This window comes from Megascapheus bottae, chromosome 3 (genome assembly GCF_031878675.1).
Source record: "Megascapheus bottae isolate mThoBot1 chromosome 3, mThoBot2.hap1, whole genome shotgun sequence".
Taxonomy (NCBI): domain Eukaryota; kingdom Metazoa; phylum Chordata; class Mammalia; order Rodentia; family Geomyidae; genus Megascapheus; species Megascapheus bottae.
Genome location: NC_143511.1, coordinates 47259200 through 48412632, shown reverse-complemented (window position 1 = coordinate 48412632; position 1153433 = coordinate 47259200). Strand labels below are relative to the sequence as shown.

Genomic DNA, 1153433 nt, shown 5'->3' with positions numbered 1-1153433 from the left:
CCCGGCCCCCTGCAGTATTTTTAATTTGAGATTTTCAAGCCTTTAGGAAATTGTTAAAATGGTATTTTCTGGCCTCTGCAGGGAATTGATCAACTCAGAATCCCTGAGAATTTGAGATCTTTTACAAGTTTCCAAATGGCTTTTAAAAAGCATAAATTGAGTCAGGCACCAGTGGCTTTTGCCTATAATTCTAGCTACTCATGAGGCTGAGATCTGAGCATCAGCCTGAGCAGAAACATCTGTAAATTTAGCTCTAATAAAAACTATTTGGCTATGCGTCCCTGCATTATGTTCCTGCTCTATCTTTTGACTTCCTAGACTATTACATAATATAGATAATTATTGTATTACTTTCCCTCCCTCCTGCAAATTCCTCTGAGATGAAAGGAATTGCATTGAACTTCTCTCTGTACCAGAAACTGAGCAACACGGAGGGTCTTTTTTAAATAGCTAGTCAAACTCATGGGTTCACTCTTATGAAAGATTCTCAAAAGTCTTGGGAATCCTCAGGAAATACAGGAAATCCTCACTGATGGAAATGTTGAATAGCAATCATATGTCTTTTGTTACTCAAGACAAAATGAATTTTTAACATGCTGCTAGATATAGATTTTTTTTTTATGAGTGACCCAGATAGATGATAGTGAGGAGGATGGAGTCTGCAGGGTAGAGGAAACATTGCACTAGGTATATGTAGATTGAGCAGGACAGCATTATAATTTAGGAAAACAAAAAATTATTTTCCCCCATTCTTGCATAATGCGGTCTATGGGCTGACCATAAAGTCTCAAAATTAAGATAATAGATATTTTGTCTTTCATTGCATCAATAAACCATTCGTTGAAATATGAAGAAAAAGTATTTGGGGGGAGGGAAATGGGGACAAAAACATGAGAAAGGGTAGCAATGTATGTGAAGTAATGCACCTTCTATCTGGTGAATATAATGTAACTCTTCTCTTAATTACATTACAAATATATTTTTTTAATTTTTTTTTTGCCAGTCCTGGGCTTGGACTCAGGGCCTGAGCACTGTCCTTGAGTTATTCTCAAGTTTAGAGCTCTACCACTTGAGCCTCAGCACCATTTCTGACTTTTTTCTATGTATGTGGTACCAAGGAATCGAACCCGGGTCTTCCTGCATGCTAGGCAAGCACTCTACCACTAGGCTAAACTCCCAGCCCTACAAATATATTTTAAAAAAAAACTATTCAGAAAAAGCAAGAAGTGGTACTGTGGTTCAAGTGGTAGAACACTAGCTTTGAGCACAGACAGCTTCAGGACCAGTCCCCAGGCTGAGTCTAAGCCCTAGGACTGGAAAACAAACAAACAAAAGCATATTAAATGATTGGTGCCATTAGGGTCCCAGATTAACAAATACGTGCATTACTATGTGCCCGTTAAAACAAAACAAAACAAAACAAAACAAAACAAAAAACCCAGGCAAGCTGGCTCACACCTGTAATCCTAGCTACTCAGGAGGCTGAGATCTGAAGATGGTGGTTCAAAGGCAGCCCAGGCACTAAAGACCTTAAGATCGCCAATTAACCACTAGAAAATGGGAAGGGGACCTGTGGCTCAAGTGGTAGGGGGGTAGCCTTGAGCTGAAGAGCTCAAGAACAACACCCAAGCCCAGAGTTCAAGCCCCATAAACACACACACACACACACACACACAAAACGTGTGAAAAGCAGCAGCCAGATTGAAGATGGAGTAAGATTTACAAATATTATTAGAATTCTGAGGATTTACCTCTGGACCTTGGGCATGGAGCTCCCCACTTCTCAGACACACCCCCATTCTCTCTGTGCCACACATCCTGCAGAACTGTTTCCCATTTGGGACTCCAGATGTCTGTACTTTGATGTTGCATTTCCGTGGATTTTATTTTTCCTTTCTCATACTGCTGTGGATATTCTCTTTGACCTAATTTCATCTGTGCATAAATATCCAGAGAGGCCTGCTGAGATTTTTGTCTAGGCCTGCTTCGCTGACGGACAGCGAGCCATTTGCTGAGCAAGAATGGAAAAAAATGTTTCTGTATTTCAGAGATGACTGGATGCAATACACTATTTCCAAAATGAATCAATTCTTTCCAACAGGAAGCCTTTTCCACTAGTTGGAAAAATGAAGGTGCCAGTATTTTGTGGCCAGTCTCTAGATTTCCAAAGAGGCTATGTATTTTCACAATATCTTGCAACTTCCATTCTCTAAGCAGATGTAGGTCACTGTTTTTAAATGTGGTCTGAGAGCTGCCTGCATTTGAAATGTCTAGCTTACTGTATCATTGCAGTCTCTAGAGGACTCAGTAGTGTTTTGTTGTTTGGCTGTTTTACAATGGTATTTTATTTCAGTAAAAAAAATTACTGATTCTTTTAAAATGATATAAAAATCTCATTATTTTAAGTTAATAGTCTAGGTTAGAAGCATATCCTCCAACACATCATTCAGTAATTACTGAAGTCTTTTCTTTTCTCAATTGGAATCTACACAAGCTGACATTTAAAGAACAAACTCTTTGACTCCCCGTCAGCTATCTCTCCTCTGTAATTGCTTTTATGTATTTATTTTTCCAGTCCTGGGGATTGAACTCAGGGCCTAGGCACTGTTCTTGAGCTTTCTCTAGGCTAGCATTCTACCACTTGAATCACAGCACTACTTCCGCACTTTTTTGTTTATGTAGTACTGAGGAATCAAATGCAGGGCTTCATGCATGTTTGGCAAGCACTCTACCACTAAGCCACATTCTCAGCCCCTGTTTGTTTGTTTGTTTGTTTATTTCCTCTTTTATTTATTTAGTTATGTTCAGGATGCTGTATTGAGGGGTTACAGTTATATACATAAGGTAGTAAGTACATTTCTTCTCGAACATTGTTACCCTCTTCCATATTGTCTAGTACAACATATTGTCTTGTACATATTGCTGTTACACTGGTTCATCCTTTGTCCTTCGTTGCCTCATCTTTTTGTTCCCCTTTCCTTCCCTAATTCAAATAAACCTATATACAATATACAAGGTATCAAAATCACCTACAGTGACAATAAGGGATAAACCATAGTGGGGGGAAAAAATGAAAGAAAAAAGAAGTGCAGGGCAAGGTGACACACCTGTAATCCTCCCTACTCAGAAGGCTGAGATCTGAGGATCACAGTTCAAAACCAGCTTGGACACTAAAGACCAGGAGACTCTTATCTCAAATTAACCACTAGAAAAGCAGAAGTGGTGCTGTGGCTCAAGTGGTAGAGCTCTAGCTTTGAGAAAGCCCAAGGACAGTGCTCAGGCCCTGAGATCAAGCCGTAGGACTGGGGGAAAAAAAAAAAAAAGGAAGAGAAAAATTCTTGGGAGACAAACTGTGGTTCAGTCCAGACAGTCAGTGAGACTCCATGCCAATTATTAAACTGGGCATGGCGAGACACATCTGTGATCCTAGCCATGTGAAAGAAATAGGTAGGAATAGCTCAGATGGAGGCCAAACCCAGAGAATAACATGAGATGATACCCTACCAAAAAAAGGCATAAAATGGCTAGGAGCATGGTTCAAGTGGTAGAGCACCTTACTAGCTAGGAGGTCCTGAGATAAAACACCAGTACCAAAACTCATTTACCTCTCTCAAAAAAAAAAGGTCCTGTTCAGCAGGGCCTATGTTTATAATTTCTTTAAAATTATATATAAATTTTTAAAAATCAATTTAAAAATAGATAACCTGGGAGTCTGTAGCTAAGAGAAAGTTACGGAGTCTACAGCATAGGCTTTTCTCCTCTGTGTTAGGAGTTGAACCCAGGCCTCTTACATGCCAGGCAAACATTCTACTACTGTCCTCCACCCCAGATAGCAGTTTAAAAATGTGGCCGATAAACCTCGGGATTTTTCCAGAACTGCTAACAAAGCCTGCAGGATGAAAACTGTTTTCTTTTCTTTTTTTTGCCAGTCCTGGGGCTTGAACTCAGAGCCTGCGCACTGTCCTTGGGCTTTCTCAAGGCTAAAGATCTACCACTTGAGCCACAAGCACTACTTCCAGCCTTTCTATGTATGTGGTACCAAGGAATCGAACCTGGGTCTTCGTGCATGCTAGGCAAGCAGCCCCAGAAAGCTATTTTTTAAGGCCTGAATGGTGATGCACTCAGAAGCTAAAATTCCAGACAGGATGATCTCAAGTTCAAAACCAATTACCAAGATCCAGACAGCCTGAACTATATACTATCAATTATATATTTGTAATAAAAGACTTGATTGCCCCCTTTCATATTTTGACACTTGCACATGGCCAATGTTCACTGTGCATTTACTGAGATAGACACCTAAGGACACTACCTGTGGGTGGCAGGTGTAGCCTACAGGATCTCAGTAAGAGTGTGGAACCACAGTCAGTCTTAAAACAAGTATTAATTATGCTGTTTACTTAATCCCTTGTTCTCCTGACTACTTTAAATCCTCCCAATAATCTTATTTTGCTCAAGGCTACATAGCCATTTTCTGATCTGTGTGATCTTGGTCAACTTGAAAAAGTGCTCTGAGAGACTGGAAATGTAGCTCAGTAGGAGAGTGCATGCTCAGTGAGCTCCAGCTTTGGGATCAATCCCCTACACCAGGGTGGTGGTAGGGCAGAGAGAGGAAACACTGTCTGTTCTCAATGTTCTTGACTATAAAAATTTAGCCTTTATTACAGGGGTCTTGTGAGGATTAAGGGACTTAATATGTGTTAAATAGTCTGGTAGAACATGCCTCTAATACCAGCTTCTCAGGAAGCTAAGGCTGGAAAAAGGTAGTTGTAAGACTGTCTCAAAACCCAAGTGAAAATAAGGGTACTTTCCCAGAATGCATAATACCCCGGATCTATCCATAGCAATACAAAAAATATATATAAAGAGTTAAGTACATAAGATCTAGCAAGCTCTCAAGAAGTATTGGCTGCTTTACAATTATAATTAAAGCAACCCTTGCTTTTTTGGTAAATTTTTATTGCTATTATAAAGGTAATGTACAAAGGAGTTACAGTTACTTAAGTCAGGAATGGAATATTCACAGAAGGGTGGTAGTATGCAATCATCTAGCTACTGAAGGCCCAACCAATCTCTACTTGGCAATTATAGTTATCTGGAAGAAAGAATAGGTCGATTTGTGACAAACACAAGATAAAGCTCCATTTTGGATTAGAAGGCTACGTTTCAACAGAGTTCTTTTTGATATCACTCACTTTACTGAAGCCTCCATGGTGTATCAGGATGCTGATCGGGCGGGAGGAGAAAAGATATGTCCAAAGAAACTGCTTCTGTCACACGCTGAACCACATGGATGCATGGACGGATTCTTCAGTTCACCTTACTCTTATAAATCCCATCCACAATTCATTAACAGTTTGATCAAAGGGAGTTTTTGTAGTCCAGCTAAATCATAGTAAATGTTATTGGCCAACAAAAATAGACAAGTAATAATGGAAAACTATTAAAAGTATTTCTATAATAGTAAAAGAAAAAAGAAAAAAAGAAACTGCTTCTAATATCAGCTTCTAGGGTCTGGGAGTGTAGCCTCGTGGTAGAGTGTTTGCCTAGCATGCACAAAACTCTGGTTTCAATTCCTAGGTACGACATACACAGAAAAAACCTGAAGTGATGCTGTGGCTCAAGTGATAGAGCACTAGCCTTGAGGACTTGCCTAGGTCCTGAGTTCAAGCCCCAGGACTGGCAACAAACAAACAAACAAACAAAAAAAAAACCCTGCTTCTAGGCATACCCATTTTCATTCTGCAGATTCTGCCATTTTGCCTCTTTACTGGGTTTTTAAAATATATAACTTGTCATTGTAGGAACTTGTCTATTTGAACACTGATAGTCTGAAAACAAAATATTATACCTCAAGAGCATAAGGCCAATAACTAACCACAGTATCTTAAGTACAATAGGTGAAATTGTAAACTAATGGTGCCGAATGTGCTCAGAAAGGATTGGCCTTTTTCACCCATGCTTTCAAAATGAATGAGTATACACTCACTATTCCTCTATTATTGGAGCAAAAGCATAATTATGCCAGAATATTACTGATTCATTACCTGTGGAAAATCATACTTCTGGAAGTTATTTTATTTTTTGCAATTTCAAGTTTACTTGGCTTGCTTCCTCATGGCTTCTGATCTATCACTTGAGGCATACCTCTATTCTGTTTTTTTTTTCTTTTGAAGTGTCAAGGCTGTCATTGAACTTCAGTTCTCCAGGTCTCAATATCCTAATAGCTACGATTACAGGCATGGGGTATTGGCACCCAGCTTTTCCTACTTTGTGGTGCGAGGCTTGCTAGGCAAGAACTCTACCACTCGAGCTATGCTCTCAGTCCTGGAAGTCAATTGACAAAATGAGGTAGTTTTCCCTTTCATTCAGTGCATTATATCATGTGAATTAATTGCCTTCTTGGATTCTATTTTGTCTTTATTCACAGGAAAAAGTAAGACCTAACATTTCCACATATCTGGCGGTAATTTTTGGAACTGTCTATGCACTGCTACTATAAGAGACTTTTTCCTGAATATAATAAAGCAAGTAAGGCTGGGAGTGTGGCTTAGTGGTACAGTGCTTGCCTAGCATACATGAAGCCCTGGGTTCAAATCCTTGGTACCACATGTACAGAAAAAACTAGAAGTGGTGCTGTAGCTCAAGTGGTAGAGTGCTAGCCTTGAGAAGGTTCAAGGACAGTGACCAGGCTCTGAGTTCAAGCCCCAGGATTGGCAAAATAAATAAATAAATAAATAAATAAATAAAACAAGTACACATAATGAATTATTAAATATATATGTATATATATGCACACGGACACGGGGACATGATAAATTAGATAGGTCTGTAGGTATCTATACATTGAGGCCAAAAGGAGGATATGTATAGGAGCAGATGTCAGAGGCTCAATAGCTATATGCAGATGATCATATAAAATAACATTTTATGAAATGAATTCCAAGAAAAGGATAGAAGAGATTTTTTTTGGTAGCTGTTGTTGCTGGTTTTTTGCTGCTGTCATTTCCTTTGTTTTGCTTGTTTGTTTTGGGGAGAGTAAGGGGGCACAGAAAAGGCAGAACAAAGGGTGAACAAATACACAGTGACAGTCACTAGACTATGTAGAAAATGAACTGTACATCTTGTGGGTGGGGACAGGAGAGAAAAACAGGGAGAGAGCGAGGGAATGGGAGACATGGTTCAAAAAGAATTATACTCATTACCTGATTCGTGTGACTGTAACTCCTCTATACATCACCTCTACAATTAAAACAACAAAGCCAGGAATACAGTAAAGATGTTATTTACTATTTGGCCATTAGATGTCGCTCAACATCCAGAAAGTGGAAAGCACCAGACATGCATTGTAGAGTTCCTGCTTGGTCTCTAGGAGAATCTAGTCCCACAGCCAGTTCTGTGGTTTACTCCGTCATAGATGGGGATTTCAGTGTCTTGCTCAGTAGAACCAGAAATCCCCTCAATTATCCAGAAAAATATATTCTTCAATTGTCTTGCTCAGTAGAACTAGAAATCCCCTCAATTATCCAGAAAAATATATTCTTCAATTGTCTGAAATTTACAGTTAGATATAGAGATAAATGTATGCCATAGAATTGCCACTGATCCTTCAGCACCTGGCTGCCACCTCCTCTGTGGAGCCTTACCTGACCTCCCTTCCTAAACCAGAGCACTGTGGGAAAACCTTTGTCACAGTAGATTTGTTCTGTGTATAAACCCGCTTTCCTAAATTCTGAAACAGATTCCTAATCTCTTTTGTAATAAAAAGAAATGCAACTGAGAGATAGTGAGGAAAGGAGTGACATTATCCAAAAAGAAATGTATTCATTATCTGACTAATGATATTGAGAGCCTCAGTGTCCCTGAGCCTCTCTGTGCTCAAGGCTAGTGCTCTACCACTTGAGCCACAGCACCACTTCCAGCTTTTTCTGTGTATGTGGTACCAAGTAATCTAACTCAGGGTTTCATGCATGCTAGGCAAGCACTCTACCACTACACCATGCTCTTGACTCCTATCAAAGACATTTCTGTATTCAATGTTTATTGCCACAAAATTCACTCTAGCTAAGATATGGAATAAACATAGATATCTATGAAAAATGAATGGCTGGGCTGGGAGTTTGGTCTAGTGGTAGAGTGCTTGCCTAGCATGTACAAAGGCCCGGGTTCGATTCCTCAGTACCACATACATAGGAAAAAGCCACAAGTGGTATTGTGGCTCAAGTGGTAGAGTTCTCGCCTTGAGAAAATACAAGGACAGTGCTTAGGCCCTGAGTTCAAGGCCCAGGACTGGCAAAAAAAAAGAAAAGAAAAGAACAGAAAAAAAAAGAACGGCTTCCAAGTGCTGGTGGTTTGTGCCTGTAATCCCAGCTACTCGAAAGGCTGAGATCGGAGGATCATGGGTTAAAGCCAGCCAGCTTTTTCAGGTTTCATGTATGAATAAGAACATGCATATTTATCTTTCTATGCCTGGTTCATTTTACTTAATGTATTTGTTGTCACAAATGACAGGATATCATTTTTTGTAAATGGTTATTATTCCATTATGTATATACCATAGTTTCCATATTCATCATCTTTTTTTTTTTTTTAGCAGTCCTGGGCCTTGAACTCAGGGTCTAAGCACTGTCCTTGGTCTTTCTCAAGGCTAGAGCTCTACCACTTGAGCCACAACACCATTTCTGGCTTTTTCTAAGTATATGTGGTGCCGAGGAATCGAACCCGGGTCTTTGTGCATGCTTGGCAAGCACAAAGGCAAAACTCCTGGCCCCCCCCTTTTTTTTTGGTGGGTCATGGGGCTTGAACTCTGGGCCTGAGTGCTGTCCCAGAGCTCTTCAGGTCAAGGCTCCTGCCGTATCCCTTGAGCCACATCACCACATCCCATTTTTCTAGTGGTTAATTGGAGATAAGAGTCTCACAGACTTTTGTACCCGGGCTGGCTTTGAACCTTGATTCTCAGATCTCAGCCTCCGGAGTAGCTAGAATTATAGGCCTGAGACATGGAGCTTGTTTTTGTTTTTGTTGGGCATAGGTCTTGAACTCAGGGCCTGAGCACTGTCTCTAAGCTTTTTCAGCTCAAGGCTAGCACTCTACCACTTTGAGCCACAGCTCTACTTCTGGTTTTCTGGTGTTTAACTGGAGATAAACTACACTTTTGGCTTTTTGGGGGTCGTTTATTGAAAATAAAAATTTCACGGAGGCCAGGAGCATGGCCTAGTGGTGGAGTGCTCAATTAGCTTGCACGAATCCCTAGGTTTGATTCCTCAGTACCACATACACAGAAAGAGTTAGAAGTGATGCTGTGGCTCAAGTGGTATAGAGCTAGCCTTGAGAAAGCCCAATTACAGTGCCCAGGCCCTGAGTTCAAGCTCCAGTTCTAGCAAAAAAAAAAAAAATTCACAGGAAGTGGCACTGTGGCTCAAGTGGTAGAGCACTAGCCTTGAACAAAAGAAGCTCAGGGACAGCGGTTAGGCCCTGGGTTCATACCCCATAACCACAACAAAAACAAAAAGAAGCCAGGATTTATAAAGTACTCATATATTCATGCCAGGCACTGGTGCCTAATGTCTGTAATTCGAATTACTCAGGAGGCTGAGATCTAAGTGTGACAGTTGGGAACAAACCTGGGCAGGAAAGTCTGTAAGACTCTTATCTCCAATGAACTACTCAAAAAAAGCTGTAAATGGTTCTGTAGCTTGAGTGGGAAAAGTGTTAGCCTTGCACACGAAGAGGCTCAGTGACATCACACCGGCCCTGGTTTCAAGGCATAGAGCAGACAAATAAGAAAAAAAAATTGCGTGGACTTTCCTACTTAGGCTGGCTTTGTACTGTGATCCTTAGAGCTCAGCTTCCTGAGTAGCTAGGACTACAGCTAGGCGCCACCAGGGCCTGGCAACCGGTATATTCTTCAAACAGAAAAGGGTGGGGACGGGAGGGAAGAATTAGGAGAAAGCAAGGGAAGAAGCAACATTATCCTCCCAAAAATGTACTCATTACTGTACTTACATAACTGTAGCCACTCTGTAGATCACCTTTATCACAACAGTAAAACATAAAAATGGAAAAAGAGGGGCCGGAAGTTTGGCCTTGTAGTAGAGTGCTTGCCCAGGAGGCCTGGGTTCGATTCCTCGGTACCACATACATAGAAAAAAAAAGCCAGAAGTAGTGCTGAGGCTCAAGTGGTAGAGCTCTAGCCTTGAGAAAGCCCAAGGACTGTGCTCAGGCCCTGAGCTCAAGCCCAGAACTGGCAATAATAATAATAATAATAATAATAAATGGAAAAAAATACCATAAACATTTTTCCAAAACTACTTCCTCCTGAACTGGGCCTTTGACTATCTACAGGTTCTCCTTTTGTCCTTGCCCTTGATAGGTTATGATGAGACTGAGATCAGAAGGAAGTGAGGGAATGCCGTAGTTGAACTAGGGATGTTGGTTGATGAGAATGTGCTCATCTTACAATATTAGCTGAAAAAACCTGGTGTATCATCATTTGCAGGTGAAACTTTGGAAGCCCCAACAGTTGGATTTTTTGTTTGTTTGTTTTTTGCTAGTCCCAGGGCTTGAACTCTGGGCCTGGGCACTGTCCCTGAGCTTCTTTTGCTCGAGGCTAGCACTCTACCACTTGAGCCATAGTGCCACTTCTGGCTTTTTCTGTCTATCTGGTACTGAGTAATAGAGCCCAGGGCTTCATGCATGGTAGGCAAGCACTCTACCACTAAGCTATATTCCCAGCCCTAGATTTGTTTTGAGATGTCATTATGTTCAATATCCATTGCAAGAGGCTCCCCTGAACTGTGGCTGGTAACAGCACTTAGCTGTAGGCACAGTCCTAAGTGCTTAGACAGTAGTTTTATCCTAATTACCACAACAAATCAGAATTTCCCAACCGGGGCCCTTGAGTATCCCCGCTACAGATCTTTGGTCTGACTTGCAGTACCAACCCTGGGTCACTTTGATGGAGCAGGCCAAAGATCCAATTAGAATGTGGTTAGTTATACTGGTTTTACCAGTATTGCATCAGTGGGCTTATCCACAGGGCCTGCTGAGAGTGCAACAAGACAGTGTGGGTAGCCAAGTAGGGCCATTGGTGATAAGTCTCTCCCAGCAGCTGGAACAATACATTATGAATGCTAGCCATCAGAGAAGAAGCTTCCAGTTCTTCCTCAGGTTGATTTCCATGTCCTATAACCAGAGCACATGGCATCTCTAGCAATAGGAACTTACTGTCCAGATCTGATGTGCAGCCAACAGCAGTGGCAGAAGCCTGTATAATGGTGGGAGAATGAGAGTCTATCTAGCCAACACTCAATGAGAGATAGCCCACTGCTTGCACAGGTTTGCTTTGTTTTGTCAGTCATGGGGCAGGGCCTGGATACTATCCCTGAATTTTTCTGCTCAAGGGTAGCACTCTATCATTTTGTGCCACAGATTCACCTCTGGTTTTCCGGTGGCTAATTGGTGATAAGAGCCTCATGAACTTTCCTGCCAGGACTGGCTTTGACCCTCAATCCTCAAATTTCAGCCTCCTCAAATTTCAGCTAGTACTATAGGCCTGAGCCATCAGAGCCCAGCTCCACTGGAGTTTTTATTTTGGCTTTTAGAAGCACTCTTTTACTCCCCGCTCCCCCCGCCCCTCCCCCCCCCCCCCCCCCCGGCCAACACAAGGCACCTTTATTTAAACTCTTTAGTTGTTTTAGATAGCCATGTCACATTTGTAGCCAATTGTGTGTGTGTGTGTGTGTGTGTGTGTGTGTGTGTCTGTCTGTCTGTCTGTCTGTCTGTCTGTCTGTCCTGGGGCTTGAACTCAGGACCTGGGCACTTTCTTTGAGCTTCTTTTGCTCAAGGCTAGCACTCTACCACTTGAACCACAGCACAACTTCTGGATTGTTTTTGAGTAGTTTATTGGAGATAAGAGTCTCATGGGGCTTAGTTCGGTGGCTCCTGCCTATAATCCTAGCTACTCAGGAGGCTGAGATAAGAGGATCAAGATTCAAAGCCAGCCTGGGCACTAAAGACTCTGAGACTCTTATCTCCAATTGATCACTAGAAAAGGGGAAGTGGCAACTGAAAGTTTTCATTATTAGTTGTTATCCCTAAGAATTCTTCCAAAGAAACAAGATGTTCATAGACTTTTGTGAATTCAAGTGGTAACTAGAGAACAAATGGAAATTTTAGCATAATCTTAGCAGGTACAGAAAAAAAGCAGGGAGTTCTTTTCCCTTTCAGCTGCTGTTTTGTTCTTAGGTCTCTTTATCTCCTGGGTACTGTTTCTACAATGTTCTTTAACCAAATCTAATTCATGACAGAATGGAATACATTAAAATAACCTGTTCACACATAACTAAACTATAAGATTCTTATTTTGCTTCGAGTCTTATTGCAAAGGGTTTTTGTTTTTTTTCTGGGTGTTTTTTTTTTTGTTGTTTGTTTGTTTGTTTTGCCAGTCCTGGGTTTTTAACTCAGGGCCTCAACACTGTCCTTGGGCTTTCTCAAGGCCAGAAGTCTACCACTTGAGCCACAGCACTACTGTGGTACCGATGTATGTGGTACCGATGAATCAAACCTGGTCTTCATGTATGCTAGGTAAGCACTCTATCTCTAGGCCAAACTTCAGGCCCTGATGGAGACTCTTATCTCAAATTAACCACCAGAAAACTAGAAGTGGCACTGTGGCTTAAAGTGGTAAAACCCTAGAGTTGGGTGGAAAAAGCTCTGAGGTAGCACCCGGACCCTGGGCTCAAGCCCCATGACTGAACCCCCCCCCCCCAAAAAAAAGAAGAAAGAAAAAAAGAGAAGGCTATTTGTAGTAATTAAATATTAGAGGTTTGGAGACACAGTGACTGTATTGGAAACTTTTCCTAATGTCTGGGGCCAACTAGCCAAGAAAATGAATCTCAGTGTAATAAGCATTTCTAGAATAGTATTTTCTACCACTATGGTTAAAAATCACTTCTTGGAGTGGATATATGAACAAGGAGACTGGAGGTGAATGGTCCAAGCATGGTGAGAAAAGATGTAGTTTTGAGTGGTTTTCTCAGAGTTTGGGTAGGTGCTACTTCAGTTGACTGGGCCCAAGGTAATACAGTACCAGGGTAGCAGGGTAATAGAGTACCAGGGTGGAAGGTTAGGAAATGGCAGGGGATCTAAGGATAAATTATGGTTTTCCAGGAAGCACTGATGCTGTAAGTTTGGTTTGTCCCTTATAGCTATAAAGACCTATACAGGGCTGGGAGTTTGGCCTAGTGGTTAAAGTGCTTGCCTAGCATGCATGAAGACCCGGGTTCGATTCCTCGGTACCACATACATAGAAAAAAGCCGGAAGTGGTGCTGGGGCTCAAGTGGTAGAGCTCTAGCCTTGAGAAAGTCCAAGGACAGTGCTCAGGCTCTGAGCTCAAGCAAAAAAAAAAAAAAAAAGACCTATACTTATGACATCTCAGACCAGGTGCTCTGCCTCTTACAGAAAAGATGTAACTGCAAAATGATATTGATATTGCCTGCTGTCCTGAAGCCTTTACCTGGCCTCTTTGGGCTAAGGAGAGGACAAACCTTCTAAGCAGACACATTCCCCACCCCAGCATCCCAAAAGTTTGGCCCTCGGCCAGCTTATTTGGAGTTGGGAACTTCCTTGAGTTTCTCCAAAGCCCATGATTAATGAAAGCCTTGAAAATCCTAAAATAAAGTTTCCTGGATTTTCCATCTTTTCTTAGCCATGATCTCCTAAACCATTGAACCATTCTTCCTGCTGGAAACTCCTATCTGCTCATAGAAAGCATGCCGATGTACTAGAGAAGGAGCTCCACTCTTGAGTGCTCTGCTTCTTGCCTATCAATTTACCTGACATTTATGGGCAGTCGAAGTGGAGCTAACTGGGATGAAGCCACATTCCCCCCACCCCCTTTTTTTTTTTTTGCCAGTCCTGGGGCATGAACTCAGGGGCTGTACACTGTTCTTGGGCTTTCTCAAGTCTAGAGCTCTACCACTTAAGCCATAGTCCCACTTCTGGCTTTTTCTATGTATGTGGTACTGAGAAATCAAATCCCGGTCTTGGTGCATGTTAGGCAAACACTACCCACTAGGCCAAACTCCCAGACCTGAGGCCGGGATGGCCAAACCTCAGGGGTTACTTGAGACAAGCTCATGAAAGGAAATGCTTGCTCTCTGATGTTCTAAGAGTAAACAAATCATGATTGGAACAAACCATCAAATGTTCAGTGCAAATCAGGCATTGAGCTGAAATGCAAACTGTTAAATCCTAATGGCTGCAGGATAATAATAATCACATAATTTCTTCCTCTTGCCACCATGGAAACAGAGTAGACAAACTAGCCGAGGCAAGACAAAAAAAAAATAGAGATCTATGGAAAAGAGTTAAAGACATTAGGAACTAGACACCAGTGGCTCATACTTGTAATCCCAACTACTCAGGAGCCTGAGATTGGAGGATCATGGTTCAAAGCCAGCCTGTGCAGGAAAGTCCATGAGACTCTTATCTCCAATTAACCACTAGAAAACTGAAAATGGAGCTGTGATTTAAAGAGGTAGATTACTAGACTTGAGCAAAGAAAACCCTTCAGAGACAGTGCCCAGAACCTGAGTTCAAGCCCTGTGACTGACAATAAAAGAAAAAAAAAAAGAAAGAAGTTAGGAAACAGATGAGTTTGAACCCCCAAAATAGAAACTGTTGTGGAGGACACATATCCTCACATCACTGGGACATGATGATCTGTGGTCTCTCTCTCATTCTGGGGAAGAAACCCAAGGCAGCTTCTTGCTGGCAAGCCAAGTGCTTTTTTCATTGGCTGACATGCGATTCTCTGACTGCTCTAAAGACTGATTGCATACCAGCACCTTGAGCAATACAGTATCTTGTCCCCTTGTGTGTGTGACACTTAGCAAAGATCATTTCTGTCTTACACAACCTTTCAATGCACATGGGACTAACTTTGCTCCAGATTTGAGTCATTTCCTGTTAACACTGTATGTCCAGCTCATGATGGGGAAAAGTTTACTGCTGTCAGGATAAAATAACTCAGCTGCTCTGTTGAGCTCTGAACTTTGCTCTAGATACAATGATAAATACTCTCTGGTGAACTTTCACCTAGAAACCCGATCCCCTGAAATTAATAGCACTGCAGGCAGCCTAAGAATATTTTAATACTGTATAGATATTTGAGATATCTGAAAACTTCTTAAACGTTAATAGCACAGAAATGGTAAATGTGAAAAGAAATGGCATATGTATTTACAGGAAAATTTCTCTTGGCTATCTCAGCCAGAGGAATCAGCACTTACCTTACTAGTTAATACTTGTTTTGAGCCCATACCACATACCCTTTAGGTACTGCTCTGAAAAGATGGGTTCTATTTTTATTAGTGTCTCATGTTGTAAGTGAGGAAACTGAACTATTATGTGGTTAAATACATTGGTTAAGCTTATAGACCTACTACATAGGAAAACAATGGTTTACACACCCTACACACCAGTGCAGTTAATCACTAGGCCACATACTGTAATTGCTAGCATTGAAAGCCCTTAATCTGCCTTAAGGGCAACTACTTTTTCCTGCTTGATCTAAACAACCTTTCTTTTTTTTTTTTTTTGCCAGTCCTGGGCTTGAGCTCAGGGCCTGAGCACTGTCCTTGGACTTTCTCAAGGCTAGAGCTCTACCACTTGAGCCTCAGCACCACTTCCGGCTTTTTTTTTCTATGTATGTGGTACCGAGGAATCGAACCCGGGTCTTCATGCATGCTAGGCAAGCACTTTAACCACTAGGCAAAACTCCCGGCCCCTAAACAACCTTTCTTTGTCTTTCTATCTTGCCTGTGACCACTTCTAAGTTCTACCATCTTAGCCCAAAACTGATCCATGTTCCAGATGTCGTGATTCTATTATCAGTTGCTCTGTGTGATAGTTAAGGATATTCTTATGACTGCCACAGACCTCATATAGAGGTCAGCCAGTTGGGGAGGGAGAGTGGCTAGAATTATAGGAATCACCAGCTCCCATATTCTTTCTCTCTCCCTTTCCCCTTTCCTCCCTACCCCCCTCCTCTTTCTCCTTCTCTTCCAGTTTTGAGGATTAAATCAGGCCTAGAGATTTTCGGGCAACACTCTAACGTTTTGAGCTACATCATCAGCCATTTGTTTTTCCTTCCTTCCTTCCTTCCTTCTTTTCTTTTCTTTTTTTTTTTTTTGTTGTTGTTGTTGGACATGGGGTTTGAACTCTGGGCCTGGGTGTTGTCCCTGAGCTCTTCAGCTCAAGACTATCCCTCTACCTCTTTAGTCACAGTGCCATTTCCTGTTTTCTGGTGGTTAGTTGGAGAGAAGAGTTTCATGGACTTTTGTGCCCAAACTGGCTTTGAACCTCGAGCCTCAGATCTCAGCTTCCTGAATAGCTAGGATTATAGGTACGAGCCACCAGCGCCCGTTTTTTTCTTTCCTGGACTCTTTTCCTTGATTTGTAGCCATGTCCCATCACTCCTGGCTTCCATAATCACTTGTAAGGTAAAATTTTGGAATCATGAAATAAATCTTCTGCACTTAACCTTTTATGCATGTAAAGAAGATGAGAATGATATACAAATTATATCTTAACTAGCAGAACTCTAGACACAAGAGTTAGCCAAACCTGACACTGGTGGCTCACACCTATAATCCTACTTACTCAAAAGACTGAGATCTGAGGATTGAGGTTTAAAGCCAGCCATGGCAGACAAATTCAAGATACTCCATCTCTAATTAATCAACCAAAAGCCAGGAGTGGAGATGTGGCTCAAGTAGTAAAGTATCAGCCTTGAGTGGAAAAAGCCAAGCAAGAACAAAAGACTCTTGAATTCAAGCTCCAGTATTTGTAGCAGGTGTGCACATGTACACACACATACACACACAAATCATATTTTTATCTTGTGGGCCACTGGATCTTCATGAAGATCACTCCAGTCTGTCATTAGAGCTTAGGAGAGCCACAAACAGCCAAAACCAACAGAAAATAGCTATGTTCCAATAGGATTTTCTTTGCAAAAACAGGAAGCAGGCAGAAGTTGGTTGTGGTTTTCCAATTTCTGCTAACCATTGCTTTGCAAACAAAAAGTCTTTAGAATCCACAGGGGCAAAAAAGGGAATGAGAGGGAAAGAAAAAAATCTGGGTATTTTACAAGCAGAGTTTAAAGTTTATCTTTAATCCATTTTGTTTGCATAGTTAGTGGACTAATTTACACGAGGTTTGGTAGGCGAAAACTTTAAAACCTGCTTGTTTATATATTCTCTGAAGTTAATTCTATATGTGAATCTGTCACATCTCTCTATTGTTGGATCCACTTTCACTGCTGAAGTAGTAACCTATCTACCCAGTTTTGGTCATAACTTCTTAAATTTCCAGGATTCTTCCTGAGCCATTTTCCAATTTACCTCCTTGATCTCTTACTCTTCCTACAAGCAAATATTTTCAATTTTTTAGACCATATGAAGAGTTCTAACATACCTTGTAAATCAGTATATGAGGATTTATGTATAGGGCTTTCCCAAAATGTCTTCCTGCCTGTTCTCTGCTGCCCAGAATATTCTCTCCCTCCCCCCTTTTGATAGTAGAATAGAAGCCTTCTCTTTGCCCTGCTAGCTTGAACCAATAAGATTGCACGTTGCTGAGAATGTGCTCTGCCACAACCTCTATTCATAGTTTCCAATCGCTATTCATAGTCTGTCTCCTCTCTCTCTCTCTCTCTCTCTCTCTCTCTCTCTCTCTCTCTCTCTCTCTCTCTCTCTCTCTCTCTCTCTCTCTCTCTCTCTCTCTCTGCCTTTCTTTTCTGGCTGGCAGTCCTGGGCCTTGAACTCAGAGCCTGGGCACTGTCCCTGAGCTTCTTTCACTCAAGGCTAACACTCTACCACTTGAGCCACAGCCCCGCTTCTGGCTTTTTCTATGTATGTTGAAGAATTGAACTCAGGGCTTTAAGCATGCTAAGCAAGCACTCTAGCACTCAGCCACACTCCCAGTCTTAGTCATAGGATTTCTGTGTATCCATGTCTCAGTTCTTCTGCTGGATCAATGCTTCAGAGAACAGGAAGTATTTTTTTTTCTCAGTCCTACAGCTTGAACTCTGAGCCTGCGCTGTTCCTGAGCTTTTTTTGCTCAAGGTTAGTGCTCTACCACTTGAGTCACTTCTGGCTTTTTCTGAGTAGTTTATTGGAGATAAGAATCTCATGTACTTTCTTGCCCAGACTGACTTCAAACTATGATCCTCAGATCTCAGCCTCCTAAGTAGGTGTGAACCACCAGTGGCCAGTCATTTCATGGATATCTCCATCAAGCAAAGGAACTCGACTTAGTAGTAGATCAACAGCAGCCATCTGAACTCTTGATTCAGTTTGAAATAGGGCATGCCTTTACAGAGGGCATCCTGGCTGTCCTTCCTACCTCACCTGCCTGTCATGCTTTGAATGCCTGTCACTCACTCCTCCTCTTCCTGTGACCTGCAGAAGGCTACAGATGGACAACTTAGATGTTTCTCATTGTTCTTGGATTATTGAAGGATTTAGATACTTGTTGATGCTTGAGGGAAAAAAAAAGAACTAGATAAACTGGAATAGAAAGGAATGTGAGCTGGGCATGGGTGGTTTACACCTGTAATCCTAGCTACTCCAGAGGTTGAGATCTGAGGATCACGGTTCAAAGCCAGCCCAGGCATACAAGTCTGTGAAACTCTTATCTCCAATTAACCACCAGAAAACTGGAGGTGGCACCATGGCTCAAGTGGTAGAGAGCTAGCTCAGTGATAGCACACAAGCCCAGAGTTCAAACCCCATGCAAAAGAGAGAGAGAGAGGCAGAGAGAGAGAGAGAATAAAAGAAAAAAAAGGAACAAAGAAAGGGGCTTGAAAGGAAGAGACAGGGTCAGAAGCCTTGGATGGAGGGCAAATAAGGTCTCTGGTCCAGGTGAACTAAGGCTAGAGAGAATTTGTTGTTGTTGGTCATGGGGCTTGAACTCTGGGGTCTGGGCACTGTCCATGAGTTCTTCAGCTCAAAGATAGTGCTCTATCACTGAGTCAGAGTGCCACTTGCATTTTTTCTGGTGGTTAATTAGAAATAAGAGTCTCACAGACTTTTGTGTTGGGGCTGGCTTTGAACCATGATCATCGGATCTCCACCTCCTGAGTAGCTAGGATTACAGGCATGAGCCACCGGTGCCAGGCCTTGAATCTTTGTTTTCTCTTTTTCTTTTCTGTTTTCATTTTCTTCTTTTTTAAATTTTTACCAGTCCTGGACCTTGAACTCAGGGCCTGGGTACTGTCCTGGTGTTTTCTCAAGGCTAGCACTCTACCACTTGTGCCACAGCACCACTTCCAGCTTTTTTTCTATGTATGCAGTACTGAGGAATTGGACCTAGGTATTGGTGCATGCTAGGCAAGCACTCTACCACTAGGCCAATTTCCTTGATGTTTTCTCTTTTTCTTGAGAGAAACTTTTATAATGAGAAGAGAGTAGCAGGTGTTGGGAAGGGATATACACATGTTTAATATCTGCACAACTCTTCAGCTTTGGGTGAGTATCTGACCACATGACTCTCATCTACACATTAGGAAAAAAAATCCTTTGAACCATAGCAAAGATATGGAACCAACCCAGATGTCCCTCAGTTGATGAGTGGATCAACAAGATGTGGTATTTATACACAATGGAATTCTATGCTGCTGTCAGAAAGAACGACATCCCCCCATTTGTAAGGAAATGGAAAGACTTAGAAAAAAATCATAGTAAGTGAAGTAAGCCAGACTCAAAGGAACATAGGCTCAATGGTTTCTCTCATTTGTCATAATCAATAAAAACCTTGGGCTCTCCCAGCAGAGATTTACAATAGTGCAAAACCTAGATACATAAGGCCATATAGTATATAGTATGAAGCTAATTGAAAGGACCTCTAGGATATAGAAACAAAAGCCATATAATGAGTGATATTTAAAAATCCTTTGAAATGCTCTGAGTGTTAGTAATAAGGACTCAGGTACAGAGCAGGATGTAACAAGTGATGTTACCTATCATGTTACCTATTTATTACAGGTGTGGAGAGAGGAGATGAAGAAGAATGCCAATGTTTCTCTCTCTCTCTCTCTCTCTCTCTCTCTCTCTCTCTCTCTCTCTCTCTCTCTCTCTCTCAGAATCTCTCTGTGTTTTCATCTAGGAGCAGCAAGTCACCTTGCCCTCCTTTTGTTTTTGGTCAGTCATAGGGCTTGAACTTGAGGACTAGTTTCTGTCCCTGAGCTCTTCTGCTCAAGTCTAATGTTCTATAATTTTGAGCAAAAGCACCACTTCTAGTTTCCTGGTAGCTAATTGGAGATAAGAGTCTCTTGTACTTTCGTGCCCAAGCTGCTTTTGGATTATGATCCTCAGACCTCAGCCAGGATTATAGGTATGAGCTACCAGTACCTGGCTTGGCCAGGTACTGAAGTGTAAGTAGTGATCTGCTTTGTGTATAGGAGTCACCTGGGGCTCTGTAACCCCGCAGACTCTCATTCAGTGGATGAGGGGAGGCCTGAGGCTATGGACGACATTATGCTATTGGTCCGCAGGCCTGATGCTGATGACCCAGGGAACATGCTGGAGCAGCTCGGCCATTATTCACATGGGCTACTGACATAAAGAAGGAAAAGTAGGACTTCTGACTTGGCTGGCCTGCTTTTCTCAGATGTCAAAACCTCTCACTCTCAGGAAGAATGAGGTCAGCTAAGGAAGGTTAAAGTCCATCAGGAAAGCAGTAGCACGTGGACTGTCAGAGCCGAAGTCTCAGAAAATTTTATGTGAAGAAGAGAGGTGTGTACTCTGAGACTTATCTGCAGACTTCAGTCAGACACAAGAGGCACATTTAAATCCTTTTGGGGGCGTGTTAATCTCTTTGGACTTTGGTGGAAATGCTAGAATAGACAAAAGGATTGAGAGGCAAGACAGCATGTGAGCCTTTTGAAATCCGCTGTTCACATTGACATCAGCAGCAAAATGAAGATAACACGTAAATATAGACAATTATAAACTATAAAATGTAGGTGCTAGGTATGTGAGTGTTCATTGAACACTTCTGTCACTGCAGGGGAAAAGCCTCATCCCACAAAATGCTTCATTAAACTCTCAGAAGCAACTCTGTCAGCCTGTAATAGCAGAAACACAGTTCCTCACTTCATAATGATCCATCTCCCTTTGTTTTACTGAGGAAAATGCTAATTAACTGATCCAGTTTTTTGTTTGTTTCTTTTCTTTTCAGTCTGTTGTGGGGCTAGAACTCAGGGCCTGAGTGCTGTAATTGAGCTCTTTTGCTTCAAAGCTAGCACTCTACTACTTTGAGCCACAGTACCATTTCTAGTGTTTTAGTAGTCAATGGGAGATAAGATTCTCACGGGTTTGGCTTTGAACTGCAATCCTCAGATCTCAGCCTCCTGAATATCTAGGATTACAGGTATGAGCCACAGGTGCCTGGCTAATCCAGATTTACTAGCTTTTGGTTAACTTAAAAACCATTAATTTGGGGGGGTCATGCAGTTGGACAATGAATTCTTAGTTTTCCACTAGCTCTGTGGCAGAAAAGCTGTGTATGTTATACAATCATGGCTGACATTATTTTTCAAAGACTTAAAGACCATCTTTGCTGCTAACAGACTCTTCACATGAGCCTGAAGTTGACCAGTGGGTGATTGGAACATAATGACATATCTCAGCATCCCTTTCTTCATATTGTCTCCATCTTCTTTGTTGCATTAACTTTCGGGTTCAATTCTACTCTGTTCTGCCTATAAACACATTGATGGTTGAGAAATGTTTTATTTCAAACTATAGCATAAAGTTAACTTGGTATAGACTTTTCTAATATCCTCCTGTTACCGTTCAAGGCTAAAGGCATCTATAAATTGCCATAATCCCAAATATCAGGCCATGTAAGGAAGGTAAAAGCGAGGCTCGCAAGTTCCTGGAAAATCAACTTTTTCCTAGAAGTCATAAATATTCTATTGCTTATTAGTCTAGCTTTATCCCTCCATATTTCAATACTGTATATGTTACATTTCAACTGGCACATGTTTCTGTACATGTCTAGAATTATAGACATGTACTACCATGCCTGTCTCCATCCTTTTAGATGAGGCTGTATTGCTCAGGCTTGTCTCAATTCCCTGAACTATGTGTTTCTTCCACTTTAGCTTCCTAAATAGGTGGCACTACAGACATAGGTTCTACACTGTGCCAGAAATTATTATCATTGCTGTTGATGATGCTGTTTTTGTTTTGGTTAACTTTGGTCTTGTTAACTTTCTGCATGGTCTGGCTTTTAAACATGATCCCACTATCTCTACCTCCTAAGTAGATGGATTATAGGCATAAGCCATGGTGTCTAGAAGATATATTCATATACACATACATATGTATATATGTATGTATATGAAAACATATATAAGAAATAACAGCACTAATGGCCTCCAAGGAATAAATAAAGCTACAAGGGCAAAAATGATGGAAGAAATAATTTTCACTGTGGTCTGTCCTTCCTTCTTTCCTTCCTTCATTCCTTCCTTTCATTTTGAGGTGCTGGGTTTTGGACCTGAGGCCACATGTGCGTGAAACACATACTCTTCCACTGAGCCACATTCTCAACTCAATACCCCTCTTTTGTGTCTTGAATGTCAGTTCATAAATATATATTACCTATTCAAAAGTAAATTTAAAAAAAGAGCTGTCAAAGTCTAATAGTCTGCCTGCCTCTCAAGTCATGTAATAGTTAAGTTGCAGAATTTGCTGTACTTGGCTCTTAGTGGCCAAAGAAGTCAACGCCCTGCTCCGTGAAGCGGATCATTGTGCAGTGGGTCCTCCTTAGCCTCATCTGGCTTGGCTGGGTCTATCTGAGGACATTTAGTGCTAGGAGCCAAAGAACCACATTTTTCCATTCTTGCTTTCCAGATAGGTCTGAGCTCAAGATATGATTAGGCTGGGTAGCTCAGAAGAATGAGGGGTTCAGGGACAGACTGGAGATCTACAAATTTGCTACAAATTTGCATTAAAGGAGTGAGATAGTAAGGGATGAATTCCACTTTGGGACTGAGGCATAGCCTGTGTAAATAACACAGGTTCTGTACTTAACAGTTTTCCCAAGTGTTCATAAACATCACCTTCTCTGAGCCATATAACTTCCCTGGGAAGCTAAGTGGACATGGATTTTATCCTGTTTTACTGAAGAGGAAACTTAAGTGTGGTGATCATCAGATATGCCTCTTAAATTTTTTTTTGCCTGTCCTGGGTTTGAGCTCAGGGTTTGAGCACTGTCCTTGGACTTTCTCAAGGCTAGCACTCTACCACTTGAGCCTCAGCACCACTTCCAGCTTTTTGCTATGTATGTGGGGTACCGAGGAATCGAACCTGGGTCTTTGTGCATGCTAGGCAAGCACTCTACCACTAGGCCAAAACTCCCGGCATCTCTTAAATATTTTTCCAATCGTAGAGAGCAAATTCTTCAATCCATCAGTGTTTCTGGACTGCAGCTATGCTCCCTGGATCTGCTCCTACCCATGGACAGATCTGTAGCCACTGTCTGGGATATTAAAGCAGCCTGTCTTTGGAGTTAAAATACCTATGGCTCAATTGTTTCCCAAGAGCCTTGCTAGACTTTCTCTGGGCTACACTGTAATGCAACATGCTTCCCTCCATCCACCCTCCCTCCTTTCCCCCTCTTACTCAGTGAAAGATCTGAGACAGAGTCTGACAGCTCTACCAGGCTTTTCTGTTTCTGTTTTCTCCCATTTTCTCCAAGAGACATTTAGTGTGTGTGTGTGTGTGTGTGTGTGTGTGTGTGTGTGTGTGTGTGTGTGTAACAGAGCTAGTAACAGGGCATGGGTGTTGTTCGTTGTCTTTTTCACTCAAGGCTAGTGCTCTACCATTTGAGCCACAGCTCTACTCTGGCTTTTTTGGTGGTTAATTGGCAATAAGTCTCACAAAGTTTCCTATCCAGGCTAGTTTTGGACCTCAATTCTCAGACCTCAGGCATGAGCCACCAGCACGCACCTTTCATCTATATTTTTCATTTTCCTCATCAATGTACTGAGGTTCTGCAATTTTGGGACCCACCTAGGGGTTCTAGGTATTTACCTGGGTCAGAAGAATGTCGGTTTTCTAGTAATTCTGCAGTTTGATAGGGAACTTACAAATGCTGGTCAAAGGAAGGGCCAACTTTGCTGAAGTAGTGTCATCAGGGAAATGGGGACATTAAAAGTTGTAGGCAGGAAAATATAAAAGGATTGAGAAGATGCAAATAAACCTGCAGCTTCTTACTTCTAGGCTCTTCTTAGAACTGACTGGCAGCAACATGGATGACAATGGCCACTGAATAAATTCCCAGAATCTGGTTGGTGGTTCAAACTAAATGAACAGAGTGTCTTGTCAGAATGATTAGGGTTGGCTGGGATAGGAAGCAGGAACTGCTTCGGGGCCAATATGCCAGTAGTAGGTAACTCAGACCTGGTGCACACAGAAAGGGCTGCAGAGTAAGGATGGTAGATAGGGTTTTAAAGCAACTGGATAAACTGAATTGTGTGAAACCAGCCCTGCAGGTACTAAACAGTTATTGAACTGCCTACCTTCTGCTTATTTACTCCAGAGAGACAGTAAAGGTGGCTGAAGACAAAGGAGAGTGCAGAGGATCAAAAAGTGAGAGTACTTGACCTGAAGAATGTCTTCAAGTCATGGTGTTTATAGTAGACTGGTGATTAGCTGCTTATATTTAGTCTGTGAAGTGAGAAATCTGTACTGCACACATACACACACACACACACACACACACACCTTTTTCAGTTCCAGCTTTTTTTTTTTTTTTGCCAGTCCTGGGCTTGAGCTCAGGGCCTGAGCACTGTCCTTGGACTTTCTCAAGGCTAGAGCTCTACCACTTGAGCCTCAGCACCACTTCTGGCTTTTTTTTCCTATGTATGTGGTACCGAGGAATTGAACCCGGGTCTTCATGCATGCTAGGCAAGCACTCTACCACTAGACCAAACTCCCGGCCCCCAGTTCCAGCTTTTTTGCTAGCTAATTAGAAGTTGGAGGCTTGGAATGTGGCTTAGTGGTAGAATGCATGCCTAGTGTGCATGAAGACCTGGCTCGATTCCTCAGTACTACATAAAACAGCAAAGAAGTGGCACTGAGGTGGGGAGTTTGGACTAGTGGTAGAGTGATTGCCTAGCATGGGCAAAGGCCTGGGTTCGATTCCTCGGTACCAATACATACAAAAAAGCCGGGGGCCAGGAGTTTGGCCTAGTGGTAGAGTGCCTGCCTACCATGCAGGAAGACCTGGGTTTGATTCCTCGGTACCACATACATAGGAAAAAAAAAGCCAGAAGTGGTGCTGAGGCTCAAGTGGTAGAGCTCTAGCCTTGAGAAAGTCCAAGGACAGTGCTCAGGCCCTGAGCTCAAGCCCAGGACTGGCAAAAAAAATTCATATTCCATCTCAATCAATGCCTAGGCATGAGATGAGCTTCTGTTGTCTCCAGGAAAGCACAATAGGAGAGTGGCAGCCCAGGTATAAAGCAGAACCTACTTCAAACACAATACAAACAAGGCAGAAAGAAGCTGGATACCCTCACATCTTACTGTCGAGCCCAAGCCGACCTCTGGGTCTGGGTGTTGTCCCTTAGCTCTTTTGCTCAAGAATGGTGCTCTACCACTTGATCCACACCTCCACTTTTGGCTTTTTGGTGGTTAACTGAAGGTAAGAGTCTCACAGACTTTCCTGCCTGGGCTGGTTTCAAACTGTAATCCTCAGATCTCAGCCATGTGAGTAGCCTTCTAGGCATAGGCCTCCAGTGCCCAGCCAAGCCCTGTATGTCAGTCAAAGACTCCCACAGGGTTAGCAAAGAATTCTCAGTAAAGAAAGAGTTCTGTATTTATTTCTTCTTCTTCCTTAGGTATTTCTGCTCCTCTTTTATTAGTGCCAGCAGTGTTCTACAGGGATGCATGCCAGCCTGCCTGAGCAGTTGCATCATCCTTTCATCAGAAGCAACATCCCACCTTCAGCAGCCAAGCCCTTGGCAGTTGTAAAGGACCTAGAACTTAGGGCTGGGAGTGTGGCATAATGGTACAGTGCTTGCCTAGCATGCATGAAGCCCTGGATTCGATTCCTCAGTACCACATAGACAGAAAAAGCTGGAAGTGGCACTGTTGTTTAAGCAGCTGAGTGCTATCCTTGAGCAAAAGAAGCTCAAAGAGAGTGCCCAGGCCCTGAGTTCAAGCCATAGGGGAAAAAGAAAAAGACCTAGAACTGGCTCACAAATTGTTAGGTGATGTTGCCAGGGTTGGCCATATGACCACATCACTGGACTGATCATAAAAAGCTATCTTGAATTTGTTGCCCTGTACAAGGGCCTCCTCCACGACCTCCTGGTGGAAGAGGCCTTGCTATGCTTGAGCTGTGCAGCATCTTTTTGTTTGCTTTTTTCTTTTGAGACAGGGTCTTGCTGTATAGCCCAGGTTGGCCCTGGCCTCTGCAGTTTTCTTCTTCCGCCTCTCAAACGCTGAGATTTCTCCTTGTACATTCTTGTATCTGTGGCTGGGTGGCATCTTATAGGCACTGTGCTGTGCTGTTGGATAGTCTGACTCAGTGGAGCTCTCTGTATTGCCTGTAGCCATAGTTTTTAAAATTTTAATTAATTTTTGATGCCAGTACTGGGCCTTGAACTCAGGACCTTGGGTTTTCTCTTGGCTTTCTTTGCTCAAGTCTGGGACTCTAGAGACTTTTTTTTTTTTTGCCTGATCTTAGTCTCCTGAGTAGCAGGACTATTGTACTGGCATGAGCTACCAGAGTCTGCCTTAGAATCTGCGTTCTTTTTTTTTTTTTTTTTTTTGTCAGTCATGGGCCCTGAACTCTGGGCCTGGGCGCTGTCCCTGAGCTCTTCAGGTCAAGACTACCACCCTACCTCTTGAGCCACAGCGCCACTTCAGCTTTTCTGGTAGTTAATTGGAGATAAGAGTCACACAGACTTTAGTGCCCGGGCTGGCTTTGAACAGAGATCCTCAGCCTTCTGAGTAGCTAGAATTACAGGCATGAGCCACTGTGACCGGCTTATTTAGGAGATCTTAAACCTGCAAGTAGCTTGCGAAGGATAGCAAAAAACAGCTAGACTACATAAGTAGATTTGAAATTAATGAGTTCTATCTTTTGGATTCTTTTGTTTGAGTTATCAATTTCAGACAGAGAAGGCAAGGGTCTGTGAGAGGCTGAAAGACATAGAGCTCAGATGAGGAGAAGGAGGCTGTTCTATTTGGCAATGAAGATGTGATGAAGTTCATGGGAAAGAAATGTCTTGAAATGTCTTTTTCTCTGCATGACATTTGGAGGGGGGAAAAGAAAGAAGATAACGGACTAATTTCAGGAATGATTATGAGTACAGTAATTGAGTCACTTAAGAAACTAATTCTCCTGGTGACCAGTTTGCATGGAATTTGAACTAGTCAAAACAGAAATTGGGGTTCAGGCTGTAGCTCAGCTTGACAATAAACCCCAGAAATCATCTGCCTCATGATTTGTCACTTGTTAATTTATTATTTTGGTTCCTGGACCATGAGAAAGGCACTTTTATCTACTTTCATGCTCAAGTAGACAGAAGGACTATTTGCTCTGTGAACATAGGACTATTTGCCCTGTGTTTGGCTACAGCTGTCTTGTGACAGAAGTGACCTATCTAGTTTGCAATAATCCAGAGGAAAGAGCACTGCACAGCCACATACGGTAATGTATTGTTTTGATTAAGAGAACATAGCTGAAGGGAACCCTAGATTAGCCTCTGAAGGAATTTCACCTGTGTAGATTCAGAGGCACCAGTTTGAAGGTTATCTCTGTCATCTAGTAGTTTACAGTTTTAGGATTAGGGAGCCCTCCCAGACATGAAGAGCAGAGTGAGGAGCTGTCAGAGAGGCAGGCACTCCACACAACCAATGAGGGAGGAATGAGAAGAAAAGATCAGAATAGGGCAATCCAGACGAATGGAGGGAGAGGAAAGGCTAGGGGGAAAGGAAGACAGTTGTTCTACCTCCAGAAGAAGAAACTTCCACTGCCAGTTTTTCCCCCTTGTTTTCTCAATATTTGTATCAGTAACTTGCACAAGAAGGCTGTAGTTTAAAGAATGGTAACTGGATAGTATACTAGATGCCATTTTTCTTAGTCTTAAGTGACTATACACTTTAGAATATGTTGGCCAGGAGTTTGGCCTAGTGGTAGAGTGCTTGCCTAGCATGCACAAAGACCTGGGTTTGATTCCTCTGTACCACATACATAGAAATAAGTCAGCAGGGGTGCTGTGGTTCAAGTAGTAGAGCTCTATCCTTGAGAAAACGCAAGGACAATGCTCAGGTCCTGAGCCCAAGCCCAGGATTGGCAAAAAATTGTATGAAGTAAATAGCAGTATTATTTGTAGCCTGTTCAGGGGCTCTTGTTTGGCTTTTCTGTTATAGCTGGCATTATATCACTTGAGCCCCAGCTCTGCTTCTGTTTGCTTGTTAACAGGAGACAAGAATCTCTTGGTTTTGTCTGTGCAAGCTGGCTTCAAATCATGATTCTTAGATTTCAATATCCTAAGTAGCTAGGATCACAGGGCAGCATAACACAGGCAAAACTTACCAAGTATACATAAGAAGAGCACATATATGTGACAAATGCCCTGAATAAGAAACAATTACTAGCACCTCGAAGGCCCTCCTTTCCTGGCCCCATCTAGTTATCCTTTATTTCAACCCAGAGTTTAGCATGTTTGGTTTTGTACAGTGTACTTACACATAGCCTTTGAAATTTACATTGTGTGTCTACAGTTAGTTTCAGGTCTACTTATTCTCTTGTCATTGTATAACATCTTAAATATTTGAGTTGGAAACAATTTTTCAAGTCCACAGAAAAGTTGCAAGACTAATAACAGTGAACAACCTTAGAACCTTGACCTAGAACATGAAAAAATATTATCTCCATTTTACAGATCAGGAAACTAAAACAGAGAAATTAGGTAATTAGCATAGGTAATCCTTCAGGGAAATAGTCTCACCTAGATTGCTTCTTAGTCACAAGGCTATGGGCAGGTTAGGTAATGTCTCTGCCACGGCTGTGTATGTGTGTATGTGTGTGTGTGTGTGTGTGTGGTGTGGTATAGGTGTATGTGTGGGTATGCAAACACCCATCCTGGAGCTCAAACTCCGGATCCAAGCACTATTACTGAGGGTTTTTTTTTTTTTTCTCATAGCTAGTGTTCTACCACTTAAACCACAGCTCCACTCTGGCCTTTGTTAGTTAATTAGGGATAAGGGTTTTATAGGCTTCCCTGCCAGAGCTGGCTTTTAACTGCCATCCTCAAATCTCAGCATTCTGAGTAGCTAGAATTACAGATCTGGCCTGAGCTACAGGCACCTGCCTTGCCACTGCTTTTATTTGTTTGTAGCTAAGGTGTTAGTAATTCCCAGGTGCCAGAGGCTCATGTCTATAATCCCAGATACTCAGGAGGCTGAGATTTGAGGTTGGCAGTTAATCCCAGCTACACAGGAGGCTGAGATCTGAGGGTCAAGGTTCAAAACCAGCATAGAAGGACAAAAACTCTTATTTCTTGTTAACAAGCAGGAAAAGGCCAAGTGGTAGAGCACCCCTGTTGAGCAAGAAAGCTAAGTGAGAGTGTCAGGTCCTGAGTTCAAGCCTTAGTGTGGCATACATAAACACAAATTGCTTAATGAAAAAAGTACTGGTGCTTCAAAGGAGTATGAGTAAACATGCAAGTTTCAGGACTGTAAACTTATAGACTCTGATTTAGTAGGTCAGGGTTAAGAGGCAGAAAGTTTTACAAGCACCACAGATAATTCTGATGCCCTACTAGTTCTCAAACCATACCATGAGAAACAACTTGTGTAAAGAAATGTATCTTACTGGGCACTGGTGGCTCATGCCTGCAATCCTAGCTAGTCAGGAGGCTGAGATTTGAGGATCTCTGTTCACAGCCACCCTGCCAGGAAAGCCTATGAAACCCTAATCTCCAGTTAACCATCAGAAAACCAGAAGTAGAGCTGTGACTCAAAGCAGTAGAGGGATAGCTTTGAAGAAAAGAGCTCAGTGACAGTACCCAGGCCCCAAATTCAAGCACCATGACCAACAACAGAAAAAAATTTTGGATGTGGATGACATCTAAGAAATAGTAGGATGGTTAGGTAAAAACTGAAAATTCAGTACCTATTTACCGAACATTTACTTAGTATAGATACTAATATGTGCACAAAAAGTTACATTAGGGGCAGGGAGTTTGGCCTAGTGGTAGAGTGCTTGCCTAGCATGCAGGAAAATCCGGGTTCCGTTCCTCAGTACCACATACATAGGAAAAGCTGAAAGTGGAGCTGTGTCTCAAGTGGTAGAGCTCTAGCCTTGAGAAAATCCAAGGACAGTGTTCAGGCCCTGAGTTCAAACCCCAGGACTGGCAAAACCAAAAAATGTTATAATGAGCTGGGCATGGCAGATGACTCCCACAATCCCAGCTACTGGGGAGGTAGAGATCAGGAGCATGGAAGTTTGAGGACAGCCTGGACAAAAAGTTCATCTCAGGCCAGGAGTTTGGTCTTGTGGGAAAGTGCTTGCGTAGCATGCACAAATACATGGGTTTGATTCCTCAGACGCATATACATAGAAAAAAAACCGGGAGTGGTGGTGTGGCTCAAGTGGTAGAGCTCTAGCCTTGAGAAAGCCCAAGGACAGTGCTCAGGCCGTGAGTTCAAGCCCAGGACTGGCAAAAAAAAAAAAAAAAAGTTCATCTCAACAAATAAAATGGACATGGTAGTACATGCCTGTGATCCCAGGTACCAAAAACAAAAGTCTAGTCCGGTGCAGTGGCTCACGCTTGTAATCCTAGCTACGCAGGAGGCTGATATCTGAGGATCATGATTCAAAGTCAGCTCAGACAGTGAAAAGTCCGTGAGACTCTTACTCTAATTAACCACTAGAAAACCGGAAGTGCTGCTGTGGCTCAAGGGGTAGGGTGGTAGCCTTGAACTGAAGAGCTCAGGACAATGCTCAGGCCCAGAGTCCAAGCCCCATGACCAACCAAAAAAAAAAAAAAAAAAAGGGAGTGTCTCATGGACTTTAGTGTCCTACCTGGCTTTGAACTGTGCTCCTCAGATCTCAGCCTCCTGAGTAGCTAGGATTACAGGCTTGAGCCACCTCACCATGCTCCAACTCCCAAGTTTTGAGGGTTTGGTTTGTCAATGTTAGTAGGGCTTGAATTCATGGCCTGGGCACCATCCCTTAGCTTTTCCTGCTCAAGGCTGGTACTGGACCACTTGAGCCAAACCTCTACTTCTGCTTTTTTATTTCTTCATGTCAGATTAGTAATGTGCCCACACAGTAACAAGGCTTAGAGGCAGGCACATGTCACACAAGCACGTAAGAACCCAATCATCACACTTATGAACCAGAAAACGATCTCTATTTCTGCTTTTTGCTAGTTAATTGGAGATAAGAGTCTCACAGACTTTTCTGGCTTTGAACTAGGATCCTCAGATCTCAGCCTTCCGAGTAGCTAGGATTATAGACTTGAGCTACAAGCTCCGGGCATTTCTTGGGTTTTAAATGATGAATTCCCAGTGAACAAGGTGGAGAAAATAGCACTGAACAGTATTGCATGGGAATTCTATACCAGGAGTCATAAGTAAATGTGTGGCTGGCGTTTAAAATTGAAGACAGGTACACACGAGAAAAGACATGCTGAGAGATGTAGAATCCCAAATCTTGGGAGGTCCGGGAGACCTCAGTTCCCAGAGCCAAGGAATCCTGGAGGTAGCAAGCAAAACTCTGAAACCTTCTAGGAAAGTGTACCCACTCCATGGTGATGACCTATAACTCCCCTAACTCCCCAGACAGACTCACTCTATTTTGGGAGGTGGGGAGTATCGGTCATGGGGCTTGAACTCAGCCTGGGTGCTGTCCCTGAGCTCTTCAGCTCAAGGCTAACGCTCTACCACAGTGCCACTTCCAGTTTTCTGGACTTTTGTGCCTGGGCTGACTATGAACCTTGATCCTACATCTCAGCCTCCTGAGCAGCTAGGATTACAGGTGTGAGCCACGGGTGCTGGCTCTCACTCTATATTAATGGAATCTCACACAGACCACGTTGGGGGCTGTTCTCACTGGTGAAATACAGCTAGTATCGGAGGCACAGGAATTTGGCTTTCTACATTTTTTGTAGGTTTGTAGTTGAGCACTAGATTTGTCTCGGTAGGGGCTGGCTGGCTCCTACACGGGCAGATAAAAGCAGAAGCTCTTGTAGCTTTAAAGAGGGGAAGTGACTCACAAGTTTGAAACGTAAATAGAAGAGAGGCATTTTGTAGGCAAAAGGGCAAAAGTCTTCTGATGCAAAGTAAGAGGAGGATTAGTAATAAGAAGAGGATTAGTAACACAACAGGCAGACTAAAAAATTTGGCTGGAGTACCAATAAATCTATACCACAAAAAAAGTAATAATTCAGCCTATCTTTCTTCCTTCTAGTAGTGCTCCATGTTTCGCTGTTTCTCTTCTCTTTTTCCTCCTCCTCTTCTTCTTCTTCCTCCTCCTCCTTTTCTTCTTCTTCTTCTTCTTCTTCTTCTTCTTCTTCTTCTTCTTCTTCTTCTTCTTCTTCTTCTTCTTCTTTCCTCCCCTCCTCCTTCTCCTCCTCCTCCTCCTCCTCCTCCTTCTCCTCCTCCTCCTCCCCCCCCCTCCTCCTCCTCCTCCTCCTCCTCCTCCTCCTCCTCCTCCTCCTCCTCCTCCTCCTCCTCCTCCTCCTCCTTCTTCTTCTTCTTCTTCTTCTTCTTCTTCTTCTTCTTCTGCTTGAACTCTGGGCCTGGGTGCTGTCCCTGAGCTCAAGACTAGTGCTCTACCACTTTGAGCCACAGCCTCACTTATTTTTCTTATGGCTTTGAACAGTGATCCTCAGATCTCAGCTTTCTGAGTAGGTAAGATGATAGGCATGAGGTCCTAGTGCCTGGCTTGTTTGTCTTTTCTTTTAAGACAGTTTTACTAACCTGGCATTGAACTCAGAACCTTGCTGACACAGTTTTTGTGAGGGTTGGAATTACAGGTGTGGATTGGTTAATTGGATTGCTTTAAACACTGGCTATTTCAACTCAGGAAAAACAAAATAGAACTTCTTTGGACCACTTATTTGATGGCTTAAATGTTGTTTTTCATTTTCAATTTCTAGGGGAGGAGGGGAAGAAATTGGGGAATTATTCTTGAGATCTTACATTAATTCACCTTTTCCCCCTTCCCTTTACCTCTCCATCCACCTCCCTTGCTGCTGGATGTGGGCCAAGAAACAGTGTTAAAAGATCAGGCAGTTGTGAATTGGACCTCTGAATATAATAAACAGTATCTAAGTGGATGCAATATTGGTTGAGTAATAGAAATGAATGCCTTTGAGGGCTTCCCACAGTTCAAACTCCATAGCTTGAAAAACAGCTTGGCACCTTGGCTCTGGCATTGTAGTTAGCATTCTACTCCAGATGGAGGAGTGAGGTAGGAGAGGCCCACGCCCAGCTGTTGCCACCTCACCTGGAGATCTGTCCCCTGAAAGAAACTCACTGAACCCCTTGTCTGGCCCTGGGCAGTTACACAAATAATCGGATTGATGGCTCCAAAAAATATGAAAGAACAGCACTCAGATGTTGACTAAGTTTTTTTTTTTTTTTTTTCTGCCAGTCCTGGGCTTGAGCTCAGGGCCTGAGCACTGTCCTTGGACTTTCTCAAGGCTAGAGCTCTACCACTTGAGCTTCAGCACCACTTCCGGCTTTTATCTATGTATGTGGTACCGAGGAATCGAACCCGGGTCTTCATGCATGCTAGGCAAGCACTTTAACCACTAGGCCAAACTCCCGGCCCTGTTCACTAAGTTTTAATTTAATTTAATTTTTATTTATTTTAAAGATATATTGCATTACCTACCCCAAGTGGCATTTCACCTAAGGGTTGGCCTCTATCATTCTAGAAGGTACAGTAAGTTCCCTTTTGGAAGTTCTGATTCAGGAAGAAATTAGAGCTGTGTTTGATAATGGGCTTTGATGCAAGGCCTGGGAGCTGTCTCTTAGCATTTTCTGTTCAAGTCAGGCACTTGGAGCCACAGCTTCACTTCTGGCTTTTTGAAGAGTTAGGAGTCCCACAGACTTTCCCATCAGGGCTGGCTTTGAATAGTGATCCTCAGACCTCAGAATAGGTGTGAGCCACGAGTACCATCGTCTACAAGTCCATCTTGGGTTGGATTTTAACCAAACTTAATTGCAGTTGTTGAGCCTAGACAGAAGCCAAGGCTTCAATTTTGAAGTGTTTTTGAGGGCTCATGCTCATCAATGTTAGTGTAGACTTCTCTCATTCTATTTATTTATTATTTAGTTTTTTATTTATCTTTTAAATTTTGTTATCAAGGTGAGTACACTGCTTCTTGAACATTGTTAGCTCTTCCCATGTTTTCTCCGACTTTCCCTACCCCCACTCCTTGTTTATTTTTCCTTTCCTGGGACTTGAACTCAGGGCCAGGGAGATGTCCCCGAGCTGCTTGTTCTCAAGGCTAATGTCACTTAAGCCACAGCTCCATTTCTGGCTTTTTTGGTAGTTTATTGGAGATTTCTTGGCTAATCTCATTGCCTTTCCTACCCTGGCTGGCTTTGAAACGTAATTCTCAGCTCTCAGCCTCCTGAATCGCTAGGATTAGGATCACAGGCCAGCAAATATATATCCCATATATATAATAATAATTATTATTATTATCTCTAAGTAGTTGTACAAAGGAGTTGCCATTCATAAGCGCGGTTTATGAATACAATGCGTCTTGCCCAATGTCACCCCTTCCAGCATTGTCACCCATCCCTCCCAACCTACAGAAAATAATCTGGGGGCCCCCTCACCTTCATCATAGAACCCCCCTCTTCCCCCCACCTCCCAACCCCACACCCAGGACTCCTGGCCCAGGCAGGCCCTGTCAGGCCGGGATCCCAGCCCCCAGACAGAGCAGCGTGGTGACCCGGGGCCCAAAGGGGGCCCCCACCCCTCGGGGTGGGCAGGTGGGGGAGGTGTGTGTGTGGGAAGATCCTGACCCAGGACCTTCAGGGGCGCCCCGGGGACGCAGGACTTTCGAGTCCTCGGGTAGCCATCACGAGTGGTGGAGGCGGGGCCGGGCGGGGCCGGGGCGGGGCGGGGCGGGGCGGGAGGCGGGTATATAGCCCGGAGCCCAGGCCCGCGGGCCCTGTCTTCTCCTCTCGTCCTGGTGGCTCCCGCGTCCCCGCGACTTCCAGCCCGGCGCGCTTCTTCGCTGAGGTCGGTGAGTAGGCGCGCGCGCCGGCGCCGGGCGAGCTGGGCGGGGTCCCCGCGTCGCCGTGATCGGGGTGCTGTCGGTTTTGGGGGCTGCTGGCTGGGCGGCGAGGGGCGGTGGCCGGCGAGGGGGGCCTAGCTGCGAAGGGGCTGGCTCCGCGGCCGGCCTGCGCTTTCTTCCCTCGCTGCCTTTGCGCCTCGAAGCCTCTGTGGACAGCTTTCTGGCTCCCCTTTGTCCTAAAGGGACTTTACTTAAACTACTTTAGTACTTCCCGCGAAAAGACCGTAGGCAGTGTTTTCTGGGGTGCACAGCGGAGATCGACTTAAAGCAGTGTGTTTCCTGGAAGTAGACAATGGAGAGGGTCTGAAGGCAGTATCTCCCGGGGTGCAGAGTGGAGATCCTGGGGTGCAGAGTGGAGATCGTGTTAAGGCAGGGTTTTCTGGGGGTACAGGGTGGAGGCGGGCTGTCTGTTGGCACCAAGCTTCTTCCTTCAAGGCAGTTCTTAGTGGTTTCTTCTTGGTGGTGGGAGGCTGAGGTGACTTATGCTGAGCTGTGGGCTGGGCCGGGAGGAAGTTTGGTGACTGTAGTTCATGTGAAGACTGAATTTCTCAGTTCCTCCAGGCCTCCTCCTTCTTTGGTACCTAGTGGTCTGTAAACTAGTTTCAGCCCTTTCACTCCTGCTAAATAACTCCTGCTAAAGTGCTCGGACTTCTTAGTCGTGACCCATGACCCTAGAGAAATGCTGATTGAATATCTTCCGGATTTTTCTTTGGTCTTTTCTTTGAACTTTAGCCTCCTTAGCATTTTTGTGAATAGATTTTTATCTTCAAAAGAAGTATCTAGTGCCCTCGTGGATAAACTAGACAAATATGTTAACTTTGTTCCCACTGAGCCTCTTTTTTTGAATTTGCACATGTGCTCTGAAGCCTTACCTTGCCTGGGGGTAGGAGGGAAGGGAGGGAAGGCTCCTATCTAGGGTAGGATAGATTGCATAATTCTGTCTGTTTTTTGTTGTTGTTGTTTTTTTCTCTACTTGAAATGAGCATTTGGCCTTGCACTGGTGATTCCTAGCTACTCAGGAGGCTGACATCTGAGGATCTCAGTTCAAAGCTGGAAGTGGGGCTATTGCTCAATGTAGTAGAGCACTAGCCTTGAGCAGAAGAGCTCAGGGACAGTGGTCAGGCCCCGAGTTCAGGCCACACAACTGACAGAATAAAAGAAGAAGGAGGAGGAGGAGGAGGAGGAGGAGGAGGAGGAGGAGGAGGAGGAGGAGGAGAAAAGGAGAAAAAAGGAAAAAGAAAGACAGCATTTATTGGAGTTGGGGAAGGAATCTAGTAGTCTCCCAAGTGTCCTGAAATAAGCTTCTCTTCCACAGGTTTCTTCTGGAGGAAACATGGCAACTGTTGCAGTGGATCCTCAAGGGGTATGGTTTTTAGCTTGCTGTGTTCTTGACTCCATTCTCTCCCTGTGTGTTTGAGGAGTTGATGTAAAGCTCTCTTTGGTTGCAGAGTGTGCTGACCAGGGTGGCCAACCTGCCCTTGGTGAGCTCCACGTGTGACCTCGTGTCCTCCGCTTACGTCAGCACAAAGGATCAGCACCCCTACCTGAAGTCTGTGTGTGAGATGGCTGAGAAAGGCATGAAGACTGTGACTTCTGTGGCGGTGACAGGAGCTCTGCCCATCATCCAGAAGTTGGAGCCACAGAGTGAGTTCAGGCTCCCCTCCCTTGAGATTCCCTTGGAGAGACTGGTTGGAGAGAGCCATAAGCAAACCCAGCAACCTCAGAGATCCCTCCACCCTTGTGAGGCATTGCCTTTCCATAGAGAGTGTCTGGCAGGTGTTCATGACCCTTTACTAAAACACCTTGAGAGGCCTCTGTGGTAACTGGAATCACAAGTAAGCATCCAGGGAGTGAACCAAAATTGACTTTCTTGGAGTCATACAGTGTAGATGAACTTTACAGTATACATGTTTTATTTTATGTTATTATTGTGCCAGTCCTGGGGCTTGAACTTGAGGCCTGATTTCTGTCCCTGGGCTTTTGAGATTGAGATTGGTGTTCTACCACTTGAGCCACACTTTTACTTCTGGCATTTTGGTACTTAATTGAAGATAGGAATCTCACAGACTTTTCCTGCCAGGCTGGCTGTGAACCTTGATTCTCAGATCTCAGCCCTCTGAGTAGATAGGATTATTAGCGAGAGCTACTGGCACCAGCTACATGTTTTATTTTTAATACTTTATTATTATTATTATTATTATTTGCCAGTCCTAGGGCTTGAATTTGGGCCTGAGCTCTGTCCTTAGGCTTTCTCAACCCAGGAGGACTCCATGTATGCTAGGCAAGCACTCCACCCCTAGGCTACACTTCTGGCCCTTTAATACCAGTTTTATTGTGATAAAATTAACAGACCAGGGGCCGGAAGTTTGGCCTAGTGGTAGAGTGCTTGCCTAGCATGCGCGAAGACCCAAGTTTGATTCCTTGGTACCACATACATAGAAAAAAAAAGCTGGCAGTGGTGCTGAGGCTCAAGTGGTAGAGCTCTAGCCTTGAGAAAGTCCAAGGACAGTGCTCAGGTCGTGAGCTCAATCCCAGGACTGGCAAAAAAAAAAAAAAAAAAAAAAAATTAACGTACCATACATACCATACGATTCACTTAAAGTATATAATTCTGTGTTTTTTAGTGTATTTGGAGTTAGAAAATGATCCTTATGGCCAATTTTAGAATTGCTTGCAATAAACCTCCCTGCATTGGCAGGATGATGATGAAATGGGGGTGATGAAATGTTTTGAAAGTGAAGAGTGGTACTCGCCACACAATATTGTGGTCAAACTTAATGCCACAAAATTGTACAATTTAAAAATGGCTACAGCCTATGTGTATATCATTTTTTTTTTTTTACCAGTCCTGGGGCTTGTACTCAGGGCCTGAACACTGTCCTTGGGCTTTTTCAAGGCTAGAGCTCTACCCACTTGAGCCTCAGCACCACTTCTGGCTTTTTTCTATGTATGTGGTAACAAGGAATCGAACCCGGGTCTTTGTGCATGCTAGGCAAGCATCCTATCACTAGGCCAAACTCCTGGCCCCTCTTTTTTAAAGACAAGGTCTCACTATGTAGCCCAGGCTGGCCTTAAGTTTATTTATTCTCATCCAGAGTAGTAGTATTACAAGTATGTATCATTACACCTGGCTTATATGAAAATAAAAATAGGCTTGGTGAGGTGCTCATGTAATCCTAGCTACTCAGGAGGCTGAGATTTGAGGGTCATGGTTCAAAGCCAGCCCGAGCACTAAAGACTGAGACTCTTATCTCCAATTAATCACTAAAAACTGGTGCTGTGGCTAAAGGGGTAGGGTGGTAGCTTTGAGTTGAAGAGCTCAGGGACAGTGCCCAGGCCCAAAGTTCAAGCCCCAGGACCCACAAAATATACACTTATATATAGAATCTGAATGAGGTGGCACACCTGTAATTCCAGGCTGAAGGGCAGGAGTATCAGCATTTTCGAGGTTAGCCTGAGCAACCCTGGCTCTAAAGACAAAGTTAAACTCAGTTGAAGGTGTACCTGGTGGAAGAACACATGCCCATGGGGCACCAGCAATGCTGATAGAGTGAGCAAGCCAGTGAGAGATGGGGCGGGGGGAAGAGGGGGGAAGCTTGGAGGAGAGAAAGAGATCTACCTCATACTCATTAGCAATCAGTCTCTATTTTCTTCATCATTTCCTAGGCATCCTGCCATCTACATCCTAAATCCATCATCTTTTGTGACTGGTTTCTTTCACTTAGCATGTTTTCTAGATTCATCCACATTGTAGCATCGTATCGATAATGAATCCCTTTTTTTTTCTGGAGTATTCCTTTGTACAGATGGGCCACATAATGACTAAGATCGTACCAGACTATTTTCCAAAGTGGTTTTTCATTCCCACAATCAATGCATGAAGGTTTCAGTTTCTCTGCATCATGATGACTTAAAGCCTTTTTATGTCTTGTACTGGTCCTAAGGCTTGAACTTGTTCTAGGACTTTATCTCTGAGCTTTGTGCTCAAGGCTAATGCTCCGCCACTTGGATCCAGAGCTTAACTTCTGGCTCTTTTGGTGGTTAGAGATGAGTCTTATGGAGTTTCCTGCCTAGTTTAGCTTGGAACCATGATCTTCATATCTCAATCTCCTGAATAGGATTACAAGCATGAACCACCCACATCTGGTAATTTTTTTTTTACTTTATTATTATTATTTTTTTGCTGGTCCTAGAACTTGAACTTAAGGCATGGACACTGTCCCTGAGCCTTTTTGTTCTCAAGGCTAGGTAGGACTCTACCACTTGAACTACAGCATCACTTCTGGTTTTTGAGTGGTTAATTGAAGATAAAGAGTCTTATGACGACTTTTCTGTCCCAGTGGGCTTCGAACTAGGATTACAGGTATGAGCTACAAAGATTTAAGTAATTTTCTCAAGTGGGAAAGTCAGGTATTGTGGTAGGATTGTAATGAAGCCTTAAAAGCCAGTTATTCCAACCATGCAAATCCCCAAATGAATTTACTGTATTTGGGTTTAGTCTCTTAGAAGCTTGGACTAAACATCGAGCAGCTCCAGGATGCTAATGGCCTAGAATGTATTGCCAAGTACTGAATTAAGTGTATGAATGAAGCGATGATTGAACTAGCATGGAAGCGCTATTTTCAGGTACCTTATTCTCTGAATGAGGGGAGTCTGCTTGTTCTTGGCAGCCACATCAGGATAGGGACTGATTGATGAAGAAACTCTTCAGCCAAGTTCCTCCTGGCTTCTTGGTGCCTCTCTTACTTCTTCCTCTTCTCCCTGAATTTTCTTGCCAATAGAAGAGTGTTGCCAGAGTCCCACTAGACCTATCTGAATTTGGGTGGGAGGAGGGAAGCAAAAACAAATACAAATATATTTGGGGTAAAAGATCAACATTCTTGCCACTTTTTTTTTAGTAGTAAGGTGGAAGGTATAAAGTATAACCCTGTGTGTTTTATATCTGCACTGTCATGTTAACATTTTTTTCCATCTGTGATTCTTGCAGTTGCAGTGGCCAATAGCTATGCCTGTAAGGGACTAGACCGAATTGAGGAGAGACTGCCGATTCTGAATCAGCCAACAGCCCAGGTGAGCTTGAGACCAAAGTATTGAGGCTTGCCAATTAGATGCTTTCATGTTCTATTCATCACAGACTGTGATATTTATCACAGATACTTATTTGTTCCCTTAACTTGGATCTGGATATAGGTGTTTTTTTCTTTTGTTTTGTTTTGTGGGTCATAGGGCTTGAACTCTGGGCCTGCCTGCTGTCCTGGAGCTCTTCAGCTTAAGGCTACTGCTCTATCCCTTGAGTCACAGCCCCACTTCCCATTTTCTAGTGATTAATTGGAGATAAGAGTCTGATGTTCTTTAGTGCCTGGCCTGGCTTAGAATTGCAATCCTCAGATTGCAGCCTCCTGAGTATCTAGGATTATAGGCGTGAGCCACCACACCCAGCTTGGGTATAGTTTTTGAAAAAAAAAAAAACAAAACACAAAAAAACTAAACTAAACAGGTAGTCCTTTACTTCTTGATAACACTGCTATCGGGTGTGAGTTTAAAGAAATAGAAAATCTAGCTACCTTTGGCTAGATTGCTTTAAATCTGATCTCAGTTGGTGACTTTGTCCTGCTGTTGAAATTGCTATCTCAGATTCCCAGGCTCTTATGGTAGTATATCCACGTAGTAATTTGTTACCTGGATTCTGAGAGAAGATTGAGAATTCAAGGCTAGTTTGGACTGCATAGCAATACTTTGAAAATAAAATTTAAAAATCTGGTGTTGCTCAGGGGTGAGCACTTGACCTAATGTCCATGAAGCCCCAAACTTTACAGGTGCAGTTTTTAGTGCTAATAGAGGCTACCATGCATAAGGGACAGTTTGCCAATCTTGACAAAAATTGCAAGCACATCTGTCTTCTAAGTGTTCAGATAATGCCCTAAAATATTCTTTCAGATTAAGACTATATGGATACGTATGGCACAGAATGTTAGGGGAAAGGGGCTGGGAGTTTGGCCTAGTGGTAAGAGTGCTTGCCTAGCAGGTATGAAGACCTGGGTTCGATTCCTCAGCACCCCACACACATAGAAAAAGCCAGAAGTGGTGCTGTGGCTCAAGTGGTAGAGTCCTAGCCTTGAGAAAGCCCAAGGACAATGCTCAGGCCCTGGGCTCAAGCCACAGGACTGGCAAAAAATAAATAAATAAATAAAGAATGTTAGAGGAAAACCTGGCATTCTGCCTTTCATGATTAAATTTGGAGTGGACAACCATTTTTGCTGGTTCTGAAGCTTGATTGGGGCATGAGCACCGTTACTGTTTCACTTGAGCTACAACTCCACTAACAGCTTTTTGTTGTCTCATGGACTTTCCTGCCTGGGGTGGTTTTGAACTATTATCCTCAGATTTCAACATCCAGAAGAATTATGGCACTGAGCTAGAGTACAACTTTTAGAATACTTGTCTTCACTTATGATGTTTGAGATTATTCTAATTATTGAGTTTATTTTCCACTTTAAGTATATTCTTTCCATTTTTAATGACATATAATATTAAGTTAATTTATTTAAAATTAAACATTACATCAGGTTATTGACAGTCAAAGCTCCAGTAAATCAAGAATTAATAACAAGAACCTGAAAGGGGATGAGTGTGTGCGTGTGTGTGTGTGCCAATGAATGCCCATGCATGTATGCCCTGGTACTGGGAACTCAGGGCCTCTTATAAAGAAAAAGGTTTTTTTTGTTGTTGTTGATTTTTTTGTTGGTTGATTGGAGATGAGTGGTCTGCTTGGGGTTTGATCCTCCATCTTAGCCTCCTGAATAGTTAGGATTATAGGTAGAACTATTGGCACTATGTTGTGGTTTTTTTATACATTTTTTTTTTGTGGGGGCAGGCATTTTATGTGTAGTCAAAGCTTTGCTATACTGGGGATTAAAGTCAAGGCCTCATGAATGCTACACATACTGTCTCCTATTTGAGACATTCCAGGATCACAGGAGTATCCCACTGTTCCCAGCTTTTAGATAAACTCTTTTTTTTTTTGCCAGTCCTGGGCTTGAGCTCAGGGCCTGAGCACTGTCCTTAGACTTTCTCAAGGCTAGAGCTCTACCACTTGAGCCTCCTCTCAGCACCACTTCCAGCTTTTTTTCTATGTATGTGGTACCGAGGAATCGAACCAGGGTCTTCGTGCATGTTAGGCAAGCACTCTACCAGTAGGCTAAACTCCCGGCCCTAGATAAACTCTTAATGAACAAATTTATATGATTTGTAAGTCTTCTGAAATCATTTGAATTTGATTAATAGGCTTTTCTTCTATTGCATGATTTGCTTAAAAGTCTAAATTGGACATGGTGGCACATAATTAAAATTAGTACTTGGGAGACATATCAGAAGTGTGTGTGTGTGTGTGTGTGTGTGTGTGTGTGTGTGTGTGTGTGTGTGTGGGTGTGCGTGTGTACTAGGGCTTGAGCTCAGGATGGACCTGCCTGCTGTCCTTTTAGATTTTTTGCTTAAGTTTGGTTCTCTCTACCACTTTGAGTTTTTACTGGTTAATTGGAGCTAAACATCTGTCTCGTGGATTTGTCTTTCTTGGTAGGCTTTGCACCAAAGGTTTTCAGATCTTATAGACATAACCCACCTGACCTGTACCAGGCACTAGCACCTGACTTATGGTAAAGTAGCATAGGTGGTCTAACTTGTATGTTATACAGATGCCCCTCAAGGAAGGAGTGAAAGAAAGGTAGCTCTTTCTTCTCTACTTATTCATATAAGTAGGATTATAAAGCTGCAAGTATCCTTGTAATTCAGTGTTTACACAAGAATGTGGTCCTATGATCCTAAAATCCCAGCCTATGCCAGTATATGTGGGGCCTGAAGAGGCACACGAGGGCTTAAAGCTGTTTCCTTACATTAAAAGTGACACCAGCCAGGCACCAGTGGCTCATGTCATAGCTACTCAAGAGACTGAGATCCCAGGATCACATTCGAAGTCAGTCAGACAGAAAAGTACATGAGATTCTTATTTCTATTTGCCTACCAAAAGGTCAGAAGTGGAGTTGTGGCTTAAGTAGTCCAACACTAGCCTTAGGTAAAAAAAAAGAATCTCAGGGACCTGAGCTCAAACCTCAGGACACACACACACACACACACACACACACACACACACACACACACACACGACTAAGTTAGTATCTAGGGTGTTCAGTTCTGTCTATGGATTGGCTTTCTGGACTATCTGCAGAGCATTGGTTTGCCTGCTCCTCTTAGGTATATATGAACTGGTCTCCATATAAGCATGCCAACGTGGAAAATGTGTCTTCTCAAGAGATTCCATGTATGACACTAAAGACATAGTGAACAAAACCATTTACCTTGACAAATTAACAAATCTCTTAAGCTGGGCGAGGTGGATCATGCCTACAATCCTTAGCTACTCAGGCGGCCGAGATTTGAGGATCACAGTTCAAAGCCAGCCCAGGCACTAAAGAATGGGAGACGCTTATCTCCAATTAATCACTAGAAAATGGGAAGTGGGGCTGTGGCTCAAGGGGTAGGGTGGTAGCCTTGAGCTGAAGAGCTCAGGGACAGCACACAGGCCCAGAATTCAAGCCCCATGACCCACAAAATAAATAAAATAACAAATCTCTTATCTGCATTTCTATGGAGTGAGTGATAAGTGAGTGACATGTTTGGCACTGAGACCTGACAAGGTAATTCTGGCTCATTAAATTTTAACTACTTGCCCAAGACTTAATGTTAGACAGAAAAAGGGCCAGATTTCTTTCCTATGTTGTTTGACTTGAACTCAGGGACTTGAACTCAGGTCCTGGGTGCTATCTCTGAGCTTTTTCAGCTCAAGGCTAGAGCACCACCACTTTGGGCCACAGAGCCACTTCCAGTTTTTTGGTGATTAATTAGAGATAAGAGTCTCATGGATTTCCTGCTTGAACTGGCTTCAAATCACGATCCTCAGAACTCAGTTTCCTAAATATTGCCTTTGTTTTTGTTTTTTGTTCTTGCGAGTTCTGGGGCTTGAACTCAGGGTCTTTGCACTGTCCCTGAGCATCTTTTGCTGAAGGCTAGCACTCTACCACTTGAACCATAGAGCCACTTCTGGCTTTTTCTGTTTATGTGCTACTAAGAAATCAAACCCAGGACTTCATGCTAAGCAAGCACACTCTACCAGTAAGCCACATTCCCAGCCCCGTTTTTGTTTTGTTTCGTTTCATTTTGGTTTGTTTTAATTACATAGTCGCACAATGAGGTTTCAGTTCAACTATGAATATAACACATTCTGATCAATGTTACCCTTTTAATTGTTCTCTGACAATTTTTCCCATCTTACTACATTGTCTCTGTGAGGCCTTCAATATGCATTTCTGCCCTTATTTCTCATAAGTCAATTGATCTGCTTGTCTACTTATAGGTTGTTGCTAATGCCAAAGATGCTGTGACTGGGGCCAAAGATGCTGTGACAACGACTGTGACTGGGGCCAAGGATTCTGTAGCCAGCACAATCACGGGGGTTATGGACAAGACCAAAGGAGTGGTAACTGGCAGTGTGGAGAAGACAAAGTCTGTGGTCAATGACAGCATTAACACAGTTTTGGGAAGTCGGATGGTGCAGCTTGTGAATCATGGAGTAGAAAATGCACTGACAAAATCAGAGCTTCTAGTAGACCAATACCTCCCTCTCACTCAGGAAGAATTAGGTAATGAGACTTTCATTTTGAAATAATGTTTTGGCTTACGAATCTTTTTAATACAGGTTCATTAAGATAGACTTTATTTATATATACTTTAAAATTCACCTGGGCCAGGGGTCTGAGCTGCAAGGTGGCTCATGCCTGTAATTCTAGCTACTCAGGAGCTGAGCCAGCCCCAGGCATAAAAGTCCTGAAATTTTTATCACCAATTAATCAGTAGAAAACTAGAAGCTGTGGCACTGTCACTCAAATGGTAGAGTGATAGCCTTGAACTGAAGAGCTCAGGGATAGGGCCCAGGCCCAGAGTTCAAGCCCTACAACCTACCAAACCACAACAACAAAAAATTCACCTGATTCCAGTGTACTTTTATGGAAGTGCAGAACATTCTCGACAAACCAGTTTTAGAACAGAGAATCATCACAGTAAATCATCAATGCCTACTATTCCAGGAAGTGTGCTGCATGTTCAAGATGAGCTGGGTGCTGGGTACCTCACTCCTGTAATCCTAGTTTCTCGGGGGCTGAGATCTGAGGATCATGGTTTGTAGCCAGCCCAGGCAGGAAAGCTCATGGCTCAAGTGGTAGAATGCCAGTCCTGAGTGAAAAAGCTAAGGGACAGTAACCAGGCCCATAGTTCAACCTCTAGTACTGGCACACACACAAAAATGTTCAGGGTGGTCACGCCCTGTAGCACCCAGGGTAGAATCCAGGCCTTATCAACTTCATTCTCATCCCCCCTCCCACCTCTTTTCAGAAAAAGAAGCAAAAAAAGTCGAAGGCTTTGATATGGTTCAGAAGCCAAGTTATTATGTTAGACTGGGATCTCTGTCTACGAAGCTCCGTTCACGTGCCTATGAACAGGCTCTCAGCAGGGTTAAAGATGCTAAGCAAAAAAGCCAAGAGACCATTGCTCAGCTCCATTCTACTGTTCACCTGGTGAGTTAAGTACCTGAAGTAAATTTATTTATCTCAAGGGATAACTGTGATCATGGAATCCAACAGTTTTAACCTTAACTTTTGGACAACCCAGTAGAAAAACAGAATATACAGAAGATCCAAAGAAAAGGGAGAATAAACAGTTGAAAATACGAAGCGATACTAATTGTACTCTGGAGTGTCAAAACTCACTTCTCTTGTCACATTTGAAAGTTCGATGCTATTGGCCCTGACTTAGGACAAAGAGCAGTCTCCTATACTTGTGGAGGAGTGAAGGAACTAACTATTCTGGCAAAGTTATAAATGTACCTGTACCTTTAGCAAGTTTACTTCATGGAATTTATCCTACAGATACGTGTATGTTTGTTGTTTCAAGAGACTGTAATAGTGCACAGTAACCACAGAGGACTGATCAATATATTACAGTCCATCTATTGTGTAGCCATTCACAATTGCCAAATTGTAGAACATGATGTACTATGCTGCTGAAAGAAACATTTTTCTTAGAAGAGGAAAAGAATAAATAGAAACAAGGAAGAGGAAGCTTCAATTATTTCCTCTTCGATAATTTTCACACTTACAAATTAGATTTTACTTTGCTTGTCTTTTGTGGGGCAGGGTATGTTGTGTACCCGGGCTTGAACTCAGGGCCTTGAGCTCTTGTTTAGCTTTTTTGTTCAAGGCTGTCTCTTTACCACTTGAGCCACACTTTCTACTCTGTCTGGCTTTCTAGATCCTTAGATCTTAGCCTCCTGAGCAGCTAGGATTAAAGGCATGAACACTGGGGCCATGCTTACATTTTAGTTGTTTTACATGTGTTAAGCTGAAAGTATATTTGGGAGTCAGTAGGTAATAGCTTAAAAAGGCTTCAGTGAGCCAGCTGCTGGCAGCTCACGCTTGTAATCCTAGCTACTCAGGAGCTTGATCTGAGCATTGTGGTTCAGAGCCAGCCCAGGCAGGAAAGTCTGTGAGAATCTAAGCTCCAAATAATCATCAGAAAGTCAAACGTGGTTCCGTGGCTCAGAGTGGTAGAGCGCTAGCCTTGAGCAAAAAACCTCAGGAACAGTACCCAGGCCCCAAGTTCAAGCCCCATGACCAAGAAAGAAAAAAAAAAAGGTAGTAATGAGCTATTACATATACATATTGATAATAAATAACAGCATGAATAGCTCCATTAAACTCTTTACAGGGACTGTGGGTTTATATATTGCCTATTTGTCATTTTGGAGCTGTAAACAGGCTAATATGAATCACTAGAGTGCTTTCTTGTTGTAATTCATTCTGTTACAGATTGAATATGCCAGAAAAAATGTCCATAGTGCCAACCAGAAAATTCAGGATGCTCAGGATAAGCTCTATCAGTCATGGGTGGAGTGGAAGAGGAGCATTGGCCATGATGATACTGATGAATCCCACTGTGCTGAGGTAAGATGAGGAGGATGCAGTCATTCACTACTTCCTAAAGAAGATATTACCCCACTTTCATTCACACTTCCCAAAATTGCTCTTAGTTCCATCAAAGGCCTGAATAATATTTTGTGCCTAAGGTTATTATTTGACAGAAAAGCAAAATTAGGAAGTGATTTTGATTAACAACCTACACATATGCATATTACCTCCAATAAGAAATATGAACCTAGCCAGGCGCAGTGGCTCATGCCTGTAATCCTAGCTACTCAGGAGGCTGAGATCTGAGGATTGAAGTTCAAAGCCAGTCCGGGCATTAAGAAACGCAAGACTCTTACCTCTAATTAACCACTAGAAAACTGGATATGGCACGCTAGCTCCAGGGGTGGGCGGTAACCTTGAGCTGAATTCCTCAGCAACAGCGCCCAGGCCCAGAGTCCAAGCCCCACAACTGACAAAAACCAAACCAAACCAAAACAACAAAAAACATGAACCTTGCTTGTATAATGGTTATAGAATAACAGGGAATATTTATTTATTTATTTATTTATGCACACATGTCAGTCATAGAGCTTGAACTCAGGGCCTGGGCACCATCTTTGAGCTCTTTTGTTCAAGGCTTGCACTCTCCCACTTGAGCCTCAGCTTTACTTTTAGCTCTCTTTGGTTAGTTGGCGATGAGAGTCTCACAGATTTTCCTGCTGAGTTTGGCAATCTGATCATAGCCTCAATAGCTCGAATTACAGATGTGAACCAATAATGTTCAGCTTAGTACTGTTTTTTTGTTTTGTTTTGTTTTTGTGGTTTTTTTTGGGGGGGGGGGCGGTTGTTGTGGGACTTTCTGGTTCTGGATGTTGCTCAAAGCTACTGTCCTATCCCTTGAGCCACAGTGCCACTTCCAGTTTTCTGGTGGTTAATTAGAGATAAGAAGCTCATGGAATTTTTAATTTCGGGGCTGGCTTTGTACTGCGATCTTTAGCTCTCAGCCTCCTGAGTAGCTAGAATTATTGGCATGAGCCACCTAGCCCTGCTGGCTTAATAGTATTTTTTTTTTTTTTTTGCCAGTCTTGGGCCTTGAGCTCAGGGCCTGAGCACTGTCCTTGGACTTTCTGAAGGCTAGAGCTCTACCACTTGAGCCTCAGCACCATTTCTGGCTTTTTTTCTATGTATGTGGTACCGAGGAATCAAACCCGGGTCTTCGTGCATGCTAGGCAAGCACTCTACCCCTAGGCCAAACTCCTGGCCCCTGCTTAGTAGTATTTTTTTTTTTTCTTGTTGTTTTTTTTTGCCAGTCCTGGGCTTGAGCTCAGGGCCTGAGCACTGTCCTTGGACTTTCTCAAGGCTAGAGCTCTACCATTTGAGTCTCAGCACCACTTCCAGCTTTTTTTCTATATATGTGGTACCAAGGAATCGAACCCGGGTCTTCGTGCATGCAAGGCAAGCACTTTAACCACTAGGCCAAACTCCCGGCCGTAGTATTTTTAACAGGATAAATCCAGGTGCTGTGAGACTACACTGGAAAGCCGGGCTGACAAAAAATAGATAGATAGATAGATAGATAGATAGATAGATAGCAAAAGAAAGAAAAAGGAAAAGAGACACGACCAGTTTACTGTGAACTGAACCATGCATTGCACTGTTGACTCCACTGCTAATTGTCATTTATTTTATTTTTAGCACATTGAGTCACGGACCCTGGCTGTTGCCCGAAACCTGACTCAGCAGCTGCAGACCACAAGCCACACCCTTGTCTCCAATATCCAAGGCTTACCACAGCACATTGAAGATCAGGCCAGGCACTTGGGGGTGATGGCTGGAGAACTCTACTCTGTGTTCCGCAACGCTGCTTCCTTTAAGGAAGTGTCTGACAGCTTCCTCACCTCTACCAATGGGAAGCTACAGAAAATGAAGGAGTCTTTAGATGAGGTGATGGATTATCTTGTTAACAACACACCTGTCAACTGGCTGGTAGGTCCCTTTTATTCTCAGACTACTGAGTCTCAGAATGCTATGGATCAACCTGCAGAGACACACAAGACCAACCAGGAGGCCCAGCCAGCTGAGCACAAAGCTCACTGAACCTGTTCTTGTCACCAGTGCATTGAGTAGCCAGCCCGATGATAACCTTATGTTGAAATTAACCTTGACAACTTAGATGACTCTAAATTGGAGAAGCAGCTAACTAGGAAAAAGGTCCTCAGGAAAAGCTATATTTAGCTGAATTAAGAGTTTTAAAGTATCTGGCATGAGCCAGATGAGTTCTGTTTATCTGACTATAAGAACAATAGCCTAGCTAGGACTCTTAAGTTCAAGTGCACTTAGAGCCTTTGTGTAGCTATTGCTAACATCTGTTTATATTGAATAAAAACAAGTTCATATGGGCTCTGCATGATGAATGTCTTGATGCATGCTTGTAAACTTTGGTTTTTAGCTTTTGGTTGCATATAAAGAAATTGAATTCAATAAAATTTGTGGCTTGATGTGGCTTGTTCCATGTGCTTTGTTCCATGTGCTTTATGTGTTGCTTTCATGGAGTTTTTTGATCTGCATGATTGTTATTAATAATGTGTGTGTGTGTGTGTGTGTGTGTGTGTCCATGCATGTGCGTATTTATCTATCTAATTCTAGTTGACTGGTTGGGGATTTTTGCAGGCTACTAGTATTGCAAGAGTAATAATACAAATATAAGAGATTGAAAAAATATTAAAAGTTAACACAAAGCTGGGTGCAATGGCATGCTACTTGGGCAGCTGAGGTGGGAAGATCACATGATTCTAGGAATTTGAGACAAACCTGAGCAACATAGATGACCCACATCTAAAATGAAAGAGCACTGTCAGGGCACAGGGCACTGGTAGTTCATGCCTGTAATCCTAGCTACTCAGGAAGCTGAGATCTGAGGATCACAGTTCAAAGCCAGCCTGGGCGCTAAAGTCAGTGAGACTACTACTAGAAAAGCAGACATGGCACTGTGGCTCCAGGGGTAGGGTGGTAGCCTAGAGCTGAAGAGCTCAGGGACAGTGCCCAGGCTCAGAGTTCAAGCTCCACGATGGACCAAAAAAAAAAAAAAAAGCAAATTATAGAATTCTGAAGTAGGGTTAGATAACTTCTGCCTGTCCCACTTAAAGGTGAGCAGGAGAAACAAGGTCTAAGTGAAATTCATCTTTTCTTAGTGCACCTTTTTCCCCCCATAAATATAAGGAAAGAACATATTAAGGCACATCGTATGCTCCTTGTTGTAAAGTTGTAAATCAAGGCTTTTTGTTCCTTCCATATGAGATTGAGGAGGGCTGGGACTCCAGGACATACTTAAAGCTGCTTTGTTTTGCAGTCAAAGAGCTTCTTATTGGGGAGGATGAACTATGCCTCCTGGGTGGAGTCTACTCCCCAATGACTACTATTTTCTAAAGCCTTGAAAAGATTACTTTGTAAAGCCTTGACTCTTAAATCAGACACAGCCTAGCCCATCCCGGCCTCAAAACTGCAAGGTAGTGTTTTGTACTTTATTACAAGTGATGGTTTTGTGATAAGCCTGGCTGTGTTTGGTCAAGCTAATCTTAGGTTCCTGGACTCAGCAATCCTCCCACTTCAGCCTTTGAAGTGCTGGGTCTACTTGGCTTAGAAAATTCATGCTGTAATTTTTTTTCTTCTCTCCTTCTCCCTTTTCCTTCCCTTCCCGCTCCCTTCTTCCTTCCTTTCCCTTCTCCCCTCTCCTCTCCTTTTCCTTCCCCCACTCTAACTGGGGCAGGTTAGCAAATACTTAGGTATATGAAGGCTGGCATGGTATACCTGGATTTCAAGGATATTTTCCCTCTCTGTTCTGGGCAAAAAAAAAAAAATGTGAAAAAGAATATTAAGTACTGTTCATTACCCTCTGACTCAAGGCTAGTGCTCTACCACTTAAGCCACAGCGCCACTTCTGGCTTTTTCTATGTATATGGTACTGAGGAATCGAACCCAGGTCTTCATGCATGCTAGGCCAGCATTCTATCACTAGGCCAATCTCCCAGCCCTCTCTTTTTCTTTTTTTCTATTTTTCCCATATTGCTCTCCCTGCTATCCATCCTTCCTCCCTCCCCTCCTATAATAGGGTCTCACGGTTTCCCAGGCTTGCCTCAAACTCTTTGGCTCAAGCAGTCCTTCCACCTCAGCCTCCTAAGTAGTTGCGACTACAAGAGACCACCACACCCAGTAAATTTGCACTAGAGGCTTAGAAATATCATTTGTGGGAAATGTCATGTACTATCTCTAGTTGGGAAGTTCAGGTATGAGTACATAATGCCAGGTCTTGAAGGAAGGTAATTTTTTCTTCTTTTTTTTGGTCTGTCCTGGAGCACTGTCCCTAAGCTCTTCAGCTCAAGGCTAGCACTCTACTACTTTGAGCCATGGTGCCACTTCTGGTTTTCTGGTGATTAATAGGAGATAAGAGTCTCATGGACTTTCCTGCCTGGGCTGATTTGGAACTGAAATCCTCAGATCTCAGCCTCCTGAGTAGCTACAATTATGGGCACGAACCCCCAGAACCCAGCAACTGAGTGTGTGTGTGTGTGAGATGGGCCTTGAACTGGCCAGGGAGCTGTCCCTGAGCTCTTCAGCTCAAGGCTACCACCCTACCCTTGAGCCAATCCCCACTTCCTGTTTTCTAGAGGTTAATTGAGATAAGAGTCTCAGGTCCTTTTGTGCCGGTGCTGGCTTTGAACGTTGATCCTCAGATCTCAGCCTCCTGAGTAGCTAGGATTACAGGCATGAGCCGCCTTACCCACCCTTATTTGTTTTGTTGTTGTTATTATTGTTTTGTCACTCATGGGCTTGAACTCTGGTCCTGGACTCTGTCTCAGAGCTCTTCAGCTCAAGGCTACCTACCACCCTACCCCTTGAGCGACAGCCCCACTTCCAGTTTTCTGGTGATTAATTGGAGATAAGAGCCTCACATGGTATTTCACTTTGTTATCTGATATATTGGATATATTTGTATTTGGTTATTTGAAATTGGATAGGGAAGGGGGAAAAACCAAGATGGGGGGTGGGGGGAGGGTAATGGGGACCAAGACATGTGAAAGGGTATCAATGTATGTGAATTAATGCACCTTCTATCTGGCAAATATCATGTAACCCTTTTATTAATTACAATAAAAAATATTAAAAAGAAAAAAGAAAAAAAAAGTCTCACAGACTTTAATGCCTGGGTTGGCTTTAAACCACAATCCTCAGATCTCAGCATCCTGAGTAGCTAGGATTACAGGCATGAGCCACTCTGTCAGGCCCATATTTGTTTTTTTTTTTAGCTGTTATTTTATTGTAATTAATAAAGGGTTACATTATATTCTATTCGCCAGATAGAAGTTGCATTACTTCACAAATATTGATACCCCTTCTCATGTTTTTGACCCCATTTCCCTCCCCCCACCCCTGCCCTTCATCTTGTTTTCCCCCCTTCCCTATCCTATTTCAAATAAACATATATACAATATATCAGATAACAAGTTAAGATACTGTAACAATATGAGATAACCAAGACACAACAAAACAGATGAGAAATAACATAGTACACTAAGAACAACAGTCACACATTGTTCCCATATCCTGGAGTCCTTTCATTTAGCCTCATCCTATATGGCCTTATGTATCTAGGTTTTGCTGTATTGTAAACTTCTGTTATACTAATTATGACAAATGAGGGAAACCATGATCCTTTGAGTCTGGCTTATTTCACTTAATATGATTTTTTTCCAAGTCTTTCCACTTCCTTACAAATGGGGCAATGTTGTTCTTTCTGATGGTAGCATAGAATTCCATTGTATATAAATACATCTTGTTGATCCAATCATCTACTGAGGAGCAGCTGGGTTGGTTCCATATCTTTACTATGGTAAATACTGCTGCAATGAACATCAATTTGCTAGTAGGTTTAGTATGTCTCTGTTTCTGGATGACTGGGTAAATGCCAAGGAGTGGAATTGCTGGGTCGTAGGGGAGCTCTATGATTTTAGTCTTTTAAGGAAATGTCATACTGCTTTCCATAGTGGTTGCCATATTTTTTTTGCCAGTCCTAGGGCTTGAACTCAGGGCCTGAGCACTGTCCTTGGAATATCTCAAGGCTAGCATTCTGCCACTTGAGTCACAGCACCACTTCCGGATATATATATACATATATATGTGTGTATATATATATATATATATATATATATATATATATAGAGAGAGAGAGAGAGAGAGAGAGAGAGAGAGAGAGAGATAGACTGTCCAATAAAAATATTTGCTAGCCATTCATGATCTGAATTCTGATGTTCGAGATCAATTAAATTATGGTACATATTAAAAAGCCAGAGATCACTGTTGTAATAAATAAGACAGGGCTGGGAATGTGGTTTAGTGTTAGAGTGCTTGCGTATTATGCATGAAACCCTGAGTTTCATTCCTCAGTATCACATAAACAGAAAAAGCCAGAGGTAGTGCTGTAGCTCAAGTGTGTAAAGTGCTAGCCTTGCACAGAAGAAACTCAGAGATAGTGCTCAGGACCTGAGTTCAAGCCCCAGGACTGATGCAAATATATATAAGGCAGTAGCTTTTACTCATTTGTGCCCCGGCCTGCAGGGTAATCAACTAGAGCTCGAGGAGGAGTAGACCTGAATGAGAGAGACAAACCAGACACAAGGAGGGAGACCAAGACAGTATTCTGATCAAGGTCTCAATCTTTATTTTTTGCACAGCAGAATATACACTTTTAGCAGAAAGGTGATTGACGCAAGCAGGTTGCCTAGTGATATTGCTTAGTAACTATCTCTATACAACATGTACCTGAAACAAACCTGGGGAGGGGGTCAGGAGGTGGTCAAACTGTTCAGCCAAACAGGATACATAATCAAGTACTTTTTGCTTAACAGAATAATGCAGTTGGGTCGTCATGGAAGGGGTAGTAAAAACAATAAGTGATTCTTTCAATTTACAGAGAGAGTCTTACAGTTACTAAGTTCTTTCAGCGTACAGAAACTTATAGTTTCTGGATGTCATAGCAACAGCTGTTTGGCTCCCAGCACATTTGTAGCTTCTTTTTTTTTTTTTTAAAGTAAGCTATTGAATCTGCCCTTTTTCCCTTCTCAATGCTAGAAAAGACTGTTGTTCCAGGGATATACTTTCTTTTTGGAGTCTCCACATACTCCATCTTCTACCTAGGTGATGCCTTTGTTCTTATTGGCATCTGTGTAAGTGAATCCACTGCTTGACCTGTCATCTGATCAATGGAGATTAGGCCCAGTCTTGTGCTAGCCTCCCTTTTCAACAATATCACACTGGGGACACTTCTGAACAAAAATCTTACCTTTTCAACATTACCTATTTTAAGTATGCTCTTTCCTTGTAGTCACCTGAAAGATAACAGTGGCTAGAAAGTTAACAGTACAGAGAAAGATAACAGCTCCTTAGCCTTCAGCTCACGTGACAAGAGGGAAGAGGACAAAAAATATATGGCTGACGAATGTGTAGGAGAACAGGTACTAGACATAGGAAAAGAGAAGTCTCTTGCCAGCCAGACCTCCATTAGCTCCTAAGGGCCTGGCCAGCTGGGCCTTAGATTTGGTCCAGTTCTAGTAAAGGAACTTGTCTCAACCCTGAGGCCTGCATGTATGATGATGGCCTTGTAAAATGTCTTTGCCCCATAAGCCAAGATATTTATAACATATACCCCAGTATACAACACCTTCATGCCATAGGTGTGTCTACCTCAAATAGGTATTCTACAAGATAGAATATTCTACAATGTATCGTGACAGCCATTTGGAAAAGAAAAGATGCTAAACCCAGGCACCACTGAGTGTCTCATTTCCCAGGAACTGTAACAATCTATGTCATCTGTAACATGGACAAATGGCAATGCTGCAGATCAGAGAAAAGTACAGAAAATGTCCCCCCAGAGTTTGAGGAACATTCACGCTGAAGGTAGATGTTTTATGGATTCTTCCATGTTCCCTGTGATTACATTTTGAGCTTCTGATACTACCCCTTCACTACCATGGTTTTGAAGTTACTAAGATAGGCCCAGATTATTTTCAGGGCTTGTGTAAGTTGAGGCCTTGCCTACATCTGGTTGGGCTGCAAGGCTGGAGAAGAATGCTCGGGAGTGCTCAGAATGTGGCTTAGTGATAGAGTGCTTGTCTACCATGCATGAATCCCTGGGTTTGATTCCTAAGTACCACATACACAGAAAATGCCAGAAGTGGGTACTGTGAATCAAGTGACAGAGTGCTAGCCTTGAGCAAAAGCAGCTCAGGGACAGTGCCCAGGCCCTGTTTTCAAGTCCTGGATTGGCAAAACAGAACAAAACAAACAACAAAAAAGAATGCTCTGGAAGAAAAGGCTGAAATATAAATCACTTTCCTCACTGGTGCTGAGGGGATGAGGAATGGGCGGTCTGCATCTTAGTGTTTGGTAGGTGAGAATGGTGATCAGCATAATCTTTGTTAGTTAAGGTCATCAGAAGAGGGGGGCAGTGGCTTTTGCCTGTAGTCCTAGATATTCAAGAGGCTGAGATTTGAAGCCAGCCCAAGCAGAAAAGTCCATGAGACTCTTTAACCAGCAAAAAAGCTGGAAATGGAGTTTGTCTCAAATGGGAGAGCATTAGACTTGAGTAGAAAAAAACTAAATGATAGCACCCAAACCTTGGGTTCAAGCCCAAAATAATGGCACCCAAAAATAAAAGCTCCTGCTCAAATGAATCAAATACACAGAGATTAATAGGGATTAGGTTAGTGCTGCACAATAGATAATAAAAGAATTAGAATTTTGCTGGGATCCTGCTAACCTGCACCTTAGCCTGCATTATAACCATTTCCTCAGTTTTGATGGGTAGGAGCAAAGCATTGTATTGATGTACAAAGCATCCTACTTATGGCAGAAGGTGTATACTCGCCTACTCAGCTGTTCCAAATTGTTCCATAAGGGATGAAGTAAGAGTAGATGGATGATATTCTTGGTTTTCTAACTGATAAGGGCATGGTCATACAAATAACTACTCATGGATTGTGAGAGATTTCTGTTAAAAACAAACTCACAGCAAGGTTAATATCCAATAGTTGGTGTTATAGCTAATCACTACCTGTTGCAGTATTCATTTTAAGCCTTATACATTTCTACTATTTCGTGTGTGTGTGTGTGTGTGTGTGTGTGTGTGTGTGTGTGTGTGTGTGTCTGTGCTAGTACCAGGTTTTGAACTTAAGAGCTCTTGCCCTAAGTTATACTTTTGCTTGGCATATTTTGCTCGGCATCTTTTGCTCAAGGCTGGCACTCTACCACTTGAACCCTACCTCCATTTCCAACTTTTTTGCTAGTTAATTGGAAAAAAGACTCTTCTGCCTAGGCTGACTTTTTTAATTTAAATTTTATTTATTTATTTATTTGCCAGTCCTGGGCTTGAGCTCAGGGCCTAAGAACTGTACTTGGGCTTTCTCAGGACTAGAACTCTACCACTTGAGCCTTAGCACCACTTCTGGCTTTTTTCTATGTATGTGGTGCCGAGGAATCGAACCCAGGCCTTCGTGTATGCTAGGCAAACACTCCACCACTAGGTCAAATTCCCAGCCCCCTGGCTTTGAACTTTAATCCTCAGATCTCAGCCTCGTAAGTAGAATTACAGGCATGAGCCACCAATGCCCAACTCAAACTACTTTTATATAGCAAACTAAAAGCCTACGACTTTTTTTTTTTTTTTTTTTGGTCAGTTGTGGGGCTTGGATTCTGGGCCTGGGCGCTGTCCCTGAGCTCTTCAGCTCAAGGTTACCACTTTACTCCTTGAGCCACAGCACCACTTCCAGATTTCTAGTTGTTAATTGGAAACAAGAGTCTCACCATCTTTAATCTCTTTAGTGCCCCAACTGGCTTTGTACCTTGATCCTCAGATCTCAGCCTCCTGAGTAGCTAGGATTACAGGTGTGAGCCATCATGCAGGCTAATCCTATGACTTTTTTTTTTTTTTGCCAGTCCTGGGCTTTCTCAAGGCTAGATAGAGCTCTACCACTTGAGCCTCAGCACCACTTCTGGCTTTTTTCTATGTATGTGGTACTGAGGAATCGAACCCAGGTCTTCGTGCATGCTAGGCAAGCACTCTACCACTAGGCCAAACTCCCAGCCCAATCCTATGACTTTTTATGCTTAATTATTTATACCCTATTTTAAAATAAATCAGCTGCTCTGACCTTGTGTCATATTTATCAGTACTATCTGCATACTCACCTTTTCTAGCATGTTAAATCTCCAGATGTCATTTCTACTTCTGAAGCCTAGCTAGAGCCCAGGGCCACCAATAACACAATTTTAGAGAAAAAAATAAAAAGTAAGGTGCTATACCCTGAGTGTTTGGTGCCATCTTCTGGAAATATGGCATTATAAATATGCAAATTATTAATTCTATGATATAGAAAGTGCCCCCTACTGGTTTCATGGTGCATGTCCTTGGGAATTTAAGTGTGGTTTCTTGGTTTTCTGGAGAATAATGTATTGATGGCATTCTGTGCTCAGGGAGAGCCTGTAGCTACCTTGTTAGTTTGTCAGTATCATCGTGTATGCCTGGTATTGATTTCACTCTCTATCTCTCCATCCCTCCATCCCTGATAGGCATCTTTATAGCAAGGTACTCCTTTTTGTCCTGCTTTGTAGTTATGTGTGTGTGCTGGTATTGAGGCTTGAACTCAGGGACTAGGCACTGTCACCTAGCCTTTTTTTTTTTTGCCAGTCCTGGGCCTTGAACTTAGGGCCTGGGCACTGTCCTTGGCTTTCTCAAGCTAGAGCTCTATTACTTGAGCCTCAGCGCCACTTCTGGCTTTTTTCTTTTTTTTTTTTTTGTTTTGTTTTTTGTTTGCCAGTCCTGGGCTTGAGCTCAGGGCCTGAGCACTGTCTTTGAACTTTCTCAAGGCTAGAGCTCTACCACTTGAGCCTCAGCACCACTTCCGGCCTTTTTCTATATGTGGACCGAGGAATCGAACCTGGGTCTTTGTGCATGCTAGGCAAGCACTCTACCCCTAGGCCAAACTCCTGGCCCCTTAAAAACAATTTTTATTTAAATAAATACATTGGGCACACTATCCCTCACAGAAGCACGGGTTACTTTTTTTAAAAAAAATAACAAGGACTACAGTCCAAGTCAGCAGCCCAAAACTCCAGATAGCCTAAGGCCGTGAGCTTAAGACCGCAGCACTGTTTATTTCAAGTTCCAACCTTAAATACCTTTCTTAAAACCTGGACACTGCCAGGGGTTACATTCGTACAAAACAGCAATCAAGTCTCAAATAGGTTGAATGAGAAGCGATTGACACAGCCCAAAATCATGATAACAGCTTACTTCCTTGTGTACTCAATTGTGCAGGTCCAAGGTCACTGACCCCATACTTGGTCCCTAAGACTCTTTTCCTTGTTTGTTTCAACTTTATTATTTATTTATTTTGGGTGGGTCATGGGGCTTGAATTTGGCCTGGGAACTGTCCCTGAGCTCTTCGGCTCAAGGCTATCACCTACCCTTGAGCCCAGACCCACTTCCGGTTTTCTAGAGGTTAACTGGAGAAAAATGTCTCAGGTTCTTTTGTGCCTGGGCTGGCTTTGAACATTGAACCTCAGATCTCAGGCTCCTGAGTAGCTAGGAGTATAGGTGTGAGCCACCACACTTGGCCATCAATTATTTATTTATTTAAATTTTAGGCAGGCCCTGGTGCTTAAACTCAAGACCTGGGCGACATGGAGTTGTAACTCAAGGCTATCACTATACCATTTGAACCATGGCTTCACTTTCAGCTTTTTTTTTTTTTTTTTAAGAATTTATTAATGTTGATTTTTTCATCATATTTTAAATGACAGGTTTAACAAATGAGTGTTCAAGAAGGAAATCTCTATTTACAATCACTGGGACTTAGTATTTAGAACCTAATCAAAATTAGGCTAAGGGTTTGTATGTCATAGAAACATATTAATTTATGAAATAAAACATTATGTCTATAGAGTCATTTGTTTTTATATCTATATAGTTATGTTTATATTTCCATTACCATGTCCATGGCATTGGGTATGCAGATATTGAGTCCTCGCTCTTGTATTCTTTGGACACCTTCAGCTTTTTACATAGTTAGGAAAAAAGTTCCTGCTCAGGTGATTCTTAGATCTCAGCCTCCTGAGGATTGTGGGTGTTAGCTACTGGTGTCTAGCCTGTTTCAAACTTTTGAGTGATTTTTGTTGCTTATTATTATTGTTTTGCTCTGTTAGGCAGGATGTTCTCGTTTTACTGTTAAGATTCCAGTCTCTAGTGATATACGTTTCTCTCTTTTTCCTCTTCCCCCAATCACTTGTGATTGTTATGCAGTTTTTTTTATTATTTTTTTAAATTTTTTTATTGTAATTAGTAAAAGGGTTACATGATATTTGCCATGATATTTGTTGTTTGTAGGTACCAGGCTGGCCTAGAACTCAACATTCTCCTTTCTCTGCTTTCTGAGTGCTATATTTCAACTATTAGAATGCCATTGATGGAGAGAATGATGGAAGGGTGACATTGATCAAAGTGCATTTACACTCATAAATTGATATGCTGAAGTCTGTAACTGCTTTGCATAACTGCTTAAAGACAATTTTTTAAAAATTGTAAAAAAAGCCATTTGCTTCATCAGTTCCTAGACATCTTCCTAAAGGGTTTCTATGTTTTGGAAGTCAGAATAAAAGTAAAGTGGAATATTATTAAGAGAATTATGAAATAAACAGAATTGATTTATATCTTTCATCTTCAAAAGAAAAGCCCTTATTAGAATTTGCCATTAGTGCGAGTGTGGTGGCCAATAACCCTAGCTACTCAGGAGGCTGAGATCTGAAGATCAAGGTTCAAAGCCAGCCCCGCACAAAGAACCTGAGACTCTTATCTCCAATTATCCTCCAGAAAATGGGAACTGGGCTTGGCTCAAAGGTAGGGTGGTAGCCTTGAGCTAAAGAGCTCAGGGACAGCACGCCCAGGCCCAGCGGTAGGGAAGTAGCCTTGAGCTGAAGAGCTCAAGGATATCACTAAGGCCAAGTTCAAGCCCCATGACCCACACATACAAAAAAAGGAGCCACTAGTGTCCTTTTTTATTGTAATAGAGGGGTTACAGTTATATTCGCCAGATAGAAGGAGCATTACTTCACAAACGTTGATACCCCTTCTCATGTTTTTGTCCTTCTCTTCCCTTTCCCCACCCCTCCCCTCATCTTGTTTTCCCTTTTCCCTTTTCTATTTCAAATAAATAAACATATATACAATATACCAGATTACAAGGTAAGATACTGTAACAATATGCGAACCTTTAAAGAAAAGGTTCCTTAATACTTTCAGATTATGAGTAGATTGCAGGAATATTGTTGAAATCTAAAAGGCATAGTTTGGGACAAAGCAAAGTTTATCTATGCAGTATTTAATGTTTCTAGGAGTTCATGAGGTAGTTCAATGTTTAATGGCCAAGATTCTTGATTTACAGATGCTGGATTTCACTATTATGGACTTCACATCTGAAACTGACGAAATTCCAGACATTATACCTTTGGAAGAGGAGGGTGGAGAAAAACATTCTCATACTGATGGCTCTGTCCTCTCAGGGCACAATGTTGAATAACTACCACAACAAAATACTCCTACTTGAGGCATGATGGTACATAAGATTTGAGGTCAGCCCAGGATCCACAGTGAAACCCTGTCTCAAACAGAGAGTTCTTTTGGCTGAAATATGCAATTTGTACCACATTAAACTTCTTGTTTGCTTATGCATTTATTCCTTTGGCTTTGACGAATATTAATTTAATTTTTAGCTACCTGATCCAGTTGCAATGAAATTGGTTAATTTGTACTTTTATAAATAACCTTGTTTCCTGTCATATATAATTTTATATAATTCTTCAAAGTTCATTTGTTGAAATGCCTAGAATTAAACTGCATGAATCTTTGATAAGGTTTACCTTAAAAAAACCCAACAACAACTTGTTATTAGGTCTGGGAGGGGGGAGATGGTGGAGAATCAATAAATGGGTGATATTTTGAAGAAGCATGGTATTCAGAATGTGGTTTATGAAACTGTAATTCCTGTATACAAGTACTTAATAACAATAATTAAAAAATAATTTGTTGAGTTTTGTTCCTCAGGAACTATTTCTGTTTTGCTTGTTTTTTAATTCATTAAGGCTGGGAATGTGGCTCAGTGGTAGAGTGCTTGCCTAGCACACATGAAGCCCTGGATTTCTCAGTACATATAAACAGAAAAGGCTGAAAATGGCACTGTGGTTCAAGTGGTAGAGTGCTAACCTTGAGCCAAAAATAAAATAGCTTAGGGACAGAGCCTAGATCCTGAGTTCAAGCCACAGAATTGGCAATAAATAAAGCCCTAGGATTGGCAATAAATAAAATTTATTATTATTATTTTTGCTAATCCTGGGCTTGAACTCAGGGTCTGAGCACTGTTCTTGGGCTTTCTCAAGGCTAGAGCTTTACAACTTAAGCCACAACACCACTTCTAGGAATCAAACCCTTGGCCTCATGCATGCTAGACAAGCACTCTATCACTAGGCTACACCCAGCGTCCTGTTAGTTTTAATCACATTTTCAACATGCAGCTAAGAACTAAGTTTTGATAATAGGCCAGAAATTTACCATTACAACACTGAGAAAACACAAAAGGTGGGTAGTTTCATTTTTTGTGTTTTTCTTTACTGGGGTAATACAAATATAGAAACATTTATTCATACCTCAAGCTAATGAATCGAAATCATTACACGTACTTTTGTTTAGTGTGCCTTCATCCTTGCAAAAGCCTACACCCTGGAAGCCACTGCTCAGTTGTCAAACTATTTAGGAAGATCTCAGTATCTACTATCGGATTGGTTACTAGGACCCCAATCCCCAGACAGCTGCCACTCGAAGTCCTTACCCCACTTCCAGTCTCACAGATGTTCTACTCTTGCTGATTCCTTTACTGCATCAGGGAGCAGCATCCTAATCTTAGTTGGTACAATTTGAGATTTGAGGAAAATCGGGAGAACGGCAATGACTAGAAACGACAGCATAAACTTGAAATGAACCGATGGTCTTAGTCCGGAGGCAATTGACTGCCATACCTTTCAACATGAAGACGATTGGATTCCTACCCCATTTCTGCTGTACAAGAGGTGGAAGAGGGGCCAGGAGCGGGGCCCAGTGGTAGAGTGCTTGCCTAGCATGCATGGAGCCCTGGGTTCCATTCCTTGGTACCACATGCATAGAAAAAGCCGGAAGTGGTGCCGAGGCTCAAGCCCTGAGTTCAAGCCCCAGGACTGGCCAACAACAACAACAACAACAACAGCAACAACAAAAGAGTGTGGAAGAGAACATAGCCATCGCGTGAGAGTGCTCCCAGGAGAAGCGTCGTGCTTAGAAGTGCCAGATTTTAGGTAGAACACGAGGAAAGGACCACACAGCATGGGAGGGTGCAGAAACCTTGCTAATGCTACAAGGGAGGCTCAGAAGTTCGAAGGCTCACCCAGGGTCATACACCTAGTACTTACCTCATTACAACGAGCCACTGGACTCGGTCTACAGCGTTTACCTGACTTGACACATGCGCACAAAATGCAACAGCTGACGTGAAGAATTGGGAACTGGGAAGCCCTATGACCTAGGTAAGATATCATCACCCTTACCCTTGGGTAAGTCCCGGGCTGCGCAGTGCACGATGGACGTTGTAGTTTTACACCTGGGGTATGATCGGAAGCGACGGGCCACGCCGCACTGCATGCTGGGAAAAACAGTTCTCTGAGGCAGTCCGCCCGGTTCTGGGCGGCGCAGGCGCACACTGCTCTTCCTGGAGCGCGGGAGTCTTGTTTGTGGCAGCCCGGCGTTTAGAGGCTCCGTTTTTTTTTTTTCCCCTCCGAAACCTTTGGGTGCTTTGCGGCGTAATGGCACCGGGCGAGAAAGTTTCGGGCAGTCTCCTCGGAGGGGCAGCCAGGACCGCAGGCAGCCTGTAGGGAGGAGGGAGCCGTGAGGGCCTCGGCCGTCGGCGGGGCCTGCGTTTCCTTTCAGTGAAGTGCCCGTCCCCGCCGAGAGGATGAGTTCGGCCCCCATCACTTCTTTCAAGAAGCGACATCTCTGGATGTACCTACAGGCCCTGGGCTTCGACCCGGGCCTGGCCACTGTTGCCTCCGGGAAGATTGTGTCGCACACGCACCTCGGAGTGTAAGGGGGCCGGGGACGAGGGTCGTGGGTGCCGGAGGGAAGCCCGGGCCGGAGGCCGCGGTGCGGGCGGGTGGTGGCGGGGGGGTGGGGTGGGGGGTGGCCCGCCCTGCACGCGACCCGGCGGCCCCCCAGGGGTCACGGGCTGCCAGAAGCTGGCTACAAAGTCCCTGTTGCCGGCCACCGAGCAGTGCCGGAAGCGCTTTGTAGGGCGGAACGAGGGGGTGGGGGCCGGTGTAGCCCGGCCGCGGTGGGGGAGACGAGTGGTCGGTCACTAGGAAGAATCTGCACTTGGATGTGTACGGGTGGGGCAGCTAGTTGTGCAACGCCTTTATGACCCAAGGGAGCTTCTGAAGGATGCTAACTTTATATTTTTCAATTTTTTTTTTAAAATTAAGAAATGAAGGTACACCACAATTAGCAAAAAAAAAAAATTGACAAGAGCATTAAAATGGGTAGTAAAATCCCTTTCCCTCTGCCACTTCTGACATAGTTTTAACTATAATGTTTAATATCTTTATAATTTTGGGTCTTTTAAAAATTTTATTTTATTGTAAAGGTGATGTACAGAAGGCTTACATTTACATAATGTAACGAGTACATTTCTTAACAAACAGTGACAATTTTGGGTCTTGTATAGAAGGTGTCTGTCTCTCCATCCATCCATCATCCATCCATCGGTCCCTGAGCTTTTTGTGTTCACGGCTAGCCTTCTCCCACTGGAGCTACAGCTCCACTTCCGAGTTTTTCTGGATTTTGTTACCTGGTCTGGGATTGAACTCTTATCCTCGGATCTGAATAGCTAGGATTGCAGGAATGAGCCACTCATGCCCTGCATAACTTGATTTGCTTTGCTTATATGGCAACTTTTTTATTTTTGGCTTGTCATTTAATGATTTTTTTAGTTTGTATGAAGGTGTGGTTGTGTAATGTTCTTAGAGTTAAATATACACTTAGTCTGGCGTCGGTGGCTCACACCTGTAATCCTAGCTACTGAGGATGAGATATGAGGATCCTGGTTTGAAACCAGTCCTGGAGTCTGTGAGACTTGTTTTTTTTTGCCAGTCCTGGGGACTGAACTCAGAGCCTGAGCACTGTCCTTGGGCTTTCCTCAAGGCTAGTGTTCTACCACTTGAGTCACAGCATCAATTTGGGCATTTTTTTTTTTTTTTGGTACCAAGGAATTGAACCCAGGCCTTCTAGGCAAACATTCTACCACTAGGCCAAACTCCTGGCCCCTGTGAGACACTCTTTATCTCCCAAGAAACTGCTATGTAAAGCCCCAGAAGTGGCACTAATGTAGACACTAGCCTTGAGCACAGTGAAGCTCAGGGACAGGGCTTGGGCCCAGGCCCTGAGTTCACCCCCCTTCTCCCCCCCCAAAAAAAATACACAAACACACATAACCATGGTCTTAGTCTAAGATATTTATCTGAAAAGTGCTGTTTTGTTGTTTTTTTTTTTGCCAGTCCTAGGGCTTGAACTCAGGACCTGGATACTGTCCCTGAGCCCTTTGTGCTCAAGACTAATGCTCTACCACTTGAGTTACAGCACCCCTTTTGGCTTTTTATGGTTATGTGGTACTAAGGAATTGAACCCTGGCCTTCATGCATGCAAGGCAAGCACTCTATCACTAAGTCACATTCCGAGTCCCTGAAAAGTGCCCTTTTTTTAAAAAATTAAAGAATTTATTAACATTGATTTTTACATCATTTCACACGTCATGTTTAACAAACAAGTATTCAAGAAGGGAATCTATATACAATCACTGGCAGTTTAGATTTTTATCTCTAAGACCATGTCTATAACATTGGGTACCTAAATATTGGTCAGTTGTGAGGCTTGAACTCTGGGCCTGGACCCTGTCCCTGAGCTCAAGGCTACTGCTCTACCACATTGAGCCACTGCCACTTCCAATTTTCTGGTGGTTTATTGAAGAGTCTCGCGTACTTTAGTGCCCAGTCTGGCTTTGAATGGTGATCCTCAGATCTCAGCCTCCTGAGTAGCTAGGATTACAAGGGTGTGGCATTGTGCCCATCTTCTATTTATTTTTGAGGTGTCAGAAATTGAACCTGGGGCCTCATGTGTGTGAGGCAAGAGCTGTATCAGTGAGCTATAATTCCAGGCTCAATTAATTATTTCTTGAGTTTATATAGCTATGTGTTTTTTTTTCTTTGATGGTATTGTGGTTGAAACTCAGAACTTTGTGCTTGCTAGGCAGGTGTTTTTACCACTTGACATGATGTGGCCCATGTGTTACATTTCTTATGAGTCTTAGGAAGTCTTTTGTGTTTTTCATGTAGTACTTTTTTGACATTGTCTTACCTAGAAAAATTGGTATAATAAAAATTAATGAATTTGGGCTGGGTGTGTGGCATAGTGGTAGAGTGCTTGCCTAGCATGCATGAAGCCCAAGGTTTGATTCCTCAGTACCACATACACAGAAAAAGCTGGAAATAGTGCTGTGGCTCAAGTGGTAGAATTCTAGCCTTGAGAAAGCTCAAGGACAGTGCTCAGGCACTTAGTTCAAGTCACAGGTCTGACAAAAAAAATTAATGAATTTGTTAGTATTATGGGATAAAGATGGTTTGGTTAGTATTATGGGATAAAGATGGTTTGGGGAGTAGTCAAACTCATACAGCTTTTGATGATGTTTAATGTTATTTTCTTTTTCTTTTCTTCCTATCTTTTCATTTTAAACCACTAGGAACATGTTTGACAAGCTGAACCGTGATGCCTTCCATATAGTTTCTTATTTTTTATTTCAAACACTGGACGAGTCTCTTACCAAACAGATTTTCAAGTAAGGAAAGTTATTTCATTTTCTTTTCTTCATTAGTCATTCCCAAATTTGAAAATGGATTATGTCAATTTAAGCCATAATTTCAGTTCTGACCATTAGCTCTTGTGGTAAGATTTAACTGTGAGTCTTAGAAGTATTTAACTTTATTTGAGCAAGCATTTTATTTTTGGGGGGTATTTATCTTAAAACCATTATGAACTTCATTGGTAATACAGATTTTGTTTCATAATATTAGTTAATAACATTCATGGTACTAATTTAGGAAAAACAGTTAACTCATACCAGGCTGTTTATGCATTCACTATCTATTGTAACCCCGCCCCCCCCCCCTTTTTTTTTTTGCTGGTCCTGGGCGGTGAAGTCAGGGCCTGGGCTCTGTTCTTGAGTCTCTTTATGTTCAAAGCTAACACTTGGCCACACCACCCCTTCCAGCATTTTCTATTTATGTGGTCCTAAGGAATTGAACCCATGGCTGCATTAACCAAATAACTAAGCTTTGTTGGGCTTGGGGCTTGAACTCTGGGCCTGGGTGTTGTCCCTGAGCTCTTCAGCTCAAGGCTACCATCCTACCCCTTGAGCCATAACACCATTTCCAGTTTTCTAGGGGTTAATTGGAGATAAGAGTCTCATGGAGGGGCTGGGAGTTTGGCCTAGTGGTAGAGTGCTTGCCTCGCATGCACAAAGACCCAGGTTTGATTCCTCGGTACCACATACATAGAAAAAGCCAGAAGTGGTGCGGTGGCTCAGGGTAGAACACTAGCCTTGAGGAAAGTCCAAGGACAGTGCTCAGGTCCTGAACTCAAGCCCAGGACTGGCAAAAAAAAAAAAAAAAAAAAAGAGTGTCATGGATTTCAGTGCCTGGGCTGGCTTTGAACCTCATCCTCAGATCTCAGCCTCCTGAGTAGCTAGGATTACAGGCCAGGTGTGAGCCACCCTGCCTGGCTCTCAGTTAACATTTGAATTGGCCTATCAAGGAAAAGTAATAACTTTTTTTTTTCTTTTATTTTGTTCCTGTCCTGGGACTTGAACTCAGTGCCTAGATGCTGTCCCTGACCCCCCCCCCCTTTTTTTTTGTGCTTGGGGCTCATGCCTACCATTTGAACCACAGTTCCACTTCTGGTGGTTAATTAGAGATAAGAGTTTTATGGTTTTTCTGCCCAGGCTAACATCATAATGTTAGCCTCAGATCTCAGATCTCACCCTTCTGAATATCGAGGATGATATTAGCTTTTTTTTTTTTGCCAGGGCCTGAGCTCTGTCCTTGGGCTTTTAGTCTTTTTTTTTTTTTTCTTTTTCTTTCTTTTTTGGAACTGGGGCTACTCAGGACATTTCACTTTTGCTTGACTTTCTTTTCATGTCTGACACTTTACCACTTGGGTCATGCCTCAACTTCCAGCTTTTTCTTTTTCTTTTTTCCTTTTTGATTGGTCATAAGACTTGAATTCTGGGCCCGGGCGTTGTCCCGGCTCAAGGCTATCGCCCTGTCCCTTGAGCCACTCCTCGAGTACAGTGCCATTTCTGTTTTTTTGGTGGTTAATTGGAGATAAGAATCTCAAAGACTTTTTAGTAGCTGGACTAGCTTTGAACCTTGACCCTCAGATCTCAGCCTCTTGAATAGCTGAGCCACTGCCCAGCTAACTTCAAGCCATTTCTAGTTGGAGATAAGAGTCTCATAGATTTGTTTGCTTGTCTGCTTAGACTGGCTTTGAACCCCAATTCTCAGATCTTGGCCTCCTAGGATTATAGGAATGAGCCACTGTTATCTGGCTACAATCTAGGTTTTTTAAAATTTTTTTATTTTTGCCAGTCCTGGGTCTTAAACTCAGGTCCTGAGCACTGTCTTTGGGCTTTTTCAAGGCTAGAGCTGTACCACTTGTCACAGCACCACTTCTGGCTTTTTCTATGTATATGGAACCATGGAATCAAAACCAGGTCTTCATGCATGCTAGGCAAGCACTTACCACTAGACCAAGCTCCTGGCCCAATATAGTATTTTTTTTTTTTTTAAACAAAGTTGAAACAAAACTTTTTTTTTTTTTGCCAGTCCTGGGGTTTGAACTCAGAGCCTGAGCACTGTCCTAAGCTATTTCCTCAAGGCTAGCCAGCACTTTAGCACTTGAGCTACAGTACCACTTCTGACTTTTTTGTTTGTGGTACTGAGGAATCAAACCAAGGCTTTTGTGCATGCTAAGATAAGCTGCTCTATGGCTGAGCTACATTCCCAGACTCTGAAACAAAATTTGTGTATTTTTGTGTCTTCTTGGTTAGCCACAAAACAGTAGTACCTATAGACAGTTCTAGGGATTATCTTTAGAAGTAATACCTTCATGTATGTATTCTTCTACTCATTCATTGTATGTATCCCTTTATGTTTGTCTTAAAGGTCTTTCTTCCCTGCTTCCCTAAATTTACTGAACTTGTTTATATTTGAACATTGTTTTGGATTCATTTTCAGTAATTTTAATAGCTGTTAATTCTTTGATTTAAGATATATATCTATATATGTATGTTACCTATTTAAGATATATTCATTATTTTCACTGAACTCTGTAATTATTTGACCGGACTTATGTAGATACTTACAAAATGTAGACAGAGCTTCTCAAATATTGATGAGACTATGCTTAGTTAAAATCTAAGAATATTAGCTTTCATCCATTCTGCTTTTGTTTCTAGTATAGGAAATAAATTTGATTTGTGTTGTTTTTTTCCGAGTTTTTTTTTTTTTTTGAGGGGGTGTCCTAAGTCTAATGCTTTTATATTTGCTTTAAAGATTTTGCTGGCCTCCATTTGACCAAAAAAGTGATGCTGAATTTCGTAAACATTGCTGTGAGTGGTTAAAAAAAATTTCTGTAAGTATTCTTTTTTGAAGAATCTGACCTTATTAAGAAAGTAGCAGCTTTGAATGGAAAAGCAAAAGGACAGTATTCATGACTCTTAGTTAAAGTCTCAGTATAGTCCATACATATACATACACAAAAGTCCGTAAGACTCTTTTCTCCAGTTAACTACCAGAAAACCAGAAGTGATGTGATGCTGTGACTCAAAGTGGTAGAGTGCTAGCCTTGGGCTGAAGAGCTCAGGGACACTGCCCAGGACCAGAGTTCAAGCCCCATGATTGGCAAAATTAAAAAAAAAAAAATAAAAAAAAATAAAAAAACAATAACCACAACAACAACAACAAAAACAAAAGAATAGCCAATACAACAACTGGGAATGCAGCTGGGTACCAGTGTCTCTGTGGCTCAAGTGGTAGAGTGTTAGCTGTGAGTCAAAGAAGTTCAGAGATGGCACCAGGGACTAACACCACAAAAAAGAAAAGACTATATTGGTCATATAAAAACGCAAATAAAGAGGTCTGTAATATAGATTATAGCTGTTCATGTCCTGGTTTTATATTATAGGACAGTCATAAAACTTTCTCCATTGGGTGAAGTTAGGTGAAGGGTATTTGCACTCTGCTATTTTTGCAGCTTCTCAAACAGTGATTTTGATCATTTTATAAAATAGTAACATAATGTGAGGAGCATAGTGGCTGGCTGAGACTTCATCTTTTCTGACCATTTGACACTTAATGAAATTGTGTATACCCAAAACACTGTGCAGTGTGTGGGTATATAGTTATCACTGTCTTCCAGTGATGGGTTCTTCTTTTTTGCCAGTCCTGGGGCTTGAACCCAGGGCCTGGACACTGTCTTGAGCTTTCTCAAGGTTAGCGCTCTACCTCTTGAGCCATAGCACCACTTCTGGCTTTTCTGTGTATGTGATCTGGAGGAATGGAACCCAGTGCCTCATGCATGCTAGCCACATTCCAGGTCCCATTAATGGACTCCTGATGTATGCCCTCTACCAGTATACTTGTTTAAAAAGTGTGATATAAATATCAGACTTATTGTTGCTCTGGGGCCGGGAGTTTGGCCTAGTGGTAGAGTATTTGCCTAGCATGCATGAAAACCTGGGTTTGATTCCTTGGTACCAATTATATAGAAAAAAAACCAGCACTGGTGCTGTTGCTCAAGTGGTAGAGCTCTATCCTTGAGAAAACCCAAGGACAGTAGTCAGGCCCTGAGCCCAAGGCCAGGACTGGCAAAAAAAAAAAAAAATTATTGTTGCTAAGGTCTTTAAATTATGTTGTCCTTTTTCTCTGTAGGCGGAATGTGGAGGTAGTTTTCCTCAAGTTGTTGGCTCACTGTTTCTTTCTCCTGGTGGTCCTAAGTTTATTCATTTGATGTATCATTTTGCAAGATTTGTTGCAATAAAATACATTGAAAACAATTCTAAAAGTAAGTTAAACTTGATGTTAGAAAGTATTTTGTTTTTGATTCTTAAATTGTAATATTTTGTAATTTTAAAACCAAGAATGTTTAATGAAGGGTATTGTTAAAATGTAATTTCTCTAAAAAAAACCCAGTTAATAGTTTACTAAGTGTGGTTTAAAATCTTCACATAATGAACCTCAGTTACTCTTTATCCTATTTCTGATATAGGGCTTAGGAAACACTTTTCATAGAAAGGCCAGATAATAAATATTTTACCCACATAGTAAGTATGGACCACATAGTGTCCCTACCAGGCATTCCTCTTTCTTTAGCTTTTATAGCTATGGAAAAATGTAGAAATGAGTTCTATCATTTTGGCTTCAGGAACACCAACTGGCAAAACTAGGCCAGTGAGTTAGAGTTGACCAACAATGCAAGATGTTAAATGTGTTCAATGTATGTGAAATTTGTTTTATTGCAGGTGTTAGGTTGGAATCCAAGAGATTTGACTTATTTATTATTTACTTATTTATTAGAAAGAAAAAAACCCTGAATTATCTACTTATTTATTGGAGAAAAAATTAATTTTAAAAGCTAATGCTTGAAAGAATGCTATTTGTAATTTATGAATTATGTAGCTCTGTTTAATTGGTTTTTGTTCATAAAACATGGGAAGATGGCTGGGAGCATGGCCTAATGGTAGCATGGTTGCCTACCATTCATGAAGCCTGGGTTCGATTCCCTGGTACCACATACATAGGAAACCCAGAAGTGATGCTGTGGCTCAAATGGTAGAGCACTAGCTTTGAGCAGAAAATGTCCAAGGACAGTGCCACACCCTGAGTTCAAGCCCCAGGACTGGCCAAAAAAAAAAAAAACAAACCCAAATAAAAAAAAAACATGGGGGGGCTGGGAGTTTGGCCTAGTGGTAAGAGTGCTTGCCTAGCATGCATGAAGACCAGGGTTCGATTCCTCAGCACTCCACATACATAGAAAAAGCCAGAAGTGGTGTTGTGGCTCAAGTGGTAGAGTGCTAGCCTTGAGAAAGCCCAAGGACAACGCTCAGGCCCTGAGCTCAAGCCACAGGACTGGCAAAAAAAAAAAACAAAACATGGGAAAGAATAAGACAGAAAAGTTGAAGCACCAAACTCTTATCAATTTTATGAGACAACCATTACTATTTGGCTTATTTCTTTTATCTGTACATTTGTTTATTTTGGCTAGTTAGCATACCCTCATTTCTAAAATCAAAAGATGAGAAATCTAACTTCTACTCTGGTCTGTATCTATTCTGTTTCCCTTTGTAATGCTATGAGCAAATATGCATATATTTTTACCTAGTAAGTTTTCTGTGGTCTTATTTTCCATGTAGATTCTTCTCTTCATTGTGCTGAAACCTTTAATGAAAAGCAACATGACATGCACAAGTGCCTTGCAAGATACCATGTAGCACATAACAGATTTTTACAAATTTTGCAAAGACAAGATTATGTTATCAAAAAATATCGGGAAAATGCGCAGTAAGTAATACTTCAATAATTTGAAACAATTCCTTTTTTTCTGAGCATGAGTGTCTTCAGGGTGACTTCAGCAGAGATAATCTATACCTACTACAAAACCTAACCGTCATCTTTGCATCTTATTTATTATTATTGTTTCAAACAACTCTTTTTTAAAAGATGATCTGGAACTCGGGTGAATGGAAAGAGCTGGTGGAAGTGAGGCCCGAGTCATGTGAGGTAGTGGGGGATGAGGTTGTAGAGATCTTCAGCCCAAGTCAGGTAACTTCTGAATAGACCATGTATTTTGAAACTTTAGACATTCTATAAAACAGTATTGTGAGCAATGGAAAAGATCTTCCCACTTTTCTCCTTCCTTTCCCATCTCCCATCTTCTCCTCCCCTCCCTTTGTTTTTGTTAAGAAAATTAAGTAGTTCTACCAAGAGTATACAGTTCCATAAGTCAGGTTATGAATTGGCAGTATTGGGCTTTGAACTCAGGGCCTGTGTTCCCTCTGTTCTCCCTTCTCTTCCTCTCTCTCTATATGTATAGATGAGGTACTAGAGTTTGAATCCAGAGCCTTTTTACTCATTTGGCTTGCTTGCTTGGCTGATACCACTTGAGCCATGCTTCTAGACCTGCATTTTACCAGTTGTTTTTGGAGTCTCATAGTTGTTGTTGTTGTTTTTCCTGCGCAGGCTGGCTTTGAATTGTGATCTGGATCTTAGTTATTTTTTGGTCTGTTGTGGGACTTGTGGGTCTTAGTTTCTTGAGTAGCTAGGATTATAGGCATGAGCCACCAGTGTCCCCTGAGAAAAAATATTTTTGAACTGTGACATGTAATTGTTTTCATCCTGTTTTGGTCTTGATATTTCATTCTGTAAATTACTATTTTGCAGTGTCTTGGTCTTAATTTTTTTAATTTTTAATTTTTGCCATTCTTGGGCATGGGCTCAGGGCCTGAGCACTGTCCTTGGGTTTTCTCAAGGATAGAGCACTACCACTTGAGCCATAGCACCACTTCTGGCTTTTTTCCTTGCATGTGGTGTTAAGGAATTGAACCTGGGTGTTTGTGCATGCTAGGCAAGTACTCTACCACTAGAGTCCTGCCCCTTTGCTTTTAATTTTTAATTTAATTGAATAGATATTTCATTATGTACATATTGCTTCAAGTAGGTACTTAATACTTTAGCCAGTGTATGTTTGGGCTCTATATTTTAATTACCATTTTATTTTGGGATTTGTTTTTTTCGGGGGGTCTTTTGTCAATACTGGGGCTTGATATTAAGTCTTGGGTATTGTCTCAGCTCTTTCATTGAAAGCAGGCACTCTTAACACTTCCACTGCCAGCTTTTGGGTCAGTAAACTTTTTTTGTCCTTGGTGGTTGTGAATGTTGACACTCAGATCTCAGTCTCCTGGGTCTAGAATTACAGGCCTGAGGTATTCGCTCCTGGCTTGGGAGTCTCATGTGCCATATATTGTTTAGTACTGGAGCCACAGCATCAACTGTGCAGACCAGGTTTTTATTCTCAAGGAATAGGTTATGTCTAACTTTATACAGTTGTAAACATCACTTAGAATGATTTGTCAGCTGTTACAAAAGCTAAAATTTTTTGAAATTATAACTGAAATGATGTCTTATAGTGAATAACATTCAAAATTTACTCCTTAGGTGTGTGAGAAAATGATTTTAAAAAAGTAGATGAGTCTTATTGACTCCGCTGTTCTATGCTGTTGCATAGATATCCGGGACCTTACTTCAAGCCCCCAGTACCTGCCCAAAGGGGAAAAAAAAGTCTGAGCATATACTAAGCTAGCAGTTATAGTTCATCTCAGTACCCTGTATGTTAGATACTTCAAATGTCCTTTGGCTGGCCTTGGGTGTCCTTAGAAGCCTTGAACAAGGATAAGAAAAGGGAAACAACAAGAAAATAATATGGAAATAAATTAATTATAATGGCATTTCTATGTTTTCTTACAGACTGGCAGTTAAGGAAGTACGAAACTTGAGATCAGAATGCATGGGACTTCAAAACCAGATGAAAAAGTGAGGTTTTGTTTGTTTGTTTGTTTGTGGTGGGTCATGGGGTTTGCACTCAGCCTGAGCTCTTCTGCTCTAGGCTACCACCCTACCCTTGAGCCAAGCCCCACTTCCCATTTTCTAGAGGTTAATTGTAGATAAGAGTCTCAGGTCATTTTCTGCCCGTCTGGCTTTGAACCTTGATCCTCAGATCTCAGCCTCCTCAGTAGCTAGGGTTACGGGTGTGAGCCACCGCACCTTGCAAAGTGAGTGAGTTTTAGTTCATTTTTTTTTTTTTTTTTGGCCAATCAAGGGGTGTGAACTCAGGGCCTGAGCACTGTCCTTGAACTTTTCTCAAGGCTAGATCTCTATCACTTGAGCCACAGCACCACTTCTAGCTTTTTTCTATGTATGTGGTACTGAGCCTTTGTGCTTGCTAGGCAAGCACTCTACCACTAGGCCAAACTCCTGGCCCTAAAGTGAGTGAGTTTTAAGAGCTGGAGTTTGCTTTACTTATTAATTTACTTCTTGCATCTTATAGATTAGGAAATAGTCCTACAAACATTTATTAAAATGTAGACAGACTGATTTCTAGTTCAGTTCTGCTATAAAATTATTACTATTGGAAGTGGAGCTGTGGTTCAAAGTGATAGAGCACTGGCCTTGAGCAAAAGAGCTCAGGGTCTGAGCACTGTCAAGCCGTCGACAGATGGGCGCCAGTGGCTCATGCCTATAATCCTAGCTCCTTAGGAGGCTGAGATCTGAGAATGGCCATTCAGAGCCAGCCTGGGCACAAAAAGTCTGTGAGACTCTTATCTGTAATTAACCACCAGAAAACTGGAAGTGGCACTGTTGCTCAAGTGGTAGAGGGATAACCTTGAGCTGAAGAGCTTAGGGATAGTGCGCAGGCCCAGCATTCAAGCCCCCCTATTAAAAAAAATTATTTGTTTTAAGCTTGTATATTATTATTATTATCTTATTTTATTTTATTTTTTTGCTTACCAATCCTGGGGGCTTGATCACTGGGCCTGGGCATTGCCCCTGAGCTGCTTTTTGCTGAAAGGTAGCACTCCAGTACTTGAGCCACAGTGCCACACAAGGCCTTTTCTGTGTATATGGTATTGATAGGGCTTCGTGCATGCTAACAAGTACTCTACCACTAAGCCACATTCCCAGCCCTTATCATTATTTTTAATTGGAATGATTGTGAGTTTATAGATCAGTTAGCTTTTTGGATGCTAAGTTGCTGTATGATTTTCTTATGGCTAATTAAATTATTATTATTTTACTAGAATGGAACCCTATGATGACCAAATTAATATACACGAGAAAATTCAAAAGGTGAGACAGCTTTTAATTAATTTATTTTTATTTTTATTTCTTTGCCAGTATGGGGCTTTAAACCCAGATCCTCATATCTCAGCCTCCTGAGAAGCTAGGCTTACAGGCATGAGCCACCGGGGCCCAGCTTTTTCCAATGTTTGACTGTTGTTTACAGTTTATACACAGAAGTTCTTTTTTTCCTATATATTTTTAAATTGTCATTAATAGAAGGGTTACATTATATTCACCAGATAGAAGGTGCATTACTTCACAAACATTGATACCCTTTCTCATGTGTTGGTCCCCATTTCCCTCCCCCCATCCCCGCCCCTTATCTTGTTTTTCCCCCTTCCCTATCCTATTTCAAATAACCAAATACAAATATATCCGATATATCAGATAACAAGGTAAAATAATATAACCATATGAGATAACCAAGGAACAGCAAAAGAGACGAGAGATAACATAGTACATTAAGGACAACAATCACTCATATGGCTTTTGTTTCTATATCCTGGAGGTCCTTTCTTTTAGCGTCATACTATATGGCCTTATGTATCTAGGTTTTGTTCTATTGTAAATCTGTTAGGAGAGCCCAAGGTTTCTATGGATTATGACAAATGAGGGAAACCATTGAGCCTATGTTCCTTTGAGTCTGGCTTACTTCACTTAATAGGATTTTTTCTTTTTTTTTTTTTTTGCCAGTCCTGGGCTTGAGCTCAGGGCCTGACCACTGTTGTTGGACTTTCTCAAGTCTAGAGCTCTACCACTTGAGCCTCAGCACCACTTCTGGCTTTTTTTCTATGTATGTGGTACCGAGGAATTGAACCCGGATCTCTGTGCATGCTAGGCAAGCACTTAAACCACTAGGCCAAACTCCCGGCCTAATATGATTTTTTCTAAGTCTTTCCATTTCCTTACAAATGGGAGGATGTCATTCTTTCTGAAAGCAGCATAGAATTCCATTGTGTATAAATACCACATCTTGTTGATCCACTCATCAACTGAGGGACATCTGGGTTGGTTCCATGTCTTTACTATGATAAATAGTGCTGCAATGAACATTGTTGTGCTGGTGGATTTAGTATGCCTTTGTTTCTGGACGATTGGGTAAATGCCAAGTAGTGGAATTGCTGGGTCATAGGGGAGCTCTGTGTTTAGTCTTTTTGAGGAACTGCCATACTGGTTTCCATAGTGGTTGAATGAGTTTGCACTCCCACCAATAGTGTAGTAGTGATCCCTCCTGGCCACATCCCCTCCAGCATCTGTTGTTATTAGAGTTCTTGATCCTGGCCATTCTAACTGGAGTGAGGTGGAATCTTATAGTTGTTTTGATTTTCATTTCTTGAATGGCCAGAGATGTCGAGCATTTCTACGTTATACACAGAAGTTCTATGAATACTATTTTTTGTTTGTTTTGCCAGGGCTTGGAGTCCGGGCCTGAGGACTATCCTTGGAGTATCCTCAGGACTAGCACTCTACCACTTGAGCCACAGCACCACTTCTGGCTTTTTCTGTGTATGTAGTACTGAGGAATCAAAGCCAGGGCTTAATGTATGCCAGGCAGGCACTCTACTACTGGGCTGTGCTCTCAGCTTTGAATACTATTAAAAAAAAAAATCTTTTAATTAAGAAATAATGGAGCTGGGCGTTGGTGGCCCATGTCTGTAATCCTAGCTACTCAGAGGCTGAGATCTGAGGATTGAGGTTTTAAGCCATACAAAAAGGCCAGGAGATTCTTATCTCCAGTTAACCACTGGGAAACAGGAAGTGGCTTTGTGCTCAAGTGATAGAGTCACTAGGGAGCTGAAGAACTTAGGGACAGTGTCCAAGCCTAGAGTTTAAGGCCCATGACTGACAAAAACAAAACAAAACAAAAAAAACCCCAAATAGTATAGGATTGATTGGGGGTGTGGCCTAATGGCAGTGTACTTGCCTAGCAACAAGCATGAAACCCTGAGTTCCTGCCCATACACAGGAAAAGCTGGAAGTAGTGCTGTGGCTCAAGTGGTAAAGCACTAGCCTTGAGAAAGCTCAAAGACAATGCCTAGGCTCTGGGACTAAAAAAAAAGAAAGAAAAGGAAAAAATGAAATAATGTATTATTTATGATGTGAAGTGTTATGCCCTATATATTATAGAAAGATGCACATATGTACCACATATATAAAAAAGCTGAAAATGGTCCTGTGGCTCAAGTGGTAGCGCTCTAGCCTTGAGAAAGCCTAAGGACTGGCAAAAAATAAAAATAAACTAAAAAGAAATGATACTGTCAAACTAATCAATGTATGTCTTTACTAAGTTACTGTTTTTTTATGATGAGAATGCTAAAGATCTATCTCTAGCAATTTTCAGTGTATTAATAATTGGTCACCATACAACATAAATCATTTAAACTTCACCAGTCTACCTCAATCTTTGATCAGAATCCTTCTGTGAATATACTTTCATGAATTTTAATGTAAATATATTAATGTATGCTTACGAATTACCTCTTTCTTTCCCTCTTCTTTCCTCTCCTTCCTTTCCCTCTCCTTTTCTCCCTAAAATCAAAGCCAGCCTAGCAGGAAAGTCCATGGGACTTTTTTTTTTTTTTTTGGTGGGTCATGGGACTGGAACTCTGAACCTGGGTGCTGTCCCTGAGCTCTTCAATTCAAGGCTAGGACCCTACCCCTAAGCCACAGCCCCACTTCCTGTTTTCTGGTGATTAATTGGATATAAGAGTCTCATGTTCTTTTTTTTTTTTTTTTGCCAATCCTGGGCTTGAGCTCAGGGTCTGAGCACTGTCCTTGGACTTTCTCAAGGCTAGAGCTCTACCACTTGAGCCTCAGCACCACTTCTGGCTTTTTTCTATGTATATGGTACCGAGGAATCGAACCCGGGTCTTCATGCATGCTAGGCAAGCACTTTAACCACTAGGCCAAACTCCTGGCCCCAAGAGTCTCATGTTCTTTAGTGCTGGGGCTGGATTTGAACCTTGATCCTCAGATCTGAATCTACTGAGTAGTTGGGATTACAAGCGTGAGCCACCTGCTGGCTCTGTGAGACTTTTATCTCCAATTAATTACCAGGAAGCTGGAAGTAAAACTGTGGCTCAAATGGTAGACTGCTAGCCTTGAGCAAAAATTAAGCTTAGGGACAGTATCCAGGACCATAGTTAAAGCCCTACTACCATTTCCTACCACCACGCCCAGACAAACTTTTCTGAATGAATTCAAATTGTAATCTTTTCTCTGAACTCCTTTTTTTTTTTTTGCCAGTCCTGGGGCTTGAACTCAGGGTCAGAGCCTTGTCCTTGAGCTTTCTCAAGAATAGAGCTCTACCACTTGAGTCACAGTACCACTTCTGTCTTTTTCTTTGTATGTGGTACCATGGAATCGAACTCTGGTCTTTGTGCATGCTAGATAAGCATTCTTACCACTAGGCCAAACTCCTGGCCCTGAAGTCTTTTATTATTTCTCACTAAAATCTCTGTTACATTGAAGCTTGTCAGAATATAGGGATTGCTAATTGTATCTTGGTTGTGTCTGAGTATTATAAATTATAGTGAGCTAGAGTCTCCTACAAATATTCTCTAGCACTGGTGGCTCACATCTGTAATCCTACTCTGTAGCTGAGATCTGAGGATTATGGTTCAAAGCCAGCCTCAGCAGAACAGTCCATGAGACTCTCATCTCCAATAAACTACTCAGATACAGCTAGAAGTGGCACTGAGTACAGAGAGACTGAAGGACAGCACCCAAGCCCAGAGATCAAGCCCTAGGACTAGCAAAAAAACCCAAAACCTTCAATTTCTAAGCCCCATTTGGCAGTAGCACTGGTCTAAACTATTAGAGAATAAAATAAAATTTTTTTTTTCTTGATGGAAATTTGTCCAGGAATGCTTCTTTTGTTAGAGTAAGCAAATATTCATGCCTGTCCCTCCCTCCCCCATCTTCCTCTTTCCTAATCCTTGTAGGACTGGGTAGAACACAGGGTCTTGTGCTTTCTAGGCAGACACTGTACTACTTGGGTGCTTACATTTCTGGAATATGTATATACAGATTCTGCATGTACTTTTTAATATTTTGTGTCTTTTCAAAGGTTCGGTCTTTGTGGACTTCGGTGAATGAAACACTCATACTTTTAGAAAAAGAAAGAGAAGTTGTTACTTCAGTTCTTGGTCTTGTTAAGCACTATGATTTAGATGGAACTGATGTTGTTATTAATATTCCAAGGCTTTTACTTGATAAAATTGAGAAACAAATGGGTCAGGTAAGCATTTGATATTATTTTGGAAAAATTCCAAAACATTGCATATGACTATTATATATTGTTTTTCTCCAAATGTTTTTATCCTTTCAAAATTTATGAGTATATCTAGAAATTCTTCATAAGGAAGGTTATTGTTAAAGGTGTGATTTAGCTGTTGGTACTTTTTCCACACCTGTGGTCCTATATCATATAGGGTAGGAAGTATAAGTTTAATTAGAAGGAAGATGATTCTATACTAGTTATTTATACATGTTGCTAAATGCTTTCTAGAAATCTTTTCTCAAAGTCTCCATCCTCATGATTTCTTTCGTATTTTTTTTTCCAGTCCTGGGGCTTGAACTCAGGACCCAGGCATAGTCGCATAGTCTTTGAGCATTTTCAAGGCTAGTACTCTACTACTTGAGCTACATCACCACTTCTAGCCTTTTCTTTGTATGTGGTACTGAGTAATTGAACCCAGGGCTTCATGCTCTGAAGCACTACTACCACTAGGCCACATTTGCAGCCTATATCTTGGTTTTATTAAGCATTCTTTTTTTTTTTTTAATTTTTTTTTTGCCAGTCCTGGGCTTGAGCTCAGGGCCTGAGCACTGTCCTTGGACTTTCTCAAGGCTAGAGCTCTACCACTTGAGTCTCAGCACCACTTCCAGCTTTTTTCCTCAGGGCTAGTGCTATACCACTTGAGCCACATCACCACTTCTTTTCTACAGTACTGAGGAACCTGGGTCTCCGTTCATGGTAGGCAAGCCCTAGGCCAACCACTAGGCCAAACTCCAAGCCCTGGCTTAGTAATTCTTTAACAGTGAATTTAAATTATTTGTGTAATTTCGTTTTAGATGGTATTTTTTTTAATTCCCTTAAGAGAAAAATATTAGAGTGAAAAGCATATTTACGTAATAGTTTTCTGTCAAAAGAAGCTATAATTCTCTACTTTGCCTCTGCCTCTTGATCTTTAGCTGCGCATAGGAAATGTTTATGAGGCTGGAAAATTGAACCTTTTAACCATTATTCAGTTGTTAAATGAAGTCTTGAAAGTAATGAATTATGAACGTCATCAGGCTGATCAAGAAAGATTGACAGTAGACCTTCACTACCTTGAAAAAGAGACCAAATTCCAGAGGGAAAGATTGTCAGATCTGAAGCATATAAGGTACGCTAAAAGGAACTCCCTTTATTTTACTAGGGAAGAGTAGGGTGGCTTTCTTAATACTTCAAAAATTTATGTAGTCAATTCATAGAAATACATGTTAGGTAGAAAGGACAAGCTTTTCTTTATTTGTAATAAATTATTTGCCCTGATTGATAATTCTTCATGAAACAACTTACTATATTTGGGTTTTGTTGTGTTTAACAATAGAAATTGAGTCCCAAGGTTTTTCATTTGTCTAGAAAGACTGGAAATTAGAAGTAGACAGAATAAGATTAGGGTTCTGACAGATTAGATCTAGGAAAAGCTTTAGGTTTCAGAAGGGCTAGAGACAAGGCTCAAATAGAGTACGTGTCTACCAAGTATTCTGCGGTACAGCAAAAATAAATAAAAAGTATATATATGTATAATTTTAGGCTAGGAGTATGGCGTAAGTGGTAGCGTATCTGCTTATCAATTACAAGATCCTAAGTCCTCTAGTTTTAACAGAAAAAGGTTTTTTTATGTTTGTGAGATTTTGTTCAATTTATATGTATTGTCTTAGTTGAATTCTCAATTTCATGTTCTTCTACTTCCCTAGTATGTAACTTTCTTAAATTTTACTACATGTTTTTATTTTGAATAAAGTTACTTTTTATGCTGTCATAGGTCTAAAATAAAAGAAGACCTCACAGATATACGACATTCTATTACTGAAAAGCAAAGAGAATGGCATAAGAAATGGGAAAAAAGCCTTGGCCTATCTCCTTTCAGTTTAATTAAAGGTTGCACTCCAGTAAGTAATGTTGATGTGTCTTATGGAAAGTAATTTAATTTTGATAAAGTTGATCTCTCATATTAAAGGTATCTAGAACTGGGCACTGTGGATACTTTGGAGGCTGAGATCATAGGATCGCAGTTCACAGCCAGCCCAGGCACTAAGGTTCCTGAAACTCTTACAAGCAATTAACCATCAGAAAACCGGAAGTGGCGGTGTGGCTCGGGGTGGTGAGTTGAAGAGCTCAGGGGCAACGCCCCTAGAGTTCAAGCCCTACAACTGACCCCCCCCCCAAAAAAAAAAAATCAAAAGGTAACCTCAAGTACAGAGTAGAATTTTTAATGGGGAGGGGAGGCAGTTGTGGGACTTGAACTCTAGGCCTGGGTGTTGTTGTCTCTGAGCTCTTCAGCTTAAGGCTACAGTCCTACCCCTTGAGCCACAGCACCACTTCTCATTGTCTGGTGGTTAATTGGAATCTCATGGCCTTTTTAGTGCCCAGGCTGTCTTTGAACTGCGATCTTCATATCTCAGCCTCATGAGTAGCTAGGATTACAGGCATGAGCTACTGCGCCCAGCCACAGTAGAACTTTTAATCAGCTATTGTCATTTATAGTTGATATTTTCAAATTCAGAGTGCTATTTTTTTGAATGAAAATGAGATTTTCCCTTGATATAAGCTATTTCAATATTTGAGACGGTTGGAAAACAAAGCAACTTATTATTATTATTATTATTATTTTCTGTTGGTCATGGGGCTTTGACCTCAGGTACTGGGCATTGTCCCTGAGCTCTTTTGCTCAAGGATAATGCTGTACCACTTTGACATCTCTACTTCCAGTTTTAAGATGTCTTTTTGCCTGACTGGCTTTGAAACTTGAGCCTCAAACCTCAGCCTCCTAAGTAGCTAGTATTCTAAGTGGCTCTATCGGCCACGGGCTGCAGTGTTTTTTTTTTTTTTTTTTGGTTTGTTTGTTTTGTTTTTGGTCAGTGGTGGGACTTGAGCTCCTTAGCTTAAACTACTCTACCTCTTGAGCCATAGCACCACCACTTCCTGTTTTCTAGTGGTTAGTTAGAGAGTAAAGTCTCAGGGACTTTAGTACCCACGCTGGTTTGAACCACAGTCTTCAGATCTCAGCTTTCTGAGTAGCTAGGATTACAGGTGTGGGCCACCAGGCCTGGCTTGATAATTTTTTAATGGGCAGAAAAAGCATCCAGTCATAGATTCACTAGTATTGTTAATGGTAGTTGTTAAATGTTCTTTAAAATTGTTCATTCTGTGTTTTAAGGCAGTGAATCTTCTACCACCTATGTCTCCCCTTTCATTTGATCCTGTCTCAGAGGAAGTGTATGAAAAGAGTATTTTGTCTCAGTACCCTGCTTCACTTCCAGGTTGGTTTTTTATTATTGTCTCTTTTGAGCCTTGCTTCTGTCATTTCTCATTATTACTATACTCAGTATGTATTACTTTACTCAGTATGTATGTGACATACTCCCATCATTGTAGTCATTGCAAAGTGGACAGCACAATGGCACTTAGTGCAATATTATGTAATTATCACCATTATTTAGTTCCAGAACATAATCATCTAAATGGAGCCCCTTGTTGATGAAGTAATCATTCCTAATTTTCTTCCACTCTTGTTTCTGGCAGCCAGTAATACAATTCTTAATTGTGAATTTGCCTGTTTTGGCTACTTTATATAAATTGAGTCATACATATAATATGAGGCCTTTTGTGTTTTCTTACCATTATCCTAGACAGACTCCATGCTGGCAAAGTTTTGTTTTTTTTCCTACTGTCATGGGGCTGGAATTCTGGGACTGGGTACTGCCCCTTATCTTCAGCTCAAGGCTACTGCTGTATACCTCAAGCCAGAGTGTCACTTCTGGCTTTTTAGTGGTTCATTGGAGGTAAGCATCTCACGGACTTTAGTGTCCAGGCTAGCTTTGAACCGGGATCCTCAGATGTCAGCCTTTTGTGTAGGTAGGATTACAGGTGTGAACCACTGTGCCCAGCGATGGTGAAGTTTTTTTTTTTTTTTTTTTTTTTTTTATTAACTCTCCCATTGTTAGTATAGTAATTGCACATAATTCAGTGATTGGATTCTGAGTAAATATGCTGCTCTAAAATAAGCTAAGTATTATAATTTTAATTTTATTGGGTTATGTGCTAGTTCTGTGATCTGTATGCTTACACAAAGTTAAATAATGCTAGAGAATTCTAGTATGTTAGGTTCCCTTTGTATGTGTGCATGTATTAGTACTGGGGCTTGAGTTCGTGGCCTGGCCACTATCCCTTTGCTTTTTCACTATTGCCATTTGAGACATGACTTAACTTCAGACTTTTTTTTGGTGGTTAGTTTAAGAGTGTTACAGACTTGACTTGCTATGGCTGGTTTCAAACCATCATCCTCAGATCTTAGCTTCCTGAGTAGCTAGGGTTTGTATACATGAGCCATCAGTGTCTAGCAGGAACTTAAATGGGATCTTATACATGTATCAGTCATTTTATGTTTTAGTTAGTTTTTTTTTTTTTTGCCAGTACTGGGCTTGAGCTCAGAGCCTGAGCACTGTCCTTGTCTTTTTTTTTTTTTTCAAGGCTAGAATCCTACCATTTCAGCTATAGCAGTACTTCCTGGCTTTTTCTGTGTATGTGATACTAAGGAATTGCTAGGCAAGTACTCTACCACTAGGCCAAATTCCCGGCTCACATTAGTTAAAAAATTCTATATAATTTTTTTTGTGGCTCAGCCTTCTAGAGTAAGTTTGGAAACAATGCTTCCCACTATTTTTTTTTTTTTTTTTTTTTGGTCATCTGTGAGGCTTGAACTCTGGGCCAGGGTGCCCACTATATATTTTGAGGAATAGTTTACTCTTTAGTGGTCTTCTAGAATTAGGTAGTGGATCTGTTTAGTCCCGTGCTATTATTCGTTGAGAGATTTTTATTTATACTTATTTGTAATTATTTTTTTAGTATATGTTGTACTGGGGGGATTTTTATGACATTTTTCACACATATATAAATGTAGTCCCATTAATCTCACCCCTCGATTACTATTGGGAAAATTTTATTACTGCATTAATCAGCAGTCTTTACTTACAAAGGTCTATTAGGAGATATTTTCTTTATTACCATTTGACAGTAACACTCAGATAATTATCTTTTTTCTTTTTTTATTAAAGAATCTTAACATTCATTTTTACATCATATTTAAAGTGACATGTTTAGCAAACAGGTGTTCAAGAAAGGAATCTCTATATAGATAATTATCCTTTATTAATGGTGTTTATATTCTTTGTTTTTCTTCTTCTGTTTAGAAGTTATTTCAGACAACTTGGCATGTAGGTCAGTAGTATAGTCCTTGCCTAGCATAAGGAGAACCTTGCTATGAACCTCAGCTCTGGGGGGGAAAATGTATTTTAGAATTCTAAGAGATCTTTGAGTATTAGAATGTATGAGCATAACTAAAAATAATTGTTTTCTACTTTAGATATGCTTAAGCAACATAATCAAGAAAGTGGTTGCAGAAGAGACAAGGAAATCCCCAGAGCTGTGTGTGATCTAGGCCATAATAGGTAAAATAAATTTGATATCTTGTATTAATCTTGTCAGTTTCCAAACTCCTATCAGTAAGAATAGGTCATAATTTCCCTTTCTTAACTAGATACTATTTTTCTACTATAGACCCACATTTTAGGAAAAGTTTTATACTTTTTATGATGAAAGCTTTTTCACTTTTGTTTTTATCTAAATATTGGATTTTATGGAAATTATATAAGGTAAGAATGGAAATTTTTGCCTCCTTTTTTTTTTGTCATAAGACTTGCACTCTGGGCCTGGGCGTTGTCCCTGAGCTCTTTACTTCAAGGGGACCGCCATACCCTTTGAGCCACAGCCTCTACTTCCCGATTTCTAGTGATTGGAGATAAGAGTCTCATAGTGTACATTACTGACAAAAAACAGAAAACATAACTAGTTTTAAGCCCCACTACCAACAAGCCAAGCCACACTTCCCATTTTCTAGAGGTTAATTGGAGATAAGAGCTTCAGGTCCTTTTGTGCAGGGTTGGCTTTGAAACTTGATCCTTAGATCTCAGTCTCCTGAGTAGCTAAGATTACAGGCATGAGTCACTGCCAAGGGTCCAGCTTGTATAAACTTTTTTGAAACTACTTTGGAGCTGTTAAAACTTTTTGGCTTTTAATCTTTACATTTCTCCTTTACTGAATTTCAAAGATAGGGCACTATGAGCATTCATATTTGCCACCTAAGCATCCTTACTGATAGAAATGAAATTCTAGTATATCTTGTTAAAACTTTTCTATTTATTATAGCTGTAGATATGTTTTAACAATAGTAAGATGAGACATTGGTTATCATTTCTAGCAAATCACTTGTCAAACAGGTATCATTCTTTTTCTCTTCTCTCCTTTTCTCTTTTTGACTCACTCAGAATTTTATTATATTGGCCTTGAACTCCTCATCAGTATTCTATACTGGCTGATTTCTAATCCCACCACTTTTCCAACTTCGCATGTTTTTTTCCTTCTATGGTTTGTATATCTTATATATAAACTTTGTTCTAATAAAAATGTAGATGTTTTACATGTGTATATTGTTACAGTAAATTAACATACCATTTATTCTTTTTTAGTTGTGGGGCTTGAACTCAGGGCCTGGGAACTGTTTCTGAGTCCTTTCACTCAAGCTCCACTTCTAAGTTTCTGGTGGTTGTTTGGAGATAAAGAGTCTCACAGACTTTTCTACCGAGGCTGGCTATGAACCATGATCCTCACGATCTCAGCCTCCTGAGTAACTATGACTACAGGTGCAAGCCACCAGCACCTGGCTTATAGCATTTATAATTAGACTCCCAGTTTTTGCACTAGGCTTTTACTTCTGTGAAAAACATGTCATTTTCTTCCTCTTGATTTTTTTGTTTTGTTTATTTTTACTTTTATTTTGTTGGTAGTGGGGCTTAAGCTCTGGGCCTGGGTGCTGTCCCTGACCTCAAGGCTAGTGCTCTACCACTTGAGCCACAGCACCACTTCCAGCTTTTTCTGTGTTTGTGGTACCAAGGAATCAAACCCATGGCCTCATATATGCTAGGCAAGCACTCTACCACTAGGCCAAACTCCTGGCCCCTTTTTTTCTGCCAATCCTGGACCTTGAACTCAGACTGGGCGCTGTCCTTGGGCTTTCTCAAGGCTAGAGCTTTACCACTTGAGCCACAGCACCATTTCCGGCTTTTTTCTGTTATGTGGTATCAAGGAATTGAAATCTGGTCGTTGTGCATGCTAAGCAAGCACTCTACCACTAGGCCAAACTCCCAGCCCCTCTTTCTCTTTTGAAAGGACTCTTTTGTTAGGATAAATTGCCATGATAGGATCAACACTTTTGTCTTGTGATTATTATTATTTTTTGTTGTTGTTGGGGCTTAAACTTTGGGTCTGGGCGTTGTCCTTGAGCTCTTCAACTGAAGGCTACCATACTACCCCTGGGCCTGGGCATTGTCCCTGAGCTCTTCAGCTCAAGGCTATTGCCCTAACCCTTGAGTCACAGCCCCACTTCCAATTTTCTAGAGATTAATTGGAGAAAAGAGTCTCAGGATCTTTAATGCCCAGGCTGGCTTTGAACCTTGATCCTCAGATGTCAGCCTCCTAAGTAGCTAGAATTATAGGCACAAGCCACCGCACCTAGCTTTCTTCTGGTTTTTGATCTGTTACAGTGGTAGGATTTCATTGCCCTCAATCTAATCATGGCAAGTGGATAGGGAATAGATAATGCAATTGCTGCTATAAAGTTGTCTTGTGATATTCATGGTTAGAAAGCTACATAAGAATATTTAAATAGAAATAATTTGTTACTTATAGAAATTCCATCTTCAAAGTGACTTTACATTTGTTCACGCTATCAGATGTCACTATTAAATACTGTGTTAGTACCTGGGAATTGTAAGGTCTTCCAAAAGGAAACTCCACGCAGTTCAGGAGAAGAGGTTTTATTGCATGAGGAAAGAGCAGACTCCTGCCGTCCAAGGTGGAGTCAGGTGAGCAAGAGAGTTTAGGGCGGGAAGTGAGAGAGGAAGGGGGAAGGTATAGACACAGGGGAAGTGGATGTGACCTCAGAGGATGGGGAAATACCTCAGTGGGACCCTCCCACTGCCCCCAGGCATGCCGGGTTGCCAGGGTTACAGGTGCTGGGCGGGGATTTCCAGAGTGCAGTGGGAGAGAGCCAAGGGAAGAAGTTATTTCTTCCAGTCGGACCTAACAGGAATAGCCTTTGGGAAAGATAGAACCTTTGTCTCACCTATCTAGTGGTGGCACCTTAGTAGTATTGGTCCATTGACTGGTTGGTTCAGTTTCAGGGCTTTTTGTTAAGTTTTTTTGAAACTTTATTAGAGGATAAAAATACTTATTAAAGATTAAAATGGTATTGTCATTCAGTCCCATGAATGGGCCAGCAGTAAATACAGACTAAAGAAAGGGGGTTAGTTCAGCAAGGGCGGGAGCAGGCAAAGCCTGGAGCCTCATGGTGGGAGCTATGAGGGGCCACAGAAACAGTTGGAATGAAGCATAGGGCTTTTTGCATTTGAGCAATTTGGCCATAGGCCTGGCACAAACCCAATTGGATTTAGAGGAAGGGTTTGGTTGCGATAGGAGGCACTGCCTTAGGGCTGAGGTTCAGGGATCTAGTCTTTTGTGGCCTGCTTGGCCTGTTAGAGTCACTAAAGCAACTGATATGGAGCTACCATTTGAACAGCTGTAATAAGATACTGATTTGCTGCATTTCTTTTTTTTTTTTTGGCAGTCCTGGGGCTGAGCACTTTCCCTATGCTTTTTCCTTAAGGCGCTCTACTATATGAGCCACATCACCACTTCTGGCTTTTCTATGTATGTGGTACTGAGGACTTGAACCCCAGTCTTCAAGCACTCTACCACTAGGTCAAATCCCCTGCCTGATTTGCTGCATCTTTATTTCCTGGAGTTTGGAGTTAGTCTGGGTGAGGTCCCGAAGTACTTGCCACATTTGGGTTTCCTGACCCTTTCTGTAACTGGCTTCCTGAGCTCTGGGTTGAAACTATACAGTGATCTGCTTCCAGGGAGTGGCAAGCTCTTCAGGATAGGACTTTGGAGAGAGGCTACTCAGCCACTGAGGCTACTAAACTTATAGGGGCTGATTGGATAAGTGTGAATTGAGTATTGAGTCAAATGCCAAGATGTTGGAGTAATGAATAGGGGATTAGAGTTCAAGGCCAGAGTAAGGGTCCTGGTAAACTCTTTCAAAGGGTGATGGGTAAGTAGTAGGTGGTGGTATTACTTGGCCAGGCATGGGCTGGGCCATAGGGGCAAGGGAAGAGTATCAGGTGAGAGTCACATTATCTTCTTAGCTTCTTTTAGTAGTATTCACTGTGTCCAACCCAAGCGAAAACCTCATGTTCTCCTTCAAGGTAGGAAGCAGGAATCACTGGAATCTCTCTAGGAGCAATCTTGAGTTCTGGTTCACTAAAGTCAAGTTGCTGCCATCTGACTCTCTTTTTAGTTGCTGTAAACTGGGACTGCAACCATTGGGGCTATTAGTATTTTGCTAAGTGGGTGTAGGGGTGAAAGGCAGTTCCTGAAGGTGGAATAAAGGGACACAAAGTTTGACCTCAAGGTCTTGATCTCTGAATTGTATATCATCATACCTGGTCAGAAGAATTTTAAAGTCTTTGTTATAATGAAATTCCATGATCTGGACCCTGAGGTTATCGCAATCAAATAGTTTTAGTTAATTGTTGTTTGAGTTATATTTATGTTTTGGGGTATTCATCAAGCTTTTACCCTTTTTTTTTTTTGCATTTTTTATTGTAATTAGTAAAAGGGTTACATGATATTTGCCAGATAGAAGGTGCATTAATTCACATATATTGATACCCTTTCACATGTCTTGGTACCCATTTCCCTCCCCCCCACCCCCCCCCCTTTTTTTTGCTAGTCCTGGGCTTGAGCTCAGGGCCTGAGCACTGTCCTTGGACTTTCTCAAGGCTAGAGCTCTACCACTTGAGCCTCAGCACCACTTCCAGCTTTTTTCTATGTATGTGGTACCAAAGAATTGAACCTGGGTCTTTGTGCATGCTAGGCAAGCACAAACTCCCGGCCCCAAGCTTTTTACCCTTTTAAGAAATACTGAGGAATTTACAAATCTATAGCAAGTAAAATGTTCATAATTGGGAGGCTGATACACAAATTGGGCTGATATAATGCTCTAATTGTCACTATGCCTCCCTAGAATAAGCTGCCTTTCGATGACCGGGACGAATTGAGTGAAATCGGAACGGACAGATACGGGGCACACAGTTTATTTACAATATTCAGATACATTGGTTCAATGAGAATCTTTCCTTTTTATAATTTGCTATTATTCTTCCTTTTAGCACTGCCTCTTTCCTGTTGCAACCCATTTCGTCACCAGATAGAAGTAATACAAAGGTATAATGTAAAACAGTTTTCACATAATTCTTGCTATACTAAATTGTATTATTCATTTTCAAATTAATAGCTTAATTAAACGTGTTTCAATTTCATATTTCCTGGTATTTATACATTTTGTACTATCCTTTCCATAATGTTTTTTGCTAAGAGAAAATATTGGAATTACCTTATTCTTCCAATGAATGTATAATTTAACAATAGTAATAAACTTTTTGGTAGATGTGTATTCCTGACCATTGCCTAAGAGGTTGAGGTAGGGGGATTAAGAGGTTGAGGTAGGGGGATTTTGAGTTTGAAGTAAGCTGGGGTACATAGTAGGATGTTGTCCCAAATAAAATCTGTGACCCGCTAATGAAGGAAGTTTCAGGATCAGTTATGATTATTAAGATTTTAACATTACATGTCTTCTTTTTCTTCAGGATATAATAATGAGGATTCCCAAAGAGAAAAATGAAATTTTTCCTAAGAAAATACCAGAATCTAAATTGGAAATCTCTTCTGTATCTGACATTACAAAGACTACAGATAATAGTTCATCTGAAGGATGTCTGGCTGCTAAAAAAAGCGATCCATTCCAAAAAGAACAAGACCATCTGGTAGAAGAGGTTAGAAAAAGACTGTGATTTTATTATTTCCCCTTGTTCTTCTTGGGCTCTGAAATGAAATAATTTCTGAGTAATAGATAATTTGAGGTAAAACCAGCTATGGATAATAAAAATCACTGTTAAAGCAAACATGGAGTTTCAATAAAAAGTATGAATAGATTTCATATAAACAAGATTATATCCACGATTTAGAATCTCCTTCCCTTGATATAACTGTCAGCCCAAACTGTAACATTAACTATAGTTTTTTTAGATAAATGTAACCAGTGATATTTAAAAAGTTTGTCAGTGCTTTGTTTATAAGCTTTCCTTTTTTTGAATATTAGCATAATATTAACATTCAGTATTATTATTGAGCAATGGTTTTGTTCTTGCTTTATAAAAATTTTTAAATGAAGTACATTGCTGTTAATGAACTTCATTTTTTCGGGCTGGCTTTGTCCCTTAATGGTATTAAGCAACTACATCCTTCTTTTACTACTCAGTATTGTAGAATTGAATTTCCACAAACTACTCAAGCTGTTCAATTACATTATTTTTGTTGCATGTTTTCACAATATTCCTTAGCATTATTTGAATTTGGTTTTGCAAGCAGGAGAAAATCAGTTATTTTGTGTGCCGGTCTAGGAGCTTGAACTTAGGCTGTGAGTGCTGTCCCTGAACTTTTATGCTCAGGCTAGTGCTCTACCACTTGAATTACAGCTCCACTTCAGCTTTTTAGTGGTTAACTGGAGGTAAGAGTCTTATAAGAGACTTTCTTGCTGAGGCTGGCTTCAAACCATGATTCTCAGATTTCAGCCTCTTAAGTAGCTAGGATTATAGGCATGGGCCATTGGTTAGTTTTATTCCAGAACAATGTAAAGCATATTTGGGTTTAGTGCATAAAAATTCAGGTTTTGGAGTTTCCTTCTTTATATTAATCCTGATCAAAGTAAATGAGTATTGTTTACATATATGAGAATCGGTTATTTTTCCTGTGTGTAATATGTGGGTCAGTTGTATGGTTTCTAAATACTTCTCAGTTTCTAAACTCCTATTACCTTTATTGACCACATTACAGAAAAGATGTCTGTTTATTTTTTCTTCTTCTAACTGTGGAAAGCACGTTAAATTTTCTGGCAGGTAGGATTTAAATTAGTAGGATGTGATAGGAGAGAAAAGTCCCAGTATCTCATAAAAAAATTTGAAGTGAAATAAAATTTTGTAATTGTGTTTAAAAGACAATTAAAGAATTTAGTGTTTCAGATCCAAGAAGTCTTGTGCTTTCTTGGGCCAATTTGATTATGTTTTTAGGAAATTTATTGCTTAATCTCAAAGGGGCAGAGATTTTAATTTGCTGTTTTGTTTTTTTTTTTGTTTTCTACTTTTACCAATATGATACTTAGTTAAGAATGCAATTTTCACATCACACATTTTTTTTTCTTTCTTTTTGGATGTATCTTTGTTTCTTGTTCATTGTATCTCATAATGAAGTTTTTGTTGTTTCTGTTGGTTGTGGGGCTTGAACTCTGGGCCTTGGGCGTTGTCCCTGAGCTTTTCAGCTCAAGGTTACTGTCTTAACCCTTGAGACACAACACTTCTGGTTTTCTGGTGGTTATTTGGAGATAAGAGTCTCATGGACTTTTTAGTGCCAGGGTAGCTTTGAATTTCAGTCCTCAGATCTCAGCCTCTTGAGTAGCTAGGATTACAGGCATGAGCCACCGCGCCCAGCTTTATAATGCCGTTTTGGCAAAGATGTCAGAATGTATTCTGTAAATAGAGGTGTTATTCTGCAGGTGGACTATAAAAAGAACCTGCTTGCTTGAAAATAATCATTTTAACCAGGCTCTGGTAGCACCTATATCCTAGCTACTCAGGAGGCTGAGATCTGAGGATCGAGGTTCAAGCCAACCCAGGCAGGAAGTCCATGAGACTCTTATCTTCAGTTAGCCAGGAGAGAACCAGAAATGGAGATTTGGCTCAAAGTGGTATCCCTGAGTGAAAGAGCTCAGGGATAGCGCCTAGGTCCTGAGTTCAAGCCCTATGACTGACTCCTCTCTCCCGTACCCGAAAAATGAATAAAAGTCAAACCTAGAGGTATGACAGATAGATTAGATCACTTTAGAAAGTGATCCTAAATCTTTCCAATTATAAAGATTCTTTTCTTTTTTTTTTTTTCTTGTGGGTCATGAGGCTTAAGCCCCACTTCCTGTTTTCGGAGATAAGAGTCTCAGGTCCTTTTGTGTCCAGGCTGGCTTTGAACTGTGATCCTCAGATCTCAGCCTCCTGAGTAGCTAGGATTATAGGCGTGAGCCACACAGATTCTTCCCCCCCCCCCCCGCCCCAATTTTTTTTTAATAGGTTTATTTGTAAGTGTGATAAAGTTGAATTGCTGAAATTTGTTCACTGAAACATGTTGACTTGCATGTATGCTTTATATCCCCGCAGTTATATTAAAAATTCACACACAAATGAAAATGGAAATACTGCCAATACCTGATTTCTGTCCCCTCTTTTTCCACTGGTAGTCATATAGTTAGGTACCATCTGATCCCATGGGAGAGGGGTAAAACAAAACAAAACAAAAAACTCTTTTAACATTTAGAACTGCTGATAACAAGAAAAGGGGGATACACACTTTGAGAATGAAGTGCTTCCCATCTTAGTGGGTCTTAAGCACATTCTCCATGAATGCTGCATGCTAGCTGGGTGTCTTTTGGCAAAATTGTTACACGTTTGGCAGGATAGCACATAGGTTGGTATCTTCAGATAGGCCTCACTTGCCTCCTGCAAAGCACCAATAGCTGGATCTTGGAACCATAGGTCTGTTTTGAAGTCCTGAGCAATTTCTCGCTTCAGTTGCTGGAAAAGGGAGCTTGTGAATCAGAAGTTCAGTGGACTTCTGGTAATGTCTAATTTCACGAAGTGCCACAGTACCAGCCCTGTAACGATGGGGCTTCTGTACCCCTTGGGTGAGGGGCTTGCTCTTGCAAATGGCTTTCATTACCAGCTGTTTCCTTGGTGCTTTACTCACCCCCCCCCCACCCTGAGGATTTGTGAGCAGTCTGCTTGGTACTAGCCATGGTGTAGAGAGGGCTTCCTCACCCCACTTTTCCTTTGGCTGGAGCTCAGCAAAGGAGAGGCTACACAGACGTTGGAGAGTGGTGGTCTTTAGGCAGCAGCTGTAACACCCTAACTGTAAAGATTCTTATCTGTCATTGTCGTGATCATCATCATTATCATTGCTGGCCATCATCATCATCATCGTCATCATCGTCATCATTGTCATCATCATCATCATTATCATCATCATTGTTGGCCCTGGGGCTTGAACTTTGGGACCTGGGCATTCCCTGCACTTTGAACTTCTTTTGCTCAAGGCAAGCATTCTACACCTGGAGCCATAGCACCACTACTGGGTTTTTTGAGTAGCTTGTTAGAAGATTCTCTTGGAATTTCCTGCTTAGACTGGCTTCAAGAAACTTCCTGAGTAGTTAGGATTGTAGGCGTGAGCTACAGGTCCACGGCCTATGTATTCTTTATAATGGACTGTCCATTTAAGATAACAAAAACATAGTTTTGTGTTAAATTTACTTTACAGGATTACATGTGGATGATCTATAAATAGTTCTCTGCTATTAAAGGATCTTCTATAAAGCTCATATTCTTAATAGTTTTGTTGTATTCCACCAGTTGGCTTGGTAACTTTCTTTTTTCTTTTCTGTTTCAGGTTGCCAGGGTAGTTTTGTCTGATTCACCACAGCTCTCTGAAGGAAAAGAAATAAAATTAGAGGAATTAATTGACTGTTTAGTTTCTAACCCCTTCTTAACAAGGAATCAAATTCCCCGAACTCCAGAAAACTTGAGTAAGTTAATAATATTTTCTATTTTGTTTGTCTTTGTTTGTTTTGTCAGTCTTGTGGCTTGAACTCTGGGCCTGGGCTTTGTCTCTGAACTTTCTTGAATCATAGCACCACTTCTGGTTTTCTGGTGGTTAATTGGAGATAAGAGTCTCGGGGCCTTTAATGCCTAGGCTGTCTTTGAACGTTGATCCTCAGATCTTCAGACCTGAGAGCTAGAATTATAGGTGTAAGCCACCGTGTCCGGCTCACTTGATTCCTTCCTTCCTTTCCTTTCCTTTCTCTCTCTCTCTCTTCCTTTCCTTCCTCCCTCCTTTCATCCCTCCCCACCCCCCGTCCTTTTTCACTTGACAGGCTTGAACTCTGGGCCTGAGTGTTGTCCCTGAGCTCTTCAGGTCAAGGCTAGCTAGCGCTCTAACACTTTGAGCCACAGTGCTGCTTCTGGTTTTCTGGTGGTTATTTGGAGATAAAAGTCTCACTTTCATGCCTGCCTGGGTTAAACTTTGATCTTCAGATCTTAGCATTACAGTCATGAGCCAGCTTACACTCTGCAGATATTCTTCTGTGAATAGAGTGCTACATATTTTTCCCCCCATGACCAATAATTCATGTAGGCAACATTCTATGTATATAGTTTCCCTGTATAATCAATATAGATTGTACTGGCTGAATAATTAAAAACACTTTCTCTTTTGCTGCTGATTTACTTCAGATTAAAATAAGAAGTCTAGATGAGCTGTCAGCAAACCATATCTGGTGAGCTATATCTGCTCCTGCCTGTGTTGTCAATAAAATTACCTTGAACACAACCTGTGTTAATAGTTGATATTTCTAGCTTCTTTCAAGCTACAGTGGCAGAGTTGAGTAGTTGTTACAGATCAAGTGGCTACAAAGTTTCCTAAAGTATTAGTATCTAATACTTATAGAAAAAAATTTAACATGTATTAGCATACATTGACAAGAAAATAGCTTACTTATTTTTGTGCTGATAGTGTTCTGAGTACTCTCCTTTAGCCCTTTTGTTCAAGACTGTTCTACCACTTAAACCATAGCTCTTTTTTGGCCTTTTGCTGGTTAATTGAAGTTTCATGGAATTTCTTGTCCTAACTGACTTTGAACTAACTGATTTTGAACTGTGGTCCTTAGATTTCAGCTTCCTGAGTAGCTGGGATTATAGGTACCTTAATGAAAATGTCTTTTTAGTCTATATAACTCCTATTTGGTGTATGGAAATAGATGTAAAAAGCTGGGGCATGGTGGCTCATGCCTGTAAATCCTAGCTATTCTGGAAGCTGAGATCTGAGGATTCTTATCTCTAACCTCTAGAAAATGGGAAGTGGGGCTTGGCACAAGGGTAGGGTGGTAGCCTTGAGCTGAAGAGCCCAGGGACAGTGCCTAGGATGAGCTTAAGCTCCATAACCCACAAAGAAAATAATAAAGAAAATACATATAAACTTTAGGAACAGTTTTTGTTATATGCTTTTACCTTTATTTGATCAATTGATGTTGAGGTTTGTTATATTGTGGAGCCTTGTATTTATATCGCTTTACTTTCGGTATTAAAAATAAAATGGTTAAGCCAGGCACGGTGGCTCACACCTGTAATCTTAAACTACTCAGGAGGCTGAGATCTGAGAATTGTGGTTCAGTGCCAGCCCGGCACTAAAAAGTCTAAAACATCTGTGAGACTTTCTCCTGTTAACAACTAGAAAACTGTAAGTGGCGCTGAGGCTCGAAGTGGTAGGGTAGTAGCCTTGAGCTGAAGAGCTCAGGGACAGGACTCAAGCCCAGAGTCCAAGCCTCATGACTGACTCCCCCCCCAAAAAGAGTTTAATCACGTGTTTAATTTCTAAGGAATTTCTAGTAATTTTTTCTTTTTAATTAGTAACTGAAATTAGGAGCTCATGGAGAAAAGCTATTGAAGTTGAAGATAACAGAAGTATACAACCAGTTCAGATGGATAATGAACATAGAGAAGTATTATCAGACTCTTCACCTGCATTGTGTAACAAAAGGGAATTTAGCATGGCCAGTTGCTTTTCAGATTTCGACCAGTCTCATTTTCCTGAAGAGGAAGTTGTTTCAGATTGCTTCAGGAGCATGCCTCAAAAACATGTGGTGACCAGTCACATAAGTGAACCCTTAACAGAAGATCAATCAGATTTGTTAAATAAGAAAATAAAGCAAGATTTAGAATGTACAGCTTTACCAACCAAGCTCTCAGGGACTAGCCCAACAAAGACATTCTCCTCTGCTGTAGGCAGTGGAGAAACTAGCCAAACGAAGACACTCTCCCCTGTTGTAGGCAGTAGAATAGATAGGATGGATGGGAGTAAAAGGAAACATATTAACATCTTAGATCATTCACAAGCTTCCTATAATGAACTTTCTGTGCATAAAACTATGCCATGGAACTCTCACATACCAAGTCAAATCAATTCTATGAATCTTAAGGATATGGACTTTAGCATTTTAAATGAAACACTTCCAGAAATTGGTCGTCTAAGTCTTAATAGCTCTAGGAGTTCTGAGAACAATTTTAAGCTAGAATCAGATAGCCCTGTGCACAGTGGTGTTTTACCAGATGATATGGGGAAAAGGGAGACTACTCCAGACTCAGATTTCAATTTACAGGCTATTCAAAGTAATTTTGAGGCTCTGAAGAAATCTCTTTGCAAAATAAGAGGAGACTCTTACCCCTATAATCCTGAAACACTTGAAAGACACAAACTAGAATTGTTCCCTATATCTAAAGACATACAAGCAGATAATACGCTCAACTCTTTGGATACTCATCATTTGCTAAATGACTATACAAAGCCATCTTTATCTATATCTTTTGATGAAAAAAAGCAGTCTCTATCACTGGAAACTTTCTCTGGTAGAGCTGAAGTTGAGGACCACGGTACAATTTAGTCTGGACAACTTCTAATTTAAAAGGTAAGATTTAACTAGACTTGTATGTATTTACTGTTGAAATTTTTTCTAGCCTCTTTGTGCATAAGGCTAGCATTCTGTCTTGTGAATCACAGTTCTACTTCTGCTTTTTGAGTAGTTAGTTGGAGATAAGAGTCTGCCTGTGCTGGCATTAAACCTTGATCCTTAGATCTCAGCCTCCTGAGTAGCTAGGATTATAGGCGTGAGCCACCAGTACCCAGCTAGCTAAAAAAAAATTTTTTTTTGAGTCAATATTTTACTCTATAGTCTGGCGTCAGACGTAACTGTACAGCCCTGGCCATCCTCCATTCTCAGTCATCCTCAACCTTTAGTTCTCTGAATTCTCACTATGTAACAGACAGGAAGATCATAATTTGTGGCCAGCTCAGGCAGTTAAGACAAGACCCTATCTGAAAAACAATAAACCCAAAGGAGTAAGGCTGGTGATTTGGCTCAAGCAGTAAATTACTTCCCTAGCAAGAGTGAGGGTCTAAGTTCAAATAGCAGTACCACAAAAAACCCCAAAACAAAAAAATAACCCCAAAAACCTGCTACGTGATCCTGATTTTGGGGGGTACTAGTCCATGATCTGTGTTAATGTGACAAAACATTCCTTATTCCTTCACAGGGTGAGATGCTTGAACCCTCATTGAATATGTGTGTATAGTGTATAATTGCTTTGAGCCAGAAGCAGAAGAAAGTATTCCCAAGCCCTGAAACTTAACTGCTTTTGTAATGCAAACTACCGAACATAAATCTCATTAAAAAAATTGAGAAACACAGGGCTGGGTAGCTGCTGGAAGGTAGAGATTGGAAAGATCATGTTGATTGAGGCCAGTCTGGGCAAAAATAAGGAGGCCAATCAGTTCTCAACAAAATAAGCCAGGAATGGTGGGGCATGTTTGTAATCCTTGTTACCTGGGAGACAAGAGTATCACAGTCTGTGGTTGAACCCTGGCAAAATGCATGAGACCCTATCAAAAAAAAAAAAGAAAAAAAATTGAAAAATACTACTTGCATTTTTTTGTGCACTGGTTTTGATCTCAGAGCCTGACCACTATCCCTGAGCTTTTACAACTAAGGTTGGTAACCTACCATAAGTCACAACCTCTTTATGGCTTTTTGGTAGTTGTTTTTAATTTTTTGTTGTTGTTGTTTTGTTTTTGCTAGTCATGGGCCTTGAACTCAGAGCCTGAGCACTGTCCTTGGGCTTTCTCAAAGATAGAGCTCTACCACTTGAGCCACAGTGCCACTTCCTGTTTTCTGATAGCGATAACTAATATAAGGACAGATTTGGATTTAATTCAGATTCATTCCTTATTTTGATTTGCCCAGGATCATTAGATACTGGTATTTTAAAACGTATTCTGGAGGGAATATGTTGATTTCTGAATAGTAAGTACTTATGTGAGAAAAATAGTGATTTTTAAAAAGTTTTAGGTAGCCGGGAACAGTGGCTCACGCCTGTAATCCTAGCTACTCAGGAGGCTGAGATCTGAGGATCAAGATTCAAAGCCAGCCTGGGCACTAAAGAACCTGAGACTCATCTCCAGTTAACACCTAGAAAACAGGAAGTGGGGCTTGGCTCAAGGGTAGAGGAGTAGCCTTGAACTGTAGAGCTCAGGGACAACGTCCAGGCCCAGAGATAGGGCGGTAGCTTTGAACTGAAGAGCTCAGGGACAGGGCCCAGGCCTAGTTCAAGCCCCTGACCCACAAAAAAAAAGCTTGAGTAATTGCACTGTGAACCTTTTTTAAAATTAAATCTGCTATTATGAATCTTTTCTACTTATTTTCTTTGTAATATTTATCTCTTCCTTTTCTTAGTTTTACAGAAAATACTTTGAACAAGAGTCTTGGTGCAAAAGAATTGGACTTGAAGCAGTAACCAGTTAATTTTATGATGTACTTCCATTGATATACTTCCATGTCACGGATTTATAATTTAAGTATATTCTCTAAATTGCACACACCATTTTCAAGGTCTAAAAACCCTAACTACCTTTTAGTCTCTTGTAATGTTTTTAGGTAAGGAAAAAGTATGTTTGGATTTTGCTTTGGAGAGAAGTTGCTTGTCAAGTATTTGGAAAGAAGATGTCAAGTTATGGGAAGCCACTTTAATTTTTTAAATAATCTGTAGGCCTTAAATGACAGAAGTGGTAGTTTATTAGGATTCAGATAGTAAACATAAGGATAAGAATTTTTGGTGTATTTTTGCTCAGTGGTTAACCTAATAGTGAGTAGCCTTATCTTTCATTTTAAAGAAATAAACCACATTTCGATCTATGCGGGACATTCTAGTACTAACCAAATAAGGTGAGATAAACAGTACCTTGGGAAGGTCTACACAGTCTTCATAATTATTCGAGTCTGTTGATCCTGAGAAATGATGTTTGATAGAATAAAATGAGCATGATAAGTGAAGACTAGGACAAAGTAAATTTAGCAAAGAAAAAGATGGAAGGTAGTGGTGACTAGATACCTAACAGACTGTGTTAAACTAAATACTTTAGTGTGTTGGTTTAGGGATTTATATTTAGTCTAATTTAGACTGAGAATTTAATCGATGAAGGATTTATAGTCTTATAAAGACTGCGTTAAATGGAGGTTTTTAGCTAAAGGTAGCAATTCTTGAGACCCACATAAATTTTTTTCTCTGTTAAATGTACTAAAATGATAGAAAATACATTTAAGGGCATCTGATTCAATGTAAAGAAAGTGCCAAAATTCTCATTTTCATAAAGTTCAGATAACAGTAATTGCTCTCTTTCCTTATGTACTATAAACAGGAAAAAGTCTACACCCTACATTTAAAATATTTTGGTCCTATAAGAGACTATTTGTAAATATGTTTTTATAAAAGTATTGTTCAGAATAAACATTAAATATATATACCAACTGTGTTTGGAATTTCAAGTGCTTTGTTAGCCATAAAATGATCACATTCCAAGGTATGACTTGAATGACATAAAAATTGAGAAGTTTAGAGGCAAGAGCATTTTGTTACTGCCATTTTTCTTTCTTTTTTTTTTTTTTTTTGCCCTGGTTATGGGGCTTGTACTCAGCCTCAAACTTTTGGTTGCTTATTTTGCTTATGGCTGGCCCTTTACCATTTGAGGCATGACTCTCCTGGCTTTTTGGAGACTAATTGGAAATGTCTCTTGGATTTGTCTGCCCTGGCCGCCTTCTAACTGTAATCCTCGAATCTCAGCCTCTGAGTAGCCAGGATTATAGTGCCAAGGGTACCCAGTTGTTACTACTGCTGTGATTAGATTTACTACTACATTATACTCAGCTAATAGATTTGAGATTAGAGTCTTGCTAGATTTTCACTTTGGCTGACCTGAACCATAAACTGCCCCATTTCTACCTCCTCAGTCACTGGGATTACAGGTGTGAGTCACCATGCCTAGTTAAAAAAAAAAAAGTTTTGGCAGTACTGGGATTTGAATGTAGGGCCTCACTCTTGTTAGGCAGGCATTTGTTCTGCTGAGCCCTTTTTTGTGTTGGTTATTTATGGGATAGGTTCTTGCTTCCTGCCCAAGCATGTGCTTTGCCATGTGCCTTTAAGATCTAGAAACTCAGCTGGGTGTTGAGAGCTCATGTCTGTAATCCTAGCTACTCAGGAGGTTGAGACCTGAGAGTTGGTTTGAAGCTGGCCTGGGCAGGAAAGTGTCTATGTGATTCTGTCTGTAGAACCACCAAGAAACTGGAAGTGGAGCTGTAGCTCAAAATGGTAGAGCACTAGCTTTGAGTAAGAGCTCATGAACAGTGCCCAGGTCCTGAGTTCAAGTCCCATGACTGGAAATGTTAAAAAAAAAAAAATCTAGGAACTTTACATTCATACTCCCGGATTCTTTTTGGGAAAGGGTCTACTAAACTTTTCTGCCTGGGTAAGCCTCAAACTATCAGTCTTAAGCCTCCTAGATATGTACCACAGGCATTTAACTGTTAAATACAGTTTAGCTAGGCATGGTGGCTCATGCCTGTAATCCTAGCTACTCAGGAGGCTGAGATCTAAAGAACTCGGTGCAAAGCCAGCCTGGGCACTGAAGACCTGGAGACATTTATCTCCAATTAACCTCTAGAAACCCAGAAGTGGTGCTGAGGCTCCAAGGGTTAGGGCAGTAGCCTTGAGCTGAAGAGCTCAGGGGCAGTGCCCAGGCCAAGAATCCAAGCCCCACAACTGACTCCCCTCCCCCCCAAAAAATACTGTTTAAAAGTATATACGATTTATTGATGATGAGCCTAATATATTTGTTTATTGAGAACAGGGTCTTGCTATGTAGCTCAGGATGGCTTTGAACTCTCATTCCCTCTGTTCAGTTTCAGTACTGGAATTATAAGCATGTACCAGCCTGTCTGGCTTATACCTTTTAAAATTTAGCTTTATTGGCCGGGAGTTTAGCCTAGCGGTAGAGTGCTTGCATCAAGACCTGAGTTTGATTCCTCAGTACCACATACCTAGAAAAAAAGCCAGAAATGGTGCTGTGCTCAAGTGGTAGAGCTCTAGCCTTGAGAAAGTCCAAGGAGAGTGCCCAGGCCCTGAGTTCAAGGCCCAGGACTGGCAAAAAAAAATTTTTTTTAATTGGTCATGGGGCTTGAACTCTGGGCCTGAGCGCTGTCCCTGAGCTCTTCAGATCAAGGCTAGTGTTCTACCACTTTGAGCCACAGTGCCACTTCATTTTCTAGTGGTTAATTGCAGATAAGAGTCTCTCCGTCTTTACTGTCTTTAGTGCTCAAGCTGGGTTTCAACCCGTGATCCTCAGATCCCAGCCTCCTGAGTAGCTAGGATTACAGGCATGAGCCACTGGGGCTGGCTATACCTTACATCTTAATAGATTCCTGCTCTTTTTGAGTAGTAACTCATCACGCCTGCTTCTGAGAGTTAAAAAGTTGATCTTGGTGTGGTGTGCCTGGGGCGTGGTGGTTCTGTTGACCCCGGCTGGCCATGGGGCTGAGCCCTTAAAAAAAAAAAAAGTTAATCTTATGAAGCCTTGGAAAAGCTAGAGCCCCATTATTTATATGTACTGGCTATTACAAAGACAATGCCTCACCTGTAAAACACGTACTAGCCATGCTAGTACATGGCTTTGTCGTTAAGACAGGTGCTCTACTGCTTGAGCCATGACTCCAGCCAAAGGTCTTTTATTTCTAAAGTACATGTTATTTAAAAACAATCCAACAAAAAGTTATCAGAACTGGGTATCAGTTTATATTGGCAAGGCAAATAAGGAATTTCGGCCAGAATCATGCCCAGAAAGAGGTAATCTAAGATCCAGTTTACAGATAAATACAAACGGGAAAATGATACTGCCCTATGTGAGTGAAACATTGAGACATTTTTTTTTTTTTTTTTTTTGCCAGTCCTGGGCTTGGGCTCAGGGCCTGAGCACTGTCCCTGGCTTTTTCTCAAGGCTAGGGCTCTACCACTTGAGCCACAGCACCACTTCTGGCTTTTTGCTATGTATGTGGTACTGAGGAATTGAACCCAGGTCTTCGTGCATGCTAGGCAAGCACAGCCAAACTCCCGGTTGCTCTTTCTTTTCTCTCTCTCCTCTCTCCTCTCTCTCTTTATTTTGCCAGTCCTGGGCTTAATTAAGCTCAGGTCCTGAGGACTGTCCTTGGAATTTTCTCAAGGCTAGAACTCTTCCAGTTGAGCCTCAGTACCACTTCTGGCTTTTTCTAAGTATGTGGTACCAAGGAATCGAACCTGGGTCTTTGTGCATGCTAGGCAAGCACTCTATCACTAGGCCAAACTCCCAGCCTGACATCTTTATTTTTATCTTTATTTTATTGTATTTTGGGATTTGGCTTCCTCAGTATATAGATTTGGAATTAAATGGAGTAATTAACTTACAAAGCTAGGATTTGTGTGTGTGTGCTTTCCCTAGATATTGCACTCAGGACCTGGGTACTATCCTTGAGGTTTTTTTTTGCTCATGGCTACTGTTCAACCACTGGAGCCACAGCTCAACTTCTAGCTTTTTTGGTAGTTAGTTGGAGACAAGAGTCTCTTAAGATTTTCCTGCCTGGGCTGGCTTTGAATAACAGTCCTCGGATCTCAGCCTCTTTAGTAGCTAGGATTATAGGTGTGACCTACTAGTGCCTAGCAAAAGCTAGGATTCCTCTCCCCCCCACACTTGTTTTTTTTTTTTTTAAACCAGTTCTGGGGCTTAAACTCAGGGCCTGGGTACTGTCCCTGAGCTGCTTTTCACACACAGGTAAGCACTCTACCACTTGAGCCACAGTGCTACTTCTAGCTTTTTGTTTATGTTTAGGAATCAAACCTAGGGCTTCATGCATGATAGGAAGCACTCTCCCAGTAGGCCACATTCTCAGTTAGGATTTTTATGATTAACTTTTTTTTTTTTTGGCCAGTCTTGGAGCTGGAGCGTGAACTCAGGGTCAGAGCACTGTCCTTGGGCTTCCCTCGAGGCTAGTCCTCTACCAGCTTGAGCCATAGCACCACTTCCTGCTTTTCTATGTATGTGGTACCGAGGAATCGAACCTGGGTCTTCCTGCATGCTAGGCAAGCACTCTACCATTAAACCAAACTCTCAGCCCTGATTAACTTTTTATTAGTGGAAGAGATAGTGAATAGAGGGCAATGGGTTAGGAGAGTCCAGTTAAGACTTCACTGATTTAGCTCAATGGATGTGGTTTTAAATCGCATAGGTTATGAAGATAAAGTAAGCTAAAAATGCATCAAGTAGTTAAGAATACCTGGCATTTGAAAGACTCCAATGTTTAGCCACACCTCATATTCAGTAATTTGACTCAGTTGGTGGCTGTACTGAGAATGAGCTAGGCACAGTTCTAAAATGGTATTAACTCACAACTTTAAATGAAGATACAGGAAAAAGAGCAGTTATATTTCCTATGTTACCCAAGTTCACAAAGCTAGTAAATAAAAGCACCAGAATATCACTACGAACCATAGGGCTCTAGTTTGAGCTGGTATTCTTCAACTATGGCTATTGTCAAGCATCACTAAATTAATGGTGGCTAAACTCACAAAATCCAATCTGCCAGTTAAGCAATACTTGTGGGTAGCCAAAATCTTCAACTAAGCACTTCCAAATCATTTCAAATGAGACCATATTTTAAATTGCTAATAGTTATCTTTATTCATGATTGAAGACAAGAATTTATAAATGCATTATAACACCTTGCTGATAAACTAACACTGCATCTTTGCATTCTGATAATACAGGAAGATAGTGGTAAAGGCTTTGATGTGCAAATCTAAAACCAGGTAATCAGAACAGACACAAACCACCTACTTTAGTGTTACACCATACCAACTTTTCAGAAAAGGCCATCTTGAAATTGCTAGTTGAGTAACGTCCATTGTTTAAACACTAGAGAATAGGGAAGATGGAAGCAGTAAGAAACACATTTCAAAGCCGCCCACTTTTTTTTAAGCACACATGAATACTAAAAGATGAAAAAAAAAAAGTAAAAGCATTTTCATAGTATCTGGCGGCGTCTAACGCATAAGAAGACTGTGCTTGGGGCCATCCACTCTCTCCAGCTTCTCAAAATGTTTCCTGGCATTGCGAATGTTGATGAGAGTAGCTGCAGAAGGGATGGATGGATCCGACATAACAACCATCACATAGGTGTTTGAAGTGAAGATGTCGATGAAAGCGGCAAAGTTAGAATTCCTAACTTCCATGCTCTGGAAAGAAGCAGCCAATTTACTGCAGCTCAGCTTGAACTGCTTAATGATGTTGCTGATCTTCTCAAATCGGTGGACGTCTCGCTGCTCTTTGCACTGGTAATGGGAAATCACCAGGAACGTAGCTCTCTCGAACAGCAGAACTTCATCAGCCTCAATGATTTGGGCAAAATTCCTCAGGTTCATCTCCAGCTGCTGAACGTTGGGGATCAGCTGGTAGACGATACTGGACCAGGCCTTGTAGAGCGTTTCATCCCAGATGGATGTTCGAAAACAAGCGCACTCCAGTGGGCGGGACAAACGCCTCAAGTCTTCCTCTCGCTCTTTAAAAATCAGGTCACGCTGATCCTCCTGCACCAGATCCATTTTGTGCACCAGGCAGAAGATTTTGGCATCAGGTGAGTTCTGGAGGATGGCCTCCAGACACGACTGGTAATAGTGCATGTCCTTCTCCAGTTCTCGGCTCTCCACGTCAAACACGTAAATCAACACCTCGACGTTACGGAAGATGTTGTCCCGCTGGCTGGTGAAGTAATTTTCCATAAAGGTGTCCTGACCGCCACAGTCCCACAGATTCAGCACCAGGTTCCCCAGGAATCGGACGTGGGAGTGCTCCACGTCGATGGTGGCGCCCAGCCGCCTGGTGTCGCGGGCAATGTAATTTGCAAAGATAATCGACCTCATGCTGGTCTTCCCCGACCCGCTCTTCCCCATCAACAGCACCTTTTTCTTCATGGCTGTGTTTGGCATCACCCGCCGGGGGCCGCCGCTGACTGAGGCCTGAAGCACCGGAGGAGCAGCGAGGCGGCTCCACAGGCTGGGCTACGGGCCCGCCGCGCGGTGTAGCTGTGTGCAGACCGGGAGGCCCGGAGCGCGAGCCTGGGGCTGGAAAGGCCGCGGCGGCGGTGGGCCGGAGACGGCGCCCGGGGCACAGAGCAGCAATCCTTCCGGGAAAGCGCTGCTCCTCTGAAACACTGAACTACCGCGTCCCGGCACCGCCCACTTCCCGCGGTGATCTCGCGAGAACTTCGCAATCGCGCCACTTCCCACTTCCGGCGGCGAATACGGTCACTCCGGGCCGTGCAGACGCCGCGGCGAGAGTTCTGAGAGGCCCCTTCTCGGAACGCAGACCGGCGTGTGGGGCGCGAGGGGCCGAATGGAAGCGGAGCCGAGGACAATGGCGTTTTCTGCTTGTATTTACCCAGGGCTCGCGGTTGCTCACTGGTGTTTGCTGGAGGGAATGTTACCCTCCGGCCCCACCCGGAAAGGAGAGAGATCCCTGACAAGTTCCGTGATGGCCAGCACGGGCGGGAGACAGGCCCCTCCCTAGCTAGTACTTCATTGCCAGGCGAGTTCAGTGGATTCATCCGATTTCCCTATAATCTCAGACTCGAGCATGTACCATCAGAATGCTAAAGCTCGAGGAAACTAGAGCATGGAACATCATGCACTAGCTCCATTCCCAACATGACCCCGTGAATAACGGTTTTTATGTGCGTCAGTCGAGGCTTCCAGAGGTTACATGACTTGACCAAGTCACAGAGATAGTAAATGACGAAGTCTGGGCTTATACAATCTTGTCTGAGGAGGTTCCCCCCCACCCCCCGCAACGAAGACCATATTGCTTCCTTAAAAACAATACAAATCTGCCATTGATCTTTCAATAAATTGCATTTAATATTTTTTCATTCAGAATGCCAGAAGCCTCCCTAATTAGCATATTCTCTACCTACTGTGAAGCACCCTTTCTGATAATATACTTGGTATACAACATTGTATGTGCAGAGACGTGGCTATCTTATTCTAACGCAAAATTATTTGAACACTAGAGTACTGACAATGTTCAGGAAAAGAATCTCGATTGTTTACAAGACTTTTTTTTTTTTTGAGGTCATATGTGCACAATCTGCCCTATCATGTATTGAGTTCCAAATTCCTAGAAGGAAAACAATTCATTGTAAAACACTGGTATCTGAACAAAGACTTCAGGTGCAGTAAGTAAGCCATTCCTTTAGGGAATGGATGGAACTCTGCAAATTTAAATCTTTCTCCTCCCTCTTTGCCTTTTCCTTCTTGTTCTCTCTCCCCTTTACCTCCCCCTCTTTCATTTTCTTCCTCTAGTATTGATATAATCCATGCTGACCTTGGAATGCTAGATTCTAAGGCCTCCTGACTACTAGGATTACAGAAGTGAACCACTCAGGTTAGCTCTAAGGAATTCTAAGGCTAACAGTTTCAGGCTTGTTATGTTAACTCTATTCCCACCCCTCCTTTTTCTTGCTCTTTCCACTTTCACCTTCACCTTCTTTCCTCCCTCTCTCCTTCCCTCCCTCCCCTTTTTTCTTCTTTTCCTTTCCCCCCTTTTTAATTTTTTCTTGTTTATAATTACCTCAATTTTGTTTTATTGGTGAAAAACAAATATTGACTCATTGTGAGAGTCTTTGAAAGATGAAAAATCTCTAGTATATGCCCTTATACACCGTGTATTAATTATCATACCTGAACTCTATATAGTATTTCCTGTTACTTCACAAGGTTATCCTGGGGTCTGAACCTCAGAGCCTGAGCACTGTCCTTGGGTTTTTTCCTCAAGGCTAGTGGCTCAGAGCCACACCACCACTTTGGCTTTTTCTGTGTTTGTGGTACTGAGGGTCTTTGGGCATGCTAGGCAAACACTCTACCACTAGGCCAAAGTCCCAGCCCTGGCTTCTTCTTTTGATACAGTTATATGACTAATTTAGAAACATTATGGCTATCCTAAAAGTAATAAAATGTCATTTTCCCTTCATCACAAACTATCTCAACTTCCCCCTAGAAGGATATTACAAGTATTCCATCTATCTTCCCCTCTCTTCATCATTCCCACTGTCAACTGTAGTTTGTTTATTGGGGGTGGGGGGACTTGAACTCAGGGCATGGGAGTTATCTCTGAGATTCTTTTTCTCTGGGCCAGTGCCCTACCACTTTAGCCACAGCTGCCACTTCTGACTTTTTATGAGTAGTGTCTCATGGGCTTTCCTGTCTTGCTGGCTTCAAACTGTGATCCTCAGATCTCAGCCCTCTGACTAGGTAGGATTATAGACGTGAGCCATGGGAACCTGTTTTTGGTTTTTTGCTGGTCCTGAAGCTTGAACTCAGGGCTTGGGTGCTCTGTTTTTGTTGTTATTATTGTTGTTCAAGGCTAGTGCTCTACAAGTTGAGACAAAGCTCCACTTCTGACTTGCATTTCAAAGACTTTCCTGCCTGAGTAGGCTTTAAACCACAAACTTCAGGAGTAGCTAGGATTACAGGTGTCAGTCACCAGTGTCCAGCTATCAACTGTAATTTTTCATCAAGCCTGGTAACATTTTCATTCTACCTTGTACTGTAACTCAATAATACCTTAAAGGATGAAAACTGCACAGAATTTGCATTATTACTGTTATTTATTTATTGGTGGTACTTGGATTGGAACATAGGGCTTTGAACTTGGTAGGATCTACTATTTAAGCCATACTGTACCCACAACCCATATTATTTTTTACTTTTTATTGTTACTATAAAGGGGATGTATGGAGGGATTACAGTTATGCAAGTCAGGTCATGTGTACATTTCTTTTTGGACATTGTCACCCCTTTCCTTGATTTCTCTGGTTTTTTTTTTCTCTTCCCATCCCCATAGAAAAGCTGTATACATTTTGAACATAGTCTGTTTGGTCTGCCTGGAGAATAGCCTGTTCCCCCTTCCTCTTCACCTGCCTGAAACCAGTAATCCCCTGACTGTCAATCACCCCTCCCCCAATAAACTTTTCTGCTTGAATCACCTGTTGGGTTTCCTTTATGGGGGACCTTAGTGTTTAGTGAGTGCCTATACTGCATTTGTTATCTCTTATCCTTTCATTTCGGAGCCCCTCTGTTATTATTATTGTTATTGTTGGAAGTTATTGAATAGCCAAGATTTCTTTATGAGGGGATTTCCCTCCATACTTTTATTTTGTGGGTCATGGGGCTTGAACTTGGTCTTGGTGCTGTCCCTCAGCTTTTCAGCTCAAGGCTATCACCCTACCCTTGAGCCAAGCCCCACTTTCATTTTCTACAGGTTAATTGGAGATAAGAGTCTCAGATCCTTTTGTGTCCGGGCTGGCTGTGAACCTTGATTCTCAGATCTCAGCCTCCCGAGTACTTAGGCTTACAGGCGTGAGCCACTGCATCCAGCTTTATAAGACTTTTATGGACAATGAAGCTCGCACACACACACACACACACACACACACACACACAAAAGCTGGAAGTGGAGGAGATACGGCTCTTATGGTAGAGTGCCAGCTTTGAGAAAAAAGGCCAAACAAGAGTACCAATCCCTGCATGCAAGGTTCAGTATTGACAAAAGCAAAATGGCAGCAATTCTATATGAAAAAAAAATCTACTGACATTTTTTTCTGCCTACCTCATTTTGTACAATATAAAAAGTAAGCTGTGAGATTTTAAAAAATAAATCAGGGCCAGGAGTGTGGCCTAGTGATAAAGAGTGCTTGCCTAGCATGCATGAAGCCCTGGGTTTGATTCCTAGGTACCGCATACACAGAAAAAGCCAGAAATGGTGCTGTGATTCAAGAGGCATATTGCTAACCTTGCACAAAAAGTGTCCAAGGACAGTGCTCAGGCCCTGAGTTCAAGCCCCAAGACTGGCAAAAAAAAATTATCGGGTGTCATGTTCATGTTTGGCACATAAACAGCAAAATTTCAAAAGCACTGCCATGGCCCAAGCCTTGACCTGCTAAGACCCTGCACAACTCTTTGGACCTAGATAGTTACAGAAGCATGTGGTCCTTTTGCCATCTGGTCCTCAATCCATTTCCTTTTCTTTGGCTGCCTTGGCTCTATCACTCAGCATAGGTGGAATAAATGAATGCTTTATAGTAGAGATTCTATTTGTGTTTTGTGATTGGCTATTGCCAATTAAATTTAGCAATCCTAACTAGTGAGAATGCGCCGCCCCCCCCCCCCTCCAGTCCTGGCTTGAACTCGGCCTGAGCATTCTTCTTGGGCTTTCTCAAGGCTAGAGCTCTACCACCTCTACCGTTTAAGCCATAGAACCAAACCACTGCTCGCTTTTTTCTATTTATGTGTTACCAAGGAATTGAACCCGGGTCTTCACTCCTGCTAGGCAAGCACTCTACCAGTAGGCCAAACTCCTGGCCTAGTTATAGGTCTTTAACAGTAGTCCAGAAAGGGTGGATTTTCAGATGGCATGCAAATAATTTGATTTGGGGTGGGTTATTAGATGTGGCCCCATTATTAACTTTACTAAAATATTTGTGGAAACGTTAAAGGCTATATTAAGATATATATATATATATATATATATATATATATATATATATATATATAGTTGGGTGCTCATGACTGTAATCCTAGTTGCTTAGGAAGCTGAGATCTGAGGATCACAGTTTGAAGACAGCCCAGGAAGAATATTCCTCCTGAGACTCTTATCTCCAGTTAATCACCAGAAAAACATGTGATGATGAGATTCAAAGTGGTAGAGTGCTAGCCTTGAGCTAAAGAGCCCAAGAGAAAAAAAAAAAAATATATATATATATAGTCTTTGAGGTGGTTTGAGGTGGGGGATGGACTAGGGACCACATCCAGGGCTTGTGCATGCTAGACAAATGCTCTGTCACTGAATTACACCCCCAGCTATAAAAGCAAAGTTTTTTGTTTCTGTCGGTCATTGGGCTTGAATTCTGGGTCTGGGTGCTGTCCCTGAACCCTTCGGCTCAAAGCTATCGCACTACCACTTGAGCCATAGCATCATTTCTGTTTTTCTGGTGGTTAATTGGAGATAAGAGTCTCATAGAGTTTAGTGCTGGGCTGGCTTTTAACTGCAATCCTCATATCTTAGCCTCCTGAGTAGCTAGGATTATAGGCATGAGCCACACCTGACAAAAGCAAAGTTTCAGGTTAAGTACTATAATAGTGGCCTCAAAGATATCCATATTACCTATGCATTCCTTTTCTTTTTCTTTTTTCTTTTTGGCCAGTCCTGGGCTTGAGCTCAGGGCCTGAGCACTGTCCTTGGACTTTCTCAAGGCTAGAGCTCTACCACTTGAGCCTCAGCACCACTTCCAGCTTTTTTCTATGTATGTGGTACTGAGGAATTGAACCCGGGTCTTCGTGCATGCAAGGCAAGCACTCTACCACTAGGCCAAGCTCCCGGCCCCTGCATTCCTTTTCTTGGGTGACAAATTTGCAAAGAAAGAGTGAGTTCAAACTCCAGACTTAGTACTCATTTGTTATATGACTTTTAACTCCTAGTTTGTGTTCTAATATGTAATATGGGCTTGATAGAGTTATTGTCAAGTTTATGAGCTCAATGAGAGATTTTTTTTTGTTTGTGTGGGTCATGGGGCTTGTACTCTGGGCCTGGGTCACTGAGCTCTTCAGCTCAAGGCTACAGCCCTAACCCTGGGCCTGGGCATTGTCCCTGAGCTCTTTAGCTCAAGGCTACCACCCTACTTTTGAGCCACACCCTACTTTTTGTTTTCTAGAGGTTAATTGGAGATAAGAGTCTCAGGTCCTTTTGTGCCCAGGCTGGCATTGAACCTTGTTCCTCACATCTCAGCCTCCTGAGGAGCTAGGCTTATAGGTGTGAGCCACCGTGCCTAGCAGTTCTGTAGTCTTAAGGTAAGAGCTGAAGGGCTGAAGTGCTTGGTGACACTGTTGTGGTGCCTCGCCCTGCCTCCCCATCGAAAAGATGAGCCCTGATTTAGATGAGAGATCTTACAGGAAAATGTCTGAGAGTGTTTGGTGAGTAGCAGTCAACATTATATAGGTTTAGGATGGGAAATTTTGAGAATAGAATTAGGGAGGTGTTTGATAAATTAGTTGACTGGAAGTAACATCAGGAAGTCTAGAAGTGGAAGTAGGGTGTGGGGAATGGAAGATTTCCCACTGTGTAGCAATGCATGGCTAGGTAAATAAGTCATTGTTGAGGCTAGTAACCACAGCATCTTCATCTTTCAAGACAACTGTCCACTGTAGAGGGCAGGGATTGAAGGAACAGCATTAATGACAAGGAAACAGTCCACAGAGGCAGTTTGAAAGGTAAGAGGCAACCTTCCATTAATATGCAAAAGGCTGATTGGTGAATGATGGAAGTCAAACAGGTGAGAAGCAACATGGAGGTAAAGAAAGACTTTTGGGGCTGGGAGGTATCTCAGTGGCAAAGTGCTTGCCTAGCAAGTGTAATGCTGTGGTTTCAAATCCCAGTCTCAAAAGACAAAAAGGCAGTTAAAAAAGAATAAAGAAATCCTTTATGGCTAGCAAGTAGATTGGAGAATGGCAGGGATTTTCATCCCCAAAGAGCCACTTTGCTAGAAGCCTGATAATAAAGATTGCTTACATAGATTAGTGAGTGTAGGCTGGTAGGTATCTCCTCAGATGTTAATCATCTAGTCTGATCATAATCATCTAGTCTTGGGATGTTTCCAAGTTTTACAGATATCAATGATCATTTGGGATCATTGGGATGTCTTTGTCTCTGACTTGTTTGCCTAGTTAAAATACCTGACATTGTCAGAAAGAATGACATTGCTCCATTTGTTAGGAAATGGAAAGACTTAGAAAAAATCATATTAAGTGAAGTAAGCCAGACTCAAAGGAACTTAGGCTCAATGGTTTCCTTCATTTGTCATAATCAGTAGAAACCTTGGGCTCTCCTAGCAGAGATTTGCAATAGAGCAAAACCTTGATACAAAAGGCCATATAGTAGGATGCTAAATGAAAGGATCTCTAGGATATAGAAACATAAGCCATATAATGAATGATTGTTGTTCTTAAGGTACAATGTTATCTCTCATCTCTTTTGCTGTCCCTTGGTTATCTCATATTGTTACAGTATCTCACTTTGTTACCTGATATATCGGATATATTTGTATTTGGTTATTTGAAATTGGATAGGGAAGGGGGGAAAACAAGATGAGGGGTGGGGGTTGGGGGAGGGAAATGGGGACCAAGACATGAGAAAGGGTATCAATGTATGGGAATTAATGCAACATCTATCTGGCAAATATCATGTAACCTTTCTATTAATTACAATAAAAAATATATGAAAAAAATACCTGAGATACTCCATAGTGGACAGCCTTCTTTAGGCCTCTTGCTAAACCTTGAAACAACAACAACAACTTGAGTTGAACTTTAGATCTAGTCTCAGTGCTTCACTTCATTTCTGGTAGATTCATGGATAATATTTAGACATTTATTTCATTTTACTTTTTTGGTGTCATTACTGGGGCTTGAAGGCTTGAACTCAGGGCCTGGCGCTGTCTCTGAATTTATTTATTTATTTATTTTTGGCTCAGGGCTAGCTAGCATGCTACCACTTGAGACAACTCTACTTCTGGTATTTTTGTTGCTTAATTGAAGATAAAAATCTAAGGGACTTTCTTGCTTTGAGGCTTTTGAGCCTCTATCCTCAGATCTCAGCCTCCTGAGTAGCTAGGATTATAACTGTGAGCTACCAACACCCCTCCATTTAGGCAGTTACAAAGAGAAGTCTGACATCCAGTACTAGTGCCCCTGTATGGGCTACATGATGTTCCTGTCCTTGGCAATTGACAGTATTCAGGCTCCTTGGCTTCCCAAATTCCCATCTCTTTCTCTGGCTCTACATTCACCTCTCTTCTTCCTCATAACAGAAAGGCATGCAGTAGCTTCATGTGTGTGTGTGTGTGGGCGCGCGCGCGCGCGCGCGAGCATATGTGCATGCTGATGTTACTGAAGTTCATACTTAGAGCTTGAATGCTTTTTTTTAGGGTTTTTTTTTGGCTGAACTAGTGCTCTACCCCCGTGCCACAAAAAGCCATTCTGGCTTTTTGTTGGTTAATTGGAGATTAGTCCCATAGACTTTCCTGTCTAGGTTGGCTTTGAACCATGATCCTTAGATCTCAGTGTCCTTAGAAGCTAGAATTATAGTCTTGAGCCATTGAGCCAGGCCAGCTCAACTGTTGTTCAGTACCTACGTGTCTGGGTTGGTGTGGCTGCTCATGTTCCAGGCTGTTTCTTAGCACAAGGCTATGTTCAGGAAGGTAACAGTGCACATGACTTTGCAATAATACTCCTTCCCTCCCCCAATCCCCAGCAACTATTCTCAACATCTGCTAAGACCCTTGAGATCTTCCAAGTAGTTGAGATGACAAAGACCACTGTGCTTGGCTAGACTAGAGGTTTTGATGCACATTTTGGGGCAGAAATCTATAGAGTTTTCAGGACCAGGTAAAATCAAATATAAATTTAAGGCTGTGGTTTTTAACATGTGGTTTCTGATCTAGCTGCATCAGCATTACTTGAGGACTGGTAAGAAATGTAAGTTCATTGGAGCTACACACCTGTGAACTCAGGCTAAGGACTGCCAGTCTGACTTTTATCAAGTCAAATGGTTCAGATGCTTAGTAACATTTGATAAGCATTGTACCAGAAACTGCAGAAACGATTGAGCATCCACCTTATAAAAGTGGGAGTGTTCTTCAACGTGTTTTGTTTTCATGAGTTCAGTGATTCCAAAAGATACCTGAAGCCAAAGGTGCAGATTTCCACAGAAAGATCTGGAGATGGTGTTCAAGGCCAGGTTTGTGGAGGTTTTAAGATTTTTTTTTGGAATTGTGGCCATGGCATTTACTGACTTGTGAATCCCTAGAGCTTTCCAAAGTGGTTATCACATCTCCCATCTTTCTTCCTGTGGGAAATCTCTTGTCTTGGGCCTTTCCTGATTAAGGCGCTGGGGACTTGCCTACCTCACAATGGTCCCCTGTGATGTCATCGCCACTGTAAGACACACCCTTTCTAAGCTTTGCAGATGTCACAGAGGACCCGTGGTCCTGGGTCCAGCTGCTTTTGGGGGTCGACAGGCCGCTGTGGTGCATGGGTGCCACAGCAGAGGCAGAGCCATCGTTGTGCAGGGAGGTCGTCTGGGCGGTAGACTGTCCACGCTCCCTGCAGCTCACTTGCACAAGGCCTGCTTCAGAAAGGGAATCAGCAACAGGACTTGGCAAAAGGATCATTTAGAGTTAGGGCAAATATTCACATCTGCGAAGACTCTTGAGACTCAGACCACCCCACCAGGCGGTTGAGGTCACTGAGGAAGTAACAGCACCGGATGCTCTTGAGAGGATGGCTCCGAAGAAGAGGAAGTGTATCTGTGACCTGTGCTCCTGCGGGTAAGGTAGCTGCGCTGGGGCATGGCTGGAGACACTCAGACTTTCAACCTCCATAGCTAGTGAGGCCTCTTTCCTGGAGGGGAGGCAGGGTTCACGCCCTGATGCTTAATGGGGCACAGTGGATCCTTCTGTGTTTCAAACAGCATATAAAGCATCTATATTGAATCATCAGGTGATCGTGGCTGTGTTCAGGCATGTGTCTATTTTTCTTCACTATAGAGTTTTAGGAAGATTGAAAGTTGGATCTATTCCTGCCCAGTTTGGACTCTATGTCCAACCCACAATTTGTCAGGCAAGGCTAGAAAAATTCTTGGCTAGGTTAGGACAAGTTTTGTGTTTTCTTTTTCTTATTTTCTTTTATTTGAATGTAGGGCAATGTAGGAAGAAGGTGAGAGTACTCACTGAAGGAGATACAGGGATTCAGTGAGAAGCCCTTTTACCACTGTCCCACCTCTTAGCTGGATCTTTCATCTCTGTTTTCCCTTTGTCTCTGCAAAGGGACCATTTTCCATTTCATTAGATCCTTTCTCTTACCCTCTTCCTGTTTCTACCCCTTCGACTCTGCAGTTCTTAACAAAAATGTCTAGTTTGACATTCATCTGTCACTTTCTCAGGCTTCCAGTCTGAATTTCATCTGGTCAATTGTATGAGCCTCAACATCAGTAACTTTCAAACATTCACCTTTTTTTTTGTTGTTGGTCATGGGGCTTGAACTCTGGGCCTGGACATTGTTCCTGAGCTCTTCAGCTCAAGGCTGCTAACCTAACCCAGGAGCCACAGAGCCACTTTCAATTTTCTAGTGGTTAATTGGAGTCTCATGGACTTTAGTGCCCAGGCTGGCTTTGAATCTTGATCCTCAGATCTGAGCCTGCTGAGTAGTTTACAGGCATGTGCCACCGTGCTCAGCAAACATTCACCATTTCTACAACTATCTGCTGCATTAATAAATCTTCTGTTTCTTTTTGTTTATAATTTGAATAATCTCTTATTTGTGTGTGTGTGTGCATGTGTGTGTGAGTGTGAGCGCATGTGAGTACATGTATGGTCTTGAGGCTTAAACTCAGGCCTGGGCGCTGTCCGAAGAGTTTTTGTGCTTTAGGCTAGTGCTGTTACCACTGTGAACCACAGCTCCATTTCTGGCTTTCTGGTAGTTAATTGGAGATGAATGTCTCATGGACTTTTCTGTCTGGGCTGCCTTTGACCTTTGATCCTTAGCCTCCCGAGTTCTTGGGGTTATAGGTGCAAGCTATCAGCATCCAGCAGCTCTTACCTTTGGTTATCTCAAATATTTACTGATTCCCAAAGTCTTATCTTTTTTCCTCTTGCTATTTTTCTTTTATTTGTTTCTCTTTTGTTGAGAACTCAAATTCCTGATGCTTTGCTCATTGGTTGGTGCTCTACTAACTAAGCCACATCTCCAACCCCCACTTTCATTTTTATATGCAAAATTGGTCCTAATAAAATTCTAATCGTCCCTCCTGGATGGGGCTTCATGGAATCCTATGTGTAGTTACTGATCTCTCCTCTCTGTTCTTCACCTCCTCCTCCTCCTCCTCCTCCTCCTCCTCCTCCTCCTTCTCCTTCTTCATCACCTTCTTCTTTTTTTTTTTTTTTTGCCAGTCTTGGGCTTGGACTCAGGGCCTGAGCACTGTCCTTGGGCTTTCTCAAGGCTAGAGCTCTACCACTTGAGCCACAGCACCACTTCTGGTTTTTATTCTATGTGTGTGGTACCGAGGAATTGAACCTGGGTCTTTGTGCATGCTAGGCATGCACTCTACTACTAGGCCAAACTCCCAGCCCTGTTCCTCACTTTTCATGCTTCTCAACCTTTAAGGCTGTGCAAGTCTCCCACTAACCCGTCCCTGTAGCTTCTCCTCAGAGAGGGGAGCCCCACTTATTTTTTTTTGCCAGTTATGGGGACTGAACTCAGAGCCTGAGCACTGTTTTGGGGCTTTCTCAAGGCTAGAACTCTACCACTTGAGCCACAGCACCACTTCCAGCTTTTTTCTATGTATGTGGTACCGAGGAATCAAACCCAGGTCTTCATGCATGCTAGGCAAGCACTCTACCACTAGGCCCAATTCCTGGCTGAGCTCCACTTCCTATGTTCTGTTGGTCTGTTTCTATGTCAGCAGGCTTCACTATGTTCTCTGGGAAAGTAGAGACTTTAATTCTATCTATGGGCACCCTTTGCAATCCTACTATACTGTCCTCAAGAACATACCTTTTGAAGTGGATTTTTTTGCCAATCTGATAACATTCTGGAGTGAATTAGGGATACAGTTCTCTGAAGTGCTTCTGTCTTATAGCCACAGGTTTCAGTTGTATTTCAATGAATAAATTGAATGAACTGTAAGTCCTCAATTACGTACTTGCCTTTGAGATGTTTAAAAGTCAGAATGAACTGTAAGTCCTCAATTACGTACTCACCTTTGAGATGTTTAAAAGTCATGTGAATCTAGGCTCTGGATGTCAGTGGCTCATGCCTATAATTCTAGCTACTCAAGAGGTTGAGATCTGAGGATCCCAGTTTGAAGCCAGCCTAAGGAGGAAAGTCCATGAGATTCATGTTTCCAATAAACTACTCAGAGAAAGACTGAAGTGAAGCTGTGGCTCAAGTGGTAGAACACCGGTTTTTAGCACAAAGAGGCTCAGGGATAGTGCCGAGGCCCCAAGTTCAAGCCACAGAAAAAGTCATGTGAGTCCGGTAGCTACCATATGGGTACATTTCCTTTATTGCTGAAACTTCTCTTAAACATCACTGGAAGTCTGCATCTTCACCACACAACTTAAACATGTGCAGAGGGTTGGGACAAGGAATTTTGTAGGCGTTCTCTTGGCTCAAAGAAACTAGAATTTTCTCACTCTCCTAATAAGAGATTATAGAAAAAGGTAAGAAATCTGGAGGCAGGAATGGCTGAACTCATTTGTCAGAGAAAGAGGAAGCACTTAGTGGGAAAGGGGCAGTTGGGGTTTTTGAGTGAGCTACTTGATCCTATGAACTTCAGTTCCTTCATTCTTAAATCCAGAAAAAAATTGAGACAAGGAGGGAGGAAGTCCATATTTACTCTCCATCCCTCTTAAGGTTTTGTTTGAGATAAGACATTGTGTGTCCTTGCCTTATCCCCTCCTCTTCATTTTGTGGTGAGAGAAAGAGAAAGAGAGATACAGAAAGAAACACAGAGACAGTGACAGAGACAGAGGGAGAAAAAGAGGAGGGAGAGAGATAATGCATGCGTAGACAGGATCTTACCCAGGCTGGCCTTGAATTAGTATCTTCTTGCCTCAATATTGAGTGATGTGTTACAGGCTGAGCTAATATAGTAGTTTCTTTATGTACATACTGTACTTCTTACAGTATACTACAGGCCCTGGGAATGCTGGGAGGGCGGGAAGTGGTGGCTCCTATCCATTGGATTGCTCCTCCACTAGGCTGCTCTTCTTGTAGTAAGTTCTTCAATTTGGCCACATGATGGCAGTCTTTTCTTGACCAACCCTCAATGCTAGTTCAATGGGATTCAGGCCAAGTGGAAAGCAAAACTTCTGGGATTTCTGGGTTTTTCTTGAGTTTTATTTTTATTTTTGATAGATTTAAGTTTCTAAAACGGGCAGTTAGTGAGAGTTTAGTGCCTAATAGAACACAGGAAGTTGGGATTCCTTGAGGACTAGATCACAGATTACAAAGTGAGGCTGTTTCAGAAAGCTAAGCCTAAAGATTCCAACCACCATAAAACTTATTAGTGAGTGGCACTGGTTTAAGAAAACCAGACACATTTCACTGCAGGCTCTCCCTCCACAGCACTCGCCTTCGTTTTCCTTGATAATCAAAAGCTGGCAAGTGGAAAACTACTGAAAAATGTATTATTTTCAGTAGGCTCAGCTCCAAATAAGCAAAGCTATGCATAGTTTGCAGAAATACAGTAAAGTCAGCAGTATATATGTATGTTTATTTATTTATTTAAAATGGCAACCAGCCTGTTGCTTATCTTGATAATAGAGGCAGCAACACTTGGGATGTGGGGTGTAGAATCTCACTTCTGTATTATAGAGGATGTTTCTAATTACATGTAAATAACCCCTAGCATTTCCTATAGTTAAAAAATACTACCTTTGGGGCGGGGAGTGTGGCCTAGAGCAAGAATGCTTGCCTAGGATGCATGAAGCCCCAGGTTCTATTTCTTGGTTGCCACCTACCCAGAAAAGGCTGGAAGTAGTACTGTGGCTCAAGTAGTAGAGCACTAGCCTTCAGAAAGCTCAAGGACAGTGCCCAGTGCCCAAGTCCTGAGTTCAAGCCCTAAAACTGGCAAACAAAAGAAACCAAACCAAAAGAATACCACCCTTCTCTGATTTTTTTTTGCCAGTACTGGGGCTGGAACTCAGGGCCTGAGCACTGTCCTTGGGATTTCTCAAGGCTAGAGCTCTACCACTTGAGCCACAGCACCATTTCTAGCTTTTTTTTTTTCCCTATGTATGTGGTACCGAGGAATCGAACCCAGGTCTTTGTGCATGCTAGGCAAGCACTCTACCACTAGGCTAAACTCCAGGCCCCTTCTCTGATTTTTAATATTACAAGATCTTAATAGTTCTATAATGTTTTAAGACAAATTGAAAGTGTTTTTTCATATATTATCATACTGGAAGACCCTCAACACGAGGAACATTGCTTCATTGGAAATTTGATTTGTTGATTTTAGTATGTTTTTCTGATTTCAGTTTACTGAATGGTTCTCTCCCATATTATGGAGTTTGAAACTAGGAGTATATGTGTGGTGGTTAAACCAGTCCTTGGTGCTCAAACACAGGGCCTGGACATGGTTCCTGAGCTTCTTTTACTAGCTAGTGCTCTACCACTAGAGCCATAGTTTCACTTCTAGCTTTCTGGTGACTAGTTGGAGATAAGTCTCATGGACTTTCTTTCCTGGGCTGGTTTCAAATGGAGATCCTTAGATCTAAGTCTACTGAATAGCTAGGATTACAGATGTAACTGACTGGTGTCCAGTTTAATCTGTTTATTCTTATTTTTATAAAAGCTATAGGAAAGCCAGGAGCTTGTGGTTCATATCTATAATCCTAGCTACTAAACAGACTGAGATATGAGGATCACAGTTCAAAGCCAGCCCAGGTAGGAAAGCCCAGGAGACTCTTATTTCCAATAAACTACTCAGAAAAAGCTGGAACTAGCGCTATGGCTCAAGTGGTAGAATGCTAGCCCTAAGCAAAAGAAACTCAATTCCCAGGACCAGCAAAAGACAAAAATTAAAAGCCATAGGAGATCTTTGTGGTCTCTAAGTCTTCTATATTTTTGAGGAAAAATGGAAACATTCCATCTTAAATTTTAATATGAAAGCACCTACATTGTTAGTTTTTTACACATTGTAGGCCAATCAAATCTTATTAATCCTTCACTGTGTATGGGACTCTGGTAGATGTTGCAGTGGTATACTTTCAAGCTCCACTGAGCCTTTTTGCTTTGGATATAATATCTCACTGTGGAGCTCAGGCTGGTCTGGAACTTGCTATGTAGGCTAAGGTGGGCTTGAATGATTTAGGTCTCAGCCTCTTGAATGCTGAAATTACTGCCTGTGCCATCATGCCAGGGTTAACTTCCTCCTCTTCCCCCTCCTCCTCCTCCTCCTCTTCCTCCTCCTCTTATTACTTTTCTCTGTGTTGAGGTTTGAACCCAAGTCCTTATTCCTGGTTGGCAAACACTCTACCACTAAGTTACATTCCCAACTCAGTCCCACCAGGCCAATTTTAACTACAGATTACAATACGAAGGCTCTTGTGCAATTGATGTAAAAAAATGCATGTGTAATTCTAAAAACTTCTTAGTAAAGCAATATAAATAGTAAATCTCTCTCCTGAGATTAAGATGTAGAACCCCTACATTTTCTAAAATGCTATTAAAAAGTAGTTGTTAATGAAGGGATTGTCAGAGCTTACTTTTGTATCTGATTATTTTATGGCTTACTGTGAACCATTTAAAAGATTTTGTGTAATAGTGCAGGAAATTCCAGGACGGGGTAATGTATCATGAAGTATTTATGTAGCATTGGTAGTGTGTGCAGCATTTCATAAAGAAGGTAGTCCCATAGAGGACTCATGAATTGCCACAAAGGATGTGGATTTGGCTGTTTCTCAGAGCGTGGGGAGGAAGGTGATCTCTGGGGCAACTATGTATCTGCAACTTAAATCAGTTATGTTAACCAGGGAGGAACTTGTTATTTTAATTTTGGAAAATATTTTCTTCACATTGATGGAAATTTCCTTAACCTTAGATTTTATTTTCTTAGACTCTCTGTTACAAATTAAGAGGGAGGAAAAAAATGGAGGAGTAGGTTTGATATTACATGTTTCAAGAAGAATTCTTGTTTTTAATTTAAATAAAATTGACTTCATAAATTCTGATTAAGAAAAAAAGAAAAAGATACTTGCTGGTGATATTTTTTAAATCTCTACATAGTGATGCCAAGAAAAAAATATGCGATTTATTTATTTTTATTGTACATTTTATGTACTTTTCATGTTAAGCTATAATTATATATACTTTTAAAATTGTGGCCTTTTTGGTATCAGAACTAATGTTTAATTGTCCATATATAACTTTCATCTTAAAAAATGAACCGCGTGTAATGTGTCACATTTCAGATATTGAGATTATAAAGTACAACTGTGCAGTAATTCAAATTAAAGCAGTTAAAATGATCTATTTAACCATATAGTTTGCAAATAGATAGAATTAGAGTACCCTTGTTCTAATTTCATTTTGAGTGGGCAGTTTTAAGTACCATTCTCTCCATCACCAGTAAAGTGTTAGACCTGCAGATGGCTTCGAGTTTCTTGGGAAGATGACATATCTCATGAGGCAAAACAGCTAACCTTTAGGTGAGTGAGACCAATAAAAATAAGTGAGGGAGGATTTCAGAGATGAGGCAGGCCACTCTGAGGCAGGGGAGCAGGAAAGGCTGGAAGAGGAAAAATGGCTTACTGGGATGATTAAGAAACAAGTCAGAGTCAGATTCCCTAGTCTCAGACCCTGGTTATACTCAAATCTGGTTTCTACACAGTCATTTATGATTTCTGTGTAACAGGTATGTATCAGCAACGCTTTATTCTTAGGGCAGGTAAGAGTGAGGATTAGGTTGGAGAGGAAAACAGGCCTGGAAGGAAAAGGCTGTACTGAGTGGGCTGTCATTACCAGCAAATGGACATACTGGCTCCAGAGAGGCAGAAGCTGTCATGCTCAGATTAGCAGCTGAGGCTGGCAGAGGGAGATCATGCCAGAAGCTCTAGGGAGGCAAATCATAGAGGGGCCCTTAATGCCTTTGCTATCCTTTAGATCTGATCTTCTGAGTGGTTTGGAGTTTCCTTAAATGCTTTGCCTGCATTCCAGTCTTAACATTTTTTCCTTCTTTCTTTGTCAGTAAATGATGGAGTGTGATTTACTCTGAGGGTATCAGGGCACAGAGTATAGAACTGAGGACCACAGATGCTAAGCATGACCATCTGGGTTCAAATTCCAGCCTTTCTATCTGTGTCATACTGAACCATCTTCCAAGGAAGTCCCTCATTTCTGTATCTCTTGGTATCCTTATCTATAATGAGGAGATAACAGTAGAGATTGCCAGGCACGGGTGGCTTATTCTTGTTATTCTCGTTACTCAGGACGCTGGGATGTAAGGATCAGCATTTGAAGTTATCCCAGGCAGGAAAGTTTGTAAAACCTTTATCTCCAATTCACTACCAAAAATTGCTGGAAATGAAATATGGTTCAGGTGGTAGAGTTCTAGCCTTGAGTGAAAAAGCAAAGGGACAGAGCTCAGGCCCTGAGTTTGAGCCTTACTTCTGGCAAATACATACCTCACATATATACAAGTATAGTACAGCCTATCTCACAAGGTAGGCTGGATTAGGAAGACTGGATTACTATTAAGTAAGCGAACAGAACAATGACTGGCATACATTGTAAGGCACAATCAAGTGTTATCAAATAAATAAAAATACATGTTAGAGCCGAGAGTTTGACCTAGTGGTAGAGTGCTTGCCTAGCACCCATGAAGACCTGGGTTCGAGTCCTCAGTATCACATACATAGAAAAAAGCAGGAAGTGGTGCTGAGTCTCAAGTGATAGGGCTCTAGCCTTGAGAAAATCCAAGGACAGTGCTCAGGCCCTGAGCTCAAGCCCAGGACTGACCAAAAAAATGTCAATTTATATTCTGGACAATGAGTAACTAGGATCTTTGTTTTCTGGAGAACTTGCATTCTAGGAAAAAAAGTTTATTTAAATTTTTTACTGTTATTGTAATGGTGACTGCAAAGGTGATTATGAAGAGGTTACAGTTACATAATTCAAATAAAGACTATATTTCTTTTGGGACAATGCTACCCCGCCCCCGTCTTTCCTTTCCATTCCCACACACAAATTTATAGTTTATTCTCAACATAGTGTCTAGTGAGTACCACTGCTGTATTGCTCCCTTTTGGTCCCTCCATTTCTATGTCCCCTCTTGCCACTCCAAGGACAGATAAATGAACAAGACAAAAAGAAAAGAAAACAAGAACAGAGAAGAAGAGAAAACTTTTTGTTTCCATTTCTTGGACTTCATTTTGATAAACATCATTTTATATGATCAGGGGCACATGGACATTGAGCATTTGTGTTTGTCTCCTAACAATCTCCTCCTTTGGTCTCACTGTGTGTGGAGAGTTTATTGAATTGAAGGAAAGAATTAGCGTTCCACTGATAATTAAATTAGGGATATACTTTAACATGTGGTAGTGGGGCTAGATTAAATTTTTAGGATGAGGATTTCTTTTTTTTTTTTTTTTGCCAGTCAGGCTTGAACTCAGGGTCTGGGCATTGTCCTTGGACACTTTTTGCTCAACGCTAGTGCTCTGCCACTTGAGTCACAGTGCTACTTCCAGCTTTTTCTATGTATGTGGTACAAAGGAATCAAACCCAGGACTTTGTGCATGTGAAACAAGTACTCTACCTCTAGGCTATGCGCCCAGTCCCACGGTGATTTTTTTTTTCTGTGGTTCATGGAGCTTGAACTAATTGTTCCTGAGCATTTCAGCTCAAGGATACTGCCCTACCCTTGAGCCAAGCCCCACTTCCCATTTTCTAGAGGTTAATTGGAGATAAAAGTCTCAGATCCTTTTGTGCCTGGGCTGACATTGAACCTTGATCTTCAAATCTTAGCTTCCTGAGTAGCAAGGATTACAGGCATGAGCCACCTTGCTTGGCCCACGAGGATGATTTTCTTCTCTTTCTTTTTTTTTTTAAAACAAAGATTTAAATCTGTTCTTTATATACTGCAAGGCCTTCTCTGAGACACCTATACTGAGTCCAACAGCTACTATACTTAACAAGTTCAGATTGACATGAATACTAGTAAAGGAAGTAGAGTTTTTCAAGTCTTAAGAACAATGACTGCAGGGATTAAAAATAGCCTTACTGCCTTTCACAATCTAACATTGTGGATATTGGCTAGTTCAAACTAACTTGAAATTTTCTTTATTGTTTCTTTAAAGGTAAGGATAGTGTTTCCAATGACTGGCAAATTAACCACTTAGCCAAATACATCTATGTATTTTGAATAAGGCTTCTCACTCTAACGTTAACAAATTGAGTTTGTAATATGAGGAATCAGTTAAGTTTCTGCTTGTATCAGTCATTTAAATTTATCTATCATCTATCCGTCTATCTATCTATCTATCTATCTATCTATCTATCTATCTATCTATCTTGTGGACCATGAGGCTTGAACTCTGGGCCTGGGTGCTGTCCCTGAGCTCTTCAACTCAAGGCTACTGCCCTACTCTTTGAGCCTCAGCCCCACTTCTGGTTTTATAGTGGTTCTTTAATGCCTGGGCTGTCTTTGAACTGCAATCCTCAGATCTCAGCCTCCCGAGTAGCTAGGATTATAGTGAGTCACCAGCACCCAGCTTGGTCAATTAATTTTAGACACTATCCTTTACATAATGATTTTTATATGTGAATGATGCATTTCAACTATGTTGTCCAAATAAAGAAAATCTATATAACATCTGTGAATAAGAGTTCAAAATGGAAAGCAAGGAATTAATTGAATCTTTCTTTTTCTCTTTCTTTCTTTCTTTCTTTCTTTCTTTCTTTCTTTCTTTCTTTCTTTCTTTCTTTCATTCTTTCTTTGTTTTTCTTTTCTTTCTTTCCTTCTTTGCTCCTCCTCCTCCTCTTCCTCCTCCTCTTCCTCCTCCTCCTCCTCCTCCTCCTCCTCCTCCTCCTCGTTCTTTGCTGGTGGTGGGGCTTAAACTTTGGGCCTGAGAGCTATGTCTGAGGTTTTTCTGTGTTCAAGGCAGAATTCTACCACTTGAGACACTGCTCCACTTCCAGGGTGTGTGTGTGTGTGTGTGTGTGTGTGTGTGTGTGTGTGTGTGTGTGTGTGTGTGTGTTTAATTGGAGGTAAGAATCTCATGGACTTTTCTGCCTGGGTTGGCTTTGAACTGAGATTCTCAAATCTCAGTCTCTTGAGTCACTAGGATTATAGGCATGATCCACCAGTGCCTAGCTGTTTCTTCATTCCTTTGTCCTGCCTTCATTGGAGGGCAATGGGAAAGTACCTGAGGTAATGAGTTAGAACACTTTGATTGCAGAATTGGGTTTGATGACTTGATAGCCTATTCAAATTAGTTATTTTCTGTAGCAGTGGTTTTCTCAAGGCTCTGAGTATTTCTTTTAAGGGTTTCTAGAGACTTCTAGGGACTGTGACATTGGTGACCTTTGGGAAGTTAGGAAAAGGGCGATATGTCTCAGAGCTGAAGATGGACAGACATTTTCTTGACTTTTCTAAATATTATCAAGGCTAGCTAGCATCCACATCATTTTTAGGCCTCATGAACTCTTTTTTTCATATATTTTTATTGTAATTAATAGAAGTGTTACATTATATTCACCAGATAGAAGATACATTACTTCACAAATATTGATACCCTTTCTCATGTCATGGTTCCCATTTTCCTCCCCCCCCCCCCGCACAACTTGATTTTCCCCCTACCCTCCCCTATTTCAAATAACCAATTAAGCATATATAAAATATATCAGATAACAAGGTGAAATATTGTAACAATATGAGATAACCAAGGGACAGTAAAAGAGATGAGAGATAACAGTACATTAAGGACAACAGTCACTCACTATATGGCTTTTGTTTCTTTATCCTGGAGGTCCTTACATTTAGCGTCATACTGTAGGGCCTTATATATCTAGGTTTTGCTCTATTGCAAATCTCTGCTAGGAGAGCCCCAAGTTTCTACTGATTATGTCTGATGAGGGAAACCATTGAGCCTATGTTCCTTTGAGTCTGGCTTACTTCACTTAAGATGATTTTTTCTAAGTCTTTCCATTTCCTTACAAATAGGGAAATATTTTTTTTTTCTGACAGCAGCGTAGTATTCTATGTGTACAAATACCACATCTTATTGATCCATTCATCATCTGAGGGACATCTGGGTTGGTTCCATATCTTTGCTATGGTAGATAGTGCTGCAATGAACATCGTTGTGCTAGTGGATATAGTATGCCCTTCTTTCTGCACGATTGGGTAAATGCTAAGTAGTGGAATTGCTGGGTCATAGGGGAGATCTGTATTTAGTCTTTTGAGGAACTGCCATACTGCTTTCTATAGTGGTTGGACGAGTTTGCACTCCCACCAACAGTGTAGTAATGATCCCTCCTGTCCACATCCCCTCCAGCATCTGATGTTATTAGATTTCTTGATCCTGACCATTCTAACTGGAGTGAGGTGGAATCTTAGAGTTGTTTTAATTTGCATTTCTTTTATGATAAGAGATGTCAAGCATTTCCTCATGGGTCTGTAGGCCGTTCTTATTTCTTCAGAGAAGACTCTCTTTAAGTCTTTGGCCCATCTTTTAATGGGATGGTTGTTACTTTGGAGATTAGTTTTGGGGTGATTTTTTGAGCTGTTGATATATTTTAGATAAGGCCTCATGAACTCTTGAGGCATGCCTACTCTGTTTCACCAGCACACTCTAACTTCCTTTGCCTACTAACCCTGTATGGATGCCCCAGGCCAAACTTTACACCACATTTTTCCTCAGGTGATTCCAGATATAATTTTTCTCCTGTATTGTTACCTGATTCCAAGAGGAATAGGGCCTGGTTGGGATGGACTATGAACTAGTTCTTCTGGCATCCAGGACCCTCCCTTTGGTCCATTTAGTTGTATGCTTTTAGGAGATATGGGCTATGTAATACAAACCAGGCTGATGGAATAGGGGGCTAAGATTGTGTCACTTGGGTGTGGAGAGCAGGAAACTGACTAGAAGAGGAAACAATTGGCCTTCTGAGGGCTCTTGCCAGGATATTCTTGTAGATAAAGTTAATGAAAGATGGGTTGGAGGATAATATAATTAGATGGACTCCTAGATCAAGGCGTGTTGACAACTTTTTGCCTACTTGGAAAAATATGATAGTAGTATGCCATAGGACTCTTCCATAGCCTTGTCTTGTTCAACAATATCTGTATATATATATATTGACATATCTTTTTTATTAAAGTATTTATTAACATTGATTTTTACATCATATCAACAATATATTTTTTAAAACCAAAACTTGGATTAAGCATAGAAGATACTCTTATCAAATATCCTGAAAACATCAAATGGGAAGAACAACAAAGATGACTGATGACAGTCTCAAAATTCAGTATTATCCTGAAAAGCTGGAATGCTAGGTTAAAACTATGTTGAGACTTAATAAGAGTCAATATGAAGTTCTAAGTTTGGGATGAGACAACAATGTGCATATTTGCAATGGGGGATGTTTGTCTTGGCTATTTATTGTGAGATGGCCTTTGGGGTTTTACTTTGCCACATTTTTAATATGATCTGATGTGTGATGTGGCTATGAAAAAGCACTTAGTTTCAGACTAAGTTAAATAGGGTACTCAGATCAGCTCATGCAATTACTTAATTAGAGTTAGGCTTGCTTAGGTATTTTCTTGCTAACTTGCGTATCTATCTATCTATCTATCTATCTATAATCTTATTATTTGTTTATTGATGTCAGAAAGGATTTAGATAGCCAAGTTATGAGTAATGCATTTTTGAAGTGACAAACCTTGAATATTAATTTTAAGTCGCATTCTGCAAAAGCGAGCCTGCAGGTATTTGGAGCTATTCAGAGGGTAGAAATAATATCATTTCATGAAAGCTGATTTGAGGGTCAGTACTGGTGAAGGATTTTGTAGCAATTTGACCTAGACTTCCTCTGACCCTTGAGCTGAGTGTATGCCTATTAGGATATTGCAAAAAGATCCTGCCTTGGACAGGGCTTTGACAGAATGATCTCTAGGGAGCCTTTCAACATTGCAAACCCAGATTTCTGGGAAGAGAGAAGAGCATTTATTTTAATATGATGATTGAACTTGAAAAAGTACTACAGAGAAAAGAACAGTGGGTGTGTGTGATGTGTAGAATAAGCTGAGATCCATATGTGCCTGAAAAAAAAAGTGACATCAGAGAGTTCTTAAGACATCTATCTAACATATATAGCAAATGTTTAGACAGTAGCCTCTTGTCTCAAGCCCCTGATCTTATGGAATTTGCCTTTTTGCTTGGTTTCTCTGTTTTCCTGAAAAATCATTTGATAATCTTTGGGTAGCATATTCAACAGCACCATCTATTGCTTCCACAGCAACTTGATTTCTTGGACATACTGTTTTTGTCGCTAGCCTGGGACTCTTGCCACCATTGAAGTAATGCTTCAGTGGGGAAATGTATTTCAGAATTCCAGTGGCCAATATATGGAGTTTGAAACATGTTCTACTGCAAATCAGAAATGACCCATATTTTTTCTCTTCTTTTATGATGTCCTGCTTTATATCCACATTATCAAAGCCTTTTCTAAACTAGGTTGTGGTCTTGGAAGCTTTCCTGTGCCCTGCTGTCAACCATGGCAATTTCTGAAATTCTGATCCCTCCATAAATTCAGCTTTCCCACTTCTCTTCCACTGATCATCTGGAAAGCATCTGGAAATTAAGTTGCTTTCTTTCTACCTCCTGTGATTTTTTTTGTGTGCTAGTATCAGGTCCTACACTCATGTCCTCATATTCTCTCTAGTCATTCTTGTTCAGGGCGGTACTCTACTATTTGAGCCATCCCTGTGATCAAGCATCTTGCTAGATGGAGTTTTGTAGACTTTCTTGCCTTGGCTGGCTTCAAACCATAATCCTCCAGGCTTCAGCCTCCTGAGTAGCTAGGATTCCAGGTGTGAGCCACCAGTGCCCAGCTCCCAATGAAAGTTTTGAAGCCTTATAAGTAGTTTTAAGTGATAAATTACAATATAGAAAGAAAAAAAGAAAAAGAGAAAGAAGATGCCATGATAAATAGTTCTTTTTTTGTTTGCTTTGTTTTGTGGGTCATGGGGCTTGAATTTAAGTAGGTGCTGTTTCTGAGCTCTTCAGCTCAAGGCTACCACCCTACCCTTTAGCCAAGCCCCACTTCCCATTTTCTACAAGTTAACTGGAAATAAAAGTCAGGTTCTTTTGTGCCCGGGCTGGCTTTGAACCTTGATCCTCAGATCTCAGCCTCCTGAGTAAGTAGGATTACAGGCATGAGCAACTATGCCCGATGCCACGATAAATAGTTCTATGTCATCTCTCTACGTAATTTTCTCTCCAGTGCTAGATATGGAACTCATGTACTATTCCTGAGCTTATTATTATTATTATTATTATTTTTTTTTTTTGCCAGTCCTGGGCTTGAGCTCAGGTCCTGAGCACTGTCCTTGGACTTTCTCAAGGCTAGAGCTGTACCACTTGAGCCTCAGCACCACTTCCGGCTTTTTTTCTATGTATGTGGTACCGAGGAATCGAACTTGGGTCTTCATGCATGCTAGGCAAGCACTTTAACCACTAGGCCAAACTCCCAGCCCCTATTTAGGATTTTTTTAAAAAAATGTTTTGCCGGTCCTGCAGCTTGAACTCAGGGCCTGGGCACTGTCCTTGAGCTTTCTCAAGGCTAGTTCTCTACCACTTGAGTCACAGCACCACTTCCACCCTTTTCTATGTGTATGGTACTGAGAGATCAAACCTGGGTCTTTGTGCATGCTAGGCAAGCACTCTACCACTAGGCCAAACTCCTGGCTCTTGAGCTTTTTATTTTTATTTTTTTATTTTTAATTTTTCCAGTTGTGGGGCATGAACTCAGAGCCTGAACACTGTCCTTGAGCTTTCTCAAGGCTAGCATTCTACCACTTGAGCCACAGCTCCACTTCTGGCTTTTTTATGTATGTGGTACTGAGGAATAGAACCCAGGGCTTCATGCAAGCTAGGCGAGCACTCTACCATTAGGCCATGCTTCTGGCTGAGCTCTCTCTCTCTCTCTCTCTCTCTCTCTCTCTCTCTCTCTCTCTCTCTCTCTGTCTCTCTCTCTGTCTCTCTCTCTCTCCTTCCTTCCTTCTTTCTTCCTTTTTTTCTCTGTCTCTGTGTCTGTGTCTGTCTCTCTTCCTCTTTTTATACACTTTTTTTTTTCTTACACTTGCTAGGCAAGTGCTTTGCCACTGAGTTACAACCCAACCCTCTTGAGCTTTTTTTTTTTTATGGGTCATAGGGCTTGAACTGGGCCTAGGCGCTATCCCTGAGCTCTTCAGTTCAAGGCTACCACCCTACTTTTGAGCCAAGCCCTACTTCCCGTTTTCTAGAGGTTAATTGGAGATAAGTGTCTCAGGTTTTTTTTTTTTTTTTTTTTTGTGCCCAGGGTTGGTTTGGAACCTGGATCCTCAGATTTCAGCCTCCTAAGTAGCTAAGGTTACAGGCAGCTAGTTCTCTTACTACTTTAGTAATGCTATCATTTCCTTTTTTTTTTTTTTTGGTAGTTCGGATATAAAAGTTTCTCAGACTTTCCTGCCCTGCCTAGCTTGGAGTTGCAATCTTCAGATCTCAGTCCCAAGTGGTTAGTTAGGATTATAGGCATGAGCCACTAACACCTGGCCTTAGATATGAATATTATTGAACAATGATGCTGGTCCTAATGAAAGTTCCTAGAGCAGTTACATTATTCAAGATTCTTAGAGCACTTGAAATGGGCATTGTCTGGTTTGAGAAAGTTTAAACAAAGGAAAGCCTACAGGGCAACTTTGTGGATTGGTTGGAAAGTCAGAACAAGTACCATGGGAAGCTGGGCAGGTACAGGAGAGGCCAGGTGAGCATGCAGAACTCAGCTCTGTAGTTCAGGTCAGTACTAGACATAGCTCCTGCACTGCCTGTGTCCTACCAAATGGATGCTTTCCCGTCACTCTATTATTTCATATTTTGGGGATGTTACTGCTTTACATGAAAATGTTGACATTTTGATTGTCACAAGACCTGTCTTGGTCACAAGCTTAGGACTCATTGCAGAAATGGTGTCTGAGACTGGTGCCTCACTTTTGTTCTCTCTGTGGGAGGTAGACTCTGCTTTCCACAAGATGGAAGGAATCCCTTCCAATATGAGACACAGAAAATATGGGCCAGATAAAAATTAGCAATTTAAATTTGACTTCTATCTTCATTTGTGAAATCTGTGGCTCTCATGGACATTTTTGCCCTATGTGCTGTTAAGAGTGTTTAGTATTATCACTGGACTCTATCCAGTAGATGCCAGAGGCATCAATCCAAGCTGACAACCAAAAATGTTTATTGCATCATTGTAGGTTGAGAATCCCTGAGCAATAGACATTCCCATGCCATAGATTATTAGATAGTTTTACAATAATGGCTTTATCATAAGGCTGGATCTTCGGGTATTTTCCTTAAGGAAAGCTAAAGCTTTTCTCATAATGGTACCCTAAACCTGCAAAGGAATGTATTCAAATCTAGTATTCTTAACCTTAAGGCCTAGAGATCTTCCAGTTTGAACAAGTAACCTAGTGATTCAGAAGCTTTTGGGCAGTGGACCATAGCTTTAGAAGTAGGGTCACAAAGTGATCTCAAAGACAGAAGGAAACTATTTGTTCACAGAAAAGAGTTACAATATTGAGACTTTCCAAATCCTTCTAACCTCTGATTAAAAAAAAAAAGGAGATGAAGATGCTCTCTGTTCTTAGAAGAATGTTTTGGTACAGGCTATTTGGGACCAGCTCTGATAAGCAATGCCAATATTCATCACTGCCCGTCACCACCAGTTGGAAGTGTTTGTTCTTGTTTCAGTTTCTAACTGGCTTGTCAATCCTTGGGAAAGAAACATTTTCTTCCCTGGGGTCCCCTCGCCCATATGTATTACCCAACTTCTCAGTGGTTTTTATTGATTTCTGGATCTCTGTGGTCTTGTTTGTGGTTCGTAATTCATTTCCTTACCCCCAGAGGAGTGGAGTATTGACTCTCACCATCACTGATTTTCTTTCTTCTGTTGATTCTCCATGTGGGAAGTCTCACAGTTTAGCTGTACAGGGTCTGATAATATCTGCGACAAAATCATGGATCTCTTAGCCTCTAAGCCTCTCTTCTGAGGAAGTCTTCTATCTAAGCAAAAATAATCCATCCAGTAATAACAGCATGTAATTTTTTTTGTGCCAGTCCTGGGCTTGAGCTCAGGGCCTGAGCCCTGTCCTTGGACTTTCTCAAGGCTAGAGCTCTACCACTTGAGCCACAGCACCACTTCTGGCTTTTTTCTATGTATGTGGTATTGAGGAATTGAACCCGGGTCTTCGTGCATGCTGGGCAAGCACTCTACCTCTAGGCCAAACTCCTCGCCCAACAGCATGTAATTTTAAATATGCCTGCAGTCTTACTCGAGCTTACTTGGGTCTATATTCATCCTTCCTGCTCTGGCCAGGACTGGTCAGAGTGTTTTTATGACAACTCTAATCATGCCAGTTTAAATAGTTCCTTGCCTTCGATTGTTCTTTATTGATTACAAGATAGACAACACTTACATAAGCTCTTATGCCACCTTTCCAGCCATTCTGAACCTGGTACTCTATCTAACGTTCATTAAAATAGGCTGTATATACTAACACCCTGTCTACTAACTGTACTAATGGCACCTTCGGTATGAACAACACAAATTCCAGAATCACCAGGCTACAACTTAACACCTTCAGTTTAGCAGCTAAGTACTTGCTCAATATTGGAATTGGTTGCTGACATTATGTGAGATCTCCTGAGTATTAAGAATCTGGACTTATAGATTCTGTTGAAAGACCAAAATGTGTGGCACCACCCTGACTGTGTTCCTTAATGGTAGTGACCAGTTCTTGCCCTGAGAGATAGAGCAAGAACTTTCCAAAGTGTGCTTAAAGATCAGGGAAATAGCCATGACCTAATCATTGATAAGGAAGCAAAAAAAAAAAAAATAGAATGGAAAAAAGACAGTTTCTACAACAAATGGTCCTGTCAGAATTGGTTAAAAACCTGTAGGAAACTTAGGTTTTGGATCCTTATATGTCACCCTGCACCAGAATTAAGTACAAATGGATCAGAGACCTTGATGTAAAACCAGGAAGGAATAGGAGATACACTAGGACTCTTTGGCACAGGTCAAAACTTTCTTAAGAAAGGCCTAGAGGGGCTGGGAGTTTGGTCTAGTGGTAGAGTGCTTGCCTAGCATGCACGAAGACCTGGGTTTGATTCCTCAGTACCACGTACATAGAAAAAAAAAAGCCGGAAGTGGTGCTGAGGCTCAAATGGTAGAGCTCTATCCAGCCTTGAGAAAGTCCAAGGACAGTGCTCAGGCCCTGAGCTCAAGCCCAGGACTGGCAAAAAAAAAAAAAAAAAAGAAAAAAAAAGAAAAGAAAAGGCCCAGAAACACAACAAATAAAGTTTGGACAAATGGGACTGCATTAAACTGTAGAGCTCCGGTATGGCAAAGGATATAGCTAGCATGTTAAATATAAAGCCCACAGATTGGGAGAAAATCTTCACTAGCCATATAGCAGATCAGGGCCTCATATCTAAAATATACCCACAGCTCAAAAAATTAAATCTCTCACTAGGAATTTGGCCTAGTGGTAGAGTGCTTGCTTAGTATGCATGAAGACCAGGATTTGATTCCTTGGTACTACATACATAGAAAAAAAGCAGGAAGTGGTGCTGTGGCACAAGTGGTAGAGCTCTAGCCTTGAGAAAGCCCAAGGACAGTGCTCAGGCTTTGAGTTCAAGTCTCAGGACTGGCAAAAAGAAATTGAATCTCTCAAAAACAAGTCCTCAAAGAAACAACCATCTCATTAAAAAGTGGGCTAAAGACTTAAAGAGAGACTTCTCTGAAGAGGAAATAAGAATGACCAATAGACACATGAAGAAATGCTCCACATCTCTGGCCATAAAAGGAATGCAAATCAAAATGACTTTGAGATTCCACCTCACTCTAGGTAGAATGGCCATAATCAAGAAATATAATAACAATACTTGCTGGCAGGGATGTGGCCAGAAGGGAATGCTACTAAACTTTTGGTAGGAGTATAAACTCCTTCAACTACTCTGGAAAGCAGTATGGCGATTCCTCAGGAGAGTAAACATAGAGCTCCCTTTTGACTCAGCAGTCCCACACCTGGGCATTTACCCAGATGTCCATAAACAAGGACATATTAAACCTACCAGCACAGCCATATTCATTTCAGCATTGTTTACCATAGCTAAGATATGGAACCAACCCAGATGCTCCTCAGTAGATGAATGGATCAAGAAGATATGGTATTTATGCCTAATGGAATTCTATGCTGCCATCACAAAGAATGACATCATCCTATTTGTAAGGAAATGGAAAGACTTGGAAAATATCATATTAAAGTGAAGTAAGCCAGTCCCAAAGAAACATAGGCTCCATAGTTTCCTTATTTGTAATAATTAGTACACATCTAGGATTCTCCTAGCAGAAGACCACAGTAACTCAAAAGGTATGTGCATATGGCCATATAGGATGAGGCTAAGTGAAATGAACTCCAGAATATGGAAACAAGAGTTTTATCTTTATGATTATTGTTCTTAATGTACTATCTGAAGTTATTTCTTTTCTCTTTTTTCTCCTTATTTTTATTTTTATTTTTTTGGCCAGTCTTGGGCTTGGGCTCAGGGCCTGAGCACTGTCCTTGGACTTTCTCAAGGCTAGAGCTCTACCACTTGTGCCTCAGCATCACTTCCAGCTTTTTTCTATGTATGTGGTACCAAGGAATTGAACCTGGGTATTTGTGCATGTTAGGCAAGCACTCTACCACTAGGCCAAACTCCCGGCTCCTTTCCTTATGTTTTATCTCATGTTGTTACTGTATCTGACTTTGTTACTTGGTATATTGTATATGTGTTAATTTGTTTATTTGAAATAGGGAAGGGAAGGGGAAAAACAAGATGACTGGGAGAGGCTGCAGGGAGGGAAAGTGGTAGAAAAACATGGGAAAGGGATATCAATGTTCAAGAAGCAATGTACCCACTACCTGACAAATGTAATTGTAAACCCTCTATACATCACCCTGACAATACAATGCAACCATGAAATAGTGAAATCCTCTTTGTCACCACAAGAGGGCAATCTAATCTCTTTTAAAAAGACTAAATTGGAATCGCAAAAGCTGCTTGTTTGGCTCTGACAGTTTGTAGGGAGCAAGAGCTTGTTTGGGGGCCCACTTACACTTTTGTGCTGAGTAACATAGAATGCTGTGTGCAAATTTCACCTATATTTTCACAAACTCTTGTTCTTCTTGGTTCCTCCCACAAAGTCTCTTTGATGGGAATTTGTGCATAATGGAGAGTTTTCAGTGTCATATTTAGTTGAGGAGGTTTTTGTAGCAAAGTTCTTTCTAAGGACCAGCCTAGTCCACAGAAACAATTTCACAATAGAGTACTAATTCAAAATGCTTTTTGTTGATATGTAATCTTTTATGTCTTTATTTTTCCTGGTGCTGCTACTGGAATTTGAACTCTGGGTCTTACACTCTTGCTTGGCTTTTTTACTCAAGGCTGATGATCTACTACTTGAGAGCTAGTCTCCAATTCCTTGTTGGTATAGAATGTCGATCTGTTTGTTTTATTTAAAAAACTTGCAATATTTTTATTAGCATCCATTAGCTGTGCAAGACATTTCCATACATGCAGTCAATGAATCTTGATCAAACTCATCCTATTATTTTCCCTTATTTCTCTCTCTCCTTAAAAATAATTAGTTTCATTTTATTAAAATCTTTTAAAATTATTATTGTAAAGGTTATGTACAGAGGAGTTACAGTTATATAAGTCAGGTAACGTTCTATTTTTATATGTGCAAATAAACTCCTTAACCATATTCATCCTCATAGAATCTTGATTTCTGTCAGCACACTGATACAGAGCAGACACCTCCAGGCATGCCTTAATATTAACCAGGCCTTTGCAGGCTGCTGTATAAACCCAAATGTCTATTTGTTAGCCTAGACATATCTGTGGAGGACACCCAGAAACTCATTCTTGCTAACAAATGTACTTTTCTTTTAGAAAAATTAGCAATATAAGTAAAAATATGATTAGAGTTTGCTTGTGGGAGCCTTATACCAGGGGAATGCAACAATATGATGCTGGGTCCTCTTATAATGAACAGTCTGAATTCCTCTAGCACCATGGAACTGGGAGTACCTCTGCCAGGGGGCCAGCTCTCTCTCTCTCTCTCTCTCTTTCTCTCTCTCTCTCTCTCTCTCTCTCTCTCTCTCTCTCTCTCTCTCTCTCTCTCTCTCTCTCTCTCTCTGTCTGTCTCTGTCTGTCTGTCTGTCTGTCTGTCTCTCTCTCTCTCTCTCTCTCTCTCTCTCTCTCTCTCTCTCTCTTTCTCTCTCTCCTTTTCTCTCTCTTTTATGCCAGCCCTGGGGCTTGAACTCAGGGCCTCATTACTGTCGCTGAGCTTCTTTTACTCAAGGCTAGGACTCCTACCAGTTGAGCCACAACACCACGTCTGGCCTTTTCTGGGGCTGTGGTTCTGAGGAATTGAACCTAGGGCTTCATGCATGCTAGGCAAACACTACCACTAAGTCACATTCCCAACCCTGCCAGGTCTCTTTATACTGGCAATGCTGTGGGTATCTGGCTGCAGTTGCCTCTCTGCTAACATCCTCCCCTCACACACACACATGTTCTACACCATCCCATTGATATTTACCTATCTTTCACACCCCCATACCAACACTTAGATGAGATTCACTTGAAGTAAATTCTTTAAGTTATATGTCCAATACCTTATAAATGTTTTTTTTAAAATATTTTAGATCTAAGAGTTTAGGGAGGGTCAGAAGTGAAGTCCATTTGCAATTCTACATATTTGTGAAAGAAAAATATCAAAGGTTTAAGCAAATAAGATGATTCTTAGTCCCTCAATAGTGACATTAGATGAATGAAAATAAAATCTCTAAATCTTACAAACTCTGGACATCTGTTTGCTTGCCTTTAGCCAAAACAATGCATCTTCTCTTTGCCTCATTTCCCCCCCTCTTGTTACAAAAAAAATTACATCCTTCACAAGTTCCACGTCAGCTTGAACTACACAACCAGCCCTAGTCTCAAACAAAGCAAAAAATCTATTCTTAATGCTGGTATGATTGTGAAAGTATGGGAAAGAAGTCAGAAGCGGAAGAAAAAGAGCTGGAATGGTTCCTAATCATAGAAATTGGATCTTAGGTTATTTAAAAGCTGGCTACAGTTTAAAAAAACCCACTAAATTGGTTACATTTTTCCCCTGTTCTCATTGTGTTGAGTAACTTGTCCATATTCCATTACATAAGGCTTGAATTTGAGATATGTTTTATATAAGTACATATGTGCATGCATACATGTGCATACATGTATTATACATGGATATATGTCCACATGTGTATACACATAAATGTCGGTCTACATATCTATTCATACTTAGAAATCTTATTTTGACTGAGGTTTCTACTAATTTACCTGTCTTCAGAAAGATTTTGAGTTAGCCTTGCGTCTTATAATTTGCACCCAGAAACTTGGGTCCTTATTAAGATTTGTGGTCATTTTATTTATGTATTCAGTTTGATTTGGTGGGGATCTCCATGTTTTCCAGATGACTTTCCACTCATATTTGGCCAAAGTCACTCATAGTCCTGCATTCTTTTTTTTTTTTTTTTAATGGATCATGGGGTTTGGACTCTGGGCCTGGGTGTTGTCCCTGAGCTCTTCAGCTCAAGGCTACTGCCTTATCTCTGGGCCTGGGCATTGTCCCTGAGCTCTTCAACTCAAGGCTACTGCCTTATCTCTGGGCCGGGGCACTGTCCCTGAGCTCCCTATCCCTGGAGCCACAGTGCCACTGAGGTGTTCTAGTGGTTAATTGAAGATAAGAGTCTCACATTCTTTAGTACCCGGACTGGCTTTGAACCTTGTTCCTCAGATCTCAGCCTCCTAAGTAGCTAGGATTACAGATGTGAGCCACCATGCCTGGCAGTTCTGTAGTCTTAAGGCAAGAGCTGAAGGGCTGAAGTGCTTGGTGACACTGTAGTGGTGCCTCTCCCTGCCTCCCCATTGCAAAGATGAGCAGTGGCTCAGACTCCTAGTCTAGGAGTCTGACAGGATTTGGACAAATTGGGCAGTTCAAAAAATGAGTTATTTGGCATTAAAGTGCAGTCAAGCATATATTTAAGTGCTGTTTTAGTGCTCCCAATCTGCTTTAGTATTATTATGATAAGTAGAAGACTTTAGTTCTTATTTTAAGGAAGAAAAAAAATGTGTGCAAATGAAATTTCCACATTAAAACAGAGAATAATGTGGGATACCTTAGTGTCTTGAAAAGGTTAGAGGCTTGGATTAGATAGTCCTGAAATACTTTAACATTTTACAGTCCTAATTCCTCAATTTTTGGGGGGGTGGGGGTGGGGATTGGTTGCAAGGCTGGAATTGAGAGGCTAGAAACTATCCCTGAGCTTTTCTGCTTTTTTTTTTCTTGTGGTTAATTGGAGTCTCAGAGATTTTCCTGTCCAAGCTGACTTTGCACTGTGATCCTCAGATCTCAGCCTGACTATCTAGGATTACAGGCATGAGCCACCAGTGCTGGCTTTTTTAATATGTAAAAGAGAACTATGGCAAGGATTTTATGAGGTTGAGTGTGATATATGCTTGAATGTCTGGTGTTTGACAATAATCAAAGTAATTGTTGAATAAAGGTTTTCTTTTATCAGTCTCATTGAGAAAGCCCTGTTTCTATGCTCATTGCTACTGTTCTTGGTAAACTGTTTTATATACCTTCCTGGTGTCTTTGATATTTATTTTCTAAAAAAAGACTCATGGGCCTATTGATATTCTTTCTTTTCTTCCTCCTCCTCCCCCGCCTCCTCCTCCTCCTCTTCCTCCTCCGCCTCTTTTTGAATTCTGGGCCTGGGCACTGTCACTAAGCTCTTGTTCTCAAGGCTAGCATTAGACCACTTGAGCCACAGCTCCACTTCCAGCTTTTTGAGATTAATTGGAGATACGAGTGTCACAGGCCTTCTTGTCCAGTCTGGCTTTGAACCATGATCCTCAGATCTCAGTCTCCTGATAACTAGAATTACAGGTATGAGCCAGTGGCACTTGAGTTACTCTGTCTTCTTAAAAAGTGTTTTTTGTTTGGCCTAGTGGTATAGTGCTTGCCTAGCATGTATGAAGACCTGGGTTCGATTCTTCGGTACCACATACATAGAAAAAAGCTGGAAGTAGTGCTGTGGGCTCAAGTGGTAGAGCTCTAGCCTTGAGAAAAGTCTAAGGACAGTGCTAAAGCCATGAGTTCAAGCCCCACAACTGGCCAAATAAAGTGTTTTTCTCAAACCAGGTCCCGGTGGCTCATGCCTATAATCTTAGCTACTCAGGGTACTGGGATCAGAGAATCCTGGTTCAAAGCCAGTCCAAGAAGGAAAGTCTGTGAGACTCTAATGTCCAATTAATCACCCCAAAGCCAGAAGTACAGATGTAGCTTAAGTGATAAAAAGTTAGCCTTGAGCATAAAAGCTCAGGGACCAGTGCCCAGGCCCTGAGTTCAAGCCCAAGGATGGGCCTTAAAAAATATTTTTCTCAGGCAGAAGTTGGTGGCTCATACCTGTTAATTCTACATTCTTATAAAGCTAAGATCTGAGGATTGAGGTTTAAAGCCAGCCTGGGAAGGAAAGTCCCTGAGACTCTTCTCTACAGTTAATCAGCAAAAGGCTAGCAGCTAAAACCCCAGATAGGAAAGTCTGTGGGACTCTAATGTCCAATTAACCACCAAAAAGCCAGGAGTTGAACTGTGCCTTAAGAGCTAAGAGTCTCAGGGGCTGGGATTTTGGCCTAGTGGTAGAGTGCTTGCCTAGCATGCAGGAAGACCCAGGTTCAATTCCTTGGTACCACATATGTATTAAAAAGCTGGAAGTAGTGCTGAGGCTCAAGTGGTAGAGTTCTAGCCTTGAGAAAATTCAACGACAGTGCTCAGGCCCTGAGCTTAAACCCTGGACTGAAAAAAAAATGTGTTTCAGCCTTGAGGGACAGTGGCCATGCCCTGAGTTTAAGCCCTAGTATTAGTGGGTGCACACACACACACACACACACACACACACTCTCACATCACCATGAGTGTGCTTGTAATGGAATTACTTTCTCTTTCCTTTTCCTTCCTACCCTCACTTCTGCTTTTTTCCCATGTTAGAAATTATTTGGGGGCTGGGAGTTTGGCCTAGTAGTAGAGTGCTTGCGTAGCATGAACAAAGATCCAGATTCGATTCCTTGGTACCACATACATAGTAAAAGCTGGAAGTGGTGCTGTGGCTCAGGTGATAGAGTGTTAGCATTGAGGAAAGTACAAGGACAGTGCTCAGGCCCTGAATTCAAGCCCCAGTAATGGCAAAAAAATATTTTCATGTCTTCAGCTGGGTTCAGTGATCAAGGCCAGTTTGGCCGTTATGGAAATTCATATTCCATCTCAATCAATGCCTAGGCATGAGATGAGCTTCTGTTGTCTCCAGGAAAGCACAATAGGAGAGTGGCCCAGGTATAAAGCAGAACCTACTTCAAACACAATACAAACAAGGCAGAAAGGAGCTGGATACCCTCGCGTCTTACTGTCGAGCCCAAGCTGGCCTCAAACTCAAAATCTTCCTTCTGCAGGAAGCCACAGAGTGCCAAGATTACCATGTGAACTGCTACATCTGGCTTGCATTTACTGAAAAGAATCCCTATCTTTTAATGGTAGGCATCCTATGAAATATATTTTGAATCTTTTTTGAGTGTGTGTTAATAATCAAAAGAAGATAAGGAGCTGAGATGTAGTTTAGTGGCAAAGTGCTTGCCTAGCAAGTGCAACATACTGGGTTCAATCCCTGGTACAAAGAAGAAGAAAAAGAAGGAGGAGGAGAAGGAGAAGGAGGAAGAAGAAGAAGGAAAAAAAGAGGAGGAAGAGGAGGAGAAGGAGGGAGGAGAAGGAGGAGAAGGAGAAGGAGAGGGAGAAGAAGAAGAAACAAAGAAAGAAAGAAAGAAAGAAAGAAAGAAAGAAAGAAAGAAAGAAAGAAAAAGAAGAAGAAAGATGATCCCTGTATTTGTAAGATGCCTTTATTCTGGAGCACCAACTAAGCAGGTAATATATTTCTCCATGAAAGAGTAAAGACTAGTAAAAGGACTAGGACTCAAATAGATCATCAGAGATTGGCAGGACACCATTGTTTTGAGTACTTTGGGGATGTTTTTGAATTTTCTGGCTATTCTTTAACAGGTTGGGGGGTTTTCAAGGGGCTATCCTTCAAGAGTTTAGTGACTTTGGCTTAGAGGAGAGTTTGTCTGGACAGATCAATGCTGTATAGACACAGTGAATGGTCCTATGACCATCTCAATTTTCCATCAGAAGTGAGCCTGATAGAGATGTGATGCAGAGTCACGAAGGAAGTGTGAGTTCCAGCGACAGGTTCACAGTGTGACCTGTGGCAGGGCTGACCCTCCACCCCATGTGATCTTGGCTTCTTTGGGGAAAGTCTTTCTGGGAAGAATAAGGTTCAAAGAGAGTAAAAAATGAACTTACTTGGTCTTAACTTTACAGACTATTTTTAGGTTAAAAATATTTATTTGTACAAGAAACAAAAATGACAAAACTTAATAGACTTGGCCTCTTTAAAGAGAGTGGATATTTTCTTTGAAGTGATGGGAATTGCAGGTCTGAGGGAAAGTGACTGGCGTAGGTTGGGAAGGATGGAAGAATGTCGGGATTCTTCGCAGCTGTTTTAGCAGGCAGCATGATTCCACTTGGGGAATAGCACCACAAGAAATCTCAATTTTCCCTTGATTTTTGTTCCATTTCCTTCTGTGTACTCCTCTCCTTTAGATTTAAATACCAAATTGTTTCTATTACTTCACAGTTTCCACCTGGGGTCTCAAGAGTTTGCCCAGAGCCAAAAAGCATGTGAATTTCCCTCCCCTCCTTTGCCACATCTAAACGTGGGGCTGCTTTTTGCGCTGTTTATGTCATCATCACTTTATCTCTAGGTATTCCTAGTTGAGGTTTCACTTGCAGCTGAGGCCATCATCTCAGAGCGGGGGACTCCCCATGCTTAAACTCCCACGTCATCTTGGCGAGTTTTTCTGCTGTGCTGGTTGGGGTGACTTCAATCCCTCCTCCCCTATAGCTTTGCTGGGTTTCTTTTCATTGTAAAATCTGATACATTTAATAAAATATGTAAAGAGATTTTTTTCCTATAGATACAGAAGACAGCTTTAGCACTTTATTTGAATATTATTTTTATTCTCTGATCATGGATGAAAAATTATAGTTAGTAAAAGATTCAGGGACTGAGAGTATGGCTCAAGGGACAGTGTACTATCCTTAAGAAATGTATCTGCCTACGAAATGTAAGGCACTGATTTCAAATCCCAGTTGTGTGTGTGCATGCACAGATACATACACACACACACACACACACACACACACACACACACACACACACACACAGAGCTATCTGTGGTGGTTTATTTCTGCAATCCCAGCTATATGAGAAGCCTAGGTAGAAAGGTCTCTATTCAAGGCCAGCTATAGAAGTGGTACAGCACTAGCCTTGAGCAAAACAATTCAAGCATTCAGGCCCTAAGTGCAACTTCCAGGACCAGCACACACAAAATTTCTTTAAATTTTTTTTTTTTTGTCTGGGGATTGAACTCAGGGCCTGCATGGTACCCTTGGGTTTTCTCAAGGCTTGAGCTCTACCACTTGAGCCACAGCACCATTTCCGGCTTTTGTCTATGTATGTGGTATTGAAGAATCAAACTCAGGTCTTTGTGCATGCTAGGCCATGATCCCAGCCCCCTTTTAATTTTAAAGTCATTGTTTGGCTAGTTTAACTTTTTCCTGTTTTAGAGAATGTTGTGAATATTTGAAATATCTAGCCTTGTTCTCTATGTTTCGAAGACAGGAAAAAACATTCATTTTGGTTCTTGTGTTTCACTGTTTTTGAATGTGCACCTCTTCCCTCCAGAAGTGGACAATGCCAGTTCTTGGTGTTTAGCAATGCTAAACACAAAACCAGAATTACTTGGTGGAGCTTTGAAAAAGAACTTCACATCTTGGGTGCAGCCAGGCTTAAGGAAGGACTAGGTCCTTGGAAGTGACCAAGATGTAGCCAGGATAAGGGTTAGAAATAGAAATGGGAGTAACATCCCTTTGTACTTTCTTTCTAGGAAGGAAAATGTCTTGCTTAGTAGGAGCATAGTAAGACTTGGAATTAAAAGTTTTAATCAAGTTGCATAGGCATTGATAGTTTTGACTGGACAGGTAACTGAATCTCTTGGGCCCATTTCACCCTAAAAACTGAGGAGAGTAAATTAAGATGACCAGATCCTTGACAAGATTTTGGAGGTTGTCACATTTTATCCAGAGATAGAGATAGAGATAGAGAGAGAGAGAGAGAGAGAGAGAGGGAATTTACTTCTAGTGAGAAGTTAGTCAATGAATGTGGAATAATCCTGTATATGGAGGAACACATAGTTGTATGTCTATATGAGTAGACAGATTGACCAAGGAAAATAATGACACATTCTCAAAAGTATGTTATTGTTGTTGCTCTTGATATTATTATGGCAGAGGGGAAGAAGTTCAATTTAATTTATTTTTAAATTTCTTTAAATCAGTGTAAGTAGTGGAAATGTGGCATTCTGTAGTTACTGTCTACATTTCAAAAAGGAAAACCCAATCTCTTCTTGGATGGTTTGGTGGAACCACAACCTTGACATATTTAATACAATTAAGCACTGTACAATGAGCTTTTCTTTTGAGGCCTTCAGGAATGTTCAAACATGCTTTGTTAGATCACTCCCAAGTCCAAGTGGGAGGTGGAGGACATGCTGGCTGCTTGTCAGACCCTGAGGCCCCCACACACTGAGATCAGCCCCAATCACATCTCAGGGTGAGTGTGGACTTGCTAACAGGTTCAAGCCTTAAAAAAAATGCAGGATTCAGAAAGAGCAAGAGGGACTTAAGAGCTTTTGGCCCCCCTTTTTTTATGCGTGACAGAACAGAAGGCTCTAAAGGAGGACTGGTTACCCAGAGCAGAGAAATCTCCTGCAGTGCCTGGCACTTTCCATTTCCCTGGGCCTCTGTTAGGACTGCAGCACCTTCAAAACACATAACATATTTTTTTGCCGGAAGCCACATCTTTCAGTGGTGACACCCCTTGGTGGAGTGGAGGCCCCCTTGGTCTTTTGCTTGTTTTGGAGAGATGCTGCGTGACTACTTTTATTGTTACAGCACTGGGTGGTCTGCCAGTGAGCACGCAGTATAAATAACAACTAATAAATAATTTTACAGCAAAAGTCCTAAATCTTTCCAGATAGTGCACTGGTGCATGGCTGTCAAATGCCAGACAGATCTTAAGTAAACAGTAATTTTAACCTATCCATCTCTTACATACATGGCACATTGTTGTCATAAAGTTTTCCTAAGGTTTTAATGACTTAAGGGAAAAACATACAAACACACACACATAGACATAGTTATCCTGTATGATAGCTTCTGTTTTAAAACATGACCAATTGTATATCTTTGTGAATTTTTCTACTTTGGTCACAGATATATATATATATATATTACATATATATATGTAATATATATATCTGTGAGTGTGTGTGTGTATTTTTACTACCATGAATTTGGGTAGATTAGATAGTTGTGAATACAATTTTGATTTTTTACCTTCTAATGCATAGTTTTGCCTTTGGTCATTTGGTCAGTGTGCTTATCTTTTCAGTCTCTTTCCAGCTACTTGACTGACTTGTGTGTGAATAAAGACCTTTGGTTTGCTAGCTAATATGTGACTAACATACATCTGGTCTAATGGCAGCTCAAGAAGCAGGCCAATTTTTGTGTGTGTATTTCCTTTTTCTTTGTAAGATGGGGGGATATTATGATCTTACAACTCTATAGGTTCTTCTAGGAGATTTAATAGTATATGATTTTTTGTTGTTGTTGTTGTGGTCATGGGGCTTGAACTCTGGGCCTGGGCATTGTCTCTGAGCTCTTGAGTGTAAGGCTACCTACCACCTTAACCCTTGAGCCACAGCCTCACTTCCAGGTTTTCTAGTGGTTAATTGGAGATAAGAGTATCATGGACTTGAATGTCCAGACTGGCTCTGAACGTTGATCTTCAGATCTCAGCCTCCTGAGTAGCTAGGATTACAAGTGTGAGCCACTGCTCCTGGCTTATAGCTTATATTTTTAAACAATGAGTCCTTCTTCTCTATAAGTTAAATGTATAGTTTTTGAAGGCCTCTATAATAAATTTACACTAGTAACTATGACTATCTGAGAACTTAATGTTGAGGTAACATCATTAACTTTAAAAGTCTCAGAACTCTCTATAAACATCAATGCAGACTGGATTAATATCTATATATAACAGGTCTGTTCTCTGAGCTTAACTGAATTAGTCTTTTGGTATCAGATGGTTTTGGTATCAGATGGGGAGCCTGCACTCCTGTTTCACTGGGGGAGAAAAGGAAAAGTGAAATAGAATGTTAAGTTTTGGTATCCTTTTTTTTTTTTGCCAGTCCTGGGCTTGGGCTCAGGGCTTGAGCACTGTCCTTGGACTTTCTCAAGGCTAGAGCTCTACCACTTGAGCCTCAGCACCACTTCCGGCTTTTTGCTATGTATGTGGGGTACCGAGGAATTGAACCCGGGTCTTCGTGCATGCTAGGCAAGCATTCTACCACTAGGCCAAACTCCTGGCCCTTGGTATCCTTTTATTTGTTTTGATTAATTTCTAGTCTCAAAGCCATTCTCAGTTGATTCATTGAAAGAAGGTGGGACTTTCTCCATTTCCACAACCACTTGTATTTCATTATAACTAACATAACTCATTTTTTGTGCCCTTAAAGTCAAATGGTGTTATTTCCTACTAAACACAAAAGGGTATAAATTTCATAGGGGAAAATTCAAAACGTAAAGAAAATTTCCAGAAGTTCTTATAACCCCCTGTAATTAATAATTGGTATCATAAACTTTGTTCAGGTACACCATGATATGAGTTACTGCATGTTCTGGATCATATATTCCCATAGGAGTCTAGTTTTAATTATAGATTTTATTCCTGGCTAGGTTCAGTATCATGTAGATCATAAATGTGACCATTCATATAAAAGTGAAGATCGAAACAGTAATGTATGTCAGCACAATAATTTAAAATAATAAAATGTAGTCACATACAATAGGCATCCATAGAGTATATGTATTGATTATCCAGAGAGCCTAAATGCTTTATAAATAATACAGTCAGTATATAAAATGCATACAATTTAATGTTTATGAAAGAACTTAATCAACTGTAGAATGCTGTACAGATAGATGTAAATGAAATTTTATTAGCTTTTTAAAAATAGTCTAACAATACATTTACAGTATGACATTCCTAGATGTCTAAATTAGGAATAATTTTGCTTTCTTTAGAATTTTGAAGGACTTATATAAGGATGTCTTGTGGCTTAGTGTTGGAATGGATGCTTTTTCTTTTTTCTTTTTTTGCTTTTGTTAGTATTTATTTTAATTATTTTATTTTTGAAATAAATATGTATGAGGAGGTTCCAGTGTGGTATTTCTGTACATGCACACATGAACAAATTAATATCCTCTGCAATATTTGCTAATATTTCTTTATACATACGTGCTTTGTCTCAAAATGCTGTCCTATGCATTTCATAGTGGATAACTTGTAACCTTTGAAGATATACCTACTTATTTAGTTGACTTTTTGAAACAAGGAATCCTACACAGCCCAGGTTGCCTTCAAACTTGCTACTCTCCTACCTTGAACTCCCACATGCTGGGATTACAAGTGTGTACCACCAGCCCCTTTCCCTATCCTTTAATACAAGACAGTCTGTTAACTGCCTTTTAAAGTGAGTACACGGAGATGAATGCCCTCCATCATCTTTTCTCTTATTACTGATGGATGTTTTTCATGATTGGGTCAATTTGCTGCAGGTAGTTGTAAAACTTTTTTTCTCCTATTCTTTCTTTTTGCAAGCTTCTGCTAAAATTACATGAGTGGGGCAAGCGCTGGTGGTTTATGCCTATTATTTTAGCTACTCAGGCTGAGATCTGAGGATCATGATTCAAAGCTGGTCCAGGCAGGAGAGTCCATGAGACTCTCAACTTTCCTTGCAGCAAAAAGCTGGAGGTTGTGCTGTGGCTCAAGCAAAAATGTACCATCTTTGAGCAAAAAAACTGGACAGTGTCCAGGCCCTAAGTTCAAGTTTCAGTAACAGCACTGAAACAAAAATGTAAACAAACAAACCAGCTTCAGGGATCTTAGAGAGTTATTTAATTTTTTTTCAGAGAGCTATCACCCCCAAAACTGCTTTGTTAAATGACAGCTTCTTTGTACAACTACTTAAATAAAAACAATTATATATATGGATGTATATATGTGTATATGAACTGTCACCAAGCCAGAGAGTATATTATCCCCATAAAAGCCAGCAGCTGAAGGGACACAAACATAGGAAGAGACTCCTTGGTCTTTGTTTTTTGTTTTTGCTATTCCTGGGCTTGAACTCAGGGCCTGAGTACTGTGCTTGGGCTTTCTCAAGAGCTCTACCACATTAGCCACAGTGCTATTTCTAGCTTTTATTTTTTTAATGTATATGGAGCTGAAGAACAGAACCTCATTCTTCTTTCTTACTTCCCCTCCACCAATAGCATTAGGAAACACTGGGGGTGACAGCAGACTAGGCAGGTGGTCAGCCTGAGTAGAGAGCATATGGAAGGGGTATGAGTAAAGTAAGACTAGTCCATGCTGCATGAAGAAATAAACCTTGTGAACTCACTTGTTCTAATGAAAAGTTGCTGGTCAATCTTATGAAACCAGAGGCTCTTTTTGTGCAGTGACTAAAGGTTCAGGGCTTCTGCCATCATCTGAAATCAGCTCTCTTGGTGTTCATTTCTTTCAAGGTAAAAGAAAGGGGGAGAAAACTGTGTGGATGTTGCTGACTTAGTCGTGTGGTCTGAGGTCTCTCATGCTAGTGAATCACTCTCTATAGGGATGAAATCATGACACTGCCTCCAGTACGTTCCTGGGTAATCCCTTGAGCTGATCATGTCTGACAAAAGCACCTTGGTGGTGTTGTGTTTATTTAACAAACATTTTTAGAGTGCTTGTGTGCAAGGCATTGGGTTGAAAAGTTGATTCAAAGCAATGATTCATCCCAAGGAATCAGTGGAATTGTGTTTCACCCAGCAATCATCGTTTCTCCATCAGGGCCACTGCTAGTCTACATGAAACCTTTGTGCAAATTGGAAACAGGCATCCCTTCTTCAATGCATTTTACTTCTGTGTGTCAGAAATTGCCATGCTGATTTTATTTGAATAATGTCCTTCTCCATCACATCCCCTAAGAAAGTGTCAAAATAAACAGGCAAACAGACTCTTTGAAGTGAACAGAGCTTCCCTCTGGGCTATGTCACTCTTGTGCAGATGTAACTTGCACTAGCTCCTCCTTTGCTGATTGAATATAAAATTCCATAGATCTATTAGGTAAAAGTCTTTCTACTCTCTGTAAATGTGATGAGCTATTTCTTTTTGGAGAATGTAATTTTAGTTTGGTTGTAGGTAGAGTTCCTTCCTTCCTTCCTTCCTTCCTTCCTTCCTTCCTTCCTTCCTTCCTTCCCTCCCTCCCTCCCTCCCTCCCTCCCTCCCTCCTTCCTTCCTTCCTTCCTTCCTTCCTTCCTTCCTTACTGTTTTGGTGCTGGTTCTGGGGCTTGAACTCAAGGTCTGGGTATTGTCTCTAAGCTTTATGGACCAAGGTTAGTGCTTTACTATTTGAACCACAGCTTAACTTCTGGCATTTTGATGGGTAATTGAAGAGAAGAGGCTCATGGACTTTCCTGCTCTGGCTGGCTTCAAATCACAATCGCCAGACTTCAGCCTCTTGAGTTGCTAACATTATAGGCAGGAACATCTGTGCCTGATGAGGGTGTCATTTTTTTCAGAGCCAAGTTTTTTGTGTACCATTTTCTGAGGCAGTGATGATGTTGATCATCCATCTTTAGTCTAATTTCTTTTAAAAGTTCACTTGCCTTCCTCTTTTTGCTTTTTCTGTTCTTTGACCACTAGTTGCATTTTGAAAATGTGGAGTTATTTGGTTACAATGGTTTCTTTTTATTTGAAAAACATTTTACTCAAGTAGGAATTGGATGGAATATCTTCTCAGTGATAAATTCCTGACCAGGGGCTAAAAATTATTGCCATTATTAGAAAAAAAGGTTTTGTTTGCTGGTGCTTGAAATAGATCAACCCAACAGGCAATGCTATTATTGGTTAAAGGAACAAATGAATGGCTACATTGTGAAGGACATTTAATCTTAACTGTAAACCAATAGTTTTTTTTAAACATCTGTTTTATGATTACATGTTATCACAGAAGGACCTAAACCTAGAAAAACCATTACTATTTCTTTGAGCTAAGGATCTGTGCTATAAATGAAAGAGCAATCATGTGTGAAGACAGGATAGTATGTTTAAAAAAATTCCAGGACTGGTCTAATTGCACTTTGATTGCCCTCTCTAGGGAGTAATTCTTACTCCTTGGTAGGAAACCATGAGCAAGTCTGACCATTTGGTTTTATGAAAATAAACTTAGTTTAATTTATTGACACGTTAGACATACCTGCCAAATTTTCTCATGCTTTTTCCCTGACATGTGTCTTGCCTGACAGTCACTGCCATGCAGTCTATGTGTTTTTAAAGAAATTATGTTTTGCTAAGAAATGTATTGAAATTGTGAAACCATGTTACACCTTGTTCTCATTAGGCTCTGGAATGCAGCTGCCGGAACAGGCAGAGGACGAAATGGTGGCTCAGAACAATTTCACCTCCATACCCACGAGAGGCCCTCAGACCTCCAAGCTCCATTCTGGGTTGTGGTGGCTCAGCCTGTGGGCAGCTAGGATGCGGGGGGGGGGGGGGGGGAGGGGGGGAGGCAAGGGGGGTGACTGCCTTGTAATCTGAGCCCAGTGCTGCTCTGTTCAGCTGAAAAAACCAGATCACAAAATGTGACCCACCTCCACGGACAGTCCAGCTACAGAGGCCACACTGCCTGCAATTACATCCCCAACATCCCATTTTCCATTGCAAAAGCCTTCATTGATGGCAGTGAATGCTGAAGTGTAGCTCAGAGTTCCATGAGTGACAGTTCTATTTTTGCTTCTCCTCTCTCTCCCCTCTCCCTCTCCCTCTCCCTCTCCCTCTCCCTCTCCCTCTCCCTCTCCCTCTCCCTCTCCCTCTCCCTCTCCTCTCCTCTCCCTCTCCCTCTCTCTCTCTCTCTCTCTCTCTCTCTCTCTCTCTCTCTCTCTCTCTCTCTCTCTCTCTCTCTCTTTTTTCTGTTGGGCACTGTCCCTGAGCTCTTCAGTTCAAGGCTACTGCTCTACCCTTGAGCCAAACCCCACTTCCCATTTTTTTGAGGTTAATTGGAAATAAGAGTCTCAGGTCCTTTTGTGTCTGGGCTGGCTTTGAACATGGATCCTCAGATCTCAGCCTCCTAAGTAACTAGGATTACAGGCATGAGCCACCCGCCCGTTTTTTTTTTGCCAGTCCTGGGCTTGAGCTCAGGGCCTGAGCACTGTCCTTGAACTTTCTCAAGGCTAGAGCTCTACCATTTGAGCCTCAGCACCACTTCTGGCTTTTTTCTATGTATGTGGTACCGAGGAATCGAACCCGGGTCTTCATGCATGCTAGGCAAGCACTTTAACCACTAGGCCAGGCTCCCGGCCCCTCAGTTCTGTTTTCTAACTCATCTCCTCCTCCTCCTCCTCTTCCTCCCTGTCTTCCTCCTCCTCCAAAATTTTTATTGTTATTATGGGGCCAAGAATGTGGCCTTGTGGTAGAGTACTTGCCTAGCATACATAAAATCCTGGGTTTGATTCCTTGGTCCTACATACAGAGAAAAAGTTGGAAGTGTTGCTGTGTCTCAAGTGGTAGGGTGCTAGTCTTGAAAAAAGCCCAAGGACAGTGCCAAGATCCTGAGTTCAACCCCCAGGACTGGCAATTTTTTAAAAAAAATTGTTATTATAAAGGTGATTAAGGATGATGTACAGAGGGGTGACAGTTATTTTCGTGTGTGTGTGCATGCGTGCATTCATGCATGTGTGTGTTTGTGTGTGTGTATATTTGTACGTGTATGTGTGTGCGTGCATGTGCATGCGTGCGAGTGTGCCAGTTCTGGGGTATGCACTTAGGGCCTAAGCATTATCCCTTTGAGATTTTGTGTCAAGGCTAGCACTCTACAAGTTGAACCTAAGCTCCATTTCCAGATTATTTAGGTATTTAATTGAAGAATCGCTCAAGCCGAGTGCGGTGGCTCATGCCTGTAATCCTAACTACTCAAGAGGCTGAGATCCAATTGCGCACTTCAAAGCCAGTCCCGGCACTAAAGACCAAGACACTATCTCCAATTAATCACTAGAAAACTGGAAGTGGTCCTGTGGCTCCAGGGATAGGGCGGTAGCCTTGGGCTGAAGAACTCAGGGCCAATGCCCAGGCCGAGTTTAAGCCCTACAACTGACAAAAACAAAAAACAAAAACCTAACAAACAAAACAACAACAACAAAAAAGCCTCACAGACTTTCATAACTAGGCTGATTTCAAATGATGATCCTCAGATCTCAGCCTTCTGAGTAAAATTATGAGGTATGAGCCACCAGTGCCCAGATTGAATTTCTCCTTATCCCTGCTTGCTACCCTAATATTATTCCACCTGCTTCAGTATCTTTCATGTGAACATCTTTCATGTGTATATTTCATGGTACAATTGCCTCCTAACAGGATTCTTGCTGTTTCACAGAGAGAGCCCTTCACATTACAGCCTGTGGTACTTTTAGAAATAGATTACTCTTTTATTCCTTTCCATATCAGAACTCATCAGGGCTCCTGGTCACCCCTCAGAGTAAAATGAAAGGCCCTTTGATGTGCAGTTCAAGACCCTGCCCTTTAAGATCTTGCCTCTGCCTTCTTGTCTACCCTTCTCTTTCAATGTATTGCACCTTCTGCTTTTTACTCCTGGAGAATAAGGTAATTTTGGAACTATACTTTGCTCTTTCACATCTCAGTGCTTTTGTGCCTTTCTTTCTTTGAATATCTCCCCTGCTAATGATCTGTCTGGCTTAGCCCAAATGCCTTTTTGTCTTTGAGGCCTCCCCACTCCCCTCATCTCCTGTACTATTCAAGTACATCCTAGTGACCATGTTATAGAAAGTGTTGCCAAAACTAGTACCTGGTAGTATAACTATTTTTTTCTCCTAGTTTGACACTGGACAACTTGAAGTCTAAGATTGTAGCTTTTAATGTATATCTCTGAAACTATCATAGGCTTGGTATATAGATGTTTAGAGAATGGAATAAAGAAAACATACCCCAAAGTATTCTCAAAGAATTATCAAAAGCAGTTCTTTTAAGAGGCAGAGACCTCTAAAGCCAGCCAGCTAATTTAGGCAAATGGAATGGCTTTGAAGACCTTTAGATATCCTAGTGAATAAATAGTGGCTGATTGACACTATATCTGCGTGTTGTTATTTCCACTGATTTTAGATATAATGTCAGCTCAGGGTTGCTCCTTCTGCATGACTGTTAAAAGTAAGTGAGTGGCAGGGAACTATGGAGGTGTGTAGTAGCTTTTGTCTTGGGCCTTCCATCTTGAGAGTTTCAGCATACTTTGGGAAAGTTCACCCAGGAGACTGACTGATTGGTTGCCTTGTATGCCCCATCTGGGGCCCCAGATTTACTCTCCTTTGGGCACCCACCCTGGGAAGGGGACTCTGCAGCTTCCTACAAATTATTAGGGAAGTCTAAGAAGCACAGCATTCAAATCCATAAGGCAGTTTAGTGGTGGGGGGCTTATTTCTTTATCTTTCTTATTTTCTTTGGTCTTGCTTTGGACAGTTGGTTGGTTAAAGTAGAAACAAACAAAAAAAACTCCCAAACTCTCACACTATTCCATTTTAATAGCTGTAAAATGATATTCCTTTGCATGTACTTAAGATGCTGAGGAGCCGGGAGTTTGGCCTAGTGGTTAAAGTGCTTGCCTAGCATGCATGAAGACCCGGGTTCGATTCCTCGGTACCACATACATAGAAAAAAGCCGGAAGTGGTGCTGAGACTCAAGTGGTAGAGCTCTAGCCTTGAGAAAAATCCAAGGACAGTGCTCAGGCCCTGAGCTCAAGCCCAGGACTGGCAAAAAAAAAAAAAAAAAAAAAAAAAAGATGCTGAGGCCTGGAAGTCATTTCTATTTTCCAAGCCAGGTAGATTTTCTTTGAAAATAATGACTTCATTCCACTAGAAAGTAGGAACAGAAAGAAGTGAAGGTGGGAAAAAGTTTTGCCTTGACTTACTATGGCCAAATTATTTAACCTCTCTGGGAGGATTCTATTTCTCTACCTGCAAAGTTTGGATGGTACCTGCCTAAGTTCCTTAAGTTGTAGAGGATGACTTAGCCTCTAGCACAGTGCCTGGCACATGTCTACATGCTTATGCAATAATGGGCATTTTCATGGCCATTATCCAGAGTTTAGGAAAAAAAACAAAACCAGGACATCTGCATATGCAGCTGCAGACCGAAAGCCAACTTGATCTTAGAAGCTCAGTGCTTGTGAAATTGTGAGATTGTTTATAAGGAAAAAAAATTGCTTGACAGCTGATTCTGAAAACAGGGCCTGAGCCTCAGTAAGAAGGACCAGATGTTCTGGACTATTCCACATGGTGCTTCCTCCTCAGCAGGTGAGCTCTTCAGGCAGAAGAAGCAACTGTTTGGTTTTCTGGAGTGAGCCAGCAGGATGGAACCTCTTTGCTCTTTCATAGTATTTGAGTGACTGCAAAAGGCAAGACTCTAAATCATGCTAATAGAGTTCTCACAGGTGCATAGATCCAAACACACACAGAACTTTTAAGTATTATTCCATTCACTGCATATCCACTGCGGGGTGGCAGGGAGGCTGGAAGAAAGGACAAGGAAAGAGAGCTGGGTCAGTTGGCTGGCTGGCAGCAGAACACCTACCATGTAGTAGGCACTGTTTTTGAGTGGCAGGTCAATGATAGGAATGGTGGTACAGAATATAAAGATGTAAAAGGTAGCTCCATTGTACTCATTTGAAAATATAGTTTCAGAGTTAAGACTTTCATCCAGGAAAATGTGCTCATCCATACAAATATGCTGTTTTATGTACAATTACAAGGGACTCATGGATTCCTAAGTTCTTTCTAAAATGTTTAGTTACAATGTCTGTTTATTTAGACAGTATTTAGATGCATGCTTTTTGAAATAGCCTATTAAATATGACCTTTTCAAAATTGAATTTTCACAATATTTACAGTGATCTTCATGCAAAATTGCTTTGCAAGTTTCCCCTTCTCCCTTTTCAGTTGCAAATGTACAAACTCCATCATAGAAAACTTGAGCTAGTTCACTTACTGCATCTAAGATTCTCATTTTCTGTCTGACAGGTACTGAATCTAGGTTAAGAGGATGCATGGAGAGAGCTAATTCAAGCCCAGAGGAGAGAAAGTGTCTTATTATCTAAAAACATCTTAGAACAAGGCATTGCTCTCCAATTGAAAACGTGTGCAAATACTGTTGTGAAACACTATTGTTTCACTTTTGTTTTTAAATATTTATATCCATCACTATAATCAAATAAGCATACTGTAAGGAAACATTTTGATCTGAATTCAGTGACTAAAGGATACAGGTCATTAGATTCCCTGAAGTTTATTGAAGGGGCCCCAAATTAAGAAATATTTGGTAATTTCAATCTAGTAGACAATATAAACATGCACACTAGATTAAGAAGAACCTAGATCAAGTTTGTGGTTTTTTTTTTGAATCAAGTTTGTGTTTTACTCCTTGCCACTGACTTACTGGATGAAGGACTTAGGAGAAATTAGCCTCTTAAGCCTTACACATTTCATATATGGATAAGAGTTAATAGCTTCTCATGGGCTTATGGTAAAACAAGCTAATAAGCAAAGAATCATTAGCATGATGCTTGGCATTTGGTAGATGACCAATCGTTGTTAGTCGGTGTGGCTTAAAGGAGGCACTAAAATATAGCTGGGGAAGAATTTTTCTGGGCAGGGTGAGAGGAATGTATGAACCGTTATTTTGATTTCTCTCTGCTGTTAGAGACAACAAATTTATGGTGATCCAAGCTAGTGTATAAAGGGGGACCACAGCAGCATTCTGTAGGGGGTTGTGGTGATGATGTCATCATTAAGATGGCTCACTGGAGGGAATAACTCTTGTACAGTGACAGCTGAGTACTGACAATTATGATCCATCAGTAATAAGAAGACTAAGGATGAGATGATGATGATAATGGCCCTCAGAAATGGAGAGTCCCAGCTGCCAGGCATTGTGCTAGTTCGTTCCCATTTACTTTGTGTTGTGGACTGGTTTTGGACCTTGTAGCAAAACTTAAGGACTTGGTATAGTTGGTGGGAACCAGGCTCTGTGTGTGTGTGTGTGTGTGTGTGTGTGTGTGTGTGTGTGTGTGTGTGCAAAAGCTGTTTTCTTATCAGCTTTCACTCACTCTTTTCAGAGCCACAGTTTCAAAAGCCTGGAATGTGCCTGTTGAAAAAAGGAAAGTTTATCATGCAGAGTGTAAGATTACAACCACAAGATTTCAGAAGAGTGTTTCTGAGCTTGGGGGAGAGTTACAATTAACCTCGTAAAGAGTGCAGATGAAAGTCTTTCCCATCGTTACAATCAAAGACACTTTAGGCCACTCTTTCCCCAGCGGAATAGTTGCGTTTTATGGCATGTTTTAAAGTTTTATTTCAAAAACAGTCAGCATCTTAAAGCAGAATGCTGCACGCTCCCCAGGCCTTCATGTACAATGTGTTTTCAGTTTTGTCAAGCATATTACTGAGTTTCTGGATACGATGTGTGTCTACCCTCATGGACCCCCACACACGGAAGGATTTAGCTGGACTCTCCCGTGCTTGTTGCAAGAGTTCTCCCCAAATCTTCCTGCTGTTTTCTCAGCATTCAAAAAGCAGTACTATCATGTTAGGAAATTATCCTTGTCAGCCCTCTCCTTTTTCATTCTGAACAACTGAGGCCAGGAAGAGATAAGCTGTATTCACTACTCAACTGCCGCTCAATCTCAGAAGACCAGGGACTTGACTTGTCCTGATTTTGTGGTTGGGTCATGGGAACACACAGGTGTACTGGAGTTTGGTTTACCTTAAATACATTTCTTTCCCTAAGACATAGAAACTGACGAGTTGCCTTTTATGGGTAGTGCATCAAAGAGCACCTGCATGTGTCAGGGAGTGACTGGCTTCCTGGAACCGCAGCTGGATTTTGGGACTAGTGAAACTCACTGGTCTGCTTGTTTCCCTTTCTTTTATGCTGCCCTGCTCTTTCAGTGAAACATTCAAAAGCCAGTGACCTCTCTTATTTAAAGGGTGCTTTATGTGCTTCTTGCTATCTGTGACCGCCGACAATGACAAGGTGAAAGTCTAGGGTGCGATCCAGTCCTGACTTCAGCTCTTATTTCTGCAGGGCTCTGGACATGGTGGTGACCAGGCCATTAGTCACTGTGTTTGTACTTTATGCCATAATCAAGCAGCATTGGAACAGGCTCCAGCCTTGTTAGAGAGCAAATTGTACCAGCCACCTATTAAAAACCCCCTAAAGCCCCTAGCGCCTTAAGTAGGGAGGCAAATTATTCCATTTCAGGTGCCAATTTCAGGTGAGTGGTAGCAGCTGTCTGCAGTGTAATAAAATCCCGTGATTAGTAATGTCTGACATGTGTAGGGAGGGCAGTGGCAGCAGGTGTGCCACATCATCTCTAGCTAAGAGAGTGAGGTCTAAACTTATAAGCAGGGTTCTCCAGACTCCTCTTGGTCTGGCTTCTGTTTCTCTGTATAGCATCATTTGCCACTTTCCATACTGCTCCCTCATCACCCCTGCAGTCTCACTAATATGGATTTTGATCCGCCAGAGCTTAGCCAGAAATGGTAAAGGCAGGGGTGCCATTTGTATTTCCATTGCTGTCCTATTCTCCCTCACATGATTTAGGTATAACTATTTCTCAAGCTTCAGTCATACCCTACTCAGCCACTTCTCTTTTGTTGCTTGCTGTATTCTATATATGGGTAGTATCATTTGCACATTAAATTATAATTACTTGATTATTGGTCAGCTTTCATTAGACATTTTAATAGGAAAATCAGTCTTGTGACCAAGCTCCTTTAGTGTATCAAACATACATGACCCATCAAGTAAGCCCAGAGGAGTGATTTTTTTTCCCCCAATTATGTGGCTTTAACTCGGGGCCTGGGCCTTGAATTTCTTTGTGTTCAAGAGTAGCCCTCTGCCACTTGAGCCACAGCATCACTTCTAGTTTTTGAGTGGTTAATTGAAGATAAGAGTCTCATAGGACCTTTTCTGCTCAGGCTGGCTTTGAACCGTGATTCTCAGATCTTAGCCTCCTGAATAGGATTGCAGGCATGAGCCACTGACACCCGGCTCGCAGTGTTGTTTTGATTTGGATTTATCAATGATTACTGATATTGAGCTTTCCTTTGTGTATTTATTTGCCATTTGTTATTTCAAGACTGTTCAATACATATATATAATTTAAATTAATATAATTAATATAATTTAAATTAATTTATCTATTTATATTGAACTTAATTTTTTGAGCTCTTCATATATTCTAATCATTAATCCTTTGGTAAATAGCTGAGAAAAATTTTCTCTAATTCTGTAAGTTGTGTCTTGATTCTGGTTGTTTCCTGTGGCCTTCAGATTATAAAGTGCAAATACAAATACATGTTGGATTTATGTTATATTACTTTGCCAAAAATGTTTGTCAGATTTATATGCATGCATACATGCATACATACATATAGACATACAGACATACATACAGACAGACAGACAGAGGTAGACAGGAAGAAAAGGGATAGGTCTATGTGTGGTTGGGCATGTGTGTGAACCCAGAACTCAGGGTGCTGAAGCAGAAAGATTGTGAATTTTGAGGTCAATCTAGGCTATATAGTAAGACCCTCTCAAAAACAATTAATCAACCAACCAACCAACCAACCGGACGGTTACAGGATAAGATAAAGACCTTCACAGCCTCTAAGGACATAGTTCAATGACATACTTCCTCTGGCTAGACCACACTTTCATCAGGTTTCCCAAATCTCCCAAAACATCACCCTCTGTTGGGGACCAAACCTTCAAACCCCAGGGGGCACAAGCAATAAGACTTGACTTTACAGCTGTCCTTGGTGCTGACAGTAGCGTTATGTCTTCTTTACCTGACTGGAGGGTTTTTTTTTTTTTAATATGAAAGATCAAGGATTCCATCTTTTACCAAGGGTGGAATTCCTGGGTACCTGGGCTGCCAACACCATGCTCTAAATTGGCTTTGACTCCTGTGTGCTAGATGGATTGGAAATGGTTATGGCCCTCATTCACATGGGAAAGAATTAAGGCACAAAGAAGAGGAAAAGAGGGAAAGGTAGGCTAGAAGTAAAGCAGAGTATGAACAGTGAGGAATTGTAGAAGCTGGGGGAAGACATTTGTTGAGAAACTGGACTGATTGGAGGCTCACAGCCTCCCTCGCTCATGGATACACTGTGTCTTTGTAGCTGTTCTGTTCTGTGATAGTCCTTCGCAGGCCTGTACTGGGTGTGTAGCAAGACTCCCAATTCAGGTGTTCAGCCTTCTGGTCTAAGTATGGTTTATTGTGAAGATCAAGGCAATACAGACTAAAAAGTTAGGAGCTGTGTCTGACATACAGTGAGTGCTCAATAAGTGCCAACTGTTCGTATTATCATCCTTGAAGATATAAAAATCTACTGCTGTACAATTTTACTTATGAGCAAAAGGGGACTGTCATGGAGAACACTTTTCAGCAAGTCTAATAGAAATGTATGGGGTTCTCTCTACAATGATTTGAAGTGAGGCAAAAATTCTGAATTGGTGAGAATTTTATTTTTGTCTTTTGTTTACAAGGGTAATCTTATAACCAGAAATCAAAAGTAGAACTAATGCCTATTGTGTGTCTTATTGCATTTTTTTTCTTTTTTTAAACACCTCTGCATTTCCTAGAATGTGGTCGTTATTAGGTCTAGTAAGGAACAGGTTTTAAGTCCGTGAACTTGCTTTAGCAAGTTCTGATTTTAACTAAAACAAGAATAAAAATAGAATTAAACAAAACAGGAAGGACATATTTTAACCACTTTTTATGCAAAAATCTTTGTCAAGCAATAAAGAAAAATGTGATTTTTTTTTTGTTGGTCACAGGGCTTGAACTGGGCCTGGGTGTTGTCCCTGAACTCTTCAGCTCAAGGCTACTACCCTACCCCTGGGCCTGGGCATTGTCCCGGAGCTCTTTAGCTCAAGGCTAGCACCCTACTCTTGAGCCAAGCCCCACTTGCTGTTTTCTAGAGATTAATTGGAAATAAGAGTTTCAGGTCCTTCCTCTAGGATATAGAAACAAAAGCCATATAATGAGTTGTCCTTAATGTACTATGTTATCTCTCATCTCTTCTGCTGTCCCTTGGTTATCTCATATTGTTACAGTATCTCACTTTGTTATCTGATATATTGGCTATATTTGTATTTGGTTATTTGAAACTGGATAGGGAAGGGGGGAAAACAAGATGAGGGGGTGGGGGGGGGGAGGGAAATGGGGACCAAGACATGAGAAAGGGTATCAATGTATGTGAAGTAATGTACCTTCTATCTGGTGAATATAATGTAACCCTTCCATAAATTACAATAAAAAATATATGAAAAAAAGAGTTTCAGGTCCTGGGCTGGCTTTGAACCTTGATCTTCAGATCTCAGCCTCCTGAGTAACTAGGATTACAGGTGTGAGCCATCTCTCTTGGCTAAAACATGACCTTTTGTTATTGCTTATTGGTCAATTAGTACAAAGCTAGATAGTTATTAGGAGATAGGAGGGCAGGTTGTTGCAAACATTTTTTACTAAATGGGGTTTGTACCTTGTTATTTAATTTTCAGAGATAATATGTTGAGAAAGTCCAATTAGAAAGAGATTTCAAAATTTTCCTTTTGAGATACATATGTATATATATATGTCTGAGGAAAAATAGGGAAAATTATTAATGAAATCAGAACCTACTTTGACATATTGAATTATGGATGCACAGCACAGGGAAGTAATTTCATTCCAGCTGCTCAGCTGTGGTAATAATTATTCCTGAAGCCTAGCTTTCTACTTTTTAGTGTGTGAGGTGAGGTGGGTTGTCTTATAATAATGACTTCAGTCCCTAAGAATCAAGTTCTTGTTGAAAAAAATGTACTCAAAGGAATAAATTTAGTGAAATCATTTTACTTTTTCTAAAATCATTCTACTCATTGTTTAGATTATTTTTTTACAATTTTAATGATATTATAAGAGATTTGGTTCAAATTTTTGTGAAGCTCTAGAGAGGAAGGGAGGAACAAATGTAGATTAGCCCTGATATATTGTTTTTGATGAAGGATCCAATAGTTGTTGAAATTTTGGCTATCATTTGATGTTCAGAAGGTTTTCAGAATTGAAACAAGCAGCATTGAAGTATGGGGAATATTCTTTTGTGATGGTAAAGTTGGTAAGTTAAAAAGAGTAGAGAAAACTCCCACTGCTTGAATTAGGTATTGGATTATAGCTTAAAATATTTCCCTCTGTGTGTCCTGCTTTCCTATTTGCTGCTGAGAAAAGTGCTCCTTTCTGTGCTCATCTGGGGGAAATTGCATGTGTTGAGTAGGAGAGCTGGGCTAGATCAAACTGCAAGAGTCCAATGATTCATTCAAAAAAGTCTTCATAACTTACTACATGAGACAGAGCCATGTTTAGAGAAATTGTGACATTGGCATAGAAAATCTGAACATCTTGTATGGCTCCATGTTTGGGGGCTCAATTCAATGGACCTGAAGTTCTTGGTACGTTACTCCAAGTTAGCAAGTCTGAAAACATCCTAAGCATGATAGCATTCCAGAGAAGGATATAGGGAGATTTGAGCACCTTTCTGGAGAAGATGAGATGCAGTTATTCTGCAGTCCTGCCCTTTGGATGTTTGGGCTTCACCCATGTTATTATTGGTCTATTTGCTGAAACTTTAAGCAGAAACTAAGGTCTGTGTCTCCTGTGTGTCCAGATGGGTGTGGATAGGGAAGCAGAAGTGGTGGTTACTGCAGCTGGTCACTGCAGCCTAGGGCTAGTGTTCATTTATCCAGTCCTTTCTCCAAATGTGGAGATGTGGAGGAGTCATCTTTTATGAATTTCAGCTTGGGGGTCATCTGACCTCAAAGTTGACAACTCAGGGTGATCCTAGCCAGTCCTTGAATATCCCCAAAGGGGTGGGAAAGTGTTGCACTTTTCTTGGGTTATTTATGCAAAATGAAGAAAGGGCTCTGTGTGAAGAGAGAAATTATGAAACAAATTAGTACATGTGGAGTGTTTGATGTCAGCTGCCTGGTGGAAATAAACATTGTGTCTAGTGTGACTGTTATCTTTTTATTTTAATTAATTATATGAGACATTTAACATGTTGACACTTGAAGCCAGACATCTGGGGTTTTATGGATAATGGCATTTATCCAACTGTTTTCTCTCCCTCCTTTCCAACTAAGATCTGAGCTTACTGTGTCCCATTCTTTTGTAAGCCACATATTACTAACTCCAAGTTCAGTACTTGTGGTTATAGGAGGCTCTCATATTCTGAGTAATGGGCCTGTCTTCTGTAGGAAGGAATTAGATGAGATGAAAAGAACATAAAGCAGGCATTGATCTGCTTTTGCTACTGCTTGTTGTGTTGTACACATTTCCAACCCCTTTGACCCAGCTTCTTTATCTAGGACATATTTTTGTATGTGTGTGTTGCTCGTAGGGCTTTGAACTCAGAGCTTGGGATTTTTGTTCCAGGCTAGCTCTCTACCACTTGAGTCCCAGTTCCACTTCCAGCTTTTTGGAAGTCTATTGGAGATAGGAGTCTCATGGATATCTGTTGCTCCTCTCTGGGGCAGCAACACAGGAACGGGGAGGGACACACAGGGCCAGCCTGTAGTCCCCCGGGAGCCGAGCGAGATGGTAAGTGTCGAAGACCCAGCCCTCCCCCAATCACCGGGGAAGAAAAAAACCACGCTGAGTCAGAAGCAGTGTTAACCATGGAAGCGCATCAGATCTCTCTGCTGATCTCTGCTGATCTCTGATGCTCTCCTCCTTTATTGCGTCCGACAATTAGTTATATACTGTTAGGGTAGGAGAAGGTGGGCACTGGGAAGCTAGCCAATAGGAAGAGGGCCCCTGTGCTACCACTAAGGGTCTGGGTGGGGCTTTCAGGTAGTGGGCAGGACAGGTGCAGGAAAGCGCGCGAGACTTGAGCTGCTGCGAGACCCGCGAAACTGCGGGGGGTTCAATCGAGTCACGTACACAGCCTTAAGAGAGGTATGCAAAAGACCAAATGCCTGGACAAAGCCCTTTAATTGCAGCTGAGCCAGAATCAGGCCTCAGAGATGGAGGCTAGGCCCCAACAGATATCCTGCTCCATCTGGCTTTGGAGAGTGACACTCAGATCTCAGCCCCCTGAACAATGAGGATCACATGTATGGGTCTATACCAGTGCCCAGCTCTTCTGAGATATTGGTGGTGGTAGTGTCTCTGGGAGTTATAGTGGGGCTGGGATCCTACTTGCTCACCTTCCTTCTTTCTTTCCTTCCTTCCTTCCTTCCTTCCTTCCTTCCTTCCTTCCTTCCTTCCTTCCTTCCTTCCTTCCTTCCTTCTTTTTTTTTTTTTTGCCAGTCCTGGAGCTTGAACACAGGGTCTGGGCACTGTCCTTGGACTTTGGACTTTCTCAAGGCTAACACACTATCACTTGAGCCACAGCACCACTTCTGATTTTGTATATGGTACCAAGGAATCGAACACCAGAGCTCTGTGTATGTTAGGCAAGCACTGTGCCATTAGGCAACATTTCTAGCCCACATGGCCAAATTCTAAAACCCATATATGTTTTACAAATTGTTCATCCATCCAACAATATTTTGCTAAGTGTGTGGGTGTCCCAGGCATTGTGCCTAGTTGGTTATTTAATAAAAAACAAGATACCCTTCCCTAGGCTGACTACAGAACTTGACCAACAAAAGTCTTCTTATCATAGGAATAATGGTGTGATAAGAGTGATCACAAGCTGCTTGACAATCTTCGTAGGGATGAGATGATCCAAGAGAATCTTTGTTTTAAAGTAGGGATTAGAGGGGCTTTAGTTGTTCTTTGTACTGTCTGGAAGACAGCCTTGGAAAGATTTGTTTAGCACAGCTGTTGGGTACTAGATTTCTTGAGCAGAGAGTGAAACTCCAGTCAAGGATTTGAGCTTGCTGTGCTCGGGCTGGGACACTGAGGGGCCATGTGGGAACAAGCTCAGTGCAGCTGACACCAACCCCAGCATGTGAGCAGGGTCAGAGGCTCTGGACTTATCATCAGCTTAAATCAAGAGCCTCTTTTTTTCCCAGGTGGTTGGACTAAAGCCGTATTGACCTCCAGGGAAGCTCTTGCTTAAGCAGCTACATGCTTATATCATGGAGGCCCTGCCTCGTGGGGATTTGTTTTTATATTTTCTTAATGTAGGAAAAATTTAAATTTATGAAAAGAGACGAGTGACAAGAACACCCCCCTCATACACACACACACCCCAGCCCCAATCAGTGTGGGTGTTGGAAGGGTCCAACTTCAGCTGACGAAGGTTTTGCCATATTGGTCCATCCATCAGTCCCAGCTGTTGGGGGGCAGTTTGCCCAGTAATGCATCATTATACTTCTCTAGATAGATAGGTGTTTTCTTATATTACTATGATGCCACAATCATATTGGAAAGTACATTCAAGAATGAAAGGAAAGCTCTCATTTTGTTGTTTTTCCTGTCCTAATGTTTTATTATAAAAAAATTTCAAGCATACAGCAATATCAAAAGCATTTTACTTTTTAAATTAAAAAAAACATCTCAGGCCAGGAGTTTGGCCTAGTGGTAGAGAGCTTGCCTAGCATGCACGAAGACCTGGGTTTGATTCCTCAGTACCATACATATAGAAAAAGCCGGAAATGGTGTTGTGGCTCAGGTGGTAGAGCTCTAGCCTTGAGGGAGCCCAAGGGCAATGCTCGGGCCTTGAGTTCAAGCCAGGTCTGGTATATATATCTTCAAGTAGTTTTACAAAGGGGTTTGAAGTCAACATATCACTCTGTGAGTGATATGCATTTTGGGTATATACTTGTCACTTAGACTCCACCATGAACATTGGCACATTCTTCATTTTTTTATTCCATTATTCATTCATCTACTCATCGTGTGTGAGTGTGTGTGTGTGTGTGTGTGTGTGTGTGTGTGTGTGTGTGTGTATTGTACTGCCTGAACTCAGGGCCTGGGTGCTGTTCCTGAGCAATTTTGCTCAAGGCTAGTGTTCTGTCACTTGAGCAATAGTTCCACTTTAGTTGATCTGTTACTCTTTTTCTAAACTTTTTTTTTTTTTTTGCTCCTTGTTATTGTTGATGGTGGGACTTCAACTCAGTGCCTGGGTGCTGTTCCTCAGCTCTGTCACTTATGGCTAGTACTCAATCATTTGTAGTCACAGCTCCACTTACCATTAAAACATTTTTATTGTTTTGCAAGTCCTGGGGCTTGAACTCAGGGCCTGGGCACTGTCCTTTTACTGTTTCTGCTCAAGGCTACTGCTCTGCCAGTTGAACCACAGTGCCACTTCTAGCTTTTTTTTCCATACAATTTTTATTGTAATTAATAGAAGGGTTACATTATATTTTCCAGATAGAGGGTGCATTACTTCACAAACATTGATACCCTTTCTCATGTCTTGGTCCCCATTTCCCTCCCCCCACCTCTGCCCCACATCTTTTTTTAATATTTTTTATTGTAATTAATAAAAGGGTTACATGATATTTGCCAGATAGAAGGTGCATTAATTCACATACATTGATACCCTTTCACATGTCTTGGTACCCATTACCCTCCCCCCCACCACCCATCCCCAGTCTTGGTTTTCCCCCCTTCCCTATCAAATTTCAAATAACCAAATACAAATAAATTCAATATATCAGATAACAAAGTGAGATACTGTAACGATATGAGATACCCAAGGGACATCTGCCCCATATCTTGTCTTACTCCCTTCCATATCCAATTTCAAATAACCAAATACGCATATATCCAATATGTCAGATAACAAAGTGAAATACTGTAACAATATGAGATAACCAAGGGACAGCAAAAGAGATGAGAGATAACATAGTACATTAAGGATAACAATCACTCGTTATATGGCTTTTGTTTCTATATCCTGGAGGTCCTTTCATTTAGCGTCATAATGTATGGTCTTATGTATCTAGGTTTTGTTCTATTGTAAATCTCTGCTAGGAGAGCCCAAGGCTCCTACTGATTATGACAAATGAGGGAAACCATTGAGCCTATGTTCCTTTGAGTTTGGCTTACTTCACTTAATATGATTTTTTCTAAGTCTTTCCATTTCCTTACAAATGGGACTATGTCGTTCTTTCTGAGCAGCACAGAATTCCATTGTGTATAAATACCACATCTTGTTGATCCACTCATCAACTGAGGGGCATCTGGGTTGGTTCCATATCTTTGCTATGGTAAATAGTGCTGCAATGAACATCGTTGTGCTAGTGGATTTAGTATGTCCTTTTTTCTGGACAATTGGGTAAATGCCAAGAAGTAGAATTTCTGGGTCATAGGGGAGCTCTATGTTTAGACTTCCAGCTTTTCTGTGTATGTGGTACTAAGGAATGGAACCCAGGGCTTTGTGCATGGTACCCAAGCACACTACCACTAGTGCTACACTATACTCCTGGTGTTCCACTCACCATTTTTTTTTTCTTTTCTGATGGTTGATTGGAAATGAGTCTTTTCTGACTCGGGTGCCTTTGAACCACGATCTTCAGGTCTCAGCCTTCTGAGTAGCTATGACTTATAAGCATGAGAGCTACAGTGCCTGGCTTTCTTGTTTTTTTTTTTTTTGTGTTGTTGTTAGCTTCTCTCCCACACCAATATTTCTTTTTCCCCTTTAAATATGTATAATGTTCTCTAACATTTTTAATTCATTTTTCTCTTCTTGGCAACTCATTCTTATTTTTATGACTTTGTTGTCATTCCAGATGTCTTTTAAATATGTGATTCCTACTAGTCATAAATTTCAACAGTTTGTAGACATTCCTGCCAGGACTTTCTTCCTTCCCTTTATCTGGTGCCCTTGGCAGACATGACTAAACAATCAAGGTGTTTATTTATTTATTTATTTTTTCCAGTATCACAGAACAATGTCTTGTCCTCAGAATACTTTGTAAGCATCACCCTAGGCAGCCTCTGTTGGTTGCATGTGAGTATTATCTACTTGTCATATTTCCACTGGATATATTTTTTCTTTTGCCAGTCCTGGGGCTGAACTCAGGGCTGAGACACTGTACTTGGGCTTTCTCAAGGGTAGTGCTCTACCACTTGAGCCACAGAGCTAGTTCCGACTCTTTTTTTCTGTTTGTGGTACCGAGGAATTGAATCCCCAAGGGCTTTGTGCATTCCATGCGGGCACTCTACTACTAGGCCACACTCTTGGCTCATACTAGGTGTTTTTTTTTTTTTAGGTATCTTGCTCCTGTTGAAGAGTTTTGTTCTGTTTTCTGTTCTTAGAGTCTGGTCTTCTGATGGACTGGTCACCAAAGGCTGTCAATTTATGTACCCTGTTCATTTTACCATGTATAATGTACACTGGACTTTTCTTATTTCCCAGCCTGTTCTACTCCCTTAGATCTGCAGACAAGGTAAAGGGAGGGAGTGCCAGGTGTCTAGTCTCAAGATTGTCATTGAAGGTATAAATGTGTATGTAGGTTCCTTATTGTGCAGTGTATAAAAGCATTCTTATTTGTCCTTTGGCCTTTATGTATATTACAAATAGAAGATAACAAATTTTAGTTAATACATAATTTAGAAGTATATAACCCACTGTAGATTTTAGAATCATTGTAACCTATGAGTATGGATGATGAGTGATGTTTTTTGTTTAGGCAGTACTGGGATTTGAACTCAGAGCCTTGTGTTTTCCAGGAAAACACTAGCAATACCTCTAATCCAAGATCTCGTATTTTTGCCTGAGACTTTCCTGGGGCCCTGATCAGTCCCTATGGCCTCCTGCATAGTTGAATTACCTTGCCTGGATTAATTGGTTGAGATATAATCTTAATAACTCTTGCCAGTTTGGCCTTTTGAACTACAATCCTCCCAAGCTCCACCTTCTGAGTAGCTGTGATTACAGATACATAGCACTACACCCAGCCCTGAGTGATCTGGTGATCCCTGTACCTCTCCTCCCTGCCTCCATCCCCAGACTGACTGAAAACACATTTTCTTCAGTGTTTTCCTCCCTCACTAGCAGCTGTGACAGTTCAAGGGCTTTTCTCTCCTGGGAAAAAGGAAAAGCAGACTGCAAATCCTTTAAGAGGCTCCACTTTGGGTTTTAAATTGGATTATAGTTGGAAGTCAGTGATGTGGGAGGTAATGTGGGCTGTGGGGTGGAAGCTGTGCTGGCCAGCTGTGTGACCTTAGGCAGTGACTCCATGTCTCTGGGTCTCAGCATTGACATCTGCGTGGTAAAGCTGAGGCTGGGGCTGGCTGGTCTCTAGGGTCCTCCAAAATCCAACATTGTATTCTTCACTTCCCTGGCTCTTATGTTACTACTTTCTTTAAGGACAGTCTCTTGTTTGTATAGTAAAGAACACACCAGGGAAAAACCAGAGTTTTCAAGTACAGGTGGAATTGTATCTGTTTCTATTGGAGTATTTTCAGGGTCAGTGGGAAAGGTAAGGTGACTATCTTCAAAGGCTGAGGGCGATTTGAGTGAGGCAGGTCAAAGTTATGCCTATTACCTGACTTCCTTTAGGTTTATCTTAGCATATATATATATAATGTGTATAATATTACATACATATACTATCATACTTTATACATATATGTTGTTATTGCTGGATGTGCACCTTGAACTCAGGTCCTAGGCATCGGCCCTGGGCTCTTTTGTTAAGACTAGTGCTCTACCACTTTGAGCCACAGCTCCTTTTCTGGTTATTTGGTGATTCGTTGGAGATAAGAGTCCTATGGACTTTCCTGCCTGGACTGGCTAAGATCTCAGATCTCAGCCTCCTGAGTAGGATTGCAGGCATGAGCCACTTGTCCTTGGTGTACTGATATTTTAAAAAGCTGGCATTTTACTAAGCTGTACAGCATATTCTGTGAATGAGATTAGAGTCTTTGGACCCTTCTTGTCTCTATCACTTTCTGGCAATGTGACTTTAAACAACATCTCCTAAACCTCAGTTACCACGTTTATTAACTGGGCCTTCCTCCTAGGATTGCTGTGGAGATTAGTTAGGACAATAGATAAACTTCCCATGTGGTTTATAGCAATCGCTCCATAAATGTAGCCTATTAAATTAGAATGCTTGTTTTGGCCCAGGCAAGGCCTTTCACTTCCAGTACCTGATTTAATTCGCACAATCATATTAAGTAGTAAGAATTACTGTCCATATTATTACACAGGAGGAAGTTGGAGTTGAGAAGCGTTAAGTAATTTCTCAACATTGCACAATAGTCAGTGGCAGAGGGAGGTGATTTTCCACCTGTGAAGTGCAGCTGTGCTCTGCTCTCTGCCTTTTCTCCAACCTTCTTCATTACATCCACTAGGGTAGTCTCATTGTTTAGAATGTGAATCCAAGATGGTTATTGATGGACCATTGGTAGTATTATTTTTAGATTTGCTGGGGGAGGGGGTGGTGTTAGTTAATTGGAAATAAGAATCTCATGGACTTTGTGTGGGCTGGCTTCTAACTGCTATTTTCAGATTTTGGCCTTGTGATTAGCTAGGATTATAGGTCAATTTTTAGATTTTAGATTTCACACTAATTTCCACATTGGTTGTCCTGGTTTAGATCCCACCAACAGTGAATAAGGGTTTATTCCATTCTGTCATTTATATCAACATTGTTCTTGATAATGCTCACAAAAATCTTGATTTTAGGCCGGGAACATGGCCTACTGGTAGAGTGCTTGCCTAGCATACAAGAAGCCCTGGGTTCGATTCCCCAGTACCACATACACAGAAAAGTCTTGATTTGATTTTGATTAGCCTTTTATTCATGGCCAAGAATGTTGAACATTTCTTTTTGTTTTTCTTTTTCTAAAAAAATCAGTTGTGGGACAAATCAGAGAAAGGCTGGATAAGTGGGACTGCATTAAACTGCAGAGCTTCTGTATGGCAAAGGACATAGCTAGTAAATTAAATAGGAAGCCTACAGAATGGGAGAAGATCTTCACTAACCATACAACGGACAAAGGCCTCATATCTAAAATATATCAACAGCTCAAAAAATTGAATCACTCCAAAACTAATCTCCAAAGAAACAACCATCCCATTAAAAGATGGGCCAAAGACTTAAAGAGAGTCTCCTCTGAAGAAGGAACAAAAATGGCCTATAGACACATGAAGAAATGCTCGGCATCTCTGGTCATAAAAGAAATGCAAATCAAAACAACTCTAAGATTCCATCTCACTCCAGTGAGAATGGCCAGGATCAAAAAATCTAATAACAACAGATGCTGGAGGGGATGTGGCCAGGAGGGAACGTACTACACTGCTGGTGGGAGTGCAAACTCGTTCAACCACTATGGAAAGCAGCATGGCAGTTCCTCAAAAGACTAAACATAGAACTCCCCTATGACCCAGCAATTCCACTACTTGGCATTTACCCAACCGTCCAGAAACAAGGGCATACTAAATCCACTAGCACAATGATGTTCATTGCAGCACTATTTACCATAGCAAAGATATGGAACCAACCCAGATGTCCCTCAGCTGATGAGTGGATCAACAAGATGTGGTATTTGTCCACAATGGAATTCCATGCTGCTGTCAGAAAGAATGACATCTCCCCATTTGTAAGGAAATAGAAAGACTTAGAAAAAATCATATTAAGTGAAGTAAGCCAAATTCAAAGGAACATAGGCTCAATGGTTTCCCTCATTTGTCATAATCAGTAGAAACCTTGGGCTCTCATAGCAGAGATTTGCAATAGAGCAAAACCTAGATGGTGGTTAATTGGAGAAAAAAAGTCTCACAGCAGCCGGGAGCATGGCCTAGTGGTAGAGTGCTTGCCTAGCATGCACGAAGACCCAGGTTCAATTCCTTGGTACTACATACACAGAAAAAAAAATCCAGAAGTGGTGTTTTAGCTCAAATGATAGAGCACTAGCTTTGAGGAATGCCCAAGGACAGTGCTCAGGCCCTGAGTCCAAGCCCCAGGACTGGCAAAAAAAAAAAAAAACCAAACCAAGTGTCCCAGACTATTGTGCCCAGGCTGGCTTCAAACTGTGGTCTAGATCTCAGTCTTCTGAGTAGCTAGGATTACAGGTGTGAGCCACTGGTGGCTGGCTTAGTACTCTGTAGTTTTGTTTCTGTAATTAAAAACAATTCTCCATTATTGTTTGATAGAATGATGCTGGAAATCACTACCATGAAGTACTTGTTGGGGTTGTTCCTCATGACTGAAGGTACCTCAGCTAATCCGGAAGACTTTTTTGTGGGCACACAAATGAATCATGCACTGTTTATCTAAATTTGACATTTCCAGCAGTTGTCTGTTGTTCAGCTATAAGTAGAATAAATTTATTACCATGCATACAGAATGAAAAAACTTAAATTGGAAATTTAAGATATGATCTATCATTTGATAATTCATATCTGTATCCATTAATCCAATAAATGCTTACTGAATACCAGGTAGGATTTAAGAATAGTGGTGATGTAAAAGAGATGAGAGATAACATAGTACATTAAGGACAACAATCATTCATTATAGGGCTTTTGTTTCTATATCCTGGAGGTCCTTTCAATTAGCTTCATACTATATGGCCTTATGTATCTAGGTTTTGCTCTATTGCAGATCTCTGCTACTAGAGCCCAAGGTTTCTACTGATTATGACAAATGAAGGAAACCATTGAGCCTAAGTTCCTTTGAGTCTGGTTTACTTCACTAATATGATTTTTTCTAAGTCCTTCCATTTCCTTCCAAATGGGGAGATGTCATTCTTTCTGACAGCAGCATAGAATTCCATTGTGTACAAATACCACAACTTGCTGATCCACTCATCAACTGAGGGACATGGGGACAAAGACATGTGAAAGGGTATCAATATATGTGAATTAATGCACCTTCTATCTGGCAAATATCATGTAACCCTTTTATTAATTAAAAAAAAAGAAACGGAAAAAAAAGAGCAGTGGTGATGTAGCAGTGAATAAGGGAAAAGGTTCTTGAGCTTGATGGAAACAAAGAATAGACAAACCCAAGGTAATCTGAGAAAGTCTGTGCATTGGGCAAGGGGTACAGAGAAGGTGGTGGTGATGTATATGTATGTATAGATAATCAGGAGAAAATTTTATCTATTTGTTGTTTTAACTTATCCTTTCATAGCTTTACAATAGAACTTAAATTCAACTTGTCATCTTATAAGTACAGTGCATCTTCACCAGTGTCATCCTTTCATCAATCTCTTCCATCTATTTAAGGATATAGTATTGAAATGAGGACTGGAAGAATATAATAAGATTTTCTATGTGAAAATGGTTTCGCAAAGTCAATGTGATATTTAGTAGACTCAGAAGGAAGTGATTTTTCTCTGTGTAATAATGCCACTTGCATGCAATGGTGATATTTTGAATTGACCCAGGAACTAACTCATTAAGGAAGACAACCAGCCTGGCCCCAGGACAGGGCCTTGAGTCAATACTAAGCTCTTAATTGATGGCTTGCTGGGAGGCCTTAGTACAGGGAGGGACATTGTGACCAGGTTTATGTATGATTTTATGATTTTGATTAACCAATTGTATCTACAGATTCTTTTTTTAATTAAAGAATTTATTAACATTGATTTTTACATCATATTTCAAATGACAAGTTTAACAAACAAGTGTTCAAGAAGGGAATCTCTATATACAATCACTGGGACTTAGTTTTTAGAACTTAATCCAAATTCGGCTTAGGGTTTGTATGTCATAGAAACATATTAATTTATGAAATAAAACATTATGTCTATAGAGTCATAGGTTTTTATATCTATATAGTTATGTTTATATTTCCATTACCATGTCCATAGCATTGGGTATGGAAAATATTGAGTCCTCGCTCTTGTACACTTTAGATTTAATAGCCACATATTAAGGATACCATGCGCCTTTTGTTCCTTAGGTCTTCACTTGTCTCACTCAACATGATTTGCTCTAGATTCATCCACTTCCCTGCGAATGCCATTATTTTATCTTGTCTGTTGGCTATGTAGAATTCCATTGTATATATATACACACCACATTTTCTGTATCCATTCATCTGCAGTAGGGCATCTGGATTGTTTCCATCGCCTGGCTCCAGATTCTTTTTTATTTTTTTTTCTGCCTATCTTGGGTCTTGAACTCAGGGACTGAGCACTGTCCTTGGGCTTTCTCAGGCTAGAGCTCTACTATTTGAGCCACAGCACCATTTCTGGCTTTTTCTTGTATGTGGTGCTGAGGAATTGCCTGGCTTCATACCTAGAGGCAAGTACCCCACATATATTTTTTTTTAATTGTTGTTGTTTAATTTTGGTTCTGGTCCTGAGGTTCTAATTCAGGCCTGGGCACTGTCCGTCAGCTTTTTCACTCAAGGCTAGTGTTCTCCCACTTGAGCCACTGCTTAGCTTCCTGATTTTCAGTGGTTTGGTGATGATTTTTATGAATTTTCTTGCTTGGGTTGGCTTCAAACTGTGATATTCAGATCTCAACCTACTAAGTAGGTAGGATTATAGGAGTGTGTCACTGGTACCTGGCTAGACTATCTTGTAAGTTCTAGCCCCTTCATATGGTTTATTAGAGAAAAAGAAGAGTTACATTTTATTATTATTTTTAATGCTAGGAGTCGCATGGTATACAATGGAGGAAAAAAATCAAACAGATAAGGTAACCAATCAAACTGAAAAAGTAACACGCAATTTTCATGTTTCTTTTATAGGCGGCATCACTGTCCACATCTTGCTACTAAGATTTATGATAAAACAGAGCAACCATTTTTTCTCTCTGAATACACTGAGAACTACCCTTCCTATAACTCTTACCTGCCCAGAGATTCCTTCAAGCCCAGGGAGGAGTACAACAAAGGACCCATACCAATGGAAGGCGTGACCACATCCAGGTGAGGAAAAGTACTACTAGTAGTATACAATGTATAGCGCCAAGTCAGTACTGTATGTAAACTATTGGTATGCCATGTCAATGTAATAATGCACAACTCTAATGCATTCCTACACAATATTGATGCATGCCCTTAATGTCTTCATATTGATGTAATGTCTTCATATTAATGTACTGTATTTAGAAACAAAAATCTTGTATTTATTAGCTTGCTTAATTGTTTGCAACCCTCTCTTGAGAAAAGGTTCTTGCTTGCCTATGTAGAGTCCAGAGAAAGGCAAAATTTCTCTACATAATAAAGGGAAGGAGGTAAAATAAGGTCATGAAGGAAAGAGAAGGGAGCTGAAATTAAAAGGGTCTTTTTTTGTGGGTTATGGGGCTACCACCCTGCCCTTGAGCCAAGCCCTACTTCCAGTTTTCTACAGGTTAATTGGAGATAAGAATCTCAGATCCTTTTGTGCCTGGGCTGGCTTTGAACCGTGATCCTCATATCTCAGCCTCCTGAGTAGCTAGGATTATAGTCATGAGCTACTGTGCCCACAGTAAGGTTTTTTTTTTCTTTTTTGGGTCAGTTGTGGGGCTTGAACTCTGGGCTTGGGTTCTATTCCTGAGCTTTTCAGCTCACGGCTGTTGCTTTACCACTTGAGCCACAGCACCACTTCCCAATTTTTGGGTTTTATAGGAGGCTCCATGTTAACTTGGGTGATGATGGTGGTGAACAAATACTGATACTAGAGAATGGAGGGGTACGTTTGCAATTAGGTTTCATTTTTGTGCCAGTTTTGGGGGTTGAATCAGGGCCTGGTCATGGTCCCTGTGCTTTTTTACCCAAGACTGGAGCTCTATCACTTGAGTCACTTTCCACTTCGAGCTTTTTTTTTCCTTGGTGATTAACTGGAAATAAGATTGTCACAGACTGGCTTTGAAATGCAATCCTCAAATTTCAGTCTCTGAAGTAGCTAGGATTACTGACTCAACCCCTTGTGCCTGGCTTATGTTTTAAGTTTTGAAGTCCTCTTGAGTATTCAAGAATATGAACAAAGAATATATTTCCTTTAAAAGTTATTCTGATGTCCTCCACTTGATTTCGAAGCTAGGTTTATTTGGACTAGGTTTCTGCAGAGGCCGAGCTGCATAGCTCAGTGTGTTAATGTTAGAGGTACTTGTTGAAAGGAGCTGGGGGGAAATGCTTAGTCTGAAGGTTGTTGAATGTCTTACAGAACTCTAGTGAATCTTCTTGTTTAGTAATCTCTAGGTGGTGATGCCTGGCTGGTAATCCAGGAGAGTTTGAATATCTTTGAGCACAATTGGGCAGAGTCTCAGATAATCTGATTTAGTCTCCAAGTGAGACCTGCAAGGTTGATTGCTTTCTGCCTTCCCATTCTTCATGCCCAAAGGGCAGGATTGCTATTCATTGGATATTAATTGTTCCCACACAGCACTTGCACATGCAGGTGTTTAAAGGACCAGCTGCCTTTCCTCCCTACAGCTTGCCCTTTGCATCATAATTTTGTTCTATTCTAGTAAAGATTCCAGATGGCCCAGGTGAAGCAGAACAACAGAAAGCTTTTTCTCAGGATAGGACTAGAAATCCCCCCGGAGGTAAAGATGATCATATCTACTTGCCTGCTGTCTCTGTCCACAGGAATTTCACGTTCAGGTTGACCATAAGTGGTCCTATAGCGGGAGATAAGCCAAGGGATTTCTGAACTTGATGGGAACTATTTGACAAGGGGTAGCATGAGGATGGGAGGTAGCTGAGGATCTGATGTGACTCTTAATCCCAATTAGGTCACTCTCTCTCTCTCTCTCTCTCTCTCTCTCTCTCTCTCTCTCTCTCTCTCTCTCTCTCTCTCTCTCTCTCTCTCTCTCTCTCTCTCTCTCTCTCTGTGTGTGCGTTAGTCCTGGGGCTTGAACTCAGGGCCTGGTTGCTATTCCTGAGATTTTTTTTTTTGCTCAAGGCTAGCATTCTACCACTTGAGCCACTTTCAGTTTTCTAGTGGTTAATTGGAAATAAGAGTCTCATAAACTTTCCTGCTGGGGCTAGCTTTGAACTGTTCTCTCAGCTACCTCAGTAGCTAGGATTACAGGCTTGAGTTATTAGTGCCTGGTGAATTAGCTCACTTTTTTTTTTCGTCTATATATGTGGTACCTAGGAATCGAACCCAGGTCTTCATGCATGCTAGGCAAGCATTCAACCACTAAGCCAAACTCCCAGCCCCAGAATTAGCTCACTTTTATCTTAAACATGTACCTTAAATGATTTGGTCTGAAACTCAATGTTACTGGATATACTGAAATTATATCACTGCTTTATAAACCTACAACTTATTAATTTTGTGAATCTTAACAGTTTGGACTCTATTTAGCTAAGAAAACAGCATTCTAAGGTTTGAAAGACCACAACAAAAGATGTTGGGCATTCTTCAACATTGCTTGCCTCCCTCCCTCCCTCCCTCCCTCCCTCCCTCCCTCCCTCCCTCCCTTCCTTCCTTCCTTCCTTCCTTCCTTCCTTCCTTCCTTCCTTCCTTCCTTCCTTCCGTCCTTCCTTTTCCCTCCCTCCCTCTCTCCCTCCCTTCTATTCCTCTCTTTCATGCCTGTCTTGGGGCTTGAACCCAGGCACTCTCCCTGAGCTTTTGTGTTCAAGGCTAGTGTTCTACCACTTGAGCTACACTTCTACTTCCATTTTTCTTTTTTTGTCAGTTGTGGGACTTGAACTTTAGGCCTGGGCCCTGTCCCTTAACTCTACCATTTGAGCCACAGAGCCGCGTCTAGTTTTCTGGTGGTTAATTGGAGATGAGTCTCATGGACTTTCATGCCTGGGCTGGCTCTGAACCATGATCCTCAGATCTCAGCCTCCTGAGTAGCTAGATTATAGGCATGAGCCACTAGTGCCAGTGCTGCTTTTCTTCCATGCATTCATGGACAACAGCAATATCAAGCCTCAGGTCCGTGTGTAGGTTAACTATTGGGATGGAAGTAAGGCGGGTTTGGTTCTCTCCTCTTCTTTATTTCCTGTGCAGAAAGAAAAACCAGGAGAAGTGGGCAGAAGACATTATCCTCCCATGTGCCTCACTTTTGTTGTTTCTCAGCCATGTGCTTGCCATGCTGAGAACAAAGTTAAGCCACTCTTCTCACACCCACTGGTGTGCTCCTAGACACCGCTAGGGGAATAGACGACTAGCACTAAGTCTTTATCACGGATTGTCAACTCTGTATCTGAGACCTTATCACCGCATTTTCCCACTCACTTCCCTATTTGAAGGTTGACTGCGTAGTGTCTGAGATTGACTACGGGGCTCTCACCTGCTGCAGGAAAAGTCATGTGGCCCAGGGCTTGCCTGGGTTGGATGATTAAGTCCAGACATAGAAAACACCTGGTTTCTGGAAAGGTTATCATCCCAGCATGGGACATGATTACAGCTGCACACGACTCTTAGTGACCATAAATCTTTGGGATTTACAACAGGTGCCATAAGGGAAATATGTGAGGGTTCCAGCCCTGCTTAGTGTGAAACTCATTTTGCAGCCCCTGGCGATTCTATTGCATAGGATTCGCCTTTAGTTTAGGTAGATCGAGATCAATTTATGAATAAGAGGTTTGCACTTCAAGCTCCATTTGCCCTTTGGCATGTCACTAGATAAAGCACTTGGGCCATTACTTCTGGGACATTACTTCTGTTAGCTAAGTCAGCTCCCTAAAGATTGATATTTTTCCTAAAAGGAAGGGGGACTATGGGTAGAATGGACAGGAGGCACAGAGGGGGGTGTAGGATTGAGTTCACAGTGGATGGATCTGGCTGCAGGGTAGAGAGCCGGAAGCTGGTAGCACAGACTCTTTGTTTATTATAAGACTCCTTAGTAAGTGGAGGAAAGCAAATGAGGGATGTGCTAAAAGAGAGCCTTTGCTACCCTCTCCAAAAGCCAGAAGAAAATGAGAAAGTTGGCTGGGACTCGGGGCTTGCTCTACCTATTGAACTTTATACAATTGCAGTTGAACTGATTCAAAGCTATATCTTTGGGGATATAATTACTTCCTTTGAAATTGGACCTGATGAAGACAAGTGGATAAATTTCTTAGCATTAACCTTGCCTGGGTGATTTCAAAGCATTTGAATTGTCTTAACAATCTGAGTCTTTGAGTTTGCGGTATTTTGGAGTCATTTTATCAAGTACCTGATAATTCTGTTTCTTTTTCTTCCCCTCTCCTCTCCTCAATTTTTCTCCTTTCTTCTCTTCTCTTCCCCTCCCCTCTACTCTTCCCTTTCCTCCCCTCTCCTCTCTCCTCTCCTCTCTCTTTTACTTTGAAGAGCATTTAAAAAAAATCAAACAGGTGATTTGATTAGCCTTAAAATGCAAACTGTCTTAGGTGATACTGTTATAAGGTGAATCCAGCCATGAGAAACAGAGAGTTTGAATTGGGAGTCTTTATTGGAGTGTCTGCAGGTAGACTCCTGTATCAAAGACCTGTAGCCTAGTACAAAGCCTGCACCAAGGTTTTAATGACAAAAATACGCTTGTGGTGGAGGTCAAGCCTTAACAAAAGGAAACCTTATATGAACATACTGAGGTACAATCTCAGGTAGGAAAGATACATCTCAGCCTTTCCATATAGGAGAAATCTTAGAGGCTAGACAGAGGCAAATGATTCAAGACACTTCGGGTAGTAATCAAGGGAAGAAGTTACTTAGACTTGGCCTCCTTACTGTAATAGCTCCAACTTCACTTCTGTTTTCTATCTTCAGCAAGCTTGTTTAAAGTCTGCCCCATGCATGTGAGATCAAACAGTGATTAAGGCCCAGTTATAAATAGAATTTTGACTTCCCAACTGATGTTGGGAAGAATCACTTCTTAGTTTTTAGCATTTGTAGTTACTCCAGATTTGGTCTCTTGGTTCTGTGGTCGAGAAAGATAATAAAGCTGGGAGTGGTGGCTCATGCTTGTAATCCTAGCTACTCAGGAGGCTGAGATCCAAGATCTGGCAGTTCAAAGCCAGCCAGGGCACTAAAGTCTGTGACTCTTATCTCCAATTAACCATTAGAAAACTGGACACGGCACTATTGCTTGAGGGGGTAGGGTAGTAGCTTTGAGTTGAAGAGCTCAGGGAAAAAGACCAGGCCCAGAGTTCAAGCCCCACGACCACCACCAACAACAAAAAGTAAATAGTACTTTTTAGCCACCTGGCCTGGCACAAGTTCCTTGCCTTCAGACTGGAAGTTGTGATTCTTTTTTTCCCCTTTTTTATTGTAATGTATAGAGGGGTTACAGTTATATTTGCCAGATAGAGGGTACATTACTTCTCACACATTGATACCCCTTCTCATGTGTTTGTCCCCATTTCCCTCCCTCCATGCTCTTCCAATCATCTTGTTTTCCCCCCTCCCTTTCCTATTTCAAATAAACAAATAAAACAAATATACAATATACCAGGTAACAAAGTCAGATACTGCAACAATATGAGAATAACCAAAGGGCAACACAAGAGAAGAGAAATAACATAGTACATTAAGAACAACAATCACACAAGATAAAACTCTTGTTTCCATATCCTGGAGATCCTTTCCTTTAGCCTCATCCGATATGGCCTTATGTATCTAGGTTTTGAGCTGTTGTCATCCTCTGCTAGGAGAGTCCTAGGTTTGTATTAATTATTAGAAATGAGGGAAACCATTGAGTCTATGTTCCTTTGGGTCTGGCTTACTTCATTAATATGATTTTTTTCTAAGTCTTTCCATTTCCTTACAAATTGGGTGATGTCATTCTTTCTGATGGCAGCATAGAATTCCATTGTGTATAAATACCACATTGGAAGTTGTGATTCTTAAGGAATTAATAGAAATGGAAGCAGTGAGGAGCCAGACAGTACAGATAGCTTCTCTTGCTTATTGACTCTCATCCAGAATCTGCTGAATTAGGTTTCGCTTTAGTGTCTTCAAGTAGTTTCTACAAGCTTCCAGACTGTATGAAGTGGTGATAAAGGGCTGTCTTCTGCCTTGGTAGAATTTGAGAAGCTGAATATAATGTGTGATTGGTGTTCTTAATGTACTGTTATTTCTCATCTCTTTTGTTGTCCCTTGGTTATTCTCATATTGTTACAGTATCTTACCTTGTTATCTGGTATATTATATATACATTCATAAGTTTATTTAAATAGGAAAGGGAAAGGGGGAAACAAGAAGAGAGGAAAGGGTGGGAGGAGGGAAGTGGGGACAAAAACCTGAGAAGGGGTAGCAATGTATGCGAAGAAATATACCTTTTGTCTGGCAAATATAACTGAAGCCATTCTATTAATTACAATAAAAAAGAAAAAAAAAGAATTTGAGGAGCTGAGCAGAGGAGGAGATAATATTGTGCAGCTTAGCTGCTGGAAGGCACAGGCTGTACATCCACCTGTCCCAATATGATAGGGAGGGACTATGTCTCAACAAGATCAAGACTTATGGTCTACCCAAGCCATTTTTCTCTGTACTCTGGGGTGGGCATTCCCACTTGACTGGGATGACATAATGGCTTCCTTAGAGTGTGTCCTTTGACCTAGGGAAGTGTGATAGTCACATATGGCATTAATAAAATAAATCAACTGCTAAATAGCACCCTCTAACCCAGAGCAGACTATGATGAAAAAAGGAGAAATCACAAGGGATCACAGAAGTCAAGGAAAGGAGAATGAAAACAATGTGTCAGAGGATGGATGCTGGGAAGAGGACTCATTGAGATTTGGATGAGAAGCAGTGAATGGTTCTGGAAACAACATGGTACTTGGAAGGCTTCCAAGAACCAAGAAGTAGAATTGGAGTTGATGGTCAGGGCATGGGAGGAGATGGGGACGGCAAGTAGAACACCAATGGACACTCATTTCTAGGAGAGAGAAGTGGAGGAAAAGACTTGAAGGGAATGGAATCCAGTGAAGATTTGTGTCATCTTTTAGGTTTTTTTTTTTTTGCATTTAAGATGGGAGAGTCTGAAAGAGATTTAAAATGTTGACAGGAAACAGTAGGAGGAAGAAATGAAACTACAAGTATAAGCTGGTCTTTTATGGACCATTTTCTACCAAGAAAAGGAAGAGATTTAGGGAAAGGGTAAAAGATTTTTTTTTTGGCAAGAGGAAGGATTCTTTTAAAAATAGATTCTAATACTGGGTGCTGGTGGCTCATATCTGTAATCCTAGCTGTTCAGGTATATGAGATCTGAAGACTGAAGTTCAAAGTCAACCCAGGCAAGAAAATACATGAACTCTTACCTCCAATTAATCACCAGAAAATTGAAGTGGAGCTATGGCTCAAAGTAGTAGTGTTAGCTTTGTGCAGTAGAACTCAGGAACAGCACCCAAGCCTTGAGTTCAAGCCACATGACTGATTAAAACAAAACTATTTTATTAGAATTGATTCCTTGGGCATAATAATAAATCATGAAATTTGTATAAACATAGTACAAATATTATAAATAGTATAATTCTTTAAAAAGACTTAAGTCAAAGCCAAGCAAAATAAGTATCAGGACATGGGCACTTGATAGAGAGGAGGGATGGTACTAAGGGGTAGAAAATGAAGGCGGGGAGAGGGGAGAATGCAGGCAAGAATTCATTGTATATACTACAGAATTGTGAAATATAAGAGAAGAGGTGAGTCAAAGGCAAGTGATGACAAAGATCAGGATGCATTGTGCACATAAACTGCTTTGTTTAATTGCAAAAAAAATCCAATAACTAGCCTAAAATTAAGCTTAATAAGGGAAGAAGGTGGGTTGAGAGGGGTAGGTGAGGATATTGAAAGGAGGTAACATTGATCAGGATGCACTGCACTATAAGCTGCTTCAGTGAATGGCTACTCCTTTGTACAAGTGCTTAACCATAATAAAAGTCTCAGAAATATATACATATTAAGCTTGAAGCATGGCTCTGTTTGTCATGGTGAGAAATCTCCATTTCCCCATGACTCTGTGGTTAGCTGTTATGGTATTTCCTCTTTCTATTTTGATTTTTTTTTTTGCCAGTCCTGGGCTTGAGCTCAGGGCCTGAGCACTATCCTTGGACTTTCTCAAGGCTAGAAGCTCTACCACTTGAGCCTCAGCACCATTTCCGGCTTTTTTCTATGTATGTGGTACCAAGGAATTGAACCCGGGTCTTCCTGCATGTTAGGCAAGCACTCTACCACTAGACCAAACTCCCGGCCCTGGTATTTCCTCTTTCTGTTCTGTCAAATTTTATTTATTTATTTATTTTGTCTAATTCCTTTATTTAGCCTTGCAAAATGATTTGAGGTCAAGTTGTTATGACTTTCTCAGCAGGGCCACTTTAGCCTGTATTTAACTCTGAATTTAACTCTTGGCCTTCTATACTATATAATGTTTATAGCTGTTTACCTAAAATAAACTTAGATGCTTGACTAAGTTTTCCTTTGTTCACAGCCATGGTGAACTCAGACTTTCAGAAATGGTCACAGGAAAAGAAGGGGGGGGGATGCATGGCTCGCCAAAAACATGAGCAATTTCTAGAAAGAATACAGACTTTTCTTTTCATACACTTCAAGGCTGTAAGATTGTCTGATTGGGACATGCAATTATGTTGTGGTTAATGCCAGGTTTCAATGAATATTCTCAACCTAATGAAGAAAATAAAATCAATTCTGATGAAATTCACTCTAAAGCCATAGTGACTATTTTTGTGTAGTACATAAGTGAATCAAATTTCAAATTTAAGAAAATTTCTCTTTAAAAGTAGATAACTTCTCCTCCATAATCTTCCATGGTTAGAGATAATGAGTAAATTCAATAATACACAATGGTAATGGAACTTGAATTCATACTAAAAGAGATTAAGGAAAAATTTCATTCCTTCAATGTGGTGAGCAAGAATGTTAATGTTTCTTCTTTTGTCTTTGAGAAACTGACTGGAATAATTTATGATTTTTTTTTTCTGTGAAGAAGGAGATAGGGCATTAACTTTGCTTTAGTAGTCAGAGAACCTGGAGACTAAAAGGAAGGTTCTTGCAGCATCTTTGAGAGGAAATTGGCTATCCCAGGGCAAGTCATAGCAGAAGCAGATTTAGTGGCCTCCTTGTACAGTCTGGGCCCAAGTCCAGAAAGCATTCCTTTAGTGTGCTAGGGCTAGAGAACTCAAATATGTTTTCCCTTCATATGCGGAAGCTGGATCTAAAATATAACTGGATGGGGCCGGGAGTTTGGCCTGGTGGTAAAGTGCTTGCCTAGCATGCACGAAGACCCAGGTTCGATTCCTTGGTACCCCACATACATAGCAAAAAGCCAGAAGTGGTGCTGAGGCTCAAGTGGTAGAGTGCTAGCCTTGAGAAAGTCCAAGGACACTGCTCAGGCTCTGAGCTCAAGCCCAGGACTGGCAAAAAAATAATAATAAAATATAACTGGACATGATAACCTATCCAGGACTCTAGGCATTCACATGCAGTCAGACAAAGGAGTATACTCCTAGCGGAGAAACACAAAGGTGTAACTTCTCTGAATATTTAAAATACTCTTTATGGAAAAATAGTATTTTAATTTTTGTGCTTTTTTGTTATTGCTGCTGCTGTTGGTGAGATTATTTTGTTATTGTTGTTGTTGGTGATGGTGTTTGTTTTTGCTTTGGGTATTTTTTCTTTTGGAGAGATAAAAAGGGCACAGAAAAGGAAGGAGAAAGGTTAAATAAATACTATCATGCTATAGAAAATGGCGTAAGTAACTTGTGGGCAGGGCAGGAAGGAGAAACTGAGGAAAGTGAAGGAAAGGCTGGCATTGTAAAAAAAGAAGAAATTTAGTCTTATGAAATGGTAACCCCTTTGTAACACCTTAATAATAACAATAATATTAAAAACATAGTGAAGAAGGCTAAAAGAGTATTCATCATTAAATACAAGTTTATGAGGACTTATGACTATGTGGTTTCAAATTCATTTTTCTTTTTCTGGGAGGGAGGAGAACTTAACTTCCGTTATCCTTAGAAAACAAAATCTTTCAGGCCATATAATTTTCCAGGTAAATATTTTTCAGATGTCTTCCAGGAATTTCCACTTATCTCTATAACACAAGGTTTTTAATCCTTCCAGTTCCCTGCCACAATTTGTTCAGTATTTGTCACCATAATGAAGTATTTGTTCATTAAGGCCACAGTGTGGAAGTGACCCAGTATACACTGTCACCTGCCAATTATTTTAGGTCATTTCATTTCTTTTTCTGATTGTCCATAAAGACAGCTCTGGGATGGGCTGCAGCAGTGTGTCTGCCATTAAGATATATTTTAAGATGTGTCCTGGGGGTGTTGTGGGAATTCAACTGAAGCAACTCGCATTTCCCCTTTGGGGCCCTGGAGAGACTAATTCTCCTGCTTCCTAACTCCCTCCTTTCATCCCACCAAGCATTTTCAGGACCTGGTTAGGGTTTATTGACAACCTGGTGCATAATTCATGCAAGACAGGTTACAGCAGAGTGTGTGTTACCTTTGCTAGTCAAGCATGGCTCAGTAATGCGGCTCCAGATTTTGACCAGGAAGTAGGTTTTATTGGTGTTTGGGCCTAATGTTTTCCTGTCCGGAAACCTTCCCCTTCCCTTGGTGGGTCTGTCTGGCAAGCACCATTTAGGGAAAATCTACTTTCCCCAGTTGGATAAATGGGTTCCAGGCAAAAACCTGTTGTGTAAAGCAGAAGCTCTTGTGGGGGGAACTGTTAGCATCAAATGGGCAGCTAAGATTGTCTCCATGGCCAGACCAGTCCAACTCAGCTAGTATGGTAAGGGTGGCTCCTGCTGGTGGGCCTTTTATAACTATGCACTGCTTTAGAAAAAGACTGTCTCACATTCAGAGAAAATCAGTCTGTTTTTCTTTTCTATCCTATTTTCCTGCTTTCATACACCCTAAAATAATGGGATCATTTATACTAGATAGCAAAGAGATAAGTAATGGGTTCTGTGACTACCATTTTTATCCTTCTTCTGACTTTCCTTTTTTCTTCTTTTTTTAATAGTATCGTGTATTTTTCTGTATTAACTAGTTTTACAAAGGAGTTTTAATTCTATGAGTTCAGTTATAAGTACAATGCATCTTGCTTCTTCTAGGTTTTCTGTAGGTCAAGTAGATGAAAGAGGTAAACATTAGCAAAAGCTCTTGAGAGTACAGAAAGAAAGTGGGAGTACCTGAAAAATAGACATTAGCTTCATAGCAAAGAGTTTAGCTAGAAGGCAGGAGAGAGAGCCAGCACAGAAGAGGTCCTTTGCCCAGTCATGCCTTGTAGCTGGCACTCAGTGTGGGAAGGCAGGATGGGGTGGTAGGACGTGAGGGTTCAGGAGTGAGGCAGGGGGCTAGTTCCATAACTACTTGTAAATCAACCTAGAGAGGCTTTGTCTGGGAGATTTTTTTTTTCAATCTTGGGTGCAAAATGATCTGAATTTAATTTACAGACTTTAATTGCTATCCTCTGGAAATTGAAGGGGCTAGAGTGAAACAGGAAGCTCAGGTAGTAGCCTATCATGTGATCCAAGTAAAAAATGGTCAGGTTGGGCCAAGAAGGAAAGAAACACTCAGGAGGTAGAATGGGCCCATGTCTAGGAAATGGACTCAGGGGCTGTGAGGTTAAGGATGGCAGGTAGCTGTCTAACATGGGTAAGAAGGGAATGGTGATGCCTTTCTTCTAAATGAGGACTGGAGGAGAAGAGCAGTTGGAAAAGAGAGTAGAAAACTTTGCAAATGCTCATAGAATCAACCAAGTTGAATGGCAAATGACCTTCTTCTAAGAGCAGGATCCCAGTGACGTATACTTACTTTCCTTCCAGGAGAGATTATGGACTTCACAAAGTAATGCCAGTGAAACTCCATCAGCCTGATCCCTTCGTTCCAAATGAGGGAAATATGGACTTGCTCACGACGTATAAACAAGACTTCAACCCCTATACTATGTGCCGGGTGGATGCCATCAAACCTCGGGACAGTAAATATCCATGTGGTGATAAGATGGAGTCTCTGCCTACTTACAAAGGTAAGAGAGCAACTGAGGTGCAGGTCGAGGTAAAAAGCCTGTAAGCAGACCAGAAAATGTATTTTATATGCACATTCCCTTAGTGCATGGGCCAGCAAACCACTTCCTGCAAGTTGAATCTGGCCAGCAGTCTGTTTTTGTATGGTTGGGGACCTAAGAATGGTTTTAAAGTTTTTAATGACTGAAAAAAAAACCAAGATTATTATTCCAGGATATGTGAAAATTACACGAGATTCAGAGTTCAATATTCATAAGTACATTTTATTGAAATAGCCATACGCATTCATTTATATGTCAGGATGGAGATCCTACAACCCGCAGTACATAGGATATGTAATACCTTGCCATTTGTAGAAATATTTACTGATCTCTTTCTTAGCTTCCTGTTTGAATCCTACAATGGGGAAACATTTCAAATTTAAGCTGTTAAATTATTTTACCATTGGTTGAGTGATTGCTTCACTTATCCACTTAGAAAAACACTGAAATGATGTATATCCATACATATATATGTGTGTATATATATATATATATTCAAACAGGAAAGTACATGCATCATAATTACATAAACAAATGAATTTTGACTGGACCCACACATATAGATGTCATACAGATCAAGAAATACATTACTACCAAATTTTATTCATCCTTCCCAACCAGACTGAAGCCTCTCTGCTGATATTTTGTTTTTGTACAGTACTCATGCTTGAACCTAGCATCTAATGTTTATTAGGCAAATGAGCTGTCACTGAGTTATATCTTCAACCCCATTTATGTAGACTCTTGACCCTTTGAATTAGTTTTCTTTCAGTTTTGAACTTGATGTAAATTTGGATTAATTTATTCTTTAAAAATATGTATTTAGCTTGACATCTCTGGCCATAAAAGAAATGCAAATTAAAACAATTCTGAGATTCCTCCTCACTCCAGTCAGAATGGCCATTATCAAGAAATCTAATAACAACAGTTGCTGTCGGGGATATGGCCAGGAGGGATCACTACTACACTGTTAGTGGGAGTGTAAACTCGTTCAACCACTATGGAAAGCAGTATGGAGATTCCTCAAAAGATTAAACATAGAGTTCCCCTATGACCCAAAAATTCGATTACTTGGCATTTACCCAATTGTCCAGAAACAAGGATATACTAAAGCCACTAGCACAACGATGTTCATTGAAGCACTATTTATCGTAGCAAAGATATGGAACCAACCCAGATGCCCCTCAGTAGATGATTGGATCAACAAGATATGGTATTTATACACAATGGAATTCTATGCTGCTATAAAAAAGAATGACATCACCCAATTTGTAAGGAAATGGGACTTGGAAAAAATCACATTAAGAGAAGTAAGTCAGCCCCAAACAACATAGTTTCATTCATTTCTAATAATTAGTACATACCAAGGACTCTCCTAGCAGAGGATTACAGTAGCTCAAAACCTAGATACATTAGGTCATATAGGATGAGACTAAATGAAAGGATCTCAAGGATATGGAAACAAGAGTTTTATCTTGTGTGATTGTTGTTCTTAATGTACTATGTTATTTCTCTTCTCTTTTGTTGCCCTTTGGTTATTTTCATATTGTTACAGTATCTGGTATATTGTATATTTGTTTTATTTGTTTATTTGAAATAGGAAAAGGAAGGGGGGAAAACAAGATGATTGGAAGGGGATGGGGGGAGCGAAATGGGGGCAAAACAGGAGAAAGGGATATCAATGTATGTTAAGTAATGTACCTTTTGCCTGGTGAATATAACTGTAACTCTTCTACTAATTACAATAAAAAAGGAAAAAATATGTTGCATTGACTAGCACAGATAAAAGCCTATAGAGGGTGCTGGGAGTATGGCCTACTGGTAGAATGCTTGCCTAGCATTCACAAAGCCCTGGGTTCAATTCCTTGGTACCACATACACAGAAAAAGCCAGAAGTGGTGCTGTAGCTCAAGTGGCAGACCACTAGCCTTGTGAAAGTTCAAGGACAATACCCAGGCACTGAGTTTAAGCTCCAAGACTAGCAAAAAAAGTCTATAGAGATGTCACTCAAATAGTAGAGTGCCTGCCTTGAGTGAAAAAGCCAAACAAAAGCATGAGGCTTTGAGTTCAAGCCCCAGAACTAGCATACAAACAAAATATTTAATTGACATAAAATAATTGTATAAATTTATAGCATGTATGTGTTAATTTAATGTTTGAATCAAGATATCACATCTATTTCCTCAAATATTTACCTTTTTTGTGGTGAAAATCCCTTTTCAAAAGGGGGATGACAACAAAGGCATTTCCAGCTTCAAACACTCATTTCATCTGTCCCTCTGTGTGTTCTTATCTCCCTGGTTTATAACTTTTGTAGTTGGAGGCTCATCAGAGCACTGCCTGCTCAACTCAGCTCCCTTTTCTCTACCTTTATAGTAGGTACAGGGAAAGGTTTGGGAATGAAAATGGCTCCTTGCTTGCCTTAGAAGTTAGAGAAGAAAGAGTAAGTAACTTTTTTTTGTTGGTTGTAAGACTTGAACTCTGGGCCTGGACATGGCCCCTAAGCTCGTGAGCTCAAGGCTACTGCCCTACTCTATGAACCACAGTGCCACTTCTGGTTTTTCTGGTGATTAATTGGAGATGAGTCTTAAGGGCTTTGTAGTGCCTGGGCTGGTTTTGAACTGTGATCCTTAGATCTCAGCCTCCTGAGTAGCTAGGATTACAGATATGAGCCACTGTGCCTAGCTTAAATTAGTGTCTTACAAAACAAAGTCTTTACTACTCCTCCACAGCAAATTATTATTTGATTTTCCATATATTTTTTATTGTAATTAATAGAAGGGTTACATTACATTCACCAGATGGAAGGTGCATTACTTCACATACATTGATACCCTTTCTCATGTCTTGGTCCCCATTTCCCTCCCCCCACGCCCACCCTCATCTTGTTTTCCTCCCTTCCCTATCCAATTTCAAATAACCAAATATGCATATATCCAATATATCAGATAACAAAGTGAAATACTGTAACAATATGAGATAACCAAGGGACAGCAAAAGAGATATGAGAGAGAACATAGTACATTAAGGACAGCAATCACTCATTATATGGCTTTCGTTTCTATATCCTAGAGGTCCTTTCATTTAGCATCATACTGTATGGCCTTATGTATCTAGGTTTTGCTCTATTGCAAATCTTTGCTATGAGAGCCCAAGGTTTCTACTGATTATGACAAATGAGGGAAACCATTGAGCCTATCTTCCTTTGAGTCTGGCTTACTTCACTAATATGATTTTTTCTAAGTCCTTCCATTTCCTTCCAAATGGGGAGATGTCATTCTTTCTGACAGCAGCATAGAATTCCATTGTGTACAAATACCACAACTTGATGATCCACTCATCAACTGAGGGACATCTGGGTTGGTTCCATATCTTTGCTATGGTAAATAGTGCTGCAATGAACATCATTGTGCTAGTGGATTTAGTATGCCCTTGTTTCTGGACGGTTGGGTAAATGCCAAGTAGTGGAATTGCTGGGTCATAGGGGGGCTCTATGTTTAGTCTTTTGAGGAGCTGCCATACTGCTTTCCATAGTTGTTGAACGAGTTTGCACTCCCACCAACAGTGTAGTAGTGTTCCCTCCTGGCCGCATCCCCTCCAGCATCTGTTATTAGTTTTCTTGATCCTGGCCATTCTAACTGGAGTGAGGTGGAATCTTAGAGCTGTTTTGATTTGCATTTCTTTTATGACCAGAGATGTCGAGCATTTCTTCATGTGTCTATAGGCCATTTTTGTTTCTTCTTCAGAGAAGACTCTCTAAGTCTTTGGCCCATCTTTTAATGGGATGGTTGTTTCTTTGGAGATTAATTTTGGAGTGATTCAATTTTTTGAGCTGTTGATATATTTTAGATATGAGGCCTTTGTCCGTTGTATGGTTAATGAAGATCTTCTCCCATTCTGTAGGCTTCCTAATGAATTTACTAGCTATGTCCTTTGCCATACAGAAGCTCTGCAGTTTAATTTGCAGTCCCACTTATTCAGCCTTTCTCAAATTATTCATCCTCAAAATAAATACACGGAGGGGGTGGGAGCGCTCAGGCTTTTTTGTCTTTTTTACCATCAGCTTTCCCATATTGCTTCCTGTATCCATCCACTTGCATCTCAAGTTGCCGTCTGCAAATGACAGAATAATATTCAATGACTAAAATTGAACCATGATGGATAGGGCTGTAATGTTAAAGTTAAAATTGAGAAAATCTGGTCTTACTCACCTTTTACTTAAGTTCAAAGGTATACTTCATATACCTTTGAACTGTTTACCTTTTCTTTTTTGTCGGTTGTGGGTCTGGGCCTGGGTGCTGTCCCCAAACTCTTCAGCTCAAGGCTATCCCTGTCCGCCTTAAAGGTTAATTGGAGATAAGAGTTTCATGGCCTTTCCTTCCCCGGGCTGGCTTTGGACCTGATCCTCAGATCTCACCCTCCTGAGTAGCTAGGATTACAGGCGTGAGCTACTGGCACCCAGCTGAACTATTTACAATTTAACATAATAGATACCAAATACCATTTGCATTGCGTATGACAGGGAATGCATAGAGGGGGAGAGCCTTAATTTAGATGCATTCATGAGGATGGAACTTGGGGATTTTCATCTTGTGAAGTTTGGAGGGCCTTTAGATGACAGCAAATACTTACATTTTATTAGTTTGAGCAGTTTGTTCCTTGCTTGCTTATAATATCATGATTTCTAGAACTCAGCTTTAAATACCAAGTATTTGTCTTTCCAGCATTTAGCACAGGGAAAAGGACAGTAAAGGGGTCAAGTAAAGAGATAAGTGAATGAATGGTTCTAAACTATTGTTCAGGTCTCTGGGTGATGAAATTTGGGTATTATATGTTCTGGTCAAGAGCAGGAGTGAGGTTTGGGGAAAGTCTGTGATCTTGACCCTTCCCTTTGGTCAATGCTGAACCACTTCATGCCTCTATGAAGGAAGAGGGCATATCCTTTGCTAATGTGCCTGATCTTTTCATCTATCATCTGTTGGATGGCTTAACTCTAATGCAAAGTTGCTGCTTTAGTAAGTTTCCAATAGCAATCTTCACTTATTCTAGCTACATTTTGATTCTCTTTACAAAGAAATAAAAAAAGAAGTCAGAGACCAAAGATAATTAAAATATGTATATTGCAATAAGTGCTATCTATCTATCTATCTATCTATCTATCTATCTATCTATCTATCCTGTTTCCATTATAAGTTCTGTGTGAAAAAATATTAAAAGGTTTCCCTTTCTACTCATGGCCAGCACCTTTACTGGAGTCCCTAAACCACCAATAAAGTATGTTTCAGCAGCATTTGGTTGTAATTTGTGACATTTCCCAAACACTGTGCAATTGGAAAAATTGAGAGTGTAATTACTTGATGCTCAGCTTTAGGTTTAGCTAAGTTTTTGTTTTTTAAAGACCCATTATTGAATGGAATCCTTTTTAAAGAGGTTCTTGCCAATTACCCACATGACACTATGGCCCTAAAGGACTTTACTGGTGTGTGAATAGTTTGTCATGTGGAATTCTGAGGTTTTTCTGGGCCTTGTGGAGGTTTTCTTGTAATAAATGCTGGGTGGAGGAAGTCAGGAGGCTGAATAATAATGTGGTTTCAACTATATTGTTGGGTAGCAGAAATCACAAGAGGCAACTTTGAGCTCAGGACCCTGTTTTCTTAACACTTCATCCATCACAGAAGAGGGTCAGAAAAGCCTATTCTGCCCACTATTAAGTATCTTGAGGCAGTATGTAGGTACCTACAGGTAGATGCCCCTATTTCAGGAAGGCCTGAAGTCTTGGGGTGAGACATATGGTTTATATTCAGCAAGATGGTTCTAAGGCCCTTAATGATTTCAAGATGTTGACAGAACTATTAATGACCCTTGGAGAAAGATTAGATTTTTCTTCTCTTTTCTTTTTCTTTCAATTTTCTCTCTTGCCTTTTCTTTTGAGGCAGGGCCTTGATAGATATCCCAGGCACACTTTAAAGTTGTGATATTCCTGCCTCAGCCTCCCAACTGCTGTAATTATAGGCATTCACCACCACACCCTGGAGGATTGAGACTTTTCATTGAAATGTATTACTAGTATTACTAGTCTAAAATAAACTTGAGAGTGTGTGTAGGGATGGGGATGTCAAGGGTTCTGGAGTGGCAGAAGCTTGGAAAATCCCAGCCCTCTAAAAGTAATTATAAGCCTAGATAACATGGTAAAAACCAACCATTGTACAACTCTAGAAGCAAGCAGAGGTCTATAACAAATTGAGAGTATGTAAGCAAGATAAAGACATGGAAGCTTAGTGATGAATAGTGGTGACTTGTTCTGGAGCTGCTTCTGTCATACCACTCTCCTCACCTTCCTTGTGGTAGTTCTGCTGGGGAAGTCTAGATTGTGAAGGAAAGAAGCTCTTATGTCAGTGGAGTCTGAGTTGACTTGAAATAAAGTGCATACAAAGGGATTTTGATTAAAACAAACAGCCTGCAACGATCTCTGGTTAGAAAAAAATTCACTGAAGTTAACTTCTACAACTAGTTTGATGTTTGTAATATTAATTGAGGCAAGCAATGGGAAGTCAGAGATAAATAGGTAACTTATCAGGGAGATCCAGAGAATAAGATGGTGATAGTAGGTCTTGATAAATTCATACATATCCTGGTGGTCTGTAAAGGCTGTGCCCCTGAGCAGTGCTGTGCATGGGCTCAAGAGATCAGAATAGCCTATCTATGCCACCTCCATGGTAAAAATGGAAGGCCTACTGATTATGTAGGAGGCATGAGATTTTCAGCTGAAAATAAAAGCCAGTTCAAACTTGGGCTTTTTGGGGGAGGGGTTTACTATGTTTCCTAACTTACATAAAAATTCATTAGCACTTCATTATGATCAATGGCTGACCACTAAGTTGCACTTAGAAATATAATCAGCTGCCGGGGCGTGGTGGCTCACCCCAGTAATCCTAGCTACTCTGGAGGCTGAGATCTGAGGATCAAGGTTCAAAGCTAGCCTGGGCACAAAAGAACCTGAGACTCTTAACTCCAATTAATCTCTAGAAAATGGGAAGTGGGGCTTGGCTCAAGGGTAGGGTGGTAGCCTTGAGCTGAAGAGCTCAGGGACAGTTACTTCTGAAATGATCTATAGATAATTGTATTCTTTTTTTTTTTAATTATTGTGTGTTGATATACCAATACTGGGGCTTGAACTCAGGGCCTTTTTAGTTCAAGACTGGCTTTCTACCACTTGATGCACAAAAGTCTCATGATCTTTTCTGCATAAGCTGGCTTTGAACTGTGATCCTCAAATCTCAAGCCCTTAAGCAGCTAGACTTATAGACATGAGCCATAAGTGCCTGGCAATCATTGCAGTCTATAGATAAAATCTTTATAAAATCCCAGGAGCATTTTCTAATAAAAAAAGAACATTTAAAAATAATCTCAAATTTTATATATAAAATTTAAATAAGCCAGAATAAATATTCATAAAAAAAGTAAACTTGAAAAGAGTACTTTCGGATGCTAAAACTGTACTATAAAAGTTATGTTAAGGGGCTGGGAGTTTGGCCTAGTGGTAGAGTGCTCACTTAGCATGCATGAAGACCTGGGTTCGATTCCTTGGTACCATATACATAGAGAAAGCTGGAAGTGGTTCTGTGACTCAAGTGGTAGAGCTCTAGCCTTGAGAAAGCCAAAGGACAGTGCTCAGGCCCTGAGTTCAAGCCCCAGGACTGGCAAAAATCCTCTCCCAAATACCAAAAAACCCCTGTTATGTTAAGGACTAGGAGTGTGGCCTAGTGGTAGAGTGCTTGCCTAGCGTGCAGGAAGCCCTGGGTTTGATTCTTTGAAAAACCAGAAGTGGTGCTGTGGCTCAAGTGGTAGAACTCTAACCTTGAGAAAGCCCAAGGACAGTGCTTAGGCCCTGAGTTCAAGCCCTAGGATTGGCCAAAAAAAAAAAAGTTAAAAGTCTGTTAGCCTCTTATCTCCAATAAACTACTCAGAAAAAACTGGAAGTGGCACTGTGGCTGAAGTGGTAGAATGCTAATCTTGAGCAACAAGGGACAGCACCCAAGCCCTGAGATCAAGCCCCAGGACTAGCACTGGGGTGCAGGGGTGGGGGTGAGGAGGAAGAAAAAGATAATGAAAAATTATCATAGACAAATGCCCTCTACATCTCTGAAGATCTCTGTATTCCCTTCCTCTTGCCCTGATTTCTATAATTTCTGCACTTGTATGTAAACCATAAGGCTTTATGGTTTTTCCATTGATCCATTTGTTTTACTATTTATCTGCTTTTCTTTCCTTTTCCATGGGGCTTGAACTCTGGGCCTGGGCCCTGTCCCTCAGCTCTCCAGTTCAAGGCTAGCATTCTACCACTTTGAGCCATAGCACCACTTCTGTTTTTTTGGTGGTTAATTGGAGATAAGAGTCTCATGGACATTTTTGTCCAGACTGGCTTTGAACTGCAACCTTCAGACAGATCTCAACCTCCTGAGTAGCTAGGATTATAGGTGTGAGCCACTGGTGCTTGGCTCTGCTAAATTTTTTGAGGTAGAACTCATTACACTAATTATATTATATATAATATGTAATATATATATATATATATATTTTTTTGGCCAGTCCTGGAGCTTGAACTCAGAGCTTGGGCACTGTCCTTGGAAACTTTTTTCTGAAGGCTAGCACTCTTCCACTTGAGCCACAGTGCCACTTCTGGCTTTTTCTGTGTATGTAGTATCAAGGAATTGAACCCAGGACTTTGTACATGCTAAGTGAGCACTCTACCACTAGGATATACACTTGGCCCCTAATAATTATATTTTGGACCCAGTCTCAAAATCATACTATATGAACATTCATTTAGACCCTTTCTGTTTTTATAAAGAGAGACTCAACAATATTATCAAGACTTCTGAGGAGCTGGGCATTTGTAACTATTTATTATAGAGCTTAGGGGGCCGAGAGTTTGGCCTAGTGGTTAAAGTGCTTGCCTGGGATGCATGAAGACCCGGGTTCGATTCCTCGGTACCACATACATAGAAAAAAAGCTGGAAGTGGTGCTTCGGCTCAAGAGGTAGAGCTCTAGCCTTGAGAAAAAAATACAAGGACAGTGCTCAGGTCCTGAGCTCAAGCCCAGGACTGGCAAAAAAAAATAGAATTTATTATAGAGCTTATAGCTATCCATCTAAAAGTAAGGTAATAATTAGTGTATAGTCAAACTGCAAAGTGAAGGGTAAACCCAAATAATTAGAAATACTCTAAAATATAACCTAGATATTATTATAATAATTTTGAGAAAAATACTCCTTCATTATATTTATATCTTTAAAAGCAAATAATTTATTAATCATTTGCTGATGTAATAAAAACCCCATACTATTAATACTATAAATCACTTTATAGTATAGTTTTAAAACAGGTGCAACAACAATCCAGTGAAATTATAACTACAGGACTTAAACCTCAGGTTTACTTATTGCCAACTAAATGTTTACAATAGTACCTAGGCAGTTTAGTGTGTGAGAAGGTAATCTTGTTGAGATAGGATTCTGAGACAGTTGGATGTCTGTATGCCAAATGAGCTGCAATCTTTATATCATATGAAAAAAATAAATGGCCAAGGGCTGTGGCTGTGGCTCAGTGGCACAGTGCTTACCTAGCATGCAGGGGATTTGGGGGGTTTGGTGTCTAGCACTCCAAAAAAATAAAGTAAATAAAATGAGTATTTAAAAGGATCAGAGACCTAAATATAATATCTAAGAATAAAAATATAATATAATTGTATTTGGTTATTTGAAATTGGATAGGGAAGGGGGGAAAACCCAGACGGGGGGGGACCAGGACATGTGAAAGGGTATCAATATATGTGAATTAATGCACCTTCTATCTGGCAAATATGTAACTTTTATTAATTACTATATATATATATATAAAAGGAATAGTTAAATCCAATAAAATAACATTTGGTGGTTTCAATACCCTACTCTCACCAAAAGAGAGATTATCCAGGCCAAACAGAGATAAAGGAACTTGAGAGTTAAACTATTGTATAGATCAAATGGATTTAACAGACATCTAGAGAGTATCCTGGCAGCTAAAGAATATCTATCTTTTTCAGAAGCTTATGTAACTCTCTGAGTAGATCATATAGATTTTCAACTTATGGATCATAATGGAAGGAAACCAACAGCAAGAAATACAGGAAATAATTGAAGATGAAGTCTGAAAAAGATGCTTTTGTATTTTTTGTGTATTTTACTTCCTTTAAATGGATATAAGGGGATTTTCAACTTGTCAATGTCTTATGAATCTTGATCAATGTCATCCCTTTTATCATCCCCCCATTTATCCCAATCTTACTTATTAACTCATTGCCTAATTCCATCTTCATATAGATATATCAAGTATTATTACTACTCACCCATTATTCCTCTCTCCATTTGTTCAATCTCTATCCTGAACCACCCATCTTCAGACAAGATATTTCAGCTTCCTAACACTCATTTTGTTAAACTGTATGTTAATTGTTCAAGGAGATTATGACATAGCAATCCGCCCCTGTAAATATCATATTTTAATCAGTTTGATCATTTACATATGCGTATGGATCTACATGTGCTTTCATGTTTTATATGTTGGTCATGGGGCTTAAACTCTGAGCCTGGGTACTGTCTCTGAGCTCTTCAGCCTAAGGTTAGTGCTCTGTTCCTTGAGCCACAGCACCATTTCTGGTGGTTATTTGGAGATAAGAGTCTTATGGATCGTGCCAAACTGACTTTGAACCACAATCCTCAGATCTCAGCCTCTGGAGTAGCTAGGATTATAGGTATGTTCTTAATGGATAAATAAAATTCCATTCTCATTTTCTCTTTCTCTCTCATACACACATTTTCTTTTTTTTTTCAGTTCTCTTTTTGGAAGTCATTTTATGTGTTTTCCTTAGTCTTTTTTTTTGCTATTTAACAAAACAGTTTGTGAATACAATGAATCGCATGATCACTGTTACCCTTTTCAAAATTCTCACCAATCCCTCCCAACTCACCTTTCCCTTATTTTCCTTTTTTTTTTTTTTAATTTTAACCAGTCCTGGGGCTTGAACTCAGGGTCTGAGTACCGTCCTTGGGCTTTCTCAAGGCTCTACCCCTTGAGTCACTCTACCACTCTACCACTTGAGTCACAGTACCATTTTCAGTTTTTTCTATGTATGTGGTACTGAGGAATGGAACCTGGGTCTTTGTGCACGCTAGGCAAGCACTTTACCACTAGGCCAAACCCCTGGCCCCTCACTTTTTAATGTCATTAATTGGAGATAAGAGTCTCACAGACTTTGGGCTCAGAACCACAATCTTCAGATCTCAGCCTCCTCCTGAGTAGCTAGGAATATAGATGTGAACACCTGGCTTCCTTTACTTTTCTTAATTTTGTAGTATATGCATGAATTCTTCTTTTATTTTTGCCAGTCCTGGGGCTTGAAGTTAAGGCCTGAGCCTTGTCCTTGGGCTTTCTCAAGGTTAGAGCTCTACCACTTGAGCTACAGTACTGCTTCTGAGCACTGTCTTGGGCTTTCTCAAGGTTAGAGCTCTACCACTTGAGCCACAGCACCACTTCCGGCTTTTTTTTTATTCTGCAACTAACTCTTTATTGAAATAATTATACTTAGGATTTTTAAAACTTAGCCACCTACCCAATGGCAAAAAAATTTACTTTTTTTACATGCAACTAATGTAAACTGTTTTCTCCATAAGGAAATCCTGATCATCAAAAGATGACATACCACATGAATTAAGTGTTTTTAATTGAAAAGCTAACCAGTTGTCTAGTTACATTTCTCCAAAACAACAGAAAAAACTAAAAACAACCCCCCCCCACAAACTTGATAGTAACTGAATCTCTAGGTAACATATTCAAAGTTGAGAAGATTAAAAATTGGGGGAGAAAAAAAAGTCTCAGACGTAATTAAGAACCATACTTCATTTGTATCAGTGGTCCTGGCTAGACTCTAGACAACATCCTAAAAACCCCATTCAGAACATTAACTTCAAGTAGCCTTTTTCCAGTTTCCGATTTGTGAATAAAGATGTATTTTGTTAATTCTATCAGAAACCTTGTTGCAACTTATTTACAAAGCCAAGTTCTAAAAGCTGAACTAAAGTTAACTAGATAATAAACTAGGCAGAAACTGCTCTACAGAAAGAGAAATCCTAAAATGACATTTTCCAGAGAACCCACGATTGTTTCATTCAGAGTAAAGAAAAGAAAAGCTTTCGTTGGGACTAGAAGAAACTCAGCTGTAAGTTTGGGATGTGTATTCAAACTACACATGCAATGAGGACAATATTATGCTAATACAATTGATGTGCTGTTGCATTTGTCTACTGTTTGTCTAATATTAACAGTTATATAAACAGAGCAGTGCAACTAGTATTTGGAAAATCCTTATAGTGTTACAGTGTCAGGCACATTTCACTTCTCTTCACACCACTGATTCTCTTTGCGTACCTGGGCTTCCTCCTCTTCAGTAAAGTCATTCTTAATGTTGAAAGTTTTGCGAATCTCCTCAGGAGTTTTCCCTTTAATCATATTGGCAACAGTCTTGCATGTGACATCAAGCAAACCTTTGATGTCTAAGAAGTTTGCAGCCAGAATAAGTTCAAAAAGTGTTCCTTGGTCAACTTTCAGGAATTCTTGGTCCCAAACAGGAATATCATCTGTACGCTTCTCTTTGTTCTCATCCCAGGAGGAGGAGGCTCATCCTTGCGGTGGGCGCACCACTGAATGACCTTTTTTAATATTGCTGCATTAACATTTGGTAGAGGAACTGGGTCATCATCTCCTTCATCATCTAGTCCCAAATCTTCCAACATGGTCTTGATGGTCACAGATTGTTTGGCAATTTCTACATCAACTTCAAATATTTCTCCATCAGAACTCTGTAACTTAATTGAAGGCGTGGTGTTTGGTCTCAAAAAGTCTGCGGACAGGAGTCTGCTGGGAGTGGGGCACCGCCTGCGCCAGGAGAAGAGAAAGATGAAGACGAGGCCACTCCACTTCCGGCTTTTTTTCTGTGTATGTAGTACTGAGGAATCAAATCCAGGGCTTTGTGCATGGTAGGTGAGAAGTAGGCCAGGCTCCTGGCCCAATGCATTGAATTCTTGGCTGCATTCTTTCTCCTTCCCCTTAGACCTACCTCATCCCTTGCAACTACTGGTTTCCTGGTTTGTTGGGCTTTCACTTTGTCTCTCTAATGAAATGAACACTAAGTTCTGCCTTGAATCTGCTATGTTTCAATTAATGCATTTGTAAATACTTGCATTATCATTTTCATGATCTCTTCTGCTTTAATTCCAGCTGATTATTTACTTTGGAACCAACCAAAACGAGAGCTTCTTCGTCCACCACACAGCTACCGGCCGGCATTCACCAAGTTTGATAATAGAACCACTCACCAAGATGACTACCCCATGAAGGGCTTTGTGAGTACCAAGAGCTATAAACCTCCTCCCATCCCCAATCTCTGTAACATCCCCTTGGAGGATCTGACTAACTACAAGCTGAACTATGTGCCACACCCTATGGAGAAGCGCTTTGTCTATGAACCTAAGAGATTCAAACCCTGTCACATCCCCTTTGAGAGCCTCACTACCCACAAAGAGTGCTTCCGGGGCTTGGTTGGGCAGCCTGCCAAAAGCTTGAAGCCACCAGACAGGACCTCTGCGTCAGATGCACCTTTTGCCGACACCACTGAGTTCCGAGATAAGTACCAAGCTTGGCCAACGCCTCAGGTATTCTCCAAATCTCCCATCAACTATGCCCCCCCTGAAGAGAAGATGGATTTTCTGACAACTGTGCAAGCCCATTACACATATCCTAAGGGTGCCCCTGCCCAGGCCTACCGACCAGCAATCCCGATTAAGACGAGCTGCCCCTTTGAGAGCTCCACCACCACGAAGGATGACTATAAGCAGTGGACCAGCAATCGGGCAGAGCCATTCAAGCCCTTTCAACACCTGAGCCTTCCTGCAGAGCCTTTTGACAACCTGACCACCACTCGGGCCCACTATGTGCCTCACCCACCTGCGAGTACCAAAAGCTTTAAGCCCTCGTGGTCTGTACCTCAGGGGAATGTCCCTGTGGAGGGCCAGACCACCTACTCAGTCAGCTTTACTCCCAAGGAAATGGGCCGGTGCCTAGCTTCATACCCAAATCCCCCTGGCTATGTTTTCGAAGAAGTGGATGGTATGGGGCACAGGATATTTAGACCATCTTCCCTGACAGGATCTCCAAGGAACAGCCATGTCTCCATGAATGAGATGGAAAAGCCTAAGGAGCAGGAGTTGGCAGTGTCAGCCTGACTTTGAAAAGTTATTTAAAAAAATACACAATACTTAAAAATGGAAGTTATTCATTGGACAAAAAAGGAGAATTCCCCAAAATGAAAAAAAAAGTTCATTGCCAATTCTGGGATATTTGAATAAAAGGAGAATCATGTGACTCAAGGAGAATGGCATTCGCTCCCAGGCTGATTAATTTCCCTTATACATCCCTCCACTGTCTCCCCTTGGCACCTGTGGCCCCCCCACTCCTTTAGAATGCTCATAGAATCAAAGCTGGTTTCTGTTTCCTTTTTGTGATCCAGATGTATTTTATTAGTTTAATCATTGTATGAATTACATAATAATTAACCCTTGACAAGTACAAAGTGTCAAAGAATAAATTTGATTTTGGGGGATTGAATGTACAGCTCTGTGTTCATCCCATGTGCTCCCTGCAATTAATGTTACTTGGGACTCTTGAAGAGATTTCATAGTAAACTCTGCATACTAGTGGGGGTTTTGAGGTTGGGTCTGGAATCTTGTTTGGGGGTTCTGTGTGCTCAGAGATACTTCATACATGTTTCCATTTCTTTACTCTGTGACCTAGTAGTCAGAATAGCTCTGACTGATGTGGGGCCTGGGCCTCTTTGTCAGGGGTGAAAAGAGGAGAAGGAGAGGAAAATGTTCTGTGGTATCTCAGAGATGCGTGGCTTGCCAGGTCCTTGTCCTTCTCCAAACCAGTGCAAACTCCAGTCCAGGGATATTGGGTTGTGGGACAGGGAGAAAGAGCTTTAGCAACCAGGCAGTTGAAAACGGGCTCTAGAGCCATGGGCAGAAGCTATAGGCTCTTCTGAGAAATTAAGACTGGAACAATTGTTTTCAAGCTGTGCAGATTGCTAGGAATTTGGGTGGGCCTATTTGTCACTACTATGACTGCAGTAACCAAATCTATGAAGATGATCCAGACCCTATCCTAGAGATTTCTCTCTTCGGCCTATGACTTTACCAAATTTGTCCATTTAATTGGACAAAATTGAGGAAAGACGTTTTGTTTAAAAAAGCCTTCATGCTAGGGTCAGTTGAGCTTAGTGGTCTTGATGAGTCTCACACATAGAGAAACAGGGACTGATACCTAGCACACAGCATAGAAGGCCATGGATTGAGACCTGGCACCTTAGCTTCTCTTTCAAGTTGCAGAATCCATAAGCATGCACATAGTCTTAGAGAACTTGGGAACAGGGTGAGCGAGATTTCAGATCAAGCCTAGAGATCTGGGTTTAGGTCCAGGGTCTGGTTCTTATGTGAGGAACTTGTATCATTTTGCCTAGGGTTTACTCTTTCCATGGCTCTCAGGCACATGAACTAGTCTGTGTAAGTACCCGTTCCTTGTATCTTTACTCTAACATCACTAAGGCAGACTCTCCATTGTTCAATCCTCATGTTGTTAGTATGGAATACTTACTGTTAGGGGTAGAAAGACTCAGAGCAGTAAAGCATATTGCTCAAAGTCATGGCTAAGGTCAGCAAAGCTAGAAGTGGAATCCAGGTCTTCTGACTCTTGATCTACTTTAGATGCTTCTCATTTTTTCCACATATTATATCCACAGATCACATTAAATCATATACTTTACTAGACTTCACTAAGTGAATGGAGAACACTGTGGTCTGTACCTAAAATGACTTCTAAAAGACCATAAGAGCAGTATTTGCAGTGCAGCACTGTCCAGAGACCAAGCCTTTGGGAGGTGATTGGAGTATGAAGGTTCTACTGTTATCAGTCCAGCTATTGAAATCTTCATAGACAAATGGCTATTAGGAGGGGAGGGAAACTTGAGAAGGCTGGGACCTAGCTGGAGAAGGAGATATAGAGGGCTTTGTTGCTGTGGAAGCCTTGGGCTGGTTGGAAGTGGTCTGTTGGCCCATGGTATGGTATCTTCTGGGTATGAGATCCCCCTTGGGAAAATGCAGTTTTCCTTGTCCACCACTCATCAGCATGTGACTTATCTGTAGGTTTCAACACAGTGGGGCCACTTACATGGGTGCAGATCCTGGTGTTTCACCCTCAGTTTTGGGGAGGTCAAAATTTTGCACCATAATTCCTCTCTCAATTAAAGTTGAGCATAGCATCAAGAATAGCATCAAGGCTAGACACCACTGGTTCACGCTTGCAATCAGCTGCTCAGGGGCCTGAGATCAGAGGATTTTAGTTTAATGCCAGCCCAGGCAGGTAAGTCTGTCAGACTCATCTCCAATTAACTCCCCAAAAGCTGAGAATGGAGCTGTGGCTCAAATGGTAACGTGGTAGAGTGCTAGCCTTGAGCAAAGAAGTACAGGAAAAGTGCCCAGGCGCTGAGTTCAAGCTCCAGGATAGATGGACACACACACACACACACACACACACACACACACACACACACACACTGTATTCATAAACAACTTTGTATAACTACTTAAAGAAAATAATAAAGAACCAGGCCATTGAATGTTTGTAGGTGAAGGGAACAGCACTAACCTTCAACCCCAGGCCATTTCCTAGAGCTATGTAGCCATAGTCCCTCCTCTAATCACACTCCCAATCCTGACCTCCTCCTTCCCACTTTCAGATACCACCAGGGGCTCAGGTTTGGCCTTCAACTGAGCAGAGGTGGGGTAGCAGTCCTAGCTGGAGCCTGTGCTGGGGGTGACTGAGGGAGCAGGCAGTTGTGCTCCATCATATAGTATCTTCTAAATGACTTTTCATTATAGGTTTTCCTTGCTCTGGAATTGTTTGAAACATATCCAGGAAGAACAGCTTAGAAGCTTCTGCTTCTGAGGAAAGCATGTTGCTAATGGGATGAAAGCAATTTGGAAGAGGAGTTGAAAGACCTCTTTTCTCTACCAGTGACTTTCAACTGTGTATTTGTCAAGAGGAAGCAGGTGGGATAGGTGGGGCATGCACAATCTTAACTGTAGATCAATGGCTCCCTAGCCCATAGGCTATCACCTAGACCCACATCTGGTCAGCAGGCCTCCAATTGGGAAGACAGAGGCCTTTCTCAGCATAGATGCTGGGGGTAAGGGGCAGAAAGGAGTGTTTTCTTTGGCAGATCAGGCACTAACATTGCACATGGTTGTCTGAGCAGGTGCTTGATTCCTCCTTGCCTTGGGGTACAGTGGGAGTCCAGGAGGATATGTACCTTCCAGAACATGTGCTCTGGATTCTGGAAAATGCATCAGGGGTGTGGGATCAGGTTGCTAGACTAGGCTTCAGGCCACAGATGCCTGCAGTTGTTGCCACTGCAGTTTTAGATGTAGACATGAGGAGTCTCCATGCCTTTTCCTGGCCAAGCCTCAAAGTATGGCTACCAATCCCATTTGATGCTAACCAAGATCCAGAAGCTTGCATTCCCCTGACTGTAGACAGCTCAAAGTTTTTTGAATTTTCTCTGCCTCCAATAACTAGTCTGTGTGCCTGTAACCCTGCCTTCCTGCTCAGGGGTAGGACTCTGCTTTCCACAACAAAGGGGAGCTTAGTCATCAACCCACTGACCCAAATTCCCATCCATGCCATTACAGAAGCACAAAGCAGGGGAGCCTCACAAATACTCTTGAAACAGGCAAGCAGCAACTTGAGTTATTGGCAGACAAAATACCTGAAAAATGACTAAAATTTGACATCTGTGCCAACGGATGACTTATAAACTAAGAAATGGATTTTTTTTGACTATGGGGTTCTCCTGGGTTTAGAAAAATAAAAGATTTTCATTTTACACTTTCACAGTGGAATTTGATGCTTTTTTCTTTCTTTCTTTCTTTTTTTTTTTTGGTGGAGCTTGAACTCTGGGTCTGGGCCCAGGCTCTGTCCCTCAGCTCTTCAGCTCAAGGCTAGCACTAGATCCACAGGGCCACTTCTGGTTTTCTGATGTTTAGTGGAGATAAAAGTTTCAAGGTCTTTTGTGCCTGGACTGGCTTTGAACTGAGATCCTCAGATCTTAGCCTCTTGAGTAGCTAGGATTACAGGTATGAGTCACTGGGCCCAGTAAGTTTGATGCTATTCTACTAAGCCGAAGTATTTCTTTCCTTGGCCAAAGTATTACAATACTCCCCATTTTCAAAGGTCATTTGAAATTATCTGCTTAAACCCAAGGCAGGAACCTGGAAAGAAACAACCTTTCAGGCTAAAATTATCACTGACCTGAATTAATGTATAGAATCAGGTATAGGTATATCTTCATAACCCTGGTTCCTATGCAGGACATATTGGCCTTTTTACAAAAGGAATACACAGGGGCCGGGACTTTAGCCTAGCAGTAGAGAGCTTTCCTAGCATGCACTAAGACCCAGGTTTGATTCCTCGGTACCACTTACATAGAAAAAATGCCGGAAGTAGTGCTGGGGCTCAAGTGGTAGAACACTAACTAGCTTTGAGAAAGCCCAAGAACAGTGTTCAGGCCCAAAGCTCAAGCTCCGGACTGGCAAAACCCCCCCCCCCAAACAAAAACAAACAACAAAAAAAACACAATTAGCCAAGTTCTGGTGCTTCATGTCCGTAATCTTAGCTACGCAGAAGACTGAAATCTGAGGATCGTGGTTCAAAGCTAGCCCAGGAAGGAAAGTCTGTGAAGCTTTTATCTCCAATTAACCCCCCCTCCCCCCCGCCCCAGAAAACAAAGTGGTGCTATGGCTCAAGTGGTAGAATGCTATCCTTCAGGAAAAGAGCTCAGGGACAATGCTCAGGGACAGGCCTTGAGAGTTAAAAAAAGAAAAAGAACAACACACACACACAAAATTTACAGAGTGTTTCTCTTGTGTTATATCCACAAATGAGTATAAGAGCTTACTGCTAAGAAAGTGACAGCATGTCAGTGATACTTGCAGCCCAAAACATTTTTAAAATGGAGAATTCAAAACTATTGCAGTTCAGGAATTATGACCCTGATATAATAAAGACAAGTCTGTATATCTGCACACATTTTATTAAGTCTGGAAAAATATACCATGGTTTGTGCTTATGACCTCAATTTAGTAAAATGAATAAAAAATTACACACATACATTTTTAAAGGCTGGAAAACAGCGTCAACAGTGTTGGATAAATGAATTCCCCTTTGTCTCATTTATCCAGAATAATAAGGGAATGGGGACTTGCAGGATTTTAATATTGGGTTAACCTGCAGGTAATATGCACTAGGCTTTCCAAGGTGTTCTGTGGGTTACAAGCCCAGTGATAATGGTCTTCAAAAAGGAAAAGTTCATTAGATACATAAGTTTGGGGAATGCTTCACATATACCCCCTTAATGCACATCCATATTGCATGTTAATATTTTGAAGTCTCTATGAAGTCCTAGTGTCAACAAATTTTAACTTTGTGTAAACTAGTGCAAGAGTTAGCATTTTTTAAGAACAAATACTTAAGCAAACAACAAAACAATGCACAACAAAACCCTATTGGTTTGAGTAAGTATTGGAAAGTCTAACATTTTATCTGCTGATTAGTTGGAAGTAATGAGATCTTGCTTTCCATCTTTGAGCTTTCCCTCATGTTTCTTTCCAGGCTGGGCCTGTGATTTCTAGTGATTCTAAGTTGACCTGCCTTCTTTTCACTAGCAATCTCAGTGGTTCCCAAAAAGACCCTCTTACTGGCCTGAGCTTCCTGTTGATTCTTGAGCTGATCACAGGTGGCAACAGAAAATACTTATTGTGGGGTGGGGAGTTTGGCCTAATAGTAGACTGAGTGCTAAGCAAGCACGAAGATGGGTTCAATTCCTTGGTACCACATACATAGAAAAAGCTGGAAGTGGTGTTGTGGCTCAAGTGGTAGAGCTCCAGCCTTGAAAAAGCTCAAGGACAGTGCTCAGGCCCTGAGTTCAGGGCCCAGGATTGGCCAAAAAAACCTCTTATTGTCCAGGCCTGAGCTTATTGTAGAGCACTAGGGTGAGCCCTTGTGGACTACAGAACAAGGCGTTAGGAGTAAGCTGGTCCCCAAAGGAAACTGAAATGTAGTTCCCAGAGAAGGAAGGGATAAATGCTGAACAGGCAGAAACAACATTTTAAAACACTGACAGTAAGTCTTTTTTATTGTGTAAAACATATTGGAACACACATTGAAAAATACTGCCAAGTACTCATCATAAATTTTTTCAAGTTTGGAAGACAATAAAATACACATACCACGCAAACGTGTGGTTCAGTTTGATGATTCAGAAACCTCATTGGATCCTGCAGTGCTTTGGGGTCAATGCTATGTGCTGAAATACCTTGACCACTGACCATTGAGATTGCAAGGCTTTTTTTTTTTTGCTAGTCCTGGGCTTGAACTCAGGGCCTGAGCACTGTCCTTGGGCTTTCTCAAGGCTAGAGCTCTACCACTTGAGCCTCAGCACTACTTACAGCTTTTTTTCTAAGTATATGGTACCCAGGAATTGAACATGGGTCTTTGTGCATGCTAGGCAAGTACTTTACCACTAGGCCAAACTCCTGGCCCTGCAGGGCTTTTTGATAAATGAGGTATAGCCAGAGTGTAGGTATAGCCAGGGAGTTTGGGAAAGTTTATTTGAGATGGACTACGGACCCACTTCTTGCCAATGTAGCACTCTTCAGAGTGGAAGCATCATTTATCTTATCTCATCTCCTCTCATCTCATCTCCAACATATGACCAATACCTTCTGTTGGTATTTATCCAGTTCACAGGGCAGAGAGGCACATGAATCCAGAGAGGCTAAGTAACCTGGCAACATCCTCACTGGGTTGCTCAGGATTTGAAGAAATATGTTTGTAAAACAAACTTTTTGAGGGGTAAAGAACTTTTTTTTTTTTGCCAGTCCTGGGCTTAAACTCAGAGCCTGAGCACTGTCCTTGGACTTTCTCAAGCCTAGAGCTCTACCACTTGAGCCTCAGCACCATTTCCGGCTTTTTTCTATGTATGTGGTACCGAGAAATTGATCCTGGGTCTTCGTGCATGTTAGGCAAACACTCTACCACTAGGCCAAACTCCCAGCCCAGGGGGGTAAAGAACTTTTAAAATGGCACCATGGATGAAGGGGAGTGTTAGGATGCAAAAGGCTAATCAGACTGAGATGAAAGAATGAGCCTTGCAATGCTTTTTAAAGGAACAGAATCCACAGGGATATGACTTATGAGATTGTATTGAGAGAATAACTTTGGGTATGGTAGCTGTGTGTGTGTGTGTGTGTGTGTGTGTGTGATGAGAGAGAGAGAGAGAGGGACAGAGAGAGAGAGATTATATGAGTATGAGGGAGAGAGAAGAAGACAGTAGAGAAACATCCTATAGAGGTCAGCATCTAAACTTAGTAGTCCTTTATGAACACACACACACACACACACACACACACACACACACACACACACACATATGCTTAGATTGCAACAGCATTTCTTTATGCACCACTCACTTTCTTACTTTCTTATAATATATGAGAAGGAATAATTATAAGAGTTGGACATTTTTTGAAGGGATGTTTATTTTGTGAGTTCTTGGTTTGAAAGCATTAATCATTTTAGATTGAATTCTCTTCACTTTGGAAAGTGGTTCCTTGGAATTTATGGGGAAGGAGGAAAGTTATGTTTATTTTGTGGTTTGGTCATACACAGTCACATTTACTGTGTTGGTCTTATTATAAAACCCCTAAAGTTGATGGTATTTAGGGAGTTTTATCTTCTTGACTAACAGGCTTGTGAAAATTCCATGACTTCCATCTTGGTCCCAAGAGATCACCTGACTCAGGAGTGTCCCAATGTCCTTCTCTGGCTTGTGAAAGCCTCTGCCAGAGTCCTGGATTAGCTGTTGCTCTTCCCATATTCTTCCCCCTGGAATTCCCTTTCTTCTGGCTCGGGTGACCTTAGGTGCTCCGGCAGCAGGTTCCTGACATTGGTTTCTGCTGCCTGTCAGGTGAGTTCTCTGTGTTATGGGTGATGACTCAGAATCCTTGTCTTCCATGTCCTGTTACATATTCTTCTCCTCCTCCACACCCCTCTAGCCTATTCCCCAGTCTTCCATCTCATCTTAGTTCCTGTCATTAAGAGGGATAGAAGGCTGCTTATCATAGCACAGACCATACTTCCAACCCATCCTTTCTTTCTACCCATCCAACCCACTGTAATTACCCTAATTCATTCGTTCATAAGCTGCACATTGGCCACCAGGCCTGATTGTGGCCTCTTTGGACCAGACTCAGATTCTGTCCTTGTGGATCTAGGCATCTGGTGAAGAGAAAAACACTCATAAGCAATACATTTAATAAGCCAAGAATATTATAGTAATGTATAACAATTTAAACAATGAATGCAAGCAACAGTAAGTTATATATATATATGTATATTAAGCCAGAAGACAATAAATGCATGGGAAAATGTCATCGAGATGAAGTGGCCTGGGAGCTTAGATTCTCACAGGTTGTACCTAATGAAGTGACCTAGAAGGACCTCAGTGAGAGGGTGAGATTTGAGATGCTTGATGGAGAGGCCAAGTGTATATAGGTAACAAGTAGAGCAAAGTCCCTAGGTGGGTAGTAAGGAAGCCAATCGAGGGGAGCTCATGTCAAGTTGGAGCTGGGCAGTACCATGGCCTGGTTTGCTTTACGGTCATCAGTGTGACCTCCACGACTGCTTGAGCAGGCTGTAGGAAACCTGCTGGAGACAAGGCCTGAAGGGGCGCTTCCTGCATATCTTTCATATAAGTATGATGCAGGCTCACCTTTGGTGGGTAGATAAGGTCCTAAGAAAAGTCATACTCTGGGTATATTTCAAAAACTGGCCATTTGGAGTTGTGATGTAAAAATCACAGATAACTCTAGAAGTTTTGGCCTGAACAGCTGTTAGAGTTGCCATCACTGGGCTTAGGGACGAAGGGCTAGGACACTTTGATTCTGCACGGCCAGCAGGCATCTTCTGTGGAGTAAAGCAAGGTAGCTCTGCCTACTTCAGTGGTTACTAAGAAGCATGGATTTATAATTGGATATCTTGAATGTTAGTTACACCTAGAGTGTAAATATAGGTTGTTTTTCATATAAGTATGAGTTTATATGAAGTATCAATGGAGAATATAACAGTTGTAGCTGGTACAAAGAAAGTAGGGTGGAGTTAGCAGCTTGCAAAGCCCCCAGAGAGAGGATTAAATACTGGGTGGTAACTCAGGAAGAATGAAAAAACAAAAACACGAGCTGGATAATTGCTTGGAATTGACACATATTGTCATTTGATGTAGGTTGTGTCAGTTTCTCAATTGGGCTATGAGTTCTTAAAGGCAAGGACTGGGCTCTCACTGTGTGTGTCCTCTTGCCTAGAAATGAGTCTTAGCGAGAGCAAATTAAACTGTAGGAAATGAAGGGAGTATGGGGGGGGGGGAGAATATTTAGGAATGGACACTAAAGTGAAAAATCATGAGGATGAGGAAAGGACTTCGGTCCTTTACCATAATAGCTGGACCCAAATGTGAAGGCAACTTTCAGTACTCTGTGTGTGTGTGTGTGTGTGTGTGTGTGTGTGTGTGTGTGTGTGTGTGTGTGTATGTGTAATATTCAGGCTGAGGAACACTGCTCTCAGGGGGTTATCTTGGATATCTTCACTCTAGTAAGTAAGAGTCTGTGCTGGCTGAAGAAATTGGGTGCCTGAATCTATGGAACTGGCATCTGTCCAACACCTGGTATTGTGATATGCTAATCTCTAGTTACTGGCTGGAACGATACGGGTGGCTGGCTGAACAGCTTTGTCATTCTCTTTTGACATCAGCAAGTCATTTCCTAACCCTTTCTCTGCTGTTTTAAAAATAATTGTGGGAGGTCGAGGGGAAGAAAAGCAAGGCCATGACATACTTCATCATTTACTGACCTTGACCATTAAACATTTCCTAGAGTTGCTTGCCTAGCAACTACATTGTTCACAGCCTGTCTATCCTCCTTCATGGGGTTTGTAGTAAGGTAAACCCTGACCAGCCTGGTGGAGGAGGCAGATTTCCCAGGCATGTTTTCTGGTCTGAATGCTGACTGTGCAATCTCTCAGTCCTAGGCATTCTGCTTAAACAAATATTCTTTATGTTCAGCAGGAGAACCATTCCCCACTGTCTGATTTCTCCTCCTTCACATAAAACTGTACGTTTAACTTCTGTTTGCACATATATAAACCATATCTTTAGGGGAAGCCTGGAAAATGCTTAGTTGAAGATGAATTTTGCCTTTGGAAAACACAGAGGTGAGTGACAGCTGTTGCTGTGTAATCCGAGGCATGACACACGTGCTTGCTGTAGATAGGTAACTTACAGCAACCATCAGAGTGAAGTTATAAATCCCACCTTGACAAGACTGGCTCTTGTTAGCAAAAGCTTGTTTACCAATATCTTCTATCCAGCTTAGGGATGGCAACAAAAAAAATGAAAATTTTCTAGTGCTATGGGTAAGAAACTGAAGTGTTGCCAAAGTGAAGACCATATATACTTCACCTGTAAAAGCATTTCTAGGTAGAAAGGATGAGTAGATGAGAAAGTGGATGATAATCATTAAACTTGGAGGAATAGTAGACCTGTATATTTGGTTCTTTGTTCTGCACACCAAAGCTTGTATCCGTAACTGCCTTTTCCTAATTGGTAGTGACATGGCCTTGATTCAATTCACACAGATGTACACGCAGTCTGAGTCACTGAACAAAAAATAGGGGCCCGGGGGGCTGGGTGTGTGGCCTCCTGGTAGAGTGCTTGTCTAGCTTGCAGGAAGCCCTGGGTTCAATTCTTTGGTACCACATACACAGGAAAAGCTGGAAGCGGTGCTGTGGCTCAAGTGGTAGTGCACTAGCCTTGAAAAAGCCCAAGGACATTGCTCACACCCTGAGTTTAAGCTCCGGGCCTGGCAAAAGAAAATGAGGTGCACAGAGAGACAAAACTGAGAAGGTTGCTCCATTTTGCTTCCTAGTGTAACCTTTGTGGGTGAATTCACTGATCAGGTCCATTTTTTCTCAGTTATTTACTCAGGCTCCTGTCCTTTGCTCCAAATCCTTGCCTAATGTGGATGAGCTTGACCACTTTTAGGGGACTGAGAGGATTGATATCAGACTTACAGAGTCGTCTCATGTTAGCTAAGAAGCATTAATAAACTTGGATTATTTACTTTGGTTTTATTTGTGGGATGAATTGAGGGGATAATACCATGAAAAACTGCTACTTGAGCCATGCCTCTACTTCTGAGTTTTTGCTTTTTTTTTTTGGTGACATCTCATGGAATTTCCTGCCTGAGATGGGTTTGAACTACAGTCCTCAGATCTCAGCTTCCTGAGAAGCTACAACTATATGTGTGAGCTACTGGTGCCTGGTAAGATACTCTTAATTTTAGCTTTTACTCATGAATGAATGCTTTTCTGCATTTCATACTAACTCTGAGGAGATGGTTATTTCATGTACATCTGAATGTATTAAATTGACACTAGGTGATATATTGAGATCATTGCATTTGTCCAAGAAGTATTTCTGGAAGTTTGAAGTTTGGTGGGTCTGTGAGTTAGCTAGATGGACTGACCTAAAGTACAGAACTTGCAATTTAGTATACAAATGCCTTTCTTGTTTATGCTATTGAGTAGCATTGTGGTTTGAAAGAACGACTAGTTTCCTGTTCAGTCAAAAATGGGAATAAGGGCCAGGAGTTTGGCCTAGTGGTAGAGTGCTTGCCTAGCATGTATGAAGACCCGGGATCAATTCCTCCATACCACATACATAGAACAAGCCAGAAGTGGTGCTGAGGCTCAAGTGGTAGAGCTCTAGCCTTGAGAAAGCCCAAGGACAGTGCTTAGGCCCTGAGCTCAAGGCCCAGGACTAGCAAAAAAAATGGGAATAAAAAACTGTCAAAGATGACAAGAAATAGTAAAAATGTCAGTTTTTTATGTCATCTCCCTGCCTTTCCAGGGTAGTTGGGATGATGATAACAACAATATTTAATGAAGGCTTCTGTGACATGGCAGTATTTTCATATTTTCTTTTTCATATTTTCTCAACATGAATTAACTCATACTTTTCTCACAACAACTCTATCCTGTGAGGTATTCTACCTTTACAGATAAAGAGGCTGAGGCATGAATGAGTTTGGTAACTGCTGACTATTCTGACCTTGATGATTCTATAGAGTTACTTCTTTGAATCCTAGATACATACAGAGGTAAGCAAGGACTTTAGTATACAGAATTATAACTCCACTTCTGGCCTGTGGTTAAGGTACAAATCATTTATAATGTGGTCAGTAAGATCTTGGTAGGAATGAATCTTTATTTTCTCTCTGTTAAAGTCTGTGATTTGGTCTGGAAAGAACGCCATACATTTTCTATTAAGCCCTTCTCACTGAGTTGTGTTAGATTTTTCCTCTGGCATCTTTGACTCCCTCTCATTTCTCTACCCAGGGGCTGCTACAGGACATTGGCTGCTGCCAGGAGTATTTTATTAGTTTTGCCAGTCCTGAGACTGGACACTGTCCCTGACCTCCCTTTTCTCCAGGCTAGCACTCTATCATATGAGCCACAGCTACTTTGGACTCGTTTTTCCTCTATGATTTAATTGGGGATAAGAGTCTCACAGACTTTCCTATCTAAACCCACAATCCTCAGTTCTCAGCCTCTGGAGCAGCTAAGATTACAGGTATGAGCCACCAGTGCCCGACTAGCATGAGTATTTATACCTCTGGGTATTTTGTTAAAGCAACACGTTCGTTTTCTTAGAAGAAAATTACAATTTCCAGAAGAGCTTTCAGGTGTATTTTCACACACAGCTCAGCAGTGTGACATGTCAGAGGGAAGCCCTAGAAAACAGGCTGGGGCTGCTTAGCTTTGGGCTGTGGGTCCTCTTAGTTTCTGTGTGTACATCATCTTGGCCTGAGGACATGCTGTTCTTTCATGAAGAGCTCTACAAGTATACTTTTTTTTCTTTCTATACTTCCTACAGTAGCTACATTTCTACTTTTATTTTTTTTTGCGGGTTATGGGACTTGAACTTTAGGCCTGGGCGCTGTCCCTGAGCTCTTCAGCTCAAGGCTACCACCCTACCTTTGAGCCAAGTCCCGCCTCTCCTTTTCTAGTGATTAATTGGAGATAAGAGTCTCACGTTCTTTAGTGCCTGGGCTGGCTTTGAACCTCAATCCTCAGATCTCAGCCTCCTGAGTTGCTAGGATTACAGGCATGAGCCACTGCACCTGGCTTAAAATGTTTTAAAATAGAGAACTAGGAGCCTGATCCATCTAAATAATTGATTTTAGGACAATAGAAAACAACAGCTGCTGTAGAAGATTCCCTTGGTCGCTACCAACCTCAAAGCAGTTGGGAAGAATGGTGGCCAAGTGGCTGTATGCAAATAAGGTTATAGATAGGGTCAATGTGAAGATTAGCTGCAGTGCTCTATAAAGGTCAGCCTCTAGTAATAGTGTCTATCAAAAAAAATTTAATCATATATCTGTCTCATTCTACACGAATATCTGTCAGCAGGAAGCCTGAGCTGGAGAGAGAGTATTTGTAGTTCGGTCTGAATCTCTCCTATAGTAACCCTTGCTTGCTTGCTGAGGCTTCTGTGATTTCACCTTCTTCCTACATAGGTGAATGGGGTACCTGGTTGTCTTCTTTCGTAACATTTGTCCTGTGTCCATATCTATGAACATGGCTCCTGTGGGCTTATCTAGAAAGCTGGCTTTCCCATGTGCGTGACTTCCATGCAAAGTTAAACATTGCAGGTACTGTATTTCAGCTACACATCACTCATTAGGAACCACGAAAATGAAAGAACCTTACCTCTCAGCACAAAAACCCAAGGGGAAAGATGAGCTGAAGAGAGACTCTTGACGACCAGATTTAAATAAATAAGCTGTATTATCTGTACAAAATATATAAATACAGTTTTGTGTTTTAGAGGAGGAAGAGCCTCCTTCCACATTTATCCAGCAGCCCTAATCAGTTTTGGTACTGCTGAGTCGCAATTCACAGAACAAACGGTAAATGTACATTCATTTCATGCAAAGAGCACACTGCTTTCCACCCCAAACTCAGGCTTTCCAACTTGCTCTGAAACCCATTTCCAACTCTACACCCTGACACATGGCCGAGCTGGAAGATACCTGTGGTTTTTTTTTTCCCTAAGGAAATGTAAATATTGACCACCAGATTTCAATATCTATTGAACAAGAAATAATGAACCACATTAATAAGAGTATGGAACTTGTCTTCATCATTCCATGTATAACCATTATGTCACACATGTCCCGTGTTAGCTGTTACAATGTATTTTGTATACAGTGAATAATGGATCCAGAGTTAAACACCAACTTCTAAAAATAGGAAGAATACAAATGATCACCATTGAGTTAACAAGAACACAGCTGTAGAAAGTTAATTTAAAGAGTTCCCCCCAATATTTTTTTCTGGATGGCAATGTACAATTATCAATATTGCACTTTTTATACAAGAACATCCTAATAAATATTCACAAAAGATATACATAGAAAACATTCTATTTTATTTTAAATAAACATTATACTGAATTTTTAGCAACATGATTTCTTAGAGCCTATTTTGTAATGAAGAGTGACACCCCACCCCCTTACTCTCCATACAGAGCGTGCCCAGGGACAGCACAATAATGTCTTCCTCACAAATTGTACTGCCAGGCTGGCTAGAAAATGCAGCCCTGATGCTGGTGGTGGCCCTGGGGTGAGTGGGTGAGTGAGGGATGACTTCTCTGAGGGAAAATGGCTAGAACTGCCCAGCTTACTAAAGGAGATTACTTGGGGGAGGGATCGCAAAGTACTTGCTAAGAAATCTGCTGTGCTGAATGAGCAATTTGCAAAATAATCTCAAGGTTTTTGTTTTGTGCTTGACTTTGTTGTAACCATTTTTTTTTCTAAACCATAGTGGATGCATGCGGCTTTCCCTGCTGAGTTGTTGAATGTCCAATTCTGGCACAATAATTACTAGAAGATGTTCAATATATTACTGTGTTGGGAGAGTAAGTTGAAAAGCCTTCCAGGACGGTCTTTGAGTCCTTCAGTACTTTTTGTTTTGGCTTCACCACAGCTCCATTTATCACCCTTCCCCACTTGCTGGTTAGACGCCATGCATAGTAGCTTCATGTAGTGCACCAGGAAGGAAAGGCCTGCAGATTCTAGGGGTGGTAGTTTGATTAGGCAGGGCACATCATGGGCAAAACTCATTCTTTTACTCTGTTCTCTGTTCAGCTGTGGTAGGCAACAGCTGCTACAACCCAGTAGATGCTGTCTGGTAAATTCACTAAGGGATCAGTTGTGAGCAAAGGACCCCAGTCCCTGGCCCTAAATGGAGCAGCAAAAGCTATTCAGGCAGAAAGTTCAGTCCACGCCTGCTCAGAAGGCCCCTAGCCCACAGCAGCACTTTGTTCGGGGTGAGGGGACCTTTGACTTAAATAACGAGATGCCAGGGATGGCCACACTGCACAGCCAGATGCACAGTCAGATTGCTTGCTGATTATGCTGATTCTGCACAGGCAGAAAGTTGATTTGGAGTGGGGATGGGGACTCGTCCTTCACTCTACGGGAGGTGCAGTGTGCACATGCTGAAAAGGTGCTGAGTGAACACCACTACACAGCTCCACCAAATCCACAGGGGTGCATGCATGGGGCACAACCTTCAGGTGAGCTGTAGGCAGCTGCCTGGAATTCCCCATCCCCCACCTTGCCCCCCTGCCACTGACTCCTCACTACGGAGGAGCACACACAGGCTTCCTTTGATTCTGTTCTTTCCTGCCTTTCTTAACTTCCTGCATCTCTGTGCTGAGCCCTGCAACATCTCCCTCCTTACTGTTCCCCATCTACGGTGGAATTTTCCTCTGTGTCCCCCTCTACTCTAGAAGCATTGAGTCCTGTGTTCCTTCTCAATGTGGGGTCCCCTTTGATTCACCATCACCAAGGGAGTGGAGGAGAGAAAAGAGCAACACTCCTGCCTCAACTTCCAGGAAAGACCCAGCTGTCTGTCTACTGTTTGCACCAACCCGGTTTTCCTAGTCTCTAGGGGCTATGGCTTCCTCTTTCTTGGTGGCTTTGAGCCCTCCACTGGGAGAAAGTTGTCTCCACCAAGGGTACTGCTGCTGCTGCTGCTGCTGTCCTGGCAGGCTCAGCAACTTCTGGAGCACATCTGTCCTTTCCCTTTCCCAACACTGTCGTCCAGCTAATGGACAGAGAAAACATGTTGAGGTCCTCAGGGGTGGGTGTGTGTGGGAGGGGCAAATAAATAAATAAAATAGAGCATTAATTCTGTTCCAGGTGGTTGCGTGAGTCCTGTGGGGTTGGCCAGAGTAGAGTTCTTCCCCGTGCCCTGTCTTCACGCTTTGCCACAAGTTCCACAGCAGCGAGATTTGAACTGGCTGAGTTGGCAGAGTTTCAGCTGTTTCACCTTCTCGCAGTACCTGGTGGTGTCTCTGCACTCGGCTGAGAAAGCAGGAGGTGGGGAAGGGGACAGAAAGGAGATGTGAAACAGAGGCTAACCGACGGGGACCACTGTCAGGCTGTGTGATGTGCACGATGCCTTTGCTACTGCTTTCCAGCCCTGGGGCAGCCTTGGCTCTGGCAGAGCTCAGACTTGCCACCCCAGGCTGCCAGTAGCAGGGCAGCATCTGCCAATGCCCTGCATCTATCAGTGTCCTTCTGGGAGCACACTCCTACTTTCTGATGGTCCTTCTTTCTTCTTCCCTTGGGATTACTTCACCCACTTGCTTGCCTTTTCCCATGGGCTCTTGGTGGTTTAAGAAGGGACCCTTCCCCTTGAGATAGTTCCTAGAAGGTCTGGGCTCAGCTCCATGCTTCAAGAGCATGCAAGTGAAGCTCTAGTTGGAGGTTCTCAGCTCCAGGCCCGTGTGTGTTGCTTAGTCCATGAAGCTTTTCTGGTATTCTCAAATTTCTCTAATCCTTCAACTCGCCAGGTCTTAAATATATCATGGTGTTCCAGTTCAGCATTGGTTCAGTCTAAGTGGTTCTTAAAATGGGGATAAGCTGATCTGGTAAGTATCTTTTTCTTTTGGTCTGCGACTAGGATTTGTACCTGATGCTCATTGGTTGACACTCTACCAACTGAGTTGTGCCTCAACTGGTAAGTGTCTTAATGGCTTGCATTGCACTGATTATCTCTGACTGTGGGGAGCTTCTGACTCAAACATGGGTCAGTATTTTGCCAGAGTACAAAGCTCATCCATCCCACCAGTGTATGGAAAGGCCAAGCGTCTGCACGACATCTGCCTTTGTGCTGAGAATCTATTGCTCAATGAAGATCAGTGTGAGGAAAAGTACACTGCCATATTTCTCTTTTTATTTCCTATTCTTTGTCTCCACATTTATCTTCTTCCCTGTGGGGAAAACGCCTCTACCTTGGGTTTAGGGTTCTAAAGAAGAGAAAATGAATCCCTACTCAACTGGAATATACATTTTTATGTAGGGCTGTGGGGCCTCCAGAGTTGAGGGAAGAGGAGCATAGAGAACTATCTTATCCCAGGGCTGCGGCTGCCTGCCGGCTTCCAGTGGAGGCCCCTGGGCTGGGGAGAGGGGAGGTGATCAGCAGGTCCTTTGTCGGTGAGAAGCAGAACAGTGGTGGGTGCAAAGCCAGCTGAGCTTGAGGCCCTCTGCGTGCTTCTTCAGTGTTAACAGTGCTTTCTCTTTAGTAGCTTGGTCCCTGTGGGCCATTGTATGTCATCCCCTGTGGCAACCAACAGTCTGACTGCAGGTGAGCTGGAGGGGGATTTCATCCAGCACTTGGCCAACAGCATTTGGTAATCTCAAGGCCAGGGTGGAGACTGTGGATGCCTTGGGGGGCCATATTGTGCCATCTCTTGTGGCCTACACATGTCCACCCATGTCCCACACTGAAAACACTCAACTCTGGCCCCCGCTCACAATCCTTGGGGAACCTGATCCAACGCCCTGGGTTGAGGCTCAGCTTCGGGGACTGCCCTCTGTACCCGATGCCCCGTGGGGAATTTGCAGAATGTTCTTTGGGATTGGAACGTACTGTTTTCACACGGGGTGAGGTTGCAGCGCTGCCAGTTGGCAGGCCGAGGCCCCCAGGCGCACAGGTGCTCAGGCACGGCCTTGTTGGTGCGGACATGCACGCACTCTACCCGCCGGGACTGGAAGCCGTAGTTGCCACAGGTCGCTGTGCACAGGGTCCACAGGCTGACCCTCCAGTGGACGCTGCAGGCCTCCGACCAGCAGTTCTGGGTACTCACAGGTCTGCAAGGAGAAAGGTGACAGGCTTATGGTCCGGTTCTACACAGATCAAGGGGACAAATGTGAAAAGAATACTATAAGCCTAGCAATGGCAGGCCGCTCCTCAAGAACTTGCAGAATTAACCAGACTCTTGCCCTCTTACTGACTATTGTAAGATTATTTATTTATTTTTGTTGGTCCTGATGCTTGAAGCCTGGGTCTGGGTGATGTTTCTTGAGCTCTTCAGCTCGTGGCTAGGGCACTACCATGTTGAGCTACAGCACCACTTGTGGTTTCCTGGTGGCTAGTTGAAGATAAAAGTTTCATGGACTTCAGTGCCCAGGCTGACTTTGAACTGGGATGCCCCAGGTCTCAGTCTCCTGAGTAGCTAGGATTACAGGCGTGAGCCACTGGTGCCTGGCTTGTTGGAAGATTTTAAGAGAACAACTTAAAACTGAACCCCAATTGGTCCTTCTTTACCAAGTCCTCATCCTCTGCATAAACTGAGAACGAGTTCTACTAGTGTAGAAGAGGCAGATATGGAACCTGGAGCCTGCTCTTTGGTTCTGAGGTCCTAGGTGGGATTGATGAACTCTTCTCCAAGGGGGCAGATCACAGGTGGGGAATAGATATAGAGGAGTAGCTGAGGCACAGAGACAAGAATTCTAGCCTAACTTCTACAGCGAGATCGGTAAGGATGAAGGTCTTGGCTAGTATATATAATCTTGCCTCTTGCCCACCTAATTCAGGTTCCTTGGGGACTTAGGCCTCTCTCTTAGGAATAAAACACATTTTTGTATTATTTGCAAGAGCGAAAAGTCCAGCCTGGCCCATCTGGCAAGCATAAGCTCACTACTGAACCATCTGAGTAGGCCAGAGGCCTCGGGTGATGGAGGTGAGTAGGTAGGGAATCTGGTCCCTGGGACTACGGGAAGCTGCTTACATGGGGTGTAGGCAAGGATGTCTAGAGCTTTCTATTACCTGGGAAGGGCGCTGCATTGTTCTGATGGTAAAGCGATGCCGTCCCGGGTCTGGCAGAAGACTTGTCTGTGTTGCACAGCGAGGCGAGGTCCTATGCAAGGCCCATTGCACTGAGAAGCCGAAGAAGAGATGACTAAAGTTAATCCACATCGTAGCATGTATAAGAATTTCATTTCTTTGTGCCAGTCCTGAGGCTTGAACTCAGGACCTGGGCTGTATCTTGGAGGTATTTTTACTCAAGGCTAGAGTTCTACCACTTAAGCCACAGCTTCACTTCTAGAATTTTAGTTCTTTTATGGGTGGATTTATTCATCATAACCACATGGTCAACTGACAATGACAGGGCTATATTCTGAAATATTAACATGACAGAGTAATTAAGATGGCTACAAAACCACTAGGTGATATAATCTTGAGGGACCATTCAGATACATGTAACCCATCACTGACCCAAACATCTCTAAGTAAAACATAACTGCACTAGATTTTTTTATCCAGTCATGTCCCTCCTTCTCTCCCTCTCTCCCTCTCGCTCTTCAGTCCTATGGCTTGAACTCAGGGACTGGGCACGGACCTTGAGCTTTCTCAAGGCTAACACTCTACCACTTGAGCCACAGCACCATTTCTGGTGGTTCTGTGTATGTGGTATCAAGGAATTGAACCCAAGGCTTTGCCTGTGCCAGGCAAGCACTCTACCACTAGGCCACACTCCCAGTTCTATGCAGGCATCTCTTGATGTCTTTTCTTTTTTCTTGCTTGAATGCTCTGAACATCGAATATCATGTTGAATAGAATATTGACTGTAGGCATTCTTGTCTTGGGAACTGTTAGAAAGCCAGTGCCCTGGGCCATATGATATCATAGATCAATGATGTCATAATTTATATTTGTTGCAAGATACATAGGTAATTCACTTGAAAGCTTGAGCTGCATTAGCCTAAGATGTTTTAGGAGAAAGAATGGGTAGGAGATTTTTTTGAGAGAAATGGAAAATGCCTTTTCTGTTTCCCCCAGTCTGTTATAAAAGCAAATAGTGGAGTGCACTCATGAAGAAGATGCATGCTACATGATCTTTCTCCCTTGCACAGCTGGATCTGTTCCCAATTGTAATTTCACAAAGTGCTGTTTAGCTTTGAAGACATGGGAGCAGGGCTAGGTGGAGCTGGAGGAAAGCTATCAGAAGCAGATTTTTCCAGTTAGGAGAAAGAGGATATTTGCCTGCAGACGTGGGAGCACGGGAGAGTGTGTGTCTCTGGGAATGAGGGGGCTGGTCAGACATATTTGCAGGTTGAACATCAGCCACTGACTCAGCTGAGATATAGACTTAGGAATTTTAATTGAACTCTGTGGCCTTAATGAATTCAAAAATTATAATCAACATTTGAAGTTCATTAGAGAGATGCACTGAATAGAAAGTTGCAAAGCTCATACCTGGGGCTGTGAATGTGTACAGTAAAATGTGTAGACAGGCCATTTTGACAAAATTTAGGTTGAAAATTGCCCCAATACATTCTGTCACATTGGCCATACAGTTAGTTATACAAGAATTCAGTCTGCTATCATAGCTCAAGTGCGAGGGTGTTTGAGTTCAAACACCAGTATTACCTTTTTCCACAAAAAAAGAATTAAAAGCCTGTTTCCATTGACGAAAAAAATTAGAAATTATGCCTGTCCAAAAAGAATAGTCACTGTACCAATTAGCGCCAGTCTAACACAATCCATGAGCAGAGATGATTGCCTAGCTGTGGGGTACCATTGGAACATTAGCTCTGGTAGGCAGCTCTCACATGCCAGGTGGAACTCCAGTTTGTTTTGAACACAGACTTGGGGGGGAAACAGGATAAATAATTATATTACTTCCCCCAAGCACCTCCACCTCTCTGGTGTCAACAATCTAAGATAATAGAGGGATGAGATGAGAAGAATAACTATTGTATACAAAAAAAGAGGCCTCATAGCCTGACAAGAATGTCCTGATTTGCTGTTGAGTCCAACCTGATCCAGAAAGAGTAAAATGGTAGATAGCTACTGCTGTCATGGCCTGGCATCTGATATTGTTCAGGTTGCCCCACTTGCAGTTTGTATTGATCTTCTTTATAAATCACAACTAAATATAAACTATTCCCTCCCCCACAAATGGACAGTCATCAGGATTCTGCTACGATGTTTTTTTTCTCTGTATCAGAGTAGGCTGTCTGTTGAGCTTCGGTGGACTTCTTACGTTAATGTCTAGTTTGAGAATGGGGAAAGGAGGTGGTGGTTTCAAAGTGATCTGGCAAAGCATTCATGTTTCTTGGTTTAGAACACTGGTTCTTTACTCAGCTTGCCTATTAGGATCACCTGTGGGAGTTTCTGAAAATTACTTACACTTGGATCCTACTCCAGAGAAAATGGGCTGAAAGTCTCTGGGAGGTAAATCTGTTTGTCTAGAAAAGTTTCCCCAGTTGTTTGAACTATGAAATTGGTTGAGGACTTTGGGGTTGGAGTAATGCTGAGTCCACAGATGGAGCCCCTCTGAAATGTACATTGTCTCTTCTAGCACAGCCAGTGAGAAGAGGTTGCCTGATAGAATGCGTGAGAAGGTCCAATCAGAGGACAGGAGCAGGGGGAGGGCAAAAAGGAAAATCATAATGCATGTGAACAGTGTGTTAATGTCAGGGGAGACGATGATAAATTCTGAGCTTTGTCACTGGGTGAGTTAGTGACAGAGGGCAATGTGAAAAGGCAATAGTCATGGAGGAGGTGACTTCCTATGGTGGCAGGGTTTATGGCTTTAGTTTATCTCTCAAATCAAAAGCTTTCTGGCTCCTTACCTGGCCCCAGCTGGAAACGGTCCATTCCACACACAGCTGTTGATTACAGGCCTGTGTGTCTACGGGTCGTTTGGCAAGTTGGGAGCACAAGTCATTGGACACAGGGGTGGAGATCCCAGAGGCTTTCAGCTTCTGACAGGTCACCCTGCGAGTCTGGACACCTCCACCACAACTCCGGGTACAGGCGGACCAGGAAGTCACCATCCACCTGAGGAGTGGAAGAAGCAGACAGAGAACACCAGAAGGTCAGGCTTGGATCTTCAAGTTATCCACAGTGTAGTTAGGTGCTCACGCCTGTAATTCTAGTTACTCAGGAGGCTGAGATATGAAGATCATGGTTCAGAGACAGCCAGGGAAGGAAAGTCCATGAGACTTTTATCTCTAATTAACTACCAAAAAGCCAGAGGTAGAGATGTGGCTCAAGTGCTAGAGTGCTAGCCTTGAGGGAAAACTTCAAGGTCAGTGCTTAGACCCTGAATTCAAGCCCCAGGATTGGTGTGCACGCGTGTACACACACACACACACACACCATCCAATGTGATATCCCTGGAGTAGAATCTGGAAAATCTTTTTGGACATAATTAAGGATTTTGAGATTGTGCAAGTAGGTTCTGTATATCATAAAAATGGTCTTGTAGAAAAATTAGAGCATGTACAGGGAAGGGGGATGGTACAATGACCAGGGACAGCAGTTGGATGTTATGGGGCTATACTGGGAAATAGAGGGACAAGGGATGGATTCTCCCCTTTTCCTCTCAAGGCTGTATGGGACTGTCACCATCTTGATTTTTTTTTTTTTTGTCAATCCTGGGCCTGGGCCTTGAGCTCAGGGCCTGAGCACTGTTCTTGGCTTTCCTCAAGGCTAGATCTCTACCACTTGAGCCACAGCACCACTTCTGGCTTTTTTCTATGTCTGTGGTACCGAGGAATTGAACCCGAGTCTTTGTGCATGCTAGGCAAGCATTCTACCACTAGGCCAAACTCCCGGCCCAGCCATTTTGATTTTTAACTTCTGACTTTCAAAATGGTGAATCAACTCATGTTGTTTTATGTTTCTGTGAGTGGTAATAATTTAATGAAAGCCCCAAGAAACTGACATACATAGGACTTGAAAGACACTTTTTACTTTTGGTAACTCAGGTTTGACCTCAGGACCTTTGCCTATCCTAGAAAAGATCAGTTGCCTTAGCTGCCTCCAACATGATGACATTACAAATAAAATGCTCTGAGGGACAATCACATAGCTAGGGATGCTGCCCTGAGGTTCTAGAACTTCTTAGAGGGAAAGAGCAGGACAGTTTCTAAGTGAGCTACTTCTTGACCTGGGAGGCATTCCAGGTGTCACTTCCAACAAGATTTTTCCTGCAGTACTCTGAGCTTTCTATCGTTCCCTAACCCTGGCCCCAATTGATTTGTTTTCTCTTTCAAAAGCATATGAAGGGGCTGGGAGTTTGGCCTAGTGGTACAATGCTTATCTAGCATGCACAAAAACCCAAGTTCCATTCATTGGTACCGTATATACATATATATATATATATATATGGTATATATATATGTGTGTATATGGCATATATCTGGTATACATATGGTATATATATGATATATTATATATATATATATATATCTCCTTTAGTGGTGCTGTGGCTCAAATGGTAGAGCTCTAGCCTTGAGAAAGTCTAAGGACAGTCATCAGGCCCTGAGTTCAAGTCCCAGGATTGGCAACCCCCCCCCCAATAAATATCAACCAAAAACCAAATGAAGTTCTTCTAACCCCCTGGGCCAATTTTCTACCTCCCTATCAGTCTATAGGTTTATATATCTTAGAGAGTTGTATATGTTATAGAAAGGTATGTTTTCAAAGTGTTAGGTTCTAACTAAAATTTGATCCCTCAGATGTGAGACTAACTGAGATAACACAAATTATAAACTTCAGCCACAATCTGCGGATATTTGTAAAGTTGTTGGTCTATTCAAACACGTAAAGGGGTTTTTTTTGCATGTGTGTGACCTAGGACACAATCTCAGAGAGGAAGAGAAATAATTTGGGAAAAATAAGGAGAAGAAACAGTGCTTTTCAGCTATTTCATATACTGTAGAAAAGCAAAACCCAGTTGTTTTACTCTGTGTGTGTGTGTGTGTGTGTGTGTGTGTGTGTGTGTGTTTGTGTGTGATTATCTAGCATGCACCAATTATCTGGACCAAAGCAGCATTTTCTCAGTTCTGTTTAGAAAGATGGCCAGTGCTGCACTTCTGTATGGACAAAGACATACACTGCTCTGCCCCCACAAGCCTGGCAGGAAAGCAGGCAAAGGATAGTCTGGTAGCACCACATCTGGTTTAAGGAAAGGCAGGTAAAAAGGAATGGGACGGGGAGAAAATTTCCTCCTGCACTGGGATCTGTGACTTATTTAGTTTTGGGGCCATTTCTCTCCTCCCTTGGCCCAGAGGGAGATGACTGCATGCTGGCCTCCAGTCCACAGGAGTGGACCACTTAGGAAGCAGCCATGAGGTGTTTTAAAGCTCCTGGGGCCATTGAAACCAAAGAAGACACCGCCATTAATATTTCATTTGCAGAAGTAAATTAAGTTGATTAACTCTGACCATCACCAAATCAAATCAAAAAGTGGCTGGCATGTCAAGGATCTTTTCTTCATTTCACATAGTTTGGCAAGGGCAGTCTTTCAGGCCTTTTATATCCCTGGTGAATGTCAGGCCTGCATTTCAATCAACTTTTATTTCTAAATATACATCTCAGCAATTTTTTTTCAGGAGCTCGGGTAGGGGTTTTGGGAAGGGAGAGGTATGGGCTATGTTACTCTTCAGGAAGGGTCTAAAAGGACATTAATCATTCCTGTGGAAACCTTCCCGTCAGCAAGTCAAACTGCTGATATTAATGAGTGTGTTTCATATTTCATGGAGTCTCTCCTGGTTTCAGTTGATCCTTACGATTCAGCTGGCAAAACATAAAGCAGTTGCTTAAGAAGTATAGCAAAGTCCTATAGGTAGGTCACAAAGAGGCATTCAGGGCCCTGCTAGCTCCCCCTAGGCCCAAAGCACCATACAGGTACAAACTTCAAGCCCATCCATGATTCTGTTTGCTATGGCCTTAAGACTGTAGGCAGGGTGTTCAGTGAGGAATATGGAGGGGGCATAGACTTTGGGTATTTTCCTAGGCTAATTAAGAGACAAAAGTGCCAAGGCTGTCCAGCATTAAGGCAATCATAGAAAAATGGAGATTTATTCAAAGCGTTTACAGAAATGAAGATATTCTCCAACAGATTTATATAGATACCTAAAGGTAGACAAATAAAAAGCAAGAGGTTGGGGTAGAGCCTAGAAATTTCAGTCTCCTTGGCACTTCAAGAGAAAATACTTCTTTCTTTTCTAAACAACTTGGAGAGTCAGCTTCCCCCACTCCTTTCTTCTTTGTCTATTTTTTTTTTTTTGCCAGTTCTGGGGCTAGAACTCATGGCCTAGGTACTGTCTTAAGCTTTTTCAAGCCTAGTGCTCTACCACTGGAACCATAGCACCACTTCTGGCTTTTTCTGTGTAGGTGGTACCAAGGAATAGAACCCCAGGGCTTCATGTATGCTAGGCAAACACTCTACCACTAGGCCACACTCCCAGCCCTGGAGTGAGCTTCTTATAACTGCAGCATGGGCGACAATCTTTGATCAGGTCTGGAATGCACTAGCAGAGGGAACAGTCTCTCTTAGGTTCTTATGAACTGGTAGCCCCTGGCTGGCTGAGAGCTGAGGACATGCGAAGAGCTGGGAGCTGAAGCTTGTTCGGAAGATATTTACAAGGTAGGGAGACCTGACACATCCATACCAGACACAGCTCCCTGTATCATATTAAACAAGGGCTGGCCATCAACTTGAGTCAGGACCTGTCCTTGAGGGTGGGGAGGCCATACTCACCGAGAAGGACAGTCTCTGCGGTTGCAGGCAACAGGTTGTACGGCAGGGCGTGGCTTTCCTGTACAGTGATCAGGGTCAACCTCGGTGAGGTTCAGCAGACACCTCAGGCGGGGTTGCTGAACCCCTCTGTTGCCACAAGAGGCAGAGCAGGTCGCCAGTCTGTCCACAGACCACCAGTAGTCTGTCAGGAGGAGGAATAGAGGTATTAGTGCCCACACACTAGTCCTTCTGGGTGGGGATCAGGGGGCTGGGTCTAGGGTGTGGATATGTGGGTGAAGGAGGAGGGGCTATGATGAATAATTCTTTGCCCCTGTGCACTCAACCTACCTGGGCAGGCCCTGTGGTCTCCATAAGCCTCAGCTGGCTCATCCACAAAGTGGGTATAACAACCCTCACCTCATCCTTAGAGGAGGGGATAGAATAAAAGCTAAGAACCTAGCTCAGGGCCCGGCACACACAGAGTATTTAGCCACAAGCCAGGATGCTTTTTACTCTTCAACATTTCTTGCTAAAGTACTTCTTTTCTTAAGGATCACCAGGAAGGGAATTTTATTTTTCCACAGAGAGATATAAATATATCAGAGATACGTAATCACATCTCAAAGTACAGATTTCAGTTGGCTTTTGTAAAGGTTACCCTCCTCCCCCCCAAAAAAATCCCCAGCCTATCCTGAGAGTTCTCATTTACACGAGACGATGACGTCAGTGAGAGCCAGTTCCTCTGGCTTTTCCATGTGGGGGTCTGGCACTCACTGGAAGAAGAGCTGTTAAAAAAATGTGGGCTGGTAAATTTGGAGTGCATATTTGCAATGCTTGCATATTATAAAAATTGCAGATAGTCACTGGATTCTGGTTTTCAATGGAGAATAGCTGGCTGGCAAGAAAATGGAAACTTTGTTTTCCTGTCTGGAAAGCCAAATGGCAGAGAAAACATCTAAGAGGAAAACTTATGTGAGAAGGAAAACCTCCCTCCTTTGGCACAAAATTCTGTCCCTGCCAAAAGAATCTTCCATTTTGGAATATTTGCAATGGAGTTTTGCTTGCTTTAAAAAAGTATCACTCATAGGTCACAGGTACAACTGACTGTGGAAAACTCAACAGCCGCCCACAGGTTCTATAAAAAGGCCACTTTAAGCTTTCGTCCCACTGTTTTGGGCACAATCACAACTCTGTCTGGATCAGTGACTGCCAGGCCCCCTCTCATGGACTTTCTGACCTGCCAGTATTCTTGGAAGGCGAATGCATGAGCCATACTGGCTTCTCCATCTGTCCTTTGCCAAAGCCAAAGAAAAGGTGTCTGGGCAGTTTACAGCATATGATGGCTGCTGGAAGCTCTTTGGAATGTTCAGCACCACGGTTCCCTCTCTCCAGACAGGAGTCATATGGAATGGTTGTTCACCAGCCCACACTGAGGTCTGAGATCAGGGCGTGGGTACTATCCCTTAGTTTTGTTTCATTTTTTTTTTTCTGCTTGAGGCTTGTGCTCTATCACAGAACCATACCTCTACTTCTAGGTTTTGGGTGGTTAATTGGAGACAAAAGCCTCTAAGACTTTCCTGCCCAGGCTGGCTTTGAACGGTGACTCTCAGATCTCAAGTTTTCCAGTGGCTAGGCTTACAGCAATGAGCCTACCAGGCTTAAGACTTGTGTGTTTGTTTTTAATTTTAACTTTTAATTGTTGTAATAAAGGTGATATACAGAGGGATTACAGTTTCACAAATCAGGGAGTGAGCACATTTAAGACTTGTGTTTTTAGAATGCGGTGTACGTGGGAGATCTCCTCTAGGTAAAACAGCATCAAGGAGACACATCGAACTCTGATAAAGAGTGGTTGGTGAGAAGAGCCACATTGTGAGCTGGAGTATCCATCGATGAGGGTAGCATTGACTTTTCTAGGTTCTCCTATGCTGGGAACTAGTGGCTCTTCTGAAGGGATGTGTGAGCAGAAGTAGAGGCTTACCACATGGAGGTATGGTTCAGATATTGATATGGATACCAGAAACCATTTTGTTCTCTCACAGAATTGGATTTCGAGGGTGGGGATCAGAAGTATGACGCCCTGCTCCTGTGGACTCCATACCTTGGATCACGAGAGTTGCCTTTTGTGTGAGCATTCCTGCCTCATTCTGAGCAAGGCAGTTGAATTCCCCTTGAGATCCTCCACTGAGGTTTGCAACCTGAAGTATCTGCCCGGCTGCTAAGATATGATGTGTCAGCCCGATGGCTGTGGCAATTGGCTGGCCGTCGTGAAACCAGGTGATATTGGGGGTGGGGTGACCTTTGACAGGGCAGCCTGAAAGAGAGAAGAAGAAATGTAAGCAGTGCTAAAGCCCCAGATCCCCAGATTATGTGTTCACGGTGAGTTGTTTTGTATGTCCTTGACTCTAAAACTAATATGTATAGCCTTACCTATGACATTAAAAAAAGATGATTGCCATTCCCAAGCAAACATGAGATGTTTTTATTCTCTAGGTCTCTAGGAGGGAAACTATTATTCATTCAACGAAGTAAACATTCTAGGAGAGTAACTAAGTCAGATACAGTAACCACATGAGATTAACCATGTGGGAAAAAAAAGTGAAAAGAAATAACTTCACATAGTACATTAAGAACAACAATCACAAAAATACCCCCCTTGTTTTCACAACTTCGATTCATTTTGTTTAGTCTCATCCTGTATGACCATACGTACTTAGGTTTTGAGGTATTGTGATCCCCTGCTAGGAGAATCCTAGATGTGTAAGGGAATATGTTTCTAAATAGAACTCAAATTGGTCAGAAATTGGAGCAAGAATTGAAAAATGGGATTGGATCAAATTAAAATCATTCTGGAAAGCAAAGAAAACAATTACAAAATCAATAGACGGGCCAGGAGTTTGGCCTAGGGGTAAGAGTGCTTGCCTAGCATGCACGAAGACCCAGGTTTGATTCCTCAGTACCATATACATAGAAAAAGCCAGAAATGGTGGTGTTGCTCAAGTGGTAGAAAGTCCAAGGACAGTGCTCAGGCCCTGAGTTCAAGCCCCAGGTCTGGCAAAAATATCAATAGACAACATATTAAATGGGAGAAAGATCTTTCTTAATTATTCATTCGATAAACAATTAATATTCACAATATATAAAGAGCTCTAAAAATAAACACAAAAGAACAATCCAATTAACAAATGGGCTGAAGGATGGTTCTTAAAAGAGGCAATAAAAATGGCCAAAAGATACATAAAGAAATATTCAGCATCTATATACATAAAGAAGTGCAAATTAGAACTACATAGAGTCTACCTTATGCCATTGAGAAAGGTAATCATTAAGAAAACAAAAAGAACAACAAAACATGTGGGCAGGGTTCTGGGGGAAAGGAACCCTTATATACGATTGATGTGAAGGCCAATCTGTATAGCCTCTATGGCAACCAGTGTCGAAGCTTCGCAAACTAAAATTATGGCTATAATAGGGTCCTTCTAAACCACTCCCAGGGCTATGTAAAGGAATGTAAAGCAAAAGAGATATCTGCATACCCATGTTTATGGCATCACTATTCATAAGAACTGAACTACAGAATCAGCTTAGGTGTCCATCAGCCAATGAGTGAGTAAAGGAAATGTGGCACGCAAACACACACACACATACACACATGCACACACACAGAATATTATTTAGCCATAAAGAAGAATGGAACTATGTTGTTGGCATAGATAAAATAGAACTATAGAACTCTGTTGTTGGCATGGATAGAATTGGAGATCATTATATAGAAGTGGAATAAGCAAGACTGAGAAAAAAATACTGCATGGTCTTTCTCATATGCATAATGTAGACTGAAAAAATAAAATGCATTACCTGAATGTAATAGGGGACTGCTCAGAGGCAAGAACCAGCTGAAGAGGGAAGAGTGAAAAGAAAGAATGAGAAGAATGTGATAGATTTCTTATGGGTATATAGAATGCTGAAAGACATTAAAAATGTGGAAAAATGGAGAGGGAAAGGGCAAATAACTGCAGCAGTGGCACTCACTAGGTACTATGTTGAAAAGGAGGGAGCGAGACAGAGGGAAGGGGTAACAGAGTCCAAAAAGCAATGTAGCCATTATCTGACTTACATAACTGCAACTCTTCTATACATCACTTCTTTGTTTTTGTTTGTTTGTTTTGCTAGTCCTGGTGCTTAAACTCAGGGCCCGGACACTGTCCTTGGGCTTTCTCAAGACTAGAGCTCTACCACTTGAGTCACAGAACCACTTCCGGCTTTTTCTATGTATGTGGTACTAAGGAATTGGACCCTGGTCTTTGTGCATGCTAGGCAAGCACTCTACTTCTAGGCCAAACTCCCAGCCTCTGTATATCACTTTTATGATAACACATAAATAAAAAAATTTAAAAAGATGGGAATAAGAAAAAGTGGTGGAGGGGTGAATTTGATTAAAATAAATTATTTGCATATATGGAAATGTCACAATGGAACTTCTTTGTACAAGTAATTTATGCTACCTGCTCAGAAGGCTGAGGTCCAGATGACTGTAGTCGGAGGCCTTGTGTAGAAAGTACTGAAAGACTTAATCTCCAAAATAATCAGAAAAATGCTAGACTGGAGGCATCACTCTAGTGATAGAGCATCAGCTGAACAAGCAAGCCAATCAAAAATGTGAAGTCCTGCATTCAAACCCTACTACTGACAAAACAAACCACCAATCACACAAACAAAATCACTTACAACTAATAAATAAATAAAAGCCCACCAAGCTAAAAAATGAACGAAGAATCAGAATAGATTTTATTCTAAAGAAGCTAGATATAGAAAAATGGCCAGTAAGTATAGGAAAAGATACTCAACAATTTTTAGACAAATGCAAATCAAAAGTACAATAAGTTTTCACTTCACAACCTATCAGGATGACTACTATACTATACTAAAGAAGGGATGTGTGCTCAAGTGGGTAGAACACAAATGCCAGGACCTAGTGTACTGCTTTGATAATAATAATAATAATAATGATAATAATAAATATTGGTGAAATGTGGAGAAATCAAAGCCATTTTTATACTCTGACTAGCTTTGCATAACATGCAAATGAAGCAGTTTCTATAGAAATTATTTTGATAATCTCCCCCCTCCCTGCAATTAAACAGAATTACCACATAGTTCAACAATTCCTCTTCTAAAGTAATGTAGGGGTTCAAAATAAATTATCTGTATATTAATTTTGAGTTTAAGCATTCCTCTCTACATTCATGGGCAGATGGATAAGTAGAGTGGACAGCATTCCAAGGCCACTGGGCAAGCTGTGTTAGATATTTTACTCCTGACCCTGGCTGACATGGTAGGTACCCGCACTAGGCTTGGAACATCTTCCTCTAGAATGTGACTGTAAGCAGGAATGTTTTACTTTGCTTCAGTTTTGTTATTTGAGTCTACACAAGTTGCTGAATGTATATCCTGATTATAACAACCCTCTAAAATAACCTCTCATTCCTTAGGCTGAGTCTATCTGCTAAATAGGTGATTATATATCCCTATATCCATATACACATATATGTATACGCATATGCACATATATGTGTAGATATATGATCAGGATTGCAACCATGAGCTTCTAATTTGTGTGGCTTCTCTTCTTGGATTATAAATGCTCTCAGGAAAGCTTGCTTTCAATCTACTTTGAAAAAATTAGATCAATAAATGAATGACATTGCTGGTCATCTGCCTTCCATTGCTAATCTATCCTTCAATGTTTAAAAACTTCCCTGTGTTCAGGAGTAGTATTCTTGGTAGACATGCTATGCAGCCCCCTGTGCTTTTATGTACATGTTTATGTGCATGTCTTTGTGTGACTCTGAGGACTGCCAGCAGCAATAATCAAAATAAGAAGCTAACATGATTTCCCACTGTATTTGTTCCTAGTGAGTAATTATCCATGTATCCCTGCTAATGAGAAAACCCGGCTTGTCAAAGGGTTCCCTTCTGTCACGGACATTTCTCATTTGTTAAAGTAAAAGATGTATCAATCATTTTGGGAAAGGGAACAATCTCTGTATGTCTTTTACAAGGACATCCAAGACCATGTGCTACCTTCAGAGAGCCCAGACAATCAGCTCTTCAAGGACGGGCTGCTGTCTCTTATCTTTTCCCTCCCAGTCCCCAGGGTGCCAAGCATTTCCATCCTCCAGACTTGAATATTCCTCCTAGGAAGTGGACAGTCATCAGAAATGACAGTGCTCCTCTCGCTCCTCAGCCATCAGCCAGAAAGTTGCTAGGTGGCTGAGGAGGAGGCAGTATTTGGACAGCCTGCCTAGCTTAGGAGAGTTCTGGCAGCCAAAAGCCTCCCTCTAGAAACCCTTCTTAACCAGTGAAAGAAAATATTGCCTTTAGGCCTCCATTCCTAGGTCCACTGTGGTTCTCAGTTGAGCCAAAGCCAGGTGTGACTCACATTTGTGTGAGGCTTTTTTCCCTCTCAAGTTTTTATCTCCTCCTCCTCCTCCTCCTCCTCCTCCTCCTCCTCCTCCTCCTCCTCCTCCTCCTCCTCCTCCTTCTCCTCCTCCTCCTCCTCCTTTTCAAAAAACAAATTCATTGGAGAGAAAGAAAAGTTTAGAATGGGGGAAGAGGTAACCAATAATAAAAATCAAGTAAAATAAGATGCTTCGCTTTGTAAATGATTTTATCCTAAACAAAGTCAACTCCTAATGGCTCTGACATTCCTTTGCACAGGGGAGAGAGGAAGTAAGATTTGCACACTTAGGGAAAGATGCATCAAAACCAAGAAATTGTACATCATCCTTTGTTTAAGCAGAGTAAATAGCCTTGCTTATATCAAACTGACCTCACCTGCCTCCTTCTTTATCTTTGTTTTCTGTGGCTAAAGTAGCTCGATTCATAGAAACAGCTCAAGTTTCCCCCAACAAGTGGGAGAAACAGAGTGTTTTACCCAACTGATGTGGCAGCATGGCTCCCAGGACCTAGCTGTGGACTCCTGCAGAACATTTTGGGTAGCATGGTAGGATAGAACTGCCTTTGAGGCACCTGTCTCAAAAGAAGCTCTGAACTCTGCAGTGATGGTGATCGTGACTCAGTGGATTATTTTTTGTTGTTGTTGATTTAAAGGGCCGAAAGTCACCAGGATTTTTGGCAAGTAGCTTTATTTATGGGTATCTTTGTAGGCTAGATCAAGCCAAGTTCAGCATTCCTTAGCTGTCCACACACACCCGGAGTTCTTAGCATTCATGAGTGGAAGGATGGTTTCTGAGTTCATATCTACTCTTTTCTTCCTCTTCAGCCAGTTAAGAGAAGGCAGCTAAGCCTGATAAACCAACCGTATAGACAAAACCTCTAGCTGAACTGAGGCTTATGAGGAAAAATAGTTTGAAAATGGATACACATACACACTCATATAAATATATTTATATAATCCAAAAGAGGGGGAGTAAAAAAGTAGTACTCTGGAATTTTTCACTTATTCAACTGCTATCTAAAGGCAAAGAAAGCTCTGGCAGATTAGGACATGCTGTGTAAAAAATATTAGAAACGTGGCACTATTACTTCATGAGCTGGCTCCAGGCCTGTCAGCATTTTCATTATAATCCTGTATTTTTCACAGAGTTAAAACTTACTATAAAAATGATGTGTGCTGGGATGAAACTTGGCACTTGGTATAGTCAGTCTGGGAGTCCTTTCCTTAATTTAATTTTGACAAAACTGGAAAACACTCACTCAGTACTTTCAAATTTATTGAGAGCTCTCCAGTCTGAGAGTGGTCTAACAAGAGTGTGCGGGTCCAGTCTGAGGCCATGGGGTAACTGACAAAAGTGGAGATGCTGTTCTAGTGCATTCTCCATTATTATTGTTGTTGTTCCTTTTTGGTTTGGGCTCCTTGGACAACAGGAATGGTCTCTAAAGCAGTGGAGAATGAGTGGGAAATGATTGATTTATGTTGGAAAACTCAGTTCTTTATTCCCCATTTTTTAGCTGGACCCCAAAAGGCTGTGGGAGAAGAGAAGCAACTTTAATTTTCACTCTGATTTCTGGGACCTCCCAATAAGCTGGTCAAATAACCAAGCCAAGACTATTCCCATGTTATATTTGCCCAATGAAAACTATCTTTAAAACATTCCTGGAAAAATGGAACTATACAAGCCCATTTTCCATTCCTCAAATGTCTTTTTTTTTCTACCCCTAGGGCAAGCTCTGGGTTTCCATTGGCAGGGGGTACAATAATGTCTCCCGTGCTCGTGGGCATCTGGTGGGAGAACTTGATACATTTCTCAGCATGAAAAGTAGCTCCATCCAGATTTATGAGTTGGTTAAAGCTTTGCCTCCTCAAAAAGGATTCACTTACAGTTTGGTGACTGCCTTTACCTGTATCCTAAGACCTGGTTCTCTTGTAGCTAGGGAAGGTAAAAATACCTATTTCAGATACATTCACACACACAGACTTAGCTATAAAAATGCTTGTCTTGTCTAAGCTAGAGTTTGGTGCTGTTGAACAATCAGCTTTTCTAGGATTGCCCGAGAGGGGGAGGAAGTAGGCTAGTTCTAGAAAATGGGTGCAATTAAAAAAATTTACAGTAAAAGTTGCTTGGGATTTTACTTATCACAAGTGGATAATACACAGAATTCTGATTCTCTTGTGTGTTTCTCTGTCAGTAGGTATTTGGCATAAAGTGTACTTTTAAAAAACACACCAGTATTTCTTTCTTCTTTCTTTTTTTTTTTAAGTTTCAGCTTCCTGGGTTTATAAGCCCCTGGTTGACTTTACCCTCAGGTTTCTGGCAGGTGCTACCTGTCCTGCAAGAAGGAAGACCAGATTGGCCCTACAGAGTCCTGGAGCTGAGGAAGGCATTTCCACTCACCGATGAGACAGCCTTTTCATGAACTCCTGAATGGTGCTAAACCAGGGCATCACACCCTGTTGTGGAGGGTTCTAAGTAAGAACCCCCCTCCCCCTCTGCCTCAGTTGTCTGTGGCAGCCACCAAGTGTAGACTATAAACAGTGAGACTGATTTGAAATGAATCATTATTCCAGGATTGTAATAAAGGTGCTACTGCTCTGAAATGGAAACAGCTCTTTTAGGGTTTAGCCCTGGACTCGACACATTCTCTTCCCTTGAGCAATAGAGCTGGCTCACTCCAGCCAATGAAGAGGCAAGATAGAAAATATCCACATTAGGTTGAGGAAAAAAACAAAAGCCAGCAGTAGCTCAGAGCCAACATGCCTTCACGAGCTAGGTTTGGCTCTGTATATGGGCAAGAACCTTTGCAAAAGAAATAGTAGCTCCCCCGCCCCACACACATACAAAAGAAGCTTTTGCTCCCAGTTCTATATACACCCCATTTCAGTTCTCTTGTGCTGAAGCAAAGCCACAGAACAGCAGTAGAGATGAGGAATGGCTAATATTCATAGCAGGTATCCTGAGAGTTCTCAGGGGGGGCCGGCCCAGGGTTCAGCGGCAAGTCACAGGAAGGAGCAACTGCAGACCAGGAATTCCAAAGTGCAGTGGAGGGGTGGAGCGACACCAAGGCTTTCTTCCCAATTTATTATTCTCATATAAGCCTCCTGGGTTTTGAGGCTCCAGAAACTTCTCAACAAAGGAAAGAAAAATAATAAACAACGTGAGGGAAGTGAATAAGGCAGAGAGCTAGACACCGAAGCCAGCGAAGGGATGAGAGCCAGGTTAAAGCGCACAGACTGAGGGCAGAGGTGGTGCGTGGTGAGTGTGTAGGGATGCTGCTGTGTCGACCTCTGCTGGGACAGTAATATGTCTGGTAGGTGGTGTCTGGTTTTTGGCAGCCGTGCTCAGTGAGTATGTGGGTTTTCCAGGGCCATCAATAGAGATGTCCTCTGAAGATGAGGTCAGAAATCCATAGCTCATACTGGGAAGGCCATGGCAGCGATGGGACACACATCTGAAGAGCAAACAGTAGCTGTCCACAAGCCTGATATTTGTCTTGCAGTCTTTGTTTCTAGTGTTGATTTGCTTTTGGCTCCTAATGCTTCTCAGTTCTTCCTTGGATCTACATATTACAGAGATTTCCCCCGGAGCACTGAGTAGGTTCCCTGGAGGCTTACAGGGCAGGTAGTCTGGTTTAGATTCATAGAGCCATTTGAGACTTTCAAAGGGACCACCTGGGTTTAGAAGCTCTAAATGCAGCCTCCTTAGGTAACCTGGGACTTGGGACAGAACTGGAAGACAGTATGTTATTCAATGCTTGGATATTGTGCTTGGTAGGCAGAATAATGTCCCCACCCCAAGAAATTCACACATTATCCCTGAAATCTATGAAGAAGCTACATTACAAGGCCCTAGGAACCTTGTAAATGTGATTATGAAAGAATTTTTTTGCTATTCTTTGTTTATTCCTTCTCTTCCTTTTATTCTCACAATTTTAATGGGTTTATTAATCCATTTTCATAAATGCATATAACATACCTGAATCATGTTTACTACCCCAAATTGCCCTTTCTTTTTACACTACTTCTCTTTTTGTATTCAGGTCTTTTTTTCTTTTTTGGTCTAGAGTTCTAGAAAAGACTCTTGAATTGGGAGATTATTTTGGAGGACTCAGGTTGGTCCAGTGTAAGAAAATATGAACTACACAGATTGTGAATGGGATGGGAGGGTAAAAATGGGAGAGACTGAGGGAAAGAGTGACCTTGTTGTCCAAAAGGAGATGTATTCTTTGCCTGACTTCTGTAACTGTAACCCCTCTATTAGCATTTTCAAATTAAAAAAGAAAATATGTCTTTAGAGTAGAGAAAATAGGTAACAGAGTTATAGAAAAACATCTTTTGTTATCATCCTTGAGGATGGAAGATGGGCTAGAAAAAGGCGAGGACATGGATTTCCCTCTAGCATCTTCAGAATGAATACAAATTGGTGGATGAGCCTCGATTTTTAGCTTAGTAATACAATACTTGAATTCCCGAACTGAAAGAGAATAAATTTGTGGTGTTTTGGGCTACAAGGTTTGATAATTTATTATAGCAACAACTAGCAATCAATAGAGATTTCATAATACTTTTCTTTTCTTTTTTTTTAATTTTTTTATTGTAATTAGTAAAAGGGTTACATGATATTTGCCAGATAGAAGGTGCATTAATTCACATACATTGATACCCTTTCACATGTCTTGGTACCCGTTTCCCTCCCCCCCCCACACCCCCCACCCGTCTTGGTTTTCCCCCCTTCCCTATCAAATTTCAAATATCCAAATACAAATAAATTCAATATATCAGATAACAAAGTGAGATACTATACCAATATGAGATAACCAAGGGACAGCAAAGGAGATGAGAGACAACATAGTACATTAAGGACAACAATCATTCGTTATATGGCTTTTGTTTCAATATCCTGGAGGTCCTTTCAATTAGCTTCACATTATATGTCCTTATGTATCAAGATTTTGCTCTATTGCGAATCTCTGCTAGTAGAGCCCAAGGTTTCTACTGATTATGACAAATGAGGGAAACCATTGAGCCTAAGTTCCTTTGAGTCTGGCTTATTTGACTTAATATGATTTTTTCTAAGTCTTTCCATTTCCTAACAAATGGGGTGATGTCATTCTTTCTGACAGCAGCATAGAATTCCATTGTGTACAAATATCACAACTTGTTGATCCACTCATCAACTGAGGGACATCTAGGTTGGTTCCATATCTTTGCTATGGTGAATAGTGCTGCAATGAACATTGTTGTGCTAGTGGGTTTAGTATGTCCTTGTTTCTGGGTGGTTGGGTAAATGCCAAGTAGTGGAATTGCTGGGTCATAGGGGAGTTCTATGTTTAGCCTTTTGAGGCACTGCCACACTGCTTTCCATAGTGGTTGAACGAGTTTGCACTCCCACCAACAGTGTAGTAGTGATCCCTCCTGGCCACATCCCCTCCAGCATCTGTTGTCATTCGTTTTCCTGATCCTGGCCATTCTAGCTGGAGTGAGGTGGAATCTTAGAGTTGTTTTGATTTGCATTTCTTTTATGACCAGAGATGTTGAGCATTTCTTCATGTGTCTATAGGCCATTTTTGTTTCTTCTTCAGAGAAGACTCTCTTTAAGTCTTTGGCCCATTTTTTAATGGGATGGTTGTTACTTTGGAGGTTAGTTTTGGAGTGATTCAATTTTTTGAGTTGTTGATATATTTTAGATATGAGGCCTTTGTCCGTTGTTTGGTTGGTGAAGATCTTCTCCCACTCTGTAGGCTTCCTGATTCATAATACTTTTCTTATTATCAGTATTTCATTTTACTTTGCTTTTTTTGATTATAGTAAGACTAAATTTGTTCTTATTCTTTTGCACACAATAAATAATGTTGCTAAGTTAACATTTTTTAGAACTTTCTGAAGAACATTTGAGATCCCTTTATTGGGAGGGGGGAAGGTACCAGTACGGGCTTAAACTCAAGGCCTCATAAACATTGCAGATTCTTTTACCAAAGAAAAACATGTTTTCTAAGATCATGCTAAAGCTGCCAGCACAGCCATGTTCATTGCAGCATTGCTTACCATAGCCAACATATAGAATCAGCCCAGATGACCTTTAGTGGACTAACAGATAAAGAAAATGTGGTATATGTACACAATGGAATTCTATGCTTCTATGAGAAAGAATGATATTGTACTATTTGTAAGGAAATGGAAAGACTTGGAAAAAATTACGTTAAGCAATGTAAGCCATATCTAAATAAATATAGGTTGTATGTTTTTCCTTATTTGTTGTAACTAATTCTAGTTAATGTGTCTATAAGTCTAAAGTAAACACACTGGATGGTAAAAGACAAAAATATACTTGCAAATGATAAGTTATACAGGACTCTACAGGATTTAAGGAAATAAAAAGCATGTTTTTATATGTACCAGAGGGATTATGAAAATCTCAATGGTGCGAAAACAAGGGAAGAGGTGACAGTATTCAAAAAGAAATGTACTCAAGACTGTTGTCCTTAATGTACTATGTTATCTCTCATCTCTTTTGCCATCCCTTGGTTATCTCATATAGTTACAATATTTCACCTTTTTTTCTGATATATTTTATATGTGCTTAATTGGTTATTTGAAATTGGATAGGGAAGGGGGGAAATCAAGATAAGCTGGGGGAGGGTGGGAGGGGAATGGGGACCATGTCATGAGAAAGGGTATCAATGTTTGTGAAGTTATGCACCTCTATCTGGTGAATATAATGTAACCCTTCTATTAATCACAATAAAAAATTATTTAAAAAAGGAATGTACTCAATACCTGACTGAGGTAACTGTAACCCCTTTGTACATCACCTTTACAATAAAAATTAAAAAAAAATCACAAAGGCTTGTGGATCCAAAGTTAAGAACTACTGAACTAGAAGTAGGAGTAGAAAAGGTATTAGACATATCATTTTTTGACTCAAAGTCAGAAATATGAAACAGCTGAGTGCTTCACCAGTCGCACCAGATAAGATTTGATCTTGTAAATGCTTGGGTTAGAGGGAGAAATTAAGGCTGGCCAAACTCTCGCTTCCTGCCATGGTTAAGCATGAAGGCTTGATCAGCACTCAGTCCCTTTGTTTTTCACTCTCTCACTTATAAGCCTGGAAACAATCTGGTTCTCTTTAGAAAATCATGTGCCAGAAATTCCTCATCCTTTTCTCTTCCTCTCTTAATAATTCAATTTAAAATTTACTGAGTGAGGCTCATGGAGGCAGTGCTTGTAGCAAGGAGGAAAATGGGGGAAGTGGGGTGTTGAGCCTGAGTACTGAAGAGGGCAATTATGGAAGGGGTGCTACAGTTGCACGAACATAATGCCCCAAAGTTCATGTATTAAAACCTAATTCCTCAGCGAAGCACTATTGGGAGGCAGAGTCCAGACAGAGGTGTTTGAGCCATCCTCAAAGATGGGTCTGTGGGTTCTTCATGGAAGTGGGTTAGCTATCTTGTGAATTTGACCTCTTTCCATCTCTTCTACATATACCCATTTGCATTTCTACTATCTGCCTTAGTCTAAGCAACAAGTGAGCTTCACCAGTAGCTGAGCAGATGAAAGTGCTGTATCCTTGTACGTTAAGCTTCAGAAGTATGAACTAAAATAGTGCTGAAGGTTCAAAATCCCTCTTTATATGTTACTAAGTCTCAGGTATTCTGTGACAGGAACAGAAAATGGACTCATGTCGGTAAGCTTAGTGAGGAATTCAAGACTCTAGTGGAATAAGAAAGTGGTGATGGAGCAGCAGTGATAGGAAACATTTATGTAGGATTCCATCAAGCATAAGTAATTATATTGAGAATAGTGAGAGGCAGACAACTAACTACAAATGTGGAAGAGGAAGAAAGAAGAGAAAAAATCCTGTGGTACTAGACCAGAATTGGAAACACAAGGGAGGATTTTTGGTTTGTTGCACAAAAAGTATTAGCGAATACATAAAGTATTACTAATACAATGATCATACTGGTGTATGTATAGATATGTGTGTAAGAGGGGTATATGTTCATATATAGACAGATAATATACCTGTGTCCTTTATGGTCACTGAGGACAGCAACACTTCCAATAGCAGCAAATGAAGGTAACAGTGAGATCTCCATTTCTGAATATCACTCTCCAGAGCTGGAGCAGGTAAAGTTCAACATCAGTATAGACTATCTTCTTGTGCCAGAAAGTAATGAAGTTTGCAAAGAATCATACAACAAAAGATGCAGGAGTTAAAGTCTCATTGACCTCATCTGGGACATTTTTGTGAAAATAAGAGGATAGCAAAAGATTATGACTCCTGGAATAAGAGAGGAATTTATGAGTCATATAGATAGAAACAAATATTAAGTTCAATATGGAACAGAATATTTACCATCATCTCAAAAAAATCATTTCTCCACAAAATACTTATGAGGAGAGAAAAATAACTATCAAGGAAAAAATTCAGCTGGTGACTGGAATTCATTGAGCAATGAAGGAGATACCTTTATTACAACAATGGAATTCATTTCAGGTATCTCCGTCTTGCCATTGGGTGAAGTAAGACACATGATCACTTTTGTATTCCTGCCAAGGTTGTATAACCTGAAACTAGATATTAGGAGACAATGGACACATCCAAACAAGAGTATTGAAGACAGGACAGTCAAGGAAGTCTCAGGAATTGCTCCACATGGAGAAAGACTTAAGAGGCATGGCAGCTACACACTGATTTGTGTGATTTGCTGTTGCCTTCTTTTGCTGTAAAGGCATTGCTGGGACAACTGACAATCCACAAATGGATTAAGTAGGAACAGTTCTTCGTATTATACTCCCAACTTTTTTGTGAAATTGAGACTATTTCACAATAAAAGTATGCTAAAAGTAAACAGAAAATTTTAGATTAGATCAGGAATTAAATAATATGTAAAAGGATAGAGGAAAGCTTGCTGTATCAACTCAGTTTCTGGTGGCTCTCATTCCTAACTTCTCAGGAGGCTGAGATCTGAGGATTGTGATTCAGTGCCAGCCTGGGCATGAAAGTTGGCAAGACTTATCTCCAATTAGCCAGTAAAAAGCCTGACGTGGGACTGTGGCTCAAGTGGTAGACAGCTAGCAGGAAAAAAAACATTCAAGGACAATGCCCAGGCACTTATTTCAAGCCCCTAGAACCAAAACAAAAATGAAAATAATGAAATAAATCTAGAAAGCATTATTAGCCTGTCATCTGTGGCTCAAGCCTATAATCTTAGCTACTCAGGACGTTAAGATCTAAGAATCAAGGTTTGAAACCCAGACCGGAAAGTGTGAAATGCTGTGTGTGTGTGTGTGTGTGTGTGTGTGTGTGTGTGTGTGTGTGTGTGTGTGTGTGTGTGTATGCTGGCCTGGTCCTGGGGCTTAAAATCAAGGCCTGAGTGCTGAGGCTTAGGTTTTGTTTTTGCTTAAAACTGAAGCTCTATGATTTGAGCCAAAGCTCTACTTTGTTTTTTGGGTAGCCAATTGGAGATGAACTTTTCTCCCTCAATTGACATTGAACCATGATCCTCAGATCTCAGCATCTGGAGTAGTTAGGATTGCAGGTGTGAACCACCAGTGCTTGGCACTGGGAAACTTTCAGTGTTTTTATCTCCCTAGACTGCTTCTTCTTTTCTTTTTTTTAGTTGTCAGGGTAATGTATGAGGGGTTACAGTTACATTTGCCAGGTGCATTACTTCTCACACGTCGATACCCCTTCTCATGTTTTTGTCCCCAGTTCCCTCCCCCTACCCCCTCTCAATCATCTTCTTTTTCCCCTTCCCTTTCCTATTTCAAATAAACAATATACAAGGTAACAGAGTCAGATACAGTAACAATATGAGATTGACCAAAGGGCAAAAAAAGAGAAGACATGAGACTTTTATCTTTAACTAACTTAAAAAGTCAGAAGAGGAATTGTGGCTCAAGTGGTAAAGTGCTAACCTTTAATACAAAAGCTTAGGGACCATACCCAGGCCTTGAGTTCAAACTCCAGGATAAGTACACACACACACACACACACACACACACACACACACACACACACACAGAGAGAACATATGTTTTCATATAACACATTCATATACTTATACAATAGTATCTATCTTATCTAAATATTTACTAAACTGTAATTGCTCTGCAGATAGCTGATATAGTGTATTTTGTGGGGAAAATGAGAAGGAAACCATCTATTTGCTCAGCACATACACAAATTATTTTCCTGAACACTTCTGAACTGTACTTGGTTGAATCTTAGGACATGAAACCCACAAGGTACAGAGAGTAACATTTATTTTCACAGAACAAATCATTCTATTTCATAATTGAATCAACTTTTTCATAAAGCATGTTTGGTCCACAAAAATTTAAAAAAGAAAAGGAAGGAGAGAGAAAGAGCTCTACTATAATTGCTTAACAAAAGCTTTGTTTTACCCATGTTTCTTTTCCTTCAGCTTTTTCTAAATTTTTATTTTTATTATAATTAACAGAGGGGTTACAGTTGTATTCGCCAGATAGAAGGAGCATTACTTCATGCATATTGATGCCCCTTTTCATGTTTTTGTTCCCATTTCCCTCCCCCACCACTCCCCTCATCTTGTTTTCCCCTCTTCCCTTTCCTATTTTAAATAAACAAATAAACATATATATAATATACCAGATTACAAGGTAAGATACTGTAACAGTATGAGAATAACCAAGGGACAACAAAAGAGATGAGAAATAACATAATACATTAAGAACAACATTCACTCATTATATAGCTCTGGTTTCAATATCCTGGAGGTCCTTTCATTTAGACTCATCTAATATGGCCTTGTGTATCTAGGTTTTGAGCTATTCTAATCTTTTGCTAGGAGAGTCCAAGTTTTCTATTTCAGCTTTTTATGGTAATTTTTCTCTCTTGTAATCTTATTAGTTTAGAAACAATTTCTGAGTGCTTAGCAGGCACTCTTCAGAAAAATCCTGTGGCATTCTGAATCTTCATGGTAAGTGTGTGTGTGTGTGTGTGTGTGTGTGTGTGTGTGTGTGTGTGTGTGTGTATGTGTGTGTGTGTGTGTGTCTTTGGGGCTTGAACTCAGAATCTGAGTTCCTGAGTTCCCTCAGTTTCTTTTGCTCAAGGCTAGCACTCCATCTCTTGAGCCATAGCACCACTTCTGGCTTTTTCTGTGTATGTGGTACTGAAGAATCGAGTCCAGGGCTTCCTGCATACAGCATAAGCACTGTATACTAAGCCACATTCCCAGCCTGTGGTAAGGGTTTTGACAAAACACTGTGATGAGCCAGCATAGGATCCATGCATGGAGCAAGCATCTGAGATGGCAGGAACCTTTTCTAGGGTGGAGAACCACAGAATTCCAAGGAGAGGATTGAAGAGGATGTACCTTCTTTACATCCACGGTCATTTTCTTCCCTGCCTAAATTCCTTCTCTGGGCTCAGGAAGCTGGCAGGACAACAGACAACCAGGCTTCTGCGGGTTTATCTCTCTTGACACCACTTCAAAGAGTCACACATTACACACAATGATCTCTGCCAGGTTCCAGAAGGGCCTTGAATGAAATTTTCAGGCTTATCTCCTTGGCAACAAAACGTACAGGGAGCTCATTATTTCTGAGCTGTTCTGCTAATGGAAAAATGAAGAATTTGATCATTATAATGGAGTTTTCACATAAAATGATCCTTGATAGAATAGTATTTTTTGGAGTTGATCTTGTCTTTCTACATGCCTTCCAGAGATAAGGTGCTAAAGGTGAAAGATGTTTGTGCAGACAGACATATGACTAGGCTATATTTCATGAAGTAGAGTATAATTACTATCATCATTTTCTTCCTTTGGCCTGGCCAACTTTTGGCCTGATCTACTTTCTAAGATTTGTTTTGATAGACTATAGTAGATAGAGAAGATAGAAAAACCTTCCTATTTTTTTTCCAGAAATAGGATAAGGAAGGAAGTGATTGAAGCAAAAAATGAACATATTTTAGCATTCAATTTGTGTTTAGCATTCTTTTTTTTAGGTGCTTAATACATATTGTGTTTAGCATTCTTATACTGGGCACATTGAGTGTGGTGTTTGATTTAACCCTCGTTCTAATTCTGCAGATGGGGGGTTTTATTACAAAGGAGGAACAAGATGTTGAGAATTTGGAAATAGGTCTTGTCACAAAGATGTTCTGTCCTGTAACAGACTGGCTAGCGATGGAAACAGGTCTGTGTCTCCTTTCACAGGTCACAGAGGCCTTTGGCCACAATCTTGCCTTTGCTCCTCTGTACTCCGTGGAAAGTTTGTGATAGCTGTAAAACTGCCATTCTAACCCCACAGAAACATCGATAAGAGCCATGTCAGCATTGAGGAAGGATTTATTAGGAAAAATGTCAAGTTCCTTGTTTTCCCACTGATGGACTTTAAATACCTAACTATTTTCAGGGACCTGAGATGCATTCACGTCATTGTTGATATGGAGGGAAGGCACTCAGGCCTGGGAAAAGTGTCCCAGTGCCAGGAAAGAGCAGGAGCAAGTGTGAATGTATTTTCTCAAGGTCCCCATTTCCTGACTACCTAGAGTCTTAAAATAAGCGCCTGCCTGCCTGCTTGCTATGGCCTGGAACAGTGGCTAGGCAGGGAGATTTACTGCCTTGCTTGCTCTGTCCAACTATTTTAAGTGTCACTTATGCTCGGGTGTCTTTTTATATTTATGGATGTATGCTCCTGTCCAAAGAACTGTTGTACTTTTTCCTGTGGCTTCCTCATAAATGCCCCCTGAAATACTGATATAATTTTGTACTCTGTGTGCTCTAGAGCTTCTAGCAGTCCCTACGGGGTCTCTATTCTCCACTTAGGAACTGCCACTTAAAAAACAGGCAAATAAACCCCTCAAAAGAAACAAACAAAAACAAAGGATGAAAGTCCATAATATTAGGCTCAATGGTTTCCCTCATTCGTCATAATCAGCAGAAACCTTGGGCTCTACTAGCAGAGATTTGCAATAGAGTAAAATCTTGATACATAAGGCCATATAGTATGAAGCTAATTGAAAGAACCTCCAGGATACTGAAACAAAAGCCATATAACGAATGATTGTTGTCCTTAATGTACTATGTTGTCTCTCATCTCCTTTGCTGTCCCTTGGTTATCTCATATTGTTATAGTATCTCACTCTGTTATCTGATATATTGAATTTATTTGTATTTGGTTATTTGAAATTTGATAGGGAAGGGGGGAAAACCAAGACGGGTGGGGGTGTGGGGGGGAGGGTAATGGGTACCAAGACATGTGAAAGGGTATCAATGTATGTGAATTAATGCACCTTCTATCTGGCAAATATCATGTAACCCTTTTACTAATTACAATAAAAAAAGTCCATAATAACGATGCCATGAGTAACTCAGAATGCTGCCCTTTCTTCTTTATGGCAAAGTATATTCTTCCTTTTCTTTTTCTTTTCTTTTCTTTTTGTGAGCAAAGCTTTAGGAAATCCAAATCATTTTCCTTGATACATAAGCCCTTAGGCCCCCAGTCTACATGAGGAAACAGAGGCCAACTCGAGTTGCTTTGCAAAGGAGCAGGGTAGATATCTCCTTCCTTTCCCCTCCTCATCAGGGATGCTATTCCTGCCCTTCACGCTGCTCTGCCCTTCCTCTGCGATCACCTTCCTTGGCAGCTGTGGGGTGGGCCCCACTGTGGACAGGTGTTCCCCTGACCTTTGACACTAGGACTTGCTGTTCTCACAGCTGTCTTTGGAGAGGAAGTGCTGATGGCCACAGGCTCCCACAGGATGGTGAGGAAAATTCACCAACAGATTGGCCCAAGAGGCTCACTGATGTCATGGTGCGCATTTCCTCAGCCTCGGATGTAGGAAGTGCCTGACCCAGTGGATACTGGGAGGTTTGGGAAATGTGCTTTGTGAGATGAGGGTGGAGGTACATGGGACAAATGACAAACTGCAATTAGAATAGAAATGCAGGATGGAAATGACTCAAGAGGAGTCTTAAATCAAAGCTTTTTACCAAGTTCTGGTTCAATGTTTCTTTAAAAGACTATACACTCTTCTCTCTCTAGAACCTATAGTTGGGCTAGGAAATGCCATACAGATATGAAGCACCTCCAATAATACAAGTGGGTGGGCGGGGGGAGATAGGCTAAGTGTCACATGAATGACCTACAGCAGAGTTTGGCAAACTATGGCTTAAGGACCCACTTCTCTATAAATAAAGTTTTATTAGAACACATCCTCCCTTGTTCACATAGTTTACCTAGAGCTGCTTTCAGGCTGTAATGGCAGAGTTAAGAACTTGCAACAGAAACTCTAGAGCACACACACCTGAAATATTCTCTATCTGGTCCTTTACAGAAAACATTTGCCTGACCCTGGTCTAGACACTTCAGGAAATGGGGCAGAGAATGTTTACTCCTGGCAGGGAGGATGCTAAGAAGTACGGATTCTTCGCCATGCCCTCAGAGCTTCTGACATAATTGGTCTTTGTGAGAATTTTTTAACTCCTCAGGTGGTGGTATGGTTCATTTGGGACCCTCTTGCTAGATGAAGGAAATGGCCAGGCTCGTGCCTGCAGCAGCTCAGGGCCAGGTAGACAGAGCAGGTGCCCAACACATGTGAGTCAAATTAAATCAGCAATATTGGTTTGTACCAGATCCAGCCTGATAAGCCTCTGGTTTACTAGAGTCAGCTACATAGAATTTAGTTGGCCACATGGTTTCCAATAAAAGAAATCACTTCTGCCTGCTTTTGCCTAATCTTGGAAAAGTTCATGATGCTCAGTGCAATATTGGGTCTGTTTATAAATTTGAACATTTATAGATTTTTCTCTCACTGCTGTTTTAATGTGACCATTTACAAGGCTTTAGACAATTTGCCCTTTGCCTTGTTGCCTCTCTGGTCTTCTCTCTACCCCTCCTTCTCGTGTTCCCCTGCCATGCCTCCACTCCAGCTATCTTGGCCTTTTTGTTGTGCGTGAAATACACTAAGCATGTCCTATCTGTGTCTGAGTTGCTTTCCTTTGTATTTGTATGAAAGATTATGTTCTCAGATTATGTTCATCTTATCTTGCATTCTGCTCATATAGACAATACTCATCCCTATTACTATTATTATTATTATTATTATTATGTGGTTGTACAAAGGGGTTACAATTCTACAAGTTAGGTTGTGAGTACAATGCTCTTAAGTCAATGTCACTTCTTCCTTTGTTTTCTCCCAATTTCCCTCTCCCATCCCTACCTCAAGTTTTTACATAATGCATATTGGTATTATGATTGCATTTGCTAATTCTTTTCCATTCATTTGTGTGACCCCCCCAAACCATGTTTCTACTTCTTGACATTCATTTTGATAAACAGTACATTAGTTGTTCAGAAGAGTTATCCCCTCTCTCCTAAGTATATCATCCTTTAGTCTGTGTATAAATGCACAGAGCCCTGAATATGTTATTATGCATAGCTGTATTTTAGATCTAGCTTCTACATAGGAGAGAAAGCACATACTGTTTGTCTTTTTGAGACTGACTTACTCGACTTAATGTAACTTTTTCTGGGTCCATTATTTTCCTGCAAATTGCATGATTCTTTCTAATGGATGAATAAAATGCCCTTGTACCTATATGCTGCAGTTTTTGGATCCACTCATCCATTGTAGGGCATCTGGGTGGTTTCCACAATTTGACTATTGTGAACAGTGCAGCAATGAATAAGGATGTGGAATGTCTTTACCGTATCCTGACTTGTAATGCCCTGGGTGGATGCATAAGAGTGGTATCACTGGATCATAGGCCAGTGTTATGTTTAGTTTTTTTTTTAAACAAATGTCCAAACTGACTTCCTGAGTGGTTGTACTAGTTTACATTACCACCAACCATTTTTGCTCTTATTTGAATTCTCTACGCTGGGCCATCTTGAAACGGTGAACATTGTGAAGAGTATTCCCTTACAAACTGTAAGCAGAGTCATTCAGAGAATGGGCTAGCCAAATTTTGTGTATATATTCTATATAACACTTTTACTTAGGCACTGAATGTAAGTAAGATATGCCAGGAAAAGATGCAGAACTGCTTTTCCAAATAGTTTTCCAAATAGTTATACTTTTTTAAAATGTCAGAGCCACCTGAAGCCATCCAGTTCTGAAAACACACACACACACACACACACACACACACACACACACACACACACACACACACACACAACACACACACACTCCAAACATAAACTCCTCTTTAGAGCACAGGTTTTCTCTTTTTCTCCTGACTTCCTGAAGCTAATCTCTACTCTCTGCCTTTTTGGTCTTTCAAGAGTCTTTGTCTTTGTGCAGAATGCCTAACTCAGCAATATAATGGATGAGTGTGATTCTTAGAAATAAAATGTGTGGTTACCACTATGAAAATACTTTCTAATAGTAAGGTGGAGGAACTAGATCTGGGGTTGCTTAAGATTTTCTAGGCAGAACCAGATAGAAAGTATCTTAGGCTAACATCAGAAAGGATGATATCACCCCATTTGTAAGGAAATGGAAAGATTTGGCAAAAATCATATGAAGTGAAGTAAGCCAGACCCGAAGGAACATAGGCTCAATGGTTTCCCTCATTTCTAATAATTAGTACAAACCTAGGACTCTCCTAGCAGAGGATTACAATAACTCAAAACCTAGATACATTAGGTCATATAGGATGAGGCTAAATGAAAGGGTCTCTATGATATGGAAACAAGAACTTTATCTTATGTGATTGTTGTTCTTAATGTACTATGTTATTTCTCTTCTCTTTGGTTGCCCTTTGGTTAATCTCATATTGTTACTGTATCTGACTTTGTTACCAGGTATACTGTATTTGTTTATTTGAAATAGGAGAAGGGAAAGGGGGGAAACAAGATGATTAGGAGGGGGTGGGAGGAAGGAAATGGGGATAAAAACTATAAGAAGGGTTATCAATGTGTGAGAAGTAATGCACCTATTGTCTGGTGAATGTAACTGTAACCCTTCTATACATTACCCAGATAATAAAAAATAAAAAATTTAAAAAAGAAAGTATTTAGGCTAAAGAGTCTCTCTTGCAAACACTAAATCCTATCTCTGTGGGGTGAATGCAGCACTGGAGAGCACAGCAGCAACTGAGAGGTTTAACTCTAATACAACACAATTTCAAGTACAAGACAAATGGGTTTTGGAACTCTGCAGAAGATTCCGTTGTATATTCACCAGACTATTACTCAGTGCATGCATATTAAAAACTACCTGAGGCAGGAGAAAGAATTACTAGAGAGGAATGGACACACTAGTACCTGGTGTTCGTAAATGAATGGTAGGAAAACTACCTGCTCTTATCAGCCAAACTGGAAAAACTTATGATTCCTAGAATATTAGGTGGAATAGGTAGTTGTGCAAAGTCACAAACCTATTGTTGACATCTAATTTGGGCAATTAAGTGGAAAAGGGACAATCTTTCAATTCTGATAGGAAGCAAGTTGGGTATCTAAAGGTATACAATGGAAAGTGGCCATGTGGCTCAAGTAGTAGAGCGATAGCCTTGAGCTGAAGAGCTCAGGGACAGTGCTCAGGCCCTGAGTTCAAACCCCACGACTGGAAAAAAAACCAAATAAAACAAAACTAAATGTATACAATGAACTTTACAATGTAGCTCTCATCACATGCAAAATCTCACTCAAATCACAGACCTACTTATAAGAAAATTGCAGACTTAATTCTAAAACTTCTGAGCAAACCATGGGAAAAGCTGAATGCTAGTTGCTCATGTCTGTTATCCTAGCCACACAAGAAGCTGATCTAAGGATTGTGGTTCAAAGCCAGATCAGGCAAGGAGGTCTATGATACTCTTATCTCCAATGAGCCACAAAAAGCTAGAAATGGAGGTGGTAGCATACCAGTCTGGAGTGGAAGAGCTCAGGCTCTGAGTTAAAGTTTCAGTACTGGCACACACAACACACACACACACACACACACACACACACACACACACACACACACAGTAAACAAAAAATGGAATATAAATTTTGAGACTTTAGGCTAAAGGTTTTTAAGCATAATGCTAAGAGACTGATCCATGTAACAGAAAAAAAATAAGAAAATGAGGTTCCATCTCAACCACTTGCTGGGTGCAGTGCTACATGCCTGTTACCCTCGCTATGGAGGAAGCACAGTGGCTGGGCACAGTGGTATGTACCTATCATACCCAGTAACATAGGACAATACAAGTAGGAAGACTGTAGCCTAGACTGGGGCATAAATAAGACCTTACCTTGAAAATAACCAAAGCAAAAAGGGCCTAGTGATATGGTTCAAGTGCTAGAGCATTTACCTAGCAAGCACAAGGTCCTCAATTTAGTCCTTAGTTCTGCATAGACAATCAATCAATCAATCAATCAATAAATATTACAGAAGAAGTGGCCAGGAGTGTGGCCTAGAAATAGAATGCATGCTTAGCATGCATGAAGACCTGGGTTCAATTCCTTGGTACTATATACAGAGAAAAAGCTGGATGTAGTGCTGTGGCTCAAGTGATAAGAGTGCTAGCCTTGAGAAAGCTCAAGGATGGTGCCCAGGTCTTGAGACGGGCAAAACAAATGATAGAAAAACAGGAACATGGAAAGATACTTGTCAAATATAGTTAAGTGCAGAAACAAGAAATATCTTAAGTATTTTGTTTTAAATAAAAACCATACACATTAATATCTAGGAACAAGCTATTTTACACTGGTGATCTCAGGATTAGGTCTAACTCCAGATATTTTTCATAATCTTCTTTGGCTTCAATTTAAAATTTTGTACACTGAAGATCTATTTTCTGTACAATACACTTGGACAAAAGTTATTTAAAAAAATCAGTGCTGATTCCCAATGTATGAATAACATGAGAACTATTAGTTTTAGGTCTTGGTGGCCCAAAAGACCTAAAACCTGAAAAAGTAGTATAGGAGGGTCAGGAAGGTGTGCGATGCTTCTGCTCTTACGATGGAGCCTTGTGGGATGCTAGGGTGCCACTGAAGGTGAAGGTGGCTGAGGGCAGTGGCTCTGCTCTCCAGAGCAGCTGGCAAAGAGGACAGCTGTAAATGAGAGCACTAAAGAATCAGCCCTTGGTGTTCCCTAGGACCTGTTGGATATTTATTATGTTGGAGCCACGTGATGGGCAGAGTCCCCAATGACTATTTTCTGTACCTCAGTCGTACAGCCAAGACAGTATGAAATAACAAGGGACTCAAGCCCTGAATTTCCATTTAAACTAATAGTGAAGCACAGAAAGGCTTGTGTACGTGCTGCTCAGTCCTCATCCCTTCTTCAAGGCTGCAGCCATGTCTTGAAGTGAAATCCATGACAGTGTGTCTGATAACTAAAATACACACTTCTGGAATAGATTCTTGCTTCAACAAAGAAGTGTTATCTTCTGAGATATTACTTTCAAGGCCTCCAAATTTTACTTCCTCCCTTCCTTTTGTGAAATGAGAGAATCACTGTCCCTGTGTTACTGTGCCTGGGCTATAGAAGCATGATATACCCCGGGACCATGGGCTCGTTACAGACAGCTGATCTCACAAGTGAGAAGAATGCACATACTGGAATCTCATCACTTAATACTAAGTCAAGGGTTGCCTTCAATTTTGCAGGGAGGGTTTTAGGGCTTGAACTCAGGGCCTTGAGCTCTTTTTACTCTTGGCCAGCACTCTGTCACTTTGAGCCATAGCTTCACTTCTAGTTTCCTGATAGATTATTACTTGGACATAAGAGTCTCATGGACTTAACTGCCTGGGTTGGCTTTGATGAACCTCAGATTTCAGCTTCCTGAGTAGCTAGGGCTACAGGAGTGAGACACTGGTGCCCATCCATCTTGTATATTGTTGTCCCAGAACTCATGATGTCACTCTTACTATTTGAATACTCAGACCCCTCTTCTGCTGGTTAGACTCCCATCCATCCTTCAGTACTCAGTTCTAAGGTACCATAGATGTGCTTACTTATACCAAATAATCCATTTTATTTTGTGGTACTGAGGTTCTTTTTTGCTTGTTTTTTGTTTTGCCGGTCCTGGGCATGGACTCAGGGCTTGAGCACTGCCCTTGGGTTCTTTTCTCAAGGCTAGAGCTCTACCACTTGAGCCTCCGCATCATTTCTGACTTTTTTCTATGTATGTGGTACCAAGAAATCGAACCCAGGTCTTTGTGCATGCTAGGCAAGCACTCTACCACTAGGCCAAACTCCCAGCCCTGAGGTTCTTTTTACTAAGAACCTCACACTTGTGAGGCAGGTGGCATTTTACCACTTGAGCCACTCTCCTATGCCCCATCACTTTTTGTGATGGTTATTTTGGGAGAGAGGGTCTTTCTTTATGTCCAAACTTGTCTGGATTGTGATCCTCCTATTTGTATTGGTAAAGATAGTTTTTTTGTTTTTTTTTTTTGTTTTTTTTTTTTGGTCATAGGGCTTGAACTCTAGGCTTGGGCTCCGCCCCTGAGCAATTCAGCTTAAGGCTAGCACTCTACCACTTGAGCCACAGCACCACTTCCTAAATATACAGTCTTGTGACCTTACTTTTTGCCCAGGCTGGACTTGGATCAGTCTTTCTATCTGTACTCCCTAAGTAGCTGGGATCCTAGGCTTGAGCCATCTGGTTCAAATAATCTATTCTGCAAGTCCCAATAGTTGATATAATTTCCTAATTCATCTCCATAATTCCAGGCAGAGTTCCCCTACTTCTATAATGCAGGCACAGCACTGATTTCTCCACTAGAGTTCATTTTGCCCGGGAAGTTACATTTGGGGACTTTATGAATCCCGACTCCCTGTTTCATTTACATGGAGTGGTCTGGTTGTAGACTGGATATTAAGGTGATTTTAGCTGTTAGATTTAAATGCCAATTCAAGGTAGCCAAACACCATAAACTAGTAATGGAATGCAGCAGCATAAAGCACAATAAATTCTTATTGCCCAGGGCTAAAATGAGACAAAATATGATTCCAGAATAAGAGCGAAAGAAAGGAAAGCTATCATGGAAACAAAATATGGACAGATCGACTTTTCCAGCATGAGGAATGGTACCTGAGTGGTCTCAACAATTCATTTAACTGGACAATAAATAATAGCTCTTCACCTTGCTAGTTACTAAGTTATGATGAACAGTTATGGTAAGTTCTCAGAGTGATGAGTCTCATGTAAAGAAATTCACAATGCACACACTTAATTTGGAATAGGTTTATCATTTGGATGCCAAAGAAATGATGCAGCTAGAAGCTTCTGTGAATTCTGATCAGTGTGATATAGAAAAATTGAATACCAAGCTTTTGTAAGTTATGGGAAACAGAATAGAAATATTTATTAAATGTATCTGTGACTTTTACCCAGATCAGAAATAAAGGAATCAGGAACTTTCTCTTTATGATGATAAGCTAAATTCAGATCATAATGATAACTGATGGTAGGTAATCTTTGTGCTCTCACATTCCGAATTCACAAGGCCCTTGGCTATGTTGACAATTCCTCACCAACTGACACTGGCCTTTGTTCCTTGCTAGATGGCAGACAGAAGAATAGAAAAGCTTTTCACGCAGGCCCAAGAGAATAATTGTAGCTAGTAGCGATGATTAACATTTGGATTAACATAGTTGGTGTGAAGATTTTAAAAGCTTTAATTATTATGATTTTTCTTAACTAGGTCTTGGATTCACAGCATAATGGAGACACAGAGGAAGGTACAGAGATCTCCCATATAATTCTTGTCCACACACACACACACACACACATACACACACACAGACTTTTCCCCTAACAATGCAGGCCTCTGAAAGAAAAGGGGCTGGTGAGAAAACCCCGGGTATGTACATGATTGTGGGGCGAGGGATCCAGGGTTTGAACACACCATTTCTTGCTGTCAGAGGACACCAGTGAGTTTCCAGTGCCTAATGTTGGATAGATTTTGTCCTTAGGAATCTGTTTAGGCTGACTTTATACCAGTTTAGAGAAAGCTGGTCCAGATGGAATCACTGACTGGCTTTAGGGAGTGCTGACCTTGTAGATTTATCCATGAGAATGGATTACAACTCTCTCTCAGGGGAAGGAAGGTGTAGGGGTGGGGGTGGGGGGCTCTGGGGAATAGCAAGCAAGAGGGGATGGGTACTCAGGAGTGGTTCTTCAAAGTTCAGTAAGTCAGCCTGATGGAAAGGATCTGGGCTGTGGCATCAGCCTAAGAGGACTCAGAAAGGGGCCATCTTGGAATCTAGACACACTGTAGAGTCCAGACTAAGAGCTGCACTCACCTCATGTGGAAAGTCAGCCAAGTTTCCACTGGTGAGTCTGGATTCTGTAGGCAATTTAGTGATTTCCTGTTGGCCACCCCCCACCGCTGCCTCCCTCCCACCTGCAAGCAGTCACCCATCCATAAATCCTGTCCAGCTCTGGACTTTTGCCCGATGTTTCAGAGGGCTGGACTCACCAAGGAGTGCAGAATTCCCAGGATCCAGGACCAGCTGTGTTCCCGGAGGAGATGTCAGCACTGAAGGAAGGTTCGGTCCAGTGGCTGAGAGCAAGGCTCTGATGTCTTCCAACTGTGTAGGGACCTGGGGGGGCTCTGAAGAAGACAGATGGCGAATCAGGAGGTTAACTCACACAGGGGTGCAGGGAGAGAAGTGGTAGGCAAGTACACGTACATGTGAGACAGGAATTATTATTATTATTATCATTATTATTATTGATCTTAACATTATTTTTCCTATAGAGAAGATAAACCTAGCAAGGGGAATCTGAATTTCAGTCAAGTCAGAATTAATTTATGATTGAAGGGACAAGGTAAGTTCTAAGACCTAGGCATGTGAATTTCAGGAGTTACTTATTTTATACCGCTTTAAACCACAGCAACACTGGATCCCTATAACTTTGTAGATAAATTAAACCATATTATTTTAAAGATTCATTTTAAAAGGTAACTTCAGCATTTATGCTACACCAAGCTGTGAGATTAATCGTTTTATATCCCATTTTTCATTTAACTCTTATACCATCCTTCATCATGAAACATTTTATTACTGTTCCCACAGTAATACTCCTCAAGAATTTTTTACTTAAAAGATTTTGTGAGTGGATCTCTCTCTTTCTTCCTTTCCTTTCCCTTACTCTCTCACTGCCTCCTTCACTCCCTCCCTTCCTCTCTTTTTCATTCCTTAACTTTGTATTAGCATAAATTAATTACATAAAAGAATTTCATTGTGATAGTTGTAACATTCATTAATATACTTTGCTCATACCCATCCCATCTATATTACTCTTTCTTAACTATTCTCCCTTGGCCTCAGTGTCCTTTTCCCTATAGGAAAAATCATTTGTAAAATTATTTTGCTTCGTTATCTGGATTTTTATGCGTAAGTAGAACTTAGACAAATAGGACTATGAGAGGCTGGACTATTCAAAATCCTGTACAAAGAGTCAGGACTAAAGCCACCAGAGATCAAGTTAACCAAGAGCGAGAAATGGAAAGCTATAGGTGCTCATTACAGCCAGGGAACAAATAAAAGGCAAGCACACACTGAGCCCGCTGGCAGAACCATGCACATGCTTGTGGGGAGGTAGCAGCAGCCCTTTGCTCCTTGTCCTGTTCCTGCAGAGGCACTGCCATCCCCACTTCCCAGGCCAGCTGCTGCTCTATTCTCCAGCGACTTCTGGGAGTGGAATGAGGAGCCAGAATAAGCTATTATAGGGCTGGGAGTTTGGCCTAGTGGTAGAGTGCTTGCCTAGCATTCTAGGCAAACACGAAGACCCAGGCTTGATTCCTTGGAAGTGGAAAAGCTGGAAGTGGTGCTGAGGCTCAAGTAGCAGAGCCTTGGCCTTAAGGAAAAAGCTCAAGGAAAATGCTCAGGCTCTGAGTTTAAACCCCACGATTGGCAGAAAAAATATATTGCTTTTCATATAATGAATGATTGTTGTTCTTAAGGTACTATGTTATCTCTCATCTCTTTTGCTGTCCCTTGGTTATCTCATATTGTTGCAGTATCTCATTTTGTTACCTGATATATCGGATATATTTGTATTTGGTTATTTGAAATTGGATAGGGAAGGGGGAAAACAAGATGAGGGGTGGGGGTGTGGGGGAGGGAAATGGGGACCAAGACATGTGAAAGGGTATCAATGTATGGGAATTAATGCACCATCTATCTGGCAAATATCATGTAATCCTTCTATTAATTACAATAAAAAATATATGAAAAAATATATTGCTTTTGTGACTGCTGGCTGTCTTAACAAGGTATGTTAAAGATCCTACCAGCTGTTTAACATGTATCTGGGGTGGTAAATAAGCATCAGTGGAATCTAGACTACTTCAGAAACATACCTTCTGCCTTTCATTGTCAAAGACCATCATGCAGAGAAAGTAACGGTGGACTTGAGATTACACATCTGTGCATGAAATACAGTTTTCCAAGAACTCTCTTTTAAGATACATATTACTGCTTGCATTCAGCAATCCTTGGTATGAGCTATAGCTCTGTCATTCACTAACTGGGACAAGTCACTTAACCCCATTGGGCTATTTCTTCTTCTATAAAATGGGCTCCTTTCCAAGATCTCTTTTCTTCTGGGTACTGTAATTATAGGAACTGATAGTGATAGTTTACTAGTCTCTCTTCACCCTCTCCTCTGTAATGTTCATTCTTGAAATTCAAGAAGACTTGGATTATTTACTGAGAACAAAAAGAGGCTATGTTCCATTTGCAAAGCAAGCTATTTATTCTTCTAGGGCCAGGAGTTACTCCTTCCCCGTGTCCTATAGCGTCTTCAGGATTTCTCACTTTGGTTCTCCAGGGGGAATGACTGGCTCTGACGTTACTCCTAAAACTCTACCAGTGTCCAGCTGACATAGACTTGTAGTTAACACTTAACGGATATTTATCCAATGACTCTGTGGAGAAATGTGTGTTTCATTGCACTTCAAGCCTTCATGCTACTACTCGCTGAATTAGCGTGAAGTTTAGCTTTATGCAAAGAATCCTCTCTTATTACATATGCCATTTTTTTTACTATTTTTACATATTTTCTTCTATGTTTATAAAGTTACCTATAAAAATAAATCATCTTTGAGAAATCAAACCTTTTCTTTTTTGCCAGTACCCCGATTGGAACACATGAACTTTTGCTTGCTCTCTTTGTTGGTCTACCACTTGGGCCATGTCTCCAGACTTATTTTTTTGCTGGTTATTTTGGAGATGGAGCCTTGTCTGGCTTTTCTGAATTAGCATCAAACTTTTATCCTCTGGATCTTAGTTGCAGGAACAGTTAGAATTACAGGTGTGCACCATTAGCATCCAATTAAGAAACCAAGATTTCTGATCAAGAAAAGTGTGAAAGTTGAGCCTTAAGTTTTCCCCCATCATATTTGATTAAAATGGGGAAGACTTCATGCTCTTTGAATATTGTGTTCACAGTCACAGTGTATTAGAGTTGGAATGAAATTAGAACTGGTTCACAGAACACATACACACACACACACACACACACACACACACACACACACACACACACACACACACACACACACACACTCACTGGCAACGCTGCCACAGTAGCAGTCACCATGTTTAGGTTTTCATCTCTATTAGTAGAGGCAACAAGAAAGTGTAATTTGGGAGAATGAAGCCATCAGTGGGCACTGTAACTCAGTGTGGGGCAACAGTCCTCAGGCTCTAGGCTCCAGACTAACAGCCCAGCCACATGAAACCCAGTGTAAAACAAATGACATCCTTCTTTCTCTGAGCCAGTTTTCTGTGGCTTCATATGATGGTTGGAGGTTTATGTATCCATGGGGTTTCATCCAAGCTGGGCCTCTAAACTGAGTGGGCAGGGGTGAGAGAACCTGGGTTTTGGTAGCATATCAACTTTGGGTGTGAAAATAGAAGTGTAAAGCTTAATTACTTTCCTCTGAGGAAGTCAGTAATGTATGTTTATGAATGTGTGTGGGACATGTAATTATTATTTCTCACATTTTCCTTCCCTCCTCCTTCTAGAATGGCAGCTTTCTCTGAGTGAAAAAGCTAGCATGAGTGCTCTAGTAATTGCTTTGTTTAAACAAGCAGGAACACTCCCAAAATAAAGCTTATTAAAGAACTCTATCTGACCAACTGGTAGACTCAGTGGGAAGGAAAGCAGAAAGGGTTAGAAGGTTTGCAACCTGCAAAATTGGCTGAACCACCCTGAACAGCAGCTGGTAAAGAGTTGTCTGGCAATTATTTCTGCATATCTACTTTATGCCAGAAAGTATGGTAGATTCTTTAATCAACAATTGGTATGCTTGGGACCTGCATGTGGAGACTTTATGTGTACTATAACCTTCCTGGATTTGTAGGAACAATTTGACTGATTTCTCTGAAGAAGGTAATCTACAAGTTTAATTTGTTCCTCAAAGAAATCCTTAGTGTGGAAGAGTGAAGAATAGCTGCTTCAGCTGGGTGCAGTGATGCACTGTTGTAATCCCAGCTATGCAGGAAGGGAAGGGAAGAGGATTGTACTTAAGGGATGAAAGTGTGAGAGTGTATTTTTTAAAAAATGAAAAAGCACAAAGGCTTAAGCACATGGCTTAAATTGTTAGAACACGCTAGTAAGCACGAGACCCTTGAGTTCAAAGCTTGGTATGAAAAAAACCCCACCAAAACAAAAATAACAAAATCAAGCAGATAAAACGGTCAGAAAAAGGAGAGGAAAAGGAGGAAGAGGAGGAGAAGGAGGAGGAAGAGGAAATGGAGGAGGAGGAAGAGGAGGAGGAGGAGAAAGAGGAAGGAAAAGAATTGCTTTCTTTTAGTTTGCTTTCTTTTAGTTACTGTGAATTAACTTGCCAAGGTCATATAGTTAGAAGTGGTTCAAATTCATGTTTACCTGGCCCAAAAAGTCTATATTTTCTGCTGGAAGGCCTGAAGATGAGGAGAAGAGATACCAAGTTTACCTTTTTGTAATATCCTAATTCAATCCGAGGAAACAGCTTGAGGTATTTACCTAGGATTAAGAGCTGTGTGTTCTCCGTCAGCTGGCCATGAAGATTGGCTGCTCTGCAGGAATACAGGCCCTGATCCAAGATGGACACATTTGTGAGCAGCAAGGAGCCCTCATACAGATGGTGAGAGGAGCCCAGTTTGCTTCTATTCTTGAACCATGTTACTTCAGCTTCAGGCACACCTGGGGGAAAAAACAAAACAAAGCAAAACTCATCAGCTAAACATATTTAGGCAAACCCAGGGCACTTGCGACTGCTTGGCTAGCGCTCTGTGGGGCTGCTCTGCAGGAAGCATCTGCCTTAGGTATCTTCTACCATGCTTGGGGAAACTAAATAATGGCTCAGTCCTCTCTCAGTTGTCTCTAGATCTTTTGCCATGTAAGAAGACTTCCATAGAGGGCCAGGGAGAAGGAAGCCAGTTAAAAGCATAAGAAACAGAGGCAGCACGTCGAGGGTATTTGCCAGGGGTAGAAGATAACTTAAATTCTTTGGAGAACACATTATAAAAACCAAATGCATGCATCTCTGAAGGTGAAAAAAATGAAAATACACGAGACAAATATGACCCTGGGCGGGGGGAAGCCAAATGTAAGAATACATTGGATGATTTTATTTCTATAAGTGAACAAAACACAAGTAATGTCAATCTTGCCATTCTATGTAGAAAACATGTATGTTTCCAAAGGCCCTGTGTTAAAGGCTTGGTCCCCAGGAGGTCATTGGGTGTGTTCGTGGACTCTTTAAGAAGTGGGGCATAGCCAGAGGTCTTTAGTCACTGGGAATATGCCTTTAAAGGGGATTACAGGACACTGACACCTTCATTTTCTTGATTTCTGACTATGAGATGAGTAGGTTTTCTTGATCACATGCTCTTGCCATGATCTGCTGATTGCCATAAGCCCAAACCTCTGAACGGATGTGTCTTTCCCTCTCCCTCTCCCCAGCTTCTCTTCCTCCCTCTCCCCCACTTCTCTCTCTCTCTCCCTCTCCTGGCATGTGCTAGGCCACTTGAGTCATACCCCCGCCCCCAAGTTCCTTTTGCTTCACTTGTTTTCTGGATAGGGTCTCACATTTTGGCCCCAGCTGGCCTTGGACTGCGATCCTCCTATGTATGCATTCCATGTAGCTGGGATCACAGAAGTGTTTGCTTTACCCAGCTTGTTGTAAGATGAGGGTCTCACTAACTTTCTCCCTGGGCTACCCTTGAACAGTGGTCCTTTTGGTCTCTGCTTCCCAAGTGACTTTGAATACAGGATTGAACTACCATGCCTGGTTAGCCTTTTCTTCTTATGAGTCGGTTTTCTCAGGAATTCTGTTATAATGACAGAAAACTGACTACTTCAGTAGCCTATGTATCTTCACAAAACAAACATACCTAGATGGTGGCATTTACAACATAAAATATGGGCCAGAGGGGATTCTGCCTTCTCTACAATCTATGTATTACCTGTGAAAGAGCTGGGAAGATTACATGCTGATGTGGGATGAAAGCCTTGTGGGATGGAGCAACTTGGAAAGTGTCCTTGTGGTTGTTAGGCAAGCAATCAACAGTGGTCTATGGAAAGCCTTCCTAGATGATCTCCCAGTGCAATCTGCACTGGGAGACTAAAAGTCTGGGGCATTGATTCACACATCTCCAGGGAGCAGCATCTACGTGGGGTACATTCAGAATGTCAAATCCTGGAAAATGGAGTCAATGCCAAGAACAGCCAAACAGCCAGACCTTTGGCTTAGCACTTTTCTGAGCCGTGAGTTTGCAATTAGGACAGAGGCAGAGGTACTGTTCATGGCCTGTCCATGTTTGGGGATAATGAAATAGTCATGGAGTTACTTATGTCTGTTATTTGTCCCTGTGACTGTCTAGAGGCTGGGTGAATGAAAGGGGGTGGAGATTTGTGTAACACAGCCTTGTCACCCCTGCAGGGAAGTACACTAATTCAGCTCGAACAGTATGATATGACGCATGATGTTAAGGGCACCAGAGCCTGGCTGGCATCTTGCCTGGGTGCAGCTAGAGAAAAGATGCAGGTGCAGGGGAGAGAAGCTGGTTTTTCATTGTAGCACCACTAGGGAGAGCAAGAGCATCGTGATGCCTGCCCATGCCAGCGTGCACGTTGGATCTTGAACTTAGATTTTACAAGCATCTTTTCTGACAAAAGCATACTGGAAAATGAGATTCTAGAAACCATTCTGATAAGTATTTGCTCCCTTTGTCTTGAATTGCTACTGTTCAGCATTTACTGGGGGCACCTTTCTTTACAAGAGCTGTGAGGCAGCAAATGCAGAAAGCCTTAATGGGATTCAAAACCTGCTCTACAGCAAGACAGGTAAAAAAAGAGAACTGGACTGAATGGACCTTTAGTTCTCCTGACAAAAGACTGCTACTTAGGTGAGCCAGGGAGTGAACCTTCCTGTGCTGATGGTACCACAGTGTGTGTTCCCAGAGGCAGTAACTGTGACTCTGGGTGTCACTGTAGCAGCGAGCTGCCCTGTTGCTCATTATAGTGTCTCCCGGTGAAGGCCTGGAGCCCTGCAGGGCAATGAGGGGCAGAGATAGGTACAGAGAAAAAAAAATCACAGCCAGAGTGATGGAGGTAGAGAAGCCAGGGGTGGAAAGAGATCTGGGAGCTATTTCTGGGCTTCCTCAGAAATTAGTTGTGAGTTTCTTAACTCTTTTTGTCCCATTCATGCACCCACACAATTAGGCTTGTTGGAAAGCCCAAGACGTGGTGTGTCTCAAAAGAGCCAAATGATAGAAATAGGGGGTTCATGGGAGAAACAGAAATATTCAGGATAACAAAAGGTGGGAGATGGGCAGGGAGTTTGGCCTAGTGGTAGAGTGCATACACAAAGACCCAGGTTTGATTTCTTGGTACCAGCTACATAGAAAAAGCCAGAAGTGGTGTTGTAGCTCAAGTGATAGAGCTCTAGCCTTGAGAAAGTCCAAGGACAGTGCTCAGGCCCTGAGTTCAAGCCCCAGACTGGCAAAAAAAAGGTAGAAGGTAGTCACAGTGTGTAAACTGGAATTAAGCTGGGTGCTGGTGGCTCAGGCTTGTAATACTAGCTTTCCAGGAAGCTAGGATCTGATCATTATGGTTCAAAGGCAGCCCAGGCAGGAAATCTATAAGACTCTTATGTCCAATAAACTACTAAAAAGTCAGAAGTGGAGCTGTGGCTCAGCTGGCAGAGTACAAAAAAACCCCTTAGGGACATTATCCAGTCTCTGAGTTCAAGTCCAAGGATCAACACAAAAAAATCCAAACCAACCAACCCCAAATCCTGAAACTAGAGGAGTGATAGTATTCCCTGGGGAAGATAAGTTATGTGAGAGTCATTCTCTGGTGTATGTATTATCAAACCTTGCTCCGTCTTCCTTGACACAAGTCTGCACCGTGTGTTAGCTGATGGTTTACTGCAAGTGCTGTATTTTGGGGATTTCCTGCCTGGGACTGTGGACCAGAAGCAGAGAAGGATACTTAAAAGGTGTTTGGAATGACAAGCAGTCCTTGTAGGAATGCCTCTGAAATTATAAACAGAACAGAGAAAGAAGGAAACAACAGCAGCACCCGAGCTCACTTTCCTTCCCTTAAGGTATGACAGTAACCTGAGAGAAAACTTCATCAGCTCTTGGCTGGGCCAAGAAGAAGTCACTTGGAAATGTATCAGATACGCTTGTCTAATCCTGGTGTTCAGAATCCCTTGACATCAGGAGTGTACCGAGCTATGCAAAAATATGCCTAGCATTTGCTGTAAGCCAAGCATTTTTGAGATGGAATCACTTTTTACAATGACCCCAGAACTCAGTTACTATTAGCAATGCTGTCATACAAATGAAAAAAATAGGGCTCAAAGAGATGAACAAATCTGCCAAAATCACATTAGTTTGGATCCCTGAATGAGGACATAGTAAGGGTTTTCTCCTATTTATTTCCTGCCCCTTGGCGAATCCTAACCTGCATCAGTCATAGTGGGGGGATGTAATGGAGATCGTGTTGTCTAAGATACCCTATCTTTACAAGTATACCCCACAGTTTGCCACATTCACCCCACTGCCTCTTCAGAGAAAGTCTAAACTACCATATTTTTATTTCTTGAATTGTCAAATCTTTCAGCACTTTCTACTTTCAGAATTTCTATTGTCACGATAACACCATGATCGCTGGGAAGAGGGAGATTTCTAGAACCCCTAAGTTCTGGATTTGTTAGGTCTCTTGTTGGAAACTATGGTCCAATTGTCAACATAACTTTTCCCCCTTCACCTATTGTAACATAGCAGCACATTCAATTTTTTTCTCTCATGAATTTAATAATTGTCATTTTAAAGGGGATATATGGAGGGGTCATAGTATATAAGTCAGACAAAAAGTACAATGTCACCCCTTCCCTCAGTCTCTCCTGGTTTTCCCCTCCCATCCCCTTCCACAAGTTGTATAGTTTATTTCCAAGATAGTAGTGTCTGGTATATACCATGGCTACATTAATTTACCCTTTGTGCCTCCATTTCTGTGGCCCCACTTAACTTCCCAAAGACAGATAAATGAACAAAAAAGACAAAAGGAAAAGAAACCCCAAAAATGGCAACAAAGGAAAAAAATACTGCAAAGATCTCTAGAAAATGGGAGCAAACCCACTCTACCACAGAGCCAAGTCTGAAGCTATGATGCTGTTGATCAGCAACTTGGCTAGGCCCCACATTCTGGATTCCCTGTATTATTTGTGTCTAAAAAGGGGGAAGAAAAAGAACCGTGTCTGCTTTTCCCCTTGTGGCATATCTTACCAACAACACAATGTTCTCCCTGTTGCTTAGAAGGATCAATAAATGGGTCTAGTCAGAATGGTTTGTAATGGGATACGATTCTAAGGATTAGTGCCTTTAATCTCCACTGAGCTGCCTGGAAGCGTGATGCTATAATATTCCCTCCTTTCTTCCCCTTTAATATCCCAGACAGGATATTCTTGTTAACTGGACCATTTGTTGTGTTTGGAAGGCCACTTCCACGATGGCAGCTTGTCAGCAGCTTGAGGTAGGGCGTCCAAAGGTGTACATTTACACAGTAAGTAAGTCCTTGAAGTTTTTAGGTAGAAGGAGGGTGGCTTGGTGCAAGAAAAGAGAAAGGATATGGTAATTCAAATGTCAGCATCGACAATTATTCTAAAGAACCATGACAGTCTAAGCTGCTTTTCCACATTTGTCCATATTGCCCATGGCACACACTCATGGCCACTCACAAAATCTGTTTTCTTCTTTTTTTCCCCAAGTACCTAGTGAGGACATGTTTCCCAGCATCCTTTGTAGTTGTTTCCTCGGTCATTGACCAAGAAAGTAAGAAATCGTGATATGTACTACTGCTCAGTGGACCCTCAAGAAACTTTCTAACTTCTCTCAGTCTTAAGGTAACAGATGCGATAGGGGAGATGCTATCCAACTGTCCAGCAACAAGTTTTGGACTCTAAGGAAAGCAACGAATAAGTATTCTTGGTATTTAAACCATTACCTTGGTGTCTACTTGATAACTGAATATTCCATTAGTGGATAATCCCTGAACCTTTATTTTTACACTTGATCTTGCTAATATTACCTCCTAAGTAAGTGCTTTGCTTTTAGAGTAAGAGCCTAAAATGTACAGTACCGTATTCTGTGAAAGTGTTTAAGATATTGTACCTGCCTATCCCCACTTCCCAGCTTTCATGGCTCCTTCCTCTCTGTCTTCTGTTCTACCAGCCACATCCACTTCTTTTTTTTTCCAACATGGAAACAATATTTATTGTTTATTACTCCAAAGAAGTTAATAGATAGCTATATGGACAAAATTGTAAAATATTTGCTTCTAAAGAGATAGACAATTGGAGACCAAAACAGTGGTCCCACATCCACTTCTTTCAATTAAACATTTTATTTCTGCTTCAGGCCCATTACACACTCCTTCCTTCCCTTCTCTTTTATCTTCTTTCTTAGGTTTTTGAGAATAAATATGAGAACATACAAGGGAAGTCAGTCCCTGTTCAAGAGAAAGCCTCTTTATATTCATTGCTTAATACATTTTATAACTTGTGAGGGTACATTGTACAAGTTAGCACATGTGTGTGAAAGGTTTTTTTTTAATGAAAATCTGTTAACAATTTACAATGACAAGAACAGCCTAGGTAAATTATGTAATATTCTTACACTAATATATAGTTACATATTAAAGTTCAGCTCATAGCACAGGCAACTGTTTATTATTGGGTGAAAAAAATGTAATTGTCAAGGGTTATGTTTAGATGTCCATTGTGGTTGAGTTTGGAAAGTGGACTTTGAGTAAGTTGCTTTCTTCTCTTTTTTGGACTTTTCTTAGTTTAAAACATTTCTGTAAATACTCCAATATTTTATTATGACAAGAAGCTACAAGCCACATTGTATATTGTAGTTCCATTTTCATTGACCCACTCTGAGCTTCCTGAAATTTCATCTTATTCATGCATGTATTTTTGGATTAACAAACATCTGACCTAACCTGAACTAGACTGTCAATTAAAAAACTGTCGCTGAATAAGTAAAAATCAATTTCACGCAAAATCTTGTTCAAGTAGACCCTCTGGAGTCACTTTTCTGTCCATTATTAGATCTGGTAGTTAATTCTCAAGCTTACGGATTACCTGCCATTGTGATGTAATTTAGAGACTGTTATCCAACTAGTCAGTAGGCCACTAGGCCCCCGGCTAGAGATGTAGTAGAAATGACCAAGAATAGGATAGGACCACAAGAGGAACTTACAGCAGAAAAACAAGAGCAATTCTTTGTTCCATTTAGCATTTAGTAATATTGTCAATATGTGGGCTGGAAATTTAACTCAGTGATGAATTTTCTCCAGAAAATTCATTGTGTGCTTGCTCCATGTCAGGCCCTTTCCCACCTACTTTGAATGCATGCCTTGTTTAACAATAGGCATAATGACAGAGGCACAAAGACTTATTTTTAGATAATTAGGACTAAGACAAATGGTTTGCATCAGTAAAAACCAATATAAACACTATAATGTCATAGGTAGGCAAAAAATGGATATAATAACCTAAGATCTTGCTCTGAGATGACCTAGTGAGTGCCTGGATGGAGTTGAAGGATTGTGACTCAGGTGGTATGGGGAATGGGCCACACTTGTTCCTAGGTTTTGGTTCTCCATTGTAACACTTTTCTCTCTGGTTCTCTACATTTCCTTCCACGATGGAATTCTTTGTTTTATTGCCTCTTCCTCCATGATTCTCTGACTCCCAGCAATCCCAACCCTTAAGAAAAGACACATGAAGTCTGTCCTATATCCGGACAGCATTTCCTGGCTGAGCCTTGTGCTCACATTGACTTCTCTCAGCATCTGTACAGAATGGGGGAAGCTCGTTCGTGGTGAGCCCTACCACAGGTGTCTTTCTACCTACCTAGCACTGAAGGGTCTGAGCAATTTGGTTCTAGAAGGCTTCATTGATGAGGCTGGCTACAACAGCTAAGGGAAGCTTTTCAAATAAGTTATTATGCAGCTGCAGAGGTAGATTTCCAGTTATAGGTATCCTGAAACTATTAGAACATTTCAGAAAAAGCAGACCTGACTTGTTCTTTGGAAACAACATGTCCTAGAACAAGATCATTCTCCTATGGGTTTTCTGACATTGTGATATCAGGTGATGGAGCTAAAATCTAAGATGAAATATTCCAGAGCTGGCACATCACTGCTTGTCTGCTTTGTAGACATGATGTAACTAAGCAAACTGTGTTTGGGAGTGAACATGCCATGAGAGGGAAAATGTGTGGTTCTGGCAATCAGGAGATGGCAGCTGCCCTGCCCCTGGCACAAGAGCCTCTCATTTATTCATTCCCTAGTGTGATAATTGCAATTTCCATCCCTAGAGTCCCTTACTTTTCACTTTGATTTCTCGCTCCCTGCTAGCCACCTGCAACCTCCCAAAAAACACAGTTATTAAGAGCAGTGGCCATCTTTTTTTTTCATTTTATTTTTTATTATCAAGGTAATATATAGAGGGGTTACAGTTACATTTGCCAGATAGTGAGTGCATTACTTCTCACACATTGATACCCCGTCTTAAGTTTTTGTCCCCGGTTCCCTTCCCCCATCCTCTGGCCTTCTTCTTCTTCTTCTTCTTCTTCTTCTTCTTCTTCTTCTTCTTCTTCTTCTTCTTCTTCTTCTTCTTCTTCTTCTTCTTCTTCTTCTTCTTCTTTTTCCCAGTCCTGGGCTTGGGCTCAGGGCCTGAGCACTGTCGTTGGACTTTCTCAAGGCTAACATTCTACCACTTGAGCCTCAGCACCACTTCCGGCTTTTTGTATGTATGTGATACCGAGGAATCCAACCTGGATCTTTGTTCATGCTAGGCAAGCACTCTACCACTAGGCCAAACTCCTGGCCCCCTGGCTATTTTCTTTAATGATTCCTATCAGTAGATTCTATTCTTATCTGCTCGCTCAAAGCATTACTTGAATGATTTGAGTAAGATGCAGGTTTATTCCTGGGTTTACCTCTACCATCTTTCTCATACTCATTCACTTACTATATTTTTCCACTCACTGTCTGGAGTTTAGGTCCAGGCTCTCTCCTCTGGACCATTATGATGGCTTCCTGACTAGCTCCTTTGATCAGTATCTATTTCCTATGCACCATGGGTGCCTAAGCATGATTCTTTAACATCATTCTCTCTCTGTCTAAAGTCCTTGGCCAACCTTAAAAGTTCCTGATGGTTATACAGGTGACCTTCCTAAGATTTAAGCCTTCTTTACCATTTCCTTCCTTCTGAGCTCTGCCCAGACTAAAGCTCACATGGTTCCCTTTTCAACCTTGAAGCTTCCCAGGTTCCATGAACTTTTCTATTCCCTTTTTTGTCTACTTGGAACACCATCGCCCTATCCTAACATGTCCAGATTCTATTAGTATGGAAAAAATAACACTACAAAACAAAACAAAATTGCCTCAAATGATAGGTGAATGCAGCAATGGTTATGTTAATTGGCTTTTAATCATTCCACATGCTACACATCCCATTATATTCCATAAATGTATACAACTAGAGCTTTTCCAACAAAAAGACAGGTTGCCTGGTTTCCCTCATTTGCAATACTTAGAATGAGCCTATAAATCTATAAGTAAACCCAATGGAGAGTAAAAGAAAAAAAATTACACTTGGATATGATAAATTAAACAGGACTCTAAATAATTCACACAGACATAAGGATGATATTCTTAGGAGAGGATCACAAGGGCTTCATAGCTATGTGCATATGATCATATAAATGATTCTTATCAAAATGAACTCCAAGAAGTAGAAACAGAGGTTTTTTTATTTTACTTTTTGTGGGTCTTTTTATATTCTTTCTGTCCACTGCCCCCTTTTCCACTGTTCTTGATTTCTGTACCTTTTGTCCTATATGCAAATTTATCTGATTTGGAAAAGGAAAGGGGAAGCAAAGACAGTAAGACAAAGGATGAATGAATTCAGCACTGATACTCACTAGACATTGTTGGAAATGAACTATACAACTTATGGGGGAGGGTGATTGGGAGAAGATGAGGGAGGGGTGACACTGTTCAAAAAGAAATGTACTTTTAGTGGATTAGCTACCTCTGTTATTATTGTTAAACAACCACCTTTTATTATGTTACCTGTGAATATGTCTGGACCCTGGTATGAAGATTCTGGTATCTTGGTTTTACAACAATTGAAAGACCTAATGCGCCCTAGGAGGTTTATTGGATTAATACCAGCAGGCGCCATCTCTTGATACGAAGCCAAAGAGTTGTTTGAACAGTCTCAGCACTATGTTCCCTCCTTGAGTAACCTAAAAGGCTTGCTGATGACCTTTGTTGGTCCAGGAATGTTGCTTATAATAATTATTATTTGCCTGCCTTGTGCAGTAAAGATCTTGCAAAATTCATTGTTAAACCCTGCAGGACAACTCCACAGATCTAAGCCCCAGATGGATGAGGTCTCCCCTCCCCCCCCCCCCCCCCCCCCCCCCGGACCGGACAGGAATCGCAGTCAAAGATGGGTAAGAGGGGATGCGCTCTGACCAACCTAAGACAGGGCCTTCAGCTTGATCTGAAGAAGTTCCCCATGACTGGTAAGGCAGAGTTAGCAATCCACCCAACCTAAGACAGGCGGGTTTGTATCTTTTAAAATAAAGACGGGGGAGATGTTGGGGACCGACTAGGGGGTCAGTAACCTTGGACCCACACAATTGTTTACACAAACAAGTACTTCTTATCATGATGACTTTAAGCAATGTCAATCAGTTCTTATCATGATGACTTTAAGCAATGTCAATCACATCTTATCAAGATGACTTTGGGCAACATTAATCGCTTCTCATTTAGCCTATTTGTGACTTGATTACTATTTTGTATGAATGTAGCCTCTGGCAGTTCCCTAGTTTTAAGAAGAGTATTTAAGGTCGGAACTTGAAATAAACTGGGCTACAGTCTTAGGCGGCAGTCATGCGCTCACAGCCTTCTTGGGCTACTGACTTGGGCTGTAGTCCTCCCGAACCCCCCCGCCCCCCAAAGAACCAAAAAACCGAAACCAAAAACAAAAAGAAATGTACTAAATACCTGATTAATATAACTGTAACCCTTCTGTACATCACCTTTATGATAAAAATAATAATAAAAGAATGCTAATTTAGTCAGGCACCAGAGGCTTCTGCCTGCAATCCTACCTACTTAGGAGGCTAAGATTTGAGGATCCCTATCTGAAGCCAGCCCAGGAAGGAAACTCTGAGAAACTGTTGTTTCCAATTATCCACCAAAAATCCAGAAGTAGAACTGTGGCTCAAATGATAGAGTGCTGGCTTTGAGCAAAAAACAATCAGGGAGTGTCCAGTCCCTGAATAAAAGCCCCAGGACTGGTACACACATATACAGAAATAATACTGATTTAAACCTCCATCACCTTTTAAAAATATCTCATTTGCTCTAACCAGAATTCATCCTTGTTCCTATAAATTTCCCTTTTCAAAGTGACTGAAGCTCATGCTTTAGCTCATTTACTAACAGTGCATTGCTGAGAGCAGAATTTCTTTCTAATTTGTCTTTAAATTCTCCAGCCGAATATAGGCTTCTGTCACTATTGGACTAAATGCACACAGGAATGAATTTCTTACCTGCAACTTGGCAGTTAATCGTCACGTTCACTCCCTGCACTGTTTTGACCGTGCTTCCTATGTCCACGGTGACAGTGGGCTTCTCTGTGTTGACCATTGTCATCCGTGATGCTTTCACCAGTGGCTTTCCTGAGGATGACAGAATGTGAGACGTTAGGAGATGGTGGCTCTGTACTTGGGGCATTCTTTTGAGACATACGATAACCAACAATGAATGGTCTCCCTAGGCTTTGCCCACAAACCATGTTTTTCTTTTGAAAATCACAACAACAACAACAACAAACAAACCAACCTCAACTGCAAGATATAAACTATCAACCCATTTAGCCATACTTCTTATTTCCTTGTACTTTGATCATTCCCCTGGGCAGATATTCTGGTACTATCTTGAATAAGGATGGTGAAAGTGGGTTTTGGAATGGTGAGTGATGTTTCATTTGAATCTTGGTTATTTTTCCGATTCTGTTAAAAGATTCTAGATCCTATTTAAGTCTTCTGTTCCAGCTATTCCTCCTCTAGTACCATGCAGCTATGGGAACAGGGAAGACTTTCCTTGTTAACAATGTATAGGGATAGATGTTCTGCATCCTACTTTCCTAAGTTTCTCCTGAAAGTTTCCCTCTTGCTGCTGGATAGGAGTGGGAGTTCCTGTACCTCCCTGGAGGAGCTTTATTACCTCCTCCTCCTCCTCCTCCTCCTCCTCCTCCTCCTCCTCCTCCTCCTCCTCCTCCTCCTCCTCCTTCTCCTCATTTCTACCGTCTGTAGCCAACCTGCTTTCCTCTCCTGCAGTCTTAGGTACATTGTACATACCATGTTCAGAGTGTTTAGTTGTACTTAGCAGGAAGGACAGGGAACTCTACAACTATTTCATCTATGCTATCTTTCCCGGAAGCGGAAGTCCATTGCACAATATGTTTTAATAGGCTTTTATCAGCTGGGGAAAAATATAGCACTACATGCACATGACCATAAAATTCAACAAAAAGATTCATTTATTGAGCACCTTGGGGAAATAAGGGTCCACATGAGATCATTTCATATACCTAAAGCTTAATCTTCTATAAGTCGAATGGACTTAATTTTGGTTTAACCATTTAGAGGCAGGGTAATCTCTGATACCATTCACCATATGAATGAAGAACCTTATTTCAGAAAGGCTGCTTTTAAGGTTTTTTTTTCTCCCTTTCCCATTATCTTTTCATTCCTTATTTCTTTTGCATAGTCACCCAACCTCATGTTAGAAGCTGTCCTTCCCTTCCTTCTTGTTTTATTAGCCTCCTAGGAATAGGCAATTAAGCTAATTGGAGCTATATTTAAGAGTGGAAACGTGAATCAGTCATGAGGAGCTCATGTGAGAGCACAGGCTTTTAATATTCATTATGACTACTTAGGTATTTTCGCCCTTATTTTCTCTAGCTTCCACATTTGAAATTATGAGTGTATGACCTGATGTGAAGACAAGTAATTCCATACTGCATTGTTTGTTTGCATAATAAGTACAGGACTATGATGAGTGAGAGCAGCAGATATAACACTGAATCAATACTTCATATAACCCTCAACCCTTTAAAATATTCTTATTAGTAAAATATTAATTGTACAGTGGATCTAAGAAGAATTTTTATGCTATAATCTAATGATACCATTAACTCTGGTTAGACAATTGCACAGCAAAACTGGTTTCCTTGCTTCTATTCTTTTTCTTTTTCCATTAAAAAACCTTTTCTCCCATCTTCTCTCCTTCCTTCCCTCTACCCCACTTTCTCTCTTCTTCTCCCTCTCTATTCCCTTGTCTTTTTTTTTTGTGCCAGTCCTGGGGCTTGAACTCAGGGCCTGGGCACTGTCCTTGGGTTTTCTTCAAGGCTAATGCTCTACCACTTGAGCCACAGTACCACTTCCGGCTTTTTTCTATATATGTGGTACTGAGGAATCGAACCCAGGTCTTCATTAATGCTAGGCAAGCACTCTACCACTCTTTCCCTCTCTCTCTCTCTCTCTTCTTTCCTTCCTTCCTCCCCTCACCCCCGCACCCTCTCGAGTCCTGGGGCTTGAACTCAGGGCCTGAACACTGCCCTTGGGCTTTCTCAAGGTGCTCTACCACTTGAGCCACAGCACCACTTCCGGCTTTTTTTTCCCTATGTATGTGGTACTGAGGAATCAAACCCGGGTTGTTGTGCGTGCTAAGCAAACACTGTACACTAGGCTAAACCCGGTCCTCTTTCTTTTTTCTTTCATCTCTTTCTTTCCATAGGTTGTTACTAATTAGCCCAGGATAACCTCAAACTCATAATCCTCCTGCCTCAACATCTGAATTTGCTAAAATTACAGGTATGTTCTGCCATGCCTGGTTTCTTGCTATTAGTCTTGCCTTGCTAGTTTCTTCCTGTGACAACCAGAGTGATATTTCTAAAATATGAGTCAATTTATAAGCTTTTCTGCTTAAAATTTCCAGTGATTTCTCATGATCAAGTACTTTCTTTTTTTCCATATATTTTTTATTGTAATTAATAGAAGGATTACATAACATTCGCCAGATGGAAGGTGCATTACTTCACAAAGTTTTCCTCTCCTGCTCAATGAGTCCCACACATACTTTCATTCACTGAGCTCCAGCATGTTGGCTTTCTACTTTTCCTCCAGCCCAGAAGCTGGCTGTCCCTTGTCCCTGACATCTTCTATTTACAGGTATCAATATGCTATGTTCTGCTCATTCAGGTTTCTGTGTGCAAAGCGCATCACCTAATGAGGCCTTCTCCAAATACCTCATTTATTTTATTTTATTTTTTATTATCAAGGTAATGTATAGAGGGCTTACAGTTACATTCGTCAGATAAACATCTAATTTCAAACATATATCCTTTCACTTCCTTGTCTAGTATTATGGATCTCACCAATATCTGTATAGTTTTCCCAAGGCATCTGTATAATTATTTTATCTTATTTATCTATACATTCTCTGCATCCTTTTCTCCCACTTCACATCACCATCTGATCTCCATACTAGCAGGAATGATGTCTCCCTTGTTCTTTTACTTATTCTTCCTACCCAGACTTCACACATAGTAGATCCTCAGCAAATACTTCAGTAAAATATATGACTAAAATATATGTATGCCAGGACATGCAAATTATCTGAAAAATTTCTCCATAGAAACCTTGAGATATAGGCAAGTAAACTATGACTGTCTTTTATACAGAAGGAATTGAGCTTCAGAAAAGATTCATGGTTTGTTCAGCCACATAGCTGGCAAGCCGTCAGATCAAACTGGACAGCAGATCTTTAACCTCAAATCCGGTGCTTGTGACAGGGGGTAGCAGATCCTTGTCTGCAGACTGGCTGCCTCAGAATCCCAGGGCCCTTGTTAAAAACATAACCTGTCCTGCTCTAGCACAAGAGTTGCCTCACTGTATCATAAAAACAACTGTGCCAATGGGGAAATGAGGCGAAGGACCAGTGTTTTAGACTCACAATTACCAAGTTATTTTTCCTACAGGAATTTTAATAATAAAGGTGGGTTTTATAGCTGCAAGTGTATAGCTATAAAATTCGAATGTCACTGAATTAAATCCAGCCCTTAATTAATTATGCTGAGCTTTTGCTGAAAAGTAATGGCCCCTTTTCCTGTCAGCAGAGGTGCTGTTATTAACACAGACTACTTCTTACACATTCCTGTTGGCTGCAGGAACCATTTTAAAAACAAAGTTACCTAAGTATTCGTCATCAATGGAAGTCTGCAACAAAATCAATGTTCCTTAACCAATCAGTCCTCTTACCGGTATGAAATAAATGCCTAAATGTATTTAGTCTCACTGTTCATGTACTGTTCCTGAGTGGGCGTGGAAGTGGGTTGGCATGGGTGGTGGAAACATTAGTACTTTTTTTTTTTAGCATAATTCAGGATGATTGCAAAATACAACCAGGGTTAATATGCGGTGCATGCTCTATGACAGTTTCATTTTGTAGGGTTTTTTTTGTCCTTGGTGAGAATAATGATTCTCGATTGGAATCATTCAAGTTGAAGTTTTTACTTTAATGGGAAGCTAAAAACAATAAAGAGAGGCTGATCTTAGATCACAGGATGATCACGTGTTCACCTGGTTTTGTCATGTAAGTAAGGGCTACCAGGAGTCACCAGGGCATATGATTGTTGGGTGATTCAAACCACACTGATATTAACTAGTCTAGTTTCATTATCGGTTAACTAGGAAGAACAATGGGGGGTGTGGTGGTGCCTGCCCGTAATCTCAACTCCTCATCAACTGGAGGGAAGAAGAGAGTGATTTGAAGTCAGACTAGAGGAAGTTGGCATGAGACTGTTTGAGGAAAAACAACAACTAAAAGCAAAAAGATCAGAAGCATGGCTTAAGTGGTAGAGTGCTTATCTAGAAAGTACTGGGATTGAACTCAGTATTGTTTTTGTAATACTAAATTCAATCACCAGTACCGGTACCGCAAATCAAAAGAAAGAGAATTAACTAGGAAGAAAAAAAGTTGCAGAGAAGAGTGAAATGATAAACACTGTATTTTTTTCATAAGACACTGTCAAAAGTGATCATGGAAAAAAACAGAGCAGGTGAAGCAAAAGAAGTGTCATGAGAGCAAAATCACTGTCAAAGAATCCTGCGTGGTCTGATTTGCACACTGTGCGTGTGAGCAGCCATATAGGTTTAGCACACTATTCTTAGGCTTTGGATGACACTAATAAGCAAACTCGAAATCCAATCAGAGATTGATTGGGTTTACAGATAATTGACATAAAAATAATTGAGTCACTTCATTGAGTAAGTCTTCCTTTCAGTTCTTCACTATCGGGAATCACAAATGTCATCTACTCTTAGCCATCAAAAAGTGAACTATAGCTCAAAGACTTTCGATTTTCTCTGTTGTTCCAGAGGTGACTTAGTTCAGGATATGTGCGTGTGCACTCATTCTCATGAACGCACTAGCTGCTGATGACTGGGGAAATGAGCAATGATGGAAACAAAGACTAACAAGGAGGCAGGTTTGGCTGTTGCCTAAGTGTTCTAGAAAGGAAATATCAATGGTTAAGTAGGTTTAAATTTCTGATGCAAAATCCAGTGATTGACGGTCTTTCTAGAGTACTGGTATGATACAAAATTTAGGGTTACATTCATCAAGGTTAAGTAGCCAGGGGCCGGAAGCCTGGCCTAGTGGTAGAGTGCTTGCCTAGCATGCATGAAGCTCTGGGTTCAATTCCTTCGTACTACATAATAGAAAAAGCCAGAAGTGGTGCTGTGGCTCAAGTGGTAGAGCTCTAGCCTTGAGAAAGTCCAAGGACAGTGCTCAGGGTCTGAGCACTGGGTTTAAGCCCCAGCACTGTTTTTTTTTTTTTTTTTTTTTTTTTTTTTTTTTAAAGTTTGATTAGCAAAACCGCACAGTAACCCATTGGTAGCTTGAAGTGGCAATAGAATGGAAAGTGGAAAGTGGAAAGTGCCAGTCTACATGTCAGGTGTCTGGATTCCATCATAGTGTGGCTCTAGAGGCTTAGGTAAGTTACTCTACCTCTCCATGCCTTGGTTTTCTATATCGATCATTGTTGAGTAAAATAAGTGAATTGTGCACAGGACTCTATCAGAACAATACTTTTAGCACAACATAGATTTTAATACACGGTAGTTTCATTGGCATGATCTCTGCTACAATCTGATGAGGAAACATTATAAAGAGCAGTTATAGGAACTACTGGTAAAATTAAGAAACAATAACAAAAAGGTCAATGAAAGGAAAGAGGAAGTAGACAGGTAGGAGGAGAGAAAATGAATGTGTCACTGAGTAGGAACTAACGTGCTTTCCTTATGAACTCTGAAGATTTCAATATAATTAAGAGAGGAAATAATTTAGATGTGATGTATTCTCTTTAAATAGGTATCAGCATCTAGACAGATTAGACAACTTAGAAGGCACATAAAGCTGATATTGTTGATGATCCAGAAGAGTCACCATTTGCTAAGAAGCTATATATATGCCAGTTGATGGATAACTTCCATGAGACCATTTAGAAAGGCAGCTTTGATATCCATTGCACACACAAGTCTCAATTCAAGGGAACAACAAAGAAGAAAGTGAAAAGAGAACATAGATAGCTAAGAACATGTTGCTTTAAATTACTTAATTTATGCTTTTTAATTTAATGAAGTGTGTGGGGGGAAACAGTACCAGTCCTGACTTTTCTACATTTCCAATATAAATAAAATAGTCTGTTTTAATTAAAAACACAGTGATGAGTACTAATAAAAATATTTTTTAATAAAAATCTTTGAATATAAAAGAATTTAATTTAAGAGCCAGGTATTGATGGTGTAAGCCTGAAATTCTAGTTACTCAGGAGGTTGGGATTTAAGGATTGTGGTTTGAAGCCAGTCTGGGTAGGAATATCCATTAGACTCTTATCTCCAACAAACTACTCAGAAAAAGTAATGCTGGAGCTTCAGTGGTATAGCACTAGCCTTGAGCAAAAAGAAGCCCAGGGACAACACCCAGACCCTAAGTTCAAGGCCCAGGAATAGTGTGTGTGTTTGCACACACACACACACACACAAATCAATAAGATTTTATACGTTTGACTTTAGTAATAATGGATATTGCCCATGGATGTTACTAGTAATAGTGAATATTGTTTAGAGACTATTTCTTGCTAGCTGGCATAATTTAGAATCTTAATAGTGGGCAACTCCAATATGAGTTCCTTTATCACTGATAATTGTCAGATTAACATGTGAAATGTTTTTTCTTTGATTTTCCTTCCACATATTGTAACTCAGAAATTAACTCTTTGCTATCTGGTTATCTTTCTTTGATGAGCTATTTGGCTTCCATTTCCTAGCTCCTGAGTCAGTATTTGAGTTCACCTATGGCTTTGGAGAAGACTTCCTCTCAGCTGTTATTTTATCCACGATTTCACTGAGAAGTTTATTCATCTTTGCCATCCAGTTTCTATCCCCATACCCGATGTGGAGTCAGAGTTTGATGTTAGTGCAGGTAAGTGGAGTTCTTAGCTGGTAATTGTGGGTGGGCACTGCCCTTACCAGAACTCTGAGGTCTAGAAGAGACTTTTATAAACAGAAGACGGCATCTGTTTAAATCTCTCTTTACAATAAAGAGACACATAGTTCTGAATTAGCTTTTAAGTTAGAAAACAAGGTAAATATTTCCCCCAGAATCATCTAGTTTTATTTTAAGCTCCTTTTTTTTTTCTTCAGTGGGGCTTGAACTCTGGGCCTGGGCATTGTCCCTGAGCTCTTCAGCTCAAGGCTATCGCCCTACCCCTTGAGTCACAGCGCCATGTTTGGTTTTCTAGTGGTTGATTGGGCACTCATGAACTTGAGTGCCTAGGCTGGCTTTGAACCGACATCCTCAACTCTCAGCCTCCTGAGTAGTTAGGATTGAATCACCTTGCCCGGCCTTTAAGATCTTTTTTTGAGTCATATTAAAAATTAAGTATTTCTCTCCCATCTAAAACTATTGTATCTAATCAGATAAATTTTAGTTACACTGTGGTAAATCCTTTGGCTATCTCTGGGAAATAATGCATGATATACAAGCAGAGATAGAGAATATGGAATATTTAATCAGAAGGTACAGATTGCCTCCAGGTTTAGCACACAAATACATTAATTCCAAAAAAGAATTTTTAAAAAGTTGAATTGGGCAAGTTTAGTCAGAAACAAAATAAAAAATATAAGTTGTTTAGAAATTATTTTTGGTTTGACTTCTCTAGAAGAAATGGAGGGTCTACAACACCATTGATTCATTCACCCCACCTTTTTTTTATGACCTTGTAAAGATGCTGTGTTCTAATTTCTGGACCTGTGGCATGGCAAAAGGGAATTAAGGAATTAAAGACTTTAATCAGCTGAATTTAGAGAGAGGATCCTCAGTTATCTAGTTGGACCCAATCGAATCACACAAGCTGGTACAGTAAGAAGAGGTGGGTGAAGATGGTACATAAGGAAACATAAAAAGGGCTCAGCTCACCCCTTGGAAAATGGAGGATGAGAGCCAGTGAATGCACTAACTTCTAGAAGCTGAGAATGGCACTTAGTTTATGACCAAAAAGAAAACAGGGCCTATAATCCTATGTCATGTGGAACTAAATTTTTCCATTAACTTGAATGAGCAAAAAACATTCTTTCCTAGAATTTTCAAAAAGGAAGACTGATCCAAAGAACTATGGGATATTTGCATTGTTTTAATGTCAGTTTGCTATGTCAGAAAAGGAAAATGAAGACACAGACTGTATACACTATCTACATCATAATATGTAGGTACTACAAACAAGCCAGGTACATGGCTAATAAATATTGAAAAATTTCATTATGCAAATATAAGGTAAAATCATAGTAAAATACTCTTTCTTCCCATGAAAATTGTTATGATAAAGCTTAAAGAAAAAAACGAGTGCTGTTAAGGATTCAGAAAAGCCAGAGGCCTTATACATTACTGATAGGAGTATAAAATAGCACAGTTTCTTAAAAAGGTAAATATGATTGGGTATAGTGGCTTACTCAACTCATGTAATCTGATTTATTTGGAAAGTAAAGAGTAGGAGTATGAAGGTTCAAGGCTAGTTATGGCAAAAAAGTTAGTGAGATTCAATTTCAATCAATAAGCTAAATATGGTAGCCTGATGTTATCATCTTAATTATGTGGGAGTTATAAACAGAAGGAACTCAGTCCAGTCTAATCTATACCCAGTAACTCCTCAAAGGTAAATGCAAATGTACCACACAACTGAACAAGTGAACTCTTAGATACAAAGAAAAATAAAATACATGTTTACACAGAAACTTGTACATGTATGTGTTCTGTTTTACTTTATCCTTATTCTTTACAACCTAAAAGCAGATAAAATTCACACATCCAGCACCCAATTAATAAATGAGTAAAAAGTGGTATATATATGCAACGGATTATTATTTTACTATGAAGAGGAAGGAAAATATTCCATAAAGTGAATTAGTTTATAAAAGGGAATGTAACATACACGGATATATCTTAAAAACTGGTACCTGAAAGGTGAAGGGTAGGGCCTATGGGAGGGAGGTAAATTAATGAAGAGAGGAGTGGGAGAAAAGTAGTCATAATAGTTGATGTATATGCCATGAAATTAAGAAAGGAGAAGGGATAGGGTGGATTGTGAGGGATGGAGGAAATGAGGAAAGGGATGATAATAATCAAGACTCATTGTATACATAAACTGCTTTGTTGAATAATAACTCTTTCCCCCAAATAATAACTCTTGTAAAATACTTTAAGATAGTAAAACTATAGCTTAAAGAAAAAAATGTGTTCTCAGTATGGTAGTAGATATACAACTGTAAATATCGTAGAAACCTATTGAATTGTGTACTTCAAGTTAGATGAGTTGAATGGTTTATGAATTATATCTTGATGAAGTTGCTGAAGAATAGAGGAACCTATTTTGTCATGATATTTACAAAACTATATCAATTTGTTAAATACATCTATGAACTGTGCACTCAAAATGAAGGTTTTGATATGAAAATCACATCTCTAGAAAACTGAAAAGCTTGGTTTGACCTGATTCACAGGTTTTCTTAAGGGCCATTCACTATTAACAGTTTGGCTACTAATTGATTATTTTGCATGAAAAATGAGGGTGAACTGGAATTTCTCTGCTTGTGACATTCTGTTTAGCTAGGATGTCTTCAGTATAAATATTGTGGCATTCTTAGACATAAGGAAATAAGTCTCAGGCATCTCTCTTCTCAGCATTCCCAGGTGTCATGGTTTCTTCTCTCAAGTCCATGACTTATCCTTTGTTTTTTTTTTTTTTTGACATTTTTTGCCAGTATTTATGTGTCAGGCTATCATGTCAGTATTTCCTCTTTTAATTCTTTTTAATTCTTCTCGGGAACTTGAGGATCCCTCAGGAGAACAAGGTGGTAAGTGATTATCCTATCTTAACTTCTTTTTCATGTTCCACTGCAGAATGCGGAAGAAGGCATACCATATTTAACATGACCCTATCACACGTAGCTTCTTCTAAAGACTGTCAAACAGGACATGGCACATCCTAACTCCCGTACCACCCATCCTTCCTGCATCCCACTGAAATTGTTTTTGTAGATGTGAGACAGGCTTGCTTGGATCATCTGTACTCCCTTATTTGTTTCCTCCAGTCTACAGGGAGCTGTGCAAGTTGGATTTCCTTGCTGTACTGTCATCTGTTTTGATGCGAGTCCTGTAGGAGTCTTTGATGTGCTTTCTTTCTTTCTTTTTTTTTTTTTTGGCCGGTCCTGGGCTTGAACTCAGGACCTGGGCACCGTCCTTGGGTTTTCTCAAGGCTAGAGCTCTACCACTTGAGCCACAGCACCATTTCTGGTTTTATTCTTTCTTTCTATATATGTGGTACCAAGGAATCGAACTCTGATCTTGGTGCATGCTAGGCAAGCATTCCTACCACTAGGCTAAACTCTCAGCCTTTGATGTGCTTTCTACAGTTCCATGCTTGAGGAGAAGCTAAGAACTTGGCCACTTAACATCCTACAGGGTAATGAAGTCCTCTTAGTGGCAGCTTGACTACACATGGCTCTGTGTACCATTGGCACATCGTCAAACCTGTCCACATTGCCTTTTGATCCAGTGCATGAGCACATTTTCTTTTGCCAATCTTTGCTACTTATACAAAGGTTCTCTCTGAGACTCACTCTGCTGTGATTAACAAGCACTGCATGAAAAATTCAGAAATGTGCATTTGAAATGGCTTGTGTTATGAAGAGCTTACACAATTGCTTGTCTTTTATTGCAGCTACTAAATCATGATGAGGAGGGGCAGAGAAAGATGACATGTCAAGAAACTACCTTTCATTTTCCCAGGGAGGCTTCCCTGATCTCTTTATTAGACACAATATGTGTCAGCAACTCAGCTCATGAAAAGACACCAAAACATGCCAGGAAAGGAGAATATTTTGTCTCTCCATTCTTGTAAAAACATCACATGAGCTCATTTGTGTTCTCTCCTTTCAATGTAAGATACACCCATTTCTCAGCCTTCAGCCACTTTTCATTTTCCATTGATGATGTCAGGCAGGCCTTATAATATCACTTTCATGATCTTATAAAATCAAGGACAACTAAAAAACATTTCCCTCTGGCTATGACCTCATCCATGGTCCCCACCTGGAGAGGCTCTCATCTGCATTGGTAAATGGAGTTAAATTCCTGGTGTAGACCAAAGCAATTTACCAGGAAACAACTGCTTTCCTTCAAAATACTGCCTATGCCATTAAAATTGGAATAGTTTCTAAGCACTGTGGTCAAGTGGGGAATTTGACTGGCAAGGAAGTAGGTTCTTCAATCTCTCTGCTTGTACCTGTGTACATCAGAAATTCCTTTCTACCTACCACTGTTTATACACCAAGAAATCAATATATAAAGTCTTTGATGTTTTGGTTTAATCTTGTCATCCTCAGCTTCAATCATCTCCTCTATCATAAATGATCTCACATCCCATGACTCATGAAACAGATACCCAATTAAGTAAATTTAGAAGGCAGAAACTGTATACCACTGAATTTACATGGTTGGATCTCCTTGGATTGTCCAGAGAGGGAGATGGGGAAATCATCTCTATGCTGAGAGGTACCTGTACTCTCAAACTGCTGAAACTCAGAAGATAAAATCAAGTCAAAATAATGGACAATTTTGGAGAAAAGGAAAAAGCAATATAAACAATATTTTGTGGATCTAAACAGGGTAGAGCAAGGAAACTTTGGTGGAAGTGACATGTTTCCAAAACTAGTGTTTCCATCTTTGAAGAAAAGTTTTGTAGTGAGTTAGCAATGAAATTAAATTGAGTTGGATTGGTGGAAGCGGAAGGACACTGAATCCACTGTGTGTGTGTGTGTGTGTGTGTGTGTGTGTGTGGAGGGGAGAAGACAGAGGGATTCTCAAGCTGAGACATCTTGCTTGTAGGCCAGCAAGAGAACACGGGGTTTCCTCCCTGTGACCCATATGAAATATTCCCCATCACAAGCCACCTCCTTTGCTCTGAGTCCAGGTACTCTGAGCACATTCCAGATGGTGAATTCAGCTTCCTCAGCTGCCACTAGGGCATTGAGATAAAGCTGCTCAAAAGCAGAACATTTGTGCACATTCTGCTCACCAAACAAGGGTCTCTCATACATTAAGAATAAGTTAATGTCGATTTAATGCATTATTCTTCCGATAATATGACTAATAATTTTTGAGTGCTTGCTATCTTCTGGGCATAATTTCAAGCATTTTCTATGAATGAAATGTGTAGCTAATCTCCATAAGAATGTTGTGGGGCAGGTACAATTATCATTACCATTTTTCAGATGAAAAAATGAAGGCAGCAAGTAAAAGGGCATTGTGAGGGTGCTACAGCTCAGGAAGTGACACAGTCATGATTCAAATGTACACCTCGAGGCACCAGAGCCCACAGGCTTAACAGCCAGGTTATGCTTGCTCTTGTGACTCATTATGAACAAATTTTCTTGGATTTGGTGAACACAGGAGAATGGGGTGGACTTAAGCTCCACACTTTTTTCTTATGACATCATGGGAACACCTGATTATCTTGAACCTCAAGACATTTTATTTTTCTTGCTGTTACACTTCTACTTCAGGCAAAATATGCAATTTCTTGAAAAGAAAAAAGGTTGAGATTCACAATAAGGGTTTGGTTGTAAGTGTACTAATTTCCATTTGTAAAATGTCTAAAGACAAATGATGCAAAATACTCAGAAACAAAGTAGGCTCCGTGTCTTTTTTTTTCTTTTTAAATCTCCAGCCAGGGTGTATTTCATCTTAGAAAAGCTAGAGGAAACATTGTCCACATTGAGTGGACAGTGAATCAGTTTTATTTTTCAATTGACTGGCATCTACGACTCAGTGAGGGACATATTTCAGGAGATCATATAGATAACAAAGAGAGTAATTGGAAATCAAATTTAGAAATGTTTGAGATTCATGTCCTCCTCCAAATTTAGGTTACATTTGGGCCATAGGTTATATCCTACTGAGCAGCATCTATTTTTTTTTTTAGAGAAACATGCTGACTTTGGAGTCAGGATCTGACAGCCTCAGCCTTCCAGTGCTAGGTTCACAGGCATATACAACCACAGTTGGCTTGAGCAGGATCTTGATGCATACATGTTAGCATGCATGCAGCATACAGGTTAGAAATTGCTCAATGCTGGGCAAGTAGGTACTCATCTGCTGTCTTAGTCTGTAAACATCTCAGAGCACAGAACTCTTGTTTAATTTACTGCTCCACAATACTTAGTGGAGGGTATGCTTAAAACAGCAACTGGTGAGCCACTTAATAATGCGAGCAGAAGCCATAGCACAGGTGTAGATGATGAGCCCAGATAAAGATACAAATACAATCTTAGAGCAATACACACATTTCCACACTTTACTTTTTAGACAGGCTGCTTGATGGATTTGCCAGCAGATCTGAACAAATCCCAGCAGCTGAAATGAAGGGCCTTGGCTCCCTAAGCCCTGGGTGTGGTGTTTGTGATCATACTTCATTGGTCAGCTCCTTTGTTCCCTTTCCTCTTTGACCACTCTGTTTTTCTTCCCTGGCTTTGTATCTGTTGTCAGCATCCAATAGCTCCTCTTCAAAAAGCTGAAGACAGGCTTAATGTTACAATTGCCTTGTTTAATTCCAGACAGGTTTGCATTAATCACATTAAATTCAGGTGAACAAAGGGTATTTAGTCTGTGACAGAGCTGAACTGTATCTAGACAAATATAAACAAGAGAGTTAGTCTTGTAAGTGCCATTATTTGCTAGCAATTATAAGCATATCAACAGTGCCCTTGGTAAGACAGGTTGGAGAGTGGGCAACAGAGGAGACTTTAACAGATTGGGGCTGAACATCTGGATTCTGTGTACAGAGGAGAATGAAGATTGAAACGGGAATACATTAGGGAGAAAGCAAACGTTGTGTTCACAGAATCAAAACAGACATTAATAATATCAGTCTTCAATCCACCCAGAGCCCCTTAGTTTGCCTTCCTCATTGTCAACTTCCATCTTTCTTACGAAGCTGCCTGTTAAAGGTCCCTTTGCAGATCACCTCGGGTCATGGGGGCAAAAAAAAAAAACTGTGGCAAAACAGATATGCAAGGGAGTAGCATGTGTGACCAGAGGACAGCGTGCCAGCATAATCCCCACATGGACAGATGAGGTCAGCGTGGGGCGACTTTGGCCTTTCTAACATCTACTGAATCATCTTCCGGGAGCAGCAGTTGGAGAGAATAGATGGAAACACATGGAACACATTGCCACAAAAGACTGCATGGCCTGGTTCTCAGGAAAAGGATCCTGTTTTCATAGGATGACAGGGGCACCTGAGAGAATAGTGAGGTCCACATCAAGAGACCTCAGTTCTCTTCTCCCGCTATTGGCTGTCACACTGGCAGCTGGGTGACAGGAGGTTGCCTGGCCTTTGAGAAATGAGGGTGTTAGTCCAGTTGGGGTCAAGAGTCTCTTTCAATTTCAAAGGCAAGGATTTATCCCTTAGGAAAGGACATTACTGGTGTCAGTGCCTCATGCCTGTAATCCTAACACTCAGGAGGTTGACATCTGAGGCTCAAGCTTTGAAGCCAGTCTTGTCTGGAAAGTCTGTGAGATTCTTATCCCTAATTAACTAGCAAAAAGTCAGATGTGGAGTTGTAGCCCAAACCCTCGCCTTGGGCAAAAAAAAAATCCCTAAGGGACAGCACCCTGGCTGGAGTTTAAGCTCACTGATGTATACATACACACACACACACACACACACACACACACACACACACACACACACACAAAGGATATTATTACAATGTCCTTGCCTCTGAAAACTTTGTATCCTGAATTGTCATGTTTCAGTCACACATGTGCAGAATGTTTTAACATCTATAGATAGAGGCAGAGTGCTATTATTAGAGCCAGAAAGAAGTTCGGAGGACCAGTCTTGCTGCAAACCATGACTACAAAATTCTACTTGTCCATATACTTTAAAATCTTTTCTTCTTCTTTTTCTTTTTTTTGTCCATCGATGGAACAAGAAGAAATGACACTATCCCTAGAGAATATGCAGCAATCATAGCCCACAATTCATGTTCCTAATATGACACATATTTGTTATATCGTCTTTGCTCATATTGTTTTTTTTCTATCCTGAATATTTTCTCCCTTCCTACTTACAAAATTCCCTTTACCCCATTCCTAAGAGCTCCCATCAGCAGTAAATGGTCTTTACATATTCTGTGGTTATCAGTGATGGCACTTACTTCTTTCTACCTCTCAATGAACTTTAAAGCCATTATGACTAGACTATAGGTTCCTTGAAGGCAGGGTATGGGTCACATTTAGCTATGTGGCCCTGGGCATGTTGTAGGTACTTTCTCAATAAAATTTTCTGAATCAAACTGCCCAGGGACATTTCAGGTTACCTGCTAATGTGACGGCAATGGAGACTGAGTCATATCCCAAGGCATTTGTGGCATTGCACGTATAGAAACCCACATCAGCTTCCACTGGTGCCAAGATCTGTAAGGAGTCATCAGGCTGCAGGAGAATCCTGGAGGAAGAGAAGAGAAATTTAGAGCTGGTTAAGTCAGCTGTCTATTTTTTCATATAATTTTTATTGTAATTAATTGAAGGGTTACATTACATTCGCCAGATGGAAGGTGCATTACTTCACATACATTGATACCCTTGCTCATTACAGTTTTTTTACCATTCAATATTGGGAAGACAGGAAGATTGGGGGTTATAGTCAGTATAGTACTTTAACAACTGAGAGAAACATTCAGGAGCTCCACCTCTTCACACTTCAATTGGTGTGATTCTGATGATAATAAACAAAGAAGGGTTAAACCTACCAATTGTTCAATCTAGATACTACTAGTTGGGGTAGAGAGCATATGTGCAATGATTGCACATGACACACACAAAGTCAGGTGAGGGAGGATGCTAGAACAAATGATTTAGATAGAGGGAAGGCTTATTGAGAAAAATGAAAAGGTGAACAAATGATTTAGACAGATTGAGGGAAAGCTTATTAAGGAAAATTGAAAGTTATAAAGAAAGCATAGATCTTGCTTGGAAGTGAAAAGTGGGTAGGATTTGAAGATATAAAAAAGAAGCATCTATTAAGGAGTAGAGAGAGACAGAGAGATTGAAGAAGAGGGAGAGAGCGGGGGCGGGGGGGGGTAAGGCCTGAAGGTAAATATTGCTAAAGGATTACATGTACACATTTGAAAGACTCTCAATTCTGTTGTCTTCATTAGCCTATAGATAGGCATTCTAATGCAACATACAAGCTTTCTTTCTTGACTTAATTCCCACAAAGCTATACAGGTCCCTTGGTAGAGAAGAATGAAGGCAAAACCGGCTCTTTTGGGTTAGGGAGAGAGAATTTCAGAACAATCACTCTTTAGTTCAAACACTTCACTAAAAAAGAATAAGAAGAATCAAACCATGAGTGTCTGTGATGAGTTTCAAAAAATGTTCCAGTCTCAGCTGAGTTTCTTTTCCTGCATTTATGCCATTTCTAATAATGACATGGCATATCAGAGTAGAGAGGCAGATTAGTGACTAATGATGGCTCAAAGCTGATTGATGCTTTGGTGCTTTGTGAGACTGATAGTAATTCCCATGTGCATCTGCATGTGGAGATCTAGAAAAGTCAGAAAGAAGAGGCTGGGAAACTCAAGAGAGCTAGTGTCCAATCCAGACAAGAACTCAGGTCAATAGGCCATTCACAGAAATGGTTTTGTGACAACTTGGAGCTTCTTGAGTCACTTATTTCCATGTTAGTGATTCTTTCTACCCCTTAGCTTCAAAAGACTCAAAGAAGTGGTCACCCCATATGTTAACATCCATCCCTGGGAGCAAGTAGGCACTCAGGGTGATTTCTCAAGAAATGGGAGGAGATAGCCTAAGGTGAGAAGAAGTTGTAAAACTTGCTAAATTTTATACTACTAGTAGAAGCTCTTGCCCTAGCAACATTTTCCCACTAGAAAATTCCTTTCCCCCCCTTTTTACTCTTGTCTTTGCTGGATCTTCCTAGATTATATTGTTCTAAGTTTAGTAGTAATTCTGGGTATCTCCCAATTTTTCCAAAGTGAGTGAACAGAATGGCAATGAATTAGTCTCATCAGTTCTGTTGGGCCTATTGAATTGCTATTTTGATCTGGGTCAGGGGAAATGTAAACAGTAGGGGAAATAAAGCTTAAATCCAATCAATTAAGTTAGGTATGAACAATTCTGGTAAAAATGGAGAAGAAAAGAGAACATGTGTTAAAAGAGATTTGTGGATGATTTGTATTTGGTTCAGTACCACTCTAGATCATCACCCGTATTATTGTGAACAGGCAAACTTGTGGCGCTGAATAAAGAGGGAAGCAAGAAAGCTTTTATAACAGAATTCATCCAATCATTCATGTATTCACCCATCAAACAATTACATGTTTATTTCAAAGACACTAATAAGAGAAAGAGGATTATATTATGTACCCTTTTTTTAATAGACCCAGACAATATTTTAGGTAATAGCAGCAATAGTTCTTATCAGATACAATATAATCTTATTAGATGCAAAATATTGCAATATTACTGTTAAGTCTCTTCAGGTGTTCAAGCTGTTTTAGATTAACTAAAACTGACTTTATGGTTTAAATCTTTATGATGTACTAGAAATTATGTATGCTTCTATAACAATTTCGAAACAAGAATTACAAAAGCAGGCTTCAATACATTTTAATAGACTTGACTACTCAGGACGATTGGACTTTATAGGTCATGATTAAGTTTCATCACTAGGAGGGCAGAGATGAAAATTTGCCAAATCTCCTAAACCATTAGTGTAGTTATCTCCTTACAACTGGTGACATCTCTCTTTTGTTTATAGAAAGAGTTCTTAAAACACTTTGAGCAGGAGGCTCTGACAGTTCTTTTGAACTTTATTTTGGTTCTGCTACATTTAGGTAATTGCCATTGCATAAGTCTTTTACATTTCAGTTTTTCAATTTCTTCAACTTTTCCAGTTGAATTATGTTTTCTGTTCAGCCGTGGGAATTGTTAAGACAGATAATGTTTGAACCATCCTTTGGTGTATTTCTAATGTCTTTGGTTGATGATACAGATTGGAACCTGGTGGTGGTGATTTAAATGAGTGTGTGCCTAAAAGGAGGTATATGGAAGTACATGGGCACATACTATCGGCTAATGTCCCAGTTTATTAGACCTTGGAACTAATGAACATATCTGATCTCAAGTAGAGGGTAGAAATTCCTTTCTTGTGTGGGACTTGAACCTTTCTTTAGGTGGGGTTAACTTTTGTAAGTAGGTTACTTTCGCTGGGCCCTGACACTGTTGAGTAAGCCACAAAGCTTTCTGCTCAAGTCTGAAGCTTGAAAAAGTACTGCTACAGAGGCAGTGAAGAGAGGAAGTCCATAATCATAAGGATTTAAGCCAGGATATACGCAGTGAAAATAGAAAGAAAAAACAGAGATCATGAAATTTAACATTTGTTCATGATTTTATCCTATAAACTATGCATAGAAAAACCAGAAAGTTATACTATTTGCCTTTATAAAAAAATCTTAAATGTTATTATAAGGAAAAAACCTACACCGACCTGAATTGGTTATTTGTTGTGCTTATTTATAATCATCAAAATAAGCTCTAGAGCTCAAGGGTAGTTAAGCTATTTGGTGGTTGAGTCAGGGTTTGAATCACAGTTTCTTGTTTTTGGCTCAACATATTTTCTCTATTCTGGGATCTTTGGGACTACTGTTTAATTGTGTTTTTATTTTGTAGAATGAAGCTGTCTATAAGTGTATCATGGGCCCAGTTAGATATTCTATTTTTCCCTAACAGTCTGCTAAAACGTAAGTCCTTTTAGAGGTAAGAAAAGAGTTAATGCCTATTGTTGCTACAATCTGCCCATAGAATATGTAGCTTACATGATGGAATTACATTCATCCATTAGAAAGAATGGTATTACATTAGTTGTGAAGAAAAGGAAAGAACTGGAAAATTATATTAAGTAAATCAGGCCCGGAGAGATAAAGGTTGAATTTTTTCTTTCATTCATTAATAAGCTAGAATTAGCTTATAAACTTACAAGTAAATACATTAGGTGCTATGCAGGTGTATATAAATGCATTAACTGCAATACGATAGATTCAATGGAGATCTCAGTGTCATTTCTTAGAAAGGCAAAGTGGAAGTTCAACAAAATGAACAGCAGGAAATAGGAACTTGGAAAGGTATGTGATAGAGTTATTGGGAGAGGAATAGATGAAGAAGAGAAGTGGGGAGAGTACAGTCAAGAATTCAATGTATAACCTATAAAATTAAGAAAAGTGAGAGAAGAGAGAGAGAGGGCTGGGTAAGAATGCTGAAAGTGACTGATCAAGATGCACTGTATTTGTTAAGTCACAACTACTCTGCATAATTACTTAAAGGCAATAAATATACAATTATGATACAAAAAATAAATAAAAAAGAAATTGGTAGCTAGGGGGTTGGAGGCTCCCACAAGGGAAAGCAGGAGACTATAAATGTTTGTCTAAAAAAAACATGACAAGGTGAAGGAAAGGGTTTGCTGTAGAGACTGAAGTTTTACTTTAAGTCTCTTCATCTAGCCAGACCAGAGGGAGAAGGATTCTTGGAAACAAAACAAAACAAGTAGTTTTCTTTGTATTTCAGGCATCTACCCTATTAATTTTAACTTAAATTGTTAGTAGCTGATTTCTGTCAGCTTGCATTTAGGTTTCAACATTGACAGGCCTATTTTAAAATATGTAGGCACAGAAACATAGTGCTGCTTTCCAAGTAAACCAGAATGATTTCTTGGGGGTTGTTTTGGAATTTAAGAAATCAGAAGATGAGGGGACACAGAATGGGCATCATAAAGATAGGTATATCAATATACCTTGTTTTCTTTCAACATGCACACCTCAGGTTCTCTTTTGGCCCATACGTTATTTACTTCTTTAACCACAGTTTTCGCCTAACAGAGCTGTCTTGCTTTTCTTGGACATTTACTTAAAGTTTCCTTGTGACAACATGTTTTATTAAATATTCTACAAATTAAATAAGGATTACATGAGGGAGTACAAAAACAGTTTTAGCTACATAAGTTAAAAAAAGACTTTGTCATGCATATGAGGAATATGTGGAAACATGTATCTAGGTCCTACTACAACCTTCTAGTGGCAATGTCATCTTCTCTGCATTTGCAAGTAAGAGCCATCAAGTGCTCTTACTTGGAAAGGAGACAGCTCAGTGTACAAAGATTGTCTTCAGCAGTTCTGTGAGTGGGGTGGCTTCATGATGTCCTCATATCCTCTCTTGGCTGACCTGTGACAGTTATAACTTTTGTAAGCCTTCTCAAACTGGCTTCCATGACCAGTCATGAGCTGCTGTGTGGAGGGGAAGACTTCCCAAATTAGAGCCAAAAGTCAGCTGGAACTCAAGTTCTAATCTGGAATCATGTGGTTTTTGGGCAATTCATTCACCTGTGTAAACCTCTAAGTTCCTTCTGTAAATGGGATAATAGTATGATCCTGTTTCTTATGAAGATAACATGAAGGATATCCAAATTTATTCCTTCTGGAAGCACCAGTTTCAATATCATAAATATATAGTGTTTTTTAATGCCTTTTTCTTTTTAATGGTATAGATAGTAGCCTAAGTAGCCTCTTGAGCATTTCTCATCAGAGTACTACCTGAGTTATGATATTATGCTAACTTAGACCTCTTGTTTGAATTAGCCTTCTTAAACCACATCTAGGCCTTAACATAGGCCTAGAAATGGAGTCTCAGGGTCTTCAAATTTAACAGCCTTATGTCCTAAAACAAATTTGCCACTTTAGTTAAGATGACTTCTTTGACTCTTCTTGTCATTGGTGTGGTGTAGAAGCAGCCCATTCTACCTCCTTCTATCTTTCCAAATCCTTCCTTGAAGAACGGGTTCAAATTTCATTTCTTTGTGCTACCATAATCCCTAAGAATATCTCCCTTTCCTGATCTTCCAGAGTTCTAAGCCATTCTATATAACCCTATCCAAAGTCTAAAGTCTCCTTTCTTTGGTTAGATTACAACTGATTACCTCAAGGGTGGGAAATCACTTATTTTTAAAAATAGTTCTTTCTTCAGTGTTCAGTATAAATTTCTCATGCTGATTTAATAGTCAATGAATACTTGTTTAAGTAACCTTCAGATCAGTGACACTGAAGGTAATCATGTAGACACACAATGTAACGTACAGCATATTGGGATGAAGCTCAGATCCCAGAGCCATACTGATTGGATTCCAGCTCCAGCTCTACCACCAAGTAGCTTTGTAGCCGTGGACAAGTAATTTACTTAATTTCTCAAGGATGCTCTCCTTAGCCAAGATAAGACAGCAATACCTATCTGAGATTGTTGATTCTATATCTGTCAATGGACTTAAAGTCCATAGAAAAGCATCTGGCATGTGATACATTGCCGAAATGCAGGTTATTATTTTGTTATTGTTGCTGCAGTATCACCACCATGATTGGTATTTATGCTTCATGCCTGAGCCTATATATTCTGGATATTGTGAGGAGGTGTTTTGAGATGGATAGATGACTGAGCGATGCAGGAATTGAAGGCAGTATTGGAAACTAAAGGGTAGGGGAGAGAGTAGGGGGCTAATCGTGTGAGAAAACAGGAGTGGAAAAGTAGGAAAAGATGGAAAATAAGGGCCATAGGGCTCATGGGGTTGGCAGCGACCTTAACGCTATTCCTGACCCCAGGAACTTCTGCACGAAGACAATGAGCTATTCCAGAACCGTGTTAACACTATTAATAAAAAAAGAGAGCTTAGATCTAAAAAATGACCCGGAATCCTGCAAGTACAGAAAAGTATATAAAAATAAGAACAAAAGAATGAGAGTTGGAAAACTGAACTCAGGAGCAAATAAGCAAAACTGAGTTGGTCTGCTTGAAGACAGCCGAAAACTCTAGTGAGGTCTTTCTCATATACTGACAGGATGATTTATTTTCTTCTTGGAGGAGGAGTCCTTAAATTAGGGGAAAAAAGCTAGCTTAAAGGAGGAGTGAGAATCATTGTTTTTTAGACTATGTATTTGCTTTATATACATTCTTTTACTAATGTTATTAGATTGGTATTTCTGAGAGAAGGCAAAAGCTCAGAGTAATTTGTTCATCTAGTATGGTAGAATGAGAATGGGGAATGACCTTTGACCTTTTCTTAAACTGACCACATCCTAAGATCCATTGGGGCCTAATAGGAAGGCATGTGGTTTGGCCCCATTTTTGGTGGAGATAATTTGTGCCAAGATTTTAGCTATTCAGGGAAATGGATGATCACTACAGTTTGGGTTTTAAACAAGACGAAAAAGAGTAATTCTTCAAGAAGACTGCCTCTATGAGCAAGGAATTTTTTTCCCTGAAACCCAAAATTATAGTAGTCCAGAGGCTTGCAAGGGATTTTTATTTTATGCAGATATTTTGGGAAAATTGATTTGAGGCTTATAGTTTCATATCACCAACTTGGCTAGAGTAATTTTTTTAACCTTTTCTGTTTTTAATATAATTGCCAACTAAAAGCTGTTTAATGCCAGAAACTTCACAGTTGCTCAGATGGAAGTATAGAAAATATTTTTGGAATGGAAAAGGCTACCTGACCACACATTCTTAACCCCGTTCTCATACTTTTCTGCCAAAATTTTTTTAGCATCTTTTTTCTTAAAAATTCATGAAGTCTTGAGTTTGCTAAGATGTGTAGTTAATCTATGTGTTGTGTAATTCATTTCAAACCACAAAATTCTGCGTGAAATGGCTCTGAGTGGTTTCCTATTTATGTAGGATAGGGGGGTCTTCAAACTCCAGCCAACACCTGCCTTTGCAAATAAAGTTTTATTGGAATACTGCCATACCAGTTTAAGTACAGCATATGATTGCTCTTATACCACGAATGCAGAATTGAATGGGAGGGATGCCCTCATACTTCAAAATATTTACTATTTGGCCCTTTACAAGAAAAGTTTATTGACCTCTGACCTCAACATTGAAGATTTTTCCCTTCTGGTTTGTCTCAGGGATTTCCTCATAAATGTATAAGTACAAAAAGGAGTAACCCACTTTTTCAGAACTTGGCCATTTACTGAGACCACCCTTGTAGGAAGAGTAAACTAACTGCACACAGGATTTTTGAGCTCCCCCTCACCCCTTAGTTTTCCAGGGAATAGACAGTGTTGGCCCTAACTCGTACACATCTAGCATCATCCAACGCTCTCCACCTGCCTGACACTTTAGGACCATCCCTGGGACTTTGCACTGGTTCCTAATATTTTTCTTTTGCTGAAGCCAAAGTATCTATTGGGAAGATTCCTACTTCTCTGGCTTGGTACTCTTACACTTTTCAACTGGGAAAAACATTTGTCATCTCTATTTCCTTTAGTTCTGTAAAGGAAATAAGCCAAACCAAATTGAAGCTGGTTTATTTTTCTCTCTTTCCCGCATCCAGTTTTTATATTATCTGCAAAGTTAAACTACATTTAATGGGCTTAGGACTTTTCATATATCATTATTCATAATAGTGGTCCTGAAACTGACCTGAGAGAAATTTCCCATCTGATTCTCTCTTCCATTTGGAGAGGATTCCATGTGTGAACACTCCGTGTGCTGCCCAAGGTAAAACTTTTGAAATATTTCTCAACTCATCTTTCATTCAACATCACTTTGAAACATTGTCTAAATGTATTACAGCATGCATACGCACTTGAAACTTGTAGTTTTCTCTTTCCTACCAGATTAGAATTGTGAGCAAAGAATGTCTGTTAGATGCTTAGACTTAATAATTCCCCATCAATTCTTTTCCTAGATACTTTTCTATTCCAATTCTGAACAGCTGCCTAGGATAAGAGTGACATTCTTACTTTATATTAAGAATGAGGCTCCCAGATGATTGGGAGGGGGTGGAGGGAGGAAAATGGGGACAAAACATGAGAAGGGGTATCAACGTGTGAGAAGTAATGCATTTACTATCTGGAAAATATAAACTATAACCCCTCTCTACATTATAATTAAAAAAAGAGTGAGGCTTCTAAATTTTTATGTCTGAGAAGACAATGGGAGCTGATAGCCCCAGGTCTAACTGATGATGGACATTCATGTGTTGTGAGTATCTAATGGACCTGTGTATTCATTGTGTGTCATATACTTGTAGACATTACTTACATTCTAGAGAGAATAAGGTAAGGCACGTTCTTCATCTCCCCTTGAGGAAAACATATACAATCCATAAGGTAACTTAAGAAAAGCAAACAGCTAACGAGAACACAGTGGTTAAGAGCTAAGATACAGAGTGATCCGTGTAGGATGTGGAGGGGGACATGTGGCCTGTTTTCTGTGAGTAGGCTTCTTGGGAACTGGAGTTAGCCAGACACAGTGGTTGGGAAGTTCCAGGCAGATTTGTGAGTGACAATAACTGAATACTGCTGATGGGGTGAGCTCAGTGCCATGAGGTGGAACTGATGAGAAATGAAGATTTCAGAAATTAAAACACTATATCCCATGTGAAAGCATTTGAGTCTTTTAATAAGAAGCCATTAAGAGCTTTAGGCTTGGGAATAGCATGGAGAGGTTTGCTAGAAAGATGCTTATATGGCATAGTGAATGGTCTAGAGCATGGGGTAGTCAAAAGTCAGAGTAAACATTTAGAAAAGGCATTGAGAGCCAACTATGATCCTTACTATACTGTCCAATTATTTTGGAGGAGATGTAAAAAATAATTCTTTTACTAACTTTATAGAATCTGCATTTTATTCCCAGCTCTATCATGTATTAAATGTGAGAGCCCACACAAGCTAATTTAATAGCTCTGTGCTCAGTTGCACTGGTTTCTTTAATAACTCTTTAAAAGACACTCTCAATAACCCTTTAATAAATGGTTAAGCCACTGGCTGTAATTTGTCCTTTCCTGGTCCAAAGAAGGCAATTGTAGAATTAGAAGGCTGTTGTTGCAGTAATGTAGAGCTGACAAAAGCAACCAAAGCTGAGGTAGTCAAATAGGAAGGAAGTGGATGGATTAAAAAAAAAAACCAACAACAGTAAAAAACCAAAATACTGAAGAGTTAGAAAAGTTAGATTTCAGAAATAAGAAGGAAAGAAAAATCTAGGAGCTGGTGGCTGATATCTATAATTTTAGCTACTCAGGAGGCTGAAATTTGGATTGAAGCCTGCCAGCCATATAAAGCTGAAAGACTTTTATGTTCAATTAACCATCAAAAAATCAGGATGGGAGGTGTGGTTCAAATGGTAGAGAAGGAAAGAAAAAAGAGAAGGAAAGAGAAACAAATGTACTAGCTTAAGAAGGTGGGTGGCTAAGAATGTTCTGAGATAAGAACGCTGGAGGGCTGGGAGTTTGGCCTACTGGTAGAGTGCCTGCCTAGCATGCACCAAGCCTGGGTTCGATTCCTCAGTACCACATACACAGAAAAAGCTGAAAGTGGTGCTGTGGCTCAAGTGGTAGAGCGTTAGCCTTGAGAAAGCCCAAGGATAGTGTCCTGGCCCCAATTTCAAGTCCCAATACTGGCAAAAATATGCTGGAGTTTGGAGGTTATTTTTCCAATATATGTTTGTCTTATTTATGGATCTCTGAATGGGGACATCTCATAGACAAATGAATATGTGAGTCAGATAGAGATTTGGTCTGGTGCTAGATTTAAAGAACCATCAACCCAAAGGGGAACTCTGGAGTTATGGAAGTCATTCCTGCACGTATGATGAGACTAAGAGGGAAGTTGAAAAGTAGAAGAAATGGGGAAAAAGAATGAGGAAGAGAAGCCTTGGAAGTAGGAAGGATGAGAGCATATATATATATATTTTTAAAGTAGACTCAAAGTATATTTAAGAAGATGTAGTTGCCACCGGGTGCAGTGGCTCATGCCTGTAATCCTACCTACTCAGGAGGCTGAGATCTGAAGATCAAGGTTCAAAGCCAGCCCACGCACAAAAGGACCTAACATTCTTATCTCCAATTAACCACTAGAAAATGGAAAGTGGGACTTAGGCTCCAGGAGTAGGATGGTAGCCTTGAGCTGAAGAGCTCAGGGACAGCGCCCAGGCCCAATGTACTTAGGTTGTATTGTTCACTAGAAAGTTGCACCACACATTGGAATGCCTAAAAGAGATAAAAAGTTTTTCAGAAAGCTTCTAATAATTTTTTTAGGAGACCATTAAATGCATTCAGGTACAGTGATCAGGTGCTAAAAAGGTGAACTAGATTTTTACATACTATTATGAACAAACACATATCCTAGACATATGAAATAAGAACCAAGTCAAAATTTCTGAACATGACTAATATCCTAGTAAAATCTCCAAATCATATGCATGTATATATGTTTTATATAATACAATTAAATATTTAAAAATTCTAGAAGGATGTGTGCTAAATTATTAAAAATGATAGACTCAAGGGAATGGAGTGGGGGAATGAGAGAAACTTGTACCTTTTTAATAGATTTGGATATCATTTGCATTATTTCATAGTCATTTAACTACCCTTATAATAAGAAAAATCAAGTGCCATATTAAAAATAGACATAAAATGCAGCAATAAATACATCTGTTTAGCTTTAATGGAGCATGTTTCAACCTCATGGGATGGATGAATTCCTGGTTTTGTGGAACATTCAAAAAGGACTTGTGCTGCAAGTTTTGAGGTTACTATACTTCAGACTTTCCTTTTCCCATCCACATATGGGTTTTGACCTTCTAGGGTCATCTATAAGTGAGTGAAAGAGGTAAAAGGGACCTTGGAGAGAACTTGGCACATAATCCCCATTCCATTTTGCCAGGGACCTTGGTTGCCAGAGCCATTGTAGATATTAAAAGAGACAATGATGCTGAAAGCCAGACACAGTGCTGGCACATAGTGTTAAAATATTATTATTATTATTTCTACTACGTCTACTATTTGTATTTTATTTTATTTTTTGCCAGTCCTAGGCTTGAGCTCAGGACCTGAGCACTTTCCTTGGTCTTTCTCAAGGCTAGAGCTCTACCACTTGAGCCTCAGCACCATTTCTGGCTTTTTTTTTCTATGTATGTGGTACTGAGGAATAGAATCCGGATCTTCGTGCATGCTAGGCAAGCACTCTACCACTAGGCCAAACTTCCGGCCCCTACTTCCACTGTTTAAAAAATTATGACTAGTGCTAGGTGCTGGTGGCTCATGCCTATAATCCTAGCTACTTAAGAGTCTAAGATCTGAAGATTTTAGTAAGAAGCCAGCTAGAATAGAAAAGTCGGTAAGATTCTTATTTCCAATTAACTAGCAAAAAGCCAGCAGTGAAGTTATGGTTCAAGTGGAAGACTGTCACCCTAAGGCAAAAACAAAAACAAAACAAGAAAAATCCAAACAGCCAAGAGTATTGAAGTCCCGATTTCAAGCCTCAATACTGGTACCACAAAAAAAAAAAAGATGAATGATAATAGCCTAAGGAGACCAGTGAATTATACACGACATCATCTCAATAATGACACCTCAAAACAGACATGCCCTATGATATCAAGAAAGTCAATCACAGGGCCCAGAGTTTGGCCTACTGGTAGAGTGCATCCCTAGCATTCATAAAGCTGGGGTTCCATTCTTCAGTATGACATGCTGGGAATGGTGCTGTGGCTCAAGTGGTAGAGCCTTGAGAAAGCCCCAGGACAGTGCTCAGGCCTTGAGTTCAAACTCTGGGACTGGCAAAAAAGAAAGCACGGAAAAAGAAAGTCAATCTGATGATACTTTTCTGGAACAAATATCTGTGTTTAGCCCACATGAAGGATAGGCTGGCTCCCGGAGAGCAGCAGGCACCCTCTGCACTCTCCTTGGCCCTGGGGCAAGGGAGGGGGGGAGAACCACACATGCCCAGAGACAGTATCCTGGTGCAAGCTTTTGAGTGGTTCATCCCACGAAGGAGAAACATAGACACGCTTTGGCCTGGAATGGCGACATTTTTGTGCCCAACCGTTCAAAAGCTCTTTGGAGAGCATCCCAGTCCTCTTTGGGACCCTGTGCGGTGGTGGCTGTGGAGGCAGCATGCTCTTCCAGCAGACCAACATACTCTCTGGAGAAATCCAATACTTTGTCTTTACTCCAACCAACGTGTCACCAGTGCTGAGCTAGGACCTGAGACCAGGGAGCTGACTCTCCAGGCTTATCCCTCTTGCCCCAAGAGTCAAGGTGTGGCCTCTTGAGGCCACCTCCCACTCCCCCATCCCTCGGTGGATCAGATATCTACATGGCTCACCTGTCACCAAACTGAACCTCCTCTCCATTCCGGGCCCAGGTGATGGTAGGCCGGGGGTTTCCTATGGCCTCGCAGTGCAGCAGCACACTCAGGGTCCCGCTAGCCAGAGCCACGGTCTGACCCAGGTGGGTGACCACCTCGGAGGCGGACAGCTGCTGGGCAGCGGAGATCTTCCGCAGGATGGTGGGCTTGCGGTGGGGCCTCCGAGGGATGCCCCCAGCCTCCCCGGGGGAGCTCCTCAGGGAGCTGGCCAAGCCGGACACCTGCTGCTGCTGCTGCTTCTGAGCCAGCACGGCCAGGGCGGGAGGCCGCTGCTCCTCCTCCGAGGCCTTGGGCAGCAGCAGCGCGTCCTGCTGCTCCGGGGGGCTGCGGAAGAGCTCCTGGGCCAGCCGGGCCACCAGGCGTTGGCTGTGGACGTCCCGGAGGTGGTCGGGCTGCTGGGACAGGTTCCTGAGGATGTCGTCCAGGCGCTTCTGCTCGGCCACCACGGTGAAGGGCAGGCGCAGGAGGCCCTGCTCGGCGCCCGGATCCTCCTCGGAGGATGCGTTCCTCTCGGTGGAGGAGTCCGGCCCGTCCCAGGAGGCCAGGAGCGTGCCGGGCCAGCCGCCCTGCTCCAGCAGCCGGGACACCAGGTCGTCGTAGCGACTCCCATCGGCGGGGAGGCCCCGCTTCTCGGCCTTGCTGCCCATGGAGGAGATGGCGTTGTGGTGCTTGCGGGGCTGCGGGGCGTCTTTGGGGTTGGACTTTCTCAGCCGCCAGGCCTCCTCCGGGCCCGGCAGGCCCGGCTTGCGGTGGCCGGCCAGCAGCTTGATGACGAAGTGCTCCCGGGCCGGGCCGGCCGAGCAGCTGTAGGTGCCCGCGTCCGACGGCTTCAGGCGATGGATCTTCAGGTAGCCGAACGGGGCGACGGTGACCTGCGCCGAGCTGACCAGGTGCTGGCCGTCCTTCTCCCAGGTGATGAGCGGCTTGCGGAAGCGGCGCGTGGGGCAGCGCAGCACCACGGCCGTCTTGGGCAGCAGGTAGGCGAATCCTCCCACCACGAAGTGCAGCTTCTTCTGCCTGCGAGTCTGGATGTAGATGTTCCTGGCTGCCACGATGTGAGGGCTGTGCTTGGTGGATGGCCGCCCAGGCCCTGGGAGGTGACAGAGAAGAGGAGAGGTGTGTGGGTGTGGGGGGCACCAGTGAGACATGGTGAGGACAGGGGATCGGGGGACCCAAGGGGGCAAAGAAGGGACCCAGGGTTCCCCTGTATCCAGCCCCGGGTTTAACAGGCCCACCGGCTGTGGGCCATCAGGCTGCCATCAAGAACTAGAGCACTAATGAGGTGCCCTGGGCATATCCCAACTGCCACCCTGCTGGGTCTCTCTGCTCAGGTGTACGTGCCAGGAGTGCAGGCCAAAGGCAGGTCCTCTCATTAAGTGTGTGTGTGTGTGTGTGTGTGTGTGTGTGTGTGTGTGTGTGTGTTGGTACTACACTGGGGCTTGAACGACAGGTCTTGGTGCTCTCTTAGCTTTCCTGCTCAAGGCTGGTGTTCTACCGCTTGAGCCACAGCTTCACTTCTGCTCTTGGGGTGGTTGGGAGATAGGAATCTCACTGTTTGTCCTGATCTGGCTGGCTTGTTGCACTTTGATCCTCAGATCTCAGCCTCCTGTGTGGCTTGTATTTCAGTTATGAGCCACTGGTACCCAGCAAAAGTTAAATATATTTTATATATTTATTTATTTTTTAAAACTTCAAATGATTGTATAAGGGGGTTACAATTCAACATGTGTGTTTATGTGTTTAGTGCCCCATTGGCACAAGATCAGGGTTCCAGCATTCTCTTCATCTTCCCTGCCTCTTCCTCTAGATTCATTTTACATTTTCTACTTTCATTAAAAGTATTTCAAAGGAGAAGTTTACACCATCAAAAGAGACAGAGGACAAAGAGAAGGTGATTATCTCCTTTAGTAAGTCAACAGTAGGGTCCTGCAAAACACCCGGCCCTACTGTGCATACAGAGGGGGTCCCCAGAAGTGTGTCTACCCTAGGGACCAATATTACACAGAACAAATCTGTTTAGAGTAGTTTAAAACCCCAGAGTGGATGACATTTGACTTCATTAGTAATAGGCTGCCTCCAGTTTCCACGTCTGGCATGGCAGCAAGTGAACTTTGCTCTACCCCTGCAAACTATTTTTTCCAATGGGGAAGGGAATTCAGCCTGGCTGCTTGTGATTAAGATTCCTTTTCTGTCTCCAGCTGGCCTCTCTGGCTTGCAGCCCCCACAGGGTGCAGCTGCCCCACAGACTCCTACTGGTCTTGGGTTTGGGGGAAGTCTTTGCCTTGTAGCTATACTGCTGCTATACTGGGCTCCACTTGCTCATCCCCAGAGCTCTGGCATACTCACGGGCGCAGGTTGCCAGCATGCAGGGCCTGATAGAGGAAGAGAAAGGCAGAGGTGGGCACAGGGTGGAATTGACCACGGTGGAGATCCCGGTTTTCAGCAACTTCTGGCAAATGGCACTTCGAGTCTGGGTGCCCTCCCCACAGCTGGTGGAACACTGGTGGGGAAAGAAAGACCAAATGCATCAATATCTGGGAAGTGAGGCTAATCGTTTATATCACTCTCCCCCTCCCACCTCTTGAAGAGTCAAAAACCACTGGAAAAGAAATGGTAATCATAACACAACGAAGTGGAATACATGTCTGCTTTGTGATTACATTTCCTGCTAAGGGTCTTTTGTTTGTTTGTTTTGATTATAAGGTTTCCTATAGCCATTTTACTGATGTTTTGTTCTATGTCTTACTTTTAAGAAGTCCTGTCCAGTTTATCTCAATAGTGGGCAAGTTTGTTTTTTGTTTTTTTAAACTCTGAGTCTCTTTCTCCTTCTTACATTTATTTCACAAGCCTGGGAGTTCGATGGGACAGTATATTTCAAATGCCATACAAGAAATATGAATGCTAATTCCCTTCTTTTCCCTTCACCAATAACTATTTTAATGCCTACCACTAGATAATTGTTTTGAACCTGCTTTCTTTGAAGTGGGTCAAAAGATGGCTCTGCTTTAAGGAGCTGTTGTTCAAATGAGGAGTAGAGATCCAAATGCATTATTAAAAAGGCATTGTGTATTAGGAGACTGTAAGTTCAAATGACAATCAAGTATCATTTTACATTCACTATAAGAGGCATTTTAAGAAAGACAGACAACAGTAAGTATTGTGAAGGTATAAAGCAATCAGAACAATGATGCCACTGCTGGCAGGAATGCAAATGGTACAGCTCCTTTAGAAACCAGGTTAACAGTTTATAAAGCTAGCTTACTATAGGGGCCTAGCAACTTTGCCATTAGGGTCTACCTAAGAGAGGAGAAAAATGCACATCTATGCCAAGACTTATATGTGAAAGTTCATGGCACTGTCATTTATAATTGCCCAGATGGAAGTGATGTACACCAAACGGTAAATGGATGAGCAAAGTCTCACACTACCAGGGCTGGTAGTTTTGCCTAGTGGTAGAGTGCTTGCCTAGCATGCATGGAGACCTGGGTCTGGTTCCTTGGTACCACATACATAGAAAAAAGTCAGAAATGGTGCTGTGGCACATGTGGTAGGGCGCTAGCCTTGAGGAAAGCCCAAGGACAGTGCTCAGGCCCTGTGTTCAAGCCCCAGGACTGACAAGAAAATAGTATGATACTGCCATAGATTGGAATATTATTCAAGAATATGGTTCTTGAATGTTCTACAACATCTTTAAACATTAAAAGCATTAAGCTGAATTGAAATTTTACAAATGATACCCACAATAAAGCTGTTGACAGAACTAATTTGTCATTAAGGAATTTAGTAGGAATATAAGACCAGAGCCAAGTAACATTATACAATTAATGCCAATAGTTATGAAATGCCTTATAGACACTAGAGCTGTAGGTCTTAGATAAAGAGGAGTGTAGGTGGTTATGTCACAGCAAGGATCAGCATGAGAAGCAGGGAAAATTCCAGAACACAGGCAGAAAGTTTCGATATAGAACTAAACCAGTATGAACAGAGGCAGAGCGGACAGCGTTTAGGAGCATGGGCTAGATTTTGGCTAATTTTCTGGCAGGTCCAAAGGGCAAGGAAGTCACTGAAAAGGGAGCAACATGATTGAAGGTGGGGCAGAAGGTGAATCTGACAGCAGCCTGTGGTAGGGATGGGAGGCAGGGTGTCAGTGCAGGAGCTGCCAAGCAATCTAGGCCTGAGATGTGATGAAATCCTGAACTGGGGTCATGGCAGCATGCCAATGTTATGAAAAGTGTCAATGAAGGCACAACAATGCAGTTGTAAGTTTACGTGTTCTATGTTAGCACACTGAAATGGCACTAATCTGTGCCACAGGCCATCCTGAAAGAAAATGAAGAGGCAAAAGATGATCGTGAGGTCAGGTGCTGGTGGTTCATGCCTATAATCCTGTCTCCTTGGGAGGATTGCAACTTGAGGCCAACCTAGATCACAGTCAGTATCAGGCATGGTATTGCATGTCTGTTATCCCAGCTACAACTGGAGGCATAAGTAGGCAAGCATGCACTGGGAGGAAAAGAGAAGGACCTCATCTTAAAGTCTCCAGTGCAAAAAAGGGCTGGTAGAATGCTCTCTGAGAAGCCCAAGACTCTGAGTTCAAATCCCATTACTGTCAAAGGAGAAAAAGACATAAGAATTAAACCCACTGCTCCTGTTGCATGGCGATTATGGATCTCAGATTTTGCTTGTCACTTATTTGATTGTAAAGCACAACCCCTAATTCAAGGATCCAGGTATGAGACCAAGGAGCCTGATGAGTTTTAGTGTTGAAAAACTGAAAAAGAGTCAGGGTTGCGACTTTGGTAAAAAAAACAAACAACCCCGACCTCCCCCCCTAAAATAACCCCCAAGCTTTTCTAGATGTAATATTCACACCTTGGGAATGGAAAAAGTAAGCCACATCCGGGGATTTTCAGACTGTATTCCCAAGCTGCTGAGGCAGTGATCTAGGCTGCTTCTGGGGCAGGGGGACAGGCAGGGAGGACATCCAAGCTTGAAGACTGGATTCCCTCAGCCACACTTCAAGCCAAGTGCTGCTTATTTGATCTGTTTCAGGTTCTATGACTTCGCAGTGAGTTTCATTTGTTAAAAGGCTTGTAAGCTTTTTAATTTGAGAAGAAAATGGACACTAGAATATTCGAGCTCTAAAAAGGACTACCGTCACTTTCATGTCTACAAGGTTCATAAAATTATGATTTGAAAATATTTAATAGGAAACTTGGTCAGATGATTGAAGGGTTTCACTGAAAGAAAGGAAGGATGGCCCTTTGAGAGGTCTTGTTTTCAGAATAGAATCTGCAAGTAATTTTATTTGAAATGTCTAAAACTTTTTCTTAATTCTATCTCTTAGGGATTTTTTGCTGTAACCATGAGCTAGAATCTAGATAGCTAAGAATGAAACATCATAGATTACCCAGATTCTCATTTCCCCCGTAGAGCCTTGTGGGGTGTGTGGAATGCATGTCTTATTTCAACCAGTGGACCACAGAAAAGCTTTTGGAAGAGTAAGATTTATGTGTGGCCTTGGCTAGTGCTTCTGGGGTACTTTGCCAGGGTGCCAGCTTGAGTTTAATTCTGCGATTACTTCCTGCCATTCCAAGCTCTTCTTCAAAGTTTGCAATTCCCATTCAACAACCAAGATGGTGCAGAACCTAATTAAACTTTTGGACAAAGTCTAACACCTCTAGTTCCCCAACAGGACTTTCTTATCATGGGTCATGGGAAGTGGCTCTGAGGTTCAAGAGTTAGAGGTTTATTTTCTGTTCTGGTCCTGCCAATGAGATCAAGTGGAAAATAATCATCATTATAATAAAAGTTAACTGTTACCAGGCATAATTTAATTGATGCCTACTGGTGGATAATATTATATCTCCACCTTGCAGATATACAAATTAAGGTATAGAAAGGTTAACTAATTAGCTCCAGTTATACAGCCAGTTACACTTAGGATTTGATATGAGAATGGATTGCTTGTCTTTGAGTCTGAACTCTTAAATGCATACGAAACAGTTCTAAAGGCCCACTTCACTTAACGAGATGAGACCCAGTTCAGTAGTCTCCTTGTCATTCGTAAAAGTCTTTCGAAATTGCAGTCAGAAAAGAAACCCTCCCTCCCTTCCTTCTTATTTAATTGTAAAAAACAACTTCCTTCCTTCCTTCCTTCCTTCCTTCCTTCCTTCCTTCCTTCCTTCCTTCCTTCCTTCTTTCCTTCCTTCCTTCCTTCCTTCTTCCCTCCCTCTCTCCCTCCCTCCTTTTTTCTCTCCTTCCCCCTCTGTACAGATGTTCGAATTCAGGGTCTTGCATTTTCACTTGGCGTTTCTTGTTCAATGTTGGCTCTTTACCACTTGAATCATAGCTCCACTTTTGGCTTACAGATAAAGTTTCTTGGATTTGAACCATGTTCCTGAGATCACAGCTTCTTGAGTAGCTACGATTACAGGTGAGAGCCAACAGTGCTTAGTTAGAAATACTTTTTTTTCCCCTTTGAATTTTCGGTGTTCCATATTCTTCAAAGTTCCCAAAGTACAAGAAGACAGGGAACAGTTACAATACATATATGCCACATTCCTGGCATCCCCTCAGGACAGTCTGACAGATAGAGGAGAACAGTGCCTCTCACAATCTTCCAGCAGGAGAATATATTTACCTTAGGCCATTTGGCTAAGGCATCAGGACCCATTCTTGCACTGCTATTCTTCATTATGATTTTTTTTCATGTATAATGTTATATCTCAAATCAACATTCTCATGAAAAATTGTCACTAACACATACGTACGTACATACATACATACATACATACATACGTGTACATACATGTGCTTATACAAATTAATTCCCCACCCTTTTACTTCTTTATTCTGCCAAAATCTGATTGTTTTAAAATACAAAAAATTAATCACTCGTCCTTCTGTTCTGAAACATCTGGGGTAAGACATTGCCAGAGGTCATTTTACTGCCAATTTATACAGCTTCTGTTAGTACAGGTTCCTTCCCAATCGCAAATTTCCTTAGTAAGCGCCATCTGATGAATGCTAAACAGAGGGATATAGATGCAGCAAGTATTCCAGTAAGTAACCTGGCAGTAAGATAGCCTGGCATCTTAATTTTTACAGGCAGTTTAACTGCTCAAAATAAGGGTTGTTGCAATGTAGTTCAACTAGCAACAGCTTCATACTGTCGGAGAAAGGTTACTGAGGGTAGATGGTCAGGAATGCCAATTTATAGGTTTTGTGCAAGAAAGGGAGGCTGCTGAATCTGTTTTAACACAGGGTCTTGCTATGGCTTGACTCATACTCCTGCCTCAGCCACATGAATGCAGGAATTGTAGATAGTTCTAAAAAGCACACAGAATATTTTTTTACTTTGCACCTATTGATCCCGTTTCTTGCTTAATTCTTGCTGAGGTAAAACTTTTGAGACTTCTCTATGTGAGACATGTAGGTCTACAGGACTGGGGAATCTATGGCAACTCAAAGAGGCAATTCAAAAAGTGAAATTAAGTCATGCATGTTAAATTATTAAAAAAGTGAAGAACAACAGGTCAATTGGAGGTCTATATTAGGGATCCCTAATTTAGGAAGGAGAGTCAGGAATGGGGAATGCTGAGTAATCACTTCCCCAAGTGCAAAGCACCAGGGGAAATCAAATTTTCTTGCTGGGAAATTGTTGAAGTTTTTGAGCCAGGAAACTAACAGTAAAGAGGCAGGATTTCCTTGGCCTTCTTTTTCCTAATAAATCATATCCTTTATTGTCTAGTAACTTGGAAGAGGAGACTAGAGAGGCTTTGCCCTTCCGGAACAGAGACTAGAAACATCTGGGAGTGGGAGGTGCAGGGAGGTAAAGACGAGCCGGAGGAGTAGAGCCAGAGGGAGAAGAACCCAGGAGAAGGCCACTTCCGATTGGTAAGGGCTGACTGGTTACACACTATGATGTACATGGCAACTAACATATTTCTCCAAAATACGAGAACTATTTTATTCTCTTCTTGTCCTTTCTTTGTGTGTTGGAAGTGAACTGCTTGCTCACTCCTACCTCTTGATCTTTCCTTTTGGGAGACAACATACCTCCGTCCACTCTGAGAGAAGCCATTCACTAGGGCAATCATCTTTCTTGCAGGCTTGCTGAGATGTTGGTTTGGAAGTCGAACAGAAGGTCTCGGGAAGTTCCAGGAAACTGCCATCAGCCATGCGTTGCTTGCAAAGAACCTCACGTTTCTGCACGCCTCCCCCACAGCTCCTGGAACACTGGAAGAAAGAGAAAGTCCAGTCAATGCTGCAAAGGAGGCAGAGCGTGGAGTTTCACCTTAGCCTTGGCACAGGACATCGTAGAAATGTCGTTAAAAAATGAAGAAAGAAAAAAGAAAACAGAAGACAAACTAGGAGTCAGGCCAGAGGATCAGGTTTCCTTTCTTTGCAATAAATTTTGTAGCAAAAATCTACATACTCTCTTCTCCTAATCCCAGGTATTTAACTTGAGCATCCAGGAATGTTAGGAACCTTGGAATCTTAGAAATTTGTTCTGAAATGTGATTTGTAGCTGCTCAAGACAAGTGGTTTAAAAGGTTAGTATAATAAAGTGTTCAACATATTTATGACCCAGTGAAAATAGTCTGTGCTGCTTTCAGAAGGAGCAAGAGCAAGCAAGCGCCTGGCATCAGAGCCAATCTAGGGAGGTGAAGTTGCAAAGAGAAGAGTCCTTTTCTTCCAAGTGAGAGCACTACCCCACCACCCTGGGTGGCAAGAGATTTAGGGCCTGGTCATCTGCAGAACTCCTTGAGAATACTTCTCTTGCTGGATTGGTGATTTTATTTTATTTTTTTAGGGCAGTGGGAACCAGAGACACTAAAATTTTGGAAAGAAGAAAAATAGCCTCTTGTCAGTGGTTTTCTAAGAGGCCTCAATAAAACACAGCGTTTACATGTAACTTAATAATTACAACCCAGTTGTCGAGTAGAGGGAGTGAGGTCTCTGAAGGCACATGCTGGTTGCTTTCTGGTATTTGTCCTTTCCCATTCAAGAGCCCCTTCCAGTTTTTCACTTGGTCATGATTTTCAAGATAGACTGTATGTGATCAATGCCCTCGTAGGTAGACACAGCCATTAGACTAAATGCTTGATACTGTGATATAAATAAATGGGTTATAGCTAATGTTAGGGAAGCTCTTGCTAAGAGATTACTGGAATCGTTTTCCCTCCCTCTCTCCCCGTTGATGTCTTGGATGTACACAGGATATCTATCCATCTTGGATCATTAGAGATGAAAAGATAGAAGCCCAGCCTGTGCTGGTGGTTCATGCCTACAATCCTAGTGACTCAGCAGGCTGAGATCTGAGGACTGCAGTTTGAATCCAGCCTGGGGAAAAAAGTCATTGTGAGACTCTTACCTCTAATAAACCACTCACAAACAGAAAGCAACACTGCGGCTCCAGTGGTAGAGCACTAGCCTTGAGCACAAAGAGGCTCAGGAACAGCACCTAGGCCTTGAGTTCAAGCCCTACAACTGACACAGAAGAAGAAAGGAAGAAAGGAAGGAAGGAATGAAGGAAGGAAGATAGAAGCCTGCCTTAATTGTGAAACTTTGATTGGCTGTGTCTCTGTGAGAGGAATACTTTTCTATCCTTTGAATGCTGCTTTGGATTATCTCACACTTATAATTCTCTGTAACTCCAGCTAGTATGTCAACCCTGACTCCTGTGGCTCCGTATTCACTATGGAGCTAGTTTGTCATGAGCGCTTTGGGAACTCTGTTTTCTTTAGGAATTGTCTCCAGTCTTCCATTTACCATTCTTTGGGCTTGTTGAGGAATGAAGGCTGAGTTTGGAAGTCTGAGGGTTTGTGCTGAAGGTATGGCTCCTACAGCCCCGATGTCATCTCCTACTCAGTGGTCTCAACCTTGTTACTATCACTTGCTACTTTTTAAAAACTGCAGGTGTCCAGCTTTGATGCCTATCAAATCAGAAATTCTGAATGGCAGGTCCCCAGTACTAAATTAAAAACTAAAAAGGTATGTTCTGGGATATTCTTTCACAATTCTATTGTGTACCCAGAGCCAAAAACCACCTCTCCAAATTAAGGCCATCCCACTGTTCCTAGATGTGGAAAGGAAAGCTGCACTCCAGAGAGACCTCTGTTAAAACCCGTGGTTAGACTGTATCCAAACAAATGCTATTTGTTTGCAGTAGGGAATGCCTTGGAATCATAGTTATTGGTAAATAATATTAGCAAAGCTACCAACTTTGTCAAATTACGCTCTAATTCTAAAAGCTTTCATGATTAGATCAATGTTGAACAGCTTCTTATATTACATTTAAAATTAAATGTATTCAGTAGAGAGCCATGAGAAAAAAATACATTTTCTTATGGGATCAACCTCCTACCTTTGAAGGCTAACAAAAAAGGCAAAGACAACCTTTGAATAACTCCTATTCTTAGATTATCGAGAAAGAAGCTAAGGTACAGAAAGATGAAGTCATTTGGGGACCAGAAACGATTCATTTACATCTGGTGCAACATTTAACCAGCTCCTACTGAAGAATAAGCTGTGGACAGATCTAGTAAGCCCAAACTCAACTTAGCCCCCTCCCAGTGTTCTGTTAAAGGCACCCTAACAAGTACTCCCAGTGTTTCAGCAAAACCACTGGAAGGTGCTCTGCCAGGTGCTTCATGCCAAGGTATTCTGACAGCCTGGTCTCAATTCTGTAGTTAGCCTCTACCCTCTGACTATTCCTGACTGGCAGGAGTTGGCCCAGGATCCAGAAGGGATCGACATTCTAAGATACTTTAAAAACTTGAATCATAAATAAGGAATAGCTAAATAAACACAATTTTTTTTACTCTTAAATGAAACAACTTGATTATGTGATAGGTAAATATGCATATTATAAATGCATATTATATATGTATATGTATATATACATATTTTTGAAAGATTTCATTGACACTGAGTTTTGCAACATATAAACCAGCACATGTAGTCTGGTGCATCAACCAGGAGTAAAGTTCACCTATAGGCTTTCAACTCAGAAATCAAAGAATCCACAGAATCAAACATATATCTACACATACACATTTGTATGCATATAGATGTATATGTATATATTTTAAGGAAAATCTCCCCCCACCCAAATCTCTACCACATGTGGTGGTTTACAGAGTACTTTTTGCTCATCATTCACCCAAAAGTTCCTTTCAAGGGCTTTTCTAATGGCTTTTGGCCTTAGTTAAGAAATAAAAAAAAATGAAGTTATGAGTTCAGCCCTTTGGCTTATTTGTGGCTCATTTCAGCATCTTCTTGAAATTCTCGTTTATTAGAGAAGAAATTTAAAATCTACATTTTATTTATATTCAATTCAATAGAAGACTAAAGGAGTTAACTTTCTTATTTTGTACCCACTCTATGCAGAACAGTGCCTTCTGTGAATACAAGTCCTCCACAAATAGTTGTGGCACAGAACTAAATTTGGTACTTCAGAGAAATTTAAATTAGTGGCTAGGAATTCTATTTACTCAGAATAACCCTCCTTGTTACTCTGGATAACTAAGGGTTTAAATTTAGGATTTTTTTTGCACAATTTCTTAGCTTCAACTTTCTCTTATTTCTGTCAAATTTTTCTTTCTAACCAGCCAGTTATACTATAATCAGATTAGTTATAACATTTTACTGTTCAGACTTTCTTCAGAGTTCTTTTATTAGTAGACAACTAACCATGTGGATTACTGACTCCTAAGGATTTGCCAAACAGAGGGGCTGTGTTCTCCACAATACTTTCCATTCTGTAAATTACTAAATTTTTTCCATGAGCTTAAACGTAATTTTTAAAAGCCACAATCGAAGGAAACAAATTTATAGTGACAAATCAAAAATGTTAAGCTTTGGCTCTGACTTCTCCCTGATGCCTCTTCCTCATGTCCTCTTAAATGTGAGTAGGCATTTTGACTTAAACATGTCAAAGCCAAACTCTTGCTACCTCCCCACTGACCTCACTCCAAACTCTTCTCTCTCAGGCTTCTGCAGTCATTGAATGGTGATATATATAGGATAAAAACTTAGGCAACACACTTGAGTTCCTTTTCCTTTACCAACCCACCCGTTACACTAAGTCAAGTGAATACCATCACATTTATCTACATAACATTAGCTGTATCTTCCAAATAAACAATAAATCAAGATACCAGAATCTCTTTCTAGACCACTACGAAGCTTTCTAACCATTTTAGTTCTGCATGTTTGTAACCTCCTTCCAACATGCATCGGAATCCTAATTTCCAAGATGACAGTCTTAAGAAGTATGTGTGCCAGGGTTGGGAAGGAAGTGCTTAAGAAGTAGTAAGAGTGAATCACTTGTGAATGGAATTAGAGTTGTTACTCAAGAGGCTCCAGAGTATCTTTCCTACCATGTGGGACATAGCTAGAAGATCATATCCTTGAACTAGGAAGAAGGCATTCAACAGACATTGAATACACAGCCATATTGACCAAAGATTTCCCAGACTCCACAACAATGAGAAATAAATTCATGTTGCTCAGAACCTATCCTGTCTATGGAAGTCTATCAGACTGGTCCTAATGGACTTAAGTTTCTAGTTTTAGAGGGCAGAGAGGAGAGAACTAACAGAAGCATTCTACCCAGCTGGGCCTCTTGGGAGACGAGGGCGAAGGAGAGAGTATATCCAGAGAAGCATTAGGGCAATATCTAACAAATCATCTTGTTCTGCAGTCTAAGGCATAGCCACCACAGTGTTGTCTTTTAAAGCATAAATCAGGTCACATAATTCCCATGCTTAAAATCCTCCAATGGTGTCTCTTTACAATGAGAATGAAAAAAGTCCCCCGAACGGTGCTCTCCACCACCTCCAAAGCCCTACATATTCTGATTCCTGCCCTGATGGAATTTACAACTCAAATCTTTCCAACTCATTGGTTTCACATAAATATTAATACCAATCACAGGTCAAGCATGGCTCTATCTAGGTTAAAATATTGCAGGGAATGAGAAGCCTTTTCTATCTCTGCAATTTTATTTCTTACCACCTTCCTTTGTATATTCCAGCTGCACCTGCTTTCATGTATTCCTCCGACTTCTTAAGACTGTTTCTCCCACAGGCTGTTGCATTTTTATTCTTGTCTGTATCTAGACTGTTTTCTTAGATATATGGAGCATTTCTACTATGATTTCAGGCTCAACTCCACTCTTACTTGCATCAAGTGGCTATTCTAGCCTTTTAGCTCTTTTTATCTAGAAGCTTCAAAGATAGCTAGATTAATCTCTATTATATTATTGTAGAACTCAAACCCTTGAGCATGCTAGGCCAGTACTCTAGCATTGAGCTATATTTCCAACCCTCAATTTTTAAAAATTGTATTGTACTGTAGGGGTAATATATAGAGGGGTTACAGTTACGTTCATCAGGTAGTAGGTACATTCTTGAACATTGCTACCACTTCTCATGTAACCCTCAATTTTTTTATTCACTTAATTTTATGTTTTTTTTTCTTGCCAGTCCTGGGGCCTGAATTCAGGGTTTAAGCACTGTCCTTGGGCTTTCTCAAGGCTAGAGCTCTACCACTTGAGCCAGAGCACCATTTCCAGCTTTTCTATGTATGTGGTATCAAGGAATTGAACACTACCACTAGGCCAAACTCCCTATCCATTTTGTTTGTATGTTGAGTCTTGGTATGGAGTTCAGGCTGGCCTTATAATCTCTATGTAGCGCAGGTTGGTCTCACTACCCTATCCTCCTGCTTTAGTTCTGTTTGCTAGGAGGCCAGGTACCTAGTTTATTTCATCTGTACAGCAGTATTTTCCTGGTGTGTGGTGGTGGAGATTAAACCCGGAGTCTCATGCTTGCTAGGCAAGTGCTGGCTTTGTCATTGAGCCACATCTCCAGTCCTAAATAACATTTTTAAATAACTTGCAGTCTTTCAAAAATTATCATCTATTATTATTATTATTGTATGAGGAGATTTTTACTCACATTAAGTTTTGGAGAGATCTGCATTCAAACTTTTCTTTAGCCAGTGTTAGTGGCTCCTGCCTCAAATCCCAGCAACTCAGGAGACTCAGTTTTGGAGGACTGTGGTTCAAAGCTAGCATGGGCACAAATGTCTTTGAATTTCCATCTCTAAAATAACCAGAAAAAGAATCTGAGATGGAAGAATGTCTCCAGTGATACAGTGTCATCTCGGCAAATGAAAGGCTCTGGGTTCAAACCATGCTACTAATTTTCTGCCAATATACTGTCGTATCTTCAATATAAGACTCTAGGATTGAATAAATGCATCTCTAGTTTTTTTTCCCTTGCAAACATTTTCCTTATTCAAATCATAATGGATTGTTTCTCCATAAAGATTAGGTAAGGAATGAGATACATTATAGAATAATTAATACTTATAATAGATTCTGCATATAGGTGTTACTTTGAAATTACTGGTAAATATCTTTATAGTGTTGAGAATACAGTACATTTTTCTATAAGATAAGTACTGTCTGGTTCATGTAAAAATTCTCTAAGCCTCAAAATGCCATCAAATCACGCTTTAAAATTCATATTATCATTCACAAACTCCTCATTGAGCTCAGTATATATAAAGAACTTGCTTTTCGAGGTTAACTAGTGACTGAATATTACATACTTCCTTCTCGATGTTTGAATTGTAGGGTTACACATCATTTCAGTGTTTGGTGGCTGAAATTTTCTAAGTATTTTATGAGGCACATGGGCTTCTTTTCATTTGGAATAAATGCTCCAAAGATAAACAAGTAGCTGAGTAAGAACAGTTCTTAGATTCAAACTGTTTGGTTAGAATTAGTGAATATAGAACTAAGGAAAAATGTAGGTTAATTTCCCCTTTCTTTCATATTCAGGAAGTTATGATAAAGATAATTGGTGTTAGCTGGGTGCTGGTGGCTCATACCTGTAATCTTAGCTACTCGGGAGGCCGGACTCCAAGGATTGTGGTTTGAAGCTAGTCTGGGCAGAAAAGTCCATGAGCCTCTAACTCCACTTAACCCACCAAAAAGCAGGAAAGAGAAGCTGTGGCTCAAGTGGTAGAGTGAGCCTTCAGCACGAAAGTTCAAGGACAGGACAGTGCCCTAGTCCCTGAGTTTAAGCTCCAGTACCGGAGTGGCGTGTGTGCACACGAGCACATGCGCACATGAGTGTGTGTGTGCTCACACACGCACACACAGTCTTATTTCAAGGGTGGAGATGTAATGAAATGGTCCTGCAAAAATCATTCACTTAAAATAACACAGTGAGGCTATCACTTTGCACATTGGACCTGATTTAAGGGACAGACTTCAAATATTCTGCCCCCCCCCATCCCATACAGAAGTCTGTAATAGCATGATGGGAAAAACAGTTGCAAAGAAGAAATTTTAACGATGATCATTTTTGAAGTTTTATCTATACTGAAAGCTTCTTGGAGTTTCTCAATGCTCAGAAGATAAGACCCAGACTCCTGGGAATGTCTTTCAGAGCTCTCACACTCTAACCTTGATTGACTTTTCCTGCACATTCTTTGAGAGCGCCATGTGTTAAGGAAGGCCTTAGCTACAGTGGACAGTTTTCCCTATCTTGGGCACACAGAGAGGTTTTCTTTTCAAGTCTTTGATCAGATTGTTCATACTGTGAACAGTGCCCTTCAGCTCTTTGCTCAGCTGGAAACTTCCAAAGATATTCTCGAAGGCCCAGCATATGAGTAAAACTTCCTCTCTGCTTATGGGTGAATGGATCATCTCTTACCGCATCCTGATCATATATCTTCTGTGAGGACCCACTTGTTCATGTGTCTGCTACTTCCTCAACCTTCCTGCATTAGGAGCTTTTTGAGAGAGGGAATGTTTTCCATCTTTAAATTCCTCAGTGCCCAGTACAATGTCTGACAAAAAAAAAACAAACCCTTCACTTCATAAATGTTTGTTGGATTTGACTGGATGAATGACAAAACTGTAAATGCTGATGTTTCAAAGATGTAAAATAAACATCCAGTTGATTTACTGGTCCGTTTTTTGCCAGGCTGCACTCTCATTAGCTAGAAACTGTGTCAGAGGGAATCAGCAGTGGGTGTTACCAGGGGCAGCGTGTGGCTAGTGTGATCACTGGACATGCCAAGGGTGAAGAGTATTGTCAAGGATCTTGCTCCCTGACTATCTTTCCTTTGCACAAAGAATTTCTCTGGGTATTTATATTTTTATAAATTTCTGAAATTGTACAAGATGAAAATGAAAAGCACTAAAGGCTCCAAATTCCATGATGACTTTGTGACCACGCTGACATAAGAAAAATGATGCAAAGTAGAACACGCTTAAAAAGAAGCAATACCAAGAGGAATTTAATAAAATTAAAGGAAAAATGTTTTCCTTTATGAATCATCATTTAAAATAATATTCTAGCATGAAGAGGTAACTCTCTGGCCAGGGATATTATTTTTAAGTACATGCAATAAAAATAAATAACGAGAAGTATTATTTATATTGCAGACACTAACTACCATACATGTTTCATTACATAAAGTCATGGGCTTCATTATTTTCGTAAGAAAAGTAAGAAATACAGGATAAGGAAAACACTTAAAATTTATGCTTTTATACAGAAATATAATGGCTCTTGTGGCCTGTGTTTTTATATTTTTCCAAGAGCAATGTATTAACAACATTTACTTGTATCGGTATCCTTTGATGTTTCATCTTGGTAGTTTAACTTCATAAGACCTGAGTTCATTTCCTTGGTAGCTTAGATCATACTATTGAACCCAATACAAAATGGTATTTCTTTTCTAAGGGAAACTTTTCAGGTTTAAAGTAATATCATCTCCTCACTCCTCCTCCTCAATCCTCCTCCTCCTCCTCTTCCTCCTCCTCTTCCTGCTCTTCTCCTTCTCCTCTTGCTCCTCCCTCTCCTCTTCCTCCTCCTCTTCCTTATATTTTTAATTCATTTCACTCAGTTCTCATTCACTTACTCAGTTTTCTATCAAACGTTTATTGAGTATCTGCTGAGAACCAGGCACTATGTTAGGTGCTGGGCATTTAAGATGAATAAAATTGGTTACCTGAAGATTTGCTATCTAGTGAAGGAGAAAAACTTACTACAGGATGTAATTAGTTTTACAAAAGGGAATACTACAGGGAATTAGGTCTTTATGGAAGAGTTGGGAAAATCTGTAGGTGATGTGAGTGGGTGGGCAGGGACTGAGGCAGGAGAGCAGGTTCATGCATGCAGGAACCCAACGTGTAGGACTGTGGCATGTTCGCTCACAGCAGTCCTGAGAACGTGGGACATAAACACCATGAGTGAGGGTGGCTCAGAAATGAAATTAAGACCTTAGTGAAAAAATTTGTGCACATGCTCTTAAAACCATGGGGATGTCAATATGGGCTTTGCTATACTTTCATGTGTGGAAAGTGACTCATGTAATATAGGCCAATGGGCTTCAAAGAATACTGCCCTGTGAGTTGTTATGAAGTATGTCATGGAGAAAGGACTTCTGAGTCAGCTACAGCTGTATGACATGTGAGGCTATAATATTACTTGGGGTTTCTCAGCATATTTATATGCCTTGTATTAATATGGCTATAGCCATTAATAGCCGGGGAAACAATGAGTGAAATATGTAAGACAAACATGAGTGATAATGCCAAAAGCTGTGTGTGCTGGTTTGGTTGCTTGTGAAGACTTAGACCAAGGCTGCAAGAGCTGCAATAGAAAGTGAAAAAGGGAGAGGGGAATGTAGGAGGTATACTCAAAGAAACATGGGTGTTGCCAGAAGGACAGGCACATGCGACTGAGATTCTCCTCTCCTCACTTTTACATAGGGGATGAGATAGAAAGTGCTGCCAACTTGCCACAAAGGTCAATACAGGAAGACTAGGTTTTCTGGGCACAGTGTGGGCACGTGTGTACGAAGAGTGGTGTGAGGGTTTTGGGAAGGGAAAAACTCCAAAGCAGCTGTAGACCCTGTCCAAAACTGGAGGATAGAAATTAACCAAGTTGTATTAAGGTTTAGAGAAATACATAAAGATAAATGGAGAGTAGATTCTCACAGAAGAAAATCGTTAAAATGAGGACAGAATTTTTACCCCAACCAGTTTTGTGCAATCATCTGCTAGCAGTGAAGGTTTTTAATCCTAAAGGTGCAAGGAGTATACACTGAAATTTTGGGGCTTAATATTCTTGTTATAATGTGACACACACAGGTCCCACCAAAATCCAGGGAAGTGATATCAAAGAGTTTTTGGCTAATAAACAAAAATGAAACAATCTATAGGTAAAATCTGACTTCTGATCTGTTTTGCCATATTTATTGCTCTTTCTAAAGGTAGTATCAAATATCTATTTCCTTATGAAATAAACTCTTGAAAATAAGTTGGACACTCAATAGTTTATTTTTCTCTTACTGAGAAACAAAATGTTAAATAAATATCATCACTCATTTATGTAGATTTATATATTAGTCACTGGAATATATCAAAACTGATGGCTCTGATGATAATTCTCTAATTTGAGAGCTCGTTTGAAGTAGGGGAATGCAGGCACTCATAAACCCTTGACTGAAGAACTGCCTATTTTTATGGGGGAACGCTGCCCTCTTTAATGGAGTATACAACTTCTGGTGAGGAAGATTTGGGACACCTGCCTAGCCAGCTAGATCAGCTGAATCAACACTAGCAATCAATGGGGTGACAGATGTTGCAACCACATCACTCACATGTCCAAAAGTTATTTGCATGGCTGTGTGTATGCACGTGCAAGCATATGTGTTTAAGTCTAGAAAGTGAAATTCCTCACGTGTTTACAGTTATCATTAAAATTCTTACTTATCATTAAAATTTTTACTTAACATTTCCATAAGAGGTTAATCTCTCATATTCCCTTTTTTACATAAACTATAGACATTTTGAATTGTGACTGATAAAAAATCATTTATGGTGAAGTGCCAACCCAATGAATTTTAAGGTGGATAGAGTCTAGGGGTTGCTTCTGTCTCAGCCCAGATGTGTTCAATATGTATGTGCAGCTGGGTAGATATAATCCTGAATATAAAATATCCATAGTATAGACAAAAATTATGCTCCAGAGTGGATGAATTCAAGACCATTTAAGCCTTTGGCATCTCTTCTTTCCCCTGGCTTATTCCTTTTTAAAAAATTAATTTTTGTAATATAAATACATGAAGGAAACAAATGGATGGCCATGAGGCCATAGACAGGGGAAGAAAATGTTTAGTGTCAAGGACTGTGTGCTGGTACAGCCTAAGTGCTTAGTCAGTCATTAATAGAGCTGATTGTAGTAGGCTATGTCTGTGTCTCAATGTGTGGGGCCCAAGGATATGTTCCCTTATACCACAAAAGATGATTACCTGCAGACAACTTGATTTCAGACCAGTAACACAGAGTTTTAGCTTCTGAAGAGCTTCAAAATAGTAACTCATATTGCCTTAAGCCATTGAATTTGTGGTAATTTGTTATAGCAGCCAAAGGAAATGAATACACAGATTAAAGCCCAAGATAATATAGATAACAGACACAGGTTTTATGTTCTGTTGTCAGATTTTCTCACAACTTGATATTTGCAAAAAAGCAAATGTATTAACCAAAGTATGATAATTGCAGGGGAGAATTCAAATGTTACACTTCCTTAGAAAACAAATTAATAATCCAAAAGAAAAAGAATACCAGAAAATGCACTTGAAAGGTGTGGGGGGAAGAGAGGAGATGAATGAAGAGGGGAAAGGAATGAAGATTGGAAAGGGGAAGAATGCAGTTAATATTCATTGCATATCCTATGAAACTAGGAAAATGAGGCCAGGAGATGGGATGGAAGGGATGGGGAGAAAGTGATGAAAGGGGAAATATCATTCAAGATGCATTTCACTTGTAAACTAGTTTGTTGAATGGAAATTTCTTTATACAACTACTTTAAGATAATAAAAAATACTTAAAAAAAGGATTCTAGGAAGTAATGGAATTTAAATAGTCTACTGTTTCCTTCAGGTTTAGAGACATACCCAGAAGTGACAAAGGATCCTTACAGCAAATTATGCACACACTATTAACCAGGCCATTCTCTGCAGGTGTTTTTCCTTCCTAACATTTTTTCTTATAATGCCTGGATATTTTCATAGTTATTATGTGTTTTCTATGAAAGAGATACTTTGTAAAGGTCTTTCTAAAGTGTTGACGACTCATTGGACATACTTGAAAGTATCGTTTTCACATTATTTCCTTGATTTGAACCGTCAGGAGACTGTCTCATACCAGAGGCTGCTCAGTAGTGGAATAAAACAGAAAAAGCTTTCAAAATGAACTCATGTGATGTAGGGCACTGGTGGCTCATACCTGTAATTTATCCTCTCAGGAGGTTGAGATTTGAGGACTGCAGTTCAAAGCTGACCTGGGTAGGGAAGTCTTTGAGGCTCTTAGCTCCAATTAATCAGTAAGAAGCCAAAGTGAAGCTGTGTCTCAAGTGGTAGAGTGTTAAGCTCAGGGACAGGGTTCAGGCCCTGAATTCAAGCTCCAGGACTGGCACAAGCGCACACACACACACACACACACACACACACACACACACACACACACACACACTATTCATGTCATCACCAGCCAAAATAGATGGAAAATGGAACCACAAATGACTTATTGGGTAACTGCTATTATAAAAGGGGTATTGGATGTGGGGCTGGTGACAGCTTCAGGGCTATGAATGAGGATGTGCACTAGAAAGACTGGAAAGCATCGTGATATCAAGCACATTATTCGGCACCATACCAGGATATTAAGGGTGCTGGATTTCACTGATGTTATGACCCTTAAGCAGAACTAAAACATTCTCTTGACTTCTACAAATATCACATCAGATGGTATTGATGAATTTAGCTATAATATATTCAAGCTCTAAAAGAAAAAAACATTCTGGTCAATATCTATTGCTAGTTGCTAGTTGTTCCTCAGTATTTACCTGCAAGGGATAATATAGATATTATAGGATAATATAGAGAATATATGATATTATTATTTTATGACTATTATTCCATATTATTATTCTATATTATTCTAGTACCCAAATCCATAGATACTCAGGTCTGTATACCAATTGATGCATATAATGTTTGTAAATCCTCCTGCATACTTTAAGTTATCTCTAGATTGCATATAATATCTAATAAAACATAAGTTCAATGTAAATATTTGTTATATAGTTTAGGGAATAGACACAAAAAAGTCTATTCATGTTCAGTACAGATGGCAACCATTGTAGATCTAAATAAGTAGCAGTCTGGGGTTGGTTGAAAAAATGGATGTAGAACTTGCAGACACCATGTGCAAGTGCTTTTTGTGCTTTGTGCTTTCTTCACATTTGTGTCTTCAAGTACTTTACTGAACCACAGCCCCAGGACGGACAGAAAAAGGAAGGGAAAGCATAGAATACTTTCTAGAATAGATACTAAGGAAAGGATCAGTTATAAAATTTCCATCTAAATTAGGACCCTGGTAGAGTTGCAAACAATCTCACATAGGGATGTATGACATTCTATTTGCAATGCTTTCTTTTTATAACCTTTATGGTCACTTTAAGGCTATCCTAGATGTCCTAATGAGGAACAAAATAAGATTTTTAGCCAATCATCTTAAAATCCTCTTGTGTGGACACTCCCAACTTATTTTTGGGGGGGGGTCCTTAGGCTTGAACTCAGGGTCTGGGTGCTATCTCTGAGCTCATTTGTTCAAGGCTAGTACATCAGCTACAGCGATACTTCCAGTTCTCTGGTGGTTCATTGGAGATCAGAGTCTCATGGACTTTCCTGCCCAGGCTGGCTTCAAACTGGGGTCCTCAGATCTCAGCCTTCTAAGTAGCTAGGATTATAAGCGTGAGCCAGCAGTGTCTGGCCTCCTGTGCTTGTTAATGGTACACAAAAAGGTTATTTTAAGTTAGAGTAACATATATTAATTTTAACAGGCCTTTAATAAAATATATGTATTTTTATTATCATGTATGCTTTGGTGCAGAATCAACAAACTTTTGTGAAGAAACAGCAATATTTTGTAGCCAGCTAGTCTTAATCACAGCTGCATTATTGTAAGTCTGCTGCCTCTGTAGTGTAAATGCCTCCAACTAGAGTATGCCAAAGAATGGATATGGCTAGGTTTCAGTAAAACTTAACTTACAAAAAGGCTGTGGACTAGATTTAGTTCATGGGCACACTGCTGTGGACTAACTCCTGCTTTCAAACAATAGTTGTTAGACTTTTTGAAATCAGACCAGAGAAATTAAAGGCCTGAAATGGATTCAGGATTTTATCAAGTTATGATGTATTTTTTAAAGCACTACCTCATACTCAAATTTCTTAGAGTTTTAAATAGTAAAAATAACCAAAGGTACAATAAAAATCCATCTACTTTTATAGGGGGAAAAAAAGCCCATCAAATTGTCTATCTTTAAAACTTTTTCCTTAACTTGGTGACCAACATGTTAGAAATATGTTCAGGGACACAGATGAGTATTTTGAGTTGTTTTCGGAGATTACTGGTGTGGTACAGTAGAAAGTGTATGATATATATTTAGAAAAATCTAGATTTGTGGGCTGGGAGTTTGGCCTAGTGATAGAGTGCTTGCCTAGCATGCACAAAGACTTGGGTTCGATTCCTCAGTACCACATACATAGAAAAACCCTGAAAGTGGTGCTGTGGCTCAAATGGTAGAGCACTGGCCTTGAGGAAAGGCCAAGGACAGTGCTCACGCCCTGAGTTCAAGACCCAGGACTGGCAAAAAAGAATCTAGATTTGAAGAAGCTTGGAGAGGACTAGGAAGGGATGGATAGCAGAACTTGAACATTTCTTTAGCAGGGAAAAAATTCCATGAGAAACTATCCCTTGCGTAAAAACGGCTATGTCAAACAAAATCTCCAATATGGAGTAACTTCAGGACTCACCGGCTGCCATTGAGCAGGATACCAGGCTGGGGGGCAATGGAAACGGTTGCAAGCCTGTACTGTGTTAGGCTTGGGGTGGTGACACAGGTCATCAGCCAGGATTACCATTTCATTCATTTCTTTGGAAAGTAAGTGGGAGCAGAAGACATCTCTGGTCTGAAGGCCAACCCCACAGGTAAGACTACATGGACTCCACTTGCCAATTTCCCACCTGAGAAGAAATCAAACAGAGAAGAGGCAGAAATGGAGAGAGAGAAAGAGAGAGAGAGAAAGAGAAAGAGGTGGGGAGAGAGAGATTGTCTTAGTTCCTGTGCAGAAAATAATTTCCAGGAAATTGCTAATACTATAAAAATTCCTAACTGGGAATGTGAGAAATTCTAGCTCTAGATTGGCTAGGAGTTTTTGCCTAAGCCTAGAATCTATCCTACTCCTTCATGCTCTTATAATTCATGTAAAATACAGTAAATACAGTGATAAAACAGGACAGTTATTGTTTAGTGACTGAATCACTAAATCTGTTAACAACTATGTTGATTTTCATAGAACATACAAATTTTACCAACACAAGGGTGAAATGTTAAATGGGACACAGGTTGAGTAACACATACTGAATAGTGGCTAGAAAGGCTTAAAGATTTTTTCTGCTAATTTTTCTAGTCTCCATTCTTAGCAAGACTGAAAACCTTATGCTTGCTGTTGATTGGCTTCAAAGTGAAAGGTCATTGGCTCCAACTTCCTTCAAACTTCCATCCTAGCACAGACATGTCTCTGTCTTATGTAGAAATATCACTGCCTGGGACTGGATAATGTAACAGAATTGGAGACTGTTAAATACATCAGTCATCTTGGAGGGAAAGAAGTAGAGTGAGTACCTCATTATCTGGATGTAGAAGTCAAATACACAGATGAGTTGAGTGCACCAATTGGCCAGTTCTAAATGGCCACATCTTGAGAAGTGTATTCATAGTGAACCAAGGGCCTATAAAAACAGCCCCACTGTACTTCCCTGTTGATGCAGCCTCCAAAATGGGAGTGATAAAGACAAAGCTCAGTTGCCTGGGCTCTGATTCAGACATGTTCTCTAATGATTACTTTCAGTACTTCTGTTCATTCTCTGAGACACAGATTCTGCAAAAAGGAATTAGCAAATCAAAAAGAAGTTGGGTGTTGCCACCTCACACCAATAAACCCTAGCTACTCAGGAGGCTGAGATCTGAGGATAGTGGATGGTAGCTCAAAGCCAGGCTGGGCATAAAAGTCTGTGAGACTCTTATCTCCAATTAACCACCAGAAACCAGAAGTGGCACAGTGGCTCAAGTGGTAGGGTGCTAGCCTTGAGCTAAAGAGCTCAGGGACATATATAGGGGGGAAAACAAGATGAAGGGTAGGGGTGGGGGGAGGGAAATGGGGACCAAGACATGTGAAAGGGTATCAATGTATGTGAATTAATGCACCTTCCATCTGGCAAATATCATGTAACCCTTCCATTAATTACAATAAAAATATATGAAAAGAAAAGAAAAACAAAGTAGAAGAAATAGTACAGATGATTTACTCTGGAAACAGAGTTTGTACAATGAATCAAAAAAAGAACTGTAGAGTACAAACTCTGTTTCCAATTCAAACTTCAAATTTCAAATTATAATGCCTAAAGTTCTCTCTGTAGAAAATACCTTTTTGTTACATGTATGTTGTAGAGTCTATATTTTATAGTATGATTTGATGAGCATACTTAAATTTAAAGTCTAAAGAGCCAAAAAAAAAAAAGAGCTCAGGGACAGAGCCCAGGCCTAGGCATGGTAATACATGATTCGGTATCTAGGCTTATCTATCTTTTCTAGGCAACCCAAATCAGTTACATTTTTTTTGGCCCTAATGATTTTCATTACTGTGAAACTGAATATATACTCTCTTCCCTTCCTTCTACTATGTGATAAAATATGTGAGATCTGCCACACACAGACCATGTAATAAAGTACTAGCTTGTTCAACTGAACCTAAAGACCAACCCGATAGAGATACTGATAAAGCTTTCTAACCTATTTAATGCAATCATTCAGAATGATTGCTTAGATGGGTGTATGGAAGAAGTATCTATGAACTTAGCCTCAATATTGCATAGTTCACTAACATCTTATACATATAAACCAGACTCCTAGCATGATTAATTCTAAGCTTTAAAGAGTGTGCACGTGACTCTGAGGCTCATTTCTGATGAGTGGAGTAGATATTACAGGACTTTAAAGGCTAGATCACATGGGACACAGTTTGATGCTCTTTCTGAGTGCTCACTTAGGGCTAGTGGGGAGGTGAGCCACAGGCATGAGGGTACTCAGTCTTAGGGAAATTTTACCTGCAAAAAATCTGCAGCCTCTCTTCCACTGACACACAAACCTGGGCTCTTCCTGTGCAGGAACGGTTTTGAAGGCACATCCTTCACACCCAGTATAGCCTTCAGGTAACAGCAACTTTGGGAATGACCTTGGGACAGAGCTCACCTACCCAAATGATGCCAAACTCTTTTCTCTTTTGTGCTCAGCTAGCGTTTGAACTCAGGGCTTTAAGCTCTTACTTGGTTTTATGTTCAAGGATGGTGGGCTTCTAGTATTTGAGCCACACCTCTACTTTCAGCAGTTTTGCTGATTAATTAGAGATAAGAGTCTCCTGGCCTCTTCTGCCTAGACTGGCTTCAAATTGTGATCCTCAGATCATAGCTACCTGAATAGTTAGGATTATAAGCATGAGCCACCAGTGACTAGCTAATTCCAAAGTCTTTACTCACCTACAATCATTTATCTTTATAAGTTATAAAGTGTGTGTGTGTGTGTGTGTGTGTGTGTGTGTGTGTGTGTGTGTGTGTGTCCCAATTATGGAGCTTGAACTCAGGTTCTAGGCAGTATTCCTGAGCTTTTTCTGCTCAAAGCTAGTGCTTTACAACTTGAGCCATGGCTCTATTTCTGCCCCCCCCCTTTTTTTTGGCAGTTAAAGAGATAAGAGTCTCATAGACTTTCCTACCGAGGCTGGCTTTGAACTACAATCCTCAGATCTCAATGTCTTAAGTGAAAGGATTATAGGTATGAGCCACCAATGCCCAGTAAAGAATTTTTTTTTGCCAGTCCTGGGGCTTAAACTCAGCTGGGGCACTGTATCTGAATCTCTCTGTGCTCAAGGCTTGAGTTCTACTACTTGTGCCACAACACCACTTCTGGCCTTTTCTGTGTATGTGGTACCAAGGAATTGAACTCAGGGCTTCATGTATGCTAGGCAAGCACTCTAATACTAGGTCACACTCCTGGTCCAAGGAAAATTTTTATTCTGCAATATATAATATGATTATATTCCTCTCTCCATCAAATACATGTTCTTTCAGAGTCAGATCCAAAGCACTGTTTATGATAGCCCACACAGGAAAACTCCACATCTAGGACCAATAACACGCTGTGATATATTCATATAATAAGTATTAAATAATGAGATTAATAATGAACAATAGCAAAAGCAATACCTTGGCTGAATATCAAAAGATGAAATTGAATGACTAAAGTCACAACACAAAGATTCATGCCATTACCTTTCATTTACATAAGCTCAACCGGCCAAAGCAACTTGTATTGTCAGAAATCTGGGTGCTGGTACCCATTATACGTAGGAACTCAAAGAGGGATGTAATAGGAGAGTTCTGAAATGCTATAGAAATGTTGGTACTGGATCTGGGTCCATTTAATAAAAAGACATCAAGTTGCAAATGAAGAATCTGTGCACTTTCGTTGGATCTATTTATCTATCTATCTATCTATCTATCTATCTATCTATCTATCTATCTATCTATCTATCTATCTATGCCAATTGTAGGGCTTGAGCTCAGGGCCTGAACACTGTCCTTGGACTTTCTCAAGGCTAGAGCTCTACCACTTGAGCCACAGCACCACTTCCAGCTTTTTTTTTTTTTCTTCTATGTATGTGATACTGAGGAATTGAACCCAGGTCTTCGTGCATGCTAGGCAAGCACTCTACCATTAGGCCAGACTCCTGGCCCCTATTGGCTCTGTTTTTTAAAGAAGCCTCCCCCCCCCCACATCTTATCTTTGAGGTACTAAAATGCTGTGGTCATAAAACAGTGCAACTACCAACCCTAGGCTGATGACCACTCTTGAGTCTCACAAGGAGCTGCATGCACAGTTAACGCTGTCCCAAGGTTACAGCTTGTCAGATGATACATTTTACACCCTTCCTCCCCTGGCTCTTGTTCCCCACCTCTGGCAGAAATTCAGCCACTGGGACCTTGAAGCAAAGGCATTTTGGCAGCTGTGAGGCTGCTTGAACACTTCTCAGAGAAACTCACACCACAGACCTATCTGCCTACCCTGATAAAAGTACATTGAGAGTGCATTCTCAAGGAAGGAGGTCAGCAGTAGCTGTCTTGTGGAGTAAGTACTTTGCTGATTCTGGGTCAGAAGTATTTTCATCAACTTGAGCAACAACAGGGAAAGCCAAATCTCGCCCCTACTTCTCCCCAGCATACAGGCTACCATTGTGGGTTAGGAGCTTTGCTGGCAGCTGATATCCTTTCCTTGCACCTTGTGTCTTTTGCTGTTTCTGGGAGAGAAGCTGCAGGTCAGTGGGAGCCAGCCAAGGGCAAGATTAGCTCTGCCTGGAAGCATGTGAGAACTGCCAGTGCTTTTCTGGGGCTCTAGGTCTGGCTTTGGCATAAGTTCAGTGCTGAGGCAGCTAGGAATTCTGGTCTGGGTATGGGAGAGTAAGGCTATTAGTATGTCTTCTCCCACTTTGGCTCCTTTTTTCATCTCCATTTAAATGGTTACTTCTTGAGGGGGAAATGCAGTAAAAATTTGATCATATTAATGTTGTCATGATTACATTCCTCTGGAAATTCTTGACGTATAATCTGACTACCTCAACTCAACTGTTTGTTTGGTTTATTAGTCATTCCAAAAGATAGGATGCATCCTGAGGCACTCAGAATGTGGCTTTCCATGACACTGGGTCATTGCAAATGGCCATATTGGATTCTTTATGATAGACCTATTACTGAGACACAGCTAGTACTCTTATTTAATGGAATTGGCTGGGCCCTTGATCCAACATGAGTGATGTTCTTACAAGAGGAGAGAGGAACACACAAGAGAATGCCCTGTGATAATGGAGGCAGACATTAGAACAACACAACTTGCCATTTGCAATGCCAAGGATTTTAGCCACCCACTGAAATGAAAAGATACAAGGACAGGTTCTTCCTTTCAGCTTTCAGAGGAAGCATAGCCCTCCAGATATCTTGACTTTGGACTTGATTTTCACATCCAGAATGGTGAGCCAACGCATTGCAATTGTTTTAAGCCTTCCATCAGTTCGTCATTACTGTAGCCCTAGGAAACGAAATCACTGTAATCTCTGCAGCTAGCATGTTACTTCGAACAGAGCAGATGCTCAGTACGGGTGACTCAAAGGCAGCTGAATGTCCAGTGAGCCGTGTGTACTCCTTTGGGCAAGTCAGCTGGCTGTGCAACGTCTCAGCTGTGTCCTCCACATAACAGCGCTTTCCTAATTTCAAAGTCTCAAAAGCTCTGAATGCCATAAATTTTTCTTCAGCATGGTGTAAACTCATTTGGTGACAAAACCAGGCCTAAGTTGACATGCTTTTGACAAGCTGCATCCCACTTCATGTAAATATTTATACAGTATACTGCAGCATTTTAGCCTGTTGGAATATCATGTTTTCCCCCAGAAACTGCTAGCATTGTTATATAATTTATGTCTTAGTCAACTAACATCTTTCTGAAGTACAGAAAACGCTGAATTCTGAACTATATCTGTCTTCCATGGTTTTGACTTAAAGCTTGAGGCCTTGTATAAGGAGAGTGGCAAACGTGCTGGCTCTGGTTTCTTTCATTTTCTAGGTGTTTAGCTTCATGATGGGCCCTTGGCCAAAATGTTAGATTCTAAATACCATCACATTCTTTTTCTATACTTCTTTCCTCGGAGCCCTTCTCCATATTTCTGTCGCTTTTGTCAAAATCTGCTTGCCGGCAAGACTGTGAACTCACAGTCATAGAGGTTGCCTGAACACCTTGTTTTGGCTCAACTCTGCCCGGTTCCAGAGTAACTGACTTATGACCAAGGACAGGGCAGGCAACAGAAGGTCCCCTCCACTTTAGTGGGGAATTCACCGTCCTGTTTTCTGCTTACTGCCAAGTATTCCTGGGTTGACCTGCTGTTATAACTGGATTCAGTATGGTATAACTCAGAGTGACATTCCACTTCGCGTCCTAATTTCCATTTGTTTTTCTGATAGAGCGGGGCCTCTGCCCAAAGCCTAACCTAATGGACTGGTAGTGTCGCTAGCTCTGGATCTGGGATTGAGCAGAGCATCTTCGGACATATGCCACAAATGCAATTCTATTGACATCACACCCATCATACTAAGATTCATATAGCATTTATCCTGAGCTACAGCTTGTACTAGTTGTCTTTAGACATATCATCTTGTATGAGCCTCCCCACAGCCCTCTAACATTTAGCATCTACATTTTAACAGTATGTAGCTGAGACCTGGGGAAAGCAGATCATAGCCCAATATGCCTGCTTGTGGGTGTCTCTGAGATGCTTATGTCACCTCGACCGTGCCTTAGTTCATCACAGTTTGGATCCATATGCCCCGTGAGAGGGGGCAGCTCAGTAGATTTGTCAGCCTTAGCACTTCATTTCCCCACTATCCTTCGTTGAAGTCTCATAGCACTCAGAGTTGAGCTCATCTACAATGTGAGGTACAAGTGTTTAGTATTCACATGAATTCTGAAAACAATTCTCTCAGCATTTGCATCTAATAGGGTGAGCACTTGAAGCATTAAGGAATCTGTCCAATGTCACATAGCTGATGAAGGACAGTCTGAATCTAAACTGAGATAGCCTTGCTCTTGCATGCCTGATTATTATGTCACATGTAAGAATCAGCAATTATCAGGCTTCAGCAATGAAACAGCAGAATCCAGAAGATTGGCCAAGCGGCCAGTGTGAGGCTCCCTCATCCTTAGAGACACAAACATTCCTTGTACCAACCAAGGTCACAACTACCATTGTAATTGGATTTGAGTATGGAGGCTGGCAGTAGTTCTTGGCAGCTAAATGTTGGGCAAAAGGCAGTGTGTGGTCTCCCCAAGAGACACTAATTGTTTTCGTGTCCAAGTGACCTTCAGAGTTAATGTGAGCTGTCAGGGGCTTGGGGAGTGGCTCTTCTTAGCAGCCTGTACTATCTATACAGATGAAAGAATTTTGCATTCCTTTGGACAGAGTTCATTTGTGAGTTGCCATGGGTTTTCTAACTTCTTTTCCAGAGAAGGTAATGACCTTGGCCTTTCAGTATCTCATTATTGTTAGTGTAAAGGCATGTGTTTTCTAATAGCATAATCTACCCACTTGGAACTATTATACTTGAAGAGCTTTCTCTTACTTTGGCTTTTGTAGAAAAGTATGATTGCTTCTTTGATAATTAAAATCAAGTTTTAGATCCATTGTTTGGAAGATACATTTAAATGTTTGTTTAGAGGAGAAAAGGTATCATTTCCAACTTAAGGGTTTTATTAGAAGTATTCCTTAAAGCTGTGTGTAACCATTCAACATGTCATTTCTGCCCACTATTTTTATCCTGTGATTTTTTAAAAGTCCCTCAAAGGTATGTGTTTCCCCTTAGAAATGCCTCTGAGGTCAGGAGATGGGCAGCCACTGAATAGTAATTCATGGAACACTACCAGGTGTGTTCAACTGTAGAGAGTTTAAGGTAAGAGAAAAAGACCTAGTCTAGGATTCATCCACTGTTAGTTTCTTGGACTTTTATTAATGGTTGCCAGTTTGTCTCCACATCTCCCGGTACCAAATCTACCTACAGCCCACAGCTACCAAAGTGTCATTCTAAAGGGACATCTACATCTAGCCATTGTACTTGCTTTTATTCAGAATCTCATTTGGATTCAGAGTTGAGTTGTCTGTGGGGACAGGAGCCAATCTGGCTGGGGCTCAGCTGTGTGGTTCCAGGAGAAGGGATAAGAACTGCCTATCTGAAATCAAACTCTTAATTGGCCCCTTTTCCCCCCTCCTTCTTCCTTCTTCCTTTCTCTTTGTAGGAGATAAACTTAAGCATGAAGCTTGGTGAGGAGTGGCCCTTTGGCATGTGACAAGGGTTCAGCACTAGGCCAGGATAGCTGGGAGTCTGAGCAAACACATAAACACCTGAAAAATAATGTGAGCCAGATTTGTTATTGGCAGAGAAGGAAGACAGAAATGTGAAAAGTAGAAAGACTAGAATAACCCTTATAGAACTAGATTGATAGTCGAAGCAGTGTGAACAAATGACTCTTGAAAACAGATGCATATGCACAGATAAGTCAGTAGACAAATGCATATCCAAACATATATATTTATATAGCGATTCTTAGTTGCTTCCTGTGAAAGCCCTAGAAGCAAAAGTGTTTTCCCTTAAGGTGGGTTGGGAACTGCTGCCCTGCTTGGTTGCTAAGGCCCAGAGAAAGGAACTGTGCAAGGTTATAGAGAAAAGAGACAGGATTAGAGGGAAGGTGGTTCATCTACCTTTCAGCAGATGGATTTGTTACCTTTCACTGTTTAAGAAAACCCCTTGAACAGGGCCTGAAAATAGATAAATAAAAGATCAAAGGAGATATTAGGCATGAGAATAAAAATACATTTGAAGGCCAAAAATGAACTAAAAGCATATATGCTGAATAGCATCAGGAATATCTGGGCTGTCTATAAAACTATATTTCACAAAGCTCAGGGAACAGGAAATAGAGCCATGCTTTTCTTGGAAAAAAATGTCTGCTTTACCTGTAGTTTAGGTTCTATGCAGATAGTTATAGTTAAGATTCCCAAACACCTGATCTGGCATAGCCTTCACTACAACTTGAGAATAGGATAGCCAATGTGAATATTTTAGTCATGCCAGTTCGCCTTGCTTTCTAAATCATTTCTAAAAATAAACATACAAATAAATGTCATCAACATTACAAATGACTTGTCAAGACTTCATTGCTATTTTAAAAATTAACAACTAGCGTGTGTGTGTGTGTGTGTGTGTGTGTGTGTGTGTGTGTGTGTGTGTGTGTGTTTTCTTGGGATAAGAGTATCATTGATGTTCCTGCCAGGGCTGGCTTCAAACCCTGATCCTCAGATTTCTAGCTCCTGAGTAACTAAGATTCTAGGTATAAGTCATTGTCACCTGGCTAATGACTAGTTCTTAACAAAAGTGCTGTTTGTAGCATCTCATTACCAGAATGCCATTTGTCTCTTAATCTACTTCCTTCATGGAGCACGTCAAAGGGCAGAACAGAATTAAGCCTACAGCCAATTACACAATATCTTTAGATTTCTCTTACCTCCACCCCTCTTCTCTAATGAGACATCACTGTCCAAAAACATGCATCTGTCCCTTCTCGTACACACAGCTTGATTTAATTAAAGCTTCTAAGCTCTGGTTTCCATTCTTCCAGGTGATAGTACATTAAAATAAGATAGGGAATCTTACTGTTCATCCATAAAAATAATGAAATCCTGTCATTTGAAGCAACATGGACCAGGCTTGTGGACATTATGTTAGATTAAACAAATCAGACACAAAGACAAATACCACCTGTTCTCACTTACATAGAGAGGCTAAATGAGTTGCTCTCATGAAAATAGAAAGGAGACTAGTGCTTATAAGAGGCTGGGGAAAGTGGAAAGGAGCAGGACATGAAAGAGATGGTTAATGGGCAAAAGATTATAGTTGGATAAAAATAATATTCTGGAGCACATAAGATAACTATAATTGACAACAATGAATTGACTATTTCAAGATACTTACTAACGAGGACTTTAAAAGTTCTGAAAACAAAAAAAGGGTTAAGTTTGAAGTGATTCTTACTCTGGTCTATCACACACACTATACATGTGTATTGTAATATATACTGTTCCCCCTCCAATCAGTGTAGTTACTATATGCTGATTATACACTAAAAATACAATTCCCACTGATGGTTATAATTCAGATCTGCGCTTTCTAAAAAACAAGTTAGTAGAGCAGATTAGCTAAAAAAATTACTTGCATTCTTAGGAATTTAATATTTTAATCAGCTCATTTAGCATTCTGGGTAAGAATTTCTTATTAAAAATAGCTTTAAGGTTGTTCTTCAAATTAAGATCATATAATGGGTTTTCAAATTCATAAACAGAATTTCCCATTGATTTTCTTCTTGTTTTTATCTCATTCTTTATCTTAATTAGAATTCTCACACTGAAGGCTTTCCATTAAATGAACCTTGTTTTGGTTTTCTTGAATAGCTTATTTGAAATACAGTGAGATGCTCAGCCACTAGTGCCTTTCCAATACATTTTCCTGTACACATCTGGGAATTTGCTTCCAACACTTTTTCCCTAACAGTTTTATGATATTCTGATCTGAAAGTCTGAGTCAAGTACTTCCTCTGTGGGCAGGCTTTCCTCACCACCCAACCTCATATCAATGGTATTTCTTTGCTGTCATTTGGCCCTTGTTTATATTCTATGCCACTTACTACAGAGCTGTTCTAAGAAAGGACTGAAGCATCTTATCTATTTGTTTAAAATTTTTTGTCTGGTTAATTTCTCAAGTAGGCTATAAAGCTGTTAAGATTTTGATTCAGTGTTTTAGGCATAAGGAAATCATGTCATATATTTGTACTAGGAAATAAGATCTTTATTTTATACTGATTTACATGTGGTATTCTTCCTGGAAACCATACAAATCTAAATGTTTCACCCTGTATGTGCTGAATTTCGTCCCCTAAAAGCATGCTTAAAGTTCTTCTAGGAGCCAGAACTTTAAGCATGTTTGATCTTCCTTACAAATAGAGCCTTTATAGACATAACCAATTTTAAAATGAAATTAATAGGTGGAATCTAATCCAATACAAAGATACCATCTGGAAGGGTAAACCTGGACAATGACACAGACGGGTATGAAGGGAGAACAGCAAAGATAGCTACCCAGAGGATTAATGAGATGAATCCACAAGCCAGCAAATGCCAAACGTTGCTTGCACATGGACAGAAGTGAAGTCCATCAGGTTTTGGGAAGATTGACCCTTCTACATCTTGAATTTAGACTATTCACCTTAGAAAAATATAATTGCAATTCACCCAGTTTTTAGTACTTCATTATGATAGATCTAATGAGCTAATATACTCCCTTAAGTTAGTTCTCAATTTTTTCTCCCTTTGATGCTATCTTGGAGCTTGAATTCAGGGCCTGGACACTGTCCTTGAGCTCTTGTGCTCATCTAGTAGTTTACTGTTGGAGCTACACCTCTACTGCCAGGTTTTTGTTGGGAAGTTTATTGAAGATAAGAGTCTCATGGACTCTCATTGCTCAAACTGGCTTCAAATTGAGACTCTCAGATCTCAGTGTCCTGAGATCTTGAGCCACTGACAGAAATTTTTAACTGCCATTCATTTGTATTCACAATTTTTTGTCTGCAAATGAAATTTCTGTTAATGACAGTCCTTTTTATCAGAAATCACAGATTGGATTTTATTATCTTCCATAAGATTCTAACTCCATTTTGTTTCTATTATGATTTTTTTTCATTTTTACAGGATGATTTTCAATTCCTCTTTGATTCAGCCATCCACAAATGCACATGTGTTTGCATATTTGTGTTCACTGTTAAAAACCTAGTATTATAAATAATTATTATCTGGATGAATGATTTGGACACAGGCATTAAAAAACTATTCTTGATCTTAAGGCCTTTCAGAGACAAATATAAAATCCTTTAACAAGTGGTATTTATTTATGCTTTCATAACACCAGTGTTTATTGGACATGTTTTATATTTTTGGGCTGGTCCTGTGGCTTGAACTCAGGGCCTAGGGACTTGTACTTTTGTGTTCCAGACTAGTGCTCTGCCACTTGAGCCACAGCTTCACTTCTGGATTTTTTGTTGTGTGGTTTACTGTGGATAAGTATTTTATGGACTTTCATGTCTGGCCTGGCTTCAATTTTTTTGTTGTAATTAATAGAGGGATTACAGTTATATTCGCCAGCTAGAAGGTACATTACTTCACAAATATTAATACCTCTTCTCATGTTTTTGTCCCCATTTCCCTCCCCCCACCGCCTCACCTCATCTTGTTTTTCCCCTTTCCCTATTTCAAATAAACAAATAAACATATATACAATATACCAGATAATGGCTTCAAATTTCAATCCTCAGACCTGAGCCTCCTAAGTAGCTAGTATTAGCTAGGAATAAACCACTGTTACTGGCTATTTTTTTGTGTTCTAATCTCCATAGGAGGGGACAGAATAGTAAATGAAACAAATCTAAAACCAATTTCACTGGGACTTCCTGTCTAGATACTAAGACTGATAAATACATGATGTATTCATCAAGAGGCACAAAAACGTTGACTAGGTGCCAAGAGAGAAGAGATAGAGGCCTGGAAAGTTTCCTGGAGCCAGTGACATCTGGACTGAGTCTTACAGGATAATTCAAGGTAACCAGGCAAAGTTGGAAATAAAAAGTTCCAGGTGTATGTGGATAAGAGAACATGGTACACTTGGGGAACTATATTTTTTTAACCATGTGATCAGGATTGGAAAAAATATGTAGTAGAAAGCTTATACTAGCAAATCCTGAGAAAATTCTGGTTCTCCTGCTTCTGTTTACCTTGACACATTTATTGGTGTGGGAGACTGGGAAGCAGAGGTTCTTTAGACTGTCAACTCTCAAAAACAAGATTGCTGCATTTCAAACCTGTAGCTCCTGCGACACTTCAGAATGAAATATACCTGATCAACAAAGAGAGAGGTGGCCCATATGCTCTTTTTCTGTCTGCCCTAAAATCTGTCATCTTTGAGGGAGAAATCTACCAATCCCAGGGCACAGGATATCATTTCCCTAGAGATACATCTTTCTCTTGGTTTCTGGAATTTGATATGTGAGGAGGAAGCAATGAGCTGTTGATTCTGGGAGGGAGCAGTAATTAATTCTATCAGTGCTGGGACACAAAATGCACACATGCACACACATACACACACATACATATAGAGACACAGACACACATGCACGCATACAGATGTTAGAGACACGCATACAGAGATACAGACACACAGACACAAACACACTGCTGTTCAACATAGACACACAGACACACACAAACATTGCAGGCCTGGAGGCTTCTGTTCCCCTTAGTGCTCACAGGATGTGGGAATGGCGCTCTTGTGCTCTTTCTAAACCTGAAGCTTGTTTACTTAGGAAATGAGGGTGAGGTCTTTCACAAATGCTTTTGCGTGTGCTTCCCCCAATTTCCTCCCCCTAAACAAGAATTCATAAAACCTAGGGAAGGGGGGAAAACAAGATGAGGGGTGAGGGTGGGGGGAGGGAAATGGGGACCAAGACATGTGAAAGGATACCAATGTATGGGAATTAATGCACCATCTATCTGGCAAATATCATGTAACCCTTCTATTAATTACAATAAAAATATATGAAAAAATAAAGAGAAAGACAAAGAGAAAAAAAAAGAATTCATAAAACCATTTTTCAAGTTAGGTTCAAAGATCTCTTTACGTAGGATATGTTCCATTCTTGGATGTTGTGTTAATTCAGGGCAAATTAAGGGATTATTATCAGATTAAAGTCTGTATCAATTAAAACCTTATATTAGGATTTATGTTAATTTATTAAATTATCCTTGTTGCTCATTTGCTGTCAGAATTGTTATCCCTGGTACACTATTTTTAAATCCACTTGGGTTAAATAGAACTGACAAGTTCCCCGATCCTTAAAGCATGTTTCCAATGAACATAATGTCAACAAACTCCACTGGTCTAGAACTTTGGATTCTAATATACCAAGGTTAGAATCTATTTCCATGTATGCATTATAATCTCTGGCAAGCTGCATTCTCTGAATATCTCATTGTTTATCTGTAAGGTGGGGATAATAGCAATGATTATCATCATAGATCCCAGCATATTGGGGTACTTTCTCTGTACTACATACTATTGTAGAAGTTGACACATAGTAACACATTTAATTTTCATGGCATCCCTAAGATATAGGAACTATTACCATGACATTTTACATATGGGGCAATTGAAGTGAACTGGTCAAGTTCACAGGTGCACTGAGGATCCAGGAGCTTCCCTAAGCGGTCAACTCCAGAGCTCTAACATGTGGTTTTTTGTTTTTGTTTTTGTTTTTGCTAGTCCTCAGACTTGAACTCAGGGCCTGGGCACTGTCTTTGGCTTTCCTTAAGGCCAGTGCTCTACCACTTGAGCCACAGCACTAACCACTTTCTGAGTATGTGGTACTAAGGAATTGAACCCAGGTCTTTGTGCATGCTAGACAAGCACTCTACCACTAGGCCACACTCCTGGCCAAACCTGTGTTCTTATTTGCTAGTAGAACACTTTTATTGCAGTTGCCATCATTTGTATTGTCATTGTAACAATAGAAAAATGGGTTCATTTTTGGTATATCCTTAGAATTATTGCTATTATTAAAGTAACTATTTTTCTATTTAATTTGCGTGCACTTCCTACACTTTAAATAACTAATATTTTGATTCCATTTTAGGCCACATAACAACTTTCTGGTTGTTTATTATTTACTTTCTAAACAAGGAAAACAGAAACAGTAAAATAACTCAATAATTGATTTCTGAATAACAGCAGAATCCATTCAGCTTGCAAAAAGATAAAAAGCCCAAATAAACTTTAGAAAGTTATTTTTTTTCCATGCTACATGAAGGTCAATTGAATTCCTAATTCTGGACTCTTAATTCATCTACACTAAATTAACAGAAGAATCCTAAAACTTTGTGAAGGCAACTCTTTTCTTAATTTCCCACTTTTGTCTCATTTTACGCGTTATCTTAATTCTTTACTCTCAAATGCTGAGATTGGTGTATTGACGGATGTATCTGCATATCTTCGGAAAGCATGAAGATTTGTACTTTCAGTAATTTGTATCACCTATTTTCCATGATGTTGGAGACTATGGTATGGAGAAAAACTTTTTGCAGAGGTTTATTTAGAAACTTTCTTCTCATAATGACAAATACATATACCCGGAACTATCTGGATTCCCTTATTTTGTCACCTGATTTAGCCTCTTAGTCTATTAGCAACTTGAAGCAATCATATAACACAAGTACTTCACACATATAAAACCATTCATCTGTGCAACCCCCTATAGAGGTTGCCTTATCCATGGATAAGGCAATAAAGATAGAAGTAAAATGACTTGCTTAAGAACAAAGTCAATAAATGAGAGATACAGAACTTGAATTCAGAAAGTCTAGCTTTAGTAACTACATTCTGATTCACTCTAATCATTCCTTAGATCTTCCTGTTTATGTATAATAAATGCTGAGCTCAAAGCTGGGAAACATTTCTAGGCTTTTAGTCAGAGCTTGCAAGCCAAGGTGTTTTTGGGCAAGTCACTTAATATATTTGGCTTTTCTTTTCTCACACAGAAAATGAGAAAATTGGAACAAATTCTGAAATTCTATAACTCCAGGCATGGAGGAAGATCATTTGTCAAAGTTTTAGAGATGAGACAACTTTATCAGCCCAAGTTCATGCTGCTTTCTGATTTCATAAAGCATAAACAACATATAATAGTAGATTCCACAAATGCCATTGCTCTTTAATCAAAATTAAAAGCTCTATGATTTTTTTTTGGTTATGGGGCTTGAACTCAACTTCTGGGCACTATATGTTTCTCTTTATTTTATTGTCGGGATAATGTGTAGGGGGTTATAGTTACATTTGTCAGGTAGTAGGTGCATTACTTCTTGCACATTGATACCCCTTCTCATGTTTTTGTTCCTGTTTCCTTCCTCCACCCCCCAATCATCTTGTTTTCCTCCCTTCCCTTCCCTATTTCAAATAAACAAATAAACGTCTATACAATATACCAGGTAACAAAGTCAGATACAGTAACAATATGAGATTAACCAAAGGGCAAAAAAGAGAAGAGAAATAACATAGTACATTAAGAACAACAATCACACAACATAAATCTCTTGTTTCTATATCTAAGAATTCATTTAATTTAGTCTCATCCTATAAGACCTTATTTACATTGGTTTTGAGCTGCTGTGATCCTCTGCTAGGAGAGCCCTAGATGTGTATTAATTGTTACAGTGAACATGCATCATATTTTAGAAATCCATTCATTGTGGACACTAGTCTGATCATAGAGTAGGTATTTGGAAATTCAAGAATGTTCTAGGTGGCAAACAAATTGACTTTAGAACTGGCATTGAAGTTGGGCTTTCATTTAGAGTTTAGCTATTACAGAGAATGGAAATGGAAGTTTATACATTTGAGAATGATAACAACTGGAGCAAGGTCCTATCACCATATAGATCAGACTTCAACACACTCCTTTTCTTTATGTCAAGAGGCAGGAATATAAATCCAGAAACCATATGCTACATCTGCCTAACACACAGTGGTAGCCAGGCTCTGGGAACATGAAAAGCAGTCTACCTTTGCCAACCTTGTTCTGCAGAACTACTGTCCTGGATGAGGCAGGTGTACAAGAGTGAGCTGAAAAACAGCACTGCTCTTTTCTAGATCAAAGTGTGACCAACCCAGCCCACATGTGGTGTCATTTCACTCCACTTTGGGTCTGCTGAATCACCAGCCTCCATTAATGAGAATGGGCAGGACAATAACACATTTTCACACAAAGTGTTTCTGGGTGTGGCTGGATGTGCCTGTAAATCTATGAAAGTGTGTAGAAGATAGCAGAGAGACAGAGAGAGAGACAGAGAGAGAGAGAGACAGACAGAGAGACAGAGAGAGAGAGAGAGGAGAGAGAGAGGCAGAGAGAGACAGAGACAGAGAGAGACAGAGAGAGACAGAGAGAGACAGAGAGACAGAGACAGAGAGACAGAGAGCCCTCAATTGCAAACAAATGGCCTTCTATTCTGGAAGGCTGCGAGGCTGAAGCTGACAGTGGAACACATCTTGGGAAGTAGACCTGGCTCCATATGTATCTCTCCCATGTAGAATTCTGGCATCGTCTTTGAACACAAAAAGAACATTGATAAATAGTATCTGTCTAGTTCTGGGTGATTTTTCACATCTATAAATACCTTGCTTATAACAGTTTCCTTGTGTGGTTTTCCATAGCTTGAGGAAGCTGCACATTATGGAAGCTCTTGGCCCTGATTATGCTGGCATGCTTGCCTAGGGAAAGCAGTTGAGGCGGGAAAAAGTGAGCTAGAGAGCAGTGAGAGGGGGAGAGGTGGGAGCAAAGGGTTTGTGAATTCCAGGAAATTTTCCCAGTAAGTACATCTATTTTATTGTCATTGTCTGCCATTAAAATCATTAAGTCCAATTTTTCAAAGAGCATCCTGGGCATATTTGGGAATCAGCTATGAGTCTTCCTAAACATTGCAGCCGGTCAAGGGTTTAACAGAAGAAGTGAAGGCATACAGTTCCTGAGGAAGAGATGAAGCAGGTGTGTGGAGAGCATATAGCCATGATAGCCAATACAAATCCAATGAAACCAGGAAAATTTAGGGGAAAGTATGAAAGGGGTGGCATCAATCAAGATGCATTGTACTTATAAACTGATTTGTTGCATGGTAACTCCTTTGTACAGCTACTTAAAGACAACAAAAATATAATGAAAAACAGATGTCAAGTCTCAATCTGTGATTTCTCTGTAACACTGCCCCCTCTCTTGGGTGTTTAGCACATCTTCAATGATACGTGCAAAATAAGCGAGCTCGTGGAAGATGGATCAAGATAGTGGGCCCTGAAAATGAACCACCTGAAATAGCTTACATGGCAGGAAATGAAGGTATAGCTTAAAAAAAGAGATAAGAAGAGGATTAAAATCCATCATTTTGTATTTTTATAACACAAAGGTTCATAGAACTTGGAGAACTTTGTAAATCTCTAACCCACTAAGAATTCATGATCCTGGAGTTAACAACTGAGGAAAATGGAAAGGTAGGAGGATTCTCAGAGCCCATGGACCCTTTTTCTTCTACATGTTGCTTTATTTCTATCTCTCTCATATCTTTTGAGTCATTAGAGCTGCCTAAGGTAACACTATCTTGGAGAGTATATAGAAGTTATAAATAAATGGCCAGCTTTCAAGATCCAGTGCATGGTTTACAGAAACAGAGGTCTAGTGAAACTTAAGAGTAATTTCACCAGTTCTTACCAGTTGCATTATATGATTACACACAAAAGTGTACTTGTTTACTTTAAGAGTAACCAGAGGGCTAGATGTGATGGCTCATGAACTATAATCCCAGTTCTTCAGGTGTCAGAACTTGTGAAGATTATATGGGGCCAACCTGGGCAAAAATACTAGTGCGATCTCATCTCAACCAATAAGCCAGACATGGTTCATGTCTATGATCCCAGTTATAAAGGAGGCATAAGTAAGATGACCACAGTTTCAGGCTGGCATGAGAAAAATTCAAGATTTGGTCTAAAAAAGTAACCAAAGCAAAAACAGAGATGGACACATGGCTCAAGTAATAAGTTCTTAGTAATTGGCTTAAGGTCAATGTCTTAGATTTGTCGAAAGCCCATGATAAAGCAAATTTTATCAATGTTTACTGAACTAGTGAGACTTTCTCTTAGCTACAGAAAATTGCTATTCTCCCAAGGGTTAGAACTAAGGGGGAGATAGTGGCCAGGTATTCTTGGCAGCCTCAAATTTCTAAAGTACCCAAGTTTAGAAGTTCACCAAGAGCCCCTCAGTAGATGATTGGACCAACAAGATGTGGTATTTATACACAATAGAATTCTATGCTGCCATCAGAAAGAACGTCATTGCTCCATTTGTAAGGAAATGGAAAGACTTGGAAAAAAATCATATGAAGTGAAGTAAGCCAGACCCAAAGGAACATAGGCTCAACGGTTTCCCTCATTTGTAATAATTAGTACACATCTAGGACTGTCCTAGCAGAGGATTACAATAGCTCAAAACCTAGATACATAAGGTCATATAGGATGAGACTAAATGAAAGGATCTCTAGGACATAGAAACAAGAGCTTTATCTTGTGTGATTGTTGTTCTTAATGTACTATGTCATTTCTCTTCTCTTGTGTTACCCTTTGGTTAATCTCATATTATTACTATACCTGACTGTGTTAACTGATATATTGCAAATATAGGAAAGGGAAGGGGAGAAAACAAGATAACTGGGGAGGGGTGGGGGTAAGTAATGAGGAAAACCATGAGAAGGCATATCAATGTGTGAGAAGTAATACACCTACTATCTAGCAAATGTAACTGTAATCCCTCTATACATTACAATAAAATTTTTTTTAAAAAAGTTCATCAGGAACAATTTCTTAAGGAGACACAAGAAAAATCCCATACCGCCCCTCAACCCCCCACCAAATACCTAGCACTCATTGTGGAGTGCTTAGTATTAGGGAGGTAGCATGTTCAGCAGTACACAGCAACCCAGCCAAGGCTGAAAGAGTAAGAAATTGAAACTTTGAAGTTATAAAATCTCTCCTTAGATAGGTGGCAAATGATCTGAACGGGATTTTTTTTTGGTGCCAGTTGGGGTTTGAACTCATGCTCTAAGCTCCTTTTGCTCCAACATTTGAGCCACAGCTCTACTTCTGGCTTTTTTTTTCTTTTTGGTGATAAGACTCTCACAAAAGTTCTTGCCTGGACTGACTTCAAACCACCGTCCTCAGATCTCAGTCACCTGAGTAGCTGAACTGGATTTTAACCAAATCTGTTAGTCTGAGAAGCCTGTTCTCTCAAGACTGGAATAAAAGCTGGAGATGGGCCATTTGCCCCTTGGTTTTGTGAATTAACTTAGTGTTGTTTTCCTAATTCTTAGTTGAACTGAACTAAATAAATGGGAAAAGGAAGACTGAGAAAGAGTTAAAAGAAGTGAGACTCTGTGGAATTCTATGCTGCCATTAGAAAGAACGACATAGCCCCATTGGTAAGGAAATGGAAAGACTTGGGAAAAATCATATTAAGTGAAGTAAGCCAGACCCAAAGGAACATAGGCTCAATGGTTTCCCTCATTTGTAATAATTAGTACAAAACTTGGACTCTCCTAGAAGATTGCAATAGCTCAAAACCTGGATACATAAGGCTATATAGGACAAGGCTAAATGAAAGAACCTCCAGGATATTGAAACAAGAGCTATATGAGTGAATGTTGTTCTTAATGGACTATGTTATTTCTCATCTCTTTTGTTGTCCCTTGGTTATTCTCATATTGTTATCTTACCTTGTAATCTGGTATATTGTATATACATTTTTTTTGTTTATTTGAAATAGGAATGGGAAGGGGGAAAACAAGATGAGGGGAAGGGGGCGGGAGAGGGAAAGGGGACAAAAAATGAGAAGGGGTATCAATATGTGTGAAGTAATACTCCTTCTATCTAGCAAATACAAATATGACTCCTCTTTTAATTACAATTTAAAAAAAAAGAACTGAGACTCTGGGGCTGGGAGTTTGGCCTAGTGGTAGAGTGCTTGCCTAGCATGCACAAAGACCCAAGTTTGATTCCTTGGTTACCACATGCATAGTAAAAGCCAGAAGTGGTGCTGTGGCTTAACTGGTAGAACTCTAGCCTTGAGAAAACCCAAGGACAGTACTCAGTCCCTGAGTTCAAGCCAGGACTGGCAAAAAATGAGGATCCTATATATTAGGCCTCTATTATATTACTATTGTTATCCTAATTGAATACGAAGAAGTCAAGATGGTTGAGAATCAGTCTCTAGGAGAGAGAAGGTAAAGGTTCTAGGAAAAGTAGGACAGAGAATGGCACAGAAAGGGAACAAGGACTCAGTCTGCATTCGCCAAAGAGAAACTCCGTGTGTGAGTGTGTGTGTGTGTGTGTGTACATGTGCAAACATGCATGCTGGAGGTGGTGGTGTAACATGACCAGACCATTGACTAAGCATAAACTAGACCAGTGGTTGTTGATAATGGCACAGCAAGGCTCTCAAGCTCCCAGACAGCCTTACTGTCTTCCAGATTCATAGGCCCAGGCTGCATCTCTTTGGCTATTAGTACTTCTTGAGAAATGTTTTTTTAGGAAATGAGTTTCTGCCTAATGACTCAGTGTTGGGTTTTAAGGTATTCACTGAGGTCTCTTCTATTTCTGTTTTATCATGCTTCATTTCCTAGATGTTTGGCTTTGCCTCAATGAATTTTTGATTCTGTTCCTCAAGCACTTTCACCAAGATTTGAGGTTTGCTCTTAGTAGCTGAAAGTATGGAATTGAAGAAAGAAGAACTTTGTTTGTGTTCTTCTCTAGGCTATAAGCTTTTAAGGCAGTAGAATCAGTTCTTTCTGTCATGGTAATGTGTATGCTTAGAGCGAGAGCCTGAAATAGGGTGGATATCAGATGGTGTGATTAATGGGCCTATCAGATATCATTGATAAAGGGAAAGGTTTAACCACAAGCTCTTCATAACTGCCTTGGGATTAAACATACTTCTGCCAAATCAGGACTTGCCACTGGCGAGTTGTTTTTCTAAAGCATTAGCTTGTTTAGCTGTATATTTGGGATAAGAATAGGATCATCCTCATAAAATTGTGGGAAAGGTCAACTAAAGAATACACACACACACATATACATGTCTGTATATACACATGTATATACACATTCTGGATGTGTGTATACATACACACGTATATATGCGTGCACACATACCTCTACGTACACACAGGAAGAAGTCAAGTGAGAGTCCAAGTCCCTGAATCCAAGCCTTGTACCAACACACACACACACACACACACACACACACACCTTTTAGTTTGTCATCTGTCACACACTGATAATCCAGAACGCAGCAGGGAGAGGCAGGAGAATCATTCAGGACTATATAGAGAAACTGTTTCAAAAGTTTTTTTTTTAAAAAAGCCCTCTCTCAAATCCTGAAAGCAGAAAAAAAACTACACTACATAGACATGCACACACACACACACACACACACACACAAACACATCTTTCTAGCTTACTATCAATAAACAAAAGTTTACGACTTGTGTTTGTAGGGGAGTTAGGGAGGAGGAAAAGCAGGAGAAAAATTAAGGGTAATAATGTTCTATAAGAAATGTACTTCAGTATCATATATATGTAACTGTAATCCCTCTGTACATCACCTTGAAAATAAAATTAAATTTAAAAAAGAAAGTGGAGCCCGGTCCGGTGGCTCATGCCTGTAATCCTAGCTACTCAGGAGGCTGAGATCTGAGGATTCTGGTTCAAAGCCAGCTTGGGCACTAAAGGACATGAGACTCTTATCTTCAATTAATCACTAGAGAATGGGAAGTGGGGCTGTGGTTCAGGGATAGGGCAGTAACTTTGAGCTGAAGAGCTCAGGGGCAGCTCTGGGACCCAGAGTTCAAGCTCCATGACCCACCAAAAAATTAGTTAAGTAAAATCTCTTTATACAATTATTTTTTCATATATTTTTATTATACAATTATTTTCTACTTATTATTTATTTAATTTCTGAAAAGATTTTATTTACCTTTATTTATTTCTATTTTTTTGTCAGTTGTGGCCTTGAACTTGGGAGCTATACATTGTCCTTGCGCTCTTTTCCTGAAGGTTACTGCTCTACCACTTTGAGTCATGATGCCATTTCCAGTTTTCTGGTGATTAATTGGAGAAAAGAATCTCATGAATTTTCCTGCCCAGGTTGGCTTTGAACTGTGAACTGAACTGTGATCCTCAGATCCCAGCTTCCTGAGTAGTTAGGATTATAGATGTAAGCTACCAATGCCTGGTTTTGAATTTTTTTTACATTCCTATAATCTAGTATTTCTGAAGTCTTGGTGTTACAATTTCAGAACAGGCAGGATTTGAGCAAAGCTTTCTGATTGCTATTGTTGCCTTAGTACCCATATGCCTTCCTTGGAAGATTTGACAAGATGGCATCATGCACAATTTGAGATGAAGAGGTCTGCCAGCCTCAGTGTTAGAAACATACTGTTTTATGCTAGGGAAATATACAGGGAAGAGAGTGGACAAAAGAAACAGAGAAAAGAAGATATTTAACACGGAAAGGAAGGAGTAAAAAGAGAAATATGGAATGTGTCTTCCCTGATCTGGGGAATACAATTTGTGTGGACTGCATCTTCTGAAAAAACACTATTCCTATGTGAAGGAATGCACCTTCTATCTGGTGAATACAATGTAACCCTTCTATTAATTACAATAAAATATATGAAAAAAGCACTATTCCTGTCATGGAGCTAACCATAGGACAGCCAATTCTTTAGTTATTTGCCATACTTGCTAAAAAAGAGTCTACTGTATTTACTGTCTTTATCATTTTGATTAATTTTTTTACTTGGGGCTATTGTGGATTTGTATGTTTGTACTGATAACACAAGGAAACCTAAGGAAAGAATGGTTATTTCTGAGTTAGCCCAGTTCCCAATCATACTAGGTTATTTGTTGTTTTTCTCATAAGGTGCCTTTTGTTTGTTCTCTCTTCTTCTTCTTCTTTCTTTCTTTCCTTTTTGTGTGTGTGTGTGTGTGTGTGTGTGTGTGTGTGTGTGTGTGTGTGTTGTGCATATCCATATTGGGGCTTGAACTCAAGGACTGGGCATAGTCCATTAGCTTTTTCACTCAAGGCTGGCATTCTACTGCTCCACTTCTGGCATTTGAGTAGTTGATTAGAAAACAGTCTCATAGAATTTGCTGCCCAGACTGGATTTGAGCTTGATCCTCAGATCTCAGCCTCCCAAGTAGCTAGGATGACAGGTGTGCACCACGGGCACCTGGCTAAGGAGAAGACTTTTTGATCTGCAAAACTCTAATGTTTCATTGTCATATACACAGGAAAAAGCCATCTGGTGGTGGTACTTCCATCCTGAGGTGCTCGTGGGATAGATGACTGGTCCAGATAGGGCAGATATGGGTGCACTGAAGAATGTAGGAGTTTGTTTACTAACTTTCTTGAGAAGAGCAGTATATAAGCTACCTAAGATTTAAAATGGGGCTGGGCATTATACTTACAAATGGAGTTTTTGAATGGCAATCCATTTGTACAAATATTTAAAGATCATAAATGTATAAGTTAAAATGAAATGGGCTTGGGTTGTAGCTCAGGCGTACAGGAAATGCTCATGCTTAGGGTTTGAATTCCTGGTGCCAAAAACAAATATAAAACAAAATAAAACCCGAACAAAAACAATGATCATGCCAATAATACAAAGTCTAGACCATCCCCAAACTCTGGCACTCTACTTCAAAGGATAAAGTGGGTTCTGCTAATTAATGTGTCCTGAGCAATGCCTGGCACAAAGGAGGCCTTCAATAACTACTTGTTCAATGGAGAATGTACAAAGAGAAATTCTGGTTATCTTGAAGGGCACCATAAAATTCCAAGTAAAAATATGTAAGCTATTTCCTATTCTTTCACATGTGAACAAATGTCACTAAGGGACTGTCAAAAAGTCTACCATTCTGGCTGGGAGTTTGGCCTAGTGGTAGAGTGCTTTGCCTAGCATGCACGAAGACCCGGGTTCAATTCCTTGGTACCACATACATAGAAAAAAGCCGGAAGTGGTGCTGAGGCTCAAGTGGTAGAGCTCTAGCCTTGAGAAAGTCCAAGGACAGTGCTCAGGCCCTGAGCTCAAGCCCAGGACTGGCAAAAAAAAAAAAAAAAAAAAAAAAAAGTCTACCATTCTGATGTTTAACCATTAATGCTGCTTGGATGCTTGTATCTACACATTTCTTATGGAAGCTTAAGTCTTGTTCCCTGGGGATTTCTCATGAATCTTTAGCTTATGGTTCCTAGTAAAGTAATGTTCACTTTGAGGCAAATATCCATGAGACTTTTACTCCAATGAAGTCAAAATACTGCTGGAATAATTCTCATCCTTAGATCAATACTTTGCTCATGGAAATTCCCACTGGCCCAGTGAGTCCCAACAGTTAAGAGGCAGGTGCCTCTTTGGTGTTTACCAAGGTAGGAAAGAAAAAGAGATTTATCCAAGAAAATGAGAGTAGTAATGGTATTAACTCTGCAAAGGAATTTGAATATGCCTTCCAAATCTGGATTCAGTTTCTGTGAACATTAGTGAGCCTTGGTGTACTTTTCTTTTAAGCACTTAAAAGTTAGTATAGGCAGAGCTCAAAGGCAGCATATGGAAATTTAGGGAGTGCAGCAGAAGACAAACCAATCTTTAGAGAGCACATTGAAACAGTAACCCTTAAAACAAGTTGTCAAAGGTAAGGGGTACACAAAGCTTTGAAAGCTTCATCCACAAAATGAAAACATGGTTGTGTTAAAAGGCAACACCTTCTGCTCTTGCCATTTTAGGCTAATATAAGAGAACATTGGAAATGGGAAATTATGGGCTGCTAGTAGGCATGGATTTTGTTAGTGTCCAATAAAATGGGCATTCTGAAGTGCTCTTTTTAAAGAGAAGACTCTGTGACCTTTAAAATGTTTTTCTGAACTTTCGCTTTTTTTTTTTCCAAATAGGGATTCTGAAGCTTCTTTAATGGTTCTTGCCAGCTCGAAGAACCATCCTGCATCTGAGCAAAGAGACTGAGGATACAGCAAGGCGTGGAGGCAGGGGAGGGAAGAGATTAAGTATTGTTCCTGGAATCATGTGCTCTCCCCACCCCCCCAACTGTTTATCTATTCCGTACCACTCAGCTGTTCTCTGTTGCACAGAAATAAAAGTTTAGTTTAAAAAGTATGTTAGAACAAAGCTGCAGAAATTGCCTGGAATTTCCTTCATTTTCAGCCATCTGGCTTTCATTGCTTACTTCGCTCCCCTCCTCCACGTACATTTACCAAATCTTTTCAACACACACTGGCCAAGCTATCAAATGCTTATAATTAATAACAGTCATACACTTTTTTTTAAAAGGTAGTGCTTTCTGGTTTTTCTTGGGCTGTTCATGTTATTGCTATTATAAACCAGGGAGATAAGTGAACTTAATTATTAAGATTTAGTTCAATGAAAACAAAATTTAATCAAATTTAAATCTTGAAGTTTAAAAAAAAATCATGCTTATTTATTTATTTATTTATTAATTTTGCCAGTCATAGGGCTTGAACTCAGGGCCTGAGCACTGTCCTTGGGCTTTCTCAAGACTAGAGCTCTACCACTTGAGCCACAGCACCATTTCTGGCATTTTTTTTTCCTTTTTATGTATGTGGTACCGAGGAATCGAACCTGGGTCTTCGTGCATGCTAGGCAAACATTCTACCACTAGGCAAAACTCCCGGTCACAAAAATCATGCGTTCTTTTAAATTAGAATTTTTTCACTAAAAAAAAAAAAGAAAAAGAAATGAAAGGAGAAAGCAAGATTTTCTTTTTAGTAAATAATGTATCTTGAGTGATTATTGTAAAGATAAGGATAATGAAGATCCCAAGGGTTCTGAGGGTTAGACAGCTAAAAGTGACAGAGCAAACTTTGATCAAAGGTCTAAATCTACCAATATTTTTGTTTTGAAGGAGTTAGTGATGAGAAATATTCAGTAAGATCTCACGGACAGAGGGAAACAACCTTGTAGTTCTATGTATTTTCATAAATGAATATAAATTTATAGACAAAGTCTGGTAGTATAATGTAGCAAACCAATAGTGGTGGTTATGACTTTGGGGAGGAGGAGACTGGTGAAAGGGAAGTAATTAATATGCTTTTCTTTACTGATTACCTTTGCTGGGCTTAAGTTTTTTTGTTGTCGGTCATGGGGCTTGAATTCTGGGCCTGGGCACCGTCCCTGAGCTCTTCAGCTCAAGGATACTACCCTAACCCCTTGAGTCACAGTGCCGCTTCCTGTTTTCTAGTGGTTAATTGGGGATAAGAGTCTCACAGACTTTAGTGCCTGGGCTGGCTTTGAACCTCAGTCCTCAGATCTCAGCCTCCTGAGTAGCTAGGATTACAGGCGTGAGCTACCATGCATGGGTGGGCTTGAGTTTAAAGAATGGTTTCATGGTTTACCTACATAATTAGAACACTTAGAGAACTTAAAAAAACATTGGTAACAGGAGACTGACTTGTTTCCTAATGATGCACCTTAACTCTTTTCTGGATATTTTCCCTCTATCTTCCCACTAGAGGACTGGCAGGTGATGTGGCTTCTAGACCCAAATGACTTAATAGCAAAGGCATACACAATGATGCTTCTTTCCTTCAATGATGCTTCTTTACTAACAACTTCGAATGGACATTCTTACCAGTGGCACCCAAGCAAAGATGCTCCCAATTAATGTCTTTTGGCCAATTTGAGGCAAGATTGGAAAGGGAGCAACATCTGTTCTGCACACACTGCCTTTCAACTCTCCTGACAGCCAAACTCCTCCCTTGGTAATGCTAGCAATTTGTTCAATCTCCTGCAGTGCTAGCAATTTGTCCATCTCCTCTCCATCAAAGCTTGCCTATGAACCCTTACTTTGGAGATACTTTGTGGGATATGGCTGATAACCAAAAAGACTGTAAATCAGAATGCAACTTATTTTTCACCTTGGTATTTAAAGCCTTACACTAATAGAAGGGAGTCTAATAATGAAACTTTTCACATCATCTGGAAGATGAGAGAGAGTAGGTAAAGAGGATGGAGGAGAAATAATATTGAGATCAGCCAGTTATCATTAATAATAGAACCTAAATTCTGCTACTTAGAAATATGGCCCAAATGTAGCTAACAAGTTAAATAGGAAGCTCACAGAGTGGGAGAAGATCTTCACTAGCCATACAACACACAAGAACCTCATGTCTAAAATATAACTACAGCTCAAAACATTGAATCTCTCAAAAAAAAAATCCTCAAAGAAACAACCATCCCATTAAAAGGTGGACTAAAGACTTAAAGAGAGACTTTTTTGAAGAAGAAATAAGAATGGCCTATAGACGCATGAAGAAATGCTGTGGTCATAAAAGAAATGCAAATCAAAACAACTTTGAGATTCTACTTCACTCCAGTTAAAATGGCCATGATCAAGATCTAATAACAACAGATGCTGGCGGGGATGTGAACAGGTAGGATCACTACTACACTATTGGTGGAAGTGCAAACTCATTCAATCACTATGGAAAGCAGTATGGTGATTCCTCAAAAGACTAACATAGACTCCCCTACCATCCAGCAATCCCACTACTTGGCATTTACCCAAATGTCCAGAAACAAGGACATACTAAAGCCACGAACACAATGAAGTTCATTGCAGCACTATTTACCATAGCAAAGATATGGAACCAACCCAGATACTACTCAGTAGATGAATGGATCAAGAAGATGTGGTACTTAAACACAATGGAATTCTATGCCGCCATCAGAAAGAATGACATCACCCTATCCTAAAGGAAATGGAAAGTCTTGGAAAAAAATCATATGAAGAGAAGTAAGCCAGACCCAAAGGAACATAGGCTCAATGGTTTCCCTCATTAGTAATAATTAGTACACATCTAGGACTCTCCTAGTAGAGGATTACAATAGCTCAAAACCTGGGTACATAAGGCCATATAGGATGAGACTAAATTAAATGAACTCTAGGATATGGAAACAAGAGGCTTATCTTGTGTGATTTCTGTTTTTAATGTACTATGTTATTTCTCTTCGTGTTTTTTGCCCTTATGCTTAATCTCATGTTGTTATTATATCTGACTTTATTATTTGGTATATTATATATACATTTGTTTGTTTATTTGAAATAGGAAAGGCAAGGGGGAAAACAAGATGATTGGGAGGGGGAGGGAGAGGGAAATGGGGACAAAAACATGAGAAGGGGTATCAATGTGTGAGAAGTAATCCACCTACTACCTGATGAATGTAAGTATAACCCCTGTATACATTATCCTGACAATAAAATAAAAAAAGAAATATGGCCCAAGTCTTTCATTTACATATTAAATGTATATTGGCTTATACTAATGCTTTATATCAATTCTTGGATGCTAGCAATATAGAGAGGAAGATTGAAACATAAAGCTAATAGCAAAGTCTCTAAAATTCAGTTTTCCTCATCAGAGAAATATAATGCTTCTGTGCTGATACTTGGCTTCTTCACTCAAGATGGATTCCCTACCAATTCTAGCATTGTGTTTGTGATTTGGAGATAAGATTCTCTTTTCTCCTGAGGCTCACTTCAAACCATGATCCTCAGATCTCAGCATTGTGAGGATTACCGGTGGGTGCCATCAGTGTTTGGAAAGAACTATTTTTTTAAATGTGACCTAAAATGTAAGGATTACACACATGCACACACATATACACCCACATTCAAGCTAGAAAAAAACCAGAACTGCTTCATGCCAGTGGCTCATGCCTGTAATCCTCGCTATGCAAGAGGCTGAGATCTCAGGATTGTGGTTCAAAGCCAGCCGGGGCACAAAAGTCCATTCCTTGAGACTCATCTCTTATTAACCACTCTTATCTCTAGCTAGTGGTGCTGTGGCTCAATGTGGTAGAGGGCTAGCCTAGTGCTAGCTGCGAAGGCTCAGGTACAGTGCTAAGGCCCAGAGTTCAAGCCCCACAACTGACCAAAAAAAAAAAAAAAAAGAACTATCAGAGCCTGAGAACGTACCCTTCCTTCCATGAATGTCCATTCATGAGAACATAGCTGCCAGACTTGGTACAAATCAGGCATGTGCTGCCAGTATAAGCATTGCTTCAGGAGGAGCCAAGTTTAATCTTAGACTGTACCAAAAGGCAGCACTTCTTGCCCTATAGGCATTTGGTTTGTTGTATGACTGGATAACTCTGATCACAGACAATGAAGAAAAATCAGCTTCTTCACTAGTAATCAGTAGGACTGGCAAAGTGTGGTGCCTGGAGCCACCACCCCAGAAACCAAAATCAAGATGTGCAACATTTCTGCATCAGAAATGTTGTGCTTTACTTTTTAATTTTTTATTAGGTGACATTAGTTATACAGAGAGGGAGATGTCATTGATTTCATTGTCTTTTTGCTTTCTTTTTTAAAATCATAGATATCATCAAAGACTTAAAAGTCCCCAAGACTATATACTAATTGTTGGGGCCAACCCAAAGATAGAAACAGTCCCAACTGGAACAGAAAGCATGTGATAAATAGTAAATGTTGTGCCTCTACCAATCATATTTCCTTTTGTTATGCATTTCTGCCAAAGAAAGGAGAAGGAAATTTTTTTAAATATGAGACTAAAATATTTCACAGGCAAGACACTGTTATACATGTGTCCTTTTTAAGATGAAAATCTACTTTGGCTTTTGGATAGAGGCTGGATAGAATGAGTCATAGCAAGCCAAAGTACTCTGGCTCTCTTTTTAAATTAGCACCATTCTTCTTAAAGAATGGCCTGTCCAAGGAATCCATGACTGTAAGAGATCTTGTCAATTTAACAGTTGGCTGGTGAGAAATCAAAGAGCATAAGCCAACAACAGTCCTTGTCTATGAGTTAATAAAAGGTCCCAGTATAAATTAGGCTTATCTAATTTGACAATGGTTAGCACTTTCGAGGATGGGAAATAACAGTTTATGTCACATTCCTTCTAGTACTTAAAGAAGATAACAGGTTTACTGGCCACAGATAGGCCCAGGTGCAGAATCTTTGGCATTATCTCAGTTCATCACACCATTGGATGGTACTGTAATACTGGAATGTACCTAGCATTGTGTTCAAGGAATGTTAAACAAGCAGATAGACATACTATCAACTATGATGTTTCCATCTATAGAATAATGAAGAGTCCTGGGATATTTGATCAGGTCATCGTGACCTCTTTTCTACTTATATAATCAGTTTATTTTGCAGATGGAGATACAAGAGATGTCACTTTGTCTAAGACTATATAGCTAGTTGGTGACAGAGGTAGGATGATTGGCCAGGCCTTCTGACCCCCTAACTAAAGGCCCTACAGACTGTCCATGCTGAATGCCTTCTGCTTCCTAGTTAGACTTTGACCAAATACAGGCATTTACCATTTACAGTGCTCTGTTAGGTTCACTGAAGTGGAGATCTGGATGGTGAGTATAGACATTTGGGACCAGGTACAGCAAAGAGAAAATCAGTCTCCATAAGATTCTATGCATTGAATCTGGAGTTTGCTTGGTCCAGACCTTGACTGTTTTACTGGTTAGTTCTTGTGCTTACTTGCACTTGTATTGTTCTAAGCAGTGACTAGTTAATGTTCTGTTCGTCTGAGAGGATGTGGTCCTATTTGCTTCCACATTTGACAGGGAAAGCCCAGGCCCACAGTTCAGATCAGTAGCGAATAATTCTGGTGGCCAGTGCAAGTATCTTCGGAATGGAGAAGGCCCATACTAAGGCTCCATACTAATTTACAAAGAAGAGTATCTTGCTGGCTGAGAAAGAAGACATACAACTTACCAGCTTGACCAATGAACTATTGTTAATGCCCAAAGCAACACACTGCTCCTTTTATGATATCCTTTGCCAAAAGGAAAGAAATACCATTCAGAAACAGCATTCCTTTCATGTATAGCATATGGCCTTATCCAATAACGTTCTTCATCTCATCAGTAAGGTGAAAAGTCTATTTTGGGTTTTCCCTTCTAAATCAGAATGATAGATGAAGTAGTCTCAAAAAGAAAGTATCTAAAAAGCAAATTTCTTGAGACACCATAAAATTATGTGGACTGAAGCAGTGATTGGATTGATTAACTAAGACTCAAGGTTGGAAAATAATGAGACCCAGGCAGGGCTGAACAATGAAATGCTCTAATTGATTTTACGCATGTGGAATAGTACACATACACCCCCAGAGCATGCTATAATGAATCTGCATGCTGTGTGCACACAGATTTCACAGCAGTCAATTATACCACCCAGGTGCTTCAGTTCCTTAGACCCTATAATTTGCAAGCCACTTCATTTCTGTGGTGTGAGGGCTTGGGACACAGGCTAAAAGGTGGCAGAGACCATGAAGTCTGTGGTCAGTTTATTTTCTCTTTAGGGAAAAGCAATAGTGTGACACGTGCACATACCAGCCATGCCATAAGCTTGTTTCAGTGCACACAGCCTTCTGGACTCTGTGTATGACCATCGACCGGGCTGGAATTCCAAGGTCCTGGTTTCAATTAAATTTAAGTGGATTTGACTAGGAGTTTGAACTGATGCTAATTGGTTTTCAAAACACTGGGTAACAATAAGCGTTCCGGTCTTGCCCATAGAGAGATGCACCCATTCTGCATACACTGCTGCCTGGCAGGGCAGGCAACACGTCTCTTACCTTGCTGGGCAGGGATCCAAATTGCAAGATTTCAGAAGCTGTGGAGGCCGGCGGCTGGTCACGCACAGGTTCTCATCAGCAAGCTCCCGGGTCTGTTTGTTCAGGCAGCTCACCACAGCCTCCTGGACACCTGTGTACAAATCACACTGTCAGGCCAGAGTGCAGAATGGGCATGTGTTGGGGTGATGAAGTGTAGACAAGGCGGTTGGTGGGAGGTCTCTGTAATCGGTGGAACTCTTGCTACAAGTGAGAGGTTGTAGCTTAAAGTTGAACACTGCCAATCTTGTCAGACAACACCTAATGTGGGGTTGGGATTGCAGCTCAGTGGTTAAGTCGTTGCTTAGCATGTACAAGGCTCTAGGTTCAATCTCTGATAGCACAAAGGAAAAAAAGAAAACATTGCTCAGTACAAAAAAGAGGTACTCATAAGTACGTTGCTTCTACAGGCATAGCCCTTGAAGAGGGCAATGCCCCACCAAAGATAGGCTGTTCTGACATTGTTGAAATGTTTAAAAAATGCCGCCAAGCTATAAAGCCACTGATGCTGAGATGTGATGATTTAATACAGAAGGAACTTACAGTGACAGGTCACCAAAAAGCACAAAGGAACAAAAATAATCCAGGTACTGAGGACCTTCCTAGATTGTGGTTCAGGCAATATGATCCTGTTAGACTGGAAAGGAAGTCCAAGGCCATGTTTCAATATCCAACATGTTGTAAACTGCTGTGCTCTTGGTCTACGAGCCCAGGACTCTAGTCTTGACTTGTTTTCTTTTGATTCTGATTCTTTTTTTTTTCAGTATATTTAGGGTCACTTTGTATGTTGTAGCAAAGCAAATAAGATATATAATAGCTACAGCCATTAAAAAAATGTTCTTGGGGATGTGGGGGAGGGAAATGGGGACCAAGACATGATAAAGGCTATCAATGTACGTGAATTAATGTACCTTCTATCTGGCAAATATAATGTAACCCTTCTATTAATTACAATAAAAATATATGAAAAAAATTAACCCTCAAAAATCAACTACTAGACATCTCTTAAGTGTGCTCCTTGAGCTATAAACTAATTCTGGTTGTATGCCTTTCTCAATAATTCCTCTTGAAATGCTCATTTATATAATGTCCAGTATTTGAGTTTCTTGAAATGCCTTCAAAATTTTTCTTGCCTCTTAACTATCAAGGTCAAATTGTACATTTGTTCATTTTATAGTATGTATGCATCTGTTATACCAATTTCTGACACAGATTTTTCATGCACAGACGAGTGCCACAAAGTAGTTCAAACACAAAATAGATCCATTTGGATGAATTATGGAGGTCACTTACTGTGTGTGAGGTTAATATTTATTTCTGGCCTCAAGACTGACACTACATTTTGTCGTCCTAGAAAGATGACCTTGATGACCTGTGAGGCTGTTCATTATACAGCTCAAAGGCCCTTCACACACACACACACACACACACACAAATGTTCTAAGAGACACACGCACACCTGAGTTGGTGCTAGTGCAATAAGATTTCTACTAATGACTGGCACAGGGTTACTGAGCAGGGTTTTCAAGGTAGTCTGCAATATCTCTTATGGAGTCTTTCATGGGATAGGGAAACACAAATAGGTGGTACATTGATCAGGTTTATGTGTCTGTGTGGGGGTGGGGAGGCGGGTTGTTCTTGAGGTTTGAACTCGGGGCCTGGCCTGAGTGCTGTCCCTGTATGTGCTCATGCCTAGTGCTCTACTTTTTTGAGCCTCAGCTCCACCTACAGCTTTTTGGTAGTTAATTGGAAATAAGAGTGTCATGGATTTTCCTGCTCGGGCTGGCTTTGTGCCACCATCCTCAGAGCTCAGCCTACTGAGTAGTGAAGATTTCAGCCACTGGTGTTAGGCTGATGAGACTTAAAAATGCATTTGAATTCAACATGTTTATAAGCCATCTTACCAATGTCACTCTTCTCATCATTCTCTCCCCCATCTCTCTCACCCCACCCATACCTTCTATTTACCTGGTTCTCTTTTCATTATATGAACATTGGCCAGACATTATATTCTGTTGTTTATGGTCACAATAGCATCCCTAATACTTATGGAGTGTCTGTCATCAACAGGATACCATTGCTAAACACTTGCCAGACACATACAACAATTCCATCAGGTGAACAACTATTTTTAACCCATTTTGCAAGACGAGAAATAGTGCCTTAGAAAGGTGAAAGGATTTGCCTGAGGTCATACAGCTGTTAAAGGGCAAGGCTGAGGGTGGTTATGTTCTTGGCCCCTACTAACAGTGGTAACATTTAAAAACACTAAGAGGCTGTCCTAGCTGCTTCCATGGAGAGCTTCAGAAATAACCAAGACATCTGTCCGGATTTCAGTTAAGGGGAAATATGGGACAAAACATTCTTGCTCATTTACTTTTAGCCATACCTGGTTATGTATAGCAAGATAATTAAACTAAAGATATCTAGCTAAGATTAGATATTTTCATGTAGTTATTGCAGGTGGTAACTAATCATGGAGTTATACAGAAATATACATATATCTTTCTTTTTATTTTTTGCTTTTTTTAAGCTAGTACTTAACACAATATACCTTACTTGCTAGCCCTGTGGTTACCCTTCTCCTGTCTACACAATGCTTCTTCACCAAGTTCTCACTGCACTAAACTGGACAATGCTTCCTAAGTTGATATTGAAGTGGTCTAGGTCACTCAGCAATAAGACCATTTAAAACGTGATATTCTAAAACCAGAATCCAAGTCTACTTACCTTTTCCTAAAAATGAGAAATCAGACAGTTTTTTTTGTTTTGAATCAATCACAGTATTTGTCCCGTGAGTATGTAATTTTTTATTACTTTTTAGTTTTGTTTTTTGAGTTGGAGTCTTGCTGTATAGGGCAGGGTAGGCTAACCTGAAATTCACTATGCAGCTCAGCTATACTCAACCTTGGAATTTTCCTGCCTTAGGCTCCAGGATCCTGGAATTCTAGGTGTCCCCTGACATATTCAGCTTGCAGTTTCTTTTCCCTAAGGTTTATTTTTCATCCTTTGAACAGTTTTGTAATTTAATTTACATATGTGATGGCCAGTTCTGAGTATAGCACTTGAGATTTACATCGGATGTTCAAATTTCTCCATCCTATTCTCCATCTATATCACTGACTATAGGAAGATCTCCCAGTTGTAGCAGGATGAGCCATTAGAATTTACAGTGTGATGACAAAGGAAATAGTCCACAAGAGATATCACAGGGGATGTCCTATCCCTCTGATGACAAGCCACTGGATATCCCTTCCTATCCAATACAGAGCTCAGAGCTGCTGTTAGGTTAGAAATCAAATTTTCTATTCACTTGTCATAGTATTTATATAGAGTAGACTCTCTCATTTAGAGAATCTCAATACTGTTCTAAAATAAGATATACTTTAGCTTCATTCAGCTGTTGGAAACCTTTTCAAATTGGGGTGAAGATCTGAGGTAAAGTGACCATGGCCTTTGCCATGCACACTGAAAATATTTGTTTTAGATGAAGGACGTAACCACTTGTTTCTACTTGGTAAATTCCTTTCAAAATGTATTTTAAGCTTTTCTAAGACTGTAAAGACTGGTATAGTAAGGACTAAGTTTCTAAAAGGATATAACCAAGCTCTTCTTTTATAATTTATTTTATGCAGGGCATTAATTATAGATAAAGATCAAAATCATCTTTGGAACAGTTAAGTGCAGAGATTTAAAGGCATTGTCAAGTTATGAACTTCCTAATCTAGGGGATTATAAACAATGGCCCCTTAGGCTCTGCAGCAGTGTGTGTTGCCCCTGTGGCCAGGGGACTAGTTACCTTGATATTCTTAGATAAGGCCTTAAGGTGGGGAAAGCTTAAGACAGGGTACCTGGGACCAGATCTATGGCCAACCTCTGGTGTAATGGCATGTGAGTTCTAAGAGGCAGAGTGCTCCAGGCACAGCAAGCAATTGAGGTTCAAAGGAGGTAGAGGGGAATAGCTAGAGGAAGAGATCTGGAGGGCATGACTGCCTGGAATAGGGCACCGTGGAAAAAAACTTCAAGGACTATAGCTTTGACCTCATCATAATACTGATGAGGAGACCCGCAAAGAATTAAGATGGATGTCAGCATCAAGCTGACCTCTGTGTCCTTTGTGTAAGGGTTACAATAGCCTAAAACTGACAATGGAGTCTGTGCTTTTGAGAAAAGTAGAGAGAGGGCTCATAAGGAAAAAGGAGCAATTGGTTCAGATTTCATTCTTGATTTTTGCTGAAGTCAGTTTCAAGATTTTCAACAGCTAGATTTTCATGTGGGTTTTAGCATCTAGGAGTTCAACATCACAAAGCTGCTTAGGTTCAAAACTGGTTTCCTTGACAACACCTATCAATTCACATATGGAAAATTAAAATATAACAAGAAGACAATACACAGAACACAGATCTGAACAGGTTAGGTTCACTTTCCATCTTCCAGAAAAATGGGATTTTCTATGTTTATGTCTCCCAGAATGGCATGATTGTTATATGATATTTGGTGACAGCTCAGAGAAATATAACCACTGACTACAGACTAACTTACTAACTAGTTCCTTCTGCTTGCTACCTCTGCTAGGTGAAAGGTTACTTTTGTGGTTGGTTTGATTTCATCTCTGGAGATTATAGAAACAATAAAGTTAGCTTGGCTATCTCTACAACTCCAAATTGGTTTAAAATCTGTTTGTTAATTCTGCATGGTTTTGGTTGGTATGAGTAAAAATAATTAATATATATATATATATATCTTGTGAGTTATATTTTGGAGAAAGATCAAAGTTGGTAATATAATAAAATATTACTGCCAAACAATGCCTTGCAAACATGTATGTCTCATCTATTGAAATATTTGTTCATGCATTTGTACATCATATGGACCATATAACCCAAGCATATTTTCACCACTTTGGAATTTTCAACACTAACAGTTTAGGTGTAAATATATAACCTTGGCAAAGTGACACACCATACTATCAAATGTTGTTGATTCTGAAGGCATAAGAAATCTTTAGTATCTTTTCCTTCCCTCAGATATAAAGGATACACAATTTATGCTACACAAAGGCAGTTTCTACAAGAAATCAATTATCTCAAGCATCTAAATCATATTTCTAAGTTGGTTTCCTCTGACATTTGAAATTCATATAGTCCACATACATTCTAGGCTTTCAATGTTAAACTCCTGGCTGACCAGTAGAAGAATTAGCCTCTTAAAGATCAAAGTATCTGGTGATTTATATATCTTATTACTGCAATTACTTTTCCCACCTATTCATGAAGTTCTAAGCCTGACTTGTAACTGAGAACTATAACTGAGAGTCCAGGAATAATTCTTTCCCAAAGCACATTTGTTTTTGACTAGAAATCATGACCATTTGAATCATATGATCATGGAAATAGGGAATGAAAGCACAACCCTCTGAATCTGGAGTCATTTGTTGTGTAAAAAGAAGCAATCAGTCAGGGAGGTACATTTGCATTATCTCAACATTTGGAAGGCTGAGGCAAGAGGAACAAGAGTTCAAGGCCAGCTTGGGTGACAGTGAAAGACCCCATCTCAAAAAATAAACTAAGAAAGAATAAAACCAAACAAATATAACAAACAAAGAAGTGGGCCGGGAGTTTGGCCTAGTGGTAGAGTGCTTGCCTAGGATGCATGAAGACCCGGGTTCGATTCCAAATACATAGAGTAAAGACGGAAGTGGTACTGAGGTTCAAGTGGTAGAGCTCTAGCCTTGAGAAAGCCCAAAGGACAGTTCTCAGGCCCTGAGCTCAAGCCCAGGACTGGCAAAAAAAAAAAAAAAATCCAACTGTCACCACCAGCTCCTGCTTGGCTGGGAGTTAATCAAAGCTTACTTAACATTTCTCCCACATTATGCATGAAAAAAATATATCTTCAAAGTGACACAAGTGTATATGTGAATACAGTTACGTTAGATTTGTTCCAGGAAGCAGTCTTTAAGAATCATTTGGAAGAAGTTAGATTTTTTTTTAAATACCTAGGGTCTCTACTAAAACACTTCACAATTCCAGGGCTTGAAACTGGAAAATGTGGAAACGAATAAGAACATCAAGGACAGGGCTATTAAATGCTTTAAAAGGATCTGATGGAGAGAAGTGATTTTTTGCTAGCGCTTGGTTGACTAGTCATTCCCTTTCAACTACATGTGAACACCAAGGTATATTTATTTTCACATTCTCTAAAGGTTTCCCAAATGTCATGGCTTAGAATACAGTTTTGGAAAACAATTTTAGTGCCTCTTCTCACTGCTTAAGTAAAAAACTTTGCTGGGAATATTGGAAGATCAACATGTCCAAAGGAGTTACTATTGCCCGATGATTCTATAAGGAATAGATTAGGGTTCTTTACCTCTCAAATCTCTTAAAGGACACTGTCTATGTGGGAGACAGTTGCAATATGAATTGAATATATTTTCCACAGTGGTAAGAAAGATTGGTATCTTGAAGAACTGGTTTTTCTACCACAATCCTGTGTGTAACCCCTGAAACAAAGAATCATTGAAGGGATATGACAATTAACATTGCTTAATCTGGCCATGGTGTATCCATTTGTTGAAGAATCATATTGTACTCCAAAAATATATACAATGTTTGGTCATCAATTAAATAAAGTAAAAATACCAGTGAAATTATTTTTATATCACCATAGAATATACTGAAGAAAAGCAAGTGAATATGGAAACGTTTCATACTAGTCAAATGAAATTTACATGAGAAAGCTTTAGGACTTCTACTTTGGCGGGGGAGGGGGGTTATGGGGCTTGAACCCTGGGCCTGAGTACTGTCTCTGAGCTCTTCTGCTCAATGCTACCACCCTATCCCCAAGTCACAGCCCCATTTCCCATTTTCTAGTGATTAATTGGAGATAAAAATCTCAAGTTCTTTAGTGCCCCACCTAGCTTTGAACCATGATCCTGAGATCTTAGCCTCCGGAGTAGCTAGGATAACAGACATGAGCCACTGCACCTGGCTAGGCTCATATTTCTTATTGTGTCATACACTAATAATTGCCCCAGGTATATACTCTGTGGATCACTTTTCTTACTCCTTTCTCCTTGTTTGGAGAATCAGTTGAGGAAGGATTGTTGCCTGGCCTGGGACAACTTGTGGAATTACACCCTGGGTCTTGGTTCATCCTGTATGTCCCGAGGTAAGACGGTATACAAGCAATACTGAAGGTTGAGAGCAAAACATCACTGAATGACAATGGAAAGCAAAGTTGTGTTTTCACCACAACTGCCAGTCTGAAAGAAACCCCTGGGTCTAACACTCAGTTTGCTTGACAACTGGAATGGCTGCTTCTCCTTCTCCCTGCCTTCACATTCACATGACATAGATGCATGCAGCAGGGACAGAAAGGGACATGGAACCCAGTCCCCTCTTCTTACCTCCTCCACAGGATTCAGAGCATTTGGTGAATCCCTCATATTCCCAGTCGTACAGCTCTTCAAGATCCTGCAGGCCACCCAAGAGCCTGTCTGTGACATCTGGATTCAACTCAGGAATTTCCCCGTTGCATGGTCCTGCGTAACAAGCACGTTGGGATGCTGGCTTGGGTCCTTCACACTCATCAACAGGCAGGTCCGCCACCGACTGAGAGAAAGACAGGAGCACCTGGCACCTGACTATTCGCACCTGGGTCCCCACACCACAAGTGACTGAGCAGGTGGACCAAGCCTCTGGGATGAACCTGCAGTCAGCAAGCAAACAAAAGATCAGGAAGAGAAGTCCGAGGCAGAAGGCCACTTTGAGGGTGGTGGTGGGCTGCATGGTACCTGTCTGCAGGGCCCAGAGCTATCCCAGGATATATTCAGGGCCTTTCCACCCTGTGGTGACATAGGAGCTGTAGCTTAGTTCATGAGCTCAGGGCCACTGATGCCGGATTGCTTGCTTTGTGCGTGTCATGTGAACTCTAGCTGCAAGACATTCCAGCCTCAGACCACCTGCCTAGTCTCTGCTCGCCACCCCCAGTGGTGGCACTTCAGAGTCAGCATTTGATGGGTCCTCATCTCTCTAAATCCTAGCACTTGTGCCTCTTGCAGGATGCCTGCTATTTGGCTATTCTTACAGCAGACTAATGCTGATACTAAAAACTATACCAAAATAAGCCTTGGGAGATATAAAAAGATTTTTTTAAGTCTGGATCTCATATTCTGTAATTTTTTTGCCTTTTTGCTCAATATGCTTCCTAAGATTTATTTATATGTATAAAGAGGCTTTTTTTTCTTTTTTTGGTAAGATTCCAAGAATAGTGCAGTCCTATCCCTCACACATTCTTTGAATTAGTCTGAACTCCCAATTCTTTTTATATCCTAGAGAAAGCCACACTACAGATTTAAGTCCACAGACGTGTTACAGTAAACGAGAGGCTCTCTGCAATCACGCGTTTGTTCAGCATGCTTCCCTTCTCCCTGCCTCTCCCGCCCCCCCCCAAAAGAAGCTATCCTAGTAAGGACTTGTTTTTTTTCTCTGAGTTTCTCCAGAATGTAGGAAAACATCCAAATTCAAAAAAAAAAGTTTTCCTTCCCATTAATCAACCATGGCCATAACTGTAATGACCTTGTAGGAAGAACTACGGGAAAAAGCCCAGAGGGAAACACTAATATTTTCAAAAAGTTACTATAATACTTTGGAAAAAAGAATTCAGGGATAATTCTTTACAGTTTCTCCACAATCCTATTGCGTTCTCACAGAGAATTGTGCAGAGGAGGCATGCAAACCTGGCTTCTTGACCTTGACTTTGGCAGGAAAGGAAAGAAGTGATAAGCAAGTTAGACTTTTAAATCCTAGCAAGTGTAAATGGTTCATCTGCAGTTCATGGAGACAGCAAACCAACACAACTTTTCACCATGGCAAGAAAATACAGCAGGGGTAGCCAGTGAGTGTGAGCCTGGGCTTCACCTGGAGCAGAAGTGGTGCGAGAGGGCCAGCCTTTCCCAAATCACACACACCACACTGAAGCATGGCTAGAAACTCTCCCCATGAGGCTGGACTCCAGCTACCATCGAAAAGCCAACCCATAAGACAGAACAGGTGCAGACATAAAGAGAAATGCATAGCAAGCCATTACAAAAATCTAAAGCAGAAATACAAACAAATGATTATTGGATCAACTTGACAACAGTGTAAGAATAATACTTCTTCAGTAATGTAGAAACCAGTTCTGTTGTCAAATAAAAAAGATGAGCAGATCTCAAAAAGAACTGCACCCTATTCATTTTTCCTATGCGTGAAGGACTATTGTGTCACGGGTAAGCGCCGATTCAGTAACTACCATAACACAAGGGTCAGCAAGCTAGATAGGAAATCTTTTGGATTTTGCAGGCCTTGTAGTCTCTGTTCTAGCCAATCAACTCTGTCATATCCTCAGCTCTGGAAAAGAAATCAACAAATGAGTGAGGTTGCGTTCCCCTCTTGTCTCCCCACCCGCCCTCTCCCTAAATGGCAGTGGAAGGTCTGGATTTTGTTTGTGGTCTATAGTTTTCCAACCCCAGCTACAGAATAGTCTATTTGGTAAAGATGCCAAACACACTTAGATTCACAGATAATCCCGAAACTTATTTTAGGCCTTTGTGCCCTCCATCACTTCCCACACATGTGGGATATAGGATGACTTGGTTGAGTGGTTTGGGTTTTTCTCCCAAAGTGAATCACAGATGGAATCTAGAATAGGATTGATGCACACACTGGATCCTCACTTCTCCAGGTCTGTACCAAGAATGACTTTGCATTTGGACTCTTTCCAGAACCAAGATGACAAAACAAAGCTCACAAAGTAAAAAATGGAGGGCTACTACAGTCACATGAAATGTAGCAATGGCTAAGGCACATATATGTACATGTGCATGCATGTGTGGCAGTTCTAACCATCTGGACATTTGAGATTAATAGCAAAAAATAATAAACATCTGCTTTATGTTTCCCCAATGAGAGTCTTATCAAATGTAAATGCAAAACAGCCTCACTGGCATATCTCCCAAGCCACCATCCTTAGGTCTTCATCAGGTTCACACTAATTAAAGACAATTTGGTTTTAAGCAGTGCTGTCTGCTGGCCATCATCTTAATTTCTCTAGTGCATACACTGTATGATATATTCTGCTTGTTGAAGAGAGGGGATTATATTTCAAAAGAAAAAATATCTGATAGTGCAAATGGCTAAATGAATAATAACTGTTTGTTCTTGTATAGCTTTTCCCCACATGCTTCCATCTCCGAACTCTGAATCTTCTGTCTTGAGTCTTCTGGCCACAAGTGGGAGGAAGCAAGGTCACTGAGAGGGTAAGCAAATTAGGAGGCTTGCATGTAACATTTAGAAGTCTTTTCTTTAATAGCACTTGATGAGCTAGGGTTTTTAATGTGGACTCTAAAAAGCAGAATGATATTATTTCTGTTTTGCTTTCTTCTGTTGGTATAGCAATCATTTTGATGTACAAATATAACAATAAAAAGTTCTTACTATTGTAGTTTGAATCATTTAAAAGTTCTTTTTGCTATAGCACTATAAATGAATAGAGGAGTTCTTTAAAAGATGAATGTAAATTTCAAAATGACGATATTATTCCTGCATTTAATTTTTCCAACTCCAGAAAATTAACATACACACATATACATACCTGGAAACTGAATGCTACTGAATAATCTGTGCTTTGGCCTGGTCTTCTATTGTTCAAGTATAATAAATATAATTGTTCATTAGACAAAAAGCTTATGCTTTAATCAGAGTTATTACTATAGTCTTTATGAAATTGAAAACAGTTATAATCAAATCCACTTGTAAAATCCCCAAGTGGCTTAGTTTATTAGTGGCTACATGGAGTCAGGAGAATTCATTAAACTAATAAAGACTCACTCTTTCCCTTTCCCTTATGGTCTATGTTTATGGATAAAAGTGGTGGTGGCATGATAGTTTAGAGAGATAAGAGGAGGGAAGAATAGTTTGGAAGAAAATTCTGAAAAGCTTGAAAATGAGCAAAAAGATAACTAGATACCCTATTAAGTGCTCCTTCCTGATTATCTTAGCCAGGACACTTTAGTGACATTGTAAGGTGTAGAGAACTGCCAGTGGTGCTTAATTGTGGAAAATGCACAGGCTGCCCTATGTAGAGGCCTATTTTTTCTACCATTTATAATTCATTTTCCTCACTCTATTTACCTAAATTTGGTTGGCTCTTTAAAAAATTCCTTCTGCTTCGCTCATTAATTAATGAGGTAGAGTAGTCTCTCTTATTAGGAAAACATACAGCAGTTTGAAACTTCAATACTCTCTGTGCTTTCAGGCATTTACTCAATGGAAGACTTGGGCCAGGTTCCTGTGGATAAGGTGACTCTGGTAGATAGGAATTTTCACAGATGCTCATTTAATGTTTACATGAGACTCATGAATTTTCACATTACTATTAACAAGTGGTCACAGAAAGATCTAGAAAAGAATGAATTGGAAAGACAAAATATTATATAAGTTCTACTCTGATTTTACTGAAAACATCTTGTGCATAAATATGTCACTTAAGGGCAAAAGAAATCCCAGGTTTTATCGATAAACATGTTATTTCATATTGTCTCATCTTTCTTTTTTAAGGCCATACTTCTTTTTGTCCTTGTTTTTTAAGTGTACTAAGTTGTTTCTTCTAATTCTGGGTAATGTTAGAAACACTTAGAAAATAAAATCTTTAGGACAGATGCAGACACTTAATCCTTGGTTGGAAATCTGGACATTTGAAGAGGCATTTGAATAGCTGCAAATAAAATTTGCTGCTGGTGAGAAAAGAAACTTGGGACAGGGGAAAAGACTTCCTCTTTGCTCTACAAGTACTTTCTACTTCCCTATGTGATCAGAAGACTTCAATAAAACTATAATTATTTACTATCGTTCAATAAAATTAAACAAGAATTTTTTTTTAAAAAACCTTCCAAAATAATTTTTTTTTTAAAAATCAACAACCTTTCAACTGTTGCAAAGGGAAGACAACTCTTCAGTTGAATCATTCAGGAATTTTGAAATTACTTGTAAAATCTGTTATTGTAAGGAGACTTTCAAAATGAATATTTAAAGGAATTAACGTTTTGGAACAGCAGCTACCCCCAAAGAACATTCTACATTCCCTTAGGACCATACCTAAATTATTCCAGATAAATGCGAATCTAACTTATTATGAAAGAGCTTTACTTAAGGTTACTCGATCTGAATGTGGAATTAGGAAAATATTTCTTACTATTGGTTGATGATTGCTCTGGAGCTTCAAATAATTCATGCTAGTTATGCAACTCATATTGCAAAAATTGTCGTTAAGTGTCCAGGGCACAACTCCACGCACATCTCACAGCAGGGGTTCTTTTATAGCTTCCTTTAATCTTTACACATCATGCCTGTGTGAGTCTTCAGCAATGTAGGGCTCCCCAGGAACAAACCCAGGCCAATTTCCACAGAGGCACAAGTGAAATGATTTGTAAAGAAAAAGGCCTTTGTCTGATCCTGCTAAATAATAAGATCTTGAAGGAAGAACCCATTTCAAACACAGGACAGTTTGGGGAAGGCTATATTTAGGTGTCATTTTCCAAATAGCAGATTCCATTTTCTCATACTAATGATGAAATTCATTTTGGGAACTTTTGAGAGGGAGCTGGCTGTACAAGAATGCTTCAATGGCTTTCTTGCAGAAAGTGCTAGAAGTAGGAGGAAAAAAAAGCTGACTGCATTAAAGAACACATTTTCCTTTCAAAGAAACTTTACATCAGAAGGAAATGTCACAGGAAGGAGTTCTCTGAAAGCTTCAATACATCCAGAGATTACTGAGCTCTTTCAAAGCCTGAGAGCTAACATCTTTGAAAACTTTGGTAAAGTCTTTTTCTGATTTTCCAGTTCAGTTCTCTAGTTTTTCTCTACTCTGGTCAGATGAGATCAGAGTATGATTACAGGAAGGCCTGTTGATCATCAGGAAGTTCCCCTTTAACAGTAAGAGAAGAGTCAGTGGGTTGAGTTAATGATCAGTTACTAAGAATAGTGGCCTCATATTGCCTGCTATTCCTGGCAATCCAATGGCTATCTTGTTCCCAGTGGCATTCAACTCAACTGACCATAGCTTTCTTCTTAAAGTTACCTTGTCCTCTTGAATTACATAAATTTAAATGCTCTCCATTTTTTTCTCTTCTGGTTACCTCCTTTCTTAACTCTTTCCCCTGTCCTCAAACTAAATATTATGGTGCCTAGTTTATGATGTCTTCTAATGTGTTTGTTTTTGATTTCTAGTTTAAATGCCATCCGGTGAGATTTTGCTCTCTATCATCTAATCTACCTATTATCTATCTATCTATCCATCTGTCTGTCTGTCTGTCTGCTGTCTGTCTGTCTATCAGCAAGCACTAGAGGCTAACACACCTCTAGTACTAGCTCCTTGGGGGCTGAATTCTGAAGACCACAGTTCAAAGCTAATTCAGGCAGGAAAATCCACAAGAGTCTGATCTCCAATTTGTCATCAAAAAGGTAGAAGTAGAGCTGTGACTCAAGTGGAAGAACACCAGCTTTGAGCGAAAAAACTAAGAGACTGTATCCAATTCCCAAGTTTAAGCCCCAGAACCAGTACCCTCTCCCCTACCCTTAAATGTTTGTAGCGTTCACATACCAGACAACATTAATGCTGTACAAATCAAAATTGTTAAATTCAAACAGGAGCTAATGAGATAAGATCAATGATTTTTACTTTATATTTCAGACACATACAACCAAAAGACCCAAAATGGCACTTCAATTTTCTCCATCACAGCAAATGTTTTTACTGACCACCCAGCTTTAAAAAAATAGTTAGGGATTATTCTTGACTCCTCTTTCCCATTTCTTACTCCCAACTCTATTCTATTAATTATCTATTGAAAATAATGGATATTTTGTGTCTCACCACATGGGGGTCAAACTTCTGATTCTCTTGCCTCAGCCATCTGGGTGCTAGGATTACGTGCATGTACCATTACACCTGGCTTGAAAATGCATCTGAATATCATTTACTTCTTTTTGTCACAACTGTTACAAGTGCATATTGATATAACACTGATGAGAATAGCTGATATATGCACTTGCTACTTTTGTATTTTACACATATTATTATTATAACATTATTTAGAGAAGGGTAATGTTGGATACACTGTGAAATAGGCAAAAGAGATTCCTGAATGCCTTTTCAGTGAAATTCTGGCATGGTTTAGTACTGTTTCAAGGTGGTCTACCTCCATGGGAAAATAAGACTTGGATTATCTTTAACTAGTCCACTATGAAACACCATAAAGACAGACATTTTCTTGTCGAGGGCTGGTGGAGATGCAGATGTTTCTTGTCCACAGTGCTGGAAAGTTTTTCCTGTTCATGTCAGTGCAGATTATTTTGTCTGCTGGAAAGTATGAACTTTTCTAAATCCAATCCTCATTTGCACTAGTTTTAATGTTTTAACTAGCTTCTTGAATAATTTATGAGGCTAAAAATCTTTTGACATGTGTTTGTTCTATATTTGTATGAGAGTCATGATTTCAGCTTTCTGAAAATTGCAATTTAACAAGATTCTCTTCAGCCCAATTTCTAGATGGTAAGATCAAGGCACAGAGACTTTTAAGGTCATACTGTGGACTACAGGGAAGTTAGTTTTGGGAGGACAGCAGGTTGCCCCTCAGTGCTTACTCTTTCAATGGGTCTCTCAATGGATGCCTGTTAGGTTGCCATGGAAACCACAATCACTGATATGTTTCCCCCCCCCCCCCCCTGGACAACTTCAAGAGCCAATGGTCTGTCTTCTTCCTCTGCTCCCCTTTACCAGTTCATGCTTCACTTTAGGGCCAGTGGGATCTTAATATAGAAAACTTGTAATTGTCCTGAAGAAAAGACAAACCCTCTCCCTGGGCTTTCATACACCATTCTCAATCTTCATTGCACTCTTTCCACTCACTGCCCTCCAGCTACTTGTGTCTCTTTTCTTTTCCATCAATGTGCAGAGCCCTTAATTCAGATTGTGTGAGTCATTCCTTGGATGATTCTCTTCCTGTGTGTCTCAGTTTAGAATAACTCCTATTTATCATCAGGTGTCAGCTCACAAGTCCCTTTTCAGAGACAATTCCTGGCCCCTTAGACCTGCTGAGTTTCTCTTAGCCTCTGGGAGAGCCCTGCCATTTCCTGCTATCACTTGCCTGTGTCTGATAATCTTTACTCAATAACCATCTCCTTCATTAGGCCAAATCTTGTGATGACAGAACTTCCTATAACAGTTGCTAATAAACACGTCTTCAAATGAGTGACAAAATGGTTGGGTTTTATTTGTGTGTGTGTGTGTGTGTGTGTGTGTGTGTGTGTGTGTGTGTGTATGGGGGGGGTCATGGGGTTTGAATTTTGGGACTGGGCAATGTACCTGAGCTCTTCAACTTAAGGCTACCACCCTACCTCTGGGCCTCGGCATTATTCCTGAGCTCTTCTTCTCAAGGCTACCACCCTATCCCTGGAGTCACAGCTCCACTTCCAGGTTTCTAGTGGTTAATTAGAGATAAGTCTCACGGACTTTAGTGCTGGACTTGGCTTTGAAACTAGATCGTCAAATCTCAGCCTCCCAAGTAGCTAGGATTACAGGCATGAGCCACTGAGCCCGGTTTAAAAGCTTTTAAAAAATAAAAGAAAATTTCTTTCTTGTAGACATTGGCACAAGGAAACAACAACAACAAAAATCCCTTTTCCTATTACAGGAATTTCTTATGATCTTTAGGTTTTGTAGCTGTGGTGGGCTTAGTCAGCCATGATTTTTACAGTTATCCTTCAGAAGTGTGTGTCTTATTTCATCTTGATAGTTGGTTTGCTAATTATAGCTTGAGGCAAGTTTCTATGCCTATCACACTTCAATGAAATGATAAGAAACTTGCCATTTTGTAGGAGAAAAGGGCTTCGAGACAGATGCGGACCTCACTAATTTATACATGATTCTCTGGCTAAAAAAGAAAAGTCACGTTATCTTATCACTAGCTACTTAGCAGAGAAGACTCTGGAGCATTTTGGAATGTTTCCTAGTTTAAGAGAGAAACGTGGAAAGCACTTATCATTTTTTAAAATCTACCCTTTACAACTCATATACAGTTTGTTTTGGAGGAAAAGAAGATTATTAATTGCCTGTAGCTGCTACATAGGGAGCCAAATTAGTCTCTTCACAAATAAAAAATGAGGATATGACACTTGTTTCAGATCACCTTTCCTTCCCTCTGTAAGCAGAATATGAATTGAAAGCTTGCTTTTTCTTCGAAGATCGTCTGCCTATTTGAAAAAGTTACGTCCTATGGGACACTGATACCATTACAGTGGATAGCAGCATCTGCGCATTTGTGCTTCTCAGCTTTATATCAGGATGGAGCTTTCAATTCCCATTATTTTCTGTGACTTTGATCCAAATCTGAAGTATTGTAAACTCAGAATACTTTTCGTGAGCCATTTCTTCTTCACGTGGAGTGATATTAGTTTATCTTGCAATGTTGCAAAGGTTTCTTTCCCTTAATTCAACAAGTTTGGCAGAGCTTTCCAATGAAAAGTTCAGTTCATTAAAAATGACCTTAATGGACTTAACATATATTGGTGGTGACAGGGTCCATACTTTATTTTGGCACACAAGGATCCCATTAATTTATCTTTGTCACTCTCTAGGGCTCAGCCGAGAAACAGTTCAGATTTAGCTTTCTCGAAGTGGCTACAGAATGAGCAACCACAGTGATGGAGGGAGGGGCTGACAGATTTAGAACTTCTTGGATTGTAATAAAGGCTTTTCTACTGACTACATAAAAATGGCTCTGTCTGCTCTCCTGAGTTTATTATTGATTTGGCTGTCTCTGTGCATGCTGGGAGCAAGTGAGGCAAATCAAATATATTTAACTCAGAGGTGGGAAGGGTCCCTTTCCACCTAAGCAGTCTCTGAATTTCCCTAACTTGTTTTTCCAATTTGTGGGATACATGGGGCTCTCTCTCTCTCTCTCTCTCTCTCCCTCTCTCTCCTCTCTCCCCACTGCTTTTCTCCCTCCTTCTCTCCTTCCCTCTCCATATTTCTCCTTCTCTGGGAATTCATAGGGTCATCTTTCTCTTGCCTCTAACTCTCTTTCCATATTTCTTTCTCTTGTCCTCTGCTTCTCTCTTCCTCTTTTATGGCTCTGAACTCAGGCCTGGCTAAGCAGGCACTGTATGGCTTGAGCTATGCTCTCCAGCCAATAAGCAAAATGCTTATTTTTGAGATAGGATTTCACCTTTTGCCCAGATTGGTTTGAACCTTTGTTCTCTCACTTATGCTTTCCAATATAGCTAGGATAATAGGAAGATGCTACTACACCAAACATTTTCTTGTGGAAATCATGATCCTCTTAATCTTAGCCTCATATGTAGATGCGATGACTGGTGTATGTTACCACTGGCAGCATAGCACAGCTATCAGTTGAGATGGGGTCTCTCAAACTTTCTGTCCTCCTTGGCCTTGAGTTCTAATCTCCTGAACTCCATCTTCTAACTAGCTAAGATTACTATCACCTCTGCTGATTTCAGGTACAGAATTCTTTTCTTGTTCAAATAAAGATAACTCTATTTTGCCTCTTAGAATAAACACTGGGCTAAATTAAAAGCATGATCCTTTTAAATATGTCCTCAAACAGCTACAGAAATATAGAAGAGAAGGCAGCAAGATGGCGATAGCTGAGAACCACTATGTGAGTTTGAGTTAAATACTGTGATCGTTGCTCACATGTCATTAGAGAAAATATATGAGGTAGATACTATACGTGTTTCATTTTTCTCCTTATAATGAGTTATTAATTATTCATTTTAAGTCTCTTAATGATTCTCTGGGGAGAGGAACACTGCTAAGAAAGGCCCAATCATAACAACAGTTAACACATATGTCCCACCCCCTGCATACCAGGTTCTGTACACATATAAATCCTCAGGACTATGATGTAGAGTCCATTATTATGCTTACTTCACAAGTGAGGAAATTGAGACCTATGGGGTCTAGTGGCATATGAAGTGTCTACCACTGCTAATGGGGATTCAAGATTCACATAGCAGTCTTGCATGGGAGCCCGCACCAGGCACAACTGCTTTGCCAAGAGGGATGATTTAATGACTTTTTGATTTGTCCCTAGCAGGGCTATATCTTTATTGGGGCAGACAAATGAACAGCCTCACTACTCACCAACTCATAGAGCAGGCAGTTCCAGGTATCAAAAAAAAAATCAATTTCAAGAAGCTATAGTTTCTGTAGTATGTTTTCAATAGATAGAAAGGAATCATTCAGCAATAATGATAGAAAAAAATTGGTTATTGTGGATGAAGACTGAGTAAATTTTTTCTATGTACTCATTTGGGCTCAAAGTCAGTTTCAACATGCTAGTACATTTGTTCATATCAACATCTACTGCAAGACATTTCAATGTATAGGATGCATTCTTCTTTCAGTTGTTTTGTATATTTTCGCATCACCACATATTGAATTAACTAGTCTGGTACTCTAGCTCTGAGATAGATCCAAGTCTCACATATGGTAGTAAAGAACTTTGGAATTTACTAAACTTCTCATATTCTTTAAAAAACAACCTCACAAGTACATATTGAGTTGTCAATTATACATTAATTAAAAACAAAATATTTTTGAAAGTGAACAGTGACATGTTTAATTTGGCAGATGCTTTCTTAATCTGACGCCTGCTGAATTAACTTGCTTGAGTTACTGACAATCCCTATTTTTCTGCAAGCCATAGACACATTGCATTGACCAAGGCCTGCAAATGCATTGCTTAGTTCTTTCTTGACTGACTATATATGATAGAACAATTATACACCCACCACTAGAGACATGTAACTGACTTACTAGGTCACTCATGTTGATTTCCAAACAGGTGGATACTAGATATACTTGTTGTAATTATATAAATCCTAATTAGTAAATTGAGAAAATAAATCAAATTCAATAAAGAAACAAACATTACAAAGAATAAAAATAAACAAAAATATAAAAATCACTTTGGTATTTTAAAATCAATAAAGCTACATAATGCAAAAAGAGAAAACCAATTTCCATATACATATAAGATATATTCCTTATGATTTTCTATGGCCTCAGATTCACAAAGGGAATATAACTCAGGTAAACTGTATTAAGAATAAAAAACAGTAACACTGATTGGATCTATTACAGATTTTCATTCATTACATATTCTTTGAGTGAAATATAAGAATGCATGCCATAGCTTTTTTATGAAAAATTAATTTATTCTTTTTCTTTTTGCCAGTCCTGGGGCTTGAAGCCAGGGCCTGGGCACTGTTTTTGGACACTTTTGCTCAAAGCTAGTGCTCGGCCACTTGAACCACAGTGCCACTTCTGGCTTTTTCTGAGTATGTGGTACTAAGAAATCAAACCCAGGGCTTCGTACATGCTAAGTGTGCACTCTACCACTAGGCCATGTTCGTGGTCCCAAATTAACTTATTCTTAAGTGCTGAATTAATCCATTCACATTGTCCAAGCACTTACAAGGTATAGCTATGAACTAATATAAACGTGTTTAAACAGACCTAAATACTATTTTTCACAAGGTAAACTAGACATTGAATCTACAAGATCCTTGTGGTGACTTTCCTGACTCTTTCCTGTGTGTAAGTCCTTTGGGGTTTATTCACACAGATGCATGACAAGAATTCCCCTTTGCTTCTTAATAAATCAGCTCTGACTTATTGCAATCCCCTGTTAAGAATATCACTGACTTATTCTAGTTATTACAAATGAGGGAAACCATGCAACCTACTTTTCTTTGGGTCTGAGTTACTTCACTCATACTTTTTTTTTTCCAGGTCTTTCCATTTCCTTATGAATGAGGGGATATCATATTTTCTGATGGATGCCAAGAACTCCATTGTGTATTTATACCACATCTTCTTGATCCATTTCATTCATCTACCAAGGGGTCACAGGGATGGTTCCATATCTTAGTTATGGTGAATAATGCTGCAGTGAACATGGTTGTGCTGGTAGGTTTAGTATAGCCTTGTTTGTGGTCATTTGGGTAAATGCCCAGGAGTGGGATTGCTGGGTCATAGAGGATCTCTATGTTTAGCCTTTTGAGGAACCTCCATACTGCTTTTCAGAGTGGTTGAAAGAGTTTACACTCCCACCAACAGTAGATTAGCAGTTCTCTTTGGCCACATCCCTGCCAGCATCTGTTGTTATTAGATTTCTTGATAGTGGACATTTTAAGTGGGGTAAGGTGGAATCTCAATGTTGTTTTATGGTCAAAGATATTGAGCATTTCTTCATGAATCTATTGGCCATTCTTATTTCTTCTTCGGAGAAGTCTCTCTCTAAGTCTTATCCCACCTTTTAATGGGGGTGGTTATTTCTTTGGGGGTTTGTTTTGGGGTAATTTAATTTTTTGAGCTATAAGTATATTTTAGATAAGAGGCCATTGTTTGTGGTATGGCTTGTGAAGATCTTCTCTCAGTCTGTGGACTTTCTAAACATGCATAAAAACCTGAAGTTAAATTCTTATATACCAACCTGCATCAGAATCAATTCCAAATAGATCAAAGACCTTGAGGTAAAAGCATATCCCCTGAAAACAAATTATAGGAAGGAACAGGGCAAAAACTAGGGCTCCATGGTACAGGTCAAAACTTTAGCATTATTAATAAAGACCCCAGATCAAAATGAGTTAAAGAAAGGTTGGATAAATGGGTGCATTAAACTACAAAGCTTATGCATGGCAAAGGACATAGTAAGCAAGATAAATAGAAAGTCCTATTGCTATTCTGAATCAGTGAAGAACTCCTCCCAGATGCAAAGTAGCACAAAGAATCTGGCTTTATCAGGTTCACAATTGTCTGTACATTCTTGGAATATTTTTAAAATTGGTTTTACTATCAGGGTAATGTATAGAGGGGTTATGGTTACATTTGTCAGGTTCTACTTGGAATATTTTGCTTTAGGCACCAGGAAATCTGGAAAGGTAGAGCAACTGAGGCACTCAGGCTATACGTTTCTCTTAAGGCTTCTCCCTTAATAAATAACCCCATATAGTATCAGGTGGTCTGTTAATGCCCTCAAAATGCTAAGGAAATGAAGTTTCCTTCCTAAGCCATGTCATATCAGACTTTTAAAGACCAGTTGAATTATTTCTTACTTAACAACATTTCTTTAAATATCCAGATATTGCCATTGTATTAATTTTTTTCTCCTAGAGAAATTAAGCTCTCAGAGGGGGTCAAAATGTGGACTTGTCTCCAATACTGGAAAAAAGATATTAACACAAGAGGTGAAAACCAATCATCAGCCATTTGTTTGAGTAAATACCTAAATAATATATATATAATTAGAACTACCACAGTGTAGTTTTGTTTTTTAAAGGGTTTAAAAGCTATTCTCATATATTTTCCAACCTGGAGACAACCAGCTCAACTCAACATTCTCATCATCTGGAGGCAAATTAAAACCCAACAACAAATGAATAACATAATTTGAATTATAACAGAAGATAATTCCATGAGCATTTTTTTCCATTTTCCTTTTCTAGTGCTAAAAGCCATCAGAAAAATGCAATTTCCCAGAATCTTAATTACAGAAGTCTGTCTGTAATCACTATCCCTCCTGTGTTAATTGGTAGAAAGGATTTACTAATTTCTCAGCAGACAACCTCTGAAGCAAGTTTACTATGCTCGATTTATTTCGGAGGCTGTGCTTGACGAGCTTCATTGGCTAAAGCCTCCATCTGCTTAGACTTAGTTTGGGGTTTGGATCTTACTTGCATTGTTCTGCACAAAAGGAGAGCTAAAAAAATATCTTGCTTAAAGAACCTTCTGCTACTTGTCAGAAAACCCCAATAAAAACATGTGTCTGAGTAAAGACAAACCATAGCCACCAGAGGAAAGGCAGCTCAGAGAGTTTGCCTCCCACCTCCCACACGTGGGTTAGGAATTCATTTCTGCATGCCAAGGTAATATACTCATCCCAATAGCCCTTTCTGCACGCATCCCAATATCACTACCTTTTTTTTTTTTACCACATGCACCAGATACATCACAAACACGCTATCTGTTGCTGAGGAATGAAACCATGAGATCTCAAAGTATTTGTGAACTGAAGCTGTACTTTTATATGATAAATCTAAATTACATGATAAGATCCAATCTGTATAATAAGCTCAATGATTCTACAGGCTGTTAGCAGCATGTGTATATTCCACTTGGTGTTTAGTGGAACTGTACTGTCACTACATTCTTCTGTTTTATGAAGCCTTAGTTATCTCTTGGCAATCCAATTTTTAGTCTTTTATTACAGTTTTCTTCTAAACATGTCATAGAGAAGTTTTTTTTTTTCCAACATATTTTTGGTCAGAGTGCTCACCAATCTTTTTCATATATGTTGGGATTACTAAAAGCATCTAACATTCAATAAGGACATCTCCATATCTAAACACTTACACACAGTGATGGCTCTCTTATTATTTAATGAGACAGGCTGTTGATAATATTTTCACGTACCATATGGGGAAATATGGCATATTTGCTGCCTTGCTGTAGAACAATGTTAGCTGGAGTCAGCACAAGAGATAATAGTTCTGGGCCACTGTTCCTGTTTTACTATGACAGCCACGGCTGCTAAACGTTACCATTTAATTTAAGCAACGTGAGTCTGTTCGGTGGGTGGATGTGCTGACAGGATATCATTTTTTCATTATACTTCGGAGGGTAATTATAGGTTGCTACATACATTTGGAAACGGGTCTAATGTGGTTTAAAAGGAAGGAATTAAGGCCATGCAAAATTATGTTTTTAAAATTCAAAATCAATTAAAAATGTGACACTTAGGGCTCAGTGCACTAACCATGTATAAAATGTATTAAAGTGTAGAAAACACATATCTTTCATTACTCTACAGCTGTCATTTATTTCTTTTTTGTAGAAAAAGTAATTGTTGTTCTGAGCACAATTGTATACATTTCCTTTGCACTGAACTAGTACTGTCATTACAATCCACTTCAGTTCAGATTAATCATGCAAAAGATGGCACTTCTGTAAACACTAAGAGTAAACTTTTAGAGTCTAAAATATGGCTATTGTCTCAATGGCAGAGCCTGTGCTTAGCTATTTTGGGGATTTTATTAAGAGTAAGCATGAAGTATCTCAGACTGATGATGGGAAACGGTATGAGTGATAATGTTCTATGAGATGCTTCAGTGGCCCCATTAAACTCTGATTACAGCTTTTAACGAAGACCCATCTAATGAGAAGGACATGTAGCTATAAATGCAAGATGTTTTCAACTCAGTTCTCTTATTTTGCACTAGACAGAATGCAGTAGTATACCTAGGAATAGGCCTTAGGTTTAGTGGCAGAAGATACTGTACAAGGACAAAAGAGAGTTTAAGCAAAATAATACATACAGTTTAAGTAAAAAGTGTATATTAGGGTTTAACTGGAGAATATTATAAAAATAAACAGCTGCAATTACCTGGTATTTTCTGGGTCTTGAGTAAAACCTCCAAAGATTAATTTGCTAATATCCCTCTAAAGCTCATTTCCTCCTGTCAAAGTAAGTCCTGACAGGAGCAAAAGAAAGCATTTTAAAGCCCTGTGTGCTCAATTAAAGGGTGCATTGTGGCCTTTAATAACTACCTTTCCTTTAAAGGTCTGCCAGGGTTAGTCATTTTTTTCTCAACATTGAAAATATTGCGATATATATTGCATAATATAGAAAAGAATCTGTTTGCTTAATTGGTCTTTTTTTTATTAATTGTTCTTTTGAGTTAAAAAAGGTGTCAATATATGTGCCCCTTTTTCTATGAAATCAGGTAGTTTATTTAAAAATGACTTTTGGTTATTAGAAATCTGGCATTTTAAAATTCTAGATTGTTTTTGGTTGTTGCTAAAGCATTTATTATTTCGAGTTTATTTCAAAAGTGCAGTTTGTATTCAGGAAAACCACAGCAGATTTAGACTGAATCAGGATAAATATAAGAAAATTCTAATCTGCATTTGCTTGTTTTTATCTCTAATATGACTGATCCTGTAGCATGAATTTCCTATCTTATACCCTATACAGTAAACTCTGAGAGTGGGTGGTATATTTTTTGATGTACTCTTAGCTAACAAACGTTTTTTCTTTTTTTGCTGGTTCTGGTGTTGGAACTGGCGGCTGGGCGTTATCCCTGGGCTCCTTTTTGCTCAAGGCTAGCACTCTATCACTTGACCCATAGCTCTACTATGGTTTTTTTTTGTGATTAGAGATAAGAGTCTCATAGATTTTCCTGCCTGGGCTGGCTTCTAACTGTGATCCTCAGATCTTAGCCTCCTGAATAGCTAGGATTACAGGCATGAGCCACCAGGAGAAATTACTTTGTCTAGATGGAATTTGCCAGTAAAGTATGTTCTCTTATCTATAAGAGTAATGTGGCAGATATGGCTATTACTGTTTTCTGGTAGAATCAACATGTACTTGTCATCAATTAATCACAATACATTTCTCTCTCTCTCCCTTGTTTCCTCTTCTGAAGCAGATTACAAATCTGTCTAAGGGCCCTACAGATTACACAGCTTATAGAAATTCAGGGATTGAGGTCTCCCTCTGACACTGATTGTAGCAAGAAAGGGAAAATAGTAAATTCTTCTTTCCCTTATAGCTATTTTGTTTGCCCTTAACTTAATGAGTGGCTATGTTGCAGTGCTGGAAGATAAATAATATAAAAAGCAGCTCATTCTATTTTTTTTAGAATGGAAGAAAGACAGCCTCTTCAACAAGTTGTGCTGGCAGAACTGGTTAAGCACCTGCAGAAAACTAAAGTTGGATCCTTCTTTGTCACCTTGCACTAGAATTAACTCCAAATGGATCAAAGACCTGGAGGTAAAAGCTGACACACTGAAAACTTTACAGGAAGGAATAGGAGATATACTAGGCCTCCTTGGCACAGGTCGAAACTTTCTTAATAAGGACCAAGAATCACAACAAATCAGAGAAAGGCTGGATAAGTGGGACTGCATTAAACTGCAGAGCTTTTGTATGGCAAAGGACATAGCTAGTAAACTAATCAGGAAGCCTACAGAGTTGGAGAAGATCTTCACCAACCAAACAACGGACAAAGGCCTCATATCTAAAATATATCAACAACTCAAAAAATTGAATCACTCCAAAACTAACCTCCAAAGTAACAACCATCCCATTAAAAAAGGGGCCAAAGACTTAAAGAGAGTCTTCTCTGAAGAAGAAACAAAAATGGCCTATAGACACATGAAGAAATGCTCAACATCTCTGGTCATAAAAGAAATGCAAATCAAAACAACTCTAAGGTTCCACCTCACTCCAGTTAGAATGGCCAGGATCAGGAAAACGAATAACAACAGATGCTGGAGGGGATGTGGCCAGGAGGGATCACTACTACACTGTTGGTGGGAGTGCAAACTCCTTCAACCACTATGGAAAGCAGTGTGGCAGTGCCTCAAAAGGCTAAACATAGAACTCCCCTATGACCCAGCAATTCCACTACTTGGCATTTACCCAACCACCCAGAAACAAGGACATACTAAATCCACTAGCACAACAATGTTCATTGCAGCACTATTCACCATAGCAAAGATATGGAACCAACCTAGATGTCCCTCAGTTGATGAGTGGATCAACAAGTTGTGGTATTTGTACACAATGGAATTCTATGCTGCTGTCAGAAAGAATGACATCGCCCCATTTGTTAGGAAATGGAAAGACTTAGAAAAAATCATATTAAGTGAAGTAAGCCAGACTCAAAGGAACTTAGGTTTCCCTTATTCGTCATAATCAGTAGAAACCTTGGGCTCTACTAGCAGAGATCTGCAATAGAGCAAAATCTTGATACATAAGGCCATATAATGTGAAGCTAATTGAAAGGACCTCCAGGATATTGAAACAAAAGCCATATAATGAATGATTGTTGTCCTTAATGTACTATGTTGTCTCTCATCTCCTTTGCTGTCCCTTGGTTATCTCATATTGGTATAGTATCTCACTTTGTTATCTGATATATTGAATTTATTTGTATTTGGTTATTTGAAATTTGATAGGGAAGGGGGGAAAACCAAGACGGGTGGGAGGTGTGGGGGGGGGAGGGAAATGGGTACCAAGACATGTGAAAGGGTATCAATGTATGTGAATTAATGCACCTTCTATCTGGCAAATATCATGTAACCCTTTTACTAATTACAATAAAAAAAAAGCAGCCCAGATGTTCACATCAAATCTATTTCATGTCATCAGAGGCACTATTGGCCCTTTGCCAAGAGGAAACGGGATGAGAATTTGGGGAAGAGGACTAGCCACTCCACCTATTTTTCCCTATAGGCAAAGTTGATTCAAACAGGATAATCTAAGAAAATTAGAAATCACTTTTAAATGCAATTCAAGTTTTCACCAACACTTTGAAATGGATACACTTCTAATGGAAGAGCCAAGAGAGTTCAGCTCCCTGGGGGAAGATGGTTACATGGAGTTTAGAACCCATGAAAGCCAGAGCCATGCAACCAACCAGGTTCAAAAGAAGAACCAGATGTGCTTGCAGAACTTACGAGGGCTCTTCCGACACGGCTGCTCCTTCTTCTAGCTCTTGAGCTTGCTTGAACCATGGCAGCGTGGCCTCAACAGGAAGTTTCTCTGAGAATGAAGTTGCATGCACATAAGAAGAAGTTATCACCAAGCTGAAATTTCAGGGAAATATCTCTTCCTCCTCTCCAGTTCTTCGTTTGGCCCTATATCTAGAAGTCACTATATTGGTAACCTCAAATAGTTAAGTGTTTCGACAAACTGCTGCTTTTAGTGATGGGCATATCGAGAAAAACAGACTTGGATTTTACATAGATTGCCTCTTAACTAATACTGTGCATACACTTTACTTCCCTTTTATTTTATTGAAGAGCACAGGGAAGGAAGGTTTTTTTTGAAATTAGGAAAAGTTGTAGGAGCCTGAGCTCAAAATGCACATAAAGATAATCAAAGCATCTTTCACATCTTTTAAAATAAACACAAAGTGCAATAAACTATATTGTAATTCCTCTATAATTGTATTCCTTTTGGCTAAGTGTAATCTATGTCATATCAAAAGAAATAAAACAATATTCTGAAATTCACAAAGTATCTCCGCGAAATTCTGATCAGTTCAATAGCACCCAATTCGCAATTATCATTGGAATATGTGTAACTTAGGCTCAACAACCCATAATTTGACTTGTTACATATATTCAGCCAATTTTGACCAAACAGCTCAGAACAAGTTTCTTAACTACTTCCTGAGGAAAAAATGTAGAGGAGAAAATGAAATAGACAGGTTCTAATGCTCCTACAGAAGTAATTGCCAACATTCCCATTTCTGACATATTTATTAAGGTCATTTATGGGCATATTTGCCTTTAGAGTATGAGCCAGTGAATCTCTATCACCATTTTATAACATATAATTGCAAAGATGAAAGAAATATGTCCATATATGTATACAGCATAGAATTATATGGTATTTTTAACGATGTTTAGAGAGCTGGGCTCACTACTGGGTTGTGAAAAAATCAGATTTTATTCCTGATAGTTAACCACAAACTGCTTTTCTTTTTCTGAGGTGGCTTGGTAAAGATAGAGCTAATAAATAGTGGACTATTTTTAGGTAGATGCATCACTCCTTGTCTGTTATGTTGCTGCTATTTCTGTTCAGAAAATAAAACAAGAAACATAAAACTGCCAACAGGCAAATGGATTCACTGACATTTGAACAGCAGCATCACCTTGCCTGGGCATCCATCATTTTACCACACCCCTATTCACTCTAGTTAACTGTCTCCATCAATGAAGCTTTCTCTGACAGCACACATGAGCTCTCTGTGTCTTCTGTAACAGTGTCTTCTGCTGGACGCAAATGGGAAGTATGTAATGCTTCATAGCTGATGCGAGTCCTGAGAGATGCTCTGGTGGCTACTTCATCTAATATTTGAGAACATGGATGATAGGCCACAGTGACATATTTGAAGAGAACTCTCTCTCTCTTTCTCTCTCTCTCTCTCTCTCTCTCTCTCTCTCTCTCTCTCTCTCTCTCTCTCTCTCTCTCTGCCTCTCCCCCCCTCTCTCTCGCTCCCCTGTTGGTCTCTCTGTCTCTCCCTCCCTCTGTGTCTGTCGCCACATACCAGGTTAAGCATCATACTTCCATTACATCTCACTTAACCTTCACATGACGTCTGGGGAAGATTTGGTTATTTCCTGTATTTTATAGATAAGAAAATGGAGGTGGAGAGAGAGAGATATGCACTTACTAAAAGCAACCATATTTCTAGTATGGGGTTTTGAGTTTAGATTTCATCATGGTTCACACAGAAAGCATAATGAAGAGCTAGAGTGTGGCTGAATTTTTATAGAAATTTAATGGTTTAAAGAAATAAATTTTAGTTATTGTTAACATAAAAGGAGTCATATAATAAATAACTCTTTATATCTGGATGGCTTGTTGATAGATTTTTTTCCTATCCATGCACCCAGATTATTAAAAACAATTATTAGAAATCAGATTAATATTTGTATTGACTTGGGAAAGAGGGGATAATGGCAATGTATCTTGCTCACTAAGTAAACATTTTCTAAAATTTATTTTTAATGCAAATTATTTTACACATATACCAAATTCATATATTTTTGCATTTTTATGCTCTAGAATTTATTTTCACATTAATGTGAAATATTCTTATATTTACAGCAACAGTTTTCTCTTTCATCAGCTGAAGTATTGCAGGATACAAGTTTAGCAAAGCAGACACACATCACACTTGAATGAATTCCCTTTTGATGTAATTGTTTTTGTTTTTGTGTGTGTAGGTAATGGGGCTTGAACTCAGGACCATGACACTCTCTTTTAGCTTTCTAGCTTAAGGCTAGTGCTCTATGACTTGCGCTATACCTGGCTTTTTGCTGGTTACTTGGAGATAGAGTCTCTCAGATTTGTCTGCCTGAGCTTGCTTCGAGCCATGATCCTCAGATTTCAGGCATGAGCCACCAATGCCCAGCAAATGCCTTTGCTTTTAACAGAGAGAAATGTAGATAGTAAATATGTAGTTTTATAAATCTCTTCTCCTTTTAAGAAGACATATACAATATTTCTCATAATAGTCTTCAAGAACATCATGACTGGGGAGATAATTTTTTATTTTATATGCCCATTTCTAGGACTTGAACTTAGGGCCTACACACCAACCCTGAGCTTTTTGGTCAAGACTATGTCTCTACCACTTGTGACACAGCTCCACTTCACCTCTTTTTGGTGGTTAATGGGGGTCAGAGTCTCATGACCTTTCTTGTCTGGGCAGGCTTTGAACCATAGATCTCAGATCTCAACCTCCTAAGTAGCTACTGCTACTTAGCCTGTATGAGCTACTGCACCTGGAGACTCATTGAGAGATAGTTTTATGCACAGATTTCTACATGTAATGCTTAATAAACATTTGCAATAAAATTTGAAATGTTCTTAGCAGCATCTAAATGAAAAAGAATCATGACAAAGAATACTCAGTATACTTAAAACTCTCCGAAGGATCTAAAACTGCACATAAGTACACTTAATAATAAACAGACAGGTAAAGAGCACCTGTCTAGTTCATTACCTTTGGGTTTGTAGCAGGGAGTAGGTATGATGCACTCCTCTTTTATGTGTGGCTTTGTCTTTGCACTGCAGCCTCCCGTGTGCATTCCTCGGTGGTCAATGCAGAGGACCACACGATACCTGAGGCCCTGTCCACAAGTCACTGTGCACTGGGAAGACATGACAAGAGAGAGAAGACTCATAGACAAAGCTTTGATTACTTCGAGCCTCATATCATGCTTTTAAAGTAAGGACTTTTGGGGGGGACAGGGGTTCAAGAACTCTTAGTAGATTCATATCACTTCTTACAAGACATGGGATCTATGTTCTGTTTGGCTGTTGGGGGTAAAGGTGCTGAAAATTAAACCACTTTCAGCTTAGGCTGAAAGTCCACAATCTTGAAGCACCCTTTGTATGCAAAGTCTGAAACAAAAGGCTGAAAAGATGTGTAGAATGCACTCAAGTTCAATTATCTATACTGTTTCTATGCTAATGATTCCAATGTCCAATATTCCCACATGAGCACTAAGAGATTTTTAAATGTTGATTCATCCTTTGGGTGGGTTTTGAACGGTGAGCCTTGTGGTTACGAGGCAGGCACATTGCCTTTGAGCCATGCTTGCAGCCATTATAATATAAAGGTGTTTTAAACTGCCGCTCCAAACAATTTCTATTGCAGCAAGGCCAATTCAATTGATTGTACTGAAGTGGGAAAATAATGTTCACATGAACTAATTTAATGGGCAGAGGTAGACCTCGCACCCCACAGCAGTTGTCAGCACCTCTGTAGGACTTTTAGGCTCAGGAAAACATCTCAGCTCTCCTCTTGCTCCCACAAAACCACAAGACTGAATGAACAACCTTTTTGGCTTTTCTGTGGGTGAGGATACAATGGTTTACTTCCTCAACATTCTATGTCCTTTGGCATTTCCTTTTATGTATTAACACCCAGAATGACATTTGAAGCTGAATTACTGTAGGTTTCCTAAGGTCTGTAGTTTTTGGTTTTCATTATTGTACTTGATCCTCCTTGTAATTAGTGAGTTGTTTTCATTTAATCCTTTTTTCTTCCCAAGAAGTCATACACATAGATTCAAAATTTACAGATATAGATAGAGTATAAAATTTTTTTAAAAATCATACTGTTCTACTGAGTGTTATTTAAGCAATTAACTTTTACAGTTTCGGGATTAATAACATCAGTTCTTTTTTGCCCTTCTGTGCCCATCTGGGGACTTGAACTCAGGGTTCAATGCCTGAAGCTCTTGCTTGGCTTTTTTCACTCAAGACTGGTGTTTTACCGCTTGAGCCATACTTCCAATTCTGGCTCTTTTACTGGTGAATTAGAGATAAGTTTTGTGGAGATTTCTGTACAGTTGACTTCAAACCATGATCCTCAGATCTCAGCCTCCTGAGTAGCTAGGTTAACCTGGCACAAGCCACTAGTACCAGGTTTAGCTTTAAGTACTTTAAAAATACATTTACTTTCACAATAAAGGGGAGCACTAGGGGTTTCTTTGAAGTAACTTGAAGAAAGGCCTTTAGCTTTGGCCACACCGGACTGGAGGTATTCCATCTCCAAAAGCTAAGCTAGGAGGCTTCTAGAAACCCTAAGAGGAGAAGCATGGAGCCACACAGGGTATGTGGTGGGGCCATGATGGAGAGAGGGAAGAGTGGACTTACTCTCCTAATGAACAAAGAAAGAGGGCACAGTTACCGGAGACCACTCCTGTGCCAGCCATTTAGGGCAGTCAAAAATGTTGCAGGGCTGCACGATGGGCATCTTAGGGGTGTACATGCATTTCCACTCTTCCACGGACGTGACTTGCCCCTGGATGTCCTCCTCCACGCAGGAAACTGCCCGGCTCTGGATGCCCCCCCCACACGAGGAGGAACATGCGGTCCATGGAGTGGCCTCCCACCTACAGAAGCAAGGGAGTCATCAGGGCAGACACACACACACCCCGCCGGCCCTCCTCAGTGACCTGCCACATAACCCCTCCCCTGGGCGGACTGGGAGCAAGGAGTCCTCAGAGGCCATGGTCCAGAGAACCAAACGCCATCTCTTATCGGAAAGCTGAGAAAGAGAAGAGGATCCAACATTGGCGACAAGGCCTTGCACATCTGTGAAAGTGCTACACAAATGTAACCGTTGGCAGTTTTGGAAGCTGTCTACAAGGGTATCAGTCCTGTTACTTATTCAAAGGAGGTAAGTTCAGTTTGTCATCCTTTCCTCTCACCATTATTGAAATAACGAAAGGCAGATATAGATATATGTATTTATACACACATATATATGCCTGTATTACAGTCCCTTTAAGAATCTATAGCAATACTAAAGTTGAATAATTAACGAATACTAATCGTTTGCATTGTGGTGAGATTATGGTGAGATAATTATTGTGGAACTTAATTTTTTAAATTGTATTTTATCGTCGGGATAATGTATAAAGGGGTTACAGTGACATTCATCAGGTGATGGGTGCATTACTTCTCAAACTTTGATATCACTTCTCATGTTTTTGTCCCCATTTCCCTTTCCCTCTCCCCAACCCCTCCCAATCATCTTATTTTCCCCTTTCTTTTCCCTATTTCAAAAAAAAAGACTTAATTTTTACAGATGACTTTAGGACATTTTGATTTAATTTTATAGAAGCTCATACGAGATCAACATAGGCAATAGCTTGTTTTCCGCTTCTGCATTGTCAGCCTTGGGATTCATAGACTGTGTACAATTCGGATGCTCAAACTGTGCCATTATTAGGTTGAGGAGCAAAAATGTGAATAACATCCTTATTCATTAATTCTCCTCCAGTAAAGAACTCCTGAAATTATGAAAAGATTTGGTTTTGGCCGAAAAGGTTTATGATGTCAGATCAGAGGTATGTAGTGGGTAGAAAATAACAATATTGCCAATAACATTGAAAAACGTTTTGGTGATGTTTCAAAGGCTTTTTGCAGTTCTGAAACATTTGGGACCACATGCAGAGAGGTATGTTTGCCTACTTTTTTTCTCTCCTCATGTGGATTTAGACTATTGAAATCTCTCAACTTAGGAGCAATGAGATTGGTCAAGCCAAACTTGTCTTTCTTACATCTGTTCTGCTTGTTGAGAATTGATAGGGAGCTTTAAGATTTCCCTCTGAATTAATTATGAGAGACAGCATTTTACCAAGAGAGAAAAAAAAGTGTCACAGAGTTGATCCACTTGAGAAGCTAAATTAAAAATACTGCACAAGCACCCCACGGAGACATCAGTTATTTTTGCACATATTTTGGGAAACCCTGATTTCTTTTCTGCATGAGTCAGAATAATGTGTGCTTCCCAGTAAAGAACATTTCGGTCTACATTTTCTCTGCACTGTTTCACTGCAGGCAACAACTGCTATCTTCACGGCCAGAAGCCAAGGTATGCTGCCAATTACAATAGTTTCCTACATATTTCCCCAGAAAATATGCAAGAATATGTTATTCTGGGGAAACTGAGGCCCTCTATATAACCCTTAGGGATTTTTTTCTTTTATTCCTTTCAAGAGAAGGAAGTAAGACCAATTCTCATTCGTTTCCACATTAATCAATGAGGACTTCCTTAGATAACAAGCCTAATTTAACTGAAAGTATACTGAACACATAGGTACATATTCATACTAATTTAATGTGAGAGTAGAATAACAATATTTATTTTCTTACTTATTTTTGTGCAGGTACTGGACCTTGAACTCAGAATCTGGGTGCTGTCCCTTAGCTATTTCATTCAGTGCTAGCTCTTGACTACTTGAGCCACAGTTCCACTTTGGCTCTTTGGTAGTCTTTCATTGACTTTTCTTTCTTGGTTGGCTTCAACCTCAAATCCTCAGAATTCAGCCTCCTGAGTAGCTTGGATTACATGTGTGAGCCACCAGCACTGGGCTAACAATATAATGTAGTGTGTGTGTGTGTGTGTGTGTGTGTGTGTGTGTGTGTGTGTGTAAGTGGAGAAAAGAGTATCACAGGTTGGATTTGCACCACAGTCCTCAGATCTCAGCCTTCTGTGTAGATAAGATTACAGGTGCAAGCCACTGCCACCTGGTCTAATAACATATTTTTAGTGTACATTTAATCTAAAATATCAAGATGATACAAAAGAGCACATTTTCAATAGGTTTTCTGAAATCTCTGAACTTGACTCTTTTTTAAGGAATGAGTGATTAACATCTATCTCAACACTTGAATTTGATAGTAGTGCAATTTCACAAACACAAATAAGTATCCTTTTCAATGTGGTGAGCACAGTAAAACAAGCAAAGTTAGAAATTCATAGTATAGTTCTAGTATAATATAAGGGTAGTTGTATTTGTGGAGTGAATATTATATGTGAATCTTTAAATAGTAATGGGATTGCATGAAATTTAAAGCAAAGCATAGTTAGATGCTTTAAGGTACAACAAAAACTGACAGAGGACATTAGACAAGAAATCTTAATACAGTTCTCAGAATAAGTTCTTGGAATAAAAGAACATATATCGAAACTCCTTGTCCTGCAAACTTATTCTGGAGGAACAATACATGCAAATCTGTGATATATATTTTAATTCCTTTTAAAAAACATACCATGTTAAGAAATTCTCAAAATTGAAAAATATAGAAAAGTAACACACATTAATTAAGAACAATTTGTTAGACCACATTCTTATATTATATTTGATATGTTAGGTCAAAGACTAACAGTGGGAAGAACAACCTAAAAATGTATCAGTAGTGTGTTATATCTATATCTGTGGCCTTAATCCTATACTATAAATATCTTAAGTAAAGCATTCTACTCCGGTTTGTGGATGATTGCTATTTCCAAATAATTTCTGAGCTTTATTTGTATGAAATGAAAACACATGCATAGAAACAGCTTCTATTCACTACAAGTTTTGTCAATAGAGGGGAATTTCTATCTTCAGAATTACAAGTAATGCAAGTTAAAAAAGTATGGAATATAGTTTGCTAATTGTCCTCTAATCTTGGGGCTTGGCTATACCAAGTGCATATATATGGTGTGCTACAAATATGAAGGGTGATCTTTTCAATACACCACTGGCTTTTAAGCATTTGTGGGAAATGCTTTCTATAGGAGATGAAGTCTAACTTAAGACAGGCATTGGCTATGCCCGAGAAATATAAACAAGAGAGATCAGAGACCGTATTACAGAAATCTAGGAGCTGTCATTACAAGAAAAACAAACGTGATGGTGTTCATTCTTGACACCCAACTTTCCTTTCCTTGTGTAATATATATTCTTCTTTTAAACAGATATATGTTTTATGAATAGTTTGTTTCCTGATTCAAAAACTAAAATCAGAGATAATTTTGATTATTTAATTGATCTTTTGATAGTTTCATAAAATTATCAAGGGTGAGATGACTTTTGGATCAAACTAGCAAAATGACAGTCTTTTGTTGTCTTTATCAATATAGTCATCAGAAAGTAGCTACTAGAAGGAAGCCCTTTAGGGAGAGTACTTAGCAATACTTGCATCTAGGAAAAATCAAATCTCCCTTCTTATATGTTAGCATTAACATATTTTAAAAAATGAGTATTATGTCTGTGTCTAAGCAGATAACTGGATAATGACTTGTATGTAGGTGTGTGTGTGTGTGTGTGTGTTAAAATCATGCATTAAGCACATATTGATTCTAATTTGTGTAAATTTACACGCTTGCATGTTTATGCTATGTGGATGACTGCTGAGAAAGGAACAGGAGAAGTAGAATCACTGGGGAATTCGACTACATGGCCCTGAGATCATGTAAAATCTAATGCATATTAGTTCATTAGAGATTTGGAGATTTTCAACCAAATATTATGGATTGTACTGTTTATAATACAATTACTGTCTGGCATGATTCTGTTTGGGACTGGGAAAACTACTCTAGATTATCCCAACTATTTATAGTCTAAACCAAACCTTAATTCTACATCACAGCTGATTCCCTCAGGGGCAAATTAGCAAAGAAAATTGAGCAAAGATATAAACTCATTTCTAATTTCTACTATCTGTGGAGCAGTTTCCAATGTGTGAGATGATGCATTTAATAAGTGTATTTTTCTTCAACTCCAGTTTTCTTATGAACATATTGTACAGATAATATATTCTTTAACAAAAGAATTTTTTATAATATATAATATTTTTTCACTTAAAAGAGAAAGGGTATCAATGTATGTGAAGTAATGCACCTTCCATCTGGCGAATGTAATGTAACCCTTCTATTAATTACAATAAAAATATATAAAAAAATAAAATACTCTTTTCCACAATAAAAAAAGTATTCAACTTTTTAAAAAGTAACACAACACACTGTGCTGTGTTCAACAACATTGAATTTATGTTTTACAAAACATCCTCTAAAGTGTTCTGAATAATAAGAATATGAAAAACACTACCTTTTGTTCTTAATCATAATTTCTTCAAAAGGAAAGGAAGACATTTCAAATTATTTGCATCATACCACACCTGGAATTCCACATTCATAGTTTTTGATAATACTTCGGGACCTGTGTTTGCTGAACAGTTAGCAGCAGTGCTTTAATGGCTAGGGTCCTGTCACAGTGGAAACATAGAAGAGGATACAGAAAGGGAGAGAAAAACACAACATAAACCCACACACTACATCCAATCAGAGTGAATTACTATGTCTGCTCCAATGTGATAGGATCCTATCTTGAAATGGCTTTTGAATGACAAGCTTACAGGATGAGCAGGCCAATATATTCAAAAGCAGAACTTAGGAGGAATGTAAAAAAAAATCTACCATCTACCATCTGACTGTTAAAGAAAAACACAAAATATCTATATATGCTTATATAAATATATATTTACAAAAGCATCAGAAGACTGGTTTGCTACTTCTAACATCAGCATGATTGAGTTACGTACCGAGGAAGGGGGTGGTAGAGGTCATAAGGCATGATCTGCTTGTATCCGTCACTGTTAGGAACAATAATGCCAACCCTCTGAGTAGAAGGTACACACAATAAAATAAACACTAAATGATTACATCATACAGAATCTTACACAATGCAAAACATTAATAAATCATCTTTAAAAAGCAACGCTAAAACAGTTTGTTATCTTTATGCTAACATAAGCTCATGATGGGGCTAGTTCTTTGCAACAACACCGTTTACTATAATTAATTCTCTGATCCAAGTAGGAAATACCAGTGTAGAAGGAGGTGGCAAGAAAACTTGGCACCTAATTATTAACTATGACACAATAAGCTTGTAAATGTTCTTTAATCACTCCAATTGTACATCCTATGAGGTCATTCTCATCATCATCATTATTATTGTTACTTCCAGATGCTCACTGAGCGATTACACTGTCTCATTTCTGATGAAAGAGAAAGCTGTTGAAACAGGAGTGTATGGACTGTTGAACTAACAATATTAGGGAACATGCATTAGCTAATAAGTTTCTTCTTCTGTCAGTCTTCTCAAGATTTTACTAATGTCTGGAAATTAGCCACTTACATGTTTTATGAAGGGAGAACTAAACAACCAAATTAGAAACAGCAAATCCCTACTAAAATAAGGTTAGGAGAACTTTTCATAAATACGAAAGGACCTTTCAGTCTATAAAATGTTGGTCAGGCACTGGTGGCTCATGCCTGTAATCCTAGACACTGAGGAGGCTGAGATCTAAGGATTGTAGTTCGAAGCCTGTCTGGGCAGGAAAGCCTGTGAGATTCTTATTTCCAATTAATCACAGAAAAAAAATGGGAAACAGTGCTATGGCTCAAAGCTCACCGTGGTAGAGCACCTGTCTTGAGCAAAAGGAGCGCAGGGACGGGACCAAGACTGAGTTTAAAAAAAGTTATGCAGTGTTAACTGCCTTATGGTGGTGGTGTGATTGTTGTAGTGGTTGCTGGTATCTAATGACTGTGAGGCTTAGAGACAGCAGAGGCCAAAAGTCATCAGGGCTGCATGTACTCGTAGCTAAAGGATGGACTCCAAATGACATAAGCTGTGGGGGAGAGCCTGGAGGTCTTTAGGACTCCAATAAGCTACACTTCACTGATTTCAACCAAAGCCTCTGATCGGTAAGACAGTGTTCTTGCTGAAGCCAGATCCCCTGACATGATTCATAGGATCTGAATAAGAGGGTGAATACAGCCAAGCCTTCTTCAAAGGTGGGAAATGAAGAGAGTTCAGATCCAAGTGGCATGGTAGGGATTAGCAGAGCAGGCTCATTTTGCAACTGATCAGTGATTGGATGCCCCTCCTTTGAACACAGGAGCCCATGCATTCTAGGTAGGCTCCATCATAGGATTGGTGGATCAATATTTAGGTATATATTCATATATACCTATATAGTTATATACGTATACATTCATATACTTATGTAGTTATATCTATATTCAGTATGTGTATGCTCATAGTTAAGTCAGTTAAAAGTTTCACTTTCACCCATCTTCTGATATAAAATGATATAGTACATTCTTTTTATATGATAAGCATACCTAAGTGTTTGGATAGAGAAAGTAAGCTAGGCATACTGAGAATCAGAAAGATAAGGAAAAACTTGGACTAAAAATCATGAAAGACTAGGCACAGTGGCTCATGCCTGTAATCCTAGCTACTCAGGAGGCTGAGATCTTAGGATCATGGTTCAAAGCCAGCTTGGGCACTGAAGTCCATGAGACTCTTGTCTCCAATTAGCCACCAGAAAGTCCCTGTGACTCAAGGGGTAGGGCAGCAGAAGAGCTCGGGACAATGCCCACACCTAGAGTTTGAGTCCCACAACTGATGCCCCCCCCCCAAAAAAAGTCATGAGCGATTAGAAGGAAAGAGAGAATGATAGAGAAGCCTGCAAAGGTTTCTAAGAAATTACCTAAATGTAAGCAGATCATAAGAAAATCTAGATTTGTTTCATAGAAAATGGAAAACAAAGTGATGAAGACAGATATCTGGGGCAAAGGGGATTATTAGAATATTAACTAGTTTATTTTACAGATCATATTATCGATGCTTATTTGTACAACTGAATATTTAGTGTTATTTGCAGGATAAAATTTTCATAGTGCATTGTGTACGTGTGTACTTGCACACTGCTCTATGTGTACTATCATTGCTTAGTAATGGTCATGAAACGGATCCTGTCTTTGGGCATGCTCAAAATCCCACTGATGGAATGAATATTCCATTAAACTTTTGTTCTTGTTTTAGAAGTTAACTGTTCTATTTTTTCTACCTTCTGGTAAGTGACAAACTGGATGAAAGCCTAATCCTGCATTTTGTTAGAATCATGTGATTTCTTTCTAACAATTTGTACATATCGTAATTAAAGGACTTTTCTTTCCAAAAGGTCTATATTTTAAAACATGCCAAGAGCCTGATTTTCTTCTAATAGCTTATTTGTACTGTTATCTAATAGTAGTTAAGAAATAAATCAAATTGACTTTGAAGCCCTATTTTACCTGCTCCTAGTATCTTCATTCATGATTATATCTATTTCTCAGTGCAGAAATGCATACCATTGCTTGCTCTTCTGAAAAAAATTTATGACTATAATTTGTCATCTTCAATATTGTAATGAACTATTGCAGAACTCTGTCAACTGATTTATCAGCTGATGATATTTAAAATGGAGACAGTAACACTGAAGGCAACAAGTTGGAGCAAAGAAAGGGAATTAAAGAGGGAGTACATAGAATTCAAGAGGTTGGGCTTTGCTTTGGACTGGTTTAGAAATTATGTTTTTGTTTGAATGAGACACTTTAAACCTGGACTCAGCAAAACTATAGCTATATTTGTCTTTCTATGGCCTGGGTCACTGTGAAGACTCATAAAATGACTCTGTGGCACCTGTAAAAACAGAAAGACATCAACACAATGGTGCTCTGTCCAGTCCTACTACTGCATACTCGTGTGCACAGGGTCTGCTCACTACTGTAGCTCATGCAACAGCCTTGGTCTCTGGCGTCCCTTTGCTGAATGGAAGGCAATATTACTTAAGCTTAATTTCCTACTGCTTACCTTTAAGACACATTGCTCTTTCTTGGCAAAGTGCACACCATCACAAATAACAAATAAAGACCCAATTTAGGAACTTATAGAAAATTTCTTCATGCTTGGGTGTTTACTTAGGTGCGTGTGTGTGTGTGTGTGTGTTTGTGTTGTGTGTGTGTGTGTGTCTGCGTATGTGGAAAACTATCATTTACAATGATTACAATGAAAGATCTAAGGAACAGTTGATTGAAGGAAGAGGGTTAAACCTACTAATTTTCAATAGCCTTAATGCTCCTGATCATTCATGTGCCTTTCACAGTGTGCAGTCACATGACTCTCCCTAAAAATTCCTATCATGAGGAGTTGTGTTGGCAAGAAGCAAACATCTAGATGAGAAAGGGAGCATGACCAAGGAATGTGGTGTAGGAAAAGTGCCCTTTCATTCTTCAAAGCACACACCTATCTGAACTGTCTGATGACAGAAGAATGGTTTGATATCAAGACAGCTGTATACAATGAAGTATTATGCAGAAGAACAGAATCACAAAGTGTTTCGATAATTTTTAGTGGCATTTAATATATGTAGATATTATAGCAATTGAAGATTACGTGCAAAATAGAATGCACAATATACAATCTACAATATTAAATTTGTGTGCTCTTATGTGACATATACAATAATGTCCATGTATTTGTATGTATCTGGGTGCATTGCATATCCATGTATACACATGTGTATATACACGCATATCGGTACTCTCATGCATATAGGAAAAAAACATGTCACAAAAGTGATTAGTGTTTGCATTGTATTTTTAAAAATTTTCCTCACTTTAAAATAATGTATCACCTTTCTTAATGTATCACAATCTCAGACATTATTTTGTAAGGATGAAAACCTCAAATTTGATTATAAAAAGGGTAGGCAGAAACATTTTGAGCTATGAAGCTCATACTAAGAAATCAGTCCATCAGCACAAATCCCATGTGTCAATGAAAGATCACTGGGGCATGGTACAGAAATGGTCTAGGATATTACATTAGCACAATATGCCTGACTTAAAAAAATCAGACCCCATTCAGGCTACACAGTTATGTAATTCGCACACATACACACACACACACACACACACACACACACACCATTGCGAGAAATCTCTTAACAGAAAAATCCTAATGCAACAAATTACAAAGGTCTCTAGTTTAGAGAATTCTTTTTTTTAAAAAATTATCATGGACATGAGCCATCAGTACCCTGTCAGGGAATCTCCCATGACCTCTTGCCTCTTTTCTGGGGCTGCAGATTCTCAATCTTGACATCCTGGCAACAGCATGTGCTCTGGGCTTTTCTAGATCAGTGTGTCCCAGACAATTAGTTATCTTCCCCCAAACTCTTCTGTGACTACCACCTCTAATTAGGATACTGTCTCTCTTCATACAGTTGGACATTTTTGCTTTCTTTCTTTCCTGTGGTCCCATAGACTCTTACTTCTTCCAGCTAATTCTTTTCAGCAATGCCCTGAGTGTTTCCATACCTATACTTATACGTTGTTTTTAATACCTGTATGCATCCCTTAACATCTCTATCTGGAGTAGTTGACTTTTTCCTTCCAGTCTACTCACTGCTCTAGTAGTAATCAACATTGTGTTTCCCAACTCAAATATTGCAAAATGGTTGTGTATTCCCCATTGAAATTACTTAGTCAAATACTGCATTTACAAGTCTTATTTTATTTTCTCTCCAAAGGTCTAGCCAGAACTTTCCTTGCTCCTTCTCCCAAACACTCTTAACACTAAGTCTTCTCATCACTCTAATGACGTACTAACTTCAAACTATTCACAGTTTTCTTTCATTAATTTAACAACATGGGACAGAATTCAAAATGATTATTGTATCTCTCAGGGCAGTGCCCTGCTTGTGGGCAATTAATGCTTAGAATGACATCATGCCATTTGTGTGGACATGCAGGCAAGCAATACAACTAAGTTAAAACATGACAAAAAGGCAAAATATTTAAAAGTAATTAGAAAAGGAGGGAAAGACTCCCAAATTGTCATTTCCTATGTATGTATTCAGCCCATTTCCCATTTTTTGCTAGATCTGCCATCTTTGAGAAAGGGTAGTTTATTTGGAGAATGTTTTGGCAGTGAGCCAGAGTCATTGACTGACATGAGGCAGAGAAGGGACCAAGTAAGGGCAACTATTCTGCTATCCTGCTTCGTTTCACTTTTTATCTTTGCGTTGGGTAGCTCCCTAAAGTTACTACGAAAGCTTTCTAAAATTCTCCTCCTCTTCCACAATGAATGCCTTTCAGATATCTTGCAGTTTTGCAACTCACTTTATATAGGACTGGTGCCCAGATTCTAACTGACTTCTGCTTCAAAGCACAGAACCCCACACAGGCTAGGTACTAAGCTTTAACACAAGAATGAAATTGTGGGTGAGAGAGGATTCTAAGCTCAGACAATGAGCCCATCTTCTCTAGACAGTTTCAGTGGAATAGAAAGAATTTTCTTCCTCAGCAACATTTCAGAATGTAACAGAAGAGAACTAATGAGCTGTTGAAAGAAATCAAATGAAACATGTTGCTTTCCTCAAGAGTGGTAGAGCACCAAAGATGATCACACAATGAGAAGAGGACCGCAGGAGAAGCTGAGAGATGTCAACAGTCTTCTTGCTATTTTCTAATCTTGCATAACTTACATCTTGACTTTCGCTTTGGTAGTCTGGAAAGTCCAAGTATTGGATGAAGTTAGAAATTATAAGATAAAATGAGACTGGAAGTCTGGAAACTCATGTCTCTGGAACCTAACATACCCAGGTAAGACAACTTCACTTTCCTAGTACTGATAAACTCTTGGACTCTAGTGTACTAGAGAGGTCAGAGATCTTTGGCCCATAGTTTGCAGGGGCACTGCACTAAGGTCTTGAATACTTTTACATGAACATGTTTCATCTACTTGAAACATAATGAGGCTCCCTAACATGGGACTTTTTTTTCCCATATCCTAGAGTTTATTTCATTTAGTCTCATTCTATAGGACCTCATGTACATAGGTTTTGAGTTATTGTAATCCTCTGTTAGGAGAGTCCTGGATGTGTACTAATTATTAAAAATGAGGGAAACCATTGAACCTATGTGCCTTTGGATCTGGCTTACTTCAATTAAGATGATTTTTTCCAATTCTTTCCATTTCCTTACAAATGAAATGATCTCATTCTTTCTGATGGCAGCATAGAATTCCATTGTGTGTAAATACCACATCTTGTTGATCCAATCACCTATTGAAGGGCATCTGAATTGGATCCCTATCTTAGCAATGGAAAAATAATGCTGCAATGAACATCATTGTGAACATGGGACTTTTTAAAAGTCCCTAATATGGGACTTTTTAAAAGAAACTCTTTCTATATTGAGTGATTTGGACATTTGTTTTTTTACTAAATATTGTTAGTATTTATGTGTACATATGAAAGAGGGCTACTTAACCTGGATATGTAGTTAATTCAAATATAAACAGATTGTGTGCTTATTACAGGGGTCTGTGATGCATTTGAGGCAGACTTCAACAGGTTGCTGAGGACAGCATACAGAGTAAGAGTCACTGAGGGTCACAGGATAGCTTGTGACTGGTCCCCTGTGATTCTGTAGTGTATGAGATGCTATTATACTATAAACTCTTTTACTCAACCCAACAATAGGATATTTAACTTCTCTGACCTTCAGTTTTGTCATTTATAAGATGTTGATGACAACATCTTTCATACTAACTTCTTAGAGATTATAAAACTAAAATTAAATGATGTATGTGAAATCATTTTATGAACTTCAAATATATGTGAAATATTGGACAACTCATTTTTCCCATTTGGGTTTTGTTTTAATAGTGGCCATTGAACTTTGTTGGGTGTTGAGCAATCTACAGGTATTGTTTCTCTGACTCCTTCCCAGGTACTCCCTGACAGCAACATTCTATTCATCCGGCAGATAGTAAAACTCAGTTCTAGAGAGGTTAAGTAAAGAAATTACTTACTAAGTAAAATCACTTAGCCATGAACTCATAGACTGAGGTTAGAAACAAGGATAATGACAATACCTATTCTATAAACTCATTAAAAGGGTTCTACAAATAATCCTTTTTAAAGTTTTAAACTATGTTAAAAAGGCCTTATCTTGTTACTAGTAATGAACTTGGTAGAAGAATTACCCTGCTAAGTGACTTAGGGCTGATTATGTGATTGTCAGATAATACATGATATGGCTGTAAGTTCCGGCAAATAAAACATACTTGGGTCAGGCTTCACTATCTAATTATACATAAGGCACAAAAGGGGAATCGGATTTTATGTTGCTGTTTTACTTGCTTATATATCAGCTTGTCAAAATGGTATAGTTAGAAAAGATTGATTGAAAAATACAGATATTTTTCTGTATCACTTAACTACTATAATAAAACTAGAGGTTATATGTGCTCCATGGTTAAGAAAATCTTTCATTACTTCATAATTGCTAACCAAGTAAACCATTCTCTAGTCCATACATGAAGTCTTCCTTCTTGCAGACACATGTGGCAAAAGTCCCATCTGAGTGGAACAGCAGTCTCTCAGCTGGTCAAGTAGGATTTAGGTGCTGGTAAACTGAGACTGCAGGAACTACCATTTTAATTTCTCATGATCATTTCTGTTTTTAAAAAAAATTCTAAAAAGTGTGATTTACTTTCCAGATGCTGTTTTCCTAGAATTTATGTGTTTGGTTATATCAACAATCAATAGAGAAGCACCCTTCTGGACTTCAGAGAATTTTCAAGTTCCATCATTTCCTTTCATGGAGGAGAAAGCTGATTTCTTGAATGTTTGATTTTCTCTGAGGCACTATTGACATAATGATCATAACCATCATCTTAGTCAGAATAGTGGAGTAACCAACATTTATTGTGTGCTTATCATGTGTCAGGCACTGTGCTAAGCTCTTTAAATGTATTACACTACTTATTTCTCATGACAACTTTATGAGCTAAGTACTGTTATTATCCTTACTTCACAGGATGAAGAAGAGAAAAGAAACTAAGTCTTAGAATAAGTAGCTTGTCAAAGGCTATTCAACTAGTTAAGTAGCACAGCCAGGGTCTCAAACCTGTTTATTTCATTCTAAAGTTTCTACTTCTAACTACCAGGCTCTGGTAGTTAGTGGCTTAGCATGTCAGCCTGAGAGCCCAGGGGTTTAAATGTCACTCACTGCTTCTACTACAACTTCCAATGCAGTATATTCCTTCACAGTTACATTAGGATTTGGTGCTGAGACTTGTTCTTCACAAGTTGGACTCTAGCCAGGGATGAATTATGCAATTTACTGTCAGACTAAATTGAGTTTGACTAAAAAAAAAATCTGTTTGATCACCCCAAACTGCTGTTTGGGGCATACAAGTTTGGGCATTTGCTCAGGACAATTGCTTGGAATTCCTTGCGGGAAGGGGAGCAATGTGGATGCAGTACGAGTGAAGAACAGATTTGTTCACTTATGATTGTGACGGTGATAGTAGGATGAATGAGAGCTTGTCTAACTGTTGCTGATTGAAGCCCCCTCATTACTACCTTGGAGGGAAAACTGAAGGTCTGTGCCAAACCAATGTGCAAAGGTGGTTCTCTGATCTTCTCTCTGGGTCTTACACCATCCTTTCGCCCCCCCCACCACAACAACCTTTTTCTCACCCATCTCTCAGACTAAGACATCATAAGGCTAAATGTTTTATGTTTTATGTCTGAAGCTACCTTGAAAATGTAAGGTGCTTAGTAGCTGAAGTAAACTGGTATGTTTTCATTTTTTGGAACCATAGGCAAACACTTGCAGGCTTTCTGGCCACATGACGGATTTGACCTTTACATCCAAGCAACAAAAATGGCATGAGCTGCTGTGTAGATTTCTAAAATGCTTCCCTTTTTTGTAAGATAATTACTACATGGTAGGCATAGGTGAGGATTTTTATATTTGAGAAGATCTCAAAGGTTGTAGTTAGTTACATGGGGAAAAAGTTCACAATACTGTCCTAAAAGTACAAAGCACACAAGTAAATCTGCAGTAGATCCGGAATGCTCAGGAGGGGTTGTCTCTGTACTTTTGGGACTACCCAAGTTGAGATGATCACCAAATATACAAAACATATGGTCATATAATGATGTCATCACTCTCAGCTGCCAATGAAAAACAGTATTCATTTTAGCTAAAAGTCACTAAATCTTTATACCTCATTTTCTCTTTACTTCCTTAGCCTTAGCGCTGCCTCCCTTTTTGACACTACTTTTGGCAAGGAAACTAGGCATTTTATCACTTTGTAAAAATGATTTCATAAATGACACTAACAGAAAACAATAAAGTTTTCCTGGGAGCAAAGCATCGGGAAGTCTGAGGTTCAATCCTTGGTTTTACAGGGCAATGGTCTGAAATTCTTCCCTCGGCAAAACCTCAAGTTACTGCAGATCATGGATGGTCAGGCCTACTTGGAGAAGAGTTGAAAGAAAGAACGCTAAATTACTGTTACAGGTATTGACTTTATAGAGCATGATCTCATCCCTGCTATGATCTATGGACAAGAATGGAACGAAACACAGCGAACACAGTGACAGTATTTATCTGGGCACAGTAGGGATTATTAGTGAGTTTTGTTTGTGCGTGTGTGTGTGTGTGTGTGTGTGTGTGTGTGTGTGTGTTTTGGTTCTAGAGCTTGAACTCTGCCTGGGTGCTGTCTCTGAGCATTTGTGCTCTGGGCTAGTTCTTCTATCACTTGAGCTAAAGCTCCACTTCTGGCTGTTGGGTGGTTAATTGGAGAGAAGAGTCTCATGGGCTTTTCTGCCCAGGCTGGTTTCGAACCTCAATCCCCAAATATCAGACTGCTTAGTAACTAGGATTATGGGCATGAGCCCCTGGAGCCCACCTCCTTTATAGTCTTTGAACCTACCAAGGTTTCTAGGTGAACATTCAATATCTCAGAAAAGAGAATGGGATCTTGGGAAGGGTCTCTTCAGGTTCAAGAATCTATCACTATTGAACCAATCTATACTTACTGAAAGCAGGAGATGTTACTATTGTTAAGAAAGAGAAGCAAATGAGAGAAAGAAAGAAAAGAGCAATGACAACAACAACAAAAAAGAAGAGCAAATCAAAGTAGGATAGACTTCCTGGGGTGGGACATGCCACACCACTGGTAAGTTAGGCCTACCTAAAAACTGTATTGATTTGGGAGAATTCCCAAACATTGCACATTAATTGAGGGAGTTTGTGAATTTCTTGCAACTGAAATAATGACTTATATTTACAAGCAATGAGATGGAAGTTGGAAGGATAAAGGCACAAAAATAAGCAAAGATTTCGTAATGCTTTAGTTACCGAAAGGCTTTTGATATAAACTTGATAACACTGAGAGTGAGATAGGTTTGGATAAATCACTCAGATGTACAGGTTTTAATTATCAGAAAGCAAAATAATGATAATAATGAAGGTATTGTGGGAAAATAAAAAATAGGTATCAGGAATTATGGTGGTAATACCTATATTTTAGTTCAGCTTTCTTGTTTCGATATTTGGCAATAAGAAAATTCTTACCATCCCAGAGAAATTTGCTAATAAGAACAATTTTTATACTTCCTGTTATGATCTTAAGATACTTATTTTTTCAATTAAACAAAAAATGAGAGAACTTGGTGAGAGCTGCATTTATTTTGCTAGTGTGTTCTTTTTGCAGTGATGACCATTTTGCACTTTATCTTCAATTTGTTAAGATTAGTTGTTTAACATGCTTGACTATACCATTTATAAATTCTTTAAATGCTTTAAAATAGGTGAAATAAAACTTCATCAAATTCTATGGAACAACAGGTTCTCAGGGCACAATTTGAAAGCCAATCCTGTAATACAACCATCTTTTCATCTCTCTTGTGTTGATGAAAAACAGAAGGCCTTGAAGGACAAAGTAATAATACCAAGGTTGCTGAAGTATTTGGTGCCATTTTTGCTATTCATGATACTCTTCAACTTGAAATGGAATGAACATGGTATTTAAATGGAATTTTGTCTCTCCGTATTATAATAGGCCCAACCCCTTGCATGTACAGATTAAACAAATACTCTAATGGCTGGATATAATAAACCATGGTTGTTTCTTGAAGACAGAATTTCATTATGGAGGTGGCTTAGGGCCTGTTACTGCCTCACCTACCAAGGGTAGCAATTACAAGCATATACTCTTTTTCCCTGCTAGCAGGTTTTTGAAATTTAAAAAGATGTGACTCTATACTAAAAAGGTCTATGTTTTCACCTTTGAGAATTTCTAACCTGGGGTACAGAAATGTTTGTTATTGTATCAGTCTTGATTTTGCTACTAGACCATTAAAGCTGTAATTAAAGATTTGATTCTGCTGTCTGATGGGAGAAGAGACCTAGAGTTTCTTCTGTCTACATTTCTCAGATTTTTTCTTCTCATTTTCTTTTTGAACTCAGGGACTGCTTGTACCAGGTACAAAAAAGAGCTCATTTTCAAAACAATTCCTGAATTGCCTTTACCTCTGAGCACTATGTCTCTATTTCCTAAGGCAGCTTTCCTTTAAGTCTCTCTTATTGGTAAGTCTTAATTTTTACAGCTTTGTCTAATTACTTCTTCAATAAAAAGCTACATTCTGACATTTGCCTCCAACTTCTTTTTTCTTTTTCGTTTTCTCACTTTTCTTTCTTTCTTCTTTTTTTAATAAAATAGCCACCTGTCCTAACATTTATACATGTGCTGTATTAGATGTTTTAAAATAACATAGGATATAGAAAAAGCATAAATTTCTCAGACAGATTTCTTTTCACAGAGTCTTTTGCTTTTGGATAATAAGATATGAGCCAAAAATGCCACTCCCACAGAGAAGAATGGGTAAAAATCAGAGGCCAGAAACAATGAGTAAAATTTTCTGAATATAAGATTTTTCTTCAGTTTATTTTAAAAATGTACTTTTAGTTCCTGTCTCCTAGAGCCATTTATTCAATGAAGTATTTTTTCCCAGAAGAGAAAAGATGTATGGAATTATGGAGAATGAATCCTTCATTTCACCTAGACATTCACTTATATGTTTTCATGAGAATGTAAGACTTTCTAAGTCTTCCTGTAGTTGAAGTGGCCCATCTAAATTGATATAAACATGCTTGTTTCACATTGTCTTTCTGTTACAGATATTGACAAGAGTTTACTAATAGATTAATTCTAATTGTTTTCATGGCTAAGAATATTTCAAAAGCTAAATCATTTTAAAATACATCAAGAAAAATTGAAAACTTTATTTAATTTTGATTTCCTATTCAGCTTTTAATATCTAATACGCTAACATAGGATGAAGCAAAATTTCACATCCACTAGAATTTACAGCTATAAATTATCTATTATTTCGTCTTCCTTTAAAGAATTCACTTTTATGAGATAGGTTCATGGGACCTAAACATTAGTTAAAAATAGCAATTTCACATCACATGTAGAACTTAGAATTCATGAAGATAAAGTTGAAAGAGTACAAGAATATAGACTTCAAAAACTAACAGAGGAAAGATAAACTAAAAGAGCATTTCTTAAAACACCAACACAGAATAATTTATATCCACATATTCTCATGTAAGATTTGAACCCTTCAGATTGGTTTTTATAAAACTAGGATTCTCTGGTTTAACAAATAAAGGAACATTGAAGAGTTTTTCAGAAATCTAAGGAATTTTAAATAAAGATTCTTTGCTTTTCGGTCTTCAACCATTGCCTACTTTTGTAGAGGAAGGTTTTCCTTGTAGTCGTCTGATAAGTTAAATTGTTAAGAAGCACTAGCAAGTATTGCAACAGTGCAAGGGCCAGTGTTACATCCACAGAACAATTATTCACTTGGATGTCCTTTAATACCCTCATCTAAGATACTTCAATTGTCAGGCTGATTTCCCCTCCTGCCAATCATCTGAGGGCCAATGACGATTTCCAAAGAGCAAACAACGCTGTGTGAAAGTATTCAGTGTTTCAACATTGGAAGCTCCTAATTAAAAAGACATTAAAAAATTCATCATGGAAAAAAGTCCTGCATTCTATTTCACAAAGGCCAATTTTGTTCAAAAATCTAACTGTGTAAATCTGGCTCCAACTCTATTACTAATTGGCACGGATCCATTAGGCTAGAATGAATCCGCTATCACCTTGAAATAGGGTCTGTGCTGCCCATGTGTCTCACCAGAGACAGGGAATAACGGGAATAATACTGAGAACATTATGTCAGAAATTGGTTCAGAACATGAAGTTCTTCACTGGCCCGACCTTGATAAGAAGAGGACCAAGAAATCAGAATGTAAAGAAATCAGAAGAGACCATGGCTATAAGGAAGGGAGGTGATTTCACAAAAGTAAGGCTTCTAGACCTGAGATAGCATCACGAAGTCATGAGACCCAGAACCATGGATACTAGACACATGTAATTAGGGACAGACACTAGACAGCAATACTTAGGATTTATTTTCCATTGTAATTCACTTGAACTTCACACTTGGAATATGATTTCCATTTGTGATAAACAAAGCAGTACATATGACTAACCTGGCTGGGCAAGGATCCAAGTTGCACTCCTGAAGCTTGGGTTTGGGCTTGATATTCTCTGGGTAATAGTGACAGTACTGGTCAGCAACCACACGGTTGCTCCGAAGATCGTAACACTCAGCCGATGTCAGCTGGTAACCTGCAAATATCAAACCAACCAGGCAAGTTTTAGAGCCATGCCAATGCGATATATTTCTTTTAGGATTTTTTTGGCCATCTTATATTAATGGAAATAATGCCCCAATGCCCCTATCATTTCCAGGGCGAGGGAAAAGATGTAGTTGGAAGGCTCATTAAGTTTTGCAGGCCTCAAATACTCTATTTTTCTCAAGTAATCTAGTCCTAATAGTGAACTTGTATCACAGGGATTGAATTATGTAAGGACAGAGGGAGATGATGAGCCTGTAGTAAGAATCAATCTGTTTCTCTTGTATAATACAAAAATAGAACACAGAAGTCTAGAAGTCCACATCCAAAAGAAGCCATTAGTATTTTTTTTTTGTCAGTTGTGGAGCTTGAACCCTGAGCCTAGGTTCTGTCCCTGAGCTCTTCAGCTCAAAGCTAGTGCTCTACCACTTGAGCCACCATGCCACTTCTGGTTTTCTGACCATTTAATTGAACATAAAAGTCTCATGAACTTTCATGCCTGGGCTGGTTTTGAACCATGATCCTAAGATCTCAGCCTCCTAAGTAGCTAGGATGACAAGCATGAGCTACAGGCTCCCCATCTCAGTATTGTTTTGTCAATGGCCTTTTTAGCAACTGATACTGGGAGGATTAAATTGTCAAATGGGTAAGTTAATTAAGTACAATATACAAAGGAGCCATGTTTTCCCTTGTATGTAAAAGTTACATTTAGCTTATAAACTTGTAAGTACGCTGAGTAGTACATAAGTATAAATAAACATATTAGCTAAAACATGTTAGATTCAAGATAGAACGCAAACAGTGTAATTTCCTGAGACAGGCAAAGTCAAAATTCTACCCTAGGAAAGTGATACTTCAAAGCAGTGGAGTGGGCTCAAGGGGAAGGGGCAGACAAATGAAGAGGAGAAGGTGGGTGAATGCAGTCAAGAATTCAATGTAAGGGGGGTGGGGGGGGAGGGTAATGGGACCAAGACATGTGGAAGGGTATCGATGTATGTGAATTAATGCACCTTCTATCTGGCAAATATCATGTTACCCTTTTATTAAATACAATAAAAAAAGAACATAAAAAAAAAAGAATTCAATGTATAGCCTAAACTATTAAGAGGAGTGAGGTTGGGTAGGGGAGAGATGAGTGAGCATGTTGAAAGAGGTGACATTGATGAAGATGCATTGCATTCATAAACTGTTTCGTCTAATGGCAACTCCTTTGTACAACTACTTGAAGATAATAAAAATTCAGTGATAACAACAATAACCCAAACTTCTCTAATAACCAAAACCTCTTTCTCTACTGTTCAATTTTTGTTTTTCCCAACATATTTAGTCATTTCTCTTTATATTAAGTCTCCAGTGTATATTTCTTAGCCCATCTGCTGACAAGTGGACTGTTGACAGGTCTTTTCTATGAAGTTGCTGAGTAATATCTAATTTTAGACTTAATGTGTTTTATTTTTAATCCTCCTTCTCACTGTCTTATTATGTATTTCTAGTGATCAAGACTTAAGGTCTGGGAATATAAAGCAAGTGCATATTGAGAACTAAAACAGTCATATTGTACAATCTTAACCCAATCCCCAAATATGTGCTCTCTGGCATGGAGGCATGTACTATTATCGTTAAATATGTATTAAGAAGCAAGATTTAAATTGTTAAGGGACTTGCAAAGGATTTTAGGAAATCAGAAAAAGGCTTTAAGCCAGATTTCCTGGCTTGAGGCTGTATTCTTAGACCACCCACAAGAATTAATTGTTCATTAAAGATCTAAAAAAAGATCTTTTAAATGTCTACAGGAAAGATGAAAAGCATGGGAAGTAATGAAAACAATGGGTAGGAGCATGTGTTCCATTTACTTTTTTTGAATTATTGAAAATACCAAGGAAGAAAATGATATTTTAGATAAGCAAATACTGCTTTTCTTTTCAAATCCATTGTATTTCAAAACAGCTAATTTTAGAATGAGATAAAAACACTTTTATAGCATTCTATATAGAAAGTTCTACTCAGAGACAGAATTTAGTATGCAGTAAAATAATAAATTTGTAGCACAAATAAATGAATTATAGAGCTGAGATTATAATTTTTTTCAAAATGATAATTTGTCAACCTAAGCTCATTGCTTTGAAGCTCTTCTATATAAAGGCATGAAGTAAAACCCAGAAACAAAATGAAGCCAATGACCAAAATAGTCAGAGAATGTGTTCTGAGATTTCAAAGGAGATTTTGGAGTAATAATTCTTCCCAGTATACAACATGGCCAACCAGCTGAATCTGGAACCAGAAACATGGAAGATAACTTGTAGTTCATTTCATTGATTTTCAAACTGTTCCACGAAGTGAGAGGAAGGCTGGACTTGATGTTCCTTACACTTTTATGGAGAACAGTTTTCTTTTATGCTAGTTAAGATTTCCATTGAATTAAGGCTTGCTACTGAAAACATGTGAAAACATGGGGTTTCAACTGAAGCCCTATGCTTGCTTACTAGGCAGATGCTCTACCACTGAACCAAGCCTCCAGTCAAGGATTAGTTCTACTTGAAAGTATGAGGAAAGTGAAGCCCAAAGGAACTGAATGTTTATACATGTGACACTAGTTGCATTAATTTATATTGACCTATTTTTTAAGTTACTGAGATTATAAACTCACAATAGCTCTGTGAATCTGTCATTGTGTACATATATAACTGAATTACTATTTTTCAAAAAGAGAAAAAATTATTAACCTAGATTTCTTTCTGTTTTGTTTTATAGAAATGTATTGATGTAAAAATTGATGACATACTTATAACCTTCTATCACAGAATATTTATCTGTCCTAAAGCATTACAGTATGTAGAATACCATTTGACTGGTGTCGTATGATTTGTTGAAACTGTTTTTTTTTTTACTAGGAATAATAAATATACAATATAATATAGTCCTTGTACCATCAAAGTAATCGCAAGTTTATTTTTTTAATTTATTTTTATTTTTTATTTTTTTGCCAGTCCTGGGGCTTAAACTCAGGGCCTGAGCACTATTCTTGAGCTCTCTCAAGGCTAGAGCTCTACCAAGGCTAGAGCTCTACCACTTGAGCCACAGCACCATTTCCGGTTTTTCCTCTGTATGTGGTATCGAGGAATTGAACCCTGGTCTTGGTGCATACACTCTACCACCAGGCCAAAGTCCCGGAATGCAAGTTTATTCTTAAATAATGTGATTTTTTTTCTATTCAGGATAGGCAGAGCAATTAGAAATACTCTTCTGCTCTCAAGTTAATAGTTACTCAATTGAGCAATAACACTGCTGGAAGTTTGACTCAATACTTTTAAGCTTAAAATTTAACATTGTTCACAAAGCCATATTTCTAGTGGTTTATTCACAGAGTGTAGACATAGACAACACAGTTAAAGGTGGATTCCATCATCAATTATTTCTGTTTTATAAAAATATTGATGAATCATAATTTGTCCCAATTTTGTAGTACTGTCATTTTATCTCTTGTTAAATTAACTTAGTGATACTTGCATAGGTGAACTACTATAAAGTTATTTACAGGAATTGTATTCATGAATTGATATGTTGAAATAAAAGCCTACTGCACACCTAAAGATAAAAAATAAAGTTATCCAATGAACTGGACCCCATGAAGATATAGAACTTACCTGATGTACTTTCAAAGGAATATATGCACAATTTTATGCCCACTAAATTAGAAAATTTAAGAGAAAGCCAAAAAATCGATCTAACATGGTCGGATGCTGCTGACTATTTTTTCTGAAAAGAATTTGGTAATATATACCAGTAGCCACAACAAAACTCCACTTCTGGGTATTAATTCCAAGCAAATAGCTTAAATGGGAAAAATACTTAGGTATTAAATTATTTATCATATTATAATAGTATAAGAATTTAAATGAAGTAAGTGATCTGATCTAAGTAAATAAATGATTTTAAAACAAGTCAAAGCAATTACTACGTAACCATTATAATTATGAAGTGCAAAAAAATGGAACTAGAAACTTTTTCCAGTTAAACAGAATGCTGTCCATGATACAGATGGAAAGAATGGAGACAAAAATGTCATTTTGTGACTTCTTAAAATCACACACAAAAAATGAAAATATAGCTGAGCTTTAATCTACAAAGAGGTGATTTTTTTTCTGGTAGAAAACAACTTCTTCTAATGAATTATGTCTGACGAAGACTCTTCATGACTTCACCTTAACCATAGGAATAGTTTATTCTTAAATGAATGGAAGTGCCTTAGAATAATGCTTGCTGTCACCAAATGATGATATTATTATTCCTTGATTTCATGAGATCAAGGAAAGACTTTCTTCTAATGAGACTACAGAAAAACTTCCTGTATTATCTCCACTGCCTTCCAGGAGGTCTTAGGATTTGGCTCCATTTAGAAAGTTCCATCATAGTTCCCACTTCCTTCCATGCTGAAGTCATTCCATTCTCATAACGCTTAGCTTTTATGGAAGAAACGTACAGCTTCTATGCTAAGTGAGCGCATTACCTCCTCCACAGGTGGCTGAGCAAGGAAAGAAATCTGTCTCTCTCCATCGATGGATGATAGGCTGATAGAAGATGAACTGGACTGTGCTGTCTGCCGGCCCTGAGTCATGGATCTGCAGGAGACAACGGGAAAGTTAAAAGGACTAAGGTGACAGGGGAGGATTTTCTGGGTCCCTGCATGGTGGTACCAAGGGTCTGGGCTGTGAGGAGCTCCAGCAGGAAGGGCAATCTCTTATCCTCCCAGGAAGCCTGGGGTGTCCTTGCATCTGTCTCCGCCATGCTTACCATCCCAGGTTTACCGTCCCAGCTCTTCTGTCACGGAATAGATGGGAATGTCCTGTTGTGATTCTATCACTAGCTTACCCCAAGCCACCATGCCTGTGCCTTTTCCTCTTATATGCCCAATGTCTCTGACATAGACATGTAGATTTTTTTCTGAGCCTATAGGTTCAGAGACATACAATTTGTTTTATGAAAATTATAAATTCCCTATATTGCTATTGAAGGATACTATCAATGGTTAACTTAAAAAAAAGAGAGAGCTCAAGAATTAAACAGCTTTGCCTTTTGCATTCAGAAACATGCAACAGACCCAATTTAGTAATTCATATAGCTGCATGTGCAAAATTACTACTTGGAAGCTCATTAAAATGTGAATTCCTGGGCTCAGCACCAGACATCTAGGCAATTCCAACGCAGAAAGACCAAGAACTAAACTTTAAAAGATGCCAACTTATATTATAAAAGCAATTACTTTCAAATAAAACTAGTGTTTATGGAAATTACAACACCTATTTTTTTTAAAGAGGAAATATGAGAAAATAATTTTTCCAATGGTTTGGAAAAGTACAAGCTTGGGAAAGATACTCAAACTGAAAGAAGAAAAAAGTATTGAATAGAACAGTTAATTTCATGAGGCATTTCAGTATTTCATGAAGGCACAACAATGTCCTGCTCAATATTTAGACTACTGGGTAAGGCTTACACTAATTATTATGTACAAAAATTGTTTAAAAACAATTGAGAAGATTACTTCTTACTGTAGCTACATAGTAATAATTAGAAATGAATCAGAGTCCAACTGAATTCTCAGCTGAAGTAATTCCTCCACCCACTGGGGATTGAATTCTATCATTTGAGTCACACCCCTGGCCCCCAAGTCTTTATTTTAAAGTATTCCCAATAAAGGATAATTGTTCTGGCCTTTGATTATTTTAAAGATAATTTCATTTCTTGGCTGTCAATCTCAAAGAATGGATCCTAAACATCTAAAATATAGAGGAATAAAGAACAATTGGTAAGTCCCAAATCTAGATTTGATTTTTGGAGGAAAATATAAATTTTCTCAGAAAGTCTGGAAGAGCAGGGGAGAAGAAGGGTTAGGGGAGCTATACTTTATCTCATATGGCACTATGGCTCTGACCCATAGAGCCCTCGGGCCTTCTTTAATTAGAATAAACACTGATACAATTCCTTCCTTTAAAACAAAAACAGCTGAAGCAATATACGTCTTCCACAAAAGGGCAGCATTAATTGCAGATTAGTATTTCTCAGTGCTAAGTGCTAGATAGAAGGATATCCAATTGCTGGCTTAGGGATGGAGCTATTATAATTATCTTTGGGCAAAGATATTTTAAAGCTGACAAAATCAGGTCATTTCCTGGAGATGTGTGATTTTCATTCTGGAAAAACTACTAGAAGAGAATCCCTTGAAATCAACCTCCCAGCAAAAGAAAATGTAAAGATTAGAAAATTCATTTAGATTCAGAGATTTTTCTTTTAGAGGGGTGGGGACCGGGCAGGATTCTGTTTTGGGAATGTTAGAAACTGAGAGTATGAGGGGAGAAATTATAGCTGTGTAAGGCCCAAAGTGAGATCGCTGCATCTCTTGGGAAGCCTTATGCTGGTTTATCTGCATCATGTCAGCTTTGTCTATGGGTCTAGTTAAAGCAAGTCCTTTTCTCAGCTCCATAGAAATGACTAGTGGAAACACCTCATGCTCATGCTCTAGATTGATCTGAGAAGGAAGGGATGGATGACGGAGGCAGGGCTTTTGATGTGTCTCTCAAGCTGTTTTCACAGTACCAAGCAACCACTATGGGACTGTGATGATATATGTACTTGGGATTATTTGTGTCTTTGTACCTGTCTTAGTGTCATCTTAATTCTCATTTTAAAGTAGGAAAAAATTCTTAAAATTAAAAGAAAAAAGATGTCTGATTTCTGTCTGACTTCTACAGACATCAGAGCCCATTTTTGATGGGCTAATTGGTGTACAGGCATATAAATGAGGTAGCCATGTTCCTGGCCTGCAGTTTGCTGCATTCCAGCGGGCTCAGCCATTATTATTAGTTCTGTGGCTCCCTAAATCCTAAATCCTCAAATATCACATGCCAGTTCTTAAAAGCATGGAGAAAACTGCAGCGTGACACTTTAGATTGTTGGTATAGGGAGCTGAACACATCTGGTATATGTAATTTTGACCTTCTTATCCTAATAAGAATAAAGAAGGTTCAGAATCAAGCTCTTCTTCCTATAATTACAACATTTCACTGTTTGCAATTCAATATAATGACTTCTCACACTAAAAGTAAACAAGAAGGGGCCAGAGGTAGAAATTAGTGGTAGAGTACTTATGTAACATACACCAAGGCTTGGGTTTGATCCCCAGCAATGAGGAGAAAAGGATAAAAAGGAAGGTAAAACTGGCCCCTCTCCTGAGCTACTGATTGCATTGTCATGGAAGAACTACAAGGAGTGTGTGTGTGTGTGTGTGTGTGTGTGTGTGTGTGTGTGTGTGTGTGTGTGTATGTTTATAGTTGAGAACTGAGTCTGTATAAATTCAAAGGAACCAAAGAAAAATTATAAACACATGATCACCAACAAATACAAAATGGTTCTCTCCCCCACATAAAGCACTGTGCAAGTATCTTTCTCTTCTCTATTGAGAAAAGGGCAATTTACAAGATTCTGGCTATTGCCAAACTAAGTGCCTTGACACTGTCCTAAATAGGCAGCACAGGGTGTTTGCATTCAGAATCTCTATAACTCACTATGACCATGGTTCAGTCATTGCTCTGATGAGGACAGCAAGCATGAGTAGCTATTGGTGACCTGCTACTATACATCTCTGAGGACTGACTAGGTGACAGTCCTCTAGGACATTGAGCTGTCATGCCTTAGGACATATGCAAGTAAATCAATGTGTCTGCTTAGGAAGAGAATCAAATGGAAAACAGAATCTTGCTTTTATAAAAAAATTACTCTTAAATGTCTCATATATATACTTATTTGGGGCTCCTTCCACTGTTGGTAATGATACTATAACCTCAAAAACTGCTACAAGAACATTTTAAATGCTTTTCTTTGCACCATTTCCAAAGTTTGGCACACAGCTGGTGTCCACTAAGTGAATTCATGGATGCAAAAATCATCCACAAATTTCATAATGATATGGTACTTTCAAGTACTTTTGGAATCAGAAACTATTAGTTATGATAAATTCTTAGAATCATGATCATGTTTTTATATATATATATATATCTGTCAGTATTCCTTTCAGATATTACTGATCACTTTTATCAGATAATGAGTTCCTTGAAGAAAAAGCAAAATCCCTATAAATAACCCTCGCCTGTCCATTATCAGGCAAAAAGATATCTGTGGCTTCTGTCTGTCCTTTTAATTATAGTGCTCAATTACATGCACTGTTATTTCAAACTTTTGTATCTCATGTTTTATCTCTCAAATGACATTTTGAAGTCAGAGATGCAATTTATGAGCAATAGTCCATCTGACCTATGCATCAAGTATTTACAAGAATAAACAAGACAGTGTAATGCAGTGGGCTATAAAACAGACTGGTTTATGTTGGAATAGAACAGATTCAGTCATTCCATTTGGAAATTCCTGCTAATTTTAGCAGTTGAAAATGATGACTAAGATTAGGAATTAGTAAATAATCCTAATTATTACATAAAAGAAATAAAAATTGATAGCAATCAACGACCTTTAGATTTCTCATAGAGATTTCTAGTACTTCTGAGGACATCTGGCCTCAGTTTGGAAAATAATGCATTTCAGAGTGCATGAGGAGGGGTTGGCAATGGCTAAATTTGCCCAAAACTCAAGGCAATAGAATAACAAATCAGGGTTGTCTGTCTGGAAACGACAGATGCAAGTGTATTGGAAAGATGGGCCAGGAAGAAAGTACTGTGAGATGGAGCAAACCAAAGTCTGGAGAGACTGGTCTAGGACTCAGATGGAAAAAGAAGGCTAGGAAATAAAAGGCCAGAGTGAAACCCTGGGAGAGTAGGATTGTACAAGAATCTACAATTCTCAGTATAGAGAAAAGTGAGCTTTCTGGCTCTATATCTGAAAACTAGAGCTGTGTGATTGGCCAAACAATGTGTGAAACCTAATGAGAAATGCAACATTTTCTAAGGACCTCTGGTCTAAGCTCCTTTATTCTATCAGCACCAATGGGGAATACTTACATGGAGAATGACTATGTAAAAGCTGAGTAAGAAAGTGAATCATTACTTACTATTAACTGCTTTCTTATTATTTAACTAAAAAATTTCCTCACAACACTTGAGACAAGGATTTCCCTCTTATGAACACTGGTGAACTAGAACAGGCTGAGTGGCAGAGTAAAACCAATGTGATCTTATAGAAAGTTGGCAACAAAGCTCAGCCTGCAGAGGAGAAAAATGATAACTATTTCAATCCTACTGGGATTCACATGGCCTGTCCACAGTCACTCAAAAATACTTTCTTAAGCACATTAGCTCATAGTGAATATATATATATATATATATATATATATAGCTTTTACTATCTGTCTGTTTAATTTTAGGGCTCAATTACATGCACCATTATTTCAAACTTCTTTATCCCATGTCTTATTTCCCAAATGACACTGTAAACAGATATGTGCAATAATAGCCCCGCTACCCTATGTATCAAGTATTTTCTTTAAAATGCATATGTGTATATGGAAGTTTTATAAGTTTACTGGATGAAGTGAAATCATTATTTTGCTTATGTTATTTCCCTGTACACTCCTCATCATTAGTTCCTTTATAATAAAAATACCTTCGTGGTGCTACATTATTATGTAAAGGGTTGTGCTCAAGGCTGTCCAGGACCAAATACAAGAACTTTATTACATGTATGAATAGGTATCTATGATATATCCTGTCTAATTTTAATTGTGTTCTAAAATCTATGTGCCAGTGATTGTATATAGAGATTCCCTTCTTGAATACTTGTTCGTTAAATGTGACATTTGAAATATGATGTAAAAACTCAATGTTAATAAAACCTAAAAAATGAATTTTATTAACACTCTAACTGATGCAGGTATAAATCATGAGCATTCTAGTTTCTTAGGGAACTAACAAATGAATACTTTTGTGGTGCTATCATCACTGAGTGATGCTATCACTGAAATGATACTTAATGTGATGCAATGCATTTATTACCAACTTAAATCTATTTCACAATGTACATCAGGTATATCACAAAAGCACACAATGTTTCCTATCTGTGAGTCAAAAATAGACTTTATGCATCTTTAGCAGTTTTGTAATGCTACTTGTACAAAAATAAAATTGAGATGACACCAATCTTTCTAGCCAAATTCCTTAAGTATAAAAATTTAACACAAATGTGGGTGCCAGTGGCTCATACCTGTAATTCTAGCTACTCAGGAGGCTGAGATCTGAGGATTATAGCTCAAAGCCAGCCCCAGCCCAGAGTTTAAATCCCAGGATTAGCAAATAAATAAATAAATAAATAAATAAATAATACTTATGAATTGTCCTCTTCAGGAAAGAACTGCTCTCCAGTTAACAGGGCCTGAGTTGTGAGTACCTATTCTTAGCTATCCATATTCTCATTATTTCTCTCCTGTTGGGTAATTTTGCTACGTTGACAGCTAGGAACCCATCACTTTCTCCTCTATTGAATCTGGATTCCTGCTTAAGTTTTTAAATGGGAAAAACTAGAGCATGAACAAAAATATCTTAGGTGTTTCCACAAGAACAGTTAAGTTGGAGGATATAAAGAAGAATGGATCTACTCCCTTGACTTAGCCTTATTTTGTATGAAAAGTCATTGAGCTTCAGGAAGAAATGATATACTATGATAAGGGAGAAAGAGCTTCCTTAGCCAGCCAGTCATCCAGAAGGTAACCAAACCACTTCTAATGATTAATGTAATGGCAGGTGTCACCATCAGTTAGATTTTTGCTTCCATTTATCCTAATGACTAAACCTGGACAAACTAGATATAAATTGATCATCTTCTAACCATCCTTGAGAAGTAACTATCTGCTATCAGGAAGAACAAGGACATTGTGAGTGATAAGACTGAAATTTAAGGCTTTTCAAGCAGACAGAAGGAAATGATTTAATTTTGTGTATTTTTGTATACATTATCTCATTTAGTCTCTCAGAAGGACTCTATTGGGATGAGGCAGTGTTATCTTACCATTTTATATCAGAGTAAACAGACTCAAGGTGGTGAAGTAATGTACGAATGCTCACACATCAAGCAAGCAGCAGAATATGTCACATTCCAGAGTGCTTACCTATTCTAGCACACCATCCTAGCACTGCCAAAAATGTATGTACAACCAATGTAGCAAATTTAAATTTTTGGAAGAAATACTTGTCTAGGAAGAAAGACAAGAATTTACTCTAATTTTAAAGATGGTCAGAAAAGGAGGTACCAAAACATTATTTTGGAACCAAGGGCATTAGATAACCATTACTTCACTGTGAGAAAAAAAAATCTTTTTTTTTTGTTCTTATAAAGAACTATAGATGGCATGTTAGGAATAAAATTTCATAGCAGAAGAGTGAAATTAGATGTATATGTCATACTTCACACAAAACTCAACTCTGTACAAAAAAGTAGGGAAAACAGATTTATTTTTGTCTCTCTGGGGCCTGACTTACTTTACTTAGCATAGTTTTTCCAAATATTTCCATTTCTTTGCAAGTGGTACAATATCATTCTTTCTAATGGATGCATAGAATTCCGTTGTATAAATATGTATACCATATTTTCTCGATCTATTCATCTATTGAGGGAGTCTGGGCTCTAGTGCTATAATAAACATGGTTGCGCTGGTGGCTTCACTGTATCCTGGTTTGTAATTCTCCAGGAGTAGGGTTAATGGAGCATAGGGTAGTTATATGTTTAATTTTTTGAAGAACCTCTACACTGCTTTTCAGAGTGGTTGAACAAGTTTACTTTCCCACCAACAGTATATTGGGGTTCCTTTTTGATTACACGCTCACTATCATCTATATTATTTGTATTTGTTTGTTTTATTTTGAAAATGGCCATTCTAAATGGGGTGAGCAGAATCTCAGTGACATTTTGATTTGCATTTCCTTTATGACCAAAGATGTGGAGCATTTCTTCATGTGTTTATTGGCTGTTTTTACTTCTAAGAAGAATCTCTTTAATGCATTAGCCCATTTACTCATTGGGTTGTTGTTTTGGGGGGATCTAATTTTTTAAGTTTTATGTATATTTTGGATATTAGGTCACTGTCTGATGTGTAGCTGAAAAAAATCTTCTCCCATTCTGTAGGATGGCTTTTCAGCTTGTTAGCTGTGTCCTTTGTTGTGCAGTTATATTTTAGTTTGATGCAGTTCAGGTTATCAAGCCTTTCTTTGATTTGCTGCACTTCTGAATCTTTATTCAGCCCTAATGTTCCTGCTTCTCTTTCCTGTAATAATTTCATGGTTTCTGGTCTTATATTGAGGTTTTCAATCCATTTTTGATTGATGCTGTTGCAAGGTGATATATAAGGATCTAGTTTCAGTTTTCTTCATGAGAATATCCAGTATTGCCAGAACCATTTGTTAAGTGATGCACATCAAGGTCCAGAGAGTCAAAAGATCCAAGTTTTCCTTTATATGTGAAAATTGTATTTAGTTTACAAAACTCACAAGTAAATGTGTTGGGTGGTATGCAAGTATATACAAAAGTATTAACCAAATATGGTTAATGAAGTAAGCCAGACTCAAAGGAACATAGGCTCAATGGTTCCCCTCATTTGTCATAATCAGTAGAAACCTTGGGCTCTCCTAGCAGAGATTTGCAATAGAGCAAAACCTAGATACATAAGGCCAAATAGGATGTTGCTAAAGGAAAGGACCCCTGGGATATTGAAACAAAAGCCATATAATGAGTGATTATTGTCCTTAATGTACTATGTTATCTCTCATCTCAAGGGAAACAGTTTTTATAATAATAAATTTTAAAAACAAAAACAAAAATAGGACTTGAAATGTGGATACTGAAGTTCTAAGAGTACTACAAAGAAAACATTGGGAAAACTTTATGACAATGATTTTTGAGATAAGATTCCATAAGAAAATCAACAGAAGCAACAAATAGAACAAGTAAGGCATTATAAGCTTAAAAGTTTCTGCACAGCAAAGAAGCAATCAAGTGTGGAGATAAACCACAGAATGGGAGAAAGCACTAGTTAACCATATATGGGTTAATATGCCAAATTCAATAACAATTCAATAACAAATATTAAGTGACTTGATTTTAAAATGGATAAATGATTTGAATTAACATTTCCTTTTTGTCTTAATTAAAAAATATTATTTTTAAGCAGTTGTACAAAGGAGTTGCCATTCAACAAAGTAGTTTATGAATGCAAAAGATAAACAGATGGCCAACAGATATATGAAAAAAATGCTGAACACCATTAGGGAATTGCAAATGAAACTGTAGTGAGCTGTCAGCTCAGATCTGTTAGAAGAACTATTAACAAAAAGACAAAATATAAGCATTGGTGAAAATATAGAGAAAAGGAAGTCCTTGTCTTATGGCAAGAATGGAATTTGGTACAACCATGATGAGAAATAGCATGTATGTTTCTCAAAAACTGAAAAGTAGAATTACCAGTGACCCATGTGTACATGTGTTGTCATAGTTAGGGGGGTAAGATCAATGAAGAAAGGTAGACAAATGAAGAGAGGAAGGATAGGTGAATATAGTCATAATATTCAACGTACATGATGTGAAAATGAAACTAGGTCAGTTGAGAGGGTGGGTGAGCTTGGAAGTGATGGAGAGGAATGATAAAGGGTGCGATAGTGATGAAGATACGTTGCACTTACAAACTCACATGCTTAATTAAAACCCTTTTGTATAAGTACTAAAGACGACAAAAAAAAGTCCTCTTTTCTGGATATACATGCAAAGGAAATCAGTATACTGTAGACACAGCTGTCCTTCAATGTTCACTCTCTCGTTATTCCCAGTCTCTGCCATGACATGAAAGCAATCTAAGTGTCCGTGAATATTTTAATGAATCATTAAAGAAATATAGCTTAGGGGCCAGGAGTTTGGCCTAATGGTAGAGTGCTTGTCTAGTATGCACGAGGACCTGGGTTTGATTCCTCAGTGCTATATATATAGAAAAGGCCAGAAGTAGCTTAAGTGGTAGAGCACTATCCTTGAGAAAGCCCTAGGACAGTGCCAAGGCCCTGAGTTCAAGCCCCATGACTGGCAAAAAAGAAATATGTAGTATACAAATAATGGAATACCGATTGAAAAGAAAGATGTCAGTGCTTCTAAGGGAGCTTACACATGTTAATGAAATTGGTTTTATGGATAGAAGCATGATTCAATGGTAGAGTGCTTGCCTAGGAATTATGAAGCTGTGTTCAAACCTCAGTACTGCTAAAAATGCTTTGAGACTTAACTATGCTACCTTTTTAAATCTTTTAAAAAAGATCTGTCTATCTATATATCTATGAATCTATCTATTTATCTTTCATCTATCAGACGAGGTTATATTTTAGTGATATTAAAAGATAAATTACATACTATGTATATAATTTTAATAGCTAAATCATGGGAAATGAGTCAAAATAACAATCTTTTATTTTCAGATATTTTTGGGGGGAACAACTATTGGAAAAATGCTTTATTATGAATTGCAGGAGGAAAGCAGTAATCATTTATTTCAGTACCTTAAATTATTCGGCTCATTTCCAAATGCATAAATGCATTTAAAATTTTACGTAATCTGTCTTACAATAATATTTATTTGATTCCTGATGTTTTTTAATAAAATATTTGAAGAAAATAATATATTCTTAAAGTAACACTGGGCCAGGAATTTGGCCTAGTGGTAGAGGGCTTGCCTAGCATGCATGAAGACCCAGGTTCTATTTCTTGGTACCACATACATAGAAAGGCCAGAAATGGTGTCGTGGCCCAAGTTGTAGAGCACTGGCCTTGAGGAAAGCCCAAGGACTGTGTTCAGGCCCTGAGTTCAGTTCCCAGCATTGGCAATAAAAAAACAACACAAAATACTGAAATGCATTCTGGGCCTGAAAAAAAGAGATGTAATTTCTAGCTCTGGTTTAGTACATTGTGAACATAGGTGACCCACTCAACTTCCTTTAAGCTGTTTCTTGGTAAATAAAATGGAAATGTTGGCACTTGTTCTTGAACAACGGGTATGCAGAAGTTACAAGTTCTTTATTCATCTAGCCCTTGTTAACTTTTTCTTCTTATGGAGATAGGAAGACAAATACAGTGTGTCCCTTCTCTTCAGAAACACAGAGCAGAAATATGTAACATAAATAGGTCAGATTACAGAATACTTCTGGAAGGAAGAAATTCTAAAGAATATGTAGGGGTTGATGAAGAGTGCACAGAAGATAAAAAGAAGAGCGGTCCAGTTAGAGAATATTGCATTATGCAAAGGCTTTGTGTTAAGAGAAGGAAGATGCTGCCAGACATCCAGCTGACTGGAGCAGGAGCGGCCAAGTCAAAGAGCCAGTAGAAAGGAAAACGGAGTCCAGGTTAGCATGATCGTAGCAATGCTATGCTATGGCTTTGCATTTTAATCTAATAGCAATGGGTAGAAGTGAGAAACTGGAGTATGAAAATTCCATTTATGGTTTTAGAGAACTCATTGTGAAGGCAACATAGATACTGGGTCAGAGGCTGGGGAACTAATTACAAGTCTATGGTATTAGTTTCAGCATAAAAATACAGAGTCCTATATTAACACGCAGCAAAGATGGAGAAGGAAGAACAATCGTGAGAGCTGATGTGGAACCAGAACTGAAAAAAATAAATGTTTTCCTGAAAGCAAATGAGACAAGAGAAATCAGAGATAAAGCAAGGCTTTTTACTTGCTTGGGTAGATGGATGGCATTTTTTCCTGTTTAAGAGGTAAGAAACAAAAAAGGTAAGGGATGCTTCTGGGCTAGACAAGTTCCACCTTGCGTGTGTTCAGCTCAGTTTGCCTGTAGGATGTCCAAGTGTTGATATGCAGGAGTCAACTAGATAGATGGAATGCATTCACTGATGCTATGAACTATTCAAAGGTGCATCCTATTACCGGAATTCAGCCTTATATTTTCAGGATGGACATTAACTCTTGCAAGGCCACTAGGGAAATTACTATGCTATAAAAGATCCTTTCAACAATACTCTAAGGATTTTAAACAATTAAGATACTTTTTTACTTTTTTATTGGATTTTCTTGCTAATGGAAATTATTTAGTTCCGTACAGCATTATTTCTATTACGAGCTACCTCTAACGGTTTGTAGCTTCTTATTCATGTTTATGGGACTGGCATCTGGACTATATTAATAAAGCTACCATGCAGATGGAGAAAGGACAGTTTGTAGCTCTTCTTCCAGCCAACCTTTGCGTCTATCACAGGTCTCCTATAAGCATTCTTATTTCCCACTGCCACGGGGTCATCAAGTCTTAGCTTAAATCAACTATCCTCTGGCTCCATGTCCCATGATGAAACAATTTATGGAGTCCTGGACACATTACAAGTTTTACAGCTTTACAGCTGAAATCCTTCAGGTCCTCCTGACCTACTGAAGGAAAAAAATATGTTTTATTTTATTGTGATTCCCAAATGTTCCTCCAGTGTGTGCATTTTTCCAATAGAATGTGCATGTTGCTTCCAGCAATGTGTTTTCTATTACCTTAAAGAGTAGGAAAGCACTGATAGAAGGAAACAAGTTAGTCTTATTGCCAGTATAAGAGAAAATAGAATTTGCTATTGGATGCATGATTCGTTGACCATGTCTGTAGATCACTAGTTTAAATTCTTCTTTGACTGAGGATATCTTATATTAGTCAGTGACTGTAACCTTACTATTTAAAAACAGTTTAAAATGATATGTTGGCTAACTAATAAGGTAGTTGCTTATGTGAACACATTTTAATAATAATATATTAAGAAATATTTCAAAAATACAAGTTACTATAAAGTCCATGATACAGCTAGTTCAACATGCTTGAATTAAACATTTCTTGGTTAACAAATCAGCTTTTTAAATACATGTCAAGACCTAAAGTGTCTTTTTCTTTGAGAGAGTATAAGTACCATCAATCTGGTACTTATCTCAACAGGCTCACCTTGACAATGAAATCTGCTGTCAGTGGTCCAGCCATTCTCAGTATCTCTTTGTCTGGAAATTTCTGGAAGTCCACACTAGAATTGTCCACAAGAAAGGTGCCTGTAGAACTGAGACTGTTTTCACCTTTAACACCTTGGAGGGTTTTGATTTCCAGATCTATATAATCAAACACATAAAGAAAGATATTCCTAGAGCTACCATATGCAAGTATGTTTCATGCAACCAAGTTTTGAGCTATGTGAAGCAGAAACATCTTTTCTTAACATAGCCTAATATTTAAATTGTGACATAAGCAAAATACATAGCCATCGCTAGATCTTATAGGAGGTTAAACTGTAGTAAAATTATTTCTCCTTATAAATCGTTCGCTTTCAATTGATCTCATTAGGATATTCTTCTTCACTGTAATTTTACCCTGTCCTTTGGCTAAACCATATATCTTACTGATCTCTGTCTTGACAGTTGTCAGCTTAGAGATCCAGGTTCATCTCTTCATTGTCTTAGCCACTTGTGTGGCTTTATATCCATGCACTGGTTTGTGTTTCCTTATACTTTCTGGTTGCTTACTGCCAAAGCTTTAGCGCTCAACCAGTGGAAACTACTGTCTCCTTTTCTTAAAATCACTGTTGGTACTTCATTACCCTATGTAGCACTTCATAATGCTTAAGAAAGAAAAAACTCAATCCTTTAACATTCAAATCTGAATGCAGTCAATGCTATAGTCTATGAAGCATCTGTCACTGAAGGAAGTTAGGATTTTGAGGGTGGGGGTGAGGATGATTATAATGCATGCCAGAGAAAAATCAAGTAATTCGTGTAACTGAGAGATGATTTAGAATGCCTTTTTGTTGTATGAAAAAAGATGGCCGAAAGCAGTCGTTTTTCCAGCCGTATGCAAGAACCATCAGTTTTGGCAGAGACACTTCAACAGAAAGATGCAGACTTCGGTGAGGCTCAGGGTCTTTGAGTGCAGTTTCAATCACAATGGAAAGCAATAGGGCCAAATCTTGTTTCTACAGCCTTCATTCCTCAAGCTACCCTACATGCCGAACTATCTCCAGAATGTGATTTAATTTAGTTATGTGAAAAGCTTGAAGGTCTAGACCTAGATCTAAGCATCTGATTCAATCACAGCAAGATGTCTCCCAGCTGTTCTTCTCAAAGTACTTCTGAGCTAGGGCTGGATCAGATTGCCTAGCCTTGTCCGGATTTGTTCCTACATATTTAAGATTGGTCTTATATCAGTCCAGCTTCTGGAAATGTGGGGCAAAAAAAGCTGCAAGACAGACAGGCTACCACTACTGTATTCAATATGCTGACTTACATGCTAAATATGAAAAATGAAAAAAAAAGAACATTTTCAACTACACATATGCTACTAATACCATGTTTGTTGGAGAAAAATATCCATCTCATATGATTTGTCACTATCTATGAATATCATTTCAGATCTACCTACTGACTCTTGGAATCGTTAAAGCTAACAAGCTTCCTAGCAGTAGGCTAACTAGGAAATATGAAAAATTAATGAAGTCATTAAAATGAAATTTTCTCTTAATTTTTTTTTCTGTAATGAAGAGCCATTTTCCCCATTTGGTGATAATCTTGTCCTGAAAAATTTACTTTGGTCTCTGTCATTGCTTACAAAAATACAGTGTTGAGTGAGGTTGTTATGTGAGACTTGTCCAGTTTCAAGGGGAAATACAAACCATGAGGATAGTATAAGTGTATACACATATATTATCTTTTGACATGTGAACATTATATTTCATGGAGTTTATCAAAATAAACAAAAGAGCCTAGATCAATATAATATGACTTATAACTTTTTTATTTTTCTAAATTGTACCTCATTTATTCCTTAATTCACATGACCCTTAAATACCACTTCTTGATGAAATGAATCTGTTTTTGTATTTTTAGAAAGACTAAAGTAGACTATATTGATGCTCCCAGGCTCTGATTTGCCTTTACAGCATGATTTCCTTCATAATCCAATTACCAGAAAAAGAATGGTTGCTACCTAAATTGGCTTCATGGCCATGTATGTGGGAGAGAAAAAGGGAGGATGATGGATGACTTTGTGCGAAGTCAGGAATGATCAGACTAGAAAAGATCAGGAATGCTCTAGGGACCAACTGGAGGGAAGCTATCCAGTGAAACTGAATTTTACAGACAATACTGTCATAGCCTCTCCCACTCTTACCTCTGTTTATAGCTGATATTTTCTGTTGGTAATGTAGAGATCTACATCTAAGCACCACCAAACAGTAATAAAAAATGAATGTGGGTATATTGCTGCCTTTGCATGAGTGAAAATAAATTCTTGCGTAAAACTTGGGATGGCAAGCTACTATTTGATCTTCTGGCTTTCGTTTTAAGTTGGGATTCTCAACTGCTATGTTCAAAATATGGATTGGTACACAGGGTGCTTAATTATTGCATGGTGGTTTCCTTTGAACATCTCAGTGTTAAGAAACTTTTATACTTTTATGTCTTTCTAGATTGATGAAATAGTGGAAGATGGAAATAAGGAAGAAAAGGAATGAAAAAGGGGCAATGTGTAGAAGGTAGAAATGGCGGAGATTTGATTAGAAAGAAAGAAAAGAGAGAATGAGATATAATATTCACCAAAATATAAGCAGGCACTTAACCCATGAACAAATCATTGGGACCATTGTGTTTTTCAGGATGACTGTGGTAAGAGATAATGACCGGGGTGATTTCTGTCTTCTCATTAGGCAGTCAAAAGATAAACAGGAGCACTCAAAATATCATATTACGATAGAGCAGAGAGATTTGTACTCTTGTATTTTAATCCTTTCTGGGAACAAAAATTAATAATAATGCCCAATTTCTGAAGAAAAAAAACCATGGTATTTACTCACACAAATGATCTGGTCCTTTTAGTACAAGGCGACTGTGTCGACTGCCGTAGGGAATGGCAACCACAGTATCATCCACTAGAGAGGGAAACAAAGCAAGGTTTTATTTGAATTTTTAAAATTTTTATTGTAAATGTGATGTATAGAGGGGTTACAGTTACATAAGTTGGGTAATGAGGACATTTCTTTTTGAAAAGTTTCATCCCTCACTTATTTTCTTCCTGTTTTTTTCTCTCCCGGCCTTCTTCCTCCCCTCTCTACAAGTTTCATAGTTCATTTTCAACACAAGTCTAGTGAGTATCACTGCTGAAGTAGTTTATCCTTTGTTCCACTGTTTCTTGCTTTCCTTTCTTCTCCCCAAATCAGGTAAAATGAAGGAGGGGAGTGTAGAAACAAAACAGTGATACAAGGGAAAAAAAAAACCCCGAAGAAGCAAACAAAAGAAAATCACAAACTGTACAATGAAAAAACCTGCTGTTTTCATTTCTTAGAGTTCATTTTGATAAGCATCATTTTGTATGATCATATGCCCATAGCTATTGAGTCCTCAAAGCAATCTTTTAAAAGTCCATAATTTGATATGTTATTATTCATTGCCTTCTATCCAAAAACAGTGACAATATGCTTCAAAATATACAATTGTGCTTTTTTTTTAAAAAAAAAAATCAGTGTTTGAAGTGGGAAAGCCAGTCTCTGTGGATTAAAATTTCTAGTATCTTCAAAATAAAATATTTCAAAGCAACTAATCTCCAGTTCACTTAGGGAGAATTTGGCCTATTCAAGACAATATTAATTTCTGATATATTAAAATAGATTTGAAATTTTTCCTTTTTGATGTTAAAATACCATCAAACTTTCTGGGATCAGCACATTTATATTGATTTAAAAATAGAAAGTACATTTTAAATAATAATGAATTTATTGTATCAGAATTTGTATATTTCTGGCAGAATGTCTTGGACAATTAAAATATGTAAGAGGAGGGGGCAATATATTTGTACTTTGAACTACTTAAGTACAGAAATCCTGCCTTCTGTTTCTTGACTGTCTTCACATTGCCTGCACAGAATCCTAAAGGCTTTTGTGTTGTATTATAATTCATACCCCCAAATTATTATTAACATGTCTTCATGTATATTATATTTTACAGTATTTTTCAAAAACTTAAATAGATCACAGCTGATTTTTATCATAATTACTTCCCTTTCCCATACCTACAAATTGACCCTAAACTTAGTAGATTTTTAAAATGATACATTGTAGTTATAAATGGACATAAAGGATGAAACAGCATTCTACAACTAAGAGGTGTCCATAAAAATAAAGTATTAGAGGAAGGTTACATGTACCCAATTATGCCACCTGCAATGTCATTCATTTTCACCTAAGTCATACCATTTATTGTGCTATCTCCCTCCCTCCCTCCTTCCCCACTCCCTCCCTCCCTCCCCCTCCCACCCTCCTCTTCTTTCTCTGTATGAGTCCTTGTGCTTGAATTCAGGGCTTTGTGCTCTTCCTTAGCTATATTGGCTCAAGGTTGACACTCTACCACTTTGAGCCATATATGATGAAGAAATGCTGTATGAAGTTCAAAGTCAAATGGGTAGGAAGGCAGGCACTACAGAAGACAAGAAAGGCAAGTTCCTAAAAACTCAGCAGTAGGTTCACAAATACTATAGTCTTCTGTTCTTACAAGTCTTTACAATACTGTTTATTATCATCCAGTCAAGTAACAATTTAGGTCAAATAAAAGAATCTCCAAGTTTACCAATTTCTCTAAACCTTAGCATTATCATCTTATCTTTAGAAGTGTTTGAGAAGTAAATCTCAGAAGTTTTCTAACTTCTTGGCTCCTCGGTTTCTTCTTTCATAAAACAAGGAAGGCTACACTACCTTATGTTACTGTTATTACTAGATATAATGACAGATTCACACACATAGATGGAATGTGGCAGGTATTCTACAAATTTTATTTATTCTATAATTTTTTTTGTGGGTTATGGGGCTTGAACTCTAGGCCTGGGCACTGTCCCTGAGCTCTTTAGCTCAAGGCCAACACCCTACTCTTGGAGCCACAGTGCCACTTCTGGTTTTCTAATTGTTAATTGGAGATAAGAGTCTCATGGACTTTAGTGCTCGGGCTGGCTTTGAACCACAATCCTCAAATCTCAGCCTCCTAATTAGCTAGGATTATAGGCGTGAGCCACCGTGCTTGGCTTCCCAATCTTTTAAGAATAGAAACTAAAAGACTATTTTGTTGTGCTTTTAATTCTCCAAGATGCCTAGCATATTACCCCAGATGTCTCTGTTTCTGCCCTAATAAGGTTATGTTTTATTGACTTCTTTATGACATTGGTGAAAAAACTACTCACACTATATCCTTGTGGCTGTTTTTAAAGTCATGCCTTGTTGAGAATTAAGACTTTGTGACATATAGGAAGAAAAAATAGAAGAGGGGTGTTGAAAAGGAACACAATAATGAACATTAAGAGTGGGCCCACAGAGTCCTAAATGCCTTACATAAAGACAGAAGTTTTTAAGTTTGCAGAAGAAATTCGAAGCCGTTCAAACAATGTGATTTCTAGAAATAGAAAGTCTTTGTTTACCCACAGGTCAAAGAAAGTGCAAGTCAAAGGAAGCTTTCTGTTGGACTGTGCAGTCTTCTGACCCCCCACTCAGCAGCGTGCCTTGCTTTTGCTTTGTTGAGAACTAATTCGCATTCCGCAGGCTGAGGCATTAACCCTAGCTTTTGGCTAACACAATTACAATTGCATGCTCCTGGGAGAAGGCAGGAGAAGAACCTAAAAGATTGTTGGAGGAAAGGAGTAAGATGGAAACAGCAAACAAGCGAAGAGCAAAATATCTACCAGTGCCTTTCTGTGCTTGTCTGATCAATAAGAAAACAGAATACCTCAGGCTGCTCCAAATGAGTGTTTGGTAGAAGACAGGACAGAGGTAGGAAAAGTCACAACTTATGTTTCAATTGTGAAGTAGTTTGGTTTTAGCAGATCATTAATGAGTCTGTAAATTTGTTACATCATTCTACAAACAGTTGTAAGGATATATTAGTTATATTTCTATCACATACCTTATGCGGGAGTAGAGATTCAAAATAGGCAAATAAAAAGTCCCACAAAATGGTCCTTGAAAAGAGAACCTAAGGAGCAAAACATGGGGAAATCTCACCCATATCGGAGTCCCACATGGAAATTTTCCATGCATGCAGCTTCATTTCTTAAGTGTCCTCAACCAAAGACACCCATTTCTCTCTGTTTAACTCAAGGTATGCCTGATGTATTTCTCCAAGGAAACTGTAATGTTCCCTACGGTATCACAAAAAAATGGTGGCCTTGATTTGTTGAAAAGTAAAATAGAGAAAATTAAAAGACCTATTTTCTATGTGTTGATAAAAAATCACCTACTCTTTGAGTTGTTACCATCTAAATGTTGATTTGCAGGAAATTTGGAAGAGTCATCTATGTATCCTTTGCAATGATATTGTGCACAGGGAAGTGTTGAAGAGATCCCAGAGGGGTGAGCAACTTGTCTCCTCTGGGATGCATGGCTGTGTCTCTTACCAAGCAGTTCCTTCAAGAAGCCTTTCCCACAAAGGCTCACCATTCTATGATCGAGTGCATCTGCTCTTTCAGTCTACAGGACCTATTTCTAGGCTATTAATCAACAGTTCTAAAAGACCCATTTCAGAGATTAGATCATAAGGTGGTTGAATGGGCAAATTATCCACGAGAGTCAAAATTGTTATTTTACATACAAGAGTTGTAAATGTCCTTTTGCAAAAAAAAAGACAAGGATTATACCTACAAGATTTCTTTTAAGAATCTGTATAATGATATATACTCTACAGTTGTATAGATAGAATATTACATGCAAATTTAAAAGTCTTATGGATATGTTGTGTGATTCACTGGTATATCAAATGATAATGGTATTATTTAGGAGATGGGTAAGATGGGATAGATGGGAGGGAGGGGGGGAAAGGTGGAAGGAATGACTGATCAAGATGCATTGTACATATGAATAGATATGTAAACTGAAATCCCTTTGGACTATTTGAAGATAATAAAATCAGAAAGATAAAAAGAAAAAGAAGATTTTCTGTTTTGATATCTGACTTTATCTGACGTCTAGGTCTGTTGATAAGTTCATATTTTTAAGGAATCTTCCTTTTGAACCTATAAGGCTAATATTTTATTTATTTTTGAATATGAAAGTGCCATCAATATTACTATAATTGACTACATATTAAAAACCCACTAGTATTTAGGAGGTTTTAATGGTATATTTAAAATCATTATTTCAATTTTACTACCATCAAAATATATCCAATAAAACAAGGAAAGCTGACCATTTAAATGTTTCACACTTATATATCAGTAATTAGTAGAAGATGTATGCTGGAAAGGCCAAAAAATACTTTCTCCATGCTCCCCTGGAAAATAGCTTTTCATACTTGAACATATATAAAATCAGGATACATCTCAAAATGAATAACATCTTAACTTTTCTCTCATGTAGGCAGTAATCCTGCCACAACTACTTTGTATGCACCAATGCTAACATCAAAACAGCTAACATCAAACCTGCAAGCAAACATCAGAAGTTGGGAAGCAAATTTAAAAAGAATAGTAGAATCCTCTCATTTATTGCCCAGAAATCTAATGATTTGGGGGATCCTATGGAGATGATAAATTGGGGGTACTTAGCACCATTCCCACAGATGTTTATAGTTTTACACAATTGCAAAACTGATTTAAAAGCCTGACACCAAAGGGCCAAGACATATTTCTGGCTAAAGGAAGTACCTGGGGACATATTTACATTCTACCTAAAACAGCCAAAGTATCAGACGAAATCATAGCTTCATATAATCTTGCCCTTGTGTTTGCATCCCTGGGCTGAAATCTGCCAACGTGGGCTTGTCTTCATCATGAGGACAATGACGGTCACCATGTCCAGAATCATCTTGTGGAAATGGAGTCGTATGGACTTCTTCCTCAGCTTGCCTGGAGCCATGGTCCTCTCAATCTCAGCTGTCCACAGAGCTTGGGATGAAAGGCATGCACTACCAACTTGTTCCATTCTTAGCCTCCCAAATAGCTAGGATTGCAGGCAGGAGCCAGTGGTGCCCTTTGGCTGTATTCTATCCGGTACTTTTAGTACATTTTTATTTTTAATATTTATTAATTTTAGTTTCCCTGTCTTCTCATCTGTCTGTCCTGCCTCATACTGAGTGATGCATGAATGTGAGGCAATTTACCTTAGGCTAGAGAAAGAACAACACAAGAAATCATAAGAAGGCATTGTTTTCATGCAAAACTGTGAAAATAGTCTCTTATCCCACAAATGAGAATTGAAAACAACGGAAACTTCTTTTACAATTCTGTAGCACATAAAACACTGGTGCATCTTTTTTTTTTTTTTACAGTCCTGGGGCTTGAACTCAGGGCCTGACCTTTGTCCTTGGACTTTCTTCAAGACTAGCACTCTACCACTTGAGCCACAGTGTGACTTCCGGCTTTTCTCTGTATGTGGTACTGAGGAATTAAACCCGGGTCTTCGTGTATGCTAGGCAAGCACTCTACCACTAGGCCAAACTCTGGGCCCATGGTGCATCTTAAAGTCACTAATCTTTTAGATTCAAAGCAATAATTCTAGAATTGGGCCATCTGTTGTCCAGCCTGCAGTAATTGATCTAAGCCATCATCATTCCTAGCCTGGCTTACTGCATGCTGACTAATTTTCCCATTTCCAAAGTGAGCTCTGTTACTGTCTCTTCTCACCCATAGGCAGAGAGGTCTAATAAAGCCATCTTTCTGCCAGAATTTTCCATGACTTATTCAGATCTTCATCTGAATGGGACACAAAAATCTTGAAAGAACCTCTAATTTTAATGTCATTCATTTCCCCAAAACCGTCGTGCCTCTAATCATCAATTACATTTGCTTTTCTCTGTCTGAGTTTTTTGATCCTTCTCTTGCCTTCACCAAATCCAAACTCAAATGCTTTCTGATCAACAAGTTCTCTTCTTACTAACTTATTAAAAATTGCAGCTTTCCTCTAACACCCCTTGGCAGGCAGCCCATCTCATCCCATGTTCTTTTCTTTCTTTGCGTTCCCTTCTCCATGGCCTTCTGGGATATACACATTTTATGTCTCTCTTTGCCATTCATTTTAGTATGTAAGTCCCTTAAAAGAAATGAATTTTTGTCTGATACATTTACCCTGTTTCCAGTATGTAGAAAAGACCCACAGCACATAGCAAGTGCTTAGTGTTGTATGAATGAATGAATATATATCATTGTGTAGCTTGTGATCACAGCTGGAGGCAGCCAGTCACAAGGTGAACATATCTTTACTGTTTGTGTCTTATTAAAAAATTCACATGTATTTTGCATTCACAATATAGAGACCTATGTTTTATTATCAACACACTTTGAGCCAGAATGATAGGCCAGGAATATGTTACTCCATAGGTATTATAAATCAGCTTAAGCCACAGTCTGAGAAACACATCTTGGAGTATTATGTTGATATGAATTAGTTTCTCTGGCCTTTTCTTTTCCATTTCCATTAAAGCAATATGGGTGGGAGAGAGAGAAAGACAGAGAGAGAGAGAGAGAGAGAGAGAGAGAGAGAGAGAGAGAGAGAGAGAGAGAGAGAGAGAGAGAGAGAGAGAGAGACAGAGAGACAGAGAGAGAGAGAGACAGAGAGAGAGACAGAGAGAGAGACAGAGAGAGAGAGAGAGACAGAGACAGAGAGAGACAGAGACAGAGACAGAGACAGAGATATAGAGATATAGAGAGATGTTTTGGAAACCCAAGTCAGACTGAAGTTAACTTGATAGCAAATAGGTTTCATCTAGGTTTAAGTATTTTTGAGCATGTTTAAAATAGCATATAATATAGAATTACTCAACTCTTAGAACAAAATGAGCCCATTGTTTTGAAAACCCAAAGCAATTAGCTAGCTAACTCACTCTCCCTCTTTCTCTCTCTTTAATTGGGCCAGGGAAGTCAAGAAGCAGTGAACAGAAAACAAGGAGAGTGAACACTGTTGGTGGTAGTTTTTTCCCCTAAAATAGAAAGAATACTTTGATTTTGCCCTCTTTACATGGTCTACATTTGTAAAAGGCAATTAAAATGTCTTTTCTTAAAGATGATTTCTTTTTATTCACTGGCAAATGGTATGTAATTGATGGCTTTCTCCTACTTCTCTTTTTCCTTCTGGCACTTTCTACTATTGTTTCTTCACTCTCTTGCTTTTTTTTTTTCCTTTGCTCTCTTAAGCACTGATAACATAAGAGAAAAGAAAAACACCTTGGATATAAATTTAGAAAGAAAATGAGTTCAATGTGGGAAGACCTACTGCTAGGATTTGGAGAAGAGCATATGGCTGACTTATGGTTAGTTTTGGCACAATATGAGGAGAGACCTGGCAGTGCTTTCCCAGAACTGCAGGGGAGGGGGGGTCACCTGGCCAACACACTGGGACCTGCAGAGCAGCCTAAATTCCCCTGCTTGTGGGCTGCCTTGTACTCTGTGAAAACAGGGTGGAAGATTTTTTTCTGGGTAGGGTGATCCTACATGAGGCAGTGTGTTCAGCATCTGCTATAGATTGTGGCTGAGGTACAGGCATCTGCTGGACTTTATTGATATAAATCGTTTTGTCAGAAGACATCCTCAGTGCTAAGGTAAATGAATCAATTGCATTTTGTCATTATGTATAATCATAAAGCTGTGCATTATATAATTTGCCCACTGTCAGTCTTGAGTGGAACTCTTCTCATTGAGGTATATATTTACAGACCTAAGGATGACACATAGCTCTCAGTTTGCTTCAGTTTGTTCCTTTATGGTTTCACCTTTGTTCTAGAGGTAAGGTCCCGCCCCCCTCCTTCAGCTAGATAAGAGGAATATCTATGGGACAGCATTATCTTCCTCTATATAAGCAGGAAGGTGGATGGCGAGTGGGCATTAGACTAAAGGAAGATCCTCACCATTAAAACATGCTCTCAGAATTCAACACACAGCATTGACTGTACAAAAACATGGCCTTTCCTTTGTGCCTAATGGTGCATCCTGTATTCCCAGATGATGAGCTCTGATTCAATTATGTGACAAATTAACTCAGGAGGTTTTAATTCTCCCAACATTCTTTAAAGAGCTCCATAAGAGGAACCTTTGAAATGCAACTTTTCAACTCTGCAACCCTAATTCCAGAGATGTAAGAAATAATTAGGCCCTTACCATTTCTGGTTTCTATCTTCCAAATTCTTTAATTTTTCATCATATAAATAGAAGCTACCAACATCACAGGACCAAAGAAAAAGTTTGACTGGATGCACTATGTTTTTAAGTTACCTCATCCTTCACTCTGTCTGCCAAAGTCTATGTAATATTTAAGTTTTTTACAGAGTCACATTTTTTTTCATTGCCTCCAGGGTAGTTAAGGAGGGTAGTTAAGGAGAGGAGAGCTCCCTAAGCTAGCATCTCCAATTTTTCATGTGCTTCAAAGTGCCTGGCCTTTCTTCCTGTCCGCTTTTCCCTGGAAGCCCTCCCTCCCTTCTGGCATGCTGCCTTGTCATGATTTTTCTGAAAATATCTCAGGCACACAATGGAATAATGGTATCTGCCTTTCCTCTTGACCTCCAAGTCAATCTAAAGCTACCAGCCCTCTAGCTGTTGACAGTTTTCCTCCAACCGGTCCCCAGGATGAAAGAACAAAACCACACATCGTAAAGTTATTTGACCTAATTTCCCAGATGAAAGGAGATATATGGGCAGAGATACTGAATCAAGTTGTATCTATTGAAAAATTTTGCATAATGGCAAAAATCTGGAGGCCAAAAGAAGTTCAAAAATGCATGTCCTTACGTACAAAGACTGTCTGTCTCCCTTCCACCTCTACCTGCTTCAGCTCCTGGAACAGGTCATCACAAACGACACTGTATTGTGAAGTGAGTCGTATTGTATGATTCCATTATGGACTTAGGTATTGTGGAATTTACACTATTTGTCCTAGTAAAACACAACTGGCTAACCTTTGTGGATCTTTGGCTTGATCCATTTATTTACTTTGAGACAAGTAACAGCGATGGGTAAGGGTTGAAGATCTACATAAGACTGGGCTCAAATCGGCTCTTTGCTTTACACTGTATGACTGAACAAGTCGTGCCATCTGAGAAGGTCTCAGTCATCCCCTTTATAATATGAAAGTTAATAATGCCTTGCTCATGAAGTTGCTATCTAAAAATTAAGGCAAGTAATTGTGTAAAATCCCCACATGTATAGTCAGTACACATTTATTTGCTGGCATAAGGAGATGAAAACACAACCATGAATAAAGGTCTTCTTATAATCATTGTCCAATCTAAGTTTGAACAGGGGCTGCCTCCAGGTGATAAAAGTGAGTTGTGCCAATCTTGGGGAGGCACGTTGACTACAATCAGGCCAGAGAGTGGATGTAGGCTCTCTACCTATTACTGCAGGGGAGTGCTAGACTCATGTCTAGCTTACATTTCATTGTACCTCAGAAGGAAAAGTTCCCTCTTTGAGGGGTACAAGTAGAAGCCTGGGTTGTCATTCACGGACTAGTCTACAAAGCAGGAATACAAGGCTTTCTATTGCATTGCCAGGCCCTTCTCCATATGGGTAGAGATTTAATTCCCTAGTTGGTGGGAGGAGTCAAAGCTAAGCCAGGGGAGCATAAAAAGTATGCACACCCAAAGATTGCCCCACCTCTTGTGTCTTACATTTAGTTGCAGAGAGTTGGGATTTATACTGCCCTCGAACCAGCCGACAGGTGGAGCCATCTCCGTTGCAGACACCACAGTTATCCTCCTTGGCAGTGCTTCCCAGCTGGTGGTCGCAGCCAACAATCTAACAAGAAAGAGAGAGGTGTGATTCAGCTGAGCTCCTAACAGCACAGGTCAATGATAAGGCCAACAGCAACAAATGACCCTCTTCTCATACCCAAGTGGCATAAAATGTACTTCTTATGAAGGGGACTGAGTTAAAGTGGAATTTGAACCTAGTCAAGGAGGGGGAAAAAGGTAGCATTGGTAAAGATATCTTTATAGTTGAATCATACAAATAAGAAAAGATAAGGGAAAATGGTAAGTAAGGAGCTAAAATGGGAAGAGAATAAGGGAGAGATCCTAAAATAGTGATGTTAACTTAAAAGTAATTCCCAAGGAAGTGAGGGAAGGGGTGGCATTGTTCAAAAAGAAATGTACTCATTGTAATTGTCACCCTTCTGTATATCGCCTATACAATAAACAAGTAATAATAGTTTCCAGTGTCTATAACTATGATCCACTCAAAGGACAAAACTTACACCCATGGACCACTGAGACAGAAAAGATTTTATGAATAACCCTATCTTCTGTTATGTTTCTTACACTGTAAACTGCACAAAGTTTGGCATTCTGTATGTAAGGCTCATGAATATATTCCAAACAACTGGATCCGTGTATAGTCAACTGTAGATTTATAGATTTATACTGTATGAAAACAGAGATATCATTAGCATTTTTTACCTAGCAGTTCAGCTAAAAGAACCAATATATATGTATGCATGGGTGTGTATATGTGGATCCATACATGTATGTATATATATTTGTATATGCATTATATGTTATGAATATGTATATATGTACTGTGTGTATATATAAAGAGAGAGAGACAGAGACAAAGACAGAGAGAAGTATGGGGCAGCATGGAAAATAGCAGAGATGCTCAATATGAAGATTCCACCATTTTTCTGGTCCTTTCCTGATCCAACACAAATATCTCATGAATTCTCAAAACAATCATGTAATATCTCCTCATTTTATAGTTGAGGTCATAAGTCATGTCCAAAGCTACTTAACTAGTAAGTAGCAAAGTTCTAGATACTTCTAGCAAATATTTATATTTGGTCCAAATCAGGCTCAACAAAACCACAAACCTTTACAAAGTAGGTAGGTAAACTCACTTTTAATTTTACTCTTTTCCCCCATCAATGTTTCAGTTTAAAAAAATTAAATCCAAACTATATCAGGTTGTATGTCTTGTAGTTTTAGTTTGACCTCACACCAAAGGATTTGTTCTACTTCCAAACTATTCAACGACTGTTTCTGACAAAATAAAATGAAAACTGGAGTGACATTTCAAGAGGAATAGCTCCAAAAAAAAGTACATAATTTGTTTTGCTTTAAAAAAATCTGGCCTTTTTTTGAGGCTTAATTTTTCCTTTTCATACTGTTCATAAGTAGTGAAAACAGACTTATGAAAAATTAGCATAAATTGACATTGGATCAAAACCCCTTTGTACAGCTACTAAATATAATAAAAATAACATTAAAATATATAATTATTAAACATTGTTTTATGTTCTATGTGTACTCTGCATATAAAGTACTGTAACTGAAATATGTGTAAAAGAGGACTGAGGACTGGAACAATAACACATTATTCAAGAAGTTTGAGAGATTTACGGGGGCTTTCCTGTGAAGGAAGTGAATAATGAAAGAAGAGACAAATGGTAAAGAGAATTGAGTGGTGGTCTACTTTGGGAAATGGGTGGAAGTGAATTAGATAGATTAGATAGATAGATGGATAGATAGATAGATAGATAGATAGATAGATAGATAGATAGATGGATGGATGGATGGATGGATGGATGGATAGATAGATAGATAGATAGATAGATAGATAGATAGATAGATAGATAGATAGATAGGGATTTTTTTTTTTTTTGCCAGTCCTGGGCCTTGGGTTCAGGGCCTGAGCACTGTCCTTGGGCTTTCTCAATGTTAGATCTCTACCACTTGAGCCACAGTATCACTTCCAGCTTTTCTCTATGTATGTGGTACCAAGGAATCGAACCTGGGGTTTCGTGCATGCTAGGCAATCACTCTACCACTAGCCCAAACTCCTGGCCCAGGGATGGGTTATTATAATCTTTTATGCCATGTCATCACTTTGATTATCTTCTGTTTTTTTATTCAGCAGAGTTTCTGAATCATGAGAGATTTTGAAATCCATTTTTTCTCATCATTTATTAATTTTATTCATTTTATTTTTTATTGTCGGGGTAATGCATAGAGAGTTTTACAGTTACATTCTCCAGATAGTAGGTGCATTACTTCTCAGACACTGATACCCCTTCTTAGATTTTTGTCCCTATTTCCATCTCCCCACTCTCTCCCAATCATCTTGTTTTCCAACCCAATTTATAGAGAAAAACTTTTCGAAGACTTCGAGTGTTGATTTAAATGATATTCTTTCCTGTATTCTTTAAATAAGTAAGGATATGAAACAAAGTATAATCTTTTCATGTTTGAACCAAAGTTAAATTCACAAATTGAATAAAACAAAATCACAATAGTTATAAATCTCTAATTAAATGTATGAATTTGAAGTAATAGGTGGTGTTGAGTAAAATGTAATTGTTTAAGAATAGAAAATATCTGTGCATGGTTATTTAGCTGTTCATTTATTCTTTTAATTTTGACCCAGTGGACTATCCTTAGTGTCACATCATCTGTGGCATTAATAACCTTTGCATCTAGGCTTTTACTATTGATCTATTACTATTAGGCCAATATTTATTTATTTTTTTGCCAGTCCTGGGCTTGAGCTCAGGGCCTGGGCACTGTACTTGGACTTTCTCAAGGCTAGATCTCTACCACTTGAGCCTCAGCACCACTTCTGGCTTTTTTTTTTCTATATGTGGTACCGAGGAATCGAACCCGGGTCTTCATGCATGCTAGGCAAGCACTTTAACCACTAGGCCAAACTCCCGGCCCCTAGGCCAATTAATTTAATATTTAATCTAATACAGCAAACAAAACAAAACTGAAGTAAGCAAAAAAGTGTATAATGTGTATTATTTTCAGTAAAATATACCTATGTCTTGGTCTGGACTAGAACTTGAACTCAGTATCTGATGATTTTGCTCATTGGTTGGCCTGGCTGGAACCAGGCCTTCAATCGCCAAATATTTTTTTTTTTATAGTATGTGCTAAAACAATGACTCCTTCAACACTTGTACCTTTTTTTCTTGTGTTCTGAACTCAGTGACATACATGTGTTAGATAAATATGCTGTACCTCTTGAACTACATTCCCAGCCCCTCTACATGTCTTTGGAAAGCACAAATGCCAGGAGAACATAGTGCTGAGGTCTGAAGTGGGCAGCAAAGGCAGGGTATCTCTGTCTTATGAGTATAGTCAGCAGCAGCCCACTTCAATCTGCAGTAAGGCCAGCCTATCCAAATTCCATAGAGTTTTATCCAGGCATATGTAAGCACAGGTGGTTTACAGACTTCTTGGGTATGTTTCCATGTAACTGTAGTCAAATTCTTTTAATTCTCTTTTTTTTATCTATTATTATACGGACACATGAGCTGATCACAATTCTGTATTAATAGTTATGATAATTGTAAAGTGTGAAATGTGATGGAAAAGTGCCTATTTCAAAAACATGCACATAGCAATTTCAACAACATATAGTAAATACTTGCTACTGGCTGGGCCCTGAACTAGACATAAAATTCAATGGTGAATTCAAGCATATGTGATTCACCTTCATATCACTGACAGTCTAGGGAGAAAGTTCACAATCATCACATACAAAGAGGCATACAATGGAGAATTTGTTTACAGAGTCCAAAGAAGACTTGATGAAAATGAATCTTTAGAGCTAAAAAGAGAAATTGAAATGAATAACTGAAGAGGAGGTGTTACTATACCCATTTCCTAGCTAATTAGAGAATAGAAAAAACAAAGTTGGAAAAAAAATGACCAGACTAACTCATTGGGTTGCTTTAGAAGAGAAAGCATGGCAATCTTAATTTAGGCACTATTCAAAGAATTATTGAGTCATGTTTTGTTGTTTGGGATTAAAGAGAGATGGATTTAATTTTACAAGATTTTCAGCTATGTGAAAGGACCAGATAAGCCGTGGGCATGGATTCTTTCAAACCTAACTGGATTCAATCCTTAAATTATAAGGAATTCCAGGTTTTCTCAAAGGATTTAAGTTTTTCTGGGAAAGTTTTAATAGATTTTGATGTCTCTAACAGAGCCCAAGGAGATAATCAGGAGATTTTTTCTAATCCTAAAGATTTCTTATGGTTCCAAAATCATTTTAAGAAAGAACAACTCTGCTTCACCAATCCAAAGTAGCTTCATATTAGAAACAGCTAAATAAGAGGTGACATATTTTAAAGCTTAACTTGGCCAGACCTTAAACATAGTGTTTTCAATGTGGATTTATGGACCCTAGAATATGAACCAATTCAGTTCTAAGTGGGTGTTGTTTAACTTCAGTGTTTTAAAGACAAACATCTCCTTGACACATTGTGATTTTTTTCTTTTCTCTGTATCAATTCCTCTTTAAGATGCCAAGATATTCTAATTCAATTATTTAAAAAATGTGGAATACTTTATTATCAGAAGAAATATTCTTTTCTTGGCTGAGTAGAAAATTGTTTTCAATTACAACAGGATAATCATTGTTGACATATATTAATCTGTTGACCTTGAATAATTGTTGGATTAATGAAAATTAGTTAGCCTGTTACTTTTATATCTATTATTAACACAATAGTAAAATAACCTAAGAATACAAACATGAGATGAATTGGCAGACAAAATGCTGATCTCTCTGTGCCTTCACACATTCTATTATTTCTACTCAAAGTTGTTTTGATCCATTATTTATTGGGAAAACTTCTATTTGTCCTTCCAACCCTTAATTAGAAAGGTCTTTTCAGATTTCAAAATTAATTGTTTTATTGCTCTATATTTTCTCATTTTGCTAATATTTCCATGCAGTAGAGATTACCAGTTGCCAGTAATCTCTATCCTTTGAACAGAACTTTTACTGGAATGGCAATATATCAAATGAAAAGAATGCATTTCTTTGTGGCATGTGATCAAATTGCAACCAAAGCGCTATGTGTTCTGGGAAAGGTAGTTAGAACAGAAAATGTAGCAGGGGAAGGGCCCTTCTACCCTCTGCCTTTCTTTCTTCATATTGGTACCCAGGGCCATATGAGATGAGAGGGTTGTAGGTGGAAATCTAGCACTACGGATGCAGGGAGCAGCTAACAGAAAGATGGTGCCTGGTTTCCATATCACATATATAGAGATTGACAATACGTTGACTTATGTTTAAGAATAAAGCTTTAGGGTCAGGAGTGTAGCCTAATGCTTGAAAGCTTGCCTAGCATGCACAAAGCCCTGAGTTCAATTCCTTAGTACCATATACACAGAAAAAGCTGTAAATGGTGCTGTGGCTCAAGTGGTAGAGCACCAGCTTTGAGAAAGCCCAAGGCCAGTGCCCAGGCCCCAAGTTCAAGTCCCAGCCTGGCAAAAAAAAAGAATAAAGCTTTAATGCATTAGAGTTCCTATTGTTTTGGAGTTTTCTTTCATTTATGCGCAATTCAAATTGTTATGTAATCGATACTGCACTTATTCTATATTTGTCTCTACATTAAACAACGGGTTAATTGAGAAATGATATTTTTATGGTTTCTGACTGCTGGTGTCTTATGCCTATAAGCCTAGCTACTCATAAGACTTAGGCTGAGATCTAAGGATTGTGGTTCAACACTAGCCTGGGCAAGAAAATCTGTGATACTCTTATCTCCAATTAACCACCAGAAAACTGGAAGTGGAGCTGTGGCTCAACGGAACTCATGGACAGTGCCCAGGCCCTGAGTTCAAGCTTTGGTTTCTTAGCATAGTATTTGATAGTTGAGATGTGCAGGTTCTGATGTGTCAATGAAATACAGAACACCAAACATAATGGTACTCTGTGCTAGCATTTCAAATGTAGGTGACAGTCACTGATAATACACATGTATACAAAACTGTATATATATTTGTTTGTATCTCTGTGTCTATAGAGAGAGACTATTATAAACTCAAGGTCAGTTCTAAGCCTCTGCTTTAATGCATGAACAAGCATTACGGTAAAGGGCTAGTATTGTTTAGAGACTATTTCCCAGTGCACCTACATTCCTCATTACAAAGATGTCATGGAAGGCAATGTTCAGGTCATAGAGTTCCCAGATCCACCCCATTCTGGAGAGAGTAGCAAAGTGAGATAATGACCAGTCATATCTTTGGCAATTTCATGGACTCTTTTGGCAAAGGGGGGAATTCTAACAGAATATTTTGGCCTACTACAACATATTAGTTTTCTACTACTACATGTCAGCTAGAGGAGGAGTCTAACCTTATCCCCACCCCAAACATTTGCAGTGTTGCTTATTTTGCTTTAAAAAAATCTCAGGGGGCCCGGAGTTTGGCCTAGTGGTAGAGTGCTTGCCTAGCATGCACAAAGACTTGGGTTCGACTCCTCAGTACCACATACATAGAAAAGGCTGGAAGTGGTGCTGTGGCTCAAGTGGTAGTGCTCTAGCCTTGAGAAAAAGTCCAAGGACAGTTCTCAGGCCCTGAGTTCAAGCCCCACGACTAGCAAAAAGAAAATCTTAGGTGATAATAAGTGTCAAACTCCAAAATAGCAACCTGATACTAAACAACGTCTTATTGTTTGGATGTCATTAATCAACAAAGTTTTACTTTTATATCCTAAAGGTATTTGTTTTTTATTCTCCCTCATACATATATACATGCATATAGTTCTTTGCCTTATTTCTGAGCAGAATGCATATACTTAACACTGCTGAATTTTCTTCATTCCTCTGGGATTTAAGGGAAGGAGGTCCTTATTCTAGGACCACAGTTTCCAACCCAAGTTGGTTTCCTGACTTTGAACATGCGTGCTGACTTCAGGTCCCAACCCTGCAGTGGACACTGAAAGGCTGGGAGTCTTCTTTGATTTTACAGAGCAAAGTGAATAATGGGCAGAGCAAAAAAAAACAACAAAAACTGAAATTATCTAGTCACTGAAATTTGTTGGAAAATATCTTCACTAGAAGTCATAGGAGAATCTAAAATCAATACAATAATTATTTCAATAATACAATAAACACAACCTATAAGTAGATATTATGCCCTAGACTAATATTCTCAGATGGGTTCATCCTGGCTCCATTTCAAATGGTTTCCCATAAAGATCTCAACTGCTAGCATCAAATACTGAAGCAGTGATGTCAAGCTTTTCTTGATCCAACACCATGAGGTAAGATACTTTTAAATCCCTCTATTTTCAGCACTGGGAAAGAGAAATATGGAAAGCTAAACTGTGAACATCTGATCACAGTCACTCTTAGTTATGATTATTCAATTTAGACAAAATGGTATGAGTAACAGAATACTCTCTACATACTCTCATTTTCTAAATTTGTGAATAAGTTAGGGTAATAGAACATCTCCAAACTTATCCTCCAAAGATTTAGGTATTGATTAATTTATTTAAGATTAACCTTTGAATAAAAACATCTGCAGCATATACATTTGATATAATATAATCAAGATATTAAAAAGTAGTTCAACAAAGTGGAAAGAAAAAAAGAAGGTGAAGAGAGATAAAAATCAGAAGGGTGGAAATTCTGCATAGTACATACCACTTTTCTGGGAGGGGATTGGGGGAGGAATTATCACATATCTGTAGAATAGAATAACATACTGAGGATTTTAAAGCAAAAAGTCCATTTAATCTTTCAAAAATGTATAAGAAATGTTTCTTGAAGCAGACATAATAAATATCTGTGTAATGAATGAATATATAGCTGGCATAGCAGAACCATGAACACTCAAATTACTAAATCCTAGATGTATTTCTTGAGTCTTCTGAAAGAAAACACCATATAACAATTTCCCAAAACATCTGAGTCCATAAAGACAAATTTTAAAGAGAAGAGTTCCAAGAGCCTTTGATGAAACTTAATATCAAAGAACATTAAAAAAACTAATTTTAAGGAGTCAAAACATCTTGGTACAAAGATGATCTGGCCTAATCCAAGGGTGGACTTTAGAGCAGTTAGGGCTAGGCTGGCAAAACTATGGTACATGTGGTGCTATTTCTTGTGCCAAGATCCGTAGCAGACATTGCTAATCAACTGTTGCATTCTTGGCCTCTTTTATGTGGCCCTAGATCCCTTATGCCATTGTTCTCTAGATGCCAAATCCAATAGACTGTGGTTGTCAGATGAGGACACGGAACTAGCTTTACCATTCCAGAGAGAAGGAAATGAACTGGTTGCCTCACTTTTAGACTTCTCCACAAAGACTATTTCTATTAGGAACCAAACAATTTCAAGTAAAGATTATAACACTGAGGTTAAGAAGATAAGTTCCCCAAGGTAAAATAGATGCTGCTAAGGAAAAACACCAAAGTCTGTCTTGCAGGGCACTGGTTAACAGTGAAAAGTCATATGTACAATATTTATATGGTAAAGTTGAGTAGTGATAAAGTTGACTATTTTTCTATTTAAACAATTTTTTAAAATTGCTTTAAGTAGTTGTACAAAGGAGTTTCTTTTTAACAAAGTAGTTTATGAAACCATATTTGAACAGTGTCACCCCTTTCAAACATTCTCACCCATCCCTCTCCTATTCACACCTGTTCTCACTCTTAGTTTTGTAGGCCATACTTTGGATTTTTGACTGCATTCTCTCCTTCCTCTCCTCTTCATTTGTCTCCCTGTTTCCTCTTGACCCCACTCTATCACTTTTGATCACCCACTTCCTGGTAAATTATTTTGCTGAAATTTGACTTTGTGTTTCCAAGGAATTACACCATTTGAGTTCTTGCTTGAATCTATCATATTTCTGTTAATATGTTTGTATATACTTGCACACCACACAGTGTTGTTACTGGTAAGTTTATAAGTGAAATCTAGCTTCTACATAAAAGGGAAAGGTTGAATATTCTTAACATGACTACTCTATGCAGAGTTAGACATATGCATGAGGATAAATAGATGGTGACTTAGTAGTGCATATGAGAAGTCAAAGGAAAGGTGCCAGCCTATAGTTAAACATGTGTTACACAGCTCTCACATGAATACACACATAGCACATATACCACATACATACACTAAACCTCTCTCCACGCATACCACATATATACATAATATAGCAAACAACATTCTCGCTCTCTTTTTTCCTCTCTTCTCTTTCTTCTTCCTCCATCCCTCCCCCCACTGCTGGTTTGCTATAAGTGTCCAAAGTTCTTCCTTTCCACATTTGTTTCTTCTGTTTCTGATATGAGAAAATAGGATCTTTGGGAAGTCAAAGGTGCCACCAGTGGTCCGTGAACTGTATTTACTCTATTCAAAAGCTTAATGGAAAGGTATTTACCTGTAATCAAACCCCATAAGGTCACCAAAGCATCAATCATCTTATTATACCAATAAGCTAACTGCTGACTTGTGCGGCACTAATTTTTTTATTGCAATCTCAAGTCTTTAAGTCATAAAACGAGAAAACAAATAATCACTTAACACATGCAGTGTTTTGAGTATATGGAAACTTCCAAAACACAAGGTTCATAGAAAAATAAATTAGAAAGGATGCCTTGTGTTAAAAAGTTGAGAACCACATGTAGTCCTTTGTTGGTTGTTCAAATACCCTTGGGAAAAGTAACACATGAAGTTGTTGATTATAGTTAAATTAGACTGACTCAATTGAATATAAGGCACTATGATGGCTGTGGGGAATACACGTAAGTTGAGGCATGGTCTCAATCCAGGGTGAATGAAATTGATCATCTCCTTAAAATGTAGGAAAGTAGAAAGGGAATAAGGGCATGGAAATAAAAGGTCAAAAGGAGAAAGACAGAGGGAAAGTGAGCTAGAGTTTTGTAAACTCATGTTATATTGAGGTATCGAATACATTGTCTCATTTAATTCTTAGGATAACACTGAAAATTAGCTCATTATATTTCTTTTACAAAACTAAAACTGAGACCTAGAAAGGTTAAGAAAAAAAGCAAACTTGCCAAGGATGTGGCATTCTCAGAGTTGACATTGGGGCATCATAGCATTTGATGAGTGATCTCTCTCTCTCTCTCTCTCTCTCTCTCTCTCTCTCTCTCTCTCTCTCTCTCTCTCTCTCTCTCTCTCTCTCTCTCTCTCCATTGTACTACTTGGCTCCTTTTGGAGATGAGAACTGCAGTTCACTGAAGAAGAGGGAGGGTGGACCTATCTCTATCAGCTATGACTTATTTGCCAGAAGCAACACCTGCCTACCATTCTAAGGACTTAACTGAAGCAACAGAAACAGGTGGGTTCTTACAGGCAATAACTTGAAAGTATGAGCAGGATTTCTTTGGAAGATATACTTAGTAATATTTTAACAAAAATAGTTGTTTTGTCCCATACCCACACACATGCTCATGGGAAAGTGGTAAATATTCACAGGTCATCTGCCTATTTTCTTAGAAAGATGTAAAGTGTTCCTACAGCCTAACACATTGCAATATGATACTAGTTTATATGAAAACATTTAACTACCTTTCCTCCAGGTAAAAGTTTTCTGGAGAAAAACCTTCTTCCATATAAGACACTCTCTCCTCTGGAGTTTGTCATGCATTTCTAAGACTAGTCATTTCCCTTGTGGATTTTCTTTACAATGACCCACAAGGTCCCAGACCATCTATCCAAGCAACTTCTCTGACCTCATCTTTCCCTGACTCACTTTCCCAGCTGTTTTGAAACATAGCACATATTTTCTCATCTTATAAGAACCCTGGTTTTTCTCTTTAGTTGGACAGTTTTCAGACTTTTGTTTGGTCAGTCATGGGGCTTGAACTATGGGTGGCACTTCCAGTTTTCTGGTGTTAATTGGAGATAAGAGTCTCATGGACTTCTGTGCCCAGGCAGGCTTGGAATGGCAATTCTCAGATTTCTACGACTTCTGTGTAGTTAGGATTACAGGTGTGAGATACCGGTGCTTGGCTCTTCAGACATTTCTATAAAGCTTGTCCTGCCTCTTTTAACATTTTGCTTGAGAAAATGTTTGTCTTTTCAATAAAACCTATTTTGACCACAATTTTAAATACTGTCTCCTTCCCAGTCCCAAATCCTCTTATCTTGTCTCATTTTCACCTTCTATTCTATGGTCTATCTAATCTAATCTAATACCTAATATATGCATTAAGATATTGGTTGTTTTCTCTCTCTAGAATGTAACCCCTCACCAAGCTCATAGATAGTTATATACAAGTGCCTTGATATATAAAAGGTAATTGATATTTGTGGAAGAATTCAGTCTACAAGCAAAATCACAAGTAATAGTTAAGTATTAATGTGTAACACAGCAACCATCACCACTTAAACTTCATCCTACTGGATCTCTAGGATGTATCATGTTGCAGCATTATATGTTGAGAGTTTAATTTTTACTTATCACTCTGCTTTGTCTTTGGTCCACTTCTGGTATCCAAGAATTGTGTTGGGCCATAAATAAATGCTCAGATTTCCCACAGTGTCTCCATCTGATGTTTTTCCCACAAGGCACAGTACTTTGGGTTGATGAGCTAGCTCCAATGTTAATTCTGCATGTGTATAGTCACCTTATACTTGTTTTGTTTTTTCGCTAGTGGTTTTAAATCAGGGCCTGTCCTTGGGCTTTCTCTCTCAAGGCTAGAGCTCTACCACTTGAGCCACAGCACCGTTTCTGGCTTTTTCTATGTATGTGGTACCAAGGAATCAAACCTGGGTCTTCCTGCATGCTAGGCAAGCAACTCTACCATTAGGCCAAATTCCTCACCCTTATATTTGTTCTTTTAAGCACTTGGATCTTAGCTTTTGCTAATGGCTTTCAACCTGGGTACCTCCTGGCCTGACTTCCATGATCCTGCATGAGCTCTGCAGCTTTGACTTGCCATCTAGCGAAAAAGGAGCCACAATCCTTCTACCTCTAACCTTCTCACTCCTATCCAGAGATAGGCACTTAAGTTCTCAAGGAGAACCCTGCTTTCACAAGAATGATTTTTTTTTCAGATATTCACTCCTTATCAGCATGCTAAATGTGCAGTTCTAGAGAGATTAGGATGGACTTTGAACTCAGGCCCTTCCACTTGTTGGGCAAAGGCTCTGTCACTAGAGTTTCTGTTCCCATCATTCCATTGGATCTATAGTTCTTATCTTTGTATTATGAATCAAATTAAAGAGAGATAAAGATAGCAGCATGAGACAGCAAAGAGAAAGACACAAATTTATAAGACTGCAAAGATTTAAAAATAAACTTCCTGTCTGATGGCTGGATAAATACTCTAAAATGGATTGAGAAAATAAGTAAGTCTTATTTTCACCATGTAGGGTTTTAAGGTTTTTTGGTTTTGTTTTGTTTTGTTTTCCTTTTCTTGTTTATTTCAATGTCTGGGCCAAATTCTCATATAAATTTATTCTAAACACATCTGGGTTACTTTTTGGATATTATTTTTAGTTAAATGTATTTATCTAGTTGTCTTCAGCAGAAATCCTAAGAATTAAACTAGTATAGACATTTGTGCACACAGACAGTAGAATTCATTCTCCGCAGATGGTGGGGGAACTTAAAAAAAAAATAGTCTGCCTTCTCTCTCCCCTGCTTCTAAAATTAAGGTGTCCAAAGAATGCGAAACAAAATTATACAAAGGCCTGACCTCTGGCCTTGCTTCTGTCTCTCAGACTGTGAAGTACCCAAGAGAGAGAGTGTTGAATTTGGCCTCACTTCATATGGTATTAACTGTAATTCTTTGTGAATTGTGGTGACATCATGGTACACTTTGACATCACTGCTCAGACTCCCTTCAGCTGCTGGGCATACAGAGCACAGATTGCGTTCAAATACAAGAGTCCTTTGTTGAGAAAAGAGGACAGCAGCCAGTCTTCTTCCCTGAACCAGTGAAGATCCCAGGTCTGTTTAATAAGTCACTACAAAACAGACATTCTGCTATGAGGCCTAGAACTCATTTGCCCTTGAAACCGTGAAATGTTTTGTGGCAATTCACATCTAAAGAGTTAAAAATTCCAGATATCAGCCATAATTCAGCAACATTCTACACACAATAAAACTCTCATTTACACATCTGGAGATTTTATTTGAAGTTACTAGTCCAAAAGCAATAACATGATCCCCATACTTGTGTGTCATGAGAAGTGATGAAGACAAAGGAGAGTGGGGCAGAAGGCACACGTGTGGGAGCAGTCACTAAGGAGCTGGAGTAAAAAAGGCTTGTCTCAACCCGTCTAGGCAAAAGCACAAAACCCTATCTGAACAACATACTGAAAATGAAAAGATGAGGGGCATGGTTTGAGTGTAGATTGCTTGCATGACAAGTGCAAGACCTTGAGTTGAATCCATCTTGTTAATCTGTGACCAGACTTCTCACCTACAGAAACATGAATGACAACTGTGCATTGTTTGAAACAACCTGAATTCTAAAATGATGAACAAACATAGGACTTTCTTGTTATAGCTTTACCTTTAATATATTGTTTTGTTGATATAGCCTTAATACTTACAAAGTTAAAATAATCATAGTCAAAAAAGAAGAAAAGAAAAAAGGAAAGGGAGGGAAAGAAGAAAAAAGAAAAAGAAAAGGGGAAAGGCAGAGAGAGAGATACATCTAGGTCTCAAAACAACAAGCTTATTATAATTGCTTGGCATTTCAGACCCCCAGTTTAGGAAACCTTTTGTTGTTTCTTGCTCTCAAGTCTATTTCTGGCCACCCTCTCAAACATTATTTATTATTGGTTTGAAGACTCTTGAATGGTGCTATCAGTATTTTGCTTCAATGTACATCAACTATATCCCCAACCAGAACAATTTATGGCTTGTTCTTCCTGGGATTTCTACTGTTATTTCTGTATGGTCACACTGGATCTCATCTACCTTTCTTCAAAATAACTTTAAACCTTTGTCTACGAGGTTCAACTTCAGGTCTAAGAAAGCAAATTTTTAAGTCACATCAAGAAACTAAAGGTAATTCGTCTAAGAGCTTTTCTAGCAAAATAAGATATTGTACAAAAGATTGGAATAAGATAGCACATTTGTTTTAAAACTAAAGATCAAGTTTTTGCTTTGTCATAAAACAAATAGAGTCATGACAAGATCTTCGGCTCTTCTTTTAGTCATATGATTGCTGAAAATATTTGTCTTACCCACCCCTCCAGAAATGTTATATTTATCGCTAACCAGAACACAATGTCATATGTCAGTGTTTTGTAAACATACTCAATTTTTTGGCCACTTCTCACCCTGGAACATCACTATTCCTACCAACAATAACACTAATAAGTTGTCTGTTGTGTAGCCTGTTCTACCCATAGACAAAATGACACTGTGAGATAAATGATTCAACTTGGATGTGAAAACTTATTACCATTTGCTTGAGCTTATCACACACTCACTGTGGGATTCAGTTTTTGTATCTATTTTATGTACTTGGAAAGATTTGGTATAACATACATATCTATATATATATATAAATTCTAGGACATTGTCTATAACATAAAAACTATGACAACTTGTCTTAGAGAATTTCTGAGACATTGTATTTTCATTTCATGGTCTATTCTATATTCCAAAATCAAGAGCTCTTAACGCTCAAATCATGTGTACTTATTATCTTAGTGGGTATGTAGTCATTGGGCAAACAGGAGGCATTTGCTCAGCATCTCTGTGATGTGGTGTCTGAGACTGTCAAAATAACTTCATGATCTGGGCCTCAGTGGACTCGTTGCCCCACAGCTATAGATGAGAGTCCACTTTCCAAAGGCTCAGCTCTATTTTGGCTTCTCCATACTTGACAATAGCAGAGGTGACCTAAGACCACAACTCTGATGCTACAGGAAACAAAAATGTACCCTGCTTTAGATTTCAGAATGAAGGCAGTTTCACTAGAGAATGGTTCTTTGGGAAATGACCTCTGGGAAGTTTAAGGATTCTGTTAGAAATAAAAAATACCTCTTTGGGATTCCTGTGGAGTGTCAAATCATCTCTTCTGAAGACTGCTCAAATGAAAGTAGAATGTTTAGGCCTCTGGAAATATCCTTGATTTTCCAGCTATAGGACCACTGATCCCAAGTTAATCCAGGGATCATGTTCATAAGTGTCCACTCAAGTAATAAATGAGAGGGAATATGAACCATAAAATTCATTCTTTTAAAATGTGAGATAATGAGGGCCGGGAGTTTGGCCTAGTGGTAGAGTGCTTGCCTAGCATGCACAAAGACCCGGGTTCGATTCCTTGGTACCATATACTTAGAAAAAGCCAGAAGTGGTGCTGAGGCTCAAGTGGTAGAGTTCTATCCTTGAGAGAAAAAAATCCAAGGACAGTGCTCAGGCCCTGAGCTTACGCCCAGGACTGGCAAAAAAAAAAAAAAAAAAAAAAAAAAAGTGAGATAATGAGAAAGTCATATTTCCATGGGCTAGGGCAAGGGTTTGGGGTCTATTTTTCTCTTCTGGAATTTTTACTGATATGAACAGGTTGAAATGACACCTGAAAATTGTGACAGAAATTAGATGCACAATGTCCATCTGCATACAGGGAATATTCAACATGTATGCGTTGTATGGGAAGAAGAACCAATGAGTCTGAAAGTACAAGTGAAAAAATGTGTCAATGTGTTTCTTAAAAGCTAAACCAGAGTTCCTGAAGCTGTGAGTTTAACTTGCTGTTTAATCAGATGAACAATTAATCAGTTATCAGGAGTCACACATCCTAAGAGAAAAGTGGGCAATAAAATTTTTAATGGGCTCCAAATTTCCTGAGTCAGATGAAACTGATTCAGAATAACTGCTGGATATGATCAGACTAGACCAAACAAAAAGCCAACAGTTTCCAATTCAGATGCCCTTTCAGAATCTAGGTCTTGTGGGATCTAGATAATCAGTTACATTTTGCTGCATCATGGCACTATTATAACGGTGGCAAAATGAACTGTTTCTTCTTTCATGGTACACAAAAAAGAAATTCATACAGAGGCCTTGAGATGAAAAGAAATGATTGCATACATTTTTTCCAGTTCAGAAAGATTAAGAAAATACCACTAATCACCCACTCATATACAGAGAAATGAATTCTTATACTTTGCTATTGTGATCCCAATATTCAATCCAGCTGAAACCAAATTTCAAATTTAACAGAATGTAACACAGAGCATAGGCCTAATTTGAGGGTGAAATTGAATCACATCATAAGAAGAATATGTAAATTAAGAAATATATTTAATTTGAATTTTTAAAATAATTTTTAAGTAGTTGTAGTCAGTTTTCATGAACTATTTAAAAAGCATTATATCAACACAGAAAACTCTGTGTACATATGTACATAGTATATATACATATATAAATATGCATTATATATACATAGTAGTTATGCATATATATGCAGATGTATATACATATATACACATAGTATTTTCTAACTCCTCCAAAACTAATCAAATTGTCTTCTTTTCTATCTTAAGTTTACAGTTTTCTTATAGATTGTGGGCACAGTAGAGAAGAAATTTCTAATGCAAATGATTCACACAAATTATAATTTGACTCCACCATGTAACATTTCTTCTACATTCATTTTGTATAAAGTAAGTAAATTGAGATTATTACAGTATATTTTGTCTTATATCAGGGTTTCCCTTTCAATACATCTATAGGTATCTAATGAATAATATTCTCAAATTCTGTAAGATATGTCTCTCAAGCTTCACATTTGATAGAAAAAGATGACCTAGGGGCTGGGATTTTGGCCTTGTGGTAGAGTGCTTGCCTAGAATGCACAAAGACCAGGGTTTGATTCCTTAGTACCACATACATAGAAAATGCTAGAAGTGGTACTTGGGGCTGGAATGGTTGAGCTCTAGCCTTGAGAAATTCCAAGGGCAGTGCTTTGGCCCTGAGTTCAAGCCCTACGACTGGCGCAAAAAAAAAAAAAAAAAAAAAAAAGGAAACAACAACAACAACAAAAACCAAAAGATGATCTGACTATTTATTTCAAGATTTTCAAGTGTTACTTCAAATGGATTTTTAGCATAGCTGAGTTTTCATAAAAGTTTTAACATTAAAATTCTGCAATGTTGGGCTGGGAGTTTGGCCAAGTGGTTAAAGTGCTTGCCTGGCATGCACGAAGACCCGGGTTCGATTCCTTGGTACCACATACATACAAAAAAAAAAAAAAAGCCGGAAGCGGTGCTGAGGCTCAAGTGGTAGAGCTCTAGCCTTGAGAAAGTCCAAGGACAGCGTTCAGGACTTGAGCTCAAGCCCAGGACTGGCAAAAATAAAATAAAATAAAATAAAATAAAATTCTGCAATGTAAAGTTCAATTATTTTTTTTATAGATTTAAGTGTGGTATATGAGATTTTAGTGGAGAAAATATCTAAGAGTAGCTGAACTTTTTTGTTAATATGGGATATTTTCTTTTTTCTGTCAGTCATGGGGCTTGAACTCTGGGCCTGGGTGCTCTCCCTGAGCTCTTCAGCTCAAGACTACCACCCTACCCCTGGGCCTGAGACTTGACCCTGAGCTCTTCAGCTCAAGGCTACAGTCCTACCCCTTGAGCCACAGCGCCACGTCTGGTGTTCTAGTGGTTAATTGGAGTTAAGAGTCTCACGTTGTTTAGTGCCCAGGCTGGCTTTGATCCAAGATCTTCAGATCTCAGCCTCCTGAGTAGCGAGGATTACAGGCGTGAGCCACCACACCTGGCTAGAATGGGATTTTTTAAAAAATATATTTTATTGTTATTGTATAGGTGATACACCAAGGGGTTATAGTTGATGAGTATATTCTCTTTTGTGAATTCTTTTTTTATTTAATTTTATTCTGCTGTTAGGGTAATGTCAGATGAGTTACAGGTATACAAGTAAGGTAATAAGTACATTCCTTGAACATTGTCATCCCTTCCTTTATTATGTCTCCCCTTCCCTTGCTCTCTCCCAATTTTTTTCTCCTGTCCCCATAAGGGACAGTTCATTTTCCACATAGTGTCTGGTGAGTACCACTGTTATATTTGTTCATCCATTTATTTGGAATGTGCCATTCCCCCAGAAATTTGCTTATTAAGTAACCAGATGATTTACAATTTCAGTTTTTTAATTCTTTCAATTATACCAAGAGTAAATGAAAATGGATTGTTTGTGGTTAGGTGTTTTTTCTTTTTCCTTAAGAAAAGGTGGACCTTGTATGGTGTGGCCCTCACTGCAGAAGCCCCATGTTTTATGGCTAGTGAATGGAAGTTATGTACAAGTAGGTAGAAAGGTAGAAAATAAATACTGGCAGCCAGATTTATGTTGACAAGTGAGAAACTATGGACTGTGGCAGTGGACAATAATCACTTATAAAACTTGATACCAGCAAGAAGAAACTGTGAAAGGAAAGGATCTTGACATAAAATACCTACCTTCTGTGGGTCAGAGACTGCCTGAAGTTTTTGTTAAAGAGCTCCTTAAGACTGGACAATGAACTCTGACTATATAGAGGACAAAGCCAATCAACTTCCTAAGTCACTTACCTATTAAATGGGAAAAGTATGCTTTCAGCCACCTTCCAATACACTTTTCCTTCTACCCTGGGTCACTCCAGACACTGGAGGACTGAGAGCAACACTGTGGATATTCAAAAGAGCTTGCATAACTAAACATAGATCTCCCCTATGACCCAGCAATTCCACTACTGGACATTTATCCATTGGTCCAGAAACAAGGACATACTAAATCCACCAGCACAACGATATTCATTGCAGCACCATTTACCATAGAAAAGATATGGAACCAACTCAGATGCCCCTCAATTGATGAGTGGATCAACAAGATGTGGTATTTATACACAATGGAATTCTATGCTGCTGTCAGAAAGAACAACATTGCTCCATTTGTAAGGAAATGGAAAGACTTAGAAAAAATCATATTAAGTGAAGAAAGCCAGACTCAAAGGAATATAGGCTCATTGGTTTCCCTCATCTGTAATAATCAGTACACATCTAGAACTCTCCTAGCAGAGAATTATAATAGCTCAAACCCTAGATACATAAGGCCATATAGGATGAGGCCAAATTAATGGACCTCCAGAGCATGGAAACAAGAGCTTAATTATAAGTGATTGTTATTCTTTGTGTATTATGTTTTTCTCTCTTCTCTTGTGTTGCCCTTTGGTTAATCTCATATTGTTACAGTATCCCACTTTGTTACCTGCTATATTACATAGATGTTTACTTGTTTATTTGAAATAGGAGGGAAAAAATGAGGGAAAGGGGTAGGAGGAAGGAAATGGGGACAAAAACGTAAGAAGGGATATCAATGTGTGAGAAGTAATACACCCTCTATCTGATAAATATGTAATGCACCCTCTATCTGGCGAATATAACTGTAACCTCTCTATATATTGAAATAAAAAAAAAGAACTTGCATAGCATTAAGGAGCTAATCAGCCACTCATAAACCACAGAAAGGCTTTTCTTGATTAAACTATATGCATGTCTGCAATACCATGGTGTGAAACCATGATATAACTAGTACACACTAAAAGCAAAATGACAGGAAAATAAAACGAGCTCTTTTGCAGTGTTGGGGGTGTCAGGGAGAGTGGGGAGGACTTAAGAAGAGTGTGAATGAGAATGAATATGGTCAATGTAGTTTATCTGCGTGTAGGAAAACAGAACCATGAAACCTGTTGAACGTGTATAAGAAGCCAGGGTAAGAGAGTGATAGATGGTTGCGTTTGAATGGGACACATTGTGCAGGTGTGGAAATGTCATAATGAACCCCCCCTCCCATTCCACCTAATATATGCTAATAAAAGTCATTAAAAATAAAAAAGCACATTGTTTAAAGAATGGCTTTTGAGAGAATTTCTGGCATTCTGTCTGAAAGGCTAGCCTACCAGGAACATCTCAATAATGCTGACTTTGTTTCTTAGCACCAACCCAATGGCCTGCAGAAAAACAGATGCTCCCAAAGGAGAGTTTCTCAAGAGACAAATCCTTCATAAAGATTCCAAGGCTCTTTCTAATACTGTGAAAACACCCTCTCCTCACCATTCTCCCTCCATCCAATTTATTTTGGATACTTGCATTCAGCACTGACTGGTTTATTACCTAGAAAAGAGAGGAAAACATCCAAGCAGCAGCTGGCATGGGTAAAGGACAAGAAGGGAGTGGGGAGGGGCCAGAAAACAGAAATGAGCCCAAATACATCCCACATCTGGGTGACCTAACCCTTCAGAGACTTTTTTCTCATGAAATCCTGCCAAAAGCCAAGGATTATGACCCAAGTGTGAATCTTTGATTTCTACCACGAAGTGTCAGAAAGAGGAAAACCCCGAATGACATCTTCAATTGACCTTGTGGTCTTCACAAATAGCATCATCCACCTCTGCTACCCAGCAAAGCCCTGGGCCTGAAACAAGAAGTATGTGCCTCTATCAAATATTCTTCACTTCTGTCACAGGTAAAATGTTAACATTTGGAAAGCTCATGAGCAGAGCCCAATCCCCATCTCTCCCCCCCCACTCCAAATTAAGCTGCATTTGGGAATTTAAGAAGTTCCACAAAAGAAATTGGCAGCTCTCATCTCCAAAGTGTTGGAGATTCCGGTAGCAGAGGTGATTCATGTACAAACAAGGAGCAGGGAAGGGTGAGAAGCTCTTGTCCCATATGTGCCCCTGAAGGCTCAAGTTTGTATCAGCATCTGTGTGCTCACTAGCAAACCATTTCCACACGCAGCTCTGACTCCTGTCCTTTGGAGGTAAGATGAAGAGTGAAGGCAAAATTTAAAAATTCAGCCACAAGCTGCCTAACTCATTTTTGGCTCTAATTTTCCCAAGGGAAGTGAAGAATCCACTGCTTTGTATAAACGTGTTGTTTTAAAAGTATAAACATTCTGGATTGTATATAAAATCAAGCACTTATCTAATAGTTCTTCGAGTGATTAGAACTTTGAGACTTGTTTAGAACTACAAAGCTAACCATGGGGCCAAACCAGATATTAAGGCTTTTTAAAAAACAAAACAAAACAAAACAAAACAGAAAAACCCCTCTATTTTCTAAGTACTCATTTAAATTGCAGATGTGGCTTCAGCAAGGCCCAACTTGTACTTGCAGTCATAAATCACCATCTTCAGGGATAAGCAAGCTGCCATCCTCTGCAAAACCTCATTAGTATGCAAACAGGCCCAGTTATACTTTTTTTTTCTTTTCTGCAGACCTGGGTCTTACCATTTTCATGCTTGTTTTTTTGAGTTTGAGAGTAGCAGGGAATAAACAGTGGGGAAGCTTAGAGGGGTGAGGAATTCCCTGCCCAGATTTACATCTGTAAATCTCAGAAGTTTCAGCATCAGAATCTCCATCACAATGAGTCAGTCCTTTGCTCACCACTCTTTATGGGAATTGTATTGTATTAGTGTTAAAGGATGAAAGAACTCCAAAGTTACAGCTGTGTTTAAGAGGACTAATTTACAAGCCAGAAGAATGGGTGTAAGATTGGGAGGCACAGTGGGTGGGAATGTGAAATGGTTCAGCCACTGTGGAAGCACTTCATAAAACCTAGATGGAGAATTACTACAGAATTCAGCCATTTCACTGGTGGGAATAGGTCTAAAAGAATCAAAAGCAAGGACTGAATTAGGTAGGTAGATACTTGTATGCTCATGTTCACAGCAGCATTTATCCACAAAATCCAAAAGAGGAAAGCAAAATAAGAGGAAAGCAAAATAAAGGATGCCCTGGATGTTAAATTTTGGATGATTCCAGATATACTTAAAGAACAGTCAAGTTCACAGACATAAGTTCAATGGTGGTTACCAGGAGCTGAGTAGTTACCTGGGTTGGGGATGGGGGGGGGCAGGATGTGGAGTAATGGGAATAGAGATCTAATAATGAAGATAAACAACTTCTGGAAATGGATGACGATGATGGCTATATGTTAATGTGGTTGTATTTAACATCACAGTTGCATACTAAGTGGTTAAATTGTGCATGCATATAACAAAGAAAAGTAAGAGACACAAAGGCCAATAGACACATAAAGAACACAAAGAATACATAGATGGTACTCTGATTAAATGCATATGAGAAAATAAATGTGTGGTTTAATGTTCATTTGATTTGGGGGACCCTTGTAACGATCTCTTTACCCTGCCACCCACTGGGCCTATGGCTGATCTCTTCTTAGACATGGACAATGAGTTTGACCTTGCTGTTCTTCCACTGATCAAGATGTACATGGACCCAACTATATTATAAATAAATAGTAATTATGGTAATAGGAATGATAGTAATAAAGAAATACTATAGTATAGTATGAGCATTGGAGCCACAAGAGATAATTGTGAACCAAATTCTGAACTTTTTATATGCCTGGGTTTGTCCATGTTACTTCATCTCTTCATGCCTTGGTTTCTTCATTTGCAAAGTACACCAATCACTTCTATATATGTTGTCATGAAGATTCAGAAAAAGAATGGATAGCTCTTAGATTTTAATGGAGGAAGCAGCTCCTACCACTGCTGATTACAACAACCACAATCAAGAAGTTCCACGTTCTAAATTGTAGCAGTGGGCTACTTATTAAATACATTGCTACCAGGAGGAATGTATTTTTAGTACACTATGTATTAAACCATCCAAGGTTGAGTATTAAATTAAGTGAGGATGAAAGTATAATTGAGAAAATTTGTAAATATTGAAACACTAGGAGAGAAGAAAGTATACAGAGAAGAATAAGAAAGAAAATATGAGAAAAATCTCTAAATGTTCAGAGAGAAGAAAGTATAAAGAGAGGAATAAAAAGAAAAAAGATTTATGATATAAAGTCTCTAAATCTCTAGTACAAAAAAATCTCTGAAGATGTTTGATATCATTAAATCCCATGAGTCAACTTATTCTATAATAAAGGCACATTATTAACTGATTAAAAAGTTCAAAAATGAAAATAAAAGAAGGGGAAGAAATTAGTTTTTAAAATGTGTTTAAAAAGTGTCCCATGTTATGTTTTTTAAAGTCAAAAACTGATCTCTAAACTTACATAAGAACATAAATCATGATTCAAGAGACTTACTGTGCCCTCTCAGAAAATGCCCACTGATTGAAGACAAGGAAGAAAAATGGGAGCCTTCAGAGATTAGGCATGAAAGATGCAGTGAAAACGCACCATTGAAAACATATTGTGCCCTCCTCTGCCTGCCACTTCTCAATGTCTGACTGACTTATCTTCATATGTCGGGCACTTCACATATAAGGAAGGGAAGTCTCGGCAGACTAGATATAACAACAGATTATGTCTAGGAATATACTCCTTTTTCAGGATGGACAACTGAGAATTGCCTGTGTCTGACATAACTTGTTTGAGTGGGAGAATAAAATGGTCTTACGCACCAGATTTGGGGTACAGATGGGGCTGGTTTCTCATCGGCCTGCGAAGGGTTGATGGAGGAGGTGAGCTGTGAGCTGTGAATTAAAGAATGGCAGCAATACTTGGGAACAATGAAGGCAGGCTGCCAAATCTTCTCCCCAAATCGGAACCAGACTGGAAGCTTGGTCTGGGGCTTGAATCCAGGTGGGTCATGATTTCAGTGTTGGTACTGTGTTAAATATATTCTAGGTTGCAAACCAGAAACTTCTTTAGTATAGCCCCACAAAAATCTTGCTGGAAACCATTAAGAAATTGTTTGAACCCTGGTGAACTTTTGGCTGAAGAAGAGAGGAAGCGCTTGTTTGCTGCAGAAGGATCATCTTGTCCTAGTACAAAAAGATTTTGAGTAGGAACCAAGACAGAGGTTTTCCATGGCTTGTTTATCAGCATTAAATTCTGAGCATTTCCAGCCTGTCACATTTTCCCGCCAGAGCATGGAAGAGGTTAGTCACTACCAGGGAGAAGAGACATCAAGGTGCAAGGTAGCAGGGCTAGAGGAAAGTCATAGCCATTTATGAACTAGAAAGGTATTTCCTATGCCTGGGCTATATCCCCTGTTACAATGACTAATAATCATGCAGATGGTAGAACTTTAATTAATGTGATTTGCAAAATGATTCTATTACAATTATTTCCCGTTACAATAAAAGATATGGAGCAGTTCTCAGACTGAATCTCTTACCAATTGAAATACTGTATTTATTTTTTACTAGTTCTAAGGATATTTTGTCAAGTAGTTTTATTTCAGAAGCTATAAACTCCTGTTTATATGCACTGATAAAGACGTATCAGCAACATACACTTCATAAAAATCTACCTTCATTTAGGCCAAAGGCCCTGACTAGAAATGAACATAACAGAAAAATATGTCATGTCTATGGTCATGTGTAGTGCACACAAGAAAATGCCAGTGGCTGGCTGTGTTAGATGTACTGTCCTCTGGCCATGACTAATTAATTCAGTTAGCAGAATGCCTAGACTAGTCTGTATATTCTTCCTTAGGAATTTGCAAATTGGCTAGAGACACTGAGAGAGAGGGATGGATGATAGCAAGGAGGGAAAGAGAGAGAGGGAAGGAGAGAGCAAATGAGGTGAAAAGAAGGAGGGAGGGAAAGAAGGAGAGGTAGAAAATACGGTTGGAAGTAAGTTATCTTTCACTAGGTTGAGGACCTCATAGCCATGGTACATGAAATTAGGCTGTTCAGTTTGATTCTAATCACCCAATAAGCATTTTCCTAAGATTTCAATCTTTCCAATAATCCATTGTTTTGAGGCTAGGTAAAATAAGAAACATTTTCTATCCATTGCATTCTAAAGAATCTTGAAATAGACCAAATATACTTTGTTAGAAAGGCCGTTTGTTTCTTTCCTAGGAATGAATGAATAGAAGGCAACTTTGTCAGAAGGTGCACTCTCAGAAAAAGCTGCAAAGATAATATAAACTTGGAATCAAGGGGAAAAGACAACATAAATACACACATAATTTCAAGAAAATAAAAACCTCTTTTTCCTCTTCATAAATATGTGTACTGTAAGATTCTAACAATTTGAGTAGCTTCTCCTGACAGCACATTCAAATGTTCTTTTTAAAGCCCTAAAAGGCTTCTGGGTAACTGAAAGACTGGATCTGCTTGTATTTCTGCCATGTTCAGTGGTTTCTAGAGCTATTCCTGGTCTGGAGGAAAGATCAGAAAAAGTCAGAAAAGCTTTGATAACTAAGATTCATGTTGCTTCCTTTCCTACAGACATTGAAAACCTGAGCCCAATAGGATCCCCCAATTCTTGTGTGTTCTTGAGATTCTTATAGGCCTTAACTTCAAGAAGGGTTACGTGGAAGAAAGGTATGATGTGGGAGAGCAGCATGGCAAAGCATGGGCTCTGACTCAGACAAATTGGGGTTCAGATCTTACTTTAAGCTCTCTGACCTCAGACTGACAATTGAGCTTTGTGTTATACATGGAATTTCTAAGACACTTAAATGATATGCACTCAGCATTTGCTTCTATTAACTCATTATTCCTGACTACTTCATTATTCATTGTGTCATAATGATGACACTATTTTCTCCTTTCTCTTAGAAATATCTAGTCAAACATCCTGTGGAGAAGTGGTAGAAATGTTAGAAATGGAGAAGTGGTCAGACTGCCAGGTATAAAAGAGGTTGCAACGTGTAAGTTTAAAGGCCACAGTAATTCTTCAACCCCATTCAGCAATTGCTGTCACCTAGGTACTGGCTTAGTTAAGAGTGCAGATAAAGTGTTGGGATGTGTGTGTGTGTGTGTGTGTGTGTGTGTGTTCATTCTGAACTTGAACTCAGGGTCTTGTTTTTTCACTCGGCTTTTATTTATTAAAAAAAATTGCCAAGATTATATACAAAGGAATTACAGTTACATGTGTAAGGTAACGAGTACATTTCTTGTCAGCTTTTTCTACTACTTGAGCCACAGCTCCACTTTCTGTTTTCTGTGTTATCTGGAGATAAGAGTTTCAGATTTGTCTTCCCTGGGCCAGCTCTGAACTTTGAATTTCAGACCTTAGCCTCTTGGTGCCTGGCTGGAATCTGAGATATTTTAAGGATATAGTTGGAACTTTTTTTTTTATTATTGTTTTTGTTGTTGGTCATGAGACTTGAACTCAGGGATTAGTTGCTATCCCTGACATCTTCAGCTCAAGGCGAATGCTCTACAACTCTGAGCCATAGCTCCACTTTCATTTTGGTTTTCTGGTGATTAATTGGAGTTAAGAGTCCCACAGAGTGCTCGCTTCGGCAGCACATATACTAAAATTGGAACGATACAGAGAAGATTAGCATGGCCCCTGCTCAAGGATGATACGCAAATTCGTGAAGCGTTCCATATTTTTTGAACAAGCAAAATGGAAAAATGCTTTCCTTTTTAGGCTTAGGGTCTAACCTTTCTAATTGCTCTGCTCTTATAACTATGTTTATGTGAAGAACCCAAATTACTATTCTAGAGGATAGTAGAGAGCTTCAGGAGTAACAGAAATGACACATCAACTCATCTTCACACTGGGTGTGTATGACTGGAAAAATTCCAAAGCAATGTGTTATTCCCAGCAGATTTCCCTAGAGCCTGGCATTCAGAAAGGTGTCCATTGCCAGGGACTCATCACTATTTGGGGTGGGTATATATCATCTATGTCATCTATGTATATTGAGGGGCAATGGTGTGATACTGCCCTTAATCTTGCTTAGAGCATTTCCTGGGGAGCTCAAAGTATTGATTATTGAAAGTAAAATAAAAGTGATATTATGGTTTGGAAAAAAAAAAAAGAGTCCCACAGAGTTTCCTGCCCGGGCTGGATTTGAACCATGATCTTCAGATTTCAGTTCTCTTGAGTAGCTAGAGTTACAGATGTGAGCAACCAACACTAGAATGTTTCAATATTTTTATTGTAAATGTCATAGTTAAATATGAGCAACCAATTCAAATTTTTCCAAAGCCTGAGTATGTGTACAAACTGAAATGATCATTGGGCTTTATTTAGCCAGTTCGAAACTTTTGCTTCAAGCATGAAAATCATCTGGAGAAAAAAAATGAAATAAACCACACTTAATATTAGAAAAACTTGGAAAATATCTCTGGGAAAATAAGAGGCTACACCTAAATACCCCTAATTTACAGATTGCCTATGAAAGCAAGCATTACATTAGCAAAAAAATATTTCTCTGAATTAAAAAAAAAATGTCTGCGTACATTAAGTTTCAGGAGTCCTATACTTTAGCACGACATTTCCTTCTAGGACGCCATACCCACAACACCTGACCCAACACACCTTAAGTGGGGAGGAAATACCATTCTAGAACCATTTCACCACTGACTGGTCTTTGCCTCCACGATTAGCCATTGTAGCTTCTACCTCAGTAGAGTAAAGCCTTGTCACTTCTATTTAAGAGAAACAAAAAGGGGAGGAAATAAAAGAAAAAAAAGAAGGGGAGAGGGATGAAGGAGAATGATGAAAGAGACCACATCAATTAAGATGCTTCCTCTTCACAAATTGCTTTGTTGAATGGCACTTTTTGTACAACTCGTTAAACCCAATTTAAAAAATACAAATTTAAATGAAAGGAGGAAGAGAAGAAAAAATTTTCATCTTTAGCTCAGGTCACTTAAGAACGGAGAGTTAGGAGGCATGACTACACAGACATATGTTACTCAATATACCCGACACCTGGATGGATAAACAAGTTAATGAGCCTCTCTGTCAATCAACACAAGCACTGTTATTTCTGCCTCAGAACCATAGAACCTTTGGGAACAGAGAACAAGCCTGTAGTGAAATATATATGAAAAACTTGAAGACAAACACTGGATCTGTTTTTTTTTTTCATTTCATGAGACTTTGGCTATTTCTGCCCACGTTTTCCATTCTAACCCACCTCTGCTATTTTCCCTGAAATACTTTTTTTTTTCCTTAGATCACCTGCCACTCTGCTGGCAAATGGCTAACCTGGGTACTTCAGTGCATCAACTCGAGTGCACAGAGAGTAACTAGATAGTTACCAAGTTAATACAACCCAAGTCACTAGCTGGTCACCTGGTGGGGGCCACTAAGAGGTGCTTAAGCTTGCAGGGCAGCGGGTCACATTTGCACAGGCATTTCTGCAGGAGTGGAAATGGCAAGCATTGTGTTTTCAGAATGTTGCAATGTTGGCAAGGTTTTATCCCTCGAATTTTCTTTTATAATACAGCTATTTTTTTTAAGCGAATGGAATGTTACTGTGATAATTTGGCCATGAGACAGGGAAATTTAGTTGGAGACCAAAATTCAATCATGGTAAGAGACTAGCAAAAAATGAATAAATAGTTCATCAACGTAAAATACTTAAGTTTTTAAATTAAAAAGTTTTGTGCTAATTCTAGGTGGGGCTTAAACTCAAGGCTTAGGGTGCTGTCCCTTAGCTTTTTCACTTAAGGTTGGTGCTTTACTACTTGAGCCATATAGCTAAACATATAGCTTTTGGGTGGTTAATTAGAGATCAGAGTCTCATGGTCTTTCTTGCCTGGGCTCTCTTGGAACCATGATCCTTAGCTCTCAGTCTCCTGAGTAGCTAAGATTATAGGCATGAGTCACCAGAGCTCAGCTCATGAAAATAAATTCACACACACACACACACACACACACACACACACACACACACACACACACACACAGATCCTCACTTAATATAGGTTTAAGAATTAGACTTTCTGGACTCAGAACAAGAAAATCTGGGTTTAGTCATTTTGATTTGGTCACATGCTAACTGTCAGGCCTTGAGCAGGTCACATTTCTTGCTCCAGTGTTCCAGGTCTTGATCAATAATGAGCAGACTCACTTCGTGATTTCTACAAGGGCCTTTTCTGCCTTGTGATTTTCTTTGCAGGGAGGTTCGAAATATCTCCTGCAAATCTCAGAATTACACTGGCGTTCTTTGTTCTATCAATCACACAGAATATTTCTCTCGATTTCTCAGATTCCTAAGTGTTCCGATGGATGCTGAATAGTCAGCCTTCTTGATTTGAGTTTCCTGGGGCAGTCTAACAAAAGAGGCAATGGAAGGACAGTGAGGGGGTGGTTATTATTATATTACATTATACTCATTTTAGGGGCTTGGGTAGATTTTCTTGACTGGCAAGCAGCCCATATTAGGATTGTTCCAAAAGAGTCTTTGGCAACCACAAATGTGCTAAGAGTTGGGTAAAATTATGTTCATGGCTCAAAATCTGGAAGGCACCCGATGCTTTAAGTTGTTTTTATTAAGGACTTTGACAATTACAGTAGCTCTGACCTCTTTAAGAATAACCCTTTTATCTAACTTGGAATTCCCTTGGACGTATGCTGATAAAACAATGTGTAATTACTGAATTTCTTTCAGGTTTGGCTTTAAAATCTCTTCTTTCTCTTGCAATCAATCAGTTTGAAACAGGATTTTGCTATGTAGCTCGTGTTGGTCTTGAACTCAAGAATGTCGTGCCACAGCATTCTAAGTGCTGGGTTTACAAGGAACCACTATCATACTCAGCTTGATTTTTAACAGTTTGAAACAATTACATGAAGTGTTACAAGATTCCCAGTTTCAAAAAGATGTCAGTTCTACTTTGCCTATTATAAATTTAACTTTTTTTGTTTAAGTCAAGATAAAGGGTCAAATATTTCAAATTTCTCATATATTTAAACCTTGCACTTCAAATTTTGGGGAAATTTCTAGCATTTATGCCAAAAACTTGATAGCCATATTAAATTAGAGAGAATTGGGTGTAATAAAATGCATATGATCGAAGGTAATGTAATTCAGCCATGGAATAGCCTATAGGTACAAACTATTTTCAAATCTTTTAAGATGGAAAGACATCATATAGTATTGAAATAATGACTGATTCCTATAGCCTTTGTACACTTAATTTCAGAAAGGATCTTGATGCTCATCCAGAGAAATTGGCTGATAAACTAAGTAAATGAACATTTATCTTGGTGGAGAGGTTCTGGGTAACTATAGGCCATCTAGAGATATATGGCTTAGGTAGGTAGATAGCTAGGTAGGTAGGTAGGTAGGTAGGTATGTAGATAGATAGATAGATGATAGATGAATGACAAGAATCCTCAAATTTCAAAGTACTTCTATCTTCATGTAGAAAAAAATAATCTGAGCTCACATGAACAAACTGTTTCACAGCCTGTAGAGAAGGAAAACAAGTCTCAAATATTTTGAAAGATTTTTTTAAAGGGCTTAAGATGAATAATTTAAGGTCTTAGTCATCAAGAGTCAAAAATAGTCAACAGAGAGATATATTGACTCATTAATGCATAATGCATGTAACGGTCATTCTGAACAACACAGTATAAAGAAACTAAAACCAAATGAACGGTACTATCTGCCAGTGAGGTTTCTTACTGGCTCTGTGATCACCAAATTTAACAGAAGACAAAGGAAATAAGGGAAAAAAACAACTATCAAGAGGAAGAATAAAAATTAGTTCCTTGAAGAGTTGTCTTTTCCATTGTCTTGTTGAGATATCACTTAGAATGATAGGTAGCATTAGCATGTTGAATGAGTAAATCCACAGTACTTAATCTCTCTCAAGCTCTTCTTCCCCGGTCAAATTGTAACAATAGCTTCAAAAGGGAATGGTATATAAAATGTTTATGTATTACAGTACCTGGCACAAAAATGCTCCATAATTATTAGCTCTTGCCAATACTAGCTGATGTTACTTCTGTTACTTCTGTTTCATAAATGAGAAAATTGAGAGTTAAAGAAGCCAACAATTTAATGCTCTTACAGAGATGGGGACTTCAAACATGTCTGATTGAAGTTAAACTCAACCCCATTTTCAGCACTGCTGATTACAACAGGTATTTGTGTTAAATGCTCATCACTAAGCTTCTTAAGACTAAGCTTCTTAAAGACAAGATATCAAGACACTTCCTTTCATATGCATTGAGCCTAATTCAAACTCATGGAGCAGATCCACTTTAAAAATGGATTAAACCTATTGGGCCTCAAATTTCTCAAGTTTGAAATGCAAGGTTTCAACATTTCCTTTGGTGAAATCAGTAAGTGAATAAAGTAAAAAGGTGAATATCATTAACTTAGAGATGTGGGAACTTACAGGCAGAAACTTCTTGAATAGAACCCTAGGGGCACAATAGATAGGATATTCTTTTTTTTTTTTTTAGATAGGATACTCTTGGCAAGTGGAACTACTTAAAAATAAAAAGCTTCTACACAGCTAAGGACATAGTTACTAAACCAGAAAGACAACCAGCCAACTAGGAAAAGACCTTTACCAGCAATGTAGCTGACAAAGGTCTAATATTCAACATATACAAGGAGCTCAAGAAAGTAACCCTTCCCAAACCTAACAAACCAATCGTTAACTGGGCAAGGAAGCTAAGGAAAGACTTCTTCAAAGAAGCTAGAACGGCAAAGAAACACGTGAAGAAATGCTCATCACCACTGGTCATAAGAAATTAAAACAACTCAGATTCCGTCTCACCCCAGTAAGATTGGGCAACATTGTGAATTCAAGCAACAACACATGTCGGTGAGGATGTGGAGGAAAAGAAACCCTACTGCACTGTGAGTGGGATTTTTTTTGAGACTCCTCAAAAAAAAAAAAAAAAAAGAAACATAGACCTTCCCTACAACCCAGCCATCCCATAGGCTTGTACCCTGACCGGCATGAGCCATGATATAAGGACACCGTGCACATCCATGTTTATGGCCATCCTATTCATAATAGTCAAGATAGAGAACAGCCCAGATGCCCCGCAATAGATGAATGGATCCAAAAATGTGGGGCACAATGGAATTTTACAGAGCCATTAGAAAGAATAAAATAATGTCATTTGCAGAGAAATGGGTGGAGCTAGAACAAATCATGTTAAGTGACATAAGCCAAGCTCAGAGAAACAAAAGACACATATTCTCTCTGATATGTGCACATTAGATCTAAAATGTATTGTATATGACAAATTACACAAAATTCTGGATGCTCACACACAGGGAGATCAAAAGAGGATACTCTTAGGAGAGAAACAAAGGTATAATGCCTATAAAGAAATATATATGTGTATGTGTGTGTGTGTGTGTATGTGTGTGTGTGTGTGTATAGATACATATAGATACATACTGAAACAAACTCCAGAATATGGAAACAAAAGACTTTTTCTTTTAGTTTTTAATTTTTGACAATTCTGTCTTCTTCATGTATGATGCATTCATGTGTATATCTTTGGGGATGTGATGAGGGCAAAAAACTTGAGGGAAAAAGGATGAAAAAAATGCAGCAGAGGATCTTACTGGTCACTGATGCAAGTGAACTATACAATCCACAGGTGGAGAAGGGAGGGAGGGAGTAGGAGAGAATAAGGGAGCAGAGGACACTGTACAAAAGGAAATATGTACTCATTCCCTGACTCAGGTAATTGTAATCTCTCTGTACATCACCTCTATAATAACAATGAAGTAAATTAATTTTGAAAAAGCAGTGAGATCAGATCACTCTGAGAGCTAAACATTTTTAGATTTAGTCAACAGATTTGTCATTCTCCTTTAAGATATATCTGTAGCTGGGTGCTATTGGCTAACCCCTGTGATCCTAGCTTCTTGGGAGGCTGAGATTGTTTGGACTGTGATTCCATGCCAGCCTGGTCAGACAATGTATGTCCCTTTTGGAGTGGGAATGTCTTCTATGCCTGTCCTACCAGTGTATGCTGGAAACAAAGCTTGCTTTCTGGTTTCACAAGGCAACAAGGGAGAGGCATGTTACATTAAGATGCCCGTGCTCATTTCACTCATGAAATTGGATGGGTTGGGGGTCTTAATGATATTTAGATAATATTCTGGAATTAGTTGAATATCTTTGAGATAGTAATGACTGAGTGAACATTTTTCCTATGAGAGAGCCTTGATTTATTTGTCTGAGGAATAAAAAGGTAGGTTATAGGCTGTTTATTGTTGTTGTTGTTTGCTTTTGTATCTCTCATCTTTGAGAATGTGATTTTATTTGGAAGTAGAATCTTGGCAGATATAATCGTTAAGCTGAGGTCTCAGTCTATAAGACTAGAAGGCAATTCTAATCCATTTCTGCCTGCTGTCCTTATTAGAGGTAGTGAAAACATAGAGGTGAGGAAGAGAAGAGACAACTGAGGCAGGGTCAAGAACGATGCAGCTGTATGCTGAGGAATATCTAGCATCAAAGGCCACCACAGGACATTGAGTTAAAGCAAAGAAGGATTATCTGAGAACCTCTGAGGAAGTCAGGATGACAGCTTGATTCTGGACTTTTTGTTTCTAAGACTGGAAAATAATGAATTTCTATTTTTTAAACCATACTTAAAGAAAACTACCATGTACAGAGCTTCGGGTTTTATTTAACCTGGTGATAAAAAAAAGTGCAAATGAAATGATTTAAGCAGATGAGAAATAAAGTCTAGTTTTTATTTTAGAAACAGTACCTCCTGGCTGGATGTGGTATTATGTGCTTGCAATCCCACCGATACAAACTGTATCCATATGGAGACTGCAGTTAGAAGTAAGCCCCATGCGAAAACAGAAGTCCCTATCTAAAGAATTAACTAAAGCAAAAAGGGTGAGGTCATGGCTTATGTGGTAGAATGCCTGCTTCGCAAACATGAAGCCCTGAGTTCAAAAGAAGAGGGGAATAAAGGTTAAACAAAGATCATCTCATTTACAGGAGAGAATCAGTAGAGTGACTAGAGTATACCTTTCTGTGTATGTATCGTATCTCCCCTCAGAGTGTCAAATCATTCAGGCATTTCTCATGGCTGTCAAGGTTCTTTATTCTTAAGTAAAATTTTTTTCTAAATGATCAAATAGAAAAATCAAATGATTGAACTTTTTACTATAAGCTTATACATTTATAATCCCTGGGAAAAGATCTAGTTTAGCTTTCTATCCTCTGTACTTAACATATACCAGATTATCACAAGACCAAAATTTCAAGGTTTAAGAACTAAGTAAATTCAGTGAGTAAGTAGCCATTAGTCTTTTCTTTAACAGATCGTACATAGGGGAGAAAAAGAAACTCTGAACTAAACACTTTAGGCAACACAATGCGTCCGTGTGGAATTAGACTATAAAACACAGAGGAAAAGATGGCCGGGCCTCATTTCTGACATCACCACTGTTGGAATAACTGGTGGACATTTGATACTGGTGACTCAGGTCACAGACAGAGATGGAGAAATAATCATTCCATTCAATTCATTTCAAACTACTCACCACAGGAATTATTAAAAATGAAAAGGACTTCTTTGTTGGAAATATGGTTCATTTTAATGTCGCCAAGGTGAAGTATAGATAACAAAACTCCATGACCCCATTTCTTACTTATTTCTTTACTATGTTATTCATTTAAAAACATTGTCTAAGTCATTACTTGGAATTCTCCTATTCCTTTTTTTTCCTTCTTACATTCCTTTTTTCATATTTTTTATTGTAATTAATAGAAGGGTTACATTATATTCACCAGATAGAAGGTGCATTACTTCACATACATTGATACCTTTTTCATATCTTGGTCCCCGTTTCCCTCCCCCCACCCCTGCCCCTCAACTTGTTTTCCTCCCTTCGCTATCCAACTTCAAATATTCCTTTTTAAAAATGCTTTATTTTTGACACAGCAAAACAATGTGATAAACATGTACATTCACTATAAAAGGGTGGCTTATAGGTCTATTTGTTATTTTGATATACATATTCTAGTTATCAACTAATGAATTCCATTAATTATAAAAATAAAACATATACTTACCAATTTGCTATCAAAATAAGCCTCAAAATTATTTTCAATAGCAACACATGTTTTTTTTCTGTAAATTTATTAAAAAACCACTTAAAACAGAATCTGTCTTTGTACTTTGCACAAATATAAATGGGGCAATTTGGATAATGAAAATAAATGAATAATAGCAGTACTAATATAGTTGATCCTATTTATGATGGCTCATTAACTTTGTACATGATGCAATTTACTGTGCTGGATTAGGAGTTGATAATGTTACAGTGTGGAACTATTATCTGTTAAATATGGCTATAATATGAAATTAGCAGAATGCCTTTTCATTCATTGGGAAGTTGGTATTCCCCTTTTGTATGTATAAACATTTTAAATCATGCACCCAAGAAGCCCACACACAGAAGAAAGGGAAAACAAAACAAAGACAAAAATAATGGGCACTATTAATAAAATGGATAGCTTTTATCAAGCTCACACTGTAAGCACTTTAAACACATGTGACTTCATGATCTTTATAGCAAACCTGTCAGGTGATTAAAATTTTGGTCCAAATCAGAGACCAATGATAGATGCAATTTAGATTCAGGTAGCATATATGGACCCAGTACCTCTGGTCTTAATTATTTATTCCAAGATGAACTACCTACAAATTCCTGCCTTATCTTTAACTTCATCTTGTTTAGAATTATGAATGAATAACAAGCGTAGAGTTTTTCAACAAGATGAGAAGACACACCTCTATACTTGCAGATGGTTGTCCAATTGTTGCAGGAATAGAAGAAAAGGGGAGATACTGTGACAATACAAGATAACCATAGAAAAACAAGATGAGGGGCAGAGGGGAAGGAGGGTAATGGGGACCAAGACGTGAGGAAAGGTATCAATGTTTGTGAAGTAATACACCTTCTATCTGGTTAATATAATGCAACCCTTCTATTAATTACAATAAAAATATATGGAAAAGGGGGGAGAATGTAGTTTGAAAAGCTATAGTCAATATCATTCTTTTTGATGAAAACATAGAATTCCACTGTGTGTGTGTGTGTGTATATATATATATATATATATATATATATATATATATATATATATATATATACTACATTTTCTTGATCCATTCATGCACTGAGAGGCATCAGGGTTGATTCCATATCTTTGTTATGGAACAATTACCCCATTTGTAAAGAAATGAAAAAAATTGTACTAAGTGAAGTAAGCCAGACACAAAGAAACATAGGCTTCATGGCTTCTTTCATTTGTAATAACTAGAATGTGCCTATAAATCTACAACTAAATCCAATAGATAGTAAAAGACAAATAATTACACTTGGACATAATTAATTAAACAGTGCTCTAAACATTCACAAAGTGAGAAGGATATTCTTAGGAAAGGATCACAAGGGCTCAATAGCTATGTGCATATGATCACATAAAATGACATTTATTTAAATGAACTCCAAGAAAGGGAGTGGGAGAAAGGGTGAATCAATTCAGCAATGATACTAAACATTATGTTGGAAATACAACTTGTATGGGGGGGTATCTGGAGGGGAAAATTGGGAGAAAATGAGGGAGGGGGTGACACTGTCCCAAAAGAAATATACTCATTACCTGATTTATGTAGTTATAACCCTTCTGTATGTCACCTTTACAACTTAAAAAACGGGTATACTCAGGAAACCGATTGTCTTCATAACATGACAGAATAAAGCTGGACAAAAAAATCTTAGCTCATGGGATATGTTAAAGAAATAACACTGGGAACATATTCGTCAAATGTTGACAAACACTAACATTTTCTGATCTCTAGTCTTCTGTCATCTGGCTGTAGAATCCTGGGAGAATCACAAAACTCAATGTACCCCTCTCTGTGTTGAGATTATACTAAGTCATCTCAGAGTAGTGCTTTTCCAAACACCACTGCTAAATCCCTGTTAATAATTTCTGTGCTCTGGAGAGAAAAAAACTAAGAGTACACCATGGTACTTTCTCCATGGTAACTTTCTCCTATGGCAAACTGTATTCAATTTACAAGAGTGTCTTTTAATCCAAAGTTATGTTTTTATTACCTTCTTGTTATTTTTAATGATACAGTGATGACACTAAAATGAGATGACAGAAGATCTCTTTTTTTCCTTTTGGGTGTGTATATGTATGGTTCTAGGAATGGATTCCAGGGACCTTGAAGCTGTCAGATGAGCTCTAGCAGTGATTTATAGATTGCACCATTTAAAGAAATGTCCTTATTTAACTAATACAGGAGTAATTTTATTCCTACTGGAAACTTTTCTGATGTTCCATAGATTATGAAAACATGCAAAAGGTACCAATATTCTAATACATTTTTCAAAATTTCCAGGAACCTCTATATTTCTACTTCTCTTTATAGTTCATTAACACATTTTACACGAACTATCTGACTTGGTGCTTTAGAGTCTATAAAATAGTCTCATTCTTCACAGATTATACAAAAATCACATAATTCATTAAAAGAGACCCAGATTCCATCTCATGTCTACCATGTCTACCATATCTTAGTCCATATCTTAAGAATGCAGCTATAATATGCAATTGTATAAATATGAAAATGGAATTAGGGAAATTGAGGAGAGGAGTATGGTTGAGAGAGATGGAACAGAATGTTGGAAGCAGTGACATGGTGCATGATGCACTCTTCTCAATACCTGACATGTTGAATTGAAACCCCTTTGTAGAATAACATTTCTAAAAGTGTAAACTGCCACATGCAGTGGTTTATAGCTGTATTCCTAGATACTCAGGAGACTGGGATCTGATAATCAAGGCTCAAGGCCAGGCAGACAATAAAGTCCACAATCTCCAATTAACTATAGAAAAAGCTGGAAGCAGATCTGAGTTTCAAGTGGTAGAGCATTAGCCTTCAGCAAAGAAACTCAAAAGACAGCAACCAGGCCCTGAGTTCAAATCCCAGGACTGACACATATACAGAAAAGAAGTGGAAAGCCAGACTCAAAGGAACATAGGCTCAATGGTTTCCCTCATTTGCCATAATTAGTACAAACCTTGGACTGTCCTAGAAGAGGATTACAATAGGGCAAAACCTAGATACATAAGGCCATATTAGAATGAGGCTAAATGAAAGGACCTCCAGGATATGGAAACAAGAGCCATATAATGTGTGATTGCTGTTCTTAGTGTACTATGTTATTCCTTATCTCTTTTATTATCCCTTGATTATTTTCATATTGTTACAATATCTTACCTTATTATCTGGTATATTGTATATATGTTTGTTTATTTGAAATAGGATAGTTAAAGAGGAAACAAGATGAGGGGAGGGGTGGGGGAAGGGAAATGGGGACAAAAACATGAGAAGGGGTATCAATGTTTGTGAAGTAATGCACTTTCTATCTGACAAATATAACTGTAACCCTTCTATTAATTACAATAAAAAAGGAAAAATAAATTAAATTTAAAAAGTAGAAATTCTTATCTTTACTATTGCTTCTACTGCAAGAATGAATATACTACTGGTAAGATGCTATTACTGAGCAAGAATTAGGAATATATTATAAACAGCTATGATTCTAGAATTTTCCTGATGTGAATAAATAATAAATACACTAAGTAAGCTATTGATTTGTGTTTACAGTTTTCTACATAAAATGCCAAAATCTGCTAATTGTTAAGGTGGGTTCTGGTTCTAGAGGGCAAGAGGATGGTATACTCTGTTAAAGAGTTGGAGATCCAGACAAGTTTGAAGAAGTGACTCTGAGAAAAGAATGGCACCAGATAGTTTCAATAAATTGGTGCATATGAATGGCAACCTATTTTTAGTAAATTGAGTATTTAATAAGTAAATTTTACATACAAAATGGAATAGTACATATTTATAAAGAAAAGGGAAATAATGCCATTTGCAGAAGACAGCTAGAAGTGATACATATCAAAATATAATGTATTAGGTTATAAAGATGGCAGAACCCAATAGGGTTAGGGGAGAATGCAGAGGAAGAGTAAGACAGTGAGGTAATCTGATTGAAATATACATGTATGAGATATGTCAAGCTACAATTACTATATACAAATAAGTAAACAACAGGAAAGTAAAGTAATTCTGTTAAGGAAAGTGAGGAAGAATTGAGAATGTAAAAGAAGAAGGTGATTATAGTAAACAGACTATATACATGTCTAAAAGCAGACAAATGAAACTGTTAAAATTGCTTTCGGAAGCGGGAGGGGGAAATAAGTGAGGGATGGAGGGAATAAGAGTGGCTGATGGAACATGTTGAATGTTGATCTACACATGTGCAAATGAAGTGCCTTGTACAGCTAATATGTGAAAATAAAAAAGCCTTAAGATATAAAATTTAATTTATTCTTTCATTGTTCAGATAGGATTTTCTTTTAGTTGCCAAAGTTATGAGGCCAGCTGGCAGGAAGATCTCAGCAAAACACAAGCAACAAAAAATACTGTGTCAAACTTGCATACCCCAGAAACAAAAAGGAGCTCGTTTGCTGACTTGTTCTTTTATTTTGGTTCACACACCAATGTAATGTAGTTGGAACAACATTGGAATGGATATTCGAAGACTTAGACTTTAGTTCACCTTCTGCTGTGACCAACCATAAAATTGAGAAAATTATTTAAACGTTCTGGTCTTTGTTTTACGAACTGAAAAGAGTATTTCCCTAATTCAGTGGGCAAACACAAGACAATATTCTTTGATGTGACATTTCCTTTCACGTAAACTCTTTTATATTTATTTGCTTTACAATTCACTACAATTCCTGAAGTGTTTAGTAGGTTCTCCAAGAGTATTTCAAAACCATAGAGAGTCTAAGATATGGAAATCTGCATCACAAATATTTTCTAAGTACTTTAAAAATATTATAATGTTCAAATGTGTTGCTTTTAAAGGTATTGTTTTAATGATCTTTAAAGACTCTTCTAGGGGCTGGGAATTTGGCCTAGTGGTAGAGTGCTTGCCTAGCATGCATGAAGACCCGGGTTCAATTCCTCGGTATCACATACATAGAAAAAAAGCCAGAAGTGGTGCTGAGGCTCAAGTGGTGGAGCTCTAGCCTTGAGAAAGTCCAAGGACAGTGCTCAGGCCCTGAGCTCAAGCCTAGAACTGGCAAAAAAAAAAAAATAGAAAAAAAAAAGACTCTTCTATCATTAAAATATTAGTACTTACAGTCAAATTTACATTTGAAATTTATATATCTTGCACCTACAGAAAATATTAGATTTGCAAATAGTATGTTTGCTATCCTAGCTGAGAAATTTTGGGGCATGCCAATTCTTCTACCTCATGATTCCAACACTTATGAAGTTTTATTGATCTGTTTCCCTCTTGTATACATCAAACTTTGACATTTCCTAGCTCTTTGAATTATTTTTTAAGTGTTTTTATTTGCACTTGTGACAAGGACAGTGATTTACAAACACACACACACACACACACACACACATTTGGTGCTAATTCTATAGATGGACTCAATGTACTTTGGAATAGGCTCAGACCTCTATTCTCTAAAATTATTTATACTCATAGACTTAAGTTTTAAACAAACATATGAATTTAAGACAAACTACATGTCTTTTTTACTTTTTTGTAATGGTATAGATTCTTAAGTTGAAAAATTTCAATCAATGTTGTCTTAGTTAAGGCAAATACTCTTAAAATTTTTGCTTTGCAAGACACAAACATGTTGATAAATTCACATAGCAAAACTATTCTAAAATCTAGGCCATTCATCACAATACAGAAAGTGAACTTTATTATAAGCATAGCAATTCCATAGCAAACAAACTGTCACCTTACTTTATTCAAAGTAGACATTGAAAACTCCATAACAGAACTGTCTTTGATATTCTGTTTTTTATTAAAGAATTTATTAACCTTGATTTTATGGATATTCCTTTCTTGAATACTTGTTTGTTAAAAATGTTATTTGAAATATCATATAAAAATAAAGGTTAATAAAAGCTGATATTCTGTTTTAACAAGTTACCAGGCTGAGATCCAAATCATCTGACATTACTATATCCGTCTATACAATTTGTCTGAATTTTCTCTTTTTTTGGTTTTGGTGTTTTTGTAGGTCTTGAACTCATGGCCTGGGCCTGTTCCTGAGCTTTTGCACTCAAGGCTAGCACTTTACGACTTTGTACCACAGTGCCATTTCCAGTTTTCTGGTGGTTAAGTGATAATGAGTCTCAGAGACTTTCTTGCCCAGGTTGACTTTGAACCACAGTCCTCCGATCTCAGTCTCCTGAATAGTTAGGTTTACAGGCATAAGCCACTGGTACCTGTTTGAACTTTCAATAGGATCAGAGACAGTAAGGAAACAAGTCTTTCTGTTTATGTAAGGATTTTAGAGTCCGTCTCACCTGAGTCATTCTGAAGTAGAAAAAAACCTGATATTCTCCCTCCCCCCCCCCCTGCCCGGCTCTCTCTTTTAGGAACATCCACATTAAAGGTAACACCCAAGTCTAATGATTATGTGATACATATCACATAAACAATTTTTATCCTTCTATGTTCAAGTAAGACTCAGGAAAGAAAAGCGGAATTCTAGTCTACTTTTCCCTAACAAGGTATACTTGTACTTTCAACTGAAATTAAGCCTGCGTTTTCAAATGTGCCACCATTCATCAATTCTAGAAAGTGCAGCACTGCAGGTGAGTGGAATTCTATTTGCAGAAAGGCACTAGGCCTTCGGGATAAATCAAGTGGAAAGAATCAGTACTTACTTGGCATAAACCACTGATGCACATATCCAGTGATTCTGTGTAGCAACGTGTACCATCTAAGACCTTTGGTGCTAGCTCAACAACTAGGGAGGTTCCCTTGGCTTGGCATTTGAGGGAACACGGGTTGTCAGGGTCGTTGGAAACAGGAAGCCATTCATAAAACTGGCCATGATGCTTCACATCGTTATGAGCTGAGCACTGCTGTGCACGGAAGTCACCAGCTTCTGGTGGGCAGTCCTGGAGAGGAAGGAGGAGAGGGAACAAGTACATATTAAGAAAACAGCCTTGTGCAGCAAGCTAGAGAAGTTGGGAGGTCTTTCATGGTCCTAGAAAACCAAGTAAATGTCCTGATTATTACAGACAGTGCCTACCAACCTATCTGAAACATGACTTTGGCCCTTAACGGACAGAAATCACAGAACATAATCAGTTTGACCTATTTTTTTTCAAATGGAGATTAAATGAGAAAGAAACTAGCTTGAAGCAAGTCTTCTAATTGACATTAGTTAGGAAAATAACCATGTTGAAATATGTCCACTGACCTATAAACTCCTTTCTACTATGATGGTATTTTAACCTTGTAACTTAAATAGAATCTGAGACCAAGACAAGAGCATTTTGTCCTATTTAGTCCTGCCATTCAGAGAATTATTATTATTTTTTTGGTATTGGTTGTGGTTTTGAGGCAAGGTCTCAGTATATATCTCAGCCTGACCTCAACCTCACAATCTTGCCTCTGTCTCGGAATGTTTGTATTACAGGCATGCCAAATTAGAGCTACGGCAATTCTTGGTATTAATAACTAGTGACAAAAAGTTATGATAATGTCTTTCAAAATTTTGTGAGGATGTTTGTGATTTTTTTTCTGTAGAATTCAAGCCGCACAGTATCTACAATTAATCATGGAAGAAGAAAAAGATTGGCATTTATGCATGCATCATTTTAGATTTAGGTAGAGCAGGAGGTAGAAAGAACTGGACGTTCTCCTCAGATGGGGTGTGAGAGCCCACAGTGGTCTTCGTATGCCTGGTTTTCCTGCCCACACCAGTGACATCAGTTCTCCTCAGGTCTCAAGGTCATGGTGAGAAGTTCATGTTCTCATCCAGCTACTCAGCAGCACAGGAAAAGTTTCCTAGTACTCAGTAGTGCTCATGGTAACTGTTTAATGAGGCCAGAGAATTTTAGGTAACCCTCTCAATTTGATTTTTAAATCCTATCAGTACCAGCCTTGAGAAAAAGTTGAAGGATTATGCCCAGGCCCTGAGTCCAAGTCTAGTAGCCTAGTATAAAAACTACACCAAACCAAATAAAAACAAGCTGATTACTTAGAAAGAGATTTGGGAGGGAGGGGCGGTTCTGAGGCTTGAACTCATTTATTGGGCTCTATCTCTGAGCCTCTCCGTGCTCAAGGATAATGCTCTACGACTTGATCCACAGCACCACTTCTGCCTTTTTCTGCATTCATGCATGCTAGGCAAGCACTCTACCGCTAAACCACATTCCCAGCCCACACTTCTGGTTTTGAGTGGTTAATAGGAGATAAGAATCTCACAGGGACTTTTCTGCCTGGGTTGGCTTCTAACCACAATAATCAGATCTCAGCTTCCTGGGTACAAGTCCCCCACCAATATCTTCAGAATGAGATTTACTACAAAGATTTTATGATATAGAGTCATAGAGAGCCTAATTATTATAAAGAATTTTCATATGGCCTGGAGCAGTTCTTGTCACAGCATTGAAATTATGGGAGTTCTCTAATACTAAGTTTCTTCTCTGAAAATCTCTATAATTACATAAGCATTTGGAGCTCAGAATTGCTCTTTATTTAATAAAATTCAATTTACTGACACTTCCCCAAATTTTGTGATACTATTGGGTAGCATATAAAGCTCTGCTATCTGGAGGAACACAAATTCCTTCTATGTAAGATAGAATATAAACAATTATACTTAGTTCAACCAAGCACATGAAATGGCTCTAAATAAAATGCAAAAAAATCAAAGATACTTTATTAGTATCATATATTAGTATTATGTATGTGAATAAAACAATAATAAATAAAAGAAAAAATTTACATTACATAGCATACATGCCTATGTACTATCAAATCTTAAATTATGTTGGATATTTTCTGAAATATATGATTAAAAGTCATACCTTTATTATTAGTTTTATTTTTTCTTATTATTGCCTTTCTTTCTCTCTTCTTTCTTTCTTTCTTTCATTCGTTCATTCGTTCTTTCTTTCTTTGTTTCAGTAGTCTCACTAGGTAGCTCAGGCTGCTTTAAAACTTATTGAGTATTGCAAGTGGCCCTTGAGCTTGTGATCCACCTGCCTCAGCCTCTGCATGCTGGCATTACAGCTATGGACTTCCATACTTGGCAATCATTAGCTTCTTAAGATAAAACATGTTTAAAAATTCTAGAGAATAAATGTACATGTGTTTGTGATCTAGGATATTAATTTGCTCATTGTGTGATTGTGAGATATCAAATAAAAACAATTAACTGCTAAACTATGCTATAAACCACAAATCAGGCAACTTGTTTTAAATTATGACAATCACCCAAACTAAATTTCAGCTCCAGCCCATTTCATAACATGTGCTCATAGATAAGAGTACAGGCAAACTGACTTCCTGTAAATTCTTAAAAATTTCACATTCCAGCCAGGTTTAGGTGGCTCATAACTGTACTCCTAATTACTCAGGAGACTGATATCTGAGGTACAAAGCCAGAGGTGGCAGAAAAATCTGTGAGAATTTGATCACTAATCAACCACCAAAAGAAGCTGGAAGTGGAGGTGTGTGGTTCAAGTGGAAGAGTGCCAGTGTTGGATGGAAAAAGCCAAGCAAGCAGGCCCTGAGATCAAGTCCCAGTTCTGGACCAAGACAAAAAAAAATTACATTCCAATTCCAATGACAAGACTGCAAGTTGTCTATTTCATAAGCTCTACCAATATGCAGTATGACTTCACTCATTTTGCCCTAAAACTTAACTAGGGCTCTCAGATTCTATATAAACTTCCAGCTCCTTCATTAGAGGTGGCGCTGCCCTTGCTCTGTAGGCTGAACACACCTAGTTTTCTAGGATCCACAGCCTGGTGTCAACACATGAGAAGGTCCGAATGTTGGTTTAAATTTTTTTCATATATTTTTATTGTAATTAATAAAAGGGTTACATTATATTCACCAGATAGGAAGTGCATTGCTTCACATACATTGATACCCTTTCTCATGTCATGGTCCCCATTTCCCTCCCCTTCGCCCCCCGCTCATGTTGTTTTTCCCTCTTCCCTATTCAATTTGTTGGTTTAAATTTAGTCAATGATTTTCTCTTGCCTAGTATCTGTCATCAAAGGCATCACTTGGCTGCTCTGTGATACAGAAGAAAGACTGAAGGGAACTCAATAAAGCAAGATAGGAAAGAACTTGTTTGAAACAGTTCTGAACCCTTCCTGTTTGTACTTTTGCTTCTGTTTTTTATAAATACAATAAATATAACTCAACCAGTTCTAAAGATGATAACTTTAGAGTCGGGCTAAATCACCACTGCCTTAAAGTGAGAAGGATAAAAAAAAACCTGAGATGTTTTATTATGAACTAGAAATAATTTATACATTTTCAAATTCCATGAAAGATACTGATTGCAATATTTCTTTTTATTATCTTTAAGTAGTCATATACAGTAGTTGCCCTTAAACAAAGAAGCTTATGAATACAATTTTTTTGTGTGTGGGTCATGGGACTTGAACTCAGCCTGGGTGCTGTCCCAGAGCTCTTCAGCTCAAGGCTACCACCCTACCCTTGAGCCAAGACCCACTTCCTGTTTTTCTAGAGGTTAATTGGAGATAAGAGTCTCAGGTCCTTTTGTGCCCGGGCTGGCTTTGAGCCTTGATCCACAGATCTTAGCCTCATGAGTAGCTAGGATTACAGGCATGAGCCACCACGCCCGGCTATGAATACAATTTTTAACTATAGTTTTTCCTTTCTCTGTCTCTCTGTCTCTATGTCTCTGTCTCTGTCTGTCTCTGTCTCTGTCTGTCTCTGTCTCTGTCTCTGTCTCTCTCTCTCATTGTGCCAATCCTGAGGCTTGAACTCAGCCTAGGCATCGTCCTTAGACACTGTTTTTGCTCAAGACTAGTGCTCTGTCACTTGAGCCACAGTGCCACTTCTGGCTTTTTCTATGTAGGTGGTACTGAGGAATCGAGCCCAGGTCTTTGGGAATGCTAGGCAAGCACTCTGCCATTAGGCCAAACTCCCCTCCCTTTTTTGTACACTTGATCGAAACTCAAGATATCATACTTGGTATGCCAGTGCTTTACCACTTAACTACAACCTGCCCCTTGAATATGATTTTTAGTTGATGATACTGTATTACCTTAGTACAAAGAGAAAACTCCTACAGTCTCTTAAGTACTTCCATTGGACAAAATGTGTTGGGTTCTTCTCATCTTTATTAAATAAGACTCAAGTGAGGTAATCTTAAAACTAATAAAAATGAAGATGGAATGTTAAGACCTTTAGGTTTTCTTGACTGTGGCAAAGTTGGTAAATATATTAAGACACATCACAGAAAAGCAACATGTAGACAAAGTTCCCATTTGTTCTCATTTGTATACAATGGTCACAAGATCACCTGTTTTAGGTTTTATGATTTTTCATAATTGGAAGAAAAATGTCCAAGAGTACTAATGTTTGTGAAAATCTTCACTCACTTTTATCACTATTTTTTCTTTCTACTCACATGTTTCATATATTTTGCTAAATTGAGACTGCACTTGAATCTTGGAGTTCAGAGCTAGAAACTGAATTTGAATTTTCTTAATGTTTGAATTTATTTGTACTTGGCAAAATGCAACTTCCTGTTTTAAGAAAAGGACTTAAGGGGGCTTATAAAGCAGGTTCAGAAAGCTTCTTGGACATCAAGTGTAAACGAATCAGAAACATATGAATCAAATTTCCCTCAAAATACACATATTTAAAAATTAAGGGAAAAAAAGATTTGGCCAAAGATTCTTTATTTGAACCCAAAAGCCATGAAGCATAGTTAAAGACATCATCAGACCCTTAATGTGTCTGGGTCATCGTGCTTTAAGAGTGGAAACTTCACGAAAGTCTCTGTTCCTACAAAGTATGAAAATAAATAGGAATAACAACAGCAGACTAGCTATTTGTTCAGAGGCTTAACTTCTGTGAAGTTTTATAATTTGTCCATTATTAAAGCAATGCTCTTCCTGAAACTCTTAAAAGTCAGGTTTAGAAATGGATGCTTTCCTTCAGAAAGTGCTTGGGAAAATATTTAACAGCTTTTCTTGGATTGCCTTATCAGCTTCTGGAGACGCATTCCTAACCAGTCAGAGTTCTGAGCAGAAGCAGTGGCTTTCCTCCAGGTGGACAAAAGGCAGAACGCACTGAACATATGCAATGTGGGATGCTGGTCCTCATAAAACATCAATGGTGGGAATAATAGGCTTTCAGCTGAGACATTTGAAGTGAAAACAAATGAATTATGATTTATATATTTTTACATGGAACTTGGTGCTAAAAAATAATGATGCAAAGTCTAGTGATTGGATCACATGCATGGTACCCTTACCCAAGAACCTCACCAAAAACACGATGTAGAAAGGATGGATTGGACTAAAGGTCTCCTACTTCCAGCTACTTATAAAGCTCCCCAAATCATCAGCAAATAGAAAAAGAGCAGGAGAAAAGTGCCTTTTAACTCTGAAATGCTGCTACACCTGTAGATCGGCAGCTGTATATCAGCTAATGAGTAGGACATCCTCACTCTGTGAAAATATATTTTCTTTGTGGATGAATCCATGAATGACTGTACTTAGGCCCTTAGTATAACAGTTTTTCTCTCCAATTTGTAAGCACTTAATCCTGACTGTGTCAGAGCCTTCTTTTAAAAACACAAACATACTAACCTTTTATTTGTTCTCATTATAATTCATAAAGTCCTACAGAGTTCTGCCATATATGAATCCAATTTAAAACATTTTCTGGTTAATCTCCTAGCCAGTGGGAAAGATAAGATGGGTCCCAGATGTGTCTGATGGTGATAGGTAGATCAGATTACAATGTGGGACTGGAGAGGGTCAGGCTCTTCAGAGTTTACCCACTGGGTGACATGTAAAAGATTCTATCTTAGCAGCTAATGTGGCAGCATATGAAAGGGTTCTAAAATGGCTTTGAAAAAATATACAAAATGTAGATTCAGGGTCAGGAGAAGCAGAATTTCCTTTGTTTTCATTCTTCTTAAAGAATTATTCTGCTTTACCTCTGTCCTTAAGCATCCCCAAAATGGTGGGCTTAGTCTATTAACTTTGCTGTTTCATTTTGGTTCTATACTTTCAGTCATAAGGTCAAGTAAACTCTAAGCATTGTATTCAGATGACTCCTGCATACATTGTAGTTACTGAAAAACTATTCTTATTTTGTATTTCTCCAGTAGAACTATTCTTCTAAGCTTCCTATTTCCATTTCCTACTGCCTCCAACACTCATCATCCATAAAAGTTCAGGTGAAAGGAGAGAAAACTATAATTACATGGTAAGGCATATAATCTGTTCTCCAAAACTCACTCAATCACTTATTTATGAGAAAAGAAAATTTCAGACACTTGATAACTCCTGAAAACTTAACTGTTCTAATATTTCACCCTTAATATATAAAGAATCCTTAATTTCTAAATGATAAAACAGAAGAAGATGGCCATAAAAGGTTCCTTTACAATGGATGGATGGAGACTGCGCAATTTCCCACTAAAGCCTCAGTATCTTTGGCATTTTGCAGTTTATGTTGAGTTGTTGCTTTCATACGTTTTGGTCTTTATTATTTGGCTTTCTGTTTCTTGAAAGTTAAGATGAACAATAAAAAATCTACTGATACAATCCAATTATTGTGATATGTCATTCTTAGAACCACGGTCATGTTTCAACATAACTATATTTCGGTTTGAATCTCCAAATTGAAAACCCCTCTCCTCTGAATTCCATAGTTAGACAGAAACCTCATTATTTGTCATCTGAATGTCAAAGACATCACACACTCATTATACCCAAAACTTGACCCAGTTCTCCCCTGGGCCCCAGCAAATCAGATCCTCCACAGCCTTCCCCATTTCAGCCATTGACAACTCTATCCTCTTCAGGACCCCAAACATGGTCTCCAATATTAAACAGAAGATGGCTAGAAGTTCTCTTCATTCCCCAGAGTTTCTAACTTGGGTGGTCTGAGGTAGTGTTCAAAAAGATATGAATCAGGGGCCAGGATATTGGCCTAGTGGTAGAGTGCTCGCCTAACATGCACAAAGCCCCAAATTTGATTCCTCGGTATCACATACACAGAAAAAAAGCCAGAAGTGGTGCTGTGGTTCAAGTGGTAGATTGTTAGCCTTGAGAAAACCTCAAGGACACTGCCTATGTCCTGAGTTCAAGCCCCAGGACTGGCAAAAAATAATGATGTATTTCAAACCAATTCCCAACAGATGTCAATCTAATTTGGTTGACTATATGTTGAGAACCTCTGCCTTAGAGAAGTGTTGACTCTTAGTGTTAGTGACTGGGGTTTGAACTCAGGGCCTGAACACTGTCCTTTAGCTTTTTCAGTCAAGGCTGATGCTCTACCATTAAGCCACAGCTCTATTTCAAGTTTTTTGTGCTTCATTTGAGATAAGATTCTCACTGTCTTTCCTGTCCTAGCTGGCTTTGAAGGATGATTCTCAGCTCTCATCCTCTTGAATAGGTAAGAATGACAGGCATGAGCCACTAGCACCTGGAAAGAAGTATAAATTCTATATACAGAAATATGTAAAATCTAGCCATAACCAGAGTCAAGCCATCATCACATCTTGCCTACATTTCTGCAAAGGGATCCTAAATGGCTTTCTTTCTTCTAATCTTGCTCCCCTGGACATTTTTCCCCCTCCAAATCAGCAACCAGAATGATTTTTATTAAAGGATAAAGCAGATTGTGTCATCACTTTGTTATAACCCATACAATGGCTTCCCAAGACTCAGATTAAAAGCTCAACTCCTCATCACAGAGGGAGAGATCTGGCCCCTGTTGTCCCTTTTGCTCTCACTTCCTGTTGTCCCTGCTCACTTAGGGATCTCGACATTGGATTCCCTGTCAGCTCTTGTACACTTAAGAACACTCTTGCTTTAGGGAACATACATTATCTACTTTCCCTGTCTAGAAATTTCTGCCTAAATTTGGAGCAGCTAGTCAGCTGCTGACTGAGGCCCACTGTGACCAGAGTATATAAAATCACAATCCCACTCTCATTTCTGATTCGGAATTTTCTTGCTCAATTCTTCTTTCATTCCATATCACTTAATCACCTTTAACAATGACTCTATTCATTTATTATGCTTTTTATTTATTGTCTGTCTCTTTCTACTAAAATATAATCTCCAAAAGGGCAGGAAATCTTCAGCTTTGGCCTGATGTTCTATGTTGAGTAGTTAAATGTTGTTGATGGAGTGACTAACACATTGAACAAATGAAAAAAAAAAGAGGTCAATCCATTCATTGTAGAAATTCCAATTCTGTTTTCTTAAATTTTGCAGGAATTTAAATCTTGAGTCTCCCAACTATTTGAATGTCTAATTTTTCTTTCTTTTTAAAATAAAAATGCAAGAATACTGACATATTTTAGGAAGTAGGAAAATTGTGTATAGAGTCTGGCCTACTTTCTGAATAGGCAGATTGATATTTCCTTCTCCATGTAAACAAATTTAACAGGGCAATATTAAAATGGGCTGAAATCATTTATTATTTAAAAAATAGCCAGACATTTATAAATTTTATTAAACACTTAGTGTTACATGCATACACTATAAAATACTAATGTTAAAGTAACAAGCTTTATCCCCCAAATTTTGGCCACCTGCTTATACTAACATCAACATCATCATCAAAAGCATTTATTTATGCAAGACTGCTCACTGCTATGTAAAATAAAATTAAACAGACAGAGACCCTGCCCTGTCTAGACAGTTTGTATGGATCCAATTCTATTATATTCAAGAGCATAATATTTAAGTCTCTAACACATCACTATGACTGTAAAGAACAGGAAATGGAATGGAGTTTGGAGGGCAGTACCATAGTAGGTAGAGCCATTTGTGGCTCCTTTTCCTGCTTCTATTTTGAAAAAGATCGGTTGACTTTATTTTCCAAAGCCAGCGTTAAATGGGCTGGGACACAATGCATTTGTGTATAGTGCGTATACTTTTAAAGCTTTTGGTTTTGTTCTCTCTCTCTTTTATAGATTTTGTTTTAATTCTTCTCTCTTCTTTTCAAACTCACAGTATTTGGAGGACACTCCAAATGGAAAAGAAATAAGTGTTTATGAAAAGTAATCATTAACTATCTTAATGTCCTACTATGAACAGGTTCATGTCTAACAAGACATCATGACAGTTATGGGCCCTAAACAAGATTACAGCAATCTCTCTAATTTATCTTTTAGCATGCTATATGAGTTTACTTTGCTGGTGCAGATTCTAGGTAGATTGTACAACTCTAAACTGTTACAAAGTGTTTATTCAGGTCCAAGCAATAGAGATAAAACTTATGATACAATAAACAGTACCCTACCCTACTTGCTCTTTTTATCTGAAAACAAGTGGTTTGTCTGGCTAGTTTTTAATATCTCCAGTCATCTGAGAGCTGATCTAAGTAAAAATATGGAAAACATTTCATTTTAAAAGCGTCCTTCCCCCCCTCACCCGCTTTGGGTGGCTTTTATTTCAGTGTTATTATTTTTTCTCCTTTGAACAATGCAGATTTTGCAATCCAACTCCTTAGAGGTATTTGTAAGACTGGTTAAAGTTTGTCATGTTAGACTCTTAAATTTTCTCAATTTTGAAAATATTTGTTCCTTGAGGCTTTTTATTATTTTTAGTTTCTTTCTTTGAATTCTCTCCAATTTAGCAGTATCTTTTCTTAAATCAGCAATTCTGGCTTTTTTTCTATTTTTTATTTCCATTTTTAAAAAGTGCTCTAGCTATCTCCCTCTCCATCTCCTCCAAATTAGCCTATTTAGAGCAGTAATTTGTAATCCTTTTTTTGGTAATATGGCATACTATTTCATTTTATAACTATACAATTACGCAGTGTTTTGGTCTCTGACATCATTTAACAAAATACTTGTGGTGGAGTCAGGTTAGGGGAAGGGAGACATTTTTGCATAAGAATAGTTAAACTGTCACTACTGCTTGGGATTGTTACAAAACAAGTTCTTTCTATTTCTGTTTATAAGTGGGAAAGATGGACTTGCTAGAGTACAGACAACAAATAGAAAGATCTGCAGCAGTTGCTTCCCAGAACATGTAGTTCTTAGCTAGATACTTAAGAAAATAGAAAAAGAAAAGAAAAAAAGAAAAGGATATGATGTCTCTCAAGTCAAAGACAAACAATAAGAAACCATTATCTAGATATACTTTACTTTGGATGTCGTTTTAAAAATACAAAATTGTTGACTTCATATAAATCAAATAAAAAGATAACTTTAAAGTTTTATTTTCTAGAAAAGGGAGATAATTGCTAGACAACTACAACTAAGTTCTCTAATTTCTTTCTTTCTTTTTTTTTTCTTTTTTGCCTGTCCTGGGCTTGAACTCAGGGCCTGAGCACTGTCCTTGGATTTTCTCAAGGTTAGAGTTCTACCACTTGAGCCTCAGCACCATTTCTGGCTTTTTTCTATGTATGTGGTACCAAGGAATCAAACCCGGGTCTTCGTGCATGCTAGGCAAGCACTTTAACCACTAGGCCAAACTCCTGGCCCTAAGTTCTCTAATTTCTTTCCCTTAGTTTCCAGCCTATTTTCCTGGCACTGAATTTAATCACTGCTTGGGTTTTTGAGGTGTAGAATGTATTTGAAATATCTTTGTGCACTTTTTTTTCATATATTTTTTATTGTGTTTAATAGAAGGGTTACATTATATTTGCCAGATAGGAGGTGCATTAATTCACATACATTAATACCCTTTCACATGTCTTGGTCCCCATTTCCCTCCCCACACCCCCATTCCTCATCTTGTTTTCCTCCTTCCCTATCCAATTTCAAATAACCAAATACAAATATATCCAATATATCAGATAACAAAGTGAGATACTGTAACAATATGAGATAACCAAGGGACAGCAAAGGAGATGAGAGATAACTTAGTACATTAAGGACAACAATCACTCATTATATGGTTTTTGTTTCTATATCCTATAGGTCCTTTCATTTAGCTTCATACCGTATGGCCTTGTGTATCTAGGTTTTGCTCTATTGCAAATCTCTGCTAGGAGAGCCCAAGGTTTCTACTGATTATGACAAATGAGGGAAACCATTGAGCCTATGTTCCTTTGAGTCTGGCTTACTTCACTTAATATGATTTTTTCTAAGTCTTTCCATTTCCTAACAAATGGGGTGATGTCGTTTTTTCTGACAGCAGCATAGAATTCCATTGTGTACAAATACCACATCTTGTTGATCCACTCATCAACTGAGGGACATCTGGGTTGGTTCCATATCTTTGTGCACTTTTTTTTTTATTTGTACATGCGTGTGCCAGTCCTGGGACTTGAACTCGGGTGCTGGGTGCTGTCCGTTAGCTTTTGACTCCACCATTTGAGTCACTGTCTCACTTCCAGCTTTTGGGTAGTGTAGTTGGAGTTGAGTTTCATAGACTTTCTTGTCCTAGCTGATTTCAAGCCTCAGTCATCAGATCTCAGCCTCCTGAGTAGCTAGGATTGCAGTCTTGAGCCACTGGTGCTCAGTTTGGGGCTCTTTTGGCAATAATTTTTATTTATATATTTTTTATTTTTATTTTTGTAGCACACAGTTTAATATTATCCTGGGCCAGTTTCTGAACAGCCAGGTCAGACTTCTTTTTTAAAAAATTGTTATTAATAATAGGGTTACAGTTATATTCGCCACATAGAAAGTGCATTACTTCACACACATTGATACCCCTTCTCATGTTTTAGTCCCCATTTCCCTCCCCTCACCTCTTCCCCTCATCTTGTTTTCTCCCCTTCTCTTTCCTATTTCAAATAAACAAACAAACGAATATACAATATACAAGACAACAAGATAAGATACTGTAACATTATGAGAATAACTAAGGGACAACAAAAGAGATGAGAAATAACATAGTACATTAAGAACAACAATCACACATTATATAGCTCTGGTTTCCATATCCTCAGTCAGGTCAGACTTTTATTTGAACCATTATCACTATGGAATCGGTTCACAGATAAATAACACTTAGACTGTTTTCAATTGGGAGAGTTGAAAACTCTCCAAGTCTGGAGAAAGTTGTTGATCAGTGGAATGGTATAGTCTCCTCTCATTTGGATTTCTCTCTGGGTGTTAGTCTCTCATCCTAGCCACTAACACAAATCCTTCTGGCAAGAGACAGTTACATGTTCCAAAGGGAGGAAACAATGCTTTCAGATGATCACAGAATGCCAGTGAAGATCCTCAGACTTTGGGATGAGGGAAAGGTAGAGTTACTGTGAACCAAATGGAAAAACTTTGAGTAATCTCTAATTTTTTCCCCAAACTTCTAGCTCAGAATTCCCATTGCAAACACCTAAGTTTATGTTAATACTAAAAGGTAGTCCTCAGGTTTTGAATTGTCATCCAAATTATAGTGACACCACCCTCCCTACTACATACTAGACCCATGCCTTGATGTCTTTAGCAATACTTAATGTTGTTGTTTAAATATAAGCCTAATAAAAGTGACTTATATGTATGTCCTAACACATGAGTCTAATCAAAGAATATTACGTGCCAAATTTACTGGGGGTTATAAGTTTAGTGGATGACAACACTCAATTGTGTTCATATGGACTCGTGCTTCTTAGTTTGTTGATCTTGGAGCCTGGGCCTATTTTAAGAAACTGAGGAGAATTAGAGAAATATATTTTCTGACCTCTAAGACCCAATGTTTGTAGACTTCTTTTTTAAAGCTTAGGCTCAGCCTCTTAGCACCAGTTTTATCCCAAAGAAAATGTTAATTTTCCGTTCTTTTTCCTATAAAAGTTCCATTTCCTATAGCAGGCTTGGATTTAAGAAAAGTAAAAGGGAAAGCAAGCTGATTAAACATATCTAGAGGAAGGTCTGCATGATTAATAGTGTTTTCCACTTACTCATTCTGAATGATTTTTAACATTTTGCATATGTTCAAAACTACTACAAATGTTTACCAAGTACTAGATCATAGCCCTTTCCCTCTTGGTACTTACAACTTAAAATAGGCAGGCAGATGCTGAGACCAGAAAACTTTAGACTTTTATGCTAATGATAGAATTTCAGGTAAAGTAGAGACAATTCGATATTGAAGGGTTATTTTGGGACAGAGACAACTACACTTCCTATTTTGTTTCTGTTTGAGGCTGAATCTGGACGAGGTAGTAAAGGAAATGGAATGCTAGAACTTTTTTCACCCTGCAACTCATTAGTATTACTTCCAGATCCTGAGACTTGTGCTGCCTCTTTTCTAGTTTTTACATGGTATCCAATATAATGAATATTTAAGGAAGGTTTTGTGAGGGGCTGATTTCGGTTTTTTTTTCTTTCTCCATTTTCTAGGCCCTGTTTTTCATTATCCAGCCTCAAATTTTCTTTTCCCACAATGCTTTGCTCTCCTGGTTGACATGACCAAATTTGGCTCTTCCTATTCACCTGTTTGACTTCTTCAAAGTTCTGGTATCACTTGGTTTTGTCTGATAATTCCTTTCCTTTCCTTCCTTCTTTCTTTCCTTCCTTCCTTCCTTCCTTCCTTCCTTCCTTCCTTCCTTCCTTCCTTCCTTCCTTCCTTCTCTCCCTTCCTCCCTTCTCTCCCTTCCTCCCTTCTCTCCCTTTCCCTCCCCCTCCCTCCCTCCCTCCCTCCCTCCCCCTCTCTCTCTGTTTCTCTCTCTCTCTCTGCTCTCTCTCTCTCTCTCTCTCTCTCTCTCTCTCTCTCTCTCTCTCTCTCTCTCTCTCTCTCTCTCTCTCTCTCTCTCTCTCTCTCTCCCCCCCTCCTCTCTCCTCTTTTCCTTTCCTTTCCTTTCTTGATTTAAATTTTTTTATTGTAAAGATGCTGTACAAAAGGGTTACAGTTACTTAGGTCAGGCGATGAGTACATTTTCTTTTGAACAGAGTCACCTCCTCCCTCATTCTCTCCCAGTTTTTCTCCTCCTGACTTCCCTATTGCCCAAGTGGTGGTACTTGTCTAGAAGGCCAAGGGCCCTGAGTTCAAATCCTAGTACCACCAAAGGTGTATCTGATCCACCACTATTTTTCCCCAAAGTAGATGTAAGCTCACCAAGGAAGTATATATCTTAATCTATATTATAGAAAATTTCTTGTATATCAAAAATTTGTAATAATATGAAATTATGAACATATGAACAAAGAAGGCAGCACAGAAAGAAAATCAGACTTACTAAGAAATCTGTCAGTCAGATTATCAGTCATGGTGCAAAATTTTAATAAACGTTTGAACATTTTAATTTAAAAACTATTCAAAGCCGAGTGTGGTAATACAGATTTGTCATTTCAACACTGGAAGGGCTGAGACCGGATGATCATGATTATCACATGAGATCATGGAATTATTACAATGAAACCACCTTGAACTATTGGTATATAATAATACAAAAGTAGCAAACAAATAAAAATGAGAAAAAAGAATGAATTTTAATATTTAGCTAACTAGTAAAATAGGTACTAAATGTATTAAAAGTTAAAATTTACAAATAGGATTAGATTTAAAAACTCATTCGCTAAATTAAGCTTAAAAAATCATCAAAGAAGTCATACATTTAAAAACACTGAAAATGTTTGATGCAGTCTTTTCTAGAAGAGTCCATATCCATATCAGGAAATCCATGGCCTCTCCCAGAACACATGCTGAATATAAGGTCACAAAGCAATGTCTTAACACACTTCAAAGAAATATAAGTAGATGACCATTTAAAATTCACAATGGTATTGTCAGAAATTAACAATGACATTATTAAAATACCCAGATATTTAGAAGTATAAATAATCTATGAGATGAAGAACATATGTAAATTCAAACTATCTAGAACTGAAGAAAAATCCTCTCACTGCATGGTAGGATACTAACAAAGCAATATTTAGTTGAATATTTCTGTGAAATCTAGGAAGACTACAGTTTAAAACACAAAGCATCGAACTCAAGAAATTAGAAAAAGCATAATAAAACACATTCAAAGAAAATAATGTATCAACGAAACAAAAAATATCAAAGCCACAGTCTCAACAACATAGATTGTTAGTTGGAAAGGCTACTAAAAGCAATAAACTCCTGACAAACTTCATCAATGATATTGACAATAAAGATATTCCCAATGTTATCCCAGACTCCAAGGAGAAGGTCAGTGTGAATACAGAGATAGCAACCGAAAGGTATGACTTACTTTAGACAGAAAAAAATGTAAAGACAGTCAAATAAAGGAAGAGTTTTTCAACCAGTGAAATAACAGAATTTAGCATATAGCAGATACTGCTACAAGTATGCGATTTAGTCAAGTGTTTATTGGTGGCATGTCCCATTTCACAGAGAAAATATAGTGAGATTCAATGACTTGACACACAACTATCAAGTCAGAGCTGAGAGAAAACAGCATTATTCCAAAGTTCCACACAATGATTTTATACAATCTTTAAAAGAAATTCAATCAGTAATGAAAAATTTTCTCCTGAAAGAACCCATTTTGGTCATGATTTTACAAGCAAGTTCTTATGAAAAAAGAAAAGAAAAAGAAAAGATCTCAACCCTACGCCAAATTTCCTAATTCATCCTACCAACACCAGAGTAGGGTTGGATAAAAAAGAAACAACTCAAATGTAAATGAGAAATCCTAAACAATGTATTAGGAAACCAAGGCAGAAGTCTTAACAGGTAACATAATTCTGGTGGGAGGGTGAAACACACCCTTCAATACTTCTACATTATCACTGAAGGTTTGAACAAGCAGTATCTTGTTTTATATTTTTCTGTTTACCATCCCTGTCTTTTCTTACTTTTATGAAGTTGTAAGTTCTTTTGCCTCTAGTATTTTCTCTGCTAATTTGAAAGCTATAGCTTGTGCTTCTATTCTTGAAATGATACTTTAAAAGTTTAAATATACAACATAGCTTAAATTCCCCAAGAGTCTAAAATAGACTCCATGATTGTCTTGTCGGGGAATATTGAATTTCACTGGCCCCTTGACGTTTGAGGTGACTCTTGTGAGCCACGCTGTCAATAGAAATGCCACAGGAGGTGATATTTGTTACTTTTAGAATGAAAAATTTAAAGACGAAAGTGACAGTCTCCAAGCTTTTCTCCTTGCTCTAGTCATCAAGATAACTATACCTTCTAAAACCTCACTTCTTGAAAGGTGGCTTCAGGGTCCAGCAGCATCCATTTCAGCCTGGTTCTTGTGGGAAACGGAGAGTCCAAGTTCCCACCTCAAATGTGTAGAGTCTGAATTTTCTGTTTAATAAGACCCTTGGTGCATTTAAGGGTGAAAAGCACTGTTCTATCAAGTCACTGAGTTTCCCCACAGATGCCAGCTGATCTGGAATCAGATACTCCATGAATGAAAAATAGATCTTTGAGGTGTTGAGATTTTTACTTTGAGAATCACCTAACCTATCCTGATAACCATAGTAAATAAGGGAGTAGAATGGTCCCACAAAGACATTCATGCTCAGATCTTTAGAACTTGTGGATGTGTTATTATTTCACAAAACAAAGAATTTACTAATATAATTAATGTCAGAAACCTTCAGCCAGCAAAGGTACCTTGGATTAGTCACCTGCAGCTAATCTAATCACCTAAAGCTTTAGTAGAGATCCTCTATCAAGTGAGTATAGAAAAAATATGGCAAAGGAACAAAAAAGGGAAATCATGATTCAAAGCAGAAAAAGGCATTCATTCACTATTTCTGGCTTTTGAGTGGAAAAGCCATAAGAAACAGCTCCTCTCTTTAAGGAGTTAAGGATGGCTTCTAGCAGATGACCAGCCATAAAAGAAGAACGTCGGTCTTATAACCTTGAAAATCTAAGTTTGGTCAATAATTTGAATTTTCTAAGAAGGTGTATCCTTGATAAGTATCTAAAAAATAGCTTAGTCTTGTGAAGCTCTAAGTAAATGACCCATTGGGCATCCCCTGCCTGCACCTTTGTCTACAGAATTGTCCAGCAATAAATTTGTATTGCTTTAAGCATCCCAAGTTTATAATAATTGGTTATGACAGCAATAAAAACTAACATAGTTAAGAAATCAACAGGTGAGTACAACTTTGCTTTTATTTAATATTTGTCTATTAAATGTTATTGTTTTGGTAGGAAGAAACAAAAAAGACCTGAATTTTTATTGAGATTTTTCATTGATACTTTAGATTTTCTAGTAGCATCTTTAGACTCTATTGTAAGTGAGGAATTTCTGCCTGCAGTCTACTTTTCATCCTTCTGCAAGTCAAATGTCTTTTCTCTGGTATCTTTTAATATTTCCTTATTTATAATATTACACTAACTATGTCTATATATATTTCTACTTTTCCTCTACAACACTTTCATTGCAATTCTATCTTAAGGACTTTTGTTTTTATCTAGACTTTCCTAGACTACTCTAAATGTCATTCCCTCCATTCACTTTGGAAACTCAATAGATGTCTGTTGGAAACTTGCAGTCATTTTATATTTCTTAATGGCTCTTTCACATTATGTAGTCTAGAATATGTGACTATATTTTGAGTAAAGTTTTTTAACTTCCATTTTCACATATTTTCTCTTTGTTTTGTGCTGCAATTTAGCCTATCCTCAAAGATATTATTTCATGATTGTATCTTTCGTTGTCCATTTGCATGTGTTCTTTATATTTTCCAAAATTTATTTTCTATTTCATAGTTGTTACTTAGTCAGTACTCAGTATTTGTGATAGTTGTGATGTATAAAGTTTCCCAAAATACTAAATTAACAGTGAGTATTATGTGGACCTCTGGTACAATAAATTTTAAGTCAATTTGTCAATAACCTGCTTTGATACATGTTTCTGTCTTTATTAATAAATATTGTTGACTCACTAGCCTTAAAGTAATACCCAACAACACTATACTTTATACTGGAAGAAAACTTAGTCAATATATTTTTTTTCTGTAAAACACATTGCAAAAATTAGAGACTATAAGCAAGATGTTTTTTACTAAGCTTGGAGGATACATTAAACAGTAAATTCATCACTGGAAATGCAAAAACAAATAGAAAAAACTTTAGACAAAGTGAGCCATGAAGACACTTATTTATAATATGAAAGCTAAAATAAGAAGGCACAGCATTACCTTAGTCACACAACTGGAAGCACGCTCATTGAACTACGCAGATTGTTCACTGCCCTTCCCTTGTCCATGAATTTACCACAAAAGTACCACAAGTATTTATTTGAAGGTTACAAGTACATTTTGGTGAGTAGGAGAATTCATAATTAGCAGAATTCATGAATAAATCAATTTTAATGTCTTTGTAAAACTGTTTCACACAATTTTTTCTGGCAAGAATGTTAGTTTTCCTGGCTTTCCTGGTATGATGTTTCTTTCATGTATTTTGGAATTTTTATTTGTTGGCTCATTTTTAATGATTTTTTTTTCTTTATCCTGCTCCTCTGTCCCAGCCTGTCTTAATGGTTTTTATGATTTTCTTCATGTGGTTCACATAGTCTTCAGTCCAGAATCAAATTCTATACTGGAAGTCTAGGTTTTATTCTACCATAAGGAAACTATAAGTCCAGTTGTGGCTTGATAGAGGTCATGATCTGATACTTATATCAAATAACCAGCTTTTATACTAAAAATTGGCTATTTACTTATTTTTCCTAATTTTTAAGCTTTACTCACAACAGAGAGCCCTATCAAAACCCTTGACATCAGGATTCTTTCCTTCCTTTTTTCCTTCCTTCCTTCCTTTCTTCTTTCTTACTTCCTATCTGTCCTTCCTTCCCTCCTTCCTTTAACCCTTCCCTCCTTCCCTTTCTTTTTTTCCTTCCTTCTCTTTCTTTCTTTCTTTCTTTCTTTCTTTCTTTCTTTCTTTCTTTCTTTCCTTCCTTTCTCTCTCTCTCTCTCTCTCTCTCTCTCTCTCTTTCTCTCTTTCTTTCTTTCTTTCTTTCTTTCTTTCAAGTTTTTATTATCCTGAAGGAGTTGTACATAGAAGTTGCCATTCAACTTGATCTTGACATCTGGTTTTCTTCCTAGCTCATGTCTTGCTTCTCCGGTGACATAATATTAGCTCTGACCATCCCACAGGACTTGACCATCTGTCTTTGTACACTCAGTCTTGGAACCCCAAAACTGTGAATCTAGCATAGTGCATCATCTCATGTTTTAATTCCATTTTTGTTCCATTGACTTTTTTTATTACTTTTGAACCTGGCTATGATATTGATTTTAGCACTTCATATTTTATCTGATATTGCTGCTTGTTTAGAATGGGGAGGACTAATAGGCAGAGTGAATCAACGTTCTCTGGGCTTCTTTTCATGTCTTTATGATATTCTGCATTGGACTATATAACTATATGGTCTTTTTTCCTTTACTTCCTCCAATATCAAAATATTTGAGAGGAGAAAACTTACACAAGTTTTCTAACATCCATGTTCTCCTAAGGCACTGACTTGCAGATACATAGTCAATAAAGTTTGATTGCATTGAACTCCAGTCAATTGAATTCCAGTTTGGATCACATTTGAATTCTACTTGGATTCCATGTGAACTTAATGAAACAGGAGGAAGACAGTATATGTTAATTTATTCTAAGAAAACACCTAATGGACATTAGTATTTTATAATAACTCCTAAGATGGAAATTTTTCTTCCCTCAAAAATGTTACATAGAAGCTAAGAAGCCTTCTTATGAAGACTACCACAAAGTAGATATTTTCCAACTTTTATGTCTGTTGCTATGACAGAGCCATTTGAGCTTTCCCCAGAAATCTCTTACCTAGGATGCTAGTAAATACAGCAAGAAAAGGAGAAGCAGCTGTGGCAGAATGAGTAGAAGCATGCTGGGCAACCTGGCTGCTTGATCGCTCCTCCCTGGGCATTATGCCACATCTCTATAAGAATCGAGAGGTTTATCTCAATTATTAATAACAACTCAAAACGAACAATTCCTGGCAATATGTTAAAGAAAAAAAGAAAAACTGTTACAAATGGCACATTATGAGACATAGATATAGCTAGCACTAACAATTGCTATTTGGGGGAGGAAGGAACATTTTGGAATGAATAAAATGCTCAAGAAAAGGAGGTTGGTACATTAGGGGACATGAGTGCTAGAGAGTCATGAAGCTCAGTTATCATGAATGTTCAAGGGAAAAAGAAACTAAATAATGTTCATTTACACTTTTCTCCATGATAAACAGATACCACTGGAAACCTTAAACTGCTTTGGAAACTTGACTTAAATACCCTGTAAGAGCCAGCTATGGCTTATAGCAAGATTAGAAAGAAAAATATAGTCAAACCTCAAAGGTGGTCTCTTTAATTTTCATAATTTCTTCTGCAAGCATTTAGCATGCAAAGAAAAATATAGGAAGAGTAAGGTTTCTCAAAGGATAATATAGTCCAAAGGCTAGTTAACTAATTAACTAGGGTCCTACCTCTTAGGACAGAACACAAAGGTGTGTTCAGTGATCTCTCAGAGAGTAGAAGTACCTAAGTGTTGCTGTCTGAGTTTCAACACATCTTGGTGTTAATCAGAAGATTTGATGTTGCTTATCATTTCTAGGCTCATGGAAACCAGGCTGCATATAGGCAAGTATTTGCAAGTTAGCAACCTGTGTATGGCAGCTTGTTTGGTTTCATTCCACAGGGCACTCTGCCAAGAGATGAACTGTAGTAGTAATTTCTTTCTAAATCACTGTCAAGTCCTGGCTTCAAGCTTCTATCTGGCACACTAGAGGCCTGCATACATCTTAGGAAATTCAGAACCTAGAATTTGGGAAAGTCGATGCTGAAGAATACTGACAATAAATTTATAGCTTCTTGACAGGCAAGGAGGCTCAAAGGGGAGTGAACTTGGGGTGTTTTCAACAAACATTCTTGGACGTGCTTTTTCTCCTGTATTTAATTTGCACATTTAAAGTGCTCAGCAGTTCATATTATTTTAGCTCTGCAGAAACATGGTTGCTACGGTAAACTACTCTGAAAATTTTTTTCTTAAAAAACCTAGTGTAAAAATGCTTGACCCTCAAGCCTTCTTGAACTCAGTTTTGTTCTTTGAGAAATGAGAGTGACATCTATAAACCTTCTTATGTCTGATGAAATCAGAATGGACTTTGGAATTAATAAAGTTGGTAGGACCATGTTTAGCTATGGGACTGAGCTATTTCTTTAACTATTTCATCTTTTTATCTGTAAAGTTGGTGTAATATTTGTTTTTCAAAGTGGCAGTGACAAATAAAGGGTAGAAAGTCATCAGGCACTATGCCTGGGAAAGAGAAGATATTCAGAGTATACTTGCTCCACTCTAGCTCTAATATTCTAGGGGGCTATGAATTATCCGGAATTGTGCTAGGCACATGACATTTCTTTATCTGTTATTTTCATGGAGGACGATTATGACACTGGTGTCTAAGCTCATGGAGCTACTTGGAAGATAGAAATACATCTGTTTTTCTCAGTCTAATGTAGTTCAATTCTAGAAAACTCTCTTCATTCATGGAAAACTTAACTGATGATGGATAATCATTTTGTTTAAAAAATCAGTCATTTTTAATGAAAACTATATGCTTACTTTCCTTTATAGGAATCAATTCACAATGAATCAGAGATCTTAACATAAGGTCTGAAACTTGGAAACTTTTTACAGGGAAACAAAGATATAAATACAAGCAACAACTTTCTGAACGTAAGTTTATTAAGTCAGCAATTAACACCAAAATTAGACACAGAAAAATTTTTTTAGAAACTACTACATCCAAAAACCAACAACAATCACCAGATTGAGGACACAGCTTAGAGAATGGATGAAAATTGCCAGCTATTCAGTAGACAAGGGATTTGTATCTGGAACATATAATGAGTTCCGAAAAATTAAACACAATAAAGAATCCAATTAATAAATGGTCAAATGAATTAAACACACAATTCCCCAAAGAAGAAATGGCTAATAAATACACAAACGTGTCTAGCTATCAACGTCCACAGCTATCAAAGAAATGCAAATAAAAACATTAAAAAATAACCTACAACCAGTCAGAATGACTACCAAGAAAATAACAAATGCTGATGAGAATGTCAGTGGGGAAATGTAAGGTAGGACAGCTGCTATGGAAGTAAATATGGAGGTGTCTTGAGAAATGAAGAGTAGAGCATATATATCTGTGATACTACTCCTGGATGATAGATATCTGAAGAAATGTAAGTAATCATACAACAGAGATACCTGGACACCATGTTTTATTCAAGCACTGTTTACAGTAGCCAAGCTCTGGAATCAATCTAGGTATCCATCATCTGATAAATGGATAGAAACTGTGTTATATATACATAATGAAGTATTTTTCAGTCCAAAAGAAAAGTTGTCACTTGTGGGAAAATGGATGGCACTAAAGATCAATATATTAAGCAGAATAAGCCAGACTCAGGAAGAAAAAATTGTTTGATCTCATATGAAAAGAACAAAATAAAACAAAAATGAGGACATGAATATAAAAGAGAAATCAACTATGGAGGGTAAAAAGATTTGATTGAAGTACATTATATATAATGTATGAAAATACAATAATGAAACATTAAAAATCATGCAAAAGAGGGAGGATAAGAATGAGTAATTGGGGGCCAGGAGTTTGGCCTAGTGGTAGAGTGTTTGCCTAGTATGCATGAAGACCTGGGTTCGATTCCTTGGTACCACATACATAGAAAAAAGCCGGAGGTGGTGCTGAGGCTCAAGTGGTAGAGCTCTAGCCTTGAGAAAGTCCAAGGACAGTGCTCAGGCCCTGAGCTCAAGCCCAGGACTGGCAAAAAAACCCCAAAAAACAAACAAAAAAAACTCCAAAGAATGAGTAATTGAAGTGATTAATAATACTCTCTCTCTCTCTATCTCTCTCTATATATGTATATATACATATATGTGTGTGTATATATATATATATATATATATATATCAACATGGGACTGGGAGTTTGGCCTAGTGGTAGAGTGCTTGCCTAGCATGCATGAAGACCTGGGTTCGATTCCTCAGTACCACATACTTAGAAAAACCCTAAAAAAGGAAATTAAAGCAGAACTAAGGAAATGGAAAAACCTCCCATGCTCCTGGATTGGAAGAATCAACATTGTGAAAATGATAATCTTGCCAAGGGCTATCTACAAATTCAACGCAATACCCATCAATATCCTAATGGCATTCTTTAAAAAAATAGAAGAGGCAATTCAAAATTTCATATGGAATAATAAAAGACCCTGTATAGCAAAAACACTTCTTAGCAGAAAGAACAGCGCTGGTGGAATTTCAATTCCAAACTTTAGACTCTATTACACGGCTATAATTCTCAAAACAGCTTGGTACTGGCACAAGAACAGGCCTGAAGACCAATGGAATAGAACTGAGGACCCAGATATTAAACCACAGACCTATGGCCACCTAATCTTTGATAAGGGAGCCAAAAAAATAGAATGGAAGAAAGACAGCCTCTTCAACAAGTTGTGCTGGCAGAACTGGTTAAGCACCTGCAGAAAACTAAAGTTGGATCCTTCTTTGTCATCTTGCACTAGAATTAACTCCAAATGGATCAAAGACCTGGAGGTAAAAGCTGACACACTGAAAACTCTACAGGAAGGAATAGGAGATACACTAGGCCTCCTTGGCACAGGTTGAAACTTTCTTAATAGGGACCAAGAATCACAACAAATCAGAGAAATGCTGGATAAGTGGGACTGCATTAAACTGCAGAGCTTTTGTATGGCAAAGGACATAGCTAGTAAATTAATTAGGCAGCCTACAGAGTGGGAGAAGATCTTCACCAACCAAACAACAGACAAAGGCCTCATATCTAAAATATATCAACAACTCAAAAAATTGAATCACTCCAAAACTAACCTCCAAAGTAACAACCATCCCATTAAAAAATGGGCCAAAGACTTAAAGAGAGTCTTCTCTGAAGAAGAAACAAAAATGGCCTATAGACACATGAAGAAATGCTCAACATCTCTGGTCATAAAAGAAATGCAAATCAAAACAACTCTAAGATTCCACCTCACTCCAGTTAGAATGGCCAGGATCAAGAAAACGAATAATAACTGATCCTGGATGGGATGTGGCCAGGAGGGATCACTACTACACTGTTGGTGGGAGTGCAAACTCGTTCAACCACTATGGAAAGCAGTGTGGCAGTGCCTCAAAAGGCTAAACATAGAACTCCCCTATGACCCAGCAATTCCACTACTTGGCATTTACCCAACCATCCAGAAACAAGGGCATACTAAATCCACTAGCACAACAATGTTCATTGCAGCACTATTCACCATAGCAAAGATATGGAACCAACCTAGATGTCCCTCAGTTGATGAGTGGATCAACAAGTTGTGGTATTTGTACACAATGGAATTCTATGCTGCTGTCAGAAAAAACGACATTGCCCCATTTGTTAGGAAATGGAAAGACTTAGAAAAAACCATATTAAGTGAAATAAGCCAGACTCAAAGGAACTTAGGCTCAATGGTTTCCCTCATTTGTCATAATCAGTAGAAACCTTGGGCTCTACTAGCAGAGATCTGCAATAGAGCAAAATATTGATACATAAGGCCATATAGTATGAAGCTAATTGAAAGTACCTCCAGGATATTGAAACAAAAGCCATATAACGAATGATTGTTGTCCTTAATGTACTATGCTGTCCCTTGGTTATCTCATATTGTTACAGTATCTCACTTTGTTATCTGATATATTGAATTTATTTGTATTTGGTTATTTGAAATTTGATAGGGAAGGGGGGAAAACCAAGACAGGGGGTGGCTGGTGGGGGGGGAGCGAAATGGGGACCAAGACATGTGAAAGGGTATCAATGTATGTGAATTAATGCACCTTCTATCTGGCAAATATCATGTAATTCTTTTATTAAGTACAAAAAAAAAAGCCGGAAGTGGTGCTGAGGCTCAAGTGGTAGAGAAAAATCCAAGGACAGTGCTCAGGCTCTGAGCTTAAGCCCAGGACTGGCAAAACAAAACAAAACAAAACAACAACAACAAAAAACATATACCACAGTGTGATTTTTTAAATTCTATCAATCTGTATGTTACCATTAGTAATAGGAGAATGTCTCAATAAGGCAATTGATCAGAGTAAGAAATATTGAAGAAAACAAGTCCTGTTCGATCAAATAGGTAATCCTACCAAGGGCTTCGGGAAAGTTCATGCAGGACATTAGCCATCAACCCACATGAATACAACCATGTTATTATGGGAAGCTCTTTGATTTCTCCCCAGTGAGCCTTGCACAAGTGAGCTGAAAGATAAGACTCTGCAGTTTAGAAACGCCAGCTCATATCACTACAAGGCTGTTTTCAACTGTTGCCAAAATTCCTTTGATTCTTATGAGATGCTGCTGGCTTAGTGAAAACAAACAACGTTAGGGGAAATAATCCAGAAGGATGACAGTTCTATCAATACACTCTCTTTTATAACTTGACAATGTATACATATATTGATAATTTCACATCAATACTTTAGAGCTCTTCCTATTCCTTTTAGTTAAGGACACAAATACAATGGTTCTTAGGTAGGTAATTTCGTTTCCCTGAAAGGAAATGTTTCATTGTAATTGTTAATGCCGCTGGAAACCTGGAATTCTGTTTTTCTTATCCCTGTCTTTTCTAAGGTTATTATTTATCTTTGCCAAGGTAATGTAGAAGAAAGAACCAGCATTTATTGCAACTTTCTCACATATTTACAGTGATTCCTGTAAGAAGTGCTAGTAAGTGAATATTATTACTAATTTCATTTTATGGCTGAGGAAACTAAGGCTACAAGAAGTTAAAGAGCTTGCTCCAAACTACAAAGTTAGAGCACACAGAACTCTCAATCCTTTGTTTTTCCATTGAGGCACAATGCTTATACCACATTCCCCTTAGAGAGCAAAGGGTTGAGGGAAAGGATCAGAAAATGAGAACACACTAAGGAGAATGGCAAAGTAGAAAGAATGAGGAGGAGTATAATAAAGACATGTCAGGAAAATCCATGAAGGAAGCAAAGAAATGTGGCGGGCATGAGAGGAGAAGAAAAGCAGGATGACTGGACCAGCCTAGAGGGGTGTGGGAGGGTGTCTAATAAACTTGGCTCTCTGCCTGTCAGCAAACACTGTAGAGAGACCTACAGCCACTAGATCCACTAAAGGAAGGAATCTGTGAATCATTAAAACATGTTTATTTCTTTATGCCATATGTGATAAAACAGTTAGTCATAAAACAGGAGGTTTTGTTTTTAATCCCAAAGTAATTGCTGTGAATATTTTCAACCACTATTCTAAATGCTCAATGTTTAGCTAGAAAAAAAAGAATTGATGTGTGTTGAATGGAAATCAACCCCTGGTTGTTCACATGACATGCTGTGTACATACATTTAAAGATTAGTTTATTTGCAGGATGTTCCAAGCATCTGTCGTGTATTCTATCATAAGTTGGAGGGTGGCTCTATCCTTGGAGAAACCAGTCACTCATCATTGCCTTCTGAAAAAAATTGCTTTCTTTTGTTATCTAAATTTGTTAATATTATTAATAATAATAATAATAATAAACTGTGGGCCATTTCCAGGAAATTAGGAATTTTTTCAAACTATTTTCCCAAAAGAACATTTTCTGCTTCCAACTATAGCCATCCTTCTCAGTGCTGAAAATGAGAAACACTAACACAAATTGTGAACTCCAAAAGCCAGTTCAGACCTCATTCTACATTTGTCCTCGCTTTGTGGTTTGATTCCAACAGGTGGGTATTGATTTCTGGGATATGATACTAAGACCATAAAACAATTCCAACAAAGTACTGAGCAAACAAGAGTCAACTATTACAACTTCCATAGACTTAACTGCTCAGGCTAAGAAGTAGGCATTGTGTAGAAAGTCTGTTTTTCCATAGCTCATCTGAAGGAAAGGGCATTACAAGCTTACAGTTCAGACAAAGGTTCAGACTTGTTTTTGAGAAAAATAATCCTAATTTAACATAATGCTCTAGGGTGAAGCTAATATTCAGTATTTCCAGCATGATCTAATAGACTGTATAGAATAAGTTGTGAAAAAGACTTTGTCAGAAAAATAGAGGGAGTTTAAGAGAGATAATGAATTTATTTTCTAGGGCTGCCATATAAAAGTACCACAGATTGAATGAACATATTTTTATGAAACTCTGAAGGCTAGGAGTCTAAGATCAAGCTATTAAAAGTGCTGGTACAAGATCAAGCTATTAAAAGTGCTGGGCCAGGAGTGTTGCCTAGTGTGCTTGCCTAGCATGCACGAAGAGCCAGGTTCAATTCCTTGGTACCACATACATTAAAAAGCAAACAAACAAACAAACAAAACGGAAGTGATGCTGTGGCTCCAGTGGTAGAGCTCTAGCCTTGAGAGAAAAAACCCAAGGACAGTGCTCAGGTCCTTAGTTCAATCCCCAGGACAGGCAAAAAAAAAAAAAGTACTGAGACTTTTCTCTTTGGCTGGGAAATACTTACCTTCTCTATGTGCCTTCAGGGTGTGCGTGTGTGTGTGTGTGTGTGTGTGTGTGTGTGTGTGTGTGTGTAGGTGTACCAGCAGGGACTTATTCTGCCTTGGCTTTTTGCACTCAAAGCTGGTACTCTATCATTTAAGCTCCACCTGTTTTTGGCTACTTTTGTGCTGGCTAATAAGAAATGAGTTTCTTAGATTTGTCTGCCTGGGATGGCTTTATATTTGATCTGTAACTCTCAGCCTCTTGAATATCTAGAATTACAGATCTGAGTTAACAGTGCCTGGCTCCTTCCTTCCTTTCTTCCTTTCTTTCTTTTTCTTTTTCTTTTTTTTTTGTCAGTCATGGGACTTGAACTCTGGGCCTGGGTGCTGTCCCTGAGCTTTTCATCTTAAGGCTAACCACTGGGCCTGCACGTTGTGCCTTACTACTTGACCCCTTGAGCCACAATGCCATTTCTCATTTTTTAGTGATTAATTGGAGATAAGAGTCTCCTGGACTTTGGTGTCCTGGCTGACTTTGAACTGGATCCTCAGATCTCAAGCCTCCTGAGTATCTAGGATGACAGGCATGAGCCACCTCACTGGGCCTCATTAAATCTTTTAAGCTTTTACTATGCACAATTGTCATTGTTTTCTTTATTCACTTATCCTGTGTTTTCTCCACAAGAATCTACCCTTCCTAGGAGCAGGACCTCACCTTTCTCTGTCATCATCAGATACAGATGCTTAGAAAAAGTGCTTCTCTCATTGTAGTTTCAAAAAGAAATTATTCATCTCTTTTAAAAGCTCAGCTCCCATGTCACTTTGTTTTTTGTTTTGTTTTGCCTGCCTTAGATGTTGAATCCATGGTTTGGGCACTGTCCCTGAGCTTCTTTTGCTCAAGGCTAGTGATCTACCACCTGAGCCACAGCCCACTTCTAACCTATCACCTTTTAAGATGTAATTTATTCATCATGTAGCAAATGCCTATAGTACATGTGATCACAGGTTTCTAATTTTTTTCACAAAGCTATTAAACAACTTAACAACTTAGTATTTGTGTCCTGACAATTTGGTAACCATGTTAACAAATGTGTGTGTGTGTGTGTGTGTGTGTGTGTGTGTGTGTGTGTGTGTGTGTGTGTGTGTAAAGAAAAATGTGGAGGAGGGAAATGGGGAAAAAAAAAAACATGAGAAGGGGTATCAATGTGTGAGAAGTAATATACCTACTACCCGGTGAATGTAGTTGTAACCCATCTATACATTACCCCAACAATAAAAAAAAAGAAATCCATTGGCTAAAAAATGAGGATTAAATAAAGTGATTCACTTAGTTGTCTCTCTTTCATCACCAATTGTAGAACATATTTCCTTTGGCTATTTCCAAACAAAATAAATGCTACTTTTTAGAAAAAAAGATAAATGTATTTCATACCTAATTAACAACATTTATTTACTAATATGATATGTGCATCTGTTGGATATTGCACAATTTCTCAAGGCCCAAATCAGAATGTATAATGCTCTTGTCATTTCTAATGTCGTGGGTGGTTAATCCACCCATATATCTAGTGCTGATTAAGAGGTTGGCACTCAGAATTAAGTGAGAAAATAAGAAATGATCCTGACATATAACATTGTGTCTTATTTTCAGCTATTGGAATGAAGACTGGATTATGAGAAAGTCAACTTATTTCCTAATTTAGAATATTCTTGGCTGGAAATGACCCTAGTGCCCGGGCTCACTGACAGACTAGTATACTAGCTATTTAACACAGCATCTGCCTAGACTGTAGAGATATATCATCATTCCAACTGTTATTCCAACCATTTCTTTCAAATTCTGACCAGGGGAGACCTAGAGAAGAGTTATCATTCATTCTATTCATCATTCTATATCATCACACTATTCTTTGGCCTTTGGTGTAAAAGAGCACATGTGACCTGACTGTATACCTTGCCAAGGCCCTGTAAGATAGATGGACATCTGGGCCAAATAAGAATTTACCTTATAGCCATCATTAATAACCATATGAGCAGCTCTACAAATATCTATCAATTTTTATCTTCTCAAAGGTGAAAATGGCTGGTCAAGGTTTGTAGCAGGGATGTTGAGCTTCTGCCTTCCACCTTGGCTCTCTTCCCTCTGACTACTGCTGGCTATCAGCCTTTTCCCTACAGCACTGCTGATCACTGTGCTAACATATCACTATCACCATGTTAGATAGTTATAGATCATTTTAATGATCTATATTCAATTTCAAATCCAGCATAGCCCACATATTCTTTAAAAGCAATTCTAGTGTTTTAGGTCCCAGGTTAGCAGTTCCCCCCTTTAATCCTAACTATCAAGAGGCAGAGACTGAAAGGATTGCTGTTCAAGAAAAAAACAATCTGTTTTCCCAGAAAGATTTTCTTTTCCTGGGAAAAAAAAATCAGTGAGAGTTTCTTTCAACCAATGGCTAGGTGTAATGACACACGACTATTATCGCAGCCATATAGCATTCATACCTAAGAGCATCATGATCCCAGGCCAATTGGGGTAAAGGTATGAAATCTCATTAGAAAAGTAGGTTATTTGAAAAATAAGTACAGTTAAAAGGGTTGGGGCCATGGTTCGAGTGATAGAATGACTTCCTAGCAAGCAAGGGGCCTTGAGTTCAAACCATACTACAAAAAAAGGGTGGCGAGGGTGTGGGGAGTCTGGAATTTTACAGCTGCAATGGACCTTTCAGGTTATTTGGTTCAATCTTCTCATTGTTTGCATGTAAAAAAACTGAGGTCTAAAGAAAGTTATAAACCTGCCAGGATTATTCTGTCCCCTTCAGCCATAATAGCTAGTGCCTTTGCTTCCCTTTCAAATGCTGCCCGTGAGACATTCCTAGCAACAGTGTTGGAGACCATAAAAGTGAATTGTACGAAACTGAGGACAAAGCAGACTACACAGGGCAAGGCATTCTGCTCCTGAAACATGTGCCAATGCTTCCAGTCAGTGCCTCTCCACTACACACAACCATCAGCCCTCACCTGAACAACTTTGCCTCCCTGGCATTTCTGCTTTTGCCCTTGCTTTTTTCTCCTGCCCTTCAATGAGCCTGCAGCTAGACCTTAAAGTTCAATTACATTGTTACTTGCTTAAAAATTTCCAGTAACTTTTGTGTGTATTAAAAGATCACCTACACAATAGCTCTCCTGCATCTAGTATTCTTGCCTGACTTCAGTTTGCTTTCCCCCTTTATTCAGTGAATTGCTTCTACTAGTTCTGTTCTTCCCTTGAAAATATGAGTATCTATTGTACCATTCAGCTTTTATATGGACTATTCCTTCTGTGTTCACATTCATTTATTTCATTTTTTTTGTCTTGATGGGTAACAAACTCAGGATCTTGTGCTTACTGTGCAAATGCTGTACCACTCAGCTATACATCTAACCCTATTTTTCCTTTTAAATAATTAGTTTACATGCTTACCACCTGTTTTACTTCATTAGAGTAAAAGCTTCGGAGTGCTGGGTCTTGTTTTGTTGTTGATTTTTAAAATTATTATTTATTTTTAAATGATCATCAGAAATATAAAGAGGTTTCAATTTAATGTCAGTTTATGAATATGATGCATCTTGATATGTCACCCTTCAATCATTTCCTCCATCTCTTCCAATTCCACCCAACCCTTTAATTTACCTACTTCCATTTTCACATATGTCCATGGAATATTTTGAATGCAATGGCGAGAGCTACGTCTTGTTTACTAATGTTCAGAAGAGAGATAATGAGCCTTTTGCTGAATAAATATTTTTGTTTTAAGAACAGTAAAATACTGTAAAAAATTCAATGTATATCCTACAAAATTAGTGAGGAAAGGGGTGGATGAGAATGTTGCAAGGGGTGATATGATCAAGATACATTTTCTTCATAAACTGCTTTGCAAATGACAACACCTTTGTACAACTACTTAAAGACAATTAAAAAAAGAAGTAAAATGTTGTACCAGGGCATTCCAATCTTAATAAAGTTAAGAATATCAAACACTATTCCAACAAGAACTTTGGCCTGCTACATTGTTAACTAGGGTCACTGTCTCTTAAATCCCATCTTATATGAATCATAAGGATAGTGGAGAAGAAAGTTAGGTACTTGGGAATCAATTTAACCTGTACAATGAAGTTCTAAGAGCTTGAGTTTGTGATTGAGTTTGAGTCACCATCACAGAGTGATCAAAGGAGACCTTTTTCTTTCTATTTCTATATAATAACATTATTTTATTCTTTCACTGTATTTTATTGTTGGGGTAAGATAAAGAGCTATATTCCTTAGGTAGTGAGTACATTACTTCTTGAACATTGATACCCCTTGTCATGATTTTCTCCTACTTTTCCTCCCTCTATCCCCTCCCAAACATTTTGGTTTTCCTCTACCTTTCCCTATTTCAAATAAACTATACACAATATCCCATGTTAATAAAGTCAGATAGAGTAATAACATGAGATAAACCATATGGGGGAAAAAGAGAAAAGAAATAACTTCACACAGTACACTAAGAACAATCCCTACCCTGAGTTTATTTTGCTTAGCCTTATCCAGTATGTCCATATGCACATAGCTTTTGAGCCATTGTGACAAAGGAGCCCTTTTTGAGGAGTCCCTACATTCACTCTAGTGTGAGAAATCTCTGAGACCCATATGACCTGCTTGATGGGCCTGCTGGTTCCTTCTATTGCTCCTTTCTCACTGTTTCCCTTAGCCTTTTCTTCTAGAGGAAACCTTGCATTTTTCTTAGGAAGGAGTGGGGAATTGTAAAAATGGGAAAGATTAGATGAGCTCCATTCTTAGGAATGAAAATAGTCTTCTTGGACTAAGTAGAGATAGGTTAAGAACCAAGACTAAGGAAAACTATGCAAACATTGAGAAACTTTGACTTTCTTGCAGTGATACTCTCTGTCATATATGGTGGTTGCCAATCCATTCTTAAAAGTCCATGACCTGATTTTTCAGGGAAACTAGAAATATTACAAACATAGGAAGATGTTTTCTATTCTCCAGATTGCCTTGGGGTATAAGAATCCAAATAAATGTGTGTATGGAGCAACTCTACAAAAAATAGGAAAAGCATTGAATTTTTAGAAACAAAATGATTCAGAAGTGTCGCCAGAATCTGTCTGCAGATCAAGACCTTTCTCTAGAGGCTGAGCTAAGAGAGATCTAAATCAAGACTCTAATATTCAGCTGAATTGTCCTGAACTTCTCAGTTGAAAAAACTGAAATGTGATTATGAAAAGATTCTTTCTTACAAGAATTTGGTTTGTTTTGTTGGCACTGTTGCTTCTGTCACAGTCAAAAGCCAGAAAAAAACCATATCCTCAAATATTTGAAGACTCTAGGTTGTCATAAAAAAAATCCAGTATCATTTTAATTCTACAAACTGTAGAGATGTGGCTTATGTACTGCTATGACTCAAAAGTAGTAATAGGTCAGAATATTAGCCTACATGTGTGTCTGCAAAAATGCATATAGCAATAATATATAACTTTAAGGACAGGACAGGCAGCTACCTGTTCACAATACTCTAGGCCTTCAGCTAAACAGTTTGATCCTTTTCACTAGTTTACACCTGGGAAGAAAAGGGCAAGAAGTTAGGGAGAGCCTGTTATATCATAACATTAAAAAATTGATATCTACCATATTATGAAAAGGATACAAAACAATAAACTCAAATATATTTCTATCCAAAAACCCTTTAAATTCTGTCAATATGTTTATAAAATTTAAAACCAGTATTTGCTTTCTTAAATCAAACAAAAATTGAGTGGTACATGTAAGAGGAGGGTAAAGAAAAGAATTAAACTGGGCGAGAGCAAGGGAAGGGGTTATATTGTTCAAAAAGAAATATACTTTTTATCTGACTTATGTAACTGTACCTCCTCTGTACAACACCTTTATAGGAACAATGAAAAGTTAAATCAAAAAACAGAAAAGAATGGCATGAATCTTGTCTGGCATCGTGTCCTAAATAGAAATGGAGAAATAATCTAGAGAAACATTTCTATGGCGTAAGTATATTTAGTTCCCTGTCCCAACGTCACACACTGTTTAGTTAGGCATTAGAAATATACAATGCATTCTAATGAAATTTAGTGTCTCTGATTTAGTCTAAGTTCTGGCTGTCAACCAATTCCGATTTTCTCTATTCCTATGTCCATGTTTCTTAGCATTTCTGCCCAGACTTGAAACACTGCTGAACATGCTGTTTTTTCTAAGACCAATCTATTTAACCTCAGTCTACCCCCTTTACTGCCCAACAGTTGTATTTTGTTTTGGTAATATCTTCCCATTACTCTATTGATTAATACAGGGCTTTGCGCTCATTTCCTAATGTTTAATTTGCCTCTGCCTTCTAAAAATGAAGAAAAATGACCTTTCTCTTTGCCAAGATTACTTGTCGTGTTATCTACTATCTCCTCTAGGACCTGTGGCATACCAAGGGCACTCTTACTTCTTTGTGTCATTAATTTCTCTTTTGTAACAATTTACCTTTCAAAAGCTTAATTCTTTTTCTTCTTTTTTAGTTCTAGAATGAAACCCCAGGCCTCACTAGTGCTAAGTGAGCATTTTACCATGAGCCACATCTTACACTTCAAACAAGGAACCAAATAAACAAACAGTTCTTTTATGACTGAGCAAGTGTAATGTCGCTGATGCACACACACACACACACACACACACACACACACACACACACACTACAAAAATAGTACAAGTATTTGAATATCCACTTCAAAACTCGTGCTGAAATTTAATTAAAGAAGTCTCAAGACCAAGATTTGAAGTGCTGAGGGCTCTGTCCTCCTGGAAGCATTAGTGCTGTTATAGAAATGGATTGGTAGGAGTGGATCTTGACCAAAAGGGTGAATTTGGCCCAACTTTTCTTTTTCATCCATTCCCATTTGCCCTTTTCCTGAATTCTAATGCAACACAAAGGCTCTTAGTAAATGCTGGCACCATGTGCTTTGGTTCTTAATACATCACAGAAATTATTCTTTCACTGGTTTTCTCTTCTTCCTCATCCTTTTGACATTTTTCCTAGTGAACACCTTTTAAGAACTCTCTGTTAACTTCTTGTTAACATCTTAATACATCACAGAAATTATTCTTTCACCTTGTTTTCTCTTCTTTCTCATCCTTTTGACATTTTTCCTAGTGAACACCTTTTAAGAACTCTCTGTTAACTTCTTATTCTACATCTCATGTGCCTTTGGTGGTTTATCAAAAACATTTCTTTTTGCTGTCTGAATGCAGACTCCACAAACCTCCAAAATTCTTTCCACCCATTTCCTGCGTGAGCTCCACCCTCATGGCAAAATAAAGCTCTGTATCAGGCTTTCACATCAGAACCTCCAGTAACTCCCATCATTCACTGAACTACTATAAACTTGGAGGCCTAGTATCACATCGCTTCCTAATGTAATCTTAGAATATTTTTTGCTTCCTTTCTACCATCTACTGAAGTTCGCTTTCAGAACGTACCTTAATCATCAATGTCATCCACTCCGATCAACTCTTATCCCTCATTCCCAAATGAGCCATTTTCCCACCACCTCCTTCTTGAATTCCCTGCAGATTTTTCTTTTTGCTTCAATTCATAAACAACTTTATTCCTTCTTAGCAGCATCTGTCATGTTTTGCCCTGGAACATGGCTCTGTGCACATCTATCTTCCCTCTCCACACTCCTTCTCACATTACAGATGTTCTAGGGCAGCGCCCATATGTCATTTACCCCTGTACTTGTGTACTGCCTCACACACAGTTGGCATGCAATGACATTTGTTGAACAAATGAAGGAGTTTGTCCAATCTGATTCTGATTAATATTTATTTCCTGATACCCTAAGTGGTTTCTCTTTTATCATCTTTCTTACTTAATTGCCATGGGACCTATATGTGAAAAGGAAGAAACTAGGCAGGAAATTAAGCAGCCTTGTTTTGAAATAGTCTAGTTAGTTTCAATCTGCTGAAGTGATTAAAAGTTTGCAATGAAGAACACTAAAAATGACTTCATAATTAGCATAGTATGAAATAAATAACTTTTTTTGGCCAGTTCTGGGAACTGAACTCAGGGCCTGAGCACTGTCCTTGAGCTTTCTCAAGGATACAGATCTACCACTTGAGCCACAGCACCACTTCTGGCATTTTGTGTATGTATGTGGTACCGAGGAGTTGAACCTGGGTCTTCGTGCATGGTAGGCAAGCACTCTACCACCAGGCCAAACTCCCCGTGAGATAAAATAATTTTTATTAAAATACTAATTAGTTTCCTGATCAAGATACTGTTTTTTTTTAACACTCAACACTTTCTAGTAATTGAGTTTAAAAAAAAAATCACCGTCACAGAATGTCATACTTACCACATTGCTGCATGTTCTGTATCGAATATTTCGTCCTTCACAGCTCCTTCATAAAAAGAAAAATGAAAGCTCATTACTACCTATGAAACTCTCACAGTTTGAAATATTTGCATATTAAAACAGTCTCTTCTTAATATAAATGGAAAGGACTTTCTTCAATATAGCTAATTGAAGTACTGCTATTAAATACTAAATTGAGAAGATTTAAAATTGTGCATATATAATGGTTTCTCTATAGGATCAAAAGTAAGCACTGGTTTTGATTGAAAAATTTTTAAAATTCTTAGGGCAAATAAATATTAGGACAGGTTTTAGTAAAATTGTTTATGTGATAAACATCTATCATCTTGTTTGTGATATAAAACTAAAAAAACTTTTCAGTAAAAAATCTTAGTCCTGAGTATGAGCTGAATATTTAATATTTGACATTTAATCTTAATATTTAATATTTCTTTAATGGTTAGAAAAAATCCTAATTCTTAAATACCATTTTTGTTTCTACAATACATGCTCACTGTAGAACTTTTAAAAAAAAAAACAGATTCTGTAATGGCATTTGCAGGGAAGTGGATGAATCTAGAGCGAATCATGTTGAGTGAGACAAGTCAAGACTAAAGGAACAAAGGCTCATAGTATTCTTAATATGTGGCTATTAACTCCAAAAAGTACAAGAGTGAGGACTCAATATTTGTGTACAATGCTATGGACATGGTATTAGAAATATAAACCCATCTATGTATATAAAAATCTATGACTCTATAGACATAATGTTTTGTTACATAGATTAATATGTATCTATGATATACAAACCCTCAGCCTAATTTTAATTATGTTCTAAAATCTAAGTGTCAGTGATTGTATATAGATTATGGAGATTCCCTTCTTGAATACTTGTTTGTTAAATACATCATTTGAAATATAATGTAAAAATCAATGTTCATAAATTCTTTAATAAAAAATATAGATTCTGAAAAAGAAAAAGAAGTCCTCCATGGCTGCCTCACCTGAAAGTAATGTCTATTATTTTGATTCCCAGTGCAGAGAATATCACATTTTTAATATAATTTTGTAGATTGTTCTTTTCTCCACTTAAAATTTTTAGAGGTATATTTTCACTGTGTTAAATATAGTTTAAAAGTACTCTATTGAGAGCTACATAAAATTCCCTCAAATGATAAAATACGATATAATTGTATAGTCATTCTTCCATTTCTTGTCACTTAAGTAATTCCCATAGGATTTGATAAATGAGAGTGCAATAAACTAGCTCCATGTGTATGTTTTATCCAAGTTTGTGACCGTGCCTTTAAAGTTGATACATTTCTAGAAGAAGTACTGAGCTGAAAAGAAAGACTTTTTGTAAGGCTCCTGAAAATTGTTGCCAAATTGCATTCCATGAAGGTTGTACCATTACATACTCCCACTGGCAGTACATGGGAGTTTCCATTCTACTAAATTCTTGTGAACAAAAACAATTGATTTTTGATACATATTCAATGATGACAATTCACAAACAATGATACTCTACTCTTTTCAAACTAAATCATACTTTCTAGAATACAAACTATATTATGAAAATTTGAGAGAATGATTATAAAATACCTAATAGTTATGGAATTCTGCACTCTAATTTATTCAATCTTCCTGAGAATATTATTTATTACTTAATCTTCCCAGCTTTCAGAGATATAGGTTATCATTATTATAGGCATTTTACAGATGAGAAAATCTGGAACATAGAAAGGGTATGAATCTTCCACATTTACATACAACTTTTTAGCTGTAGATCTGAGATTTAAATCTAGGCCTTCTGGCTTCAGAGTTTACTCATATCACAATTCTTCTTGTTTAGAAGGTATGAGGCCCTTAATTTAATTCTCACTACTGTTAAACACATACACACACACGCACACACACATACTCACAAATCCTATAATTACTTCAATGCTTCAATACTTCCTAATGTTTGTTGTTGTTTAACATGTATATTCACAGAGCTTCTGTTGTATTCTGGACGATGCAATATTGGGGGAATACAAATAATGACTATAACTTGATCTTTGCTGTGAAGTAAACTAATCACATAATTATAATCATTACAAGTATAAATATTTGATGCAGCAATTGGGTTAAATCTTAAGAGCTGATAAGAAATTTTCATCTATAGTATAATTACAATAAGGTTATTTTGTGTCTAAAGATCTGGCGTCAACCAGATAAACTATTTTAATATACCTTAAAACTAGCAAAGGAGCTGTCAGTGATGGCTTATGCCTATTTTCCTAGCTACTACTCAGGAGGCTGAGATCTAAGGATCATTCTAGACAGGAAAGTCTGAATTAATCACAGCAAAAGCCAGAAATGGTGCTATAGCACAAGTGGCAGAGTGCTATCCTTGAGCAAACAACACTTAGGAATAGCACTCAGGCCCAGGGTTCAAGGCCCAGGATCAGAAAAAAAAAGAAGGAAGGGCATTAGAATCATAGCAAAGGGGATCATTATATTATATGATGGACAGGGTCCTGCTCAGCAATGTCCTAGAGAAAGGTCCAGTGGATTTCATGCCCTTCATTTCCCATTGGCAAGGTCACCACCATCTTGATACTAAGTAACTCTTGGTCACCTACCCAATAGCAACATATGCTCAATTTAGGGGAACAGCTCTCCTACCATGCCATATTGACCAAGCAGGCTGCCAAAAAGGATGAGGATTCTCATGAGCACTGAGAGGCAGAGAAGGCTGACCCCACTGTCATGAGTATTCTAGTCTATGTGATAGATGACCCTATTCCTTGTTGTAAAATAATAATAAGCTGACACTTCAACTTAAAACATTAATCTTGTGGGAGAAGATATTGTAAGTCACTGTGAGTCCACTCCCAAAAGAAGTATTTGTCTTTGGTATTGCTAAAAAATATCAAGTTTCTGCTTCTGAAAATATGAGAGTCCAGTTCCAGATGAGGGCTAATTTACAAATAATGAATTCTACAACTCAAAGGCCTTTGTTGGAATGGGCCCAGATGTCAATATTGCTTGAATGTGGAAGGTTTTTTGTAATTACTGGTGCACACATAATAACACATGCAGTAGTTTACAGTACTCACTTTGAAGCTGGACTCCTTTTTGTGAACTATGGCCCTATACTTGTTTCTTTTTTTAATCTAAATAATGGGATAGAAGTTCTCATCTTCTGCATTCATTTGAGAACTGATACACTCAATAACTGTGAATCACTTTATAGACTGCCTCATCTACAGTAAGCTTTATAGCATTTGCTATATTAGTTACATACATAATAGACATAAAATGATAGCTATTGAAAAGAAGCTTATCATATGTAGAAAAAAAACCCATAAGAAAGGCATACTGGCATGAACATATTTGATATATTTGCAAATTTCTAAACAGTTCTTTTTTTGTTTTTCTTCACATTTAGAGTTTATCTGGGGAATTTTAGTTCAGGGAACTACTTTGTAAATTCTAACTTCATGGTAGGCAAAGGGGAATCTATGAAGGATCTCAAATAAAAAAGATATAACAATGGCTTTTTGCTTTAAAAAGTGATATCCAGTATTATTCTTTGCTAGACAACACTACTCAATGTTTCTCAGCCTTTAAAAATTTCCCCAAACTCATCCCATGAAAAAACTACGCATATAATTCTGAATAGGAGGTTGAAGACTAAAATTATAGATTTTTCTTTACTTGCAGATGCCTCCTGCTCTTTCAGGTCTCATTTGTCGAGTGTATATGTAAAGTTCAGAGAATAAAGTTGTGATCACAAACTGCGATAATACACAAAAGCTCTGTTCAATTGAAAAAGAAATTCTTTTATAAAGTAAAACAAGGAAAATAGAAAATTACCTGCTTCAATAGTTTATATACCTAACCAGATTTTATAATTATCCCTCAACGAGGGAGACAGTATATAATGTAAAAGTTTTAGTATTGTTACTTAGAAACAAAAAAGTAAACCAAGAATAAAGAAAATCTTTCATACTTTCCAAGGAATGTCCTAGAATTGTCTAGCACTTAATATTGAATTGCAAATAATTTATTGATGCCTCCAAATGTTCTTCCCTTTATTATACCACATTATCTTTTAACTGAGCTTATTTGAGATTTGACTAAAATACTGTGTCAATGCTTAAATTAGATAAGATGGTCTAAGGAGTTGAAAAACATTATCAAATTAAGTATAATAGTAGAAAAATTAGTATGTACTATGTATTAGTATCAGCTCTCTGTCCTAGTGTTAGCACATATCTTTAACCATCCTATAATCAAAAAGATTAGTGGTTCCCTTTAGTAGATAAAGAAACTGACAAAAAGAGACCAGAGATTTGGAGCCTAGGTTTGACTAATCCCAAAGTCTATGAAATAATAAGAGGAAGATGTATTCAAGATGTTTAATAAACGAATACTAGATTAAAACTTGGCAAGGGGTTGAACTGCTTTGTGTTGGTAGTATGCCCGTCATCAGATGACTCTTAATTCCACTCCACTTCCAGTAAGGAAGTGGCATGTCTCCAAGGATAACTCACTCACCATGATATACAATGTGAAAGAATGTATGTTTAGAAGTACTCATTTAAATATTCAAATTGGCATAGATTAAAATATAAAAATTTATTTTAAGTAGTAAAGCAGTTATTCTGCCACAAGTATTTACTTATTGCAAAGTGTGAATGTCTCCATTCAAAGGCTATCTCAGGCATGAAAGCCACATCTGACAATTTAGCAGTAAAATAATCTTTCCTTGTTTTATCTATTTAATCTTGCTATATGTATGTATTTTGTATTTATTTGTATACATTTACATAAACATATACAAATACATGCACATATTAGGGTTTATTTTGAAGGTTTTTTGGTTTTTTATTGGTCAGTCATAGGGTTTGAACGCAGGGTCTCTGAGCTGTTTTGCTCAAGGCTAGCACTACCACTTTGTACCACAGCTTAACTTCCTGAAGTTTTTAATATAAACCAGGGAACTGGGTTCCCTCTTATTGAGCCAAGTTAAAATTCACCTTTGAAGATAGAAACCAACATTAGAAAGGTCACTTCAAAGGGCTTCTGAGAAGTTACAGAGCCTTGCTACTACAGGACCCACGCCAATGTCCTCGTAGCACAAGCTCATAGCATGTCGTTCATGAGTTATGCATCACCTTAAACATGAGAGCAAAATGGAAATAGTACAGCCTAATTTCTTCCAACTTGGACTAGAGAATGATCAGTATTATGTCAGTATTTTGCTCTTTGTTAGACACTTGCTAATTTCACTTAATTTCCTCTCTCAAAACAATGCAAATCATCTCAACCACAAGCTATTATTTATGAATTACTCAGACTTTTAATTCGTTTATAATGACATTAGTAGAGACTCCAGGCATACAGTTGGTTTCTCATTAATAAACCATGAAGACTTTTCCAGGACTTCAGATCTTGATGTTATCTTAGGTTTAATTATATTTAACATACTTAGAAGAGATGGATTGCAATGGAAAATTAAGACTCTTTTCAGGCTTTAGCAGCTTGTTGGGCCTTCTTTCCTCCCACACATTCCTCATTCATATAAATCTCTAAAAGAGGAAAGTGTATTTGATTTATGTCTTTTTCACTTTCAAATTCTTCTCACCTCATCTCTAAGCAAACAAATGTGGTTTCATTATCAGCCCTCTACCTGGTGTCAGTGAAATAGTTTCAGGAATCTAGGAGCTATGTACTTGAAATACTGGGTCCTTAGGGATGGCGATCTTTGTTTTAAGCTCATGAAATTTAGGGCTTATTCTCTGACTTCCAAAAAGCTAGAATCTTGTAAGAGCAAGTACCAGGCTAGGCATGGTGGCTCTTACATGTAATCCCAGCTACTCAGGAGGCAGAAATGGGAGGATTGGGGTTGTAAGGCCAGCCTGGGCAAAATTGTATCTAGCAGAAACAAACTATAGAAAAATGATCTGGACGTGGAAATGGCATTTGACAAGATCCAACACCCCTTTATGTTAAAAGCTCTGGAGAAACTAGGAATCCATGGAACATTCCTCAATGTAATAAAGGCTGTGTATGAGAAACCCACTGCTACTATTACACTTAATGGTGAAAATCTAAAGCCATTCCCTCTAAAATCAGGAATGAGACAAGGATGCCCACTCTCTCCACTCCTCTTTAACACAGTCCTAGAATTCCTAGCCAGTGCAATAAGGCAAGAAGCAAGCATAAAGGGGATCCAAGTAGGGAAAGAGTAAATAAAACTATCCCTCTTTGCAGATGACATGATTCTGTATTTAAAGAATCCTATAGACTCCACTCCCAAGCTCCTTGAGCTGATTCAAAACTTTGGAAGGGTAGCAGGGTATAAAATCAACCCTCAAAAATCAACTGCCTTCCTTTACGCCAACAGTGAGAGGACCGAGGCAATAATCAGGAAAGCAACTCCTTTCACAATAGCCTCAAAGAAAATAAAGTACCTAGGAATTAGCTTAACTAAGAATGAAAAGGACCTTTTTGATGAAAACTTTAAAACCCTAAAAAAGGAAATTAAAGCAGAACTAAGGAAATGGAAAAACCTCCCATGCTCCTGGATTGGAATAATCAACATTGTGAAAATGACAATCTTGCCAAGGGCTATCTACAAAGTCAACGCAATACCCATCAATATCCCAATGGCATTCTTTAAAAAAATAGAAGAGGCAATTCAAAATTTCATATGGAATAATAAAAGACCCCGTATAGCAAAAACACTTCTTAGCAGAAAGAACAGCGCTGGAGGAATTTCAATTCCAAACTTTAGACTCTATTACACGGCTATAATTCTCAAAACAGCTTGGTACTGGCACAAGAACAGGTCTGAAGACCAATGGAATAGAACTGAGGACCTAGATATTAAACTACATACCTATGGCCACCTAATCTTTGACAAGGGAGCCAAGAAAATAGAATGGAAGAAAGACAGCCTCTTCAACAAGTTGTGCTGGCAGAACTGGCTAAGCGCCTGCAGAAAACTAAAGTTGGATCCTTCTTTGTCACCCTGCACTAGAATTAACTCCAAATGGATCAAAGACCTGGAGGTAAAAGTTGACACACTGAAAACTCTACAGGAAGGAATAGGAGATACACTAGGTCTCCTTGGCACAGGTCGAAACTTCCTTAATAAGGACCAAGAATCACAACAAATCAGAGAAAGCCTGGATAAGTGGGACTGCATTAAACTGCAGAGCTTTTGTATGGCAAAGGACATAGCTAGTAAATTAATTAGGAAGCCTACAGAGTGGGAGAAGATCTTCACCAACCAAACAACAAAGGCCTCATATCTAAAATATATCAACAACTCAAAAAATTGAATCACTCCAAAACTAACCTCCAAAGTAACAACCATCCCATTAAAAAATGGGCCAAAGACTTAAAGAGAGTCTTCTCTGAAGAAGAAACAAAAATGGCCTATAGACACATGAAGAAATGCTCTGCATCTCTGGTCATAAAAGAAATGCAAATCAAAACAACTCTAAGATTCCACCTCACTCCAGTTAGAATGGCCAGGACCAGGAAAACGAATAATAACAGATGCTGGAGGGGATGTGGCCAGGAGGGATCACTACTACACTGTTGGTGGGAGTGCAAACTCATTCAACCACTATGGAAAGCAGTGTGGCAGTGCCTCAAAAGGCTAAACATAGAACTCCCCTATGACCCAGCAATTCCACTACTTGGCATTTACCCAACCATCCAGAATCTAGGGCATACTAAATCCACTAGCACAACAATGTTCATTGTAGCATTATTCACCATAGCAAAGATATGGAACCAACCTAGATGTCCCTCAGTTGATGAGTGGATCAACAAGTTGTGGTATTTGTACACAATGGAATTCTATGCTGCTGTAAGAAAGAATGACATCGACCCATTTGTTAGGAAATGAAAAGACTTAGAAAAAATCATATTAAGTGAAGTAAGCCAGACTCAAAGGAACTTAGGCTCAATGGTTTTCCTCATTTGTCATAATCAGTGGAAACCTTGGGCTCTACTAGCAGAGATCTGCAATAGAGCAAAACCTTGATACATAAGACCATATAGTATGAAGCTAATTGAAAGTACCTCCAGGATATTGAAACAAAAGCCATATAACGAATGATTGTTGTCCGTAATATACTATGTTATCCCTCATCTCCTTTGCTGTCCCTTGAGTATCTCATATTGTTACAGTATCTCACTTTGTTATCTGATATATTGAATTTATTTGTATTTGGTTATCTGAAACTTGATAGGGAAGGGGGGAAAACCAATACGGGGAGTGGGTGGTGGGTGGGGGGAGGGTAATGGGTACTAAGACATGTGAAAGGGTATCAATGTATGTGAATTAATGCACCTTCTATCTGGCAAATATCATGTAACCCTTTTATTAATTACAATAAAACTATATATTAAAAAAAGAAAGAAAAATGATCTGGAGCACATAGTTTCAAATAGTAGAGCACTTGCCAATCAAACATAAGTGCTCAATATACTCTCCAACAGCATACACACCACACACACACACACACACACACACACACACACACACACACACACAAACACACCAAGTTATATCATTTCTGTGGATCCCACCTGTCTTTCCAGGAAAAGACTTTTCAAATGTGTGCTTATTTCTCTTTTTTTAGTTAAACCAAAGCAGAAACCATGGTCTCTTTTTTTAAGAGGACAGACATAAAACCATGCTAACACAGTAAGCCAAGGGGACACTGGGCCATCTCTACTTGTGAGGCCTAGAATGATATGGATTGGTCAAGCCAAACAGGTAGCTCATCAGCTGAATCAGGGATTTATTTCATGTTTGATTCATATCTATTTCAGATGAACATCTCTGTTCTCACTGGGGTAGTATGGGGGACATTGGTGTTCAAGAAGCTAGTGACTGAACATCTGAGAGGCACAAGTACGAGACAGGTTCATTTTCTTTTGCTTCAAACTCATTATTGTAAGAGCTGTTTTAAGGAAACAGTATTTTTTGGTGCTTTTGTATTTTGCACGGGGGAGAAAGGAGCTTTTTTTTTTTTTTTATGATGTGACATCCCTGTGAATGCTGTATCCCAAGCTCTAATTTTTCCTTTAGCTCTGTTTCATACTTGGGATTCAAAAGCTACATTCATGCTCTGTATATGACTCAATTCGGCTTTTCATAGATTGCGTAAAGGGGTCAATTCAGCACTATTTTTTCTTCCAGAATATCTATGCACAACTATGTTTACCTTGTATCTTTATTATGTACTGTTGCTCTAAATAATTGGAATTATATTTCAGTATTAACTTCTAGAGAGTACCTTAGCAATATTCATAGATTGGAATTTTTTAACAAGCATCAAATGTATACTTTTCTCTTTCTTTCTTTTTTCTTTTTTCTTTCTTTCTTTCTTTCTTTCTTTCTTTCTTTCTTTCTTTCTTTCTTTCTTCTCTCCCTCTCCTTCTTTCCTTTATTCCTTCCTCCTTCCTTCCTTCCTTCACTCTTTCCTTTCTTTCTTGCTTTCTCTCTCTCTCTCTCTCTCTCTCTCTCTTTCTTTCTTTCTTTCTTTCTTTTCTTCCAGTCCTGGAACTTGAACTCAGGCCTGAGTGCTGTCCTTGGGCTTTCTTAAGACTGGAGAACTACCACGTGAGCACAACACCATTTCCAGCTTTTTATCTATGTATGTAGTACCGAGGAATTGAGCCCAGGGCTTCATGCGTGGTAGGCAAGCACTCTACCATTAGGCCAGATTCCCAGCCCCTTCTTTTCAATTATTTTTTTTTGCCAGTTCTCGTACTTGAGTTCGGGGCCCGGACATTGTCCTTGGGCTTTCTCAAGGCTAGTGCTCTACCTCTTGGGCCACAGCACCACTTCCAACTTTTTCTGTGTATGTGGTACAGAGGAATGGAAACCAGGGCTTCATGCATGCTAGTCAAGTACTCTACCACTAGGCCAAACTCCCTGCCCTGAATGCTTGTTTTCTTAAGCAGTGATTTATTTTGAGCCTTCCTCCCTTTGTACTTTCAACCAACACCTACCTGAAATAACCAGTTTACATAACTTTCTATAGCTCATCTTTCTTTGCTAACTACTTGTTTTTCCCTATTTGAAGCGAAACCTTTACTAGACAAAGCCATTACACATTTTACAAATAATAAATCTCCAATAGACACAACCACCAGTGGAGGACCAGCTTTGAAAGAGCAGAGATGGAAGTCTCTTGTGCTTTGGGACTTTCAAAAGCACACAAAAAAATCCCTCTATCCCTTAGCATTTGGTTTACTGGTCTCCAAGTCCCATTCAGGATGTCTATTTGTTTTCCATTGTTTCTTCTGCATGTGATACATCACATGGCTCAGAAAGATTAGGGCTAAGGGACAGATTTATTTATTCTTCTGAATAGATAGATATACAAGCCAAAGTATTATGACAGCTTGATAAATGTAGCTTTGAAACTGCTTTCTGTTGTAAAAATACAGCAAAACAACGAGGCAAGCTGCCAGCCTTCATTTGTTAGGAGGTGAGCTAGCTGGGAATAGACACTGCTTTGGGTCCCACCAGCTTTCTGTAACCTGCCAGAGGCTGCAAAGTAGCCTCCGAAGTCAAAATGAGTATCTGCTCTGCCTTAAAATTGTATTTGCAGAACAATTTTCAACTAACCAAGGGGATAAGGGGAAGCCCAGATTTAAACACCATGGAATAAATTATAAACTAGACTTTAAAGTGTTTCTTTGGCATAGGTAACATATTTTAATGATCTCAGTTTTATGTTTCAACACCAAATGCATTGCCAACCTGGAGACTAACATTTGTGTATATCGAGAGGTACTAAAACCTAAAGTGGAGATTTAATTCGATATAAACAGCAATTATGTAGGTTTGTGGAGCTCATTCTAAGATGACATCCCTAATTTGTTCAATGTCTTTTCAACCAGAATAAATTAATGAAGGTTCTCTGGATGTTCAGCACATTCTTGAGCATCAGTTAGGAGGATACAAAGCTGTTAAATTAAAAATGTAGACTCACACAAGGATCTTAAGAGTCTGATAATGAGTACATTGCTTTTGAAAGTGTCACCTCTTCCTTTTTTCTCCCAGTTTTTCCACTTCTCATTACTTATCAAACAATAATCCCTCTGTACATCACTTACATTAACAATTTAAAAAGAGTCTGAATTTTGAAGTGTGTCCTATGAGTTTCAAGTTCATTTATTTGCTGTTATGAGTACTTGGCATGTTTTAAATTATAACTAGCAAAACCACTGCCATTTTTTTTCTACAAATAAGTTATGATTTTTTTTTGGTGAGTCATGGCGCTTGAACTTGGCCTGGGTGCTATCCCTGAGCTCTTCAACTTAAGACTACCACCCTACCCCTGGGGCCTGGGTATTGTCCCTGAGCTCTTCTGCTCAAGGATACTGCCCTATCCTTGAGACAAGCCCCAGTTCCCTTTTCTAGAGGTTAACTGGAAATAAGAGCCTCAGGTCCTTTATGCCCCGGCTGGCTTTGAACCTTGATCCTCAGATCTCAGCCTCCTGAGTAGCTAGGATTACAGGTATGAGCCACCGCGCCCAGCTAATAAGTTATGATTTTACATAGCTCTGCCTGTTTCTTGAAGGAAATATATGTTACAGTAAAGCATTAAATATTCACAGATATGGGGAGTCTGACCATGTAATCAAAGAAAGAAAAAGGAAAACACATTGTAAACCACATTGGTCATGTGTATAAAAAGTGTCTCAGAAATTTCTGTGCATATTTCTTAGATCATTTAAGGAAACAATGGACAATCAGTGCTCCCACAGTGAAAATGAGCCCCTGGGCAGCTTCCTGGTTAACAAGCTTTTGTATAAAGCTTTCTGATTTACACTCACTTAACACATTTCTTGTCCATTCAGTATAAGCCATTAAGAAGCACAGCCATTGTGAAAAATACAAGAAGGATGATATCCTTGGGTGCTTATCAAAATTATAACGTAGCTGGAACAAATCTACATCAATCAGAGTAGCATATTCAACAGTATAATATAAAATCAGCAGCTAGTAGATATAGTTTAGATACCAAATACAGAAGGAATTGGGGGGAAAAAAAAACCCAGAGAAATAATTGCAAAAGAAATGCTCTCTGGGCTAGAAGTCTTGGAAATGTGACTTCAGAAAGGCACAGAAGCAATCAAGTGACCATCATTTCAGAGTCCTAGGACACAATTCTTATAGCTCTCCAGGCCCCTTTTCTCCTTTAATCTGTTTGTACTCTGATCTACAGTGCATAAACAATTCCTAGTATACCATTAGCATTCAAGAAGTATTTCATGAAAATAGAAAGGAGGAAGGAAGGGGGAGAAAAATGAGAGGGACAGAAAGGAAAAGAATAAAGGAGGAAAAGGAAGGAGAAAAGGATGAAGAAAGGAATGAAGGAAGAAATAAAGGAGGGAAGGAAGAAAGAAAGCAGAAAAGGAAGGATGGAAGGAAGGAAAAAGGAAGGTAGGGAGGAAGGAAAGAAGGAAGGTAGGAAGAAAGGGAGACTAGGAAGAGGGAAGCAATACAATGGAACAAGATGTCATAAAGATAATAGCTGGCCATGAAGAATCTTTGGCTTCCTATTTGTTCTAAGGTTTGAAAGTTGATTAACATCTTCCTATAATAAGCAAAAGATGGAAAGTGTAAAATAAAACTAAAGAGCTACCAAGGGGAAGACAATTTGGCTTCTTTCTATGGATATGTTTATTTTCATGTATTTACTCTAAGTTGTGCTTGTCTCTGCAACGCATTTGCTTCTTTTGAAAGATGGTTCGGGGTTGGGCCAGGGAATTGTTGCCTTTGGCTTGAGATCCACTAGCAGGAAGGACATGCACTCGAGAATACATATACACATGCCATAAGTTTTGCAAAGGAGCTTGCATTTGCTCAGTAGCCAAAGAGACAGAGAATTAGAATAAAAACAAATGTGTTTTAGCAATACCACATCCAACTTTTCCATCATCCCCAGGAGGAAAATGTATATTATGAAACTCTAGGATTCTAATAACCTCACCTGATACAACTCTTGGGCTGGGAGTTTATGAATTATCTTGGATAGAAACAAGGAATTCTCCAGTTCTTCTATGTCACCTAGATGTCTATTGCCAAATGGGTCCTGGTGAATCACTTTTTGCTTTAAAACCAATTGTATTGGGCTGGGGGAGGGGCATGGAGCTCTGTGGTGGAACATGAAAAGGGGAAAGAAACCAAATAAAAGCTTCTTCTTGTAAGAGCTTCTTCTTTGCTTCTCTTCCTGTCTAGCACGGAAATGAGTATGACTGCATATCTAGAAGTGTCTCTTTTTCAGGATCATACAATTTCAATTTTAGATATGAAGGGCACTTGTGGACTCATGTAGTACCTATTTGCTGGTTCATATTTTATTCCAGGCACTATTCACTTGACTTCATAGATGAGCAAATTGAATCTCAGAGAAACTAGATTCAGGCTAGAAAATGATGGGACCAAGATTCAACAGAGTAGTTTGGTTAAAAAAATGGGAAATAATGGGAATAATCCACAAAATATGATAAACCTTCCCTTTGAGGCAAGTTCTTGTCTTTTCAACATGTAGTTTTCACTCACCTTTCTTAGGAAAGTCTCATTATCCTGACCTGTAGGACTTCTACCAACACAATGGTAGAGACTGGCTCTGCAGTTGCCTGAGATTTGTATACATAGCTAGGAATTCTCTAAAACTGGTACTTGAATCTGATTGTGTCACCAAGTATTCCATCTTCTTGTTGACTCTGGATGTTCTAGCATACCTGATTCTGATTTTCTTCCTTGTATTCTTAAAATCCTGTCTGTCTGTCTCTCAGTCTAAGCCAAAATACAGGTGTGGTGGCATACATCTGTAATCCTAGCTACTTGGACCTGATCTGAGGTCCATGTTGGGAAAAAGTATGAGACCTTAACCGAACTAAAAGCAACAAAATACTGGAAGTATGGTTTAAGTAGTAGAGAGGGCACTTGACTGGTAAGCGCAAGGCCCTAAATTGAAACCCCAATATAGCAAAGGTATCCCCCCCAAATAAAGCAAGAACAACTACAAAACTAAGCAAAATAAGGGTAAGGAACATTAACTTGACCAAGTACTTCATGTGAGGGAAAAGCTTTTCATCCAATATTATCAGTGTACTAAATAATATTTTATTATACACGCAAAGTATGGTAGGAGGGCAAATCTCATGTTAAATTTTCTTGTTAAAATTGAAATTGGACAGGGAAGGGGGAAAAACCAAGAGGGGGGTGGGGGAGAGGGTAATGGGGACCAAGACATGTGGAAGGGTATCAATGTATGTGAATTAATGCACCTTCTATCTGGCAAATATCATGTAACCCTTTTAGTAAATACAATAAAAAACATTAAAAAAATTAAAAATGGCAGAGGAGAATTAAGGTTTAAGAGGGCATTGAATATTTGGTCTAAGATCTCTAAGATTTCTTCCCACTCAGTCTAAGTCTGAAAATATTTTTTTTCAATTCTATAGACGCATAGCTGCCTCTATCAACCTTGGGTCAGTGGTGTAAAGTTTGATTCTGTATCCTTTTGTAAATATGTTCAACATGTTTTTCTCTTTTTGAAGTACAGATAAAGAAAATGCACATGCATTTTAATAGTGTATGTATTTATTTTAAAACCCAACTATCTAGCACTTGAGCATGAACTATGTACTAAATATTGAAGTCAAAAGGAGTACTTATAACTTAACTAGGAAAATAAAGAAGTAGAAATAGTATGAAATTGATGCTACCCCAATAAATAACAATAGATATTGAAATACCACACCCAGGTATACAGATGTACTATCTACAGAGGTAAGAGGAATTCTCTTAGGTTTGAAAACATAACTATAATTAGTAGAAACTCAGTGGTACTTTAAACATCTGTTAATTTCTGAGGGCAGACTTTTGACCTCTATCTTTAGTTATATCTACATATTTATCTAATACACAGTCAGAACCCAATAAATATTTATTGAGTAGATGAATTAAAACTGAGGTGAAATAAAGAAATAAGGGGCTATGGAACAAATCAAATAAATACACAGAAAAAGAGCAACTAAAAACTGTATATTCCCAATATGAAAAGTTAAGGTTATGGACCAAATTAATTTTCTTCTCTCTCTCTCTCTCTCTCTCTCTCTCTCTCTCTCTCTCTCTCTCTCTCTCTCTCTCTCTCTCTCTCTCTCTCTCTTTCTCTCTCTCTCTCCCTCCTCCCTTCCCTTCCTCTTTCCTTTCCCTTCCTTCCTCCCTTCCTTCCTTCCTTCCTTCCTTCCTTCCTTCCTTCCTTCCTTCCTACCTTCCTTCCTTCCTTCCTTCCTTCCTTCCTTCCCTCTCCCTCTCTTTCTCCCTCTCTCCCTTCCTTCCTCCCTCCTTCCCTTCCCTTCCTCTTTCCTTCTTTTTTCTTTCCTTCCTTCCTTCCTTCCTTCCTTCCTTCCTTCCTTCCTTCCTTCCTTCCTTCCCTTCCTTCCTCTCCCTCTCCCTTTTCCTGCGCCCCCTCTCCCCCTGCCATCATGAGGCTTGAACTCTGGGCCTGAGCACTGTTTTCTGATAGCACAATGAAAAGAGCACTTGATATAAATGCTACAAGCAGTCACACCTAACTGGCAATTTATGTATATTTCTTTCAAACAAAACTCAAATATTTTCAAGAAAGACAAGGCTGATAACATCACACATGAGATGACAAATAACAGGTTAATCTTGCTTTGGGAATCACTTGAAGTTCATTTTCAATTGTTATAAAAGTGATGTATAGAGGGCTTATCATTGTATAAGTCAGGTAACGAGTACATTTCTTTGGGACAATGTCACCCCCTCCTTTACTCGCTCCCAGTTTTTCCTCCTGCCCCATCTATAAGCTGTAGAGTTCATTTTCATAGTGTCTACTGAGTGTCATCGCTGCAGTCCTGTGACTCTTACGAAGATGTCATCATAGAGATGAGATGCTTTTAAAAGAAAAAAAGAATTTGTTAAATGAATAAAATATTTTACAAAAAAGAAAACCCAATGTATGTGTTTAAGAAGCTAACTGCTTAAGAAGCTAATTGAATTATTTAAATATTGCTATTTATTATTATATGATATAGAAATTGCTAACTAAATCTTGTGTAAGTATCAACATTTTGCTACATGATCAGGAATAAAAAAAATCTACATTTGCTGTTAAAATTCAGAAACGTTAACTTTGTTTCCCTAGCATAATTATTATGAAAAGCAAAGCTGAGAACAGTGCTCATCATTCCTGTGGAATAAGCCTTGTTGAAGGTATTTATTTCAATTTTTCTGTGTTTATGTTGACACTGTTTTGGCAGTCATGTCTCTTTGGCATAATCTTGCTGTTTTAGACATAACGTGATGATTTTTATCTCTTGTTCAGCTGATAATTTTATTCAGCTCCAGAACTTACTTTGACATGCACTCACTTTTGAAAAGTGCCATAATTATTTCTAAGTAGATTTTTTTTCTGTTTATCCATAGATGAAATAGTCAAACTCATTCGTAAAAATATTCATATTCTTAAGGTATTAGCTAATCTACAATTTTAATTTATTGATACTCTATTAGCTATATTAAGCTGGCATTTAAAAATCTTGTTTAAAAGACTTTTAGCCACCAGTGCCACGTTAACCTTTCTTAAGAGTGTGCAGGTATCTGATTCACTGTCAGAGAAGCTTTAGCTTCAATCGTGACCTGAGGCTTAGCACCTACCTGACTAATATAGACAATATTATTCACAGTATTAAGTGCCTTACACAGCTGGAACTCCTTATGTATAAAGCTAAGTTAACTGGCTAGAGACAAGATCTGAGTTCTCAGAGACAGATATCCATTACCAAATTCAAAAGAGAAAATAAGATAAATATGTTCACTTTAAACATTATTTCTGCATAGTGGCAAGGATAAAGAACTGTAGAGAGAAGTACTCTTTCAAAGTACTTGGTCCATTCCTTAATTCATTAGAAGTACATTACAGGAACATCATTAAGTAGCTTTCATCTCTTGTCTCATTCATAATTAATAAGAAGCAGATATTTTTGTCACCAATATTTGATGTGGTGATTCAATGGCTGCGTTTATCTGAGTTCTTCAGTGAAACTGGTTATAATCTAATCCCATGGGAGTTAGGAATGATGGCAGAGGATGTTTATTTAGTGTCTTCCTTTGATGCTCAAACCCAGGTTGCAGTAAAGGTAACTACAATGCTCCAATCTTATATGCTAGAGAAATCAAACCCTACTTACTTTATTTAGAGAAAGGAAAGGACCCAGTCACTTTCTAGGTCATGTTTGTTGTTTGCTCATGTTTGTTGTTGTTGCCAGTTGTGGGGCTTGAACTCAGGGCCTGAGCATTGTCCCCTGGGCTTTCTCAAGGCTAGAGCTCTACCACTTGAGCCTTAGCACCACTTCTGGCTTTTTTCTATGTATGTGGTACCAAGAAATCAAACCTAGGTCTTCATTCGTGTGCGGAAAGCACTCTACCACTAGGGCAAATTCCTGGCCCTCATCCATGTTTTTAATCCATCCTAGGGAGTACATTTAGGCCCGTACTCAAGTAATTTAATTTAGAGTTGAATATTAGTGATATTATAAATCATTTTTAACAGTATATTGTTTTATAGCATACTTAATATTTCTTCAGGCTCAAAGTTATCTATTTGTGTGTGTGTGTGTGTGTGTGTATATGTGTGTGCACGTGTGTGTGTGTGTGTATGTGTACGTGTTGGGGGGATATATGTGTGTGGGGGGGTATGTTTGTGCATGCTCAAGCCCTGGGCTTGAGCTCAGGGCCTGAGCACTGTCCTTGGACTTTCTCAAGGCTAGAGCTCTATCACTGGAGCCTCAGCACCACTTTTGGCTTTTTTTCTATGTATGTGGTACTGAGGAATCGAACCCAGGTCTTCGTGCATGCTAGGCAAGCACTCAACCACTAGGCCAAACTCCCGGCCTCAATGATAGTTATTTGTTAATGCAAGAATATAATTTTAAAATTTGATGCTAGTTCTTTTTTAAATTTAATTTTATTTCCAGGGTGATGTACAGAGGAACATACATTGTTACTCCCTCCCACATTTTTCTCCCATTTTCCCTCCTCCCTTCCCCCACCAGGTTGTAAAGTTCATTTGCAACATATTGTCTTGTGAGTATTACTGTTACACTGGTTCAGCCTTTGTCCTTTGTCTTGCCATTTTATTGTTCCCATTTCCTTCCCTAATTGAAATAAGCATATATACAATACATCATATATCAAAATAGTCCCCTACAGTCACAATTACCAGTTACTGCTAAAAGCTTAGCTCTTTGAAAAGTGACTCTATAACTCCAGGGATTGCTGTTAATAATCAAAGAGAATAATCAGGAAAACCAGTAGCTTTTTAGGCACTATTGGGAGAACTAAGGAATGGTGATTATTGTACTTCATTCTAAGATCTTGAGATGTACTCAAACTATAGAAGGAGAGGAATAGGATACCCCAAAATGAATGTTTGGCTCTCTTTAAGTAACAAAGGGAACTTGTTCCACACATTCAATACACAGGAAAAAAATACAGAAGTTAAAATCCTATTTATACAACTTGTGAAGTGATATAGAGTGGCAGGAAGAGAAAGCCAAGGACACATACAAACATTCAGGAATCTCTGATTCCAAACAAAATAATCTGTGGCAAAGAAAACTGAATTTTAATCAGGGAAAACGAGTGGCTGGCCTGACCACTGTCCAGAGAGAGTTCTTGCCAGAGTGAATTCTTTGTAGTAGCAGCTTCCAGACATTTCTGAAGTAGCCTACATTTTCTATCATAGTACCATACACACAAATATACATGTGTGAATTTATCTGCATGTATGTGTACATGCTTCATTTGGCAAACCACAACATATACATAGTTCTTGAACTGCTGTAGAAACCATTCCATCTATTTAATGAGAGTCTATTTTATGACTATATAATATTTTGTAAAAAGTAAGTATATATGTAAGACGAGTTATTCTGAAAGTCAGAATTATCACATCTTTGGAAATACCATTGTGTGTAGCATCTATTTAGTATTACCACAAGAATGTTTAGTCACTGTAGATCTTTAGCTTGCATAGGACATGTAGATTTCCTAGACTCTATCAGATATCCAGAGATAACTCCATTTTAGGATTTTTTTTTCCTTTTTAAACATGTAGCTGGACGATGTTAATTCCCTAGTGTACAAGAAGCAGCTGAAGTTCTGTTGTGGGCTGCTGTTCACAGAAACATCACTATAATCCAAAGAGAATGACTGAACTAACTTATAGTTTGCTTGTCTCAAGAGGATCAGAATCAGTACATTTCAGCCTAAACTGACATCCTAAATAGAACCCTAGTAAAGAATGGTGTCAAGATATGACAAGACACATAAACATTTTTCACGATGAACAGAAGTGCATTTCACTTCTACTGAGATTGCTGCAGAGTTTAAAAATGGTAGCAATTAAGGTATGCTAAACAATGACTAGAATTCTTTCAGAATATAACATGTATCCACATGCATAGTGTATGGCCTATATTAAGCACCAGCTTTGAGATTTAAAGGTATATATTAATATTTCTTTATATTCTTGCTAATTTTGGAAATGCTATAATCTAGGTAGTCTTTTTCTTTTTCAGATTCTTAAAGAATGGGTGACCCATTTTTCTTCCCATTTCTTTTTTTTATTTGTCCAGGCTCTTCTGAATTTTATGGATATATTTTCCCAATATTTAAAAGTCAAAGAGGGACATATATTCTCCATGTTTATAATTTGAGAATTATATTTTACTTTACCAATATATTATAATCTATTATAAACCAAGGACAACTGTTACCTACTATGGCAACATACTAAAATCCTAATAACTATAACCTTCACTTACTAGATAGCAAAATTAATATTTCTGAATTTTTATGGTATCAATGTTTAATTACTTGGGGAATGACAGAATGAATTTTTACTAGTGATTCACATTTTTCCCTCAAATTGCTTACTTCTCTCTCTCTCTTTCTCATATATATACATATATATATATATATATATCACAATGTAACATATCTATTGAGCAGAATAAATGAAAACGTCCTTACATTTATTATAAGTTTTGGTAAGACAAATGTTTAGTGCAATCCAGTAGGACTTTCAAGGATGCTAATTTGACAAAACTGAATTGCATAAATATTTTTAGATTTAGTGATATGTGATTATTATCAGTTATACAATCATCTTGTACCATCATGTACTACAAGCTTAGTAAGTTATTCATGTTTGAGATTAAGAAAACAGGTAAATCATAAAATCAATCGATCTAGTCTCCCTTCATGAACTCAAAGATCTGGAAAATCTGACGTTGTCCCCTAAAGAAGAAAAACCAACGTGCTAGTGGAGCCAATGCAATCAACCTATCTTCAATGCAAATCACCAAAGCTAAACTGGCTTGTAGGCTATGCCTGTGGCCATGGTTCTTATAAGACAGCATTTCCAAGAAGACCTGTTAGGAACCAAAATGATCTCTAAATCTCAACAGATTCAGTGATAATTCACTATGATGTCCCTGTACAGAGAAACACTGAAGAATGAGACAGAGGCTTTGATTAAAACAAAAACAAAAACAAACTACTTATTGTTCTTAAAGGAAGTGACACCTGAATGTGCCCCTCTCTACTTTCTTATTATTTCTATAAAAAAAAGTTTAGAAGATTCCGCATATGAATTTTCATGTTTTGTAATGATCGATGACTTTGATCAAATCTCTTTCTTGTTCCCTTTAACCCTTTTCATTGTCAAATAAAACCTTTTACTATCATGGTGCTTCTTATTTTAGAGTTTAGACACAAATCTAATCATATACTGTATCAACCAACAAGCAGTTTTGAATCATGACCACTCCTAGCAAAACCTTCCTACAAAAAGGCCTTGAAGCCATTTGCCACCTCCGCCTCCATCTTTATACTTCTCACTATTGATGCCATGTTTCCAATGGAATTTCTCTTCCTCTATATTTTCTTATATTAACTGTCCATCAGTTTTGAACTGCATGAGCATAAGTAATGTCTGGCTATTAACATTAACTTAATATATCATCCATGTACTTGGTAATCCAACAAACATTCATATACTGTTAATGTCAGTCATGCTATTATTGTCACCAAAATTGTCCAGGTGGTAAAAAGAAAAGTACAAAAACTATTTGAAATAATTGAAAATGGAAGCATGGTAAAAATGAATGAAAAAGCCAAGCAAGAATACAAGGCTGAGAGTTCAAGCCTCAGTACTGATATCAAACAAAATAAATCAATAAATTCAAATTAATGCAGCAGTGATACTCACTAGGCACTGTGTGTAGAATAAAATATACAACTTGTTGGCGAGTGGGCTTGGGAGCAAAAACTGGGAGAAAATGAGGTGACACTGTTCAAAAGAAATGTACTCGTTACTTGACATAAATAACACATTAATGCCTGCGTACAGCATCACCTTCACAGCAATTTTTAAAATTGTTCCTTCCACATCTACTGTAAAAGCAAAATTAGTTTAAGAAACGAGTTCTATATTACTACATAGCAGGATATTAATGTGTAGCACAAGAACACAAGAAAAAAATCCTTCAGATTTGATACTTTGTACCTTTCTTTCTTTTTCCCTTCCATTTCTTTCATCTAGATTCGTAAGCAACAAAACGTTCGCCATCACCCCATCCATGACAGTAGCCTCATGTGGGCTACCTCTGGCTTTCAGGAAGCCCCCAGGGGAACCGGACTTACTTGCTACTGAGACATCTTCGCAGGGAATAGGAGGCGCCCCCACCACAGGTACGGGAACACTCGCTCCATGGGCCCCAGGCGTCCCAGAGGCCATCTGGATCCTCCTCTGAGCGTGCTGTCCTGGAGATCTGTAAGAAAACGACAGGACAGTCAGCATCATATTCTCATTGAGCCCTGAACCATGTGGCCTGAATCATGGATGGCTTGTACATCTGTCTGCAGTGGCCTTGCTGGAAATGAAAATCTGTCTCGGATTCTTATTTTAATTTCAATTTAAACTTGGCCTGAAGGAAAGGAGAAACAGTACTGCTGGGAAAATAGAGCATGTTATTATTATCCTGGCTCCATACATCCATACATCCTGTTATAGAAGAATTAGCTAGGTGAACTCGATCCCAAACTAGCACCAGAGTAAAGCACTAAATTTTGGGATCCTGTAAAAATCAACTGCTAAGGGGAACAGGTGTTCAATTGGATAATCTTGGTGATTTTTTTAAGATCTCTACAAATTCTGTTGGACACCTGGTCTCCAGGAGTTGTGGATTTTTAACAGATTTATACTTTATTTAGATTCTTAAATTGAATGGAGGGCAGTTATAAACAAGCACTATGGATCTACCCAGCCTTGGGTGAGCAAGGGTAGATAAGGGCTACAGAGCCTCCTCACTGTAGAAACGTGTATGCTCACATGATTGCTTTATGTTAGCTTTCTTGCCATAAAGTGTAGTTAGATGGTAAAGCTAATGCCCCCATTGAATCATGTGAAGATTAAAGTATTAACATAGGGAAACCACAACCCATGCTTGAAGGAGCTCAAATAATTATGAGTAGATGAACACATTAGTAATATAGATAGCATGTACATTCATTAACACATTACTCAACCTTAAAAAGAAAAGGAAGTCTGCTCCATGTGAAAACATGGTTAAACCTGAAGACAACATGCTAATGAAATAAGGCAGACATGAGAACACATATCCTGTATGATGGCACCTGTGTGAGATTTACCAGGGACCCGAAGGGAGAGCGTGGGGAGTTAGTGGTAATGGGTAGAGTTTCAGTTTGGGGAGATGAAACATTCTGGTGATGGGTGGTGGAGATGGGAGCACATCAGTGCTCTTCGTACCATTCAACTGTGCCTTTGCAAATGGTTAAAATGGCTGAGTTCTGGTGCTGATGCATGCTATCCTAACTTCTCGGGGGACTGAGACCAGAGGATCATGGTTTGAAGCTAGTTCAAGCAGGAATGTCTGTGAGACTTTTATTTCCAATTAACCACCAAAAAAGCTGGAAGGGGAGCCAAGATTCGAGGGCTTATCCTTGAGCAGAAAACCAGCAAAAGGACAATACTCTTGCCTGAGTTCAAGCCCCATTACTAGCACAGAAAATTATTACAACAGTAAACTTTGTGTTACCTATATTTTACTACCATAAAATGAATACATTTATTTGAGAGAGCACAAAGGAAGTATATGAGTTATTTAAAATATTCCTTATTTATCTTTTATTAATAGCAGTATTATTATACTGAGGTGCGTTTTTGTATTGAATGTAGATGAATCAGGGCACGATGAAGCTATCATCTCCCAGAAATTCATGACTACCTCATAGCCACCTGTCATATTGTATCTTCCTGGTGGGGTGATCTGCCACCAGTGCCATTTTCCTGTAAAATGTGGCACAGCATTAGTTACTGACATTACTAACCCCAAACTCTGTCCTTCCTAGATACTTATTGAGTGCAAAATCTGGTTTTTAGGGTTAATAAAATCAATCTCTAATCACTGCCAGATGGGGTGCTTAATTAATTAGTAAGAGAGAAATTAATTAGTGAGAGAGAAGACATTTGCCATTGAAAGGCACATAGCAAATGTCTTTCAGATGCCCATCCAGCTTGCAGGCACTTGAACCTCTCCTGATAGTTTTGGTGCCTTCTCTGTGTGATGGGAAGATGACACCAGTGAGAGAGTTGCAGTATTTTCTGGACAAAGTTCTTGCTTGTGTGACACACTTACATATTATGTAATTTTCCTTATTTTTTCCAAATTCAATACAAAATTCACAAGGATGAAAACACAAAGGGAACCAGAAGGGGAAGGTCTCTATAGTAATTGAAGTATGTGTGATGCACAATAAATTTTGATTCGATGCAATTATTATATCTGCAAGAAATCCCACATGTAACATTCCCAGGAGAATGGCATTTCTCTGTGAGATAAGAACCTCAAATCCTTAGTGGAGTTTCTCTCTGACTGCTCTCTGGATAAGATGTTGTGAATTTGTTTTCCTACAAAAGCACACAGTTTCACATTCTGTGCTAAAGTTGCTTGATATTTTTCATGTGTTCTCTTAAAAAGAGGCACAAAAGCCTCTAAGGTAATGTTCAATGGACTAAATATTTTATTTCATCATAACAAGTCTAACACAGATTGATACAGTAAGTGCTCATATTCCTCTGAGAGTGATCATTTAGAAAGTTATAAATGAGGCCATAAGCCTATTTATCAAAGAGGAACAAATTCCATTTTCTGTAAGTAAGTGGAATAAACATAATGTGCCGAATCCATGTTTAATGCTAGATAAAGTGATTTTCCTTCTTGTTAACTAGACCCAAGTTTACATGTTCAACCAGAAACTACAATTGAGCAATGCCTTTCAGATCATTTAAGTCCTAGAATATTTGCTTATTGCAACCTTTAAGACAGTCTTCCATATAAACAACTTTAGTATAGGACTCTGGAAGCACTCTTGTTTATTTCTCTCTTAGTTTTCAATGAGGGATACTTTTGACTTTATAGCAGCATTTTTCTTAAGTGTAAACTCTGAAATACATCTGTTACGGAAAACTGAGACTTTTAAGAAAAGGAAGGCATACACTGTCTAAAATTCACATTCATTACTTCAGAAAGCAAAGAGCTACCATTTCTATGTGTCTAGCGAATTTCAATTTGATTTCCATGACATAAATACAATATTTTAAATTTCAGTGTTTCAAAAGCAAGATCATGGACCTTTGTGATCAAGAGATTATCTTAGATCTCACACTTGGAAAGTTTTAGTACAATTTCAGGGGAGATGATGCTTTTTGAGACAATGCTTTTTACATATTGACGATGAAGAACTAAGCAACAACGACTATAATCTATGTAAGCTAATGTTTCACCAGTAGGAAAGCTATCAAAAAAATCAAAAGTGTATGCCAAATTCACTGCAACAATATCCCAGTGCCATTCTTTAAGGAAATAGAAGAGGCAATCCAAAATTTCATATGGAATAATAGAAGACCCCGTATAGCAAAAACAATTCTCAGCAGAAAGAACAGTGCCGGAGGAATTTCAATTCCAAACTTTAGACTCTATTAAAGAGCAATAGTAAACAAAACAGTGTGGTACTGGCACAAGAACAGGCCTGAGGACCCATGGAATAGAACTGAAGACCTAGAAATCAACCCACAGACCTATGGCCACCTAATCTTTGATAAGGGAGCCAAAAAAATAGAATGGAAGAAAGACATCCTCTTCAACAAGTAGTACTAGCAGAACTGGTTAAGCATCTGTAGAAAATTCAAGTTGGATCCTTCTATGTCACCCTGCACCAGGATTAACTCTAAATTGATCAAAGACCTGGAGATAAAAGCAGATACACGGAAAACTTTACAAGAAGGAATAGGAGATACAATAGGTCTCCTTGGCACAAATTTTCTCAATAAAGACCCAGAAACACAACAAATCAAAGAAAGTTTGGATAAGTGGAACTGTATTAAACTGCAGAGCTTCTGTATGGCAAAGGACATAGCTAGCAAACTAAACAGAAAGCCCACAGAGTGGGAGAAGATCTTCACTAACCATACAACAGACAAAGGCCTCATATCTAAAATATATCAACAGCTCAAAAAATTGAATCACTCCAAAACTAATCTCCAAAGAAACAACCATTCCATTTAAAGATGGGCCAGAGACTTAAAGACAGTCTTCTCTGAAGAAGAAATAAAAATGGCCTATAAACATATGAAGAAACGCTCTCTTGCCATAAAAGAAATGCAAATCAAAACAACTCTGAGATTCCACCTCACTCCAGTTAGAATGGCCATGATCAAGAAATCTAATAACAACAGATGCTGGAGGGGATGTGGCCAGGAGGAATCACTACTACACTGCTGGTGGGAGTGTAAACTCGTTCAACCACTCTGGAAAGCAGTATGGCAGTTCCTCAAAAGCCTAAACACTGAGCTCCCTTATGGCCCAGCAATTCCACTACTTGGCATTTACCCAGTCATCCAGAAACAAGGACATACTAAATCCACTAGCACAATGATGTTCATTGCAGCACTATTTACCATAGCAAAGATATGGAACCAACCCAGATGTCCCTCAGCAGATGATTGAATCAACAAGATGTGGTATTTATACACAATAGAATTTTATGCTGCTGTCAGAAAGAACGACATTGCCCCATTTGTAAGGAAATGCAAAAACTTGGAAAAAAATCATATTAAGTGAAGTGAGCCAGACCCAAAGAAACATAGGCTCAATGTTTTTCATCATTTGTCATAATTAGTATAAACCTTGGGGCTCTCCTAGCAAGGTTTACAATAGGGCAAAACCTAGATACATAAGGCCATATAGGATGAGGCTAAATGAAAGGACCTCCAAGATATAGAAACAAGAGCCATACAATGTGACTATTGTTCTTAAAGCACTATGTTGTCTCTCATCTCTTTTGTTGTCCCTTGGTTATCTCATATTGTTACAGTATCTTACCTTGTTATATGATATATTGTATATATGTTTATTTGAAATAGGATAGAGAAGGGGGAAAAGAAGATGGGGGTGGGGAAGGGAAATGGGGACAAAAACATGAGAAGGGGTAGCAATGATCGTTAAGGAATGCACCTTCTATCTGGCGAATATAATGTAACCCTTCTATAAATTACAATAAAAAAGTCAAAAGTGTATTTGATGTTGAAGGTAAAAGGCCACTGTGAATCATTTTCTTCTTGTAATAATAGCACTTATTCTTCTTTACAGTTATAGGATGGGTAAAAATGTACAATTAGCAAATATTTTGAGCTAGCACTTTAGAAATCCAGAAAATACCGAGTAAAGAAAGAGATAACTCTTGCTTTTATAGTGCCATGAGGATTGAGTATGGCTTGAATTATTCAATTTAGAAAAAAATAAACCATTTTTGTATCTTTAGTGTCATGTCTATTGAGCTTTAAATGTAATGTTTGATGAAGACTCTGATCAATTGCCTTATCATTGGGCAAACTCAGAAATCAACTACCAGCACTCAATCCAGTGTTATTGGCCAATCAAGAGGCTCCAAACCTCAGCAATTACAGCTTGAATGGAATAGAGTTTGTGGAAACTGCTCATCGTGTACCTCTTAGAAATATTAGAGGAATTGCCCTACATCCATCAACCTGAAAATGGTGTCATCTCACCATTTCTGACTTTTCCAAACATGACATTTGTCTGCTAGTTCTGTGGTGGATCCAGAGATAATGGCACCAAAAGTAGCAGGTGAATATTTCCAAGCCTGACAGCTAAAATAGCCAAAAGCTTTGTGAAATCATGTAAAGTGATATTTCCTCCACCTTTCAGATGCAATAGACACTTTTAAACAAGCCTATAGAATAATTTAATCCAGAACATCTTTCATTGGAACCTGGACAGCTTATCAAAAACATGGTTTATAGGAAAGGGAAGGGGGAAATGAAGGGAGGGATGGGGGGAAGGAAATGGGAACAAAAACATGAAAGAGGTATCAATATGTGTGAAGTAATGTTCTTTTATCTGGTGAATATAACTGTAACCCCTGTATTAATTACAATAATTTTTTTAAACTTATGCTTTGGAGGATAGAGTAGAAATTCGCAACAAATGTCTTGAGCATTACCTATGCTCAGAAGCATACATATACAGAGTGTTTGGATACAGTTTTTCCAAATGTTGTAAGGAGAGGTCAAGTGATACAGAACTAAATGAAAATAAAAGGAGGTGCTAAGGAAATGGCTGATAGGTGTTCGCAAAATTGAAGTTGTTCAACAGCTGAAGTTATAGTATAGATATTAACAGATCCTCCACAGCAACAAAAGGGGTTACAGGAAGAAGCAGAGGTAGTGCTTACAACTGTTAAGATCAGCAAAGAGGTACCTGCAATTTCTGGTTTTCCTCTCCTTCCAGACAGTTTAAGCTTAGCCCATCTGGAACTGTGCATGTACAACATGGATGTCACACACTCCTAAATTAAAAAGAGGGGCAACTCCACTGATGAGAGAACCATTTTCTCCTGTGGTGTGCCCAGACATAGTAAAGAGTTCAATTCACAGAAACAGCCTGTCCATGTATGTATGAAGCTTTGGAAAGGAATCTGTAGATTCCATTTTTAGCCCTCCTTGGCTTCTTTTAACAGCTTGGAATACTGGCTATGCTGCCAGCTGTACATGGTAAGGGCTGTGATTCCCTGCTTCTGAGAGCTTATAGACATTAAGCAGTAACTGGGCTCTTGTAAAAGTCCATTGGCTTTTTGATGTACTTTCTGAAGGAGCATGGGGCATGGGTACCGAGGCATGTGCCTTCCTTGATGATATTTGCTTGCTGGCTTTGCTTAGGAAATTCAGATCATCTGGTTCTTATCATAGCTGCACTGCTGGGGGATATGATGAACTGCCAGTGACACAGCGCATGGTCTTTCAGAGGCCACTGCATGAAGCCTGTCCCTTGCTACTGAGGAGAGAAGTCAATTTTGTAGCAGGGTGTAAACGCTATACAGGCCAAGGGTATCTGTCTTCCTTTTTTTTCTGCTGGGCCCATACACATATTTAGGTCTACTCTCTTCATTTTTCTGTCAGTGAATATGATTGTACCTAAGCTTGGAAGGGTACTGGTGAAGTAGAAAGCTGGGTTTTATTAAGTACCTGTGTGTCAGGAAGTATACCTGGCTTTTTACAAATTATTGTACTTAATCCTCATGATGATCCAGGTCAGGTAGGATTTTTTTTTTCCTATTTGAACAGTAAGAAAATTGATGTTCAGTGAGGTTGAACAGCTCGCATTATGGTACAAGGAATAAAGCACAGGCCTGGGAGTCAGAAACACTTTACTAGTCAGATATGAGTAAACTTGACCCAGGCTTGCTGCCAGATCTCTTTGAGCCAGAATTTCTTCATCTGAAAAAAAGAGAACATTGAAACTTCCCGTATTAGAGAGATTATGAAGGTTCACAGAGAGAACATATGTAAAGTACCTCATGTCATTCTGGCATATTAACACAGATTATTTATCTCCTATCACATCCCTGTCCTCTTGCCTGTACCCCCTGCCAAGATACACAATGAGTACCCACACCTGGTGGAGTTAGGTCATTTTTTTTAAAGACTTCTATGATCTTTAAGTAGTTATACAAAGGATTTGCTAGGTTTTATAGCTGTATAAAACCATCTCTTTTTTTTTAAATTTTATTATCAGGGTGATTATAGAGGGGTTACAGTTACTTCTTGAACATTGTTACCCCTTCCCATGTACATTTAAGTTTAACCTTCCTTTCGCTTTCAAACAGTATTTATCTGTACACATAAAGTGACCCTGCTGCCTTTCTTTTTTTAAAAGTTTTGTCCCTTAGCAAGGAACAATAATTGGGAGTAATAACTTGAAGATAGATTTAAGACAGCCTCATTACTCTTTAGGAAAGAAAAACCTGACTCTGGTCCATGTCAGATGTTTCAATAAGATTTTTATTTCAGAGCTATGGTAAGTTGATTTTTTTTTTTGTATTCTATCCAAGGACAAGGCTGGATTACAGCTCCTCTAGCTGAAAAACCTCTGGGCATTTGGAGAGCTCTACCAGAACACAATTTCACAGCCAGCTGAATAAAAACCAACCATTGCTGATATGAACAAAGATTTGTATTCAAGAAATTTCCAACTGGTCATTATTATTATTTTTTTTTTCAGTCATGGGGCTTGAAGTCTGGGCCTGGGTGTTGTCCCTGAGCTCTTCAGCTCAAGGCCAGCTCTATCACTTAAGCCACAGCACCACGTCAGGATTTTCTGGTGGTTAATTGGAGATAAAAGTTTCAGGAATTTTTGTGCCCAGGCTGTCTTTGAATTGTGATCCTCAGATCTCGGCCTCCTTAGTAGCTAGGATTGTAGGTGTGAGCCGCCAGCACCCAGTTGGCGCTCATTAAATATTTTGAGTCAGTTTATGTCAAAGAAAGGCACTGATTTAAAAATTCCTTCTAGGCCAGGAGTTTGGCCTAGTGGTAGAGTGCTTGCCTAGCATGCATGAAGACCCGGGTTCAATTCCTGGGTACCACATACATAAAAAAAAAGCTGGAAGTGGTGCTGTGGCTCAAGTGGTAGTGCTCTAGCCTTGAGAAACTCCAAGGACAGTGCTCAGACTCTGAGCTCAAGCCCAGGACTGGCAAAAAAATCCTTCTAGCTGTTTCTGTTATTTTAAAAACATGAATTTAACAAGTAAAAATACTGTCATAAAACTTATAGAATCTATAATGTATTTATTTATATACATCATTTGTCCATGAATCTACCATCTATCCATGTATCTATCATGTATTTATATGTCTATCATCTATCTTTGTACAGTCCATGTATCTATCATCTATACATCTATTAATCCATTCATCTAACCATCCATCCATGCATCCATTCATCCACCTGTCCTTCAGTTACTCTGTCTGTCTGTCTATCCTAGCACTGAGAATTGAGCCAAAGTCCTTACGCTTGGTAATCATTATATTTTTTGAGCTATACTCCCAGGCTTTTTGCTTTTATTTTGCTTTTGAGGTAGAGCTTTGATAATTTTATTGATGTTGACATCCCTCACTTCTACCTTCTGAATAGCTACAACCATAGACATGCGCTACTATGTCAAGTTCTGATAGGATATTGAAATAAGCACTATCATGCATCTTTTCTGCTAGGGAGTTTGAGTGAATATATATACAAATATCCATATAGACTCATACATTAATATATGTACATAGGGTGTGAAAACATGGATATATGTGCATGTATAACTGGAGAAGACATAAAGAATTTTTTTTAGTAGACACAGCCTGTCAGTCTTGTTTTCTTTTTCCACGATAGTAATTTGCTTTAAAATAACAGTCTTTCTGTTGAATGTAGGCTCTGCTCCGTCACTAGAAAGGCTACTGTCAGTAATTTCATTTCTTTCACAAAGGAAACAGCACAACAAAACCACATCCTGTGGGAATGGCAGTCATTCTGACAACTCAGTATTTCCAGATTTGTGATGACAGTCATCACCTCTTGGCCCCTGATCTGTATGAATATTTTGACACCTTTGCCTTGTTCTACTTCAGGTGTGAATTGTTAGCCATTTTACGTGGAGTTCGATAAATGAAGCTACTCTTTTTTGGTAGTTGTGCTGCTGTGCTTCTTCTCCAAGCTTGAAAAGGAAAAATCTCCAGTGGAAAATAGTATGCAGGCCCAACACCAAGAAAAACAGTGAAGAGTCACCTCCCAGGGCTTCCACACCCCTCCACTCCCCAAAACAGGCATGTTTCAAACTCCCCCTCCAACAAAATTCCTTCCCCTGATCTTTCTGTGAATTCCTGAGTTCCTGGTGAGCCAGTGAGAAGTTTCAGTTTCCATTTCCATCTAATCTAACTGAAGCTCTCTGTCCAACCTTGGGTCCAATCAGCCACAGATATTTTCTGCAGCATTGGCAAATTTTGCTGAAATGAATTTACAAAACATCTGTAGAATTAAAGAAACATCTGAGGCTCTGGAAAGCATATGTTGGAATCATAGAAGGGAAAAAAAAAATTCCTGATGAGGACCAAGTCTCATTTTGTGATTTGTTAAGGCAACTGGAAAGTTTAGAAACTAATAAGGCTTTGGGTTTGGTGGACAGAAAGTTCCAGTTGTAAATGATAGTAAAGACACTGGAAGAAATGATGAGTTAACTTCACATGATTGTCAAACAAGTTAGCGCTAGGTTTTAACATATTTTTCCCACAACATTTTTTTCTTTGGTTGAATGGAGAGAAAAAAAATTAGTGAAATGGTTCTGAATGAAATTCCATGGGATTCTGGATATAATTTAATTTTATTATGATATACATTTTCTGATCCTTTCTCAAGTACTCTTTAGGTATTATGAGATGAACGTTTAGAATCAAAATCTAAAATATTCTTCTTAGCTACAAATATGTTTTCTAAGTTTCTACATTTTTATTTGTACTTTTGTTCCCAATGGATTCTCTGTTGTCAGAAAATGGCATAATGATAAACTTTTAGTATTGTAATTAACTCTTAGTATTATAATAAACTCTTAGTATTGTTCAGCCTGAAATCATATCAAGGATCTTAGAGCATCAATAAATTAATGTAGAATACATTAAAACAAGACATTCATTCTTTAGAGTTAGAATTCTGCATAAGTATCTTCACAATTAGAATTTAAACTCTTTGAGGGCAGAGGTTATGTTTTCTATTTCTGAAATCGTCTACAGTTGTAATTGAAATTATTATCATGTGAATTTGAAGAAAATCTAAGAGATACTGAGAAATTTTTAGTAAACGAGGAAATGCTTTAAATATATGCCCCAAAAGTCCCAAACAGTATTCATGTGAGTTCAATTTTTTTGTATGTGTGTGGTAGTCTTGGGCATTGAACTGAGGACCTAGGAGCTGTCTCTCAGCATTTTGCTCAAGACTAGAACACTAGCACTGGCGCCACAGTTGTATTTCTGTCCTTTTTGATGTTTAGTTGGAGATAAGAGTCTCATGGACTTTTCTGCCTGGATTTCCTTCTAATTCAAGATCATAGGATCCTCAGATCCCAGTTTCTCAAGTAGCTAGTATCATAGGGTGCAACTAATGCAGCTTGTAGTTTAAAATTGGCTTTTGGAGAAATGCTTTTGCCTGAATATGAATTTATAATCCTGCATGCTGTTTTCATTTTTGCTTACTTCTCTTAGCCTATAAAACTCTTTTGAGGATTTATAATTCCATGGGAGAAGATAAAGATCTCTACAATAACAAGGTCTGATTGCTCAATACAGTCTACATTTCATTGGACACCAAGTTTTATCAATTTTATTTCTGAAATGCATTTTAATTCCATTCCCACCCTTCCAACACCATTTTCAGAGCCTTTATCTGTTTCCTACTTTGTACTCCATATTTTTTGCAATAGATTTCCTATCTGATATTGACCTACTGCTTCTCTTGCTATAAGCCTGTCTTCCACACAGTTGTAGCCACCTTGATGGATATACAGCTGTACTGTTCACTCTTGCTGAGAGATTTCTGTGCAACCACTATCTACATAGCAGGTGGGATCTGGTAATGGATTCCAGGTGGGCTATGGCTTTCCAGAAACTTTGTGCAACAATTTGGTCATATGTGTGTTATTATTATACTCTTGGAAATGGGATTCAGAGCTTTCATCGGTTTTGCAAAAAAAGAAAAAAGAAAAAGAAAAGTTAAAAACCAATGGGTCCAAATTATTAAAGTGGCATATGAGATTCATTTTAGCCTGCCCAAATCGATGTCCTGAATCCATTCCTGCTGCTTCTGATCACATATCCTCTGGCTGTCTTATAACTGAGTACTGTTTCTCAATCACAAAACTCAGCGTAAGGACCCCTGACAGTCTGTACATGAGCTGGCTTCTGCCTACATTCCCTCCCTCCTCATCTTCCTCACACTCTTATTTTCTTTGACTTGAGCATTTCTGATGGAAGATGTATCTGTTGTGCCATTTTCCAGCAAACCTTTTCTCATTTGCAGGAAGACTCCACCTCTGTGTTGCCCGTGGGTTTTGAGAACAAGTTTAGGACTTCATAACGTGGTTGGGTGAGCACTTTAGCACTTGTTAGCCATGCAGTGTATTGATTTGCTTAAACAGTGATTCTAAGAAATAGATTGTGTCCTTCCTAAGGGCCATCACAAAGATAACATGTGCCTTGTAAGCCAGGCTCTGTAGTCAGTTTCAATGGATATTCCTCCAAAGCAGTAATGAACACAAGGCAGGCTAGGATACTTGGCTGAGTGCCTAATTCATTGTGGCTGTCAGCTTTTACTGTTGGTTATGTACATACTCAGGTTCTCTAGAGTAGGAAATAACACACAGAAGCTACAGATAAACAAGGGTCTGGAAGAGGACAAAAATAAATCTGACCCATGTGGGAAAAAATGATGATTATATTTCTGCTTATTCACATGTCTTTTTATGCCAACTCTAAATTCATCCAAAATGTCTAAAGCCAAAAGATAATTAACCTGCCACATCTTGCCTTAATCTAGCCTAATCCAAGTCCTGGTGCTGAGTGCCAAAGCACCCTCCTCATGGAATGAAAAATAATCAGTCCCTGAGCAGCCTTTGAACAGCTGTGGTCTCTGGAGATGAGTGATGGGCAGAATGGGAACAGAGTAGGTGGGTGAGGGAGTCTTGACTTCATCAAAGCCACAGCTGCTATGAAGAAGAAGAAGAAGAAGAAGAAGAAGAAGAAGAAGAAGAAGAAGAAGAAGAAGAAGAAGAAGAAGAAGAAGAAGAAGGAGGAGGAGGAAGAGGAGGAGGAGGAGGAGGAGGAGGAGGAGGAAGAGGAAGAAGAAGAAGAAGAAGAAGAAGAAGAAGAAGAAGAAGAAGAAGAAGAAGAAGAAGAAGAAGAAAGAAGAAGGAGAAGGAGAAGGAGAAGGAGAAGGAGAAGGAGAAGAGGAGGAGGAGGAGGAGGAAGATTATTTAGTAAAGTATACTTTCAGCAAGTGCAAGAAATAGTATAGGATCTGGATGCAGGTGGTGCACACCTATAAATGTAGCAACTCAAGAGACTGAGATCTGAGTATTGTGGCTCAAAGTTAGCCCAGGCCAAAGTCTGTGAGACTATTATCTCCAATTAACCAGCAAAAGACCTGAAGTGAAGGTTATGACTAAAGTGGTAGAATACCAGCCATAGTATCTCATACACACACACACACACACACACACACACACACACACACACACACACACACCATAGAAAAATACAAAGAATGAATAAGGAAACATAAAAGCAAATTTTGACATGTTTTAAAGATTTCTATACTTGATAAGAGAATCCATGTAGGAATAACTCTAGAAATTCAAATGGTAGAGTCTGATGTTAAAAGAAACCGAGCTTAACAAGCAAGAAGTGAAAGCTCTGGAACACTGGAACTGGTGACTCTCAGCTTTATTGTTTAGTGGTTAACACAGACTTGTCACAAATTTCAATGTTCAGTGGGTTTTCGATATTTCTTTGATTATTTTTGTGGGCACTATTATTCAAAAAACATTTCCCAGAATGTGTATGGATAATGCTGTTGGCAAAACTTCCCAGCAGGGCTTAGGCTAGACATAAGGATTTATTCCCTTGTCTTGTCCTTGTCACTCATACGCCTCAGTTTACTCACATCTACTATGAAACCTTGGGCCACATCATTTCTAAGATACTTGTAACCACAAAAATGCCTAGCTGTTGGAAATGTACTATACAACTTGGAGAGGAGGGGTTAGTAGGGGGGAAAATGGCAGAAAACGAGGGAGGGGGTAATACGTACAAAAAGAAATGTATTCAATACCTGACTTCTATAACTCTAACCCCTCTGTACATCACCTTTACAATAAAAATTTAAATTTTAAAAAATCTAGGACTCTAATTTAGGCAGTTTCACTTGAACATGTTTGTAAGTCAATTTCCTAATAACCAAGTGTTTGTTTAGTTTAATAATTGAGATTACTATTAGATAGAAATATCCTAGGAAGACATTGTTCTCTTACCCTGGAAGAGAAATTAAGTTAGTATGGAAAATCATCATACAAAGCTGTTTTGTCCCATTGTTTGAATGACTTGGTTTACAAATATTACTGGTTTTCAAAGCATTAAATAAAACACGTATATTGGTAAAAAAATAACTTTTAGAGTTTTTAGGGGTTTTTTTAAGTGAAAGAAATTATTATGGTCAAGACGCATGGCTTCAGTGGTAGAGCACTTGCCTAACAAATGCAATCCTTCAGTTCAAACCCTCAGTACTACCATAGTTTTTCAAATTCTTGAAACAGAGGCTCTCTACTTGGAGCTCTTTCTTTACCTATGCAATTATTAGAACAATGGCCGCTCCCACAATAATATCAGAAAAGCAAAAGTAAGCTGAATGAGGATGAGGACTAGGGGAGGAGAAAGAGGGGGAGGAGGAGGATGTGGAAGAGGAGGAAGAGGAAGGGGAAGAAGTACTAAATTATACTGTATTCTGTACTTTTGACTAAAATATTCGTTCTTAGTTATTTCAATAAATACTTGTAAGCAAAAGTCATGCAAATGTTAAATAAAAGCCAGTTTTATCTGATGCATTTCCATTTCTGTATTAATTTAATACCCATTTAATCATGTGTGTATGTGTATGTATATATACATTTGTAGATAGATTCTACCATTGCCCACATACAATATTCTTTATATACAGCAACTTAAATCCAGATATATTTACTTCAGTTACAGATGTAGTTAGAGTTATAATAATAGTTATAATTGTAGTATTCTGGTCATGCATTTCCCTTCCATCTGTTGCAGAGTCCGTTGCAGTATATTTCCCTCATTTTAAATCCCTGCAAGACTGACTCTCTAAAGGGTAATTTTCCATCATTCTATGTAAACAGTACACATCTCCTCAGATTGATACTCAGATTGAGATAGGAAGTCCTACTGGTAATTAGAAACAAACATCATAGTTGCCTCTCCCTGTTTTTCTAGTCAAGTTAACAGACACAGTTCTGCTTTTGAGCTGATTAAATTCTGTACCATAACTGAACATTTTTATTTGGTGCTGTCCATTAGGGGATTTATATAATCTTCTATCATTTGTAAGTTAAGTGACAAAGTTTAGGAACCATTAGTCAACCCACTTATTAACTGTTTGTTAGTATATGAAACCTAATATGATATTTATGATTCTTATAGGCCCTCTTTGACTCTCTGTGTATGAAGAGTTGAAGCACGTACTTGGAGACTTTATAAAGCTGAATTTGAACGTCCAACATGTAAGCATCTTGAGTGTGTCAACTTCTGGTTTTTTAGCAGGAAGCGTTCATTTTCTTCCAGTATCATGTAATCTTATTTAATGGAGGAATAATATTTATGTGCATTGCATTAACCAGGCTAGCACTATGAGGCATTAATAGATCAATGTCTGAAGTCATACTTTGGTCACTGAAGTGTCTCAGGAATATATTAAAATGGATGCTGGCCACAGATAATCTCCAGATTTCTGAGGTACACTCAGGCATCTTTTATAAAGCCTAGTTTGTAATAAGCAGGGATGGCGGAGGTGCTAAATCACAGTTTACTACCCCATTGGCCTCACAGCTTCCCTTGTCTCTGGTGCTAGGCCTCTGAAACCAATTTCACACATGGCTGCTATCAGCATTCTTTGAGCTATTAAGACAAAAGGCTTTCTCCTCTTTTTATTAAAACCAAGCTCACTTTTTATCTCACAGTTCCCACTCTGCTTTTCTTTCCATATTGTCAGTGGTAAGCATTCTGCCGGTTCCTGGCTGCTTTCCTTGCACTCCGGAGCTTCTGGAAAGGCACATCCTCACCACCCACTTACTCACCAGCTAAATTTCCTCAATGCTGTATAATCTGGCTGCTGCCCACTCTTGACTGACGTGGCACCTCTGCCCTCATAGGATCCTGTCATCCACCATGTCCTATGACCTCCTCACCTCTCACTCTGGAATATGCTCCCTTGGTGTCTCTGGCCATGAGAACTGGCCAGATGCTCTCCTGCCTTTTCGTACTCATCTTGACTAAGAAATGCTGGTGCTCCCCCCTCCCCACCATGTTCTTTCCTGGGCTCCAACTCTTCTGTTTCCACCCTAGTGACCTTACTTTCTCCCACTTTTACTCCACTTTGTTGGCAGTTTACAAATTGACATCTCTTCCAATCTCCCAGATAGTATTTCCATCCCAGGAATGCCTTGTTATAAATTCAACCTTGTGGGGGAAAACAAGATGCTGGGTGGGGGCAGGGGGGAGGGAAATGGGGACCAAGACATGAGAAAGGGTATTAATGTATGTGAATTAATGCACCTTCTATCTGGCAAATATAATATAACCCTTCTATTAATTACAATAAAAATATATGAAATTAATAAATAAATGCAACCTTGTAAATGAAAACTCAAGAGTTGAGGCTCCAATCTTTTTGCAAACCTCTCCTCTAATATGGTTATAAACATATAAACTTTGCTATATGAATTTCCCCTCCCTCGTACCTCCTTCCTGCTTTACTTCCCTACACACACACACACACACACACACACACACACACACACACACACACACACACGCACACACAAACACAGAGGGGGGAAGCATACACATATGCATGCCCACATCAGTATTCATTCTACTACTGTAATATAGCTCCTTACTGTTCTGTTTTTTCCCTCTCTTTACTGGGCTGCTAGTCTGGATCCCTCTTTCCATTGTCACTAAATGATACACTTAGTTTCCTAGCTGGCTTCCAGGTCTTGCAGGTCATTTCTTCTGCAGCACCGTGTCTCTCCATGGTACTTGACTCAGCAATGGATAAAGAATGAAACTGTGGAACAGGATGTGGCACTGAGTGCTAGCTCTGTGATTGGTCCTCAAGCACACTGGCAGCTAGACCAATAAGAACTTTTGGGCAGGGCAGGATACAGTTGGGGCTCTATAGTTTTCAAAGTACTTCTGCCATTCATTTGATCCTTACACTGTCCCTACAAAGCACCAAAGATCTATGGTTATTTTAGGAAGAGAGGGGATTGGAGAGTTGCTGTTAAAAGGGTAATTGAGAAATCTATCATAACCAGTGAAGAGCAACCCAGAATCTCTTTGTGCCCAGTTAAGTGGATTGTAGTTGGGAAAAAAAGACTAAGTCATCTAGACAAGAAGTAAGCTTAGCTGTCCAAGCAGAGTCATGAGAAGCCAGACCAAATATGTAGTCTGACATAATGGCCATTGCTGAAAAGGGAAAATGAAGAAGAAATTAGATGATCACCAGATGTAGAAGACTGGTTACTCTCAGAGTAGCTGTTTTATTTTGTCCTTTCAAATTAGGATCAGAAAGGTTCTAATTTCTGTCTTATGTAAAATGTTTTAATATGTCTTCAGTCCCTATTTTTGAATAAAACAGATGCCTCTACATCTTATTAATTGGAAGGAGTCATTCTGTTACCTGTCATATAACAGAGGAATCATCATCTCTCCCATGCATACAGAGATTAATCATTTATATACCAGTACATTAACATGCACTTAAGGAGTTACTATAATTGGCAAGTTATCTTTATGTTAGGGAAAAAGAGTCTTTAAACTTCAGGGCTTGATAGCTTAAAAAGCACCTTAAAAGTTGAAATGCATCCAAGTATGGGCATCTGAAATCTCAGATACCTGGGAGGTAGAGATAGGAGAATCATCTACACTTCAAGCCAACCTTGACAAAGCTAGCAAGACCTTATCTGAAAGGAAACTAAAAGCAAAAAGGCATGGGTCAAGTGGTAGCATGCTTGCCTTGCAAGTGTGAGTATCATGATCATTTGAAAGCTAATAAAACCCCAAAGCTCAGACTGCATGAAGTCAGGTGAGGGGCCTCACTTTGAGAAACATTCATTATTATCTTTCAGATACAGAAACTTTGTCTCTCCTTGATAAACAGGGGGGTCCTAGACGGGGTCTTCGATGTTGGTAGGAAAAGAACTGGTGAATTCAGTGCACATTCTCCCGTGTCTCTGTTCAGGTGAGAAGGGCAGGGCCATCTGCATTAGAGGCTGGTGAATGGGATTGAATTGGGTCTGCAAATGAATTTCTTGAACTTGAATTTTAAGCCTACCTTTCCCCCAATAGTTACATATTAGAGAGACTCTGATACACTAGTCCATCGAATCTGAGATGCCAGAGATTGAAATCACATTATTATTTTATGCTCTGCGGCAATTGTGTAAAATAGAAACCACCCACTAAGCTATGACCTGCTATCAATTAAAAGTTCATCCAAGTTTCTAAAGTCGGGAGCGGGGGGAAATCCTGTGTATCTTAGGATCGATGAAATACGGTACAAGCTGTGAACTCTCATGAACTTGGTTCTCTGAAACTGTGGAAATCACTCAGCACGTTGGGGAGGTTTCTGCCAAAAGAGGCCAAAAACATCGTTCAAAAAACATGGAAAATAATCTGCACTGCATGTTTTAATATGATTTGTTTGCTATAAAAAATGAATACACGTAGGCAAAAAGGAGAACAATTCATACCACCTTTTAGGCTTTGTGTTCTCAGTTTTCTTATCTATAAAATTGATGTGGTTGATTTATACATTAACATTTATAAAGAGATAGCATGGTACTTGGCACATGGGAAGATATTTTTCCTTTTTCTAAATCTGATGAGATCTATATGCTGCTGTAGTCAATTTTGAGGAAGGAAAGAGGTAGATGTCCAAAATTATTATGAAAGAAGGCCCATATGATTTAAAGCATTAATACTTGTTTGATGCTGTTCCAACACAATTCTATGCTATGAGGTGAGGCCAACAGATAATCAATTTTTCAATAAAGCTGCATGGAGAATCATGTGTACAATGGAGACTATTTGTTTATGATTAAAAGAAAACTATATGTAACTAAAGGATTCCAGTGCCTGATTAAATATGAGTCCTGAGTGATTGGATCACAGACAATTCATGTGACATTAAGCTCAAGCTTCCTTAATGAAATCAGGGAGTTAATATTTTTTGCAACAAATATTCCTTTATGTAGTGCTGAAGTTGTCACTTTCAATGGCATTGCTTAGCACATGTAAGGCTTTGGGTTCAATCCCCAGCATGGCTAAAGTATCCAGGGTTATCTGAAATCCCCAAATCCAACCTTTCTTACTAAAAATGGCTTGCTTTTCTGAAGAGTACCAATGAGTGTTTAATCAGAGCAGATGACTTATGCTGAGATTCCTGCATCTTTCCTGGAGACCCAGCTGCAAGGGGAACTGACATGTGGTACCCAGATTAGACAATATGGAAGTTATAGGAACTAGGGCAAATGTATTTACTGGTGGTCCAAAGTCCATCATTGAGGCATGAAAATCTGATGGGCTGAGCCAGGTTCTGTTTGAATACTCTGTTCTGCGAGAACAGAGAAATGATCACTCAGCCTCCAAAGATCACAAAAAGGAGCTAAAGGGACTTCAGGTTACAGGCTGAGGGTTGTTGCCTGAGTGTGGCTAATCTTTCAGAAGACACAGGACTGCTCTTCACAAATACTCTCTATTTCTTGTATGAGACTCTTTGAGTGAACAAAGGGTAAGCGTCTCTCCAGCAAGATTGTGTCTGCAACTCATGCTTTACTTAGTGACAGAAAGTTCTTTTCTTTTTGTTTTGCTGGTGCATTTGTTTCTCCCAAAGGACTTCCATTATTTGGAAAAAGATCAATCCTTGACATTAGGACACAATTTTTAATAGGACTTCCTTGAGTAAAATCATGCACTCTTACATTTCCACTTAGCCAATATTTATTGAGCACCTCCTCAGTGCCAGGCTCTGGGCTTTTGGCTAAGTAGTGGAGCTCTAAGGAACTCTAGCACACAGCTGGCATTTGTGAGTCTTTGAGCCTCAAGATGGTGCCTACAGGATGATTTTCCTACTGAGAACTGTATAGCCCTATAGTCAGACTCTCGTCTTCATGATGGCTGTTCCTTCTGACTTCCTGGCTGAGCACCAGAAGAGCAATAATTTTCCAACTCGATCTCTTTTCTCCAGGCCTCTCCACACGGAGGTCTTTCTAAAAGAAGTTTCTATGCATGGCCTGAAACACCTAGAAACTGGGCCTTGTTAGGCTCTAGCTGTTGAGATTTACTCACTGATCCTCGAACTCATCTCTCCATCCTTTCCTTTGTGCCTTTGTTCACGAAAGCCCCTCTACTTGGGAAGCTCCTTCTTCTCTTTCCTCTCAGTCTAGTAAACTCTTACTGAATTACTTTCTGCCTAGTATTAAATCTGAGGCACTCAGACAGAAAAGGACAGCATCCTTTCCAGTTCTACCCCTTTTATGTCAGTGCAACACCAACTATTCCCTGCCTGCTCAGCCTCCAGCTGTGTTACCTTTTAAACTTTTGGCTTCAAAAGGATCTTGAAGACAAGAAACATGGAGCCGTCTAGTCTACAATGAAGTTTTCACTGATACATGAAATAAAGTTGTTGTTGCTGTTGTTCGTCCGTCATGGGACTTGAGCTCTTCAGCTCAAGGCTACCGTCCTGCCCCTTGAGCCACAGCACCATTTTTGGTTTTCTGGTGGTTAACTGGAGATAAGATTTTCATGGACTGCATATGGTGCTGAGGCTGGCTTTGCACTCTGATCCTCAGATCTCAGCAAAGTTTTTTTTTGTTGTTGTTTATATACAGAATAAAGAGAAAAATAAGAACATTTGTTTTCCATAAGCTTTATGTGCTTTATTTTTTTTCTTCTGAAATTTTACAGCTGGAACTTCAAACTTTTTCAAATGACTTTTAAGTTTTTGCATGTGTGAAATAAAATGTAGAGTTAGAACAAGTGGGAATTCTGTGTCTATTCAAATCTTTACTCTGCTGCCACCCACTATATGACTTTAGGCACATTATAACCTCTCTGTGCCTCAGTTACCTCATCTGTTAGATGGAAAAAATTACAACGACTTAAGAGGAAAATTAGCTAAATTAATATATGTGAAGTGTTTTGTTTTTTTTTTTGCCAGTCCTGGGCTTGAGCTCAGGGCCTGAGCACTGTCCTTGGATTTTTCTCAAGGCTAGAGCTCTACCACTTGAGCCTCAGCACCACTTCCAGCTTTTTTCTATATGTGGTACTGAGGAATCGAACCCGGGTCTTCATGCATGCTAGGCAAGCACTTTAACCACTAGGCCAAACTCCCGGCCCTGAAGTGTTCTTAAATTGAAGAATGCCCCCTCTTTACTAATGTTGTTTTGATTATGAAAATTTGGTGATTGTTTCTTTTATTAATGTCCTTAGGTGACACAATAAAAATGAGAAAATGTGTATTTTCTATACCTCCTGCCTATTGTCAAACCACCCCTTTGTTTCTTTTTGAAATTTTATTGGCCTATGAAATTTTAATATCTGGGAATCAGTTCTTTCAATTATCTATAACTCAAAGGTAGGCAATACAATACCGGATAGGACTTTTTAAATCACAGAGCCCAAACAGTACTACTGTAAGGAGGCTCAGAACCAACTAACTGAAGTGAGCAAACCTTTTGAGAGAAAGCTTCTGCCGGTAGCATCCTACATACATGAGGCTCATTGGCCTTTTATGCACTTGAATTATGGGCTGGTTTAAAAGTTTCACTGCGTAAGCATAGTTCTATGATTGAAAAGACAGGTGTTTATGTATCAAATAAACACAGAGACAGAGTAATATACTCATTAAGCTTGGGTTTCAGTATTACATTTTTTAAAAAAAGATTTCAGGAAAGAAAAGGCAAGACTCAAAAAAAATGACCTTAAATATAAATCTTTAGAAAGTTAGAGTTTTTCTAACACATTCTTTCTTGAATCACTATAAATAATGAATTAATGTGTCTATTTCTTTAGGCAGAGACCCCCTTACATCAGCAATAGTTAAATATACAGTTTAAAGAAAATAATATCATGACAGCAACATAAAACCTGTGGAAAGTATGCCAACTAATTCCTGTCTTCCCTACCCCACTTCCAAACCCTTTCTGATATTACATGAAGAAAGCCCCATCTTTGTACCACATCTGCTGTGTTTAACAGTGGATGGCCAAAAATCCAGATAGCGATATGATGATGTTGTTTTACACTTAGAGGAGAGAAGGAAGCTGGCACTCCTGGGTGACCTACTACATGCAAGGTCCTTTATGCTAGCTATTTACACATATGTGTAACCTCAATTATGAAAGAAAGAGAAGTGATGACTTACAACTATGACACAAGTCTACGGAAAGACACAAGCTTGGAGAGATTAATGCCCTATTCTTTGTAGGTCATCTTGATGTTTATAAGCTGACAAGTCAAGATTGTTTTCCAACAGCTTCACTGGCTCCTTGGCTCCTTGTGCCTGACATCGCTTGACACTTTGACTCCTCTCTCACTCTACCAAGGCCAGATCAATAGCTCTTATTACACATCTTTTATTTGTATTATTTTATTATAAAGATGATGTGCAGAGGGATTACAGTTACATAAGATAATGAGTACCTTTCTTTTGCTACAGTTTAACCTCTCCCTTGTTTTCTTTCATTTTCCTGCCCTCCAGCTCCCTTCTCTCCTCCATACCCCAAGTTATAAAACATAGTGTCTTGTGAGTATCGCTGTTGCATTCTTTTTAGTCACAGCTCTACAGCTCCATTATGGTCTTTTGGTGGTTAATTGAAGATAAGCGTTTCATAAATTTTCCTTCCCAGGCTGGCTTTGAACTGTGATCCTCACATTTCAGCCTCCTGAATTTCTAGGGTTATAGGCATCAGCCACTGGTGCCCAGCTCTTTACAGGTATTTAGTAGTAATCTGGTATGTTAAAAAGAAAATGAACTTAACTGAAGGAGAATGAGTGAAAAAGAAAGGGATCCAGACCTTAGCATCATCAGGATTCATAGACTCAAGGTCACTGGAAAATGCCTATATTTTAAATCTGGTCATTTTTCCAAACAAAAGGGCAAGAATAAGAAATCGACCCATGTATGCAAACATCTACTTTACATTAAGAACTTTAGGTACATCAGACTATCTGTTGGCAAGGATACAAAGATAGTCAAAACAAAAATCAAATCAAACTCCTATCTTCAAAAGGATCGCAGTCAATTGAGGGCACATGTATTTCCTCAAAGATCCTTTCTAATTAAAAATAACTATGGATAGATGGCCTGGAAACCTAAGTGCTGTTAAGCTACCTCTATATCAATATAGTCAAAGCATGTTTGTTATCACAGACCAGCTACAAGCCCCACATGACAAGTAAAAGCACGTGGCCCATCAGAGAGATTATATTACGTGTCGATGACCAGTGGTTATAATAACTAAATGAAAGAACAGGCGATTTCTAAAAAAAAAAAAAAATCCTATCAAATCTCACTTCAGCACTTGAACAGTAGGAGTTCTTATTGTTTCCATTACCTTTTTCATTTCTGGTTCTATTGCTGAACAATACATGTACAAACTTCAAGTGGTGATTGAGATTAGAGCTGGCAAGCTAGGTTGAGAAATTGGACACCCGACCATACCTTACTATGAGAACAAAGTGAAGTCTATTTATTTTATTGGACAGTTTGAATTTATTGTAAGTTGCTCACAATTTCCTGTCTCGTTTCTTTAGAGCTCTTGGAATTTGTTAGGATATCTTAGGTTATCACACTCTTTTGCTCCAGCACTTATGCCAATATACCAAATCATCTTAGAGAATGTCCCCAGACAGAAATTGAAAAGAAAATACCCAGAGCTTTAGTCGGAGAATGGCAGAAACTTTGGAAAAAAATCTGAAAAAGCAATGAAGATGAAAATGGAAACTCCGTGAAAATTAATGTAGTGGAGAATTGGCGAACATACTGCTTATTTCTTTAAACAAATAGAAGAAAGAACCCACTTATGAGGTGCACCCAAATAATTCACAGGTGGTGAAACTATTAGATTTTCTGCAAGTTCATTTCTCAGAAGGAGACTAAATTCCTATTATAAATGGCATGTGCCTCTCCAGATTGATTTTTTTTGCTGTCCCTTTTCTTTCATCTACCTTCCATTTAGATTAATTATAGTAAAATTCTTCTAATAAGTGTGTGTGCACACCCACAGGAAGTGAGGCAAAGGATACAAGTTGGTTGTGGTAGGCCTAAGATATTGAATATAGCACCTAGCTCAGAGAAAGAAAGAAAGAAAGAAAAGAAAGGACAGAAAAGGAGAAAGAAAATAAGAACTTTCTGTAAAACTGTAGCAAAAAGCTAAGGATATTAGGATATGCACCCTATTATAGTAACTGCACTTGTAAAACTAAACCTCTAAGAGGAATATATTTGGTTTTTTGCATAGATTTTGGATATCAAAATATTAGTACAATATAATAATAAAATTGGAGTCTGGTAGCCGGGTAGCTACTCAGGAGGCTGAGATCTGAGGATCAAGGTTCAAAGCCACCCTGGGCACAAAGGAATCTGAGACTCTTATATCCAATTAACCCCTAGAAAATAGGAAGTGGGGCTTGGCTCAAGGGTAGAGTGGTAGCCTTGAGATGAATCACTAAGGGACAGTGCCCAGGATGAGTTCAAGTCTCATGGCCCACAAAAAAAAAAATGGAGTCTGGCAATATGATGTTGCAGTGATAATAGAATAGGTTAAAAATTCCCATGCATAATGAAAATTATCATAATTACAGCAATTTGCCTTTTTTTGTTTTGAGACAAAGTTTCACTGTCTAATGCAGGCTGGCATCAAACTGGCTGTAGAGTTCAGGATGGCCTTTAACTTTTGATCATTCTGATTTAGTCTCCCAATCACTAAGATCATAGGCATTGCAACATGCATAGCTAATGATTTTCTTCAATAATTTTTCCCCTAACGAATTAATCTTTCTCTAGAATATGGAAACAAGAACTTTATCTTGTGTGATTGCTGTTCTTAATGTACTATGTTATTTCTCTTCTCTTTTCTGCCTTTTGTTAATCTCATATTGTTACTATATCTGACTTTGATACTTGGTATATTGTACATACATTTATTTGTTTATTTGAAATAGGAAAGGGAAGGGGAAAACAAGATGATTGGGAGGGGATAGGAGGAGGGAAATGGGGACAAAAACAGGAGAAGGGGTATCGATGTGTGAGAAGTAATGTACTTACTACCTGGCAAATATAACTCTAACCCTTCCATATATTACCCCGACAAAAAAAAAAAAGAAATTAAAAACCTGATTTCACATTTGCACAGAGCATATGTCATAGCTACTATCTCTAAACTAGATTTGTTAATGAAATCATTTCCATTTAAATATTAAACATTGTGTCTTGATCGAGGTAAGCTTTAAAGTTACAGAAATTAACAAGAGATTAGATACCATCATGACTCCTTTGGAGTTAGTCCCATATTCCAGTAGAATACTTGGACCTGTTAGATGAAAATATATCTCCATTTGATTACACAAAGCAGATGGGAAAGAGAGAGGCAGACAAACAGAGACAGAAAGAGAGAGAAAATAGGAGTGAGAAAGAAAGGCTAGAGAGAAGAATAGAGGGAGGGAGAGAGATGAAATATTAATGCCACCAAAATTATATGTATCGTTTATAGTATCCAGACACTTTTCTTTAAGATATGTGGCTTGCCTCTTATACATCTAAAGATATGTTAATGTACAATTATCTTGGATCTATAGTGTTCTACAATTGGACTTAGCCTTGAATGGTAAGAATTTTTAAGCTACATAGCATATGTGCCAGCTTTTCCCAAATACCAAATAATTATATGGAATTTCTCTTTCTGTTTTCAAAGTATTACAAATTAGGTTATATTATTATTATGCAGATAAAGTTTATTCACTTCTGCAAAAATGTTACTCAGTTCCATGCTAGTACATCAATGAAATACTAGGTAATAGAAATGAAATGCAAAAATAATTATCATGGAGGAATTTTTGCTTTCATGCTACAAGAATATAATTGTCTATAAATGCTATTCTGCTACTTCTGTTATCAAAACAAAGTTCAGTGAACAAAGAAGCTCATGAAGAAACTTTCTCATTTAAAGTATTAGGTGGTCGGGACTGGGAGTTTGGCCTAGTGGTTAAAGTGCTTGCCTAGCATGCATGAAGACCCGGGTTCGATTCCTCGGTACCACATACATAGAAAAAAGCTGAAGTGGTGCTGAGGCTCAAGTGGTAGAGCTCCAGCCTTGAGAAAGTCCAAGGACAGTGCTCAGGCCCTGAGCTCAAGCCCAGGACTGGCAAAAAAAAAAAAAAAAAAGTATTAGGTGGTATATTGCTGGTCATAAATAATAATATCAAAAAATTCAGTCATTGGTTTGTAACCAAATAGCAATTGAAATATTAATAATATCTCAATGAAATATAAGATATATATATAATTTGTTACAAAATAATCAAAAAAAAAGAATTAATCTTATCTAGGGGCTGGACGTGTGGCCTAGTGGTAGAGTGCTTGCCCAGCATGCACAAAGCCCTGGACTCAATTCCTTGGTACCGCATACACATAAAAAGCCAGAACTGGCGCTGAGGCTAAAGTGGCAGAGTGCTAGCCTTGAGCAAAATGTCCAAGCCTCTGAGTTCATGCCCCAGGACTGGCAAAAAAATTAATATTACCTAAGATACTATCCCAGTGTGTTTTATTGTACAAATTGATATTCTCAACTGTAGTGATTATAATAATAATTTTAAAGTCTGAAGTCAAATGTATATGAAGCATCATATTACATGAAAATGACATGCTAGAGTAAGCTAAATTAATGCTCACAGATGGGCAACAAGGTTAAATAAATAATATCTAAGGTAGGACAAAAAATCTATTTATAGGATGAACCAGTTGATAGAGCAATTGAAAACAATAGTGTCTGTCATAGAACTGTTGTCCACAAAAATTTGTTTTTGAAAAAAAATTACACAAAACATCTAAAAAAATGAAAACACCTGAGTTTCTCATCGTTAGTGCCATGGTTAGTAATTAGTCTATATCCATAGATCCTTTAGCCATCTCCATTAAAGTTTTGTGTTAAAACAGACAGTTGGTAGATACAGGATTTTCACTTGAATGAAAGTAATCGCTTCAAGCAGGTAGCCACTTTTAAGTTTGCGACACACATTAGTATCCATCTACCTGTGGTTTTCTCTCTTACAGCATCTTTGGGAGTTAAATAGAATTGAAAATAAGTACATGACAATGTAGTCAGAAGATGAAGGGAAGGAATTTCATGAGAAGGCCAAGCGGATCCATGAACTCGCAATCAGTATTGTATACCAGAGGGTTGCATTCCTAAACCAGAGCTTCGCCTTGATATGGAGCACAGCTATGGTTTGGACATGGTTTGCATGTCTCTCACAGAGCTCACTTGCGGTTTACATCTTGGCTTCCAGGTGGTAGTGGAGAAGATGTAGATCTTCAATGATCTTTTGGTCTCTCGGAGTGTTTTCTCAGGGATTGTGGATGCCTATTTCATTTTCTGTTCCTAGTTTGAGAAGTAATCTTACTTGTACTCAAATACTCTGGTCTGTGCCATGAAGTGATGCAGCCAAGAGGGAGCCCTTTAACATGGACCTTAAGCTATTCCATTGGGACTTGCAGCCTCTGAAACTAGAAACTAAATAAATATCTTCTCTTCTTAAGTTAGCTGCGTTGGGTATTTTGTTATAGTGACAGTGACTGCAAGAAAAATATGACAAAGATACTTAAATACCAGGTAGACTAAATAAATGTACTTTATGTGCTACTGTGCAAAGGATTTGCCTTTGGATTCTCTTTCTTTTCATTTTTTGTCACTTGCTTACTTCATAATTTTTTAATATTCTGTATTTGGAGGAATTTCAGCTTATGCTTTGGCTCTTGCTTCGTGGTCTTTTTTCCTGTTGCCTTTGCTTTCTACTTGGAGCTGTTTGGTTCTGTGACTATACACTGATGGTTTGACCCAGCTCAGTTTTAAGAGATTTTAACTGGTTTACTATAGACCTGCCTCTGTTGGTTTCTCTTCATTCCTTTCTATTTCTCTCACCCAGGGAGTCGATGCTTGAAAAAAAAAAAACATGGATCCTTTTTCCTACAGTAAAATACATACCCCAACTATTTAGTACATTTTGAATATGTAGTAAATTGCAAATTTAAATGAGTAAATGATTTTCTGCTTGTTGTTCATCTTCTTATTTCTCTTCTTCCATGTAGTACATGGAAAGTGGTATTAATACTTACAAGTAAGCGCTAGCATGAATGGCATTTAAATTCAAAGCATGTGTTATTTGAACATTTTCAGCATAACAACACGTTTCCACAAATTTCAGCGTTTTCACACACAATAAAGGTTTGTTTCTTCCTCCTGGGTAAATGAATGCTCACTGTGAAAGCCTGTGAGAGTGCTGATGAGGGGCTGCGCTCCAAGTAGTCACGCAGGGACCTGGTCCTGCCACTTGGTATAGCTTGAAAATTGGTTACTGGATGTTCTGCACCTGGCAGGCAGGTAAACTGACAGGGCTTGATGTATTTGATGCTTGGAGGATCGTGTGCAAAAGGTTAGGAATACAGGGACACATGCTACTTATTTTCATTTTTGTCAGTCCTGGGTCTTGAACTCAGGGCCTGGGCACTGTCCTTGGGCTTTCTCAAGACTAGAGTTCTGGCACTTGAGCCACAGCACCATTTCTGGCTTTTTTCTATGTACAAAGGAATTGAACTCATGTCTTGGCGGATGCTAGACAAGCACTCTACCACTACTAGGCTAAACTCCCAGCCCAGAAACACATGCTACTTCTATATTGTAGACCAGAACTCAATCACATACATAGCACTGCCCAAAGCACAGGAAAGACTAGAAGATGTAGTTTGGCATTGAGTCCAGCAGAAAAAAAAATGAGTTTTGAGGGGCTGGGAGTTTGGCCTAGTGATAGAGTGCTTTGCCTAGCATGCATGAAGACCTGGGTTTGATTCCTAGGTACCACATACATAGAAAAAAGCCAGAAGTGGTAGAGCTCTAGCCATGAGAAAATCCAAGGACAGTGCTTAGGCTCTGAGCTCAAGCCCAGGACTGGCAAAAAAAAAAGAAAGAAAGAAAGAAAGAAATGAGTTTTGGTGAATCCATATATTGTCTCTGCTAAATGGTAGTGCATAAACATTTTAAGTTTTATAAAACTATAGCTAATGTAAATATCATGTTTTTCCATTAGACAGGTCTTGTGAAAGGAAAAAATACTTGAGAACTTAATGGATGAAAGGTGTATGAAGACATGAAAAGTAAGTCATCCTAATTGGCAACAGTAAAAGGGATCACTGTTTAATTATTGTTCACCATTTTGCTGTATTTGTTGAGAAAGAGAAAAGGAGAAACATGAAATCTATGTCTTCTTTTTTGAATCAGTTAATTTTAACTTTGTTTTATCAGAACCAGAAATAATGAAATGTTTCATATTAAGAATGTTCACATTATCCTTTCCTAGTTGTATTCTAGTCTCATTTTCTAATTTCTTTCTGACTCATTCTTATTTATTTTCTTAGTCATTTAGCCACTTTTATGAGCTCTACTTGCCAGGCATTTTGATAGAGGTATGATGTGAAACAAGTTATTTCATCTGCTGTCCCTCACAACTCAGGCAGAAAGAAATGCAGGCCAAATGGGAGAAAGTCTCATGAAAAAAAAAGAAATAAATATTAAAGTTACATTTAAAATATTTCGATATTATAATTAATTATTTATGCCTTCTGACAAGTGAACTGAGTGCTGACCTTATACTTACTGGCAATATGTTAGTTTAAATAACAGTCACAGAAATTATGTGATTTCTTCTAAGGACGGTTACAATTGTTTATTTAGATATGGCATATTTCTGGGACCAAAATAGACAACACTTGTGAATATAGGAAAACAGGCAAAGTGACATAAATTCTGAGTGTCTTGGGAATACACCAAATGAAAATCCAGAGGGCATTGTTGGTGGTAGCCATTGGGATATCTTCTTGACATGGCCAGAAAGTTTTAACTAGCTAATTTGTGAGCTGGGTGCTCTCATTAGCAAAGTCCCTGAAGGGGATGCAGAACAGTTGGGCTTTATTCAATGTGGGTTTTAATCTTGAAGTTCGGGAGTTGGGGAGATTTAGTCATTTATTTTTGTGCTCATGGAAAGAAGGAGTTGATAGCAACAGCTTACCCCATGAGCAGGCGGGCTTTGCACACAGCTGTACTGGCCTACTTCAATTAGGATCCTTGTGGACTTACATCACCTCTGCTAGGTCAGTCCTAAACTGCTCATGAGCCAGTGCTGCCAATCAAGCCAAAATTCAACCTCATAGAATGGGTTTTATGGTGGAGACAGAAAAATGACATGAACCTGTGTCATTCTGGGAAAAACACAAGTTTGAAGGCAGCTCTCTGGAGAAAATGAGCAACAGTGGCAAGGTTGTAATACTGGATCTAGTTGCATTTCCCCGTGTTTGTCTCAACACTTAACCAGTTGGTTATTCGTGGTGGTTCAAGGAATGTTCTCACCCGGGAAAAGACTCCAGTGCTTATGCTATGAAGGGGGTCACTCTTGGGTCACTATACAGTACTCGTGAGGTCACAGAAACAGTAGAATATGCTTAGTGACGAAGGACAGATGAAATTCAAATAACTGAACTTGAGAAAGTGTCATTCCTGGAGCTTGAAAAGATACACAAAGTAAAAGCAGAATTGCCATTTCACCAAAAGAAACTGGATTAGAGACGTAAAGTCAGAAAACTTGGAAAATGGGAAGAATTAGAGCATGATATGGTAAACTCTGTCACTCCTTCCTTCTCTGCTTACCAGCAGTTCTGAGGCCCTATCTACAGGCCCTCTGCTAGTTACTGAAATCATTGCAGAACTTTACAAATTTTTTGAGTTAAAAATTGTATTTCTATTATATTACAACAAAAGTGAGGACCAAATCACCAGATTCATCCTAATGTTAAATCCTGTGCAACATGCATTAAAATAACCTGGGTCTTAAAAGACTGCTTTGCATACTTTACTGATAAAAATTCCACAAACACGGACTAATTTTGGTATTAGACTATAAGAATGAACCTATGTTACTCCAAAATTAGAGCCTACCTCACCTCATGGCATGCTAGAAGTTATTTCCCATTTTATCCAAATATATTGGTAAACAGTATGAATTAATAATTACATAAAGATAAAAAATATAACATTTACTTTCTATCTCTCCCCTCCCCTTCCACTTTCTTTCTTTGTGCAGGTCCTAGGACTTAAACTTGGGGCCAGGGTGCTGTCCCTGAGCTTCTTTTGCTCAAGGATAACATTCAACCACTTGATCCACAGCTGTACTTCTGTGTGTGTGTGTGTGTGTGTGTGTGTGTGTGTGTGTGTGTGTGTGTGTGTGTGTAGCTTATTGGAGATAAGAGTCTCATGGACTTTCCTTCTTGGGCTGGCTTTGAACTGGCTTTGAATTGTGATCTTCAGATCTCATCTTCCTGAGAAGCTAGGTTTAGAGACATGTGCCACCAGAACCTGGCTCCTTTTCCTCTTTCAAGTTTTCATTACCTATAGAATCTTTCACGGGAGATATTTCCTGACGTAAAAGGATTTCTTCTGTAGTTCACTAGTGGCCACTATTGGACAATTTTCCCTTAGTTTATAAAAAGTGATAGAACCAGTTCATATGAAGAAATATATAAGGCTCAGGATATGATCCTTAGCACACTAACACACAAAACTGAAGTCTGAAAAGGCTAAACATCTCACAAAATCATGAAGAGAAAAATGTAAAAATAAATGTCTTGCTATGCCTTTCAGATTCATGAGAAAAAGCCTTAACCTTCATTTAAAGACAGTATGAAAATAAGAAATAGAGTAGAAGTGCTATGTATATAAACGCATACGCCCCCTCCCCCACCACCTCCCTCCCACACACTGTTGGAACAGGCCACAAGCTGTAATAGGGGATTTAACATTCATTCCACAAGCTAATGGTGCTTCTCGCCATCCAAGATAGATTCACTTAGATAATAGTGGAAGGAGTGCCAGAGGAACTGAAGGAATGGCTATTGTGTTTGACTGGTTTCCATGTATAAATTAGTATAAAGAAGAAAAAGAAATTCAACAGAAAAACACATGTCCTTTATTATAATTTCTAGTGTTACTCTTGCAACTCTGACAATAGCAGGCAAAAGAGCTTAAAAGCACTCAAAAGAAACAAAAAGGAATTGTAAGCTTGATTGCCTTTCTGACAAGAAGTGATTTGACTTCAAGTGTAGATGGATGCATGTGTCAATGGGCGGTCATGGTTTTTGCCACATTGCTTTTAAACTAAACAACTGATGCAAAGAAAGGAGAATAGAAAAGCAATAAGGTGAGAAACTTGCTAAAGTTATGCGTCTTTATTTCACCTGAATATCAAGATACAATATCTTGATCAGTACTACTGTCGAGTTGTGTCTAGAGTAAGGAAGAACTTATGATATATTTATTAACACATAAAAATATGGGACTTATTCTTTCAGAAATAATAACTTCAGTAAAAAATGGTTTTTGCAAAACTGAGTACCACAGCAGATAATATTGGTATATACTCAAGAAACAAGTCCCAAGGCATGGGATTTAGCTGTAAATAAAAGGAAAGCTACTTGGAAAGTAATCCCTGGACTGCCACTAAACAGACACGATGTGTCAGTGAAGTTACAGAGATCTTTAGAAAATTCTTAAATAAATCTAATGGTAGATAGGCCCTTGTAATATATAAAGAGTAATAGGCAACATAAATCGTCCAATTAATGACGCTATCAAGTCTGAAGGTGGAACTGATGATGTCACATTTCTACTTTTAAGTCAACTGCAGGTCAGGCTAAAGCTTTCTTTCTCTTAAACCAAACATTCAACCCTAAGCCGAAATAGGAAGTTAATGAGAAAGCATAGCAAGGGTCCATAATTCAATACTAACGGAGCTACCAAAGGCAGATAATGAGCAAGCATAGCAAGGGTCCACCAGATTGCATGCCTCTTCAATGGCCTACATGTGCCAAAACCCTCCACATCTCTGAGGAAGAGTACAGACCAGCCCACATCCTTGCTCCTGTCATCTCACAACAGTTTACAGCCATAATACAAAGCAAACAAATTTACGTTCCCCCCCTCCCATTTATTTGCGCTTTGGATCACATGTGAGCACACTTCCTTGTCTGTAAAATGGGTTTAAACATGCCTTATTCATGCAGTTATCCTGAGGATTCATTAATAATCTTTTCAAATAACCCTGGTGTTTTCTTTTGCCACTTTCAGATGCACAATAATAACAGATTTCACTACTTGGGCATCACTCCACAATGGGGATGCTGCCCTCAGTGGCCAGGACTTTCTTCTCTGGCAGAATGCTCCAATTCTTAAATCATTTAAACATAGGCATAAAAATGAATACTTGATTTTAACTTTCTAACACAATCAGTGTATCTTAAACTTATGCACGTCTGTAATAAGGAAACATTCTTTTTTTCCCTTTCATGTAAACCTAATTACATGCTCAAATACCTGTATGAATATTCAAGCTATCATAGAAGAATATAATGCATTTACCAAATGTCTAGCAAGTCAGTTATTCTTGAATGGAAGAGTGTTACTAAAGTATAATGAGACTGTATTTCCTTATGAAAGTATCAAAAAATGCACACTGGAAATTCACTTTATGGTTCAAGTTAATGAGAAAACAACAAACACTTTTAAAAAAAACACAAAGAGGAAAGATGAGACAAACTAATGATGTATATAACTAGCATATCCCATATGGAAAAAATGAGACATCTTTCATAAATTACTTGCTCCATAAGTCATAAAGCACACCTAAACATGCTGCTCTTTATATTCATCAGAATAGTGAACTCTCACAGTCTATTTATGCTTGAAAGTTTAGTTGTGCTATTCATGTCCCTAGGAAATTAAAAATATACTTCTGGACTGCAAAACAGGAATATTGTTTTTTAGCTTCACTGATGAAACTGACTAAGATGAAAGAATGGATAAAATGTTTAATCACTGATTATTTAATGAATCTTCCTGAAGGTTTTGTTTTGTTTTTACATTTCTTACTAAATAGCTTGATTCCTTCTTCAAAATTATAGTACAGATCAATTGTGTCAGAATGAAAGTAGAAAAAAAAAACCCCTTTGCTTCCACATCAACAAAGCAATGCCACCTTTATGCTAGGCACATTTTTACCTGTTCCCTCCTTGCATTCTTACTTTCTGAGGAAGTTCTGGCATGCCATAAATGTGGCAAGGAAAACTACAATCACGTTTGTTTGGAACCAATGTGTGCAAATCTTGGAATCAAACCTTCGGATGAGGTTTACTAAACTGCCTGCCCAGAACACTCTGGTTTAAAAAATGTGCATTGCTATTAATATTTTGAGTGTAGATTTTTTTTGGACAGTAAATGTTCATTTTCTGCCCATAAAACCAAGTATGAGTCACAACGGAACATTTACTTTGAGTCAAAAAAAAAATGCAATGTGTGCTGATGTTCAGGGGAAGAGCATCTTATCACTAGGATTGTGAAGATAGTATACAAAAAAAAATCAGTTTTCTTTTTTCTTGTCTTCAAAAGGAGAGCTGAGATCAAACACTCTAATCCTCAATTCATAAATATGAGCATTAACTGTTATCCACAAATGGCTTGCAATAATTATAAGCTGTAATCTGGGTTGGCTGGAAAGAAATCTCCTTCCTTTTTTTTTTTAACCTGGTTCCTTAATACATATGTAAAGGAGGGGAAATAATTCATACATAGTACTGGAGGAAAGCTCCTCTCACATCCTATCCTTCAAAAAAAAATTCCAGCAACACCACAGCGAGTGAGTTTGATTTCAGGATGTCTGTTACCCAAATTCCAAGCATAGACACAACCATTTATACAGCCCTCGGCTCACTCAGACTTAATGCAGTATATCCTCCAGTTCATATCTCAGTTATCAATACAATTACATACCTGTAACCAGTTCCAGAAAGTCTTGCAGACTTTATTTTGTTTGGGAAGCTAGGGTTAAAGTTCTACAAGAGTTATTTTTCTTACTTTTGAAAATCATATACATTCTTTTACCTGGAGTTTTTAAGATCAGGATCACACACACACACGTGTACACACACACACACACACACACACACACACTCACACCGACAGACACACACAAACACCTCCACAGCACCCAGACTAAATAGGATCGTATGGAAATAAAAAGACATTTACCAGGAGTAGGAAAGCCAGAACCAGGAGCCCTGTGCCAGGAGTTGCCCGACGGCAGTATTCCATGCTTGGATTCTTGCCGGAATCCGGATCGGACACTGAATAGCTGCTAAGTGCTCCTCTGCCTGCTGTCACCTCCACTGCTGGTGCTAACACTCCGGCCCTGCCTATCAGCTTCCATCAGCCCGCTCACATTTCCTGACCAAGGGTGGGTGGGTGGATGGGTGGGGGGTAAGCTGAATGGAATCTCTCTCGGAGCAGGCAGCCAGCCAATCAGGCTCCTGCTAATCAGACATGCTGAATAACAAAGCCAGGGGGGACAGAGAAAGTGTAACAGTGCGAGCTGGAAGGGGGAGAAAGGACAGAAAAGAAAGGAGCTGCAGAAGGAGAGCCAGCAGGAAAATGCCAGGGATGCAGAAGGGCAAGCACTCACTGTGCTTTTAACTAACCTGGTCAGTTCTTTGTGAGATACGTTTCCCTTGGCCTTTTGCCTGTGCCGATGTCTGTTGCTTTGTAAAGTACAGTAGCTCCCTGTGACCGAGTATTGTTCCATTCAGGAGAGAAACTTAATCCCTGTCAATATATAACATATGCCATAAAGGGAAAGAGCCATAGTCAAAAAAACAAAAAAATTAAAAAAAAAAAAACCCGAACTTACTGTGTTCTTTCAATGTATTCTATACAACGCTTCTCTTCTTTTCCTTCCAGAAATTTCCTCTTTTTTTTTCCTCTTTGACTTGGAAAAGGAATACTCTAGAAGTTTATGAAAGTTTGTCATTAAACCTAATGTAACTTATTCAAGTGTTGGGAAATTGGTTTGAAAAAGAAAAAATTAAATAAAGGAAGCTGCTTCTTTGTAAAGTAATGATTTGAAATGTCCAAAAGTTACTAATTCTAAAAGCACAAATAGAAATTTAGATCACCTACTTTAAAAAGAAGCTCTTAGCAAAGACTGGGGGGGTGGATGGAAATGAAATTTGGGGTTGAGGAATTTGCTTAGTTTTCATACCTTGCTAAGTCACAGCTACCTGCTCCAGCAGAGAAAAGGAAGAAAGGGTGAATCAAATTCTGTTTATCCCCAAAGATTTTTATTTTGGTACTTATATTGGGCTTGAACTCAAAGCCTCATACTCTAGTTTTAAGGTTTTTTTTTTTTTTCTTTTTCCACTCAAAGCTGAATTCTACCACTTGAGACACACCTCCACTTCTAGCTTTTTGCTGGCTAATTAGAGACAAGTCTTATAGAGTTTTATTTCAGGGATGGCTCTGAATCTCCATCCTCAGATTTCAGCCTCTCAGGTAGTTGAGATTAAAAGTGTGAGTCACCAGTACAGGATGCAAACATTGCTCTCTTCCCTCCTCCTCACCAGCCCCCTGCTATTTACTATTTATTATGCCGTGCAGCAGGATGAATGGAGTCCCACTCCTTCACACTGCCACTTTAGCAGGAGTTGGTCAGACTGATCTCTGAAGCCCAGCCTAGACAGAGAGGAAGAACTGACCCAAGGCCACCACAGCAAAGATCAGAAAGTTTCAGAGGCTGCTTAATCCACTGGCAAGCAAGGCTTGAAGCATCAGAGGATTTCCTGACAGTTTTCCAGAAGCGGTAAATGTCAAAAATGTATTTCTCACTTATCTGCCAAGGAAATCGATTGACTTTTGAAGGAATAAAATAGAAAGTTGGCCTTATATTTCCATAGGTGTGTCATCAGGAAGTTTTTCCATTGCAGATCTGATAACTCAGAACTATATTCAGTGGAACTAGAATGAATCCCTTCATTATTAAAATATACTTAAGCGACCTAAAGCACACAGATAGGAAGAACCTGATCCAGTGACCATAGACATATGGATACAGGCAGAGGTGATACTACACATACCTGCAAGGTTGTCGATAAGAATTCAACATTCAGTCTGTCATAAAAGTCAAGGTCATATAAGAATTCACTTTGCTCCTTAATATCAAATGTACAGAAGCAGGCAAATGATAGTACAAATCTATATAGATGTCATGCTTTGGAAAATACTCTTTTTCCCTTTTCATGAATGGTAGTTTTATAAACATCTCATGAAGCTAGCAAATGTCCACAAGCTAAAGAACCTTCACAAGTAAATGTGACCATGCTTGATCATTACATTAAAGAAAAAAAAAACCCTGTTAATTGGTGAAACAGAATAGACATTCCCCCAGAAGTGACATTCCCCCATCAAACTCTTTTTCTCCCATCAGGGTTATTAACTGAAGTGTTTCAACTAAGTTTACAAAATGGAACATTTTACCTAGCACTGCCTCCCCCTCTTTACACAAAAACGCACCCTTTGCCTGAGCCCAAACCAAACAGGTGTGAGAAACGGAATACCAACAGCAATACTAATGGTCAGATCCATTTGTGGAGAGGAGAAAATTAGCATGCTCAGACAATAACCACTCATATGCTAGAGTCTAGACTCTCTTCTGCTTTGAAAATGAGTATTATCTTCTGAGATTTGATGGGCATGTCAATGCACAATATGATAGTCTGCTAATGAAGTCCCTTACTAATACAGTGTTCCAAATCTATCCTTCACTGAATGTCTAGAGGATGCCAATCCTAAAATTTCGTAACATAGAGAAACAAGAAAAGATAATTGCACAGTATAGTATTAATATACTATAGTATATAAATTAAGTAAAAGGAGAAGAAAAGCTGGGTTAGGACAGTTGGGATAGGTTTGAGAATGGGCTAATTTCCGTAATTTGATTTATCTCATATCTTTAAGAGTTACAGAATGCTGTTGCATTCACAATCTCATTTGATCTTTCTGACTACTTTGTGAAGTTAAAGACTTATACCTATTTTTCTTCTGTACAAAACTTGGGAATGTTAAACAACTTGACTAAGGCCTCAGAGGCTACAGCTGACTCTTGAGTTAGGGTTTTCGGACTCCTTATCCACTCTTAACTCACATACAGGTCGATTTCTATCTATCTATCTATTTACACACACAAACACACAGATCAAATGCTGGCAGTCTGAGTGAAAGGGGCCATGGTAGAAGGGGATGTGTGCAGCCAAGAAGAAGGAGCAGGAGGCAAGCAAATGACCAGGCCCTCCTGAGAGGATATTTTACCTGATGATGGAAAGTCTCTTATTTAGCTTCTCTGTCTCCTAACTTTGTCATTTCTAAGTCCCTTTTCAGTGCCAAGGGAAAATAATATAAAACCCTAGGTAATCTAGATCCTACTAGCAGCAGCTGGAGAAAGGCTCCTTATGGCATGTGAGCAGGGCGTTGGCCCAGTTCCTTTTTTCCTCTTCAGGTATCTAAATTAAAGCCGTCTGCAAGTGTCTATGCACAGCAGCAGCAGAAGCCGCGGGACTGTAATCCTGGTAACCGGCTCCATGCACAATATATTAGGTGAAATGAAAGCAGCAGTAAGAGCAAGTGTCAGGGCTGTCTGAAGCATCATTCCAAATGGTATGGATTTAACAATACTTAATTTAAAAAACACCAGCTTGGACAGCAGCAAGCTGTTAACATTCAGTATACTTTATGGCAGGAAAGAGTGAGCTAAACTTTCGGAATTTCTCTCCCTGGGGAGAGTGCCTCACAGCTTTTGCTCCAGAGCCACCTGTCTGGTCCTCGAGGTCGAGCCACTTTCTTTTGGTCTTGAAGTTATAGGAACTTATGGACAGGGGACAAGAGTGTCCTGGCCAGAATGAAAGAACTCCAGGTGGAGGATTTAAAGTTTCGGGTAGGGTGAAAACTACTCTCTTTAAGGAGGCAGAGATGGCAGAGAAGGGGCTTTGTTTTCCTCATGGGGATGGAGTAAAGTTCTCTAATAGCCTGGGCTAATTCTGAAATGCAAAGGGAGAAATACAGTGAAAAGGTGGATAAGATAAAACTGCAGGAAGCAGACCTCAGTTCTCAGGGGAAGAGCTGGAATTTGAACACAAATTTCAATTCATCTTGGATCCATTTAACACCAAAGCCACTTGAGCATTTATTATAGTGTTCAATTCATCTTTCACACATGACCTACTGTGCTGTGAGCAGGAACTCTATGAAATAGAGAGTGATTATTATCTACAACTTGAAGATGAGGAAATGGATGTTCTTCTATAATAAATAGATCCAAAAAGTTACTTCTTATTAGATGGGAAATTTGAGGCCTGATTGAAAGCTGTTTGATATTATTGTTTGATTTTTAGGGTTATTACCTGGGAAGCTACTGATAAAAATACCTTAATTTATTGAGAGTTTTCCATGTCTCAAGCACTGTCATAAAAATTTTGTTTATTACTTCAGTTTGTCTTTTCGATAACCCAGTTCTCCTCATACAAGTATTGTAAGTGGTAGACTTTTAATAAAGTCACCATGTATTGTAACCTGTGCCTTCCTGAAATGTCAAGTCCAGAAATCCCCAAATTTCATTTTCCAGACTCTCTTGAAGCTACAATGTTGGCTATAATTTAGATTTGGCTCTAAGGAAGCACTACTGAAGAACTAATGCAGAGGCCATATCTCTCTGTTTATGAATAAGAACACATGGCCTCAGAACCAAATGGTATGTCTGCTATGCTAACCAGTGACGGTCTAAGATATTAAAGATTATGCATAACACATTAATTTTGTTAGCTGATCAGAGAGGGTGGGCATGGTCCTCGCATATCTTGCATTTCCATTCATCATTTGCATTCGTTAGGTCACTTTCTGGTTCTGAAACCCACACTTGCTCTCCTCGGAATCTGACTCTGCACAGTAGCATGGAACTCCACACAGCTCACATTACAATTTTGCTGAGGCAACTCAAACTTTTTGTCTTATCTAATACGCTATAATGTGTCACTTTCTGCTTAAGTTAGCAAGAGTAAATACTGTTCTCTGTGAGAATGCTGATCAATAAGTTCCCTTCAAAAGAAAATTAGAGAGACCCGGAGTTTGGCCTAGTGGTAGAGTGCTTGCCTAGCATGCACGAAGACCCAAGTTCGATTCCTCAGTCCCGCATACATAGAAAAAAGCCAGAAGTGGTGCTGTGGCTCTAGTGGTAGAGCTCTGACTTTGAGAAAGCACAAGGATAATGCTCATGCCCTGAGCTGAAGCCCGGGACTGGCAAAAAAAAAAAAAAAAAAAAAAAAAATTAGAGGAGTTGGCCATAAACTTGCATACCTAGAGAAGAAAAGGGCTAAGATATGAGGTGGAAAAGAAATCTGTGAAGCCAAATCTATGAAGCTCTACACATAAAAACTGTGTGAGTTCGGAGCAGGAAGAGGTTATTGCTGGCTCTGAAATTCAGCAAGGAAAATTCAAGCTGAAGAAATGAAGAGCAAAGAAGAGATGTACCAAGGCTTTTATGAGAAGAAACCCCACAAAGCCTTAATGAGTGTGGAAGATGGAGGAAATAGAAGGCAAGAAGAATGAGACCTACGCTTTTATTCTGCAACACTCCTCAGGTTGTTTAGTTGGCAAAACACATGTTTTCAAGTATTTGTACCATGGTTCTCTTTTCCCTCAAAGCATCTACCAATTTCTGTTACTTATGGAAAGAACGTGATAAATCAAGTCTGATTTGATTCACCTTTGAGCAGCAAGGGCATCAGCTCACATTCTACCATCACCTATAAGGCTCATTTCTGGACTCATCATACCTACAGGTACCCAGTGGCAATCTCTGAGCCTGATCAGTTAGTTGTAGAAGGGAAACCATGTTAGATTTGGACGATAGACAGTTTACAGTTTCAGCCAAAAAAAAAAAAAAAAAAAAAAAAGAAGCGGGGTGAGGGGCACTGAAACTTTCTGAACATGCTGAACTGAACTGGGAGTATAAAATTGCTCACTACTTTACATCTGCACTCCCTGTTTTTCCTTTTTCTATGTAACTCAGATTTATTATGATGTCATTCAACAAATACTAGTAAAAACCTACTGTGTGCAAGACACAGAGCTACCGGGATTTATGGCAACAACAAAACAGTCTTTTGTAGCCATTTTGACATAGACACTTATCAAGGTAATACTCTGAGTTTGAATTATGGTTGTAATATCCATATATTAAGCCTAAGTTTAATATATACATACAAGGTCCTTGATTCTTCATTCTATACTATTTCCATGACATCATCCTCCACAGATAAAATAATTATAGCAGAGCCAGACAATAAGATGAAGTTCTGTGAACAGATTTATAGACAATGTGGAGTGAGCAGGACTGAAATACAAAAGTCGAATTCCTCAGCTTGGCATTCAAGACCACCCTGCTCTGCATCTAATCCTAGGCTAAAGAAAGCATAATCCAGCCCAAGTGAAATACCTGATGTTACCCACACATTCAACTATTTCTCCTTCTCTGCATTGTGCACCCTGTTGTGCAGGCATCCCAGGTTCTACAGCTCCTTCATCCCATCACTGCTTTCCTAAAGACTCTTTCTGTTTTTTGGTCCTTCAAGATGTAGTTCAATGTTCAATGTTTTTTCCTCCACAAAATCTTCCTTGTAAGATTCTCTCTTTCTCTTTCTCTCTCTCTCTCTCTCTCTCTCTCTCTCTCTCTCTCTCTCTCTATATATATATATATATATATATATATATATTTACTTGCTGGGTTTCTTATGATATTTTATATCAAATTCATTTTTTAGATAACATAAACATGAGCCATTCATTTAATAGAAAATTCCTCCCTCACTATTGGATTATAAATATTATTTTATAACTTTTTATTAGGTTGAATTTTAAACATATCCATGAGTTATTGGTCACTTAAATTTCTTTACCTATTTCAAACTTTAAAAGTTATCTTTTGGGGCTAGGAGCATGAGCTAGTGGTAGAATGCTTGCCTAGCATGAATGAAGCCCTAGGTTCCATTCCTTGGTACCACGTACACAGAAAAAGCCAGAAGTGGTGCTGTGGCTCAACTGACAAAGCCTAAAAACAATGATCGGGTCCTGACTTCAAGCCCCAGGGCTGGCAACAACAACAACAACAACAACAAAAAGTTATCTTTCCTCAGCAATAGTAAATATTATTTTTCTAACTTGGAATCTTAACATTTAATCGGCTTTGAAGAGGCAATAACTGTTTTTATCCTGCACTCCACAGAGTCACTCCCAAACATCCATAAATGTTTTTAACACACCCTTCATTTGTTAGTATTCTTTCTGAACTTCAAGTAGGCTATGAATGATCTGTGTGCACTCACAGAACAGACAATAATATCTTGTACAAATGGGCATTAGGAAAGAGTGGTTAAATTAAATGTGACTTAATTAACATACATAGGTCCACAGGCTAACAGGATAAAAGAAATGCAAGACCGGAAAAAAAGGTTCTTCATTCTTTCACACTAAGACCTAAGAAAAGTGCATATCAAAATGGAATATAATTTAAACTTTAGAAATGCAATTGAGTCATGAAAAATCTTAAAAATAGATTACTTTTATTATGTACTGGTTGTATTTGCTAACTAGACTGATTTCTATATGGAGGTAAAAAGATTAACTACATTACAATGATCAATACTGTCATAAGAAATCATAGGAAATACTAAATAATACAATGCCAGAAAAGATCCTACAACTGAAATGAAAAATTGACAAAGAAAAATACATACAATTATTGAATGCAACATGATGTTTTGAGCTGTGTAGACAATGGGAATGATAAAAATCAAGCAAATTAGTGTATCCCCTCCCACAGTTGCGACTTTTTGGTGGGTTTACTTCTTTGTACATTTGAAAAATGATTTTTAAAAACCCTTATAAATAAAAATGGACATAACATGTTTTCAACTTGAAACTGTGGTGGGCCTGTCCTTTGAAAAGAACACTGTTATGAAAGAATTTGAAATGTGGTACACATAGCCAAAAGGAAAAAAAAAATAAGGTAACAATATTGAGAACTGAATACAAGCCAACAACAACAAAACATTTATCATGCATGCAGGTGTCCTGAGGGGAAGAAAATATGGGGTGCAGTCAGAAGAAATTTAGGTGAAAGAATTCAGATACTTATCTTTCTTTTCAGATGTGCATTTCCCAAGAGTTAAAATCTAAAACTGGTTTCCCAGTATAGAAAACAGAAGTTATGAGAAAGAATAAGGTTCAAAGGAACAATGGGAGAGCGCTTCTTTCTGTCCTGATTACAGGATGGTAGTCTACCAGAGATAGAACAGAAGTCCCAGCCTTGAGGTCTTGCATTTCAGGCAATTGAGCACAGGAAGGAAGGAAGTTTGCTACTGCCACTTGAGCATCTCAAGGACCAGTAGGGACATGGCTGGGATGTGGAGAACAGGCAGGCATTAAGATTTCAGCTACAGATACAATAGTGTTATGTTTCATCATGGTACTTAGAGGGAATCATATCCTTGTCCAACTGCTCATGCAAGCCTCGCTTTTCATTCTGGTTACATTGTCTTACCTTTCTTCATTCAGCCTCTCCCTCTCTCTTGACTTTTCTATCAGTTGGCCTAAGATAATGATGTCTTGTTTAACGCAGAAAGGTCTTATAAAGAATGTTTAGCTTGGCTGGGTGCTGGTGGCTCATGCCTGTAATCCTAGCTACTCAGGAGGCTGAGATCTGAGGATAAGGTTCAAAGTCAGCCCTGGCACAAAAGGACCTAAAACTCTTTTCTTTTTCTTCATATATTTTTATTGTAATTAATAGAAGGGTTACATTATATTCACCAGATAGAAGGTGCATTACTTCACATACATTGATACCCTTTCTCATGTCTTGGTTCCCATTTCTCTCTCCCCACCCCCGCCCCTCATCTTGTTTTCCCCCCTTCCCTATCCAATTTCAAATAACCAAATATGCATATATATAATATATCAGATAACCAGGTGAAATACTGTAACAATATGAGATAACCAAGAGATAGCAAAAGAGATGAGAGATAGCATAGTACATTAAGGACAAGAATCACTCATTATATGGCTTTTGTTTCTATATCCTAGAGGTCCTTTCATTTAGAGTCATACTGTATGGCCTTGTGTATCTAGGCTTTGTTCTACTGTAAATCTCTGCTAGGGGAACCCAAGGTTTCTACTGATTAGGACAAATGAGGGAAACCATTGAGCCTATGTTCCTTTGAGTCTGGCTTACTTCACTTAATATGTTTTTTTCTAAGTCTTTCCATTTCCTTGGACCTGAAACTCTTATCTCCAGTTTACCTCTAGAAAATGGGAGGTGGGGCTTGGCTCAAGGGTAGGGCGGTAGCCTTGAGCCAAAGAGCTCAGAGACAGACTTGAAGTTGTGGCTCAAGTGGTACAGAAAAGAGGCTCAGACACAGTACCTAGGATCTGGGTTCAAGCCCCAGGACCAGAACCCCCCCCCCCAAAAAAATAGTGTTTACTACAGTCATTGGCACTTACCCTCTCAGCAGCTTGTTTTTGTTTCCTATTTATTTATTTATTTATTTATTGCCAGTCCTGGGCTTGAGCTCAGGGCTTGAGCACTGTCCTTGGACTTTCTCAAGGCTAGAGCTCTACCACTTGAGCCTCAGCACCACTTCTGGCTTTTTTTCCCTATGTATGTGGTGCTGAGGAATCGAACCTGGGTCTTCGTGCATGCTAGGCAAGCACTCTACCACTAGGCCAAACCACCGACCCCATTTGTTTCCTTTTTAAAACTAGAACCAGCACTTAAGGAAAAATTTACTTTAAGAAAAGTATCTGTGACACGACAGAAGTCTTAACAATCTCCCAGTATCTGTTCTCCATTTTCCTATTTTGGTAACACGCACACATGGCTCCCCAGACTGGAGATGTGCCCTGGCCTCTCTTGTGAGCTACGTGTGATGAGGAATCATTCTTTCCAGCTTTTGTGGCTGCAGTAATGACAAAAAGCCTAGAATAATCATCTTGGATTATGAGATCACCTTGGCCTAGATAAAGAGCTTGGGACATGTCTACCCGTAGACTTTAATAAAAAGAGAAGGCCACGCATTTCATAGAATGTGTTTTAAGTATACACAGGTATCAGGACTATGTAAAACTATTAAGTGAACAGGCTGAGCTACATGTATCCTGTTGGAAAAGAACCTCAGAAATTTGTATGCCTTATGCACTTCACACTGGAGTCTTGCATCATAGCTTTAGAAGAGCTATGAATAAACATTATGCCTAATGGCCAATAGAAAAATACGAATATGTAGTGTACTTCTGAGATTTAACAAAATTAGCTAGAATAAATTTGTTTCTGTAGTAGCTCAGTAACATAAGATGTATATTCTCAAAAACAATAAATACAAAAGAATTTCCTTGACAAGTCTGCTCTACTCTACATTTTACATAATAAGAAACATCATTCTCTGAGTTTTCATTTTCTTTAGACTAGATAGAATAGTATTTAAGCTCAATGACTAAATCTTTCTTTAGCATATAGTTCAAAAATTGCCTTCATTAGTTCTCTATTGAGTTTTATTTTGTTTCATTTTATCTTACTTTATGTAGAGACAGGGTCTCACTCAACTCAGTATGTAGCCCAGACAGGCCTGTAACTCTTAACCCTACTACCTCAGCTTTCAAGTGCTGGGAATATAGGCATATATCACCCCACTCATCCTCTGTTTTGCATTTCATAGTTTGTTATTTCATAGAAGTGCTTCAGTCCTTTTTAACACAGTAATTGTACTCAATACAACCTTTCAGTTAGTTTGGAAGGAAGTGGGGTTTAAACACACAAAATCAAATACTGTATTTACAAAAGGGAGGCTGGCCCATGATGGACTCTGAAGAAGGTGATAGAATCATCCAAAGATTTTATAGTGATGAAAACATTGTTGTTCTTTTTCCTCGTGGTGACTAAACATGTTTTTTCTTCCTCATAAGGCCATTCTATACTTTCAGGCTCTTTTTGCCTATCCAAAGTGGATTGATCTTTCTTAGGAGTTACTTCCATTGGAATAATGGCACTCAGATTGAAAATGAGCTTTCTCATTTCTCCTAGAATTCATGTAACACAACTGAAACTTTGTATTCTTGTGATCCATTGATCATATCTCTGATTTAGTTAAAATAATTTGCTCCTCTATTTCCTGTGAAAGAATTCACAGATGGAGGAAGTGGTATTGAGGCTTAATGTGGTAAGAGCACTAGCCCTCGAGCTGCAGAGCTCAGGGACAGTGTGCAGGCCCAGAGTTCAGGCCCCATGGCCAACCAAAAAAAAAAAAAAGAATCATTACATGTCTTTTGGGCTGGGAGTTTAGCCTAGTGGCTAATTTGGAGGCATTTTAGAAAGCAATCCCAATGTATGGTTCTTCTCATTTAATTTTACACAGCAAGTGACAAAAAAAAAAAAAAAAAAAGCAAGGGAATAAGGGATAAAAAGTGAGGTAGACTGCATACGAGGAAGATATCCTCAGAATCATCTCAGTCATGAATAGACACCTTTAAGGAAGAAAACCTATTGATGTTCCCGACTTGAGTACAGTTGAATCGAGCAGACGTGGTGGGTTGGCCCTCTCTACGCAGAACTGTATTGTTCTGATGTTCTGACTCAAGTCTTAAGCATGACATTTCATGATCAGCTAAGCCGCTGAGCAACCACACCCTCCTCTTGGCAAAAATACATATCATATTACATTACGAAGGAGAGCCCAATGGAAAGTTTTCTTAAAATAATAAATAAACACTGTATCTTATTTATAAATCTTGTCAAGATTTTTCAAGACGTGCCCAGCTCCCTGGCGAAAGCCTTGTTTGTTTGCTGCAAACGATGTAACATGCAGAGTAGCTGCTTGAGCAGCAAGCTCCTTTTTAATTTCAGCTTCTTCAGCTCTGACTAAAGGGGACCATCTATTTGAGTGGTAAAAGTAGATCCAGGTTTTATGGCTGGAGAGAGTCCAAAGCTCTCAAAAGTGAAGCAGACGGTTGTGAACAATTATTTATGGCTGATCTTATGATGCCTGTGTTGTACTTTGACTTAATAGAGGAGAGAATGAAATCTGAAACAGAGTGAATCCAATTTCCAAATTTTACTGGGTGGACATGATGTTTTACACTGGGTGCTGCAGCTGCCCCGAGTTTCCTTTCCTGCCTTCCATATTCTGTAATAGTACGTTCTTCCTTGAGTAGTTTCTTAAAGTGCTTGATTGTCTCACAAAAGTGACAATGATGTTGACACTGGAGTTACAACCACACTGTGAACACCCATAGAGAGATATTTCTCCTATATGCTAAATAAACCACAATTTGTTCCTAAGAAATATAACACATATTATATTATGTGAATGTATTTCAGTAAATATCCATGTCAAATTTCATAAAATGTTTCACCATATGTTAATCAAAATATGTAATTGTTGATGACAATAATTTACATATATCACCTTTTTCTCTGGTTTGGTGAGTAAATTATCATTATAGGTCTTTTTTTCTGGAATCCTATAACTTTTTAAATAGGCATTTTGTCCTGATGAGTAAAACTTGCATATATTTATCTTTTTCTAATTTTATTTTATTGTCTGAGTGATGTATAAAGGAGTTACAGTTACATTCATAAGATAGTGAATACATTACTTCTTGAACTTTGTTACCCCTTCCTATGTTTTTCTCCAACCATCGCTCCCCCATCCCTCCCAAGTTGTAAAGTTCATTGGTTTATGTTAAAGTTCATGTAAAATACATTGGTTCATGTAAAATTCATTGTCCTTTGTCTCATCATCTTGTTTTACTACTTCCCTTCCCTTCCCTTATTCAAATAAACAAATAAATGTAAATAAATGTATATATAATACACCAGGTACCAAAGTTAGATACAGCAAGCTTTGATGTGTTTTATATATATATATATATATATTATATGTTTTAAATGCTCTCATGAGTTCAACTTCTTGAACACTGGTTACCTTAATTCTGTTGTAGATTTGGGAATAAAGTTTTGTAAAAATTTTCAGAGTTTAAGACTTTTCCCAGAGAATCCAATTAAAGCATAGCTAACTACCTTCATTAACTTCTGTGTTAGTTGATGATTGACTTCTTTGTGTAAGTTTACCAAATGTGCAGACTGCATGTTAGCTGCAACTCCAGCATTTAGAACAGTGCTCCATTGCTCTAAGAAATTCAATCACATTTATTGAATTAATGATGAAAATGAGTAGATAAGGTTTCAAGTGCAACCAGGTACTTGAAATCAAAAGGGTGAGAATCATGCTGATAAACTAGAATATAGATTCGCCTATCAAATTTGTCTAATAAAACACCAATACAGCTTGGCTAATGAAATATAAAAGGTATCTTGTTTAAGATGCATCATTTTCAAGATAGTATAATTTTTAACATAAAATTAAACCTTCTATATTTCACTATAACATAATCTGACAATAGATATTAGATTCTCAAATATTTGCTAGTTATCTACTCCAAGCATAAATCTGGCCCAAGCTGATTTGTGTATTATGAACATATAATATAAGGATAAAGTGTCCCTCTTTCAGTGTAAGAATAGAAATCTTTTTTATTTTTTAAGGTAATGTTTGCTTAAACATAGATCCTCTCAGGGCAGAAAACACTATTTTTTAAAAAAAAAATACTGTTGATAAAGGAACAAGACTTAGGCTCTGTGTTCCTCAGAATATGCAAGGGAATATTTGGTCATAAAAATCAAAGGGCTGGACTACATTTGCTAAAATCCCTTCTAGCTCCAAGATTTTATGACTCTGGCTAAAAAAAAATTATCCCCAGGGGAAATAGTGCTTTTGTAGGTCACTCAGATTTTTCATTGTCATTGGACAGAACTATCTCACTGATGTAGCATCCTCTGGTCCAAATGTTTTTCATAGTATGGGAAGCCTTGATTAAGCTGTTTTCTTTCAAGAATGTTCTGGGAATCCTGTGAAATAAGCCAAGAAAAAGCCATCACAAATACAAGATAGTGTAAGAATCTGACACCCAAATGAGGAGAGACACCTAATGTCATGGAAAGTGAGGGCAAAATTAGGGAAAATGCTCACATCTCCCATTCATGTTTCTGCAAAATGCTGGAATCATTTTTCCACTGTGGCTAGTAATCCTCTAATAGGTCATGAAATCAATTCAGTGTGCTACAAACAGAATTAAAAGAAAACATATAATTCAGAGTAGACTAGAAAATATTGAGTGCATCTCAGTAGTAGGGATATAATGGATAAAGTGTGTGTGTGTGTGTGTGTGTGTGTGTGTGTGTATTTTGTTGTAGGTGTATATGCTGGATTACCATATAAAATGTATTTATTTCTATGATACATTAAAAAAAACTTAAGGGGGAAAACAAGATGATTGGGAGGGGTTGGGGCAGGGAAATAGGAACAAAAACATGAGAAGGGGTATCAATGTGTGAGAAGTAATGCACCTACTATCTGGCGCATGTAATTGTAACCCCTCTATACATTACCCTGACAATAAAAAAAAAAAAACTTAGCAAACTATTGGTTTCAATGAAAACAGTTTCAAAATTCCCTCACATTCTCTTATCACTTCTTTGAAATCACAAGGATTCCATGCCAACCAACCCAATAGTCAAAAGCAGGGTTTTATTCCTCACAGGAATGAAAGAAAACACCAATCGACCCACTGATTTTAAAGCCAGGATCACTGACTGTAACCTCTCCCATTTAATGGATTTGACTGGAGACACAGGCATAGCCTCTGTTTCAGACATGGCAACTATGTCTAAGTGTGATTGTGCATGAGCTGACATAGAACATAGTAACTGAAAAAAAAACATTTATTAAAATATAATATACAGAAGAATACATCCAGGAATTCTTTTCCATCCATCTATGCAGTTACTTTCTGACTCCTCTTTCCTGTAGCACTTATATTTCTGTTAAGAAATTTCCCAACATCCATGCTGGCTTGTTAAAGACAAGAAGAGGTGTTCTAGCAGAAATACTTCACATAGAAATCCTTCTCTTGTTCTTAGTCATTAAATACATTGCCACTCTGAATAAGTTTTATATGCCTATGAAATTTTTTCTATAATTTGATTTTACATTAAGTGCTATCTCAGCACTTCTCTCCTCTTTATCAAGAGTTCCAAATGGTAAAGTAGAAATCTTTCACAAATTCCTTTAGTTTGAGGATTATGAAGTATATATCGACAAAATGGTAAATTGAAGAAAATCAGTTGCTTTAGAAAACACAGGGAAGTTGTATAGTTTTACAAGGACTGTTATAAGTGCTATAGAACTTAATTAGATAGCAAATAAGATCACTGTGGTCTTTGCAGAGGAAAAAATAGTTAACAAATAAATAAACAGGTAATTTCAAATAGTGTCAGTGCAATGGCAAAAAAGAATGTTCAAGATGCATTGTATTCTTTTTTTAACTGTAAAATAATTTGAGTTATTCAGACAGTAACAGTAAATTAACAAATCAGAATAAAAAATATATACTTGTAGAGTCCCATGTTCAGCCTTGATAGGTTTTAAGTATAGATAGGATTAAATAATAAATTTGTATTATGTGTGAGTTCATCACTTCACTGCAGGTGCAGGATGATACTGCTTCACGTGTTTGATGATGAGATGATGATGATCCTGAACACCAGAGGGTCAGGTCAGAGTATCTATCTATGCATGGCCATGAACTCTGCTGGGAAGACCAGACATAGAAGGCTATGGTCAGATTCATCAACTTGGTAAAACTGTGACCCCCTTGTTGAACTTAGTATATGAACATGTTATCCAATCGACAATGTTATATGAAGATGATGACTTTAGCTTGCTTCTTTAAAGTATACAGTGCTTCAAAGTGAAACAATTGTCATTGATTTGGAGTTTTAGTTACTTGTTATAGAGAAATTTTAACCTCTCTCTCTCTCTCTCTGTCTCCCTCCCTCTCTCCTTCCCAGTTGTGGGGCTTGAATTCAGGGCCTGAGCACTGTTCTTGGACTTTCTTTAAGGATAGTGCTCTACCACTTGACCCACTGCACCACTTCCAGCTTTTTCTGTTCGTGCATGGTACCAAGGAATCAAACCCAGGGCTTCATGCTATTTTACTCTATTTTTAATTTTTATTTTAAATTTTATTTATTTAAGATTTTATTAACATTGATTTTTTTGGGGGGAGGGGGCATGGGGCTTGAACTTGGTCTTGGCGCTGTCCTTGAGCTCTTCAGCTCAAGGCTACTACTGCCCTACCCCTGGGTCTAGGTGTTGCCTCTAAGCTTTTCAGCTCAAGGCTGCCACCCTACACTTAAGCCAAGCCCCACTTCCCCTTTTCTAGGGTTAGTTGGAAATAAGAGTCTCATGCACTTTAGTGCCTTGGAATGGCTTTGAACAACAATCTTCAGATCTCATCTTCCTGAATAGCTAGGATTACAGGCCTGAACCACCGTGATGGGATAACATTGATTTTCACATCATATTTCAAATGTTATGTTTGACACACAAGTATTCGAGAAGGGAATCTCTATATATGGTCACTGGCACATAGATTTTAGAATATAATTAAAATTAAGCTGAGTCTTTGTATGTCATAGAATCATATTAATTTATATAATAAAATATTATGTCTCTATATATAGCCCATCATAGATTTTTATGTCTGTGTAGTTATGTTTACATCTCCAAGACCATGTCCAGAACATTGGGTTTGGATCTAACATCCATATATAAAGGAGACCATGTGCCTTTTGTTCCTTGACTTATTTCACTCAACATGATTTGTTCTAATATCATCCACTTCCCTGTGGCATGCCATTATTTTATCTTGTCTGTTGGCTATGTAGAATTCCATTGTGTGTGTGTGTGTGTGTGTGTGTGTGTGTGTGTGTGTGTATGTATCACATTTTTTGTATCCATTCATCTGCAGTAGGGCATCTGGGTTGTTTCTATCGCTTCGCTATTGTGAATAGTGTAAAGATGAACATGGCTGAGCAAGTGTCCTTATCATATCCTGGGTTATGATGTTCAGGGTAGATGCCCAGGAATGTATGGGGGATCATAGGGAAGGTCTATTTTCAGTTTTTTGAGAAACCTCCAAACTGCCTTCCAGAGTGGCTGAACTAGTTTACATTCCCACCAACATTGCAGTAGGGTTCCTCTTTCTCCACAAACCCATCGGCATTTGTGGTTGTCTGAGTTCAGAATATTGGCCATTCTAGTTGGGGTAAGGTTTGTTTTTATTTGCATTTCCTTTATGATCATGGTTGATGAGCATTTTCTCATATGTTTTTCCTCCATTTTAACCTCTTCTTTGGATAAGTCTCTCTTTAGTTTCCTTGCCCATTTAGTGATTGGTTTGTTGGGTTTGGGGGGCAATTAGTTTATTGAATTCCCTATAGATATTAGATATTAAGCATTTGTCTGATGTATTATTGGTAGACATCCTTTCTCGATTGGCTGTCTTTCTACTTAAATAGCTATGCTTTTATCTGTGCTGAAACTTTTTATTTTTAGATAGTCCCATTTGTTGAGTCTCTCTTCAATCTGTTGTGGCCCTAGGACTCTGTTCAGGAAGTTTTTGCCTATGCCTATGAGTTCAAGTATCTCTCCTACTTTATCATGTATCAGTTTCAAGGTTTCAATTCTGATATTGAAAGTTTCAAGTTTGATATTGAGGTCTTTGATCCATATTGAGTTAACGTTTGTGCATGGCGATAGGGTGGGATCAATGTTTAGTTTTCTGCATGTGTCTGCACATGTGTCTGCATGTGTCTACACCAATAATTGAACAGGCTCTGTTTATTCCACTGTATATCTCTGGCTCCTTTGTTGAATATAAGTTGACTATAGGTATGTGGTTTTATTTCTGGATCTTCTATTATTTTCCATTGAACTTCTGATCTATTTTTGTGCCAATACCATGTTATTATAGCTCTATAGTAGAGCTTGAAGTCCAGTATTCTAATACCATCTGCATTGCTCTTTTTGCCTAGAATTGTTTTGGCAATTCTAGGCCTTTTGTTGATCCATATGAACCTTTGGATTATACCTTCCATTTCGGTAAAGAATGTCTTTGGGATTTTGATGGGGATTGCATTGAATTTGTATATCAATTTTGGCAGTATGGCCATTTTCACTATGTTGGTTCTCCCTGCATTGTATTCTTAAACTGCTCAGTGGAATAATAATTCCTTTGTAGAGCTACTTAAAGATAATAAAAGAAAACTGAAAGTGGCACTGTGGCTCAAGTGGTAAAGTGGTAGCCTTGGTCTGAAGAGTTCAGGACAGCACCCAAGCCCAGAGTTGAAGCCCCGTAACAGAACAAAAAAAAAAGAAAGCTATTTTTAAGAAAGAAAGCAAGAGTAACTACAATGTGGGGTTGGGGTGGTACAAAGCAGATCAAAATTGTCATTGAAGAGGTGAACTGTGAAGTAACGTCTTAGTGAAGAAGCTAAAGGCCCAAGTTTCTGTGGAAATTAAAGCAAGTAGGTCTATTTATTTTTACATAAACTGTGCAATTTGTGGGTAAGGATGAGAGGGAGAAACTGAAGTAAAACAAAGGAAGGATTGTCATTGTCCAAAAGAGAAATGCACTCATCACCTGACTTATGAAATGCTAATCTATACAGTATCTTAATAATAACAATAAAATTATATTAAAAATTCTCTTAGTCCAAATTTGATGACACGTGCTAGTAAACCCAACACTGAGGAAGTCAAGGCCAGGAGGGTTCAGAGTTTGAGTTCAGTCTAGGCAAAGGCAATGACACCTTATTTCAATAAAATAACACCAAAGAACTGGGAATATAGTTGAAATGGTACAACATCTGCCTATCAACTTCAAGGACCTGGATTCAATCTCCAATACCATAATCAATCAAGCAAGCAAACTTGGGAAAGAAAATTAAAAATATAACAGTGATATTCACAAGACTCTATGATGGAAATGAACTTTACATCTTGGGGGAGAGAAAGTCAGGGCAGGGAAGGAAAGTGGTTGAAAATCAGAGAGGGAGTAACAATGTTCAATAAGAAATGTACTCATTATCTTACTTATGTAACTGTAACCCCTCTGTACAATACATTTACAATAAAATTAAACTTAAAAAAAGAAAATTAAAAATGTAAATGTGCTCATTTGGGAAAAAAGAGAAGGAGAAGAAGAGGAGGAGGAGGAAGGAGGAGAAGGAAGAGAAGGAGGAGAAGGAGAAGAAGGAAGAGAAGGAGGAGAAGGAGAAGGAGGAGGAGGAGAAGGAGGAGGAGGAGCTGGTGGAGGAGGAGGAGGAAGAGGAGGAGTAGGAAGAGGAGAGGAGAAGGAGAAGAAGACGCAGAAGAAGACGCAGAAACAGAAGCAGAAGCAGAAGCAGAAGCAGAAGCAGAAGAAGAAGAAGAAGAAGAAGAAGAAGAAGAGGAGGAGGAGGAGGAGGAGGAGGAAGAAGAGGAAGAGGAGGAGGAGGAAGAAGAAGAAGAGGAGGAGGAGGAAGAAGAGGAGGAGGAAGAAGGAGAAGGAGGAATAAGGAGTAGGAGGAAGAAGGAGGAGGAGGAGGAGGAAGAAGAAGAGGAGGAGGAAGAAAAGGAGGAGGAGGAAGAAGAAGAGGAGGAGGAAGAAAAGGAGGAGGAGGAGGAAGAAGAAGGAAGAGGAGGAGGAGGAAGAAGGAGGAGGAGGAGGAAGGAGGAGGAGGAGGAGGAGGAGGAGGAGGAGGAGGAGGAAGGAGGAGGAGGAGGAGGAGAAGGAGAAGAAGAAGAAGAAGAAGAAGAAGAAGAAGAAGAAGAAGAAGAAGAGGAGGAGGAGGAGGAGGAGGAGGAGGAGGAGGAGGAGGAGGAGGAGGAGGAGAAGGAGAAGGAGAAGAGGAAGAGGAAGAGGAAGAAGAAGAAGAAGAAGAAGAAGAAGAAGAAGAAAAGAAGAAGAAGAAGAAGAAGAAGAAGAAGAAGAAGAAGAAGAAGAAGAAGAAGAAGAAGAAGAAGAAGAAGAAGAAATGCTTCAAATTGATCCATTAGGCCCCAAGAGAAGGCCCACCCCATAATCTTGTTCAGGCTGTAAATAATGTTCCTGTCAGATACTGTAGCTCAACTTGCAGCCTATGGCCTGGTTAAGAGATTGTGCATCATAAAAAGAAAAATGTAGTAGACAGAGTAATCGAGGGTCCCACTGATGGAGTACATGGTGGCGCGTCTGGCTGGGATTTCTAATGTCACAGGAGAAAGCCACGGTTAGGTGGTGGGCTATGAGAGGTGCGTTAAGCACCAAAACCACTTATATGAGCACCAGCAATACTTATACCCTCAGAGGAATATGGGAAACGTGAAGAGAATTCAGAGCATGTCAACAAAGATAATTAAGAATTGAATAATGGGGCCTCTGGGAAAAGGTATAGCCAAACTGGAATTACTTAGCTGGGATTATTTATCTTGGTGAGGACACATCCAAGGTGTGGCTTAATATGGCCTTCAAGAAAATGAAAGGTAATGGTGAGTAACTGTTCTTTATGACCTCAGAGAAGAGAACAAGTTGAAACGTGAAGAAGTCTAGTTAGAGATAAGAATTTATTTGGAGTTATAAATCATCCAAAACATAGCAAATTAACAAGCAAGCATTTTGCGCCTCCTCCTTCAACTGTTAATCATGGACTAATGATTTTTTTTTTGCCAGTCCTGGGCTTGAGCTCAGGGCTTGAGCACTGTCCTTGGACTTTCTTAAGGTTAGAGCTCTACCACTTGAGCCTCAGCACCACTTCCGGCTTTTTTCTATGTATATGGTACCAGGGAATCGAATCTGACCTCCATGCATGCTAGGCAAGCACTCTACCACAAGGCCAAACTCCCGTCCCGGAGTTTTTTAATCTTTGGAGCCTTCCCATACAAATGCATTTGGTGATTCTCATCAAGTCATTGTGAACATTTGTGGGTACATGTGCCTATGTGTACATTTTGGGGTGAGGATAATTAATACCTTTTATTGGATTGGTCTACACTTAACAGGCTTAAAAGCACTGCTTTTAAAAATGGATTATAGGGGCCAGGAGTGTGGCTTAGTGGCTTACTGGTATGCCTAGCATGCATGAAGCTCTGGGTTCAATTTCTTGGTACCACATACACAGAAAAAGCTGGAAGTAGTGCTGTGACTCAAGTGCTAGCCTTGGACAGTGCCCAGTCCCTGAGTTCAAGTGCTCTGGCAGAAAAAGAGAGGGAGAGGGAGGGGGAGGAGGAGGGGGAGGGGGAAGGGGAGGGAGGGATTATAGCCACGCATTGGTGAGTCATGCCTGATGAGTCTAGCTACTCAGGAGGCTGAGATCTGAGGACTGCAGTTCAAAGCTAGCTCAGGCAGGAAAGTCCATGTTTCTCTTCACTCAACCAAAAATCCAAAAGTGGCTCAAGTGGTACAATGTTATCGTTGGGCAAAACAAGCTCAGGGACAGTGCCCAGATCCTGAGTTCAAGCCCCAGAACTGACAGAAAAACCGAAACGACAGCAACAATAAAAACCTCAGAAAATGGATTCTATTCTCACTTGTTTAGATCAGCTAGTTGAAAACATTGCTCCGAAGGAGGAGATTGGGGTGCTTTGAATAGTGCTACCTAGCTTCTTATCCAGCATCTAGAAAACTGCATGTGTGGAGGAGAGGAAGCTGAGGAGAGGAGAACACGATGGGGGAGAGAAAGAGAGAAGAAAAGGAGGGGATGAGGAAAGTTTTCAGGAATCTAATGTTTTTCTTCCAAACTACACTTACATGTAAAATGCATTTATGAATATATTTAGGAATACTTGTCATAAAGCAAGAAAGTAAGTGGTACCAGCTTAAAAAAACGTTTGCAACACATGAGCAAATAAGTGAAAGGTATTCTGTGGAATATTTAAAACATATGGTTTTTGTTTGTATTTCTTCCAAATGTTTGAGAAAAGCGAACAACTTGTACCTGTATACAATCGTGAGCATGAATGCGCTATTCTATTTTAACAAAAATGTATTTATAAGCAAGCAGTAAAACACTGAAAGAAATCATAATGTTCGTAAGTAGGAGGCTATCAAGTTCCATATTAAATTTCTCATACCTAAAGCTTACTTTGCAATGAATAGTAATTTTAGCTTGATGGATTAAACAGTTTTCAATAAACATAAATTTAAGAGATCCACAGGAAGTGATGTAACAAAAGTCATTATCAATTAATCATCCAGATAATATTACAATTATTTGCCTCTCCTTTCAAGAGGGAAACTGCAGCATTGGAGAAACAGGTGAAACAAAATTCTATTTTGTTCTTCTGCCAATGTTTGAAGTAATAATAATATATACAGGGTTCAGAAGGCCTAAAAGTGCATATTTGAAGTTGGTTGTTTTCTCTTGAGCTTGAGGTTATGTTTCTTATTTGCTAATTGGTAGTAACTACATTTTAAATAAAACCATTATTTTATGATTCAGTGATCCCTAAGCTTTCATTACCTGTAGCTTCTTCTTTTTAAAAGTTAGAGGAACCGTACAAACTAGTAGAAAAATTGAGATCCAGAAGTAATAAGAGAAAAGGTGAGATTTGAGCTCTTCTCTCTAGAATCTGGTCTGGTAGCAAAAAATTCAAAATTAAGATGTCAGATTTGTTTACTGATAGAGTTAGATATTTACTTCTGGGACACATTAAACCTTTACATCACGACTTTGGTCTCCATCCCTTGTAGACTTGCACACAGTGAGACTATGAGTTCTAGTGAGCAACACAAACAGCTGAAGCTTTGACATCTGAAGTAGCCAGATAATATATTGACACAGAGCCTATTAAAGCCATAGAAATTTAGAGTTGGTACTAATGTAATAATGGTTTCAGGAAAAGTTCTTTGTTTCTACTTGCTCATATGACTACAAAGTAGGTATACATAAGTGATCGTTAGAAAGGTAAATATGTATGTGTATATATATATATATATCTTTTTACAGGTATAATCATATGAAATGCTAGCTATACTATTATCTGTAAACCAATGATAAAGTATACAACAACAATTATATTAACAATAATATACCATTGTATATGGCTGTTTAAAGCTTATTTTTCTAATGTGATATACACAAAGGTATTGAAAGGTGGCTTTCAGGGGAAGAATTCCTTCCATATCTATCTTTTTTCCTAACACCAAAATGTAGGAGAATGCAGGTGTACTTGTGTGTCCTGACAGACTCCTCTACCAATTCCACTTTGTAAAGCATATTCCTATAACTTTTCAAATGTTTCCAAACTTTACCTCAATATAAGGTTCACCCCAGGGCAAACAACTAAAGACATCAAACAAAAGAATAATTCAAAATAGTGGCTTTAGTGAAGCCCTTTTTAATTAAAGATCCATAAAAGATTTTTGCCTTTTCATGTTTTTTGCAATTGTCTGCCAAGACAAAGCACAGGTTTAGAAACAGGGTACTTTGGTCTCTGTAAGGATATTTCAGATGTTCTGCAAGTAGGCAATTGTATAATGACCATTGTCACTTAACCACATAGAGTGTTCTCTTCCTCCAAGTATCAAGAAATAAATCACTTCTAAGGACACCCAGTGGGAACAAAGAAAGAGGGTTTATTAAAAGGGGCCACTAACTTATTTTTATTCATATATGTACAAATAGATTAGTTAGGTGCATTAAATCACACAATATGCATACATGCATGCATATTGCAGACATCCTATATATAGATGCACGTATACATACATACATACATATGTACATACATTACTGTTTTGTTATAGTTTGGATCTTGAATATACTGAAAGTTTCAAGTGTGAAAGTTGTGGTTTCCAGAATGTAGAGCTGCTGTAAGGTGGTAGAACCTTCCAGAAATAAGGCTTATTGGAAGGAAGGCAGGGTTATATTGTGACCCTGTCCTCTCCTTCCCTCTCTCTCTTCTGCTTCCTGTCTGGTGACCAAGTCTTCTCTTCCATGTACTGCCTGCCACTAAGACATGCTACAACAGTCCCGAGTAACCAGGAAAGTGACTATGGACCGAAACCTCTCAAAGTACAAGCCAACATAAAAATTTCCTTGATAATCTCAAAATTTTGACACAGAAAGATGATCTGGCACGTGTGTGTGTGTGTGTGTGTGTGTGTGTATCCACATATGTCTGTCTGTATGTTTATTTAAGTATGAATGCATGCTTGGGTGTATCATCCCAGAATTAAAAAGGACATGTTTTTCATGTAGCTACATTATGCATTTATTTCCACTAAAAAACAAAGTTGGCCTTTATTGACTTACTTTGATAGTTATATAAACAAATTGATAAACAAATATAACTTTGGTTATATTTGGTTGATAAACAAATATAACTTTTGATGGGTAATCACTAAGTGATTTCTGGTATTTAACCCTTAATCTAAATAATTGAGTTTTGATATTAAAAACTCCTCCTTGGAATCTCGAAACTCATCCCTTTATGCAACTGGTGTTATTTAGCACTTACATGAATAAATGCAAAAGTTAAAAATGGGATTTATGAGTAACCTCATCTCATCAGGTAATAGTTATTCTTTCAGTGAAGATAAAAGTGAGATAAAAGAAAGCACCTATGTATTTAATTAGAGAAGTAATGAAAAGAAAGTGTATTATATATCAAAATTTATTAATATTACTTGATATTAAAATATATTGCTCACATAAGGGTTTTAAAATTTGAGTCTTTAATTTTAGGAACTTTAAAATTTTAGTTTACATAATTGTTCTGCAGAAATGTATGATTGGTTTTATTTTGTTCCGCAGGAGAGGAAAACTTCAATTGCAGAGTTTATTACATTAGGATAATACGAATCTAGAGAGAAAGGGGGACAAAATAAATATCCAGCATATATATTTTGAAGGACAGTTATGAGTATCTAATTGCTATGGTATTTTAATTTTCATACAAACATCTAGAATTGCTAAATGTGTATACCTCTCTAGATATTGCATCTTTTGCCATTATTATAACTTATAGTGACAAATATTTAAATGTTAACTTAAAAATGTGTCAGTGGGTAGATAATGTTTCTTGCAGGGGATTGAAAGTAAAAATTTTGAAAGGGAGGTCATGACCTTCATAATTCTTTCCCTTTTCTCCCTGGCAGTTGTGACATTTGGCCCTGATCTCATTGTTCGAGTTTTCAAGCTCCTCAGTTTGTGATTACAATAGCAGTAATTTTCCCGTGACACCAAGTAGATTACTAGCTCATCCAGTGTCCTGTGGCCTTCCCACGTTGGCTGGCTGGCAGCAGGGCCTTGGTTCTCTGTGCCAAACTCCTTTCTCCAAGCAAGGCCCCTTCTTGACATTTTTCCTGAGCAGCTCAACAAATGCATCGTAAAAAAACAAAAATACCCAGAGTGATTCTTTACTGGGTATTCACAAATTTATAGAAGGATTTATCATTAAGGCTTGAGGTTTTACTTATTAATTGGTTTGTTCTATCTTATTCTCTGATGGAACATGAGAGCGAGCTAGCGAGCGAGCGAGTGCGAGAGAGAAACAGAGAGAGAGAGAGAGAGAGAGAGAGAGAAGAGAGAGAGAGAGAGAGAGAGAGAGAGAGAGAGAGAGAGAGAAACAGAGAAGAGAAACACAGAGAAACAGAGAGAGAGAGAGAAACGAAGAGTGGGGGGAGAGGGAGAGTACTTTGTTTTGGAGGAGTCAAAGTATTTTCCAAAGTTTTCAAAGCTTTGGACTGAACCCCACAAATTGAATCTCATTGCCAACCTCCCCCAAATACACAATTATGTGTACCCAACACCTGCAGTTTTTCATACAACAAAGTTTGGACTCTTGTGTTAGAATGTTCCTTGTCATCCAAGTCTTAGGAGCGTGCGTACAGGGAAGGAAAAGCAAACTAATCTGGCAGAGAGATATATTCAAGTCCCAGAGGACTGCCCTGTGTTTGAAGAAAGAATGAGCAGAAATACATATTCAGAAGAGTCCAGCAAAGAACGCCCAGAAGGAAAATCCACTCGTGTCCTGCCTAGCTTACACACACACACACACACACACACACACACACTTTTCAAATTGTAAGGCATTTTGTTTTGAAGCAGGTGAATCAAGACAGCCTTGGCTTGGGAATGGTCCCCAGGACATTGCCATTGCTTTTCTTTCCTTTAAATACAGAACAGAGTTCTGTGGAGTCTCCCCCACGCTGCTCTTCCTCATGCATTTGGCACTCAGTCCTCCCCATTATTTCAATGAGTAATGACACAGAGGGCATGGGGCCAATCTACCGGCATTTTACACTTTCTACAAAACACAACAGCACCAAAGCAAACGCTCTTCAACATTTTGCCTTCAGGAATTCGGACTAATTTCCAGGCTCTTTGCTCTGTAGCAGAATTCTGGCTGTCATTCCACATTTTGGCTTTTACAAATTTTTTTTTCTCCTTTCACAGAGCCCTTGAGCAAACTTTATTTACAGTGTACACTGACTTTCATTACTACATAATACAGAAAATATTTGCCTCATTATGAAGCCAATTGAATATTTATTTTGATTTTTGTTCCTTGTGGTAAACAGAATCCAAAACACTCTCTACTACCATTGTTCCAAACTGGTCAAAAAACTATGTAAACAATCAGCATAGCGATTGTGTGGCTCAGCTCTCATGACGGCCTCACTTCCCTTTCCAGCAAAAGGAAAAGTTTATTTAAAAAAATACATGAGAAAGAAAGTTTATGTCAATTTGAAATGTTGAAGCAACTTCTCCCTCTCAAGGCTGTCTTCAGTTCATACTGGTGATTGTCCCTTATGGAAAGTCACCTCATAGTGAAGTTTTCCAAGGTACTTCTGGAACTAAACTTTATCTTTGGATATGGTCCAAGGTAGGCCTCATTTTGCTCTAAAACAAACACTACTACCCCAAAGCTTAAAATTATTTGCTTTTTAAATTTCTTTTTTTAAAAAAGAGGATATAAATAGGGACTAAATGGAAGGCTAGAAAGTTTGATCATTCTATTCTAATGTTGAGGCAAACAAATATTTACATCCAGAGGCATTTTATGTATATTAAGATATCACTGGGTTTGCTCATCCATTCAGTTCAAGAACCAACCCCCTCACTGTACCTTTATTTGAGGTTTTCCTGACTTGGAATGCACCCAGTTGGCCTCTGTAAGGTCCAGTTTCTGCATATTCACATTACAATAAACATGTCAGCCCAAACTGCCTGCATTAGCATGTTTGTTTGTTATCTCTTTGTGATGAATTTTTTCCTAATAATTTGGTAGACTTTTGACTGATTTTTAAGCCTTGCTTATAAAACTTATACCTGCTTATTCTTGCATTTTATAGAAAGAAAAATGCATAAAAAAGAAAGAAAAATAAATCCAGAGCAGCAAAACAGCTTTAGTTCATCTTTTAAAATGTTGTGAGAGGCCCATATATGCATGCCAGCACAAATCCAGACGAATATTTATGTCAACATTTTCCCCCACTGGGCATACTTTCCCACTGAGAATTTGGGAGTAAGATTTAGTTTCCATCTTAGACTTAAGCCCACATGTAGAGTTTCTGGAACTTTAATCCTGAAAGATCATTGTGGAGTTGCCTTTTTTCCTTTTTCCAATCTCTAGGATATTTATTAAACTTCTGCCTTCCTGTGGGAGGTAAGTATACAATTGAACTTAGGTCAGTTGTGCAATAGGAAGAAATCTAAGGTTCTGGGATCAAATGAGGAACCCAAACCCTGATTTTGTCACTTTGTGGTAGTATGATATTAAGTAAGTTATCAATCTTTGGGGTCACGGATACTATTATAAAGTCTGTGGTGGGGCAGAAGGGTGCAATAGCTACATAATAGATTATAATAATAATTAAATGTAATAATGTTTAAAAGTATAGGATATAGTATTGTGCATGTAGTAAATATTAGCTCATTCTTTTCTTTTTTTTTTAATTTTTTTTTATTGTAATTAGTAAAAGGGTTACATGATATTTGCCAGATAGAAGGTGCATTAATTCACATACATTGATACCCTTTCACATGTCATGGTACCCATTTCCCTCCCCCCCCACACACCCCACCCGTCTTGGTTTTCCCCCCTTCCCTATCAAATTTCAAATATCCAAATACAAATAAATTCATCATTATTTTCTTATATTGTTTTGATTGTTCTGATAGGTATAATTTTCTCCACTTGTCAGGAATTTTTTTAATACTGGATTTTTATATGTATGTAAAATAAAATAAAGATTATACTGTAAGGAGGGCAACTGTGGCTTATTACTCTCGCCTTTAGTTATTCTGGAGATTGAGCTCTAAAGGATTGTGATGTCACGTCAGTCCAAGAAGAGAAGTTCACCTAACTTTATCTTCAAAATAACAAGCAAAAAGCTAGGATCAACACATAGCTTAAGTGGTAGAGCACATGCCTGCTACATGAGAACCTCTGAGTTCAAATGTTAGTATCAAAAGAAGTTCAAAATTTCATGATCCATAAAACTTCAAGATGCCTCCTAGCAAGTAGATAGTCAAATACTTTCTTTGTAAGCCATAATCTTGGTTAATAATTTCTTTTTCTGTATACATTTGTTAGTGCTATAAAAATATCATTAAGTCTTCAGCTTCATCATCAGTAAAATAGAATGACAAGCCTTTAGACTTTAGACTAAACCTTGAGATTTTAGAATAAAGAAAAGGTCTTTTATTGTGATAATCTACTGATACTTTAAAATTATGGAATACTGAATAACTTTTCTAAATATACAAATTAACTAAAATGTGAACTTTGCTTTTATAGTTAGGCAAACTATGAGGATTTTACTCTATCCTGTTCAATATCCAATGCAGTTTTGTGTATTATGAGCAGAATCAAAGAATTCATTACCAATGATTTAATGTCTCCCCCCACCCCATTTCACTGATGTTTAATGGTCATGACAGATTGGCCAGTTTTAGAACCAAAGTTTATACTTTTACAGACCACCAAACTAAGCCAATGAAAAGAGAATCTTGTTATTACTGTCAGAAGCATCCCAGGAGAATTTCAATCTTTGTGAGAAAATTCATTCCTACCAAGGAAAATAGAAATATTTGTTTTATTGAAAAAACATCAGTGTTTAAGAAGTTTGACTTTTGTAATTGAACTGACCGACTAGAATCCTAAATCTACCACCTTCTGTTTTGTAGTTCAACTGATCATGTTGGAATAATCTGCCACAGAAGCAAACTACATAGCCTCTGTAAATTTCAGTTTCTCATGTTGGAAATTAAGTTACTCATAGTTTTTCCCATACTGAATCATTGTGAGGAAATTACACAAGACATGGAAGAATGAAGAGAAATGAATGACACAAAGGAAGTATTCCAAATGTTAGTGGTTGCTGACCTGAAAACTGGTAAAATGAATACATTTTTCTCTCTTAATCGGTAGGAGGAAAGACACTGAATAGTACACTTTTGCACTTGAAGTTTAGGAATGTTTTCTCTGCTGGTATCTATTCACTATGCATCTGTCCTGCACTCCCTCTGCCATTACTGTCTGCTCTGTCTTCCATTCAGCAGTTATTTCAAGGAAGGCAAAAGACTTATCACCCTTCTTGTAAGGAACCAATGTGCTTCCAACAGAAAACTTTGCTCTACCAAAACACTACACATCTGCTTGATGACAATCCTCAAGGATTACAAGGGAAATATAGTGAAGACTGGTAACATTTTTACATGGACATCATAGTTTTGTAGTTTTTTGGTTAGCATCTATATCATATTTGTGGATGCTCTCTTTTGGACCCAAGAATATAAGATTTCAAATGCCAGTCACATCACTTAGCAGTACTGTGAAGTTGTGTTCAGATTCTTAATCCTTATGACTTCTAATTTCTTTGTCTAGAAAAAGGAAATATTACTCAGTAACTGGGGATCAAGGTGAAGATGAAATAAAATGGCAATGTCTGACCTTTAAGAGATTCTGAACAATCCTTTTCTTTTTGTTACTACATAAGCCAAGAAACTGAATATTTTAGGAACCTGTGTTATAGTCACTATTTTCATATGTAGTTGGTACACCATGGCAAACTACTGCAAGTCTTTTAAGCTCTTTTATCTCCCAAGTAAACTGTCTTCTGGACATTCAGCTATGGGAACATTATTCTGGTGGTAGATGCTAATAGCATCATTGTTCTTCCAAGTTCGAAAACAATTGACATGTGACACACTACAACACAAAATGAATTGCCATCTACAACAACTTCATCAATTAATGAAATAAAGATTTTGCTACTGTTATTTTAGATTCATTGTTTCATACAGAATATATAATATATACAAACATGTAGTGCCACTATTTTATAATTTGTGTATGGAGAAAGTTCTAGTGTTTCTCTTCTAAGTTGCTAATTTACTCCTCATCTGAAAATATGAGGCTATACTAAACTTAATACTAATTTTACACTAAATTTAATACTGACATTTTAAGTTTAGCCATTAGTACATATCAAATTTGTCTATTTCTTCATTCACTGAGAATTTAAAAGTAGGACACACCTAGACCGAAAAGGAATTACAAATTAAGTGAACTTGTGATTCAACCCATACTGATTTATGAAGCAATTTTCTTTCCTATAATATCTCTGCTCCATCTTATGAACAAACACTCCCTCTTCTTTACCGTCCAACTTTGAGTGAGTTCTGTTCCTCTAACCTCCAGGGCTTATTAAAGAGCACACAATAAAATCTTGGGAACAATACCTCACTGGCTTTGCCTTTTAATCTACTCCAGCTAACTGAGGAGCTTCAGTTTCCCCTCACAGATAATTCTTTAACATTTCTACAAGCACTGGTATTCATTATACACTGAAGGAGAAAGACTAATGTATCCTCAGCTAGATCATAAAAGGCTGTCAGCTCATCAGTGACTTCCTATGATGTCATAAGCAGGAGGAGAGCTAGAACAGTTAAGCTCTACACACTGAAGATGAAATTACAACTTTAGTATTGACCCAGCTACGTGGCCTTGTGTATAGAGCAGAGCTGACTTTAATATATGTTTCCTTATCCCTATAAAACACATCAAAGGCCGGATTTTCAAAGCCTTGCATGACTGGCCATTTGGAAAGAAGTACATCCAGGCTCCCAAAGTGTTCATCTTAAGCAGATGGCAATGGCAGTGGCAATGCAGGGGCTAGAATCGCAAGCACAGACTTGTAAAGACACGATTTAACACTCTCCCTCACTCTGGAGGGAGCTGGAACCATTGTTTGCTCCCTGAAACCAAGCACTGTGAGGACTTATGTTGAATTGAGTTGAAACTCAATTCTGGTTTGATTTTCCTTGATTATTCTCTTGAAGCACCCCTTCTACCAGACCAGACAACTGGTATACCATCATATGGCACTCTCTTTTTACTACCTGTATATATGCCATTGCAAAGCCACCTGTCAAAATTCCATTTTGTTAAGTTTAATGTTTGGAAAGAAATGTATTCACTACCTTTTATGTGTAACTATAACCCCTCTGTACATCACCTTAACAATAGTTAAATTTTAATAAGTTTATAGAGAAGAGAGTAAGGTGTTAGTTTTGAAATCCTGTAGTTGAACTCCTGAGATTTTAAAAACAGATACCTAACACATATGAGAACAACATTAAAAAAATAGATAACTAAATTGAGGAAGTAAAACATACACTCAGTGATGCCAATTTTGAACTCATTTGGAAAGATAATACCTATTAAGTTTGAACTGCAAAAACTTTCTTTGGAACTCTATGTAGAAGATGGAACTCAAACCTCCAATCTCCTTAATGAGACCTGACAAAGGGTAAGATATGGCAAATTTATACTTTTTTCTTTTTATCTGATATTTTTCTCAAACTTTGTAATTTTTACTGTAGGAGAAAAGCTGCTTAGAGTCTGTTAAAAGTATACATTTATTAAACAAACTAAGTTACTTTGAGTTATAGCATTCTCTCTGAAGTTTAAACTACACTCTTAAATATAATGGTTCTTTCAGAAATGATAGTTGCTTGTATCTTAAAGATATTCTGAATTCAACATATCAAGATCACTAAAAGAAATTCACAAGGCCACAATATAAACCTAGATACGTCTCCCATAGCTAAAACTTTGTTCACATGTGTATTTGCATAACATTCATTATCATCCAGCTATTTCAAAGTAGCCATTTACTAGATTAAAAAATATATAGTAATTTTCTGTAACTATAGTTTATTTTTGGTTTTGGTTTTGGTTTTGCCAGTTCTCAGGCATGGACTCAGGGCTTCAGCATTGTCCTTGGGATTCCTCAAGGCTAGCACTCTACCACTTGAATTGTAGCACCACTTTTGGCTTTTTCTATGTTTGTGGTACTGGGGAATCAAACCTGGGTCTTTGTGCATGCTTGGCAAGCACTCTGCCACTAGGCCATGCTCTCAGCCCCTGTAACTACAGGTTTTTTTTGTCTTAGATATTCTTACATCTGTTCAGTGCCCCAAACTTAGTCAAACATGAAACTGAAGCCAGGCACGGTGGCCCATGTTTATAATCCTAGCACTATAGAGGCAGAGACAGGGATTTCATGAATTTGAGGAAACTCTGAGTTACATGAAAAGGCTCTTATCTCAGAATTCTTTTTTTAAAGGAACTGAAGTCTTTTTGTTCTAGGTATCATAGCTCACAACTTTGTGTCCAACCATTTGGAGAAACTGTATTTCAAAAATATTATCCCTCCCAGACTTAGATCATTATATTCTGGGTCTCCTGGGACACACATATTTAAAGTTTTTGTCTTCTTAGCATCTCCTATTATAGGGGGAAAAGTGAATTCTTTTTATAAACTCAACAAGCCTTTGAAGAAGCATCATGCCATTCTTCATCTTCTGACATTACACATGAGGGGTTACCTTTGTTTGTATTTTCTATAGTGAATTCCTTCCCTTCCTGTGCCAGTCCATGGTGAATTTCCCAGATCTTCCTTTCTATCCCCCAAAGATAGAAAGAACTCAATCTGAAAACCTGTCTTATTTTAAAACTAGTTAGAAGTAAGACATGCATAGCAGGTCTGTGACTTAGAACTAATATTTATCATTCCACACAAATCTGCCCCTAGTCTGGATTTCCCCTCAGAGATTCAGCTCTTAGAAGAATGGAGCTGACATCTTCTTTTTTTCTGATTTATATATTTATTTGATAGAATTCTAATAAGTACACTTTAAAGTCTTTACTTTATAAAAGTGAGATATGTTATACATACTATTAATTTCAATCTTTTAAAGTGCCCAAATTCAGAGGCTTGGACTTTATAAGATTGTAAAACTATCGTTACCATCATCATCATCATCATCATCATCATCATCATCATCATCATCATCACAGAATCCCCCAAAAGAAGCACTATATCTGTGAATAATCTTGGTCTTTCTCTTCATCTTCATCCTCACTACCCATAACTGCTTGACACCCACTAATTTGCCTTTCACCTTTGTAAATTTTCCTGCTCTGGTCATAAAATATAAATTATCCTATGGCGTCTGGCCTTTGAAATCTGGCTTCTTTCACTTAGGGTTTTTTTCTTTAGAGATCATCTGCAAAATCAGTCCTACACTCCTTTGTGTGACTAAAAACTATTTCCAAATTTTCTTTTGTAATTACTTATCATAGATTATTTTTTCTTCTTGGGCAAGTAGCTAATGTGAGTATTTGAGTAGTCTTAAGGGGAACATAAAGTTATATGCTAAACTATTATTAGTGTGATCAAATAGAGTAAGTTGAAAAAGTCCTGGCATTTAGACACATGAAAATAAAACAAAATTCCTTTTAAGTTTTCCCTTTTGCATTTTCTTTTTAAGGATGATCACAAGGAAAAAGTAAATGTAATTCTTTTTCTAATGTAGTATATATAATGCTAAATTTTAGACAATTTTAGGGAAGTCCAACTTCTAAGGAGTAAGAACTATTCAATTTTGTGTTAAAGATGCCTACCTAGATAGTTATACATATATATATATATTATACACAAACAATATATAATCCACTATGTATTACCGCTTGTGTGTGAAGTAAGCTTGTTAGGATGATGCTGATATTCTACACCTGGGTTGTATGGGACTTGTTGAATAAGTAGATGGATGGATGGGGAGATGGAAAAAAAATTCAAATATCAAACCATACCCTCATATAACACTAAGTAATTTGTGGTGCCATCATGGTTTGATACAATTATTTTTATTTTCATTCTGTTAATTGTGGGGCTTGGACTCAGGATCTAGGAGCTTTTTTCTGCTGAAGGCTATCGCTCTACCCCTTTGAGCCACAGCTCCACTTCTGGTTTTCTGTTGGTTAATTGGAGATGAGAATTTCATAGACTTTCTGCCTGGGCTGCCTTTAAACTGCAATCCTGAGATCCCAGCCTCCTGAGTAGCTATGAGTATAAGCGTGAGTCACCAGCACCCAGAGAAACAAGTACCACATGCAAAATACGAAGCTAAAGTGCAAACAAGAAAGAGATACTACTTACTTATGTTCCTTCTATGACTTGGGAGCATGAGTCCATATATATCTATACACACACATATAAATGGATTACATATATGATATATATGTATATCAGACATAGCTATATAAATTACATGTGGTAAGATATGATACTGCTTTACCATTACATAAAATCATTTTCTACATGGTATGTATGATGAGAGAGAAATGCTTATGAACAAAGTTGGAAAGGGTAGCAAGTCTAGCCAGGCACTGGAAATAGGGCAAGTTATACATTGGTGAGGCAAAAATAGGTCTTTGTCCCTACAAGAGTCTAACTGCTCTTGGAAAGAGAATCTGCTGTAGCATGCTCTTGCATCACAGAAAGATGCATGTGTGATTGGCAGAAGAATGATATCAGACTACAGGAGATGGTTGCCTGTTGCCCAGGACCACAGTGTTATCACTGTACCCCCTTAGCCCATCTTCTTCTCTCCTCTTGGAAATACCACCCACTTTCATGTACTTTATCTGTTTCTCCATAATTCAGCAGTCCCAACCTGTCCTTATCTCCCTCTTTATTAAACTACTTTTATGTTTAAAAGGTAAAGTTCTATATTTATAGTAGTATTTATTAGGACTCTTAACACACCTTTTAAACCATGCCAGTGTTTATACAGGTTTGTTATTGTTTTGTGGGTGTTCTGTTCACAAAGCTGCATGGGTGTGTTGAGGGGGTCTGCCTTGCTCTAATTTTCTCGTGAGTTCTTTAGAGTGCATTTGTTGGAGTGTAACGTTTTCAAGAATGTGCATTACACTGTAGCCGAACTGCCTGCATATATCAAAGCATAACAAGTATAACCCAAGGAAGGCTGCATGAGCCTGTTACAAAAATAGAATTCTGAGCATGGTATATAGTAGTTAGTCAACCCATGTTACAGTGAAAACACCTCAGGATTATTCCTTGGGAATATTTTAAAGTAAATATAAGGAAAGCTGGGCACTGGTGGCTCATACTTGTAATTCTAGCTGCTCAGGAAGCTGAGATTTGAGGATTGTAGTTCTGAGCCAGACTAGGAAGAAAAGTTCATAAGATTCTTATCTCCTGGGCCGGGAGTTTGGCCTAGTGGTTAAAGTGCTTGCCTAGCATGCATGAAGACCCGGGTTCGATTCCTCGATACCACATACATAGAAAAAAGCCGAAAGTGGTGCTGAGGCTCAAGTGGTAGAGCTCTAGCCTTGAGAAAGTCCAAGGACAGTGCTCAGGCCCTGAGCTCAAGCCCAGGACTGGCAAAAAAAAAAAAAAAAAAAAAGATTCTTATCTTCAATTAACCAGCAAAATTCCCACAGTGGAAATGTGGTTCAAGTGGTTGAGTGTCAGCGTTGAGTGAAAAAGCCAACGGAGACCACAAAGTTCTAAGTTCAAGTGCCAGCGCAGGCACGCACACATGTGCACACATGCACACAGGGTATCAAAGTAAATATAAAGAGAAGTTACCAGATGTTATGAAATAACATACTATGAAAACTAAGCACCTAGGTGCAGACCTTGTGGGTGGATGGCTAGCTAGCAGGGATCTATCACATTACTTCCTGGTTTTATGTACTTTGGGCGCATACATTACTCTCTGTGTCTCTAGTTTGCCATGTCAGATGACTGTGGGAGATGGAATAGTAATGCAAAGTACTTAGCACATTGTCTGGCATTCATTCATTAAGTACTAATTAAGTAAGTAGGAGCCAAGCTCAACTTTATAGTCTGAGAAAACAGCTGCAAACCAAGTACAATGTAAGTCTTCAATTAAAAAAAAAAAGGCAGCTATTATGATGGTGTTTCTCATTGAATTCTGTCTGCACACACTGAGTCTCTTCAGTAAGGAACAACAATGAGCAAACTTGCAACCTTGTGAGCACATATTAGAAGAAAAATACCGACAAAGGCTTCAGGGGTAACTCATTTCTAGACTAGATTGTATCAGACATACAGAAATTGAAATACAGTGCGTGCACAGAACACCCCTGACTTAGGAAAGATGACAAGTCTGTTTGTTTTTGTTTGAAGAAATTGACAATGCAATGCCCCCAGAGTTTCTGGAGATACTGTGCAGAAAACCATTTGCAAAACTGAAAAGAAGTGGGGGGAAGGAGGTATGTGCGTGTGTTTGTGTGTATGCATATGTGTGCAGGTGTGTGTGTGTGTGTGTGTGTGTGTGTGTGTGTGTGTGTGTGGTGAACCCTTGTCAGCCATTCCTCAGGTGTGGGAATGTGCACATGGGGACACCAAGGCTCTGATCTGGAACAGGACTTGGTTGGATCACAACTGCACGTGATTGGGAGCCATAACCGTGCACACTAAGCATGGTGCACACTTGTGCACCACGCGCCAGGCCAGGCGAGTGTGTGCAGAGCAAGACAGCAGGGCCAGGGCAGAGCGCGGCACCCCGGCGTGTGCAGACGGCCGGGCGGGCGGTCTGTTTGGGTAAGCTGTGCATGGGGTCCTCGCTCACGGCCGATCCCGGCTGGCGCCTGGCACAGGACTCCTGGCCAACAACAGCAAATGGTGGCGGCGTGGAGGAAGCCTGCGGTGCTGCAGCCCCCTCTAGGGTAACATTCACAAGCTCAAGAAGAAAGCAAATGCAAGAGGGCAGCGAGGAAAGGACACGCTTGAAACTCGAGCAAGGGCACAGGGCCAGGGAGAGGAGGCGGAAGCCAGCCATGGTTCCAAAAAATCCTGCCGTCAGGTCCTGCTGACACCAAAGGACAAACCTCCCCCGCCACCCTTGGGGGCAGGCCAGGGGACTGAGCTCAGCTGTCCTAGGCGTGGCTGCTCTGTTGGTGAGGAGTTCTTTGCCAAAGATCAAAAGGCAAAACGTGACTGTTTCTCTGTGTCTCTCTGTGTCTCCCTCCCTCCCTCCCTCCCTCCCTCCCTCCCTCCCTCCCTCCCTCCCTCCCTCTCTCTCTCTCTCTCTCTCTCTCTCTCTCTCTCTCTCTCTCTCTCTCTCTCTCTCTCTCTCTCTCTCTCTCTTTCCTTTCTTGTGGAGTAGTGGGGCTCCTTTTCCCCCCAGAAGTTCTTTTTCAAGAATAACAAGTTTGGTTGACAGTCTGACTCCCCCTGGTTCTCCTATGATTCCTGTCTCCATCTCTTCCCTGCCCCTCCTTTCTGCCTCCTTGACTGAGACCATAAATGAGCAATGAATGCTGTTCTGCACATAAAGCCAATGAAGAGAATCTATATTCCAACTGGAGGTTACCTGGAGAACAAAAGCCATCAAGAATGGAGTGGCTGCCCCTTGCTGGGGTGGGAGGCAGTGACCTTGCTCCTGTCCTTGCCATCCCAGCAGGCAGGGGATTAGAGAGCAGGATGAATAAGTGCCTGGGGGAATGGAGCTTGGTCTTGGCACAGAGTATGTATCAGTGTTCACAGCTGGGTGCATAAGTCATGCACAGAAAGGATTTAGTAGCAACATTGGTTCTCAGATTAGCCTAGCTAGCAGGCAGGGGCTGTCAGCCTGCCAAGGCTGGGCAGTGCAAAAGGTCATGTGATCTCCTGGGATTTAGCCTGGTATTTAGTGAAATGCTGTGCTTATCACTGCTCTGGGTCAAGGGCTTTGTTGCTCCCTGTGAAGAAATCGCTTCTAAATATAAGGTGATCTTGTGTAGTGTGTTGTCTCCTACACTCGCCAGTTGTCTCTGCAAGTCAGACAGGGAAGATCCAGTTAGTTCAGAGTGACTCTTCCAGAAGAATTCAGAGAGAGGGAAAGGGCACTAAGATAAGTCAGGAAAAGACTCTGAGACCTCCCAAGGAGCTTAGATTTACCTCTGTACCAATAAAGAGGTAGATTAAGCATTGTAACAACAACAACAACAACAACAACAACAACAACACAATAAGAAGATGGAATCCTTCATGACTAGAAGAAATCCCATTGGGAGACCAGAGGGATACAGGAAGAATCTGAACTAAAATAGCAGCCCTGGAAATGGAGAGAAGGAATTGGAGATGCTATTGATTTATAACTTCAAAGGCCTGGAATGAGGAAGAGGAGAGATAGAAAAAGCTGATCTATGACTCCAGCTGCCCAGCTAGGAGGAGGAATCTGCTACTGCCATTAAGGGAGGTGGGAAGTTAAGATAAGCAGTAGTAGATTTGCAAGAGGATGACAGTAAAAAGAACACATTCACTTTTCTTTTTGTTGTGTTTTTTTTTTTTTTGTGGTGGCTTTTTTTTTCTTCTCAAAGCTAGCCTTCTGGCTTTATCTCTTGGTAGTTAGAGATAAGAGTCTTATGGTTTCCTGCTTGGGCTGACTTTGAACTGTAATCTTCAGATCCTGAATATCTAGGATTATAGGTGTTCCCAGAAATGAGCTCAATTTGATGTGAGGTGCCCATCATAGCCCAATGCTCATCTGTGGGAACCCTTCTTACCATAGATATTGTTTGACCCAAGATTGTGCTCTTCGTAGATTGTGGCCCACAGCCACGGGCTGGGAACTTAAGAGTCATGAGAAGTGGAGAGTTGGTGTACACTACTGCAAGACTTAAGTTGACTGAATTAACAGTTCAAGCTTGTACGAGTTAAAGAAAATACTATGTCAAGAACTCCTTTGAACAGAAAAGAACTGAGCCGAGGCTAAGCCAGGGATGATGCTAGGTGGGAAGAGTAGGCTATGAAAAGAATGGGACACTCAGGTGTGCGGTGAGAGGCAGGAGGAGACCAAAGGCAGTGGAGGTGATGAGAGGATGGAAGCCATTTCCTAAATCTTGACCCAAATCCCTCTCCACACACTTATAGCCCTATGCCATGTACACTTTTCTCTCATTCTTTCTTTCTTTCTTTTTTCTATTTTTCTTTGGCAATATAAGGGCCTGAACTTCTGGCCCCAAGTTTACTAAGCTTCACTACTTAATCACACCCTCCTGCTCTTCTTGCTTTAGTAGTTTTTCTGAGTCTCCACCTTTGTGTTACCTGGGGCAGATTTCCCAGACTCTTTGGCCTCTGAGCCTCCACCACTTGAGCCACAGTTCCACATCTGGCCCTTTGGTGATTAATTAGAGGTGAGAGTTTCATGAGCTTTCGTGCTTGGGCTGGCTTAGAACCACAATTTTTAGATCTCAGAGTCTTAAGTAGCCAGGATTACAGGCATGAGCCACCATCCATGCCTGCATACCTACTCTCTACATTTACCTTTGCTTTCTGTTCTGGTCTGGTAGACCTTCTCAAGGTTAGTCACTTTCATTTTTTCTCAGGACACTGTCAGTTTGCTCCCTGGATTTAAGTTCTCTTAGAGGAGCAAGCAAATTAAACTTTTCCTTGTGATCCTACGTGTGGAACCAACTTCATTAAAGCCTCAGTCTAGCAGCAAATTCAGACATGGATGAAGAATCATATATCAAATTTAAACCCTAGTAATGAGCTTAATGAGAGAGTTGAAAACTGAATGGATTTACAGCTAAATGAGGAAGGGCAATGGGAGAGGTAGGACGAGCAGAGCAAGTGAGTCCTATAAAGGTCTAGAAACTACATCAGGGTTAAGTGAACTTGCTATTAACCAAGTACACTCATCAAATACTAATCTATCTTCAGGGTAGAGGTTGCACTGGAGAATTTCCTAACTCCCCAGCCTTCCCAGGCATACCACTGTATCACCTAATTTATATTTCCTTTTCACTGCTGAACATTTTCTCTTTATTTTTCTAATTTTCTGTTCCTCCTGCTTCAGAAGATTATAGGCTTTAAGAAGAGAGAAGAAATTTTTATCTATCTTTTTAAATTTTTTTTGCATCATGGAGCCTAAACTCTGGACCTCTGTGCTGTTCCTGAGCTCTTCAACTCAAGGCGAGTGCTCTATCACTTTGAGCCACAAGACCACTTTTGGTGGTCAAATGGAAATGAGAGTCTCATGGACTTTCATGTCTGGCTGGTTTTGAAATTTGATCCTCAGATTTTAGCCTCTTGAGTAGCTAGAATTACAGGCATGAGCCACCAGAACCTGGTGAAATTTTTATCTAGCTCATTCCTGTCTCATAGCAGTGGTCTATAAAACTTTGCCAAAATTGGATTTCTGATTTTGTTTTCAAGATTCAAATTTAAATCATGAATTTTGAGGTAGGCAGAAGGGATACATTCTGAGACTTCTGGGAGCTGTATTTCTTTACCAATTTACCTAGCTGCCTACATTTTTCATGAAAGTAGGCTTCCAAACCTTTACATGCAATAAATTTTCTAAAAGAGGATCTCGAAATTAGTCTCTTAAGTGCTGTCTTGATAAAATTAAGATCAGTGTTAAATATAAATGCTTACTTTTCTCTGAGATTGTGCCTTGTTAAACTGATAAACTAAACTACCAACTACATTTCATCAGTTGGAAATGTTACATAAAATTTCAGCATTTCCTTGTCAGGCAATGTGTTATCATAACCCACCTGTGTGAAACACTGAAAGTGAGAGTTTCCAACAGCTCTTTGGACTGATGGAAGATATGAGAATTGCAATTAATGTTCCCCTCAACAGCAAAGCATTATACAGCTACTGTCTAGGCTAAATCCAGTGGAAATTCCAGATTCTCTGTGTCAGGACATATACACTTTATGGGCCAGGTCTGTAAGAGTTTTATGAGTCATTTTGTTGAAATGTGAAGAATGATCTTCTAGTCCACTGTTCAGTGGGTAGTTTAGATTCTAGCCAGTATTCAGGCTTAATTAGGTTTGTGTGAATAAACTGAATTTTCTGCTCAGATCTCTGGGATTAATATAAAACTGGTTGTAAAATCGTGGCTTCCTTTTCAAATTGCGCCTTTAATTTGACCTTTTTGAATAGTTGCCCAGTTTGTCCTGAGGTGTATCGCCATTTTTAAACAAATCCAGATCAGGTCTATTAAAAGCCATTTGGCTTCCCCAATTTTAGCTCATCTGAGAAGTTTGAAATTTTTTTTAAAAGAATAGTATTAGATGCAATCAATCCATACAGTTCCTGAAAGAGTCCAATAATTTATATTATAGTTCATAAAGGAAAATTCCTCATCAGAAAGTCAGAAGGAATAAAGAATAACTGTGTTAAATTTCACTCAATAAAGGGTATTTGTTCTTTTAGGAGAAGTAAATAAATTCACAATTACCATTTTGATTATTATGAGCTTTCAACAGACTGTATTAAACATCAGTTTATGGTCAATACAATCAGGCACAACTTTTGAGTAATGAAATAGTACAAACAGAGCTTGGGGGTGTATATTTTTATTGCACTTAGTATGGTAAAGTCTCCGAGAAGTTCTCTATTTCTATTCATCTGATGCTTTCTTTGAAATCAAATGAACATGATGTTTTGTTGGTTTAAAAAGTCTACCCAAACTTTACTTGCGTGTGTGTGTGTATGTGTGTGTGTGTGTGTGTGTGTGTGTGTGTGTGTGTGTGTGTGTGTGTATGTGTAGTAAACCTAGAGCTTGAAATCAAGCCCTGGACACTGTCCCTGAGCTTTTGTGCTCAAGTCTATCACTATACATTTGAGTCTCAACTCTACTTCCAGTTTTTTTGATGGTTAATTGGAGATGAGTCTCAGGAACTTTCCTGCCTACTCTGGCTTTGAACCACAATTCTCAGTTCTCAACCTCAGCAGTAGCTAGGACTACAGGTGTGAGCCACCGAGCACCCAGCTACCCAATTTTAATATAAGGTATGTGCTCACATTAATGAGATTGATGAAGTCTTCTTCACACTACTCCAACTGCTTCCTATATAGTATTTCTATTTTCTTCCTCATATATTTTTTATTGTAATTAATAGAAGGGTTACATTATATTCACCAGATAGAAGGAGTATTACTTCACAAACATTGATAACCTCTCTCATGTTTTGGTTCCTATTTCCCTCCCCTACCCTCACCCCTCATCTTGTTTTTATACTGTTTCTTAGTTTGAGTAAGTAAATTTTCTAGCTTAAAGTCTCAAACAATGAAGCTAACTAAGGACATCTGCTACTCTCTGAAGACACTAAATCACTCAGTTAAGGCACTTGTAAGTTTTTTTTTTTTTTGGGTCAGTCATAGGGCTTGAACTCTGGGCGTGGGTGCTTTCCTTGAACTCTTCAGCTCAAGGCTTTTGCCCTACCCCTGAGCCATAGTGCCACTTCTGGTTTTCTCATGGTTAATTGTAGATAAGAGTCTCACGGACATTCACACCCTAGATGACTTTGAACTGTGATCCTCAGATCTCAACCTCCTTAGTAGTTAGTATTACAGGCATGAGCTACTGGCTCCTGTCTACTCATAATATTGTTATTTACACTGATTACTACACATGATGAGCTCAATCAGAGATATGAACTAGGACATTCTCCCTGGTATTGCTTCAGAAATGTTGTACACACATTCAGGAGGAGGAAGAGGAGGAGAAAAGAAGGAGGAAGAGGAGGCAGAAGAAGAAAGAAGAGGAGGAGGCAGAAGGAGAAGGAGGATGAGGAGGAAGAGAAGAAGAAGACAGAGAAGGAGGAGAAGAGACAGAGAGGAGGAGGAGAAAGAGGCAAAAGAAGAAGGAAGAAGAGGAAGAGGGGGAAGAAGGAGGAAGAGGGGGAAGAAGGAGGAAGAGAGGAGAAGAGGGAGGAAGAGGAGGAGGCAGAGACAGAGAGGGAGGTGGGAAGGAGGGGGAAGATGGGGAAGTAACACAGTAGAGGTGATATCTTGGAATATGGAATTAGAACGTGAGTTGAGGACATGGTAACATCTAGCTTCTTTTAGGGGATTGTCTTATGTGATCTTTGTGAGCATATAGAAAAATAACATGCCTGTCACTAGCATTAGGTGTGGCTTTATGAAGAACAAGTGATATAAAAGTAATCTTAATCTTTTATATAAGCAGTACTAAACTAATCCAGCAGATAGAAATAATAATAAATCCTATTTGTGTATATTTATAGATCACTTTCATGTTATTATCACATTTTTTCATTACAATAATAATTGTATTGGCATTAGAACAGAGAGTCAATGGCATTTAAAAATAAAATGGAATCAAAGACTATAAGAGGTTATAGTCTTTATTTTCAGCCTTGTCTTTTTTTTTTGCTTTATTCTTTAAATAAAGCTTTATATTTATGCCAACTCTGGCCTTGACTGCAGATCTCCTGTTTTGGGTTCCCATGTAGCAGAAATGACAGGTATATCACCATGCTCAGCTCTTTATTGGATGAGGTGGTGTCTCACAAATTACTATAATCTCTCTGGCCTCTGCCTTCTGAATAGAGTAGCATGGTAGGAGATATATTTTGATGTAATCTGTATTTATAATCCAACTGAGATGAGTGGCTAAAAAATATTGCTTAAGTAGAACAATGTGTGACAGTTAATCTCTTTAAAAGGAAAATATCACATTCTGGATTTAAGACAAGAAATCTGTTATCTGATATGCAAAAGAGGCAAGTATTATTGGCTTATGAAAATTACTTTATTTTGCTGTACAAATATAAAAAAAATACCAACAACAATCAAGTTTAGTTATGCTAGATCTGTACTCAGTAAGTTACATCTTAGAACTAAGTTCCTTTTGAGGGTCAGATTTCAGAAAGAGCGTGCTTGTCCAAATGTCCAAGTGACTAAGGCTTGGTCACAGAAAGGAAGCTGGAAGAACAGGGGCCATTGGGCTAAAGCAGGGCATTCTGGGACAACCCAGGGCTCTACTTTCTCAAGATGGAAGAAGGTGAAGACTTACTCTTTTTAGTTCAATATATAGCAAAACAGGATCAACGAGTAGCAATCTGAGAAAAACACATGGTGGGGTGGGTCCCCTATTTGAGACTGTCACTAGGTACAGTATCTCCTACTCCTAGAAATGTTCAAGCAAAGGTTGGGGGACCATCTATCAGTCAGAGGTTAAGACACAGACCTTTCTAACATTGATCATTTGAACCAGTAACCTCTACTATGTCCCCCAACTCTTAGGAGCTACTACTCTTAAGAGTAATTTTTATAGACTAAATTTTATCTTCACTAAAACCTCATCCAAATCTCAAAAATCTTGGGTCTTTAACCATTTCAGAGGATTTCATACTTGTCCATAAGCTCCAGAGGAGACTTGTGAATAATGAGCCACATTGTTACAATTTCAGTTTCTTCCAGCAATGAGGTACTTTACAGACTGGCTTCTGATATTACCAGACTCTTGAAAAGTCATGTAAGCATTTTTCCCTCTGTATTTACACTTTCAGTTTACAAATTCAGTATCTCAACAACAACAATCCTTAGGAAGCATTTATTTTTGTTGTTGTTTTGCTTTGAAATATATCTTATTGTTATTGTAGAGATAATATAAAAAGGGGTTACAGTTATATAAGTCAAGTAAAGAGTACATATATTTCTGGACAATGTCACCCCTGCCCCTCCTTTCTCCCAGTTTTTTCCTCCCGTCTTTACCAGAAGTTGTATATATAGCTCATTTGCCACGTAGTGTCTAATGATGTTTGGCCTTTGTCTCACCTTTTCTATTCTTCTCCTTGCCATCCCAAAGACAAATAAAGACAACCAAAACAGTGACAACAACAAAAATTCTCTTATTTCCATTTCTTAGTGTTCATTTCATAAAAGATTGTTTTATATGGTCATATGCACACAACTATTGAACCTTGGTGATCTGCTCCTCTTTCTGAAGCACATCCCAGTCTAAAGCTCTCCCCAGGTCTGTCTTGAGTGCATCTCAAGATGGCTGAGGACAGCTAACACAGATTTGGCACAGGAGTAGTGTGTTTACCATGTTACAACCATACTGCATGTATGGACACATAGGCTATTTGACATTCAAAAGCTACTAACTATTCTAATCAACTTCCTTACCCAGTTGAAAATACCTCTAAATTTTGATGAGGCGTACAGGTAAGATACTCTATTTGCTTCTCTTACTCAGCTTCACTCATCGAGATGTACAATTTTCATCCTCAATAAAGGATGTAAGAGAATTTCTGGGGACTAAACAAGTTGAAAGAGAATGGGCTGCTTTTGCCTGAGTATCTCAGGATTTACAGTATTTTTATTTCCAGGATCAAGGAAACAGGATAAGGTGGTCAATTTGGGATAAGATTCCAGGAGAAAGTTACTTCAATGCATAAAATATATGTTTAAAGCATGCCTTAGTTTTCTGTACGTGGGAGAAGATATTTAATGCCTGTATAAATGTATTTCTGGAGAAAAGTCAGGACCAGATTAGTTCCAAGTTTATAAGAAGGTTTGCTATAATATTCTTCTGTATTTGCAATATTTAAGAGAAGCAATACAAAGCGTACAAATTGCTTAATTTGGTATCTGAGGGACAACAAGGGGAAAATAGGACTCCCGGAAGCCATAGTGGTTCACAGAAAAATAATACTAATGAGGAAGGCCTATCACACATTAAAACTTGAAACTTTGCTTGTCAATGTATCATCAATAGAGTGGCAACAGTGGCCTTTCAGCTGGTATATATTATGATGTAGAGTCTCAGACTCTCTCCCACCTATCTGGATCAGTGTATGCTGTTCCACCAGACTCTCAGGTGATTCAGATATGTATATATGAAAAATACATGAAATTTAAAGAAGCCCCTGTTTTAGAACTTACTTCTCATAGATCCATAGAGAATTGAAAAATGAAATTTCTTTTCCATATAAAAACACACTTAAAATACTTAAGTTTTCAAAAACAGAAACAAAGCTTTAAGTTCCCCTACCCCTAAATGGGGAATGATGAATTAGTAAGAGAATTACTTATGCCTAATGAATAAAATTAATGACGTTCTGCATTTTAAATTACTCTTAATCTTTTTTCCAGATTCCAGAGAACCTTGAAAGCATTGTCCTGGGTGATTCAACATTAATTTAATTAGCAACTGGAGAAGTACCAGTCAAAATGTTGGTTTAGAAACATTCCCATAGTTAACCTGCTAGTTCTTTCACTCACACAAACTTCACGTACATTATGACATTCATACTAACCAAAACCTTAGAGGTTATCTCCTGAGAAGTTATCCCCGCAACTACACTCACAGAGCTATTTTATAATCACAATAAGGTTTTGCACAAGTATAGGGTAAAAGCTATAAAAGTTATGAAGTCATATTTAGAGTGACTGTGAGGTTATGATTTCCAAGTAAAGAGAGTAGTGTTTCCCAAAATAGTATAGCTGATTCTAGTGGCAAAGAATATGCTATTATGAATGTAAAATTTATAGACAAAAATATACATACATGTATGCATGTTATAGTCATATACATACTCCAAAAATGCTAGGAGCTAATGAAAATAGCAATTGGTAGTGGGGGTAGTAAAAAAAATAAAAGGCTATAATTCAGACACACACCATTAAAATACTCATTGATAAATCATTAGAACTTAGGGCTGACTTCTGATTTATTTCATGCTGACTGTTCTTCAGACTCCAGGGAGATGTTTATACACTGACAATTTTGGTGAGGAGCAGCAATAGCTAATCTGCTCAGTTTTTGAACTTCAAGGGTTATGCTTTGAATTAAAGAAGATTTATGAGAGGAGCAATAACCATTTATGGATTACATGCTAAAAATCAGAATGAGTAAGAAAGAAGGCATTCAAAAGAACCGAGGCTTTTTATTTATGTACATTAAAGAAATATACAGCCCAAATGGTCAAAACTCATGTCTATAGTCTCATTTTTATATGTTGCACAATTTACCTTTTCCTATTTACATTCTACTGTTTGTGTTTTAACTTCTGGTGAATTCAGTTATATCTGTACCACTTCTCCCTCCTTTGGCAAATAAGGTCATCCTGTAACCATCAGGGACCGCGTAAAATATCTTTTTGTATTGTTTTTAATGCCAAGTACAATGCCAGGTACATAACAGATTTTTTGAAAGGCCCATTGAATTTGGTGGAAAAATTCTATAATGACCTGCAATTGTTTTTCCATGCTTCAGTGATTGGAAGTTGTTTAAAACAAAAGTTACTCCTCAAGAGTAATATAATGTCATTTGGCAAGAAGGGTGGAGGAGAACAGGCTAGATGGAGAAGGAGGGTGGCAAAGTGCCTGATATTTTCAGCAGAGCTGAGCTTCACAGTGGACATCAAAGGTCTGGACTAGGCACAGAAAAGGAAGGGTCACTCTACTCTTCACAAGGTACTAAGCACAAGCTATATCCATTTCTACAGTCATGGGAAAGGAATTGGAACCTAGCAGGTTGCATCATTTCTTAATTCATAGTGAATGACTTAGCAGGCTCTGCTCCTGCTTTAAAACAGAATGTCAACACTTAGCTGCAAGCTTAAGTAAAATGTTTCAGTTAATTGAAAGGTTTAGGAAGATGGAGCCTGGAGGGCTTTGTGCTTACCTCTTAAAACGTTAAGGCTTGTAGGTCCTGGGATCCAGTATGTTCATGAACATCTCTCGGGGATTTTAGGAGAGCAAGAGAAAGAATTCAGGCAAAAGTAAAGAAATCAGAGTTGCTAGATCAGAGGCAGATGTTGCTGTATCTACCTTTTATAAGTTGGCTATATTTGTCTATATGAAAGTCGTCTTCATAAGATTTGATTAGTATACATCTCCAAAGGAGCCAAATTAGATGTTTATTTAACAGATCAAATTGCTTTCAGTCAAAAACATTAGAGTCTTCCTAGAAGGGAGGCATGAAAGAAACTGAATATAAAATCTAAAGAGAATCTTCCTAACAAAAGTGGATAGAAAGTTACTGCATCTATCCTTTAAGGAATTAAGAATGCTGTTATTAGGGTCTATTTAAATGTATTTAATTCCATGATTTTCAATGTGCTTCAAAATCTTTAAACAGGCAGGTGGAAGGGAAAGGCTATTTGGGAATAATAAGCATAGAAATAAGTAAACATAGCCATAAGTCTTTCAAGAGTACTGTAATTCCAAAGCAAGGTATTACAGGAAATGTACACAGGTGATTAAAAAAATGCTTCTAGCATACTATAATTGTCCAAGCAAGGCAATAAAACATTTTGTTGTGCTGAGTATTAGTGGATAATGCCTGTAATCCTAGCTGCTCAGGAGCCTGAGATCTGAGGATTGCAGTTCAAAGCCAGCTAGAGCAGAAAAGTCCTTGAAACTCATATCTCCACATCTCCAGTTAAGCTCCAGAAACCGGAAGTGGTGCTGTGGCTCAAAGTGGTAGAGCACTAATGTTGTACAAAAGAGCTCAGAAACAGGTTCTGAGTTCAACCTCCATGATACACACACACACACACACACACACACACACACACACGCACACACCTTATTTTGTCATGTTGATCAGAATCTTAAGGACTAGCTTTCCTTGGGAAAAAAAAAGAAATGGAAAAGTGTTACCTATTTGTCATTTGATTAGTAATTGGTGATGCTTCATATCAAGACCAACAGCACAGAGATTAGAAAGCGCATTGGTTCCAAATATGAGTTTAGGATCGACTCTAATTAGCTGAATGATCTTGAACTAAGATCTCTGGTCTTAGTTTCCTCACAGGAAACAAAATGAATTAGTTACTGAGGTATGCCTTCCGGAGCTCTTGAAGCTCAGCAACTGCAGTAACCAACTCTTGGTGGCCTTGGTGAGTTGTCATATTAGATGAATTTAGAAAAATAAGTATGTTTAAAGTACTTAGAAACTCTCAAAACATAGCAAGCAATCAATAGCATCTAGTATTGTGATATAATTTCCCAATAGTTGCCACTAGAAATTAAATACATTAAATCCCCAAATACAGAGAGAGAGAGAGAGAGAGAGAGAGAGAGAGAGAGAGAGAGAGAGAGAGAGAGAGAGAGAGAGAGAGAGAGAGAGAGAGAGAGAGAGAGGTGGGGGACTCACATAGAGACTGCACACTTCAAGGCAAAAATGAAAAATGCATCATGAGATCAAAACTTCAGATCCATATTCACTCAGTGATTTGTTAATGTTTAAAACATTGTAATGCCTCCTTTATAATAGTTCAGCCTTGTTTCCAGTCACTTGCTAATTAATACCAAATCAAGAGATCATCTAAATTCCATTAGGGTAGATATTTGATTAAGAAGACTTCATAACTCCCACCCAAACCATGATTCTTAAGACATAAACTCTGTGTGTGTGCGTGTGTGTGTGTGTGTGTGTGTGTGTGTGTGTGTGTGTTGTGTTTACTTTATTTGGTACTTGGGACCAACCCATGATATTGCATTGCTAAGCAAGCATTTTGTCACTGAGCTACATCACAGCCCTAAGACACAAACTTTGAACAAAGTAATATCATGGTAACACAAGTAGCATGGTGGGCCTGAGAGTGATGGCTTTAGAATAGCTCCTCAAGAAACCTCAGTGTCGTGTGTGAAAATAAAGCCTATGAGGCCACAGTTGGAATTTGCTTAGTGTCTGAATGACCCCAGGAGAATCACCACTAGAAAGAAAACACAGAGCCCTACTTTATGAATTGTGTGAGTTGGTGGATCATTTTAGTTCCTTATAATAAACAGGACAATAGTAGTTGAGCTTTCTTCTCATATTTTTGTTTACCTAAACAATTATCTCTCAGTAGGTATACAGAAGGGCTTTGATTCATCGTGACATTTCCCAAATCAATGTCACCCCTTGCGCTGTTCTCTCCCATTTCATATAGTCTTGGTGTTCTCATTCTAGTATTTTTGGGGTTCGTTCAGTATTCTCAACTCCCTTCAATTCAGTGTAGGGTTTTGTCCCTGGAGGATTATGTTCTCCACAGTCCTTACTTCAATCTTATTGGGCACTTCACTGTACTACATCCTGGTTTATGATTGGGTGTGTTCACTGTCGCCCACTGTGCACTGAGTACTCTCACAGGCCTGGTGCATAACCTTCGTGCTGGCCCCTTTACTTAGCACCGCATTTAGTCCAGAGCATACACTGCATGGGTGTGCATGGATCTTTTCATAGCAGGAGTTCAACAGGGCAAATGGTTTGCATCACCACTTGCTGTGCTTTGATGCACTGAGAAGGTCATCAGAGAGACTTGGCTGTGGATTAGACATAAGTAGTTCAGCTTCTTGTTCACTCCCACCCCATTAGGCCAAGCTATATCTAAAATATCCCAGACAGAGGAAAATTGATCTTATTTTAGAAGACATTTAGAGATACCACTGAGGTAATAATTTCTTTGAGGTTAAACTTAGTGTATCTTTGAATAAGAAACTCAAACGTTCCCATGTGGAGTTACATTTTTGCTCTTTACTCAGAAGCATTATTAACATACCAAAACTCTACCCATGAGCCAGTGGGATAAAGACATGAAGGAAATATGCCATTAAAGGATATATTTATCTTAATCTCATGCTGGAAAACTGAAGATATGAAATTTAGAATTGAAGATTTTATATATATATATGTATATATACATTTAAAATCTTCAAATCCTTTTAAAAGGTCATGGAAACCACCCCATTTTGTCCTTACATTATAAATAAGATAAGGATTTCTTATACATGTTGCGAAAGGATGTGGGTCCAACATCCTGTCCTCTACAATGAAGCTCAGGCACTTCCAAAATCATTTCTATATACCATAAAACCTCCATTCTTATAAGGCATTCTAGAGTTTTATCTGACACCTGTTTCTTTGCCAAATTGATCTAGATTATTTCCTCAAAGTATAGTATATAAGTCTAGTATACAAAGTCTAGTATATAAGTATACTTTCTTTCCCTTAACAGATTCTGCATGAAGGCTTCTTGAATGAATAATTTAATGATGTGAGCTATCTTTCTTTTAAGAAATATGAGAGGAGGAAAATGATAGAAGGGGTGACATGGATGAAAATTCATTGTACTCATAAACTGACCTGTTGAATTGCAACCCTTTGGTACAACTACTTGGCCGGGTGTGGGGAGACAGAGCACACAACATGTAGCCATATCATTATTAGTGGATATCAATAAGATTCCAGGAAAATGAATTCCTTGTGGGCACTTATCTATTAAGATGATCATCTCCTATTTAGGTGACCTATGCTTTGCAACACATTTAAAGTCTTCTTTCATAGGATGTGTTTAATTTATGTATCCCCCCCTTAGTATTTAAAGCATATACAGAAAGAAAGTCTACTGTAAATTGTCCAGCAAGTAATTTCTCTCTAAAGCAATAAACTATTTTTAGGCTCACAGCCAGGTTAGTTACTCTACATGTAATCCCTTGATGCCTTTAGGTCACTAGCAAAAAAAAAGAAAGAAAACCTTTGGAAAATTTAATTAAAGAAAATTCCAGGAAACGGAACAAAATGAAAGAAACCGATTCCTTCCACATGAGGGAGTGTGCATATTTTTTTTTATATGAAGGTTTCACACGTGGGACACCTCAAAGGTCTGGAAGGCAAATGGTATCTTCCAGAGAAGATACACTGCTTAATAACACAGAGCTAATGTCAACCACAAGAAAGAGGTAAGGTATTGCATTCAATCACTTGATAACATTTATTTTCTGTTTACTTAAGCCATTGGTATCTGCTATGGATGTTAGGAACATACAAAAATCACAACAAAGTCTTGACTGACAAGATGGTTATATGTAGTGGTGAGATGATAGCTAAAAAAGCAACCAGTTATGGAACAAGATGATAAAAAAGACTAGGAGAACGGTCATACAAGACACTAGGAAAACAAAAAAGAGGAGTGATATGTGTCCTTTTCTGAACACTTAGGAAGTCTTAAGAGATTGCTTCAGGTGGGTTGTGAGTCTTTCATGGGATATGACATCTGTGTTTTGAGAGCAGATGGGAAATAGCATCCAGGAACAGGGGGCAATGTTGCATGTGAAGTTTAAGAAGTAGTTGGACATGTGTGGATAAGAATTGAGGCTCAGGAAGGCAGGAGCCAGATTATGCCCTATATTGTTATATATATATATATATATATATATATATATGCACATAAAACCCACAGGAAGGATGTGTCTGAATACCACAGAACTTTATGCAGGGAGGAGTCAGTGAATATTTCCTGATCTAGATGAAGAGGATTCAGTAAGGAGTAGGAAAAACTCAGAGGAAATGACAAAGAGTCAGATCAGAAAGAGTACACCTCTTTGGACATGATCAAAAAAATTTGGAAACCTCACCAATGGAGACAATTTGAAACGTATTTGCCACATTTAAAAGTTGCTTGTATGTGTGAGATATTAATTCAACAAGGTGGATCATACTACAATTGTAACTATGGGAAATCCACAAGGAGATTTTACAGGAAACCAGGCAGAAATGAAATGGAGAGGAGCCAGATTTTGTTATAAGTTGCCAAATTTGATCACATGTTGAACAGATATAGGCAATATAACATTTAAAAGCTACCATTTTTATTTAGGTCTGTATAACAAAACAAGTTTATGTAATATGCTTCACTAATAATATTAAAATTGCCGGGAGTTTGGCCTAGTGGTAGAGTGCTTTGCCTAGCATGCACGAAGACCCAGGTTCGATTCCTCGGTACCACATACATAGAAAAAAGCCAGAAGTGGTGCTGAGGTTCAAGTGGTAGAGCTCTAGCCTTGAGAAAGTCCAAGGACAGTGCTCAGGCCCTGAGCTCAAGCCCAGGACTGGCACCAAAAAAAAAAAAAAAGAAATAATATTAAAATTACTTTGCAGGAATTATGCAACAAATTCTGATGAAAGAGACATCTTCAAATATATATATGTATGTCTATATGTATTTGAGTATATATATATAATATATGATTATCTATCTATCTATCTATCTATATCTATATCTATATCTATATGGTCCCGGGGCTTGAACACAGGGCCTGGGTACTCTCCTTAGGCTTTCCTCAAAGCCAGCACTCTACCACTTGAGCCTCAGCACCACTTCCGGCTTTTTTTTCTGTGTATTTGGTACCCAGGAATTGAACCCAGGTCTTTGTGCATGCTAGGCAAGCACGCTACCACTTAGCCAAACTTCTGCACCCCCAAATATATATATTTATATATATATATATTTTTTTTTTAAACAAGTTTTCAGTAGGCTGTCCAGGTTGGCCTAGAACTCAGACTCAGTACCTTGGACTTACAGGAATGTGCCACCAGATAGACCAATGTTATATTTTTGATAACTGACCATTTATGGTTTATTTTTATAGAAAGATAATATTCCATTGGTAAATATAATACCACATTTCATTAACTTTACATTACCTAGCATTTCTTGAAAATTTGTTTTAATCTATACTTCATTTGAATTATTACAAAATTTTTATAAGTTCTTATTTTATTCTTATAGATAAGAAAGATTTAAAAACTTGTCCTCCGTGATAAAAGTGGTAGAGCCAAGATTCAGACCTAGACTGAAAAGTCAGTGATCTATCCATAATCCATAACAGTGTGTTTATAATATTAAATGAGACTGAAGAGACAGCCATGTTTTCTACCCCACCCCAACTGAAGGAAGGAACTGAAGGGCGGGCAATCGGGACAGGTTTGACAGCAATGTGTGGCCAGTCCTGCTGCATTTCCTCCTTCAGGCACTCATCTGTTTGCAAGGCTTCAGCTTTCTGCTCTGCTGAGGTCTCAATCTTGATCTGACCACTTCTTTCTGATCCTCTGCTTAGCTTTCCCTTCTGTATTCCTTCCATGCCATTTAAGCAGATCCTGATAATTATGCCTGATGTGTTTTCCCAGGGTACCCACACAACTCCAAAATTTCACTCAACCCAGAGCTTCAGGAAGCCATTAACATGCAACTTTTAGAGTAGGCAACAATTTTTTTAAAAACAGTATCTAGTCCTTTTCACTGAAATACCTTAATGAATACCCTTAGGATGCAAGTAATTCCAAGAGTTTCTTTCTCCCATTCACTTAACAAACTGTAAAGAATCTATGTTGGGCAAAACACTGTTCCTTTCAAACTTATACATTTAAATGAGTTTAGCAAGGTCACAGAATTCAAGGTGATCATACAAAATGTTAATAGTACTTCTATATTACTATCCATATGAAATTAGAAGCTGAATTAAAATTGGGTACTAGTTAATAAGTTGGGAAACAAAATAGAATTAAATATAACAAATACATAGGAATGGTATTTTAAAAACTAAATATTTTATAATTTTGTTTTAGTAAATTCTTTCAGATTTTCCATATAGAAAACCACAGTGATATATTCTGCAAATAGAAATGATTTTATTGCTTCTTTTCCAATCAGTTGTTTTCCATTTCTTTTTTTTTCATTACATTGTATAAGATTTCTAGTACAATCATGAATATGAACAGTTTCAGGGGAGAAGCCCTCAGTCTTTTTTATATTAAGTTTGGCAAGGGGTTTTTTGGAGTTACCTTTTATCAAGTACATATAGGTCCCTTTCAATCCTACTTTTAGGAGACATTGTATTATAAATGAGTATCTAATTTGGTTAATTGTTTTTCTGCATCAATTATTGTTCTCTAAACTAAGGTGGTAGATTGCATTAACTGATTCTTTAAAAAATAATGCACCATCCTAGGACTTAGGAACAAACTGTGCTTGGTTATTTGATCTTATCTTTTTCGATATTACTCAGTTTGATTTGATATTTTGTTGAAGACTTTTTTGTGTTCTTTTTTTAAAAAATTCATTTTATCTTTTTATTTTTTTGTATCAGGTTCACCTTGGTTTCAAAAATATGTTGGAAATTTTTCTCTCCTTTTCTAATTTCTAAGTCAGATTGTGTTAGTTAAGTATTAGAAAATTTCAGCAAAATCATTTGGTTGGAGATTGCTTTTTTGGCATGACTAAAACAGACTTATTTTCCTTAATAGTTACAGGACTACACATTCAGGTTATCTATTTCACCTTGGGTGAACTTTGGTTGTTGGTATTGTTTATGTCATATGTGTTTCTGAATGGAGACTGGCAGAGGTGTTTGCAATATCATCGTATCCTTGTATATGCAGGCAGCAATATTTTCTATATCATTCCAATATGGCAACTTGTTTCTGTAAACATTTTCTTATATGTTTATGTATTTTATTGGTTTTATTCCAAAGAATCACCTTTCACTATTGTCTACTGTTTTTCTGCTTTAAATTGGTACTAAATTCTATTCTAATTTTTATTGTTTCCACTTTTCTGCCTTTGTTAGTTCACTTGTAGTCCTAATTTTCTATTTAAAATAGAAGCCTTTTATGACCTTTATTCTTTTCTCAGGGCTATAAATTTTCCCTTAATCAGTATTGCTCAAGTGGGAACTTAAAAAATTTTAATATGCTGTTTTCATATGTATTTGGTTCAGAAAACTTATAATTTATCTGGATTTCATTTTTGAGTTATAGCTTTCTTAACAATGGTTATTTTATTTCCAAATATTTTGGGAATTTTGCGGAGTTTTTCTTTTTAGTTCATTTTTAATTTAGTCCAAATCTAATTAGAAAGCATACTTTGTGTGACTTGGATCTTTTCATATGTATTAAAACTTGCTTTACAGCACAGAATATGGTCTGTCTCCGTAATTGTCCATCTATTTGAAAAGAATGTGCATTTTTACAATATTATTTAACTGTTGACTAGGACAATTTAGCTGATTGTGCTGTTCAAGTCTTCTATACCTTCCTGACTTTTAATCTAGTTGCTCTACAATAACTGGTGGAGAGTAGTGAAATCTGTCTTTTTGAATTCACCTATGTCTCTTGATGTTTGCCTACTTTTGCTTCGTGTAGTTTGAAACAGTCTTTAAAAGACAGCCATTTATAGAATTGTTATATCCTCCCCCAAAATTGACTGCTTTATCACAAAAAGACTAATTTTTTTGTAATACTGGGGTTTGAACACAGGGCTTCACATTTGCCAGCTGACTGCCACTTTTGCTGTTGGTTATTTTTGAGATAGAGTCTTGCTTTATACTTTGACTGCCTTGGACTGCAATTTTCCTATTTGTGCCTCCTTAAGTTGCTAGAATGACAAGTGCATAGCACAGAATTCAGCCACTCTGTTTGCTCCATGGTAAGAATTGCATACCATCACATCCAGCCATTTGCTGAGGTAGAATTGAGTGAACCTTTGCTCTTTTCTTCTTCTTTTGATGGAGTATATTTCATAATTCCATTTCATCTCTTTCATTGTTCTGTTAGCTATTGGCTTTAGGATTCATGTTGTACATTTTTAACTTATCACAATCTACCTTCAAGAGATAGTGGGTTAGCTATCATATATAATTGTATCCTCCTTATAATCACATGCACTCAATTATTTTATAGACTTTTCAATAATCAGAATATTAAACTATTTAGTTTCTACATCCAGTGGATCTTTGTTCTTCGGGAAATTTCATGTTTTACTTCATAATTTTCAACCTTCTTGAAGGATTTTCTTCTAGTAGGAGTCTGCTAGTAAAATTTGTTCAGTGTTTACATCCCTGCAAAGGTTTTTATTTACCTATATTTATGAATGATCCTATGCTGGGTATTAAGTTCTAGATCTAAAATTGTTTTTAGTATTTTTAAAGCATTGTTCCTTTGTGTTGTTGTATATATTGATCCTAGTGAGCATTCTTTTATGGTATTTTCTTTGTTCTTCAGTATACAACAGATCATTTTCTCTTGCTACTTTCCCTTCCTGTCACTGGTTTAGTGCAACAGTTATGGTTGCCCTGGTGTGACGTTCATGTTTCTTATACTTCAAGTTTGTTGAGATTCTTTGACACTGAAGCTCATAATTAGTTTTAATTCAAATACTGAAAACCTCTTGCTAGTATTTTTTCTAGTAGTATCCCTCTACCTTTCTCTTTTCAGGAAATCAAAATCTATGTATATTAGGCCACTTGAAGTTACGTCACAGTTAATTGAAATTTATTTCTAGAAGTAAAAGCTCTTATTTCTGTTTAAAAAATGCTTAAGAGAAATCTTTTATGTTGAAACTACATAAATTAATCTACCTGGATATAATTTTTAAAAATCTCTCATTTTGTTGAAAGATTATATTTCCATTATATTTAACTCTCTTGCATCAATCGTGAGAAGTTTTTTTACATTTCAGATGCTACCTCCCTCCAAAGTAAACTCCACCATTTTTTGTAACAGCACAAACTTGCTTTCTTTGAATGATAAACCACCTTTGAAGAATTCAAATTTAAATTTTATGAAGAGACTAGTTTTATGAGAAAAATGTTATATTCATTCTTAAATAGTTAACTGCAGAAAATGTATCTTTTATTAAACTAATGTGTACTCAGTATCTCATTGCCCTGAGTCATGTGGAAACTACTTTTCCTTTTTATTTATTTATTTTTTACCACTAACTATGATGCTCCAACAATTGAGATTCTGTAATTTTCCAAAAGACTTAGTAATTTAGATGGTATTATGCTTTTTTTTGTCTTCTGAGTTTCTGAGAAACAGAAAAATTACCCAAGATACCATACTGTGGCCAATCTTTTATTTTAAAGCTCTGTTGGAAATCCCATAAACATGTCTTGAATAATTCTGCCATGATGGAAAGCAAGAAAAATGGGACAGGAAGTGGTGTGAGGTAAGAAACTTTACAACCAAGACTTTGAAGCCACAGCAATTCAACAATAAAAGCGAATGAAGAGTTAGGCTCTAGAGTAATTGAAACTCTTTCTCTCATCTTTCCCTCACTTAAAAAAAATGAGTCAATATATTGTATCAGATGTGCGAGATAACTCTCCCAAATAGAAAACCCCTAAAATGCTATGGAAAATATTTAAAATATTTTAAGTCATAGCTGAGCTAGTTGTAGAACAATAATTACATATATAGCATCAGTGGATACATGTTTTCACAAAGAACTATTATCCTGAGAAGTTTAATAATTTGCACAAGGCTGGCACTCTATCACTAGGACCACAGCTCTATTTCCAGCTTTTTAGTATTTAATTGGAGGTAAGTGTCTCACATATCATCCTGTCTGGGCTAGATTTGAAGCTGATATTCAAATCTTAGCCTCCTGAGTAGTTAGGAATACAGATGTGAGCCACCAGCATCTGGCTTTGAAATTTATTTTTAACCATATTGCATCTTAAACATATTCACTTTTTTTTTTCTCAGGGTCTGGGCTCTGTCCCTAAGTCTCTCTTGCTCAAGGCTAGTGCTCTACCATTTTAGCTACAGTGCCACTTCTAGCTATTTATGAGTTGTTTATTTGGGATAAGAGTCTCATGGACTTTCCTTCCAGGCCGGCTTCAAACCATGATACTCAAGTCTCAGCCTCCTGAGTAGCTAAGATTACAGGCATGATCCAGAATAGTGGAGAGTCAACAGCGAGCTAACTCAAGCTTCATGCCTGTAATAGCCCCGTAACTTTTAATAGAAGAAGGAACTCATAAAGAAACTCAACATTGTTAAACTCAACAATATTACAGGAACTCAAAATTTTCTAAATTTTGTAATTGTAGTTTAGGGACAATATAATTTGGGAAGTGCATATAACACGATTGGATTGTTTTTAACCTTCATGTCTTACCATGTTGATAGTGGCTATATAATATTTTCAAGACTTAATATTTTTTTGTCAGTCATGGGACTTGGACTCTGGGCCTGGGTGCTGTCCCTAAGCTCTTCAGCTCCAGGCTACCACCCTACCTTGAGCCACAACATCACTTCCACTTTTCTAGTGGTTAATTGGAGATAAGAGTCTAACAGACTTGTGCCCGAGCTGGCTTTGAACCTCAATCCTCAGATCTCAGCCTCTTGAGTAGCTAGAATTACAGGCATGAGCCATTGCACCCAGCTAAGACTTAATATTTTTAACAAGAGCTAACAACCATGTTTGACAATATTAATGATAAATTAGTTGAACAAGTTCTCTGTAACTTTGTCTGCCGTACCACTTCAGAACATGCAAAAAAAATAGTTGTTTTCAAAAAGAAACAGGGCCAAACCTACCTAGTTAGACCCTGAAATTATGAGTGATGAATAATACCCACAGATCACATTAATTGGCATGAATAGTACTTCAATCGATGTTTTTTTTTTCAAAAGATCCCATATGTCTTATATATTTATATTCACAAATATATGTTTGTATATATAGTCTCTCTAGATCATATATATGGGATATTTAAAAACAATATGTTATACATCTCATATATATTCTGTTTATTATGAGGTATATAACTCATATATTATTTATATATGTCATCATATAGATCACTGTTGTATACAACTTTAGTCACTGCTACACATGATTACTGCAGTGTTAAATTAACTTGTCACATATGTGTGTGTGTGTGTGTGTGTGTGTATTTTTTTCCTTGGTCTCGGAAGGGAAAGCTTTGCAGCAATAAGAAGGTGGCACGCTCTTTTCCTCCCACTTCAACTTTTGCTTCTCTCAATACACAGTCCCAACACAAAGGGTGGCCCAAGGCCAAGCTTGAAAACTAGATTCTTTAGTCTATAGATATTCATAAAGGTTGAGAAAAGTACTTCTGCTCTCTGTTGCCTTAATTCCTGTGTCAGTTTTATGTTCTTCCATTCTAATTTTCTGCCAAAGCTCAGGGTTTGAAGACTGGTGCCATGTGTGTGTGCGTGTGTGTGTGTGTGTGTGTGTGTGTGTGTGTGTGTGTGTGTGTGTGTGTGTATTGTGCCAATATTGGAACCTGAACTCAAGATACTGTCCCTTAGTAGTTTCGCTCAAGGACAGTGCTCTACCACTTGAACGACAGCTCTACTTCCTTTTTCTTTTTTTTCAGTAGGTTAAGAATCTTATTGACTTTGCTGCCTGGGCTGGCTTTGAACTACCATCCTTAGCTGTCAGCTTCCTGAATAGCTAGGATTTCAAGTGTTGCCACCAGTGACTGGCCAGATGCAAATATTTCGGTGACTTATATCATACATTTAGAGGGCAGAATAACATGGGGCCTTAGAAATAAAGGATGAAGGAGGATAAAGGAAATTCTAATAAAGTCAAAGAAAGTGGAGGGGTGTGTGTGTGTGTGTGTGTGTGTGTGTGTGTGTGTGTGTATGTGTGTGTGTATGTGTAGCAAAGGGAGACAATTTGGAAAGGGGGTAAATGGAATAAAGTTTTGAGTAATGGTTTTTCCATTTCAGGGAGCCAGAAATGCCCCAAACACCTAGTCTGTTCAGCTCCTGAAATGGGAGCCTTTGTAAGTCTCAATGGTGGCACCTAAAAGCCTAATGGAAATCACATTGATGAGCTTTAGTGGAAATAAACTGTTCGTTCCTCCACTGGGCATAATGCCAGGGCTCTGACAGGAGAAGTGATGAGAGAGGAGAAAACCTGATTAAGATACTCAGACTATTTGGTGAAAGATGCTTAGGTGGGTTGAGAGAACTGGGCTGAAAAGGAAAGTGTGGGTGCATTCATCATTTGGCCATTAGGAAAGAGATCAAGATTAACAGGGTACACTCTCAGAGGCAGACCTGAGATGTGAGCCTGGTGAATACAATTCTGACATGATTTAGAACTGTGTCCCTGTGAGTTCAAAGCATCTGGGAAGAACTTAAGCCTGCATCTTTCAAAGTATGGGAGAGTGAGGCTTTTTAAACACAAATATTCTCAGAATTCTTTATGACCACAACCTGCCACAATTGCACTAGATTGGTTGCTTATAAAAAAAAACCATTTTGAAACATTTAAGAATTAATCATACCAATAAAAGAATAAATTGAAGGATACATTTAAAGAGAATCCAGAAAAATAAAATGTTTCTGTAAAGTAATAACTTTTAATAAGAAGCATAAACTCATTTGAGATACATGAAATCAAAGTTAGTTGTTTTAGATGTAGAGAAAATAGTGTGGGATGGAAATTATTTGTGAGAGATGTTCCTATGAGGAGAAAATAATAACTAATCATCCCCTCACAAACACTACAGTATTATTTTCTTTGAAACCATGAAATGATGGAGCAGGACACTGTAGTCTCATCAGTTCTATTCTTCTTCTTCTTCTTTTTTTTTTTTTGCCAGTCCTGGGCATTGAACTCAGGATCTGGGCACTGTCATTGGTCTGTTTTCTCTCAAGGCTAGAGCTCTACCACTTGAGCCACAACGCCATTTCTGGCTTTTTTTATGTATGTGGTATTGAGGAATTGTACCCCGGTCTTCATGCATGCTAGGCAAGCACTCTACCACTAGGCTAAACTCCAGACCCCTCTATTATCTTTTTGTGGGGGGGCTATGTTTGAAAAATTCCTGGAATTATATTTTACATGAAAGGGTCACAGTAGTGTTCCTCTCTCCCTGAAGCCCTCAAAGTTAGCATATGAAGAAGTGCATCAGAATTTTGATTAAAATATTTTTGAGTATCATAGTAAATGTTTTGAATCTTTTTCTTTAGATAAAGGAAAATCAATTCAATATAAGATTGTTGCAGGCAACTAGGAAACAGAATTTTGAGATGAAAAAATAAGAAGAGACAAGTTCTTACCCCATGTTTTTACATCTAATTATTCAATGTCATTAGAATGCCAAAGTTATTAATTAATCCATTTATTTATTCATCACTTGGGCATTAAAGACATTTTTTGTGCAAGTTTTCCTTGTGTTAGGCTCCGTGTTGTGTGCTGCTGGTGTACAGAGAGATTCCCTTGAGCAGCCAGTTCAAAGTTTAATTGGGAAGAATGAAAAAAAAGATTATCACCACAAAACATGATTAATGGGCAGCAATTAAGCTGAGCTTTGGACTCCATTAGATCCACCCAGACCTAAATCCTAACTTGGCTACTTTCTAACAGTGTCAGCTTGGGCAAGTTAACATCACAAAGCCCTGACCTCTTCACCTTTATTTTTATTTTATTTACTTGTTTGTTTGTTTATTTATTTAGTTACTTTTTTTTGTGGATCATGGGGCTTGAACTCTGGGCCAGGGTGCTGTCCCTGAGCTCTTCAGCTCAAGGCTACCACCCTACCCCTGGGCCTGGGCCCTATCTTTGAGCTCTTCTACTCAAGGCTACCACCCTATCCTTGAGCAACAGACCCACTTCCCATTTTCTAGAGATTAACTGGACATAAGAGTCTCATGGCTTTGTAGTGCCTGGGCTGGCTTTGATCCTCAGATCTCAGCCTCCCGAGTAGCTAGGATTACAGGCGTGACCCACTGTGCCTGGCTGTTCTTCACCTTAAAAATGGATACAAAAACATGAGAAGGGGTATCAGTGTGTGAGAAGTAATGTACCTACTATCTGGTGAATGTAACTGTATCCCCTCTATACATTACCCTGACAAGAAAAAAATAAAATAAAAATAAGTCCAGAAAAGAAAAAAATAAACACATGAATGGAGTCCACCTTATGAAATTTTGTGAAGATTAAATGAGAGAATGTATATCAAGAACAGAATGTAGCATCCAGTAAATGAAAAATTAATGCTAGTAGGAAGGGAAACAATTCTGATGGTGATTATAGCCCAACAGCAAACATAGGTAGAAGCAGATCCAGGTCCTATGTTGAGAGATCCTGTAGCAAACTACCTGGTGGACTACAAGGTCAAGGTCAGGGAAAGAGTGGCACCTAAGCTGAACAGTGAAAAAGGAAAGCATTTCAAATGGCATTACAGCATGCCACAAAGGCCTGTCATCAAGAAAGAGCATTATATGGAACTAGAGATGTGGCTTATTTGGTAGAGTGCCAGCCATGAGCAAAAAAGCCAAAAGGGAGTTCAAGGTCCTTAATTCAAGCACCAGTTCTAGCATACAAGAAAGGAAGGAGGAGGAAGAGGAAAAGGAGGAAGAAGAGGGGGAGGAGGAGGAAGAGGAAGAGGAGGAGGAGGAGGAGGAGCATTATTTGATCAAAGAGCTGAAAATCAAAAGAGAGAAGACATGAAAAGACGTAAAGGTATCATAAATGGTGAAAACATAAGTTTATTCTCAAAAGCTCTCAAGTTCATAAAAATTCAGCAGACAAAATTGATGAAGAAATCAGTAATTTATTGATTGATCTGATTGGATAGTAAAATAAAACTATTTAGGCCAGTTATGAGGAAGATTAAAAATGTGTAGAATAGTAGCCAGAAGAAGGCTGGTGCTTTAATTTATCATGGAAGCATGACCATTACTAATAAGTCATAGTGGGCTGGAAAGAAATGGATGGATCTGAGAGATACTGAAATTTAAGATTGGCAAATTTTATTGAACAGATTAAATGAGAAGGGAGAAGCACAAGTTAAGCTTTGTGCTTTTGGCAGCAGGCATGGAGGGAGAGTGGTGGTATTCACTGTAAAAATAAATAATAGAACAAAAGCAGATCTGGAATAACTATAACTTTAAACTATCTGGTGTTCTGGATAGTTTCATGGGAAACTCAGAGGAGGATCTGGGTAGAGGCAGGGAATTGTGGGATATCCCATGGGATGAGAAGAATAGTGAGAAGATAGACATTCACATATCATGAATAACTCACAGTGACATGGCCTTCCTAGACAGATCAATTTTATAAGATGAGAAATCACATATGACACATGTGCATTAAATATGTATGTGTAGTAGAGATGTCAGTTATGAATTCTATATGGGTCTGTACCCCTTAGGTGTCAGTGATCCTTTCTTGGTTTTAAGGGGGGCACAACCAGATTCACAGCTAGAATCAGGGACACCAGTTCCCTGGTGTCCTGGTGTATAAAAGTACAAAGGTACTTTTATAATCACTGCAAAGGCAATCGATCAATATGACAGTTATTAATACTCTGATGAAAAGGATTAATTATGATGGAAAGACTGTAGGAAACACAACGAACAAGAGACACTCTTTTTATCATTACCCAAGTGAGACAGGTACCTCCACCTCAGGTGTTTATGCTCCTTGATTCACTTTCCTACTTTCTAGATGATATACTTCGTTGGTTACTTGAAATGATCTTTTTCACTGCACCTGGTCAAAGTTGACTTTCCCAGGACTTGTTTTTTCCAGTGAAGAAAACCAAATGTAGAAGGAAAAAGGATAAATAAGTATTGTATAAGGTAAAGAAAACAAAACAAAACCTGAAGTGAAAAAAAGGCTTAGAACATAGAGCTAAATATCATGGGAGTTAACAATGAAAACCTGAAGTGACAGAGAATAAGTATTGAAGTAGACAGCCAAAGCAACAGGAAGATGAAACAGAGGTGAAAATTAATGAAGTTTACATTTCAGTTGAATTCTGTGAGCACCGTCTAAGGTATATACCCTTTCTAAGACCCATGATGTACATAGAATGTGAATTTTACAAAAGTATCATTTATTTATTAAATGAAATATTTGACCAAAATTAGTTAAATCTACCATTCTTCTCTGTTTTGCATTTCCCTCTCTTCTGTTTTCTCTTAGGTGAAATTTCATTGGCATACACAGGAACTCTTTTAAGATCCATCTAAGGGAAGAGTGAATTTGGGATTGAACTAGTTTGGATTTGGTAAGGCTTGTCGATATTGATTACCATTATGGTACAAACTAGTTGTTACTATTTATCCTGGGTGTCTAGAAACATTCCTACTATCCACTATATTGATTCATACAGTATCATGATAGCAAAGGAAGGCCTTTGAAACTACTGGAATTTACACAGATGTAAGGGGCACTGAATACCAGAATACATGGATAATGAATTCAAAAAGGGCTTGCATATTTTGAACCAGAAGTAAGTCTGTGGAAAATTTTTCCACTTATTAGATATACAAAAGTTTGATCTGAGGATTTGGTTTTCACCAACAAGTCAAAATGGAAATTCATTCTACATATAATTCTCTACATAATAGAATGGAAACATACTCTTTTAAAAAAAATGTCATGTTTTTGTCTCATATATATATATATATATATATATATATATATATATATATACACACATTGCCAGTCCTGGGCTTGAGCTCAGGGCCTGAGCACTGGCCTTGGACTTTCTCAAGGCTAGAGCTCTACCACTTGAGCCTCAGCACCATTTCCGGCTTTTTTCTATGTATGTGTTACTGAGGAATTGAACCCAGGTCTTCATGCATGCTAGGCAAGCACTTTAACCACTAGGCAAAACTCCCAGCCCTCATATATTTTTTTTTATTGTAATTAATAGAAGGGTTACATTATATTCTCCAGATAGACGGTGCATTACTTCATATACATTGATACCCTTTCTCGTGTCTTGGTCCCCATTTCCCTCCCCCCACCCCAGCCCCTCATCCGATTTCAATTAATATGCAATATATCAGATAACCAGGAGAAATACTGTAACGATATGAGATAACCAAGGATCAGAAAAAGAGATGAGAGATAACATAGTAAATACATTAAGGACAACAATTACTCATTATATGGCTGGAGGTCCTTTCATTTAATGTCATACAATGGAAACATATTCTTTATATACTTAAAATATATACGATATTTTTAGCAGTAATTATATAATAGAGTTTACTTGAACTCTGTGTTTGCAGGCTAGAAACTGATAGCAATACTACAAACAATAAAAGTTCCTTAAAACACTTTATTATGAAAGAGCTTTACAAAGGCTTTGTAACTCTGACAATAATCTGGAAACATTATGTGACATTATTAAGACTGAGTACAGAAGTTTAAAAAACTCTCAAAAAATACCAACAAATTGATTAGATTAACTACCAAAGAAGAGAGACAATTATATTTATGCCCCCCTATAAAAATATCAACTTGTTGACCAAGTGATCAAATAACATACAGCCTGTATACTTAAGACTATGTCTAATAGAGGTAGGTCAATAATCAATCAAAATATTATCTTGTGCCAAAACTTAAAGACTTCTGAAAGAGGAAAGTACTAGTGCTAGATACCTTATGAGAATGCCACAGAAGACACAGTCTGAGTACCAGCAATTATTTTATGCTAAAGCAAAGCATTCTTATCAGCCACCATTACTTAGAGGGCTACAGTGCATCTAATTACTGGTTTTGTTGTGGTTATTATGGTTGCTGATACATAAACAGAAACTCTCTCCTGAGTTATCTCTTAAAGTGTGTTGTGTTAAGAACTAGATCCCCAAATCCCAAACAAAAGATCAGGAACCAAGAAAACAAGAGTCAACTGCTCAGCTGCTTTTTTTTTTTTTGTCTTGAAGTAAGCTAGTTTCAAGCTAGGGATATGTTTTTTTCATTTTTTTTTCTTTTCAGTTTTTCTATAAACTTGGAGATAGAATACATTGTTTTTGAAAGCTATAGCCTGTGGTATTCTAAAATAGAAATTAAAATGTTAGCTTAGTTGCTACAAATGGATACAACTGGAAAGAATCTATAATTTCCTTCAATATATAAGTTAATAAACTGTCTTTAGGTAAAGATGTGTTTCAACACTTTCCCTTCAAATTTGAAATAACTCAGAAAATGTTAGCTTCATCTCTGTGACTACAGGGACATTTATCTTGCCCACAAGTGGTAACTGCGATTTATGTTTGCCTGTTTGTAGAACTAAATTTTCCTATCTTGACACTTCTTCAATATATTATCTTGATTTTTTATCCTGATAGTATTCATTTTATCACCTTACATTGTAATCATTTAAAATTCACTCTCCAGCATCTTACTTAATGCCTCAAATATAATATATGTTCCTTCATATTTGATGGAAGAATACATGATTATTTTCTTACCAATGAAAGAGATTTGATTTCTTTATCATTTTGTATACCAGATTAGATTACTGCACTATCTGATAACATTTGGTAGCTTCCCATTAAAACAGACTAATTAAAACAACAAATCTAGCTGGGTGCTGGTGGCTCACGCCTGTAATCTTAGCTATTTAGGAGGCTGAGATCTGAGGATTGTGAGTCATGGCCATTCCAAGCAGGAAAATCCCTGAAACTCATCTCCAATTAACCACCTGAAAACTGGAAATAGAGCTGTGGCTCAAAGTGGTAGAGCACTGGCCTTGAGCAAATGAGCTCAGGGATGTTGCCCAAGTCTTGAGTAGAAGATCAGATCCATGACCACCACCAACAACAACAAAAATGAAAACCAAATTAATGCATCTTTTTAATCATTCCTAATGGAATGAAAATGAATAACATCTTAAACTGTCCAACACAAAATAAGAATAAGAGGCCATGGTAAAATAACTGTAACAATTTCATTATGAAAAGTTAAACAGATCCCCTTACAGCAAGGTTTATTCAATACATTGAATGACAATAGTAAATGTCTTAAATCATGACTTTTAAAGAGATCGAACATGCTGTGTAAAATTGTCCTCATTTAATTAATATTAATAACCAGGCTAATGATCCAAAGTGGAAAACCCTGATATTAACCCAACTAGGGAAAAGTCCACACATGGTTAGCGTATGATAAACAGACAATGTCCAACTCATTTTTACGTTATTTTAACTCAATGTGAGCTCACACTTCTATTTTATCATAGTGACACCATGATTTTTTTCTGATGCTATGGGACCACACGTGGGTCAGTAACAGAGTAATTCATCCATATCTGTGTTACACAAAGCATCAGCATATCCAGAGCATCTACCACGTACTGTTGAATGAAAAGGCTGATTGCACTTAGTTTGAAAAATTTAGTAAGATGATATTCTATTGTGGATCTGATGATGAGTGTTGAAAACTAATACCATAAAGCCATCTGTTAGACTGAGCATATTTTCAGTGTCATTTTACATGCAATTGCATATTGATGTCCACTGTGTGGAACAAGTCAATATGCCATTGCTCTAGGGGTCTTTAAAATATACACACCTCATTATAGACATTAGCTTCTAAATGTTCCATCCTGATGAGTAGGAGAAAGCATCAGGTTGAATCCAGAGAGCTTTAGTCAGTGATGAATGACCTTAAGACATCTGGAAATCCAGTTTAGTGTAGGACAATGAAGTATAAATGCTTACCAAACCTCTCAGATGTTAAAAAATATGCAAACACTAATGTCTGAACACTCAATTTATGCATTTTATCCATTTTAAAATAATTTTTACATATTCTAATATCTGAGATTGAATTATTCCTAGTGTCCAATAGTAACTGACAATCACTTTCATAAATTCAGATGAAAATTCTGTATTAGGGAAGAATTTTTCCCCATGCCTCTCAATATCAATGTCAATGTGAAGAAATTTGTTTTATTGCTAGCCTTTGTGTGTAGCTGTTTTGATTGTTTCTGTCATCAGTATAAGTAGGCCTGTTGTGTGCAAGTCTATTAGTAAATTCTTTATTTGAAGGCTTTTTTCTCTGTATGGACTGCACAAAACATAATGATACATGTTATATGAAGGCCTCATGGGGTTCAATAGTACCTCAATAAATGTGGCACTTCCAAAACTTTTCTCCTTTCTCATCCTGGAAAGATCCATACCAGAAGGCAGGATTTCCTAGTAGGATGATAATACCACATTGGAAAGAAAGCAACTTTTGAGTTAGACTGAGTTCATAACTTTTTGGACGATTGGGAAATCATGTCAATCATGCCACCTGTGGACAGAGGCAAAAGAGTGAGAAAGGGGAGGAAATAAGAATTGGATAAGAAATCCAAATAAACTTAAACTTGGTGATAATGTCTAATGTATGCATTTAGTTTAAAAAATAACAGACCCCTGTGAATGATATGGCATTGAAAACCAAAATTATAATCTGTGATTATACAAAAAAGTCCAAGAGCACAACTGACAGTAAAATACTAATAAGTTTAACGCATAATCAAAACATAGATTGCTTAAAGAATGCTTCTTGACAAACATAAAACTTAAAGCTACAAGCGGAATTAAAAACAAGTTGAATCAAACATTGTGAGTTATTATACCTTGACTTTTAAGATCACAGCCAGGGAAAGGGAGATTTGTACATGGGACACAAGTTTGAAACAGATGAAGACTTGTCTTCTTCTACCCAACAATGTTAACATAAAACAAAACTCTGCAGCAGGAGAGAGTTAACTTTAAAGGATTAATGACAAGCTTCCTCTGAACCAACTCAGAATCGAATTTTGCATTGGATTAGTTCAGGAAGCGCATCCAACATTCCAGGATTTAGTCCACCTCCTGAGCTGAATGTCTATGAGCCAAGGTAGTCAAGTGTCAACACCATCTGGTTGTATGCAGGGGCAGAAACATGGAGGAAGCAAGCTGTTAGCTTAATGCAAGAGATAGGAGGGCTTTCAAGGTTTGCATCAAGTTTGATCCTGCCTGCCTTTTGGGTTACAGGAGATTGATAACCCATGTAAGTCTTTCTCAGAGGCAAGATCCAGCCTCAAGAATTTCAGGCCTCAGTGGTCTAATTCAAATGCTGATCAGCTGCATCAAAGTTTTCCTTCTAGAGAAAGGCCAGGCTGAAAGGAAGGAAGTAACTGGAGGAACATCTGGAGAGCAGAAGAGAAGTATATAGGGATCTTGCATTTCCTCTTTGATGTTCACATCACCTATGTGGAGAAATAGCCCACTTGTAAATTTTAGCTTAGCTTCCAATGGAACATTCATCCAACAGGCATCTGTGTCACAGACCCTAAGAACCCAAAATGTGCCCCACTTAAATCAAGCTGGATCACCCCTTTAACTATGTCTCTCATCATGGCTCAGGCACAAATCCATCAGCTCAGAGGTTCCCCCCTCTTCCCTCACATACAAACACCTGTAGGAGAGAATTTCAGGACTGGATGAATCCAGTTCAGCATGTCCTTTGATCTAGGAATGCTTCAGAAGCTTCACAACTGACTGTGCCTTGACATACTAACCTCCCATTCATTTAGTAAGTCATATGAATGTACTATCAGAACAGTTTCCACTACATTATTTAAAATGCAAATTCCATAATCTTCTTTTAGTCTACCAGTCCTGGCTCTCAATGAACTCATTCCTCAAAGGATGAGGTTTCTGAGTAAAGCATGAAAATTAAACTGTCTTTTGTTATTGTTTTGTTTTGTAGTGGGGATTGAACCCAAGGACATACTAGCCCACCCAGGACAATTCAATTCCATCATACATGCTATGCACTTCAGATCAAGATCTTCCTTAGCAATAGGCAATACTCAAGCTTTGCATTTCTTTAACTCTAGTGGAAAAAGCAAGGTTTAGAACACCCACTACCCAAATTCATGTCTTATTTTTTTTTTAACCTGCCTGGGTAAATTTAATCTGGCTTCCTGTGAACACTGTTTTAAAATGCAGTTTACAAATCTAACTAGAGCTTTTTTATGGCATAATTCAGGAAAAGTTAAAATAATACGTGTACACTTAGCCATGACAACAACAAAGTAGAAATGAAAGGGGAAGGGAGGGGAGTTTGGCCTAGTGGTAGAGTGCTTGCCTAGCATGCATGAAGACCTGGGTTCGATTCCCCTGGTACCATATATATATAGGAAAAAGCTGGAAGTGGTGCTGAGGCTCAACTGGTATGTTCAGGCCCTGAGCCCAAGCCCAGGACTGGCAAAAAAAAAAAAAAAAGAAAGAAAAGAAAGGGGAAGGAGCAAGAGGAAAGTATGACATATCCTCTGAGGAAAAAAAATGTACTATTTAGCAAATTGGGAAATCAGACCTCAGAATAAATGATAAATAGAACTAGTTAAAGCCTAGGTCTCCAAGTCTTTTTGATCTCCCTTTTTGACACATGCCTACTGAAATGACTAGATAGCAAATATAGCTCCACTGCCTGTCAGTTTGCAAACACTTTTTCCCAGAGTTCTATTTGTTACAATATAATGGGAAGTTTTGTCTTGGCAAAAAGTCTGATTAAGTGTTCAATTTAATAGTGCAATGCAAAGAATGCTTGCTTTTGCTTCAACCTGCTGTTCTCATATTCCCTCATGATGTTTAAAACTGAAATTTGGTAACTATTTTCTAGGTGGGCATGCCTATGTGATTTCAAGATACAGAATGGATAATTAAATTAGTATTGAATTCCTAATCAATTTTGTTTTATCTCAAGGCCATGATTTCAGCCTTAGGAAAACTAGAATTGGCTTTGCATGGTAAGTTTAGAGCAAAATACTTCATGACAACCTGACAACTTTCTACCCCCCATCTCTCTGTCTCTCTGTCTCTGTCTCTCTGTCTCTTTCTCTCTCTGTCTTACACATACACACAGAATGAGACATGATTACCCCCATCCTTCATCTCACATTTCTAGAGTCAAAGATATTATCCTCACTCAACAAATAATATCTGAAAATTCAAGAAGGACCTCTAGTAGTATGGGATCAGAAAAGTACACTGGGATCAGATTTTGCCATTGGAATCAGAGACTTTAGTGCTTTAAAGTATGTAGGTTTTAAATGTTTTACTTTCTTTTTCACCAATTAGCTTCAGAATTTCAAACAGTGCAAACTCCAGATAATTTAAACTGCTGGAAAAACCATGTAATTATTTCAAGTCTTTTATTCTCCTCACTTCTTGTCCTAGATGAAGCAATCACTTCAAGCTGGCTCTCCTTCCTATCAGGCTGAATCCTTCACACAAACTTGATGACCCCTAATTAAAATCATTATAACTTTCCCACAATCATCAACTGAAGGCCTCAGCTAGAACAAACTAGCAAAGAAACCATAGATCTGATTCCAACTGGCTTAGATGATAGGGTATCTGTTTATTAGCAAGTGGTCAAAGACAGAATGGGCTTCAGTTGATCTATTTCATGGATCAACAACGTCACCAAGGTCCAAGATGCTGCAGCTGCTGTTCCTCCTCCTCCTCTTCCTCCCTCCCTTCTCCCCCTCCCCCTCCCCCTCCCCCTCCTCCTCCTCCTCCTCCTCCTCCTCCTCCTCCTCCTCCTCCTCCTCATTTGTCTATCATACTGATTCGGACTGTTGATTTCATTCCAACCCTAGTTCTTTTCCAGGTTGGAGGATGGCTGCAGAAAGTACTAGGACCTTTAATAAGAGAGAGGCTATGTTTCTACATGTCTTTTTTTTTTTGCCAGTCTCTGGGCCTGAACTCAGAGCCTGAGCACTGTCCTTGGGCTTTCTCAAGGCTACAGCTCTACCACTTGAGTCTCAGCACCATTTCCAGCTTTTCTGTGTATGTGGTACTGAAGAATTGAACCTGGGTCTTTGCATGCTAGGCAAGCACTCTATACTAGGCCAAACTCCTGGCCTCTACATGTCTTTAATAAAAGAATTTTCTATCTCCAGAAGTCCCTAGCAAACTTCTCTTCACATCTCCTTCACCAAAATTGGCTTAATCTTTCCCAGTTCTAACCAGACAGAGGCAAAATGGTGAGAATTTCTAGAATGGAATAGATACGAGGAATCAAGTTCTGCACTGGTCACACCGTGTCTTTACTAGGTGTCACTGATGAAAGATACATGGAACAATGTGGGGACAAAAGACTCAGATATTTCTTTATAGAAACAATGACCTAGTTTACTCAGAACTGAGGAGTATCTAGAACATGGGACTTGTAGTAGGAAAGTTCAATGATTCTTGAGCAAACTAAGTACCAGGAAATGGGTACTTGCAGGAGCAGGGCTAGGGCCAATGGGAGAGGGGTAGACAAATGAGGGGAGAAAGCGGGGACAATGCAAGCAAAATTTGTTGTATGTACTACAAAATTAAAGAAAACAGGGGAAGGAGTGGGTCAAAGGGTATGAAATGTTGAAGAGTGACAGAGCCAGATGATTGTATACATAACTGGCTTTGTTAAATGCCAAAAGAAGGTCAACACAGATCCTAAAAAATTACAAGCAATAAGGGAAGGAGTGGTGGGGAAAAGTGGGTGAGAATATTGAAAGGGGTGACATTTTGAGAAGTAATGCACCCACTACCTGATGAATGGACCTGTAACCCCTCTATACATTATTCCAACAATAAAATACAATAAAAAAGAACACTTGAAAGGAGTGGCATTGCTCAGGATGCTCTGGATTCATGAACTGCTTTGTTGAAGAGCAATTCCTTTGTACAACTCCTTAAAATAATAAAAACATTTTTTAAAATGAATAAAATAAATAATTAGAAAGCAGTTTTCCTCTTAATCCTTCTAGACTCAAGTTACTTGGAGCTGTTCTGAATATAGACAAGATAATGCATTCACAGGCAATTAAGTAAATAGCAGTGGTAATGAAACTTTTTAATGTCTAATAAAATTAAAACTCTAATGAAAGCAATCCTGTGTATGTCATTATAGTACCCATATCATAGGCTGAGAACGACTCAGAGTAAATGTTGAAGGTTATTTAAACTTTATGCATCCATCTTTTCATTCATTCAGTCTCCAAACTGGGAATGCTCAAAGAAAAAAACAATATTTTATATAATTCTGCAGTATACATAACTAGTTCATTCAATTAGCCTACTATTTCCTCCTCTCTTCAGACCTCTCCTTCCCTTTTCTCTTTCTTGCTCCTCTTTTCTTCCTTTCCCTTTCCCTCCCCCTCCCACTTGTTTCTTCTCCCTCCTCCCTTTCCCTACCTCTCATTACATTTTAGCATTGTCTTAATATGTAATAGAAGCTCATGATACAGAAGCCAATAATATAATGATTGCTATTCCCCAAACACTACATAAGAGAGATGAATGTAAGAGCTGTTACCAGGGACTATGGTAAGAACATCAGGAAAAAGTAAGAATGCAATGAGTAGTGTTTCTATGGGGGCATACCAGGGCAAATGAAAATATAGAGTCAAATAAAGCAATGATTATTTGAGAGAAGGTACGAAAATGTCACTGTTGAACAGGAGATGATATATTCAATTAATAACTATATTGTTCTTTCTCCCAGTACCACCAAGCTGTGTTAGCTGTGTTACCATTTAATCACATTATTAAGAGCCACAGGCTGATAATATTGTGTCATTTGAATGGTTTTATCTCTATTAAAACATTTTGGCTCTCAGATCATCCATGAAGTAGAGTTGGAATTACTAATTATTTTTGTAGCAAATAAAGAAACAGACTGATAGGATTGAGATAGATTGCTCAAGATTGGCTAGAAAATAGTCAACCCTGAATTTAAGTGGAAAGCATTTGTGTATTTAGACACTGTCTTCTCTGCTGGACTCGATTCCCTTTCCCACAATAGATAATTCTGCCAATGTGCATACCAGATGGGAATGTACTTGATCTACAATCTGTATCTAGGAGCTTTCCTGTTAAAAATTGTAAGATTAAACATAGTCCTAATTGGAAGTAAAATTTCATCATGCTATGATATTGGAAGAGGTGGGTAAATAAATTTACATGAAATTAATAAGTTTGATTAGAGAATTTTTTCTTGGTCATTAAGGTTCTTGTAGTTGAACTTATAACAATTGTTTTTAATATCATTAGTTATGGTTTGAGTCTATGTAGAAACAGTAATATATATAGTACATAAAATATTTTTTTCCAAGAACTGGATTTTAGGATCAATTTTAAAGTACATTTTAAGAAATGCACATTGTTTTTGGACAAAACATAAAGTATTAAGTATGAGAATATTTCTTGTGCCAATGAGTATGATGACAGAGAAGTACATATTTTAATCTTTTATGTGAAATTTTAAGTCAATATATTTCAGGAAATTCCTGACACTCTTGATAAATAATCAATTTAATCTTTTTAGGCTTTATATTTGGCTAAAAATTTAAATATTTCTAGGAAAACTTTTCTACTTCCGTTAAAGAAAAATACAGTCAGAGTTTCAAACTTGTCCCTGAGTAGATTATGTCATTTTGTTTTTGCTGTGCCAATACTGGGGCCTGCGGACTGTCCTTGAACTTTTTTTTTTTGCCAGTCCTTGGCCTTGAACTCAGGGCGTAAGCACTGTCCTTGGGCTTTCTCAAAGCTAGAGCTCTACCACTTGAGCCACAGTACCATTTCTGGCTTTTTCTATGTATATGTGGTGCCAAGGAATTGAACCCGGGTCTTTGTGTATGCTAGGCAAGCATTCTACCACTGTCCTTGAACTTTTTTTACTCAAGGTTAGTCCTCTACCACTTGAGCCATCGCTCTACTTCCAACTTTTTAGTGGTTAGTTGGAGATAAGTACCACATTGACTTTCCCACCAGGGCTGGCTTTGAACCTCAGAGCTCAGCCTCCTGCATAATTAGGATTACAGATATGAAGCATTGGTGTATGTCTAATTGTGTGCTTTATTGTAAGCCAAAATTTCTAGTAAGACTGGAAGGATGCAAGTTTTCTGTATTCTGTCCCAGCATTCACATAACGAAGTACTTTCTATTTTATTTTGTGTTTCCTCATTTAAATTTCATTAATCATAGCAGTAATACTTGAAAGAAAGAACTATCTTATTAGAACATCTAAGTGAAAATGGATGAATGTTAACAGTAACTCATGCAAAAATAAGCAACAAGAGAGTATTTTTTCCTTGGGAGTTAAGAAACTGAATGCAACATGACTGCACAAAAAAATCCTGACCAATAATCTAACAATTTACCTAGTACTCAGAATCTTCAATAAGGAAAGCATTCTGCTGGAAATATAACTTTATAAAGTTGAGCAAACTATCTTACAGAGGACATAATTGCCACCGTAAGTTTTACTAGTGATTTCATTAAACATTTTTTATTGAAGAAATTTTTAAATATCTGAAAAGGCAAAGAAAATGGATTTGAAAATGTTGTTTTGACAGGAAAATGTATAAAATGACCCAATGCAAGGTATCACGAATACCCCAATGTTTCAGGTCAGAGAAAATAAATGAATGACTTCCGTCTCTGCACCCGGCATGGTTTTGCTGTTATTAAATAGCAATGGTGTGAATCGACAAGAGACTCAACTCAATCATGACTTCCAGGAAGAAGTGATCATGTAGATCGTTCATCTTACAGCCAAAGCAATTATTTTCCTTAGATGACCCCAATGTCCAGCTTACAGTTAAACACCATAAACAAATTAACACCTCCATAGTTTCAGCATACATTGTTGCCCCTCTCTGTTGATCTTGGAGCTCTCACTTGGACAGACTTACATTAATAAAGGTGCTAGTGCTGTGAGTGCCTGCACCATTGTGAATGGCTCTGGAATTTTGGTGTATTTATCTGTGTTTTCCATTGGGCCCGGAATTGACTCCCGAGAAAACATTGGCCTTGCACATGGAGATCTTGATTCTGTTCTCTTTGGGGGAAATGAGGAAGGTTTTCCCCTGAGGTATTTGTGCCAGGAGTTTGTCATTCTCCAGAAACAATGGAAGCTAGCCTAACAGCTGTTTGCTCCAATATGTAACTTTGTGTTTTCTTCCTTGAGATACTTATTATGGAGGGAGAAGTCTCATGTACACTGCAGCATGTAAGCAAAGAGGAACTAAGAGAACTGAAGTTTAGGTAGCCTGAAGGATGGCCCAGCACATTCAGATCAATTTAGAACTCAGGAACCACAAACTGATTTGTCTGTCCTGAAAACACTCCTGTATCTCACTACAGAATCTATTATGCTAGTCGTTGAGATGACCACGTGCTCCCTAGTACTCAGAGGAAAAATTACTTCATGATCTCTACCAGAAGTTATTTTTCCCTTGAGCATTTTGTCTTAAAATGAATCACATAATTGTAACACTCCCCCCCCCACCTCTCTTTCTCTCTTTCTCCCTTTTTGGTATCAGTTGCTAGGGCAAATATGCTTTTACTTCTAAGAAATAAAACCAAGCGGATGGTGTTTTGTGAATTATAGCTTATACTCTTATTCTAATGTTTAACTTTCTCAAACTTTGTCATGTTTTCATGATTTATTTCAATGTACACATTATTTTTTTGTACACATTATTTTTAAGGCCATTTCTGGAACAATGCAAGCTATGGCGAAACACATTAGATCAGAAGTATTATTGTGTTGAGCAATTTTCTCCTTTCAGAAAGGAATCTCCTGACATATATCTCTAAATATACTGCCTTAAAAATCATTTATTGTGAGCCAAGGACAGAGCTTAGTGGTAGACTACTTGCCCTGCATGCCAAACAAAGGTACTGAGTTTAATGCTCAGTATCAAGCAAATAATCTTTTAATAAAGACTGCAATTGCAATTACTTTTATCTGTGTGGATATTTAGCTTTATCATAATAGCAATATAGGAGTCATCTGTATCCTAATTTGTAAAGTATTGAAATGTAGTTCCTAGGCTTAGAAAGTAATATGCTGATGCGAGGAATATGAGACCTGAAATCTTTTATCTGTGGGCTAGTTAGGAGGTTCTATCTCTATATACACCACTTACCACTAGCCCCCATGACATAGATGGAACCGTAGGGAATTATAGACTTTAGGTCCTAGAAAAACTACTATGCTATTGTGAGTAGCACATATGGATAAGATGATTTTGATAACTACGGTACAGATAGAGCTTTACAATACATTTTCAACAAATATGGAGAAACATTAAGAAGGTTGTGCTCTATTTTAAGTTTAAAATACTGGCAATAAATTATCCTGTGTTAAGGACTATCCTTACATTTACTATATCTTATGTAAGTACGTGAGACCAACTGTATATATTGATTTTAGAAAAAATATTTCTGTGCCCAACAAAAATTACTCCAAATCCCTCTACATTAATACATATATTCATAGCACATCATTTGTAAGACTATCAATATACACTTACAAATTATTCTCTTGGGCACCGTGTTGATTTTTAACCATGGATAAACAGATCATTGAAGCAACTGCAATGGGCTTAAAAGAAGGGAAACTGACAATGAACTTAATTGCTTAAAAAAAGGTAGCTCAACAGTAACTTCAAACTAAGAAAGAAAGGTTGCTGAAAAGAAACACAGAATAGCAGAGAGATCCTAGGAAGTCTGTTTGTAGGATTATAAAATGTGAACATGGGAAATGCGAAAGGACATGCAAGGATTGCATGAAGAATGCGCCATAATTCACAGGAAAGGGATCACTGCTTCAGAGAAGAATTTGGGTTCTATCACTAGCTAAATATATAATGAACAGCAGCAATTTCAAGTATAACTAGAAAAATTATAGAAGTAGCCCAGGTAAACATTCAATTAAGCATAAATAAATGAAATGAAAAAGAGGCCACCCTTCTTATATCAATAAATTCAAGAATGTCAGAGAAGAGATAACTGATTTTACAAAATTGCATACATAAATCTGAGAGCAAATTCACAGGGAGTCACACTGTTATCCTGGAACAGAGAAATAATTCTCAAGTCTACAGTCCTAGTGCCTTCAAAGTGATATAGTCCCTAATTATACTGCTTCCAATAATTATCTCACCATTAACTACTGTAGTTAAGAAATCACAGAGAGATCTGGGAGTTTGGCCTAGTGGTAGAGTGCTTGCCTAGCATGCACGAAGACCCCGCTTCGATTCCTCAGTACCACATACATTTAAAAAAAAAGCCAGAAGTGGTGATGTGGCTCAAGTGGTAGAGGTCTAGTCTTGAGAAATTCCAAGGACAGTGCTCAGGCCCTGAGTTCAAGCCCCAGGACTGGCAAAAAAAAAAAAAATCACAGGGAGCTAAAAGTTGAAGCACATCAAATCAAAGGTTCAACACTCAGCAATTTGTCATTTGCTGCCTATATTTTGAAATTGTAAACTAGGATCATTTTCCATGCATCAATTCTGTATTTTCCATAACTTTAAAAATAATGTTTTTCAGGGGCCAGGAGTTTGGCCTAGTGGTAGAGTGTTTGCCTAGCATGCACAAAGACCCGGGTTCGATTCCTTGGTACCACATACTTAGAAAAAGCCAGAAGTGGTGATGTGGCTCATGTGGTAGAGCTCTAGCCTTGAGAAAGTCCAAGGACAGTGCTCAAGCCTTGAGCTCAAGCCCAGGTCTAGCAAAAAAAAAAATAATAATAAGGTTTTTCAGGGCTGGGAGTTTGGCCTAGTGGTAGAGTGCTTGCTCACCACACACAAAGACTTGGGTTTGATTCCTTGGTACCACATACATAGAAAAAAGCTGGAAGTGGTGCTGTGGCTCAAATGGTAGAGTTCTAGCCTTGAGAAAAGTCCAAGGACAGTGCTCATGCTCTGAGTTCAAGCCGCAGGACTGGCAAAAAAATGTTTAAAAAATAATATTTTCAGCACTATTGGTCCAACAACTGTATTAAGTAATGAATTGTAAAGGAAGAATGCCCTACAACAAAGAGGAAAGCAGAACAAAAATGTTCTGATAATTTATTTTAAAAAGAATATCTGTTATGTATTAAAGTTTTCTGATTCTGGTTCTTTTATGTACTCTTTGACATTAGTGACATTTATATAGTACCATAAAATTGCTATCATTTTATCTTGGAATAAAGAGTATTCAGGTGGAGGGAAGTTACTTGAGAAACAAGAGTGAATAACCAATATTCTCACATCATTTAGAACAAATCCTGCCACCAACTGCCTATAAACTCCCTTCCCGCACCACGTGTTGTTAGTTTAGGCCTATAAATGTGACAACCATGAAGTGAAATGCCAGCTAATACTACTACAGTGGGGAAAACCACAATTCATCATGTAGCAAGGGTTTAAAAATTAATTTCATGCTTTTTAAAAAGAGGGATGAAATTTTAAAGGTGGGTAATTATTCTTTTCATAGCTGAACTTAAAACTTAATATTCATTTTACTACTAATATCACTAAAATCTTTGGGGACTTTTGTATGGAAATGGAATTGTAAAAAGGAATAAGAAGCTTTGGCTCTTCATTATTACACATATTCTTCAAATTAAAGGTAAGTAAGAGTTAGGGCTATGGCTCATGTGGTAGAGTGCTTACCTAACATGAACAAAATCCCTGAGTTCAATTCCCAGTACTGTCAATTAATACTGAATAATTAAACATAGAGCATATCTTTTAAAATTCACTGTAACTTATGTATTAGCATAATTTTAAGAAGTAATGTAAAAGATAAAATCTCAAACCCTTGTGAGAGGATCACAAAGGCTCAATAGCTATGTGCATAGGATAACATAAAATGGTGTTTAGTGAAATTCAGCGCAATACCCATCAATATCCCAATGACATTCTTTAAAGAAATAGAAGAGACAATCTAAAATTGCATATGGAATAATAAAAGACCCGTATAACAAAAACACTTCTTAGCAGAAAGAACAGCTCAGGAAGAATTTCAATACCGAACTTTAGACTCTATAACAGAGCTATAGTGGCCAAAACAGCTTGGTACTGGCATAAGAACAGGCCTGAGGACCCATGGAATAGAACTAAAGACCCAGAACTCAACTCACAGAGCCATGGACACCTAATCTTGGATAAGGAGGCCAAAAAGATAGAATGGAAGATAGGCAGCCTCTTTAAAAAAGTGCAGAAGAGATAACCAGTCCAAAGCAGAGAGTTAGAAATTTCGCATCATTTTGGCAAGATGTTTACAAGGCATGCAACAACAGAAATGGAGGTAGAAAGACAAGGCAAAAGTAATATAGCCTATAAGATGCAGGCGTAGAATCAAGAGACCAGAAGGGAAGAGTATCTTGAGCCAAGAACTGGCTACTATGAACAACGGAGCAGAAATGTGAAGAAGAAAGAAGCATAGGAGATGATACTTCTGGGTTTGATGAGGAAGACATCAGAGGGTTAAGTTTAATTCAGTATTGACAAGTATGCTCATGAGGTCACAGGAGCAGAAGAACACATTTCTATCTATGTATCTATCTACGTTAATCATGGAGATATTTATTTTGTCAATTCTGGGGTTTGAACTCAGGGCACAGGCACTGTCTGTGAGCTCTTTTGCTCAAAACCCGCACTCTATCACATTAAGTCACAGCTTCACTTCCAGTTTTTTTTTTTTTTGTGCCAGTCCTGGGCCTTGAACTCAGGGCCTGGGCACTGTCCTTGGACTTAAGGCTAGCGCTCTGCCACTTGAGCCACATCACCATTTCTGGCTTTTTTTCTATGTATGTGGTACTGAAGAATTGCACCTGGGTCCTTGTGTATGCCAAGCAAGCACACTCTACCACTAGGCTAAACTCCTGCCCTCCACTTCCAGTTTTTGAGTGACTAACTAGAGATAAGAGTCAGATGGGGACTTTTCTGACTGGGCTGGTTTCAAACTACAATCCTCAGATCTTAGCCTCCTGAGCAGCTAGGATTACAGGTGTGAGCCTCTGGTGGCCAGATGAACATTCCATTTTTGAAAGATGTGAGGTAGTGGATTCATAGTAATTTGAAAATTTGTCTGATGGTTGTGTACAGGGGATATGAAAAGTATTGTCACCTCTCGATGGGAAGTATCTTTCAGTTTCAGGCAGTCTTACTGGAGCAAATATTTGATTAAAAAGGATCTAACATTATGCAAATGGGACAACCAAGACAACTGCTTTTCTGTGGAAAGAACACACCCATTATTTATGGTTTACTAACAAATGCCCTCCAGATACCGTGGCTACAAATTGCAACATATTTTTTAATAGACCTCTGTGTTTGAGCACAATCCTGATCTCAGCTAGCCTGGCTCATGTCAGCAGTTACTCTTGCCAAAAGTACTACTTACTTGGGCAGTGGATGGAAAATCAAAAGCAGGATGAACACTTGGCCTTCTAGCCTCCATTTTCTATCCATCCCTGTTCTGAGCCATTCTCTCTGCACTCACCAGTTAACTACCTTGAATCTGGGAAAGCCAAGGTTGGTAGATACCATCTGTAATAAGAGTCAACACTCTCTAGTCAGACAACGATGACTTTCCTATTAGAACCAAACTATTCTGCTGAGTAATCCTTGATGTTCATTGACCAGGTCTCGTTTTGCCCAAGATTATCTAATAATGGTTCATATCTCTCTCCCCAACCTCAATTATTTTTTTGAGGTTCTCGTAAGCCTCGATTCTTTCTCTATTTAAACCTGAAGTTCATGTCCATACCCTGACAATGTGCTGAAGTGGTTACTTTCCTTTGACCCAAGGCCATGTGACAAGCCTTCCTTCTGTCATGTTTTTCTCTTATTTGGCAGGGAGTGGCTGCATCTGACCTGTGGAACCCCTAGAGTTAGCCTTCTGGCCTAGAACTTTCAGATCGAATGATCAGAAAAATAGTCTTCTATTCTGGGTCTACTTTGAACGTCTCCATTTTAAGCTTTAACTATGCAGCTACCACCCTATCTATGGCCAAAAGTAGTATCTATAGAAAGCTGTCTTAAACAATAGGAAAAGACAGATGTGAGAAGTATAGGAAAAAAGAAACTCTGTTAATATTAAAAAATACCCACACTATATTTGTAATCTAATTTTTAAAAATTTAATATTCTACCCCAAACCCCCATGACAGTCTTACTTAGGATTAGCAGATGAGGTAAGTTAATCTCAGTGTACTTAAATAATTCCCAGAAAGACTATGTAAGGAAAAGTCTAAGGGAAGAACTCCAGGGCTCTCCAGGATTATTCTGTATTCATTTTCAGCTATGTTCTATTGCTCAACGTGCTGTCTCAATACATTCCTGTTGCACTGTTCATGCATTCCTTCTGCACATTTGCCATCCTTTAATTTGGCATCTGAAGGTTATTTGGAAATCATTCTGTAAAGAGGCCCAGCCTTGAAGAGCTGTGTTACAGTGAACATTGTTCCCCGGGAGTTTAAGAATTTTCTTCATACAGCTCTCTTTCCCATAGGTCATCATCAGTGCTGAGAGACAATTTCAAGGAAATCACAAAAAATAACCATTATGGCAGCACTCATAATCCAGTCTTCTGCATATTTGGGGGCAAAACTGTGGCAAGAGTGGTAGAACATGTCCCTGTAGAGCAGCTACCTACAAGGGCAAAGCCCACACTCCAACCCCAATACCACAAACAGCAACAACACAAAACCAGAAAACCCAAAGCAAACATATTCAGGACATGTTCTGAAGTTCCATTTTCCTTCTTGCTACACGCATCTTCTGGAATCTGCTCTTTATATTTGTGGCTCTTTTATTTCTTTGGAGATCTTGATATTTTTTTTTCTTGCTCTACTATGAGATTCCATGTTCCCATGAGGTTCTCCAAAACAAACATTCCTCCCACACTTCCCAATCTCAAGTCATTCTTGCTATTAAAAAAAAAAGAAAGAAAAGAAAAAAAGGAAGAAAAGAACATCCAGCAATTGGGAGGGCAAGTAGCTAAATGTAGACATATATTTTAGAATCACCTTTTCTGGCAGGATTAGGGCAAACTTTCCAAACAATTCTGAATTTAAAATGTCTCACATGGAAAGACTGTGAGAAATGGCAGCAAGTTGGCAGGTGGTAGGATGAATCTTGCCAGAGTTCTTCTGGACAGGATGGATTCTTCATCATCTCTTAAAAACTTCACATATCTTTGCTCTCTTGAGCCACTCTATTGTGTTTGCCAGCGGGGAAAGCACAGCCCTAATCATGGCAAATGTTTCATTTTAAAGGGTAGTCATTTTCCAAGGCACTATGCCACAATGAATAACCTACTTGCCATTGGTCAAAAAAAATCGGTAGCGGTATTTCCAAAGTCTTCACAGCCATTGCATGCATCTATGATATCACCATTGTATGTTAGGACTTACTAGAAATACAGTCTTAGGAAATAGCAAAGATATAAGAAAGGGAAAAATATTTCATTGAAACTGTTTTGTCTAGGTAATGGAAGGCAAAAAGGAAACACATGAGCCATTTTAAATAAAAGTTGCAAACTTTGATTTTTCTCTTTAGTCCTTGGGCTATCTTTAAAATTATTCTTGCCAGTTATGCTAAATCAGAATGTTAAAGAGTATCAGCACCCAGTTCTCTCTCCTCTAGTCCAAATATGCTTTCAGTTATGTGCTTTTCTAAATTTATTATTATAATTAACACATGATAATTGGTGGTTTTACTATAACATTTATATAGATGTATATACCTCTCCTTGATCATACCCATCTCCCTTTCCTCTTACCCTCTCCTTTTCTCTCCTGCTCCTGTCTCTTTGTCCCTTATCTTTCATTGAAAGTCTCTAGCCCTGGTTCTATTTTAAGGTCAATTTGTTTGTCTTAATTTGTTGAAAACAAAGGTATGAAAGAAAACCTGTGATACTGACTTTCCAATGTCTTGTTTATTTTTCATTTATTTATTTATTCATTTTTTGTTAGTCCTGGGGTTTGAACAGAGGGCACGGGCATTCTCCCTGAGCCATTTGCCCAAGGCTAGGACTCTATCACTTTGATTCACAGCTCCACTTCCACTATGGGGGTGGTTAGTTGACTGGATATAATGGTCTCACAGACTTTCCTGTACTGCCTGGCTTTGAACTCATATTTTAGTCTCCTAAGTTGCTAGTATTATAGTCACCTGCTACCTGCACCTGGCTATCTTATTTTTCTTAATATGATGTCCTCTAGTTCCATAGATTTTCCTACAGGTAACATAATTGTATCCTTCTCTATGACTGTGTACAGTCATATAAAGAGGCTCTGTTTTCTTTTCCTCCTTTATAATAAGCCAAAGATACCATGGACCTATGTACATTTTATTAACAGAGACCTTTTTTTGTCTGTCATGAGACTTGAACTCAGCCCTGGCACAGTCCCTAAGCTCTTCAGCTCAAGGTTAGTGCTCGACTACTTGAGCCAAAGCTTCACTTTTCTGGTGGTTAATTGGAAATGAGAGTCTCACATAATTTTGTGCATAGGCTGGCTTTGAACCATGATCCTCAGTTCTCTGTCTCCTGAGTAACTAGAATTATAGGTGTGAGCCACCAGCACCCAGCAAAAGGAGACTTTTTAATCGTCTGTGAAAGATAAAAAAAAACTTTCTTGGGATATAGCCTTCTGCTCTTTTTTTCTAAAATGACCAGCGATGTTGGTATTACACTGTGGGACATCTCACTGAAGGTCAGCATGACAGAAGAATCAAACTTTTGAATAAAGGTCCTACCCTAACTGGATGGTTCATGTCTGTACATGTAGCGACTCTCAACTGAGATATGAAGATCACAGGTCAAAGCAAGCCAGGACAAGAAAGTCTGTGAAAGTCTCATCTCCAATTAACTAAGAAAAAGCCCTAAGTGAAATAGTGGTTCAAGTGGTAGCCTTGAGGGGGGGAAAAAAACTCAGGGACAGAGCCTAAGACCTGAGTTCAAGGCTTAGGACTGGCAAAAACAAACAAACAATAAAGCCCCATTCTAAGTATTCATGCGAATGTGGGCAAGAACATAAACTTTCCCAAGTCTCGGATTTATAATTTATAATATAGAGTTAGTAGTATCAGCTTCAAAGACTTTCTCAAAAACAAAGAAACTACTAAATAGCCAAAGAGTATCTAGCACAAAATAGGCAAGTAATAGATGCTACTATTGTAGTTTTTTTTAAAGAGACAAAAATGATGATTTTTTTTTTAGTTGGAACAAAAATCTTTTAACTTGAGGGAAAATATGCATGGAAAAACCAAATCATCTATTGATTAGCCTAAATTTCCTATATTTTCCAAATATTAAAACCACTACTACATGGAAAAAAAATCTAAACTGCTTGAGGTCAGAGAGTAACCTGAGGGCCCAGGTATGGTTTTAACCTCAAGCTCAGTGAAAATTTTATAACTTAAGTCAATCATATGAACCTTATCATTTCTCTCCATGGTATTTCCACTCACTCCAGAATATTCCACTTGAGCTCACAGCATGGAGAGTTGAACCATCTACAGAAAATCAAATTTTCTCAGATCTGCTAGCAGACCAGTGGGACAAAGTAGCTGGACTAGAGAAGCCAGACACTGCCCATGTGGGCTTTCCTTGAAGACTGGTTTGGGGTGTCCATGAAGGTTTCTGGAAAAAGCATTCTCCTGAGTGGACAAGATCATTTCCGTTTCTCATTGTGTCACAGCTCATGATGCCTTGGGCTATGGCTTACGTTCACCTGAAGGACTATGGTTAATGAGGAAACTAGGATGGAGAGGAATAGAGGTGGATTCCACCTTAATGAGAAAAACATGAAAATTCTTTCGTTTCCTTAAAGGAGCTTTAATATATAAAATGTGAACTCTCCACATTGACAAAGTCATTTGAAAGTTTATTCACAAAAAATGCACATTTTCTTCCTTCCCCAAGTTTTTCATTAAACTGCTCTTTACCTCATATGTAGGTAGCAACTTTTTATGTTCTTTTCCCAGATGGGATGGCCAGAAATGTAAAATCAACAAGTAAAAATTATTTATAACTTAAAAATAAGTACTATGGTTAATGGTGAGGGGAAGACAGAGAAGTGCTATAAAACTTGGAATTGTGTTATTATATCCATTTAAAATATACGTATCTTTAATTTTATTATTCCCATACCCCCTTCATATTTTTATTTCTACTCGTATTCCATATCATTTTTATTGCTTTGCTTCTTTCCATTTATCATGTGTTTCTTTCTGTTTAACCACGTACACATTCTAAGACTTCCAATTTCTCATTTAGCCAGTTTCTTCTAAGTTCCTTGTTTTATAAGCCTACTAATCTTGTCATCTTCTTTTTGAATTCACACAGAACAAATTTAAGAACAAAAAGAAAGCTTAGGAAAAGAGGAAAAATAGTTGAAATAAATGGTGAGGTATCTTAGAGAAATTAAAATAAGAAGTAAGTAAACAAAGGGCAAAGAAGATAGCAAGAATAAAGAAAGAATAAGCAAGTAGGAAAGTGGTAACCATTTTCTATTTAAAGAGTCCCTGGGTAGTCTCCAAATTTAGCTATTGTATTTTGTAAATGCTTATTTCCTATGCCCACGGAAGAGGGAAACAGAAAGGGGAATTTTAATGAAACCTCTTAATCCCCAATGGGATGTTGGAGCAAAAGAAATGGACCAAGATTGCAAAAATGGGAAATGCTGCTCATTCCCTAATTTTCCTCATTTACATTAACACCTCCTTATAGGAATTGCACTTTTTCATTTTGCCCAGTGACATAATTTGTGTGTTTGTTGCTTTTATCCTGTATTTATTTACTTTTTTTTTTTTTGCCAGTCCTGGGCTTGAACTCAGGGCCTGAGCACTGTCCTTGGACTTTCTCAAGGCTAGAGCTCTACCACTTGAGCCTCAGCACCATTTTCAGCTTTTTTCTATGTATGTGGTACCGAGGAATCGGACCAGAGTCTTCGTGCATGGGAGGGAAGCACTCTACCACTAGGCTAAGCTCCCAGCCCTATCATATTTCTTTTATCTTCTCATTCATTATAAATTCATTTTTCCTTTTCCTATTCTTGAACTTTCCAAACTTGGAGAACTTTGACAACTCATCTCCTCTACTGTACATGGATGGCACTCTGGTACTTCTATTTATTCCCAGTTTCCAAAGACAAAAATTACAGCAAAGTTTTCTCATAGATCCAGTTGGCTTTTGTTTGCAATTCATGAGTCAGGGGAGTCTCCATTTTATAAACTAGAAGGAATGCTCTCACTGGGAATGGCAAAACCAAATTTTGTAAGCTGAGATAAAGAGACAGAACAACTGGAAACAGGTATTTCATTTCTTTGAAGAACTTACTCCATGAATATTTTTATTCCAATCCTCTCTTGATCCTTTGTGATAGAGAAATAGTTGACCATGAATATGGAACTAATCAGTATGATGAGAAGTGGAAGACTTAAAGAAAAAGGTGTAATTGTGTATTTTAATGTATTTTTTTCTTTTCTTTCTTTTTTTTTTTTTTTGTGGGTCATGGGGCTTGGGCTCTGGGCCTGAACTCTTCAGCTCAAGGCTACCACCCTACCCCTTGAGCCACAGCACCACTTCTGGTTTTCTAGTGTTAATTGGAGATAAAAGTTTCATGGTCTTTAGTACTGGCTGGCTTTGAATTTCAGTCCTCAAATCTCAGCCTCCTGAGTAGCTAGGATTACGGGTATGAGCCACTGTGCCCGGCATGTATTTAAAAGTTTTACCACAAGAAATGATAAATGTCTATGGAAATGTGTATATCAATTATTCTAATTGGATCAGTAAACAATGTAGCACATGCTAACAGAAGATGACATGGTAGCTTCATAAATCTTTGTAATTATTAAATGCTACTTAAAAATAAAATAGATTTTCAAAAGATTCAATTAATGTACATAACAAGGAACATAATATATACTGGAAGTATTTAGAGTTAGGACAGGAAGAAGAGAGAAGAAAAGACTAGTGTGGCGGTAAAGGTCTAAGAAGAAAGTTTTCTCTGAAGATGGGCTGTGAGGAATACAATAATGCCTGAGGAATAGTTTGGATTTACTTTAGCATCATGTATGTCATGTAATTAAGGACACAGTTCTCAATGACATTAAGAATTGTAATGTGTGAATTGTAGAATTCACAAAGTTAAAACATAACAAAAAAGCAAAATTTAAAAAGCTCCCTCAGTCCTATCTCCTCTCTGGCTCTAATTCAAAAATTCTTGAAAGATTTCTTTATTTAGCATTTCTCCTTGCTCATTCTCAGTATACTTTAGAAAATAACTCAAAATAGCTACCATTTATTGAGTGTTTACTATGTGCCAGACACTCGAGCTTCACATAAACCATTTCCATACTACTCAGATAATAATTCTTGCATTGTAATTTTCACTTCCCAGGTCAAAGGCACAACTTTAATTCCGTGCTTTGCAGATGTAGTCCAAAAACCTCAGAGAAAAGTCAGCAAAAGTAATCATTTCTACCTCTTTTTACCACTTTTTTTCTCAGAAGAGAAAGGAAGGCAAGGAAAAAAGGTACCCGGAGGTAGTGAGGCACACAGTAAATCTCTCATCTCATAGAAGGCTTATTGAAGGCTAAGTGTCAAGACACTGGCAGAAATCTCTTTAGCAAACTAAGAAACATCTCATGCACCTCATCTCACGAGACTACAGATGAAATGAGTGGTTTGGGTGTTCACATGTACCAGTCTTTTGGAATCTGGAAAATAAAGTTACGATTATGGCTGTAACTATCATTTAGGACTTTAGTAATGACAGTATATATTTATAACAGTCATTCATGATTGAAGCATAATAATCGCCAAACTTAAATGGAAGAACCACATATTACTAGGGACCCATATGATATATGCATATTTTTATGCATAATATAATATTTAATTAAAATTAAACAAACTTATTTCCTAAAAAATTCTATGATTTTCCTGTGATGAAAACATTGAAAATCCTTTCTCCTAGCTTTGGAGCCAATGATAAATATATGTGTCGTGTATCAATACTCTCCTATTCAATAACATATCAGGACCTCTTCCTATCTTAGATTAGCCATACAAATAGACTAGGCTGGAGTTAATGCTTCTATTAACTCCTTCTTATTTGCAAAATGGATTTCCTTTGAAGAGAGAGTGAATAGGAATGATATTTTTAAAAACATTTATCTAATTATGGCTCCTTATTTAATAAGCCATTGTCTGTCTTTTGCATGTGCATCTTTGATGATGACGCCAAGGAAGAAGCAGTGTAAATGTTTCTGCAAAAAGAAGGTAATAACGAAGGATGGTGGTTCGCCTCTCTGGAAAACTTTGAAAAGTCTTGGTGCTCAAATTATATTCAGGTTCAATTCAATCAGAATATCCTCCTGTAGAAGTGAACATCTATGAGTTTTAAAATTCCATGGTAATAGCTGACATTAAGAACCAAAGAAAATGCTGGCAAAACAAAAATTTCATCTCAGAGAAGACAAAATTGCTAAATTTCAAACTAGAGGAGAAAGCTACCCAAAATGGAGAACTCTTAATTAACCCAGTTCTCAGTTAATTAGAACTTCCTAACACAGGTTGGCCTCTATTATCCCACTTCCCAACACAGAAAGGCTGTTTGAAACTTGCATTTTAGGATGGGACTATCTTACATTTTTACATTTTCTCTGTTGTAGCTTGGGGATTTTTTGCTCATAATGTTCTTTGGTGCAGTATAATGTTGCTGGGGGAACTGTAGGGGCTCCAAATTCCTTTTTTGTTGTAGAAAATGTCATCTTGGTAGTGAATTTCATGTTATCGAGTTCAAGGGGGGCCCAAGAGGCAACTTAATTTTTGACTCTTCTGCAAACTCCAAAGGCTGTATTAAACAACCTGTACTCAGATGCCATCGTAGGAAGGAAAAATAGAGAGAGATCTGAAAAGCCTGTTGTAAATTGAAAGTTGATGGGAATATTCTTAAGCAAGTATAAGCTCCCTCACTATTCATCCAGCAGGAGAGGTAGGGAATTTAGGAACATGTTAAATAATTTCTATAAAATGATGCTATGTTTTTTGCATGCTTGTGATAGGCTGAATTTCATATAAATCCACAGAAAAATAGAAAAGTCCTTTGACCAGTGCTCAGCCTAGCATAAATTCTCAATAAATGTTAACTGAGACAGTTTATTCACAGGTCATTCACAACATAGGGAAAAAGGCCAAAATTTGGGGAGAACTAGGAAGCTCAAGTGAAAGTAACTGAGTCTTAGAGTTGGATGGGCAAGAGACATAGAAGTAATCCAACTTAATCTTATATTTTTACAAATTATAATAGCAAGTTCCAGAATATAAAAGATTCCTTGACCCTCATCCCTTATCATTCCTACTTTCAACATAGGAGTAATCATGTGTCCAGGACAAAATCTTATTGATGATATATATCTCCCAACTCAGGTATTATGAAAAACTGTGTGAGATGGCTCTATAGTTTGCTATACTATTTTTATGTCATTTATGATGTTTATGGTTGTGTTATGATTTGTCCCATATTTCAATCTGGAATGAGGAAGTGGTCATGTACATAGAAAGCATACAGTTTAGAGAACCCCAAACTCTTTTGTTCTGAATTATATCTATGATATATGGGAGCGAGCCTTAATGAAGAACTTAATGACAGAGCTTAGTGTTGATGTGTTTTTATAGTGTTGGTGAATACATACTAAATACAGGCAAATAAGACTTGTGAAACTGGAGATTTGGCTATATGGTAACAGAGACAGCCTTAAACTAGTTGGTCTGAAGACCAATTCAAGTCTATTATTCAAATGTTAGGTCACTCTGTTTTCCATTTTTGCACATCTAAAAAACACAAGGAATCCTTACTCTTCTCATAAAGTGGTAGTGACATTAAGTGTTTTATTTACCTTAAGATATTAGGACCTATTAGCATAGGCAATATTAATATTCCAAAAGAACCTGAAACATTGCCACTTAACATATGAGTGTTCATTTGTATCTTTCTCCAAGCTTTTTCTTTCTTTTTCCAACCCTTAATGATAACATTTAGTGATTTTTCTGCTAGTCCTACTTAGAACTAAGAGCTGCCTTTCTATATCAGTTCCTGGGCTTTTTATTGTTGTTAAATGCATCCTGTCTTGTTCTAATGGCTAGATGGCAGACAAATCCTATGTTGTTACTTATAAGCTTCCCAAAAAAGGATGCTGCTACATTGTTGGTGGGGATGTAAATTTGTTCAGCCACTCTAGAAAGCAGTATGGTGAGTACTCAAAAGACTAAACATGGAGCTCCCCTATGAACCAGAAATCTCACTCTTGGACATTTGCTCAAATGACCATAAATAAGCTCTCAGTAAAGCTATCAGCACAACCATGTTCATTGCCATATTATTTACCATAGGTAAGATAGAAAATCAACCCAGATGAATGAATGAATGGATCAAGAAAATGTGGCATATATACATAATATACATCAGAAAGAATGATACTGTTCCATTCATAGGGAAATGGAAAGACTTGGAAAAAGTCACATTGAGCGAAATAAGGCAGACCCAAAGAAACACGGACTGAATGTGTTCCCTCATTTGTATTAGCTAGATTATGTCTATAAACCTACAAATTAATCATAAGTAAGTTTGGACATGATTAATTAAACAGCACTCTAAGCATTCACACACTGAAAACAAAGGAGGATATACTTAGGAGATGATCACAATGGCTCAATAACTATGTGCATTTGATCATATAAAATGATGCTTATTGAGATGAATTCCGAGAAATGCAAACAAGAGGGGTTTTTTTTAAAAAATTGTACTGTTTGCAGTTATATTTTCTTTCTTTTTTCTTCCTTTAGTTTATTCCCTGGTATCATTTTTTATTTTTATACACTTGGTCTTACATATAAGTTTATCTGGTTTGGGGACAAGAAGGGGAATCACAGAAGTGGTGGGACAGAGGGCAAACCAATTTAACAGTGATATTCACTAGATACTATGTTGAAAATGAACTTTACAATTTGGGGAGGGGGAAAGTGGGAGGAAATGGAGAGGGTAATACTGTTCAAAAAGAAACATGCTTATTACCTTATGTAACTGTAACCTCTCTGTACATCATCTTTAAAATAAAATGTAAATTAAAAATGCATTCTGCGAGTTTTGAGGGCTAGATGGCAGACACATCTTTTGATGCTTCTCAAGCTTCCTGATTTTGCTGTCTAAATAAGTCATAGGGAAATGTACTTTTTAACTTACAGCACCTTTGTTTTCCAAGCCTGTTCTTGCATTAAAAATCCCGGTGGTAAGCAATGTATAGAATTCTAATGCTGTTAAAATTATCTGGAAACTACTCTCTGTTGTTGAGCCTGATGGTGAGAAAGTGTCATGAATGCTCAGAGATCTAATAGCAGAACAGAGCCCAGAGCTCTGGTGGTGAAGAGACGTAGCTTTATTTATATAATGTATCTATCCTGCAAGTTCTGGGTTTCATCAAAACCGCATCTGGCTCCAAAGAGATATTCTAAACTAGAATAAGCTTTGCCTCCTCACGCCCTAATACCCACATTTATTTGTGATTGTGAAATACATTTTCCAAAATTCAGGACATCATAAAAAAAGGTTGATACATTTTATAGTGGCATGTATTTCATGATTCTAAAACCCTGGTTAATATAATTCTATTGCCTTTTTGTGTTTAACAATATATGTTCAAAATTATATAAACCTATTACAATAATAAATCTATTATGCTTTAGCAAACATGTATTTTTAAGCAAATAAAAATATCCAGTAAGCCTAACATTAACAACTCAGATAATATCAGATTCCTTTTAAAAGAAAAACCTCCTGCTTATTCTTAGTGTGTTTTTAAGGTTTGGCAATATATGCAGCTTGCAATGTGATATAAGTTTCAGATGCACTCCACCCTTATTAAAATACCAAGTGCAGGAGACAGACATTTGATGTATAATAACAAAGTATTATTCTAATGATGGAATGTATGATAGCTATGCTGAGTTCTATATCAAAAGGCAAACATAAATCAAGATCTTTAAACAAGTTTAGAATGGATAATGCATATACACATATCGGGCTCAAAGTACAAGTATTAGAACATGCATGGGAATGGTATATGTACTGCAAAATCCAGAAATCACCTTCCACTGTAGCCATGCATTGCTTAAAGTAAGAATCAATTTTCTATATTTAGATATTACTACTTGGATATTGCAAATGAAAAGAATTGGATGTGAAGATCACTAAAATTTTTTTATAAAAGTTAAAACAGTAGCTTTGAGGGTAGTGTATTGTAGCAACCAGAGAAATATTTATTAAAACTGGCTTTATGTAGCATATTTATACCCAAGTATTTGCATTAATTCATGTACTAACTTTATGAAGAAATTAGCATTTGGCTTTAATGGGTTTTGTTTTCTCTATCTTAAGAAAAGCAGAATCATCATCCTTTGTTTTCTTCTATATCTAACTAGTTAGAAAATTGCGTCCAGTAGTCCAGAAGAGAAAGTTTATCTGTGTGATCATTGTTCTTAATGTACTAAGTAAAGTTATTTCTTTTCTCCCCCCCCCCATGGTATCTGGTATCTCTCATGTTGTTACTGTATCTGACTTTGTTACCTGGTATGTTGAATAGACGTTTATTTGTTTATTTGAAATAAGGAAAAGGGGAAAAGAAGATGATTGGAAGGAGGTTGGGGAGGGAGACTGGGATAAAAACAAGAGAAGGGGTATCAATGTTTAAGAAGTAATGTAACCACTACCTGATGAATATAACTGTAAACCCTCTATACATTACCCTGACAATAAAATACAATACAAAAAGAAAAAGCAAAACAAATTGTGTCCAGCTTGTTTCTGGCATTGCTGGGTTGAGTAAATAAAGATGTGTGTGACATATAGTATTGTTGATTAAAGACATACAGGTCCCCAAAAGGAAACATTGCTCTTCATTAAATTATTTATATTATTGTTTAAAAATATTACTAGAAACTGGGTGCAGGGGCTCTAATCCTAGCTACTCAGGAGGTTGAGATCTGAGGATCTCAGTTCAAAGCCAGTCCAGGTATTTAAAGTCTGTGAGACTCTTTTCTCCTTTTCTCCAATTAATGACCAGAAAAGTGGAAGTAGGGTAGTGGCTCAAGGGGTAGGGCCGTAACCTTGAGCTGAAGAGTTCTGTGTCCAGGCCCAGAGTTCAAGCCCCCATGACCCACGTGTGTGTGTGTGTGTGTGTGTGTGTGTGTGTGTGTGTGTGTGTGTATTACTAGGGATGAAGAAACAGACTCAGACACTGTGGCTTTTAGAGTTTCACTGGTAGGAAATGGCCACCCAAGGACATGCACCATGCTCAGTTTCATTCCTTTCTATTGTATCATACGATGTGGGGAGGAGGATATCATTCTCTGGTATCTGAAAGACTGAATTTTCTAGTAAGTACACTGATGGTTTCTCATATATGCTTCAACTCTGTATGTTCTGAGAACAATATGCATAGATCTGTTTCAAATCAAAACTTTTATTTTACATGTAGTTTATCCCAATTATTTTTTGGCTCTCACCTTTGATACTTTGGACTTAGGCAGAAACATTTAAAGGAGAAGACAAGTTTGGTAGGTGGAACAATAGATTTTTTTTAAAGTGGGAGTAGAATAAACAGAGGGTCAAAGACAAAAACTGTGACTAACCAGTATCTTCTTTGAGGAAGTGCTATTATATGAGCATTCAGTGAGTCAATAAGAAAATAAATGCATTTTCTTACAGGTTAATGAGACAAAAAGTAGGAATTATTTTTCTGTTTTTTTTTTATTCAAAATGGTTGGTGGCTAGAGAGACATTACCCATTTATTAATAAGGTTTAATTTTATTTTTGAGTCAAACCTGGTGACTTTTGTCACCAAACCAGAGGGCAAATGCTCAGGTTTTTCTATACTAAAAGTCTATAGAAACTGAAGCAAAAAAGACAGACTTTGTAACATATGACTAATTATGACTACAGTTTAGAGCTACTAAGAATATTGCTGCAATGAATACTCTTATATGCATCTATAGCACCAACTATCAAATCCTAGTTAGAGTGTATAGTCATATCCCAGAACACTGGCAAGCTATTCTCTATTCTTATCATTTCCAATATCTGACTTGAACATTTATTTACATAGCTTATTTTTTTCTGAATATATTTCATACAGATTAACATTAATTTGGTAAGCTTTGATTGTGATTTATGTCCTCATCTTTTCTTTTGTGGATCACAGATCAAATTATATTATTTGAGAGAGAACTGACATTGTTTCCTTCCTTTGAGCATGAGCAACCTGAAGCCAGTACAATGAAATTGTCACCTGAATCTTTTTTGGGGTACCGTATTAGTTTCTGTAAGTGTAGTAAGGAAAATTATCCCCAATGAATCAGGTTTAAAAAAAAAAAAAGGATGAGCCAGGCGTGGTGGCCCACACCTATAATTCTAGCTACTCAGGAGGCTGAGATCTGAGGATCACGGTTCAAAGCCAGCCCAGGCACAAAAGCACCTGAGCCTCTTATCTCCACTTAACCTATAGAAAATGGGAAGTGGGGCTTGACTCCAGGGCAGGGCAGTAGCCTTGAGCTGAAGAGCTCAGGGACAGCACCAAGGTTGAGTTCAAGCACCATGACCCACAAAAAAAAAAAAAAAAAAAAAAAGATGTCATTTGGCTGATAGATTTCCCCACTGAAAACACTGCTAAATGTATGAATGTGTTTCCAGCTTTCTGATCTTCTGCTCTTCTCTAAGTCTGTCTCTTGCCCATGTTAGCAGCCAGACAAGATGACTGTAGCCCACACTCTCTGCTAGGTTCTTGCTTTCTCTCCACTTTTGGTCTGTAAGAATTTCTTTTAATGACCAGCGTAGGTATAAACAATCATTTAGTTAAATGGCTGCTCTCTAGGTTGTTTACATCATGTTGTTGGCAGGTGCATTGATCTTTTTATTTTTCCCAGTCTTACTTTTGCCTCTCTACTCTCTATGGTTTCTAGAGATCACCTCTCCACTCTTTTATTTTGCTTTTTATATTCTTTCACTTTTTCCTTTTTAAAATTCCCCATTTCACCTGTTCTTAAAGCAGCTTGTAGGTTATGTGAGAATGTACCACATTAGAAAGGGATTATCAGCTCTGTTTTTTCTCCTTCCTCATGTGTTCACCAGAACCATGCTTTGTTATCTTTGTATCACAGACTCTAAATACCATAGTAAGATTTCAAAGATCATCTGTGCTACGTACAGTTGTGTGCCATGTTGTCTGCTCAATGGCTCATACGCATTCCTTACTAAAAATGTGAGGAATTGTCTATTTTGTTTTAAGAACGAATAAACCAAACCACAAAAAAGTTAAGTAATTTAACTTATGGTCACACAGCTCAGAAGTGGCAAAGTAAAGCTGAACAGTTCTGACTTCTAAGCCTAAATTCTTTCCATGCTGCCTCCCAAAGAATTAATTAAATCCTAGATGTGTTGGTCAGCTTATAACAGGCAAATACGAAACTGAATTGCCTACACAACTGAGTTTATGGTTGTTTACTTAGGAGAGACCTCAGAAGAATCACACTAGCTGTTGCCAACGATTTGTGGCAGGATGCCTGATGTATGTTGGGAGGGTGGGGGTCAGTCCATGCCTCATCTAGAAAGAAAGGGAACTAACTTAACTGCAGAGGGAGATGGGGGGACGCCTTGAAAATTTGGAATTATCATCACTTGTTTGTCTCCAACAACCCAGTCAGGTATGAGGGTAAAGAGGGGAAGTTAACATTATCAATTCATATCCCCCTGGGTAGCTGGAATTCTTGTGTTTAGAAAGACAGAGTGTTTAATATCCATCACAGACTTTCTTGGACTAAGAAGTGATGTGTGAACATTACACATATTTGGATGTTTTTCCTTTGGCTACTTGATTGGATTTCTTTACTCTATTATAGCAATTAGCAGTTTCATTTCTATTATTTAAACTTTTGATTGACAATAACTGAACATTGTTTTAGATAGTGCAAATGGTAACCAAACAAGTCTTAGAGTTTTTATAAGCCTAGCCTCTGGTTCATAACTGACTGAGAGAAGGAAGTACTGATTTATCAACTGGCACTACACTCAGGCTAGTTTTACCTTGATGACCTCCACTTCTTATTATGAACTGTGATGATATGTCTAGGAATGCAATCAGTGAGCTGCCAAGTAAAATGCCAACCATTTGAGAAGTAGAACACAGAGCAAAAAACATTTTACTATTCAACACTCTTCCCTCCGAATAATTAAAAGAACTCCAAGTTGCATATATAAAATGTAAGAGGAGTGGACCATAGAAAGAAAAAGTTAATTGTTACCATTTTCATTTCCTGAATTGGCCTATACTCAATCAAATACTTATTCTATATTACTGTAATAGTAGACATATTTGATATTTCAGGAGATTCATAATATATATTTATTCTAACATATTAGGCACCTCATCAGATCTGAGATATTTTCCCCTAACAACTTTTTGAACTGACTTTACATCTCTCTGTATGTTCCAGTGTTAAGAGAGTAAATCATTTTCATGGCTCTTGACTCATCTGGTCTAGCTATGGCTTGAAAGCGAATCTTTGTGCACATAGCATCAGAATTATCCTCTTCTGTCTGAATGAAGATTGAAGATTCCCAGTATGAGCATTTTTAAGTGGTAAGCAGAGTTGATGCCCAGTGTCAACATATCTGTAGATTATTTGTGCTCTGTCGTACTTCTATCCCATTCCTTTCCATATGTAATACAGCCTTGACCTAACAGCATCACTCCCTCCAGGCACAAGAAGTCTTTCATGCATCCCTTCAATCCCAAACAGGGGGCCTCTCTTAAGCAGGGATTGGAAATTGTGCCAAATTGCACATAATTGTGCATGATGAATTTGTAATGCAGGCTAAAACTTGCTGGAAACTCAACTGAGACCACCAAATTCATTTAGTTGGGTTTGGTTGGAGTCCAATCCTTTATTCACTAAGCTACAAAGTCTCTGGAGCTTTTATTTGCTCATGAAAAAAAATCTGCATCCAGTACTAGAATCTTTCTTTGCACGAAAACTAAATCAGTTTGATGTTCCTTCATATAGCTATACTCCTTTAAGTACTCTAGGGGATTAAAATGTTGGAAAAAATGGAGGTGATTTTGGAATATAACACAAACAACTCTAGATGCTGAAAAATTAAATTTCCCTTGTTACTTGCCTTAAAAAGCAACACATCGTTATGTTCAAAGTCACTTAAATAGGAGAACTTACAATATTCTTCCCCAACCATAGTTTGTAGCCACAGATATTTATTGAAAAACAACTCCCCATTGCCTAAAGCAGCATACAAATATTATTAGATGCAATGTCCAGTGCAAAAATGCTTGGTGAAAATTGAGAATGTATCAAGGGAAACCCACCAAAAGGAAATGTACCAACAATTGACTAGTGGTTATTTGGGGAGTGGATGATTATAGGTGATTTTTCTGTTCTTTTCTCTATTTTCCAAATTTTCGATAATGTGACTTTAATATTCTTTTTAATAGAAAAAATTCACTTATTGGCAAAGAACCGTGGATATTGTGCAGATGGTTTTGTTTCTTCTCATGCCATTCCCATAACGTGTAAATGTAAACCTGTCGACAGTCTGACTCATGTAGGCACCCATATTTGGGAAAACAATGCTATCTTGTATTTTATAAAACGCCTGCATTCCATAGGCTCAAAACACATGTCACAATCTTCACTCCATGATTCCAGTTACTATTTTTCCCTTAATAATATGTCTTACCATTTGTTAAGCCCTGAGGTTTCCACATATGAAGATTTATTTAGTCATAAAAAAAGTATGGAACATTTACAAATGATGATGATGATGATGATGATGATGATGATGAGGAGGAGGAGGAGGAGGAGGAGGAGGAGGAGGATATATTTCCTCACTTTTCACAGTAGAAAAAGAACAAAAGCCAGGTGCCCAGAACTCATTCATCACAGGACAAAGGGAGTCCCTTCTGCTCATATCTGTGTCAGATTGGTAGAGTTGGTATGATTTTTCAAGTTGGATATCTCAAGACATACTCATGGACTACAGTATTCTAGCAGTATTTCTGTCGAAGATGGTTCTTTTGCTATCTGTCTCGATTGTGTAAAGTCCCTGCTCTTATACCCTCAATAAACCAGTCATGTCCTCCCTTCAACTCACTGGAAAAACCTTCCTACTAAGTGAAAGATGGTTCCCTTTGGCTGTCATCCATATGAGCTATCTCACTATGTACTTCAAAGTGGGAAGTAAATGCTGAAGCTGTGAGCTTGTTTTTCCTAGAAGAAGAAAATGGAGCTCAGAGAGTTGAAAAGTTTTGCTCATAATCTTACACCTAACAAATCAGCATTGGAGCTCAAGTTGAAACATCTCACAAGCCAGAATACTGAAAACAAAATAGGACTCCTGAAACTAGTTTCTTCCACCTATTTCTGGTAACTCCTAGATCATGCATTTTCAAGTTCTTACTGCTTCAACTTTGTACTAAAAGGGATATATCTCAGTCTGGAATTAAAGCCATTGAGTAAGATAAACAGACACACAGCTGCTCTGGGGTCATGGTGGTAGAGTGTGTGAGGAAAGCTACACTAGCTATGCTCATGGATAGATCGGATTCTAGAGAACTGCTTCTAGCTCTCACGGTAAATATCGCAAGAACATGTTACTTAGGTAATGCACACTAATCAAATGCTACAAAACTTTGTTAGATGATGTAATATCTCATCTTCATAGTATTATTATAAAATTAGTTTTTATTATTTCTATACAGCTGAAGGCTTAAAGAGGCAGAGCAATGTGTGTGTGTGTGTGTGTGTGTGTGTGTGTGTGTGTGTGTGTGTGTGTGTGTTTATTGGTACTGGGGCTTGAGCTCAGAGCCTGGCTGGAATCTCTTAGCTTTTTTTGCTCAAAATTGGATCTCTCATCACTTTAGCCTCAGCACCATTTCTGACTTTTTGCTTGTTAATTGGAAATCACAGTTTTAGACTCTCTAGCCCAAGATGGATTTGAACCATGACCCTCAGATCTCAACACTGAAACCCCAAAATGTTTCTAACATTACTTCGTAAGACTTGAACTCAAGTGAATCAGATATAAAGGCAGTGTGTGAGGGGTGGCCTTTAACCTTTGTGGAAGCAGACTTTTGATCTGATGCTCACATGTGAAGGGAAAACAGCCTCTAGAAAGGTTTAAAATTGTTTGAACCATGTTTTATCCATAAATTTTATGACTGAGATGGCAAAAGATCCTTGAACACAGTTGTGGTGCTTATGAAAGCAAAACATGCTATCAGTGCCCTTCAGAGAAGCTAAGAGCACTGGCAAGGGGTTGGATTCTCATACCTCTCTGACTAGTAAAACCCACAATTAGTAACCATCCTTGGTGTGAAGCACTATCCCTAGTCTTTGTCCTCTTCTAAAAGTGCAACTATTTCTGGGAAGCAAAACACATTATTAGGCCGAAAGTCCCCTGGTGAATTATTTCATTGTGTACCTTTTCATAAGTAATGATGAGTTCCAAATATTCTCAGAATCCCATCCATTTCTGAATTCAGAGAAATAGATAGGGCTGAAGAGACCAAAAAAGGCCTTGGTGGAAGGAAGGGGTTCAACTTCACATACAAAATTCCTTAACAAGTCAGCCTAAAACCACACTTTATTTTGTTCTAGAAAAATTGTCCGCTGTGTGTGTGTTCCTGTGTATGTTTGCATGTATATTGCATGACTGAGTTGATCGGTTGCCAAGAGTCTGAGTTATAAGCATAATATATCTGCTTGCCGCATGCACCCTAAGAGGGGGCAGAGACACAAACGGTTGGAAAACACAGAAACTTAATAGACTCTAGTGAATCTGAATGTCTGCTTTAGGCAATTACAATAATCCCTATTAGGCAGCATATGATATTGGAAAACAAATTCTTAAGGATCATAATTAAAAACATACATTCACATAAAAATGAGTGCATGGGTGTTCATGGCAGTATTTTTCAGAATATCTAAAATAAAAATAATCGAAGGGCCCACCAAATGATAAATGAAAAACAATAGTATATACATGTAATGGAATATTACTCAGGCATATAAAGGAACTTAGGACCTATACTGGTGTGTCGTAATAAACCTTGAAAACAGTTACACTTAAAAAAAAGGTCACTAAAAGAACACATTTGGCATATTTGAAATGTCCAGAAAAGACAAAGAGGCAGAACATGGATTAATCATTTTTTGGTGATACAGGATGAAGAGGAATCTGGTGTGATGGCTTAATGTGTACGGGAAATATCTTTGGAATGATGGAAACATTCTGGAATTAGTAGTTATGATTGTGCAGCATTGCAAGCACTTGTAAAAAAAATCACTGGACTATGTAGACTAAGATAGTGAGATTTTCTTATGTGAATTTTATCTCCATAAAAAGAAGCAAAAAAAAAAATCTTCCAAGTTGTAGTTTTCCACTAGAAGAACAACTCACTCAGATGAAGGGAAAAGAGTTCTGTGGTTAGCGAGCATTCATGAAGCTCTTCTGAATGTCAGGCAGTGCAATGTGCCTAGTGGGGTCTCATTTAGTTCTGACATAGCCCCAGGTGTCTCCTGAAATCCTCATTATAGAAGACATGGCTAAATTCACATGTTGAAGCAAGAGGTAGAGCCACGATTTGAACTTTATAGGTCAATTTAATCCAAAGTCAGTTTAGCCCAAAGAATATTTTCTCACTCACTATTCAAAACATAGTCATTGGAACACAAGGTGAGTGCAAGATTTACTGAAACAGAGGAAGTCACCTTTGTTCTTTGGAGTGGAATCCCATGAAGCCATGGTAGGTGGGGGGTTGGGATAGGGAAAGGGAAAAGGACCTGAAAGGATAGAAGTATTCTATCAATAGATTTACAGATAGAGACTACAGGATTGTAAAATGAGAACATTCAATGTTGTGCTTTCCTATTCAATGTGACAGGAAAACAAATCAAATACATTTTCTTCTTTGTGGCTGGCAATACTTAGAGTATTTAACTTTTGGCATAATATTTGACTGTACACAAGAACAAATACCTGACTAATGAGTAAAATTCGAATACAAAAATGGACTTAGATTCTGAAATTCTCTCCTTATGGAAATTTGAAATAGCATAAACAACAAAAAATGATGAAAAAGCCCCAACAAACAAACCAATTCCCTAGCAATGCCCAAGGTAATCTCTGGTATCTGGGATATTCCCATATTTCCTGGGCAGTGCAGGGAATTCCTCTTAGTAAATCCGTGGTCTAGAAGTCCTAGGCCTCTGAGAATCCATAGGGAATCTTTGTCATCTTTAATTTTCAGCTGACATTAAATAGAGTATGCTAATACTGCTTCTAACAAAGGGACTGCCAATTGACAGACCTCAATGCACTTTAAAACATTTTATTTTATGTGTTGTAGAGGTGATGTACAAAGGGGCTACAGTTACATAAGTAATGAGTACATTTCCTGTCCAACAGTGTTGCCCCCTTCCTCATTTTCTCCCAGGTTCCCTTTCTCTCGACTTCCCATCCGCCCAAATTGTGAAGTTCATTTCCAGCACAGTGCCTTATGAGTTTCCCCATTGCATTGGTTCACCCTTTATCGCCATTTTGTCATTCCCCTTCTCTTCCCCGAATCAGATAAAGCAGAGGTCCAACAATAGCTCAATGGCTGTGAACAAATGGCCATAGAAAATGAATTCTAAGACAGGGAAATGAATGTTTTTTTAGTATACTGTGTGAAGGTATTTCTTTTTAGTTTCATTTTCCCCCTTTGATTTATTCCCTATCGTCACTGTTTTTGATTTTGGTACCCTTAATCTTAATGTATTAATATATACCCTCATCAAAGCGCTTTTTTTTTTTTTTGTTGGCAGTACTGGGGCTTGAACTCAGGGGCTGGGCACTGTCCTAGCGCTCTACCACTTGAGCCACAGCACCACTTCTGGTTTTTTTTGTGTGGGTGGTGGAGGGGCTGGGGCTTAAACTGGGCCTGGTCACTGTCTCTGAGCTCTTCAGCTCAAGACTACCACCCTACCCTTGAGCCAAGCCCCACTTCCTGTTTTCTAGAGGTCAATTGGAGTAAGAGTCTCAGGTCCTTTTGTACAGGGCTGGCTTTGATCCTTGATCCTCAGATCTCAGTCTTCAGAGTAGCTAGGATTAGAGGCGTGCACCACAGTGCCCTTGCTCCCGGCTTTTGTGTGTGTGTGTGGGGGGGGGGGGGTCTTGAACTTGGCCTGGGCGTTATTTCTGAGCTCTTCAGCTCAAGGCCCGCCGGCCTACCCTTGGGAGCTACAGCGCCACTTCTGATTTTCTAGTGGTTAATTGGAGATGAGGCTCCAATTTTAGTGCCTGGGTTGGCTTTGAACCGGGATCCTCAAATTTCAGACACCTGAGCAGTAGGTGTGAGCCACCGCACCCAGCTTCTTCTGACTTTTTTTTGTGTATGTGGTACCAAGGAATTGAACCCAGGGCTCTGTGCATGCTAGGCAAGCATTCTACCATTAGGCCATGCCCGCAGCTCTCAATACACTTTTTAATTAAAGCTGTTAATCAAAAATTTCAGCTTTTCACAAAATTCTTCTAATTTAATAGAAAAAAAGTATACATTTTTCAGAGTGACCGTATAATCAAAAGCCTTCAAAGGAGGTTTCTGATTAGGGTATATACCCTAGTGCCCTTTTTTCAAGAAAACCTTCTCTTACACGTTTGAGACACCTGATAACTTTTTGCAAGTTAAGAGAGTAACTGTTCCAGTATGGCTACCATGTGTGTAGGCTTCAGAGATGCAGAGCAATGACAAATTAGAGGCGGCTCAGCTTTGATAGTGTTGTTGAATATGCATTCAAAGAGCTCCATGTAAATATTACTGAGAGACAGTTGCAGGGAACAACCAGAAAAAATTATACTAGGGGTGGTGGATTTTTTAAACTCCAAGTGGACTTCAGACCAGATGTGTGCAATGTGTGCATTATATGAAAACATTGTTTTTTTTTAGAACATGAATTAATGAGCCACAGATCATTTTTTCTCTCCAAAGCTCATTAGGCAGTTATGCTAAATTTTCCATTTATGTAAATTTACCCCTTTTATCTTATCTCGCTTTCTCCTTATCTCTTAACTTGGATATGGGTCAATGTCACTTGATTTATTTTAATACCTATAAAGTAGGACAAAATAAAGACAGATGACTCTTTTGTTAAAGGATATATGCATTGAATAGATACATGGAATCTTTTAAGGTAAGCATATAACGTTTTGAAATAAGAATTATTACTTGCTAAAATTATTCAGAGGAAAAAAAAACTAACTTTGATCCAAGTAACCCTACAAGGCATGCTGAGAGTGGAAGCTCTCACATTTATTGAATAAATTTAAGATTATATATTACTCTTGAGGAAGAGCCATAACTAGACTTTTGGATTCTGGATTTTTCTTATCAGTGTCATTTACTAACTACAAAGTACATCCCTGAACTCTAGAAACTCTCATTTACATTTGAAAAGGTCCTACATAATTTTAGTAACCCTTCCTATTAAGAAAGATAAATGAGGTGAATGAAAACACCACCTATGATTTTTTGAGCCAGGTTTATTTGCTTCTGGTGGGACCAAAATATACATAGAGCATGCTAAGTCAATGGATAGCCTACCTTAGATTTTTTAAATACAATTTTTAAACTGATATTCTTTATATTACATCTTTTCAGTATTAAAGATGCTCTCCTAGAAATTTCAAACAGCTGGTATTTGTTTCATTTTTTTATCACGTCACCCTAGTAAAAGGATGTAGTGATAGTATATCGACAAGATGCAGTCACTGAACAGGTGAAAGGGCATGATACAAAGAATCCCTCAGTGAGGGTCTCGAGGGACCAGATCCACCAGGGATTTCCACGCTGGTCTCATGACAATCCCCCAGAATCCAACATAATTAGACTGAACAATACGAAGGTGATTATGTGCATTCCTAGTTTAATTAGCTGTTGATAAGCTGTCAACCGCAGAAACATACTCATTTTCCCATCTTCTACATCTTGTAATCTTGACTTTGTACGGACACCATCATTTTATGTATTTATTTACTTTTTGCCAGTCCTGGTGCTTGAACTCAGGGGTTGGGCACTGTCCTTGGGCTTTCTCAAGGCTAGTGTTCTACCACTTGAGCCACAGCACCACTTCGATCTTTTTCTGTGTATGTGGTATTGAGGAATTGAACCCAGGGGTTCGTGCATGCTAGGCAAGCACTCTACCAGCAGGCCACCTTTCCAGCCCCTGACACCATCATTTTCTGTATTTCACATTCCTTTCAGACATGGTAAAACATAGGCATAAGGAAATCTTGAATATTACTTGGATATTGAAGTAACTCTGATATCTTGTTTGGCTAGGAGAAAAATAGTTCTCATTTGTAACACAAAGGACAAAGGGTGAACTAGTAAAAACAATACTCAAAAGATAATATGATGTAAATGAACTTTACATCTTGTGGGGATGGAGGTCATGGGGGGAGGGAAAATGGGAGAAAAATGTGGGAAGGGGTAACATTGACAGGAAATGTCCTTACTACCTTATGTATGCAACTGTAACCCCTCTGTACATCACCCTGACAATAAAATTGAATTTTAAAATAACACAAAGAAGACACATCCATGATAACAGTAAATTTTTGAAGTATAATTTCTAAGGAGGATATAAATTTACTTATGGAATATGTGATTACAACATATTGAAGAACCTGATTAGCAACTTAATTAAATGCATGAAAACAAGATACATGAATAAAGATACCTAGTTCACCTTCATCTATTATGATAGGATATATTCCAATATACCCAGAGGACATCTGAAACTGTAAAGAGTACTACAGACCACATATATTAAACTTTTCCTTATATGTAAATATCCATGATGCTACTTACTTTATAAATTAGTCACAGCAAGAGATCATCATGGACTAAGTATGAAGTAGAAGTATCACAACAATTTATTGTGACATATTTTAACACATTCTATTTCTTTCTGCAGTTTTTTTCCATTTCATATTTTTTGACTGCCATTTGTAGCATAAAACTAAAACTATAGAATGCAAAACTGGACAGAGAGAAACTACTTTATGCACAGTATTATTTCCATTATCAAAGTTTCTGGAGTATCTAAATATATAGCTGATTAGACAATTAAATTATGGTATATTCATACAAGGGAACACTATTTTAAAAGATGATGTAAATGTGTATTTTATATGTGACAGATGTATATGATGCACTTTACAATCAAAGCAAAAGTTTGTAAAATATTGTCCTAGTTGAAAGGAGCAAAAAAAGTAAAGATACAGCTATAGTTCATGCATTTACATAAAAATTCTGGAAAAATATATGCTTAAAAATGTTTCCATGAGGTTAGATTATGACCTTAACATTTCATTATATTTGATTATATTTTCTGTTTATTTTTTGTGGAATGCATGCATTAATTATATAAGCATCAGAAATAGGCAATTGCAATGTTGGAGGGAAAGAAGACTGAATGTTGTACACGTGCCCTCTACCCACACAAAAATGGCATCCATCTTTGCCTTATAGCCCATGAAAACAGAAGATATGACTTTCCATTGCCCCCTGGTGGAACAACTCAGTAATTTTCTGGGCATTCTTACCTGAAGTACCAAATCCTGAGTCAGTAAAGTGATAAATTCATGATCAAGAACACCCATGTCTATGCTCATACTAGCCTACACTTTGGCAATTAAGTTGGGAAAATCCATTATTCTCTTCAAAAAGTATAGACATTCATGGAATTATCTGTATATTAAACTACTATCCAATTCTGAGAATACATTCCACAAAGTAAGATATATTAGACTTCAAAGCCTATTTTGGTTTTGGCTATCGGAAAGAACACAATTGTAGGTTGAAAAACGATTTTACTCTGTTTTAAATAAGTTTTAAAGTAAATACTTGGAATGATTTACTTGGAACCTAGCAAATGATGTACAAATATGAGCTGTTTTACTACTGCTGCTTTTTTTTGTTGTTGTTGTTAGCACAGTGCTACAGAAAAACAGAGAAGATTGATTGTCCATGAGGTAAGAATCTAAAAAAAGTTTCATAGTCCCTCTGAATTTCCCTGTATAAGAATGTCTGGGATGCAGAGATCACAAATAGCCATGTAGAATGAATTCTCCAGAATAAGAATAGTCAAGACTCTCTGCCTCGACCATGTACGGGATTCCTAGCCTTGTCACTGTTTATGCCTAACTGTATTAAGGATTCAGAGTAAGCCTAGTCATGGCTACCCAATATAAGCATTTGCTTATGTGTGGTTAAATATGTGTAAGAGGATCCTTAACAAACAAGATAACGTAACTAAGGCTGCATTCTGTCAGAGAAGTTCTAGTGACTAGGAAATAAAACAGTTATTTATCTTTTCCTCTGTTCTCATTTGCACCATTAATTCTTTTCAACGTGTATACTTGTGCGATCAAAAATAAAATAAAACAGAAGCTTTTGATGGATTATTATAAGAAAAATGCTCATGCAGAGAGCATTTTAAGATATGCCAGGGAAATAATGTAATACTAAGTACAAGGGCAGATGCAAATGGATCTTATACATATTATTAGTATTTGAAATTAGTTTTTGGAATATAAAGAACATGTAAACATAAGGCCTGAAAAATGGGTAGTCCAAATAGAGATAGACACATATACCTCATGGAAAGGACTAGGTTAGGATACCGAGTCCTTGTCTATGAAAATGAGTGGACACGTGGATTGCCATGCATTTTGCAGATATACTTCTGTAGGATATCTAGATGGATAGTTTAGAACAATGTCCTCATGAGTCAATGTTTCTACATCTTCCAGTTTTTACCTTTTGAGACATTTCCCTCAAATGTAAAATCTGCAATGCTGAGTTCTCTGTGCTTTCCTATACAAGAACTTCTTGCAGTACTAAGAGAATGCTTGCTGGCACTGATTTCTGTCATGTGCAAACTTGCCTTCCAAAGATGAAGTAAAAAGAAGATACACATGATAACTTGTGCATTTAAAAAGACAAACCAATATGTGAAATCGGATAGGGAAGGGGGGAAAACAAGATGAGGGGCGGGGGTGGGAGGAGGGAAATGGGGACCAAGACATGAGAAAGGGTATCAATGTTTGTAAAGTAATGCTCCTTTTATCTGGTGAATATAATGTAACCCTTCTATTAATTACAATAAAACATATGGAGAAAAAATAAATAAAATAAAATAAAATGTAAAACATTAAAAGAACTCAAAGAAAAAAAGACAAATCGAGAAATCCATATTTTGAGTATTTTGAATTTTTTAAGCTTGTAAAACCTATCAAATACAGAGATGCTACGTTAAGTAATCCTATTAGTTTACATGACTCTAAAAGTTGTGACAAATAGGATGATTTTTGAAACACTAAGTTTTCATTGATATTGAAGTTATTGCCACTAGCCACCAACAACCGGGTTAAATGTTAAAGAATACTTACTTGCATTTATTTCTTTAGGAGATCACTAATATACTGGTGATATAATTACTCTGTATTACATTAGTTGTTTCAAAGAGTAAAATTCCCAAAAGATCTTCAGACATGGCTTTTACAGGACAATAAATACATAAAGTATTCCTAATTTCAAGAGTTATCTGGGTCTTTTATTATTCCATATGAAATTTTGTATTGCCTCTTCTATTTCTTTAAAGAATGCCATTGGGATATTGATGGGTATTGCGTTGAATTTGTAGATAGCCCTTGGCAAGATTGTCATTTTCACAATGTTGATTCTTCCAATCCAGGAGCATGGGAGGTTTTTCCATTTCCTTAGTTCTGCTTTAATTTCCTTTTTTAGGGTTTTAAAGTTTTCATCAAAAAGGTCCTTTACATTCTTAGTTAAGCTAATTCCTAGATACTTTATTTTCTTTGAGGCTATTGTGAAAGGAGTTTCTTTCCTGATTATTGCCTCGTTCCTCTCACTGTTAGCGTAAAGGAAGGGTTGATTTTATAGCCTGCTACTCTTCCAAAGTTTTGAATCAGCTCAAGGAGCTTGGGAGTAGAGTCTATAGGATTCTTTAAATACAGAATCATGTCATCTGCAAAGAGGGATAGTTTTATTTCCTCTTTCCCTACTTGGATCCCCTTTATGCTTGCTTCTTGCCTTATTGCACTGGCTAGGAATTCTAGTACTATGTTAAAGAGTGGTGGAGAGAGTGGGCATCCTTGTCTCGTTCCATAATAAAAGACCCCGTATAGCAAAAACACTTCTTAGCAGAAAGAACAGCGCTGGAGGAATTTCAATTCCAAACTTTAGACTCTATTACAGAGTTATAATTATCAAAACAGCTTGGTACTGGCACAAGAACAGGCCTGAAGACCAATGGAATAGAACTGAGGACCCAGATACTAAACCACAGACCTATGGCCACCTAATCTTTGACAAGGGAGCCAAAAAAATAGAATGGGAGAAAGACAGCCTCTTCAACAAGTTGTGCTGGCAGAACTGGTTAAGCACCTGCAGAAAACTAAAGTTGGATCCTTCTTTGTCACCTTGCACTAGAATTAACTCCAAATGGATCAAAGACCTGGAGGTAAAAGCTGACACACTGAAAACTTTACAAGAAGCAATAGGAGATACACTAGGCCTCCTTGGCACAGGTCAAAACTTTCTTAATAAGGACCAAGAATCACAACAAATCAGAGAAAGGCTGGATAAGTGGGACTGCATTAAACTGCGGAGCTTTTGTATGGCAAAGGACATAGCTAGTAAATTAATTAGGAAGCCTACAGAGTGGGAAAAGATCTTCACCAACCAAACAACGGACAAAGGCCTCATATCTAAAATATATCAACAACTCAAAAAATTGAATCACTCCAAAACTAACCTCCAAAGTAACAACCATCCCATTAAAAAATGGGCCAAAGACTTAAAGAGAGTCTTCTCTGAAGAAGAAACAAAAATGGCCTATAGACACATGAAGAAATGCTCAACATCTCTGGTCATAAAAGAAATGCAAATCAAAACAACTCTAAGATTCCACCTCACTCCAGTTAGAATGGCCAGGATCAGGAAAACGAATAATAACTGATGCTGGAGGGGATGTGGCCAGGAGGGATCACTACTACACTGTTGGTGGGAGTGCAAACTCGTTCAACCACTATGGAAAGCAGTGTGGCAGTGCCTCAAAAGGCTAAACATAGAACTCCCCTATGACCCAGCAATTCCACTACTTGGCATTTACCCAACCATCCAGAAACAAGGGCATACTAAATCCACTAGCACAACAATGTTCATTGCAGCACTATTCACCATAGCAAAGATATGGAACCAACCTAGATGTCCCTCAGTTGATGAGTGGATCAACAAGTTGTGGTATTTGTACACAATGGAATTCTATGCTGCTGTCAGAAAGAATGACATCGCCCCATTTGTTAGGAAATGGAAAGACTTAGAAAAAATCATATTAAGTGAAGTAAGCCAGACTCAAAGGAACTTTGGCTCAATGGTTTCCCTCATTCGTCATAATCAGTAGAAACCTTGGGCTCTACTAGCAGAGATCTGCAATAGAGCAAAATCTTGATACATAAGGCCATATAGTATGAAGCTAATTGAAAGTACCTCCAGGATATTGAAACAAAAGCCATATAACGAATGATTGTTGTCCTTAATGTACTATGTTGTCTCTCATCTCCTTTGCTGTCCCTTGGTTATCTCATATTGTTATAGTATCTCACTTTGTTATCTGATATATTGAATTTATTTGTATTTGGTTATTTGAAATTTGATAGGGAAGGGGGGAAAACCAAGATGGGTGGGGAGTTTGGGAGGGGAGGGTAATGGGCACCAAGACATGTGAAAGGGTATCAATGTATGTGAATTAATGCACCTTCTATCTGGCAAATATCATGTAACCCTTTTATTAATTACAATAAAAAAATAAAAAAAAGAGTTATCTGGGACACAGCTTGGGAAGACTTACCCTGTGTACCTATTACAAGTCTAGAATAAATCTAGTTAGAAAAGAAAAAGTCAAGGTAAAGCTCTGTGTGGGGTCTGGCCACTAGTTTAGCAGAGGATGGTTGATCTAAACTTGTTGGCCTAAGTACACTAAGTATTTATACTTATGTTTTCAAGAATGATATACTATTACTTGCCAATATTCTCTCGTCCTTCCTTGGAAAAATGTATTATTAAGTGCATATTGCCCAATCCACTCAGAATTAAACACCGGTGATTTAAAAGTGTTTCTTATTTATGCATTCCTCATCTGGCCAGAGCTATGCGTAATCACATCTTGCAAGTGAATCATCGAAACGTTGAGAAAACCATCACCATGCAACTTAAGCACCTTTGACATTTTTTCTTAAAAAATAAAAAGAGTTTGGACCACACACAGTTTTTTTATATATATATATATGTATATATATATTATTCTTTCATCTTAAAAGTTATTTTTCTCTACTCAAGGAAACTGACCTGCTTTAAATCTTCACCTGCCAGATGATGTAGTGTCTTGCATCACTTTATTAATCTACACGCAAGGCATTTGTTTCAAACCAGAAAATCTCTGATTAGCCAGGCTTCTTATTGTATTAAACTGTGCAATTTTGTTATTTCATGACAAAGAAGTTACAAGTGGACTAATTAAGTCCCTTCCCATTTATGTGACATTCAACTTTTTTCCATTGCTAACAGTCACCTAGAATAAATGTGATTTCATAGAGGAACCTGTATGATATACTTTTCCAATTCTCAGACAACTTCTATGGACTTTTTGCCACCTTTTCTTCAAGTAGAAAAATTTGAAAATATCATAGTGTGAATTTTGCCTTGAGACTAGTAAAGTTTCCTTGCCAGTTCCATAAAAGACTGAGGTGGAAAACTGTTCTTTCCAATTCACTCCTGTCTCTAATCTTGGAAAGTCTCTGTCTGGCCACAGTTGAAGAAAAAAAAAGTATATCCTCTTCAGGTGAGAGAAAAGTGGAAATTCCAGAGCTTCCCATTTGTTGTGATGGTTTTCAGTATGAGACAATTAATGCCAAAACAAACTCATCCAGAACGTGTATAATTCCTATAAATTCATATGAGGAGGATATCCCAACTTTCCATTCTGGCAAATGTCTTCTATTTCCAAGCTTAAAACCCCTGGGTTTTCAACTAAAACAAAATTCTTCTTGCTTCTCTCTCTTTTCCATATACAGTCAATTCACCTCCATATTGATTTCAAACTTGGGGTGATGTTTGGAGAAGGGATGAGAGGGAAGGACTAATCTCTCTGTGACATTCTTACTGCTTTCCAAGTTTTCCTTGGGACAAAATTCCTCAAAGTATATAAGTTTTCCCCTGCTCCAGCCACAGCAGCAGCTCTTTATACACCCACAGCTCTCTTTGGGAGCCTGAAAGAATAAAGCCATTGTTCCAGGGCACACAGCCCAGCTCATGTCTGGTCCACAGCAACGGCATGAACGGCATTTTGTGGTTCTTACACACCTGGGATCCAGGTGGGGATGTATCAAAACAAACTAGAAGAGAAGAGTGTGTGACGGGCCATTTGCCACCCTAGTTAAACCTCTTTTCAAAGCTACACTCCTCTTCATCAAACTCTTTGAGGGTATTTTTCCATCTCTGGCTGTGCTGGGCCTAGGTTTCCACAGGCTAACACCTACATTATGCTTTTTGTCTTCAGAGATTGAAGCTCAAAGAAATCTAGAAAGTGTCTCTCAACTAAATTTGGGTTCGGTGTATGTCTGAAAACAAAATGCCTCCAAGGAGTTTGTGAGGACAGAAATCCTCTCCTTTACGCTGTCAGGACAGGTGATGGTGTACGGTTCTGTGAGGTTTGGGCATTAGGCAACCTGATGTAGAAATCGTGAAATGTTACCATAAACTTATTCCAACCTGAAGAAAGGGAATCACTGCATTCTTAGACCAAACACTTCTTCAGTATCTAAAACTGGTAGAAGAATTGGGAATCCGGAAAGAATATTATACTTTTCATTAGCATAGACAACTTTAGACTCTCCTTAGGTCACGCATCATACATCAACTTGCTTAAATCTATCTTGCGATCATGATCATTTAGTAACACAGGTAACTAAGGCTCAGTAAGGGTAAGGACAGGGATTCAGCTAAGAGACAGGCCGGATAGAAGCTGGGAACTTCAGATGTCTTTATAAAGCACACAATTCTCTGCCCAGTCATTGAAATGAGGGCATCAAGTTGTGGCAATCAAGATATGGCTGAGTTCACTAATATTTTGGGGTATGCCCTCAGTCTTTGCATGTTTTCTCATGGAGATAGAGTGATGGCCATGCTTTGAAGTCTCTGTGACTCAAGGCATTTAGGACAATGTGGTCAATATAGTGAAGAGGGCTGATTGTAAAGACAGACACACTGAGTCTAAACCCTGTCTCTACCGCTTGTCACTCTCTTAAAATGACTGGCAGTACAGGCTTCAAAAGTGGTAGTTACTATCCTTTTATGAAGATGTTATATTTCCTAGCATTGGAATAATGACAGTTTGTATGAGCATAGAACAATGCATATTTTATGTCACTATGGAACCTTTATATACAGAGTGGGTTTGAGGAGAAGGAGGCAAATACATGGGTCCTCCCCTTGGCATTGGTTTCAAAACTTATAGACAAACATGATCCTGTGTGAAGCACCTAACAACTCTATCTCAGTTATTTTATGTAGAAAGCAAAGTCAGTTGGTGGAATCTTGGTACTGTTCTCATTATTTTTTTTCTCAAAAGTTATGCATGTAACACATATGCCATACATACACTATCTGGCAGGAATACTTTACATTCATTCATTCACCTAAATGTTATAAACTATTCCCATCTTGTGGATGTTGACAGGGAGATTTAGAGAGATTGAGCAACTTTCGCAGCATCTTAAATTGCTAAGCTATGTGATGGAAATTGTGTTCAGATCTAACTAACTCAGTGAGCTCGTCCTAACTATTGGAACTCCCAGTCTGGAAGTTTCAGTCTAGGAACCCCTTTATAAGAACAGGAACAATGGTATCCCTTTGAATCAAATAAAAGGAAAGCTGGTTTAGAAGAGAAAATGCCAAATCACTACTCCATTAGTAGCAATGATTATTTTCATTCCTAAAAAGATTAATATGTGTGAGGGACTAAATTTAAATCTACAATTGGCCAGAGATTAAACTAATACAGCTCTGTTTTAGAAGGAAGCTTTTAAAAGGCCAGAACTCAACTTTTCAAGTTAACAGGATTCAAGCTTTCAATGCTTTCCTTTCTCCTTCTCTTTAACTAAATTCAACGTTGTATTTTTCATCTTGTTTTTGGAGTCTTTCCAACTCACCTCTGTTAAGAAACACAAGGCCCTAACTTGGCACTGAACTTTTGGGAATGTGCCCACATCTGCCTCTGAATGTCTGCTGCCTACCTTTGATGCTGCATTCAACACCTAACTTAAAACAAAGCAGTGCTTCAAACAAAAACTTACTCACAGCACAATGGGTCCAGCTCACCAATCAGTGACCCCTATGATAAATATCATGAGCACAGAGGCCTGAAAAACCCCAAATACTTCAATATTTCAAGACAAGGCAAACCAATTTTCATTCAAGGAATAAGAACAGCATTACATTGGAGAGGAAGAAAGAAATAAATGATGATGACAGCTATGCTGATTCACTGTTTTTTAAAAATAATTCTGAGACATTCTAACTATGTTGGTGTCATGTCGATCTTTCCCAGATTTAAACAAATTTTGTTGCTATATCTATTTAAATTAAAAATATATATAATAAGGCTTTTATTTGACATGATACTTCAATTTAAAATGTGGGATTCTTCTTTATCTTAGTGACTTAGAATTGAATATGCCATTTATCATCTTGGTGGTCCCAGGAAAATGCCCTGGAATTCTCATCCTAGCTTTCAATAGTTATATATCTATCCATATGGTAACAATATTACCACAACCAAATTCCTGCTACTAGAGATATCAGATAGTTCAACCCCACAGCCAGGAATATTTTCTCTAAAAAGTAAGTTTCAGTCTTGAAAGTATTGGGAGAAAATCAATGTGATATAAAGAAGAGTAATATGAGCTACTGAACACACCCTATTTATTGGTAATATGATCAAATGCACACTATTTCTCTGAAAGGGAAGTGTAAGCACTAATATGAGGAGGGTGGATAACAGCTTAGAGTAGGCTATGATTCCATTTCAAGCAAGATGCCCCTCCAATATGTTTGAAAGGAAGTAAGTCAAAAGACCACCATCACTGCAAGGCAGTTATTGCAGCAAAGGCTTTATGTAACTGCTTCGGAACAATAGAGAGATATGAAGGTATAGAAAAACTAATGAAAGCAGGGGAAATTTGGGGCCCTGTCATGACCTGATAATTAGTCCTCAGTCTAGAGCCTAGTCCACTTTACAGTAAGCCTTTTATATAGCAGGAGAATTTGGTGAGAACTCAGGAATCAAATGGTCTTTTTCCTTTCTCTATTTTCTTACTAATTAGCTGGTAACTTAAAAAAAAAAACAGTCAAAACCTTTTTGGGGCTTCTGTTTCCTCATTCACAAAGAAGCCAGTTAGTCAAAATTTAAGAGCACTTTCCTTTCCAGTTTCTACAGGGTACCATTTAATCTGTCAAGGTTTAGTCTCTCTTCCATGGACAACTGGTGGAATGTTTGTAGCTATCATCTCAGGAAACATTTGTGTTTCAGATGTGGAGCTGGAGTTTTATTTAGGCAATGTCTAAAATTTACTATGTCCCTCAGAGTTAAATATGACCCCCATTTTACACAGGAAAACTTATGCTCCTTATTTAGGTATTGGGAATATTATGTCTGACCTGGATCCAGTAGCAAAGTGGAGCCAAGGGAATGTGAAGATAAGCAAAGCGTAACATAGCCTCTAGATGATCAGAATACACCTGCTGGGTCAAAAATAAGGATCTCTGAACCACGTTGGCCACATTTCTATTGAAGAGATGCCTTTAGGCTTTGTGGAGACATCTTACAGGCCTGGAAAGAGGGCCTCCAGGGGCAACATGCACTTTAACAGCTCCCATTTCTATGCCTACAAGTTTTCAACCTCTCCTGCTGAACTTCTTCACACCTTCCTAGACTCTGAACTCAGCTCAAATCTTGGAACTTATTTTTTAACGAATGTGGTGTGTTTAGACTTGGCGCCTGCTGCTCCTGAGGCTTTCACCCCCACTTCACTGCTGTTCTGTCCTGTAAGCCTTTCCTAGGGATTATCCTCGCTACAACTCCATTAATGAGGATAACTCTGGGACTCAACACTTCTAATTCCTTGTCAGCCCTAGAATTCAGGATTGGTCCTTCATGAAGATGTCCATGTGCATTCTATCATCACCATCAACAAAAGACAGTAGTGAATATCACTTGTGTACCATCCACTCAATAGGGTCCAAGTTTAAGACACTTCCACACTTGGGCAGGCATGATAAATTATGCAGGTCTCTAGACATTCACAGAGTGAAACTAAAGAAGGATGTTTTCAGGAGAGGATCATACAGGCTCAACAGTTATATGCATATGATGCAACATCATGAGTTTGAGTTCAATATAAGAACCCTGAAGTCTGATGACTCAGATATTTTCCATTTCATGACAAGGAAGGTAGAGGGGTTCTAGACTATGCAGATACCTTTTATGATTATTTTTCAACATTCCCTTAAAAAACAGATGAAATACTTCTGGGGGAAAGTTGATGATTTAGTACTTGGTACTAAAACAAAGAAATAAAGTTGGATTTCAGCAACAGTCACTCTCTGAGACCTCCGAAATAACTTCTACACTGGGGATCTTAAATTATGCTTCCCAGAAGAGCCAACAGGCCTATCTCATAGGCATGAGATAGGAATTAAAACTATGTTAGTAAGAGACTGAACTTGGAGTACGTGCTACTGAGTCTATGACTCAATAGATGGAATTTTTTCAAGCATGAATACACAAGGACTCCAGGCCAGATGAAACACATCATTGTTTACTAAATCTTCTAAGATAAATTCTAAAATATTTAAGGAGCTCAGATGGTGCTACCTAGTCGCTACCGTTCAAAGCTTTGAAATAAGTTTTCATCTCCTCACTCTTTAACTGTTTGCTTGTGGTATAGACATGTGAGAATGTAAAAATCTAGGGGAAGGTTTAGAATTAAGAACTATTTTAGTTCAGTTGTTCTGACTACCAATGACACAAATATATTCTCTGGGAGTAATCAATCAGGATTATATATTCTCTTGGCTTACCAAGAAAGGTTGATTTGAAGCCAAACTGGCTCCTGCTGGGACTAATGTTGGTAATTGATACTCATGTCATTGATCACTGCTGGGGTCCAGATTGATGATAGGGAAACTTCAATTTTGTATATTAAAATGCAAATGAGAGAAGGAAAAAAGTAAAGGATAAGGAAGGGTTAAAAATTCAGAAAGGTGAAAGGATACAGAATTTATATGGATGAAGCTTCCTTAAGACAGAACTAAAATTGACAAGATCCACAAAAACAACCACTTAGCTGATATACATATTAAAGGAAACAAAACAGGAAGAAAATGAAAAATGATATTCAGTCTAGTGAGAATTACACTCACTTTCATAAGTCGAAAGTGTAACTTGTCATGGTCTTGATATGACAGGGATTTCTAGTAGAGAGAAGAGAGATTAGAAGCCTAGGATGAAATATTCCTTGAATCTAGTTTCCGTTAAACTTGAGACATGGAGAGAGGTAATCCTCAGTTGACATTGGATACAGTTTAGGAGGTAGAAAATACCAATATGAAGTAGTTAGTTTTCTTGACCTTTGTCTTTCTCTGTTCTGATTTTTTTCTATGTCAAAGCTTGAGAAAATTTGAAGTATTTTAACTGAAAGCAAATGAAGGCTTAGGGAAAAAAAATCAGCACATAGATTTTTCGGACATCTCAGCTTTCCAAATAGGTATGATTTCCTAGGGAAGAAAAAGACTGAATAAGATTAGCTGCATTTGCCATTTCCTTACCCCTGTAACATCCCCACTAAACTTTGGTTGGAGTTGTTTTAAAAGTTAAAAGGTGAATGTTAAAAGCTGAAAATATAAGTATTTAATTGAATAAGTAAAAAGGGATAACATTTTGTAGTATAAATAATTTAAAAAGTTGTTGCTCTGATGAACCACTCAAACTGTAAAATCTCACTTTTGATCCCCTTTGTCATCCTACTAGTTTTACCATTCCAAAAGCCTTAATGTTTCTTGCCATTTGAGCTCATGGTTGTGAACAGTGTCTGAAACTTACTGACCCACATAAATGAGATAAGGCTTAAAGGGAAGAATCTTTAAGGTGTACAAAAACCATATGGTCTGTCCTTGCGAAGGCAACCAAGAATGTCACACAACATCAAATGACTCTGAGTGCTTTCATGGGAATGCAAAGTTATATATAGACAATCACAACGATAATGTACATTTTGAGGAAAAGTAAGGAATGCCCATTACAGAATAGACAGAACACATGGTAGTACTTAGAGTGGCAAACGTATATGGCCTTTTCCTCCCACTTCCCATAGCCTATCTGCCTGTATGACTCAGAGAATAATCATTGTCAGGCAGGAAAGGAGTACTTACTTTGTTAACATGACTTATGGATAATGAAACCAGATGCAATGAGCTGATTCCTTGAGACAGCGAGGACCTTGCTTCTCCTGACTGACAACAATGCTATCAACTTCTTTGTAAACACAGACAATAACTCCAATCCAACTTTTTATTTTTATTTTTGCAAGGTCTGGGGCTTGAACCCAGGGCCTGAGCACTGTCTGTGGCTTTCTCAAGAGTAGAGCTCTACCATTTGAGCCACAGCACCGCGTTCACCTTCTTCTATGTATGTGGTACCAAGGAATTGAACCCAAGTCTTCAGGCATGCTAAGCAAGCATTCTTACCACTAGGCCAAACTCTCAGCCCCTCCAATCAAACTTTTATCCATAGATTCATGATTAAAAGTCCTCACAAAACTGAATCTCAGATGAAGATTAAGAAAAATTATAGCCTACAGGAAAAAAAACCTCAAGAACAGATGAAAAGAATGTAGATTGTGTTCCAGGTTCAAGATGCAGGATTAAAACAATGATCATAGCAAAATAATTACATTGCTAGAGACACATAGTGGATAATTATTCAAACTTACATGTAGTAATATCCTACAAATGTTGGCTACAAGAAAATAAAGGGGGCCGGGAGTTTGGCTTAGTGGTAGAGTGCTTGCCTAGCATGCATGAAGACCCGGGTTCGATTCCTCGGTACCACATACATAGCAAAAAGCCGGAAGTGGTGCTGAGGCTCAAGTGGTAGAGTGCTAGCCTTGAGAAATCCAAGGACAGTGCTCAAGCCCTGAGCCCAAGCCCAGGACTGACAAAAAAAAAAGAAAATAAAGGTTGATACAAAATATTGATATTTCCAAAATAAATGGAAAATTATTATTATTATTATTATTATTATTATTATTATTATTGCTGTTGTCGAAGTCAATGGCAAAACTGTGTGCTTAGCTTGTGGCAATGTGTTAGCAGCAATGAAAAAGCCAGTCTAGTTATATTTTTAAACATGTTAAACTCTCTGACTTGAGAGGCCAAATGTATCTGGATAAAAACCCCTGTTCTTTTTGGAATCGATAGGCCTTAGGGTAGCAGTGTTACTCAGAAGGGCGATGAAATGAGTCAGCAAATGGAGACACTGAGGTCTCATGTGAAGGAGTAAATGCTGAAAGAGTAAAAGGTGGCTTCTATAGAGTTATTAGTAAAAGACACAATAATTACTTTAGAGAGTCTCAGGGAACCATCTCAGGTTAGGTTATTAACTTAGCACAAAATATTGCAAGGACTTTAAAGAATTCTGCAAAGGATTTCCATTTTTTTCTGTGACAACAAATTCTATCTGGCTATTTTTATGACTGGGAAAATTGCAGGGTTTTACAGATGTGAGGAGCTGTTCTCATTGCAAGCTATGCATAGTATTACATGAGGTGATAATTTGATTGATAGATTTGTTTTTATCAATGATAAAACCTGTATTAACAGTCTGCTTCTCTGATCACTGATGGATCTATTTAGAATATTATAGAATGGGTCATTCAGTATATTATTTCTTTTCTTTTTCATGCATCTTTATTGTTATTGTAAAGATGATGCACAGAGGGGCTACAGTTATATAAATCAGATAAAGGATATATATCTTTTTGAACAAGGTCATCCCTTCCCTCTCCCCACCAGCTTTTCTCTCCTTTCCCCAAGTACAAGTTGTATATTTCATTTTCAACATAGTTTCTAGTGAGTACCACTTACTCTCCCAAAGGCAGATAAATGAACAAACAAGACAAATGAAACCCAAACCAGTAACAAAAGAAAAAAATCATCTTGCTTTCATTTCCCAAGTTTATTTTGATAGATACTGTTTTATATGATTAAATGTACACAGGAATTGCATCTTTGCGTTTCACTCCTAAGAATATCCTCCTTTGGTTTCACTGTGTGTGGATGCATAGACATGTATAAGTTGTCATGTCCTAGTGCTCGTTTGGTTGTTTATCATTCAATGTGTTTACTTGTATATTTATATGCACATTGTAGCTACCACAAATGAGGGAAACATTCCACCTATGTTTCCTGGGTTTCGGTCATTTTGTTTACTATCATCTTTTCCCAAATCTTTCCATTTCCTTATGAATGGTGAATGACATTATATCACTGATAGATTTTAATTTCTGCCAGTCCTGGGCTTGAGCTCAGGGCCTGAGCACTGTCCTTGGACTTTCTCAAGGCCAGAGCTCTACCACTTGAGCCTCAGCACCACTTCCAGCTTTTTTCTATGTATGTGTTACCTAGGAATCGAACCCAGGTCTTCGTGCATGCTAGGTCGGCACTCAAGGTAGGCCAAACTCCGGGGTCCATCACTGATAGATTTTTAAGAAGGAAATGATTGACACTGCAGATTAGAGATGAGCAGCAACAGCTTTTGTGGTCCCCTGGATTTAAGAACAAGGAGGGAACCGCCCACCTTGATGACAGGTTTTTCAATAAGATGCAAAGGTTAGCAAGCAATTGATGGGAAGGATGGAGTGGGAGAAGTATGTGAATACAACTCAGGTTGGAAGAATGATATAGAAGAAATATAGAAAAGATGGGAAAAGGATAGAGAAGGATGTGAGGTGGAGAAAGGACGGGTTGCTTCTTTCTTACTTTGAATAGGAGTACCTTAAGCATATTTAAATATGGAAAAGAGCCAACAAACAGTGGAGACGAGATAGAAAAAGAGAAGACAAGTATGTGTGGTCTCTGAGGAGTCAGGAAGATGTGGAATCTTGAGGGGAAGTAAAATGCCAAGCAGTAACAAGAAGAAAATTCATAGAGATAGTAAAGGAGTCAAAGGTAGATGTTTATGAAGAAAATTACGATTTGTGATGGAAGAGAAAGGGCAATAACTTGTCCCAATTATAAGAGTAAGAAGAGTTGGGCCAGTGATTTAAAAACCTCCCAAAAGGAACATGATATTAACAATGGATCACCATGGAGTGAAAGCTAGCTGTGGGAAACAAACAGATGACCAGGTGACATTGCTTGCCTCGCTGAAGCCGTAGATTATCCATTATAAAAGTAAACTATGGCCAGGTGCCGTTGGCTCAAGCCTGTACTCTTAGCTACTCAGAAGGCTGAGATCTGAGGATTGTTGTTCAAAGCCGGACCAGGCACTAAAGTCCGTGAGACTCTTGTATCCAATTAACCACCAGAAAAACTGGAAGTGGGGCTGTGGCTCAAGAGGTAAGCAGCTCAGGGATAACGCCCAGGCCCAGAATTCAAGCCCCACTACTGACAGAAAAACAAATAATAAAAACAAACTATGAAATTGCATGGTTTGTTTCTGAAGCTGATTTAGCTCATATTAGATTGCACACGGTAAGAAGTTTCATCATGAAAATTTCCATAATGCATATATTGCGCTCTGACTTTTTGTGCAACTTTGTCTTCATTCAGCAAACCAGGCCAAATATACATCTAACTCAAGTGGGGTTCCAGCTTATTTTTCTGGGAAGGAATCTGGCTGATCTGCCAAGTTCAGTAATAGACTTAGCACTTCCACCACTGCCCATTATTATATCTTTACATGTTTCCCTTTCAACATACAGTTATAGCACATCACCCCCAGGCATTCTTTCCTATGAACTGAAACACCAGTGCTTATCAACATATTAAAACCTACTCATTGTATATAAATTCAGCCTATAGCTTTACTTAATAAAGTGAATGAATAAAATCAAAGGGCTTGGCATCGTATCTGGTATACAATGTGGTCTATAAAAGTGGTTATTTTATCATTATAGCATCATTATTAGAGCTGTTTTGTTCCTACATTTTCCTGATGATAAAGACAATTCTACAAACACAATATAACACATTTATGAAAAGACAAAGATAGAAATCTAAAATTTAGTCCAACATTTGCATTAGCTTGAATATATGCTCGAATCACTTCAGTCAGTTATAAAAATACATTGTGGAATACATTAAAATACATAAAAATTCTACAAACTCAAAGTCTGTGTATTGTCTATGGAATTTTTTTCCATATATTTTTTTGTCTTCAAAATTTTATATAAACCACATGATTCTGTTCTTACATATTTAGCCCTAGAGATGGTTATCTTAATAATGTATTGTTTTTCTCTCACAATTCTAGGGTAATTCTATTATACTTTATTTCTCTAAAAGCTGAAATATCTAAGCAGTATCTAACACGAGTGACTTCAAACATTCAGACCTTTCTCCTTACTTCAGCTTAGGCATAATCATGTGTAGAAGGCTGATAATCATTCTTTGGTACATGTAATCTGAAAAACAAAAGAAATTAGGACTAAAAGCAAAATGTTCAATTATCATAAGTGATTTTTCTTAAGCTATATAAATTTTCTTATATCCTATCTTACAATATTGTCCCAAAGAAATCTTAATTTTTTTAGGTCCAACTGTCTGGAATAAAAACTCTTTAATAATTTTACCACAATATAACTCAATGATCAATATACTGGTATAAAGTTGTGTAAATTGTTTTGTTTCAGCTTATTTAGGTACAATATAATATAGCATCAACATGTTATTCATCTTCACAAAGACAATGCTTCTAGTAGTCTTGTTTCAGGGCTCTTCAGGTGATTAATTTCTCCTGTAAGACCAAACAATAAACCATTCCCAAAAACAATAAGGAAAAGAATCAAAGTTTTTATTTTGTGGGAGTATTTCTATAATCTCTCACATTCAGTTAGGCAAATTTTCAACCTTGTCATTATTTTCTTGTGCTTTGAGGCTCTAGAAATAGCAAAAAAAATCCAACTATTTAAAATATTTCAGTTCCTCCAACTACTTTCAAAATGTCACGGACTAGCATACAAGTGGTCCTCTATTTCTATATGTTCTCTGTATACTTATTCAGCTCAGAGAATATTTTTAATTGGGTCCTTATGAAACCTGAAGACACTTTTTACATTTTTTACTTGTCACTATTCTCCAAACAATACAGTCCAATTATTTACATATATTTGCAGTTGGTATTATAAACTATATAGAGACAATTTAAAGCCTATGGGAAGATTGCATATATTGTTTGTAAATACTAAAATATTTTATAAGGGAAACTTAATTTTTCTGTAGATTTTGATTGCCCAGGAGGTCCTGGAACCAACCCCATGCAGATATCAAGGGATATATGAATTTTTCATACCTTTCCAAATAGATAAGCATAAATGCTTTAGGTTTTTCATTTCTATTTTTTTTTTGCCAGTCTTGCGCTTACGCTCAGGGCCTGAGGACTGTCCTTGAATTTTTCTCAAGGCTAGAACTCTACCACTTGAGCCTCAACTTTTTCTGGCTTTTTCTAAGTATGTGGCACCAAGGAATCAAATCCTGGTCTTTCGTGCATGCTAGGCAAGCACTCTACCACTAGGCCAAACTCCTGGCCCAGGTTTTTCATTTCTAAACATTCATTCCTTGAATTATTGGTTCTGAAATGGGCACATGTAGAGGTTATTTAATGGGGAGAGGAAACGTGATATCAGTTTGAACTGGAATTTAAGGGCAATACCTAAAAAGTATCAAGAATATATTCTCTACACAGTTTTTCTAAGGTCACCTATCCTCAATGGGATTAGTTAAAACAACCGAATGCACCTCTATAGAAGGTACCATGAATATTAACTTCATTATGAAAATGAGAGTAAATTGCTTTTTAAGTTTGTCAGCCAACAAACTGGAGGATGTCATAATACTTATTCTATCCATAGCTATACTTATCCTAGTTGTATTCCCTCTTCTTCATACATCAAAACAATATATAGCCTTAAACTCTGACCTTTCTACCAATTTAAGTTTGTTGTTAGTGAATATGGAAAAGGGGAAAATGAGTTGAAAGCAGCTTAGAATATTTTCACTCTGTGATGCTGGTCTGTCTTAAAAGAATAACTTTAGTCATATGTTCAATATAGAAAAAACTAGGTATATATGCTATCCCTTTTCTATGAGAACCAGAGCCTTATGAATAAGAAGGATATATCTTTAGCCAATGTCTGTTATTATTGCCTTTATTGTCATTATCAAGCTCATTATGTGTGTAAGCCTTCAGGTTGTTAAGGTCTTAATTAACAAGAACTGTTTTTACATAAATAATTCTCTAATAACTTGTACTAATTATATATATATATATATATAAATGGCTATCATGGTGAACAAAGCAACAAAAACTACTCTCAATAAAGCAGTAGAGAACACTTAGAAAACTATCCAACAGAGAACATTTTTCCTACGAAGAATTGAAAACTAGGCAGAAATCTGACTCCTTTGATGAATTGTCATCCCTGTTTTTTTCTTATGGAAAGGATAGAATTAAATAAAAGAACAGAGAAGTCTTTATTCTGTTTGATTTCTATTCTCCCCAAGTCTCAATATTGTGCCTTAAATTGATAACAGACTCTGCTTGTGGAGGGATGAGTCTGTCTACCATGTGAATTTGGAAGAAATTAAAGAGATGAATTGGTTTACTTATAAAATGTTTTGTAAGTATGTTAAATGTTGGGAAAAACAAACAAATGAAATATTGACCACTATTAGAAATAAAAATTTCAATTTAGAACCAAGACAACAACATAAGATGTAATTTCACGAATAACGTGGAAACAGAAGTACTTAAAAAAAAGTCAGAATAAGCATATGTTTTGGTATAGTTTTCAGGATCCATAGAGAAATGTATAAATCTGTTGAATGTGCATGTGTGCACACACATACACCAGGCATGTGTTGTTAATAGTTCAGCTTTCTGCAGAAGGATCTCCAATAGAAGGAAGCATTCACAGTAGAAATTTTTGTTGTGCTTAGAAAATGAGTGCAATGACACTCTAGGGAGCAGAGGCAAATCATTTAGGTCTTCTCCCCTTCATATCTACATAGTTTATTTCCACCATTGCTCACTTAATTCTAAGGAGTAGGTATAATTATTTTTCTTTTAGATATGGTTTGAGAGGATAGCAAATATCCCCCTAGTTCAAGGATAGTAGAAGGGAGGAATCTGGGTTTCAACCTAGGCCAGGTCCATTTTAAAGACTAGAATATCTACATGTTGCTATGGTCTTCTCTTGGTTACTTTCAAAGAAAGTTGATCCTTAGTTTCAGTCACTAGCCCAGGGCCTAGAAAAACCTTCTATAAATTCTGCTGCCTTGCTTAAACTTGATGGCTCCAATTGCGCTCTCCAAGTGTCCATTATGAATGATGCCTATAGTATATTATAGGATTATAATATAGGATCCTATATACAGGATACTATAATCCTTGGATGCTGAGGATGAAAGGATTTGCTTCATGGTTAGTCTAGGCAGGAATGTTCACAAGACACATTTCTGACTGGTAGCTAGGCACATGGAATGTACCTTCATCTTAACTTCACGAGAGGCTGAGACTAGAGGGACTGTGTTTCCAGGCCAGCCACTGGCAGAAAAGCCCCTGAGATGACCTCTCAGGGGAAGATGCTGGGCATGATAGTGTGTTGCTGTCATTCTAGCTATGATGGCTTAAAATAGGTAGATCATGGTCCAGGCATATGCTCCAGCAGGAAGCAAGAACCTATGCAAAAATAAGGAGTCTAATAAAACTTGAAGCATGACTCACTGGTGTAGAACAAGGCCCTGTGTTGAAACCCACAACACTACAATAAATAAAGACTATTTCCTGTCATATCTGGATTTAGAAATGTGTACACATAATCCCAGCATCTGAGAGCCTGAAGCAGGAGGACTACAAACTCAAGGCCAATAGTATGTTCCAGGACAGCCTAGATGACCTAGGGGGACCATATCTAAATGGATAAAGGAATTAATAAATGATTACATAAATACACCAGAATAGCACCTTTCACATGTGAAATCAATAATGCATTGAATATTCTCAATAAAATTGTTTAATTAAGGGAGATATTAAGCACCACGTCAGTATTTGTCTCTTTCGATGAAGCTTCATCCTCTCCCTTTTCTTATAATTGTAACTTTATATGATTTTTTAAAAATCCCTGAAAAATTTCCTGGCCAATATTGTACTGTTAACAACTGGCTTAAACTATTTAGTTTATGTCTCTTTGTCTTTTAATATTTTCTCTTTACTATTTGGTAATTAAACTATATCATACTTGGGAAGCACTTTACAAAAATGGCTAGTCACAAATAGATACACACACATAGAAATAGTCATTCCCAATGCCATCTTAAAACCTTTTACTTGCTAGATAATTTGTGATATAAATTTCTTGCAATCTGGATACTTCTGCAAAAGCAGTTACATTGTAGGTCTGACAGAAAGGAAGGTTGGGAAAAAATGTATTGAGCTCCCACTATAGATATCTGTGTACTTTGTACTATTATTCCCTTTTTATTCCTCATATTCTTTTTTCATATATTTTTATTGTAATTAATAGAAGGGCTACATTATATTCACCAGATAGAAAGTGCATTACTTCACATACATGGATACCCTTTCTCATGTCTTGGTCCCCTTTTCCCTCTCCCCTACCTTCACCCCTCATCTTGTTTTCCCCCCTTCCCTATCCAATTTCAAATAACCAAATACGCATATATCCAACATATCAGATAACAAAGTGAAATACTGTAACAATATGAGATAACCAAGGGACAGCAAAAGAGATGAGAAATAACATAATACATTAAGGACAACTATCACTCATTACATGGCTTTTGTTTCTATATCCTAGTGGTCCTTTCATTTAGTGTCATTCTATATGGCCTTATGTATCTAGGTTTTGCTCTATTGCAAATCTCTGCTAAAAGAGCCCAAGGTTTCTACTGATTATGACAAATGAGGGAGACCATTGAGCCTATGTTCCTTTGAGTCTGGCTTACTTCACTTAATACAATTTTTTCTAAGTCTTTCCATTTCCTTACAAATGGGGTGATGTCATTCTTTCTGACAGCAGCATAGAATTCCATTGTGTATAAATACCACATCTTGTTGATCCACTCATCAACTGAGGGACATCTGGCCTGGTTCCATATCTTTGCTATGGTAAATAGTGCTGCAATGAACATCATTGTGCTAGTGGATTTAGTATGCCCTTGTTTCTGGACGGTTGGGTAAATGCCAAGTAGTGAAATTGCTGGGTCATAGGGGAGCTCTATGTTTAGTCTTTTGAGGAATTGCCATACTACTTTCCATAGTGGTTGAACGAGTTTGCACTCCCACCAACAGTGTAGTAGTGATCCCTCCTGGCCACATCCCCTCCAGCATCTGTTGTTATTAGTTTTCTTGATCCATATTCTTAAAGTTGAAGAAAGAGACTTAGCTCTTCATTAAACTCAGACAGACTAGAAGAGACAGAGTTAGGATTTAAAACCCTGGTGTGCCTGGTTTCTAAGCTTCTAATGTTCTTTTCATTCTTCTTTGGGTAGAAAGACCTTGAACTCAGGTAGTCCAGGGAGTTAGGGTACACAATGCCTAGATATGCCCTGGAGAAATCATGGTACAACTTTTAATCTTAAATGATTTTGTAACTAGGAAGCTCTTTAAAAAAATCTATTCATGCTATATGTTTCTATCTTACTAATTTTTCTCAGAAGGAATTGGACTAGTGTTTATTTTTGTAAATAAAGATTGAGCAAGAGAGGGCAAAACTCTAAATACATGACAGCACGGGGCATGGCTTTACTGCCACTTGCTCTTTGAGCATGTTGGAATTTCTCTATTTATATGTAGAGCACTCATCCCTAAATACAAAGCCATGGAATCTTCCTAGGAATTTCCATGCTTTCCCCAAATGCTATGTAAAAATGTATGCTTACATCTATGTCAGATACATGGGTTGGACAAGATTCAATAAAGAGTACAGTGAGGAGTGTGCCTCTTGTAGTTATATAATATATTGACTTTGGGCTTGTGCTAGAGGAATTGTTCCTTGCCTCCAGCTCCTGAATTTACTGTAGCTGCCAAACACTTCCAAAACCTCTCACTCTCAATCCCAGGGCTGGAGAAATTCCACAGCCCTGGGAGATCAAGTTCCACATCAATATTTTGGTGGGCTCATTGCCAACGCCTTATCAAGGAAAAATATAATTATAGGCGAGACTGCAGCAAGCTGATTCTATAATATTCTCCCCTTCTGTCTCAGCTGCTAAAATATAATATAATAAAAGTGATATAAGATACTGCATCTGCCCTTTTGGTAATTCTATTTTCATTTTAGTTCCAATGCTGAATTGAGGACGACTTCAAACCATGCCAGAGCTATTGATGTTCTTAGCACTTAAAACATAGTCATCTGATGCAAGAAAGCTACAGCTTAAAATAGAACTCACTACAGCAAAGAAAGATGGTAGCAGATAGGAAATTTGGCATCTTGTAGCAAATGCAAAGTCCTGGGTTTGATCCTCAGTACCAAAAAGGAAAAAAAAATGTTGTTTTATTTTTTTATAACTTAGACTTACTTTGTCCATGAAGAGTTAGTAGGTGTTTAGCAGTCAGAGTTTATGTCTGCAGTTTACCAATTTCTACCATGTGAATTTTGGATAATATCACATGTATCTGAAACATATAAACAATATTTTGCTGTGGAGACAATCACAGAGATGATACATTTGACATTTACTTGGTGTTGAACAAATAAAATCTAGTATGTTTTATCCTAGGATGATAACAGCAGGCTCTAGCATCCATGTGGAAGCAGGACTCTGAGGACATGAGATGAGTGACATTGATTTTCCTTGAAGAAACAAGCAATGTTACTGATGGAATGTGGAATGCTAATTAGCAAGGTGGGAGGGAATCTCTATATACATCACTGGCACTTAGATTTGAGAACATAATTAAAATTAGGCTGAGGGTTTATATGTCATAAATACATATTAATCTATGTAATAAAACATTATGTTTATAGAGTCATAAATTTTTATGTCTATGTAATTGTGTTTATATTTCCAATACCATGTCCATAGCATTGGGTAGGCAAATATTGAGTCCTCTCTGTTTGGATCTAATAGCCACATATTAAGGATACCATGCGCCTTTTGTTCCTTTGGTCTTGACTTGTCTCACTCAACTTGATTCACTCTAGATTCATTCACTTCCCTGTGAATGCCATTATTTTATCTTATCTGTTGGCTATGTGGAATTCCATTGTATATATATATATATATATGTATGTATATATATGTATATATATATATATATATATATACAACATTTTCTGTATCCATTCATCTGCAGTAGGGCATCTGGATTGTTTCCATCTCTTGACTATTGTGAATAGTGGAGAGATGAACATAGCTGAGCAGGTGTCCTTGGCTGTTTTTAAAGATGGTTTTGTTTACTCTGAAGAGTAGACAAAATGTAATCATGGAAAAGATACCTTCAAACTTCTAGAGAAATACGGAAAATACTAATGGAAGATTTACTAGGGATAGAGGAAGAATTAATCCTGTGAAAGGAAGTTGTCCCAAGAAGTTCCCTAAAATGTATCTGCTACAAGTTTGTTGCATTTATACCTTTAAATGTTGTAAATGAACCCTGTCCTAAGGACATGTTTCCCCTTCATAGTTCAATACTAAACATGAAGGCAGTATTTAAAATCCTGCAGTCATATAGATAGCAGCATGCTTTTATCAGCAACACTAATCTAGTTATGTACGCCAAGGAATCTAGACATGTACCCTAAAGACTCTAGCCATATTGAAAGCTTCATGCCTTTTCTTTAAATACATACTATTCACTGCTGACATATTTATGTTCTGGTTTGTTTATGCCTTCATTCATCATTCAGCAGCCATCATGTCCTTTCCTTTATGGTGCTGAGTGGATTCAACTCCAGTTATCATGGAAGTTACAATCTGATGTGGTCAATATATACACATGATTTTAGGAACAAATGTATATATCACATGCAATTCATAGGTATTTAATTACTAAATGTAGTGATGCTATTATAATAAGAGCAAATGAAATTTTTTATAATTTCAGAGGCTAAGCCAAGATCAAGGTGCCAGTAGATTCAGTATGTGCTATGAGCCTACTTTGTAGTCCATAAATAGTTATCTCAAACATATAATGAGGTAGAAAGGCAAAGGAGCCCCCTGTGGCCTCATTTTCTTTCCTTTTTTTATTTGCCAGTCCTGGGATTTGAACTTAGGGCCTGAGCACTCTCTTGGGCTTTCTCAAGGCTAGTGGTCTGCCACTTGAGCCACAGCACCACTTTCAGATTTTTTTTTCTATGCATGTGGTACCAAGGAATCAAACCTGGGACTTCATGCATGCTAGGCAAGCACTCTACCAGTAGGCCAATCTCCCTGCCCTGGTAGCCTCATTTTTAAAGGCAGTAATCTCATGAGGGCTCTATCTTCATGATCTAATCACCTCTCACAAGACCCACCTCCAACACTATCCCATTGTGGGGAGTAGGTTTCAATTTACGGCGCTGGAGAAACACAAGGATTGGCTCTGTGGCAAAGGGGATAACTATTTCTTGATGCAGCTTTGATGAATTTTTATGCTGAAATGTAAGCAGTAGCTGTAGGAGTGAAGAGAGGAGGACTGAGATAAAGGGTGTCCTGGTCTTACCACCCTGCTACCATGTCTACATGGTACCTCTGTGGTTCACAGCTTCAGGGTCAATGATTCTTTACTGCTGCACCTAATCTTCAGATGGCTCACCAGAAAACTCATAATTACCAAAGAACTTGGTTTCCATAATTTCATGTCACCAATGAGACTGCATCACTCACTATTCTGATACTAAAGTAAGATATGATACAGGGGCCAAGTCCAGAACTTTAATGCTACAGTGGGTGTATTGGTATTTCAGGTCAGCCACTTATTATCTATTTCACCTTGGTATGTTTCTTAAGTTATCTATGTCTCCATTTCTTTACATGGAAACAGGAGAATCATATCCAATTTTACCATGTTGATGTATGAGAGCTGATGTATACAAAATATTTGAAATGTAAAATAATACCTGGTATACTGTGAGGGTTATTGTTAACCACCAGTTCATGTTCTCAGAAGCATAGAGAAAGAGAATGAATTGGAAAATATCTGAAAGTGGACAAAGAGTTACAATAATAGCTCTGGTGGCTAAACATGCGCCAAAGGAAGGAGCTCGTTGTACTTGCTGATGGTAAGATGTGCAAAGCATTGAGCAACTGAATTGTCACTCTGACAAACTCTGTATGAACACTCCTCAAATTTGTTTAGATATTCATTTTCCTTCTCAACTTTTGCATCTTCATCTTATGCAATGGGCATCTGCCAATTTATCAACTTGTAATCCCTCTTTGACAATCTGTGCCAATATTCTTTACCTCTTGTACTAGTACTTAAATTTTACAGTAAATATATCTTAACCTTACAACTAGATTGTAATTTACAGGAAAGTCATGTAAAATATCTTTGAATTCCCACAGTCTGAAACCATCTTAAATGCACTGAAATGAATGTGAAGCTAGTATGATTGGATTGTTAAGAAAGTTGTATTTCTTCCTAAGGGTTCTTTTTTTTTCAATGTTAATCATTTATTTTATTGTCTGGGTGATATACAGCGGGGTTACCGTTACATTCATCAGGCAGTAGGTACATTACTTCTTGAACATTGTTACCACTTCACATGTTTTTCTCCCACTTTCCCTCCCCTCACACCTCCCACTTATCTTGTTTTTGCTTTACCTTCCATTTTTCAAATAAACATATGTATATAATATACCAGGTACCACATTCAGACAATAACAACACAAAATGAATCATAAGGGAAAAAGAAAAGAAATCACAAAGATAAACCTCTTATTTCCATACATAAGGGTTCTTTTCTTACCTGTTTGCTTCTGAGTTATTTTAACTGAAAAGAACCTCATTTTTTCTATAATCTTTTAATCTCGCATTTAAGCCCTTTTCTTATCATTCTCTTAGCCCAAGGCACTCATTACCCTACCATAATCTATTTGTCTAATAAAAGTATTAAAGAACTGGAAATCTAGATTGTAATTGTTGTCTATCTCTGTCTTGCTCTATGCCTTGGAAACTCCTCACTGGCACTTTTTTCCTTAGTAATTTCATGGGAAAAATATTTCTGACCTATTGTTATCATCTACTTAGTGGAAAATAATATATATGCTAATGTCTATGCTTATAAATATATGCTTGGGCCGGGAATTTGGCCTAGTGGTAAAGTGCTTGCCTAGCATGCATGAAGACCCGGGTTCGATTCCTCAGTACCACATACATAGAAAAAAGCCAGAAGTGGTGCTGAGGCTCAAGTGGTAGAGCTCTAGCCTTGAGAAAGTCCAAGGACAGTGCTCAGGCCCTGAGCTCAAGCCCAGGACTGGCAAAAATAAATAGATAAATAAATAAATATACGCTTATATAAGCTCATATGTGCAGATTTGTTTTCAATTCTGCTAGTAAAGGAGCCTAATTGTCTTACATTGAATTAATAGGTCAGTTTATTCATCTCCAAAATGAGGACAAGGTATGCTGATGGAGCTGACATCACCACCCTGGGTTCACTAGTAGATCTTTTCAGTGCATTGTTATAATGGATCACTCAGGTTAAATAACATAACCACACTGTGACAACATGCTAAACACCCATCAGACCAATTCCATTTATATGTCACCTGATTTTGTAAAATGCCATACCAGAAGAGCAAAAGGTTTTTATCCAGCCAGTTATTACAGAAACAGAAGTACTGTGCTTTTTAAGCACAAATGGAGTATAACTAAAAGTGACCCCCTTTGAAACTCAATAAATGTGTTAGAACTGTAATTTAACATTTTTATCAGCTTTTACTAACTTCTCTCCCTGCTCTAAACTGAATAACCATTTTCCCAATTGCTAAACAGATCTTAAATATATAATTTTATTGGCTCTTTTCTTTGTATTAGCCAAAACAGGGCTTTTGGATAAAATAGTTAGCTGGTCTGAATTTTTATTCAAGGTTGACTTTTCATTTAAGTCCAATTCCAAGCAACAGGTCATATTTCACTTAAATAATGGCAGGTAGCCCTATATTAGAGACATACTTACATAAAAGTTCCACATTCGGAAAAATGCATTCTGAGAAATAATCAAATGCAGTAAAGGGTCAAGTATATAGAAAATGGAGCTCTGATCTGCAAAACAGCCTCAATAGTTTGCATTCATCTGCCAAGGATGAGTGGAGCCAAACAAGGCCAATGTGTAAAAATCCATTACTGAGGAGGAATGTGCTAATACTCAAATGTTTCTAAATCAATTGGCAATTAGTATATACAATGGTTGATTTATATCAATTGTCAACTGTATAATAAAATATATTTTCTTTCATTCAGCAAAATGCAATTGACACTAATATAGTATGAGCTTTTCTTTGAATTTCTAGAAATCAGTGTTGAATTTTTACTGTCTTTCCCTTCATTTTGGGGGCTGAAGAATTTATATGCAGGAAAAAGTATGACTTCAGTGTATAAATTGAGGAGATTTGATAAAAGAATAATCTGTGCACAACAACCAGCACAATTCATATAGAACATTTCCAGAAAATCCCCATATGTCTGTCTTACAAACAAACAGAAATCTGTGACTTGTGGTTCTGTAGGCTGAAACTCTAAGACAAAGATGCCTGTGGTTTCCATGTCTGCTGATTGCTTTACTTACTAGATGATGTATTTTTGCTTTGTCTTCATATGGTATAGAAAGGGCAAACATACTCTCTCAGTTCTTTCTCATAACAGTTCTAATCCTATTTGTGAGAGTAAAGTCATCATCAGTCACTGTCATCTACTTGAATTCTGAGTCTCCTCCACAGAATTCTTGCATTTGGGATATTAGATTTCAACACACAGAAGGACATGTATATTCAGACTATAGTAAAAATAATATTTACTATTATTTTGCCTTATTCAACAAAATTATGTAACACACCAATAGTATCACACATGATAATAAGTCTTTAAATTGCTAAACAGTATTATATACATATAGTTTTGTTACCCATTTTATTGGGGATGGACATTTGAAATGATACCAGCATTTGGCTAGCTTGAAAAGAGCTAGTAAGAACATTTCTGTGCACATTATGGAGGAATTATCACCATATACTTGTTATTTTTTAATCTTTTGAAATTGACTGAGACATACTTGATGCCTTAGCAAATGATTTGTCTTGGTATATTATTCTACCTGAAGTTGAAACGAATTAGTATCTAAGAATGCCGAATGTGTGCTCTGTATGTGTTAATCAGATCAGGTTGACTGATAGTGTTGATCAAAACTTACATATACCTTTCTGATTCTGATTATTTTGCCTGAAATATTTTAACAAAGAGATAGCTTTTAAGGTCTCCAACTATGTTTAAAGGTTTGCACATAGACACATACAGTTGTCTCAATCTATTTAAAATATCATGTAATAGCATAACACATTGCAACTATTTAATTCTATTATCTTCTCCCAACCCTTGTATTAATGTTTTAAAATATATTTCACATGTTTTTTTCTGAACCTCATAATGCAATGTTGCAATTGTGCATTAAAATCATTTATCTTACAAAGGAATTAGGAAAAGCATTTGTAATGTATTTAATTAATTACTGTTCTGGTGTTCTTCATTCTTCCAGATTGGGAATTTCAGCTGGTGCTATTTTTTTTATATACTGAAAAGCATACATTTCTTAAAGTATCAGTCTACTGACATCATGTCCTCTCAGTTTTCATTTATCTGAAAAATGTGTTTATTTCCATTTCAATTACTAAGGATATTTTTGTTGGAACCAGAACTACATGTGGACTTGTTTTGCTTTCAGGACTTTAAAGATGCTGACACAATTTCTTCACCGTCAGTTTTTAATGCTTCCATAACAAATTACCACAAACGTAGTGGCTTAAAACAACATAAATTTATTATCTCACATTTCTGTAGTTCAGCCTCAGTTAGCTGGTTCATTTTGAAGCCCACAACACCCAAATCAAGGCATTGGCAGGGATTTACTTCCTTTTGAGACATTAAGGGAAAACAGTTTCCTGGTTTACTGTCTTGACAAAATTCAGTCCCTTCCAGTTGCAGACAACGGTTTCCATTTACTTTCCATCTCTCTGGTGAGAACAGGTTTTAGTTTGTAGAGGTCATTACATTCATTGGATAGTGGTCCCTGCCCCTGCTTGCAAAGCCAGTGAAAGTAGTTCGTCCTTTTACCCTTGAGTCCTCGCCTTCCTTTTCATTTCTTATATTTCCCCAACTCTACCTACAAAATGCTCCCCAGCCCTTAAGAAGTGATGATTCTTTTAACACTCAACCTGAGGTTGGAGGTGGATCTCAGTTGTAGCATGATTTCCTGGCATCTGTCAGGCCTTGCATTCCATCCAGTACCACCCAAACCAGATGAATTAGTTACTTAATTAAAATTAAATTGCCTATTGTCTTTAACTTTTACTTTTTAAAATTTTTGTTGTAAATTTACATAGTTATCTTGGGGTCAGGGGTTAAACCATCACCACAACTGGAAACTACATATCCTTTTCTTGCTTTGGTTTTAAAGGTTGAGAAACATTATTCATAGGGGTGAAATGACTAATGAAAACAGGATGATCAAACTAAGATTAGTTTATATTTAATCACGTCTAGAGCTTATAGCCTGAGGGCTTTCAACCTTTTTTCCTCTGATCAGAAACCGGAGATGTACAACAGGATGAAATGTTTTCTAAGTAGTGATTCTTCTAAACCAATGTTTCCCAAATATCAATGCATAGACAAATCACCTGAGGGGCTTGTTTCTGAGTCTTCTTGTTCATACTTTTTAATTAAGTATGTATTATGTGTTCACTAAGATTTTAAGCTGTTAACATGTTCCCAAGTGATGCTAACTTTGGGCCACATTTTTAAAAAAATGTTTCATATATTTGTATTGTAATTATTAGAAGGGTTATGTTATATTCACCAGATAGAAGGTGCATTACTTCACAATCATTGATACCCTTTCTCATGTCTTGGTTCCCATTTCTCTCCCCCGACCCATGCCCCTCATTTTGTTTTCCCCCTTCCCTATCCTATTTCAAATAACCAAATACGCATATATACAATATATCAGATAACAAGGTAAAATACTGTAACAATATGAGATAACCAAGGTGTACCACATTTTGAGAACCCTTAATGCATTGGAAAATAATAAAAGAAAACCGGTGTATTCATCCACAAAACAAGGTTTGGAATCACAGTCTAAGATGCATTAGTCTTCCAAAGATGATGTTGAGTAATACAGAAGGAATTCACCAGTGCAGATGAGAAGAGGATACAAATGCCCCTGGCAACAGGAGAAGTGGGTAGGTCATCAGTGATTGCAAGAGATTGATGAACTGGTGTAATGGATAGATCAGCAATGCCCGGGCTGCGGTGGGGACATGTGGAAAGGTGTCACAGGTCACGCTGACACTCAAGAAAGTAGAGCAAAAAAGATGGTGAGTTAATGTCCTTTTAACAGAGTTTCATTTGAACTCTGCCTTTACATGAGACATACCTGTTTGATGGGTTCTCAAAACTTGCTCATATCATGAACTAAACCTCTCCACATTTGGCCTAGAGATCAGTGTTTTTAGAAAGCACTCAAAGTTATCTTAATGTGTATCCACTGCTGACAGATCCATATTTACATGGTTATTAAAGTAATTGGTTAAGAATTATCACATAATTCACCTAGGATGACTGTGTTTGATACTAGATCCCTGGACCCTTTGGAAAACTGTACATTTGAAAATCCTGTTTCAGTAAAGCAGGCAAATTTTGGTAACCACCAGTGGTTCTCAGTGGTGTCTGAAGAAACTATAGCATCAGCATTGCCAGAGGATTTGTTAGAAATTCAAAGCTCACTAGCCCTATGCCATATGAGCTTAGTGCTGGGTGCCTGGTACCACAGAACTCTGATACACAACAAAAATTTGATAGCCACTGATTAGCAAGGTGTCAGCTCAAAGTCAGGAAGTCAATTGGCTTAAACTAAGACATTTGTTCCTCTCTTAAGTCGTACCGGGACTTGAAATCAGGGTTTCATATTTGCTAGACAAGCACTCCAGCATTTCAGACATGTTTCCAATTTTTCTCTTCCTTTGAATATTTGTTCAGGCCTTCTTGGACCAAAATCTTTCTGCTATTACACATAACCTTTTTCTGTAAAGATGGGGTCTTGAAAACTTCTTTCTGCCTTGCCTAACCTCAGAGCTTGATCTCCAGATCTCTGCCTCCTGAATCATTAGGATTACAGGCATGAGCCACCAGTGCCCAGTACAAGAATGGTTTTGTTTTGTTTTGGTTTTGTCAGTTGTTGGGCTTGAACTCTGGGCCTGTTCAATGTCCCTGAGCAGTTCACCCTAAGGCTACCATTCTACCACTTGAGCCACAGCATCACTTCCGGTTTTCTGGTGGTTAAGTGGAGATAAGAGCGTCACAGACTTTAGTGTCCAGGCTGGCTTTGAAATGCGATCATCAGATCTCACCTTCCTGAGTAGCTAGGATTACAGGCCTGAGTCACTGACACCTGGCACAAGAAGTTTTTAGTAATATTTCATCTCCCCCAAATAAAAACATTTTGTCTGTACACTGTATTATTTTTTTTATCCAGGCCTGTGGTCAAAGGTCCCATGTGAATGAGGCAAGTCACCTTAATAGTACCTTCAAAAATAGATGGATGTTTTGGTCAGTATTGACCAGAAGCAACACATTAATATTCTTAAAAAGACTACTCAAGAGGCCAACCTTTTGGCATAACAGCTATTAAAAGAAGATCAATCATCTAATGGGAAGTCATATGTGGGATATTTTTAGGAATCTGCAAGATAACGAGGGAGGCCAGGGTGGAGACAGACAAGAGTCAACGGGTTTGAACCCTGTTTTCAAACTGAGATTGAAAAATTGGTTCCTGAGGACACATTCCCAGGCTCCAGGAACATTTAAAGAATCCCACGGGAATAGTGTTTTGGTCTCCTCCAGCTAGATGCTTCTGATGAAACCATGTGCATGCACCCTCAGGCCACTAGAAGGCAACAGGAACTCAAGTTCAAGTGAAAGGCCAGTGTGCACACTTCATTACTCTGTGCCAGTTCACGACTCTGCAGCCATTTCCTCTAATTCCTGCTCTCACTTTGCTTTCCTGTTCACTTCTTACAGGCCATGGTGTGTGTGTGTGTGTGTGTGTGTGTGTGTGTGAGAGAGAGAGAGAGAGAGAGAGAGAGAGAGAGAGAGAGAGAGAGAGAGAGAGAGAGAGAGATTTAACTTCATCCATAGGAGGAAGTCATCATGAATCTATCCAGTGAATACGTTCACTTTAGGTCCTCCTTACAGATTACATTTTAGATCACTAAGCTTGTCCTTAAAGCCCCTTTAGATCAGTGCTAACCTGATCCCCCAACTCATCTTTCCTGCTCTCCCCTTTTTATCCTCCACTATTTCTCTTTGTGTGAATATTACATGTTCTCTCACTTTATTAGTATGGAAATTCCATAGAAACTAGAGTTTTGTTTCTTTGGCTATCTTGTCCTTAGCAGTGAGATTAGCATGCAATAGGTATTCAATAAGTATGCAGCTCTCTGTGCCTTTCTATGTTCTGTAACATACCTGGGATAGCCCGTGCTCACCAGCCCATTTGGGACAAGCGTTCTCAAGCTTTTGGCTTTGTTTTCAAGCAATGTGGACAGAAAGAGCTCTCTTCTTCCAGCTGCATTGTACATGAACTCATTGCAAGTATTCTTGCTTTAACCACTCTACTAGACTGCAAGAGTCCTAAACACAGGTGCTGCCTCACTGTCACTCAGGACTTACTGGTTCATCTCCAGAAGCATGTGTTAAGAGAACCAGTCTATATGACTCCAGCATGGGCTCATGAAGACTTCACATTCTGGTATAGAGAAATACAATGGAGAAAGGTTGATTATACTATGCCTACACATTCAAGTTAAGTGATACTTGTTACCTCATACACATTGATATTCTGCATGGGGGACACACCAGCCTGTGGTAGCTGATTCCACTAGCTTTGAAAGGATACCAGAATAATAAGAGCAGTCATTCTGAAAAATATGTATTTTTTATACTTGCATATTTTAATTATTAATTATTGTTAATATTTACTATGGTTTGACCTTGCTCTTTCTAGGAAGGTGCTCTACCACATGAGCTCTTATTTTGTTTGCTTAGTGATTTTTCACATAGGATCTCTTTCTGTCTTGTTTGGGGCTGGTTTTGGACTATAATTCATCTATCTACATTTCTACCAGAGCTGGGATCATAGGCACGTGTCACCATTTTGCTACCACACTGATTAACACGGAGATCTTACCAACATTTTACCTGAGCTGTCCTGGAACCATTCTTTTTCCTATTTCTACCTTACAATGAATATCAGCATGAATGAATATATTTTAAATATTTATTTAGGATAAAAGAAATATTTTTCTCACACTTGTAAAATTTTACCAATTTAGATTTACTTGGTGAATTAATGTGAATGGAAATGATGAAATATTATTATCCTCTGCACCAGTATCTAAGATAACACATCTTGCAGGACCATTCTATTCATAAAAAACAAAAAATGATTTATTGTTAGCATACTAAAGACTAGTTTTTTTCATGCTTTTGTGTTAATGAGTCTACCTACACTAACAGCTTTGGATGTGTCTGGAAGCAGTCCGTTTTCCTTGTGTGGGTAAATAATCTGTCATTACTATTTTTACTTGTGTTTTTTTTTTCTTGAGGAAAATTCAGTTTACCAATAGCAGAAGAAAAAAATATGAGCCTATTGGGAAGGATTATTGATTCTACATTTCAATTGAGGCATTGCTATTTTAATATCATATCATAATCATAATCAGTCTTTGGCATATTACAGAGAAATAAAATAAACATTTCCAGAGTCCAGGAGTTCACATGGTCTGTTTTTAAAGTAGCTTTTCAAAATTCTATGGCATGAGGCCCTCCCCAGGGCCTGCTGGGAACGGGGTGAAGGTAGAAGGGGGCTAAAGATCTTTCTTCTTACCACCACTTCTAGGAACCCCAGGTTCATGTTTTATAAATAATTTGCATTCAAAACAGGAATAAGCTTGAGTAGTATTCCATAATTGAAAGAAGAAAATAGAAAAAGGTTAAAAATCACTTTGAAGAGGAAAATAAAAATATTAAACTGATACCTAAATAGACCCTGAAAGATTTACATCCCTCCAGACCAAAGTTAAATGCATTTTATTGGTACAGGGCAATGTAATTGTCTAAGGGGGTGGAGTGTGATGGGAGGGGATCTGTCACCTACTGCCTTTCCCACCTAAGAGGGCCTCACAGAGGAAGGAAGGGCTGTGCAAGGAAAGGCAGACAGCCTAGTAGGGGGTGGGAGAGGACAGCAGGATTCCAAGCCCAGGTCAGAATTACAAACGGATGCCATGATTATTAAAAACTAAAATCACACTGTTAAATCCATTAATGCCCATAAACATGTCACCATTCTCTTCATTAGACAGGATTGTCCTTCATTCTCTATGCTTGAGCCCAGTTCCATCACATGCTCATGACTGACTTTCTCCAGCTCTCTCTACCTCTATCTTCTTTTCTGATCCTTGGCATTCTTTTCTCTCCCTTAAGAATCTTTTGTTTCCTTAGCTGGATTTTTTTTTAACCAAAGGAGTGCTTGAACATGAAACCACCCAAAACTGTACAGTTAGCCTTCATAGAACTTGAAGAAGTCTTCAAGGACCTTGATATTTAACTAAGTGGGATAAATCATGCTACAAAAGCCAAGGCCAAGGCTCTGAGGAAAACATGAGAGTTTCCTTAAGAAGACATGGCTTATGTAAGTCCTTTTCTGGCTGAAGGTAGAAAACCCATGACCCGGGGCCCCTGGGAGGAGTGAGAGTTTATGAGACATGGCTAGGCTAAGCAATCTAACTTGAGGTGGGAAACTTGACAACTCTTTAAAAAGAAGTTATCACAGCTATATATCTTCAGCTTTTTTCTTTGATGCATGAATAGTCTTTAGTGGTTTCTCCATTTCTTTAAATGTCAAACTTGATATTCAGCATCTATTTCATTACTTTCTTTTAATAAGTGCCTAGTGAGTTACCAGACAATTTCCAAACTGTACGGAAACTGACATTTTCCATACTCTGTCCTTTTTTTTGTCATTTAAGAGCAATTGATAAATGATAAAGGCAACAGTGTGTCTATGCATCATTCCTTGTTAATTAAATCATCCTTAATAACTGTATTTCTTTCCTTCCTTTTTTCCATCCTTCCTTCCTTCCTTCCTTCCTTCCTTCCTTCCTTCCTTCCTTCCTTCCTTCCATCGTTCCTTCATTCCTCCTTTCTTCATCAAAGTCATTGTCCTCATTCTTGGCTTTCACACTGAAGACATTATCACTTGAGCTGCATCTCTATTTCTGGCCTTTTGCTGGTTAATTGGAAGTGAGATTCTCAAAGTTCTTTCTTGTTTTGTTTTGTTTTGTTTTTGTTTTTACCTGGATAGCTCTAAAATATAATCCTCAGATCTCAGCCTCCTGAGTTGGTATGATTACAGGCATAAGCTACTCAGTATCTGCCATATATTTTCTTTTATGGGATGATTTTCAGATAGATCTCTCATTACTTTACGTCTATCTCCTAATATACTATATATAACATTCTTTCAGTTATAAGAATGATAACCAAAATTTAAAAGTCCTTAGTAATTGTTTTAAAATTAAACATCTAATTGTCTCATTTCAGAGAACAAACGTTCCAAATATAAAATTTAAATATCTAAGGTAGTTTAATAAAATTCAGTATCTAAGGTAGTTTATTGAGAAACAACCTGAGGATAGAAAATAGAATGAATGTATGTCAGAATCAGGCCTCTAAGTCTTTGGGAATTATACTCATTTTTATTCTTATTTATATCTTCAATAAAGCTTTGCTATCACATGCTAATAAAAAAGATTTAAACAATGCTTATAAGTCTAAATCATCATTATATATTAGTAGGAAGCTTCACACAAAGGTATTAGAAGATAATCTGAGATATTGGCTATTATTAATTACACAACTAATTGTTTTTGCCAGTCCTCGGGCTTGAACTCAGGGCCTGGGCACTCTCCCTGGGCTTTCTCAAGGCTAATACTCTAACACTTGAGACACAGCACCACTTCTAGCTTTTCCTGTGTATGTGGTACCCAGGAATGGAACCCAGGGCTTCATGCATGCCAGGCAAGCACTCTACCACTAGGCCAAACTCCCAACCCTATACAACTAATTTTAAGAGGTTTTAATCATATTAAAATCAAGTAGCAAATATGCATAGACAATTGATAGGCCTAGCACTATATTTGGTACACGGCAACATGAGTCTTGAGTAAATCCATGATAGCTTTGTATCAAAATAGGGAACCCATTGTAATAAAAGGCAAAAATTGGTGTAGAATAGCTCTCAAGTTTTCCTTCACAATATCGCGAGGTACCTCAAAATAGAAGTGAAGTGTCCAGGCCACAGGGCTTCGATGCCATTGAGTAAGTGAGAATGTCTTCTGGAAAAGTACTAATACTTTGTTCAGATAGCATTACAATTTAGAAATGCTGCAAAAATAACTAGAGTGCCCTATTACTGCAATGTGCTCCCTCTCTCCTTCGTATTATCCTCTTCTCTGGCTTAGAGTTGGAATAGCAAAGTGCAAGAGGAGAAAGAAAAGCACACTGGGAGATATTTACACAAGCTTTAAAGCAAGGAGACTGCAATTGAACCCAAAAGGTAGTACAGCTTTGACTGTTATGGAAATGAATGCAATCCTTCCCTATTTTTTCCTTTGGAATATATTCTGAGATGTCTCAGATCATCAAATTTAGAAGAATTATCAATAACACAAAATAAGATACAGTAAACAATTTGTATCTACTAGTACATGATTCCAAGGAAGCCACACTGAGGAAAGCCTAATAGTATTTAGTGGGTACTGAGTGCTCAGGACACATGTAATTCAGTGGTGTCCTGAAGATGCTTGATTCATTTTTCCTGTGCTACTGCTCCATTTGGGTTAAAGACATGTCACCTTTTCACAAGTCTAAAATGTTCACTTCATCACTTACCTTAAGAATACTGCAGGTACTTTTTGACTTGGAATCATCATCCTAAGTTTTAAATTGATTTGGGGCTACCATTTGCTCTGGAGGAGGGAGATTTTCACAATATAAAGGGCAAAGGAACAGTTAATAGCTCACATGGTGACAAGGACTTAAATTCAACTCTAGTGGAGGACTTTTCCATATCAGTTGAGCAGCATAGATTCTGCAGGAATTTCATTTTGGATTGATTTTGAAATTTCTCTCCTGTATTTATTTTTATTCATGGTCAAAACTGAATGGAATAAATCCATGTGTAAGGTGGGATTACTTATACATGGAAGATGAGGTATATAAGATTTAAATCATTTTTTAATCAAAATAATGCCTGCACACCATTTTAAAAGATTAAAAGGTGATCAGTAACTTAGACCCCAAAACAGCACAATTTTCCTTCAGTTCTCCACCCATCCCTTTAGGCAACCACTTTTCCTCTTCTTTGTACATTTGCTTGAATTTTCTGCATCTCATAATTCCTTGAATTAAAATAATATTTATCAGCTTCTGATTCTGAACACTTGAGTTCTTTTTTTGCCTCCAGTCTGGACACTGTCATTGAACTTTCTCAAGGCAAATTTTCTTCCACTTGAGCCACAGCACCACTTCCAGCTTTTTCTGTGTATGTGGTACTGAGGAATCAAAACCCAGGGCTTTGTACATAGTAGGTGAGCACTCTACTACTAGAACACACACCTGGCCTCTTGAATTCTTTTATTGTTTCATTCCTTTATCATTCTAACAAACTACATTTTGTCAATTCCAAGAAGTGTTATTTTTAAGCATTTTAATATGAACAAATTGGACGTGTACTATTTTCTTTTCTTTTCTTTCTTTCCTTCCCTTCCTTCCTTCCTTCCTTCCTTCCTTCCTTCCTTCCTTCCTTCCTTTCTTTTGTGTGGGTCATGGGGCTTGAACTCAGCTAGGTCGTTGTCAGCTCAAGGTGACTGCCCTATCCTTAAGCCAAGCCCCACTTCCCCTTTTTCTAGAGGTTAATTGGAGAAAAGAGTCTTAGGTCCTTTTGTGCCCAGGTTGGCTTTGAACCGCGATCCTCAGATCTCAGCCTACTGAGTAGCTAGGATTACAGGTATGAGCCACCTAGCCAGGCATATATACTATTTTCTTCCTTAGTTTTATTTGACATAATATTTTATCTTCTTGTGTGTGTAGAGGTACAAAGGGCCTGAAATCAGATCCTGAGTGCTGTCCCTGAGCTATTTTGCACAAAGCTATGATTCTACTACTTGAGTCACAGATCCACTTTCAGCTTTTTGGTGGTTAACTGGAGAAAAGAGTGCCATGGACTTTCCTGCCTTGGGTTGATTTCAAACCATGACCTGCAGACCTTAGCCTCCTGAGTAGCTAGATTACAGGCGTGAGCTGTCACTTCCTGGAGATAATATATCTTAAAATTAAATGAGTCTTGGATTGATGAAGTAAGTTTCTACTAAACTGACATTCAGTACTTCGTTATTATGACTACATAAGCATATTTTCTCAGGAGCTATGTAGCGGCTTGATTACATTCTTTTCGTTTATGACTTTTCCCCTTCCACTAAAATAATGGTCCATTGGTTTGCTTAATTTTTTGAAACTATAGCCAATTTCCAAACATTCTGTAACATTCCCAAACATCTGTAAAATGTGATTTTACAAGTGATTTTACTTGACCCCAAACTACTACGTAATCTTTAGTTTTCTAAAATAAACTTCCCTCTGGAGCCTTACTGTTTTGCTCCAATCTGAGCTTGGAGTTCTACTCAGTTGTCATTTATGCACTTCCCTCTGCTTTGCTCCTCTGTTGGGTTACATGGTTACCTGGTCACCTGGTCACAACTCAGATCTTGAGTGGTAAATATCCAGTAATAGTTTCTTTTTTTTGCCAGTCCTGAGCCTTGAACTCAGGGCCTAGGGCACTTTCCTTGGGTTTTTTCAACGCTAAAGCTCTACTACTCCAGCCACAGCACCATTTCTGGCTTTTTTTCTATGTATGTGGTACCAAGGAATCGAACCCAGATCTTCATGCAAGCTAGGTAAGCACTCTACCACTAGGCTAAACTCCTGGCCTCAGTAATAGTTTCCTTAGAAACCTTTTTTCACTTATAATTTCAGACTCTTCTTTTACTGCCTTCTAGTCTGCAGTATTGCTATTGACAAGACATGTACTTATGATTTCTCATTCTCTAAAAATAGCTTAGGATTTTTTTCAGTTTTCCTTGTATTTTGAAACCTCACTGATGGTACACTTTAATGCAAACCTCTCCCCTAGCATTATTTCCTGATTTCTGTTCTTCTGCAACTCTTATTGGCCTGGTTTTAGGTCCACAGATTGGTTTTATAACATCTAATCATTCAGTAAGCCCTGGAGATTCTCAAACATGGGCTTTGCTCCAGCTCCTAAGGTTTGACAACCTTTGCTTTGCAAAAATTTCAGTGCAGGCAAAAAATTGGAGTTATTACAAAGTGAGCCCAATGGATTTAGGGTTATCACAGGAAAAAAAGTCTCACCAGCTCCTTGTATTCTGTCTCCTCTGTGGTGTCCAGAATTTCCTGAGTAGCATTCAAGGCACTTCAAAAGGCAATTAAAGCCTTTGCTCAGTATATTACTCGGCCTTTCATCACTGCAACAAAATACAGCGTCTAAACAACTCAGAGAAGAAGGATTATTTTGGAGCATGGTTTCAGAGGTTTCAGTCCATTTCAGTTCTAAAAGCTCCATTGCCTTTTGGCCTTAGTAAGGCAAAAAACATCACAGTATTGTGAAACAAAGTTGCTCACTTCATGGTCGTCAAGAAGCGGAGGGGAAGAAGGGACAGGTACAGGCCCTAAGGACATGCCCGCAGTAACCTACTTCCTCCGGCCTTAAGGCTCAATTCCAAATGTTCCCATCATCTTTCACTAGTGCCATCAAACTATAAATGCATAGGTGGACTAAACCATTCATTAGGTCAGAACCTCCATGATCCAATCACCGCACATTGATTGATTTGATTCCCAGGCTGGGGGCTTTCCATAGGTCAGCCTTTTGGAGGATGCTTTATCTCCAACCTGGAACATTCAGCTTACTAAAGCATCCTACCTGATGACAGGAGTTGTCTTGGGGCATTCTTTTAAAACCTAAGCAAAATTCAAACCCAAGATACCAAATGCTGTTTTGAGAAGCCATTTTTTTCTGCCAATAGTGAAGATAAGGAATACATTGAAGGAAAGAAGTCATATTTTTCTAGTAAAAAAAAAATCATCAGCATTGCAGCCTCCTGGTACCAGAGTCAGACCTCTGGGCTTTAAATTGTCATCTCACTACTACTACTAGCAGAAGCATCTCTTGAAACATTTAAGTCCATTTTCCTCATCCGTACAGGAATGATGATAATATGTAAGTCTTGCAGCTAATTATGAGTCTTGAGGACTGTATGGAATAAATACAAACACTGCTTAGTTGATATGGCAGCTACTTCTACCATCTTGAGTTGATGCTCATTAATTACAATAGATAAAATAGCAAATTTCACATATTTTTTTCTTATTGTTGTTACTGTTGCTGTTTCTCATTTGAAAAATGAGAATACTGAGAGGTTTATTCTACAAGGTCATGGATGACCATAAAACTTGTGCTCAATACCTACATATAGTAGTAAGCACTTAATAAAATAGACCTATACTTACTACTCTCACATCAATTATTGTGAGCTATTTTTCCTAGGCCAGAAAGTGTACCTCTAGATTAAATTACTGTCTTGTGTGATATAATTTCTGCCACTGGATTCAAAGCAACTCCCACCACCCAACTGTCTTTCATTTTGGAGAAAAACAGTTTTTGTCATCTGATTTTGGTCTTCTAGTATCTTTTTCCATTACAAAAGAAGAGTCTGTTTCTCTATAGACCCATGGGTCATAAATCTTTATTTTTATACTGCATCAGTGTATGGCACTTTGAGTACTTTGTCAAGGCTCTCCTTATCTAATTACCACTCTCAAAGTCCTTATCTCAACTGGAGGGTCTCAGGGGACTTTACCTTTCATTCTAGTCACCATCATCATCCCAGCGGTTAATTCTTTCTCTTTGTTCTGCTGGGAGTATTTCCTAGCTCAGAGCATTTGGTGCCCGGTTGTAAAATACTCCAATTGAGAAACAATGGGTTAGCTGAATGGAAACTAATTCAAACCTGCAGGTCTGCTTTTATGATGCTACTTTATCATCTTGTGTTCAAGAAAAAGGTAAAATAGGAAGTGAAGCTGAATGATAAATGCTGCCAATAAAACAATAGCATCAATTCCCTTGCTCCAAAAAGGATACCAAATGACCCCCAAAAGACTTTTTTTTCCCCAAAAGACTTTTATGGAGGTTCAAAGAGTTCATATTTCTGAAATACTATGTACAATATTTTTTAACAAAGTAAATAGAGCCCAAGAGATAGTAAGTCATTTAAACACTTCTCTCTCTCTTCTTCAGTTAAGAGGAGCCAACTTAATATATTTTTCTTCCAATTGAGCCCCAGAGACACTGTTCACTACTGGGGGGCTCTAAAAGGTTTTGGGGAGTCTAACCAACAGTGAAAGACAGATGGCAGGTACTGAAAGAACCACAGGTTCATCTGAAGGATGCATAATAAACCCATGCCCTTTTATAAAGCCTTTTGACACACATCCCTTTTGAATTTGACCTCTTTAATTTTTCTGTAGCAACTAGCAGCTCATGATGCCTTGGGGCTAGTTATAAGAAGTTCATGTCTGAGATTACACATCTGATATTTATAAAAACACAAATACTCCAGAACTTTCTCCAAGCAGGAAATGACAAATCTTTGGTAAGCTATTTTCAGGACATAAAAAAAAATGAAAAGTTGATGATGAACTAACCATTGAGAGTAAAATGATGTTGCCTTACTGCATATTGAAACCAGTCCCTTCTAACAAAAAAATGTCAAAAGTCATTATCTATACAATTTAATACTGTGCAGTAAGTCCTTGGCAATCCCCAGTAATCTGTAGCATTACAGAGCACTGCACTGGACGGGACATGAGATAATGTGGGCTGATTTAATTAGACTCTGGGTTGCCGGAAAAATCATAACTCTCTAAGTCCAATGTTGTTATTTCCCAACGAATTCCAGTTGGAAAATATGATCTCAGGTGATAACATTTTCTTAACTATTATGTATCTCCTTTTATGGCATCACTGAAGCCTGGTAAAGGTGGTAGTAGTGGCAGTCGTGGTCTGTTTTCTTTTAGAATGAAGTCAACTTCAACATTTTACCAGAAGGCTTTGTTTAAACCTCTGAGATCCAAAGTCCCCTCAATGCTTTACTGTCTTTTTAAGTATTCAAGGTGCAGATTCTAAATCAGGTTTACCTCCAGCAAAAATGAGAGAAACAAAGACAGTAAGCTTTGACTGTGATTGTGTGTGTGTGTGTGTGTGTGTGTGCGTGTGTGTGTGTGTGTGTGTGTGTGTGTGTGTGTGTGTGTGTTTGTCTGTGCCATACCTGGGAATTGAATCCAGTGCCTGGGCACTGGGTTCTGTCCCTGAGCTTATTTTTCTCCCCTCAAGGCCAGAGCACCGTTTGAACCACAGCTCCACTTCCATCTTTTTGGTAGTTATTGGAGATAAGAATTTCATGGATTTTCTTGCCCATGCTGGCTTTGAACTACAATCTCAGCCTCCTAAATAGCTAGGATTATAGACATGAGCCACTGGTGTCCAACTGACTGATTCCTTAATAAAAAAGAATCCATTGTAAGCTATTCAATCTTCGCTCTATAGAACGAGCCATTCTAGTAACAGATATTATATTTCTAACATAAAAGACTGACAACTATATTTCATTGTGTTGCATCCTTTTCTAAATACTTCCATTATATTTCTTAATACTTCGAAGATTTCAAACAGGAAAGTTGACAAGCTATGATGTAACATCAAGATTTTACTTTGATGTGCTCTCTATTTACTTAAGATATATGTATATAAATCTGTATGTTCATATAGACATGTAATTTTTGTTGACCTATTTGAAAAAGTAAATTTCTAATCTCATGACAGTTAATCATTAAATTATTTAGCATGAATTCACCATTATCATAGTCAAAGAAAAATAATTGTCTGATATCACTACTATCTAGCCTATATTAAAACTTTCTTGATTGTCATACATATGCTTGTTTATAACAGAATATTTATTTGAATCATAATTTAATCAAGGATCACTGGTTGTGTTTGGTTTTAGAACAGTCTGTACAGCTATTATTTCCTAAGTTGTATATTAACTATTAGGTATAAAGGCTAGACATGAGGTGAATATTCTTGACCAAGACTCTTGACTGATTATACATCACATATTATGTTACATTATAATTAGGAGATCTACAATGCCAGGTTGGCCCATATGTGTGATTCTGTTTAGTTACTTAATTAAGGTGACAAATAACAGAACTCTCCTTGGTAAAGTACACTTTCTCCTCTTGCTGATATGCATATTTTAAAAACCAGATGTTATTTAAGGTATTGTGTATAAATCATAATAGACTCATTTAGCAAAGACTTTGAACCCCAGAACCACAGGTATTTGTGGAATATGTACATGAACTTGTTACAGAATATTGTGTGCAGATATCTTTCTGAGGAGGAAGAAATCTATTCCATTAATGATTAAAGCCAGTGATTACTGGTAATTGTTTTATTCCTGAATTCCATTTTAAGGCCATCCAGTTTTCCCTCTTTGCACAGCAATTTGGTGGCTTTTGAACTATGGCTTCTCAGTACATCCAATGATTTATTAACCTGTGCTCTCATTGCTTCCATTAGTTAACCAATCACTTTGGAAGGCAAAATATGTAACCATTCTTCTTGTGACCCTAACATAGGATGCAGCATATGGGCTGATACTTCAGGGACAATAGTTTATTGCAATAGCAGCATGTCACATACCAAAGGGAAACAGGGAGAGTATGAATGCTTGGGAGTAGAGGAGAGAAAGCCAACTAGTGTGAGCTAAGCTGATGCTGGTGTGGATAAGGAGAAGAGAGGAGGTGCCAAAGAAGGAGTCAGGGAAGGGACAAAAAGGAAGTCAAATGAGGGTGTCTGAAGTCTATGATATAAACAAAGGAGAGAAAGCCTGGTCTCTCCTTTCCACCACTTTGGGGATCCCATCAAACACTTGCTTAGTTAGCCTCCTCCTACCACTATTCTTCCTGGGTCATTTTTATCAAGTGACTTAATTCTGCAAAGTTCTTCAGCATGAGAAACCTTCAGAACATCAGGCAAAGGGGTACAGAGCTCAGTTTAGTTCCCTCTCGGACTTATTTGAACACTTTCTCGGAAGTTTTCTTAGAGAGTTATCAAACATGTGCCTTTTCCCATCCTAAGTCTGGTAAGGGTCCAAACTTCCAATATCATTCCCACTGGATTATGAAACAGAACCATAAAATAGACAAAGGTGCTCAATCTTGAACAGATAGAGTTCCACCGGTTTCTAACTTGGCCATCAGAGCCTGGATAAACTCATGGCTCTCCTCACCACTGTGGGTCATCATCACTGCTGTTATGCTTAGGGAACGGAACAAAAGAAGAGAAGTCCATGCAGGGAAAACAATTCATTGAACTTCTCTTTCCTTCTGTTTCCAATATTAGAGGAAACATAAAGGATCCAAGTATATAAACATATCCTGGCTAAGCATCCCACTCCACCAATAAAGTGGATTCTGTTTGAACTTTAAGAAAACCCACGCTCCATCAGCCTGGGATTCAGATGATTTTTGGCGTGAGAATTTAGGTTGGCAATTACAGGTATTTCATTCATATTGGCTCATTTCTCCCCAATAATGCTTCAGCATTTTCTAATGAAAACAACTCAACACAGGAACTCTGTCCATAAGCCTGTGCAGCTGGATGACAACTTAGATTCATGGTTCTGAGTCTGGTAACTGATTTTTCCTATTAACTTCAAGGAAATATTTTTCCCATTATTTTAAATTCAGCACCATTTAATATGGCTATTATAATATATCACCTCCTTCTCCCAACCCATTTTTGGCTGATTAGAAGCACTATATTCCTTATTTAGTACTTGCAAATCCTTCAGTTGTATAGTCTATATCAGTAATATGTTCAGTGTTTAGAGCTCTAAGGAGAGAATGTGATACATTGTGATAACTAGTTAAACAGAAGTTTGCTTCCCTTCTTGTATAAGCCAGAGCCCATATTACAATCCTGCAGAGGGGAAATAAGAACAAATAACAGGTGAGGGTCTCCCTGTCTTATTTCCCCTGTATTTTTTTCAGTTACTCACTCTGCACCAACCTGAGCAACACAGTTCATCCATTTTAGGAACAGAACTTCATATACTTTTGGGCATTCTCTTTGGAGCAAGCTACCTAGAGTCAGCAGTGTCTCTAGTGCTCTTCTCTGGACCTGGCAATCTTTGTAAAATGATGGCTGTCAATTAACCATATGCTTAAATTAAGTAACCTCTTTTTAAAATATATACACCTTTGGGGTTTATGTAAGCTTTTGGGATTAGAAGTCAACAGTTACTATCCATGAGCTAAATACAGCTTTTAGTACAGTGACTTAAATCAAGTTCTAGTGGAGACATGGTGGCATTCTGTTTACACATTCTATGAAGCTTTCTACCCTTCAACAGTTGAGTCAAGAAGTTGGACTTTAAAGCTTAAAATGATCAACTGGTCCTTTATAAAAAGTTTTCCAACTGGATCTAGACAATAGCCATTTCTCTCTTTGCTTTTGGTGTACAGGATCTGTCATCTGGCACTTTGTTCCTTAGAACCAAGTTAACTGCGTTGCTACATCCTCTCTCCTGCCACATATGGGGACCACCTGCCATATCTTAACCCAAAGGCATGGTTCCAAAGGTAAAAATCTAGGTATCCTTAGGGGCTTCTGTGATAATATGATTATAATAATCTGCCTGGCTCTTGGGCATGCAGTTCTGTAAATTTATAGCTGCGAATATTTGATCCCAGTATCAGATACCATTCGCATCCCTACAGAAAGGAATCCACAGGCTCCTTCTTTGAGTTACAACTCTTTCACTGTTTCATCTTTTTGCTGAATGATGAAGTGGAAAAATGGACTGTAGGGATCAGAAAGGTTGAGATTGTATTCTAGGCTCTATAATTTTCTGGCTATGTGATCTTTAGCTAATTACTAACCTCTCTGGAGTTCAATTTTCTCATTCCTAAAAGAAATACTTATAACAAAATTTCTTTTTTTTGTTTGTTTGTTTTTTTGCCAGTCCTGGGCTTGAGCTCAGGGCCTGAGCACTGTCCTTGGACTTTTTCAAGGCTAGAGCTCTACCACTTGACCCTCAGCACCACTTCTGGCTTTTTTCTATGTATGTGGTACCGAGGAATTGAACCCGGGTCTTCATGCATGCTAGGCAAGCACTTTAACCACTAGGCCAAACTCCTGGCCCCAACAAAATTTCTTAGATGATTCACTTATATGAAGAAAAGCTTGATTTAGATTACAACTTTAGCGATTTCCATCATATTCATCCATTAGATGGATCCATTGCTTTTAGACCTCTCGTGTGTGTGCTGGGGGTGGAGGAAAGCAAAGAAGATACTGGATTCATACATTTGAAACTAGAAACTATCATGTAGGAATCAAAAGAAGAACAGGGCTCTTATAGGGTCCTGCAATCTTCTTCCGGGCTACATAAGGACTTCTAACTAGGCCCAATCTTTTAAAGGCCCCACAGCCTCCCACTGGCATCATCCTGTGTACCACTGTCATATGGCAGGCAAGAAAACACACAGCAATTGATAGTGAGAATGCTTAGGGAAAGGAGGCTTTTCCCTGTTTGCAGTATAATCTAATGCCACCTCTGTAGAAGTCAGTATGGAAGTTAAAAGGAAAAAACAAACTAAAAGTAGATTGTCCTTTGGTTTTGACTGTAATGCTGGCAAGACTACAACAGTATTGAGACAGATAAAGCAGATCTATAGAAGGAACTTTTGAAATAGCTCAATTTCCCTGGAGGAAGGTATTTCTTTTTTTTTTTTTTTTTTGCCAGTTCTGGGCTTGAGCTCAGGGCCTGAGCACTGTCCTTGGATTTTCTCAAGGCTAGAGCTCTACCACTTGAGCCTCAGCACCACTTCTGGATTTTTTCTACGTATGTGGTACTGAGGAATCGAACCCGGGTCTTCATGCATGCTAGGCAAGCACTTTAACCACTAGGCCAAACTCCCGGCCCCGAGGAAGGTATTTCTAGACAGCAAGCTGAGCAGAGCAGTGCCTAGTAGCTACATATACTGATGCAACTTCAACACCTAGAACAACATTGGGCAGACCACAGATGCTGGGTAAATACTCATTAAGCAAATAACTAAAGGAGAGCACTGCAGACCATAAACTTCCTTCTTGATCCCCAAGGACTCAAGTGATATTAGGGAATGATCCTGACTTGAACAGATACAAACCTGACATCACTTTTAATTTCTCAGTAACTGCTATCTGTGGGTATTTGTCAGTGTTGGTTACAGTTTAGCCTATTATATTTACTTTTCACTTCTTCTGATCTCTCCCTCACCTCCTCTATATCAGATTTAAGAGTAAATCTTATCTCTCATTCAATTCATAAATCTGGGCTGTCATGACTCAGATGGAGTAGGAAGAATTGGAAACACTGGATGACAAAGGCTCTGAACCTATGGATTGGAATGGGATAAGATTCCATTGTGGTCATTAGCTTCTACAGAGAGATATATGAAAGCTCCATCTCACGTTTCTTTATTACTTCTACTACTCTGTCTCTATTATCCCAAGACTTTACATTGGTAGTAGCTTTGTTGGAGTTCTTTCAATATAAATCAGCCCCACCTACTTTCAGTAATATCCATGTGGTCTACAGTAAACTTACAGAGATCCAGTAGGTCATGTGGTAGGAACATAGGCTTCCTTCTTCCTTCTTACTATCCCTTTGCACAACTTTGTCATCTTGTTACTACCATTTTTCTATGCGTCTGCAGCACCAGAAAACCCTGGCAGAACATTTGAGAAAAGCATAAACCCCAGGCCTGCATCATGGGAGTGACTATGAAAACTGTGTAGACACATCTAATTTTTTTAAAGGCTTAGACAGTCCAAGATGAATTACTCTTTGTATTAAAGGATGTGTGTTCTTGATGACAAAAATTCCCAATCAGTCTAGCCATTTTCATCCTGGAAGTTATAAGCACAATCACACCATGAAATAATCTCTTAGAATCTGCTTTAGAGAATTTGTAAATTTTCTTCTCCACAGAGCTAGCTATAACAGCCTTTCAGGGAAAAGCAAAATGAAATAACAAGTGCCTCTCATTAGATAGTTCTTGTAATTATACTTATATACATGCCATTTTCTTGAATTTGAACTGGAAACAATCTGAATCTTCCTCTGAAGAGGTCGATATACTTGAGCAAAATATTAAAGGAAGACCTGGTGCCTCTCTAGGTGAAAAGGAAAGGAAGTTAACAGAAGAAGGAAGCTGGGGATGAAAGGAAGCCATTTTTCTTCAGTCTTTTCTCCTCAATATGATGTTAGAGCCAGATGTGAGGAAAGCAAGGCTTTAAGGCAACTATGTCTCTAGGTTGACTGTACCTTGAGCCCTGGTAATCATTCCTGTTAATAGAACAAGTGCTTTTTGAGAAATTTCCTCTTCCAACATTAGCTTGACATGCTATTCTGGAATTCAGTTTCTTTTTTATATTACTTTTTATTTTCCTGTTAGGGTGATGTACAGAAGGGTTACAGTTACTAACATACATAAAAGATACTGAGTACATTGAATTCTGATTCTTGTGCTTGGCAAAATGCTGCTTTAATCCAGTATCTCAATTCTTTGTCTCATTTGGTTTGGATAAGTTGTTATAGGTAATTTTTCATGCCAACTTAACTAGGCCTTAGTTGCTGAGATATTTAAACATTATGTGTTGGTCTCTGAAGGGGTTTATGGAAGAGATTTACATTTGGATCAATATACATAGGAAGACACAAGGCTGTCCCAAGGTAGGTGGGCTTCATTCAGTCTACTGAAGGCCTAGCTGGAGAGAAGAGTTTGTCTGTCTGTCTGTTTTGATTTGGGACCTGGAATATTGTTCTTCCTTTGGACTCAGGAGATATACGAATGTGTTCTATTAGTTGTTTTTCTCTGGTGAATCCAAATGAATGCACCATTCTACCCACTCTAAATTAGATGTACATAATTTACACTTTGATCTCCAGGATCATCTGGTGCAAACATTTTGAAAGGGAAGAACTGAGGGATACAAAGATTATTCAGGATTCCATCCTCCATGATTTCACAGTATCAGTCAATGAAATTTCTAAAGCCCTATGCTTCTGTAGTTAATATGTCCATTTACACCACATTGGTTTCCTAACTTCTGATATAGAATACAGTGTAAATTTCTCATTGCTGTTCAGCAAGCTGAAGGAATGTCCAGGCCAATACTGCAGGCTGAGAGCCCTGGGCCTATTGCTCATCTTTACACATCATTCTTACCTAGTTAATCTTTTCTACGTTAGCCTTTGCTGCTTCTTTTTCTTTTTGTGCATTCTGTGATGTAATTTGAATAAAGGACACTTAGAGGACATCAAATCATATGCACCAAGAAGTTCATCACATGATCTAAGTTCTGTACCAAATACTAAGGAAACAAATTCCATTCCAAAGAAAGTGCATCTGGAGGATATGGCCCTTTAATGTTGAGAACTTCAGAGTGCTACGCTCAAAGAGTAATGAGAAACAGCAAGTGTTTCAGCAAAAAGGAAGCAAACAGAAACACATGAGTAACATAAGCCTTCTTGAGAATTGCTCTGATGCACTTCCTTTGATTCTTTCTTGATAACCTCTTAGATGTCTGAAGCAATTGACCTGGAATCTGACTATCTTAATAGGAAATTTATGCTTTCACATGGCTTGTTGGTCTAGCCAGATGCATTCTATATTGTTAACTAATTGTGTATGTGTATGTTTACTATTGTTTTATATGCTTTTGTTTTCTTGATTAGAAATGTTGCTTACTTGATTAGAAAATTCTTGTGTAGGAAAACCTATGACTAAATCCCTTTCCTCAATGTTGTTTACATAATGAGAATTCATTTAGAAGTATGAGTACACGGTGGGGCCCCAGTGCCTCATGCTTTTAATCCTCACCACTCAGGAGGCTGAAATCTGAGCATCATGGTTTGAAGCAAGTCTGACCAGAAAAGTCTGTGAGATATCATCTCCAAATAACCATCAAAAAAGCTGGACTAAAGGTATGGGTCAAATGGTATAGTGTCAACCCTGAAAAGAAATGTTAAGCAAGAGCTCATATTCCCGACTTTAAACTATAGACTTAGATCTTGAATGTTGCATTCAAATGGTTATAGTTGCAAACCATAAATTTTTAGACAAATGTAATTTATCTTTTATCTTCTTTGGATATGAGCTTTGATTATTTCAGAATCAGGAGGATATTATTTTTTGTCTTTGCTTGTTATTTTTAAACAGGATTTTAGCTAACCAATAAAAAACATTTTCAAAAAATTTGAAGAATTCAAAGAATCCAAACTAGAATTCAAAAGAATTATCATATATTCTCATGGGAAATAAATGTTATACATATAAATATATATATTCCATGAGCCCATTCATATTTTCTTAAGTCAATTTAATGATATGATTTTGTAAGTCTAAATGTGCTTAGATTAAATGTAGGGTCATAACCAAAATTCATGATTTTTGGTATATAGGCTATGTTAAATAATGTCCCTAAAAATCCCGCAAGTGTATGGAATGTACTTTCCAGGACATAGTTGAACTCCAAAGAAGTATGAGCACTACCTTCCAACATAAAAATTATACATGTTCACAAAAATGTAAGCAGGACTTATAGTGGAAGGCAACACAGATGCTTTGTGAATCAATAGAAATAGAAGCTAAATTAGAATTGCATGCAGCTAAGAATTGGGGAAAATAGAGAATGACTGCCTATTCATAGATGTGGGTTTCTTTTAGGGGTGGTGAAAATGTAACTTTGAACAAGATAATGGTCATACAATTTTGTAAATATGCTAAAAAAAACAGTGAATCTGCACACATGAAATTGTTGAGCTTTATGTAAATTATATCTCAAAAATGATATTAAATGCAATAAAAGTCCAATACCAGGGAATTCATAAGCATTATATGGAAGAGAAAAGTAATAAAAGTAACATGTTATCGATTTAACTATAGTAAAATTTAAAAATAGGTTCTTTTTGTATTTAAATTTTTTTCATATATTTTTATTGTAATTAATACAAGGGTTACATGATATTTTCCAGATAGATGGTGCATTATTTCCCATACCTTGATACCCTTTCACATGTGTTGGTCCCATAGGTCCTTTTTCTCTTGTTTTGGGCCATACTGGGGTTTGAATTTTGAGCCTCATGCTCAGTAGGTAAGCACGCAACCCCTGATCCACACTTCGGATGCTGTTTTTTTTTTTTTTAATTTTTCCAGTCCTGGATCTTGAACTCAGAGCCTGAGCACTGTTTTGGGGATTTCTCACGTTAGAGCTCTATCACTTGAGCCATAGCACCACTTCTGGCTTTTTTCATGTATGTGGTACCAAGGAATTGAACCCCAGTCTTTGTGTATGCTAGGCAAGCACTCTACCACTAGGCAAAACTTTTAGCTCATCCAGTACTGCTTTTTGCTGGTTAGTTTTAAGATAGAATTCCATCATCTTGCCCAGCTTCACACTGGCACAATCACCTGCCTAATCATTAGGCTTCTTGTTATTGCTAGAATGGCAGGCCTGTGCCACAGCATTTATATTGCTTCTGCTGACATGAAGTCCCTTAGACTTTTCTATCAGGGCTGGCATGATTTCTCAATCTCCCTAGTTCAGCCTTCCATGTAGCACAGGATGACAAGTGTGCCACTGTGTCCAGCTAAGTGCTAAGAATGGGATCTCCAGAATTTTTCTTCCTGGACTGACCTTAAGCCACAATTTTCCCATTCTTTCTCTCCCAAGTAGATAAATTTTAGAAGCATGAGCCATGGGAATTAGCTTAAAATAGGCTTAAACTTCAAAAATATTATAGATGAAGTTAAGGGAAAAAATGAGTAACTTGAATTGCATTATGGTAAAGTTTTAGCCTCTTTGTTGTATACTAAGATTCCTTATATATCATTAAGGAAACTTGGGCTTAAGAAAAAATGAATGTCTTAATATAGAAATGGGTAACACTATGAAGAGCTTCCAAAAATACCTACTAGCTTAGTCGAAAAGAGAAAGAAATACCGGAATCAAATAAACTACAGTAGGTAGAACTCTGAAATTAATGTCAGATCAACAAGCTATGGAATATCACAACTTTATTATTGTATGAATTTAGGTACATTATTGACTTCTTTAACCCTTCCTTTTATTTGTACTATAGAACATAGATTTCAGAGGATTATATAACACATGAAATACCTTATGAACTGTATATCAAAGTACCTGGGATACAGTGACTATTCAAGAAAAACTGCTATGATTATTATTATCTTGTATAAAACTGACAAATACAAATAATGCAGTATATATTATGAAGGAGTGGACACTTTTTATATGACCTTTTGAGACTTTAAATTTACATATTTATCTAGAGGGTAAATAAACATTTATAAATGTGCCAGACACAATGGACATAGCTAGTAAATTAATTAGGAAGCCTACAGAATGGGATAAGATCTTCACTAACCATACTATGGACAAAGGCCTCATATCTAAAATATATGAGCAGCTCAAAAAATTGACTCACTCCAAAACTAATCTCCAAAGAAACAACCATCCTATCAAAAGGTGGGCCAAAGACTTAGAGTCTTCTCTGAAGAAGAAATAAGAATGGCCTATAGGCACATGAAGAAATGCTCAACATCTCTGGTCATAAAAGAAATGCAAATCAAAACAACTCTAAGATTCCACCTCAATCCAGTTAGAATGACCAAGATCAAGAAAGCTAATAACAACAAATGCTGGAGGGAATGTGGCCATGAGGGATCACTACTACACTGTTGGTGGGAGTGCAAACTCATTCAACCCCTATGGAAAGCAGTATGGCAGTTCCTCAAAAGACTAAACCCAGAACTCCCCTATGACCCAGCAATTTCACTACTTGGCATTTACTCAACCGTCCAGAAACAAGGGGCATACTAAATCCACTAGCACAACAATGTTCATTGCAGCACTATTTACCATAGCAAAGATATGGAACCAAGCCAGATGTCCCTCAGTTGATGAGTGGATCAACAAGATGTGGTATTTATACCCAATGGAATTCTATGCTGCTGTCAGAAAGAATGACATCTCCCCATTTGTAAGGAAACGGAAAGACTTAGAAAAAATCCTATTAAGTGAAGTAAGCCAGACTCAAAGGAACATAGGCTCAATGGTCTCCCTCATTTGTCATAATTAGTAGAAACCTTGGCTCTCCTAGCAGAGATTTGCAATAGAGCAAAACCTTGATACATAAGGCCATAAAGTATGATGCTAAATGAAAGGACCACTAGGATATAGAAATAAAAGCCATATAATGAGTGATTGTTGTCCTTAATGTACTATGTTATTTCTCATCTCTTTTGCTGTCCCTTGGTTATCTCATATTGTTACAGTATTTCATTTTGTTATCTGATATGTTGGATATATGCGTATTTGGTTCTTTGAAACTGGATAGGAAAGGGGGGGAAAAAGATGAGGGGTGGGAGCAGGGAAATGGGGACCAAGACATGAGAAAGGGTATCAATGTATGTGAAGTAATGTACCTTCCATCTGGCGAATGTAATGTAACCCTTCTATTAATTATAATAAAAATATATGAAAAAAATAAATAAATGTGCCAGACATTCCTCAACTGCCTTTGAAGCAATTAAGAAGTTCATAGTAGTACATGACTACATGGAAAAAATACAGGCAACTGCTAGGAAGAATCACAGCAATGTCAACAACTGAATAATCTGGAGGAAATGGATATTTCTAGATACACAGCTACCAATATTGTACTGTAAGGAAGTAGAAAGTCTGAATAAACTATTAAGAAGTTGAATCAGCATCAAAACTCCCAACAGTGAAAAGCCCAGGAATAGATTCAGTCAACTCTTTTTCTTTTGCCAGGCTCCGGCTTGAACTCTGAGTGCTGTCCCTGAGCATTTTCTGTTTAAGGCTCACGCTCTACTACTCAAGCCACTAGCCTTCTCTGTAATTACTGTAATTGGAAACAAGAGTCTCTCAGATGTTCAAACATTGATCCTCATATATCAGCCTCCTGAGTAGCTAGGATGGACAGGCATGAGCCACCAGTGCCCAGCTTGAACATCTACTAAACAAACATGTACTGACATCTTCTCAAAGTCCTTTCAAAAGACTGAAGGCAGAGGAGTATGTCCCAAAGTCATTTTACAAGACAAAGAATTACTTTGATGCCAAAGAGAGACACCACAAAAACAGAAAATTTCAGGGTCATATCACTTGTAAAGAGATACAAAAATATCAACAGAATACTAACATGCTAATTTTAATGGTGTATTTTTAAAAAATTATAAATCATGATCAAGAGAGGGATTATCTAATGGTATAATAGGAGGGTTCAATATGTTAATCAACAAATGAGATAGATTGGTAAAATGATTATTTAAAAATCAAGTGATCATCTCAATGGATGCAGAAAGATTTGACAGTACTCATCATCTTTTCAAGATGAAAATGGAAAGAAATTAGATATAGAAGGAACATATCTTGATAAAATAGAGGCCATATGTGACCAAAATTACAGATGATATCCTATTCAATAACCAAGTTTTCTTAGATAACAGAAACAAACCAAAATGTACCATTCTAGAACGAAGATGGTGCTGAGACAATAGGGACCCAGCCTAGCTCTCTCCCACAAAAAGAAAATTGGAGAATCCCAGGAACCAAGTATCTTAATAAATCAACAACTAAAATTTAAGAAGCCACAGAGAAATATAAAAATGGGGAAAGAAACACAGATAAAGCTTATATCCAGGGCTCTCAAAGAATCTGAAATGCCAGGACCCCTCCCTCACCCCTCGCTACCGGCTCCAAGCCGTGAAAGCCACTGCAGAGGGTACCAGGGCTGGGAAGCCCCGACCTCTAGCAACTCCAGCGAGCAGCAGAATCCAGATGCAGGAACCCCACACAGACTCTGTGCAGACAGCACAGATGGCAGCGGAGACCAGAGGGGAGGCAAACGACCCTCCAACACCACGGAGCAACTCAGAGCCAAACCCCATCAGTAAGTAGTCCAGTGGATTCCCCCAAACCCATCAGGAAACAGAACTGGTGGTGAGCTACAGAACTTAACCTAGATCACTCCCCCCGGCAAGTGCAGGGGGGGCAAGGAATTCAGAATCCTGTCCCTTCCCCCAACAGCTCCCTCCCCCAGGCCATTGACACTAAGACCCAGCACCCCACCAAAAAGGGTGGAGGTGTTCCTGCTCCCACCTGCCCAATAGCCTCCTCTCCCAGGCCACTGAAACTGGAGACTGAGGGGTGCTAAGACCCTGCCTTCCATCAGCTGGTGAAGTTGAGTAACCTGCATGTGTGTATCTGAGTGAGCCAAAACTTAGTGGGATAACCTCCTGGCGAGAGCCTCTGGCAAGCCAGCACCAGGGGACCTCCCCACAAAGTCACAGAAACACTAACAGCCAAAAATGGCCCTGTACTTCTGAGACCTAGGTGTACAGCTGTACACAGCCTTTGGGAACATGTGGACACATAAACAAAGGCTGCACGCTTAAACCCAGAATCAGGAGTACACTGCACCCCACTACAGTGGTGCTGTGTACGTCTTGAGCGTGGGCACAGCCAGCAACTATGTGTCTACACTGGGAACCAGGTGGCATGTCAGCAATAGCCACTCACTCCTATTGGGAGTTGAGAACACGCACACCTAAAAACCAAAAGAGTACCTACAGCAGGGCCTTCTGCTGGTTACCAGGTGTACAAGACAACCACAGCTGTGCTACCCAGCTGAGGTCCAAGCACACACTCAGAAAGCAAGTGCCATTCACCAATCAGAACAGGCAGGTGTGCCAACAACAGCTACCCAACCATACTGGGAATCAGCTGTTTGCCCCTCCACAACAGATCCAAAGATGCACATCAACAGCTAGTCCCTGCTGCTGAGAATCTGGTGGACAATCCCCAGCAGTGGCTCTATCTAGCAGAATCCTAAATACTCACACAGATAGCTGTGAACCATTATGGGAAATCAGCTGTACACTCCTCCTGACCCCAGAAACATCAAAAGCGCAAATCCACCTGGACTTGCCTACCTGAGAACCACACATACACACAGATACCCAGAGAACAACCAGCCCCACACCAAGTAAAGACCACCACCTACTGACCACAGAGCAAACATACAACAGTAGTTAGCAAGCCCTGAACTCCCAATGGGAAAATCACAGAGACAAATCATGAAACTTATAAATAATCAAAGTCCCACACAAGTCCTAAAAGGAAACAAGGGTGAAGGGATGAGAGAGAAGATATCATCCAAAGAAATGACACCTGAAGAGACACAAGACATGACTCTGTTCAAGGAGATGATTGTGGACATGACTAAAGAGATTAAAGCAGAACTCCAAAAAACAATTAAAGGAATATAAGCAAGAAATTACCAAGGAGTTCCTTGATTTTAAAAGGGAAGTAGAGACAAAAATAGACAAAGTTTATACTTCCCTAGATGGAAAGATGAATACCCTCAGAGCAGACATGATGGGTTCAATGTTCACAATGCAAACTAAAATGGAAGTGCTAGGCAACAGATTGACTGAGATGGAGAACAGGATATCAGGACGATAAAACACAACAAAGAGTCATCAATTTGGAGAAATCAGTTAGAATTCACCAAAGATAAGTCCAAGAATTGGCAGATGCAGCCAAGAAATCTTCATGTAATAGGAATAGGGAGAAGATTCAGATGAAGGGAATGCAGCACTTATTCACTAAGATTATAGCAGAGAACTTCCCTAAGCTAAAAGGGAAAATTTTACTCATATTACTGAAGCCTTCAGAACACCAAATAAGCAGGACTCTAGAAGGAATACTCCCAGACACATCATAGTAAAATCATTAGACCTGAATAGTAAAGAACTGATACTTAATACTGCAAAAACAAAGAAAGAATTATACTACAATGGAAAAAATTAGAATCACTGCAGACCTCTCCATGCAAACCTTAAATGCAAGAAAAACTTGGAAAAGTATCATTCATGCCCTGAAGACCAACAACTGCCAACCCAGACTGATATATCCAGCAAAATTAGCATTTACATTTGAGGAAGGAAAAGAATATTTAATTCCAAAGAGAAGCTATATGCACACTAAACCAGCAATTCAAAAAATATTAAATAATCAAGAACAAAGAACAGACAGCAAGAACTCCCATCAAGAAGCTATCATTATAAATCAGTAAGCACAAAGGGAAAAAAGAGACAGTGAAACAAGAAGGAAAAATAAATAATGACAAAGGACATTAACCACTTCTCCATAATTCCCTAAATATGAACAGGCTGAAAATCCAATCAAAAGACACAGAGCAGCAGATTGCCTTAAGAAACAAGACCCATCTATTTGTTGTCTTCAAGAGACCCACCTCACTGCCAAAGACAGAAAAAAACTCCAAGTGAAGGGATGGAAAAGAATTTGCACTGTGCAAAAAAGCAGGAGTAACAATCTTAATCTGTGACAAAATCGACTTCTCGGGTAAAATCAGTACAAAAAGATAAAGATGGCCACTACATATTAGTAAAGGGGTCAATTCATAACCAGAATACTAGTTATAAACATTTACTCCCCCAATATGGGAGCACATAAGTATGTCAAGCAAACTCTCTTAGAGTTGCAAGACAAGATAGACTCACAGTCATTGAGGGAGACTCCAATACACCACTCTCACCAAAAGACAGATCAGCTCAGCAAAAGATAAGCAAAGACACCTCTGAGTTAAACAACATCATAGCCCAGCTGGGCTAAACAGACATACACAGAGTCTTCCATCTAATGGCAAAACACTATGCATTTTTCTCAGCAGCCCATGGATCATATAATAGTTCAGACAAAGAACTTAAACAGATACAAGAGGACTGATATAATCCCTTGCATTCTATCTTATCACAGTGGAATCAGACTAACTCTAAACAACATAGCAAAGGATAAAAAATATTCAAACACACTTCTGAATAGCTCCTGGGTTACAGAACAAATCAAAGAAGAAATTCAAAGCTTTCTTGAATGTAATGACAATCAAGATACGTCACAAAGAAACTTATGGGACATAGCAAAAGCAGTCTTAAGGGGCAAATTTATCACACTAGAAGCCCACATTAAAAAGACAGAAGAAGCTCATGTAAACAACCTAAAGAAGCAATTGAAGCACCTAGAGGAGTAAGAAAAAGTGAACTCTAACACAACTAGAAAGACAGAAATAACAAAAATAAAGTCAGAAATATCAGAGATTGAAATAAGATCTACTATGCATAAAATTAATAAATCAAATAGTTGGTTCTTTTAAAGAATTAAGGAAATTGAGAAACCCCAGGCAAGATTAATCAAAAAAAAGGAGAGGGGAGACTCAAATAAACAAGATTAAAGATCCTACAGAAATAACCAAGACTGACATTCATGAAATTCAGTCCATTATGAATAAGTACTTCCAGGGTCTATATTCAAAGAAACAGGAAAAGTTAGTAGAAATGGATGATTTTTTAAAATAAAAATAGGCTACCCTCATTGAACCAAAAAGAAATAAGTCAACTGAATAAACTAATTTCATACAGTGAGATAGCAGAAACATTCAGAGACATGCCAACCAAAAAGAGCTCAGGTCCAGACAGTTTCACTACCAAATTCTACAAGACTTTTTAAATTTTTTTTTTATTTATTTATTTATTTTTGCCAGTCCTAGGCTTTGAGCTTAGGGCCTGAGCCCTGTTCTTGGACTTTCTCAAGGCTATAGCTCTACCGTAGCACCATTTCCAGCTTTTTTTTTTATGTATGTGGTACCGAGGAATCGAACCTAGGTCTTCATTCATGCTAGGCAAGCACTCTACCACTAGGCCAAACTCCCGGCCCCCAAATTCTACAAGACTTTTAAAGATGAATTAATACCTATACTCTGGAAACTCTTCCAAGAAATAGAAGCTGAAGGAGCCATACCAAACTCATTTTATGAAACTAATATCATACTCATCCCCAAACCAGGGAAAGACCCCAACCAAAAAAAGAGAACTAGAGACCAATTTCTCTAATGAACACAGATGCAAAGCCCCTAAATAAAATATTAGCCAACAGAATCCAGAAACAAATTTTAAAAATTATACACTATACTCAAGTAGGCTTCATCCCACAGATTAAGGCTGGTTTAACATTTGCAAATCAATTAATGTAATACCACATATCAATAGAGCTAAAGTTTAGAATCATATGATAATTTGTCTGGACACCGAGAAGGCATTTGACAAAATACAGCATCCATACATGCTGAAAGCACTAAAAAAATAGGAATAGGAGGTATATTCCTTAAAATAATTAAAGCCATATATGATAAACCTACAGACAGTATCATACTAAATAGAGAAAGAATAGAACCATTTACCTTAAAATCAGAAACAAGATAGGGCTGCCCACTTTCTCCACTTCTCTTCAGTATAGTGCTGGAACTTTTAGCCAGAGCAATAAGGCAAGAGAAGGAAATTGAAGGGATCCACATAGGGAAAGAAGAAATCAGTCTCTATTCCCAGATGACATGATCCTATATCTAAACAACCCGATAAAGTCCACTCCCAAACTCCCAGAACTAATAAACCACTTCAGCAAAGTGGCAGGATACAAAATCCACCTTCAAAAGGCAGTAGCTTTTCTGTACACCACTAATACACAAACAGAAGGAGAAATCAAGAAGATTTGCAATAACCCCCAAAAGAATAAAAAATTTAGGAATTAACCAAAGAAGTAAAGGAATTATTTAATGAAAATTATAAAAGCCTAAAGAAAGAAATTAAAGAAGATACCAGGAAATGGAAAGACATCCCATGCTCATGGATAGGGAGAACCAACATAGTGAAAATGGTCATAATGCCAAAATTGATATACTAACTCAGTGCAATCCCAAAGACATTCTTTCCTGAAATAGAAAGTGTAATCCAAAGGTTCATATGGAACAACAAAAGACCTAGAATAATCATCTTTACATTATACTTACAAACCAAAATATTTGATAAGATCTTTCTAATGTAGTTTCCCATTTAAAAAAATTACAACTGACCATAGAGTGTAATTGAATTCTAGGGCCAATTATGTTCAATGATATATAGTTTCAATATTGTGCTCCTCTTATATTTCATCTTGCATGGAAAGTGAAATGTGTACCTGACTTTAAATTACAGTTATACATACTGTTCCCTTTTCTCAAACTTCCTGCACTGACAATATACAGAATTCCTCTAACGTTTGCTTGAAATTAGTCTGTGTAGCTTTGGTAGCCTTTTTCTTGTATGTGTCCCTTAGCGGTTCCAGGAGATGGGTTGATACCTGCAAAGCAATTTTAAAGATAATTTTAGGTTATGTCCATGGTACAGCATTGAGGAAGCAGCTACGTCTTATAGGGGCTCTTTAGGTTATTAGAGATGAGGGAAAATGTATACTAATTTTAATTTGCACATGAAATATATTTGCTAATTATACTGATTTTAAATCTGACAAATTCTTACAGTCTTTCTTGTTTATCATACTCTCCTAAAGAAGACTATATTAAAAATGTACTCTGCTATTCTCTGTATAAACCCCACCTAAATTGACAAATCAAATTCTTGGCATAGGATATAGTAATTAGAAATCCCTTTGAAACATTTAAGATTTGTTTTATTGGAATTTCCAATCCAGCAAAAGGTTTTCACTTGAAGCTTTGCATGCAAGAAGAGGTCGACACTATTTTATCTCTGTATGACCTGTGTTTCTCTGTATGCTAGGGAGATTTTACATGTGATGAATATTCCAGTGAGGATGTTGGGAGCACTGTGCTTTTGTATTCCTCAATGCTTCTGTGTCAGCTGTCTTTGGTTAATAGTGCTTCATGGCCTTCGTGAGACAGATTCATGGATGGCTGGGCAGATTATGTTTGGTCTGAAAAGGATAGAGAGGGCAAATCAAAGGGGTCTTCACTGGGATAGCCACTGTTCTGCAGATGAACCCCTTGGCATATTTGTAACTTATTTCCATAATTGGCTTTGAAGTTCCAGAAGTTAAAGGCATTGGCCAAATAATTAGTAATATGACCTTTATGATTAGAAAATAGAGGAGCAATATCAAAATAATTTGAGGGAGGAAATGACAAAACTTTAATGGTGAATTTCCATGTTTGATATGTATATACGTTTCTTTTTTTAAGTTGCATGTTAATCCATTGTAAAGTGTTGTCTCTTCTTTATGCTTTAAGTAAAAAAGTAAAAAAGAAAAGACTTGAGTTAAATTCTTCTGTATTATCTACAGTTGTAAACACCTTTTTTTCAGAAAAGGTTAATTATAATAATTACTCACCCCTAAAAAAAGATCTAGAATAGCCAAAGCAATTCCAGGCAAAAAGAACAATGCAGATGATATTACAATACCAGACTTCAAACTCTACTCTAGAGCCATAATAATAAAAAACAGACCAGACGAGCATGGAACAGAAAAGATCCAGAAATAAAACCACAACTTATATTTGACAAAGGAGCCAGAGATCTACAATGGAATAAACACAGCCTATTCAATAATTGGTGCTGGGAAAACTGGGAAGCCACATGCAGAAAACTAAAAATTGATCTCAGCCTATCACCATGCACAGGCATTAACTCAAAATAGATCAAAGACCTCAATATCAGACCTGAAACACTGAAACTGCTACATGATAGAGTAGGAGAGACACTGGAACTCATAGGCACAAGCAAAAACTTCCTGAACAGAGTCCCAGGGTCACAAGAGATTGAAGAGAGACTCAACAAATGGGACTACCTAAAAATAAAAAGTTTCTGCACAAAGGCATAGCTACCAAAGTAGAAAGACAGCCAACCAACTGGGAAAAGATATTTACCAATAATACATCAGACTAATGCTTAATATCCAATATCTTCAGGGAACTCAAGAAACTAATCCCCTACCCCCAAACCCAACAAACCAATCACCAAATGGGCAAGAGAACTAAAGAGAGACTTATCCAAAGTGGTCAGAATGGCAGAGAAGTATATGAGAAAATGTTCACCATCCATGATCATAAAGGAAATGCAAATAAAAACAACTCTAACATAACACCTTACCCCAATTAGAATGGCCAATATTCTGAACTCAGACAATGACAAATGCTGGCAGGGTTGTGAAGAAAGAGGAACCCTACTGCACTGCTGGTGGGAATGTAAACTAGTTCAGCCACTCTTGAAAGCAGTTTGGAGGCTTCTTAAAAACCTGAAAATAGACCTTCTGTACAATCCTGCCATACCACTCCTGGGCATCTACCCTGAGCATCATACCCAGGATATGATAAGGACACCTGCTCAGCCATATTCATCTCTGCGCTATTCACAATAGCCAAGTGATGGAAATAATCCAGATGCCCTACTGCAGATGAATGGATACAAAAATGTATATATGTACAACGGAATTCTACGTAGCCAACAGACAAGATAAAATAATGGCATTCACAGGGAAGTGGATGAATCTAGAGTGAATTATGTTGAGTGAGATAAGTCAAGACCAAAGGAACAGAGGTGCATGGTATTCTTAATATGTAGATGTTGTATCCAAACAGTACAAGAGCAGTGACTCAATATTTGGGTACCCAAAGTTATGGACATGGTCTTGGAGATTTAAACATAATTACATAGACATAACTATGATAGCCTATATACTCTATAGACATAATGTTATATTATGTAGATTGATATGTATCTATGACATACAAACCCTCAATTTTAATTGTTATAAAATCTATGTGCCAGTGATTTCATATAGTGATTGCCTTCTTGAATACTTGTTCGTTAAACATGACATTTGAAATATGATGTAAAAATCGGCGTTAATAAAATCTTTCAAAAAATAAATACAAAAAATGTACCATTCTATTCCACATAGTGTGGGAATTGCTGGCTGGAGCAATTATCAGAGAAAGAAATGAAATGTTCTTTATTGTAAAGGAAGAAATCAACTTGGTTCTGTTTAGAAATGGTGTGATCTTATAGAAAGACCCAAGGATTTTACTATAAAATTATTGAACTAGTAAATGTGTTTATCAAATTTTCTTTTTTCTTTTCTTGACTTTGTAAGGATAAGATTTATTCAGGATGCTTCCACTGGGCGTGAATTCCAAGCCATCATTGGCCTGGCACATACACACAAGGTGGGCTGAAATGCCCAATACGAATTCATAAAGGGAAAAACAATTATAACAACAACAAAATAATTCAGAACAGTGACAGCTTAGCAATGTGAAACTTTTTTAGTATATGGGCATTAAACTAGTACCACTGAAACAATACATTGAGGATGTATCTGAAACACCTGGTAGTTCCTGCAGTGTTCACATAAATAGAAGCATAGAAACCTTCCATATTCTAGTTGATGTATGGCCTATCTAATTGGTGTAATAAGCCTAAAATTAAAATGATAGCTCCATTCCATATTCCATTCTTATCTCTAGACAAAACCTATGGTTGTTTTCAAGGCAGACTTAAGGGTTTCTTTTTCTTTTCTTTTCTTTTTTTTTGCCAGTCCTGGGCTTGGGCTCAGGGCCTGAGCACTGTCCTTGGGCTTTCTCAAGGCTAGAGCTCTACCACTTGAACCACAGCACCATTTCCAGTTTTTTTTTCCATGTATGCGATACCAAGAATCAAACCCAGGTCTTCGTGCATGCTAGGCAAGCACTCTACCTCTAGGCCAAACTCCTGGTCCAAGGGCTCCTGTTTCTTAAGTGACACTTGAGGGAATCATCTCAACTTTGGATGTTATCTCTCATCATCTGGTACAGGAAATTCCAGCAGATTCAATATTGTCATTCACCCTCTGTCAAACCTTCACATGTTCTTCAAACCAATCAGATTTGGAATTCTCAACGTTTTCTGTGTCCAGAAAATCAGCTATGGAATCAGTTGATTTGATGCAGCCCTTTTTTTTTTCTTTGCCACATTGGACTTCTAGTTGCCATTTGAGTTGGGTGGAGAAGATGGGGAAGTAGAGAGTGTTACTTGGCCTGAGTCTCTAACAGTGGAGATGTAGAAGAGAGAGCAAACATGAGAAGACCAGCTGTCTACTACAGGGCACTGAGGCTTCCTCTGATAGTGGTGGTGGTGGTTGAATTGGGGGCACAGTGGTACTCTGGGAGGAGTTAGTTGAAAATGGCACCACTGTTTGGTTTGAATAAATCTGCGTGGGTAGGAACAGTGCCAGAAGCAACAGCCCCAGCCCCAGCCCGACCACCGTTGCTCTGCCATGTCCACTCTGTCGGTGCTTTTGTCCTGCCGGCTGCTCAGGTGCATGGAGATTGGGTGGCTCGTGCAGGCGCAAACAAGATCCAAATTTTCAATATAGAAAATTAGAATAGGAAAATTGCAATATTTTACTACAACCACAGCAAAAACTGTCAAAAATTGAGCCATAGTCCAGTTAAAAATACATCAAAACTAAAATGGGAATACATTTAACTAAGGTAGTGAAAGAAATGTACATTAAAAAAAAAGAAAGAAATGCAATAGAAAACAATAATCATTGGGGAAATTAAGGAAGATATCAGCAAATGGAAAGACGCTGTTTGTAAGTGGAAATAATACATATTTGTGAAATCAATCTATAATATAGTACAAATGTACAAATGTAATGTTATCTCTACTTGAATTCCAATGGTAGTTTTCATAGTCATAGAAAAGGAAATCCCAAAGGTCACATGTAACCACAAAAACATCGAAGTAGCCAAAGTAGTCTTGAGCAAAAAGAACAAAGTTACAGATATCATACTACCTGATTTCAAAATATACTACAAAAGTATGTTAATTAAAATAGTGTAAATATTGAAAATCAATATTTACTAATTGTGTAGAGAATCCAGATTTTTTTTGCCAGTCCTGGGGCTTGAACTCAGGGCCTTACCTCTGTCCTTGGACACTTTTGCTCAAGGCTTGCGCTCTGCCACTTGCCTGCAGCACCACTTCCAGCTTTTTTCTGTATATGTGGTACCAGGCATGCAAACCCAGGGCTTATGTATGCTAGGCAAGCATTCCACCACTAGGCTAATTCCTGGCCCCAAATCCATGGATTTTTTTTAACCAAGTATTCTTCAGTGAAGTTATCAAGAAGACAATGGTAAAAGTTTGATAATTAGTGTCAGAAAACCTGAGTATAAGTGAGTATAATAATGACATTAAATCCTTATTTCATCCCAGTTTCATACAAGTAGCAGTTCTAAATAAATTTTAAATTAAATGTAAAATCTGAAACTATGTAACTGCTCAAAGAAAACATACATCAAAATCTAATTGGCACTGACCTAGACAGTGATTTCTTATATATGAATGGAAATGAACAACATTTAAAAATTGGCTTGTAAATACACAAAACCTATTGAATGAAAAAGTAAAAGAAAACACTCCCAGACTATTACTATAAAAAAGGAAAAAAGAACAATAGAAAAAAATGGATTAAGAGGTTGATATAGGTTTTAATCTTAACTAGAAAAATCGAAGAGATTTATGTTTCTATAACCCTTTAGAAGTTTTATAACCTTATTTCTTGTATCACATTGTGCCTTGAGAGATGATGGCATTACATCCCAATTAAGTCTTAAAGCATCAAAAATTTAAAAACTAAAAAGGGATTTGAATCAAAATAAAATGGTCTTACACAGAAAACAATAGTTACAGAATGAAGAGGTAGACACTGAATGAGAGAAGATACTTACAAACTATATGTCTTTATAGGAGGTTCATTTTTAAGATATATAAGAAATGAAAACTAATAAAAACTGAAATTACCTAGTTTAAAAAATAAGAAAAAGAATCTGAGTACACATTTCTCAAAGAAAACATACAATGACCAATAGCTGGATGGAAAGATGTTCAACATTGTAAATCATCAAGAAATCTCAAATTTAAACATGTGGCCTTAACCCCCTACCACTTGTTATGATGGATGTTATCAAAGAAACAAAATAAGCACTGGCAAGGGAGTGGAGAAAAGTGAACTTATGAATACTTTGGGTAGTAATATAAACTAGAATCGCCTTTATGGAAGAATGTGTGGATATTCCTCTAAACTATAACTGTCTAACTACATTAAAGGTCCAACTCACAATTCCATTTCTGAATATATATATACATATACACATATATGCATATTCCAAGTATATTGAAATCTTCATTCTTATAATTAGTACAGCATCTTCTACAATAGTTAAGATACAGGCATAACCAAGGTGTCTATCTGTTGGGGACCGACTGTGGGGTCAATGACCTTGGACCTGACCTTGGACCTACACAACTGTATACACAAGGAAGTAACTCTTATCATGATGACTTTAAGCAATGTCAATCAGTTCTTATCATGATGACTTTAAGCAATGTCAATCAGTTCTTATCATGATGACTTTAAGCAATGTTAATCCTTTCTCATTTATCCTATATGTGATTTGTTTACTATTTTGTATGAATGTAGCCTCTGGCAACTCCCTAGTTTTAAGAAGAGTATTTAAGGTCGGAACTTAAAATAAACGAGAGAGTCTCTTAGGCGGCAGTCTGGAGCTCACAGTCTTCTTGGACTGCTGACTTGGGCTGTAGTCCTCCCGAACTCCATCTGTTTGTCTCTCTTCTATTTTTTCCTAGTCCTTGCCCCTATTTCAGGAATCCCAATCCGCGAACCCTGGTTTGCTGCCGGCTGGCCCCGGCATCTATCAATAGAGGAATAAAAAAGGAAAATGTATCTACATATACATATATATAGAGAGATACTATATATATATATATATATATATATATATATATATATATATATATATATAATGAATGCTAGTCAGTCTTTTAAAACCATGTTATCCTGACTGGGACAACATGGATAAGTTTGGATGATATTATGCTCAAATGAATTAAATAAGGTTTAGAAAGACAAATACCTCATAGTCTCATTTCTGTGAATGTAGAATCCAAAAGGGCTAAATTCAGAAGAACAGTGGTTGTCATGGGTGGAGGGGAAGACAAAGTGGGGAGAAATTGATGCAAGGGTACCAAGTTTCAGTTAGAACGAACAAATTCTAGAGAGATCTACTACACAGAATGATGACTAGTTAATCATAACATATTATAATATACTTAAAAGAACAAATTTCAAATGACTATCACAAAATATAAATATGAGAGGTTATTGATATAATTCACTTTCATAATGTATCAATCAATTTGTAATTTATATTAATTACATACATACAGTTGCCCATAGGTATCCCTAGAGGATCAGTTCCAGGAAACCCGCATCTTAAAAACTGAGGCTGTTTAAATGCCTTGTGTAAAACTGCATGATATTTGCATATAACTTCTTGTAATTTTTCAGTGACCTCTGGATTATAAATAATGCCTAATTCAGCATAGATACTATGTAAATAATCATATTATTCAGAGAGTAACAGTAAGAAAAATTTTGTATGTATTCAGTGTAGATATAATTTTTAATGCTTTTGATTCTCTGTTGGTTGGAGCTATGTATGTCAAACCAACAGATATGGAAGGACTAATATATATCAAAATTAATTTACTTCATAAGTATATTATATACATATGTAATTTATCAATTATGACTTAATAAATTGAGCATATTTTAAAATAAGGTTTAACATGGAAATTCTGAAGACTAAACAACCTAAAATAACTTTTTAAAGGAATAGTGGAAGGATGTACATGATCTGATTTAAAGACTTACAAATAAGCTATGAAAATCAAGACATTGTGCTTTCAGAATAGGGATGTACAGAGATCAAAAGAACAGAAATAAAATTCAAGAAGACTCACACTTGACTTGATACAGGAATTATTCTTTGAGAAGGGTGTCAATGTTTAATGTTGATAGTCCTTACAATTAATGAGGTGTAGCAACTACATATTCATATAAAGAAGAATGAATGAATGTCAATCACATCATATTAGACATTGAATTTGAACTAGATCACAGGTCTAAACCAGTTCAAGTTCCTGGCGCATTTATCATTTATTGTATGTTTTACTTATTTCTCTTTAGCATAAGGTCCCCTAGGTTTATCTGAGCTGTCTAAAGCAGGATTCCTTTCTTTTTAACCAAGGCCCATAAAACTTGTAGACGAGAACACAAAAATCCTTAGAGACCTTGGATTAGATGAAGATTTCTTAAGACATGTAAGTAAATGAACCATAAAATACACCGAACATTTATACACTAGATTTTCTCAAACAAAAATTTTCTGACAAAAACACTTCTTGGGCCAGAACTGTGGCCTACCAGTAGAGTCCTTGCCTAGCCTAAATGAAGCCCTGGGTTCAATTCCTTAGTACCACATACATAGAAAAAGCCAGAAGTGGTGCTATGGCTCAAGTGGTAGAGCACTAGCCTTGAGAAAGCCCAAGGACAGTGTCCAGGCCTTGAATTCAAGCAAGCCCCAGGACTGGCAAAAAAAAAAAAATCTCCCTTCCCCCACCCCTGCAAAACAAAAAATAAAACAACAACAAAAACCTACTTTATATACTTCTAATGCTTTTCATCACATTAGTGAAGAGAAATAAGGTGTAATTCTCCATCCCTACCCACAAGAGCTAAGTAGGATCTTACTGTAAGTAGAAGGGAATTCTGCCCTAAATCATGGATTGTGAAAAATGAACTGCTATTAAGTCTGATGTACTGTTGATGGATTGTGGTGTAGTGTATCTGGAGGCTATTGAATGCAACTTACAATGCTTAATAAAAACCTTTATTCTTTTAGTATAAAAATATGAAAAAGGCCTGAGATTATAGTTCAGTGGTAGACTGTTCTCCTTATATGCATATGACTCTAGGTTTGGTTCTTGCATAAAAAAAGAAAAGAAAGAAAGTCACATGTAGGGAAAAACATTTGCTGAACATATATCTGGCAAAGATTTACTTTTTAAATATATAACAAAAATTAAGAACAATAAAGTGGCAGACACATAATAAAAAAGAAGACAGATCTGAAAATACAGCTCACCAAAGAAAATATACACATGGCAAATAAACACAAATATTAATAGACATTCACTAGAATAACTAAAAAAAAGACAGCATGTGGAAAATCATATATTGTTCATAGAGTTGCAAAATGTCACATCCATCTCCAAAAATATTCCATATAAAACTGGCATACATTTATCATAAGACAATTCTTCTTAGGTACATAACCAAAAGAAAGGAAAACACACCTACATGCAGGCCTTCGCGTAACTATTCATAACAGTTTAATTCACAATTATGTCAAACTGGAAAATGTTTATGATTAATGTATTAACAAATGATAGTTTACCCCACACAGTGGAACATTACTCAGTAATATAAAGGAGGGGTTCTCCCATACATGGAAAAAAACAAACATAGCCTTTACATACATGCTATGTAAAACAAGTTAAATATAAACACAAGAAATTATATATTGTCTGATTTCATTCATAGACAAGTTTAGAAAAGTACAATCTAGAGTGACAAAAAGCAGAGTAGTTGCTTGATCTGGGGGGGGGGGTCAAAGATGGCTATAGCTGCCAAGTGGAAGAAAGAGAGCTTTTTGTGGTGATGAAATTGTTTGGAAACTTGATTGTGGTTGGTGATATTTAAATGACTATATACATTTACCAAAACTCAGAGAGCCGCACACTTAAAATGAGCTTATTTTATGTATGTAAATATACATTAGTTGGGCTGTGAATTAAATGGATATGAAACTATGCAGAAGTGCCAGGAAGAACTTTTTTAAAATAAATAGCTATTAAGTAACGTGCCCGATAACTGAAAATAAGTAAGATCTCTCTTACCCTCATTTAATTCCTTTTAACTTCATCATTAGAGGCAATGACTAAGAAGTCTTTTGAAATTAGTTTTTACTTCATGTCTAAATATTCCCAACTGAACAGTATAGATCCTTCATATAAAATTCCAAATACAAATTCTGCCCAGATGGACAAAAGATGTATTGTCTTCAAACCACTGGCTTGGCTCTCTTATATTTAACTTTTACTTCAGATATCCAGGCTTAAAAGCAACCAGATGAAGTTTTATGGAATTTTGTAAAGGGCTGGGGTAGGGGGTGATTGGAGGAGAAGAAGACAACGCTGAAGAAGAAATAATGAAAACAACTTTTACTCATGGGAGGAAATTTTCTGTGCCAACTTTTAGTTCAGAATGATCTTGTGTTGGCCAATTTCCAAACTCCTCAAAGTACAGGATTATAATGGAAGTGCGGACCCAGTCCCAAATATAGTTCAGCAAACAGGATATATAATAAATGCTGGGCGTCTTTGCTTGCTATCCTTTCTGATAAACTTCCTTTGCAACAATTCACCTCAGTTTACTTTTTTTCATTGTTGTAATATTACGCTAAACATGGTCAAAAATCATGGCTTTTTCACTTAGTTTTATTTTTGCACTTATACAATACAAATTAACCTTGGTGCTGAAATGTTGCAGAGTCCTGCTTCTCTCTCCACTGACATAATAACCTTTGTGGTTTTTTTTTCTTTTCTTTCTTTTTTATGCATCAAACACAAACTTCCTTTTTCTTCTGTCCACTACTTTTATATTATAAAATACTTCAGACATTGGAGAATTCCTACTATTAGCTCTTTCCATGAGCATATGATTAATTTTTCTAACTAAAGTGAGTCAAGAAGAAAAACTTACTTATTTGGGGGAAAGAAATATCAGGTCAGTTCCCACATATGTGCTTTTGTACTTTGTATTTCATGCTTTATTAAGAGTCAGACAATTCAACAATGCTGCATTATTACCATATGTTAATCAGAATCTTATTATAGAAGAAAAACACTTAGTATTATGTATGCTTTTATAAATGCTTCAAATCAACCAAATTTGGGATAAGAATAACAATTCAATTTCCTCTCGTCCCTCCCCCACAACGGACAACTTAATTGGACTAAACTGTGTAAAAGAGAACCCACACTTCTTGTATTTGCAAGACTCAAAATCCTTTTGCCCACAGTTTTCCTTCTATAGCACCATCTTGGATGCATGTTCCAAAGCATCCAAACCTAAATGATAAATATGATTTTCAAACTGTGATTTATCTGTGTGTACACAAGGGAGTATGCCTCACATGTGCTCAGGAAACATACCTGAGAATTTCCTGCATTTGGTACATATGATAGTATTTTAAGGGTTTTTTCTGCACAGTTGACACTCATGATGGTCTGGTAGGATAAACACAGATATTTGATATTCTGCACTGGAGGACTGGCCATTCAGAATTAGGTAACGGGATGTGCAAGCTTCACGTTCCACCTTGTCCATTAAAATCTAGGGCACATCCAGGAAATGGGATGGGTTTTACCATATGGTTGGCCTCATGAGTGCAATGAGTCTGATTTCAAATTTCAGGTGGGATCAACACATAAAGCCTGCCACTCTAATGCTACCACATTTGACAGTCTCACTGGCAGAACAAGAAGGATGCCAGGGGCTCCATTACTTGAAAATATGAAAGATAGCTGTAACCCAGTGGGTCTTCAGGCCCTAAATTACCAGGGATGTCCATGCTGATTACAATCAATTTCCAATTTTCTACTGCTAAATGAAACTCTTAATTTTTAAGTAAAAGCCTCAAAGATGTTTTTTTTCAACCCCATTAAGAGTTCTACTATGGGTGACATAGTGTAGTGAGATGTACTAGGTCCTGCATCTTCTTCTCTCCTGTGCTGATCTCCTTATAAGCAAAAGGGGTGTGTCTATTTTCAGTAACCTAATGTCATTTATTTTTAAAATGCATACCTCTCTAACCATTATTTTTCCACTTAGACAAAGGATACACTGACTCATTAAAACAATATTACAAAGTGATTGCTTTCAACCTATGAGGCAGAACAAAGATTGGTACCAATTTAATTGCCTTTGTTCCCAAGAAAGAAATTATCTTTATAGTTATGACAGAAGGAGAGAGTAAACAAATGGAAGAATGAGTAAGAGAGGAGAGCAAGAGTAAGAGATGAGTATCTAGAATGAGCTTAAAGTGGAAGAAAACCATTTTCTCTAGATGCACGGATTGGGATGAAACATGCAAGGAATGCATTCTGTGTCTACAATGTGACTTGCATTTCCCTGCTTAAATCCTCAACTTACAAAAAATAAGAACAAATACAAATTACTATATAGTGATCTTTGTTTGTGACATTTATTTAGTTATTAATTTAATGGTAGCCACAGCAACAGGTAAGTCTCCAAATATCATTGACTTAGTATAGTAAACCTTTTCTTCTTGCTCACTAATATGAATGATATCAATATGATAACCTCCTCTTTCCCTCAACATGACCATGTGGAGACTAAGGCTCCTCATTTAGTATCCTTACTCCCTTCTCAAGTCTTGGAGTTTTCATTGAGAATAGTAAGAAAGGATATAAGAAAGATATATGCCCCAGTTCCATACTTCCCAGAATGACACATGACCATGTTTCCTTTGCCTACAACCAGTCTATTTACCAACCAGTCTATTTACCAATTGGAGAATGTGGTCTCAGACTGAGAAGTTACTTCCTCATGAGGACATTGTGGAAAAGTAACACAAGACCTCAACCATTAGATATTTGTCATTTATACACCTCTAAAAGTATACATGATTTATATAATTACATCTAAATTATCTTGCATTTTTGGAAAAAAGGTTTATAAATTGGATTATGATAAAAATAGAAATGGTTTTTATATAAGAATCATCTGTCTTAGATTAATGCTTACATTTCTCCTTTGGCATTAATTCCCTTAAAAAGTTATCTAAGATTCAACTCCTCATTAAGAGCTTTCTGGCTATAAGTAAAGATACTAAGATCATCTGGTCTTTATGGATTTTAATATTTTCACTGAATTATCCCATCAGAAATATCTCCTGTGTTCCCTCTAAATTCAATTGTCATAATCTAAATTGCCAAAGTAATGGTCTAAGAAAGTAGGGTTTTCTTGGAGAACTGTAAATCATGAAGCCTAATTATCATGAATGGGATGCAAGACACAAAATCAGCCCAGCACGTGGATTCTCAACTTCCTAGCTTCCAGAACTGTGAGAAATCAGTTCAAGTTGTGTAGAAGCTGCCCAGTATATGGGCGGGGTCACTAAAGTAGAATGTTTTCTTATGGTGGCTCTAATGGCCAAACACAAAGTATCTGTGGCCTAGTAGAGTGAGGAATCTTGTTGAATGGAACAGTTATAAGATGAAAGGAAAAGTTTGCACCAAACTAATTAATAACCAAATTAATTGTGCTCTGTTTCTGTGTTTTGAAGGAAAGCATTGTCAGATTTATCAATAATGAAGCTATAACTACCTGCCTTAGGAAACCATGATATAGTCTTTCTTTGGTAGTTTTTACTGGTATTAGGTTGTCAGATATTTTATTCTATTTTAAAACGATTTTAATAGGATCAAAGTCCCAAGTTAACTTACATATCTTTAGAGGTCAGAAGAAATACATGCAGAGGGATCCTATAAAATTACCCCTTCATTTGTCACAAATTTATTTCTCTCTGTGTGTGAATGCACATGCGCGTGTTGTACATGTACACGTATTTGTGTGTGTGCATGTGTGCTTGTGTGCATGTGTGCCTGCATGCATGTGTGTGGCCTGGGCATTGTCCTTTAGCTCAAGATTGGTGTTCTCCCGCTTGCCACAGTTCCATTCATAGATTTCAGGTGGCAACTTGGAGAGAAGAGTCTCACATGCTTTCCCCCCTAGTCTGGCTTTAAATCTGCATCCTCAGATCTTGACATCCTGAATACTAGGACTGTAGGCATGAACACCAGCAATTCAGCTGATAATATTTACAGGGATTTCTGATAGGGACTTTATGCTATGTTCTGTCGATTATATAGACATACTTGATATTTATAAATATTATTACATGAGAGATTATTAAAAATCTATTGAGAATGATATATACTTCAATCTGTAGAATATTTCTTAGCACAGCATGCTATTCATAATTGTTAGGCAGTGTTAACCAAAAATTTATCTTCCTCTCATATAGCTATGTGACATGATAATTTGGGTTATACACCCACATAAATTCTTGGAGCTATAAGAAATATAATCTGGAGGTGTACAATTTTCTCACTATAGACTTTTTAAAGATTTTACATGCTTATTGAATACACATTCATCTTGAAAATATTTGGCATACATTTCATATGCTACAGAAGGAAAACACCCTCAAGAAGGCAACCACACACGTATGTATATATGTATACATATATATATATATGAACTATTACCCAATTGCCTTATTTTCTAGTGTCATTAATAAACAAAAGCATTTAGCTCCAGATGAACATATGCTACTCAGGAAGACTCTATCTCAACTTTCCTTCTTTTTAAATGTATACTGAGAGTCAACCTGTCAGTTGAAAAGGTATTTAATGATTTAGAGAGGCCTGTTCTGCCCTTTTCTCTTTCTTTTTTTCTCTGGCCAACCCACACTCCTGGAAGAAAGGCAGCTCGCACTCCCCAGGGCCTGGGAAATGAATGGAGGCATTGTCAGCAGGAGGAGAAGGGGGTGCCTTGCACATGCATCATGATCTTCTTGTCAATATCTTCTCCTCTTCCCCTCAATATTTTTAAATGATTGATATACCAAATGACATAAAAGAGCCAGTCTGAGGTCTCATCATGGATACTTTTGTGGTGCTAACTGATTTTGTCATTTTTTTAGAGCTGATTTACTAAACCAAAGGCACCAGCGGTAAGGAGAGAAAAGTCAATGTTGAAGATTAATATACACCTAAAGCAGATTGTTTTGTTTATGTTGTTATAATCAACATAAGGACAAATGACTCAGCTCCCAAAAATTTGAAAATAGGTGATAGCAAACAAGCCAAAATAGAAATAGCCACATAAACAAAGATTCAAAAAGCTTCCAGTAAATTGCATTCCAAAGGTTGAGCATAATATCGAAGTTCCAAAATTTGTTAGAAAACAAATTATTTAATCTGGCAAATTATATCAACAGAAAGTTTCCATTTGCTTTGTACTTAAAAGTTAATATATATTAAAATTTTAGCTCTTAGCCCAAAATTTATAATTTTAAATATGAACATTTTTCAAAATGTAGCTTAGAAATGACTGGATATAGACATTTGAGTATAAAATTTATTCCAGAGTTTACTTTGAGAAGAGTGAGACTATGAGAAGTTAAGCATAAGATTCTAAGGAATGTTCCATTTTAAAAAAAAGCAATAAAAAATAGAAATGAAAAAGCAATGAATTTATTTTTAAAAATCTAGTATCTTGGCTTCTAAATATTGGGTTTTAATTTTTTTTTTTTTGCCAATCCTGGAGCTTGAACTCCAGGCCTGAGCACTGTGCTTGGGCTTTCGCAAGGATAGAGCTCTAGCACTTGAGACACAGTGCCACTTCTAGCTTTTTTTTTTTTTTAATGTATGTGGAGGCAAGGAATCAAGTCCTGGTCTTTGTGCATGCTAGGCAAGCACTCTACCACTAGGGCAAAATCCCAACCCATGGGTTGTACTTTTTGAGGTTAAGATATAAGAAAAAAAATATTTGATAGAGTGAAAAAGACTTAAGTGTTTGTAATTCATAATTTCCTGCTACCATTCTATGTTGGAAAAAACTTTTTTAAAAAGATTATGTTCTGATTGAGTTATTTACATCTGGAAAATTTGTAGATTCAGTTTTAATTTTTCTTCCCATATTTTCAGAGACCATCTCTTTACTGAGGAACAACTCCTGCAAGATGAGCACATATCACAGGTTCATATCTGTAAAGCATGCATGGAAGCATGGACATGCCCAAATTTTACATTTCCTGCCATTTGTCCTCTATTTTGGTGGCAGGAAAAATATGTTCCTGATAAACTTCTGAACATGAAGTAATCTGAGTATCATTTAGTCACTTGTAATACTTTGGTCTTGTGCTTACTAGCTTTCTCACCTGCAAGAGCCATAAAAAGATAAAAGCTATATCTGAGCATTGGTGGCTCATGCCTATAATTAAAGCTAGTGAGGAGGCTGGGATGTGAGAATCACAATTCAAAGGCAGACTGGGCAAGAAAATCTGTGAGATTCTTAACTCTGATTAAGCATGCAGGTGTGCACGCGCACGCACACACACACACACACACACACACACACACACACACACACACACACACACACACCAGAAGCAGAGCTTTGGCTAAAGAGGAAGAGTGCTAGCCTTGAGCACAAAAGCTAAAAGGCAACACCTAGGTTCTAGGTCCTGAGTTCAAACCCAACCTCAGTGTACACACATACCCCGCCCCCCCCCACACACACTGTTCTAAAGTTCATCCTCTAAATAACATCTGGAACAGGCCTTGGATGCATACCTATTGCATGGAATAAAACAGTACTGCATGGTTTATTGTATTGCTTCTGAAAAAAGTCCCAATGACAGTGCACTTGGTTTCACCTAGAAACTCTAGACATGAATTCCAAATAACCCCAATTCCCTTCAGAGGAGAGTATGACTATGACAGAATGATTGCTACAGGGTCCTGCACAATCACGGCTCAATATGCCCAGTATTTTTTAGACAAAACCCAAAGAATTGAGATCAAATGACTAGTGACAACATGCCATGGCCTCAGTCTCTTGTTCACCTATGCAGCTCATCAAATCATCCTTGTCACACATGTGCACATTGCCTGCAGGTGAAGACACCAGAAGCAATCCAGTTGCAAAGGTGAGGTCACAGGAGCAGTTATCTCCAGAGCAAGAGGTAAGTGTGATTGTAATCGGCCAACTAAAACAAACAACAACAAAAAAGTTAATTAACTGTGTTTTACCTGTCCACAAAAGATTTAAGTGGGGTGGAAACATTCCATGAGCTATACGTTAGTGACATGACCAGTAAGATTCCTCATTCTGAAAGCAGGAAAATCAGCAACCTGAACAGGATGGATTTAAGGTGGGCATCTCCCTTGATTCTTCGGTTGTAGTTTCACATTTGTGAAAACACAAGCAAAACTGGTTCTTCTCAGTTTTCCCAGAGATCGACCACACAGTAAGCAAAGTTCCTTGACCCTCTCTTGTCAGTTCAGTTGACACCAGAAGCTCATCCAATATTTTGATACTTTACACAAATTTCTTCGGTCAGGGTAAGGGCAGAGCATGAGATGCACAAAGTTGCCTAGGTCATTCTGACCTAACCCAACAGGTTTCAGCTGACTCCTTTATATGATAAAGACAATAAATAAGCCCTTTCCTGCTTATCATAGTTCTTCCCCCGAATGTGTAAAATGAGTGATCAATAATTACCTCCACATATTTATTAATTAATTACAAATGTCTTACTCTAACACTTTTTTTTTGTTTGGGTGTATGTCTTTTCTTCAAACTATAAAACCCAGACTCTAGCTGTCATTTCTAGAGTACTTACTCTGGACAAGATTTGTATTTTCTCCAGCTTACCAATCGCAGTTTCTTCAATGGACTCTTCATTCTTACATTCAGTCTGCCTCATCTTCTCTTAGGTTGACAAGTTTCACACCCTTCTAGGTCAACTTCAACCTGTCTGGCTAATAAATGTCTCTAGATTCCCTTGGTGGGAGGACTCTGAAGAATAAAACATTGCCAAGTTTTGGAGGCAGCCCTGGTTTTCTTTGATTTTGCTAAGGTGAAGTCTCCTAAATAAGCCCTTTCTCCTCCTATATCATTCTTCTAAGTCACGGTTTCTTGGGGGGAAATGGCAGGTGAACAAATAAATACACTTGATAAAAGAAGATCACACAACTGCAGAGCAGTGGCTGTAGCTGCCTTTGTAACTTGGGCTTCCAGATAGTCAGGGCATAATAATCACACTATGAGCCACACTTACATTATTTTTTAATTTTGATCATCTGTCATTTTATACTTATTTCATCCTAGAAAAGTAAGTTCTTATATTTATTAATAGTTGCTAGATCTACCTTCATGGTATGGGTTTTTATTCCAAGTTTTTGATACAGTTAATATGATTGGGCATGTGCCATACCTGTTGGTTGAATTTGAATCCCATTTCACTATATTTCATTTTTACCAATATTTATTATCCTTTTTCTTTTTAAAATGATATAATAGGTATGTGAAATATTTTTATTTTAGATGATTTTAAGTGGCATTTAGGACAAAAATTTCTCTATGCTCCTGGAACTGTAAAAATGTAAGTTAGGATTTCATTTTTCAGTATTTAATAATTAGTAAAAAGTTATATTAACAGGCCATTAAATGAACAAATTATGTTCATAAACTGTATGTCATTCTGTCAAATATTCATTTAGCTATCAAATAAGTGCCTGCTGATCAACTTTTCATCTAAAAAAAACCCCACAATCTCCGGCTTCATGCAATGGTATTTGTCTTTTGACTAAGTAACCAAACCAAATACTGTGCTAATGATAGGTATTAAGTGAAGCGATAAATCAGAGGAAAAGTAAGGAAGTAAAGATGGTGGGACAGAGGAGGCAGGGCTGTAACTGGATGAATTCCTCAACACCAGTATCAAGGAGAAGACGAGTCTTGAGTCAAAATCTGAGTGAACTGAGTATCAACACAGTGACCCAGCCAAAGAGAATTCAGAAGAAAGTAGAGAAAAAGGAAAGGCATACTCAAGAAGAGGAGAACACAGTCGTTACAGCTTAGCTCGGAGCTTTCAAATTGACTTCTTTGAGTGCTAGAATTTAACATGATTTGGGGAGGACTTTTATTAAAGACTTAGAAAATACTATTTCATTTATCAAGATAACTCTGGGTCTAGGTTGAAGTATGAACTAAAGTCCAGAATGGAAGACAGAGATCAGCTAAGAGAAATCTAAGATGTGCCATAGCTAACATGATTCAGGATATGCTTGAGTCAATAATAAAAAAAAAAAGAGATGAGATCTCCTGGTATTTGAGAGATGCAATCAATAGAACTTTACAAATCATTAGACTCAGTAGGAAATGACAGAAAAAATATACATGACTGAAAATTCTAGAGACTAGTTATTGAAAAATATCAGATAGGAAGGAGGAAGACAATATAGCAAATAGATGATCAACATGTTCTCTTTTAAGTAGCTTGCTTTTAAAACATATGCAAAATAGGCTAGCAAAACATGTCAAGTAAGCAACTGCCTTAGTTGACTTAGGCTGCCACAATAAACTGCCAGAGACTGTACAGCAGATATTCACTTTCTCACAATTGAAGCTATAGATTTATGGCCAAAGTGGATAGCAAGTTTTGTTTCTAGTAAGAACTCACTTCTTGGCTCGTGAATGACTGACATTACTCTTGGTCTTTCCTTGGTGTGTCAAAGAGTCCTCAGTGTCTCTTCTTATAAAGACACCAATCTTATGAGTCCTGGGGTCCTAGCCTGTGACTTCATTACACCTCAACTACTTTCTTAGAGGCACTTTTAACTACAGTCACATTGGGTTTGGTTTCAACATAGGAATTTTGGGAGAGCTGGATATCACAGTCAGTACTTTGACATTTGAGTTTGGGCTGCCATGTGGCATGCCAGGAAGCAGGAACTGACCTACAGCATTCATGAAGTTGCTGAAGGACATTGGAGAGCAAGCAAGGCAGGGAGGCTTCACCATTTCAGATGCTATCCACATTGAATGAGCATGTGGAAGGAGCAGTAGGTGCCAGAGAATTAGATCAAGGGGCAAAAAAAGTGACAAAAACAGAGAGGCAAGTAATGTGAAACCTCCTCGCCACTACATAGTACAAACTAAGAATTAGTTATCAAATTTGTTTCCATGCAGGCCACTAGTAACTCATGTCCTCTTCAGCCAGACATGTGTTATCATGCAGTTAAGATTTCTTTATTAAGCTTTTTATGCGCCAAACACTGTGCTAAGGGCTGTGATAAAAGTATTAATAACATATGCTTTCAAGGATCATAATGCCAAAATAATTACTTCACTGGTGTCAGAAAACTCTGGGCTACAAACCCAATGCATATTAATTCAGTATAACTATTTTGGCAAATCTTAACTCATTAGTTAGATATTTATCAAATTATTACTGAATTTCACTTTTTAGCTCCATGCTTTGCTGCTCACCTGCTAAAATTAACTGCTCTTTCAGTATGACTTTGAGTGAGCCCATTCTAAAAGCATACTAGAGAATGCTTTAGGATCTAGTAAGGAAGACAGAGCAGACAGGAAGGAGAAAGATGGTACAGGAAGTAGATAATCAACATGTCACTTGAACAACTCTGGTACATTTCTTCTCAAAAACATCAGTCTGAACATTTTGTGCACACAAATTCAGATGCACCTTCTTGAATTTCCTTTCATCCTTACTGAAAGGATTTTTTTTACAAACTTGTTATTCATGAGTCAGAGTAGATATTATATGAGAAACTCTTACTTAAACCAAATCATCTCATTCCTCTTCTAGTTTCTGAGTTCTCTACTAACTCCACCAAGACGCCTCTGCATTTTATCACATAAATCTTCATACTAAGAATAGAAAAAAAATCACTAGCAGCCTATCCACTGAATGTGTCCTTTGGTCAAGAGTCTACTATGAGTTAAAAATAATTTTTCAACATTTAAATAGTGGAATTTTCTACAACAATTTGGAATTTCATGTTCTCTTCAAAAATCAAGGCCTGTGTCCTGCCTGGAAGCATAGATTGGAGCTGTGGTTAATGTACTTTTTACAAGTTCCTTGGTTGCTCTAGTTAACTACAGACTCAACCAGTCCTTTCCATATAGCTCTTACAACTATATTTACATGAAATTACTTACTAGGGTCTTAAAACATTTGGATTTGTGACAGTCATCTAACATAAAGAATGGAGTTTGCCTGGCCAGTTTGATCATGTAACACGTTAGTTAATGCCTTTTAAAACTCTTGGTACATCTAAAATTCCCATATACATTCAATTCTATCTTTCACACTAGATGGGAAATTTATAGGTGTTTGCAAAAATAAAATCCATGGGTGTTATGATATAGATGCTTTGACCCACATTTCTTTCATATACAATTTATATTTACTCCTCAATAGCAAGCTTTCTTATCACAATGTTCTGAAAGGTATTTTCTCCGTGCTCTAGGCTCCATTCTTCATTTTATTTATCAGACATTTATAAGATACAGGAGCATCATTTTCTTTTTCCTCTTGGCAAATAAAGATTCCATTCAAACTGTACTGTTGAACTTTCAAGGCTGCATTGTGAACCAGCAACTATTCAAAAACATGGCTGTAGATAAATGGCAGACTTCAGTATACAATGCCATTATACCAGCACTTCTCACTAAGGTTTTCATATGCACCCCCAAAACACTCCAGATGCAAATATTTACTTGAGAAACATATGTGCTGCATTCTAGAGTAAATAGAGACAGAGAGATGTGTCCATGACTGAAAGGTCTGAGACTTAGAACTCACATGTTGTGTTCCTAGAAGTGTCTGGAGATTCCTGAGGGATTGCAGGAAAATCACTTAACTGCCTGAACTCAGCAGAGAGATGGAAATGTTATTATTTATCTGCCTTGAGTTGTATAATAACGGTTTACCTTTTCAAACCTTAGGTACTACATAATGCAAAGAGTCCCACCATATTCTAAGACTTAAAAAATATGTCAAGCACAATGAAGCACAAAAGAACTGTCTCAAAATGAAGCACTCAAAGGCATATTAGATTCCTGAGGAAATCAAAAAGCAGACATGACATGTGTCCAATGGCCATATAAATGACTTCTCCCTATTGCTTTATTATAGGATAGGCTGTCACTGTTTCCTCACTGTCTATTCTCCTCAAACATCGAGTCTCTCTATCTTTCCTTCCTTCCCCCACTTAATAGAAAACACATTCTCTTCCTTTCAGACACAAAAAGAAGAAGGTAGGAGGAAAACCCAGATTTAAGTAGAATAGCGGAATCACTACCTACATACAACTTGCTAAGTATATCGAGCTGAAAATAGCCAGAGCTGAGAGAAAGGGGGTGTGGGGGTGGTAGTGGGGGGGGAAAGAGTGTTTTAACAGTAAAGTAAAACCACAACTAATGGCTTCAGGAGACAGGAGCTAGGTGGACAAGCAAAGCATTACAGTTTTAAATATATGGGATTTGGCTTCACCTCCCCAGTAAGTGGCCTGGCACCAATTCAAATAGGCTGGTCTGGCACGCTAGTGCCTCTGAGAGGGACCACACTGGCGGATGGAAGCGACCACAAAAGCCACAAAGAAAGTACAGGCTTCCAAAGGCAACAAGGAGGCAACCAGACTGGCAGCAAAAACAATGCCAAGGCTCCTGCATCAGCAGGGAGGAGCCATGGGCCAAGTCGGATTTTCTCTCTTCTTACATTGGGAGGGCCAAGAGTGAGCCTGACCCCTAGGCAGATGGGTAGGAAGGAAGGAAGGAAGCAGGAAGCAGAAAGGATCTCAGATTCACCTGGGCCAAGGGCTAGAACAGATCAAAATGCCACAAAAGAGATGGAGGAAGCTTCCTGCCTTCTGTGTGCCAGACAGCAGAAAAGCTGAGAGAGTCATGTTTGTGGAATATTTCTGTGTACTAAAAAGAAGGCAATAATCTTTATGAGCTTCTAGCTCTGGAAAATATTTTACTATACAAACAGTTGTCTTTCATGCCACTGAAGATTGCCAAGTGATTTGGTACATGAAGCATTCTTGCTTTGCACTGCCCCCAAATCCAGGAATCTACTTCTGAAAGAAGAAGACACAGCAGGGGACTTGCATTGGCCAGTGGCCATTTTTAGCATCTATGGTGGAGTCTATATAATGCCAACAGCACTGGTTGGAAAGCTAAAGTAGATTTGAGAGCTTTTTCCAGGACTGCACAATGCATAATGGTGTCTTTGATGGTCTAATTGCCAGCTTCAGTTTTCTGTATGTTAAAATGAAGACAAGCATTCATTTCTATGATGTTCAGAGGAGGTAGTAGCAATATATTTCTTCTAAGTCCTTGAATGACTTCAAAATGCCAAGTACTGGGCAAAGATCTCATGCTCTTACAATGACAAGAAAACCACCACCATCATAAATTGCTTTCTTTCCCTGAGACCAGCATACATAATGGCAAGTCACAGCATTTTACATAAGCTGCAGACCTCATGTAGTAGCTTATTCCATTTTTCACAGTGATGTAAATTGGATTGTTAGACCCACATACATTTCAGGAACAACAACAACAAAAAGAGAGTCATGGCAGAAAGTTCCTGAATCAAAAGAGATGGGATAGGGAAAGAGGTGGGTAGGGCTGTTCTCTCTCAGAGCCTGGTAAGCAGTATTTCATGGGCATATTGAGTTTGGGATATTAGATGAGATCGAGATCATGGTGGGGAAGCAGGCATTTTGGCTATACAGGCCTCATATGCTTAAGCAAAGCTTGGGCAGAGGCTATGACTTGGGTACACATATGGATTGTATTTTAAACCATGTGCATGTATGAAATTGTCTAGGAAGTGACTGTAGAGAGAAGGAAAGCAGACATAACACTGAGCCAGAGGAAATAGGCAGAAGCCAACAATCTTACTGAAAGCCAAGGACAGAGACTATTGCAAGGAGGTAGTCGTGAAATGGTATTGAACAAACCTGGCCATTCTGATAAAGAGTGGGAGATGATCACGGAATGAGGGGAGACAGATGACATTGTTGACCTGGATAATAGTCATTTCATTTGGTGATCAGGAAAGAGGTCACATTAGGTGATGGACTGAATAACTGTTCGAGATTTATAGCTGGCACGGGAAGATGATTGGTTAGGAAGTGGGGGAAGAAGCTGAGAGACAGCTTGGGAGTGACAGGCCAGGAAGTATCTTCAGATTTTGTTCATCTGTTGGAGAGAACCAACCATGAAGAGGAAGCATCCAGGAGTCATGAAGGAAGGGTCTGTTGGTGGTGATGGTTTGTATGTGGAGATTCAGACAACACAGGAACATGATTTGCTGTTTGTCTTGGCTAGGCAGAACTTCCTTCTTTAGAGCAGAATACTAAGAGGCCAGAATGAGCAGATTAAGAGAGGAGTAGAGCCCAGATCATCTTGGTGGCTCACAGCTGTCATAATAACTATTAGAAAGTTGAGATCTGAGGACCATGTTTCAAAGCCAGCCTGGTCAGGAAAGTTCATTAGACTCTTCTCTCCAGTGAATCACCAAAAAGGAGCCAGAAGTGGAGCTGTGGTTCAAGTGGTAGAGCACTAGCCTTTATCAAAATAAGCTTAGGATGGTCAACTAGGCTCTGAGTACAAGCCTGAGAACTGACGAGAGAGAGAGAGAGAGAGAGAGAGAGAGAGAGAGAGAGAGAGAGAGAGAGAGAGAGAGAGAGAGAGAGAGAGAGAGAGAGAGGGAGAGGGAGAGGGAGAGGGAGAGGAGAGAGAGAGAGAGAGAGAGAGAGAGAGAGAGAGAGAGAGAGAGAGAGAGAGAGAGAGAGAGGAAGAAGAGAAGAAAAGAGACGACTGTGGATTCAAAGGCTTATTAGGAAACTTCTCCCTCCATCTCCTAGCCTACTTCTTTTGCCTACTTGTACCTGGCTCTGGCTTAGGACCTGCCTCCTACCAGTTCCCAGTGTCCATCCGTTGCCTCTAGCTTCTTTTCATTAAAAATAAAACCTACTCATTACCTCCATTATTCATTTGGATTGCCTTGCCTTTTGATTTTTTTTCAAAATAGGAACACACCTTATTGGAGAAAGGAACTCCTTGATTTTTTTTATTGAGATAAATATAGAGAACATAAAATTTACTACTTAACTATTTTAAGTATATAGTACTTTAAGTATATAGTTCAGTTACCTTAAGTACATTCATCCAAAATATTATTCAACAATTGCCAAGAACTATTTCCAAACTTTTTCATCATCTCATATAGAAACTCTTGACCCATTAAACACTAACTCCCCATTTCCCTTCTGCCTGATCCTGGCAACTTCAATTTACTTTTGCTCTTTCTGAATTTGTCCATTTCAAGCATCTCATGTAAGCAGCTATTTGTCCTTTATTCTTATTTTACTTAGGATACATTGTTTTCAGGATCTACCTGTATTTTCACAAGCATCAGAATTTCATTCCTTTTTGATGGACAAGTAATATCAATGTGGGGATATATTCTACTTGATGTATCTGTTCATCTGTTGATGGATACCGTGTCTACCATTTGGCTATTGTGAATCATGAACAATAAATATGGATGCACAAGGATCCAGATGGCTCTTAATTTTTCTGAGTATAGGAGAAGAGCTGGGTAATATGTGGAAGGTTCCAACCTGAAAATTTCATCACAATGTGGATTTTGATGCCATTTTATCCACAAGGCAGCCCTGACCACATCCCCTTCCTTATAGGACAAAGTTGTTAAGACAGATGAGTATATCTTTTTTTATTAAAGAATTTATTAACATTGATTTTTACATCATATTTTTAATGACAAATTTAACAAACAAGTGTTCAAGGAGGTATCTCTATTAGATGAGTATATCTTGTTATTCACTGATTGTGTGTGTGTGTGTGTGTGTGTGTGTGTGTGTGTGTGCATGCGTGTGTGCGTACTGCTGATACTTGAATTTATGGGCTTGCATTCTTGCTTGGCATTTTCACTCAAAGCTGGTGCTTTACCACTTGAGCCACATCTACCCCTGAGCCACTGCACCTGGCCCAGCTTCAGACTTTCTTAACTGACAGTAGACATATTATTGGCTTTTAGAAAGGAGAGGTATATTCTTGTGGGCCTTAGCTCACCTTTTCCTAGTTTATTAGGTAGCTCCTATCATCTCTGCACTTAGATACAAGGATCCACTCCTCTTGGCACTCACCCAGACTTGCAATAATCTGCATTTTGTATAATCCGGATTGGTTTGCTGCTTCTTTCAGTCTCAGAGCAGGCAGTTTTTATGCCATAGAACCTGGATCTTCTGAAACAACATGGAATATATGAGTTTTTAAGAAACCACTACCAGCTTATACATAGTGGCATTAGTTGACAGCCATGCCAGCAGTGCATTCTCAGAGATAGCTGAGGCGACTGTTGTTTTTATTGCTATTCTGGATAACAGCCATTCTAGGGGCTGTGAAATGATGTCCCAGTATGGTAGTGAAGGGCTTTTACATGATAAATGGTGGTGAATGGTGGTGGTTAAACATTTCTTCATGCATTTGCTGGCCATTCGTGTGTATTCTTTGTAGAAATGTCTATGACCCATTTTAAATTCTTTGCGTGTTTTTGGTGTCATTCTTTGTCTCCTGTTTTTGTTTTTATTCTCCTTCAATCCATAATTGAAGTTCTTTTGATAAATGAAAGAATTAAGAAATGATCTTATTTTTTCCAGACTTTTTAATGGAAAACTTCAAGTAATCAGCAAGATGCCAGTGACTCATGACGACTTTAGCTGAGATCTGGACAATCATAGTTCCAGGCCAGAAGTCTGGGAAATTCTATCGCTAACTAGCAAAATTCCAGAATGGAGATTTGCTTCAAAAAGTAGAGCATCAGCTATGAGTAAGCATATTGAGGTCCTGAGTTCAAGCCCTGCTACTCTCTCTTTCTCTGTGTCTCTGTCTCTGTCTCTGTGTCTCTCTGTCTCACATACACACACATTATCTCCTTCAAATATTCAGAAAAACTGCAAGAATTGTATGATGAGCCTCACTGTGCTTCACACCTCATTTCTACCAGTGATAGTCTATTATATTTTAATTAAACCTGTCAAACAACTATTGAGCTTCTGTCTGTTCATCAACCAAGTTTGTTTTGTAGATGCATTTAACAACAAATCACAAATATCAAGAAATTATTTCTAATGCATAACACAGCATTACAAAGTGAGTAAGTAAACTTGAGGTATGGGTACAAAGAACACAGACACTTCTGTGGCAGATAAAACACAGGAGCAGAGGAGGGGTAAAAAGTCAGTGGGGGGTTAGTTCTTTGACTTTGAACATGCCTTAATGAAATTTCTTGGGAAAATGAATCAAAGGAAATATGCTCAGGGAACAGGTAGTGCTGACAGGGAGATGTCACCATCACAGCACCCAGGCTGTATATTACTACTGTTGCTAAGCAACACCACTGGCTCATCTGGCCCACGTGGAAGCAATGAATGCTGGGGCTAGAAGTAAAACTGCCCAAGGCTAGTGGCTTCCAGAATTAGCTCCCAAGGCCCCCCCACCCCCGTTCCTCTCTTCCTAAGCAATGATGCTTTGGTCTTTCCCACTGGGCTATTAACTGCTTTGAAATCAGAGACCATGCTTTCTTCATTTTTTGGGACTAGATCTGTTTTATAGTACAATTGAATATCCTGAATACTGTTTTATTTTTTGCCAGTTCTGTGGCACAGAACTCAGTTTGAATGCTGTCTCTTCACTTTTTCATTCTAGGCGAGTGCTCTGTCACTGAGCCAAAGATCCACATCTGGGTTGTTTGCTTGTTTGTGATTCACGAGAGGTAAGAGTCTCACAGACTGTCCTGTCCTACCTGGGATGGCTTCAAAATGTGATCCTCAGATCTCAGCCTCCTGAGTATCTAGGATTACTAGCATGAGCCAGAATAGTGGAGAATCGACAACGAACTAACTCAAGCTTCATTAAGTATAACAGTCCTCAACATTAGGCTCCATTAGACCTGGCACTCTGCAGCTTGTATTCTATTTCCTGTAGGTGTAGAAAATCTTGTCTAGAAATAGAGTCCTTCTCATTCTTCCTTCTTATTACAAGCAGCATATTGTATGCCTCCTACTTTCCATCTTTATCAAATTCCTCATCTCTACCACCCTGCCTATACACACACACACACACACACACACACACACACACACACACACTCACAAACACTGACCTTGAGATCACTGGTAATGTATTAGAGACACTAGGACAGAGGATCTTCAATATACAGGTGAGTATATAAGCTTGCTTAGAGAAGAATGCCATCTCATGATAAGAACAAGAGAAATAATAAATTTTGGTTGGAAGAACATTTGAAGTAGGGAACAGGGAAGACAGCCAAAGAAAATGTTTATTATCCAAACTGAAAAATCAAAAACAGAACCTTTTGGAGGGGCACAAGTCGGTGGCATCTGAGAAACAAGACCACAAGCAGATTTAAAGACAGATTATAATTTTTGTTCCCCAGTCAAGCCATCCGAAAGACGCCACAGGTCTTCAGAAAAACATGAAAGATGAAGGCTTACCGATGGCCTTCTGAAGATCAGGAAAGAAGCAGGGGGCCAGGGTGAGGGAAGGAGTAGGTTTCTGACAGAACAATAAATTGCATCCAAATAAATAAGATTTAGTCATGGCATGTGCGAAGAGTGTCCTCATTTTCACCTGTCTTTGGATCTGCAAACGCAGGTATTTCCTTGAGAGGAAACCACTGTATTTATGATTGGTTCATATTTCACACCTTTATTCATACATATCCTGCAATGAAAAAGGCCTATTTCTTACTACATAGGAAATGCCAAATGCACTGGGGATTCACAGAAATGCTCAAAGCTTTTCTAAGAGTCGAAGTGAGCATAAGTAGTTGGTCACAGGAGTACAGCCTAAAACACAAAGCCTTCTTTCTGACTCTGCAGAAATTAAGCACTGACATGTGAAACCTGCTGAGAGTTTCATCTGTTTTTACTCTCAAAACCTCATTCTTTTTTTTTTATTTCTAAGTATGTGCATACACACATCAAGCCTCTTTAAGCTTAAAAATGTCCAAGTGAATGTGGATGAGCCTTCAAGAGGGTGAAGAATGTAGCAGCGCTCTCTGGTGTTCATTGGATTAAATTACAATCTACAAACAGGCAAACTACATGGGCCAGGTTACTTTGCCAGAACACAAAACAACAAAAGTTTGGATTTGTGAACATCACAATGCTGAACAAAATTTCAAGCAATTTGAGATTTAAATAAATTAAAAGTAAAAATGAATAGAGTTGGATATGTAAACCTTCATTCAAATTTTTAAACAGTATTCAGTATTGCACTGAAAATGCATGTAGTCACATGCAAACACAGTGTGGATACACTTTGAATACAGAAACAATGCATGCCTATCGATTATTTGTGGGTTGGCTTTAGAAAATTGGGTTTTGGTGCCAGGATAAGAGAAGCTTATTAATTTACTTCTTGCTCTAGATAATGTAAGTTTAACTCCATATGTGTTGAATTTAAATCTATCACAGAGTAAATTAGAAAAGCATATCAGATTTTCATCTTCTTGCCATCTGGTGATTAACACTATATTCACCAAGTAAAACTTTAAAATAGAATTATAAAATGCTGTTCTCACAATTCTTACTTTCTGTATATTCTTCTTATTGCAAGATCTACTAATTAGCATCAAGCAAGGCTCCAGATATAGGCCTTAGTAGTAAAATGTTAGCACATCAAAAAAATCCTGATCAGTAACACATTGCCTTTTTAAGAATTTTATGGAGATTATCTCATGAAAAACTAATGAGCTAAGCCTGCCTGCCTGCCTCTCCTGTTTTACAGGGTAAGAAATGAAGTCTAAGGCCATGAAATCTTAAGTTCATGTAGACCTAGAGAGTTTGCTTTCAGAGCTCAAGTCCTGCCTTACTCTGCAACCACAATGTCTTACAAGTGTACACTTGAGAGTTTAGGGCTGGGTCAGCATATGAGTTGACTGCCAAGGGACTCTAGATGAGAATAGTAATGTTTCTAAAATGTGCATGGCCACACTGATCTAGAATCAGTGTCTCATCTCACCCCCAACCCGTGCTCACTCATTCTCCGAAGTCTCCGCTTGAAGAGAGATCCAATGAGACAGATCTTCCTGGAAATTTAGAAGACTGCTCTGATCAGCATTATTTAAGGACATAAGATAAGTTTACAATGAAAACCCTAGAAAATAGTACTGGCTAGAAACGAGGGTCCAACGGGATTGGCGTTGGGGAGACTCTAACTACCACAGTGAAAGTGGACATTTTCTTCTGTCTTTGAGTATAGAGGAGCAGAATATGCTTGACTAGGATCACTCAGAATACAGTGGATGCTTTGTTCAGAGGTTTGCAAGTCACTTCCATTTTTGTGATTTAGAAAGTTATCAGTGACAGTTCCTGTACTAATGGGAATAGTCAGAATTTCCAACAGTCAGAGACTGGAAAAGAAATATGGGAGCAGTGTGTTTTGTTCTCTTTGATGAAATTAAGACTAGTTTGGTTTACTTTCTCTTCCCTATTGAATATTATTCTATTACAAAATTGTTACATAGTCATTTTTATCAGCAAAATTATCATAAGATGGGATTGGGAGAAGTGAGTCATCTGCCTCCACCAGAACAAACCCCAAACTCCCCCTTCCTGCTTCCTCCATGTTTATGTATGATCAGACACTCAGAAAGAGGCACAGATGATCTTCCTGTTTTTTATTTTTTTTTGCCAGTCTTGGGCTTAAAGCTCAGGGCCTGAGCACTATCCTTGGCTTTTTCTCAAGGCTAGAACTCTACCACTTGAGCCTCAGCACCACTTCTGGCTTTTTCTAAGTATGTGGTACCAAGGAATCGAACTCGGGTCTTCATGCATGCTAGGCAAGCACTCTACCACTAGGCCAAACTCCCAGCCCATGTTTTTGATTTTTTAAACAATATGAATACTCTCCTTGCATTGGCTTCTCCACTCATCATTACACCATTGCCCCGTCTCCAAGCTGGCAGGTGGAAATGTAGAGTTCCTCGTGAAAAGCAGCACCGTAGCTGGGAATTTTGATTCAAAGTCAGCTCCAGGCAGGAATGCTAGGGAGATTTTAATCTCCAATTAGCTACCAAAACATTGGAAATGAAGATGGGGCTCGAGAAGCTGAGTATTCGCCTTGAGCAAAAAACAAACAAACAAACAAAAAAAACCTAGGTCCTGAGTTCAAGCTTCAGTCCCAGCACCAAGTAAACAACACAGAATTGGCTAGCATAGCCTGAGTGAGGTCTAAATAGTCCCCTCGTGATCAAAAACAATTTTTGGCTCCTGTTTATAGAGCAGGAAAACAATCAGGCAAAAAAAGCTTATCTATGTGTGCTTACTTCCCAGTATTTGCTTTCCACACTTGAAGAACTTGGTCAAAGCATGTGTGCACATTTAAAATGTTATACATGTTGCAAGATAACTTTAACAAATTGTGAAATGAATACACAACTACCCATTCCCTAATATTCTTATTGGTGATGGACATTCCTTTTTTTGTTGAGAGTGAGTTTTACTATATAGTCCAAGCTAGACTCAAACTCACATTCTGTTCCTCCTATCTTAGCCTAAATAAGCATCAAATTTACAAATACTCCCATACCCTCTGATACTCTTTCACGTGAAATATTGCTATATTTGCAGTATGGATGGATATGATGGATTAATTTTTTTTCAATTTTATTTGTATTTCTCCTCTGAACACCAAGTGTGGTGCACATATATGTCTAAAAGTCATTTTGGATTCCACTTCCATGCTGTTTGCCCATGTTCCTATAGGGAATGTGGCAACATTTTAAAATTAATTACAGAAAAAAATCTCTCAATATTAAGGGTATTAGCTCTTCATCTTTTATTTATACTGAACCTTTTCTTCCAGGTCTTTTTTTCCTTTTATAATATTTATTTTACCATGTAGTTTTAAAAGCTACACTATTAAACATATATATTTTCTTTCAGCTTCTCACTTCCTTGTCTTGTTAGGAAAGTTTTTCAACATTTTTACTATTTTTTACTTTGTACTTATCCCTTTAATTGGTCTGAGACTTCACTTTGTAATAGGTATGAACATTGGGCTTTGTCTTTCCCCTATGGGGAAAGTCATTATGTCCACAATGAACTCCAGTTATCTAGCCAAACAAAACTTTTCCTTGTAGACTGAAATGCCATCTTTGTCAAATGCTAATCCCTCACACGTTTGCCTCTATTTCTGGACATTTATTATGTTGCACTAACATCTCTCTGTTGTGTCCATGCCAGTTCTATTCTGCTTGGTTTCCAGTAGCTTCTAGCACCTTGGCTACCCAACAAGGCATGTTTCCTTGCATGATTCTTGTTCTATCAGGTTCTTGGATCCTCCTATACCTCTTTTATGTGAGTCTTGAATTAATTCCATCCATTCAAACACTCCACTGATAGCTTAAGAAAGATGATTCCATTGAACAATAATATCCATTAGGATATTCTCCTGCCATATTGGAAAATATCTTTGTCAGTAACCTATCTGTTCTTTTGGTCTTTTTCAGTCTGTTTGGAGTTTAGAAAGTCACTAGGAAATGTCAACGCATATTTAATATTTTGGACTTCATAAACAACTCTAGTCTTGAGACTCAAGATGTTTATCATTATCTCAGGAATATTGTATTTTTCTCTATTAGTTTAATTTATTACATCTCCCCCTCCCCCTATTTAATTTGAGGACTTCACTTAGTGCAAGTGATGTATCCTAGATATATTCTGGAAACTTACCTACTTTCTCATGACTTTAATTCTTCCTCCCGCATCCCCCCTGCCCCCCGCTTCATCCCCATTGGAGTAGTTCTGCCTCTTGAATTTAGTTTTCTATGGGGCATGGGTGATTATTCTCCTGCTCAATCCAATGCGTCTTCATTATTAACCTTTATTTTAGTTCTAGAGTTGAATAGAATTTTACTGAACATTGGTGCTGCCATCAGACCTTCCAAATTGACTTCCTCTGTTGTTTTTCTGTTTCTTTCACATCATTTCACATTATTCTAAGGTGGTCCTGGGGCTCCCTCAAGACCATTTTGCTTTGTGAACTGTCACCACTAGTCCTTCAGCGCCTACGCGGGTCAGGCTTCAGACACTGAGAGGAGACGAGACTTTTCTCCTATTTCTACCTGACGATGACTTGGGGCCCATTTTCCTCATTCTCTGGTGCACATGGAGAATGGTCAGTTTACTCCTTCATGTGAGACAAGAAGCTCTTTCTGTGACCAAGGTCTGGGAATCTTTGTATTCCCCATTCCCACCCCAGAGGCCTGGGGTCAGGAAAGAATAGGCATGGACACAGAGCTTTGAAGTGGTCTGAGGGTGCCATTCTGTTTGATGAGGGATTCCAGACTTCCTGACAGCTCAGAAAGAAGTATGTGAACCTGAGGCTTTGCGTTGTCTTGAGAAAGGATGGTGTGTGTGTGTGGTGTGTGTGTGTGTGTGTGTGTGTGTGTGTGTGTGTGTGTGTGTGTGTGTGTTTATGTTGGTCATAGGCCTTGAACTCAGGGTCCTGGGCACTGTCCCTGAGATCTTTTGCTCATGGCTTGTGCTCTAACACTTTGATTCACAGTTCCACTTCTGGTTTGGCTTAGTTCATTGGAGCTAAGAGTTCCATGGGAAATTTTCTGCCCAGGCTGGGTGAAACCACGACATCAGATCACAATCTCCCGAGCAGCCAGGATTACATACATGAGCCACCAACCCTGGCTAGGACAACCTTTTCCTATGCTTCCCATCTTTAGTTTCTCATTGGGCATGAGGGCACTAATTCTCGTACATGCCCTCATCATTGGTGATTCCCTGACAACCACAGCCTTCCACAGAGGCCTTCTAGACACATCCAATTATTGAATTTCCACACACCAGCTCCTGCATGTTTGTACTACTTATTAGCATTCATCACTTGAGAATCTCAGGGATAAGCATGAGGAGCTGACAAAGTCATAAATGTTCAGGATGGCTGGAAAGCAGGCTTCTGTGTTTTGGTCCAAAAGCATTGAAAATAGACGAAGAATTGTCATGTACAGATTGCAGTCAGCAAGCACATTAATGTGGGCTAAACTAGTCACATTTGTTTCTACTTCATGAATAATTCACACTTGTATACAAAGGGACAGGAAACTGGATGGTAGTTATTTAGTGCAGCTAAAAGGAATACACTGTTTTATTTGTAAAATGTATATATATTTTAAAGACACTCATAATACAGAATTCCATTGGGGAATATACCGGGGATTCCAAATATATCAGAGAATCCTAGCCCTGTCGGTGAATTACAATATAAGTCAATAACTGAACCCAGGCCAATGTCTCTGCCCTTAACAATTCCTTCCAAAAAATAGTTCAGTTCAATAATTTCTGAGGCATGCATTTTGGTTTTGGCTTTTGGTTGAGAGTAACATGAGGAGCCTCAAGACCTGTGTGTCCACAGGGTTTTCAAGAAATGTTATGTTTGATTACTCTTGATTCCCAGTACCTTAGCAATACTACAGAAGAATTTCCATGAAATATAAAATCTCCCAGAGAGGCAAGAACCAGTAACAGGAGGCCAAAGCAGCCTAAGTTTTTCCTTTTCCTTTCTTCCCCCCACCCCCAGTTACCTTGACCTAATATAAATAAATCTAAAACAAAAGAGATGAATGCTGAGATTTGTTAAATCTGGAATGGGCACAATGGGTTCTGAAATGTCTCCTCTGTCCTATGCTGTAAGTTTCAAGTATTTTGCATTGAATTCCACAGAAGCAATAACTTTCTGAAGAGGATACACTGAGAATCAAACCACTAGCATTCACTTACAAGCAGTGAAATTGCAGTTGGCAGATCTAGAATGTGCATTCTTGACACGATCAAGTGGGGATATTTTTACAATGGCCTACCTCTGTCCAATCATTTTCTTTTTACTGGCCATTCTCTCCTCACTCAAGGATGAATGAAATGACTGTTGAGGGTTTTCCTTGACCCAAGTCTGAAGGGCAAATGAGACTGACCCAGGTTCTCTGCTTTGAAGTACAATCCTCCGGTCTCTGTTCCTTGAGTAGCATGATTTTGGCCTTGAGTCACTATATCCAGCACAGGGCTCTCCTTTATAGTCTATTAAATCTCAGTCCATATGGAAATCTATCCAAAAGCTGATTACAGAGTTTCAGACTACATCTAATGTGTACAAAAGTGACACATTTATGTTTTCGTTGTAATATCAAATAGTACTTTGCTTTTTTTTAATCAGAAAAACTATATATGTTTATATATATATATATATGTTTATATATATCACATACTTGATTAGTTCTGCTTATTCATAGAGAGAGAGAGAGACAGACACAGAAAGACAGGACAAAGACAGAGAGAGACACACAGAGAGAGAGATAGAGAAAAAGAGACAAGAAAAGAAAAAGGAGGGAGGGGAAGAAGGAAAGTGAGGTAATGTGATAGGGAGGGAGATAGGGAGAGGAAGGGAAGGAGAGCAAGAGAGAAAGAGTGTGTGAGACACAGAGAGAGTAGTTGCTTTGCAGACAAAGTATCCAAGGCAAACAGTGGCTGGGAGACTCCTAATGGAGGATATGTTTCTTGCAGCACAGAACTGACTAGAAGGCTGATTCTGCCCTGCAGAATCTAATTGTAGATTTCACACATGATAGTTTCTTTATTGCCTTGCTTTGGTTAAAGAATGGAGTTGTCGTTAATTCCTTTTCTATAGGAAAAGTTTCCATGTCATACAAATACTAACTTTGACACCAGCCCTGAGTCTATAGTAAAGCACTGCAACAATTCCCTCTTGCCAGCCTCCTGACTGACTGGGCACATGCACCAGGACCTCCATCACTGGCCCCTGGAGTTCCTGCAGTTGAACTATTTCCTGGTAACCAAAATATGCTCAGCCAATATACAAATGAAATGATCTTTCTTATGCAAGAAAAAGAATAAAGAATAAGATGCCATATCAACTTACCCTACTACACAAAATAATCCATCACTTCTTATCTTCCTATGAAATCCAGATGCACATGTGGGACCTTCTATAATATGCTAAGCCTGTTTGTAGTAGGGTTTGTATTCATGTGACGTTCTTCCACTCTCCCAGTTCTGTTTGCGTTGGGTATATTTTATGCTTGTGTCAGGTTGGACTGTAATCCTCCTATTTGTGCCTTACTGTGTTGCTGTGATGTCAGGCCTGTATCATCATATCCAGTCACTGGTCATAATGGAGTGTCTCATTGTTCTTTCCAGTGCTGGCCTCGAATTACAATCCCTCAGTATCTGCCTTCTAAGTAGCTTGGTTGACAGGTTTGAGTGGGTCATGGCACCTTGTCTATTTAATCCTTTATTTGACCACAAACCCTCTCTTGCTTACTCACAAGTTTCTCACAGCCATGGGGCTCTTGACCTATCGTGATTGGGGAAACATTTTCCTACTAAGCACAATTTGCATATTAGTAACATCACTAGCAGCTCATACCAGAATATTAATACAGGAAGATAAGAAGTAGGCACTCAATGAGAAATATAAGTGTCTGTCCCATAATGTACTAGGTCCTTTCCCTCAGTGCCTTTGAGTCTCTTCTCAAATATCACCTTATCAGAAAGGGAAATATGAGAAGCCAAATTTATACCAATATTCCTCCTTTCCCTCTGAACTTCATTCATTCCATGTTCATTTTGGCTATTCCTGTCAAATTAGTGATTTTGGTTTTTTTTCAAATTTCTTTTATCAATCCCCACTCTTGATAGACTATACTAATTAAATTTATTGGAAATCTATCCAGAAAAAGGAATGTGAATACACATATATTTCCTAAATGCTCTGCGAGTACAGAAGAGCCTTTTTAAAGCCCCTTTGGACTGGATAAGATTCTGTTCTGAGATTCATAAAGAGCTCTGTGTCACTTGCCCTGTGCATGCCAATGAGATGGTCTCCTGTCTACGAGTGCTTGCCCAACCCATTACACTGAATTTCCCACTGTCTTTCTGAGGATACTGTGATGTAGTTTGATGTTGGTAGTTGTTGGTACTCAGGGGTGTCTCCTCCCCCATCCCCTCTCTCTATCTCTGTTCCCACCAGAAATCATGTACTACAAATTTGAAAGAACAATGGTGAGACCTCAGATTGGACCTGTCCTGTGACATCACAGCTGTCAGCCCTCATACAAATAGTTGACTATCTCTCCAATTAATTATACTTGAAAGGAGAAAATATCATACACTTTGGGGTACTCTTGTAAGAATTAAACATACATATTATCATTGGTATTCCCTGCTTAACAAAAGAAAGCTCAAATGATAATAAAAATATAATTACCCTGTTAAGATGCTGTTTTTCATTTATTTGATTTTTTTATTTCCCTCTTTAATCAGAGTGTCTGGGAGTAGCCTAAAACAATTTTAAAAGCAACAATTTTAAGAATCATTTTTAAGATTTCCATACAGTAATGTCTTTTACTGTTTTTTGTGTCTATGATTTTTCTAAAAATGGAACTAATTGACTAATTTTTTTGTGGTTCACACAGAATGAAAGATTAAATCACTGTTGGATTACATGCAGAAATTAACCCAATTATTTTTCTAAATGGCAATACATTTGCTGTATAATATCAGTATCATCAACAAGAGTTGAAATTACATTACTCTAAATGTACACCAGATGGCTCTGGAGTGACATGGTTATTTAAAAAAATAAAAGTCTTGATTGTTTATAGTTTCCCCAAGGGCAGAACCTGTGTCTAATCTATGCCTGTAACGTATCCACAGTTACTGGAAGAGAGACACAGAAGCAAAATACACTTTAATTTATGTCAAACAGTAACAATTTGTTATTATTTTCAGCATAAGAGCCTCTGATAATTCCAAAAGATCTGACGATTATAGAAAACTCCAGAAAAGAAAATGGTAACAAAGGTTTTCCGGGTGGGAATGAACTGATTGAAAAAGATAAGCAAGAAAGGGATGAAATTTTGGATGCATAAGGTGGATTGAAAGTTTGAAAATTCAGGCTGGTTCATTGCACAGTTATCCCAAATATATCTGAGACAAAGGTAGACCAAGTACCTTTATTCATGGCTAATTTTATTCTTTCACTAAAATCAAATAAAGCCTATATTCCTACTCTGAGGTTGATACTCTGCTGGGTTTGGAGAGCCTAATAAAGAATAAAATAGACCAGTTTGTCCCCGTGAGGTTACCATTATTTATTGATGAGGGAGGAGAAAGAGGGACGTATTAGTTCCCTTAATGAGATTTGGCTTCCCTAATTATGATTTGTATGTAAATATATCTACAATCAAATAAGCAACTTAAGTGAAAAAATACATAAGTCAAATATTCAACAAACCAATTAAACCTTTGGCCAAGTTTCCATGTAAATATCCTTTGTTCTAAGTTCCCCCAAACCTTTAAGATTATTATTACTGGATTTCTTTGGGCTCTTACAAAAGCAGGTAATGCAACACTCATAGGTCTTAAATTCTGGAAGCAATATTTAGAATCCATTGTGCTTCTTTGGCTCTCAAAATTTGAATAAACTTCTTATGTAGTCACTACAGCAATTCAAGAATAAAATTTGATATGATACAAATTTCTAGATTGAGCCATGGATGTCCTCAGTTTATTTTTCACCACCTGAGTCCACAAAGTATGCAGGTTCTGCCCTCTGTCAATATTCTCATCCTCATCATTTCAATTCATAATTCTATCCCCATCATTTCAATCTGGAATTCATTTTGTGTCTGTGTGTCTGTGTGTGGTGCTATTCCCGGGGCTTGAACCAGGCCCTGGCTACTCTTTCTTTGCTTTTTTGCTCAAGGATAATACTCGAGCACTTGAGCCACACCTCCACTCTGGCTGTTGGGTTAATCTAAGACTCTCATAGGCTATCTTGAGTTTGTCCTCAGGATTCCTTAGGGAAACTAGCTCAGAATTTAGTTAATTAAAAACAAACAAAATAAGCAGGCTACCAGTGTCTGATGCCTGTAATCCAAGCTACTCAGGAGGTTGATATCTGAAGATCAAAGTACAAATATGCCCACGCAGGAAAACTCATGAAACTTTTATCTACAATTAACTATTTAACTATCTCCTCACCTCAACATAAAAAAAAGCAAGATATGAAGTTGGAGCTCAGGTTCTGAACACAAAAGCTCAGAGGCAGTGCCAGGCTCAGATTTCAAGACAGAGGATCAGCAGCACTAAATAAATAAGCATGGATTCATTTGTCATAATAAATAAAACACAGAGAAATGATAAATAGTTTTGATAAATCAAACTTAAGCTTTTCCATTGTTGAATGCATTACACTGTTACAACACTCTTAAGATTTTGAATTATGATCATCTCAAGATAATTATGACATGGCTTATGGCTCCCTTCACCAAAGAGTTGTTATATTTCTCAATTTCTTGATCTCTTCTACTCCTCCATTTCCAAGATATTATAGAGAAGGCATGGGAAAGAGAATTATCAGTATTTGGTACTCATTATAAGTTAAACATGGTATGGACTGACTTTATCCACTGATCTCCACAACCTCGTTCCAGCCCCCCCCCTTCCCCTCACACCTCCCCCTGCCCTGTGATGGGAAGTAGAGCAGAACATTGGAGAGGGCACGTTTGCTCCCAAAGGTGCCAAGAAATGTCTCTCAGTCTCACTCACTGCCTAGAGTACAAAACAACATCACTGCAAGCATCACAAGAGGGTCTTACTGCCTTTTCTACTGTAACTCGCATTCAAAAGGCCTTTGTGAGGAGCCTTGAATATTTCAGAGAAATTTCCATACAACACTAAGACTTAACTCATTTATATTGGTTGAAGTAAAAAAAGAAACATGGAAGTTATCCCCATGGAGTGTAGTAAACAACATCTGGTAGACCTCTAGCTTTAAATCAGAATTATAGATGAAAAAAGGCTCTGCAGAGAAATATTTAGCACTCTACACATTTATGTGTAGCTTTTCTGGGAAGGGGATTGGAGTTCCTTCCTCTGGCCACGAGAGGGAGGTACAGTGTGAACAATGATGATTAGCAGGCCACTTACTCTGCCCTACAGGGTCCAGTGTGCCCTAGACTAGTACATAAGAAGAAAGTCTTAAGAATGGATACAGGAAAATCATGAACTTTTAATCAGAAAAACAGACTTAATTGAGATTTGTCCTAACCAAAGAATTAATCAAACACAGTGTTTAGACTCAAACATTGACAAAACAATGTACCATTCTGTGGTGGTATTCTATGCAAAAAAAAAAAAAAAAAAAAAAACCCTTCCTGGGGGTTATGGAAACTTTTCAAGTAAAGCAGTATGTCACAAAACAGATTTAGCTGATCACTTGAGTTTTTCTAAATATCCATGCTTTGTTTATGTGACATAGAGGAAGTAAATCAAATATTTGTGCCTCTCAGGCAGTCCATATTAGGTTTCTGCATGAGGAGACATTGTAGATTTACTGGATTTATATAGTTAGTTTTTTCTGAAGAGCTCAAAGTTAATGTCTAGCCACCACATTTACATAAAGAATACCAAAAAAAACCCCCACAAACACTTGATACAGCAACAGCAACTCAGATAAACAGTGAGAAAAGTGGGGAAATGAACAAAAATGCAAAAGATGTAAATGAACTGACATGCAGTAAATCAACTCATCTAAACACATGTGGCACAGCAGATCACTGTGCTTGAGTAGGTGCAAATATTGGACAAATTGTGTCCATTCCAGGGACATAAACAGTCAGGTGGCTGCCATCACGTTGAAGGGCTCATGACATCCTAAGTAGGAGATTCTTTTCAAAATTTCTGGGATACAAAACTCAGAATCTACTTTCACCTGGAGATGCAAAAATATTCCCAAAGATCAGGCAATTTAAAAACAATGAAGCGTTAGGCTCTGGAAGAAGGGTGATTATCTATGCAAAGATTCTGCATTTCATGCTAAAGTAAAATACAAAAAATCAGAGACATGTGATTGTCTTGGTCCTTTTCAGATGCACATAAATCTGGAAGATTTCTGAAGCAAATCCTTTACATCTCAAGATAAGACATTAATTACATTATGGGAAACTGAATATCACTGGAATGCCAACAGTATTGTCATTTGCATTGTACTGAATTTTGCATTTTTCAAAAGGATATATATATATGTGAGTAGTATTTTTTCCTTCAGAGTCTCCTGAAAATACATGTATCTTTAATTTAATTTCCATGCTTCTGAAATAAATTAACTTATCAGATCTAATCATGGCTGGATGCGTAGGTATTGAATTTAATAGGCAGTGTTGCAGCTTCCTATATCTTTTGGGAACCTAACAATAACCATCGGGTAGATTTTCCTCAACGCTGATAAGAAGGGCAAGCATACAATTTCTAGGATGATCACAAGGAAGCAGAGCAAGTCCACAGGCTGCTAGGGATGAAGCAACATTTGATGTGAGCAGCGTGTACATCTGCATCCAGAATTCAACTGGTTTTTGGAATCTGAATTGCACACACACAGCTAGACACAACAACTTGTCAGTGGTAAAGTCATAGCTTTGCTGGAAAAAGTTTGGATAAGGTTAGTGGTTCTTTGGAATTTAAGTTGAAAGGCAACCATCATCATAGAGATTTTAGAAACTCCTTTTTATTAGAAATAGAAGATGAAAATGAAAGACTTTGGACTTCTCCTTCAAGATGGAATATGGTAATTTTGGCAAAAATACCATATCTCCCCTTCCCACTCTTCCATGATGGCACTTCTTTCTTCCTTTCTAGTCATGTGATCACAAATAATAAATGCAAACCAGAAGGAGAGAAAGAAATGAAAGATAAAGGCCTTCCCAAATACAAAGCAAAATTCCCAGGTGAGGGAAAAGTCATCTTCTGCAGCTTAGCCTTTCTAACATATCCTGGGCTCTGCAGAAGTCAGTGTTAGAAACAAAGTAAGGAATTGCCAGGCCTATTAGTAAATGAGCATGGAGTCACAATAGCTTGTTCCTCAGAGCTGTGCACTGTGGTCAAATTACATGAGGTGACATTACGAGATAATTTCTCAGGTCAGTGTCTGGCACTTAGCAAATATTTATTGTGCTGCTCACTATTAGAGGTCATGCTTGTGGAGGTACAACATGGCAGCTCCAGAAACTAATGAGGAAAATCGAATAGCATTAAAACAGGCTCTGTTTGCCAAGCACCAGTAGCTCATGCGTGTGATCAGAATTACTCAAGAGGCTGGGAAACCAGCCCAGGCAGAAAAGTTCCAGGAACACTTGTCTTCAGCTCACCAGCTAAAGCCAGAGTGGTGATATGACTCAAGTAGTCAATAGCAAACCTTGAGTGAAAAAACCAAGGGAGAACATTCTGTCCCTGAATTCATGCCCCAGTATCATCACACACGCACGCACACACACACACACAGGCTCCTTAGGGAGAGTGGGTGGTCACTTTCCAAGGAAAAACCTAGCACATACTCTAGTAGCCAAGTTATCAAGGCTTGTATAATTACCTGCTAGCAGGAGGCCTGCTGCCATGTGAAGAAGTGGGCATTATCTTCCAGGGTCTTCCTTCCTAGCTCCCACAACACAGTGAGGAAAACAAACTCAAATTTCAGCCAATCCACACAACAAGACAACTGATTCCCATTCCTCAAAACTTGTCAAAGATAGGAAAAACAGAGGCACTGTCATAGGCAAAAGGAGCCTAAGATGGCAGAATCAATAGTCAAAGATCTTGGCTGGAATACTGAACCAGAAAAGATAGCAGGGATAATGAGTTAAGAAAAATCACTTAGGGGGCTGGGAGTTCGGCCTAGTGGTGGAGTGCTTGTCTTGCATGCACGGAAGACCTGGGTTCAGTTCCTCAATATCACATATATAGGAAAAAAAAAAAGCCAGAAGTGGTGCTGAGGCTCAAGTGGTAGAGCTCCAGCCTTGAGAAAGTCCAAGGACAGTGCTCAGGCTCTGAGCTGAAGCCCAGGACTGGAAAAAAAAAATCACTTAGAATTTCACTGTTCGTAATGGATTAATGTCAGTGTCTTCGGTGACCAGATAGCCTTTGTTAGTTTATCAGGCAAAGACAACTGCATCTGGGCAAGAAGCAAGCATATACGATTGGGAGGAAGGTGAAATGGGATGAGGGTTTGTCTGATATTACCATTCAGGAAGTACGTCATGTGACACTCTGAATTTCAGCGTTTTTGTCTGTGACATAGACACACTTAGCTCCCAAGGCGTGTGTGTGTGTGTGTGTGTGTGTGTGTGTGTGTGTGTGTGGCTAGGCCTATTTATGGAAAGCTGTACCTTTTTGTCCACATATGCTTGAAGATATTTCTTATCTACCCAATCTTTATGCCAGCTAAAGTCTCGGCATGAGAGTCCTTAAAGCCAGCAAGGAAGAAGCATTTTGGTACCCTCTACTGACCTCTCAACTCATTTTAGGATATAAATCTTATTTCCTAGTCTGTAATACTAGGTAGAACATGAAAGTGGAACATCTAACCAATTGTGTCATTGGTTAGAGTCGCATAGAAGACTGACTGCAGGGTCTAACTTCATATATGTATTTGCATAATAAAATGGAAGAATTAAGTCTGAGTTCCAAGTCTGAGTTGATGGCATTAGGTTTTCAGTAAGTTAACACACATAATGCTTAACACCTTCTAAAGGTTTCCAAACATGCAATGTGACACCAGAAGACAAATTTTATTATGAAGTCAGCACCTATCTCCTGCTGTGGCAAATAATTATAAAGAAGCTATGTCAGTCAGAAATAAGTGAAGTACATACTTTCAATTCACCAAGGCCTTTTCTTTTAGCATATAAATCTCAGGCAAGAATAGTGACAGATAGGCATCTAAGGACTAATTAAACTATGCAAAATCACAATTGTTCCATAAATTTTTATGCTTAGCTTTAATTCTCTAAGAGTAAATTCAATGATTTTCTTTCTGCTTTAATTATCCTCAGCCTTATTAAAAGTGTTTCTGAATGGAATAATACCTCTTTCTGGGTAATTTGCAGAAACTCAGTAATTAAACTAATTAAAATAATCTAAATTTATCAGAGTTCACCATCTTCAATATTTTGGAGAATTTTGATTACAAATTTCAAATATAAGAAACCACTCACACTGTGCTAGCCAAGTTTGCCTAGCAGAAGATTTTAATGAAGATATTTCAGTTAGTCAATACATGTTTTTCAGGGAGAAGAATTTTTTAAAATATTTACATTATTTGTTTGCATTATTTATATCCACTATGTTTATTTCATAGGAAAAGGTTATTTTTGCCTAATATAATAATACAAATTATTTCTCCCATAATGAGGTTTTACTATATTTCTGTGCTTCTTTTAGGGAACATTGGAGTCATACCAGGTTCTTTGCTTCTTAATTAAGTCCAGAACAATTTAGTGCTTTGAATTTTAGAAAGATAGTCATTAGGTACAGCCACCATATGCACCATCCTGGAAACAGGAAACGACAGCGAAGGTCTTTACAAGGTCACAGTAACCATTGATGTAACCTTCTTTCAGATTCTTCGTTATTGCTGTTTCGCCAGTAGCAGGGCTTGAACTTCCATTCTTGCACTGGTCTGCCTGCTTGTTCAGCTGGCATTCTCATATTTGAGCCCAGCTTTTACAAGTTACTTTGAAAATAGAGTCTCACTGATGTTTTGTCCCAGTTGACTCTGAAATGGTATCTTTTACATCTCAGCCTTCCAAGTAGCTAGGATTAAAGCCATTAACATCTTGCCCAGAGCCTATTAATTTAGGTTTTGCTCTAACAAGTTTAAATTTTCAAGTTTTTTTATACCAGAGCAATTTAGATGCACCAAAGAGTTAATAAGAATAATTATGTATACTACCAGAATACCCAGTAAAAACTTTATGCATAAACACAGCCATAATAAAGTATTTACAATAGCAAAAAAGTTACAGTTTTGATATGAAGAATGGGAAATTAATTACAGAATAATATGGTGATAGAGTTCTATATACTTGTTAAAATAACTATATGAGATAGGTAGTAGAAAGGTAGTAGATTGTTCAGCATAATAAACTCTCAGATAACTGGGCACAAGTGGCTCACACCTATAATCCTAGCTACTCAGGCGGCTGAGATCTGATGATCTCGGTTCAAAGCCAGCCCAGGAACCAAAGTCAGTGAGACTCTTATCTCCAATTAACCACAAGAAAACAAGAAGTGCCGCTGTGGCTCAAGGAGTAGAACGCTAGCCTTGAGCTGAAGGGTTCATGGACAGTGCCTGGGCCCGGAGTCAAGCCCCATGACTGACAAAAAGAACATCTCAGCTATAGCCAAGGTCTAAAAGTAAAAATATACCATATTACAAATTATCTCCACTGATAATAATGGCATTATAATGAGAAAATCCACATAAAAATGAAGTTATTAGCTGGGAATGTGGCTTAGTGGTAGATGCTTGCCTAGCATGCATGAAGCTCTGGGTTAGATTCCTCAGTGCCACATAAACAGAAAAGGCCAGGAGTGGTGCTTTAGCTCAAGTGGTAGAGAGCTAACCTTGAGCCAAAAAGCTCAGGGGCAGTGCTTAGGAACTGAGTTCAAAGCCTACCATTTGCAAAAAAAAAAGGCAAAAATAACAAAACAAAACAGGAACAAAAAGAAGTTATGATTAGAAAAATGTGCGGTGTAGACAATATTTTCATGGATCTGGATATTATGTGATTGATATTTTGGACTACTTAAAGTTAATGCTGGAATGGACTAAGGTTTTGTGGCTATTGGGATAGAATGGATATGATATGTTATATATATATATATCACTACATACACACATATTAACATGAATTTGAAGGGGTGTACATCAGAATAGATTGGTTTGAATTAATTTATTCTCTCCAAGATTCATGCAGAGATTTGATCTCAAATTCAATAGTGTTAGGAGAGAAGGCCTTTGATAAAATATTTAGTGTAAGTGTACAGGGTTCATGAAGAGAGGTCATTACCTTTTTCTTCTTCTGCCTTTCACACAATGCCCCTTCAGAAGATGCAGCATTCCAGGTGCCATCTCAGAGGCAAAGATAAACTTGCACCAGGTATATAACTGGGCTGTACATGGCTCTTGGACTTCCCAGCATTCAGAACTGTTTGTCTGAAATACCCCATGTGAGGTAGCCTGTGATAGCAGCACAAATGGACTAAGATCCTGACACTTGCTCAAGAAAGGAAGCAAGAAAAGCAAACCCTTACTTTTGAAGAATACAACTGTCCAAACCTTTGGCTTGGTGCTAGAAGAGTAGAAAAAGAAAAGAAAACATCCATTTTAATCCTTTAATATATATTGATTTGAACCTGAATGTAAAGTTTTAAAACATTTTAGTTTTCAAAAAATTAATACAGAACAATTCTAGGCTAGGCATGATTTACACACAACTTCTATGGAGGAAAACACTAAACCTAGGACCCAAATATTTTCCTCAGATAATCTCAATAGAAAATGAACTCACAGAGGCCAGGAGTTTGGCCTAGTAGTAGAATGTTTGCCCAGCATGCACAAAGACCCAGGTTCAATTCCTTGGTACCACATACATAGAAAAAAGCTGGAAGTAGTGCTGTGGCTCAAGTGGTAGAGCTCTAGCCTTGAGAAAATAAAAGTCTAAGAACAGTGCCTAGCCCCTGAGTTCAAACCCCACAACTGGCAAAAATATGCCCTGATTTCTTTTGGGCTGGGAGTTTGGCCTAGTGGTAGAGTGCTTGCATAGCATGCATGAAGACCCGGGTTTGATTCCTCAGTATCACATACACAGCAAAAAAAAAAAGCTGGAAATGGTGCTCTGGTTCAAGTGGTAGAGCTCTAGCTTTGAGAAAGCCCAAGGATAGTGCTCAGGCCCTGAGTTCGAGGCCCAGGACTTGCAAAAAAAAAATAGAAAATGAACTCACAACTGAAACGACCTCTGGGCTCATGAGGAAACAAGCATGAGGCAACACAAGCAGTAAATGTATACAATTACAACTATGTGCACTGCATATGCTAGAATTTTCAGATACAAAACAGAAAATGGACCTGTTTTACTATCGCAGAAGGAATAAAATACAATTCTGTTAGGTATGAAGTCACAAGAGATTATAAAAACCGACCTGGCATATCTGAAAAATAACCATATTGAGCTCACATAAAATAATTTAAATTAACAACTCAGTCTATGGATCAAAAAGTGCATTGGTGGGGCCGGGAGTTTGGCCTAGTGGTAGAGTGCTTGCCTAGCACACACAAAGACTCAGGTTCAATTCCTTGATAACACATAGAAAATGCCAAAAGTGGTGCTGTGTCTGTCTCAGTGGTAGGGTTCTAGCATTGAGAAAACCCAAGGACAGTGCTCAGCCCCTGAGCTCAAGTCCAGGATGGGCAAAAACAAACAAGTGCATTGCATTTTTGAGGACAGAATTAAATGGAATAAAGATAAATTCATATTAAATCAAGTGTAAGAGCAAAATGAAGAAGATTGGTAAAGACACATGAAAAACAAATGACAAAGTTCTGATTTACATCTCTAGTTCTTAAATGACAACAAAAACACATTGAGGAAGTATAGGATTGGAGACCCTTTGGCTAGAAATAGCTGACATGAATCTTTAGGTTAGAAAGTCTAAAATAAATCCCAGAGATAATTAAAATGAAATATATGCTTAGAAACATCACAGCAAAACTAAAGCAACAGTAATAAGGATTTAAAGTAGATAGATGAAAAATGGCATGATTATCGCTAGAGCCAAAATTAACTGGTAGCTATATTGTCAAAGCACAGGCAAAAGCAACCCAGTAATGTCCAAAGAACAAAAGGAAAACAACTGCACATTCAGAATCTTCAAGAAATTGGACAAATCAGAGACTTTAATGGGTAAACAAATATGGAAAGTATCTCTCTCATATATACACTCAAGAAGTAAACAAATGAAACTTCTAACCTCATTAGTGCAAGAGGAAGGACAATCATTCCAAAATTATGTTTAAGAAGAAAGAAGTAAGGGCATTAAAATATGATGAGGATGTGTGTGTATAACTACAGATAACAAACTCTTGGGGATAAAATACAATCAAGACAACTCTGAAATGGTGAACAAAATAACAAACAAATTGGGAGAGAACGATTGGGGTCAAAGAATTTTAAATGTCCTTGTGTGTAAAATGGTTAAAGATGTCTAAACTTTAGATTCTACACACTCAGATTTGTATAATGTTCAACATAATTACAAAATAAGCTCCAAAGTACTAAGTGAAGACTCAAGATAAAACAAATAAAATACACCAACTCAAAAGAAAGGACTGAGAGTTATCATAAGGAAAAGTAAAATAGAAACTATGAAATATAAATGAATCAAAATGACAACAATAAAATATATAAGTGGACCCAAAAGCTAAACCAAGAGTATATTGGATTAGGAAGAGGAACAAAATTAGCTATTATGACATACAAAAGATGCATCTAAAATATAAGGAATGAATCAGTGAAAGACAGAGACAATAATATAAATGGAAAACACAAACCAAAAGAAACCAAATACAACTATTTTAATATGAAATAAAATGCAATTCAAGGCAAAGCTATTAGAATAGCAGCATAGAATATATGCAGCAGTTTTAGTACTCAGAAAAATACAATCCTAACCTCATATGTGCTTACTAACAAGTTTAAAATACAAAAAGCAAATGTTGACTGGAACTTCAAGAAGAACCAAGATGCTCCTCAATGGATGAACTGATCAAGAAAATGTGTGTGTGTGTGTGTGTGTGTGTGTGTGTGTGTGTGTGTGTGTGTGTATACATACATATACACGTATATACCCACATATATAGGTATCCATATATATCCATAGATGCATGTATCTATCTATGCAACTATGCATATATATATATACACACATACAATGGAACTTTACTCATCCATTCAACAGAATGATATTGTACTATTTGTAAGAAAATGGAAAGACTTGGAAAAATTATAACAAATGTAGTAAACCAGACCCAGAGAAACAAACGTTGCAGGGGTTCCTTCATTTGTGGTAGATAGAATGTATCTATAAATCTATAAGTAAACATTTTTGGTGTTATGCAAGTGGTTACAAATGCATTAACTAAAATGAAGTATAATCGATTCCATGGACACTTCAAATAGTATAATTATTTTAGAAAGACTAGGTTAAAGCCCAACAAAAAGAGCAGCAAGAAATGGGAATGTACAAGAGGGAGGTTAGGGCTAGGGCAAGAGGGGGACAAACTGGAGGAAAGGGGAGGATGCAGTCAAGAATTCATTATGTATATCACAAAATTAAGAACAGTGAGAGAAGGGATGAGTGGAAGTTGGGAGATAATATTGAAGCGGTGACACTGATCAAGAAGAATAAACTAATTTGTTACATGGCACCTCCTTTGTACAACTGCTAAAAGATAATAAAAGTTAAAAAGAAAATTATAAATTTATCAATGTGCTAAGAAATTCTAACATGCCTGACAAATGGATGAAACAAGTAAACAAAAACAAAAGCCACAAAGATATAGATTATGAAAACATTATTGCCATTATTAAAGTAGCATTAATTTAAATGATTTACAAGCAACAACTGGAAATACACATAAAATTAGCCATGTATTAGGCCAGTAGAAGAAAAATTCCACATGCTTGGAAACCTATAAATGACTTTCAAATAAGTTACAATGGGAAAAAAGTGGAACTCAATGATAAAAATAGTGTATTCAGGCTGGGAGTTTAGCCTAGTGGTAGCGTGCTTGCCGAGCATGCATGAAGACCCGGGTTTGATTCCTCCTTACCACATACACAGAAAAAAGCCAGAAATGGTTCTGTGGTTCAAGTGGTGGAGCTCTAGACTTGACAACACCCAAGGACAGTGCCCAGGCCCTGAGTTCAAGGCCCAGGACTGGCAAAAAATACTATAGACCAAAAATGCATGTCGACTTGTGTTTAGAAAGATAAAACTGGAAAATTTACTGACCATTTAACTACCTATAATGTGAAAAGATACAAAGAAGGACAGTTAGGTTGAAATATGTGAAGCTAAATATATTAGTATGCAATGGATAGGAATCCTAGGATAAGGCTTTAGAAAGAATGAGGAAGGGACAATATCTCTTCATGGCTGAGAATTTTCCAGAATGAACACAAACAATCACATTTCCATACTCAAGAAATACCAGTGACTCTGAAAGGGAATACATAAAAGTAACTATACACCTGGGTACAATGCTGTGCACAGCAATAATTATGTCCAATTTGGCAGAGTTCAAAACCAAAGAGAGAGCAGAGAATGTGACTAAAGGAAGCCAGAAAATATTATGAAGTATTGGTCATGTTGAAAGGAAAGGAGGGCAGGTAGGATTAGCCCTGAAGTTGTGAGGGGCCTGACATAGCTAAGAGCCCAGATCTGTCTTGGAAGGGCTGGCTTGGCCCGGCTCCTTCACTGTGGCTTCAAGGATTTACCTGTCGCCAACCCTTCTAAACTGTGGTGTTTGCTCCAACCACATCTGCACTAACTCTTCTGTTGAGACTCTTCTATATATGTTGCTTTTAGAGACACCCAAAGCCAGTGTAAAAGAATTAGAATAAAAGCTGCTTGATCAACAGCTTTGATTTGGCAGAATTTCTCTTCCCGGCCTTACCTGAAAATTGCTTAGAATGAAAACCTGTAGCACTACATCCCATGTTCTATTCTAATCTCAGATTAAATGCAAACATTCTACCCAAAAATCAAGCACACCCAGAATAGAAATGACATAAGTACATAAGTAATCCTGGAAAGGAATGACAAAAGTGTTGAAATCTTTTTTCTTTTAGCACAAGCTTCAATCATAGTTTAGGACTGCTGTATCACTGGAATGGAGTTGAACTCCCTGGACAGGTAGTCCACGGGCTATATGTGGAAAATTTATTTAAATAAATTAGGATGGCTTCATCGAAGTGGAGACATTATAAGATGATTTGTCAAAGGCTTAATCAAACACTTTTCTAATATGTATGAAGGTCAAGACCCTAGATCTGTTTTCATAACCAACAACTTGTCCAGAAGAAGAACAAACAAGGCCCCCGTGGCTTGGGACTGTAATACTAGCTACTCTAGAGGCTGAGATTTGAGGATTGCCATTAGAAGACATTCTGGGGAAGGAAAGTCCATGAGACTCTCAACTCCAGTGAACCACCAGAAAGCCAGAGCTGGTGCTTTAGATAAGTAGTAGAGCACTAACCTTTAGCAAATGAAACTCAGGGGTATGGCCCAGACTTAGAGACAAGCTCCAGGATAAGAAAAAAAGAAAGAGAGAGAGAGAGAGAGAGAGAGAGAGAGAGAGAGAGAGAGAGAGAGAGAGAGAGAGAGAGAGAGAGAGAGAGTAAGGGAAGGAAGGGGAGGGGAGGGAAGGGAAGGGGAGGAGAGGGGAGGGAAGGGGAGGGAAGGGAAGGGAAGGGAAGGGAAGGGAAGGGAAAGGACGACAAATAACCTGCAAATACTTGGTGAACTGAAAATCCTGACATACTATTCTCTGTCCTTTTTGCTGCTTCTGTCTACCAGTAATGATCCTGGGTCACAATTCTCTGTGGGGACAGGAGAACTGACCTCAAGGTACGAAGGTCAGTTAAAAATCTAAAGCTAAATAATTAAAAGATTATGAGTCCAGATTTAACTGAAATCCTTTTGTACAACTAAAGAATGATAAAAAATAATAAGAATTATGAATCAAATGAATAAACTACTATTTTACCTTCCCACCTTGACCAATATGCCTTTATGACAGAAAATTGATAAAGATAAACAATTCAGGCTAGTTTACCATTGATAATCAGTAGGGCATAAAAGATGACTGAATGTAATTATTTTTGTGCATATCTCAGAGAGTTGTGGATGGGTCAACAATGTGAATATAAATCAGAAAATAAGATCTTGTATAACTTATAATATTATGTGTTTACTCCATGAGATCTAGTTTGTCTAGTTTGACATCAGTTTTGTAAAATAATTATGTTAGGATAGTTAAGATTTTCACATATATTTTCTTATGCTGACAGTCATGTTAAATTCCTTTCTTGAGTCATCTAGTCTTCAGTCTATTTTCATTCATTTCTATTTTTAAAGGCTTCTTAATGAGGTAGTAGCTATTGAAACTGTCAATAAAGTTCTTAAAGTAAAACAAATCCAGAAATGACATTTCTGTATATTACTTTAACTTCCAACACCATAATGGAATCACATATGATAAGCTATTACTTTTCTAGGGTAAGCAATATTTCAATTTCACCAGTCAAACCACTACCTCATGTAATTTCCATTTCTTAAAAACTATTGAGATCCCTAAAACAAGTTTTTTTTTTTATTGGATTTTTCAATGCTGAGTTCTCAAAAAAGGAAAATACAACAAGATAATTTTCGTAAAATATCAGCTTGCTCAAATGGCAAAAATATTCTTTAGAAAAATACTATCTGATCTACAGTGGGCAGTATATGATCTTGGTATAAATTAGTTCAAGATTACTACACATAAATCTTTCCCTTGATAATGCTTGGTGATATTCTTTGGAATGTTACTTCTGTTTGTGATGTTTCTCAGTTTCTCTGTGCTATAAAATGCTTTTCCTAATTAAATTCTTTATTGAATTAGGTAACTTTTATATTTAAGGATATTTTTCATGAAATAAAACATTGGTAATCCTAACTCATAGCAAGAAATAACTCACAAAAAATAACTATGGATAGCACAGATTCAAAATTAGTTTCTGTAAAATTAATCTGTTATGTAAGTATTATAGTAACTAGCTCCAGATTTAATCTAACAGTTAAATAATACTCCATTGGCATTTGCCAGGTGTCTCAAAGTGGTTCTCGGGTCAATTTTACTGTGTTTTGACAAGATTCAAAAGGTAAAGGACACAATCGCTGAGTTGTGCTAAACACTATCATTGCTATGAGCACATCGGAGGTCAAATGTTCCAATAACAAATGCCCAAAATAAATTTAAAGAAGCGAAGTGAAAAGAAACTGTATTTGACTTTAGAATGCCTTCTATGAGAATATGCAACTCAGTAATGCTTATCATTGTTGTTATTTAAAAATGGAATTTTAAGTTCACTTTGTAAATGCAATTCTACGCTTAATGATGAGCAAAGCGGAGGGAGGTTTTCATTAGAAAGGGAAGAAAGAAAGAAATCATGGGTGGTAACGTGATCATTAGTCCACAGAAGACAATTTTCATTGACATTCAAAAAGAGTGGATTCAAATGTACTTATTTTCTAATTACAGGTACAGAGAGCAGAAAGTCAAAAGGCCTTGTGTCTTAGTGTCAGTCCACTGGATCCAAGAATCTTAGTCTCAAACATCTTTTCAAATGGTGAATAATAATAATGGTGAACAATTTCATGGTTAAATAAGCCTATTTATTGCTGAATTTTATTTTGTTTTATTACTTATTGTTATTGTAAAAATGACGTACAGAGGAATTACAGTTTCATAAATCATGTAGTGAGCACATTTCTTTTTGAACAACATCCCACTTTTTCTTTCAGGTACCCACCACAGCAAAATGTCTAATGATCACCACTGCTGCATTCGCTTACCCTCGCTCCCACCAGTTCTGTACCCTCCCCTTACCTTTTTAGGATAGATACATAAGCAAGACAGAAGGAAAAGCAAAACAGCAATAGTAATAACAACAACAAAAGGAAAACTTCTTGTCTCCTTTTCCCGGCTGTTTTTGTTTTCTTTTCCTTTTGTCTTGGTAGGCAACGGGAGGGTGGGCAGAAATGGTTGGGAAAAAGTGTGAACAAATGCAGCAATGGTGTTCTCTAGACACAATGTTGAAAATGAACTCTGTAACTCCATGGGAACTGGAAGGAAAAACGGGGAGACAGTGAAGGGGTGACATTATCCAAAAAGAAATGTGCTCTGACTTACAGAAATGTAACTCCTTTCATACATCACCCGTATAATAACGATTTATTGAATGCATGAATATGAGAGAGAGACGAGAGAGAGAGACAGAGAGAGAGAGAGACAGAGAGAGAGAGACAGAGACAGAGACAGACAGAGAGACAAAGAGAGAGAGAGAGACAGAGATAGAGACAGAGACAGAAAGACAAAGAGAGAGAGGGAGAGAGAGAGAGAAAGAGCTACACCGCTAGGGGGCACATGTAATTTACAACTCACAGACACCTCACCCAGAGCTACAGAATTTATCTAAATGATGTCACCTCCCCTTCAATCCGGGAAAATGCTTCTCATTACTGTTCCAAGGGTGATGGTGAACCTACAAATGCATTTTGCATTCAAAAAAAGAAAGAAAAATTTGACTGGCTCTGTAGTTTATCATCTACCAGGTTAAGCAAAAGACTCTACGGATATTTCAAGGAGAGTGTGTAGCATAGGTTTCTTTCAAGTCATGCAAAGGTGAGAAGAGAGGGAGAGGGAAGGAGCATATGCGAGAGTATCTTCTAAAATACCAGTCAAGTACAAAAAAAATCAGGCTGAGTTTTACAATAAACCCTGCATAATATGCTTTATAAAGATTTTTAAAAATTGCTGAACTTTGAGTTTGGCTTTCTAAGGAATTTCACTATTTGAGATGTCCCTTGAATCTACCATATTTCAGTTTTAATACATCTGTATACACTTGCATACCACCCAATATATTTGCTTATTTATGTCAGCAAAATCAAGTTTCCACATAACATGAGAGAACATGGATCTTTTGTCACTCGGGGCCCGGATTACTTCACTTACCACAATGCAAGAGAAACCACAAATAGTGTAATTCCTTAGAAATTCAGAAATCAAGAAATTTCAAAATCAAGATTCCACAAAATAAAACACCAGAAAGTGGTACTTGAAAAGTATGGGATTGGCTCAAGGGGGAAGGGGTAGATAATGAAGAACAGAAGAGGGGGGAAATAAAGACAAGAATCCAGTGTATATCCTGCAAAATAGAGAATCGTAAGGGGAGAGATAGGGAATGGAAGAGATGGATGAGAACATTGAGAGGGGTGGTGTTGATCAAGATATAGCGCATTCATCAACTCCCTTCTTCAATGGCAGCCCATTCAGAGTCTGTTAACTGAAAACTAGTGAGAGATGAGCTTTAAAAGGTAAACTTAAAATATGCCTTTCAGGCTGTGCACCAGTGGGTCACGTCAATACTCTTATCTACCATTGCAGCTGAGATCCGGGGATCATGATTCAATGCAGCTTTCCCAGACAACAAAAAGCTAGGACCGGAGGCATGTCTGAAGAACTAAAAAGCCAGCTATGCACAGAAAAAAAACAAACAGCTCAAGGCCCTGAGTTCAAGCCCCAGCACTGGCACAAAAATAAAATGGAATAAAACATGCTTTTTAGAAGTTCTTCCCACATGGATGTTACCATCACTAGTGTGAAGAGGTGAGTGATTTTTTGTGGGGAATGTTGATGTGGAAGTGTCTTTTACCTAGTTTCAGCACTGCCTAACTGAGCGTTGTCTACAATAAAATGATGAAAGTTGCTCTAGCACCAGCAATTGTTTGGTCTTTGAGTGGAAGACACTTCCAAGTCCAACTATGAAGTTGTGGGAGTCGATTCACTCAGTAGCCTGCCATATCTTCGGAATATATACATTGTGTGTGTGTGTGTGTGTGTGTGTGTGTGTGTGTGTGTGTGTGTGTCCTTAGTGGGGCTAACTCAGGACTGGTCTGTTGCCTTGAGCTTTTTGTTTGTTTTTAATTTAATTTTATTGTAGAGGTGTTGTACAGAGGGGTTACAGTTAGATAAGGAAGGCAACATGTCTTGTAGAACATTGTTAACATTGTGAACTCACTCACACTTTCCTCCCACTTTTCCTCCCCCCTGCCCTCCCCCGAACTGTAAAGTTCATTTCCAACAGCGTCTTGTGAGTACTACTGTAGCACTGGCTCACCCTTTGTCCTTGGTCTCACCATCTTTTTATTTCTGGCTCCAAATCAGAGCAGAAGGTACAACACCAAAACAAAGCAGTGGCAACAGGGAATAAACCTAAATGTGTCTGTGGTGGGGGGGGGAGATGAAAAAAAGGAAGAAAGAATTTCACACAGCTCTTGTGATTCAGGTTAGTGTTTTACCCTTTGAGTCACAGCTCCACTCCTGGGAATTTTTTGGTGGTTAATTGGAAATAAGACCTCAATCCTCATATCTCAGCCTTCTGAGTAGCTACAAGTATAGGTGTGAGTCACCAATGCAAGCTTGGAATACACACATTCTTCTCAAGACTCAAATTTATACATATATTTGTACAGACATTTTACTGGGTAAAATCAAATCTTTGAGATTGTAGTTTTACAATTCCATTTGGACTTGGCTAATCCAGTCTTGTCTAAGACAAGCAGGATGAATCTAGCTGTTTGGCCAAAGTAAAAGGTAAGACATTTTTATTCTCTAAAGTCTCTTGGGGAGTTGGCAAACACAAGCTCATAATAAATACATTTGTCAAGCATAATCTCCACTAAGGCTTTTCAATGTCTAAGATCATGGGTCTACTTTGAACTTAATTATGCATGCCACTCAAGAAACAGTGGCTTGGGAGGTAAAATCATGGCCTCATTGCCCCAAAGTATTTTCATGGAAGTAGAAGTCTACATTATTATGAATAATGAGTTCTTTTTACTCTTGCCACAATCCTTCTTATTCAAGGTCAGATTGATGTGTCTATGAACCATATCTGGAGGAGTTGTGTAGAAAAAAATAGAGATTAAAACAGTATTTCTCAGAGCTGAGCAAAGAACTTGCTCATTTCTATATTTTGGATCCAATGTACATTTTCAAAAATGAATGAGAAAATATATGCCCCAACTCCAGTACATTATGAATGTTTATCCATCCTAAATGAATGCTTTCAATACAAAAACACCATGCCATATGATTGGGTTATTTGCAGGATATTTCCACTATTTACAAAATACATGAAAAATGTCCATTCATACCACCTGATAAGCCATCTGGCCTACTAAAAGGACATAGATTGACAGTGATATTATTAGTATGTTTGAATCTATTGGATTATCTCTGCAGATGGTATCTACCCTCATCGAGGATAATGGTATCATCGAGGTCCTTTGAGAAGGTGTGGGTTGGACCAAGTGATTCTCATTCCACGTCATTCTCTTCTGATAGGGAATGCATTTAATCCCTATCCCAAGAAATCTTCTTTCCTAGCAGGAGATCAACTTCTCTGGACAATTAGGGTACAAGGTATTGCAGCACTTCTTCTCCTAAGAACATCCTCCTTTTGTCATGAATGTTTATAGAGTCCTGTATAATGTATCATGTCCAAGTGTAATTTCTTGTCTTTTATTATCCAGTGTGCTCGCTTGTAGTTTTATAGGCACATCCTAATTACAACAAATGAGGGAACCCATGCAACTTATGTCTCTTTGTATTTAGCTGACTTCACTCAGAAGAGCTATGTGCTTATGATCATATAAAATGGTGTTTATAGAAATGAGCTCCAAGAAACAGAAAAAAAGAGGTTTTAAGTTATTTCAATTTGTTTCCCCTTCCTTTCTCACTGTATTTTATTTCTGTACCTGTTATCTTGTATGTAAGTTGACGTGTTTGGGGGAGGGTATGGAGGAGCCCAGAAACGGTGGGACAGAGGGTAGACAAATGCAGAGATACTCACTAGACACCATGTTGAAAATGATGTGGACAACTTGTGGGAGAGGGTGATGTGGAAGGAAAAATGGGGAGAAAGCAAAGGGGGACTTGACTCGTGTAACTGTAACCCTTCCGTACTATCACCTTTTCAACAACAATAAAAATGTTTATACAAAAGCTACTATAGCACAAGCATCCATGATGGTTCCCCGAATCTTGCTGGAGGGAATTATGAGCTGGAAATGGAAGGATAGGCTGAGAATTGTCCTACAAAGTGGCCGGCAGAGCAGGTTCAGGAGGATGGAAGAGCCTGAGCCACTGCACAGAAATTCAAAAACCTATGGAAAGATTAGGACTAGGAATCCCATAGGAAACTGTCTTTTCAGCACCAAGGTTAGGTTATTGATCTTGGGATAAATAATTATCCTGTGCACCTAAATGCTCATTAGGAAGACCCCAGCTGAATAATTATAGGAAAGGTATCAGGTTTTAGATTGTCTTTCCCTAGAGCTTCACTGTTCCAATATTTACATGACTCTAAGCCCCTCTTCTATCCCATAGTCTTAACATAATACAATTGAAGCATGTCGAGTTACAGCTGTCCACAACTCAGCAGCAATCTCTCTCTCCCTCTCTCTCTCTCTCCCCCCTCCCCGTCTCTGATGCACAGTAGTTTCATGTCGGCTTCAGTAGAATTTTAGTTAGCACACTCATTGAAAAATGAGAAAAAAGTAATTATATAGGTAGGCAAATTTCCCTTATAATCTAAGAAATGATTTGTAAACTATATTACATACTGTGTGAAGATAAAGTCTTCTATTATTTTCCTCAAACCCACCAATCTTCATTTCAGAAAGACTTTGAATTTCTCATCATTCAGTCAATCCAAAATAATATTTTCCTTCCATAGCTAGAGCTAAGTTCTTGTCTCCCAAGGAGAATATTCTTGAGCCAATATTTATAGGATCTGGGTGATTAAACATGGCTGAATACCCCAGTGTGCTTGTTAATACACATCCCTTGAATAGATTTTGTTATAAAATTTCCCTTGGGGCCTCAATTTGCTTTCAGTGTGGTCTTGTTTCACTTTCTAGCTTTTTAAATTTTTTATTTTTTTAAATAAAACCCCTAGGGAACTCTGGTTTCTGTGCTTGAATGAGATTTTCCTTCTTGGCATCTTAAGTCAAAATCAAATTGTGTTTCCTTCAGAAACAGTCATGGAAACAGGTGCAGTGGAAATCATACAATTTGTTCTCAATTTCATAGCCTTGCTGGGTTGTGGCGAGCTGGCTTAGAGATATAAAAATCAGACCATGTCCAACAATGTTGCATTGAGGATGTTCCTGTCTTTCACAAGAACATTTGGAGCCACACTTGCAAGGCATAAGGTATATAAAGGAAAGAGAGAAATATAAAATTACCTAGAAAGTTTCACTAGCTTTAGATACTGAAGCTGTATAAAAGAAGGAGTTTTCTAAGAGGTTTCTGAATTTTGGAAACAAAGACACAATGGAGGTTCATTTAGGGACTTTCTGGAGTTGACAGTCGGGCAGAGGTGCAGATAGAGCCTGTCTGTGGGATTTTCGATTTTTATTTTAAAGGACAAACCTCAGGAGGGAAGTGCAGAGGGGTTCTTGCTTAATTTGATATTTTTAGATAGGACATGTACACCAGATATACTGACATGAATGGATAGAATTTTGGTGTTAGAATAGTATTTTTCATATTGTAGATGGCTTCTTGGCTTAAGAAAAGGATTTAGTGCATTTTGAGGCGAACACTTTTAAGATGAAATAGAATATTCTCCTCCAAAATAAAAATAAAAATAAAATGTTGGGCTAGGAGGGTAGCCTAGTGATAAACTGCTCGCTTAGCATGTTCGAAGCCCTTGGTTCAATTCCTTAGTACCACATACTCAGAAAAAGCCAGAAGTAGTGTTGTGTCTCAAGTGGAAGACCCCTAGCCTTGAGCAAAAAGTATTCAATGACAGTGCCCAGTCCCCTTGTTAGAAAGAAAGAAAGAAAGAAAGAAAGAAAGAAAGAAAGAAAGAAAGAAAGAAAGAAAGAGGAAGGAAGGAAGGAAGGAAGGAAGGAAGGAAGGAAGGAAGGAAGGAAAGAAAGAAAGATAGACGTTGGAAATCCAGGTGTTTGATGCAGTGGTGGAGTACTTGCTTAGCATGCACGAAGACTCCGGTTCAATTCCTTGGTACCACATAAATAGAAAGAGCTATAAGTGGTGCTGTGGCTCAAGGGTGGAGCTTTAGCCTTGATAAAGCCCAAGGATGGTGCTCAGGCCCTGAGTTCAGCCCTGGGACTTGCAAAATAAAAAGAAAATATCCCATATGGTAATGTTACTATTTTGTTAAATATCTATTTCAGTTTGTATATTTGTAATAGTACAAAGAAGATTTTCCTTTCTTCCTTCCTTCCTCCCTTCCTTCCTTCTTTCCTTCCTTTTTGATTTATCTGTCAGTCCTGGAGCTTGAACTCAGATCCTGAGCAATGGCTCAGAGCTTCTTTGCGCAAGGTTAGCACTTTACTACTTGCAGCTCCATTTTTAGTGGTTAACTGAAGTTAATATGAGTTCCAGAGGCTTTTTTGTCAGGGTAGCTTTGACCCACAATTCCCAGATCTCAGCCTCTTGAGTATCTAAGATTACTAGCATGAAGAACCTGGATTTGACAATTGTATCTTTTGATGTACAGTAAGTCACAGTCTCAAAAGTTTTGGAAAAACATTTGACCTACAGATTAACAGAAGAGCTATGGTGACTAAAAGATGGAGCTCTTTGACATCGCCCCATTTGTTAGGAAATGGAAAGACTTAGAAAAAAATCATACTAAGTGAAGTAAGCCAGACTCAAAGGAACTTAGGCTCAATGGTTTCCCTCATTTGTCATAATCAGTAGAAACCTTGGGCTCTACTAGCAGAGATCTGCAATAGAGCAAAACCTTGATACATAAGGCCATGTAGTATGAAGCTAATTGAAAAGACCTCCAGGCTATTGAAACAAAAGCCATATAATGAATGATTGTTGTCCTTAATGTACTATGTTGTCTCTCATCTCTTTTGCTGTCCCTTGGTTATCTCATATTGTTACAGTATCTCACTTTGTTATCTGATATATTGGATTTATTTGTATTTGGTTATTTGAAATTGGATAGGGAAGGGGGGAAAACCAAGACGGGGGTGGGAAATGGGGACCAAGACATGTGAAAGGGTATCAATATATGTGAATTAATGCAACTTCTATCTGGCAAATATTATGTAACCCTTTTATTAATTACAATAAAAAATAAAAAATAGAATGAAGAATAAATGGTAGCCAGTTCTTGGGGGTTCACTCCTATAATCCTAACTACTCAGGAGGCTAAGATCTAAAGTTCAAAACTAGCCTGGCAGGAACATATGTGAGACCTTTATTTCCAATTAACCACCCAGAAAGTGGAACTGGAGCTTAAATGGTAAAGTACTAGCCTTGAACAGAAATGCTTAGGGATAGCAGCTAAGCCCTGAGATCAAGCCTCAGGACACACACACACACACACACACACACACACACACACACACAACTAGGAGTAAATGATGACTGTGAAAATATTATGGTTTTAGGGAAAAGAGAGATAAATGAAGAGGCTCTAAGTATTTCACACCAAGAAATAGTATTCTAAAGTTTAACCTTCAGTCTAAGGATTAATTCAATTAGAACCATTCTTGGGCTGCCTTCCCTATGCCTTTTCTCAGCCAGGGTTCATCCTAAAAGAGTTGTGTATTACTCTTCCAAAGAGCTTCCTTATAATAAATAGTCTTTTATCATGTTTCTAATGTTTCCTTCATATCAATTTCCTCCACATAGACCTGTTTATTTACTGATGTTTTCTAATGTCTCTAAATGGTCTTTAAGCTATATGGCAACAAGTTTTACTTCTGTCACAGATGCACAACTTGTGGACAGGTATTTTACTAGTATTTAAGGAAAAGAATAAGTGTTAGGTGAAGCTGGAAAAGACTTAATATGGGCAAAAAGATTCCTGGAAATCAGGTCTCGTGCAACTTTCTGGTGCCATTAGTGGCCTTTAAATTTTACTTTGATTTATAGGAAAACTGATGGCAGCACCAATGATTCCTATCCATAGAAATGGAGCCCTATATTGGACAATATAAAATTGATTGTTATCCTGGTGACATTAACTAATTCATCTATTTAATTCTTCTTAGCATTTCTGGCTGCCTATATGTGTCTGTGTTCTTTGAGTTCTCTATAAAAACTCTTGTAACATTTTATAGGTCTTCCTTCTTAATTCATCAGTTTAAAGCTTTGACTTATATTTGGTTTTGCATTTGTATGAGAGTCATAATTTTATCTTTAAAAAAAGATCTCACCCTAATATGAGAGAAAGAAGAAGGAAAGAAGGGATAAGTACACTATTGGATAGTACATATGCCATTCGGGGGATGAGTGTGACTTTGTGTGATTTTGTGGAAAAAGAGGCTGACAAGGGGGAAAAGAGAAAGAAGTATCAGAAAGATAACCTACGTCATGAAGTGCACATATAGAAATGTAGCTCTCTTGCAGAGCAAACCTTGTTTTTATAAAGAGACAGAAACAGAAATCTAACATGGGAATAGTAATATATGTCCCTTCCATATATTGGCAAGCATATTCTCTTTTAACACCCACCAAGGATAGTATAGTATTTTTACTGTCTACATGCAAGTCATCATATAACAAATGAAGTTTCCAAAGTCACCCACTGGCAAAAATGAGCTATTTATCCTCTATTATAAGTTGTTCAAATTGAACACAGAAGATGGAGTTGTGAGAAAAAGAATTTATCTGGTACAAAGTAGTCAGATATGCTTAAATGAACAAGGATTATCTGTTGAGAAAAACTAACTCAGCAAAACTATAACTTACATCTCCTAAAGACCCTCTGAAATGACTAATAAAGTGAATTTAGGCGGTCTACTTAGACATAAAATTGAATCAATCAGAACTTCCCTATAGTTTTATGAAATTTAATTCTATTTTCTTATTCTTGGCAGAGTTTGTGCATCATTTGGTTTTGGTTCCTTGGTCTAAATATTTATAAAAGATATCCAATGGTTATTCATATAACTTTGAATAATATGCACAGACTCTACAACAAGACAGAATTATACTACAAATTCCAGAGTAACATAAAATGCATGCATTGTCATACTCAGTAAAATAGTTGTGAAATCTCTAATGATGATATATGCATAACCATAAGCCCAAGTGGTTTAATTCAATCATCACAATCATCTCTGCTTGGAATGGATTTTATGTGCATTATTTTACCTCAACATTTTTACATAACAAGCATTTCAGAAAGACAAAACACAAACTTTGAATAATGTTCCAATGCAGACTCGAATTTGCAATATATATGTACACACACATACATATCTTGGCATAATATTTTGAAACTCTAAACAGTAGGTGATTTTTTCCTTTGTATAACATGTCAGAATTCATACAACAGCTGTAAGTACATTATCTTCCCAAACTCCCTTAAAGACCCATTTGTTATTAGCAATCGTATTTTTTAGGTAAGAAAATCAAGTCTGATTTGTTTCCATAGAACTGAAAAGAGGTGAATCTAAACATAAATCAATGTCTTTTATTTCCATTGTTCATGTTTCCACCACCAAACATAACATCAATGTAAAATAAAAGTCATGACTGTGTTTGATCCATTATTAAAACTGAAGACAATCTTTACTGACTGTTAGAGTCTCAAACCCCATCACTTGTTGGGTACGTGTTACTCAGTAGCTACAAAATGGAGATCATGGAATATTAACTAACAGAATTGCTGATGAAGTGAAATTATTTATAAGCACTGAAAACTATGGTCACATACACAACTAATAAAGACAAGTTTTTCAAATTGCATTTTAACAAAGCAGGACATTTGCCCAAGGACTGTCTTTTCTGTGGACCCTCGCTGCTGCCATGTATCTGAAGAGCCACTGGCTGCATAGTTAATAAAGCAGCGGCTGCCCACATCTATGTCTGGCTACACTTCAAAAATCTCACCGCTAGAGGGCAGAGAGCTCCTTTCTCTACATTTTGTTGAATAATTTCATAGCCATCTTAACCTAAGACACAGAGGATTCATATCCTCTTTATAATCGGAGAAAAAATTTCTTTGCAAAGAACGAATCATTACCTCAATTTCATAGACCAGAAAAGCTTAGACTCTGAGGAATCCATCATTTTATTTTAGACAGGCAACAAGTTGTAAAACTACCACTAACTTGTTGGAAAATACTCTTTTCCAAAAAAAAAAAAAAAAATCCCACATATGACATACAAGCTAATGCCTGTTCCTAAGGTTGTGTAAAGCAACTTCATTTTCCCCATTTTGTTCTGTAGTTGAATACTTCCAGTCTCCTAGGGCTGAGTTGTACAAGATTATGTATTCTGTCATTTTAAAATTGCTTATAAAAGACCTGAGATTGCTTATGTAAATGTAGAAATGAAAGATCAATTTGCTAGAAGGATAAAAAGAAAAAGAGACAAGGCTAGATCTAAAATTAGGGTGAGAATAACAACTAGAAGGTTGTGGAAAATGACTGGTGAGATTCTGCGCTTCTCTCTAGCATGAAAGATTTTAACTTTTATCTCCCATTGTAGGAGGATCACATGATATTAAGATGTAGTGTGTTGCAACTGGTGCTGTGGCTCAAGTGGTATGGCCATAGTCTTGAGGAAAGTCCAAGGACAGTGCTCAAGTCCTGAGTTCAAGCCCCAGCACTGGCAAAAACAACAACAACAAAAAAGATGCAGTGTGTCACATATTTAAACACACAGTAGTTTTTGCTAAATAAAGATTTGTCTATAAAGATATAAATAAAGATATAAGTCTGAGTTCTAAGGTTGTTGGGGGCCAAATAACGCCGTGTCTGATAACTTTCTGCTGAGGGTTGTAGTAGGGATAAAACACATGGATCTCTTTGTCCTGTCCATCTTGAATACTGATGGGCTCCCTCACCCAATATGAGGAGGGATTGAGGGAATGAAGGAAAGAGATCTTCCTGCCTTGATGAAGCTGAGTGGAGTCTCTGTTCATGCTCCTGGATAAGAAGGCTGGGTGCGGGAGGACATTGGGCCCCTTCCTCTAGCAGCTTGCCTGGTCGGGGTATGTTTTTCCCCATCCCCCTACTAGTAGAGGGGGACTGGGAACAAAGGACCCCGACATACTGGCGCCCAACAAGGGGCACGAAAGGGGCACGAAAGAGGCATGAAAGGGCACGAGAGTGCTTAAAAAGAAAAACCAAAAACTTCTCCCAAACCTAAGGAAAAGACTGAAAAACCGGAGAAACCTGAAAAAAACCATAAAGAAGGCAACCCCACCCCCCCAAAAAAGCTGCAGCTAAAAAATTTTAACAGATTATTCCCAGATCACCTCCGAAGTGCAGGTCACTTCGGGCATGGTAGGGAGGAACCTCGCGGGAGTCTCTGGCCAGAGCAGTGTAAGGGCGAGGATATTTTAGAATAGAACCAAATGCGTTCAGACTGGAATGACAGCGAATGTGTGTGTGAAAGGAGTTTTGATTTAAAAAATGAATAAATAAAAAATTTTAAAAAGCCGGAATAATGGGTTCAGATGTTTCTAAGAACCGAATGGTTAGAGTTATAAAAGATTTACTTAAAGCTAATGGTACTGCGGTAAAAGAAGCCACAGTTGAGGCTTATGTGGATATGATAGCAAAAGTAAGTCCTTGGTTTTTAAAGGAAGGACTTCTTAATGTACCACAGTGGGATTTACATAAATTAGATTTGGAGAAAGCACTGAAACGGGGAGACCTCCCCCGAGGAACATTTCCTATGTGGCAACTTACTCAGGAATGCTTACTTTCGTCCAAAGAACCAGTTAAAAAAACAGGTGGAAAGAAGCGCAGAGACGCTTGAAGGAATATTTGAGAGAGAATCGAGTAAGCAGGAGGAGGAAGAATTAAGTGGTAGGGATTTAGAAAGCCTGTGCTCAGGTGCGGAATTACAAAATAAGGAGCCGCTGCCATCTGCGCCTCCGTGGGAGGAGCCAGCAGCCAGCCTCACCCAATCATCCACAAGTTAGCTAAAAGAGTAGAAGCGTTAGAAATGGGGGATGGATGGGGCTTTCCAGTGTTTGAGGATCAAAATTGGGTGAGATTTCATCAACCAATAGATTTTAAAACCATTAAGCAGCTATAAGGAGTCTGTTATGGCTTATGGACCCCAAGCGCCTTTCACTATTAGTATGTTAGACTCATTGGCAAATTTAAATTTGGTTCCTGATGATTGGAAAAAATTATGTAAGGCAGTGCTGAGTGAGTGGAGGACAATATTTGATTTGGAAGACTGGCTGGCAAGAGTTATCTTTAGAAATGGCACGTAGAAATGCTGCGGCCGGTTTCCCACAAAGAAATATTGAGATGCTTACAGGTGAGGGTCAGTATGCTGCGTTAGAGGCACAGCTCCAGTATGAACCAGAAACATATGCGCAGATTGCTCCTGCAGCTACCAGAGCATGGAAGACCTTACAAGGTTCTGGTGATTTACAAGGTAATCTCTCAAAGGTTCTTCAGGGACCTAACGAGCCTTATGCAGATTTCGTAGATAGATTCATTCAAACAGCCACTCATGTCTTTGGCGACGCTGACACTGCAATGCCATTAATACTTCAGCTGGCATTTGAAAATGCAAACAAATGGTGTCAAGCTGCCATAAGACCATGGAAAGGGAAAAAGGATTTATCAATTTACGTAAGTCTGCAGAGACATTAATGATGCAGTGGTCACAGGACAGGTGATTGTGGCAGCCATGAGGTGTGTATCTCCCTTGGGCCCTGCTGGGGGAGCTAGACAAAGAACTTGTTTTCACTGCGGCCAATTAGGACATTTTGAGAAGCAATGTCCTAATAAGGTGCTCCAAAGAGTTTCAGTGGTGAAGACAGAAAAGTCCCCAGAGCAAGGGATCTGTTCAAAGTGTAGAAGGGGTAAACATTGGGCAAATAAGTGTAGACCTGTCACTGATATTGATGAGAACCTGGTCAATAGGCCCGAGTCAAAAAAACAGAAGGCCCTTTGCCTCGGGGCCCGCAAATGTACGGGGCTATGGAGATGCCAGTACGCTGTACTCCAGGCATAATCCAGACCATTCCTCATCACAATCCTTTCTTTCCATTGACTCTCTCGTCGGAGGAACCTCAGGCAGCGCAGTATTGGGCCTCTGCTCCACCTCCCGACTCGTATTAACACCTGAGATGGGAGTTCAATTAATTCCTTCAGGGGTGTCAGGATCTCTCCCTCCAAATTCAGAAGGCTTACTTCTTGGATGTAGTTCGCCTATTCTTCCTGGCCTTCATATCTTTCCAGGGGTTATAGATCGTGATTATACAGGTGAAATTAGAATTATGGTGAGTTCTCCCCTTGGTATCTCGGTCATCAGTCCAGGAGATAGAATAGCCCAATTAATCTTATTTCCAGGTATGCATATGCCTCAAAACAGAGAATCCAAGGGATCTGGGTCAACTGGGAAAGAACAAATGGTTTGTTGGGTGCAGGATTGTTCAAAAAGGCCTCTGCTCAAATTACTTGTGCAAGGAAGGACCATTGAAGGTCTCCTTGATACTGGAGCAGACATATCCATCATCGATGCTCAACATTGGCCTAAGCAATGGCCTCTTCAGAAGGCTGATTGCACGTTGAGAGGGGTAGGATTTTCACAAAGTCCTGATCGGAGTTCTCATTCTGACAGGATGAGGAGGGACATAAAGGCACTTTCCAGCCTTATGTGTTGGCATCATTGCCTATCACATTATGGGGTAGAGATATATTACAGCAAATGGGAGTACATCATACCACAGAACCTGTCAAGGAAGACAAAGAATCCTGGATGGTAAAACCTGAATCAGGATACTACCCAGGTAAGAGGGCTTGGACAATGATGCATGAACAGGGTTACCTGGAAGGGAAAGGTCTGGGAAAACATCTTCAAGGAAACCCTCAGTCTCTGTTTATAACCCAACAACAAAAAAGACCGCTGTGGAGTTGGTTATCCTTTTAATTAAGGGCCACTGTGAAATCACCGTTAAAAATAACATGGAAATCTGATAATCCTATTTGGGTCCCTCAGTGGCCCTTGTCAAAGAAAAAACTCCAAGTGGCCCAAAAGTTAGTACAAGAACAATTGCAAGCTGGCCACATTGAGCCTTCTACTTCTCCTTGGAATTCCCCTATTTTTGTAATAGAAAAGAAATCTGGAAAATGACAACTTCTTCATGATTTGAGGTTTATTAATAATTCTATGCAACTTATGGATTCCACGCAACCTGGCCTCCCTAATCATATAGCTATTCCAAAGGGATATCAAATTATTACTATTGATATGAAGGATTGTTTTTTTTCTATTCCATTACATCCTAAGGATGTTCCAAGGTTTGCTTTTTCAGTACCAGCTATAAATAATGAAAGTCCTTGTCAAAGATTTCAATGGAAAGTCCTACCTCAGGGTGTGGCTAACAGCCCTACAATCTGTCAGGTGTGTATTGATGCAGCTATTAAGCCCTTTAGAGAAAGTTATCCTGATGTAATACATTATATGGATATTTTATTAGCACATCCTAATTTAAATTTACTTTTACAACTTTTTGGCTTAATGTCATATGTTAGAGTCATGGACTCCATATAGCGGAGGAAAAGGTGCAATCAGGTCTTTCCATTTTGTATTTGGGATATCAAATTATGGATACATGTATTAAGCCACAAAAATTCAGATTGCTAAAGATAAATTGATTACTTTAAATGATTTTCAACATCTCTTAAGGGATATTAGCTTTGGTACTCTACAGTATGAATATGGGTCTATTGATACCTATTCTGGATTCATATTTGCTTTCTCTCATACTGGAGAAAAGGTTAAGGATGTCATATCTCACATGGATGCATGTGCATCCATGGGGATGCCTAAAAGTATAAAAACAGATAATGGTCCAGCATATACATCTGCTTCCTTTGCTCAGTTTTGAACAACTTTAAATATTGTTCATAAAACAGCTATTCCTTATAATCTTCAAGGACAAGGGATAGTAGAGTGTGCACATCAGACATTAAAATTACTTTTAAAACAGAAAGAGGGATATTGGAAGACTCCCAAGGATAGACTTGCTACAGCTCTTTTTACTTTAAACTTTCTAACTCGATGCTGAAGGACGTTCTGCAGGAGATAGACATTTTAATCCTTCTAGAAGTCATAAACCTTTAGTGTTGTGGAAAGATATTCTCTCTGGAAACTGGAAAGGACCAGACCCTGTCCTCATGTGGGGGCGAGGAATTGTTTGTGTTTTTCCACAGGATGCTGACAGTCCCATCTGGGGGCCAGAGAGACTGATAAGTCAGATGGTGGAGACTGCTCGGAAGCTCGTCAGTCAAGATGAAGACTCTTCTATGAATGTGGTTACCTGAATGAATCCACGAGGCAATGATGACCCTATCAACGTCGCTGAGGATCACGTTGCTGGGACCTGAACAGTCTTGGCCACTTCCTCTAACCAATACTTCAGTATTTCTAATTCTTCTATTGCTTGGCTATGATAGAGTTTGCTTATGTGATAGTCTTTGTTTTTTTCTGTTGGTTTCAATCTCTAATTATTAATAATGTTGTTCTAGTTAATGTTGGAATGCCTCCCTGTTTTCTCTGGCTATTGTAGTCAGAGCCCCTCAGTATATACCACTGCCTGTACAGGCGGGGAAGAATGTTTTCCTGCTCATCAGTAAAAGAGACTTTGGTATTTTCCTGACCGTGGTGGTGGCCATTGCCACATCTGTAGCTGCCGTTACTGCTGTGAGGATTGCCCTTGCCACTGCAGTTTCTACAGAGAATGCTTTGAATACTGTGTTGTAGATCTCCAAAGCCATTGATCAGCATGTGAGAACTGGAATTGTTATGCTTGATCAATGAATTGATTTATTACGAGAACAACTGAATATTCTGGAGCAGGTGATCAGCACCTTTTGTGTAGCTGCTTGTTCCAGATTTTGCTTGATGGAACTGCCATATAACATTTTCAGTTGAGTGATTAATCTGTCTAATGTTTAGTTGACAACTTGATGATTTCTCTATGTACACAAATAATTATTGTTAATCAGATATATGTTGAACTTTAAATGGTTATCTTTACTAGAGACTATTTTAGGACTTGATCAAAGATGGGCAGGATTGATCAGTTTGGATTTGTTTTTATGCACTATAATTGTAATATGTCTATATTGCTTGCCTAAAACAATACAAAGTCAACACAGAAAGTGAATGCTAATGCGACAGGCGTTTGCTCCCATGGAAATAGGTGCATCCCCTCAAGTCTGGTTTGCTTAAATATACGGCTGGTAGTCAAAGACGGGAAAGTCCCAGCTACTAGCCTATTGACCTAAGACAGGAGCCAAGTAAAAAGGACTTGGTGATCCCATGACGGGTAAGAAGACTAATGAGCTTGGAGACACCTAAGGCAGGCACAGCTGATCTAATATGGTGGTAGCCCCACATACCCTAAGTTTTGTCTTTTTTAAGATAAAAACGGGGGAGATGTGGGGGGCCAAGTAACGCCGTGTCTGATAACTTTCTGCTGAGGCTTGTAGTAGGGATAAAACACGTGGACCTCTTTGTCCTGTCCATCTTGTATACTGATGGGCTCCCTCACCCAATATAAGGAGGAGGGATTGAGGGAATAAAGAGATCTTCCTGCCTTGATGAAGCTGTGTGATGTCTCTGTTCATGCTCCTGGGTAAGAAGGCTGGGTGCGGGAGGACATTGGGCCCCTTCCTCTCACGGCTTGGCCTGGTAGGGGTATGTTTTTCCCCATCCCCCTACTAGTAGAGGGGGACCGGGGACAAAGGACCCCGACATAAGGCTAATCAGGTCATTCTCCAGCTAAGTAATTTTATCTCAATTTAAAGCTTAAAACAGTAAAATGTGTTTTTTTTCCACTGATAAACTAAGTGCTTATATATGGAGATTGAGAGCATTTCATGAGGTATTATTCAGCAAGTAAACTAACAATATTAAGTGCTTACATATGCCAGTTATTCTCATCATAGTGATATTCATAAATACTTTTTATCCTTTTTCTGTTCTCACCTCTAGTCCTCTCTCCTCTCTTCATTCCAGCTTCCTTGCTTTCACCCTCTTTATTGCTTAGCTATCTATAGGATACTTGTCAGTTCTGTCCAGGTGAAGGGAATTCTGGACATTTTTTTTGCCAGTCCTGAGCTTGAGCTCAGGGCCTGAGCACTGTCCTTGGACTTTCTCAAGGCTAGAGCTCTACCACCTGAGCTATAGCACCACTCCCAGCTTTTTTCTATGTATGTGGTACCAAGGAATTGAACCTGGGTCTTCATGCATGCTAGGCAAGCACTCTACCACTAGGCCAAACTCCCAGCCCCAAAATTTCAATATTCTTTTTTTTTGGTCATGAGCTGGAATTCTGGGCCTGGACATTATTCCTGAGCCCTTCAGCTCAAGGCTGCTGCCCTACCCATGAGAATATGGCTTTTTTATAAAAGAAACTCATATTGAAGATTCTATAAGTAAATATGGCTAATATCTATAAGATGGTTATGAGAAAGGATAAAGCATGTGCTAGAGAAACACTGGTAAACAGATAATATGGACACAGGACTGTGATATCATGCTAGAAATTGATAGTCTCAGAAATAGAGATGAAAGGAAAAGAATGCAATAATGAGAAAAATCTGACACATAGAACTTCCAAGAAGTTCTATGAAAACTCTGTTCAAAGAGAAAAGAGAAATAGGTTTGCCTGCTAACTGACTAAAATGAAAGGAAAATGGAGATAAGAGTAGAGGAAAACATAGAACTTGTGGCGAGCAAGCTCACCCAGAAAATCTGGCTCACTGAATTCATGTAATAACCTACATCACTTGGGAAAAGAATATAAATGCCTCAAATAAAAAAGGCAGGAGGTAAGAACAAATTCTGCTCCACAGGGGACCCTTTGTAGGTTTTGATTTGTGGCTTCTGAAATGGAAAGATGATGCAATCTGAAAAGAAGAGCACCTACAACTATCCCAGGGAAGTTACCGTGTCAAAATTTAGCTGGTACCAATAGACTGTACTCTTAGCTACTCAGGAGTCTTAGATCTGAGGATCATGGTTAATTAACCACCAAGAGGCTGTAAGTGGAGCTGTGACTCAAGTGGTAGAGTGCTAGCTTGAGCAAAATAATACTCAAGGCTAACACCCAGATACTGAGTTTAAGTCTAAGGACCAAACACACAAGTACACATGCACATGCACAAGTGTGCATACACAAACACAAATACTCAGCTCTTTTTTATCACAAGTCTCATTAAGACTGAAAGCAGTATTTTACTTGCTAGTATTTTACTTTTCTCTCCCTCTCTATTTCCCCCTATGGTTTCTCCCCTATTTGATTTTGGTGCTCTCTGTACTCTATATACATTTATCTGAATTGAGGAAGGAAGGGGGAACAACAAAATGGTGAGACAAAGCACAACGGGTAAACCAATACAAAAGCGAACTTTACAATTTGGGGGTGGGGGTGGAGGGAAAGTGGGAGAAAAACATGGGAGGGGGTAACAATGGTAGATGAGAAATGTTCTCACTACCTTATATATGTAACTGTAACCCCTCTATACATGACCATGACAACAAAGTTAAATAAAAAAAAAAAACAGGAGAGGACTCTGTGCTATGGCTGACTTGATGATGCAGACGTTCACATAGATGTGAGCAGAAATAGCCACTAGGCTCTGAAACTGTCCCCTAGTCACCAGACAATAAGATTATAGGAAGACGCTTAACATTACATTTATTTATTTAAATGGATTCTACCCATAATTTGAGTGACTTACAAGAGGACATTACACAGGTAACATCCTCAACTAAAATTTTCAAACTGGTTATGTCCATAAACCTCCAAAATGTATAAATTAATCAATGAACAATTAATCAATACTACACCTATAGGAACCTTGTACAGCAATAAGAAATAAATAGACCAAGCAAAACTACTAGCAAATTCTACGGCAAATTCAGTAGACATATCAAATCCTGTCAAACTGCCTGGCATTTTTTTTCATGAAAAACTACATAGTTACATATGTTGAATAAACTAGTGTCACTAGAAGCCATGCATGCCTCTATAAGAGGTGAAAACTTATTTGAGAAATTGGTTTATGAATGAAAAAAAATCAGAAATCTAACATTTGGACAATTAAAAGTATTTTACTTTTTAATAACATTAGGATTGTCTTGGTATTTAATCATCTAATACAGTAATCAGAACATTCCTGCTATGGCTTATTCAACACAGAGAAGAAATGAAATCCATTGTTGTATTTATTTTTAAATTAACACTACAATAATGCTGACAAGTAAACAGAAGTTAGTCTTGAAATTACAAATTTTTAGAACTATTAAATCCCACCCTAAGAAGTTACTAAGCATTGTTGTTTTCATCTTTTTTCTTTTTTATGGTAATTAATAGAGGGGTTACAGTTATATTTGCCAGATAGAAGGTGCATTACTTCTTACACTTTGATACCCTTCTCATGCTCCCCATTTTCCTCCTCTTTCCTCTCCCCTCAATTTGTTTTCCCCCTTTCCCTTTCCTATTTCAAATAAACAAATAAACGCATATACAATATGTCAGATAACAAAGTCAGATACAATAACAATATGAGATTAACCAAAGGACAACAATAGGGAAGAGAAATAAAATTTTTAAATCTGGGTTAAATTAAACTGGTAAATGTATTCATAGGAATGTGACAGTGTCTATAATTATGACTAATGGTAAAAAAGTTTTTTGATGGCTTTTTAATTGTTTCAAGATAGTAAAATTAATGTTTATATGTCACCCTAGACAATAATTCTGTCTTATTTCATCAACAAAGCAAGGCTGTGCTTGATGTGTCTCTAAGTAGGGCTTTCTTCCAAGGAGACAAGCATATCCTTCAAGTTGGTGGATCTGTTCTTTAAACTGTGGGTCTGCCTTCTCAGGCTGTAGGAGCCCTGAGCAAGATTATTTCATTTATAACGGTACTGGTGCCATTTGTCTGCTGCAATGCTTAACTCTAAACTCAACTCATTCATATTAGAGCTTATAAATTCTTCTATACAGGTTGGATGACAACAGAAAAAAGGCATTATTAATTAGTTTAGAACATACCAAACAAGTTTGAGTAAATGAAACTTCTTAGTGAAAGTTGTTATTTGGGATACTCAGATTTTTTGCCTTTGGATTCTTTGTATTGGCCCAGGCATTAAATTTCACTATCTCAAAGTTCAGGTTTATCTTACACACATTGTGCTCAGAATTACAAGGCTTCTGGAAGTCCAGTCCTTTTTTTTTCTGGAACAATATGGTATCAGAATAAAGAGGGAGGTTTATAGGTTTTACAACAATGTGTAAATTTATTTGATAAGAAAATAAAAACCACAGACAGTACATGAAATCATGGAGACTGAACAATACATTGGTAAATAATAAGGAAATTTAAATATTTCTGAAATTCGCTATAAATGAACACACAAGATAACCTGCTTTTCTGGTACCCAGCAAAGGTAATACTCAGAGGAAAGCTTATAGCTCTAAGTGCTTTCATCAACAAATTGATGAAATCTTAAATCAAATCCTAACGATGAAGCTCAAACTCCTAGAAAATCTGTAACAAGCTACAACCAAAACAAGTAGATGAAAACAGAAAGTAAGAATTAGATTGGAAATAAATGAATTGTTTATCAAAATTATTTATACGTGCAAAGAATCAACAAAACAAAAAGTTGTTTCTTTGAAAAAACTTGATTAAGAGAAAAAAGAAATCATCCAAATCATTAAGAGATGAAAAAGGGAATATCACAACAGAAACAAGAAAAGTTCAGAATAATAAAAGGGAATACTTTACCAATAAATAGAAGAATCTAGCAGAAATGGATGTATGTCTCAAGAACATCAATACATCTAAACTGCACAAAGAAGATATAAACCAATTAATAGATCCATACAAGTAATGATACTGAAATGACAATAAAATAATTCCCATCAAAGAAAAGTCCAGTTCCTGATGACTTATAGCTGAATTCTATAAGGTCTTCAAAAGAGAACTAACATCAGTACTCCTTAAATTCTTCACTATAATGCAAAGGGAGGGATAACTACCAAATTAATTCGATGAAGCCAGCATTGCACTTATCCCCAAACCAGATAGGAATCCATCAAAAACTGAAAATTATAGACCTATATCTCTAATGAACATAGATATAAAACTCAAAATTCTGGCCAACCACATTCAACAGTGAACAAAAAAATCATATACTATCGTCAAAAGCAGTTTATCTCAGGGATGTAAAGCTAGCTGGACATAAGGTAATTAAACATTAGATGAAGACAAACCAGCATCCCTTTATGATAAAAATTGCTGGAAGCTAAGAAAACATGGAACATTTCTCAATATAATAACTTTTGTGTGTGACAAACCTATAGCCAACATTATACTTAATGGTAAAAAACTAAAACCATTTCTTCCAAAATCAAGAATGAAACAAGCATGGTTACTCTTTCTCCTCACTCTTCTTCAATACTGGAATTCCTAGCAAGAACAAGTTAAACTATGCTTATTTGCAGAGGACATATTCCTTTATTTAAAGCATCCTATGATCTCCTCACTTCCTCCCCCCACCACAAGATACTAAGTCTGATTCAAAATTTTGGTAAATTAGTAGGGCATAAAGTCTACCCGCAAATATCAATGGGTTTCATATATGCAATAAAAAGATTGAAACTGAAATCAGGAAAGCAACTTCATTGGCAATAATCTCAAAAGAAATACCTAGGCCTGAAGTTAATCAAGGATCTGAAAGACCTCTACAGTGAAAATTACAAAAACTTAAAGAAGGAAATCAAAGAAAACATAAAGAAGTGGAAAGACCTTCCATGCTCCTGGATTGGCAGAATTAGTATCATGAAAGTGGCAAGACTATCCAAGGCAATCTACAAATTGAATGCAATAATCATTAAAGTCTGTCATTACTTTCACTGTAGAGGTCTTTTATATCCTTGATTAACTTCAGGCCTACATCAAACTTAAACAATTCTGCATGGCAAAGAACCCTAGCCAACAAGCTAAAAAGTCTACTGATGGGAAGAATACATATCCAACAATGCTAGATTAATATCCAGATTATACAGAGATTGTAAAAATTTTAACCCCAAAACACCTCCCAATAACCCAATGGGCTAATGAGCTATTGAGAGTCTTTTCAGAAGAAGAAAGAAAAATGGCTAAAAGACACATGGAGAAATGATCAGTATCTCCGGTTGTAAAGGAAATGCAAATTAAAACAAAGCAAATTCTACCTAAATCCAGTTAGAACGTTCTCTATCAAGAAAGCAAATGATAAATGCTGCTGAAGATACAATCAGAAGAGAACCTTAATACACAGCTGGCAGAAAAGTAAACTTGTCAACCACTATGAGAAGCAGTGTGGAGGTTTCTAAAATAATTAAACATAAAAACTACCCTATAGTCCTGCAATTCCATCCCTAGGCATTTATCCAAAAGATTAAAAACCAGTAGACAGCACAACCATGTTTATGGCAGCTCTCTTCATCATAGACAAGGTATTGAATCAGCCCAATGGACAAATGGATCTAAAAAATGTAGTATATATACAAATGGAATTATATTCATCTATTTGAAAGAATGCTATTGTACCATTTGTGAAGAAATGAAACACCTAGATAAAAAATTACATTAAGTGAAGTCGGGCCCAGATAAACAAAGGATGTATGTTTCTTTTATATGTAGAAGCTAGATTTAACTTATGAACTTATAAGCAAATAAGCTGGGTTGTCTGCAAATGTGTACATATGTATTAACTGAAACATCGTAGATCCAAGGGACATCTCAAATAGTGTAATTCCTTAGAAAGGCAAAGTCAAAGTTCAGCAAAATAAAACACTGAGAAGCAGGTACTTGAAAGAGGTGGGTGGGGTGGGGTCAAAGGAAGAGGGGTAAACTAGATGAATAAGGAGGAGAAGAGGGAGAATGGAGTCAATAACTCAGTGTATATCCTGCAAAATTTAGAAGAGCAAACGAAGAGGTGGGTAGAGGAGGGACAGGTGAGAATGCTGAAAGTTGTGACATTGATCAAGTTGCCTTATAAATTACTTTGGTAAATGTCAAAAGAAAGAAAACATCACATGTTAATCTTTAGTTTTTGCATTTTATTTACATTTCATCCTGTTCTTAGGATCACCTGAAGAAGAAAAGCATATTTATCATCATACCATCTACTTAAGCCTATTATTTTGCAACTTAAATGCAATTCTTTTAAGTTTCTCTGTTGCAATATTTCTCTCAAGAACCATGAGGAAAAATATATTTCTATGAGTAAGCAATTACTATGACACATCATTCAAAGTTGAGTGATACACACATTAATCTATGACTGTGAATCTAAGTGAATTGACAAGAAGACAAAGAGAGACAAAGAGACAGAGACAGAGACAGCATAAGAGACAGGGAGATACTTCAGGTTTATTTTTTTTAGTATAACTCTGGTGGCGTGTCAATGTAAATGATTTATGAAGTTTTTAAAGTTTCTACTTAATAAGCCTTTTAAAATCAAGATTTATAATCTCTGGTATCTCAAATGAATATTTGTGTCTACGTGTGTGTGTGTGTGTGTGTGTGTGTGTGTGTGTGTGTGTGTGTGCTCTAGTGTGGTGGGTCAACCTTAGGGCTTCATGTTCTGGCTCAGATTTCTTACTGCTGGTATTCTACTGCTTGAGCCATACCTCTAGTACAGCATTGTTCTGATTGAAAATGATGTCTCTCAAACTTTTCTGCAGGATCTGAATTCAAGTTGTGATCCTTTAGTTTTCAGTTGCCTGCCTAGCTAAGGTTTCATAGCTAAGATTGATGGATCCACTGGCATCAAGCAAATAATGATTTCTTTACAAAGTTCCAAAGATAAGGTCAAATTGGCATAGAAAGGGAGTGTATTAATTCAAAACAGTAAGGAAAAAGATCATATTCACTGATTTGATGGGTCCTTTCAAAAATCCATTCATGAATCGTTCACTTGGCACATTACATAGTCCTTTTAGCATGAGCACCTCTTCTCTTTCAGTACCAGTAATGTTTAGAAGGAAAGCTAGCTGAGGGACATCAGAGTTATAATAATCCAGGTGCAGTGGCTTACTTCTGCATTCCTAATTACTTATGAGACTAAGACCAGGTGTATTAAAGTTCAAGGATGCTCCAGGCAAATAAAACAACTCTGTGCATCTTTACACCGTCACCCCAGCGATGTGTAAAGCATATTTAGGAGAATACTGTGCTAGACTATTCTGGACAAAAAGTGAGACCATACTAAAATATAATTAAAAGTAGCCAGGTGCTGGTGTCTCACGCCTGTATTCCCAGCTAAGGAGGCTGAGACTTGAGGATTTTGGTTCAAAACCAGCCATGGAAGGAAAGAGTAAACTTGCAGACAGGACTAGAAGGGAAGTTATAGTTGAATGTTAGGTTTTAGTTGTTTCTCGGATGAGTGATGGATGTGGTAAGTATTCCCATAAACATGTACCACTGAGGTACTACAGTAAATTTACAAAGCTCATAAATTAGGGGATTATCTGCACATTCCTCTCACTGTTTTTTACACTAATCTTATCAATCACATTTTGCCAGCCAAATCCAATAGCTTTTTATTATATTCATGTATATTATCAAAATCCATAGCAAAAGGCAGTAAATACCATTATGTGTCTCTTTACACCAAAATGCATATAAATAAACTAAAAACAGATATTGAAACAGTAAGGCAATAGGAGGAAAAGGAAAAGGAAAGTTAGTCTTCTACCAGTTTCCTAGAACAATAGAAAAGAGAGAGTGGGGGAGAAAAAGAGAAGGAGAAGAGAGAGAGAGAGAGACAGAGACAGAGAGACAGAGAGGACAGACAGACACAGAGAAAGAGAATGATTGCTATACTTTCAAGTCTTACAGGGTCCCTGTCATGGTGGGAAAGTGTGTTGCTCTGTAACTTGCTTAGAGATAGAGATAGACATTTCAGACAGGAGAAATAGGCCTGCTCCTTCTCTTCTGATATGTGTGAAAGATTTAAATTATATTGTTCATTCTGTCTTCTATTATCTATTCTACATTGCTGGTCCTCTTCTTTGTGTTTTCTTACATATACATTTGGACATTATTGAAGTCGTTGTATAGGTTATAAAAAGAAAATGAGCTGGGAGGAACAGAGAGAGCCTTTCTCCAGCTCAAAGGGGTTTTTCCTTGGGAGCTCCACTGCCAGCAGAGACCATTTCTCCTCTCTCACCAGTGTCTCTTCATACTGGAAGGATGACAATGACTGCATATTGCTAACACATTACTTCTCTGTGACACATCCCATAGCTGGGCAGGATCAACTTTTCAAAATCAATTTAACCCTCTTTAAAACCAATTTCATCTTAGAGCAATCTGACAAATCTATACATAGTGAGGTATGAAAGCAATCTGGAAAGTTTGAATCTTCTGGAGAAGGTTTCTGAGAGGAATAGGAAACGAGAAGAACTATAACAGTATTATTTGTTTGACTCAACCAAAAAACCTAGACGTGGAATCTTGCAGCCTGCATCAAGTCAGTGAATACTCAACATAATTTCATCAGTGCATTTACCTTAATCAGCATATTTGGTTTCTATTCTTTAATAAGGTATTTCTGGACTATTGTATGTAATGTTAAAATGGGAATTGTGAATTTAATCAATAATCTCCTTCTGAAGATTCAGTTTATTGGGCTTATTTAATAAATTATACTTAGTAAATTAAACTTTATAAGGGCTAAGGAGGAATGAACAAATGCCAGACAGACCTTTTCCTTCTTATTTAAAACCCGACAATCATTATTTTTATTTGTTCTGACAAATTCTTCTCTACCAATTCTTCTTTAAGGCAGTGTTATAAATGTTTTCTTAGTCTAGTAAAATGTAGTACAGAATGTTTGCTAAGTGATCCATAAATTATAGAGTGAAAGAATTTAGACATGCCACTTCTCTACCATGTCACTCCTATTTATCAGGAAGGACACTGATGAACATTGCAGTTCTATTTCTTTTAAACAAAAACAGTCTAAAATTTAAGTCATAAAAGGGTTCAATAAGTTTTATTCTCTACTTGACATTATACACACACTGCACGATGAATTTCTGGATATCCCTTGATATATTCAAGTGCTATTACATCTGATCTGTTTATGATCAAAATCCAGACAGTCAGCATGATATGACTTGTATAGTGGATGTGAAAGCAACTGAGAGACAAACAGTTCTTGCCCAGTGTAGAGAACAATTCCATTTAAAATCCACTGATCTTTACTTGGTTCAAGTGGTGGTGGTTATAGCAAGAAGCCTGGGGAAAAATCTTACAGGAACCCCATTATTAATTTATTAATGTAGAGAAAGGAAGGAAGAATAGAAGGATGAAGTACCATAGAATAAGTCATTTTAAGATTAGGAGCATGAGGGATTCTAAATACTTCTACTGGCAAAATCAAACAGACTTAATGTATTTTAAGCACATAAGATAGCAGGATATGAAAATAAAATGGCCATTTAATGTAGCTCTGGCATAGAGAATATAACATCAAAGCTAATCATCATGAGAACTATAATCCTCAATCTATTTCATCACAAGCCGATCTCAATTGCATTTATCAAGAGGCAAAGTTATTCAAGAATGCCTAAAATAACAAAAAAAAGTTTCCATTGTGAGATCCTTACAATCCTTTGGCTTTTCTCTTGTTTTAAAGCCTCCTTTCTGATGTTGCATTATTACTTCACAAAAATAGAGAAACTATATGGCATAGTAAGATATTTCAAGGGACAAAGTAAGACAAGCCTGTGGAATAATCATTCATACAAAGCCATCTTAGAAGTGATGCCAGTTACTGCAATGCCTTGCAGTCTTAAGTGACATCTTAATAAGCAGGCCTTGGAAAAATCACAGGAGCTGGGTCATGCATCAAGCATGAACTGCAAGCTGGTAATTAGATTCAGTGAAAAATCCTTCTTGCCAAGGCAACAGAGCCTTTCAGAAGCCTTCTTGGTCTGAAGGTTCTGCAGCTCAGTTAAGATGCAAGACCTGCCTGAGGTAACAGGCTACCCTTGAGGTTTGTGTGATGGACTTGCCAGAGTCCTTCACAGTGGGTTATGTCTCCAAAGACTGTGGTTGCTCTATGTTGCCTGAGATGCCATCAAGTCCAGCATACTGTCTGGGGCTCCGCTAGTCCCTGTGACTAAGGATGGCCTGCTAAGTGGCAGCTCTGAAGTGCTGAAACACATCAATGAATGCCATGGTACCCAATTTTCTAAACTGTGTGCTTGACCAGGGAGGACAAGCACACAAGCCAGTATCTTCTGTCTCTTACCCCACCATCCAGTTAGGCCAACAACTGCCTGGCAGGTTGCCACCAGGCAAACCATCAAGACCAGTTCATAAGCAACTCTGACTGAGTCCAATCCTTAACTGCCACCTTCCAGCAGAAATATATGACCTAAATATTGCTTTTGGAATCTTTCCTGCTCTCTTTACCACTGTAAAAACGATTATAAGAGGATAATTTTCATCCACTGATTTGTATTATCATCCTAGATTTCATGTGGAAATTTGGATTATTTTGACACCTGCAGGTAGGTAGGTTAAGAAGAAAATGAGCTGGCTTGTTTGCCTAAGGGGTATGTTAGATCAAAACCCATTCCAGTCAGCTTTCCACATCTGTGGGTTCTGCATCCACAGATTCAACCAACAGCAAATCAAAAAGATATATACAGAGAGAGAGAGATGTATATACATGTATATATACATATATTTCCTCATGAAAGAATTTGTGAGACCATTTGCATTTCCACATGAAATTTATAGAAGTGTTGTGAACTATTATGCAAAATTCTCTATCTCCTATATATTTAAATTATATGATAAAGTTGATCATTGGATCCATAAGATTCATCTTTACAGATTGCTAAACTATATATGTATATATGCATATATATGTAACTGTAATGAATATATATGAGTTTTGTTTCCTGACAGTATTTTCTTCTTTATTATGATAATTTTATTGCCAGGGTGATATATAGAGGGTTACAGTTACATTAGGAGGTAGTAAGTACATTCATTCTTGAACATTGTTATCCCTTTCCATGTTTTTCTCCCCTTTATCCTCTCCCTTCCCTTACAAGATGCAAAGTTCATTCTCAACATATTGTCCTGTGACTATCACTGTTACATTGGTTCACCCTTTGTCTTTTGTCACATCCACTTGTTTTTCCCTTTTCCTTCCCTGATTCAAATAAAAATATAGATGTAGATACAGTACCGTAGGTACCAAAGTCAGATACAACTGAGGATAAATCATGAGAGGGGGAAAAAGGAGACAGAAAAGAAAAAAAAACTAACAAGAAAAGAAATAACTTCACATTGCACACTGACCTTAGTAGATGAACGGATCAAGAAGATATGGTATATATGCACAATGGAATTCTATGCTGCTATTAGAAAGTATGATATTGCCCCATTTGTAAGGAAATGGAAAGAGACTTGGAAAAAAATCATAGTAAGTATAGTAAACTAGTCCCAAAGGAGCATAGGCTCCATGATTTCCCTCATTTGTAATAATTAGTATGGGTCTAGAATTTTCCTAGCACAAGAGCACAATAACTCAAAAATTATGTTCATATGGCTATACAGGATGAGCCTAAGTGAAATGAACTCCATGATTGGAAAGCACTAGATTTATCCTTCTGGTTTTTGGTTCCAATAGATAGTATTTTCTAAACAGCACTAAAACCCAAGTGTATGCTATTTGCATTCTCTTAAGTCTGGTAAGCAGTCTACAGATTAGGTGATAAATGGAGGTTATGTGCAAATATTTGCCCACCTCGTGTTAGAGACTTGAGCACCCACAGGTGTTTTTGCATTCCTGGAAGTCTTGCAAGCAAACCCCCACACTGCTGTACTTTGGAATGGAAAGACCATATCACCACCTAGTGGTCACCAATTAGAACTGTTCTCCAGTATTGCTGTGTGTGGTAAATAATAAATAATAAATACTGTTGAGAAAAAAATAGTGGTCATACTAAAGAGGTTGTTGATTCTAGACTGCACTGGGGAAAATGGGATAAAATACATCTAACACTTAAAAATTAATATGCAAGGAAACTCATAATAAATCACATTTCAAGTAATAATTGTAATTCTTCAGCAGGACTTCATGATTTAATGAGTTTAAGTGTGGAGAAAGTTGGTGCTAGACTCAATGCCAAAAATTAATGCTTATCTTGTAAAGAGCTGAATTCTCTCCCTGTTTGGGAACAATCAATAAAAGCCTGGCTTGAGATCTGTTGAAAATAGCCACTCTAATTAGCAAAATAAAAGGCATAATTCAGACAAGCATAATAAAAGTCCTCTGTTTAAAGTTCAAGAGCAAGTTGGTCCCAATGACAGTTCCTAATCTCCTCCACTGAAAAGTGACTTCCAAGGAATAAAGTCAGCTTAGATGGATTTTCCATTTAAATGGTCAAGGATTAAAAGGAGTCGGTTGGACAAGGTAACTTATTCATATAGCATTCCACTTCAAATATACATACACATCATGATATCCTTATGAAAATAAGCTGTCTTCTTGCTCCCTGGAATGTGAAAGCAAATGCTGACACTAAACCATTTTGATTAATATGTGACATCACTGGAAGACTATGGCTGAACTTCAATGCCCTAAATTTCTGGGCTTCTGTGACCACTGTATCATGATATGCAATTTGCAGAGCTGAGTCCCCTTAAGAGATTACTTATACGGAAACATACATTGCATTTGAAACCTGACCAGACTCAATCCTGTGCTAGATAGATTCCTTTTGACAGCCTTTAATTGGGCAAACTGCCAAAATACAGTCTTTTAAGAAGGACTTAGTTTAAATACAGTACATAGACTAATATGCTTATTTGACTTACTTGCTGAGAATGGTTTATTGACTAATACATGACAGAAACAACAGAAAACTTTCCAATAAGCTATTCTCAGGCAGTTTAAAAGTTTATAAAACTTGTCTGCATAAAAGAAAGAAAAGTTCTCATTTTGTCAGACACATTTCTGTGATAGAATAGAAGCTGAAAATAATTTTGAGGGAGCTGAAGAAGTTTAACCTTAACAGAATTAGTTAATATCAAGCTTTAGCTCTAGATACCAGCAGAAACCTATGAGTCTGGGGAATAGAAGGGGAATCATATGTTCACTTATGGCTTATCTGTAGCTTTTAATAATAAATTTATTTAATTTTCCACATTTGGAAGGGAGGGCACCAAGTCCTGTTGTCTACAAAAAGACTTAAGTTTTCAAGACTTGGCCTGATATAAAGGCTTATACTGGGTTGTCAGTTATCTAAAGAACAATCATAATGACTCAATGTAGCTTACTGTAGAGCAAGGCAGATCTGTTGAAAAAGTTGGCTGCTTTGTGAAGTACAATGGCAAAATTTACCAAGAGATTATGCCTTGGAAATTAGTGAGACCATCTCAAATTCAGCTTCAGTGTGGCCACTCAAAGGCATTTCAAGAGCGAATTTCTCTATAATCTCCATTAGAACAATGTTCGGATATACCCCACCACTCTTGACTTCTGCTGGAAGCTGTACAGAGCACTGGCTGGCAACTTAGAGTGGAACTAATTCCTTCCTCTTAATGTCTGTCTCCAATTAGCTGGTGGGAAATATAAATGATTTACTTAGGAAACAGCTTTCCTCAGCTATTCAAGCCCATTACTATTCCCATCCAACTGCCATTCAGCCACTAATTGTCCTGAGAACCTGAATTATACCACGGAAAAGACAACAAAGTAGCTAACATCGTGACTTAGACATTATCTAACCCTCGCAAGCCTCAGTTTCCTTACTTGGAGATGATATACATTTATGTTGATATACTTGTTCTGAGGATTGTGGTTTGAAGCCATCCTTGTCCAAAACACAAAATTAACAAGACCCACATCTCAACAAACAAGTTGTGTGTGGTGACATATATATGTCAGTGATATGAGCCTTAGATGGGAAGATTGCATGAAGATTCACACTAGCCAGTGCAAAATGTGTGAGACTCCCTCTGAAAAACAATGACAAGGAAGAAAGAACTATTGGTAAGGCAAGTAGTAGTGCATCTACCAAACAAACTGTAGACCCAGAGTTTAAACCTCAGTACTACCAAGAGAAAAATGGAAGCTATCATAACAGGCATGTATAAGATACAGAGAGCAGTAAGGAGGTTAACCCACAACCATGTATAACGTAACTAGCAATTTCACACTGTCAGAATCCATCCAGTCAGCTTTGGCAACAAAGAAATCTCTATCTGAAAAGGCAGTTCTGATGATACATAATTTTCCTGCGGCATATAGTTCCAAAATCTTTGAAATACTATTTTAATGGATTTCTGTACACTTTCCCTCTCTCTCTTGCAGCAGAAGCCAAACTCACCAGCTGTACAGTATAGCTATTAAAGACTTCGTTCAGGATCTTAGACATTGTCTCATGAAAGGTTTTCAGTAGAGTTCCTGATTTTATTTCCTAATGACAAAGCACAGGAACTAAAAAGATAAAAAGGGAAAAATTCAGCTTCCTGAGAACTTCTAAATTCTATTACACACTGACTGCCAATGCCCAAACCAACTCTCCTTGATGTTGGCATCTGGTGTGGAGAGTTGCTGAGGGATGCTCTAGTGCTGAAGAGACTAACCCAATCAGCCAGAGATGCTTGCAGAAGTGCATTTGCTAGAAGCAGGAGAAAGGGCACTGAGGTGGCAGTTGTGTCAGCTCTCCTCTGCCTTGTCCTGCACATAACTCAGAATGAATAAATAAATAAGTGGTCTGATATATTTTACAGATTCCACAGGGTCTGTTCTTAAGTTTCAGAAACAAAGGCAACATAGCTCACAGAATGCATCAGAAACTGTTCATTTAGTGAGGTAGAGGATACTCTGCACCACTATGCAATATATTCTTGTTTACTTCATAATGACAAACAAAATAAATGGTGTCTGTGAGGTGGCAAGTGATACCTCTCTGAGCCATAAGAGTCATTTACATGTCATTCCTTTTGGTCCATATTTATTGTGTATTTATAACTTTCAAAATTTCTAATATGTGCTACCTATAGAGTTTAAGAATATATGAGAAAAATCAATTCTTTCTATCATCTTGGAAATAATCTGGCTTCCTATTTCATATTTTTTTCTTTCTCTTCCCCAACAGAGACTATATCTAAGATATCCAAAATATATGACAATAACATGTATCTTATTAGTTGATATATTATTATATTCAGATATTTAAAACCTTCAAATTTTAAGTTGTTGTAGTTTAAACTGGTGTTTGAACTCGGGATATGCACCTTTGCTTTTGCTCTGCTCTGCCTCATGAGCTATACCTCCAGCTCAGATTTTTGCTGCTAGTTTTTGAGATGGTGCCTACAATACTTATCTTGTTGCAGCTTCAAACCACAGTGCCCTGAATCTCAATTTCCTTAGTGACTAGAATTACAGGTGTAAGCCACTCGTGCTTGCCTTGTTCAAACTTCTCTTACTCATTTACAACCTGATATTATTTTTCTGAGTGACACTATGGCTTTAATGGTAGTTATTTAGCTCTGGAGCTCCAGGAAGGAAGAAAAAGACTGACATTTACCATTTTTAGGAATCGACTCTACTGGGAAAACAAGAAGGACAAAAGATGACAGCAAGCCTTTCTTCTTTAATGAGCACTCTGTATCCCCAGAGAAAAGTGGGGTGGGGCCTAGGTTGAGCTACTGTTATTTTTTCAATGTGAATCAGTTACTATAAGACACACACTACAGGGCTGGGAGTTTGGCCTAGTGGTAGAGTGCTTGCCTAGCATGCACAAAGACCCAGGTTCAATTCCTCGGTACCACATACTTTAAAAAAACCAGAAGTGGTACTGAGGCTCAAGTGGTAGAGCTCTAGCCTTGAGAAAATCCAAGGACAGTGCTCAGGCCCTGAGCTCAAATCTACTACTGAAAAAAAAAAGACACACACTACAGTTATTCATGTAAATGCAGCATTTAGAATAGGAATACTTCCATTCTCACAAGATGATGATGTCTGCTTATAGGTAGGTGATAGCTTTCCATTGAAATATTCTAGCATTAGATGTGGGCAGAGTTATCAGTCTAGGATATAGGTTCTTGTTCTATATTCAGCACTGGTACAATACTGAACATCTCTATTCTTCAAAAATCAATAATATGTGTGTGCATATATCTATATTATATAGCACTATGCAGGCACCAATGGTATAATAATGATTTTCATATTCACCTCCTATATGCACAGTAAGCATCATCGTTGGGATGCAAGAAGAGATTCTTTACCCACTGTGAATCACATTCCACAAACTAACTCCTTATCTGATAAATTTCAGAAACACATCAGAGAACTTTAAAAAATTAGCACCATCCCAACAAAATTATGGCAACAAAATTGTTTAAAAGTAGAAACGTCAGAGACTAAAATGGAAATAATGATTTATGGTTAGAGAATTCTGTCCTTTTTGGCAAAATGAAATCTCAAGGAACATGACTGGGACGTGTTCGAGCTAGATAACAGGGCCTCAAATTCTTGACCCATGACACTTTCCACATTTACTGACATGTTATCTTCTTACTCTGTCATAAAATGTGAACATCATAAAAACAAACCTCCAGCAGGCTTATGGCAGGGTTATATATACAATCCAAGTATTAATCTTAAAAAAAAAGTATTAGGAGGCAACTTTTCCTCTTGCTAGCTCTTTCATAGACCTAGGAGACTATCTTCTTCACATTTCTACATTAAATCAGGATTTCACACACACACACACACACACACACACACACACACACACACACACACACCCCATTTAACACCCATTCTTTATTGTTTCTTATCTCAGGGAACCTCTTTACTATAAAGCAGGGCTGGGTTGTCTACAGGATACACAGAAGTGGCTCTTCACAGCTTATGCAATTATTTCTAAACTTCAAACCTTTCTAATATGTTACATTATGCAAAAGTTACTTGCAATTCTGTCTTTGTTTTTCTTGTCAGTGTGAAGCTTGAACTCAAGCTCTTTTTGCTCAAGGCTACTTGAGCACTGTACCACTTAAGCCACTGCACCACTTCTGGTATTCTGGTGCTTAATTGGAGATAAGAATCTTTTGGGGACTTTTCTGAGCTGGCTTTAAAACACAATCTTCATATCTTAGCCTCCATAGTAGCTAGGATTATAGGTGTGAGCTACCAGCATCTGGCTAGTACATGTAATTCTTTCACCATAAAGTTACTCATTATATGATATCTTTCAATTAATCCTAGGATAAATAACAAACTTTCAAACCATTCTAAGAATCAATAATAATAAAGATTTTTTTCATGATTATATGTAATACAGTTGCACAGAACACATTCTACTCTTAGTATATCATCTACCTAGTAGAATACAGTAATCAATATTTGTGGAATTGTATTCATAATTGTGAACATATTCACTGTTTCTCAGTTATGCTGCCAAAGATCATACTCATGTAGAAGGCTAAGAGTTTCTATGCTCAACTTTTCCACACAGCTATGCTCAAGGTTAACACTTCAATACTTCAGCCACAGTGCTACTTCCGGCTTTTTCTGTTTATGTGGTACTGAGGAATTGAACTCAGAGCTTCATAAATGCTAAACTAACACTCTACCACTAAGCCACATTCCCACCACCACAGCTATGTCCTTTCTTGAGCTCTTATTTTTTCTGTATCATGTCTGAATTTTTGCTTGTCCATTGTCTCTTGATCCTATCAATACCCCTATTAAAGTAGCAATCTCTCTGCTTTATGCTTTAAGATAGCAATTGTGTCCATTTCTGTGCTGCCAACAGACACAGTCTTAGTGGCTAAAACCATATTCGTTATTATCTGAAAGTCTGTTTGCATCAGTCTGGGCAGGGCTCTGTGAAGCTGAAAACTAAAGTTTCAGCTAAGCCTGAATTCTCACCTGGTGGTTCATCTGAGGAAAAGGCTGCCTTTTTAATTACACATTATTGCTGTTTCTATAGGACCAAAGATAATTTGTGTCCTCAAAGCCCAAAGAAAACCCTCAATCTCATATGTGTCTTCTAGAAAGATCCAGTCCTGTGTAACATCATCACAGGAAAAATATGCCTTTTGCTATGTTCTATAGATTATAAGGGAATCATGGGTATGGCCTAAACTCAAAAAGAGGGGATTATAAAAGGTTATACAACCAAGAAGATCCTGGAGGTCATCTTAAATATCTGAGTCATTCTAATTCATTTAGTATCAAATGCAAAGTTACATCAACAGATCTGAGACAGGAGACCCAAGAGTTTTCATAATCTGAGTGTTATGTCCTGAATCTTGGCCATGTTTATGTGCTCAATTTGTGAGTTTTACATATACAAATTAACTCTCAAGCCAGAGGTTAATACATTTATTAAAAGACATTTTTCCCTCTATTCTTTCTTCTCTAGATACATTGTGAATATATTGGTCAATTACTTACTCTATAAGTTGAGTGTGTGTCTAGCTAATAGTTACAAAAGCATGCTCCAGCCTAAAGGTAGGTCAGAATGCAATATCTTCCTATAGTGAGATTCTCAGTGTAGAAGACAAACAGCAGCAGAGGTCTGTCTTGGGGGCCAGGAGTTTGGCCTAATGATGAGAGTGTTTGCCTAGTGTACATCAAGACCTGGGTTCAATTTTTTGGTACCATATACATAGAAAAAGCCAGAAGTGGAAAAAAGAAAAAAGTCTGTCTTGGTCTCTCATTCCTTAAAAAGGCAAGTTCATCTCCATAATTGTGCTGTTCACCTATGGAATACATTGATTATAGTAATTATTTTTTTAAAAATCAATGTAAGTAATTCATATAGAAAATACTTTGTAAAAAATCAAGGGCTGGTGGCTTATGCCTATAATATTAGCTACTCAAAAGGCTTAGATCTGTGGAACATGGTTCATAGTCAGCATGGGCAGACAAATACATGAGAGCCTTATCTTCAATTAACCAGCAAGAGTAAAAAAAATTGCTCAATTGGGTAGATCACTAGACTTGAGCAAAATATGTCCAACAAGAATGCAAGGTCATGAGTTCAGGCGCAAGCACTGATACACACACACACACACACACACACACACACACGAGGAAGAGGAGGAGGAGAAGGAGGAGGAGGAGGAGGAGGAGGAGGAGAAGAAGAAGAAGAAGAAGAAGAAGAAGAAGAAGAAGAAGAAGAAGAAGAAGAAGAAGAAGAAGAAGAAGAAGCAGAAGAAGCAGAAGCAGAAGCAGAAGCAGAAGCAGAAGCAGAAGCAGAAGCAGAAGCAGAAGCAGAAGAAGAAGAAGAAGAAGAAGAAGAAGAAGAAGAAGAAGAAGAAGAAGAAGAAGAAGAAACAAAGATGAGGAGGAGGAGGAGTAAGTAAACAACACCTTCATTGTATCCAGTTTGAAGCCTGTTTAAGTTAGTTTTCCATTGTAGATATAAAAAGATTACCTCTCTGTGCTGTCTCCTTGGGTGCCATCAGCTCAAGGTCATAGACCAAATATTTAGCATGCATAGCTGCTGTGGAATAGAGTGGTTGTTATCGGACTTTTATGTTCTTTGAACAGTTACTTGGAGAACACGAAATGTGTATAGTAAGTGGAGGAGCTTTGGAATCCATTCAAGTAAAATCAAATGCTTGTCACTTCTGTCAGCATTTGCTACATTTAGGAATTATTTGTTGGATGATGAAATAATCTCTACCTTTTTTAGACAGCTCTGGGAAATGAAGCAACATAGAGAGTTTATTCTATGACTAAATCTGATCTGAAAAACAATGTTTCAGCTTGTAAATTACAAATTAATCCGCTTCCCTGTAGTCACAATGCTTAATTAACTTGTGCTTTTACAGCAATGTAATTTAAGCCCATAGGGAAAATTTAAAACAAAAATAAAATATAGCAGTAGAAGACTACTGAAATTATAGTAGAATACTTAAATGATGCTGTCACCAGTCTGGTTGGTTTATTACTATCTGTATAATTCACTGAAACTTATACTTTAGACCACAGTCCTACCTACCTCATATCTGTGGATACCGCTGAGAAGCTACAAGCCTTGTTCCCATCCCACTTCTTTCTTTTAAATGTCAAAAAATATAGCTGAGAAACTCATAGAACTTGCTTGGTATCTCACAGCCAGTTAGAAATAAAGCCATAATCCCTAAATAACCCCTTGGACTTAAGAAAACAAAGTTCCAATAATACTGATCTCTGTATTTTCAGCTTTGGCAGCACAACTTAATTGTAGATACAGATACTTTACCTTATCACAAGTTGCCTGTGTTGATTCCATATTTTGGCTATGGTAAACAATGCTGCAGTGAACATGGTGGCACTGGTAGCTTTAGTGTGGCCTGGCCTATGGTCAACTGGATAAAGGCCCAAGACTAGAGTTGCTGGGTACTAGGGAAGTGCTATATTTAGTCTTTTGAGGAACTTCCACACTGCTTTCCAGAGTGGCTGAACAACTGATATTCCTATCAACAGTGTAGTACTGTTCCCTTTTAGGCATATCCTCACCAGCATTTGTCATTGTTAGTTTTCTTGATAATGACTATTCTAACTGGGTGAGGCAGAATCTCAAAGTTGTTTTGATTTTCATTTCTTTCATGGAAAGAGGTGTTGCACATTTCTCCATGTGTGTATTGGCCATTCTTACATCTGAGAAGTCTTTTCTTTAAGCCTTTATCCCCTTTATTAATTGGGTCATTGTTTCTTTGAGGGTTTTCTTTTAGGGAGTTTACTTTTTGAAAGAATGATATTATACTATTCATAAAGAAATGGAAAGACATGGAAAAAATATTATAAGATATGAGTCAGACCTTAAGAATCCCAGGTTTTCCTCATTTGTGATAAGTAGACCTTGTCTACAAATCTACAAGTAAACATATTTGATGGCAAATGCCAAAATAATACTTGGACATGGTAAATTATATAGGATTCTAGACATTCACACAGTGAGACCAAAGGAGGATATTCTTAGGTGGGGATCACAAAGGTTCAATAGCTATGTATGTATGATCATATACAATGATGTTTATCAAAATGAACATCTACATATATATACATACACACACACACACACACACACACACACACACACACACACACACACACACACACACTTGGTCAGCATAAACTTGAAATTGAAGAACATAAGGAGAAATTAAAATCTCTTCTAAATCTTGCCCTTGAATCATGCTACTATTTTTTACACTAAATAAAAATAAGATACAATTATTAAAAAGTGGCTACTAACAAGAAAACTCTAAAAACAATTTGGAAATGAACTTGTAGAAATTATATATATATATATAGAGAGAGAGAGAGAGAGATAGATAGATAGACAGAGATTTATGACATCTTTCTAGTGAACGATGTATTTTGAAGGATTGGCTTTAATAGGCTAACCCAGTTAAAGGCAGATCAGTTTAAAGATTTGGGTTCTGCCATTGAAATAGCACCTGCCATGTCAGTGCTCTTTACTAGGGGATAAAAATGTGAACTATGAGCAGATGTTTTGCAAGAAGAAGACATTTTGCCAGTATCCACAACCCAAATTATCTTGTCATATTTTCTTAAATGTAGGTAACAGAAATCTACCCCTTCTTCACAAGATTCCATCAGGCCACCTTACCACTCTGACTTACTGAGTACCAGCCTGGTGCTAAGTGACCTTGTGTAACCACTACATGCATCACTAACCACTCCTTTCAGGCAGCCTTCTACTGATGCATCTCTGGGCATACTAGGGCAGAGATGGCCCATTGGAGCTGAACTCTAATGGCTCATACCTATAATCCTAACTACTCAGGAAGCTGGAATCTGAATATTGTGGTTCAAAGCCAGCCAAGGTAGACAAATTGGAGAGACTCTTATCTCCACTTTACTAGCACAAAGCAAGAATGCCAGCTTTAGTGCCTGTTTTCAAAACCCACTACGGCATCAAAAAATGAGAGAAAGAAAGGGAGGAAGGACAGAAGGAAGGAAGGAAGGAAAGAAGGAAGGAAGGAAGGAAAGAAGGAAGGAAGAAACGAAAGAAGGAAGGAAGGAAGGAAATCTAATAAATAAGTAGCCTATTGAAGATAGACCCTTCCACGTTTCAGACAGCCCTGCTTTATAAACAAGTAATAGACCCCTTTGAAAGATATTTGTCTTTTTATGCACAAAACTCGGTCTTTATATGAAGTGTACTTCCTGCACAGAAATATTAAGCTGTTCTTTGGTGCCCCCAAGTGAATTTCTCAGTTGCAATTGATACTGTAGTCTCTAGATCTACTGTGTGCTTTTCAAGGACAACTCCAAAGTGAAGTAGGAAATATTCAATTTCTCCAATTTATAAATTTTACTACATACATTTGAGATTCAGTCCAGAATCCAAGCTTCCTTAAGGAAATCTACAATAATGTGGATGCTGTCAAACAATTGAAAACTAAAAACCGTTGGAGCTAAGTCCTGGAAGGGATTTATTTTATGCTAAAAATTCAGCAGTATTATTGAAGTCTTCTTTGGAAAGGGCCTCAAAGTGAGCCATGAAAATGTGCACAAAAAGGAGTCAGACCATTCACACACATGATTTATATATTTCTAGTTGATGCTAAATTTTTTAAATAAAATTTTGTTCTATATTTGAGAAGTTATTTGATTTTAAACATCTGTTTTCACTAGTGCTGGCATTTTTAATGCCTCACATTTTATTACCTCCTGTGTCTTTTTTGATCATTAATCTTGCTATCTATTTGTTGTTTGGAATAAAGTACAGACCCTAACAAATGGTAGACATCTCATAAACAACAGATAGGGGCTACATAAGCTGTAAGGGAATTAGAAATTTAAAAAGGAAAAGAAATCCTTTTCCCTCCTTTAAGGATAATGGTTTACAGCTAATTCCAAAGGTCAAATATAAAAAAAATATATAGTCCTTTCCCTTAAAGACTGAGATTCATCAACCTGACATTATTTACTAGAGGAGCAGTTCATGAACTGATAGGAGAGCCATGACCTTGTGTTCTTCTCTCATGCTTTTCACTCTTCCTTAATTACGTCTTACGGTCAACATGTAGATTCTGTATATATTCCATTCCAGGCACTGAGATTTATCACAACATGCTTCCACATTTTCTACTTGTAGCACCACTAAGGAAGGCCCATCAGACATTATTCTGTGGCTTTTTTATAACATATTTCAATCACAAAAGATACAATGATGAATAAAGATTTACGTGATCCACAGCCTCCTTTTCATGTTCTCCTTATTTAATAAGTAAAATATTATAAATGTTACAGTATTCTATGTTTAGTGTCCCAATTCAGGTCCCTTTCCTTCCTTCATGTCCAGGCAGTAATTAACATTTCCACAGTGGAATATAATTTTTCCTCCTCATTTTTTATAAATAAGCATTTAATCAAAATTTATGTAACATTAAAATCTTTACAAATGGCATTGTATCATACATAAAATCATGTCATTTCCCATTAACATTACATTTTTGAAATCTACCTATATTAATGCGCATATATCTTATTATTAATTGCTTCTGTAGTTTTCTCTTAAATGAATAAACCATATCATTATTGTTTAACTCAAAGGCTTTTCTCTAATATATACATAGTTCATGACTACTCATAACACATTAGGCAAATCCTACAAACATAAGTGATAATTACATTTAAATCTCTTCAGAGTGTAGATACAGAGAATCATACCTGTAATCCTAACTACTCAAGGAGCTGGGATTGAGAGAATTCCAAGTTCAGGCCAGCCCAGATAAAGTTAGCAAGATCTTATCTCAATCAATAGACAGGGAGTGGTATGCATACTTGTTAATCCAGCTACATTACAGATTGTAGGTAGGGGAATAAAGCTCTGAGGCTGGCCCTCGGGAACAAAGTGAAATATCCTACCTGCAAAATAGCTAAAGAAGATGCTGGGTGCAAGTGGCTCATGTCTGAGAACTGCAGTTTGAAGCCAATTTGGGCAGGAAAATCTATGATACTCTTATCTCCATCTCCAATAAAACTACCAACAAAGCTAGAAGTGGAGCAGTGGCTGAGGTGATAGCCTTGAGCAAAAAGAAACTCAGAGACAGCACCCAGACCCTAAGTGTATGCCCTCAAAGCAGCAAAATAAAAAAAATAAAAGAAGAGAGGATGAGAGAGCAAGGACTGAATAAGGGAGCAGAAGAAAGCACCAGGTGATAATATATTTCAAATACAAATAAAATATTGTTTCTTCAGTGCAGAATCATATAGAAAACTCAACATATCAATCTTCTATAAAAACAAATCTGACCTTTTTGGCTCTCTAAATGTACCCAAAGGAGTGATTTGGTAGCCAACTCAAGTTAGACTGTAAGGATGGCACCAAGATCAAACCTGAGTTGGAATGTACTTTCACTTTTACAACATTGGTCTCCTTTTTTTTATTCGATAAAATCAATTAAGAAAACTATGGCAAACAGTGTAATTAATTAAGAGTAATTAAGTTACTAACAACAAATTAATAAAAGTTTTATCAAGTTACAAGTGACTTTGAACATGTGTACATTTACACAGTATGTTAGTTTTTCTCCTCACTATTCTACAATCATATTTGGGGTCAGCTTGATCAACTTTTGTTTCAGGGGAAAGATAATTGCTTCAAGAGAGATTCAGATGGACTCAGTAGATGCTGAAAGTGTAGCAAGGTAGGTCATTCTCCAGTAATTCAACTGCTTCCATATATCAATACACACCAAGCATTCTAATGTGGAGCCATGTTAGAAACATACTTAAAGAACATAAATTATCAGAAAGTGTTAATTCAAAATTCTGTCTCTTCTCCCATGGCTGGGGTGAAGAGGCACACAAAATAGGTGAAAATAAGTTCTAATCAGTTTACTTAAATATATATGTGTCAACAGAGCCTTTTTTCAGTTCACTGAAAAACTCCTCACTGCATTAAGTTCTTTGCCCTATCTCCAACAAAGCAAGAGAGAGAGAGAGACAGAGAGAGAGACAGAGAGAGACACACACAGAGAGAATTACATTAAAACAGAACCACTTTTTAACAGATTACATTTTTTTGTTTCAGCTGAATTTGTGTGAATAAATGACTTGCCTAAAAAAATAAGCTGTCTTTTCATCCATGTTAATTAAAGATCAGAATTTTTAAACATACTCATACTCAATTCCTCATACTCCATTCCACAGAAGACAACTCTATTTTACAAATTATTCCAAGAATATTCTACATTTTATTTGTGCAAATATTTAAATAACTTTTACCAATACAAAATGTAAGTTAGGAGGGAATTAGTAGCTCATGCCTGTAGTCCTAGCTACACAGGAGAGTGAGACCTAAGAACCTCAGTTCAAATCCAGTCCAGGCAGTACAGACTCTGAGATTTCTATCTCCAATTAGCTACTAAAAAGACAGAAATAGCACTGTGGCTCAAAGTGGTAGAGTGCTAGTCTTGAGTACAAAAGCTTAGGCTAATGCCCTGAATTCATGCTCCAGGACCAGCACACACACACACACACACACACACACACACACACACACGTAAATTAAGTAACCACTGTGTGAACACTAAAGCTACAGGTAAATGAAGTCTGCACAAATTTCATCATGAAGAAAATCCCATTCTGTGATTAGTTTTGTTAATTTTTATCCCATACTCCAACCCCTGTAATCTCTCTCTCTCCTATTCCTGTAATGAAGAAGAGCCTTTAACAGCCTATTTCTTCTTTGCAACAATGAGAATCACAGACAAGCCGAGTCTCAAGCAATGATTACAAGTGTAGTTGCCTGCTGTGATTTCTAGACAAATGGCTGCTTAGATTGCTTCTCAATGTGGAGAGTGGAATTCACCATCTGAGAGGAGGCTAGATGGAAAGATTCTCTAACACAGCATAAAAGTCAATTCATGCCAAAAGGCTCTCATTGAGAAGTTAAGGGGCTGTCACATGAAGCTCAAAAGTAACCATTTACTTTTAGTCAAAATAAATGAAGCTTTCAGATAAAAGATTCACAAATAAGTTGAGCAATTCTGGTTTTCAAAAATTATTTGAATTTAAATTATAAAAAATTTCTTAAAAGTTTCTTCATAAAGAAAAAAAATATGGGAAAAAGAGATAGATACAAAGGCATGAGAAAAAAATAAAATGAAAAGTAAAAATATTACTGTTAAAAAAGCTTATCGGGGGCCGGGAGTTTGGCCTAGTGGTAGAGTGCTTGCCTAGCATTCACGAAGACCCACGTTCGATTCCTCGGTATCCCACATACATAGCAAAAAGCCAGAAGTGGTGCTGAGGCTCAAGTGGTAGAGTGCTAGCCTTGAGAAAGTCCAAGGACAGTGCTCAAGCCCTGAGCTCAAGCCCAGGACTGGCAAAAAAAAAAAAAAAGAAAAAAAGCTTATTGATAATTTTATCCAGAAACATGGCAAAGTATTTCCTACAGTTAATGTTACTGCTGTCCAAATATTCCCTACATTGATAAGTTACTTACACAACTATGAATTACTGTTGTGCATATGTTTCTGAATTCACATTACTTATGACAAATCACTGTACCAGCTTAAAAGCACATACTTACATATAATCCCAAGCCTTCTTTCATCATCTCCTTAAAACTTGAAATCATTCATAACCAATTTTAGCAAGAATGCTTCCCATTTAGGAGAGTCTCGCACTCACAACACCCCTTTCCTGCATATTCTATTTTTTTTCCAGTATGAAATTCTAATGAACCCAAATAAGTTGATGGCATTGGAAGTGCTGGGCCAAGTACTAGTGAGCTAATAATTAGCATATGAATCCTGGGAGAAACAGAACTATTAATCTGGTATAAGAAGGATGAAATCCAGATACAGATGTCTGGAATACTAGAAGAGATTTACTTAAGAGCAAATAGAAATACATAGAAGGATGCTCGTAGATTCTTCCAGTTTTCTGAACAGCCTCCTCCCTAGGGGATAGAAACTCAGGAAAAAAGGAAGATGAAAGAGATGTTCACTTTTCTGGTTATGTTGTGTAAGTGCAACTCAGGTCTGAAATTCTTCCCCAAGCACGAATACAAAGGGATCTGGGAATGTGGCTGGGGGCTGGGAATGTGGCTTAGTAGTAGAATGCTTGCCTAGTATGCATGAAATCCTGGGTTCAATTCCTCAGTATTACATAAAAAACAAACAAACAAAAAAGAACAAATACAGAAAATAGTGATTCATTTTTCAACCTCTCCCAAGAATGAAGTCAAACTTTTACAAAGTTTTATATCTTGTGAGTCAAACGAAGCCATCAGATGGAAACAACCTCTCCTACAGAAATGATTAGAGATTTTTAAATTTATAAGACAATTGTAAGCTGAATCAACTTCTACTATTTATTTCTTTTTTTCCTCTCATAGCTTTTGAACAACCTGAAGCTTTAACTATTTGTGCTGGCAGGCAATTTCTTTACAGGTTAAAATGCTCCCACTTAATCACTTATGACTTCAGCATGACTAAGGATATTCTACAGCTTACAGTTTTCTTATGATGGAAGTCAGTGTAATATCATTTATTAATACTGTTTGTGGTAAATTTCAATGCTTGCTGAGTGACACAATTGTTTTAGTGGAACTACTATGACTGATTGCCTTATGTTCATAATTAATTCATATTATTCAATTTGCTTTATGGTATGAGTGATGTAATTGTTAGGCTCGCTTTTTATTCATGTCATAGTCACATAGCGGCCTCTTGCCAAGATTTTGAATAAATCAAATCGAGTATGAGCTCACATATTTCAGTCTTTGTATGACCTCAAATGGAACAAAATTAAAACGGAATTGCAAGACATTTGTTCACAGAAAGGAGGGATAAATTTTAGGTGGTAATACACATGTACCATTAGGTCACAGTGAAGATTTGAAGAAAGTGGTGAAAGACTAAAAGGTAGATTCGACATTTTCAGAGTTCAATGAGAAAAACAAAAATGAATCATAAGAAAATATATTATAGGACCTTTGGGAATCTTCACTACTGTTCCTTTCCATGCTGCGGCACAAGCATTGTGAAATCTATAAAGGCCCCTGATGGAGAAGATATAAACAAGACAGTTAAAGAGGCCCCATGAGTGGCTAAGAGAAGGAATTCAAAGTCTAGAAAAGAAGGCAATGAAGTAAATATACAATTTAAAAAGTATATCTTATAAGGGAAGCAGGGTAAAAGAGGTAGATATGAGGTCATATATACAAGTTTGCTTTGGAGGTACTGTAGGTGTGGTTTTCTTGTGATCCTATCATTTTATGGTTGGACAAGGAAACAGTTTGTGACCACACATCCTCTAATTCCAGAATGATTTCTTCTGAGTACAGAGTTACCACCAGACAGAGCCACATCTAGATTGCTGTGAAGCCATTAATCCAATTCTCACAACAGAGTAGCAATTATAGTTGGGTTTGGAAGAATAAAAGAGCCAGAAAGTAACTTGACATTGCTTGTCAACTGTACTACTTGTTTGCATTTGAGAGTTCACTCGTTGGACTTTTGTACTCCCTTTTTATTTTTGAAAACACCACTAGAGAAACAAACTTTCATAAGGTAAATATGACTAACACTTTGAAGTAAAAATAACCACAAACAAGCCTGGAATGGAAGATGATACAATTTCCATTAATCCATAAAACAATCTTGGCTTTAGATATAATTCTTCCTTCTACTTCACTCATTTAAATCATTACCATCTCATGTTCAGATTTACTGGCAAAACAGCACTTATTTAAAAGTGAATCCTCTTCAGACTGCCCCAAACAAACTTTAATGTTTGAGTACCATGTTCAAGATTTGTGCACCCAGATTTGTGCACTTGCCCTCACAAGTATGAGAAAAAATATCCCCAATTTCCTTCAGATTTGCCAAGAACAAGGTTTGCCAAGAACCACAAGTCGGAATCAGTGACCGAACCTCTGGGTATTAATGAAGAAATAGAAAAGGCACTGTACCGAGTCTTCAGTTTTGTGACTATTCAAGAGGTCAGACATGATATCTTCATGAAGGCTCTCTCTTCGAATCAGTGTAAATTCTCGCAGGAAAACAGCCCCTTGGCTTTGGTCTCCACATACCTAGAGAGATAAGGTAGCTGTATTAAGCCTTCAGACAGTCTGGAGAGAGAGAGGACACAGACGGATTAGCCTCCAGGTTGTTATAACTTCTTGGATTCATTTCAAGTCTGATTAAGGCAATCAACAACAATGCACACAAATACATATTAATGTGAGAGCCTCTCTAATATTCTGGCATGTGGTTCCTCTGTTGGATGCCAGGAAAATCCCCTGCTAAGGTCTGCCTCTTAACACACTGCTGTCCATAGGATGTCGAAATCCAATGAGGATAGGTTATCTTTGTGGCCAGGACCAGAAGGCTCCTCCATCTATTTCACATCTGCATGCACCACATAGAGGGATTTGGATTCGCAGACATCCAACCCTACTCCACCAAATCTGAACACAGAGCTGGGGCCTGATGTCCTGTTAACCATCTGCCAAACATGGAAGAGCTGGCCTGAGCCCAGAGCTGAATTTCTGACTTTTTCAATGCTTGAGAACTCAATGCACATTAGCTATGGTGGAAAGGGGAATTGGAAAACTTGTCTAGAGAGCTTATCACATACCAGGTCCTTTACCCATGCTATCTTATATCAGTCCCACGAGGTGTCTGTTATCAGCCACACTTTTCAAATTAGGAACTAGAGGCACAAAGAGTTTCAGGAATTTGCCAAGTTAGTAAGTGTTGAAATCAGTATTCACATACAGGTCTGACTCTAAATCCCTTAGCTTTCCATTCTCTATCTCTTTGCTACTGAGTTACTAAAGAATTTACAGTGAGGGACAAACTGTTTCATAACTCCTATAAATCCAAAGAAAGATCCACTGGCACAGGCCTGTCAATGACTCTAGAGCCTTAGCTCACTCACTATAAAACAGGAATGATCACTTCAAGATTGTCAGATTGCTCAGAATGGATCACATATATACAACGCTAAATGCAGTCCCTGCCCCATAGTAATCACTAAGGAAATTCAACCATTAAGAGCATATATTATTTGAGATAAAACTACAACTTAATTTGAACAACCGTGAAGGTTTGTAACTATATTTATAATAGTTGGAGTGAACATATGGGTATATATCACAGTGTCTTCATTAACTACTGTAAATTTTGAATTCTATATCTTTTTACATTATTTAAAAACATTGTATTTGAGAGTATTCACATTTAGTAATGCCTTCTTCAATGCCTGCAATAGTTCATGAAAATTGAAACTGTCTTAAACCTAAGTCTTTTGGAAAGGAGTATGTTTCTCTACAGTTCATATGTGATGGTCTCTGGAATAGAGAGTTTCATGTGGTGTCTGTGAAATATTGCTTCACATGGAAAAATGCTTTGCAGATGTGGTAATTAATATTTCTAACTAGCTGATTTCAATGTAGAATTAATATCATGGATTTTCTAGGTGGGCCCAATATAATCAAAAGAGACCTGGAAAAGCAGACTGTAATCAAATGCAGTTTGAATGCTGCTGAGTGCAAAGCCAAAAATAAATGAATAAATAGATACATAGTAAAAGGAAGACAAAAATGGATTACTTCTAGTAGGTAGGAGAAACATGGGAGTTATTTTCAAAACAATTGCCTCTTTGAACAAAGGAGTTAGAAGGATTTTATTTGAGGAATCTATGCATATTCTTATAGAAAAGTGCATTCCTGAACATGCACAGTTTAAGTTTAAAATACAAGAAAGAAAGATAGCAATCATGCTTTATTTCTGGGAAAGTTCAGTTCAAAGGCATGGGGCACATGTTCAAAAAGTTAAAGTGATAGGAATATTTCTTTATATGCTCATATTTTTCCCCCCATAATATTTTAGTTAAAACAAAAGGAAAGGGCACTTTGAAGGTGTGTTAATATAGGAGATTACCCTAAAGGTACTTATCTCAGTGGCTAACAAGAAATTTCCCTGCTGAGAGCCAAGTCAGAGACAGAAGAATAAGACAGATTCAAAGTGCGAGTGGAACTTGACCTTCCATTGCTGACTGATAGAGAGAAACACATAGAATGAACAAGAAAGAAAGAGTTTCTGCTAATTCAGGAGTATGGAATTGAACTCCAGTGTCTTGATTTACCCAAGTAAGATACTGAGAATCTAGCCATGGCTTTCCAGATTTCTTTTCAATGAAAATTTGTGTTGTTTTATAGTGTCAAATGTTTTATATTGCTATGGCACCAATTGAAAACTAATAGAATGATTGAGAGGCAACTTTCCCTATATTAACTTGTTAAAAAGTAACTAATAGTAAGTATATAAAGGCTGAATTTGCAAAATCCATTATTGGAAATGTCTTTCTAGCTAACCTAATTTATTCTTGCTATGTTTAAAACTCATTTTCCCCTAGTTCTTTTCTTTGCAGTGTTAATTAACTACCCTTGAGTATGTAGCTAACTGTACTTCAAAACATGTCTCTGTCATCTGACTCTCCTGTTCTAAACTTCTCCAGATTTATCATTTCATAATTCACTAGTTTCTGGTTACAGACTATGTATTCAGAATGATTTATGGCTCTTCAACTCACTTTCTGAAAAAAAGAAAGGAACTTATTTTTAGGTGACCTATACTGATGTATTTTTACTTTTTTGTTTGTTGTTTGTTTCAAATATGTTGTGAGCTCCCAAAGCTCACTTAATATCATCCAAAAGTAACAAAGATAGAGACTGGGTAATTGTGAATCATCAATGCTTATAATAACATTAGTCAGTACTCCATCTCAGTAATAATTAGGAGGTCATTTTGCTTGTATTTGAATTTCCAATCATAACTTTGTACTTGTTGGGGTGTCTCTGCATGCTTGTATTTCCTAAGAATGTTGTTGTATCTCATGATTCCTACCAAGATACTCATTCAGTACTTTTATGTGATACAAATAGTGTTAAGTAGAAATCCAATTTAATTTTATGAATAGCTATGTAAGTTAACTGAATGCAATTACTACCATTACTATTACCATTCTCCCAATAGAGACCTTGTGCATTTGTTTTCAATTTACATGTACTCTAAGGACATTTTTACTTTTAGGCATTTTTAAATACCTAAATTAACTTAGCTAAAATTAAGTTAGAATTTCTACTAACCACAAATTATTTTGTATTTTTTAATATTACCATTAAAAGGTAGCAAGATACATAGACTTTCTAATTTTTCAGCTAATTTTAAAGACAAAAATACCTTTTAAATCCAAACTATTACTTTTAGACTTTCAGTTTTCATGATGTTATTTTTTTTCTCTGTGTGTATGCTAGTACTTGGGCTTGAACTCAGGCCTCACATATGCACCTTTCTGGCTCTCATTGCTCAAGACTGGCACATTACCACTTGAGCCATACCTCCACTTCTGGCTTTTTGCTGGTTAATTGGAGACGAGAAGATCATAGACTTTCTTGCCTGGGCTGGCTTCAAACAAGAGTCCTCAGATTGCTGCTAGCTTGAGTAGCTAGGATCCTAGATATTAACCATCAGAACATATATTTTTCCATTCATTCTTTTTTAAGGTTAATTAATTAATTAACTTATTTATTTATTGGTGCCAGGCCTACGGCTTGAACTCTAAACCTGAGCTATTTTTTTTTTGCCAGTCCTGGGGCTTGAACTCAGTCCCTGAGCACTGTCTTTGGCCTTTCTTGAGGCTAGAGCTCTACCACTTGAGCCACAGCACCATTTCCGGCTTTTCTATGTATGTGGAACTGAGGAATCGAACCCCGGTCTTCGAGCAGGCTAGGTAAGCATTCTACCACAAGGACATACTCCCAACCCCTAGACCTGAGCTTTTTTGTTCAAGGCTAGCACTCACCCCTTGAGCCAAAGTTCCACTTCCGGTTTTCTTGGTAGTTTAGTGAAGATAAGAGTCTCGCAGATATTTGGCTCTGAATCATGATCCTGAGATCTCAACCTCCCAAGTAGTTAAGATTACAGCTGTGAACCCCAGGGGGGGGCCAACTTTTCCATTCATACATACATACATACATATATGCATATACTCATTTTCTCACAATTACCATGAACTGCATTATAGGACACCACTAAGGAACATATTTCCTCCTGTACTGGCAGAGGCATTTTATGGTAAACATAGTTGAGGCAATGTCTGAGAGCTGCTCATTGAGGCCACATCTTCCCATCATCTTGGGTTCCTATTGAATGACATGTCCAAGCCTCCTTTGCAAGTAATGTGGTTGAGGCCTGAGCCTCATTACTTCTCTCTTTTTTTTTTATTTGTCAGTTGTGGGGCTTGAACTCGGCTTGGGCACTATCTCTGAGCTCTTCACCTCAAGGCTACCACCCTACCCACTGAGCCACAGCCCCACTTCCTGTTTTCTGGTGGTTAATTGGAGATAAGTGTCTCACAGACTTTAGTGCCTGAGCTGGCATTGAACTGAGATCCTCAGATCTCAGCCTCCTGATTAGCTAGAATTACAGGAGTGAGCCATCACATCTGACTGCCTCATTACTTCTAATGAAAGTAATGTGTGCTACTAGGAGTCATGGCTCATAAAAACCTCTCATTTCTTTATCTGTGTTCTCTGTACACCTCAGTTCTGTCTAAAACAGCTTCTGAGACATTTTGATGTCAATTATAAAAGGTAGCACAGCCTCCATCATCCTTGTTCCCTAATTGCTTCCCTGATCTATTAATTTACCTAGGACAAAGAGATCAAGAAGAGATTTGTGACATTTGAGCTGTTGTCTGTTTTAGAGATCATTTGTTACCATGATTAACCTCATTGTTACAATATGAAATAATAGATGAACACAGAGCCTACTTGAGTACAGAGCAAAAGGGATTCTTTCACCTATGAAGGATTATTAAGGCTTTAAAGTGGAGTTACAGGAATAATGGCAATGTAGCAGCCAGACAAAGAAGAGAAATAATTTCTCCCAGGAAGAGATAACAGCCTAGACAAAGACATGGTTTGGTGGATTTTAAATATTCTGGATGGTAGGAATATGGGGCACATTATGCAAGTGGTAGGAATGAGACATGTACAGTGGACAGACTCCTGTTATGAATCACGGTGTCTGAAGATTTAAGCAGACACAAATCTTGCTTGGACTTGTAGGTTAGAAGAGGATTGTGGCAGCTTCCAGGCAATAAGCCTAGAAATGAATTTTCAGATAATTACAATTAATCAGATGAACACTTAAGACCTGGAGGAAGGAACAGATTATAAGATTTTGTGGCTAACTGAATGCGAAAGTTAAGACTGAGTTCTCTACTTCCTGCCTGAATTTGACCAAAACATAGTAGATAGTGGCTTATGCAACCAAACAGAAAATACTGAAGGAGCAAGTTTATGGATTAGATGATGGCATTGGCTTCTGGAACACATAATCTGAAGTGCTTGAGAGGAGACAGTTGGGGGAGGTGTATATATATGTATATGTGTGTGTGTGTGTGTGTGTGTGTGTGTGTGTGTGTGTGTGTGTATGTATGTGTGTTGGGGATACTCTGTAGGTCTTGGCATTATATAAAGAGTAGCTAATATTTGATAGCAAAGAACTTGCCAAGGCAAAGATTAGAGAGTTACAGGATTTAAGAACTGAGATTAATAACTCTGGGCCCCATTAATATGTAAATGGATCCAGTTCATGTATAAGAAAATAAAGTATTTAATCAAGAAAACCCACTTCGAGTTGACTTGGATGTTGACTTCCTTCTGCTGGTTTTCTATGGAAACACTTTAATGTCAGCACGACATATACTCTATTATACACAGTTCCTTGAGACTAGAGATCGTGGATTACTGGGCTATCAATTCCCAACTCCTGAATTTAAATAAATGTTGAGTGAATCTTGGAGTTTTCCAGAACATAAAATCTGATTCCAAATATTATTTCCCATTATCAGAAAATTGTTTGGAAAACGTGGATATATTAGATTTGATATGTCAAAAATCACTTTTTCTTAAGCTAGTGAAGTAAGTAATTATCTACAGCCAATTTGGTGCCTCTGAGTAGCCTTTAAATATGCCCTATGTGGACAGTTGAGGCCTGTCTTTCCTAAATGTCCATATAAGGTCTGGCTTCTTGTCTTCATGATGGGTGTACCTGAATCCCTGGAGACAGGGGTGGACACTTGGATGATAGGTTAATAAACCTGTTAGTCAAGTGCCTGGACCAGGGGTTTCCTGTGATGTTGCACTCTCTGTCCTGACCCTATTTAGGCCTGGACCAATTTAGGAGCCATTGCACCATATCACATGTCTCCACATTACTGTCCTCTCCCCTGTCTTCTGGCTCTTCTCCAGTCACCATGGTATCCCACTTCAGTTTTCCATTGTAGTTGAATTGGTTTGTTGGTATTATTTTTGTTCTTTCTTTCTCTCTGGTCTTCATGGCACAATTTCCTAAGAGTGTCAATCATATTTGCTGGCTGCTGGTCTTTGAACTAAGAGTTCACCATGCAGTTGCTAACCTTTGAATAAAGACTCCAAGATTCAACCTCTCAAAATGTGGCTTTTCTGTTTTCCCACTAGTAAGAAGAAACTGATCAAATTTTATACTTACTGGGTTAGAGACATTAGAATTGTAGTTGGGATAACAGAAATTTAAGAAATGGGGAATTGTGTCTTTGGCCAATAGTTAAGTTAGGATTAGGGACCAGACATTGAATCTCTTAACTCAAATCTACCAGATTCAAGCTATGTTTTCCTCTTTTAAATCTTTTCTTTCTTTTTTTCTTTCTTTCTTCCTCTCTTTAGTTTTTTTCTTCCTTTCCTCATCTTTCCATTCTTTTTGTTCTAGTACTGGGGTTTGAACTCATTCTGAGCACTGTCTCAATTTTAAAAGGCTGGTGCTATATCACTGAGTGACAGCATCAGCCCTACTACAAGCTTTTTAGTGGTTACTTGGATATGAGTCTCACAGAGTTTTCTGCCTGAGTTGGATTTTAATTGTGATCATTAGATCTCAGTAGTTAGGATTACAGGAACAAACCATTGATAACAAGCTTTCAGGTTATAGTTTTCATATGCAGGGTAAGTTTAGAAACACATATATTTTGATAAGATTTCTAGACTCCTAAGGACTGTTACCCAGGAGAGAAAGACTGCCATAGATAGAATTGGTACTCTGGCAGGAAGAATGCTAATTTATTAACAGCATGCTAGTATTTTACTAATAGTTTATAAATTAAAACATTATTGCATTATTTTAATCTTTAAGTAATTATACAAGGGGATTACCATTCATCATGCTAGTTTATCAGTAAAATGAATAATGAATGCATCTTGATCAATATTACCCCTTTCATTGTTCTCCCTGATCTCTCTCAACCCAACCCATTTACTCAAAAATTTTCCTAGATTCATAGGATTTTCCTAGATTCATAGGATATATATTGAATATTATGACTGCATTCGTGGCCTTGTTCCTCTTTTTATTTGTCTTTATCCTTGACTCCCCATAACTCAAGTACTAGCTTCCTTGTATTCATTTTATTAATGCTATGAGTTCTATTTAAATTCTCCTGGGTATATACCAAACTTCAGTTAACATGTGTGTACATGTACATGTGACCCTATATGTTTACTTATGTAGTTATAAATTAGACCTTGTCTTCATCTTGTCTTCATGGTGGGAGAAGGTGAAGTCCCTGCCTCTCAGGTGATGGGTGCATCTGAATCCCTGGAGACAAGGGCGGACCCTTGGCTGATAGGTTACTAAACCTATCAGTCTGGTGCCTGGGACTGGGACTTTCCTGTGACCTGGCCCCTGACCTGGCCCTATGTAGGCCCCATGGGGCTCAGGTACCATTACACCATACCACATGTCTCCGTGCTTCTGTCCTGTCCTGTCTCTTGTCTCCTGGCCCTTCTCTGGTCACCATGATACATCCCACTCGGCTCTTCACTGGAGCTGAATTGGTTTGTTGGTATTGTCTTTGTTCTTTTTTTTCTCTCTGGCTTTCATGGTTCAGTTTTCTAAGTGATAAGTATAGTCGGCTGCTGGTCTTTGAGACAGGAGTCCACCATGCAGCCTGTGGCCTTTTAATAAAGACTCTAAAAGGGCCTGTGGCCTAGCAGTAGAGTGTTTGCCTAGTATGTATGAAGCCCTAGGTTTGATTCCTTGGTACTACATACATAGACTGGAAAAAAAAGACTCCAAAGATTCAATCCTTCAAAATGTGACTTCTCTGTTTTCTCACCTTATAACAACCTAACATCTATTATAGTCTTAATTTTTCTTCAGAAAATAACCTGTCGGTACACCAATGCATTTCCCAAAGAACTTAGGAATGCACAAACTCAAGTTCCTAGAATAAAATCCCATTAGATCCAGGAAGGCATGGAAGCAATTTATTGTTGTGATGTATATTCTTTTTAATGGGTCTTAGCAATCAATTACATAAAGATGTTTGGAAAGGATACAGGTAAAAACAAGAAAGTAGGGAGTCTTTCAAAAACCTATTCTCTATCCCATAAAAGTAAAGCGGAAGAAAGGTAATATAAAACTAAAACAAAACAGAAGTAACTAAATAATAAGAACATCTTTTGCATCTAGCTTTGGAAAACAGGCAGAAACTCAAACTATGTCTACAGTATATATATATATAGATAGATAGATAGATATAGATACATACATACATACACATACATACATACATACATACATATATACATATATATATATATGTGTTTTCTTCATACATTCCCACCATAGCGTGGCGCAAATTGTTTTTCTGACTGACCTGCCTTTTAGTGGCTTCAAAGATTACTGGTCAAGATTGTGAGTCATCTGCTCACAATTAACATATTTGTTAGAGGAAAACATAAAAATCCTTCCTTTCAGATTTTCTTACTTGTAACAAGCTTCCTCCAGACTAGAATTTGGAAAGAGAAAATGCAGAGCAACTGGTTCATATTTTAGAATCTACCATCATTAAAGAAGAGCCACAATTTCTATACCAATTGTAATGTTTATGATGGGAGCTGATTACAGCTGGAACTTTCATGCAGCTACAATTTTCTCATAATTCTCGGGGAGGCTGCCATCTCTTCTAAGACTAGGAGGGAAATAATTGAAGCTTAAAACATACAAACATGCCCTCAAATTATTAGTTTATTATTCTTCTTTCTTCGTGTAGATTTCTGTGAAAACTGAAAGGTAGCCAAGCTTATATCCCATGGGTAGAATTTAGGTTTCAACATTACTTACAATGTATAACACTGAAAACCACACTGTTAAGTTTTTTTCCTAGCAAAAGGATTTTATAAAGTAAGTTTTATGCTCATATTTTGGTTCTAGTTTACTAAGAATAAAGATATTGTAGCTAAAAATTCTCAGGGGATTAGAGTAATAATTTAAACAACTTAGCTCGCCACTGTGTATCTGATATTTAAATATCAATAGGTACTTAAGTCATTGATGCCATGGTTATGAGCTCTTGACATAAGACGGACACTCAAATATTTATTGAGTAAATAATAGGAAACTTTCCTAGAGCCAAACCAACGTCCTATTCTAGCTCAGAGAACAACTGCTAAGTCCAAGAAAGAAATGATGGGAACTTACATGGGCCCAAAGATCCCAAGACAGTCCTGCCATGCCATGTCATTCCTCTATAAAAACTCATCCTGGCTGAATATTCCAGGGTAGTGAGGTTAAGAAATAAATGAGAGATTCAGTTACAAAGGGCAGAGAAATAAAAAACAAAAGTAAGAATATAATCCTACCAAAGAAATTCCCTCATTATAATGGAGAAAAATATTTCTGAGGTTTGCAAATACCAAATAAAGAAAATTCACCAATGCTTAGTCACCTGTCAGAAGAGGCTCAAATAGCCCACCGTAAGCAATTTTGTTCTGAAATCTGTCAAACTCACCCAAATCTTGCCAATTTTGCATTAAGTCACTGAACAACCTGGCTTCAATATTGAAAGCATCTACTTGAAAAAGCCATTTGCACAACTTTAAAAATGTTGTTGGTTGTTGTGGATAAATAAGCATTCTTGACAGGAACTGCAATGACAATCTTCTAGTCCATGCCTCGATACTGTAGCAAGCTTACCTGGGGTGGGGCAGGGGCAGAGGGATGCATGGAGTAGCTTCGGGTGTCCCCAGCTAATGGACACCAACTATGCAGGCTGACTGGCAGTGGTATACTCCCAAAAGGATTGCTTAAATATGATCCCCAAGATCAGTGGGGATAGTTAATAAAAAGATTTCTTATAACTGTATTTAAGCCACTGACATTTATATACCTGGTGTTTGGAGCTTAAAAACATTTCAGTATTCTGTTTGTTCTTCTACCAACTTTAATTACCATTTCTTAGGATTGTAAAGATAATTGCTAAAAGTTTAGAGCTAAAAGAAGTGAGATGGAACATGTTGGTCCAAAACATTCAGCTGGGCCTCGTAATTCTTGGTACAGATGTTCTTGCTTAGTTCAGGTCTGCTTTAAAGGAATAGCTATAATATGGTTGAGGCAAGGTGACCAGATGTAGCTGGATTTAAAGATCTGTCCCAGAATGTCAATGAAAAAGAAACTCCATTACTCTAGCAAAATAACCTTTATTTGGTTAAAAAAAGTTATCCTTAAAGAAATATCTACCTCATCTTTACCATAAATGGCTATTTACCTTGTCAGGACAAGTCTTCTTAAAACTGAGACAATAAAGTAAAAAGCATATAGCACTCCTCAATTTTGTAGAGGACCCTTAGAAAAATATATAAAGGAAAAATAGTAAGAACTCGATCAGTACACATGCATTGCATATAATATGGGCTGATCTATAATGCTATTTCTATAACTTGAATGATCATAACAGGTCTTGAAAGTTCTATAAAGACCATTAGAGACAGCTTCTCAACATTCATCTTTTCAGATGAGAAGGACCACCAGTTTTCTTTCTAGGTACTGGGTAGAGAAACACATAAATTTTGAGGTAGCTCTCTTGCTTTTCTAAAATGTCTAGTTACTTCTCCAAACAATTAAAAATGTATTATATTCCAATCATATTAGGAGAGGAATAGAGTGCAGATTCCACAGAATTCTAAAGACATTTTGCATCAAAAGCATTGCTGGTAGTAGCTATGCTTCAGATCTACATTTTGACAATAAAAAGAACTATGGCACAGAAAACACACACTCCTCTGTGCTCCATGGTTAGATTAATGGGCACCAGTCCAGCTACTTAGTTCTAGGAGAAACATTGTCTTTCAAGGTTACTGGATATAGTGAGTATCTAAAGTATACCTTGCATTTCAATACTTCCCTCTGCTCTAGCCATAGTCTTCAAGTGTGTGTGTGTGTGTGTGTGTGTGTGTGTGTGTGTGTGTGTGTGTGTGTGTGTGTCCATCCATCCTGAGTCTTGAATTTAGGACCTAGGTTGTGTCCTTGAACTGTTTTTCTCAAGGCTGGTGCTCTACCACAGAAGTCACTCTTCTTCCAAATTTTGTTGTTGTTGTCTTGATTAATTGGAGATAAAAATTTCATGGACTTTCCTACTCATGCAGATTTTAAACCAGAATCCTCAGCCCTTAGACTCCTGAGGAGCTAAAACCAACAGTACTTGGCTGAAAATGGAATTTTTAAATCATCATACATGTTGATTGTCAGCCGTCAAGTTTTTTGACAGTCCTGGGGCTTGAGCTCAGGTCCTGGGAATTGTCCTTGGACACTTTTTTACTCAAGGCTAGTGCTCTGCCACCTGAGCCACAACTTCACTTCTGGCTTTTTCTGTGTTTGTAGTACCAAGGAATTGAACCCAGGGCTATATGTATGCTAGGGGAACACTCTATCACTAGGCTATGCTGCTGGCCCTGAGCTGACAATTTAAAGGAAAAAAAGTCTTTCAGGATTTCCCTAATTTATTTTTTCAGGTATTTTGTTTGCCCTTTGACAAAGCAGTTTATGAATACAATATATCATGATCATTGTCTCCCCTTTCAACATTCTCACTCATCCCTCCCCTCCCTATATCTTCTGTAACATCTTAATTTTGTAGAATATACATTAGATTCTTGACTATTTTTCCCCTCTTGTCTTCATTCTTCTTCCTCTAGCCTCTTTACCCTACTCCACCCATTTTGAGTTATCAGTTACTGGTGTTTTATTTTACTGAACTTTGATACTGCCTTTCTAAAAAGTACAGTATTTGAGATCTCTTTTGAATTTCCCATATTTCAGTTAATGCATTATATACACTTGTACACCACCCAGTGTATTTACTTACAAGTATATAAGCTAAATCTAGGTTTCATAGATAAGGCAAAACATGAATTGTCTCTCTAGGCCTGCCTTTACTTAAAAATAATTTTTCCGGGCCGGGAGTTTGGCCTAGTGGTTAAAGTGCTTGCCTAGCATGCACGAAGACCCTGGTTCGACTCCTCGATACCACATACCTAGAAAAAAGCCAGAAGTGGTGCTGAGGCTCAAGTGGTAGAGCTCTAGCCTTGAGAAAGTCCAAGGACAGTGCTCAGGCCCTGAGCTCAAGCCCAGGACTGGCAAAATAATAATAATAATAATAATTTTTCCAAGTCTTTCTATTTCTTTCCAAATAGTAAAATATCATTCTCTCTAATGGATGAGTAAAATTCCAGTGTGTATATATACCATATTTTCCTTGATCCATTCATTTATTGAGGGACATCATCCACTGAGAACCTCTTATTTTATATCTTGTTATTAATTTCAAAACTACCTGATTCTAGAATTTTCTTATGTGCTTCAAACGTAAACAATATCATTATATCATGGGTGGTATAGTTACTAATATTTTCCTCTTCAGTACAAGTACTTGCCATTTCCTTCAAAAGTATGAATTGGCAAAATATTTAGGGCCCTCTTATCTTTCATTTCCCATGTTATTCCATATATAAATTAGATAGTTAAGATGGAACATAAAGTGATTACTTCTTGGTCTAATTCCAAATCTAAAGTCATTATTCTTCATCAATATTTTGAAAGTCCTCAAAACCACTGCCCTTTCAGACTTAACAAGAAATGATTTGGAGATAATCTATGAGCAATCTTCACTCACTCTTCCAAGCATCAACTCAAGTGCTTTTCAACTTCAGATGACAACTTGAGGCTCTGGGGATGAGACTTCATGACTGCTGGTGCAGTGATGACTCACTGTATTCTAAAATCCAAGCAATGACTGAAAGAGGACTGAATTCTATAAATATCTCAGTATTGTACCAATGAAGGCATGTGCTGGAATTATTAATTCCAGAACTTTACGGTTACCAAGAGGCTTAGAAATTATTGGATCCAGCTTCTTCTGAAGCCTCTGAGAAAAAAAAGATTTACCCTCCCAAGAGCAGATACCTAAACAATTGTCAGAATCCAGATTAAAACAGGAACTTCCCGTTGTTAGTTCCTGATGTTCTCCACTCTAAAGCTCTGGTATCCTTCCTGTGTCTTCTCCTCAACTATGTGGCCAGTAAAGCAAGTGAGTGACATGGAATCAGAGCTAACTGTATTTTTCATAACTCACTCAAGAAATGGGGCTAATATAAATGTGGACTTCTGCTTAAAATACAGTGCAGAAACAAAGCATATGAAAACCATTTTGCTGTTCCATACTCCAAAGACCATAAACATGGGGTAGAAAGTTCATTTTTCACTGTCAAAACTTAAGGATAACTGACAAACCAACAATTTCCCAAACGAAAGAACAATGGTGGCTATTTGGAAAACATGACAGTTGTGTTAACAAGAGTATTTTGCTGAGAAAGGAGAGACGGGAGAATACATGAGAGCTGTCTTCAAGTATCACAGAGAATCAGCATCCCTTCCTGGGACTTCCAAACCCTCTGCCTGTCTTCTCATGTGCTTGCTTCTTGTGTCCTACCTGTCATCGCTTCTCTGCTCCCCCCCATTTCCTCTAAGTCTCATTTTCTGTCCATGCATCCACAATCCTAAGTGGCTGGTGATCACATCCTCTCCCTTGAAAGTTTCTTCCCCTTGGCTTCTGCAATATTTGAAAAGGATCTTAAATCTCTGGCTATTCCCTCAGTTTCTCATCTGAAGCTTCTCCTCCTCCTCCCACCATTAATCATAGGCAATGCCAGGGCTCTATTCACAGGCCATCTCTCCTTCTATTGCCTTTTGCATTGTTGACTTTTGAGCTATATTCCAGCCTTATTGTTTTTGGATTTTGTACACTGGTTTCGTATTTTGCAATAAGGTCTCTGAATTGTGCCTGGGCTGGTCTCCAATTCATGATCTGTCTGTCTCTGTTCTTGAGTAGCTGAGGATTATACATGAACACCATCACAGGATGCTTTTCCATTGTTTCTGGACATGCGATTCTTTCATCTGTCACTACGCCAGCCCTGTCCTCTAGGTACATGATTTCCAAATGCATGTGGAACCAGAATTCTTACATGAGCCTATGCTTGGATTCCAGCATCTGTAATTTAAACTTTGCCATGTCTTTTGGTGGGTATGGATTCCTCCTGTCTTCTGGTACTGAAGAAGACTAGTCCTGAAAGCCTGCTTTTCATGTACATCCCCCCTAATCCCTCTGAGCACCTGCAAGTTTCCCTCCCCTCCAATGAATCTATAGAGACCCTGCTGTGCTGGTAAGATTTCCAGTCATAAGACCTCAATGGAAGTCTTAGCTCACCACTTCCCTGCTGTGTGAACTGAGTAAACTTAAAGTGAGAAAGGAAATCTTAACTCCTCCATACATAAATAATAGAGAACAATACTATTTACATTATGAGATTGTAATAATTCCAACAAGTGATTTGTCAGTTATAAACTGCTACATGGAGTTTGGTAATGCCATTGATATCAGGATTTTTAAAAAATACATTGTTAGTGAGCAGAACATGTCCACTTGAATTAGTATTTCCATCTTGACTGAATCACTTGGCTAGGAAAATAAGTGGACATTCCAATGTAAATAGCACTGGGGGGTGTAGGAGACACATGTCATAATTTATTGAGATATGACTCCTGGCACCTCATTTTAAAACAAAAAAACAGAGTATATTATTATTTCACTACTGGCATGCATTTTCATCTCTCTTGTGGTCACTTGGGAACTTGTCTTACTTCCACTACAAGACTGTAAAGATAAGAAAGTCAAGGACCCTGACCTACTGATCGTACTGCAGAGCCAAAAACAATACCTTAAACTAAGTAGGTATACGTTTATTTCTTTCAATGGAATTAAAATAAATTTTGCACATTCCATTGCAGCAAACTGGAAATCAGCTCCCAGTTCTACTAAAGTAGACTTTTAAATTTGGGGCCCTTAAAATTATTAGCATGTATTAATTGTACAAATTGTCTCATTTTATTTTTATATGTACATACAATATACTTTGATCCTATTCGCCTACTCTATTATTCTTTCTTATATGCTTTCTCGTCTTAAATTTTCTTATAAATTTTAGTGGATTTTATTTTTACTCTTTTCATACGTTTATATTGATTATATTCTCCTGCATACCTTCCTATTTTGAACATGGAGCTGGCTACTTAGTAAGAAGCAAATATAGTGGTACTGGAGGCATTCACTCATGAACTAAAGAAAGCATTTAGATAAATGCTGAGACTCTGTAGAGCCAAAAGTATTGCTATAATTTCCACTCTTATCCACAGTTACTCTCTACTACAATAGTAGATGTAAATGAGATGTCTAGTAAATGATAATGACATTCTTATCTTTGGCAATCCAGCTGTGCTAAGGTCTTTGGCTTATTTATAGCATCTTTGGAGCTCCACTTCTTTAGGCATTTGAACAATAGCTACTTTGACCATTCACTGAGATCACAGATGTATAATTGAAACACATTCAATTTGTTTATTCTTTAAATAAACAGACTAGATACTGCAGAAACTACTATAATAAATTATCCAACGTCACGAATCTGAGTTGAAGAGTTTAAAATGTTGCCTGGACCCAGTGAATTTTCCAATCAGCTTCTTTCTTTGATCTGGTCTTGGGATCTCAATTCTACTAGTCCCTTTGTCTTCTTTGTAAATTCCACTGTTACTTATTTCTATATCACAGGAAAAGAAAAGCATCCTGGACTTATTTTCAATTACTAATTCCTCAAAGTTACATGCTCCTGTTCCCATACTTCAGTAGGTCTTTCATAGGTTAGCATGGTTTTCTGGCTAATGCTGATATCCTCCATCCATGCTTGAAATTGCAATCTCTTGCTGTCCCCAAAGAATTTTGTCCCATTTTTTTATTGCACTCCTAAATATTGTCATTATTTCCTTCCCACTGAGTCCTTTATCTCTGTTTTCAGATGACAGAAAGAAACAGGGAGAGGGAGTAGAGAGAGCAGAGAGAGAGGATTTTCTTCCTTATATTCTTACTTCTAAAAGCCAAAACAACTCTTTCTCTCTCTCTTTTTAAAGGAAAGTCTTCAGTATCATTCAGGGCTCCATAAGTTCAAGCAAACCACAATTCTGACTTCTGATATCATCCTCAACTGAAATTTCCCTATCCAGAATTATGAAATTACACATGTCATAATGTAGGTACCAAATCTAAGAGGAATTTTTCAGTCTTTATTTTACATGACGTGGTTGATCAACTCTTTTGCTTGAAACCCTCTTTGGTTTTCTTTCCCCTGACACTACATCTTTCAGATTCTCTTCCTTAGCCTCCATCATTTTGTATTCAATTTCACCACTCTTTAAATGGTGGTATTCACTAATAGATATCCCCTAATGCTCAAATCCTATGTGACTCATATTTTATTCTGTTATGTCTGGACAACTTTTCTATGAGTACGGTTAATTTTGAATCCCATGTATCTCTGGTTCAAATTCCACAATGTGTACCTATCTGCCAGTTAAGCAGCACTAAATAGCTCACAGATAGTCCCAGTTGAATGATTTAAAATGAATCCTTCATTTTGATCACACATTTCCAAAACACTTTTCTTTCTGCAAACTTTGTCAACCCTAATATCACAGCCTCCTGTACAGTGCAACTCAGAAACCCATTAGTCTCCCTAAAATCTGTCTCATCTTTTCTCTCTACATTAAATTAATTACTAAATGCTAGCCCTGCTACCATTTGAATGCACATTCTATTTAACTGATCATTCTCAGTTTCCTTCATTTCTCCCCTGGTTTCTCTAGTCCTTATCCCTTCTTTAATATCTTTATGTTGGAGTGAGATTATAAAAAAACAAGTCCAACTGTATCATGCTTTCACATAACATGTTTCAACAATTCATCATCTTCATGCAACATCCATTGAATTTTAATGTACATAGGCTTCAACTATGGGGTTCTATATTATGGTTTGGAATGTAAAAGTCTGGGTTGCGGTCTAAGAGTAGGTATTTATAATACATTTTTTATGTTGTGGTCCAATGGTCACTCTTAAGTAGTGAGTTTTAAACCTTTTTTTTTTTTGCCAGTCCTGGGCTTGAGCTCAGGGCCTGAGCACTGTCCTTGGACTTTCTCAAGTCTAGAACTCTACCACTTGAGCCTCAGCACCACTTCGGCTTTTTTTTTTTAATATGTATGTGGTGCCGAGGAATTGAACCTGGATCTTTGTGCATGCTAGGCAAGCACTCTACCACTAGGCCAAACTCCCAGCCAATTTAAACCTCTTTTTAAACGCCTCCAAGCCTTTCTTATTGGACCACTGCATTTATATGAAGCCTTTTCTCCATCACTTCAATCTTTGTTCTTTTCTTTTTTCTTTTTGCCAGTCCTGGGGCTTGAACTCAGGGTCTGAGCACTGTTCTTGAGGTTTCTCTAGGCTAGCACTCTACCACTTGAGCCACAGCACCAAATCCACCATTTTCTGTGTATGTGGTACCAAGGAATTAAACCCAGAGCTTGCTAGGCAAGCTCTCTTACCACTAGGCCACAGTCCCAACTCTTATTCTTTATTCTTAGTACTATTGTTTATATACTAAAGAGTTTGTGGATATTATTTTCTATCTCTATAGATTTTCTTTCTCTATATTATTTTTAACCCTATTTGATCTGCCTTCCAAACTATAGTGGTCTATGGATTAATGTACATTCTGTTTGGTACTATCTTGGCCAATCTTCTCTCCTAGTAGAATATGAGCTCCTTAAGAGAATGGCCTAGTTCTTTCATCTCCAGAGTCCTAGCTCTAGCAGAGTATCCAAGCCAAAGAAGCTAATCTCCAAAGTTTGATGACTTGATATTTGATCTATTTCTTTACAGCACAAGACCCTTTACAAATTCCCAGTGCTCCATAAACACTTTCTAGTGGAGAACAGGCTGGCTAATAATCATAAAACAAAAATTTCAGTGAGATAAATCTTACAGCTTTTTTTTATTTTGAGAAGTCAAACAATGGCCAAAATGGGTGTAGACCAGGAAAATACTTACAATATGTACATGTATTACATATAGACTTAGATGTTATCTTATGTTTAATCAACTGGAATTTAGACAAATTGAGGACTAATAAAATTTTTGCATGTTTTCCAAACTCTTTTCATTTAAGTGTGCCCCTGAGCATAGTAGTAAATGTGTTAAATGTGTCACCCATTACAAAATGGATAATAATAAGGATTAGCTAATGAGTCATTTGAAGGTCCTGCTTATTAATTTTTACAGCTTCATTGCCTGGAACCCAATCACCAACTATTATCATTATTCTGGGAGAAATGAGAAAAGTACTTATTTATTAAAGGTAAAGATTCCTTATCACTTCTAATTTGCTCACTGTGTCCTTCCTCAACAGAATCATTTTGCTCCTTCCTTCTGGATTTTTTAGATCTTATGGTTCAACTCTACTATCTGATCTTGACATTAAAAGACATTTCTGTTTTACAGTTACCAAATAAATTCCTATGCTCTGTTAATCATCTTTTCTTTTCTTTTTGGCTGTCAGTAAAGTGTAGGTGACTGAATGTTAAATAAACATTCTTTTTCAAACTGAAAATAGGATGTTACACTTGTGTATACTATGTAGCTATGAAAAAAATGTGAGTCTTTTTCAGTTTGAAAAAAGCCCACTCCCCTCACTTACAGGACTTGAAATTTTAAATGCTAAAAGATGGTTGCATTTTGTGCTGTGAAAATAGTCCTAAGTGTCTAAGATTTTTAAACATTTGATGCCACTACTATGGAGTAAGAATTGATCATAGCTGATGTTACCTAACAATTGAATAGGAAAAAGAGAGAGAAGGGAAATGGCTTCCTAAAATGCCAAAGAGAAGGGTTTTTTTTTCTGTAGAGAGAACATGCCCCTTGTTGTGAATTTGTAAGGAATGGTAGGATACAATGCCCTGCAAAAGATGACATGTGCTTTGAGAAATGCAAAGCACCCATGTCCATTTTCATGTTTACTAGTAACTGGGAAAGTCCAATCAATACAATGGAACAGAACAGTCTGCAGGTAATAAGGAATTTATAGTTACCTTGGTCTAAAAGAAGTGGGCTTCTTTGGTACTTTGGAAGTGTTAATGACAGCAATGAAGAGATAATTCTGCCAAATTTTGCCCATTCTTCAATAATGCAAACAGATGAACTATATAACTTGATTCTGAGCAGTGAAGGAACTGATAGAAACAGATTGCACTCAATAGGAACTAGATAGTGAGTCCATATACCACCTCAACATAACACTCCTAGCATCCTGTTGTTCTAGTTTCATAGCTCTTTTCTGACTAATTGAAAGACTATACCATCTCTATTGATAACTCTGTGGTTGTGACCTTTATCAAAACTATTGTATTCCTAAATTATATAAAGTATACTCTGGAGTTCTACAGTCAGAATTCATTTCTCACAAACCAGTAAGGTAAATTCAGAATAACTGTCTTCTTTTATATATACTTGATAGACCTAAGTTTTTTTTTTGTTTTTTGTTTTTTCTAGAGCCGGGGACCGAAGTCAGGGCCTTGCACTTGCCAGGCAAGAGCTCTTCCACTGAGCTAAATCCCCAATCCCTATAGACCTAAGTTTTAGAGAAGCAAATTATAGAGGTGGAATTGGAATCCAGGATTTTGCTTTCTTAGAAATTATGGTGTAAGGTATTAATAAATATTCTTGAAAGGTTAAATATCTGATAACCCTTGCTGCAAGTTGTAAATTATTCATAGACAATATCCTTTTTCTCAATGCTACATAACCTAAAAGGAAAGATGAAAAAAGGTTAGAAAGGTAGAAATTACTTAGAAATGTGGGCTAAGAAATTTGCCTTCTATTTTAGTACACACAAAAGTGTGAGCAATAAATTTCATGCTTTGACATAAATAACACAAAGTTATTCTTGAATTCTTTTTCAATAGCATGGAAACAGAGGGAAAGGATGAATTGAAAGTATCCTAAGACCTGTGTTTCTTTCTTAAGGGTTCACTACTGCTGGCAGTGAAGACCAAATAGTCAGCAAACATTTCTTGACCATGTGCCTTATAGATAGTGTAACATATCCATGATCAGAATCATACAGAATAATTTTGTCATCCTTAAAATATTCCTCTATGCTTCACTAATTCAAGCTTTCCCCCACAGATCAAATTACTTTCTTTATAATTTTGCCTTTTCTGGAATGTCACAACATTGTAATCTTTCCTCATACAGATTTTTTTCTGACCAGCTTCTTTCACTTGTTAATATGAATTTAAAGTTCATAGATGTTTCTGCATGGCTTCACAGTTCATTCTTTTTATGGCAGTATAGTATCCCATTGAAGGAAATCATGGTTGCTTCTAGTTTTTTGAGAACTATAAATAAAGCTTCTGTAAATGTTTGGCTGCAGAAGGCAATGTAAGCTGCTTGGATTTCAGTCATTCTAAAAAGTTTTAATTACAGTTAACTCAGTAAATTGTTAAACCCAAAACCTCATTGATTTTAATTAGCATTTCCTAATTCAGATTTTATGTTAAAATCTTTTTACATGTTTATTTCCCACTGTATATATTCTTTAGTGATATAAATATCTAGGGCTTTTGCCAATTTATTTGTTCTCTTCTAAGAGCTTTTTGTATATTTTAGATAGAAGTCCTTTATCAATTACATATTTTGCACACATTTTCCCCTAGTCTGTGTCTTGTCTTTTCCTTCTTATACTTGCATATAGACTAAATGGTTTGAATATTAATTCAATATACTTGAATTCAATTTCCAATAAGAATTCTGTTGATCAGTTTTTCTTCTATGGGTCATACATTTGTTGTACATCTGAAAACTCATCACTAAACACAAGAACATATAGATTTTTCTCCTAAGTGTTAGCATATAAGTTTTAAACTTTTACATGTTGTATTCTTGTCTATGAACTCAGAACCCCAATTCTGACTTATAGTTTGAAAAGCACAAGAACTGTATATGGGTTCATTTAATTGTATATAGATATTAAATTGCTCCAGGACCACAACTGTGTGATATAGCTGTATATAACTGTTAAAGAACTGAAAACAAGTGGAGCCTAGGTTCCAGTCAGAGTGCCAACTATGAGCAAGCAGGTCTATCAGAACATGAGGTCCTAAGCCAAAGCCCCAGTAATGATAGCCTTGCTGGGCATCAGTGGTTCATGCTTATAATTCACTACTCAGGAGGCTGAGACCTGCACTATCACAGTGTGAAGCCAGCTCCAGCCAAAAAAATCTGAGAACCTCTCTCCAATTCACCAGCAAAAGGCTGAGTTGATTATGTGGCTTAAGTTGTAGACTGACAGCTGTGAGGAAGAACTGAAAACAAATGGTGGCTGAAATGGTACAGATGCTATTTGTTGATAATATGAGAATTCTGAAAAATGAAAGGTGACATTGCCACCGGGGTCTTGATATGTTAAAAAGTGAACTGGAAAATGTAGATGTCAAAGAAAGAAAAGGAAGAAAGGAAGAAAGGAAGAAAGGAAGAAAGGAAGAAAGGAAGAAAGAAAGAAAGAAAGAAAGAAAGAAAGAAAGAAAGGAAGAAAGGAAGAAAGAAAGAAAGAAAGAAAGGAAGGAAGGAAAAGGTATGGTGGTAACAAAAGAGTTAAGATATAGACATAAGCCACAGTGCCCAGCTACTATCATGTCTTAATTCTCTCATTTAAGAAAACATCCTAAAGCTCTTCTAAAGAGCTAATGTCTTGCTGGGTGCTGGAAATTCATATCGGTAATTCTAGATACATAGGAGTTTGAGCTCTAAGAGCCAGCCCAGGTAGGAAATTCTATGTGAATTAACCACCAAGAAGGTAAAAGTAGAGCTGTGGCTCAAGTGGTTAAATTCTACTCTTGAGCTAAAGCTCAAGAACAGCACCCAATTCCTGAGTTCAAGCCTCAGTACTGGCACACACAACTACAAGATCCCCACATACACATACACACTCACACAAAAGAGCAAATATTTTTAAAAATTATCTTAAATTCATATAAACTTGAAGATAAATAATGAAAAGGCACCCAGGGAGTTAGAAAACAGTAGAAAGGAGCATTGAAATAGGAGAAAATAGTTCTAAATTCACAATTTTGCATGTGTGTAACTTTGCTCATAAAGAGCTATACAACATTATGATGTGCTAAGGGCCTCCATAGCCTTTACAGAGACATTTACTCAAAGCTACTTGTCTTAATACTAAGTTTTAACTCTCAAAGAGATAATTCTATTCTTCATCTACCCTGAAGATAGGAAGAAACTGCCACAAACATACAGATTCAATTGTATTTTCTTTCCCAGGAGTATATTTTACTCAGTTGTTAAACATTCTCACAAGGAATATGTTTGAAAGTTTTAAAACATATTTCATCTGCCCTGTCCCCATTTTCCTACAGAAACAAAATTAACTACTCCCTCAGTGGCAGTTCCCTCACTCCTTTTAAAACTCTATGAAGGAAATGTGGCTTTGTGAAATTTCATTTCTCTAACACATATAATGAAAGAGCCTGTTTAATACATTCATTGAAAGAATTATTTAAGCTCCAGTACAGCCCTTCATTTTTGCAAGGGATAATAGAAACAGAAGTTGATTTGCACTTGTGAATGTGTAGCATGAAGTGTCTGTGAAACAAAACCAGCAGCAAATATCAACTTGAGTATGAATGGGGACCCATCTAGAAACCAGGCACATGCCTACACTTGACCCATGGGGTTTTTGACAAGAGAGGACACCAATATGACTCCATCAGGCAGAAGGACAAAAGCCCTGGCTGAGGAAACACAAAAGCACACAGCAGCTTTGAGATTAGCTGCTAAGCAACACTGCCCCGAAACCCAGGCCCTACCCCCAACTGCTACTTAAAAGAAACAACAGAGTGAAGTGAAGTTTACTGACTGTGGGAAAGGAAGATATAAAGAAGATGCCACAGACCCACTCTTCAAAGTCCAACACTTGAGCTCTAATCGAATGCTATGGAGAAGGAAGTTGTACCAGATGCCCCATAGAATTCCTCTAAGCATACCTCAGAGGAGGAAAAACTCAATCATGAATTTGAAGGAACTGAAGGAGACAATAGAGATGCATATACACACACGCATGTCTTTGCAACACTATTCACAATAGCCAAGCTAGGAAAACAAGCTATGAAAATAAACCGTGCCCTACCATTGATGAATGAATCAATAAAATGTGGTAGATATACACAATAGAGTATTATTCAGCTATGTACAAGAAACATTCATTTCCAGGAAATGAATGAAATTAAAGATTATCATGTTAGAGCCAGGCATGGTGGCTCATGCTTGTAATCCTAGCTACTCAGTAGGTTGAGATCTAAGGATCACAGTTCAAATCCCCCCGGGCACTAAAGTCCTGCGTGAGACTCTTATTTCCAAATAACCACCAGAAAACAAAAAGTGGTGATGTGGCTCAAGGGATAAGTTGGTAGCCTTGAACTGAAGAGCTCAGGGACACGGCCCAGGCCTAGAGTTGAAGTCCCACGACCCACCAAAAAAAGATAAGTCACATGCTTTCTCTCATATATGGATATTGTATATATTTTATAAATTAAAACACAGTATATTACAATAAATATTATGTTTGCTATTTATATATAGTATATATAAGATGTATAAAATGACTTGTAATTGTAGAACTGCTTAAGGGGATATAAGGGAAGAGATAAAGGAAAATAGATGGTTAGACCATGAGCAAACCAAAATGTGTTGCATCTGTGGGTGAAGAGTACATGAAAACCATTGGAGAATGTGAGAATAGAAAAGGGGGTTGATGATAGCAAAGATATGGAACTAACCCAGATGCCCCTCAGTTGATGAGTGGATCAACAAGATGTGGTATTTATACACAATGGAATTCTATGCTGCTGTCAGAAAGAATGACATCGCCCCATTTGTAAGGAAATGAAAGACTTAGAAAAATCATATTAAGTGAAGTAAGCCAGACTCAAAGGAACTTAGGCCCAATAGTCTCCCCCATTTGTCATAATCAGTAGGAACCTGGGGCTCTCCTAGCAGAGATTTACAATAGAACAAAATCTAGAGACATAAGGCCAAATAGTATGACACTAAATGTAAGAACCTCCAGGGAAAGGAAACAAAAGCCATATAATGAGTGATTGTTGTCCTTAATGTACTATGTTATCACTCATCTCTTTTGCTATCCCTTGGTTATCTCATATTGTTGCAATATCTCACTTTGTTATCTGATATATTTTATATGTGCTTAATTGGTTATTTGAAATTGGATAGGGAAGGGGGAAATCAAGATGAGTGGGGGGAGGGGGGAGGGAAATGGGGACCATGTCATGAGAAAGGGTATCAGTGCTTGTGAAGTAATGCACCTTCTATCTGGTGAATATAATGTAACCCTTCTATTAATTACAATAGAAAAAAGAAAAGAAAAGGGGGTTGATCTGATTTAAATACAGTATGTGAATGCATGAAATAACATGGTGAAATCTCTTTAGGCAATTATTATAAAGCAGTAAAAATGCTTGCACGTTATCTAAAACAGGTCCTGACCAGGTTATGGATACTAGAGGGAGGGGAGGTAAACAGGGTGAAGAAAGATATGGGCACAATATTTACGTACATAGATAAAGAAGGAACAGTGAAGTTGCTGACATTGGCTTAGAGAGGGGAATGGAGGATCTGGAGAGTGATACATGGGGCAAGTCTGATCACAGTATGTTGTATACGTAGGTAAACTTGAAATGGAAGAACCCATGGCAATTAAAATGTAGAAAAACAAAGTCTTAAGATAATGTATTTATCCTGTGGCTGGCTCAGGCTCTTAGGCAGGAGCACAGACTGGATGATGGGTAAACATTTCCATTGCAAGCTTGTGAAACACAAAACAAATCTATTTGTTCAGGCAGCCTGTCTCTGAAGAGCTTCATGATCTTCCTCACAGCTAATATTAATTTCCCACTGCATTCTCAGACCTAGATCCAACCGCAATTTTTTAGCACATATAGGCTTCAAAAATATACCAAGATTGCTCATTTGAAAATTGGGAGGGTCTTAGCACTCCTATGGACTAACACAGACACATAGCCGGGTCACATGCTAACAAGATGACATTTTATTTCCCTCTTGCAAATTCCTTTCAACAGTCATTCTCACTTTTTAGAGAGTCAGGATCATGTAGTAGATACATGCATCTATTCTATAACTTTGTTGTTTCAACTCTCAGATCCTTACGCCAGCTTTAGAATTTGTACATATTACTTCATGCCTTGTTTTTTCTCAGTTAAATCTATTTCACACAGTGTTGGGGACTTGGATGGATGACAAATATCAAGCTATACATATATAATTATCCCCTTACACTAATGAGAGGGCTATGCTGAGCAGTAGTCGATGCATTGGGTATTTACTGATATTGTTTGCCTCTTAGGAGTCTCATGGAAAAGGGTTCTGTCATAAGAAAGCATAGAAAATCACTCCTGAGGCTCATAGTTTTGTGAGGGGGAAAAACGTAATGTACTACACCAAGTGCAGATTTTAAAGAGAAAGTGGAAAGATGCCAGCATAAGCGGTTGGTCCTGTCATGTCATTGCTTTTAAGGCCTGATGGTTCTGAGCTATGCTTGTGGACAGAGCCAATCAATTTGGAGTTGGTTGATCATGTTGCCAATCTTTTATGTTGTTGTTAAAACATCTGTTAGTCAAGAATTGTTTTACAAGAGGTAGGGAAGATTGCCTGAGAACAAGAGGTTAAATAACTTGCTCAGAGGTTAAATCAATAGTTAGACTAAACATAACCCTTAATTCCCAATTCTCAATCCACTCCTCTTCCTTTTGAGTCATACTCTTCTTTTGACTAGTTTTTGGCTATGTCTGAGAATAGTTATTCATATTTCAAATCATTGGAGGTGGGGAGGGAGGAAGATAAATCATCCATGTGAAAAAATACCAATTGCTCCAGCGAGTCAGAATTGAATAAAAAGTGATTCACACTAGTTTGTTAATTGCTTTTCCTAGCATAACCAAAATAAATATCTAAGGAAGTTCACCAATATTACCAGTTTGGCTTTCCAATGTGGTTCTTACTTTCCTCTAAAACAAATACAATTACAATGTTTGCCTATCTTCAAGAAAGCAAACAATAAATGCTGTTTGTTGGGCAGGGTGTGGGGAGAACCCTAGCACCCTTAGTAAAACTGAGAACTAGCACAGCTACCATGTAAATCAGTATGGAAGTTCCAGCAAAAGCTACAGATAGGCCTCTCTTATACACTCATGGGCTTATACCGAAAAGAGCATAAAATTAAAGCAGAATCTCATACTCATGTTTGTTGGAGCTCTATTCAAACACTCAAGCTGTAGAATCAGCCCCCAAACAAATGAATGGATCAAGAAAATCTTAGCCATAAAGAATGAAATTACATCACTGGCAGGAAAGTGGATGAAAATAGAAATGGGGTTCATGTTGAGCTAGGAAGGCCTAGCTCAAAAAGCCCAGATTTGTAGGTTTACACTCATTTGTGGGATCTAAACTTAAAATGATCATGATATAATGATGAAAACAGGATATGAATATAAAAGGGGGATAGGAATGTAAAAGTTACCTAGCTAACTAGCTAGAAGATAGGGAGGCAGGTAGGAAGGCAGACAGGCAGGAAGACAGACAGACAGATAGACAAAATAATAAAAATCCTTTCTGAAGAGGGTTTAGGGAGAGGAAAAGGGATTTAAGAATATAATGGAAGGATAAACTTTTCTCAGATATAATGTAGGCATGTGTACAATTATTACAATGTAAGCCTTCTCATTAGTATAAGGGGATAATTATGTATAACAATTCAGAATTAAGATAAAATAAAGACTTTTGCTTAACACCAAGCATACAGATCCAACCTACTTCTCAGGACAAAATAAAGAATTTTCAGAAGGGCATCACTTCTGAACATCTGCGATCCTGGAAACATTCATGTCTGAACAAGTGTACCCATGTATCAGGATTAGGGTTGAACTATGGAGACCAAAGAGGGATAAAGGAAAAATTACTTTCAGTTTAAAAATACACTTAATAAATAAAGCATATCATTATGAAAAGAAGTACTTGACTTAATTTCATTGCTCCCTGACTTACATTCTTCATCTCTGTCAAAACACACACACACACACACACACACACACACACACACACACACACCACGCACACCACACACACACACCCCCACACAAAGGAAATTGAAGAAATAACAAAGGAAAGGACCACGGCTGTCCTCAAGTAGGCAGTAGACTATGTGTAGATAATGAAATCACTTAAGCAGTATGTTCATTCTATATTAATTCTTTGCCCTTAGAAGACATTACAAGTGGAAGAAACAGAAGAGCCTTGATATTCTTGAAGCTTGTGGTTGTAAAGCTTTTCAGAATATGTGTTAGTATGTGTCTAACATATTAAGTGAGTCACTGCAAAGGGGACACAGATTCTAGCCAGGTGTTATGCATGAAATGATCCATTTATACCTGGATACAGTTCTAGGAACCACTGTCGGTTACCCTCTTGTCTCAGTGAAAAGATAGCGACTTAGAAAGGAAGTTCCTCATCTATGGATGTGTGTGATTTGTTGGGATATAAGATCTCGTAAATTTCCTGAATTTGAGCTAGGAATTTATTTCTCAGGAACATGCTGGTGATAGCGTCTATGATGGAGTTATACCATAATACCTGGTCTCGAGGAAATGCAGTTGGGTGGCTATTCTGAAGTACTTGCTAATTGTGGCATTGTCGGGAAAAATTCTGACACTTCACTTAAGGAGTCCCACAAACAGCAGGCCTCTGACCTGGAATTGGAAGGCTACCTGAAGGTCACAGTGGCACATCTTTGCAATTGGGCTGTTGAGCAACCCTGTATTGCCTCAGAATGGATGCTAGGATTGTTGTGAAAGGTCTCTGATAGCTCTAACTGTGGTCTGTTGTTGTTGTAGTGACTGCTTGAACCTCTGAATTGACTCTGTGTTCTAGGAAGCCTGATCTGGTCTTTGGGTGTCAGAACAGCTTGCTGATGGAGTCCAGAACTGTTTTCCCAGCCTAAAGTTCCCCAGAGATTCCTATGCTTCTGTACCTAATGAGAAATCCAAACCTCTTCCTGTCATCCTCTCTTTGTTTCAATAAGCTGAACATTACAAACTGGGGATTTGAAACAATGTGTGAAGGGGCAGGAATCTGCACTGACCAGCTGATGCCACCATTGCCTAGTCCAACGTATGGTCCAGAAGAGACACACTCCTGAACTTTGTGAATTCTTGAGTGAAATAGCACATGACTCCTCCAGAGTGCTGATTCCTCTGCTACATTTAAATAAATAAATAGTAATTCTTATTTTTGGACATCATTTTTCCTAAGCTTACTCTACACAATGCAGATTCAATAATAATTGTATTTGTGAAATTGTGTCTCATGTTAACCAGTTTTAAGAAACTCTATTGCAGGGCCAGGAGTTTGGCCTAGTAGTAGAGTTCTTGCCTAGCATGAACAAAGACCCGGGTTCGATTCCTCGGTACCACATACATAGAAAAAAGCCAGAAGTGGTGCTGAGGCTCAAGTGATAGAGCTCTAGCCTTGAGAAAAATCCAAGGACAGTGCTCACACCCTGAGCTCAAGCTCAGGACTGGCAAAAAAAAAAAAAAAAGAAACTCTATTGCATTACCAATAATGAAGAATCGCAGTTTAATTTAGCAGTACAGGTGTAAGATACAATTTCAAAAACTCAAACTACTAGACCAGTATCAGTCGGAAAAAATTGTGATTTCACCTCTACATCTTGTTTTGACTTGTGAAGTTTAGAAGATTAAAATATAATCCACACAACAATTGCATAAGATAGCTTCATTTGTCATACCTGTACAAAGATTTTGCAACATACCTTGCATTCAACGTCCTTAATTCATGATTTCCTGACTACCTAAAATTTGGACAGAATTGGTTTCCTTGTGAGTTAATGATCTAGAAGGATTAAAATTTTTGTGTGGATTGTCCCAGGAGCCTATCAGAACAGGACAGTTAGCAGAAGGTAGAATGCAACAGAAGAAAGCGGGCTTCTGCTTTCCTTGACTGCTTTCCCTCATCAACTTGGAAAGCTTTCATCTATCTCCAAAGGAAAATGTACTTGATGCTATTAAATATAACAAGTAATGTCATTGGCTCCACTTGAAGGTACAGGGAGGGGACTTGGCAGAAGTAGTGTGTATGACCCCATGTGTCTTTCACTGCCTGGGAAAGGAGAGCAGAGAATGTAGTACTAGCTAAAGAAAACTTCATGATTGCTGAAAGAGAGATTAGTGGAACAAAAGACTGCCCTTCTAATACTGCATTTACAAAATAATAATGCCATACATTCCAAAGTTTGCTGACTTAATGTATCATTGGTCATAATACCATAAAATGCTAGAGGAAGAAATCTTAAAGAGCATCTTAACATATTCCTAGTTTCTGGGTGAGAGAAATGAATTGATCTAGATGAGATGATTTGCCATTAGAACTCAGAGTTCCTAGAGACAAACCAAAGAGAAAGACCCACATCTCCAGATTCTCAGTCTTTCTTACTCACAGAAAGACAGGCACATCCTCCCACTGTTCAACCGCACAGTCTGCACACAGCATACTTAAACAACAGGGGGAACACGTGCAATTCATGGCTTTTGTGTAAGCCACTTGAGAGAGAGTAGGAGATCTAGGTTTGACATTTCAACAACCCCAAATAAGATGTATTTGGACCAGGTAAATAATTAGAATGTCACTACTCCAGGAAAGGAAAATCAAAACCTTAGCCAAAAAAACCAAAAAACAAAAACCAAAAACCATATCCTCCTTGAGTTTATCCTCCTTTGTTCTCTGGGCTCCTAGCACTAGCTCATTTGGCCTCCCCAAAATAATGCTTATTAAAATGAACTCCAAGAAATAGAAACAAGTGCATTGTTTGTAGTTATTTTTATTTTCTTTTTTGTGTGGGGCCGGGGTCATGGGCTTGAACTCTGTGCCTAGGCACTGTCCCTGAGCTCTTCGGCTCAAGGCTACCACCCCACCCTGAGTCACAGCCCACTTCTCATTTTCTAGAAGTTAATTGGACATAAGAACCTTGGTCCTTGGAGAATGAACCTTGATCCCCAGATCTCATCCTCCTGAGTAGCTAGGATTACAGACTGGAGCTCCCCCCCATCTTTCACTCTCTTTCCCCCATTTGGTTTATTCCCTTTTGATATTGTTGGATTTCTTTACATATTGTCTTGTACATAAGTTTATCTGAGTTGGGGCAGGGAAAGGGAATTGCAGAAACTGTGGGATAAAGAGTGAACCAATGCAACAGCGATACTCACTAGACACTGTTGAAAATGAACTTTACAACTCGGGGAGGGGAAGGGAGTGTGTGTGTGTGTGTGTGTGTGTGTGTGTGTGTGTGTGTGGTGTGTGTGGGGGGGAATGGGAGGAAATGGGAAGGGAGTAAGACTCTTGGGCAGGCACTCCGCCTCTAGGCTAAGCTCCCAGCAGAAATCAAGTTTTCTAACAGCTCAGAAATAGATATTGATATGTGTGACAAATTAGAGTATAACAATAATATCTATAACTATCAGGCACTATAACTATTTGGGGGGTATATTACTTCATACTATGTACAACATAAATTGAAGATAAATTTAAGGGTTAAATATTTAAAGAAAATTAAGAGAAGTATGTAGACAAATGTTTAAATGCTTTAAAGTTTGATGAAAGAGCCTTCTAAATGTATTAGCAAAGAAAGAAACTGTAGGGTATTTACCATAAAAAAAGAAATACACTCATTACACTACTTATGTAACTGTAACCCCTCTGCACATCACCTTTACAATAAAATTTTTTTTTTCCAGTCCTGGGCTTGAGATCAGGGTCTGAGCACTGTCCTTGGACTTTCTCAAGGCTAGAGCTCTACCACTTGAGCCTCAGCACCATTTCCAGCTTTTTTCTATGTATGTGGTACCAAGGAATCGAACCCGGGTCTTCATGCATGCTAGGCAAGCACTTTAACCACTAGGCCAAACTCCTGGCCCCAATAAAAAAAAATTTAAAGTGTAAATTACACACTCTTCAACTTCACAGTTCCCTAAGTGGCATACTCATCCTTGAAAACCTTAACTGCTGGCTATGTTTGTGAATAAATAATCTGGTTGCTACCTGTCCTAAAAAAATACGTGTGAGATACTGACATATCCTTGGCTTAAAAACCTGAAGCTGAGTTTGATTTGAAGAAAATTCTAAGACTGCACCAAGTATAATTACATAACTTTCCAATTTACAAAGTGATCTGAACATATATCACTTCATCACATTTATAATAATTGGTTCTCACCATATTCCCATAAGGTGAATTTTGTCACCCTTTTCTGACAGAGATGGAAAGTGAAGCGCAAAGGTTCAAGTTTTTGCCTACAAGCATGCAGTCAGCAAGAAGTTGAGCAGATGCTCAAGTCCAACCCTGCACTTCAAACCATAGAACCAAAAGTTTTATATTCAGACTGTTTTAGTTCTGGGTCTAGTTGTTACATAGGTGATCTATCCTTATTTCAAGAGATCCATCCCTGGAGAATAACTCTGATTGTCCAGCTTTGTCTAGGTAAGCCCTATAGGTCGAAGATGCCTCTCTCTTCAATGTTTCTCTTCCCATATTTGAAAAAAGTTACTGCTTTCCACTGATGGTGTTCTTAGTACTTTAGAAAAAAATGCTTTTAAGTGAAACTCCTAGTCACTAAAAGGGCCTTTAATTATAAAATAGATAGTAAAACAAAATATAGGGCTCTACAACTATAGGCATTCCATCATTTCAAATGGGAATTCCTGGTAATTATTTTTCTTCCACAGGGTTTTATTTTATACATTGTTTTAGTTTTCTCTGAAGTCATTATATAAATCCCAATGGAAAAATTCATCTATTGCAGAGCCATAAAATGTTTTCTTAAAAATTCCATCACCCACTTTATTACTGGAAAGCAAGTACAGAAAGACTTACATGTTAAGAGATTTAAGTCTGACCACTGGGACTAATGGAGCCTGGACTTGCAATATTAGACTATCACAATTATGTTAAAAATGTTTTAAAGATTCTCATGTGTTTTCCAGAGGTATACTGAAGGCTGAATGCTTTGACCACTTCCAGTTTGGCCTATATCAAATTGGAAAGAACTCTCTTCCTATATAGAATTATTTCCAGAAAATTAGTCAATTCTGTCATTTATTTTCAAACTTAATATTGATTTATTCTGCCAATAAAATAGAAAGAAAATTTAGGATTAGCCTCTGGCAACAACAGAACTTCTCTAAAAAATTGGGATACCCTCACTTGAATGGATCAGTTTCAATAACCACATTCAAGTATCTGTCCTCTTTCCTGGTTTATAGCTTTTGATCGCAACAATCTCCTCTGCTGGGCATTTGTGTCTTTTTTTACTTTCTTGTGACAGTTTTGAAGATCTACATAAAAACCATCTCCTCAAATAATGGCATTACTCTTCTCTCCTGTACAATAGTGGAGTGGCTGAGGCTCTTTCATTCCTCTATTCCTTCTGCATTCGGTACCTATTGTATGCCTTTACCTTCTTGCTTTATATCCTTAGTATTCACATACAATGAATATGGTGTTGTCACAGAATACAGTCTCCACTTGCCTAATTTCATGCACACTTATTATCGAATCCAGTAATCTAATCTAGATGTTCTGTTGATTGCATGTATTGAAATTATCTGGCATAAAATATGAAAATGGAACCCAAGGCACATCACTGATATACTGTCTTTTTGCCAGTGCTGGGGCTAAAACTCAGGGCCTGGGCACTGTTCTTGAGCACTTTTTCTCAAGGGTAGCACTCTGCCAAATTGAGCCATAGCACCACTTCTGACTTTTTCTGTGAATTGAACCCAGGGCTTTCTGCATGCTAGGCAAGCACTCTACCACTAGGCCAGATTCCTTGCCATATCACTGATATTTTTAGGGACACTTTCTAATGTGTTCCTTGTAAATATTCATTTTTAAAGTATCTTTAATAATTGTACAAAGGAATGCCATTTAACAAAGCAGTTTATAAATACAACTTATCTTGATCAATGTCACACTTTCAAATTCTCACCAATCCCTATTCTACCCACTCATCCCCTCACTCTTCTTCATTTTCAAGGACTCTTCTCTGTTATTCATTTATCCAACCCTTTCCCCTTGACCCCATTTGCCTTTTGAGTACTTGCTTTCTGGTGTTTAATTTTGCTGAACTTTAACTTTGAGTTTTTCTAAGGATTTATACTATTTGAGCTCTCCTATAAATCTACAATATTTTAGTTAATATATTTGTATATACTTGCAAACCATCTAATGTATTTACTTACACACTTATAAGCTAACTCCAGCTTCCACAGAGATGGGAAAACATGAATACTTTGTCTTCCAGCCTTATTTATTTCACTTAACACAATGTTTTTCAGGTCTTTCCATTTCTATACAAATCGTATAATATGATTCATCCTAATGGATGATTTAAATTCTATCATATACACTATATTATACATAATATATATATATTATATATGTTTTGTTGTTCCATTCAACCATTGAGGGGCATCTGGGTTGAATCCATACCTCAGCTATGGTGACTGGTCTTGTAATAAACAGGGTTTTGTTGGTGGCTCAAGTGGATCCTGGTTTATAATGTTTTAATTTTTTGAGGAACTTCCATACTGCTTTCCAGAATGGTCAAACAAGTTTACATTCTCACCAACAGTAAAGATCCAAAAGCACAACAAATCAAAGAAAGGACTAGATAAATGGAACTGTATCAAACTACAAAGTTTCTGCATGGCCAAGAACATAGCCAACAAGTTAAAAAGACATCCTATAGAATGGGAGATTTTTGCAAGCTACACATCAGACAATGGCCTAATACCTAGAATACCCAGATAACTTAAAAATTAAATTCTTAACATAATCAACAACCCAATTAATAATTGTGCTAAGGAGCTATAGGTAGACTTCTTAGAAGAAGAAATGAGAAAGGCCAATAGACACATGAAAAAATGTTCAACATCTCTTGCCATAAAGGAAATACAAATCCAAACAAAACTGGGATTCTACCTTGCCCCAGTTAGAATGGCTATTAACAAGAAAAAAGAAGAAATAGAAACCAAAAGGGGATCCTAATACACTGCTGCAGAGAATGTTAACTTTCTCCCCCTCCTCCCCCTCCTCCTCCTCCCCCCCCCCCTCCTCCTCCTCCTTCTTCTTCTTCTTCTGTGTTGTTCTTGGGGCTCGAACTCAAGGCCTGGGCACTCACCTTGAGTTTGTTTATTCAAAGTTAATTATCTACAACTTAAACATACTTCTGGCTGTTATTTTATTTTGCTTGGTTCTTATTGAAGTTAAGAGTCTCACAGGCTTTTCTGCCTAGGCTGGCTTTGAATCATGATCCTCAGAACCCAGCCTCTTGAGTTGTTAGAATTACAGGCACAAGCCACCAGCACCTGGAAAAATATTAATTTTAATGAGCTTTCTAAGTGATTCAGATATGTCGCCAAGTTTGGGAACTACTATGCAATTGAACTTACTGAATTTTGTAAGTGCTCTTCCTACTTTTCCCTTCATCAATATTACATATCAAAGAGGGAGATAGTATAGGCAGTATAGGATTGTGTGTGTGTGTGTGTGTGTGTGTGTGAATTTCATATATATAGGCACATACATCCACATACATATATGTATGAAAGACATTTTTGATTAATTAAGCACTTAATTTTCTACCTTGTGGCTAATGGAAGATATACTATTTCTTTTCAATAATAAAAGTTATTGCTTACAGGCCTTTTACATTCTACCATAGTTTCTTTCTTGATAAACCTCACCATTCTTATTAAATGCTGTTTTGTGTTTATGTATCTTGGACAACTTTTTAGGTGTACTGTATGGAGTGCTCTGGAGAGTTCACTTATGGTTTATTTCTCCCACTGCAAATTTTATTTTCCTCACCTGGAGTTATCTCTGAAGGCTAGACTTAAGTAATATGTTTATTATCAGCAGTTTCAAACATTTGAAAGCAGAGTTGGAAACTACTACTTGTGACAACCCCATTACCAGCTACATGGAAAGAAAGAACTAGATACCATTGCCTCTTATATGGTTTTGCTGGAGCGAAGAGACAAGCCTGATGACCCAAATCGAAAGTGAGTGTGGTTTTGTACTCTTCGCTTCAGTGGTAGAAATTGACTCTAACAAGATTAGCCTCCCTAGTTTATGATGCCTTTGACACTACTAAAGGAAGTCCTCTTTCTCCACCATAAACTCTGTCATTCTTTTTCCTACTTTAAAGATTGAGGTATTATTTCAGAAGATGGGGTCTCATTTCCACCAGTGAATATATTCCCTTGTATTTTATAATGATTTTAGTAAATCCACAAACATTTACTTGTAAAGTAAAAACCACCACACCCAATGTCAAATTCTGAGTATATTGCATAGAACAGTACTGGTTTAGTGTCAAATGTGTGCTTAAGTACAATGTTTAGCATGATGGGAAGAATTTGTAAATGTCAAACATCAGATGATTACCACTTAACTCTTCTCAACAAATTATATAACTGCTCTTTTTATAGGATCCTTAGAAGCAGTGAATACTTAGGGCCTCATTCTTATAGCACAGTAAACCTCTGCTCATCTTCAGCTGTTCATCAATAACCTGAAGTAAACTTGAAATTCAGATAAGATAATGAGTGGCTAGATGTTAACTTAATGATATTAATAATCAATGCTTTCAAAGACGTATCAGTAACAAACTTCTTCCTGTAGAGGTTCAAATAACTACTAGCATGCTGGATGTCCTTGTCGGGTTTTGCATTCACAACATTCACACCCTTTATACTAAAACCTTTTAGTCCATAGTCCTAATTCCTTCCACTGTGGATACCTACTTTCTTATGTGAAGTGCCTGTTAAATGGCTAGAGTTCTACTGTGCCAAGTTTGTATTGCATAGATATAGTTTAATGGTCTTATTTTAAATAATAGCTTATAAATGTAGGCTAATGAATTACACGTCTCACTTTCATTCCTGAAATTTCAACAATACAATATTGTTACTGTTAGTCTATATCTTCTCAATACTTTCCCACATTTCATTAATAGGCAAGGCTTTATTATTTATTGAGTCAGTACAATAGAAATACACTAAATAGCGTATCTTGGCTAAGATCATCTCCTCAATTCTAGTTGTCTGTTGAGTGCAAAAGATTTGTTTTTCTTTTTTAAATTTGATTTTAAAATTATAGGATGATAAACATTTCTTAGTCTTTCTCCCTATATATATTTTTTTTGGTGGAGAGGGAGACGTATTGGTTGATTTCACAAATTCACAGTGGTTCTAGTCTTCCACTAAAATTGAGACACAGGAGTTTAGAATGTGGGACATTCTGAAGACAAAGTGACCTAGATTTGAAGGCAGATTCTACTAGTTGCTGATTATGTGAGCATGAATAATTCTTGTTACTTCTTGTTCTCATTCTAGGCCAAACATAGTCAAAAGGTTAATAAGTGAGGCCAGAATGAATATCATGAATTAAAAAAAATAACAGCTAGATGATTTTAATTCATAGCCAAAATTTAAAATCACTAGACTGATATTTTCAGATTTTCAATATGAGAAAGGTGATGAAAAGCTCAATAATGCTGATGGTAAACATTAAAGCTGGACATCAGGAGCTCTGAAAGAAGGGAGGGTAGACAGATGAACTAGAGCTAAGCCAGCTGAGATTTCCCCTTCCCACTGAACTCATTTCCTTACTGTATGAAGGCCTAAAGTAGGTTCTGAGAGAGATCCGAACTCTCACTTTTAATCCTTGGCAAACTCTCCAGTCTATTTGAGCCTCAGAGGGAAATAAAATAACCATGTTATAATCACACACTCACACAAAATATGGAGTGAAGGAAACACAAACCAACATGATAGGAACACAATCTGCAAAACGCCAATGGGAAGTCCGACCAAAAATGGTGGGAGTTTGGGTGAGATTTGACTGTGAACTTCCAGTGATAGTTTCTGAGCATAGAAAGGCTAAATGTATAAGAAGATTGACTTCAAGGAAATTTAAGTGAGACACTGGAAACTGGTGTCACAGAGGCAAACATGAAAGCTTTAGGAGAACATTTCTATGACTTCGTTGTTAAATGAAATCCTGGTGAGCATGTGGTTGAATCCATCTGGGCTGTGATTGCTTTATGTATCTGTTAAATAAAACATTCTTGTAGATGGGTCTTGAAGAGCCAATTTAATCTAGCATTGTACTTCTTCAACATAACAGAGTAGGCAGGAAGGAAGATACTGTTTAATATGTGTGAAGTTTCAGTTTGGGATCATGGGGAAGTTTGGAGACGGATAATGATAGTGTTTACACATAGCGTGAAGGTACTTAATGCCACTGAATTATTTATTTATAGATGAATTTATGTTGTGTGTAATTTGTCACAGAGGGAAGACAGGAAAAAATAGGTAGCTGGCCTTCACATTTAAAAACATGACATGTGACAGATGATGAATTGAAAGGGTTGGTCAAGAAAAACTATGTTTGCAGGCTTGTGTGCTTAGTACTGGTACTTCTGGGAAACAGGAGTGAAATGTGAAATCCTGTCTGATGATGCTATGGTGGACCTTTTGCATGGTAGGACAGAAATAATGTATAGGAAAAATGACTAATCCTTCATAAATAGAAATGAAGACTGGAACTTGAGTAAAAAAAATCATTCCAAAAACTCTGGAAGGATTGCTGATGTTACAAAATTCAATTCTCTAGCTGAATGCTTCACTTCCTTCCCAAAGAACTCATTATGATCAACTGGCCCACCTATTGTTTGTATGGATGGTGACACCAAGTCTGCAGTCTCAATATGGTTCTTACAAGGTTCCTCAGAATGAGCCAAGCCTCAGCATTTACCCAATCATCCAGAAACAAGGACATACTAAATCCACTAGCACAATGATGTTCATTGCAGCACTATTTACCATATTAAAGATATGGAACCAACCCAGATGCCCCTCAGTTGATGAGTGGATCAACAAGATGTGGTATTTATACACAATGGAATTCTATGCTGCTGTCAGAAAGAATGACATCGCCCCATTTGTAAGGAAATGGAAAGACTTAGAAAAAAATCATATTAAGTGAAGTAAGCCAGACTCAAAGGAACATAGGCTCAATGATTTCCCTCATTTGTCATAATCAGTAGAAACCTTGGGCTCTCCTAGCAGAGATTCACAATAGAACAAAATCTCGATACATAAGGCCATATAGTATAATGCTAAATGTAAGGACCTCCAGGGTATAGAAACAAAAGCCATATAATGAGTGATTGTTGTCCTTGATGTACTATGCTATCTTTCATCTCTTTTACCGTCCCTTGGTTATCTCATATTGTTACAATATTTTACCTTGTTATCTGATATATTTTATATATGCTTAATTGGTTGTTTGAAATAGGAGAGGGAAGGGGGGAAATCAAGTTGTGAGTGGGGAAGGGGGGAGGGAAATGGGAAACAGGACATGAGAAAGGGTATCAATATTTGTGAAGTAATGTACCTTCTATCTGATGAATATAATGTAACCCTTTTATTAATTACAATAAAAAATATGAAAAAAAGAATGAGCCACGCCTCCTAAAACCCTAATTTAGTGGTTCTTCTACTTCATTTCAATGATTCAAGAATCTTCAACTACAAAATCTCCCTGGGAACATGGTAGCTAGAAAAGATGTGAGAGGTGACAATTATTCTCCAAGAGGGCCAGTCAAGGGCATCTAAGACTATAATGTAAGACAAAAATAAAAGCCCCTTGTGGGGTTTATCTATCATTGGAAGGACAGGAGAGAACACTTCAAAAAGAGAGTGATGTTATAAATTCTGGTGAAAGCTGGAATGATTAATGCCTCATTCCTACTGATTCTCTGACCCATTTTACAATCTTATTATGTGAGACTAACCTTTCCAGTGACCATACCCCTTCCCCAGGGCATACTCATGCACCCTCCAGTTCAAGGATGTTGTCATTGTATTTCAGGAGGTGTCAGCTTTATTTAAAATAATGTTGTTGTTCAAAGACAAATTTCCCATAGTAATATTGGTATAATTTTGGATTTTGTTCCCAGAAGTCCCCAAATGACTTCCTACACCATAAAAATGTGGGGAGAAAAGTTCAAATAACGTACTGAAAATTATGTAAGGAACTCAGTCAAAATCAATGAGACCCAGAAATAGCTAGGGATACTAAAACTTCTGCTTTAACAAAAGTGGTGCTATATCAAGAACGTAAGTCTGATACCAAAGGGGGATTTTTCCCCGGGGCATTCCAAATTGGACTATGCTCCTTTCCTAAGGCAGTTTCTAGTTTTATGATAGGTTACTCCTTAGAGACCCTGCTTTCTCTGGCTTCCTAACCTGATCTAGAGGCTTCCAGCCCACCCAGGCTTTAGTTCTGATGGAACTGAGTTAAACCACTAGCCAGGAATGGCAACTACTTTTCAGGAAAGTCCAGAAAAATGTGATGATGGATAATTTTGCTGCCAAACCCTAAGTAAACTATCCTTTGCTATGCTCTAAATCTGCTCACGGTCCAAAGCTGGAGTAGAAAAACAGATTATCCTTTGCACCTTGAGGGAGTTGTAGGAGACAACTGTCTGTTGGAAAAAAAAATGTTCTTTATATGTCTGCTGGTCATGTGGGGTTTTATATCTTATTTAGTGCTTTGTATGTCTGTAATCATGTGTTTTTCTGGTCATCTAAAATGTTTAGACAGTGTGTTTTTAAAACTTGTGAGCTTGGCTCTGCAAAAACAAACTAAAGGAAATTGTGCTGTAATCAGTCCTATGAAATCCTCAAGACTCATTTGATGATTGATTGTTTCATTTTAGTTGCTGCCAGCCTAATTCTACCGAAAAGGGCATGACAAATATATATATTTTTTTTTCACAAAAAATGTCATTATGACAACTGGCTGAAAGGATGGAGGAAGCAAAGGATGCAAAATAAGTGAATGAATATTAATTTCTGCTTGTCCAACCATAAGCACTCCCTTTCTCCATTTTAAGAGGATGGCCTGAATCTTAATAGTTCCTTTCTGGCCCCAAAAGCAAGACCTACTTTGTGGCTATTGTATTCCTTGTCTTCCTGGAAGAGGTAGTGGTGACCCACAGAGGAAAGAGAAGATGCAGAAGTTATTGAGAAGATATGAAGTTAACAGAAGGCTCAAGGGTTCCACAGAGGTAGGCTATTAGTTACTTTGACTTTCAAATTATGGGCATTCGCATCCTTGTAATTTGAACTCAGGAATGGCACCTCACAAGACTCCCAGTGTATATGACCAGGTATGCTGGCAGTAGGCTTCGCAGTGTTGACAAGGTGCAGTTATTGGGATTATCTCATTAGGTAAGCTTTCCTTTCCTATCCCTGTGTCCCTGGAAAGCAAGGGAAGATTTCTAGAACTCAGAGACCCTTTTCCTTGACTATGCAGTATTAACTGAATACTTTCATTGTTATTTACTTTTTCGTCACTGAGACAAACCACTTGAGAAAATCATTTTAAAGGAGAAGGCTTATTTTGCCTGATCATTACAAAGTTTTAGTCCATGTTGAAGCATAGCCCCATGGTAGAGAGACATGGTAAAGCCACTGGGCACCTTGGGGTATCCAGGAAACAGAGGAAGGAGAGTAGACTTGGATCCACCTTCAGAGACCTACTTCTTTCACTTAAATTCCACTTCTTAATAGTCCATTCAGCTATGAAGTCATCATGGATGAATGCATTGATGAAGATAGAATCCTTTAGATCCAATTATCCCAATATTAACTTAACTTTAATAAAGTACAGAATTTTCAAAATCTTATCCATTCTTATGGGCCCATACATCATCTATAATAACTAGAAACTATGAAAAGAAACAAATTCATAGAAAAGGTAATGGGGAAAGGATTTGGGGTGAGATGAGAAGTTCTCCTTGGATGCCTTCAGTACTCTCAGGACACTTATGTCCAGTCCCAACTCAGCATCCAGGAATAATATGACCTTGAAAGAGTCTCAGTTCCTGTCTGGACCGTATGTGCACATCTTTAACTCAACAGAGTAGAAAGTACATTTCTTTTCCCTCGTCTCTGATTCTGAAGCTCACACTTAGGATAACATAGAGTCCCAGGATGAAAATATGCCTTTGAAAGAGGCTTTCAGTATTTCACAGTTTAACATGAGGAAATAGGGAAGACATATTTAGCAAATGGGCCTTTTGTCTCCTTTAATCATAATATTATGCTAAGCTGAGCAAAGTTTATTCCTCACTAGACACAGATATGAAACAGATTATGCCACTGTTAAAATAACATGTTATTAAAATGAGAAGTATCTTCCAATTATTTAAGAAAAGAATATCAGGAGACATAATTCTAATGTAGCATGCAATGATTTACAGAAGCGCTCACAGATCATTTCTGTTTTTATTACATATGCACTCAAAGCACATTTTTTTTCTTTCTTTCTTTTTTTTTCCAGTCCTGGACTTGAGCTCAGGGCCCGAGCACTGTCCTTGGACTTTCTCAAGGCTAGAGCTCTACCACTTGAGCCTCAGCACCACTTCTGGCTTCTTTTTTTTTTTTTTGCATGTATGTAGTACCAAGGAATCGAACCCGGGTCTTTGTGCATGCTAGGCAAGCACTTTAACCACTAGGCCAAACTCCCAGCCCCACATTTTTTTCTTTAAGAAATCATTTTGTACCTTGGTATTCTTTTAGTAAGATCCACAAAAGCCTCCTATTGTTAGCTTCCTTCTAGTGTAGCTTTTAATTTATATCTCATCATTATCTTGTATCTTATTACATAATACGTTGTCTATTATTTTTTCTTATTATTTTGTTTGTAAGTGTTTCATCTTATTCTCTGGCACAACATAGAAAAGAGAAAAGGGAAACTGAGGAGATAGTGCAAAAGAAGAAGAAAGACTTTTAACTTCTATTGTATAGCTATATTTATTTTTCTTTTTCACATTTAGAATTGGCATAGCTACATTTCTGATTCTACTGAATCTCTATTTTATGACAGATGAGACTATTCTATTGAGATTATTCTCAATAACTCCAACTAACCCATAAATACTGACCCTGATGCTGTGTTTATGAATGCAAATTTCATTACCTGGCAGCCCACTTAATTACTTGCAAGGAAAAAGAATACAATTTTACTAATTTTCTATTTTCATATCCCTATAAAACTTTAGTCTAATAAAATTCTTCACGAAGTTCACTTAGATTTGTAAATTTCATTCCCAGACATCATTCTTCATAGCATAAAAAATACTGACAACACAGTACAATACGCACTTGACAACTCCATATAACTAGTCATTTTGTAGCCCTACAATGTACAGAAACTGTAGCAATCCCTAGGTGAGCTATCACCTTTTGACAAAAAGCAATGAAAATGATCATCTGCATTAGTCCTAAACAGAGGTAAAGATCATTTCTTTACCTTCATGCTCAGCATGCCACATCATTGGCACTGGGACAGGCACAGGAGGGAAATGTACAGAACTACTTTGGGGAGGAAAAATCAAAGTCGAAGTGACAGTGTGGGAGTAATTTTTGCCTTAAATGGAACTTTGAGATTATAACAAATTTCCTGATGACCCTTCTTATTGTAGGCTGCCAAATGGACATGTACCTCTCCTTTCTTCCCACCCAGTCCTGAGGTCACTACTCTTCTTAAAACAAGGATGACAAAATGTGAAAATATTCCATGTACTGCATGCCAAAGGTCTAAACTGGTTGTATCACTTTTCAAGCCCACCAAGCTAGAGGATCATTTTGGCATTGGAAAATTGTATGTGTGTGTACACATGCACACACATACACACACGCGCACACACACACACACGTCTTTGCACACACATACACGCACACACACACACACACACACACACACACACACACACACACACACACCTATTCCCTCACCCATTTGACATGCTGTCTCAGGAATGTAGGACAGTACAATCCACCAAGTAGTCTAGGTAATGAATTACTCATGATCCCCCAGTCTGTGAAGGAAAATGGCTTTGTCACCTGTTTTCTTCCTCATAGCAAACAGCAGAGGCTTCTCATCAGCTTTTCTCAAAGGGCCCGGTGGCCTCAGCATGCCTTTCACGCTAACTCACCCTGCCTGGCAGGAAACCCTGGCAGCTGTGCCACATGTCACACACAGTTAGCAATGAACTAAAGTGCTGTCTTTACAACTCCTGGATGCCTTGTTGCTGGCTGCATCACATCTTGACAGACATGCAATTTAGATGGTCTCCCTTGTCCCTCCTTCCCCACCCAGGTTGGCAGAAATCACTCTGGTGAGGATGATGCATGCCGATGATGATAAACTGAAATATCTTGTGTAGGAAACTCCCTCTATCTTCTCACACTGCAACTATTTGTGGCAATCTAAGTTTTCAACACACTTTTTCCATCCATAAGTATAAACATTTTTTCCCAAGCTTTGGAGATAACGAATTATAATCCATCACATTGTTTGGATAACTACTCCATTTTAGATTTACCCTAAATGAGTTGTTCAGCCTTCTTTAATGTCTGTTAGAGATCTAAACTACCATTGCTTTAAGGTTTTAACGTTTTATGACAATGTTTCAGAACAGCTGATTCTATTGTTCAAGAGCTTATGTCTGTTCTAAGTGGTAGGCACTCTATGATGAAGAGCTGATATAAAATAAATAGGAAGCTAGCAGGAACAATGGCCCAAGGCTGTAATTCTAGCTAACTGGGAGGCAGAGACAGAGGGCTGCACTTTGAGACCAACCTGGGTGTAGATGTTCAAGACTCCATGTCAACTAATGACTGATTGCAGTAATATATGCCTGTTATCCAAACTACAGGGAATACAATTGTTAGGCACAGTGGCACATGCCTATCATCCCTGAAATCCTCAGAAAGCACAAGTAAAAGGATAACAGCCTAGTCTGGCCTGTGCATAAATAGAAACCTTTATGTTAAAAATAACCAATGCATAAAAGGGGCTGGAGGTATGGCTCAACTGGTAGAGCATCTCTCTAGCAAACACAAAGTCCTGAATTCAATGTCCAGTACCAATAAAATAAAAACATAAGAAGACAGACAAGAATATATAATAGTACCTTATTTAAGTATACAATAATGTATAATAATACATTATTCAAGAAGGCAAAATGAACAGCATATCTATTCAAGGTATAACATAAAGTAAATTTTGCCATGTAAGCTTCAGTGAAAGGAAAAAGATACCAAAAGCCATAGGTTATATGATTATTTTTCTGTGAAATACTCAGAGCAGGAAAATCCATAAGGTAGATTACTAGATTAGTGCTTGCTTAGGGTTGTGGAAGGAGAGCCTAGGAAAGGACAACTAAGTGCTACAAAGTTGATTTAAAATATTCTAAAATGTTTTAGGAGTGATAATGATTGCAAATATTGTATGATGGGCAAATAGCAGAAGTAGTCACCAGAAAAACGCCCAGTTATGCACCATTCTTTTCTTTTCTTTTTTCTCATTGCAGGAATCAGGCATGTTCCTTTTGAGTGGCATGTTCATCATACCCAGCGACTCACACAAATCAGGCCAATGATGGGATATGGTTGATCAGGAATAATCAAAATAATATCTGAAGTCCTCTCTGCTGTAGAACTTACTATCCACAGGATTTCACAAAATTTTATCTTTCTTTTAAGTTTTGGGGTTTCTTAAATATTCTACAGTGAGTTTATATTACTCTTGTAACTAGGGGAATGTGTTTTAATAATTTTTAATAAGTAGCATACTTGTTTTTATTTCTAAGACAATAAAATTAAGTTGAGATGTGTCTGTTCAATGACAGTTGAACAGTTGACTCCAAGCTGTATTATAAAAAAGATAAAGGGAATCATTTCCAACATAGCTTAATTTGATACATAGACTTTCTTATTCTGTAGATCTGTCTATATGTGCCTTAGGCAAGAGGGAGAAAAGTTACTGATGACATTTTGTGAATACCAGTTGATGATTTAAAAACTCTTTTTCCTAGAGCCAACTGTATCTTTTGGAAGTCTCTTACTATCTGCCATCAATAAAACAAACCTTATCTTAAAATATGTTTTGTTTTCTTTTGAAATGTCATTGCAGCACTCCACCTATTTTCTTGCGAGAAATAAAAAGGTTTTGGTTTGACTGTTATATTCTCGAAGACCAAACTATGTTTCTATGTACAATCTCTGTAAGAAAGGGGCTGGGAAGGGAGGAGTCTAAAGAAGGCATGAATCGAGAACTTCAGCATCAAACACCAATATCATTGATTTTGTTAGCTCTGCTTCATTGTTAATTCTGAAGTACATTAGGTTTTATGAACTATACCTTGGTGCTTCTTAAACTATATTTATAGATTCATGTATATATATACACATATATATATGAATTTTCTGAGTATCAGGTTAAAATTTAGATTCAAATTCAGTTGTACAAGTACAAGTTTGTGTATATTTATATTTAATAATAATGTATATTAAGACAAAATCACAATGGAATAAAACATAAATGCTGAGAAATAAATGTTAATGTTTATTTTGTTGGTTTTTTTTTTAACTCAAGATCTCAGTGCTGTCCCTTGAGCTCTTTAGCTCAAGGCAATGTTCTGACATTTTGAGCCATATGGCCACTTTGAATTTTCTGGTAGTTAATTGGAGATAAGAATCTCAAGGCCTTTCCTGCCCAGGCTAGCTTTGAACTCTGATCCTCAGATCTCAGCCTCCTGAGTAGCTAGGCACCTCCTGCCATCACTCAAAGTGGCCTCAGAAGGGGCTTCTGTAGCCCAGTTAAGTCACCAGATGCCTGCAGCCCAGTCCCCCTCTGTACCTTTAGGGAGCCTGCTCTCAGCTAAGGTGCCTCCAGATCCTGACAGTTCTGAAAAGTTTGTGGCTGTAAGCGGCTACATTGTATTTGTTATATAGAAATAAGGAATAAATAATGGTAAAAATAATGTAAAGAGGAAACAATGAATCCTTGTAAAACTGGTCTAGAGCCCATGACAATTTCAGATGTTCCACAGTTAGAAGAACACTCTGTGTAATTAAAGAAGATGATCCGTCTCCTTCTGTCACTTGGAGAACAGGGTGGGAAGAGGGTGAGAATGAAGTCAGCGCCTTCTCACAGGCATCCACCCTGAACACTTGTGAAAAACCTTATCACTGTGAGCACTTCCAGTCCAGCAGTCCACCCTGTTCTCCTCCAGAAACTAACCATTGAGGTTAAGTGGTAGGAAGCAGAATTCCTCCTTATCCAAAACACACCATACCAATGGCGGAAAGCAACCCCATGTAAAGGATAGGCAGAAAGGTATGACCTAATCTGTAGGTAAAAAAAAAATCACAATGCCTATCCTACATCCAAACTAAGAATACTGAAAGGACAAGAACCTTTCATTATAATAACAGCAACAGCTTGTCATTGCAGTTCTGATATCCTACATCCATCTCTCTGTATCTATCTATCTATCTATCTATCTATCTATCTATCTATCTATCTATCTATTATATATATGTATATCAGATATACATATGGGTTAACCTAATTCTCATATGCATGGAGTGGTTTTCATGATTGTTCTGTTCACAGATGAAGAAATGTCAGGTTAACTTGTTTAAAGTTGTGCAGTCTGGATCTCAACTATACTGTCCCCGCCTGAAGCAACAAATGGTTGCTGTTTTAATACATTTAACACAGTTATTCATTCAAAAATCCATAAGGCTGATTATATATTTTCTCTCTCTTTTGTTACCACTTTGGTTTAGGAAATGAGAGACGCACTCCCCTCATAACCCAGAGATGCTAGCCAATGTAGGAATGGTGGTACTTTCAAATCACCTATGATGTACATAGAGGCAGATGAGTTTAGAGAAGTCTGAGAGGAATTGGCTCCCTTCTGCATCAACATTGAAAGCACAATGACACTCCGGTTTCTTCAGTCCCACCTAATTCTAAGGGCTGAGCCTGGAAGGATAAAATTGTCCCTTCTGCATTTTGTGAGTTTCATATTTGGCTATGCTGTTTCTATGTTTATCTTTGTTTCTGCTCCTTGGATCCAAAGTTTTCAACCCATTAAAGGCGATCGCAGGCTGAAAGTGGGTTGGCCCAATACTCTTAAGCATACCAACTACATCATGAATAATGACTGGGAACTTTCATTTAAGGATGAACCTAACAATAGGATTGAGTCCAGCTGCCATATGTTGCCTAAACGGAACTTCAAACAAGGTGGAAAACACGAGACCTGTGTCCTTGGAAACTGTAGCTTCAAGGATTGTTTATTGTTCAGTATCTTAAATTAAAATAGAAGGGGATCTCACATTAGGTCTTTCCTTTCCAGTACATGTCTCCTACAGCAAGAGTGGAATCCTTCTGAAACAGCAATTCTATTTCTTCATTTTAACAAGAGTCAGTCACTGAGTAAATTCAAATTGTTTCACATCTTTTCAATTTCTGAAAAGCAAATATAGCTCTTTATTATTTCAACCAAGATGTAAACTTTTAAGACTCTCACAGCAGAAAAATAATTTATAAAACTGGTTCAGGGATAGTAAATTTATTCTTATCTATCAGATGTTTAGATTTAAATTTGCTTGTCTGTTTTAGGCAACTGTAGATCAATGGTGGGATTTCATTGTTATGGTGGGTGCTAGTTTTAAAACTTTGTTGTAAACAGATTTAAAGAAAGCTTTAAGACTGTAAAATTGTAAATAATTCATCATTAGAGCAAAATATAGTTAGCACATATTATTTGCATCATGCTTGCTAGCCAAGGAAAGGTTAAGCAGCCAAAAGTAGTCACAAAAGAGATGGCCAGAATAGCCTTGTATGTGTGTGTGTGTGTGTGTGTGTGTGTGTGTGTGTGTGTGTGTGCTTGCACACATGCATGTGCATGTGTGTGTTCAGCCTGGGTATTTTCCTTGACCTTTCTTTGTTCAAGGCTAATGTTCTACCATCTGAGCCACAGTTACATTTCCAGCTTTTGTGTGTGTGTCTAAATGGAGATAAGAGTGTCAGGGACTTTCCTTCTCAGACTGGCTTCAAACCACTAGCCTCAGATTTGAGCCTCCTGAGTAGCTAGGATTATGGGCATTAGCTATTAGCACCCAGCAATCAAGCATTTTCTTAGTAAAGATTTTATTAACACTGATTTTTACATCATATTTCAAATGTCACGTTTAACAAGAAGGGAATCTCTATATACAATCCCTGGCACATAGATTTTGGAACATAATTAAAATTAAGCTGAGAGTTTGTATGTCATTGATACATATTGATCTATAGAATATATTATATCTATAGAATATATAGCCCATCACAAATTTTTATGAATATGTAGTTATATTTATATCTCCAAGATCATGTCAATGAACTTGAGTACCCAAATACTGAGTCATTGTTCTTGTAGTGTTTGGATGTAATATCCATATATCAAGAAGACCATGCACCTTTTGTTCCTTTGTTCTCACCTTACCCCAATTAGAATGACCAATATTCTGAATTCAGACAATGACAAATGCTGGCAGGGATATGGAGAAAGAAGAACCCTACTGCACTGCTGGTGAGAATGTAAACTAGTATAACCACTCTGGAAGGCAGTTTGGAATTTTCTCAAAAAAACTATAAAAAGAGACCTTTCCTACAACCCAGCCATACCACTCCTGGGCATCTACCCTGAGCATTATAACCCAAGATATGATAATGACACCTAATCAGCTATGTTCATCTCTGCTCTATTCACAATAGCCAAGTCATGGAAACAACCCAGATGCAATCAAGCATTTTACAATGCATTTATTTGTTCAAAACTATTGATAGTGTATTTATTGACTATCCACTGTATCAGACACTATTTTTAAGATATTTCAGCCAATGAAATAGACAAAGGTTTCTGGTACTTTGGAGTATACTTTCTAAACATGGGAGACCAAGCATCATAACAATATAAATGATTAATAACATAATATTTTATTATTAAATAATAATATATTAGCAAACATAATACAGTAATAATGTAATACTTATAGCTAGTCTTCTGCATGCACAGTTTCAACTGTTCCCATTATACCAACATAAGAGCAACATTTTGAGCAAGAAAACTAGAATTTACTTCCTTATGAGTATTGAACGCCAAAGTGAGACATATATGATACCCTCCTGGAATGGAAGTATTTTAAATCAAATTCACATTTACATTCTGGAAAGAATAAGAACCAAGAACTGGTGATTTTTTTTTCCTTGTCGGTCATGGGGCTTGGACTATGGGCCTGGATGTTTTCCCTGAACTCTTCAGCTCAAGGCTACTGCCCTACCCCTTGAACCACAGTGCCACTCCCACTTTTCTAGTGGTTAATTTTAGATAAGAGTGTCATGGAGTTTAATGCCCAGGCTGGCTTTGAAGCAGATTCCTCAAATCTCAAAGTCCTAAATAGCTAGGATTGTAGGTATGAGCGCCTGGCTCAGCCTGACTGCTAAACTGTTAATCTTCCCTTTTGAGCCCCCAAGCCTGGCTTCTAGTAATATTTTTTAAATAATGCAAATAATAATGAAGAGAAATGCTTCCCTGTGGATAAGAAACAACTCCAGCTTCACTGAACAAAGAAGCAAAGGGGAAATTATCAGGAGGGGAGGGAATGGATGACAATTGTTGCCAGGCAACAATTTTAAAAACTTTGAAGTTAACTCTGATGAGGAGATCTACTACAGGGATTTCATCAGAATGACGACACTGACATTGTATGACATATTTTTATTGGATTACTTTTCTTTTTTTTTTTGCCAGTCCTGGGCTTCAGCTCAGGGCCTGAGCACTGTCCTTGGACTTTCTCAAGGCTAGAGCTCTACCACTTGAGCCTCAGCACCACTTCCGGCTTTTTTCTATGTATGTGGTACCGAGGAATCGAACCCAGGTCTTCATGCATGCTAGGCAAGTACTTTAACCACTAGGCCAAACTCCCGGTCCTGGATTACTTTTTCACAGATAAATATGAGCTGAAGAATAAGCACTGAGATTCTTAGTGTGACTCAAGTAGGAGAAGAAGGTAGTTCAAAAAACATGGAAGCAAAATAGGATTGATCGGAATCGGAGCATAATCTGAGGATGGAGACAGAATGAAGAAAGATACAAAGAAAGAGAGATGTAAAAATGATTCCAAGGGGTGGGCATTTGAACTTGAAGGTTACAGTTCCTCAGTCAAGGTGGGGGATGGATACCGACAGGAAAATGGTTGTTGTATGCATTTAAGTTTGAGATACCCATTAGAAGAGAAGAGGTCAAGAAGACCTTTAGCAGAGTCGAAGGACAGAAGTTTGTACTTGAGCTATGGCATTTTAATGAAAATTGCATATTTTTGGCCACTGAATAAGATACCTGTTATCGAAAGGACAGGCTCTCCCTGTTCAATGATCCAAATGACTTGGAGATAACCTCTATTTGCTGAAAACCAATGATGGGAAGGAGAGTGTTCCTATAGAACCTTGAGTAGACGACCATTTCTAAGTAACAAGTCAACCCAACAGAGAAAGGTATGTGTGTCAAACACTATCCCAGGGACTGAGAGCCTCTGTCTAAGATGCACATCTCATTGAGAATAACAAATGCAACTGGTAGAAATCAAATGGTTTTATCCCCCGCCCCAAATAGCACAAGTATGTCTCAAGAGAAAAATCCTATGTGAAAGCAGTTTACACATTTATTTTCTCTTTCTGCTTCTTACTATTTTTGAAGGTATTGACTATGACAATTTTCTGTCAAAACAATGCAGCTCATTAATTGTCCATAAATAACTATATTCACAGACAGTATTCCAGATAGAAACTACATTCACAGATACTATCCAAGATAACAGCTTTATGCCTAAAAGCAAATACTCTTTGCTTTGACTTGTGGGATAGACTGATGGTGATAAACAGAATGGCATCTGGGTCCAAGATCAATTAGATTTAAATCCTGCACCAGTCCCAGCTGTGGAACGATTTGCAAGCTACTTAAACTCTCAGCCACAGTATCACTGTCTATAAAATAAAACTAATCACAGTGCTCACCCTGGGCTTGTTCATTAATATTAATATTAAATGCATTCATATTTGTAAAGTCATTAGAAACATGCCCTTGAACACACTATAATCTCTAGAAGTACTCAGTCAATGCATACAATGATGATTCGTCTCCTTTAAGACATGCCTTGTTCTACATACTTCTGCCATTGGTGCATGGTTTTCATAGTTTTTATAGCTTTTCAGAAACTTCTGGCAGCTCTTAAATGTTTTTGAGTTTTATTCCCATAATTGTAGACTTGCTTCTCTTCCAGCTCATCTCTGAGGTAGTTTGTGAGGCACGCCGGGTCCTTCTGCCTGCCCTCCTGCCTGCCTTCCAGAAATTGCCTGCAGCATGCCTGGTGAATTTCCAAGCTCTCCACAGTCCAGCCAAGTAAGGTTTAGTGTTATTTTTCATCACCTTGACGTCAGTGAGAAGTATCACTAAATTAATGCAAAAAAGATGTTCAATAGGATTTCATGAATAACTCAAAGCCCACTGCAAATACAGGATTGTCTGTGATGTTTTGAATTGATGGGAATCTATCTAGGGATTTCTAGCAATTCATAAGCTGACCGATTTAGAGTTTTGTTTTGTAAAACCTGGCAAGTTCTAGTGAAAAGGAGAGCCCTTTCTAGGCAAACACTCTCAATTGATTGAATTATGCTTGACAACTAACGCATACATAGCAGGTATCCGCGGAAGTCCCTTGTGGAGAAAGCTGAGCTTTACATCCAAATGCTCTTGTCTTGCCTAACAACATGACAGAGAGAACTGTCTTTGCCTCATTAGGCCTCCACCAATTTCTGACACCCACATCCCCATCAGCCCTTGCCACTGGCTTTGGATCTGCCTTTACCCTTATGTTCAAAAGTTACCGCACTTGTACTCAAAACTGGAGGATTTTCTCTGATGTTTGTTGTGGACAGCCAGCCAATGTGTCAACTCTAACTGCATGCACATTATACGTATATACGTACAAATCACAATGAATCTTATTTGCAATATAATAGGCAGGACAAGAGAGAGCAAGATAGAGTTCAAACTATTAACAGGGCTAACAAGGTGGATGGTGAGGGGTACAGGTTGAGCTGAAGAAGCTACAGTCTCTGTCTCTGGCTTGATCAAGTCATTGGGACAATTCTTGAAATAGAACTGCTATAAAGAATGTATGATAAGAGCTGATAGATCTTGAGCACGGGCATGAAGATAATGTGTCATCTTTCTATTACCATAAGAAAATACCTGAGATAATTAACTTATCAAAGGGAAAGGATTATTTTGGTTCATGGTCTTAGAGGCTCAAGTCCATGAATGGTGGTGTAAAGGAAATCACTTCTAAGCCTCTGATAGGATTGCTAAATGCAATAGCAGGAAATACATGGTGAATTAATCCATTTATAGAGGTTAAAAGAGCAGAACTATGGGAGTTGAGCAATAAATATTCAAATTATGCTTACTGTATGATAATTCCTGTTCTGAGACATCTTAATTTTAGCTCTAATTATTAAGTATATTTTATATGGCTGATATTCATTTACATATCAAGCAGTTGTGAGATAATATGGTATCAACATCTAATGTGACAACTGTATGAAGTTTGTTCTGCTTTGAGGATGAGAATAATGGAGATACAGAGAAGTTAACCTTCTCAAGTTTGTTAAGTTAGAGGATAATTAAGGAGATTCCTCTGTCGTATAAACCAAGAAAGAAGGCAGAATAGCATGACTGGAAGGTCTAAAATGGGAGTTTGAAATGGATTAAGATTCATAAGAAACGCTAAGAGGCAAGACATCAGGAGAAAGGCTCTGAGGTGGTCTAAGAGGAAAGGCCTTAGTCACTGACACACCACATTGAGAGTTGAAGTCACAGGAAGACTAGAAGATGTTAATTGGATTTCATGCTTGAAAACACTTAGAATCGCTTTAATGGAATGATGCTGAACAGCCAGCCATTCAATTCAAATAGTCTGCCTTTTCACCACAGCTAGTTTTTTCTAAGATGTGGCTGTTATCTATGATCAAAATGTTTCCATTGCACCATCTCAACAATCCCTATCATTAGTCCCTGAGGGCCCAAATGCCTCAGATGGTCTACCATGTCTCCTCCTCCTCCTCCTCTTCCTTCTGCTCTTCCTCTTCCTCCTCCCTCTCCTCCTTCTTTTTTTGAGCTGATAGATTACGTTTATTGTGGACCAGTCCATTTCATAATAACTTCTTTTTGGAAGAGGTTAGAAGAGAGAGAAATGTTTTGTGATGGGAATAAGAGACTAGGCCAAGAAGAGCCCCAGTTATGGATACATCCTCAATATTCGTTTTTGTAAATATAGGTTACTAAGAAATATAAAAAAAAGTTTTACCACTTGAGCCACAGAGCCACTACTGGTTTTCTGGTGTTTAATTGGAGATAAGAGTTTCACAAACTTCTGTGCTTGGGCTGGCTTTGAACTTCTAATTGCTCTAGTCCTCTTAAGCTGTTTTCTTTCATTTGTCCTGCACCTTACAATCTAACCATATCTAAACTAATTGTTGTACTGAATATATCATATTTGCGCAGAACTCAGCTTTCATACATATTACTCTACTCCTAATCTCCACAACCTTCCAGCTAACTTCAAATGCATTCAGTGTAAACTAAGGGATCAGTCCTGACCTAGATAATTAGAATCACTGGGTTGGAAAGAGTATAGTTCATGCCTATAATCCCAACTACTGAGGAGGCAGAGATCAGCAGGATAACACTCTATCCCAGCTAGCAGCTGGATGTGGTAGTGCACAAGGTCATCTCAGATCCTTAGGAGCCATCGATCAGGAAGTCTGTATTTCCAAGATCACTGGTGGTGGTGATAGGTGCCTGTTCTCCCAGCTATGGTGGAAAGGGTATATAGAAAGATTATGATCCAGGCTTTTCTGGACAAAAGGGAGACCCTGTCTTAAAATTAACTAGATAAAAAAGAGCTCAAGTAGCAGCAGAGTGCTTGCCTAAGCAAGCATGGAGACAGAATTTCAGGCATTAGTACCACATGCATACACATAAAAGGAATTTCCTGGAGGTTTGGCAGTTACTAACTGGTTATCCTTACAAGCAATTGTGCTTTTTAAAAAAATCTATTTTCTTTCAATGACAATTAATCATTTATTCAAGGAGTATATATTAAGCTGTCTCTTTCACATGCCAGATCTTGCACCAGGCTCTAGAGAGGTAGCAATAGATAGATGGAACCTCTGGCTGCATAAGACAAGCTAGAAGGAAAATTTAACACTGAACTAGTAAATCTACCCACAAACTCTCATTAAATGAAACAACTTATCTGTGTATATTACTATTGACTCATTCTACTCCAAAAGCTTCTGTTACAGCTTATACCACTGTATTGCAACTGTTAGTTTTAATCTAGGTACTTTAATCTAGGCTTGCCCCCAAAGCAGTGATGTGACAAGTACTGAGGTGCATGTAGATTTAAGGTGATATTACAGATGAGGAAAAAAAAAATGAGAGAGGAGAAGGAAGAAATCCAAACAGAGTTTGTGTTCATGAATAGATATCTATTATGGGTAGTTCATTCTCATTTACTCCTGCTATTTCTCTGAAAAACTGTGGAAAATACCTCAATAGTATCACACCAAGAGGTAAAAGAATTGAAGCCCTCAACCCCTATTTCTTGAAAATATCCTGGAGGGCATATAGTAGGCTCTACTTCTAAGTGCTTAAGCAATACGTGAATCCGTGGGTCAAGACAAGAATGAACTCAGTGACATCAACTACATTGCTCAGTTGCTCTATCTGCCTGCACTTCAGATATGTGCAATATCCACTTCTTATCCAAGTAATTTGCCAGGGTTCCTAACGCATGGTAGCCAGGCTGAACAGCATGAACAAAACTCCAGTGAATCAACATGCTGACTGTATTAAGTACTTCAACAAATTCCTTATCTTTGGAAACACAGAAATCTAAAAATGAACAGATCAGCTACTCAGGGGGTTGAGATCCGAGGGTCACAGTTCAAAGCCACCTAAGACAGGAAAATCTATGCGACTCATACCCAATTAACCATCAGAAAATCAAAAATGGCCCTGTGGCTCTAAGTGGTACAGTTCTAGACTTGAGCAAAAGAGCTCAGTGGCAGTGCTCAGGCCCTGAGTTCAAGCCCCACAATGGTCAAAAAGAAAAAAAAAAGGACAAACAACAAGCCACCTATTGAGGAAGTCATTTTCTTGCTGAAAGAGCAAATATAAAACTCATTGATTAGATGCCTGTAAAGATGAATTGTTTCTAACTCTTAACCATATTTGGTGGGATATGTGTTCATGAGTTTGCCAATAGGGCAATTTCCCTAACCATATCTAAAAAAATTACATGAAACTTATCATTGATTAGCTTTCTTTGGGATCAATTCTTGACCTATATCTTTTTGAAGACAATGACCAAACATTTCTTTTTTGTTGTTGTTGTTATATCTAAGGCTGTCTTTAAACAAAATACAGAATCACTGAACATCAAGATTGTTTGCAATCTTGTCAATCTTGGTCAGTCTCAGATGAACTGAGAAATTTATTGTCTAAGTTTTTAAATAAAAATATGAAATTTTAGGGGTAAATAGTTGGTGAATGATAGTGATAGACTTCACACAGTTTGCTTTTTGTCATAAAATGACTTCCCATTTCATAGGATCATAAAATAAGCATATAAAATGGTTAAAATGTCTTCTTGGACTTCAAATAACTCATACTAAACATACTGATGAGTTAAGTGTAAATAAATGAGAAACACATGGACAAAATTCTTCTTAAATACATAAAGCATAGACATGAAGTGAAAAAGAGACTTACTAAACACATCTGTGGTCTTGTCCACTGTACAAGTTATATTTAGTTTGAATATTAAAACAAATGACAATTCAATATGTCCAGCTTGAGTAAAAATTCTTGATTTAGAAAAATATCTGTCAAATAATGATTGCGAGGACAGTATAGTTATAAGAACATAGCTCTGATCCTGCTTAGGGAGAAATCCTCAATGACCATTTGAGAGCAAGAGGTCAATTTTCTTTTAGCAAGGAAAGATTGAGGAACAGCATTTTACACATTAGTATATATATAATGAATATGCCAGGCGCTGGTGGCTCATGCCTGTAATCCTAACTACTTGGGAGGCTGAGATCTGAGTATCGTGGTTCAAATTCAGCTGGGTCACAAAAGGCCATGAGACTCAGCTAGCTCCATTTAACCATCAGAAAACTGGAAGTAGTGCTGTGGCTCAAAGTGGTAGAGTGGTAGACTTGAGCTAAAGAGCTCAGGGACAGTGCCTAGGCCTAAAATTCTAGCCCCACAACTGACCAATAATATTAATAATGAATACAAGGAAAGAATATCATTTAGAAAATAAAGTCATTTTTATGTATTTTTTTTCTTTTTGTCAGTTATGGAGATTGAACTCAGGGCTTGGGTGTTGTCTTTGTGCTCTTTTGCTCAAGGCTCAGATGGTTAATTTTAGGTAAAAGTCACATGGCCTCTCCTGCCCAGTCTGGCTTCAAATTGTGATCCTCAAATCTCAGCCACCTGCGTAGCTTGAAGTTATGAGCCACCAATGCCTAGCAAGTGCTCCCAAACCAAGACATTTTAAAATAAGTGAGAAAGGTATTCAAGTTTTCTTTTAAGAAGGATAAAAAGAACTAAATTATAACAGCCGAAGGTGAATTAGTGGTAGAGGTCAGGCTTAGTATACCTTGTTTAATCCCCAAGATAAAAAGCACCAAGATAAAAAACAAAAATGAAATTATAATAGCCCCCTCTAATTACCTGATAAATATTTATGAGAGTGATGAATTAATTAAACTTATAGTGTTCATGAGGGACTAAAGACAAAGACAAAACCAAACCTGGGTTTGAGGTCTCACTAAAAAGCCTTTGTCAAATTTGGTCACATTTCCTAGCAGTGTAAAACATCAATTTCCAGCTGGTTCTGAGTCTTCCAGTCTGAACCAAGGATCTGTAGTCACTCTGAAAATGATGGCAGCAGTGCCACTCCATTCCCGAAGGTGTTTCCCCCACAAAACAAACCGTGAGCCACTGGCTCAAACCTGAACTCAGGCCTGGATGGCCTGGTGAGTGCTGTAGCTTTCTTCGGAGGGGTGGCAAGGAAGTCGGTAAAATAATTTATTTATCTGTTGATGTCCTCCCTTAAAGTGAGAATTTTCCTTTCAGTCTCAGACCCTGGTGGCAAGGAGCTCAGAGAGTCTGCAAGTGAACTTTGCAGGACATCTTCTCTTCCTCAGTCTTCCCTCAGCCACTAGCAACCCAGACCAGTTCCTTCTCTGCTCTCAACCATAAATTGCAAATGACTGGGTGATCATGGGCAAGCCTTGAGCTGCCCAAGGGCTGAGCACAAAACATCCTCAGATGCTGATCAGAAGCACACAGCAAACGCCCAAGGAAATGACTCAGAGAAATGGAGCCCTTGGGCACCCACAAGGAGATTGCCACTCAAAGAAAAAGGAGTAATTGAAAATAGTCTCTAAGGAGAGAAGAAAACAAGTAGTGAACAAACACAAGGCATCTGGAAACCAGGGAGGGCCCTGGGTCACCCTGGCATGGCTGGACTTGAGGAGCACTTTAACCATCCCTCTCTTTCCTGTGATCCACCTTCCCTCCCTTTCCTGTGATCCGCCTTCTGTCTTCTGGATGACTCTTGACTTCTTTCCTCTCTCAAATAAATTTGCACAGAACCATGAAAAGTCATACTACTCAGGAAAGAAAATATGATATCAGCCTGTCACTCTCTGTGCCCTGTTTGTTTTAACAGGCCGAGGCAAGTCAAATCCAGGGTGGGACTCTGGAGTCAGAGGACATAGAAGTCAGAGGACCTGGGGCTGTCTGCAATTGCAGGAGTGGTACTAAGCTCATCACAGCTAAGAATTCTGAGGAGACTGAAGTCCTCCATGCTTAAGAAACAGGCTACATACACACATATTATAACTAATATATCATTAATAAATATACATATGTATATGTTTTACATATATATTATATATATGTATGTATGTATATATATATATATATATATATATATATATATATATATATTACTTGGAGCCTGGGCACTATCTCTGAGCCTCTTCATGCTCAAGGCTAGCTCTTTACCATTTGAGCCACAGCACCGCTTCCAGTTTTTGAGTAGTTACTTGGAGATAAGAGTCTCACAGGGACTTTTCTGCCCCAGCCCGGCTTCAAATCACAATCCTCAGATCAGCTGCCAGGGTAGCTAGGATTAAAAGTTTGGGTCACAGTCGCCCAGGAAGGCTACATATTTTCTGAAACTAAAGAAGACTAAAAGATTATCCAGCATGAACTTCTGATCTGTGGGCCTTGGACCCTAAGTTCCGAGACAAGGCCTTTAGGCCTACCCTTCCCATTTTAAAGGCATGGACAATTAAATGTTTTCTTGCAGACAGAAGATCACAAGTCCTAAATTGACATTAGATAACAGAATTTGGGAACATGGGTCTTGGTCCGATGCATCTCATATTCCATAGAAAATTCCCAGATCCACCACAAGGAATCCCTGCTGTCAGCTATCTTCTGGAGCTGCTGTGACATGCTGAGCAGGTAGAAGCTGGGAAGTTTCTGAGTGATCTCAGCTTCAGCTGGAGTAACACAGAGAATGAACAGATACAAGTATAAGTGTTGAGAGGCTATAGTGTTATATAGCGCATTCTGGGAGTATTAGAGATTTATCCAAAAGGAAATATATATGTATTCAACAAGTCCTAAACTTGTGATATCAGTGTGTAGCTGAAGAGTCTTTCAGGAGAGCTACTGTTTCTTAAAGAAGTCACTGTAGAGAATTGATGGGAGGCTGTGTAAAGACATCAGGATGAAGCAAGGGCTGTGGATTCATTATGGCCCTAAACTTGGATTCCTTCCATCCTACTATCAGAAGCAAGAAATGCGGTCCCTCCTCACTTTTCATGACGCTGCATTCAGGTTTTGAAATTGCTTGTGGATTTAAGTCACATAGTTTTTATATTACTAGGGCAAAAAGTTTCATTTTGAGACATAATTACATATGGAGATGTCATAGTTAACTCTCAGGGGATATTAAATAGTGCCACTATTAAGGTACAATCTAAGGATATTATACAACTATTTCTAAATACCACCCTTGATATTAAAGATGCAATTTTAAAAATAAATGTAAGAATTTAGAATAGAATTCCAGGGACTCTCCTACCTCCCATTTTCTAAATGCATACCAATATTTTTCTTTTTAATACTTTTCATGCTTTGGCCTCCCAAAACCTATAAAATCATAATTTTCAAACCTCTCACCTTTCAGAGTTAATGTAAATACTTTTCATCCATGGCTCTCAAATAAAGGATTCTTGGACCTTGGAGGAATGTAAACACTACAAATTCTTTCTTCAAAAGAGGCTTTTTCTTTGGAAAGTCTTTACTCTCCTCTAAATAAAGAACAACATTCTAAAATCATTAAATAGAAATTCAGTCTCCATATATTTTAGAGAGAGAATACTAGTTCTCTTTCCTACCAGAAATTGGCAGTAGTATGGTGGCAGGAATCCACTAGAGGCCTGGCACTGTGAGTGTGAAGAACCAACAATCCTCCTAATTTGTTCAAGATTATACACCTGCCCTTTGAGTACTGTGCAAAGGCAGGAGGTGAAATCACCTTCACAATGAAGAGTTCAGGTTTGGAGAAAAGAAAGCTAAGAAGGTAGTCTGGACTTCATAGATCCTTCATGTCTAAAATCTGAAGAAATTGGTATTTGTTTTTAATTTTAATTTTGTTGTTGTTTCAAACTTGACTCTTCTTTCTATGTCTTCTCAAGTCCTAGAATTTAGTCGAAAATCAAATCATTTCCATATTCATAGATCTGATCCTATCAGATCCTATCAGAGATGCATTTGTGGAGCAGATCTAGTTCTAAATTACAGGAGTAACGTGTGTGTGTGTGTGTGTGTGTGTGTGTGTGTGTGTGTGTGTATGCAGGTGTGCTAGTATTGAGACTTAACTCCAGAGCCTGAGCACTGTTCTTTATTTTTTTTTTTTGCCAGTCCTGGGCTTGACCTTGGGGCCTGAGCACTGTCCTTGGACTTTCTCAAGGCTAGAGCTTCACCATTTGAGCCTCAGCACCACTTCCGACTTTTTTCTATGTATGTGATACTGAGGAATCGAACCCAGGTCTTCATGCATGCGAGGCAAGCACTCTACCACTAGGCTAAACTCCCAGTCCTGTTCTTTACCTTTTTTATTCATGGTTTGTTCATGGTTGGCACTCTACCACTTGAGTCATAGCTCCAGTTCTGCCTTTGTCAGGTGAGGAAAGTATCTGGGACTTTCCAGCTTCAGCTCATTTTCCTTAATCCTTGTTTTCTGAATAAGTAAGATTATAAGAGTGAGCCATCAGTGCCTTACAACAAATATTTCATCATCCAGCATCTTTGCAATCTTAGATGGATGGAATATTGCAGGTACCTGGAAAAAGATTATTTATAGGCAAAGCTAACAATAACAAAAATAAGTCCTCAAATGGCTGAAAGAAGTTGCAAACTAAAAACCCCAGCTGTATGGAGTCTACAATTTTTCACATTAGTCAATAAAGGAAGCTTTAATGTGGTGATTTCCAATTCTATGAGAGCATTGTTCCCTTTTTGAGTATCAGCCTAGCAAGATGCAGACAACTTGGTTACATATAGGGACTTTATGGCCACACCCATTTTTAATCACCTAAACTTACAGCATCTATATGCTTGTGTAGAAATTCATCCAAAAATATAAAGCTCAAATACATAATTATCACAATAGACTAGCTGTTCCATAACCTTCTGTTAGAAATAACTGAGTAGTGAAAGCAAAGATGTTATTCTCAATGTCTAAAAAAGAGATAACATAGACTTCATTTTCAGTTGTCTTCATGCTGCCATGATCATGGGTGATTTGAGTCTAATTTAAAGCTACAAAAGATCTTAAAAGGCACACAATCTTTAGAAGATTTATAAATAATGTCCTGTTTCTCTGTGCCTTTTCTCCAATAAATGTGTGCTAAGTGGAGTTGAAACTTGTCCTGAAAGACTCATGGCCTCGGGGTTCCATTGAGAAATGCTGTGGATGGCAAACAAGGTTGGATTTTTGTAGCTTTGCAAATGATGGGTTTTCATTTTATAAGATGTTTTCACTACATCCTTAAAGCATCTACTGATGCAAAATGGCTTGGGCCTGCAGTCCCAGCGCAGACCTTGATCTAGAAACAAGTGTTCGTGGGGTCCTCTCTTTTTCCTTCTCCCCTACTTAGCTGCTTCCATTCAGAAACTGGAAAAAGGAATCTAAAGCACGATGCTTGCCTTAAGCAGTGTGTTCCTACTTACTCTCATGTACATCTCCCTAATCCCTGCTTGCCTAGTCAGTGGTTAGAATGGATAGCTTTAAACTAGCTGTGCAAGAAGCTGGCAGGGAAAATGGGGTGCCCTAGGAAGTAAAAATAAGAAACATCTGTATGGAAAATAAACAACGACCCTTCTAACCCATGTTGCAGAATAGCCTCTGAGCAAAGCACTCAACTAGTACAACCAATCCTACACTGACTTTAAAAAAAATGAGCCTTCCTAATTTTTTAGAACCCTGACATGGAACAAAGGGCTGATGGATTTTGTTCTAGTTTCCAGAGAGAATTGCTTACCTAATGTGTTAGTGGAGTGTTCCCAAAAAAAAATTAGTACGAGGAATCACTAACTTGAATAGAATTATGTCTCTGTATACATTCTAATGAATTGTATCTTTCTACAGCATCTCCCCATGGAAACAGACCATGTCCTTTATTGCATTTGGCATTACGGGTAAAGTCTTCAAAGCACTCTCTGCAAGGCCAGTTTACTTTCTGCTTTCTTGTTGCTATGTGATTTGTGAACTACAGCAATAGCCTTTCAAGTACCATATTTTTCGCTGCAAGCCAGAACACTCTAATAATTAAAAAGATGATGTTTTATAAATGAAGGGGCCTAAAATATTCTGTAATGAGCAATAGGTGATTTCAGTTTGGCAGTATTAAATTTTAAAATGAAATGCATAGCTTGGAAAGTTGTGAAAACATAAATTGGTCATTGGTTGAGCAAGGTTCTGAGGAATCCTAGAGGATTTGGCTTTTCCATTACTTTCCAGGCCATTCCATTAGGATTCTGTCAGACTAAACAAGTCTATCCAAGTCCTGATTGTCCATAGTGATCAATTATGTATAATTAAAACTCACAGGTCGTAGACTCGCAGAAAATGAGAGCTAGAATGGAACACACATAAGTGTGCAGTCCAACGAACTTTCTTTATAGTTAATTAACCATGATTCAGGAAGTTGAATATCTTATACAAATGTATGCACCTGCTAAGTGATAGAGCTTAGAATAGAACTGTGTATTACTCATCTGGTCACTCACTCCTATATACTAGTTTCAGAGCTCACTAATTAATTTATACATTTAGAAATGACTGACCTCTCTCCCTAAAATAAATGATTTTAGGGTTTGTAGCTGCTGAGTAAACCCTAATTCATCATTTCACATTTAATTGGGTTACATTTTCTCTGTTCCCTCTGAATGCAAGGCATCACCAGCAAGTACAGGAGGATGAAGCAAGCCTAGAATATTACTAATTGTATTTCTTAAAGGGTCAGCCCAGTACTCGGCTATGGCTCCCTTCAGAAAGCGCAAGTTGTAGATAAGAAGTGAGCAGAGATGAAATCAACAGTGAAATCATGGGAAATGCATGAGGATCAAATTCAAGTCTTTGCTATCAGGATGGAGCTATTCATCCTTGACTTCATCCCTTTGTTTGGGTGAAAAGTTATTCAGCAGAAGGAAGTATATGATAACTAAGAAGAAAGGGAAATGTTAGTTAAAATACGACTAATGGGGAGGGGTGGGGGAGAGCATGGCCTAGTAGTAGAGTGCTTGCCCAGCATGCATGAAGCCATGGGTTTGATTCCTCTGTACCTCATAAATAGAAAAATGAGAGAAGTGGTGCTGTGGCTCAAGTGGTAGAGCTCTAGCCTTGAGTAAAACCCGAGGACAGTGCCCGGGCTCTGTGTTCAACCCCAGGACTGGAAAAATTATGACTAATGGTATAAAATATATGAATCAATGGACAGAAAGGTTGTCTGAGAGTTGGAAGATACAGTTCAAATTTTGTCAATGTTCAAGTGATCTGAGACAGTTGATATATCTCTCTGGGCCTCAGCTTCAGTTCCTTTTAGCACAAATTAGTTCCTTAGGCTTATTTTCCAAGTATTGATATTTGAATTTGAGCCTTGTGTTGCTAAATAAATGTTTTATCACTTTATACATAACACAGCCCTTTGGCCTGCAGCTGACTTTTCAGGTAAGGTATCTGCTTTGGTCCTGCCAACTTTGGATCATGAGCTTCATATATCTACCTCCTAAGTACCAAGGATTGAAGACAATATCCAGCCATGCCCATCTTGTTTTCTGAGATATGGTATCAGAAACATTTTGCTTAGGCTGACTATGAACTATGATCTTTCTCCTTTTTTAAATTGTATTTTATTGTCAAGGTAATATTTAGAGGGGTTATAGTTACATTTGTCAGGTAATGGTACATAACTTCTTGAACATTGATACCCCTCCTCCTCAAAAAACTATGATCTTTCTATCTCTGCCTTCTAAGTAGCTAAGATTACAATTACGAGCTACCATATCTGGCCTCTTAATATCCCAAAGGTTCTAACTATCTCAAGTATTTGTTATAGTAAGAGAAGTCTAACATATCTTTACCTCAACACTCTATAAGGACTTCAAGATATCTCTTTTGAACATTGATTTGTGTAGGTACAAATTAATTATACACAAAAATAAGACAAGAAACCCTGAGCTATATAAACTGAAATCTTGACTATTATGGAAATATATTGTTTGTATGTTACATCACAAATGAAATTCCTTCCAAAGTACAATTAACATGTGCTAAGAATTTATGAAATTAATATAAAGACCAAAGTCAAACTGATTTTGATCCTACAGACTTTCATATGCTAGTAATCGGTCTTACCTCCAAAATGAGGGTCATAGTATGCTAAATGCCACTGTAAATGGACAGATTGCCAATGGCATTCACAGGAAGGGCAGTAGACAGGAGGAAAGAGCATCAATTCACAATTAAACAAAAATAATCAACGTTGCCATAATCAGATCTAAAGCTGCTATCGTTGAGCTCCTCCGCTGTGTACTTTGCTCCTCTCCAACTCACCTCACTAGTCATTTCCTAGCTCTGATCATAATTTGGTGCAAACTTTAGAAAGAGCCTATAAAATTAAGGTTCCTCTACCTTCCATTCCAATCCTTGATAATCTATACAAGCTTTGTTAGTTAATTCCTACAACTTACTAAACATATCTTTACTACTGCCTCAACATGTCCAAGGCTTTTTTCCTTGACACCATTCAAGCCAGGAATTTCAAACCACATATAAATTTTATATATATATATATATATATATATATTATGAAAGATGTCAGACCAACTTCAGAACACAAGCGGAGAAGGTCTGGGACAGTCCAATAATGGGTAGGAAAAGGGGCTAATGGTAAGATCTGAAGGTTATGATGCATACAGGCCCCTCTAAATCACTAACATTTAATGCCAGTAGTCTTTTCCAGATCAAGACCCTGAGGTGAAAAGAAACTATAATCCTGAAATTAGAATCAAAATTGAAAAAAAATAGCACTGAAAGAAACAGATGGTACATAGTGCTGGAAATTTCAAGAAGTAAACTGTCCTAAAAAGTGCAGAAGACTGAGTTGTGTGGACTTTTAAAAACTCACCCAGATGCATAGCTCTTTCAGAAGATTAGAGAAAGCAGGTCATGCTAGACACACTTGTAATCCCAGTACTTTTGAGGCTTGAAGGCAAGAAGTTTATGAACCTGGCATACATAGAAAAGTCTAATGCAGCCCAGGTTATTTATAAAACCCTGCCTCAAAAAGTAAAAATTTTTTAAAAAAATAGTTCACAAAAGCATGTTTCACATAAAGATAACCAAAAATAAGATCAACTCTTATTTAAAGATATTAAAAACAAAAAAGTACAAAGAAAGGGGGCCAGGAGCTTGTCCTAGTGGTAGAGTGCTTGCTTAGCATACATGAAGCCTTGGGTTCAATTCCTTGGTACTACATACACAGAAAAATCTAGAAGTGGTACTGTGGCTCAAGTGGTAGAGTGATTGGCTTGAGAAAGCCCAAGGATTAGCAGAAGAAAAAGGACAAAGAAACTCGATGATATCCCTAAGAGCAAAACTTACATATGTATGAGATAGATATATCATAGATAGATGACAGATAGATAGATAGATAGATAGATAGATAGATAGATAGATAGATTTCATCATATATTCACAGAATAGCTTAAAGCTATAATGAACTACCTGAAAACAGGACTGAAGAATCAGTATGACATCCTCTAGATTCATGAGACCTTGTACAATGAGCAATGCAGCCATGATAGTCACTGCTGAGGGTTCAGGTTAAGTTCCAGGAAACCATTTGCCATTACAGAAAATCAGGACTTCTTGAGGAAATGTCTGGTTCTAGGATTGAAGCAAGAAATCTACAAGATGAACCAGAAATATATTGTCAAGCCAGCACTAAGAATGTTATCAGGAATTACTGAGGTAATACTAAATGGATGATGCTTCCCACTGACCAGTTCTGAGAATCTACCTACTAAGAAAGACCCTTTACAGGAATATAATGTACATACAAAGTACATATTCTGTACTTGCTGTCAGCTACCTCTGCACTTTATTCTGAATGCTCATTAGCTGCCAGTCTCAGCACTCATACAATGAAAGCTCCCCAAACCCCATCCCATTGGTCAGTCCAAAAATGGCACAGCTGCAAAACAATGTCAGTTATGATTCGGTCCTAATTTTCCCTGTCAACAGCCTTGTTCAACTTCCCAGATATTTCTACTTGTTGCCAAGTCCATTTTGTAAATGAAATCTGCCTTTTGAAAATCACCATATGAATATGTCAACAGGTCATGAAATATTTTCATTACAAATCTTAAAGAAAAACTTAGCTCTAAAGAAACAGTTTGGAGAACGTCTATTTCATTAAGTGCAAGTGTGAAATCTTGATGGAAAACATTTATTTTGGCAACTTTCTGTTCTACTGGTGGCCCCTAAGTATCCTAACCAGACTATCTTTGTGGGAGGTGGTTTGGGGTATTCTGGATAAAATGAAAAAAAAAAATTCCTTCCTAGGAGTCCTTTCAATTGTAGGGGGAAAATGGGAAAATCCAACATGCAAATGCCCAGCATCAGAACTTGTTTTATAATCTCCTTTGCCATTAATATTATTTCTCAATTATTCACACTAAGCAAACAGAAGCATATGCTCAATAACTATGTACATATGACCATATAAGAAGATTCTAAGCCAAATGAATTCCAAGATATAGAAACAAGAGGTCTTTTGCTTAGTTGTTTTTAATGTACAGTGGGAAATTATTCTTTTTTTCTTTTACTCTTTTTTTTCCCTTTGATTTGTCCCCTGTTGTCACTGTACTTTATTTTGGTATCCTGGGTCTTTTATGTACATGTCTCTGAATTGAGGAAGAGAAGAGGAACAACAAAATGATGAGACAAAGGACAAAGGGTGAACCAATGTAATGGTGATAATCACAAGACAATATGTTGTAATTATACTTTGCAACTTAGTGGGAGGGGTGGAGGGAGGAAAGTGGGAGAAAAATGAGGGGGGCATAACAACGTTCAACAAGAAATGTACTCATTACCTTATATATGTAACTGTATATCACCATGACAATAAAATTAAATTTAAGAAAAACCGAAGCAGCAGATGAACTAAAGATAGATAACTTCCCATTCATTTTTTATTTTAGGACAAATATACATGTTCATATACACATTTCCTTTCCCTCCAAATTAACTTGCAAAATAGTAGGGCAGGAAGCATGATTCAAGGGGTAGAGCACCGGCTGAACAAACAAGCAAAGGATCCTGAGACCCAGAGTCCAAATCCCAGAACTATCAAAAATTAAGCGACAACAAAAACTGTTGATTATTTCACCTACAACCAGAAAGCCTCTATTAAATTGCTGTAACTTTCTCTATCCTAAAGTCATATATGTCTACTGAAACAAAACTTTGATTTTTTAAGTCATAAAATATAGCTATATATCCCTAGATGTATTAGAATGGGTTTCACAAAGAGACACATTAAACCTGAACATTTCAGCAAAGTCAAGCTGATCCATAGAACATTCCTGTTTCACACCATTTAACTTTCAATGATCCAGAAGAAATTCTCATACAAACTAGCTAAACACACAGGTATTTCCAGTCAATAGTTTATCAATGCATGAATTATCCATGTACAAAACTTAATTGCTTTAAAAGGGTGATATTTTTTCATATAAAACATATCCATCCCCAAATGCATTGTGCTATCATTTTCTGGAATGTTTTGCTAACATTTTCTTTAGCGTTGTAAGATGAAATGAAGCATGAAAACATTTCGGGCTGATAGTATTTCTAGAAAAGTACTTAGGGAAGGATTGAAGGCAGGAAGACCATGACTGCATTAGCTCCAGTGTGTGATAAATGAGAAAAAAAAAAGCAAACAAAGTTAACACAATAAAATGCTATCAAACTCAAGTCAAGTAAAGCAAGAATTAAATATCCGATCACAAATTCAGACCAACCCCCTTAGAATTTGGATGGAGAGAGGGTTTTGTAAAAACAGCTGATTATAGAATGATTGTACAGGGTAATGTTTGAAGTTTCTTAAAATTACAAGCAATTATACATCATCAAAACCTTAAGTCCCAAATATGGAAAACATTAAACATTAGAAACATTTCCTTTTTCCAAAGCATTGAGATCAAATTTTATAAGGTAAAGTCACTATTTTAGAAAAATTAAAACAGTACAGCCATTAGGAGTCTGTGCCTAATTTTTATAGAAATTGTTATAAGCAGCATTATAATCATCTAGAATCATCTTTGTTGTATAAAATCATTTCAAAGCTCTCTAAAGTATATTTAAATAAAATGTTCAAATCAACCCAGTTACTGATAACTTCAGGTTATATTTTAATATCCTGTGTATCAGAGTGTCCAGTACAATTCTTATCTTACTGCTGGAAAATTTGTTTTATTTTCATAGATATAAATCAGAAGGTAGAACAATTTAATTACCATAGTCTTCAAATTCAGGGAGGTAGCCTTAGGGAGATTTTGATCTAAGTTTTGAGGTGATTTAGGACTATGTGATAGCTCTTAAATTGATTTCAGCTGTTTATCATGCTTTTTATTCATTCCAAGTTACTTTGTACCAAGCCCACTAATAGAATTCAAGTCACTGGTCATTCTGTTTTAAGAGTAGTCTCCTATTCCTCTCAACTACAACTGCAACTGGTGAATGCAAATAGGTGCCACTTGACTGCTGACTGGTCACAATCTCTGGGAAGTTCCACTTCTCCAATTTAGACTTCATCCTCTATCTGTTGTAGTCTATGACAATCTCTATCAAGTCCATTATACTTAGATGTCTAATAGACACTTCAATTTTAACAGAACTAAGCACTACCTTCATATTTCCTATAAAATGCTCCTTCTCTCACTGGGCACCAGTGGCTGACACCTGTACTCTTAGCTACTCAGGAGGCTGAGATCTGAGAATTGCCATTTGAAGTCAGCTCTGGCACACACACACACACACACACACACACACACACACACACACACACACACACAAGGTCCACAAGACTTTTATATTCAAATGACTACCAAAAAGCTGACAGTGGAGTTGTGGATCAAGCCCTAAGCCCAAAGATCAGGGCCAGCACTATGGCCCTGAGTTCAAGCCTTAGAATGGCACACATGTGTGCACACATAGATACACACACACACACACACACACACACACACACACACACAGTTTCTGATCCACATGTTCCTGTTCTTCTGGTAAATGCCACGGTCTGTCATCCATCTGCTAGGGACAAAAGGCTTAGAATTCTCCTTGATTCTTCTCACCTCACATCCTGACTGACAACTATTCTTATTGATTCCACTTTTAAAAATATGTATGTTATAATCTAGCCATTTCTTTTTCTTTTCTTCTTTTTTTTTGCGGGGGGGCGGGTTCTGGGTCTGGACTCTGTTCCTGATCTCTCAGCTCAAGGCTACTGCCCTACCCCTGGGCCTTGAATGTTGTCCCTGAGCTCTTCAGCTCAAGGCTATTGCCCTACCCCTTGAGCCACAGCAGCACTTCCAATTTTCTGGTGGTTATTTGGAGATAAGAGTCTCACAGAGGACTTTAGTGCCTGGGCTGGTTTTGAACCATGATCCTCAGATCTCAGTCTCCTGAGTAGCTAGGATTACAGGCATGAGTCCCCAGGCCTGGCTTAATCTAGCCATTTCTTATTAGTACCATTGCCAGTGTACTGTTGTCTCTTGCCTGCAACTCATCCAATAGGACTTTCCTATTCTAACCATGTAGAAGACAAGAGAGATGGGGACTGGTGGTGTAGTTGTAATTGGTCAGTTTTCTTGACCATCAGAAGTGATTAGGAGTTGAACACAAGTAGAACCTAGAAGAATGTTATTACTACAGAGCCAACCACATTCACCCAATCAACATGGAAAATAGCAATTTAAGATAAGAGAACTAGATTTCAGCTAGATCTTGGAGCTTATTTTAGGAAGGAGGGTGAAAATTAGGGAAGCTTGTTTTCCAATGGGAATAATGAAGAAAATGGCTTTCTTCTTGGGAAACAAAAGTAAATAGTTTCATATTTTAATCAGATTTTTATTTTCACAGTGAATTGGTGAATCTTTATTGACAGCTATCTAAAAGGCTTTGGCTGTATAAAATATGGGACAGCCAACCATCTCAGTCTAGGTTTATAGAAATGAGAATAGACAAAATGTTTTGTAAGCTAATAAACCTTTTTAAAAGGAATAAAGAACCCAAATGTTAGGGTTACAACAAGAATGTTGGAGAGACAGTACTAGCTAATATTAATGATGGAAATAACATTTGCAAGTTATGTAGTTTACCTAGAAATATTGTTTAAACTGAATAACTTATGGACAAGGTTATTCACACAATTCTGAATAGCAGGCACAAAACAGCAAATTGTTCCTCATAAAGTGCCCCAGTCACACCAGGTTCAGAATTCCAGCTGACTACAAGTCTGTCTTTCACATAACTCTTAAGTGCTCTGCGATTTTCAGAGCTTTACATAAGCAAAGGTTTAAGCCTGAAATTACATACAGCATCTGAACCAAGTCATCTTTGTCAACACAAAAACCAGACATAGATTTTTCTTGGGTGATGTATGCCACAGTCAATCATATAGGTATTATTATGCAGAAACGTCTAGTCACAGCGTTATTGAAAGATTTCCCTGTCTAACCTCTTCTTCAAAGATATTTTGAGATGAGTATCTCAAAACATAATTCAATGGTACAAAGTTTGAACTGTAAAACCTAGTCTTGTAAGACAAACTTACTTTTAAAATACCTGACCCTATATTTTTTATTTCTCAGCACATCATTGTTTTAAGGTCTTGAAGACTTCAACTATTGCTTTGGGTGCTAGATACCAGGTTCCATGACTGGCAACAAATCCTAGAAAAAGACAAAAACAATTTGGCATTTGAGTTGAAGTCTTAGGTTGTTGTGTGGATTCCTAATAATCCTATAATAAAGATATATTTAATTTGTCTTTATTCAACTTTTTCCAATATTTTGCATCATCAGTTATTGCATTAGAATCAAACTATCTAGCAAATCAGTGGTGTATATTACTTACATATATAATAAGAAATACTGGTTTTTACTGCTAAGATTTTCTGTTGTCCTTATAATTTTCTCATGTGGCTATTTATTTATTTAGTTAGTTACTGGTGCAGGCTCTGGGCTTGAACTACAGGTCTTGGTGCTATCACTAGGCTTCTTTTGCTCAAAGCCTCAAGGCTATCACTCCACCACTTGAGACAGAATTCCATTTCCAGGTTTATGTGAGGTGTAGGGAGGAAGCAGTTATGTTGAGGATAAGAATCTCATGGATTATCCTGCTCTGGGTGGCCTCACATTGCAATTCTCAACTCTCAGCATCCTGAGTAGCCAGGATTGCAGGTATAAGACACCAGTACCTAGCTATATGGTTAGTTATTTAAGGACTTTTAGCTAATGATGACCAGACATTATTCTTTGGTCCTTTTACTGCTTTCTTCTTTTGTTGCCATGCCTTTCCCCATTGCCAGCTTCTCATTTCTTCATGGGCTTCCTCACACTAGTTAGTTACAAAAAGGAAACTGAAAGAGTAAATCCAGCATCTGCTTATGTCTCAAGCAGAGCACCATGTAGAGAGAGGCTGGCAAATAGCTTTGGGATCATCTGGTTTGAAGACACTTAAAGACAAAATACATAGAAGACACTCACATATGGAGTTGATTCTGGTGGCAAAGACCTTGAGGTAAAAGCAGATACCCTGAAAATTTTGCAGGAAGGAATAGGAGATACACTAGGCCACCGTGGCTTAGGTTGAAACTTTTTCAATAAAGGCTCAGAAACACAACAAATCAAAGAAAGTTTGGACAAATCGGATTGCATTAAACTTCAGAGCTTCTGTAAATGATATAGCTAGCAAGATAAATAGAAAGCTCACAGAGAGGGAGAATATCTTCACTAGTCATACAACGACTAAACTATACCTACAGCTTAAAAAATTGAATCTCTCAAAAACAAGTCCTCAAAGGCAGTTTGGAGGTTTCTCAAAAAACTAAAAACAGACCTTCCCAATGCCCTATTACCACTCCTGGGCATCTACCCTGAGCATCATACTCAGGATATGATAAGGATACCTGCTCAGCTATGTTCATCTCTCCACTATTCACAATAGCCAAGTGATAGAAATAACCCAGATGCCCCACTACAGATGAATGGATACAAAAAATGTGGAATATATATGTATACATGCATATATATATATATATATATATACACACACACAATGGGATTCTACATAGCCAACAGACAAGATAAAATAATAGCATTCACTGGAAAGTGAATGAAACTAGAGCAAATCATGTTGAGTGAGATTAATCAAGTCCAAAGGAACAAAAGGCACGTAGTCTCCTTGATATATGTGGATGTTAGATTCAAACAGTACAAGAGCCATGACTCAATATTTGGGTACCCCAGGTTATGGACATGATCTTGGAGATATAAACCTAATTACATAGACATAAACATCTATATGCTCTATAGACATAATACTATATAGATATGCATATAGATATGTATTTAGGACATACAAACTTTCAGCTTAATTTTAGTTATATTCTAAAATTTATGTGCCAATGATTGTGTATAGAGATTCTCTTCTTGAATACTTGTTTGTTAAACATGACATTTGAAATATGAAGTAAAAATCAGTGTTAACAAAATCTTTTAATAAAAAAACAGGTCATCAAAAACCAACTATCCCACTAAAAGTTGGGCTAACGACTTAAAGAGCAACTTCTCTGAAAAAAAGTTAAGAATGGCCAATAGACACATGAAGAAATGCAAATAAAAACTAGTTTGACATTCCACCTCACTACAGTTAGAATGGGCATTATCAAGAAATCTAATAAGAACAGATGCTGGTGAGGTTATGGCTACAAGGGAAAGCTACTACATTGTTTGTGGGAATGTAAACTTGTTCAACCACTCCAGAAAGTAGTGTACAAGTTCCTTAAAAGACTAAACATAGAGCTCCCTTATGACCTAGCAATCCCACTCTTGGGCATGGGCCAAAATGTCCAGAAACAAGCTATACTAAACCAACCTGTACAACCATGTCCACTGCAGCAATATTTACCATAGCTAAGATATGGGACCAACCCAGATACCCCTCAGTAGATGACTGGATCAAGAGGATATGGTATACATATACTACATATTCTATGCTGCCACCAGAAAGAGTGGCATTGCCCCATTTATAAGGAAATGGAAACTTGGGTGAAAAAATCATACTAAGTGAAGTAAGCCAGACCTAGAGAAACATAGGCTCCATGGTTTCCTTCATTTGTAATAATTAGTATGTGTTTAGCATTTTCCTAGCAAAGTTTGTGCATATGGACATAGAGATGGAGGCTAAGCAAAATGAACTCCAGGAAATGGAAACAAAGAGATTTATCATTGTGATTTTTTTAATGCACTATTTGAAGTTATTTCTTTTTTGCCTTCTTTTTTCCTTTTTTTCTTTGTCAATCATGGGACTTGAACTTTGGGCCTGGATGCTGTCCCTGAGCTCTTCTGCTCAAGGCTACTGCCCTATTCCTTGAGTCACAGTCCCACTTCCTATTTTCTAGTGATCAATTGGAGATAAGAGTATCTTGTTCTTGGGTCCAGGAGTTTGGCCTAGTGGTAGAGTGCTTGCTAGCATGCACAAAGACCAGGGTTCGATTCCTCGGTACCACATACATAGAAAAAAAAAGCCGGAAGTGGTGCTGAGGCTCAAGTGGTAGAGCTCTAGCCTTGAGAAAGTCCAAGGACAGTGCTCAGGCCCTGAGCTCAAGCCCAGGACTGGCAAAAAAAAGAGAATCTTGTTCTTTAGTGCCTTGTTTGGCTTTGAATCGTGATCCTCAGATATCAGCCTCCTGAGTAGCTAAGAATACAGGTGTGAGCCACTGCACCCAGTGTGAAGTTCTTTACATTTTTTCTCCTTTTCTTTGTTTCCTCCTAATGGTTTATCCTCTGTTGCTGTATTCAGTCTGGTACCTGCTATACTGTATATGCATTTATTTGCTTATTTGAATCAGGGAAGGAAAGGGGAAAAGCAAAATGATGAGACAAAGGACAAAGGATGAACAAGTATAACAGAGATATTTACAAGACAATACTTTGGCATGATATATTTACAACTTAGGAGGGGTAGGAGAAAGGAGAGAAGAAAAACATGGGAAGGGGTAACAATGTTCAAGAAGCAATGTCCTCACTACCTTACGGATGTAACTGTAACCCCTCTATACACCACCCAGACAAGAAAATAAAAATAAACAAAGAAGAATTTAGTATTTTACCTTGTTATCTGTTATATTGTATATATGTTTATTTGGTTATTTGAAATAGGATAGAGAAGGGGGGAAAAGAAGATGAGGGGCGGGGTGGGAGGGGGGAAATGGGGCCAAGACATGAGAAAGGGTATCAATATTTGTGAAGTAATGCACTGTCTATCTGGTGAATATAATGTAATTGTTCTATTAATTACAATAAAATATATTAAAAAAGAAGAAGATGCTCACATAGTATATACTTTCAAGAGACTCTTAAGGAACTAAAGTAAGTGAATTTATTTAGGTAAATAGAAAAAGTCAAGATGTTGTCTCAATAGATGCAGAAAAGGCATTTGACAAGATCCAACACCCCTTTATGCTAAAAGCTCTGGCAAAATTAGGAATCCATGGAACATTCCTCAGTATAATAAAGGCTGTGTATGACAAACCCACAGCTAACATTATACTTAATGGTGAAAATGTAACGCCATTCCCTCTAAAATCAGGAATGAGACAAGGATGCCCACTCTCTCCACTCTTCTTTAACATAGTATTAGAATTCTTAGCCAGAGCAATAAGGCAAGAAGCAAATATAAAGGAGATCCAAATAGGGAAATAGGAAGATCTTTCCCTCTTTGCAGATGACATGATTCTGTATTTAAAGAACCCTATAGACTCCACTCCCAAGCTGCTTGAACTGATTCAAAACTTTGGCAAGGAAGCAGGGCATAAAATTTAACACTCAAAAATCAACTGCCTTTCCTATATGCCAACAATGAGAGGAACAAGGCAACAATCAGGAAAGCAACTCCTTTTGCAATAGCCTCAAAGAAAATAAAGTACTAAAAATGTAAATGACCCTTTTGATGAAAACTTTAAAACCCCGGAAAAGGAAATTAAAGCAGAACTGAGGAAATGGAAAAACCTCCCATGCTCCTGGATTTGAAGAATTAACATTGTGAAAATGGCAATCTTGCCAAAGGCTATCTACAAATTCAATGTAATACCCATCAATATCCCAATGGCATTCTTTAAAGAAATAGAAGAGGCAATCCAAAATTTCATATGGAATAATAAAAGACTCTGTATAGCAAAAACAATTCTTAGTAGAAAGAACAGCGTTGGAGGAATTTCCATACCAAACTTTAGACTCTATTACAGAGCTACAGTGACCAAAACAGCTTGGTACTGGCATGAGAACAGGCCTGAAGACCAATGGAATAGAACTGAGGACCCATATATTAACCCATAGACCTATGGCCAATTAGTCTTTGATGAGGAAGCCAAAAAAATAGAATGGAAGAAAGACAGCCTCTTCAACAAGTGGTGCTGCAGAACTGGTTAAGCACCTGCAGAAAACTAAAGTTGGATCCTTCTTTGTCACCCTGCAGCAGGATTAACTCCAAATGGATCAAAAACATGGAGGTAAGAGCTGACACATTGAAAACTTTACAAGAAGGAATAGGAGATACACTAGGTTTCCTTGGCACAGGTTGAAACTTTCTTAATAAGGACCCAGAAGCACAACAAACCAGAGAAAGTCTGGATAAGTGGGAATGCATAAAACTGCAGACCTTCTGTATGGCAAAGGACATAGCTAGCAAACTAAATAGAAAGCCCACAGAGTGGGAGAATATTTTCACTAACCATACAAGAAAGGCCTAATATCTAAAATATATCAACAGCTCAAAAAATTGAATCACTCCAAAACTAATCTCCAGAGAAACAACCATCCCATTAAAAGATGGGCCAAAGACTTAAAGAGAGTCTTCTCTGAAGAAAAAATAAGAATGGCCTATAGACATATGAAGACATGCTCAACATCTTTGGCCATAAAATAAATTGAAATTAAAACAACTCTAAGATTCCATCTCATTCCAGTTAGAATGGCCATGATCAAGAAATCTAATAACAACAGATGCTGGAGTGGATGTGGCCAGGAGGGATCACTGCTACACTGTTGGTGGGAGTGCAAACTCATTCAACTACTATGGAAAGCAGTATGGCAGTTCCTCAAAAGACTAAACATAGAGCTCCCCATGACCCAGCAATTCCACTACTTGGCATTTACCCAACCATCCAGAAACAAGGACATATTAAATCTACTAGCACAACGATGTTCGTTGCAGCACTATTTACCATAGCAAAGATATGGAACCAACCTAGATGTCCCTCAGTTGATGAGTGGATCAACAAGATGTGGTATTTATACACAATGGAATTCTATGCTGCTGTCAGAAGGAACGACATCGCCCCATTTGTGAGGAAATGGATAGACTTAGAAAAAATCATATTAAGTGAATAAGCCAGACTCAAAGGAACATGGGCTCAATGGTTTCCCTCATTTGTCATAATCAGTAGAAAACTTGGGCTCTCCTAGCAGAGATTTACAATAGAGCAAAACCTAGATGTACAGGCCATATAGTATGAGGCTAAATGAAAGGACCTCCAGGGTGGCTATAGGAACCCCCCCCCCCTGCTGCTTGCCACCTGTGCCTCAGCACATACACACTCATGGAAGCAAGCAGTCAGGAGCCAGAGGGCGCTTGGCTCCTCCCTCCTGGAGCAAGTGGGGCATGTCTCAGGACACCATTGGCTAATGGTCGCATTCAGAGACATCCCTATTTGATGATAAGCTTGCCACCGCTTGATCTGCATTTAGGAGCACATTTTATAAAATAAAGTTAGATTTGTACCAATATAATGAGTGATTGTTGTCCTTAATGTACTATGCTATCTCTCATCTGTTTTGCTGTCCTTTGGTTATCTCATATTGTTACAGTATTTCACCTTGTTATCTGATATGCTGTATATATGCTTATTTGGTTATTTGAAATAGGATAGGGAACGGGGAAAACAAGGTGAGGGGCGGGGGTGGGGAGAAGGAAATGGGGACAAAAACATGAGAAAGGGTATCAATGTTTGAGAAGTAATGCACCTTCTCTCTGGTGAATATAATGTAACCCTTCTATTAATTACCATAAAATACATGAAAAAAGAGAAAGTCAAGATGTAACTGTCCACCTGGTTTAATTAAATTAATTTTAATATAGTTTCATATCTCATGTCATTCGTTTATTACCTGAGAAAATCAAGGTACTGTTTTGTCCTTATATAAACTTAGTATATTAACAATGAGTTAAAATTTTAGCTTTAAAGTAATTAAGTAAAAAATTAGCTTTTTGTTTTGGTTTTGTTTACAAAAATTAATTCAACAGAATCTTTCAAAGAATGATTCACTCATACAAAGTTAGACCAATGTAATATACACAAAGCTACCAATTAATAATCATTGTAATATGATAACTATTCTTAATCAATATTGACTTGTACTCATACTATTAATACATTGAAAGAGTTTATTCAGATCCTATAACTAAGAATCCAATTTTTATTTACACAATTATGTAACATTGCCTTCATTTAAACAAATTATCAAAACAGTGGAGATATCACATATATCATAAACTTTCATAAAATATAGGTAAATAGTTGGGTACTGATGGCTCCTGTCTATAATTCTAGCTACTCAGAAGACTGAGATCTGAGAATTCTGGTTCAAAGCCACCCTGGGCAGGAAAGTCTGTGAGATTCTTATCTCCAATTAAGCACCAAAAAAATCTAGAAGTGAAATTACAGGTTAACTAGTAGAACCCTAGCCTTGAACAACAAAACTCCAGAACAGTGAGGTAGGCCCTGAGTTCAAGCCCCACACCTGGCATTAAACATATGTATTTTTTATATTTATATAATTAAGTTTATATATATTTATACATAAATATATATAAAATGGAAATCAGGAATTTTACCTTTGTTTTTAAATATATTCTTTATTGTAATTAATAGAAGGGTTACATTATATTCACCAGAGAGAAGGTGCATTACTTCTCAAACATTGATACCCGTTCTCATGTTTTTGTCCCCATTTTCCTCCTCCCACCCCCTCTCCTCATCTAGTTTTCCTCCCTTCTCTATCCTATTTCAAATTAACAAATAAACCTATATACAATATATAAGATAACAAGGTAAGATACCGTAGCAATTTTTTGTTGTTTGGTGTATATGCAAGCAAAATTAGAATGAAATTTTCTTAATTTTAAATTTTTCTTAATTTTCATTCCTTCGAGATAAGCTTGAAATAACATGCGCTGCATCTTGGGAAAGGAAAAGGTATCATTAGATACACTAATTGAAAAGAGTTCTGCCTGATCCACCTGCATACAATTTTCATGAAGCCTTGTTAAATATTTAACAGGACTGCTGAGTACTCTGTGTGCAAGGTCAACTGTAGTGCAATTAACTGTTCTTAGAGACTGGGAATGTTTTATTAAGTGAGAGCAAAGTAATGCAGAAAACAACAATGGAAAAGTTATTTGTGTCATGTACTTGGAAAAAGACTCCACACTAAAGCAATACTAAAAATGAAACAGCAATAAATAGAAATTTATAGAAAATACATTGGATAGCATTTCCTCAGTAGTCCATTCTGGAACTGTATTGATTGTCTACTGAATATAGACTTATCTTCCTAAAGTCTACTTCTACCCAAAGTTGCAAGTAGAAGAAATACTAACAAATTACATTTTGGTTTATTATGTTGTTCCAGAGAAATAAACAGGTCAAGATTTCATGCCTTTATGGAGAAGGAATATATCACTATGTATCATTACTTATTTGAAGCTGCTCTGAATTTTAAAATTCATATAGCTATAAACTTCCATTATAGAAATACCTTTGTAGTATCCACAGATGCTGATATGATGTCTTTTCCATTTTCACTTAATCTTAGGCATTTTCTTTTTGGTGGTTGTGAAGCTCAGGGCCTGGGCACTGTCCCGAACTCTGCTCAAGGCTACTGCTCTACCACTTTGAGTCACAGCTCTATTCTAGTTTTCTGGCATTTAATTAGAGATAAGAGTCTCATGGGCTTTCTTGCCAGGGCTAGCTTTGAACTGCAATCATCATATCTCAGCCTCTTGAGTAGCTAGAATTACAAGCATGAGCCACCGGCAACTGGCAAGCTCAGAAATTTTTAAATTCCACTTTGGTAATTTTTTCACTGACATTGACCATTCACAGTAGTTTGTTCAGTCTTCATGTTTTTGTATTTTTCTGTAGTTGCCTTCTAGTTCAATATATTATTATCTAACAAGGTGGAGGACATTATTCAATATTTTATAACTTGTTAAGAATTGCTTTATGGCCTAAAACATGACTATGAAAAAGCTCAATGAGCTGCTATAAGGAGCTGCAGTTGTTGGCTGGAATGCTTGTTCAGGCTATTTCATCTATAGTGCCACTCAGTTCTAACTTTCCCCATTAATATTTTTTTGTCTTGATGATCTATATATTGGGAAGAATAAAGTACTGTATAACAAATTATTATTTCATTCAGACATATATTTTCTATTCAGTAATATTTTCTATAAAAGTTGACTCAACCAATATATAGTCATATTTGTTAATAATCATACACGTGTTTATAATCATTATGCCTTCTTGTTGTATTGTTTCCTTTATTATTATGTAGTAACCTTTTTGTCTCTTCTGACTATTTTAGCTATAAGTCTGTTTTCCTGCTTACTTCCACATGGAATGTCATTTCACTTTCTCTGTAGATTACTTATGACTTTGCCATTGAAGAGTGCTTCTTGTGGGAAGAAAATCATTGAACCTTTAATTATCCCAAGTCTAAAACTAGATAAGCATAAAATGAAAAAAGAAAAAGTTGACCAATATTACTAACGAGCACAGACACAAAATCCTTAACAAAATACTTTCAAATTGAACAGAACAGCAAATTCAAAAGATCATACACACTGATCACATTGTTTGAATTAAGGAGACACAAGTAGGACATTTCACATATGCAAACTGGTAAGAATAAGTAGAATCCGAACAAGTAGAATTAAGGACAAAAATTAGATGACTGCATGGCAATACCAATATTATGGAAGAAACATTTGACAAAATTCAATATCTCTTTATGATTAAAAAAAAATCTCTAAAATATTAAGTATAAAAGAATCATACACTTCCATATAGTAAAGCATACATGACAACTGCATTAATATCACTGTAAGGAAAAACAAATGCATTTCCTCAAATATCAGAAATGAGACAAGGGTATCTGACCATTGAAATAGAGTAGAAGATTAAAAAAATAAGCCTAGTGTCTAGATCTATTTTGATTTTCACCTAAAACAATTTTGGAGTAAAGACAGCCTCTTTTAAAACTGTTGTTGAGAAAACTGGACATCCATTTGTGGAAGGCTGATCTAGATCTTTATCTTTTTTGAGGGGAGGGGTGGGTCATGGGACTTGAACTGCCTGAGCTCTTCAGCTCAAGGTTACCACTCTAGCCCTGGGCCTGAGCACTGTCCCTGAACTCTTTAGCTCAAGGCTACTGCCCTACCTTGAGCCAAGACCCACATCCCGTTTTCCCGAAGTTAATTAGAGATAAGAGTCTCAGGTCCTGGACTGGCTTTGAACCTTGATCCTCAGATCTCAGCCTCCTGAGCAGTTAGGATTACAGGCTCAGCCACTGGCACCCAGCTGCTTCAAGTTTTAAGCTCCTGAAAAATAAGAACTATGTTACACTGGGCTTAGATCTTTATCTTTCATCCAGAGCAAAAAGCAACTGAAAATGTATCAAACCTCTTACTATCAGATACATGATTTGAAACTCCTAAAGGAAATACTTCAGAAGGAGTGGTGATAGGGGCATAAGATGTGTCTTCAGACTAGGACTCTTTTATCTCAGGAAATGATTGCAAGAATGAACCAATCCAACTGCATCAAATTAAAAAGCTTCTTCATGACAAAGGAAACAATAGAGTAAAGAGACATTCTACAGAATGGGAGAAAGCACATTTAGTCATTCATCCAGCAAGACCATTAATGTCCAAAGTCTATAAAGAATTCTAACAAATTAAAGTGCTAATGTATAAACATTTCTAATCCTGGGCAAATTGACTGAACAGACAAGTTTTCAAAAGAATACAAATAAATGGTCAATAAATGCATGAGAAATATTCTCAACCGCTTTAGGCACTGGAAGATGCTTATCAAAAGTACACTGAGATTCTCAACATGCTCTATGAGCTGTGTATTTTGTTTTTGATGATTGGTTCTAGCATTCAGAGCTACATGATTAGTCCTTTCCACATAACTAAAAAGAGCAATCGTGATGGAGTCTCATTCTACATCAAGAGTCATGCCTGTGCAGGCCTTGTCGAGAGTGGCGCCAGTGGAGCTTCAAACTCAACAAGCCTGGCACAGCCACACAGAAATGCAGTTTCCTTTTCTCACCATTTTCCTAAATTGTTTTTACATCTTTTCTCCCAGCTCCCATTTCTTATTTCCTTCACTTTCCTTCACCACTCTTTCATATATGACGAACATCTTCCAACCTCAGAAAATCTGATTGTGATGCTCTAACTTCCTATTATGATCAATGTTCTTCTTTATTCAGTAACATCTCCTACCTAGTCACTCCCCAAGCATGCAAACAAATGCTACAACAGTCTTGTAAGGATTCCATATTCCCGCTCAGCTGTTTTGCCAATTCTAAGCTTTTCTTCATAGTCTAATTTCTTATGATGATAAGTTACTTTATGTCTACAATTTTCCACCCTCTATGTATCCCCTAATCACATCACTGTAGTTTGGGATCCCTATTCTTTCTTTAAAATTGCTAACACAATCACTAATGACTTTATCTTTTTAAATCTGAAGGACCAACCCCTCCCTTTGATCATATGATACATTTCAGAATCACACCGTTCTCTGGAGTATATTACTGATTTCATAATTTCACTCTGCTGGCTTTCCTGGATTTCTGACTGCTTCTTTCCCAATTCCTTTGTCATCTTTTCCAATTGGCTTCTTCATATGCGACAGTCTAGGACTTACCAGAGACCTTTGTATCTTGGTTTTTTTGTCCTCTGTCCTCGCTATATAAAATTTGCCCTTTTATGTGGCTTTAAATGGCATCTGTATACTGATAAGTACTATACAGCCTCTACCCGAATTTCTCCTAGGAGATTCATACTTTTACTTCCAAACACCCATTTTATACCTCTGTTCAGATTTTTTATGTGCACATAAAATTCATGGTTCAAAGGTCACTGGTTCAAAGCTGGGCATCAGTGGTTCATGCCTGTGAGCTACTGAGGAGAATGAGAATGAAAGTTCAAAGCCAGCTCAAGCAGGAATGTTCATGAGACTTCTAACTCCAATTAACCAGCGAAAAGCCAGAAGTGGATATGTGGGCTCAAGTGGTAGGGCACTACTAGCTTTGAGCAAAAAAGCTCAAAGAGAGCACTTATATCCTGAATTCAAGCCTCAGGACTGGAATTTTTTTTTTTAAATCACTGAATCAAAACATACTGCTGGGGCCGGGAGTTTGGCCTAGTGGTTAAAGTGCTTGCCTAGCATGCACGAAGACCCAGGTTCAATTCCTCAGTACCACATACATAGATAAAAAGCCAGAAGTGGTGCTGAGGCTCACGTGGTAGAGCTCTAGCCTTGAGAAAGTCGAAGACAGTGCTCAGGCCCTGAGCTCAAGCCCAGGACTGGCAAAAAACAAACAGACTCACTTCCCCACCAGATTATTTCTTTTTCTCATCTCAGTAAATGTGAATCATTTAAAGAAAACTGATTATCATCCTAGACCTCTCATTCTTCTCATCTCCCATAACCAATTTGTCAACTGTTAACTCACAAGGGTATTTTGCATCAGTCCATTGCTCTCCATCCCTGCTTCCTCATAGGGTTTACCCCACACCTGTGCAAAAGCCTCTCCACTGCCCTCCAATGTTCTCACTTTTAGCCACACTACACTATACATATTATCAAAAGTGACAGCCCAACAATGTAAGTATCATTGCTGACCCCTCTCACACACCAAAATTCCCTCAATTTACTCGTCAAAATTCTGTCACTGTCTCTCAGCTTTTAACTTCAGCTCCATTCTCTCACTTGTGATTTGGCCACCCTGGTTCCTCTTAGCTAATAGGTCTTTATATATTCCATTTTCTCTGGTTAGAACACATTGGAGTATATTTCCAAGCAAAGGCACTTCTGATCTGTTTCAAGACGCAGCCCCCTAACACTCAGCCCCTGGGAAGGCTTTCTCAACATGCCTTCACAACTCAGTCTTTGTCATTGTCTCCAGTCTCCATAGAATTCCCCAGCTATTTTTCAGTCTCTTAGCTTATCTTCACAATTGAGATTCCCACACAAATACCATTCACTTCGTGTCTAATTCTCCACCCCATCATTTCTACCATAGCTTTACAACCACTTATAATCATATATGTGTTTGCTCAGTTTTCTTTTACTTCAGGGTTATTTTTACGGGGGGGATGTTTTTTCAGTTGTGAGGCTTGAACTCTGAACTTGGGTATTGTCTCTGATCTCTTCAGCTAAAGGCTAGTACTCTACCACTTGAACCACAGCAGCATTTCCAGTTTTTTAGTGGTTAATTAGAGATGAGAGTTTCATGAACTTTTGTGCCTGGGCTGGCTTTGCACCACAGTCCTCAGATCTCAGCCTCCTGAGTAGCTAAGGTTACAGGCATGAGCCACTGGTGCCCAGCTGGTTCAAGTTTTAAGTTCCTGAAAAATAAGAACTATGTTGCCATGTCTTACCTATTTCCACTTGTGAGGTAGGAAGGGTAGACAAGTAAAGAGAAGAACATGGACAATGCAGTCAAGAATTCAGTGTATATTCTACAAAATTAAGAAGAGTGAGAAAAAGGGTGGGTAGGAAAGGGATGGGTGAGAATGGTCAAAGGAATAACATGGACCACGATGTACTATATTCATAAACTACTTTGTAAAATGGCAACACCTTTGTCAAACACATAAAGATAATAATATTGAGTTCCTATAGAAGGCAGATAATACTATAGAAAGGACTCAGTAAGATGTGCAGATAGAAGCACAGTAACACGATACTGACCTAACCTCCCTAAAATTTCACTCTAATTCCCACATATATCAGTAATTTTACTAGAGCTAAACTTTACACACACACACACACACACACACACACACACACACAAACACACATCAACATAAAGTCTTAAATCATGGGAACAAACATTTGTGTATAAAGGATTTGAGAATGGGGTGAGAAAGAAAAACTGAGAGAGAACAAAAGAATTGTCCAAAAAGAAATGTAGTCTTTACCTGACTTTTGTAATTGTAACCCCTCTGTACGTAACTTTTATAATAACAAAAAAATTAACGAAAAAGGGATTTGAAGGAATCCTAATTGTTAAATGCCACATTGTTAAGGGAAGATAAATAGAAAATCAATTTAAAAAGAGATTTTTGAATGGAGATTCAAACTTGAGGTAATATTTTCAGTTGGGTAACACTGTTAGTAGATCATTACTTAGGTTAGTGTTTATTTGAAATTCAGTAGATTGAATGATAGTTTAGGATTCTTAATATTTAATTAAAAATTGAACCCGGGTGCCATGGCTCATTTCTGTAATCCAGCTACTCAAGAGGGGAGATCTGAGGATTGTGTTTTGAAGCCAGTGACTCTTAACTCCAATTTACCACCAAAATTCTGGAAATAGAGATGTGGTTCAACTGGTAAAGCACCAGCTTAGAGCTAAAAAAAAAAAAGAAAGAAAAAGAAAAGCATGAAACTCGCCGGGCACATGCCTGCAACCCTAGCGACTCAGGAGGCTGAGATATGAGGATTGTGGTGCAAAGCCATCCCAGGCACAAAAGTCCATGAGTTTCTTACCTCCAAGTAACCGCCAAAAAAACCAGAAGTGGCACAAGTGATAGAGTAATAGCCTTGAGCTGAAGAGATCAGAGACAGTGCCCCAACCTAGAGTTCAAGCCCCATGACCAAAAGAAGGGGCAATGAAACTCTTGAGTTTAATCTTGAGCTGAAAAGCCAACCAATAGCTTGAGGTTCTGAATTCAAGCCTTAATACTGGCAAAAAAGAGACTAGATCAATGCTCAATTATACTTTGCGGAGTTATGGGTGTACATCCTTTAATTATATCCCCATCTTCGCTCAATACTCAGCTTGGAAAGGCTACCACTCAGGGGCTTTGGCCTTCTTCTTTGTCTCTCAGGGTGGGTCTGGGCCAACAGTTTCTTTAAATACGTTTTTGATGCTGGCTATAACTTTTGCTTTTTCTTCCTTTTAAAATGAAACTTTTTCTTCTTGGATTAATCAATGCAGTCAGCTGGAGTACATGCCAGAACTAAATGATTTTGGTGTGTTAGAGCTGTAAAGTAATGAAATTGACTTTTATAAATGTCTTTAGATTGAAATTGACTGCTTGAAACTGCACACATTAAACACATTGTGTGTAACGGTGATTACGCTACTCAGCTTGAGGAGGGTGGGTTTGGGTGGAGCAAACCCCAAATCCCTTGGGCTTCCCACACTTCTCACTACCATGACATTTTGCTTCCAAAAAAAACTCTTGTGGACATCAGCTGTCACCTTGAATTAGGGGTTTCACTTTTAAACATGCTTACAAGTGTAACTTATGTGCTTCTTCATGTTGTAGAACTTTTAATGAGTCTTAAAACTACTTATATTAGTCTCGTTAGAATAAATTATATACATGTCAATTATTGTTATACTAATTTATATCACAGCTCAGATGAAAGTAGTTTTGTTTTCTACCCACAAAAATTTTTATGAAGAAAGAACCAAAGAAAAGGAAGCAAAGAAAACAAAGAGGAAAAGGGAAGTTGGGAAAAAGGGAAGGGAGGGAAACAGGAGGAAGGAAAAGAAAAAGAAAAGGAAAGAGGGAGGCTCATTTCAAATAAATTCATTTTTTTCTAGACTCCCTCTGTCTCTCCATCTCTGTCTCTGTATCTCTCTCTCACTCACTCATGATGATGATGATGAAAAATACATGCGTGAAATTAATAAATTTACAAAATAAAATACAGTCACCATAAGCACCAAAAGAAGGCGTATGAAAGGATGCCATACTTTAAACTTTCCCATGTGAGCACAACAAACAATGAGAAAAGCAGTCTGAATCAAGATCCCTGGGACACACTCCATGAGACAGCAGTGAGTCCAAGATTCCTGAGTGTGCCTCCTTATATTCAGAAAGGCCTCCAAACTACCTAATTTGCCAGTATCAAGCATAGTGCACCAAATACTACCTCTGAAAACTGGAGACGAGACTCTCCCACCATTCCCTTCATCTTGCTTTCGTAATTGCTGGCTTGCTCTTCTACTATGGTCATCTGATAAGTGACAATCTTTGTGAGTCTCTGCTTAAGGCTCCCTATTTCTGACACCCTTGCTCTAGGTTCCACATCATTTGGCAGGGCACAAGCACAAGATATGCTTCCTGCTTTGCATTCACACTTTTATCAAAAAGAAAGTATCCTAATAACTTAAGAACACATTTGAGGAGGAAGGAAGATGGCACCGAAACAATAGGGATGCTGCCTAGCTCTCTCTCACAAAAAGAGAGAACCAGGGAGTCCCACGAGCCAACTACCTTAAGAAATCCACAACAACAAACTCAAAAAGCAACGGAGAAGGACTCAAACCGGAAAAGAAATCCAGATAAAGCTCACATCCAACTTTCTCAAAGAATTCGGAATGTGAGGACCCCTCCCCCACCTCTCGCCGACGGCTTCTTGGAGCCATGAAAAGCAGCGGCTGGCACCAGCTCTAAGCCGCGCAAAACCGGCGGCGGGTGGAAGGCGCCAGGCCGGGAGCCAAACTGCTGCAGAAACCAGCAGCGGAACCCAGACGCGGAACCAGAACAGCAAGCAGTGGAACACAGGAGGCGGTGAAGACCCGAGGGGAGTGAAAGGCTCCCCACCACCGTGGAACACCCGCAGACGGACACAAAGGCTTGAGTAATACAGCGCATCCCCAAACAGCGGGAAAGCAGAGCTGTGCCAAGCAATAGAACTTAACTCAGACCCCTCCACCCCGCCCGAGAAAGACTGGCGGGAGCAGGGGGGCAAGGAATTTAGAATCCTGTCCCTTCCCTCAACAGCACCCTCCCCCAGCCCTCTGACTGGAGACTGACAAGCCGGCAGACCCTAAGACTCAGCACACCACCAGGGGAGGCGGAGCTGTCCCAGCTCCCACCCGCCCACCAGGCTCCTCTCCCAGGCCACTGGATCTGGAGAGTGGAGGGCGCTGGGACCCTGCCTTACAACAGCGGGTAGGGTGTGCAGGGAAAATAGGAGCCAGCATCTGCCCCCCCCTCAATTATTGAGCGGGGCATCCTCCAGCTGGGAATCCTGAGAAAGACAGCACCTAGGGGCCCCCCACAATCACAGACTCTGACAAAGCAGTGGAAACACAGCAGGGATCTGAAGGGCCAACCAGCAGCTAAGCTCCCCTTCTGAGAATCAAAAAGGCCTTGGAGCCCAAGTCCTCAGCTGGACCCCGCACCTGGGAACAGAGGGGTCTCCTGCTGGTCCTGCTGAGAGCCCCTGAAACTCTCAATCCCCAGACCCTTGGCTTGGGGCCGCCCCTGGAAGCAGCACAGGAAAATGTCTGCCAACCACGCTCAGACTGAAGCTCACAGATCCATCCCATGGTCCACTGTGAGGCCACTGGTTGGGCTAAGAGCTAGTTGCGCAGCAACACATAAGTTTTATTCTAATACTTTCCAAACTTTGTACTCAAATATGCTACCTACTTACCAACTTACTACAATACATTACTACAATATTCTTACACTCCTACGTTAATCCTCTTGTACCTCCCCTGACCTCTCTCATTCTATTTTTCTATCTCTGGACCTCTGTTTGTCTTTCAACCCTTAATACTGCACGGATCTACACTTGATGGCTGTTGAGCAATACTGTATATCTAGGTGTTTAATTATTCTCTAGGCTCAGAGGGACTTAAAGACAATAGAGATTGGATTGAGAGGCATATTGATTGGGTATAAATCGCTTATCAGTGGATTATTAGACTGGTCGGTAACTGCATAAAAAGAAAGAGTGATAACACCAATCAAAACTTGTGAACATCTAGAGTCTACCAGCTACAGAGGTCTAGGTTGGTTATATCTGAAAAACTATAATCGTGTTTAGTATTAATCCTGCACCCATTTTCAAATGGGCAGAACAAGAAACACAAGAAAAATGTCAAATCAAGAAACAACATCCCCCACCCAATGTAAACAGACAATGGAACAGTCATTGGCAAACCTAGAGGAGAGTTTTCCAAGTGCTATACAAATGCAATTGATAAACATCATGAATGAAAAATGTGAAAATATAAAGAAAGAGATAAGGGAGGAAGCCATAGCTGAACAAGAGGAAACCATAAACAAGGTGAAAATTGAAAAAGAAGAAGCCATAAAGGAGGCTATAATAAAGGTTTTTCAAAGTAAGATGGATGAATTCATAGAATCCACAAATAAAAAGATGACCAAACTCCAACAAATGTTCAAAGAAAATAAAGCTACTGACTAACCACTCAAATGGAAATCAAGGAGCTAAAGAAATCCATACATGATCTAAAAGAAGAATTGCAAGGCATCAAAAATGAGCAATTAGAAGCAAGGGAGATGAAAAATAAAGTAGATAGCTTTGATAGCAGGTTAAACAATGCAGAGGAGAGAATTTCCGGGGCTGAAGATAATTTAGTTATTATAGAGAAAGAACAAATCCAAACCTAGGAAATGAGTCAATCCAAATCTAGGAAAAATTAGAGAGTGATTAAGGAGGTCCAAGATACAATTAGGAAGCCTAATTTAAGGCTAATTGGTATTGAGGAGGGCGTGGAGAAAGAGGTCAATGGTATTGGAAATATACTTCAGGGAATCATCTCAGAGAATTTCCCAAATATCCAGAAGGGCAGGCCCATCCAGATACAAGAAGCCTTTAGAACCACAAACAGACGTGACCGGAAAAGAACATCCCACCGCCACATTGTAATCCGAACTGGATCAATAGAAACCAAAGAAAGGATCCTAAAGGCAGCCAGGGAAAAGGAATCAGTAACCTATAAAGGAAAACCAATCAGAATAACTCCAGATTTCTCAGCAGAGACCATGCAAGCAAGAAGTGACTGGAAGCATATATGTCATGCCCTTAAGTCAAATAACTACCAACCAAAAATACTGTACCCAGCTAAGCTCTCATTCATAACTGAGGGAACAATAAAAACATTTCATTCCAGGGAAAAGCTGCAACAATATGTCAAAACAAAACCAACACTACAGAGAATTCTGAAAGATGTTCTATACATAGAAAACCAAAATAAATGCAATATAGGGACAGAAATGGCACCTAAACAGCATACCATCTGAGGACCACAAGAACTGTCAAGACACAGGCCCTAATAAACGCTTTTAAAAATGGTAGGAACTAATAAATATCTCTCAATCTTAACTCTCAATATCAATGGACTCAACTCTCCAATTAAACAGCATAGGCTGTCTAGTTGGATTAAAAAGCAAGAGCCATCGTTCTGCTGTCTTCAAGAGACACATCTTACCCAATAAAACAATCATCTTTTGAAAGTGAGAGGTTGGAATAAACTCTATCAAGCTAACGGCCCCCATAAACAGGCTGGAGTTGTCATCCTCATATAAGATAAAATAGACTTCAAACTAAAATTAGTAAGAAAAGACAAAGAAGGTTACTACATACTACTAAAGGGATCTTTCCTCCAGGAAGACATAACGATCCTAAATATTTACACACCCAATCCCGGAGCTCCAAACTTCATCAAGCAAACTTTACTTACACTGAAACCATACATAGATCGAAAAACAGTGATTGTCGGTGACTTTAACACACCACTCTCACCTATGGACAGATCAACAATGCAAAAACTCAACAGAGAAACCTTAGAACTGAACAACTATATAGACCACCTAGATCTAACAGACATCTGCAGAATATTCCACCCAGCAACAACACAATATATGTTTTACTCAGCAGCACATGGAACATTTTCCAAAATAGATCACATCTTAGGCCATAAAACAAACCTGGTCAGATTCAGAAACTCTGAAATTATTCATTGCACACTCTCAGACCACAAAGGCATCAAACTGGAACTGAACACACATCTCCACCAACAAAAACCCTGTAACTCATGGAGACTTTTTCTAATTATAATTTTTAAAAATTTACTATTTTTTTCATTGTATTCATTTTTTTTGGTTGGCAAGAGCTATTTTAATTGTATGGAAGATAATTGCCCTTAATTGTTTTTTTTTGTTTTTTTTTAAGTTGAGGTATGACTTTAATAATAGCTTCTCTTAATATTTCAAGGAAATATTTCTTATTCCTAAATTCTAGAAACTAGATTCTAGAACAATTCTGAGAACAGAGCAATTTAAGTCCTAGGGATCACTACTGTATACGTGGTACTTAAAATGTACATTTTGCATATATTAATAATTAATTAATAATTACACATTTCATGATTAAAATTTGGAGTTAGACATAATAGCATATTTATGTATCATACTTATATATAGGTAAAAGATATATTTATATTCCCTGTATGTAGGTATAATAATAGTACATATACATGTCATACTTACATATTAATATCACTATAATAATATATATTACATATACCTAAATATTTATCATACTTATATGTGTATTTATCTACTACATGTATATATATACAAACATACCTACGCATATACACATCTCTATATAGCATACCTATATAGAGGTATACAAATACATTTTTTCACATATTAAAAGTGATTACATTGAAACTCATATTTTCTAAAGCAACCACATTGACAATCATCAGATGGTAATGACATACTGAGGCTTATGTAATAGAGATGAGGACCAAACTCTTCACTGGGGAATTCATTTGTGTATATTTTATGTATATATGTATATATACATATATAGGTATGCTATATATACCTATATATAATAAATATATTATTCTACATACATCTAGGTATGCTATATAATACACAATAATATAATACATATTATTATAGTGCCTATTGAATATAGCAGGATCTGAGTTACAGAACGGTTAGGGAATTGCTCAGTCATCCAGCTGTTCTGAATTGTATTCATTTTTACTTGTTCCTTTTTGTGGCCCACTATTTCTCCATCCTTCTCCTGGCCCCCTTTCTAAAAATTTCATTGTGTATCTATTCACTCTTAGAAACATAATGACAGCAATCAGCAGACATCCTCCTTCATTGTGTACATACTTGATTCAGACTATATTTTTCATTTACTCAATCTCCTATCTTTCAATTTTAGTATTTTTAATCTTTACTTCTTTAAGTATGCATAATTTTGAGGTTTTTAATATTATTATTGATCTATTTTATATATTTTCTCTTACATATTCTTTTTATTTTTTAAGTTTAATTTTAACATTTTTATTTCTCTAATTTCTTACTCATTCATTTTAATTTTCTCTCACTTTAGGTCACAATTATCTTCACTCTATTCCTCTCTTTTCCTACATTACTCTTCTCTTATTTCCCCCTCTTGCCTTTCATAATACCTTTCTATCTCTGGTTCTTTGCTCCTTCTTATGTTGTGGATCTACAGTTGATTTTTGTTCATTCAGACTATATATGTATATATTGACTTATACTGTAGGTCTAGAGTGATTTAAATATAGAGATTAGAGTGACTTTTGCTATAAAACTGTGTTCAGTGGTGGTATTGGATTTGTTTGTAAATGCACAAAAGGAGAGAGAGAGAGAGAGAGAGAGAGAGAGAGAGAGAGAGAGAGAGAGAGAGAGAGAGAGAGAGAGAGAGAGAGAGAGAGAGAGAAATACCAGTTACAGTTACAGAGCACTAGGTTGGTTCTTATCTCAAAGTCATATCTTGTGTGGTACAAGTCTTGCTTCCATTTCCAAATGGGCAGAACAAGAAACTCAAGAAAAATAGTGAATCAAGGAATCACATCTCCCCCACAAAATAAACAGGCAACACAGTAGTCAATGGAAAAACCTAGAGGAGAGTCCTCAAAATGCTCTATAAATGCTACTGGTAAACATGAGCAAGGAAAATTTTGAAAGCATCAAGAAGGATATGAACATGATGAATCCAATCAAAGAATACTGAAGGAATTCATGGAATCTACAAACAGAAAGCTGAATGAAATCAACAAAAGTCCAAAGGGCGTACAACCTCTGAGCTAAAGGATTTCAAAGAGAGCACTCAAATCCAAATGAAGGAGGTAAAGAAGTCCATACATGATCTAAAACAAGAGATTCAAACCATCAACAATGACCAACTAGAAGGAAGGGAGATGAAGAACAAAGTAGAAAATATTGATAGCAGGTGAGAGGATGCAGGAGAGAGAATCTCTGGAGTTGAAGTTAGCCTAGAATTCATAGAGAATGACTGGTAATTTATTCAAAAACAAGTCTAAGAAATATGATAGATCTCTTCAGGAGCTCCAAGATACAATTACAAAGGCTAAATTAAGTATTAATTAAGCCTAATCACTATTGAGGAGGGCCTGGAGATAGAGGTTAATGCAATTGGAAATGTACTAAAGGGAATTTCCCAAATATCCGGAAGGATAGGCCTATCCAGATACAAAAAGAAAATCAACACACACATGATAAACAGAGAAATGGTACCTAAAAAGTGTACCAGGTAACTACAGCAGGAACTGACAAGTCACAGGCCCTAATGAACTAGAAAAATGGCAGAAACTAACAAGCATTTTTCAGTCCTAATCTTTAACATCAATGGACTTAACCCTCCAATTAAACAACATAGACTGAATAGTTGGATCAAAAAGCAGAACCCATCTTGCTTCATCTTCAAGAGACACATCTTGCCCCCAAAATATAGGCATATGCCAAGAGTGAGAAGATGGAATAAAATCAATCAAGCAAACAGCCTCCATAAACAGGCTGGAATTGCCATCCTTCTATCAGATAAAATAGACTTCAAACTTAAACTAGTGATAAGAGAAAAAGAAGGTTATTAGATACATCTAAAGGGATCTCTCCTCCAGTAGAATATAACCATTCTAAATATCTACACACCAAATGCCTCAAAACTTTACAAAAAGGAATAGGAGATACACTAGGACTCCTTGGCACAGGTTGAAACTTTCTTAATAAAGACCTGGAAACATAATAAATTAAAAAAACATTTGGACAAATGGGACTGAATTAAATTCCACAGATTCTGGATGGCAAAGGTCATAGCAAGTTAAATAGAAAGCTATACAATAGACAAGGGCCTCATATCTAAAATATAACTACAGCTCAAAAATTTGTATATCTCCAAAGTAAATCCTCAAAGAAACACCCATCCTATTAAAGGTGGGCTAAAGACTTAAAGAGAGACCTCTCTGAAGAGGAAATAAGAATGGCCTATAGATAGATGAAGAAATGCTCAATATCTCTGTTCATAAAGAATTTCAAAGGAATTTCAACTGGAGTGAGATTTTATCTCACTCCTGGAATGAGATTCTCATTCCAGTTAGAATGGCCATTATTTTTTTTAAAAAAAGCAATAACAGGGGCCAGGATTTGACCTAGTGGTAAGAGTGCTTGCCTACCATGCACTGGAAATCGACATGGGTTCAAATCCTTGGTACAACATATGTAGAAAAAGCCAGAAGTACTGCCATACTGCTTTCCATAGTGGTTGAACGAGTTTGCACTCCCACCAACAGTGTAGTAGTGATACCTCCTGGCCACATCCCCTCCAGCATCTGTTGTTATTAGTTTTCTTGATCCTGGCCATTCTAACTGGAGTGAGGTGGAATCTTAGAGTTGTTTTGATTTGCATTTCTTTTATGACCAGAGATGTTGAGCATTTCTTCATGTGTCTAAAGGCCATTTTTGTTTCTTCTTCAGAGAAGACTCACTTTAAGTCTTTGGCCCATCTTTTAATGGGATGGTTGTTACTTTGGAGATTAGTTTTGGAGTGCTTCAATTTTTGGAGCTGTTGATATATTTTAGATATGAGGCCTTTGTCCATTGTACGGCTGGTGAAGATCTTCTCCCATTCTGTAGGCTTCCTAATTAATTTACTAGCTATGTCCTTTGCCATACAAAAGCTCTGCAGTTTAATGCAGTCCCACTTATCCAGCCTTTCTCTGATTTGTTGTGATTCTTGGTCCTTATTAAGAAAGTTTCCACCTGTGCCAAGGAGGCCTAGTGTGGCTCCTATTCCTTCTTGTAAAGTTTTCAGTGTGTTGCCTTTGACCTCCAGGTCTTTGATCCATTTGGAGTTAATTCTAGTGCAGGGTGACAAAGAAGGATCCAACTTTAGTTTTCTGCAGGTGCTTAACCAGTTCTGCCAGCACCAGTTTAAGAGGCTGTCTTTCTTCCATTCTTTTTTTTTGCTCCCTTGTGAAAGATTAGGTGGCATAGGTCTGTGGTTTAATATCTGGGTCCTCGGTTCTATTTCATTGGTCTTCAGGTCTGTTCTTGTGCCAGTACCAAGCTGTTTTGATAATGATAGCTCTGTAATAGAGTCTAAAGTTTGGTATTGAAATTCCTCCTGCGCTGTTCTTTCTATAAGAAGTGTTTTTGCTGTACGGGGTCTTTTATTATTCCATATGAAATTTTGGATTGCCTCTTCTATTTCTTTAAAGAATGCCATTGGGATATTGATGAGTATTGCATTGAATTTGTAGATAGCCCTTGGCAAGATTGTCATTTTCACAATGTTGATTCTTCCAATCCAGGAGCATGGGAGGTTTTTCCATTTCCTCAGTTCTGCTTTAATTTCCTTTTTCAGGGTTTTAAAGTTTTCATCAAAAAGGTCCTTTACATTCTTAGTGAAGATAATTAAAGATAGAGCTCCCCTATGACCCAGCAATTCCACTACTAGGCATTTACCCAACTGTCCAAAAACAAGGACATACTAAATCCACTAGCACAACAATGTTTGTTGCAGCACTATTTACCATAGCAAAGATATGAAACCAACCCAGATATCCCTCAGTTGATGAGCAGATCAACAAGATGTGGTATTTATACACAATGGAATTCTATTCTGCTGTCAGAAAGAATGACATCACCCCATTTGTTAGGAAATGGAAAGACTGGGAAAAATCAAATTAAATGAAGCAAGCCAGACACAAAGGAACATAGGCCCAATGGTTTCCCTCATTTGTCATAATCAATAGAAACCTTGGCCTCTCCTAGCAGAGATTTGCAATAGAGCAAAACCTAGATACATAAGGCCATATAGTATGACGCTAATTGAAAGGACCTCTAGGCTATAGAAACAAAAGCAATATAATGAGTGATTGTTGTCCTTAACATCTCTCATCTGTTTTGCTGACCCTTGGTTATCTCATATTGTTACAGTATCTCACTTTGTTATCTGATATATTGGATATATTTGTATTTGGTTATTTGAAATTGGATAAGGAAGGGGGGAAAACAAGATGAGGGTTGGGGATGGGGGGGAGGGAAATGGGGACCAAGACATGAGAATGGGTATCAATGTATGTGAATTAATGCCCCTTCTATCTGGCAAATATAATGTAACCCGGTTATTAATTACAATTAAAAATATGTGAAAAAAAAGAAAAAGCCAGAAGTGGTGCTATGGCTCAAGTGGTAGAGCACTAGCTTTGAAAAAGCCCAAGGACAGTGCTCAGGCTCTGAGTTCAAGTCCTAGGACTAGAAATAAATAATAAAATAAATAAATATCTAATAACAACAGATGCTGGTAGGGATGTGGCCAGGGGAGATCACTAGTACACTTTAGTGTATACTCATTCAACTACTCTGGAAAACGGTTTGGCAATTCCTGAAAAGACTAAACATAGTGGTCCCTATGGCCCAGCAATTCCACTCCTTGGCATCTACCCAAATGTTCAGAAACAAGGGCATAACTAAAGCTACTAGCACAACCATGTCCACTGCAGCATTTTTTTGCGATAGCATAGATAAGGAAACGACCCAGATGCTCCTCAGTAGATGAACAGATCAAGAGGATGTAATTCTATACTGCCACCAGAATGAATGACATTTCCCCATTCACAAGGATATGGAAAGACTTGGAAAAAATCAAATCATATTAAGTCAAGTAAGCCAGTCCCAAAGAGCATAGGTTTCATGGTTTCCATCATTTGTAATAATAAGTTCACTCCTAACAGAGAATCATAATAACTCAAAAGCTATGTGCATATACTCATACAGAATGAGACTAAATGAAAAGAACTCTAGGATATGGAAACAAGAGGTTTATCTTTTTTATTGCTCTTCTTAATGTACTATGTGAAGTTATTCCTATTCTCTTTTTCCCCCTTATGGTTAATCTCATTTGGTTACTGCATCTGACCTTGTTAGCTGGTATATTATATATACATTTATTTGTTTATTTGAAATAGGAAAGGGAAGTGGGGAAACCAGATGTTTGTGAGGGAGTAGGGAGAGGGAAAGAGGGACAAAAACATGAGAAAGGGTATCAAGGTTCTAGAAGTAATGTACCCATTACCTGATGTATGTAACTGTAACCTTTTATATATTATTCCAAAAAATACAACAAATAAAAAACAAGAACAAAAAATTGTGCCTCCCATTGTTTATGATAAATTCAAGTAGATAAGAGGTCAAAAAGAGAGAGAGAAATTAATGGGAAACAAACAAAAATTTATAGGGCCAGAGCAATGGCTAAGTGGTAAAATTCCTGCCGAACAAGTGCCTGAATTCAAACCCCATACTCCTAAAAAGAATCTTAAAAATTTATTCAATAAGAGCTTTTGGGAAGTCATTGATTATGCCACTAGCACAGATGTTAAATTCCATTATATCTAGCTAGTGCAAGTATTTAGATTTGATCAAGTTGTGTCTGCAAGCCAAGCCATGCCTCTTTCTTAGATCCCTTCCATTCTCTCCTCCCTTGACAGACAGATACAGGGTTTAGATTTTCCTACCCAACAAAATGTAAGAAGTTCAGGGCTAGGACATCATGGCACTAAAACTCTCATTGCAAAAGAATTTGAGCCACACAAAACTGTCATTCTTAATAGAATTATTCTCATATAGTCTGAGTTATTTTTTTAGTAATGTTTTCAAGTTACTTTCTTTTAGTTAGATGATTTAATATGTGCTTAATGCTTGCTGTTAAAAATAAGGGGAAAAAAGATTTGTTTACCATCACTCATATTTCCTGCTTTAGCAAAGGTAAAGCCAAAAAGTTGATGATACATGTATATGCATATACATATATATGTATAGGTGTATATGCATGCTTCATATATGTAGCATGATTAGAAATGATTAGAAATAACATTGATTCTTAACCAAAAATATTCAAAACATATTAGATTGACAAAAACAGAAGATCTGATCGTTTCTGAAAGCTGGCAGTGGGTTGATAAGAAGAATTACTCAGTTAAATAGTCATGTCAGAAGAGAAAATAAAATATCTTTCAGCAGGAGGAACATAATAAGAATTAAGTGACAAGCATTTCTTGTTTCTTTGCCAAATTTCTATAGGCAATTTACTAAAGAAACTTTGTGTTTAGTCTTGTCCAGCATGTCAGAAGTTGAAGCTGGTAATAAGTGTACTCACACAGACAGGGCCCCTGAATGGATAGAAGCCAGATTCTTAGGTGCTTTTGAAATGGAGAAAACAAAATACAGGCCCATAGGGTCTTTTTTATTATCTGATTCACATACAACAATAATTAAACAGGCTTGCAAAAAAACAATCAAATGAATGGGTTGGACAGTAATTGTAAACACAAGTGTCTGACTCGGGTTATAGGATTAAATATATTCTCTAAAGTAAATGCAAATTCAAAGTGGTGTACACCGTATGCTATAACTTCACTTTAAAAATGCTCACTCACTCAGGTATCTCATATTGTTACAGTATCTCACTTTGTTATCTGATATATTGAATTTATTTGTATTTGGATATTTGAAATTTGATAGGGAAGGGGGGAAAACCAAGACGGGTGGGGGGGAGGGTAATGGGTACCAAGACATGTGAAAGGGTATCAATGTATGTGAATTAGTGCACCTTCTATCTGGCAAATATCATGTAACCCTTTTATTAATTACAATAAAAATATATAAAAATGCTCACTCACTCTCAGATGATAGCAGTAATTTAAACTTATAATCATAGAGTCATATATATATACATATACATATATATATATAGGGGAATCATGAATTAAGCTAACATGGGCATAAAAGTTCTTGAGAATTCATCGCAACCAGTGCCTGAGTGTGGTGGTAAATGCCTGTTATTCCAGCTACAGGCACACCACAATGGCTTGGTACAACTACCTTTGCTTGTCACTTCCCATGACAATGGGAAATACAAATAAGAGTATTATACATTCCAGGTGGGTCTTGGCAAAGACCCTCTTTTCAAAATAACAATGCAAAAAGGTACTGGAGGCATGGCTCAAGTGATAGAGTACCTGCCTACCAACCATAAGTCCCTGAGTTCAATCCCCAATATCAATTACATAACTAATCAATTAAATGCATATTCTCAGTGTGCAAGTATAAAACAGTTTTGGAAGAATACCTAAGTCAGACAGAGTTCAATTTCAAAATAATTATTGGACATCCAGATATCAACAAAGTCAGAGGCACCATAATACTTTCTGCCTCTTATGTTTCCTACTGTGACTATACGACTTGTTCCAAAAAATAAAACAAATAGAAGGTATTCTTAATTTTTAAAGAGGGGATGCAAAGAATTTCAGAGTTATTTGGAAAAAATACATTCAGAGAAAACTCTTAAAAGGGTACCAAAATAAGATTTATAATACATGCTGAAAATCAAATCTTTTCTGTATTTTTAAGTAGTTCCAAATTTTAATGCTTTAAAATTTAATGTGGCAAAATAAGAATCCAATTGTATTGCTTAATAATAATAGAAACATGGACTACAAAAACATTCTGGGATAAAAGTTTCCCAGGTCAGGAGTAGTTATTAAAGAGTATTCCTTGTATTTGTATCCAGTCTTTACCCTAATATAATGTGTGTATATATGCATGCTACATGAACATAATACTATGCATGTCTTTATCATTCATTGTGAGAAAAAGTAGAACAAAAAGTAGAACCAACTACTTTTTTTTCCATAGAGATTATATACACAAAATATATTGCCAGCTTTGAATATATCAGTGTTGATATTGTCACCTAAACTTCTACTAAAAAGACTACTTTTGTATATTTTCTAACATTTCACAAAATTGATGATACCAAACTCATAGAACAAATGGATTGATAACAACAACAAAAATATTCAGTTTTGCTTAATTCAATGAGTACTAACTGACCATCATGGCAGTAGTTGCTGTACTGGGGCACACAAAAGTGACACAGATTCTATTACTGTATGAAGCAGACAGCCCAGAGAAAAAAATGAACTTACTCAAGGGAGACTACATTGTATACCAGGAGTTTGTGTTTGTGATACCCTCCAAAATTAATTCAACACACATCTGATGGGGGAAAATGGGGGAAATTTGAAAATAATGAAGAAAGGAAAGACAGTGATGGGGGCAAAGGAGAAGTGAGTTTATCTCAAGCAAACACCAATCACCAAATAATTGCTTAAGTTTAACTAAGAGCAAGCTCTTGTAATGGGCAAACTTCTCTCCAAAACTAAAATGCAGAAATCTCCACCAAATTTCCAAGCATTGCAAGCTTTCAACTTGGAAGCTTGTATGGGGCTGGCAGAATAATTTGTTAGAAACTTAAAACTGGCAGTTACATCTGCAGTTTCTTTTGCTGAAAAATGTTCTTGTAAAAGATTTATGAGAGCCAAACGTTCTTCTTTGGCTTATTCATAAAAGAAAATGCTGCAGAGATATAATAGATATACAGACAAAAATGGTTTAATGTAGTCTTTCTGTGCATTCACAACATAAGGGCAGAGTAAGTTTTCTGTTTTGAAAAGACCTAGTGAGACTCATTACATGGGTCAGAACTGTGGCTTTTTACATTAGTTTTCTTATGTGAGCCATGACAGTATATAAACTGTGTCAGTAAAATTCCACTCATCCCCAAATCTTCACTTATAGTTGTATTCACTGAAAAAGGAGCATATGCACAGTGTTACCATGTTGAAACATTCTATTTTGACACTTAACTTCTGTTAGGTATGCCTAACAGAAAAATGAAATACTTTTTCTTCATTGGTTAGTCTTATGATCAAAGACTACAGAAAATAGAGCCATTATTTATAAACAAAGAATTCTGGAGAAGGAGTAAACCCATCTGATCTCTCAGTGGAAACATTTTCTGATACCCAGCATGTACTTTCACTTGGCATCTGGTAGAATATTTTCTAAACATGAGGAAGTTTATCAATTGATTTTTAATTGAGATGATTAAGCTTAATGGTAATGATATAAAACTGAAAGAATATTGTGGATTCCTAAACACTTTTGCATTTCTCTTATCTCCTCATTAATGCATTTACTTTTCCAATCATCCATTCTTTCTCCTATCTCATTTTTCTACCCATTCATCCAACAGGTGCTTGTTTATATGCTTCATTAGAGCTCACAGCATGTTTTGTGCTAGGTACTAAAAAAACAATAAACAAGTCTGGCCTCATAAATGATAGAGACGATGGTAAGTCACCAGCAATGATGAATCATTACAATGTGGTCATAGATGGTATAAGTTCTCTAAGGAGGAAATACTGCTATCAACTGACAGGGTAATGTAAAGATCTAAATGAGCCTAGGAAGTCAAAGAATATGACCTGCATGAAAAAGTGATGGTAGAACCAATATTTAAAATAAGAATTAGCCAGAAGAATAGTACTGGAAAAATGAAGGTGTAAAAACTCCAAAAATAGAAAACTTAATCGGTTTGCTAAGCAAGTGATGTCAGCCCTCAGAGAACATGGAGACTTATGACAAGGCATGTCTGTGAATGGGCCTTACTGATATAAAATAGAATCTATAGGTCACAATTAAATACTCATCTTTAAAGTTTAAAGTTGCCAAGCCTTCCTAGTTTTTTTTTAAATAAATGTTTCATAAATGCACTCCAAAAGTCATGCTGGTAGAGAAAACATAGTTTTGTACTTTTTATAAAAATATATTTTTTCATACATAATGCTTGTTAAACCATTCCATATCAGCTCATTACCAATTTCATTAAAAAAACAAGTTGTGAGAGAAATAATTAGGTTTCTTTTGGGGTTACTTCTAGAAGATTTTTCATTAAGCTGTATGTTATGTACGCACACACACACACACACACACACACACACACACACACACACGAGAATGAAGTGCTTAGACCTTCTCTGAAGTGGAGAGGGAAAAGCCCTCATAAAGGCCACCTTCTAGCAGAGCTGCTCGTGTCTGCTACAATAAAGCACCTGTACAAGGTAAACCTTTCCTGCCCAGGACCATATCTTGAAAGCAGTTCCATTATGAGAGATACTTGGTTGGTTAAAGAAATAATGGGACATGAATGGCATGACTGCTTCATTTGTCAAAAGATTAATTTTTTTGAGTCTCCAGGATTAAAGCAAATATAGAAAGGGAGACAAGTGGAAAGTGAGAAAGCAGAAGGGAAGAGAAAGCTGAGAAGACATCGTGGGCAGATAACCAGGGTAGTTGCTTTTTGTGTCCAGAGCATATACAAGATGAAATGAAGCAGGACATTTATCCACCATGGCTCTACCTGGAGGGTCCCAGCTCTTAGACATGTGTTTGTTTTCTTAGGTTTCCTCATCTTGGCCAGTTACCATGCTCTGAACTGCTGCCATAGTGAGATTTGTAATTTTTAACTGTCTAAGTCTTTTTTTATTGCTTCTTCTTTTGCTCCCTACGCCCCACAAGAAGATACCTTGCCAACAAACAGCCCATTGCCTATGTGTTGTTTATCTCAAGAATGTGTGGGGATGTGCCAACAGGTCACCCTCTGTAGGTGGAGTTACTCATCAGCTTTCTGGAAGGATCTGTGGGTAACATTAACATAACTCTGAGTCGCTATTGCTGGGGGTCGCGGCTGGGCCAAATCTGAAGATGTGTCATTCAGGCCAGAACTAACCACATGAACCCAAGCCTGTCTCCACAGTCATAAAGGATGAAATTCAGATCTTCTCCTTAAAATCCCCTTTCCATATCCAGAGTTTATAACTTTAAAAACCCTGTTTGGATTGTCTTTTTCTTTTAAACATGAGACTGCTTGCCAAGTGCCAGTGCCTCATGCCTGTAATGTTAGTTACTCAGGAGGCTGAGATTTGAGGATTGTGGTTTCAAGCCAGCTGGGTGAGAAAAGCCCATGAAATTCTTTTAATTAATCACCAAAAAGTCAGAAACAGAAATGAGGTTCAAGTGATAGAGCCCCAGCCTTGAGGGAGGAAAAAAATCAATGCCCAGGTCTTGAGTTCAAGCCCTATCACTGGCACCAAGAAAAACATGGTGTTCACCATTATGGGGAGGAGACAATGTCATCCCTCCTAAAAATCTCTAACTGGGTGAAATGTGCCACAGAGACCCATGATTATCTGTCAAGAACTCAAATAGTAAAACTATCAAAAAAAGTATGTTTCAATAATAGCAATTCAAATTAATGAGCATAATTTCAAGCAAAACTAAACATGAAAGCATAGCTAATAGTGGATTGCCCCCACAAGGGCTTCCAGCCCATGTTTTGAGTATTGAACCTTTTGGGGATGGCAAAGGCAATGACTTGGACTTGTAAACTCCTGGAAATTTAAGACTAAAACCAGAGCTCCATCCTAATAGACCTCATTATTCTTCTCTATCGTAAATATCCTCAGCTGCTGCCGGCATGGGCACATTCAATGAGGGGATGTGAAGCATGCTCTAAGACACAACATCCCCGTGATTAGGTGACACGCAGATGATGCATGAGCCCGTGGCTTTCTGTGGTTCTGACTTCCAAACACTTTGTGGAATTTTAGAGAGAAACCACACCAAAGCAGAACAATCACTTGGCTCTTTGAATGGTATATTAGGTATTTAATGTACCAACATTCAAGTAGGCTTATTTATAGCTTCTAGAAGGGTTTTTAGACCAGACTTTATAGTTTCCATGAGAAAACTTTTATCCACAAAAGCATGATGAGATTGACCTTACTTTTTTTACACACTTCCTTCCATGGGCCTGTAACAGCACTTACTATGTGGATAAAAGTTAATACAAGTATGATGACTGTAAACAAATGCTTTGAAAAACAAAGCCAGTAAAACTGGCCTGTGTTGGTGGGCCCCAAAGTCCTGCAGTTTACTACTCTGTTAAGAATAGCTACATGGCTGCTTTTACTAAGGAGCCTCTATGTAGGTGCTAAAGAAATCCTGTAAACACAATTGTTTTTTTAGGCAAACTGCTCAGTACAGGTCATTTGCATGCCATCTCCCATTGTAGGGTGTATGTACAAGGAGGAGTCTGAGCCTGAGGAACACAAAACAGCCTCAGCCACCCCACACCTCCCTGGCCACAAACTCTGTCTTCCCCCTGGCATTGCCAGTAGGGATAGTATGCTCTGATATTAACATAAATGCCCTTTGGAACTATGTAAGAGATTCCAAGGAAATATATGCACTGGTTCAGTTATAGTTTTTACAGGGGGAATTTTTTTAATGATTTTTTTTTAATCTGGGAGCTGGTGGCTCATATTTGTGATCTTAGTTACTCAGGAGGCTGAGAACTAGAGGATCAAAATTTGAAGTCCAGAAGACTTCTCCAAAATAAGCAGCAAAATGTACGGCTGGAAGTGTGGCTCAAATGGTAGAGTGCCAGCTGAGCAAGCAAAGCTGAATGAGTTCAAGTTCAAATCCAACTATCATGAAGGAAAAAAATGCTTCCTCCAAGTTAAGAGAATCCATGAAAAGACATTACCTAGCACAAAGCACCCCTAGCTCAAAACAGTTCCAATTTTATCCATATTCTATGAAGTATATATAAGTATAGGGAACTCACTAGAAGATAAAAATTCTTACAAAATTTTGTTTTGTTTTGTTTTGTTTTTGTCTGTCATGGGTCTGGAACTCAACTCAAGGCTAGCATTTTACTACTTTGAACCACAGCTCCATTTCTGGTTTTCTGGTAGGTAACTGGGGACTTTTCTGCCTGACTTCAAACTGTGTTCCTCAGATCTCAGCCTCTTGAGCCACTGGCATACTTCCAGAGGGTTTTTTTAAATATTGAACTACATGCAACCTTGTCACTTTTACTTAATAGCTGAGTGAGCATAAATTATTTTTTATCAATAAACTAGACCTAGCACTAATGTCCCCACCCTCAACTATTGGGAGGAAAATATAGTAAGAAATATGTACCTATAATGAGCACCTAGAGTATAGGAGAAAGCCCATAGCATGAGTTGCATTCCTCAAGACATACATATTTATGATCATGAAATGAAAGACAATATTCAGAGACACTTTTTGAACTTTTCCAGTTTGTCACTTTTGTATGGTGTGTGTATGCACACATATACAATGTATATTCAGTCACACTTTTATACACACACATAGATTCACATTTCCTGTGTAATAGGAAAATATACTTTATAAAAGGTAAGGACAGCTTCTATTTTAAATAAATACCTGTGTCCTTTTATGTCCAGAGCTGTGTAGGCTACTTAACATTGTGGAAAAGTGGTATGTCATCATCTGGTGCTTTTAACTTCACAGGAATATTGGCCTAAACATCATCAGTAGTCAGAATTGCATGCCCCCAGTTACAGAAATCTCCAAAGGACACTTTCACTACAATAAATAAATAAGCTTATTGACAATTGTTCTTGTTTGAAGATACAAACAAGAATAAACAGGATCTCACTCAGAATTTCCTTAAAGTCTAGAAGCTGCTACATTGTAAGTGCTCAGCAAATAGTTCAAAAACTTAACAAATATTCCATAGGCATGAAGGATAATCACACTGACTTCCAGCTTTCTCCTTCATTTGTTAACAAGAAGACTGGGACAAACGGTCAACTAAATATATTCAGAATGAGACAAGAATAGTGGACCATCAAGAAGGTGGAATAAATTGTGATGATTAGAATATACAATTTTTTCATGAAATCAGAATCTTTTATTTTTAAAAAATCAAGTGAGTATCACATATGAAACATATTGAACCAATTTTCTTATAATTTTTGGAAATAATTTCATCTGTTCACTATGAAAAAGCATGAAAAAATCTTAATTCCCTTTAGGACTTTTTTTTGAGAAAATAAAAGTATAACATAATGAACAATGACAGAGACACCTCTTCCCTCTCCTGTCTTCTTTGTGTCATTATAAGACAAATGACAAAATGATGAACAGAGGGCATTTTCTTCAACGTAGTACTGGTCTCAAATTAACCCACAACCCCATATGTCCCATGTGCACAAAATCTGTCTCCATGACATGTCCTCTAGCTCTGAGATCTTGTTTCCCCACAAAAGCCTAAGGACAGAACAGCAAACCTGGTGTTCTTTCAGCTTTATGGGTTTTGATTATGACTCTGTTTGACCAATGCAAGGATCAAAAAAATCATAAATCTGAGGAAACAGACGGGATAAAGCTGAAAGGAAAATAATATGTTTCCAAATTAAAATGCCATGCTCAGAGCTTCTGAAATGATGGTGGCCATGACAGAATTGGTGAGCAGGATTTTAACTTTGGTTTCCTGTTTTCTGATAGTTCTCAAACGATTCCAAGTATTTCCTGCTCTGACTTTCAAAAATGTGTCACCTACCCATTACTAAAAAACACAACAAGGTTCATTTACAAACAACATAATAAAAAGACTTTGAAAAAGGTAAATTAAAACCAACAGCACAGCTGCTAATGTAGTGTCTAGTGTGCATAAGCTGTCATCTTTAGTCTCAGGAAAAGACTGCAAAGGTCATTATTGGCCTCCTATTACAGCCAAAGCAGGACTAGTAATGAGCCATTGGCTAGCCTGATCCTCATCACAGTCTTCAAGTACAGAGCTGGACAAGATACCCAAGCCAAGATAGCCTGACGCCAGGTCCTCAGGGGTATCACATATACTAAGACTGTAACATCAAACTCCTCATGGACCCAAGTCTAATTGATCCTTGCAAGTTTAGCCTGATGCTCCCTGCCTCAGAACACTCTGTTCAACAGAGGTAAAGGGAGCACCTCATTATTTGCTTTCTTCTGTATTCATTGTTTTCCTTCAAGGCCTTTCTTGCCATAATCCAAGTATGTGTTCACGAGTGTGTTAAGCTCCATAAAAGCAAGGACTGTGTCTACGGATGTAAAGAAACGTAATTGTTAAGATTCTGTTGAAAGACTGATTGACTAGGCGGCAGATAAAGAGCCCCTACTCCTCTAGTGTGTAAACACGCTGCATGTTCTAAAACTAGAAACTCCACTGACATTTACTTATATGCTTAACATACTTGTAAGAAATTTGCATAAAGCTTCACGAAAAGTTAATTTGCGAATGACCTAATTCATAATACTTTTACCCATCAACGGCACAGAGAGCCTGTGATGTGAAAACAAAGCTGCCTCAGTCTACCTGGTATCTGCTTGTACAGAAAGAGCTCAATACACTAACCAGCATAGACAGATGTGAGCCTGAATTCTGACAAAGCTACCCTTCTTCTCAAGGCTTCAAATTGAACAAAGTACAATTCTATTTTGTTGTATGATTACTGTACAGACAATGACATAATCAACACTTCATTTAAATAGTAAGTAGAAAATTAAAAGTATAATTATATTTATTATATTTCAAGAATGCCTACACAACCCAGAAAGTCCTCTAAATTTATCGTTTACATGTATTCTTACATCTTCCTCACTTTTAGGAAGAATCTAATTCTCAAAGATGAAGCCCTAAAACAAAAATGCTTCTAAAAAGCACTTGCAATATTTACATCTCACCAGATGTTTACAGTATTTGTTATGTTTCATGGAAGATTCCATACAGAGTATGAGATGTCAGCTCCAGCCTAGGAAGCACAATAAATAACTCTTCAGTTTTTTTGTGAGAACAGGTTAAGGATTATGTGACAGGATTTCACTGACTAGCGTGGGGTTTAGCCTGGATGTGTAAAGGAACATTGTATGACAAGTGATATGCAACATCAATATGGAAACATTTCCTATCGATGTCTCCTCTTCATTCTCCTCCCATTCCATGAGCTGTGTCAGATTCTACCTGTGATACTTCACTTTTCCTCTGGGCCTACAGTGAATGTCTGAAAAATCAGTCCTTGAAAGAGATTTGTATATGGCTATTTTTTTTCACAATATTTTTTTTTTGCCAGTCCTGGGCTTGAGCTCAGGGCCTGAGCACTGTCCTTGGACTTTCTCAAGGCTAGAGCTCTACCACTTGACCCTCAGCACCACTTCTGGCTGTTTTTTCTAACTATGTGGTACCAATGAATCAAACCCGGGTCTTCGTGCATGCTAGGCAAGCACTCTACCACTAGGCAAAACTCCCGGCCCTCACAATATTTTTTTCAACCATTTAACTTATAGAAAATATATTTCAAGTCCCAATATTTTTTTTACTTTGCTTTGATGAAATTAAAAAAAACTAGAAGCAATTGTACCAATTTATAGAGATTTGGCATTGAATTGAAGTAGACTTCTTAAGATGATGAGTTTGTTCTTCTTATAGGGAAATTCTTATTAAAAAGTCCATTGTAACTCACTGACTTCTAACACATTATTCAGTGATTTGATAGATATATAAAAACTTAGACAAAAGATGTAGTAGTGTGTACACTATCCTTTAGAAAAGATTAGTCACATAAAATTGAAAGGTAAACTTTAAAAATTATTTGTTGTATCAAAATGGACTAATGTTTAAGTGACTATATTAGTACTTTAATTCTGACTAGTTTAAGCAAATATGTCTTTTTTCCCTACTGGTCTTGGAACTTGAACTCAGAGTCTGGTCATGGTCCATGAGCTTGTGTACTCAAGACTAGTACTCTACCATTTGAGCTTCACTTTTGGCTTTTTGTGATAGGTTAGAGTTAAGTCTCATGGACATTCGTGGCTGGCCTGGCTTTGAACCACAGTCCTCACCACCCTTAGGATTACATGTTTTACTTCATGTCTTCTTCTGTTCCAGATTATAACAAATGTGAAATACATATAAATCAGTCGGCATTTCACCTTTATACAATTTCTTCCTAAGCCAGACACCAGTGACTTATGCCTGTAATTCTAGCTACTCAAAGGCTGAGATCTGAGGATCAGGGTTCAGAGTCAGAAGGAAAGTTAATAAGACTCTTATTTCTAATTAACTATCAAAACATCAGTAGTGGAGCTGTGGCTCCAGGGGTACAGCATTAGTCGTGAGCACAAAAAAGTGCAAAGACAATGTCCAGGTACTGAGTTCAAGCCTAAGGGCTGGCACACACACGCCATGAACCACACACACACACACACACACACACACACACACACACACACAAATTTCTTTATAAAATGAAGCACTGTAATTTTGTATATCATGCATTTAGTACATTCATCCATTGTGGTCTAAAGGAAACAGGCTGAAAATGTTCACAAGAAAAAAAATATGACTTAAGGAAATGAACTTTTATTCAAAAATAGCCCAAAGATGCAGGTCATATTGACCTGGCAAATCCCATGCTACAATAGTATAATCCACGTTAGAATTGCAATATTGCTAAGTAACAATCCTAAGAACTCCTCCAAGACAATGATGCCAGAAGCATGATGTCAAATGTGTACTCCCTGTTCCTAAATAGGGCAATTCTGACAATTACGTGCTCAGCACTCTCCTCCTCCTGCCACCCAGCTTCTCTCCTGCTGATCTCATCTGTTTCCAGAGCTGCCCGCCTGAGCTGGCCTCTGGGTGGAGGACACAGATTCATATCGTCACTCCCAATCCACCACATAGTGGCTTGCTGCCTGGTTCATGATTACAGTTGGAGGTCACCAATCTCAGTGCAAACTCGGCTTTCTTTCCAAATCAGAGTAACTGAGGAACTACTTTTCTCCCCAGTACTGAGCATTAGACCTCATCATATTTCTTCCCCTTTGCCTGCTCTCTACACCTGATTATGATAGACTGGCATGCCAACTTAAAGTCTCTTGGATCAGCTGGATCCAGATTCTCCAATATTTAGATGAACTAGACTCATCACCCAAGCCCCAGAACATCAGAATGAGTCAAAGGCCCAACGTTCAGCTCAAGGACCCTTCTTCTCATCCCTAAGACTTCAGGAGTAGCAGCTTGGGGCTCATTACTTTCTGATACCTCAGAGGAAGCTTCTCCAGTCTCACCACTATTGCCATTTAAAGTAGCATTCTTCTTTATTATGAGGACTAGTCCTATATGTGTTAATTGTTTAGTAGCTGTTCTTTACCAAGCAAAGCCAGTAACACCTCCCTAGCAATCTATGACAAACAATAATATCTCCAGACATTGCCAAATATTCCCTAAGACACTTTGCCTTAGATTTTCTTTTTCTTTTTTTTTTTCATTACCGGCTTCATTTTATACTCAGGAAATATTTATATTGAGTTTTCCCTGTTCTAATAACTACCATCGTTTCTGTCGTTTCTGTCTTCTAGCTGCAGCCATACAATGTTCTTGGTAACATCTCCTATCTGTGTCCTCTTATATCTTCTCCTTCAGTTAGCTCCAGGGTTCTATGATACCAAGTTTTCCCAAGAGCTATCCCCCATTTGCCATTTCTCCATACTTAAAATCTCTCTTGAGTTCAAAATACATCCCTAATCTGGTTTTCATAGAACTATGTTCTATGAAGAACATGAAGAAAAAAAACTCATTCATTTATGTCTTTTGGTACCTCAAAAAATGGGGAAAATGTCCATGATTCCAATGATATTAGTTACTTATACATGTCTTTGAGAGCCTCATTTTTCTTCTTGGTAAGATAACAGCCTTATTTGTAGAGTTACAAGGTTATAAACAAGCAATGAATCATGTAAAATTGAACAAATAAAGTATCTCACTGCATAATATCATAGTTTCCATTATTTCTAATGGAAACCTTTAAGTACACCAAATCATTTTTGAAATTTACTTGCGGTAGCAGAGACTATAAGTTCTTCTTGACTAATACTACCAATTTTCAGCTTCACCCATAGTCACCAAGCTAAAGACTACTTAAGTTGCTTGTCATAGCTGAAACTTACCTATGTATAAGCAGTAACTAGGTTTTAGCCAGTTAGTTATGTGAAGTTGATATGATAATGAAAATTTTTGGTCTTTAATACAAAATATCTTACCAGCTTCTTTCCTTGTCTTCTTCCTACAGAGTCACGTACGTACATATGTATGTGCTGACTAGGGATGGAGCATCCATTGTGAATCACCAAATTGAAGCCATGCATTTGTCACTCAATGATAGATCAGTGGACTACAAAAAGTCCCAGCCCTGAGAATCATGGAATCCAGGAAAATCTACAGGCATCTACAGTTTTATGTAAGACAGGAATGAAAGGCAATCATATATAAGTTTATGTAAGTAGTCTTTTGCTTTGATAAAGGTATATTTTACCTAGTAGTTAGTATATTTTCCCTATGTATATTTTAGCTAGTATACTTCCCATATATATTTATATATATATTTAATTTGTATGTAGTATATGTCCCTTCTATAATTTAGTTTCAGTTTACAAATCCATGTAGTTACTCTTTTCATGAGCTTGAACACTAAGAAATAATTAATAAAAGTACATTATATAGGAACAAGCTATACTCTCCACATGGTTAGAAATGGATTTTTCCTTCTTTAGATACAAGGATTTTGTTGTTGGTGGTGGTGGTCATGGGGCTTGAGCTTAGGGCCTGCATGCTGTCTCCAAGCTTTTACAGTCAAGACTCGCCCTCTACCACGTTGAGTTTTCTGGTAGTTAACTGGAGGTGAGAATCTCACTGACTTTCCTGCCTAGGCTGGCTTCCAATGGCAGATAGCAGCCTCCTGAGTAGCCAGGACTACAGGCATGAGCCACCAGTGCCCAGCAATACACTTTTAATGACAAGTGGCAAAGGCTTTACCTTTCTCTCTTTTCTTCTGACCAAGGAAATTTTGCTCCAGAATTTGTGACTGATATGGAAATGTTAACCTCTTTGAATTTATATATGCTAATCTCTAGAAAATAAGGAGACTAGATAAACATATGAGTAGGAAAGATCCATGCAGCAACTTTTCCTTAAAGGAAACAACCCAATGTTAATTTATTAAAAAGTCAGGATAACTGGAACATAGGAGGGTAATGTAGAGTTAAATTCACTGCAGAAAGCTATGACCTATTACTGTACATGGAATTTTCTATAGAAGGGCAGTGCTTTTGTGTTTGGGCAATGAAATTCCCTCTGGGATCTACCCATTCATCTAATTTAATAAGCATTCATTGATCATGAATGGGCATCTTTGTGGGCAAACATAAAACATAATGCCAAGTTTTAGTCAAAACTATCTCTACAGTTTTGTTCTTTCTGGCTGAATTTGCCTAGAGTCAGCAAAAGAAGGCAAAACCAGTTTCTTTGTGCTGACACTTCTGAATTACCCTTCTTGGTGCCTCATTCTCTAATGCCAACTCTAGCTGCTGACTCAAGAAATACTTCATTAGTAGAATAACTAACCACATCGTGCCCATTTAGAAAAAAACACAATTTCTAAAAATCCTCAAATTATATATACTCAGTTGTGATATGGTTTTATTTTGGGGCAACTAACTTTTTAACATATAAAATACTAAATCCAGGACAAATAAAGACCTATTAAGTACAAATTAAGTTCTTATTGAATAGAAGAGCCTTTATTTGCTAATGAGGGTCTAGAGGACTAGAGAGGTAAATGGTGCTTATAGGCTAGCGCAATTCTTCTCCCTCTTGTCCCCACTCATCTGTAAGCAAGATCAAGATGAAGATTTAGGAATAAAAACAAGTCAAATTCTTTCCAATTAAATATGTTTTAGAAATCAAAAAAGACTGCAACTTCTTAATACATCATATTCCAGGAAAGTCACACTTGACAGAGAAAGGAATTATAAGCTGGGAGTCAATGGTCTGTACAAACATGACTCTGCTAATACCTCACTGTTGACTTAAGATTTAGAAGTTGAATAATGCTCTCTCAAGAGCCCCTAATATTAGGAAGGAAAAGAGAGAGCACAGACACGGTAGGACAAAGGACAAGCAAGCACAGCAGTGATACTCACTAGATACTATGATGAAAATGAACTGTAACAGTTTGTACAGACTTCAGGGAGGAAAACCCTGAAGAAAATGAGCCAAGAGGAGATATTCTTCAAAAAGAAACGTACTCATCCTGACAATAATATAAAAAAGAGAAAAAAGAAATGCACTCATTACCAAACTTACATAACCATATAGTACCTTTACAATAACAATAAAAAATTTTAAATCAGACTCACATCTGTAATCCTAGCTATTCAGGAGGCTGAGATCTAAGGATTGCTGTTCAAAGCCAGTCCTGTCAAACACAGGTTAAAAACTATGCTGCACTCTTCTAACCTGCTCAAGCCTCTCTTAAGAAAGGCATCCTCCTACCAAGAATATTTATGGAGATAAAATAAACTTCCCTGTCTCTAGGTCTTTGCTGACACCTTCATATGATCTTCATTTCTATCAACTGAAGTCATCCTTTTTAATTCCAAGCTCTGCTTGAGCCCTATATATTCACACAGCATCTATCTAGTCCTTTTCTAACCATCTGTTTGGTCCTTAGCCACTTGGCACTTGGTCTTGGCAAGTGCCCACTGCCCAAACTAGATCAAAGCCCATTCCATACAGGAAATATGACAGACCTATTTTTATATAGAGGGCAATAAGAGCCTACACATAGCAGGTGCTCGATAAATATTTGTTGTTGGTCATGATGATAATGATGGTTCCCAAGGGTAACGAAAAGAAGGAATTATAGAAAGCAAATGACTGGCTAGGTGGGCATGCATCTCTGAGCAGGAGCTTAATATGGTGGTAAAACTGACTAGAAATTGGACAAGGGATGTAAAAGAAGGTGAAGAAGGAGTCTGGTGATCTGGTTGATGCCAGGAAAAACAAACATTACCTTCCTTTCCCATCATTCTATGGAACACTTTGGAAGAATTCACAAAAATCTGGGATTATATTTTTCTTTAACAAAATAATCATCAGCAAGCTGGAAATAACTGATAACATTGTGATTTGCATTAAACAAAAACCAAATGTGTTTTTGATAAACTATAACTTTTATTGAAAGATTTTATTAACACTAATTTTTACATCATATTTCAAATGTCATGTTTAACAAACAAGTATTCAAGAAGGGAATCTCTATATGCAATCACTGGCACATAAAATTTAGAGCATAATTAAAATTAAGCTCAGAGTTTGTATGTCATAGATATATAGCGATCTATATAACATTATGTCTATAGAGTATGTATGCCTTCAGCTATTGCTATAATTTTTCATGTCTTTACAAAGACAAGATTTGGTCATCTGCTCTTTGCTTGTGACCTAGACTTCTTTCTGAAAATCAGGGTAACAAGCACTCCCATTAAACAAGACTTGAGGGTTTGTTTTTGCCCTATAGCGCCTACCAGATTTCGCTTGCTGTAGTTTAAAAAAAGTGGGAAAATTGAACAATCTAGTTATTTTAGAAGCTTTTGTTGTTGTAAATACCCTAAATGTCTTTATACATAAACATACACATTTTAAAGGAATTTCATCAGTTTATTAGAGTAGTTTTCCCCCCTTTAGCTAATCAAAGTATAGTCAATTTCTATTCCTTGCTAGAATCCTGGCTTGGTGGTTCCTAATCCTGGCTATAATTAAAGACTCGCCTCCACGCTGGAAGTCCCACCTTTTAGAAATTCAGATACAATGGTATTCATTAAGGCACCAAAATCAATAGAATTTTATGCATCCCAGGTAATTTTGTTAAATGTCTATTTTGACAAAGACTCATCTGTGTATCACACTCTTTAAGCCTTACAGGCTATTTTGGCCTGGATGATTGTCTTTTCCTTAAATTTTTTTGCCATACAGAAAGAATCCTCATTTCATTAGCCGGTTATGAATGCTTACTGTAATCCTTATGACATTGTCAACACAGATGAATTCACAGATTCCCTGTGGATATTTTTCTAGCTGGCAGATTTCTTAGAGAGTTACTAACCATCCCAGACTTTGGAGGAAGTAGCTCCCCCCCACACCATCTCTTCTACATATTAGTTAAGACTTCACTGGACAGCAAGATGACCTATTAAAATTCCTATGACTACTGCCTAGAATTGCTACAACCTAATTCCCTAGACTAACTCCAGGTTTTCCTGAGTCTAGTCTCTAAAAAAAATAACTTTCTATGACAACTGGCTTCCAGAAAGAAGCAAACAAAATAAAAGGACAGGAAATCCTTCTGGTTTACAACTTTGCTTGGCTAACTCTGATAATACAAAGGCTGTAGACAGAGATAAGAAGTGGAGAGCTTTACATTCAAATCCACCTGGTTTCCAATTCAATGTAGTAATTAGTGTTGGTCTTTAGTGACTTGAATGCCAGCCCTTTCTGTTTTTATCTGGAAATTAGGTCATTTATCATATGTTTAAACCTAAGAGTATTCATTTAAAAAGATAATCACAATGGCTGTAGGACAGTGGAGTTGAGATGCAAGGCTGCTTACCAAAGTTTTAAATATTTCTGAAATAAGATTTATGGATAGTCAAGAAAAGATATGCTAGTTACAGGCTGAAGTGAATATCAGGTAATTTTGCATATTTATATTTCTTAATTTTCATAAAATAATAGTTTTGAAAATTATACTTTCTGTCAAATCTGATAGAATAGCTTAATTTTTTTGTACATCATGGGCCTTGAACTTGGGCTGGGTGCTGTCTTTGGGCTTTTCAGCTCTACCCTTGAGCCAAGCCCCCCTTCCTATTTTCTAGAGGTTAATTGGAGATAAATTGTCTCAGGTCCTTTTGTGCCAGGGCTGGTTTTGAACCTTGATCCTCAGATCTCAGCCTCCTGAGTAGCTAGGATTACAGGTGTGAGCCACCGTGCCTAGCTGAATAGCTTAATTTTTATACTATCTGTTTACTTGGACCTCATTATGAATTACATGCACACTGCAATCATTTCCCATTCTTCTGTTAAACCACAGTTTTCCGAATTTATTAAGATTTTTTGGATGTTTCAGTCCTACACTAACATGTGTAACTGAATAATCTCACCATCGTGTTTAAATTTTAACTATATCTACAAAAGCACTCATAATCATAATTATTTCCAAATATGTCCCATCTACCATATATCCATAAGTGGAATGAAATATTGCTGGAATTTGCTTAATTTGTTTTTTTTTTCTATTCAAAGCAGCTCTTTCCTCTGACATCACATTAACAACCCTTGCTTCACCATTTTGCAACAGTAAAAGTGAGATAAATGAGATAAATAAATTCAGAAAAACCGCCATTGATTCTGAATGATAAGGATGGGTTCATAGAGCATTGATAAATCACTTTCTGTGTTAAACATCTTTGTTGCCATCTACCTTTTAGACATAATCAGTTTCCATTCTCTTTGACTGATTTGTATCTTTGATTCTCATGGGCTTTGATTATACTGACTTGGAGATGAAAAAAACTAATTAGGAATAGATTCACAGTCTCTGGGGAATGACAAAATCACTATGAATTATCTATGTCCAGTTTCCTTGGCTAGATTACATTTTATGTGTGCCATAGCAAGACTCCTCAATTTCTACTTCCCACACATACTACATCTATACCTAATCTAAAATTTACTATGATCCCTGGTCCTGTAAACAGGAAGCCTGACGATTCTGTAAACCTTGACTGCATGGGTTTTATCCCAAGAAGCTGGAAAAATCTAGTAGCCACCAAGCACAGCAGAATCAGGAACTTAGTTTATCACCACTTTAGAACAGGGATATAAACCCTCTCTATCCATTTCTACCTACAAAGTCCAGAGTTTATAAAAGAACACGCTGTCATTGCAAAGGGCATGTTACTTTTCTTGCTTCTAGGAAAAGTTAGGAAACAAGAGGTAAATCATCACTTGTCTTTCATGGGTAAGCATTATTTTTTAAAAAGGGCCCTGCTCATTATACATGTATCCCATATCAATAAATAAGACCATAGTAGAATCTACTTGGACTTATTTTAACATTATATTAATAAAAATAATTTTAGAAGTATTAATGCTAACTAAGCAGATAAAATGCCAAGACTTATGGCAATCAGAACTATTTCCTTGGGAAACTAGGATTTCAAGGTGACCTCTCCTTTACAGATTACAATTTTTTCATAGCAATATAGAGTGGCATGGGTCTAAAAAAGAAAATTGACATTTTTTTATGTGCTGTGAAAAAAATACAGCTCAGAGTCAGATATATCCAACTCGCTATAAATACGAAAATATCTACATGATTAACCTTTTGTCCTTACCTGGAGTTGGGAATAAAGACAATATTTTTAAATGGATATACTAAGATATACTAAGATCATAATTGTATCACTATTCTTTGGTCTATGATCATCAGTTCAAGAAACAGAAATAAGCCATGTCTGTCCAGTTGTTTATATGTTCATATCTATATAGGGTTGAGATTTTCCAGTCTAAATTTTCTAAATTCCCACAAAGGATAGCCTTGGAAAATAGCTTGTTACTGTGATATATTGTAAGAAGAAAAATTTCTTGAAAGAAATGTTTGTTCTATAGGCAAAATCCCATAACAAAAATTTCTAAAATAAAAACGATCAAAATTAACATGAATACCAAAAATATTTCTGTAAACAATTGAGTCCACAAAGATCACTAGAAAATGTGAATTCACAATAGTTCTTTGAGAGGGAAATTGTTTTTTATTTATTATTTTAAAGGACATTTACATTTTATTTTATTTTATTGTCAGGGTGATGTATAAAGGGGTTACAGCTAACATTCATAAGGTAGTGAATACATTACTTCTTTTTTTCTGTGGATCATGGGGCTTGAACTCAGCCTGGGCACTGTTCCTGAGGTCTTCAGCTCAAGGTTACTGCCCTACCCTTGAGCCAAGACCCACTTCCCATTTTCTAGAGGTTAATTAGAGTTAAGAGTCTCAGTCCTTTTGTGCCAGGGTTGGCTTTGAACCTTGATCCTCAGATCAAGGCATGAGCCACCACACCCAGAAATACATTACTTCATGAAGGGAAATTGAGTTTAAGTCTAAAGGAAAATATTGTCACTGTGATTGACAACTATAAAAGATAATAAGTCTTCAATCTGTCAATGTGGTGTGCCACAATATATTTTCTAGAAGAAGAAAGACAACTATGTTCAACTCTTAATCACTTAATAGCATTATAAAATAATGATACAAGACATAATTCAGTCTACTCTTAATGGCACAATATATCATTTTGCTATAACACAGTTCTAAATATAACAGCCAGCAGTATTTGATGTTAAGTTTTTCCCTATAAAATTCTTTCTCAACTGACATTAGTCTTTTATTAATGCTATTATGCTTGAGATCCTGTAGTATTGCAGACTTTTCATAAATATCTAGGTTAGAATCTAAAGTTGCCGCTTCATTATTGCAATGGCAAGAATGTACACAAATTTGGTAATGAGAGATCAACTTATTCTTTAACTTACATATTCATAGTGGAATCACTAATAATGCCTATTGAGCTTAGATTATGTGGGTAGAATGTTACTCAGCCATTTTAGAAATATTTTTTTCTCACTGTGAGGAAGAGGGAGTGATACAATGTACACATTGCTATCAGGTGTTTATGTTCACTATCTAGTCAATTTGCCCCAGAACTCCATGTGAAAAGTTAATGGCCCATTGTGTAGAGTCAGCCATAGAGGAGGTAGTAGAACTGGAATGCCACCCAACCCAGGCAGATGCAAACCAGCATCCACTCTCCTGAGTCAGCTACTTCATCCAGCTGACATCTCTATTATGTTTCCCAGTTTGAAATCTGGTACACGATACCAAATTAAAGTTACTATATCAGATTGCCATTAGGTTGAAAGCTAGTAGAATTGCCAATGTATTTAATACTTTTATAATGAGACATTTGTTCAGAGTGAAAAAATAAGACTTTTGCAAGTTGATCTTTTAGGGAGATTGGGGCCTTCTTGATTTCCTAATTAATTGAAATGCTGGCAAGAATGGTTTTGGTTTTGATTTTGGTTTTGGCTTTGGAGTGTATGTGGAACGTGTATGTGGAACAGACTATTCTAAGATCCCCAGAGGTCTAGAGAGGGACAATGGCCAAAAATGCCACTTTGAAATGTCCCCAAGCCACTACCCAATAATAACCACCCTGGCATGGACAACTAAGGCTGATACTTGGTCAAAGCACATAGCAGATAGTGCACCTTTGCCAGGCGTGGCTAGAAGTGAAGTGACAGACAGGCATCAGTCATGCCCAGGGTGGCAGCAGCACGAAGTTAGACCAGGTCAATGACATCCACAGAGACTTTCTCTCCTTGGGCCAGATTTGAATCACACTATCCCAAGTATACTTTGATTTTTTTTTCCTGTACCATCATGATTAAAATAAAAGATTGCATCAGCCTAGAATGCTTTAGATTCTTCGTATATATGGCAGACTAGACAATCCAAAAGTAGAGACAGGATTTTGAAGCTTGCTGGGGTTGTAGTTCCTGAAGAACTTGCCTATTTTAATTGTGTGCCATTTGTTTTGTTTCTGCAATAAATCTTCAGATGCTATTTCTGTACTTTCTATTTGGAGAGGATGCATTTTTCTAATAAGATAATTTTACTTCAGTCAAGTAAATGGTTATAACTGTGAGTACTGGTTAAATACATAAACTTTCAAACATATTTTACATATACATTTATGTCAATATTTGAGTTCTAATAGTTTTGAATTTTTAGAGCAGCGATCTATTTTTCCCCTATTGTTGTTTTTTTGCTGATACCTCAAACTTGCTAGGCAAGTACTTTATACTCTTTTATACCTTCAGAGGGCCATAAATCTTTCTCTCTCTTTTTTTGCCAGTCTTAGAGATTTAACTCAGGGTCTGGGCACTGTCCATGAGCTTTCTGAAGGCTAGCATTCCACCACTTGAGCCACAGCACCATTTCTGGCTTTTTATGTATAAGTGGTATTAAGGAATTGAACCCTGGGCTTACTGCATGCTAGGCAAGCACTCTACCATGAGGCCACACTCCTGGCCTACCCTAAATCTTACACAAATAAAATGTTGGCACTCTAGTAAGAACACATTTAAATAATTGCTCCTATGATACTCTGACAGCTATTGAATACTTCTTTAATGCTCGGTGGAAACAAGTATGGTTTAGAAAGTTGTGGGTGCTGTGTTCATTCACCCCTCTCATCTCTGCACAGGGAAGGCTGAGGCAGGAGGTGCATAATTCAAAGGCAGCCTGTGTCAGAAAACAGACAACAATAACAAAACAAACTTCCAAGAAGCTAGGAAACACATCAAGTTGCATGACTCTCCTCTTCTTTCACTGATTTTTATCATTATTATTATTTTTAATTTCAATGTATAGAGGGGCTACAGTTATATTCGCCAGATAGCAGGTGCATTACATCTCACACTGTTGGTGGGAGGGTAAACTCATTCAATCACTAAGGAAAGAAGTTTGGCAGTTCCTCAAAAGACTAAACATAGAGCTCCCCTATGACCCAGCAATTCCACTACTGGGCATTTACCCACTGGCCCAGAAACAAGGACATACTAAATCCCCTAGCACAATGATATTCATTGCAGCACTATTTACCATAGCAAAGATTTGGAACCAATTCAGATGCCCCTCAGTAGATGAGTGGATCAAGATGTGGTATTTATACACAATGGAACTCTATGCTGCCGTCAGAAAGAACAACATGGCACCATTTGTAAGGAAATGGAAAGACTTAGAAAAAAATCATATTAAGTGAAGTAAGCCAGACTCAAAGGAACATAGGCTCAATGGTTTCTCTCATTTGTCATAATTAGGATAAACTTTGGACTCTCCTAGATACAAGGCCAGATAGGATGATTTTTTTTTTGCTGTAAGAAACTAAACCTTTTCACCCAAACTAGGGCAGTCAGCCATACAAAGGAGTCATTTGTTCATAAAGGCAGTGCCCAGGGAAATCAAGAGGTCTTCAAAATGGGCCACATAAATGGATTTAATGCTTCCACTTTTTAAAATGCACATCTTACCAAAAAGTGTAACATTCATAAAGAAATATTAAGTTAACAATACTAGAGAGTAAATTACAAATTGCTTAGGAAAACCAAGGTGATGGGATAGCCATGAGTTTTGCAGTTTTAGTGGCAGTGTCACTAGTTACACATCCAGTGATGTTATCTAGTAATGGAAAGTAAACTACCCAACTAAGGCAGAAAACCACTAATAGACCCAACAGAGAATTCTAAGACAAGAGAGCAGGAAGAAAAAAGTTGTAGCAACAAAATTTTCAGCCAACCTCTACAATAAATTGGTCTAAACTTGGGCCTGTATACCAAAAGCAGGAGGATCTTAATGCATAGTTAATGAGAGGATGCCTTGATCATTAAAGGACTGTACCAAAGAATTTATTCCAGAGCTCAGAAAACTGCCTTGCTTCTTTAATTGGAAATATGTGCTAAAATGTGTTATGTTGTCTTAAATAAAGATCTGAATATTACTTGAACAAGCCATTGGCTAATGCCAAACCAAACATACCATGGTCAGAATTGAGACTCCTCCACAACTACAAATGTTAAAAATAAAAATGTGATATTATACCAAGAAATACTTTGATGCAATGCATATTTCTTTGCAAAGCATTTTCCAGTCTGTAGCAGCTGCATGACAAAGGCAACTCAAAGATGCTCCTACTTGGAAATGCATCCTATTTCATGAGACAGTATAGAGCACACTGGGAAAAATGAAAACTCTACAAGACTTAGAAAAGTCTCTTCAACTTTATTCCTGCCTCTCAAGATAGCCCTAGGCTTCCTTCTACTTTCTCCCATCTAGTTACTTGACTTCTGGAAAGTCTTTCAATTAATAATGTTTTAACTAGACTTGGGAAGCAGCCTTCTCCTCCTCCTCATCTTCATTCTTTCATTCTTTACTTGACCAACATTTTTTATAATATTTTTATTGTGATTAATAGAAAAATTACATTATATTCACCAGATAGAAGGTGCATAACTTCACAAACATTGATACCCTTTCTCATGACATTTGACCAACATTTTTAAATTGTCCTCAGGTCTCATCTTGGTCAATCTGATTAAAAATACTGATGAGTTTATGTATATTTGTATGTATATATATACATATGTGTGTGTGTGGTGTGTGTGTGTGTGTGTGCATGTGTGTGTGTGTGTATGTGTGAAGATCTGATAAGCAGTGGAATAACTATTTTCAAGAGTCAAGAAGAAATGTGAAATAGAAGCCAGGTAGAAAATTGTGGGATTGAGATTAACACGTAGGGATTATTTGCATGCAAACTGAAGCATAGGAGCAAGATGAAATGAACCGAAGAAAAAAAGTAAAATTAAAAAAAGGAAGGAGGGAAGGAAGGAAGGAAGGAAGAGAGAAAGAAGGAAGGAAGAAAGGAAGGAAAAGCAGAAATGGACAGGAGAAAAACGTTTGGAGAAAAAGAGGTGATAATGACATTGGAAATTGAATGCCAGCAGAGCTCAAAATAGGACCATGATGGTGTCTTTCCCAAGAGGCTAAAAAGAAGAGAGTTATGAAGATAGAGGGGAGCTGACAAGGGTCCAGGTTAGGGAATAAGAAGGAAGACTAGTGTTTGGCGAGACGAGTCTCAGTGGAACCAGTTGTCTAGAAGGGAATGGATGGATGATAGTAACTGCAAGCTATTTTCTTCAGAAGTTGTTATTGAGAAAGATTAGATATGGAATGATAATTCAAAGACAGAGAGGTTCAAGGCACAGTTTGAAGGTTATTTCAAGGTAGGAAAGAGAAAAGTAAATTGCAGAAGGAAATAAAAGAAATAAGGATGCAGCAGAAATAGGAAGAGAGATAGAATCAGAAGGATCCAGAGCCAGATTCAGAGCTCTGTCACTGGTTTCTTCTCCACACTCTGGGGAAGAAATGGAGAACAGCAAAGTATCTGAGAAGAACACAGATCAAAACTGTGTGAGAGAAATAAAAAGACAATTATGAAGACAAATGTACAGAACCCATGATGGAGCTTGTGAGGGATGCAGACTTACATAAGAAATCTCTGCCTATAGAGGACTTTAGCTAACAGATAAACATAGAGCAGATGCCCATGACCTCACAAGTATAAAGATGGAACTAATGTGGGTGGATGGTGACGGCAAGTGTTAATTGTGGACTGAATATGAAACTTGATTGCCTCAAAGTTCAAAAATGGGACATAATGTTGGGAGATTCCTATTTCCATTATTATTTCAGAGGTCCACTACCCCCAGAGTCATGCTTCTAATCTTGTATCCAAGTAGCAGACTGGACCCTCCCTAAACTTCCCACTTTTTTTGTCTTCACTTATAGGCATTCCTATTTTAAACAGATTTTGGACAACTACAAGAGCTTCAAACAAAGAAAAAGAAGTGGAGATATACTAAAGGCACACATTTTGTAAGCTTTCTGATGTGATTTAATGGACCCAAACTGTCCATATTTATGAAATAGAATATGGTATTTTAATATGTATATTATGGAAGGTTTAAATCAATGTAATATACATATTCCTTTTATCATGACTTTTCATTTCTTTATGGTGAGAAGAATTAAGTGAATTAAGCAGTATCATAAATAGATATCTTGCTGTCAATGAATGCCTTAGCTCATGAGAGGAATACAGCTAACTCAAATGTTATACATTAATATTGCAAATGCACAGAAATATTGTGCATTAATTTTGAAACATTATTCATGACTGTCTTTCATAGGCAGATAAAATAAATGATGGAGAGATCTATTCATCACAGGCTATAGGGTCAGACTAACAATTTTTACACAATTTTAAAATACTGTGGTCCCAGCCAGACACAGTGCTCAGACTTGTAATCCTAACTATTCAGAAGGCTTAGATCTGAGGACTGCCATTAGAAGCCAGTCAAGCAGAAATGTCTGAGAGATTTTGATCTCCAATTATCTATCAAAAGTTACAAGTAAAGCTGTTGCTCAAGTAGTAGGGTACTAGCCTTGAGCAAAGAAGCTCAGGAACAGTACCCAGACCTTGAGTTCAAGACCAAAGTTCAAAACAGAAAAGCAACAACAAAAACTATTTCATTAGATGTTTCAACATTAAAAAGTAAAGATTTTCATTTTCTTTCCTGAATATAACAGTTTCATAAAGTGAGACTCTTTAGCAATTATGTTTTCCTGAATCTCCACATGACTATATTTTGTCTAAGTCTTTTAATAAATTTCACATGAGCTTTCATTATAGATCATTAAAAATATTTTTCAAGAGACATACAAACAGTTGGAATTTTTACACAAAGAAACAGAAAAATGACATGTGTCACAACCTGAGGTATTATGCATAGATGGCCACAATCAGAAGATGTATGTTATAAGGCTGCTCCATTCTCATCAATAAAGAAAATTCCCAAACCAGTTGTCACCCTGACTTCATCAACAGGAATCCAAGTTAAAGTGTTAATGAGCTAGATACAGGGCATTTCCAGGAGATTAAAAACAGTCTGGAGAAAGTGACCTAAGGGTTATTAATCCCATCTTGTTATTAACTTTCAGAAAATATCCTACTGCATGTAGTTTTCTTTAGTTATTCCTCAAGACTAATTAATGACAAAACTAACAAATAAATGGCCCCTAAAACAATATCCTAGGTTAGTGAGCAGTTCAAAATGTGGTCTCCAGAAGAGCTATAGGAGCATCATTACCTAGAAAGTCATTAAAATGTAAATTCTGGAGTCTTCCCTGAGTCCTACTGGATCTGACACTCCAGAAGCCAGAAATAGTAGCTGGTATAATAAGCATTCTAAGTTGATGCTAATGCATTTAGTATTTGAGTGCCTTGGGCCTAAGGAAATCGTCAATACGTACAAGCTCAGAGAGAAAGAGAGGAAGACGGAGAAGGAGAGAGAAAGATGAGGGAAAGAACAAGGGAGAAGAAGAGGAAGGATGAGAGGAAGGGGAGAGAGCAGGGGAGGGAGGAGGAGGTAAGAAAGATAGGGAGAAAATAAACTTTTGAAACAGAAATAAGAAAACAGTCACTTTTAGAATGACCTCCAAATCATACTACTGAATGACTCAGTCACATGAAAAATGATTTAAGGACAAAGGAAGAGGGAGAAGGAAGGAAAAATGCTGTGTGAGATAGAAAGAACCCAGGAAGTGAGAAGAAAAGCAAGAGAAACCAGGGAGCCAGAGAGTTCCACTGTAGATACCCAAGAGATCAAAGAACAAATTACTGGTAGTCCTAGTACTAGAACCAAAACAAATAGTACCCAATGATATCAAAATATTAATATTTTAACATTGCTTTGCATTGTGGCATCAACTGAGGAAGTCTTAATACACTTCAAATTCTCAAACTTTGCATTATGTCTGAAAAAAACAAACTTTTGTTTGTATTGAAATCTAGAAGAAGATGGCAGGATTGTGATTTCCCTGACTGCTTCGTCACTACAGTATGAGAAAAGACATTGAGGCAGAAGACAAAGAACACATGGGTCATCCATTCTCACATAACACTGCAGCAGTCATCTTGACAAAGGCACAGAAACATCAGATCAAAAAATTTTTTTTTGCCTCCTGCTGAACTCCAGTACTGCCTCCCTTCAAATTATCTTTGACCTTCCGAGATCAATTTCAGGCAGAGGAAATACCCAAATCCAACTTCAGATTTTTTTCCCCTAATATTATGGTGGTCTCTCCCATGGAGCACAGAGAATATACTAAAATAAACCAAGCACTTCAAGGTGGCAGTGAGCACAGGCTCTTAGGTTTAGAAATGTTCCAGACTCGCTGAGGATTAGAATAAAATGAGGGGGAAATGAGCACACTGTGAATTCTAAAGGCCATGCAGATTCCTTCCCTCTTTATTTCATCCTTTTCTGCCAATGTCTGTTATCACCTCTTTCTTGGAGCCACAGGTCTAAGCCAATAAGCTTTCATTATGAACATTCTTCAGAAACATCCCTGGTGGCCACACGTGACCTGTCCATTAATACTAAGTCAGTTCTTGATTATGGTTTGTCAGAAGTGTTTATTATCTTCTTGTTTTAGAAGACAGGAAAGATTAAGAATGTTCCAGTCTTGATGTGATACTCCCCATCTGCAATAAGCTTAAAATAGAACATAAGTGGCAGAATAATTTCCTGGCATAGTTCAACTGACAATTAATGAGAAGACACCCAGATAGATAAGAAGATAGTGATCTTCTTTTAAATAACATCATCTGAGAAGTTATGTAACTAAATAACCTTGTATCTATAATAAGTGGTTATTAAACTGTTGTTAATAATTGTTTTCTAATGGCACAGAAAGTTTATGCTTGAGTCTTGGAACTATGACAACAGTCACTTGTTTTGAAAAGAGATTTAAGGATAGACTGCTCCAACAGCAAACTTAAATTCTCAAGCTTTTACATTTACTAATTTTAATAGTATTTTTCAAATAAAAATGGTAAGAAATCTCCAGATAATTAAAAAATATATAGGAGGGTCCAGAGGGGAAAATATAGCTGTATGTAAGATTGATCTAGTCTGTCAAGAGGTTTCCCCATTTGAAGACTGTTTTGTTGCAAACCACATTTTGAAAGTAAGTATTCCACAGGAGAGAAAAAAATGAAGTGTGAAGAGATAAATTCACTGTGAACAAAGTAACTCTTGCCAAAAGTGTGAAAACGATATATTTCAAGTTTCAGAAACCTGCAGCAGAGGTAATCAGACTGTAAGGCCAGGCTCAAAAGTGCTTCTCAAACCACACCTGTTAAGGCACAAATTCCGCAGTTAACCCCCAGAGGGTTGGTTCCAGGGCATCTGGGGTGGGGCCCAAGAATTAGTATTTGAAATGAGCCCCTCAGGTGATGTTGACATTCTTACACAGATCACCCTTAGAATTGTACTGGAACTATCAAGCTCTACCAACAATAGCTTTTAAGAACAGAAGACAGTTTTTATATAGTATTCTTAGGGTCAGTGTGTGTGTGTGTGTGAGTGTGTGTGTGTGTGTGTGTGTGTGTGTGTGTGTCTGGGGTCTGAATTCAGGGCCTGGGCACTCTCCCTTAGTTATTATTTTATTTTATTTTATTTTTGTTGTTGTTATTCAGGGCTAGTGCTCTACGAGTTGAGCTACAGCTCTATTTCTGGCTTTTTAATAGGTTAGAGATAAGAGTCTCAATGGACTGTCCTGCCCAGGCTGGCTTCGAACAACAATCCTCAGATTACAGCCTTTTGAGTAAGCTAGAATTACAGGCATGAGCCACCAGCACCTGATGCATATTATTAATCCCCAAAGAACTGACAAAATTACTTGAACATGATGGAATCACTGGAGATCTTTTGGTGATAACCGGGTGATTCCACTCCAGTTTCATGAGGTATTATTTGGAGGCTATGCATGAGGGGGCAGAGAGCATGAAGTGTATCTGTACCCTCCACTCAGTTTGGCTGTGAACCTGTGGCTCTAATAAAAGCTGTTAAAATGTGAAAGATATTAATTTAATCGAAACACAAAGGGAATTTATGTTGTGATTTTTCTTTCCATGTAAGCCATGAAATCACAGCAATCCCCGTGTATATGCCAGAAGGCTACTTATCTTATCATTTTGAGATTCACATTTTACTTACAATGCGTGTATTATCATAAATGCTAATGGTGAGGATGGGAAAGTGTGAACTGTAGGGCCTAGCTAACATTTTTAACTTATTTAACTACTTATATTCTCCTTAAGTTTTAAATGATAAAATCTGTTCCAGGAATCCCAGCCTGTCACATAAAGCATTTACTTCATATGGCTTAAATATAGAAGGCTTTCTACAAATATATGTCATGTGCCTTGTACGACCTACAAACAAGATAAGTTCCTCAAAGACCTCACCTTTTTTTTTTCATTTAATTTTTTAGACACGTTTAAAAAGTTTTTATTTTATTATCAGGGTAATGTACAGAGGGGTTATAATTTCATATGTAAGGTAATAGTTATATTCTTCCTGAACAGTGTTATCCCTTCCTATGTTTTATATGTATATATATATATTTATATGTATGTATGTATGTATATATATATATCTGTGCATGTGTATGCTGATATATGCATCTAACATAACAGCTACCAGCAAAGAGACAATAAATGCTTATATACTCTACAATTTTAGTAAAGGAAAGTATCACCTAGCCTAACAGTTCCATTGTTATGATTTTTGTCATTATAAACATAGACTCTCAAACAAGATTATTAGGTTCAGATCTGAGCTCTACCTATCACTGATTGTGTATAAGGTTTCTAACATCAATTTTTTTCTTATGTAAAGTATGGATAACTATTTTACCTATTACTAATTATCTAACAGCATAGAGCAGCATAACTAAGGATCATCTCACACTTCCTCTGGCTCAGCGTTCCAGGGGAAACTCTTTATTTGCACTTTACCTGTAGGCCTGGGCAATCCAAAAGCTTGAATGGGAAAGTAGAGAATCCCAAAATAGGTTCCCTTACAAGGTTATTGGCAGGCTCTTTTATTCCATCTACAAGAACTTCCTCTTTTGGCAAGTCAGACGAAAGAGAATAAATGCCAAGCCCTCGGAAAAAAAAAAGTCACAATCTTTTTTTATAGATAACCTCAGATTGGAAGTAACATCCTGTCACTCCAGTACCACACAGTTTGTTCAAACTTAACCATTAAATCCTGTTCACACTCAGGAATAACTGTCATTACCGAACTCCTTAGGAACTGCCTAGTACAGCCCTCTCTCTGACCCACTCCCCCACCATTCACATCCCTTCCACATGAAAGGAATATCCACCCACTCTCAAGGCCTTTGATTGTTTCACACAGTGACATCATGTTATGTAAATCAGATCCAGGTACAGATGATTTGCCTCAGATGTGTTCATAAGCAGAGATGCTAAATGCAGGCTCCAGACCCATGAAATGTTGGAAGTTCCATTCTCCTACACATCCAAAATACAAGGCTGAGGCAGCCAGAGGATTCCCCCAGTACACATTCCTGTTAAAAGTGAGGTCAGTGGGCTCAGGAAATTACTGAGCCATAGACATTTTATCTAAAATTTAGCCAATCGCATTAAAAATAAGCGTAACTAGTAGCTATGCTTTATGAACTTTGGGCTCTATTATCTAAAGTATCTTTCCCTTCTTTAAATGTAATTGTAGCTGAATAGTTATTCTAGCCATAGATTTCTGAGTCAAATGGTATCTCTTCAAAGTCAAAATCTAAAATTTGCTATACAATTATATGAGACCTTAGTGGGCTTTCAATGAATATACCAGATTTCACTTGTATTGGACAAATCACATCTATAAACCTTTCAGATAAGTCCCTCTCTAATTCAGGCTCCTACTGACATAGCCGAGAAACATAGTCTTAAAGCTTCCTACAGACATATTATTTAATTCTTAGGACATATGGGATATATACATGCTTAATATTCTTAAACTGTTTTGGGTAACCAAAAAACTTGCTGAGGCACCATTCTGATCTTTATGAATAAAGTCCTAGCAAAGGCCTTCTCAGCTTCAACTTTAGATCCTGTCTTCCTGACAGACGTCTGTATTTGATCCTTATTTAGAATTATTTATCTATGTTTTTATTTTAACAATATAAATCCTTAAGCAAGTTGTATAAAGGAGTTTCACTGCAACATGTTAGTTTGTAAGTACAATGCATCTTGAACAACTTTTCCTTTTTTCTTTTTCTTTTTTTTGTGGGTCATGGGGCTTGAACTAGGCCTGGATGCTGTCACTGAGCTCTTAGCTCAAGGCTACCACCCTACCACTGGGCATGGGCACTGTTCCTGAGGTCTTTAGCTCAAGGCTCTACCCTACCCTTGACCAAGCCCCACTTCCCTTTCTCTAGAGGTTAATTGGAGATAAGAGTCTCAGGTCCTATTCGTAAAGAAATGGAAAGACTTAGAAAAAACTCATATTAAGTGAAGTAAGCCAGACTCAAAGGAACATAGGCTCCATGGTTTCTCTCATCTGTAATAATTAGTACATATCTAGGTTTCTCCTAGCAAAGGATCACAATATCTCAAAAGCTATGTACATACGGTCATATAGGACAAGGCTAAACAAAATGAACTCTAGGATATGGAAACATTAGGTTTCTCTTTGTGATTGTTGTTCTCAATGTACTATGTACAGTTAGCTCTTTCTCTTTTTTTCCCCTTATTGTTAGTCTCATGTGGTTACTATATCTGACTTTGTTGCCTAGTATATGGTATACACATTTATTTGTTTATTTAAAATAGGGAAGGGAAGGGGGGGAAACGATGATTGGGAGGGGGTGGGGGAAAGGAAAAGGGGACAAAAACATGAGAAGGCGTACCAATGTGTGCAAAGTAACGCATCTACGACCTGCCAAATGTAATTCTAACCACTCTATACATTACCTGGACAATAAAATAGTAAAATTAAAAAAGAATGCTGTCCAAAAAAGAAAGTCTCAGGTCCTTTTGTGCCTGGGCTAGCTTTGAAACTTGATCCTCAGATCTCAACCTCCTGAGTAGCTAGGATTATAGGCATGAGCCACCTCACCTGGCTTTGAACAACTTCTTAATCTGAGCATCATTTGCCATTTATAGAGACTGAGAATTTTGAAACAATCAGATCTTAGCTTCATTTTTATTCAACAGTCCTTTCTCCTCTCACATTTTACTGTTATCAGAAAAAATAAACGAGGCAACATTTCCAGCACAGTGCTTGGATGTCATTTGGTGCATTAGTCACATTTTCTGCTTTCTGCATGCAGGCCACAGGGTTAGTAAACTTTCTGTATTTACAGAAACAAAGACCATCACTTCCTCATTTCCAATAATACTTTCTTTGCTTTGCTGCACCTCTGTGCCTTCAAGTTCTAAAATTCTATGAACAATGTGCTGCAGATACTTTCTAAAAATCTTTTGCTAATATTCTTCTAAAAATTGAACAATCTTTCTAGTCTCTGACTACTACCATTTTCCAAAAGCCAATACCATATTTCACATATTTTTTAATTGGCGGTACTTCTTTTTCCAGGTACAAGAATCTATACTTAATCTGTTGATGTCTAACAGTTTGCCTCCAAACTTAGCACATTAAAACAACGTATTTATCATTATGGTTTGTGGTTGAGAATTTGAGTGCAAATTTGCTGGGTGGCTCTGTCTCCAAGTCTCTCTTGGATATTTAAAGTGTTCTCTCTTGAGTATTTAAGTGAGTGGAACTGTTTTCTCATACTAAGACTCAACTGAGAGCTTCCTTCTGGAAGGAGGAATTTGCTTTTTAACTCACACACAGGGTTAAATGGTAGGTTTTGGTCCCTTATTACATGGACATGTCTAAATGGAAGCTTGATTCTTCTACAGCAATTAGTCAATGGAATATTCACAAAGAAATTCAGTGTTTTCTAGAAGAAATTCGCCCTTTGGAATAATCTGATATTGGGGATATTTCAGAAGTATATCTCATACATTTTATATGTCATTCCATATTCTATTGGGAGGAAATTATACTTTATTGGATGGGAGTTACTAAATTCAGTCTAGACTTGAGGGAGAGGCATTACACAAGGGTATGAAAGCCAGAAGAAAGGATCATTTGGGATAGTCTTAAAAGGCTGCCTATCACACCAAGTCCCCGTGTCTCTATGAAAATGAACTGAGTTAAATCATGAACAATGTTTAAAATGTTATACAGTAAGTACAGTATCCATGGGTTTTACTACTACAACAAAGTCAATAATAAGTATTACTATCATGGTAAGTAGAAATTGGCAAACTTAAAGGACAAATAGTAAATTGTAAACATTTTAGACTTTGCAGTATACATAAGATCTCTCTTGTATATTCTTCTTATGTATGTAGTTTAAAGAGTTTTGAATTGTATATCCTATTCTTAACATGAAAGCTGTACCAAAATAACCTGCTGACCATAATTTGCCAATTCAGGATATTAAAATACCAGTTCCAAGGGCAACAAAGAAAATAGTATAATCTTTACATTATAAATCATGCCATTACCTGTGCAATGATCTGAGAGATATAAGGCCATTTAACAGAAGGACATTACTTTACATGTCAGGAAAAGACAGCCTGTTCCTATAAGGAATGCCACACTCTTCCTTTGCCAGTAAACCTTTAATAGGGGTCAGTAGAGAAACAGAACCACAGAAACAAAGGTGGAATTTGGGAAGTTGGACATGATTGCCTAAGTTGAAACTTCACCAGCACACAGCAACTCCAGATGGAAAAAAAAAACTCACATGATATATTATACTCAAAAGAAAAGTTAATCATCTTCAATTCTAAAGACAAGATTTCCAGTGGGAAAATGTTTATAGGCCACATCACTATATGACTATACATAACTTTGGCACCGAATCTAAGAGAAGTGTGAGATTTGCCGTAAATTCCCTTCACTGTGTGTTGTGAGGGGAATCAAGCTCTAGTTTCTTAGATCTATGAGGCATTCAAGGCCTCCACATGAATTTTTGCCACTGGATCCTCCAATTTTTTAGAATTTAAAAAATAACCATTAACATTGAAAATTATTCAAGTATTGAATTTGTGTCAGGAAAAGCAGAAATCTCTCTGTGTTGTATTCAGGAAAATGGAAGTCCATTTTTAAAATGCTTTGGAGTATATCTAATGTCTAAAAAAATTATAAGGAACTTTGTCTTCTCTATAATCACTACAACCTTTTAACATTGCAAAGAGAAATATTACCAAGGTATTGGGTATAAATATAATTTGTTAACTATAACTCTCTATAATAGGGATGGAAAATGAGTTTTGTCCTTTGAGCCAGATCTGATCTCTCAATAGCCTCTGCATGTGTCACAGTGTTGAAGACATTTCTGAGCCAAGGCCGGAAAAAGAAAATAAGTACAGTGGATGTGTGAATAACATCTTCCAAGGTCATGGGAGGATGGAACAGTGATATGTACACCAGGTATGCAGATGGACAATGTGACCTTCTCTAATTTACTCTTGAATTAACATTATAATTTGGACCTACAAATTCTATTACAAAGCTACCTTCTGCAGTTTAAGTGAACTGACTTAAAGCTTGATGCCAAACACAGATGCCAAATGCAGAAGCAATACTCTAATTACTCACCAGTTTTTAAGTGTAATAATGCATCAACACGAATCATTGTTTTATACCTTGTTGTTACATGAGATAGTCATCTCACAGTTGAATCTCTCTTGTGGGCTACATTTGTTGCATAAGTTTTAGTCCTTCCTATAATTATTTACCATAGATCTAGGATTTGTGAAGTAGGTCGACCCTGCAGAGGAAAAATTAGAAGACTATTATTTACATCAGGCTATCTGCAATTGTAAGCCTTTACAAATGTGGGGGGAAGTATTTACCTACAGAATTCTGTTCCCTGCTTCTGAGTGTAAAGAATATAAAACAGTCTACCTTTACACTTTCATGCCATGACCAGCAGTTTGCAGAAAGAATAATGATGCCATGATAGGAGTTACTTGTGTGTGCTGACATGAAACCAATTTCAACTAGACAATGGTAAGAGCTTTCTTCCCTGTTTGCCTAAGTATCCCTGTGAGCCTTCTTGGGAACTGGTACACTAGTATTACAGAATTATGAGTCCAGAATTCAAAGGTTTTGAAGTAGCCCTCAGAATGAGTCAATATTCAGGATATGTTTCACTTTTTCTCATAATTTATCTATATAAGAAAAACACCTGCTTGTCAATTACTAGGACAATCTATTATTATGTTTATGATTAAAAATGTCTTCTAGCATATAGTACTTTACAAAAGACAATGTATCTGATATATTGAATTTATTTGTATTTAGATATTTGAAATTTGATAGGGAAGGGGGGAAAAATCAAGACGGGTGGGGGGTGTGGGGGGGGAGGGAAACGGGTACCAAGACATGTGAAAGGGTATCAATGTATGTGAATTAATGCACCTTCTATCTGGCAAATATCATGTAACCCTTTTACTAATTACAATAAAAAAAAAGAAAAAAAATATAATAAAAAAAATCAACTGCCTTCCTTTACGCCAACAGTGAGAGGAACGAGGCAATAATCAGGAAAGCTACTCTCACAATAGCCTCAAAGAAAATAAAGTACCTAGGAATTACCTTAACTAAGAATGTAAAGGACCTTTTTGATGAAAACTTTAAAACCTTGAAAAAGGAAATTATACCAGACCTAAGGAAATGGAAAAACCTCCCATGCTCCTGGATTGGAAGTATCAAGATTGTGAAAATGACAATCTTGCCAAGGTTATATACAACTTCAATGAAATACCCATCAATATCCTAATGGCATTCTTTAAAGAAATAGAAGAGGCAACTCAAAATGTCATATGGAATAATAGAAAACCCCGTATAGCAAAAACACTTCTTAGCAGAAAGAACAGCGCTGGAGGAATTTCAATTCCAAACTTTAGAGTCTATTACACGGCGATAATTATCAAAACAGCTTGATACTGGCACAAGAACAGGCCTGAAGACCAATGGAATAGAACTGAGGACCCAGATATTAAACCACAGACCTATGGCCACCTAATCTTTGACAAGGGAGCCAAAAAAATAGAATGGAAGATAGACAGCTTCTTCAACAAGTTGTGCTGGCAGAACTGGTTAAGCACCTCCAGAAAACTAAAGTTGGATCCTTCTTTGTCACCTTGCACTAGAATTAACTCCAAATGGATCAAAGACTTGGAGGTAAAAGCTGACACAGTGAAAACTTTACAAGAAGGAATAGGAGATACACTAGGCCTCCTTGGCACAGGTTGAAACTTTCTTAATAAGGACCAAGAATCACAACAAATCAGAGAAAGGCTGGATAAATGGGACTGCATTAAACTGTGGAGCTTTTGTATGGCAAAGGACATAGCTAGTAAATTAATTAGGAAGCCTACAGAGTGGGAGAAGATCTTCACCAACCAAACAACGGACAAAGGCCTCCTATCTAAAATATATCAGCTGCTCAAAAAATTGAATCACTCCAAAACTAATCTCCAAAGTAACAACCATCCCATTAAAAGATGGACCAAAGACTTAAAGAGAGTCTTCTCTGAAAAAGAAACAAAAATGGCCTATAGACACATGAAGAAATGCTCAACATCTCTGGTCATAAAAGAAATGCAAATCAAAACAACTCTAAGATTCCACCTCACTCCAGTTAGAATGGCCAGGATCAGGAAAACGAATAATAACAGATGCTGGAGGGGATGTGGCCAGGAAGGATCACTACTACACTGTTGGTGGGAGTGCAAACTCATTCAACCACTATGGAAAGCATTATGGCAGTGCCTCAAAAACCTAAACATAGAACTCCCCTATGACCCAGCAATCCCACTACTTGACATTTACCCAACCATCCAGAATCTAGGACATACTAAATCCACTAGCACAACAATGTTCATTGCAGCACTATTCACCATAGCAAATATATGGAACCAACCTAGATGTCCCTCAGTTGATGAGTGGATCAACAAGTTGTGGTATTTGTACACAAGGGAATCCTATGCTTCTGTCAGAAAAATCGACATTGACCCATTTGTTAGGAAATGGAAAGACTTAGAAAAAATCATATTAAGTGAAGTAAGCCAGACTCAAAGGAACTTAGGCTCAATGGTTTCCCTCATTCGTCATAATCAGTAGAAACCTTGGGCTCTACTAGCAGAGATCTGCAATAGAGCAAAACCTTGATACATAAGGCCATATAGTATGAAGCTAATTGAAAGGACCTCCAGGATATTGAAACAAAAGCCATATAATAATGAATGATTGTTGTCCTTAATATACTATGTTATCTCTCATCTCCTTTGCTGTCCCTTGGGTATCTCATATTGTTACAGTATCTCACTTTGTTATCTGATATATTGAATTTATTTGTATTTGGTTATTTGAAATTTGATAGGGAAGGGGGGAAAACCAAGACGGGGGTGGAGGGGGGTGGGGATGGTGGGGGAAGGGCAATGGGTACCAAGACATGTGAAAAGGTATCAATGTATGTGAATTAATGCACCTTCTATCTGGCAAATATCATGTAACTCTTTTATTAATTACAATAAAAATATATTAAAAAAAGAGAATGTATCTATTACTATGCCTATAAGAAGCTAATTACCCAGCCAAGTGTTATGGTGTATGTTCTCAGGTTCTTGGGAATTGAAAAAAGGAAATCTTGGACTCTGGGTCCAGTCTGGGAAAAAATAGTATGGTTCTGTCACAAAAACAAAATATATAAATAGCAAAGTGCTACAGATGTGGCTAGAGAGTAGTTGCATAAAGAAACTTAACTCATAGTCACAACACATTTGTTTTTCAGAGATGTTTATGTTCCTCAAGATAACTAGACATATGACAGTTGTCTCTTTTTATTTATTCTCTTTAAGTGTTACTCAACAAATCATTTTATGAACATAATATGTCTTTATTTTTAAAAAATATTTTGTTGTTATTGTTAGGTGATGTACAGAGAGGTTACAGTTACATAAGTCAAGTAATGAGTACATTTCTTTTGAACAATATCACCTCTTCCTCTGTTTTCTCCCAGTTTTTCCCTCCTGATCCCCTCTCTCCCACAAGTTGTCTAGTTCATTTTCATCATAGTGTCTAGTGAAATCACTGCTTCATCTGCTCATCCTTTGTCCCTCTATTTCTGTGCTCCCTCTCACCCTCCCCAAACACATAAGCTTATATACAAAACAAAAGGTACATAAATTTTAAAAAAACAATGACAAAGGAGAAAATTATACAATGGTCCAGAAACAAGAGCATAGTAAATACACTAGCACAACAATGTTCATTGCAGCACTATTTACCATAGCAAAGATTTGGAACCAACCCAGATGCCCCTCAGTTGAGATTGGATCAACAAGATGTGGTATTTATACACAATGGAATTCTATGCTGCCATCAGAAACAGTGACATCACCCCATTTGTAAGGAAATGGAAAGACAAAAAAAATCATATTAAGTGAAGTAGGCCAGAAGCAAAGGAACATAGGCTCGATGGTTTCCCTCATTTCTAATAATCAGTAGAAACCTTGGGCTCTCCTAGCAGAGATTTATAATAGGGCAAAACCTAGGTATATAAGGCCATATAGGATGAGGCCAAATGAAAGGACCTCCAGGATATGGAAACAAGAGCTATATAATGTGTGATTGTTGTTCTTAATGTACTATGCTATTTCTCATCTCTTTGTGGTCCCTTGGTTATCTCATATTGTTACAGTATCTTATCTTGTTACCTGGTATATTGTATATATGTTTATTTGTTTAAATGAACACAATACATCTTGATCAATACCACCCCTCTCATCATTCTTCCCCATTCCTCCCAGCCCTTCCCCTCTCCTCAACTTTATTTTGTAAGAGATTAATTCAATTTCATGACTGTATTCTCCTCCCTTCCTTTCTACATTCATCTATCCCCTCAACCTGATCTCACTCCCTATCATTTTAGTAACCAATTTCCTGATAATTGTTTTGTTGGACCAGTGAATTGGTCTTTCTATGGAATCACCCCCATTTGAATTCTTCCCTGAAAATACCATATATTTCAGTAAATAAATTTTTGTATATTTAAATATAGACCCAGGTATTTACTAGTACATTTTATAAACTAGTTCTAGCATTCATATATGGGAGAAAACATTCTTTTTCTCTTTTGCCTTGACTTACTTCAGTTTTGTTCCCCTAGATCCATCCATTTCTTTGCAAATGTACTATCACTCTTTCTAATAGAGTAGTAAAATTCCATTGAGTTGAGTACATGTACCATATTTTCTGGCTCCATTTGTCTATTGAGGGGCATTTGAGCTATTTTCATACTTTGGTAATGGCAAATAGTACAGTAATGAGCATAATTGTATAAGTAACTTTAAAGTATCCTGGTTTGTAATTTTTTGAATAAATTCCCAAAAAGGTATTACTGGATCATGGAGTAGTTCTGTTTAGTTTTTTGAAGAATCTCCATCCTGCTTTCCAGTGTGGTTAGACAAGTTTACATTCTTATCAACAGTATATTCAGACAGCATTTTCCCCCCACGTCTTGATAATGACATTCTATGATGTAAGATTAAATCTGTGTTGCTTTGATTTGCATTTCCTTTATGGGCAGAGATGTTGACCATTTCTTCATGTGGACACTGGCCATTTTTACTTCTTCAACAGCCCAATTAACTATTTGAGTTGTAGATTCTTTGAAGGTTTAGTTTCTTAAGCTCCTTTTATATTCTCAATATTAGGCTGTTGTCTGATATAAAGATTTTTTGCAAAGATTTTACTTTACTCTGTAGGCTGTCCATTTATAGTTTGTTAAATAGTACTCAATCTTGATCATGCACTAAAATCTCTTGAGCAGCTTTCTGAAAGAAGAGGCTCTGGTCCTTTTCTCAGTATCCTAATTTGATTGGCCTGGAAAAAGAATCTAGATATTTATTTTTGAGACTAGGGCTCTATAATTCAATACTTTTGTATTGACCACCTGAGCCATGTCTTCAACCCTATAGACATTTAAAACTTTTGAACTCATCAGATTTTCCAATGAGCAGCCTGAGATGGGGAAGCCTGAGGAAAGAATTCGAAATCAGTTCATATCCTGGTCCATCCTTTACTGAGTGCATGATATAAAAATTACTTTTTAAAATGTTACAACTGTCTTATCTAGAAAATGTGAAGAAGATCAATTCTATTTGGTCATAAAAAGATGAAAAGAATGCATGGCAAGTGAGTACACAGGCTCAGGGCCATCTAAATAAATAGCGTTAAATAAATGAATTGTCACATTAAGATGCCGCTGTTGTATACTTTGAGTAAGCCCAATGCAGTGGCAGAAATTGGAGAAAAAGGGACCCTTTCATGGTTAGAAATTAGAATTTAAGTCAAAGCTAATCAGTGAATCATGAAGTGAGATCATCACCAGCATATAAATCCCCTACCTTTCTCAAGAAGCTACCTCAGGCCATTTATACTCATAAATGTCTTTGCTTAGATCCCTCCTGGTGTGGGGGCACACCTGTATACCCAACCATGCTTCTTTTCTCTAAATCTCCTCTCCAATTCAATAAAATTGAACCATTAATACCTATCCCGTGTGGTGGTCATGAAGATGAAATAACATTTCACCACACTTTCTTCAGCACAGTAAAATTCAAGTTTGTTACTGGTGTTCTTGCTTCTATTTCCATTACCACCCACAGACTTGTTGGTGATGTCTACACTCCAGGTTAGTCTTATCGTGATTTTTACTGATGCTCAATGTACTTGAGTTTTCTCCATTAAAAACATTTGTAGAGAAGGAAGATCTCAGAGGGTCATTCTTTTTTCCCCTTACAACTTCCACATACTCTTAGAAATGAGTCAGAAACTCTGAGGGAAAAAAAATGGTTTTGGTGATCTGAGTGCATCAGCTGACGCCATTCTGGATGATTCAGACCCAAGCTGTCATCAGCCTCGGCTGCCTTGGCCGCATTGCCGTTGCTCTGCAAGCAATTCTTGCTGATCCAACATGATCCTCCAGCATTAACAACTTTGTTTTGAGACCCACAGTTAAAAATGCTTCCATGAATACAGAGATGGTCACATTAACATTTCAGCCTGCAGTTCTCTGTGCTTTTCACACATACCCAACTTCCATGAAAATTGTTTCCATGTTGATTATCTACGATGTAAGGTATTAGTGAGTTCCTTTTAAAAAAGTCTATTAATCTGTTTTCTGTTGTCTGAATCGTATTTTAGTCTTATGGTTTTGGAAGTCCAAGGTCAAGGGCCTGCATCTACTTTGATGGCCTTCTTGATGGAACATTCTAGAAGTGGTGGAGGGCATTCCAATGCAAGAGACAAGGATATGTAGGCATGTCTCTTCTGGTCTCTCATCTTCCTATTAAGCTGCCAGGACTCCAGCATAAGATCTCCAATTTAATCACCTTGTCTAACCCAAATGATCCAACTTTACATTGTAGTTAAATAGTAATTAAATTTCTACCTTATTAGTACCTAAAATAGGGATTCCATTTCAACATATGAATGTTTGGGAGTCTAGCCTCAAAACAAAGCTGTGGTTTTAGATTTATTGTTGGAATAACTCTAGGTTCTGGCTTTTCCCCACAGAACTTAAATAGATAGACCTTAAGTGTTCCTGTGAGTGAGCAAGAACTGATAGTATGCTTACATTTCCCAAGCAATCATTCCCAAATAACGTCTCAATGCAATTGTAAATTCAGTCAACAAAGGAGTTGACACAGTACTGAAATTTTCATAAGATGCAGGACTTCATGTTCTGTGAGGGATAAACTGCTTATACTTTAAGTTATTGCTAAAAGGACCCCACAGCAGCACAGTTTCAGGTTCTAGAGTTGAACAGTAGCAATAGCATAAATAGGATGTGGAAATGTGTATTTAATGAACCTCTTATTTTTGGAATGTAGTCTGTAGTGCACTTTTACTAGAAGTGTATGTGTTCTTGCCTCAGAGTAATCTGTGAGTGATTACATGAGAAAAACTTCTAGGGACATGGGTTTCAAAGGTTTCAGGAACATAGCCCCAAGTTTTGCATTTTCCATAGTTATGGATTGATGAGAAAACAATGTTTAAAATCTTGGCTTCTAATTCTTAATTCTTCCAATATGGAGAACTATTTGCATTTTCAATAAGTTTTTGCCAGATGAGAAACTATCCCACTGGAAACCAGAAATATGCTTGGTACAGCTATATAGCCATATGTTGTTTTACATAAAGATATTCCAAAAAATCAGTATTAAGTGTTTTTATCATCATGCAAACATCATAAAACATACTTATCCAAACCAAGATAATGACTGTATCATTAGGAGATACAATCCTTTGGGACTCCCATGGTATGTGCAGTTCCTCATTGACTGAAACATCATTATGGAGTGCAGGACTTAATTAAATATTTACCTTCCAATTCTTAATTAGAATAACTGAAGCGTAGTGTTTTGTCATGGGAGGTAACAGGGGCGCCATGCGGTTCAACTCCATTGTTATTCAGATGAAAAATTAAACTGAAGTGGTATAAATAAGAGCAAAATTGGCCGGGGGACCAGAATTAAAGACTGAAAGACAGGTTTTACTAAGTAATTTTTTTCTGTTTAAAATTTTAGTGAGTCCTTTTTGCCTTTGTTTGGTTTTAAGTTTTTGAATGGATTTGTATGGTTCCTAAATTCCTTTATTTAAAAAAATTATAAAGTTTTATTACTGTAAATGTATAAACACTCAGTGCAAGACCTATAAACACTTCTATCTCTCTTGATATGAATAAATAGACCATTGATGTTGCTCAGTCTAGACTATGAGAACTCCATATTATGAACACTAACCTCCTGACCATTAAGTAAAGAAACACCTGATTTTGAGTCCCAATATATGAGTTGGAGTCAAAGTGCTACCAGGTTTAGGGAAATTTGAAACACTTTCACATGCAAAGTAGAAGTATGCTGCAAGCTGCATGTAAACTACTGTACATGTAAATTCTTATAATTATTTATCACTAACAGTTTGGGGCTATATAAATATACTTAATATTTCAGAAAATTTAATTCTGGGTAGCCAGAGTACAGGCTAAATGATCATGAAATAGCATCTTTAAGGTATTTAAAATCTAATGGTAACAGACACAAGAAAACAGAAGAAGCAAAGTAGTATATTCTAAAAAGATAACTACTGTTAAGTAAATGGTAGATGAGAGAGGAGTCAAAAATAAGAGAATTGGCCCAGCACAGTGGATCACACCTGTAATCCTACCTACTCAGGGTGCTGAGATCTGGGGACTGAGGTTCAAAGCCAGCCAGGCACTAAAGTCCATGAGGTGCTAATCTCCAATTAACCACCGGAAAACCAGAAGTGACACTGTGGCTCAAGGGGTAGGGGGTAGCCTTGAGCTGAAGAACTCAGGGACAGCGCCCAGGCCCAGAGTTCAAGCCCCACAACCAACAATAAATAAATAAATTAATTAATTAAAAAACAGAATTATGTTAAATTCTAGTCCTAACTCTAAAGATACATTCCTACAAATGATACATCGGAGTAGAATTTATATTATACCAATTAAGCTCCCTGTCATTTCTTGTAAGCACAGATTTCCCAAGAAAAAGACCCAATTTCCTGATCTTTTATAAACTGTGAAAGATCTAAAGATGATTGAAATATTCCAGAGGTCTCTTGGTCTCTGGGAAGAATCTGTCTCACCCCCCAACATCCTCCTTTTTCATGCCAACCAAAAAGATTGTAATAGCTCTGGGTTCAGTCTTCTGCCACCTGTCTTAGAATTCACCCACAAAGCCATGACCATTCTCTTTCCCCATGGTTTTAAATTCCATCATTGGAAATCAGCATTTACACATGAGATGGGATTCAATACAAACCCAGCCCAGGGAAGTGGGTGGAGGGAAGGAGGCTTTACTTTTACACAAGCTTGCCTCAGTGCTGCTTCCAGACCTACAGCTAATGCTTCATAAAAATGTGATTTGAATGACTCAGTTTGCTGATCACTTGCCTAGAGGCCATGACCTAAGTATGTTGCTAGTTCCAAGTTCTCCAGATGTTCTTGATCCTGTTTGGAACACACATGCCAGAAACCCTGGAAAGCAGCAGCCTTTACATAAAAGCAGTTCTGACTTGGTGGTCAGATGGGAGCCATCTGTTAGAAGGTACCACCCTTTCCAGAGCCACCCTCCTTACTGGCCACAGAGGCCTCAAATCAGAGTTCATCAGGAGACTCTTCCCCTGTGGGATTCTCATTGACAAGCCAATATAGCTCTACAGAGAGCACCTGTCATGCTGGAATTGCTAGCAGAATCAGTCTGTTTCATTCTCTAGAAAGCCCTTTTCTGTCCTCACAGTGTAGCATCTCAATGGACTAAAAAAGTCAAGTTCTACATGCTAAAGCATGGGGTATTTTTTTATATGAAATAACCCATTTGTCTAAAGAGGGTTGAGCTCTCCCAGAGCTACATACCTAAATCTTTCTTCAGCTGCAGCTCCTCCTTTGTAATTGTAGGTTCTTTCTCCAAATGACTCATGTGTTGCATTGCATCATGGAAAATATACAGGGCTAAAGTCAAGGGGCTGGCTTTCCAGTTATTTTCTTGCTATGCTAGCTGGATACGTCACAAATAGGAACCTACTTGGACTCTGGTTTCCCATCTCTAAAGCGAAGAAGGTAGGCTCGTGGCACTCCTCTGAGCTTGAACACAGCATTGTAAGTTGGGGATGCCTTGTTCTGTGATACTATCTTCATCCTGGTCCTGAACTTGACAGACTATGCAGCAAAACCTGACAGCAGAGTAAAGAGCAGACTACAGATCCCATGACCTCTCAACTTTCTTCCTCTCCACACAGAAACTTGATAGCTATCTGCCATCTTATGTTCTTCTTCCATGGACAAGAGAGAAACATGTGGTGTCCCTTCAGAATAAATATACCACTCCTGATCACTGAATAAAACTTTTTTTGCCTGACTACACTCCTTGGCCCAATGAGTGTTTATTACAGGTGTTGCACGTTTTCTTTTTCTGGTAAAAGCCTTTGGTATTTTTTGAATGAGAAGAGGGAAGCACTATGACAATGAAGCAAGCAGAAGTTGAACTTTTTGTTGTTTAAGTGTTAGCTCTCAAATCATCCCAAACTTATTCCCATAATCATGCAAAGTCTTTTCTGACATATATCTTTTTTGTTCTAAAATCAAACATGAATGCTAGACTATCCAAAGCTTAAGAACATTTCAGCCCTTTCACATGATATTCTAAATAGTTTTTTCTTCTTTATCATTTGATATAAATGTTTTATCACCCATATGATTCTCAAGAGTGTGTTTGAATAGAATTTTATAGTTTTCACTTGCCATATGGTCTATGTGTTCAAAAACTGATTTATAAAATCAGTATTTACCAAATTAATATATTATCAAAAATTCAATCTTAAAAATAATTTAAATAAATGTACATAATCTATAAGAACACTGGCCCCATAAAATTCATAACCAAAATTAATCATTCACCCTTCTTGTAACCTACAAAATTACGAATCCTAGAGTGGATTGCTAAGTGGTGCTTGGATTTTTTTCATCATGTGAAGAATTCCGTTAGGTCTAGGACTACACTGACCAAATGGAACAAATCTAGGCCTGGAAGGGTTCTTTGGCTTAGTGAGCTCTCCACCCACTCTGTTGGGGCTGTTTACATTTCTAGAGTTGAGAAAACTGGGCAGCAGCTTTGAAAATACCCAGTGATTTCCTCTTCTCCAGTAGTTCATGCAGTTGCCACCTATCTTTCAGCAGATGTTCAATTTTGGCCCAAGACATTTTTTAGTCTAGTACACAATTAAGCTCTTGCAAATTCTGGTGCTGAAAGAAACAAAGATAGGTCTTCCAAATCAAATATAGTATTTTATACAATTAGACTATTTTCTGTTACTCTTTATTTGGATATGTTCCTTTTCCATAAAACAATCTCCTAAGTGTTTAATCTAGTAAAAAGTTTTCAGTCTTAAAAGCATATAATGTAGATATGAGTGTGTGTGTGTGTGTGTGTGCATGTGTTCAGAAAACTTCTTTCCTCCTCATATACTGTCATTTTCTTATTTTCCCAGCAATCTTTCTATTATAATGACCTCATAACCAGCCCCAAATAACAATAGTATTTTAAGAAAATGCTTTAACAATTGTGTTATATTTTCAGAGCTGCTTGAGCTTCAAGGGAAACTGAAAATTATGAGAATGAATTTGAAAAACAGTTTAGTGTATCATACTTAGTATTCTAAACTTTCCCTGGGGTAATCTGCCCATAGAGTGTCAGTTGTGGAATGAGATAGCATTATTCTTAGACTGAGTTTAAATTTTCTATATCATGGTGGTGAGAATTCCAAGTTTCTTCTGAGAATCTTAAAGTTAAGACCAAGAAATGGTTACGTCACCTGTGTTCTTTAGAGTGTTTTCTAAGTGCCCAGAGAAGGAAAATTCATGTTAAAGATAATTGACATGTTTTGGTTGAACACTTGTATCTCTAGCTGGATCTGAATTACCTGACCATTTGCATGAATTGCCATGAGCTTCATTAACTTAGGATCTATGTTTAGGTTTAAACTCAGCCATGTATATTGCCACTCAACCCCATTTTCCATAACATCAATTACCTAATTTCACCTAACAAAACTAGAAGACCTATAGTTGGATATTTTGTTTTTAGATAAAGTGAGTTTGGAAATGAGAGACAAAAAAGTTTCTCATAACCTAGATGCTAATTGTTTCTCTAAAAAGAATCTAGTAATTAATATATTCAGGTAGCAAAGAATAAATAAATGTTTACTAATTGACCCAATGCCAGGCACCACTCAGAGCACTTGGTGTGCAGTAGTAGGAGTTGAGCACTGCAACGTGAGACAAAGATAGATAGATGAGCACCTATAACACAGCATGTTAAGGCTTATGTTTAAAGTGGGTATCACCTTTTTATAGAGACCACAGAAAGGACTGGTCAGCCAGCTCTGTGAGGGCCATCAGAGAAGACTACTGAATGAAACGAATGAAAAACTGAGGAAATAGAATATTCTGAACAACAATGCAAAGTAGAGGAGTTAAAGGAAAGACACAGGTGGTGAACTGGCTATGTGACTGCATCTAGTGAAATGATGAAGTATAAGCATGGCAGAAGGATACACTGATGATGACAATTTAAGTAGAAAAACCAGCATTACACAGGGAATGGTTAGTGCTGTGTACCTTTCTCCAAGCAAACTCCCTCTGGCTGTCTTTGATTTCATTAATTTTTTTTGTGTGTGGGTGATGGGTCTTGAACTCTGGGTTTGGGCGTTGACCCTGAGCTCTTCAGCTCAAGGCTACCATCCTACCTCTTGAGCAACAGCACTACCTCTGGTTTTCTGGTGATTAATTGAAAGTAAGATTGTCACAGACGTTAGTACACAGGCTGGCTGTGAATTACAGTCCTCAGATCTCAGCCTCCCGAGTAGCGAGGATTACAGGCATGAGGCACCATGCCCAGCATGTCTTTGATTTCTTGCTCCATGGTTGGATAAGGTCATGTGAGTGGAGACAACTACCAGTTGCAAGCAAAAGTGGCTCTTCCAGGTCAAAGCACACAACACTCTGAGATGGAAGCTTAGAGCTCCTTTATATTTTTATTTTTTTATTTTATTATTTTTTTTGCCAGTCCTGGGCTTGAGCTCAGGGCCTGAGCACTGTCCTTGGACTTTCTCAAGGCTAGAGCTCTACCACTTGAGCCTCAGCACCATTTCTGGCTTTTTTCTATGTATGTGGTACCGAGGAATCGAACCCGGGTCTTCATGCATGCTAGGCAAGCACTTTAACCACTAGGCCAAACTCCTGGCCCCTCGGAGCTCCTTTTTAAACCTCATGTGGAACAACAGCAACATTCAGTGCAGAAATATGTGGTAGTCCTGAGTTCTCAAGATGACTGCAGCAAATATGCCCCCATTGCTGGTCTGAGCTGTCTTTGTGTTTCTGCCATTTGGGACCTGCACCCCAAATATCCAACCTGTCCTGACTTAACAAGAGATAGGTAGACAAGGGTTGATCTGCACAACACCTGAAACCCTTACAAAAGGCATTTCTATCTAGGCTGAGAACACTAGGATATCTGTAAAAGGAACTCAAGAGTTTTAACCAGCTTTGCATTTTAATGTAAATCATTCTGACTGCAGAATATAGAATATATTAGAAGGGACATCATGAAAAAATCATAAATATCTGAACAGCATAGGCTCATTTAACCCTTTCATTGACTAGTTACCTACCGAGGAGTCCTCTCTCTGCAGTTTAGCACAGTGAGACCTTGCTTTAGAGAAAATGCAGTGTGCTACAGAAATGCCCAAGACTCTTTCTCTCTCAATCTCATATTTTACAGAACCTCAATATCTCTATGAAATGAAATTACTAATTCAGCTTTGTCATACCTTAATCTTTCTGATAAGCAGAAAAATAACATGCTTCTTTGAATTTTAAATGAATGAATGAGGAGCTTATGAAACTTGATTCTTTCAGATTTTGTGTCAGATGGTCTGAGGCCAAATTATTATGGAAAGAGCAAGTAAACTGAGCCAGAATACTTCATAATTTTCCTTCATTAGCAAGTTTTGCAGGCTTCACTGAATTTAATGAAAGAAGTACCATGTAAATCAACTCTATTCTGCCCAGGAGAATGTTTTTTATTCTCTTGGACCTAAATATGGCTGAGTGTGTCAACATTCAAATATCAGAACATTTAGCTTAATTAAACTCCTTTCTGGTTCCCCCTTCACTTCTGTGACTGTGTTTAGGATCATAATCCTCCCATTTCCAGAGTTTCCTTTGCAGTGATTACATGGGCCAAGGGTGTAAACCACAGACTTGGGGTTGGAAGAATAGAAAGGTATAAATCATGAACTTGGGTTTTTTTTTCTGCCTCATTCCATAAATAAAGTAGCCAAGGTGACGAACTATACTATATATCTTCTAGAAATCTGAATGAAATGTTCTACATTTTTTTCTGAGATACTCTACCACACCATCTTTTTCCATTTTATTATGTAGTGAGTGAATAATTGGATATTATTTTACCTAGGAGAGTAGAATTCCATATTAATAACTTTTAGAAACAAAAAAACAAACTATTGAACCTGCATAATCAAGCTTTAAACTCTTAAAAACCTATGTCTATGCATCAGAGTGAACTATTCAGCAAATCACTTTCAAAATGAGATTCTCTGAAATTAAATATTACTATAATCTACTGGGACAGGGAGGTTTGTGATCTGATGGGTTTGAAGAACCCAATTTAAACTATGTTAAAATATTTTCTTTATTCTGATCTCCTTTTCAAAGTAAATACTTGGCAAAATTAATCTTTAGTTCACAATTCCAAAAGAGTTAACATCTATACATGTTAAGCTTTTGAAAATGAGAAATTTTGGTATTTTTAAGAAATAGATTATTTTACTAAAGCCAAATATATCAGACTATGTGATAATGCCTAATCTAGGAAACTCTAGACAAAGGTTCTAATTGTTCAAAAGTAAATACAACTATGTAATTTCCATTCATGTTTAAGATAAAGTAAATCTGTTAGGAATGTCCTGCTCACTCAATACTTAAGTCTCAACCTGAGATAGTTTTTTATCACAAACTAAGCATATAGCTAAGCAAGGAGTTGATATAATTACAGAATCTACTCTGGTCAATAGAACATGAAACTATGAGCTCTATAGGGAGCCTTATGTCAACCAAATCCATCCAAACCCTTCATTTTGCAGATAAGGAATCTAAAGACATGGGATGCTGTAGAATACATCCAAAGTCTTCATATACACTAACAACTTGGTTTTATATTTGCACTTGCCCTATACTTTATTCATCCACTTCTTAATTTATTAAAATCCTCTGAATTGCCTAGATTAAGACTTACAGCACAAAGAAATTTCCTGCCTCTAACAGTTATGTGTCAGTGATTAATTGGAGCAGGTGCTACAAGCCCCAAATGACCAATTGTTAAAACATCAGCAACTTTAGAGGCTAATTGCCAAACATATCTGCCAATTTTTCATTAAGTATAAAATCCTCAAATCAAAGATAAATACTCAAAGCACAACACATTCTAATTATCTTGCTATAGTTTTATGTCATTAAGATTATTTAGGTAGGGCTTAGTGTAGGTGGAGAGCAGAAAAATTACACAATTCAGTCCTCTGGCATGTATCTTCTCAAATCTACAATTAATAATATCACATGGGTGACTTTAAGCAAGTATTTACACTATGAAGGTTAAAAGGGAGATAGATATATGACCAGAACATGCTAGTTTGGCCTCTAGCATGTTCTGGTCATATATCTATCTCCCGTTTAATAACAATGTACTAGATATGAAGCTTCAAAGAAAAAGGTGTGAAATTGGTTAAAAGGTGTAGACCCATGTGTTTTCTAATCTCAGTATCCATTTTCATAAAGCAGGTTTTTATTTCCTGCCAAGCAAGCAAGGAAAATAGTATGTGGGTGGGCAAGGGGCGACAAAGGCAAACATTAACTTGAGGCCAGGTTCTAGAAGGATAGACACTCAACAGTGTCCTTAACCAACTTAATTATTCATTGTATACCTCTTTTCCTTTCTTATGTGATATGAAAACAATATCTATTTACTAAGTAAAAATATGATACCATAATTGAATATGTGGCAGATCGAAGACACCATCGTAAACACCACTTCCATCCTCCCATTTCATTCCAGCAGCCATGGTCAACCTTTTCTGTAGACTTCTCTACGGAGCTCTTCATCCTTTAGGTATTCTCTCTGTTTTCATCCCAATATATTTTTCCCTAACTCTATCCTCAATTTAACCTAACTAGGTAAGTATTTCTCCCAAGAAACATTTCACGCTGTATGAACTCACTGAAATGTAGCCTCCTTTCAAGCCCAGCTCAAACTCCATTTCCACTGCTTGTGTACTAGCCATGAGATCAGAGACTACGTTGCTCTCACTTGCCATTGTATAGAAAGAATCCAGTTCAGTGTTTAACACACTGAAGGCATGGTTCAAAAATGTGTTACTTATGTCCGGGAGTTTGGCCTGTGTAGAATGCTTGCCTAGCATGCTTGAAGACCTAGTTTCTCGGTACCACATATACAGAAAAGCCAAAAGTGGTGCTTTGGCTCAACTGGTAGAGCACTAGCCTTGAAGAAAGCCCAAAGGCAGTACTCAGGCCCTGAGTTCAAACGAGGACTGGCAAAAACAAAATGTGTTACTTAAAGATGGTGTGTCAGTGGCACCCACTTGTAATCTCAGCTACTCAGGAGGCTGAGATCTGAGGATTATGGTTTGAAGCCATTCCGGCAGGAAAAGTCCATAAGACATGTAAATGAGCATCTGATGGGATTTGGGTTTTTGGTTGTTTTTGTTTTCGTTTTTTGACAGTCACAGGGCTTGAACTCAGGGCCTGGGATCTTCACTCAAGTGAGTTATTCAACCACTTAAGCCCACAGTGCCACTTCCAATTTTTTTTCTGAGTAGTTTATTGGAGAAAGAGTCTTGTGGACTTTCCTTCCTTGGCTGGCTTCGAACAGTGATCCTCAGATCTCAGCCTCCAGAGTAGCTAGGATTACAGGCGTGAGTCACTGACACCAGACTGATGGGACATGTTTTAACTATTGTTCATATTTAGTTCATTGGTTTTATTTCTGTTAGCCAAGTTTGGGTTTTAACCACTTTGTTTCAAAATTCCTCCTTCCAACAACAGATCCTAGTTTCCCACCTTTTTTATCCACATTCTCATCAGTGGTATGTCAGACTATGTGTTGCCAGAGGTACCACTCTGTAGCCTCCAGGAGACTAACACACATCACTTCCCTGCTTGTGTTACATGGGAGGTCAAAGTTCCAGTCAGTCCTAAGTCAATACATTTGGTTTGAGATTGGCATCTTTCCCATGGTGGTGAGATAACAGAGAGTAACAGACTCCCATCTGTGCATCTGGCCTCTGTGTATTCTACTCTCCCTTTGACCCGGGACTCCTCCCAATGACTTCCTTCAGGATTTAGGCCTTTGCCTCCTCTGTGTTCTCCAAGGTGTGTACACATAGCTTGATACTGAATTTGGGCTATGTATAGGAGACTGTGTGCTACTAGAAGCAGTTTTATATTTCATCCTCACAGAAGCCCCTCCTTGCCGACTGCATCCTTCAGCCTTTATCTCCTTTCATCCCATCTTCCCCTCATCTTCTGTTCAACAGGTCTGATCCATAAGGTTCTTTTCATTTCCCGTAATGTAAAACCATTTCATTAATAAAATAAACCCTTTCATTCTTAGTTGAAATGAAACACTTCCTCTGAAAATGAATGAAAACTGCTTTTTCTTAAAAGTTAGTAAATTCAATAGTCCATATGGACCCTTCTTTGGTATATAAATGATTACATTAACAGTGAGTAAAAGGAATATTTTCTTTTTGGGTGTCCAAATATTGACATTGTACCACTTAATTGCTTTAAAACACTAATAGAATTCTCTTTTCCAAGCTCAGTGTTTGACTTTTTAAGACTATGAACTAGGAAAACCATGAAAGCAAAATCGAAGTATATTTAAATTAAATAAAACTGACCCCAAAGAACTTCATTCCTAAATATGGACAATCTGTTTTTCATGTTTCCTTTTCATATGGTAAAGCTGGATTGCAACGGTAATTTTGAAATATTCTGAATGTTGATGCTTAAGTACATCTATCCGTTCTACCATAACACATTAAAGAAAGGTCATGACATTGTACAACATTCAGAACAAGAAGAAAAGTAGGATCGGGCTTGTATCTTCAAGAGTCAAATTTCAAATCTTTAGGTGTTTCCAATGCACCGATTCATGTTACAGTAAAACTATCCATGTTAGTGAGAACAAAATGTTGATGAGTAGATAGAGTATCCTCAGATGGGCAGTTTTGCTAGAATTAGTCAAAACAGATTTCCTTCAGTATATTCACAGAAATAAATGTGATACTTGTTATTTGTAGGCATTATGTTATCCTTAAGAATCTGCAACCTTCCTCATGTACTTACATCACGCACATGATTCACTGGGGTGAACTACATTCTTTATTTGCTCCCATGTGTCTTTCTGGGTATACAGTCTGTCAGCACTTAGAACGTCAAAAGCAGGTCATAAACACAAGCCAAGGAGTTAGAATCAACCGTCATCCCAGTTATTCACGTAACATAAGTAGGAGGACTGCAGTTTAGACTGGACCAAACATTTACAAATATGAGACCAGATATCAAAAATAACAAAAGCAAACCAGTTGCCTGTGGATGATACCAAAACCCTAGCTACTCAAGAGGCTGAGATCTGAGGTTCACAGTTCAAAGTCAGCCCAGGTAGTGCATGAGCATTGTCCTTGAGCTTTCTCAAGGCTAGTGCTCTACCACCTGAGCCACAGCACCACCTCTGGCTTTTTCTATGTATGTGGTACCGAGGAATCAAACCCAGGTCTTCATGCATGCTGGGCAAGCACTCTACCCCTAGGCCAAACTCCTGGCCCTTAAAAAAAAATTTGAGGCTACTTATAATGACCTCTTCTTTACCTTCTATCCCCCAGATTCCTGGAATTTGAAACCTAGTTTTAAGTTCATATCTCCAGTAACAGACATTACCTCTACTTCCCTCCTCCAGCTGTTCCTTCCCATTTTACTGGTTTCCAGGCATTTTCACTCCTCTCCTGAGTAGCCGTCTGCTATGATTTTCAAAGGATGTGACAGTGCTAAGGGTTCGCTCCCTCTAACTCTACTTTCTCTTCAAAACCTTCTCCATGCAATCACCATAGTTTATTTTGCCAAAATTCTACCCCAGAAACCACCCTGTAATCAGTCCAAAGTCCTAGAATTATATATTTTTCTCTTTATTCCATGATTTCTGCAGCTTGTTAGTAGTTTCGATTTAATTTGCTTAAAACTATCTACTCCTCCATCAGAGTCCCTTTCACCAACACCCACCTTCTCAACAGCAAGCTCCCTAAGGAGAGGCACTGTTTATTAATCTTGAACTAGTTCTAGTCTCTCATCTAAGCACTAAAACAGGCAATGAACTTGAGACAAGAGTCCTATGTTTTGATGATTATATTCATCCTTGAAAATCAACTATTTCTCCTCCATATTTCAAATGTGCACAATTGCTTCAATCCTTGGGATAATATAAATCATGATTTATCCCAAAAGATATTTACTATAGTCTCTGTTCCTTGCATTCTCCTGAGTTTCCCTGGCCTAAATCATCTCCAAAGTTAGATATTAGTATATTGTACCCATTTCGTGGGGCCACTCATATCCTTCCAATGCAGTTTTTCTATGATCAGGCAACCAAATCACATTTCAGTTGCTTGCAACCCACAACACCATATGATAAAATAAAATTGACTTAGAAACTGTTACTGGTTAATTAAGAATTAATGAACATTCAAGTCAAAGAAAAGTTGTCTAACTTAAAGGGGGCTACTAATCTCCAGAAGCAGGAAGAATAGGGAAGAAAACATATCCTAGGAAAAGTGATGAGGAATGCAGATAAACTCCTGGTACAGAAGTTAGAGCATTTAAGTTGTGGATGTCAAAGTCAATGGCTCTTATGACAGAAACTTTTCCCATTATTCTGATTCTAGAAGCACAGGAGAGATACAGGTTAAGCTAAAGAATCTTTGTACAATTAATATGTACTAAAAAACGGAATCATGAGAAATTAAAAGGAATGGGTATGAATAGGAAGGCCAATGAAGAAGGTAAATGAAATCAAGGACAATCATACATATGTATGCAAAGTACATGTGTATGAAAAATAGAACCATGAAACCTGTTGAAATTGTTTTAAGAAGAGAAATAAGGGCGAGATTTGGTGTGGATGAGTTTGTTTGATGCATATCATATGTAGGTATAGAAATATCACATTGAAATATCATATTGTGTAACTAATATATCCTACTAAAATACTTTTATAAAACAAAAGCAAGAATAGAGCATTGAGAGTGGTCAGGCAGAATGGCCTTTACCTTCAATGGAGAAGGATATTGTTTACGTGAAAGAAGGGATAGGAGATTTTAGGAAACAAAAAATTCATTAGCAATGATTTTCTAGGGAATGTATTATTAATCAAAGATGGTAAGGGTCACTGTGAACCTTGAAGACATATATGAATATGTCATTCTATTAGATTTTACTGATAAACCAAACCCATTTCAAGAATAACAAAGAAGAATTTACTGATGACTCGGAAGAAGACACTGAGCAATTTTCTTGGTATATATCTTCAAAATATTAACATTGGAACCCACAGATTAACTTTTCACAAGTGTCTCTTATTAGAGACTTAGGTAGTTTAGACACTGGTCTAAACACAATGAAAATATGCTAAGATATAGCCATAATTTATATTTTAGACACTTGCAAAAAACCGTAAAAGGGCTGCTTCTCTTAGCTTCATGTACTGTATATTTCCACTTATGTATCATTGCACATTCAAGCGCACCATTTTTATAATACTCATTCTCTTTATGTGTATTCACTGAACACTTCTTTTTCTTAATTCATTATTCATGATAAAGAGGCTATGTCGGGAACAAAGAAGAGGCAGAACATTTTCCCTAAAGAGAGGACTTTTCAGATGCACTCTGCAATTTGTCATATAAAGGAAAGAGCATATCATCACTGCTTTAAAAAAAAAAGAATTACATGGACTTAAGGCACAGCAGGCATGCAGATTTCATGGGGCCTTTGTATTCAACATATGTTTGCTTTCTGTTGTCTCCTCTCAGATTGTGCTAGACATGCACGAGATAACACAGGCAAGAGCAACAGACGGTGCAACAGTTTAACCTCTCTCTTAAGATACCAAGTCAGAATCTACCTACCAGACAAAAAAAAGTATGTACTCATAAAGAACCTTCCAATACATTTCATAGTCTGACATTTAAGACTTTTTCTACTTCTTATCACCTTCCTTGTAAAATTTACCTTTCCTTACATGATTTTATAATATTTAATTATTAGAAGATAAAGAATCATATAGCCTATCAGACTGAGATTACTGAAATTCTCATAGCCTGTCCATTATACTTTCTTTCTTTCAAGAAAGGCTGCACAGTTCAGGTAGCTCTACCTGCAAGCTTTCTACCATTTCTATACTTCTCTTGGTAGCATAGGCCTATAGAGGCCTAGCCATATATAGCAAACAAGCTACTTATCTGACTCAGCCTTACCCTCGTGTTCAAGCTCTGCCTCCCCACCATGACTCCTACATCATCCTACACGTAATGCTAACCATATTCTTTTCGCTCTTTTCTTTGTGAATGTCATGTTGTTTTTCCTCTAGAGACATTGGTTAATAATTTATTAATAAATTATATATTCATCCATTAATAAATTTATTGTCATTAACATTTTATTGATTATTTGTTGTTATTTATTATTTGTTAATAAATTTATTAATTTATCAATGGAGTTATTAAATACATTATGTATAAGTTAGTAATAAATAATCATATTACATGTGAACATACATTTTCTAGCATATGTGGATATATTAAATAGCAATTTTTTTTTTGTGGGTCATGGGGCTTGAACTCATCCTGGGGCACTGTCCCAGAGCTCTTCAGCTCAAGTAAATAGCAATTCTTTTCACAAATGTGTATTTCCATTTCTTTAGTTAAATGTTGTTTGAGTTATTAAGAATCGGATAAATGGGCACTGGTGGCTTTGAACCTGTGATTACAGGCTGGCTTTGAACCTCACAGGTTCAAGGCCAGCATGCGCAGAAAAGTTCATGAAATTCTTATCCCCAATTAAATAGCAAAAGGCCAGAAGTGGAGATGTGGCTCAAGAGGCCAAGCAAGAACCTTGAATGAAAAAGTCAAGCAAGAGAGTAAGGCCTCATATATTGGCATACACACAATAAAAGGAAGTCTAGGCCTATGTGAGATGTCTAGGTTGTCCAATTTTTATTAATAGAGGATATTTGAGATGTTTACTAATGAAAAATACTGTTGTCATTTGTGGAGAGTAAAGCTGGGCCATTCACTTCAGGCTGTAGTAAAGTACCTGTCATTATGACCTCCAGATTTCATGACAGTAGTTAGAGGCCATACCTAACTTAATAATATGAAGTGATTGGACACAGGAGACTCATTAAGAAAAAGGTTGTTTTCCCACTAATCTCTATCTGTACGGGAATTAGCATTAAAATAATGCTAATTGCTGTTAGCATTTAAAAAAATGTTAGCGTGTGGAAGGTAGTGGTTAATGTAACCTGCCAGGATTAGCTGTCTAATTCTGTTTATTTGTTTGTTTGTTTGTTTGTTTGTAAAAATACTTCAACTGCTTGACCACCTGCTGTGGTGTTTTGCTGGTGAACAGGACCACCAGTGTGTGCTGCTCTGCTTTAAAAGCTCAGCCCCATGGAAGGCCAGGCTAGAACAGAGCTGGGAAGCTCTGTTCACTGAGTACTGGTGACTTTATTGCTAGGGGCTCAGGTCCACCCAAAATGACCGGGATACTACAGTTATATTACAGGTATACCATTCAAAAGGGACCCTTTCTGATATATATTACTATCCCTTTTATCCTATGTTAAATATTAATTCAAGTGTATATAATCACATAGAAATTTAAGTTGAAAGTAATTTTTTTTTGCCAGTCCTGGGGCTTGAACTTGGGGCCTGAGCACTATACTTGGACTTTCTCAAAACTAGAGCTCTACCACTTGAGCCACAGCTCCACTTCCAGCTTTTTCTATGTATGTGGTACCGAGAAATCAAACCCAGGCTTTTGTGCATGCTAGGCAAGCACTCTACTACTAGGCCAAGCTCTCAGCCCTGAAAAATACTTTTAAACAGGTCATTGTCTTTACTAAAAGTAGAGATACTAAAGGGGAGACACTTATTTAGACTTAACAAATAATAAATGTTATCAACAGATGTGTAAATAAGACTTCCAAAGAATTAATTTCCTGGCTTGACTGTTCAGGAGGGACAAATGTTCTCATTTATAATATAATACATGTGTATTCCCTCACCCACTTATATGACACAATAATTTTAAATCACACCAACACTGCTTCATTCTTTATTCAGCACAATAATAGGACATTCTAAAATTGTAATAGACACTTTAATTTGATATAATTAATATCAAAATGCAAAGTCCTTAACCCCAACCCTCAAATACTAATTGGAGAATCTATTTTTAGACGAGTTGGCTTGATTCAATTGTTTCTTTTCTTTGAACAAGTTTCAGCTAGATTCCAAACTGATTGGAATAGAGCCAGCTCTATAAGCTCTTTTTCAACATGCATACTAAAGGCTAATGGCACCATTGGAATGTAGAACTACCCTGGGACCTTCCTGAGCAAAGGGTCAATTTTTAGGCAACATGCCTGCTCAAATAAAGGCTTATGTAGGTTCTTATCTGAAATAGCAAAGAGGTTAAATCAGAAAGAAACCTAAGCTGTTATCTCCAGTTAAGTGGAATTACTTGTATATTGTTTGTAAATAAAAGGATATTCATCATCTCTCTGTGGCTTATGTTACCCAAAAGATATGCAAAAGCAATCTCTACTGTCCCAATGGGTTTACAGTGTACAATTCTTATTTTCCATTAAAAAATGTAAAATGGAGTGGTTGTGAGAGATAGGCACAGGACATTAAATGTAGAAATCAAAGATATAGAAAAGGAAAGTCCAAGAGATAGGGTGAGGAAAGTGGGTGAGGAAAAGGAAAAGAAAAATCAGGTTTGAACACTGATTCTTCTGGCAGCAAATAAGCACTGATTTGTGCTTGTGATTCAATATGGAAAACAATACCCAGTTCACTAAAAACATTCTGATGACCTTTCTAAGCCATGGTGCAGTGTGTTAGACAGTTCTCCAACTAATTCGACCTTGCCCAGTGATCTCTATGTGCAATCTTTGGCTCCATTCTCATCATACTCATTCCACATAAGAAAAAAAGAGATTGTTACTATACCTGAAAATGGCAATGTGTTTCAATCAGTCTCATCTCTTGCCTTGTCCTCAAAAGGTCTCTGCTCTCCCCAAAAACATTTGCTCTAAAGTCTTGGTCAGTGTACCAGGAAAGTGAATATATTCAACAGAAAAAAACAACTCAAGGTCTATACTTACCACTATAATATTGTTCTTATTCCTTCAATGAAGGCCAAGGATAGGAGGTAGGAGAAGAGTGATTAGAACTGAAAAAAATGGAAGCCTGCTGAATATTTTGTGATTTTTTTTCCTTAAATAAAAAGGAAGGGAATGAGAGTGAGCAAAAAAAGAGAACCCACTGGTAATTTAGAATGTGATAATTTAACATAGATGAGACAAGTTTATCCGTGAGAAAGGGAGTGATAAAAATATTAGCAGTATAAAAGGGCTGATGTTTACTTAGTAATAACAACTCACATTTATAGAGCACTTACTTTGGGTTGGGCACTGTTCTAAGGTCTTAGCACAGCTCTCTGGCTTAGCTATACATACTTCTGTAGAGATGGAGAAATTGAAAGGAAGGGAGTGCAAGTCACTGTGGAAAGTCCAGTAAGGAGAAGAGCCAAGATCTAAACTTGGTCATCTGACTCCAGTGCCAACATTTTTATCTATTAAACCACAATAAAAATCCTCACAATAAGGTTTTGTTTTTAAAAAATCATTCTAATTCCTATTATGCAAACACTACTAATTATATCTATTTATCTAAGCATTCTTGGCAGGAATTATTCCCACAGGCCTCCTATTGAGAAACAATTAGACAAAGAGTTGTCAGGGAAAAAAATAAAATTAATTTCCATAAATTTTAAAATGATACAGCTGGAGGTACTTCAATTTTTACTCTTCACTCTTTGCATTCAGAACAAACTATTCTCAGTTAACTCTCCTCTAAAGGGAGGGGGGCTGTGAGACTGTTATAATTGATAAGTTCATTTCCTTTAGTCCAAAGATGCAATTTCCTTCCTATTGAGTCATCCAGGTGATTATAGTTTCATTTTGAACAATCTGCATTACATTTCACAGCTGCCCTTCTTTTGCCAGCAGAGATAAAACAATGTTTACCCTTAATATAAGGTTGGCTATCTCCTTTCTGGAATGCTTGTGACCAGAGTCTTTCAGGTTTGTTGGTCCTGTTGCATATGAGAATATTTGCATAGACTCCACTCCTTAAGCATTCCAAATCTGAAAATCTGAAACATAAAGTGCTCTAAAATCCCACATCTTTGCACTATCCTGACGGTGCTTCAAACTTTCAGATTACAGAGCATTTCCAGATTTTTGGATTTAGGAAAGCTAGATCAATTCCAATTATCTAGTCAAAGCAGATAATGAATTAATGCAATATTATAAGACATTATGTTGGAAATGAACTTTACAACCTGGAGGTGGCGGAAGGAAGTGGGAGAAAAATGAGGGTGTGGGTAACAATATTTGATAAGAAATGTACTCATTACCTTATTTATGTAACTGTAACTCCACTGTACATCTGTACATCATCTTTGCAATAACGTTAAATTAACGTATAAAAATATTCTATTTTCTTATTGCCCAGGAGAATTTGATCCCTTGTGCCTGGACTGGACCTGACAGGGGTGATGAGATCACAGGATTTCTCATCTCCACATTTCATGCTCAATAGGAATAAGGAGTCCAAAAGAAGCTGATGATGCTTGCAGCTTAATCAGGAAGGGAGATAAGTACAACGGCAAAGGATAATGGAAAGAAAAGATATTACTGATCCTCAACTTCTGTTAAGGAAAGAAAAAAATACAGTCAGCAAAGCTTGCTGTTCCCTGTATAGTGCTAAGTAACATGTTCTGACTGATATACAGTAAGTGTGGGGTTAAAAAAAGGGAGAATAAACATAGATCAGACTGCATGCCTCTTTAAAAATGGCTAATCTTTTAGCCAAAAAGAATTTCGATGTTGTCAAGGGCGAGGCCTCATCTATTCCTTTTTAATGGTGTAATCTCTCAATGATTTCATGAATATGGAAAGTACGATGCATTCACTTCAATAAATCACTTCAATGTTTAAATAAGCTCTCCTGTCTACCTAGAAGAGTCCAGGTCGAGGCCATAAATACTGCCTCATCCTGAACCTTGACTCTAAAGAGAACACTGACCTGACAACACTTACTGTCTCATTTTAGTTAACTGGACCGTAAGTATATTAATAGTCAACATCAATATAGTACTCATATTTAATGTTTGTGAACTCTGTCACATTCATGGAAGAAAGATAACATGAAAGCAAAATTGTACATATATCCAAAGATCTAATAAATGCATTTCTGAATTGCATTCAACCATCTTATCACTACAATTCCACTCAAAAAATGACAAAAGCTATTCTGTAATTGCTCCATCATCAGTGTTGCTTCGAATGAGTATTATAGAGTCTCTGTCAACATTTCCAATGATCTGTACTACTGATTACACAGTTACTAAAAGGTAAGAAAAAGCAGAATAGATATTTGATACAGATTCCAACCAGCAAACACTTGAGGACCGCAATCATGGACAGCTACTCCAGCTCTTCTAAGGTATTCCCTTCCATTGGTCAGGGTGTCTGTTTGGATTGGTTATTGGCTTTGATGAACCAATAATTCAATATTTTGAGGATCACCCTGTTGACCATATAAAAATGACTAAAGGAAGCCACTGTCTGCCAAAGTGAAGAACATAATATGCAACGAAAAGTAGCACAGTAAAATATTACTGTGGGTCTAAACACAGGAAAAGGAAGGGATCTAATTTTAAAAATCTCAACAAATTAAATATCTGTAGTTCTCTGATTGCTGAGACTGTAGACATGGGGAAAGGCAAAGAAGTGTTATTCCTGCTCATATGATGATCCAGATTTTAAGAAATACCTCAGAGTCTTAACCACTGTTCAACAGAGGCATAGTGAAATCACACAGATACAAGCACAACTGTTTTAGTTACAAAACGTGAGACAATAGGAAATTTGTAAATATTAAAGAACACATTTTGGCTCCAGTACCATAAAAGAAAATAGCCAAAAAAAGAATACATCCAAAAGTTTGTAGAACGTAATAGTTTATGCCATTAACAAAAGCTATCAAGTAGCAGTTTGTACTAGAAAAAGAATTCAGCAATTAACTGTTCTCCATCTACCACCATGAACTGGTGCTATGTAAGTCTACTGATAGTCATATGGAGATTGGCAACACTGACACAACTGTATTGCTTTGCACTGGATTGGAATAAATTTCTAAAAGATGGAAATTTTGAACAAAAACTTGAGTATAAACATGTTTCCATGTTCTTGTTCTGGTACAGGGACTTATCTTTGGTGTTTCCTGGGCTTTTGGGGGCAAGGCCAAAGATCTACCACTACAGCCATACCTCTCTCTACTTTTAGCTTTTTGCTTAGTAATTGGCAATAAGAAGTCATAAGAATGTGTCCACCTCAGCTGCCCCTGAACCTCAAGCCAAAGAATTTCTATGTATGTGCAATTCTGTTTTCTCTGAAAGACTCTGATTATACTATTTATGACCAAATGCAAAGGCATGAGCTTCAGTAGTCACTTTTAGTAGCATATTTGAGGTATTCCTTTATTCTTACCCAATATACATGGTATAAAAGCCTTTTGAGTGAGGGAGGAAAAAAACTAACATGTTGAATAAGAAAAAAGTCACACTTTCTCCTAACTTTACAAAAGGCCAGATGTGTGTCACACCCTCTCATGATTTCATAATTCTTACAATCTCACCCAAGATAACCTACTAACATGTTTGTGATTTTTCCCATGAAGAGCTGCTATTTAAATCTCTAGAGAAGTAAATGCCATACTAGCAAGAATGTATTGTTTACCATAATCATTTCTAAATACAGCTTAGTGATAGAGAATATTATTTATTATCCATAAATTGGCCAATCATTTCAATAAATATAATATCAAAACCAAATACAAAGAGATGTAAATGCTCTGCACAGTTTCAATTTTCCATCCCATTTGAGTTTCAAATTCAGCAAAGGGTTATGTATAATGTAGGCTTCAAGCAAGGATTATATGGCAACTTGGATTTTAATCTTACCATTGCTCTCTAGTTATAGGATCTGTTTTTTTTAGTTTGTTTTTGTTTTTGTTTTTATTTTAACAAAAGAGGTAGATAGCAGCATTGAATTCCCTGGTGCTAAAGAGATTATGTATAAGCTTTTGTCTGGACAGAAGCAAAGGTAGCAAAATAATCATTGGTGAAATTTTAAAAATCACTTTAAAACAAAGAAGATTGACATTAAACAGTCTGGACATCACTAAATGTATTTTATTTATTTTTTGCTGATCCTTGGGCTTGAACTCAGGGCCTGGTTATTGTCTTTGAGCTTTCTCAAGGCTAGCACTCTACCACTTGATCCACAGCACCACTTCCAGCCTTTTTTGTATATGTGGTACCAAGTGGTATACAGTATTTCATGTATACTAGACAAGCACCCTACTACTAGGCCACACTCCACACCCCAAATATATTTTATAAGCAACAAAATTTTCTGGGTATTATAAGATGACTAGTTCTAAAACAAATACAATTTGTGGCTCACAGCTTCCTGGAGAAAGACTTCCTTAGTAGTCTGATTCCTGGCAAGAGAAATCCTGTTATAATCTCAAACCTCCCCAATCTCTGCCTGCAGTCTGGTATGTAATCAGGAGAGAAGAGCCTAGATGGGATTCAGGGACAGGGTAAGAGAGAATATAACCTTATGCCTGAAGCCCATCCTGGCATAAAAGAGGGTCTCCATTCCAAATAAGAGAAACGCAGAGATGTGTGCTTTACTTTGAAAGCCCACCCCAAAACTCATGTTGAAATATGACAGTATTGATGATAGAATCCTCAAGACATGATCAGATCAGTAGAACTCTATCTTCATGAATGTATTAACTAGGTGACTGTATGACTAGGTGAGTTACATAAACAAGAGTTGTGGGTAGAAGTTTGATCCCCTGCTTTTATCTTTATGCCCATGCTTCCTCACTGTGTAATGGTACAGCAGGCAGGCCTTTAGCATCGTGGACACTCTGCCCTGGCTTTCTTCTGTTGTTTATAATTTACCATAATGTTACATTCTGTGATGGCAGCAGAAAAATGTAGTGATGACACCCTGAGGGCTACGCGACATCTTGTGCATACACAGCCCTGCCTTACATTGCCAAGAAAGCACATTCTTGTTAAACAAGAGCCATGAGGATCGATTCCATCAACCATTGCATTAGTCTGTCTAATAAAGCAAGCATAACTCATGTACAAACATGACATCTGACGAGTGCGTAACTAGGAAAAATGCTGTCACAGGAGAAAGACTTGGTTAACATAGTTTTCTTCCCTTTCACTTTCAGTAGATACCTTCCGTTCACATCATTCTGTACAGTGAAGTTCTCTGGTAGAAGTCACACAGACATGTGTGTGCATGGAAAAGGAGAAGATTAAATGATCTGTACCTTTCTGACAGGAGTGAAGTTGTGTAAGAATAAAACCAAGCACTTTCACATTGCTTTTTACCTTTTCTTGTGATTTCATGTACTATAAACCTGACTTACTCAAATAGGAGCCACTCTGAGAGGCAATGTAGACCTGTAAATCTTGGCTTTTTTTTTAACATTCTAACCTTCAATGAATCTAATACTGGTTCAATAAATTATGATGAAGCAATTATTCAATGAATAAAAATTATTTTATATAATTCAACTTTGGGCCTGAAATTATGTTCATAAAAGAGCAAAGTAAAACACTATATAATTTTCCTATTTTGTTAGTTTCTTTCATTTTTCTTTTCTTTGGGGGGGTCCTACGATTTGGGTTCAAAGTTTATTCTTTTTTGTTCTTTTTTTATTGTAATTAGTAAAAGGGTTACATGATATTTGCCAGATAGAAGGTGCATTAATTCACATACATTGATACCCTTTCACATGTCTTGGTACCCATTACCCTCCCCCCCACACCCCCCTCCCGTCTTGGTTTTCCCCCCTTCCCTATCAAATTTCAAATAACCAAATACAAATAAATTCAATATATCAGATAACAAAGTGAGATACTCACTTTGTTATCAAAGTTTATTCTTGTTAAGCAGATGCACCCAACCCTTCTTACCTCAGTTCTGTGACCAAGTTTGCCTTTTTGCCAGGCTGGCCTGGATCACAATAAGCTTCATACTTACACTTCTCACATAACTGAGATGACAGACATGCACCAAAACTACCTTCTTTTATTGCTTAATGCAAGATCTCACAACTTTCTCCTTCTAGTGATTCTCCATTCTCTGCCTCACAAGTATCTGGGATTATAGGTGTAAACTACTAAGTCTGGACTATTCTATCATATTTTCTATGGAAACTCTCTTCTTCTGAAAGAGGACAAAGATATCATCTATATCTGGATACAGTAACATATTCATAATGACATCAGCAGAAGAACAGTTAAATCATTAGCAGACCTTCATATCAAACTGGCTCTTCATAGTATGTGAAGTCAGATGTTTAAAATGATGGCATTCTTGACCATCTTCTCCAATAAACAGATTTTTTAATGTAAAAAGATTTCATATGAAAGAATTCTATAACTAGTAACATATGTGCCCCATCTGAATACCTTTGTGATTTTTCACATCAGTATAATAATCCCTAGGGAAGTTACAACATATTCATGAGGACCATTTGCTCTCTAATTTTATACTAACTGGCTACTATTCATGGTGGAAAATAATTATTGTTGGGTAAGTATTTATAACCTAATATTAACATTTGTTACTGTAGTAATGAAATCAATAGGACAGCAGAATATAAACTCAGAATCAACTTAGATGTTAACAGACTAGACCACTTTAGTCTTTCTAGTTTAGTCAATTTTTCTCACTTTGCCTTCAGAAAAGAAGTAAAATTGAGCCGGGCATGGTGGCTCAAGCCTGTTATCATTGCTACTCAGGAGGCTGAGATCTGAGGATCATGATTCAAAGATAGCCTGAGAAATCCAAAGCCGTCCCTCTCCTCCAACCAAAAAAAAAAAAGTAAAATTATGTCAAAAAAGCTTTGCTTGCTCTTTTTCAACCTGGCAACTCTCAGATATAACTACACATAGTTTCCAAGATACAGTATAACTACATGTGTAAGAATGGTCTAGTCATCAATCAATACCTGGTACTATATTGTGAGTGTACATTTTTTCAATTACTGGTTTAATAGACCAAAAATTGCTTGTCATGACTCATGTAAACTTAAGATAAATGTAAAAGTCAGCTAGGATTGAGGAATGGACTTGAGCAAAAATCAATATACATACCCCAAGGTATCTCAGAGATTAACAAGAAAATTTGGACTCCTGATGACTAAATCTGCATTTGATTCTGCAGGTCAAGCAGCACCTTTAGGAAAGTCAATCCTCCTGACTTGAAGTAGACACAGGACAAGGTGCTAACGGATTCCAAGGCAAAAGAGGACATGTGCCACTGCTGGACGAGTTCTGGCAAGATCTGATGGTTCATCAATGTTTTCAATACAAAGTATTTTTCAGGCATCTATGTAGATGTTTATTAATTAAGTTGATTCTCCTGCCTCAGCCCTTTCAAAAGTCTATATAAGAACTTATTTCAAACATATTAAGTTCAGTAAGATTCAAATGGTCCAAGAATCTTCTTCCTCTGTAAATATTTCTCTTAAACCCTATTTGCTTTGGCAAATATATATCAGATATATGCAATATTATTCAATATGTGTAATAGCACAAAGTGTCAGATTGTTATGGTACTGGATTCTCTGTAGTGACTTTTGCTGATGATAACCAAGTGATACTGATGATTCTGGTTGGCTCTGTATCCTTTGCCCTCCAAAATGAAATCATTTCCATTCATGAGAAGCTTTACTTCTTAGAATTTTTAGTTCTCCATGGTCTACATGGTCCATAAATACTAAGAATAATATTTCAGAAATAAATAATTTGCAAGCCTTAAATAATGTTTGCTACAACACATTGTCATAACTATTCATGTTCATGTCTAGCTGTTGATATTTATTTTTACTGTTATTGTACAGGTGATGTACAGAGGGGTTACAGTTATATGATTCACTGCCTGACTTATGTCTCTTGATTTCTTCCAGTTTTTCCCTCCTGTTCTCCATCGTCCCTGAACTGATGTTGATTTTTAACTGTGCATCAATTTTTAACTGTGCATCAAGTTAAACTTTGTTACAATTACACAAAGGAAAGAACACAGCAGTGATGGGAGTTGACATTTCAGAGACCTACTGGGAGCCTAGGAACTTCTCCACAGATAAAGAGCAGAGTTATGCTAATCACTATAAAGTACTTACCTCTCCCACTACATCAGGACCAGAGAGTGATAATGGAATAGTTTGTGTTAAATGCTCTAATGTATCTCTAAATGACAGACACTAAATCTTTTGTCTGTTATCAGAATTTACAGACACACCCCCCAAACTCTCAGGATATAAAAGCAGTTATTTGCATTAGGAAAAAAAAGTATTAATAGAAACTGTTCCCCTAACAAGCTGTAAATCTGTACTTGATTTCAAGATTTCTATTATCTGACTCATAAAATGTTGAAATGGCTATAACAAGAAAACCCAAATTTGCTGAAGAAATAGCACACGTTTACATTTTAGCACATTTTTATTTACCTTTGTAATCTCCCCCCAACTGCGGGAGTGTCAAATGAAGCATGAGGTAATGTTTGCACCTAGTCAACAGTCTCAACTCCAGACATCTGTAATAAATTTTTAAGGCCAAATACTAGTACTACACACACACCTGGAGATTGAAAAAAGTTATTGTGCTGGATTACCATACTCTCAGGGTTTTCTTAGTGTGGACAAAAGGTGAGAGCTCACCTGAATATTCAAACCTCTGGAAGGACACTGAGCAGAACTTTAAACAGGTCTTCTTCCCTATACTATTTGATTCATCATCATTTTGTGTAGGCATATTATCTTTGACAAAAACAAGCAACAGAAGAGGGAGAGAATTTAAAGACACTTATTTACTTATGACAGTGGGTTACAGGTAATTCCTGCTTTCAGATGTTTGTTCACATTGATCATCCTCCCTTGTGTCGTTCACTTCCTACTTGGGAATATATTCAAAACCATTTCTTTTAGATATTTCTTGCAACCATTTGAGATTTCTGCCATGTGGACAACAGGACCAAAAGGGTCTTTATGTGAATAATCAAACAAGTACAACAGCTGAACCCTAAAGACAATAATCACTGCAGTGGGCAGTTAAAGAAGTGAGCATCTTCAGAAACTTAATTTGCTCTAGGGGCAGATGAATCTGGTTTTGACCGTGTGTGGTAATCACTGTAGGAGGAACAGTAGCTAAAGTAAAACCTGGCCCAGGCTTATCACTGCCAACCCATGGCCTCTATTTCCCCATATTTCTCTGTGTCTCTGTATCTCTGTATCTCTGTTGCTCTGACTCTCTCTCTCTCTCTCTCTCTCTCTCTCTCTCTCTCTCTCTCTCTCTCTCTCTCTCTGTCTCACACACACACTCACACACAAACACACACACTCCACAATATACAATTGAAAAGAATCATCAACTATACGTCACATTTTCATACACTCCCTTCTCTCACTTCAATTATTGACAAAGCATTTCTGCCCCAGTCAACCTACTTTCTTCTTTCTTGTACACTGCATGCCAATTTTTACTTTTATACCATCACACAAGTACCTCTGAATAATACTCAGAGATGTGAAGTATTTTCAAGCTTTTATTTTCCCTGTAATTAAATCTGCATTTAAATTTTTACAACGTGTAGGAAAAGAAAGACTTCTGTAACTATGCTAGTATAATGTTTTAACATTATAACATTTCAAGTTTTAACATTTTAAAAACATGTTTCAGCCATGAAAAATATTCAAGTAGTTCTTGTGGTGAGCAGAATGACTGAAACGTTTTATTTGAAGTTATTATTGGCTATTAGAAATTCAAAAAAGAAATATGACAGTGAATAATCAAGAAATTAAAAATTGTGCCCAACCACTTACATATTCTAGGAGAGAGAGAACTAGAAGTAACTAATAAGGAGAATGAGATCTTTTTAGATGTTGTTGTTGGTCATGGGGCACTGTCCCTGAGCTCTTCAGCTCAAGGCTACCAACTCACCCCTTGAGCCGCAGTGCCACTTCCAGTTTTCTAGTAGTTAATTAGAGATAAGAGTCTCATGGAACTTCAGTGCCCAGGCTGGCTTTGAATTGTGATCCTCAGACCTCAGCCTCCTCAGTATATAGGATTAAAGGCATCAGCCACCACACCTGGCTCATTCTCCTTTTGAAGTAGAAGAGGACTACATATGATAAGTTCTTTTTTCTTCCTCACCAACAATAAGCTCCATGAAGGTAAGGTTGGGATTGTGATCCAAACCATCAAAATCATATCACTAAGGCATAGGTCAAATCAGATCTAGAATATTTATACCAATTTATTTCAAAGAAGTAAAGAATTTAACCTGAAGAAATTTAAAGAAATGCTTCCTGTACCAATAGGTATCGGCTGAAGATGGCGGCTGTGCAGTGTGAGATGTACTGAGCTCCCGCCGAGATTCAAGTTCTGGCAGCGTAGGGGACAGTTCTTTACCAGAAATTGATCCTAGTAAGCTTTAGCACCACAGAGATCTCAGTCAGAGAGGAAAAGCAGAACACCAGCCGAGAAGACAGCGTGGAGCGCCGCCAGCCGCGGAGCAGACAGTGCTTTACTGTCAAGGAATAGCATCTCCCACCCAACATATAAACAGGCAATGGAGCAGTCAGTGGCAAATCTAGAGGAGAGTCTTCCAAGTGCTATACATCATTACTGATGTATTGATAAACATCATTAATGGAAAGTGTGAAAACATAAAGAAAGAGATAAGGGAGGAAGCCATAGCTAAACAAGAGAAAACCATAAACAAGGTGATATGTGAAAAAGGGGAAGCCATAAAGGAGGCCATAATAAAGGTTTTTCAAAGAAAAATGGACGAATTCATAAAATCAACAAACAAAAAGGTGACCGAACTCCAGCAAATGTCCAAAGAGAATAAAGCTGCTGAGCTAATCACTCAAATGGAAATCAATAAGTTAAAGAAATCTATACCTGATCTAAAACAACAGATGCAAGGCATCAAAAATGAGCAATTAGAAACAAGGGAAATGAAGAATAAAGTAGAAAGCTTTGATAGCAGGCTACACAATGCAGAAGAGAGAATTTCCAGGGTGAAGATAATTTAGTTGTTATAGAGAAAGAACAGAAAATGAGTCAATTCAAATCTAGGAAATATGAGAAAATGCTACAGGAGGTCCAAGATACAATTAGGAAGCCTAATTTAAGGCTAATTAGCATTGAGGAGGGTCTGGAGAAAGAGGTCAATGGTATTGGAAATATACTTCAGGGAATCATCTCAGAGAACTTCCCAAATATCCAGAAGGGCAGGCCCATCCAGATACAAGAAGCGTTAAGAACCCCAAATACACCTGGCCAGAAAAGGACATCCCACTGCCACATTATAATCCAAACTGGATCAATAGAGACAAAAGAAAGGATCCTAAAAGCAGCCAGGCAAACCAATCAGAATAACCCCAGATTTCTCAGTAGAGACCATGCAAACAAAAGAGATTGGAAGGATATATATCATGCCCTGAAGTCAAATAACTACCAATCAAGAATACCGTACCCAGCTAAGCTCTCATTCATAACTGAGGGAACAATAAAAACATTCCATTCCAGGGAAAAGCTGCAACATTATGTAGCAAGCAAACCAACATTACAGAAAATTCTCAAAGATGTTCTACACATAGAAAACCAACACAAATGTAATACAGAGAAAGAAATGACACCTAAAACATGTACCATCTAAATACCACAAGAACTGTTAAGACACAGGCCCTAATGAAAGCTTTTAAAAATGGCAGGAACTAATAAATATTTCTCAATGCTGACCCTCAATGTCAATGGACTTAACTCTCCAATTAAATGACATAGACTACCTAGTTGGATCAAAAATCAAATCCATCGTTCTGCTGTCTTCAAGAGACACATCTTACCCAAAAAAACAATCATCTTTTGAAAGTGAGAGGTTGGAATAAACTCTATCAAGCTAACGGCCCCCATAAACAGGCTGGAGTTGCCATCCTCATATCAGATAAAATAGACTTCAAACTAAAATTAGTGAGAAAAGACAAAGAAGGTTACTACATACTACTAAAGGGATCTTTCCTCCAGGAGGACATAAATATCTACACACCTAATCCTAGAGCTCCCAACTTCGTCAAGCAAAATTTACTTGCACTGAAACCATACATAGATCGAAATACAGTGATTGTCAGTGACTTTAACACACCACTCTTACCTATGGACAGATCAACCAGGCAAAAACTCAACAGAGAAACCTTAGAATAGAACAACTGTATAGACCAACTACATCTAACAGACATCTGCAGATTATTCCACCCAGCAACAACACAATATATGTTTTATTCAGCAGCACATGGAACATTTTCCAAAATAGACCACATCTTAGGCCATAAAACAAACCTGGACAGATTCAGAAACACTGAAATAATTCCCTGCACTCGCTCAGACCACAAGGGCATCAAATTGGAACTGAACACCCATATCTACCAACGATAACTCTGTAACTCATGGAGATTGAACAACACATTGTTGAATCACCAATGGGTCATCAAAAAGATCAGAACAGAAATCCAACAGTGAATGAAATTTAACAAAAAGAAGCATACAAAATACCAGCTCCTTTGGGACACGACAAAGGCAGTACTCAGAGGAAAATTTATAGCACTGAGTGCCTACAATAACAAATTGGAAAAATCACAAACCAACAATTTAATGTGTCACCTTAAGCTCCAGGAAAAAGAGCAGCAAACCAACCCTAATCCCAGTAGAAGAAAGCAAATTATTAAAGTCAAAGCAGAATTAAATGAATTGGAGTCCAAAAAAACTATAGAAAGAATCAACAAAACAAGGAGTTGGTTCTTTGAAAGAATTAACAAAATTGAAAAAGCCTTAGCAAATCTTACCAAAAAAAGAAGGGAGCATACTGAAATAAAAAAAATCGCAGACAAAAATGGTAATATCAATAATGAAATTATCAAGATCCAGAGCATCATGAGGGAATACTTCTCAAACCTTTATGCCAACAAATTTGAGAATCTAGAAGAAATGGATGAATTCCTAGCCAATATTAACATACCCACACTGAACCAAGAAGAACTAACCCAACTCAACAGGCCTATTTCAAGCACTGAAATAGAAATGGCAAAAAGAGTTCTCCACCTAAGAAAAGCCCAGGGCCAGATGGATTCACAGATGAATTCTATAAGGTCTTCAAAGCAGAGCTCACACCAATACTCCTCAAGCTCTTCAACGAAATTGAAAATGAAGGCTCTTTACCAAACTCATTCTATGAAGCCACTATAACCTTCATCCCCAAACAAGACAGAGATTCATCAAAGAAAGAGAACTATAGACCTATTTCTTTGATGAACATCGATGCAAAACTTCTCAACAAAATACTGGCCAATGGTCTACAACTCATCAAAAAAATTATACACTATGATCAAACAGGATTCATCACAGGGAGGCAAAGCTGGTTCAACATATGCAATTCAATTACTATAATTCAACACATCAACATGAGCAAGGACAAAAATCACATGAATGTCTCAATAGATGCAGAAAAGGCATTTGACAAGATTCAACACCCCTTTATGTTAAAATCTCTGGAGAAACTAGGAATCCATGGAACATTCCTCAGTATAATAAAGGCTGTGTATGACAAACCCACAGCTAGTATTATACTTAATGGCGAAAGGTTAAACCCATTCCCTCTAAAGTCAGGAATGAGACAAGGATGTCCACTCTGTCCACTCCTCTTTAAAATAATATTAGAATTCCTAGCCAGTGCAATAAAGCAAGAAGCAAGCATAAAGGGGATCCAAATAGGGAAAGAGGAAGTAAAACTTTCCCTCTTTGCAGATGACATGATTCTGTATTTAAAGAATCTTATAGACTCCAGTCCCAAGCTCCTTGAGCTGATTCAAAACTTTGGAAGGGTATCAGTATAAAATTAACCCTCAAAAATCAACTGCCTTCCTTTATGCCAACAGTGAGAGGAACGAGGCAATAATCAGGAAAGCAACTCCTTTCACAATAGCCTCAAAGAAAATAAAGTACCTAGGAATTATCTTAACCAACAACGTAAAGGACCTTTTTGATGAAAACTTTAAAACCCTGAAAAAGGAAATTAAAGCAGAACTGAGGAAATGGAAAAACCTCCCATGCTCCTGGATTGGAAGAATCAACATTGGAAAATGACAATCCTGACAAGGGCTATCAACAAATTCAACCCAATACCCATGAATATCCCAATGTCATTATTTAAAGAAATAGAAGAGGCAATCCAAAATTTCATATGGAATAATAAAAGACCCCGTATAGCAAAAACACTTCCTAGCAGAAAGAACAGTGCAGGAGGAATTTCAATACCAAACTTTAGACTGTACCACAGAGCTATCATTATCAAAACAGCTTGGTACTGGCACAAGAACAGGCCTGAAGACCAATGGAAAAGACTGAGGACCCAGATATTAAACCACAGACCTATGGCCACCTAATCTTTCACAAGGGAGCAAAAAAAAAAAAAAACAATGGAAGGAAGACAGCATTTTCAAATGGTGCTGGCAGAACTGGTTAAGCACCTGCAGAAAACTAAAGTTGGATCCTTCTTTGTCACCCTGCACTAGAATTAACTCCAAATGGATCAAAGACCTGGAAGTAAAAGCTGATACACTGAAAACTTTACAAGAAGGAATATGAGACACACTAGGCCTCTGTGGCACAGGTGGAAACTTTCTTAATAAGGACCAAGAATAACAACAAATCAGAGAAAGGCTGGATAAGTGGGACTGCATTAAACTGCAGAGCTTTCATATGGCAAAGAACATAGCTAGTAAATTAATTAGGAAGCCTACACAGTGGGAGAAGATCTTCACCAGCCATACAACAGACAAAGGCCTCATATCTAAGATATATCAACAGCTCCAAAAATTGAAGCACTCCAAAACTAATCTCCAAAGTAACAACCATCCCACTAAAAGACGACTAACGACTTAAAGAGAGTCTTCTCTGAAGAAGAAACAAAAATGGCCTATAGACACATGAAGAAATGCTCAACATCTCTGGTCATAAAAGAAATTCAAAGCCAAAGAACTCTAAGATTCCACCTTACTCCAGTTAGAATGCCCAGGATCAAGAAAACTAATAACAACAGATGCTGGAGGGGATGTGGCCAGGAGGGATCACTACTACACTGCTGGTGGGAGTGCAAACTCATTCAACCACTATGGAAAGGAGTATGGCAGTTTCTCAAAAGATTAAACATAGAGCTCCTTTATGACCCAGCAATTCCAATACCTGGCATTTACACAATTGTCCAGAAACAAGGACATACTAAATTTGCTAGCACAGTAATGTTAATTGCAACACTATTACCATAGCAAAGAGATGAAACCAACCCAGATGTCCCTCAGTTGATGAGTGGATCAACAAGATGTGGTATTTATACACAATGGAATTCTATGATGCCATCAGAAAGAATGACATTGCCCCATTTGTAAGGAAATGGAAAGACTTAGAAAAAATCATCTTAAGTTAGTAATCCGGTTCAAAGGAACACAGACTCAATGGTTTCCCTCATTTGTCATAATCAGTTGAAACCTTGGCCTCTCTTAGCAGAGATTTGTAATAGAGCAAAACCCAGATGCATAAGGCCGTACAGTATGATGCTAAATGAAAGGACGTCCAAGATATAGAAACAAAAGCCATATAATGAGTAATTGTTGTCCTTAATGTACTATGTTATCCCTAATCTCTTTTACTGTTCTTTGGTTTTCTCATATTGTTACAGTATCTCAGTTTGTTATCTGATATATTGTATATATGCTTATTTGGTTATTTGAAATTGGATAGGGAAGGAAGGGAAACAAGATGAGGGGTAGGTGTGGGAGGGAGGGAAATGGGGACCAAGACATGAGAAAGGGTATCAATGTATGTGAATTAATGCACCTTCTATCTGGTGAATATAATATAACCCTTCTATTAATTACAATAAATAATATATAAAAAAAGAAATGAATTACAGGGAGAAAACAAAAAACAAAAAACCAATGGGGTTATTTCTTAGAATCTTCTAAGTATAAAAACATTTCGAAGGACAAATTTAATAATATATCTAAAGATGATTTATTCAGGGAAGTTTACCCTTCCAGAAACTAAGCTTCTAGAAATAGTCATGCACTGATATGCCTAGATGTACATTAAATACATTTCTCATCGTATTAATCTTAGAAAAGTTTAGAAAAAGCTTCACAACTATATGATGTTTATGAATTCCCATAATGAAATTTAATAGAATTAAATTTTTCCTCATCTACATATCTTCTAGAAATTATAGAGAAAGAGTTCTTGGTAAAGAACAAATAAAAACTTATAAACAGAATTTAGTACCAACAATCTAAGAATCAGTGTTCATAAGCTTTGGTCATAAGCTGGGTCCTAAAAAGATGTGTGTCCAAAATTTAAGTAGGCTGAGTAGGTCAAAAAACCTCTGTGCAGAAAAGTACAGAGATTTCTATTGTCTGTGCCCATAAATGCCCGGCCAAAGCAAATGCAAAGCCTCCCTGAATGTTGACACATTATACACCACCGCAAAGGTAAAGGTAGTTTTTAAGACTGATAAAAAAAAAAACAATCAAATGCATTAGATACACAGTGAAATAAACCAAAAAACTGAGCAAGATCTGGCATCAAAGCAAAGCAAAAAGAAACCCACAATGCTTCTAGAGACATAATTACCAAAATAAGTACTAGTACCATTCTTAATGATATAAATGCCAAAACTGCAAATATCTCCAAGAAAAGGATAATCAAAAAAGTGAGTATCTTAGCCAATCTGGGCTGTTATAACAAACTTATTCTCATAATTCTGAATTCCAGGTTATGACACTGGTACATGATATCACTGCTGTCTGGTAAATGCTGTCTTTCTGATTTTCTGACCATCATCTTCCTATGGTGTCTTCACAAATCCAAGACAGGGTATACATCATCTTTCTCATGTTTCCTTTTGTAAAGACAGGAACCAAAGTCCTCATGAGGGCTCTACTGTTATGACCCAGATACCAATTCTCAGAATCACACTGAAGGTTAAAATTGTAGTACAAAAACAGTGGGGGAACACATTTCAACTTCAGTGAAATGTAAAGTATGGAGAAAAGAAATACAATGGAAATTTAAGAAGTGGAAAATACAATTACTAAAATTCAAAACGAATTGCAGGTAGTATTAAAACAGAGAATCAGTGGATTAGAAGACTGAAAAAAAGCATACACATACACACACACACACACACACACACACACACACACACACACACACACACCTGTCCAGAATATGACACTAGAATTTACAGATAGAAAGATAGGAAACATGAAAAAGAAAGAAATTTGAAGCAGAGATGCCACCAGAGATGACAGAAAAATGGGATTAGCGATTAGAAATGATTCCATCCAAGAAATATTTTCAATGATCATCTATAAGCCAACATGCCTTCCCAGGATCCAGTGAATACACGTTAAGAAATATAGTGCCGGGGGGAGCGTGGAAGTAAGATAAACTCAAAAAGGGAGGGAATGTTTAAAAACATCCAAGGTAATTTTTTTTCAAGCTTATTTGACTACAGCACAAAAAGAGATAACTCATTTAGGGTAGAAGAGTAAATGATCATACAGCTTCACTGCAGCCCAAAACATTAGGTTCATACTCACTGAATTTGAGCAACAGGCCAGCTCCAAATCAATACCCTCAATTTTAGACACCAGGATTGCCTTTATAGCATACAGTCGCAGGCCAGACACAAATCTGATCTATCCAGACTCCAGCAATGACTATGCCTATGAAGATGAGGACTTTAAAAAATACATTTATTTAGCTCATCTGTCTTTATCTTATCAATAGACAAGATGGCAAATGACAAGAAGTTCTTACCTTACTTTCCATTTAAATACATTAAATTCTCCCATGAGAAGACAGAACATGTTTGCGTGTGTGTGTGTGTGTGTGTGTGTGTGTGTGTGTGTGTGTGTGAGAGAGAGAGAGAGAGAGAGAGAGAGAGAGAGAGAGAGAGAGAGAGAGAGAGTGTGAGAGAGTAGGAGAGGAGAGAAGGAAGGAAGGAAGGAAGGAAGGAAGGAAGGAAGGAAGGAAGGAAGGAAGGAAGGAAGGAAGGAAGGAAGGAAGGAAATGAAGAGAAGAAAAGGAAGGGAAAGTAAGGAAAGAGGAAAAAGGGAAAGGAAAGAAAACAAAACGAAAGGAGAGGAGAGGAAGGGAAAGGAAATCTAAACTACATGTTATCCTACAAGAGATTCCCTTAAGCTTTACTGACACAGATAATCTAAAATTTATGGGGCAAGCTATACCATACAAATAGAAGCCAAGAGCAACCTGGGGTACAGCTATAGTTGTACCAGAAAAATAAACTTATGACAAAGGCTATAAAAAGAGCCAAGGACAGTAACGCATACCTATAACAGCTACTTTGGAGATTAAAATGATCATGATTCAAGGCTAGCCTAGGCAAAAAATAAATGTGAAATCATCTTAACCAATAAAAACCTGGGTGTAGTGGTATGTACCTGCCATAAGTATCAAGTATAAATAGGAGAACTGCATTGCAGGCTGGTCTGGGGAAGGACCTCTCCCCAAATCACTAAGGCAAAAATGATGGGGGATATGGGTCACATGGTAAAGGGCCTGTGTAGAAGATATAAGGCTCTGAATTCAACCCTTAATAACACCAGAAAACAAATCTATAGCAAGATAAAGTAGGTTATTGTATACTGATAAAGCAGTTGATTCATCAAGAGCATATAGCAAAACTAAGCATATATGTACTGCACATGAGAATGCTGGTCAAAACACCAGAACTGAAGGGAGAAATAGAGAGTAATATGATAATAGTATTCAGTGCCTCACATTTAAGACTGAATTGATTTTCCAAACAGAAACTCAACAAGCAACCATTGATTTAAACCGATTTTAGATTAAAATATTCTAACAGAATGATACAATAAATTCCATCCAGTTGGAGAAGATACATTCTTTTCGAGAGCACACAAAATGTTTTCTAGAATAGATCATGTATTAAGCTATACATATACAAACATATACAAATGTTAATCATAGCTAGCATTTTTTCCAACTACAATGGTATGAAAATTGGAAATGTATCATAGGAAAAAAAGCTAGAAATTTCACTAGCAATGCATCTTAAACATATTTGATAATTAACAAAGGTCAAAGGAAAGAATCAAAATGAAAATGAAAAATAATTTTAGACAATCAAAATAAAAACAGAGGGGCCAGGAGTTTGGCCTAGTGGTAGAGGGCTTGCCTAGCATGCACAAAGACTGGGGTTCAATTCTTCAGTACCGCATACATAGAAAAAAGCCAGAAATGGTGCTATGGCTCAAGTGGTAGATCGTTAGCCTTGAGAAAACCCAAGGACAGTGCTCAGGCCCTGAGCCCAAGCCCAGGACTGGAAAAATAAACAAATAAATAAATAATAAAAAGACATACAAAAACTTAACAGATGTAGCAAAAACCAAGAAGAAAGAGTGTAGCAATAAACACCTACTACATTAAAGAAAAACGAAAGCTCTCAAATACCTCAAGGATCTATAAAAAGAACATACTGAAGTGCCAAAAAGGGAGGAAATAATAAAAATCAGAGCTGAAATAAATGAAATAGAATAAAAATATATAAAAGACCAAAGAAGTCAAGTTGATTTTTCTAAGAGGTAACAAAATTGACAAATTTAGGTAGAATAGGGAAAAAAGAGAAAAGTTGACTAAAATGAGCCATGTAGCATTAAGAATGCTACAGAAATTCAAAGGATCATAAGAACCTATTACAACAACTTGAAAAAACTAAGAGACTCTTAAAAATTCCTAGAAACATACAAGCAAGACTAAATAATATAATTCATTGTAAATAAAATAGTTCATTGTAACAAGCCAACCAGGAAGAATAATACTGATTAAATAATAATAAATTCTCCCAACAAAGGAAAGCCCAGAACCAAACGGCTCCAATGGAAATTCTACCTCACCTTTACAGAACTAATACCAATTATGTTCAAACTCTTCCAGAAGTTGAAGAGGTAAGTTAGTCTTTATTTTCTTTGAGATACTACAATAAATATACATAAAGCTGAGGACTTTTAAAAAATATTTAATTATCTCATAGATCTATAAGACACGCTGTGGGCATCCTCTTGGTTTTACATGACAAGAGAAGCAAAATAATGCCAACCCTATACAAAACAGGTTGACATGATAAGACAGGAGGAACATGTCTAGCTACAGAAGTCCTGACTGGTTCTATTTTCATGTCTACTCATTTCCTCCCTAACTTGATCCAGCCCAAGACTATTTTCCCATGACCTAACTACTTTCCAGTACTATACCATAACCCTTAAAAGCTCCACTGCTTCACTGCCACCACACTTTGGGGATAAGGAGAGGGGAGTTCCATCAAGATTATACTATGTGAATCACACTCAAACTGTAGCAAGAGGAAACACTTCTAAATTCATTTTATCAAGTTAGGATTACTCTGGAACCAAAGCCCAACCAGGACACAAGAAGGGCATAGATCCATATCCCTGATGACCAAGATGATTTTTTAAAAAAAAATCCTTAGCAAAGTACTTATAAACTAAATTACCAGCACGTGAGGAGCATGTTAGAAGTGGACTGTTTCCCTGGGATGCAAGGATGCCTCAAGATTGGCAAATTGCTACCCAATGTTATATAACATATTAACAGGATGAAACATAAAAATCATATGACTATTTTAATTCATAAAATGAAAACATCTGGCAAAATTTAACATTGGGTTCTGATAAAACATTTCAACAATTCAGATATAGAAGGAACCTGTCTCAACATCATGAAACCTACATATGACTGATGCACAGAAAGCAAACATCATACGTAATGGGGCGAGGTTTACTTATAGAAAAGAAAAGAAGTGAGGGGTGTCTACTTTGCCTTTATCCAACAGGATACTGAAAGCCTATTATTGTAATTAATAGGAGGGTTACATTATATTCACCAGATAGAAGGTGCATTATTTCACATACATTGATACCCTTTCTCATGTCTTGGTCCCCATTTCCCTCCCCCCGCACCACCACCCTTCATCTTGTTTTCAACCCTTCCCTAGCCTATTTCAAATAACCAAATAAGCATATATACAATATATCAGATAACAAACTGAGATACTGTAACAATATGAGAAAACCAAAGAACAGTAAAAGAGATGAGAGATAACACAGTACATTAAGGACAACAATTACTCATTATATGGCTTTTGTTTCTATATCTTGGACGTCCTTTCATTTAGCGTCATACTGTACGGCCTTATGCATCTGGGTTTTGCTCTATTACAAATCTCTGCTAAGAGAGGCCAAGGTTTCAACTGATTATGACAAATGAGGGAAACCATTGAGCCTGTGTTCCTTTGAGTCTGGCTTACTTCACTTAAGATGATTTTTTTTCTAAGTCTTTCCATTTCCTTACAAATGGGGCAATGTCATTCTTTCTGATGGCATCATAGAATCCCATTGTGTATAAATACCACATCTTGTTGATCCACTCATCAACTGAGGGACATCTGGGTTGGTTTCATCTCTTTGCTATGGTAAATAGTGCTGCAATTAACATTACTGTGCTAGCAGATTTAGTATGTCCTTGTTTCTGGACAATTGGGTAAATGCCAAGTATTGGAATTGCTGGGTCATAGGGGAGCTGTATGTTTAGTCTTTTGAGGCACTGCCATACTGCTTTCCGTAGTGGTTGAACAAGTTTGCACTGCCACCAACAGTGTTGTAGTGATCCCTCCTGGCCACATCCCTATCCTGAAAGTCTTAACAGGTAGATTTAGGCAAGAAAAAGGAAAGATAGTAAAATCAGAAAGAATTAAAATGGTTTGTAAATGCCATGATCATAAACATGTATAGAAAACCATGAAGACACCATTAAAAATTTTTAAAAAAAACAGGCTGGACACTAATGGCTAACACCTGTAATCATATCTCATCAGAAGGCTGAGACCTGAGTATCACAATTCCAAGAAAACCTGGGTGGAATAGTTTGTGGGAATCTTATCTCCAATGGAGCTGTGGGATCAAATGGAAAAATGCTAAATTTGAGTGAAAAGATCAGGCTAGACAGGCCTCTTGAATTCAAGAACAACAACAACAACAACAAAAAGCAAAACTAAACAAAAGCCAGTTAAAACTAATGAACAAGATGCAGGCAACAAATGTAAATATACGAAAAGTAGTTGTGTTTCTATACACTAAGAACCAACTATACAAGAAGACAATAAAACAATCTCACATATATTTGGATGGAAAAAGGAATATAATTTTTAGGAATAAATCTATCCAGGAAGATGAAATAACTGTATAATACTACAAGATACTGATGATACAAGTTGAATATAGCATTTCAATAAAATGATTTTCTAGTCCAGTACTATAAAAATGCCCATACTCCAAATTTCAATGTGAGGAAATTTCAAAGGCTTTTTAAAAAGAGAAATAGATAACCAGGAGACAAAGAACAGAGAACAGAAACAAAACAGAGATCTTTGTCCAATGCCAGCCAACATGTAAGACTCCAACTTAACCAGTTGGGTCTAAACATGTCAAATTCAAAAACAGTAAATTGTAAAATGGTGGCTATATGGGGGAGGTGGGAATTGAGAAAGCCATTTGTCAAAGGATACAAGGTAGTGGATTTCATATACATCCTAGAACCTCTATGTACAGGATTTTTATCATACTATCATATATTTGGTTATTACTAAAAGAGTAGAACACAAATGTTCTCACCAGAGAGAAAGTAACTATATGACATAATAATTCTCTAATTAGCTTGATAGTACCAATCATTTTGCAATACGTATGTGTATAATAAAGCTTCATATTGTACAATGTAAACATTTTTTGCCAGCTATTCATCCATAAAGCTGAAAAATGTAAATAAACTTTTAATCATTAAAAATATATGGATGTCAGGGCCAGGAGTTTGGCCTAGTGGTAGATTGCTTTCATAGCATGTACGAAGGCCTGAGTTCAATTCCTAGGTACCATATACATAGAAAAAAGCCAGAACTGGTGCTGTGGCTCAAGTGGTAGAGCTCTTGCCTTGAGAAAAAGTCCAAGGACAGTACTCAGGCCCTGAGTTCAAGCTCCATGATTGGCAAATATATATATATATATATATATATATATATATATATATATATATATGGATGTCATATCTACTTCAGTAAAATTTCAGGAAAAATGCACTTTATATAAGTTTTCCTCTTAGGAAATAAAAATGAAGATTTACTCCTGTTCAGAGTCATATTTAAGTAGTTAAAAGGTATCTGTGAACAATCATATTCAAGTATGCAAACAGAAGAACCACTAAATTGTAACTAAAGTTTATTACGTAAAATTAAATACAAGTTTCAGTTAAGTTCATAATGCTACTCAACTTAGTGCACACTCTTAAAACAACCATTGACATGGAAAATTTTACTTTAATAAAGTCACATAAATATTTACTTTTCCAGCAATCGCATAAGTATTTCATGGATTAAGGGTTGTTTTCTTTTTAAATTTCATACTCCTTAGTTCAATTAGCTGTATGCCAATTCTAAGAAGTCTGAGAGTCTAATTAACTGTGATTGTGTCTCCTAGATTTTAAAGTCTATTTAAAGTCTAAACTAAAGGAGTGCTGGTAATTTTCAGGCGCTTGGCGGCAAAGAAGCCCAAACAAATTCAAATGACAAAGCTACTGGGCAAATGGGCAGATCTAAGGAATTTTCAGTCTTTTTCAAAGTCAAGACCAGCTCCAGAAGAATTTGTTTTAATGTTCAAAGAACTCTTGGCAATGTCTTGGTTATATTTCTAGCACTTTTACCTCACTGACCAAACCCATCAAAATTCCCATATGGATTATTCTTTTTTCATCCCATATGATTTTCTCTTTTTTTCTTCTTTTAATTTTTTTTAGCACTCTGGAATTGAACTCAGGCCCTGAGCACTGTCCTTGGGAATGCTTAAGGCTAGTGCCACAGGGCACTTCTGGCTTTTTCTGTGAATAGAGTACCAAGGAATCGAACCAAGGGCTTTGTGCATGCTAGGCAAATACTTTACCACTAGGCCATGCTCCCAGCCCACATATTATTTTCTTATCCTCTCACAAAACAGCTGTCAATGGAATATAAATTGGCAATGAAAGTTTGGTATAGAACTCTGGGCTTTGCATTGTAATGATACTAGGGACTAAACTCAGGTCCTAAACTCACCATTTCAATACCCCTGTCCTAACCCTGTTGCTTTATGTTTTTTTCCAGGTTCATAGTTCTTCCCTGAACCAGCCTCACACTCAGACCCTTGCTTATACTGTGGCCTAGATGAGAAATGCATGTCACCCTACCTTGACTTATTTGCAGAGATGGGGATTTCCTAACTTATGGTCTGGGATTTCCTTAAAGCAAAGTCCTCCCAATCTCTGCAAGTATTTACCAGATTTGTTATACTGTTCAAATATTTTTCTGATCTCATTTTATAGATCACAAAGAACATTTGATATTCAATAGTATTCATGCATATTTTATAGCTCTGGCAAAAGGTATGATATAAAGGGGAAACATATACTGCATATGCCCTTCACTTTGATGAAAAGCTATGTACTAACTGACTGTACTTCCTGTTTGCTAATTGTAGTATAGCTGGATGACATTTCTGAAACCTGATACATGGTGAAGGCAATTATAACTCCTCTTATCTCAGACCTTCATTCTTAACTATGCAGTCTCATTTTGATTACAGGAAGCATTGTACATTGTTTTCTATACAAGGATAAAAACTGTTCAAGAAATATTCTCAACTATCTCATCCCTTTCCTATATCCTAAAAAGCTTACTTCTTCCAATGGCATGGTGAAATAAGATTTTATCGGGTAATAAGATTTTATCTGGTGATCTTATGAGTACTCCATTTCTTTCCTATTTGTTCTTTGATGTATCTGTCTTAAGTAGGGTCCTCATAAAAATTACATACAGTATACAAACTTGAAGAAAAATATTTCAAGCACTGAGTAATGAATATTTCTGTTTCTTTTTTCTATTTTCTTTTCTGTGTGTGTGTGTGTGTGTGTGTGTGTGTGTGTGTGTATTTATGTATGTACACACATGCATGGCACTGTGGCTTGCATTCACAGCCTTCATACTCTCTCTAAGCTTGGGGTTTTTTTTTTTGCTTGTTTGTTGGTTTGTTTTTGCTCAAGTCTAGCAAGCTACCACTTGAAACACACCTCCACTTTTTGTGTTTTGCTGGTTAGAGATGAGATTTACTTGGATTTTTCTGCCTAGATTGGCTTTGAATCACCATACTCAAACCTCAGCTTCCTAGATAGCTAAGAATGATAGACATGAGCCACCAGTGCCAAGCTAAGGAGTAATATATTTCAATCAGGAGAAAAGTACCTACAGTTGTGGAAGGTAAGACAAGTTGAATCCCACAGACTTGTATAGAAGGATCTAGAAAAATGCCTTAAAACAAAGAACTAGTGATGCACAGCAGAACACCAAGGAAAACTGAGATCAATCATTGCTGGTAAAAGCTGGAATAAAATACTCTGCAGAATGTCATTGAAGTACACTCATATACAACTCTGCATTCAACAAATGCTTGAAAGGGTTATGCATATGGTATAATTCTTCTAAAGTTCTCTCAAAGTAAACTAATCACCAAAAAATTAGTCCTGGGTATCATTTTTAAAATACTTCTCTTTTGTTGTCCTTTGGTTAATCTCATATTATTACTGTATCTGACTTCATTGCCTGGCATATTGTATACACGTCTATTTGTTTATTTTAAATAGGAAAGGGAAGGGGGAGGGAAATGGAGACAAAAACATGAGAAGGATATCAATGTGTGAGAAGTAATGCACCTACTATCTGGCAAATCTAACTGTAACCCCTCTATACATTATAATAAAAATAATAAATACTTTAAAAAATATATGCAGAGGGGTAATGTAGAAACCCATTACACAGGATTCTATTAGAAAATCTAAAAAAATATTCAAACAGTTGAAGTTTCCAATTGATTAGAAAACCACATTGCCAGAATCTGGAAGAAAATTCTACTAACTCAACATCTATGGAGTTGAACTAATACTTACTAACAGCTAATGGATTCTTTACTAACTGAAATCAAGCATATTTTACAGTGTGAATGAACATGGGGATATAATGTATCTGTCCCCAGTTGCCTAGCCTTTGGATGGGAGACTTGAATTAACAAGAAAATTTGGTGGCCATTATTCCATAACAAGGACAAGCAATCTGAAACAGCATACTAGTCTTATCCCACCCATCCTCTCAGTTCTTCTGATATACTTAGAAACTACTAGACCTAGGAACAAATCACATTTACAAACATATGTACACACATAAACATGCACTCATGCACACATACATAGAAGTCTGAAGAAAGATGAAAACTGCTAATGTTGTAGTACACTCTAGGAGATGAAGGATAAAGATGTGAGCTACCACTAGATTCAGGATAAAGATGAGCTGAGCGTTAGCAATACAGAATAAGATTTGTTGTCTTTGTTGTCAATGAATTCAGAAACCCAGCAGGAGAGTACGGACAAAATTCCTCAAAGCTTCATTACACAAATGGCTCTGCATTAATACTAGGGTAATAAATTTATGTGTAGCCACTTGCTTTCCTGTTGTAAAACAGAGAATAAGATCTTTCAGTTCACAGTGGACAGTAAGCAGGGCTACGAGCAAGCTACACACGCTGTCAGTTGGCAAATACCTCTGGTTAGACTTTTCTTACCCCCGGGTGAATAAACAGCAAAAGACTCCAGGAAAAACAAGGAAAATTAAGCAACATGTTGAGAAAATGTAACACGTACATACATTTATAAATGATTTACTGTAATAACAAAAAAGAACATTTCAGAAAACCAGTTACCATCAGCAAATATGACACTGAAAGATCTCTATGAATGCAGAAAAGAAATCTATGAAGAACAAAAGCTGAGATTTTAAGTCAAATAACATCAGTAAGGTGGGATAACAAGTAAAACTCCAACATTAGGTATATAATCTACATAAGAAGTACTCAAATTCTAACCTTCTTTATGGCCATCTCTAAAGTATCACAGATACACTAAGCAATTTAGAGAGGAATATACACAATGTAAGAATAATTTAAGAGCTCCTAAATATAATCTTAGCTAGAAAGGATTAAAGGTTGAAGTCTGGCCAAGACTCCATCTCTAAAGTAATTAGCAAAAGGTCAAGCAAGAGGTATGGCTCAACTGGTAGAGCATCAATCCAGCAAGCAAGCTGGACAAGCACAAGACCCTGAATTAAAAAGAAAAACTTTCAAAATAACTAAGTGAATGAATTACGCTCTTATATCATAGCACTGTGACATAGGTCTGCTTATAATGACTATTCATTCCTTTTTCAGTGTAAGGATTTTCTCCTTAAAGCTTTTACAGTCCTTTGAAGCGCTATATTCAGGATTCCTGTATCCACCTTAACTGACTCTATCCTAGAAGCTCTTCTAGTTCAGTATTTTTAAGATGTGTGTACTTTGTTACATTGTCTCAATATAACATGTTTTATAGTTCTATATTGATACTCAATAGTAAGGTATTACTTTGCATCTTCTCCCTGTATGAACAGTGACTAGACAAGTATAGTCCCTAGCTATTAAAATCTAGTAATAAACAGTAGTAAACTGCTTGGTTTTATTTCTGGAGGTAGGGTCCAATCACTCAAAGGAGTAAGATATCTGAGAATTCTGAGTAAACCAAAATTATCTACTATTCCCACAGTCTAGAGACAGTGAATGACAGGTATGTGGAGTACTTGCCTTTGGGGTCTACAACTCTACAGAACAATGATATCAGCATCACTGAATTGAGAATTATTTTTTCTTTAGGGATTTCTTATTTTTTTTGAAAAGGTGATGAGCATGGGGGTTATATAAAGTTATGAGTACATTTGTTTTAAAACACTGCTACCCCATCCATCATTTATCTGTCTAACTCCTTCACATTCCCCCTAGTTGTAAGGTTTATATCCAATATAGTGTGACATGAGTATCGATATTCCATTAGTTCATCCTTTGTCCTGCTCTTTCTGTGATTCCCTTTCCCTTCCACATATTGAATAATCTTATATACAAGACAAAAAATATGGAAAAACTAAGCTAAATGAAAGGAAAAAGAGACAAAAAACACATAAGGTCATAATCAGAACCTCTTATTTCCATGTCTTGGAGTTAATGTTGATATACTTCATTATATATGGTCCTCTGCACTAAGAAATTGGGTTATTGAGATCCTCTGTTAAGAATACCATAGACATTTTCTAGCTCTTACAAATGAGAGAAGCCATACAACCTACTTTTCTTTGAGTCTGGCTTACTTCACTTAATATAATTTTTTCAAATCTTTTCATTTCCTTACAAGTGGTGAAATGGTCTTCTTCCTGATGGAAGCATTGTGTAATATATATATATATATGATATAGATAGATAGATAGATAGATAGTAGATAGATAGATATTATATACATACATATATATATATATATATATATATATATATATATATATATATACACCATACTTTCTCAATCCATTCGATCCATGCATCTACTGAGGGGCATTCATCTACAGAGGGGAACATGATTAAGGATTACTTTGCAAACCTTTATGTTAACAAAGCTGAGAATTTGGAAGAAATGGAAGAATTTGTAGCAAAAATTGAATGATCCAAATGAAACCAAAAAGATTTAAACCAACTAAATAGACCCATATCAAGTAATGAAATAGAAATGACAATAACAGACCTTCCATACAAGAGAAGCTCAAGTCCAGACAGATTCATAGCCAAATTCTATAAGACATTACCAGGAGAACTCAATCCAATAGTCCTCAAACTTTTCAATGAAATAAAAAATGAAAGCTTATTACCAAACTCATTCAATGAAGCCAGCATAACCCTCATCCCAAAACCAGACAGGACTCATCAAAGGAGAGCTATAGATAGATCTCTTCGATGAACATCGATGCAAATCTTCTCAATAAAATTCTGGTCACTCAACTTCAACAACTCATCAAAAATTATACAGTATCAAACAGGACTCATTTCAGGGATGCAAAGCTAGTTCAATATATGAAGTGAAATGTGTTATAGTTCAACACACCATTAGGAGCAAGGATAAGAACCACATGATCATCTCCATAGAGGCAGAAAAAGTATTTGACAAGATCCATCACCACTTTATGATGAAAGCTCTGGTAAAACTAGAAGTCCTTAGAACGTTCCTCAATAGAATTAAGGCTGTGTATAATAAGCCTACTGCCAGTATTATACTTAATGGTAAAAAGTTAAAGCATTTCCTCTAGGTTCAGGAAGGAGATAAGGATATTTGCTCTCTCTACTCCTCTTCAAGATAGTATTAGAATACCTTGCTAGAGTAGTAAGGCAAGAGGAAACCCAAAGGATATCCAAATAGAGAAAGAAGAAGCAAAACTCCCTCTTTGCAGATGATATGGTCCTGTATTTACAGACTCCCACTCCGAGGTTACTTGAGCTGATCCAAAACTTGACAAAGGTTTTGACAAAAGTTTGTAGCTTTTCTACATGCCAACAATAAGATGGGAGAGGCTGAAATTAGGAAAACAACTCTTTTTTCAATAAATACCTAGGAATCAACATAGTCGAAGAAGTGAAGGACCTGTATGATGAAAACTAAAAAATCTAGAAAAGGAAATTAAATCAAATTGAAGGAAGTGGAAAAAACTTCCATGCACCTGGATTGGGAAGATTAACATTGTGAACTAAAATTTTGAAAGTGATTTCCTTTTCGTTGTTGATGTCAAAATTTTGAATCCCTCAATATATCATGTATCATGGAAATTTCTCTACTACCATACCATAGGACTCAATTGATTTGGTTTGTCTCCAATGATTAAACTTAAAATAGAAAATACTGTGATTGCTTTATTACTTTAAAATCAGACTAAATATAAGACATCAGTTAGTAATCAACATTGAGGGATATTTGTTTTGAAATGCCAGAGATAGTATTTAATCAAAGAGAAATCAATATGCATCCTTTCATAGTCTATAATAATTCATCAGTATTTATTATTCTGTAAATATATTCTCTAGGGATTCAAAGAACAAAATATTTTTATTTGGGACTATATCATATTTCTCTGCTTTTTCTTTTAAAAAGCTCTTTTTTTCTATTATAAAGCTTTTGTTCCATAAAATTTCCATAGAGAATAATCGTAGCTGTCCTATTAAAATATGCATAGGTAGAAAATAATAGGTAGAAATCAGTAAAAATTATTATGAAGTTGGAAAAGCATGTGCAATTCTATACCTTGATTTCATTTACTTTCCAAGTAGTCCAATATATGTCATTATCACTGTAAAAGTACTAGATTATTTTTGCCAGTCCTGAGCTTAAGCTCAGGGTTGGAGCACTGTCCTTGGATTTTCTCAAGGCTAGAACTCTACCATTTGAGCCGCAGCACCATTTCTGGCTTTTTTCTATGTATGTGGTACCGAAGAATTGAACCCAGGTCTTCGTGCATGCTAGGCAAGCACTCTACCACTAGGCCGAACTCCCAGTCCCAGATTGTTTAAATGGTAGGTTCATTCCTCCTTGCTTTTAAATAAAATAATTCTCCTCCCCCTAAAAATGTTAACTGAGTAAAATATTTAAGTAAACATTTTTGTTTCTAGATTCAAATTTTACTTAATATTTTTTCTGATGGAAGCATAGAATTCCATTGTGTAAATAGACCATATTTTCTATAGCCATTCATCTACTGAGTGGCATTTGAGTTGGTTCCATATCTTAGCTATGGTAAATAATGCTACAATGAATATAGTTGTGCTAGTAGCTTTAGTATGTTCTTTTTTCTAGACATTTGGATAAATGCCCAGAAGTAGGATTAGTAGGTCAGAGGGGAGCTCTATGTTTTGCCTTTAAAGGAACCTCCACACTGCTTCCCAGAGCAGTTGAACCAGTTTACATCCCTACCAAAAATGTAGTAGTGTTCTCTTTTTGGTCATATCCCCACAAGTATCTGTTGTTATTTGTTTTCTTGATAATGGTCATTCTACCTGGGATGAAGTGGATCTCATTTTAGTTTTGATTTGTATTTCTTTTGTTGCCAGAGATGTTGAATATTTCTTCATGCGTGCTTCAATTAGAAGGAATGACATTGCCCATTGGTAGAGAAATGGAAAGACTTGGGAAAAATCATATTAAATGAAGTAAGCCAGACCCAAAGAAACCTAGGATCCATGGCTTCCCTCATTTGTAATAATTAGTATATGTCTAGGATAGACCTAACAGAGGATATACATAACTCAATAGCTATGTACATATGGCCATATAAAATGATGCTAATAAATACTGTACCTTCTATCTGGTGAATATAATGTAACCCTTCTATTAATTACAATAAAAAAATATATGGAGGGGCCAGGAGTTTGGCCTAGTGGTTAAAGTGCTTGCCTAGCATTCACGAAGACCCGGGTTCGATTCCTTGGTGCCACATACATAGAAAAAAGCTGGAAGTGGTGCTGAGGCTCAAGTGGTAGAGCTCTAGCCTTAAGAAAGTCCAAGGACAGTGCTCAGTCCCTGAGCTCAAGCCCAGGACTGGCAAAAAAAAATTAAAAAAAATATATGGAAAAAATGATGGTAATCAAAATGAACTCCAAGAAATGAAGGGGAGATGTTTGTTTTTTGTTCTTGCTGTTGTTTTTAATGTATTGTGTGGGGTTATTTCTTTTTTCTTTTGCTTTATTTTCGCCCTTTTGGTTATCCCCTGTTGTCACTGTATTTGATTTTGGTGACCTGTGTCTTGTATATACATTGATCTGCTTTGCGGAAGGGAAGGGGGAAATAACAAAATGGTGAGACAAAGGACAAAGGGTAAACCAATGCAACAGTGATACTCACAAGACATTATGTTGGAAATGAACTTTACAACTGGGGCATAGTGGAGACGGGGGAGAGAAAGTGGGAGAAAACAAGAGGTAGGTAACAGTATTGGACAAGAAATGTACCCATTACCTTACATATGTAACTATAACCCCTCTGTACATTACCTATATAATAAAATTAGATTAAATGTAAAAGTACATTACATTTTACATTTTATTTTAAAAGTTCCTTTTAAGCCAAGCATTGGTGACTCACCCATATAACCTTACCTAACATAGGAGGCCAAGATCTGAGGATTGAGGTTCAAAGCCAGCCCCGGCAGGAAAATCTAGAAGACTGTCTTATTTCCAATTAACCACCCAAAAAATTCCAGTTGTGTAACTGTGGCTCAAGTGGTAGAGAACTAGCCTTGAGCAAAGTAGCTCACAGACATTACACAGGTCCTGAGTTCAAGCTTCAGGATACATATACACACATACACACACACACACACACACACTTTCAATTTTTTTCTGGGTTTACCAGAAGTTATAATAAGTAGTACAGTGACATCCACACTTTCTTTACCCGGTGTAACTTTACAATAGCATCATATAACTATAGCACAGTATCATAGTCAGTATATTGACAAAAATCTAAAAATCAAATGATAAAATACTCATAGCCCTGAGTTCCAGTATTTCTCATGCTCATTTGTGTGCATGTGCTATAGAGGGCTTGGATCTACATGTTTCCCCAAAGGACTAAGGGTTAAAGGCTTCTTCCTAGGGGAGTACCAGGAAGAACTAGTGAAATCTTTGAGGTTTGACATAGGGAGAGGCCTTCAGGTCATTGGATTCCTTAAAAGGACCTTTGGGGCTCTTTTCCTTGTACAATCTCTTTCACTGCCAAGCCAGCAGTAGGCAATATGGGCCTTCCGCACTCCCAAAAGCAAGTGATTTTTGTAGTCCTCTTCTAGGAAAGTCTAAGGTTTATACTAATTATTACAAATGAGGGAAACCATTGAGCCTATATTCTTTTGGGTCTGGCTTACTTCATTTAGTATGATTTTTTCCAAGTCTTTCTATTTCCTTACAAATGGGGCTATCTCGTTCTTTCTGATGGCAGCATAGAATTCCATCTTGTTTATTCAATCATCTACTAAGGGGCATCTGGATTAATTCCATATCTTTGCTATGGTAAATGATGCAATGAGCATCATTGTGCTAGTGGTTTTAGTATGTCCTTGTTTCTGGGTGAGTGGGTAAATGCCAAGTAGTGGAATGGCTGGGTCATAGGGGAGCTCTGTGTTTTGTTTTTTGAGGAACCACCATACTGCTTTCCAGAGAGGTTAAACAAGTTTACACTCCCATCTGTTGTTATTAGATTTCTTGATCATGGCCATTCTAATTGGAGTCTTTAAGTCTTTGGTTATTTCTTTGAAGATTTGTTTTGGAGATATTCAATTGTTTTAGCTGTAGATATATTTTAGATATGAGGCCTTTATCTGTTGTATGGTTAGTGAAGATTTTCTCCCACTCTGTGGGCTTTCTATTTAACTTGCTAGCTATGTCCTTTGCCGTACAATAGCACAAAACCTAGACACATATGGTGATATAGGATGAGTCTAAGTGAAAGGATCTCCAGACTATGGAAACAACAGCTTTATCTTGTATGATTGTTGTTCTTAAGGTACTATGTTATTTCTTTTCTCTTTAGTTGCCCTTTGGTTAATCTCATATTGTAACTGTATCTGACTTAGTTACCTGGGAAAATAGGGACAAAATCATGAGAAGGGGTATCAATGTGTGAGAAGTAATATACCTACTATCTGGCGAATGTAAATGCAACACCTCTATACATTACAATAAAAAATTTTAAATTAAACAAAAATCAAGTGATTTTTGATTGAGAACCTCCAAAACTGTGAGCCAATGTAAACCTTTGCTGTTTATAAGCTTAATTTAGCTCAGATATTTGTTACAGTGATGAAAAACTGAATAACACCATTTTAGTATTTGGATTAATACAGTCTTCTCAAACATACATGTTCATGTATCTAGTACTACAGTAAAGGCACACAGGTGTATCATCACCAAACATGGGTCATATAGATTTCGTTGCCTCTCCTCTTCTCTGTGGCCATTGTTCTCTCTGACTCTAACTGTATATTTCAAGAATGTTATCTAAATGGAATCCTCTGGAATATTATTTTTAGGGTTTAGATAATATATAGTTTTAGTGATAAGATTTAATGTCACAGGTAAAAATACAGGATAAGTTGTTACCAGAAAAAAAAACAGCTTTTAGAAAAACTGCCATATTTAAAGGAAGCCACATGGAGCACATGGCCCACTGTCACGTAACCAAGAAACTATTTTCACTGCCCTGACTTTTTTCTTTTTTCATAATATGTCACCAATAACTAACTTTTTAAACTTTATGAGAGAGCATTATTTTTTATTGTTTTTCCTTTTCTCTTTTTTGTAGGTTTGTCTAATTTTTGTAACATATTCCATTAAACAAAATAGCAATTTTTGATTAGTATATTAAAGGCAGACCTACTTCTCAGTAAGGGGGATTAAAAAGTGAGATCCAGCATGACTCTTTCAGTTATCATTACAGATTTCTTTTTTAAAAAAATTGGCTCTTCAATAGGAAAATGTGGAAAAAGGATTAGAATTCTGTTATGCCTGGGAATCTTTCAATAGGAAAATTGAAAGAATCTATTAGCAAGCTTATGTTGGGCCAGAGGGATAAAGGTCAAAGCATTTTAGTGGCTTTCAAGTTTGGCTTTCATTCTGGACTACTTAGTGTTGCATAATGAAATGACCCAGATGAAAAACAGGAAGCCACTAGAATCCAGGCTCCTGAATTAAATGTCTATCACTTTAGTCTTCAATGAGATGGTATCAGAGAGTAAAGCTTCAGGAAAAATTTTAAAAAATACTGATTGCTCTTGATTCTCTATCTTGTATTGTATGGAATGTTTTTTCACCTTCAATCTCAATGTGATCCAGTACTGCCACCAAATTTTATTACTGGAACAATGGTTACATATCAATAAATGCTCTTTATCTACTGAAGAATCTTCTCAAACAACAACAAATTATGCTTTATTTTTCTTAATACATTGTCCTAATGTCCCTGATCTAACAGTAAGCCTTTGTTAATTAGTATTATTGATGTTTGAAAAACATCATCCAAGGCTTGGCATGGTTGTGTATGCCTATCAGCCTAGCAGCTTGGGAAGCAGAGAGGAGAGAATTATAGTGTGAGGACAAAACCAAAAAGTCTGAATCTCTATCTAAAAAGTAAATGAAAAACAACAGACCTAATTTAAATAGTAGAGCACTTGCCTAGCAAGTACAAGGCCTTGATTGAATCTCCAGAACCACCACTGCCACCAAAATATATAAGTATCCTATTAGAGGAGTAGTTAGATGACCAAATGTGATAAGCAAAAACAGCAAAATGTCACTTCTAGATTCTCCACAAGGATATATAGGTCTTTACAGTACACAATTTTTTGACATTTTTGTATGATTTTGTTTTTAGAACAAAATGAAAATAAAATCTTTCAGTTTCAGAAAGGGAACTAACTGGAAACAATTGAGCCAATTATTACAGATTAAAAACAAAAGAAGACTTTACTAAAATTGTTCAAATGGACCTCTTAATCTCATTTACTTATCTCAAAGGCATTTTGCCCAAAGGTAGCTAAATTACACCACATTTCAGATCCTGGAAGGTCAGAGGGAATCCTATCTCCTGGACCCCAGCCCTGACACAGTGACATCATGAGCAATAGTTTCAATTGATGTGTCTCCTTGAATACCAACTGACAATGACTTCACCAGGAAACTTGGCAACAAGGCAGTATTCTTTCAGTATGATGTCACTGTTCAACCCAGGCATAACTACATGCTGTGCAAAGCTGTCTTCAAAGAAAAGAAATTGAACATGCTAAGGAAAACATACTTAAAATTTGAAAACATACAACTATGTCAAGAATCATTATCTTTTTAAAAAATATACAGGGGAAATAGTGCAATCAATCCAAGAAAAGAAATCTCCAACAACAACAACAAAAAGAATCCTGAGTAAATCTAGAACTCAGTTCTTTGAACTTTAAGACTACTGGGACCAGTGCCCAATTTTTTTTCCAGTGTCACAATTACAGCCATTAATAATTTAGATAGCATTCTCTGTATGATACTTTCTTCATACATATTCAGCAGGTCTTAATATTTTTGCTCTAACATCTACTATATCAGATCAAGCAGGTGCTGAAAAACAGGATATGTCAGAAAAATTAACTTTGAGCTAGGGCTTATTTCCATAGACAGAGATCTAACTCAATATTGAGCAAAAGACTAAAAAGCAAAAATAAAATGAAAAACAGGACAAATATGTGTTCAGAAGGTATCCCACAATATGCCCAACGTAACAAATTCAGTCAGCAGTAGATTTCTGGGCCAATTTTCCTTGTCCCACTTCTAGAATGTGATGTCATTATAGCTGTTTTGCCACTGTAACTACAGCTGACAAGTTCCTGCCTGTGTTCTGCTTTCTATCCTGGTCATCTAGGAGAAAGCCAAGACACTGGAAATGGAAGTGAAAATTAAGACACCTGAGTCAAATCCCTGCCACAGTCTTTCATGGTGATCCATCACAGTCTAGGATAAGTAATCTCTAAAAAATTTTTTCACCTTGGACAATAAAGGCAACTGAACCTCAGTGCCAGACGCAATGTGTCTTTACATGATAAAACTATATAATTAAAATTTCTACAGTTAGCATGAAAATTCTGATTTTTCCAGTTTATTGTTGTTTTTAGACATTATAATCAGTGGGGTTACATTTACATACATCCAGAAACAAGTCCTTTTGCATGATGCCATCTGTTCCCCCATCCACCTCCCCCCAACACACACACACAATCAGAGGGGACAGGATGAAAATGTGAAGCAGTAGAGCACACTGGCTGCACGGGACATTGATGAAAGTGAACTACGCAACTTGTGGGTGGGGATGGGAACATTGATTTTTATCAATAGTTCTAAAAGAGACTTTTTATTTTCATTTCAGTTCTCAGGATGAATGAGCTAGAGTTGGAGACCATACTCATATTGTTCCACCCTGCAAATTCCTTAGACCAGTAGGAAATGGCAAGTATCTCCAGATGAGAGAACTGTAAACAATACAGAGCTGGCTCCCAGAGCACACTCAATATTGATATGCCACACACTGTACACAGTGCTCTCAAACAATATTAGCACGTTTTATACATGTATTCCAAAAGTATTGGAACAGGCTAGGCCCTAATGGTTCATGCCTGTGATAATAGCTAAGGAGGATGAGATCAGAGAATCATAGTTACCAGCCAAACCTGGGAAGAAAGGATCCATAAGATTCCATTTTCAATTAACTAACAAAAAGCTGAGCTAGAAGCATGGCTCAAGTATAAAGCACCCACTGTGCCTAAGTAAGCCCAGAGAAAGCATGAGTTCCTGGTTCAAACAGATGTAACTAGCAAAATCTGGAAAACAACAGCCCAACTTAGGTATGAATTACTCTCATCCTTAACTATTTTGCAAATAGTCATGTCATTTTATTTAAAACTTGTGCTACTCAATAGAAAGATGAATGAAAAGTGGCTCAAATAATTTAAAAAATCTGAAGTCCACATAATATACAAAAGTAGTGTCCAAGTTCATACATAAGACCAAAGGATACCAAAATCTCTAATGCATTTTACTAAGCTTCCTCCAAAAATGTAATAAAGTGTGGGTAAATTATACCCAGCAAAAGTAAATCATGAAGGTTTAGTTTAAAATTATTTTCTAACCTTTGTGAACTATTTAGTTCCAGAATGACACAAACTTAGCAAAGTTTCTTGAAGCAGAACCAGAATCCCATGAACTTAGAATAAGGAAAGTAAAGGATGCACAATCCAAAGGCCTGACATGTCACTGTTCACTGAGGATCTCCAGGAACTGTGCACATTGCTGGTGTGGGGTAGAAATGAAAGGCTCTGGAAACAAAGCAAATAAAATCTGTCAAGTTTTGTTAGATGTGACAGGACAAAAGACCTAGGTGCTCACAGGAAGCAAGAGGAAACATCTTTCTCATTTACTAGATTATTAGCCCTTAAGGAGAAAGGGCTAATGTTTTCCTATCCATGCCATACCAAGTATAGTGTTGTACATAAAGCTGAGATCAATTAATATCTATATAATGAAAGATGATTAAATGTATATTCCCAGACAGATGTCCTCAAAAAATTGATCACCAAGTTAGTCAATGATGGATTCAGACTTTCTCAGTGACCAAAACCTGCTGATACTTTATATTTATTTCTTTCTTAAACAGTATAATAACCCACATCCATAGCTATGAAAATGTCTTCATGGAATGCAAACTACATATCCCAGCCTTCCTCAAGATTAGGTGGATCCATGTGACCAAGTTGCTGCCAAAAAGACATGAGTGAATATAAAACATACAACTTCCTTCTTGGCAGGTTCATGCCCTACTTTATCCATTTGAACCTCTGATACAATGTCACCATAATAGCGAAGCTAGAGTAGTCACATGAGACCAAACTTTAAAAATGTGTTAAAGGGCCGGGAGTTTGGCCTAGTGGTAGAGTGCTTGCCTAGCATTCACTAAGACCAGGGTTCAATTCCTCAGTACCACATACATAGAAAAAAGCCAGAACTGGTGCTAAGGCCTCAAGTAGTAGAGCTCTTACCTTGAAAAAGCCCAAGGACAGTGCTCAGGCCCTGAGCTCAAGCCCAGGACTTGAAAAAAAATGTGTTAAAGACAGTAGAATGGAAAACCAAGAAAGAGGTATTAAAGACCATAATGCTAGAAACTAGCCCTGTGCTATCAGTACCAATAAGAAAAGATAAATGCTGTCTTGTATCTTAATCCATTATAATTTCTGTAAGTGTAAAATCTATTTCTAACACACTGATGATCTTTCTTATGTTTAGTCCTATGATAGACTTTAAAGGTAAGTGGTAAGTAAACTTCAGTTACCAGAAGATCATAAAGACTCATCTCATGAGTAAGTCATACTGTAGGGAAGAGGTAAAAGAAAGAAGAAAATATATAACAGAAAATCAGGTTATGTTTCAATGTTAACTGCCATAGTGATATATTACCAACACCCAGTAAAGTTGTATGTAGAGACAAAAGGAGTGTCATTATCATCTATTTCTAAAACATCAGTTAATTTTTTAATTATGTATAAAAGCCAAAAGTAAGCAGTCTCTAAAGCATCAAAAGTTGAGGGAAAATATGTGGCATTAACCACATCCTACACAACAAATTAATCAAATAATGAAAAACTCCAAATGCTCTTTAGCAGATGTTTAAGTACACATTTACCTTTTAGTTTACCTTATTTGAGAACTTAAGTCAAACATAAAATACATTTAGAAATCCCCTTAAGTTTCTTTTTCATATTTTAAACAATGTAGAGATTTTCTTGGCAATTGAAAGAAACAGTATAATGCATTGTAGCAGTAATTATTTTAAGTTGATATCCCCACAGGCAACAAAAACCTTAAGTATAGAAAGAAGCAATGATTCACAAAGGTTCTAAAGTCTACAAACAATTGTGAGGTAATCAAAAGTTTCAGAGACTTGAAAAAGACAAGACATAAATGAGAAGTATGACAGTATTACTATTCAGCTGATATACTTTCAACTGCAGTTTGGAATTATATCAAGCCAAAATTTCTCACAGAATTTAATAGGAATATCCCATATAACGGTGCACATTGTTTATGTTAAGCAAGATCTCACATGGTCTCAAATGTAATGTTTAGGGTTTATTTTGCTTTCCTTGGCACAGAAGAAATGTGCGTTTTAGTTTTGAGACACAAATCCAAGTTTTAAATCACCTTACTTGAACTGCCCTAAAACGTGTTATATACAAAGCATAGAAATCAGTTAATTAATGTAATTAAGGACCAAACAGAGGAAAAGAACATTTTGTCCGAGCCCAATTAATCAGTCATTTCTCATGTAAGGATAAGCAAATTATTCTAGCTTGGGATCCAGCCTAAGATATTGTTAGTACTTCACCATGATTTCTGATTCTTCTTGAGAGAAAAATAATTCAAGTGAAAAAATCTTTCTGTAATAAAATTAAAGAGACAAATTTGCTCACAAAACTGTGTCTTCAATAAGCAGAACTGCTAACTATTTCCAAAGATGGAGGGAATGTCTTTACAAGTTGCTTCTTTTCCCCATTATCTCATCTGAGCATTCGGGGAAAAGACAGATCATAACATTATTTACAAAACACTGTTGTTCTGCGTTGTGAAATAGCCCACTGCTGTTAGTGGGACCTTGAAGGTGTTCTGTGTAAGCAATCAGTTGCATCCTACAGCCAAATATACACATCCCTTCTCAACCAGAAGAACATGCATTGGTTATATATACAGGAAGGAAGATAAAAGAGAGATTTGCAAGCAGGATGAGGGTAAAAAAAAAACAGGTACACAAAAATAAAATAGAGTGAGACAAATATATTTGGGTATGACAGTATATGGTATTAGTTACATATGGCTGTCATACTTTTTATCATATACTGGGTCAGTGGCTTAAAGCAAGGAAAATGTGTGCTGTTATAGTCTTGGAGGTGAGAAGTCTGAATTCAAGATGTTTTCAGGGCCATGCACACTCTGAAGGATCTAGAAAAGGGTTGTCTGACTCCTCCTGCTTCAGGTGGATCCTAGGTATGTGGATAAAACTTGATTAATAACTACATCACTCCATCTCCACATAGCCTTCTTCCTCTGGGTGTCTTGAGTCCTTTCCTCTTCTTATCAGGACCCCTGTCAGATTTATGCTCCACTCTAATTCCTTACAACCTTTTTTCAAAACAAGATCCCATTCTGAGGTTCTAAGTGAATCTGAACTTGGCTGATACCATTTGATTGAGTTCTGACTTCACTGACTATTGGAGATGGATTAGTAAAGAGGAAAACAGAAAGCAAACATGAAAGGGGCCTGCATCATAAAAGTAGTAACAAAGCTTGAGGATGAATGTGTTAGTCATTTCTGTTACTATGAAAAAAATACCTTAGATAATTAACTCAAAATGATGAAAGGTTTATTTTGGCCTACTGTTTTAAAAGTTCCAGTTTATGGGTATTTGTCACTTTTGCTGTGGGCCCAGCCTTATACATTGTGATAGGGGAAAGGAGCAGATAAGATCCGTTCAACTCATGGATATTAGGAAACAAAGTGCCAGACAGTAGGGGGGGGGAGCACGTAGAGGAGGAAGAGGAGGAATATCTGATATTGCTTTCAAGATCATGTCATCAATGACTTAATTTCCTTCCAGGAGATCTTATCTCCTAAATACTATTCCATCTCCCAAGAGGACCACCTGCTACCCAAGCCTGAAATGCTGAGACTTTGGGGACACATTCAAGATCCAAACTGAAGCAGTGAACATATTGGAAGCTCCAAAATTCAGTGAATTCATTCATGATAGCTACACCTGTGGCAGGATCTGTCACTCCATTAGTATCTAAGTTCACAAGTAGCAATTGTAGTCATGCAGCTGAGTATCTGTATTTAGGGTCAGTGAGACAAGAGGCTTCTGGGTTCTGGTTCTCTAGCATTGTTCTTCAGACTGGGGATAGATGAACCTCTAAGTGCTTTTCTGGTTTTTGTCAGTTTCAACATTAATCCATTCCTCTTTGCATTCCAATCATCTACTTAATGTTTGTTTTCCCCCATTAAAATTGAGAACACTGAGTTTGGAGAGATGGGGGAGAATGACAAAAGAAGTATGATAATCAAGATGCATTGTATTCAGAAACTGACCTGTTGAATTGAAACCCCTTTGTAAAATTACTTAAACATAACTTTTAAAGTAAAACAAAATATGTAGAACATTAGATTTTAATATTCTGCATTTTGATGAAAATGTAGGAAAATAAAATATCACTTGTGGGTCATGTAATAGCTATACAATTTCATCATGGATGTTCCTGGTCACAACTAAGAGACATTAAGGTGATCTTGTTACAAGCTAATGAGGAAAGAACAGCTAAGAATAGAACATTTAACAGATAAATAACTTTTATGTTTAAACTGAGGCAAGGGTTGCAGCCCACTGCTGCTCACAGAGGGAGCTTTCTAGCACTCCACATGTAGAAATCAAGCAGGAAAACTTGGCCATTACAAAAACACAGGTATATGAGCACCACTGAAACATGATTCAGTCACTTGGGCATCCACACGTAAGGTGATTCGCTTTAGAAATTTCTTTGCTATCATCTTTGAGTCTTACTTGCTACAACCATGTGAGTAAAAAAACCAAATTAGACATCCAAAATACACTATCTAAAATTCTAAATCTGAAGTTTTCAAGACTTGAGCCTCAGCAACTAAGGAAATTTTAAAAGCAAAGTCCTCTTTCCCCTTTGTTGACAATCTATGTAACAGTCCTACTCTGGGTTCAGGAAGGGAGGAACCATTTTGATGACACCCAGCCTGAAAGGCTGCCAACAACCAGCAGAGTACAGGTAACAGGCTTTGAAGTCACATAAGAGACAGCCTCTTCTGTATTATTAAAAGCAAGTCATGGCATGAAGGAAAGAAATATACAATCTTCTAACAACTTTTTGTGCACATAATACTGTACAGATACATATGCCATAAAACACATTGCCTACCTATATATATATATGATATATACCATGTGTATGTACATGCATATGTATATATATATATGCATATATATGTGTATGTATGTATTTGCCTCATTCTTCATCATTTTTCATTAGGGCCCTGACTATTTTTGTCTAACTCCTGTCCCACAAGCTTAATGCTACTGTTACACTTCCTGAGGGACCCAGGAGTTCAAGAGCATCCCATTACCTTCTCACAATTGGTTAAACAGGCTACAGAAGCCGCATCATCAAAGAATTAAACTAAAAGGGGAAGGAATGCAGGAAGCATGGTGCTTTCCTGTGCAGAGTGGTGTTCATTTTTAGTGAAAACCCTAACACTCCCTATGTTTAATTTGTTTCCCTTTCTAGAAGTCAAGGTTGTAAATACAGACCAGCATGCTATGACTTCACCTACCTACTTCTCAGGCTCAAGACACCTCTTATTTGGGAAAAAAGGCACATACTTCTTCTGTTCACACTAAGGGACAATTAAGTACTCAAGCATACTTCTGTGCCATGCCTCAACCTGACTCATATAATCTCATGACATCTTCATAAAAAACTATGTCTGGGATAATATTTTAAATAAATAAGCTTTTTTATGGATAGAACTATTTAGTTATCAAACACACTACTTCATCAGGCTTAGTGTACAAGCCAAGTTCTTAATTAAGGAAAGGTTATAGAACATACCGAACAAAATACTGGGACAAAAATACTTATGGCACTCAGCATCAAGAATAATGTCTTGCACTTTCAAGCCATGTCATGTATCCACAGAGCTCTCATTTTGGGGGACCACAGCCATAGGCCAGGCTATATGTGATAAGGAGTATCCTGTGGCTTCTGTAGATTGCACTCTCCTTTGGTGTGTTCTGAAGCACTAGCCACATGCTTGTAAACAGGCCTTTTCTTAAACTCTCTCCAACAACAAAACGTTAGCATGCCATCTGTTTTCAATTGTGACTCCAATGGCTATAAACCTACATGTCTATCAGTAGAGAACTGCAAAAACTAACATACCATGTAATGGAACTACAGCCATTAAAATTCAATATAAATAAATCTCCAAAGCATAGTGTTGCATAAAATACTTAGTTTCATGTATTATCATATGTTAAATGTATGCAAATACAACAATGTAAAAATGCACACATATGTGACAAAGGCACAAAAAGAGATGAAAGGAAACCCATATATTTGTGTTAGTAGATGCTTCTCGGAAAGAATGGATTAGCAAAACATGTAGACAGATGTCTTCTCTGCTACTGTTAGCTCTTTAATAAAATAAGTAAATACGTAATTCACATTAATGCTAGGTGAGAGGTGCATAAATACCATAATTTCTTTATTGTAATTTTGCTCTTCTATATTGTAAGTCTTTCTTAAATGAACCCAAAGACCAAAGTAAGAGGAAGCAGTAAGATTTTCTGGTGGAGGCTGGATTTTCATCTTTTGGCATAAGAATAAAGAGTAATTATATGTTTAGAAGTACATTAAGAAGTTACATCAGAGACCTGGAAATGTAATGCCATCTTTACAAAGAAATATATTCCAATACCAGTGAGATGTGTGGCTGTGATAAACAATATAACTGCCCATGGGGATAACTCAGAAATGACTGTGTCCTGAGAACTGGGTAAGCACAGCTTAGAGGAGCTAGGAGTCTATAAAAATGAATGAAGCACTTAAAAAAATGAAATACAGTGATAATTAAAGAGAAAGATCTTCACACCCTGATTGTCTGTTCCTTGCATATAAGATATTTACTCCTCTTCCAAAGTACTACCTCATAGAAGACATTTTAAAAGTCTGTTTTTGTTTCTTTTCCCCATTCACTTGACCTGCCTATAATACAAACTTTACAACAAGCTCTCTATACCTATTCTCTCAGCTTTAGCACAGGAAGTTTCAGCAACAATCATTTGTTAGTGTCTCAAGTATACACCATTTCTCCCACTAAGTCTCTAGGATTCAAAAAGCCCTTTTTATTCTAAATGCTACCTAACCCCACCAACCCTTAACCCTGAAATTACCCATAAATATAACCATTAATAGACATCTATATCTAAATCTAGACTCCATCATAGCAGTAACTACAACCCTGGCCCTTATCACATTGCTAATTCTAAACAGTCTTAACTAACTGACCCTAGACTTATCTCTAACATAAACCCTAACTCTAGCCATACTATATTCCTAACTTGTATCCTGACAGTAATCCCAAACTAAACTCTAATGAATTCCTAACCCTAACCCTAAACCTCACCATAACCCTCTTTACCAGACAGCCTCACTCTACACTAACTTTTGACTTTAATGCTAATATTGAGTTTCATCAGAACTTTACATTGTTAAACTTCAACCTAAACCCATCACAACTTCATCTGAAAGCCATACCATGAACCTAATTCTAACACTAATTCTAATCCTAAATGTAACTCTAACCCTAAAACTAATTTAACACTAATCCTAAAACTAACCCTAATCAAATCTTTAATGGTAAAATTACCTTTGCCCAGGTATAAACTTAAATCTAAATTTAACCCTAATCATCACCATAGTTAAAGCTACACTAACTCCTAATGCTAATACTATGCCTATCCTTTCCAAAAGAATAGTATTAACCCTTGTATTAGCACTGACCCTAAGCTTATACCTAGCCCAAACCCTAACCTGAGCCTAATACTTCCATGAGCCCTAACTTCGTGCCTATAAACTCAATCCTTAACCATGAAATTATGTATAACAAAACATAATCTTAAACATGCTTGTTTTTTTTTTGCCAGTCCTGGGCTTGAGATCCGGGCATGAGCATTGGCCTTGGGTTTTTCTCAAGGCTAGAGCACTACCACTGGAGCCACAGCACAACTTCTGCCTTTTTTTTTTATGTATGTGGTATCAAGGAATTTAACCCGGGTCTTCATACATGTTAGGCAAACACTCAACCACTAGGCTAAACTCCTGGCCCAAACATACTTTTTTTTTTACAATGGAAAAAGATTTTATTTTTTACACATTATTATTTTTGCCAGTCTTAGGGCTTGAACTCAAGGCCTGGAAATGCTTTTCCTGTTTATGTAGTAATAAGGAATGAAACCAAGGGCTTCATGGGTAAGCACTCTTGGTAAGCACTAGGTAAGCACTCTAACAGTAAGACATATTCCCAGCTCTTTTTTTTTTGCCAGTCCTGGGCTTGAGCTCAGGGCCTGAGCACTGTCCTTGGACTTTCTCAAGGCTAGAGCTGTACCACTTGAGCCTCAGCACCATTTCCGGCTTTTTTATGTATGTGGTACTGAAGAATCGAACCCGGGTCTTCGTGCATACTAAGCAAGCACTCTACCACTAGGCCAAACTCCTGGCCCCATTCCCAGCTCTTTTTACATAATGTTAAAAGTATTTCTAAAGCCTAAATCCAATCATCACAGTAACTAACCTTAACCTTACCCTAAACTCTAATTCTAACCCTACTCTTGCCTAAACCATAAAACTAAACTTTCTATTCACACTCTCCCTAACTTTAAACAAACCCAAACCCTAATCTTAACTTTAGCTCTGTATTCTATGACTATAACTGTTCTTTAACATTGATTCAATAACCTAGGCCCTACTGTATATTAAAACTTTACCCTAATTGTAATTCTAACACTAACTCTACCTGATATATATATAGAGAGAGAGAGAGCTATATATATATAAATAGAAAGATTTATATCAATATATCTATATCTTTTTCATATATATATACATATATATATATAAACACTCATACGCTCTTAATCCTAACCAGAATAATAATGTTAAACTGGACCATTATACCAAAATGAAATCCTAACCCTAACATTAAATTACCTCTGTTCTAACCATAATTGTAACCTTACACCTAAACTTAAACTCTCACCACAAGTCTTACACTATCTCCTCACACCCTACCCTAATCCTAAACCAAAACCCTACCTTTCTCTAACCCTAAAACTCAACAAATTAGTTTTTAAAACATTTATTGGAAAGGTGATATACAGAGGGGTTACAATTACATGATTTAAGAAATTAGTCCATTTCCTTCTGAAAAGTGTCACCTCCTCCCTCATTCTCTCCCGGTTTTTACTTTCCTGACTTCCTTCCCCCACAAAGCTGTGGAGTTCATTTCTAACATAATGTCTGGTGGGTTTTACTGCTGAATTGTTCCGCCCTTTGATCCATCATTTCTGTGTTTCCCCTTTCCCACCCCAAAATCAGATAAACTTCTATATAAGGCAAAGAGTTCAGAAATAAAAAATGGCAACAGAAGGGAATAGACCAAAGAGACGAAGAATAAGAAGAAGGAGGAGGAGGAGGAAGAAGAAGAGGAAACAACATCATCAACAACAACAAAAAGAACAAGCAAAAGGAGGAGGAGCAGAAGAAAAGAACTGAAAACAGTGTAATAAAAGACCTCTTGCTTCCATTTCTTGGAGTTCATTTCGACAAGCATCGTTTTATATGATCACGTGCACATAGATGTTAAGCCTTTGTGATCCACTCCTATGAATATCCTCCTTTATTCTCACTGTGGAAATGTTTAGATCGCTTCTTAAATTATCATGTCCAAGGGTATTTATTTGTCTTTTACTGTCCATTGGCTCTATTTGTAGATTTACAGGCACAGTTTAATTATTAAGTGAGGAGAACAATGCAGCCTATAAACTAATTCTTTTTATTGTTGTTTTTTGGTCGGTTGTGGGACTCTGGGCCTGAGCACTGTCCCTGACCTCTTCATCTCAAGGCTACTGCTACCACTTGAGACACAATGCTGCTTCCAGTATTCTAGTGGTTAATTAAAGATAGTGTCATGGACTTTTATGCCTGGGCTGGCTTTGAACCTTGATCCTCAGATCTCAGCCTCCTGAGTAGTTAGTATTACAGGCATGATCCACTGGCACACACACACACAAAAAAAATTCTTTTTTTCGGGGGTGGGGAGCTCATGGGGCTTGAATTTTGGCCTGTGTACTGGTCCTAAGCCCTTCAGCTCAAGGATACCACTCTACCCTTGAGCCACAGCCCACTTCTTGTTTTCTAGTGATTAATTGGAGATAAGAGTATTTCAGTTTTCTAATGCCTGGGCTGGCTTTGAACCTTGATCCTCAAATCTCAGCCTCCACTTCAGCTAGGATTACATGTGTGAGCCACCACCCCTGGCAAGCAAAACCAATTCTTAACACTCACCCTAACCTCACACTTAACAAAACTCTAATCCAAATCCTGACTTTAACTCTATCTTGAATTTTCTATGTAATGGGAACCTCAATTCTAATTCTTAGTCTAACTATAAGCATAATTCTTTATGGGTTTCTTACCCCAATCCTACTTTTAACCATGTACCTAATCCTAAATCTAACTTTACTTTCAGATGTAACTTCTTATTTAACTGTAACCTCTCTGTACATCACCTTTATAATAATAATTTTTATGTAACCTTAACCCCAACACTAACTTTACCTGATATCCATCCATGAACCTGCACTTAAGATTAATTTAAATTTGAACTGTAACTCTAAAGGTGCACTTAATATCGACACTAATCTCCTAATCCAAAATCCAACCCTAATTGTAGCTGTATCATACCTGTAATCCTACCCTGATCTTTGTCCTAATACTAATTCTAATCCCAAAACTATAGCTAATCTTAAGTATAAACCTAACCTTAAGCCTAACACAACCCAACTCTGAACCCTTACACTAGGCCTAACATAATCAACATCCTTGAAATTATCTTTATTTTAACAATGTCTCTAATCCTAAACCTAACTCTAACTGTAAATATATAACATATCATCACACTATCCATTGAACTTAAATATTAACCCTGTCTTCATACCTTTAACCTATTTCTAAACATTTACATAGTGTTCTTACTATAATCCTAATCTCAACATTAATCCTAACAAATATAGCCCTAACCAAGACTTTACACAGTATCCTCATCCTAATCCTAATGTTAGCCTTCATCTAAACTGTAAATATATTCCTAACCTTTCATCTAAATTTATTCACAACCCTAATATAACTCTGTTATACAAATGATAAATTTACCATCAATCTTAATCCAATCCAAGCCCTCACCATAAACTTTATAACTAATCTTAATCCAAACATCAACCTAAACTAACACTAACTCTACCTCTATCTAAAACCCTAACCCTATGTCTAAAACTAGTCCACTTTAGCCCTTAAATGAACTCTACAATAACACAACCTAAAATGTTCACCCAAATCTAATCATATTCTAAACCATAACCCTAGCCTATCCTTTCCTAAACTCTAAAAGGAAAACTACTAACCCTAACACTAATCTTACACTTGAGCTTAACCCTAACCCTAATTCTCTCTTCCTACCTTTAACCTTAATCATACATTTAAATCTATTTCTAACATTAACTCAAATTCTCCAACTATTCTTACTCGTAACATTAATTTAACCTCTACCCGTAGCCATAACCGTACCAGTACATACCGTTACCTTAATGGTACCATTAAATTTAACTTTAACCCTATTCCCAACTAGTTCAACCTCTAAACCAAACATCATCCTAAACCTACTCATATCCTTAACCCCATCTTTAACCTATCCCTAATCCTAACCCTGACCATGACACCAACACTACCCCTTCTTTTTCCCTGTCCCCTAGCACTTATCACAACAAAGGCAATTGGTGCCTACTCAGGAGATTATGACTTTTGAAAGAGTTACTGACTTTGTCAATAGTATAGAGATACCGCTAATGATTGATGATGTTGATGACAAAGAATTCTACCAATCCATATAAGAAAAAAAGTCTGTTTATTGAATTTTTCAGGAAAAATCCAAGTTTGGAAGAAGAGACGAAATTATATGGAATTGATCTCAGGACCCAACACATGATTGGTATGTGCTGTACAATCTAGCTCAAGCCTCATCCCTATCATTTTTAATGTTTTACTGTTTTTACTCATGATCAATAATTTGGATATTAAATTTTTGATTACCCCAGAAATAATAAAAATTTTAGAACCATAACATATCAACTGTCTCAAATAAGCATAATTCTCCATGCTCCTCCTCCTCGTCCTCCTCTTCCTTCTTCTCATCATCATCACCATCAGCATCAGCATTTTATGGTAATGTTGAGCCTTTTGATTGAACTGGCAGTCTCAGCATAGAACATCCTTTGTGAATACGTAGTCAACAAGTCATGCTATGTATTATTTGATTCTCATTGTATATACACCTACACACAAACACAATCCAACATATTTCATATTTCATGACTAGTCATTATAAATAGACAAAAATCACTTGTAGCAAATGAAGATATGCATTTTGCTATAACTCTTCCTTCCCCCAAATTAAATAAATATACATATAAGACACAGGGTACCAAAATAAAAAACAGTGACAAGAGGAGAGAAAACAAAAGAAAAAAATTAAAGGAAAAAGAAATAACTTTACACAGTACATTAAAAATAAAACAAAAACAAAAGGAAACAAAAGAAACCCTCTTGTTTCTATATCTTCTTGTTTCATTTTGATTAGCAGATGACCCTCAGTAGAATAGATCAAGAAAATGTGATATGTAAATATATATATATGTACACAGTGCAATTCTATGCTTCCATAAGAAAGAATGACATCACTCCATTCATAAGGAAATGGAAAGATTAGGAAAAAATCATATTAACTGAAGTAAGCCAGACCCAAAGAAATATAGTCTCCATGGTTTCTTCCATTGGAAATAATTAGTATATGTCTAGGAAAGACCTCGCATGGGATCACAATAGCTCAATAACTATTTACACATGACCATCTAAAATGATGCTAATAGATAGATACACTTCATAATAATTTGCATGCATTGATACTCCAAGATAATGTACTTTCCAATACTAGAATTTATGGATTATCTGTATTTTTTAATCCCAAACCAAGTGAGACTTTGTCCTCTAAGTGAGAAAATATATAAATGATTTAAAATATATAAATGAATTTGGCCTAGTGGTAGTGTTTCCTAGCATGCACAAAGAACCATGTTTGATTCTTTGGTACCACATACATAGAAAAAGCCAGAAGTGGTGCTGTGGCTCAAGAGGTAGACCGCTAGTCTTGAGAAAGCCAAGGACAGTACTCAGGCCCTGATTTCAAGTCCTCGACAGGAAAACAGATAGATAGATAGATAGATAGATAGATAGATAGATAGATAGATATGGATAATTCAAGCTTACAAAGGCTAACCGAAAAATATCTTAACAAAATTCATTATAAATCATCATTTTATTTTATGAGGAAGTTTTCCCTTGAGCTGGAGTTTTTTGTGTCAACCATCACTCCACATTGAGGTAAAAATGTATACCTTGTGTTTGTTTTAAATCTTAGATTTTTGAATAAACAGACATTGATGGTTTTAAAAATTCAGTATTTCAGACAGAATATAAATGAAGAATAAGTAAAAGAGACTAGTTCAATTGGGACTCAAGTAACCAACTGGAAATTAGACAATAATTATGGAGTTTAAAAGAAGATACCTAATGGAGAAGCTTTGCAACATCAAAACACTGTATTTTGTGTTTATGTGTTAGTCCTGGAGTTTGATCTTGTCTGCCTCTGAGCTTTTTTTGCTCAAAGATGGCACTATGTAACTTGAGCCACAGTTCTACTCCCAGCTTTTTGATGGTTAACTGGAAATAAGAGTTTCATGGACTTTCCTGCCCAGACTTCAAATCAAGATCCTTCAGTCTTAGCTTCCTGGATAGCTATAGTTATAGGTCCCTAACCAAACACCACTTTGATACTAAAATAAGGTCACTGGGGGAAAGAAGCAAAAAAAAAATGGAAAAATAATGTGAAGATATAGAATTGTTGAAGATTACACTCCCACCAACATTGGATTAAAGATCCCTCCTGGCCTCAATCCCAATAGCATTGTTAATTATTAGATTTCTTTTTTTTCCATTTTTAAATTGTAATGTAAAGACGGGTTACAGTTATATTCACCAGATAATGCAGTATGGCAGTTCCTCAAAAGGCTAAACACAGAGCTCCCTTATGACCCAGCAATCCCACTCCTGGGCATTTACCCAAATGTCCATAAACAAGGACATACTAAAGCCACTAGCACAATCATGTTCATTGCAGAATTATTCTCCATAACTGAGATATAGAACCTACCCAGATGCCCCTCAGTAGATGAATGGATCAAGAAGGTGAGGTACTCATACACAATAAATTCTATGCTGCCATCAGAAAGAACAACATTGTGGCCAGGAGTTAAGCCTAGTGGTAGAGTGCTTGCCTAGCACGCACAAAGACCCAGGTTCAATTCCGGTACTATATAAATAGAAAAAAGCTGGAAGTGGTGCTGTGGCTCAAGTGGTAGAGCTCTAGCCTTGAGAAAAGTCCAAGGACAGAGCTCAGGCCCTAAGTTCAAGCCCCATGACTGACAAAAAAGAAAGGAAGAACATTACCTCATTTGTAAGGAAATGGAAAGACTTGGAAAAACTCATATTAAGTGAAGTAAGCCAGACCCAAAGAAACATAGGCTCCATGGTTTCCCTCATTTGCAATAACTAGTACACATCCAGTATTCTCCTAGCAGAGAACCACCATAGTTCAACAGCTATGTGGATATGGCCATATAGGATAAGGAGAAGTGAAATGAACTCCAGGATATGGAAACAATAATTTTCTTCTTGTGTTTGTTGTTCTTAACCTACTGCGTGAAGTTATTTCTCCTCTCTCTCTCTCTCTCTCTCTCTCTCTCTCTCTCTCTCTCTCTCTCTCTCTCTCTCTCTCTCTCATGTTGTTACTGTATCTGACTTTGGAACCTGGCATATTATATATACATTTATTTGTTTATTTGAAATAGGGAAGGGAAGAGGAAAATCAAGATGATTTGGAAGGGGTGGGGAAAGGGAAACTGGTAGAAAAACATGGGAAGAGGTATCAGTGTGCAAGAAGTAATGTACATACTACCTGTGAATGTAACTGTAACCCTCTATACATCACCCGAAAAATAAAATACAACTAAAAAAAGAATTGTTGAAGATTGAAGAAAGTAAAGCTTGCTTCACCATTTAACTATCACCTGTGCAAAGAAAGTATCAAGTTATAATACACATAGAATGTAAAGATGGAAAGAAATGAGTATTTGAGAGAGAACAAATGAGTATTTGAGAGCATATGATAGTTCAGTTTGGAGAAACTATCAATGTAGGGAGAATAATTTTTCTACCACCAAGGACAGAGACATTAAGAAGAGAAACTGGTTAATAATAATTTGCAAAAGAAAGAAAGAAAGAAATGTTTTCTTCATATCCAGTTTATAATTGTGGCAAGAGGTTCTGCCAGAAATACCAGGGAGAATCATTGAGCAGTCAGGAGGTGTGTTCGAAGTTAATAGCTTTATACTTTTTTTTTAAGTGTTGCTAAAAGCCATTCCACAAAAATCCCAGGATGGGATGAGTGAGCCAAGCAAACAATAAAAGATGTTGTCAGAGTTCTAAGCTACTATTTACCTAGGGGATTTCCCATGCCCAAATCACACACAGCTCTTTTCTACAGAGCTATCCAAGTTCCTCAGAACATGTGCAGCTGCTGGGTACAGTGTGGAAAACCAGGGCTTTGACCTGAAGCAGTGATAGAATCAGTTAAATATAAGCTCTTGAGGATGATTGCCTACCACTGGCAGAAGGACAGAGAGAAAAGATGCAGAGCACCATACCTAGAAGACTCCCTTTGAAACTATTTCAACTCTCATGCTCAGAGATTGAGGTAAAATCTTCCAAGAGTCAAATTACACGAAACTTATGTTACTCAACACCCAAGAATTCACGTGAAAGTAGTTTGCCTTATACCATTTTTTATAGGACTGTTATGCCTCTCTGACAGTAGCTCCAGAAAACAGTTTAAATGCTCAGCTCGCTCACATACAAGTGCATGCATACATGCATACACACATACACACATCTACTTTAGAGATGACTGCACGGGACTACTTGGTATAATTTATAATCCAAACATTTTGAATGCTAACAACATTTTTCCAACATTTCCTTGGTGTTCTTTGTAAAACAAACAAACAAATCCATGTGCATTTCAGAAGAAAAAAATTCATCTGTTTCTGATTCTCTTATGCTGAAGTCATCAGGCTATCACTGGAGAAGAATAATTGTGTATCCACATCCATTTGCTCTCTCCTTGTACTTCTATTGCTCCTTTCCTTAAAAGCAAGCAGGGAGGTGTACATGGTGCAATTAAACAGACATGAATTACAAAACACTACCATTTTGATTCAAACCTCAAGATACATGTGCTTAAAATTTTTGCATTAGTACCAGGAGCTGGTGGCTAAGATCTGAGGATCATGGCCCAATGTCAGCCCAGAGAGGAAAGGCCATCAGACTTATTACCTCCAATCCACCACCACAACACAATTGAAGCTGTGGCTCAAAGTGGTAAAACAACAGTCCCCAGATTCTGAGGTTCAAACCCCACTACGGACAAAAAAAATGGTTGCATTAGTTTTTCCTTTTTCCTAACATTATTGGTAATGTTTTCTTTTTCATTTTTAGCAAAAAAAAGGAATGAGAAAGCACAGTATGGCCAATAATATGTTTATTGTAGACCAGTTCTCAACTTATTTCAATTGCCTTCATCTTCTTTTAAGATACATGGAACTTAAGATGATATCAAGACAATAGTATACAAACCAACAATATACCACTGCCCCTACTAAGGGCTCACATTAACAAAACATTTATTTAAAAATAGAAATCTACTTTTACCCCTAGGAACAACATTATAGAATTGAGATGGAACTTCCTGCTTAACCCGTCAGAATGGAATCCACTTCAGTGGACTGAAGCCTGGCCCTTGCCTATAACCAAGAGGCAGCATGGTGCCACAGAGAGAACATACGCTGAGAAGACAGAAAGTGTGAGTTCCAGTTAGCTCAAATTCTCTACTGGTTGCTAAGAAACAACTTGGTCAGTCTCATTTCTGAAAGAAGTAAAAGACTGTCCTAGAAAGACAATTGTGATGGGGCCGGGAGTTTGGCCTAGTGGTAGAGTGCTTGCCTAGCATGCATGAAGACCCGGGTTCAATTCCTCGGTATCCCACATACATAGCAAAAAGCTGGAAGTGGTGCTGAAGCTCAAGTGGTAGAGCTCTAGCCTTGAGAAAGTCCAAGGATAGTGCTCAAGCCCTGAGCCCAAGCCCAGGACTGGCAAAAAAAAAAAAAAAAAAAGAAAGACAATTGTGAGGATGAAACCTAAGGCCAGCAGAAAACACCCCTCCCCGACACACATACAGAAAGGAATGTCATGAGCATGCCTCCTTCATCCCTCCATCATTCTAGGGAAAATTCTTTCAAGACTGGGCTCTGTGTGTCAAACAGGGTGAGTGAATCAAAGCTGTGAATGAGACAAAAACAATGGCTGGTGATATTTAGAGCTGCAGAGACAGTGATCAATATTCACTGCAGCTGGCTGAGGGCCAAGAAACAAGAAGTTCCCCCACCACACATACTCCACATCCGGCCTGGCCAGCAGACATCAGCCATATCCACAGGAAACCCCTTACATACCAACCCTAACCTACTACCCTCACACCAAATGTCACATGGAAAGCATCAAGAATTAATTGTACTACTCACTGCCAGTACCCCTGGCAGCTTCTCACTCTTCAAGGAGTACTGTGTAGTTTATTTGAGGAAGGGGACTAAAACAGTACAAATTCTGGCAAATACCCATCTGTGAAGGCCACAGCTAGCTTGAGGAGATATCTAGCAGAAATCAGGGGTGGTTCTTTTTCTAAGTCACTTGCCTCTGGTCTTCTTGTTGGACGGAAAAATTGAACATTAATGTTGGCGAAGAGCAAGTAAGGGTTAGGAGAGAACACAATATAACCTAGCAGTATTTATGGCCTGAGGAGTGAACCTGCTCACGTTCACAGACTGTTAGGGCTAAGAAGTCCTCAGAGATCAAATGTTCAAGTCTCTTCTTTAAAGATTGCACAAAAGGTATGCAGAGGTTTTAAGGAATTGCCTGAGTGTGCCTTGCCAATATTGTGCTGTGGGGCTCACCCTTGTCTCCTTTCCTCGTAGGTCTTAGATGATAGAAGGCTAGATGTCACTGTGGCCCATCATTTGTAAGATTCTGCTGATGTTAGGGGCAACGGTAAGCTTTGATCTCAAGAGTGCCAGTAAGAACGAACTATTCCTCAGCAGGTAAAAGCTTAAGAATCATAATCAAGAAATAAGATGTAGCAAGCAAGTGGTAGCTTGTGTCTGTAATCCTAAATTCTCATGAAGCCAAGCTCTGAAGATCTCTGTTCAAAGACAGCCAAACAGCAAAGTTCTTCAGGTTCTATCTCCAATTAGCCAGGAAGAAGCTGGAGTAAAGGCTTGCCTCCAGTGGTACCCTTGATCCAGGCATATGAAGAGCCAAGCATATATACAAGGCTGAAATTTTTTAAAGGAACACAAAGTGAGGATTTCAAACATTTGTGCAGCTACAAAATAGAAATATAGCAAATTCTGTAAAAAAGGCAGAAGAGTCATATACCATTATCTCAAATAGAAATGCACATTACTCACCAAAGAACTTGTGCTTAGAAGAAAATATTGCATACACATATATATTTGTCCCCAAAACAAGGTCTCTGAAATGAAACTAAAGAAAGACACTATACATGCTCTGTTTTATCTTCAGAGCTAAGTACTGGTTAGGGGAAGCCAAGCATGCTTTTCATTCTAGCACTTGAGAGGCTGAGGCAGAAGGGTCACAAATTTAAGGCCAGCCCAGAGCACATAGTGAATATATGAATATATTGCTAAATTCTAAATGTGAAACCTTGCAGTCGGAGTGTGCCTGGCCTGCTTGGGAAGCAGCATAAAATCCAGATGGAGGACAGTTACTAAAAGTGAGACCAGTAAGAGAGAAACTCACAGAAGTGATCAGATTGAGAGGAAATTCATTTGGAGCACTTAGGAGATGGGAAAACGCTGGAGGATTTTTAAATGGAGTAGTGATAGGACTTGGTCACTTGGACTCCATACAGAGAAGAGCAAAAGCAAAGTCTAGGGAAGATGTAGATCATTTGAACTCACTGCATAACTTCAGAGTTCTAAGAAGTAATGTGTATCTTTATAGATGGCAGAACCCAGAGCATTGCTAGGGAATCATGTTAGTCTGAGCAGAGAGATAACTGAGCTGCCATGGGACAATGGCTTTCATTCACTCTGATGCCCTGTCCTCAGCCACAAGTGACAGGTAATATTCACTATTAATGACACAATTTGTCAGTATCAATGATTACGACATAGATAGATAGATAGATAGATAGATAGATAGATAGATAGATAGATAGATAGATAGATAGATAGACAGACAGACAGACAGACAGATAGATAGATAGATAGATAGATAGTGTAAAGACAAAAGAACAAGGAACATGAAGAGAATATGAATGCAGCAGAAGTGACTTGAAGTCACTTCACAACCTGGTCCTTCTTTAGAACGGCTGATGGAAGTATGGCTGTTGGGCCTGAAAATGCCCATCCAGCCGACAGCAGATGTAGTAACTCTTGGCTCAACAGCTGAAAACATGATGCAATATAGCCACAAAGAAGGTTGGCTGACAAGTTCCCAAATCCCATCCAATTAGCATTCCTCCCTACAACAGTCTTCTGGTTTGGAGGAGACCTAGAACAAAACCCAGGAAGCAATGGCACGTTGTCAACCATAGGGACATCCAAAGCTATGCACAGGTAGATGGAAATAAACTCCAAGCACCTCAAACAGCAGCGATCTGACTGAACCCTTTCTACCCAGCATCTGCAATGAGCTGTTGTTCTAAATGAGGTCATTTTTCTTAATAAAAAGAAATATCCAATTATCCACCAACTTGTTGAAAATCAACAATGCTGTAAAAATTTGAGAGCATTTGATTTGAGTTTCTTCATTGTTCAATTCTGGTGCTCTGTGGAACTTTAGCATAAATCCATTTACTGTTCATACTAAGGCATAACTAATAATGACCACATTAACTTTTCAACCCGCTTTTGGTGTTAGGTTCACAATTGTTGTACCTTTCTGATACATGTCAATGGAGAACTTGTCATGAGAAGCACAGGAAGTAGACCAGTGCTGACCTGACCTTTCACAATGAAGCAAATGACAGGTGAAATGGGAGGGAAGTAGACAGTACTTATACTTCTAGAGAACCATCCAATTTTCACATTAACTGCTTTGAAATTTTAGACTCTAAAATGCCTGATGTTTTCCTATTTGGTTATGCCTTGTTCTTTTCAGAGGTTTTTCTTCAACTTTTCCAAACCATTAGATGGATGAAACAGGGAGAAGAAACAGGTATGTCTCAAATACACTCCAACACTCTTAACCTGGAAATAACAGAGTTGACAATGTGCACCTAAATAAATCAAGCTCTGAATTATTACTTTCTTTCTGCTCAGGCAAAAGAGGAGAGAGAGGGGGCGGGCGGGGAGACAGACTCACAAACTCCACAAAAGAAACAACCAGGCTCAAATGTCTGTTCCCATTCTCTGGCACAGAAAAGAATGGCAAGCCTGAAGGATGGCAGGTAAGCTTTGGCTCAGAGAGAAGTACAGGATCATGATTTCATAGATCAGTTACAATTGCTTTGTTGTATTATGAACCAGACATACATAATATGTCTTTTTCTTCTTTTAACACACAGAACACTATTAACATCCCCCCTGAGATGGAGCACTGGTTTTTATTTGTAGTTCATCAAAAGACTAGAAGTTATCAGGTGATGTTGAAATTGAAAATAGCCCACTGGTGAAAAGGGCCCATTTTATTAAGGACAATGCAGCCAGCAGTCCAACCAGAACCCTGTCTAGGCTTACATTCAACTTACAAGATGCTAATCAGTGCACATCATAAGCACAGCTACACAAGAAGAGCCTGGGAAGATTAAACTCTTGCATGGCAACAAGTTCTTTTGTTCAGATAGGTACACATAGTCTGTTCCTAACCAATTCCTCTCTCCCCATCTCTACTCTATCTCACTTTACACCTTTGAAGGTAATGAAGCAAGCAAAAAATGGCTTCTAGAATAAAACTCACAGGACCCTGCCTTCAGTGGGCTTCTAAGTTCTGGAGACTGACAGGAATCCATTTGCATCAGACAAAAACTACATGCTTGCCCTGATGGAGCTTTCCAAGTACATTTGTGGCAGAGACCAGCTATGTGATATTCTGAGCTCACTGACCTCCTCAGAGCCTCCCTTACTGAGATGTGAGTGCCAGAAACTGAATTACTGTAGGGGATATAAGGATCTGGAGGCTACTGAGTCTACTTATACACAATAACAACAACAACAACAGGTGTGAGCAAAAATGACACATACTGTCTCTGAGACTACCTCAGAGTCTCAACATTCCTCCAGCTGTCATGCAGATGCAGAAACCAGGATGACCTTGAAAGTCAGGTATTAAAGGTATTCCATTAACCAGATGCCTATATGAACCCTACTTGAATCTTGAAAATAGAATTTGATGTAAATGAGAAATGCATTATTTTTTCAAAACGTTGTGATTTCAGGATTTTGTTTTTGTCTTACCAGCCAGTATTACCTTGCCTAACACAGCATGTTGCTGCAATTAATAATATGTGCAGTCCTACTGTAAGCAATACAAACTTAGGACAGTTTCTAAAAAATGCTTCTAGTACTTCTTGCCTCAACCATTCTAGACATTGAGTTAGACTGATCTAACTCAATGAGAAACTCTTGGGGCTCAAATTTGCAATGTATACAGACATATCTCAATAACATAAATAGGTATTATGGCAAATTACAAAGTTGGTATTGTAAGAAATAAAAGTGATATAATAGAGACCGGTGTAAAAAAGATAGAGGAACAAAATTTTTTTCTGGGAAAGTTATACTAACTAGCAAGCATAGATATAGAGATATGTATATATCTCTCTATATATATATGTGTATGTCAATATATAGATATCTGTGTATGTATCAATATATAGATTGAAGGATGAAAAAAGCTCTCCAGGAGAGAGCATATGTTCCTAAAGTAGGAATGTACTTGAATCTATTAAAGAACAAGAAGAAAGAAGGCCAGGGAATGAAAACTGGACAACAGTCATCATGAACAAAGGGGAGGAAGAAAGAGAAAGGACAAATGAGAAAGGAAATGTGGAGAGCTGGCCAGGGGCTTGAACTTGAAAACCATAACAGAGATCACTACCAATCCCAATCCAAAAAGCATTCCCAACGTGGCAGCGATACCTTTAAAGGAGTAAAAACTTGGTTCTTGGGAGTAGAAGAGAGATTCCTTAATACAAATGAGTCACAACACATGTTAACAAAGAGCATATTTATGGAATTAAAATTTCATGAGGATTGGAATAGACTGAGAGAAATAGCTTAAAATGTTTTTTAAGGAGGTGATAATGAAAAACAAGGCTGCGAATTCCTCATCCAAAGGCAACTAGAAGCCACTGAAGACTTTAAGTAGCCCTAATCCAATGTTTATTTCCCCCCCAAAAAACATAAAACAGGTCTTATACCTTTTTTGTTGCAAAATACATTTTTTATGAGTTAAATAACCAAGATGGCTGACTGGAAGTGCCAACATTGCTTTCCTTCACAACTGAGAAGTACATTAAGATTCTACAAAAATCTTTTAAAACTGATAAATTCAGAGAATTGCAGGATAAAAAAACAAAACATATAAAACTCAGTAACTGGCCATGCATTGTAGTTCATGCTTGTAACCTTAGTTATGCAGGGGGAAATTATCCTGAAGGAGATTTAAAGCACAAAAAGGCTACAGATAGGCTAGAGGAATGGCTCAAGAAAATAGACCACTTGCCTAGAAAACCACTTTGCCTAGCAAATAGGCTTCAAATTCAAGGCCCATTATAATGAATCAGTCAATCAACAAGTAATCAATAGAAATAAAATTCAGTAGACTTTAACAGAAATTACAAGAAAGTAAAACTCCATTCACACAAGTTAATATATAGCCAGTCCTGGGCTTGAGCTCAGCGCATGAGCACTATCCTTGTTTTTTTTTTTTTTTCTCAAGGCTAGAACTAACTCTACCACTTGAGCCACAGCAACAACTCCAGCTTTTTCTATGTATGTGATACCAAGGAATCAAACCCAGATATTTGTGCATCCTACGCAAACCCTCTACCATTAGGCCAAACTCCTAGCCCCACACTAGCGATTTGTTGAGTCTAGGAAAAAGTATCACCTTCAAGGAAAAAAAACCCACTGATAGAAAGGACTGAAGAAAACACAACAAAAAATACAAAGGTAACTTTTGTTTATGGATTGGAAGCATATTACTAAAATGTTCAAATTGAGACATATTAAACATTTTAATTCAAAGGATCACAAACTTAAATGTGAAACATAAAACTCTGAAACTACTAAAAGAAAATATAGAGAAAGTAGTTCAGGACATTAGTTTAGGCAAATAAGATTCCAATAGTATAGATAACAAAAGCAAAAATTAACAAATGAGATTACATTGTGCTTTTATTTAACAGAAATGAAAGAATGACAATACAACCTACAGAATGGGAAGAAATATATGCAAACTACTCATCCGAAAAGAGATTAATTTCCTACAACTCAAAACAACTTTGAGATCCCACCTCACTACAGTTAGAATGGCCATGATCAAGAAATCTAATAACAACAGATGCTGGAGGGGATGTGGCCAGGAGGGATCACCACTACACTGGGAGTGTAAACTTGTTCAACCACTATGGAAAGCAGTATGGCAGTTCCTCAAAAGACTAAACATAGAGCTCCCATACGACCCAGCAATTCCACTCCTTGGCATTTACCCAAATATCCAGAAATAAGGACATGCTAAAGCCACTAGCACAACGATGTTTATTGTAGCACTATTTAGCATGGTGAAGATATGGAACCAATCTTGGTGCCCCTTAGTAGATGATCAGACGAACAAGTTGTGGTATTTATACACAATGGACTTCTATCCTGCCATCAGAAAGAATGACATCTCCTCATTTGTAAGGAAATGGAAAGACTTGGAAAAAATCATATTAAGTGAAGTAAGCCAGACTCAAAGGAACATAGGCTCAATGGTTTCCCTCGTTTGTAATAATTAGTACACATCTAAGACTCTCCTAGCAGAGGATTACAATAACTTAAAACCTAGGTAGATAAGGTCATATAGGATAAAGCTAAATGAAAGGATCTCTAGGATATGGAAACAGCCTTATATTGTATGATTGTTGTTCTTAATGTACTATGTTATTTCTCTTCTCTTTTGCCCTTATAATTAACCTCATATTGTTATTGTATCCGAGTTGGTTACCTGGTATATTGTATATACATTTGTTTTTTATTTGAAATAACTTGTTAAAACTTGTAACAAAGCTGAAGAGAAAAGAAAATTGTTCCATGCTATTCATAAAAATGTTATTTAGTACAGCCATTGCAGAAGAGTGTAGTGTTTCCAGAGAAGAAAGGAGAAGGGAGAGAGGAGGGAGGGGAGGAGAGAGAAAGAGAGACAGAGAGAGAGACAAAGACAGAGACAGAGAGAGACAGAGACAGAGAGACACACAGAGACAGAGAGAGAGACAGAGAGACACAGACAGACAGAGAGAGAGAGAGAGAGAGAGAGAGAGAGAGAGAGAGAGAGAGAGAGAGAGAGACAAAGAGACAGAGAGATAGATAGGGAGACAGATACAGAGAGAGACAGAGAGAGAATCTGCTGCAGGATCCAGCAATTCCACTTCTGGGCAAATAGCTAAAGGAAGTAAAATTAGTAGGTGTGTTCCTATTTACATCTGCATTGTTCACAATAGCCTAGATGAGAAATCAGTCTAGGTGACTACTGACAGAGGAATAGGTAAAGAAAATGTGTGGTCCATATACACAGCAAAAATGACTCATCCATAACAAGAATGAAATTCTGTCCGTAATTTTAATTTGCTACCCAAAAGAGATAACAGCACTCAGGAAGTTGTAACAGGATCATTAGTCCAGGACAGCCTTGGCTCCCTAGTAAGACTGTGTCTCAAAAGTATCAGAGAGAGAGACGGAGAGAGACACAGAGAGAAATTGACAAGAGCATGAATAGAGGAAAGAGAAAAGAGAAATACATAGAAAATAAGAGAAGGCCAGGAAGAGGGGAAGAAAAGAAGAAATCCTGTATACAAGAAGCCTATGTGTTATGTAAAATCACTGACCCACAGAAATATGAATGTAGGACTATAGAAGTTAACATGTTCTCTCAAATAAGTAGGTAATAGAGTCATGGTTCCAATGGCCTTACAAGGCTGTGAAGAAAGAAGGGAGGGAGAAAGGATTATTACTTTATACAGGAGTGCATTTGGGTAGAAAACCCAATTTCTAGTGATCAATAAGCAACTACTGGTTGACATTAATTAACAAGATTTGTCAAATTAGCTTGTAAAAGGGTTATATCAGATGTCCCCAGCACAATAAAATGATGTATGACCAAAGGAAGAGATTTGTCAAGTATCCTGATTTGACGAGTACACATTGCAGACATGAATTAAAATATCACACTGAACCCCATAAGTATACACCGTTACTATAGTCACTGAAAATGAACCAAATTTTGGGATACTTTATATTTAAAATTGTTAATATTTTTAGAATTCTATGACTAATTGTGCAGAATAAGCCTTTCATCCAATATTTTTTCAACATCTCAGAAGAAGTATACAACTAACTCAGCATCACTCAACAACTAGTAAGCAGAATTTGCATCCTGAAAGCCTTTCCTTTCAGCATTCCTCCCCAAATTTAATCTGTACTATGGGGTGCGTCACATCAGGGTTCATTTCCTGCTCTTGAGATCCAACCTGCCTGTCACCTGGTTGGGAGGCTTGGCTGCGGTTTGTGATGTCTACCTCTGGGATTGGCCCCGTACACTTGCGCCCTCTCTGACAGCACACGCATCCTTGGGCCCTAGCCTTTCTCAGTCTTGTCTTAGTCGGGGCATGTTCTCCTTGTCCCTCTTGTAGGTCAGGAGGCAAGAAGGACCAAAAACCCCGACACTGTACCTCTACACATGCAATTAATTTAGATGTCTTTGCTTTCCATACTGATTTATATTTATAGTGTAGATATAGTATAGATGCACAAAAATAATACACTGTTATTTATTTTGCTAGGACCTAGAATCTTTATAAGAAAAATAATGTCCTCCCACACAGTTCCCTATCTTGTAGGTTATATTCAAGATTTAACACAAACATCTCTTGGCTCCGTGGATATGAGTAGATGTATAGAAAGTGGGTGAAATGTTGCTCAGCTTTTGTTTAAACCACTAACAGAAGATTGCAAAAGAGTTGATATCGACAGATTTAAATGAAAAACCCTAGGCTTCTTGAAACAGAGTCTAGAAGTCTGCAGAGACAGGTGTAGATTCTCTTTTATACAGAAAAAGAATCCTCTAAGGCAACATGGAACAATAATGTTTATAGTAGCCAAATGTAGAAGCAATACAAGGAATATACATGTATCAGTGAATGAGTGTGTATGCACATATCTATATATGGATACATATCATGTGGTGTGTATGTGTGATGTATGCATATGTGCAGTAGAATACGATTCAGCCTCAGGAAGGTAGGAAATTCTGCTATAACGTTGACGAAACATATGGACATCATGCTAATCAAACTAAGCCACAAAAAGATAAATACTGTATTATTCTGCTTATATGAGTTACATGGTACAATTCCGAGAGAAAAAAGAATGCTGGTTGCCAGTGAGAAGCAAACAAAAGGAGATTGTTGTTTAATGGGTATAAAGTATCCACTGAGCAAGGTCAAAAAACATTCTGGAGATAGAGATATGACAATTGAACAGCAGTACACTTAACACGGCTGCACTTAAGCCTGGTCACGATGCAACATAGTGAACACATATTTTATCACAATTATAGTATAAATGAGTAGATCAAAGATCATTTTAGGTTCTCAGGAATGTCAAAAAAAACTGTTCATAAGTATACACACACACACGCACGCACGCATGCACACATAGTCAAAAAACCTAAACATCTAGATCACATCTTAAAAGTCAGCAAGTTTGGAACAGCTGAGGTTGAAAGCAAGAAACTCAACATCCTGAGTTAATAATGAATAACATTATTCCTCACATTCTCTTGAATTCGATGTGGCAGAAGTGAAACCTGGACAGTGGCAACCTCTCTGACCTCTGAGCAGAAGTGTTCAGTTGGAGCAGCGTGCTCCTTTCCTTTCTTGGCTCTGGAGCCTAGGAGAGGTAGCTGCCAACAGCTCAGCGAGGACTCCTGAAACTGGAGCTCTGAGCCATAGCGTAGCAACCCTGGGAGATGTTAGGCTGCCTTGACTTGAGGCTACTCCACAAGGGCGAACACCTTATAGCTCATCCTAATAGAGAGTTTTAAAAGAATGCTAGAATATAAGAAAATAAATTTCAGCTTTCATCAGTAATAAAGATGTTCTCTGATAACAAATGACTTTCATTTCTGGGCTACTGATTTCTGAAAGAAATTCACAATACTCATTCTTTATAAAACATACAGAATTATACCAGTGATGGTAAACATTTAAAAAAAAACATTCCTTTTCCTCATGGAGTATGGAGTATGTGACTCGTGTGTGTGTGTGTGTGTGTGTGTGTGTGTGTGTGTGTGTGTGTGTGTCTGTGTGTCTGTGTGTGTGTGTGTGTGTGTGTGTGCTTTGTTTGGCTGGCTTGCGGTATATAGATGGAGAGAAAAATCATAAATGATGGCACATGAAACATTTTCTTCTTTATCTGCAACAACAAAAACAACTCAGCAACAGTTGCTATTTGGCACCTGGGGGAGGTGTTCAGAAGCATGTACCCCAGTTTCCTGAGTGTTAGGTTCCTGCAGGCTAGGGGTGTTTTTCTAAATCAGTATCTGTTAATCTCCTAACGGCATCATGCCTCTAGGAGAAAATACACAGAAGCCCTTTCCAGAAGGTTTGGGAGGCGGGGTTGGTGGCAGGGTGGAGGACTTTCTCTCCCTGAGCTTTCCTCTGCGGTGGGGTGACTGTGAGCTGAAGCTATTCCCAAACATCTGAAAACCATTTATAAAAAACTGAAAAGTTACTACAAATAAAGACACTTTAAGCTGTGGTTCATATCTATAGTTCATGATGTAACAGGACACTAAAATAATAGTGTACGATCCAGTGGAGGCGTGAGGGGAATCACTGATCAGAGTTCTGAAACATGTCATTTGCTCCCGGTTCTCCCACTACCTCATTGGGTCAAACAATTCAACTTGCCAGATTTTGTTTCTCTTATATGTAAATAAGGAATAGCAGATCATCCTTTTTCAAATGGTCCAACTATGTCTGAATACATAGTGACCCTGTGGGTGGAGAAATGTTGGGAGGGGTGGGTAAGAGAACTAGGGGTAGGTGGGTTAGGAGATGGAAAGTGAGGGTGGGTGAAGCAATGGGCATGCAAGGCTGCGAATGGGTGGGTGAGGAGATATGTGGGTGAGGGATGTGTATATGTAGGTGACAGTATGGGATGGGATGGGTTGATCAGGGTTAGAGATGGGTGAGTGAGTGGATGGGAGTAGAAGAGTGAGGGTGGGTGAAGGGTAGGTCATATATATATATATGAAAGAGAGGAAGTAACTAATACAGATTCCTAGGCATGATCTAGTCCTATGGAATCAGAATTTCTAAGAGGCCCTGGAATCTGCAATAAAATGGTTCTCAGCTTTCCCTTATATATTTGTTTTTGGGCAGAATAGAAAAGAAAGGTATAATTCCTGTACTACCTACTCCACCATCAGTAATATATAATATTTTGAGTTTATCCTAGTATAAAACAAAACATTACAACTTATGTTTAAAAATAACAACTGTCCCCCCATTCATTTCCCCTCATCTCCATTTTTAAAATAAATTTCTACCATACACTTTTTAAATCTTCACATAATTGTACAAAGGAATTTCCATTTCAAGTATCATTTGATGAGTACAATGCCCCTTGATCAGTGTCAACCCCCTTTCCCTCATTCTTCCCCATATCTATCTCAACCCTGCTGGAACCTTCAAGTTTCCTAGTTTTATTTTCACATATGTGTATTTTCTTCCCTGTGAGCATTCTCTACTTGTGTATTACAGGTTGGTTGGAAGTGTTTGTTTTTATACTTGTATAAACATGATGCCCAATAATATGAGATTAAGAATTAGAACTTCTTTTATAAGTCTACCAGGGAGGCTAATAGTTAAAATAATACTTGTGGTTCCATGCCACATGTTAAAACCTTATCTTCATAGGAAGGCATCTTGCTCAGAAGCTTACCAACATTGCAGTCCTTCTGGCTGAGCATGTGGGAAATGTGAGGCAAGGAGAAGGGAGTAGCATGTGGGAAAAGGTAAGGGTGCAGAGGAAATGAGGAACAGATGTCCACGCTACTTTCTGACAAAGGCCACTGTGGGATTTCAGCCACCGTGAAACACCCTTAACAAGCCTAACGTGTAATAAATGTTTGATGCAAGGAAATCTCTTCTTCTCTTTTTCTTTTTGCCAATTCGGTACCATAAATTGAGCCCTTTGCTTTCAGAAGGTTCTTATGCATATGCTGAATCAATGAATTGGCTGACTGAATGACTGAATTAATACTTGTAAAGGAACTGAACAAAATCTTATAGCTGTCATCTCTGTTTCTGAATTGAATGGGATAGTGAAAGTTAAATATAATCAGACTTCCAGAAATACACTAGTAAAAAGTATCAACTGAGATTGAATGTCTACAACTGAATTACGTTTTAGAGTAACTTGACTTTAATGTATACGCATACAATATTTTCCTATTTATCATCAATCTGTTTTTCCTAAATCCATACTTCCTTCTCTTGGCACTCCTCACTCCCTTTTGTAAATAAGTACTTTTTCCATTTCCATATGAAATCTGTGTATCAAAATTCACAAAAGCAAACATCAGCTGAGTACTATGCCTCCTGACACCAACCCTTGCTGCTTTGGTGAGGAATCTCTTCAAGATCAAACTTGGAGGACCACTAGAGAAAAGAGTTGACTAGAGCCCTTCTAAATTCCATGCCCTGGAAAACGAGCAGCAAGTGGGCTAAAGCCATTGCTAAATGGTAGAACAACAGCCTAGTTGAGCACAAGAAAGATCTGGCATATACCATCAGAAAAATCAGTTTGTCCTGAGTGTCAAGAAAGCTCCCAATGATTTCAAGTAGCTTTGAACAGCAAAGCATTTTGAAAGAAATTAGTTTAAGAAATGGCTTCGCACTCTTTAGTGTCTTTGCTGGATCCATATTTCCAGCTAGTTCAAAATTCTTTCAAAATAAGATAAATTTTCTTTGCTGTTTGTGATTTGAAATACGACACTTGTTCTGATCTGGTTAGCTGTGGATCTCCCTGGCCTTGGGGGAGCTGCGAGTATCCTAACAAACACAGGCCAACACTGTCAATGTACAGATGAGAGGAAACGGAGGTTAAGAGCCTTGACCAAAATGACACTAGTTAGGGAGAAGGCTGGAACTGAAAACTACAAGTCTAGTTTCCCCAGCCTCTGTCTTAGACCCTCTTTAGTATTTTCCCTTCCCTTTAATTGGGTCCATGCCTCCTTAAGAATAGGTCACATTGAAGCAAGTCAGTTTTGTCCAGTGCTTTAAACTTAGCTATGCCATTATACCATGTACACATTTGGGACCTTTCATTGATCCAGCCCCAGCCTCCCTCGGAATTCTCATTTAATCCACTTTCCGTGGAAGTTGAGAAATTCTAGCGACCGAAGTCTCAAGAGCTCCTTCAGGTAATTACCCAAGACGGAGAAACGTAGAACAAATGGTGGGAATAATCATAATAATTAAGACAAGCTTTCCACGTGTACACCAGACCTGCTGAAAATAATTTGTCTCCTGCCCCTAGAGTCCTAGAGGCTCTAGACCCTGATGAACACCGGGTCTTGATCTCATCCTCTAGAAGTGCACCACTGCCACCCAATAAGAATCAAACTAGAGACTGAAAATCAAATTTCAAAACATTAAGTAAAAGTAAGGCAAGGAAATCCCACTCATTTTGGACAAATCCTCATCAGTCAAACAGAGGAAAGGGAGGCTATCTGACTATAAATACCGCCAAAACTATCTGGGCATTTTCCCAGAATTATCCAAATAATCCTGTGGAAAGCCAATCTATGTAGGTTAAGTTACTTAAAAGCTACCTAAATCATGAGTTTGGGTCAAAAGTTACCTGACTCTGGAAAGCAAGCCAAAGAAGCCACACACAATTTGACTTTGATTTGACCCCTCCACCCCTCCCCTACGCAGCTTACAACACTGAATTAGACCTTCTATTTTAGGGGCCTTTCTGAGTGCCAAGAGCTCCCCAATTTCTACAGCCTGCAGGGACCAGAGAAAGCCACTGGATGATTTGGAGAGGGCGTGGCCAGCACGAATCCTCAGGCCCAGCAGAGCCCAATCTTCACACCTGAGTCAGCAGGCCCCCTTGATCTGTGCTCTGCACACCTTACAACGCGCACACAGGAACCAGTGGTTCACTGATGGTGTGAGAGGCTCACTGCGGCCCAGGAAGACTTGGGGTGAGCATTTTCAGAAAGCCAGAGAGGGGCGTCAGGGAAGGGGTATCAGGAAAGGATGGGGGGTCATGGGAAGGTGGTAACCAATACAGCTTTCTCACTCTTAACTCTGTCCAGCTGGAAGTAAGGGTCCCAGGCGGGTTTGTGCAAAGAGGAACCCGGCCAGCCTGAAGTTTGCCATCGGGGGCCTGCCTGCCTTAGCTTCAAGTCGCGCAGCTGCCACCTGTCCCTGTTCCAGAGCCATCACAGCCCAGGAGAGGGATCTCCGCAGACTCCAGCTCGCCCCAGGCAGGCGCACGCTACTATAATTGGGCCAGGGGAACGCTGACACTCAGGCCGCCCTACCTGTCCGGCGACATAGAGTAGGCAACAGGTACCCCCGAGGAGACTGGCCAAGAATCCCGGGCATCGTGCCAGCCGCCGTGCCATGGTCCCCATGGGCGATCCGTCGGGTTTTTCCTTGGAAGTTATAGCGGCCGAAGTGCGGGGACCGAGGGCTCCGCGGCGGCTGCGGAGCAGCGCCGGGGTCCGCGCGCCCTGCGCTCCCGGCAGCCGCGGTGCGGCCGCCTAGCCCCGCAGCTTTGAATGGGAGCGCGTGCGCCGGGGGTGGGAGCGTGATTTGTGAATGTGCCGCTGGTCTTGGCTCGGGTTTGTGTGCGCTCCCCCACCTCCCCGGCACCCCCTCCAGCTCCTGCTCCTCCCCTCCAGGGTCGGCCCAGCGGAGGCGGGGAGCGCCGGCACCCGGCCGCGGCGCGTGCGTCGGGAAGATCGGAGCGGGGCGGCGCGGCTGTGTTTATTCCAGGGAGGATCGCGCGCGCTGCCCACGTCGCTCGAGTTTCCTGCGCCACCCTGGCAGTCCTCGGAAAAGGCCTAGTCTCCTGGAATGCTGGCGCTTTCCCAGGAACGAATTCCCGGGGCTCTTGGCTGCGGGTGTTTCCGGGAGCGCCGGGCTCCGGGGACCATCGCTGCCTTGGGAGCTTCGCCGGGGCCGGGGACCTGGATGGAGAGATTCGTGCCCCCCACCCCTCGCCCCCGGGGGACAGGACTGAGCGTTGTGACGTTGGTCGGTGGGGACCTGTCCCGCATGTGAGTCTGGAAAGGTGCACCCCTCCACTCGCCACGGGCACCCTGGGCGGGCGGGCGGGGTCCCGGCGGAGGGGGCAGCGCGGCGGGCAGCCGGGAGGCGGAGGACTCGGCCCGCCGGGATGGACGGCGGCCTAGGACGCTAGGGCGCCCCCTTCTCCGGTTTCCATTCGCGCGGCACTGCCGTTCCACGGGTGGCTCGCGGCCTTTTGGGTGAAGGGACATGAACCTCCCACGCAGCTGTCGCCCTTTGTCATGGGGACCCAAGCTCCACGGCTGCCTGAAAACCTGGCTCTCCCGAGCCCAGCTTCAGAAACTCCTTTCGGAGAAAGCTAATCCGCAACCTGCAGGCAGCCGTCTCCCCGGAGGTCCCGGGCTCCAGCCCGGCTGGAGGGGAGCGGCGAGGGGCGGCGCAGGCCCACGCTTCGCCGCACTCTTCCTTAGATCAGGGACTCGCTTCGGTCCGGTTCCCACGCGCGCTCTTGGGGAGGAGCCCGGCACCCACGGAAGCCGCCGCCATCCACCCTAACAACCGTCTCCTACCCCGCAGCTGCCGCGCGCACCAGGCACCAGCTTTGGAGCCCAGGGTCCCCAGAGACCCCGCGGGGTCGCGAAGCCAGGACAGAAGTGCCTAGAGGAAATGAACGTTGACGCCCCGGGTCCTCCCCCTGTGCAGAAGAGTGGCTGTGTAGTCAGGTGTGATCCAGAAGGCCGACCATCAAGATTAACCTCCACACTCTAAGGCGCCCTTACCCAGCTCCCAGAGTGTGGAGGAAAAAAAAGAATGGTTCCACTTTTATTTATTTTTCTTTGAGCTAAGTATCCCAGAAAGTTAGAGCTCAGATGTCAAAACTTTTTGTAAACGATGCATTAAAAAAATAAAGGGGGGGGGTGGGAGGATGTAAGCTCGGATTTCAAATGTAATTATTTTTTAAAAATGAAAGAAAACGAAAAGACAAAGCAGTATGTTTTTAAATGCACAACAACCTTAAAACACCAAGACAGGACAAAGGATGAACCAATGCAAAAGCAATACATACCAGACAATACGTTGGAAATGAACTTTACAACTTTGGGAGAGAGGGGTGGGTTGGGGAAGTGAAAGGAAAGGAGCAAAGGGGTAACAATGTTCGACTAGAAATGCACTCATTACCTTACCTATCTAACTATAACGACTTCGGACATCACTTCTACAATAAAACAAAACTTTAAAAAAAGTACTCCCAAAAAGTCCAGACTAGAGACAGAAAACTGTAGACGCCTTACTCTGGTGACAGAGCCACAGGACTCAGTCAGTCTGTGCTAGTAGTGAGGGGGTCTCGTTGTTTGCAAGTGGGGTATCCATAACACCAGACTGGACGAAAGCAAGGCTGGTATGCCAAGCCGCAGTGCTAGGTGATACTAATTGAATGAAATCTTCAAACAACCCACCTGGATTGACAGACCAACAAAACTGATAGTTATAGTACTGCCAGGGCAGACAAAGACCTAGACAGAAAGAGGGCCATAGAATAACTTCAATATTGAGAGGAAGATGTAGTCCATCCTGCAAGCCTCACATAATTTGTACATCTAGTCCAAGAGCCCTTCTTTACTTTGATTTAATTTTGTTTGTGTCTGGGTTTGAACTTAGGATCTTATACTTTTGCTCATGGCTGGCACTCTACCAATTGGGCCACACCTACAGCCCAGATTTTGGCTGGTTAATTGGAGATTGATAACCAGAGAGATGCTGGTATTAACTGCCCTTGATAGAGGTAGCCAGTATCAGCAATGTACTCTGTCTAGTGAAAAGTGGGAGTCAAGAAAGCTTGAATGAATAGCCGGGGAGTGGTGGTTCATGCCTGTAATCCTAGATACTCAGGAGGCTGAGATCTGACCATCAAGGTTCAAAGCCAGTCTAGGCACAAAAGGACCTGAGACTCTTATCTCCAATTAACCTCTAAAAAACGGGAAGTGGGGTTTGGCTCAAAGTAAGGTGGTAGCCTTGAGCTGAAAAGCTCAGGGACAATGCCCAGGTGAAGTTCAAGCCCATGCCCCCAACCCCCCCAAAAAAACTTGAGTGGAAAAAGAAAGCATTGTTTGTGCTCATATAAAAAGAGTGAACCAATGTAGCAATGATATTCACAAAACAATATTTTGGAAATGAACTTTACAACTTGGGAGGGGGTGTGAGGAGGGAAAGTGGGAGAAAAACATGGAAAAGGATAACGATGTCCACGAAGTAATGTACTCACTACCTTACAAATGTAACTGTCACCCCTCTATACATCACCCTGACAATAAAATACAATTAGGCCGGGAGTTTGGCCTAGTGGTAGAGTGCTTGCGTAGCATGCACGAAGACCTGGGTTCGATTCCTCGGTACCACATATACATAGACAAACCCAGAAATGGTGCTGTGGCTCAAGTGGTAGAGCTCTAGCATTGAGAATGCCCAAGGACAGTGCTCAGGCCCTGAGCTCAAGGCCTAGGACTGGCAAAAAAACAAAAACAAAACAACAAAAACAGAAGAAGAGATGATCTCTGTAAAAGCATCCCCAGGTTTCCAATTCCAAGGCCTGTTTCAGACATCAGACTCACCCCACAGGTTGGCTTCGAACACAATCCTCATACCTACCTCTGCTGCATGACTATATTACATCCAGTCTTCAGTCCAGTCTTCAGTAAGAAGACTGGATGTATACGCCCTTCCCAGCTTGTTTGTTGAGAAGGAGTCTTCTGGGATAGCCTGATCCTATTGTTCTGTGACCTCCTGAGTAACTGAGATTAAGGGCATGTGTTGTCATATTCAACATACAGTCCTTGAATAGATAGAAAAAGATACCAATAAAACATGCCAACAGCCTCCTAATAAATCTAACAGTGTTCTATATAGAAGCAGTTGTGCTCCTTACGATTCCCTCAGTGTCCCAGGAAAGAGAAAACAAGAAATGGTAGAAATTATTCTACTTTATTCTATTTTTATTTATTTAATCTTTAAGTAGTTCAATTAATTCCAGAAAGTCCACTGAAACAGATCACTTTTTAGTAAAATACTTAGGAGCAGAAGGAGGGAGGAAGACCCATGTTCCCAGAGCTAAGATTAATCTAAATTATCTCTAATGAAAGTTCTGTGTACATTATCAAATGTTCAGCAATAAAGGAATCGTCTAGTAACTGGCTCATGGCCTGCTTTACTCCCCTCTTGGTCTTTAGCTAGAAATCCCTTCTTGTCAGCCTTTATTTGCCTCAGTAGACAAGCAAAATACAGAGTAGAGCTGTTCAGTCGAGTGAAATGTTCATTTTTGACAAGTTAAATGTCACACACTTTATTCAAAGAAAATATACGTACCTGAAATAGATAGTTAAAAGTCTCCTCCCTTGAGTGAAGCCATTTCAACAATATAACCGGTCCTCCAAGACATGTGGCTTCAACTATTACAAAGTGTTAAATTATGTGCATAATAAAAAAATGATAGGAAACATAAAATGGTATATTTATATCCCACAGAAATGACTCAGACCCATATTTCAAAAAAGTAAACACTGGAAACCAGTGATTCTACTTTCTGCCCCAATGTAACCTGTGTTCTAATTCTGCATTCTATATGGACATGCAGTTTTCCTTAGTCATAGCTACTGGATTTTTCTTTCATTTTAAGAATAAAAATTAGCTGATCCTAGACAAAGGGGGTTTTGTGAATTAACACAGTATCAAAATATTTAAAATAACTCTGCTTTCTTCTAAGGAAAAAAAATAGGGTGTCTCCAGGGAGTTATAACCTCTTAGTGGACTTATCTTGAGCACCGAGACAGAGTTACTAGCAGTGATTGAGCTCACAGCAATCCCTGGAATCCATAGATGATAGTGAGTTAGTAATGCACATACCTAATCTCTGCATGTTGGCTTGTAAGAGCCTCCAGTATAAAATGTGACAGCATTTGTTTTTCTTACCACATAAAAGATGACATCACAAACTGTTAAGAGGTTAAGCCATATATTATGGCTTTATTTCAGAGTTGCTGTTTGTGCCATAGGACTATAGAAGAGGGACTGAATTTCATACACTTAGCATTCCTGAGTCTAATAACATATATAACCTTTTTCTGGGTGAGGCCCATTGGGTGTGGTTTCATCACACAGAAAATCTTATATAATAATAACCTCTTGCAAAGTTTTCTCATTCCTTCTCCATGGGTTAAAGGATTTGTGCAACCAGTATAGCAAAGGACCACATAAGCCCTCTGAGAGCCTGGGATCCTATTGCTGTCTTTCTGGTATCTGCCATATCTACCACATGGTGAGTGCTCCATAAACGTTTTCTGGGATGCACTGAACACTTCTGATGAAAGCCACAGTGATGAACTCTGTGAGACACAAGCTCTATTAATACTCAGCATGGCCGTGAGCATGGCCCAGTGATAGAGTGTTTGCCTAGCATCCAAGAAGCCCCAGGTTCCATTCCTCAGTACCACAAACACAGCAAAAAGACAAAAGTGGTGCTATGGTTCAAGGTGTAGAGCAGTAGCTTTGAGAAAACTCATTTACAGTGCCCAGGCCTTAAGTTCAAGCCCCAGAACTGGCAAAAAAAAGTAATAGCTTGCTAGAGCCAGTGTAAATAGGAATATTTCCATGATAAAAATCCCGACTTACTTACAGTACAAAGATAGTAGGTTCTAAGACACAAAGAAAGCGGCAGTGGTCTGGTAGTTCTCAGCTTCACATATGGGGTTTTATTCTTATGTTCCCCAATGCCATTTTGAAATCCAAATCCTGTTGCATTTTGAGCTATGGTGCTGCTCTCTGTCCCCATGCACCTTTGCAAAGGTGGCACTGTCTGTCCAAGTGAGCACTTGAACTTCCCTGACTGTTTCAAAGCCCACAGAACAGCTCCCACACCGTGATTCCACGTCTTATAAAATCACTGTAGTGCTCGTGCCTGCTCCTCAATCCTAACTACTCAACAAGCTGAAATCTCAAAAGTGAGCTTCAAAGACAGCCTCAAGAAGATATATACCAGAGACTTTTATCTCTGATTAACCAAAAATCAAAACCAAAACAGACAGATGTGAAGCTTTAGCTTGAGTGGTAAAACAACCTTGAATGAAAAAGTCAACAAGAGTTCAAGGCCCCAAGTTCAAGGCCCCAATTTCAAGCCCCAAAATCAACACACACACACACACACACACACACACACACACACACACACACACACACACACTGACAGAATCACTATAGCCACACTGCAGTGAATTACTGTCATCTATTTTCTAAGCAACATTCTACCTTTCAGAGCTGTATGATAACATATAGCTCCTACTTCCCTGTATTGTTACCTTTGGTTATTTATTTGAAATCAGGAAAACAAACCAAACAAAACAGGACTGTTTGGAACTAAATTATCAAACTCATTTTCCTCCAGGGATGGATAGAAAGCCATGGTATATATTTTACTGCCATTTGCTTATTCTGAGAAAAAATAATCACTTTCTATATGTAGACAGTTTTGCTACAAAGATGAGACCTTCAACACTGACTCTTGAAGAATGTGCTGGAAAATCATACAATGAAAATAAACATAAGAAAGCCAATACTTTCATTTGCTGCTCATGCACAAAACAATTCCTCACAGAATTAGAACAAATTTGCATTATGAAATGGAACATAGCTTGAAAACAATTATTACTATTTTCGCTCATCTAATGATCAATAGATATTTGTTTACTTTCATTGGGATTTGAACTCACAGCCTTGGCTTTTGTTTTCCCCCCACGAAGCTAACCAGCAGTTTTAATTGGTTATAGGATCCCTCAAGATTTGTCTGGTTCTGACCCTCGAATCTCAGCTTTCTGCATAGCTGAGATTACAGACATGAGCCACAGTCACTCTGCTGATTGATGAATCTTTGCCTATGCCACTGTTCCATGTATCTTTACATGGTGTCCCTCTTGTTACATGGAACAAGTTCAGATGATCCTGTGTCTATTGAGAGAAATATAAACATAAAATGGGAAACATGGCTTACAGTCGTTTTCCAACTGGATCTATGAAGGCACCAAAAGAAACAAAAGCATGGCAAAGAATTCTGCCAAATCAAGGAAGATACTATTGATCATTGTTTAGCCTTATAAGCCAGTGAACTAAAATAGGGTGCTTTGCAAATTGTAAAGCATTAATAAGAATACTTTATTCATTATTCATTGATACACTGATATATGCCAGAAGAATTCAAGGAAAGTTAGAAGGAGATGTCTAAAAGTATATATCCAGATGTTTAATCAAGGTAGGTAAGTCTATGAATATTCTCTAGAACACTGTGAGGATTATCAGGTTATTTCGGGTTCTTTGCTTTTCTGATATTGTTTGAATGTTAATTGGGGCATGCATGAATTGATTTCATAATTGAATAAAGCAATAAAGATATTTCCGTTTTGAAAAGGAATTGGATGAGAAAGTAAAACAAGGATATGGCCTTAAATTTGAATCAGGGATGAATTTAATAGAAATGTATGTTGCATAACATACTATAGCCAAGATTTGGTTCTTAACTTTCAGTGTCATGAAACGTAATAATTTTCCATGCCTGTTCTAGAGAGAAAAATCAGATGATTTGCAAGTGCAAAGGCTTGACAGCATACAGAAGAATCTAGTGGCTGTCTATATATTTTTTCTCACATATATTTTATCTCATATGTACTTAAGTTTATTAACATATAATTATTATTAATAAAATGGTATAGGAAATTAATTGATAAAGGAAACTATAATTGGCATACAGTGTATACTTGTAGCAAAATTCCTTAAACAGGTATTCTTTCATGTTCAGATTTCACATGTAAATTTAAATGGAAGACATAAAGGGAATAAAGTCAAAATTGAAGTTAGGAGAGACTATGTATATAAATAAGAGATTTAAATTGTTGTCTGAAACAAAAAACAGATTAGAGAAGGAATCTGAGACTTTTATCACTAATTAACCTCCAGAACACAGGAAGTGTTGTTATGACTCAAAATGGTAGAGCCCTAGGCCCTGCCTGAGCAAAAGAGCTCAGGGACAGTTCCCAGGCCCTGAGTTTAAGCCCCATAGCAAGGGGAAGGGTTGGCGGGAGGGGGGAACTGCTAAATGTCAGGAGATAAAGATGAGATGTCATTTTTAGTTACATAGGAAGTATGTGAATCAGAGAGTCTCACAAAGATGTGAAAGTCTGGATGCACATTTTTAAACGTGTTTATGCTGCCAGAAGATAGAAAAAAATGCATTCTTGATAAGTTTTTACATTATGACACTAATAGAAAAATAAATTTGAAATGTAAGAACATAGGATGAGCATAATGTTCATTCATTTAACTTTAGTAACAAATGTTATTTGTGCCTAATTGCATCCTCTTTCAAAAGGATTTTTGAGAAGGAATTTGTGAGCACACAGAGCAGACAGCCTGCTGCAATCCGTGTGTTTCCAACACGGTTACATAGAACACCCAAATGTTTTTATTTAGCTACCTGTTGGTAGCTAGATACCTAGCAAATCATTTTGGCTATGCAAACAAGGCTCTGGTGGGACCACATTCAGAAGTGTTTTTTTTTTTCAGTGTTCACAATCTTATTAGAGTTTGGAAAGCTCCTTACCAACAATCATCTTGAGTAAATGTTAGTAAATGTTGAGAAAATGAGGTATAGGGCTTACAGGAATACTTTATAAAGGAAAAAGTTGTGAATTATTTCAGGAATTTTCTCATTCATGCAACATTTGCACTTTCCTAAATATTTCCACATATATCTTATTTTAACAAGAGTCAGTTTTCCCATTGACCTCAGTCCTTCGGACCTCAAACAAAATGAATACCCAAACTGAGCAAAATGCCCCAAGAAAAAGTTATTAATTATAACCCACACCATATTACTATTGTTGATATTAAAAGCTTTTTAGCCCTTATTTACCTTGCCAATTTGGCAACTATGTATTTACATTTCTGTAAATGATTTCACATAATCACAGTGCCCTTCAAACTTCATTTCATGTAGAATTTATTTTCGTGTGTGTGTGTGTGTGTGTGTGTGTGTGTGTGTGTGTGTGTGTTGGAACTAGGGTTTGAACTCAGGACTTTATGCTCTACTACTTCCATGTCTTCTTTTTTCTGCTTTGGTTAATCTTGAAATGGGATCTCATCCTAATCAATCCCCTGCCCCCAGGCTTCCCTAGATCTATAGTTACTAATATAAAACCTATAGGGAGACTGTGATCTAGGACTACATACCATCATGCCCAATTACTCACTAGCTGCAGTCTCATACATTTTTCCCCCTCACCTGGCCTGGAACCTCGGTCTTCCTGATGATGTTTGCCTTCCAAATGGGTAAGATTATAGGTATGTGCCACCAGCACCTAGCAAGGTGGCATTCCCTCTGATTTTTATCATGAATAAATTCACAGGTCCATTTATTTTTTATATTCCTTTTCTACTGAGGAAATTCTAAATTAAGTCACATTTCAATAAACAGATATTTTTTTCTCTTGTGAGCTTTAGTCCCTTCCAACTGTTAACATCCGCAGATGAATTTTAACTTGATCTCAGCTATGAACTTTATCTTCCATTTGATTGTCACTGGCATATAGTTCTCTTCTTTGCTGCGATGAAGAGTCCTTTTGTGACAGGTTGACTTGGCTGATGTGAAGATCCTGAACTATTAGAAAACTTTTTTAAAAAAATTCTATTATCTCCCAAATAAGAATAATTGAAACTTCATAGTAGAAAGGCTGCAGGTTCATTTCAGGTGTGAATCAATTCCTAATTCTTGTTGAGATGTGTTGGTGGTCCTTAGACCATCTGCATCAGAATAACCTCGCCTGCTTGTGAAAAGCACACATTTCCAAGTACTATCTAATGCTTAAAAATCCCAATCTGTGGTTTTTAGCATCTGAGCACCTCCCTTCCATGTTGTCATATTTTTAAAACAAAAGGCATAAATAACTTGGATTGAAGTGGATGATGTGATCCATTTAGATGGTAGAATCTTCTCCACATCCCATGATACTTCAGTCTAACAAGACTTCTCAAAGGAGAAAACAGCAGGATTTGCCACTCTCTGGGTTGATCTAAATGAAACAAGGGTTTAGATCTTCAAGGATGTCATTTGCAGTCCCCTAGGCTATCAGAAAGGAATCTGAGATGGGCTTTCCAGGAAGAAGTTGAGGAACCTGAAGTTTTATTTCTTTCCAAGATCAGGGGAGCTGTCCAGAGAAAATCCTTCACTTTAGGGGATTACATTCCAGTTTCTAGATGTTTGTAAAACATCAGAGCTGACTAGAAAGATGGAGAGTTAGCACATGAAGAGGATCTGAACCATGAAGGATTCAGCTAGTGGATCTGGGCCCAAGGCCTTGCTTGAAAGGAGAATGTTTTATTACTTGGCAAGATTCCCAAGACATGTCACTTCTGATTGCTTGCATTTTCTAATCCTTTCATACATCAATTTTGTAGGGCCTCACATTCCTTTCCCTCATTCAAGGACTAACAGCAAACTTTACAGGTATCAGGGAAGTTCTCTCTTTATATCCCAGAATCCATTAAGGATCCATTAAAAAAATTCCACTGACTTCTAAGTTAGGACTGTTAAAAACTATCTCTGAGCCAGATGTGGTGGCTCATGCCTGTAATCCTAACTACTCAGGAGTCTGAGATCTGAAGAATAAGGTTCAAAGCCAGCCTGGACACTAAAGACCCGGAGACTCTTATCTCCAATTAACCACTAGAAAGCCAGAAGTTGTGCTGTGGCTTCAGGGGTAGGGCAGCTAGCCTTCAGCTGCAGAACTCGGGGACAGCACCCAGAGCCAGAGTTCAAGCCCCACAACCAACCAAAACAAAACAACAACAACAACAACAAAAAACAACGAAAAACTATCCGTGATGGCAATATAATTCCTATCAAGACAATACTTTTTCCACTTTTGAAATGCCTGGTAAATATTGATAGATAGCTCCAATAAGATGGGCAGGTGAATAGGTAAGTTATGTATAAGACAGTAGGAAAACAGGAGAGATTGTGGCAAAGCAGAGAATCAATGTCCAGTCTGAAGGGACCTTTCTAACTTGTACAAGCCAAACAAAATAGTGGGTTTTTAATACTGCTGACATGTGTCTCTGATAAAGCTTTCTCAAACTTCCCTCTAAATACCTACAACAATTTAGATGGAAAAGCAGACTCAAGAAAAATGATGAAATCAGTACTCTCAGTCAAACTTTTGCCAGAATTTGAAGAGAAGTTATTCCAACTACAAGACTGCTGCAATTGGATGGAAACACAGCCCTGCTAAGCCTACTCAGGAGTCCCAAAGAGAACGAACCACTTCCTGTTTTCCACTGGCATTCCCTAGAGAGACCACCCAGGACATTCCAACTACAAAAACTGAAGATCTGCCCTGGTTTCAACTGGTTTCCTTTTTCTGGGAGGGGAACTGGTGCTGCTCGGCTCCCCTTAAGTGTGTTCCAAATTTGGTTCCAAGCATGTTACCAAAGGACTCGAATTCTCAGGAAGCATTGAGTAGAAAGAGACATTTGTGTAAAGCTCTACCATAGCAAGAAGAGCTCCCATAGAAACATACCTCCAAGCACAGTAAGTCACACTTGGTCCAGAAGCGTGCAGCAGTGACAGAATCAGATCCCATCACACTCCCGGTGTCTGTTAAGTGGTTGACAGCAATACGCTGCTTCCACCTGTCCAACACTCCCATCTATGAGTACACGCTAACTAATGAAACCATTTCTTCTTCTAGGACAGCTATTCCCAATATGTGCTGTGGTGAATGGCATTTTTGAAATCTCTTTGTCTTTGCTATTATAACTTTCCATTTTTTCCATTTTCCCCTATTTTATAGGCAGCCCCCACTACTCTTTCCAGTGCACCATTTCACTTGTCACATGTGTTTTACTTTACCAAAGTTTGATCTCCCGAAAGGGCGAAAGAAGAGCATCGCATGATTTTGAGTGATAGTAGATTAATGCAGAGCATGGTATGCATAGGCATATCCGATATAATCAACAAGCGGGTTAAGGGGGGTGAGGAAGACTTAGTAGAAAACTAGGGTGGCCAACTTTATTAAGATTCAGCATTTTAGGGAAACAACAATAAAGGGTTTGAAACCCAAACAGTCCCTAAAAGGAACGAGTGGAGGAACCGCTGGAGCCCTGTGTGATATGGCTGTCGTTTGTGAAGATGATCAAAATTGCCTGTGAACATGACCAACTCTGCAATTCTGAAATCTAAAATGGAACACTTTTACAAAATGAAGTAAATTCCAGCGGTGCACTGGTGGCTCCAGTTTGTCATCCTACCTACTTGGGAGTGGAAGTTCAGGAGAATCCTGGTTCAAGACCACCCTAGACATACATACACAATTTTTCTCAGCCAGGGCTGGACAGGTCACCCTAGCCTGTCATCTCAGCTTCAAGGGAGGCTGGAATTGGGAGGATCATGATTCTAGGTAGGCCTGGGCCTCCACTGTGTCTCATACACGAAGGCAACCCAAGCCCGGAGCATCTATTCTATGCCACTTGGCTAAAAACATTGTCTTTTAAGGGTGAGATTCAATAGATTGTTGCAGGGAAGGTATCGATTTTCATTCTGTTGTGATCAATCTCTTCAGTAACCTACAGCCTAAAGAAGAGGCACAGGGCATGCCTTATTCCAAATAGCAAGGTAGCATGAAGACTTACTCTTATTCATCCATAGAAGTATGGGAGTAGGAAGGTAATGGGGGAGAACTGTTGGTGATTTGCTGGGATGCTGGTGAATATTGCAGCCTGTTGGTTTCTAGAAGTCTGCATTTACTTCATCTCCCTAAGAGTAAATGCTATTGCATGATCTGAAGGAAATGTAGGACATATTTAGACTCTTTTCTTTTACCACATTGTTTCCTAAAGCACTGATTGTTTGGATATAGTTTATTTTTGGTCAACATTTAGCTTTTCATCATAAAAATATTATCCTGTCTCCATGTCTACATGAAATCTTGGGCTCTTTTTTAAGCCTTGGATACAGAATTGATGCTTACTAACAGTAAGTAATGCTCTCATGTTCATTCAGAGAGAGCTCTACTTTTATGAGAAACAACATGTTTTCTACCCAGGTGTACTGTACTAGCTACTTTTGCAGAGATGTAACTAAAATACCTGAGAGAACAACTTAAAGGAGAAGATGTCTTTCAGCTCACACTTTTCTAATCTTAGTCTTTGCCTCCATTAATTCTGGACCTGTGGTGATACAGAACACCATTCCTCAGAATGGAGGGTGTGGAGGAGAAAGCTGTTTTCTTTATGTCAGACAGAAAGCAGACAAGACAAAACGCAAAGGCACTAGAGACCAGGCATAACTGTCAAAGTCAAACCCTGGGACTTACTTCTTCCTGCTGGCATCCACCTCCTTAGGATTCTATAACTTTCCCATAAAGCACCATGTGAAAAATCAAGCATTCTGCACGCAAGCCTGTGGGAAACATTTTCACATTCAAACCATCACATGTAGATTGGAAGTAGCCAGAATTCAGTCAGAGTAGAGACATGAAATATAACAGTCACACAGAGATGACGTTCTAAAAGGAATAAAATCATAGTTATTAAGTAATACCATTAGGATTAGCATTAACAGTAATCTGGGCAGGACTTTTTAAATACTCAAATAGTTGGCTCCTGAAGTTGTCGAATGAAAAAGCCTTCAAATTACAGGCAGATTTACAGCCATCTCCTAGGCATTATGACCAAAATTCCTGCTAAAATATTTATGTGTCATTTTTATCAGATCAGGTTTTTGATTCATGGCGTGCTTCCATATTTGACAAGATTTCAAAATAGTCCCTTTGTGTAAATAGTAAATATTTGTGTATATAAAAGTTTGAAGAAATTGTTGCATTGTGTTTCTTTTCCTTTGAGGATAATTTAGAAGGAAATTGAACTTGATCTGCTTCTTTAAACCATTCTAAATTAGAATAAACATTTCTCTAAGAATTTAAATGATAGTCACATTGTTCTGACAGTCTCAGGTTGGCAAAGGAGATGACCTGATTGGAACAAGATGTAAGCACATTATTTGAGCTGATCACATGGTTGAATGAAAAACCCGAAATGTCTGAGGGAGAAGAACACACCTAGTAGGTCTGACTTCCATTATCATCAATACGCTGTGTTCTGTGGTTCAAGGAAGTTGAAGCAGTATGGCTAAATCATTATTCACTGCTTCCAACAGCAAGGCAGTATCCATTGTAAGAAGGAAGGAAGGATGGAGAAATATAGTTGTACATATGAACTGGCCTTTGTTAATCTGGAATTTGTCCTTGAAAAGTGATACATATTGGATCACTTAAATAATCACAAAAACTGTCCAGAGTATCAAGCTTCATTGTAATGGCATCTAGTTGTTGTGTTGAAATCTTGAACTTGTGATTCATCCAGATATCTAAAATATGACATGAACTCTATGCAACTTTTGTTTTCCATCTCATTTACATTTCAGGTATTTTCTACCTCTACTTAAAATTGATTTGTAGGACTGCATTTAGAAGAGGACATGGTTTCAGCACAACCCCATTTTCCTGTCTGTCTTCATTAGAGCTAGGATTTACATTTCAGCATTTGGATTACTGAAATCACCCCTTCCTTTGCCAAAAAGAATAAATAAAAATAAAAAGACATCATGAAAACAGCATTATGTTTTGGAGTTCAACCCCCCATAACCTTACATCAGCAAGAATTGTATCAGCAATACCATTAATACTGTTTCAATAGTATTCAACTTCTCTAAGCACCATGTAATCTTATATTACAAACATTTCTCAACTCAATACAGTATGATTTCTCAATTCCTGCTTTTAACTCTTGTCATGGTCAGAACATGTCTCGAAAAGACAGAGGCTACTATTCTACTTTCAATGTAAACTTACCAAATATTTCTCTAAGCTCCAAATTCAATGCAGACTATTTAAGTACCTTCTTAAAATAGGCCAGAGACTGATTTAACACCTGAAGATTGAATGGTGGTTATCTAGTGGAACTTACATTCTAACAACAAAGACGGGCTATAAACAAATAAACAACCACAGAGAACACAACATGTACAATAGAACATGCTTATGCAGTGCTTAGAAGTTGGTTATTTTACACAGAGTAATCAGGAAGGTCTAGTAAAGGAAGGACGATTTAAGAAGAAACCTTCATGAAGTGGAAAATATGGGATGGAAAGTTGTAGACAAGTAGAAAAAACAAGTACAAAAGTCCTGGAATGCAACTTCCATTGGAGTCTGACAGAAAAGTGAAAAATCCTATGTTGCTAGAACACATCGAAATACATTGCTTAGAATTGAAATCAGAGAGGTAAGTAGGTGCTATGGTCGAATGTATGTTCCTTCCCAAATTTATGTTGCAATGTATTTGGAACAGTTAGCAATCTTAAGAGGTAGAATGATGACGAGGGCTCTGCCATTACTGAGGGAGTGGATTCCTGTCACGTTTGGCATGCTTCTCCTCAAGATGCAGCATTCAAGACATCATTGGGGAGTGTGGACTTTTGGGTCTTCAGATTCCCAGCTTTGTAAATGGCAAAAAAAATGATTGTCTAGTTCCTATAAATTTCCCTGTCCACTATTCGATGACAACAGCAGTAGGGATGAAGCGATCAGGGACCCAGTGATGTGGGATACTAGGGTCATAATCATAGTGAGAATTTTAGATTTTATTGGATGCCATACAAAGAGTGGCCATGATTTATATGAAAACATTTATTCACCATAACTAGAGAAAGGAAAGTCATTTTCTGAAAATTGGAGAACAGTGAGAGGGCTATTATATGGGTCCAACCAAGAACTAGAGGTACCTTGGATTAGGGTGGTAAGCAGATTTGTCAATAAGTGACATACAGATTGCATTTGACCACAGACACCATAGAATGTGTTAATAAATTATCTGCATGATATGAGTGAAGTAGAGTTAACCAGGTGATTCTCTTGCTGAGGTCTGCATGCCTTACTGAGTGGAGAAAAAGAAAATGCATGATAGTAGAGAAAAATTAAGAGTTCTGGATGTGTGAGCATGAGGATTCCTGTTATGCGTAGTGAAATAGCAAAGTACACTTGGCAACTGTATATTTTCAATTGCTGTGTAACAACATATTGGTTTCAAACAATAGCTGTGTATTATCTCACCATTTCTGCAGAGTTAGAATTCAGGGATAGGATAGCTAGGTCATTTGCTCAGGGTTTCACCAGGCAGAAATCTAGATGTCAGCCAAGCTCATGATTCTCATCTGAGGCTGGGACTCTTCTTCCAGAATCACTGGCTGTTGGCAGAATTCATTTCCTTGCAGCTGTATGAGGGCCCTGTTTTCCTGCTGGCTCCTATACAATGACTGCTCCCAGCTCCTGACCTAGAAGTTGCTCACAGTTCTTTACTATGTGTCTCCCACAAGCCGTTCACACCACAACTGCTTGCTTTCTACAACCAGGAGGAAAACATCTCTCTAATGTTTTACCTTCTTTTAAAGGCTCAGCTGACTGACTGTTAGGCCCATCCAAAATAATCACTTTTTATTATCTCAAAGCCAACTGATCAGTAACTTAACAAGAGTGATACCACATGACAGTCACAGGTTCCATCAACAGTTAGTGAGAAGAGCTATGAAAAGGTTGGTGAGTTATACTAGATTAGTACAATTTTTTTTGGTTAGTGCTAGGCTTGAACTCAGGGCGTGGGTACAGTCCCTTGAGCTTTCTTAAGGATAGCATTCTATCATTGAGCCAGCACTTCTGGCTTTTTCTTTTTTTTAATATATTTTTATTGTAATTAATAAAAGGGTTACATGATATTTGCCAGATAGAAAGTGCATTAATTCACATACATTGATACCCTTTCACATGTCTTGGTACCCATTACCCTCCCCCCACCCACCACCCACTCCCCATATTGGTTTTCCCCCCTTCCCTATCAAGTTTCAGATACCCAAATACAAATAAATTCAATATATCAGATAACAAAGTGAGATACTGTAACAATATGAGATACCCAAGGGACAGCAAAGGAGATGAGGGATAACATAGTATACATAAGGCCATATAGTATGAAGCTAATTGAAAGGACCTCCAGGATATTGAAACAAAAGCCATATAACGAATGATTGTTGTCCTTAATGTACTTCTGGTTTTTTCTGTGTATGTGTACCAAGGAATCAAACCCAGGACTTCATGCATGCTAGGCAAGCACTCTACCACTAGGCCAATAGTACAAATTTTTGAGCTGGACCATTGTAATTCCCTTAAATGAGCCAGGATATCAAAGCTGGAAAACTGCAGAGGTAATAGAAAGGAGAACCAAGGATGATGGAAGTTTTATCAAAATATTGCTAGAGATTACACTGAGTATGCAGAATGAATAAGAAAACTCAGAAGCAAGAAGAAAATGAAGCCATTTAGGGAGAAACAAACATGCAAGTGACAAAAGACAGTTAATTCTATTCTGTTATTGTTACTGTGACTCTTCATTAAATTTGAAAATTTATTACAGTAGTTATCCTAATAGTATCACATTGCTCTTTTTACTCAGGATTGCCGTGTTCCACTGTGACCCCATAAAAAGTTGGGGGTTTGGGGCCAGGACTTTGACCTAGTTGTAGAGTGCTTGCCTAGCATGCACGAAGACCCAGGTTGGATTCCTCAGTGCCACATACATAGAAAAAAGCTGGAAGTGGTGCTGTGGATCAAGTGGTAGAGCACTCGTCTTGCGAAAGACCAAGGACAGTGCTCAGGCTCTGAGTTCAAGGCCCAGGACTGGCAAAAAATGGGGCGCTATTTTTTCATTGAAATTTTTATGTGGACTGCATTAACATAGTTATTTTTCATAATATTAACTCTGCCAATCTCTGAAAATGGATGGTCTTTTCATTTAGTGAATTGTCTGATTTCTTTCTTCAGTGTTTCAAAGCTTTCATTAAACAGGTCTATTAATTCCTTGACTACATCTAGTCCTAAGTTGTTGTAAGGTTATCATGAAGTGGGATTGTTTTCCTGATTTCTTTCTCAGCAGATTCATACATTATTGGTACTGTACAAAAAAGCTACTGATTTTTGTTTATTGATTTTGTAGCCTTTTACTTTGCTGAAAATGTTTATCACATCTAAGAGTTTTCTAATGTAGTGTTTAGTGTCTTATATTTATTGGATTTTAGTGTGTGTAAATAGGGATGATTTGATTTCTTCTTGTTCTATTTAAATAACTTATATTTCTTCCTCTTGCCTCATTGCTTTAATAAGAATTCAACTACTATTTTGAATAAGAGATGGTAGAGAGTTGACACATTTTTCTCATTTCTGTTTTTAAGGAAAATTCTTCCAGTTCCTCATTCAGTATAATGTTGGATAAAGGTTGATCAAAAACAAATAAATAAACAACACCAGGAGAAAAATATACAATCAGAAATGAGTCAACAGATTTACCCAATTGTCCAGAACAAGGACATCCTAGATCCACTAGCACAATAATGTTCATTGCAGCACTATTTACCATAGCAAAGATATGGAACCAACCCAGATGTCCCTCAGTTGATGAGTGGATCAACAAGATGTGGTATTTATACACAATAGAATTCCATGCTGCTGTTAGAAAGAACATCATCCCCCTATTTGTAAGGAAATGTAAAGACTTAGAAAAAATCATCTTAAGTAAAGTAATCCAGACTCAAAAGAACATAGGCTCAATGGTTTCCCTCATTTGTCATAATCCGTAGAAACCTTGGACAGACACTCCTAGCAGAGATTTACAATAGAACAAAACCTAGATACATAAGGCCATATAGTAGGACGCTAAATGTAAGGACCTCCATCCAGGATATAGAAACAAAAACCATATAATAAGTGATTGTTGATCTTAATGTATATGTTACCTCTCATCTCTTTTGCTGTCCCATGATTATCTCATATGGCTACTATATTTCACCTTGTTATCTGATATGTTTTTTAAAAAAAGAAATGAGCCAACACTTTTCAAAGGAAGAAGTATATATGGCCAATAAAATACATGAAAAAAAGTTGAACATCTTTATCCATCAAGTAAATCCAAAATACCCAAAGTTAATCTCCCTTTAAGCAGAATAGATATTATCATGAAAACAAACAGCAACAATTGTTGGCAATGATGCAGGGAAGAAAGGAACCTTCGTATACTGTTGATGGGAATGCAAATTATTGCATTGCTGAAAATCAATATGACGTTTCCTGGGGCGGGGGACTTAAAATAGGCCTACCATATGATCCAACTCCAGGGTATATATACATAAGAGTCAAGTCAAAATACAATGAGGTTCCTGCACACTCATGATTACTGAAGTACTGTTCAGAATAGCCAAGATTAAAATCAGCCTAGGTTCCTATCTGGAAATAATGTGGCATACATAGAAAATGAAATTATTCACCATAAAGAGTGAAATTATGTCATTTATGGATAAATGGATGCAAGTGGAATTAAATTAAATTATTTGTGGGAAAATGGATGTAATTGAACATCATAATATTAAACAAAATGCTTTCTCTCATTTGGGCATCTAGAGTTTATAAAACAAGATATAAAAGTAGAAGAAAGACAGCATGAGTGAAATTAGTGGGATAGGGAACAAGAGACAGGAATGGGAGATAGGAACAAAGAACTTGTATACACATGTGCAAACAACTTAATATAATCCATTATTTATAATATGCTACCATGCAATATAACTAATTCCACAGATCTCTGGAGATCAGTCAAATGTGAAGATATTCAGAAAAGGAAGGGCATCAAAATGTATTGATATAATCCAAACATAGAACATCCTTAAATCAGAGATGAACAGAAAAAGCAAGAATATTCAGAGAAGAAAATGAACCTGGTTGATTAATGACTTTCTTTACATATCTTACGGACAGAAGTTAGGCATCTAACCTGGTTACAGAGGGAACTTTATCCTCTCCCATTGTGCTTATACTTCATCCAGGTCTCTACATAAAGAAAAGGATCGTGGTGATTTCTTGCTATAGAATTAAAGACATAAAATTGAATCCACATGAATTTAGGAAGCTTAAGAGAACTCAGCCCTGTATGTCTTGTCTTCCTACAACATGCCATCCTGATTCCGTTCTCTATGGGTGTCACACAGGCTCTCCCTAAACTGGGTACAGCATGTCTCCTTTGGACCCTTTCCATAGCATCTAACTATTTAACAACTTATCTGTCCCATGAAGCACAGATAAGCCCTATTAATCCTCTGAGCTACATTTCCATTTCTGGAATAGAAATGCTTACATTCCTGAGAATGGAGAAGGGAGGAAGGATAGAGGCACTCAGGGCCCAGGATGAATTATCTGAAGAATAATAGGACATTTGGCCAAATGTGAAATCGCCTTCTTATGTAGCTTTTAGATCATATTGTATCAAAAGGCCTTTTTTTCTCCTAATTTGAATAAGTGCCAAAAAGCCCACTTAAGGGTATGGGCACCAGATTTGGATTCTGTCAGCTTTTCAATGAATTACAACAAACTCCTTCTTTGTCATGGTTGCTGATTAACAACTCCCCATGAGCCTGTTCAGAGAGCCTCAGTACACCAAAGGGTACAGTGATTTTTTAAAAATAAATGAATATTATAAGGACCAAGAGTTTGGCCTAGTAGGAGAGTGCTTACATAGCATGCACGAAGATTGGGTTTGATTCCTCAGTACCACATACATAGAAAAAAGTGGTAGAGCTCTAGCTTTGAGAAAGTCCAAGGACAATGCTCAGCCTTGAGCTCAAGCTCAGGACTGGCAAGAAAAAAAACCCCACAAAACACATAGGTATCAATATTTATGATCTTAGATTAAGTAATTATTTCTTAACTAGAAAAATGAAAGCACGAGCAATGAAAGGAAAAACTAGATAAATTAAAATTAAAAGCCAAAGGGAAAAATGTAAATGGGACTTCGTTAAAATTTAAAACCACAGGAAAAACCAGAATATATTTAGCTTCATGAAAAATTAAGAACTTGTAACAAAAATGAAATTGCAACCCACAGGCTGGGGAAAATATTACACACACACACACACACACACACACACACACACACACTAGTTTATATCCAGAACATATAAAGAACTCTTCAAACTAAACCATTAAAAGGTACATAAACCAATGTAGACAAAGCATAGGGTTTTCATAAACATTTCTCTGATGATAAACAAATGGCCAATAAAAAGATCATTACTAACCAAGGAGATACAAGTAAAAAAACACATTGATACACTACTTAAACCACAATAAGAATGACTATAATGAGTGGGAGTTTGGCCTAGTGGAAGAATGCTTGCCTAGCATTCACAAAGACCTGGGTTGATTCCTTGGTTGCACATATATAGAAAAGAAAATCCAGAAATGATGCAGTGGCTCAAGTGGTAGAGTACTAGTCTTGAGAAAGTCCAAGGACAGTGCTCAGGCCCTGACTTCAAGCCCCCAGACCTAGCAAAAAAAAATGGCTATAATAAAATACAGTTAGATAGTTAGACAATAATGTGTGTTGGCCAGGATATAGAAAAAAGTGAACCACTGTGGGTTTGTAAACTAGTATAATAGCTTTTTTTTTCCGAAACAGATTGAAACTTCCTTAAAACATGATGCCAGCTCCAGAGCGATTGCTACTGTTGGTGAAGTGTAAACTCGTTCAACCACTTTAGAAAACAGTATAGCAATTCCTCAGAAGACTAAACATAGAGCTCCCCTGTAACAGCAATTCCGCTCCTTGGCATTTACCCAAACGTCCAGAAACAAGGACATACTAAATCCACTAGCACAACAATGTTCATTGCAGCATTATTTATCACAGCTAAGATATGGAATCCACTCAGATGCCCCTCAGTTGATGAGTGGGTCAACAAGATGTGGTATTTATACACAATGGAATTCTATGCTGCTGTCAGAAAGAATGACATCTCCCCATTTGTAAGGAAATGGAAAGAATGGGAAAAATCAAATTAAATGAAGCAAGCCAGACACAAAGAAACATAGGCCCAATGGTTCCCCTTATTTGTAATAATTAGCATTTGTCTAGATTTTTCCTAGCAGAGGAGTGCAATAGCGCAAAAGCTACGTGCATATGGCCATATAGGAAGAAGCTACATGAAATGAATTCCAGGATAGGGAAACAAGAGATCATCCTGACCTACATAATGAGATTCTCCATAAATCAAGTATTGATTCATGATATTACATGGATGAATCATTAAAACATGCTAAATGAAGGAAACTAGAGAGAAAAGATCATATATTGCTTGCTTCTAATAGCATGAAATATCCAGAATAGGCAAATCCAGAGCATGGATGTATTTGTTAGAGCCTAAGAGGAGGAAAGAAAGAATGCTAATGGATATGTGATTTATTTTGAGATGCTAAAAAGCTACTGAATTTTGCATTTTGAAAAACTGAACTACATGATAATGCAAATTATATCTCAACAAAGGTGCTCTTTAAAAGAATACCTTGGCATGGTAATCAGTTGACATAAATACCCAGCCATATTTGACCCTCATAAGAGCTCACTATTTATAAGCAATCTGCTAGACACTAAGAATAGAGTTCAGCTTGAAGGATACTTGAAGTGATACTCCTTCAAGTAAGATTATGAGAAATGCTCACATGTAGTTATAATAGTATGAGATGTGCCTTATATGAGGATAATCACATGTACAGTAGCATACCAACTAAGAATTGACATACATGTGACCAAACAATTTCTTGAAACTAATTCCTCTTGAAATGCAGCAGACTACTATGAGGAAATTGCAAAGAAAAGGAAAAGCAAAATGAAGTTTGTCATGCCTCCACCCATATCATACATGGTTGGCAATCATGATGGTCACACAAAAATTGTCATCATTAGGCCAAAAAAGCACATGGGTCACTTCTGCCTTAGATAACAGAACAGCTTTGCAAGCATTTTTAACCTATAAGTTTCTCTATCTTGATTTGAATTCATATTTCATCATTCAAAACTCATATCCCATGATTTCTTTTCATTTGTTGTAGCTGAATAGTTGAGAAAATAAGTATAACCTTTCCATCAAAGTTGATGGGGTGAACATCTGCCCAACCTCCTAAATATCTCACCTGCTTATCATCATCTATCTAGAAATCCCAATTGCACCTGCAAATCAATCGCAGGTAGCTAACTTGATGATCCATATTCCCAGAAAGTGAATTCCATGTTAACTGAATCTGAAAGAAAGCGAGGAATAGAAGGCCACCTTTATGAAAAGCCTGTCTTCCACAACACACCCAGGGAGTATTGTAATGTATATTTTCAGAGCAACGCCAACCCTGGAAGAATCTGCCAGTAAAAATTACTCTGAAGTGGCTGGCAACTTTAAGTGTAGTCATTTCCCCATTTATTTAACCTTAAAAACATTTCCAAAGATTTAAGCTATTTCCTGTGCTTCATGGTATGGTTCCCCACACCCAAACGCCTTTACATCATCCAAGGAGAATGTACAATAGGGAATGGTCAGAATCTAACGAAGAACAGTTTTCCTCCAGCATGGTTGTATGAGTAGTATTTTTTCCCTCCTTCTTTTCTTTATTTCACATGCTTGAAGAGCAGTGAAAGATGGCCATGTTCTGAGCAGAAACATTTCAGGCACAGCACAAGGCAACTACGTAAAGCAAAAATGCCTTCCCACATCCCTGGAGTTTACGTTCGGCTACATTATTCTTCTTCCTGCTGGCTCATTGCTTTCTAGCAGCAAAAAAAAAAAAAAAATCTGATTCAGGGTCGTGAGTTTGGCCTAGTGGTAGCGTGCTTGCCTAGCATGCACAAAGACCTCGGTTCGATTCCTCGGTACCACATACATAGAAAAAAGCTGAAAAATGGTGCTGAGGCTCAAGTAGTAGAGCTCTAGCCTTGAGAAAGTCCAAGGACAGTGCTCAGGCCCTGAGCTCAAGCCCAGGATTGGCAAAAAAAAAAATCATCTGATTCAAAGCAAACACTGAGATACTCCCAGATAAAAGTTTAGGAACATCTACGATTGTTTTATCATTTATAAAGGTTTTTGCTAACTTTCTGGACCCATGTACACAAGCCTGAAATTTTTTTTTACTAGGACAGCATTGCTGAATTAGTCTTTTCTAAGGTAACTTTATAATCCATCTCTAAGGTTTCCTTCTTCGATTCTGATGGAAAAATAAAGAGAGTTACAGTTAATTAAGTAAGAAAATGAAAATGTCACCTGCTTCTGCAAACCATATTTTAAGGCAAACTTCTCAGCCCAAAGGGAATGCCTACAGTATCTACTCCAGCACAAAATGTATATTAAACTAATTTTGTACACATGATATTAGAAGTAAAAGGGAAGCCTTCTCGACACCACTTGCCAGAGCACCTGTAAGCCAGCTGCCTTGTGCCAAGTCACTGCAGCACATGTGGTCTCAAAAGGATACATACATTCCCATATTCCTTCCATCCTTGTGGGAACACAAAGAAGGATGCTTCCGCCAAGACGTTATTCTCAAATGTTAACCTTCATTATAGAGTTATTTGGTACCATCTGTGTTGTGGAGACATTCCGGGACGTTAAAAAAATGTGCTTTGTATATACAAACTGTATGATCAGTATGAAAGCATTGCTTGAAGAAAAGTTTTAAAATTATATATCCAAGTCCTGTCTTCATCTTTTTGTTTAAGTCACGGATTCCATAAACTATTAGACTGTAAAATTGGTAAGTCCAAGGATTTTTGCTGTTATTATTGATGCTTTTTATTTTGTGTTGGCATGAGCGTTTGAACTCAGTGTCTGAATGCCATCACTAGGTTTTTTGGCTCAAGGCTAGCAATCTAACACTTGAGCTACAGATGTACTTCCAATTGGATAATCAAGGGGCAGGGTAAAAATAACATCTCACAGTGTCTATGCAAGTTCTGGGGGCCCTCTACTACCATATTCTTGTCCTCTTTCCCCAGCCTATGGGCTAAGTGATACATGTTTGCCTTGTCCTCCATAAGAATTTGAAATGAAAAGCACAGAAATTCTTGGGAAGAGATGTGTTTATTAATGGCACAGCTCTGGAGGGGGTGGATTGAGAGCTCTAGGAGGGTGAGAGAGAGTAAGAATGAGGAGAAAATGAGAGAGTAAGTGAGAGACAGAGTGAGACGGAAGGAAACAAAAGAGTTGGCAGTTGCTGAAAATGGAGAAAGGATTTCTAGATTTTTTTTTCTAATACTTTTCCAGGCCTCAGTGTGGCCTGGCTACTTTGTGTCAGTTTTCTATTCATCTAATTTCCCATGAAGTCGGGTGGGGGATTTCTGTTCATACATATGTGTGTGTGTGTTTCATATATATATATATATATGAATTTATAAGCAGCATTCAAAAATATCATCCAGAGCCATATAATGACTCTGACCAGTTCTAACAGACACAAAACTAAACACGGGGCAAGGACTCTGGAGCCCCGTGCTTTCTCAGGCATTCCCTGTACTGATTGTGTTATGGGGAGAACCAGGCAAGGAAAAGTATTCAGGTACTGTCCTAGGTACTTTTGACTTTGTTGGCTATATCCTTCATAAAACATACCAAAATTTAAATTTTATGACTAGGTTGATATAAAGACAAATATAACCTTGAACAAATTCATGATCTCATATTCATTAGTGTTACATTCATTCTAGACCTTAAAAAACTAAAATTAAAGGGTGTTTGTGAATCCCAAATCAAAACATATCGAGGCTTAGCTGTGTGCCAGGCCATGCTAGATGCAGCGAAGGTCCAGGAAAAGAAAATAATAACTGTACATATTCTCTAAAGGATCACATCCTCCCTAGCAGAAATGTAGAAAGTGCAAATCTCCTGTTAAGTTCACCATTTTCACAATGTTATATGTTTATTCAGCTAGGCAGAATAAATGCCTACCTCACTGACCTTGATATTTTTTCTTGTCTGAAGAAGAAACAACCCCTTTTTCCTAGAGCTTACATTTTACTACAAAAGGATAATAAATGGCTACCAAATTAGCATGCAGCTTAATTACAGGTTACCAAAGGAAAGATAGAGCTTACTGTCATAAAGATTTGAAACCAAGAGACTCTTGTTTTCCATATAATAAAGGAGAAAGGCTCTGAGGAGGTTTATGTACCATATCATGATGAAAGAGAATCAGCAGTGTCCAAGGAAGAATGTTCCAGCCAAAGTCAATTGGAAGTCATGAAAGCTATAAAATGAAACTGACATTGGTATAGTCAAGGAAATATCAGAAGGTACTATGGATAGAAAGATATGTTAATAGCTCAACAGCTATGTGAATATGGCCATATAAAATTATGGTAATTGAACTCCAAGATGTGGAAATAAGAAATTTCTTTTGTTTTAGTTTTGTTTGATGTACTGTGTGAAGTTATTTCTTTCTTCCTTCATTTTTATTCCTTTTGTTTATCCTGTTGTCACTTTTTCTTTTCCATTTAACTTTGGTACCCTGTGTCTTGTTTCTACGTTTTTCTGATTTGGCAGAAGGAATGGGGAATATCAGTTTGGTGAGACCAAGGACACGATGTGAGCCAATGCAACAGTGATACTCACAAGACAGCGTGCTGGAAATACACGTTACAACTTGTGTGTGTGTGGGGGGGGAATTGGAGGGGAGGGAAAGTGGGAGAAAATGTGGGAGGGACAACAATGTTCAATAAAAAATGTACTAATTACCTTACTTATGTAACTGTAACCCTTCTGTACATCACCTTTACAATAAAATAATAAATAAATAAATAAATAACTATTCGATAAAGGAGGTAAGTCAAGGGATTTTAAGTCAGACAGATACACAGTGGTCAAAAAGGTATTGCTTCATGGGAAGGGATAAGAATGTTCAAGAAGTAATGTACCCACTACCTGATGAATGTAATTGTAACCCCTCTGTAGATCATGCTCCTCAAAGTTTTTTTATTATCTTTAAAAAAAGAAACCTTTTAAGAATCGTAAGATGGCAATACTCTTAGGAGAATAACAGAAAAGCATAATGCCTACGTGCATCTGATCATACAAAGTAATATTTATCCAAATGAGTTCCAGGGAATGGAAATGAGGGTTTTGTTCTGTGTGTCTGTGTGTGTGTGGTTGTGGTTTTCCTTTTTGTTCTGTTTGTTCATTTATGCTTTGGGGAGTGTAAGGAGGCACAGAAATGGAGGGACAAAGGGTACAAAAAATATAGCTATAGTACTCCCTGGAAACTATGCTGAAAATGAACTGTATAATTTGTGGGTGGGGACCGGAAGGAAAAACTGGGAGAGATCCAGGGAAAGGGTAACATTGTCCAAAAAGAAATGTGCTCTTTACCTAACTTATGTTAACCGTAAAACCCTTGGTACCTCATCTTTATAATAACAAGTTAAAATTATTTAACAAGAGTCTTAAGATAGATCTGAAATTATTCTAGTCTTTACAATTGTGAGATTAAGAGGAATTACTAACGATGGTATGAAAGAGATGGTAAATGACAATAAGCTTCAAGATAGCAATAGAGTAAACAGAGGTACTTAAGAATTTACAAATCATTTTCCGACAATTTTTTGCCTCTGTTCCTAGCATAGTTTTATTTAGACTGGAACAATTTAAGGTATTATTGTCATTTTACAAATAAATGAAGAAAATGTGAAAATTTAGGGTCTTGTTTATGTTCATGTAGTAAGGTTGTGACTAAACATGTAATTTAGGTTTCATGCTCCTGTCCTCTTTCTACTAAAACAAACCAAGTAATACAGAACAGAGACACGACATCCTCTTCACTCTAGTTGCTATGGTGCTCATTGCGAATGGGAATAAGAGATTTTTGTCCATTGCCAGGTACCAGTGGCTCTCACCTGCAATTCTAGTTGAGATCTCAAGACCATTATTCAAAGTCAGTCCAGGAAGGAAAGTTCATGAGATTTTTGTTTTCAGTTAACAAAAATGAATTTAAAAAATAAACTAAAATAAAAGATGTAGCTAATTGGTAGAGCGTCAACCTTGAGCAGAAAAGCTAAGGGACAGTACCCACACCTGAGTTCAAGCCCCATGACTGGCACCTCCCAGTCCCCCAAATAATAAAGTATATGTCAGAGATTGTCCAAGAATGTCTTACCATGCATTGTAGGGAAAGGGAAGTATTAGAAAACGACAGTCATCAAAACCATGCCAAATTCATTTAGTCCTGGTCTGATCATCTGTGTAATTGCTGAAGCTGCAATCCGTAGCCTTCCTGTATGCTGTTCCAACTCACTCCTCCAACTGCAGAAAATTTGGAAAGGATTTGCATTATTTGGTCAGATAGGTTGTATCTTACACAGTCTCTAGTGTGTTGTTTTATTTAGGACATGCTCAAATTTGGCAAGTTTACCTAAATCAGCACCAAATTCCAGGAGTTTGAATGCTGACGTAAAATCAATTTTGATGTTTTTTTTCATCATGTTTTAATTTAAGAAAAGTATTAGCATAGAATGTCTGAGAAAACTGCTATGGGGTAGAAAGTTCAAAAGTGGATCAAAGCACTGGGCTCCTCTTCCAACATATATGTATTTCCAGCCTCTCAGGACGGCTGATTACATGCTAGTAGCCAGTAGCAATATATACCAGCAAAGAGCTGAGTACCTGGAATCTTCTAGCATTGCTTCTATACTGCTTGATGGTTATACTGGTGAACCTGTACCCATGAGAGCAAGCTGGCTACAGAACCCAATACAAAGTTATAACATGAAAATCTAGTCAAATGCTGTGTAGAGTATGACTAAAGTATAGCAAGATCCTGACGTGCATGATTGATGGCTTGTAAGTTAGGAGTATATGTGGGGTAATAATTAGTTTTAATGAATGTGAGCATCTTTCAAGAAACATTTCAACAGAAAATAATTTATATTTCAATTATGATTTTCCAAAAATATTTTCTTAGGAGAAAAACTAAAGCTGTCAGTAATATGGTGACACTCCTTTTTCCAAACCAAAAAGTACAGGTATATGAGGATATACCTAGACAGATAGGCAGATAGATAGATAGTCCCAAATACACATCCATATATATCATATATAACATATATTAAAGTCATGATGCTGAAGCAGGAATACTTAAAAATTGGGAAATACTAATGTAAAACAAATAATGCTGAATTAACTGGTTAACATAGCCCCACAGAAATATTTAAGCATTAATAGAAGTAATTGAAGACAGGGATTTTATTGTCTCCCAAACTGTATTAGTTCCCGACTTATGCTGTAACAAAGACTCTACAAATGTACTTAAAGCATCACAGATCAACAAACTTACCACTTTGGAGATCAGAAGTATTATTAAAGCTTCATATCCTTAGAAACTCTGAGACCTGAATCTAGTTGTAGCTATAAAGTCTGATTTAATCCATAAAAAGAAATCTAGACTTAAAATGATGATAAATTTTTAAAAAGGGAGGTGGCTGGGAGTGTGGTCTAGTCGTGGAGTGCTTGCCTAGCATGCACAAAGCCCTAGATATGATTCCCTGTACCACATACACAGAAAAAACTTGAAGTACTATTGTAGCTTAAGTGATAGAGTGCTAACCTTGAAAAAGCACAAGGACAATACACAGGCCCTGAATTCAAGTCCTATGAATGGTAAATTATGATAATGACAATAACAATAATAATAATACGACATGAATGGAAATGGGAAGCTGAGGGTATCATCAGTAGAAGAGAAAGGGAAAAGAAGATATTGCAAGGAAGAAAGAAAATTGAAATATGTTACATTTATACATATATATGAAGGTAGCACATATATTTATATAAACATACATATGTACATATGTATGTGTGAAAGTAGCATTATGAAACCCTTCAACACTGCTTAGAAAAATGGAGTAAGGATGGTAATCTAGAGAAGCAGTGTAGAAGAGGGTAAACCTGTTCAAACATACTGAATGCATCCATGGAATTATAATAAGCGTTCTTGTTGGGTGCATGTAAGCTAATAAAAACAGTAAAAACAAAAGTTAATAGGAAGTGAAAACTGTCAAAGAAATGTGTAAACCTAGAGAAAATACTAAAACAAATTCAACAAAGTCTGTTTAAAAAGCTCTTAAGTACTCTTACCAGTAGGGCAAACTGCCGATCCTAAAGTCTGAAACACTTATATAAACATAACTATACAGACATAAAAATCTGTGATGGGCTATATACTCTTTAGACATAATGTTTTATTACATAGATTAATATGTATCTCAGCTTAATTTTAATTATGGTCTAAAATCTATGTGCCAGTGATCATATATAGAAATTCCCCTCTTGAATATTTGTCTGTTAAACAAGATTTGAAATAAGATATAAAAATCAATTTTAATAAAATCTAAAATAAATAAGCTCTTAAGACCATAGTGGCTATAAGATGAAGTCATTGAAAAAAGTGACTCATCAGAGACTCTTGCAAGTGATGTAGTTACCCAGTTTATTTAGAACAGTTTACTAACTCAAGTACTATCAAAAGTCAGTGTTTTTTTCCAGGTCTTCCCATTTCCTTAAAAATGTGACGATATCATTCTTTCTGATGGCAGCATGGATTTCCATTGTGTATAAGTACCACATCTTCTTGATCCAATCATCTACTGAGAGGCATCTAGGTTGGGTCCATATCTTTTCTTTTATATATATTTTTTATTGTAATTAATAAAAGGGTTACATGATATTTGTCATATAGAAGGTGCATTAATTCACATACATTGATACCCTTATCTTTTCTATACTAAATAATGCTGCAATGAATATCATTGTGCTGGTAACATTAGTAAGTTCTTGTTTATGAACATTCTGGTAAATGCCCAGGAGTGGAATTGCTGGCTCATAGGGGAGCTCTATGTTTAGTCTTTTGAGGAATTGCCATACTGCTTTCCATAGTGATTGAACAAGTTTACACTCCCACCATCAGTGTAGTAGTGATCCCTCCTGGCCATATCCTCACCAGCATCTGTTGTTTTTAAATTTCTTGATCATGGCCATTCTAACTGGAGTGAGGTAGAATCTCAAAGTTGTTTTGATTTGCGTTTCTTTTATGGCCAGAGATGTCGAGCGTTTCTTGTCGAGCATTTCGAGCCATTCTTGTTTGTTCTTCAGAGAAGTCTCTCTTTAAGTCTTTGGCCCATCTTTTAATGGGATGGTTGTTTCTATGAAGATTTGTTTTGGAGTGATTCAATTTTTTGACCTGTTGATATATTTTAGATATGAGGCCTTTGTCCATTGTATGTTTAGTGAAGATCTTCTCCCATTCTGTAGGTTTCCTAATTAATTTACTAGCTATGTCCATTGCCAAACAGAAGCTCTGCAGTTTAATGAAGTCCCATTTCTCCAAAGTTTCTTTAATTTGCTGTGTTTCTGGATCTTTATTAAGAAAGTTTTGACCTGTGCCAAGGAAACCTAGTGTATCTTCTATTATTTTGGTAAAGTTTTCAGGGTATTTGCTTTTACTTCAAGGTCTTTGATCCATTTGGAACTAATCCTGAAAAAAATCATATTAAGTGAAGTAAGCCAGACCCAAATGAACATAGGCTCAATGGTTTCCCCCATCTGTAATAATTAGTAGGACTCTCCTAGCAGAGAGAGTCCTTACAATAGAGCAAAACCTAGATACATAAGGCCATATAGGATGAAACTAAATGAAAGGATCTCCAGGATTTGGAAAAAAAAGAGCTTTATCTTGTGTTATTGCTGTTCTTAATGTACTATATTATTTCTCTTCTCTTGTTTCTCTCTGGTTAATCTTAAGTTACTGAATCTGACTTTATTACCTGGCATATTGTATAGTGTATTTGCTTATTTGCAATAGGAAAGGGAAATGAAAAAGGGTATCAATGTGTGAGAAGGAATGCACCTACTATCTGGTGAATATAGCTGTAACCTCTCTATACATTACAATAAAAAGTCAGTGTTGTGTCTGATTAGCTAGCATCTATTTTTTTTCTCTTCTGCAGACAACAGGACTTCAATGTTCACTTAGGGATCCCAAATTCCTCACTCAGTATGTGTATCTCAGAATTTTATTCCATACTTAGAACTGCTATTACTTGATTCTGCTCTGGCAATGTGATTCATGAATATGTCAATGAATTATATTGCTTTATTAACTGAAAAAAAGATGAAATCATGCAAATTCTCTCAATTCCAACAAAAACCAAAAATGAGGAAAAATAAAGAATAAAGAGAAGATTAAATGAATAGAAATGAATAGCAAGATGGCTGATTTAAATTTAGCCAGGTGAATAATCATTTTTAATTGTGAATCACGTAAGCTCTAGTAAGGCAGAGATTTTCATGATTGTAATCAAGATCAACTATGCGTTGTTCACAAAGAGATAAATCTACTTTTTCCCATGAGACATACCCTCTTCCCTTTTTCTCAGGTGCCTATAGCAAGGAAGTACCTATGGGCATACACGCCACATCAGCACCACTTTTAGAATGCTGAGTGAGGACCAGAGGCTATAGCCAAGAGGTCAAGGAGAGATTCACTCAGGAGGTCTCCCTTGCCCCTGCCAAATCACCACACAGATGGACTAGCAACAGATAAACTTTGATGTAAAGACAGCAGGTTCAAAGTAAAAAGATGGAAAACTATTTCAAGAACTGAAAATAATGATCATGCCAGTAAACACTTGTCTTCTTGTTATTTCTTTGTTTTTCAATGGGGAGGGATGGTAGTGTGCAATAATTCCCCAAGCAAACTGGATCCCAAGAAGACCAAGATTTCAATATCCCAAGAAGGTTTACCATTTCATGGGGTGGGTCAGAGGGAAAGGAGAGAAACAGAATATGAATAAGAATAAGGCTGAGAGTATACAGAAGAGACAGACTGCATTTTACTTGCTATGAAATGAAAGCTAAGTGAGGCATTTGAATGAAGTTCAAAGCAGGAATCATTGACTGATAGCCTGGATACCTCTCAAAACATTTCAACTTCCCCTCTGGCTGTATAATATGTAGTTCAGGTCTCCTCAGCCTAACAGAAAGCCTGTCCAAAAAGTGTTCACTGGAAACTAGAAAGAACAGTCCAGGGACATTCTAAACAATGATTTCATTCTCTAGGTTTATCCTAGCTTTTCCTGAGTTTCCAGGGTAACCAGTTATTATAAAGACTTGGCATCTCTTGGGTTAGGTTATAGGGCAAAATTCTATAAAATTAGTAGGAAAGAGCTCTTTTGGGGTCCATGAGTTATCAAACATCTGAAACCAAGATTTGATCTCGGACTATATCTAGTTCTTCTATTCCTATTTTTGTTTTTTCTGTGACTCCTCTGGGACATACAGATATGGAATCTAGAGAAAAATGGAGGAAAACATTTTGGGCCTTGAAAGTAACTCCTGTCACTATAGCAAAAGATTAAACTAGCAACGTTTCTTGGGAACTCTGAGATAAACAGTGTGACCTCCAGGAGGGTTCGGTGCACTGAGGCATGTAGGCTCCTAGAAGAGAGGGAAAAAGGAAAGGGCCACAGAAGTACTAAGAATGACTATTCTACCTGCTCAAACTGGATCCAGTTGTCAATGAATCACAAAAGAACACATTTGAACAAAGAAAGGCAGAATAACTTATTGCCAGTACCTGAGAAGGAAATCCTTCCAAAGAAGCTAGCTACACTGAAGTTTATGATTAGTAAGTTCACCTCCTCAGAAAGAAGCTTCAATTCACAAAGCTAGTGCCCATCAGAGGCCAACATTGTACAATGACCTAGACTCTGTTTAGCCAAGAAGAGTCTCTTAATAGCATGAGATTAAACATATCTCAATGGCAAGAAGGCACACAGACATCATCTCCTTAAACATATCTAGCAGAAATTGTTTCAAAGTCATAAACAAAAGGATATCACAAAGCAAAGTACTGTGACCTCTGGCAGCCACCACAGTGGCTGTCATTAGTGTTTCAGATTCAACCATTCTTTGGTTTGTTAGGCTACTCTGTGATGCTTCTACTTCTGTTGATTCTGATAAATGCTAATTTTTTCATGAACACAGGAATTGGGAATTCGAAGGCCAATTTTAAATAGTTATGATGTCACTAGAAGCAAAATTAAGACGTTAAAGTGCCAATAAAATGATGAATATCCAAATGCTTAGGGGAAGAATCAATTGTTCCTGAGGAGCTGCTCTGTTGAGGATGATACTGCAACATGAAAATCTTCCAGGCTAAGCAAGGGTCAACAGGAGGAACAAAGGAAAGTTGTTTCTAAAATGGAGCACTGACCCTTAAATCAAAACCTTATAGCTTAAGGTTAGCTCAGGCCATAAGTATTTTGAAGAATTTAACCACAGTAGTAGAATTTCAATGTGAGCAAACTGACTTACTTTAAAACAAAGGGGGGAAAAGAACCCAATAGAACATGTAGCATGAAAAAAGTATATGCTTGGCTATGAGGTTTAAATTTCTAGTCAGGAAAGATCTAGGAATAAATGGGGCCTAGAAAGAGTTACTAAAATCTACCCTTTTTGTAAACAGAAGTGTTTGAGGTGAACGAAAGCTGTGTTATATTATAGTACTGTGATAAAGGTATGAAGGATCCACTTCTGAATACTGGCCAAGTGCAATCACTGAGCTATCATCCCCATTCAAGATGGGCCTTGTGCTGCTGATTGCTGTCAGTTCCTAATGCAGATGACAGAGCAATGTGTCTCAGTCCTATATTTGGTTCCCACCTTCAGAATTGCCAAGGCAGACACTACAGGGAGCATGGATCTCTTGGAACCAGAAGGAGATTTGGAAAAGGAACTTGAAGAGTCAATGTATCCTACTACTTCTCCATACTCTTGTCAAAAGAAGATAGCACTTGCAGAAGAGAAATCCCAATGCCTCTATAATTCCAGTTTGCAGAGCTGGGATTTGGGCTAATGTAAGTGTCCAAAATCTAATAACTGGTGTGCACCAAAGCTGGAAATGAGAATCCATTTAATATAGTTCTTAATGCTTGCTTAGTATAATTCCTTTGAGAAAAGAATCATCTTTGTTTATGCTTAAAGGATTTATCTGGAATCCAACTGCAATGTTTCAGTTTGGTTTGTGTGGTGCTGGGATCTAACCCAGGATCTCATGAATGCCAGGGAAGTGTTCACCACTGAATTGTAATCCCAACTTAAGTTGGGTTTGAAGTGAAACGCTGACTTTGTTAAAGTGGTAAACGGGAATTTGAAGAGAAGGTCAAGTAAGTGAACTGGAGGAAGGAGGAAGAAAAATGAATGAGTTGGAGATACGAACAGAGGAAAAAAAGTTCCTGATTTCTGAAACTATCACCCAAGATGGCAATTCCATTTGCAGTTTTTTTATTGTCAGTCCTAATTCCCAATCCCTAGTGGGGCTGCCATGCTCAGTCACTATGCCTTGGATAAGAAGGCGTTAGGAGTGGGGTACCCATGGCTCACACTTGTAACCTACCTACTTAGGAGATTGAGAACTGAGGATCACAACTCAAAGTCAGCCTGGGCAGGAAAGTTCAGAAGATACTCATTTCCATTTAACCAGCCAAAAGCCAGAAATGGAGCTCTGACTCAAGTGGCTGAGCATCTGCTTTGAGCAACAACAACAACAACAACAACAAAAAAAACCCTAAGGGACAGTGCCTAGATCCTGAGTTCAAGCTCTAGTACCTTTGCAACATGCACACACAAACAAACAACATAAGAAACTAAAATCACTTCAATGGAAATGATAATGCTAGAAAGAAACAGGAAAAAAAGCATGGTGCCTCACAGAACTTATTCCAAGACAAGAAAGCTTCCCACCACAGACACACCACCACCACCATCACCATCACCTATTCTACTTTGTATTTCACAATTCACACCAATCATACTTAATCTTTAAGAGAAGATCTACATAAAAAATTGAGCTCTTGTCCCTATCTAAGAACTGAAATATGAATCTGTCTTCTAAACCCAGTACCTAACAACTCACTATGCCTCTAAGCACAGCACCGTTCCCATCCTAGGGTTTTTCATTCCTCTTAATGACCCCAGAGCATTTCTTCAAGACAGAAAACTCCCAAAGAAGAAAAGGTCAGGTATATTGAAAGCTTTGAAACTGACAATCTTTCTTCTAGATAGATATCTGCATAATTCCCCAATTGCTTGAGGAGAAAAAGTTCATTGCTTCTATTTCTGCTAGTACATCCACTGTGTGTATAATATTTTTGTATTTATTTCTACATTTTTATCTATTAATTAATATTCACATGTATATGTGTGTCTATATATATATCTATATACATATGCTCACATTTTCCATTAATATGGGAATAGGGATAGAGGTCTTTGGTTTCAACTGACAATTACACGTTTGACACCTTGAAGTATCTAGACATCAAGGGAAAGGTTTGTTGGGTGTGTTAGAGATATCAACTACAAAGACCTTTCTATTCACCTCAAAAAGTTTCTGATACTCCTTGGGGATATGTTACCATTTGCTTATGTTTTTATAGAATATAGAATATGATATAGAATCTAATATGGGGTCTAAACTCTAAACCTTTGGTGACTTAACAGACTTTCTATTCAGGAAATGTGGCCAGGTCATTTCCAAGGTGAAATTATTTCATTACTTATATACATCAGATATCAGAGTGACACTCAGCCACAGAAGTCACTTTCTCCCACAATATATATATATATATATATCAAGAGATATTTTATTTTGTCAAAACTAGCAAATACAAATACAAAAATATCAAATCTGTCATGCACAAAGTTTGTAACATGTTTATAAGTACATACTCCATATTTAAGAGAATGTATAGAGGACAATAAAAATGATTCAATATTGCACAGGCATATATGAAAACAGAAAAATCCTTTCATTTTTCTAAGAAGCAGTTTCTCCCACATTTCTAAAGATAGCCTATGATTCTCATCTTCCCCAATAAACTGTGCCCAACAAATTGGTACTTATAAATTCAGGTTTTTCATGCTATTTTTTGTTTTAATAATTTTTCAGAGTAGCTTGCTTTTCACAAAATATTTCTGCCTAAACACTTGAAAATGTGGAAACTTATTTTTGCCACCAAACAACTATTGAACTACCCATAATCTCCTTCTATTTCTCCAATGTTGAAATCCTACAGCAAAGTTCAATCACACTAGTATCTTCATTATATTCCTTTTCTTTATGGGATGGCTTTCTAATAGGCTTAAATGTAGAACGATTGTGTCACAATGGAAAACTGCCCATTACCATTAAACTCAGAACTCCAGGTGCTCACCAAAGAGGGGAGAAAGCCTGGGGAAGACTGATACTCTAACCTCTCCCCAACCCCCTGGCCTTGGATTAAAAGTGTGCTAATCTATCACTATATCAGTCTATAAAAGCACTCTGCTGTTGCCTCAGCCATCAAACTGCATGGAATCCATTCATATATATTTCCCTTTTGGGGTTTTGGGCAAGGTTCCATTGAGATCTGGTCCAGGAAACTTCCCTGGGGTTTTCAGGGTCATAAGTCTTTCAGGTTTATGATGGCTTGATTTTAACTTCTGACTATACTGGGCAAGATTTTACATACCTGGTGATAGCAAGCCTCATTCCAGGCCAACAATCTCTGCAATTCAATTGGTGGTAAGTCCTGCTAATTCCCTAAAGCCTAGAAAGGAAGCCGAGAAGAAGAATAAAACATACACTGCTAGAACCACTGCTAGGCACATGTAATCTGGCCCACCAAACGTGTCAGAGGATTGACTGGTGAATAGAAAGGTTTGTGAATTTTTACGTGGAGAATGTGTCATGACTCCTTTGGCCGCACTACATTTGAGGAGGATGTTTTCTAAAATCATTTTGAAAATCTTAGGGACTAGACTTGAACCTGTAATGACATAACCAATAAGAAAGAATCACATGACCAACCAGAGTTCAGTCCCTGTTGATGACATGCTTAGAGCTCCCACAGTTTTCTCACCAGTATTCCTCCAGCAAACCTACCCAGTACATCCAATAACATTGGGACTGAGAGCTTCAAAGGTCACTATGCTCGACCTGGAGTTTGGCCTACTGGTAGAGTGCTTGCCTAGCATGCACAAAGACCCAGGGTTCGATTACTTGGTACCTTATACATAATTCCACTACTTGGCATTTACCCAATCATCCAGAAACAAGGACATACTAAAGCCACTAGCACAACAAGGTTCATTACAGCACTATTTACCATAGCAAAGATATGGAACCAACCTAGATGTCCCTCAGTTGATGAGTGGATCAACAAGATGTAGTATTTATACACAATGGAATACTATGCTGCTGTCAGAAAGAATGACATCACCCAATTTGTAAGGAAATGGAAAGACTTAGAAAAAATCATATTAAGTGAAGTAAGCCAGACTCAAAGGAACATAGGCTCTATGGTTTCCCTCATTTGTCATAATCAGTAGAAACCTTGGGCTCTCCTAGCAGAGATTTACAATAGCACAAAACTTAGATACATAAGGCCATATAGTATGAAACTAAATGAAAAGACTTCCAGGATATAGAAACATAAGCCATATAATGAGTGATTGTTGTCCTTAATGTACTATGATAACAGTCTTGGTTATCTCATATTGTTACAGTATTTCACCTGGTTATCTGATATATTGTACATATATGTTTATTTGGTTATTTAAAATAGGATAGGGAAGGGGGGGAAAAAGATGAGGGGTGGGGGTTGTGGGAGGGAAATGGGGACCAAGACATGAGAAAGTGTATCAATGTTTGTGAAGTAATGCGCCTTCTATCTGATGAATATAATGTAACCCTTCTATTATTACAATAAAAAATATATGAAAAAAAGCTGGAAGTGGTGTTGTAGCTCAAGTGGTAGCACTCTAGCCTTGAGAAAGCTCAAGGACAATGCTTAGGCCCTGAGTTCAAGGCCCAGGTTTGGCTAGCAAAAAAAGTCACTATGCTCTTATTGGCCCTATGGTTCTTTCTCATTGGTTATGACATTACAGGCTCAAGTCTACTCAGTAAGATCTTCAAAATGTTTAGAGACCCACTAGACACTAGGTTGGAAATAAACTATACCACTTGTGGGGAGGGAAGTCAGGAGAGGAAATCCCAGGAGAGAAGGAAGAAGGGGTGATACTGTTCAAAAGGAAATGTGCTCATTACCTGACTCATGTAACTGTAATCCCTCTGTACAGCATCACTTTTACAATGCATTTTTTAAAAGACAAAGGAAAAAATAATTTTCTGAAAGGTATTTTAGGTGGGGTGTATTCTGTTTCATAGGGTGTAATCTGTTTCATGGACTGTATTCTGTCAGCCTTATATTTGTTTTGTTTCCCAGAGAAGGAAGGAAATTGTACCAATAAGCTTATTTATCTTTATTTATTCTTTTCCTATTATGTTTAGACTCAAATATCAACCTGTGGATTAGCAGACATACCTCTAATTGAAAGAGCAGAGCATTTTCTAATAGGCTTGTGATATAATATAACATACTTAGAATCTTCCTTCTTCAATAGCCTCCTGGTCCCAGCTTCAACCTGCAGTCCTATTCATAGATATTAAAATACTCCATATTTATTTCAGGAAATGAACATATGGGTTTCAATCAGTAAAGACACAAGTTTCTATCATATAACACACTATGAGTCAGGGTATATAGGATTGCTAGTACCATTCAGCCGGGACTACAATGTACCTAAAGATGCATTCTGAACCAATATCGAGGAAGTTCATTTCTGCTGACACCAGACAATTTGCTGGTTTGATTTTGTTACTTTATCCATGAGCTTTACACATTTTTTTCTTAAATGTTTGGGTGTTTTGATTTACCCCTCATGGATGGGATAATTATATGTTTTTAAGTCTTTCTGAATAATTCTTGAACATTTCATAAATTTCCATCAAGTGTCCGGCCTGGACTACAAACTAAATGATACATCAGCCATGAGCTAAGTGTTTTCCTCAAGACAATCATAATTAGTAAAGAGAAAGAAGACTAGGACATAGTAAAGTAGTAAAGCATTTATTTGTCTATCAAGTGTAATACTTTGAGTTCCATCCAAAATAGAAGACAGAAAAAAAAGAGAGCTAATAACAGGAAGCAATATCAATACTTAAAGTGATATAAGAGTTAAGCTTTCCAGTTTGTGCATGACCAAGAGCTTAGAACCTAAATTATTTGGGAGCACTTTGGAATTCAAATGTAGTTTATGTAAACTCTCTTCAGAATTTTGTGTATACTTCATTCATACAACATGTTCCATTCATTCCAAGAGGCAAAGAGTAATATATAAACTCCTTGAAGTCCATACATGAATATAGGAATCATTTCTTAATGGATCTTTTCCCTAGAAATTTCAAAAAGAAGGAGCTCCATGACTTCAGGAGGAGGCAAAAGTATTTTAGGGAAATCACTGGAATATATAGTTCACCTTGAATTGTGGAGGGTCTTTAGAAAAAGGGAAATGAAATTGATTTCTGTAAGAGTTGTAGCTGATAATTTATATAGGCCATCTCATTTTTCATATATTTTTATTGTAACTAATAGAAGGGTTACATTATATTCGCCAGATAGAAGGTGCATTAATTCACATACATTGATACCCTTTCTCATGCCTGGTCAGGCCATCTCATTTTATCTGCAAATGCATTTGGTAAAAGAGGTCCTGATGACTTGGGAAAATCAACAAATGGCCAGAGATTACTCTTAACTATTCAATTCCCACTGAGGGTTAGGTCCTTACTTATTCAATTCCTTGGATTTAAGTTACATGTCTTCATGAAAATGGATCTCATTACAAAAGATGTGGGAGCTGGGGGCTCATGCCTACAATCCTAACTACTCAGGAGGCTGAGATCTGAGGATCTGAGTTTGAAGCCATCCCACGCAGGACAGTCATGAGACTCCAAAGTCCAAAGTGACCCCCAGATAGAAATACTGGTTCTGTGAGCTAGAATAAGAAAAATACATAGCTGTCCACTTCTGTGTGACTTTCCTGTACCTTCTAGTAGGTATAGTAGACTTCTCCATGCCTTAGATCTTCCTTAGATCTTGAACCTGGTTTTGTCAATTAACCACTTGGATCAACAGACTATAGAAGCATCACTGTGCCTTTGTTTTTTCTGTCAGTCATGGGGCTTGACCTCTGGGCCTGGGGTCTGTCCCTGAGTGATTCAGCTCAAGGCTAGTGGTCTACCACTTGAGCCCGGTTTTCTGGTGGCTAATTGGAGATAAGAGTCTCGTGGGCTTTCATGTCATGACTGGCTTTGAACCACAATCCTCAGATCTCAGCCTCCTGATTAGCTAAGATTACAGGCATGAGTTACCAGTGCCCTGCTCACTGTGCCATTTTTTTTTTAAAGCAGTGACATCCAGGGGATGGTCTGTCTTACTCGTCTAGTATCTGTAGTCTGCAGCTACAGTGGCCTATGACTGACCTTTTTAGAGAGACGGTGGAATGAGAAAATACAGGGAACCAGCGGATAGCCTAGAAGAGGCAATTCAGATGAATCCAGCTGAGTTAGAGAACTGCATCTGATTTACCAAACCAAGAATAAAGATGTAATGATTATTGTGGAAAGCAGTTGACAGTTTGAGGCTGGCTGTTACCACAGAAAATCCTAACTTGTGATACTATGTCAAGCATGCCCACAAGGTTTAAGTCTAAGTCTCACCAGAGCAACATCAGGGAAAGTTCCAGCATTAATATGAAGTAAACGGGTCACTTCAAATCAGGAACCGGGTTTTTGGCCTGATTTTTCCCCCTTCCTCTCAGCATGGAGATCAATTTCTTGGGAGATGGTGAGAATGCTAAATGCCATGGAAGAATTTGTTCTTGATCAGTTGGTAATCTCCAGAAGTAAGCTTAAGCATTTGAGTTGATTGTAGATAACTCCTTCTATCACCAAGTCTTAATGAGGATATAATGTGAATAGAAAATAGAAAAATATAGGAAAAGGAAAGGCACTTTGACTGTTCACAAAACTAACAATGAAACTGACTTTTTTTTTAAAGCAGGTGGTACTTTTAGAATCTACTTGACTATACACATTTTCATGCTCCTAAGAATGATTTCTGTGAGAGCGTTGTTTCAGTTATTGGCTGTACACACACACACACACACACACACACACACACACACCATCATGGACAAGGTGTAACCAGCATTCTCACATTTGTGATTCTCTACTAAGAGTTCCATCAATGATGGAATATTAGACCACCACCAACTTCTTATTAGTACCACAGTGACAGCTAATTATTTGAAGCCATTTCAAAATCAATATGTTTGATGATTAGTTCCAGAAAACAAAACCACAAACAAAACAAACAATTAGTTTGTGGACCTGGGATTTTATTTTTTTAAAGGCTTTAAAACCTATTTTAATTTTTTTTATTTGACCCTGCCTCTCAGCCATATTACTCATGAGCACAATGGAAAACCAGGCTCAGAGTCCTCAAGTTCTGATTAGGTTAGAGAGAAGCAGGACAATGGAAGCAAAGGCATAAACACTGCGTTCCACCCATCCACCCAGCCTGAAGCCTTGCCATGAAACCACTAGGGACCGCAATGCAGTCCGTCAAACCAGCCTGGACTGTCACTTTGTACACTTCAGGTTTTGTAAAGCAAGCTGCAAGGACCCTGCGGTTTTGGCTGAAGGGTGTTGTTGGGCTTCAGCAGCTCAAATGTTGGAGCCCAAGTCCTGATTCAGTGCCAAACATTTGTCCACACACTGTTCCCTTGCAGCAAAGACTCAGCTCTGTCAACATCCCGGTGACTAGAGAAAGGTACTCCTCCACCCATCCCACATGTGAGACTTGTCCCCTGGTGATGAAGTCATAGTGGGCTGAGTATAACAAGCTTGAAATGAGCTGCAGCTCTGCTCCTCAGGAGAGATGGAGGAATTGATCGGCATCCACCGTAACTGACCCTTGAGCAGGGAAAGTACAATCTGCTCTCAGGGCTGCAAGCTTTTCCATTCAGGTGTCTCCAAGCCCCAGGATTAGGTCATTATAGTGTACACAATCTCTTCACATAAGGTGGATCTGTTAAAAGATCAGATGGCTTCATCAATGTAGACTTTCTATCAAGGCTGTCTCTCCAGACAATGAGGAACTTTGTTACATGAAACTAGTCCTCATTAGATGTCTCTCTGCCTTAGCGAGCCAGGGGCAGCTGAATAGGCCTTTCTTTCCTGTCATGTACAGTGATGTGTTATCTACAAGGATATCAACAGAATAAATAAAGAGCTCTCTGCTTTTAAGAAATGATGACTGGAATGAAATTGGGTTTAAAATGGCATCTGACTTAAGAGTTTTATTCAGCCTCTCCCAACAACCCAATAAAAATGACTGTAAAGAAACAAACATCCAAGTAATGAAAATGTATCTCAGAGCCAAAAGTGGAATGAAAGAACTGAAGTTCAAAATAGAGAATTAATTTGTATTCACAATAAGATTTGGGAAAATAGAATTAAGAACATAACCCACAATCCTTTTGGCTATGTCCTTTGGGAGGAGAGATAATAGCTGCCCACAACTCCAAAATTGGCAGCAGTCTCTACTCCTACTTCCCTGTAGATGATACACTTTGAGACTTGGTGCCATCTTTGCTTTCCTTTTCCTGCCTGCTCACATTTCTTTACTAGTGACAGTCAAAGATGGAAATTCACAGACAATAGATGGAAGATACAGGAAATCACAATGGATGGGAATCTGCACATACTAGAGGTTATGAGCTCCTAGGGTTTTCATCAAGGGCCAAGTGTTAAGGAGAGGAAGATGACATTTATGCATCTAACAAGTGCATTTGAGATTGTATTGTCTAGAGTTTAAGGTTTAGAATGGGTATACACATTTTGCATGAGAGCACACTATCCAGCTGCTCGTGTGACAAATGCAATCAAGAAGAAACCGAAACTTTGTCTTTGGAAAACATTGGTTCTCTCCTTCTTTGAAAATGAGAAATTGGCCACGTCAGAGGTATCATCAGAACAACAGACAAAACAAAGTAAAGCAGACTACCCTAACACTAAAGACTCAATGGTTCATCATAGTAACCAGAAGAAATTTTTAGGAAAAAAAGTTATACTTTGTTAAAAATAAAAAACACAAAGGACACTTGTAGCACATACTTAGACTAAAACCGCACTACTCTTGGGAGGTTTGAGGGCAGGCCAGGCAAAAAGCTTGAGACACTATCTAAAAAATAACTAAATCAAAAAGGGCTTTGGGTGTGGTTTAAGGCCCTGATCTCAAACTGTGGTAGGAAAGGAGAAGGGAGACAAAGAGAAGTAGTAAAACTCTTATTGAAGAGGTAAGGTAATAAAATACAAAACAATATCTTGGTGCTAGTGGTTCACTCTTGTAATCCTAACTACTCAGGAGGCTGAGATCTAAGGATCACAGTTCAAAGCAAGCCCAGGGGAAAAAAATCTATGAGACTTTTATCTCCAATTAACTACCAGAAAACTACAAGTGGTACTGTGGCTCAAAGTGGTATAGTGCTAACCATGAGCAAAAAGATCTCAGGGGCAGTACCCAGGCCCAGAGTTAAAGCCTCATGATAGAAGGAGAAGGAGGAGAAGGAGAAGAAAGAAGCAGAAGCAGAAGCAGAAGCAGAAGAGGAGAAGGAAGAGGAGGAAGAGGAGGAGGGGGAGGAGGAGGGGGAAGAGGAGGGGAAAGGGAAGGAGGAGGGGAAAGTGATTGATATAGGCAAGACAGAGACTGACAAAAATCAATTCAATGTAGACATTATATAAATAAAAATTGCTACTGACAGGGGGGAGGGTAATGGGGACCAAGACATGTGAAAGGGTATCAATGTATATGAATTAATGCACCTTCTATCTGGCAAATATCATGTAACCCTTTTATTAATTACAATAAAAATATAAAAAAATTGCCACTGACTCAAAACTAAATTAATTCAAGATAGTCTCAACTACTCGGGTGCCCAGTAGACTCTGGTAATAAAGATACTATCTGAAGCTGCTACTTTGGTCACTGGAATCTTGTGAAGGAAAAAAAAATAATGTCCTTCAAAAACTGTTGAGTTCACTATTTCATACTAGTGGCTTTACACAAATAACTTAGGTTAAAGGGACAAATAAGGCAAACAATCACATTGGCCTATAAATAGGATGCTTAGAATTGGCACTCACTTCTTAACCTGGAGATCTGAAGGCACCCAGTGCTCAGGAAGGAGATAGTCTGCAGTGTGTATGCTGCCTTAACTCTGGCCCTCCTGTTCTTGCTTAGCTTTCTTGCTTATGGCTGGCCTCTACTACTTGAGCTAAGCTTCCAGTTTGGCATTTGTACTGGCTAATTGGACATGGAGCCTTGAGGATTTTCCTGCCCCAGCTGGCATGTAATTTTATCAAGAAATAGACAAACAACCGCCTGACAACTCTTTTAGTATACAAGGGGTTGAGCCCAAATGTGATTCTCACTTTATTGTCCATTTGGGAAAAACTTTCTGGATATCGATGAACATCTGGACAGTTAGCCAACACAAGCAGCCTGTGACCGCAGGCTGGGAAACTATACATCCCGCCCGAAACTTAGTCCTTGGTTTTATGCAGATATGATTTATTCTGTATTTCTTATTACGTATCCTTCCAAACATGCTTGGTGCTTCTAACTTCCTCTGTACTTCAGCCTAATCAAAAGACAATGAAGAAAATCTCCACCACCAGTATCAAAAGGGAAAATTGATGAAGTGCTAAAACAATAACACTTGGTGTTAGGACTTTAACAAAAATCATCCATCAGGCCACTGGCGGGCCGGCCACAACTCCAGCTGTGAGGCTGTCAGGTCTAATGGGCTCAGGAGGTCTGGGATGGAGTGTAAGGTCAAAAGCAGACATCCTCTGACTCACTGGTTGGTCCTCTTCCTCTTCAATTAAACGCCAGAACATGTGTGACCAGGAGACTGGAACTGGCAAGGTGGCCTCCCACTTCTTGGCTTCCTTACTCAGAGGAGAGGCTCCCAATTTGGTGAGTGTGGTGAAGTGTGAAGAAGATGAAGGTCTTTGGGACTAGATTCATGGTCAACTCTGCTCTGGCCACTTCGAGCTCCGTGTGTGTGTGTGTGTGTGTGTGTGTGTGTGTGTGTGTGTGTATCAACTCTAGGGTGAGAATGTTAGTAGTGACCTGGCAGTGGTACTTAGAGTAAATAAGAGAATAAAAACAAACACTTAGGGATACAGTCAACATCAAATGTCCTTAGATGAGTGGAGAGTTGTGAGTTGTGGCCTGGAGATTAGCCCAGCAAATAAAGATCTAGGAAAAGAAACCATGGTGCTTAGGAAATCATGACATTTTTTGGGTTTTTTTTTTTGCCAGTCCTGGGGCTCATACTCAGGGCCTGAGCACTATCCTGGGGCTTTCTCAAGGCTAGCACTGTGCCACTTAAGCCACGGCACCACTTCCTGCTTTTTTCTATGTATGTGGTATTGAGGAATTGAACCCAGGGCTTCATGCATGCTAGGCAAGCACTCTACCACTAGGTCAAACTCCTAGCCCCGACACTGCTATTTGATTCCAACATGTTTGAGTTCAAGTCCAGGTTTTCCCACTTAGAACATGTGTTGACACCCCCCACCCTCCACACACACATCACAACCCTCCAAACACAACTCATCTACAAAGCAAAAACTAACAGTGGCACCTGCCTGGAAGAACTGATGTGGAAGTAAATGAGATCACATTTTTTAAACGGTTTCTGTAAAGCGTAGCATATGCACAGAACTCTATAAATCAGCTGCAGCATTTAAAATAATTAGTAAGCACAGCTTGTCTCATTTCTATATAATGCATTTTATAAACTCAAAATGAGTAAATGATTATGTATTATAGCCTATAATATAATAAATTTGCCCCATACTGCATTTCTTTGCTATGAATTACTGAAAGATGTAAGCCTACATAATTTGCTTAGGAAATCCTCCTCACATGTTTGCTGCTGGTTAACTTGTTAGCTGTTTAAAATAACCAAAATAATTGTATTACAGATGCATGTATCTATTACAGAGATGCTCAGGAATCCTTGTTTGTATTTGTTATTGAATGCATGCTAAGCTAAGAGCTATACTATGTGCGCCTGCATAAATTATTTTAATTTAACCCTCATATAGTTCTATTTGGTTTATTTCATTATCATTATCATAATAATAATAATTAGCATTATCAAAATAATTATTCTTATTATTGGAATCATAGGATGGCTTCAGATTCCTGGCCTTGACCTCATCTCACCTAACCTCCTGAAGTGAAATATATTTTTTTGGATATATTGCCAATAATGGGATGAGATATTTACCTAATGACAGCTGTAAGTTTAGACATTTTCAGAAATCATAAACACAGAGGCATGATTATGTTACTTGTATCTATAGGACACAAAATTACACTGTAAGGAGGGGGGAGTCTCAAATCAAAGGGTCTGTGTGACCAGATAATCTTGTGAAACCTTACCTGGCCTTCAGATTTTCCAGAAATACCTCAGCTAGCTCATAGGACGGATGACTGGTTGCATGCTCCAAGGCGCTTCTAGATTTTGACCCCCCAGTCAGAGTTCCTCAGCCTTCATTGTATCCAGGTAAGAAAGGGACGGAAATGTGAGTTCTTGGAGAATCATCATTCAAAAGGGGAAATGAAGTCAGTATTAGCAGCGTTTCCAGGGGAGAGTCTCGCGCTGCAGCCAAGTGAAGTGATGGTGGAGCGCAACATCAGAAGGCCATCCTGAAAGGCCGGCTCCGATGGGCAGCATTACCAGGTCCATTAGGGATTACTCACGTTGTACAGTTGTTACAGTCATGAAGGCTGATGTTAAAAGGTATTAGCAGTTCAGATAATATAGAGATAATAAAACACCATTGTTGAATCGATCACTTAGGTATAGGATGGATATTTTTTCACTTATCAGAAATTTCCCTCTTGGATCAATATAAAAATTTGGGTGATTATTGACATTGATACTAAGTAGCAGGAACATGTATGAGCTTTACTAAGCAGAATCTGAATTTAAAATATTTCCTTTCAGGAATTTGTATTGTCATTTACAAGCAACCCAGATCCAATTATCACTTTAGAGAATAAAATAACACCTGTTAAATGGCTAAAATAATGGACAAAAGTAAATGAGAAAGATGCAACGATGTTCAAATAGGTTGTTTCTGGGCTGGGCTGGACTGGGAGCGTGGGCCAAGGTAGGTCATTTTCTTAGCACTGGAGGATCAATCCACAGTACAGAGAAATAAAAAAAAGACAGGACAGAAAGAGAGATGGAAATGAAGAGAGGGGCATGGGAAGGAGAAGGATCTACTTCCACATTACCTACTTTGGTGTTAAAATTTCTGGAATAGCTAGATGTAGATGAGGCAGAACTGGAATAGAGAAGGGGAAGAGGGATAAACAGCGATGCAGGTATGAGAGGATGACAAGGCAGATGCATAGTAATACAAAATCTAGCTTAATACAACCCCTTCATGAACCAAAGCCCACTGCTTTCTCTTCACAGCTCCTCTCCCTCTACAAGCATCTTTACCAGTTACTGACCTATTATTCTTTAAGCCTCAACTGCTTCATCTCCTCAGGTAAAATTTTCTCCTAATGGTACTTCTTTTCAATTTATGCCCCGAATAGAAAGCCAGATTTTATGGAGAAAGTCTCCCATTGTTAGCACAAAAAACCCAAGAGGTCAGCCTCCCTGAAAGATATGTATGTTGTAGAATAGATGAAGATGAGGATTATGAAATAATTATAACCAATATGTGATGATGTATTGATAGATCAGATCAATGATTCTCTTAGAACATTCAAATAGCTGTAATTTAAAAACAAATCCAGAAAATGAGGGTTAGTGAGAACATGAAAACATTACAATCCTTGTATATTACTGGTTAATTGGATATAAAGTGGTATATCCGCTTTTAAAATGGCATGAATGTTTCTCAAAAACTTAAAGATAGGATTGCCAGATTGCCTAGCAATTCAACATGTGGGTATACATGAAAAAAACCTGAAAGTAATAGGGATTCCATTTGTTTACCCATGTTCAAAGTAGAATTATTCACAATGCCAAAAGAAGTAAGTAACTGGTTGCCTATCGAAGGGGCAAACAAACTGTGGTATACTTATGAAACTGAATGTTGAGCTTAAAAAGGAAAAGAAGGGAGGGTAATGGGTACCAAGACAGGTGAAAGGGTATCCATGTATGTGAATTAATGCACCTTCTATCTGGCAAATATCATGTAACCCTTTTATTAATTACAATAAAAAATTTTAAAAAAAGGAAAAGAAGAGATGTGAAAATACGCAAAGTGAAATAAGTCAGGAGTAAGATAACATATATTATACAATTTTATGTGCATGCCTTATCTAAAAGTAATCAAATTTATACAAAATAGTGATGTCTGGCAGAGGCAGGTAGAAGGATGGATGGGGTATTGTTTAAAGAAGAGAGTGCCAATTTTGTAAGAAAGAATTTTTTTGTCAGTCCTGGGTTTTGAACTCAGGGCCCAGGCACTGTCCTTGGATACTCTTTGCTCAAGGCTCACTTGAGCCACAGCACCACTTCCATGTTTTTCTGTGTATGTGGTACCAAGGAATCGAACCCAGGGCTTTGTGCATGAAAGGCAAGCAATCTACCACTAGGCCACACTCCAGACTCAAGAAAAATTTATATAAGCAATTATATAACAATTTTGGTATATAACAATTTTGGGTGGTTAACATAATATTGTTTTATTCTGAATTAAATATTAATTCTAATAAAATTTAGCACAATCCTTTTTGTTTAAAAACATGTCACAAGGGCCAGGAGGTTGGCCTAGTGGTTAAAGTGCTTGCCTAGCATGCATGAAGACCCAGGTTCGATTCCTCGGTACTACATATAGAAAAAAGCCGGAAGTGGTGCTGAGGCTCAAGTGGTAGAGCTCTAGCCTTGAGAAAGTCCAAGGACAGTGCTCAGGCCCTGAGCTCAAGCCCAGGACTGGCAAAAACAAAAAGTGTCACATATGAGCTGGCAGTTTTAGAGTGCTTGCCTAGCATGTACGAAGACCCAGGTTCGATTCCTTGGTACTGCATACATAGCAAAAAGCTGAAAGTAGGCTGAGGCTCAAATGGTAGAACTCTAGTCTTGAGAAAGTCCAAGGACAGTGCTCAGGTCCTGAGCACTCAAGCTCAGGACTGGCAAAAAAAAAAAAAAAGTATCACATACATTGTTGACTCCATTTAATAAAAGTCTTAAATACCTTTAGTCATGGGGCTTGATCGCTGGGCCTGGGCACTGTCCCTGAGCTCTTCAGTTCGAGGCTAACACCTTACCCCTTGAGTCACAGCCCCACTTCCCATTTTCTAGTGATTAATTGGAGATAAGAGTCTCCCATTCTTTAGTGCCCAAGCTGATCCTCAGATCTCAGATCTAAGTCTCCCAAGTAGCTAGGATTACAGGCATGAGCCATTGCACCCAGCTTCTTCATTTTTTTATTAATAAAACTTAATTTCCAGACATATGTCTCATCCTTGTAGGGGAGTTATCTGTATTGAAAATGGAACTTTTGATCTTGGACTCATCTCTCTATTGGTCATCCTGCTATATCTATAATCTGAATGTACCCCCAAAACTCGCAAGCAAAAGCTTAATCACCAAAATGACAGAATTAAGAAGGATTTAGCCAGGTACTGTGGGATGGGCCTGTAATTTTAGCTATTCTGGGAGCTCAGGCCAAAAGTTTGAGATTAGCCTGGGTAACAAAGAAACACCATGTCAGGAAAAAAAAGTGGGGGGTGTTTAACTGTAGGAAGTGCTCAAGTCATGAGGTGAGAGTCCTTGTGAAGATGTTATATGTGCAGCTTTATAACAGAAATCTGCCGTTTTATTCTCCTCCTTTGTCATGTGACAAGGAAGCCCTTGCATGCAGAGTTCACACCAGAAACTGATTCTTGAGCAATATCTCCCTGCTGTCCTGACAGCTCCCTTCAACTTGGACATTCCAAGCTCTAGACAAGAAATAAATCTTTGTTCCTTGTAAATTACACAGGCTGTGGGATTTGGTTACAGCAGCAAAAATGGACCAAGGCAACAGTCATGTGAGGATGGCCCCTTTTGTCTGATGGTTTTTCCTCTTTCACTCTTCACTTAAAGCACGGTCTCAGTGAGACTCACCTGGTGTCATCTGCCTCTGTGCAGCAGGGAGCAATTCCTCCTGTTGTCTTAACAGCTCCCTTGAACTTTGCTTTGGATTCTACTCCTGGCCATGTCCGCTGTGGAAAATCCCCAGCATGCTCTGAGGAAACACATTACTACTCACAGGCCAACAATAATGTGGGGCCTGAGGCTTCTCTTGCTTGCTCTCTGCTCTGAGCACAGATAACTCTAAATCTCTGACAGTAGCAACCTTTTGTTACCACTTCCACCCCACTTCTTGGGTTTGTTTTGTAGCCTAGGTACACCAGGAAGAAGGAAGTTATCTTGCTTCTTAAAGAAGACTTCAATCTTACCAACAGAGAATCCTGAATGAGGCTCCTTCTCTTTTGAGTTTTCCTTAGGGAATCCTAGCAAAATGTTGTCAATGTTCTCTGATTTCTCTGAAATAGGAAGTATGTTAGTTTTGTGTGTGTGTGTGTGTGAGAGAGAGAGAGAGAGAGAGAGAGAGAGAGAGAGAGAGAGAGAGAGAGAGAGAGAGAGAGAGAGAGAGATACCTGAAAAATAACTTAAAGGAAGGACAGATGTAACTCCAGGTTTCAGAGGTTTAGGTGTATGGTATGCTGGCGCCTTAGAAATGTCATGACAGTGAGAGGAGGTGACAAATATGGACCATCTCTGAGCAACCAGGAAACAGAATAAGAAGGACTCAAGACCTTTCCAAGGCATAATACCAGTATTCTACTTCTCCAACTAGGTATCACCTCCAACTTTCCACCACCATCCAATAATACTATCATACTACAAATTCATAAAAGAGTTTGTATCCAGTGATCATGGATCCAGTCACTTCACCAAAACCCATTAGCTGACACCCAAAATCCCAACACATCATCAACTCCTAATATAGATTTGGGAAAGATTTAAGTCCTATTGCATTCTTTGACTAAGGCTCTCTGCTTATTGAATGGGCAGAAGCAAAGAAAAAGGCAAGGGTATTGTGGGCAAAGGGAAATAGGAGGAAACTCATTGGTTGGCAATTAATTTTTTTACCACATGAACCCCGAATTTAAAAAGAAAAAAACAAAACCTGTTCATGTACCTGCTAGGCTATGGACAATTACTTTTGCTTTTGGAAAGGAAATGTACAGTAGATGATGGAGAGGTTGAGAGTGAGTTATTGCTGGAAGAGAGTTCTCCAATAGCCTTCAAAACAAAGAAAAATACACTTAGTCTTCTCCAACAGGAGACGTGTTCTGCTGACCCAGAGAATGCTAAGGAAGGATCTGAAATATTGGAGACAGAGCGAGCAGGATATCCAAGGAGGCCAATAAGAGGATTTATGGCTAGTGGGATTCTACAGCCTGACAGACTATTGCTCTGAGAGAAAGCTAAAGGAAGAAATGGAACAGTAAAGCAATATGAAAGTAGAAATGCATTTAGAAAGCAGTTAGGGATTGTTTTTAAAGAGAATTAATTATAGAACTGAACATGACAAAAATCTTTCTGACCAACTAGTATATATTATTACAAGAAAATCTTTTCCAAATCTTCCTTGATATATAAGTATGTATGGACTTGATGTATTCAGAATGACTTCTTCCATGTGTGTAAAATTTTGAAAACACCTTTGCTCTAAAATCACACAATAGGCATGAGGCCAGTTAAAACAAAGAATATTTCATCTCCTCTATTGTCAAAATAGATGAGAATCCAAAATTGTCATGGAAAGTTTGTACCCAAGATAACATATCTCCCAACTTAAATGCTTGGGACCTTTCTATAGGGAATCACTTCAATATAACACATTTCCCAAACAAGTATTGTTGTTAACTTAGACAAAAAAGGAAATGTTGTTTAAAAAAAATCTCACTAGTAAGCAAAGTTTAAGATGAGCAGACATCCAGAGATGTTACCAGGGAAAAGTATCTTAGTAAAGTTCATTTTACATGTTTGAAATGCAACTTTGTGCTCAATTACACATTAGTATTTTATTTTACTGTATTTATACTCCCTCATTCCAAAAGAATCTGATGAATGAGATGTACACAATGGATGTGGTTGTGACATAAACACTGGCTTTCTCCTATAATTTTCATTTCAATGTTTTCCTTGGTATTCATAAGCAAAAAGACTAAGTTTCCAAAAATCCCCAGCAACCATTAATTTAAGCAACCAATTTTGTTGTCAGAGAGGGCAGTAATGTAATGCTGTCTTAAATGTTGGGCATCAGATCCCAGCTTGTATTATAAACATACATTTCCCAATCCTTCAAATGAGTTAGTTTCAAATGCCTTTTCAAGAACTATTGCATGACAACTGTCTCCTTATCATCTCAGCTCTTGGAACTCACAGAATTTCCCATGAGTTCAGAGCCATACTGATAAGCTAAATAATACTTACTTTACAACCTTTACTTAATCTTTCTTAAGTTTTTTTATGGTGAAACATCTTCTATGAGGACACAGTGTTCCTCAACTCCAAAGGGTGCAGGAGCTGTATGTCACCTTGAAGGCACAGAAGCCTTGATATCGCAGCCTCCTGAACTGTGAGAAATGCATTTCTAATAGTTATACCCACCTATGGGTAGTTGGTTAAAGCAGCAAGTTGCTTTACAAGAAGCTCTTGTCTCAGAAAAGTTGCTTTTCTCAAGGGTAGAGCTCTACCCCTTGAGCCACAGCACCACTTCCAGTTTTTTTCTACGTATGTGGTACCGAGCAATTGAACCCAGGCCTTTGTGCATACTAGGCAAGCACTGTACCACTAGACCAAACTCCCAGCCCAGAGTTACTTTTTTTTTTTTTACTGGAAATAAGCTTCATAAAATAATCCTAGGAATCAAAGATAGCTTGGACAAATGGAACTGCATTAAATTGCAGAGCTTTTGTAGGGCAAAGGACATAGCTAGCAAGTTAAATAGAAAGCCCACAGAGTAGGAGAAGATCTTCACTAACCATACAATAGACAAAGGCCTCATATCTAAAATATATCTACAGCTAAAACAATTGAATCTCTCCAAACAAATCTCCAAGAAACAACCATCCCATTAAAAGATGAACCAAAGACTTAAAGAAAGACTTCTCTGAAGAAGAAATAAGAATGGCCTATAGACACATGAAGAAAGGCTTGACATCTCTGGCCATAAAAGAAATGCAAATAAAAACAACTCTGAGATTCCACCTCACTCCAGTTAGAATGGCCATGATCAAGAAATCCAACAACGGGGCCGGGAGTTTGGCCTAGTGGTTAAAGTGCTTGCCTAGCATGCATGAAGACCCGGGTTCGATTCCTCGGTACCACATACATAGAAAAAAAAAAGCCGGAAGTGGTGCTGAGGCTCAAGTGGTAGAGCTCTAGCCTTGAGAAAGTCCAAGAACAGTGCTCAGGCCCTGAGCTCAAGCCCAGGACTGGCAAAAAAAAAAAAAAATGTATAAAAAAAAAAAAAAGAAATCCAACAACAACAGATGCTAGTGGGGAAGTGGCCAGGAGGGATGGCTACTATACTGTTGGTGGGAGTGTAAACTCATTCAGCCACTATGGAAAGCAGTATGGTAGTTCCTCAAAAGACTAAATATAGAGCTCTCCTACAACCCAGCAATTCCACTACTGGGCATTTACCCATTGGTCCAGAAAGAAGGACATACTAAATCCACTAGCACAACAATGTTCATTCCAGCACTATTTACCATAGCAAAGATATGGAACCAACCCAGATGCCCCCCAGTTGATGAGTGGATCAACAAGCTGTGGTATTTAAACACAATGGAATTCTATGCTGCCTTCAGAAAGAACGACATTGCACCATTTGTGAGGAAATGGAAAGACTTGGGAAAAAATCATATTAAGTGAAGTAAACATAGGCTCAATGGTTTCCCTCATCTGTAATAATTAGTACGTGTCCAAAACTCTCCTAGCAGAGGATTACAATAGCTCAAACCTTAGATACATAACGCCATATAGGATGAGGCCTGGACTTCCAGGACATGGAAACAAGAGCTTAATTATAAGTGACTGTTACTCTTTATGTATTATGTTTTTCTCTCTTCTCTTGTGTTGCCCTTTGCTTAATCTCATATTGTTACTGTATCCCACTTTATTACCTGGTATATTATATAGCTGTTTACCTGTTTATTTGAAATAGGAGGGGAAAATTGAGGAGAGGGGATGGGGTGAGGGAAAGGGGGACAAAAACATAAGAAGGGCTATCAATGTGTGAGAATATAACTGTAACCCCTCTATACATTGAAGTAATAAAAACCAGCAAAAAATAATAATCCTGGGAAATTATAGGGGGAAAATTCCTGATATACAGTTAATACAGGAAGAATATACGAATGTGGCTAAGCCAGGTGCCAGTAGCTTATGTCTATAACACTAGCTACTCAGGAGGCTGAGATCTGAGGATCACAGTTCAGAGCCAGTCCAGGCACCAAGGTCCATGAGACTCTTATCTGTAACTAACCACCAGACAACTGGAAGTGGCACTGTGGCTCAAGTGGAATAGCACTAACCTTGAGCTGAATAGCTCAGGGACAGCACCCAGGCCCAGCATTCAAGCCCCATGACCACTACCAACAACAACAAACAAAAAGAATGTTGCATAATCGTGACATTCTTTATCGTTGATGCTGTAAAAATTAGTCCAGCTTAACTTTATATATATGATTGGTTCATGGTTAAAAAATCGTGATCTTTGTGAAATAGAAACTGCCTGAATCTATTTTAAAATATATTTGATTTGTGTGTTTGTGTGTGTGTGTGTGTGAAAGAGAGAGAGACAGATAGAGAGAGAGAGAGAGAGAGAGAGAGAGAGAGAGAGAGAGAGAGAGAGAGAGAGAGAGAGAGAGAGAGAGAGAGAGAGAGACTCCTAGGGCTTGAACTGTTATGATTTGGGGGGGGGGATCAAGGTTAGTACTCTACCACTTGAGCCACAGCTCCACTTTCAGTTTTTTGGGGGATTAACCGGAGATTAGTCTTATAGGCTTATCTGTTCTGGCTGGCTTTAAACCATAAACTTCTGATTATGAGTAGCTAGGGTTACAGGTGTGAGGCACTAGTGCCCAGCCTAAAGTGCATCTAATTTTTAAGTTAGAATTGAGGGCTATAATTGAAGCATTTTCTCTTTGTCCATTTGGAAAATATTTGCATCATATGCTCTAGAAACCCAGTCTTTCTTAATCAATCCTAAATTGTTCTCTGGTTTTATACACTGCATAAGAATGAGAGTACATTTCTTGGTCCATAGCTGTCCAACCTCTTGAACACATTTTCTAATCAAATCCTCATGTTCTCCTCACAGATTGCCTTTATATCTGGGTGGGGACAATCTCCCCAAAGTTCAAGGCTGAGGTCACAGGCCTCTGTTTAAACCACAGACACTGAAGGCGTGGCAAGAGTAGGGGGATGAAGAGTGAGCCACAGGCATTTAGGGATTTGGGGCTGCCTTCTTGCCCCCATGAATTCCGTATTACACCCGATACTACAGGGAGCTTTGGAAAGAATGAAAAACGTTCGAGCTCCACATATACATCAGCTGCTGAGAATGTGCCATGATTCTTGGTTAAGAATGAAAACATGGATCCACGAATGTGTATAACTAATAGTAAAATTGGTTTTCCCAGGGGCTGGGAAAGGAACACTCTAATTGGGAACATTTCAAGGGTGTATGTGATGAGCATTCTCCGCTGGAAAGCATTAAGCAGGGGGGTTTCACAGTACATGGGATTCAGCACGGCTTTGCTTTAAGCTCCTTCACAGAGAAAGAAACTTACATAATTCTCCCTGGGGACAAATCACCCATTTGGGCAAAAAAGAACCACACCATGTATGAGGGGCAAGACCAGCTTCAACCCAGATGTCTTTTTTTTAAGCTAGTAAAAAGGGGAAAACACTTCTCTTTTCTTTTTCAATAAAAGTAAACTTTGCCATTTAACATTTCAGAGGAGAGTTTCTTAACTTGGATGACCCACATAGCACTGGATTCGCACGTGGTGGAAGGAACATTACCAAATGCATTCTTCCCTCTCAAGGAGACATGCCACACTGACTCTGAAACAAAACAAATGAGCGAAGTTTCCTTCTCAGCCTAAAAAAAGGGAAAGAAACCCAGAGAGAGGTTTGGTAAAATGCTGGAGCCATTTGTAGGCAGGTGTGCAGCCCCCTCCCAAATGAGAGGCTCCACGGCCGAGCCGCTCATCATCACACCTGCACGTAATTGGCCTTGGTGTCTCGGTTTTTTGGTGTTTTTTTGGATGGGGGGTTGGGCTAATACAGGAACTAGACCAAGGATTAAATTGTCCTTGGAGACTTCTGTTTCTAAGTGCCGAGGACAGGAAGGAGGGATGCTGCAGAAGTGCCCAGAGAACAGGCCACCTCACACCTGCGCCAGCAACACTGAACAGCAGAATTTTCAAAGCCCCCCAAAGAAATGCCTGAGCATGATGTGGATGATTTCGTTCAAGTTATGTATTTCCTTTGCTTTAAAAGATATAGACTCCATGAAATGAAAACACATTTTTTTCTCTTTGTTGTTGTTTTTCTTCCCTTTTCCTTCTAGAATGCTCATTTATCTGCCTTTGAGAGGGTGAAAAGGAGGCTCAGAAACAGAGAGACACAGGGTGAATGTCTATTGACTAGACACTGGATTGAAAAGGAACTGTACAACTTGTACGTAGGGACAGGAAGGAAAAACTGGGAGATGGCAAGCAAAGGGGTGACATGAAATGGACTCTTTATCAGACTTACATAACTAACCCCGTTATAATAATAATAAATAAAATTAAAAGAAAAACATGTAGATATACAAATTCAAAAACAGTTCTTTCGATAATATTAGATGCCCTGGAGAAACATGAAAGTTGTTTTATTAGGAAGATGAGTTATCTTGAAATTGAGCCCCCACCCCCAACCTGAACAAAGATGATTGAGTTTCCTTTTCAATTAATGTGAATGACATGAAAAACATTAGTTAAAATTATATTCACCTATTATCTTTTTTAACCATTATTTCCTCTGTACCCTCCATGTGCCAGTCTCCCATTGAGACTTTGAGTAAATAAACCTGAGAAGACTTCTTTCACTGGAGCTCAGTTTGGTGGGTAAGAGAAATGACAAAGCAGACTATTAAAATCCAGGGTGATATGTATGCATTTGGCAAGGGGAGACATGGGGCCCTGTGTGAATGCAGAAGGGGATGGGGTGGGAAGAAGCCAGATCTGTGTGCTGTTTGTTTTGGAATCTATGAAAACTTTCAGCTTGAATGTTCCTACCATTTAGGCTTTTCTGTGTTTCTGGAATGTCCTGTTCCTTGAACCACACGAAGGTGGAGCTCTGCAAAAACTGTTACAGGTGAAGCTACAGACTTCGAGAAGCCAGACCTAAGGACCAGGAATGTCCTGAAAAAAGAGATTGCATTCACCCTGAGGGACTGGGGTTTTGACATATTCTAAGTCAGGGAGTACCATTAAGGGTGTCGGAAACACCCTTTGGCTGACATGGGAAGGGAAGTATGGAGGTGAGGCATTCAAATCTGGAAAATTAGCAGGAAGTCAAAACTACAACTTGGAGAAGCAAGATGTGGGTGTGAAATTGAGTACAGCAGATAGTCTCAAAATAAATTCAGAGACGTTGAATGGGTGATTTGAACCCCATGTTTTTGACTGGACCTCTTGTGAGCTGGTGGCTGATACCTGTAATCCTAGCTAGTCAAAAGGCAAGTCTAGAAGATGTTATCTCCAATTAACCACCAAAATGCCACAAGTAGAGCTGTGAATCAAGTGGTAGAGCATTAGTCTTGAGCACAAAAACTCAGAGACAGTGACCATGCCTTGAATTCAAGCTAGGGGATGGCAGAGACACACAAAAACTTTACAAAGCCTTTTCTCAACTTATACCTGGATATAGCAGCCCACACCTTTTATCCTAAACTAGAGAGGAGTCTATGACTGGAAGAATTGAATTTCAAATTGAATTTTGCACAAAGCAAAAAAGTCCTTGAAGCTCCTCCTCAGTGAAGACAAGCTGAATAACTGGATGAAAGTACCTAAAATAGGTGGATAATGGTTCAGATATGTCACCTAACCTAACTCAAGAATAAAGAAGCAAGACCCTAATTCAAAAATAATCAGCTGAAACCAGCAATGGTTCAGTGGCAGAATGCCTGCCTGACAAGCACAAAGCCCAGATTCCAAAACTCAATGCAACCAAAAGAAGAAAAAAATTCTATCACCTTGAATTACTACTTCTCATGGGAAAGATATATCACTCATTCATTCACTCACTCATTAGTTTATTTAATTATTCATTCATTCAATAATTACAAATTGATTATGTTAGGCCCTATCTGAGACATTGGAAATATAGCACTGAGAAACATTCAAAAATATCAGTGTTCATATTGGAGCTATAGTCTAGTAAAGAGGAGAACAGACACATATACTAAACCCTGTCATTTGTCAATAATTAATAGGAAGAGGAGGATGGAGAGCAGATAGCTGCAGAAAATGACATTCGAGCAGAGATGGACAGAAAGTAGATAAGGACAGAACAGAGGGCTCCCTACTGAGAACCCCACTAGTGTGGAGGTTTCAGGTAAATACCAACTGCAATTTCCTCTGAAAGAAATGCCTGAGACCAGTTAAAGCAATTCATCGGGAGGCACTAGACTAAAGCAGTTCTAATGCCCTAGGCTTCCAGAGGAGCAAAACAAAACCCAACTCATTTGTCTTTTTTTTTTACCTGCAAAAATATGGAAAAACGATGGCACTTGACAGAGTACCTCAGGCACCCATGTGCTACAGAGTGGAGACATCAGTGGCATTGCTACTGCCATCTTGATGATTGCTGCTGGCTATGGGGGAGAGTGGGCAGAGGGTACTGTAGAACGATGCCCGGACACGTAGCTGTCCAACTTGACTCACTTCAGTTTTGCTAATTGCTCACATTCTATGGCCCCATGAAACATGAAGGAGCCCAAGAAGTGTAAACAGAAGTACTTTAGGAAAAGCACTACTTAAATCAGTTTCCAGGGTAAATCAGTTTTCCAGCCACATTATCAGGCAGCTCAGAGTCATCACTCTGGCATACTCCCACACCCTTGCAGAGGTGTGTGGTAGGGTAGTAGTGTGGAGAGGTTAGTGGCATCATATGGGTTAGTACCTTCATATTCTAAGACCACTGTTTTCTCTGAGAAGGAAGAGACTAAGTCATCCAGGACTCTGTTCTGAATGTCCAAACACCGGGAGATGTGATGACATTCCATGTGCCCACTCCAAATGGTAGCCCACCAAAGAGCAAAGCCAGCAGATACCCTTGTCTCCACAAACAGCAATGAGACATTCTGGGCCTGAACAAGAGGAGAGGACAGAGAGAGCAGAAGCTCTTAATCATATTGGAGACATGTGGTTCAGTGATGATCATGAATTTTTGGAGAGACAGTAAAGAACCAGTTCTGCCTCAGAGAAGGGTAGAAGAGACAGTAAAGACCCTCTCCTTGTGGCTTTGCATCTGCATTGAAATCACTTTGTTTCACTATAGAGATCTGACCTCATGAGTGAAAAAAGACCCAACAAAGGAATTAGGCTGAAGTTTCAGTCATGGATCTTGCAATCATCCATGAACAAGAAGCTCTCTGACTCAGTCTTCCTGAAACAGGAAAATGTGACACTTCCTTGAATGTTTGAAGGAGGACCAAATGAGAAATGTATAGACAGCAGCTGGCACATAGGAAGTATTTGTATATATAAAACATGGGGAGCTCGGGCTCTATTGGCTGTGCTGCCATTTTTCTAGGCATTGCTGATCACTAGCTGTAGAGCCTTCTCCCAGCTGAGCTTTATTTAGCCTGCCTTTAAAAGAGGGTTAAACATATCTACTTTGCAGGATATTGGGGACAACTGAGCAAGATACTAAGATGCAGTGCTGGTGTTTAGATGGTACTTAAATGTCTGGTGATTGAAGGAGAAATCTCAGAGGTATGGAATCTCAGGTTCCATAATCTATGATGAAGACTGGGATCAAGCATTCCTTATACTTTGTTAACCCAAAGGAGGAAAACATATTTTTGTTGAACAAACTTGCATGTGGATGCTTGTTTCCACTTGCATTGATATTTTTGCAGAGTGTCCCCAAAAGGAAAGCAGGGCCCTGGCTTACTTGTAAATGATTTGTAAATGGTTGTTATTTATTCTTTTTGTATTTTTTATTACAATGGTTTGACACACCTTTCCACTTTGTGTGTTTGGCTCTGGAGAAGGAGCCGCTGGCTTCACAGCATGCGTGCTCTGAATGGGTGTGTGCTGGGAAGGCCCTCTGCTGCTCCTTTGTACCGAGCACCTCTCCCATAAACTGTCAGAGCTCCTGGTGACAGCTAACTATGTGCTTTAGACGCCTGTTAAAAGTCAGGCATGCCAGGCAGGCTCAGATTTCATCTTGCTGAATCACCCTGAAGCACTGGTCCTTAGGAGAATAGCAACAACCTTAAACACAGCTTAACTGACTTCCAGGTAGAATTACAGGATCTGGATCTGGAGGAGAAATGCTTTTCTGGTTTAAGGTCATCTGAGAAGACCTACTGCTTGAGGACTTCAAGAAATTTTAAAAAGCATTCCGTTTTCTTTTTATTTCTTTTTTAAGTCTTTGTAGGGCTTTAAAATTCAACTTTACAGGGTGGTTAAAAACTGGATAGGCAAGAATTTCTGTCTCCAGAAATATTAATTCCTGGAACAAGTCTTCTACCGAACTGACAGGGAAGCACCCAGAACTAATTTGAGTCCCCAGGCAGATTTAGAAAATTATTATGTCTTAGTAGGGATAGAGTAGAACCACATCTATCTGTTTTTGACCTATTTTGAAAGTTGATCTCTTCCTACTACAAATTAACAAATAATGGAAAGCCTAGACAAAAATGTCCCACAAACCCATCTCAACAGAAAAGTCTGAGCATTGTAGTAAACACCTGTCATCCCAGCTATGGGATGATACATACATAAGAGAATCACTGCCTAGGCCAGCCTGGGCAAAAACAATACCCTATCACAAAAGTAATCACAGAGCACAGGGTCTCAAGGTATAGAGTACCTGCCTATCAAGGACAAAGTTCTTAGTTCTCACTTGGCACAAAGGTAGCAAACCCCCACTTTAAAAAAACAAACTTGAGCACGGTGATTCACACTTGTAATTCCAGCTACATGGGACACATAGATAGGAGGATTGTGGTCTGAGGCCAGCTGCAGGCAAAACAAAACAAAACAAACAAACAAAAAAAAAACCCAATACAAGCCCCTGTGTGAAAAATCAAGCCAAAAATATGAGCATAGTGCAAGTGGTGGAGCATAAGGCCCTAGGTTCAAATTTCAATACTGCTAAACTGGAAGGAAAAAATTGTCATGTGATTTTCACATTGCCTATACAGAAGTTCAGATACAAGTGCTGGTCCTACTTTTAGGAAGTCACTCAAGTTTGCAGTGGATATCTCAGGAGTGATGAGTTTCATGCCACAGTGCTGACACAGGGTCCGTGGAGAGCAGCTGAGATATTTGGGAATGCTGCGAGATGTGGCTGGGATGGGAGGGACTTTAGGCAGAGCTGTGTAATGGTTACATTAAGAATATAGTTACAGTATTTCACCTTGTTACCTGATATTTTGGATAGATGCATATTTGGTTATTTGAAATTGGATAGGGAAGGGGGGAAACAAGATGAGGAGCGGGGGTGGGAGGGAGGGAAATGGGGACCAAGATATGAAAAAGGGTATCAATGTATGTGAAGTAATGCACCTTTTATCTGGTGGATATAATGTAACCCTTCTATTAATCACAATAAAAATATATGAAAAAGGAATCTGGATCTAAAAAAGGAATTAAATTAAAAAATAATCTGGATCTAGAAGTTGGGTGCTGGTGGTTCACACCTTTAAACCTAGCTACTCGGGAGGCGGAGATCTGAGAATCGCTGTTCAAAGCCATCCCAAGCAGGAAAGTCTGTGAGATTCTTATCTCCAAATAACCACTAGAAAACCAAAAGTGCTAGAGCAGCAGCCTTGAGCTGAAGAGCCCAGGTCCAGAGTTCAAACCCCAAGACTGGCCCCCTCCCCACACACAGAAAAAGTATTTGGATCTAGAAAGAGAATCAGAGAATCATTCAACACTTCACCCTGTCTGTGGATGTGATCCCCAACTCTCCATTTTTCCTGAGCTACCCTGCTGCAATGAATGAGAACTGCAGTTAACAGCACCTGACTCATGTTTCGAGAATTAAGTGCATCGATGAGAGCTTCACATTTGACTTACTATATAGGGCTTAGTAACTAATGCTTATTCTTACCTCTAATCATCAGTACTAAGAACTTTATTATGCTGGTAAGTCAAATGTTCTAGTTTCAAGGAAGTTCTGCTACAATAGTGAGGTTTCTAATCACAAGACGGCAGAAAGATTGTAACTTGTCTGCAAGGAAGGAGCAAGAAAGCAAAGAACTGTGAGAGGAAAGAGAGAAATGATTCTGATCCCATGTGCTTATGGCCAGAAAAAAAAAATCAGGGAAGGATGGAGAAGTCTCTGTCATAGTCACTTTCATTGGCATTTTAAGAATAAACTGTCTGGAGAATACATGGGCGTTTTCCTGAAAGTCAATGCTTATGTTGACATTATTTCATGGAAAAGATGAGTGGGAAAATATGGTGAGAGCAAGAAGCATGTGCTATAGTCATGCCAGGTAAGTCCTGGACTTGTGCCCAGCCTCAGCCTTCTTCTCCAGCCCCAACTATTGTCAACTGAAGCTCACGGCTCTCTGCATGAAGACAGGGCCCACACCAGGACACCTGGGAGTCCTTTCTTGCCTCATTTCCCCCCAAGCTTACTCTCCACAAACTCCTCCACAAAGACATCTTTCTTCTGGAGAAGGATATTGATAGGGGTCCAGACAAATACACCCTCAGTCCAGCTGGGCTACATAAGTAGCTGTTTTGACTTGAACAAGTCCCCTTTTCACATGGTGAAAAGGATAGGCTAGCCCTAAATTGTCTTTGTATCTTCTGTCCTAGCCCTAATTGGTTTCCTTTTCTAGGAATCTCTTCATCTTTAAAGCAAGGAAGAATGGTTTTTATTTAAAGCCTAATATAAAAAGCTTGGTTACCTGGCCCATAATTCACATGAAAGGACCCTGTCCTTTCCATCCAAGAAATCTTGAAAATCAAGTTGTCCTTCCCCTTTCAGTTTATTGATAGAAAATTAGACTCAAAACAATCAAGTAATTTTCTCAAGAATATCTAGTTAGAGATCATGGCAGGACTAAAGGCCACACCTTCAGAAATTCTTATTCCCACATGTGCAGAAACACATTTACACACACACACACACACACACACACACACACACACGTACACACCCGAGCTGGCATCCTACATATAGTGATTAATCTTTTAAAGAGAATTGCTGAATTCAATTTTCAGCAGTATGGAAAGTATATTGTCTTGAAGAGGAAATGATAATATTGTTTTTCCCATTGTTCCATCCATTTTTATTTTTATTATCTTTGAAATAGTTGTAAAAAGGAGTTGTCATTCAACAAAGTAGGTTATGAATACAATGCTTCTGCCCCTTCCTTCACTTTTCTTAATTTTGTGGGACATATCCATTGAATTTTTGACTGCAGTCTTCCCTCTTTTTCTCTTCAGCTCTCTACCCCTCCCCTTGACTCCACCCTTCCACTTTCAAAATTAACACCAGCCTTTCTAAGGTATACACTACTTGAGTTCTCCTTTGAATCTACTGTATTTCAGTTAATGCAATTGCGTACACTTGCATACCACTGAAAATACTTATATATGTAGAAACTAATTCTATCTGCTCAAGGTGAAAGGCTGGAACAGTCTTACACCCATTTAAATTGTAGAATTCAATCACTCTGAGTTGTGAAATTATCATAATCCAACTTTCACCACCTCTTGTCTGTCCAGATCACACCCTGACTCCCTCTCAGTGAAATGTCCACCGACTTTCTGTCTTCAGATATTTACTCTTCAGGACATTTCACATAAATGAAATAATAAAATATGAAGAATTTCCAAATTGAAGGAAAAATCATTTTTCAAGAATAAACATGATACTACATGTAACATTTTCATAGACTCTCTCTCTGGAAGTTGAGAAAATTACTTTCCATTTGAGATTACCTAAAGGTTTTTCTTTTAATCATTGAAGGTTAGATTTTATAAAATGATTTCCATTGATAGGATACATCTTTTGTCCATTATTCAAATAGTTACATTAATATTGCATTAATTAAGTGCTGATACTTAAATTAGCTATTAAACCAAGCTCACACTATCAGAAATCCTGTTTTGGAAGGGTATAAAGCCCTTTTTAGATTCATTGTTAATGACTTCTTGAGGATTTTAGCATCTATAAGCAATAGTGATGTGTAGTTTGTTTGTGATATTTTTGTCTGGGTCTGGTTTGTGGTATAATAACTGCCTCATGGAAGTTGGGGAGAATTCCTTCCTATATACGGAGAATTCTTTCTCCATACTTTATAGGTCTTTGTTGTTGTAAGGAAATAACCTGGGATAACAACTCAAGAGAGGAAGGATTTATTTTGACTCACAGTTTCAGAGGCTTCAATCCAAGCTTGGCTGGATCCACAGCTTTACTGCTGAGAGGAAGCAAAATGCCATAACAATGAGAGGTCATGGTAGAGAGCCACCTCGTGGCATCCTGGGAGCATAGAATAACAGGAAGGTGTCAGAGCCCTGGTACACCTTTCAATGGGATGCCCTCCATGACTTGCTTTCTCCAGACAGACCCTGCCTTCTAGCATTCCACCACTGCCTCCCACATGATTACCACCAGCTGGGAATCAAGGCTTCACCATGTGAGTTTAGGAGGGTATTTTATATTCAAACTGTAAGAGAAAGTTTTGGAGAAATTGATGTTTTATAGAATTCATCTGTGCCTTAGCTTTTTCATAAGTAAAGATTTTTTTTCCATTACTAATCAAATTCTTTACTTACTTGTGGGCTATTCAGATTGTTCATGTCTTTAGGTGGTTTCATTAATTTTTAATCATTATAAATTTGTCCTCTAAATAATCTAATTTATTAGCATACATTTGTTCATAGAATATATCTACTTATAATCCTTTTGAGTTCTGAAAAGAACGGCAGTGATATTTCTTCTTTCATTCCTGATTTTAGTAGTCGTGTCTTCTGGCTTTTATTAAGTTTAGATCACGTTTCCCAGCTTTATCATTGTTTTTATTTTTATTATGAAGGGGCTGCCCTATGTTAGTATGTTGTACCTAAGATTCACACACTAGCTATCAGTCTAATACATAGACATATAAAACTATATATGACATATAAAGAGATAGACTGTGTATTTGTGTATATAAAAATATATAGATACATATAGAGAGATGCACATGTAGAGAAAGAGACCATGACTGCAACTGTGAGACAGTTTAGGAGGATAATAGGGATGAGGGACAAGAGAGAAAATGATGGAGGACAAATAATACTGAAAGACGTGATAGTCATGTGTAAAGATGGCATAAGAAACATCACTGAAAATTTTTGAAAAACAGAGATAAGAGCTAGAAAAGTTGGAGAAATTGATGAGGATAATCCAACTAAATTATACTATAATTATACTACTATAATTACCACAGAGAAACCACATTGTACAATTAATATACATTGACAAAAATGGGAAAAAAAGCATAGCAGAAGACAACACAGGGCCAGAGAACATGAGTGGGAGGTTATAGAAGCCACCCCTGCTGTTTTGTAAATACCTCCTCCCACTTTAAAGACTTTATTCTTGAGGATAGATTCTAGAGGATAATCTATTCTCTCAATATTGTTGTACTGGGAATTACATTTCTGATACATTGGTTTTGTGGAATACTTTCAAACCACAGCTTGGACTTTTCAGGGTCAACTTGCTTTTCATTGAACTCACCTAAAAGTTTTGTTTTGTTTTGTTTTCCATTTCACTGACATCTGCTCAACTCTTTATTATTTCTTAGTTTGTACTTTCTTTGGATTAAGTTCCCTATTTTCTTCTTACATGTCTTCAGGTGGAAACTTAGTGTAATTATGTGGGATACACAAAGTGATTTTAAGATGCCATGTACTTGAAACAATTTGGATTTTAGAAAGCCTCGTATTATAACATGGACTATCAAGCATTAACAGTCAGGATGTGGTAATGAAACAGTGTCTCCTCAGCATTCAGTCAGCCTTGCTTCAGCAAAATGCCAAAGAGCACTGACCTGCCAGGTGCTGGTGGCTCACATCTGTAATCCTAGATATACAGGAGGCTGAGATCTGAAAATCATGGTTCAAAGACAGCCCTGGCACAAAAGTCCAGGAGACTCTTACCTCCAATTAGCCACCAGAAAGGCAGAAGTGGTGCTGTGGTGAAACACTAGCCTTGAGCCTTCCTGAACTCACCAGGCATGATCTACTAGCTTTACGGATTTCAGAAGCTGGCATCAGCTGGCAGCCTACACAGCCTCTGTGTGCCATGCCTAGGGTGTAGGAGCTGTGCCCTGTCTGCATGTAAGTTACACACATGCTTTTCAAGGCCTGCTAAAAGGAAAGTAGTTGAACTGCAAAGTCCTTCCTTCATTCAGGTCACAATCTTTCCCTTAGTCTCTACTCTTGTTCTCATTCCCTTACCAGCCCCAATTTTCCATTCTTATTCACACTTTCAGTTCCTCCATCTGCCTGTAGATGGCTTCTCTTACCAAGGACTTTATACCAAGGGCTCTAGTTAGCTCAAAGTCCTGAGCTGGAGTAAAGATTTTCTCCATCTCAAGCACTGCTTCTTATATCACATCAGTTCCTCCTACTTCAGGACAGCCTGTGTGTGATGCACTGGTCTTTTTCAGAACAAAATTATATCATAGTATTACACAGCCACACAGCAGAAAAAATGCTGAAAATTGGAAAACTTGGGCTGGAGCTGAGATCTTATGAGCAACCCTGTTCTGGGCTAGGAAATGCATCTATCAACTAAGAAATGAAAATATGGGAAAGTTGTCAGAAAAGGGTTAAAACAAAATAAGAGAGAGGGGGGTGGGAGGGAGGAATCATCAAGATGCTAACAGATTTATGTGTATTTTCTGTTGAACTTTTGCATTTCTATGAAGACCTCCTATTCGTCCTCTTCCTCCTCCTTACTTTACATAGGAAGAATCTGAGACTCACCAACTAAGTAAGTTTCCCACTCTAAGCATGCAACAAAGCTAGGCTTCTGACTCAGAGTTGGAGGATCCAAATGTTTTCCTCTTTACCACCCAACTCTTGTAGACTGCCCAGTGGAGAATGTGATGCTGACCTTGGCAATCCTGTAGTCAGACTCTTTTTGCACGACAGTAGTCCATAGAGCAGAGATTTCTGGAAAGATGACAACTGTGTCTTCATTCCCTTCACTCTCTTCTCCAATCTAGGTCTTTCTCCCAAGTCAATCACCACCTATGGCTGCAATTGACCATGATGAAGATATTACTATGTGTTCAAGAATTTTCTTACTGGGGCAGACAAGAACCCAGAGTCTGTTTTGGAGATCATAAGATCATAATACATTGACCAGAAAGAGACAATAGCTCATTGAGATTCACAAGGAGGAATGCCCTCTCAAACTCCAGTCACCTAGCTAGCCTAGGGTAACCTAGCCTGGATATATGAAGCCATCAACCTGGTCTTGAAATGCTTAAAATAAACCAAACACAAAGTCACAAAGTCTTCTAATTCTAAGGTCAACCTAACGATCCCAGTAAACAGAAAGGGATCTGTTGATTCAGAATATAAAATTGTAAAAACACTTGGTCTACTCTTTAGGAAGTCAAGTACATGCAAATTTTCACACCAGGAATGAATTTCAAATATATCTTGAAGAGAACAGCAAAAAAAGGCAAACATAAAAGTTTGATATTCTGTTTGATTCCACTAATATAAAATTTAGAAGATGTTTTATAAAGTAAAACTAAGCAGTGTTTATTTTGGTTTTATAAATCATTCTTCAATACAAAAATTAAAAGAAAAAATGTCCTCAATATTCTCACCACCAACCTCCATCCAAAAACAAGCAAAGAAATACACAAACCCAGAAAGTGTTTTATAAATTCACTTAACCAGGCACAAACCAACTACTTCATGTCAACTCTTACCCAATATGGAATTCCACCTCAGGCTACGTCTTATATGGGAAATCAAATTGCCATTCTGTGGCATAAGGAACTAGTGGTCCACCAGTGGATAATTCTGTTAAATATAATCATATTTAATATAATCCTGTTATAGTTAATATAATCCTCATATTAACTATGAGTGAATTTTGATTTCCTCATTGTAGAAAAGAATTGAAGTGCTAATACTTTCTCTTTGTGCTCTATGAAGTCATCTTGCCCATATTCAAGTTGTTTGATGGTTTAGTGTTTTTTCTCATCCTTTTCATCAGGATATTCTGCCATCTGCAGGTGAAGAAAAAATCATAAAGTCTGAGGCCCTAAAGAAGAGGTAAGATCATAAAGGTAATTCTAATTCATGTTAAGGCAATAAAAACTATCTTCCATCACATTGAAGTGGCTACATATTGTCAGAATTGTTATACACACTAAGATATAACTAATGATCAGGCACTAATAATTTTAAGATACAACCAACTGTAAGATATTTAATTGCCATTAACCATACTGACAAATGTCACCCAAGTTCTTTCTATATCGGAGAGGTGGGGGGAGCACTTCCTATGTTATAGTTCAGTAAAGTCATATGATCACTTCTGGTGAATGAATTGTGATTGAAAGTGGTTAACCATTTTTTTTTCTAAGTGTGAGACCTTCTAGCCCTTCTCTTGCTAGTTCAACCAGTTTCCCTGCAGGCTAATGGCAGCCATAGGAAAGGTACACACGATATACAATGTGCAGAGTTGCAGGGCACAGAAACCTGTGCAGAGGAGTCCTCTGCTTCCTCTATGTGCCTGCTGCCCTATGATTAAAAAAAAAAGGCCATAACTTCTGCAATGAATGAAGTCTACTCCAGAAAAATATTTCACATCTATGTGATTAGCATCAAATGACATACATTTTTTTCAAAAGGAGACATGTTTACAAATGAAATAATAGCAAAGTATGATAAGACAAAATACATATGTCACACTTGGCCAGGCTCAGGACTAGGGGAACAAATAATCTGTTCTTAGTTACATTTCCTGTCCCCCATTGCTCACTGTGTTTGGTCATTTGGGGAGGACTGATATTCAGAGCACTGGGGAATTCACAGGGAGAACAAATGCTTTGATGGGGGATTCTTAAGCCCTAAGGTGTCAAGGATACAACAGAGAGCAGGATTTATGAGCTTTCCCAACAAGAATTAAAGAGATGTAACAGGCAGAGACCCCTCTGACCTTTTCAGGAAAATGGCAAGAAATCATACACCAAGGGATGAGCTTCATATCTGTAATATTTAAAAGTAATAGGCTCTGCCTTTTTTCACCAATTTTGTTCTTTCACATCCCTCATTTCAAAAGAAGAGTAAGATTTCAGTACTTGTTGATGGATACTATTTCTTGGAAAACCTCGGTTTGCTTATTCCATTCTACTCATGAGTAGACTGAAGTATGGGCAGTTCTATGTACGGTTTCAAGAGGAACTGATCAGGAAAGAAAAGCTTACATCTCATTTTGTAGCCACTAAGGACAAGTCATGGGAATATGAATGAGAACAGCTGGGAGGAGCATCTTTCAGACAGCCAGGACCCAGCACCTGGGGCTACTCTGGAGTTGCAAAAGTAGATTCTGCATCTTCCTGGGTAGAAAGACCCAGAAAGTTTCCCAAAAGTTAAAAAGACAACAGAAATTCTTGCAGAAGGGTCATTTGGGAATATTTGATACAAATAAGCAAACTGAACAGTCAGATGTTGGATTTTAAAGGCCATTCATTTAAAGGAATTGGAGTCCTTTTTGAACTGATTTGAGTCCAGGTTAGACCCAGCAATGTGGGACATGGCCTGGAACATTTTGCTAGATCCCAAACCATGCTCACAGCATGTTGAGACACATCTAAAAGACAAAGAGTCAAGTTCAAGAGGCCAACTTGTCCCCAAGTTGAGCCTCAAAGTACGATTTGACACTACAGATTATAACCCTAATGCAATGAGAACCCATTGTTCCATATTTGTGTGCATATGTACACAAATGTACACACACATAGCATAGCAATTCAATAAATAGATAAGACAAACTGAGCCAAAAATTGCAGAAAATGATGTACTTTTTTTAAGTCACTTCTAGAAACCCTCTTGGTAAAAATGGTTTTAGGCAACCATCACCAACAACCAATGCTAAACCTAAGGAGAGGTTTGGTTTGATGAAAAACAGGAGTTTTTGACAGTTTGAAAGTGTCTCCATAAGACTGTTACTAATGACAAATTTAAAAAAAGTAACAATAACACAGAAACTTCATGGGCCACTTTGCCTATATTAAAAACTGATGTTAACTTATAACTTCCTGAAAAGATGCACTGAAAACCACCTGACATTATGTCTGTGGTACTACTGCCAAAGCCTGTATGTATTCATAGAAAAGCATTGGGTGAGCAAAACTGAATGACATTCTACAGATTACCTAGCCAGCAAGCTTCAAAAATGTTGAGATATTCAAGGACTGCAAAAAATTTAAGCAGAAAAAGAGCAAACAACTCAACAAATAAATGGGCTAGTGAGCTGAATAGATATTTCTCAGAAGAAGAAATACAAATGTCCAATGAAACAAGAAATATTCAATATACTTAGCCATAAAGGAAATGCAAATCCAAAATATACTGATTCCATTTCACCCAAATCAGAAGGGCAATCATCAAAAAAGCAAATAAAAATTCTCCAAGGATACGAGAAGGGATCAATATAAAAAACAATGGGTCCCTGGAGCTGGGATGTAGCTCAGTGGCAAACCACTTGCCTAGCAAGTGCAATGTCCTGGGTTCGATCCCCACTACTAAAAAAGGAAAGACAAAAAAATGGCCTCCTCTATACAACTCTTGGGCATATTTCCAAAGGTGTGTAAATCAAAATGTAAGAATGATACTCGCACATCCATGAATATACAAATAAATGAATAAATAAAATATTACTCATATATACCATGGAATATGACTAAGCTATAAAGAAAAATGTAATTATGCAGTTTGCAGTAAAATGAGTGGAACTGGAAGCAAGTTGAGTGAGATAAGCCAAGTTCCAAAAGCCAAATATCACATATTCCCACTCATGTATGGAAACATAGACCTCAAATGATGATGATAATAATGAGCCACAAGTGCAAAAGGGCAGTTTTCTAAGAGGGGCCAACAGGAGCAGGGAGGGGAAAAGAGCAGCTACGAGGAACCATGAAGATTGAAGGTGATAGACAGATAGATAGATAGGTAGATAGATAGATAGATAGATAGATACATACATACATACATACATACATACATACATACATACATAGATAATACACAGACAAGAGAGATACAGACATATGTAACAGCAGCATAGCAAAACACATAAGACAGTGTTTGAAAAAGGAAGAGGTTGAACTGGAGGACTAGGAACAAGGAGGAGGGGGAGGGGAAGAATGTGCCCGAAGTACACTGTAAGCCTTTGTGGAAACGCTCTAATGAAAACTTCTTGTATTACAAATGTACACTAATTGGGATCCTGAAAAAAGACTGAAGACTATAGGAAACAAAAGAGACATGCTAACTAACCGAATCATGCTATCCTAGAATAGAGCCTAGATCACTCAGAATTCTTTTTCCTTTACAATAAAATACATTAGTGTAAGAGTTGGTAGATTTTCACAGACCTTCAGGATATAGAAACAAAAAAACATATAATGAATGATTGTTGTCCTTAAGGTACTATGTTATCAATGTTCATTGCAGCACTATTCACCATAGCAAAGATATGGAACCAACCTAGATGTCCCTCAGTTGATGAGTGGATCAACAAGTTGTGGTATTTGTACACAATGGAATTCTATGCTGCTGTCAGAAAGAATGACATCGCCCCATTTGATAGGAAATGGAAAGACTTAGAAAAAATCATATTAAGTGAAGTAAGCCAGACTCAAAGGAACTTAGGCTCAATGGTTTCCCTCATTCGTCATAATCAGTAGAAACCTTGGGCTCTACTAGCAGAGATCTGCAATAGAGCAAAATCTTGATACATAAGGCCATATAGTATGAAGCTAATTGAAAGGACCTCCAGGATATTGAAACAAAAGCCATATAATGAATGATTGTTGTCCTTAATGTACTATGTTGTCTCTCATCTCCTTTGCTGTCCCTTGGGTATCTCATATTGTTACATTATCTCACTTTGTTATCTGATATATTGAAGTTATTTGTATTTGGTTATTTGAAATTTGATAGGGAAGGGGGGAAACCAGGATGGGGGATGGGTGGGGGGAGGGTGATGGGCACCAAGACATGTGAAAGGGTATCAATGTATGTGAATTAATGCACCTTCTATCTGGCAAATATCATGTAACCCTTTTATTAATTACAATAAAAAATTTAAAAAAAAGAAAAAAAGGTACTCTGTTATCTCTCATCTCTTTTGCTGTCCCTTGGTTATCTCATATTGTTACAGTATTTCACTTTGTTACCTGATATATTGGATATATTTGTATTGGGTTATTTGAATTGGATAGGGAACGGGGGAAAACAAGATGAGGGGTGGGGATGGGGGGGAGGGAAATGGGGACCAAGACATGTGAAAGGGTATCAATGTATGGGAATTAATGCACCATCTATCTGGCAAATACCATGTAACCCTTCTATTAATTACAATAAAAAATATATGAAAAAATAAGTAAATACATAAATAATAAGTGCATTTTCCAATTTTTAACATTTAAAAACTTTACACAGAACCTCAGAAGGATTGAAATTGAGTAAGGCTGATTCCTTTTAACTTAAACTCAGTGTTAGGTCTGTAGTAGTGATTTCCCTCAGGTACATTTCCTATTTCCTAATGTTTCCTCCTCTAATCCTACAATACACAGTCAGGAAATGCTGGCTCTCTCCCCCTGCCTGCATCCAATGCCTAGCTGATTATTTTGCTGATTGTGTCCTCTCTTCTGCCTCATCCTGGCCTTCAAAACCTACCTAAGTTTCACACTATACATTATTTTCTGAGTTTTAATAATATTCTGTTGATGTACATGCTTAATCCATATCTAGAGGGGGGGCGGGAACGACACTGATCTGGGAATCATTATCACCAGCTAGCTGTATGAGTTTGTATAACTTGTACCATTTTCATCTACAAAATCAAGAATCTATATCTACTTAGTAAGAGCCCCTTCTACCTCTAGCCAAAAACACTGGCAATTAAAGAAAATGTCCCTGACTTTAGGTGAGTTTTTGAGCATGTCAATGAACTTTTTTTCTTATATGAAATGATGAGCTCTGTCATCTCTTTTTTCAATATATTTTATTGTAATTAATAGAAGGGTTACATTATATTCACCAGATAGAAGGTGCATTACTTCACATTGATACCCTTTCTCATGTCTTGGTCCCCATTTCCCTCCCCCACCCCCACCCCTCAACTTGTTTTCCCCTTCCCTATCCTATTTCAAACTACCAAATAAATACACATATATACAATATATCAGATAACAAGGAGAAATACTGTAACAATATGAGATAACCAAGGGATAACAAAAGAGATGAGAGATAACATAGTACATTAAGGGCAACAATCACTCATTATATGGCTTTTGTTTCTATATCCTGAAGGTCTTTTCATTTATCGTCATACTATATGGCCTATGTAGAGCTCTGTCATCTTAGTTCTCCGGTTGACCTTGGTTTGAGTTCATAGCAGTGACACTGCTTTACTCAAGGAAAGGATCACAGCTAAGAGTCAGCATTCCCACACCCGAGTTCTATTTTCCAACAATGCCTGCCAGCTTTGCTATGTTTAGCTTAAACTATTTCTAGATGGGTAATAGTTAATCACGTCTTCAAGCAAAAAGTTATAGGGGAAAAATGCAAAAAAAAAAAAAAGAAAAACCCCACCATGAATAAAAAGGACAGGAGGATGAGGATGGAAAAAAGGAAGGGAAGGAAGAAAAAAAGGAGGAGGGGGGAAGGGGGAGGAGGAAGAAGAAGAAGAAAAGGAGGAAAAAAGAAAAGATACAAAGTAAAAACAGAAAAGGAGAAAGTTTTGCAAGTATGCTCTAAATGTCTTTACGTCTCCTTTATCCTGCCTCTTTCTCCCATACCCCTTTCAGCTCTGAGATTTCTCTGCTGTCATTTGGAAACTGTACACAAGAGCTTTTCTTGTGTCTGGTGTGCTCAGGTATTTAATTCCTTCAGTTTTGGTTTAGACTCATCAGTTTCCCAGGCATTGGAAAGGCTGTGCCAGTTCTTCATGGAAGGACTGGGACATTCACAGTTAGGACCAGTTTCCAGGCTCTGCCTTTCCCCTTGTGCTGTTCATGGGCACTCAAGTTATTGTTTTTCTTCCTTTAAGTCTCAGCTTCTCTTCTCCTGATGACAATGAAGTAGAACTAATATGCTGATCAGATTGTTCCTTTCTCAAACAACAATCCATGTGAAAAAATTATGTTCAGTTTTCTTTCTGGGGCCAGACTGGGGAATACAATGGAAGTTTTACATCCTGAAAGAATGCAAGGAAGCCTGAAAATGGGCACAGGCTGCCTTTGCTATGAGTGTTTTATTTTGTTTTGTTTTGTTTTTGCCAGTCCTGGGCTTGGGCTCAGGGCCTGAGCACTGTCCCTGGATTTTCTCAAGGGTAGGCCCCACCACTTGAGCCACAGCACCAATTCTGGCTTTTTGCTACGTATGTGGTACCGACGAATCGAACCGGGGTCTTCGTGCATGCTAGGCAAGCACTCTACAACTTGGCCAAATTCTCGGCCCGCTATGAGGGCTTTTTATGACAGAAAACACGATAGCAAAGAACATTGGCTGTGTTCCTTTGGTACACACAGGACAGATGAACTTGAGATATAATATCCTCAAGAGAAGAGGTCCAAATATTCAAGTTCCTCTAATCTCTCACTTTTTTAAAAGTATAATATTAATAGAGTATTACAAACCTCAAACATACAAAAACAAGATTTTGCTCCCCAAATTTATAACAACGGTCAGTATCAAGATTTGGAAAACCATTTATTAAAAAGAGCATTACAATTTTACATCCCTTGAAGATGTAAGAAGTTTTTTATTTGATTCACACAGGTCTGGGGAAAACAAATTTATGCACCTCAAAAAATTAAGGGATGGATTCTGCAATTGTTTAGAAAAATAGAACACTTTTTTTGGGATCAGGCGTTCAAAGAAAATTTCATCAAGAATAAGAACCAAAATAGTCCAGCCATGTTGGCTCAGGCCTGTAATCTCAGCTCTTCAGGATGCAGAAATCAGGAGGATTTAGGTTTGAGGCCAGCTCAGGAAAAGAGTTATCAAAAACCCTTCCCAATCAATAGCATGGGCATGGCAGTGGGAGACTGTCCTTGGCCAGTGTGAGAAGACATAAGTGGCAGCATTTATGGAACATAGCATGATCATGTACATTTACAGTACATGCATGTGTAGGCATGTCAATTGGCAGGCTGGCCCCATGGCTTCTAAGGCTGCTTGTGAAGCTGGCCCAGAAGCCTATGCACAGATCCTAACACCATCCCCAAGCTTTCAGAAAGATCTCCCTGGGATCACCATAAAACATGCTGATAAAGGTTTGAATAAAATTCCTGGGCCAGCCTAATTTGTGCCATGTCTCAATCAACAGAATGCTTCTACAGCAAAGTAAAGCATACAAAGGACAAGGAGAATGACCCTTCAATGACCTTTCTGCCTCATGATAACCTAGTTACTCTCCAGTTGGAGAGTAATCAAGTATCTATGAAAAGCATGCATAGTCATCCCTGGCAGGTTCCAACTAGACAAACCAGGGCAAATGTAAATGCACAGTTGCTACATGCTCTTCACCTGTCAGTCAACCTGCCCATCAGAGTTCATGCCAAGCAAAGGACCACCCTAACCTCACCCTCTTTCTTGACTTCCCCATAAAGGCAGATTCAAGACTGCAGCCCTCCAGCAGCCCTCCTGCACACTTCCTGCTCTATATGCTTTCTCTTTCCCGTCTTTTGCAGCTATCTGTGTCCTGCTCAGTTCTTTATCCAGAACATGAGGGACAGAATTGTATCCTGATGGGAAAGGCTACCCCAGTAACTGCCACCAAAAGATTGTTTAAAACCACACTGATGTGTTGAGTAATTTTTCTTTTTTTTTCTTTTTTTTTGCCAGTCCTGGGCTTGAGCTCAGGGCCTGAGCACTGTCCTTGGACTTTCTCAAGGCTAGAGCTCTACCACTTGAGCCTCAGCACCACTTCCGGCCTTTTTCGATGTATGTGGTACCAAGGAATCGAACCCGGGTCTTCATGCATGCTAGGCAAGCACTTTAACCACTAGGCCAAACTCCTGGCCTAATTTTTCTTAAGAAACATAAAATGCAGGTGGGAGAATATGAGGAGCATGAATGCAATACCTGCTCAGTGAGGCACAGCATACCTGGCACAGCACAGCTCTCAACCCCTATTGACCACCAGAAAGACCTGATAGCGGAGAGGAATCACCCGTCCCTAGGGTAGTCTACAGGTTAGCAAAGTTAGAGTAGCCACAGTATAAAAGCTAATGAATACAGATTCACTATTGCTTCAATAACTGGGAAATTTGGCTATTTAGTTGTTTTTACAAAATTCTTTAATGCCTGTAAAACAGGCCCTCAGAAACTACTCAGCCCATCATGAATGTAACACTAATTATGGAAGTAATTCATTCATGTTATTATTTCTTCCATTTGTGTAAAACCCTTCAGATAGCACTGCATTGGCAGAAAACACTTCTATGAAGACAGATTTGGGGGGAGAGTAGATAATTTCTTGTAGCTATTTTAGCTTTGATTTGCTTCCATGAACTCCTACCACCAGGCAGCTCTTAAATAGTCTGCTTGTGGGCTGGCTCATCAGCCTTCTTCAAATGAATGAACACCTCTTTCCTTAGAGAGCTTTCCATGGCATTTGGCTCTTCCCCTAATGCATGCACCTAAATTCATCAGTAAGAACCAGTCTGGTTAAAAATGGAGAGACAGAACACCTTATGGATGTTTTCCACTTTGTTGTGCTTTCTGCTTCATTCCCACACATGTAGGGAGGCTTCCTGGATGCCGTTCCTGACTGTCTTCTACCTATCATACAGGCCTGGAAGACTTTCATGGCAGTATTTGTAGCTCCCAAACAAGACCATATCCCTCTTGGCATTTTAGTTTCCTTTCTTGAAATTAAGTCCTTGTTTCTTGGTATGCCTTTAGAAGATATGTGAACGGTACTGCCCAATTTCATGTTAAGAATAATTTCCCCTAGCCCTGGACTACAATATGCCATCTCACTTCCTTTTTTAATTTAAATTTTATTGTAAAGGTGATGGACAGAGGGGTTACAGTTATATAAGTCAGGTAAGTACCATTTTTAACCTTCTACCCCATTTTCTGCACTTTTTTCACTCCTGACCCCATGGACCCCCAAGTTATATAGATCATTTCCAATATAGTGTTTAATGACTATCATTGCTGAAATTGTTGACCCTTTGTCCTACTATTTCTGTGCTTCTCCTTCCCTTCCCAAAATCAGATAAACTTATACATAAGACAAAAGGTACAGAACTATAAAACAGTAACAAAAGGAATAAACCATAAACCAAAGGAAAAAACTGAGTACAAACAGAACAACAAAAATCTCATTTCCATTTCTTTTTTTTTTTTTTTGCCAGTCCTGGGCTTGGGCTCAGGGCCTGAGCCCTGTCCTTGGAATTTCCCAAACCTAAAGCTCTACCACTTGAGCCTTAGCACCACTTCTGGCTTTTTTCTATGTATGTGGTACTGAGGAATTGAACCTGGGTCTTTGTGCATGCTAGGCAAGCACTCTACCACTAGGCCAAACTCCCGGCCTCATTTCCATTTCTTGATGCGCATTTCAATAAGCATCATCTTATATGGTCATATGTACACAGTAACTGAGCCATTGTGATCCTGTCCTAAAATATCCTCCTTTGTTCTCACTATGTGAACACTTAGAGTGCTATTTATTGATCATATCCAAGTGTAATTCTTTTTTTTTACTATTGGCTTTTCCTATAGGTTTATACACATATGCTAGTTATCATGAAGGAAAGCATGGAGCCTATGTGTCTTTGGGTCTGGCTTACTTCCCTTAAAATTTTTTCCCAAGTCTTTTAGTTTCCTTATGAATGGGGGCAATGCCATTCTTTCTGATGGAAGCATAGATTTCCACTGCATATATAGGAATTTTCTTGAACCATTCATCCACTGAATGGCATCTGGGTTGACTCCATATCTTAGCTATAGTAAACTGCTTTAATGAACATGGTTAAATTGGTGGCTTTAGTGCAAGCTGGTTTGTGGTCATTTGGGTGAATGCCCAGGAGTGGGATGGCTGGATCACAGGGAAGTTCTATGTTTAGTCTTTTGAAAAATCTCCATACTGCTTTCCAGAGTGGTGAACCAGTTTACATTCCCACCACTGGTGTAGTGTATTTCCCTTTTGGCCATATCCCTACCAGCATTTGTTATTATTAGTTTTCTTGACAATTTCAATACTTACTAGAGTGAGGTACAATCTCAATGCTGTTTTTTGATCTGCATTTCTTTTATGGCCAGAGATGTTGAATATTTCTTCATAAGTCTATTGACCATTCTTATTTCTTCTTAGTAGAATTCTCCCTTTAAGTCTTTAGCCCACTTATTAACAGGGTGTTGTTTCTCTCAGGATTTGTTTTGAGGACTCAGTATATTTTAGATATGAGACCCTTGTCTGATACATAGCTAGTAAAGATTTTTCCATTTTGTGGGCTTTCTTTCTTGTCTTCCTAGCTATGTTATTTGCCATGAAGAAACTCTTTAGTTTGATACAATATCATTTACTCAAATCTTTCTTTGATTTGTTGTGACTCTAGATCTTAGGAAGTTCTGAATTGTGGGAAGGATCCCTAATGTTTCCCCTATCCCATTCTGTAATATTTTCAGAGTACCTAGTGTTACATTGAGGTTTCTGATCCATTTGGAATTGATTTTGGTCCAGGATGATATATAATGATTTAATGTTACATATGTAAAGTTATATATATATAATAGTATATCTGTATATACCCATTCATACATATATATATCCATGTGTATATGTGTATGTATGTATGTATGTATGTAGGTATGTGTTCACATATATATGTACATGTATATATACATTATACATATATAAATGTAAAACGCCTACATGCTTTGCCTTGCTGTTCTTTTATAAAAAAGAGCATTCTTCCACATTCTACACCTCCAGGCTTGGGGACAATGCTTAGATCAATCCCTTTCTGCTGCAGAAACAGGCCAGCAGGTGTTTACAAATAGTTTTCCCTCAGAGTCCAAAGCAATGGGAGAAAGCAGAACCCACATAGTTCCTCCTACTTATAACATTCTTAATTATAACATATTGTATGGGAACTCCTAGTTAACCTTGAAACCTATCAGAACCAAGGGAAAACATTTCACTGGCTCTCTATTTTTATACTAGAACTACAAAAGCCTTTAAAACTGCACAAGGGAGAAGGGAAAGGAAAGATAACAACTGAACTATTTATTTAGCACATATGAGAATCAACCTTAACAGAACACTGAATAATTTAAGTATATTTCCTCTTACTATCCAAAACATGTTAACTGTACAATGAATGCCAGAAATCAGAAACATCCTTGATAGAAGGCAGGATCATTTAGTTTACCATCTGTGGTAAGTCCCCCAAACCTCATCCAGTGGAAAAGGGTACATTTTGTCTTACAGAATCTTATAGAAACTCTCATGGTCTTCAGGAAGTACATGAGTGCCAGCAAAGGCAGAATCAAAATCTTTGGGATTTTACTCAATGGGAAGTCTGAAAGAGGAAGCTTCTGGTCCTTTATTAAACACTGAAAAATTACAGAATGTAAACAAACATCGATCCATAAGTAGTCTCTTATGGACAGCATATTTTCCTATTACTGAAAATAAAAAGGTCTCAAAGGAGTCCCGGGAGTACAGAAATCCCTAAGTATCAGCCCTTTGGTTACCAGCACTTGTTTTTATCAGATTTATTATGAGGCTTAAAAGGTTCCCCTGGCAGCACGAAGCAATTGACTGGGGAATTAAGTTCTTAGAAAGAAGTGCTCTGAACCAAAACTGGAAGATGGGTACAAATGGATATTTTATTATTGCTATTATTATTAGTTTCATTATTGTTATTATAAAGGTGATATACAGAGGGATTACAAGCACATGAGTCAGGTAACGGAAAAGAATGGCATTCTAGGAGGAAGGAACAGGACAGGGAACTGCAAAGGCTTGAAATTGTGTCCAGAGAACACAAGACTGAACAGATGGGATAGAAGAAGATACAAATGTAAAACTGAGATAAGCCCCAATTATGAAGGAGCTTCATGTTCAGACTCTGTTCTAGAGACAGAATTGGTCAATCTTTTGAGGAAGAATGTAATGTAATCAAACTTGTGGTTTAGACAGTTAGTGTGGGAATGTGGGTGAGAGAGAGGAAAAGCAGGGACTGAAAAGGGAAGTTCTGGTGAAGATACAGAAAATAGGAAGAGCAGGAAAGTGAAACAGGTAGTGAAGAAGTGAGCAGAAAGGTGACTGGAGAAGCAGGAAAGCAATTTTTCACATCATGAATGGCCATGCCTGTGTTCTTCCAATATATTTGGTATAATTCCTCACTGAAATTCTTTTTGTTTGTCAGTCATGGGGCTTGAACTCTGGGCATGGGTGCTGTCCCTGAGCTCTTCAGCTCAAGGCTATCCCCTGTCCCTTGAGCTACAGTGCCAGTTCTGGTTTTCTAGTGGTTAACTGGAGACTATAGTGCCCCGACTGGATTTGAAGTGTGATCCTCAGATCTCAGCCTCCTGAGTAGCTAGGATTACAAGCATGAGCCACTGTGCCTGCCAATGGAATTCACTTCTATGAACTGCAATTTCTTTTTAATCAGAGAACCTACTGCATTTTGTGCTCTGTTCCTACTTGATATTTTGTGGTGCCTGAAGTGACTCCATGTCTCAAAAACTGTTTTCCAGCAACTTTCTGAATTACAGGCACAGGACTCAGAAATAGTATAATCTGCTCTAACAAGGGCTTTTGCCAACCTATCTGGAAGTAAGGCTACATACCACACTGAGGTTTCATTGCACTTAATCAAAGAGGATAGAAAAATATCTCCACATACTTGGATCACATGGATATTTATGGAAAAGGTAGCTTGCTGCAGTTACAAAGGAAATTGCAAAAAAAAGCAGTGGGGCGGGGGGAGAGGGAGTCCAGGGACACTACAAGAAAAAGTAGGCTCCAGGTGTCTGAGTTACTTTGTGCAGATCACCCAAACCCAATAAAATAATGAAATAAGCTTCTATTCTATAGGCCCTATTACCTGAAATCAGACATTCTCATTGTGAACAATGGTTTGGTGCTTGTCGTGGCATTAGGGGCATAAAAGAGCTTATAATGAATGCATAGTTTAGCCTCTCTTTAAGTTGTACCCTCAGTAAAGGAAGACTAAGCAGACACTGAAATTGACAACTCTCTCCCCCACACCCTGCATTTAACCCCAGCAATTTAAACCCAGCAATTCTGTCTTTAAAATTTTCCTAGTATGAGCTGATTTGAGTACTACATGCTAAGCCTCTGTAATCCACTGAGCTTCCAATCGACCATCACTATCTATGCCTCCCTACAATGTTCACAGTCAGCTAGTGTTTTCTTTCAGAAGAGTCATTCAGACAAATTCACTCTGCTGCCCAAAGACTTCTATCATAGTGAGATGAAAATCCCATTGTTTCCCAGACCCACCAGACCCTCCCTTGTCCCTTGCTGCTGTTTGTCCTCATCTTTTCCTGCCCTTTACTCCCTGCTGCAGCTCCTTAGCCAGGTCCATGCCTGTACTCTCTTGCATTAGGATCTTTACATTTGCCAATTACTATTCATAGTATTCTACCCACTACAGGCACCAATCCCTTAGTATGCTTTATTTTCTTCTTCAGGACTTCTGATCTTTGTCTACTGCTTTCTCTAGAATCTAAACTCCATGAAGACCAAATCTGCTTGATGCAACTTCTATATCCCAGTTCCTAAAATAATGCCAGAAACACAGTAGGTTGACATGAAAAGACTGGATAAACAATGCACTGTCTTCTAACTCACCCAGACTTATTGTCCCTGGTTGTGAAACAACAGCTATCTTTATGCTCACAGCATCGTGGGTTAACCCAGACTCAGTGATGTGTCCCTAGTGAGGGAACAGAATTGGCTTTGGAACAGGTGAAAAGTTAGTACATTTTCAAAACACAACATTATGCCCCTTAGATAAATGTAGCTCTTCTCAGGACCTCACAGCATTCACCTACTTTGACTGAGGAGGAAAACTGATTGTGTGCATCACTTTAACAATGAACTTTAAAAAAGTAAGAAAAAAGTAAATGAAGGTACACCATTACTGATAGACCACAATATGAATGGAGTCATTAGACAAACAGAAAATAGATAAATAATGCCTGATTTTTCCTTTTTGGTTAACAGTCATAAAATTAGCATCCCTTTCAGAAAAAAAAAATTTTTAAACAAGTTTAAAGCTGTAAGAATCACACTGTAGGTTTGATTATCTCTAGCAAGAGGCTACAGTGCCCTCTACTGGCCATACCAACAAAGTCCTGGGGTGGGGGGGGAGGGGGGAGTGGGCAGAGGGGAATCATGAAGAGGAAGATGTTTAATATTCAAATACACTAATGGGATTGTTAAAAGTAAATATTTCAGTTCTTTTAAAGAAAATGGATGTGGCTATAATGTCAGGGGAAACTATCCAGTTGCTGATATTGAGGGAGCTGAAGATAATTAGTATAAAGACAAAAACTTTTTCACAAAAGAAGAGGGTTAAGTGACATATACAAGATGGATATTTCATCCAGCATGTGAAGGGTGTTGATGTGTACATTCCAGGTGATTCGGCTGTAGGTGTAGCCATTTGGAGGTAAACAACTGTCTGGGACTCCAGAACTTGAAAGTTGAGACTGTTACTTTTGGATGTCTCTTTACCAACCTTCTCCAATCTATCTTTCCCTGCTGAATGGATTTCCTCTTGGAAATAATGAGATAAGACGTGATGTCCAGTAAACAATTAAATTTTCCAATATAAAGTTCAGATCATCTGACAATAAATGAAGAATTTCAACATATCATTGTGCAAATGGTAATTGAGATCACTGTTTGAAGCAGCTGTGTGGAGAAGTGGGTGAGAAAAGAATATGAGAAGAGCTCTAGTAAGAGCCAACGCTGATAGAAAGAAAGAAAAGCCACACGAAGATTTAGAAATGGAAAAAGGAGCGAAGAAAGAGAAGGAAGGCCGTGAGAGAAAGCTTTCAAAAGCAAACTTCCTACTTCTTCCTATGATGGTTAAATGCATGAAAGAGGGTCAGAAAAGAAGGCTCTGGGGACTGTTGCCAGTATGGTGCTATGGAGGGCTGAGTTTTAAAGAGCCAAAGACATTTTGATACAAGTCCACGCTTCTTTCAAGAAGATACCCATAAGAGGAGGAAGACTGAAGGAAATGAAGGAAATGCTGGTATTTTCAAGGCAGGAAACCAGGCAAATAGGCCTCTTTTCAAAATGTGAGAGGCTTGTATGTGTTTATATACCAAAGAGACAATAAAACAAAAGATAGGGCAAAGGTGTAAGAAAGGAGGCAGGTAATAATTGAGTGAGTGGGGCTCCATAAGGATTCTTGGAAAGACATGGACCTAGCAAACAAATCCAGATGTAGTTCCTGGTGAAGCAGCTTACATTTAACTCTGATGGACATGAAATTCCAGTCAGTAGCAGAGCTTCTGGCTTCCCCAAGTCATACAAGGATCCTAGCACAGCAGGGACACGTGTGGGTGGACACTGCAGTTGTCAACCACCATCACTACCAGAGAGAGGCTTCATACCTCAAGTCAATCTGGTCAGATTTGGGAGATACTGGGAACTCATAGACCTAGAGAGTCAGAATCATTAGATTAATCACACAGATATTCTAACAAACCTCGGGTACCACCAGTGGTTTCACTACTGTTGGAATTCCCCTCTCCTGTCCACCTCCACCTCTCCTAATAGTCATAAAATCATCCATGACCTGACCTAAATGTTTTGTTGTTGTAATTTTATTCAAAGATGATCCATAAAAAGAAAAAGTGACAGAAGTGAGATGAAAGTGAAAATTATGTCTTTCCCCAAGGTGAAAGCATTTGACAAGACTCCCAACCTACTACTACTACTACACACACACACACACACACACACACACACACACACACACACACACGACACACACACGACACACACACACACCATCTCATGCTTCTAAGAATGAAGAGACTTTAAAACATACTATTGGCGTCACTTAAAATTCTCATTGCTCTAATATTAGGTGGTAAAATATACTATACCATGCTATCTCAGTCTACCCATAGAAGTCATTTTGGCTGATGACAGCTCCAATGTGCTGACGTTGCTCATCATTCTTGCCTAGAAGTCCCATGTTCCTGTGGAGAATCCACTGCAGATTTTCAATTCAGAACAGAAGTGATCCAATTTTGGAAAGCAAACCACAACAATCCTCTTTAGATGTGTGCATGGAACCACCCAAAGGCTTCATATAATCAAACAAATGCTGAGTGCAAGTGCTAACATTCAGTGCTAACTTCAGTTCCTGAAGTTGTTTTAACCTAATGACTAATGCTGGCCATATGATCAAAACATGCAGTGTTTTTAAAAGGAGTAGTGATGGTTATAGTGGTTTTAGTTCATGTCAGAAGAGGAGTCTGGATCTTCATACAACTTTCAGTCTCCTACAGTATCTAGGGAAGGGTGAGCCTGACTGATGAAAAGGGGAAAGGACCTCATAGTAGGAAGGTCTCTAAGGTGAAAGGAACCAAGAGTTCTTAAGGAAATACTTGTATCAGGCTATCAGAGCCCAGTGAAGATGAACATTCAATTAACCACCAGCTGAAATCAGAATAAACATACAGATTAAAATGTAGCCTGTTCAAGCAAGGCACTGATGGCTCACTAGAAGGCTGAGATTTGAAAATGAGTTCAAAGCCAGCCCAGGGAAGGAAAGTCTGTGACTCTTATCTCCAACTAACCACCAAAAAGCCAGAAGTGGAGTTGTAGCTCAAGTAGCAGAGTGCCAGCCTTGAGCAAAAAAGCTAAAGTTCAGTGCCTAGGTCCTGAGGTCAAGCCCCAGTCTTAACACACACACACATACACACACACACACACACACACACACACACACACACACACACACACACACAGAGTAACCTAGAGAAAAGAATATACACAGTTACCTAGAAACGAATACACACAGTTACCTAGAGAAAGAATGTACTGATTGAATAATATAGCCTTTCAGTCTATGTGACATTTCCCTACCAGATGGCATCCCACATTGCTTGAGTGAATGTTTAACCATCGTTAAATAAATAAATCCTTGCTGCTAGTCCTCCTGAGACCTATTACATAGAGCTGCCCATGTGAGAAACAGCTTGCTCACACAAATCAATGCCTGAAATTTGAAGCATCTGGCCCAGTGACTTCAATTGTAGCCTTATATTTTAAAGCATAGCTTGATTTGTCTGTGCACTTAGCATAGCTAAGGCAATCGGCAGGCCTACAGGCCTTTCCTCTCACTTCAGCCCCAGCTCTCTGGGAGAATGAGAGCACAGATCTGGGATTTGGGAGAAGCCTCAAGGACTTCTAAAGGTGATGTGGGGGGAGGGGCGGAAGGGGGAATGCACTAAAGGATTTAAACATTCCCATACTGCCAAGCATAGCCTGCCAAGCATACCCACAAATTTCCTGAACCTTTTCATGGGATTAGTAACACTCGGAGCTTATATATTATTTATATAGATTGAATAATTTAGCATTCTTGTTGGTTCAGAAAACACAGTAACTGGCTGAGTGCTGGCGGTGGCTCGAGTTCATCCTTGCTTCTCAGGAGGTGGAGTTCTCAGGATTGCAGTTCGAAGTCAGACCAGGTAGGAAAATCTGTGAAACTTTTATCTCCAAAAAAATCAGAAGTGGAGCGGTGGCTCAAGTGGTAGAGCACTAGACTTGAGCTAAAAGTCTCAGGGACAGTGCCTAGGCTCTGAGTTCAAACACCAGGACAAAATAGAGACAAAAAGAAAAAGAAAACATAATAATCCAACGCGTTGCCTTCAGATACTATCACCTGCTCAAAGGGATCAAGAGTCCTTGAAAAAATGATGAACTACAGTTCTAGAGGGAAAAAGTTAACAGATGGTCCTGGAACATTTCACCACCCTAGAAAACAGATGTTAAGCAGGGCATTTGGGCTAGATCAAAGCTACTCGGACTTCAACTTGAATAGAGCCCCACTCTGGCTTTTGGTGGTTAGTTGGAGATAAGGGCCTCAAGATTTTCCTGCCCTGGGCTAGCTTTGAACTCATCCCTCAAATCCCTTCTAAATTGTGAGTGGACAAAATGTGAGTATCTAAAAGGGAAGCTCCAGGCCAAGAGCATGGCCTAGTGTTACAGTGTCTGCCTACCCCTGGGTTCTATTCCTCGGTACCACGTATACAGAAAGTGGTGCTGTGGCTCAAGTGGTAGAGTGCCAACCTTGAGAGTGTCTAAGAACAGTGCTCAGGTCCTGAGTTCAAGCCCTAAGACTGGCAAAATAAAAGGCAGCTTGAATGAATTAAAATGTATGACATATATTTAAATTCATGATTTCATAATTACATTTATAAAAGACTTACAGATTACCACTGGAGAGACAAACAAATGAGTTCTCTTGAAAACGTTTCCTCCTGCCTTTTCTATATAGACTGCACCACTGGAAAACAGGAAGTAGACAAAGGAAAGTTTCTCTTTACAGTACTCTAGTCAATCAATGAAAAGTAATGATAAAGAAAGGATATTATTACTTTGTAATCCTTAATGAATTAATGTACCTAAGGAATGATCATGGCTGGGAAAATCATAAAACAATAAATTACAAAGGTTAAATATCACCTGATGAAAGAGCATACTAAGGAGATGTTTGGCTAAGAACTCTCAGTACTGCTCTAGATCTATCAATTTACTACAAACAAAAGGATAAGAGGGATATGTATAATACCAACACAGAGATGTGTCAAGCAAAATCTAGACTGTAGGATTCTCTATGAAGCACATTATCTCCTGACTTCTATAAATTACAAGAAAAACATGTAAAGAGGAAACCAATAAATTGAGTCCTAAAGCACATACCAGTTCTCTCTCCTAACACAATTAGAAGATACTTGTCCTGTTTCTCAGCCCTGGAGTGACCCTGCTCCACTTCTGCTGTCAAGTTCAACCATTTCTCCGAGCCTGAGCTACAGTAATGCACCTACTCAGCCACAGTATTATTTTCTCTTATTTTTCTTTCTCTCTCTATGTTCTTGAGTTCTCACCCCTCCCTCCTTACATGAACTCTAAATGTGGTACAATTCTTTTATTCTTTATTCTTTTTTTTTTTACCATTCCTGTGGCTTGAACTCAGGGCCTGGGCACTATCCTTGGACAATTTTGCTCAAGACTAGTGCTCTACCACTTTAGCCATAGGACCATTTCTGGCTTTTTCTGAGTATGTGGTATCAAGGAATTGAACCTAGGGCTTTGTGCATGGTAGTGAACACTCTGCCATTAGGCTACTCTCCTGGCCCTGGTACAATTCTTTTTTATAATTTTTTTATTGTAATTAATAAAATGGTTACATGATATTTGCCAGATAGAAGGTGCATTAATTCACATACATTGATACCCTTTCACATGTCTTGGTACCCATCACCCTCCCCCCCCAACCCCCCGTCTTGGTTTTCCCCCCTTCCCTATCAAATTTCAAATAACCAAATACAAATAAATTCAATATATCAGATAACAAAGTGAGATACTGTAACAATATGAGATACCCAAGAGACAGCAAAGGAGATGAAAGATAACATAGTACATTAAGGACAACAATCATTCATTGTATAGCTTTTGTTTCAGTATCCTGGAGGTTCTTTCAATTAGCATCGTACTATATGGCCTTATATATCAAGGTTTTGCTCTATTGCAGATCTCCGCTAGGAGACCCCAAGGTTTCTACTGGTTATGACAAATGAGGGAAACCATTGAGCCTAAGTTCCTTTGAGTCTGGATCACTTCACTTAATATGATTTTTTCTAAGTCTTTCCATTTCCTAACAAATGGGGCGATGTCATTTTTTCTGACAGCAGCATAGAATTCCATTGTGTACAGATACCACAACTTGTTGATCCACTCATCTACTGAGGGACACCTAGGTTGGTTCCATACCTTTGCTATGGTGAATAATGCTGCAATGAACATTGTTGTGCTAGTGGATTTAGTATGCCCTAGATTTTGGATGGTTGGGTAAATGCCAAGTAGTGGAATTGCTGGGTCATTGGGGAGTTCTATGTTTAGCCTTTTGGGGCACTGCCACACTGCTTTCCATAGTGGTTGAACAAGTTTGCACTCTCACCAACAGTGTAGTAGTGATCCCTCCTGGCCACATCCCCTCCAGCATCTGTTGTTATTAGTTTTCTTGATCCTGGCCATTCTAATTGGAGTGAGGTGGAATCGTAGAGTTGTTTTGATTTGCATTTCTTTTATGACCAGAGATGTTGAGCATTTCTTCATGTGTCTATAGGCCATTTTTGTTTCTTCTTCAGAGAAGACTCTCTTTAAGTCTTTGGCCCATTTTTTAATGGGATGGTGTTACTTTGGAGGTTAATTTTGGAGTGATTCAATTTTTTGAGTTGTTGATATATTTTAGATATGAGGCCTTTGTCCGTTGTTTGGTTGGTGAAGATTTTCTCCCACTCTGTAGGCTATCTACTTAATTTACTAGCTATGTCCTTTGCCATACAAAAGCTCTGCAGTTTAATGCAGTCCCACTTATCCAGCCTTTCTCTGATTTGTTGTGATTCTTGGTCCTTATTAAGAAAGTTTCGACCTGTGCCAAGGAGGCCTAGTGTATCTCCTATTCCTTCTTGTAAAGTTTTCAGTGTGTCAGCTTTTACCTCGAGGTCTTTGATCCATTTGGAGTTAATTCTAGTGCAGGGTGACAAAGAAGGATCCAACTTTAGTTTTCTGCAGGTGCTTAACCAGTTCTGCCAGCACAACTTGTTGAAGAGGCTCTCTTTCTTCCATTCTATTTTTTTGGCTCCCTTGTCAAAGATTAGGTGGCCATAGGTCTGTGGTTTAATATCTGGGTCCTCAGTTCTATTTCATTGGTCTTCAGGCCTGTTCTTGTGCCAGTACCAAGCTGTTTTGAGAATTATAGCCCTGTAATAGAGTCTAAAGTTTGGTATTGAAATTCCTCCAGCGCTGTTCTTTCTGCTAAGAAGTGTTTTTGCTATACGGAGTCTTTTATTATTCCATATGAAATTTTGAATTGCCTCTTCTATTTCTTTAAAGCATGCCATTGGGATATTGATGGGTATTGGGTTGAATTTGTAGATAGCCCTTGGTAAGATTGTCATTTTCACAATGTTGATTCTTCCAATCCAGGAGCATGGGAGGTTTTTCCATTTCCTTAGATCTGCTTTAATTTCCTTTTTTAGGGTTTTAAAGTTTTCATCAAAAAGGTCCTTTACATTCTTAGTTAAGGTAATTCCTAGGTACTTTATTTTCTTTGAGGCTATTGTGAAAGGAGTTTCTTTCCTGATTATTGCCTCGTTCCTCTCACTGTTGGCATAAAGGAAGGCAGTTGATTTTTGAGGGTTAATTTTATAGCCTGCTACTCTTCCAAAGTTTTGAATGAGCTCAAGGAGCTTGGGGGTAGAGTCTATAGGATTCTTTAAATACAGAATCATGTCATCTGCAAAGAGGGATAGTTTTACTTCCTCTTTCCCTACTTGGACCCCCTTTGTACTTGCTTCTTGCCTTATTGCACTGGCTAGGAATTCTAGTACTATGTTAAAGAGGAGTGGAGAGAGTGAGCATCCTTGTCTCGTTCCTGATTTTAGAGGGAATAGCTTTAGATTTTCACCATTAAGTGTAATACTAGCAGTGGGTTTCTTATACCCAGCCTTTATTATATTGAGGAATGTTCCATGTATTCCTAGTTTCTCCAGAGCTTTAAACATAAAGGGGTGTTGGATCTTGTCAAGTGCCTTTTCCGCATCTATTGAGACAATCATGTGATTTTTGTCCTTGCTCCTGTTGATGTGTTGAATTATATTAGCTGATTTGCATATGTTCAACCAGCTTTGCCTCCCTGTGATAAATCCAGTTTCATCATAGTGTATAATTTTTTTGATGA

General features: G+C 38.4%; 6 protein-coding genes, 1 long non-coding RNA gene, 3 other non-coding genes and 2 pseudogenes across 13 annotated transcripts; 6 read left to right on the top strand and 6 right to left on the bottom strand.

The window, feature by feature from the left end:
• Positions 1 to 5033: 5033 nt before the first annotated feature.
• On the bottom strand, positions 5034 to 17548 carry LOC150065448 (uncharacterized). Its single transcript, XR_016534775.1, has 3 exons — positions 17483 to 17548; positions 5196 to 5385; positions 5034 to 5095 (listed from the first exon to the last, which is right to left on the bottom strand). It is a non-coding gene; the product is annotated as an uncharacterized LOC150065448 (long non-coding RNA).
• Positions 17549 to 31343: 13795 nt separating this feature from the next.
• LOC150065447 (small nucleolar RNA U13) lies at positions 31344 to 31448 on the bottom strand. The gene has a single exon (XR_016535058.1). It is a non-coding gene; the product is annotated as a small nucleolar RNA U13 (small nucleolar RNA).
• Positions 31449 to 35244: 3796 nt separating this feature from the next.
• On the top strand, positions 35245 to 61459 carry Plin2 (perilipin 2). 2 transcript variants are annotated; one of them, XM_090330039.1, is made up of 9 exons: positions 35245 to 35305; positions 36676 to 36723; positions 36809 to 37004; positions 40348 to 40430; positions 44767 to 45052; positions 45801 to 45982; positions 47273 to 47407; positions 49067 to 49357; positions 60865 to 61459. In XM_090330039.1, the coding sequence occupies exons 2-9, from the start codon at positions 36694 to 36696 to the stop codon at positions 60997 to 60999; spliced, it is 1338 nt and encodes a 445-aa protein (XP_090186165.1). In that variant the 5' UTR covers positions 35245 to 35305; positions 36676 to 36693; the 3' UTR covers positions 61000 to 61459. The 2 variants fall into 2 exon arrangements, with proteins under 2 accessions (XP_090186165.1, XP_090186166.1); XM_090330040.1 differs by having other exon boundaries at positions 35268 to 35309.
• A 1651-nt stretch (positions 61460 to 63110) lies between these two features.
• Positions 63111 to 97495, top strand: Haus6 (HAUS augmin like complex subunit 6). Its single transcript, XM_090330037.1, is given in 17 exon segments — positions 63111 to 63584; positions 66289 to 66384; positions 69158 to 69236; positions 70535 to 70667; positions 72016 to 72163; positions 74126 to 74191; positions 75457 to 75505; positions 79569 to 79739; positions 80696 to 80889; positions 81535 to 81661; positions 82930 to 83032; positions 85135 to 85219; positions 90059 to 90113; positions 90536 to 90721; positions 94431 to 94566; positions 96446 to 97424; positions 97426 to 97495. Coding segments are annotated over 17 exon segments (2802 nt in total). The 5' UTR covers positions 63111 to 63456; the 3' UTR covers positions 97493 to 97495.
• On the top strand, positions 89853 to 89983 carry LOC150065445 (small Cajal body-specific RNA 8). The gene has a single exon (XR_016535039.1).
• Positions 93090 to 114910, bottom strand: LOC150065442 (histone H3.3-like; annotated as a pseudogene). The gene is made up of 2 exons (XR_016534955.1): positions 114729 to 114910; positions 93090 to 94467 (listed from the first exon to the last, which is right to left on the bottom strand). The product of XR_016534955.1 is annotated as a histone H3.3-like (transcript).
• On the bottom strand, positions 104599 to 106165 carry Rraga (Ras related GTP binding A). Its single transcript, XM_090330036.1, has one exon. It carries the CDS (start codon positions 105926 to 105928, stop codon positions 104987 to 104989), a length of 942 nt encoding a protein of 313 aa, XP_090186162.1. The 5' UTR covers positions 105929 to 106165; the 3' UTR covers positions 104599 to 104986.
• A 98-nt stretch (positions 114911 to 115008) lies between the features above and the next one.
• Positions 115009 to 200789, top strand: Saxo1 (stabilizer of axonemal microtubules 1). 2 transcript variants are annotated; one of them, XM_090330034.1, is made up of 4 exons: positions 115009 to 115374; positions 173908 to 174087; positions 185862 to 186064; positions 199418 to 200789. In XM_090330034.1, exons 1-4 carry the CDS (start codon positions 115328 to 115330, stop codon positions 200419 to 200421), a joined length of 1434 nt encoding a protein of 477 aa, XP_090186160.1. In that variant the 5' UTR covers positions 115009 to 115327; the 3' UTR covers positions 200422 to 200789. The 2 variants fall into 2 exon arrangements, with proteins under 2 accessions (XP_090186160.1, XP_090186161.1); XM_090330035.1 differs by lacking the exon at positions 115009 to 115374 and adding an exon at positions 141826 to 141892.
• On the bottom strand, positions 198314 to 199261 carry LOC150065441 (S-phase kinase-associated protein 1 pseudogene; annotated as a pseudogene).
• Positions 200790 to 214241: 13452 nt separating the features above from the next.
• On the bottom strand, positions 214242 to 843031 carry Adamtsl1 (ADAMTS like 1). The gene is made up of 30 exons (XM_090329363.1): positions 842969 to 843031; positions 835098 to 835217; positions 533729 to 533856; positions 511945 to 511990; positions 475847 to 476083; positions 434297 to 434423; positions 424528 to 424602; positions 421638 to 421795; positions 409196 to 409307; positions 404542 to 404680; positions 390879 to 390929; positions 385690 to 385894; positions 383995 to 384142; positions 380933 to 381017; positions 361752 to 362053; positions 354311 to 354440; positions 322085 to 322295; positions 307223 to 307402; positions 301508 to 301661; positions 299120 to 300251; positions 286259 to 286386; positions 270803 to 270931; positions 259671 to 259850; positions 255130 to 255264; positions 228352 to 228564; positions 226272 to 226452; positions 222352 to 222559; positions 219539 to 219648; positions 218360 to 218580; positions 214242 to 216789 (listed from the first exon to the last, which is right to left on the bottom strand). Exons 1-30 carry the CDS (start codon positions 843029 to 843031, stop codon positions 216683 to 216685), a joined length of 5415 nt encoding a protein of 1804 aa, XP_090185489.1. The 3' UTR covers positions 214242 to 216682.
• On the top strand, positions 460596 to 460702 carry LOC150065439 (U6 spliceosomal RNA). Its single transcript, XR_016535024.1, has one exon. It is a non-coding gene; the product is annotated as a U6 spliceosomal RNA (small nuclear RNA).
• A 219185-nt stretch (positions 843032 to 1062216) lies between the features above and the next one.
• On the top strand, positions 1062217 to 1064516 carry LOC150065437 (uncharacterized). The gene is made up of 3 exons (XM_090329361.1): positions 1062217 to 1062346; positions 1062478 to 1062875; positions 1063423 to 1064516. The coding sequence occupies exons 1-3, from the start codon at positions 1062217 to 1062219 to the stop codon at positions 1063612 to 1063614; spliced, it is 720 nt and encodes a 239-aa protein (XP_090185487.1). The 3' UTR covers positions 1063615 to 1064516.
• Positions 1064517 to 1153433: the final 88917 nt, after the last annotated feature.

Excerpts from the sequence above, each read along its gene's own strand:
- Plin2 (XM_090330039.1), top strand. The coding sequence starts at position 36,694 with ATGGCAACTGTTGCAGTGGATCCTCAAGGG. Across the intron at positions 36,724-36,808 it reads TTGCAGTGGATCCTCAAGGG|AGTGTGCTGACCAGGGTGGC; the intron begins GTATGGTTTTTA and ends CTTTGGTTGCAG. Across the intron at positions 49,358-60,864 it reads ACACACCTGTCAACTGGCTG|ATGCTGGATTTCACTATTAT; the intron begins GTAGGTCCCTTT and ends CTTGATTTACAG.
- Rraga (XM_090330036.1), bottom strand. The coding sequence starts at position 105,928 with ATGCCAAACACAGCCATGAAGAAAAAGGTGCTGTTGATGGGGAAGAGC.
- Saxo1 (XM_090330034.1), top strand. The coding sequence starts at position 115,328 with ATGGCTCCGAAGAAGAGGAAGTGTATCTGTGACCTGTGCTCCTGCGG. Across the intron at positions 115,375-173,907 it reads TGTGACCTGTGCTCCTGCGG|GCGGCATCACTGTCCACATC; the intron begins GTAAGGTAGCTG and ends TTTCTTTTATAG. Across the intron at positions 174,088-185,861 it reads GAAGGCGTGACCACATCCAG|GAGAGATTATGGACTTCACA; the intron begins GTGAGGAAAAGT and ends CTTTCCTTCCAG.
- Adamtsl1 (XM_090329363.1), bottom strand. The coding sequence starts at position 843,031 with ATGGTGACCAGAGAAGGGCCAGGAGACAAGAGACAGGACAGGACAGAA. Across the intron at positions 384,143-385,689 it reads TGGCACAGGAGTGGTCTCCG|TGCACAGTGACTTGTGGACA; the intron begins GTAACTGTGCCC and ends ATGTCTTCCCAG. Across the intron at positions 219,649-222,351 it reads CCGTTTCCAGCTGGGGCCAG|TGCAATGGGCCTTGCATAGG; the intron begins GTAAGGAGCCAG and ends TCGGCTTCTCAG.
- LOC150065437 (XM_090329361.1), top strand. The coding sequence starts at position 1,062,217 with ATGGTCCCCATGGGCGATCCGTCGGGTTTTTCCTTGGAAGTTATAGCG. Across the intron at positions 1,062,347-1,062,477 it reads CTGCGCTCCCGGCAGCCGCG|CTCCTGCTCCTCCCCTCCAG; the intron begins GTGCGGCCGCCT and ends CACCCCCTCCAG. Across the intron at positions 1,062,876-1,063,422 it reads GGTGGGGACCTGTCCCGCAT|CTGCCGCGCGCACCAGGCAC; the intron begins GTGAGTCTGGAA and ends CCTACCCCGCAG.